Below are 1,153,433 nucleotides of genomic sequence, written 5' to 3' on the forward strand. Positions count from 1 at the left end.
ATATTATGCCTCATGTCAGCAGTTCTCAAACTTTAGCCTGCAATAGAATCACCTGCAGATCGTTGAGCCCTCTGAGGTGTGATATGCAAATCTGGGTTTCTAATAAATTCCCAGCTGATCCTGATGAGGACTGCACTTTTAGAACAACTGACTTTTGAGTCTAATTAAAAGTTTTACCAAAGCATTATGATAACTAGCAAAGTTTGCCATTATTTATGGCAAAAATTTACATTTAAAACATTATCCACATGGAAGGAAAGTTTTTATTGGACATAAAGTCTATTGCCTACTTATAAATAGATTCTTCATGTTTTCTATCTCTTGAGAAACTTTGCCATGATCTTAACATCAGAGTTTTAAAATAATAATATTGATATATTCACATAAAGATAAACTAACATATCAAATCTTTAAAGATAAAAACAGCAAATGCTTGAATTCTGTGATATCGCCAATAAAAGATACTTTAGACATACACTTTATATGATGTCCTACATCATGTATTTTTGCATAGATATGTATGCAGACACATTCTCCTAAGCGTATTCAGAATAAATCATTCCATTATTACATCATTTAGAATTAATGGTAATTAATTGGCAATTTAGAAGGAATTCTTCAACCTCTGAGTTTCCCTGGTGTCTCAGCTGGTCAAGAATCTGCCTGCAATGCAGGAGACCTGGGTTCGATCCCTGGGTTGGGAAGATCCACTGGAGAAGGGAAAGGCTAACCATTCCAGTATTCTGGCCTGGAGAACTCCATGGACTGTATAGTCCATGGGGTCGCAAAGAGTCAGACACAACTGAGCAGCTTTCACTTTTTTTTCTTCAACCTCTTCTTAATACACATACACAATCACACATACTCAGGCATGCACACACACACACTCAATGCTACACAGATATATATTCAAAAATACAGATGCATACAAACATACATTTTACCTTGTACTGTATATCTTGACGGTGCCCAGAGGCATAAACTTTCTGCTACTTCCAAAAGCATTTGAAACTCTGCTAGAGAAGATACTGAACCCTCAGGTCAGCCAAATGATATTGAAGAAAAAAATCTATCTCCTCCGTGCTATGGCCAGTAAACTGAAGAATTTTCTCATAGCCTTTAGGATCTTATGAGCCTTAGCTTTGTGTCTGCCACCAATATATTCCAGTAACCCGAAAGCCATCTCTTCAGTGCATGCCAGTGATTACATGAGGTCGTGGTGAAAAAAGGTGCCCACACCTAGAAGGCACATCTACAAATACATATCTTTGTGATGGTTGCCTCCGAACAGTCTACAGCTGTACAACATGAGGCTTTTAATACCGATGTGACTATCTAGAAAGCTGAGTACAAGGGAAAAAAAGTGACAATTTCTCAGCACATTCCTTCCAAAATCCCTCTCAGACATTCTTTTTTAGGTTTATAGCTCTTTATACCTCTGAATGGTATAAAAACTTAGGAGTGATATTTACTTTGAATATGCAACAGATGGTCAAATATTCAAAATGTCTGTTATCCTGAAAAACAAACAAGACTGGAATGCAAGTCTCATCTTCCAGGAAAAGGAAAACTATCAACCAGATTATTTTTGCTTTTCTCAGTATTATCATTATTCTGCTTATGAATAAAGAAGGACAAGAGGTCATTTAAAGGCCAGATAGTAAATGGCTAAATAAAACCATTTTACTTTTTCTAACCCTACATAGAAGTAATAATCTAAAACAATGTTTCTACTTAAGCAGAAAAAATAACCAAAAGGAATAAAATTAAGACTGAACCAAGAGCAATAAAATAAGAAATTCCAGTGAGATTTAAAAAAATCTTAACATCTAAGCTCTCTCAAAGAATAGCAATACCTATTTAATAGAAATTCTTTTCTTTTTCCAAGTTCTCTGTAATTTCTTAAAAATTTTTACTTTCTTCATCTCTTTTTGATATTTTTGGTAAAGTCTTCACTAACATTGCTTTAAAAGCAATTTTTATAAATATTTTCAGAAGCAAACACAAAATTATTGTTTCCCTGGCTCTTGTTTTGATTTTTGCTGGGGTTGACATTGCTACACCAGAAAGCAAAAATAATTTTTGAAAGCTGCTGTTAATGATACATATGCTTTAAATATCAAAACAAAACAACAGAGCAAAAATATGGACAATGGGCAAAAGCATAACTGCAAATTTTAAAAAAATGCTTTGTAGAGGATGGTTTCCATTTGTAATTATTACTGAAAAGCATGTGGTCTTGTGGGCCCTCTCATAGCTGTTCACAAGGGGGTGGACCTGTGAAGAGGTCTGGACAGTGTACCTGGTTTTAAACCAGGCCCTGTGGGGATATGAGCGGACACTGCCATCAGCTGGGAACTTGTCATGATTAAGAATTGGACATAAATCTGGAAGCCTGCCAAGACTTTTGTTGAAGACAGTGTGTGAGAAGCTCTGTATGATCACAAGCTTGGGAGGACTGAGGAAGAACAAAAGTCTGATTCTAAGACATGATGCAAAAAAGCTTATGTTCAATGTGCACGTATCTATGAGGAAGCCAATTTTAACAAATAGTTTTCCTTGACCAGGTAGAGGTTAGTTTATGTAACACACAAACTAGGATAATATGGTTACATCAGCTTTAATGATTCCTGGAAACCTGTCATGACAAGGGAACCTGGTATCTTTCTTGCATCCACTGCTTTGCTTTTTTATTTAAGAGTAAGAAATATAAAATTCATTAGAGAGAAATATAAACATGGTGTAAAGTCTTAGTCTTTTAAAAAAATCTTCTATTAAAAAACATTTAGATGTTCTTCCCATTTTTTTGAGTGGATGATTTGTTTTGATGCTCTTAAGTATCATAAGCTGTTTGTAAATTTTGGAGACTAATCCCTTATTGGTCACATCATTTGTAAATATTTTCTCCCAGTGTGAGGGTCGTCTTTTCATTTTGTTTATTGTTTCCTTTGCTGTGTGAAAGCTTTTGAGTATAAGTAAAAATGACGTGAAAGTGAAAGTCACTCAGTCAGGTCTGACTGTTTGCAACCCCATGGACTATACAGTTCATGGAATTCTCCAGGCCAAAATATTGGAGTGGGTAGCCTTTCCCTTCCCCAGGAGATCTTCCCAACCCAGGGATTGAACCCAGGTCTCCCACATTGCAAGCAGATTCTTTACCAGCTGAGCCACAAGATCCCATTTTATTTATTTTTGTTTTTATTTCCTTGATTCTGAGAGATGGGTCGAAAAAGATGTTGCTACAATTTACATCAGAGAGCATTCTGGCTATGTCTTCCTCCAGGAGTTTTATAATGTCTGCTCTCACACTTAGGTCTTTAATCCATTTTGAGCTTATTTTTGTGTATGTAGTTAAGGGAAGATCTAATTTAATTTTTTACATGTGGCTGTCCCATTTTCCCAGAACCATTTGTTGAAGGGACTGTCTTTCCAACACTGTATAGGCTTGCCTCTTTTGTCATAGATTAATTGACTACAGGTGCATGGGCTTATTTCTGGGTTTTGCATTCTGTTCCATTGATCTACATGTCTACTTTGTGCCAGTATCATATTGTTTTGATGACTGTAGCTTTATACTATAGCCTGAAGTTAGGGAGCCTTATTCTTCCAGCTCCTTTTTTTGTTGTTGTTGTTGTTCTGTATTGCTTTGGCTACTTAGGGTCTTTTGTGTCCCCAAACAAATTTTGAGATTTTTTTTGTTCTAGTTCTGTGAAAAATGCCATTGGTCATTTGATAGAGATTGCACTGAATCTGTAGATTGTCTTGGGTTGTATAGTCATTTTGACAATATAGTCATTTCTTTCAATCCATGAACATGATATATCTTTCCACCTGTTTATGTCTTCTTTGATTTCCTTCATCAGCATCTTATAGTTTTTGGAGAACAAATCTTTTGTCTCCTTAGATAGATTTCTTCCTAAGTACTTTATCCTTTTTGATGTGATGGTAAATGGAATTGTTTCTTGAATTTCTCTTTCTGATCTTTTGTTGTTAGTATATAGAAATGCAACAGATTTCTGTGTATTAATTTGTAACATGCAATTTTGCAAAATTCACTGAAGATCTAAAAAGACATTTCTCCAAGAAATCAGATCAGATCAGATGAGATCAGTCGCTCAGTCGTGTCCGACTCTTTGCGACCCTGTGAATCTCAGCACGCCAGGCCTCCCTGTCCATCACCAACTCCCAGAGTTCACTCAGACTCACATCCATCGAGTCAGTGATGCCATCCAGCCATCTCCTCCTCTGTCGTCCCTTTCTCCTCCTGCCCCCAATCCCTCCCAGTCTGAGAGTCTTTTCCAATGAGTCAACTCTTCGCATGAGGTGGCCAAAGTACTGGAGTTTCAGCTTTAGCATCATTCCTTCTGAAGAAATCCCAGGGCTGATCTCCTTCAGAATGGACTGGTTGGATCTCCTTGCAGTCCAAGGGACTTTCAAGAGTCTTCTCCAACACCACAGTTCAAATACATCAATTCTTTTTAGAGCTCACCCTTTTTCACAGTCCAACTCTCACATCCATACATGACCACAGGAAAAACCATAGCCTTAACTAGACAAACCTTTGTTGGCAAAGTAATGTCTCTGCTTTTGAATATGCTACCTAGGTTGGTCATAACTTTCCTTCCAGGGAGTAAGCATCTTTTAATTTCATGGCTGCAGTCACCATCGGCAGTGATTTTGGAGCCCACAAAAATAAAGTCTGTTTCCCCATCTATTTCCCATGAAGTGGTGGGACCGGATGCCATGATCTTTGTTTTCTGAATGTTGAGCTTTAAGCCAACTTTTTCACTCTCCACTTTCACTTTCATCAAGAGGCTTTTGAGTTCTTCTTCACTTTCTGCCATAATGGTGGTGTCATCTGCATATCTGAGGTTATTCATATTTCTCCCATCAATCTGGATTCCAGCTTATGTTTCTTCCAGTCCATCGTTTCTCATGATGTACTCTGCATATAAGTTAAATAAGCAGGGTGACAATATATAGCCTTGATGTACTCCTTTTCCTACTTGGAACCAGTCTGTTGTTCATTTCCAGTTCTAACTGTTGCTTCCTGACCTGCATACAGATTTCTCAAGAGGCAGATCAGGTGGTCTGGTATTCCCATCTCTTTCAGAATTTTCCACAGTTCATTGTGATCCACACAGTCAAAGGCTTTGGCATAGTCAATAAAGCAGAAATAGATGCTTTTCTGAAACTCTCTTGCTTTTTCCATGATCCAGCGGATGTTGGCAATTTGATCTCTGGTTCCTCTGCCTTTTCTAAAACCAGCTTGAACATCAGGAAGTTCACGGTTCACATATTGCTGAAGCCTGGCTTGGAGAATTTTGAGCATTACTTAACTAGCGTGTGAGATGAGTGAAATTGTGCAGTAGTTTGAGCATTCTTTGGCATTGCCTTTCTTTGGGATTGGAATGAAAACTGACCTTTTCCAGTCCTGTGGCCACTGCTGAGTTTTCCAAATTTGCTGGCATATTGAGAGCAGCACTTTCACAGCATCATCTTTCAGGATTTGGAATAGCTCAACTGGAATTCCATCACCTCCACTAGCTTTGTTCATAGTGATGCTTTCTAAGGCCCACTTGACTTCACATTCCAGGATGTCTGGCTCTAGGTCAGTACAGATGGCCAATGGCACATGAAAAGATGTTCAACATCACTAATTATTAGAGAAATACAAATCAAAACTACAATGAGATACCACATCAGATGGTATCTCATTGATGAGATACAATGAGATGATAGCTAGAATGGCTATCGTCAAAACATCCACAAACAATAAGTGCTGGAGAGAGTTTGGAGAGGTGGGAACCCTCCCACAGTGCTGATGGGAATGTAAATTAGTACAGCCACTATAGAGAATAGTATTGCGCTTCCTTAAAAAGCTAAAAATAGAGCTACCATACGACCTGCAGTCCCACTCCTAAACATATATCTGGAGAAAAACATGATCCAAAAGGATACATGCACCCCAGTATTCATTTCAGCACTATTTACAATAGCCAAGACATGGAAGCCACCTAAACAGTCCATTGACAGAAGAATAGATGAAGATGTGGTCCATATATACAATGGAATATTACTCACCATTAACAAGGATGAATAATGCCATTTGCAGCAACATGGATGAACCTAGAAAATGTCATGCTGAGTGAAGTAAGTCAGACAGAAAAAGAGAAATATCATATGACATCCCTTATACGTAAGATATAAAAAGAAATGATACAAATGAACTTACAAAATAGAGAGAGACTCACAGACTTATAGAATGAACTTATGGTTGCCAGGGTAAAGGACTAGTTAGGGACTCTGGGATAGTCATGTAGACACTGCTATATTTAAAATGGATAACTAACAAGGACTTATTGCATAGCACATGGAACTCTGCTCAATGTTATGTGGCAGCCTGAATGGGAGGAGGTCTGGGGGAGGAGGGATACATGCATATGTATACCTGAGTTCCTTTGCTGTTCACCTGAAACTATCACAATATTGTTAATTGGCTATCCCCCAATACAAAATAAAAAATTCAAAAGAAGAAAAAAGATTTAGATTTATAAAAATTCCAAATCCCATAATGAGAATGTTTAATAATGACGATGCACACACTAAAATAGCTGGACTGTTTATTCTTAAAGAAAACATAAGAGCATATTTTATTCTATAAATTGAGTAATTGCAGTTTTGATAGGATTTTAACATAATACTATATAATATTGCTATAAATTATATATATTTATTTAGGTCTATATTGCACATTTTATTTATAAGAGGAAAAGAGCACGTTTAAAGAGATGGTAGTAGGAATTTAATGGAAGGTTATTAAAAGGAATGAAACATGAACCAATGGAAAATATTCAACATATTAAAGGAGTGTTGACTTAGATGTCCACGAGGCATGTGTGCAAAGACATTCCAACTTCCAAATTCAGCACTGAGCAAACAGTGGTGCCAAATCCCAGAAATACTTGGAAGATGATAACAATTACATGCCGTGTCCTTGGATGTGTTTTGACCAAGTTTTATTCCTAAATGGAGCATTATACCAGTCAGAAAATGCAACAATTTTGCCATATGATTCATCATGTTTAGAATATGAACATTTTGTAAGTCAGATTCTAGGTACTCCTTGGCATTCTTTAAGAATACCAACTCAGGCAAATCCCCCACTTGATAAAGTGTTAATTTTGATACAAATTAGTGTGAGCTCTAGGTTTCCCTCATAGCTATTGGTTAAGAATCCGCCTGCAATGTGGGAGACCTGGGTTTGATTCCTGGGTTGGGAAGATCCCCTGGAGAAGGGAAAGGCTACCCACTCCAGTATTCTGGCCTGGAGAATTCCATGGACTGTATAGTCCATGGGGTCACAAAGAATCGGACACGACTGAGCGACCTTCACTTTCACTTTCACTTAGCTCTACCTTCAAGAATTTTCATTTCACTTTCTCAGTCACATGAAAACTGCCCCAGAGCACTTTTGTTATCCCCTGCTTTTCCATTTCTCAAGTAGCTAAAATCCTGCGTAGAGTGACTCCATGTGTGCTCAGGTTTCTAGAAATACTTGGTGGGCCAAGTGTGTAGGAAACCTTTCCTCTTTCTGTGCACTTTCCTCAAATGATTGACTTTGAGACCCTGACCTGGAATTCCTTTCCTCTTTCCAAATACGGAGAAGCAAGTCAAATTCCACACAAACTCATGCAGATTATTGTCAGATATATACAAAAAGTACCGTAGTGAATGGGCTCAGAGATGACTGTGTCCTTGCCAAAGAGTTCTGTTCAATCCAGCCCTAGGAAAGGATCCATTTAGACATTTGCCTACTCAAGTTTAGGGTTAACTTAGATGCTTTAATTTTCGAGGTTGGCCAAAATGTCTTTTGCCACCTATGCTCACCTCCATCTAAGAGCAGAAATTCTCAATAGCCTCTGTGATGGTCATTAAGAATTAGCTTCAGCTTTCCCAGCAAAGGGCAGTTCAGATTCCTCAAGGCTTCATACACACTTGGCCCTCTCTTATCTCAGTATTCTCTCCAAACATAATCTCATCCATAACTCCAGCTTTAATTACCACCTCAGATGTGACAAGACGTAAATATTATCTCCATCTGATTCATCTCCACGGAGCACCAAACCTGCATATCCTATTTTCTGTCTACTTCAGAACCCCTCTTGAATACGTCAAACATACCTCAAAACTTGCCACATCCAAACTGGTATTCATAAGTTCACCCACAAAATTAGCCCTGTTTCTTAACCGATTGTCTACTTAGTGCACAAAATGGAAACTAAGCCATCTTCCTTGACTTTCATACAATCATGCTTCAAATTCTCCCACTTTTATCTCATAAATATCAAATATATCAAATTATCTGTTTCTCCCATTTCCACCAATGCTATTATACAATGAAAGCAGCCTAACTGATTTTGCCATATCAACTTTGATTCCATCTCATCTGTCTTGTGCCTGCAGCCAGAGTGATCTGTTCAGAAGGCAGATCTGAACTCCTCTGCTTGAAATTTGTTGTTATTGTTGTTCAGCCACTCAGTCATATCTGACTATGTGATCACATGGACTGCAGTATGCGAGGCTTCTCTGTCCTTCACTATCTCCCAGAGTTTGTTCAGACTCATGTCCATTAAGTCAGGAATGCAACCCAACCATCTCATCCTCTGTTGCCCCCTTCTTCTCTTGTCCTCAGTCTTTCCCAGCATCAGAGTCTTTTAAAGTGAGCTGGCTCTTCGCATCAGGTGGCCAAAGTAAGGAGCTTCAGCTTCAACATTAGTCCTTCCAATGAATTTTCAGGACTGATTTCCTTTAGGCTTGACTGGTTTGACCTCCTTGCTGTCCAAGGGACTCTCAAGAGCCTTTTCCACAACCACAATTCAAAAGCATCAATTCTTTAGTGCTCAGCTCTCTTTATGGTCCAACTCTCATCCATACGTGACTACTGGATCATCATTGAAAAATCAAAGTGTGACTATATGGACATTTGTTGGCAAAGTGATGTCTCTGTTTTTTAATATGCTGTCCAGGTTTGTCACAGCTTTTCTTCCAAGGAGCAAGAGTCTTTTAATTTCATGGCTTCAGTCACTCTCCACAGTGATTTTGGAGCCCAAGAAAATAAATCTGTTCACTATCTCCATTTTTCCCCATCTATTTGCAATGAAGTGATGGGACCAGATTCCATGATCTTTGTTTTGAATGTTGTTTTAAGCTAGCTTTTTCACTCTCCTCTTTCACCTCATCAAGAGGTTCTTCAGTTCCTCTTCACTTTATGCCATTAGGGTGGGTGTCATCTGAATAAAAGAGGTTATTGATATTTCTCCTGGCAATCTTGATTCCAACTTGCACTTCATCCAGCCCGGCATTTCACATGATATACTCTGCATAGAAGTTAAATAAGCAGGGTGATAATATATAGCCTTGACATACTCCTCTCCCAATTTGGAACCAGTTCATTGTTCCATGTCCAGTTCTAACTGTTGCTTCTTGACCTGCATACAGGTTTCTCAGGAGGCAGGTCAGGAGGTCTGGTATTCCCATCTCTTTAAGAATTTTCCAGTTTGTTGTGATCCACACATTCAAAGGCTTTAGCCTAGTCAATGAAGCAAAATTAGATGTTTTTTCTGGAATTTCCTTGCCTTTTCTATGATCGAATGCATGTTGACAATTTTTTTCTGTGGTTCCTCTGCCTTTTCTAAATCCAACTTGTACATCTGAAAGTTCTTGGTTCATGTACTGTTGAAGTTTAACTTGAAGGATTTTGAGTGTTACCTTGCTAGCATGTGAAATGAGTGCAACTGTGTGGTAGTTTAAACATCCTTTGTCATTGCCCTTCTTTGGAATTGGCATGAAAACTGACCTTTTCCAGTCCTGTGGCCACTGCTGAGTTTTCCAAATTTGCTGGCATGTTGAATGTAGCATTTTAATAGCATCATCTTTAAGGATTTGAAAGAGTTCAACTGAAATCCCATTACCTCCACTAGCTTTGTTTGTAGTAATGCTTTCTAAGGCCCACTTGGCTTCAAACTCCTGGATGTCTGGTTCTAGGTGAGTGATTGCACCATCATGGTTATCCAAATCATGAAGACCTTTTTTGTATAGTTCTTCTGCGTATTCTCACCACCTCTATTTAATATCTTTGCTTCTGTTAGGTCCATACAGTTTCTGTCCTTTATTGTGCCACCTGGGAAGCTCTAAAACCCTAGAGTGAGTTCTTCTTTTGACAATGCCCAGATTCCTTTATCGAAGCCCTTCATAGGCTAAGCTGCTCCCTCCTCTCCATCCTCACCTTTTACCACATTCCCACGTGATTTCCTTGCTCTTGCCATACGTCACAATTACCCTCATCATGTCCTCTCCTGCCAAAGCACCTTTGTGGAGGCACTTTGTAGGATTTTCTGGAAAGCTCTCCTTACCCTTCATTGCCTAGTGAACTCACAGTAATCCTTTAAATCTCAGGTCAAGTATGACATTTTCAGGAATGTCTTTCCTGATTTTCTAACTCCATTAAATCCCTCCTTATAATTCCCATAACATTTTTCACAGTTGCAATATTATTTATGCTTGCAGAATATGTGAATGAATTCTTGTTTCTGGCTGTAGACTTTACAATACAAAGAGAATGCTTGCATTTGTCTACTTGATACATAGTCACTGCTCTCTCTCTCCCCTCCTCTAGTAGCTAGTTATTTGACCTTGAGAGAGACATTTAATTCCTTCATATAGAAAGATTATCCATATTCATATGTATGCAGTAATACTATAAATTACATATTTTGTGTAAGCAGTATTTTGAGGATTAGAAGTGACTATGTAGAGTTTGAAAATTCCTAGCAGAGTGCCCAAGAAGGATGGACACTCAATAAAAGCTGTATAACACTTATTAAACTGGAAATCTGTAATAGGGACTAAAGATTTGAGGACTTTTCAGACTGTACTTTGCAGACCAGTCAATATCTCATCAATCCAGCAGACCTTTTTCTAAAACAAGTGAGACCACTGGACCCTCAGGATCACTTTTTCAGAACAGAGAATTAACTTTGAAACACTCAGAATGCAATTATTCTTTCCTTCTGGTTATGGTCAAATTCTTTCATATAGGATTTTGCTTGAATAACCATACATATCACAGTAATAAAATTATGGGTATCTTATACAGATATAACTCATTTTATATGCCAGGCATTTTAGTACTTAAATCTGGCCATAATCAAATGAAAAGTTGTTATTATACCCTTTTTATAGATGGGGAATTGGATGCTGTGTGAGACCATGTAATTGCCCAAAGTCACAGCTGGTGTGTGGTACAACCAGAACTCGAATCCTACAAATGGTTTGTCATAGCTGGAAGCACATAGAAACCACTTGGCCTGGTTTCCTGTGTCCAGATCTGGTTTCCATCAGCTGGCATGGTGTAATTAATTATTTCTTTTGTACCTTCACCCCCAAAAGTGGTGGTTTGGATATTATGTTATATGCTGTTGCTGCTGCTAAGTCGCTTCAGTCGTGTCCGACTCTGTGCGACCCCAGAGATGGCAGCCCACCAGTCTCCCCACTTCCTGGGACTCCCCAGGCAAGAACACTGGAGTGGGTTATATGGTCCTTCTTTATTTTGGTGGAGTGAAGGGAGCACTGGGGCAACTGTAGGAGAATGACTTCAGGTCCCGATGGTACCATCCTGCTTGACTACCTCAGGAGATCTCATTTGTTTGGTTCAGTCAAAATATTTCATTATTCTCAGCACTCTAAAGATTAAACAAATTACCATCAGAAATATTTTGCAGAAGATTAGAATTGACGCTATGGGTTGAAAGTTGATATCCACAGTTTATGATGCTTTAAGCAGCTGCCCAGACCTCATGTGATTTGAGGATTTGAGACTGATCTGTATGTGCCTGAGATTAAAGTGGGCACACCTCTCAGTAGGTGTTACAGAGAATTCATGCTGGGCAGAGTTTTATTTTGTGTATTAAGTCGAAAGATACATTTAGGAGATTAAATGGAATGCCTCTCAGAGTAAATTCATTCATCTATCTTTTCTGCCTAAAAATGCAATACAAGCGAAAAACTAAATAATCTCAAAAAATATCAAGAAAAGTATGAGCGTTTCAACTAAATGAACTAAAGAGGATGAGGAATGAATATAAACTCTTTTTACACTAAGGAAAAAAAAAGCAGTGCTATTTTAACCAGGAAGTGACTTCCATATCCTGGTTGTACTTAGCGGTGGGAGATAAGCACTTTATGACCAAACTGCATATTTTTCAGAGAAATCTGTTTTCAAGAGTCTTGTGTTTCAACACTAAAATTAAAAATATAGAGAAATTCTACAGGAAAGAAAAAAGAAAAAAAAATCATAATATTTCTACACTGGACTCCCCTATTCCTTTCCAGGGAATATACATATTCCCTGGAATATATATAAATATATATATTATATGCACACACACTCATATGTATATTATATGCACACATATATTCATTTCTGTATTGACACGCCACTAGCGTTGTGGTATTAGGTGACAGCAGTGCAGCTCTTAGGAGTTTGAAGCTTTTGATAAGGCAGAACAACATTTTTTCCCCTTAAACTCTTCCAAGATTTTTATAGTAAATGAAATATTTAGACTTTTGTTAAGATTGTCAGATACTCTGACATTAGTTTTCAAACAGAACAGTTCCTGCCAACCTCAAACAAAACAAAACAGTGAAACCATAATTAGTGGAACAAACGCCCTTTCATAAAAAGCCTAGTGACATTTTCAGTGAACTGTATTTTGCCCAAGCTACTTGTTACACCTAACTCTTAGCAGGAGGCATAATAATCCCCCTTTTCAAATGAAGAACATGTGATTTATGAAGTTAAATGATTTCGGTTCAGTTCAGTTACTCAGTCGTGTCTGTCTCTTCACAACCTCATGGACTGCAGCACACCAGACTTCCTGTGCATCACCAACTACTGGAGCATGCTCAAACTCATACCCACCGAGTCGGTGATGCTATCCAACCATCTCAGACTCTGTCAGCCCCCTCTCCTCCTGCCTTCAATCTTTCCCAGCATCAGGGTCTTTTCAAATGAGTCAGTTCCTCGCATCAGGTGGCCAAAGTATTGGAGTTTCACCTTCAGCATCAATCCTTCTAATGAATATTCAGGACTGATTTCCTTTAGGACTAACTGGTTGGATCTCCTTACAGTCCAAGGGACTCTCAAGAGTCTTCTCCAACACCACAGTTCAAAAGCATCAATTCTTCAGCACTCAGCCTTCTTTATGGTCCAACTCTCACAACCGTATATGACTACTGGAAAAGCCATAGCTGTGTCTACATGGACCTTTGTGGCAAAGTAATGTCTCTGCTTTTTAATATGTTGTCTATGTTGGTCATAACTTTCCTTCCAAGGAGGAAGCATCTTTTAATTTCATGGCTGCAGTCACCATCTGCAGTGATTTGGAGCCCAAGAAAATAAAGTCTGTCACTCTTTCCATTGGTTCCCCATCTATTTGCCATGAAGTGATGGGACGGATGCCATGATCTTAGTTTTCTGAATGTTGAGTTTTAAGCCAACTTTTTCACTCTCATCAAGAGGCTCTTCAATTCCTCTTTGCTTTCTGTCAAAAGGGTAATTCAGTTCAGTTCAGTCACTCAATCGTGTCCGACTCTTTGCGACCCCAACAACCGCAGCATGCCAGGCCTCCCTGTCTATCACCACTGCCGGAGTCTACCCAAACCCATGTCCACTGAGTCGGTGATGCCATCCAACCATCTCATCCTCTGTCATCCCCTTCTCCTCCTGCCCTCAATCTGTCTCAGCATCAGAGTCTTTTCAAATGAGTCAGCTCTTCGCATCAGTTGGCCAAAGTATTGGAGTTTCAGCTTCAACATCAGTCCTTCCAGTGAACACCCAGGTCTGATCTCCTTTAGGATGGACTGGTTGGATCTCCTTGCAGTCCAAGGGACTCTCAAGAGTCTTCTCCAACACCACAATTCAAAAGCATCAGTTCTTCTGTGCTCAGCTTTCTTTATAGTCCAACTCTCACATCCATACATGACTACTGGAAAAACCATAGCTTTGACTAGATGGACCTTTGTTGACAAAGTAATGTCTGTGCTTTTTAATATTCTATCTAGGTTGGTCATAAGGGTAGTGTCATCTGCATATCTGAGGTTATTAATATTTCTTCTGGCAATCTTGATTCTAGCTTGTGCTTCATCTAGCCCGGCATTTCACATGAAGTCTCCGCATATAAGTTAAATAAGCAGAGTGACGATATACAGCCTTGACATACTCCTTTCCCAATTTGGAACTAGTATGTTGTTCCTTCTCTGGTTCTAACTATTGTTTCTTGACCTGCATACAGATTTCTGAGGAGGCAGGTAAGGTGGTCTGATATTCTGATCTCTTAAACAATTTTCCACAGTTTGTTGTGATCCACACAGTCAAAGGCTTTAGTGTAGTCAATGAAGCAGAAGTAGATGTTTTTCTAAAATTCTCTGGCTTTTTCTAATCCCTTTAATCTATTTGTCACTTCCACTGTATAGCCATAAAGGATTCGATTTAGGTCATATCCAAATGGTCTAGTGGTTTTCCCTACTTACTTAAATTTAAGTCTGAATTTTGCAATAAGGAGTTCATTATCTGATCTACACCAATGTGATTACCTTTAAATAAAGAAACAGATTGCTCTTTAATGTTTAAAAAAGCACTCTCAGGCAGTATAAAGTTAATAGGTAATAGATTTCATATGTGTTCACAGTAGAAGTTATTGTGTTCCCTAATAAATTCATATTTATAAGAGAATTCTTCTAGGGGCTACTCTTAGGTATGAGAGCTTCCAGGGTAACTCAGGGGTAAAGAATCTGCCTGCAATGCAGGAACCGCGGGTTTGATCCCTGGGTCAGGAGGATTCCCTGGAGGAAGAAATAGCAACCCACTCCAGCATTCTTCCCTGGAGAATCCCATGGACAGAGGAGCCTGGCAGGCTATAGTCCATAGGGTCTCAAAGAGTTGGACATGACTGAAGTGACTTAGCATGCAGGCACACTCAGGTATGAATCAGGAATTTCAGAATATTTTCACAAGATAAGCAGCTGCTATTTGAGGTTTCTGTCATTGCAGACCAGTCCCCAAGTGGTGTTGGTGGGACCAGCTATAGATTCTAGTGAGTAAATGTAAAAAAAAATTCAAAATAAGGTACCCACCCATTGAAATGATTACTATATTTGCTTTTCGAGGTAGTTCAAGAATCACCAAGACTGGCACCTTCTGGTGGTCTAGTGGTTGAGACTTTGCCTTCCAGTGCAGGGCGTGCAGGTTCAATCCTGGTCAGCAAATTAAGATCCCACATGCCTTGCAGCTAAAAAAATCAAAACCTAAAACAGAAGCAATACTGTAACAAATTCAATAATGACTTTGAAAATGGTCCATAGCAAAAAAAAAAAAAAAAACCTAAAACAAAAAAGAATAACCAATATCTGTTATGTGGTTTCCTAACTAGACACCAACTTGCTAAAATTAAAGTCTTCCCTTTTTATTTATTTTTCTCTTTTTGGGGTAAGAAGAGGATAGAAAAATCAAAGCCATATTTAGAAATATTCTGGATGAAATCTTAAGAAGCTCTTTGAGGTTTTCAAGTTAAATTATTGAGTATGAAAACTGAGATATTTGTTTTCTATTTCCCTTATTCATTCCCAAGAGTTCTAATCATGTTTCTTACATCAGTTGCCTCAAGAGTCAGAAACAATTTTTCAACTCAAAGTAGTCATAGCTGCAAGGAAAAGTCAGATAGAAGAGGTGGACTGTATCAAGCTATCCAGAAAGAGCCAATTAAATGAATGACATGCAGCTAGAGCAGACAGGTGAGGGAGCAATAGGTAGCCATCCATCAGAGAAGAGATTGACCAGTAGAGGAAGCACAATAAGAAGGGACCTTAACATTGGTCATTAAAGAGCATCCTAACATCTGGAAATTTGACCTAACAACATGTAGCAGGGCATGCCCAATATTTTTCTTTCGCCCCCTCCAGATCTGCTACCTTCTCCATCCCACTCTTTGGATTCTGGGAAGCTGATCTATATGCACTGCATTAGCATGCTCTTTGCCCTCTAGTTTCTAGTTGAAGTTATCCAAGGAACCTTGCAGGCATCCCTCATAGGTCAGTGAGTAAAGAATCTGCATGAAATACAGGAGTCTCAATTTCAATTCCTGAGTCAGAAAGATCCCTTGGAGAAGGAAATGGCAGCACTTTCCAGTAATCTTGCCTGGACAATCCCATGACAGGGGATCCTGGCAGGCTATAGCCCATGGGGTCGCAAGAGTCTGACAGGACTTAGCGACTAAACCACCACCACCACAAGGGACCTTACGTGGTGTCAGAGGGTAAGAGGAGAATGAGACTATAGTATTTGTTTCCTCCCTTCCTTTTGGCTCACCGTAATTTGACTGCGTCCTTCTACAAGAGACCTGTTTGGGTAGTCTCTCTGGCTTCAATAATTTATACCTTCCTTGGAATTCAGGGCTAGAGGTGGGGTAGTGATACTTCACCATTACTAGCCCCAGGGTATTACACTTCTCTTCCTTGGGTTTCTTAAACACTGCCATCACATTTGTACAGAATTATTATATATATATTCCATAGTATTCTTATTAAACTTTCCTCAAAGTACCTATTTTCAGTGGACCATCCATTACCTGCTGTATACCCCAGTGATAAGCAAGGATCGTCATTAAAACAGAAGTAGAATGATTTTCATTGAATCCTTAAAAAGTAATTTAAGACTCCATGTCAAAAAGATGGATTTAAAAGGCAGAATATCAGGACAAGGACTAGAAATAAGAGAATCATTTGGCATTTGATGTTTTTTTTAGAACTGTGGCCTAATTTGATGGACTGGCCAAACAAATCAGGAGTCAATTATTATTTATTTTTCCATCTGTTCATAAAATCAGTTATTCAGCAAATATTTATTGAATGGAAATTCTATGCCTGACTCTGCAGCACTACACAGGGAAGAGACAAATAGGTTTCTCCGTGGAATCGGTGTGGATGAAGATGAGTAGATGAAATTCTGGGAAATGGTCTATGGAGCCACTAGTCTATGGAGACGTTGGTCAGATCGTTTTGAAGATTTTATATATAATCTCTATGAGAGAAAAGGGTAGGTACACTTCCCAACTCATTCTTTGAAGTTAGTATTACAAAAACCAGACAAAGATAGCACAGAAAAGACTGCAGACCAACACCCATCACGAATATAGGTGCATCATGATCAATTGTGCTTTATTCCAGGAATGCAAGATACTTATTCAACATCTGAAAATCACTTAATGTAATCCACCATATTGACAAGCTGATGAGTAAAAATCACATGACTATGTGATGCAGAAAAGCATTTGACAAAATTCAACACCCATTCATATTAAAGTCCTTTCAGAAAAATAAAATTAGAGGGGCATTTCTCAACTTGATAAGTGAGAACTTTGAAAACTTATCTGTTAGCATTATACTTAATAACAAAAGACTGAATGCTGGCTATATAAGCTCAAGAACAATACAAGAATATCCCATCTTACCATTCATATTACATGATTCTGGAAGTACCATCCAGTGCAGTAAGGCAAGAAAACGAAAGAAAAAGTATACAGATCCTAAAAGAAGGAGAAAAACATCCCTATTTGCAGATAACTTGATTATCTATGTAGAAAATCCCAGGGACTATACCAAAAAACTCTTAATAATAACAAATGACTTCAGTAAGGTCACAGGATACAAAATAAATATACAAAATTAATAATATTTCTGCATAACAACAATGAACATGAAGACCACAAATTTGTTAAAATATACAGTGCCTTGTACAACCACTCAAAAAGTTGTATACTTAGGTATAAATCTAAGAAAATATGTACAAGATATAAGATGAAAGCTAAACAAGGCTAATGAAAGAATATTTTTATAAAGATCTGATTTAATACAGATGCACACTGTGTTAAGATACCAATCCTCCCCAAGCTACTACAGATTTAACATAATTCCTATCAAAATCTAAGCAAGATTTTATTTTAGATATACATGAGATTATTCTAACAGTATTAGGAATGGTAAAGAAACTAGAATAGCTAAAACAGTTTTTAAAAAGAAAAATAAATTGAAAGGAATCAGTCTGCTTGATTTCAGGGCTTACATAGCCACAGTTAACAAGTGTGTGGCATCAGCAGAAGGATAGACATATACATCAATGGAACTAAATTGAGAACCCAGAAATATGCCCACACAAATAAACCTGATTCTGATAAAAGTGCAAAAACAATTCAAAGAAGAAAAATAGCCTTTTTATAAAATAGTGCTAAAACAACTGGACATCTACAAGCAAAGTAAACAAAGCCTCTAGCTAAATCTTTTATCTTATATAAAATTTAATTAAATTGCATTATGAACTTAAATGTCAAACATAAAATTTCAAAACTTAAAGAAATATACACACTCAGAAGAAATACCCTTGGTTCCAGAGCTCGGCAAAATGTTCTGAAATTTGACACCGAAAGCATGAGACACAAAAAGGGAAATTTGATAAATTAGACTTCATCAAGATTAAAAAGTTTTGCTTCTTGGAGAACTCTGTGAAACTGAAAAGACAAGCTACAGAGTAGGAGGAAATATCTGCAAGTCACATATTGGAGAAAGTAATAATATATAGACAATATGAAGAGTTTTCAAAGTTTAGTTCAGTTCAGTTACTCAGTCGTGTCCGACTCTGCAACCCCATGAACCGCAGCACAGCAGGCCTCCCTGTCCATCACCAACCCCCAGAGTTCACTCAAACTCACGTTAATCGAGTCGGTGATGCCATCCAGCCATCTTATCCTCTGTTGTCCCCTTCTCCTCCTGCCCCCAATCCCTCCCAGCATCACAGTCTTTTCCAATGAGTCAACTCTTCGCATGAGGTGGCCAAAGTACTGGAGTTTCAGCTTTAGCATCATTCCCTCCAAAGAACACCCAGGGCTGATCTCCTTCAGAATGGACTGGTTGGATCTCCTTTCAGTCCAAGGGACTCTCAAGAGTCTTCTCCAACACCACAGTTCAAAAGCATCAATTCTTCGGCTCTCAGCTTTCTTCACAGTCCAACTCTCACATCCATACATGATAAAGCCTCCTTATTCTGGGAGAGAGAGGAGTGCCTAGATTCTGTGCTAAGGGAAAAATTCTGCTGTGCATTGTTTTACAAGGCTACTGATTCCATCATCAAAGATGGGTATCCTTGTCTATTATTTGCTTGGCCTCATGTAAAATACGAATCAACATGTCTCCTGTCAATATAAGTTTTTATTTTTGTGTGTATGCTTGTTTGTATATTTAACTCTTAACAAAGAATTCTTGGTGAAAATTGTTAAAATCTAAGTAATAAGAAGGAAGGCAAAATTAACTAAGTGTGAAATGCTTTGCAAGTTTAAAGAAATGGACTAGATAAATATATGTGAAAAAAGCATTGTAAAGCAGTTTTCCTCCAATTTAAAAAGAAAAAAGAAAATGGTAAAATAATAGGCACAGAAAATAAGTCTTCTATTTGCAAGTATAAGTTAACACAGACACAGAGATAAAATATTTTTACAATTTTCAAGAGTACATGTATATGTATGTAAATATATGGGAAACATTTTGGAAGATTACACAACAAACTAAAAATCACCTTATTTCAATAACTAAAAAATAAGAATTAACAGTGTTTGTCACAGAAGACTATCATTCCTGGTAGTGTTTTAATTTTTAAACAGAGAAAAATATTACTGGAGGGATTTGAAATTTTGAAAACAGTAACAATTGGAGTGAAATACACCAACATGTTAGCAGTAATGGACACAAGTGATTGAACTGTGATTGCATTTTCTTTGCTCCATTTAGTATTTCTCTTGCGTTTCTTAGGGACATATCTTTCTATTTAAAATTTTAAATCATCCAAAGCATTTTAATTAAAATCGATTATGATGTATGCATAAATGCAGATACTTTCACATTAAAACCTAGATGGGTTTTCTTGTCATGAAAAGTTGTTCACACTGTTTGGTTAACTAAGGACAGTTTGCAGAGTAGAATATCATGTTTAAAGTTATAGATTGTTGTCAGAAGTAATCAGTCTATAATAAGAAGAGAGTTTTATTCTAGCTAACCTGAGGACAATAGCCCAGGAGACAGTCTCTCAAATAGCTCTGAGGAAGTGTTCCAAAGAGGCATAGTTTTCAGCACAATTTTATATCTTGTCCTACCAAAGAAAGGGTACATGCTTTTAAAATTTCAGCAGAAAGACAGATGAGCACACGCACAGTGAGTCAGTGTGGCCTTGATTCCTGAGTAGGCGCTTTATCACCAAACGAGTGCGAGCAAGAACATCCCAGGAAAGGGAAGCAGTTCCTCTGCCTTCAAAATGGACATTCTGTACCCCAGACAGTACTATTTGCTTCAGTGGTTAAAGCAGATGGATCATGTATGTGTGATAAGCCCTAAACCAATCTGTTCTAGTTAGCGTAAAGTTTAAGTTACATTATGTATAAGCCAGTATGACTTCCTTAAACTTCAATATATGAAAATTTCCTCCATCAGGATTACCATTTATTTTGAAGAAACAGAAACCCTCACAAGCTAGCTTATGGAGAAATTTTTTTATAAAGAATCATGTATCACAGAAACATGCAAGAAGAGACAAGCTTATGCAGACAGTGGTGAGAAACGTAGTGTTTACAAAGAAGCTCTAAGTGCAAGATCAACGCTGCCATTCCCTGGGATGTAGAGTTTTCCTCCAAAGCGTTTACCACATGAACTGCTCCACAGAAATGGCAGCTAGAACTTAGCTTCTGAGTCAAGGTATTGTCCTAGCTCCCGTCTTCCTTCTTTCTTTCTTTACTGGCCAGAAGTGTGGGTGCTCAGTGTGCCATACCGAGGACATTTAGGGGACGTCATCTGGATGCGTCTCATTGCCCAGAAATACTCAACTACATTTTGAGTATTTTTGAGTATTAGAAGATAGTACTGTCATCTGTTTTACTACTTCATGACTCTCAAGGCTGTTGTCCCATTAATTAATTTGATCACTTCAGCTAGTTAGAACCCACCATTTTTGGTGATGTTGCTGAGTTTGACAACTGGAGAAATACACAATTCATGTCAGAATCTTCTCTACCACTTTGGTGAAGAATATAGCATATAGCAGTGCATGCATGCTCCGTCGTGTCTGACTCAGTGCGACCCCGTGGACACTAGACCTCCAGGCTTCTCTGTCCATGGGATTTCCCAGGCAAGAATACTGGAGTGGGTTGCCATTTCCTGCTCCAGGGGATCTTCCCAGCCAAGTCTCTTGTGCCTCTTGCATTGTGGGAAGCCCATACAACATGTAACTTTACCCAAATAACCTCAAACCCTCAGTCTTCAGTAGTAATTCAGAAGCAAAATCTCCTGAAAAGATAATTCCGTAATTAAATGTAAAAACTTCGATTATATTTGGATTTAATTATAAATAAGCCTCCACACTTTTGAGCAGATTTGCTCCTCAAAGCCCCTATGTCTTTAATATAAAGAAGTTTACTTCAAACAGAAAAGTAGCAAGTACTGTTGAATGCTTCCTTCAAATTTTTACTATGAAATGTGGAAATAATACAAAATATCTAATTCATTCATTGCCGAGGACCAGCCCCGGCTGATCCAGGGTATTTGAAGGGGAGACGGCGTTGGCGACCTATTCAAATGGTAATTAGAGATATAAAGAGTAATAGAATGAGGATAGCTCAGTAGGAAAATTCAGTGGAGAAAAGAGGCTGAGTAGCTTGGTTTACGCGGAAAATCAATATAACCCGTGACACCAGGTTAGCTCTGACCACGGAGGCCGCAGGCGCCCTCCGAATAGCGGAAGGTGCCCCACCTTAGACACCTTCTCAAGTGGGTCTTAGAAGCCCAGGCAAATAAGTGGTCGCAGAGGATATCCACGCTCCAGATGGAGACTTCAGCCGGAAGTTAAAGGAAAGAATGACATGGGGAGACCAAGCATTGGTGAGCAAGGCCCGTAGCTTTATTTTTAACAGGGGCTTTTATACCCTAAGTTACACATAGAGGATAATAGGGGATGCAAAGTCAGCAGTCTTTGATTCTTATCAAAAACCAGGGTTTCTTTCCTGCAAATTTATCTTATACAAATGGTTTAGGTGATTTACATCATCTTCTGGCCAGAAGGCCTACTAACATTTTATGACTCTTGACAAGGACTTATCAACAAAGACTTATTTTCTCTAAGAGTAATTATTTTAAGGTTTGGCACCATCTTCCAAAGATAAAATTGCATTCCTATAGGGCGGATGTGTAATGGGTTTACAACAAAGGAAAGAATTTATTACCTTAAGGGTCTAAAGTTACTAACACCAAGGCCACTACTTATTTTTTCTACATACCCACTATTAATTAATACATATTCAAGGATACAATTCAGGGGATGTGAAAACTTGGCAACAAACATTGACTCATCAATGAAATCCTTTACTGGTTTATTCTGACAGTCTCTAACTCTCTGAGAGGCTCTAAGCTATTTGAACATCTTAAGCTTCCCGTGCCTCTCGAGGCTGGGAGACTGTAAACAATCGTATGCAAAGCTGCAGGAGTCCGGGTAAACTTGTCAGGCGAGTTAGAGAGCCATCAGAGGGGTTTGGATTTAAACACTCCTAATTGCCCAGGAACTTTATTAATTGGAGCTGTAAGTTAACTCTTTGACAGAGAGAGCGAGATGGTGGTAGGGGACAGCCCCCAGTAAAGTCAGAGGTGAGAACACAAAGCAATAAAGTAGGCAGACTCTGGTTTTTTGGGGGGTAGATGCTCGAGAATATCCGGGCGGACTCCTGAGGCTCGATCCCGCCTTTGCGTATGCCGAGCCTCCTTCCTCATGACCTTTGTCACGAGTGGAATGCCTCACCGGCTCCCGGCAATTCATAGTCTAAATATATCATCTAAAAGTGGATCTGAGTCTGCATAATCTGTAAAGGAAAGCTTTTTCTACAGATTTCAGTGTTCTCTGAATGAAAATTCAACTCGTGTTGCAAATAGATGCCCTCCACTATAATGGAATAACCCTGAATTTTAAGCATTTTATTTAGAATCTGATAGCAAACTCTTCAACTATAATTAAAAATTAATTTTAAGTGGCTGCACTTTTTAAGGAACAAAACCAAGACAACGATGCTGTAATTTGAAATTAGGCTAAATGCCTGCTTCCCTCTACTTCTCCATGAAAGGCCAAAGACACTGTTCCTTATCTTTAAATTCTGGAAAAAGCCAGTCATTTCAATGATAACTTCTTTTAGCACAAGCTTTTCATATTTCCTTTCTGAACATATGTGTAAGAAATGTTAATTTCAACCCGGATTAAAGATTTTTCAATGAAATGTCAGGAAAAAACAACAATGCCAACAGTAAACAAAACATACCATAATATTCATAATATAAAGCTATAAATAATTTCTTTTAAATTTCTACTGAAACAACCTTAATGGTTTCTATCATTCACAGAATTTGGGAGAATTGTTGGAGGGGTATTTGGAGTTACTGCTGCAGAAAAAATTATATAATTGGAGGGAAATACAAGTGCCCATGGGGGAGGTATGACAACAACAACAAAAAACCCCAAACAAATAAGGATTAAAAGTAAATGAAAACCAATTAACAAGGCAAGAAACCCTAACAGCTGAAACAGATCAGAAGCCTATCTTAATATTTGTTAACCCAGTATATAGCAAACATTCAATCTCTTTATTCAGCATCTCATAATATATAGGGCATTGTGACAAGTACTGGATAAGAAGAAAACTGTGGCATACTTCAGGCTCTCTTAAAACGTACATTCCTCTGGTAGAAGCTACAGAAATAGTTGATGAACATAAGTTATCCAGGAAGGAAGCAATGAATAAATGAGTAAGTTGATGAATAGTCCTCTTTGATAAAAACTTAATACAGAAAGAGATCATTTAAACAAGTCATCTTTCAATAAAATATTTAGACAGTACCTATAACGTTATTGATCACCAGTGTATGAATTGAATGTTTCAGTTTGACTTGATTATAAGCATAAACATCTACTGGTTATCAGAACCTGCTGTTAACAATTTGTCTGTTCAACATATTGCTGAACCCACAGACTTAGAATAGGGTCTCACATCTAGCTACAGATCAAGAGACATTTTCTGGATTGCTATAACATGCACTTAACACAATAAATCAAAATACATTTTTAAAACACCTCAGGATCATCAAGCTCTAGGATCAAGTCATCGAGTCAATGGTAGAATCAAATGTACGTTTTGAGCCATAAGGATTCTCAATCCCTGTTAACCAAATAAATAAATTCTGAATGTTAATATACAAGGAAAGCAAAGTCACGTTCCTATTTAAAAATTCAATAAAGCTGACTTATATGAGTTCTGGAATAGAGAATGTTGCATATGAGATTTCTGTTCCACTCAACATTGCCCCCCTCCCATGGAAAATCAAAATATTTTCTCTCTCTCTCTCAACTTCTACCTCCCTCCCTTGTCCTTGATATTCAGAGGCATCATGAAGTCAGCTGGAAATGGTAAAAACTCACGTGCAAATTACTCCTCACATCACCACTTTTCCATCATTCTAAATTAGTATGCACAGTAGCTAATATGCCATGAAAGTCACTTACTGATAACAATGCGATCTCTGAATACTAATCTGAATGGGCAGCCACCAAAAAGAGTAGACCGTTACTGTGGTTGGATGAAGCTAATAAGGGAGCCTTGGGCGAAAGAAGTGACAGCTCCTCATTTTCACGCATCTCCTCCACCCTGTATTGACTCACCTCTCCCCTTTATCTTTATATTCCACTCAAAGCAGAAATACCAGCATCAACTTACAAAAACAGTTTGGCATCCATTCTTGGTATTACTGCTAGTTCCCATATCTACCGTGCAATTGCGATATATGAATACTTAAGTCTATTTGTAGAACAATCACATTTGGCTTTTTTTTTTTTTCCTTGAAATTAACCAGTGGATTTTTTTTAGGGGTTTAAGATAACATTCATTTCATCTTTCTGGAAAAACCAATTCCTACATGCCTCAATAGATTACATACAGTGGGTCTCAAAACTGACTGCATACTAAAGTCCCCTAAAGATCTTAAAATAACACCAACACATTGGAGTCACCTCGGGACAATGGAATCTGAACCACTGAGAATAGGACCCCAACCTCTGCATTCTTTAAAGCACGCTAGGTCCTTGACGAACAGGAAGAGTTGAGCACGATTAGCTGTGTTTTTTGATTCACCTCTGCAGAACCAACGTTACATTCGTGAGTCCTTTTAAGATCATAAAGGTCAAGGTTGTTCTTGGAATATCTGTCTTCCGGAAACTGAGGAGACCAGGAATAAAAGATACTGGTTGGAGCAAGTACTTCCCCACTTTATAAGGAAAGTGCGCATTCTAATATAGGCATCAAAAATGTAACCTGTATAAGGATTCTATCTTAAGTACTGAGTTTGCTTGGTTTTTGTTGTTGTTGTTTGTTTTGTTTTTACCTTTTGTTTTGGAATAATTTTAGATAAACAGAAAGTTCCAAAGGTAGTACAGAGAATACCCATTTAGCCTCCCCCCAGCTTTCCCTAACGTTAGCATCTTACTTAACCATAACATAGCTGTCAAAACTCAGATCTTCACATTGCTCAAATGCTATCACTTAAATTATAGACTTAATTTGGACTTTTCCACTTATTTCCCTCTTCCATTCCAGAACAGAGTCCTGGATACCCATTTGCATTTAGTCAGCATATCTGCTTAGCCTCTCTGTGAGTTTCTGTCTTTTCTTGTTTTGTATGACTTTGATAATTTCAAAGAGTATTTGTAAAATGTTCACTGGAATATCCCCAATTTTGACGTGTTTAGTGCTCCCTCATAATTAGACTAGGGTTATGGATTTAGGGGGAAAAAAAAAACTACAGAGTTGAGATGTCATTTTATTGCATCAAATTAGAAAGTGTATGATATTGTGACTGGTTACTATGTTAACTTGATTATTCTGTTAAGGTGGTGTCTGCCAAGGTTCTCCACTAGAAAAATACTTTTTTTTTCCTTTAAATGCTCTATTTTTAGAAGTGAGTCACTAAGTCTAGTCCTTGCTGAAGAGGAGGGAATTAACTATTATTATTTGAAATTCTTTTGTAAGGATCATTTGTTCCTTCTCCACAATTTACTTATTTATTCAATTGTTTATTTTTATCAGTATGGACTCATGAGTATTTAGTTTTATTCTTTGGAGTATAATGCAATACTATTACTATTTATTTATTTCATTGCTCAAAGTGTTTCAGTTTGGAACATTGGAACATTTTGCAAACATTTTGCAGTTGGCTCCTGTGTCAGTTTGATAAGCCCTATTTTTGTTTGTTTGGCTTGACTTTCTGTTTGTTTGTTTGTTTGTTTTTGGTTTCTGGCATTAACAACAATCTCTAAGCTCATCTTATGTTTTCCATGCCCTAGTCTTAGCATCATCCATTTCTGCAAGGAGCTCTGCTTTCTTCTATTGGAATTTGGTCTTTAGAAGCTTAGATCTGAATACTAGATATGCTCTTTATTACTGGAGTGTCACTGTGGTGAGTTTCTAAAAGCTGTTTCTTTTTGACTCAGCATTCATGTTCAAATCTCGGCTTTTGAATAACGATAAAATTCTTGGAATCTACACATTGAGGTGAAAATATGATCCACTATAATTTTGAGACATAAATTCTCTCTCTTAAACTGGTGCTAGGGTAGCTAGACATTTTTATTATCTTGCCTTTCTTTTTCTAGACAGTTTTATTATTGATTTAGTATATATTATATTCTGTGTTTTTTGCCAGACTCATAATAGTTCTGCCAACTATCTTTACTTGAAAATGATACTCAATCATATCCCCCAGAAAAACATCGTGTATATGCGTGACCTTCTTGGGCCCCTGCGGTGTTCTCAGTGTTGATGTGTGCGCGCACACAGTTGCTCAGTCATGTCCAACTCTTTGCAACCCCATGAACTGTAGCCCACCAGGCTCCTCTGTCCATGGGATTTTCCAGGCAAGAATACTGAAGTGGGTTGCCATTTCCTTCTCCAGAGGACCTTCCTGACCCAGGGATTGAACCCAGGTCTCTTGCATCTCCTGCATTGACAGGCAGGTGCTTTACCACTCTGCCACCTGGGAAACCCTCTCAAAGTTGATGGACATTATCAAATTTCTGGAGCACCTAACAGCTGGCAGCTGAGTTACTTACCTGCCTTCTTACATCAACTGTCAAGAACACCACATGTTAGTGATTAGGGTTTTTTTAAATCTCTTTTTTATCCTTTTTCTGTTTGTTTGTAACCTAAAGTGCTCTACAAACAGCTGCTTCTAGGTAAGGCTTTCACTGAGTCATGGCAGATTGGGGTATGGGTTAGGTTTAGTCACAGCAACATTTGTAACTTATACTCCAACGATTAGTAGAATTCAATATCAGAAATTGATATTAAATCCTGATTATAGCATTGTAATTATAGAATCACTTCAGAGAAAAAGGAAATAAAACAAGAGTGAGCCTTATAAAGGATTCGTGTCCAGTACAACTGTGCAATCAGGAAAACTCAGTAAATATCCATAGCAGTTCAAAGGTGAGAATCACACAAAGTAGGAGTGATTTTTCCTTGCTCTAGAGTTACTGTACCTACATCCCCTCTTTCCAATAACATCAATGGAAAATAGATTGAATAGGAGTGTGATATACAAGCTCTTAGGGAAGACAAGATGTCCAGAGATAAAGTGCCATTTTCTTGGTGTGTGACAGATAGCAACTATGATCAACAGTTTGTTATTCAGTGATCTTTGTTCATTTGTTTCAGTTGTTCAGAGAAAGCCACGCGGCTACAATATGATGAGAAATGTTCTGTTGAAAGCATTTACACGGATCTGTGTAACTGGGAGACGGAGGTGCATAAGGCCACCCAGAAAAGTCAAAGAAGGCTGCAAGCAACAAAACTGAGTCTTCAAGAGTGAATGGATGTGCAAAGCATGTAAACAAAATAAATAGGATAGAAGAAAGCTTAATCATTGCCCACAGGAAGACAATTCTAACTCGGACATATAAGACTCCAAAAGGAAGGAAGAATTTTTTTTTTTCAAATATCAGATGGTTTCATTCAACTTAGTCTACAGTGATTTCTAGGTGTTCTAGAAATCCTTGTTCCCTGAAGGGCAAACACAAACACTTTCTAATTATTTAGTGGAATTGCTTCCAGGACTTTATCTATAGTTTTAAAGTATTTACTGTGGTGTAACAACCAGGAAAACACACACACACTTATGAAAGTGATTCATCTTCTCATGCTGAGAAGTCAATATCATGAAAATCCTTTAGTCCAAAATCAAAATGCCCTCACTAAAACCAGAACAACAACAAAAAAATCTCTAATCTCGTTATGCTGTTGCCAGAAAGAACAATCCATTCCTAGTCCCTCTTTAGTTTTTCTTTCTGTTTATTTCCTTTCTGTTGCACTGAAAAGATAACCTTTGCTTTAACAAAATTTGGAGAAATGAGAGTACAAAATAAAATAAAGCAGAGGGTTTGATTAGTAGGGTTTTCATAAGAATTTTCCAGGAACTGTCCTTACCCAGTTGAATTTCTTAGTGCCCTTGAAATAGAATTTGATGTTCCAAATTAATTGACAGAAATATTTTCATTTAAAAAATCATTTTCTTGAATCTTAAACCTTTCTAGTCCTATGATTCCCACTGTCTGTTTTTCTTTTTTCTTTTTTTTTAACTTTACAATATTGTATTGGTTTTGCCATATATCAAAATGAATCTGCCACAGGTATACATGTGTTCCCCATCCTGAACCCTCCTCCCTCCTCCCTCCCCATACCATCCCTCTGGGTCATCCCAGTGCACCAGCCCCGAGCGTCCAGTATCGTGCATCGAACCTGGACTGGTGACTCGTTGCATATATGATATTATACATGTTTCAATGCCATTCTCCCAAATCATCCAACCCTCTCCCTCTCCCACAGAGTCCAAAAGACTGTTCTATATATCAGTGTCTCTTTTGCTGTCTCATAACCACTTATAATACTAGTAATTGTAATACTTTAACAGCTAATCAATATTGCTCTTATGTTTCTACTTTGTGCTCTGAAAGAATTAAAGAAGTGGAAGGTCTAATTCTGTATTCAAGAATGACCCAGATAATTGGGGATACTAAGCGCAAAGAGTCAGACATGACTGAGCGACTGAACTGAACTGAAGCACTTTATAGGGCTTCCCAGGTGGCTGGTTCAGTGGTAAAGAATCCCCATGCCGATGCAGGAGACACAGGAGACGTGGGTTCATTCCCTGGGTTGGAAAGATCCCCTAGAGGAGGAAATGGCCACCCACTCTAGTATTCCTGCCTGGAGAATTCCATGGACAGAGGAGCCTGGCGGGCTACAGTCCATAAGGTTGCAAAGAGTCTGACATGACTGAAGCTACTGAGCACACTCCCAGAAGACATTACAAGGAGAATGGCAAGGAAACCCACAATTATTCAAGTTAGGAGAAAATACTAAAAGACATATCTTAGAATCATATTATTTTAGAAAGTGTGTTTCCAAATACTGGATATGTTAGAACAGAAGGGGACTTCCGAAATTAGATCAAGTTACACTAAACATTATCAGTGTTTTCCTTCAAACGCCTAAAGGTCACTCCCAAAGAGGTACAGAAGTCTACATTTTATAGACTTCTCAAGATGATTCTATTGACCCATTACCTAGGGTGGGCTTCCCTGGTGGCTCAGACCGTAAAGAATCTGCTTGCAATGCGGGAGAACTGCGTTGATCCCTGGGATGGGAAGATCCCCTGGAGAAAGGAACAGCTACTCACTCCAGTATTCTTGCCCTGGAGAATCCCATGGACAGAGGAGCCTGTTGGGCTACTGTCCATGGGGTTGCAAAGAATTGGACATGACTGAGCAACTTTCGCATTCACATTCATTACCTAGGGTGAAGCAGGAGATCTTAGGACCATGGGAGCTTGGAAGGCACTTTAATCATTCCAGCACAACTCTGATTACTTTTAAATATTAGAATTTTAAGTAAGATTACTTCTGAAAATAATTGTTTTGCCACTTAAAAATAAGTGTAAACATCAATGAAAATTCTGATTTTAGTTCTATTTTCAACTCTACAGACTCTCTTCTCATACTAAGACTAGAATTGCCAGAATCCGCACTAACAAGAATTTCTTCCAATGCCGTATATAGCACTAGAGCACCAGCATTTTCTCATTTTTATAATTTTTTAGGCATGTTTATCAACACATTTTAACAAAAGATATTTATGATTTATGAAACAGCAATATTTTAGATATTTTGATAGCAAAATATTTATCTCCTAAAGAAATAAAGGTCATTTTGCTTATATATTTTGGCAAGACATTGTTTTGTTTTGAGGATTTTCAGATACTACTTAAATAGTTTCATTTTTTTCAATGATGGGAGTAAGAGCCTGAGTTGTTAAGGGTCTGAGTACAAAAACTTAGGCTCAAAGTTTTGATAATCCTTTCCAATGTGAATTGATTTGAACAGCATAAATTCTGAAAACTTGTTTGATGAAAATGTACTATAATTAATACCTGTACTTTCGTTCACATTTTCACACATTTCTAGTTTACCACCATAGAACCTGAACTTAAGATGCGAATTTCCCCAAATATTTTCTATTCAGTGTTAGGGTTCTAAAACATACGCATGGGTTTTAATGTGAAAGTGATTATTATGGCAAAGCATTTGGAAGGGAGTTTAAAGGTGATCCAAGTTTGTTTACTGCTGACTTCTGAGAACGTGTTTGTATGTACTGCAAGTCCCAGGAGGAAAACAAAGTAAATTGCTTAGGGAACTCTTTCTTTCAAGAATTGTCTCCTGGGATTGCTACTCTGCAAAACACATTTAGAAAATCACTCACTTAGATATTTTCTCCTTTTTAAAAGTTTCACTGTATTAAACTCTCATGCATACACTGCAGGAAGTGCTGATGGGCTACATTCAGAAAGCTCATTGGTCGATTTCCTGGAAAGGTGGTTCTTTTCAAGCCTGGTAAATTATTCATTACCTAAAAACCTGCTATTGTTTTAGTTTGGCCATTTAAAAATAAAATCTTTTGCAGGCAAAATCCATTTATTCCTATGATTCTTAAATTGAGTATCTTTCAAAAAGAGAAGAGACTTTTATCTTCTTAAAATGGTGTAAGTATGGATCTGCCCAAACGTTGTAGGATGGAAAAACAGTTTATTTCTGATAATTCATTTTTAGGTTTGAGAGTCCACAGTCTTCAAAACTGCAAGTTTTCTGTTATCTGAGAATCTAGAGAAAAATTCCCCAGCTCTTTCTATCGTTCAAGTATTATCTGATTGTCTTAGTCCATTCAGGCTGCTCTAGCAAAATATCACAGATGCCAGCCTGGTATAGTTCTGGTGAAAGCTCTCTTCTAAGTTGTGGGCTGCAGACTTATTGTGTCCACATGGTGGAAGAGGCAAGGGAGCTTTCTTGGGCCTCTTCTTTAAGGGTATTAATCCTGTTTATGAGAACTCTGCCTTCACGATCTAATCACCCCCCAAAGGCCCCACTTACTAGTGTCATCACCTTGGGCAAGATTCCACTATGTGAATTTGAGAGGAGGACCATGAACATTCAGACCATAGCCCTATTTTCATTTTGAGTCTGAAATCAAGAAAGACTCTTATGGGCCAATAAATATAGGTTAGAAGATGGTGGGGTAGAATGGAAAGAGCAGTATCTCCATTGGAGAGCCCATGATCAGTGTTTCATGGCCTCATTCTTGAACATGAATGGATGATCAAGGAATGCCATATGTTAAAGTAGAGCCAGGAACATGGAATAGAAAGACTAAGCTAAGTAAATAAGGTAAAAGTACTTGGAGGAATCAAAAATAGTTTAGGGAACAAAGGAAAACCAGAAAACACTTGTTTAATTTCTTTCTTCCAAGAAATTCAAGATATTACTTCCCTATGTTATGAGGAATGCTATGTCTTCAAATCTAATGTATGGGTTACAAATCTGTTTCTTTGCATGTCCTAGTAATTTTTGTTTGAAAGTGAGTTAATAGTTTCCAATATGCTGTTTTGTTTTTCTGAGGGTTATTTTTTTGTCCTATACTAATAAGAAATTAACTTAATTCAATCTGTGAAATTTGACTCATGTGCAGTGTGCAGGTATCTATCTATCTCTCTTTTATAACTTTCAATTTGATTCCTGTGATCTTGTAGATCAAATATTTGAAGCTATTAAAATATCCGTTTCTGTTGCCTGGATAAGGATAGATTTCAAGATATAGAAAATTTGTACAGCTCCCTAGACTTCCAGAGCTTTGTTCAGGCTCCATGGGGGTCTCCTACATGAGCATGTGGTTTATCAGTCAGAAGGAAATATGGAGTATCTGTTATCTTGGTTACAGCATTTCTTTTACATTAACAGCTGCATTGCTGTCTGTCTGAACTAAGTCTGCTACTTTCAGCTCAAGCTCCGGGTGAAGAGAATACACCCAAGTCAAAGAAGTAATTAGTCACTTTTTTTTTTTTACCTAGTACAAAGTAGTCTGTTGACTTTTTTAAGTGAGAAAACTTCTCTCACATTTTTGCCTGTCATTGACCGTTTTCCAGCATCCTTCAGTTAATTTCAGTAATATTATTTGGTGTATGCTTTTCTCTGCAGAAAAGTATTTCACAACTTTATCAAGGTGTCAGAAGTAAGGCCATTTCTTATCTTTTTATTTCCCTTACTATTACAGATTTGATCATCTCATTTTTATATTGACCTTGTATCTTTGACCTGTGTGTGTGTTAGTTGCTCAGTCATGTCTGACTCTGGGAACCCATGGACTATAACCCGCAAGACTCCTCTGTGGAGTGTCTAGAATTCTCCAGACAAGAATACTGGAGTGGGTTGCCGTTCCCTTCTCCAGGGGATCTTCCCTACCCAGGGATCGAACCCAGGTCTTCTGCACTGCAGGCTGATTCTTTACCATCTAAGCTACCAGGGAAGCCTATAAACACATTTAAAATTTTCCACAAAAGCAAATCAAATAAGTAAAAATGGCACACCTAAAAAATATAGATATAATACTACTTCTAATAATATTAAATGTAAAAGACCTAAATATTCTATCAAAAGATTGTTCAACTAAATAAAAATTCAAGAACCAGCTATGTACAGTCTATAAGTGATGTACATAAAATCGAGGACAGAACAGGTTGCAAGTAAAAGGGTGAAAAATATAATAAGAACAGTAAACATAAGAGACCCAGTTGGATATAGTAATATAAAAAATAGACTTTTTTATTGCTAGTTATTGGATTCTTTACCAGCTGAGCCACAAGGGAAGCCCAAGAATCCTGGAGTGGGTAGCCTATCCCTTCAGTGGATCTTCCCAACCCAGGAATTGAACCAGGGTCTCCTGCATTGCAGGTAGATTCTTTACCAACTGAGCTATTAGGGAAGCCCCATAGTAACTAAAAGTATTGGTCACATGCTGTGCTAGAAAAGACATCTTAATAAATTAAGAGGGATTAAAGTCATATGGAATATATTCTTGAAATCAACAGAATTAAATTAGAAATCAATAACAAAAGGAATCTGGAAAATCTACAAATATGTAGAATTTTTAAAATATTAAGCACATTTTCTAAATAGCCCAAAAGGTTAAATAAGAATTCACAGAGGAAGTTAAAAAATGTCTTGAACTAAATAAAAATTATAACTCAGCATATCAGATTTGTGAAATGTGGCTAAGAAAGTGTTTATGTGGACATTTAAAAAAATAGATGATTATATCAGAAGGCAAAAAGAAAAAGCAAAGACCTAAGTGTCTATATTGAGCTATGAAAAATTAAAGCTAAAGTAGTTTAGTGGAAGAAGGTAGAAGAAATCTTAAATATCATAAATCAATGCAATGGGAAATGGACAAACAGTAGGACAAATGAATAAAATTGAAAGCCAGACACAAAAGACTAGAAACTATAAGATTCCATTTTTATGAAATTCTAGAAAAGGAAAAACTACAAGGACAAAAAGTAGAAGTGTGGTTGCCTGGTGTTAAGGATTAGTTGAAAGGGAATAAGGGAATGTTTTAGAAGTGATGGAGCAGGGTCAGTCATGGTGCGACATGTGCAGTCTCATGGGACCGCACGCTCAGAAGGACTCCACCTCCAATTTAATGCTCAGTTGTCACTATTTAATTTTTTTAATAACATTTGAACAAACATAACCACATTTTTGTTCTACACTGGAACCTACAAGTTACAGAGTCAGTTCCAGATGAAACTTTTTTTGTGGTGTGTGTACATTTACCAAACTCATCAAACTGTACTTTAAAACAAAAAGAAACACTTTTATTTCCTACTGGGATGTGGTTTAACACTGTAGTGTTAGTTTCTGGGGAACAGCAAAAGGACTCAGCCATACTTATGCACGTGATATTCCCCCCTCAAACTCCCTTCCCATCCAGGCTGCCACGTAATATTGAGCAGAGTCCTCAAGTGAGTGGTTTTATTGTTTTAAATTATAAAACATGACAGAATAAAACTTTAAAATATGAGAAGAAGGAGAAGGAACAATAAGATTTTACTTTGCACATCATACTAGCAAAACAGCTGAATACACATCTGTAAGATGTATTTCCAGGAAGTATGTGTATATGTGATTTGATTAGTTAATAAAAGAAATGAGAAGTCTGCTGCTTATTGGAAGGCTACCTGGAAACATCTATTAACATCAGTAACACCTAAATATTTTAATCCAACAATTCTACTCTTGTGAATCTACTTTATAAAAAAATAATTTCCAAATGTCTATAGTTGATGACAATTATAACAGCATTGTTCATAGTAGCTAAGAACTGACAAAAAGTCAATGCCCATCAATAGAGGACTGGTTTGACATATGCTGGCACATTTGTGTATGAAATATTTTGTAGCAATTGAAAGTGACAGACATATTACATAATTGGGAATGACTTTTATATGCTTTGTTGAGAAAGGCAAGATACATAAAATAACCTATAAAATCTTTGCATTTTGGTGAAACAAGCAATCACACAACAGAAATCTATATATCTATCTTTATATTCGTACAGTGTTAAATTAGTACAGAGAAAACTACAGAAAGACTCTAAGGAATTGGAAAGAACATGGTATAGACATAGGTAAGAAAAGGCGAGTGTGGATTTTTGAAAAGGCCTTCTGAACAATTAATTTTATTTATCATTGCATCTCTGTATTGTATATTTTTGTAAATCAGCAATTTTAGTAATCATCAAAATGTCTCACTTTGAAGACAAACAGGCTTAAATTTACATCTAATCTCTACCATGCTGTAGTTCATTTCAGTTCAGTTCAGTCGCTCAGTTGTGTCTTACTCTTTGCGACCCCATGGACTGCAGCACGCCAGGCTTTGCTGTCCATCACCAACTCCCAAAGCTTGCTCAAACTCATGTCCATTGAGTTGGTGATGCCATCCAATCATCTCATCCTCTGTTGTCCCCTTGTTCTCCCAGCTTCAATCTTTCCCAGCATCAGGGACTTTTCAAATGAGTCAGCTCTTCGCATCAGGTGGCCAAAGGATTGGAGTTTCAGCTTCAACATCAGTCCTGCCAATGAATTTTAAGGACTGATTTCATTTAGGATGGACTGGTTGGATCTCTTTGCAGTCCAAGGGACTCTCAAGAGTCTTCTCCAACACCACAATTCAAACGCATCAATTCTTTGGCACTCAGCTTTCTTTATAATCCAACTCTCACATCCATACATGACCACTGGAAGAACAATAGCTTTGACTAGACAGACCTTTGTTGGCAAAGTAATGTCTCTGCTTTTTAATATGCTATCTAGGTTGGTCACAGCTTTTCTTCCAAGGAGCAAGCATCTTTTAATTTCATGGCTGCAGTTACCATCTGCAGTGATTTTGGAACCCAAAAAATTAGTCTCTCACTGTTTCCATTGTTTCCCTATCTGTTTGCCATGAAGTTATGGGACTGGATGCCATGATCTTCATTTCTGAATGTTGAGCTTTAAGCCAACTTATTCACTCTCCTGTTTCACTTTCATCAAAAGTCTCTTCAGTTCTTCTTCACTTTCTGCCATAAGGGTGGTGTCATCTGCATATCTGAGGTTATTGATATTTCTCCCGGGAATCTTGTTTTAGATGTTATAGATGTATTTATTTTTAAGTTGCTTAACCTCTTTTTAAATTCACCACTTATTTAGCATGTTTGTTGAGAATTAGAATAATGTCTGTAAGGTTCTTGACACCTGGAGAGATAATAAGTGCAATGAGCATTTAGTTTATCATGATAAGCACTTGGTAATACTGCCCTACTAATGCTTCCATGTCAGTCTTATAGAACATTTCAGTACCCAGTAACATGCTTTGAACATATAAGGACTGTAAATAAATGTTGAAAGAAGCATTAAACCTTGAATAATACATCAACTATTAATTGTAATGGTTAATTAACCAAAATCCTCCAGACTAGATAATAAAGGCAGATCCCAGCTTCTGATTTATTCTGATAATGAACTGTCTCTATTCTTGAAGCAGAGCAAGACTAGTGGTTCATCAGTGTTACAGTTCAGTAGTCAAAGATAAAGCCTGTGACTGTTTCAGTTTCAGTCAAAGACAAAGTTTTTGGATGTTCACGTGGTGGAATAAAAATAAAGTTCTGTAACAAGAGTGATCATATCATTCATCATCCAAACCATTTATCACATTTGAAGACTGAAGGTAAATGGGCAAGATAGGAGAAGGGAGTATGGTTAACTCACAAGATGTTGAGAAGATAGGTGTTTGGTCTAGGTGAACTAGGAACATGTACTTCTGTTCTGACATAGCCTTGCATAAGGACGAGTTGTGAGGAAACTTAATTAAGTTGAGGACTCAAAAACCTACAGAATGCTTCTGCAATAGCTTCAGCTTGTGGCCTGAATCCTACTCCAAATTTAAGAGATATTAGATATAGACTATAAAGAATATCTTCTAGGAACTGGATGATTTAAAAACCTATGATCAAAAGAAGTCCAAGTGAAAGAATTGCTCCGTATTTTTTCCACTTAGGAAAGAGATGCTTACTTTGTCTTTCCTGAGTTTATTTATTAAGATTTACATGAAATGCATGACAAGAACTAAGTCTCTAGACGTGAGTTGTTGGCAAAGAATGTTGTCACTTTTAACAGTGATTCAGTAATCAACACAGCTCTAGGATTACATTCAGAGAAGACAGCTTAAAGAGAGTAACAGGTAGATAGATGGAATAAACGTGAGACTTCCAGAGTATAAAAAAATGGTAGCCTGGAATGGGAATCACAGTAGTAGAATGGAAACTAAAAGATTAGGAAACTCACAGAAAATTTGGGGCGAGAAATAGTCAGGTTCCAGTTAAGAGGCTTCAGTAGAAAGTACAGGGAATTGGTATAAAAAATGGAAATTGATGCTAAGCTAAAAAGTCTATGAGTTGGAACTGTCTCCTTCATTTGATATTAGATCATCTGAAAGTGGACATCTAGAAGGACATCTGACCTTAACTCTGAAGGCCCATATGGTAAAAACTAAAGTAGGTCTTGACCCAGTTCTATGCATTCTAGGTTCCTGGCTATTGAAAGCTGTTTCTTGGCACCTTTTCCTTTTGGAAATGTACAGTTCATTGAGTGTCATATCATTACCAGATTTTGATGTAGACTTCAAATAATGAAATCCAGTAGTAAGTTCTCTAAACTGCAGTTCCTATCTGCCTGTCTTTCTCTCGGGAGAGAAGGCAAATGAAAATGACCTTGCAGTCTCCTGGGACTGGCCTCCTGTTGGCAGACAATCAGACAGCAGAGCTAGGTGCCATGTGCCATCAAGTCCTCTGAAAACTTTTAAATGAAGGGCTCAAGATTTCTTCTCTCCTTCCAAGTGTGTTCCTGAATTTATTGTGAATGAAGATATATTCAAAGTCAGATTTATCTATGCCTCATGGACTTGAGCTGACACGGCTTTAATCTCATCTACCTGGCAGCCATGGTTGGGAAGCTCTAGTTTGAATAAGACAAAAAGCTCATTGCCCACAAAAGAAGGGACAGTGAGCTTGCCATCCGAGTAAGACTAGACTTTCCGACTGTTGTTACAGTGGGGATGGCAATTCATTCTTAGAATAGAGTTGTGGAGAATTTTTAGTTCTCTTTTGCATCCATTCCATACCTTCCTCTGCAAGGAAGGGACTTATCATTCAATAATAGTGTACTAATAATTAAAGTTTGGAACATTATTTGAAATTATATGAATTTTATTTTAAGTTTGTTTTTTTTTTTAACTCTGGCATTCTGGTTATCTAATAGGAAATCAATTAAAAGTGTAGGTTATTTGCTATTTTTTACGATGTAACTTTTACACATGTTTTCATTTTAAAAAATAATCACTATAAAAATAGTAATAGAAACAAGAGAAAATAAAAACCTGAAATCCTACTTCAGTAATTTTTATCAGTATAATTTTGATATATGTCATTTCAATACTCTTTTTACTTATAAATAAGTTAATTTTATCAAGTTGGGATTATTGAATATAGCTTTTAAAAATAAAAATGTATGTTGTTTTTCAAAATAATATATATTCAATGTTTTTATTTATCAGTATATTCTTAGAAAAGTTTATTACAAGTGATGGGTTATACACACATATATTCCTTTGCTTATTCCTATTTTATTTCACTAAGATGGAAATAAGGGGATTTTTTTTGAAAAGCCATCAGGAATCTACAAGAACAAAAATAGCTCAAAAAGAGGCAAATGCAGCCAACTTTTGGAAGTTGAAACAGATGGGTGGGTGGTAACTGATTTAGCAAATACAAGAAAGCAGAATCCTACATTGGCAGCAGGGAATCCCAGACAGGCATAAGAACTGACAATGCCAACTATCTCTAAATAGAAGTGAAGGTGAAATTAAAGTGAGAAGCTGTGTCAAAGTCGGCTATACCCCCTCAGCTGTTTCTTGCCATACTTAAGCAGATTTTGGACTCTTCCTTACTTGAGATTTATGCTCCTGAAGAGGATAATTGAGGGTCTTGGCACTTGAGAAATACAGAGACAGGTATAGTTGGGGTACATCCCAAAGTGGAAATGGAGAAATAACTGTAGGTTTAAATAATGAATGATGAGATTCCTAGCTTTTGTATGTGTTCCTACTATCACGCAGGTGCCCAGGCTAAGCACTCTGGAAGGGAAATTGAGAAATTCTTTTCTAGAGAATCTGAGAAGCCATGAGGAAATATATAACAATATTTATAGTAGAGTTATCCACACACACACAAAAAAAAACCAGTTCCAACAGATAACACAACAGTGAAACCATAGTAAACAAACCCCAAGTACATTCATAGTTTAAGATCAGTGTTTTAATCTCCTAATCTTAAATGTGAGCAGTCAACCAAGGATTACCTGCCATCTAATGAAATCCTCCAAACATGAAAGATGGAAAACAAACAGAAAGAAAAAAAAAAAGACAATGTGGAATAAACAGACTCTGCAGGAAAAGAACACTTTGCTTCAACTTTTATCTTGAAAAGTGTCAAACCTAAAGAAAAGCAGAATAAATAGTGTAGTGAATATTTTACCACATCTGTGCTTGACCTCTCTCTCCTCACCCTTTTCAAGTGCTGAATTTCACTCCTAAATAATTCTGCATATATTTCCTAAAAGTAAGAGCTTTCTCTATATAATGTCCTTTCACATCTAAAAATTGATAATAATTCTATATTATTAATCTTCCATATTACCCCACAAGTGATTTTTATTGGTGCTTCATTTTTATTCCATTTCATGAATTGCATTTTGTGTGTGTGTCTCTTAAACTCTTTACTATAGAACGGTTCCTATGTCTTTTGTTTTTCACAACATTTAATATTTTGATGAGTTCAAATCAGTTGCCTTGCAGACAGAACATCCTACGTTCTAGATTTGATTTGTTTCATCATGATCTCATTTTACTTCTTGTATTTCCTGAAAATAGGTCTACTTTATAAATGATGTTATTTTATATTCTTATTATATCATGTTAAAAGAGCACATAAATTTAGATTGGTCCACCAATAAGAATAATTAATGAGGCTAAATGTGACCACTTAGTGAAGGTGGTTAACCAGATCTAAGAAGAGAAATCTGAAGGAAAGAAGCTATAATTGACATCCTAAAAAAGACAAAGTAAGATTTCACAATCATGAACTAAGAAGATAAGGCTTTTACAAGTATCAAAGAATACCGAAAAACTCTTTAGAAATAAATGCGCAATGGTAAATATGCAAAAGTCAGTAGAACGTGTGGAAAATAAAGTTGAGGGAATCACCTAGAAAGGGGCTTCCCCAGTGGTTCAGCAATAAGGAATCCACTTGCAATCAGGAGACGCAGGACACATGAGTTCGCTCCCTGGGTTGAGAAGATCCCCTGGAGAAGGAAATGGCCTCCCACTCCAGTATTCTTGTCTGGGAAATCTCATGGACTTGGCGGAGCCTGGCGGGCTGCAATCCTTGGGGTTTCAAAGAGTCAGACACAACTGAGCACACAGTCACCTAGAAAGTGGGGCAAAGCTGGAGAGAGACTTAGAAGAAAATAAGAGAGATAATGTAAGAAAGTTAGAAGAGTCTAGGAGACCCAGGAGCTCCAAATATGGCTAACAGTACTTCTAATCTGAGTAAAAAAAAAGTGAAGGTGATAAAATTATTAACAAGATAAATTCAAAAAATTCCCCGGAGTTGAAAGATGTGCTTCTAGATGGAAAATGTCACTAAGGAAGGACCCAGCATTACACATGATGCTATTTTTTCTCTATATTTGCTCCATTAACCTGTCTTATCATACACATGTGATTTTATTTATTGTAACAAATATGTCAGTGCTTGCAAGGATATGTCCCTCTTCAATATTTTTGTTCAAAAATTTTTATTATTTTTATTCATGTCAATTTCATGTTTTGATTAAGTTGCATAAATGTGTATAGATATCTGAGTTTATTTTATCTTTACAATGGTAAGGTTTCCTATTCAAAGTTATTCATTACATACAATCAAGTCATCTTTTCTATTCTCTGCTATTTTTGCCTGAGTGATTTGTCAATAAACTCTAAGTTTTTTGCTAGTTAAATTCCTAGAAACGTTTTAACCTTTTTTTTTTTTTTTATAAATAGTATTTGTTTGCCATAACAATTTCTGTATATATACCTTCAGTTCAGTTCAATCGTTCAATAGTGTCTGACTCTTTGCAACCCTATGGACTGCAGCACGCCAGTCTTCCCTATCCATCATCAACTCCCAGAGCTTGCTCAAACTCATGTCCATCGAGTTGGTGGTGCCATCCAACCATCTCATCCTCTGTCAGCCCCTTCTCCTCCTGCCTTCAATCTTTCCCAGCATCCGGGTCTTTTCAAATGAGTCAGTTCTTCGCATCAGGTAGCTAAAGGATTGGAGTTTCAGCTTCAGCATCAGTCCTTCCAATGAATATTAGGATTGATTTCCTTTAGGATTGACTGGTTGAATCTCCCTGAAGTCCAAGGGATTCTCAAGAGTGTTCTCCAATACCACAGTTCAAAAGCATCAATTCTTCAGCACTCAGCTTTTTTTTTTTTTTTGAATCCAACTCTCACTATACTCTTACAATTATAAGGTATATAATTGATACCTTAGACAGATATTTAAAAGCAAAGCAGAGGCCAGCAGGCAGATAACTGTAAGCAGCCCTGGTGGGTGGTGGGTGGATGCTTTCTGAGCAAACTAGCATTAAATTTGCATATCCCAAACAAGAGCCCAGACTTCCCCAGTGATGCAGACAGTAAGAATGAGCCTGCAGTGAGGGAGAGCCAGGTTCAATCCCTGGGTTGGGAAGATCCCCTGGAGAAGGAAGTGGCTACCCACTTCAGTATTCTTTCCTGGAGAATTCCAGGGGCAGAAGGGCCTGGTGGGCTATAGTCCCTGGGTTCTCAAGGTGTCAGACATGACTGAGCGACTAATACTTTCACTTTCAAACTAGAGCCCAGATCTCATCTGGACTGGTATTAAGGTCCCAGATGGTTCCAGTCTATGGGAGTATGGATGATTTAGTAGCCTGGTTGTGATAATGTCAAGCATTTCATGATTGGCTTAGAGGTTGAATTGCAAAAGTAGTAACTGAGGTAAGACCTTTCTCCTATTAAAGGACAATTGAAGGATGTCCAGAGCTCTTGCATCATGTGACTTCACTTAGCTTAACATGGAAAATTATTGCTCTACAAATCCAAGTCTTATTTTGATATCCTTCTGTGCAACCCTTTGAAACAAAGTGGTGTAGTATGTCCAAATAAAACTGCTAATTTGGGAAATGTGCAAAATCATCTTAAGATGTCTTTCTTAATATTTATTTTTAAAATTGAATTTAGTATTACTTAGCTGAAAAAACAAAAGTATATAGAAAAAGCTCCTAGAAAAACCAACACCAAGTAACAATTTCTTACTAATTCCAAACTGTAAACACTCCTAGCCTTTTCTTTTTCCTTGAAAATTCCAGAAAGGGAAATGCTTAGCTTATTTTCTTGCCTTTTTTACTTAAACTACAGGATTAAAAGACTTTTAATTTTGGTTATCTCAACTGCTTTCATTTGAATATCTCTATAGCTAATGCAACCAGAGGGATATCAGGTTTCTGAAGTCCTAGGTGTTCCATTTCAAAGAGCCTCATTGTACATAAGCATTGAGCTTTATTGTAGCACGATTCTGTGTAAATAATTTCCACTTTCTATGAGCAGGATATAGTCCTGGCAAGGAGTCTATTTGGCGTGGATATTCTAAATTTAATCTCATTTCCAGTCTCTTTTATGAAATTCATCTATTTAAGCTTCCTATTTCTTTCTACCAGGGTCACTTTTGCTAAACAACAATTTTCTAGGAAAATATTTTCTTTAAGTTTCCATATATGTTGCACTAAAATTGTCTATAATATTTTTATGTACATCTAAATTTATATCTTCTGTCTCTGTGGCTGTGTCTCCTTTCTTATCTAATAGTCAATATTCTGTGTCTTCTCCCTTTATTGTTCATTAGATTTGTTAGCATCTAAACAGAGAAGAGCTCTTAAAGGAGGAGTTACACAAGAGAGCTCTGATGAGAATCAGACACTCCTTCCATAGTAGTCACGTGTCAGAGAACAATGAGGTGGATTCTACTGACTTTTCAGAATTCTCTACACTGCCAAGTTGTTATTCATATGGCAATGCCCAGGAGGAGATACACCGTTCTCCTATATGCTGTTCTGTGGAAAATGAGGAATTCACTGTGTAAAAAGATAGGCTGTGACTATTCAAATATACAATTGAATCAACATTTTTTTATTAGAGAAAATACTTTATGCTCATATATGTTCTTGAAAATTAAGTAAAATAAAATCAATGTGAAGTAATGTTGGGCTAGAGAGACTAACTATGTCTATGATTTTGAGTATGTGCCTTAAGTCCATAAGCATGGAAAACTAATGTGTTCAACTGCACATGATTCTAGATGCTTCTGGACTTTATCCCTTTGATTGCCTGATAGACAAGTGCTAGGAGGAGGAAGAACAGATTCTCAGGCTCCTGGAAACCCAGACACATTTCTTTCTAAATCACTGTCATTATCCAGGTCCAGAAAGTCTGAATACGGTGATGAGAGGAGGAGTTGAGGAAAGAGAGAGAGAAAGGGCAAGAATATTCAAGATTGAATGTATGAGAATGGAGACCAACATGAAAAAGGAAAAAAATAGACAATTGTAGAAGAGTACACATATAACTTGTTGGAACACCAGTAGTATTCCTTGAAAGGCTAGGGGAATTCCGAATCAAAAAAAGTATTTGCCTGGCTTCTGAGAATACAGAAAAGGAGACTGAAGGGGATAGAGCTGCCCTGCATCTACCAAGAAGCATGAGATATAAAGAGTGTAAGATGACTTACCTTAGGACAGCTCCTTTGATTTCCCCAAAACCAGTATGAGGTTGAGAGTATAAAAGAGAATCCTTATATTTTGAGTTCTGGGACCCATTCAAAACAATGAAATCATTAAAACTTTACATTTCTTTAAAAAATGCAATGAGACATTCTTATGATCACCTGGAATTGAATCACGAAACCAGGAAGATTTGGCTGGTTTCTATTTCCCTGAGATTAGCAAGAAGAATTAACTGATGAGGATGGAGAGATGTTTATCTTACAGGCAATGACCACGTGTCAGAGTTGCATTGGGGGACGTTCCGCCCCAGGGTGAGAAGAGGCAGTAAATAACCCCCAAATGTCCTTTCAGCTCTAAACTCTATGTTTCTAATTCAGTCATATACATGTGGCCTCACGTCATCTTTCTCTTCCACGAATATGAAAGTAAATCTTTTTGAAAAGAGGATTTTTCCTAAATTAAAACAAAAAGTGAAACGAGAACACAGAATACGTCAAGGCTGTTTATTGTCACCCTGCTTATTTAATTTGTATGCAGAGTACCTCATGTGAAATGCTGGGCTGAATCACAAACTGGAATCAAGATTGCCAGGAGAAATATCAACAACCTCAAATATGTAGAAGATACCACTCTAATGACATAAAGTGAACAGCAACTGAAGACCCTCTTGATGAGCATGAAAGAGGAGAGTGAAAAAGCTGGCTTAAAACTCAACAGTCAAAAAACTAGGATCATGGCATCCAGTCCCATCACTTCATGACAAATAGATGGGGGGAAAGTGGAAACAGTGACAAACTTCATTTTCCTGTGCTCCAAGATCACTGTGGACATTGACTGCAGCCACGAAATTGAAAGATGCTTGTTCCTTAGAAGACAAGCTATGACAAATCTAGACAGCCTATTAAAAAGCAGAGATATCACTTTGCCAACAAAGATCCATATAGTCAAAGCTATGGTTTTTCCAGTAGTCATGTAAGGATGTGAGAGTTGGACCATAAAGAAGGCTGAGCATTAGAGAATTCATGCTTTTGAATTGTAGTGTTGGAGAAGACACTTGGAAGTCCCTTGACAACAAGGAGATCAAACTAGTCAATCCTGAAGGAAATCAACCCTGAATATTCACTGGAAGGACTGATGCAGAAGCTGAAGCTCCAATCCTTTGGCCACCTGATGTGAAGAGCCGACTCACTGGGAAAGACTGATGCTGGGAAAGATTGAGGGCAGGAGGAGAAGGAGGTGACAGAGGATAAGACGGTTGGACGGCATCACCAACTCAATGGACATGACTTTGAGCAAACTCTGGGAGATAGTGAAGGACTGGCGTGCTGCAGTCCATGGGCTCGAAAAGAGTTGGACACATCTTAGAGACTGAACAACAACAGGAACACACAATAATTTTTATGATCCATCTATGATGTCATTGTTAATATGGTGGTTCCCACTCCTGTACAGACTTTTCTCCTCCCTTTCTTATGAAGGAGAAGAAAACTGACCTGGGAATTTTTAGGCTTCTATAATTATTATATATTCACAGATACCACATTTTATGATACTGCAAAATAGTGTCATTATCTATCTTTATACACAAATATTTGGAGCAGAATTAGTAGAATATCATGCTTTGCCTTTTAGTGGTTTTATATTTAGTTGTATATATATGTATCTGCTCCTAAGGACAGGTCTTGACCACTTTCCAAGCCTAGAATCTAGAATTCCTCAGTGCAATAAGTTTGGTTGAATAAACTTCAATCAGCTTTATAAACGTATGTTTCCTCTATTTAGTAAGTAAAATTCTACAGATGCCTCAAAACATTTCATTCATGCCTAAATTGGCAAGAATGTTCTCCTTCCTTTTGGCAAATATCCTTCTCACTGGGGTTTGTGCAGAACTAATGCCAAACTTACTTACTGTGGTTAGCTTGTGTTTGTGAAACAAGCTTATCATCCACAATGAACACATGGCTTTTAGACATAGGAATTAATCAGTGCTGGAGAGACAGTCTCCTGGCTTAGATTCTGGGCTTCCTGCTTGCATAAGCTTGCTTTTGGGATCTATTACACAAAGCAGAATCCAGGGCTGCAGAGCACAGAATCCCACGCACAGTTCTCTGTCAGCCTTAAACTTTGCAGAAAATGTCTGTTTTGAGTAGAAAATAGTGAGAAACACGGATGGATAGATAAAACTGAGTTAGGAATATGGCTATCTCACAGGGCTAATATGAAAAGCAAATAGAATATTAAATGTGAAAACACTTTAATAATGTGTGTTCTACCTTACTTAAAAAGAAGTTAAAATTGTTTATGCTGCTGCTACGTCGCTTTAGTCGTGTCCGACTCTGCGCAACCCCATAGACTGCAGCCCACCAGGCTTCCCGTCCCTGGGATTCTCCAGGCAAGAACACTGGAGTGGGCTGCCATTTCCTTCTCCAGTGAAAATTGTTTATAGTGACACATAAAATATGGCAAGATATCCTAAATTTGAAATTGATGAGAAAAAAAAAGTGCACAGAAACATGTAAGGTATCCAAGAAAGAAGCTTAATATAAGCTTTGTGTCCTTGCTATTGGTTTTAGACAAAATCAGATTTTATCATTTTATCTGTTAACACATAGAAGAATATCTGATCGATACGGCAGTGCACAATGTCCATATAATTAAATTGCTTAAGAGAAGCACAGTTATTGCCCAGGTTATGGTAGTAAGAAGTTTCTTCCCTGGGTCTTCCAAAATAGAGCAATCTTGGCTACAGTGAGCAAAACACCCTCCTTAACAACTTACCAACATTTTCATAGCCTGACTGTGCCACGTTGTGATCCATCCAGGCTATTCTGGAAGGGCCAATGATATGCACAAGGTTTGCAGGTCTGTGCTGGTTTGCCTCTATCCATACTGAGATGCCAGGAGAAAATGAACTGATTGTTGTTAAAACACTTTGTAAAGTAGAAAGCAAAGTAGTATGTAAATGCAGGATACAATAATTTTCACTGTCATTATGACTTTGCAAGCCAGGTGGTGAATTTGAGACTCAATCCAATCAGCACTAGGGAATCTACAATATTGTTAACAAGGGAGGCTATAGTAAATCTTGTTTCCCTTTTGTTTCTCTTTTGCTGGGAAGCAATTTTCCTCCTGAATAGGTATCAGTCTTCCATAGAAGTATCTAAACGAGGACAGCAATCACTGATTTTACATACAAGCGCTAAGGTAATGACTCAGAAATTCTGGATTTCTTCCCTATCAGGGACAGGCAGATTTTCACAGTAAGGACAGATAATTTATTTGTGCAACAAAAGCAGAAAGTAGAAAATTTAAAATACTGAATACTTTAGAATGCTATCTGCATATTTAAATGTAGCTATATGTGATATTTTAGAAAGCACCAGTAATGGAAACCAAATATAGATATTGTGCTGTAATGACATCTGTCACCAGGGTTCCTTGTTTCAATTTTTTATGAGAATTGCCTATATGTATTGACATTAATGCAAGATACGTCTTTTTAAATTACATGTCTTCTCTCTCTAAAGATACCACCCTTTTTACTCTTACATTTACCTGGACTAGAAAGGAAGAGTTTCATGTGTTTGTTTGCTTTTTTAAAATTTTAAATGACTTTTTCTCGGTTACTGAATAGAAAGGGACAAAAAAAATGTTTCTTATGTATTTACTAAATATATTTTAGGTCTTTACTATGAACCAGGCGCTAGGTCTAAAACTGTCATCATGTAAAATAACAATAATAGCAAAAATAATCAGCCAAGTACCGTACTAAGTTCTCTATATGCATTATCTCATTTTAGCATCATGGAAAGCCTATGAACAGTCACTGTTATCATTTCCATTTAACAGATGAAAAAATGATGCACAGAGAGGGTAACTAACTTTTCAAAAGTCACAGAGCTAGTTAGCTACAAAAATGACTATATGGTTTTATTTTGACTCTGCAGTTTAAGCTTTTAACTATGATGATAAAGAGGCATATGACTTCCTGATATAAACTCAGAAATAGAAAGAACAAGTGGTAGGATATGAAGAAACTTGGGGAATATAGCATTTTGGGGGAGGACAATTCCAGTATCATAAAAAAACTCTGTGGAGAAGATTTAAGCTGATTCCCAAAGATCGTGCAAGATTAAGTCTAGTGAAGGAGCAGTGGGGAAAGAGGAGAGGGTATTCCAGATAAAGCAAATGGCATATCTCTGCCATAGCTAAGCACTAGATCTAAATTTAGGATAAGATACAGTGGAGAAAGCAGTAATGTAAAAAAAGAAATAAGCTAAACAACCCAATGTCTATAAAGAAATGTAGTGCATTGTCAAGGCAATCATTGAAAGCAAAACAGTAGTCCATTAGTGAGAAAAATAAGATGACATTTCATTATATTGAGATCTAGAGAAATAAATTATATTTTATTCTTCTTCTCCTCTATGATGTATATTACACATTTATTCATTCTCAATAGAGCTTAGAGTGCCTTGAAGGACTTTCTCACCTCCAGCAGCTTATCCTTCTGCTTTATTTAGTAGTCTTATCCACTGACACTTGAAATATTGTTCTAATTAAAGTGCTGGCACTTTAGGGGTGCTGTGAAATTTCTCCTAGAAAAGGGCCCTCTTGTCTTTCTCATTATGAAACCAGGAAAAAGGTTTAGGGACTCATCAAATTTCAAATCTTTTTAAAGCCTCTAGCAATTCATCCTGTAATCATTCCCATGAATGACTGTCAGATCTGGGGTTAGAAATCACCATGCTCGATCTAAAGGTTAGCTTTTTCAGCATTTTTATGCTTTTCAAAATTTCCATAAGATGATAAATGCTGAAGGATCAGTAAGCTCAACAGCTTGGACACCCACTGCTGCCACACAGGCGTGTGAAATGCCTCCATCTGACTCAGAATTAGAGATGTAAAATTGTCATCTAGCTCAGGATTAGAGCTTGGCATTAAATGTATTTATAATTTGTGTTAGCAGAAACTATGGGCTTAGAAAATCTTTGCTGGAAAACTGGAATTCTTCAAAGAAATTCCAACAAGCAAAAAGGGATCTGAGCAGAATATGTACATATGGAGGAAATAGTCCATCTGCTGATCATCTTCAAATTACTTATATATAGCTACCGCTATTTTAGTCAAAAGTCAACAATACCTTGCATCCTTATTTACATAGGGAAGCAATCCTGTGGTTTTATCTCTTTCTACTCCCCACTGCTGAAACTCCATCCTTACTTTTTTCTAATCAGTTGTCTAATTTGTATATCGGCACAGCACAAATTCATTTAAGAAATATTTGTGATATGCCTATTATAAAAAAGGCAAACTACTAGAAAAGTGAGTATATAATTATGAACAAAATATATGGTTCAAGCAAACTGAAGGACACTGTGAAGCCCCTGCATTGGGACAGACCCTAGTATATTCAAGAACATGAAAGGAACCCCATTCCCTGTTGCCTCATGAAGATGATGAAGATGGACATGAAATAAGGCTGGAGAAAAGGCAGAGCCAGAACGCAAAAGCTAGATTCCCCTACCTGCCACACCTGTAACCAGTGAGACAAAATGCAACTTGTTAATCAAGATAAAACTTTAGTAGAAAATGTAAAGCTAAAAAATGAGGTCTCGTCTAAATTCCAGTTATTTCATATACAACTTTCTAATCAATTACATTTCAGACTTTGATTTATAGTTGGGATTAATTTGTGTAGTTTTGGAAAGAAATACAATTAGCGCTAAAATGTAATGTACTGGGAGAGATGGCTCTTCCTGTCATGGTGAGGTAGATCACTTGTCACCCGCGTTTTGAATTCAACATTTGAAAAATGACATATGATGTTTATTTTTCTATTTTGGTGGTTGGATTTTTATTTGGCCAAATAAGGTCATTTCAAATAAAACAACCTGTCGTTTCACAAAATGAAGAAAAATTTTACAACAAAAATTGGGAAAGGTATCATTTCAGAATCTTAAAATTAGATTACTTTTATGGCAAGTTAATGAAATGTCTTTATTTTTCTCGTTTCCCTTCAAACCCAGTATATCCTCTCCATTGACCAATGGGCCACATTTAGTAGGTATTAAGATACATGGTATTCCATGAGGATTCAGGCAATGAAATTATGAGTTATATATCCTAAATTCTGATGTGTAACTCTCAGTATAAAATGTTCATGTAAAATTCTAGTAATGTGTCGGTTCCTTAAGTAGACATCACGTTCTCTGAGAATTGGCAGAAAGCTGGTTCACTGGGCATGGTGTTGGAGCTCCAAGTAGCCCTTAGGTGGAGACAAATTGGGAAATTAGCATGAAAAATACCACTTAATAAGAATGTGCTTTAAGAACACCAGAATCAAAATGAGGTACTTGCTGTAAAATACATGGAATTCAGCAGATGGCAGGAATCCTAAGACATGCTGAGGCTCATGAAGAGCAGTTGGTTCATAAGAATGTAATACTATTTTACCAAGAGCAAAGATTTAGCAGAAACAGCCATGCTTGGCTTAAACAAGGGACCTTGCAAGTCTCTCAGCTGGAGACTTGTCTAGGGTTTTCCCTGATTTTGTGTTTAATTGCTGTAGCTCAGTACTATGTGGTTGGAACCAATCATTCTGTGACTGACATTTAAACTGGCTTAGTTGCAATGGTATCTTTCTTCTTGAAGGGAAGTATCCTTTGTAGAAGAGCATGTCTTCTGACCTAATGCAAAGCTGACAAAAGGTATGACTCTTATGACTTTTATGAGGTTAGATTAATTAGAAATACACACACACACACACACACACACATATATATATGTAATTTCTCAGGTTTCTTATACTCAAAGCTCCTTGTGTTTGCAAAGGAATTGAGGCTTTGAATTTATCAATGCCATTAATTGTTTCTTCTCTCTGCAGACCTGACCAAAAATTTTCTCCTCCTGGTTTTCTCTGTTCTCTCTCTTGGAATCCAATTGTTCAGCTATTTTAACTTGACCCCGTAAATACCTTATTTTCTTCTTTCTAATTTTTCTACTACTTGCTTTATTGGTCCATTCCATTGGAGAATTTTGCATCTTATTTATTTATAAATATTTATAAATGTATAAATATAATACTGAATTATACAAATCTGCCATCATATTCTTACTTTCTAAAGTTTTTAAAGTAAATCCTATAATTTTTACAACATTATCTTTTATTTCATGGATCCAATCATTTTCTTTAAATCTCTGAGCATCTGTGGTCATTCACTTAATCTAATTTGGAACTGTTTTTCCCAAAATTCCCTTTCCTTTATTGTCCTTGGTTAGAGTTGCCAGCTCACCAAGTGCAGCTCACAAATGTTATCCTTGATCTGTTGGCTACTCTGGGTAGCCAGGCTATAAATCCTCTAATTTCTGCCAAATCTCTTTCTTCAAATTCTCGAAGTCCCAGTCTCAGCACAAATGCAGTTCATGGCAAATAGTACCAACTTTTCTGCAGGAAGTGGACCATTGATGCTGGAGGCGATTAGTCAGGTTATAGTTTTCCCTCATGGTTCTAGTTTGCTTTGCTGTCTTCTGCTTCTCATTCAACTTTTATTCCCAACTGCTAACACTTCTGACCAGAATTTAGCTCCACAAGAGATGCAGAGGCAACAGTTTTCCATAGACATGTCCTTCTTTCGTAATAGTGTAAGGACTAATGTCTGCAACAGAAGGCTTTTCTACCTCGCTGGTTGTGGTTCTGCTGCCCTGCATGAACTCTGTGTCCTTTTGGAAGATAGAGAGGAAAAATGAAAAGGATCTAAGACTGGGAACTGACCAGAGAAACTGAACACTATTTATTATTCAAATATAAACAGCAAATATTGATGTAAGCAAGGGGTCTGTTAACTAAATTCTGAAGATAGGAAACAGGCTTCTAAATTCTCATTTTTCATATTAGGATATTAAGAGATAATATCTAAATCTGAAAATAGGGATATATAAATATAAATGTTGGCTATAATCAGTAAGGTGGTAAAACTGACCGTGAGATGAAGGAGGAGGGACAGATTTGCCCATACACACAAAGCAAAAACAGTGGAAAAATAGGACAGTTTAAAACCAACTGGCATGTATAAAACATCACAGAGGATAAATATATGATTCTCTGTATAATTTGCATTGTTGAAGTATAATTTGCTTTACACAAGCTTGGAAGAAAAGCGGTTAGCACACCAAAAAAAAAAAAAAAATTCCAATGAAATTGATATATCAGTACAAGAAGAGGAATTAACGAGCCCAATTTAGTCATGAATGTGGATAGGACCATGAGGTCACTCAGGTAGTAGTGAAAATTAAAGGGGAGTCAGTGTAAGATCTAATGGGGAAAAGGAGAGCTTCTTGTTATTGCTGCTGTTGTTTTCAGTAAAGAGGGAAATGCAAATGCGATTATTTCTAGCGCTCTCCAGTCTGTTGTTTCCCTAGCTCAGTTCCTTGTGTGTTTAAATAAATCAGTGCAGGCATATTTGTGTTACTTTGCCTCTTCTATTTCTCTATCAGCTAATATCTATGTATAAGCTGTTTTGTTTTTTAATTAGGAGTCATAGATGTTCACTATCTTGGCAAGTCCTAACAGGGTTCCTTCCAGAATGTAGCAGCCTTAACTGCTTTCCCTAGTCTTCATGTACACAACAGTAGCCTGGGACCCCAAACCCTCACCCTATAGCAGGGAATTTATAGCAGGGAATACTGCTATAAGTACCCAAAGAAACAATAAAAGAATTGAAAGTAGCTGACTGTGGAGAAGAAGATCTGGGTAGATGGGACAGGAATGTAATAGGGGAATACTCTTTTTTGTTGTTATGGCTGTTAAGTCATGTCCCACTCTTTGCAACCCCATGGACTGTAGCATGCCAGGCTCCTCTGTTCTCTACTGTCTCCTAGAATTTGCTCAAATTGATGTCCATTGAGTCAGTAATGCTATCTAAACATTTCATTCTCTGCTGCCCACTTCTTCTTTTGCCTTCTTTCTTTCCCAGCATCAGGGTCTTTCTTTTCAATGAGTCAGCTCTTGGCATCAGGTGGCCAGAGTACTAGAGTTTCAGCTTGAGCATCACTTTTTCCAATGAATAGTCAGGTTGATTTCCTTTAGGATTAACTGGTTTGATCTCCTTACAGCCCAAGGGACTCTCAAGAGTCTTCTCCAGCACCACAGTTTGAAAGCATCAATTCTCATAAGAATTGATGACTTATGATCGACTGGTTCGATCTCCTTACAGCCCAATCAATATTTTGATTGATAATTTGATATTTTGATAATTGATAAATTGCTATTTATTATAAATTGATAATTTATAAATCCTTTAGGATAGACTGGTTTGATCTCCTTACAGCCCAAGGGACTCTCAAGAGTCTTCTCCAGCACCACAGTTTGAAAGCATCAATTCTCATAAGAATTGATGAGACTCTTATGAGAATTGATGAGTCTCAATTCTTATGAGACTCCTAAAAGCATGTATTTGGTTATTCACAGATAGTACTTTAGTAAAAATTAAAAAATGCATTTCAAAGGATAATATAAAAATATAAAATAAACATGCAAAATTACCTCAGATGACAGCAAATAGTAAGTACATATCTCAAACATTCTGAGAGAAACCTACTTTCAATCTAGATTCCTATACCTAATTAAACTACTAATCAAGCATAAGGACAGAATAAAGTTATTTTTAAACACCTACGTATTTATAAAGTTATCTTCCCATAAATCTTTCCTTAGGAAAATATTGGAGGATGTATTACCAAACTAGAAGAGGCAGAGGAATGGGGTAGAGGAATGAATGAATCCAATTCAAGAGGGTGGTGGAGAGAAGGCTGAAGATGGCAGCAATACAGTGAGCCTAGAGAAAAACCAGTCTAGACAGAAAAGGGAAAATAGAGAAAAATAATTGTGAATATTGACAATATGCAGACTCTAGATGCTTTAAATTAAACACTAGAGAAACTCACCCATAAATTTCCAGCAACAATACACATGGCATATTAAAAGCCCAGACCTGCCCTGGAGAAGTTTGGCACTGTAACACAGCACCTACATTATTGATCAGCCTCAGAAATGTCATTTGGAAAGCAAAACAAACTTATCTGGCTGTCTGCCCATGCTGTGTCTACACAGTGAAGGGTTTTTATGTGGCCATTAAAAAGAATGAGGTGTATCTATATTCACTGATATGGAATAATAACCTTGATAAACTAGGAATAACAACAATAATAAACAGACCTGGGAAGCCTAATTTGGATGTAACTTGATTGGCTATTAGCTGTTGGCTTCCAGCCAGTCCAAAGGTGGGTGAACTAAAGTCCTTATCTTAGAAAGAGATGTGAGAAGAGAGTAAGGCCTAGCATCAAAATGACTGGAAACTCCAGTTTGTTTGGGAAGCAGAGAGCAGGAACCTATGGCTCCTAACTTTGCTTGGCCAAACCCCTCTTGATCAGTTTGGAAAAACAGGAGGCAAATAGATGGCTGGAATTCTTGGCACTTTATTGAATAGTTTAGCCAGCAACAGGGGTCAGAATTTAAACTGGATATTTAAGTGGAAACAGAAAATGGCCACAGGGCAAGGGTGAATTTAAACTGAGAAAGATTAAGCCCTGAAGACTCACTGAAGGCTAATTTCTATAGTCTCACCCCAGTCATTTTCTTAAACCCCCTGTTCATGCAATCTCGAATTTTACTGACTTGTATTTTAAATTCTATTTACCATGCTGAGGGTTTTCATATATTTTTAAATGAAAAATGCAAGATCCCAAGTGTTATATATAATAGTATGCAATAATTTGTGTTATAAATAGAATATTTGAAGACACACACACAGGCAGGTACATATATGCTCCCAGCTGTTTGGAGAAGGAGAAGAAACTAATAACAGCAGGTAGAACTGAAGCACAATGATGGGAAGGAGACTTATATTGCTTGCACACATTTTAGTCCTGTTTAAATTTTAGTTATTTACCAATTACCTATAATACTTGCTAAATATAATTTTAGTTTAAAAAGAAAAAAAAAAAAAGAAAAGTCCAAAGGACAAGTCATCAAAATGTTTTAAAAGATCAAAATGTTTTAAAAGAGTGTAAAGGGTTGTGAAAGAAAGTTGATTACGGATGACTATAGGCTGCTACAAAAAGGGAGAATTTCAGAGTAATGATTAGATAAAGAAGGCTGCATGATATTTGGCAAAACTAATACAATTATGTAAAGTTTAAAAATAAAATTAAATTAAAAAAAAAAAAAGAAAAATTGAAGAAAGAAAAAAAAAAAGAAGGCTGCATGAGATGAAGGGGATGAAGGGGAGGAAATTCTTAACACAAGAATTAAAACATTGTAAATAATGAAATTTGCATAATAAATATTTGGGATTTTTCTTTAAATAACACCTGAATTCACCCTGCTTGGGGAAAATGCAGATTTCACGGTAAAATTCAGGATAAAGGAAACAAACTTTTACTTGGATTAAAAAAAAAAAAAACTTTATCTGGTAAAGAAATTATTTTCTTCAATCCTACCATATTTCTATAGTAAGCCTGCTTTACAACATTGTAAGATTTCTTTTCTTTTCTATCAAATTTCTTCCTACATTCCACTCACAGCATTCACCTCATAACACAACGTTCAGAAGACAAATCTGTCCAATAGTCATTGATTAAATAGAACTTAATAGGAAAACAAAATGGCTCTCATCTTGAAACTCAACTGGATCTCCACTCATCTCCTCTGTGCTCCAGCTCAACTCTCAAGCCTTCCTAAAGAATCCACAAATAACTAAAGTGGCTTCCTCTGACCACCCCCATCAGGCTGCTCAACACATCCTGACACAATCAGCCTCTTTGCTAGCTGCCGACATCTGAAAATAAAACTCAGTCTTTCCAGATTTTCCTTCCCCTCTTCTTTTTCTAATATATCTGTTTTTGCCCTTGTGATTGACAACAGCCTATTTCTCCTTCATATATGTAAGTAAATTATTAGCACGCATAAAACTAACTCAACATCTGAGTTTTCCTTTGACAATTTCTCCAGTTTCTAGTGAAGCGTTATTGACTTGAATTCTAAAATGGTAGCCAGTAAAATTGTGTACCTTAAGGTCTAAATTGTGCCCTTTAAGGGGCTCAGTTTCTCTTGGCTTCTCTGGTTGAATCTCATATGCAGTGATTCAATACTTCAGATCTACCATGCTAAGCACATTTCTTGGTATAGTTTATTTCTGATTATAATTCTGATTGTTTACATTGTTGACAAAAGTAATGTGGCCGTTGACACTACAGCCTGAGCAACTGGAGATTTCTATAAGGTGGCAGATCGCTGATTCTAATACTGTGGACATTTGGAAGCTTAGGAGTGAGAAGGCATTAATATTTTGTTGCTCCTTTCGTAAATAAAATCTACATTTGTTTTTGTTGTTTGCACTGATGTGGCTTCCTCTAATTAAAAAAATTTTCCTCCACAAACTTAAGCCTTTTTTAGTATTTTTCCATTATGGCCATAGTAGTTGTCAATATCCATAAACATGGAAGTTCGACATCAAAGATGATATTCTTTTAGAAACTTTTGACTGTGATAAAGTGTTATAAGTGGATATTTAGAGTGGAAATGAAAGATAACCTCTGAAATAAAAAGAAATCAACTTTTTTTGATTGGCTAGAAGTCTTTAAACAATGAAATAATTCCAAATTAAGATCCCTTCAGACAGCTTTGGCAATAGCACCCCACTCCAGTACTTTTGCCTAGAAAATCCCATGGACGGAGGAGCCTGGTGGGCTGCAGTTCATGGGGTCACTAGAGTCGGACACAACTGAGCGACTTCACTTTCACTTTTCACTTTCATGCATTGGAGAAGGAAATGGCAACCCACTCCAGTGTTCTTGCCTGGAGAATCCCAGGGAGGGGAAGCCTGGTTGGCTGCCGTCTATGGGGTCGCACAGAGTTGGACACAACTGAAGTGACGCAGCAGCAGCAGCAGCAAGGAGAAAATAGAAATTGATGTTTCTAGAACTTTGTCAATTAAGTTGAAAAATTGCAACTCTAAATAGTTATATAAATTTCAAAAGCAGAGACATTACTTTGCCAACAAAGGTCCGTCTAGTCAAGGCTATGGTTTTTCCTGTGGTCATGTATGGATGTGAGAGTTGGACTGTGAAGAAGGCTGAGTGCCAAAGAATTGATGCTTTTGAACTGTGGTGTTGGAGAAGACTCTTGAAAGTCCCTTGGACTGCAAGGAGATCCAACCAGTCCATTCTGAAGGAGATCAGTCCTGGGTGTTCTTTGGAAGGAATGATGCTAAAGCTGAAACTCCAGTACTTTGGCCACCTCATGTGAAGAGTTGACTCATTGGAAAAGACTCTGATGCTGGGAGGGTTTGGAGGCAGGAGGAGAAGAGGATGACAGAGGATGAGATGGCTGGGCGGCATCACTGACTCAATGGATGTGAGTCTGGGTGAACTCCAGGAGTTGGTGATGGACAGGGAGGCCTGGCGTGCTGCGATTCATGGGGTCGCAAAGAGTCGGACACGACTGAGCAACTGAACTGAACTGAAGGTATAATTGACATGTAAGAAACTGCACATATTTCAAGTTTACAATTTAATGTTTTGATATATATGTATAAACACCCATGAAACCATTACCACAATCAAGAAAGTGAATATATCCATCATGTCCAAAAGTTTCTTTGTGCCACTTTTTTTTTTTTTTTTAATTCAGGCTGCAGTGAAGAAGGTGCAATCCTACTACTGACAGCCCTGTGAGTTTTGACATGTATTTCTGACCTGGACCAGTTTACTCCTCCATAGGCAACCTGGTCACCCTCATTTCAGACAGGTTACCATATTGATGTCAAAGTTAGTGTGGCCCCCAGTGGGCATAGATCACTCACAAAAGCCAGAATCCTGAGCTCAATGAATCCTTCTGCCCCAGCCACCCAAATCCAACTATGACAGTCCTCCGCAGATGATCTTATATTCTGTAACTGGCATAATAATCAGACAGAACATCGAGAACATTAAATTACAATGTCAATCAAAGATTCCTGAAGCTTTCTATGACAGATGCCATTATCATCTTCCTGAAATATTAATTTTTTCAGTTATTTGTTATCCTTTTCTAATCATTCCAAGATTAGCTGTACTTCTTAAAGTTCTTCCTGAGGTTGACTGATTTTCCCTTCATCTGTCACTGTGCACTTCTGCTGGGCATTGTTGTTGTTGTTCAGACACTCAGGCGTGTCCGACTCTTTGCATCCCCATGAACTGCAGCGTGCCAGCTTCCCTGTCATTCACTATCTCCTGGAGCTTCCTCAAACTCATGTCCATTGAGTTGATGATGGCATCCAACCATCTCATCCTCTGTCATCCCCTTCTCCTCTTGCCCTCAACCTTTCCCATCATCAGAGTCTCTTTCAACTGGTTGGCTCTTCACATCAGGTGGTCAAAGTATTGGAGCTTCTGTTGGGCATAATTCATGCTGTATTGGCCAGAGATTCTGCACGCTTCATGTTCTTGAATTTTTTATTGCTAGAGAATGAGCTCACCAAGCAGACCTTTTTTTTTACAATGCTTGTCACTTTCAGATCCATGATCTGTTGCTCTAAATGCCATTTTTTTTTTCAGGTGAGACTGTGGTGAAAAAGTCCCTCAATAAGCTAGACATTCAACACTTGTCAAAGCTGGATGCCAACTTTGCAAGATTCTCTTATTAGGAAGAGCTTTTCAAATTTTCTGTAACTTAGTATACCCATCAATCTCCTACACAAGATTAGGTTCAATCTAATTATAGTCACTAAGGTCACAGATCATATATTTCCACTGAATGAAAGGCTTTGGGGCTATATAGTCACCCCCAACAACAGATAGTAGTATGAGGTTCTGAAGTTTTGTCTTGTAGCTAATCTTGCTAATCAAAATTTCCTGCGAGGCTAGTAATTATATTTAACTGGAGAAAGTTTCAGTTAAGAGACCAAAACTGCTGAAATGATATCCTGAGTTGGGGGTAGGATGATGTGGATGGCAAATACTTCATGGAACCAGATGTAGTTCTTTGTTAGCACTAAGCCTCCTTTTATTCCAGAGCTATTTTTCCAAGTCCTGCAGACTTCATAGGCCAGGGAAGACCTGAATAGTCACCACACTCCACCACCCACCAGCCAGCAGGTCACACAGGTGCCAAGACAGCCACACAGCAGCCCGGTGTCCACCCCAGAGTGGCTCCTGCTCCAGGAGCGACTCAGGAAGAGGCCCTCGGCAATCGAGGGCACAGACCAGCCACATGACCCAACAAAGGGTGAGGGGACTCCCAGGGGGGCCTGCCCAGAACCCACACTCAGTCAGCTAGACAAACCACCTCCTCACCTTTCCCAGAGGTATGCACAGACGGTCTGGTCAGAGGATAACTGACGTGAGGGCACGACCTATCCTTGTGTCACTTTTTAATCTGTTTCTCCCGTGCCTCCTGTCACCCTACCTGGGCAGCCACTTATTTGCTTTCTGTCCTTGTCTATTTAATTGCATTTTCTAGATTTTATATAAGTCAGAACAGTATGTATTTATTTTTGCCAGGCTTCTATCACTCTTTATAAATATCTTACTATTTCTCCATCGTGTCATGTATATCAGTAATTCATTTTTATTGCTGAGTATATATTCCCCTGAATGGATGAGCATTCAGTTTGTTTACGCATTCATGTGTTGATAAATATGTATATTGTTTCCAGTATGAGCTAGTTCAAAACAAAGCTGCTAGGAACATTCTTGTTAAGTCTTTCCATATAGATGTATATTTTTATTTCATTGGTTCAAAGTGGTTGTGCCTCTTATATTCCATAAGCAGTATGTGAGAGTTCTGGGTTCTGTATTTCCTTTTTTGGCCGACACATTTCATTTTAGCCAACTTTTGGTATGATCGGGTTTTAATCTTAGGTATTTTTATTTATAACATTTCCACTTAGTGTTTCTTTATACCTTCTATTTATTTGCTGAGACTTTAAAAAAAAATTTGTTTCCAACATGTTTATAATTGCATGTTGAAACACTTTTAAGATGGCTGCTTTAAAACCCTTATTAGGTAAATCTGATATCTCTGTTATCTCAGTATCTTTTCTCATTTAGTTTGAGATGTTTGGTTCTTGATATAAGAAGTGATTTTCAGTTGATACCTGGACATTTTGTATGCTATGTTAAAAGACTCTGGATTTGTTTTGCAATCTTCTATTTTAACATGTTCCCTCTAGCGCTGCTCCTGTGGTTGAAGAGAGGAACCCGTCATTACTCTCAGTTGTGGGTGCGAGTCCAGGTTTCCCTTCAGCTTCTGTTTACACCTGAGGTAGAGGGACTTCTGGTTGCTGCTGGGTGGTGATGGGAGTTCAGTTCAGATTGACTGATGCCAATCTGCCTAGGACAGTCTGATGCATCACTCTTCCCCACGTGACCTCCACTGACCCTGTAGGAGTGTCCTTGTTACTGCCGAGCAGTGATGAAGATCTTGACTCTCCAGTGGGTCTCCTCTAATACCCTGGGATTCCTTGGTGACTCAGAAGGTAAAGAGTCTGCCTGCAATGAGGGTGACCCGAGTTCAATCCCTGGGTTGGGAAAATCCCCTGGAGAAGGACATGGCAACCCACTCCAGTATCTTGCCTGGAAAATCCCGTGGACAAAGGAGCCTGGTGGGCTACAGTCCATGGGGTCCCAAAGAGTCAGACACAACTGAGCAACTTCACCTGATACCCTTCCTTCAGAGAAAGAGTAGGCTACCTCCTTACCAAGGATGGGGTGAAAGTATAGCCTCTATGTGTGGTCTCTGTTGACATTTCGTAAGGAAGGACATCTTGGTGCCCTGAGTGGAGAGTAAGCACTTACCCTACACTAGGGCTTCTCTGACACCACACTGTCAAAGACAGGGAGGAGGTAGCTTACTACTATTAAGTACAGGTGTAACCCCTGACACAGTCTCCACTGACACAATGGGGTTGCATTATTTCAGATTAGGTTCCCCTTTTTAATATCTGAATAATTATTTTGTGTCTTCTGTTCTAAACATGGTGATTTAGACTGTTTTGACCCTGATCATTCTTTGTCAATATTATATGCATTCTTATGTGTTGTTTAACACTTCATAGTAGCATTTATTATTTATGTATGTGGGTGTACCTCAAATTTAAGGTAATCATCATGAATACCTCAGGTTGCACTTTTAGCTTCTGCAATTAATAATTTTTCCAAAAAATTTTTAAGAATATCTTTTAGCCTTCTTTATCTTTTCATAAATAAGTTTAAATACTAAGTTTTGTACTCACTATTTTCCCCTAAGATTCTTAAACCCATTTACAAATGGTTGATCATAAATTCTGTGCCAACATAGATGCTTAAAGAGATCTTAAGGTTAAGTATGTAAATTATAACTCAAATTGCACATATTATATCTCCTAAGATTTTAATACTCAGCTTCTGTAAATGATAATACTGAATTCACAGGGAAATAAAAATTAAAGTGCTTGGAATGCTAGGGATGGGATTTATGTATACTTATGGCTGATTCATGTTGTTGTATGGCAGAAACCAACACAACATTGTAAAACATTATCCTCCAATTAAAATTAAATTTAAAAAATGATTAATATTTAGTATTTGATCAATAAATACTGATTCACTCTCCTTCAAAGCTAGATTTTATAGACTTAAAAATTTCAAAATAGGAGTGAGAGCTGAAAATTCATGTTTAGTTTGGAAATATATGAATTATTGGATTAAACTTGTATTCAGTTAGCAGACTCTTTTTATCTTACCAGTTATTCTGTTGAGGAAGCACTTAATGAGCAGGTTTTAGATATCACAAAGGTAAAACTAAAACAATAAGCCCTTAATCCAATGCAATTCAACAAGTATGGTTTGAATGCCCATTAAGCCTAAGGCACTGGACTAAGTACCACGGAGGCTACACATATGAATAAGACCCAGTTTCTGCCCCCTAACATGGCAAAAACGAGTCATTGAAAAGGGGAAGAATGGAAAAGAACTCTATCACAGAGCTGTTGCAACGCACTGTAATCTCATCCAAGTGCACTGAGGGAATGGAGAGAGATAGGCATGAGAAAAGGGAAATGTGGCAGGACGCTAGGAACCTTGCACAAGGGGTTTTCTAGGTTTCCATGGAAACAGTTCGGCTTGAATGCATGGGTGCATAAGGCAGTCTTACCAGGTGCCTGCTATTGGTTTGGAGGAGGGACAAAATTACATTTCCATGTCAGTTACAGATTAGCTGAGCAAGTAGCTTTCCAAAGTGATGTACTTGCAAAAAACAGATAAACACTGTCCAGAGTGAAAATGTTTGTATTCTCCAGTGCCAGCTGGGTAATTAGATCTCCCCTTAGAAAGCACGAGATTGCAGTTTGTACTTTCTGACCATTTTACCCAAGATAGCAAGATCTCCTACACAGAAACACTTTTCTGGGGGGAAAAGTCTCATAATATATAGGTAGACAGTAGGAAAGAAAATTGAATATGTGAGAAAAACTGCCTCAAAGAGAACCGTGCAGACATTTTGGAGGTGACTAAAATAAGACAAGGAGTAAGAGTGTGTGTCCACATAGCAAGTTATGAAATATTTATAATGGCATTGAGACATTGAGGTGTTTGGCGGTGTAGTGAAGCAATACTTTCTGTTGTGAATTGGGATTTAAGAAAGCAACACTTAACCATCCATCACAGATCAAGAGGTGACAAAGAAAAAATGAAAATTAGACAATGTTGCAAAAAGAATCTAACTATATGGGTATAGTCTGAGTTTAGCAAAATATACAGTTTAATTTCACACATTTCAGGAACACAAAAGAAAAAATGTTATACTTGCTTCTTCCAAAAAAGATAGATAAATTAGGCAGGTAAGTAGGTAGGTAGGTAGATAGTTGCTGTATATTTGATGATTGAATTGTTTATTGAATCTTAATCATATAAATAATAGTGATGAAAGTCACAACAAACCCTCAAAGAACATAAAAGCAATGGCATCGCATACAATAGACTGTCAAAAGTTATAGCATAAATTAAAGATTACTTCTTAAATCCTGCATCATGCAGAATAAAGTATTCAGGAAGGGCATGTTAATTGGAAAAATATTTTGAAAGGAGTGAGTTTTGAGTCAGATTTTAAAGATGTGGTGGGTTATGGATTGATAATATGAAGGTGGAGGTCTTATCAGTGGATAGAAATGTTGTTTGCAACCAAGAATAAAATCTATAAACTTCGAGCAAACTTTAAAGACAAGAGTATGGTAAATGTAAATGCAAACATGCAAGTCAGTGACAGGAAGAATAATGCTGAGATAGGTGTAACCGGTCCCCCACCTTGTGTTACTTTTAGAAACTAATAAATTACAGAAGTAATATAGCAATATTGCTGCAAATGTATAAAATACAGAAACGTATAAAATATCCAGTGTAAATGCATGTTCAGTCACTCAGTCATATCCAACTTTTTGCAACCCCAAGGACTGTGGCCCATACCTTGTCCATGGAATTTTTCAGGCAAGAACTCTGGAATGGGTTGCCATTCCTTTCTCCAGGGGATCTTCCCATTGCAGGGACTAAACACACAGATCTTGCATCTCCTGCATTGGCAGGTGGATTCTTTACCACTGAGCCACTTGGAAAGCCTCAATTTCTTAAGACTTTTACAATGTTTTCAGACATCTTAATTTTTGACAACAACTGGTTGTACAACAGTATTTTATTGATGTTGTGATTTATTTTTCTAATTACAGAAGTTCCAAATAGGACAAGTTATTGGTTATGTTTCTTTTCCTTGTTTTTTATTTGCTTATATCTATTTGTCATATTTCTAGTGGTACTTATCTTCTTTTTTAGTATGGAGAAGATTAATTATTGTTATTTGTTTATATTACTCCTTCATCAACTTTATATATGAAAATAATTGCCCTCAGTTTGTGGCTTTCATATTCACTTTATTTAAGGTGACTCTGATGAAGAAAACTGGTTAATTTTAATTGAGTCTAATTTATCATTTTGTTTCCAGATAATGCTCTATCTTATTTAATACATTTCCTATTATATTTCAGATATTTTCTTTCAAATGCTAAATTATTAAATGGTGCTTTACTCTGGGATTGATGTTTTATTCTGCTATTTTATATTCTAACTTTTCCCCATGTGGAGGGCCACCAGATCCATTTATTAAATGGCCCCTCCCATTTCTCTCTGAGGAAATATACCTCATTTCCAGTCATGCAAGGGCCATGATACTGCATTTACTCTTACATCAGCCAGTTTTCCTATTCATGTCACAATACCCCCACTTCCTTACTTCCTATTGTTTTATTATAGGTCTTTATAGTCATTAGGGAAATTTTCCCTTCTTTACCCTTTTTCAGATTGTTCCAGCTATTTAGGCCCTTTGTGCACCCATGAATATTTCATAAACAAATTGTCAATTTATACAAAATATCTTGTGATTTTCATTGCAGTTGTACTCAATACAACACAAAATAGTATTTACAGGTGCCGTGGCTGCTTTGTTGACTATGCCAAAGCCTTTGACTACGTGGATCACAATCAACTGTGGAAAATTCTGAAAGAGATGGGAATACCAGACCACCTGATCTGCCTCTTGAGAAATCTGTATGCAGGTCAGGAAGCAAAAGTTAGAACTGGACATGGAACAACAGACTGGTTCCAAATAGGAAAAGGAGTATGTCAAGGCTGTATATTGTCACCCTGCTTATTTAACTTATATGCAGAGTACATCATGAGAAACGCTGGGCTGGAAGAAGCACAGCTGGAATCAAGATTGCCGGGAGAAATATCAATAACCTCAGATATACAGATGACACCACCCTTACGGCAGAAAGTGAAGAGGAACTCAAAAGCCTCTTGATGAAAGTGAAAGTGGAGAGTGAAAAAGTTGGCTTAAAGCTCAACATTCAGAAAACGAAGATCATGGCATCCGGTCCCATCACTTCATGGGAAATAGATGGGGAAACAGTGGAAACAGTGTCAGACTTTATTTTTTCAGGCTCCAAAATCACTGCAGATAGTGATTGCAGCCATGAAATTAAAAGACGCTTATTCCTTGGAGGGAAAGTTATGACCAACCTAGATAGCATATTCAAAAGCAGAGACATTACTTTGCCAATAAAGGTCCGTCTAGTCAAGGCTATGGTTTTTCCTGTGGTCATGTATGGATGTGAGAGTTGGACTGTGAAAAAGGCTGAGCACCGAAGAATTGATGCTTTTGAACTGTGGTGTTGGAGAAGACTCTTGAAAGTCCCTTGGACTGCAAGGAGATCCAACCAGTCCATCCTAAAGGAGATCAGCCTTGGGATTTCTTTGGAGAGAATGATGCTGAAGCTGAAACTCCAGTACTTTGGCCACCTCACACGAAGAGTTGACTCATTGGAAAAGACTCTGATGCTGGGAGGGATTGGGGGCAGGAGGAAAAGGGGACGACAGAGGATGAGATGGCTGAATGGCATCACTGACTCAATGGACATGAGTCTGAGTGAACTCTGGGTGTTGGTGATGGACAGGGAGGCCTGGCGTGCTGTGATTCATGGGGTCACAAAGAGTCTGACACGACTGAGCGACTGAACTGAACTGAACTGGACTGTGGATACTAGTGTCTGTCATATATAAGTTTACTTCATAGATAAGGATGAAACTATAGCTTTTAAATAGAAGCTTTCCATCTTCAGATAGCTTCATTTAGAGAAGCTATCTGAAGATAGCTTCATTTCATTTTCTCCCTTTTCACACGGTCGTTAACCTTAGAGCATGTCAAAATGTACCCTCTTGCTGTATTCTTTGTAACTAGATATATAACTTCATAGAAAAGCTACGTTCTCCTCTGTAGATAATACTGAGGAGAACTACCATCATTACGGGGCTTCCCAGGTGGGTAAAGAACCTGCCTGCGAAACAGGAGACACCAGAGATATGGGTTCATTTCCTGGGTCGGGGAGATCCCCTGGAGGATGGCACGGCAACCCACTCCAGTATTCTTGCCTGGAGAATTCCATGGACAGAAGAGCCTGGCGGACTATTGTTCACAGGGTCACAAAGATTCCATAGGTTGCATACAGTTGAATAGGACTGAAGTGACTGAGCACAGCCCAGCACCATCATTATAATCCCAAGTTTTTGTATTTATTAACACATACTATCTTTTCTTCCATTTAAGTATTTTCAATGTCCTTCAAATTGTGTGTTGCTGTTGGCTAGATCTGAATTTATATTTGAGCATTTAATCTCGCTTCCAGCTATCATGCTCTAATTCTGTTGATTGCCTCTAGGTGCTTTAAGATTGCCTGTGAAAATAATAACATGTCCAGTAATAAGACATTTATTTATCCCTTTCCAATCATTACATCTTAATTTACTTTCCTTATTTTATTCCAGTTTTGGCCTTCTACTATAGTGTTAAATAGAAGTAGTAAAAATGGGAATCCCTGTCTTGTTCCTAAATCTATAGGGCACAATTACAGTGCTTACCCATTTATGATCGTGCATATTGTAGAGGGTCTTGTTGTCTTGTAGCAAGTTAGTTTCCTTCTAATTTAGCCTATTAAATCAGTCTTGAATGCTATTAAAAATTTTTCCTGTATCTCTTGAGATGAGCATATTTTTTCTATTATCTATTAATGCAGTGAATTAAATGTATACATTTTCTATTAAAAGTATCATTGTGTTCTTAGAATATAGTGGTGGTGGTTTAGTCACGAAGTTATGCCCAACTCTTTGTGACCCCATGGACTGTAGCCTGCCAGGCTCCTCCGTCCATGGGATTTCCCAGGCAAAAATTCTGTAGTGGGCTGCCATTTCCCCCTCCAGGGGTTCTTCCCAATCCAGGGATCAAATTCTGGTCTCCTGCATTGCAGGTGGATTCTTTATGGACTGAGCCACCAGGGAGCATATGGTTTTTTTCCCTATAATCTATTAATGCAGTGAATTTTTTATTAAAACATTATTGCATGTTTATGATGTATTTTTGAGAGTACTGGGTTTCATTTGCTAATATTTTATCTAGGACTCTCACAATCATGAGGAAAATAGGATATAATATTTATTTTAATTGATCTAGTTTGGGGTGGTATCAATAAGAATACTGTACCACAGCAAAAAAAACTTCCAAAATTTTAGTAGCAAAACATTATAGTTTTATTTATTGGTCATGCTACATGCTCATCTCACATCAGTCACACAGAGATGCAGGATGACAGAGCTTTCACCATCTGGAACCTTGCCAGTCACCAGGGAGAGAAGGGCATAACAAAGCATGCACTGACTTTTAAAGACTTCTTTTTGGAAGTCACACAAATCATAGCGACTCATATTTCCTTAGGCAAAACCAGGTCAAATTGTCCTGATTCTCATCAAAGGATTAGGCAATTGTAGGTTTGCAGAAGGGAAATAACTAAAAAATTGGTGAATAGCTCTAGGGACTACCATAGTTTACAATTCTGGTAAGAAAACATTTAGTTTTCTCTCCCACACATGTAAAACGTAACCCCCAACTCATGAGACTTAGTACAAAAGTCTTTTCTAATCATGACATCAGTTCCACAAGCCATATTCTAAGGAATATGGTGGTTTGTGCAGTATCTTGGTATTAAGTCTAGATGTGACTCTTGATATGAAGGGCTATAAACATCTCCAAAATCCAATATGTAGTAGTGGAACCAGGACAGATAACTGCTGTAAATATTCTGGCAGAGGACATATTGTAGTCACAAAGAAAACTTTGATCCCAGAAAATAGAGATTTATCTGTCTCAACTCTGAAAAGTTTCCAAAAAAACATAATGATAATATCCACTCCCCTCCAAAGTTGGTAGGAAGAGTGGTTATCGAGTAGGCACTGGTTCTCTTCTTTAGGTAACTTGTCCAGTTTTCTCCCTGGGTAATTTTTCCTTATCTTCTCTTGCCTTCCCTCTCCCTGCTTTTTTAAAGTTACATTATTCTCCTTGTCTGTATCTGATTTGGACATCATCAAGATGTTCTTCTTGGAACCTGAGCAACTCTCTCGGTTATCTTCTTGCCTATAGATGGTAGACAGCCCCGGGATCTTTTAAGGTATGAAGCTGTCAGGGTCTATTTTAGTCCAAGCTGTTGATTCTTTTGACAGCACAATTTTCTAAAACATAATTTTAGCTTTTCCATTTTATTGAAGTCAGTTCATGAGCAATGACCACACCTAAATGCCTTTGGAATCGTAATTCTTACTTTGAATATTTCATTACTGTCTGTTCCTCTTGCCTCTCTTTCTCCAATTATCTATGTGTATCTAAAGCCTATATGAATGACTTCATTATTACAGTTGTTCATTTTACCAAGTATTTAGCCACTATATAGTAAAGACACTCATTTTTCTGGTCTATGGTAAAAAAAAAAAAAAAACTCTTCATTATCAAGCATATAAGCCATTAAGCCAATATCACATTGTTCGGGTTGTTTGATAGCACTGTATATCAAGGTACCAGTAGCTCTCAGCATAGACCTGACTGTGCCATGTGTGATATTATGATTTATAATAAATATATCTGGCCTTTATCCAGTGCTCTTGGCACAGAGCTCCTAAAACCCTTGGAATTTCCTGTGAGGAAAGTAAAGGTGTCTCTTGTTACATGGCTGAGCTGATTGTAGACCAGCTGGTTATCAGAGCCTTGTGATTAGAAGGAGACTTAAAGTTCTGACCTCCACACTCTCTTCCACATACACACCCTGATCTCCAAGGAGGGAAGAAGGGTTGAAGACCAAGTTTAGCTGCCAATGGCCAATGATTTAATCAATTACGCCTATGTATTGGCACCTCCCCCACTCCAAAAAAAAAAAAAGGAGTGGGATCAGAGAGCTTCCTGTTGGTGAACACATGGAGATTTGGAGAGAGTGGCATGCCTGGAAGCTCTATACCCTTTCCCTATATTTTGTTCCATGCACTTCTTCCACCTGGCTCTTCCTGAATTATATCCTTTTATAATAAACCAGTGATCTAGTAAGTAAAATGTTTCTCTGAGTTCTGTGAGCCACTCTAGCAAATTAATCAAAACTAAGGAGGGGGTCTTGGCCCAATATATCTATTGGTCAGAAGCATGGGTGATAACCTGGGCTTGTGACTGGCATCTTTATTAGGGGAGGGAGGGTCTTGTGGGACTAAGCCCTTAACCTGTGAATTCTGATGTTGTTTTCAGGTAGATAGTGTCAGAATTCTGTTAAAATGTAGGATATTTAGCTGTGTCCAAAGGATGTCTTGTTGGTGTGAGAGGAAACCACATACACACACACACACACGCACACACACACACGCACACACACACACGCACAGGCACACACTGAAACTGGATCCAGGAACCCAAAATACTATGGTAGCAATCAATACCCAAATTATAGGAGCTTAAAATAACAAAGCTTTACATCATTTTTATGATTCAGGGTTGGTTGAGACTCCTCCAAGTCATCCTCACTTGGAGGTATAGGATAAGGAAGTCCTCACTCATCACCCTGGGAGGGTAAGGGGAATGTTGCAAACCATTTGCAGGCTCTTAATGGCTTCCAAGCTCAATTAATTGGCCAAAGCCAATCATATGTGCCTGCCTACATTCACCAGAGTGGGAAGGTGCATATTACCACATGCCTGGAAGAAGGAAGGAAAGAAGACAAGAAATCATCATGTTCTATATATATATATCAAATTAATTATTTCGGTTGAAGAAGTATGGGAGAAAGAAAACAGGATGCAAATGTTGGCTGAGATTGTTTCAGCCCTGACCATGAGGGAGCCCTCAGGCTGATATGAACACTGGGTCTTTCTGATAGATGGGATCCTATTGTAAAGACAGAATCATTAAGGCATTAAGCCTGATACCACTAAACATCCTCAGCATTGTACTAACTCATTTTATACCAACTCATGCTCACCACATTATCTTCTAATAAGCTTTCTTTCTATGTAGCTTGCTCTCAAGCAAAAAAAAAAAAAAAAAAAAGCACTTGGGAGATGTGAACAGTGTCTGTTCCTTTACAGTCATAATTCCCAGTGAAGTTTAGTAAATCAGCATTATGCTTTTATATCTTGTGCGAGATTTGTAGCATGAGTTGGCATCACCAAATCTAATCAGCTCTACTACAGTGACACGATCCAACTCAGAAAAGTGGTAAATTCCAAGGAAAATTACTGCTCAAAAATCTGGAGGCAGGGAGAATCAACCTGACCCTTTTTTCCTTTGCCTGAGGACCACATGAATCTGCATTTATAAAAAATCAAAAACAGATGACAATCCGAAAATTTTGCATTTCCTCTTTTCTTCAGAATACATAAAGTAAAAAATATAAGACAAGGAGATGTGGTAGGAAGAGATCTCAAATTGTGTATGCCATGGTGGCTCAGACTAGGTAAAGAATTTGCCTGTAAAGCTGGAGACCCAGGTTCAGTTCCTGGGTTGGAAAGATCAACTGGAGAAGCGAATAGCAACCTGCCGGGGTCCAGCCCCAGTGGATCCAGGGAATTCGAAGTGGGGACGGCGTCGGCGAGGATCAGGAAACAATTGCTTAATTAAACGTTAATTAAGGATCTAAAGAGTGGTTAAATAAGGATAGCTCAGTGAGGAAATTCAGTGGAGAAAAGAGGCTGAATAATTCAGCCAGAAGGTGAGAGAAAGAACGACATGGGGAGACCAAGTTTCAGTGAACAAGGCCTGCACTTTATTTTCCAAAGTAGTTTTTATACCTTAAGTTATGCTTAGAAGATAATGGGGGAAGGGGTAGAGTCATGCAGTAAGCCAGGCTTTCTTCCTGCAAACTTATCATATGCAAAAGTTTAGGTGATTTACATCATCTTCTGGCCAGGAGGCCTGTTAACATTTTATGACCCTTTCTTCAGAAAACTTATTTTTCTCTAAAGGTGATTATTCTAAAGTCAGGCGCCACCCTCCGAAAATAAAAAGCATTAAAATTGCATTCCTACAGGGCAAAGGTGTGGTGGGCTATAACAAGAAAAGTATTAACTCAAGGGTCCAAGGTTACAAAAATTAAAGCTACTACTTACATTCTTATACACCAATTATATTAATCAATACACTGCCAGGGACACAGTAGGTAAGGGATATGGGGACTTAGCAGCAAACATTGGCCCAACAAGTGAAAAAGCCTTCACCAATACAATTTCTAATCAATCTTTTAACTGCTCAAAGGAATCTGTATTTAGACAGTTTAGAACATCTCATGCCTTTCACAGTTGGGAGGCTCTGAACAATCACATGTGGCCGGAAAAACCTATTCAGGCAGGCTAGAGGACTTCCAAAGGAGTTTGTAGGTTGAAACACTGTCACATTCAGGAATTATTAACTGGAGCTGTAAGTTAACTCTTTTTTTCAGAGAGAGGTAGTGGGGGACAGCCCCCCGTAAAGTCAGAGGTGTAGGTGAGAGCACAAAGCAGAAAGTAGGCACTCTGGTTTTTGGGGGTAGATGCTCGAGAATTTCCAGGGGGACTCCTGAGGCTCAATCCTGCCTTTGCGTATGCCGAGCCTCCTTCCTCATGACCTTTGCCACAGGTGGAGCTCCTGTTCCCGGCAGCAACCCACTCCAGTATTCTTGCCTGGAGAATTTCATGGCCAGAGGAGCCTGGCAAGCTACAGTCCATGGGGTTGCAAAGAGTTGGTTGGTCATGACTGAGTGGCTAACACGTGCACACACATAGGCAGAATCAGAGACACTTGTTGGGGAAAAACTGAGCCCTAGATCAGAGACTACAGCTTAAAACAAGTCAAGCAGAAAACAGACATGTGTATAAAGCATGGTGATAAGTTGCTGAGTGCAGTGAAAATCAGCCCTGACTGATGGTAGGAGCCGAGACAGGACTCGGAATGGGCTCAGATCACCATGTGGTTCAGAACATGCTCCATCATCCCTGTCCTACAGGACTTTTTGCAACACAATGAGCTCAATGGATTTTTATTTGGTTGTTACCTCTGCCTGAAATGAGTTTTCACCGTGACTACAAAGCTGTGACAGAGGGTAGGTGGGCGAAAGCATGTTCTGGCTGTGCTGGCAACTTCTTGTGCCCTTTTTGCACCATAAGAGTGAAAATAAATGCCTGACAAATGCTTATTGAGTAAATATGAGAGCAACGAATGGCTAAATCATGTACTCCTTTCTTAGAAGAGAAGGCCAATGGTCAGATCTTTGTTGACACAGCATATTGACAAAGGAGATGGGGGACAGAGAGAAACCTGCAGCAATGACATCTTCACAGACTAATCCTTAGTAGGACTAATCTTAGTAGGCTGGTACTATGGTAAAACATAAGACGATAAATGAGAGTCATGAAGTCCCGATTTTGCTGATCTTGATCAGTAGATGATAAATTAATGCTAAATCATTGCACAGAATACCTATTATATCAATGGCTTCACAACAAGCCAGAAAGACTTCCTACTAGCCTAGAGCAGGGCACATATCGCAACATGAGAATGAGAATGAATGTGGGTTCTAAGATGCTCACATCTCCATTTTCTACCACTATGTTTCTATATCCATCCCTCATAAAGAACAATCTCCATTTAGAGATTGAAGATGGATTATCTTGTGCCCATCAGACTCAGGTTAAAAAGAAAGACTGAAATATGAACTCCCTCCACAACAAAATGGAGAAGGCAATGGCAACCCTCTCCAGTACTCTTGCCTGGAAAATCCCATGGATGGAGGAGCCTGGTAGGCTGCAGTCCATGGGGTCACGAAGAGTCGGACATGACTGAGAAACTTCACTTTCACTTTTCACTTTTATGTATTGGAGAAGGAAATGGTCACCCACTCCAGTGTTCTTGCCTGGAGAATCCCAGTGAGGGCAGAGCCTGGTGGGCTGCCATCTATGGGGTCACACAGAGTTGGACGCGACTAAAGCAACTTAGCAGCAGCAGCAGCAGCCACAACAAAATTAAACATGTTACTAGGCATCAGAAAAATGTAGACCAGCAGTTTTCATGAATTAAAATAATGTGCTTAAAATATGAAATTAAAGCAAAAAATAAAATATTAAGAACTAAAGAAATTATCACTGGAAAAGATAAGTCACGTAAAACATGCAAGCTCTCAAGTCAGAGGTTAAAAGAAAGATAAAAATGTAGCTCTCCAAGCTTCAGGAAAAAAAAAAAATCCATCATTAAGGGTATAATTAAATATATTTTAGAATTTTAGAAAGTTGGTGAAGGGTATAGGAAACACAAAAAGAAGTTCAGAAGATATATAGATATGGATATGAAAAAATTGAATAATATTGAAATAAAATTACCAAACTAAATTCAAAGCTGTCTTATCTTACAGGGCAAAATGTATAATGTTCAGATTTATCTTTTCTGGAGAAATCATTTGCATCTAATTAGTTTCCTACAAATTAACTTCCAAGTTTAAAGAGTTGTAAAATGTCTGCTGCTAATCAGTGGGCATGTGTCTCTCAAGTCAGTAGATACTTAGGCAGGTTTATCCGTACAGCATGACTATGAAGGTCATGCTGCATCCTTCTGCCTTGTATCCACGTAAGATAATCTTTCTTAGCAATCCTTCCTTGTGATAAAAGTAATCACCAAATAGTACTTAATTTACATAAATGGTACTAGAATATGAATCTGTGAATTCATTTATTTTTCTTTGTCAACATTATCTCTTTTTTTGTATTATATAGAGAATGGGAGTGAGATTTTGTTGCTTTTTTTTAAATTAATGTGTGGTGTTCCATTAGTGTGCTTTCACAAGGTGCAGAGCTATGTTCAGGTAACAGTAAAGAGCTTGATGTGACCAGAACATAAGGTCCACAGAGAGAAATCTAAAAGATAAGGAGGATGAGGTCATCTGAGGACAATTGGTAAAGGTCACATGTTTTATGTAATGGTATTTTATTGTTCTGCTGATGATAATGGTTTAATACTAAGTTACTGTTCTTAGAAATTCATCCATTTATTCACTGGTTACCTCATTCACCAAATATTTTTAAAGGGTGATATGTGAAAAAAAAATCAGCAATGTGATAGGTACAAGACAACATGTATCATGCAAGGAGACAAGTTTTATTTTTTATTTATCAAAATGAAAACATTACACAGGTGATTCATTCTTCGAGTATATACTTCCTTCAACTTTTCATTTATAAATACCCTCTTCTCATCCTTAGGACTTAACATAGATGCTCTGTCTTTTGAGATCTCTCTGATTATCCCAAGCTGAGTTAAGCATATAACTACAGTCTTTGGTAGATACTTCCATTATTGCATTATTGTATTATTATCATGTGTTATTATTACTAGTCTATTTATTTGGCTCCCCACTGAATTTTGTATTGTATCTATTATATTGATATTTTTGGTAGACACATAGCCCTTTATAAATGTTGGGTGAACTGAAAAATCATGACTAAATAGATGAATTCTCTAGGACAGTAACCTAGTATAACACCAAAAACAACAAAAAGCCAATATGACTTTTATACCCTTTAAATTATACACAGGACAAGAAGTTCTGGAAACTAATCTTAAGGAAATTAAGTGGCATGAAGATATTTTTTCTGTTATATTGTAACAATGAAAATTTGACAGACAAGTCAACATAAATATTGGCAGATAACCATGTAAATAATGGTATATTAACTGGTTAATACATTATTCACTAAAATTATACTATGAACAGTGCAAAAGTATAAAACACTAAGAAAAATCCTTAAAACATAATTATAAATTTAAAAGTCTCAGTTCAGTTGCTCAGTCATGTCCAACTCTTTGTGACCCCATGGAATGCAGCATGCCAAGCCTCCCTGTCCTGAGGAGAACTCCCTGAGGAGAACTACCATCATTACGGGGCTTCCCAGGTGGGTAAAGAACCTGCCTGCGAAACAGGAGACACCAGAGATATGGGTTCATTTCCTGGGTCGGGGAGATCCCCTGGAGGATGGCACGGCAACCCACTCCAGTATTCTTGCCTGGAGAATTCCATGGACAGAAGAGCCTGGCGGACTATTGTTCACAGGGTCACAAAGATTCCATAGGTTGCATACAGTTGAATAGGACTGAAGTGACTGAGCACAGCCCAGCACCATCATTATAATCCCAAGTTTTTGTATTTATTAACACATACTATCTTTTCTTCCATTTAAGTATTTTCAATGTCCTTCAAATTGTGTGTTGCTGTTGGCTAGATCTGAATTTATATTTGAGCATTTAATCTCGCTTCCAGCTATCATGCTCTAATTCTGTTGATTGCCTCTAGGTGCTTTAAGATTGCCTGTGAAAATAATAACATGTCCAGTAATAAGACATTTATTTATCCCTTTCCAATCATTACATCTTAATTTACTTTCCTTATTTTATTCCAGTTTTGGCCTTCTACTATAGTGTTAAATAGAAGTAGTAAAAATGGGAATCCCTGTCTTGTTCCTAAATCTATAGGGCACAATTACAGTGCTTACCCATTTATGATCGTGCATATTGTAGAGGGTCTTGTTGTCTTGTAGCAAGTTAGTTTCCTTCTAATTTAGCCTATTAAATCAGTCTTGAATGCTATTAAAAATTTTTCCTGTATCTCTTGAGATGAGCATATTTTTTCTATTATCTATTAATGCAGTGAATTAAATGTATACATTTTCTATTAAAAGTATCATTGTGTTCTTAGAATATAGTGGTGGTGGTTTAGTCACGAAGTTATGCCCAACTCTTTGTGACCCCATGGACTGTAGCCTGCCAGGCTCCTCCGTCCATGGGATTTCCCAGGCAAAAATTCTGTAGTGGGCTGCCATTTCCCCCTCCAGGGGTTCTTCCCAATCCAGGGATCAAATTCTGGTCTCCTGCATTGCAGGTGGATTCTTTATGGACTGAGCCACCAGGGAGCATATGGTTTTTTTCCCTATAATCTATTAATGCAGTGAATTTTTTATTAAAACATTATTGCATGTTTATGATGTATTTTTGAGAGTACTGGGTTTCATTTGCTAATATTTTATCTAGGACTCTCACAATCATGAGGAAAATAGGATATAATATTTATTTTAATTGATCTAGTTTGGGGTGGTATCAATAAGAATACTGTACCACAGCAAAAAAAACTTCCAAAATTTTAGTAGCAAAACATTATAGTTTTATTTATTGGTCATGCTACATGCTCATCTCACATCAGTCACACAGAGATGCAGGATGACAGAGCTTTCACCATCTGGAACCTTGCCAGTCACCAGGGAGAGAAGGGCATAACAAAGCATGCACTGACTTTTAAAGACTTCTTTTTGGAAGTCACACAAATCATAGCGACTCATATTTCCTTAGGCAAAACCAGGTCAAATTGTCCTGATTCTCATCAAAGGATTAGGCAATTGTAGGTTTGCAGAAGGGAAATAACTAAAAAATTGGTGAATAGCTCTAGGGACTACCATAGTTTACAATTCTGGTAAGAAAACATTTAGTTTTCTCTCCCACACATGTAAAACGTAACCCCCAACTCATGAGACTTAGTACAAAAGTCTTTTCTAATCATGACATCAGTTCCACAAGCCATATTCTAAGGAATATGGTGGTTTGTGCAGTATCTTGGTATTAAGTCTAGATGTGACTCTTGATATGAAGGGCTATAAACATCTCCAAAATCCAATATGTAGTAGTGGAACCAGGACAGATAACTGCTGTAAATATTCTGGCAGAGGACATATTGTAGTCACAAAGAAAACTTTGATCCCAGAAAATAGAGATTTATCTGTCTCAACTCTGAAAAGTTTCCAAAAAAACATAATGATAATATCCACTCCCCTCCAAAGTTGGTAGGAAGAGTGGTTATCGAGTAGGCACTGGTTCTCTTCTTTAGGTAACTTGTCCAGTTTTCTCCCTGGGTAATTTTTCCTTATCTTCTCTTGCCTTCCCTCTCCCTGCTTTTTTAAAGTTACATTATTCTCCTTGTCTGTATCTGATTTGGACATCATCAAGATGTTCTTCTTGGAACCTGAGCAACTCTCTCGGTTATCTTCTTGCCTATAGATGGTAGACAGCCCCGGGATCTTTTAAGGTATGAAGCTGTCAGGGTCTATTTTAGTCCAAGCTGTTGATTCTTTTGACAGCACAATTTTCTAAAACATAATTTTAGCTTTTCCATTTTATTGAAGTCAGTTCATGAGCAATGACCACACCTAAATGCCTTTGGAATCGTAATTCTTACTTTGAATATTTCATTACTGTCTGTTCCTCTTGCCTCTCTTTCTCCAATTATCTATGTGTATCTAAAGCCTATATGAATGACTTCATTATTACAGTTGTTCATTTTACCAAGTATTTAGCCACTATATAGTAAAGACACTCATTTTTCTGGTCTATGGTAAAAAAAAAAAAAAAAACTCTTCATTATCAAGCATATAAGCCATTAAGCCAATATCACATTGTTCGGGTTGTTTGATAGCACTGTATATCAAGGTACCAGTAGCTCTCAGCATAGACCTGACTGTGCCATGTGTGATATTATGATTTATAATAAATATATCTGGCCTTTATCCAGTGCTCTTGGCACAGAGCTCCTAAAACCCTTGGAATTTCCTGTGAGGAAAGTAAAGGTGTCTCTTGTTACATGGCTGAGCTGATTGTAGACCAGCTGGTTATCAGAGCCTTGTGATTAGAAGGAGACTTAAAGTTCTGACCTCCACACTCTCTTCCACATACACACCCTGATCTCCAAGGAGGGAAGAAGGGTTGAAGACCAAGTTTAGCTGCCAATGGCCAATGATTTAATCAATTACGCCTATGTATTGGCACCTCCCCCACTCCAAAAAAAAAAAAAGGAGTGGGATCAGAGAGCTTCCTGTTGGTGAACACATGGAGATTTGGAGAGAGTGGCATGCCTGGAAGCTCTATACCCTTTCCCTATATTTTGTTCCATGCACTTCTTCCACCTGGCTCTTCCTGAATTATATCCTTTTATAATAAACCAGTGATCTAGTAAGTAAAATGTTTCTCTGAGTTCTGTGAGCCACTCTAGCAAATTAATCAAAACTAAGGAGGGGGTCTTGGCCCAATATATCTATTGGTCAGAAGCATGGGTGATAACCTGGGCTTGTGACTGGCATCTTTATTAGGGGAGGGAGGGTCTTGTGGGACTAAGCCCTTAACCTGTGAATTCTGATGTTGTTTTCAGGTAGATAGTGTCAGAATTCTGTTAAAATGTAGGATATTTAGCTGTGTCCAAAGGATGTCTTGTTGGTGTGAGAGGAAACCACATACACACACACACACACGCACACACACACACGCACACACACACACGCACAGGCACACACTGAAACTGGATCCAGGAACCCAAAATACTATGGTAGCAATCAATACCCAAATTATAGGAGCTTAAAATAACAAAGCTTTACATCATTTTTATGATTCAGGGTTGGTTGAGACTCCTCCAAGTCATCCTCACTTGGAGGTATAGGATAAGGAAGTCCTCACTCATCACCCTGGGAGGGTAAGGGGAATGTTGCAAACCATTTGCAGGCTCTTAATGGCTTCCAAGCTCAATTAATTGGCCAAAGCCAATCATATGTGCCTGCCTACATTCACCAGAGTGGGAAGGTGCATATTACCACATGCCTGGAAGAAGGAAGGAAAGAAGACAAGAAATCATCATGTTCTATATATATATATCAAATTAATTATTTCAGTTGAAGAAGTATGGGAGAAAGAAAACAGGATGCAAATGTTGGCTGAGATTGTTTCAGCCCTGACCATGAGGGAGCCCTCAGGCTGATATGAACACTGGGTCTTTCTGATAGATGGGATCCTATTGTAAAGACAGAATCATTAAGGCATTAAGCCTGATACCACTAAACATCCTCAGCATTGTACTAACTCATTTTATACCAACTCATGCTCACCACATTATCTTCTAATAAGCTTTCTTTCTATGTAGCTTGCTCTCAAGCAAAAAAAAAAAAAAAAAAAAGCACTTGGGAGATGTGAACAGTGTCTGTTCCTTTACAGTCATAATTCCCAGTGAAGTTTAGTAAATCAGCATTATGCTTTTATATCTTGTGCGAGATTTGTAGCATGAGTTGGCATCACCAAATCTAATCAGCTCTACTACAGTGACACGATCCAACTCAGAAAAGTGGTAAATTCCAAGGAAAATTACTGCTCAAAAATCTGGAGGCAGGGAGAATCAACCTGACCCTTTTTTCCTTTGCCTGAGGACCACATGAATCTGCATTTATAAAAAATCAAAAACAGATGACAATCCGAAAATTTTGCATTTCCTCTTTTCTTCAGAATACATAAAGTAAAAAATATAAGACAAGGAGATGTGGTAGGAAGAGATCTCAAATTGTGTATGCCATGGTGGCTCAGACTAGGTAAAGAATTTGCCTGTAAAGCTGGAGACCCAGGTTCAGTTCCTGGGTTGGAAAGATCAACTGGAGAAGCGAATAGCAACCTGCCGGGGTCCAGCCCCAGTGGATCCAGGGAATTCGAAGTGGGGACGGCGTCGGCGAGGATCAGGAAACAATTGCTTAATTAAACGTTAATTAAGGATCTAAAGAGTGGTTAAATAAGGATAGCTCAGTGAGGAAATTCAGTGGAGAAAAGAGGCTGAATAATTCAGCCAGAAGGTGAGAGAAAGAACGACATGGGGAGACCAAGTTTCAGTGAACAAGGCCTGCACTTTATTTTCCAAAGTAGTTTTTATACCTTAAGTTATGCTTAGAAGATAATGGGGGAAGGGGTAGAGTCATGCAGTAAGCCAGGCTTTCTTCCTGCAAACTTATCATATGCAAAAGTTTAGGTGATTTACATCATCTTCTGGCCAGGAGGCCTGTTAACATTTTATGACCCTTTCTTCAGAAAACTTATTTTTCTCTAAAGGTGATTATTCTAAAGTCAGGCGCCACCCTCCGAAAATAAAAAGCATTAAAATTGCATTCCTACAGGGCAAAGGTGTGGTGGGCTATAACAAGAAAAGTATTAACTCAAGGGTCCAAGGTTACAAAAATTAAAGCTACTACTTACATTCTTATACACCAATTATATTAATCAATACACTGCCAGGGACACAGTAGGTAAGGGATATGGGGACTTAGCAGCAAACATTGGCCCAACAAGTGAAAAAGCCTTCACCAATACAATTTCTAATCAATCTTTTAACTGCTCAAAGGAATCTGTATTTAGACAGTTTAGAACATCTCATGCCTTTCACAGTTGGGAGGCTCTGAACAATCACATGTGGCCGGAAAAACCTATTCAGGCAGGCTAGAGGACTTCCAAAGGAGTTTGTAGGTTGAAACACTGTCACATTCAGGAATTATTAACTGGAGCTGTAAGTTAACTCTTTTTTTCAGAGAGAGGTAGTGGGGGACAGCCCCCCGTAAAGTCAGAGGTGTAGGTGAGAGCACAAAGCAGAAAGTAGGCACTCTGGTTTTTGGGGGTAGATGCTCGAGAATTTCCAGGGGGACTCCTGAGGCTCAATCCTGCCTTTGCGTATGCCGAGCCTCCTTCCTCATGACCTTTGCCACAGGTGGAGCTCCTGTTCCCGGCAGCAACCCACTCCAGTATTCTTGCCTGGAGAATTTCATGGCCAGAGGAGCCTGGCAAGCTACAGTCCATGGGGTTGCAAAGAGTTGGTTGGTCATGACTGAGTGGCTAACACGTGCACACACATAGGCAGAATCAGAGACACTTGTTGGGGAAAAACTGAGCCCTAGATCAGAGACTACAGCTTAAAACAAGTCAAGCAGAAAACAGACATGTGTATAAAGCATGGTGATAAGTTGCTGAGTGCAGTGAAAATCAGCCCTGACTGATGGTAGGAGCCGAGACAGGACTCGGAATGGGCTCAGATCACCATGTGGTTCAGAACATGCTCCATCATCCCTGTCCTACAGGACTTTTTGCAACACAATGAGCTCAATGGATTTTTATTTGGTTGTTACCTCTGCCTGAAATGAGTTTTCACCGTGACTACAAAGCTGTGACAGAGGGTAGGTGGGCGAAAGCATGTTCTGGCTGTGCTGGCAACTTCTTGTGCCCTTTTTGCACCATAAGAGTGAAAATAAATGCCTGACAAATGCTTATTGAGTAAATATGAGAGCAACGAATGGCTAAATCATGTACTCCTTTCTTAGAAGAGAAGGCCAATGGTCAGATCTTTGTTGACACAGCATATTGACAAAGGAGATGGGGGACAGAGAGAAACCTGCAGCAATGACATCTTCACAGACTAATCCTTAGTAGGACTAATCTTAGTAGGCTGGTACTATGGTAAAACATAAGACGATAAATGAGAGTCATGAAGTCCCGATTTTGCTGATCTTGATCAGTAGATGATAAATTAATGCTAAATCATTGCACAGAATACCTATTATATCAATGGCTTCACAACAAGCCAGAAAGACTTCCTACTAGCCTAGAGCAGGGCACATATCGCAACATGAGAATGAGAATGAATGTGGGTTCTAAGATGCTCACATCTCCATTTTCTACCACTATGTTTCTATATCCATCCCTCATAAAGAACAATCTCCATTTAGAGATTGAAGATGGATTATCTTGTGCCCATCAGACTCAGGTTAAAAAGAAAGACTGAAATATGAACTCCCTCCACAACAAAATGGAGAAGGCAATGGCAACCCTCTCCAGTACTCTTGCCTGGAAAATCCCATGGATGGAGGAGCCTGGTAGGCTGCAGTCCATGGGGTCACGAAGAGTCGGACATGACTGAGAAACTTCACTTTCACTTTTCACTTTTATGTATTGGAGAAGGAAATGGTCACCCACTCCAGTGTTCTTGCCTGGAGAATCCCAGTGAGGGCAGAGCCTGGTGGGCTGCCATCTATGGGGTCACACAGAGTTGGACGCGACTAAAGCAACTTAGCAGCAGCAGCAGCAGCCACAACAAAATTAAACATGTTACTAGGCATCAGAAAAATGTAGACCAGCAGTTTTCATGAATTAAAATAATGTGCTTAAAATATGAAATTAAAGCAAAAAATAAAATATTAAGAACTAAAGAAATTATCACTGGAAAAGATAAGTCACGTAAAACATGCAAGCTCTCAAGTCAGAGGTTAAAAGAAAGATAAAAATGTAGCTCTCCAAGCTTCAGGAAAAAAAAAAAATCCATCATTAAGGGTATAATTAAATATATTTTAGAATTTTAGAAAGTTGGTGAAGGGTATAGGAAACACAAAAAGAAGTTCAGAAGATATATAGATATGGATATGAAAAAATTGAATAATATTGAAATAAAATTACCAAACTAAATTCAAAGCTGTCTTATCTTACAGGGCAAAATGTATAATGTTCAGATTTATCTTTTCTGGAGAAATCATTTGCATCTAATTAGTTTCCTACAAATTAACTTCCAAGTTTAAAGAGTTGTAAAATGTCTGCTGCTAATCAGTGGGCATGTGTCTCTCAAGTCAGTAGATACTTAGGCAGGTTTATCCGTACAGCATGACTATGAAGGTCATGCTGCATCCTTCTGCCTTGTATCCACGTAAGATAATCTTTCTTAGCAATCCTTCCTTGTGATAAAAGTAATCACCAAATAGTACTTAATTTACATAAATGGTACTAGAATATGAATCTGTGAATTCATTTATTTTTCTTTGTCAACATTATCTCTTTTTTTGTATTATATAGAGAATGGGAGTGAGATTTTGTTGCTTTTTTTTAAATTAATGTGTGGTGTTCCATTAGTGTGCTTTCACAAGGTGCAGAGCTATGTTCAGGTAACAGTAAAGAGCTTGATGTGACCAGAACATAAGGTCCACAGAGAGAAATCTAAAAGATAAGGAGGATGAGGTCATCTGAGGACAATTGGTAAAGGTCACATGTTTTATGTAATGGTATTTTATTGTTCTGCTGATGATAATGGTTTAATACTAAGTTACTGTTCTTAGAAATTCATCCATTTATTCACTGGTTACCTCATTCACCAAATATTTTTAAAGGGTGATATGTGAAAAAAAAATCAGCAATGTGATAGGTACAAGACAACATGTATCATGCAAGGAGACAAGTTTTATTTTTTATTTATCAAAATGAAAACATTACACAGGTGATTCATTCTTCGAGTATATACTTCCTTCAACTTTTCATTTATAAATACCCTCTTCTCATCCTTAGGACTTAACATAGATGCTCTGTCTTTTGAGATCTCTCTGATTATCCCAAGCTGAGTTAAGCATATAACTACAGTCTTTGGTAGATACTTCCATTATTGCATTATTGTATTATTATCATGTGTTATTATTACTAGTCTATTTATTTGGCTCCCCACTGAATTTTGTATTGTATCTATTATATTGATATTTTTGGTAGACACATAGCCCTTTATAAATGTTGGGTGAACTGAAAAATCATGACTAAATAGATGAATTCTCTAGGACAGTAACCTAGTATAACACCAAAAACAACAAAAAGCCAATATGACTTTTATACCCTTTAAATTATACACAGGACAAGAAGTTCTGGAAACTAATCTTAAGGAAATTAAGTGGCATGAAGATATTTTTTCTGTTATATTGTAACAATGAAAATTTGACAGACAAGTCAACATAAATATTGGCAGATAACCATGTAAATAATGGTATATTAACTGGTTAATACATTATTCACTAAAATTATACTATGAACAGTGCAAAAGTATAAAACACTAAGAAAAATCCTTAAAACATAATTATAAATTTAAAAGTCTCAGTTCAGTTGCTCAGTCATGTCCAACTCTTTGTGACCCCATGGAATGCAGCATGCCAAGCCTCCCTGTCCATCACCAACTCCTGGAGTTTACCCAAACTCATGTCCATCGAGTCGGTGATACCATCCAACCATCTCATCCTCTGTCGTCCCTTTCTCCTCCTGCCTTCAATCTTTCCCAGCATCAGGGTCTTTTCAAATGAGTCAATTCTTCACATCAGGTGGCCAAAGTATTGGAGTTTCAGCTTCAGCATCAGTCCTTCCAATGAATATTCAGGACTGATTTCCTTTAGGATAGACTGGTTGGATCTCCTTGTAGTCCAAAGGACTCTCAAGAGTCTTCTCCAACACCACCAAGTTCAGAAGCATCCATTCTTTGGCACTCAGCTTTCTTTATGGTCCAACTCTCACATCCATACATGACTGGAAAAACTAGATAAACCACAACTTTGACTAGATGGACCTTTGCCGGAAAAGTAATGTCTCTGCTTTTTAATATGCTGTCTAAGTTGGTCATAGCTTTTCTTCCAAGGAGCAAGCATCTTTTAATTTCATGGCTGCAGTCACCATCTGCAGTGATTTAAAAATCTAAAAAGTTTATATTCTCAAGAGTTCTAATTATGTAATTATTTATGAATCCAACAGTCAAATCAATGCTGAAAAGATGAAAGATATTTACTTGTTTTTCTATTTATGTTATATAATACTTTGAATACATATTCTTAAGAATTTAACTGAAATAAGCCACAGTTACATGAAGAATAGAAAGTGCTAAAGAAAAAATTTAAAATAAAAATTATTGGAGATAAATCATGTTTAAATTAGACACTGTCTATTGGCATCACTAATTGAAATAAAAATGATTATTAATCACATTGCAAGTTAAGTTCAATTTATATTATCTTATAATTATAGCAAATTGAGATATTTAGGCTGTTAGATAATTAAGCATCATTTTTATCCCTTCTATTTGTCTTACCCCAAATTTAGAACTGAGGAAATTAAGCTTCTCCCTTGTCTCAAATTAAAGGGTTTTTCAAGTGATGAACATATTAGAAATCAAGTATATTGCTTCTTTATTCTGTTCTTTTATCTCCTTGAAAATATCCTGATGTCTTTTCTTATCAGGATGAGAATTTTTTTTTCCATATTTAAATTATAAGCCACATTTGTGATTCCTTCTCTGTGGGAAATAGTGTCAACAAATGCTTAATTAAAACATTTACACATCAGAAAAACACGACTGGAGTTTTATTTGTGACAAGGTATAACACTATTTCTCTCTCCATCTTTTGTCCTTGCAAGCAGAACTCAGAGGCTAGGGAGAGTGTGCAGGACAAAATAGCAGAGAAAAGAGAGATGCACAGACATCTCTGTAGATTTACAGAGGGCCTCCCCTGAGTATTCGACTGAATACTGATCAGCACACCATGGGAGGAAACTGAGGCCAGAGAAAATCACTCACCACCGCTTAAAAGGATAAGAGGTAAGACTATCACTGCTCATACAGGGCAAGCAACAGTGCTTGTTCCCCTGGATTCTGATGATTTATGAGTCATTTAGAATACACAGAGGCTCTTTTCTCATTAATGAGAATTTAATTAGACTGAGCAGTGCTCTGGTCTCAGCTAACAAATCTTAAAAGCTGAAATCAATAGGATCAAACTATCTTCAAGTAACCTAACTGCATTCTAGAACAAAGCTAAATACTGTTTATAGAAACAGAAAAATAGCTAGCATCCAATAAGGTAAAACTCACAGTGTTTTAATCCAACAAAAAATTACTAGGCATGAAAAGAAGCAGGGAAATAAGATCTATAACAAGGACATAAATCAGTTAATTGAAACCTGCCCAGAACTAAAACAGATGTTAGACTTAGCAGACAAGCACATTATAATGGTTATTATCACTACAAGTAGAGTTGTCAAATGAATAGCAATGAAAATACAGTGTGTTCAAAAAACTGAAGTAGAGGCATGGAAGATGGCAACAAGACCCAAATCAAACTGCTAGTAATGAAAACTATGGTATGTTTGGTGAAAACACACTGGATAAAATTAAAAGAAGATTAGGCTTTGGGAAACAAAATATTAGTGAATTAGAAGGCGTAGCAATAGAAGCTATCCAAATAAAATAAAGACATAAAAGACAATGAGGAAAAATGAACAGGGTTTCAGTGAACTGAGCTATAGGACAGCATTAGGAGATCTAACATACCTGCAAATAATATCCGTAAAATACATGTAAATGGTCTAACTACGCCAGTCAATAGGCAGTGATTCTCAGAATGGGTTAAAAAAAACAAGATCAAATTATTTGCTGCCTACAAGAAATACACTTCAAATAAAAAGACAAAAAATAAGGTATAAGTAAATGAATGGGAAGGCTATACCATGCTACTTTCAAATGAAGTTAGAGTGGCCATATAAATATCAGATAAAGTGTATTTCAGATCAAAGAATATTATTAGCCAACTGTTACTGTTGTTGTTGAGTTGCTAAGTCATGTTTGACTCTTTTGCAACCTCATGGACTGCAGTCCACTAGGCTCTTCTGTCCATGGGATTTTCCAGGTAAGAATACTGGAATGTGTTGCCATTTCCCTTTCCAGGGGATACTCCAGACCCAGGGATTGAACCTGCCTCTCCTGCATTGGCAGATGCATTCTTTACCACCGAAACACCAGGGAAGCCCCCCAAAAGTTATTGCATAATGTTAAAGGGATAGTTTGATCAACTGGATGTAATAGTCATAAACATTTATACCCTGATGTAATGCTTATAGCCTAATATAAAAAATATAGAATAGATGAAAGAGTTCTCCTGCACTGCAAGCAGATTCTTTCCCATAGGAGCCACTAGGGAAGACAATACCCTAATAACACAGCTTCAAAATATATGAAGGAAAACCTATAGAACTACAAGGTGAAATAGAGAAACCCACAATTATAGTCATAGATTTCAATATCTCCCCCTCTCTATAATTGATAGGAAATGCAAGTAGAATATTAAGGCTATAAAATAGATTTTAACACAATCAACAAACCTAGCCTGATAGGTTTAAAACACACTACCCAGCAATGGCAGAACATATACTTTCCTCCAGCACACACAGGATGTTTATAAAAATAGACTATATTTTACTCCCTAAGACATGTCAGAATAAATTTTAAAAGATTCAATTCATATAGTATATATCCTTTGTAATGAGGAAACTAAATTAGAAATCACTTACAGAAAGATAACTGTAAGATCCCCAGATTTTGAAAACTAAGTCATGGGTAAAAGAATAAATCAAAAGAGAAATTGGAAATATTTTTAATAACTAAAATTAAAGCACAGCATAACAAAATTTCTGAGATGCTGCTAAGGCAGTACTGGTAAGGGGAGGATTTACAGCACTAAATAACTGTATTTCAAGAAGACAAAAAGCTATCAACTCAATTAACTCAAGATTCTTTTAAGAAACTAGAAAAAAAGAGAGCAAATTAAACCCAAAAGGGTAGTATAAAGGAGATAATAAAGACAAGAGTGACAATCAATAAAATAAGAAGTAGAAAAACAAGAAAATCAATGAAGCCAAAGGTATTTCTTAAAGTGAGTAATAAATTTGATAAATTACTAACCATGAGAGAAAATATGAACTATAATACAGAAAATTTTGAAACTATGTTAGGTGAAAGATGTTAACTAGACTTATTGTGGTGATTATTTCACAATGTATACAAATATCAACTTACTATGTTCAACACTTTAAGCTAATAAAATGTTATAGGTCGATTACATCTCAATTAAAAATATATAATAAATGAGAGAGGTGACATCACTAAAGATTCTATAGCTATTAAAAGGATGATAAGGAAATCCTATTTCTTTAAAACTTAAAGACAATAAATGTAACCACTTAAATGAATGTGCAAATTATTTGAAGGACACAATATATCAATGCTCACTCATAAATTAAAAAATATGAATATCCAATATCTATTAAGGAACTTAAATTTGTAGTTTAAAACACTCCTACAAGGAAACTCCAGTCCTAGATGGCTTCTCTGGGGATTCAACCAATCATTTCAGGAGTAAAAACTACTCATTCTATACAAACTCTTCCAGAAAGTTGAAATGGACAGCATGTCCTGATAGCTTACAGTGAATAGACTTGTGATCTCTGAAGAAGAAAATTTAGCTTCAGGACCAGGGACCAGCTTGATAATTCAAGAGCTTTTGTGTAGCAGAGTCTTATTAAAGTGAGAAGAAACAGAGAAAGCTTCTGACATAGACATCAGAAGGGGGATGGAGAGTGCCCCCACTCACTAGTCTTATCAAGGCCTTATGTACTTTTACCAGACCCACTCCCACAAGATACATCTTAAATTAACAAAACTAGAACTAACAATAAAAAGGTATTACTAGACTCACTCCCATCACCAGAAAACCTTATTAGGGAGAAATATGTCCTCGAGCAAGATACATTGTTATAATAAATAAAACAAAGCAATGTAAAAAAAAAAATTTGTCTTTTTCTCCATGAGATCCCCAGACCCCTTTCTCCTTCTCTAGGGCTCCAGACCCTTTTCTCCTCCTCAATGATGCTGGGAATTGCTTCTCTCAGTCCCCTGACTTAGTCTGCTGGGCTGCCATAATAAAATAATATGGACTGAATGGCTTAAACAACTGAAATTCATTCCTCACAGTTCTGGAACTGGGAAGTCCAAAATCAAGGTTGCCATCAAGGTAGATTTCAATCTGAGACCTCTTCTCTTGGCTTGTAGATGGCCACCATCTCACTGTGTGCTCATATAATGTTTTCTTTATGCATGTGTGAGGGAGGGGAAGGGAAGAGAGAGGAAGAAAGGGAGAGACACAGAGGGCATGCTCAAGATCTCCGGAGTCTCTTCTTATAATGGCTCTAATCTTACCACAAGGGCCCCACTCTCCTGACCCCATCTAATCCAAATTACCTCCTAAAAACCCCATCTTCAAATACAATCATATTGAGGATTTGGGCTTCAATATATGACTTTAGGAGGGACAAAAACATTCAGTCCATAATAACCCCCAAGTCATTTTACAAAACCAAAATTACCTTGATACCAAAACTAGACATTTTTAGGTGTAGATAAATACCTCTCATGAGCATAAATGCAAAATTTGACAGTAAAAATATGCTTAAAAATGTAGTAAAAAAATTGAATCTGATATTGTATTTAAAAAGATAATACATAGTGATCAAGTGGAGTTTATCCAAGAATGCAAGATTGGTTTATCATTCAAAGGATTCATCAATGCAACACAATATACTAACCAAAAAAGAAGAAAATATCTGACAATCTCAATCCAGTGTAGAAATGTACTTGACCAAATTCAAGTCCCATTTCTAGTAAAAAAAAAAAAGAAAAGAAAAGAAAGAAAGAAAGAAACTTTTAACAAACCAGGATTAGAAGGAAAATTCTGCAATCTTATAAAGGGCTTCTATGAAAAATCGACAACCAATAACTATGTATTATGATTTTGGTCTGACCAAAATTGGTCAGTAGTCTGTTAGCAAAATTCATCCAACTGTTTGTTAGCAAAATTCATCCAACTGTTCACTTAAAATGGATAGATTTTATTTTTTTATAACTGGTATCTCGATGAGGCTAGGAAAAGTTGAGTAATAAAATCTCTCCTGCAGAATATTCCTTTACATTACATGCTTTTAATTACTATCTGGTCAACATAGATATTTCCTTTGAAAGGGAATTTATAAACACACTAAAGAAAAAACAAAACACAAACCTATTCAATTTTGCCTGCATGCTAATTTGCTTCAGCTGTGTCCGACTCTTTGCGACCCCATGGACTGCAGCCCACCAGGCTCCTCTCTCCATGGGATTCTCCAGAGAAGAATACTGGAGTGGGTTGCCATTGCCTTCTCCAGGGGAATCTTCCTGACCCAGGGATCGAACCCATATCTCCTGAGGCTCCTGCATTGCAGGCAGATTCTTTCAGTTCAGTTCAGTCGCTCAGTTGTGTCCAACTCTTTGTGACGCCATGGACTGCAGCACGCCAGGCTTCCCTATTCATCATCAACTGCCAGAGCTTGCTCAAACTCATTTCCATCCAGTCAGTGGTGCCATCCAACCATCTCATCCTCTGGCATCCCCTTTTCCTGCTGCCTTCAATCTTTCCCAGCATCAGGGTCTTTTCCAATGAGTCAGTTCTTTGCATCAGGTAGCCAAAGTATTGGAGTTTCAGCTTCAGCATCAGTCCTTCCAATGAATATTCAGGACTGATTTCCTCTAGGATGGTCTGGTTGAATCCCCTTGCAGTCCAAGGGACACTCAAGAATCTTCTCCAACACCACAGTTCAAAAGAGTCAATTCTTTGGCATTCAGCTTTCTTTATAGTCCAACTCTCACATCCATACATGACTCCTAAAAAAAACATAGTTTTGACTAGATGGACCTTTGTTTGCAAAGGAATGTCTCTGCTTTTTAATATGCTGCCTAGGTTGGTCATAGTTTTTCTTCCAAGGAGCAAGAGTCTTTTAATTTCATGGCTTCAGTCACCATCTGCAGTGATTTTGGAGCCCAAAAAAGTAAAGTCTGTCACTATGACCATTGTTTCCCCATCTATTTGCCATGAAGTGATGGGACTGGGTGCCATCATCTTTGTTTTCTGAATGTTGAGTTTTAAGTCAATTTTTTCACTCTCCTCTTTCACTTTGATCAAGAGGCTCTTTAGTTCTTCCTTGTTTTCTGCCATAAGGGTGGTGTCGTCTGCATATGTGAGGTTACTGATATTTCTCCTGGCAATCTTGACTCCAGCTTGTGCTTCTTCCAGCCCAGCATTTTGCAAAATGTACTCTGCATTTTTAAATAAGCAGGGTGACAATATACAGCCTTGACATACTCCTTTCCTGATTTGGAACCAGTCTGTTGTTCCATGTCCAGTTCTAACTGTAACTTCTTGACCTGCATACAGATTTCTCAGAAGGCAGGCCAGGTGGTCTGGTATTCCCATCTCTTTAAGAATTTTCCAGTTTGTTTTTATCCACACAGTCAAAGGCTTTGGCGTAGTCAATAAAACATAAGTAAGTGTTTTTCTGGAACTCTCTTGCTTTTTCGATAATCCAACAGATGTTGGATCCGTTAAGACCTTTCATAATATTATAGATTTTGTGCATCAACAGTATCTTAATAACCCGTTTGTACATATACTCCAAACCTTTCCTACTAATTATTGTATTTCTTCCATCTGATGGTCAAATGCCCGTTGTTACTTCAAACTGCCTATTTCCTGGAGAATTTTATACACTTTATTTACACTGTCTTATCATCATTACATGATAGTGTCCCTAGGCAGAACCTGAAGTCTTGTTGGAACTAAAGCTGGCAGTAGCTATTGCTATTTTTATCCAGTTGTAGGTGAGACAACAGAGAGATGTCAATGCGAGGAGCTAACAGAAGGACCAGCTGCTCTCGTTAATGCCACACAGATGAAAAGAATCAAGGGTAGTCATCAGGTACAAAAGTAAATAATTGAGTCATAGAAACAAGGAAATTAGAGCAAGACATACAAAATCCAGGGAGGGAACTAACCTGAGTATGGAGGAAGATGGATACGGCCAAACTTAGAATAAGAAAGTGGTGTGTGCAAAAATAGAGGAATTGAGGACTAAGAAATCAGTGAATCTCTGGAATCTTCAGAAACATACTGAAATGGAGAAGGTACATTCACAGGGATTAAGCTTGAGAATGGATTTCCGTGGTGGCTCTGATGGTAAAGAATCTGCCTGCAATGCAGGGGACCCGTGTTCAGTCTCTCGGTCAGAAAGATCCCCTGAAGAAGAGAATGGCAACCCACTCCAGTGTTCTGGCCTGGAGAATTCCATGGACAGAGGAGCCTGGCCAGCTGCTTTCCATGGGGTTGCAAAGAATTGGACACGACTGAGCAACTAACATTTCACAAGCTTGAGAAAGTGTGCCTGGATAGACATATTTGCAGATAATTTCTCCCAGGAAAACCTTGGACCAGGAAACAGGACACAGGTTTATAGAATGAGTGGAGGAGAGGCAAGACAAACAAGCTAATTAAAAGGATCCTTCTAGCTGGATTCTCAAGCCACTCATGTCCAAACCAGTTATCTTCCTTACTTTCAATTTTTGCTTCTATCCTATGTTGTAACTTTCCTTGGTGCCACCTTGTAAAACCGTGTTATTGGTTCTTACTTATTCATTCCCTGAGTCAGTTTCATGTCTAGTAGACTTAAATCATAGCAGATTTAAAGATGTGGCTAGAACCTGGCATGTCCTTGGCTTCTTACTCAGAATAGTGTCAACCTCACAGTAGAAGCAGACATTGTATATTGACAAGATGTATTGTTTGGAAGACTTAAGAGTTACACAGAGTGCTTGGTAGAGGTATGCCCTGGTTGTTAATATTACTATAAACACAGGAATTAGTATTGTGCCAGAACTTAAATGAACACATTTTAGGCCACAGAGCTAAGAGTTCTTATTGAACTGGGCATAGAAGGCCATAGTTAAATTATACCTCAAACTATGGGTACCCCATAATTCACTTGAGTAAGATGAAACTTTGAGTAAAATAGAATATGAATTGGCACAGGAAGAGAAGTTCTGATTTGGGAAGTTGTATAGAATTTGGAGGACTTCCCTGGTGGCTCAGACCGTAAAGAATCCGCCTGCAATGCAGGAGACCTGGGGTCGATCCCTGGGTTGGGAAGATCCCCTGGAGAAGGGAATGGCAACCCACTCCAGTATTCTTGCCTGGAGAATCCCATGGACAGAGGAGCCTGGCAGGCTACAGTCCATGGGCTTGCAAAGTGTTGACCACAACTGAGTGACTAAGCATAGCACGCAGCATAGAGTTCAGAAAAACAGAAAACTCACTGAATTCTTTCTTCTCCCCCCGCCCTTACTTTATGATGTAACCAAAACCTACCTTAAAATGCTGTCATTCATAGTTCTTATCATTAAAATGTTTTCTATTTTATCATTTTTATGAACCTATTCACTCTTTTTTTTCTCACATTTTAGAGATCTTTAATTATGATGAAGAGCACAGTTACTTGCTTTTTAAAATCATTTAACCAATTTACCTTTTTTTAATTTACATTTATTTATTTTAATTAGAGGCTAATTACTTTACAATATTGTATTGGTTTTGCCATACATCAACATGCATCCACCACGGGTGTACACGTGTTCCCCATCCCAAACCCCCCTCCCACCTCTCTCCCCATACCATCCCTCTGGGTCATCCCAGTGCACCAGCCCCGAGCACCCTGTATCATGCATTGAACCTGGACTGGTGATTCATTTCTTATATGATATTATACATGTTTCAATGCCATTCTCCCAAATCATCCCCCTCCCCCCACAGAGTCCAAAAGACTGTTCTATACATCTGTGTCTCTTTTGCTGTCTCACATACAGGGTTATTGTTACACTCTTAATCCTATTAAATGTTCCACTGGCTGTTAGTTGTAATTTGAAGGGACATAGGTATGTTCTTTGTTTTTGACTGAACCACGTGGCTTGTGAGCTCTTCATTCCCAGACTAGAGATTGAATCTGGGCCCTCGGCAGTAAAGCACTGAGTCCTAACCAATGGACTGTCAGGGAATGCCCCACAGGTAGGCTAGAGACCATCATACACAGTGAATTAAGTTGGAAAGAGAAAAACAATATTGTATATAAATGCATATATGTGGAATCTAGGAAAATGGTACAGATGAACCTATTTGCAAAGCAGAAATGGAGACACGGTGTAGAGAACTAATGGTGTGGACACCAAGTGGGGAACGGGGAGGTGGGGTGAATTGGGAAGTTAGGGTTGACATACATGCATTACTATGTATAGAATAGCTAACTAATGAGAACGGAGCACAGGGAGCTCTATTCAATGCGCTTTGGTGACAAAGAGGGGATATATGCATACATACAGCTGATTCACTTTGCTGCACAGCAGAAACTAACACAACATTGTAAAGCAGCTATACTCCAATAAAAATTGTTTAAAAATTGAGGTCACTGTCAACAGCTGAAGTTCAGTGGCCCCGACCAATAGGGAACATTCCATCGGTCTTTGCTTGGGAGTGTGCCTATTAGGTCTGCTTATTAAACTGTAGATCGCCCACCAACTGCAGCCACTGTATCTAAAAACTGTGCTTTGTCATTAGATAAAATATATTATTTCTTGGTCTCCCCCACACCCAAAGCATACTCGGTTTTCATAAGGATTCTGTAAGACAACAGAATCTTTTTATTAAACTGTATTATTGGGATAATACAGAAGGCATGAATGTGGAATGAAACCGAGGCCATAATAAATAAAGTAATGTATGGCAAGTCAGTCACTAGAGACTGCCTCCTCTCTGAAGGATTTTTTTCTTTTTTTTTTGTAGTTTTACTCATAAAAATAAGAAATATATGCAATGGATAGTGAACTGGGAAACATATTTAAAGGAATATATTTTTTTTCCTATAGAAAGGCAAAAAAAAAAACCCAGCTAGGAGGCCCCAGTACTGTTCCTGCCTTTTAATTTCAAACTGGAATAAGACTATCAGACAGTAAATCTGTTTTAAAGTGATTTTGACGAGAGAAGGTAGGAGAGACACATGAGAGAGATATTTTAATCTTAGAAGAGTGAAGGGAAATACTTGCAGTGATCTAAAATTGTTATTCTATTTACGTCTAAAATAAACGCGCCGCTGGACAGTCTCACTGAGCAGTGCTCTGTTATGGAGCCGGATTCTTGTTGTAAAGCCCCAGGTTGCTGTCTTCCTTCCCCTATTCCATTTCTAGAAGTTGTGTTGTCGTGACGCCGTGGAGCTCACAGATGGCGGCAGGCAGTAGGGTGGGAGTTATTCGCGGCTCACTCCTGCCTCGCATACCCCTGAGAGTAACTGCAAAATGGAGGCCGTGATTAGAGGGTGGAATTCAGTGACCATTATCCCCGCTTATGTTATTAATTAGGAGCCTTCTGCACATAAACAAGACATGCAGAGGAGCCTGTTATTAATGTAACAAAGAGATCTTTTCAGTATCTGCAATTCACACACCCATTAGTCCCCAAGCATTCCCAGAAACTATTAGTACAAGTAAAACCAAGTTGTTTGGAACACATGGTCAGATTTTTGTAATTTCCTCTCCTTTGGGCATGGCATGCTGAAATGAATTATTGAGGGAGAATTTGGGAATAGTAATACTGTTAATTCATATATGTGTAGAGTTCTTAATAGCTTACAAAACATGTACATACATGTTACCTCATTAATCTTCACAACCATATGAGACAGATTACTAATATTATTGCCATTTTTATAAATAAGAGAAATGAAATATCTCAAGCCTAAGAAACTTTCCAAGACCCCATGGCTTTTAAATAGTGGAGCTGGAGTTATTCAATATGTGTGTTTTTGGTTTTTTTATTGTAAGTTCAAGGGGCCCGTTTATGCCAAACTAAAAAGTAACCAACTAACTCCCAAACTGGATAGCATCCTTCTGTTATTAGGCACAACCCTATCTGAACATGGGCAAATCATCTTTGCTGAGCACTAGAGATCCATTCTAGGCACAGCAGTAAGGGCCATTCTGAGTATTTGATGTCTCTTAGCATAGCACCCCTCATATCATAGTTCCCATACTGCTGGTGGTCTTTCATTTGTAACTGATGTGCAATAAGACAACCACTGAAGTTGAGAACAGACATCTGGAACATGGTATGGCAATTTAGGGCTTCCGTGGTGGCTCAGTCAGTAAAAAAATCCACCTGCAATGCAGGAGACCACCTGTGATGCAGAAGACCTAGGTTCTATCCCTGTGTCGAGAAGATCCCCTGGAGGAGGAAATGGCAACCCACTCCAGTATTCTTGCCTAGGAAATCCCATGGACAGAGGAGCCTGGCAGGCTGCAGTCCTTGGGGTCCCAAAGAGTTGGACATGGCTTAGCAATTAAACCACCATCACAGGGCAGTTTGGCAGAGTAATTTTATGGCTGTTGAATAGTAAAAAATTGAGACCTATATTTTGAATGTCCTTTTTAATAAGTTTTGCTTTTCTATCAATTTATGTTTATTTTACAAAAGGATCAGGCCACAGCAGAATGGGGGGAAAGTCATCCCTCACCCAGTTTTGCATAAAAAAGCACTGCTTTGTCGTACCAGACAGGGTGCCTGCGTTCAAGTTCTACAGGGCGTCCTAGGCAGGCTCTGTGCTACTCTACTGAAACTAATTAGCATGGACTCTCCCTAAGGGCCTCCCTCTCTTCTCGTTTTCTCAAGGTCTGCAGTTACAATAAGCATGTCCTTTGGAGTCCGTAATGCCTGCTTCTGAAGAGTGGCTGTGTCTGTTTTGCTGCATAACAGATCATCACAGACTTAGTGGCTGAAAACCACCCATTCATTATCTCCCAGATGCTGCAGGTCAGAAGGCTGAGCGTGATGGAACAGGGTTCTCTGCTCAGGCCTCACAAGGCTGGTACCCAGGTGCTGGCAGGGCTGCAGGCTCACCTGGGGTTTGAGGTGCTCTTCCAGGCATATTCAGGTTGTTGGCAGAATCCAACTTCTTACAGGGTGAAATTTCCCTTGTTATCTGTCAACGGAGCTCACTCTCAGCTCCTAGAGGCTGCCTCAGCCACATGTCCTCCTCCAAGACAGGTCACGTGTTCACTTGCCTTCTTCCATGCCAGCCTAGAGACGGATTCCAACACGTGACCCTCCTTTACCTCTTCACCTGATTCAGGCAGGCCTACCCCAAATAATCTCCTTTCTGATGAACTCAAAGTCAATTTGTGACCTAATCAGTGGATTGATATCCTGTCATGGTCCTTGTTCCCAACCACACTGAAGAGGAGAGAATTGCACAGGGCATGCATGCCAGGGATGAAAATTTGGGGAAGGGGGCAGCATCTTAACATTCTGCCAATCAATGGTTAACACGTGATTAAAAAAAAAAACACTGAGAAAATACATTGCTAATGAACTTTGTCTTAACTACAGTCTTTGAATAGTTACCTAAAAATAGTATTAATTAAAATGTGTAACTTTCCATGCATGTTGAATTATATTAATTCCATGCCTGCTTGTGCCCTCAATTTCTTAGCAGGAGGAATCATCTGTCCCAAGAAACGTTTTGATCTTCAAATACCAAAATAACAGAGGTCACTAATGCCTTCACGCGGCAAATCCAGACTCCTCAACGCTTTCTGCTGTGGCACTGCCAGATTGCTGGAATTACGCTCATTACAGCTGGCAGTTCTGAGATTACAGGACTGTAAATGGAGCAGAGAACACAGTCTTGGGGTGGGGTCAGAAGTCAGGCTCTGAAACTAATAAAATCAGCACACAATACAACCAAGCGTGACAGCATCTGTAACTCATCCTGCAGTGGGTTTTTTGAAAGTTTACTTCTGAAACTAAGGCATCAAAAACCAAAAACACACAAAAAGAAAATAGCATAAAATAATAGGCAGTCATGGAAATCACAGTAGTTCCATTTGGACACTAATAAAAAACGCTGAAGAAGTCATTGAAAAATTAGAAATTTCCTTCTACCTATTGTATTACCTAAAGACAGTAAAGCTCCAAATTATTACCTTAAAAAAATCAATACCTTTAGTAGTTTCATCCCCAGCAGGAAGGAATATCACCAGAGTGTTAATAAATATTCTCTTAACTCCATTCAATTCCACTCATTAGCAATAGGCACTAACATTTTATGATACTTTAAAAAAGAATATTTTATTATTTCATGGACATATTTTGATTTGTGCTCAGTCATGTCCAACTTTTTATGGCCCCATAGACTATAGCCCACTAGGCTCTTCTGCCCATGGAATTTTCCAAGCAAGAGTACTGGAGCAGGGTGCTATTTCCCAGTCCAGGGAACCTCCCAGCCCAGGGACTGAACCCATATCTCTTTTGTCTCCTGCTCTGGCAGACAGATTCTTTACCACTAGTGCCACCTGGGAAGCTTTTATTTACTTTTATTTATGCTAACCTTAACATCACAAAACAACCTTCTCATTATGATTTGTTTTGACAAATCAATTGTTCTAATAAAAATTTTTTTTTTCTAATAATGAGAACTCTCTGGTGCAAGCTATAGAAATTACTAACTAAAATAGCAAAAAAAAAAAAATGGGGAGGGACAGTTATTAAGAGGATGGAAAAAGGTAATTCTTTAAACAGTATATATATGTAAGGCTCTTATACAGATGTAAAATCAACACATCAAAGATTTTGTTTAACTCATTGATCAACGAGGAAAACAGTAGGTGTTATAGCTTGTTCAAAGTAGAACTGAAAGTACCACACTTATAGTAGTGTAAGGAGGGCTGACACAAATGTTCACAGAAGTTACTCCTGGAAGAATAAATTGAATTTCTGAGCTGAGCTAGAAAGCCTGGACTTCTCTGGACTTTATCGAAGTATTACCAGTATGTGAGATGCATCCAGAAAGAAACAAGTGAATTATTTATCATTAACATTAATGTAGACCATCACATATCAAACCAGCCATCTCAACCGGCCACACCTGAGGAGAGAGTTGCAAAACAAAACTCTCTGCCTCAGTCTCATTTTGCCAGTTCAATGATCCTATACAGATTAAGGCTTGGATTTACCTGCGTATTGTTTGGTATGGAAATTAGACTTACAACTTCTTTAAACTTTCGGAGTTACCCTATTGGAGACACAAACCGATGCATCGTTTCACTCAACCTTTCCTTCCCTAAAGACAGCCTGGTCCAGATTGGCTAACAGACGGGACCACTGCAGGAACATCTTGGTAATTGAGACATCGTCAGTCTAATTACTTCTATGGCACCCCTGCTTCACCTTCGCCCTCCCCCCTTTCTTGGAGAAGCATCTGCTAAATGTCAGTAGTTAAGATGTGTCAGACAGGATCCAGAACTGCATAGCTTAGTTTGTTGGGAGGCAGCCAGAGAGGAGAAGAGGAAGAAAAATATTTCTTTCAAATTCTTTTTTTTTTTTAATTGTCATCCTGATTGTTTTTACAGAGAGAGAGGAGTCCAACAAAAATTGAAAGAGAAGTTATCTGTGTACCTGAATGAATATGTGTGAGCATATTGTGTGTGTGTGTGTGTGTGTGTGAGAGAGAGGGAAAAACAGAGAGAGATTTTCCAGTCAGGCAAGGATAAGGGTATACACATATACAGGAAAAAGCATGACATCACTGGCAAGATTTATATGCCCATTAATGAGTTAATGATTTAATGGCTTTTTAAATAGGGTGGAGAATGGAACATATAAAACTCAGCATTCCACTTGTATCCGTCCCTAATGGATCAGATAGTGAAATTTAGCTACTAAACTAGACACCAATTATCTAAATGTCTATTTGAGGGTGATATCTGTTACTAACTGGTGATGATCAAAATTACATATACCATCTATTCAATGCAAACGTTGTATAAAAGCAAATTTTTCTCTCATCTACAATTAGTGTTTCCCACCGTCTCTATGTGTGGGATAGGGCTACCACCAACAGTAAAACAGTAATTCTTTCCTCATTCTCTCATAGGAGCAGCTACGTCACTGAAGCAATCAACGTCTTGGTATCTGTGGAGAAATCACTAAGGGAAGAAAGATCTGTTTGTTCAAATGCCATCACTTTACTTTGTAAGTACCGATGTCATCAGCAGTCCCTAGTATGTGTATTCAGTCCCATAGAACAGTGGGTCTCACCTTGGGGTCCCTGAAGCAGAGGCCCATTTTTTAAACCCCACAGCTGATTCTCATCTATACCAGGCTGCAAGAATCACTTTAGAGACTTTTGCTCCCTCTGAGCTATCATACCTGTCATACCAGTAGTCACTGCTGGTGGGTGTGTGGTAGTTTAGTCACTAAGTCGTGTCCAACTCTTGCGATCCCTTGGACTGGGAACCCACCAGGCTCTGTCCATGGGCTTCTCCAGGCAGGAATACTGGAGTGGGTAGCCATTCCCTTCTCCAAGTCACTGCTGGCAAATGGACATGGAAACTACTGGATGAGTACATACAAAAGAAAGAAAATATTTTTGAAAAATAATTAATAATTAAATACAAATTATTTAATAACTTCTTCATTGGTGAAGGAAAAAAATACAAGGAAAAGAATATAAACAAGTAGCTACATGTTAATTCTCTCTAACCTAAACTTACCATTAATTTGGACCACCACTGGCCCCTATTTCTCTTCAGTGGACTGAACACACAACAGGGGAATCTCAATGAGGGCGTGGACTTTGCCATATTCTGCTGTAATTTTCATAGTTTCATACAATCTTGAGCATAGAGTATTGACTTAATAAGTATCAATATTTGTTGAATGAGAGAATCATGTTCTCAGAATAAAATCATTTGGGGAAGAAACTGCTCTGACATTGGTTTTTACATCTTGGTGATTTTTTTTTTTCCCAATGCAAAAGCTTCATTACTCTAATCAATGATTATGTCACAAACACCTTCCAAGCCTTGCCTTTGCCATCCCAGCAATCTGGGCCAAATATGAACTATGCTATTCCATAATATCCTTTCCTCTTCCCTCATGTCCAATATCCCTCTGTGCTCCTAATGCAAGAAAATTTACATCAAACTGTCATTTTCTGCTCCAAGATCTGAATTCTGTTTTCAGGGGCGAAAACAAAGGTAAAAAATAAACTGAAAGGATTAAAAGCACCTTGTTTCTGATATCCTCCCCCAGGCATGCTTCTTTAAAAAAAATTTTTTTTCCTATTAGAGAGAGGTTACTTTTGGCCATGAAATCACTCAGTCCCCTCCTCCAAGTGTAGCAGACATTAACAAAAACAGAGCTTTTGCTTGCTTCTCTGGTTTCTATAATTTACCATTTGGCTCAGGTTTTCAGTTGAAATGGTTCTGAATTATTCAAGGGAACAATGTGTTTTCCTTTCTCTGAATATTTTACTTCATTTAATATAATAACTTACTCATTCACTTGAAGATATATACTGGACACCTACTATGCTCCAGGCACTGAGTGTGTAAGTTGGACACGCCACAGTCTCTCTGTGCTTTCTAGAGGAGGAGACATGCAAGTAAATCAGTGATTAACCACATGAAAACTACTCTGGAAAGTATCGATTTAGTTCCCTGGCAGCGTAAGAGAAGGCTCTCAGAATGTGACAAGACTCTAAAGCAAGACTGCTTAGAAGAAGGAGGACTTGAATCGAGGCTTTGAAAACATGAAAGTGCTACATGATATGTGTAGGTTGGAAGATGTAAGAAACTCTTAACACAAGTGTAATGACTATTAGACATAGTCGGAAATATAGGAAGACTACTTTGGAAACTAGAGTCTGGTACATGTGGAAAGTATATGAAAGTGTGAAGGGAGGTTGGATGAGTAAGAACAATAGACTGAAATGAAGAGTATATGGCAGTTAAACAAATAAACTGACCAGTAGAGTCCAGAAATCAGCTTTAATATAATTTAGTATATGTGTGCGTGTTAGTCACTCAGTTATGTCCAACTCTTTGTGACCCCATGGACTGTACCCCGCCAGGTTCCTCTGTCCATAGGATTCTCAAGGCAAGAATACTGGAGTAGGGTTGCCATTCCCTTCTCCAAATTTAGTATATGACAAAAATATTTTTCAAATATGAAAAATTAATTCTTCAATAGTGGCTTAGGCAACAGGCTAGTTATTTTGCAAAAAAAAAAAAAAATCAAATGATTTTTCTAGCTCACTTCTAATAGCACATGAAATTCTATGTAGCTCAAAATGCAAAAACCAAATCATAAAGGCTTTGGAAGAAAATATAAGTAATGTGAATTGAATTCCAGCTGAGCTACTTAAAAGATGTCATCCTAAAAGATGATGACATAAAAGTGCTGCACTCAATATGTCAGCACTTTGGAAATTTTTGTACTTTGGGAATTTTGGAAAACAAATTTGCTGTTTTGTTTTGAATGCAATGCCCACAGGACTGGGAAAGGTCAGTTTTCATTCCAATCCTAAATAAGGGTAAAGCCAAAGAATGTTCAAACTACCATATAATTATGCTAATGCTAGCAAGGTTAATCTTAAAATCCTTCCAGTTAAGTTTCAGCAGTATGTGCACTGAGAACTTTCAGATGTACAAGCTGGGTTTTGAAGAGGCAGAGGCACCAGAGATCACATCGCCATTTGTTGGACTATGGAGAAAGCAAGAAAGTTCCAGAAAAACATCTGCTTCTGCTTATTGACTATGCTAAAGCCTTTGACTGCGTGGATCGCAACAAATTTTGGAAAATTCTAAAAGAACCGCGAGTACCAGACCACATTACCTGTCTCCTGAGAAATTCGTATGTGGGTCAAGAAGCAGCAAAACCAGGCTTGGAACAATGGACTGGTTCAAAATTGGGAAAGGAGTATGACAAGGCTGCATATTATCACCCTGCTTATTTAAATTATATGCAGAGTACATCAAGCAAAATGCCTGGCTGAATGAAGCACAAGCTGGAATCAAGATTTACAGGAGAAATATCAATAACCTCAGATATTCTGATAACACCACCCTTATGGCAGAAAAAGAAGAAAAACTAAAGAGCCTCTTGATGAAGGTGAAAGAGGAAAGTGAAAAAGCTGACTTAGAATATGATAGATAAATAGATGGCTAATGGTTCAAAAACCAAAGTTACCAAGAGTTTCATCAAGGAACAAGTTGATCTTTTTCTTGGAGCTTTATTTAACCTTTGGTCAGTCCATAGGCCAGTCTTAGGCCAGTTACTAAATATCAACTGCTACTTGATCGACTAAAGTTGCTTTGAACTATTACTGGCTTCTGCCGTTCTACTATAAAATAGTTGAGAATAGAAGTAACCTTCATGCAAAAGAATAGTGAAACAATCTTTTTCAGATCTGTCTGAATGTCCATGTTCCTTTATCCTGAACTTAGTATCAATGCTTTGAAAATGGTGACAAGAAGGACTCTCTTTAATAGATAGAAACAAAGATGAGGCTGAATTTCCTTTTAGTGTGGGATGTCTGATTGCAACTTTTTGTTTTTCCCTCTCTTCATATACTAGATTTTTTTCCATTTACTTTATAGAAAATAGATGAGAGCCAATATAAATATGGAGCAATATGCAGAAACAAAGCCAAAATCAAGACTCTGGGGTTGCCTCCCTTTTATTACAATTGTTTTTATTTTGATTTGCTTGCCTGCCAAGTTTTACTTGGAAAAAAGCATTATTCCTCAGGGAAAGTTGAAAAATCACTAATTCTGCTGTAGAATCAAAAACATTTTGATGCAGTTATAAAAATAACCATCTTTAATTTGAAAATGTCAGTTTGAAAATTTGATATTCAATTCTATTAATTAAAATCAAAAGAAATTACACTCAAGTAACGTGATGGTAAATATTTGGCCACCTAACGCAAAGAACCAACTCATTGGAAAAGACCTTGATGCTGGGAAAGATTGAAGGCAGGAGGAGAAGGGGATGACAGAGGATGAGATGGTTGGATGGTATCATGGATTCAATGGACGTGAGTTTGAGCAAACTCAGGGAGGTAGTGAAGGGCAAGGAAGCCTGGCATGCTGCAGTTTATGGGGTCGCAAAGAGTCAGACACAAGTGAGCAACTGAACAACAAATAGGGTATGCTATTCCTGTAAGGTCTGTATTGACTTTTAAATTTAAATCAAGAAACATCATAGTTTGAAATAGTCCAAAGTTCTCATGTTAATGTATAATTATATATTAAAATAATATTCAAAACTAAATAGAAATACATAGAGGCATTCATCAAATAGGAATAAATATATATTTAGAGTATTGATATCTTTCTAGCAGCCTAGTTGTGATACTAAATGGAAATGCCATCTATTTCCGCTTTTGATGCCAGTGTGTGATGTTCTGATCTTTCACGTAAACTGAAATTAATAAAACTTTCGTGAGAAGGTCATATGCCATTTTTTACATCCATGCTCACTCTGAAATTTTGTAATTCTGTTACAAAACAATTCTATTGCTACTTCTGGTCCTTTGCTCAGTGCAAAGGGGAAAAAATGCTTGTATGTTTTTACCCTCTACCCTGGTGAGTGAAAAGCTTGTACTATGATAGACATACACATACTTGTCTATGAAGTTTCTGGTTGCAAGATAAAAGAGCAGTTATCATGGGCATGGCATGATTTTCAGTTCGGTTCAGTTCAGTCACTCAGTCGTGTCCGACTCTTTGCAACCCCATGAATCGCAGCACTTCAGGCCTCCCTGTCCATCACCAACTCCCAGAGTTCACCCAGACTCACATCCATCGAGTCAGTGATGTCATCCAGCCATCTCATCCTCTGTCGTCCCCTTCTCCTTCAGCCCCCAATCCCTCCTAGCATCAGAGTCTTTTCCAATGAGTCAACTCTTTGCATGAGATGGCCAAAGTACTGGAGTTTCAGCTTTAGCATCATTCCTTCCAAAGAAATCCCAGGGCTGATCTCCTTCAGAATGGACTGGTTGGATCTCCTTGCAGTCCAAGGGACTCGCAAGAGTCTTCTCCAGCACCACAGTTCAAAAGCATCAATTCTTCAGCACTCAGCCTTCTTCACAGTCCAACTCTCACATCCATACATGACTACTGGAAAAACCATAGCCTTGACTAGATGAATCTTTGTTGGCAAAGTAATGTCTCTGCTTTTGAAAATGCTATCTAGGTTGGTCATAATTTTCTTTCCAAGGAGTAAGCATCTTTTAATTTCATGGCTGCAGTCACCATCTGCAGTGATTTTGGAGCCCACAAAAATAAAGTCTGACACTATTTCCACTGTTTTCCCCATCTATTTCCCATGAAGTGATGGGACCGGATGCCATGATCTTCGTTTTCTGAATGTTGAACTTTAAGCCAACTTTTTCACTCTCCTCTTTCACTTTCATCAAGAGGCTCTTTAGTTCCTCTTCACTTTCTGCCATAAGGGTGGTGTCATCTGTATATCTGAGGTTATTGATATTTCTCCTGGCAATCTTGATTCCAGCTTGTGTTTCTTCCAGTTCAGTGTTTCTCATGATGTACTCTGCATATAAGTTAAATAAGCAGGGTGACAATATACAGCCTTGATGTACTCCTTTTCCTACTTGGAACCAGTCTGTTGTTCATTTCCAGTTCTAACTGTTGCTTCCTGACCTGCATACAAATTTCTCAAGAGGCAGATCAGGTGGTCTGGTATTCCCATCTCTTTCAGAATTTTCCACAGTTTATTGTGATCCACACAGTCAAAGGCTTTGGCATAGTCAATAAAGCAGAAAGAGATGTTTTTCTGGAACTCTCTTGCTTTTTCCATGATCCAGTGGATGTTGGCAATTTGATCTCTGGTTCCTCTGCCTTTTCTAAAACCAGCTTGAACATCAGGAAGTTCACGGTTCATGTATTGCTGAAGCCTGGCTTGGAGAATTTTGACAATTACTTTACTAGCATGTGAGATGAGTGCAATTGTGGGGTAGTTTGAGCATTCTTTGGCATTGCCTTTCTTTGGGATTGGAATGACAACGGGCCTTTTCCAGTCTGTGGCCACTGCTGAGTTTTCCAAATTTGCTGGCATATTGAGTGTAGCACTTTCACAGCATCATCTTTCAGGATTTGAAATAGCTCAACTGGAATTCCATCACCTCCACTAGCTTTGTTCGTAGTGATGCTTTCTAAGGCCCACTTGACTTCACATTCCAGGATGTCTGGCCCTAGGTGAGTGATCACACCATCGTGATTATCTGGGTTGTGAAGATCTTTTATGTACAGTTCTTCTGTGTATTCTTGCCATCTCTTCTTAATATCTTCTGCTTCTGTTAGGTCCATACCATTTCTGTCCTTTATCAAGCCCATCTTTGCATAAAATATTCCCTTGGTATCTCTAATTTTCTAGAAGAGATCTCTAGTCTTTCCCATTCTGTTTTTTCCCTCTATTTCTTTGCATTGATCGCTGAAAAAGGCTTTCTTATCTCTTCTTGCTATTCTTTGGAACTCTGCATTCAGATGCTTATATCTTTCCTTTTCTCCTTTGCTTTTCGCTTCTCTTCTTTTCACAGCTATTTGTAAGGCTGAAAGGGCAAAATGATAGGATACTGAAAGAGGAACTCCCCAGGTCAGTAGGTGCCCAATATGCTACTGGAGATCAGTGGAGAAATAACTCCAGAAAGAATGAAGAGATGGAGCCAAAGCAAAAACAATACCCAGCTGTGGATGTGACTGGTGATAGAAGCAAGGTCCAATGCTGTAAAGAGCAATGTTGCATAGGAACCTGGAATGTCAGGTCCATGAATCAAGGCAAACTGGAAGTGGTCAAACAAGAGATGGCAAGAGTGAATGTCAACATTCTAGGAATCAGCGAGCTCAAATGGACTGGGATGGGTGAATTTAGCTCAGATGACCATTATATTTACTACTATGGGCAAGAATCCCTTAGAAGAAATGGAGTAGCCATCATGGTCAACAAGAGAGTCTGAAGTGCAGTACTTGAATACAATGTCAAAAATGACAGAATGATCTCTGTTCATTTCCAAGGCAAACCATTCAATATCATGGCAATCCAAGTCTATGCCCCAACCAGTAATGCTGAAGAAGCTGAAGTTGAATGGTTCTATGAAGACCTACAAGACCTTTTAGAACTAACACCCAAAAAAGATGTCCTTTTCATTATAGGGGACTGGAATGCAAAAGCAGGAAGTCAAGAAACACCTGGAGTAACAGGCAAATTTGGCCTTGGAATATGGAATGAAGCAGGGCAAAGACTGATAGAGTTTTGCCAAGAAAATGCACTGGTCATAACAAACACCCTCTTCCAACAACACAAGAGAAGACTCTACACATGGACATCACCAGATGGTCAACACCGAAATCAGATTGATTATGTTCTTTGCAGCCAAGGATGGAGAAGCTCTATACAGTCAACAAAAACAAGACCAGGAGCTGACTGTGGCTCAGATCATGAACTCCTTATTGCCAAATTCAGACTTAAATTGAAGAAAGTAGGGAAAACCACTGGACCATTCAGGTATGACCTAAATCAAATCCATTATGATTATACAGTGGAAGTGAGAAATAGATTTAAGGGCCTAGATCTGATTGATAGAGTGCCTGATGAACTATGGAATGAGGTTTGTGGCATGATTTACTTAACCATAAACATCCAAAGCTAACAAGAAGAAGACTGTCATGAGCCTCCACAATGAAAAAGCGTAATCCTTTAACCAATATTTGTCAGCTTGTTAATTTTTATAATCTTTTGATTTCCTTTCCCTTTCTAAACTGATATTTATTTTTGTGCCTAATAGGTAATTATCTTAGTTTAGTCAGGCTGTTATGACAAAAATAACATTCATTTCTCACGGTTCAGTTGAGTTCAGTTCAGTTCAGTCATTCAGTTGTGTCCGACTCTTTGCAACCCCATGAACTGCAGCACGCCAGGCCTCCCTGTCCACCACCAACTCATGTCCATTGAGTTGGTGATGCCATCTAGCCATCTCATCCTCTGTCGTCCCCTTCTCCTCCTGCCCTCAATCTTTCCCAGCATCAGGGTCTTTTCTAATGAGTCAGCTCTTCGCATCAGGTGGCCAAAGTACTGGAGTTTCAGCTTCAACATCAGTCCTTCCAATGAATACCCAGGACTGATCTCCTTTAGGATGGACTGGTTGGATCTCCTTACAGTCCAAGGGACTCTCAAGAGTCTTCTCCAACACCACAGTTCAAAAGCATCCATTCTTCGGCACTCAGCCTTCTTCACAGTCCAACTCTCACATCCATACATGACCACTGGAAAAACCATAGCCTTGACTACACGGAGCTTTGTTGACAAAGTAATGTCTCTGCTTTTTAATATGCTATCTAGGTTGGTTATAACTTTCCTTCCAAGGAGTAAGCGTCTTTTAATTTCATGGCTGCAATCACCATCTGCAGTGATTTTGGAGCCCATAAAAATAAAGTCAGCCACTGTTTCCACTGTTCCCCCATCTATTTGCTGTGAAGTGATGGGACTGGATGCCATGATCTTAGTTTCTGAATGTTGAGCTTTAAGCCAATTTTTTCACTCTCCTTTTTCACTTTCATCAAAAGGCTCTTTAGGTCTTCTTAATTTTCTGCCATAAGGGTGGCATTATCTACGTATCTGAGGTTATTGATATTTCTCCCAGCAATCTTGATTCCAGCTTGTGCTTCCTCTAGTCCAGCATTTCTCATGATGTTCTGAAGATGAAATGTCCAAGACTGAGGCACCAATAGATCCTATGCTTGGTGAGTTCCTCTTTGCTATGACAGAAGGGACAAAAGAGCACTCTGGGGTCTCTATTATAAGAGCACAGTCCCACTCAGGGGACCTCCACTCTCTTGACCTAATCACCTCCCAAAACCCCACCTCCAAGTACCACCACAATGGAGGTTAGGATTTCAACATATGAAATTTGGGGAAGCACGAACATCCAGCCATTACAATATTAATAATTTATTATTGAAAAAGGAAATTTTAAAATTGATTCTTAAGATTACCAAAGTTCCAGGCCCCCCAAAATCTGGATCTTTCCCTGTGAACAGTGGTTGACTTCATTTCCATTAATTTGTCTATGAGATCACAATATATAAGTTCACAGCACAATAAAACTGAAACCCAAAATTTTTTCCACTGTTTTTGTAGTTAATGAAAAATATAATTTGGGACAAACCACTACTAAATTAGTAGAAGGAACATAAGACTTCCTGAGTAAACTCTGCCACCTTGTTTACTTCTTTGAAAGTTAATCAGACATTTCCTTGTTATATGAGGACTTGGTTTTATGCTGTTGGAATGCTGTTCCCACTTTACCCCACCAAGATCTGTCTTTCAGTTAGTGGATGCAATTTCCAGAAAATAATTAAGGGAAGGTAGACAACACATTTTGATGACTTTCAAGAATGTCAGGAACAGCCCTGGCATTGGGATGTTCCAGAGATAGCATGCTTTGTGTTTGATCAACTTGGAGCAAGGACTCTAAACCTAGAGAGGACAGAGAAAAAAACAGGAAAAGAGCACTGGGCAGTTTAAGACTTGAACAAGGTACAATGTATTAGAGGTGGGTGGGGTAAGAAATAATTCCATGGAAACTGAAACTACAGCTGAGAAGAAGGACATTAATCACCTTTGACAGCATTAATCAGCAGAATTAGCATTGCAGAAAATTGATTCGGTGATATACCAGACAATCCTGAGAAGTTTCCTATAAGGCAGAAGGAAAGAATACGATAAGAAAACAACCTAGACTACAATAGATAATGAGAAGAAATAATGAAGATACAAACTCAGAGTGATGGTTGTTCCTGAGTGAGCAGCAGAATAATTAGATCTAAAACAACAGTAACAAAAAGCATAATGTCCTTAGCTGAAAATCAAACAAACAATTAGAAAAACATTAGCATGAAGATAGAATTGGGTTCATCATGTGCCAGAGAATTCAATGAAAATAAATCCACACTGAAACCCACATAACTTTTTTCTTCTTATTATAAGGACAAAAGAGAAATGTCTATAGGTATTCAGGATTAAAAAAAAATCTGAAATCAAAATGTTACGCATAGGACATTTTTCTGGTTATATTTAAAAGAACAAAATCTGCCAATATTCAGACTACCTTCTGTAAGAATGAGGTCAGAAACCAAAAAACTAACTCAGTAACTATTTGAAGACAGTAAGATTGTGTATCTAGATAACCCAGGTAATTTAATGGAAAAATTATTAGGAAAAAAGATAGAATTCAAGAAGTGAAAGGGCTGTAGGATGGCCACTGCAGGTTTATGCTATTTTCATCCTGGTTAAGTGGGCTTCCGTGATAGCTCAGTTGGTAAAGAATCCACCTGTAATGTGGGAGTCCCCAGTTCAATTCCTGGGTTGGGAAGATCCACTGGAGAAGGGATAGGCTACCCACACCAGTATTCTTGGGCTTCCCTGGCGGCTCAGCTGAAGAATCTGCCTGCAATGTGGGAGACCTGGGTTCAATCCCTGGGTTGGGAAGATCCCCTGGAGAAGAGGAAGGCTATCCACTCCAGTATTCTGGCCTGGAGAATTCCATGGACTGTATAGTCCATGGGGTCACAAAGAGTTGGACGCGACTGAGCAACTTTCACTTTCACTTTTATCCTGGTTAACATACCTATAGAATTGTTGAAAACTGGCTGTTGTTTTTGTCTTGGCCATGGTTTAAATTATCCAGTATCCATTTTTTCTACTCATTCCCTTTAGTCATATTATGTTTTGAAAATTGAAGTACACTCTCGTTTAAGAGTTCTTGGTACATTGACAAAGACTGATCATACACTTCTCCTCAAAGAAAAAAGCTTCAATAAATTTTAAAAAGCAGAAATGATCATGCCATAAGCTTTGATAAGTCAATAATAAAATGAGAAATTAAAGCAAGATTTGAACAAAATAACAACAGAACAGAAAATTTTCTGCTAAATAACTCCTGAAGTACTTCAATGATTCAAATGTGACTTGTATGAGGAGAAAAATGTCCTAAGCTGTCTCATTCTCAAGAAAACTGTTTCTCTGGCCAACCCACCAACTTTAGCACGTCCTCTCTCCAGGGGTCAGATGTCTCCGGCTAGGATGTCTTCCTTGTCTTTATGCCAGGGTTGTGATTGATTATACATCTTCATTACCTAATCAGTCTGTGCACTGAATGTGGAATGGATTCAGCGGTCAGAGGAGAAAGTGGGAAAACAAAGCTACAACGTTTTGAAATGTGCTATGACTTCGGTATGGAGGAAGGCCTGGCAACCCACTCCAGTACTCTTGCCTGGAGAATCCCGTGGACAGAGTAGCCTGGCGGTTACAGGCTATAGGGTCACAAAGACCGTGACACAACTGCAGCAACTTAGCAGGCACACAGAACCTAGGTAAAAGCTGTGGTTTAAGTCCACAGTGATCCCATTCGGCTCTCCACATAGGTATCTTCTTTTCCTTCAGATTTGATGCAGAATGCTCAAACCCTAGAAACGGATTGTGTTCCTCTATCCTTTTCAAAATGGGATGACTATTTGTTGTCCATCTTACTGAAAGCCAAGGGAAGCAGCAGTCTAAGGGAAAGGACGTCCATATAGCTAGGGAATAAAGTCAGAAAACTGATGTCTGTATTTTCCCAAAGAACCAAAGCAATTATAAAACACCCTAGTCCAGGCAAAAGGGAGGCTAATTTAATAACTGGAAGAAATAGTTGTCAATAGAAATTATTTGGGACCTCAATCACAGATCCGTAATGATTGTTCCTCACTTCTCAGAAATGGGGAGATTTGGTCTATTTCTTAAAAAATAATTAAGTCTCTGAGAAGAGGAAGACAAGATGGAAAGAAGCATTCTGTGTTTTCCCCTCTACTTCCCTCAAAGGTGAGATCAGAAAACTTCCACAGGGGAGTCCCCAGAAGGGTTTGGGGCTGAGAGACATGTTTAGAAAACCAGAATAAGATTTTGAAGAAGAGAATTTGTTGCGGCCTAATTAAATACAAACAAACAAGGAAAAAACCTTTTAAGCTATTCTAGTGTCTTCATTCTAAAGGGTTGCATTTCAAATAAGAACAGAGGTGGGCAATGTGCTAAGAAATCTTTCTAGACAGGTGACTGTGTCAGTCTTAGGTTCCCCTCCTTTGTTGTACTTCACTTCACTGCTCCACGCTTGCCCCTTAGCCCATCGTGATGTGATTGTTTGAGCATGTGTGCGTATTTCCATTAGATTCACAGACTCAGGCGGGCTACCTGCCTGTCTGTTGGTTGTGCAGTGCCTGGCGATAATAACTGCTTGTTGAAAGACTAAATGGAATAGCAACATAGATGGGAATTAGTGGTCATGCTTCTGGTGCTGCTGCTGCTGCTGCTGCTAAGTCGCTTCAGTCATGTCCAACTCTGTGAGACCCCATGGACTGCAGCCTACCAGGCTTCTCCGTCCATGGGATTCTCCAGGCAAGAACACTGGAGTAGGTTGCCATTTCCTTCTCCAATGCATGAAAGTGGAAAGTGAAAGTGAAGTCGATCAGTAGTGTCTGACTCTTAGCGACCCCATGTACTGCAGCCTACCAGGCTCCTCCATCCACGGGATTTTCCAGGCAACAGTACTGGAGTGAGGTGCCATTGCCTGGTCATACCTATAGTCAAACCTCCAACTGACAGCAGGCATCTCCAGAGAGATGGTACTTTGAACTTTCTGGAATAGCTGCAAGAACAAAGAACTCATGCTTGTAAATGCAAATTAGGTGATTTAAATTATTGGGTAGTGTAATTGGTGATTAACACATTTAGATTATTAGAATATATTAAAATTCTCTTTCTTCTATTGATTTTACCTTACAGAGCTAGGTAGAATATCTCTTCTTCTGTGTATCCCCTCTTTGGTCTTCCCTGGTGGCTCAGCGGTAAAAAAATTCACCTGCCAATGCAGGAAACGTGGGTTCAATCCATGGATCAGGAAGATCCCCTGGAGAAGAAAATGGCAACTCACTCCAGTATTCTTGCCTGGGAAATCCCATGGGTAGAGGAGCCTGAAGGGCTACAATCCATGGGGTCACAAGAGTTGGACATGACTTAGTGACTAACCCAACACCACCACTGCCATCATCTCTTCAAAATCTAACTTCTGCCATCATCTACTCTTTTTCTTTATTATTATAAACAATCTACATACACAGAGCCTCAAACAAACTAAATAACTTATCCAAAGTCAGAAAGCCAAAGTTGATAGGCTATTATGGGACTTAAACTCAGCTCTTTGATTCCGTAATCTGTGAGCTTAACCACTCTGTTGTACTGGAAATAACTGCAGTTCTTTAAAATGAACCTTTTTAAGTGGCTTCCACAGTACTTACTATCTCAAAACCCTTTCTCCGTGTACCATTTACTTTGTCAGTATCTCTCAAAAAATGCAGCACTAAAATAAACTCAATGTGTCAGATATTATCTGACTAGGACAGAGTGTGGTGGGGACTGTTACCAAATTTGATTTATCAGGCCCAACAGTTCCATTTCAGTAAAATAAATGTGTATGGATCTTACCAAATCTATATTTATTTTTTAGTAAGCAAAACTTCTGGGTCACTTTTATGCAAATTATTCCAAAGAAAAGTCTCTCCAATCCAGTTGTAGAATTTTCTGTTTTTATTAAAACACAAGATCATTTATCTTTGTTACATTTCATCATTTTGAATTAGACCTGTCATAATCATTTTAAGATTTCATTCTGACGTCTATCATATTAGCCATCCCCCAAATATGATGGTATCTGCACACTTGATAACCATATTTTCTAAGCATTTAGTCATGTCATTGCTAAAATATTAAAAGAACAAGATAAACATTTACCAATATTCTATTAGAAATGTTCCTAAATACAGGAAAAAAAAAAAAAAAACTAAGCATCTCTGGATCAATGGCTCAATGGTTTGCAGTAGAATAATCTAGATATATTTCACTATATTATTATAATAACTAGAAATAAGGGTAACTTTGTTTAAATGCCATGTAGAAGCCATTATACTCAACATGTCAACTCTATCAAAACAGACTAATTTGCTCTGACATATACTTGTTAGTGAATCCATATTGGCTCTTGATTATCATAGAATCTTTTCTACAGGCCCAGAAAGTGTGAGGTTAATAATATATCCTGGAATTTTCCAGGGAACAGATATCCATGTGTTTGGGAGTTCTTTCTGAGAAAAGAAAACATAGATCTTTCAATGGAAGATAATAGTGAAAACACAAAATTATATTATTCGTAGTACCATGTTTTTGCATAAAACATAATTGTCACCCATTTTCTTCAACACATTTTTTTTCCTGGTCATTTCATTAACTTCACAATTACATGAGACTACATCTTATGTATTTGAATATTTTGAAACTCTCTTATAATTCCAGGATATATTACCATCCTCATACTTTCTGAGCTTGTAGAAAAGATTATGTGATTATCAAGAGCCAATATGGATATTATTGTATGCAGTGTTTTTAAACTAGAAGACAGACTATGTATAGAATTGTATTAGCAGTAGGCCAAGTCCCTTAATATTGTCAAAGCAATTTGCCAATTGGAAGAAAACATGTTGTCATTGCAAATCTTCCTGATGACTGACTATACTGGCTTGAATACTTTAAAAAAAGAAAAATGCTCATCATCCCATAGCCCTTATTTTACTTAAAATCTGTATTTCCTATTATAATTTATATTTCCCAAAAGTTTTCTGTTCAAAAGTGTGAATTTTGCCCTATCCTATACTTCAGACTTTACCACATGAACCCTGCTTTCAGGAGGTGTGGGTTTGTCTAAGGCTCCATTTCACATTTTATGATTTCATTGATTCTGTTCACAGATCTAATTACTTCAGGCTGACTCTTATTTCTTTTGAAACACTAACTGGTCTTCTCGGAAGGTTTTCTGGATCCCCTCCGGGTTTCGCGGACATGTCTTAGGTATGCTGAGCAGGTGGTATGCACTCACTGACATCTTGGTCATTAGAGTCTCCTCCCTGCAGTGGGGACGTGAATCGCACTGCAGTTCCGACAGGCTCCACATGATGGTGGCCTTGTCTCCGCAAACCGGACTTTAGGTCCCTCCACGTGCTAGAAGTTTACTGGCCTCAGTTTCAGGCTCCCTTATGAGGTTGCTGTCACTTTGCTGAACCCCGTCACATGGCTGAGGTTTTCAGCTTGGGCTCTCCAACTGTGGCTGAGTCACAGAGACTGTGAGCTGCATGAGGCTTGCAGGAGTGCAGGCAACTGTGCTTGGCTTTTGATTTTCATTTTTCTCTGGAATGTGTTTTCCTAGCACAAAACTCACATTTTGAGGATGGAGGATAAAGATGCAGAATGAAAACATAAATAATGCTACAGTCAGAATTAAGATCTGCAGAAAATGTTAAAACACACACAGGATTTCAAAGGTTTAATATGGAAAAAAGATAATGAAAATTATTTATACATATTTCACATAAAAATGATTACAACTGGAGGTGTATTGGGTTAAATAGAGTATATTAATAAAATTTATTTCACTTGTTACTTTTTAAAATGTGGCTACTAGAATTGATGCTTTTGAGCTATGGTGTTGGAGAAGACTCTTGAGGGTCCCTTGGACAGCAAGGAGATCCAACCAGTCCACCCTAAAGGAGATCGGACCTGAATATTTATTGGAAGGACTGATGCTGAAGCTGAAACTCTAATACTTTGGCCACCTGATGCAAAGAACTGACTCCTTGGAAAACACCCTGATGCTGGGAAAGATTGAAGGCAGGAGGAGAAGGGGACGACAGAGGATGAGATGGCTGGATGGCATCACCAACTCAATGGACATGAGTTGGCGATGGACGGGGAGGCCTAGCAGGCTGCAGTCCATGGGGTCACAAAGAGTTGGACACGACTGAACAACTGAACTGAGAACTAGAAATTTTAATTTTACACATGACTTGCATTTGTGATTGCATGGTAATTATATTGAACTGAGTTTATATTGTCTAGAAGGAGGTGGGTGATGTTTGTATATTCCTCTGCAGTTATTTCCTAAGGAAATCTCTGACTTCAGCACAATTGTCAGATTGAGCGAAGAATCTGAATTCTCAGCAAGTGTTGGAGGCCTCCGTATGGCTATGGCATGGAGACATTTTAGAGTGGTCCCAAACAAGAGCTTCTGGGTCATAGTTGATTATCAGAATTATGTGGGAACAATGTTCTAATTGATTGTTGATCCCCTCTACAGATACATTGATTCAATACACATGGATATATTGATGTTTTCCTTTCCTCCATTCGTTTTCTTTCTTTTTCCCTCCTCTCCAATTCCTCCAGTTCCTGGAGGAAGGAGTGACCTCCAGGAAGGAGAATACTGTGCTGCCTGAAGAAACAGATGTGACAGAGGTGTGATGAGTGGAGAGCTGCAGAGAGACTGTGAGCTGAACAAGAGTGGACTGAGGGTTGTCACCTTCATTGGCACTCCAGAGTAGTTCTGGAGTTTCAAAGTAGGGCATATTCAGTTGTACTATCAGAACATGGGCGTAACTGGAAAACCAGCCAGTTGACCCTAAAGTCTGAGGTTGATTTACAGCTACTAAAATTATATAGAATTTCTGCTCACTTCTGTTATCCTGAAAGTGATTATAAAATTGCATACTTTGGACGTACTTTAGATAGGAGATCCATCAGCTCTTCCCTCCACTACTTACATACAACTTTCCTACATTTTGCAGCCATTGGAGCTTTGCTTGAGCTTCATGTATTTTCTCAGGAGGGAACAAAATTCTCTAAAAGAGTAAAATGCATTCATTTGGAAAAGCCTGCAGAATTGAGCTGGGTAGCCGGTGCACTTTTGACCCTTTACTAGTTTCACAGCAACATTTCGACTGGATTCTGTTACAATCTCCCAATGAGGTGTTTTGTTTTTTACTTGTTTTGTTTTTCATTTTAGCAGTCAACTAACTCTCCTGAAGTTAAACTACCAGCCCTAAGATGACATCTGACATTGCAATTTAGTCTTTGATTTTTTTCTTTTTTTAATGGCTTGCTTTGTGTCTACCTTATGTGTCTATATGACCAAAGTGTCAGCCAGAGATTTGAGCAGGGATTTCCACAAAGCTTGGGACTCCATCTCTCTAGTTCTCTCCTCTCTAAAATTCCTTTCTCATTATCTATCAGCTGTCCCATTTTCTTTGAACTTGCTAGATGAAAATGGATGCTGATTTCCTATCAGAGATTTTGCCATTCTGTGTGGTTAAGATTATGACCTGCCTTAAGGCTGAAAACCATAATAAAAGGGAAACTTGCTCTCTGTCTTTTGCTTCTTTCAAGTGCTGGCTCCCCTCCCAAATCTCTGTGCTCACATTCTTTCTCAAGTACCTTCAAATAATTATATTTTATGCCTTGACAATCCTTATAGTTGTTGCCTGATGGAGGGCTGGTTCCATGCAAGCTTATTCAGCCATGATGGATGGAAGTGGATTTTCTCCCCTTTGTTATTTTTTATTTTGTAGATTTGTGCTTTCTTCATTTTTATGTTTGATTACTAGCTATCATTTGTATTTGATTGTATAATTTGTTTGATTTGTTTATGTTTCTTCTTTTTCACCTCCCAGGATTTTGATTCATTAATTTGATTTAAAGTTTTTCTCTTCTCTATTCATTTTTTATCCATAATTTTTTCTTCTTTTTGGTTTCTTTTGGCTTATTTTATTGTTAATTTTTACTTTCTTATATCAATAATTTAAATTGTATTTTTTCATGCTTTATATTTATGTATTTATTTATCATAATTATACAAACAATAGCATTAATATCTAACTATGAAATCTAAATCAGTACACTTTCAAAACAAATGAGCATTTTTGCTCCCTCTTCTCTTCCTATGTATATGTCCTTGATTTTTTTATTAACCTATAAATTTTATTGATCAAATTGCCAACATCCATTGGATCACTGAAAAAGTGAGAGAGTTCCAGAAAAACATCTACTCCTGCTTTATTGACTATTCCAAAGCCTTTGACTGTGTGGATCACAACAAACTGTGGAAAATTCTTAAACAGATGGGAATACCAGACCACCTGACCTGCTTCCTGAGAAATCTGTACGCAGGTCAAAAAGCAACAATTAGAACTAGACATGGAAAAACAGACCAGTTCCACATCAGGAAAGTGAGTCTAGGCTGTATATTGTCACCCTGCTTATTTAACTTATATGCAGAGTACATCATGAAAAATGCTGGACTGGATGAAGCAAAGCTGGAATCAAAATTGTGGGGAGAAATATAAATAACCTCAGATATGCAGATAACACCACAGCTATGGCAGAAAGTGAAGAGGACCTAAAGAGCCTCTTGATGAAAGTGAAAGAGGAGAGTGAAAAAGCTGGCTTAAAGCTCAACATTCAGAAAACTAAGATCATGGGATCCGGCCCCATCACTTCATGCCAAATAGATGGGGAAACAATGGAAACAATGACGAACTTTATTTTTTTGGTTTCCAAAATCACTGCAGATGGTGACTTCAGCCAGAAAATTAAAATATACTTGCTCCTTGGAAGGAAAGTTATAACCAACCTAGACAGCATATTAAAAAGCAGAGACATTACTTTGTCAACAAAGGTCCGTCTAATCAAAGCTTTGGTTTTTCTAGTAGTCATGTACAGATGTAAGAGTTGGACTATAAAGAAAACTGAGTGCAGAAAATTGATGCTTTTGAACCATGGTGTTGGAGAAGACTCTTGAGAGTCCCTTGGACTGCAAGGAGATCCAACCAGTCCATCCTAGAGGAAGTCAGTCCTGAATGTTCATTGGAAGGACTGATGCTGAAGCTGAAACCCCAATACCTTGGCCACCTGATGCAAAGAACTGACTCATTTGAAAAGACCCTGAGACTGGGAATGATCGAAGGTGAGAGGAGAAGGGGACGACGGAGGATGAGATGGTTGGATGGCATCACCAACTCAATGGACATGAGTTTGAGTAAGCTTCAGGAGTTGGTGATGGACAGGGAAGCCTAGCATACTGCAGTCCATGAGGTCCCAAAGAGTCGGACAGGACTGAGTGACTGAGCTGATAAACTTTATTAGAAACAAATAAGCAAACACTGACTGATACACTGTTCATTTATGGAACCAATCCATTTAAGTAAGTAACATTTGTAAAGTCTGGAAAAGTTTGATAATGACTTTAAATAATTTATTTTTAGGTTTTTACTTTATTCTTGTCACTTTCAATGCTATGCACTTGAGTATTGTTTTAAAATGTTAGTCACTCATTCCTGTTTGACTCTGCAACTCCATGGACTATAGCCCTCCAGGCTTCTCTGTCCGTGGAATACTCCAGGCCAGAATACGGTGTGGGTAACCATTCCTTTCTCCAGGGGTTCTTCCTGACCTAGGAATCGAACCCAAGTCTCCTGCATTGCAGGAGATTTTTTTTTTCCATCATTTGAGACACCAAGGAAGCCCTATTGATTTAAAAGTATCTTGTATATTCTGAATGTTCATTATTTGATTTTTCTTACCATTACTTTTGCAAAAAATTGAATTGCTGACATCCTTACTTGTTATTCAAAACTTGTTTAATAAAAAGTTCTTGAATTTCTAGATTGGACATGCTCACAGGAAAAATAAGTGCAAGATTTAGAAGGTGAACTAGAAGAAGCACCCATTCTAATGCTCTGATGGTGGGTATAGAACTTAAGGTGATGTGGCATCCATGTGTGTAGTCCCTTGTCTGCTAATTCAATTGTTGGCATGGGGCAGCATCTAACCCAGCCTCCCAATTCCCATCACATCTTCTCATTTGGTCTCTCAGGTCCTGGCCTATGTGCATATACAGCTTCATTATAAAAGATGCCAGCTTTCCTGCGGGCCTCCAGCATCATCCAGGTAAGCCAGGAACAGACTCTGGCTCCAGTTTGTACTTTGGGATTCTGATTTATTTCTACAAGTTACAGTTTTCTCTGCTCTCTGACTTCATAAAGACTTCAAGCCCAACCTAGCTCCAAAGGCAACAGTTTGCATAGATTTGCCTACAGTTCCCACAATTGGGAATAGCCTAATATTTATGATAAATTTCTTGTTCTATATCATGTTTAAGAATAGCTTCTTTCATAAACCCTTGATTTCAGAAATTGGTGCTGGAAGTGGTTCTAGAGAAACATAACCTCAAAGAGGGTTTCTCTGAATGAATTCTGTGTTATTTGTACTTGTTACTGTGCTGTTGTTGATGTGCTGCTCAGGGAAACATTGATAGTCGATGATAGCATGATAGTTCCTTAAATTATCACCTGTAGATGTCTCTAATAAAGTGTCTATAAAAAACACACAACTTTGGTAGGTCAAGCATTGCAGCCATAAAAGTGTTAGAAAAAATAACCATAACGAGGTGGTTGGTTGGTTGGTTGGTTGTATGTTAACTGGAGAATTTGGGGAAAGAATATGCCCAGTCCAAGATTCTACCAGAATAATTTTATCATTTGCTTGTTAAAAGAAAATTGGAATGGGGACATCTGGGCAGATTCTGTTAAAGCTGGGAAACTTTCCCTGAATTCTGCCAAGTATCTTTGACTCATAAAGAAAGCTCTTTATGTCCTATCAGGGAGATTCATCTCCTCTTCCCCGAAGACTATGTAATGGGCTTCTCTGATAACACTTCAGAATAATTTCTTAATTTTACTAAATTTAGAGAACTACTGATCCTCCTTATGAACTGCCCCCACCATTTCTCATTGTTTCCAGAGCTATAAAAGGACTCGAGTAAAGGCAATCTTAGACTGTAAAGTAAAAAGTGTAACTTTTGAGGAGGACCTCAAAAATGTGCTAATTTGTGTCAATAGAAATCTTGGAAACCTGCAGAGGAATGGATTCTAAGCTACTCATGAGAGGTGTAAGGAATATACTGTTGGATTGCAGCTAAACATTGCTAGTGATGAATTGAGATACGATTCTGTACTCAAAACATTGGCAAAGGTGGCTGGAGGAGCTCAACATTTCATTTGCTTGGTTGACTAGAACCTGGACCCAAAAGTGATCTGCATAGAGTAAAGATGAGATGCTTGCTAGACCTTCCAACATAGGTATCCAAAGGATTAGGAAGACTGGAATGTGGTGGAAGACTTGCCCACCCACTCCCTGAATACCTCCCCCCAAAGTCCAGAGGATACTTCCTTCACAAGGGGTATGCAAAATAGATTGGTCAGAGGAGCCCTGACATTACTATCAGAGTGGGTTGCCTGATCTTAATGATGATGATGGGACTCCTGAGTGTCATGGGTCACGTGATGGCACTAAATTACCAAAGACAAGAAATGTATGAATACTGAAAAGAGAGGCAGAGCCCAAGTCTGTAATAGGAATTTTCTCACTGGCAGAAATCGTTGGTATTAAGTAGTGGGTCATGGTTTCTCTAGATAAAAATTAGAGGCCTGCAAAATTTTTACTTAGTTTAGGTAATTAGAAAGCTCTAGGTTTGTTCAACAGAGGACTGACTGAAATCACTGTAACTGAAGGTGAGAAAAGAAGGGGATGACAGAGGATGAGATGGTTGGATGGCATTACTGACGCGATGGACATGAGTTTGAGTAGGCTCCGAGAGTTGGTGATGGACAGACAGGGAGGCCTGGCGTGCTGCAGTCCATGGGGTCACAAAGAGTTGGACAAAACTGAGCAACTGAACTGACTGACCAAAAATAACAGAGGGTTTAACAGAGAGCCAGGACTGTGTGGGCACCCTTGCTGGCTACCTCAGGTTAGATGTACTTCTCCTACATCTTCATATATTTTTCATATATTCTTCATCTCATATATTTTCCACTTCTCCTAGTAATGATATCATGGAGTTCAAAACAACGTGCCATTGAAACTGAAAACCAATTGCTGCAGAGAGATACCAGTGATATAGCAAAACTTCACCCTCTTGGAAAAGCTCTTTAATCGGTGGACAACTCGTGTCTCCAGGTTATGATTTGGCACTGCATGCTGAGCCTGTGAGCTCAGTGATCCCTTGTTAATGTAGACCTTTTTGGAGGTTCCGCTGATGTGATTGTGAACAATATAAATAGAATAGTGAGTAACAGGGGAGATATTAGGTTAAATGGAAGAGACAATCAGACTACATCTGACTTCACGTTCATCGTGAAGCAGCAGAGTTCCATGACCTGCTGCTTTTGAGGTTTTCAAAACTGCTAGTAAAGGAACATTTTGCAGGTTTGTCTTGGTCAGATCCAAATCTACCAAGATTTCCTCATGTCTTGATAAATCAATGGGGTTTCCTCTCATGTCTAATTAAAGCTCTTAGTAGAATAATTCCATTATTTCCATAACTTCTTTAATAAAACTCCATGAGTATTGATTTCAAACTCATCAGAGATGTCCTTGGGATTTTTGTCAGTATTGAGAATGTACAAAGAATCTGATTTGTGACCAGGACTGCTATGTGATGCTTTGATGTAACACAAAAGCTACCAAGTATGTACTTACCATTAGGCAGAGATTAACCTGGAGCAGCTGTTACAGACTGGCTGTTGGTGTCCCCCAAAATGTATGTTGGAACCCTAACTCCCAATGGAATAAGAGGGTAACTAGTCCTTTGGGAGATAATTAGGTTCAGATAAGTTCATGAGGGTGGAACCCCCATGTTGATAGGATTAGTGCCCTTAGTAAGAAGAGACTATCTGTTTCCGTGCCATACGAGGATATAGCAAGAAGACGGCTATCTGCAAACCACAAAAGGGGCCCTCACCAGGCACTAAATCTGCTGGCACCTTGATCTTTCTCATCCCAGCCTACAGAACTGTAAGTGTTTGTCTAAGTCACCCAGTCTTTGTCATAGTAGCCCAAGCTGACTAACAGCTACATCAGTCCTGCTTTCTTCTTTGAGGCAGCCAAATGCAGGGTGTGTTTGGGAAGGGAGAGCGGTATGCACACGCACATCATTTGGCAATACATTAGAGTATTTGTTTAAAAAGTAATAACTTAAATAAATACACTCAGGACAGTTCAATCAGAGTTCCTGGATAGGAAAACTATGTGAGGGATTTTGCTGGAAAACCCAGAGAGCAAATACATATTTTCATGGATTCTATCCAGTTAATCAAGATAATGATAGAAAGACCACACATCTCATATATTTTCCACATTGGCAGAATATTTTATTCTTTAATAATACTTGCTGTGCTTAGTATACATTGGAGTATCATTAAAAATGAGCTCATCGTGTGACAGGATGACTGAAAGAAAATAAATCTCCTGTTGCTGTGTGTTATTTATCTCTGCCCTATTTAAAATTTTCCTTTCAAACTGGCTTTTTAGCTAGCCAGAACATGACCAGATACTATAATAATGACAGTCTACACACACATTTTCTATGAGTCTTTATGCAGCTCATGTAAATACTGTAAGAAGTGTCATTCCAATCTTGAAGATTTTTCTTGACATATAAGAACTCTCCTCTCTATGTGCATCATCCTGAAGTCTCTCTTTTCTCCACTCTCATAAAATGTGAGAAGATACTTCTTTCAGAGGGTTATTAAAGTTTGTTTTGCAGTCCACTGGTTGGGAACACAATTTCCTGGTAATTTAATTTTGATGGGTTTCTTAACTTGGGTTTAATTCTATTCATCCCAATAGATATTGGAGTAAAGAAGTACATATTACTGTGAATATGTATTGTCTTACTATGAAGTTGAATCATTTTAAATATTTTAATACAGAGCACTTTCGACTCTGGCAATTTTAATGACTTATATCAACAGTAAAAATTCCAAAAACAGTTACATGAAACAGAAGTATCACTTGGAAAAGGCAAACTGCACACTGGAAATTACACCACAGGACTGCATTACATTGAATAGCATTTCATGGTTCAAGGACTAACCCCAACTCACTCCAAGTGAATTAACAGCATACTAACTCTGGACATGAGAAGCAGAGGGGACTCCCATTAACCATGTTACAGAAAGTGAAAGTTGCTCAATCATGTCTGACTCTTTGTGACTCCATGGACTATACAGTTCATGGAATTCTCCAGGCCAGAATACTGGAGTGGGTGGCCTATCGCTTCTCCAGGGGACCTTCCCAACCCAGGGATCGAACCCAGGTCTCCCACATTGCAGGTGGATTCCTTACCAGCTGAGCCACAAGGGGAGCCCAAGAATACTGGAGTGGGTAGCCTATGCCTTCTCCAGTGGATCTTCCTGACCCAGGAATCGAACCAGGGTCTCCTGAATTGCAGGTGAATTCTTTACCAACTCAGCTATGTAGAACTGAAGTAGAAAAATCATAATCCCCACGTATTGATTTATAGTGATGAAAACAACTCTCCTGGGCTGCAATACTCATTCTGACATGACGCTGATTTTCTTCCCACGTGTGGACATAAATGGGGCTCAGATGTTTGTTCCATGAGATCAGTTCTGTCGAGGCAGTGGTTGTGATAAGGTGTTTGGCTTAGGTTTCCCCTCTGCTGAGTATGTTCATAATGGCACTCCCACATGGACTACTGCAATGCCTCTGTACCTATACTGCTCATCATTTCTCACCTCTCCCCACCACCTCCAGACTCCTAGTTCTTATTGACACATCGTTTTTTGATAATTCTGTGACATCAATCTTGCACCACTCAATTTCCGGATCAAACAGCCTTTGGTTTTAAGTTTTCCTTGCATGTGACCTAGTAATCATTGATTTTTTTTGATTAATCCATTTCTTTTTCAACTATATTTTCAAGTTCTGGGAGACTTCCTCTATGTAGATTCCCAACTACTGAAAATCAGCAAAAAAAAAAAAAATAAATTTACATAATTTTAGAAATTGAAGTATGGTAAATTAAAAACCATTCTGAAAAGAGAAACATAATTAGGAATTACGAAGCAGAGTTGATGGTAGTTAGCTACTGAAGAAGCTGAGCTTAGGCAGATGTCAGAAAAAACATCTTTATGACTCTCAGAAATAACATGATTTCCTTTTGAGAACCATACATTTATTACAAACACTAAACAAGAGATAGTATAAAGAATGAAAGACCCATATTATAAACAATTTTCCCATCCTAGTGTTAACTTATAATGGAGAAAAATAATGACATATCAGGCTTTAATAATCACTTTGACATGAAATTAATTTTCTCTCTTATGTAAAGATTAATATTTATTTTTTCAGAATGAAAGAATAGAATAAGGTTTCAGAAACTCATTCATTACATAAAAGTCTGATCTGGGCAGAGATGTAACATTCCTTTTCTGTCACAGTTAAAAACTGTTCATTGAATTAAAGAATAAGCCAGTGTGTGAGTTCAAGAACAATGAATTAAAAGAAAGCTCAGTAAGAATTGGAGGAGCATGTGGTGGCATTGGTACAAGGAAAGCTAGTATCCCAAAGGAGGAAATAATGGGAACAAGGAGGAAAAGAAAGATGTGTTTGGAGCTTAGCAGGAAGGGGAGCCTGGGGCTTCCCTGGTGTCTCAGACAGTAAAGAAAGTGAAAGTGTTAGTAGCTCCGTCCTGCCCAACTCTGCAATCCCATGGACTGTAGCTCACCAGGCTCCTCTGTTCATGGAATTCTCCAGGCAAGAATACTGGAGTGGGTTGCCATGCCCTTCTCCAGGGGATATTCCGGACCCAGGGATCAAACCCAGGGATCAAACCCAGGTCTCTCACATTGCAGGCCGATTCTGGAGAGAGGAGCCTGGTGGGCTACAGTCCACAGGGTCACAAAGAGTTGGACACAACTGAGTGACTAACACTTTCACATTTCAGGAAGTGTTAGGGAGGAAAGGCAGTTTTCCAGTCTGATAAAATACTGAAGGTAAGGTAAGGTGAAGTCACTCAGTCGTATCTGACTCTTTGCGACCCCATGGACTGTAGCCTACCAGGCTCTTCCATCCATGGGATTTCCCAGGCAAGAGTACTAGAGTGGGTTGCCATTTCCTTCTCCAGAGGATCTTCCTGACCCAGGGATTGAACCCAGGTTTCCCGCATTGTGGGCAGATGCTTTACCGTCTGAGCCACCAGGGAAGAGGCCACTAAAGATTGCAGTACAACACTACTGTCTTGCTTATGACTGTGACTTCGATTGGAATATGGTTCTGAACCAACCAGTGCCTGAAGTAAACGTGGGAATCCAGGACTTAAATAGGAAAACAAATTATGTTTATTTTCACTCATCTCTAACTGAACTAAAATTAAACATTCTCTTCCCTTGCAAATGTAGGCAACAAACCAAAAGAGTATAAGCAGGATTTTTGACTTTGTCATGAAGAAAATAACAGTCTCGTTGTACTACAGTTATCACAGATAGCTACAAATATCATGCATATTACCACTATCTTCAATAGTTATTAGACTTAACTCTAGATCTAATTTAGTGAGTTAATAGCGAAGCAAAAATATTTCTGCATCAAAAATGTTTCTAAGTATAGAAACTGCATTTCAATATAATTGGAATTATTTATATTCCAATATAGCTTATATTAAGCATTTACAGCATTCTTTGAAGGGATCCACAGCCTTCTCCAGACTGCTAAAGGAGCTCATGGAACAACAACAACAAAAAAAAACATAAAGAATCACTGCGTTAGAATTAGTATTTTGGTTTTAGCATTCCTTACCCTTTTCTCTATCAAATTAGTTCTCCAACAGTTTCCAGGTAAACAACTCCGTCTAGTAGCTCTCTCTAGAATTTTTATGAAATTGATATCTAGGAGAGTCCCTATTAGTATGTAGATAAGATGAACTTTTACATCACCCTTCTGTATTTTCTTTACTCTCTCCTTTGTCCCTTTCTCTTCCCTTTAAATGAATTCCCTATCTTAGCACAGGCTTCTCAGGTGGCACAATGGTAAAGTATCCACCTGCCAAGCAGGAGATACAGGTTTGATCCCTGGGTCGCGAAGATACCCTGGAGAAGGAAATGGCAACCCATTTCCCAGTATTCTGGCCTGGGAAATCCTATGGACGGAGAAGCCTGGCCAGCTACAGTCCACGGGATCACAAAAGAGTTGAACACAACTTTGCGACTGAGTGTGCATGCACACTTTGGCATTTATCTGGAGATGAAGGGGAAAACTTCAAGCAGGCAGGGAGATTCAGGAGGGCTTACATATAAAAACAGAGTTCTCCACACATGGATAGGAGCTGCTGAAACAAAGGAAAGGAAAAGTTGATGATGGTAGAGGAGACAGAGTTGCCAATGGGAGGGGGAAAGTCCAGCCCAGCAGATAAAAGCCAGCGCTCAGCATCTGGAAAGTACAGACACAGGCCACAGGTTGGCCAGAGGCTAGTATCAGGGAAGTCCGGAAAAAAGTGAAATATTTACTGAAATATAGCCCAGGAAACATGGCAGCAAGTACACTAAGCTCAATCAAAATAGGGATAATTTCCTAGCCTGGAAATTTGATTTGCATCCGATGAGTCGGTCTAGATGTGGAAGAGATTCAGAGCAGGACTATACAGAGGACAGTGGTGGTGTCGACTGGGGCAAGGGTTTGAGAGCAGAAAACGGAGCCCAGATTTATAAGGTAAGGATACCGGGCTAACTACAAAGAAGTTAATTAAAGACATAGTAGAAAAGGGTAATAAAATGGAGGTTTCTTACACTTGGATGCAAGTTGAGCATGAGAGTAATGACGAATTTCTTCTTATTGTAAGAGATCATCTTAAATAACGACAGAGAAGACGGTTCACACAAAGTCCGTATTGGGACTAAGTCTGTCAGTCAAGGTGAACCTGATCATTCAAATGGAAACAGAGGGCTTTGAAGGCAGAGAAGCAGGATGTCTATGACAACTGGTCAGCTCTCCAAATCGGCTTTACTCTCTGAGGTATCTATTCCATGTAGCATCAGGCTCCCAAAGCATGAAGCAGAGTGTGTTATTAAGTCAAATCTCCTTGGATCACAACAAAAATAATCAGGCAACAGTGATAGAAGAAGAGAAAAAGAAACCGAAAAAAATGAGTGGGTCGCCAGAGGCAAAAGTGGATGACAGATCCAGATGGCCTTCATTATTTCTCAGTTGGAAAAGTCCAACAACCTCCTAAATCGTCTTCACATTTTCAGTGCTGCACTACTCAAATTCACCTTATAAACCACTTCCAGGCGACAGACTAAAATTCTTCAAGTGTAAACACTGTTTCTCACTTCAATCTTCTACTAAAAAATACCAACAACTCTTTGTCACCTAACAAGCTCCTTTTCATTCAAATTTCTGCACAATATGGTTCCAACTGATGTCAGTGCTTATTTCCTAGTATGCTTTATTTTTAACTCGAAAGTCATTAAAATAAAACTAGAATACTTATTCTTTGAATCTTCGTTTTTAATGTTTTCTTTTTATTTCTGACAAGTGTGTCCTTCTTTGAAGACTTTCTCTACTTGGTCTCCGTGTGATTTTGGTGGGCTGCCAATCAGAAGGCTATGGACTTCTGACAACAGAAGTGCCACGTGGCCCTAGAGAGGTCACCCCAGCTCCTCGCCAGGAGGCACATCCCAAGAATGCAGGGGCAGGGAGGGACCAAACGAGTTTGGAACGGAGGCATGTGAGGAATTCTTAGGTGTCTGTGTCTTTATCTCAATGTTCCTCTGATCCTCTATCCTTCCTTAGGCTCTTCCACTCAATTCTTTGAGCTACTCAATATCCTTTCAAGGAATTCCTTTGTGTGTGTACACACACACACAGTTCAGTTCAAGAATAGCAGTTTCTGTTGCTTGTAACCAAAGAACACTGAAGGATGCAGAAATGAGCACAAAGCAAAGGGAGGCTGTTAGGTACAGAATAGGGCACAGACCTTCCCCCACCCCGAGATGACTGGTGTATGTGGAATCAATTCTCAAGCTAAAATATCATAAAAAGCAATGGCACCGACATTAAAATTCTGATACGGGAAATTTAAAGTCATATAAAGGAGAGCTGGGAAATAAGGTCATGGATGGGGCTGCCTGGAACACTGTGGGTGAAACTTCTAGGAACTGTTGGCTTTTGTGATTGTTTATCTGGTTTCTGGATAAATGAAACTGAGGGAACTGTGACCTCAAATATTACCATTTTCACTGGGAGGCACGGACTAAAATCCAGAGTCTTCCTGTCCCCATGCCCCATGCATCTCTTTTTACTAGTTGTCACGGGGCTGAGACAGATGAAAACCAAACTGGAGATGGACCGTGCAGCTTGTTACATCAAGGCAATTGAGAATACTGCCACGTATCTTGCATAGATCTCGAGGGAAATAATGGGATATGAGCTGTGCAGCAGATATATTAGTAAACATTTAAGCCTGAAGAAACCTGAGCCACCGGCGCTTTTGCCAACATTCCTGGTCTGCCCTCCCCCTCTTTGACTGAGGAAGCAGAGTCCCCCACAGGAGAAATTGAATGGATCCTGTGGCGCCAAAGCGCCTTGGTACTGACCTCATGTCCCCTGACCCTCCTGATCTCTAACCCCTCTCCCCTTTGCTTGCTTCACCCCAGGCTCCCTGTTCTTGCTCAGGTGCTGGGAGCTCCCATTGCAGGCCTCTGCACTCTCCGCCCTTGCTGCCGTCTCTCCTGCCACACTCTCCTGCCAGCGAGGATGGCACGTGGACCCAGTTGCTGCAGCGCGTGAGCCCAGTTGCTCCACAGTGTGTGGGAACCCAGTTCCCCGACCGGGGATCAAACCTGCGTCCCCCGCACTGCAGGGCGGATTCCTAACGACTGGACCACCAGGGAAGTTCCCACACCTGCCTGACTTGTTCCCTCACCTCCTTCCAACTTTTGGGGGCTTGAATGTCACCTCCTCCTGGAGATTTCCTCTGGATGTTATATTTGAAATTGCAACACTTGCCCAATATTGTGTTGCCCTTTGTTGTTTTATTTTCTCTGTTGCACTTAACTACCATCCACTATATATTTTACTTTTTTGTGTCCTTTGTTCCCAGACATAGTCCCCAGTGAACCCCGCCTCCTGGGACTCACTCCCTCGGGTAGTCCCCCTCCTGGAGAATCTGGGCAGCTCTGCAACTCATTTGAACCTTGAGAATCTGTCAGAAAGGATGCTGAGCCAGTTCCAGGCTTAAGCCTTCAGAGGGCATGCTGACTTCCGACTTTGTGCTTGGGAGGGCTCTGTGCTACCCCGTGAAAAGGCTGGTAACTCCCCTGGGTAGACTCTGTAGAGACAGACAACACCCTGCGGAAAGAGTGAGCCCGTGGACTACATGGAGAAACTGAGAGGCCCAGCCCTCCAGTGGCCCACTTGACTCCAGTTCTCCAGCTGTTTCCACTAAGAGGTCAGGCACAAGAGGACGCTGCGTTGGACATTGGACATCCAAGCCCTTCAAACTAACATCACACGGAACAAAAGCACTTGAGTCCAGATGAGTCCAGTCAGCCCACCAGGAGAGGCAGGAGATGAACTAGGTGGTTTTGTATGCAGTGGGATGTAACCAAAACATGTTTCCAGCAAGAGTGTGAATTCCATGAAAACAGGAGTTTGGTCTGGGTGGGGGGGGCAGCTCATTTTGTTCTTTGCTGCACCCCTGGCACCAGTAACTGTGCTGAGCACTTAATAAACAATTTGTACACAGGAAAGCATAAATTAATGAATTTAAACTAAACAGAGACTATGGGATGAAATGTATAATCAGAATTTGGAAGGGGAAATATATTCAACAAGATTTTTAGGAATTAATCTCAATCAATATAATTATCATAGAATAAAATTTGTTCAAATGGGCTTTAGAAATGCACTTTCTAGGAGTGTGGAATCCCATTTTCGATATGATCAAGGTTCTTGATAAGGATGCCTTCACCAGAGTCTGGGTTCAATTTCCAGTGTTGGTTAAGTTGCCAAATTTAACTCATAAACCAAATGGTGCCAATAGAAATCTACTTTAAATGGCCAGATATTTTTTAGCTTAATATAGAGGGAAGGAATTCAGAGACTTCAGGAATTCTTAATTGGAACAGTTACACACAACTTGCCCATTTTCTTCCTGACCACATCCCAGAATAGACCCCTAAAAACTCTCTCTTCCTCCTTGCTGCAAGATAGCAGATTGGCATATCTCTAATGAAACTGATGAGAAGCTGAGTTATTAGCTATGACCACCTTAAAAGCATACAACTCTGGACTTAGAAGTCTAAAATTTATATCATTTATTGCAAGCATCTCAATCTGTTGGTCATTTACAGCAACTGAGATATTCATGTAATTCTCCAAGAATCTCATAAACTAAGATACTTGAAGATTTCTTTCTCCTGTATTTGATGGATCTGACAACCAAAAGACAGGAGACAAATGATTCATTGCAATTAATGTATTTTATGTAATATTTTATATCTCCACCAAGAGCAAGTTGCATATATGGATTCAGTCACTACATGTTTATACTCTGTAAGGTATTCCTCCATTCACAGTTTAACTACATGATGTCAGGATTTTCCATGTTGTCATTCTCTAACATAAATTGTATGGCTTCCATGAACATTTCCAAAGAACAAAAGAAAATACATTGCAATACCTAGATATATAACCCTCTTAGGCTTCCCCAGTGGCTCAGTAGTAAAGAATCCACCTGCAGTACAGGGCGTGGGTTTGATCCCTGGGTCAGGAAGATTTCCTGGAGGAGGAAATGGCAACCCACTGTAGCATTCTTGCCTGAAAAATCCCATGGACAGAGGAGCCTGATGGGCTGCAGTCCATGGGGTCGCAAAGAGTCAGACACAACTGGGTGACTGAGCATGAGCATATAACCTTGGCCAATACTACTAACAATTTAATATTGTAGTTGTAATGAGATATATATATCTAAATACATCAATGTTCTGCTGGTCAAGGTTTTGTCCTTTAAAAATTATATTATAGAAATTAGATATTAAGAGCTAATTGTTCTTTATTTTTCTTTTTAAATTAAAAAAAAATGGAACACATGTCAGTTTGCATTCATTTGTGTTGAAATATTCTTGAATGACATGATTTTACTTGTGACCCTAATAGGACTGAACATTTACTTTACTTCTGGTGCCTTTTTTGGAAAATTGAAAGACTGGGAAGAAGAGAAACATTGAGGGGGGGGATGGATTGCTAAGATCATGACAAGTTTTTCTCTGATTAAAATGTTCCCTATATTTTATTTCTAGGAGAATTAAAGTCCAATAAGTATGAGGCAGGTATTACTTGCTAAATGCTCTGAATAACATTATGCTCCTTACCCTTTATGGAAATGTATTCCAAGATTCTGTCTTCTTTGAAAGTACTGGAAGATTGAAAATGCATCTATTTGACAGACCTGGAGACATTACTGTCTGCTTAAATAAGTTGTCTGCTGCTTAAATTTCCAGATGCAAGAAAAAAGTGTCCTCTGGCAGCCCAGACTGAGTACGAGAATGCAGGAGGAAAACATGATAAGATAGGGAAAAACATGGAGAGAATTTTTGTAACTCAGAAATAAGCTTGTAGACAGTGAGGAGCCTGTTTTACTCCAAAGAAGAATCTAAAATTTGAATTTACATGAGAAGCGTTGGAACATGATTCTCTACACTCTCGCCTTCTGATTGATTTCACTTTTAAAAGCTTAAGGCTTAAAACTAATTAAATTAAAAGCAAGCCAGAGAAAAAAGAGATTGAGATCAAATGCATCAATATTGCACATCTAAGGATGCTGATCTGTTGCATTATTTTCTGGAGAAAGTTAATGGGAATAAAGCCCTTTGTTTCACTCCATTAGAGAATCCCACAACTAAAGGTTGATAAAATTTGAATTTTTATGTTTGGAAATTATTTTAAAATAATTCAATTGGTGAAAGATAGTATTTTATATTGCCTCATTCAGTGCTTCCTAAAGCATATTTACCTTTGTTTTTCATTTAAACCAAAGAAGTTATGAAACAATTTCAGACTTTCAGATATATGGAACCAAGAGTTACATATTATGGGAAAATATGTGTTATCTCTTATTCCTAAAGAAATCTGTCTTCTCAGCGGGTAAAGGACTGTAATGTTTCTTTTCTTAAATAAGGCTTCGTATGGTCAAGGACCCATAAATGAAATTATATAGTTCTTTTTTTTTTAATACCTCCACAATTTAGTAGAACTTGATAACTATTTAGAGCATTAAATTCTGTTTGGAGTTCTATTCTTACAGAATTAACAAGACATTATGATGTCATTCTAGGAATATAGTGTGATAGGATTCATACAATCAGGACAAATAAGAAAGCCTGTCAAAATCCAAGTGTGAAGGATATGGTCACCATATTGAATAAGGACACGTTTGGTAACTGGAAGACTGTTTTTGGTAATTGGGAGAAAACTTTCTTCAGTCGAACGTCCTTTAAGGAAACATAGCTGATTTCTTTCCATTTCTCTTTCCTTCCTCCAGGCTTAAAGAACACAAGGATAAATAAGTTCATAAAACTCAGAATGATTGGAAGAGAGAGCTTGCTGGGGCACTCTATGAAATACTGAAAATGGTCTTTCTTTTCCTATTTGTCAAGTCAGTGATTTTCAGAGCCTGTCCTTTTGTATTTATGTTTTCAATACTTCAGTAAGATTTAGCAAGGTGTTTAAAGTTGGGGCTGGGATGGAATACTTCTTGAGAATTTAAGTATTTCACACTCTATGCAGTGGAGATTAGCATCCGCACCCTTGCCCTCACAGAAAATCAGGGAGTTAGTGTATGATGTGTTAAGAATCACCCTTCACACAGCAGAGCGCCTTTGGCTTCCTGCCATGTCGTAAGGTTAAAGAAAGAGGGAATGCCATGATTATTTACAGGACTGCTTTTCCTGTGGGAGATTGTGTTCTAGTTCACCTCAGCTCATTACTGATTCATGGGCTGCTATTTTGGCTAAATGATGATGGAGGAGCAATATTAGGTGAGAGGCTAACAAAACATTCTTCAGGCTTTTCCACCATGCCTCTCCTTGCAGAGTCTTTGCTGTCAACAAAACCCAGTCAGGATAATGCCTCCCTTTCATCCCCTCCATCCATCCCCATGAGTACCTTTAGCCTATTAAAGTTCACCTGTAAAAGAACTGCATTCACTATTCATGTTTCTGCATTTGCACTTTACAAGGTACTCTGCTCTTATTAAGCACCAGTCTATAAATTGTTCCACATATGTGCCTAGAGATTCATTCCTTTTTCTACTGCCCACTGGCAGTTGGCTTTGATTTAGTGGGGAGATATGGACCCCGTCAACATTCCTAGCTCAAGTGGAGTCTTTGACCAGGTGACAAAAATATTTCAACTTTGAAGGCACTTTGGCTGCATCATTAGACCAGTTTGTAATTAGTTTATTGAAAGGTATTGAAACCGTCATTTCTGAAAGTGGACTTAGAGTTATCTTGATAGGTAAGTGTTATTTATTGAGTCTTATCCCTTTAAAAGTAAAGGTGGATTTTTCAAGAGAAATACTTTGAGGTTAATCCCAGCTGACTTCTGAGGTGTTATTTCTCTGAATAATAGAAGCATAGTTGTATTTACTTAAAAACTGTGTTTAGAGCCCAGAAGATAAGGGATTTATTTGCATATCTAGTCTGTGGTACTCATATAGTAGAGATAGAGTAGGAACCATTGGTTTATAGAAACCAGTAACAAGCAACCATTATGCCTGGTGTTAATATGCAAACCCAGCCTTGAATATTCACTGGAAGGAGGGCTGCTGAAGCTGAAGCTCCAATACTTTGGCCACCTGATGTGAAGAAACCACTCATTGGAAAAGACCCTGATGTTGGGAAAGATGCTGGGAAAGAAGGAGAACGGGGTGGTAGAGGATGAGATGGTTAGATGGCATCACTGACTTGACAGACATGAATTTGAGCAAACTTTGGGAGACAGTGGAGGACAGAGGAGCCTGGTGTGCTACCGTCCACGAGGTCACAAAGAATTAGACATGACTTAGCGACTGAACAACGACAAAGTCCAAACTCAATAGAAGAAGAGCATTTTTCTGTTCCACCAAACCCTAGACTAGTTTGGAACTTTAATTCGGTAGCACCAGTCCAACGTATTATATACGGATAGAAAGTTTAAAATAGAGTTACAGACCTACATCTACAGCTGTGTCAACCCTCTACAACATCTGTGCGCAAGAATGATTTAATTAGTTTGTATGATCATTTCTCTCTGCTAACAGATGAGCTGGGGGAACATAGATGACAAAGAGAGAAGGCTTACAATATCAAATTATTGCACACAAAAGCATCTTTTTTTTCAGCATCACCTTGATTTATTTTCCTCGTCTTTTTTTTTTCCTCCAATGGAAAAATAATTTCATCAAAAAACAAATATTTCTGCCAAAGTGAAATAATTTCATGTTCTAATGCTTTCTTTTTTTTAAAAAAGTCAACATTGAACTAGGACATGCTCTGACCACCCTCCCCTCATTTTGTTGACTACAATTTTTTAAAAATCCACTGGCAGAAAAAGAGATATTTTCCTCAAATAGGATGATCATATTTTATTGCTGCTTTGTTTAGTAGATATTTTTCTCAATTGGGAAATAAAGTCTAGGTGAAAAAAATTACCTAACAAGAGAAGTAGTTTACATAGTCATAACATTTAAATTGCTGCCAAAAGAAAAAAATGTAAAAAAAAAATGTAATGTAAAATATCACATAACTTCAAAAAACTTACCTCAGTTTTCTATCACTTAACATGTACTATAAGTCAACATTCTAAATAGGATTACAGTCCTCTATTATAAGTCCCTAGTGGTACTATGGTATATTGATACATTTAAAAAAAATGCTACTACAAAATTTTTCTTTTCATTTTGTTTCTGCCTATTGTGTACTTAAGCTATAGATAATTTTTGAATAAAAAGCCTACGGTAGATATAAATGCAATAGTTAACTGATCCTGTTTGCTGATGTCCTTTTCATGGTCCACGGAAGGTGGTGGCTTTTAGTCCAGCATCTTCTCCTGTTTCTTGCCTTCCTTTTTCTTCTTCTTAGATTCTGCTGTGATTAAAATAAAAGAAAGAGAGGAAAAAGTATCACATTAGTAAGCTATGAGAGAGGGAGCCACTTTTATAAATGGCCAGGAATGAAATGATTAAATGCATAGACAAAGTACGTGTGCGTGTGTGTGTGTGTGTGTGTGTGTGCACGTGCTTTTGCCAGAGTGTGCCTATGATAATAGGCAGGAGTAATACAGCTTCCTGTGTGAACACCTGTAAATGCCTGGTTTCATAGTGGTTGCCCCCATTTGATAAACAACATACTGTCTGGGGGTCTCACTTAGAAAATTGAAACACAGCCGGCCTCTCTGAGAGAATACACTGCTCAATGGAGAGCTACCAACGCTCTCCCAGACCCTCACTTCCCACATTGCCTTTCCATGGGACAGGTGATAAGCTTTTTTTTCCTGTTATCATTTTCAAAGTGCTTCTGCTCCTGAGGTATCCTCTCCTGATGTGTCTTCTGTTTATACATTTGGCCACCTAGTCACAGATGAAGGACCACCTCTGAATCTACCAAACATGGAGCTTTGACTCTACAGAGACTCCTAGCCTTGGTGAAGCAAGTAAGATGGACCAACCTGGGCTAAACCAGGTAAGTAAAACTATTAGGATTTAAACCAAAAGACTTCATCCTTTTCCATTCAGTCATCTGTCATTTCCCTTTTCCTAAGCCTAGGAGAAAACAGTATGGAATAGGACATGTCAGCTTTGGTTCCAAAGATGAGAATGGTCAGCATCACCAGGCTAGCGAGTGCAAGGATATTGCTAAGTGTTTTTCAGATATTAAATACTTTCCCCATTCAGTCCACATAGTGGCAGACATGTATGGGTTAGGGGCTGGAGCCAGACTGCTGGAGTTTAAATTCTGACTCTATCACTAAGTTAATGTGAGACTCTGAGAAAGTTGTATATCTGTGAATCAGATTCTTCACTTGTGAATGAGCATACGAATAGTACCACTTCATTGGGTTCATATCCAAATTCGATGAGTTGTATCAGATCCACTGAGAACAGAACATGGGACAATAAAATGGCAATAAAGGTTAGCACTTATTATAAGAACAAGGGGGTGATTGCTCTATAGGATTAATATTCTTTGTCATCACCAAGACGTTTGCACTGAGCAGGTCATTGAATGAGGAATATCAGGACAGAAACAGTGGCCAGTAGGGACTTGTTCATGGGATCACAGGGCACGTGCCCAAGAGGGTCAGAGGTTTATGATGAGAGGGGACATGACCCCAACCACAAGTGGTATACAAAACTCAGCTTATACTTAAGCAGAGCTTGAACTTTTTCCATTCTTATCCTTACCATCTCTTCAGATTGTTCTGAAGTCCATTATATATTAGGCGTAGTAGTATTTCTGTACAAAGTAATTGTCCTGCTGCTGCTAAGTCGCTTCAGTCATGTCTGACTCTGTGCGACCCCAGAGACGGCAGCTCACCAGGCTCCCCCATCCCTGGGATTCTCCAGGCAAGAACACTGGAGTGGGTTGCCATTTCCTCCTCCAATGCATGAAAGTGAAAAGTGAAAGTGAAGTCGTTCAGTTGTGTCCGACTCCTCGCGACCCCATGGACTACAGCCTACCAGGCTCCTCCTTCCATGGGATTTTCGAGGCAAGAGTAACAGAGTGGGGTGCCATTGCCTTCTCCATTGTCCTAAACTTCCTTTATTCAAGCTTCAAGGGTGCAACATACACAATTAGGTCAGGAGTTGCAAAAATGTTGCTGCTCAAAAGTATTCATTTTGTTCACAAACATCCTCAGATTTTTTTTTCCCTCTCCATACTGAAGTAACACTTTTTCACTCTCTCTGTTTCTACTTGTCATTATAATGTCTCTTTTTTGACCTATTATAGGTGAGATGACCAGAACTTCCAAGTTTAAAGATACCTCTAAGGTCAAATAAGGTTTTCTGTTCAGTTTCTGAACAAATAATATCTGAACATTTAATAATCCCCAGTCTTTGGTTGACATTTGAAGTAACAGCTGTATATTAAGATGGTATCCTCAGGGAATAATCTAGGATGACAGCTGAAATATAACTCTTATTTCCCTCGTCTCATTTTCTCCAAATCCCTTACTGGGGAAGCCTCAGTAATTTATAATCCTCTAGCCTCCAGGAGAGGATGTTTGGGGCAACAGTTCACATGTTTTGGCTATCATGTCCCTATTTCAATATGTAAGTAAATGAATCCCACACTCATCAGGTGTTGGTAAAATTTTATTTCATAAAGCTTAAAGTTATTCTGAATATTGGAAACTATTTGATCTAAGTAATGTAGGCAACACTTTGGGAACTGGAATTTCTCCTCAGTTGTCCTTGGTAAAAACAAGAGCACCTCTCTCTGTTACCTGAGCCTGACATTTACTTTATATTCATCAATGAACAACCATTATTGGTTGTTAATGCCATTAAATTTTAATACCACTAAATTGGTATTTAACAACAATTAAATACCAAGAAACTAAGCAATTGCCCATAAAATCTGCACAATATCAATCAATATTTTTAATGCAACTGACAAATAAGTCACCATGGCATTCTTTTGACACACTACACACCTTAAGTCCACTCTGGGTTCAATCTAAATAGGTAAAATGAGGAGTCTTCAGTAAAAGGTAGTGGAAAGAATTTGTATTTGTCTATAGTCAATTTCGGAGAAGGCAATGGCACCCCACTCCAGTACTCTTGCCTGGAAAATCCCATGGAAGGAGGAGCCTGGAAGGCTGCAGTCCATGGGGTCGCTGAGGGTCGGACACGACTGAGCGACTTCACTTTCACTTTTCACTTTCATGCACTGGAGAAGGATATGGCAACCCACTCCAGTGTTCTTGCCTGGAGAATCCCAGGGACGAGGGAGCCTGGTGGGCTGCCGTCTATGGGGTCGCACAGAGTCGGACACGACTGAAGCGACTTAGCAGCATAGTCAATTTGATTTCTCACACTGTGACCTTTATATATATTTAGTGACCTTTGTCACTGCTTATCTCTATGGCCTCAAAAACTGATGAACATCCTCTCTAGCTTTACCCTGTCTGTGTTGTGCTGGGCTGTGCTAAGTCATCTTAGTCTTGTCCGACTCTTGGCAAACCTAGGGACTGTAGCCCACCAGGCTTCTCTGTCCGTGGGATTCTCAGGCAAGAATACTAGAGTGGGTCACCATTCCCTCCTCCAGGACATCTTCCCAACCCAGGGATCCAACCCATGTCTCTTTAAGTGTCCTGCGTTGGCAGGCAGGTTCTCTACCACTAGGTCCACCTGGTAAGCCCCAAAGATCATGGATATGTGGCAGCTATTTTTATGGCTTCAGTCCCTATTTCTCTTGCTACCATCACAGATGCATGTTACATAAAAGACAATAAATCGGTATAGAGAAAAAGTATGTCTGTGGTAGATTTAGCCTGAGGGGGGAGAGAATTTCTCCTCTCGGAGTTATTTCATTCTTTTTAAAAAGTATTAGTTTTCCAGCTTTAAGAGTAATACCTATTTATATAAAAATAAAGAAACATATGGTAAAAAAAAATTACCCATGGTTTCACAATATAGAGATAGCACTTCCAGCAAACAGTTCTATTTATGTTTCCTTTCTGCCAATAAATGTAATATACTTTAAGAACATAATGACAGTTGATAGAATATATTATATGAAAAATTCTGTTATATTAGTTTCCCTGCCATTTCATATACTTTGAGACATGACCAAGTAGCATTCTTTTATGACATCTCTGCCTACTTTTCTTCTTTTGTTGGTCAGTCGGCGTGTTCCCACATGTCCCCATTTTTTGTTATTATAAAGAATGAGGCAATGTGTGTTTTGCAGACAAATCACTGTTTGTTTAAACTTTGCCCTAGTGTACATTACTAACAGAGGATCTACTGGATCAAAGAACACAGTATTTTTAAAGCTCTAGGTATGTACTGGTGTATTTCTTTCTTGAAAGGAAGTACAAATTTAAATTTTTATCAACAACTTATATAAGGCTATCACAGGGATGCTCTAGTGCTCCAGTTATTGTGAATCCATCTGCCGATACAGGGAACACAGGTTCGATCCCTGGTTAGTGAAGATGCCACATGCCAGTGGGCAGCTAAGCTCCTGCTCCACAACTATTGAACCTGCGTGCCTAGAGCCCACGCTCTGCAACAAGCCACGGCAATGAGAAGCCATACGCTGCAACGAAGAGTAGCCCCCACTCGCTACAACTAGAGAAAGTCTGCTCAGAGCAATGAAGACCAGGCCCAGCAACAAATAAATAAATAAATACGAATTTTAAAAAAAGAATCGATCACAGCAAACTCCTTCTCAAAAGGCAAATCATCAAACAGGATGCATCGTCTCTTTTCCACCCATCCACAGGTCCTTTTAGGAATAGGATCGTCATGTGGTTAGTACAAGTAAACACCCACTCCCATTTCCATTATTAGGGACACCTAGAAGAAATAAGACTGTAAGTGGGAATTGAAAGAAAGACATCACAGATTTTTTTCTGAAGACTTTGAGAGGAGATGGCATTCTAAGAAGCAGAAGAGTTGAAAATTCTGGAATAAAGTAATCTCATTTTCTTAGCAAAATGTCTTGGTTTGATTTCTTTTTTTCAGATGACCTATGGCATATATAGAAAATGAAAGAAAATTAAGAGATGAAATGATATGAGAGGGGCTTAGATTTTAACTGGGTCAACATCTCTTTGCTACTATTTCAAATAAAATGGCTTTGGGTCATTACACTGATGAGAGGAACTGTTAATTAAAATAGGAAAATATGTTTACCTTCTAAAGAGATAGAATTCCTATAAGAGGAAGCTATGAACTCTCAGAAATGGACACCAAAGCTTTAGAGGTCAAGAGTGCCCATGGACAAGGACAGTGGGTAGTGTGTCACAGAGAGTCCTAAATATAACCTGTGGAGATTCATTCAACAAATCATGAAAACTGAGTGAAGGAAAAGGATCAAGTTACTGTCAACCATGTAAATAAGCCCCAAAGTCTGGATACAACCAACACGTTTGTAACACTTCATGAACCTATTTGAAGGAACTCACCTGTGCTTAAGAATCAGCTGCCTAGTCACCTGGAAATCTCTAATTCCTTCCCAGCTGTGTTTCTGAACTGATAACAAGGCTTGCTGAATTGTAAACATACAGCTCGGTGATCCACCAGGGATCTAGGTACTAGCTGGCTCGGCTTCCCACCATGGCACCGTTCATTGAATTCCCCAATATTTCAGGTTAAATGAGGGTCGTGTCTATCAAGTGGCACAATACAAGAAGAAATTTCTGTATATTTAACAATCAAAAGTATCATCTCTTAGTTTTTAATTCTGATTATTCTCAGATATGGTTCAGTCCAACATCTGTGTAATAATTTGTTTCCTCTTCAATTTCTTATTTTGTAATGTCATGCCATTTCTTCTTTTATGGACTCAATACATTTGTAATACTTCTAGAATTATATATGGAATATATGCGTGCATGCATGCTAACTAGCTTCAGTTGTGTCCAACTCTTTGAGACCCTAATGTCTACTCTATTCATGAGATTCTCCAGGGAAGAATACTGGAGTAGATTGTCATGCCCTCCTCCAGGGGATCTTCCCAAACAAGGAATTGAACCCACATCTCTTGACCACTCCTGCACTGGCAGACAGGCAGATTCTTTACCACTAGCACCACCTGGGAAGCCCGTATGGAATATATACATCCCACTATATATATCCACCTTCATAGGGCTGCTCCTCAGTGATGTGCTAATATCTGCCCTTTCCCTCACTGCCCACCTTCCTTTTGCTCAAGTCTATTTCATAACAACACCAACCACTCTCCTCTCTACTACCTGCCCTTCTACACAAGTTTACTTTTGACATCAAGTACAGTACATTAAAAATAGTATACTTCTGTGTCAAAATGCAGACTAAGCATGTCAGGAACCTTTGAGCAACCTCTGTCTGCCCGCATTCACTTAGGGGTGACTCAACACTTAACTGTGTTGCCTCAAAATAGCAAGTTCAGCTATGAAAGCGTGGTGAGTAATGTGGACTTAACAGAGGGTTTAGTGGAGATGAGGAAATTATTTCATCAACTACCCAGAGCAAGTTTAGTAAATGTCCCTAAGCAGGTCAGCTATTTTCCAAAGCAACTCCCCGTGGATCAGTAAACGAATCTCTTCTCCCTTCACCCAGAGCCTCCTCTTTTCAGCCCCTTTTCCCTCTTATCTCTCTGTTTCCTCCTCCTTGAAGGAAAAAGCTGAGACCACTACTGGCTTCTCCAACCCATCAAGAAAGGAATCCTCTCTAGGATGTGCTTTCTTGGTAGGGTAGAAGCGAGTGTGCTGGGGTCACTCCTAGGTCTGACCTATGCACATGGGTTTACCAGGACAAGAGTCGTCAAGTCAAACCCCTCTTTTAACTCAGCTCATTCATACTGTCCTTATGTATCAGTCACGCCTATTCATGTGTCTGGAAATGTAAAAAAAAAACACTGAAAATGTTTGTGGACTTTTCCTCTGAGAGTCATGAGAGAGAAGAACGATGAAGATAGGAATCAAGAGATACTTCATCTGTATGTCCTTTAATCCAGGGTTTTCTCACTTGTATACAGTTACAGAAGGAAAACAAAAAACTGTGTGTGTTGTGGGTATGTATGTTTGTATTCATATTCAGCTGCTACGTTGTTTTTTTCACCTTTGGCCAAAAAAAGTGTTTAAGTACTGAAGAAAATTCAAGAGAGGCAAATACAGCTAAAGCAAATAAAACTTGGCAAAGAATATGTAATTTTATGTAGGTAGCTTTAAGAATGTTGGCATAATTATGGCCATATATATTTGTGGGCTCAATAGCACGCAATTCTGATACCTGTGTTAGAGACTTGTGTGTGCCTGTGTGTGTGTGTGTGTGTGTGTGTGGTTTGGCAGTCACTGGATGCTGTCATTCTTGGCAATCCTGCCGGCCCTATCTCCATTCCCTACCTACCTTGAAGAACTCTATAAGTCAGCTAGAATAGAGGATATACTTGAATCCACGTGTCTCTGTCTCTTTAACACACACACACATACACAGAAAGACACACACAACCACAGATGGTGGAATGAATGTCTAGGCTGCTTCTGTTCAGCAAAGCATCTGCTCCTTCCTCAGTCCACAGGCCCCTCTCAACACCTTACACTTCTTGACAGTGACCCCCCCACACAGAGTAACTGACCTCTTCTACATCAAAAGCAGAAAGAATACTTCTTTCTAATATGATATTTAAATGTTTAAAACTTTATTTCTGCAATAATGAGGGCATAGGTAGAAAATTTACCTTATTATAAAATGTTATAAATTATATGGTAGCCTAAGTCAGAAATGAAATATATTATTATAAACAATAAGTAGTGCCCACTAAGTACATCATTATTTTTCTATTATCATATCTAATGTTTAATATTTAATGACTGGTGCTATTGGAAACTCAAATTATGATTTATGGAAAAGGGGAAAAGCTTGAACTCTAGAATATTTAAAAACTCAGTAAGTACAGCTCCATGAACCATTTTTAATTCGCTCTTATATTTTTTTGGTTCCTATATATATATGTATACATTATATATGTATACACATTATAAATATATATACATACATTATATATATATGTATGTATATATCAGAATCAGTTGTGATGGGCTGAATTATGTCCCCCTCAAAAATTCCTACTGAATTCCTAACCCCTCAGAGTGTGAACATACTTGGAGACAAAGTTGTTACAGAGGTAAATAGGCTAAAATGAGGTCATTAGAGTGGGCTCTACCCCAGCATGAGTGGTGTCCTTATAGTAAGAGGGAATTTGGACACAGACAACCCCAGGAAGAGGAGAGCGATCTATGAGCTGAGGAAAGCAGTCTGGAACAGGCTCTTCCCTCACAGAACTGAGAGGGAATCAATCCTGCTAAAACCTTGTGAAAAAATTAATTTCTGCTGTTTCAGCCACCCAGCCTGTGGTACTTTGTTATAGCAGACAGTGAACGAATACATCCGTGAACTAGATAACACTAGCTGTCCTTTTTGTATATCCTTCAGATAACCCTCATTAGTTGCAGAAAATATACCTAAGTTTATTGTTATTTTTTTAAATGTCCCCCAGATTTTAATTAACATCATTTGAATATGTGACTTTGATACTGTACACGGTAGGACTGTATGCATATGTGTGGTTTCAAGCTGCTCCAGACATTAATCCATCACTGGTCTCCACACCTCCAGATTTAGAGCAGCTGAGCTGTGTTTCAACAACACTCAATTCCACCCTGCCTCCACGCACCCAATGCTCTGTCTACAGCAGCAGCAAGTAGGTCTGAAGAGACTCTCCTCAACTTCTCTGCTGTTGCTGCTGCTGCTGCTAAGTCGCTTCAGTAGCGTCCAACTCTGTGCGACCCCAGAGACAGCAGCCCACCAGGCTCCCCCGTCCCTGGGATTCTCCAGGCAAGGATACTGGAGTGGGTTGCCATTTACTTCTCCAATGCATGAAAGTGAAAAGTGAAAGTGAAATTGCTCAGTCGTGTCTGACTCTTAGCAACCCCATGGACTGCAGCCCACCAGGCTCCTCCGTCCATGGGATTTTCCAGGCAACTTCTCTACATGTTTTTAAACAGCAGTCTTCATAGCAGCTTAATTTATTACTCTGGTGCATGTCAGCAAAGGTCTGAAAATAAAGCTTTTCTGTAGAATGAAAATCATCCCTGGAATTATTTTCACCTTGCAAGAGCGAGCGCCAAGAATGTGTGAGCCTGTGGTAAACAGCTCTGGGCCCTGCCCTCTGTGTGCCCCAGCAGCAGGACACTGGGAAAATGTTTACCTGCTTCTTGCTCTTTGGATTTCTGATGAGCTCTTCTATAAATACTGCATTTTCCTCTAGAAAAAGTCTTTCTTTCCCCTTGCCTCTTTGAGCTGAGCAACAGCCAGCCTGCTTTGATTTCCCTGTAGGTTGCTGAAGGCTGTGCAATGCGGCAGAGCTGGCTGGAGTCACCGGGAACATGCAGAGCGTCTCTCCACCACTTGTTACCAGGGCACCCACCGGTGCCCTGGATCCTGGGGAAGCACGAGTATTTCAGAGTGGAGAGAAGGTAGCCCCAAAGCCAGCCCTGGGTGGAGCCTGGGAGGCCACCAAGTGTAACGGGGTGCCTGGCACTGCTGTATCTTACTCTGGAGGAAGTCAGCCCCTTTAAGGACCCCCATTGGAGAAAAGTGGCACTAAAAGTTATTATGTGCTCCCATGTGGTTATTATACAAAGAAAAGCTGAGTCAAAAGTATCTGATGCAGCTCAATCGTAAATGACCCCAAACATACTTATACTAATGTTTTAGAGTTCAGCTCAGTACAGTCACTGAGTCGTGTCCAACTCTTTGCAATGACCACCTGGACTGCAGCAGGCCAGGCCTCCCTGTCCATCACCAACTCCCAGAGTTTACTCAAACTCATGTCCATTGAGTCAGTGATGCCATCCAACCATCTCATCCTCAGTTGCGTCCTTCTTCTCCCGCCTTCAATTTTTCCTAGCATCAGGGTCTTTTCCAATGAGTCAGTTCTTCACATCAGGTGGCCAAAGTATTGGAGTTACAGCTTCAGCATCAATCCTTCCAATGAATAGTCAGGACTGATCTCCTTTAGGATGGACTGGCTGGATCTCCTTGCAGTCTGAGGGACTCTCAAGAGTCTTCTCCAACATCACAGTTCAAAAGCATCAATTCTTCAGTGCTCAGCTTAATTTATAGTCCAACTCTCACATCCATACATAACTACTGGAAAAACAATAGCTTTGACTAGATGGACCTTTGTTGGCAATGTAATGTCTCTGCTTTTTAATATGCTGTCTCAGTTCAGTTCAGTCCCTCAGTCGTGTCCGATCTTTGTGACCCCATGAATCGCAGCAGGCCAGGCCTCCCTGTCCATCACCAACTCCTGGAGTTCACTCAAACTCATGTCCATCGAGTCAGTGATGCCATCCAGCCATCTCATCTTCTGTCGTCCCCTTCTCCTCCTGCCCCCAATCCCTCCCATCATCAGGGATCAAGGTCTTTTCTAAGGAGTCAACTCTTCGCATGAGGTGGCCAGAGTATTGGAGTTTCAGCTTTAGCATCAGTCCTTCCAATGAACACCCAGGACTGATCTCCTTTAAGATGGACTGGTTGGATCTCCTTGCAGTCCAAGGGACTCTCAAGAGTCTACTCCAACACCACAGTTCAAAAGCATCAATTCTTCGGCGTTTAGCTTTCTTCACAGTCCAACTCTCATATCTATACATGACCACTGGAAAAACCATACCCTTGACTGTAGGGACCTTCATTGGCAAAGTAATGTCTCTGCTTTTTAATATGCTGTCTAGGTTGGTCATAACTTTCCTTCCAAGGAGCAAGTGCCTTTTAATTTCATGGCTTCAGTCACCATCTACAGTGATTTTGGAGCCCCCCAAAATAAAGTATGTCACTGTTTCCACTGTTTTCCCCATTTATTTGCCATAAAGTGATGGGACCAGATGCCATGATCTTAGTTTTCTGATGCTGAGTTTTAAGCCAACTTTTTTACTTTCTTTCACTTTCATCAAGAGGCTCTTTAGTTCTTTTTTGCTTTCTGCCATAAGGGTGGACAAAAACCTAAACTATTCAGTTATTTTAGAATACCTAAAGAGATCCCATAGGAAGCAATTTAGGAAGAATTGGTATAATAGAGAAGAACTCTGGACACAGACTCTCTTGACTTCAAGCCTGGCCCTTCACTGGTTAGTGACCTTGTGCATGTTGCAACCTTAGTGTCCTGATTTGTAAAATGCAAACCAAACTCCTTGGGGCTGCTGTGGGGACCAAGTGAGGCAGTGCGTGCCAAGGGCTCAGTATAATGCCTTTCCAGGTTTCCCAGGTGGCTCAGTGGGTAAAAAATCTGCCTGCAAAGCAGGAGACATAAGAGACGTGGGTTCCATCCCTGGGTTGGGAAGATCACCTGGAGGAGGACATGGCAACCCACTCCAGTATTTGTGCCTGGAGAATCCCTTGGACAGAGGAGGCTGGAGGGCTATAGCCCATAGGTTCACAAAGAGTCGGACACGACTGCAACGACTGAGCACAGACGCACATCATACTCAGTAAACAGCAACTACTCTTGTTACACTCAAGAAATGCTGATGATAATAGCTGTAACCTAAAACTTGAAGCAGAAGTTCTCAATCCAGAAGTTAGAAAGGAAAAATGCAGAAGCTTCAGGGGGAAATAAAAAGAAGGTCCCTCAACCCAGTATCTAATTAGTGCAAACATTGTTCTATTATGCAGCCTTCCTTGATACTAATTATTACATAGCTGTTTTGTGTGTACACAGCTAATGAGCCTCTGAACATGGAATTTACCAAGGGAGATGAAAGCAGATACACAACATGAAGTAAACCCTACAAATATTTATAGCTGCTAGTCCTCACAGCTGTCCTGGCAATTAGAAGCAAAAATTCTTTAATAAGGATGGGAGTAAAATACCCAGGTGACTCTTCTTCCAAGCGAGTGCCCTGTGCTTTAACTGTGATTTCTCTGTACATTTTTGTTGCAGCCAATGAATGAATGGTGTGCTCTAGTGACCCAGAACAGGATAGTTTATTTACTTGGATACATCATTCAGGGAATTCCCTGGTAGCTCAGATAGTAAAGAATCTGCCTGCAGTGCAGGAGACCCAGGTTTGATCCCTGGGTCGGGAAGATCCCCTGGAGACGGAAATGTCAACCCACTCCAGTAGTCTTGCCTGGAAAATCCCTGGACACAGACAAGATGTCCCATCTTGGACAATGGGGTCACAAGAGTCGGACTTGACTTAGCGACTAAACCACCACCACCATTCATTCATCAAGTCAGTACTATTTGTTAAGCTCCTCTCATGGACTAAGGACCTGAGTTGTAGTAACTTGCATAGGTGAATGGGTAGTGGCTCCTGACCTCCAGTGCTTCAGTGTGGGGCAAGGCAGACATGCACTCATTGCAGAGGCAGTAATGAATGTCTTATCACAGGAGCCAGCCCTTAGAGATAAGGCAGTCAATGCAGGCTTGGGCAGGGAAGTCTGCAAGTTCTCATAGGGATCTCCTTTCTAATCCTCAACAAAAACAAGCTCTTTTTGGCCTCAGGACTCTGAACTTCCCCTTGTTTTATTTAAAATGGTAGTATGGCTTTGTTTTCTTGGGCTCAAAAATCACTGCAGATGGTGCCTGCAGCCATGAAATTAAAAGATGCTTTCTCCTTGGAAGAAAAGCTATGACAAACCTAGACAGTGTATTAAAAAGCAGAGATATTACTTTTCAGACAAAGGTCCATATAGTCAAAGCTATGGTTTTTCCAATAATGTATGAATGTGAGAGTTGGACCATAAAGAAGGCTGAGCACTGCAGAATTGATGCTTTTGAATTGTGTTGGAGAAGATTCTTGAGAGTTCCTTGGACTGCAAGGAGATCAAACCAGTCAATCCTATAGGAAATAAATCCTGAATATTCATTGGAAGGACTAATGCTGAAGCTGAAACTCTAATACTTTGGCCACCTGATGGGAAGAACTAACTCATTGGAAAAGACTTTGATGCTGAGAAAGATTGAGGGCAGGAGGAGAAGGGGGTGACAGAGGATGAGATGGTTGCATGGCATCATCGACTCGATGGACATGAGTTTGCACAAGCTCTGGGAGATGGAGAAGGACAGGGAAGCGTGGCGTGCTGCAGTCCATGAGGTCGCTAAGAGTCAGACACAACTGAGCGACTGAACAACAAAACATTGTAGCTAGCTGCTATTTGTCTTCAAGTCCAAGTTCAAAAGTGACCTCTCAAAGGTGCTCTCCCCAGTTACACTGTCTTAGCCCCCTTCTCTCCTGGTCACTCTAACACTTGGCTCTTTAGATATTAAGACCACTTTCTTCAATACGTAGCTCTCATTTTAATTATTAGTTGTTTATTTTGGTCACTATTATCTACCCACTATCACCACTAGAACACAGAAATAAGAGGGAAGGAAACATTTAATATCAGTAGCACCTAAGATGCAATCTGCAAGCTCTTAATAGATTTTATAAATAAATGAATATATTGGAAACTATGTCAAAGGACAGCATGCCTCTCTCAGAGCACTTGGAACTCTCTGCAGTACATTGGGATTTATCTCCTCCTCCTACTGCACTACTGGTCCATATAGGTCATTGTATCCCTGGTGCTGACCTAACCTATAGCACCCACTCCATAAACGTTTGCTGAATAAACAAGCTGGGTTTTATAGAATGAAATGTATAAAGCATAGGAGAAGGGAAACAGGTCAAAAGTTTTTACAATAACAGGTATAGAGAAATGGACATATAACAAATCATGGCCCAGGGATCCATCTGTGGGAGTTTGGTGTGGTTGGGGCGGAGTCTATGATCAATGCCTGGAGCAAGGATCCAGAAGAGCCAAAGTGGATGATGCATGAGCAGCAAGTCCTGCTAAGGAGCCAGGATCTGATTCTGTGCTCATAGAAGTGACACTCAAAGAGGGATTTTAGGAAGAATAAGTGGGTCTGAAATTCATTACTTTTCTTAGATAAGAAATTGAGAGGCCCATATGGAATAGATACAGGGGTAGGAGGTGTATGTAATGCAGGAAATCTAGAGTCAGGCTGCCTTATATTTAAGTCCTGGCTCCTCTGCCTATTATCTGTATCACCTTACACTAGGCATTTAAGTTTTCTAAGCCATAGTTACCATATATGTAAAATTGGGGATGATCACAACTATTTCACAGAGATTTTGTGAATATTCAATGACAATATATGAGCATTTACCCAACTATAATAAAAACCTATCAGGCTCTCAGGCTTCCCTTAGCTCAGCTGGTAGAGAACCTGCCTGTAATGCAGGAGACCCAGTTCAGTTTCTGGGTTGGGAAGATCCCCTGGAGAAGGGATAAACAACCCACTCCAGTATTCTTACCTGGAGAATCCCATGGACAGAGAAGCCTGGCGGGCTATAGTCCATAGGGTCACAGAGTCAGACACGACTGAAGCAACTTAGCACGCACACACCAGGCTCTCACAAAATATTAATTCTAGTCTCTATTGGTGTAAATCACCATAATTCTTTTGCTTGAGAAAGTGCTGAGGGAAACACCCACCTCAAGAAATCCGTTTGGAAGGAAGGAAACATTCTACAAAATACTGCACATTTATCAAAGATTTTTACATAAATTACTTTTATCTATGCAATGTGCTATGAGATATTCATTGTAGATTTTAGTTTCCAGAAGACAAAACAGATATTCCAATAAAAGGTGGGCAGATTTAGATTTTTTCACTTCAAGAACAGTATCATGGATGGGAAATAAAATAGATATTCAAAGATCGCCACAAGCAGAATGAAAAAGAAATGAAAACCTTGAGGCCAAACTGAGTAAGACCGTTTCTCCCTGATCAAAAAGAACAAATTCCCAGGAGTTCTCTTTCTGGTCACATGCAAGGGCAGCAGCCATCGACCCCCCAGGGGTCTCAGAAAGAAGGAAGCCCCTCCCAGACTGGCTGGCACTGGGATTCTGTGCACTGACCTCTCTGAACATGTTCAAAGTCTCTCGGCCTAACAAAGTTCATCCACAGAGTATCGCCATGCTCATTCCCAAGAGACGTCAGAGCCCAAAAAATAGAAAGAAACATTGGGGAGTGTCTTTTATCTTTTAAAGAACTAACCAAAGAATCTATTTAGCAGGAGAGAATTGAGAATGCGGGAAATATAACTTTACTGACCCCCTTTCCCATTTAATGATCAACTGCCAAATGCTATGCTCTGCGCACTGCCGAGTCTCGCACTTAAATGGCTGCTGTGCTTTTGATCTTTAAAGATGAATCGTCAAAGCTGAGAAGCCTAGGAAATCATCCAAAAGAGAGAGAGCAGCAACGTAGCAAAGCTTTTAGAAATAGCCGGGAAGAAATGAAAGGAATCAGGGTTATCGAGAGCAGGGAAACTAGACAAGAACTTGGCACTAGCGGAGTGTACATTGGTGGACAGGATGGCACGAGGGATTAGCGTTGTTGCCTGGACCACCTGTGACACAGCCATCCATCCGTGTGCTCCTCACCCTGCCTCTCCGGGAAACCATTTGTCAATGCCCTCTGTCACACAAACTCGGAAGCAGACACATGCCAAGCTGGCCTGTCGGAATCAAAAGGAGTTTCACATACTTTCTAGTATTTATGTATCTTGTTCATAAAGCAACGAATGATTTCCATGTCAAGGAAAACTCAAGATTCTAGAATGATCCAACATGATCATCGTGCTATATCATTTGTGGCACCTAGGAGGATCTCAGCTTCTCTAGGTGCCTCCCACACAAGTCCCCTCCTCGGCCTCATCTCTGACTCTGCACTCAGGTGATAGCTACCAGCAGCCTGCTCCCCTGGGCTGCACCTGCACCCACAGACGGGCCAGCCTGGAGGACCCCAGCCTCCCCACAGATAGGCCATCCTGCCAGCCTCATTCAGCTGGACCACCTTCTAAGTCTACGGTGAGTCCGTCCTCCAAGGAAACCATGGAGAAACACTCACTACCCTCTGAAGGGTTCTCTGCTCTGATCTTTGTTATAGCACTGTCAACACTTGCTGGCCACATTTCCAATTTCTGCCCTTGCTCAACAGCTCAAATATTCTTGTACATTATTTTCAAACTGAAAAGACCAAAATGACTCAACAAAGAATGACTGGTGGTTCCAATAAGAAAAGACCTCTCTCTATAGTTGCTTCCCTGATAGCTCAGTTGGTAAAGAATCCGCCTGCAATGCAGGAGATACCAGTTCAATTCCTGGGTGGGGAAGTTCTGCTGGAGAAGGGATAGGCTACCCATTCTAGTATTCTTGGGCTTCCCTTGTGGCTCAGCTGGTAAAGAATCCACCTGCAATGTGGGAGACCTGGCTTCAATGGAAGATCCCCTAGAGAAGGGAAAGGCTACCCACTCCAGTATTCTGGCCTGGAGAATTCCATGGACTGTATAGTCCATGGGGTTGCAAAGAGTCAGACATGACTGATGGACTTCCACTTTCTTTCTTTCTCTCTATAGTTGGGTACTCAACTGGTCCAGTATGTTTTGTCTCCTAGAAATGTCATCAGTGCCTCTTCTAGCCCAATAGTAGAGAAGGGTAGGTCTAATGATACACTCCAACACATACTCCCTGGAGGATCACTCACTGAATACCAATTCAAATCCTTTTCAGCTTCTCCTTTGTATTTATAAGCAAAGTTTAGAAAGTTTTAGACATTTTCCAGACCCTCTTGCAGCAGAATTTTATATGTGACCTAGTTTACACCATGCAGGCACTCTTAAATGAGTCTTAGAGCAGAGCAAGCAGAAAATAAGGTCAAATTTGGGGAGACTGGACATTTTGGCAAGAAGAGAGGTAGAAGCGTTTGGCTTTGGGGTACAGGGAGGGTGAAGCTTCCAGTGTCCAGCTCTTAGCATTACATGTGTCAAGCAGTCGGTACTTTGAGCAAGAGGGTCTCTGTTCTATCAGTCACGTATGGTGTGATTAGACATTTCTCCTGGATCTGATGTCTTCTCGGCAATATTGCTGAATCCAAGTCAAATCCTCTGGCCCTTCCGGAGAGTCTGTGAGCTATATAAAACTCTTCAATCAACCCCTTTCTGCTTCACTAGCTAGAATAGATCTTGCTGCAGCTAAAATCTCTTCAACAGACACAGGATTTTCTTAATTAAAAATTTTAATTAATACTCTGAATCTCTTTTCCTAAGAAATTAAAATCTTAAGTGTCCAACACAATGACTCACCAATTTCTCCCTGCCAGATTCTGGCAGCAATTGAGCAAATTCCAGTTATAATCTCTCAGTCAGTCAATGACCCTGCCCAGCGCAATCTGTCCTTACCCCAGGAAAGCTACATTTCAATTCTACATCTTCCCATTCTTAAGTCTGTATAGGATATCAATATTCTCCCTTATTCTGGGTATACAATTCAGAAGTGAATGACTAAAAGCTCTCTTCAGATTAAGTGGGATTCCAACACAAGAGAACCTTTAGATAAGGATCGAAATGTTTCACTGAAACTTCGAACCAAGGCTAGAGTATAGCGTTTGTATAAGATTGCCACAGCAGTAAGAACCACTTCTTTACCTCAAAGGTAATGCTGTGAGAATGAAGCACTATGAATTTTAAGACAATTTTTAACCAAATCAAGTGGGATATTTAGTCATTTGCCAACATTTAGATGGCAATTCTAGATATTAAGCACCTCCTCTCCCCAGGCAAGTCTTTCAGTCTTTTAACCTCATTAATAATCAAGTCACAACGATTATCCCACAAGGAGGATGTTCTCCCATCTTTCCTCAATTTAATGCTGGGTCATCACAGCCTTACAAACATCTTAATATTCCATTCTAAAATTTAAAGAGCATGTTTTTCACACTGAGAATCATGCAGTTTGCATATTAATCCACTACCATTTCTCAAAACAAGAGGCCAGTAACCAAGCAAAAGAGTTTTACAAAACAAGCAGAAAAAAAAAAAAATAATCCCAGAACTTAATGTTGTGTTTCATGAGAAGGATAATGTTGGAGGAAAGTAAGTATATTCTGGCTATGAGGTCAGTGACTGGGTTAAAAAGACAGACAAATGATGTCAAAAGAGAACAAAGCCTGGAATGATTCTGCTACTAAGCAATAGGGGGACTTGGATGAATCACTGATTTCCTTTGTTCTCATTTGTTACATGAGGGCCCCATCAATCACAGGCAAGGTCCCTGGAAGCTCTACCGTGTAATGAGTCTAGGAATCGGGATTTATCTAATACTGCTAGAGTTTCATGAGTTTATAATCCCTAGCAGCATGTGTGTGTGTGTGCATGTGTGCTCAGTCATGCCTGACTCTGCGACTCCACAGACCATAGCCCGCCAGGCTCCTCTATCCAAGGGATTTTCCAGGCAAGAATACTGGAGTGGGTTGCCATGCCCTTCTCCAGGACCTAGGGGCAACACAGAACAATTGAAAAGGCAGTGGGTCTTCCTAGTCAGCTAACTTTACATTTGAATCTTGGTTTCAACACTTACAAGCTGTGAAACCTCAGGCAAGTTGCTTAAACTCTCTGAACCCTGTGTTTCCTCATATAAAAGCAGGATAAACAAAATGCACTACAAAGTGTTGTTTGATGCTTGAATTAAATGATGAGGAGTACCTATGACAGTGCTTGAGTCAAAATTAGTGGGTCCCCTACCTCCCTGTCTTTTTTATGTGTTTTATAAGCTAAAACACAAGAGAGCATCAATGACTTACTCTTTCCTGAATAAAGGAAGAAACTAATTTATAATTGTATAATTTTTAGAAAAATTTCTTTAAATCATTTCTTTACTACAGCTTCCACCACTCTTTGGTGGATCGGTTTACAAAACATTTTTTTCCTTTTATTAATAGCATTTATTTTATAAATATTTATTCATCACTTACAGTGTGCTGCTCCATGTTCTAAGCAAAAGGGACACAGTGGAGAATAAAATAGACTAAGTCCCCATCCTCCTGGAACTTATATTCTGGGAAATGTCTTTCAGAACAGTTTTGGAAATAATGTTCTAAAAACTATCTTCTTCCATCTGGGCATCATCCCCCACATTACTGTTGGACTTAACAAAGCTCGTGTGTGAGTGCTAAGTCGCTTCAGTCGTGTCCAACTCTTCATGACCCTACAGACTACAGCTCGCCAGACTCCTCTGCCTATGGGGATTCTCCAGGCAAGAATACTGGAGTGGGTTGCCCTGCCCTCCTCCAGGGGATCTTCCTGACCCAGGGATCAAACCTGTGTTTCCTGTGGTTCCTGCACTGCAGGCAGATTCTTTACTGCTGAGCCACCTTTAGAAATCTCATCTTCTCTTATTTCAAAGGAAAATAAACTCATGGAGGTTACCTAATACCCACATGAGATTAAGTAAGAAATCTACAGGGTATGAAAGAGAATATGAATTTAGAGTCAGCCAAGTGTGGACTCTTGTCATTTATTAGAGATGTAGCCCTTGGCAAATAAAGTAACCAGTGTTCTTCAGTATCCTTCATATCAAAATCTACTTGCAAGGATATATGGAATTTTATGAGATAATATATGTAAAACACCTAGAGCAAGGTGAGAGAGTAGAAACAGAACAATACTAATCATAATAGAGATTCTATCTCATTATGACTTGTTTCTCCATTGATTAGAAATAAATGAGCTATCTTAAGGGTAGAAATTGACACAGAGAAAGCTGTAACATCCATTCATGGTTATTTGGAAAAAAAATGGTATAAAAATATATACAACCCACACATGCCACCTGTTACATTTTTACTTAAACCATGAAAAATATGTCATGGAAAGTGTGTGTGAATCCCATTAAGAAAATCTTCTATCTGACAGTCTTCCTAGCTCAACTCATATGGTAAGATTTTCAAAACTACTGATGCTGATTTAGTTGGTCTGGGTTATACCTGGGCACTGGGATCTTTATAAGCTCCCATAGAAAATTGTGTGTGCAGCCCAAGCTGAGAACCTGGTGTGCAAACTGCATTCATAGAACCCTCTGTTGTTGAGAGGGAAAAGATTAGTTTTAGCAAAGGTATGCTATGTACCAAAAGATTGGATCTTAATGACCTATGAGATGCATAACTGGTAGTGTTGTGAAATACAGAACTCACTTCAGGTAAGTCCATTTTCAATTAATTATATACTTTAAATTTTTGACATAAAAAATTAAGTAAAAAAATTTTGACATAAAACAACAGACTGCCTACACACTTGAAATACTGTTACCTCTATTTTTCAAGCCTGAACCAAACTTTTAACCTTCATTATGTATCCCTGGGGCTTCCCTGGTAGCTCAGCGGTTAAAGCATCTGCCTGCAATGCTGGAGACCCAGGTTTGATCCCTGGGTTGGGAAGATCCCCTGGAGAAGGAAATGGCAACCCACTCCAGTATTCTTGCCTGGAGAATCCTATGGATGGAGAAGCCTGGTGGGCTACAGTCCATGGGGTCGAAAAGAGTCAGACATGACTGAGCGACTTCACTTTCACTTTTACTTTATGTATCCCTAAATGGGAAATGTAAAAAAGGGAACTATTCACCAGTCTAATTAAAATGGAACCTCATTTAATGTATTTATCAAATATCCTGAGAAGTCTTTCTTAATCATGTTCCTCCTTTGCCCAACTCATTCCAGACTTTTCGACATTTTACATGTGCACCCAGCCCCACCACCATCCACCACCTGTCTAATCAAAATCCCATTTTTTTTTTCTCCTCACCCCGTCAAACTGCAGTTTCTCTTACCAAAGGAGAGAACAGGGAGGGCATGGAAGCTTGTGTGTGTGTGCCTTCCTAACCATGGTCCCTGTGAACTTTACTCTCAATTTTGGCTGATACTGAAATCTCCTAAAAACCATTTTAATTTTTCAAAACTACTGATGCTGATTTAGTTGGTCTGGGTTATACCCGGGCACTGGGATCTTTATAAGTTCCCACAGAAAATTGTGTGTGCAGCCCAGGTTGAGAACCAGTAGACTGGAACATGGAGACATCTTCAATCCCTTTTCTTTTCCACTCTATATTTATGCTGAAGATTTTGGTTCTCTGACTGGATTAAAAATCAACTAATTTGAAAACTGCATCTCTTAGTTCTTCCAGTCTGTGGACTCTCTCACCGAACAGACGAGGTGTGGGATTTTCATTAGATTTCTGTGTCATTGTTTCCAGAAGAGTGATATTTGTACCGGTGGCAGACAAACTCAGTGCACTGACTCTAGCCCCACGTTATGCCTTTCAAATACACACTACAACCAGCAGAGGTTTCCATGACCTGAGGAGAGCGGCCTGAATCCCAGACAGGCACCTGCAGGTCCAGCCTGCATCTGACCATCCTGAGATTGGAGGTAACCGTTTCTAAGGACCACTCCATCAGACTAAAGAGCAAGGCCTATGAAAGGGGTCCTTTCTGCCCATCAGCAGCAAGCCAGTCAATCCTCCTCAGTTTCTGGGGATATTTTTTCTGATTTTAACTTATTATGGACGTTTAATGTTCATTTTCATGAAGTTTTCCTTATAATTAATCTAGCCAATATGAATTTTCATATCCATTTTAGAGTCCATTTAAACGAGCAAAGGCCAAGGAGATATTTTAAGATAGAGTTCACCAAGGCCCATCATATTCATTTGCTAAGGCTACCATACACCAGATCACAGAGTGCATGGCTTAACAACAGGAGTTTATTTTCTCATAGTTCTAGAGGCCAGAAATGCAAGATCATGGTGTCAGCAAAGATGATTTCTTCTGAGGTCTCACTTATCGGCTTGTAGATGGCTGTTTTCTCCCTATGTCTTCACCTTGTCTTTCTTGTGTGTCTGTCTGTGTCCTAATCTCCTTATATACTGCTACTGCTGCTGCTGCTAAGTCGCTTCAGTCGTGTCCAACTCTGTGTGACCCCAGAGAGGCAGCCCACCAGGCTTCCCCGTCCCTGGGATTTTCCAGGCAAGAACACCGGAGTGAGTTGCCATTTCCTTTTCCAATGCATGAAAGTGAAAAGTGAAAGTGAAGTCGCTCAGTCGTGTCTGACTCCTAGCGACCCCATGGACTGCAGCCCACCAGGCTCCTCCGTCCATGGGATTTGCCAGGCAAGAGTACTGGAGTGGGGTGCCATTGCCTTTTCCCCTTATATACCAGTCATATTGGATTAGGACCCATCCTTATGACTTCATTTAACTTTAATTACTTCTTTAAAGACCCCATCTCCAGACCCAGTCACATTTGGAGAGACTGAGGGTTAAGACTTCAATATTTGAATTTGGGGGTATATAACTCATCCATACAACCATGAAATAGAAGATTTTAATACCTTTTTGTCTCCCCTCAGCTGGGATTCTATCGTATGAAACCATGGCCATGATATTTAGTTTGGTTTACTGTCTCTAGCATGAAAGCTGACTTTCTGGGAATGAATACAAAGATAGCTCTACATAATTTTGGAATTCCATGATAAGTTAATCTAACTAAAAAAAATATTAGAACTACAGAACTTACCAAGTTAGGTAGTAGAAAAAGGAAAAATATAAAATCATGTAACTGATTTCATGAGAACTATATACATTGATTATCTAGGAGAGTTGATTTTGAATTTTCAGCCTTTTGATCTTTCTAAGTGTGTTCACACTTGTCAGGATGTGGTCCTGATTTAGGGCTGAGACTATAAGTCACCACTGTTGTTGTCATTGCTGTTTTAATCACTAATCTTATCTGACTCTTTTGCAAAGCTGTGGACTGTAGCCCGCCAGGCTCCTCTGTCTAAAGGATTTCCCAGGCAAGAATACTGGAGTGGGTAGCCATTTCCCTGTCCCGGGGATCTTCCTGACCCAGGGATCAAGCCTGCATCTTCTGTATTAGCAGGCAGATTCTTTATCACTGAGCCACCAGGGAAGCCAAGTAAGTCACCATAAAACTGTCTTAATTTGCCTGTCTTGTTAAGTTGTTTGTTTCTGCAAGGAGACTATTCCTATACCCTCATCAGTACAGAGGACTTCAATCTGAACGCATCAACTGCCTGCTGCTGAAAAGTACTTGGTGATGCTCAGTATATGGACTCTTTCCAATCCCTTTCTTAAAGTGATTCACAAGACTTCCTTGTGAAAATTTGCACATCTGAAGATCCTGCCTGAGCCCCTCAGTCCATTCAGATTAAAATTATGGTTCAAAGACAGGAACCTACCTTGAGGTTTGGACTTGGTCAGCTTGCCACAGGGCTTGGAGATGGTGACTGTCTTCTGGCAGTCGGCGTTGTGGAGGGCTCGCTTCAGGCTCCCAGTTCGGGTCTTCAGAGCCGTGTTCAGATCACATTCTCCCCAGGCCTGGAACTGGTATTTGCACTCCGCTGGAGGCAGGGTAGGACCAAACAGAAATCTCTGAGTTCCTCTTGGAGTACCATGAAAACAGACGCTTTTATTTTCGATTTTCTGTAGTGAGGTAATTGTTGGTTCACATGCAGTTGTGAAAAATAATACAGTGAGATCCCGTATACCTTGCACCCAGTTTCCCTCCGTGGTGATATCCTGCATAGCTACAGCGCCACCAGGAACTTGTCATGGACACAGTCCAGGGAATTTATTTATTCATTGGAGAAGGAAATGGCAAACCACTCCAGTATTCTTGCCTGGAGAATCCCATGGACAAAGGAGCCTGGTGGGCTACAGTCCATGGGGTTGCAAAGAGTCGGACACGACTGAGCAACTAACACACACACAGTTTCACATGCTCTCATGTGTGTATATGGTATGTGGACACTGACTTCCGTGTGACTTTATCACATGTATAGGTAAGAGTGAACACCCCCATCAATAGCATTCAAACCACTTCTAACACAAAGGTCCCTTGGGTGATCCTTTTATAGTCATAGCTTAGCATCCTTCTTCCTTTCCTACCTCCTTGCCGTGCTGTGCTGTGTTTTCTTAGTCACTCAGTCATGTCTGACTTTTTGCGACCCCATGGACTGTAGCCTGCTAGGCTCCTCTGTCCATGGGGATTCTCCAGGTAAGAATACTGGGGTGGGTAGCCCATCCCTTGGCCAGGGGATCTTCCTGACCCAGGAATTGAACCGGGGTCTCCTGCATTGCAGGTGGATGCTATACTAGCTGAGTTACCAGGGAAGCCCTTCCTACCTCCTGAACCCTTAGTAATTCCTAATCTGTTCTCTGCCTCTATAACTGTGTCATTTTAAGAACACTATATAAATGGAATCATACAGTATGTAATGTTTTGAGATTGGCTTTTTCACTCGGCAGAGTTTCCTGGAGGTCCATCCAACTGTATGAATCAATAGTCTGTTCCTTCCATTGCCGAGGAGTACTCCGTGGTATGCATGTACCCCAGTTTGTTTAACCATTCACCAGCTGAAGGATATCTGGGTTGTTTCCAGCTTTTGGCTATAACAACTAAATCTGCTATACAAATTCATGTATAAATTTTTATAGGAACATAAGTTTCCATTTTCTAGGATAAATGCCTAAGAGTGAAATCACTGCATTGTATAGTAAATACAAGTTTCATTTTGTGAAAAACTGCCATGCTCTTTTCCAGTGTGGCTCTCTGTTCTGTATTCCCATCACCAACGTGTGCATGATCTAGTTTCTCCTGTATCCTTGCTCGCATTTGATGTTATTTCTGACTTTAGCCATTCTTATCGGTGTGTAGTATATAGTGATGCCTCATTGGTTTTCATTTTCATTTTCATCATGGAGAAAAGGTGCTGAACATCTTTTGTTTGTTTGCCACCTATGTATCCTCTTTAGTAAAATGACTGTTTATGTCTTTTGCCCAATTTCTAATTGGATTGCTAGTTTTGAGAGCTCTTTATGTATTCTAGACATTTATATATATAAGACCTTTAAAACACATTTTAAGACATTTTATGTATAGATCTTTAGAGTAGTTGTACACAATTTAAGATCAAACGTATCTGAATTTCACCATGCCTTTATAGAATTTACCTCCACTTATATAAAGGTATAATCCCAAAGATTATAGAGAATGACAAAGATGTAGTGTATGTATTCATTACGCTTCTCCACTGTCCAGTAGCCAAAACACATTTCTGTAAACCAGTGAGAATATTTGGGGCATTGTGTCCCACTATGGCAAGAAAGAGAAGTCTAGAACGTGGGAAAAAAAAAAAAAAACAGGCAATTTTGGTGTTCCATGGTGGGTTTAGGGTCAAAAGTGTTGAAAGATTCCTTCTCAGATGGGGAGATGAGGTCAACAGGAAACTGGCAATAGTCCCTGAGCTAAAATCTATGAAGAGTGGCTCAGAGCAGTCCAGCTGGGTTGGTGAGGAAAGAGCTATGAACCAGTGTGGCAAGTGGGGAGGGAGAAAGAGAGAGAGAGAAGGCCCAGAAGTAACAGAGAGAGAGATCTGGAGAAGGAGGAGACTAAGTAAGAAAGGAGGAAGGGAAGAAAAAAGGATCTAGAAATAGAAGCAAAGAGCACACTGTTAAGAGGGACCGAGGGCCTATTTTCTGCCCCTGTTGCTAAGGCAGTGGTCTCCATCAGGGACTACTCTGACCCTCTGCCCCGCCCCGAAAGGAAACGTGCAGCAACATCCAGATACTTGCAGCTGTCATAGTTGCTGAGGTGGGGAGTGCTACCAGAAACTAGTGGGTAAAAGTCAGGAATGCAGCTAAATATCCTACGATGCAAAGAGCAGCCCTCCCTCCAGGACAAGACAACTATCTGGTTCCAGATTTTAGCAGTACAGAAAACGAGGGACCCGAGGTTAGGCAAGATGCCAGGTTATCTTGTATCTGATAAAATAAACTTGTTAAAATAGAGTCAACCTCAAAAAGATACCCGGTGGAAGGATGCAAGAATTATCTCAGGGTGGAAGATTAAATCAATAGGACAGTAAGGGTGGGACTCACCTCCAAATTGCTTTTTCCAGTTGCAGGGGATCTTACATCTCTGGGTCTTCATGGTTTGTTTACACTCAGCTCCGGTACGGGTGCCCTCGCGGGTGCCCAGCCCACAGTCCCCACTGGTGGGTACACACACACTCCACTGCCATTCTCCACAGTCAGACTTCTTCACCTTCTTTTCTGAAAGGGAAGAAGGAAAAATTATCAACGCCCAGAAAACTCTTTAGCTCCTGGATAAAACCAAGTTCATTCCTGAGCTCCTTAATTGCATGGTCTGTGATTTTACCTCTCTCTTCAGTGTCTAGGAAAGAGTAGAAACTCGGTGTTAGCTGAATGAATGACTGAATCAACCAATGACCAGGAGAAAACTAGGGAGCTAGAACTAATATTTATTTAATTCTTACTATGTGCCAGGGACTGCGCTAAGTGATGTACTGACACCTCCTTTCGAAGTGAATGTTGCTGAAAAAGAGAAGAAGATCAAAGTCAAGTTAAATCTAAAAAATAGGAAAATAGTCTATGAAAATTAACAGTTGTCAGAGTAGTCATTCCAATGTATGTCAATGCTTCTTTCTCTGTCTTAAGATGGAGTGGTGGTCATGGTTTAGTCACTAAGTTGTGTCCGACTCTTGTGCCCCCACAGGCTGTAGCCTGCCAGGCTCCTGTCTCTGGGATTCTCCAGGCAAGAATACTGGAGTGGGTTGCCATTTCCTTCTCCAGGGGATCTTCCAGACCCAGGGATCAAAACCAGGTCTCCTGTATTGCAGGCAGATTCTTTACCAACTGAGTTACGAGCGAAGCCCATAGATGGAGTAACATGCACTAACTGTGATGGACCACAGACGTAACAGACTCTCAGCTCCACAGCCAACTTAGGACAATGTAAGTGACATAGAAAATGTGCTTTATTCCTGCTAAGATTCATTTCCTCCTTTGTTAATGAGATAGAACAAAATTTGCTTCTAGGACTCTTTTTGAAGAAGAGTATCAACCTAAGTTAAACATTTGATTGCCAATCAATTTTATGAATGATGTAGCTGTTACTAATTATTATTTTAATTAATAGTTAATGGTAACCATCTATATTTCAGGACTTAGAGTGGGGGGATGGGATAAGAGGGCATGTCACTTAGGTGTTCCTCTAAATACTTGGAAGAAAGGAAAGTGGGAAGAAAGGGAAAGAAGGAAAAAAGAGAGGGAAGGAAGGAGAAAAGACAAAAAGCAAGTAGCTGGATTAGATAGACATTAATCAAAGAAGACTTTTGTTCAAAACGATATTGCTCACCTGGTTTCTCTTTCTTTCCTGCTTCAGCGGTGTCCACAGCTGCCAAGATGAAAATAAATGCCAAAAAGGCAGCTGCAAATTTTCGACGTTGCTGCAGGTACTGTGGAGTCTGCATTCTAAGAATAAACAGAGAAATGGAGAAGGTGGAGTCAACCTAAGTCAAAGAAAGCTCACTGAACTCCTTGGTGAAGGACTCCAGTTTCCATTTCTGAAATATCAGATTTTAGGAAAATTTATATCAATTATATGGAGCAGAGTTCAATCTTTTCTCCAACATCCACTGAAGTAAGTGCTCTTCTGCAATCAGTCATGTATTCATTGATAAAATACAACAGTCCTTCACATAAGACTTCACACATAACTATTTGCTAAGTATGACTTAAGAGCAATGGAAGCAAAAGAATTTTGATGGCATGCATTGGAACAGACTTCTACAGTAAGTCCTACTGATAGTGACACTTGGTAATGGCAATGACTACAGTTATCCTTATAAGTCCTGAAGATTCCTAAAAACAACCATGATGTTTTCATCCATGTGTATAATGTGAGTAGACATAATGAATAGATTATCTGTGCAAGTATATGTTTGCTGTTATCTTCAGATGCATCCGTAATGATCAATGTCTCTCATTTTGTTTTATCATCTCCATGATCACAATTGTCTTATCATCATAGTTGTATTATTCATTGGTCCACTGAAAAGTGAAGCCCAAAACAGAAGTAGAGCTAGCACACCTTCAATATACAGCAAAAACACTTCTCAACTCAAATGTACTAAAAAGCCTCTAAATTCTAGAATGGAGTAAAGGGTTTACATTTACTCATAATTTGAAATCTCCTCATTTGATATCAATAAAAAAAAAATCCCAGGCTAACATTAGCAAGACTCCTGTAGAACTTGAAGTCACTTGTGACAGCATCCTGTCAACATGATCGCCTTGCCAAGCATACTGGGGAAGGCACCAGGACAAGTGCCAGGACAGCCCACTTCTTGAAGCTGTACCAAGTCACTGGCTGCAGCAACTCACCTGGTAGTCATTGATCTCCATCTAGTATGTTCCTGATATTTTATACTTCATATAAAAATGATAGTAATGGCATACGCTCATTAACTCAGAATTTTTCTTCCAGAAGTGTAGACTGTTGACATGATTTTACATTCTCATGAATGTAAACAATAAAACCTCACATATATAAGGGACTAAGATCACTCTGTTCTGTAATTTCCTTTCCTCATTCAAGCCTATCTATAAAATGATATCCTTGTCAGTGATTTTTTCTCCCTTTCTGTAACACTTGAAATGCCCATTTTAGTGTTTTTTAATTGATGACTTTGGATTCCATTGTATGGATGAATATTTCGTATTCATCAGTTAAAGTTAATATTTTGGTCATTTGGTCCTTTCCCTGAATCACAAGTCCTAATTAGCAACTCAGCATCTCCATCACTTTCTAAAATCTAAAATTACATGCTTTTACTTTCTGTAAATGTAATTTTTTTTTTTTTTAGAAAGTGAAGAAGATCTGAAGAGCCTCTTGATGAAAGTGAAAGAGGAGAGTGAAAAAGTTGACTTAAAGCTCAACATTCAGAAAATGAAGATCATGGCATCCGGTCCCATCACTTCATAGCAAATAGATGGGGAAACAGTGGCAGACTTTATTTTGGGGGCTCCAAAATCACTGCAGATGGTGACTGCAGCCATGAAATTAAAAGACGCTTACTCCTTGGAAGAAAAGTTATGACCAACCTAGATATCATATTAAAAAGCAGAGACATTACTTTGCCAACAAATGTCCATCTAGTCAAGGCTACGGTTTTTCCAGTAGTTATGTATAGATGTGAGAGTTGAACTATAAGTGAAGCTGAGTGCCGAAGAATTGATTCTTTTGAACTGTGGTGTTGGAGAAGAATCCCCTGGACTGAAAGGATATCCAACCAGTCAATCCTAAAGGAAGTCAGTCCTGAATATTCATTGGAAGGACTAATGTTGAAGCTGAAACTCCAATACTTTGGCCACCTGATGCAAAGAGCTGACTCATTGGAAAAGACCCTAATGCTGGGAAAGATTGAAGGCAGGAGGAGAAGGGGATGACAGAGGATGAGATGGTTGGATGGCATCACGGACTCAATGGACATGAGTTTGAGTAAACTCCGGGACTTTATGGACTGGGAGGCCTGGCATGCTGCAGTCCAGGGGGTCGCAAAGAGTCAGACACGACTGAGCGACTGAACTGAACTGAATTGAATGTAAATTTTTATAATTATACTTCAGTGATGATCAAACGGACAAATTGTTACTGATTATGACACTTGTCCTATGACTTTCATTGGACATGAATTGTCTGAGAAGTGAGTCATATTGGTTGGCAAGTCCTCTCAGAGCTAAGTACCCTGGTGCATCTACACAATACATTTAATACATATCCACATAGCAACTATAATTATGAGATGTAACATGAACCTAAGTGAAGGTCTTCTGGTGTTTTCTCCAAAGGCAGTCCAAAAACATACTCTCAGTGACTAACCACTTTGGAGGTGGAAACTTCTCATTTGAGTCTTCTTAGAGGGTAAGTTACTGGAGAAGGAAATGGCACTCCACTCCAGCACTCTTGCCTGGAAAATCCCATGGATGGAAGAGCCTGGTAGGCTGCAGTCTATGCGGTCGCTAACAGTCGGACACGACTGAGCAACTTCACTTTCACTTTTCACTTTCATGCATTGGAGAAGGAAATGGCAACCCACTCCAGTGTTCTTGCCTGGAGAATCCCAGGGATGGGGGAGCCTGGTGGGCTGCCATCTATGGGATCGCACAGAGTCGGACATGACTGAGCGACTTAGCAGCAGCAGCAGCAGAGGGTAAGTTAACTTTTAAATTTTAATGCATTTCTATGTTGTAATATACCTTTTTGTTTCATAATTACCTATGAATACTTGAAATTAGATTGTGAATTAGATTATTGTGTTGTTGTTGTTTTTGTTCAGTCTCTAAGTTGTATCCTACTCTTTGTGACCCCATGGTCTGCAGTGTACCAGGCTTTGCTGTCCTTCATTATCTCCTGGAGTTTGCTCAAACTCATGTCCTTTGAGTCAGTGATGCCATCCAACTATCTCATCCTCTGCCGCCCCCTTCTCCTCCTGCCTTCATTGGTTTCCCAGCATCAAGGTCTTTTCCAATGAGTTGGCTCTTTGCATCAGGTGGCCAAAGTACTAGAACTTCCGCTTCAGCATCAGTCCTTCCAATGAATATTCAGGGTCCATTTCCTTTAGAATTGACTGGTTTGATCTCTTTGCAGTCCAAGGGACTCTCAAGAGTCTTCTCCAGTACCCCAGTTCAAAAACATCAATTCTTTGGCACTCAGCCTTCTTTATAGTCCAACTTTCACATCTATACATGATACTGGAAAAACCATAGGTTTGATTATATGGACCTTTGTTGGCAAAGTAATGTCTCTGCATTTTAATGTGCTGCCTAGGTTTGTCATAGCTTTTCTTTCAAGGAGCAAGTGTAATTTAATTTCATGGGTGCAGTCACTATCTGCAGTAATTTTGGAGCCCCCCAAAATAAAACTGGTCACTGCTTCCACTTTTTCCCATCTATTTGCTATGAAGTGATGGGGCCAGATGCCATGATCTTGGTTTTTTGAATGTTGAGTTTTAAGCCAGATTTTTCACTCTACTCTTTCACTGTCAAGAGGTTCTGTAGTTAAGGTGGAATCAAGGTTGCTGGGAGAAATATCAACAACCCCAGATATGCAGATGATACCACTCTAATGGCAGGAAAGTGAGAATTCAGAAATTTCCATCATGAGAGCACAGCTATTGAGAGAATTTTCTGACCAAGCAAAAGAGTGATGCTTGAAGAGCCATGTATCATACACAGTGGAAAGAGAGGTCACTGAGAAAACATGGACACTTAGCAGAAATAGAACTCTTCCATAAACACACACACACAGAGTTATTAATAGAAGGATACTATTGCTGGCTATATTAACCTCAGCATTTCTAGTCTGACATTGCTAACCTTACTTTTATAATTATTTTCAAAAAGCTTTCTTTCAATCAAGTTAAAGTCACTTTATTTCAAGAGAAAAATCCCACAGAGGCCAGAATTTTCTGAAAAAATGTTCTAAAATCATAGAATCGTCCATTAAACAGGGATCTTAACTGTAGTGGTAGCAGAGAGGAAGAAAGGAGAGAGGAACTGTTATGAGAGTTAGAGTTAATAGAATAAAGTAAACTCTATTTATATTGTTTCCCCCTATGAATTCAGAAAAATTTGGAATCTTAATTAGTGGGCAAATGGTTAATTTCAGCTTTTAGATGTTCTAAAGAAAATGCACACAATTCCATATGTACAGGGAAAATGTGTAAAATTTGTGATCAGCAATAGGTTTGAGTTTTCAACTTATCTTTTCCTCTTCCTCCTGTTTTGGCTGCCATTCTGCTTAAGCCTCTGTTTTGGTAACTTTAGATTCTTCTGGGTAGAGCAAAGGAAACAATTATTTTTTAAAAGAGAGTAAAGGAGTTTAGGAAAGAGATGAGTCAAATTATTAAAAAAAAAAAAAAACAAGCAGCATGCTGGTGCCTTGTTGCGGTGTTAAGAACTTGAGTAACTGAATGTGTGTAGAAAGAGCTTCCCTTGCTTGTGGTATCTGTTGGTTGTTTAACCCACTCCAGTACTCTTGCCTGGAAAATCCCATGGATGTAGGAGCCTGGTAGGCTACAGTCCATGAGGTCTCAAAGAGTCGGACACGACTGAGCGACTTCACTTTCACTTTCTTTCACTTTATTTGTCCTTAGCATCAAACAAAGGCAGAAGTATCTCCATATGGTGTATCTCTGCCACTCTCCAACACGTGCTAAATGAGCACAGAGGCAAGAATACTGACTTAAGGAAGTGGTCAGGGTCGGGACTTACTTTTCGAACGGAGGGAACTAGAACAATGGCAGAATAAGCCTTGCTAAGCCAGCTCAGGTCTTTTGAATAATTTACTTATTTTCACTCCTCCTACTGCCAACTTTTGCTGTCCTTACTCTGACAGATTTAATTTCATGGGGCTTAACAGTTAACTAGAAGACTACCCTAGATGCTTGGTGTCTGGAAATCACTGTCACGTTATCTCAATCACTAATAAGTATGAATGAAGCTCAAGGATGAAACGAAATCAGTTAAAGAAACCAACTAGGTGGGGGAAGTGTTAATAGATTAAATCCTGGTCACTTCTATAGAAAAAATCACTGATGAGAAGGAAAAGTATTAGTATTTTAATAGGATCTAAAATTTTAAAGATGATTAACATCTGGTGTAAACATAAGACAAGGATGCTGGAATATGTCTCTTAGTGATTTGTTTGGAATGACTAATATAGGATTTAGAGGCAGAAGCTTTGGCTTAAACTTCAGCTCTACCATATAATTTTTGGAATGTTCTTGGGCAAATCACAACCATTTAAACTGCTGTTTTGACATCTACAAAGTGGGTATGATTATAATAACTTGAGAGGTTTGTTGTGAAAATGCAGGATGCAAACTCAGAGCTAACATAGAATATCAAGAAATATTTGTTGTGGAAACTAAGTTGTAGACATAGAGCTAACCCAGATTATCAAGAAATATATTACTAGTTGCTGAATAAAGTTAGTTCACCCCTACACTCATATTACTTATTAAAAGAAAGTACTTATTTTCATTAAGAAATAATGATCATGACACTTTTAGCTGTCTAATCTTATCTAAAATCAAAGGATAAAATTTTTTTAAAAAACCAGAGAGATATGATTTAATTAATGCCAACTAAAGACTTGTTCAGCTTTATTAGGACACAAATTTGTTCAGGCTTTTGACTTCTTAAAAGGTTAAAAGAAACTCAAGGACCTTTATCCCCAGTATTTCTTTGGAGTTCACTAAAGTATAGAGGCTCCATGTTGAGAATGAATGAAACTGTTATGCAATTTAACATGTATGAAATGAAAAAAAATATAACTTTGCAACTGCATATTATACCTCTTGTGTGGTGAAACTATTCTACTGCCCTCCTTTTATTCAAATACCTGAGACAGGGTCCCAGCACAAAGTTGCCACTTAGTAAATTTTTTGCTAGCAAAAGAATATAGCTAAAACATGGCATCGAATAGAGGAAGTAGTATTCATGCTAAAGTGATGCCTCAGCTCTTTGTCTATGCCATGGATATAAGATTCACTGAAAAAATTGAGCTAGAAACAACCAGGATCTAAAGCAGTTTCATACATACAAGAGCAGTCTATGAATGATTTGTAATACATCAAATATTACACATCACCAAAACTTTCTAGATATTTTGCGATCTATCTTTCTAAAGCTCTGCGAAATAGTAATTTTTTTTTCCTTTTTATAGGCCACTTTTATTTTCACTAACGCTTCTTCAAGTCATAATCCTCAAATTGATTTATTTTCAAATGGTTGATCATTGCCTTAGATTCCTAAAGTCTCATATAAATAACCATTATGTTTACAATGGAATCTTTTGCTAAACCAGCCTTTCACTTTGACCTTGTTAAGCTGCCTTACTTAAACATTAAGCCTTGAAAAGAATGTGTCCCAAGCATGTGTGTTCATGACCTCAGATACACTCTACTCACAGCCCATTAATGAATTCAACCATGTTCCATCTTTGATTTTAACTAAGTACATATCAATCAGATTGATAGTATGACATTTGTTTAATTTTGTATAACACAATAAAAATGGGTAGCTTTCAGGCTGAATTATTTTCACAGCATAATGGCCCCTGTTGGAGAAATGTGATATTTTAGGACATTTTCTTTAGGTATTTATTCACCAATTTTTAGGGTACCTACTGAGGGCTGGATGTCTACTAGGCATAAGAACATGATAAAAGAATATGATTCAGCCCTCCCCTGAAAGAATTCTGTGTAACTGGGAAAAAAATGTGAGAAATGAGTGACATGATTCATTATGTTAAATATCCTGAAGCACTTATACACACAGTGCTATTTGAGTACCTAGGCTCAAGTGATAATTTTGCTTAGCAAGGGTGAGTGAGGTAGAGGGTTGTGGTATATTTTATCAGATTTAAAAAAATAGTTGGTCTTCTAAATAAAGAAATGAGGGAAGGAAGGGAACTTCAGGCAAACGGGATCAAATAAATGAATTTGCAGAGATGATGTATACAATATATTCAGTGACAGAATGTGATTAGAATAGAGTGTACAGTACCAGCTAACAGTGGGTGGACCTCAAAAGGAGGAAGAGGAAATGAGTTAATCATGAAAATTGTGAGGGAGAAAGACAGACAGCGTTATCAACTGCTCAGGAAAAGAGAAGCAAGGGGAAGTCAGGCAGAGAGGAATGTTGTATGCTGTGCTAAGTCACTTCAGCCGTGTCCAACTCTTTGTGACCCCATGGACTGTAGCCCCCCAAGTTGTTCTGTCCATGGGATTCTCCAGGCAAGAATACGGGAGTGGGTTGCCATGCCCTTCTCCAAGAGATATTCCCGACTCAGGGATGAGACCCTTGTCTCTTACATCTCCTGCATTGGCAGGTTGGCTCTTTATCACTAGCGCCATCTGGGAAGCCGGCATGCTGTATAAACATAACAAAAACCCTAAGTTACCACGAAAGGGGCAGCCGCCATACTCAACTGGTCATCTCGATACCCTTTATGTAGTATGTGTGTTTCTCTTTCGGCTTTCTTATTATTTTTGTTTACCCATGTTGTGGATGTTCTGTGTACTTTGGTTCATTTCCAGGTATTTATTACCAAAGTACTTATAATGCTTATAGTACTTGGGAGTCAAGAACATGTTCCAAGACTCACAAACTTCACACACACACATTTAAGAATCTCTTCTGATTTTCATTAGAAAAATAAAGTTAGGCTAAACAATGATTTTTAGAGAACTGCTGTTTCCAGGGAGAGGTCAAGGGCTGCTGCCAGGCATGAAAGAAACCTGAGATGATACTGACAGTCACACCATATCTCCCACCCTTATCTCAGCTTCACCTGCAGCAACTTCTCTTGCACGACTTTCCTTGTAAGGTTTCATTTGTCAAGAAAGAAAAATGTATTTATTTTTTAAAACCGGATACTACTATCTGTTCTTTTTTTTTCAATTAATTTTATTTATTTTTGACTTCACACGGGCTTTTCTGGTTGCAGTATGCAGGCTTCTCATTGCGGTGGCTTCTCTCATTGCAGGGGCTTCTCTCGTTGCAGAGCACGGGCTCTAGGGTACGTGGGCTTCAGTCATTGCCATGCATGGGTTTACTTGCCCTGTTGCCCTTCCTGGACCAGTGATCAAACCCATGTCCCCTGCATTGGCAGGCAGCTTCTCAACCACTGGACCACCAGGGAAATTCAGAAAAAATGCATTTAAGAGTCACTGGTCTGGCCATTCTGAAAGTCCGTAGGGGATATGATGTTACAAAACAATATTTTTTTCAAAAGTAGAAATGTGAAAATGTTTCAAGTAGTTAATATGAAATATATTTGAGTATGCAAAATGCTTTGTTTTGGGTAGCAAAAACAGGAACTTTACAAGTGTATATTTTAACTATCCCATACTTTAATGTTTGACATGATTATGTCTTCTTATCAAGGATCAAACACACACTATAATAAGTATGACTACAATTATGAGGAAAATAAGACAGTGAATCATAAGGCATGAAAAACTAATTTTTTAATATATGGAAAAAGAAGAGGGTTTGGAGTCAGCCAGATTTCTTCCATATAAGCTTTGTCACTTATTATATCTGTGATGTGAACAAAGCAGTCACTCCCTTTTATTCTCAATACCCTCTGTGGTAAAGAAATTTAAAGTTTTATCATGCAGACTCCTAGTTTTTTTAAAGATTACAATGAGATAACAGATATAAAATATCTGGCATCTTGACAGGCACACGTTAGGTGCTCCATCAGTAGTGACCCCTGTAGCTCTTAGAGGAAGAAAGTGAGGGGTGGAAGCCCCCAGAAGTAGGTTCATAAAGAGGGTGGCAATACCTCCTTTTAAAGTAGTTTGAATTTTGATTAAGTAAGTAAATCTGGAACGAAAAGCATTTCCAATGGAAGAAACATGATCCCTGATGACTCAGCAGTAAAGAATTCGCCTGTAATTCAGGAGATGAGGGCTCGATCCCTGGGTTGGGAAGATCCCCTGGAGAAGGAAATGGCCACTCACTCCAGTATTCTTGCCTGGAAAATCCCATGGATGAGGAGACTGGAGGGCTACAGTCCATGGAGTCACAAAGAGTTGGACACAACTCAGCAACTAAACAACAATGGGTAAATGGAAGAAATTTTAAGGTGAGAAATCAAGAGACTAATTTGAAGGAAATAGTTTGGTTTGTTGGTAAAAGAAGAAAGTGTGATATTGAAAAGTTGGAGCCATAGCAGGCAGATGGTTGAAATCATAATTATTATCAGTGAATATTTAGTGACCGCATACTATGTGAAAAATAATAGGCTAGGTTATAAGGGAGACACAGATTTGAATTATATTTGATCTCACAATCTCTCCAAATGACAAACGATTTATGGAGCCAAAGACACACAAAGAGTATATGCCATATTTTGTGGTGGAAGATGTAAAAATGTTGCAAGTAAAACAAACGTATTTTTGATGAAAGAAATATCTAATATTCTTGCTAAGATTTCTTCTGCAAATTTTAAAGTGTATTTATCAATTTTAGGCAGTAAAAATCAAAAGAAAGCTGTGGGTACTGGCAAACTTAATTAGTTTCTCAAAGCAAGAGTCAATAGTGTTAACAAATCATGGATAAATGCCCCATGCTGACTGAAGACACAGTCCATACTCCTTCAGCCTAGCTCAGTAAGAAAACACTTTTTTTAAAATATGTGGATCTTAACATCAAATGAAAACATATTTCCTTCAAGATTACCACGTTCTCATACTCTTGTAAACAACTGGATACAACTTTATCAACTACTGAGTTCAAACGGCATCTCGTTAATAACTAGTAGCTTTATTTGTTGAAATGAAGTGACCCAATCAAAAATATAATTAACAAAACAGCATGCAAATTTTCATGTTCATTAACATACTGCTCGAAGGACATGAGTTTAAGCAAGCTCCAGGAGTTGGTGATGGACAAGGAGGCCTGTGTGCTGTAGTCCATGGGGTCACAAAGAGTTGGACATGACTGAGTGACTGAACTGAACTGAACATTCTGCTAAGCATTAGGAGAGTATTTCACATCATTTTGTTTGGGGGGTGGGCACTAAATAATAAATATTTTATGGCTGTGTGAGGCAGAGACTTGGTAGAAGAGCAATCAGGATCAATTCAGAGAAGTTCTGCATCTGCCACAAAGGTCAGACAAGTAATGAAAACGTCACACCCGGCAAGTGAGAATTTATTCTTTTTTTTTTTTTTTTGAGAGTTTTGAAAAGGGATCTAAATTTATTGACTGGTCTGTTGCAGACTAAACTTGGACCAGAAAAGGAACTGAGTATTACTTTTTGACCACAAAGAAATCACAGAAAATCTCAACCAGTATGTCTTGAATGTATCTGACAGACTATACCAGGTCTCTTAATTTGATACCTAGAATTACCAAAGAACCCTCCAGAAATAAGTTTCTATTTACAATTCAATGGAATTACCCCCAAAAGCTACCAGAACCATAAATGAATTCTGTAATGTTACAGGATACCAGATCAATATACTAATACCAATTACATAACTATATATATGTAAAATATTTATCTTTCAAGGGATTTCCACTAGAATACATAGAGAACATTTACAAATCAGTAATAAGAAAACCCATAAAAATATGAGCAAAAGAACTGCACACTTTCAAAGAAGATACGCAAATGGCAAATGAGCACATCAGAAGATGTCCAACATTATCAGGAAACCTCTATGTGATACTACTACACAGCCACTCAACCGACTGAAAGTTAAAGAATAACCATACCAAATGTTAGCAAAAATGTACAGGAACTTTAACTCTCATAATCTGTTAGCTGGAACCACTTTGAAAATCGTCTTTATAGGCATGATGGGGGAAATGCAATTATATTGTTTTAAGGATTTTTTACTTACATAAAATGGTGTAAAATTCATTTTAAATAGCAAGTTATATGTCAGAGATACATATGTCAATTCCTAATGCAACCTCTAAAAGAAATAATTTAAAGAGTAATAATTTAAAAGAGTAGAAAAATTATAATGCAATGTAAAATAAGGTTTGATTAACCTGAAACAATCAGGAAAGAAGGGACAAAGGAACAAAGAACAAATGGGATAAAAAGAAATAGCAACAAAGTGTATGCAAATCAACACATATGAATAACTGCATTAAATATAAGCAGACAAAATGTATTAAAAACACAATGTCAAGAAAAGAGACAAGCAATATTGAACTGCATGCTATCTATAAAAGATAAATTAAGTATAATTTTTTTTTTTTAAGTTGAAAGCAAACCAATCATAAAAAAAATTCTAGTGTGGCTATAGTAGTGTTAGTCAATGTAGATGTCAAGACAGGAAGAATTAACAAAACAGAGACATTTCATAATTAGAAAAGTATCTATTAATCTAGAAGACATAATACCAAGAGGGTTTACATATAATAAAATCTCAAAAGACATGAATTACTCAGAACTGGAAAAAATAGACCAATCCAGAATCATAGTCTAAGGTTTTTGTTGTTCTGTGCCCAACTCTTAATCTGTGCCCGACTCTTTGCAACCCCATGGACTGCAGCATGCCAGGCATCCCGTCCTTCAATATCTCCTGGAGTTTGCTCAAATTCATGTCCATTGAGTCAGTGATGCTATCTAACCATCTCATCTTATGCTGCCCTCCGACTCAATGGACATGAATTTGAGCAAACTCCAGGAGACTGTGAAGGATAATTGGTATACATAGAAAAAAATTCAGTATGAATGAACTTGATAACAAAACTTAACAAGGACATTACAAGAAACCTCCTAATGACCATATCCTAATGAACATAAACATAAAAACATTTCTAAAATATTAGTAAATAAAATCCAGTAAATATAAAACAAAAGCTAATCATAACGTGGTGTTTATTCCAAGATGCAAGGCTGTTTTAACAGCCAACACATTCACTACATTGGCAGAATTATGACAATAATGGAGAAAAATCATGGGATTAGCTCAATAGATGCCATAAAAATCCTGAATCAAATCCAATACTATTTCCTGATAAAATAATGATGCACTATAATTAAAATTTTCTATAATAGCTTTGTTCTTCTTATTTTTAATGGGTATAAAAAAGTTACCTGGTTATGTTCAAAGACTTTAAGGAAAGCTATCAGAGGAGACTAGTTTTGAGTTTAGTCTCAAATAATATTTTAGGTTAGAGAAAGAAGAACATCCAGGCAAAGGCCTCCAGGTCTGAATGAGTGTGATATAGTCTAGGAATCAATGATTAATTAAAAACTGCTCAAGCACCACTGAGAAAATTTGAGAAATAGAAAAGGAACTAAGAGATGGAAGAGACTAATCTTGTTGTTTCTTGATTGTCATATGTAAGGGTCACATGAGAAATGCAATGATATTTTACTTGAGAAAATATGGAGCTATGAAGAATTTTGAGAGAAGGAGGACCATGGCCAGCTGTGAACCTGAGAGAGTGCTCAGCAATAGGTTAGCAGAGTGAACGGGAGATGGTGGACCTGGACTCAGGAAGGCTTAGAGAAGGCCAGTTCACATCATCCAGGTAAGACACAGAGAAGACTTAAACTGTGGCACTGGAAAAGGGATTGAGAGAAGAAAAAAGTAAAGTGGCTATTTTCTACTTTACTAGAAAAGTTTCTACTTTACTAGAAAAATTCTACTAAATTGGCTATTGTGAATAATGTTGTGATGACCATGATAGTTCATTGAGATCTGAAGTTTAATTCTTCTGGATACATATCATATGACAGTTCTATTTTTAATTTTTCTACTATCCAATTTTTCTGCTTTACTAGAAAAAAGTAAAAAGAGAAAAAGTTATTTAAGGGGTAAAATGTGTTGGGCTTATCACATTGATTGAACATACAACTTATGTAAGGAGAAGGAAGGAGAAATATAGGACATTTCTCAGTTTCTAATCTTTAATCCAGAAATAGGTGCCAACATAGAGAATATGGTTTTCAAGCGTTTCCCAAGTAATACACATGATGATCTATGCTAAGGACAGTATTCTCAGCAACTGACATGTATTAAATGTCAGAATATATATAAAAATATTTATATACAATATGGTTTCTGAAATATCTATTAATATATTAATACTCAGACATCTGAATGTTTAGGTTCTTCTAATATCCTTACTTTTCAGATCATTAAAAAAAATTGCTTAAAGACACTTAAGGACTAAGATTAAGGAAAGGTAGTAAAGATTTGTTTGGACATGTTGAGTCTGAGGTACCAGTAGGACATTTGAGTTGAACGAGATAGAAGTTATCAATCTGGAAGAAGAGTTCTGATCTAGAGATGGAAATTAAAGTGAAGTCAACATATGCTATCTGAATAAGTAGGCAGACTTGAGATTTCCCAAAGAGACCATGGAGTGAGAAGACATAGAGTAAGAATTGAGGATGTGCATAAGACGTGAGAATTCTGATTCTTACATAAGTGGGAGGAGGGACTTCCCTAGTGGTCAAGTGGTTAAGACTCAGTGCTTTCACTGCAGGGGGACGGGGTTTGATCCCTGGTCAGGGAACTAAGATCCCACAAGCCTGGTGGTGTGGCCAAATTTTCTTTTTTTTTTTTTAAGTGAATTGGGAGTAGCAACTGAGGAATAAGAGGCAAGCAAAGGAAGCTGAATCATGGAAACCAAGCAAATAGGAAGTTCTAAGAAGTAAGAAATGATGAACAGGGTCAAATTCCAGGGAAAGGTGTCTATAGGAATTAGCAATAAGGAATCACTGGTAACCTTAACATGGTATGTTTTAGTGAAATTGTGAAGCTAAAAAAATCCCCAAATAGCTGTTTCTGAACCAATCATTAAATTAACATTGCTTTAGAAACTGTTTCTTGGCCAGTGAATATCTATGTTATTTAGCTCAGCATTATGTTACAAGAGCCTAATAAATATTCAACCTGACATAATGAAAGGCTCTGAGAAGTGCCACAGCGTAAAGGCAAAGACTGTCCAAGAGTCAAAGGACCAAGGCGCCTGCTCAGGGAATGCCATGACTCACAAGGGCTGGAAAGACAATGACTCCTGTCAGAAAGAGAATCCCATGGGACTCCTTCAGGTAATTTGGATTACAGAAAGGAATCTTTTAACTCATTAAAGAAGAAGACATCAGCTCACTGCTTTTGGTTGTGATTCAAAGTGTGCTAGGCACTCAATACTTTGTGTTTTTATAAAGTTCCAAGCCTCTCTTCTGAACCTCTTACTACCCAAAGCACTACTCTGAGACCAGCAGCACCTAGGAGCTTCTTAGAAATTCAGACTAGGTCCCACGTCAGACCTGCTAAACTATTCATTCCAACAAGGTCAAGATCCCTAGGTGATATTGAAAATTTCATAAACACTTCTAAACCATAATTTCTTTAAGAATCAAAATTTAAATATTTGCTAATAATTTGATTACTTATTTAAATGATTTATGGCCCAATTTCTTTCAATAATTTTAAGGTAGCTTTTAAAAGATATACAATCTCAAAGGATTACAAAAGAAAAATAAAGAAAAAGGCAAAGGAAAAATAAAGAGTAGGGAAATACAGTAGCCATCATGGATTAAAGGCTTTGCTCTGTGCTAAAAGCTTTATCTTTTATCGTCCCAACATTAGAAATGAGTCAATATTAGTCCAGTTTTGCAGGTGAGAAATACAGAAATTAGAGAATCTAGATAACTTGCCCAAGATCACAAAGTGTTAGAAGAGTGTTTAAGTCAACTTCAATTTTTTAAAAAATAACATTTGAACCTAGATCAGCCAAAACCAAATTAAATCTATGTTCTTAACCACAAAGTTGAATAGAGAAGGTAGAATAAAAAATGCCTGCCATGTACTCTTATATGTTGTTGTTCAGCCGCTTAGTCATGTCCAACTCTTTGTGACCTCATGGACTGCAGCATGCCAGGCTTTCTTGTCCTTCACCATCTCCCAAAGCTAGTTCAAACTCATGTCCATTGAGTCAGTGATGCCATCCAACCATCTCAACCTGTTGTCCTCTTCTCCTCCTGCCTTCAATCTTTCCCAGCATCACAGTCTTTTCTAATGAGTCACCTCTTGGCAGCAGGTGGCCAAAGTATAGGAGCTTCAGTTTCAGCATCATTTCTTCCAATGAATATTCAGGATTGATTTTTTTTTTAAGATTGACTGGTTTGATCTCCTTGCATTCCAAGGGACTCTCAAAAGTCTTCCCCAACACCACAGTTCAAAAGCATCAATTTCAGTGCTCAGCCTTCTTTATGGTCCAACTCTTATATCAGTTCAGTTCAGTTCAGTGGCTCAGTCATGTCCGACTCTTCGCGACCCCATGAATCGCAGCACGCCAGGCCTCCCTGTCCATCACCAACTCCCGGAGTTCACTCAGACTCACGTCCATCGAGTCAGTGATGCCATCCAGCCATCTCATCCTCTGTCGTCCCCTTCTCCTCCTGCCCCCAATCCCTCCCAGCATCAGAGTCTTTTCCAATGAGTCAACTCTTCGCATGAGGTGGCCAAAGTACTGGAGTTTCAGCTTTAGCATTATTCCTTCCAAAGAAATCCCAGGGCTGATCTCCTTCAGAATGGACTGGTTGGATCTCCTTGCAGTCCAAGGGACTTGCAAGAGTCTTCTCCAACACCACAGTTCAAAAGCATCAATTCTTCGGTGCTCAGCTTTCTTCACAGTCCAACTCTCACATCCATACATGACCACTGGAAAAACCATAGCCTTGACTAGATGGACCTTTGTTGGCAAAGTAATGTCTCTGCTTTTGAATATGCTATCTAGGTTGGTCATAACTTTTCCTCCAAGGAGTAAGCGTCTTTTAATTTCATGGCTGCAGTCACCATCTGCAGTGATTTTAGAGCGTAAAAAAATAGTCTGCCACTGTTTCCACTGTTTCCCCATCTATTTCCCATGAAGTGATGGGACCAGATGTCATGATCTTCACTAATAATTTATTGATACATGGCTTTACACTTTCTAGAAACTGATGTAGAAAGAGAATACAAGAACCACATCCATATTTAAGTCTTTGCCCATCAGAATGCTATTTGTACAGTACAGGAGAGCTATCACTACTTTTTAAAGGAGTTATGTGCGTGCTCAGACACTTGTCATGTCTGACTCTTTGCAATCCTATGGACTGTAGCCCACCAGGCTCTTCTGTCCATGGGATCCTCCCGGCAGGAATACTGGAGTTGGTTGCAATGCCCTCCTCCAAGGGATCTTCCCTACCCCAGGACTGAACCCACATCTCTTGTATTGTAGGTGGATTCTTTGCTCACTGACCCACCTGGGAAGCCCCTAGAGGAGCTATAGATCCTTGTAAAAAACCTCTACATTTTCTCACTTTGCAGGAGTTCTTGAATATACTTAGTAACATTCTAAAAATGAATGCTGCTGCTGCTGCTGCTGCTGCTGCTAAGTCGCTTCAGTCGTGTCCGACTCTGTGCAACCCCACAGACGGCAGCCTACCAGGCTCTGCCGTCCCCGGGATTCTCCAGGCAAGAACACTGGAGTGGGTTGTCATTGCCTTCTCCACTGCATGAAATTGAAAAGTGAAAGTGAAGTTGCTCAGGCGTGTCTGACTCTTCTAGACCCCATGGACTGCAGCCTACCAGACCATCCGTGGGATTGACTTGAAGGCAAATAATTTCCAAAAGCAAAATAACAAATATTAATAATTTCATCCCCCAAATGTGTGTATGGAGACAGATGGATAGATAGATCGATTGATAGATAGATCGATAGAAAGATCTCTGTAGAGAGATACGAATATAGACTCACATCTTTCACAAAGACACTAGAAACCTTTGTCCTTGGTGTAGGTACCAAAGAAGATGGAGCTGACTGACTTCAGAGCTCATAGTTTTCTCTTTTCTCTGTAGTTTAGGCCCTATGCTAGGTTAGGATCAAACAGCCTGATGGTTATCTTCTCTACATACCCTCCCTCAATCCATGAGTGATGTAAAATCCCTTCCTACACAGTTCCCACACTGGTGGAAGTGTCTAAATGGGTACTAAGCCACTTAAAGGTAAAGATATGGTGTGTGTTTTCTTGGTTTAGCTTGCAAAGGCTGGGTTATTAATGCCTGGTTCCATACCAGGAACAAAGCGCTGGAATAATCAAACAATTGCCCAGGAAGCCATCTGGATTGAAGTTAGTCTCTCCCTCAAGAACGGAAGAGCTGAAACTTGCCAGCTTTGATTTGCACGCCTTTCAGCTACTATTTCCAGCCAATTCAGTTCATACAACTCTAGCTTTCATTTAGAGCTGAGCTCATTGACTAAAAAAATAAAGAAGAATGGGAAGAAAAAAAAAAAGAAATCAAGGAAAGGCTTAATTGATTATGCAGAGTGTTGCTTCGGGAAAGAGGAAAATCTTGTTAGAAGCCTGGCAAACTCACTTCATTAGGGACCTAGTGACATCTTCCAAAATGAGAACATTACATCAGGTTAGTTTAAAACAGCAAGAGACCTTGCAGCTTGGTTGGGATACCTCATCCCCATTCACTCTGTCTGCCTCATTCTTTGCATTCTCCATCATATTTCACTAATGGTGAAAAGTTCGCTACTAAAAAATATGCTGAAAGAGATGTTAACACTGGAAGCTAGAAACATTAAAATCAAGGATTGTGATTCTGCTCACTCGCCTTGTCCTCTAAAAGCCCACTTTCTGTTCCTGCTTACATGGTTATTTTCACCTCATTCCAACATCCTCCTCTCACACACATGGTGCCTTCCACTCAATCTTCCTTCATCTGATGATTCACTGAAAGCGCTGTTGGTGAAGGAATTCGGACCTGAGTACGAGACCGTATGCTGGTGCATGAGAATCAATTGCTCCTTGTCCCTTCAGAGATCCTGTGAAGTCCTTCTGCGTGGTTTCCACGTCCAAGAAGGAAGCTGATGATTTTTCTTTCCCCCCTTTTTCGGAAGCATCAATGCCCCACTTACTGAACTGCCTCCTTTCTAGAAATAATTAGCCTGAGGCCTAAAACTACCATTGGAATTTATAAAAGAGTAACGAGATCAAAATGGTTCCTTCACACCAAATAAACCTTATTTAGTTGTGTGAGAAAGTGGCAAGTAATAGTGATCTGATGGCCTTAAAGAATCTTGGTTTCAGGAAATTTTGATACGTATTTGGAAAACATACCTCTTGAGTAAGACAGTGAAGTTCTAGTCAGACAATAACACTGTGAGATGGATACAACGTCAGATAACAGGTTCTACCACACAATACTTATATTGAAAGGGGGAAAAAAAATCTAAAATCAGTAATTTAGTCTCTGTCTCAAAAAGCAAGAAAAAAGTTCAAATCCAAATTAAATACAGGTAGGAAAGTAACAAGTACATTTCTATTTTTAAGAAGCTCAAATAGAAAGTTCTTCCTTATACGAGCTGGAGTCTATCCACTGTAAATTTCATTTAATTTTTCTAGCGGTAAATGAGGTGATTTCTTGACAACTCTTACATAGACAATAAGAGACAAAGTTAGCACTGATTACAGTATGTCTAACATGACAATGACAGCAGGGAACAACACAAATAGATTATAACCTTGCAGTTGCAAGTTTTAACTAAATTTAAAGTAGTTGCTAACCTAGGTCATGAGCTTCCCAGTAAAAAAATCCCCCTAAAATGCTGGAGACACAGGAGATGTAGGTTTGATCCCTGGGTTGGGAAGATCCCCTGGAGGAGGGCATGGCCACCCTCCACTCCAGTATTCTTGCCTGGAAAATCCTATGCACAGAGAAGCCTGGTGGGCTACAGTCTATAAGGGTTGCAAAGAGTTGAATGTGTCTGAAGCAACTGAGCACTAACCTAGATCATATTATTTAAGCCATACAATAACACCTTGCTTTATTGGCAAATAAATCCAGCAATTTTATGTATCTAAAACCTGTGTTCTATATATCTTTTGATCTCTATACTTAGTAATTATGTAGGTACTTGGCACATATTTACTGAATGAATGAAAAAAATTTAAAACTGACCAGCCAAACCCAATGAAACAGTATCACAGGGTTGATACCCTTAGGAGATCCATCATTATCTTTTCAATTTTATATATAATTCTGCAGGTTTGGCTATCTGTTTTTCAAGTCTGTAGTAAATTAGAAGAAAGATAATAAATGCTGCCTCTAAGTATATCATTATCAGCATAAAGATACAGGAAAATATGGGGAAATTATTTTTAAAAACTCAAAGGCACATATGAGTCATTTGGATTGAGTCAAGCAGTCCCCCCAACAACTCAGTTTTGCCTGATTGGAGGCCCCAGATGTCATAGTATTGACATCTGCTAGATAGCTGAGATCATCAGAGACTGAGTGACTTTCACTTTATGATTATGTGGTGGAGGTGATGAATAGAAGATTCAAGGGATTCAATCTGGCAAACAGAGTGCCTGAGGAACTATGGACAGAGATTCGTACACGGTATAGGAGGCAGTCACCAAAACCACCTCAAAGAAAAAGAAATGCAAGAAGTCGAAGTGGTTGTCTGAGGAGGCTTTACAATAGTTGAGGAAAGCAGAGGAGTGAAAGGCAAGAGAGAAAGGGCAAGATATACCAACTGAATGCAGAGTTCCAGAGAATTGCAAGGAGAGATAAGAAGGCCTTCTTAAGTCCACAAAGTAAGAAACAGGGAAACAACAGATGGGAAAGACTAGAGATCTCGTCAAGAAAACTGGAGATACCAAGGGAACACACGCAAGGATGGACATGACAAAAAACAGACAGTAAGGACCTAACAGAAGCAGAAGATATTAGGAAGAGGTGGCAAGACAATGATGAACTATACAAAAAAGGTCTTAATGACCTGGATAACCACGATGCTGTGGTCACTCACCTAGAGCCAGATATACTGGAGTGTGAAGTCAAGTGGGCCTTAGGAAGCATTACTACCAACAAAACTAGTGGAGGTGATGGAATTCCAATTGAACTATTTAAAATACTGTTGATGCTGTTAAAGTGCTGCACTGAATATGTCAGCAAACTTGGAAAACTTCAGTGGCCACAGGACTGGAAAAGGTCAGTTTTCATCCAATCCCCAAAAAGGGCAATGCCAAAGAATATTCAAACTACCATACAATTGTACTCATTCCACATGTTAGTAAAGTTATGCTCAAAGTCCTTCAAGCTAGGCTTCAACAGTACATGAATTGAGAACTTCCAGAACCAGAGATCAAATTGATAACATTCGTTGGATCATGGAGAAAGCAAGGGAGATCCAGAAAAACAACTGCTGTATTGAATACTGTAAAGCCTTTGGCTGTGTGGATCACAACAAACTGTGGGAAATTCTTAAAGAGATGGGAATACCAGAACACCTTACTCATATTCTAAGAAATCTGAATGAGGGGCAAGAAGCAACATTCAGAACTGGATATGAAACGATTGATTGGTTCCAAACTGGGAAAGGAGTACGTCAAGGCTGTATATTGTCACCCTGCTTATTTAACTTATATGCAGAGTACATCATGCCAAATGCCACACTGGATGAATTCCAAGCTAGAATCAAGACTACTGGAAGAAATATCAACAACCTCAGATGTGCAGATGATACCACTCTAATAGCAGAAAGTGAAGAGGAACTAAAGAGTTTCTTGATGAAAGTGAAAGAGGAGAGTGAAAAAGCTGGCTTAAAACTCAGCATTCAGAAAACTAAGATCATGGCATCCGGTTCCATCACTTCATGGCAAATAAAAGGGGAAAAAGTAGAAGCAGTGACAGATTTCATTTTCTAGGGCTCCAAAATCACTGCAGTCAGTGACTGCAGTCATGAAATTAAAAGACATTTGCTCCTTGGAAGTGAAGTGAAGTGAAAGTCACTCAGCAGTGACCGACTGGACTATATAGTCCATGGGATTCTCCAGGCCAAAATACTGGAGTGAGTAGCCTTTCCCTTCTCCAGGGGACCTTCCCAACCCAGGGATTGAACCCAGGTCTCCCACATTGCAGGCAGATTCTTTACCAGATGAATCAAAAGGGAAGCCCAAGAATACTGGAATGGGTAGCTTATCCCTTCTCCAGCAGATCTTCCCCACTGAGGGATGGAACCGGGGTCTTCTGCATTGCAGGCAGATACTTTGCCAACTGATCTTTGAGGGAAGCCTGCTTCTTGGAAGGAAAGCTATGACTAACCTAGTTATTGTTATTGTTCAGTCACTAAGTTGTGTCCTACTCTTTGAGACCCCATGGACTGCGGCACCCAGGTTCCTCTGTCCTCCACTATCTCCCAAAATTTGCTCAAACTTTAAGTCCGTGATGCCATCCAACCACCTCATCCTCTGTCATCCCCTTCTCCTCCTGCCTTCAATCTTTCCCAGCATCAGGGTCTTTTCCAGTGAGTCAGCTCTTCGCATCAGGTGGCCAAAATATTGGAGCTTCAGCTTCAGTTCTGCCAATGAATATGCAGGACTGATTTCCTTTGGAATTGATTGGTTTGATCTCCTTACAGTCCAAGGGACTCTCAAGAGTATTCTCCAGCACCACCATTGGAAAGCATCAGTCCTTCGGGGCTCAGCCTTCTTTATGGTCCAACTCTCACATCTGAACATGACTACTGGAAAAACTATAGCTTTGATTATACGAACCTTTGTTGTCAACGTGATGTCTCTGCTTTTTAATATGCTGTGTAGATTTGTAATAGCTAGAGAGCATATTAAAAAGCAGAGACATCACATTGACAACAAATGTCCAGGAGACAGTGCAGGTCAGAGGAGCCTGGGGTGTTGCAATTCATGGGGTTGCAAAGAGTTTAACAAAACAGAAAGAGAATCAGGAGAAACCAGGACCAGTCTACCCCTCAAAGGTAAAGATATTATTTTCCACTTAACCCTTCACTTAGACTGAACAAATTGGTGGTGTGTATGTGTATTACTGTGTGCGTGCGTGTGTGTGTGTGTGTGTGTGCGCTCAGTTGTGTCAGACTCTTTGTGACCTCCATGCACCACCAGGCTCCTCTGTCCATGGAATTTTCCAGGCAAGAATACTGGGGTGCATTGCCATTTCCTACTCCAGGGGATCGTCCTGACCTAGGGATCCAACCTGTGTCTCTTGTGTCTCCTGCATTGGCAGGTGGATTCTTTACCACCATGCTACCTGGGAAGACCCTGTAAATGTTGATAAGGCAATTCTCTTCATAAAACAGACTCATAAAAAACTTTGGTGGAGTATTTTCAGAATGAGTTAAAAATTCAAAGATATGTTTAAAATTTTATATATATGGTATTAAATTTTTTCCTTTGAAGCACATTTCATTTTAAAGCACTAATTAGACTAAAAAAACATTAACTACTTTTCAACCCCAAGATGGTATGATTCTATCTTGTTCAATTCTGCTAAATCACTGTGGGATAAACTGTGGCAGGCACTGTTAATCTGCAGTTAATAGACTATGAAATTGAAGATTTAATCGATTGCATAACTTACCCCAAACCACATAGCTAGTTAGTAGTGAAGCCAGATAAGAAGTTAGCTTGATCTTAATCTTAATTAATTATTATATAATATGTCTCAACCATGTTTCAAGACAAGAAATCATTAGCAATCCTACTGCATAGCTTGAATCTTATTCTAGTGGTGTGTTGACAAAGGAGCATGCTGAATAAACAAGACTTGTTCCCTATATGGTATAATAGTTGCTGATCTGCCAGTAAGTTTTTCTCTATCCTCTCTTGACATTCCACAATCATAATTTGTGAACAATTTCACTGTTAACTTCTACTTACAGTGCTTCCTTTAAATAACTACTGTTTCCAGAGGACTTATAAAGAGGGATTTATGAATTACCAAATGTAAAGCTTATCGGCTATTTTGGGGTTGACATGGAGTTCTTTTCTGCTTGGGATGTGATCTAAGTACAAACAAAATGTATATTTTGTTTCTCAGAGAATTTTAAAGAGGAGTGACTTTAAATTGATCCTTCAGCTCCTAATCCATCAACTAGAATTTATTTAGTGTTGTAATGTATAAGACTCTGTGGACATAGTAAAAAAAAAAAAAAAAATATATATATATATATATATATATATGACCCTTATCCATAACAAAATTAAATTAAAACTTGAAAGTTTTCATGAAAATGTAAATGCAGCTCCTTTGCTCAGTATGACAAAGTGTCCTATGGAATTAAAAGTTATATAATGTATGTGTTTCTCAAAATGCTTACCACATGGTCCACTGTGAAGCCAGGGAGACCTATTTACTAGATGATTTCTTTTCTTTAATACATTTTTTCCAAATTATAAGTGGTGCATATCATAATTATTATTACCTATAGACTCTACTCACAAAAGACCAACCAGAAAAATTTGTTAACTAAGAAAAGCTAATTGTACTAAACCTACTACAGTAAGGAAGATATAACCTTGACCACAGGACCCAGGGATTGAACCCATGTCTCTTATGTCTCCTGCATTGGCATGTGGATTCTTTACCACTAACAATTCCTGAGAAGCCCAAGGAATTTACTAGGATTGAGCAAAGTTCATGATATAAAGGTTTCGTGAAACAAAGGTTGTAAAGTGTCTTGATAAGTGAACTGCTGTTTGATAAGCAAACTCTTTACCCAGGTAAGCAATCTATTGCTCTAACTGGGGAACAATTTGCCAAGAAAAGTAAGCTATGTTTTTGAATACATTCGGGAATTTTATGAAGCAACAAAGTTATGACTTGGTTTTATAGCACTAGAGAAGAAAGAAAGAAAAGAAAGAGAAATTGCTCAGTCGTGTCTGACTCTTTGTGACTCAATGGACTGTAGCCTGCCAGGCTCCTTCATCCATGGGATTCTCCAGGCAAAAATACTGGAGTGGGTTGCCATTTCCTTCTCCAGCAGATCATCCCGACCCAGGGATCAAACCAGGGTCTCCCACATTGTAGGCAGACTCTTTATCATCTGAGCCACCAGGGAATCCCCTTATAGCACTATCTTCCTGGCCAAATATTTCCTAGAAAAATGGGAGTAACTCAGAGGCTCTGCCTGGCTTCACTCTCAGGGTTGCTTCTCACCTCCCAGTTCATTTTATATGTTAAGTATGATTTGTAATTATTGTTTATACACTAGAGGATATTTCACCTCATTCTATGGGTCTCCAATGAAAATCAATACATTCAATTTAGTGACCTAAAAATCAAGAATAAATATTAGCATAGAGATGGAAAACACATTTATTTGAGGAAAACAAAATTTCCATTGCAATTTGAAAAATTTAGACCTATCATCTCTCAAGAAAACTAATTAATGTAATATATTCATTAATACTGATATTATTATAGGATATCACTTTTAGTTAACAATAGAAAAACAGCACAATCAGCCCTTCTGCTGGATGGTGGATTTAGTTTGAAAGAAAATAATGTAAATCTGCACTTTCTTTTGCTTTTTTCCTCACTGAAACAAGTTGAGATTATTATTTATTTTGCACTTAAATGCAGGTGTTATACCAAAGCTTTGTACACATATCTTATTTGATAGTCACAACAACTTTGCAAAACAGGTAGCATCATTACCATTTTGCAGGTAGCAAAAACAGAATCAAAGAGGCTAAGCAGCTTGCCCAATTCATATAGCTCTTGGCAGAAACACAAATTTTGTATATCTGATTTCTATGGCTGTCTTCTTAGGACTGATAAGAGGAGGTTAACATGACTGTCACTATGAAATTAGAACCTCAGTAATGGGATATCCTAGCTTTCTAGAATTCAGATCTACTAATGGCTTTCCTGGTCACTCAGTCAGTAAAGAATCTGCCTGCAATACAGGAGACCTGGGTTTGATCCCTGAGTCGGGAAGATACTCTGGAGAAGGAAATGACAACCCACTCCAGTATTTTTGCCTGGGAAATCCCATGGACAGAGGAGTCTGGTGGGCTACAGTCCACGGAGTTGCAGAATTGGACATGACTTAGCGACTAAACCACCAGCACCAATATGCATCCATTAAATGTAGCTATAAAATGGAATTCTATGTGCCGATTACATGTGATCTATCACTATCCACATGAAAATTTGTGACATCTATTTACATGAGAAGTTGTTGACTCAATTTATACACTACAACCCCATTTAATAAAAAAACTACAAATGCACACACACATACAATATACCACATTTTTAGGGTCCTGTGGGATATACTGTTGTTTAGTCCCTAAGTTGTGTCCAACTCTCTTGCGACCCCATGAACTACAGCCCACCAGGCATATCTGTCCATGGGATTTCCCAGGCAAGAATACTGGAGTCAGTTGCCATTTCCTTCTCCAGGGGATTTTCCTGACCCAGGGATCAAGCCTGGGTCTCCCGCATTGCAAATGATGCTTTACCATCTGAGCTACTAGGGAAGTGATATAAGTCATTTTAATTTTCTTTTAATGCTTTCTAAATTTTCTGCAATCCTTATAAGTATTGTATATTATTTAGTGTATTTTTGCCACTCAAAAAATACACTAAAGTGAATCCATTTTACAAAATAATTTGATCCAAACTCAGCCTAGTCACATCCAAGTAACATCAGTTCAGTTCAGTTCAGTCGCTCAGTCATATCTGACTCTTTGGGACCCCATGAATCGCAGCACACCAGGCCTCCCTGTCCATCACCAACTCCTGGAGTTTACTCAAACTCATGTCCATTGAGTCAGTGATGCCATCCAGCCATCTCATCCTCTGTTGTCCCCTTCTCCTCCTGCCCCCAATCCCTCCCAGCATCAGAGTCTTCCAATGAGTCAACTCTTCGCATGAGGTGGTCAAAGTATTGGAGTCTGAGCTTCAGCATCAGTCCTTCCAATGAACACCCAGAACTGATCTCCTTTAGGATGGACTGGTTGGATCTCCTTGCAGTCCAAGGGACTCTCAAGAGTCTTCTCCAACACCACAGTTCAAAAGCATCAATTCTTCAGCGCTCAGCTTTCTTCACAGTCTAACACTCACATCCATACATGACCACTGGAAAAACCATAGCCTTGACTAGATGGACCTTTGTTGGCAAAGTAATATCTCTGCTTTTCAATATGCTATCTAGGTTGGTCATAACTTTCCTTCCAAGGAGTAAGCGTCTTTTAACTTCATGGCTGCAATCACCATCTGCAGTGATTTTGAAGCCCACAAAAATAGTCTGACACTGTTTCCCCATCTATTTCCCATGAAGTGATGGGACCAGATACCATGATCTTCTTTTTCTGAATGTTGAGCTTTAAGCCAACTTTTTCACTCTCCTCTTTCACTTTCATCAAGAGGCTTTTGAGTTCCTCTTCACTTTCTGCCATAAGGGTGGTATCATCTGCATATCTGAGGTTATTTATATTTCTCCCGGCAATCTTGATTCCAGCTTGTGCTTCTCCCAGCCCAGTGTTTCTCATGATGTACTCTGCATAGAAGTTAAATAAGCAGGGTGACAGTATACAGCCTTGACATACTCCTTTTCCTATTTGGAACCAGTCTGTTGTTCCATGTCCAGTTCTAACTGTTGCTTCCTGACCTGCATATAGGTTTCTCAAGAGGCAGGTCAGGTGGTCTGGTATTCCCGTCTCTTTCAGAATTTTCCACAGTTTACTGTGATCCACAAAGTCAAAGGCTGTGGCATAGTCAATAAAGCAGAAATAGATGTTTTTCTGGAACTCTCTTGCTTTTTTCATGATCCAGCAGATGCTGGCAATTTGATCTCTGGTTCCTCTGCCTTTTCTAAAACCAGCTTGAACATCTGGAAGTTCATGGTTCACGTATTGCTGAAGCCTGGCTTGGAGAATTTTGAGCATTACTTTACTAGCATATGAGATGAGTGCAATTGTTCGGTAGTTTGAGCATTCTTTGGCATTGCCTTTCTTTGGGATTAGAATGAAAACTGACCTTTTCCAGTCCTGTGACCACTGCTGAGTTTTCCAAATTTGCTGGCATATTGAGTGCAGCACTTTCACAGCATTATCTTTCAGGATTTGAAATAGCTCAACTGGAATTCCATCACCTCCACTAGCTTTGTTTGTAGTGATGCTTTCTAAGGCCCACTTGACTTCACATTCCAGGATGTCTGGCTCTAGGTCAGTGACCACACCATAGTGATTATCGTGATCGTGAAGATCTTTTTTGTACAGTTCTTCTGTGTATTCTTACCACCTCTTCTTAATATCTTCTGCTTCTGTAAGGTCCATACCATTTCTGTCCTTTATCGAGCCCATCTTTGCATGAAATGTTCCCTTGGTATCTCTAATTTTCTTGAAGAGATCTCTAGTCTTTCCCATTTTGCTGTTTTCCTCTATTTCTTTGCATTGATCGTTGAGGAAGGCTTTCTTATCTCTCCTTGCTATTCTTTGGAACTCCGCATTCAGATGCTTATGTCTTTCCTTTTCTCCTTTGCTTTTCGCTTCTCTTCTTTTCACAGCTATTTGTAAGGCCTCCCCAGGCAGCCATTTTGCTTTTTTGCATTTCTTTTCCATGGGGATGGTCTTGATCCCTGTCTCCTGTACAATGTCACGAACCTCCATCCATAGTTCATCAGGCACTCTGTCTATCAGATCTAGTCCCTTAAATCTACTTCTCACTTCCACTATATAATCACAAGGGATTTTATTTAGGTCAAAGTAACACAGTTACTATTAAATATCCAAAGAGCCAAATGAAGCTTGAGAATTAAATATGGACCGAGGCTCTCTAACAGATCACTTCTCGTTCCCGTTAATGTAGCTGGGGGCACCAATGTCACAAACTCAGCATCTACCACTGCCTCCAAATCCCTAACTATTCCAGACGCCAAGTTTTGCCTGGAGTCACAAATGTCAATTAACTCTCCCAAGAACATCCTTAACCTAGTCAGGCACTCTGAGCAAAGGAAGAGACTGACGCTTTCTCAAGACTCCAGCTGAAGTGAGTTGAAAGGAATTTCCTTCCTTTATTTTCTCTTTTATGGTCAGTGAAAATATCTGGCTCTTTTTCAATGGCGTTTCCAATCAGATTTGCTGGAATCTATAAATTTCCAGCCAAAGGCAGTGGGTAAAAATGTCCATGAGTTCTTTTGACACACTTGAAAAGTAGGTGTAACTTGGCCAGGGTTTCAATTGCCCATTCTTATCGGGATTATGTTGCTTGGCATCCTCCTCTAGGGACCTAATGTCATTCACCCGCCATGTGCCTTTGTATCTGGGAAATTCAAGCAGCACAGCCCATCCTGCAGCCCACAGGCCTCAGACTGGCTACCCTACTCTTGACTCTCAGGGAAGCGTTCCTTTTCTGGAGCTATTCCTGGTTCTATAAGTGAGCTAACATAACCAGGGTCTCATGAGAGGCTCATGAGAGGCTCAACAACAGAGTTTGTTTAGACCTAAAACTGCTTCACACCTTAGTCAAGAGATAAGAGAGAAAAAGGAGAATCCATAAATAGATGATGAAGAACCAGCTCCTACTTTCTGAGTCATGGTACTAGAAATAATCATTGAAACTGATTTGTGATGATATGAGGCAGGCATTTTTCACCTCCCAGGCAGTAAAACTACTTACTGGGGAAAAAGCAAAATGCAAGCACCCCTAAATACCTTTACAAGCCATGCATCATACACTTGATAAAGTTTCTGGGCCAGCATACTTGAAATGCTAATAATCAAGGGTGGAATTAGTTGAGCGGGTTGCTGGGGTGCTCAGGGAAGATCAGTTCAGTCTCTCAGTTGTGTCCAACTCTTTGTGACCCCATGGACTGCAACACGCCAGGCTTCACTGTTCATCACCAGCTCCCAGAGTTTGCTCGAACTCATGTCCATTGAGTCAATGATGCCATCCAACTATCTTATCCTCTGTCATCCCCTCCTCCTCCTGCCTTCAATCTTTCCCAGCATCAGGGTCTTTTCCAATGAGCTGGCTCTTCGCATCAGGTGGCCAAAGTACTGGAGTTTCAGCTTCAGCATCAGTCCTTCCAAGGAATATTCAGGACTGGTTTCCTATAGGATTGACTGGTTTGATCTCCTTGCAGTCCAAAGGACTCTCAATAATCTTCTCTAACACCACAGTTCAAAAACATCAATTCTTTGGCACTCAGCTTTCTTTATAGTCCAACTCTCACATTCATACATGACCACTGGAAAAAAACATAGCTTTGACTAGACGGACCTTTGTCAGCAAAGTAATGTCTCTGCTTTTTAATATGCTGTCTAGGTTGGTCATAGCTTTTCTTCCAAGGAGCAAGTGTCTTTTAATTTCATGGGGGCAGTCACCACCTGCAGTGATTTTGGAGCCCAAGAAAATAAAGTCTGTCACTGGTTCCATTGTTTCCCCATCTATTTGCCATGAAATGATGGAACTGGATGCCATTATCTTAGTTTTTTGAATGTTCAGTTTTAAGCCAACTTCTTCACTCTGCTCTTTCACTTTCATCAAGAGGCTATTTAGTTCTTCTTCACTTTCTTCTGAGGGAAGATAGAAATATGCTATCTTGGGAAGTGGAGCATTGCATGATTCTACAATGCACAGCACCATGAAGGTGGCAATTGATCTTACTTTTTCAACTGAACAATTTATTATGGAAATAGATATCATGTTAAGAAAGGGTAGAACAGTAAATGTTAAATGCTATTTTCAACAGATGTGATAATGATATTGTGGCTGTAATTTTTAAAGGGCTTTCATCTTGGCATTTTCAGATGAAACAATAAAATGTCTAGAATGTGCTTTAAAATACTTAAGAAAAAGAAAAGTTTTGGCATACCACCCAAGAAAAAAATGTTCACAGAGCATAGTAAGTATATCTCAAGTCTGTTGTTGTATATGTACTCACAATTTGGTTGCTTTTTTGTTTCATTTCCTAGAAAGAAATAGCATTCATATTTAGACCAATTTCAGGTATGTAAGGATGTCCACATTTTAGGATTTAGCTCCCTTGTGGCTCAGATGGTAAAGAATACACTTGCAATGCAGGAAACCTGGGTTCGATCCCTGGGTTGGGAAGATCCCCTGGAGAAATGGCAACCCATGGCCCACTCCAGTATTCTTTCCTGGAGAATCCCATGGACAGAGGAGCCTGGTGGGCTACAGTCCCTGAGGTCACAAAGAGTCAGACATGACTGAGTGACTAGCACTATCCCTGACATTTTTTTAAATTGTCCTTCTGTCGTTACTTTTTTATAGCTGAGCCAGGTGGAGTTCTTCCTTCCAGCCATAGTTTGAGTTCTGAACATGGCTGCTTAAGTCCTAAAGTGGGCTGCTGAGGGCCCATAAAGTGTCCTGGTACAAAATTTCACATTGCTTTTCTCCCTACAGCTGAATTCAAGTCCTCAGCAGGGCACAGTCTGCATTGTGTTGCACAAAGTGGAACAGTCTTGGTCCTAAACATTTATGTTCCTTTTCAAAAAAAAATTCGTCCCTGGCTGCTTTACTTGGCAATCTAAGTGTCTGGTCAGAAGGCAAATGAGGCTCACTTGCTCCCAATCAGAACATCTCTTGCCCCACCAAAAGAGTTTGGCCAGTTAGGAAGTTTCTCTGCCTTCTGCCCCAGCCACCAGAAAACAGACCAAGCAGCAGTTACTGAAAAGCCCATTATCTATTGTGTCTTTAACCTCTCCTCAGTGCTTTTAATTATGTGTCCCTGTGGTATTGCATATTTGTACATCTTGGGGAAGGTGAGGAGACAAATAAAAACATATCCTATTTCCATTAGCCAAACTGCTTCAATTCCTAATGAAGGTGATAGTAATTGTTTTCATCAAGTAGGTGGAGGACTGGATGTGAATGTCATGTATCTTGGTTACTGTTTCCTCTATTATAAGGCAATTTGTAATTTTAAATAGGAACGTATGCTTACAGAGAGTCTGGCAAACAAAAAACAGAAAAAAATTAACTTTCTCTGGGTCATCAGTAGGTAACTGAGTCAGTGAAATATCCCAACAGTCCATACCTCTCCTGTCTAATACAATAGCCACTGAGTGGATGAACTGTGGGTGGTCTGAACTGAGATATGCAGTAAATGTATAATACGGGCCAGACTTTGAAGACTTAGTATGAACAAAAAGGAACGTAAAAAATATCTCAGAGTTATCTGATTCATTCCATCGAGGACTCATTTACTGACAAATTGGGCAGTGGACTAGTCATTAAAAATGGAGCAATGATTAGTTCTAGTAATTTTCTAGTGGAGTCTTTAGGGTTTTCTATGTAGAGGATCATGTCATCTGCAAACAGTGAGAGTTTTACTTCTTCTTTTCCAATTTGGATTCCTTTTATTTCTTTTTCTGCTCTGATTGCTGTGGCCAAAACTATGTTGAATAGTAATGGTGAAAGTGGGCACCCTTGTCTTGTTCCTGACTTTAGAGGAAATGCTTTCAATTTTTCACCATTGAGGATAATGTTTGCTGTGAGTTTGTCATGCATAGCTTTTATTATGTTGAGGTATGTTCCTTCTATTCCTGCTTTCTGAAGAGTTTTTATCATAAATGGGTGTTGAATTTTGTCAAAGGCTTTCTCTGCATCTATTGAGATAATCATATGGTTTTTATTTTTCAATTTGTTAATGTGGTGTATTACATTGATTGATTTGTGGATATTGAAGAATCCTTGCATCCCTGGGATAAAGCCCACTTGGTCATGGTGTATGATCTTTTTAATGTGTTGTTGGATTCTGATTGCTAGAATTTTGTTAAGGATTTTTGCATCTATGTTCATCAGTGATATTGGCCTGTAGTTTTCTTTTTTTGTGGGATCTTTGTCAGGTTTTGGTATTAGGGTGATGGTGGCCTCATAGAATGAGTTTGGAAGTTTACCTTCCTCTGCAATTTTCTGGAAGAGTTTGAGCAGGATAGGTGTTAGCTCTTCTCTAAATTTTTGGTAGAATTCAGCTGTGAAGCCATCTGGACCTGGGCTTTTGTTTGCTGGAAGATTTTTGATTACAGTTTCTATTTCCGTGCTTGTGATGGGTCTGTTAAGATTTTCTATTTCTTCCTGGTCCAGTTTTGGAAAGTTGTACTTTTCTAAGAATTTGTCCATTTCTTCCATGTTGTCCATTTTATTGGCATATAATCGTTGATAGTAGTCTCTTATGATCCTTTGTATTTCTGTGTTGTCTGTTGTGATCTCTCCATTTTCATTTCTAATTTTATTGATTTGATTTTTCTCCCTTTGTTTCTTGATGAGTCTGGCTAATGGTTTGTCAATTTTATTTATCCTTTCAAAGAACCAGCTTTTGGCTTTGTTGATTTTTGCTATGGTCTCTTTTGTTTCTTTTGCATTTATTTCTGCTCTAATTTTTAAGATTTCTTTCCTTCTACTAACCCTGGGGTTCTTCATTTCTTCCTTTTCTAGTTGCTTTAGGTGTAGAGTTAGGTTATTTATTTGACTTTTTTTCTTGTTTCTTGAGGTGTGCCTGTATTGCTATGAACTTTCCCCTTAGGACTGCTTTTACCGTGTCCCACAGGTTTTGGGTTGTTGTGTTTTCATTTTCATTCGTTTCTATGCAAATTTTGATTTCTTTCTTGATTTCTTCTGTGATTTGTTGGTTATTCAGCAGTGTGTTGTTCAGCCTCCATATGTTGGAATTTTTAATAGTTTTTCTCCTGTAGTTGAGATCTAATCTTACTGCATTGTGGTCAGAAAAGATGCTTGGAATGATTTCTATTTTTTTGTATTTACCAAGGCTAGCTTTATGGCCCAGGATGTGATCTATCCTGGAGAAGGTTCCATGTGCGCTTGAGAAAAAGGTGAAATTCATTGTTTTGGGATGAAATGTCCTATAGATATCAATTAGGTCTAACTGGTCTATTGTATCGTTTAAAGTTTGTGTTTCCTTGTTAATTTTCTGTTTAGTTGATCTATCCATAGGTATAGTAAAGTTGCAGGATATAAAATCAACACACGGAAATCCCTTGCATTCCTATACACTAATAATGAGAAAACAGAAAGAGAAATTAAGGAAGCAATTCCATTCACCATTGCAACGGAAAGAATAAAATACTTAGGAATATATCTACCTAAAGAAACTAAAGACCTATATATAGAAAACTATAAAACACTGGTGAAAGAAATCAAAGAGGACACTAATAGATGGAGAAATATACCATGTTCATGGATTGGAAGAATCAATATAGTGAAAATGAGTATACTACCCAAAGCAATTTATAGATTCAATGCAATCCCTATCAAGCTACCAACAGTATTCTTCACAGAGCTAGAACAAATAATTTCACAATTTGTATGGAAATACAAAAAACCTCGAATAGCCAAAGCTATCTTGAGAAAGAAGAATGGAACTGGAGGAATCAACCTACCTGACTTCAGGCTCTACTACAAAGCCACAGTTATCAAGACAGTATGGTACTAGCACAAAGACAGAAATATTGATCAATGGAACAAAATAGAAAGCCCAGAGATAAATCCATGCACATATGGACACCTTATCTTTGACAAAGGAGGCAAGAATATACAATGGACTAAAGACAATCTCTTTAACAAGTGGTGCTGGGAAATCTGGTCAACCACTTGTAAAAGAATGAAACTAGAACACTTTCTAACACCATACACAAAAATAAACTCAAAATGGATTAAAGATCTAAACGTAAGACCAGAAACTATAAAACTCCTAGAGGAGAACATAGGCAAAACACTCTCTGACGTACATCACAGCAGGATCCTCTATGACCCACCTCCCAGAATATTGGAAATAAAAGCAAAAATAAACAAATGGGACCTAATTAAACTTAAAAGCTTCTGCACATCAAAGGAAACTATTAGCAAGGTGAAAAGACAGCCTTCAGAATGGGAGAAAATAATAGCAAATGAAGCAACCGACAAACAACTAATCTCAAAAATATACAAGCAACTCCTACAGCTCAACTCCAGAAAAATAAATGACCCAATCAAAAAATGGGCCAAAGAACTAAACAGACATTTCTCCAAAGAAGACATACAGAGCACTAACAAACACATGAAAAGATGCTCAATATCACTCATTATCAGAGAAATGCAAATCAAAACCACTATGAGGTACCATTTCACACCAGTCAGAATGGCTGAGATCCAAAAGTCTACAAATAATAAATGCTGGAGAGGGTGTGGAGAAAAGGGAACCCTCTTACACTGTTGGTGGGAATGCAAACTAGTACAGCCACTATGGAGAACAGTGTGGAGATTCCTTAAAAAACTGGAAATAGAACTGCCTTATGACCCAGCAATCCCACTGCTGGGCATACACACTGAGGAAACCAGAAGGGAAAGAGACACGTGTCCCCAGTGTTCATCACAGCACTGTTTATAATAGCCAGGACATGGAAGCAACCTAGATGTCCATCAGCAGATGAATGGATAAGAAAGCTATGGTACATATACACAATGGAGTATTACTCAGCCATTAAAAAGAAAACATTTGAATCAGTTCTAATGAGGTGGATGAAACTGGAGCCTATTATACAGAGTGAAGTAAGCCAGAAGGAAAAACACCAATACAGTATAATAATGCATATATATGGAATTTAGAAAGATGGTAACAATAACCCTGTGTACGAGACAGCAAAAGAGACACTGATGTATAGAACAGTCTTATGGACTCTATGGGAGAGGGAAAGGGTGGGAAGATTTGGGAGAATGGCATTGAAACATGTAAAATATCATGTATGAAACAAGATGCCAGTCCAGGTTCGATGCACGATACTGGATGCTTGGGGCTAGTGCACTGGGACGACCCAGAGGGATGGTATGGGGAGGGAGGAGGGGAGAGGGTTCAGGATGGGGAACACATGTATACCTGTGGTGGATTCATTTTGATATTTGGCAAAACTAATACAATTATGTAAAGTTTAAAAATAAAATTAAATTAAAAAAAAAAGTTGCAAGCCATCGATTTTAAAAAGACAGTGTCTAGAGTGGGACAGGACCTCTATTAGTAAGTTGTATAACTATTTGATCCTTTTCAAATACATGCATATATACTTTTCAAAAAAATTATATTAAAACTTATTTTCCAAAAAAAAAAAAAATGGAGCAATGAATAAGACAAGCTCAGACTTGTAGACAGAGCTTACAGTCTAGTAGTTGTTATTCAAAACTGTCTTCCCTTATTGGTTGGCCTTCAGCACGAATACTCCTGACTATACTTCTGACATTTTCAAAACAGACATCACTGTAGTGCTGCTGCAACACCAAGGACAGGGATGTCCACTCTGTATGTACATCTTCATGCCACCAGATAAGGGGGCCACTTCCCATTACCTTAGAGCCCCACTGTTCAATAAAACAGCCATGCATCCGAGGGGAATGTTTGAAATGTGACTAGTATAAATTATGATGGGCTACAAGTGTAAAATACACACTGAACTTCAAAAATAGTATGAAAAAAACGAATAAAAATTATCTAATTCATTTTATATTGAGCATATGGTGAAACGATATTTTGTATACAGTGGATTAAATACAATGTATTATTAAAATTAATCATACCCATTTCTTGTTAACTTTTTAATGTGATCACAAGAAAAATTAAGATTACATACTGGCTCCCATATTATTTGTATTGGCCAGCCTTCTCTGTAATGATGCTTTCCACTCCTCCAGGGCAAACAGCCACACCAGATGCCCTCCAGAAACCTGTGGAACAGCTAGTGGAGGAACTTGCACCAAACTAGGGTACTAATAAGCTGGCTCAGCGTCTCCCTCTTTTCTTTTCCATTTGAGGATCACTTGTACCGTGAGTGATTAGTGCATGAGATTCAAATATGTAGGCAGTATGATGCAACAGAAAGGCAATAGCTGTTAATCAGAAGACCTTGTTTCTGCTGGTCTCAGAGTTCTCAGTCACTTACTGAAAAATCAAGAGCAAATCATGAGATCTTGAGGTATAAATAGAAAAATCTCTTCACGTATTAAATATAAAAACAATCTGTTCTCTCAATTTTAGATAGAATGGTACTACATGAGATAAATATATGCATGTGAAGCCACCTGATAAACTGAAAGCCATATTGTCATTATCATCACTTTGAATAAGGATCATAATAAAATGCTTTCATAAGTAATCAAGAAAACTTTTGAGATGTAAAATATTGAAATACCCTAATTCTGGGGAAATTCGAACAAAAGCAAAAATTCAAATATTAAAACACAAATGTTTCAATAGTAAAATTGGCACAGGAAGAGATGCATTGAAGGAACAGAGACCCCTAGTGGTGGGATGTAGAAGAATGGGGACAGTTTGGTTTTGGAGCTCACCTCTTTATCTATTGCCTGATGCCAAGAGATCACTTTGATATTACTTGTCTCTCCAGTGAACATATTCTTACACATGCTACTGATTTACAACAGCAGCATCAAACTCACCCTATGTATTTGTAGCCAATCATTTGAATATTGCTGCAGTAGCAGTAAGGTCGGAGAAGGCAATGGCACCCCACTCCAGTACTCTTGCCTGGAAAATCCCATGGACGGAGGAGCCTGGTAGGCTGCAGTCCATGGGGTCACTAAGAGTCGGACACGACTGAGCAACTTCACTATCACTTTTAACTTTCGTACATTGGAGAAGGAAATGGCAACCCACTCTGGTGCTCTTGCCTGGAGAATCCCAGGGACGGGGGAGCCTGGTAGGCTGCTGTCTATGGGGTCGCACAGAGTCAGACATGACTGAAGCAACTTAGCAGCAGCAGCAGCAGAAAGGTGGGCGGGGGGTTTCTGATTTCACAGTGGCTAAGTTGAAGCTTGCTGAAACAGAGGGCACTTTGTACAAGTTCTGGCTTAACAACACCAGGCACCACACCACTTAGCTCATAATTGCACACCAGTGAGACACAGAGACGTGATTATTTTTCTAGGTATGTGAGCTGCTCCCAACATACCTGGTCTCCATCAGACCCTGAAGATTGGGGCAGACTGATAGTCTCAGAAGTCCTAGTTTGGTTGTGTCTGTTGCAGCCTCAGAAGTTTGTCACAGTGTGGCTATGGAACTATTTCATGCTTACTTAACTGCACCAACAATTGACAAAGTATCCCAATTACTGATTTTAATCAGCAGATATCTCTTCCATTGTGCATGACAAAGAGGTTGACATCATGGGGAAATGTATAGAACTGAAGGAAATGGACTTGGCCCAAAGAACCTTCCATAAGTCAAGGCCAAGTAAATAATGTTAAATAATACTTTCTAATAAAGCATGTTATAAAATAACATATGATCATTTTTTCCCCAAAGAATCTGTGCCACCAGTTTCCTCTATAGTGGCTGGTCAGGCAAGCATGGTTAAGTTTGGCTTAGGTTTGGTTCTGCATTATGGAGGGACTTGGAAATTTACATGGAAGTGGAAATGCTGTAGAGGATATTTAAGACACATGGGCTCCAAAATCACCGCAGATGGTGACTGCAGCCACGAAATTAAAAGACTCTTACTCCTTGGAAGGAAAGTTATGACCAACCTAGATAGCATATTCAAAAGCAGAGACATTACTTTGCCAACAAATGTTCGTCTAGTCAAGGCTATGGTTTTTCCAGTGGTCATGTATGGATGTGAGAGTTGGACTGTGAAGAAGGCTGAGCGCCGAAGAATTGATGCTTTTGAACTGTGGTGGTGGAGAAGACTCTTGAGAGTCTCTTGGACTGCAAGGAGATCCAACCAGTCCATTCTGAAGGAGATCAGCCCTGGGATTTCTTTAGAAGGAATGATGCTAAAGCTGAAACTCCAGTACTTTGGCCACCTCATGTGAAGAGTTGACTCATTGGAAAAGACTCTGATGCTGGGAGGGATTGGGGGCAGGAGGAGAAGGGGACGACAGAAGATGAGATGGCTGGATGGCATCAGTGACTTGATGGGCGTGAGTCTGAGTGAACTCTGGGAGTTGGTGATGGACAGGGAGGCCTGGCGTGCTGCGATCCATGGGGTCGCAAATAGTCGGACATGACTGAGTGACTGAACTGAACTGAACTGAACTGAAACCAGTCCCTCTGGAAGGGAGGTTTCACATAGCAGTACATAAAGGGGTCTCATATGAAGCAGACGGCACATTCATGTGGATTCACTGAGGAGAGTTTAACGAATGTATTAGTTACAATAATGTAAGAGTAGTTAGGGGGCATCCCAGGTGGCAGAAAATGCAAGAGATGTGAGTTCCATCCCTGGGTCAGGAATATCCCCTGCAGTAGGAAATGGCACCCCACACCAGCATGCCTGGAAAATTCCATGGGCAGAGGAGCCTGGTGGATTACAGTCATGGGGCCACAAAGTGAAACCAAGAGAAGGTGTTGAAACATCGTGAAGTGAGCAACAAGATGGTGCCACCACCTTTCTATCTGAGGTGGAAAGTGGAAGGAATCATTGTTAGAACCTCGGGAGACCTCAAAGTGTAGGAGACCACGGCCCCAAAGGACCAACCTCTGCACGCTCAGGAAACAGCCCAGGTCACTCCTCTGTGATCTCTTGACTGTGCCTCCACTGACCAAAGCCAACCAAAAGCCAGATGGCAAAGAATCTGTTGATATTTCCTATAAAGGTCAGCCTCCTGGTATTCGGAGCAGAATAGCAAACACTGGAGAGGGAAACTGAAGGGTTGGATAGAACAGATCCCAGAGGACGGATACGTTAGGTCAGGAGGATGCTGTGGGGTGGGAAGCTTCCCTCTGCTGGGCTCGGATGGGGAAGAGTTTGTTTCCTGTCCATCCAAGCTTGCCTGGATCTGTTTCCTGTTAGGCTCACAACACAGGTATCTCACATGGCAGGCAGCAAAGAACTGTCACAAGCAACTATTCTGTACAGTTTCAACATGAAATCCCTAAGTCAAGGATTAAGGAGCAAGAATGAACAAAAAATAGGTCCCTGGGCCACTTGAAGAGTACAGAAAAATAATTCTTCAATATAAAAACATTATTGTTTCTAATCTTGGGTTTTTGAAAATCCTGAGATTGGTGTTAATTCAAATTTTGATTAAACTAATCCCAAACACTGTATTCATTAGCTGAGTAAATATGCTTTAGATTTTCTTTTTTCTGACTTAGCCAGATATTGATCTGAACTGTCCAAAAGGCTTCTGGGTCTCTTGAGTAGACATCAGACAGAGAAAAGTGTCCCAGTCATTTAATACAGTAGACTCTTTAATGTGATTTTTTTTTTTCAGATTTTCTGCTCCTTCTGTTTTATGTTAATAGGTTTTAACACAAAATATTGGTAATTAAAGAGTTATCAACCTCTTATTATAATTCACATTAATAAACACATGGCCACTGGATGGCTGGCCACGGAGACAAAGAGAGACCGAGTCAAAATTCTGTGCACATTGCTAGTGGCTCAGCATACCGTATTGAGAACAGCTTGTTTTCATAGAAGCCCTGCTTTATTCCTGGCCCTGTTGCCCATAATTATTGTAAATCAGGACTATTTCCTGCCTTCCTGCCCAAAATAGCAGGAAGCATCCAACTCTTTCAGCCCACTTTGCTCATGGGCACCACCTCTCTGCAGGGGTTAGGGTTCACTGCCAGGAATTTCCAAAGAGCTAACTCTGTTTTGGTTTCTTATCCAGAACTTCACTCGTGAGCAAAGAAATGAAGCAAGATCTGTCATATATCCAGGGATTTAGAGAAATGGCACCACTTCAGGCCTGGTTAATAGCCCCGAGCCACTGGCAAGATTGAGCCCTCGCTCTTTTCCAGATTCATCATGGGATCAGTTCCAGGTGAGAACTGGTGAGCCTGTGACTAATGGGAAACAACTGGAGAACTCTCAAGAGTGCCGTATGAAGTATTAAGAGCAAAGAGAATGTTCACTGCCCCTTGGGATTTAATATAAAACTGCATCGAGCCTCCTCTCTGGGTCCATGCTACTAACTGGGGGCATGCCCAGCCAGAATACTGTTCATGGACAATATGGCCCACATCTAACCTTTGATAGCCCCCAAGGTCACAGGCATCCCAGTGCCCGTGCCCAGTGCCCAGAGTGGACAGCTACTATTTATAATAGTTAACACTGTTATTTATTGTTTGCTTTTGGTTCTGGACACAATACTAAATGCTCTGTATGCTCTTATCTCAATTACTCAACCCACTCCAGTATTCTTGCCTGGAAAATCCCATGGGCAGAGGAAACTGGAAACCTACAGTCCATGGGGTCACAAAGAGTTGGACACGACTGAGCGATTGAGCATGCATGCATAACCCCACTAGCCATCACTGTTAACCCCACTGTACAGATGAGAATGTAGAGTTTTCAAAAGATCAGGTCCTAAGGAAGGGAGCTAGGGCCCCAGCTAGGAGGTGCTGTGCCGTCCAGTGCAGAGGGCACCTGGCCCGCACCTCGGAGGGGCCTCTGAGGGACCCAGGGCAGCACCGTGCAGGCCCCAGAGGAGCGTCCTGGCGAGACCACCAAACGTGATGGGCGGTCACCTCCAAAGAGGAGGCAGACATTGTTAATACAACTAAACACCATGCTCGGGCATATGAGACACACTCCCAATTACACCCTGTGACCTTGGACAGGGAATCGGCCCCAACCTCTCATCGCTGTTTCTGCCCTCGTGAGAGGGACAGAAACACTACTCTCCTATGTTTAACTTCTGCCTGAGAATCAGCCCTAAAAAACTCAACTTCTGACTCTTGCCAGAGACACTGTTCTGACTCTAGAATCACAGGGGCCCCCAAGTAAAAGGTATGCTTTACTTAAAAGGCCACAGAAGTCCCAAATTGTACCATACCAGCCAAACCCTCAAAACTGTGCTTCATCGGGGCTAATCCTTTCATGGGGCACCCATTCCCTTTTACCCTAAATCTTTTGGTGGGAGCAATGTGGGGACCAAGGGCCTTAGGTGAGGTGACTGTCCCCCACCAGGCAGCAATGTCACCTCTTCTCTGTTTAAAATGAGTCCTTTTTCTTTGTTGCTAGATGACAGATAGATAGGACATTAGTATTGCATTAAAATTCACTATTTAGGGGCGTCTCTGGTGATCCAGTGGCTAAGACTCCCTGCTGTCAATATAGGGGGCCCAGGTTCGATCCCTGGCCTGGGAACTAGTTCCCACACGCTGCAACTAAGAACAGGCTAAAACAAAAAAGATCCTGCATGCCACAACGAAGACCAGGGGCAGTCAAATAAATATATAAATATTAAAAATAAATACATTTTAAAAATGAAATTCACAATTTAAGCACCTTTATATCTTTTATCCCATCAGGCCATCAGGGTGGCCATAGGGTCTAAGGCACAGGTTTCGTTGGTCCCAGGAGGATAATTTGGGAAGTATAAAAACACACCAGCTATTTTTAAAGTGCTCAACAATTTCCCCTTATTTCCTTGTGTGTTTATTTTCATTTCTATTTATTAAGTATTTCACAGGTGTCAGCTACAGTGCTAGAGACCAGAGACAGAAGGCAAAACACGGCATGGTACCTGCCCTCAAGGAGACCACAGCCTAGTGGAGAAAACTCACAAAATCAGCCAGCAATGATACAGAGGATATCGAAGTAACATGGAAACAAATGAATAAGGATCTCACTCTTCTTGGGAGTCAGGGTGAGTTGAAGGTGTTTCAGAGACAGTAAAGCCTGGTGGGTCCTGGAAGGGATGAGCAGGCATGACCATTAGATGCTCTGATGGCACACACAAGCAGGCACCAGGGGCTGGCAGGCCCGCTCAGTACAGCACATCTCCTGACCAATAAAGAAGGACTAGGGGGATTTGGGAGGAGGCAAGGCAACCCACTCCAGTATTCTTGCCCAGGGGATCCCCATGGACAGAGGAACCTGGTGGGCTACAGTCCAAGGCAGTCGCAAAGAGTCGGACACGACTGAGTGACTAAGCCCAGCACAGCACATGCAGGTTTGGAGAAGGGCATTGTATTAACAGCATGAAGGCAAGCCTTCTCTATGTCTCAGATTATCTTCACAGGGCTTTCATTTTTTCCTGAATTCATCAGTTCAACCCCAAGGCATCATAACTTCGATTCCTGAGCAGTACCTTGCCCAGCTAAAGGTTTCACTTCCCAACTTCTATTCTGAATATAGTACAAAATTTGTCTAACCAATTCCTGCCATGTTCTTAGGTGTTGGTTCTTTCATAATTTAATCCTTCCACCTGTACCTTAAAGTGAATTCTCGCTTGCTCCCCATTTGTAAACAGCCACTTCAAGGATATTTTGGATAACTGCAAAGGAGGCAGCAGGCTGAGGTTCTAGAGAGAGAAAATATAAAAGGTGTTGTAATGGATACACTAAAAATGTTGTTTCTGCAATCAACATCCTTATACAACTAGAGTTTCCTAAACAATATCCTAAAGATGTACAAAATGTGTCAGAGAGAGAAATGAACCAAGGCAGTTTGGGAAATAAGAGTTGACATGTGAAAGTAAAGCACTGCTGTAGTTAAAGACAGTCATGGGAAAGAAAACAGAAAGATAATCATCATGTTATCCTCACATAACAACTGGACTGGCTGTTTAAAAAGGGAGAGAAAGTGTGAACATATTGATCAATTCTATCTGAATAGAAGGGTCCTGAGTTTCTCTGAAGGATGCCAAGAGTGGCTGAGAATTATGTATATAAAATCAACAGAAATGTACAACATGCCTACTCCATGCAGAACACCACGTGTAACAGGCGTTTAAATGCTGGATTCTCACGAAAAGGACCAGTGATCTCACTTGACAGGTGCAGAATAAGCAGAATTCCAGGAATTCAGATTAAACCAGGCGAACGTGAAAGCTATTTTCTTTTTCTTTGAACTCGGCATGGTTTTTTTAGTTAGTATCATCATTTAAAGTTATACCTTAGCATTTGAAGATCAAGACCTAACAAAGCAGAGGTAACCCAAAACACTTGACTCTTGATAGTCAAAAATCCAGGCTAAGAATCACAGTGTTAATATAGGTTCTTTAAAAGTTCTGAAAAAAAAAAAAGTTCTGGTAATTTATTATTTTTTTTTAATTTCCTGGGTTTTCACATAACACATCTTAAAAGGCACTCTTTTTAGAAATAAAATTATAAAAGTCATTTCTGTGCAAAATAAAAATTATACAGAGATTTTAAGAGAAGTCAATATAGGGACTCCCCTGTTGGTCCAGCAATTAAGATGCCATGCTTCCACTGCAGGGAGTGCAGTTCAATCCCTGGTTGGGAAACTAAGATCCTGCATTAAAGAATTTTAAAAAAAATTTTTAATAGAGGTCAGCATAGTAAAGAAAGAAAGTAAAGCCTAAACGATCCCTACATGTTTTCATTAATTTATGATTTACAAAGAATATTGTGCAGATTTCTTATCTGATCCCAACAATTTTGTGAAGCAAAGGGGGCATCTGTATTATCCCCATCCTCCAGAAGTGAAGCCTAGTCCTCAGAGAAGCTAAATGTCATGAAGAAGCTGACACGTGGATAAATACGTTGTGGTACATATATACAATGGAATATTACTCAGCTGTTAAAGAAAGGAACACATATGACCCAGTTCTATTAAGGTAGATGAACCTAGAGCCTATTATACAGAGTGAAATAAGTCAGAAAGAGAAAAACAAATACTGTATATTGATGTATTTATATGGCAATCCACTCCAGTACTATTGCCTGGAAAATCCCATGGACAGAGGAGCCTGGTAGGCTACAGTCCACGGGGTCGAAAAGAGTCGGACACGACTGAGCGACTTCACTTTCACTTTCACTTCCATATGGAATCTAGAAAGATGGTACTGATCAATCTATTTGCAAGGTAGCAATGAAGAGACAGACATAGAGGACTGACGGACACAGCGGGGGGAAGGAGAGGCAGGGATGAGTTGAGAGAGGTAGCACTGAAACATACCATATATCCCGTTTACCATACGTGAAACAGATAGCCAGCGGGAGTTTCCTGCATGACGCAGGGAGCTCAAACCTGGTGCTCTGGGACAACCTAGAGGGGTGGGAGGAGGTGGGAAGCAGAAGGGAGGTTCAAGAGGGAGGGGACATATGTGTCCCTATGGCTTATTCATGCTGATGTATGGCAGAGGCCAACGCAATGCTATAAAGCAATTATCATCCAATTAAAAATAAAGTCTTAAAAAAGGAGTTAACACAGACAGTAAGAAACAAAGCAGAGGCGATGTAACAGGTCTCCTGACCCTTAGTTACCAAATAGCTGGAATGTTGTTGTGTAGTCATGATATTTAACACATAGGAAGAATGTTATTGCTTCTAAGATGAAAACAAAACTTTCTAGCCATCAGATGAAATTCAGTGAAAAAAATTCAGAGTAGACTACATAAAGCAACATGAAAGTATGGAACTGTTAGTCACCCAGTCGTGTTTGACTCTGCGACCCCATGGACTGTTGCCCACCAGGCTCCTCTGTCCATGGGATTCTCCAGGCAAGAATCTCCAGAGGATCTTCCCGACCTAGGGACTGAACTCATGTTTCTTGTGTCTACTGCACTGCAGGCAGATTCTTTACCATCTGAGCCAGAAAGAAGAGTGGGAATCAAAAATGGATGCAAACAAGTTTTATTTACCACCAACAATGCCGAATATCACAGGAAGTTTTCCTGGATCGTTAGCACCCTCCCCCTCACATCACCTCTGGGTATGATCTCCAGATAAGGAATTTCACAAGGTATTCAATATTGTGGTCACTGTCATTGATATGAAATTTTGTTAGGAAGAATGCAACAGAGGACTCCAACATACACTTAACTTGGTGCTTTTATAATTTTAAGCCATTTCCATTTCCATTGAATTATTCATTTTATTTTCTTGGTAGGTGGTTGGAATATATAGCATGTGCTATTTAATGGTAGGACACAGTTGCATAAATATCTCAAAATAACTCAAAAAGTGTATCAGTTCTGCTCTGCTCTCCCTGCTTTCAATGTAAACTGTATACAATTTAGTTTCTTCATAAAACAATAGCTATTACTTATATGGCCTCAAAGAGAAAGCACTTGATGTTCGTGTTTATTCATTGTATAGTATTTATTGTAATCATATCAATAAGGCACTGTTTCTATGGGCCAGCTGCATGAGACATGGAAATAGCTTTGTTTCGTAACACTCTCTTTGTATTTTTTGGTTGTTGTTATAATGGAATTTTGTTGTATATGGCTCTGAATTCTACTAAGTGCTTCAGACTTGAAGAGTTTGATTGCAAGACTTATTCCTTTACTTTCCCTGTGCTATGACAATAGTTTACAAAACAAGTCGTATATCAGAGTCATCAATTATGAAGCCCAGGAAGAATTTTTAAGTTTCCCAAGTGATTCTGATGAGCTACCAGATTTTTCAATGGCTGTTTTATGGAACATCTTTTTATTTTATTGTAGACTTAGGTTGAATGGTTATATTTTGAGAATTCCATCTGATTATTATTGTATTATTAGAATGAAAACATTTTCCCAGGTAAAACTAAAGCCCAATCACATGAAAACTTCTCTTAGGATGACTCTCAATTTGTAGTAGGATCATTTGATATAAACCAAGTAATTGTGTATGGAAATAATGAATGTTACCAAAGAGAATTTAAGAATTTTTGTCATCTTTACATGATTTTTACATCATCTTTTTACATGATCATATATTACTTAAGTGTTACAATATTACTTAAGTGACAATAAATTTAACATGTAGCATTACCCCTCATCCCAAAAAAAAGCTTTGATATTACACAGCAGTTTATACTTAAGTAATATCTGATCATGTAGAAAGTACTTAAAATGACAAAAAGTTCTTAGATTCCCTTTGTTTAACATTCATTATTTCCATATACAATTACTAAATAATGTTGAGGTTAGTGCTATGGGCCTAAAGATGAACAGAATGGAGTTCCAGCTCTTAAAAATTTAGTGGGAAAATTACAATTTCATCCTGCTATTAATCTGTTCCTCATCACATTTTTATTGGGAGGGTGTTAAAATAGCATGTATGAGTGAAAGACCAAGCAAATACCACTCACTGAACTACATCTATAGAATTTTTTATAGTTTATCCAAGTGACAATCACTAAGCTCCTAAAAGAGATAAACTTAAGTGCATATGAAATGCCCAGTAGGGCCATAAAAGACCTTTTGAACGCTAGTCTTACAAAGTTTCTAGGAAATGACAATAAATTTAACATGTAGTATCACCCCTCACCCACCTAAAGCTTTGATGTTGCACAATAGTTTGCCACATAATTAAATGGTTTTAAATAAAGTTGTCTACAAGGTAGGAAGGCTGTAATCTGTGTACAGGCTGTGCAATATATTCCAGGTCCACCCCTTAAGAAGATACAGAGACAGATACAAAGCATAATGACTCCCACATGGAGTCACCAAACGTGTTCTTCAAAAACACTGCAAATCATGTTAACTGACCCCAGGGTTTGCATTCCTCCCCTTTTCTCTGATCTTTACCCCCCTTCTTTCACCTCTCTCCCTTTGCTTTGAGGCCTCTGACAGCCAAGTACTTGCACAGTTACTTTGGGTGACAATATGTTATCCCCAGTGGAAATCACGAGCTTTCATTCAAAAGGTGGCCACTCTTGACCTCTGACCCCGGTGCCTCCCACCCTGCTGCTCCCCTCCATTTTCTGTCTCCATGGATCTGAATAGTCAAGTGGAAAAATGGGAGCAGGAAAAGTCTATAGCTATTCATAGACCAGCCCACTCCCCTTTGCTGCCCTACCCCCCAAAAAGGAGAGAAAGATGAATGAAACTCATTCATCAATAAGCAGGAGATGAAGAAGAAAGCCCTATTGGCTGAAAAGCAAGCCAAGAAGCAGAGAGGGTGAAAGAGAAGAAGTGCCAGGAAAGAAATGGAGAGGAATAAGGGGCTGGTGTCGGGGGCAAGTAGTGAGTTCATGAAAATGAAAACCTAGGCGCTAAAGAGCCACACTGCATGTTTTCCAAGTCGAGTTATCTGTAAGGGGCCAACTGTCTCAAAAATGAATGCCTCTCACTTGTGCCACACCTTCTTAAACAAGAACACAGCTAAAAAAGAACAAAAGGGAGAAGGCCCAAGCCTCTGGGACTTTTATTTCTTTAAACATCTTGATGGAACCTCTGGGATCCAGGACATACAGCAAGTGAGACACTTGCTCTCAGAGTTAAAAACTAAGAACTTAAAATCTACACTCATCCAGAGGAAATGCTTTTATGTGCCAGCAAGTGATAGCAGACATATCCTCCATTACACATAGAGTTGATCTTTATTTCAGCGGTCTTGGTTCAGCAATCTGACGTCCGCAATCTAAGAAAGTGGCCTCACTCAGACTGGCCAATGGCCTCTCAGTCGATCAACCTGATTACAGCATAGAGGCCAGAAAACAGAGAGTAGTTCCTCTCAACCTAAGAATGTTAGGTGTGAAGAAATATCAACATTAAATTCAGATCAATCTCAAGGCTAGATAGAGTTCAATAATTCTGCAGCATTCACCATATTTCCTCCTCCCCCTCACAAGATGTAAACATTTAATAATTTATTAATCATCCATGTAAAAACTTTGGTTTTTTTTTCCATATGCATGCCATCTCTGAGATTAACACTTCAAAGAAAAAGTTTTCATTTTATGTGAATCCAAGGCAAAAACACACGCATCTGGGTTAAAAAAAAAAAAAAGACCAAGAATACGTTTCTGTGCTCCATTCCTCTTCCACCAGTGGGACATCACTTGCACCCCTATATCTTGGTAAGAACTGCATTCACAGCAACGGAGTCACCTGCTTGCTGACATAGTTCAGTTACTTTCAAATAAAGTCTAAAACTATTTTGCCAGAAAATTTGGCATTAGTTCTAAATAATTGTTGCATGTTTCCTAGTTTTCCATCTGTCAGTGATACTCTTCTGACCATCAACATTTCCTAGCACTTAGGTTTTGAACATAAGAATATGCTTGAAGGAGGTCATGTGTTACGACTGGACAAAAATACAGATGAGGCCGATAGGAAAATTGGCAAATTCACATGAGCTCAAGTCATCAAGTGGAAATCTCGTGAATTTCAAGTGTGTATTACCACCATCAAGGGCAAAGCCCTTGAGCATCTCACCCAAAGTGGGACTGGAGATGAGTGTGGAAGAATCCCTGATGGAAGAAGCCATCAGGGACTCTACTATCAGAGTTCTAAGCAGGACACAGAATAACCTGCAGCTAATGATCCTGTCATGACTGCCTGCCTGCGTGGCTCCCTCACCTCCTCCCTTACAATCCTACAGATTCTCATGAAAAGCCCTGAAATGGGGACTAGAATGCAGAGGCAGAGAGGATTCAGCTCCTTTTTGGGCCTCTGCCAGATTCTCATTAGGTCCTGGACATGTGAGCCAATGCTGATTTCCATGGCTGATCTACCCTAAATCTGCCCTTCCTGAAACACTAGCCTTTGTCCTTCCAGTCGCCGTCTCTAAATGGGGATTTGGGTGAGAGCAATACCAAAGGGACCGTCATTATACACCCATTATTATGAAATTGATGGCCTCTAAGTCTTTCTGGCTGAAAGCTCTGACAGGCTGAGATCACACTGGATTGTAGAATCATTGCTTTCCCTGGTAAATCGGGTTACAAATGAGAACTAGAGTGGGAGGGAGGGTGAGCAGGAGGATAAAGGAAGAGTGTTTTTCCTCAAATTCACCTCACTTCATGCTGGAGTGAGAGGCCATCCATACTCACGAAAGGCTAATTATATAAATCAGATGCCCTGGCTGGGTTTCCAACCTCCTGGGAGCTGGGAGAACTTGGAATAAATGAGGTCTTCTGCAAAATGAAAGAAAACCTTTGAAAAAATGCCAAAACCAATGGTTATACAGCTTAACTCACAATTTTTTTTATAGAAACAGAAAAATCTGGACCAAGGATAACAAAAATAGCTGAGTTTTCATCTTCTAGCAGCTTTGGAAATGTTCTCTGAATTTATTTACCTCCTTGCTAGGATCTACTTGACTTTACTTTGCATCGCTAAATATGACAACTCCCAAGATGTTCAGATGTCTAAATTCATCTTCAAAATAAAAGCTGACTTTTGTTTTAGAAAGATCAGATTTGTGTTAGGATACCATGATAAAAAGCCATTGCTCAAGCAGCAGAGCTAAATAAGGAAAGAAAAATCACATCGTTAAAGGAACAGGGATCTACACCTTTTGTTCTGGCTTTGCCACTTGGGAACACGCAATCTTGCACAATCACTTCAGTTTTCAAGGCTTCAGAGTCATATGAAAATAACTGGATTGGTGTACACTTGCACCATTTGGTCTATGACACTAATTTTCCACACATGCCACAAATAATCAATACTCAGAGGAAAACTAAAATTCACCAGCTGTCAGTGGTGGACATGCCACTTACTTAGAATATGAGTGTTAAACTCTGGGCATTTGGTGGATGCTTTCATGAAGTGAAAGTCGCTCAGTTGTGTCTGATTCTTTGCAACCCCATGGACTATACAGTCCATGGAATTCTCCAGGCCAGAATATTGGAGTGGGTAGCCTTTCCCTTCTCCAGGGGATCTTCCCAACCCAGGGATCGAACCCAGGTCTCCTGCACTGAGGGTGGGTTTTTTGACCAGCTGATCCACAAGGGAAGTCCAAGAATACTGGAGTGGAATACTTCTTCAGTGGATTGAACCAGGGTCTCCTGCATTGCAGTTGGATTCTTTTCCAACTGAGCTATCAAGAAAGCCCAGCTCATGAAAGTTCTTTCTTATTCTTGTCCCAAGTCACTGATACTGCCTCCTGCTGGATCCACTGAAGTATAGCATCTGAGAACAATTTAATTCCTGACAATGTAAGCTCCTTTTAAGGGCAGGACAGGAAAGGTACCTGGAAATTCTCAAACCTGGTACCCGGAAATCATTCAGTACATGTCTATTAGAATAAATCATTACATAAGTATATGAATGTTTGAAGTGAAGTGAAAGTCTCTCAGTTGTATCCGACTCTGTGACCCCATGGATAGAGGAGCCTGGCGGGCTACAGGCAAGAATACTGGTGTAGGTAACCATTCCCTTCTCCATGGGATTTTCCTGACCCAGGGATCAAACCCAAGTCTCCTGCATTGCAGGCAAATTCTTTACTATCTTAGCCACCAGGGAAGATGGTATGGATGGGTAGGCTACTTGAATATTTTTAAAGAATGCTTCTAACTGGATGGAGAGCTGACTTATTCATACTGATTTTTCTTTCTGAACAATCCATTTTTTCTAATTTTTCTTTCTGACCAGACCAACATTAAAATTCATTCTTGCCTGTTTAAGAACTCAGACTAAACATACAGGCATAAGTTGTCAAAATCATAGTTATCCAGAGATGGAACATATTACTGAGGCCATCTGGTCTTCCTCCTTTTAGTTTTCAGAGGTAAGAGGCTAAGATAAATTAAATGAAATGTCTTGTTCAAAGTCATACAATCAAAACATGACCACAGTGGAACTGAAGCCAGAACCCATATTTTAGGAAACCTAAGCCAATGGTCTTTCTATCATGTCCCATCCTGATTAAGTTTCTCTTATTTGAATATGTACACACAATATACAATGTATATATACTTAATATATGTATATATGTAAGATCTGCTGTGTTCTTCATAAGTGAGAAACAGCTTCAGCTGCTCATGGAACCTCTAAACTGTCTAGGATTATGTTTTCTGCCCTCTTTTCCCCAAAGGAAAGCATTACAAGATCCCTACTGAGGGACATACATAGATCTTAGCAATCCTACTCCTTCTAACTTGCTTTTCTTACCGACTGGAAAATCTTTAGTCTGGGGGGAAGGAAGAACCATCTTTTACTGAACCAATTCATCATTTGTTGTTATAATTTTATGCCCTGAGTCCCCCTTGGCTTTGGAGGCCTCCAAATTGATCACCACTCAAAAGTCATAAATTTTGTGCTCTTTTTCCTATGATCTGCTCTAGGCATTCTCTCTTGAGGGCTGCATTATGGTTTTGTCTAGCTACTTAAAGGAAGAAGGGATATAGGGAAACTTGATTTACCAGTCGGGGAAAAGAACAGCACAGAACTAATTCTTCTATTTCACATCATTATTTCATAAAAATACATGCACACTTTTACACAGTCCTACATGCTACCAGTGGTGATTAGATTCTCAAATCAACTAACTAAAACCTATTAAAACCCTTAGAAAGCTTAGCTATCTGCCTGCCTTCCTTTCCATGGTCAGTTATGCCAAAATGCTGGTGAGTTTGGAGTTCAGAGTTTGGTAAGGCAAATTTTTGTTGAAGATATCATAATAGGGACTTCACTGGAGTGATCTAATCATCATCACAGTCTATATTCTAAAACATGCACGCTAAGTCATTCAGTCATGTCCGACTCTTTGCAACTCCATAGTCTGTAGCCTGCTAAACTCCTGTGTCCATAACATTCTCCAGGCAAGAATACTGGAGTGGGTTGCCATACCCTCCTCCAGGGGATCTTCCCCACCCAGGTATCAAACCCATGCCTCTTACATCTCCTGCATTGGCAGGCAGGTTCTTTACCACTAGTGCCATTGAAGCCCATATCCTAACACAGGAGAGGATTAAAATCTTTGCAGAAAACAGAATGACCATGGATAAGATGCCCCAAACTCCATCTTGCCATCTCTCTCGAGGACACTCCCCAAGTTCCATGGAACTTAAGACACTATTCTAGGAATTGTGAATACTAGGGCAGAATAAGGTTTGAATCAACTAACTCCAAATTTACTGGGTTACCCTGAATTGTCTGAGATTGATATTTTGCCAACTAAGAGGCTCAAATGGAAATTGTTATCTCTAGACCTAAGAGGATGATCTATCCTATCAGTTCAGATGGCCCGATGAAGTTGGGACTGAAAGATAAAATAAGAGGAGGATGGGATCCAAAATAGACATTGAAATGACTCCTAAAGCAGAGTATAGAGGGAGAGCTGGATAGAGTTTCTCTGTGAAACTGGGTGGCTGGGATGCCTGAGGAAATGGCTTTATATAATCCATTAGTCGCTTTATGCATAGGTAGAAAGACCTGATTGTAAAGTATAGGTGGCAATTCTGAAGCTCTAAGTAATCCATTAAAACTACCAGACACTGCCAACATGGGGGAAGTGTGATGTTTTCCAGTGTGAAGGACAGGATATTAATTATTGTCTACTTTTGGTGCCAGTAGTTTTCAAAGCCAATTTTAAAATTATACAGTGGCAATCATTCTCCAGTGGAAAATGAATATAAAGTAGGGTGTACAGCAACGAAGCAGCCACGTGAATCCATTCGTTTCTCTTTGAGGAGTCTCTGCAGCACACGTTACTTAGGACGGTTTTACTTGCTTTTCTACCAATGAGAGAGATTAGGGTAAATGAGACAGGGAACCACAGGGTGGGAGGTCTACTGAAATGAGAAATGGAAGATGCTTGAAGATAAACTTTGCCTGGCTTGACATCTTGTCGGGGTGGTTCGTTCGCTTTCTTTGCCTGATGCTTAGCTGTGATCCCTACAGTTTCTGAGCCACATTCTGTGTCTCAACTTTCAAATTCAGTTTACATACCTACCTTTTGAAAGATTGTTGTTATTTATGTTTTAAACTACTCCCCTATCCCTCCTCCATATTTAATGAAAAATATGGGGCTATTAACACAGGGGAGATTGTTAACCTCTGGTCCAGGGCAGACAAAAAAGGTGGAGAGCTAGAAAATTCTATTTGTCTTTTTAATAAAAATGTTAAAATATTGAATTTTAAATAGAGTCATACTCTTACTATAAAACAAATGTGTAAAACATAAATTATGGAGTAAAGGAATTAGTTAATACTAAAACTGATTTACTTTATTTTTACCTACCTCACAAGGTTGTTCTGAGGATCTAATGAAAAATCAAAGATTGAACATAATAAAAATGCTAAAATAATTTTGTGCTATGGTCTATGTTATTTATACTAGGATATTGTTACCAAGTGCTACTAGGTATTTTAATAACTCTCTTTCTCCCTTTTGGTTGTCCATCTCTCACCCATCCTGCGGAAGCCAGGAGTCCTCTTGGTTATGCTCACTCCCACCCAGGTCTCCAAAGAGACTTCTTCAGGGTTATTTGACCTGTCTACCTCCCAGTTTCTATCACATATTGTCTTGTTCAACACCCACCCCAACCCCCTTCCAAAGCTGCAACAAGTGAAAAGCAAAAAGCAGAAAGAGTAAGAAAACTGAATAATTTTTTAAAGAGAATTATATTTCCCAGCCCATCTTAGAGCTGTTTTGTGGCAAAGGCAGCAACTCCTATAGTGACCCAGCTCTGGGGTGGGTTTTGAAGAGTCACTCCCAGAAGTTCAACCTAGAATCCATTTCTTCAGCTTTCTCAATAACTCTGGGAAGTATCTCTGTCCCATAATCAATATCTCACTGCTTAAACTACACAGAGGAGATTTTGTTGTTTGCAACTAAAAAAACAGTTGACTTAAACTCACGCTTTCCCTTGTCAAATTCTGCTCTCAGCCCATCCTTCCATAACTGACAAAGGATGAAATAAATTCTTACTAAGATTTTGTATTTCAATTCATACATGAGTAACTATTCTGAAAATTCATAAGACCAGTATAAATCTTACCTCTATCTATCCATCTATCTCTAAAAGATTGAAATCTAGTGTATTATAGCTCTCCTATTTGTTGGATTGAGAAGCTTTATTTAATGCACTTAGGAACCCAATGAAAACTCATATCCTCTTGGAACATAACCTCTTTTCAGCACTGGATGTTCAACACACACAGTCTTACTGGACTGGTAGAGACGTACATTTATTATTCAGCCTCTTTAATTTACCCGCTGAGAAATCACACTAGGAAGGCAGAAGAAAGTATCTGTTTTAGAGTCATTTAAGGAGAATGTTAAGCTATGCCACAAACCCAGAATTTTCAGAAGGCTGCATGATACCCTAAAGATAGTATCCCAAGACAAGCCTGCACTCTAGAATAGGGTTTGCACTGGGTCCTCTGTTAATTACAGCAGGTTCAGCAGTATCATGACTCATTATTCTTTTCTGTATTTACTGACCTACTTTGTTCTATGTTTTAGGGCATACAGCAGAGATGAGAGTCACCATTGAGGAATTCACTGTGAACAGAAGACACATGTAGAGATATTAATAGCAGAATGCAAAGCTGGCATTGTAGAAGTAAAAAGTGCTGTAAGAATACAGACTCTGTCTCAGAAGATTTGATAGGCTTAGAAGTCAAGGAAAATTATATATTCTTGAAGTCTGTCTACATTCTGCCTATTTTTATGTTCTCTTGGGCCCAAACCCATATGCTGCTTTGGGATACTTGATGATTCCTCAGTGTTTCATTCAGTTATCTAGCTAATAACTTTATACATAGTTAACCAATATATATACTCATTCTCTCTGTTAAAATAATTGGTGTGTTGGTTTATCTTGTGGCCAGTCCTGATTGAGCCAGAAATCGACAGCAGGCGTGAGATCAGGAATCAGAACCTCATAGACGGCATTTAGGAACTGGTTTGGTTGTGTCCTTAGGTCTGAACACAGTGATGGGCTCCATGCTAATGGAAAATAGGATGCTAGTAATTATGCAATGCAACGGCATCCCAATTAATCAAATGAACACCTGTGGTTGACTGTGATAAAGTGCCTACTGAAGAACGTGCCTTGAGAGCCCAGATGGCTGATGTCCTTGACCACTGCAGCAGCTAGGATAACTATGGCGTGGGCTGGATTCTTCTGATTACTCTGCAGTGATTAGAGAAAGAAGGGACAAGCTCAAGTCTAAGTTCTTATCACAAATCACAGAAGAGAAGTGGCAACCCTTAAGAGATAAGAGAATCTCTTATGTCTTGTAACTCCTGAGCTGACATTACTGAAAATCTAACGCAACATTTAGTGGTGTGCGTTACAGAATGATAAACTATGTTGAAGTCACAACTTCACCAGGTCTCTAGTGTGAAAGTCAGGACATTGGGAGGTAGAGTTCCTGAAATTTGAAAAGGAGAGATCTAGCTGGACTCAGATAAAACCCAGGTACTTAAACCCCTGAGTTACTCTAAATTTCCCTTTACTAACCATTGCGTGCATGTGTGCATGGTAAGTCACTTCAGTTGTGTCCGACTCTGTGTGACCCTATGAACTGTAGCCCACCAGGCTCCTCTGTCCATGGGATTTTCCAGACAAGAATACTGGAGTGGGTTGCTGTGCCCTCCTCCAGGGGATCTTCCCAACCCAGGGATCGAACCCGCGTTTCTTATGTCTCTGCATTGGCAGCAGGTTCTTTACCACTAGCACCACCTGGGAAACCTGAGAGCCTAACCCAGAGCCAGCTAGAAAAACAGAAATGTGTCTGCAGGGTCCCGACTCCAGCACCACTGGGTAGTGTGTGGAAGAGTGGGTTTGGAGCTGCGACAAGAGTCCCACACAAATGGGCAGCTAAACTGTACAGTGTGAAAGGAGAGAGGTAGATGATGTTACGCCAGCAAGACTCAGTTACGCTGCTGTGTGATCCTGTCTCTGGCTTTGTTTCTGTATTTGCATATTAAAAAGAAAATGGTGGACTAGAATGGTAGTTTAGTTTCACTTTCGTTTTGAGTAACAAAAACCTCTTATCAAATAAGGCCATGTATAAAACTCAATTACATAAAACATGAAAATAAGTTTCTCTTATTGTATCTTATACCCAGATGGGGGACCTCCCCTTGCCCACCCTGAGCATCCACCCTAAGCCACCTCTTCAGGCTCTAAGGCTCTACTGAATGCAGTCAGTAAAGCTCTCAAAAGGATCATCTCTCAAGATCCTTCTTGCTCTAAAGGAAACCGATTCTGAGATTCTCTCTTCATGTCTAAAGTACCTTGTTCTGAAAGCATAGTCCTCTGACCAGCAGCATCACATCACCGGAGACCCAGCAGAAATTAACACGTCAAAGCTGCCTGGGCCCACGTCTCAGGCTCCCCACTCACTCACTGTGCACCCCGGGAGCAAAGTGCTGACCCTCTGCTCTCAAGCCCACCCCTGGAATTTCCATCTCGAGGGCCTCCTTCCTAGTAAGGGAACTCAAATAACATAAGATATCCTTGGGACGACAAACAAGTCACATTCCTGAGAAATTCAGAGTGAAGCATTTTCCATAATTACACGCCAAGTGACCCAATGGCAGAAAACTTTAAAACAACAGGCCAAGGTCACCTCACACTAATAAGAGAGGCCTCCTGTCTTTCAAACAAGAGGGGCCTGATTTCAAAAATGACCAATGGCAGATACCAAAGGATCGAGAGGGCCCAAAACAGAGTGGAAAGCACTTTCCATGCTGTAGAAACTGACGGGCATTTCAGCAAGAACAATAAGCAGAGGTGCTAAAGGCCCCCCAGGGAGGGCGTGGGGTCTCAGAGTGGCTTCCCAAAGCATCACCTTTCCTACAAATGAGCCAGCTGCCAGATTTGGTAAACGTCATAAATCTCTAAGAACAGGGCTTGCACTCATGAGGTAACCCAGGTGTTCGACCATGGAGGATGTTGAAATATGCAAGGCCAGCACTGCCTGTGCCAAATGGGTCACAGCCGCCCCTCTGGGCGCGAGTTTCCCAGGCCCCTTGGTGGAACTGCTCACAATTAACTGCTTTGTCTGTCACCAAGCCCGCCTCTCTGTTGGACATGGGCTTCCTCTCAGGTTGGTGGTCTCTCTCTCTCTGTCTCCGCGTCTCTCTTTCTTATTTCCACGCATGCATAGCAATCTTAATCAGAAATCACATCAGTTACCTAAGAGCCTTTCTGAGACTGTGTTAGTGAATCCATCACTTAGGATGGCAGGCTTGATGAAAAGAGGCCCTGGGTGAGTGGGGAGAGACCAGAGGGCTGGGAAAGCGGACACAGGCTCCAGGCCTCTTCCTCCTGGTCCTGATCTCTGGATCTAACATGCTTTTGTCATCCCAGCCTGTGTTCAACTCAGAGGTCAGAATGTGATTTTTAGATTTCTTCCCATGTGGTTATGGAGAATATCATGTAAGTTTGAAGATCAATAACTTGATAAACATACAAGCACCTCTGGCATCATAATTTCTTCTTTAAACTTTCTAACTGAGCAGTGGGCGTGAGAATGTAGGTAAAAATATGAGAAGAATTGCAGAGGTCCCCAGTGGGGCAACCCCTGGGACCCAAAACTCCTGACCACATATGAAGGAATCTCAACTTTGGGAAACCCTCTAGGCCTTGAAACTTCACTGACTTCCTTTCCACCATCCCAGAAACTCCAAAATGTTCCAGTCTCACATCACCAAATGCAATAACAGATAACCATGGGCCTCTATTCTGTCTGTCATTGGATTTTATAGGGCCTTACTAAGAGAACACCTTAATTAAATATAGTAAAATAATTATATGTAAAACAATTGATACATAAGCAGTGATGCCTTGCAGGGTATTGTGTTATATTAAAAAAAAAAAAAAAAAACTAAGCAGAGTCCCCTATCGTCTTTGCAGGAAGGAAATGCATCAACAGACACTGAGTAACATAAGATCTGTGAATAAGGGCTGACATAAGTACAGTTGGAGCTCAAGAAGTAGATGGTGAGCTTGGATCACTGGGACGACCCAGAGGGATGGTATGGGGAGGGAGGAGGGAGGAGGGTTCAGGATGGGGAACACATGTATACCTGTGGCGGATTCATTTTGATATTTGGCAAAACTAATACAATTATGTAAAGTTTAAAAATAAAATAAAAAAAAGAATTCCTGGATTAAATAGACTTGAAACCTTTCTTCACAAGAAGCAATCTAGTGGCAGAGAGCCCACTGGAGATGAAGGTTTGCAATGGTCCAAGAACATCAGCATCTTGTCATTCTCATGCTGACCTTGATAGTAATCCAAGCCATTCCAGAGACTTCAAACAAATCCTTTTATAAAGTGTTTTATCACACATGGCTCCACATTAAATATTACCTTTTATATATTCTCTATATTTTTTATTTTATATATTGTGGGCTCATCATACATAATTTTAAGACAGCAAGTGGTAGTCTCTTTTCTTTAATTTAAATTTATTTTAATTAGAGGCTAATTACTTTACAATATTGTATTGGTTTTGCCATACATCAACATGAATCTGCCACGGGTGTACACGTGTTCCCAATCCTGAACCCCCCTCCCACTTCCCTCCCCATACCATCCGTCTGGGTCATCCCAGTGCACCAGCCCCAAGCATCCTGTATCCTGCATCAAACCTGGACTGGCGATTCATTTCTTATATGATATTATACATGTTTCAATGCCATTCTCCCAAATCATCCCCCCCCTCCCTCTCCCATAGAGTCCAAAAGACTGTTCTATACATCTGTGTCTCTTTTGCTGTCTTGCATACAGGGTTATCGTTACCATCTTTCAAAATTCCATATATATGCGTTAGTATACTGTATTGGTGTTTTTCTTTCTGGCTTATTTCACTCTGTAAAATCGGCTCCAGTTTCATCCACCTCATTAGAACTGATTCAAATGTATTCTTTTTAATGGCTGAGTAATACTCCATTGTGTATATGTACCACAGAGTGGTAGTCTCTTAAGTTTCATTTAACTTTGTGTTCCATTTCAGAGCTCTGACTCACAAATCTGTGTGCTACGAATGAATGAATACATGAATGAACAGCGGCCACAGGCATCTCTGAGCAGAGTGTTGGTCCTCTTTTATCTTTTAGGGCATTTGTTCATTCTCTGTGAGGTCATAAACAGTGTGGATTTTGGAGTCAGACAACCAGAGTTCAAATCTAGCCTTGCTAATCACTAGCTGAGGACTTTCAGATATCTACTTATCCTTTCTAAGACCATGGTTTCCTTATTTGCAAAATAGGATAATAACCCTTTAAGTGAAATAAGGTATTTGAAAGCAGTAAGCGTAGCACTCAATACATAGAATTAACTTTCCTTCCATCAGCACCCAAGATTCTTTGTTCTCTGGCATTTTAGAGACTAGTGTCATTGTCTCTCCCTTTTTTACCTTACTAAAGGGCGAAGCTTCTAATCCGCCTACCTATCTACACAGCTATCTACTTACCTATCTGTCCATCCACCCCACTAATAGTTAAATTATGTGATATTGCATAACTGCTGACAACTTGAGTTCTGGAGTAACACACACACTTGCTTTCAGATCTCACCTACTAACCCAAAGTGCTCGTGCCTGCTTGGTTGCTCAGTAATGTCTAACTCTTTGCAAGCCCATGGACTGTAGCCTGCCAGGTTCCTGTGTCCATGGGATTTCCCAGGCAAGAATATTGGAGTGGGTTGCCATTTCCTTCTCCAGGGGAACTTCCAAATCCAGGGATCAAAACTGTGTCTCCTGCATTGACAGGCGGATTCTTTACCACTGAGCCACATGGGAAGCCCTACAAACCCAAAGACCTTGTGCGATTTACTTAAGTCTCAGCCTCAATGTTCTCATCCATAAAATGGGGTTCATTAGTTTCCATTCTGTAGAGAATTACTGTAAGGATTAAATGTCATTTAAATAAAGGATTTATCAGAGTTCCCAGCGCAAAAATCATTATCTATTGCAAAGTTTGGGCTTCCCAGGTGGCTCAGTGGTAAAGAATTTACCTGCACTGCAGGACACACAGGTTCAAACCCTGGATTGGGAAGATCCCTTGGAGAAGGAAATGGCAACCCACTCCAGTATTCTTGCCTGGAAAATCCCATGGTCAGAGGACCTGGCAGTCTACAGTCCAGTGTCACAAAAGAGTCACACACAACTTACTGACTAAAACAAACAGTTGCAAAGGTTAGCTTTTTCCCCCTTCCATTTCCTCTCCAGAAGCTTAAGTCTCCATAGCGGGCATGACCTGAATACCCATAACCTGAGATTTCTGCTTTTCAGTATTTCCTTAAAACTTGACATTGAAGCAAAGCACTCCCAGGGACTGAAACTGTCTCTCTGTCATTTTACTGAGACAGCCGCTCTCCGCACACAGCTCACAGTTCTTTTTTTGGCTGTTCAGCTTCCTCTGTAGTCACTGAAATGGAAAACTCAGGATTTCTCCCCGTAGGGTTTTGTCTTCCATTTTATCAGAATCTGACCAAGATCTCAGACTGTTTCTGGGTATCCACAAAGAGTATTCAAACCTGCCCAGACAAGGAGAAGGACAAACTGCCAAGACTTCAGGGCTTGGAGGCTGGGCGCAGGCTCTGGGTTGTCTTGTGGGCAGTGTCTGCTGCCCAGCCTCCAGCATCACGCAGCTTTGCCAGGACTCACTAACACTGTATTTTTCTATGTTGAAGGTAGAGTTTAAGTGACATCAAAGGGTCAGAAGGAATGTTAAGAGGGCCTGGGTCTGTTTCAGTCCATACTCAATAGCACTGCCCTCCTTGATACACCCCTGGATACATACTCTACTAACTAAGAATCTACGTAGATGAGTTCCTCCAACATTCTAAGAGGCAGAAAACAAATCCCTCCTTTCTAGCTCTGAAATTCCCATCATACTATATGTATGGTCAGTATGTGCTTGGAAAACACAAACATACATTCATACCTAAATGACAACCATTGAGCATCCTCCAGTTTATTTTTTATTAATTCTTATTATTTTATGCCATGGAAGAATAAAATAGTCTATTATTTCTTTTCCTATCCCTCTTTCATCACAATTCACCCACACATGCACACACAGCCCCTCCCCCATGCTCACCCTGGCTCCTCACTCACCTGATAGAAAAAATAAAACCCATATGTGGGGTCTAGAATCTTTCTTAAAGCAGACCATTTTAGTGTCAAGTTTAAAATGTGAACTATATTTTCTAACTATTCTATTCTGTTGTTTTCCTCTTAGCGTTTAATACCTGGCCCTGGTGTTAATTAATACATACTTATTTATAAGATTATGAGTACTTTTACTCCATCTACAACTTAAAGCTATGGCTGGGAGAGATAAAGAAAGGGAAAAAATCTTCTGGAAGGTGTTCAGGTAGGGAAAGAGAATTATGACATGTATCAGAAATACTGTAGAAAAAGATATGATGCTGGACGTGAAACAGAGAAATGGAACATTGTAAAAGTCTGCATCATCCGTTTTCTCTTGATTTTCTGATGTTAGCTTTGCAATTGAATTTCGTTCCTAACAGCAGTAGGCTTCCATAAACCAGTGCTCGGGCCTCTCTGGTCCTGCAGCTCACTGTCCACCTGCCCCACAGGAGACCCTGTTATTCCTCTTCAGAGGTCTGGGCGTGATGGTTATTCATCTCGCAGAGCAAGCTGGGCTTGGGGGAGCCCTCTGTGTTAGACCTTCTGGCCTGATTTTCCCCAGACGTCCAGTCAGCTCTGAGGTGAGCTATATGTGCTGTGACTCTGTAAGGAGTATTGAAAAGTGTGCACTGTGTCCCATTCCGAGCATCCAAGCTAATGGACAGTTAAGGAAGTGACCCGACAGCTACTAGGCCTCCCCTGCTATTGCCAGTCCTGTGTGCATGCTCCAAGTGGTGCTGAATAACACCACACGTGGCAAAATAAGCAAAGCAACCCGCCTCCACCACCCTGGGCCCCTCAGGTTAACACCACTTATCAAGTTAGCCTCGGGGCAGCCTTCGACCTGCTCACAGTTGACCAAGAATCAAAGAAATGCTTGCTTTGCAAGAAGACAATCCTTTAAACCAAATATGATTAGAATTTCTGCTTGGCTTTAACAATTTTTAAACAATTCTCTCTATATACATCTACGTATGTATATATGTACACATTATGAATATATGAATAGGAATGAAATGACTATATATATATGTATATATAGGCACAGTTTCATATTTCACCACCTAAAAAAATAAGCTAATGTCTTTGTTTATATCCATGGTTAAAGACAAAAGTCATATGTGATAATGACAATATTTCTCTTGTCATTAATAGTGCTTATCATTGATGTCAAGTTCTTAAATGACAGATAATAAAAGTATTTTACATGTGGATTTATAATTTCTCTATAACAATATGATTTTTGCAAGCTATGTACTAAAGTTTCAGCAACATTTTTAATGAATGTCAGCATGTGTTTTCCTCTCCTTGTCCAAACCCTATTTAATATTCATTTCTCAGTTGAAATACACCCTCAGCCCTTGGGATTCACACATATGGTTCCAGATTAAATACGTATAATCAATAAAAATAAGATATTGTCTAATGCTTCAGTCTTGAGTTAAGGTTCTATTCATAAATTCATTATTATGGTTCATTATTAAGGTTTTGCTTTATTTAAAACAGACCATACATGACTAGGCTAAGTAAAACAGTATGTTTCATACCGTGCTCCTGCATTGGCAGGCAGATTTTTTACCACTGAGCCACCTGGGAAGCCCCATTTTATCCCTATCTATCCTTATCTTTGAATTAGGAGAGGAAAAAGCATCCTAGCATTCTCAGTGGTAAAAAAAATCCACCTGCCCATGCAGGAGACACAGGTTTTGATCCCTGGGTTGAGAAAATCCCCTGGAGAAGGAAATGGCAACTCACTCCAGTATTCTTGCCTGGAAAATTCTATGGACAGGGGAGCCTGGCAGGCTACAGCCCATGGGGTCGCCAAGAGTTGGACACGACTTAGAAACAAAACAACGGAAAGTATTTAATAGCTAATTTTCAAAAATATATTGTATTACAAGTTACAGGATAAGAAGTTTAGACTTAGTAACTGAAATGGTAGTTGATAAGATTTGGCAGGTGTTTTTATCACTGTTCAGAAAATAATTTAGTAGAAACCCAATAGGTCTTTCCTGATACCCTCCTCCCTAAACTATCCCCCATTCCTTCAATAAACACAATCATTCTCCATCTAATTGCTCTTTATTATTTTCCTTAGAACTTACCACTAACTGAAATCGTGTCTATTTATTTGGTTCATCATTTATCAAGAATATAAGTAGGTACCTTTTACCTTTTCACCCTTGTGTCGCTGTACAGTACAGTATATGGGCATCCTATAAATATCTGATGAGTGATTAAATGGGTGGATGTTTTCATCTATACTCTTTTAAAAATACAAAACATGTAATCTCATATAGTTATATATAGACAGATATACACAGCCACTGCTTTACACAGAAATGTGAAATGATAAAAATGGTCATGTAAACTGAAATCATGGAAAGCAACCTTAATAATAATTAGGAACAGTTATGATTGCTCCTTGAGCTTCAAAAGCTTTTGCAAAATCATTAAAAACTCTTAGTATCAGATGTAAATGTACTGTACATCATGCATCCTTGCTCAGTCGTGTCCAATTCTTTGTGAGCCCATGGACTGAAGTCCATCAGGCTCCTCTGTCCATGGGATTCTCCAGGCAAGAATATTGGAGTGGGTTGCCATCTCCTACTGCAGAGAATCTTCCCAACCTAGGGATTGAACCCCTGTCTCCTGCGTTTCCTGCTTTGGCAGGCAGATTCTTCACCACTGCACCTCCTGGGAAGCCCCTGTAAATGCATAGGAAATTTTAAAAATATAGGGAAGCTCATACTTAGTATATGGTAACTTACAACATTAGAAATATTGAGATTTAAAGTGTTTCTTTTTTTGGAAAAATATTTATCATGACTACTTTGAACAGCTTGCTGTCTTCTCACTGTGTAAATTACAATACATTGTGAGCATCTTTCGATGCCTTGGCCAATTGTCATGGCTCTCTAGGTTTGGACTGGCCTCCAGAGTTTTATTCTTCATGCTTTCAATATCTTAAAATATACTTGAGAATTCCACTAAAGTGGGTTTCTTGCCAGCATCAGTTCCTTCGGGACATCTTCATCCTTTGTTTTGTCTGTCTTCCTCATTTATATCGACAAGCTTGTCTCCACTAAGTGTCTTTGGCTGCGAACGCAGAGCTTCTCAACTGGCAGCAGTGTCAACGTACCCACCTACAGATAGATATTTCTTCTCTAACTCCATTTATGTTTCATTTGAATTTCACTTCCAGTGTTAAATCACTTCTCACTTCTCGCCTGCAATTCATCTCTGTTGGCCAATTTCTTCTTTAAATTGTCTGTTTCTGAAAAATGTCATTGGGAGACAAGGAGGCAACAATACTCCAGACTTCACTGTCTGTGCATAAAATGAATTACTGATGCAGAGGGACCACTGATGGGCAAGGGATGGAAGAAATGAGGTGACTGCTCACTGATTATAAAGCAAATCTGTTATTTATGGAGTGATTTGTAGACTGAGGGATTTCCTGGTGGCTCAGACAGTAAAGAGTCTGCCTGCACTGTGGGAGACCCAGGTTCGATCCCTGGGTCAGGAGGATCCCCTGGAGAAGGGAATGGCAACCCACTCCAGTATTCTTGCCTGGAAAATCCCATGGACACAGGAGCCTGGCAGGCTACAGTCCATGGGATCTCAAAGAGTCAGACACGACTAAGCGACTTCACTTTCTTTTTCTTTCTATTTGGGGACTGAGAAGTTAGCAGTTTAATTTGTACTTTATGCAATTACTTATATACTAAAATTTGACCCATGTTGTCAGGGACCTGGTGCTAATTAAACTGTAGTAACCAAACTTCATGCACATTGGAACCATGCAAGACAAAAACCGCCCATAATTGAAAATATTAATTCTCTGCCAAACTTTCATATAACCTCTAACTCTATGTATAAGAGAAGCTACTTTAGAACCATGCAAAATCAGATTCTTTACTCTCAGAAGTCATCAATTAAAAACACAGAGATCATATTTTCCTTATTGCCCTTCTTTGAGCAATAGAGAACTGTAGACTTTTGGCTGCTGCACAGGTCAAAGAAAACAAGATGTAATTGAACATTTTACATATTCGCATTTATTAGCCAGGATCAGAAATGCGTTAAGTCCGCGGTTTTCAAAGCTCATCATGTGTTAGAATCACCAAAGGGATGATTAAAACACAGATTGTTGACCCCCATTTGAGTGTTTCTAATTTAACAGGTTTGGGGTGGTACCTGAGAATTTGCCTCTCTTACGAGTTCCCAAGTGAAACGGATGCTGCAGATCAGGAACCACATATTAAGAACCACTGACTGAAGCACATTCAGAAGGGTGTTTCATGAGGAGAGAGAAAAGACTCGGGAGACCAACATTTGGCAAGAAGACAGCCGCTGACTCAAAGTGCTTCAGGCATCTCAGAGATCTTTTTATTTTAGGCTTCTTGTTTTACAATTAAGAAAGTGGAAGCCTGCAAGATTCAAATTACTTAACTCAGAAACAAAGTTAACCAGTCTTAAAGACTGGTCTAAAACCTAGAATCTATTTCCAATAATTTCTGGAAGACAGCTAGCACCATAATAGACCCTATTCTCAACAACTGTAAGGTGAAATTTTTATACACACACACACACACACACACACGCAGAGTTTCTCAAACTTTGCTTCATATGAAATGGCCTGGTTTAAAATTAATTTTCCCAAGCCCTCACCTAAAATTTCTGACTGCAGAGGTGGAGGATGCAACCCCAGGAGATCCAAATGCAGGTGAACTGTTCTTTAAGAAACTGCTCTAGAATACTGCAAGCCAATGTTTTAAAGCACAATCTATACACAGGAAAGAATAGAATGCTGACTTTTCTTTGTATTTTTTTTCCACAAAATACTTTTACAGACTATGAAAACTCCTCAAACTATCCTATGAGGTAGATGAGGCACCTCCTTGGAGAACCCTTGGTCAAGTCTCCACTCTCTAAGTTTTCTTTTCCTCATCTGTATAAGGCGTGAAGTTATTAAAACTGATCACCTATGATTGCTCTGAGGACAGAAAGAGAAAAAATATATGAAAGCAATTCGTGAATGGAGAAATATTACATGGAAGTTAGTTGCTAGCTTCATTATAGAGAAGCAAATTTTAATATCAACTGGAGAATCTGCAGATAAAAGATTCTTAATTGTATTACAGTAGGCTCCCCCTGGCAGAAGCTTACCTATTTGTCAAAGGAAACAGAAGAGGTAAAACCTTCATAAAAGTCGTAAGATTTCACTCTCACAGGTTCCCAATTACTGTGAACAGAAGCTGGAGACTAAGTCCTAATTTGTAACAATAAAAACATATAATGTATCCTAGGCACAATGGTTTTCTTAGAAAACTGGCTAATCTCTGTCCCCAGGCCATTTCCTGCCTCTTCTGACTCTCACATGAATTAGGGATTGGAAACCAGACAATTTTGACTTCCTGAGCTTGCTTTGCTCTTGGCAACGATGGAAGAATAATTTTTAAGGCAAGAAAATGAAAATGATCCATTTACCTCCACTCTGCCCTCACTCTGAAGGAGGATCTTGGAGCTGGAGAAAGAAAATACCAGAGAGGGAGGGGAGCCTTCCTTCCCCGCAGAGCGTTGACCATAAGACACGTTCTCCTTTTGAGGGCTCAGCACTTGGGTTTCTCCACATATTTTAATCAATATTCACTGAGCCATAACAATCTGGCATCCACAGTCACTCTGGTGTTGTGTTTCATGAATAACTACTTTTTCCACTGGGTGGAGAAGAAATGACTCTGTACACGGCTGGCAGATCATCATTCCTTCGAGCAAAGCAAAATCAGCAGTTTCAAGGGAAATGTGGGCATCTCAGTGTGGTGATCAGTGCACATCTAAAACATAAACTCAAATTATAGAAGCCAACTCACAGGCCAACTGATCTCTTTTGGAAGATGTGGCTTCAGACCATTCCACGTGCATGTGGAATACCTAGACCTGATTACAGAGTTCTCCTGAAAGCCAATGCATCCCAGGAAACCTTACGAGATACAGCAAAGGAATAACATGTATTCCCCAGCAAATAAAACTGTTAACATGACCTTGCCTCATTCTGGCAGAAGCATGTTGCAAAGTCTCCTGGGGAGGAAGGTACCGTACTGAGCCTGGGAATTTGAGTTCAGCGGGGAGCCTGGTCTCCACTGCCCAAGTGCTGCAAGCCTGAGGCTCCTTCTCATGAAATGGCCTCCGAGATGGTGAAGATGGCCATGAAGGTCAGACCCCTGAGAAGCCTAGATCCAGCTCATGCCCCATTCTGAGGATAATCCATCTTTCCACAATTCCTTCAAGTCCAAGACACTCCACCTCCTCTCCTATATCAGCTCTTTCTGTAGGTTTCTTCCATCAGTGGGACTGGAATTCTTTCAAATTGATCAGCATCTCATTTTTACTCCCCCTTCACACCCATCGTAACATCTAGACTTCCATCCTAATATCAGATAGCTTCTGTTTTCCTTCATAGTGTCTCCAGAAAGAATTCCTCCTAAGTACCCACTAATGTCAAGGCATCAGAAATCCATTCGTTTATTCATTCTTACAGACATTTGACATCATGCAAAGCATTGGGCTAAGACCTCTATAGTTAAGTAGGGGAGAAACAGCTATTTAAAATAACTGCCATATAAAAATGAAGTCAGGATTCACACTATTGTCCCTACCAGGAACTCCCACATTTTCAGTCTTTAAACACAAGTCCGGAGACACTTCCTCCTGGAAGCCTGCCATGAATCCACTCCCAAATGAATCAGGTATCTCTCTTATGGGCTTTCAAGAGTGCTTATCTAGATCACTGCACTAACCCTGCACCCATTAGCCATTGATGGACCTGCTCTCCAACTAGACTGTAAGCTTTAAAGACACTGTCATATTCACCTCTGTACTGCTGCTGCTGCTGCTGCTGCTAAGTCGCTTCAGTCGTGTCCGACTCTGTGTGACCCCATAGATGGCAGCCCACCAGGCTCCCCCGTCCCTGGGGTTCTCCAGGCAAGAACACTGGAGTGGGTTGCCATTTCCTTCTCCAATGCATGAAAGTGAAAAGTGAAAGTGAAGTCACTCAGTCGTGTTCGACTCTTTGCGACCCCATGGACTGCAGCCTACCAGGCTCCTCCATCCATGGGATTTTCCAGGCAAGAGTACTAGAGTGGGGTGCCACTGCTTTCTCCAATCTCTGTACTAGGAAGTACTTAACATAGAGCCCAGTAGATCGTGTTTATTGCATATTTTTGAATGAATGGATAAAAACTATAAAAGAAAAATCTTAGAAAGTTGTGAAACAGAAAAAGGAATGAGTATTAAGTTTAGCTAGAGGAATGAAGACAATTTTCATGGAAGATACGGTACTTAAGCAAAGCACTGAAGTGTGAACAGGATTTCCAGAATTTGAAAAGATCAAGGGCTTGGGAGGAGGGGTGGTACACAGAGAATTACTTTTTAAAACCTAATGAATTCTCCCCACCTCTAATCTGTTACTTCTCTAATCTTTCCTATACTCTAGCAAAGTTTCTCCTTGCTTGTGCAGAACCTCCAAAGATGCCTTATTATTTAACGGGATAAAGTTCAAGTAGATCAGCTTGCATCTCAAGGGTCTTGCTATTGTTATCCAAAACTTTTTTCCTAATCCTAACTTTCACTCCTTGGTCACCCATTGTCTGCATGTATCCAGCCCTTCTACTCTCTGTCCCCAAATATCTTACTTTTTATCATCTCTTTGCTGCTCCTCTCTCTCCAGCCCTCGCCTCGAATGCTTTCCTCATGCCTTCCTGCCATGGACAGCACCACTCTGTCTTTCAAAACCCCACCTCCTTCATGCAGCCTCCCTTTTCCATGCCAGATCAGAGTATCTTCTTCTAGACAACCTGATAACCACTCTTCTACTATTTAACCATTGTGTGGTTTTCTGATTTTAAGCCTGCTTTGTCCCTCTTTGGAAGACCAAATAAGGTACCTACAAGCTAGGATAATGGACAGTGGCTTTTGTAACATGCACAGTGTTTCAGATGACTAATCTGTCGATGAAAAAATCTTGATAACTGAAACACTCTTCTAAGAATGAATGACAAGTCTTTAGGCAGACATCTTATTATTCAGCTACCAGCAGACAGGGGTGCTTTTCCTAGGTACAAGATTGAATTTAATGAGATGAAGTAAGTAATCTGTTATTAGTGTGTCTATGTTATGAAATCACTAACTTCGCCTATGTAACGAAAAAAAACTTGCTACTTTCCTCCTTCATTGATAGAAGTACAGTTATAGTTACTTTTTATCTCTTCCATGAAGCCAAAGTAATACTTTTTTTAACGTGTAACTAGCCCTTTAAGATAGGTGCATCCTTTTCAGCGTTTTTACCCTTGTCCTTATCACTGTGGGGCTCCTTCACGCTTTTCAGCTTCCAGGCTTTGCCCCTCGTCAAAGCACATCAATACGAGTCTCCAACCTTAATCATAAAAGACATCTCGAGGGAGAGAGGCTCAGTACTTTACGAAAAGAACTGACCGTATCACACACAACAAGCTGCAGGGCATGGAGAATCCATCACCTAACCTTTCCCAGCCTCTATCCATCTGGGCCCCACTGCTGGATTTCCAAGCTTGACAGTGAATGCTTTCCAATGGGAAACTGTAGCGGGATTTTTTTTCCCATCCTTTGGTCCCTATTGTATGTTCAGCTGCACTGAAGCTAGCTGCTAATCAAAGCCAGAGTCTCTCATACACAAACAAACAAGGCATTGTGGCCTCCCCTGGGGCTGGAACACAGCAATCCAGCAAACTCTTTGGTCAGGTGATAGCAGCCCGGAGGAACAGACAGCGCATCACCCAGACATCCTCATCTCCTCTCCTCCCACGCCCGTCCTCAGGACAAGCCAACTGAACACCAGGCCAGGCAAGCCAGTGCTTGAGAAAGCAGTGGCAAATAAAATAATATACAATCCAGGCGATCCGTTCTGACAACAGGATTCTTTGTCCAAAAACAGTGGATTCTCTTGACCCTGGTGAGGTAGAAATAAAATACATAGCATGAAAACATATTCCTGGATACAAGAAAGGGGAAGAAGGAAGGGACTGAGTCAAAATATCTTCAGATACTCACTGAGCCCTTGTCACAGAACAGCGGGTGTAGGTGGAAAAGCGTAATGTTTAGGAGCTTTGCGGTTAGATATAGTTGATCTATAATCTCCATTCTACTTCTTGAACTTCCTCGATGGTCCACTGGTTAAGATTCCGAGTGTCTGAAGCAGAAGGTGTGAGTTCAATCCCTTGTCAAGGAACTAAGATTTCACATGCCGCATGATAGAGTCAAAAAACAAACAAATCATGTTCTCGGTTCTACCTCTCACTAGATTGTGACCTTGAACAAGTTACTTAACCATTCAGGGACTCAGTTAGTAATGTTGGTGAACTGTGCTCAGATCAGAAAAAGGAAAAGTGCTAAGAAAAGAAAGCAAGGTCTCCAGCTTCTAGAAATAGCTGGTGATAGGGGATGAAGACTCCTCCCTGGCCCTGGCACTTCCTAGGATCAGAGCCTCAGATGCAGTGGAAGGTCCTGAACTTGACTTACTGCCATTGTCCCCAGAGCACACCCAGGGAAACTCAGGATGCCCAAGGCCAGCATGAAGCCTGGATACAGCTATCTTCATACCACAACAGGCGTGGGACTCTGAGCGCCTGCACAGTGATTATGAAAACATCCCTAAGTATGAAAGATGGAGTAGAAAAGCTAGAGAGGTCAAAGAAAGTGATTGCTCATGTCATAATTTTTGGTCAAGGCAGCCAGTTAATATTAAATGTCACCAGGGTCGGTGAAGGGAGTGCAGGAGAGCGAGGAAAGTGAGTAGAAACTATGTGAAAGAAAGTGAAGTCGTGTCCGACTCTTTTGTGACCCCATGGACTGTAGCCTACCAGGTTCCTCTGTCCATGGGATTTTCCAGGTAAGAATACTGGAGTGGGTTGCCATTTCCTTCTCCAAGGAATCCTCCTGACCCAGGGATCGAACCTGGGTCTCCCACATTGCAGGCAGACACTTTACTGTCTGAGCCACCAGGGAAGCTCCAAACTTCCCTGTGTGAAAGGTTGTCTTAATTCTATGCAACGATAAACATGAATTGAGTACCTACTACTCAATTTGCCATTTGCTATTTGGGTAGTGGAAGAATTGATGCTTTTGAACTGTAGTGCTGGAGAAGATTCTTGAGAGTCCCTTGGACTGCAAGGAGATCCAACCGGTCCATTCTAAAGGAGATCAGTCCTGGGTGTTCACTGGAAGGACTGATGCTAAAGCTGAAACTCCAATACTTTGGCCACCTCATGTGAAGAGTTGACTCGTTGGAAAAGACTCTGATGCTGGGAGGGATTGAGGGCAGGAGGAGAAGGGGATGACAGAGGATGAGATGGCTGGATGGCATCACTGATTCGATGGATGTGAGTCTGAGTGAACTCCAGGAGTTGGTGATGGACAGGGAGGCCTGGCGTGCTGCTATTCATGGAGTCGCAAAGAGTCAGACACGACTGAGCGACTGAACTGAACTGACTGAAAGTGAAAGAACTAGAAGCAACTGTCCAGAGGTACAGGATAGAACAAAGAGGTCCGGCAAGAAGACGCAGGGCCACTGAAACTTAGAACCAACACAGTGACTTCCTTTAAATACCAAGGGTAGACAATCCAAATGATTTAATAATTGAAGCACCTTCATATAGAGACCGACAAATGGAAATAAAATCAGCTAGATGCCATCTCGAGGAATCTATAAGATCTGTAGATTTACTTCAGGAAACACTACTCAATATTTTCATGTCTTATCTTTTCTAGTAGGTATCTTAAGTGCTCCTCAATTGCACATGGCACTCCTCATTGGGTATTTCCAAATCCTTATTTCAGTAAAAGTCAAATTAGTTCAATAAGCCACAGACCCGTAGTTTCTCCATTTTCACCTTCTGGGGGAATTTTTTTTACTTGCTCCTTAAGGCTTTCCTAACTGTTCTGCACTCAACCCTTACATTTCTCACCTCTTAAAATTCAGAGGTTCCTAGCCTCCTATCAGGAACTGAGATCTCACTGCAGCATTATGAGTCATAGTAAATACAAATATACAGTAGATACAAATACTTTAGGCTGATCTTCCTCACCGAAGAAACATTAAAATCACCTTAAGGAGAGTGGTCACACCTTCCTGTGTTCTGTACTTATTTTCAATAGTTGCTCAAGTTCCAAAAGATGATGATAAATCTGGCCATACCTTGATATGGACTTGGAAATTAGGTAAGGAAGTGGTCAGATTGAGATGAGAAGAAGACAGGAAACAATACGTAGTTTTTTAAATACAAAGGCCCAAGTCTAAACTTTTTTTTTTTTTTTTTTTCTGATTTCAACAAAGATACTTAACATTACATATTAGAGCTGGTGAGTAGAAGTCAAGAGTAGAAAACTAATCCAGGAAACTAACTGGACCGGAAGGGATGCTATTGTGCCCATGAAAGGGAGCCTCTGGGTCTGTTCCTTGATCTCCTTTCATGATCCCCCTACAAGAGTGGGGAAGATATGAATGGAAGCAATGGGTAGAGGGTAGAAGCCTTATGGACAAGTTGACTCCAGCAACCAGCTTGTCTAGCTCACAGCCCAGCATCCAAGATTGCTCATGTCCTATTTAAGGCAGGAGCTCTTCACTTGAACAACTGATACTGTTTTGTCTGCAAATACTTCCTCTGAGAGAAATAAGGAGGGGACAGGCTTGCTCCTGTCCTAGAATGACTTTGTGGCATTATTATACCAAGAGACATGCAGAGCTTAGGAGATTTAGAAAGCAAACAAGACAAATCCACTGGGGAGAAATCTCCTAACGAACCCCACCAGGGTCAACTGAGCCCAAAGGACCCAAAGAGAGTTTAGGCAGAGTGGAGGAAAGGGTTGGTGGGAACCCCAATACTGGCATAGGCCATAAAAGCATTTAACTTTCACCCCTTCCTAGTGTTCTCTGTAAGATCTGAAGCTCCCAAGCATCAGGCTTCTATCAGACTGTTGGATGTTTTCCCTAAGGTCTCAGTTCAAGTCCACGTCTATTTCTTTTGCATTCTTGGTTCTGCTGCCTTTGAAGTTAAATGCTCTCATTTTAACCTCTTGCAAGAGAAATCACTGGATGAGATATTAGAAACCCATAGTTATCTTGCCTTTAGGAAATATGGATTGAGTTAGAGAGAAGTTGGTAGAAATCCACCTCTACCTGCTTATTCCTGCTACATTGTTTTTGATCTGTTTCTCCAATCCAAGTTCATTTATGACAGCCTTGAAGTACACCTTCCAATCCCCCGATACCATATATCAGAGGGCAAACTCTGTGATCCCTAACCGTCAGACCCAAACTGCTGTTTTCAAAGGCTAGAAATTATTTCAGACTCAAGTTGGTGGGAATCCCAATACTGGCACAAACAATAAAAGCATTTAACTTTTGCCCCCTTCTCTACAAACAAGAGTGTGGTTGACAAACCCAAGTGTGATCTGACTCACTTTAAACTAGAGCCAATCTGTACACTAGTCATTCCAAATAATAACAGAGCAAATAAATACTCCCCGAAGAGTGCCAAGCCCTGGGGGGACGTGCCTCAGAGAGGTCAGCTGCCCCTGTAAGCTTACCGCCTGCAGTGCATCAGGCCCACTCATCTTAGCCCAGAGCAGCTCAGAAGTTCCTCAGGCTCCTGGGACCTGCTAAGGGGTAGAGATTGAACCTGGGTGGGATCAGGCAGCTGTGGCTTCCCTGGGGAGACATTTACCCCTGGATAGTATCTGAAGGGTCCTCAAGGTTAAGAATGAAAGATAATGTTTACCCAGCTTGACCTTTAACTGGCACACACTAAGGTCCACAGGATTATTTGTTCCCATCTAAATATCCATCTTTGCTGGGAGAAAGATTTTTTGTTTGCTTCATTGGATGACGGTTGTTTGTTAGCATTCTTCTATTTCCAACTTTTTAATGAAAGTCCATGATATTAATTTACTAAGCTTTTTATGATTCAAATTTACTGATGTCAAGCTAAATAAATTGAATTTCCGTCTTAAACTGGACCACTTAGTAGAAACAAATGTGCATGGTAATGTGTATAAAACTATAAAAATATAGCATATTTTGATTACAATGTTGACCTAAAAAGCAGGACTATTATTTGCACAACTATTTTCAAAACTTAAATAAGGAAAACTCTAAAAGTGTATCAGAGTGTTAATAGTGGTGCCTATTTTGAGCATAATTATAAGTCATATTTTTCCTTCTTTATAACTTTAAAGATCTGAAAATCCTGTAGCTTGGACACATTATTCCAGAATGAGAAAAAATAGTGTGTTTCTTCAGGTGTATATTTGTGTTTTCCTAATAGCAAACATAGTAATAAAAAAACACATTATGTTTCACATCATTAAAATTAAGCAATCTTTTTACAAGTTTGAATTGCACTGAGCTGAATTTAAGGTTCTGAATTTTGCCAGAGGCCTTGAATTGAATAGTTAAACATATATTGTAATTAAAAGAGGATGGGAAGAAAGGATTTATATTATTGTTTCAAAATGTAAGTACCTCCAACAGTTAAAATAACTTAATAAACTTTCTGCTTTCTTTCACATAGCAGCTTCAGACTTCCTCGTTTGATCATCTTGGACCATAGCTCGTATTTAAAGAAATACATAGTACACAGAAGGCAACATTTTTTTATAGAAAAAAATTTTTTGAAGAACTAAATTGGCCCTCGCATAAGATTCTCCAAAGCAGCAGGATAATTTTTTTAAGCCAAAGATCCAACTCCTGGCTTAACATGGACACTGTTAAGTGTCCATCTGGCCAGTTGGCAGATGCCCAGTGGAAGCCTTCTGATGTTCTAATGCTCAGAAACGAAAGCCACTATACACTAAAACTTTAGAGGTGATTCTCTGCTGTCGAGAGCAATAATCCCTCAGCCAGGTTAGAAGACGCCGTATTATTCTCAAATGAGGAAGGCCATTACGAAAACATTATTTTAAAGTTTTATATGGTCTCCATTCATTTTATCCTGAGTGAAAAAGAGTTTCTCTGTTAGCTAAAATTGGGACTGAGACATGTTCCTTACTGATTAAATCTGGACTCTGAGACAAAAATCTTTGGCTCCTTCCCTGGGCAGCCCAGTGTCTCCTGGGAAGTCACACAGATGGATGCTCCCTGCTCTACTTCCCTTATGATATGGAAGGGGACCTCCAAGAGAGAAACGATGTTCAAACCTTCAAGAAGAGAATACTGTAGGATGCAGAAAGCCTGTTACATTACATCCTTCTCATACTAAGAATGGAATTTCCTAAACACTTCTTCACCAGCTTCTAAGGTAAATGAAAATGGCAGTATTTGGCTCACTTACACCCTCTCAGGGAAAAGCTCCAGCAGAGTACCCGTAAGAAGCCTGAAATCACACCTGACAAAGGGCCTTGTATTCCTAAGGGGCTTCAGTCAAGTCAACGGCAATTCGGATGGTGATTCTCAATTTCCTTTGCAAATGATCCAACACTATAAATATTATTTGGACATGAAGATACAGGCGTGATCAGCTTTTGCACTAGAAGGACATGTTACTGCCAGTGACCCTCAGTGTGTGTACTAAGCTATGGACATCATGATTAGAGAGTTCTGATTCCTCTCCTAGTCTTCCAAGGTTATGGAACTAAACACTATTGGCTGGTCACTCAACATGAGGTCCCCAGGCCAGCAGCTGCTATCACCAGGGTGTCTGTTGGAAAGGCAGCCTCTGAGAGTCAGCCAGAGGCCTACTGGACCAGAATCTGCATTTTAACAAGATCTCTAGGTGACTGATATGCAAATAAAAGTGTGAGGAGCACATCAATAGTATAAACAAAGGGCTGCTAATCCACCATAAAAACCTAAATTTACTGAGAATAACTGATGGGAATTTTTGGTATGCATCTTGTACAACTCTGAGGAAGCACTCTAACATAATATTTAGTAAAACAATTCAAAAAAAAAATTCATAGCCATTTTAGTTTAACCTTTTTTAGAGTTGTCTATTCTCTCCTTTCTTTCACTCTGACTCAAATTTCCTCTTCTTCATACCTGCCTGTCACACATCTCGCCTCCTACTCACTTCATCTGATCAAACTTACCTTCTGACGTCTTAGGCAGCCTCCAGGTCCTGAGAAAATGATCATGATGAGCAGCAGAATTGAGGAAAGAAACAGAACTGGCCCTATTGATTTTATTAATAGAAGTCATATTACAAATAACAGTTTACAGTTTATAAACGTTGCATGGACACAACTGCCCTTTACCACCAGCCCACGAGGAAGGCAAAGCATATATCACCACCATCATCGTCATCGCCATCTTACAGCTAGGAAACCTAAGGTTCCAGGACCTACAGGACGTACTCAGCACCAGGCAGAACTACAGTGAGATAAACGCAGGCTCGCGATTCAAACCTGGACTCCTTCCTCCGAGCTGGCAGCTCCACGAGGGCAGCAGGGCCAGGGAGGACATGGCTGTGGGCATCACAATGCCAGCAATGAAGTGCCTGCACCTTGGATAAGAAGTGTCCAGTGTGCACAATGCTCTCCTGCACACTAAGGCGGGCTTCCAAGTGGTGCAATGGTAAAGAATCAGCAGACAAATGCAGGAAATGCAAGAGACTTGGGTTTGATCCCTGGGTTGGGAAGATCCCCTGGAGTAGGAAACAGCAACCCACTCCAGTATCCTTGCCTGGAAAGTTCCATGGACAGAGGAGCCTGGTGGGTTACAGTCCATGGGGTTGCAAAGACTTGGACCCAGCTGAGCAGGAGCACACAGACACTAAAGGAAAGGCCAAGGTCAACAGCCTGATTTGGGGACCTCACGTGTCGGATTCCCTGGGGCCTGGAGCATGATCACATGCCCCATGTGTTTCTTTTCAGAAGGGGTTTTGGATCCGCATTTAGAATAATTTGAGAGTACAGAAGGCAGGAGCATTGCAAGAAGCAGAAAGTCTCACCTTTGTGAGACACATAGGTTTCTGTTTGTCTGTTTGTGTCTCGTGCCAGCTGGACATGAGACATAAAAGCAGTCGAAGAGGGGAAGGCAGAAAGAGCAAGGGTGGGCTTTCATGGGGAGGGATGCACCCCCATAATCAGCATTTCCATTATCTCATCAAATACTCTCTCGCAGTCAGACTCTGGGTTCAGTCCTTCACACTCATTTTCTAGATTAATATTCATGTCAGTCCTAGGAGATAAGTATCATTGCCTCATCTTAGGAATAAGGAAATTGAAGCAAGAAAGATCACAATATTTGCTAATGGTCACACAGCTAGTAAGAAGTGTAGCTGTGATCCACCTTCAGTTCTTTCATCTTAGAGCTCAAATAATGGAGCGTTACAGTTGATGTTTCTAACACATCACCGGCATTCAGGTGGCCTGTCACACGTCCGGGTTCTTTGACTCCACCTCTCAAATCAGAATCTCTGGAGATGGGCCCCAGGCATCTGGATGCTAAAACGTGACTCTAGTCATTCTGATAAACACTGAGGATCGGAAATCACTACCCTGGGTGATCTGGCCATTCACTGCATAGACACTGGAGATTAGGTTTGATGTGAGAGGCAACAGAGAGAAAATTAACTAGCCAAAGGAAGAGACGGCATTATATTATAGAGGAGGAAAAATATCCAAACTAGGAATTTTAAGATCTTATAAGAACTCCAAGATTCTTGTATGGGGTCATCTTAACCTCTTTAAACTTGTATCCTTATCAACTAAAAAAAAAGTCCTGCTCAGCCTACCTAGGTAGAATTGTTATGAAAATATGATGAGAAAATACATGTTACTAGTTCTGAAGAGCAAAAGCTTATAGCCACACTGAAGTTATGATGAAAATAACGTTCCAAGTGTTCAGTCTTAAGGCTTCAAATAATACAGTTTGTTAAAGAGGAGGTAAGGTTTCTGTCTTCATTATGGAAGTGAGTCAGAGCCATGCAAGGTCAAAGGCCTTAAAATGAACAAGGTGCAGTGTGAGAAGGAAGACACTCCACAGAATTGGCAGATCTATACGTTTGCAATGATGGAGGTGAGAGGAAGAGAGGAGAGCTTCTTCTAGAGGTTCAAGGATGAGAATGGGGTACTTGGTTTTAAACAGGAAATTGGTACCAGGTGACGTTTATAGGGATTGAGTATGGAAGACAGTCAAGGTCATTGGAGCATGAGGAAGAGCAGAGAGAATGGTATTCAGAGTCATTAGCTTACTTTTTCACTCATTCATCAGACATTTATCAGGCATTTCAATGGTTCCATTCTAGATATTCTAGGGTTCTAGGGATGAATGAGTGTCCCTGCCTTCAAGGGGTGAATGGGCTGGGTGGAGTGGAGCTGGTGGTAAAAGTGAGTAATCCTCAGAGGTAAATGATGTGCTTTTCCAATGGTAACACTGCTGGGAAAGGAGGAACTGAAGTCTTGGGCAGGGGTGACAGAGAGGCTGAGAAGACAAGAGGAGGGAGAATTAGAGCACCACCTAGAGGGAGGGTTTGCCTGGAAAAACCCACTCTTGGAGGCTTTAATTTCAGACTGATTCAGTTTCACCCAAATTCCACACTGAAGTTTGAGGACTTGCTGTCTCTCTCTCAGCTTTTCCTCCCACTTCTTCCACTTTTCATACCAAGATATGAGATGACTGTCTTCAGTGAAATATGTGCCTTAAAATGATGTTTTTGGTTCTCATTCAGCACAATTCTTAGAACTTAAGAGCCCAAGTGTCAGTTACTATTGACTTACTTCATTCAAGATTAATATATAACAATAGATCTTTTAACTAACTATGAACTTTAAGAATCTTAAGAATTCTGGTTTTAGGAAACTCATTATGATGATGTTTTTATTCGAAATGTCACTTTATCTAAATCTACTACAAAGAACTGACTCCAAAATAAAGCGGTGTAGAAGAAATTTAATTATTTCTCAAAATACCTTAAGCATGCCATTCACTGTATTCCCTGCCTACTTAAAAGAAATAGGAATTTGTGGTGAGTGTGATCTACATAATCAAATCTGCAATGTTACCATAATTATAATGCCCTCTGATAACATTACATTATAGTTAGCCCTCTAAACCACAGAAGTCTTAACTTGTCATTTACAAATACTAAAATAGGGAGGAACAAAGGGCTTGCTATGTTTGACAATCTAGAAAGGTCGTATGACACCTGGAAAACTATGCCACATAAAAGATTGGCAAGAAGTGCATGGAAACATGGCCCAGTGGATGGAAACTTGAAATGGACATAAACATCAAGCATGGAGAACAGCTTTCCAACACAAGGCTGTGGCCCAAATTCCACTCAAGCCAATTGACTCGATGGGAAAAAGCAGGTCCAGCTCATAGAGAGAAGCTCCATATCTGAATATTATTTTACCCCATATGTGACATGGAACTGAGTCAAGAGGAAACAAAAGCTCTCTGATTATTCATTAGAACTGCAGCCAAAAGAGACAACATCACTCACCCTTAGAGAGGCTCCACTCAGCATCCAACTAAGGGAACAAGGGCAACTGCAGACATCTGACTCACCAGATGCTTAAAGGTGAGCATCTCTTCAACAGGACTGGCCTGCACTCAGCTTGCCCCTTGATCACCCTGGGTGGTCTTGGTTTGGGCATTACCTTAGGAGGGAGTCAAGGACAGTTCCCCTTTTTACTATGTCATCATATTAAAAAGTGTATTTGGAGAACTGGGATTCATAATCAGAATTCGGACTACTGGCCCTGAATCCGCGATTAACTCATATACCATTTTGAACAAGCCAACCAAACTCAGTCTCCTGAGAAAATTTTGAATAGTAATAAAATACCACATGGCAAATAAGAATATGATCAGAATGCACATGAGAATGTCATTTAAATGTGAAAGCAAGAGTATCTTCAAAAGGAAAAAAATATTTAAACTCAAAATATTTAATTTCTAAGATTGACTTTATTGATAAAAGCAATTAAAATATTTAAGGATCTTATTTCTCTCAAGTTATTTCCAGTGATCAGGTTCTGTGAAAATCCAAACCAGGCCACAAGGTTTTCTAGAGTAAAAACATCAAAAATGTTCATTTAAAAATGTGGGTTCTGTGATACATTGCTATATGTGAAGATTAAGGTATACATGGAAATTTTCAATAAATTGGTAAATGTATTATTCCCAATATCATGAAAAGAAGTCTAGAAATCCACAGAATTGTTATCAATATAATATACTCTAAATATTTTTAAATGTTACTATTTTCATTCTATATAAGACCCCATTGAAAAGTCAGATAATAAAAAGTCACATATTAACTGAGTTTCTTTTCTTTCACAGCTCTAGCTTTGAAAATACAATACACTTGTACCGAAATGCACACAGCAGGAACACAGCAGCTAAGGCGTTAAGTATGGCTTCAGGTGGGTGTTCCTTACAGAGGCTTTTCACTACATGAGAAAAAAATGTCCTAAAAGAGGCCTGGGAAGAGGAGGAAGAACAACTTATATCGATTTAAAGTACAATTAGAGAATTCAAAGCACCAAAGTTTCTTAAAGCACAAAATAATAGGGTTTTTTTTTTTAATGAAATAATTGTTTAAAAGCCATCCTCTAATTTAAATGAGAAAGTACAAATGTTGCTCCTCTGAAATAACTCATGTCCCAAAGGAAGGAAAAAAAGAAAATATCCACTTAATTGCCTTTGAATTTAACTGGACTATAAATTTTCTTAATGATTTGGTCTTTAGAATGCCTAATTTATTTAAAAATAAAACCACAAAGAAGATGGAAAAATAGAAGCTTTATTTTCTATGCTGAGAGACACCTCTTTTGTCTCACTCCCATTACCTTCCAATACTTCAAATATCAGTTTATCCCCAGATGCTCAAGAGGCTAAAATGGGCTTTACTGTTTCATCAACTCCACATTTGCCTGAAATCATGAAATTGCTTCATTATGTTTTTAGTTTAAAAGCTTTCTTGATAGTTCCTGGACCTCCTCCCAGGCCCTTTCCTCCAACACACACACACACACACACACACACACACACACATATCACCTCTCTCAAGCTGTTAAAGCAAAATGCCTAAATAACCCTCAAGATGAAAGATGTCAAATGCCAAAAAGACTGGAATTTAATTTTTCTCAAATTGTCCCTTCTCCCCAGTCATTGCCACCCCTCCCCCCATATGCCACTCCTAGTTTTTCAGTGTATTCTGCAAACTTATAAAGCAGCTGTTAACAGAGGGAGGGGTAAGTTAACAAAAGTATAAGTAAACTCAGTGTAGTGTTATGTTAAAGAAAAAAGGGTGTTTGCATGTGTGTGTGTGTGAGTTGAAGAGAAAGGAAGTTTTGTTTTATGTATTAAGTAGAGAAGGGAAGGAGTGGAATACATTCCTCTCTTTTAAAATATTTTAACTTATTAGACGCATCAACTCAAAAACTAGGAATCTAGCCAATTAGCAATCAATATACCCTAGCTTTATGTGGGGGAAATAAAAAGTTCAAGTGTCTCGGTACAGGGCAATTCTTAAAATTATTCAAATGAGAAGTGGGATGCAAGGTGTGTCTTTTCAACTTTGGACAGAACCATTTCTAGAACCATTCCTGGGCTGGCAGGCAGGACAAGGAGTACCCAGATGCTCTGTGAGGGATGCGCAATGTAGCTGGCACTGGGAGGAACAAGCTCCCACTTGGTACCTAGAAATGCCAACCGAAACGCATCAGCTGGCAAGCCCTGGGGCCATCCGGGAAGCTGAGGAAGGATGGGAAAATGAGCCTGCTTGCTCAGGCTGCCTTACTTTCTCTCTCTTCTCTACCCAGCCACAGACACACCTACTAGCTCAGGTTCTACAAAGGGCAAAGCCCCCGCAAGTTCGCCATCCAGCTGGAAGCCGGGAACCCAGTCCATATGCACATCCCATAACATTACAAAACCCAGGGGTCCCTGACTATCTGACCTGACTCCCCCTAAGTAAGCCTCTGGAGAGCTTCAGTGTTGAAAGCAGCCCCACGAGCAGAGACACCAGCAGCCTCTCTCCCACTCTTACCAGTATCACGCGCTGGCGCCCAGAAAGGTGTCGATCCGAGACACCTCTGAAGGAATCGCGCATTCGCTTCGACTTACTTGGAGTCGCAAAAGAGCGGTGCGCGCTCAGGCTGCCTTTGTTGATCCGGGAGAGGTTTTTCTGCCCTGAGTCCAGGTACCCAAGTCGCTGGTGCTCGCGGCGGCCGCTGCTCTCCGCCCCCGCACGCCCGGTGACTCCCTGCTCTCTTTCTTCTACTCTCTCCACTCCGTCTTTTCCTCTGCTCTGTGGCTCCCTTGGCGGGATTTTTGGACTGGAAGGCGGGGAACCCGATCCTGCCTCGGACTGGCGCACGCCCTGCCGGGGAGGGGACGGAAGGGAAATGGAGAATGGGAGGGATGCGAGGAGCGGGCAGGGAGAAGACGCGGCTGGGGAGGAGGGAGCGCGCCGTTCCCTCGCGAGCTGATTGGGAAGCTTCTTCTTAAATGCGAGGTTCTCCCGGGGGCCGTCTCGGCCCCCACCCCCTGCGCCAGCACGCGGATTTGAACCCAGAGGCGGGGAGAATGAAAGACTTGTTCCGTTTTTAGCAGGGACCGATGCAATATCCCTTTGGCAAACTTTGCGCAGGACCTCTTCTGCAGTGGGTGCGTACCCCAGTTTACCAAGTAGCAGACCTGAAATGGACAGTTGAGGGTATCTTAGGTTACAATTTGGGCCCCAGGCGATTTTTGTGGTTGGTATTGAGGGTGAAAAACCACAGTCTTCAGAACCAAGCCCTTGTTTGTCCCCACCCCACCCCCAACGCCCTTCCCCCTCTCTCCCAAACCTTTGCACAGCTTCAGTCACTCCAGCGGTCAGTCCCGTCCCACCTGCGCGTCACTAAATGTGCAAAGGACTTTTTGGCGCTTGTCACAAAGAGTGACAGATGTCTGAAAGTTCCCAATTAAATGCCACTTTCCTTTAGGGGGCTCTTTCTTTTTCTGGCTTCCTTGATGCATTTAGTGACCTACTTAATGACATTCTTTGACACTCAAGAATTTAGGGGCTTAATCCACGTGGCTCCAACTCCGAGGTTTTCTTTCTGGAATTTCCATTTTCTTCGAATGAGGACAGAAGTTAAGGTAATATACCTAGGATTATTTGAGTAACACATAAATGAGTATTTGTGATACAGATGAGAGGAAAGTGTTGCGTGAAATTATTAAGTATAAAGCAAATGTACCCAAGCACGGTCAAAAAGGAGATTGTCCTCTGCTCACCGGTTCTTTTCTGTTCTTTCTCTCGCTTCTTTTACTTCCCTTCCACTTATTGTTTGCAGACCCCAAACGTAGTTGCAAAATATACTTCCCTTCCGTTTCCCATAGTTCTGGAGTAACTTCCTTGCAAATCGATTTAAGAGATAGCTACTAAGTGACTTATATAACTCTTAAAATTTACATGAATCAACCTAAACCCCAAAAACCATTGTTTTGTAGGAAGTAGCTCTTAGAATCTTAGAGACTTTGCTGGCTACACGGACAAATGTTCCATGGAGGGGCTGGGTGGGGACAAAGAGCCTTCGCTACAGGCAGTGCTTTGAATCAATCAATCCATTTTTTTTTTTTCAAAAGCACAAGCATCAGAAATTCACCTACACACCTCTGGTCTATCCCTATAGCTGAATTCTCCATATACCCGACACACACTTTCTTCAAATGAAATAAATGAATAAGGAGCTGTCTTCCTTCCATATACAAACTTCAGGTTGCCTGCGTCCCTTTTGTGATCCCATTTATCCAATGAAGTAAAGCAATATTTGTTTTAATCTGATTTTACCTGTATAAATTGTGGAGGAATGCATATTATCACTTATGATTATTTTTCCCAGATCCTGTACTGAAAGAGATTTCTCTGTATTCACTGTCACTTCATAGGGGTGAAATTTCCAGGCCGTTAAACAAGGAGTTATCCATTTTTTGGTGGTGGTAGATTAGTCGCTGGGTCATGCCTGACTTTTATGACCCCGTGGACTGTAGCCCATCAGGCTTCTCTTGCCCACCAGGCAAGCATACTGGAGTGGGTTGCCATTTCCCTCACCAGGGGATCTTCCCAACCCAGGGATTGAACCCTTGTCTCCTGCAATGGTAGGTGGATTCGTTACCGCTGACACGCCAGGGATAACTTCTTAAACACTATCTTAACATCTCCAAATGTAACATATTGCTACCAGTTATTATGATGCTTCTCTAAAGGGATCCATAAAGTAAGCATGAGATCCCCATGATTTCCATTCTATTGTATGTGTTATATCAAAAAATAACCCTTTATTCAAATAGGGACATATGAAAATTATTTTCATCCGTGGTTCTCAACCAGGAGCTATTTTGCCATTAAGTGAACATTTGGCAATGACTGGAGACATTGCTGTTGTCACAGCCTGGGGGAGGAAGCTGTTACTATGCCTAGTGAGCAGAGGCCAGGGATGCTGCTACACATGGTACAGTGCACAGGACAGCTTCCCCACAACGAAGAATTATTTGGCCTGAAATGTTAATAGAGCTGAAATTAAGAAACCCCGACAAACATTATTAATGTTTGTATTCTTTCATTTAAAAAATTTGTGTTTATTTTTACTTTTTTATTGTGGTAAAATATACAGTAATTTTTAAGTGTACAGTTCAGTGACATTATACACGCACATTGTCCTGTGACCAGCACCACCAGGCTTCCTAGGCTCTTAATGAGAGATTATAATGGCTGGATGGGACGATAATAACCATTTTTAGCCATTGCACTTTTAAAATATAAAGGAAGATGAAAAAGAGGTTTTTTTTCTTTTTTTTTTTAAGAAATAGAAATCTATAATGTGTAGATTAGTCAACCCAGCAGGTACAACAAAGTTGAAGAAGAAGATGCTTTTTAACACACTCTGAAATGTGCGATTTCAAATTGAAACTTCTTCCTGTGGCACAGACATGGGTCTGTCTGTTGATTTAAGATTTCAAGTCATTTCATTTATTTAGCTGACTTGGAGCACTTAAGTTTTTGAGTGAATAGAGCCATGAACAAAAATAAATGAAAATCCCACTCTCATATATCTTGCACTTTTATTGATATAAACTAGCAAATGAAATTAATTAACAAATTAGTAAAATTTGTTAAAGATATAAGCCTATGAAGGAAGATGAAAGCATCAGTTTGGAGGAGGAAAGACTTCCTGAGTGAAGACTTAAAAGAGGTGAGGGAACTGGCTGAGAAAATATTTGGGAGAAGGACCTCCAGGCAAAGTTCAGCAAATGCGAAGGCCCTGAGGCCTGACTGCGGGATGGTAGAGGACCTCTGGGGAGGTGACAAGTGGGTGGAGGTGGGGATGGAGGGGAGGAAGGTAGCAGGCCAGACTGTGCAAGGTCTGTGTCCTCCGTCAGGAATTCCGCTTTTATTCTGAATGAGGTGAAAGGCAGTTAAGTCTCTGGTTTAGCAGGGTCTCTCTGCCGTGTTGAAAAGACCACACAAAGACAAGGGTAGAAGCAGAGATTCCAGTTAGGAGGCTACAGCGGCTTCTCACTGACCAGACTTCTGCTTGTCCCTGTTTCTTGTGAAGAACAGCTAACTCCAAACTTATTCTCACACATTCTCTGCCCCCGAAAATGCCTGTCAGCAGTCACCTTGACTTGCTCATCCCAGCTCCCCAGCCTCTCCAGGGTAATTAGTGAGCCCTCTGCATGGGTGTTGCCAGGCTAAAATATAACTACATGCAGGATGATTTGAAATCATAGAAATTATAACATATCCTAAGGGTGTTTTGAAAATGAGGCGGCTGATTCTGCAGTGACAAATACAAGGAGAAGTGTGATCAGCATGAAGTTAAAAAATGTGAAGCAACCTGCTGAAAAATTGGCCAGCGCGTCTCCTGGATTGCCTACTTGGCAGGACGTTTAAATTCTTGATTACCACCCTGAGTTCTTCAATATGCCTAGAATGCAAAAGGACAATTCATCACACCCTCAGTGTGATGGAAGTTTCATTAATACATTTCCCTTCCTCTCTCTGGAATAGTTAAGAGGTAATTTTTTAAAGAAACTTTTTTTTTTTTATCTTTGTGACTAAATTACAAAACTTACTTCAATTTAAGGTAATTTTTTTTTAATGACTGCAGTTTTACTGGATAAGAAAACAGAAAACTCAGCTAAGAAGGGCTTAAGTAGTTCGAGAATTTGTCTCATGAACAACCTAGTTGGATCAAGTCAGTATTTTAAAGTCTTCAAGGACGCAGGTCTTTCCATCTTTCGACTCTGCATCTTTAATTTGTGAACCAAGTCTCTTCAGTATGGGTCAGGGAGCTTCAGACATATGTGGCTTAAAGTAAAGAAGGTCCCAAACCCTTTTCTCCATATCCTCACCAACATTTGTTATTTGTAGACTTTTTCATGATAGCCATTTTGACAAGTGTGAGGTAATATCTCATTGTGGTTTTGATTTGCATTTATCTGATGATTAGCAATATTGAGCATTTTTTTTTCATGTGCCTCAGAGCCATCTGTGTATCTTCTTTGGAACAAATGTCTATCAGATAGGCTCTATTTTTAGAAAAAAAGGACAAATTTGGAAGACACATTGCTTGGTATCAAGTCCTGCTATAAAATAAAAATAATCAAAATTGTTGTTTACTAATTATGTTTAATAAGTAGAGACTCATGGATAATATGGAGAAGAAAATGACAACCCACTCTAGTACTCTTGCCTGGAAAATCCCATGGACGGAGGAGCCTGGTAGGCTGCAGTCCATGGGGTCTCGAAGAGTCAGACATGACTGAGTGACTTCACTTTTACTTCATTTTCATGGGTAATAAAGAACAAAATCACCAATTCACAAATGGACTCCAACATATTTCAGTGGAGACAAGATGGTCTTTCTAACAAATGATCCTGAAAGAACTTAATAACCAGATGGAAAGGAGCAAATTTTGACACCATAGAGAAAAGTTGACGGCCCATAGACCTAAATGTAAAAGCAAATAATATAGAATTTCTAGATAAAGAGTTGGAGAAAATCTTTCTTACTCTGAAGTTGGTAAAGATTTCATAGGTTAGACATGAAAGCACAAATTATTATTAAAACATTGATAAATTGCACTTTATCTAAGTTGAAATCTCGCTCTTTGAAAGCCATCTTAAAAATAATGAGGCAATCCTGACAATGAAAGTAAGTATAGTTGTCCCTCAGTATTTGCCAGGGAGATTGGTTCTAGGACCTCTGTGATACTAAAACCTAATCATGCTCAAGTCCCTTATATAAAACAGCATAGTGCAGTTGACCTTCTGTACCCATGGGTTTCACAGCCTCAGATACAGGAGAGGCCAGCTGTTTCTCAAAATATGTGTCTGACAGAGATTGTGACCCAGGATATTAAAGATTCCACATAACTCAATAATCAGAAGTCAGCCATCCTAATAAAAAATTGCCAAAAGGTCTCACCAGACACATCACAAAAGAAAATATGTAAATGCTAATAAGCTTGAAATGCAAACTCAAACCCCAGTGAGATACCATTACCTACCTACCCAAAGAGCTAAAATTAAAAAGACTGACAATCCTCAGCATTGGTGACAATATAAAATGATACAACCAGTTTGGAAAATAGTTTGACACCTGTTAATAAATTCAATAGATTAAAAATGCATCTACCATATGATCTGGACTTTTCACTCTTAGGTATTTACTCAAGTTAAATAAAAATCTGTACCCCACACAAGAGTTTTTACATAAATGCACTTTTATTCTCAACAGACCCAAATTGGAAATCCATCAGTTGTTGAATGTGTTAATAAAATGTAGTAGGTCCATTCAATGAGATGTTACTCAGCAATACAAGAATAAACTGCTGATACATACAACAATGTGGATAAACTTCAAAATCATTACACAGTGCAAAACAAGCCAGACACTTGTGAGTATGTAAGGTATGATTATATTATATAAAATTCTAGGAAAATCAAATCTAATCTGCATTGACAAAAAGCAGATCAGCATTGCCTGTGACTGCAATACAGGGTGGGAGAGGTTGATAGAAGAACCACCAAATAATCTATCGATGTGGTTACATGAAAATACACATTTATTAAAAATCTTCAAACTATACACTTAGCATGGGTACACTGTATATAATTTAAATTCTGTATATAATTAAAATTCTGAAATGGACCTCAAGAAAATTTTTTACAAAATCAAATAATAAGGTCTTTAGGTGTAGTGGTTAATAACATTGACTCTAATCAGAGTAACTGGTTCCAAACCTGGGACTTTCACTGACTGACTGTGTGACCTTTAGTAACTTATTTAAGCCCTCTGTGCCTTGGTTTGGGCTTTCCAGGTGGCTCAGTGGTAAAGAATCCACCTGCCAGTTCAGAAGACTGGTTCGATCCTGGGTCAGGAAGATCCCCTAGAGAAGGAAATGGCAACCCACTCCAGTATTCTTGCCTGGAAAATCCCATGGACAGAGGAGCCTAGCAGGCTACAGTCCCTGCAGTCACAAAGAATCAGACATGACTTAGCCACTGAGCATGCACGCATGCCTTGGTTTACCATTTGAAAAGTAAGGATAATAACAGTGCCTGCCACGCAAGTTTGCAAAGGAAATTAAGCTTTTAATATGTCTAGAACACTGCTTGGCTATTAACAAACACTATATCACCATTCGCTAAATTGGTAAAGAATCTTTAAAATCACTGTGTTAAAATCTGGGCCAGACACTGCATTAAATTGGCTCTAGATCCATGTATAAAGGAAATATGTCATGAAGTAACAAGTCCTTTAAATATAAACATCCCTTAAATAAAAGCTGTATCCTAAGACTTTCAAAAGTAGACCACTTAATTTTAAGAAATCATTTTTTTTCTTTGCTCATTTCCCAAATTAGATTGCTCACCCCTATTATTAATAGGTATTTGGTTGATAGTCAACCAGGAAGGATGTGTGCAGTGTATAGGTGCCTGAGTAGTCAAGCTTCAGATTCTGCTTCAAGACCAGGGCAGTACTTATGCTGGGGGCACACAAAGACAGAGCCACAATGAAAGACACGCGCCCTGTCCTCCAAGAAGTTACACATATGGCCTGACTGGCAGATGTGCATGGGTTTATAATGAAGGGCTTTTTCTTTAGTCCAGAGGAAAAATCACCCACAGCCAAAGTCAGGAAAAATGAGAGAACACTTAATAGAAACAGAAAGATTTATATTGGATTTTGAAGAATTTTGTTTGTTTGCTTGTTTGTTTTTTAATGTGAGGAGTAGAGTCAGACACAGCGATTATTCCAGCTAAGAAAGTCCAGTAAGAATGCTGGCTGTGATTTGTGGGCGGTTTTGGCCGAAGCAGAGACCAGGTCTGGGAGCAAACCTGAGTTGACCCGAGAGTCACTTTGAGGCAGCTCTTGAGTCTGCCTTTATTGTATTGATAGACCCTGCAGAGACGTGGGGGTTTCTGAAAAAGATTGACACAGTGTATGCAGTATTTAGGAAGCTTAATTTGACAGATGTATAACGCATGGAGAAAGACTGAAAGAAAGAAAATCTTTTAAGAACTTGTCATCTTGTCAATCTTTGATTCAATAATCCAAAATTTTCCAGTGCAGGTAAGATGTTTTTGAATGACATTATCTAAAATTTGGTCCTTCATAATGTGTTTCATTTCTCATTGTCTCCAGTATCCATTTTTATTGTAGCCAGGCAGCTGTTCCAGTGGCCTTTGCGTGTAACATGCTTCTTTATGTCTGAGTTCCCACTATTTTTCTGGATTGATAAAGTCTTCCCTGCTCTAATGCATTTACCAAACCCTGTTCCTCAGTCAAGTTCCTCCTGCACCATAAAGACGGATGATACAGTGGCAATGAACTGGCCATCACCTCCAGCACCTCTCTCTTGACTCTTTGTTTCAAAAACAAAACAGTGAATTGTCATTTGTAAGGAATGCAAACCCAAGAATATCAGGTTAAAAGTGAGCCTGGTCAGATCCCCTTCACCTGCTGCTGGTTCATTTTCTTTCTTTTTTTTTTTTTAAGATGGAAAGCATTTCATAAAATTTTGTTGTTTTTTTTTAATTTTATTTTTATTTTTTATTTTTTTTTAATTTTATTTTATTTTTAAACTTTACAATATTGTATTAGTTTTGCCAAATATCGAAATTCGTTTTCTTACTTTGGATAAATCACCCATGAGGTTTGACCTTTTTCTTTGTCTCTCTAAAATATAGTAGTAGAACAAGTGATCTAAACTCCTGATGTCCTGAGTATGAGATTGGACATTTTAATATAATTTCAGGGATTTGGAAGTCCATAATTAATATGTGTTCATCTGAACAAAATCCATCTTTCTTTTCCTTTTACCTCTTAAAATTGTCACCTTCAAGTACTACATACAGCAATACCTCTTTCTTTACGTATTATAAGTTTTACAAAGTCTTTCATATATGTTTTCTCACTTGATGTATATCAGGAACACATAAGGAAAGATGTCATTATTACTCTGTCAGAGCTGAGGAAGCAGAAGTTTAATCCTCTAATGAGGATGGCGGCAAATTTTCAGAGACATTTCTATCTGATCTATGGTTCTCTGCCTCCCTCCCTTCCTCTCTTTCTCACTCTCTCACTCAGTAATTCCCTTTGCCACTGAACTGGTTCCAGAAAACATACATATTTTGTATGTGAGATGAACTAATTGCTCCCTCACGGCAATTTTGCAGTATATGGAAAAAGAGCAAGATTATGTCCATGGACTCAGCATAGACTGTCCTTCAGACATTAGTATTTCTTTTCTTTTATCAGAAGATATTTTTAGGAGAGTCAGGCAAAGGGATGTAAGCCTGAGCCATTCTGTTCTGATATGTCGGGCTCTGTGGTTTAAGATCAGTTACTATTTAGCAAGGTACAATCCTAGTCTTATTTTGGAAATGACTTTCAGCTTCCATTGGGCATGAATACTAAAACCACGATTATTATTATTTGAGACCAAAGTTTAGCCTGAGGAACTCAGTGGAACATTTTCCAAGACTCAAGGAGAATGTGACTCTAGGACATATTAGTACAGATGCTCTGCAGAGCACCTACCACACACCTATACACAAATACATAATCACATGCACAAGCCAGGAAGGAATCAAAGGAAACTTGTCCACAAATGACATATTACATATGGTCTTTTGGCAAAGGGTACAGACACACACACACACACACACACACACACACACATCTAGGAATGAAAGAAAATGTGGCCACAAATTATGTTTACCAAAATTGCTCCTTGAGATGAAATTTCAGAATAGTCATTAGTTCATTAGAGAGAAAGAGAAGGAGAGGGGAAAGGAGAGACGGAAGCAGAAGCCTGGAGAATCTGAAAACCTTGTTTATCCAGGGCTAACTGGCAGCACGGTTCATAGTCATGTATGGATGTGAGAGTTGGACTGTATAAAGAAAGCTGAGCGCCGAAGAATTGATGCCTTTGAACTGTGGTGCTGGAGAAGACTCTCGAGAGTCCCTTGGACTGCAAGGAGATCCAACCAGTCCATCCTAAAGGAAATCAGTCCTGAATATTCATTGGAAGGACTGATGCTGAAGCTGAAATTCCAATACTTTGGCCACCTGATGTGAAGAACTGACTCTTTTGAAAAGACCCTGTTGCTGGGAAAGACTGAAGGGAGGAGGAGAAGGGGACGACAGAGGATGAGATGGTTGGATGGCATCACCGACTCAATAGACATGAGTTTGAGTAAACTCCGGGAGTTGGTGATGGACAGGGAGGCCTGGCATGTTGCAGTCCATGGGGCTGCAAAGAGTCGGACACGACTGAGCAACTGAACTGAACTGACAGTATCTTATATCTGTAAAGCAATTTTTCTTTCAAAGATATACTGAATTGTCCATTTCCTGCTATATGTGCATAAAGAAGTAAATGCAGATGTTGGATAACGGAGCTGGAATTGGAAATGTTCTTCTTCCTCCTGGGGTACCAGAGCTCAGAGTTTGCAGCAATTTCTGCTTCTGCCCTCTCCCCCCACCCCCGCACGGGTTTGGGTTGTGCATGAAAAGGGAGATTCTGTGACTAATATCAATGAGACAAAGAAATGAAAGCTCTCTAATCCCTGGGCCAGGCGCCAGCCGTCCCACTGTACGGGGCCATTGGCCAGAAATCCCACTGTAGGCTGGGCCCTAAGCCAACCAGGATTGGATACAATGAGTTTCACAGCCACCTTTTCAGAGCTGACAGCGAATGTCAGGGCACCAACAGCCTTTGATAAGAGCTCCAACTTTCTCTCTAACATTTCTACCCAATAATAATAAAAAAGCTTTTTTTTTTTTTTTTAATTTATAAAGCGGTACTTTCTTGAAGATTGCTTAGTGCTTTTAGAGACACAAACTCATTCATCTCAATGCTTATAGTGAGAAGAGGTGGGGCTGGTGGCCAAGACTGGGAAATCAATATTCTCTTCCTGTTGAGAGAGAGAGGGAGAGAAAGAAAGAGAGAGAGAGAGAAACAGGCACATTACTTTATGCAACAGTTCATTCTGTTATTGAGATTTCTAGACAAAATCTCACATGAATATTCTTCCTTAAATTAAATGGGTGTCCTGAGCTAATAATGCATACTTGCGGTGTGATTCCTAATGAGTTGTTTACTTAGAATGTCTTCTCTCTTCTTAAGACTGGGGGCTTTTGAAAGGCCAAACACATACGCAAACCAGTTAGTACTGGCACCCTTCATGGAAATTTCTGGCGGTTTCAGATTTAAATATTGATTTCTTTCTTTCACTTTCTCTGTCTCTTCTCAACGGCAGCAGCTGTCAGGAAGTGAGGAACTTCATGCCAAGAAATCACCCAAGAGACTGTGAACACCATTAAAATATATTTTACCTTTTACTTTATTGTTCTCAAAAGCTCTTGAGTAGCTAGCTGAATATTGGGTAACCAAGACGGGCTGCTCCACACCAGGAAGCGTTGGATCTGATTTCCATTAGACATTCTGAATAATTTAGTGGGAATTGAGTGCCCTAATCAGTTGCTTTCTGAGTGGTTGCCTCTAGGCACAAGTCTATGTGCCTTGAGGTCTTCTTCTCTTGAACACAGAGCATGCGCAATTTGAAACTTACTCATTTTTATTTAGAATGGTGGGAGACAAACTTACTTTCTGATAATTAAATCGGGTATAAAATATATCTAGTATGCAAAGTAAGCCCTAGTATACTGAAAATTAACAGAATTGTGAGGACCTCACTTAATCACAACCTGTTGTCATTTCAGTCTCTTATCATAATGTATTCCGCTATACAATTCTCAGATTTTTCATTCTTTCAAACTGCAAATTGATGGTAATTGCTGTAAGAAGTTAAATTCCTAGCACTCATTATCCTGCTGACTAACTGGTATATATTTAGTGGATTGACATTTTTGATTGACACTAATGGAGATTTCAGTGGAAATCTAGACAAGAAAATAAAAGTTTGGGTTGAAGGAAGCCAATATGCAGATACATATATATCGCTTTCTATCTTTGTGTACCTGTGAAAAAGTCATAAAAACTAAAACAATACAACTGACCACTTATTCTAGATTTGTCATTTTTTTCATTACACAGCATACTTAGAAAGGGATTGTACAGGGGATTGATATGAAGAGATGAACATGGGTCAGATTTACGGATAACGTTGCCCATAGTCTTAAAGAAGTTAGAGTTTATTTTATTGCTATGAAAGTGAAAGTTCAAGTTGCTCAGTTGGGTCCGACTCTTTGGGACACCATGGACTATACAGTCCATGCAATTCTCCAGCCAGAATACTGAAGTGGGTAGCCTTTCCCTTCTCCAGGGGATCTTCCCAACCCAGGGATCGAATCCAAGTCTCCCGCATTGCAGGCAGATTTGTTTACCAGCTGAGCCACAAAGGAAGCCCACTTTATTGTTACAGGCATTCCTTAGTCTGTTTTAAGCTACAGAGTGCCATCTATCAGATTTTCACTTGAAAAGTCTTTCTGCATTGAGTTGGTAGAAGAAAACGAGTGAAGATGAAGCACGGCAGCTGAGACGACCTAGCTGGGTAATCACGTGCTTGAATAAGTAAATCAGCAACATGAATTTGAGTAAGCTCTGGGAGTTGGTAATGGACGGGGAAGCCTGGCGTGCTGCAGTCCGTGGGGTCACAGTCGGACACAACTGAGTGACTGAATTAACGGAGCTGATGGGGCAACAGGAGATTCGAGAAAAAAAAAAAAGATCACTGTCAAGGAGCAGTGGATGGGGACATCCCTGGTGGTCCAGTGGCTAAGACTCCCCACTCCCAATGCAGGGGGCCTGGGTTTGAACCCTGGTTAGAAAACTGGATCCCACTTGCTGCAACTAAGAATTCACATACCACAATTAAAGATCCTGCAGGCCACAGCAAAGATCAAAGACAATGCAAGCCACAAAAAGAGAGAAAAAAAAAATAAAGCAGCGGCAGTGGATCAGCTCTGTGTGGTGAAAGGAAAAATGATCAAAAATAACTCCTAGGATTCCACCTCTGCGGATGATGATGCCAGTCTTTGAGACGTGAGACAGGACTGGACAACTAGAGATGAGCTCACCTTTGGAAATGTTGAGTTCTGTGATTTATGTGAGATTCAGTACAGAGCATTATTTAAGCAAAATTCAGAAGAAGTATATACCATGGTACAAACTGACAATTTAAAATTCCTCTTTCATATGTTTTCAAAGAATGATCCAAAACTATGGGCCACTTGCTTTAATTAGTTCATTTATAATGCCTCCCTAAATCAATTTGTACAAGAAGCTCTCGACCCTATTATAAAAGTCTTTTCAAGCTAGAGTTTGCCCTTTTAAAAGGGGTGTTTAATTTATCTTTCTGATGCTTCCATGTCCAAAATAGAAAAGGAGAAACTTAGCTAGTGGCTAATTCTTTGATTTCTCTCCAACGTCAAGGTAACCATATTTTGGTAGCTCCCTGCATCAAAGTGGCTGGAGAAAAGGGAACCCATGCCTTTCAAATAAAAATCTGGTTATCTACTACTTAAGTGACAAACTCGGGAGCTTAACTCAGTTTTGTTTCCCACCCCATCCCAAACCCCATCCCTTCTCTTATCCATTTAAACATTAGAATGAATTATAACTTGCAAGAAGATTTTTGCTGTTATCCAAGGCTTACAATCTCAGTGTCTTAAACTCTGCTTGCTTTTTGTCTTCTTGAGTGCAAGTTTGTGAGTCTTCTTTCTTTTTTAATAAAATAATTTTACCTTTATTCTATTTTTGGCTGTGCTAGGTCTTCATTGCTGCATGGGCTTTTCTCCAGTTGTGGAGAGCAGGGTCTACTTTCCAGTTGACTGGCACAGCCTTCTCATTGCAGTTGCTTCTCTTGTCATGAAGCATAAACTCTAGAGCACAGTCTCAATAGTTGTGGCTCACAGGTTTAGTCGTTCCGCAACATGTGGGATCTTCCCAGACCAGGGGTTGAACCTATGTCTCCTGCATTGGCAGGCAGATTCTTTACCACTGAGTCACCAAAGGAAGCTTGAGTCTTTGCTTTTCATTTTGTTTCATTTTGGCTTTTCGTGTGCATGCATGAGAGCCTCAGTGCAACCTTGAGGTCTGTGCTATTTCCTTGCCCCAGCTAGAGGAAATTTTTCTGACACTGATATGACACATGTTAAGCTGAGCCTTGAGAACCCCATGAACAGTATGAAAAGGCAAAATGATAGGATACTGAAAGAGGAACTCCCCAGGTCGGTAGGTGCCCAATATGTACTGGAGATCAGTGGAGAAATAACTCCAGAAAGAATGAAGGGATGGAGCCAAAGCAAAAACAATACCCAGTTGTGGTTGTGACTGGTGATAGAAGCAAGGTTTGATGCTGTAAGGAGCAATATTGCATAGAAACCTAGAATGTTAGGTCCATGAATCAAGGCAAATTGGAAGTGGTCAAATAGGAGATAGCAAGAGTGAATGTCGACATTCTAGGTATTAGCGAACTAAAATGGACTGGAATGCGTGAATTTAACTCAAATGACCATTATATCTACTGCTGTGGGCAGGAATCCCTTAGAAGAAATGGAGTAGCCATCATGGTCAACAAAAGAGTCCCAAATGCACTGCTTGGATGCAATCTCAAAAATGACAGAATGATCTCTGTTTGTTTCCAAGGCAAACCATTCAATATCACAGTAATCCAAGCCTATGCCCCAACCAGTAACGCTGAAAAGCTGATGTTGAACGGTTCTATGAAGACCTACAAGACCTTTTAAAACTAACACCCAAAAAAGATGTCCTTTTCATTATAAGGGACTGGAATGCAAAAGTAGGAAGTCAAGAAACACCTGAGGTAACAGGCAAATTTGGCCTTGGAATACGGAATGAAGCAGGGCAAAGGCTAATAGAGTTTTGCCAAGAGAACGCACTGGTCATAGCAACACCCTCTTCCAACAACACAAGAGAAGACTCTACACATGGACATCACCAGATGGTCAACATCGAAATCAGATTGATTATATTACTTGCAGCCAAAGATGGAGAAGCTCTATACAGTCAACAAAAACAAGACCAGGACCTGACTGTGGCTCAGATCCTGAACTCCTTATTGCCAAATTCAGGCTTAAATTGAAGAAAGTAGTGAAAACCACTAGACCATTCAGATATGACCTAAATCAAATCCCTTATGATTATACAGTGGAAGTAAGAAATAGATTTAAGGGACTAGATCTGATAGACAGAGTGCCTGATGAACTATGGACGGAGGTTCGTGACATTGTACAGGAGAGAGAGATCAAGACCATCCCCATGGAAAAGAAATGCAAAAAAGCAAAATGGCTGTCTGGGGAGGCCTTACAAATAGCTGTGAAAAGAAGAGAAGCAAAAAGCAAAGGAGAAAAGGAAAGACATAAGCATCTGAATGCAGAGTTCCAAAGAATAGCAAGAAGAGATAAGAAAGCCTTCCTCAGTGATCAATGCAAAGAAATAGAGGAAAACAACAGAATGGGAAAGACTAGAGATCACTTCAAGAAAATTAGAGATACCAAAGGAACATTTCATGCAAAGATGGGCTCAATAAAGGACATAAATGGTATGGACCTAACAGAAGCAGAAGATATTAAGAGGTGGCAAGAATACACAGGAGAACTGTACAAAAAGAGCTTCATGACCCAGATAATCATAATGGTGTGATCACTCACCTAGAGCCAGACATCCTGGAATGTGAAGTCAAGTGGGCCTTAGAAAGCATCACTACGAACAAAGCTAGTGGAGGTGATGGAGTTCCAGTTGAGCTATTTCAAATCCTGAAAGATGATGCTGTGAAAGTGCTACACTCAATATGCCAGCAAATTTGGAAAACTCAGCAGTGGCCACAGGACTGGAAAAGGTCAGTTTTCATTACAATCCCAAAGAAGAGCAATGCCAAAGAATGCTCAAACTACTGCACAATTGCACTCATCTCACATGCTAGTAAAGTGATGCTTAAAATTCTCCAAGCCAGGCTTCAGCAATATGTGAACCGTGAACTTCCTGATGTTCAAGCTGATTTTAGAAAAGGCAGAGGAACCAGAGATCGAATTGCCAACATCCGCTGGATCATCGAGGAAGCCAGAGAGTTCCAGAAAAACATCTATTTCTGCTTTATTGACTATGCCAAGGCCTTTGACTGTGTGGACAATAAACTGTGGAAAACTCTGAAAGAGATGGGAATACCAGACCACCTGACCTGCCTCTTGAGAAACCTGTATGCAGGTCAGGAAGCAACAGTTAGAACCGGACATGGAACAACAGACTGGTTCCAAATAGGAAAAGGAGTCCGTCAAGGCTGTATATTGTCACCCTGCTTATTTAACTTCTATGCAGAGTACATCATGAGAAACGCTGGGCTGGAAGAGGCACAAGCTGGAATCAAGATTGCTGGGAGAAATATCAATAACCTCAGATATGCAGATGACACCACCCTTATGGCAGAAAGTGAAGAGGAACTTAAAAGCCTCTTGATGAAAGTGAAAGAGGAGAGTGAAAAAGTTGGCTTAAAGCTCAACATTCAGAAAACGAAGATCATGGCATCTGGTCCCATTACTTCATGGGAAATAGATGGGGAAACAGTGTCAGACTTTATTTTTGGGGCTCCAAAATCACTGCAGATGGTGACTGCAGCCATGAAATTAAAAGACACTTACTCCTTGGAAGGAAAGTTATGACCAACCTAGATAGCATATTCAAAAGCAGAGACATTACTTTGCTAACAAAGGTCCGTCTAGTCAAGGCTATGGTTTTTCCAGTGGTCATGTATGGATGTGAGAGTTGGACTGTGAAGAAAGCTGAGCGCCGAAGAATTGATGCTTTTGAACTGTGGTGTTGGAGAAGACTCTTGCGAGTCCCTTGGACTGCAAGGAGATCCAACCAGTCCATTCTAAAGGAGATCAGGCCTGGGTGTTCTTTGGAAGGACTGATGCTAAAGCTGAAACTCCAGTACTTTGGCCACCTCATGTGAAGAGTTGACTCACTGGAAAAGATTCTGATGCTGGGAGGGATTGGGGGCAGGAGGAGAAGGGGACGACAGAGGATGAGATGGCTGAATGGCATCACCGACTCGATGAACGTGAGTTTGAGTGAACTCCAGGAGTTGGTGATGGACAGGGAGGCCTGGTGTGCTGCAGTTCATGGGAATGCTAAGAGTCAGACACGACTGAGTGACTGAACTGAACTGAACTGAGCTGAGTACCTGTCTCCAGTTAATTTGACATTCCTATGCTCTTACCTTCCCCCGTCTTCCCTTGCAGTACACTAATTTTTGTCTCATCCTAGTTAGGTGAGAGAGAGAGATGGTGAGAGGAGTACAATATTTGGTTCCTGCAGTAATAGATAAAGAATTGGAATAACTATTGAAGAAAAGCTTACACACCAATAGGAATTTTGTCAAAAAGGAAAAACGAATATATTTGATAAGTAAATAAAGATTTTCTTAAAAGCTGAAAAAGAGCAATGAATACTTAAAAATGACTATAAAATTGAACATTTATTTTGCAAATTATTTCAGGAGTATATAGTAAAAAAAAAAAAAAGCTATAATCCTCTTCATCTTCCAGGCACTGGGGTAAGCAATTTACAAATATCACATGTAATTCTCACAAAAACTCTATGAGGTAAATGACTCATTATCCTATTTTTTGGATGAGATCACACAACTAGATGGGGTCAAGTTGAGGTCTGAGGCAGTCCTGACCCAGAGTAGACTCTGGTCTTTTTCAATCATCTTCCCAAATTTTTCATTACATTTTTGCCACGTCCTGTAACATTTTGATCTGTGGGAAATGAATTATAATGATTGTTCACGTTTTGAAGCTGCAAACTGCTAGAGAAAAATCATGATGGCATTCAAATGTGTAGATAGATTACTATCTAAAGTGTGGCCTTCACCTATAGGGATAATTCAGAATGCTTGCAGCTTCAAATAACAGAAAACGTGACTAATGTTATGTTGCATAATGAGATGTCTAGAAATAGGTGGTTGCTGGCATTGATTCAGTGTCTCAAAGATTTGGATTCAGTGTGATGTCTCTGCCATACTGCTGTCCTGCACTTGTGTCTACAAGATGGCTATATCTCAGGTGTGCAGGACAGAGGGTTTCTCCTTGGGCACCTCTTTCTTGGAGGGAAAAGATAAATCCTTCCAAAGGCCCCCAGAAGACCCCTTACACATTATTAGCCATGACAGGGTTATAAGTGATCGACATGCAAGGAAGATCTAGTAAGCTGAAGATACAGTTTTTTTCAGCTTCTATATGGGAGGCAGGCAAAGGGAATAAATACAGGTGGCAGAATGCCACACACATCTACTACAACTATTACTTGACGTGCGTGTATTGTTCCCCTTTAATTTGATGAGTATGTTGTAATTACATAATCTCTTCTCCAAATACCAAATATAGTGACTTGCACCTACCTGGGTTTTGGGTTTTGGATTTTTGATGCTGAATTTCAGCAATTGTACTGAGTTTTGGCAACATTCTTTAATTTCCTCTAACTACCTCACTTTATTAATAAAAAGCCGTTGCAGTGGAAAAATAGTTATTACGTATAATTTCCATCAAATCACTTCTGCCTGTGCCAACATTCTTTAAACAGTTCTATCCTTTCCCTTACACCTTTCGTTTTCTTTTTATTCATTTATTTATTTTATTTTTGACTGCTTTGGGTCTTAGCTGTGGCGGGTGGGTTCTTCATTAGGGCCCACGAGCTTTTCTCTAGCTGTGGTGTGCAGGCCCCAGAGCCCATGGGCTCAGTAGTTTGCAGCCCTCCCACGGCTTACTTGCCCTGTGGCATGTGGGATCTTAGTTCTTCGACCAGGGATCGATCAAAACACGTTTCCTGAATTGGAAGGTAGATTCTTAGCCGCTGGACCACCAGGGAAGTCACTTTCATTTTCTGTTTCGGACTCTTCCTCTAGAAGAGATTTTGGTTGTTCTCACCTTGTAAACTCAGGATTCCTTAGCAAGTTCTATCGATAACTAATTTGTGTATATTGAAATTAACTATGTATTTTTGATATTAACATTTTGTTTCTCTGGATCAAAGAGGAAAAGGACAAGTTAATAACTGAGAAATTACTGCTTCAAACAATTTTTCTATCATATTGTTTAGAATCAGAAAATAGTAAGAGTATAAGATATGTTTTCAATAAGTCACACTAATTCCTTATCCAACCAAATATTTCATCTGTAACTGGCACAAAAGATGCATAATGTGGCCAAATGTTATTAAAGGAGGGATATCTGTTAAAGAAGGTTAATTCTTCCTGATTAGTCATTAATTTATTTCCTGTTGAATTTTCTAAACCCCAGTGGTTTCAGTTCATATTTCTTTTCCACTTAAAGAGTGGGGAGCTTTGAGAGAACCACATGTAATGCCATCCTGTGGCTGTGCCTCTCTAAAAGCCAGTTAATAGGAAGCCCACTTGTCTTCCAATATGAGCCACACATCCAATATCAGATTTATAAGTACTAAAGGCAATATTTAGGGCTCTCATTTGCTTTGTCCCATTGTGCTTTTATTTATTTTTCTGAGTTGGCTTTGAACTTGAGCTGTAATAGTGGTGTATTATTTACTGGGCCCATCAATAAACAACTTACAAACATAAATCCTTTTCTTTCACTCAATAGTTATCTGACTATATAACCCCTTCACTGCTGTCCTCTAATATGTATATATATCATATAGATGACACTTTATCAAAGGACATAATAAAGCTCTGGAGGCTTTAGATTAACATTAGCAGTAAAAGTATAATAATGAAAAAAAATTAATCCACATTAACATAGATAGCATTTACTGTGTTCCACATGTTAATAGTGGTCCACTTCCATGGAAGTGTTGAAGATCACTGGAGTCAATGATACAGATACTGAAAGAACCTGAAAACTGGGATTCTATTCCCAGATTAACTTTCCTGAACTCTATGTTTTTGTTTTATTTTGTTTTTTAACTTTCAAAATATGCTTTGCGAGGACTCTCCAATTCCCTAATTTTATGATTCTATACTATTTCAGGCCACTTCAATACCACCAATTCAATTACTGATTTGGACCAAAAAAAAAAAAAAAAAAATCATGTAACAGTCCCTCCTGTGTCCCCAGTCACATAGGGAATGGATCACAAATGGTCAAGCCAAGTGGGTTGTCTCCTTTTTAAGATAGCAAGTTCAGTTCAGTTCAGTCACTCAGTTGTGTCCAACTCTGCAACCCCATGGACGGCAGTATGCCAGTCCTCCCTGTCCATCACTAACTCCCGGAGTTGACTCAAATTCATGTCCATTGAGTCAGTGATGCCATCCAACCATCTCATTCTCTGTCATCCCCTTCTCCTCCCACCTTCGATCTTTCCCAGCATCAGAGTCTTTTCCAATGAGTCAGTTCTTCCCACCAGGTGTCCAAACTATTCAGCTTCAGCATCAGTCCTTCCAGTGAACACCCAGGACCAATCTCCTTTAGGATGGACTGGTTGGATCTCCTTGCAGTCCAAGGGACTCTTAAGAGTCTTCTCCAAAACCACAGTTCCAAAGCATCAATTCTTCGGCGCTCAGCTTTCTTTATAGCAAGGTTCTGATTCAACTATCTATTGCTGTGTTGTTATAAGGAAGAACCTTGTATTCTTCCCTCTTACAAGTTTATCACTAAAGGGTTGTTGCCTGTTCAGCTTAAATTATACATAATGCCCCATCTCTGGGAACCCTGCCTCCTAAGTAAAGAACATTAAGCTAAAATACCTTAGTGTACCTCACAGCTCCACCTGTGAACGACTGCAGGGAGGAGGAAATGCACACCTCTCCCCAGGAGGCTGATGGAAAATAGGAAAGGTTTGGCTTGGCTCCCTCCCCTTTCAGTAAAGAGAAGCCTGGATTCTGACTCAGGCAAGATGATCCCTCAGGAGACAAGTCCGCCAATCTTCTAGGTCTGCTAGTTTTCCGAACCAAGTTGCTATTTCTTGCCCCAACAAGTTATCTCTCAATCTATTGGCCTGTCATTGGGTGACCAGCAGGACCTTGGACTCAGTAAACAAATTTTCGCACAACCAGGCAGTAGGCTTGTGGCAATGGTCATAGCAGCTGACCAACTGCTAGTCCTGAGGACCTCGTCTTGTCCAAGGACCTGCTGTTTCAAATTCCCCAAAACAACAGTTGTCCCAGCATCTGTGGGATGGCAATAAGGTGTCACTCCGGTGTACACAGCCAGGAACGTTACTGTCTCCCCTTTGTGGGCTTTTTCTCTGGAATAAGCCAGTTTGTCTTCTGTTTGAGTTGGGTACCCTGTTGGAGAAAGGAAGGAGTTGCATTTCCTCTCTGGGGCTTTTTGTCTGAAACAAGTGGATTTGTTTTGCAGTTGAGTGAGCTGTGAAAAGAAGAGAAGAGAAAAGCAAAGGAGAAAAGGAACGCTATACCTATTTGAATGCAGAATTCCAAACAATAGTAAGGAGGGATAAGAAAGCCTTCCTTAGTGATCAATGCAAAGAAATAGAGGAAAACAATAGAATGGGAAAGACTAGAGATCTCTTCAAGAAAATGAGAGACCAAGGGAACATTTCATGCAAAGATGGGCTCAGTAAAGGACAGAAATGGTATGGACCTAACAGAAGCAGAAGATATTAAGAAGAGGTGGCAAGAACACCCAGAAGAACTGTACAAAAAACATCTTCACAATCCAGATAATCATGAAGATGTGATCACTCACACTCACCTAGAGCCAGACATCCTGGAATGTGAAATCAGGTGGGCCTTAGGAAGCATCACTGTGAACAAAGCTAGTGGAGGTGATGGAATTCCAGTTGAGCTATTTCAAATCCTGAAAGTTATGCGGTGAAACTGTTGCACTCACTATGTCAGAAAATTTGGAAAACTCAGCAGTGGCCACAGGACTGGAAAAGGTCAGTTTTTATTCCAATCCCAAAGAAGAGCAATGCCAAAGAATGCTCAAACTCCTGCACAATTACACTCATCTCACACGCTGGTAAAGTAATGCTCAAAATTCTCCAAGCCAGGCTTCAGCAATATGTGAACTGTGAACTTCCTGATGTTCAAGCTGGTTTTCGAAAAGGCAGAGGAACCAGAGATCAAATTGCCAACATCTGCTGGATCATTGAAGAAGCAAGAGAGTTCCAGAAAAACATCTATTTCTGCTCTATTGACTATGCCAAAGCCTTTGACTGTGTGGATCACAGTCAACTGTGGAAAGTTCTGAAAGAGATTGGAATACCAGACCACCTGACCTGCCTCTTGAGAAACCTGTATGCAGGTCAGGAAGCAGCAGTTAGAACTGGACATGGAACAACAGACTGGTTCCAAATAGGAAAAGGAGTCCGTCAAGGCTGTATATTGTCACCCTGCTTATTTAACTTCTATGCAGAGTACATCATGAGAAACACTGGGCTGGAAGAAGCACAAGCTGAAGTCAAGATTGCCGAGAGAAATATCAATAAGCTCAGATATGCAGATGACACCACCCTTATGGCAGAAAGTGAAGAGGAACTACAGAGCCTCTTGATGAAAGTAAAAAAGGAGAGTGAAAAAGTTGGCTTAAAGCTCAACATTCAGAAAACGAAGATCATGGCATCTGGTCTTGTCACTTCATGGCAAATAGATGGGGAAACAGTGGAAACAGTGTCAGACTTTTTTGGGGGGGCTCCAAAATCACTGCAGATGGTGATTGCAGCCATGAAATTAAAAGACGCTTACTCCTTGGAAGGAAAGTTATGACCAACCTAGATAGCATATTGAAAAGCAGAGACATTACTTTGCCAACAAAGGTCCATCTAGTCAAGACTATGGTTTTTCTAGTAGTCATGTATGGATGTGAGAGTTGGACTATAAAGAAAGCTGAGCGCCGAAGAATTGATGCTTTTGAACTGTGGTGTTGGAGAAGACTCTTGAGAGTCCCTTGGACTGCAAGGAGATCCAACCAGTCCATCCTAAAGGAAATCAGTCCTAGGTGTTCATTGGAGGGACTGATGTTGAAGCTGAAACTCCAATACTTTGGCCACCTGATGCAGATAGCTGACCTATTTGAAAAGCCCCTGATGCTGGGAAAGATGGAAGGGAGAAGGAGAAGGGGACGACAGAGGATGAGATGGTTGGATGGTATCACTGACTCAATAGACATGGGTTTGGGTGGACTCTGGGAGTTGGTGATGGACAGGGAGACCTGGCGTGCTGCGGTTCATGGGGTCGCAGAGAGTCGGACATGACTGAGCAACTGAACTGAACTAAACTGAGCTGAGGGTACCCTTTGGAGAGAGGAAACTGTTGTTGGACTTTGACCCAATTTGTGAACCGGTTCATTTGTTTCTTTGGATGCTAGCATCTGTGTGTGCAGGTTGTGTCTTGTTTTTCTTGAATTTCTGTCTTTAAGAATGGGTAGTGTTAGAACTATTCATAAAGAAAGTCCTCTGAGCTGCATTTTAGGGAAGTGATCTGATTACAGCCGTAAGCCCAGTGGGTGAGGAGTATATGATACTTCATTGTAACAATGCTGTGTAACCACAGCACCTGTTAGGATCTCTGCTTGGGTCTGGGCAGGGGTATCTCAGGACCCCATGTACCACTGACTGCTCCCCTTGCTGTGTTAAACACATCATTTATGGTCTCCTGCATCAGTGTATGTCCAACCTCAAGAGCAAACTTAAGGGCTTATTTAGGATTTTCTGTTTGCCCTTCGTTTTTCATTTCAGTTTGTTTGGTAACGTGGCTTCATTTACAGCCAAATCAGTTTTGTGATATTTAAAACCTTTACTGATGTCAAAGGGAAGAAAGGATCAGGGGAAAAAACCAAACTTTTCTTGTCCAAGAGTGGGACTTTCCTAGGGAAGAAGAGACCAGTACCACTTGGTCCCTAAAATTTAAAAAAGCTACAAATAGAAATAGAAGTGTGTTTTCCATAAATACTAGTAAAAAGGGGTTAGCCAGCTAGACAGGTGATGTTGATCTGTGTTATCTGCCGGAAGCCCAATTTGAATCCAACCTCTTTTTTTACTGATGGGTTTTATGTTGTTTTACCTGATTCAGTTTTTGGTTTTTTAAAATACTTTTTAATTTTCATTTTTTAGTGGGAATAAGCTCTCTGGCAGACAGTATTTACAGTTAAATTTAGCCTTTTTAGCCTTAGTGCTACCAAGAGATTCTTCAGTCTTTCTCTTTCAAATGACCCATTGTATTGAGAATTCTTTTCTTTCTACAGGACCACTTGCTCACTACTTAAATAGATACAGGTTGCAAGAGAACCTCAGCAGGATTGCCGAAGGCATGTGATATAGGTTATCAATTCAACAATTTAGCATTCTATCACCATGGCTTCTGCTTTATAATCAGCAATGAGGCCTTCAGAAAGATACTCAGCCATCCTTTATCTTTACACATGATGCTTCCTGAAATATTTTTCAGTTACTCTCCACAGTGTTAATCATACCATGTTTCATATTTTAAAAGTTTCCCAATCATCAAGTTTTGGCTCAACTATTCTTAAATCTAAGAGGATTTCCATATAATTATGCAAAACTGGTTAAATATTTAAAATTTCTTTACAGAGAATGGTAAGATGAACATAAGTCACTCACATACAGAAATGTTACGATTCGTCTTCAAACTGGCTTTATCACTACTCTTCCCGCAATAAAAAGACACTGAAAATATCATGAGTTTTAAAGTTTTAAAGATATTTAGATAAATGTAATTCAACTTTCTAAATTCTGAAAACATTAGAGTTCCTCAATATCTCTTCGCATAATTTACTCTTCTCTTAGTTTACTACTTTTGTTAAGAGTGGGACTTTTGGACATTTTCTTAAAAACCTAAAGCAGGAGAAGGAAATGGAAACCCACTCCAGTATTCCTGCCTGGAAAAGTCCATGGACAGAGGAGCCTGGTGGGCTGCAGTCCATGGAGTTACATGACTGAGCACGCATGCATGAGGGTGGAGGGAGATGGGTTGGTAGCAATAAACTGGTAGAATTTAAAAACAGAAAACAATGCAAAAACCAAATGCAAGTGTCAAAAATAGTAAAGTTTATCAATTGCCTTCATACTCTCACAAGCGAGTAAGGCAATCTGAACAGATATAATCATCCTCATTTTGTAGACAAAGACACAAGGCTCAGACAAGTTAAATGACTTGTCCAAAATCAAACACCTGAATAACTGGCAGTTCTGAGGCTTGACTGCAGAACTGTAGATTTTACAGTCAGAGCACTAATGACAGGATATACATGGAAGCATAGAGACCTACTGCACTGTTACTCACTGTTGAAATATCTCTGGCCATGATATGCTGATTTCATCCCTCCTACCATCTTGCTGGGGCTTCTCCTTTGCCCTTCGATGTGGGGTATCTTTTTTTGGTGGGATCCAACATTCTCCTGTTGATGGTTTTTCAGCAGCGAGTTGTAATTTTGGAGTTCTTGCAAGAGAGGATGAGTGCATGTCCTTCTTCTCTGCACATGTGGACATCATAGATGGTAGAAACCGAAATCAGATTGATGATATTCTTTGCAGCCAAAGATACAGTCAGCAAAAACAAGACTGGGAGATGACTGTGGTGCAAATCATGAACTCCTTATTGCCAAATTCACACTTAAATTGAAGAAAGTAGGGAAAACCAATAGACCATTCAGGTATGACCTAAATCAAATCCCTTAGGATTATATAGTGGAAGTGACAAATAGATTCAAGGGATTAGATCTGACAGATAGAGTGCCTGAAGAACTATGGACAGAGGTCATGGCATCCTACAGGAGGCAGCGATCAAGACCATCCCCAAGAAAAAGAAATGCAAAAAGGCAAAATTGTTGCCCCAGGAGGCCTTACAAATAGCTGACAAAAGAAAAGACAAAGGCAAAGGAGATAAGGAAAGATATGCCCATTTGAATGCAGAGTTCCAAAGAATAGCAAGGAGAGTAAGAAAGGCTTCCTCAGCGATCAATGCAAAGAAATAGAGGAAAACAACAGAATGGCAAAGACTAGAGATCGCTTCAAGAAAATTAGAGATACCAAGGGAACATTTCATGCAAAGATGGGCTCAATAAAGGACAGAAATGGTATGGACCTAACAGAAGCAGAAGATATTAAGAAGAGGTGGCTGCTGCTGCTGCTGCTGCTAAGTCACTTCAATTGTGTCCGACTCTGTGTGACCCCATAGACGGCAGCCCACCAGGCTCCCCCATCCCTGGGATTCTCCAGTTAAGAACACTGGAGTGGGTTGCCATTTCCTTCTCCAATGCATGAAAGTGAAAAGTGAAAGCGAAGTTGCTCAGTCATGTCTGACTCTTTGTGACCCCATGGACTGCAGTCTACCAGGCTCCTCCATCCATGGGATTTGCCAGGCAAGAGTACTGGAGTGGGGTGCCATTGTCTTCTCCAAGAATACACAAAAGAACTGAACAAAAAGATCTTCATGACCCAGATAACCACAATGGTGTGATCACTCACATAGAGCCAGACTTCCTAGAATGCGAAGTGAAGTGGGCCTTAGGAAACATCACTACAAAGATAGTGGAGGTGATGGAATTCCAGTTGAGCTATTTCCAATCCTAAAAGATGATGCTAAGAAAGTGTTGCACTCAATATGCCAGCAAATTATTTGTTTGATTAATGCAGATGTGTCTTTAGCATTAAGAATAATGCTTCTACTGTACCTAAGTTTATTGGAAATCAATTAAGACCTTATTATTCCATTTACAAAGTTTGTTAAACAAGAAAAATAACAATATGACAAAGCTTTTCAGTAAATAAAATGGAGATACATGTTGTAGGAGTTTTGGGTAAATGCTATAGGTATAATTATGTTTGGGGAATGTCTAGCTAAAATAGTCTCTCCTGATTTTCATAACTTGCAACTTAACTAATTAAATAGAGAGACTCCATTGACTTCCAGAATGTGGTCCACTGGAGAAGGGAATGGCAAACCACTTCAGTATTTTTGCCTTGAGAACCCCGTGAACAGTATGAAAAGGCAAAATGATAGGATACTGAAAGAGAAACTCCCCAGGTCAGTAAGTGCCCAATATACTACTGGAGATCAGCGGAGAAACAACTCCAGAAAGAATGAAGGGATGGAGTCAAAGCAAAAAGAATACCCAGCTGTGGATGTGACTGGTGATAGAAGCAAGGTCCAATGCTGTAAAGAGCAATATTGCATAGGAACCTGGAATGTCAGGTCCATGAATCAAGGCAAATTGGAAGTGGTCAAACAAGAGATGGCAAGAGTGAATGTCGACATTCTAGGAATCAGCGAACTGAAATGGACTGGAATGGGTGAATTTCATTCAGATGACCATTATATCTACTACTGTGGGCAGGAATCCCTCAGAAGAAAGGAGTAGCCATCATGGTCAACAAAAGAGTCCAAAATGCAGTACTTGGATGGAATCTCAAAAACGACAGAACGATCTCTATTCGTTTCCAAGGCAAACCATTCAATATCACAGTAATCCAAGTCTATGCCCCCACCAGTAACGCTGAAGAAGCTGAAGTTGAACGGTTCTATGAAGACCTACAAGACCTTTTAGAACGAACACCCAAAGAAGATGTCCTTTTCATTATAGGTGACTGGAATGCAAAAGTAGGAAGTCAAGAAACACCTGGAGTAACACGCAAATTTGGCCTTGGAATACAGAATGAAGCAGGGCAAAGACTAATAGAGTTTTGCCAAGAAAATGCACTGGTCATAACAAACACCCTCTTCCAACAACACAAGAGAAGACTCTACACATGGACATCACCAGATGGTCAACACCAAAATCAGATTGATTATATTCTTTGCAGCCAAAGATGGAGAAGCTCTATACAGTCAGCAAAAACAAGACCAGGAGCTGACTGTGGCTCAGACCATGAACTCCTTATTGCCAAATTCAGACTGAAATTGAAGAAAGTAGGGAAAACCACTAGACCATTCAGGTATGACCTAAATCAAATCCCTTATGATTATACAGTGGAAGTGAGAAATAGATTTAAGGGCCTAGATCTGATAGATAGAGTGCCTGATGAACTATGGATGGAGGTTCGTGACATTGTACAAGAGACAGGGATCAAGACCATCCCCATGGAAAAGAAATGCAAAAAAGCAAAATGGCTGTCTGGGGAGGCCTTACAAATAGCTGTGAAAAGAAGAGAAGTGAAAAGGAAAGATATAAGTATCTGAATGCAGAGTTCCAAAGAATAGCAAGAAGAGATAAGAAAGTCTTCTTCAGTGATCAATGCAAAGAAATAGAGGAAAACAACAGAATGGGAAAGACTAGAGATCTCTTCAAGAAAATCCGAGATACCAAAGGAACATTTCATGCAAAGATGGGCTCGATAAAGGACAGAAATGGTATGGACCTAACAGAAGCAGAAGATATTAAGAAGAGATGGCAAGAATATACAGAAGAACTGGACAAAAAAGATCTTCACGACCCAGATAATCATGATGGTGTGATCACTGACCTAGAGCCAGACATCCTGGAATGTGAAGTCAAGTGGGCCTTAGAAACCATCACTATGAACAAAGCTAGTGGAGGTGATAGAATTCCAGTTGAGCTATTCCAAATCCTGAAAGATGATGCTGTGAAAGTGCTACACTCAATATGCCAGCAAATGTAGAAAACTCAGCAGTGGCCACAGGACTGGAAAAGGTCAGTTTTCATTCCAATCCCAAAGAAAGGCAATGCCAAAGAATGCTCAAACTACCACACAATTGTACTCATCTCACACGCTTGTAAAGTAATGGTCAAAATTCTCCAAGCCAGGCTTCAGCAATATGTGAACCATGAACTTCCTGATGTTCAAGCTGGTATTAGAAAAGGCAGAGGAACCAGAAATCAAAATGCCATCATCCGCTGGAGCATCGAAAAAGCAAGAGAGTTCCAGAAAAAACATCTATTTCTGCTTTATTGACTATGCCAAAGCCTTTGACTGTGTGGATCATAATCAACTGTGGAAAATTCTGAAAGAGATGGGAATACCAGACCACCTGACCTCTTGAGAAATCTGTATGCAGGTCAGGAAGCAACAGTTAGAATTGGACATGGAACAACAGACTGGTTCCAAATAGGAAAAGGAGTCCGTCAAGGCTATATATTGTCACCCTGTTTATTTAACTTATATGCAGAGTACATCATGAGAAATGCTGGACTGCAAGAAACACAAGCTAGAAATAAGATTGCCGGGAGAAATATTAATAAGCTCAGATATGCAGATGACACCACTCTTATGGCAGAAAGTGAAGAGGAACTAAAAAGCCTCTTGATGAAAGTGAAAGTGGAGAGTGAAAAAATTGGCTTAAAGCTCAACATTCAGAAAAAGAAGATCATGGCATCCGGTCCCATTACTTCATGGGAAATCGATGGGGAAACAGTGGAAACAGTGTCAGACTTTATTTTTGGGGGCTCCAAAATCACTGCAGATGGTGACTGCAGCCATGAAATTAAAAGACGCTTACTCCTTGGAAGGAAAGTTATGACCAACCTAGATAGCATATTGAAAAGCAGAGACATTACTCTGCCAACAAAGATTCGTCTAGTCAAGGCTATGGTTTGTCCTGTGGTCATGTATGGATGTGAGAGTTGGACTGTGAAGAAGGCTGAGCACTGAAGAATTGATGCTTTTGAACTGTGGTGTTGGAGAAGACTCTTGAGAGTCCCTTGGACTGCAAGGAGATCCAACCAGTCTATTCTGAAGGAGATCAGCCCTGGGATTTCTTCAGAAGGAATGATGCTAAAGCTGAAACTCCAGTACTTTGGCCACCTCATGCAAAGAGTTGACTCGTTGGAAAAGACTCTGATGCTGGGAGGGATTGGGGGCAGGAGGAGAAGGGGACGACAGAGGATGAGATGGCTGGAAGGCATCACTTACTTGATGGACGTGAGTCTCAGTGAACTCCAGGAGTTGATGATGGACAGGGAGGCCTGGTGTGCTGCGATTCATGGGGTCGCAAAGAGTCGGACACAACTGAGTGACTGATCTGATCTGATTGAATACCTGGGTCATTTTTATTTATTTTAATTTTTTTTTTTAATTTTTATTCGGCTGCACTGGATCCTGTTGTGGTACGTGGGATCTTTAGTTCCACGATCAGGGATCGAACCCAGGCTCCCTGCGTTTGAGAGCCTGGAATCTTAGCCACTGGACCACCGAAGAAACCCTACCTGGGTCATTTTTAATAGGACAAAATATTAGAACATTAGTTGCTGGGCTGGTCTAAGTTTATCTACCTTTGCCTTCTTAGGAGAGGAAGACTAAAGCATACGTTTGTTGATTGGGAAATGTTAGAATGACAGTTTACAATGACCTGTCTCTAGGTTTTCATTAGAGATTAAGGTTTTAAGGTTAAGAATTATAAGGGAAGCGTTTCAGTATGCAAAGATGCAGGATGTGTGTTTTCAGCAAAGAGGATTTGAGAAATGGAAATGCATTTTGTTAGAGGGGAAAAGGTAGTTTTGTCCTAGCACTCATTTCTGAATGTAAGAGAAAGTGAGTGACAGATTAATATGAATACAGAAAGACAAAAGTTTGTGGAGGAGGAAAACTGAGTTTTATGCATGGTCTGGCTTGGCTAAGATGAGATTGAACTTAAGAAAATGAATTTTAAAGGTAAAGTGGTTCAAAACCTGAATTTGGCTAAGAGGAAAAAGTTTTCTTAAAATATTGTATTGCTTTTGGTAATAGATTGTGAATTTAAGTGATCTGTATTTGCCACTGAGATCTTTTATATCACTGGTTAAATTTTTGATATTTTTGAAAAACTTTCCAAAGATCAAATTTTAAATGAAGTTCATTTGACTCCTAACTGACTTGAGGTTTCTCAAAGGGTCCCTAATGTTAGTCACTCAGTCATGTCCAATTCTTTGTGACCTCATGGACTATAGCCTATCAGGTTCCTCTGTGGACGGAATTCTCCAGGCAAGAACACTGGAGTGGGTTGCCATTTCCTACTCCAGGGGATCTTCCCCACCCAGGGATCAAACCCAGGTTTCCTGCATTGCAGGCAGATTCTTTAACATTTGAGCCATCAGGGAAGCCATCAAAGGCTCCCTGAAACACCTCAAGTTATTTGTTTTCTCTCCATGTCACAGAAGAATATTAAACTAATTAGGCTTATTTGGTATGGTAAATTACATGGGAAGCACTGTCAAATATCAATAACTGCAGATACGCAGATGACACCACCGTTATGGCAGAAAGTGAAGAGGAACTGAAGAGCCTCTTGATGAAAATGAAAGAGGAAAGTGAAAAATCTGGCTTAAAACTCAACATTCAGAAAACTAAGATCATGGCATCCAGTCCCATTATTTCATGGAAAATAGATGGGGAAACAGTGACAGATTTTATTTTCTTGGGTTCCAAAATCACTGCAGATCGTGACTGCAGCCATGAAATTAAAAGGTGCCTGCTCCTTGGAAGAAAAGCTATGACCAACGTAGACAGCATCTTAAAAACCAGAGACATTACTTTGCCAACAAAGGTACATCTAGTTAAGGCTATGGTTTTTCCAGCAGTTATGTATGGATGTTAGAGTTGGACTATAAAGAAAGCTGAGTGCCAAAGAATTGATGCTGTTGAGCTATGGTGTTGGAGAAGACTCCTGAGAGTCCTTTGGACTGCAAGGAGATCAAACCAGTGAATCCTCAAGGAAATCAGTCCTAAATATTCATTGGAAGGACTGATGCTGAAGCTGAAACTCCAGTACTTTGGACACCTGATGCGAAAAGCTGACTCATTGGAAAAGACCCTGATGCTGGGAAAGATTGAAGGCAGGAGAAGGGGATGACAGAGGATGAGATGGTTGGATGGCGTCACCGACTTGATGCATATGAGTTTGAGCAAGCTCCAGGAGTTGGTGATGAACAGGGAGGCCTGGCGTGCTGCAGTCCGTGGGGTTGCAAAGAGTTGGACACGACTGGTAACTGAACTGAACTGATTGTCAAATAAGTGGTGATAAAACTTCTTAGGCTGTATCATATGGGTGAACATTATTAATATATACATTTAAGAAATTATATGAAACTCCTAAAATTCTAGTATATCCTGGTTAGTGATATCAGTCATAATTTTAGTAGTTATCATAAATTTTTGTATGTCAATGCAGTAACCAAGTTTCTTTTGAATTGTATAGTAATCCTGGTTGGCTAATGCCAAAGCAAATAGACATCCTTTTAGTGTTTAAGATGGTCAATTAGTCTTTAGGTTTTAGAGTGACTTTTTAAAAAACTGAAGTATAGTTGATTTAAGATATTGTTTCAGTTGAACAGCAAAGTGATTCAGTTACTTGTGGTTGTTTAGTCACTAAGTCATGTCTGACTCTTTCGCGACCCCATGGACTGTCGCCTGCCAGGCTCCTCTGTCCATGACCTTCTCCAGGCAAGAATACTGGGGTGGATTGCTATTTTCTTCTCCAGGAGATCTTCCCAACCCAGGGATCAAACCTGCTTCTCCTGCATTGGCAGATGGATTCTTTAACACTGAGTCATCAGGGCAACATACATATAAAATTGTTCTTTATCAGATGCTTTTCCCTTATAGCTTATTGCAAAATACTGAGTATAGTTCCCTGTGCTATACAATAGGTCCTTGTTGGTTATCACTTTATATATGCTTCGTCACTCAGTCACGTCTGACTCTTTGCAACCCCATGGACTGTATCCCATCAGGCCCCTCTGTCTATGGGATTTTCCAGGCAAGAATATTGGAGTGGGCCGCCATTCCCTTCTCCAGGGGGTCTTTCAGACCCAGGGATCGAATCCATGTCTCCTGCATTGCAGGCAGATTCTTTACCTGCTCAGCCATCAGGGAAGCCCTAGTAGTGTGTGTATGTTAATTCCAAACTCCTGATTTATTCTCCCCCACCTTCCCATTTGGTAACCATAAATTTGTTTTTAAGTCTACGCGTCTATCTCTACTTTGTATATAAGTTTATTTGTATCATATTTTTAGATTCCACGTACGATATTTGTTTTTCTCTGTGTTGTTTACCTCACCTTGTATGATAATCTCTAGGTCCATCTATATTGCAGCAAATAGCATTATTTTATTATTTTATATGGCTGAGTAATATTCTGTCATTTATATATAATATACCACATTTTTTTTAAATTTTATTTTATTTTTAAACTTTACAATATTGTATTAGTTTTGCCAAATATCGAAATGAATCCACCACAGGTATACCTGTGTTCCCCATCCTGAATCCTCCTCCCTCCTCCCTCCCCATACCCTCCCTCTGGGTCGTCCCAGTGCACCAGCCCCAAGCATCCAGTATCGTGCATCGAACCTGGACTGGCAACTCGTTTCATACGTGATATTATACATGTTTCAATGCCATTCTCCCAAATCTTCCCACCCTCTCCCTCTCCCACAGAGTCCATAAGACTGATCTATACATCAGTGTCTCTTTTGCTGTCTCGTACACAGGGTTATTGTTACCATCTTTCTAAATTCCATATGTATGCATTAGTATACTGTCCACTTATCTGTTGATGGACATTTAGGTTGCTTTCACGTCTTGGCTATTGTAAATAGTGCTGCAATGAATATTGGGGTGATGGATCTTTTCCAATTATAATTTCTCTGGATATATGCCCAGGAGTTGGACTGCAGGATCACATGGTACCTCTATGTTCAGTTTTTAAGGAACCTCCATACTGTTCTCCATAATGACTATGCCATTTTACATTCCCACCAACAATGTAGGAGAGTTCTCTTTTCTCCACACTTTCTCAAGCACTTATTGCTTTTAGACTTTTTGATGATGGTCATTCTGACCAGTCTGAGGTGATACTTAACTGTAGTTTTGATTTGCCCCACCCTTATGGCAGAAAGTGAAGAGGAACCAAAAAGCCTCTTGATGAAAGTGAAAGTGGAGAGTGAAAAAGTTGGCTTAAAGCTCAACATTCTGAAAACGAAGATCATGGCATCTGGTCCCATCACTTCATGGGAAATAGATGGGGAAACAGTGTCAGACTTTATTTTTCTGGGCTCGAAAATCACTGCAGATGGTGACTGCAGCCATGAAATTAAAAGACGCTTACTCCTTGGAAGGAAAGTTATGACCAACCTAGATAGCATATTCAAAAGCAGAGACATTAATTACTCTGCCAACAAAGGTTCGTCTAGTCAAGGCTACGGTTTTTCCTGCGGTCATGTATGGATGTGAGAGTTGGACTGTGAAGAAGGCTGAGTGCCGAAGAATTGATGCTTTTGAACTGTGGTGTTGGAGAAGACTCTTGAGAGTCCCTTGGACTGCAAGGAGATCCAACCAGTCCATTCTAAAGGAGATTAGCCCTGGGATTTCTTTGGAAGGAATGATGCTAAAGCTGAAACTCCAGTACTTTGGCCACCTCATGTGAAGAGTTGACTCATTGGAAAAGACTGTGATGCTGGGAGGGATTGGGGGCAGGAGGAGAAGGGGACGACAGAGGATGAGATGGCTGGATGGCATCACTGACTCGATGGACGTGAGTCTGAGTGAACTCCGGGAGTTGGTGATGGACAGGGAGGCCTGGCGTGCTGCGATTCATGGGGTCACAAAGAGTTGGACACGACTGAGCGACTGATCTGATCTGATCTTTGAGCTTTCCAGGTGGCACTAGTGATAAAGAACTTGCCTTCCGATACAGGAGACATAAGAGGTGCGGGTTCGATCCCTGGGTCAGAAAGATCCCCTGGAGGAGGGCATGACAGCCACTCCAATATTCTTGCCTGGAAAATCCTGTAGAAGAGGAGCCTGGCAGGCTACAGTACAGGGGGTCGCAAAGAGTTGGACATGACTGAAGTGACTTAGCATGCAAGCACATGCTTCTTTAGAGAAATGTCTAGTTCTCCTGCCCATTTCTTGTTTGGGTTGTTTGTGTTTTTGATCTTGACTATATGAGCTGTTTGTATATTTTGGAAGTTAATCCTTTGTCAGTCGTATCATTTGTAAATATTTTCTCTGTTTCTGAAGGTTATCTTTTCATTTTGTTTATGGCTTCTTTTGCTGCATGGAAGATTTATGTTTTACTTAGGTCCCATTTGTTTATTTTTGTTTGTATTTCTATTACTCTAGGAGATGAATCAAAAAAGATATTGCTGTGGTTTATGCTAAAGAGTGTTCTGCCTATGTTTTCCTCTAGTAGTTTTATAGAATCTAGTCTTACATTTATGTTTTTAATCCATTTTGAATTTATTTTTCTGTATGATGATAGAAAATGTTCTAATTTAATTCTTTTACAGGTAGTTATCCAATTTTCCCTACACTACTTGTTTTTTATTTATATTTATTTTTAATTGTAGGATGATTACTTTACAATATTGTAATGGTTTTTTCCATATATCAGCATGAATCAGCCATAGGTATGCCTATGTCCCCTCCCTCTTGTATTCCTCTCCCACTTTCCTCCCCCTCCAGATTGCTATGGACCGCCAACTTTGGGTTCCCTGCATCATACAGCAAAGTCCCCCTGGCTCTCTATTTTTTATGATAATGTGTACGTTTCAATGCTGTTTCCTCAAATCATCCCACCGTCTCTCCTTCCCTCACTGTTCTCTATGTGTGTGTCTCCTTTGTTTCCTTGCACATAGGGTCATCGGTACTAGCATTCTAGATTCCATGTGTATGAGTTAATATATGATATTTGTCCTTCTCTTTCTGCCTTACTTCACTCAGTATAATAGGTTCATCACTCTAGGTTTGTCTACCTCATTAGAACTGGTTCAGATGAGTTCCTTTTTATGTGTATATGTACGATATTGTGTATATCTACTACAATTTCCTTATCCATTCATCTGTCAGTGGACATCTAGGTTGCTTCTATGTCCTAGCTATTGTAAACAGCCCAGCACTACTTACTGAAGAGACTGTCTTTTCTCCATTGTATATTCTTGCCTCCTTTGTCATAGATAAATTGACTTTAGGTACACGGGTTTATTTCTCGGCTCTCTATCCTGTTTCATTGATCTCTTTGCCTGTTCTGTGCTAGTACCATACTCTTTTGATGCTTCTGGCTTTGTAGTATAGTGTGAAGTCAGGGAGCCTGATTCTTCAAGCTCTGTTGCTGCTCACGATTGCTTTAGCTACTGAGGACCTTTTGTGCTTCCATAAAATTTTTTAAAAATTTTGTTCTATTTCTATGGAAAATGCCATTGGAAATTTGATAGGGGTTTCACTGAATTTGTAGAGTGCTTTGGGCAGTTTAGTCAGTTTGATAATATTGATTCTTCAATCCAAGAATACAGTGTATCTTCCCATCTGTTTGTGTCACCTTTCTTTCATCAGTGTCTTATAGTTTTCAGAGTGCAGGTATTTTCCTTTCTTAGGTATGTTTATTCCTAGATATATTACTCTTTCTGATGTGATGGTAAATGGGATTGCTTTCTTAATTTCTCTTTCTGATCTTTTGTTAGTGAATAGAAATGAAACAAATATATATATATATATATATATATATATATATATATATATATTTGCATCCTGCAACTTTAGTGAATTCATTGATAAGCTCTAGTCATTTTCTGGTAGTGTTTCTAGGATTTTCTATGTATAGTGCCATGCCATCATCAAAGAGTGACTATTTTACTTCCTTTCCCATTTGGATTCCTTTTTTCTTTCTTGTCTAATTGCTGTGGTTAGGACTTCCAAAACTATGTTGAATAAAAGTGGTGAGAATGGACATCCTTGTCTTTTTCCTGATCTTACAGAAAATGCTTTCAGCTCTTCTCCATTGACTATGATGTGCTGTGAGTTTGTCACATATGGCCTTTATTATGTTGAGGCATGTTCCCTCTCTGTCCACTTTCTGGAGAATTTTTTATTGTAAATTGGTGTTGCATTTTGTTAAAAGCTTTTTCTGCATCTATTGACATGATCCTGTTTTTCATTCTTCATTTAGTGTGATTTGTGGATATTGAAAAATCCTTGCATCACTGAGTTAAATCTCACTTGAACATGGCGTATGATCTGTTTAATATACTACTGGGTTTGATTTGCTAGTATTCTGTTGATTTTTGTGCCTGTGGTTATGAGGGATACTGGCTTGTAATTTTCTTTCTCTTTTATGATATCTTTGGTTCTGCTATCAGGGTAATGATGGCCTTACAGAATATGTTTAGAAGTGTTTCTTCCTCTGCAACTTTTTGGAATGGTTTCAGAAGGATAGGTATTAACTCTTCTCTAGATGTTTATAGCATTTGCTTGTGAAGCCATCTTTCCTGAACTTGTTTTTTGTTCAGTTCCGAAGACATGTCTGACTCTTTGAGACCCCATGGACTGCAGCACACCAGGCTTCCCTGTCTTTCACTGTCTCCCAGAGATTGCTCAAACTCATGTCCATTGAGTTGATGATACCATCCAATCATCTCATCTTCTCTCACCTGCCTCTTTTCCTGCCCTCAATGTTTCCCAGCATCAGGGTCCTTTCCAATGAGTCAGCTCTATGCATCAGGCCAAAGTATTGGAGCTTCAGCATCAGTTCTTTCAGTGAATATTCAAGGTTGATTTCTTTTAGGATTAACTGGTTTGACCTCCTTGCTGTCCAAGGGACCTTTTGCTGTCCAAGCAGTCTGCTCCTGCATCACAATTCAAAACCATCAGTTCTTTGGTGCTCAGCCTTCTTTATGGTTCAACTCTCACATCCATACATGACTACTGGAAAAACCATAGCTCTGATTATATAGACATTTGTCAGCAAAGTGATGCCTCTGCTTTTTAATACACTGTCTGGGTTTGTCATAGCCTTTTTTCCAAGGATCACGTGTCTTTTAATTTTATGACTGAAGTTACCATCCACAGCCCAAGAAAATAAAATCTGTCACTGTTTCTATTGTTTCCCCACCTATTTGCCATGAAGTGATGGGACGAGATGCCATGATCTTAGCTTTTCGAATACTGAGTTTTAAGCCAGTGTTTTCTCTCTCCTCATTCACTTTCATCAAGAGCTTGTTTAGATCCTCTTTGCTTTCTGCCATTGGGAATTTGTAAATCAGATTTAATTTCAGTACGTGTGATTTTTCTGTTTATATGTGATTTTTCTGTTTATATTTTCTATTTCCTCCTGGTTTACTCCTCGGAGATTGTTCCTCTCTAAAAATCTGTCCGTTTCTTCTAGGTTGTCCAGTTTATTGCTTGTTGTTGTTGTATTTTATGGTCCTTTATATTTCTGTGGTGTCTTGTAACTTCACCTTTTTCATTTCTGATTTTATTGATTTAGGCCCTCTCCCCTCTTTTCTCAATGAGTCTGGCTAAAGCTTTATCAATTTTGTTTATCATTTCAAAGAACCGGCTTTTAGTTTCTATTGTTAGTCTCCAATTCCTTTATTTCTGTTCTGATCTTTATGATTTCTGTTCTTCTCCCCACTTGGGGTTTCATTGGTTCACCTTTCTCTGGTTGCTTAGGTGTAATGTTATGCTGTTTCTTTGAGGTGTCTCTTGTTTTCTGAGGTACACTTGTCTTGGTATAAGCTATCTTGGAACTATTTTTACTGCCTCTCGTGGGTTTTGGGTCATCAAGTTTTTGTTTTCATTTGTCTCTAGGTATTTTTTTTTTAATTTTCTCTTTAACTTCCTCAGTGATCCATTGGTTGTTTAGTAGCATTATTGAGCCTCCATGTGTTTGTGGTTTTCTTTTTTTTTGCATCTTTTCCTTATAGTTGATGTCTAATCTCATAGTGTTATCATCAGAAAAGGTGCTTGATATGATATCAATTGTCTTAAATTTACTGAGGCTTCTGTGGCCCAGCATGTGATCTATCCTGGAGAATGTGCTGTGTGGACTAGAAAAGCATGTGTACAGGGAGTCCCCTACAAACGAGTTCTATTCTGAGACTGCATTTGTAAGTCCAGTTTGTTCATAAGTCTGACAAAGTTAGCCTAGGTCCCCAACTAAGTTTTCACACAAATAATACATAAAAACAAACAAATAAATATTTTTAATCTTACAGGATTTTGAAAAATGCAACGGTACAATACAATAGATGGCACACGGGGGCTGGCATTGAGCGAACAGGCAAGAAGAGTTACTGACTGGAGGAGGAAGAGCGGGTATGAGATGGTAGAGCTGAAGGGTCATCAGCAATAGAAGATGGAGGCAAGCTGCAGTTTCATTCATGCCTGACATTGATGGCACAGGTTCTGGTTCCTTGCTGGGTTCAACTCTGTCTACCCTTTTGAAAAAGCGATCCAGTGACATCTGGGTAGTAGATCTTATTTGTCATCATAGATGATACAGCACTGCTCTGCCTTCCAAACGGCTGCTGCAGCCTTCATGTACCATTGTACGTTCAGGTGCCTCAAAAACTAACCGTGCATCTTCAAAAAAATAAAAGAAAAACCCTTGACATTTCTTGCATCTTGAATCTCTTTGGTTCTTCAGCTACTTCTTCTTCCTCTTGTCTCTCTTGGTCCTTTCTCTGGGCCTCCAGTTTCAACAGGTCTTCATTAGTAAGCTCCTCTTGCTGTGCAGCAAGGAATTCAGTGAAGTTGTCCACTTGCAGATCTAGCTCTAGCTTCTTGCTGAGGGTCACTGAATTGCTGAAGACCTCTTTGGGCTCCTCATCCACTTTCTCTCATCCACAAAAATTGTGAATAATCTGTGGGCAAAAGTTCTTCCAAACCCCATTCATGATGACAGCTGTAACCTCATGCCAAACAAAGTAAATGTTTTTTATGGCTTTGTAGATGTTCGAGTCCTTCCAGAATTGTCTTGGGTGGTTCCTGATTTGTCACTCACCTTTACTGCCTGACAAAAAGTGTGACATAAATAATATTTCTTGAAAGTCACTGTAACTCCCTCGTCGACAGTTTCGATGAGTGACATAGTATTTTGTGGCAGATGCACTACTTTGATGTTGAGGTGAAAGTTGTCCCCAAAGGGGGGTGGCCCAGAGTACTGTCGAGTAGCAAAAGATTGTTGAATGGGATATCATTCTCCAAGCAATATTTCTCTACCTCTAGGATAAAGAAGTGGAAAGACTAGTCCTGGAATATGGTCTGTGAAACCCAGATTCTTGGGCTTCCCCAGTGGCTCAGTGGGATATGCTCCCACCAGTGCAGGAGATGCGGGTTCAATCCCTGGTCCAGGAAGAGTCCCTGGAGATGGAAATGGCAGCCCACTCCAGTATCCTTGCCTGGGAAATCCCATGGACAGAGGAACCTAGAGGGCTACAGTCTATGGGGTCACAAAGAATCAGACAGGACTTTGCGACTGAACAACAGCCCAGGCTTTGGGATTACTCTTCCACACAACAGGAAAAGAGCCCTTGGCTATGTTTTTAAGGGTTCTTGGGTTTTCTGGATGATAAATTATGAGAGGCTTAAGCTTCATATTTCCAGAAGCATTGCCACCAAACAACAGAGTTAGCCTGTCCTTTGCTGCTTTATAGCCTGGCATCAACTTTTCATCCTTACTGATGTAACTTTTGTCTGGCTTCTTCTTCCAGTATAGTCCGGTCTCATCCATGTTAAAAACCTGCTCAAATAAATATATAGCTTCATCAATAATTTATCAAAGCATTTCAGGAAATTCTTGGGAAGCTACTGTATCTGCACTCGCTGCCTCACCACTTCCTTTCACATTGTGAAGGTTGGCTCTAGCCTTGAGCCGATGAAACCAGCCAAGGCTGACATTAAAAGGTGCCCTCTCATTCTTCATCGTGTTTCTTCTCTAAGTTCTCATAAATGCTTTCTCTTGAGTCAGCATTAAGCTGAGTGGGACTGAATGCTGATGTGGATCCTGCGTCTATACACTGAGCAATTTCTCCATCTCCTCCCTCACTTTCCCCTGCTTCTTTGATGTCTTCATCATCAGGACAGCAGATTTCACATGTTCCTTGTTCTCTAGAATCATGCTGATGGTTGAACGATTCGTGTTGTAAGAATGAGTGACCATGCTTATGCCTCGATCCACTCTCAATTATTTTCACTTTTGTTTCCATCGTTATTTGACACTTTCTAGTAGTCCCAGCTATATCACTGCTGCTCTTGTGCTTGCTTCTGGACATCCTGGGTTTGAAATAAAGACACTAGTGTACTCTATACAGTACTGTACAGTAAAGTACACAAAAGCACAATCAGGGACTTCCCTGGCAGTCCAGTGGTTAAGAATCCGCCTTCCAATACAGAGGACTCAGGTTCGATCCCTGGTCAGGGAACTAAGATCCCATATGCTTCAGGGCAAGCCAGCATACCACAGCTACTGAGCCCACGTGCCCCAAATACAGAGAAGCTCACGCACCACAACTAAGACCTGACACAGCTAAAAATATATTTAAACACACAAACACACACACACACACAGCCAGGCCTTGGTGCCAAAGCTCTAGGACAGCTCACACTACACTGATGAATACTCCCTGTTACCTCCACCACCTCATTCCCACAGTGAGCCCCAGCTTCCCCCTGCCTTCCCCAGGAGATGCTCCAAGACCAGCAGGGAGGCCTGGCTCAGCCTCCTGCAGAGTCACTGCTCTGCCCTGTGTCCCAGGGTGCATGGGACACTGCCAAAGGTGACATGTCTCTTTCCCCCAGTCCTGTGGAGTTCCTTCTATAAAGCCCCACTGGCCTGCCAAGTCAATAGCTCTGGGGGTTCCTCCTTCTGATGCCAGACCCCCAGGGTGGGGAGTCTGCTGTGGGGCTTAAAACTCTCATTCCTCTTTGAGAACTTCTGTGATGTAATTATTTCCCCCAGTTTGTGGGTCACCCACTTGAAGAGGTATGGAATTTGATTATATCATGACTTCACCCCTCCTACCGTCTCACTGTGGTTTCTTCTTTATGTCTTTAGATGTAGAATATTTTGGGACAGTTTTCAGTCTTTTTATTGATGGTTGTTCAGCAGTTAGTTGTGATTTGGGTGTGCTTGTGAGAAGAAGTGAGCTGAAGTCCTACTCTGCCACCTTGTCCAGGAACTCCAGCCACTTTTTAAAAAATCTATAGCGGGGACTTCCCGGGCAGTGATTAAGACTTCGCACTTCCAATGTAGGAGCTGCATGTTCGATCCCTGGCCGGGGAACTAAGATACCATGTGCCTTGTGGCATCACACACACACACACACACACACACACACACACAAGCAGCTTTTGAAGGACTCTATAGCTATTTTGTGAAGAAGCAGGGAAGGATGATGAAATCCTTTATGTGCAAGCATTTGTGCCATTACATCAGGGAAAGTAAGAAAGGAGAGGGTATAAGAGTGAGAATGTTGTTGTTGTTTAATCGCCAAGTCACATCCGACTCTTTGCAATCCCATGGACTACAGCACACCAGGCTTCCCTGTCCTTCACTATCTCCCAGAGATTGCCCAAGTTCATGTCCTTTGAGTTGCTAATGCCATGTAACTGTCTCATCCTGTGTCGTCCCCTTCTCCTCTTGCCCTCAATCTTTCCCAGCATCAGGGTCTTTTCCAATGAGTTGGCTCTTCGTACCAGGTGGCCAAAGTATTGGGCTTCAGCATCAGTCCTTCCAATGAATATTCAGGGTTATTTCTTCTAGGACTGACTGATTTGTTCTCCTTGCTTTCCAAGATACTCTCAAGAGTCTTCTCCAGCACCACAGTTCGAAAGCATTAATTCTTCAGCACTCTGCCTTCTTCACTCACTTCCAGCTCTCTCATCTGTACATGACTACTGGAAAGACCATAGCCTTTACTATATGGACCTTTGTCAGCAAAGTGATGTCTTTGCTTTTTAACACACTGTCTAGGTTTGTCATAGCTTTCCTGCCAAGAAGCAATTGTCTTCTAATTTCATGGCTGAAATGTTGCTTCAAACTGTAACACCTCTGCTTGAGCTAGCTGTCCCAGGCTCTTACACCCACATATTCATCCCTTCTGCCACCTTCCATTCCTTTCCAGCCCCAATTCCTGGCACGGGCACTCAGGACTGTCTCTCCTTACTGAGAAAAATTTAAAAATTCTGTGTTAATTTCTGGGGCACAGGACTTAGTCTGGTATCACCATCTACAACCCAAGAGGGCACCCAGGAGCCACTCCCAGGGCAGGGCAGTTTTCATCACTGTTATCTCATATAGGGGATGAAATGCAAATGATCAGCCATCTGGGTTTCTCAGACTTTAATTGAATCTTTAATTTAAATCTTCCTTTATAGGAAGGATCCTCTAAACCTGAAGTCCATTTGGTAGCATCCACAGCTGAACCAAACTGGGACCCTAGTGAGGGAAGAATGCCCTTTCTAGAGCACCCCCTATTCGTGAATCTCTGCAGATCTTTGAAAGGGGGGACCAAAGCAAAAGCATTTGAACATAATTCAAGAAATTCAGTAAAAAAAAAAAAAATCAAAACCTTTCTGAATTTTTCAAAAGGATTTATCAGGCCTACAGATGTCATACTAATACAGATCCTGAAGCCCTTGAAAATATTAGAATGGTAAATTTGACCTTTCAAGGGGCAAAGTGCCTTAGATGTCAGAAGAAATTGCAAAATTTAGATGCTTCCTTTGTAATGAACCCTTCTTAATGGGTAGATAATTGCTTTTAAAGTGTTCAATAGGGGGAAAGAAAGAAAAAAGAAAATGCCCCCTTTTTTGGCAGCAACATTGGGTTTCCCAGAGGGCAGGAAACCTAAAGAGAAGTAGACCACTACGGGAAAGGAACAATGTGCTTACTGGAAGGAGGGAGAACATTGGAAAACAGAGAGGAACACTCTGATGAATGACGAGGTCCAGGGTACGCCTCGGACTTGAGCTATCTAATTTCCCACGGTAGCCCTGGGCAGAACTGACAATGGGGAATGAGCTGATTAACTTTCCTGTAGATCTCACCTTGAAGTTTTACCGCAGAACAGCTTGACATCAGAGTCCCACCAGAACTTGCTTTAAGCCTATAGATGGCGCTTATGAAAACCCCAGGAAAGGAGACAGAGCTTCCCCCCGCCCGCCCGCCCCCAGGTCTACAGAAAGGGAAGATCACAAGTGTACTAATGGTATCCCAGGGAAGGCCAAAAACACAGGGCCACTGCACATCCCATTGAGAGGGACACTGGGACATTAATCTAAAGCAATATATTCTGAGGCAAGAGAATTACTTCTTCCACAGATTGACTTGTCAAAATACCAGCTAGAGTATTCAGAAAAGGACCAAGAGACGGCCAAAGAGTAAGGATACACCTTGGACGCTGTGGCCGCACGTTCATAACAGAATCATACATTAAAAAGGAACATCTCTAAAATATGTCAAGAGACCAATTTTACCTGGGTTAAGGCCTTGCAAGTTCCCCTGCTACGGATCAGTGGCTTCTAGAAGCAGGCCTAAATTAACCTCCTTTAAAATATTGTGGGCGGTTCCAGGTGTTAGTCCAGGTGGGAGAACCTATAAATGCTCTAAAGGACCTAGCAATTATCAATTATGCTAAAACTTTGGGTGCTATAATAACCTCTGTTCATGAGTTGGCCTCCAATAGGTCTGTCTATCCAGCTGAAGTAGATGGTAATTTCATTGTAGTTGAAGTGTCAACCAATTTTGTTTAATTTTGTCCAAATTCATTTTGGGAACTGGAACCAAAACCCCAAGTTCAATTACAAATAAGACAAAGTGCTAAGTGGTTTTATCAGGGTCAAATAGTTGTAGATAAAAAATGACTGGCTAAAGAGTCTAAGGAATATTTGTTGCCTCAACTCAGTAGGAATGAGCCAGGAAAGTCTTCATCCCTTTTCCTTATAAGATTGTGAAGTAGATATAGACTGTGGGGAACTGTAATAGGGAAGAAACTTTGTATTCTACTACAAGTCAGGAAAGGAATGTTGCCTATAAGCTTAAATTACACATCTTATCTCTGGGAACCCTGCCTCCTAGGTAATGAGCATTAATCTAAAATACCTTTGATTTAGCTCACTGGAAACATCCTGACAAGGCCCACCTGTGAATGACTGCCAGGAGAAAGAAATTAGCACATCCCCTCTGGAGGCCGACCTGAGCCAGGAAAGGTTTGATTTTACTCCTTCCGCTTTTAGTATAAAAGAAGCCTGACTTCCTTTTTGGGGGGGGGGGGGCTTCTTTAAAAATTTTTTTTATTTATTTATTTTTTTACTTAACAATATTGTATTGGTTTTTGCCATACATCAACATAAATCCATCACGGGTATACATGTGTTCCCCATCCTGAAGCCCCCTCCCACCTCCCTCCCTGTACCATCCCTCTGAGTCATCCCAGTGCACCAGCCCCAAGCATCCTGTATCTTGCATCAAAACTGGACTGGCGATTCGTTTCATATATGATATTATACATGTTTCAATGCCATTCTCCCAAATCATCCCACCCTCTCCCTCTCCCACAGAGTCCAAAAGACTGTTCTATACATCTGTGTCTCTTTTGCTGTCTCACATACAGGGTTATTGTTACCATCTTTCAAAATTCCATATATATGCATTAGTATATTGTATTGGTGTTTTTCTTTCTGGCTTACTTCACTCTGTATAATAGGCTCCAGTTTCATCCACCTCATTAGAACTGATTCAAATGTATTCTTTTTAATGGCTGAGTAATACTCCATTGTGTATATGTACCACAGCTTTTTTATCCATTCACCTGCTGATGGACATCTAGGTTGCTTCCATGTCCTGGCTATTATAAACAGTGCTGCGATGAACACTGGGGTACATGTGTCTCTTTCAATTCTGGTTTCCTCGGTGTGTATGCCCAGCAGTGGGATTGCTGGGTCATAACTCAGGCAGGATGGTTCTTTGGGATACCGGTACACCACCTTCTCTTTACTTTCCAAGTAAAGTCACTATTTCTTGCCCTAAGAGCTCGTCTCTCAATTTATTCATCTATAACATGGCGGGCAGTATTATCTTGGACTTGGTAACAGTGATAGAAACCACCCAAAACTCAGTGGCATTTACACGCGTATGTTTATGCAGTTTAGACCAGGCTTGTCAAGCCAGTTCTACTCTGCATTATGCTGGGACTAGAACATCTGAGAAGTCTTCTTCAAATACATATCTGACAGATGCCTTAGCTCGGGAGGCTATTCACATCTCTTCTTTCTGTACACCTCCCCATTTGGCTAACTTGGGATTTGTCAAAATGGTGCTGAGTTTCCAGAAGGAGGAGACCAAGGGGACAAACCCAAAGTGCACATGCCTCCTATCAAACCAGCACTTAGTTCACACCTGCAAATGTCCCATCAGCAAGAGGAACAAATCCAAAGTTAATGCTGGAAGGGACTATAAAGGACACTCATAGCAGAGATCAGGGTTCTCTGGGGCCAAAAGGAACAGTCAGCCAGAGACGCCAACATGAGATTTCTGGTTCAAACAACTAATACTGGGGAGTACACTAGAACAGCTTCTGACCCAGGCTCTTACAATCTGTTTTGTTCCTTGAAAATAAAAAACATACAACAGAACTAAACTCTGGGAAATTCATATTTATTGTGTGGGCCTATTCTATCAAATGACTAGTTCATTTTTCTAGTATAAACTGCAGGGATGACATTTAACACTTGTTGCTCAGCCAACTTTTACTCCCTAGTTCTTTTTAAATAAGATAAATAGAATGGAAAATATGAGCTGATTTGGGTCAGACCTAGAAAATCCCATTCCTTCAGTATCGCCCTTCTCCTGACAGCTTAAATGGCTATTTCACATCTGGTGATTAAGAATGTAGTTTTTACCAGAGGCTACTGCTGACGGAGTTCAGACTCCTGCTCCTGATTGTCTCTGTCAGAGAAATAAGTGTCTTAGGCAGACAGGGAAGCTGTAACCTCTTCCTGCAATAAACCAGCAGCTCACTGAGCTGGCACCAACTGCTTCCATCAATTTTTCTATACAGATAATTGAAAATGGCTCATATGCCGGCTCATTGCAACTGAAGAAGCACTTTCCTTTCTGTGGAAGTACCCCCACCCCAAGCACCCCCCTTCAAAACAAACAAAAAACAAAACACCAAAATTCAGAGGAACCAGGCCAATTTCAGAACTGAGATGAAAAGTTATGGATAGGGGAAGTGTACAGAGGCTTCAAGCAATGGGAATAAACACAGAAGCTGAAAATGAACTTATGAGGCATGTGGAGTACATGTTGAATATCACTACAATGCAAACATTGTCACGCATGCTCAGTTGCTTCAGTCGTGTCCAACTCTGCGATTCTGTGGACGGCAGCCTACCAGGCTCCTCTGTCCATGGGGGTTCTCCAGGCAAGAATACTGGAGTGGGTTGCCATTTCCTCCTCCAAGGAATCCTCTCAACCCAGGGATTGAACGTGGATCACCAAGAGTCAGACAGCACCACCTGGGAAGTTCCAAACATGGTCTTAGGTTTTAAAATTATGAAAGAATCTTCCAAAGTTTGGTTAATATAACATCTAAGTTTAAAACTTTGGTGGCTTTCAGAAAAATGAAGATAGTTTAAAAACAGGTAAATTAAAAAAAAAATGAATTCAAAGACTGAAACTAAATTGTTAATATGCACTGAGTGCCTACTCATGCACTTCCAAAGGAAGAGCACGGTGTTTCCCTCTTAAACAGGCAATACACACTGACTGACATACTATGAAACAAGACCAGAGGTCAAGCTGATGGATTTTTTTGCCTTATTAATTTCAGACTTTTTTTTTTTAACTTTTCTTTTAAATTCCCAGGTAGCTCAGATGGTAAAGAATCTGCCTGCAATGCAGGAGACCTGGGTTCCTTTTCTGGGTCGGGAAGATCATCTGGAGAAGGCAATGGCAATCCACTCCAGTATTCTTGCCTGGAGAATTCCATGGACAGATCATGCGGTCACAGAGCTGGACACAACTGAGCAACTAATGCTACACTTGATTTACAATACTGTGTTAGTTTCAGGTGTATAGCATCCTGATTCAGATGTTGTTATTCAGTTGCTAACTTTTGTCCAATCTTTTCCGACCCCATGGACTGTGCCAGGCTTCCCTGTCCTTCACTATCTCCCAGAGTTTGCTCAGACTTATATGCATTGACTTGGTGATGCCATCCAGTCATCTCATCCTCTGTCAGCCCCTTCTCCTCCTGCCCTCAGGCTTTTGCAGGATCAGAATCTTTTCCAATGACTCAGCTCTTCACATCAGATGGCCAATATTTTAGAGCTTCAGCATCAGTCCTTTCAATGAATATTCAGGGTTGATGTCTTTTAGGACTGACTGGTTTGACCTCCTTGCTGTCCAAGGGACTCAAAAATCTTCTTCAGCACCACAGTTCAAAAGCATCAATTCTAAAGTGCTCAGCCTTCTTTATGGTCCACCTCTCACATCAGTACATGACTACTGGAAAAACCATAACTTTGTCTATACGGACCTTTGTTGGCAAAGTAATGTCTTTGCTTTTTAATATGCTATCTAGGTTTGTCATAGCTTTTCTTCTATTAAAAGAAGTAAGAATCTTTTAATTTCATGGCTGCAGTCACAATATGCAGTGATTTTGGAGACCAAAGAAAATAAAGTCAGTCACTGTTTCCATTATTTCCCCATCTATTTGCCATGAAGTGATGGAACCGGATGCCATGATGTTAGTTTTTTGAATGTTAAATTTTAAGTCAGCTTTTCCACTCTCCTCTTTCACCTTCATCAAGAGACTCTTAGTTCCTCTTCACTTTCTGCCATAAAGGGTGGTGCCCTTTGCATAAATGAAGTTATTCATATTTCTCCCAGCAATCTTGATGCCAGCTTGTGATTCATCCAGCCTGGCATTTCTCATGATGCACTCTGCATATAAGTTAAATATTCAGGGTAACACTATACAGCCTTGACATACTCCTTTCCCAATTTTGAACATCTATTGTACCATGTCTGGTTCTAACTGTTGCTTCTTGACCTGCATACAGGTTTCCTAGGAGACAGGTAAGGTGTCTGGTATTCCCATCTCTTGAAGAATTTTCCACAGTTTGTTGTGATCTACACAGTCAAAGGCTTTAGTGTAGTTAAGGAAGAAGAAGGAGATGGTTTTCTGGACTTCTCATATTGGCAATTTGATCTCTGGTTCCTCTGCCTTTTCTAAATCCAACTTGAACATCTGGAAGTTCTCATTTCACATACTAATAAAGTCTAACTTGGAGAATTTTGAACATTACTTCGTGAGCATATGAAGTGAGTGCAATTGTGTGCTAGTTTGAACATTATTTGCCATTGCCTTTTTGGGGGGTTGGAATGAAAACTGACGTTTTCCAGTTCTGTGGCCACTGCTGAGGCTTCCAAATTTGCTGGCATATTGAGTGCAGCACTTCAATAGCATCATCTTTTAGGATTTGAAATAGCTCAGCTGGAATTCCATCACCTCCACTAGCTTTGTTCGCAGTGATGCTTCCTAAGGCCCACTTGACTTCACATTCCAGGATATCTGGCTCTAGGTGAGTGATCACATCATCATGATTATCTGGGTCATTAATATCTTATTTGTATAATTTTCCTGTGTATTCTTGCCACCTCTTCTCAATATCTGCTTCTGTTAGATCCATACCATTTCTGTCCTTTATTGTGCCCATCTTTGCATGAAGTGTTCCCTTGGTATCTCTGATTTTCTTGACGAGATCACTAGTCTTCCCATTCTATTGTTTTCCTCTATTTCTTTGCATTGTTCACTTAGGAAGACTTTTTGATCTCTCCGTGCTTTTCTTTGGAACTCTGCATTCAGATGAGTATATCCTTCCTTTTCTCCTTAGCCTTTTGCTTCTCTTCTTTTCTCAGCTATTTGTAAAGCCTCCTCAGACAACCATTTTGCTTTTTTGCATTTCTTTTTCTTGGGGATGGTCTTGATCCCTGTCTCCTGTACAATGTCATGAACCTCCATCCATAGTTCTTGAGGCACTTTATCTATCAGATCTAGTCCTTTAAATCTATTTCTCACTTCCACTGTATAATAGTAAGGGATTTGATTTAGGTCATGCCCGAATGGCCTTGTGGTTTTCCCTACTTTCTTTAAGTTTGAATTTGGCAATAAGGAATTTACGATATGAGCCACTGTTAGCTCATGGTCTTGTTTTTGTTGACTGTACAGAGCTTCTCCGTCTTCGGGTGCAAAGAATATAATTGATCTGATTTTGACCATCTGGTGATTGGAAGGAGGTGTTTGCTATGACCAGTGTGTTCTCTTGGCAAAACTCTGTTAGCCTTTGCCCTGGTTCATTTTGTACTCCAAGGCCAAACTTATCTGTAACACTCCAGGTATCTCTTGACTTCCTACTTTCGCATTCTAATCCCCTATGATGAAAAGGACTTTTTTTGTGTTTTTTTGGTGTTAGTTCTAGAAGGTCTTGTAGGTCTTCATAGAACCATTCAACTTCAGCTTCTTTGGCATTAGTGGATGAAAATCCAAGTCAAATCAATAGACTTGGATTACTATGATATTGAATGGTTTGATCTCTTCAAGAAAATTAGAGACCCTATGGGAAATTTCATGCAAAGATGAGCACAGTAAAAGACAAATGGTATGGACCTAACATAAGCAGAATATATTAAGACGAGGTGGCAAGAATAAACAGAAGAACTATATAAAAAAAATCTTCATGACCCAGATAACCATGATGGTGTGATCACTCACCTAGAGCCAGACATCCTGGAATGTGAAGTCAAGTGGGCCTTAGGCAGAAGCATCACTATGAGCAAAGCTAGTGGAGGTGATGAAATTCCAGTTGAGCTATTTCAAATCCTGAAGGATGATGCTGTGAAAGTGCTGCAATCAGTATGCCAGCAAGTTTGGAAAACTCAGCAGCGGCAACAGGACTAGAAAAGGTCAGTTTTCATTCCAATCCCCAAAAAAGGCAATACCAAAGAATGCTCAAACTATCACACAATTGCACTCATCTCACATGCCTGCAAAGTAATGCTCAAGATTCTCCAAGCCAGGCTTCAACCGTATGTGAACCATGAACTTCCAAACGTTCAAGCTGGATTTAGAAAAGGCAAAGGAACCAGAGATCAAGTTAAAAACATCCATTGGATCATTGAAAAGCATGAGAGTTCCAGAAAAACATCCACTTTTGCTTTATTGACTACACCAAAGCCTTTGACTGTGTGAATCACAACAAACTGTGGAAAATTCTTCAAGAGATGGGAATACCAGATCACGTGATCTACCTCCTGAGAAATCTGTATGCAGGTCAAGAAGCTCCAGTTAGAACTGAACATGGAACAACAGATTGGTTCCAAATCAGGAAAGGAGTACATCAAGGCTGTATATTGTCACCCTGTTTATTTAACTTTTATGCAGAGTACATCATGCGAAATGCCGGGCTGGATGAAGCACAAACAGGAATCAAGATTGCCAGGATAAATATCAATAACCTCAGATACTCTTATGACACCACCCTTATGCCAGAAATTGAAGAAGAACTGAAGAGCCTCTTGATGAAAGTGAAAGAGGAGAGTGAAAAAGTTGGTTTAAAACTCAACATTCAGAAAACGAAAATCATGGCACCCAGTCCCATCACTTCATGGTCCCAACACTAGATGGGGAACAATGGAAACAGTGAGAGACTTTATTTTCTTGGGCTCCATAATCACTGCAGACAGTGACTGCAGCCATGAAATTAAAAGACGCTTACTCCTTGGAAGAAAAGTTGTGACCAACCTAGACAGCATATTAAAAAGCAGAGACATTATTTTACCAACAAAGGCCTGTCTTGTCAAAAATATGGTTTTTCCAGTTGTCATATATGGATGTGAGAGTTGGACTATAAAGAAAGCTGACCACCAAAGAACTGATGCTTTTGAATTGTGGTGTTGGAGAAGACTCTTGAGATCCAACCAGTTGCAAGGAGATCTAATCAGTCCATCCTAAAGGAAAGCAGTCCTAAATATTCATTGGAAGGACTGATGCTGAAGCTTAAACTCCAATACTTTGGCCAGCTCATGCAAATAATTGACTCATTTGAAAAGATCCTGATGCTGGGAAAGATTGAAGTTGGGAGGAGAAGGGGATGACAGAGGATGAGATGGTTGGATGGCATTACCAACTCAATGGACATGAGTTTGAGTAAACTCTGGGAGTTGGTGATGGACAGGGAGGCCTGGTGTGCTGCAGTCCATGAGGTTGCAAAGAGTTGGACATGACTGAGTGACTGAACTGAACTGAGGTTTTGATATACAGTCTCTCTCTCTTTACATATATATATGTGTGTGTGTGTTTGTGTATGTATTTATATACATGATTGAAGTTGCTGATCTTTTAAGTTCAAACTCATTTTAATTATCCTGCATTTGTATTCTCCTCCTCACAATTACTGGTTTGATACCATATTGGTGTGTGTATAATTTCTTAACCTTTACTGTATGTTTGCTTTTACTGGTGAGCTTTCCTTTTTCATAATTTTCTTGTATCTAGTTGTGGCTTTTTCTTTTCCACATAGAAATGTTCTTTTCAGTTCAGTTCAGTTCAATTCAGTTATGTTCCTTTAGCATCTGTCATAAAGCTGGTTTGATGGTACTGAGTTCTTCTAGCTTTTCCTTGACTGTAAAAGTTTTTTTGACATCTCTATCACATCTGAATAAGAGCCTTACTGGGTGGAGTAGTATTGGCTGTAGGTTTTTTCCTTTTTTCTCTTAAATATATTATGCCACTTCCTTCTGGTCTGCAGAGGTTCTGCTGAAAACTCAGCTTGATGGTCTTATGGGGGGGTTCCATTGTATGTTATTTGTTGCTTTTCCCTTGTTTCTTTTAGTATTTTCTGTTTGTCTTTAATTTTTGTCAGTGTGATTATATGTCTTTGTGTGTTTCTCTTGGGTTTTTCCTGTATGAGACTCTCTGCAACTCCTGGAGTTGGATGACTGTTTCTATTCCTGTGCTAGGGGAGTTTTCACCTATTATCTCTTCAAATAATTTTTAAGGCTCTTTTCTCTCCCTCTTCTTCTGGCACCCCTATATATGAATGCTGGTGCATTTGGTATTGTCTCAGAGGTCTCTTAAACTGTTCTCATTTCTTTTCATTGTTTTTCCTTTATTCTATTCCATGACAATTATTTTTACCACTTTGTCTTCCAGTTCACTGATATGTTCTTCTGCCCTATTTATTCTGCTGTTGATTCTTTCTTGTATATTTTTCATCTGAGTTATTGCATTCTTCAACTTTGTTTGGTTCTTCTTTATACATTCTAGCTCTTTGCTAAGAATTTCTTGTATCCTCTTGCTCTGTGCATCCATCTTTTTCCCCAAGTTTCTGGTTCATCTAAAAAGATGATAAGATCATTACTCTGAACTCTGTTTTGGGTACATTGTCTTTCTCCACTTCACTTAGTTCTTCTGAGGTTTTATTTTGCTCCTTCACTTGGAACATATTCCTTTGCATTCTCATTTTGTCTAAAACTCTATTTACATTTTTATGTGTATGGTGGGTGAATTACATTTCTTGACCTTGGAGAAGTCACCCTCTGTAGGCGATTTCCTGTGTATCACAGCAGTACAGTCCCCTCTCATCACTAAGGCCCAGGGAGCAGCTGGTTCCACTGCAGGTTCTGACCAATGTTTTCAGACTCAGACTCAGTTTGCAGGCTGCAGTACCATACTTTTCTTGCCTCTGGGGACTGCCCCATGATGGATGAGGCTGGTCTGGAGGCTCATGAAGTCTTCTTGGTGGAAGGAGTTGCTCCCCGCCTGCTGGTGGGTAGAGCTGGATCTTGATCCTCTGGTGTGCAGGGGTGTGTCAAGTGGCATGTGAAGAGGTGGCTGCAGGTTCAAGAACTTTTTAGGGTAGGCTGTCCGCTGATTGCTAGTGCTGCATCCCTCCTGGTTGGTTGTCTGGACTCGGGTGTCCCAGCACTGAATCCCACAGGCTGTTGGATAGGCCCGGATCTCTAGGCCAAAGGCCCACGATGGCTGCGTTCAGCCAGAGTTCACATAGGTGACACTCCCTGCTATGTTCACCACCAGCTTTTATGACGCCAGAGAGAGCCAAAGCCACCTCCCTACAAGACCCTCCAACACCAGCATGTAGGTCTGGTCCAGGCTCTTGCAGAATCACTGCTTTTTACCCTGGCCCCAGTGATGCAAGACTTTGTGTGCACTTTCTAAGAATGGAGTCTCTGTTTCCCCAAGTCCTGAGGAGCTCCTGAAGTCAAACCCTGTTGGTCTTCAAAGCCGAACGCTTTGGGGTCTCCTCCTCCCAGAGCTGGACTCCTGGGCTAGGGAGCCTCACATGGGGCTCAGAGCTCTCATTCCTGTGGAAAAACTTCTACAGTATAATTATCCTCATGTTTGTGGGTCACCCACCTGGGTGGTATGGGATTTGATTATATTGCAAGTGCACCAATCTGTTGTGGTTTCCTCTTTGCGTCTTTGAATGTGAAATATCTTTTTTGTAGATTCCAGTCCTTTTCTAATGGATGGTTGTTCAGTCTTTTGTTGTGGTTTTGGTTTGCTTGTTAGAGGAGGAGAGCTCTACATCATCTTGTCTCTCTCCTCTCCATTTCAAACTTTTGGCTATATTTATTGCATATTTTCAGTCAATCTGTTTTCAGAGTTGTACCTTATCACTGTCAAAGTTTGTATATCTTTAACTTTTTAAGACACATTTTTAAGCTACAGGGAATAAAAACAATTGAGGCAAACTTAAAAGGTTAGGACTTCAATGTCAAACCAACTGGATCTAATGAACTAAGATATCTAAAGTGAGAGCATCTTGCCTGTCCCCTATGCCACAGTGCATTCAGTTCAGTTCAGTCACTCAGCCGTGTCCGACTCTTTGCGACCCCATGAATCTCAGCACGCCAGGCCTCCCTGTCCATCACCAACTCCCGGAGTTCACTCAAACTCATGTCCATCGAGTTGGTGATGCCATCCAGCCATCTCATCCTCTGTCGTCCCCTTCTCCTCCTGCCCCCAATCCCTCCCAGCATCAGACTCTTAGAACAGTGTTACAAATATGATATTATGCGTTTCACCAGTGTATCATCCCCAGCATATTTTCATAGGTATAACTTACTATGTGGGCTTCCCAGGAGGTTCAGTGGTAAAAACTCCACCTGCAATGCAGGAGAAATGAGTTCAATTCCTGGGTCTGGAAAACCCCCTGGAGAAGGAAATGGCAATCTACTCTAGTATTCTTGCCTAGAAATCTCCTGGACAGAGGAGCCTGGCAGGCTGTAGTCCATGGTGTCACAAAAGAGTTGGACACAACTTAGTGACTAAACAACAACTTACAATGTGCTAGGCATTATTCTAAATATTTTTCTAGACAATATCTCATTTAATGTCCATAACAACTCCATTTGGTTGGCAGTGGGGTTTTCTGTATTTCTGATGAGGAAACTGAGGTTCAGAAAGAGAGAGAGTTATGTGGACTCAGTCTATTGTCAGCACCATAGATGCCAAACCCAGGGCTGTCCACACTGATTCAAAAAATGCCAAGCAGGAAAGAAATCCACTGTGACCCTCTTACATTCAGCAGTGAAGAAGAAACACCCTTCCTCATTAGCTATCATGACCACATCCTCCGTGTGGTTTTAACACATAATGCTTATTAAGCATCCATGCTGTGGGTAAGTTCTGGTCCTTTCCATCTGTATAAAACTGAACTTATTATCTTTACACCTTTCAAGTGATAGACTGTAGAGTCAAGGAACTAGCAACTTGTGGCTGACTGTATTGATCTCTAGAAATAAAGACACACGAAATTCCAAGGTTTGAAACCTGCAAGAGGTGTGGGATTGAAGCCATAGATGTCTTATAGAAAAAGACATTGTAGATTTTTAAAATGCCAGTCAGCATGACTACTATGACAAATATTGCTCAAACAGTATACTTTGTGGAAGACTTGAGCGGTTTCCAAAGTGAAGGCTTTAAACAGTGATCAATTTGAAGCTTTTCCCATCTTTATAATGAGTCTTCTATAAAAAGATTCCCTTCAGGGAATCCCACCACTTGAAAGCAGAAGGAGGTCCAGAGACCATCAGTTGTTCAGACTTGTTTTACAGATCAGGAAACTGGGCTCCTCCAGAGCAGAACTGGGCCTGGGATCCAGTGTATTTTTCTTCTACCACAAGTATCTGCTTCATCCTCATAATTCCTTCAGCTGGAATCTAAAGCATTCGAATGTTGCAATTGTGACACAAGCTGCAGATGAGAAGTCCCTAAGCTTTGGTGAAGTCTCCCTGTCACTATTTAGCTATGTGATCCTGAGCAGTGTTTTAAGCTCTTGGAACCACAGTTTTCTCCTCTGCACAATGCAGTTTGATGGCCATGGTGTCTGGAGTCATTTTACTACTGTAACATGTAACTCTGTGATTTAATCTATTTGAAATGAACTTCTACTTTTCACAAAGTACAGGGCCTTCTTTTTCCTCATTAAGACTCTCTGTATTTCTAAGAAAAATGGCTTTGGAACTAGAATTCCCAAGATAGACAAGCTCTAAAAGATAAAATAGGCATTTTTAGATATGCAAGAACCCAATTAATTCCCCTTATTCCTAGTTTTAATAAGCATTTTGTGGCTATCCATCAGCAAATCAAGGAATTAAGACGTGGATATCAAGAAGTAATAAGACAAACGCTGAAGCCCCAAAGAAGACCATCCTAAGGAAATAATTTTTCATCATCCCTAGGAAACCATTAATCAAAACTAGAACAGGAAGCCAGTGGACTCTGAGAAGGATGCCTTCATGAGAAAGAACTGGAATGGATTCCAAGAATCATTAGGGAGTTAGATGACACTAGCGACATTTTCTTTTTTTAATTATGTGTGTACGTGTGTGTTTTATCTTTCCACAGAATAAAAATAACCAACACCAAGGGAAAGAAATTCATAAATCAGAGAGTACAAATATGAAGCAGAATGATTCAAATAGAAGTCAGAAAAGAAACTATTTGACCCAGATAAAGGAACATTGTCTTTCATTGGCATTGAGGTCTGGCCTTGAATGTTATCAGAAAGGAATGCGGTTGTTGCACATTATGATCCATTGCAGGGCACACAAACCTGCCAGGCTAACGCAACTCCCCACTCCTGCTTTCAACTATTAGAATAAAATTTGACAACACACAGAATCTCTAATATTGATACCACATAGGGGTCAAAGCTTACTTCAGTGACAGGGAATATTGTTAACAGATGTTGAGGAGGAGAAGAAGGGACAAAAGATGGGGATGTGCTGAGATTCACACAAAACCATCACTGTGGTTCCCCCTGTGACCAGAGAGGGGCAGGAAATGGGACTAAAGGGGGAAAACACAGGAGATGGTAATGTTTTGTTAAGAAATAAAAGCTGGATAGACAGGAAAGGTGCAACCTGGCTAGTGGCAACAGGCATCTTCCCCAGTCTTGTGGGAGCTGACTGCTGTTTCTTACCATCTGGTTCTTTTTCCAGTGTTGGGTACTTTCCTCATTTGCATATCCTGGTAAGTATTTCATTAAATACTTGAGTGGGGGGTCTCTGCAGAACTCTAGGGTTATTTCTCTGTGTGGATCTCTTCTCTCTGATACTCAGTTCTAGAAGCTCTAGCTGCCTTGGTCTCCCAAGGTCTCAGCTCTTTCTTACCAATTTAGGAAATCTTCCAGGCTCTGCCTCAATTTCTACTCCTTGAGCCATTGCCAGGAAACTCTCTGAAGTCTGTAAAAATGAAGAAATCATAGAGCTAATTTTATTTAATTCTCATTTCTCAGGGATTACTGTCTTTCTTTGCCTGAGTCCAGTGTCTTAACAATTATAGTTTTATATATAGATTTTAAAAATTCAGTTAGAATAAATCTGTTCTCTCTTAGTCCAGATTTACTGGACAAGAAGTCTAAAAGTTTTTTTTCTGCCTTATCAGGAAAATAGTTTAGTTTCTACCATCCCCAAAACAGGCAATGCTTCATTTGCTTCCAAATTTTGAAAATCGAATTTAACCCCCTAAAGGATAATATTCACACCAACTACACGTAACAGCCAGTAACCAAAGAAAAGAAACTAATTGTAGTTCTTAATTTTTATTCTGTACATGTCCACACAATTCACAATACAGAAAAAGTGTCCAAAAAGTAACTGTAACTAGTCAATGTCTTTTTTCAGAGATTAGTTCAATCTCCCAAATTAATTCCAGTGAAAATCTCTGTAGAGCAACGCGGTGATCAAGATACTTTGTATAAATAGGAAATGCCAGAAAATTAGGGAAAAATACTTTATGACTTTGTTACAAAAACTCCATTCTCCCGCAGCCCACCCTCCCCACCCACCCTCCATTTTATGTTATCTGGATCCTCCTTTACCTGGCAATAAACTTCCTCATCCTCCTGCCGCAGATGCTACTTTGGTTTGGATTCCACCTGCCAGCTGGCAGCTTTGCAAAGGCGTGACTGTGGGATGTGGTAGGGCAGAAGCAGAAATCATGAAAGAGCCCTTTATAATGTGACTGCAATGCTTCCTACAGACATAGCCTTCGAGAGTGGACTCCCACAGCCAAGGGTACTCTGGATGCCCAGGAACATTATCCCACTCAGAAATCAAATTAAATGAAAGGTATTCACTCTTCTGGAACTGAGATTGTCCTCTATTTCTTAATTCTTTACAGGAATGGTTTTCATCATTTTCAATCAGCTATAGTCCATACAATATTCAGATTCATAGTTGCCCACTTCATCATTGGTAATTTTTAAAAAACCCCACAGCCTAACTTTTTAACTGAGACTAATTTGGACCCTAACTTTTCAAAGATGTGTTTTGCAAAATATTCTGTTGTCTTAGAATATTTTGTCTATTAAATTTCCAAATCTCACTACCCAGGATGGCAAGAATCCCACATGTCCCAGCCCACAATCAGGATGTTAGCAAGCATCAAGCTAGGTGCCAGTTGCATTGGGAATTATACATGTTATCAAAGCCTCGGTCCAACTAATGGGGGAGGGGGACAGGGAATGAAAAAGTTTACAGTTAATAAAACCTAAAAGGTTAGGAACCATTTGGATTCATCACACAAAGTACAATAAATATCAAAGCTAGACTCTACCTTAAAAATTGATCTCACTAACATATTTGAGAGAATTACCCACAAATTTAAAAAAATATATAAGGTAAACCAATTTAGGGCTTTCATCTATTTATTTTTACAAGAAAATTCATAATAATCTACTTCTATAATTCTTAAGAGGAAAGGTTACATGTAAACCCCCCAAAAGGAAAGTCATAGTCTCAGAATTTGTAAGGATTATGAAAAAGTCCCTAAATTGTCCTTTATTTTTCTCAGATTTTATCGGAGTCCTGCACAAGTCCACAGTCTAATCTCTGAACATTTGGAGAAACTCTTTCAAAATCAACCCAGTCCTTTGGAAAGCTCTGCTGGAAAGTTCTTCCTTCTATTACCAGAGCCCTGTTTTCTCCTAAATTCTAGACATAATCTAATTCTTCTAAGCAATATATGTTGACTATTTCACAACTGAGAAACTCTTTGTAGCCACTCTAAACCACTTCAATTTTTCTCTGTATCTTCTGAATTTGCTTTTCATGAGGATCAAAGTTTGCTGAGAGTATATATTATTCATTTGTGGGTTGCCATGGCAATTTAAGACTAGCGCCCTATTACTGTATTACTTGAGAATCTTTTTTTTTTTTTTTTTTCCCCTATTACTCTGCTTTTTCTTACCTTCCTGAGCCAGAGGCAAGTGGGAAGGGTGGGAGACAAGATGGAGTGGGAGCAATTCTCTGAGCAAGCCTCCAGATACGGGTCCACGGTTAACAACTATCTCAGAACGACTCCCACCCCCATGCAGCCAACCTGAAATCTAGGAATTCATGGAAGTAAGGGAAGGTAGGCAATTAAAACTAGTTCACAAACAGAAACATCCCGGGAAAATTAGTCTAGGGATGGGAGGTTAAGTCCTGTTTCATGACAACAGGTTACAGAAATTGCCTCCATGCCTTTTTGTAGTCAGAAAATACAGAGATCTTCTGCCCGTTCTCCAAGCTCCAGTTCCAAATGCACACCCCAAACAAAAAAAAATGGGGAGAAAGTAGGAGAGTGAACACTAGATCCTTTGTTTTCACTTTAATTCCTGAATTTGTGACTTATGACTTAGGAGAAATATATATCTTATTTAGAGATTTGGGAATTGGCTGGCAGTGGTGAGTGTGTGTGTGTAAGCAAAGCAAATTTTTTTTTAAGGTCATGAAATACCGGCTTCTAAATGGTCTGGGATATATTTACAGTGTCTGGTATTTTTACAGAAATACTTTCATTGCATCTATATGGCAGGAACTTGAAAGAAGGGGGCTGTAATTGAGTTCTGCTCCAGTCTAAAATCATAGAAATTGAAACCTGGAAAACATCACAGAAGTCTTAGTCCAAGCAATTGCTTTAACATGATCCCTGATCTGGTTGTTCAATATTTACTTATATGCTATAAGAAACATCAGCTGTGATAAGTTCACTGTTTTTTAGGAAACCCAATTCATTTTTCTGGATGTAATGTTTAGGGAAAACAAAATCCTTACATAAGAAATAAACCTGCCTCCCCTCCATGTCTGTTCCTGATCTCGTCTGTCCTACAGAATTTGGACCTCATAGTCCTATTTAAGCCATCTTCTCCCAACATTCCTATTCATCTGGCTCCCTTCCAGATTAAACACCCCTCTTTTACATATTCATCAACTGCCCACAGTGGTGCCTTGTAAATATGAGATTAGGAATGGAAGGATATCTCAGGCCCGTTTGTTCTTTCTACCTCAAGTGTGGCGTCTTCAGTGTTAGGCCTCTATGTATTGTGTTGGCTAAAAAAGTTTGGGTTTGTCCATAACATCTCATAGACAAGCCCAAAAGAATATTTTGGCCAACCCCATACGTTAATGTGTATGATGGATTTAGCCTTGTATACTCACCCAAAACTTTAAGCTTTGGAGTCTTGAATGGCAAGACACATTTTGGTGCAGTATTCTGAAATATTATTATTCCAGTTGTGACTTTCAAGGAGAGAAAATAATACCAACATTTAAAAATGCTGAGAATCACAAAGCAGAGAAGCCAAGAAGTAAAATTTCGTAAGTGTCATTTCGTAAAATCCATCCTGGTGCCAAAACATTTGGTCTTTTCTCCCCCTTGAAATGTGTCCAACCTGATAAGCCTCTGTCTGAGAGCAAAACCCCTAAATTTTTAATTTCATATTCTCCCTCAGTCCTAACCAACTCATGCTATGGAATCTTAGGTAAATATTTTTTCAAGGAGGCACCTTCTAAATGATGGAAATCTGAATGATGGATGTAAAGAAGCATTGAAAGCAATGGTGGAAAATTATTTACTTAGAAAACATCTATTGTAGACACATTAGTCTGGAATATCTGAAGATCTTAGCTGTGCTACAGTTCTACCACTTACTACATGTATCAGTGTTAGTCAAATTCATTGCTCTGAGATACTATTTATTTATTTTAAACACATTATATGCATTAAATCTCAGGGGTTTGCACTGAGGCTCAAAAGTGTAAAAAATGCATCAAAATGCCTAAGTAACATTCTAAAATCATTGAAACTGTTACTAATACATTGTACAGATTTGAGTGTTTAAAATTATTTTTATTGAAAGCTATACGCACTAGAGGATTGAGAAACAATTTTCAGTTGCTCCCACCACTACAGCCTCCCATGTCAAATGCTATTTGGCTCAAAATACTGACACTATGGGAAAATGGGCAAAACCAGAATCATTACTTATTTTCATGGGTAAGCTCTCCCTTGTAATTACCATGCCAGGAGCAGAAGCCAGGGAACTTTCCAGGATTGCCTTTCATGGACATTTGCTTGGACCTCAAACATCTTTTAGGCAGCGCTTTCTCCTCTGATTATACCAGATCACAAGTAATTCTAAGAATATCAAACCACAGCACGTTTTTATCCTGAATTTGAATAGTAAAACAGATTTCAAATAGGACTTTTAAGGATGCCTAAGAATATTCATCAGAATCCATGATGCTTCCAGAAGTAGAGTTATACCTCTTGGTATGCTTTCTTTTCATTAGCTCTTAAACTCATGCTTAGTTTTAAGATTTTTAAATGATAAATAAACATCATTCTCTTTAAGACTTAGACTGTCACAAAATGATATTTTAGAAGATTAAAAGTCAAGATTTTTATAAAATTTTCAAAGGGATTCCTCCCTTTCAACAAAGTCATTTTAAAAGAACATTTAAAAAAGCTCCCAGAATCGAATCCAGCCCCCTCAGACACATGTCCTAAATCACAGCATCCCTCCAGGTGGTCCACGTAGCCTCTGCTTAAATACTCCCCATTACTAAAAGTTTCTAATTCTGGGACAACTCCACCATTTGATGATCCAACGGTGGAGTTTTGATTTTGCAGTCAAAATCCAACTGCAAGTTTTGCCTCTTGTTCCTAGTTCTGTCCTCGAAAATAGGATAAACATTTGGGCTCTCATTTTAGTAGAGTTTCTAAGTCTCATCTTGAAGTCTTGGTTTCAGATCCTTTTTTTTTTTTTTTTTTAAGAACAGTAACAAGACTCCAAGAGAAAGGGAATGCAAACTGTGGCTTCTTTCCTATTCTCATTTCATATTTCATAGAAATAAAACATGGTTAGACTTGAACTTGCAGGGCATGCTCCCCAGTACCATGGGCTTCTCTGTACAGAACTTATCAGATTGGAATTTGCATTTTCTCCTAGACTGAGTTCCATGAGGTCAAGAGTTCTCTCTCTCTTGCAGTAATTCTTATATCCTTTGTATGGTGCCTGCACCAGAGTAAACATATCTTCAAATGCATGATTAAATATATGATTGTATAATTGATTTGTGAACAGATGACTGTGTGTAAAATGACTGAATATATGTATAAACAGATTCTGGAATATGTCCACCATGAAGATACCATCCAATATTCAAATCTCTACTTTAAAACATACTGCTTCAACAGCCTAAGAATTATTTTTTATGTCTTTTTTTTTTGGTGGGGAGCGGGTTGGGGGGACAAGTTCAGTAACTGCCAGTGTCCTGGACAAACAGGTTGTCGTGAGCACGATTCCCCTCTTAGTTTCTAGTTTTAGGTTTCTCTCTGTGAGGTTGTTGTTTGTTGTTTAGTCGCTAAGTCATGTCTGACTCTTTGCGACCCCATGGACTATAGCCCACCAGGCTTCTCTGCCCATGGGATTTCCCAGGCAAGAATACTGGAGTGGGTTGCCATTTCCTTCTCCAGGGGATCTTTCCTACCCAGGGATCGAACATGCACCTCCTACATTGGCAGATGGATTTTTTACCATTGAGCCACCAGGGAAGCCCATGAGATTTCTCATTCAACTGTGGGGAGATGGCCTAAATCCATAAATGGCCAGTAGGGATAAAACATGCACAGAATCCAGCCACCCAGGTGACTTCCTGGGGGCACACGGTTTACATCACTGGGTGTGGAAGAAGCTTCTATAATTGTGTACTCTCATCGTGTGACTAGGACAGAAATTTGCTCAATCTATCTGGGAAATTACTTCTCAGAATAAGACCTCTTGTAACTGTGCAAGATGATCAAGGTCAGTGGGAGTCTATTTGTCCTTTAGGCAAAATGGATACTTGTCCTGGAGGGTAATTTCATTTTGATTCAGTTTGAACATAATATCTGGGGGAGACTCGGGCATCTGTATAATGGAATTATTGAAGGTAGTGGCAGAAAGTCCAGGAGTGGGACTGCTGCTATGGTCAGACAATTGGAGGGACCAGAGATGGGATTATGACCAGGAAATAAAAATGGGTCGGTGCCAAAGTCAGTGTGAGGGGCCGGGCAGAGGGAAAAAAAACATAGGACTTAAAATAATCAGCTGAATATGGCATTTAGAGAATTAGAAACTTGAGATATTCAGAGATGGTTCTGCTAAGACCTGGGCAGAAGCAATTTTATACTAAATAAATGTTAAAGATCCGAAAACTCTCTAAAGGATGTTACACTTTCCCCCCTAAAATAAAAATAATCCATTTAAGTAATCAGTTTTATTGGATGGTTATGATGAGCCAGTTTAACAACAATCTACTTTATTTTTAAATAGCATAACTTAATATAAGATGCTGTTTTCAGTGATTTCATTAGCTACTCTTACTGGAAGGAAGCCAAGTTACTCAGACCCTACCCATATCCAAGTTGTGACACCTTTTTGGCGGGAGCTTGCCAGAATTAAATATCATTAGGCAGCCTACTGACTGTCAGTCCTGTAAACTCAGCCTTGTAAAGGTGTGTAAGTGTCACAGAGAAACTCTCCACTCGAGATCCACAAATAGCATAGACAAGTCTCGAGGCTCAGGTAGGTTGCATGCTTCATGGAAGGTAAGAAAAACAATTATAAGACCTCTTGGTCACAGATTTTATGACACAGGCAAGAACAAATGTCATGTGCATTTGAAGTGCTGCAGTAACAGAACTGGGCTTAGTAATAGGAAAAATAACAAAGAATAAAAGAAAAATTTCCTATTACCTTATCGTTGCCCGTTGGAGTTAACCACACAGGCACAGATGACTAGCATGCTTATAAAATGTTTTTTTAAACTTATGCAATATATGTGTATAGGATATATACACATATATGTCTACAAATAAATACATCTCTATGTGTGCGTGGAGGCTTGTATATGGAGAGTATGTCTGACATATGTACAAGCAACAATGTTTATCTGTGTTCCCGCTGTTTATCTCTAAGGGCCGAACAGAGGACTCTACACCAGCAGAGAGCAACACCTTGACACTGCATGTGATACTCATCTGTGGTATTAGAACTTCTTATAAAAAGCACATTCAACTTTTATAATTTAAAAAACCTAAACATTTAAAATAAAGTTGACATGGGAAAAAAAAAAAAAACTGCTGCCCCACATTTTTTAAGACATGAATATTATAAGGTGTCCAGTCAATAAATCCTGGAAATCCTTTAGGCAAAGAAACTGTTATTAGGTCTAAATGGAAACTACTTGCTTGTTGAGGATCTCTCAATGTAAACGGACATGCCTACACACTCAGGCCAGCTAGAACAGAAGGATGGGAACAACGGGGCACGTGTGAGGCTTTCCAGCACTTGCTGCTAGTTTCAAGGCTGTGTACGCGCCGGTTAAATTCTCCATTTCAGACACTGCATTCGTTTTAGGTTAAAACCTCTGTGTGTGAGCTCAGTTGTGTTTGACTCTTTGCGACCCCATGAACTATAACCTCTACAGAGGTAACTGAAACTCTGAAAGTGAAATTCCCGGCCATGGTGTTTATTTTCTTCTTAGCTTCTGTTCTTTATCATAGTCCTTGAATGTGATAAGCACAGCACAACTGGGTCCTTTTTCATTAAATGCATCATACCAGAATATAAGGCTACCAGAAAATGACTAGCTTTAAGGTTATATAATGTTGGCTTTTAATAACTCTCCATTTCTCACACCTCTATCTGCCCAATCTAAAAATGGAATCCCAGAGCAGACAGCAGCACAACGCGAAGAGCTCTCCTGAGCCAAACACAGAGGAATGGCAGCTGAGCCAGCTACACTTGGCAGTGCTCTCAGTAGGTTTTGTGGAAAATTGTATTTCCATAGGTGTACAGTTTCATGTCTTTTAAAGTTATGTGGTTATCAGACCAGCGCCAGACTATTTGCTCCCATGCTTCCTGATGGCCCAGGAGAGGGGCTACTACCTACCTAAGCTACGCTGGACACTCCTAGAGCACATGCCCTTCTCTCTTTTCTTAAGCCCAGGACTGTCACATGCAGTGGCCATTTTTTAAAAAAAGCTACAGGAGGTAGATTTAATGTTTAAAGCATTAAATAGGTCACTATTCTGACCATTTCTGATGCTTTTTTTCCCCTCAAAACCTAAGTTCTTAGGGTGTTTGCTTTTTCAAAGAGATATTTGCCTTTGTCCTATGTCATTCCCCCATCAATTTTTGGTTTGGAACAATTTCCAAATGCATCAGGACCCCTACAGTAGTCATTACTTCATCTATTTCCATACTGAAGATTTACGTGTGACTTCAGCTGGAGCTATTTGAATTGGCCCACAGCCACCTGCACCCTCAATTTTCTCTGGGCTGTTTGGAAGCATCACAGAGAAATATGAGATGGTGGTTGGTGAGAGCAGAATCCTTCATCCCAGCGATTGCTATGTGGCCAAATGCTTGGCTCAATATAGGGCATGGAAGGCACCATTCAAAGCCAGATTCCAGTCTGTCGTAAGGATTATATTTCTGTCATCACAACATCTCCTTGACAGTCTCACCAACTGAAAAATTCCCAGCAGAAGCCCAGTGATTAAATTCTCCTGGAGCATGTTTCTTTCCAGCTTCTGGAAACAATCTACTGCAGTCCCTTTGGCCCTTGCCAGAAAACCCAAAAGATCGCTCCGTTTCTAAGACTGATGTATGAAAACAGATTCTACTTTCCAAGCTGAAACTAATGCCATCAGTTTGACTTGGAAACAACTAAGGGCAGATGTGGTCCCCATCCACTGAGAGGCTGTTCCCACTTAATACAGTGCATCATCTCTGTACTTTCAAAATGACACGTGACCCAAAGGGGTTCAGATAAGCGAGGCGGCACCCCTGGACTTTAACTTAAATGCAGAGAGACAATCATTTATGCTCACATGCAGAAACACAAAGGAAACACTTGGCTTGTGTCTCAGAGCAAAATGGAGGAAAGCTCAGAAGACATTGGTTTAGTTTAAAGCAAAAAGCGTCACCCACTTTCACTTCTGCCTTATGCCCAAGTCAAGCAGATGTTTTCTCTGAAAGTGAGGAGACTTTTTCTCCTGATTCTTTAGTTATGAGAGAGTGCCTAACAGAGGTACCTGTGAGTACCAACTGGTCTGTGGCAGGATGAAAAGCTGTAATTCTACTGCCTGCGAGATGCTTCCAGTTAGACTCCCAACAGTAGTTGGCACTAAGAACATCCTGGCAGGGGAAATAGAGAAAAGGATATATTCGACTGCCCTGTACATGAACAGCGGGGCTACAGTGCTATCAGGCATGACCCTGGAATCTGACAACAGTAGGTGAAGCATCCATCTGAATGATCCAGGCATCTCGAAAGTCTGGCAGTGGAGCTCGTAAAACAAGGCTTTGTCCTTGGGACAAGGCTCCCTCAGGGTAATGAAAACCAAGACCTTAGAAGGAAAACCTAAAGCGGGCCCCCTCTCAGCACTGTACCCGAACCTATTAGCCTCTGTGCAGCACTCCGGTGACTGTTTTCTTCTTAAGTGAGTTATTTTGACATATGTTGCTACTTTTGCTTTTGCTGTTTTATTTCAAGTCAATTAGCCTGCTTTCTACTATCAGTCAAAACGCCTAACAGTAAACGCTGTTGTAGTGCTCCATTTCCTGTCACCAGAGTTCCCACTCACGGTTCTCTGCTCTGCAATTTCAACAGCACTTAAAATGGAGTGGTTCTGCAAAGCCGCTACGGGCCTTGGTGAGAATCCACTGCCCATCTCTGCTGCAGCAAAAGGCAAAGATGGCTACACGTAGGCAGTACGGAGCTGGGCCAACAGCCCAAGCTGAACCAGTCCTCCACGGCTCTTGGCAACAGTGCCGCCATCTGGGCTGACCCCTGGGTCCCCCCTCCGAGGTACCACTCAACCCAGGCAACTCCCATGCCACCTTGCCGCACCTCAGAGATATTGCACACAAGCGGACGCTATCTTATGTGGCACTCCCAGCTCCTGTATAATGAAAAAGGGTTAGGGAGGGAGAGGAGACATGCAGAAAGGTCACTAAGTAGTCTCGGTATATTTAGTCTTGGAAGTGGAAGCAGTTTTACAGTTATATTTCTGCAGGACATCCAGAGGGTTTGAAAAGACCTTCAGAGTCTCATGGTCTTCAAAGACTGAATGTAAAGAGAACAGATCATATTTTTTGTTTTTAAATCGATGGGTCGTTACAGTAGAATTGTGCGGTACAGGGGAAAAGTGAATGCATAGGGGGGCGAGGGAGCAGTGCCATTTATACGAACATCCTTGGATCTTTAAAATAAATTATACAGGTGAACACAGAAGTTCATGCTACTTGCTGGAAGCAATAAGGATCGAATTTTGTGGAACTCGCAGTCCACAAATCTCCAGGTATCCTGCCTCATCCTCAGTGGGCTATCATGTTCTGTGGTACATCTTGGTAGCCCTTAAAACTGGTGGCATGGTCTCAGATAGATTCTTGCAGGAGAGACAGATTTATGGATTCCATCAGCTTCTTCCAGGGGAGCCGCCCGATCGCCAGGAGGGCACAGGTGAGATGCTTGTTGAGGTTCTCTCAGCCTGTCTACCAGGGTCAAACAGCAGTTTCCAGGTCCTCATGGCCAATGATCTTATAATTCTGGCGGCTTTCCAGGTAGGCAGCCAAGTCTGGGTCCCCAGCCTGTTGGGCTCTGTCTTGAGGTGTCTTACCCTGTAGGTAACAGTGAAGAGGAAAGAGACACGAACACTTGGGAAACATTTTTAAAAAAATCATAGAAACAGAGCAGCTCAAAGATAACTCACTAAAACTGATCTTTCCATGTTTTCTGTTTGAGTTGATGAGATACTTTCTAAATCTATTATTGCATCAAACGTATGAGATATGCAAGTTCAAAAGAGATGATCACTTTTCAGAGGTGGGGCTTCCATCAAAGGAAAGGGAGGTTCTAGAGTAACTAGTTAGCAGCAAATCGTGTAGCACAGGAAGTATGAGAACCCAGATTCTCTTCAGAGGGGGATAGAAATCACTGAACAGAAAGTAGGGAACCAGGCATTCTGATTTCTAGTTTGGAAGTCTTTCTGTGATATAAATCCTGGGAAAATAACAAGCAGAAACAAAAGAGGGATGATCAGAAACAATTTAAAAGGTGTTTCTTCGCTGGTTTCAAAGTCTTCAGTTTGGTTCTCCCTAATTTAGAACTATTTTATCTCCCTAAAAAGTAAGTTAATTTCTGATAATAAAAGTGATGGGTGTTGAGTACAGAAATCTTGGGAAAGTAGAAAAGCATAAGTAAGCAAAAATCACCAGTAATTCCACTATACTAAGATAACTGCTGTTACCCTTCCCATAAAGTAGCTATTTTCTTATTTCTGTAGCTCTACACACAATTAGTTTTATGAAAACTAAACCATACTTTGTTTATATACTTAGGTAATGTGCTTTTGCACTTAATAACATATAAAACCTCTATGTCATGAAATGTTCTTCTGCATCATTGTAAATGACTGTATCATTTTTTGCAGTCTATTATAATGTTGGGTTTCCCTGGTAGCTCAGCAGTAAAGAAGCTGGCTGCCAATGCAGGAGGTGTGGGTTTGATCCCTGGGTTGAGAAGATCCCCTGGAGGAGGAAATGGCAACCTACTCCACTATTCTTGCCTGGGAAATCCCATGGTCAGAGGAGTCTGATGGGCTACAGTCCATGGAATTACAAAAGAGTCAGATACAACTCAGTGACTGAACAACAACAAATTATAATGCTATATGTATATTTATTGATTTAGGTCATACCTGAATGGTCTAGTGATTTTCCCTACTTTCTTCAATTTAAGTCTGAATTTGGCAATAAGGAGTTCAGGATCTGAGCCACAGTCAGCTCCCGGTCTTGTTTTTGCTGACGGTATAGAGCATAGGCTCTAAAATCACTGCAGATGGTGACTGCAGCCATGAAATTAAAAGACACCTTGCTCCTTGGAAGAAAAGTTATGACCAAAGTTATGGCAAAGACATTACTTTGTCAACAAAGGTCAGTCTAGTCAAGGCTATGGTTCTTCCAGTAGTCATATATGGATGTGAGAGTTGGGCTATAAAGAAAGCTGAGCACCGAAAAATTGATGCTTTTGAACTGTGGTATTGGACAAGACTCTTGAGAGTGCCTTGGACTGCAAAGAGATCCAACCAGTCCATCCAAAGGAAATCAGTCCTGAATATTCATTGGAAGGATTGATGCTGAAGCTGAAACTCCAATACTTTGGCCACCTAATGTGAAGAACTGACTCATTGGAAAGGACCCTGATGCTGGGAAAGACTGAAGATGGGCAGAGAAGGGGAGGACAGAGGATGAGATGGTTGGATGGCATCACTGACTCAATGGACATGAGTCTGAGTAAACTCTAGGAGTTGGTGATGGACAGGGAGGCCTGGTGTGATGCAGTCTATGGGGTCGCAAAGAGTCGGACACGACTGAGTGACTGAATTGAACTGAACTGATGTATATTTATACATGTAATATTTCTGAAATGAGGCCAACAAACATAAGTCAACCGTTAAAGGAGGAATGGTCTTCATTATTTTGAATGTTTATAGACATACTTAACCGTCCTTGACACTTCTAATTTTTGTTCAGTGGTATCTACTTAAAAATGATATTGTTTTAAAAATTTTTGTTGGAGTATAGTTGATTTACAGTGTTGTGTATTTCTGCTGTATAGCAAAGTGAATCAGTTATATACTCTTTAGATTCTGTTCCCATATAGGTCATCACAGAGTACTGAGCAGAGTTCCTGTGCTATAGAGTAGGTCCTTATTAGTTAGTTATCTATTTATATATTATAGTGTGTATATGTTATTCTCCAATCTTCCAGTTTACCCTTTTCCTCCTCCCTTTCCCCCTTGGTAGCCATAAGTTTGTTTTCTACATTAGTAACTTTATTTCTGTTTTATAAATAGATTTATTGGTATCATCTTTTTAGATTCCACATCAGTGATACCATCTGATACCTGTCTTTCTGTGTGTGACCGACTTCACTCAGCATGACAGTCTCTAGGTTCATCCGTGTCACTGCAAATGGTATTATTTTGTTCTTTTATATAGCTGAGTAATATTCCATTGTGTATATGTACAAAATGGTATTAAGTTCTAAGGAAAGGATAGAGGCATGATCACTGTACCAGATAAATAGTTCCATGTATAAAAATGCACACAAGTATTACAGAAACTATCAAACACTTCTCAGCCTTATCTTTTGCAATGGATGGTATCAACTTCAATTAAGTCTGATCCTAGTAGCCTACAAGGGCATGTGGAATAGAAGACAAAAGGGATGTAACAATGGCTCTAAACGCTCTAAAATTTTTACCTATTTAGTTGGGATTTAATATTTAGCCATAGCTCCAAGTTCCTATAATTTTATTCAATTTGGTTACAGTACTTGTAGCTTATCTTTTTTCTTTCGGAATATAGATGATTTACAATACTGTGTCAGTTTCAGGTATGCAGCAAAGTGATTCAGTTTATTTACACACACACACACACACACATCCCAATTCTTTTTCAGATTCTTTTTGCATATAGGTTATTACAGAATATTGAGTAGAGTTCCCTGTGCTATACAGTAGGTCCTTGTTGATTATCTATTTTATTTATATGTAGTAGTATGTATATAAAATAGATAATCTCCCAATTTTTCCAAAACTTTCACCAAAACTCCTAATTCCCCGCCCCCCAACCTTTCCCCTTTAGTAACCATAAATTTGTTTTTAAGGTTTGTGAGTCTGTTTCTATTTTGTAAATAAGTTTCTTTGTATCATTTTTTAAAGAGATTATCTTGTCATCAACATTAATGAGGTTGAGATTCCCAGTTTCTAAATAGAGGTGGAAGGAGCCATTCTCTATTGAGAGAAATTCTCTCAAAATATTGCTTCTCTCCAAAAATTTCCAGGAGAAGACCCAGTCATAATTATGATATTCAGCTTTCACCAAGCATAAAATTAGGGAATGGAAAAAATTAGAGGATCCCTGAAAAGGATGAAGCATAGCTCTATTACTCCAAACGGTAAGCTCTCTAAAACAAAATGTTGGGTGCAAACGTAGGTTATACAGTAGCATGTAGTATAGCTTGACTTTACCTACTTGCAGGAAATGAGAGAGAAAAATGGACATACCCACATGTGAGGAGAAATCATTAACGTTTTAATGGTATATAGGTCTAGATTGTGGGATTTCTAGCAGTTTTTACTTTTTAAAAAATTTTTGCATTGCTAGAGGTTTCTATGAGGCTGTACTATATTTATAATAAAAATAATAAAACTTTGCATTTTGAAAAGAGGACATACATACATAACACAAAATAGAAATATCAAGGAACATTGAGAACCTTTATTTGATTCAGAAACTTAGATTAAAAAAGAACCATCTGCTCTGGGTCCAGGTCTCCTGGCCAGTCTCTTCTTGGTCCCTCTATTTCCTCTTGCTCCTCCCTTCTACCACCTGAGTTGAGACCAGTCTCTGGTGCCCAGGCAAGGGCCCTGCTGTGTTCTAGTAGCTCCAGCAAGAAAGGCCAAGCCCACCTCAAATCTTGGCCTCTGCTGATCTTGCTTCCCTGGGTTGTGCCTCTCACTAAGGTTACACATCAAAGCACCTGAATGCAAATATCATCTGGGAAGAATATCACAGTGAGTAATTATCTGCCATTTGGAATCTTACACCCAGTTAGCTAACCAGACAGGTAATAGATCAGATAGAAATGAAGACCCGGCTTAATGAATTCAATAGTCTACATTTATCAGAATTAAGACAGCCAGGGACCTCAGAGAGCAAGGATCTGGTGGGTCACAAGGGAAATGAAGAATCAAGCACTGAAACTGGTTCAGAAAGGACAGAAAGGTCCATATCAGAGAGAAAGCCATGTCACAAGGTACTGCGGTTGGAGGAAACTCCAGAGTGAAAACCACAAACAGCTCCCATTAGATTTATTTAAGTGATGAGCAATTCTGAAGTTATCAGTAGGCTTGTAAGTTACCTGTTTCTTGTCTACATTCATTGATGCCAAACTTAGGTTACTTAGCACATACTTAATGAAGTCCTCACTTATATATTAAAATTCTTCTCTGTAACCTGCTACAGTTAAGTGGCTTGTCCTTTCTTAGAGGGTGCTTTAAAACTCAGAGCCAACCATGACCATGACCTCAGATCATCATAGCAAATTACTCTATGGGGTTGATCTCTATTAACTCTTCTCTCTGCCTCTCTCTCCCCTTGAGTCCTGAGGTCAGAGCGTTCAGAGGTCTATGAAGCCCCTTGGACAAGCACACACCCTCCCTTTGTGCTTATACATTTAAACTGCAGTTTCTCTAAATGAAACACTTTATTTTGGCCTCCTTTTTCCAAAGCCCCAGGCACTTCCATAAGTACAGAAAGGATGCCTTTGCTCCAAGGCAATGGAGCCAGAGATCCTGCCCTGGGGAGGATGCCTGCACTCACTCATCAAGTTACCTTGGAGTCCGTCTTTCTCAGAGATGCTCCTGCGTCCACCAGAAGCTGGCACACGGCCCGGTTCCGCTGGCAGGCTGCCTTGTGCAGTGCGGTCTCACCCCTAAATCAAAGATGAAATGGGTAAAGGGCTGGAGGCGGGAGTTGGGGTGGGGGAAAGGGGGCAGGGAGGGAAGCGAGGGTCACATCGTACCCCTGCTGCTGACCTTCTGTGCCCCCTGGCCACTTTCCCACCTATGGTTGAGACCACAGTTGCAGGGCATGGACAGGGGCGGTGGCTGACCGGAGTCCTAAAAGTACCCTGAGTTGGTCATCGTCTCACCATAACATCTGACTCCAGCCTCTTTTTCAGTGTTGGCTGGTTAGGTAGGCTGAGTGATTTTGTTTTAAATGACTACTGTCTGATGTAAGTACTCTTCAGTGGCACTCTGAAATAGACTGATGTGCGTAGACGTGTCTGAACAGTGTGCAGCCACTCTGTGTAGACATTCCAGCTGTGTCCCGTAGACATTGGGACATAGCCGGAATGACGGGAGGTGAAGTGCACACAGGAGCAGCACGGAGCACCACATCGCAGGGCTCAGTAGACCACCTGGCCCTGGGAAGACCACCTCCTGGGACTTGACTTCAAAGGCCCAGGAGGCAGCCACTCTGCCCGACCCGCTGATTCCTTGTGAGTGGAAGGGGAGGGGCAGCCCCAGAGGATATCTGGGAGGGACAGTAAGAACTCTGGGAGAGTTCAGCAGCCCGAGTCACCTCTAGTTAGCGGCAGGCCTGAGGTCAGCCCACTCGGGATGGGGAATAGCCATGGCAAAGCAACTATTTCTCCACCCCCAGAGCCAACCAGAGCCAGCCAAGACAGCAGAGGGAGGAGAATATTCCCATCCTGAGTCTAAAATTGAAAAGACACTTAATGCCAAGCTCGGGTGAATGACAACCTTGCTGATGGGATGTGTGGTACGCGAACAAGCTCCCGTAGCAATGGATGGTTCCTTCCTTGTCAGTGACTCATGACTAAATCCCTTCTACTTTTCTTCCTTCCGGTCTCCTTAGCCCTTCTCCACTCCACTGACTCAGTGGACATGAGTTTGAGCAAACTCGGGGAGATAGTGAAGGACAGGGAAGCCTGGTGTGCTACAGTCCATGGGGTCACAAAGAGTCGGACACAACTTACAGACTAAACAACCACAACTCCACCCCACCCATTCTTTATCCTTGTTATATTTCACTGCAATTCTCTAGAGGCTCCTCCTGGCTTCCAGGGTTAGATGTTTTTAGCCTTTCTTTGTCCCTGCTTGGGGAATAGTAACTGTTGTGCTATTCTGGGAATAAAAACGTTGACAACAAATGTTATCAGTTTGGGGGCCAACTGCAGAGCTGTTGAGTTTCTGAACCAGAATTCCTCTTCTGAGGCACAAAACATGGAAATGGTTGGAGCCACTATGTTCCTGCTTCTCCAGTGGTTGCATATAACTTGTCCCATTCTAGATTTAGCACGGAGAAATTGTCTCACCGCACAAAAAGGATGCCTTAGGGCATTAGGGTTTAATTTGCTTATAAACCTCAGTTGAGAAAGAGTAAATGGATGGGTAATTAAGAGCTAGGTACATTAGACTTCTCTGCCATTCAAGGTGCACCAGTGCAGAAGTACCTCCCTTGAAGGAAGTTCTAAATGATGACCAGCAATGGTTATGTATGCAATCATCATGACAGGTACCATCTATTTTTACTGTGTAAACTTTGATTTAGAAGATTAGCTCTACATTCATAAAGGCAAGTGAAAGTAGGACATTTTTATATGATCTCAAGAAGACAATCTAGACTATATAATGCAAGGCAACACTCACGTTTCACTGTCTGCCATATCCAATAACTCGGACGGTCCTAAAGAAGAGGAAAAGCAAGATGCCCATCAGAAAAAAGTTCAAAAAATCACCATTAATAAAAAAACCAAAATTGTAGTCACAGAATTAAAATACTTTGGGAGGCTGAATAAGAGCAGAGTATTTAGTTTCAGGGATAATAAGACCACCTCCCCCTCCAAAAGAGAAATGCTCCCTCCAACTCCCCCTCATCAATCTCTCAATCATCACCAGGCAATATGTAGAGAATGGGAGATAAAAAAGAACATAGCCTCTGCCTTCAAGAGACTTTCAAAACAAGCTGAAGAAATAAAATTAATAGGGATAGAATAAATTAAGAATAATTAAGTGGCTACCTAAAGAGGAAAAGGAGAATCGAGTGGGCTTTAAAGTCTACTTTTAGCACAGGTTGTTCGGGAAGGTCTTATACAGCATACCATTAAAACTACGAGAGACTGTATTATTAAGTGCTCTTTATCTGACATAACACTTAGCAGCTTACACTAAGTCAAGACATTATCTACCCCAATTTCTTTATTTTAGAAATAGAGTAAAATTCTATTTTTCATAAAATTTCCCTCCCCAAATCTGGAAGAAACGTTAATATATAAACATCAAATGGTTCTAGATGCTTCATCAGGAATTGAACATTCTGAGCTTTCACATTCACAACTTCTTATTTGTTCACTAATTTACTCAATTCAACCTGCAAACGCTGCTTAGAATGCCCACCTCTCCCCCTGCTGCACTACTGCTTTCCTCCAAACCCTTCCTGCAACTTCCTACCTGCAGGTATCAGCTGGTCCACATTTTCTCCAGAAAGCTCTCTATTACTGCATTCTTAATATTGCATTAGATGCCCTGCCCATGTGTTCCCTTATTTTGTATGTTAACCCTATTTCCTACAATTAGGAGGGTAATATAATTAACCATCAAAACTGAGAGTATCCCTAACAAGTAGGGATATACAATCACCTTACTTATCATGACACTTGTCAAGCCATATTAAAATTACCTGCTGTCTTGTCTCTCTCCACAACTAGATTCTGGAAAACCCCTTGAAGTTGTGGCAGATGCCTTGTCCAACACTGTGTCCTCCGTTGGTGACTGGCATAGAGCACGGTGCCAAGCAGAGGCTTAAATGTTTGTCTGAATTAATGAATAAGGAGCCTGGCAAGCTACAGTCCATGGGGTTCCAAAGAGTTGAACACAACTGAGCAAATGACACACAAACAGATGGAAAGGTATACAGTGTTCTTGGACTGGAAGATTTTGACTATGCTACCCAAAGCAATCAACAAATGCAATCTCTATCAAATTACCAGTGCCATTTTTCACAGAACTAGAACAATGAAGTTTAAAAATTTTATGGAAACACAAAAGACTCCAAATAGCCAAAGCAATCTTGACGAAGAATGGAGCTGAGGAGTCAGGCTCACTGACTTCAGACTATACAAAGCTACAGTAATCAAAGTTGTTTGGTACTCGCCCAAAAGCATATAGATTAATGGCACAGGATAGAAAGCCCTGAAATAAACTCAGGTACCTATGGTCAATTAATCTACAACAAGGGAGGCAAGAATATACAATGGAGAAAAGAGAGTCTCTTCAATAAGTGGTGCTGGGAACACTCGACAGCTACATGTAAAAACTTGAAATTAGAACATTCTCTAACACCATACACAAAAATAAACTCAAAATGGATCAAAGACCTAAATGCAAGAACAGAAACCATAAAACTCCTAGAGGGAAACATAGGCAGAACACTCTGACATAAATTGCAGCAATATCTTTTTGGATCTGTCTCCTAGGCTAATGGAAATAAAAACAAAAATAAACGAGACCTAAGTAAACTTAAAAGCTTTTGCACAGCAAAAGAGAGCATAAACAAAATGAAAAGACAACTTCCAGAATGAGGGGAAATATCTGCAACAATGCAACCAAAACATGCAAATAGCTCATATAGCTCAGCGTCAAAACAAAACAGAACAAAAAACCCATTAAAAAATGGGCAGAAGATATAAATATTTCTCCAAAGATGATATGCAAATAGCTAACAGACACATGAAAAAATGCTCAACATCACTAATTATTAGAGAAGTGCAAATAAAAACTACAATGAGGTATCACCTCACACCAGTCAGAATAGCCACCATCAAAAATATCTACAAACAATAAATGCTAGAGAGGGTGTGGAGAAAAGGAAACCTTCCTACACTGTTGGTGGTGACGGAAATTGGTACAGCCACTATGGAGAACAGCATAGAGGTTTTTTAAAAACTCAAAATAGAACTACCATATGATCCTGCAATCTCATTCCGGGGCATAAATCAGAGAAAAACATAATTCGAAAAGATACATGCACCTCCATATTAACTGCAGCACTATATACAATAGGCAGACATGGGAACAACCTAAATGTCCATCAACAGATAAATGGATAAAGAAGATGTGGTGCACACATATATGCTGGGCTTCCCTGGTGGCTCAGATTGTAAAGTGTCTGCCTGCAAAGCGGGAGACTTGGGTTTGATCCCTGGGTCGTGAAGATCCCCTGGAGAAGGCAATGGCAACCCACTCCAGTACTCTTGCCTGGAAAATCCTATGGATGGAGAAGCCTGGTGGGCTACAGTCCATGGGGTCACAAAGAGTCAGACATGACTGAGCAACTTCACTTCACTTCACATATATACACACACACACATACACACACACACACACACACACACACACACACAGTGGGACACTACTCAGCCATAAAAAGGAATGAAATAATGCTATTTGCAGCACATGGATGGACCTAGAGAGTATAAGAACTAAGCCAGAAGAGAAAAACAAATACATGATATTGCTTACATGTGGAATCTTAAAAAAAATGATACAAATAAACTTATTTATAAAACAGAAAAAGACTCTCAGACATAGAAAACAAACTTATGGTTACCGAAGGGGAAAGGAGGTAGGCAGGATAAATTAGGAATTTGGGAGTAACCTAAACACACTGCTACATATAAAATTGATAAACAAAGACCTATTGTCTAGCACAAGGAAGTTTACTCATCATTTCATAGTTTTGAAAAAGAACATATAGATACATTTTCTTTTCAATATACGTGTGTGTGCGTGAGTGTGTGAGTGTGTGTGTGTGTGTGTGTGTGTATATATGTACACACACATTAAACTGAATCACTGTGCTATATACCTGAAACTAATTTAACACTGTTAATCAACTACACTTTTCAATAAAAACAAAAGTCACTGGTCAAGGGGAAGGGAAATGTTCACAATCCTCCTGGTCATCCAGGAGCTACATCACCAACTTCCTCTCCTTTCTTTCCATCTATGGTCCTTAGGACAGGTCAATCTTCTCTTGAAACGTCTGTCCTATTATTTGTTCCAATTTGTCCTATTTGACAAATACACTTCCTAATAGGTATCCGTCAGGGACATGAGCGTGCAGGACTGTTACTAAGAACACATATAAAGATGTAACATTTAGATTTCTAGGCTTCAAATTCATCATATGTCCTCTGTCTCCCCAAGTATTTAAAACAGTGAAGTTCACAGTCTTTCACTTGGAACTACCCCACCTCAATTTGTTCTCAAGGCTCCATTTTATTTATTTTTTGTATAAGCTAAATCGGTAGCTGCATGATCACCCAAATATTTCTAAGACTCTCCCAGCTCTGAGAGCTTGCTCCCTCCAGCTATGTAGAGCAGCATTTTCTACCCACATACCTAAATCTTTGGAGGAACAAATGGCAATCCAGTCCAGTATTCTTGCCTGGAAAACCCTACGGACAGAGGAACCTGGTGGACTACAGTCCACAGGGTCACAAAGAGTTGGATGCGACTGAGCATGCACTCACCTAAATCTTACACACCCTTTAAAAGCCCAGTGTGTGACCAGGTCCTCTGAAAAGGCCACCTTTGACCCCATTTCTGAACTCCCGTAACACTGGGGTTGGCCCTTGTACTGTGCATTTGCTTTCTGAATGTATGCCTTATCTCTTTAATTATTCTACATCTTTTAAGTGTAAGAACACTTTTTCTTACCCTTCTAACACATTCCCTGTTTCACAGGTTCAATGAGGATTTTATTCATTCATGTTTGTTCCTCAGTCCTATGATTCTAAGGAAACTGGAATGATAACTCTCCACCCCCATCACCCCCTGCCCCACCGAAATCCCCCTAATGTGTCAAGCAGTCTAGTGCAGTGATTAAGAGCGACGGCTTTGGTGCTGAACATCCTTGGGCCCAAACTCCAGCTATTTCTGCCCCTCACGAGATCTCAGGCAAGTTCATTGTATTTCTCAGTTCCTTGATTACTGCACAAGTAAATTATAATTAATAATACTATTTATGGCATAGGTTTGTTATTAGGTTTCGTAAGTTAATACAAAAAAAGTGCTTAAAACAGTAGCTGGGACACTACATGCAATGTGTAAAGTTTAGGTATAATTAAGCATTCTATTCTCTGACATAACACAGCAGCTTACATTAAGCTCGGGTGCTGGAACATCAATGAGGGAAGGAGATATAAAAGGGTGCCTTGGCTCCCACTTACATTTGAAGTAAGTGTTGACTCCAATTCAGTGTTCTGAGAACCAAGTACTCCAGGCCTATTCCGTCTTGGACGAAGCAGCCTCCACAAGGTCAGGAGCAAGAATGCTTACAGAGCCCAATGATCCTTTTAGAGAGCTCCTGTCACCTTCAGCAAAGTCATTCATTTTGCAAGGAATTCCATGAACATGAGCAGTGGCCTCACCAGTGTCTGTTCCCACCATTACTGATAATTGTGTAACCAAGCAGGACGCTATGGGGACTTCTCCTGGGGACAGACACCTCCCACATAGCTCCTCTTTGGAGCACCTAGAAAATGCACATTTTCTGATGTGCATGATGCACATTTCTGAGTTGTTTTACAGATGCTGAAACCACCAACAAATGGAGGAAGTTAACTGATGATCATGAGCCCCCAGACCTACTGGCCCCTAAGGATTGATAATGTTAACCTCTGTGACACTGCCATGACCTCACCATCAGATGAGCTGATCATATACTCTGCAATGCCTCTCCCTCACCTGGCCTTTAAAAATACTTTGTTGAAACCCTTTGAGTTCGAGGTCTGGGGACACAAGCCACCTGTTCTCCTTGTTTGGCCCTGCAGTAAACCTTTCTCTGCTCCAAACTCTGATGTTTCCGTTTGTTTTGGCCTCGTTGTATGTTAGGCACACAGCCTCGCATTTGGTAACAATTGCACAAATATTTAGGCAGTAGGGGGTCTCATCTCATTTCCTCAGCTCTGTCACCTGGTACTCTCAGAAGTGCAACCACAGTGGGTCCATGGACTCTGGGGTCCATGCCTTCGTGCAGTGAGAGGATGATAAAGCAGTTTAATCTGGGCTAAAAAAAGTGGGACAAAGAAAAGAAGCTTGTTTCTCAAACTCCTGACAAGAAATCACTATAAATGAAACCAACCCAGCAGGATTCCAGAGCTGATCATCTAATCTGGGAGTCAGGCATGCCTTGAGCTGTTTATTGTCTCCTCCTTCCTCTCCAATCCTCTGTCCTTGACAGAGATGCAGATACTAAAACAAGATGTAACTTTTTGCTCTTAATTAATACCCAGAGCAACTTCAATTAAAGGTTTTAGAAAGATGGACTCTGGAAAGATGGACTTAACTGACAGCAAGGAGATTTAGGAGAAGAAAGGACAAGAGGAGTGCATGCCAGGTGGAGTCTGAGACAGAACTGTGGTTTCCCTCCCTATGTGTGTCTCCAGTGACCTACTGGGAGCTATTTTTAATAGTGTATCAAGCTATCACTGCTATGTGGAATCTAAAACAGGACACAAATGTACCTATGCATGAAACAGACTGAATCAGGGACACAGAGAATAAACTGGCGGTTGCCAAGGAGGAGAAGGCTGGGAGAGGGCTGAATTGGGAGTTTGGGATTAGCAGATGCAAACTGATATATATATAATGGATAAACAACAAGGCCTTACTGTATAGCACAGGGGACTGCATTCAGTATCCTGTGAGAAGCCAAAATGGAAACGAATATGAAAATATATGTGTGTGTGTATATAAGTACATAAAACTGAGTCACTTTGCCGTATAGCAGTAATTAACACAATACTGTGAATCAACTGTACTCCGATTCAAAGATAAAAAGGAATTTTTTACAAAAATGTACATGAGTAGAACTACATTTTGCAAACAATAAAAATTAAGTTTTCTTGGAACAAAAATAGTGCATCATGCTGTCTAATAGCGCCCTGTGTAGATTAGTAGCATAAGATAAGATTTGGAGGTGGGAGCATGTCCAGAGAAACAAAAACCATCAACAAAGACCACAAGTATATTCCCTTGAAAGAAAAAAATACATGTGAAAAAGCAGCAACTATGATTTTTGGAAAAGTTAATTCCAGCCTCAGCCATAAGGGAAAGAACAGGAGAAAGAGAAAAAATAAAGATGGAATTCCTTCAAGTAGATCAACGGGGGAACATTTGGGTTTGGGCTTAGTTTGTCATGTGTACATACGTTCTGATTGTGGACACTATGCATCTCCCCTAAGGAATTGGAAGGAATGCCGTTAAATTATCAGCAGAGAATTCCTGATTGTTCCCTGAATAGAAAAAGTCTTGGCTTTCTGTCTCCCCAGAGTTTACTAAAAGACCCACAGTTCAGCCCCCAGCTGACCTGCCCAGGAAGCAACCACTGAATCTCTACTGAGGGGATATAGGTACAGATTTCTCCATGAACGTTTCAGAAGGTGATCGCCCTTCCATAGTCTATGCCAGTTATCAGTAGAATCCTGTATATGATATTCATTTCAAACTACCCTGAATTGTGGTTGTTTATCTATGCTTTATTTCTCTCACTGAGTTTTAGGAATACACAGGGCAGAGACCATATCTTGTATTATGGGTGAGCTTTTGCAAGTCATCCAGCTTTGCTACACTTCAGTTTTACCACCCGTCAAGTAGAGATAAAAGAACTTACCTTGTGGGCTTGTTGTAAGAATCAAATACATAAATACACATAAAGCACTCAGAACAATAAAGATGAGCAGTGATTATTACAATAATATTTCTGTTTAAAAGTGTATGGGACAGACTTTTTGAATGAATGAATGACATTTAAAAATCCACTTGGATCTTGGCCAATATCACACTTTTTTTCCTAAGAGAGAAAGACCCATAAAAGGAACATGGATTTAAAAAAATTTAAAAAGCCATGCTATCTGAGAAATGGTCTGAAAAATAAAGGGGAAAGAAAAATACATTGTGGGTAGAAACATATCATTTTTCGGATGCGGGTCAGGGAATTCAAAAAGAAGCAAAACTTCACAAATGTCCCAACATTGAAAAAGTCACAGCGTGGTAAGTAGTCAAACTTTCCAAAGTTCAAATCGACTGCCCAGTCAGTGCTCATCCCAGAGGCTCTTCCAGGAACCCATGCAATTGTGTCATCACCATTTCGCCTGTATTATATATGATGTGTCTTTTGTCACAGGCATCCTTTAATTTGCTTCCCACACCGAGCCATCCAAATCCCCTTTGCTGTCCCCCCACCTCCCCGTGGTCTCTCTCCCTCTGGACCTCATTTCCCATTAGTCTCCCTGACGCTGCCAGCAGACCATTCCAAATCCTCCTGAGCGCCGACAAAAGCTGCACAGATGTGGGGAGAGCCGGCACTGGGAACTCTCAACAGCACGGCCATCCTGTCCCAGCGGGACGGGGGTCGTTTCTCTTGGGGACCAGAGGCAGAGAGGGGGGTGGGTGAAAAAAAAAGAGAAAAGAAAGACTGAAGGCAGAAAAAGAGGGAAGACAAAGTAAGCCATTGAAATCAGAAAGGAAATGCATGAGTGAGATTTCTATCAGGAAACACAGTAGGGGGCAGGGGGGTGGGCGCTGGGAGAATAAAAACAAAAGAGCAAAATGTGCCCGGTGGTTAAAGACTGAGGCGCCACAAAAGTCTCTGGGAGGGTACAACGAGGGAGGAGGGAGTGGGCAAAAATGTGGTTGAAAGGAGTTGAAAAGCAGGAACCGCTGGCGGGTGGGGGCTCTCCGCTGGAATCCCTCCCGTCCTCCTCTCTCCACCCAGTCCTTGTGGTATTCTTAGGCTCTCTCTCCCACCTCCATTCTCTTTTCAACCCTCCCATTGCCCAAATTCCAGTTTTTCATAAAGGGAAGCAGCGTGTTGTGTATTTAAGAGAAGAAGTCCCAAAGAAGATGAGGGACGAGAAAAATTCAAGCCTCCTGTGGCTTTTGAGAAATAACCACAGGTCCCATGGCCCCCCAGCCCGTGTTCAAAAGAGCCCTGAGAAGAGAAATTTGTGGCTGAATGTGGTGCCTGGGAGAATGACTAAGCTCTCACGACTCCCATTCAAGAGGCATCCTGACTGCGGACCCCCACCATCAATAAGACATGAAGAAGAGGGTGAAGCAGAGAGGAGAGAGGCGCTCCCTGGAGTAAGGATGCAGGAGGCAAACAAGTCCCATCAGTCATGCTCCTTGAAAAGGGCCCTCTGATTTCTTAGGACCCTTGTCTTTAAAGGCATCTTGACAGGCGGGTCTTTGAACAGTCTTTAGGATTTATATACTATAAACCCAAGGAAGGACTTGAATCTAGTTTTTAACACAAAAATTTAAAAAGTACAATTTCAAGAGGTTTGCAGCAACCGAGATGGCAAGAAGGGGTGTCTCTTGATCTTTGCCACAGTATGAAATCTGCATGGATTTATTCTTTTATTTATGTGAATCCAAACTGATCAGATCCATCCACCGTAAATCTAACGTTAACTTATCAATACGATGCTGTAGTTTGGTAGACATGTCTGAACCCCAGCCTCACAGAGGCATCTCAGCAAAGGCTATTTTCCATCAAATCAAGGGAATTTCAGAGTCAGCATCATTATTAATCAGGCAAGACTATTTGCTGAGCAGAGACCACACTAAGAAGATGATTACAGAGTAGAGAAAGTGTCATGTTTTCTGTGTATGTATCCCTGACTTCAAGAACACCGCAAAGGGCTTGCTGCAATTTAAGAGAGATGACTAGTTCTGCAAAGACAGTTTTCAATTCTAAACGTGCAAGTTTATAAAATCATATCAGCAACTAAAGATATTAAGACAAATGACAACAACAGAAATGGTTGAGCCAAAGTGCTTAGCTCTTAAACAACATGGAGAATTAGGAGGACAATGTCAATAGATTTCACATCCATGCTCCTCAATAACTAGAAATAATGAAGTTGATGTTAAGAATGAAATGGACCATCAATTCAGTCAACCTGAATTGACTATCAGGTTGATAAATACTAATTTTAATAAAAATCAACTACAGATCAGTTTTTATTATTTGACTGTAGGAGAAGGCAATGGCACCCCACTCCAGTACTCTTGCCTGGAAAATCCCATGGGTGGAGGAGCCCCGTAGGCTGCAGTCCACGGGGTCGCTAAGAGTCGGACACGACTGAGCGACTTCACTTTCACTTTTCACTTTCAAGCATTGGAGAAGGAAATGGCAACCCACTCCAGTATTCTTGCCTGGAGAATCCCAGGGATGGGGGAGCCTGGTGGGCTGCCGTCTATGGGGTCGCACAGAGTCGGACATGACTGAAGTGACTTAGCAGCTTAGCAGTACTAAAAGGTTAAAAATCACCACCCATCAATATCCAACAGTGATCTTTGGACTGTAGATCATAGTCAGATTTTATTTTCAGACAGAAGAGATGGATTTGGCTGCATGATCTTCAGAGTCATACATCTACCAGCCAATTACAGACCCATGAGGCAGATGCAGTGACCGTGAGAACTGCCTGCCTGTGAGCGAAGTAGAGGTGATTACAAGAATATCGTGTTTTCTCCTTAGTGTAAATATTAAAGTGACTAATTTACAAAAGTTAACCAAAAAAATGAGAAAAATAAGCTTCTCCCTTCCCCAAGTTACTAACAAATTCTTCCTGTCCTTCAGTGTTGACACAAAGAGCTATACTGCATGATTCACTCTTTGCAAAATCTCTCACTCTAAACTGCATGATTCGCTCTTGGGATCCAAGAGAAAGGAGTTCAGTGTTGGAATGTCAGGCTTTGGTGCAAGCACTCAGAGATGTGCCAGTTGGATTTCATGGCAGGAAAAGCGTGTGCGCTGATCTACAGCTTGGTTAGAAACTCCAAGCCCTGGGAGCTCGAGTTACAGGGGCCTTTCTAGGTCGTCTTATTTAAGGCAGTGGAAAGAGAAGTGGGTGGTGGGGGTTGTGAAAATCCATGGTGTTAGAGCAATACCATCTCAAGCCTCCTCATTCAAGCCCCTGGGGAGACTCAGCTGAAATGAAGATTTCTGGTTTTTAGTGTAAGCATGTCCCCAATATTGCATGGGACATACTTCTGCTAAAAAAATGTTATCATGACTTGTATTTTGATTTGCTAAATCTTGAAGCCCTAGCTTAGGACCCTAAACCAAGGGAAAATATAAAATCTGAGTTCCAGGGAATTCCAAGTGAGTCAGTAGTTCAGGATATTGAGAAGATCACCATTTTCAGCTGAAGAAGACAGAGAGTAAGGGAGGGGACAGATTGAACACATCCATTAATTTTGGAGCCGAGAGGTCTATTTCTCCGACCCTTGAGCCGGGGCTGCCTCCATGACTCGTTTCAGCTGACAGACTGCCACAGAGGTGAGGCAGACTTCTCCAGCCTGGCCTCTGAATGTCTGGAAGCTTCCATTCTCACCCTCCTGAAACCCGGGGATCGTCATGCTGTGAGGAAGCCTGAGATGAAAGTCCAGGTGTCCCAAGCACCCCAGCTGACAGCCCCGAACACGTAAGAATCCATCTTAAATACAGACTCAGTCAAAAGTGCAGTTCCCTGCAGCCTGACAGGTAATAACAAGTGAGATACCAGCAGATCACTGATGAGAAAGGATCCCAGAACCAGGGACGGGAATTCCTGTTCTTCAGGAGAGGTAGAGAGGGGAGGAGAGAGAATTTCTAAGAGGTCTCATCACTCAAATAGATAGCCGGTGTCTCACCAACCCTAGAGAGGTACTTGGGTACTGAGCAGATTAAGGTGTGAGGGCAAGCACTCAACTTCATGGGGTAAAAGCCAAACCAGGAGGGAATATCAAGATGACAGCCACCAGGAGAACTTGAACCTGAGCTAAAAGCAAACAAGGTGAGGGCATATATCCAAAGCTCACCTTCACTTTGTCCAGGGGAAATTCTGAAATCTTTTCTATGAAGAGAAAAATAACTATGGAAGCTTTGTGACCTGTATGCACTGTCTATGGGGCTGGGTTCTCATATTTGGTTCTGCCTGTCACCAGCTTTTGGAAGAGTCACTACAGGAAAACACCTACAGTTTGTGTGTGTGTGCAAAAGGCAAGTAGAATTTATGCCACCATTGTCTATTCAAGTCATTGTTTAAAGAGGCATGCTTTAATTGCTGGAGGCCGAATGGTCAGGGGAGTGGGAGACAGAATATACACACCCCTGACACAGCACCAGGAACAGATCTAGGCTTTCTGGGGCAGACAGGCTCAGGACAATCCAATCTAGCCTATGGGGGTGGCGGAGGGGAGTGGGGAGAAAGCCTCTAATGGTGACCATCCTACTTGGATACCCTTTCCTTTTCCTAAACCACTCTTTCTGCCATAATTCAGGCCAAGGGTTCAGGCAAACTCTCCATGGTGAGAAGGTATTGAAGACAAAAGCAAGGCGAGTCAAATGGGACTGAGAGTCTAATCCTTTCCAAGGTCCTTGTAAAGCTTAAATGATAGGACGTGTTCATTCTAAGCACGTGGCATACAACCAGTGCTCGAGAAACGGCAGCTCTGTTAGTTATCTCTTTGTGACTTTACAGTAGGATTTAAGAGTCCTACATACAACCACTTTCAATTTAATGATGCATATGATTATATTTTTTATCCTGCAATTGCTTGACAACAGAGACTTTATTTTTGTGTGTGTGTCAGTTTATGCCAGATAGTTCCTGTGAAGTACCCCACAAATATTCGATGAATGAATGAATGGGTACATAGAATAAGACATGTTTGCTGAACTGAATAAAAAGAGGAATAAAAAGGAATGTAAATCAATACATAGAAAACAAATTTATGGTTACCAAAGGGGAAAAGGAAGGGGAGGGATAAATTGGGAGTTTGAATTAACAGATACACCCGACTGTATAGAAAATAAACAGCAAGGACCTACTATATAGCACAGGGAACTATATTCACTATCTTGTAATAATCTGTAATGGGAAAAGAATCTGGAAAAGATTAAATATATGTATAACTTATCAGTGGCTCAGCAGTGAAGAATTCGCCTGTAATGCAGGAGACATGGGAGACATGGGTTCAATTCCTGGGTTGGGAGGATCCCCTGGAGGAGGAAATGGCAACCCACTCCAGTATTCTTGCCAGGAAAATCCCATGGAGAGAGGAGCCCTGAGGGCTACAGCCCATAGGGTTGCAAAGAGTTGGACAAGACTGAGCAACTGAACATACATGCCTTTAACTGAATCACTTTGCTGTACAGCTGAAACTGACATACTGTAAATTGACTATACTTCAGTTTTTTAAAAAAGGGAATGTGACTGTGTACCAAAGGGAATGTGACTCTGTGCTAAAATGCTTACTATTTACAGCCAAAATATGGATACAATGAGGGTGGGCCATTGGCTCAGTGCTAGGGCTCACAGAAAATCTTTTAGGATCTCTGTATACCTGAATTCAGCAGAGCCAGAGATTCCTCAAAAACAGCCAAGCTAGGGAGACTTTGCCCGCTTCTATCCTATTTTTCAGTCCTAGAAACACTATAAACAAGGGAAGCAGAAAGTACGGTCTACTTCCAAAGTAAGTATCAAAGAAAGATTTGATACTCCTCTGACGTGTCTGTGCCTCTAAAGGGCTATTAGAGGTAGGTGCTGAGGTCACCATCTAACACCAGATTACAAACCCAGTTAGGAGGCTGTCCAGGGGGTGAACATGGCCTGCCACAGAGGACACAGCAGTACCAGATTTTTTTGAAGAGAATAAAAGGTGACTTGAGTTGAAAAGGTGAATGAGATTCAAATAGAAAAAAAAAGGGAAACTAGAAAGATAGAAATAAATATGCACATTACTCCTCAGAATGATCAGCTATAAATATGGATTAGGTACCTGGTCCAACTCGTTAACTTCCCAAAACCCTTCCCAAACAGTACATGATGCCAAGTCCACACTCAGTTTTATCTTTCATTTTGTAAGTAATCAGCCCCCAAATACCCTGCAAAGGCCTTGATATGGAAATGATTCCTGTTAAGGTTAAGGTGGTTAAGGTACAGGTAAAGGCTTGGTTAAGGTGACCTGTGTCAGGGGTCTGGAATCCTGGCTCCGTCACACAAGCAAGGAGAGTCAGCGAAAGCTCAAGGGTCTCTCCACCATTCTGAGGACAGTCTGGATGAAAGTCAACCTCGAAAATGCAGTCTGTTTCATGGATAATTGATTCTTGGTTTTCTATGCCTACTCACCGTGGTCAAGGATATATTTCACAATCTCCCCGTTGCCGGTTTTAGCTGCGTAATGAAGGAGTGAACAGTGGTCTGGTCCCTGAATTAGCAGGCTGCCTCCATTTTTATAGCTTTCTATTAGCTGCAAAAGAGACATAGGAAAAGCAACTCAGACAGAGTCCGGAACAAGGAAAACAGCTAGCTGGTGATAAAATAAAAGTAATGTAGCAAACCACAAATGTCTCCAGCCTCAGAGGACACAGGGAAAAGTCAAAGAGATGAAGTAACATTCCTGGGTTGTGTTATCATTCAAATAGATGGCCAGTGTCTCAGCAAATTCCGGAGAGGGTAAGTGGGTACTGAACAGCCTAAGGGAATGGAAGCATGCTAAATTACTTGCTCCCTTTCTGTTTTTTTGTCCTTTTCTGGGCACTGAAAGAATGAAAGAGAGGAGAATGAAAGCTTCCCTATGTAGGCTGAGTGTTCTTGAGTTAAAGAACAATTAAGTCTATAGGCAGGAAGAGCTTGATGTCTGGTAGCGATGTTCCCTCCGCCCTTTAACTTTTTCTGCCCTCTCTAATGAACCCAGTTACTGAGTACAGAAGCTGCTTACCCCTTCCCAGCATAAGATCACACACACAGGCATACAGCAGACACATGCACAGCCATGTTTGGCTCCCTCCTTCATCCAGATCTGCAGTCTGCCTGCCTTCTATTTATCATCCAACACATACCACCCAACAAGGCTTGAGATGATCCATGGGATGAGAACCAAAAGGGTTCAGAGAATGTAGTAGTAGAAACCTAAAAGACTTCCAAAAGACTGGGGGGGAAAACAGATTTTTCAGCCTGAGAATTAGGCGCTAAATAAGGACACAGTCTTAAGTTTGTGAAATACTGCACATTACCAAACTGTAATGTAAGTGAAAATGGATCTCTGTTCTCTAAACTGTAATAATCAGAACAAGGGCCTTACTAGAGCTTCTAAAATGTAGCTTTAGAATAAATAAGAATCAACTAACTCATCATGTAATAAGCAAAAGGAATATGTCTACCACCAAGAAGTTAGATAGCATAGCATTATTAAAAACAAAACTCATAAGGTCAAAGAGACTAAATTCATAGTTTATACATTCACTCAAATACAACTATAGATTAGCCATGTGCCAGATGCCAAGGAAACTAACATGAATACAACTTGACCACTGACCTCTAAGCCTCCAAGACCTCACTGTCCATGGGAGAGAGAGATTTTTAAAGAATTGCAGAATCCCACTGCTGGGCATACACACTGAGGAAACCAGAAGGGAAAGAGACATGTGTACCCCAATGTTCATCGCAGCGCTGTTCATAATAGCCAGGACATGGAAGCAACCTAGATGTCCATCAGCAGATGAATGGATAAGAAAGCTATGGTACATATACACAATGGAGTATTACTCAGCCATTAAAAAGAATACATTTGAATCAGTTCTAATGAGGTGGATGAAACTGGAGCCTATTATACAGAGTGAAGTAAGCCAGAAAGAAAAACACCAATATAGTATACTCATGCATATATATGGAATTTAGAAAGATGGTAACAATAACCCTGTATACGAGACAGCAAAAGAGACACTGATGTATAGAACAGTCCTATGGACTCTGTTGGAGAGGGAGAGGGTGGGAAGATTTGGGAGAATGGCATTGAAACATGTATACTATCATGTATGAAATGAGTCGCCAGTCCAGGTTCGATGCACGATACTGGATGCTTGGGGCTGGTGCACTGGGACGACCCAGAGGGATGGTATGGGGAGGGAGGAGGGAGGAAGGTTCAGGATAGGGAACACGTGTATACCTGTGGCGGATTCATTTCGATATTTGGCAAAACCAATACAATATTGTAAAGTTTAAAAATAATATTTAAAAGTTTAAAAATAAAATTTAAAAAAAAGAATAAAGTTAATAAAAAACAAAAAAGAATTGCACAGAGATGAAGAGGACAATGAGGAGGGTAGCACAGGGCACTAGGAAAACATGAAGTAGGGGATGGAAAAACCATGGAAGACTTCCTAGAAAACTGATCACAAAGGAGCAACTGACTGGAAGTAAGGAACACGGGGCTTCCCAGGAGGCAGTGGTAAAGAACCTGCCCGCCAGTGCAGGAGACGTAAGTGATGTGGGTTCAGGCCCAGGGTTTGCAAGATTCCCTAGAGGAAGAAACGGCAACCCACTCCAGTATTCTTGCCTGAAGAATCTTCACGGACAGAGGAGCCTGGCAGGCTACAGTCCATAGGGATGCGAAGAGTCGGACACAACTGAAGCGACTGAGCGTGCACAAGGAACATAGAGTTTTCATGCCTAAATTGAGAAGCAAAGGAACAGGAAGAAGTAGCTGTCTTCCATGACAATCTAAGAATCCTGTTCTGTTCAACTGTACTGTCTCACAATGGCACATCCATTCTTTGTGGGAAGATCCACAAAGGATTTGGGCTCACACAGTCACAGAGACCCAACCCATCAGCTGCCCTGATTTTGCCTTGCTGTGGTGTTCATAGACACTGTGGCCATTAGGTTAGTCCATGGGTATGCTGTGCAGCCCGGTGGATAGGAGCTACACATGACAGCCTGCACGCAGGGCTGATCCAGGGTCTATTCTCAGTTCACTGGTGTGCTTGGACCTTGCTTCCCCTTTCAACTCTCCCATTCTCCCCCTCCTTCCTCACACTTGTGACACACACACCCAGTTGAGTATTTAATATTTATAGTACTTTCTACATGTGACAGAGAAATGGAAGAAGATAAAGAAAAGGAGGGGAAAGTACTTGGGAAGGAAAAGAAAGCAAAAAGTGAAAAAGAAAAACCCTCAGGCTTTATATTTCACCTCTCAGTAAATCAGATGTTACTGAGTCATTTCTCAGTCATCTAGGAAAGAATTATAACAGAGAATGAAATAAGGCAACCAGCCGAATATAGTGATTACCCTTCTCTCACATAATTCTCTGTTAAGTACCAAAGAAGTGCAGTAACATGCCCAGGGCCCTGGAAAATCTGTTGCCTAGACTAAAAGTATATACAAAACAAAATGAAGTGGTTTCAAAGGTACAACATCATTTTGCAAAATTTTCTGGCTTAGAAACCCTCCAAGAGGAGGGATCAGGTCTGAACTCATGCCTTTTGCTCACAGAATCCAAAAAGGCTTTGCAGGGAATATAGGATAATATTTGGTTTAATCCACTGCTTGGAAATGGCACTGAATTCAGGTATATACACTGCTTAGAGAGCACTTTCCTCTTGTGGCTAGCAATTCCTAGTAACACTGTGATCTGGTCATGGCACGGGCACCATTCCCAGGGATGTGTGTCTGAAGATAACAGTTTAACAAGATGCTGACAACCTTCTCAGCCCTTGTTTTCTTCTAGTAACCTGTTAACAATGTAGCTCTGAGGTTTCTCAGTTTATTCAACAGATGTGCTTCCAAAAAACTTGTATACAAGAGCCTGTGTGTGTGTAAAAGTCGCTCAGTCGTGTCCGACTCTTTGCGGCCCCATGGACTATACAGTCCATAGATAGGATTTTCAAGGCCAGAATACTGGAGTGAGCACCCTTTCCCTTCTCCAGGGGATCTTCCCAACCCAGGGATCGAACTCAGGTCTCCTGCATTGCAGGTGGATTTTTTACTAGCTGCGTCATTAGGGAAGCCCAAGAATACTGGAGTAGGTAGCCTATCCTTTATCCAGCAGATCTTTTCGACTCAGGAATTGAACTGGGGTCTCCTGCATCGCAGGCAGATTCTTTATCAACTGAGCTAGTGCTTCTTAACTTTCTTTTAAGGCTTCTGGGTTCTCAATCTGGGATAGCACTGAACTTGAGTTAGTTGGAGCCTCTGCCTGGGAAAGTTGCTGATAATACAGAGCAGATCAATGCCATTATGACGTATACAGGGATACCCAGGCAGTCTTAAGTCCTGACACCTGAAAATAACTTGGGACCAAATATAGCTTTCTGGGTATTCATGGACTATATTATACTTTATAACAAACATTTGTCTCTCTGTTATGTTTAACTATTAAAGGAACACAGATTAACACTGTATTAACAAAACAGCTATCTTGGGAGAGTCCCTTCTATGAAGTTATAGGAACAATCTTAAGAGCTTTACATGAATTTTATATTCAATCCTCACAGTAAAGCAAAGAGAAGACCAATGTGATTCCATTTTACAGATGAAGAAACAGAGGCCCAGAGACAATTAGGTTATTATACAAAGTCTCATATATAGTCAAAGGCAGAGCCAAGATCTGAACCCAGACAGTCTGACTTCAGAATTTGCATTCACTCAGGAGGCAGCAGTTTCCTCTCAACTAAATTGAAAACATGAGCACAAATCACAATATTCAAGGCAGATCAGAGTATCTTCTGATTAACTGTGATCCCCAGAGTTCAAAATGGCAATAATGTTGCATGATGTTGTCTCTTGTTTAAACAAAGTATTTCTGGGTATTGTCCAGGTTATTCTTACAGATGCATTCATTTAAAGACTTGGGCTGAAAGAAATCTTTAAACTTCAAATATTAGTTCCAGATAGCAGGAACCCGGGGTACTATAAGTACTGTCTCCTGGGGACACATATCAGTTGTAATCAGTCAAGGCAGACAGCACTGTGCCTTTGCACAGACCCTTTGCTGTTTGGAGACATGGTAATGCTACAAGGACTCCTCTCACCCTCTCTGCTCAATTCTCAAAAAGAACATCCTTCTGCCTTCTACCCAGCTAGCACCAGGGGGATGGGAAATCATAAATGGGATCATGAAAATTTGGTGAGAAATTATGCTGATTTAGAGTTCTTAAAGAATCACCAAAAGTTCTGGTAGGAAGATATCTTACCTTCATAAGATCACCAGCTATTACTGCCTGCAAAATTGCTGTGAAAGACAAAAGAGAGATGTCCCATTAGTAGAAGACCCTCTCATGAAAATATTACAAAGGGCTGGATCCATATTTGGGAGACACAGTCTACATTTGGGGTGGGGGTCAGGGGAGGAGAAGCATGCCAAAGGTTGAAACGTGGGACAAACTGAGGCCTTCTCTTCACCCCTTCCCTCCCTGGGCATTCATCTTGTACATCATTCTAGAGCCGACAGGAACCCCCTCCAGCCCTAGTACAGAAAAGCGAACATGAAATGTAGAGTCACACATACTGGATTCAAATCTTAGCTCTGACCCTTACAGGCGGTGGAATTCTAGGCGAGTTATCTAACCCCTCTGAGCCTCAGTTTCCACATGTGTAAACCAGCAAGTCTCAATTATATCAGATCTTTGAAAGGGTTTATTAAATCACATAAGTGTTCTTATCTCATCCACTGATGCAGAGTGCCTGATTATTAGGATTGTTTCTGCTCCCTTCTTTCTAATTCCTTCTACTTTGTCCTTTGGGGGTTCAAAAATTATTAGTAATTTTGTGTTCTATAATTATAAATAAATACCTACTGCTATGGAAAGAAGGATTAGAAGCAATAAAGAAGAAACACATATTTTAATTATGTTCTAAAGAAAGTAATCATACATTTAGCATACAATTTATTGGTGATTCTTATAGAAAGAACTCTGAAAGTTTAATTAAACTAATTGTAAGGCTACTTGGTGGCGGTGGTGGCGATTTAGTCGCTGAGTCATGTCCAACTCTTGCGACCCCATGGACTGTTGTCTGTCAGGCTCCTCTGTCCATGGGACTCTCCAGGCAAGAATATTGGAGTGCACTGCCATTTCCTTCTACTTAGCTGAGGGGAAAATAATCTAAATACCTGTGCATGTCACGTGGGGTGCAGAAGAAAAATGAAAAAAATATAATAAAAGAGGAAAAGAATATATGACTCTAATGCTGGTTATGACTCCTAAAGGGGACAGTTGTATTAGGTCAAAAATGGTCCCTTTAGAAAAATACCTATATTTTAAAATTGCTCAAGAAAAAGATCATTTTAAAGTTTTAAAGTCACCTCCCCCCAAATTAGAAGGTTTGAAGTTTATTTTTCAAAGTATCATTTTACTCTTATTTCAGAGTCTCTCGTATACAGTTGGCCAAAAATGCAGTATCAAAGCATATGGTGGCCTTGACTATCACTGAACAAACCCCGTGAAGCTTTCATCATGCGCACTTATGGGCCCTGGGTGATCAGAGCCAAAGAACCACAGACATGTTCAACTTGTTCAGAGGCCCAGGGCCGAGTGCCTTCCCTCTGACCAAAGCAGAAGTCTCGGAAAACTTAGGAAATGATGACAGCTGCTTGAGCACGGAAGGGAGAATAAAGGAAGAAGAGCGAGAAAGGAAGAACAGGAAAGAGAGGGAAGAATGTTTCTTTTCCATAACAAGCTGTTTAAGCTGGGACTACGGCGCCAGGCGCAATAATGCTCTTTGTACACAGTCAGTGTGCACCAATCAGTTGTTGAACTGACAGAACAGAGTGCTAGTTTCTCAGTCATGTCCAGCTCTTTGTGACCCCATGGACTATAGCCCATCAGGCTCCTCTGTCCATGGGATTCTCCAGGTAAGAATACTGGAGTGGGCTGCCATTTCCTTCTCCAGACAGAAAAGAGAGCAAAGAGGAAAGGAGTGAAAGGCAATGGAGATAAAAATAACAGAAAAGGGGACTTTCTAATGGTCCAGTGGCTAATACTCTGCACTCCTAATGCAGGGGAGGTGGGGTTCTATCCCTGGTCAGAGAACTAGACCCCAAGTGTCACAGCTAACAATTCACATGCCATAACTAAAGATCCTGTGTGCTGCAGCTACGACCTGGCACAGACAAGCAAACAAATAGATGTTTCTAAAAAATAACAGAAAGGGAATTAATAAAATGTTGTATGTCAAAAGAACCTAAAAAACGTGTCTCATTCTTCCTTTTACAGATGGGACACTGACATTCAGATGGAAATGACTCTCTCAGGGCACAGAGACCATGGTAGCTCAATCACCCCACAATGCAGGTCCCTGTGACCATCCCAGGCTCTGTCCTGTGCCCTCTGGGAGTTCACCCTGTAGTAAGTCTCCAGGGCTTTGTGGGGCCTAAGGAAAATGAAAGGAAATAGTCTTTAACTGGAGTCTAATTCCGATCTCTGCAATTTACTTGTTGTTTAGTCATTAAGTCATGTCCGACTCTGCAACTGCATGGACTGTAGCACACCAGACTTCCCTGTCCTTCACTATCTCCCAGAGTTTGCTCAAACTCATGTCCATTGAGGCGGTGATGCCATCCAACCATCTCATCCCCTGCCAGCCCCTTCCACCCCTGTCCTCAATCTTTCCCACCCTCAGGGTCTTTTCTAATGAGTCAACTCTTCACATCAGGTGGCCAAAATACTGGAGCTTCAGCCTTATCATCAGTCCTTCCAATGGGTATTCAGGGTTGATTTCCTTTAGGATTGACTGCTTTGATCTCCTTGCAGTCCAAGGGACTCTCAAGAGTTCTCCAGCACCACAATTTGAAAGCATCAGTTCTTCAGCACTCAGCCTTAAGAAGTCAAACTTTTTAAATCAACTTTCTTATCTAAAGTAAGATTAACAGCTGTCCTGGTCACCTCTCTGTAGTAAAGATGAAGCCAAATAAGCAGTTTATAAATAGGATAAGTTATACGGACAGAAGGGATAGATTATAGTACTTCTGTGACTACACCTAAGTACATGAAAAACACATACACACACTTCAGAAGGAGCCTAGCAAGGAGGGTGAATTGCTGTGTGAAGTCAATCGGGCATATCGTTGTTCATACGGCCCTCATCAGAGGTGAGGCCGGGCTGCAGGAGCCAGTGAGATGGTGGAGCTTTCCCAAGATGTCAACTCTGTGTGAGAGGACAGGGAGAGGGAGGCAGGGGCAAGCACGAGCAATTGCAGGTGTGGGCAAATGACTCAGTTTGGGCTTTTACGCTACAGGATACTCTATATCCATTTAGGAGAGAAAGAAGGCTAGGGTAACTGCCTGAGAAGGCAGTTCGTGAAAAGCCTTGAAAATGACACACAGACGTTCCTGACAATATAGAGCCTGCATTTTCAAGACCACACTGAAACACTTCCCAGACATTTAAAAGAAATAGAAAAAAGAAAGAACAAAGGAGAGAGAAAAGTAGAATTCGCTAACTTAAAGCACCAGTGAATAACATTTGGTGCATATGAGCAATAAGTCAGGATGATGAAAAAATTCTCCAGGATAAATACTATTGGAAGAGTACTGAACATGAGTGAATGGATGAATGAGAGGCTGGGGGGAAACTCACTGGCTACCTGCCGAGTTCAAAGGATTGTTGGAGGAGGTGAAGTTAAGCCAACTCTTCCACAATCAGTGGTTTCATTAGCAAAAAAGATTTGGGAAATCCTTAAAAGATGAAGGGAAGGTACAAATGAGGACTTGTAAGTTAAGAGGCTGTCCGAAGGGCCCTGGGAAGAGGTCTGCGTGATCACCCCTGAGGCTGGGTTGTCACACATCATGACTGTGAAGTTCCAGTGCGACCACTCCGGTGAGCACCTCTTCGTCCAGAGAAGGGACCTACATTTTTATCCTGTGAGCAATGAGAAGCTAGGAGGAGTTGAAAGTAAATCAGAGAATCACGTAAATGTCCTGACGCCTGCCAGTTTGATTCGGCCCCTCCCTTCCTGCGAACAGAGTTGCGACCTGCTCTCAGTTCATGTGCCCCCATCACGGCAGCTTTCCATTGCTACCTCACTCCACTCCCAACATCTTTATTTATGTCTTTTGGTTTCCTAGCTTCCCAATTTAAAGTCCCCCTGAACAGACAGAAGAGCATATAAAAGAATCATAACCACAAATAATTTCCAATTGTACTGAGATGGAAAACATGAATATTTATTTTTAAGTCAAGCAATACACTCAAGGGTAGCTATTATGCAAACATTATTAGGCACAAGGCCCTCTTCTCTGCTGATTAATGTCCTTCCCTCCTGAACACTGTTGTTTAAGATTTCCTCTGCATAAACAGAGCTTGACTCCATTAGTATTCAACTCCAGATAATAACCTTCTGAAAGATCAAGCTTAAAAACAAATAATGAATTGTTATGATTACAGCATTATTTTTTTTTTTATTATTTCTTCAGCTCAGAGCCTGCCTTCTGGCCTTTTCCAAAACTCCTTCATATAGGGTAAACAATGCTCCCAAATTCAAAAGAACAAGGGAAGTTAAATGGCCAGTGGGATACAAGGGTTATTGAGTATATGACTACTAGGTTTCCTAGACGATTAAATCACATAAACTTATACAGTCAGACAGGAAAGTAAAGGGGTAGAGGATTGAAAAGTTTGTCATTTTCGAGAGTTTAGAAGTTGGATCATTAGCTTATAAGAAATGATTTATTTTTCCTTCAGCACTGTGCCTCCTGATCAACTGCGGAACGGTAAGCATCCTGAGACAGAAAGCTGGAATGGAAAAGTCAGGACTACCGGGAAGGAGTCAAATGTCTTCCTCTTACAGCCCCTCTTCGGCCTGGATTCCCAGAAGCCCAGACATCCTTAGATATCTGTGCACAGAAGGCAAAAAGTGACTCCCTCCCATCATGATGGGAGAAAATAGTCCATGGGCCACAGGCTGGCCCACCTGCTTCTGCCAGGCCAGGCCCTGTTCCAAGCTGACTGTACAAAATAAACTCCATCCTCTCCGAAAACTGATATTTTGGCAAGAAATCCAAATTAGGAAGGGATATATTTTAACTGAGTTTAGAATCATATTGCCTGAGTTTAAGGCTTGTGAGCCTGGTGGGCTACAGTCCACAGCGTTGCAAAGTCAGACACGACTGAAGTGACTTAGTACGCCCGCACATCATTAACTAGTGGGCAAGTTATTTTAACCAAGCTTCAGGTCTCTCATTATGAAAACGAAGATAAAATCAGTTCTTTTGAGACTCTGCCTTGCAAGTAAGCTCAAGGAACAGTGACTGTGACCACTGTGGTTTTCTGTGTAGAACACCACGGAATACTGATGTTAACACCATTACACAGAAATGAATCACTTCTTAGCTGTGAAATGAGGTGAGACTCAAGTCAATTACAGTTCTAGAACACGTCACATGACTAATTCCAAAGGGATAGTTTAAGGTTGCAAAGTCTGCTTTGCAACAAAAATATTTGCCAAAAAAAAAAAAAAAAAAAGCATACTGAACTTGGCAAAGCCACAATGCTTGTAAATCTCAGTAAATCAACTAAAATAACTATAAACAGAGTCACAACTCTGAGCACTTGTGTCTATTTAAAAATTTTAACCTTTCATGTTATTTTTCAGTTTTAAAATTAATGTTCTGTTCCTGATTGTCACTTGTTAATGATAGTGGCCATTTAAATCTTTTAATTGTGGGAGAAAAAGATTAAAAGTAACAACAAAAACTGTTGAACAAAAATGGCTTCTGGAGGCCTACGGGGTAAAAATCAGCCGATTCACTGAGATTCATAAATATACATCTGACTTTGCCAAGTTCTGCATACATTTCACTCCTAAATATTTACAAAGCAAGAATCAGAACATAAAATAATGTGTCAGGAGTCATATTCCACATTCCAGAGCTCTATGTAGCCTTAGTCTAACCCTTGCATTTAATAGAGGAGGAAAATGGTGCTTGAGAAGTAACTTTCCAAGGTCACACAGGTAGTTAGCAATCCAGCTGAGAGACAAAAGGATGCTAGTTTCTTTTATTTTTATTTTTTAAAAAATATTTTCTCTGAATCTGAGGTCACAGTTCCTTCCACCTTCTGTTTCTTCTGTAGCTGGGGGCAGGGTGGCAGAAATTAAAACAACCTCAAACAAAAGCTTCACAGATGCATCAGACAGAAAGTGAAGTCATTTTATGGCTCCAAGCTCCAACCCTTCTTACAACAAAACAGAGGCTGAAGAACCAGCCCCACTATGGCCAATGTCAGGTTCACAGTTCCCTTGATCTGATCACAACAGGTGTCTTCACACTTTTCCTTTCTTAGTATTGCTCAGCCCCACCGAGGCTGCATTCCCAGGTGCCCGAGAGCTTACTTCTCTGAGATCCATATTTCTACATAGTTTTTCCTGTATTTTCCTTATCAGCAGCATTCTGTCCAATTTCTCTGCTTCGTGAACAGCAAACCCTGGTACATCAGCAACAAACTGTGAAGGCTCAGCTCCCCAAAATGGAATTTAAAATAAGCATCAAAAATAGCAAACACACTGAGGAAACCAGAAGGGAAAGAGACACATGTACCCCAATGTTCATTGCAGCACTGTTTATAATAGCCAAGACATGGAAACAACCTAGATGTCCATCAGCAGATGAATGGATAAGAAAGCTATGGTACATATACACAATGGAGTATTACTCAGCCATTAAAAAGAATACATTTGAATCAGTTCTACTGAGGTGGATGAAACTGGAGCCTATTATACAGAGTGAAGTAAGCCAGAAGGAAAAACATCAATACAGTATACTAACACATATATATGGAATTTAGAAAGATGGTAACAATAACCCGGTATACGAGACAGCAAAAGAGACAATGATGTATAGAACAGTCTTATGGACTCTGTGGGAGAGGGAGAGGGTGGGAAGATTTGGGAGAATGACATTGAAACATGTAAAATATCATGTAAGAAACGAGTCACCAGTCCAGGTTCGATACACAATACTGGATGCTTGGGGCTGGTGCACTGGGACGACCCAGAGGGATGGTATGGGGAGGGAGGAGGGAGGAGGGTTCAGGATAGGGAACACGTGTATACCTGTGGCGGATTCATTTTAATATTTGGCAAAACTAATACAATTATGTAAAGTTTAAAAATAAAATAAAATTTAAAAAAAATAGCAAAAGTAACCTAACACACATTTCATGGTATGGATAACTACGCTGAATTATGCTAATCAGACATAAAGGAGGAAGCCGCTCATGAAAATACTGTAATTAATATTATTTTACATACTCTTACTGAACAATCCCAAGACAAGGTGAAAGAAAAGAGGAATTAGATATTGCTAAAGACCTCTGCATGTTAACTGAGGCTTCAAGGAAGTTTTGACAATTGATAATAACATATGTTGCCAAGTTATTTATTAATAGTAATAGCCAAAGCACTAAGGGTTCTTAAAAATATATTAGAACAAATTTAAGATTATTATTCTAATGACACACAAATCTGTATCAGTTCCCTATCCTTGCATAGCAAAATATTCCAAAACACAGTGACTTAAAACACGACAATTATTTATTTTGCTCAAAAGCTGAAGCTTGGGCTGGGTTAAGCAGAAATTGTTGTTTGTGCTCAATCTGGCATCAGCTGGGGCAGATTCACTGAGAGCTTAAAGATCTGCTTTCAAGATGATCACACACATGACTGCTAAGTAGGAGCTGGCTTCAGCTGGGAGCTCTGACGCCTCTCGTGTGGACGTCCATGGACTGCCTGGGTCACACACATGACTGCTAAGTAGGAGCTGGCTTCAGCTGGGAGCTCTGACGCCTCTCGTGTGGACGTCCATGGACTGCCTGGGTCACACACATGACTGCTAAGTAGGAGCTGGCTTCAGCTGGGAGCTCTGACGCCTCTCGTGTGGACGTCCATGGGCTGCCAGGGCTTCCTCTGGAAATGATGACTGTGTTTCAAAAGCAACCATTCCAAGGGAGCCCAGGGGAAGTCACCTTGCCTTGGACCCCACCACAGCGTCACGTGTGCCCCGCTTCAGTCTCAAGTTTGTCCATGTTCAAGGAAAGGAGATACACACCCCATAGCTCAATGAAAACATAGTCAAAGACATGTTGCAAGGAGAATGTGTGGGATGGGAGACAATGCTGTTTTAGGAAAAATACGATCTGTCACATCCTACACTTGCGTCATGATGTGCTTGGAGTCAAGGGGTCAGTGCTGACCTTCAGTCAGTGTTGGGAGATGCCCAAGAACACTTGTGTGACAGAAACAATGTCATCTGTTTTACATTGAGCATCTCAGCAGATAAATAAAAAAGGCTGAGAACTACTTATCTGAAGAACCAGGTTTTTGGAGTAGGAAGAGGAAAGGCAAGTAGAAGACTCTGCAGACAGCAAATGCTGGTTGAGTTGAATTAAGAATTCTATATAAGGTATTAAAAAGCATAGACATCACTTTGCTGACTAGGGCCTGTATACTCAAAGCTATGGCTTTTCCAATGTCAGGAGTGGCGGCTATGAGGAGATACCCCACATCCAAGGTCAGAGAAACCCCAGTAAGATGGTAGGTGCTGGACTGGCTGTGAGGAGATACCCCACATCCAAGGGCAAAGGAGAAGCCCCAGCAAGATGGTAGGATCGTGGATTCATGCTTAGAATCAAACCCCATTCCTGCCAGAGACGCTCAGAGGGCTCAAACAAACCTTGTGTGCACCAGGAGCCAGAGACCTCACAGATACTGAGGACAGAACTGTGTTTGAGTGTCTCCTGTGGAGGTACAGGTCAGCAGTGGACTGCCACAGGGCCAGGGGCTCTGGGTGCAGCAGACCTGGGTATGGCATAGGCCCTCTTAGAGGAGGTCGTCATTAACCCCACCACAGAGCTTCCAGAACTTACACAGGACTGAGAAATAGGCTCTTGGAGGGCACAAACAGAACCCTGTGTGCACCAGGACCCAGGAGAAAGGAGTAGGGACCCCACAAGAGACTGACCCAGACTTGCCAGGGAGTGTCCAGGAGTCTCTGCAGAGGCGTGGGTCCTGGTGGCCTGCCACAGGGTTGGGGGCACTAGGGGTAGCAGTGCATGCATGGGACTTTTGGAGGAGGTCCCCATTATCTTCATTACCTCCACCATAGTTTGGCCTCAGGTAAATAGCAAGGAGGGAACAGAGCCCCTCCCATCAACATTAAAACACTTAAAGATTCACTGAGCATGACCCTGCCCATCAGAATGAGAATAGTTTCCCCCTCAGTCAGTCTCTCCCATCAGGAAGCTCCCATAAGTCTCTTATCCTTCTCCATCAGAGGGCAGACAGACTGAAAACCACAGAAAACTAACCAATCTAATCACAGGGACCACAGTCTTGTCTAACTCAATGAAAACTATGAGCCATGCCATGTAGGGCCACCCAAGATGGACGGGTCATAGTGGAGAGTTCTGACAAAATGTGGTCCACTGGAGAAGGGAATGGCAAACCACTTCAGTATTCTTGCCTTGAGAACCCCATGAACAGTATGAAAAGACAAAGACAGGACACTGAAAGATGAATTCCCCAGGTCGGTAGGTGTCCAATATGTTACTGTAGATCAGTGGAGAAATAACTCCAGAAAGAATGAAGGGATGGAGCCAAAGCAAAAACAACACCCATTTGTGGATGTGACTGGTGATAGAAGAAAGGTCTGATGCTGTAAAGAGCAATATTGCATAGGAACCTGGGATGTTAGGTCCATGAATCAAGGCAAATTGGAACTGGTCAAATAGGAGATGGCAAGAGTGAATGTCAACATTCTAGGAATCAGCAAACTAAAAGGGACTGGAATGGGTGAATATAACTTAGATGATCATTATATCTACTACCGTGGGCAAGAATCCCTTAGAAGAAATGGAGTAGCCATCATAGTCAACAGAAGAGTCCGAAATGCAGTACGTGGATGCAATCTCAAAAATGACAGAATGATCTCTCTTCATTTCCAGGGCAAACCATTCAATACCAGGGTAATCCAAATCTATGCCCCGACCAGTAATGCTGAAGAAGCCAAAGTTGAACGGAGCTGACTGTGGCTCAGATCATGAATTCCTTATTGCAATTCAGACTTAAAATGAAAAAAGTAGGGAAAACCAGTAGACCATTCAGGTATGACCTAAATCAAATTCCTTACAATTTTACAGTGAAAGTGAGAAATAGATGTAAGCGACTAGATCTGATACAGTGCCTAATGAACTATGGAAGGAGGTTTGTGACACCGTACAGGAGACAGGGATCAAGACCATCCCCAAGAAAAAGAAATGCAGAAAAGCAAAATGGCTGTCAGAGAAGGCCTTAAAAATAGCTGTGAAAAGAAGAGAAGCCAAAAGCAAAGGAGAAAAGGAAAGATATACCCATTTGAATGCAGAGTTCTAAAGAATAGTGAGGTGAGATAAGAAAGCCTTCCTCAGTGATCAATGCAAGAAATAGAGGAAAACAATAGAATGGGAAAGACGAGAGATCTCTTCAAGAAAATTAGAGATACCAAGGGAATATTTCATGCAAAGATGGGCTCAATAAAGGACAGAAATGATATGGACCTAACAGAAGCAGAACATATTAAGAAGAGGTGGCAAGAGAACACAGAAGAACTGTACAAAAAAGATCTTCACGACCAAGATAATCACGATGGTGTGATCACTCACCTAGAGCCAGACATCCCAGAATGTGAAGTCAAGTGGGTCTTAGGAAGCATCACTATGAACAAAGCTAGTGGAGGTGATGGAATTCCAGTTGAGCTATTCCAAATCCTGAGAGATGATGCTGTGAAAGTGCTGCACTCAATATGCCAGCAAATGTGGAAAACTCAGCAGTGGCCACAGGACTGGAAAAGGTTAGTTTTCATTCCAATCCCAAAGAAAGGCAATGCCAATGAATGCTCAAACTATTATACAATTGCACTCATCTCACATGCTAGTAAAGTGATGCTCAAAATTCTCCAAGCCAGGCTTCAGCAATACGTGAACCGTGAACTTCCAAATGTTCAAGCTGGTTTTCGAAAAGGCAGAGGAACCAGAGATCAAATTGCCAACATGTGCTGGATCATGGAAAAAGCAAGAGAGTTCCAGAAAAACATCAATTTCTGCTTTATTGACTATGCCAAAGCCTTTGACTGTGTGGATCACAATAAACTGTGGAAAATTCTGAAAGAGATGGGAATACCAGACCACCTGACCTGCCTCTTGAGAAACCTGTATGCAGGTCAGGAAGCAAGTTAGAACTGGACATGGAACAACAGACTGGTTCCAAATAGGAAAAGGAGTACGTCAAGTCTGTATATTGTCACCCTGCTTATTTAACTTATATGCAGAGAACATCATGAGAAATGCTGGACTAGATGAAGCATAAGCTGAAATCAAGATTGCCGGGAGAAATATCAATTACCTCAGATATACAGATGACACCACACTTGTGGCAGAAAGCGAAGAATTAAAGAGTCTTTTGATGAGATTGAAAGAGGAGAGTGAAAAAGTTGGTTCAAAACCCAACATCAGAAAACTAAGATCATGGCATCTGGTCCCATCATTTCACGGCAAATAGATGGGGAAACAGTAGAAAGAGTGGCTGACTTTATTTTTTTGGGCTCCAAAATCACTACAGATGTTGACTGCAGCCAAGAAATTAAAAGACATTCCTTGGAAGGAAAGTTATGACCAACCTAGACAGCATATTAAAAAGCAGAGACATTACTTTGTCAACAAAGGTCTACCTAGTCAAGGCTATGGTTTTTCCAGTAGTCATGTATGGATGTGAGAGCTGGGCTATAAAGAAAGCTGAGCAGGGAAGAATTGATGTTTTTGAACTGTGGTTTGGAGAAGACTCTTGAGAGTCCCTTGGACTGCAAGGAGATCCAACCAGTCCATCCTAAAGGAAATTGGCCCTGAATATTCATTGGAAGGACCGATACTGAAGCTGAAACTCCCATACTTTGGCCACCTGATGTGAAGAGCTGCCTCATTTGAAAAGACCCTGATGCTGGGGAAGATTGAAGGTGGGAGGAGAAGGGGACGACAGAGGATGAGATGCTTGAACGGCATCACTGACTCAATGGACCTGAGTTTGAGTAAACTCCGGAAGTTGGTGATGGACAGGGAAGCCTGGTGTGCTGCAGTGAAATAGGCTGCAAAAAGTTGGACACAACTGAGCGACTGAACTGAACTGATGGCTTTTCCAGTAGCCATCATCACGTATGGATGTGAGAGTTGGACCATAAAGAAGGCAGAGTGCCAAAGAACTGATGCTTTTGAACTGTGATGTTGGAGAAGACTCTTGAAAGTCCCTAAGGTGAGAGCAAGGAGATCAAACCAAGCAATCCTAAAGGAAATCAACCCTGAATATTCATTAGAAGGACTAATGCTGAAACTCCAATACTCTGGGCACCTGATGCAAACAGCCAACTCACGGGAAAAGACTCTGATGCTGGGAAAGATTAAGGGCAGGAGGAAATGAGGGAGACAGAAGATGAGATGGTTGGATGGCATCACTGACTGAATGGACATGAATTTGAACAAATTCCTGGTGACAGTGATGTGCAGGGAAGCCTGGTGTGCTGCAGTCCATGGGGCTGCAAAGAGTTGGACACGACTGAGCGACTGTACAATAACAACCACACAAGGTGTGCTCTCATTAATCATCGAATGTGAGAGAAGACTGCGCCTCCTCTTTCTCTTCTCCAGTCAGGCAAACACTCATAGATCTTGAGTCTTAAATTCCTCGTATTCTGCCTACTGGTGTCTCCTCCACTGCTGAAATAGAGCGTGTGGGGTACAGAGCACACATCTCACATATTCCATTATCACGTCTTCTTCGTTGGGATGAACCCATCGGTGGTTAATGTAAAGGCCATTCAATGCTACAGTGGTCTAAGACTCAGATACCACCTGTGCCAAATTCCTTTCAGCTTGTGCAACCATAGATGGAGACATAAATAGGTTTTGTGTCTCTCTAATGACAGAGTTAATCCTCAAATTCAATTAGCCCCTGCTAACTGAATGCATGAATGTATATGGGTTCTTTCCATCTGCTGCAGCAATCTTTCTGAAGCTGCTATTAGCATGGAAGATGTCTCCTGTTTGCAGAAAAAACAAACAGCCTCCCCGCCCCGCCCCCCAACTCATCCAACATTCCCTTCTGGCAGAGAATGTGCACCTTGCTGCCAGAGCACCAGGATGTGCTCTGTTCACAGTCACTTCCATTTCTCTTACAGATCACTGGAATTAGCCATAAACCTGAAGGAACCAGATGTCTCTCCCAAACATCTCATTTGTTTATCTCTTGTTGTGAAACTGTTTTCCGGTTATTTTTCGTCTTTAAGCTCCATCTCTGCAATTAAGCCATAAGCACAGAGATGGTGTTTTTAGTTTTTTCCCTCTTTGCTTTATCCATATGCCACCTCTTAATGAAAATTCTCTAGTACAGGAAATATATGTAATGCGTACTAGCCACTTGGTCTGGTGATTCACCTAGCCAGGTGAATCATTTCAACACTCTTCAAACTGTGGGTCAAGGGAGATGTTCTAAGGAATAGAATAAAACCTATTTTACTGCCCCTGCTACACATGGCAGTTGATTTTGGAGCTGAAAATATTTCCATAGCTTTTAAAATTATATCATGGTGCTTACCAGATGCAGTGAAACAGCATTATAAAAGTATCTCAATAAACCAGAAATGTTTACAAATGGGTCAAATCAGAGCCTTTAAGCCTTGTGTTCATTACTCAATTGTGTCTGACTCTTTGTGACCCCGTGAACTGTAGCCTGTCAAGCTCCTCTGTCCATGGGATTCTCCAGGCAAGAATACTGGAGTGGGCTGCCATGCCCTTCTCCAGGGCTTAGTTCCTTGTTAAAACAAATGTCACACATTAATTAATTTGCTTTGGGTACTGGGTTAGAGAAAAGTTCACAGGTTAAAGGGCCAACTGGGTTCATACTCTTTCAGAGTCACAATATGTTACTTTCCACCAACTGTGAAAATATGCAGTGACAGTTACTGGGGGCCAGAGAAGTTCTTGAAAATTCCTTCTTGACAGTCTGTAGAGCTCAAAATTAATGTTTTTTCTAGTGATGACAGATTAATGTCATTTTCGTATGAAGTGGGTCAACACACTTTTTTCTTTGTAGTGCCCTCTTCGAAAGTAATATCCAATTATTCCCATAAAACTAGAAAAATATAAATTCATCTTTAGTATCAAGATTATAGAATTATTTATTTTTGTTCAATAAATATTAAGCCTCCATCCACAGTGAGGATTTTTCCTATTAGTCACGGGTTTTAATCTGATTACAACTGACTGAATTCATGAACCCTAAATAATCGTAGTATACAATAACACTCTTTCTCCTTATCATGTGGATAAAGTCATACATATTAAAATACTTAGTGCATGGCAAACTGCTTTAGGAATGTCAGAGATTAAAAAGGAAGTTCTAGTATTTTCCAAAAGTTGTTCATCCCTAGAATGCTGAGATAATTTAATTTAGACGGACAAACTTTGTTGATTTTTTTCTTTCCTGGCATTTGGATGATGAAGCATCATCCTGAGAGGGCCGGAGAAATAGAACTAAGAAATAAGGTCCCTGTTAGCCTCACAGATGAGAGGAAGGTGCCCAGGAGAAGACAGGCTGCTGGCCACAGTCCTGACAACTTTTCCTAAGGATCTTGGGTGACAGCATGGGGGCTGGGGCTTCATTCTTTCCCTTATTGTCAGGCTGGCTTCCTCCTGTGACGGGTCTCCTTAAACTCACGCGATGTATTTTAGCAGTGTCCTTCATGACGTCTAAAAGGAACTTAGGTTGGAAAAGTGTGCTCATATATCATTCACTGATAGCCACAAGCAGATCTGACGGGGCTTGAAAGTGACGGATGGTTATTGGTTTTAACCAAACATCAAGACTGTGTGGGAAGTGGCATTTAAGGCCAGGATCCAAGAACAAATGATTGTGCTCTTGAGCTCAAACTGATGAGAGGTCTACAGGTCATCCAGTCACTGGGATGTCCGTTGAGTTCCTTGTCATCATCCAGCAGCATGCTGACCACTCTGTCAGATGAAGACCTTTGTGACTGAGAGGAAGACTGTGTTTAGCCCCAACACCCCTCTCTGGAACAAAATAAAGCCAAGGAGGAGTTGACACAGCAAAAGTCACTTTCAGGGACACAGATCAGTGAAATGCACTTCTAACAGAAGTGTACCATTACAGTATAGAATCCACCTGCAATGCAGGAGCCAAAGGAGACATGAGTTTGATCCCTGGGTCGGGAGAATCCCCTAAAGGAGGAAATGGCAACCCACTCCAATATTCTTGCCTGGAGAATCCCAAGGACAGAGAAGCCTGGCGGGCTACAGTCCATAGGGTCACAAAGAATCAGAAACGACACTATTTTTCTAAAAGATAAAACTTTTAGAGTCTGTCCTTACTTGTAAAAGTGAAGACAGACAAGAAGATTTATACCTGGAATTAGGTTATAATAAAAACACGAATTTTGACTCCTCCCATATCAGCATGTGGGCTTCCCAGGTGGCTCAGTGGTAAAGAATCCACCTGCCAATGCAGAAGACATGGCTTCGATCCCTGGGTTGGGAAGATCTCCCAGGTCCCCTGGAAGTGGCAACTCACTCTAGTATTCTTGCCTGGAAAATCCCATGGGGACTGTGGGCTACAGTTCATGGAGTTGTAAAGAGTCAGACATGACTAAGCACGCACACACACACACATATCTGTCATATGCTGATATGCATATGTGGACAGCTGTGAATTGGAAGCATAGAAAAATCAAACATTTTGTTTCAAAGGAATGAAAAATAAGCTTTAACTTTCACTTAAGTATTATGCTAAGTTGATGAAGCAAGATCACACCTTAGAGGCAAGAGTAATAAAGTTCTTGGTTAGTTCTAATGCTTGCTCTACGGGTAAGATACAAAATAGAATAGGCTTTAGTGTATGAGTTGAACTTAATGATCTTTATTAAAGAGCAGATTTTACTGTTCAGCTTCTAAGAAAGGAAATGAAAATTAAACCTTCATCCTTCTAGGGATTCATATATTCTAAAGACAGAGAGCTAAGAGTAACTATAAAGGGACATGTACACTGACACAGACATAGGGAGCCCTGCTTGCTAAAGTAGCATGATGTACGGAACAATTTCCTAGGGAATTTGTTAGAAATTGTTTCAAAAGGGGAGATTTGCACTGGCAAAAAATGATGGGAGGAAAGTTTTATTTAGAGAAGACACACTGGCATAGAGGCATGGAGGGCAAAGCGAAAAGCAGTTTCACCTGATAAAGAAGGAAAGCTGAGGGACCTCCCTGGCGGTCCAGTGGTTAAGATGCTGCCCCTTCAGTGCAAGGGGCGCGGGTTCGATCCCTAGTTGGGAACTAAGAACCCACATGCTGTGCAGCAAGGCCAAGGGGGGAAAAAAAAAGAGAGCTAAAATGGGGGCAGGGAGCAATGAATCATAAATAGAGGGCGCTTCCAACATGCAGAGAGCAATGTGAGGTCAAAGACTTTTTTAAAAAAAATGTCAATGAAAATCACTCAGCAATTCCATTTTCCAAGTATAACCTTGGCCATGACCATCATTCTTTTCCTTGAAGATAAAAAGAGCTTAAATATAGACAAGAGGGAAAAAAGGAAAGGTCACTGGGAAATCAATACCAGAAGAAGAATGTCTGTGAATGGGTCATGTTTTCTGAGAACGAGAAGCCCTCAGGGTTAGTTGAGGAGGATACAAGGACCAAAGAGACACCTGGTCAGACAAACAGAGCAAACTGCTGCTGACACAGTATGGCTGAAATGCCGTTTTTGTTACCTTATAAAACAGCACTCTGATTTTTCCGCAGTGGCTGAAAAAACTGCCTTCACTTCCTGGAGTGGAAAGAGGGGATGGGAATGTCACCAGGCTAAGCACAACTGAGTGGATTCTGGCTGATTACAAGCCCCCTTTTCAATAAGCAATGAGGCTTTGCTTTGTCAGGAAAGAAGCTGGAAGCTGCATAATTAAATAGTAATGTATGTTGCTACTGTGATAAAAAAAAAAAAAAGCTACAGTGTGAAAGCTGCCTGCAGCCTTTATGCACTTTCAAAGTTCCTGTCTTTTTGGAAGATGGGTGCATGGTGAGGTATGGAAATAGCAGAGCTGTTTGTCACCCAGGCAGAAGTAACAGACTGGCACTCAGTTGCAGGAATCCACATGCTAACAGGGCATACGAGTCTCCAAAATACCCTTCCAAAATGGAAGATGACATTATTAGTTTTGCCTCATGTGCTTCATTGTCCAATATCCTTTTCTAGCTCAGAGGTCTGAATCTATAGAACAGAAGGGGTCTCCGGTGTCAGCCAGCTTGGCCAGCTCAGTGAAGAGACCAAGGCGTGAAAGCGTTGCTCTGCCCAGGGTCCCCAGCCTGTGAAGGGTGGTGCCTGGACCTTCTCATGCTAAGACCAAGGCTCTTGGTCTTTGCCTGATACCACCATCCATGCTCGCCTGACCACTGCCCAGAAAGATACAGTCTTTCTCTGTCTGTTGGGCTTCCTAAAGGAGTTGTTTAGTTCCTGTAAATTTATAAAACAGGCTTAAATAAAGTCATAACCTCATGCAAATAGAATCCAGCAGGTTTACTCATTTTGGTTATTTGACCTTGATTGTTTCTTTTGTTCTCTGTTGCATTTTTACTCTCTTGCTGTGTCCCTTTCTTTTGTTAATACTTGCAAGCACACTATGCACTAGGCATAGAGTGAAATGCTTTCCCTACATTATCTGATTTGATCCTCATGGGAAGTTGACAGTAATATGTAGTATTATGGCTATCAACCTCATCTGAAGGATGAAGAAAGTGAGGCTGGCTGAGGCTGCAATCTGCACAAGGGCACACAGCTAGCCTGTAATAGAGCCAGGCTGACAAGGAAGCCTTTCCTCCCCCTTATTCGGCTGTACAGACTGTCAGATGGCGCTATGGTGATGAACCCAGGTCCTCCCTTCCCACCATTCCCCTGGTCAGCCATGGGGGATGCAGGTTTCGTTGTCTCCATGCCCCATACTTTTCTGGCTCTGATGAGTGAAGGTGCAGAAAACAGAGCTGCAGAGCTGGTGAAAGGAAATGCAGAGGTGATTAACCTCTCACAGGTATTGTGTGGAGTTGTGATGACTGGAAGAAGGGATGATGCATGAAGCTAAGAAAGTCATCCCCTAAAATTCAGAGCATCCAAAATGGACCCAGAAAAAGAGGCTGATATAGAAGGCTGGCAAAGAGAGGAAGCATTCAGTTGATTTCATTATGTTGCTAAAGAAGAGCTGGACTGATGATGATTTTCCTAGCTCTATGCAGGAGAGCACTGGCCTAAGAAGCTATAATGGGCATTGTGGGCAGACAGAAACACACACTGGAAAACTGCTTCTAGATTCTGGAACGTACAGGTTGAAGTAACACATCCAGAACTAACTTCCAGGAGCCAACTGAAAGAAAGGGCAATGCATTCTAATATTTTGCAACTAGTACTTGTGATGAGAGGCTTAGTCTAAGATCATGATTTAGGGATACCAGTCACCAATAGCACTAACTCAATTCTTTGCAAGAAAAAGCCATCAAAATAGAAAATAAGTTTTAGCTAGAATAAACTGGGGGCTCTCCAGTGGCTCAGCAGTAAAGAATCTGCCTGCAATGCAGGAGACCCAGGTTTGATCCCTGGGTCAAGAAGATCCCCTGGAGAAGTAAATGGCAACCCACTCCAGTGTTCTTGCCTGGAGAATCCCAAGGACAAAGGGGCCTTTCCGACTCCATGGGGTCGGAAAGAGGTGGACACGACTGAAGTGACTGAGCATGCACACACGCACAGAGCAGATTGGGTGAAAAGTTTTCACTGGCTTTTAGGGTTTCTAGTCAAGTAGAGGGAGAGGGCAATGGCAAGCCACTCCAGTACTCTTGCCTAGAAAATCCCATGGATGGAGGAGCCTGGTGGGCTGCATTCCACGGGGTCACTACGAGTCAGTCGCCACTGAGCGACTTCACTTTCACTTTTCACTTTCACGCAATGGAGAAGGAAATGGCAACTCACTCCAGTGTTCTTGCCTGGAGAATTCCAGGGACAGCAGAGCCTGGTGGGCTGCTGTCTATGGGGTCGCACAGAGTCGGATACGACTGAAGCGACTTAACAGCAGCAACAGCAGCAGTCAAGGAGAACACAGGCAAACAGTGTGACAATAACCATGATCCTTATATAAGGACTGTACTATTATTAATACTATCATAGCTGCCAATGTACCTGCTACCCCCTAGGTTAAATAGGTACCACTATAAACCAGATAAAATCATTGTATAGAGTAAAAAGCTTAAACAAACAGTTTGAACTTTAGTTCAAAAAGCAAGCACAGTTCACTTCTTCATTTCTCACTTTCTTCTTAAATACTTACCTGTAGAACAGGGGATGTATCTGTAGGAATGAAACCTATGATTGCTTCCCTCGTTGCTGGAAGATCCATGACACATCCGTGTTTGATGACCTCTTCCCACCCATCCACTTAAAAGCAAACCAGGAGGTTAGCTTTCCTCCCTTCCTAGCTCTCTCCTTTTTTTCTGTTACTTTCTCATTTTGCAATGTTTTTAAATCCTTTAACTTAAATATTCTCTGAGGCCAAAGGCAATCTAAACTGAAGCTGTACATAAATCTTAGTAAAGAATGCTCCCCACTCAACACACACAGACATCTATAATTAGTCTTCAAGAGATAATTAGATAATGATCACCAGCAAAGTCTTCCAAAGAACCCAGAAGGCTCAAAGGATTATAGAGTTACAGTCAATAGTCAGATTTAATAAGGGGGAGTGAGAGAGAACAGTAGGGTCAGGGAAGAAGTAAAGTAATATAACCTGATTTCAGAAAGCCCAGGGTAAGGGTTTGGTTTGTTTTGTTTGTTGGTTCTGATTTGTTTTTGCTTTTAATCAGCAGTGATTGTCTGTTTTCCTAGGAAATGTGAAAGAAGACAAGCCAAGGAAAAGCGTGCTGCCATTTCTGATCCCTTCCTTTCACAGAGCCTGGGAAGCACCCAGTGAGACCACCATTAAAGGCCATCTTTTCAGCACAGTAGTAATGAATTTCTTTGGAAAAGGACCAGCACTAACCTATCTTCTACAAGAGGGAACAATGTTAATGAGGCTACAATGGAACTCAAAGATGTGTACTGAAGGGTTTGTTTGCCAACATCACATACTGCAGCAAATGTAACAGTGAGACTTGTACAGAGAGAATCAACTCTGTGCCAGGGCACAGCACAGAATGGGGCAACGTCTCTATTCATTGAGTGTAGAGTTAAATAGGAAAGGCAGCACCGCCCATGGGGAGAAAAACTGGAATCCACTCAAAAAAACCAGTGAATAGGGAAGGAGAAATCATGGGCATTTGAGCTGTCAGAAAAATTCATCATTGTTTGTCCTTAGAATTGACGGAGGTGGTTCCAAAACACCGAATTAATGAGCACAGAGGAGGGACTGGAATGAAGGACAAGGAGGGTGGTCTGCCAGAGAGATAGTAGGAGGGCACAGCAGCCGCACGGATGTGTGAGTACGAGGGAGATGGGATCTGGAGATGGGCCACAAGCAGGGGGTAGAAGTAATTCATTAAGGCAACAGAAGCAAAACCAGGATGGAGAAGAACCTCGAGAGCCAGCGCTAAAAAGTTTGAATCCAAATAAAAAGCCAATAGAGGCTTCCATATCACAAAGTGAACTGGGGCAAATGGACACACACACACACACACACACACACACACATGCATGCAGAGCAAAAACAAAACACTCTAACCACTTTGTACTAGCTAGCCCAAGGTCACTGCAAAGCGGCATACTGCAATGGCCAATGATAAAAATTCTTCCCAGTAAGGCAGTTAAAGATCAGTAGATGTTTCCATCTGTACCATTGGCTATGTTTACTCATTACATTTTACTAATAAATAGCTTGTAGAATATAAAAGGGAAGAATATCTAACTTTCTTAATCCACTCTCTGTACTGGTCATAAAATACTGGGTTGTTTAAAAAGTTTGTTCGGGTTTTTTGGCAAGATGTTATAAAAAAAACCTGAATGAACTTTTTGGCCAACCCAATAACGGTCTTTATATGTGATATTTCCTTAAGGAAATAGCTACTTTTCAAGAATTCTACCTCTTTAAAGAGTGAGTGCTACTGACAGGAAATTAGATACCTGTTTCTTTGATTGTGGAAGTGTGAAAGTGAAATAAGCAGACAAGAATATAGCTTTAAATTGTTCTTCTCTGTTAAGGGAACTGCTCACTGATATGAGAAGAAAAAAATAAAACCTCTTTGTTAATGATCAGCTCCAACCCAATAATTTTGAGGTCTCTTTTCAGCCAAAAGAATCAAGATTTCCTATTACACTAGCTCAAAACTTAGCCATGCTATTGAGAGATTGTATAGATGGGCTAAATGTGGGATCTGGATGTAAAGTATCTGAGTTTAAATCCTAGTTTTAAGCCTTACCACCTACACATGTGACCTTGGACAAGTCACCTAATAGGTCCGTGCCTTACTTTCCTCATCAGTAAAATGGGAATAATAGTAGTACTATGATTGTACTGAAAATTAAACACACATAAAACATTTAGGGCAGTTTGTTCAATATATAAATAGTTTGGTGTGATCTTATAGTTATTTAATATCTCTAAACCTCAACAGAAAGTCTCTTAAACCAGTGGTCCCCAACTAGTTTGGCACCAGAGACTGGTTTCAGAAGACAATTTTTCCATATACGGGAAGGGGGTAGTTTGGGGATGATTAAAGTGCACTATATTTACTGTGTACTTTAATTCTATTATTACTACATCAGTTCCACCTCAGATCATCAGGCATTATATCCCAGAGGTTGGGGAGACCTGCCTTAAGCCACTGCCTAGAACTTATTAATTTTTAATAAGTACTAACCTTTATTTTCTAGTTTTAACCACACATATTATGGCAAGTAATTTCAAAGAAGTAGTTGAAATTATTTTTGCTAAAACATAAGGACCAAAACCATTAATCCCTCTAAACTTAGTTTCTCAAAACTCAATTATTCTTTTTAATTTCAGAAGATAACATATGTTTTAAAATATAACTCTTAATGTTTGGAACTATTATTTGAATAAAAATGAATACAGGTTTCTTTTTCAAATAACAAGAGGAATGAGATACTTTCTTAACATTTTAAGCCAAAATGCTGGATTAAAAAAAAAAATCAGGAAATGTGGAAAGATGCTTGTAATACTTGCAGCAGACTTTTTGAATATTCCCAAATCTCCACATATACAGAGACAGAGAAACTAGAAGAACCAAAAACACACGGTGAAATTTAAGACAAAGTAACCAGATATCCTTACAAACCTCAAGATTATGAGTGGCTGGAGAGAAGACACTGACAAGTCAAGTGACCTGCATTCTATCAACATCTGTGCAGGGAAGCAATGGGGCAGCTGATGGACCTGAGAACAGGAAGCCTCACAACAGCCAAGTGATCATGGAATAGGATAGTGGGCCAACCTGAGCACAGATGCAGAAACAGTCAGAAGCTTTCCCTACCTGGAACCTGCCCATGTAGACCCCCAAATAAAACTGTGCCCCCAAAGAAAAAAAGCTGTGCAAATGAATAAAAAGTAAAGACGACAAAGGACTTAGCAAGAAACTTGGTATTGTATGGGACTAAACACAAAATCAAAGAACACCTTTATATGAATCTACTGACATCATCTGAATAAGATGCTCTTTGAATTAATATCTCTGTGTTTCCTATGCATTCTAAACAAGAACCAAACAAGCATCCCTACATACAAACGCAAGAATGGAGAATTTAATCTATATTAGTCGAGTCTGGTAGTTTTCTCTGGCAACTGGAAAAGCTCGCAGAAGGAGTTAAAGAACTCTTATGCATAAAGGGCCAAGGAAATGAGCGTCTCACCTAGAACAATCTAAAGTGAACATGAATACGAATTAGTAAAAATGAACACGAAGGTAACTCTTAACTTATCTGGGATTCATTCCAGAGAAACAAAGAGATGACAAAATAGGGAAGGAGGGTAAGACACGCGTCGGCTAGCATAAAAATGTCTAACATGCGTCTAAATGGAATTCCAGAAGGCGCTACGTAAGAGAAGGCATTCAGGTAATGCTTGTACGTAAATGTCTGAGTCAGGGGGTGAAAAAGTAGAAAAAGAATAAAAACAAGACAACTGATTAGAGGAAAGGAAGCTATAAACATAAGACACTAATGAAACAGAAGACAAATATATAATACAGAGAACCAATAAAGGTAAAAACTAGTTTCTTAAAAAGCCAGGAACATAAACAGATCTCTAAGCCCCTGGTGTGCTTCATACACATACAAGAAGCAGGCACAAACAACATTAAACGTGAAAAGGCAGCTGTAACTTCAGGTCTCATAGAAATGACACAGGTAATAAGATAGTATTTAAAAATTCATGCCAACATGAAAAATAACTTTAATAAAATGGATGAACTTCTTAAATATAGTTATCAATATTGATTTAATAAGAAACAGAAAATCTATTTCTGTAAACATTAAAAAATAGAAATCTGTCATTGAAATTTATTCCCACAAAGGGAATGCCAGCCCCAGACAATTTTGCTAAGAGGATGTTTCAAGATATAACAGAAATAGATAGCTCAAGTGTTACACAAAGTCTTCCAGATATTAGGAAATGAGGGGACAGTTTCCAAATCATTTGATGAAGCTTGGAATACCATACAACAAAAAAGAAAAATCAAAGACCAATCACACTGGTGAACATGGATGTAAAAATTCTAAATAGAATATTAGTAAGCTGAACCCAGCAATATACAAAGGAGATATATGTAATAACCAACTTGAGTTCATCTCATGCACATAATAGGTTTTCTATTATAAAATCAATTGATGAAGTGTACCACAGTAAAAGACTAAATGAGAAAAAGCATATTATCATCTCAAAAGATGAAAAAAATCAATAAAATTTAGTATTTGTTGAATTTAACAAATTTGAATGAAGGGTGAAATCCTTAATAGTCTCTCCATAAAGCAACCATACCGGCAGCACCACGACCACCTCAGCGACCTTCACAAGCAGTGCTGACTTGTGGATGGCACTGACTTGGAGATCAGGAAAAGGCAATGATGCTGACTGACTACCTCTATGTCTATTCGATACTGTACCAAGGGTTCTAATCAGCACAGAAGGAATGAGAAAAACATACCGAGGGTAACAGTTGGAAAGGATGAAACAAAATTCTTAGTACTTGTAGATAATATTGCCTATAGAATTTTTTCCTTACAAAAGGTCCCTATGAGTATAAATATTAGCAGGAATCTTGAGTTGAGATATTGAAACAAGACTCTAAGGCAATTGCCTTTTAGTATGCCAACAATAATCACTTGAAAATACAATTTTAAAAATATAAAATATCACTAAAAATGTTAAGTACTTAGGAATATATTTAACAAAATATGGTCAAAACTTTCATGAAACAAATTATAAAGCTCTGTTGACAGGCACTTTAAAAGGTTAATTAGTCTTAAAAAATTAAATACAGAGATGTGGTTGAGATGCAAAGACTTATTATCATAAAAATATCAGTCCTCTTAATACGGAGGTATAGATTCATGCAATTGCCATGAGAATTGCAACAAAAAACTTGGTAACTTGATTCTAAAATTTATATGAAAAAAAATAAAAAAATAAAATTTATATGAAGAAGCAAAAATCCATGTGTATCAAGACACCCTGGATGAAGAACAAATTTAAGGTAACTCCTAGATAATCAAGATTTCCATCGAATTTAGAACTTTTAAAACATGTGAAAAAACTGGCTGGAAACTCAACATTCAAAAAACTAAGATCATGGCATCCGGTCTCATCACTTCATGGCAAACAGAAGGAGAAAAAGCAGAAGCAGTGACAGATTTTATTTTCTTGGGCTCCAAAATCACTGCGATGGTGACTGCAGCCATGAAATTACAAGATGCTTGTTCCTTGAAAGGAAAGTTATGACAAAACTAGACAGAGTATTAGAAAGCTGAGACATCACTGTGCTGACAAAGGTCCATCTAGTCAAAGTTATGGTTTTTCCAGTAGTCATGTATGGATGTGAGAGCTGGAAAATAAAGAAGGCTAAGCATCGAAGGACTGATGCTTTTGAACTGTGGTGCTGGAGAAGACTCTTGAGAGTCCCTTGGATAGCAAGGAGATCAAACCAGTCAATCCTAAAGGAAATAAACCCTGAATGTTCATTGGAAGGACTGATGCTGAAACTGAAGCTCCAACACTTTGGCCACCTGATGTGAAAAGCCGACTCAATGGAGAAGATCCTGATGCTGGGAAAGACTGAAGGCAAAAGGAGAATGGGGGTTACAGAGGATGAGACGGTTAGATAGTATAGCCAACTCAATGTGCATGAATTTTAATGAAATGTGAGAGATAACGGAGGACAGAGGAACCTAGTGCGCTGCAGTCCACGTGGTCACAAAGAATCAGACATGACATAGTGACTGAGTAACAACAAACCTATGCCATCCCTATGTTTAAACCACAGAGACATTCTTGCAAATGGACACCAGGAGGAGTTATAAAAAAGAATGTTCATAACAGTATTGTTTATAAAAAGAACAAAACCAAACAAAAACACCCTAGAGTCCACCTAAACATTAATCAAAATTTGGACATGTAAACTGTTCTATATTCATACAGTAGAACTATATATCAACATGATAGCTGCTCATCAACAGGATGAATCAGAGAAACACTATTGTGAAACAAAAGATACAAATCATAGAAGAGTTTGCAAAAGAATTCAACTTACAAAAGTGCAAAATAAGCAAAACTATATATATACACAAACATATATGTGGAATACATATATAATATACATATACATATATATTCATATGTGGAATATTCATATGTGTAATAAAATGATAGATAACAAGGAAGTTCTTAACAAAAAAGCAGAACAGTAGTCATCCCATAGGAGAGGGAAGATAATGTATAATAAAGGCAAACACAAAGCTTCCAGATTGCTACAAATATTTTACTGTTTAGGCTGGGGGCTGAGTACTGAGCCCCTTGGCTATAATTTAAACCAAGCCAATAAATTTTATATATTTTTATGAGTATTTCTATTTCAGCAAAATCTATGTACATGGATGTATTTATACTAGAGAGAAAAATGAACGTATGGTATTCGAGCCAGAGACAGGCCCTGATGAATTGAGCTGTGGGTCAGTCCACTCTGTGTTTCCCTGCACGACCCACTGCAAACTAAAACTGCCTCAAGCATTTCAGTGGCTCATCCTTGGGCACTCACACGAGTGACTGTGGATGTTACCATTTTCATTTCAGGATAACCCCTCCTCCCATTCTTGTTCACTGTGTTACTGTTGCAACAGCAGAAGTACCATGTAGTGTGAGGACCATTTTTACCAACAACAGGTCTAGCGGGTGGCATAGGAGAGGGACACCTGTTTCAGACATGCTGGGGGAATCAAGATTGCTTGGCACTGCCGCTCCAGAGAGTCCATGGATGTCCTTAACTTTGTAAGTGAACAGACACTGGTTGGAAGCTGACCCTCGGTTGCTGCCTGGGTGTAGATAGCAGCAGCACAGAGGCGATCTGAGTAGCCTGAAAAGCAAGAGGTTAAGACAACAGGGCAAAATCTGAGAGCTCAGAGAAGCAGAGCAGCCTGGGCACTGGAGGTGGCTCCAGGGGCAATTTAAATGATGAAGTGATAGGCACGAAATGCAGTGGAAACTCGGAGGACAGGGCAATCCATCATCACCAAGCTTATCTTCTGACAAAGACTAGGACTCGGCTTCCAGCTGTAACATTTAAATGTAATGTTCCCCCTGGGACTCAGCATGGCAGGCTTCCATGAAGCTTCAGTTTCACTCTGTTAACTAATTATGAGAGAATGTGACATTGGTATTTACTTTTTCTACAGGGACAAATCATTCCCAGCAGGAGGGAGAAGTTGTTGTTTTTGGTCTGTTTTGGTTTGTCATTAAAAAGAAATTACTCACACAGTAGTAAATAAACTCTTGTTAGAGGGAAATGTTTTTCTTTCTACAATTCGATCAATTCACCTGAATGGTGACACTCATTTCTTTTGTTCTCTGGGGACATAGTGAGCAAATGAACAAGAGCTGAGTGTTTAGACTAGGTGTGAAAATTAACACCACCACCAACTTGTGTAAGAGCTCTTGAGTTTCCTCCCCTAAAAACTGAGAACACATTTACTGTGTCCTGTGATTTGTTACAGATGAAACGAAATGACATAACTGAAACACTTTAGCAGAGTGTTTCTGCCTAAGAAGCACTCAATAGATTTCAGCCTTTATTCTTAACAACTCTGATATTCTGGTGCAATTGGTTCTACACTTCATTTATGCCTTAAATCATCAATTCCTCATATATACTGATCCTTCATCTAATCAAACACTGGCCCTTTACTTTATCACTGCAAGCTAAATTGTGTATTTTTTTTTACTCCTCACCTAGACAAAAAAATTTTCCAATGAAATTTAATATTTAATGATAATGTTGAAAGAAACATTTCTCACACGCCCTCTCATTTCCAGCACATCTTTTAACTTGTCAAAGGCAGGGCATAATGCTGAGCGAACATCATAGTAAACACATATTTCCCCATCCACCGTGGACAACAACAGCGTTATGTTAGGGCTGCTTTTCGCAAATGGGAAAGTGATTTCACAGACAATTTCACAACTGAACTCACAACAATCCCATGAGGAAGGCAGGCAAGGTAGATACGAACAGCCTCGCTTTATGGCCGAGGAAACTGAAACCAAGAAGGAAAATGACAAAGCCACGATAACCAAAGCACATTTTCTGTAAAATGGTGATAATCTGAGGGGACTGAGAAGGTCAGGGCTACCGGACTCTGGAAAATGAGATTTTCTCAAGAACAAAGTCCGTTTTGGGGATGCCCAAAGGGACCAGTCAGAGTGAGGGACCGGATCACTGCGGAAAGCAAATGAAATAGAAAAGCAAGAGGCACTGAGCTTTCTACTCTGATTTCATGATTGCCGATGTGCCTTGACTTTTCTACCCATAACTTTGAGAAAGCAAAATTACTAGTTCTTACTTCTCTTCCAAGTATATTGCAGTGTTATTATTATATACAAACACAGCTTGATGACATGATACATAAGGTTTTATGCAAACCACAGCGAACATGAACACTTTAAAATGTATAAACATAAGAAAACACATTTTAAGTACTAGTAGAAAATCTTGGTGATAAAGGAAAAGAATATTCTTCCATGGATACATGGGCCAGAAGATGAAAATCAGATGAGATTAGTTACATCATCATTGTAAGTTTATGTTACATATTTGAATCACTTTTGGAAGTTGCAGAATCAAATTAAGAGGCATGCCATGTAATAAATGTTTTGAAGCCATGCTGCTGCTAAGTCACTTCAGTCGTGTCTGACTTTGTGCAACCCCATAGATGGCAGCTCCCCCATCCCCGGGATTCTCAAGGCAAGAACACTGGAGTGGGTTGCCATTTCCTTCTCCAATGCATGAAAGTGAAAAGTGAAAGTGAAGTCGCTCAGTCGTGTCCGACTCCCAGCGACCCCATGGACTGTAGCCCACCAGGCTCCTCCATCCATGGGATTCTCCAGGCAAGAGTACTGGAGTGGGGTGCCACTGCCTTCTCCATGGATGGAAAAACCCTAAGTTTGGATAATGTTCCTTTAACTGATCACATACACCCATTTTCAAAATAATCGATTCTGAAGTGCTGTTAATACTGAACAAGACTTCCTGGTAGTCATCACCTTTCAGGACTCCCCAGAATACGGGCAGTGCTCACTGATAGCTCATAATCCTTAAGAATTCCCAGTGGACTATGGACCATAGAAATGGAATTCTAAAGTCTCACTCCCTTTTATTCTGGAATAGGGAATAAGTTCTTATACAGAGAAGAAGGCGAATACAAACAAAGTTCATTACAGTAAACCCCAGTTCAAAATAAATACTGAACATAAGTTTCTGGTTTATCATATGAACCTGAAATCCAAGGGCTCCTAAATATGCAATTTAAAAAACCCAGTCATACCAACACTGATGGACAAAATAGCATACAACAGTAGGTCATCATTAAATGGTCGATACTTGACTTGATAGGCCTGAACATAACTGCCCTATGATTTTTCATAAAACACGACACAACTTTATTCCAATGTAGAGAAAGACGTTATGATATGGCAGCAGAACAGGTCTGCTTAAAAACTGCCCCCTCTCTCGTCAGTATATTCAATTAATAAACATCTTTTGAATGTTTGCTGTTTGTTGGGATCTTTATCAAAGAACTCACAGTCTAGCGGGGAAGACAGGTAAATCAAGCATCAAATTTTTAAGTCAAATTCTAGAATGAAGAAAAATGTGCATTGCATTTTTAAGCAGGGTAGAAGGCTCTCATGGAGGATGGATGATTGACAAGGATAAACTCTCTTTGACAAAAAGGAAGAGGGACCTCGGTCAGAACAGTCTGGATAAAAGTGGGAAACATTATAAATATGGTGAGTTTCAGAAACTATACATAGCACCTCATGGCTAGAGCACAAAGAGAAGGGAAAAGATGCCCAGAGAAACAACAACCAGGAGAGGAAGACAGAGTCCATCATTTAGGACTTTCTAGTTCAGGTTTAAGTTCAGCATTGGAAAGAAGAATACAACTGTTGGTCTAGTGAAAAGGTTTCACCCCACAGGCTATGGGAGTAGATTTTTGCCATAATCAGTTTTGGTGATAGGCAGTTACAAAGTGAAATAAAAGAAGGAATTCTAGAGGAATGGCTATCAGTTAGAAGGCACTTTTAAAGGTCCAAGTAAGACAGAGAGAGGCCCTAAACAAAAGGAATGGGAATGAAAAAGAAAACAGAGAAAAAAGTAGTATAAAAAATAGGGTTGGCAGAATTTAGTGACCAGGTAGGAAATAGAGGGTGAAGAGGAAAACTTAAAACATGTCTTTTATTTTTTTACTTGATTGCCTAAATAAATCATGGTGCCTTAGCTGAATAGGAAGAGCATGAAGGAGAACATCCATGGTACTCTTACAGTCCTAGCTTATCCCTCTTTTATAAGATGAATTGCATTTTGTTTTGTATAGCAGCAGGTATGTGGCATTCCACTAACTCCATCCCCCAAAAAATCCTTGAGGGAGAAAGCTGTGTGTCACGCATCATCCTGTCCCTGCACATAGCCCCGCACAGCATACCTGTATAACATGATCATATAACTGACCCACTGTAAACATTTAAACATTTTTGACCGACTGATTGAATACACACACAACTTCAAAGCTTAGCTGAGACAAAACTATACACATTCTCCTTTGAATAAGACAGTTGTCTCTTAAAATGTAAATAACTCATCTTAACTGTGTGACAACTCAGACAACTACCACTCAGCCTCATATCAGACTCATAACATCCTCCACACATCTCAGTGTCCCATTTGGAAGGGACTTTGGGAAATATGTATTACAACCCCCATTTTAAAGGTGAAATCTGTGACTCAGAGAAGTCACACGACTAGCCCAAAGTCACAAAAAGTACAGTTAACCCTTGAACAACATGAGTTTGACCTGCCCAGGTCCACTTGTGTGAGGAATTATTTTCAATAGTAAAAACTACGGCACTACAGGAATCACAGCTGGTTGAATTCAAGAAAATGGAGAGATCACAGATACGAAGGGTCAGCTCTAAGTCACACACAGATTTCTGACTGTGTGGAGGATTGGTGCTCCTAATCCCCACATGGGTCAAGGGTTAACTATATCCAGAGATGGGACAGAAATCAGAATACATTAAACTTTACAATATTTGTCAAACAAATAAGTTGTAACAGATCTGAAGATAGTACAAGATACCAAATTCAGCTAGGGTGAATTAAGCTTTTAAAAGCATTTCATAATTGGCACTTAAAAAACACAAGACAAACATCTTAAAGACATTTTCTTAAATGATTCTGCTGACAATGAAATGCAAGGACCACAGCTCAACTTTCACCTTTGAATTAGTATAAGTAAGACAGATTCTTACCGTGATCTTCTGAAGAGACTGGTGACCTAAAATGAGACAATAAGCATGATAAATCTTTTGCAAGTGATACTGATAATTCTAAGTACAATGATCAAGAATAATCTTGTCGAAATTACACCATGAAAATTCAGTTAAACAGAAATTCAATACAGTAGATGGTATAATTAATGTGTTGGTTGTATGGTATATTCCAGTGAGTAACTCCCAAAGCTTACCTGGATTAGTTAAGTGGTAGATCTTTTACTAAAAGAGTCTATTAGTGGGACTTCTCTGCTGGTTTGGTGGTTAAGAATCCGCCTGGTAATGCAGTAGACATGAGTTTGATTCCTGATCTGGGGAGATCCCACATGCCACAGAGCAACTGAGCCTGCGCACTGCAACTACTGAGCCTGCCTGCCTAGAGCCTGTGTTCTGTAACAAAGGAAGCCACCCCGACGAGAAGCCCATGAACAGCAACTAGAGAAAGTCCTCGCGTATCAGTGAAGACCCAGAGCAGCCAAACATGTATAAACAAATAACATTCAAAAAACAGTCTGTTGGCATGGTGATGTAAGACTGAAACAAACTTAGTTAAACTGTCTGGATTTATCACACACAAAAAAAGAACTCACAGAAATGTGATGATGGACAAAATCCTTGCCATGCCACTAGTGCCCAAGGCCAGCTCTCCAGAGAAAATGCCACGGAGGTAAATAAGCCCTAGATTAAGTGTCTATCGGTAAAAAGAAATCTACTTGGACAATAAAAAATGAAACCAAAGTAAAAAGCAATGATGTTCCCTAAGCATTATTGGTTTTTGCTTCCACTGTTCATGGAATTTAATGTTTGAGTGATATGACATAGACACTTTATAAGTTGGCTTTGTGTTTCTAAACCTATCAGAATCAGGATTAGACGATAGGGCAACCACTGGGGTCCCACAGAATTTTCACAAATTGGTGACTTTTACCTATCATTTGAGGCTCAGGTTTAATTACGACATTAAGATACCAATGGATGGGACTTCCCTGGTGATCCAGTGATTAAGACTCCTTGATTCCAATGCAGGGGGTGTGGGTACCAACTCTGGTCAGGGAACTAAGACCCCACATGCCACAGGGTATGGCCAAAAAACAAAAATAAAGTGACATTAAAGAGAAGAAAGATGCCAAAAGATACCAGTGGATAATGCATCAACCCCTTTCACAATTAAAACCTTTTCTTTCTCAGCTGACTACATATTAAGTTAATTGGGGCAATACAGACACAACCTTGTGGATGAATTCCCCTCAAGCTTGAAAGATACTGTCTTGACTACCAACTCATGCTTTACTTGGGAGAAAGAGATGTATAATACCATCTTCAGAGGTGTTGGAAGTTTGAAGCGAGAGGCAAGAAACCAGGAGGGAGGGGTCCTCTCTAAACGATGGGCCCACTGGGGCCCATAGCAGGGAGATGACCAAAGGCTAATGCGTGAGTTTGGTAATAAAGCTACCAAACTTAAATAACTAATATTTATATGTAGTCATAATACAACTAAACCTAGACAGCATACTAAAAAGCAGAAACATCACTTTGCCAACAGAGGTCTATACAGTCAAAGCTATGGTTTTTCCAGGAGTCATGTACAGATGTGAGAGTTGGACCATAAAGAAAACTGAGCATTGAAGAACTGTGGTGTTTTCGAACCGTGGTGCCACAGAAGACTCTGGAGAGTCCTTTAGACAGCAAGGAGATCAAACCAGTCAATCATAAAGAAAATCAACCCTAAATATTCATTGCAAGGTTGATGATAAAGCTCCAATACTTTGGCCACTTGATGCGAAGAGCCAACTCATTGGAAAAGACTCTGATGCTGGTAAAGATTGAGGGCAAGAGGAGAAAGGGGTGAAGGGGGATGAGATGGTTGGATGGCATCACCGACTCAGTGGACATGAGTTTGAGCAAGCTCCGGGAGATAGTGAAAGACAGGGAAGCTTGGCGTGCTGCAGTCCATGGAGTTGCAAAGCATCAGACACGACTTAGCAACTGAACAACAACAACAATATAATGTTTATGAGACAGGATGCAAACATTGAGGCAAGGATGATTCAATTGGGACATAGTGGTTGAAGGACAATTTTAGCTACTTTGGGATGCCCAATACCATTTTACTTTATCTACTGATCAGAAATATTTTTGTCCATTATGTGAACAAGCAGTACAGTAATACAGACATAGGAGTAATGGTGAGACAGCCTTAACTTTCACTGGGTGGTGAAGTGTGAAATTAGTTCAACGTCAGCGGTCTCTTTAAGTAGACACTTGCATGTGAAGACTACAGAGGGTCTCAAGATCTGGTGGAGAGTAAGTAGGCATCTGGGAGGCAGACACAGGGAGGGCCCCTGACACCACCCTAAATCATCTCTGTGGCATCTGCTTGAGAAATGCCACTGGGACTCCCAGGTGGAGCTGACCTGTCCTCTCCCTAAGGGCCACTGTTTCATACTTGCACACACCAGCCTTCTCACTAAGCTGTGGTGGCGGTGGTGGTTTAGTTGCTAAGTCGTGTCCAACTCTTTGCAACCCCAATGACTGCAGCCCACCAGGCTCCTCTGTCCATGAGATTTCCCAGGCAAGAATACTGGAGTGGGGTGCAATTTCCTTTCCCAGGAAGGAGATCCCTTCTTCCTGACCCAGGGATCGAATCTGCCTCTCCTGCTTGGCAGGCAGATTCTTTACCATTGAGCCACCAGGGAAGCCCCACTAGGCTGTGAGCTCCTTGGAAACTAGGACCATGTCTTATTTAGAACACAGAGGATCCCTGATTAAAAGGTATGAAATGGCATTAATTTCAGCACCATACACTAGAGTTTGGACTCAGACACATTCTGGAACTCCTCAAAAATCACATCACCTTCAAACTATCTTCTAGTCTGCCAGCTCCTAGGTCAGCTAGGAAGGAAGGATCCAGGGAGTGATCTGAAGCTTCACATTAGTGACGATGTGGGCACTCTCCAGGCTCCACCCCACCCCAGACATGCCCACCATCCAATAAAGGACCAGAGGGGCCTGAACAAAGGAGCAGCAGGATTGACATGTACACACTGCTATATTTAAAACATAACCAACAAGGGCCTACTGTATAGCACAGGGGACTCTGCTCAATACTCTGTTCCAACCTAAATGGGAAAGGAATTTGAAAAAGAACTGACATATGTGTATGTACATCAATCACTTTTGCTGCACTCCTGAAACTAACACAACATCATTAATCAACACCACTCCTGCACAAAATAAAAATTAAAAAGGAAAAAAGAAACTGGAGAATTTTTTAAGCTACCCAGGACATAAAAAAGAGCTAGTAACAAGGAAACATCTTCATTCATGGTGTTTTCTGATGAGAAGTAAGCAAAAGCCTGTCTTGGATGGTTCACAATTAATTTCTCACAGAGTTATAGGAATAAAGGAAAATCCATGCCGATGGATGGACCACTAGATGTCTCAGGTGGAAGACCCGGGAGGAAGGGTTTTTGCTGCCTTTCTGTAGAAGCAAAGTACTAATATTAAACCTGAAAAATTCCAGATGGCTCCATGAGAGCCCCAGGGGGATGCCTTCTGCGGTATGTCCAGGCAGCGGGGAAGAAAGATCGATTTCAGACTGTTTTCTAAGGATTAGTCATGTTGAGTTTCTGTGTGGAATGTCTCCCACACGCCTAGGTTTGTGGAATTTTAAGACATATGGAGTATTTCAATCCTCACTCAGCATTTCACCTTTCACCGGAGCGAGTCACTAAATTATTCCACTGAGACAGGCACATCATCCATTATTGCTGGAAATGGGCATAAAAAGTTTTATGGAACTTAGCTCAGGAGAGAAGAAATACCATGAAATCAGCAGTATACACAGTTATTTTTAAAACAGAGAGGTTGAGTCCCGGGAAGAGATAACCTTCCTTAACCTGACAACGCGGGAAGGCAAGAAAGCTCGCTGCTTTTCCTCCAGTTGCACCTGAACGACTTGAAGTGTTGTCCCAGCCTGCTCATTTCTCCTGCACATACATTTTATCCTGGAAAAAGTATCTACTCTCTTAATGCTGACTATAGCTTTGCTGCTGCTGCTGCTGCTGCTAAATCGCTTCAGTCGTGTCCGACTCTGTGCGACCCCATAGACGGCAGCTCACCAGGCTCCTCAGTCCCTGGGATTCTCCAGGCAAGAACACTGGAGTGGGTTGCCATTTCCTTCTCCAATGCATGAAGGTGAAAAGTGAAAGTGAAGTCGCTCAGTCGTGTCCGACTCTTCTCGACCCCATGGACTGCAGCCCACCAGGCTCCTCCGTCCATGGGATTCTAGCGCTCAAATAGCTCCAGGATTTAGAGTTTGCCTCCTCACTTTTTTCCTCACCACAGGTTTCTTTTATGATGGGCTTCCCTGGTGGCTCAGGGGCAGAGAATCCACCTGCCGATGCACGAGATGCAGGTTAGATTCCTGGGTTGGGAAGATCCCCTGGAGAAGGAAATGGCAACCCACTCTAGTATTCTTGCCTGAGAAATCCCATGGACAGAGGAGCCTGGTGGGCTACGGTCAACAGGGTCACAAAAGAGTCAGATACGACTTAGTGGCTGAACAACAACAGGAACTTTATACTTGATTTTGTCCTGTTTTGTTTGTTTTGGTATTATTTCACATGTTTATTTACATTCCATTCAAATCCAGCAGAGACAGTGAAAACAGAAATTCAAGTCCAGCATTTAAAAATCTTTCACCTATTTTATTAACCCTGAATAATGATTATTCAGATCTGAATCTTTCCATTTATAATGACTTGAACCTGAATAACTGTTACTTGAGACCCTCTTAACCACCAGGCCCTAAATGTGATGTAGATTGACAAAGAAATAAGACATCAATTTCAAGGAACACATAACCTAGTGTAGGAGGAAAATATCTAACCAAATGATTATAATGAAAAACTGCAATCATCAAAACATGTATGAGTAAAGAGCACAGAAGAGAGGAAGACCAGTGCTCTTTCAAAAGAAGTAAAAGAAGGCTTCAAAACTCAAGAACTGTCTGAGCTGGGCTTTTTTTTTTGTTTTTAGTTGGCATATAATTGCTTTTAAAATTGTGTGTTGGTTTCTGCTGTACAATGAAATAATCAGCTTAAATATACATATATCCCTTGCCTCTTGAGCCTCCCTTCTGCCCCTCATCCCACCCCGACAGTTCAACACAGAGCACTGAGCTGAGCTCCCTGTGCAATACAGCAGATTCCTGCCAGCTATCTAGTTCACATATGGTAATGTATATGTATTGCCAGCAAATTTGGAAAACTCAGCAGTGGCCACAGGACTGGAAAAGGTCAGTATTCATTCCAATCCCAAAGAAAGGCAATGCCAAAGAATGCTCAAACTACCACACAATTGCATTCATCTCACACGATAGTAAAGTAATACTCAAAATTCTCTAAGCCAGGCGTCAACAATATGCGAACCATGAACTTTCAGATGTTCAAGCTGGATTTAGAAAAGGCAGAGGAACCAGAGATCAAATTGCCAACATCCGTTGGATCAATGAAAAAGCAAGAGTTCCAGAAAAATATCTATCTCTGCTTTATTGACTATGCTGAAGCTTTTGACTGTGTGGATCACCACAAACTGAAAAATTCTGAAAGAGATGGGAATTCCAGACCACCTTACCTGCCTCCCGAGAAATCTATATGCAGATCAGGAAGCAACAGTTAGAACTGGACATAGAACAACAGACTGGTTCCAAATAGGAAAAGGAGTACGTCAAGGCTGTATATTGTCACCCTGCTTATTTAACTTATATGCAGAGTACATCAAGAGAAACACTGGGCTGGATGAAGCACAAGCTGGAATCAAGATTGCCAGGAGAAATATCAATAACCTCAGATATGCAGATGACACCACCCTTATGGCAGAAAGTGAAGAAGAACTAAAGAGCCTCTTGATGAAAGTGAAAGAGGAGAGTGAAAACATTGGCTTAAAGCTCAACATTCAGAATACGAAGATCATGGCATCTGGTCCCATTACTTCATGGCAAACAGATGGGGAAACAGTGTCAGACTTTATTTTTTTGGGCTCCAAAATCACTGCAGATGGGGACTGCAGCCATGAAATTAAAAGACGCTTATTCTTTGGGAGGAAAGTTATGACCAACCTAGACAGCATATTAAAAAGCAGAGACATTACTTTGTCAACAAAGGTCCATCTAGTCAAGGCTATGGTTTTTCCAGTGGTCATGTATGGATAAGAGGGTTGGACTATAAAGAAAGCTGAGCGCCAGAGAATTGATGCTTTTGAACTGTGGTGTTGGAGAAGACTCTTGAGAGTCCCTTGGACTGCAAGGAGATCCAACCAGTCCATCCTAAAGGAAATCAGTCCTGGGTGTTCACTGGAAGGACTGGTGCTGAAGCTGAAACTCCAATACTTTGGCAACCTCATGCGAAGAGCTGACTCACTGGAAAAGATCCTGATGCTGGGAAAGATTGAAGGCAGGAGGAGAAGGCGACGACAGAGGATGAGATGGTTGGATGGCATCACCCACTCAGTGGACGTGAGTTTGAGTGAACTCTGGGAGTTGGTGATGGACAGGGAGGCCTGGTGTGCTGTAGTCCTTGGGGTCGCAAAGAGTCGGACACGACTGAGTGACTGAACTGGATGTGTATGTTTCAGTGCTCCTCTCTCAACTCTTTCCAGCCTCCCCTGTCCCCACCATGTGTCCCCAAGTCCTTTCTCTTGGGGGAAAATGCATGCCTTTCTATTGTTGCTCTGCAAATAGGTTCATCGGTACCATTTTTCTAACTTCCAGATATATGCGTTAATATATGATTATTTGTTTTTCTTTTTGACTTACTTCAATCTGTACAGCAGACTCCAGGTTCACCCACATCTCCAAAATATACAAACATCTCTTGCAGCTCAATATCAAAAAAAATAAATAATACAATCAAAAAATGAGCAAAAGACCTAAACAGACATTTCTCCAAAGAAGATATCCAGATGGCCAGGAAACACATGAAAAGATGCTCAATATCACCAGTTATTAGAGAAATTCAAGTCAAAATCACAGTGAGGTAGTTACCTCACACTGGTCAGAACGGCCATCATCAAAAAATTTATAAACGATTTGGGTTTGAAGGATAAGTAGAAGCCTATTAGGTAAGTAAGAAACAAAGAATTATTTCAGGTGGAGGCTACAGGCATATGAGAAAGGATTAGGATAGAAAATTTCACAACATGTGATCAGATATACAAGCAACTTAGTGTTGTTCGCATGTAGAGGAGTCATAAACATTATGTCTAGAGCCACAAGAGGGAGGGGCGTTTCATATAGAGGCTGAGGGGCTTGTCATTTTGGTTCTAAGCTACACGGAGCAAAGTTCTGATGCAGAGAAGTCACAGCTTCTCATCTGTGCTTTTGATCGTGCAGTTGTGGACAGAGCAGATCACAAAACAGTGAGAATAAAGTCAGAAGACAAGCTACAGACTAGAATCGCAGAACCTCCGCATCCGTGTGCTCTTCAATCCTTTTTGAAATCCATGGAAAATAACAGGGACAATGAGAAACAGAAAAGAAAGCATCATCTCTGGCTAAACTAGAAGACGTCCCTAAACCGGAATTATTAGATATGAGGAGCTACTAAGTCTAGTAAAGTTGGACCACGTTCAAGCAGACAGAATGTGTCCATCTTAAATGAGGAGACAAGGCTAACCAAAGCCCTTAGCTCTGAGCCATTCAGGAGCAGAAGCAAACCCTAGAGGAGAGTGCTGCTAAGAAAGAGTATGAAGACTAGAGACTCAAAGTTTCCAGAAACCCACCAACCTTCTTTCCCTAATTATTCATCCCAAGCAGTAGTTCTAAAAAGAACTCGCCCCAAACAAATGTGAGTTATGAACAAAAGGGGATCAGCAGGACATCTACACAAAACCACCCTAAGAAGAGAGCAGAACAGGGATTTCTGACAGATAAAACACAGGCGGAGTCCGCACTAAAACGACAACGGCAAGAAGCAGGTAAAAACTTAATGCTTTGCCATGAGATCAATAGATGGAATAAGGGGAGGAAGGAAGAAACAAGGGAAGGAAACAGAGTCTGAACAGAAACTTAAAGAAGAAACACAACAGTCAAAAAAAAGCTAGAAGACCACAGCAGAGGACAAGTATAAAGGTTTACTCAGATCTTTGAATTATTAAATTATAGAAAAAACCTGCAGGCTTTCCCTACTGTGTCCCCACTGCACTGGGGAAATAAAAGGATTAAAAGGAGGTGACTCACAATTAAAACTGCATTAAGAAGGAATCCATTCATTTATTCATCCCTTCAAATATCTGCTTTGTGGAAGAGTTTTGCTTTTTAAGCCACTCTGATACACTTTTCTATGAATCTTAATTTGAACATGGGCTAGTGAAAGTCCCCTTTCCAATGTTAACCCCACTTACTTGAATATTCATACTTTTCTTTCCCTTCAAATGAAGGCAAGACTTCTCAAATGAGAGTATACATGGGAACCTGAAAATAAATGCTTTCCTGGCAGCTCAGATGGTAAAGAATCTTGCTTGTAATGCGGGAGACCCAGGTTCCATCTCTGGGTTGGAAAGATCCCCTGGAGAAGGGAATGGCTAACCTCCTCCAGTATTCTTGCCTGGATAATCCCATAGACAAAGGAGACTGGTGGGCTACTTTGCTACCATGGGGTTGCAAAGAGTCAGACATGACTGAGTGACTAACACTTTTCAGGAAAATAAGACATTGCTTTCAGATGGGAATTATATAGTTTAACTGGTAAAATATTTTCATACTGAAAATTCCATAGCCATGTTATGGCTATTGATCTCAAAGTAAAAGTCACTTGAATTCTTAACAAAAAACAACACAGTTAAAAAAAAAAAAAAATCTGAATTTAAGACTGTCAGCTTCAGGAACATCTCCAAGGTCTGCTAGGGGATCGGTTTGTTCTCCTCTGGAAAGGGACGTTTTCAAGAAAAAGGAAATACGAAATGATCTGCTTAAATACAGTTATAGCATCTCAGAATGAATCGTAAGATTAGTGTATGCAGATATCAACAATCCAAGGGGATGAGACATGAAGCACACCCTGGCTGCAGCTGCTGTCCTGGACGGGACTGCTTCTAGACCGTGTCATCATCAAGACACAAGGAACCTCTGAGAATCACAAAGATGCTTGTGTAGATTGCCTTCCATCAGCAAGCTTCCCCTCAAGGCCTCTGATCTTTCAGTCGATCAATCACAAGGCTTAAGGACACTGAAAAATGTGCCCAGTTTTCTACCAGCGACGTAGTAATAAGAGAGCACAAGTACGTCCTGGTTATGAAGGTGAAAGTCTTTGAGAAATATGCCACTGCTTGTGATGTTTTACTGTTTTTAATCAATAAAGCTAGAACTGAGGTGATAAGGCATCATGACTAGTTCAGCCTTTTTGATGTGTTAATATTCTCTGCTGTACATTTTTGAAACATGCATTTTCTTGGAAACTTCTATGAAATCTGAGATGCTGTAAATCTACAAGCTCTTCAAACGTGATATCTTTTGTATTTGAGTAATACTGTTCTGACTCTACTTTTTTAAAAGGCCTCTAAAAATATTGTCTTTTTTTTTTTTTTATCCCATGGTTTTATCTTGATAGCATCCATGGCTTTCTTTCTTGGCCCTTCCTTGGAACATCAGTATCATTTCCCCACTAGGAAAGGGGTAGATCAATAGACTATCCATTTTGCACAATCTTTCCTAAAGATAGATCAGATGAATATTGGGGTGCCACCTATACTGGTCTACTACTTTTTAGAGAGGATCACTCACAAATGAACATCAATCTTTCTTTCCCAGTGTACCCAACACATAAGACTTTCTACTTAAGAGTTTCTAAACCATCACCTGACTTGGAGTTGGCAACGAACCAGGTCACCACACAGAGGTGAGTTTGGAATGAAAATATAGCACATGTGTAAAAGGCACTTCAAAGAAAGTGAAAGCATTGATCACTCAATCATGTCCAACTCTTTGCTACCACATGGACTGTAGCCCGCCAGGCTCCTCTGTCCATGGAATTCTCCAGGCAAGAATACTGGAATGGGTTACCATTTCCTTCTCCCGGGGATCTTCCCGACCCAGGTCTCCTGCATTGAAGGTGGGCTTTTTACCATCTGAGCCACTGGACACAAAAACAAAGATTCGTATTCTGAAAATACGAATGAGACATTTCTATAAGAATGTGGATAGGGGAGGGGAGCTCTGAGATATTTCCTATCAACTTACAGGCCTGGCTGGATGAGCCGAGGTCCCCTTCATTTTCTGGTTGCCATTATGAAATTAGAATAGAAAACACAGGAAGAAACACAGTATGGTGGTCCAGGAGCCACGCTACCTCTAGAATCCTCCTGGCACACTACAAATAAACCGCCCTCAGGCGTGAAGTCTTCATGAACAAGCAAGTCCTTGTCTGTACTTTGAAAGCAACTCTCGATGTATGTTTCACCGATTTTCCTTTTCATGCCTACCTTTTCTCTTAACACTCCAGCTTTTGGGATGAGCAAAAACACTACTTTCTATAAGCAGAGGGTCGATCATCCATCCTACTTAGGAAGAGAAAGAGAAGCATCTGGTTTCTTCTAGTTTTATGTCAACTCTATTCTTTCCCTCTCTCCTTTGTCATTCTACATTCATTCCTTCTGCCCTCTCCTGACCACAGCCCTGAAAGTTCCCTGGACTTGCCCACTTTTCTCACACTTTGGTGAAACCTAGTATCTGTGCATATAGGCTCCCATCGTGTGCTGATGCACTTATTCCTACTGAAGAACATGAAGAACATTCAGGCCTGATTTGCAGAGATGTGGATGGACCTAGAGACTGTCACACAGAGAGAAGTCGGAAAGAGGAAAATAAATTGCCAACATCTGTTGGATCATTGAAAAAGTAAGAGAATTCCAGAAAAACATCTACTTCTGCTTTATTGATTACACCAAAGCCTTTTTGACTGTGTAGCTCACAACAAACTGTGGAAAAATCCTTCAAGAGATGGGAATACCAGTTCACCTTACCCACCTCCTGAGAAATCTATAGGTAGGTCAAGAAGCAACAGTTAGAACTGAACATGGAACAATGGACTGGTTCCAAATTGGGAAAGTAGTATGTCAAGGCTGTATATTATCACCCTGCTTATTTAACTTATATGCAGAGTACATCATGAGAAACGCTGGGCTGAAGGAAACACAAGCTGGAGTCAAGATTGCCAGGAGAAATATCAATAACCTCAGATATGCAGATGACACCACCCTTATGGCAGAAAGTGAAGAAGAACTAAAGAGCCTCTTGATGAAAGTGAAAGAGGAGAGTGAAAAAGTTGGCTTAAAGCACAACATTCAGAAAACTAAGATCATGGCATCCGGTCTCATCACTTCATGGCAAATAGATGGGGAAACAGTGGAAACAGTGTCAGACTTTATTTTGCGGGGCTCCAAAATCACTGCAGATGGTGACTGCAGCCATGAAATTAAAAGACGCTTACTCCTTGGAAGGAAAGTTATGACCAATCTAGGTAGCATATTAAAAAGCAGAGACATTACTTTGCCAAAAAAGGTCTGTCTCATCAAGGCTATGGTTTTTCCAGTAGTCATGTATGGATGTGAGAGTTGGACTATAAAGAAAGCTGAGCGCCAAAGAATTGATGCTTTTGAACTGTGGTGTTGGAGAAGACTCTTGAGTGTCTCCTGGACTGCAAGGAGATCCAACCAGTCCATCCTAAAGGAAATCAGTCCTGAATATTCACTGGAAGGACTGATGCTAAAGCTGAAACTCCAATACTCTGGCCACGTGATGTGAAGAACTGACTCATTTGAAAAGACCCTTTTGCTGGTAAAGATTGAAGGCAGGAGGAGAAGGGCACGACAGAGGATGAGATGGTTGGATGGCATCACTGACTCGATAGACCTAAGTGTGAGCAAGCTCCAGGAATTGGTGATGGACAGGGAAGCCTGGCATGCTGCAGTCCATGGGGTTGGAACGAGTCGGACACAACTGAGCAACTGAACTGAACTGAACCTATATATGTGGAATCTAGGAAAATGGTACAGATGAACTTATTTGCCAAGCACGTCTAGAGACATGACATAGAGAGCAAACATATGGGCATCAAGGAGGGAAGGAGGGGGTGGGATAGACTGGGAGATTGGGATTGCCACACATACACCACTATGTATAACATAGATTACTAACGAGAACTGTGTAGCACAGGGAATCCTACTCAGTGCTCTGTGGTAACTTAAATGGGAAGGAAATGCAAGGAAGAGGAGATATATGTGTACTTGTGGCTGATTCACTTTGCTGTACAGCAGAAACCAACACAACATTGTAAAGCAGCTGCATTCCAATTTTGAAAAAAGACAACATTCAGGCCTGGGCAAAGTTCCCCAGGCTGGACTCTTGTCTCCTGCCTGGGCCATTATTGCTAGCTGTCTGTTAACAAACTCTTGAGAAATGGCCTGAGTGGAAACGGATTTCCCAGCTGGACATCCCGTCCAGGCTCATTTCAAGGGTCCACACACCACTGCTGCAGAAACACCATCTTTATTTTTCTCTTGTTTTATATTAAAGTCACGAGGCTTCACAAATTGAATTTATTTCCTGCAACTGTGGATGAACGAAGAACACTCAGTTTAAATCAAGCCGGCCTAGGGATGATTTAATATGGTCTCAAAGCATGACTGTAGGTAATCATCTCTGGGCAACTGCATTCTCCCTTGAGCTTTCCTTGAGGATATGCATTGCCTAAGGATTGCTATGCCCAGACCATGACATCATCTTGAGGGCTTGAGGGAGCGACAGTGAGATCATGGATATAGGTGACATCTTCACCACCATCACTCCAGCCCCCAAGCATCTCCAACAAGGTAAAATAGAACCAGAAATCCCTCAGCACTGAGAATCTCCATCAATTATACAAGCCTCTCTTTGTTTTCTTTTCCTCCCTGCTAATTATGAAAATTGCTATTAAGACAATGAACAAAGCACATACAGTAAGGGAGCAGGCGAGAATAAGAGTGAGAGAGATGAAAGTTACAGCAGCCACACAGAGTGGCATTGAAATGGGAGAAAGACAAACACATTCTCTATTCAAGTGGTCACAAACCCATTCAGGGACTGCCAAACAGCCTCAAAGGTAACATTCACCACCAACAGAGGGGAGGGTGCGGAAAGAGGAAGGAGAGAGATGGGCATTTGTGTGGAGGTGGGGAAATAAGTTCCAGGACTCAAATAATAAGGCTGTTTGGTGAGTTCTTCTCCTTTGATGTAAATTTCTTCTAATTCTATTCATGCTCATAGTTTCCTCCTATTCAAATATATACCCGATGGTCCCCACGTGAGCTGTACTTGAAATATCCTCTGTTTTTAAATAAGTTCCTGTGTTTAGTTATATTTGGTGTTTTGAAAACACCCCTGTTTTACCACTTGCTTGTATAATTCCGTTTCTCCTGTGCAGAGTGAGGAGGCCCTCCTTAATCAGTCTGCAGAGTGAGGAGGCCCTTAATCAGTCTGCAGAGTGAGGAGGCCCTTAAACGCTCTTTGAGCTTGAAACTGTACTGCCACCTACTGTTTATCACTAAGAACTGCAACAAAGGGAAAGGAAGGTGTTGGAAATGCAAGGACAAAGGGGCAAAAGTGGGAAGTGGATACAAGAAAAATCAGATTAAAAAAAATGATGTAGAAGAATCTAATACTGTCCAAGTTCCTTCAACATGAAAACTGGACTATCACACTTTTTATTATGTAAAATCTGAACACTCCAGGGAAATACATTTAACATTTGGAAGATACTGCAAAAATAACAACAACAACAAAAAAAACTGCATCAGACATTGTACAATCACGCAGAAAAAAAGATGTGATGGTTCATATTACAAGTCAGTCTTTGCAATATAGTTTCCTGCCTAGTTTCTAAAAAGAGATTAAAGGAATAGAAAAGGCATGCTATTCTAAAATCTGATCAAGGGAAATATACCTGCGGAGAGCTGTCTAGAGCATTAGCAAGGAATACCTTTTAGAAAGAGTTGCTGGCTTTAGCCTAATGACTCTGGGAACCCTGGCCTACAACTCCTGTTGAGACGCAATCCATCTGGAGTTTTCTGAATGTGGACTTTTTTTTTTTAAGCATAAATTGAAACATGAAGCTCTCAATTGTGAGGGCAAGTCACCTGAGTGCTACATTCAGTATTAACACAAGCCAATGTGCTCAATTGCTGCAGTCATGTCCGACTCTGAGACCCAGAGACTGTAGTCCACAAAGCTCCTCTGTCCATGGGATTTCCCAGGCAAGAATACTGGAGTGGGTTGCCATGCCCAATTCCAGGAAATCTTCCTGACTCAGGGATCGAACCCACATCTCCTGCAGTGCAGGTGGATTCTTTACCCACTGAGCCACCTGGGAAACCCATTAAAATAAGAAACTTATACAAAAAACTATCTCACATACCACAACATGCAGGAGAGATAATATTTATCTTGTGGGGCCAAGGTGATTGAGCAAGGCTTACCCACAGCTAATTATTTTTATGAAATGCCATAAGGACTTCTGAATCCAGCATCAGAAAATGGCAGAAAAAAATAGGTAGAGTTGGGAGTGGCTTTGTTGCTCCTCCTGAAGATAACTGTCCTATACTCTGGAAGTTTTCCTGTCAACATCTCCTCCCATCTCACTCAGTTCTCAGAAGAGGAAATTCACGTTCTAGACACTGGCATGAGAAACAAAATAAAAAAAAAAAACAAAAAAAACACACCTCTCTTCCCCACTCTTCTGTGTCCAAAAACAGGGCAGTTTCTATATAACGTTTACATTATAAGCAACGCAAAACAGGAAAGGAGCTGTAGGAGAAAATGAGAAATTGATATAGATAAATCATGGTGCATTCTTCCACTTCTGGCAAAGCCCCTGAAAACAAACAAATGCCCATTCCTATACTGCCATAAAAACACTCTAACTCCTCCAGTGCAGAAGGAGATGGGAGTTGTTTTCCCAGTTTTAGAATGGTGCTTAAGTGAATTTGTCCCCAAAGGCTCTTGTCACCTTCTGACTTGCTTTCCTTATGCCCTATGGCACTCTGTGTTGTTGGAAGGAAAGAGAAATCCCCTGATTTGATTTTAAAGAAGACTCAATAATTTCCTGAGATGCCCTTCCCATTGATCTCTGCCTCTCAGCAAACTCAAGGAAAGTGCTTTCCTGCACAAATTGCTCTCGTACTTCCCAATGCTCTGGCTTTGCCTTGTCTCTTTTAGTTGGAAATCCGAGAATTCTCTTCCACCCATAACATGTTGATAGTTTATGGCTCCCCACAAGCCACGTTTCTCCCTTTTGTCCAAAGAATATTCACAACCTCTTCAAGAACTAAACTTCACTACCGACATAATTGAGACGTATGACATAGGCTTCTCAGGTGGCGCTAGTGGTAAAGAATCCACCTGCGGGTTCAATCCCCAGATAGGGAAGGTCCCCGGAAGAGGAAATGGCACCACATTCCAGTATTCTTGCCTGGAATTCCTTGGGCAGAGGAGCCTGGTGGGCTGCAGTCCATAGTGTCACAAAGAGTCGGACATGACTGAGTGACAGCACATATGAGCATGGCATGGGAGACATGCAAAGGCTTCTAGGAACAATTATTTCTCCCGGCTCCACCCTATGCTGTGCTCGTCAGCAGCACCTACCACTGCCAGTGTCCACCAGTCACCTTTTACTGTCTAGCTTATAAAATAGCAACAGCTCTCTGAGTCAGGGATTCAGTGCATCTTTATTACTATAGGATGTTAATTTCCTGCATCCAATTGAGGAGCAATTAGAGAAAGAACAGAGCACCATTTCTTATTAATTATTTTGCACACATAAAAGGAGAGAGTATTATTATGTGTTTGGCAAGAGAGGATAATGACTGGAGGTAAGTTAGGAGAAAAAGAAGAAAAAAGGAAGATACATGCCAGCTAAACTGCACTTTCTCCAGCTTGAGTGATTAGCCAGGGAGAGCAAGATTTAGAGTCATCAAAGGTAAGTAGGGATGGGACCCAACTATCTTCGTGAAGCAGACACAAGAGACTGTCTCTATCCTGACAGCACTGATCTCATCTCTGAGATAGATTCCAGCAAAACCTGCCTCCCACTAAGAGGATTAATTTTCTCCCTCTTATCTGATTTTGATGCTTGAAGGATATTTCCACAACCAAAATCGCTGCCCAATAGGCTGTCTTCCTGTTGAGAACCTGGAGCTTTGACAGCAAGCACAATTATCCTTTTTTTTTAAAATCAGGCCATCACCTAATGTTCCAAGAAGAAATTGGGCAAAGTAAATAGCTGAAGACAAGACAGGCAAGCAACTATTACTCCTATATTCAAACCAGAACTTCTGAGTTTTGGGAAAAGGTGAAGTTTGGGGTCTATCTTCTTGATAGGGTGGTTCAGAATTCTAGACTACACTAAAAAGACCAATTTTTTAAAGTATTATTAAGTGTTTAGGCTATCCTTAAATAATGTTCCAGTTGTACAAACTTCCTTAAGGACACTTTAGGTAGAGTGATGTGAAACTGTCATGGAATATTCAATTATTTGACAGGCATTTCTGGTGATGAGGGCTTCTCTGGTGGCTCAGATGCTAAAGAATTTGCCTGTAATGCAGGAGACCTGGGTTCAATCCCTGGGTCAGGAAGATCCCCTGGAGAAGGAAATGGCAACCCACTTCAGTGTTCTTGCCTGGAGAATCCCATGGACAGAGGAGCCTGGTGGGCTATAGTACATGGGGTCACAACGAGTCTGACAGGACCGACAGACTAACACTATCACTTTGCTGGTGATATAATGATGAAAGTGAAAAGGAACTCAAAAGCCTCGATGAAAGTGAAAGAGGAGAGTGAAAAAGTTGGCTTAAAGCTCAACATTCAGAAAACTAACATCATGGCATCTGGTCCCATCACTTCATGGGAAATAGATGGGGAAACAGTGGAAACAGTGTCAGACTTTATTTTTTGGGCTCCCAAATCACTGCAGATGGTGGTTGCAGCCTTGAAACTAAAAGACGCTTACTCCTTGGAAGAAAAGTTATGACCAACCTAGATAGCATATTAAAAAGCAGAGACATTACTTTGCCAACAAAGGTCTGTCTAGTCAAGGCTATGGTTTTTCCAGTGGTCAGGTATGGATGTGAGAGTTGGACTGTGAAGAAGGCTGAGTGCCGGAAAATTGATGCTTTTGAACTGTGGTGTTGGAGAAGACTCTTGAGAGTCCCTTGGACTGCAAGGAGATCCAACCAGTCCATCCTAAAGGAGATCAGGCCTGGGTGTTCATTGGAAGGACTGATGCTGAGGCTGAAACTCCAGTACTTTGGCCACCCCATGCAAAGAGTTGACTAATTGGAAAAGACTCTGATGCTGGGAGGGATGGAGGCAGGAGGAGAAGGGGACGACAGAGGATGAGATGGCTGGATGGCATCACCAACTCGATGGACATGAGTTTGGGTAAACTCCAGGAGTTGGTGATGGACAGGGAGGCCTGGTGTGCTGTGATTTATGGGGTCGCCAAGAGTCAGACACGACTGAGAGATTGAACTGAATGATGAAAAGCAGATACTTCTCTGATCACGGGCAAAAGATGAAGAAAATAAGCAGAGAGCCCTTTAAAAAGCCTCCTTTTTCCTTAGAGGCTTACATTTTCATTAAATCTTTAAATATTCATCCTTTTGACATAAAAATAGAAAAGTGAAATCTAGAGGGAGAAGCAAATTCTTTTTCCTCTTGTTTCCAGAACACTCTATGCATATATCCATTATAACACTTGCCATAAGGAACTATGATAACTGGTTTGTTGAGTATTTCCTCTAAATATATAAATATATTTTCCCATAGAATATAAGTTCTTTAAAGATGATAATTTATCATTTAGTTCTACATCATCAATGCCTAAGTGTGTGTGTACACACACACATATATACACCCACACGTATACACACACACACACACACACACACACATATATAGCTCCTACCTAGAAGGTGCTGAATATGTATTTTCCCAAAAAATAAATGACTAACTGAATGGCTCAACCCATTTTTTAGAGTCCAATCAACCCAATGGAATCCATTTAAATTCCAATGCCAAAAATCCAAATCATAAATCATATCAGATACCTTATCATTCAACTTTTGATAATACTGTCTCTTGATAGAGACAGAAATGCTCTACTGATCATAAAAATCCACCAGTCCTGCCTCGGTCGCAGACATCTGAGCACACGGATGTCTAGACTGAACGTCTGCCTTTGGGTGGTTCCCTACGCTGTCTCTCAGTGTCTTTTATTTCTACCCGTGTGACCTTTACCTTAGCTCTTGCAGGCTCAGGACTTGAGGACACTAAGAAAAAGTGCATCTCCTTCAGTCAATTTTGGGGGGTTTCACACAAACCAAAAGATAAAAGACCTAGAAAATACTGCTTTTATTCATAAACTAAATAATATCTTCTGGTCCCTTTACCTGTTTTCCCTTAACCTATTTAATTCAGTGGTAAGTCTGTCCTTTCTCAAAGATAACTTGAAAAGATCATATAAGAGTTTCCACTGAGTGCCTATTTTTTCTTTAATCTCATAGATCCTAAAGTCAGGAAAAGTCTTCCTTAGGAATCAAACAGATTCTGTCTGCTAAAATTTTAATTACTTCCTTATGAATCTTGTGTCAAAATATAATCTTGTTATGAATTGTTGTGGTACAATTAATGATGACAGTAAATGTGTTTCCAGAAACATGTTATTTTACTAGCACTTTCATAGACACTGAAAACATTGTTCACAGAGAAAAACATTTTCAAACATCTTTAAAGACAAATTCATTAAGGTCGTAGCAGTAACAGTGTGAGTCAACTATTTCTCATCAATTTATTATAAACATTGGTTCATAAAAATTGTTTTTTTTTAACTGTGTTCATAGGATTTCAAGATCCTATATGTGTTGTATAGCTTTCTTTGGAATTGTTGTCTCCTCTAGAGGACCTGTGTAAGCAGATACAACACACACACACACACACACACACACACACAGAGTATCTACATATATTAATACCTAAATTTTCAAAAAAAAATGAGTAAAGGAAATAACTGAAGACAGGAGAGGGATGAAGTTATTACAGACAAGCATACATATGTCTGTCTATCTATGATTTCCAAATCCTGAGTCAACCAATCACAGACCATATACTATGTTCACAATCTATGGTTGGTTGAATCTGAGATGATGATCTGCAAATACAGAGAGCTGACTATGGGACTCGAGGCTCCATTTGATTTTGGTCCTAAAATCAATTCCCTGCAGATGCCAACAGATGACTCTATAAATCTTTCTTTAAAAATTGCAATGTATCTACAATGGAATTTTAATATAAATGTAATCAGTTCCAGTAAGAACAGAAATCTAATTCATTCTATGTGTTCACTCTGTTTGCACTCCCTGAAGAGGGATAGAGGTTGATGCATCTTACAAATGAAAGTTAAAACTCTGAGCCTTGCTCCTCTCCCTGAGGGGAGAAGAGGTTGGCTGGGTCAATTAGAGTTTAGAGGGGAAAGAGTCACCCGAGCAGGAGGAAGAATGAGTTGGGGAAGCACTGGAGTTGCATTTTTGTTTGCCTCTTATATTTTAATCTTCTTAGAATTTTGTCTGTTTTGAAAGAACCAATTTTTAGAATTTTTATTATTGGTTAATCATTTATTTTGTCTGTTTTGTTCTCCTTGTCACTGATTTCTATCTCTATTATTTTTCTTCCCCCTTGTTTCTTTGTCCTCTACTCTGGGACTCTTTCTCCAGTTTATCAAATTGAATGCTTTATTTGTATGCCATCATTTTTCTCTTGATAAATGATTTCTAGTCATAAATCATGCTGTGAATACCACTTCTACCATTTACTGCAAATTCTGACAAACAGTATTTTCGGTTCCAAGAACTTAAAACTTTCCTTTTCATTTCTTTACAGAGGGGGTTATTTAACACAGTGAACAAGATGTTAAAATTGAACTTTTACTATCTCCAAGTGGTTTGGGACTTTAAAGCTAAAAGCAACAGATGCCAATTGTGCCTACAATGTTATGCTAATTGTTCAGGTTCCTTCACATACTGCTTTTTAAATGTTTCCAAAGGGAAAGTAAATTGTGCAATATTGAGCAAAGCTGAATCTGCATGTCTGCCCTGTAAGAGACACACACTGCAGAACGTTCACTGTATTTTTAAATAATAAGATATTAGAAATCAACATTTAAATGGAGGAATAAATTATGGCATATTTGTATAACATGATATTCTATACCAAATAAAATGACTTAAAATCTACATATATCACATACTGAGCAGAACCCTATGAGGCCTTCCCAGGACAGGTCTCCCTTCCCCATATCCTCTGCTGTAGCTCCTCTGAAGTAACTAGATAACAGTTTCTGAAATATTTCCAGAGATTTTCAGATGCTAAAACCACCACCAAATGGATGAAATTAACTACTTGATGATCATGAGGATGTAGCTCTTAGACTTTCTGGTGCCTAAGAATCAATTATCATCAACCAGAGAACTGTGTATGAGCTGATCACATACCTTGTGGACCACCCACCACCCACCTTGCCTTTAAAAATGCTCTGATAAAACTGCTCCGGGAGTTTGGAGTTTGGTGGGTACAAGCTACCCATTCTCCTTGCTTGGCCCTGCAATAAACTTATCTCTGCTCCAAACTGATGTTTCGGGTTTTTATGGCCTCACTGTGCATTGGGCACACAAACTTGCATTCGGTAACATCAATATGAGTAACTTTAAAAAATTCAATGTTGTATAAGTGGCAAGCTCTAAAAGTGTATGCACTGTTCATTACAGGTAATGATAAAAAGATAACACAAAACCAAAAAATACCCCATAAAACAATATATATTTTTATGATATGGTACTATGTTATGGATAGAAAGACTTAATGCAAGTAATAACATAAAACAATAACATATTTCAGCATTGTTGGCACATTAGTATTTTTCATATAATATTTGTATTTATTTAGACTGGAGCATATTTAATATATATTTAATAAAATAAAAGCCTATCTCTAATTTTTGTTTCAGTCTGTTTTTTAAAGGAAAAAATGTTTTAAAATTAATTCTCAACTATATTTACTTGTGGGTAAATTTGCAGCTGTGCATATTTAATGAGCATACATAGCCTTCCTAGATTGTAGAATTTTTCACTTTACAAATGCTAAAAAAGATAGATACCAAAGTAAATCCTTTTGGGGCCTTGGGGCTGTGGGCACCCTGCCTTTGCACTGGCCCTTCAGGAAGACAATGTGGTATGGAGGAAAAGCATGAAGTCAGAAGTCAAGAAGACCTCATTCGAACAGCAATCTCCACATTTGTTATCTTGAGTGACTTAAGATGAATATTTTAAACTCTCTGAGCTTCCAGTTTACTCATCTGTTAAGCAATGTGAAATTTAAAAGGTGTTGAAACAGTTAAGGATAATTTAACAAAGCACACAGGAAGTATCAATACTAGCTATTACTGACCTTATGATACATATGTACATAAAATATATATATTGCTATGGAATATCTACAATTATACCCCTTTGTATCAAAGATGATCTCTGAAGTAAATAAAGAGATGTTCTTCCTAAGAAATTAATGAACACATGCACACGTTTTCTGAATTAATAGACAATTTGGTTAAGGTAAGGTACTTCCATGGTGGCTCAGACAGTAAAGTATCTGCCTGCAATGTGGGAGACCTGGGTTCCACCGCTGGGTGGGGAAGATCCCATGGAGAAGGAAATGGCAACCCACTCCAATACTCTTGCTTGGAAAATTCCATGGATGGAAGAACCTGGTAGGCTACAGTCTACGGGGTCGCAAAGAGTTGGACATGACTGAATTACTTCACTCTCTCTCTCAAAAGTACTTCAATGATTTAAAGCAACCATTTTATTTTGTTCATACATTCTGTGAGTCAGAGATTCGAACAGAGTCCAGTGAAGACAACTTGTCTCTATTACATGGTATCTGGAGATTCAGCTGGAAAGACTCGAAGCTACAGGTTCCAAAGCTGTTTTGTTTTCTAATTCACTTGAGAGAAGGAAAAAAAATGTAAAAAAATCAGCTGCTTTAGTGCACTTAAGACCTTGGTGTATGTGCTAATTTGCTTCATTTGCGTCCAACTTTGCGACCTTATGGACTGTAGCCCTCCAGGCTCCTTTGTTCATGGGATTCTTGAGGCAAGAATACTGGACTGGGCTGCCATTTCCATCTCTAGCCGATCTTCCCAACCCAGGGATCGAACCACGTCTCATATCTCCTGCATTGGCAGGACGGTTCTTTACCACTAGCGCCACCTGGGAAGCCCATTTGAGAATTAAGTTGTATAAATATTCAGGAAAACTAGTAGCTGCCAACTGAAGATCAATAAAATAATGAAAAGAAATTCCTAAAAGGATAATAAATCCAAATAAAAAAGAGTTGATTTGAAGAACTTGGCTCTTACATAAAGTGTACATTTACTTGTGATTCTTGGAAAGAATATTTATTGTCTTAGAAATAATCTCACATATCATGATATGTATTGACACACTAACATACTATATACAGAAAAGCAGGGTATTGGAAACTAGATTGAGATCATGCTCCACTTTTTGCAAACAGCTTGTATATAAGAATAACCAAAACACACATCTGGTTTGTCTAGGCTTAATTTCTATTCTATGACTAATTAAAACTAATTTTCAAATAAATCTGCCTGAAGCTAGATGGCCACTTTTTTAGCTGTCAGTGGGTGGCTGACTCAGTCTGATTCACAAACCTTAACTCCGTATACAAAAGAAATGAAAAAACAGCCTGAATTGTAAGCAATCAAAATGCTATCAGAAACTAACAACACGGTTTAATTAAAAAGGAAAATCCATAGAAATTCACTTTTTCCTTTCCATTCTTCACACAATAGAATAAGAGGTAGTACAGAGAAGCAATTAAAATGAAGTCACCTTTTGCCCTTGGGGGGTTTGAGTAGAACCTTTACCACCAAAATAATTAGCTTCTGATTTCTCATTTTCCTCCCCTTTGTCATACTGAAATTGCTTCTGGTCTTATAAACAATGCATTGTCCTGCCTCTTCAGTTAACCCTAGGCTTCTGAGCATCTCAATAACCTTATTATTTTATAAAAAAAAGGTAAGACTGCATAGTTACAATGCCACTGTCCCCATTCGATTAGGACCTTGAATAGGACTGGAAATTAGCCTGATCTCCTGAATTACAATGAACTTTTATATAATATCTGAGATTGGGTTGTTAGGGGAAACCACTGACCAAAACCACCCACCCTCGCCAGGGTAGCATAGTCACTATTTGCCTGAATAATCTTACAACAGGAGGTCCTGGTAAGGAACATGGAATTAACAAGCCACCACCAACTGAAAGGTCCAAGGAGAGAGAAGACACCAGACCATATGTCCTACCAGCCTCCCAGAATCCTTCTCGCTGGAATCCACCTAAACAATGCGCAAGCCACCGGGAAGGACTCTGAATCAGAATGATTGGCCAGAGGCAACCCCCAAACTAGTCCCATCAACATAAAACCTGAGACTGAGAGCCACGTGACAGAGCAGTCCTCCTGGGTTCCCTTACCCTGTTGCTCTCTGCCTGGGCACCCCTTCCCAATAGAGTTTCTTGCTTTGTCAACATGTATGAGTCTTTGGAGAAATCGTTTCCAAGTGTTAGACAAGAGTCAACTCTTGGTCACTGAAAGGAGTTCCCCTCCCTGCAACAGGGTGTCTGGCCTGGAGTCAAATCAGTTCAGTTCAGTTGCTCAGTCATATCCAACTCTTTGCAACCCCATGGACTGCAGCACGTCAGGTCTCCCTGTCCATCACCAACTCCTGGAGTTTACTCAAACTCATGTCTATTGAGTCGGTGATGCCATCCAACCATCTCATCCTCTGTCGTCCCCTTCTCCTCCTGCCTTCAATATTTCCCAGCATCAGGGTCTTTTTGAATGTCAGTTTTTCATGTCAGGTGGCCAAAGTATTGGAGTTTCAGCTTCAGCATCAGTCATTCAAAGTCTTCTCCAACACCACAGCTCAAAAGAATCAATTCTTTGGTGCTCAGCTTTCTTTATAGTCCAACTCTCACATCCATACATGAATGCTGGAAAAACCATAGCTTTGACTAGACGGACCTTCGCTGGCAAAGTAATGTCTCTGCTTCTTAATATGCTGTTTAGGTTGGTCATAACTTTTCTTCCAAGGAGCAAGCGTCTTTTAATTTCATGGCTGCAGTGATTTTGGAGCCCAAAATAATAAAGTCTGTCACTGTTTCCACTGTTTCCCCATATATTTGCCATGAAGTGATGGGACCAGATGCCATGATCTTAGCATAAATAAATGGGTGCAAATGATTCTGTTTGTGATCACAAGGTGCACCCTGAACCTGTCCTGCATAGAGGGGTGACAGGAGGGGGGATTCACAGGGCATGAGGGTACCAACACTGTTGCAAAACCCAATTCCCATCCCTCAGACAAAAACACACCCACTCTTCTGACCTATAAACAAACACTTCATCAATTACCCAGAGAGACTAAAACACAGCACACGCGGCACTGCAGGTGAGCCAGCGAAACCGCCTGGCCACATCACACAGCACAGCCAGAGGCTTGGAACTGGAGAATCATGACGCTGACTGCTAACAGTCCATCCCAACGTTCACACAAATAAAACACTTTACATCATTTCCAGACTATTCATGTCACACTCAGGCATGTCCTTGCGCTATGGCATCTGGTAAACCCTGGGTTCACTTCTAGGGAAGCGAACACTGCTGAGGTTCAAAGTACTGACATGTCCGTGTGCAAGGTCTCACTGAGGCTCAGCAGCACGAGAAATGGAAAGTGAGGCTCCATCAGAGCTTGACGTGGGTAAAAGGGTGCGTGTGAAGAAAATGTCAAACCACAGGGTGATACAATCAGGAGAGAGCTAGGGCACCACTGAGAAGAGAATGCTTCCCTTTGGTGAGTGCCCCACGGAATCCCCTCCCAGCAAGCCCAGTGACACAAGGACAAGAGAGAGAATGCTCTTACTGTAGCACTCGGGAGTGGCTGAAATCTTTCAGATCCGAGTCTTCATAATGCGGGCTTATCATCCCCAGCCCACTGTCGCTCAGCATGCGTTTCCGGAGAGCAGGATTCCACCAGTCCGTCATTCTAGGAGAAAGAAGGACACCAGACACTCAAAGTCAGGCATGGGACTTGGTCTGCCCTTTCTCAGGGTGAGTTTTGTCTCCAAACGAGAGGAGAGCAATTAATCTTTATGGGGTATTTATAAGCATTTCACGTTTACTTGGGCTTCCCAAGTGGCATTTAGTGGTAAAGAATCCATCTGCAAGCAGGTGACACAGATTCGATCCTTGGGTTGGGAAAATCCCCTGGAGAAGGAAATGGAAACCCACTCCAGTATTCTTGCCTGGAGATTCCCAAGGACAGAGGAGCCTTGCGGGCTACAGTCCATGGGGTTGCAAAGAATTGGACATGACTGAAGCCACTTGGCACATTTTTTAGTTCACTTAATTTTTTCAACAGTCAGGCTCTGTTTGGATGCTGCTGCCCTCTTTATAGATGAGAAAACTGAATTTTGAGATTAAGTAATTTTAAATATGACACAGATAAGAAGTAATGGCAGAGGACTTTCCTGGTGGTCCAGTGGTTAAAACTTCACTTTCCAATGCAGGGGTGCAGGTTCAGTTCCTGGCTGGAGAGCTAAGATCCCATATTCCTTGTAGCCCAAGAAAACAAAACATTAAAAAAAAACCCACCAGAAGTCATATTGTAACAAATTCAATGAAGACTTTATAACATATGGCCCACGTGAAAAAAAAGTAATGGTGACTGATGTCTTATAGAAACGTAGGCCATTCTCTTTCATCATATCCCTGTTGCTAGTTTATTTCCAGAGGGGGCAAGAAAAAAGAAATAAAGGAACTGATTCAAGTTCTTGTGGATTTGCAGGCTACTTTATCTTTGGAACCAGAGCTAATAGCGAGTGACTGGGAGGACAAAGCCCAGGGAGAGCTTGGCTGAATAGGCTCAGACTTCATCAGACTGAATGCTACAAACCAGACCTCGTCAAGAGGAGAACACCTAGACTCCAGCAGAACCACAGCTGACAGGCGTGACATCTCACACGGCCTTCCCCGAGCCCTTCCAGGACTCTCCGGGTTACATCAGGCCGTTGGCTGTCCCTTCACGACACAACAGCTCTGGGATTACTAGCTCTGGTTCCTAAACACAGCCATCTATCTGTTCTAGCCACCACTTCTATCTTTTCCTGGCTCCCCAGAGACTTGGTATGTACCCCTGATATCAGCTGGCCTGGTAGACCGGAAGATACCCAGAAATAGCAGCCACGGTCAAATTAGTGAACAGGATGAACAGGCATGAGGGTTTTACCTCAAGTGCACATGCCTGTTAACACTGTACAGGTATGTGTACACATTTGCACACGCCATTTGAGTCCATGTGTGTCTGCTTCCTGGGGAAATCCTTATTTAACTATTCACCTCCTATGTACCAGTAAACCTCTAAAGTAAACCATTCAGCTTCATGAGGGCAAAGCTTTCTGTGTTTTCACTTGCACACTGCTGTTTCTTAACCTGCCACATAGAAAACTCTAAAGAAATATTTCTGAAAGTTAAAATAATCTAGAAATATTAATATGTTGGTGGTTCAATATGGTGGTTAAAATATGCATGGGCTCTAGCTTCAGAAAACCTGGGAATAAATCTCAATTTTTTTCCCTTTACTTTCTACACAATAGTGGCCAAGTTACAAAAACTCTCTAAACCTCATTTTGCTTACATGGATTTAAGACAGTAATAGTACCAAATTTGCAGGGTCATTGTGAAATGATGACGATTCCAATAACATAATATGTAATGAATGTCCACCAAGTGCCACAGACAGCCTTAATTTTACATGTATCAATTCATTTGTTTATTTTAAAATTAACTTATCTCTTTGACTGTTTTGTATCTTAGTTGCAGTGCATAGGCTTAGTTGCTCTGTGGCATGTGGATCTTTGTTCCTTGACCAGGGATCGAACCTATATCCTCTGCATTGCAAAGCAGATTCTTAACCACTGGGCCACCAGGGAAATCCCTCAATTCATTTATTTAAAAAGAATTTTCTGAGTAGGTATTATCATTTCCATTTTACTGATGAGGAAATAAGCATGGAGCACATAATAGTAGGGATATAAAATAGGCATTTAGCATAGTATGTGGCTCTTAATAAGTCCTTGATATTTCATAGTTATTGTTTTATATATATATATATATATATATATATATATATATATCTGGCTGCCTGGATACAGGAAAAAAAAAAGGAGAAGGATTAGGAAGAGAAGGAGGAGAGGAAGAAGAGGAAGGAGGAAGAGGGGAAAAAAGTCAAACCACCTGTGTCATTTTTCAGTGTGATAATCTAGGCATTCCAGATGTACATGGGCTGTGTGCTGTGGGAAGTCACTTCAGTCTTGTCTGACTCTTCGAGACCCCATGGACTATAGCCCACCAGGTTCCTCTGACCACAGGATTCCTCAGGCAAGAATACTGGAGTGGGTTGCCATGCCCTCCTCCAGGGGATCTTCCCAACCCAGGGATGGAACTCAGATCTCCTAAGTCTCCTGCATGGGCAGACGGGTTCTTTACCACTGGCATCTCCAGACGTATATGCACAAATACTAGTGCCTTCTAGTTTGGCAGGAAGTGTTGATGTGGTGGGTAAAGACGGCTCAGACATGATACAGATCTGAGTGGGAGAGTGATTCTACCCAGACAGTCACAGACCGACTTACAATGCGACCTCAGGAAACACAAGAAAACCTGTACATCCAAACAGTTTGATTTCATTAACTATACCAAGCATGAGGCCAAACCAGACATAGATGTCACCCTGCAACCAGTCTCACCACAAGGAATAAGCCCACTTACCCCGAGGCTTGCTCCACCACCAGGTCAGGCATTCCTGGCGGTGTTCCCGCCTGCTGTGACAACACCATATCTGGGTCCAGAATAAAAATCTCATCTTGAGAAATCTCCATTACAAAGTGCAAATGTTCCTAAGGAAGGAAAAGAAATCTGTCAGATGACTTATAGGATGCTCAAATCCATCATTTAAAGAATAACTCAACAAAGCTATTTGGTCCTGAGGAATACTGAAATTTTATGACATAGCAAATGACCACAGCATATGATATTTTCAGAGGGCTGACCAGTGGCATTCCTCCCTGAAGGAACATGGTAGCAAAAGGCTGAGGAAGGGGAGAGTTGAATCCTTGGTTTGGGCCTCTTTAACCAGGATCCTGTCAGGTATAAGCAGAGATGGCCTTGCCTCTTTTTCCCAAATACTATCCAAGTACTGACACCCTACATGCCACTTGGTCCAGCATGTGCATACAATGACCTGGACTTACACCCTCAGGATCTGGTCAAAGCTAAGTGGCATGGCTAATAACTGATTTTATCAATGGATTCCATCCTATACCTTCTTTTACATGAGAATTTGGACAGTGTGTGTCCAAATTCCACTTGCCCTCATTGGGCATAAGCATTTTGTTTTCTCACCACCAAACTCTGGGAAGTGGTGAGCTGAAAATAAGTAGCCTACAGATACATTTGAGGTTGTAAATTTGCCAATCAGAAATGAAGTTAAAAAGGCATAAAATGTGGCAAGGAAGCAGTAAAACAGCAGTGTGAATGAAAACTTGGAGTGCAGGCTGGTGACAACGTCGACAAGCCTACTTATCTTCTGGACTCATTTTCAAGGTCAAACCATATCACCTTGAGGTCACAAATCACAAACATGTGAGGACAAGTAACAAGCTCATGGCTGAGACTATGAGTATCATTCCAGAACTGTATACATTTCAGTGTTTTTGTTGGGGGAAAAATGTGTAATATTAGTATAGTTACTTGGGAATTTTTCACTTTCACAAATACGTTCAAGAAATCTTACCTGAGATCTGTCTATTCGATAAAAGCGATCAGCAGAAGTAGCTAGGGGGGAATAAAAAGTATATGGCATTCAGAGAGTCCTGTGTTATGGCACCAAATTTACAAGCTTCATTCCCACCATGACACTCCAGTCTTGCTGGATGACTGGCCAGTCCCTAAGTCTACTTAGAAAAATTCAGGACTTCATGTCTCTGTGGCTGCTGTTCCACTAAAGCCCTTCCCCAGGACTTCCTTGCCTGAAGGTTCAGTGGTTAAGACTCTGAGTTTCCAATGCAGCGGACACAGGTTCAATCTCTGGTTGGAGAACTAGGATCCCACATGACCCGTGGCTCAACCAATAAAATAAAAAAAGGGCCCTCCCCATTACACATGACTATTTAAGTCTTTTAACTCATAAGCTTGGGATTAAAATTATACACACTACTAAATGTAAAATATAGACATTCAATAACAACCTACTGTATAGCACAGGGAACTATACTCAATATCTTGCAGTAACCTATGATGGAAAAGAATCTGAAAAAGGATATACATATATCTGAGATATATACATATAAATGTGTGTATATGTGTATATATGTGTGTGTATATATATCTGAACCACCTGAAACTAACACAAGATTGTGAATCAAATATATTTCAATAAAAACTTAAAAAAAGAATCATGTCCTAAGAACCAACTTGAATGCCACCTCTCCTGTGAACCCTTCCTCAGCCCCTTCCTCCCTGCCCCAGACAGAATCAGTTGCTCCCACTTCCATGTACATTTGTAATCTGTTTACACTTCTTATAAAACTCTCCTCACTGAGAACTCTCAGACCAAGATATCTGCCTCTTTAAAGACTTGTTTCATTTCTTCTTTTATGTCTCAAGATATGGGCACAGAACCCTCAACTGAGCTGAAACTCGATATGTATTTATCAAGTAAACAAAGCTAGAAAAAAAATCTGTAGGTTGCCTGATTTCTAAGGAAACAATTCTCATTTTAGAAAAAAAAGAGCTTGAATTTGCAGAGTTAGGGACCACTTCTGGTATTAAAGGAATCATTTCAGTTTAAAACTGAGTCCCTGAGCCATGTCTGAAGAAAGCTAAAACAAAAAAAATAAGATTATTTAAGCATTCCTATAAAGGATTGGGCTGTGTGTGTAGTTTGAAGGGAAAAAATACTTAATGATAAACTCTGGGCTTCTAGAAATTAATCTGATTATTCCTAATATTGAAAAGAATTATGTTTCTCCTCATTTAAATCTAACAGAGTCCAAATATTATAAATAGATTTTCTACAAAGTACATAGTACTAGAGGGAAAAACTCAAAATGCAAATAATAGTTCAAAAATCATACATATTTAACAAGTAGGTTCTCTCCAAATGAAATAAGCTAAGAAGCAAGATAATCGTGGTTCTTACCCTCTAAAACCAAGAGCAGGGAATACCTGCCTGAGAAGGACTTAACCTACTTTGTTCTTTTAACTATGACTGCAATCTTGAAGCATTTTAAACACAGCTATTTCTAGAGTAAATGTAGTATCTAGGTTAACGCCATTAACCACACTTAGAATTTTATTTAAGACTATATACAAAATAGACTACATACAGAATAATTTATATACATTCCCATAATTTTCTTAAATATAAGTTGTTCCTCTGCAGATTCAGGAAAAACAAATGACTATGTTTCTCATCATGAGGGAATAAAGGACCTGGAGGGAAAGCAGTGCCAAATATCTTCAGAGGCAGCCGACAAGCCATTAATGAAAACCGATGTCATAATGTGTGGGGATGAGATTCGACACAGATATGGGTGCTCATCTTCATAAAACGTTCACACCCTCACACAGCCCATCATTCTCTTGTCCACATTTATAATCTTTCAGATGTACACAGAGCTAAACAAAAGAGAGGCATACAGGGAAAGCCCAACGTCCGCAGAGATGAGAGATACTGGGTAGCAGACCCACTGGGAGTATCTAAGCAGAAATGTACTGTAAAATGGGTAACTGCACAGAAAAGTGGGATTAGACAGCCTTTAGGGGGATGGATGGAAAATGGACTCATTAACCACATTAACCAACCAGAAAATGACCGACCTACTATGTATGCAACATGTCATGCTCAGCAGAGCAGATGTGAATGCAACTGAAAATGCCCACCCTTTCACAAAAATGTGTAACTCATTCTGAGATGATGGCTTACTGAAAATAATATGGAAGTTCCAAATATGCAAACAGCATGCAAATTAGTACCTATTCCCCCTGCTGATGAAATCCATCTACCAGCCTGAATTGAAGACCAGGCACTCAACTCATTTTTGGAAAAGGGGGCACAGGAAGGGACGTGTTAGCTTGAGTGATTTAATGCTGAGAAGTTTGGCCAGAGTTAACTGACTTGCTTTGAGGGAGATAGCTTCAGAAAAGTGTGCTGCAATATCAGAAAGTCCACATTGTTTGAGATGCAAGTACCAATCACGTGGAGGGTTCCTGAACAATCTTTCGGAAAACGAGTCCACTCAAGCCATCAATGCTTTGCCCTGAGGCTTCCCGAACCCCCACCCCTCCGAAAATACAGAAACACTCACCATCTAGAAAGCACCACCGTGGGGAGAGTCTCTGAGCTGAGAGCGCCCTAGGGAAGGAGGTTTCGTGGTCCTGGAAAGACACACACACATCCTCATGGCTCCATTTGAATGAGCTGAGAGCTGTTCCTTACTCCACATTCTGCCCCATAACCTGTTTCTAAAAGTGAGCATCCTTTCCTACTCAAAGCGTTGGTGAGAGATCGAAGCAAAGTTTTCACTGGAAACACCCACAGGGGCTCTGCTTGGAAATGATTTATTTCGCATAACAACTCTCGCATACAATTTTCAGGAGGTTTTCTATTTTTCCATTAAGCATTCATAAATTCTATAACTTGGGACATGTACTTCCTTTGGGAACTCTCTTTCTTCCCCTTTATGAAGCTGAGGACCTAGTGGCAGCTGGCTGTCATTTGCATTTCAGTTCTCCACACAGGTATAAAAATGTCCCTTACTAAAAGACTCCCTGCCACTCACAATTTTTTAAAACATAAAATGCTAATTTATAAGAGGATTTGGGGTGTTCTGGACTGGACTCAGTGAAACTGAGATAACTGACAGAAACGGTATAGATTAGGAGGGAGGGCAGCTCTCTGTGGGAAGACTCTGGGACTTTGACCTTTATTAGCAATCTGAGATGTTCGACTAGAAGGAGCATCCTTGGAGTGAGGCTGGCTGTGCATGACCTTGCGTGTACAGAGGGGGACGGGAAAGGATATGGGAGAAACAAAGGAGAGCGAATCAGAGTTTATGCGCTGACTTCTTTGGAGGTTGAACTTGTCCTACATGGTCCTGGGGCAAAGCTTCTACTTCAATCAGTGAATCTTAAAGCATGAACCCTGGGCCAGCAGCATCAGCTTGCGAGGTTGTTAGGAACACAAATTTCCGGGTGCCACCCCAGATCTACAGACACCCTGGGGTGACACACATCAATCACTGAGGTGAGTCTGATGTATGCCAAAGTTTTAGAACCACTAGCCTAAAGTAACAGGGACTAAAATTGCCCATTATTAGGAATCTTGGGTAGATGGAGTTTTTACATGAGTTGATTCTGCAAATTAAATAATGAATAGAGGAAAATCTGATCTCACTCAGGACTGGTAGCAAAATTTACATGTAGAGATGTAGAAGTGATATAGCATGGATATAGAGATAAATATAGACTTCTTTCTTGAACTGGCTTTTGGGCTACATGAAATCTTGACATGTACCTATTTATATGAGAATTGTGTTTAACATTTTGGGAATTATACTTTGACACAAGTGATATCTTATTTAAAGAAACTTACGATTCTTAATGCATTTTTATAAAACAACTAAAGCTACCAGTGATCATACTAAGTAAGAGGAAGACAAATATAATACGATGTCACTTCTATGTGTAATGTTTAAAAATTGATATAAATGAACTTATTTACAAAACAAAAATAGACTTGCAGATTAAGAGAACAAACTTACGGTTACCAGGGGTAAAGGGTAGCGGGAAGATAGACTGGTAATTTGGGATTGACATGTACACACTGCTATATTTAAAATAAAATGCCTTTCCATGAAAAAAAAAAAGAGAGAAATACCTTAAGAACCTTAACATCAAAGACAAATGTATACTGGGATGGATTAAAAGTGGACCAGAAGTTAAGAGGAACAGATTGTCAAAAAGGAAATCATAATAACCCAAAGCCAAGATCTGTCCATTTCTTCACATTCTTGATGGACCCAAACAAATGAGGACCACAGAGGGGATGCAGGTCTTCCGTACTCACATAACTTTTTCAGTTTGTCTATCTGCACCCTCAATTCTCCTAACCAAAAAAGAGGACTAGAAGTGGTAGTGATGTTAGTATGGAGATAATAAAAAACTTGCTGTGACTTTGCCTTAACCAACTCTCATTGCTAACACATTGCAGGTATTATATCAGGTAGACTGTGTCCTCACACAGGACTTGGCACACAGGTAGAGTGGGTGACCCTGGCATTAAGAATCCTGGATTCAGGGTCAGCAGGAGCGTGAACAGCAATGCAGTGCAGGCCAGGAGTCAGACTTGAGCAGGAAACGAGGGAAGTAAGGAAACAAATCGCCCCACCAGGAGGTCAAGGACTGGCCCCCAGGATTTCACGAGGTCATGGAGCCATCGCACAAGGATCCACTCTGACAGACCTGGCAGCATCCTTGCCACCAAACAGTGACAGCCGGAAGAATGGCCAGACATGTTTGCTTTGTGAACGCCACACGTTAAAGTCAGTATAAAAAGACAATTTCTGATGGAGCCACAAAAGCTCAAAAGCAAGCCCCTTTCCACACTGATTGTAGACACTTCAGAAATGTGATCGTCTGAATGCAGCTACATTTCTGAAGACAGTCACATAATCCCCTGAGCGGTGCCACTAACCACCATGTCAACAGCCTTCAGACTAGTTTAGGGCTTCTTGTCTTCTCTGTCCTCTCAAATAGCATAATCAAATCAATGATTCATCAAAGAGATAAGATACTTGACTTGCTCATTTTGTGATCTGTTATTTTTCTTCATAGAAATAGTAGGACTTAGATGAATGCGACAGTCATTGCTCTACAGTGTGGGCAGACTGATATAACCCTGGATGTAATTATGCTTTCTATCTCTTAAAACTGCATGCTCTTTAAATGAGTAATATTAACAAATACTGCTAATTCCCCAAACTCCTGATAGGTGAATTTTCTCTTTTGACATATTCTAATGGAAAATCTGTTCTCATGCTAAAAACAGAGCATGCACAAAAGCAAACCTGACATTCCTCAGATATATATTTTTGAAAGTCAACTGGCATAAATTATATGTAATTGATAAGGAAATTACCTTAACCACTATCGGGCAAACACACACCAAACTTACTCAATTACTCACTGCTGATTCACACATAATTTCATGATTGTGCAGCCCCATTAAATACTCCAGTAGGTTATCCAATTAAGCAATATTCACCTAGCATTTAACTACACCTGTACTGAGAATGAAATTCTTTTTCTTTCATAAAATTTAGGGAAGATATAAGCAGAAACAAAATAGAAGTCCCTTTGAATTGGGAATTTCTGCTTCATTTAATAATGTCTAGTCAATAATTACTACTTTTAAATTTCTCTTATGTATCCACTCAAATTTCTTCTTTGCTGGTCTTGACATTTCCTGCATCTAACCCATCTACACATTCATTTTTCCCTCTCTTTCCATCACCAGGCTATATAGCAATATCTCTTACTTATCAAATCTACTCCTTTACTACCCACCATTCTTGCAGAAGAAATGTACAGAAATGGGATACCCATTTGCAAAGCCAGTTTTGAAAGATAATGAAATAGTGATGGTGTGGTAGAGGATGGAAATGAGAGATATTCCAAAATTTTCAAGAGCCCTTTTCTGGCGAGAATGTCTTCCATTAACAACAACAACAACAACAATTCTGTGTGTGTATGTATTTGTGTGTGTGTGTGTGTGTGTGAGACAGAGAGAGCTGTCTTGCTTTCACTTGTAATAGCAAACAGAATCTGGCCCCAGGCAAGTCTTACTTTAATTCCCCATTTGAGCCATTTCTGACAGTTTTGATCTAGCACCCAAGAAACAACATTCTTCAAATTCCCTACCTAACTCCCATCCTTGTCTAAGATAAATTAACTCCCAGGAGGACTCCCATGAACTGGTTTCAACTCCTCCATTCGGACACTTCTAGACTCCAAACCACAAATTAAGGAGGGAGAAACTTCAGAGAGAGGAGGGAGATGAGTAAGGGTAGCCAGTAGCAGAAAAGGAATGAGTCATATATTTGTTGACACATGCTGTTTGCCCAGCACTAGACAGAGCTCCGATGCACTACAGAACAAACCTATCCTCTAGGAGAAGATTAGGCATGTAAAAAAAAGAGATCAGAGGATGAACAAATGGCTATAGAGTCAGATTTGACCAAGAGTGTTTTCTTATGGGGTCTTCCCTGGTGGCTCAGAGGCTCTAAAGGATGAAAGAACTTTTTGAAATTATTACATCTATAGTGAAATATTCCAAAATATTCTGGAGTTATTCTAACTAAATTGATTCTTAAAGAGGAGGAATCACCAGATCCATTTTCACCTATTATTGAGTCCTATTGTATTTATTAGGACTTCTCAGGTGGCGCTAAAGAACCTGCCTGCCAATGCAGGAGATGTGAGTTTGATTCCTGAGTCAGGAAGATTCACTGGAGGAGAACCCAGTCCAGTATTCTTGCTTGGAGATTCCCATGGACAGAGGAGCCTGGCAGGCCATAGTCCGTGGGGTCACAAAGTGTCAGACACGACTAAAGTGACTGAGCACACACACACACACGTTGTATTTATTAAAACCTCAAATTATTAGCTCATAATAGTTTGAAAACACACTTCTGTGTGCCAACTTCACCCATACATATGGTGAAACCCTGAGTGTCTACAAAACCCCTAACTGTCCCTGGTTCCATTGGGCCAGCGTATCCATAGATAGCTCTTTCTACTCTCCTTTACCTCTTGGTCTCTTGCTGTTCCTCTTTCCCTCTCTTTCCACTTTCTTCATCTAGCACTGTCATTGGCCTTGTCCCCACATGTCCTGAGAGCCATCAGAATGACTCAGGGCTTCTCACACCCTCACAACTGACATTTGGGGATGGATAATTCTGTGGCAGGGAACTGCCCTGTGTATTGTGGCATGTTTCGCAGCTTCCTTGACCTCTACTCAGTAGATTCTGATACTTCCATGTCCCCTAGTCATGACACACAAAAATATTCAAATTGCCCAACTGTCCTATCAGTTCAGTTGCTCAGTCATGTTCAATTCTTTGCAACCCCATGGACTTTACCATGCCAGGCTTTCCTGTCCATTAACAACTCCCAGAGCTTGTTCAAACTCATGTCCATAGTGTTGGTGATGCCATCTCATCCTCTGTCATCCCCTTCTCCTGCCTTCAATCTTTCTCAGCATCAGGGTCTTTTCAAATGAATCAGTTCTCCCCATCAGTAGGCCAAAGTATTGGAGCTTCAGCTTCAACATCAGTCCTTCCAGTGAATATTCAGAACTGATTTCTTTTATGATTGACTGGTTTGATCTCCTTGCAGTCCAAGGGACTCTCAAGAGTCTTCTCTAACACCACCAATTCAAAAGCACCAATTCTTCCATGCTCAGCTTTCTTTACGGTACAACTCTTATATCCATACATGACTCCTGGAAAAACCATAGCTTCGACTAGACAGACCTCTGTTGGCAAAGTAATGTCTCTGCTTTTTAATATGCTGTCTGGGTTGGTCATAACTATTCTTCCAAGGAGCAACCGTCTTTTAATCTCATGTCCCATATGAGGGACAAATCTCCCTCAGCTGACAATCAGTAGGATGTTTGAATCTGCCTCTATTCCTTAGTAACCTTACAACTTGGAGTTTAAAAGAGATATAATTAAGTCCAGGGAGGGAGCAGAGAAGAAATCACTTCACAGTAGGAGGCCTCAAGATGAATCTTATTAAATAGGTAGACAAAGTTCAATTTGCCTATGAATTCTAGCTTATCTGCCAAGCTCAGGAATACCTGAATCTGCTAGCACAATGCATTTTGTTTATCAAGTTATAACTTTACCAGTTACAGGTTACGTGAGCTGCATTAGGATTGGTGGGGGGTGGGCTTTGTGTTTAGACCTCAGAGATGATACAGGCAGGAATTTTCAGCAGGCTACAAATATCCAATATATTCTTGTATAACTTGTAAGGCCTTGTCAGGTTAATACAAGGTGTCATTTTGAGGCTTAGGGCTTTGTTGGCATTTCAGTATGAATTTGGGAAGGGAAGAAACCAAAGCACTTCATTGCTTCAATGGCTAGGAACTGCCATCCAGCTCATTAATAAGGTGTCTCGGGGACTTCACACCTTTCCAAAGCCTGGTTTTTCTCTTGAGTTTTTTTCTAGGCTTAGGAAACAGTCAGCTAAAATCCCAGCTGCAAGTTAGTGAGCCTACAGGAATTTTGCAAGTTTTCAAACTTACTGATGTTTATTCATTCCATGAAAGTTAATTCTTAAGTACATTTACTTCCATCTCATACATAAGAAAGGTCATTAGAAAGCATTTCAGTTGTTCACCTTACAGGTCTTTCTCCTAATCACTCGCTAATCAAAGACCAGAGATGCTGATATTACCAGTTTCTGCTTTAGGAAACAAAAGATCTAGTATTAAATTTCCTGCCAGTTGGTTTGGTCACTTTCTGGATAAAATGAATGGTACCTCTAGCCCATGTATTTTATACGCACAGGAATATATTGGAATCAATCTATGTCATCTCAGCCTCCCCTTAGCATTTGACTTATTTCATCACTTCTGCCTTTTTTGAAATACGTTTCAGTTCTGGCTTTCCTGATACCATCTTCTCCTTGATTTCCAGCTATCCAGCCACTCATCTGTCTCCATGACTCTTACTGACTGATTGTTCTCTTAACCTTGTGTTCTTCTTGACCACTCACTAGACACATATGACATTGAGCTCTTTTCTTTATGAAAACTCTCCCTAAGTGATGTCTAGCCTGATAGGTTCAATGAAGTAGCATTCCTTTGCTGCTGCTGCTTTTGCTAACAACTCTCAAATTTCTGTGTTGAGGAATGAATTTTTCAATGAGCTTTGAAAGCCATACATCCAATTTTCTACTCATCAAAACCTCTTGCATCTAATAGGCAGATCAAAATCATTGCAGCTAAAAGAGAACTCTTTATTCACCCTCCCTCCAACTCATTCCTAGTCCTGTCTGTCTGTGCTTGTAAATCTCAGCCAAATGAGAATGTTTTTATATCCCCCTACTCCTTGTCTTAACCAGCTTTCCGATGCTCTGCTTAGGCAATTTCCTCACCACCTTCTCCCTACTCTCCAGCCATGTTAGTTCAAACATCATTTCCCCTCAGTTAAACTACCTATTTAATGAGCAGATTCTGGGCGTCCCTAGACAACCTTACTCCAGCCTTCTCTTAATACCCAAATGGCTCCTGATTTTTATAACTCTTCAAGGAAGTATGTGGTGCAAAGTAACACCCTGACACTCATCTTTGATTGTTGAATTGGTCATCCTATCTGGTCAGTGCACAAACTTTTGGAAGTGACATTTATAATGCAGAAGTTTTGACACCAGGGTTTGACCTGACTGCAAACAAACAACAAAAACAGGAAGATTTTGACACAGATAAGTACCATTAATCCTTCTGTAGGTTATTATGAACAAATAATCAATAAAATAAATGTCCTTATCACATTTTAGAGTCTCAACCATCCCCTGCTATCTGCAGACTTGTAGAAACACGGCATAAAGAAAACACAGTACAAAATATCCATATATCAAAACTCTCATGCCAAAATGACTACATTGAATAAGTCAGGATAATAAATAAATGCATCATAAAACTAATTAGAGGAAATGTTTGGGATGCTTTGATAAAGCTGCAAAGGTTTAAAATACCATGTGTAACAATCAAAAATTCTAAAAAAAGACTTGAAATCTATGGCTAGCAGTGCCAATCCTTAAAGGGTAGAAATCAACTCGTCTTTAAAAACACTTAAAAAATAAAATGATATCTAGGTAGTGACTCTAGGTAGATATGCAAATAATGGATACAAAAAAGGTTGTGCTCTATCTAGAAAATACCGTGAAATTTGCCTTCTAAGGGTTGGTATTAAAAAAAAAAAAAAAAAAAAACAGCCCCAGAAGTAGAATTTATTTTCTCATAGTAAACACATCTAAGTGAATTTTTGTCCTTTCTATTGGAGCCAGATGGAGGGCAGGATTCTGGGATAGTGGGGTACTTTCTCTGAGAAATAAACAGACAAAGAAATAAGAACACCAGGGCCACTTCTGTCATCCAGCCTCAGGATAATTAGGCTGCTTTGACTGAGGGCACAGCTATTGACCTCCTGGGGAAGAAAGTTACCTGGAGGCTACAAAGCACAGGGGTCTTTAAATTGTTTTTGCAAAATGACGTTTAACCAGCAGTTTCAGGGGTAGTATAATAGACACCAAAACCCAGAATGAGATGCTACCAGGAATTGCGATTTAGACATTTTAAGTGCTTCTCCCACATGGAAGTATATAGGGTCTAGGAGAAGATTTATTTGGAAGGTGTCACTGGCATGCTGTGTCTTCCACACACCCCTCCCAGTTGGCAAGGGTACCGGGCTTCTCAGGGATAAGGGCTTTTGTGGGACAACTGCGAGCTACTTTGCATGCACCCCTTACAATTTGGTGTGATGCTGTGCACTGGTGTCTGAATCACGCCTGGGAAACCTAACGGGAAGAGGATGGCTTGCAGAGGCCTGTGCTACACAGCAGAGATGGGAAAGTGAGGGAGAGACTGCCCTCCCAGGGAATGTTGGGGCAAAGGTAGCTGAGTGCTCTCCCATGGACTGGAGGTGGGTTACTAGAGAGAGGCAGGCTGGGTTTACTGGATTCTGTCTATGAAACCAGGATGGGACAATCAGATTGCATTTTGGAAAGCTGGTTTGATGGTTGCAGAAGCCCATAATTTACTCTCTTGTTTGTAAACAAGAAACCCAACTCCTGGTTGCTCCTGCCAGCCATCTTGGATCAGGAAAACATCTTGTCCAGGGGTGAAATTTCACAGAAAAGAGAACAGAACAGAAAAACCAACAGAAAAATGGAGTTTGAACCGTGGTCAAAGGGTACACAAAATTCACCCTGGATCTGAACTTTGTGGTGAGGTAAAGCAAAAGACTCCCTGTCAAGCTAGTTTGACTTGCACTTTCTAGTATTTGTCACTAAAAGCACTTCATTTTATAATCCCTAAAAGATCTGGGAAGACAGCCACAGCCCAAATTTGTGCTAGACTAGAATTGTCCATTTTTCAGGAAAATGCACAAGAATCAAAATGCCAGCTTCAACTTGGCTCTTGGAGTGAATTCTACCCCTCAAGGAAGATGTGGAATCTAATTCAAATGAGACATTAATTGAAAAATGGACTTCTTTTGGCCAGAAGGTAAGAAACAAGGAGAGTCAATTATATGTTACCTGGTAATGAACTCTCTGGGAGCCAGAAGAAACTGACTGCAGGTCCTAATGAGAAAATGGAAAAAAAAAACAAAAATACCCACATATCTTAAGATTATTTTGAACGAGCTGCTTCCACGACTCCATCAACTAAATGCCCAATTTTATATTATTAAACCCATCTGGAAAACATCTTACTCTCCCCAATCCCTCAAGGTTAAACAATGAAGATAATGCCAAAAATAATAAAAGCACACTAAGTTGGACTGAGAGAAGAAAGGCCATTTAGCTACTGAAACTTAGAAATCCTAAACAGTGTTTAGAGGTGAGTGGTATAATTTCAAGGATAGAGAAGACCAAAAGTAAAAGACAGGCGATTTTGTTGTAATTAATGGGGGTCATATTTAACTTGCACCTGGACTTTTGGCTTGTGAAATAAGCTGCTTAGGTCCCTTTAGGCGCTTAGGAAGAATTTATTTACCTAAGACCAAAAACATACTGTCATGATAATTGTGTTTATACCAGTAAGTTGCTTGGCAAACAAGATTCCATAGACTCAAAAGAAGATCGCTGACCATCTCTGCATGATCACGAAGTGCAAATTAACAGGACTGAAATTAATGAGGTTTTACTGGAAGATTCTGAGAGCCAGGCTCCCTGTATAAAGTTTTATAACTAAGTCGTTGCCACTGTCCTGTCCTGCAGGCTTCCTTGTTAATGAGCATAGTGATTCTATTTACAGATGTCAGCAATCCTGAGTACCTTTGTCCTCACACCTGCTTCCCACAGGCTTTATCAACTTACTGTCTAAGCCCAAGTTTAAAACTCTACCTCTTTATCTGTGCTTGCTCTTTACTTAAAAAAAAAAATCCTACTTTTAGTTGAATATTTGTGCAATGAGCCCAACCGTTAAGCTAATTTTCAATAAAGTCAATTCACCAGTCAAATATTTTGCTATTGTGGGATCTTAAGTTACCCGAGTATTTTATATTAAAAAAGGTTTGTTATCAATTATGATTTTCTTATTAAAGGTTTTTTTGAGGGAGGATCTACAATAAAAGAATATTATTTTGGAAAAAAAAAAGAACAATCTACTATATGTTCTGGGATTGATTTGGACCTGAGTCACATGCTAAGAAGTTTACCAACTTTAACATGCTCCAGTTATCTTTGGTAAATGTAGCCAAATTAAGCCACAAATATAAACCCTGTTGACTTTTCTTCTCTCACCCTTATTAACAGTCATAGATCGGCATCTATCTCAAAATATTCTGCATTCCCAATTCCAACTCTATCCGAAACAATGCTGAAGAGAAAAATCAGTAATTAGTACATTACTTTATGCCTTCTACCTGAGTTTATATCCACCAAAAGAAACAGAATCTAATGTTCAAAGCTAAATCTTTTGCAGCCCCAAAGCTGCAAAATTTGAAGGGATTTTAAACACTATACATCTTCTTTATTTGTGATATTTACTTATGTATAATGTGTTGTCTGGAAGAGAGTTGCTCATCTTGGGGTATTTATCAAAATCACCCAATAGCTTTAAAAATAAAAATGTCTTGACCACATCCCCAGAAGTGATTCTAATGTGCATCTTTCACCAAGAAACAAAGATGAAGAAGTGGCTATTTGTGTGTGTGTGTGTGTGTGTGTGTGTGTGTGTGTGTGTGTGTGTGTGGTGTGTTTTGCCATTTTCCGGATAAGATACTGAATACTCGTCCTTGAAGTTCTGCAAAAACAACCCATGACCACTGTAGTGAATCTGGGTCCCTGGGCTTTGCAGGTGCAGTTCAAGGGAATGTCACATATGAGACTCCCCTTTCTCTTTCTCAGTGGTAAGACCGGGCTGAGAAAAAAATAGTAGATTATTCCTTTGTATTCTGACACAAATTCTTTTGAGATAGAGATTTTTCTTTCCTGTAGAAGTTACATTAAAAAAATAAACCTAGTTGTCTCTGACTGAAGTTTGTACTAGACACAAAGCATTAAGTAACCACAAATCTCTGTTTCCCTTTATTATTTATCATACCCCTTGAAATTCTGTAGAGTTCAAAAAACACAGGTGAGCTGTCTGGCAAGACAAGGACTTCCAAGCAATAGTTACGGATCACACTGGAGCAACATCGTGCTGTTGCTAATCCCATCAACCCTTTCCCATTCCAACCACCTGAGGCAGAGAAACAGTGGGGTGGGGAGGGAGAGGATGCAGTGTATGCTTAAAAGATGAGAAAGACAAGGCCACCATTTTCCCATTTCTCCCCAAATGCCTCATTGTAGAAGTAAATAAAGATGGCTGGTAATTGTAGGCAAAAATGGAAAACTGAGCAGCATAAATAATTGGCTAAAGAAACTCACCTCCTGCAGGCGATCTATGTACATACGGCAAGTCTCCAAATCACAGTCTCCACGCACAACTAGAATGCCCAGTGGGATGGCTGAGGGCAAAGGAAAGAGAAAGTCCAAAATAACATATTTGATTTTTCTATTTTGGCATAAATGCATTTTTTACGGTTGAAAAAGACCTCTCATAAACAATACTGCTTTTTTGGATATTTCACTCTCTCCCGGCACCTCTCCTATGAGCTCAGTCTCTTTACTTATGCAGTTTTCATATTTTTTCCTTGCATGATCCATGTTGCCCCTTGCCACCTGGCCAGCCTTCACTACACTTTGTCTCAGTGGCCCTGAGGTGAAATATAATGTCATGGAAACTGCAGACTGACAGGGCCAGAGGCTGTTCACAGCCAGCTGCTAATTTATGCCTGCATTTGCAAAAGCCAAGGTACCAGGGAGGAATTAAAAAATCATGATTCTGGACATTTACCCCTTTCCCTCTTAAATGCATGGGATTTAATCTTTCTGTCACTTATTAGTTCCCTAATAAGAGACTCAAGCTACTCAAGGTACTGTTGCTACCTGGTAGCCAATACCAGAACTAAACAGGCAAGAAATACTTAAAAAAAAAAATGCTTCTAGAAGGTTCACAGCTATAAAATCCAATTGATTTTAAAGATGGTCAGTGTAAATGTGGTAGCAGCAGAGCTTCAGAAATCAATGAGGAGAAGCTGTTAGGGGCTTTAAATATCTTTTCTAGGTGGTAGTAAATGTCACAGGATGACTTTAGTAGATAGAAACTCCTACTTTAGATATAGCCATAGGATTGTCTGAAATAATGAAAGTAGTCTCCTTCCCAAAACTTCAAAAAAAATGTATGTGTACATTTCTGGTTTTATAAGTATAGTTATATTATTAAACCCATGATTTAAAAAACATTTCAAAATCTTGAATCAACCAACTAGAGATTAACAAGGAGATGACAGGACAGTGGTGTCCACTAAAGATTTTTAAAAACCTTTCACTCATTGAATTTTTAAAGCCTCATCATTGATAAGTAGGTCTGAAAATGCAAAGTGCTAAGACTTTAAAAATGAACCATACAGACAATAAAATACATTTAAACTCATGGGAAAATCTTGAACTCACAAAGTTGTAGAGAAGATACACATATGAAAAATAAGATATGGAACACAGGCTATGGTAAATGCATGAACTTAAGTCACTTGAAGACTAGGCGACAGGGACTAATTCTTGCCTGGAGGGTAGGTTTTAGGCTCTCTGAAGGATATGGAGCCCCATTGGTCTTTTAGAGAAGCAAGAGTGGTCTAGAGAAAAAGAAATAGAATTTGTTTCTCAACATTACCCCTAGATTGGCTCCTTAGGAAGGTCAATACCACTGTCTCATACCTCTAGGTTCCCAAAGTGCTACACAATTAAACTAGAAGACATCCATCACCCTGTAGAGCTATGTAAGCCTATGAATCAGTACGGACTCTCTCACCACAGGAATAAGACTTATTTCCTTTACAACCCCAATATCTGGTAGATATGTAATAAAACTTTGTTTTTTTCATACAAAGGTGTGGAGGGAGGAGGAAGACAAGCTTAGAGCCTGTGCAAGTGTGAAAGAGAAAGTGTGTCTTTAAGAACTAAGTCTATACAGGATAGACAAAAAAGGGATTCAGAAGTGAGAGTAGGCAGTGTGCATTAGGTTGGAGCTTGCCTTTGTCTATTCTTCCAGAAGCTAAGCAGGAGAATGGTAAGCAAGTACGTGAGGAAGCATGCAACTGTCATATGTTTGGGGGAACAATAATCTGGGAAAATACTTTTTCCTCTCTCTCTCTCTTTCTTTTTTTTTTTTGTATATAGCTAGAAATTTCCAAAAAAAGTCTTCAGTATGGCAATCATGCATATTTGAAAGGAATGAAAGGGAAATTCAATAAAGAGATTCCTAAAAGTAGTGACTGACGTAATTATCCTCAACTAGACTACTCAGTAGGTTCAAATAAGGTGATCTAGTTAAGTAAGAGAAGAATAAGGATTTCTAATCTTTGATGAATGAGGAGGAAAACCTAGAATTTTGGCCTAGAAAGTAAATCACAGATTGTGGGAACAGAATACAACTATACTTATCATGAGAGTCCATATCTGAATCTTGTTTAATGAAATTTTCTCTTAATTTCAAACGTGCAAATGCAGAGACATAAAATTCCATTAACATTTACCTATTTACTTAAATGAGGAGGCATCTTATATGGGAATGCAGGAATTTGGTCAACACCTCGGATCTCCTTCTTAATACCAATGCTTGGAGTTAGTCTGGTCGTTAATTCAATATACTTGGTAGAAGATACTTTAAAGTACACTTAAAGATTGGACATTCTAGACCCAAAATAATGAATGTCTAGGAAAAAGTTTGCAAAGATGTGTCATTCATTTCTACTGAGTATAAAATCAGCAACTTTGCTGATTCCTCAAGAAGCTAATTAAGAGAAATTTGATTGATATTAGCTATTCAATTAGGATTAAAAAAAGGAAAAAGGCATCCTATATCACAATTTCATAGTACGATTACTGGCATTTGTTGTCAAATTTATCCTATGAAAGTACTACTGTGCACTAGAAAGAATTTATGGTCATTCTCTCTTGGATTCATAGCCCAGTGCTCTGGTCTTACAAATGACTCATGTTAGCTGTTTTGTCTTGAAACTTAATTCCTTTGATCCTTTGATCTTAGACAGCATATTAAAAAGCAGAGACATAACTTTGCCAACAAAGCTCTGTCTAGTCAAAGCTGTGGTTTTTCCAGTGGTTATGTATGGATGTGAGAGTTGAACTATAAAGAAAGCTGAGTGCTGAAGAATTGATGCTTTTGAACTGTGGTGTTGGAGAAGACTCTTGAGAGTCCCTTAGACTTCAAGGAGATCCAACCAGTCCATCCTAAAGAAAATCAGTCCTGAATATTCATTGGAAGGACTGATGCTGAAGCTGAAACTCCAATACTTTGGCCACCACATGTGAAGAACTGACTCATTTGAAAGACCCTGATGCTGGGAAAGACTGAAGGAGGAGAAGGGGATGACAGAAGATGAGATGGTTGGATGGCATCACTGACTCGATGGACATGAGTTTGAGTAATCTTGGGAAGCCTGGTGTCCATGGAGTCACAAAGAGTCAGACATGACTGAGCGACTGAACTGAACTGAACTTGATCCTTGGATTGAAGGCTATAGGATTTAGAATAGGTATCTTCTAGGATTGGGGGAAGATTAAATGCAATACTATATTCAAAAATAATATCCAGAACATCAACATTAGTTCTTCTTCACTCCCTTTACTAACTTTTGAGCCTCTTGAGCTAGAAAATTGGATAAACCAAAAATCTATTTTTCAATGTATCGTGTCACAAGGATTAGCTGGTAGTAGTTCTGTAAGTTATATTCTGCTGATTTAAAACTAACTTTTACTCTTTGATGGAAAAGATAACTGTAGTACAAAAATACTGTAATCTGACACTTCTGTTTGAGGCTTTAAATGGTGAAGAGAAACCAGAAACTTGTGTAAAATTACCACCTTCCTTTTACACTGCTGACAACCAATTGGCCAAACCTCAGTGAAGCTTCCTTCATTTAATTGGGAGCAGTGAGAATACTTCTCACCCAAGCATTAGCATTACTATTCCTGATCTTGATGATTCATCTTATTTTAGTGTTAGAGATTTTATTTGACTGCAATAAGCATCAGCCAATACTCAACCTACATAATGGAACTTTTATTGCAGGGCTCAAATGGAATTTACAAGTTCTAACTAAGCAATAAAGAACAAGCTGGTTTCTATGTTAAGAAGGCAGATTTAACACATACTTACTTCTCTTGTGCCAGAAACACTACTAAATTACAGCACATGCATTTTAAAAAAGATATAAACCAACAAAGAGAGAGAGTGAGGAGAAAATGGCAATGGATAAAGCACATGGAAAACTCATAACTGACTCAAAGGCCCTAGACAGTCTAATTCTAAACTATACGTGGGGGTGGATAAGAACCAACACAATTTATACTGTAAAACCGTCAGAAGATGCGCTACCCAGAAACATCATTTGCAGTTAAAATAAGAATCACTGGATATTAAATCACTAGATTCTACCACCTACTCTTGGTTAGGTGTAGTTACTTTATAGAAAATGGGGATTAACTAATCATCTACAGAATGCAGAGATACCCAACTTGTTCCTCTCACTAGACTTTCCAGAAAGCTGGCAGCCAGACCACACATTCTTAGAAAGAGATCTGAAGAGTCTTATCTGGGGAATCCTCAGAGAGTTAAGAGAGAATATTCCCTCCATGAAATATAAATATGATTATATTAAAAGATTATATGAAGAAGAAAATGGGTCATTATTCAGAGAACAAATAGGTCCTTGAAACTTGATAGAATGGAGTTTAATAGAAGGGTTAGAAGATGAAGTTAAAGAAATCTTTACAAAAGAAGAGCAGAAATAAAAGGAGGCATAAGAAAAGGTAAGGAAAATAAGACTGACCCAGTGGTCCAACTTTCCAATGACAGGAGTTCCAAAAATCAGAAATAGAAGTAATTATCAGAAACAAACAAAAAATCAAGACTATTTCTTAGAACTGAAGAACAGCAGTTTCCAACTTGAACTGCCCAACAAGCACAATAACTAAAGGACAACAGGAAGACATTTTACTTTGAAATTTAAGAATATTGGGAACAAAGAGAGGGGTCTACAAATTTCCAAAGAGGAAAAATTAGACGGCAAAGAAAATGGGGATTAGACAGTTTTAAACTTCTCAAAGGCAACTGCACAGTCACAGAAGCAAGGAAGCAATGGATTCAGAATTCTACGACTTTTACACATAATTCAAAACACCAAACAAGTTCAAGGACTGAATAAAGGACATACCCTCCACTAAAAAGTTACTGCAGAACTTGCACCAACAAAAGTTGAATTTGGAACAAGAATGAGGAATGCATGGGATATAATGGGGAATCTAACAAAGAAAAAAAAAAAAACCCTCCAAGGAGATGGGGCTAGAAGATTCTAGGGTGACAGATATATTGGAGCACAGTGACTTAATAGGACGAGATGTAGAGAGCCGTCATCACCGAGTCTCACCATCACAGGAGAGTTATTTTTCAACCTAAGGACAGAATGTCTAAGTGAGTCTGAGCCAGTTTTCAATCACCCCAAGATTTACTCTGCCTTAACCTGTTCTTGAGAGCAACAGTTAGGTCTTGGTGAAGGAGAAAAATTCAAAGAAGTCCATCCCTTATAACGACAGTTCCACATGATAGCTAGAACCCACCCTAACACCTTACCAAATGCTTTCCAGAATGCAATCATGACCTTGTCCATTAAACCTCACAGAATGGGTGCACAGGTACTCTTGGGGAAGCTGAAAAGTGTTAGTTGCTCAATTGTGTCCAACTCTTTGTGATCCCATGGATTATGGCTCCTCTGTCCATGAATTTCTCCAGGCAAGAATACTGGAGTGGGTAGCCATTCCTTTCTCCAGGGGATCCTCCCAGATATCGAACCCAGGTCTCTTGCACTATTACCATCCGAGCCACCAGGGTAACTGAAGCCAGACACTATTCCTGAGATTCTTTCCTGATCTTGACAGCCTTCATCTAAAAGTGAAAGCATCATCACTTCCTTGCTCAGGGAGGTTTAAGATTGCTACTTGATTTTTCAAAACTGCTGTATCTGAATGAGGAATGCATATATTGATGGTAAATACATACGTATGAAGAAAATGGCAAGTAGAGAAGTCAGCATACTGGGATTATCTTGGTAGAAGAGGGATAAGGTGAGGTATTTGTTCTGCTTCTTAATCTTAGTGGGAGGTACATGAATGCCCATTTATTATTAATCTTTAAGTCTATGCATTATATACACATACATATGTGTGTGTATATATATATATATATATGTATACGGGTATAGGTGTATATACATGTATATATACATGTATATGAACATTTATGAACAGAACAAGTATGTGTATGTGTGTTTATGTATATTTCTGTATACAGTATCTCAGAATTGAAAATAAGAAATACAACCTATCTGTGGCAATTGATTTTACTGATAGTGGTGCCAGAGTTCACTGTATATTCTCTGCAATGTTTTCTGTGAATTAAAAAAAATTCTATATTAGTATCAAATAGGAAAAAGTAGAGAAGTCATCAAAAGCCCCCAAATGAAACCTACTGTTGCAATCCACCTCTAGTAATGGACACCAGGCACATTGAGCAGTCATGACTTCATGGCTCATCATGGCATGTGTATTTGTTTGTGGGTGTGTTTATATAATAAGCAGCAGGATTACCTTGCTGCATTATCTGGGCCTCAGAAGTCTTTAGAGAAGCCGTGTCCAACAGACCTGTCTGTATGTCCAATACAGGAGCCACGAGCCACATATCAAACTAAGTCCTTGAAATGTGGCTTGCGTGACTGAGAAACTGAATTTTTATCTTATGCAATTAAAGTTTAAATAAACATATGTGGCTAATGAGCATTATGGTTTGTTCTCTGTGGAACCAAAAAGATGAATGTCCTTAGTACCAGATGTAATATATGTCAAAACCATCCATGTGTTAATCATTCCAACCAATACAATATTGTAAAGTTAAAATAAAATAAAATAAAAAAAGAAAGAGAAAAAAAAAATCCAGCAAACAAAACTTCTTTGGTCTTTGCCCCTGCCTAGCTGGATCCAGTGTGCTTCCTAATTTCTAGCAGTAGTATTCCTTGGTTGACTGAGGACAAATTTATTTCCCTTACTCTATATCCTACCGTTCTTAAACAACTTCTCTGACTCTCCTTCTACCAAAATATACTTTCAGATCCTTCTTGGCACTTTAGTATAAATGAATAACAATTAACTAAAGGGTTAATCCTTTAAGAACCATCTGAGTTGTAACATGTTTGAAACCTAAGCTAACACTATTGTCATAAACTGAATGATTGTGGCCCCCAAATTCACATGTTGAGGTCCTAACCCTGATATGATGGTAACTGGAAATGTGCCTTCTTTGGGAAGTAATTAGAGTTAGATGGGGTCATGAAAGTGGGGCCTTCATGATGGAATTAGTGCCCTTGGAAGAAGAGATGCCACAGAGCACTCGCATGCTCGCTCTCTCCCACTTTGGGAACACAGCATGAACCCAGCAGTCTACAAGCCGGGAGGAGTGCTCTTACCAGAAAACAAATCGGCCAAATCAACCAAGTCCTTGATCATAGACTTTCCAGCCTCCGGGACTGAGAGAAAATAGATCTCCATTGTTTAAGTCACCAGGCTAATATTTTGTTACAGCAACCCAAGCAGACTAAGACAATGATAAAACTATGACAAATACAGGTACAGAAACAGGGAAGATTGTCGAGTTGACTGGTGATTCTCAGCCCTGAGAAAATTATACTACCAAGTACCTCTCTATAGCTAAAACACAAGCACTACCCTGGCTTCCTTCTCAGGCTTCACCATGGCCCCCATTAACCTCCTTTCCCTATCTCTGCTTGTTTAAATGCCTCATAATCCAGAAGGTGATTAAATTAATTGGTTGAGAAATCCATTATATATTTCATATCACATGCTCTCAATTTTATGTCTGAAATAAAATGCCAACAGTTCATGATAATTAATTTTGTCTTCTACAGTTGAAGTTAGGACTACCTGAAGTCATTATGCAAATTTATGTCAAGTAGTGAATAAATTAACACCATTCATCTTTAACAAATTCAAAATTTTCTAGCAACCAGTACACAAGTATACTCTTTTATCTATAAGAAACTTCTAAAGTATATATGCACTAAAAGAAAATATATGAAATATTGTTTCTAAAATATATATTTCAGCACAATTGATGAACAGAGTCAGGAAATAAATCTGATTTAGGCTCAGATATCTATATATGGAACTGAACTGCCCAAAACATTGAAAACCAAAGTTCTTAGAGGCAATCACATAGAAAATTCCTATAGTTTTCAGAAAACTTATAAAATATTTTTCAGAGTCAGAGTGTGTGTGTACATATGTTAGTCACTCAGTTGGTCCAACTCTATGCAACCACAGGGACTGTAGCCTACCAGGCCTCTCTGTCCATGGGATTCTCCAGACAAGAATACTGGAGTGGACTGTCATGCCCTCCTCCAGGGGATCTTTCCAAGCCAGGTCCCCTGCACTGTAGGTGGATTCTTTAACATATGAGCCACCTTAAGAAAACTTGAAAAACATTTTTAAAGAGTCAGAAATATAATGCAAAAGACAACCCAATTGTTTCCTCAAGACAATAAGTTATTTGATTGAAGACAAAAGATCCTTGGGGATCAAGTCTTAAATGAACACCCCTCCCCACTCCCCAAGATCTCTGTAGCCATTTTATTCTGGTACCACCACAGAAGTGTGAGCAAACTGAATTAAGGTTGGTGAATTCACAATGTACAGGAATCTGAGGTGAACAAAACTGCAAACTTCATGAGTTCTCATATGCAAAACTCTCCTGCTGGACTGAGTGAGGAGTGGTCATCCTCACCTCACCCAGCTGTTCTGAACCTCAGCCTGGTGGTTCAGAGAAGCAACCATGATAGCAGGAGGAGGGTGGCTGAAGTCATTCGTTTTCTTCTCTTAGTGAATCCTATCTCCACCTTTGGACTAGCCAGCTGTGCCAGAACAGCTTTGTGCATATGTATATTCTGGGAGCATACTCTAAACCATAGTATATTTAAAGCTATACCTAGATAGCATATTTAAAAAGCAGAGACATTACTTTACAACAATGGTCCATATAGTCAAAGCTATGGTCTTTCCAGTCGTCACATACCGATGTGAGAGTTAGACCATAAAGAAGGCTGAGCATTGAAGAATTGGTGCTTTCGAACTGTGGTGCTGGAGAAGACTCTTGAGAGCCCCTTGGGACTGCAAGGAGATCAAACCAGTCAATCCTAAAGGAAATCAACCCTGACTATTTATTGGATGGACTAATGCTGAAGCTGAAGCTTCAATACTCTGGCCACCTGATGTGAAGAGTTGATGCACTGGAAAAGATCTTGATGTTGGGAAGGACTGAGGGCAGGAGGAGAAGGGGGCAAGAGGATGAGATGGTTGGATGGCATCACTGACTCAATGGACATGAGTCTGAGCAAACTCCAGGAGATAGTGAAGGACAGAGTAGCCTGGCATGCTGCAGTCCATGAGGTCGAAAAGAGTCAGACATGACTGAGCAACTGAACAACAAAAGAGGAAAAAGACAGTAATGATTATGTGATACAAAGAAGGAGAAACAAGAATGGGAAGAGGAAGAAAAGGAAGAGCAGGGTGGGAAGGAGCCGGAGGAGGAGAAGACAAGGTACTGAACACAAGCCATGTACTTGTTTTATGGTGTTATTTAATCTTTACCACAATCCCAAGAGGTGGATATCACTAGTCCAATTTCTAAAATGAGGAAACCTAGTCTCAGGAAGATGAGGTAACATGCCCTGAAAGGTCATGGCTTCCACATAGAGCACCCGGGTTTCATCCCAGGCTTCTCTGACCAGAGAGCCCATCTCCTGTATTATCCCTCCTTCTTATTAATCCTGGGCCTCACAGGTGATGGAGTCTCTCCTTTCAACACTGAGTTCAGAGCAGTGAAGCCAGAAACTGGTGACAGGCTGACCGAGGAGTGAGGGCAGAATGACAAGTCCTGTACCCAGAGCTACACAAGAACCAGGGAAAGGCTGTGACACTCCGGAAGCAAGGCCAAAGTGAGCAATTTCAGCCTGGGACAAAGGGGTATGGCCCTGAGACTCAGAAACTATGAGTCAAGACACACACATGCTTCCTAAACACACCTGGCAGGGGTGGGATCACTTTTAAAGACATGCCATTCCCTTCCCCTTTTTACTTTTAAAAGACACGCCATTCCCTTCCCTTCCCAATAGGCCAGCTTCTGAGACTGTGGTAAGTCAAGCTGTTGAAAAGTTCTAACCATATCTGCAATGTAAGAGTCACCAAGTTAAACTCTTTCTTACTTTATAAAGAACTACATGCTACTAAAATATTGTGAGCAGGATTATGGGGGCAGTAGAGGCAGCAAGAGTATATCTGACTTTAATCGGAATCATTATGGACAATCATGTGATTTGTGTTGCTATTAAAATGACTGCATTAGAATTTCCCATACGGAGCTGATGAGCTAATTGACAGCATAAACTAAATGTGAAACCATGTTCTCAACTGAAGTGGAAAAAGTTTATTATGTCAGATGCACAAGATATTAAAAATATTTCCCTCAGATTTTTGATAGAGCATTTACTTAACATTAGTTTTGGGTTGTCAACATTTGATATCATTAATCTGGTAGTTTTTGCTAGGATAGGTTTAAACTACATTAAAACATTCATTTTAATGTTTTTTTATTCTTGGTAAATAACTAATTAGAAAAATCAGAATGGCAGATGTTTTTGATCATTCTGAGTGCTCAATGAACTTATCTTGTCCTTGGTATCATGGTACCTGGGTCATGGTGAGGATTAAAGATGTCAGTGTCTGCAGAACACAGTATCTGTGATTCAATTCTATATTCATTCCTATAAGCCTTATTAAATTCATGGATTTCTTCTAATTCCATATCAACATGTACCAGCCATTCATAAAGTCACTTTCAGCAGATCAAAGGTAGTGACTTCTACAGCAGATGATATTGTACCAAAGCTTCTAAAGGCCAAGCCTAAACCACAGCATATAAATAAAAGAATCAACCAAACCTGCAAGGAATCACAGCTGGCTGCTTTACGACACAAGCAAAGACCCTTGGAGTCAAAGCAAGAAAGAGCCACCTTTGCCACAAAATCCACATGAAACTGTTACTGAGATTTATTAAAGGGAGAAACTGCACAGCAGCTAATTCATTCCCTGCAAGATACTGTGATGTGTTCAACAAGGTATCACGATGGAAAGAAAGGGCTGAAAGCTCAGCATTTAAAAAGAAAGAAAGGATTTAATTATCTGACACATGAGCAATTATAGTGCAATTCCTGTTCAAACAGAGTTGTAGCTAAAGGAGCTATTTACCCATTCAAATCACAAACAAAGGTATCTTCAATGGGATCATTAAAAGAAGGTGTGAGACCTTAGGGAAAAGCGTCTCAGAAACTGCAAAGGTTTACAAAGAAGGGATTTTAAGCTCTAAATATATGCAGAAAAATAATAGAATTGCAAAGGCTCTGTTAAGGCTAAATAAAAAGGTTGCTGCTTTCTGAAAAGGACAATAAATGTAACAACGGGGTTAAAAATTTGTAAAACAGAAACGCATTCCGAATTTTATGGGCAAAACCATCAAATACATAGATAATCTTAAAATGAACATAGTTTATGCTAACACTCTTCAGAGATACACTTTTAAAAGGCTGACATTCCCTTAAGCGTTAATTTTAGGTTTACTGACATAATCAATACAGTTTGTCAAAGCTTTGCTATCTTTCCATCAGTTTATAAGCAGTTTTAAAAAGGCCCTGATGCTGGGAAAAATTGAGGGCAGGAGGAGAAGGGGGTGGCAGAGGATGAGATGGTTAGATAGCATCACGGATGCAGTGGACATGAGTTTGAGCAAACTCTGGGAGATAGTGAAGGGCAGAGGAGCTGGCATGCTGCAGCAGTCTATGGGGTCACAAAGAGTCAGACACAACTGAGCAACACAAAAACAACAGAATGCAGTCTTCAGAGGCATATAGTCTGAAAAAGAAATTTTTCCCTAGAAAATAAGATAGGAGTGAAGCCAGGTAAGCTTGGGTTTGGTAGTTATATTTTATAATAGAAATAACATCAAAAGCATGATCCATAATAGAAAAAGTTGATGACTTGGACTCAAAATAAAAACTTCTGCTCTGTGAAAGGCACTGTTAAGAAAACAAAAAGACAAGACAGAGTGGGGAAAAATATTGGCAAAACACATACCTGATAAAAGACCAGCATTCAAAATATGCAAAAAACTCTTAAAACTCAACAATAAGGGAGTCAATAAAAAAGTGGACAAAAGATCTGAACTGACATCTCACCTAACAGGATGCACAGATGACAAATAAGCATATGAAAAATGTGTTTAAGGTAGTATGTTATGGTTGTTGATTAGTCGCTAAGTTATGTCTGACTCTTTTGCAATCCCACGGACTGTAGCCCACCAGGCTCCTTTGTCCATGGGTTTTCCCAGGCAAAAATATTGGAGTGGGTTGTCATTTCCAGGGTATCTTCCTGACCTGAAGAATGAACCAACATCTCCAAACCTTCCGCATTGCAGGCAGATTTTTACTGCTAAACCACTGGGCTTTCCATTCATATGTTATGAGAGAACTGAAAATTAAAACAACAATGTGACCCTATTACACATCTACTATGACAGATAATGGAGAAGCCAACGGCACCCCACTCCAGTACTCTTAACTGGCAAATCCCATGGATGGAGGAGCCTGGTGGGCTGCAGTCCATGGGGTCGCGAAGAGTTGGACATGACTGAGCGACTTCACTTTGACTTTTCACTTTCATGCACTGGAGAAGGAAATGGCAACCCACTCCAGTGTTCTTGCCTGGAGAATCCCAGGGACGGGGGAGCCTGGTGGGCTGCTGTCGCTGGGGTCGCACAGAGTCAGACACGACTGAAGCGACTTAGCAGCAGCAGCAGCATGGCAGATAAAATAGAAAAAAATGAACAATTCCAAATGCCAATGAAAACCTAGAGCAACAGGAACTCTTATTGTTGGTGGGAATGCAAAATGGTAGAGCCTCTTTGGAAGACAGCTTAGCAGTTTCTTACAAATGTATACAAACCCTAACTGTATGATCCAGCAACTGAACTACTTGGCATTTACCAAGATGAGTTGAAAATTAGGCCCCCACAAAAATTTGCCCATGAATGTTCATAGCATCTTTATTTTTAACTGCTGAAACTTTGAAGCAACTGAGATGTTCTTTGATAGGTGGAAGGATAAACACAGTGGTTATCACACAACAGAACGTTATTCAGCAACAAAGAGAAGAGTTTCCGAGCCATAAAAGACAATGGAGGAAACTTAAACGTATACTGTTAGGAAAGAAGCCAGTCTGAAAAGGCCACATACTGCACAATTCCAACTATACGGAATTCTGGAAGAGGCAAATCCAAGGAGATAGCAAACAGATCAGTAGTTGCCCAGGACTTGCGGGGAGGGACTGAAGCACAGTGGGTATTTAGAGCAGTGAAGCTGTTCTGTATGACACTGTCATGGTGGACACATGTCACACCTCTGTGAAAACCCATAAAACTGTAGAACACAAGAATGAATCCTATTGTGAAGTATGGGTTTTAGTTAATAAGAATATACTACCACTTTTACATCAATTCTAACAATGTACCACTCTCACACAAGATGTGAACAGTTGGAGAAACTGTATTGGAGGCTGGGGGAAGGTTGAGGGGATATATGGAACTCTACTTTGACTTCATTTTTCTGTAAAACTAAAAGTTATCTAAAAGGTAATGTCTATTTCATGCATCCAACCTGGACTGGCGATCTATTTCACATATGATAATATACATGTTTCCGGGTGCTCAGGGCTGGTGCCCTGGGATGACCCTGAGGGATGGGATGGTAGGAGGGTGGGTTCAGGATGGGGAACACATGTACAACCATGGCTGATTCATGTCAATGTATGGCAAAAGCACCACAATATTGTAAAGTAATTAGCCTCCAATTAAAATAAAATAATAATAATAATAAATTAAGAAAAAATAAGTAATGTCTATTGATTTAAAAAAATAAAAAAATCAAGAGCAAAGAGGAAAAAAAGAAACCGTTCTGAGTTTCCCTCAGACAGATACTTTGCTGTTACCAGAGAATAATGACATACAGAAAAACAAACATTATTTGCTTTCTTAGCCCGAGTGTAACCACTATTCAAAAAATCAACAAGAAGATAAGGGGCTGGAGGGGAACATCAAGGAGGGGAGGTCGTGGACCAGAGAAAGGAAAGCCCTAAGGGAGGACGGCAGGGCACACCTAAATCTTTCCATGTTACCTCATTAGTTCTGAATGTGTCAGGGTTATCAGGGCACGAAAATTCTAACTTGATGGCTGATGATAATTAGACAGAATGAGTTGGCAATAGTTCAATCCAATTTTCTCCCTGCATACCACAGGTTTATCGTACAACAACCTGTCATTGTTACCTGCCCACCGTTCACCTAGAACCAAGAGGGGAAATTAATGGGCATATTAGCATTCAAAAGGAAACATAACACCCTGAGACGCTTCCATCCCACTGTGTGGTGCCTGGGTCTGTCAAAGGTTTCACAACCCCCGGTGCTCGTGATGAAAAATGATCCTAGAGTTTGAACTTCACGGCTTGAGCTGAACCGAGTCCTCTCCCCAGTTAATTTAAAATGTCATCCATAAGATAAAAGTCACTATGCAGTTTCCATTGCATTTGATTTGATGATGATATTTTGAAGATGTGCTTTTCAGAAAACAGCAGGTTCTCTACCAATCTGGGTTTCAAACTACAGGTCAAATTCTGCTCTTTATTCTGATGGTCTACAACCTAAGAAGACCATCCAAGGAATAGGCAAGTCACTTTTCTTTTTAAATACTCTGGCAGTATTTAAAATCTTAAATAACGACTTATGGTATTCATCTTCATTTAATTTGGCAAACTTGTATTGTATATATAAGGGATTGTGCCAAAATATTTTTCAGGTCTACAAATCATACACTTAACTAGTCAACAAACAAGTTTTAAGGATTTTCTCGTGCCAGAGACAGTCTTGTGCCAGATTCCCATGCCAGGAGTTGGGCACACAATACCAAGAAAGACACACTTCCTGCCCTCAAGGCGTTATAGGAGAGTGGGAAAAGGGGGGTGATATAAAGACAGCCTCCTGATGACACACACTGTACCAAGAATGCTGACAGCCAAGGACCAAGTGCATTTAGGACCACAGTGCAGGATCTACTCCCCTAAGGAGTTATTTCCCAAGTAAAGAAAACAGTGACATTTGACAGAGGACACAAGAGTTTTTCTAGACAAAAGGACTTCTCTAAATCTTAGATCATCCTTAGACTCTAAGAAACCACGGCATGAAAAGCAGCAAATGCTCAGGACTGGGGAAGTTAGGGAGGTGCAGAGTAAAAAGGGCTGAGGCCACGGTCAGAGGTTGATTTGTTTATGTTAAGGAGCTGGCACTTTATTCTCAAAAGGATTGGCAGATGAGCAAAGGTTTGCAGCACAAAATGGTTTCAGATTGACACTGACTAAAGTGGGGCTTAATGTTGCCCTCAACTTGACTAAACTTTGGACAAGCTTCTTCCTGACTGAATGGCCCTGATCTCCCATTTGCAGAGTATATTATTTAAAAAAAAAAATTATGTATTTATTTGGCTGCGCTGGGTCTTAGCTGTGACATGCCAAATCTAGTTTCCTGACCAGAGATCGAACCTGGATTCCCTACATTGGGAGTGCAGAGTCTTAGCTACTGGACCTTCAGCAAAGTCCCCAGTACTTACTTTAGAAAACTTGCTGCTGCTGCTGCTGCTAAGTCACCTCAGTTGTGTCCGACTCTGTGTGACCCCAGAGACAGCAGCCCACCAGGCTCCCCTGTCCCTGGGATTCTCCAAGCAAGAACACTGGAGTGGGTTGCCATTTCCTTCTCCAGGCCATAAAAGTGAAAAGTGAAATTGAAGTCACTCAGTCGTGTCTGACTCCTAGCGACCCCATGGACTGCAGCCTACCAGGCTCCTCCGGCCATGGGATTTTCCAGGCGAGAGTACTAGAGTGGGGTGCCATTGCCTTCTCCATAGAAAACCTGCAGTTATTAAATTCTTTCTCTGCCCTTTTGAGAGGTAAATCTTTTCCCAGCTATCTGCTGGTTCTACAACGCTGGACGTCATTTCCAAAAATCAACCCTGGATGTCATTCCCTAAGACTCTGGGACCCGTCTCTTTGAAATGTAATTGTTGGAGACTTCTTTGGTAATCCAGTGGTTAGGACTCTGTGCTTCCGCTATAGGGTGCCCAGGTTCGAGCCCTGGTTAGGGAACTGCGATTCCACAGGTCATGTGACGTGGCCAAAAAATAACAAAAAATAAAAGAACAAGATGAGTTTAAAAAAAACAACCCTGGAAACAGATACATGAAAAATAAACCAATAAAAAAGAAATGTAATCATCCATGAAAAAGAGTACTCCTGTTTCCAGCCTCAACAGGTGGCTAATAAGTGACAATTAGCAAACACAGACAGCCTAATCAAATTGACTCAAGTCCTCCAGTATTTTTCCACTTGTTCACCCCAGTTCTTGAAAAGTCTCGGTCTTTTGTTCCAGCAGAGTTCACTTTCTTTCCCCACTGCCATTGTCTTGCCCCCTGTTGCAACAGTCTTGAGTAAAGTCTTCCTTGGCTGTTTAACTTTTCTGTGCAATTTTTCTTTGACAACATATTAGAGAATCCTTTGGCAATATGGGAGGCAAATTAATGGAAGACAAGGTGAGTGGCAGGAAGGTGAGTTAGGAAGCTAAAGCAGTAAATGAAGTGAGAAATGCTAGAGTCTGGAACAGAGGAGGGACAGTAAAGGTTAGAGAGAGACACATGAAGGAGATATTACAAATTAGCTCCATAATCAACTGGATGGTGAGAAAGGAACCAGGTGATGTAGAGTGGACATGGCACTTACAACCTTATCACACACTTGGTGACAGCACGGAAGACTGGGGCCTGCTGAGCTAGAGGGAGGGTGGGAAAACCAAGAAGGCAGGAGAGAGGGAGGCTGGGAAGGGAGAGAGAGTAGAAATAACATAAAAGTAAGTGGCCCTTGGAAAGATGGTTGATAAGAAGCACTTATAAATGCCTCAAAGGCAACTGATAACACCTAAAATATCTGAAACGGACTTCAGAGTTAGAATGTAGTTACAGGCAGAATTGGGGAAAAGAATATTCTCAAGTCTGGAGAATGAAAAGCAGGTAGGGGGCTTCCCTCATAGCTCAGTTGGCAAAGAATCCACCTGCAATGCAGGAGACCCTGGTTCAATTCCTGGGTCAGGAAGATCCGCTGGAGAAGGGATAGCCTACCCATTCCAGTATTCTTGGGCTTCCCTTATTCTTGGGCTTCCCTTGTGGCTCAGCTGGTAAAGAATCCACCTGCAATGTGGGAGACCTGGGTTTGATATCTGGGTTGGGAAGATCCCCTGGAGAGACAACAGCTACCCACTCCAGTATTCTGGCCTGGAGAATTCCAAGGACTGTATAATCCATAAGGTCGCAAAGAGTCAGACACGACTGAGCAGCTTTCACTTTCAGAGTAAGGGGGGAGGGAAGGGGAGATTGTCATTCCCCAGACATCCACCCAAGGCTCAGACCATGTCATCTCAGGAACTAAGAGTCACTGATTCTTTTCTTCTTATCTTTCCAGTCATCAGCATACAGCACATGATGAATGGAGAAGAATAAGTAAGAAAGAGAAGTTCAGAAAAAAAAAAAAAAGACATTGAAGCAGTTTTCTGAAGAGATGAAAGGGGTCAGGGAGAATGCAACTCAATCAAGGCTAATATGTTTAACATTGCATGAGCTTTCTTTTTTCCTACTTTGGATAAATGTGGTTCATGTATTACTGCTAAATGGAGTAGGAAATGGCAGCCCATTTCCAATATTCTTGCCTGGAAATCTCCACAGACTAAAAAGCCCAGCAGGCTACAGTTCATGGGGTCATAGAGAGTTGGACACAACTGAGAGACTGAACACATTGTAATAATCCAGGAGCAAATAAAGGGAAAAGGCCCAGCGTGTTTAGTCACTCAGTCATGTTCAACTCTTTGCGACCCCCTGGACAGTAGCCCGCCAGGCTCCTCTGTCTATGCGGATTTTCCAGGCAAGAATACTGGAGTGGGTTGCCATGCCCTCCTCCAGGGGGGTCTTCCTAACCCAGGGATCAAACCTAGGTCTCTCGCATTGCAGGCAGATGCTTTATCATCTGAGCCACCAGGGAAGCCCAAAAGTCCCAAACGGCCTTCTAATTAATAATAGAAACCAAAGGTCAAGGTCAAACAGTTCTAGAAAATGTCATATCTTCCAACGCAATCTGAAAGTTTACTGACAATGATGTAAAGTTCTATTTTTGATGAAAGGAATTTCATTTCAATGAAGATTTCTAATGTCTGATACAATGAAATTCTAGTACAACAAGGTGGTTTATAAAATTCCTTGGAATGCACTGCCAGTGTTAAATATGACAGATGCATTTAACTGTAAGGTTCTGGAAGGCGCCTGACAAGGACACTGGAAAATACTGTAATTTTTGTCCAGGTACGTTCATTCGGAAGGTAATATTTGCAAAATTCCTGGATACAGGGAAGAATCGCCACTGATAATTTACTGCCAGCACTCTAGTATTTAGGAGGGAGGGCTTCTCTTGTAGCTAAGTTGGTAAAGAATCTACCTGCAATGAGGAAATCCAGGTTCAATTCCTGGGTCGGGAAGATGCCCTGGAGAAGGAAATGGCAACCCGCTCCAGTATTCTTGCCCGGAGAATCCCATGGACAGAGCACTACAGTCCACGGGGTTGCAAGAGCTGGACACAGCTTAGGGACTAAACCACCACCAAATACTTAACAGTGACACAAAAATGCTGGCTACATGGTTTGGCTATCCTAATACATGTGAAAATCAAGATGGAACATTAAGTGTTCAGAAGCAAGGATTCATAACCATACTCAAAATGTAAATACTGAACTCAAAATGATGTTTAGAGACACTGGTTCACATCTCTTTCACAAGTTTAACATGCTACTGTCCATTACACATGATGGTGATGGGCAAGGTCACTGACAGATGCTGAAGGAACATTCAGTCATGCAGCTCTGAACCGAGCTGACTGGAAACACGTGAAGAATTAGTCACAGAAGATGCCCTAAACTCTGTTGTAGAGGCCCAAGTCTCTTTGTGGAAGCAAAGAGTAAACATGCAGTCAACCGCCATGGAGCAACGTGAACTATGGTGGCCTAAAGGAAAACACACTGCCAGCATCTGACAACCAGGGAACACTCCAGTTCTGCTTATCAGTGACTCCGGAAGGAAAGCAGTGCACCAGGGATTTGGGAAGCCCAGTAAGAATTAAAGAGCGCTTTCCACCAGTAGGAACTTGGAAGGCCTGAAGCTTTTATCTATGTAACGAGCAAATAAAAGTGTGGTTCTGAATCAATCTGCAAAGAGGTGATTTTCAGACCAGCATACATTTCTGTCCTTGGTTCTGTTCAGTTCAGTATCTTTACCCATAAACTGGATCAACATACAGAAGAAATATCCAACTTGCTGAGGATCAAACTATCATGCTATCTCTGACTACAATGTTTGGCTAGAAATAGCCTGAAATTTATATTACCCTGTGTTTAAGTTTCCAGTTTTAATTAGTCAAATTCCAAATGGAGAATTATTTAGCCTGACAGTAGTTTGGGCAAACAGAACCTTTAAGAAAAGGTCAGCATTAACATTTTAGTCTTCTATTTTCCTTAGCTCATTCTGAAACATCTAAAGAAAGCAATTAGCTTATATTCCAATACCCTGAATTTGGAATAGCTGGGAGGTTGGGCTTTCTAGGTGGCTCAAGTGGTAAAGAATCCACTTGCCAATGCAAGAATCTCAGGAGACTTGGGTTCACTCCCTGAGTCAGGAAGATTCCCTGGAAGAAGAAATGGCAACTTATTCCAGTATCCTTGCTAGGATAATCCCAGGGACAAAGGAGCCTGGCTGGCTACAGTCTGTGGGGTCACAAAGAGTCGGATACGACTGAGTATGCAAGCACAGGCCAAAAGATACTACAAAGAGAGAAACTTGGAGGTTAGTGATGCATGAGCCTAATTTCTAGTACCAAGACCAGTTTGGTACATAGTAAGTGTTCAATAAATAGCTGTCACATGAAGTGAATGAATGGACTCAAGGATTTGGGTGTGGGGGTGGTTATGTCCTGGTCTTAGTTCAAAAGCAGGTGCCAGGTTATGCAAACAATATGGTGATTTCAGAACAGATATGTTTCCCACACTGGCCCCTCAGGTCCGTGATGGACCTGAAGCCCTCATTCTCTCAGCTGCTCAAAGTGCTTGCTCTGCTGACAGTTCACAGCCGAGTCCCTCTCTAAGAAGAACATGACCTCACTCACAGCTTGCTTCCTCCCCGCAGACAGCCTGAATGCTTGCCAATAACCCTTGCCTCATTTGGGACCATTCTAAACGGCCATCCCAGGTTCAAATGTCCATGCGGGAGTGCTCTGTTACAGTCGCATCAGGGCTCGGTTTGTTCCTTGGCCCAGTTCTACTGCTCGCTTTCCACATTCATTCTCCTCTTGGAGCGTCTCCAGTAAACCTCCTACACATTAAGCTCAAAAGTCTCAAAGTGTGTTTCCCAGGGAACCCAACCAAGAACAAGAACTATGATCCCAAATTTCTTTCTGAAAGCACATTTCTTTTAGTGCACAGCTATGTCTTTACAACGAAGGGGAACTGTGTATTAGAAGGTGTACTGGGTTAGGAGAGAGAAGAAGTAAATTCTTATTAAAATCCTGTTGCAGCTACATGAGCCTGTGTGAGGCCACCGCTGGAAGTGTCCCTGTAACAGTGACCATTGGACAGTGTATGCAACAGCACTCTGTAAACTATGAAGCCTAATGAAGACTCTTAAGTGTTATTTATTATTAAATATTATAATAAGAGTGGTGACTCTGCTGTGGCAAACACCACACCACCCACACGTTAACATGATGAATGAAAAAGTAATAAGTCCATACAAAGCTCTTAGAAGAAAGTCTTCAAAAAGAAATGTAACAACTGTCTGAGTTCATATACCAGAGTTGATGACCTGGGAAGGTAACAACAAAACAGACTAAGTTTTTCTATAAGCAGTGAGAATTAGTGATTATTTGCCTCTGTGTGTGGGGGTGGGGGGGTGGGGGTGGGTACACAGGATAAACCAGCCAAAAGGAAAAATATTCCTTTGGGCAAGACTTAAGAATATACTTCCAAATGATGGTTCTCAAAATGGCAAGAACCTAACAGAAGAGATTAAGAAGAGGTGGCAAGAATACACAGAAGAACTATTCAAAAAAGGTCTTAGAGCCTGGGATAACCTTGATGGTGTGGTCACTCATTATAGCCAGACATCTTGGAGTGTGAAGTTAAGTGGGCCTTAGGAAGAATGATTACGAACAAAGCAAGTGGAGGTGATGGGATTATACATATTTAAATCTTAAAAGATGATGCTAATGTACTGTACTCCACATGACAGCAAATTTGGAAAACTCAGCAGTGGTCACAGGACTGGAAAAGGTCAGTTTTCATTGCAATCCCAAAGAAAGGCAATGCCAAAGAATGTCCAAACTACCATACAACTGTGCTCATTTCACATGCTAGCAAAGTAATGTTCAAAATCCTTCATGCTAGGCTTCAACAGTATGTGAACTGAGAACATTCAGATGTACAAGCTGGATTTAGAAAAGGCAGAGGAACTTGAGAACAAATTGCCAACAATCACTGGATCATAGAAAAAGCAAGGGAATTCCTAAAAAAATATCGACTTCTGCTTCATTGACTATGCTAAAGCCTTTGACTGTGTGGATCACAACAAAATGGGGAAGGTTCTTAAAGAGATGTGAATATCTGACCACCTTACCTGCCTCCTGAGAAACCTGTATGCAGGTCAAGAAGCCACAGTTAGAACTGGACATGGAACAACAGACAGGTTCCAAATTAGGAAAGGAGTATGTCAAGGCTGTATATTGTCACCCTGCTTATTTAACTTATATGCAGAGTACCTCATGCAAAATGCCAGGCTGGATGAATCACAAGTTGGAATCAAGATTGTCAGGAGAAATATCAACAACTTCATATATGGTAACACTCTAATGGCAGAAAGTGAAGAGGAACTAAAGAGCCTCTTGATGAAGGTGAAAGAGGAGAGTGAAAGAGCTGGCTTAAAACTTAATGTTCAAAAAACTAAGATCGTGGCATCTGGTCCCATTACTTCATGGCAAATAGAAGGGAGGAAAATGGTAACGATGACAGATTTTATATTCTTGGGCTCCCAAATCACTGTGGACAGTGACTGTAGCCACAAAATTAAAAGATGCTTGCTTCTTGGAAGGAAAGCTATGACAAACCTTGACAGTTTATTAAAAAGCAGAGACATCACTTTGCTGACAAAGGTGCATCTAGTCAAAGCTATGGTTTTTCCAGTAGTGATGAACAGATGTGACAGATGAACCATAAAGAAGGCTGGGCACCAAAGGATTGATGCTTTTGAACTGCGGTGTTGGAGAAGATTCTTGAGGGTCCCTTGGACAGCAAGGAGATCAAACCAATCAATTTTTAAGGAAATCAACTCTGAATATTCATTGGAAGGAATGATGCTGAAGGTCTAATACTCGGGTTACCTTATGGAAAGAGCCGACTCATTGGAAAACACTGTGATGCTGGGAAAGATTGAGGGCGGGAGAATGGGGTGACCGAGGATGAGATGGTTGGATGGCATCATCGACTCAATGAACAAGAGTTTGAGCAAATTCCAGCAGACAGTGAAGCCTGGCATGCTACAGTCCATGGGGTTGCAAAGAGTCAGACATGACTTAAGAACTGAAAAACAATAATATCAACACTTTAGGTTACTTCCTTGTCTGAGACCTAACATCATTAGCATCTAATAAAGCAAAGCTCTGGAAACTTCTCACTTTCTTGTAAACAAAGCAAGGCTTTGGATCATAAACAAGGTTAGATAACGAAGGGGATTATATTCAAAATAAGATTATTATCCTTCAGTCTAATATCCCCTTGGCATCTGAGTCTTGGAAGACAAGGAGTGCACTCATGTATAAGCCAAGAAGATCCCCAGAAACTGACAATTCAGGGTTTCGGTGCTTTCAAAAAGCCAAGGAGTTCAAGGTTCCAAATTTACCATATGGCTTGGCATTCCTCCCAGGCCACTCACTCTACAGCTCTTCAAGTGACTATTTCAAATTCTTTTTTCCCTTGACCACTGACACACTTCCCTTCCCTACCGTTAACTTGCTTGCTTCTTATGTCACTGAGAAAATAAAAGTAATCAGAATATAACTCCTTCCTCTTCTTGGTACCAAATCCCCGACCTACATGCCTCTGCGCCTACTCCTCTGTCTTCCCTTGTATCCTCTGGGGGACTTGCCCCATCCCTCTGCTGTGCACTGGACCCCATTTTTGGATACTCCAAGGCATCACTCCTGCACCTGGCCCTCTCTATCCTGATTCAAGTTCTCACTCTCTCCTGGACTGGCCCATGAGCACACACACCAGCCTATGGAGCTGAACTAGCTTAGAAATCAGAAAACAAAACAAAAAAAATCCTCCCTTGATTCCATATCTAGCCCCCATTCCATTTCTCTTCTTTCCATTTAAACAGTTCAGAAGGGTGATCTACATGGAAGCAATTCCTTTGCTCCCACTTGCACCTGGATCTACTCCATTCAGCTTCTTTCCTCTACAACCTCTTGTGAGGTTACTAATAACCAGCCTTTACTCAAATCCAATGGCCAGTTCATAGCGCGCATCACCCTCCACCTCCACAGAGCATTTGACACCACTGTCACTCTTCTTTTATAAAATAAAAGAATTTATTTCTCTCTTGGCCTTCAACTGACAAGCGCTCCAGTTTTTGGATTTTGCTAGCTCACTCTGTGCTCCTTGGCTCCACTTGGGTCTTCTAGATCAGCCCCACCTCTACGCACCAAGTTGAAAGTGAAAGTGCAAGTTGCTCTTTGTGACCCCATGGACTTTACAGTCCATGGAATTCTCCAGGTCAGAATACTGGAGTGGGTAGCCTTTCCCTTCTCCAGGGGATTTTTCCAACCCAGGGATTGAACCCAGATCTCTCGCATTGCAGGTGGATTCTTTACCAGCTGAGCCACAAAGGAAGCCCAAGAATACTGGGATGGGTAGCCTATCCCTTCTCCAGCAGATCTTCCTGACCCAGGAATCGAACCAGGCCCTCCTGCATTGCAGGCAGATTCTTTACCAACTGAGCTATTGCTGAGGTCAAAGTCTCAGAGGCATCCTTGAATTACAGTTTCCTCCTACATGGTGCAGCTAAACCCTCATATGATCTTACCAGCATTATCTCCAAAATAGACACCAATTCTGCTGCTTTAACTTCCCTCAACTTTCAGCATGCATATCTTGGAATATCCTGTAGGTCTTGTATCTGGTGCCCTGAATTCTACTTCCACAATCAAGCAGTCAATTCTCCACTCAGCAGCCAGAACTATTTAGTATTAGTACAGACATGTGAAACTTCTTCTCAAATAATTTCTGGACCTTCTCATTACATTCTGAATAAAACCTGAAGCCTCTCCATAGCCTACAAGCCCCCTTCATGAGCCAGCCCATTCTACAACTTCAAAACCTTTCTCTACAACTTCAAAACCTTTCTCTACAACTTTGTACCTTTCTCTACCCAACTAACGAGATACCAGCCACATGGATTTCCTTGTACCTTAAGTAGTTCAAAGGTGTTCGCATCACAGGACCTTAGCACTGGCGACTCCCTCTGCCCAGAGACACTCTTCCCTCAGATACCCTGGTGTGCATTCAACCTTTACTTTCATATCTCTGCTTAAATGCCACCTTTTCAGAAAGTCTCTCTCTGATCACCTTAGCAAAAACAGGATCCTATATCACTTTCTCTATTTCCCCTGATAGAATTTACTGATGTATTATACAGTTTATTCACTTATCTGTCTCTCAAATGGAGTATAAGCCATATGAGGGCACGCACTTTTCAGTATCCCCGTCATCTGAAATATGGTAAGTAGCCAATAAATATTGGGTTGGCCAAACTGTTCTTTTGGGGTTTTTCCTTAAGATCTTACAGAAAAACCTAAATGACCTTTTCAGCCAATCTAATACAAGCTGAACTTATGAACGGATGATTTATTTGGAGGGTTGAGGAAGATTCAAAAACAGAAACTTGTTCAACAAACCAGAGTCTGGTAACTTCAGAGAATGTCAGTTTAAATATAAAAAAGCATTTGAGACAGTGCTGCTGAAGATTTAAAAACAAATACGCTATTAAAAATATTTTATAAAAGAAAACAACTACTCCTAAAAAAAATAAGAAGCATAGTGACTAAATAAGTATCAGAATGTGAGACCCTTAGACATTTTCCTTAAGTGTTTTGGACCTCAGTTTCTGTATACATGTGCTTCTCTGGTGGCTCAGATGGTAAAGCATCTGCCTGCCAATGCAAGGGACCTGGGTTTGATCCCTGGGTCGAGAGGGAAGATCCCCTGGAGATGGGAATGGCTACCAACTCTAGTATCATTGCCTGGAGAACTCCATGGATGGAGGAGCCTGGTGGGCTATACAGTCCACGGGGTTGCAAAGAGTTGGATACAACTGAGCGACTAACACACACATTTTTTATTAAGGGTAAATAGAAGATACAGACAGGAGATACGGTAGAACAGTAAAGGAAACTAAACACAAAGCTCTTGAGTAAATTTCAACTCATGAAAATAGAAATAAGCATAAACACTGGCAAAGGAATGGACAGTGTCCTTCAAGGGACCGACTGACATCATTTAACTCGTCAGACAGATTGCAAAATGGAACATCTACATCCACCAAATGGAGGTCTAATCTCCACTGAACAAGCCTGATGTCAACTTGTTAAATGAGGGGGAAAGATTCAATTTTAGATGAAGCAATCGATAGGGGGAAAAATCCATGTTCTTAGCAAACTCAAAGCAAAATGCACAATGCATTTTGACACTTGCAATCACTACAATGAATGATGTTGGAGCTTTAAAAACTTTCCTAAGTAAACACATCGGGAGGAAAAATTCTCAGTCCTGTGTAATTTCTATAGGGCTAAACACTTATCATGATACAGTATGTTCTGAGGAAATACGGAGTTTAACCACTGCATTTAGAAGATAAGACAACTGAAGCCTAAAGAAGGTGAATGCACTGCCCAAGGTTATTCAACTAATTAGTGGTTAGCCTGGCTTTTGTTATTCTTGCTTATGTAGTCCATCTCTTCCTGCAGTTATTTAAATGTTGTTTACTAAGGAAACAGACACATAGTGTTTCCATGGCTCTATCATAATCCTCATCTTATGAGGAAAAGCTCCTGCAAGTCAGGGATTATTTCTGCTTTTCTTTCTCCACCACTGTTTGCTTAGTGAAGCCACTCAATACATGTGTACTGAATAAATGACATTGTAATATTACATGTCCTGATTTCATCTCGCAGTACCTGGCACTTAGGGCGAGATCCAGCATATAACTGACACAAATGGATAGTTTTTGGAAGCATGGATGCCTCGATTTGTGAATGGCTCCAGCATTTTGGCATGTTTATCAAAGGCAAGTGAGTCAAACATAAAAACTGGAAACAATAAAAAAAATCCAACGATCCACATTCTCCTGTTTTGAAGATGAGTGAAATATTGTGACTCACAAAGAATGGCACGGGGAATGGAAAAAGACAGTAACTTTACAGTGGAGAAACCTGGCCCATACAACCTACCAGGAGATCAGGTTACCATCACCAGGCATGTCGTGTGGGCATCAGGTAACCCCTGATGTGATGGGGAAGAGTACTTTACCTCTGCAGGGTTCTTTCCCAAAACCTATGACTCTAATCTAATTATAAGTAAAACAACAGAGGAAACCATAATAGGCGATACTGTGCAGGACACTGGCCTGTATTCCTCAAGACAAGCAACGTCATGGGAGATGGGTGGGGAGGAAAGGCAGAAACTGTCAGAGACCAGGGGTGACTGGGGAGCCAAGCCAACCCAAGGCACATGGTATCCTGGATTAGATTCCAGAACAGGAAGCCCTGGGATTAGTTAACAGTAATAAAGCAATATCAGTTTCTTTGACAAATACACTATAAAAATATAAAATGTTTAACAACAAGAAAAACTGGGTAAGAGGTACACAGGAATTCCTAGTACTATCCTTGTAACTTTTGCATAAATCTAAAATTATTCAAAAGTAAAGTTTGTTTTTAAATATTTTGTGATGGATAACAGTTGATGCACTTAAGGAAATGTATAGGGACTTAAGAGAGTTTGTAGATATCTGACCTGATCTCTAAATGAGGATTTCATAGGTAGAAATATCTGGCCATCACAGCCATCCACAAAAAAGTAAATCAAACGGTTACTTATATTTTCTTCCTATAATACACGCTAGTGTTTCAATCCTCTTTTTGAAGTGAGTTGGAAGGTGGCAATGATGTGTGCAATTTGGTGAGAAGATACATAAAAACAGGGCAGCAGCTCTGAGACTGACTTCCAGAGCTGTAGATTGAAGGGCAATGCCACAGCAGCGTCTTTCATAACAGCAACCCCAACAATCATAGTTACCATTTTGGGAAAACTTGCTAATGTTGCCAGGCTGTGCAGCATGGGTTTCATATACAACATTACATTTAACCCTCAGCACCCTAAGAGGCTGCAATTATATTCCCATTTGAGAGATGAGACATTTGGTCATCAGTAAAATTACTCTGTCAAGGTTGCAAGCAAGATGCAAACCCAAACATTTCAAGTCTTTTACTAAATCATTAAACAGAAGTTGAGGAAAGTCCCTTAGGACAACTGCCTAAATATTTAACTAGCCATAATAAGTCAGATAATATACTGATATATTATAACTATATAGATATACTAAATTATAAATGGTCAGATAATACCCATTGTACTGGATGCTGTTTGTAAAAGGGTGGTTGAACATTGTATTTTATATACAAAAATGTTAGCACCTTCAACCTTTATAGGCTACATCTGTTTTCAATTAGTTTCAAACTGATTTTTACTTTTGTGTTTAGGCCCTAGAATCATATGAATCATCATGGCCGTTCAAACAGGCAGAGTAAACTGAAGCCAGAAGTAGAGTTTAGTCAGCTTACCAGAGACAGAGTTAGATCTTGGCCAGTATCAAGTTATTCTAAATACCAACCTATATGCCATGTGTCAATGAAACTTTTTATACTGAGAAATATAAGAAATTAAAAAAAAAACTGTTTATCCTTTGCTTAGACTATACGATTATATGCTTTATTAGGACTCATTTATATACTTCATTCAGATTATGGAGTGAGTTTCTGCTATAATTATTATAGCCTTACCTTAAGAGTTTTTTTTTTTTTTTTTTTTTTTTTAAGATGACCACTTTCTCTTTATGTTCTAATTCATGTTGAATAGAATTTCCTCTCTTGGACATCATAACCATTATCCTGAGGATTAATAATTCATAAATCCAGGGTAAAAGACTTTAACTGTTATAAGTAAGTCTGAAATTTATCAACAAGGGCAGAGGGAGAGACCGGCAAAAACTCTACCTCTTTGTATTGTTATATTTTAAAGGAGAAGCTGCCAGGTGAGTTGGGGCTAATGGCAAAGGGATAGGAAGTATTTAAAATACTATAGCCAATTTTCTTTTTTTTTTAATTTAAATTTATTTATTTTAATTGGAGGCTAATTACTTTACAATATTGTATTGGTTTTGCCATACATCAACATGAATCCGCCATGGGTGTACATGTGTTCCCCATCCTGAACCCCCCTCCTACCTCCCTCCCCATACCATCCCTCTGGGTCATCCCAGTGCACCAGCCCCAAGCATCCTGTATCCTGCATTGAACCTGGACTGGCAATTCGTTTCTTATATGATATTATACATGTTTCAATGCCATTCTCCCAAATCATCCCACCCTCTCTGTCTCCCACAGAGTCCAAAAGACTATTCTATACATCTGTGTCTCTTTTGCTGTCTTGTATACAGGGTTATCATTCAGTTCAGTTCAGTCACTCAGTCGTGTCCGACTCTTTGCGACCCCATGAATCGTAGCACACCAGGCCTCCCTGTCCATCACCAACTCCCAGAGTTCACTCAGACTCATGTCCACCGAGTCAGTGATGCCATCCAGTCACCTCATCCTCTGTCATCCCCTTCTCCTCCTGCCCCCAATCCCTCCTAGCATCAGAGTCTTTTCCAATGAGTCAACTCTTCGCATGAGGTGGCCAAAGTACTGGAGTTTCAGCTTTAGCATCATTCCTTCCAAAGAAATCCCACGGCTGATCTCCTTCAGAATGTTATTGTTACCATCTTTCTAAATTCCATATATATGCATTAGTATACTGTACAGAATACATTAGTATTCTGGCTTACTTTACTCTGTATAATAGGATCCAGTTTCATCCACCTCATTAGAACTGATTCAAATGTATTCTTTTTAATGGCTGAGTAATACTCCATTGTGTATATGTACCACAGCTTTCTTATTCATTAATCTGTTGATGGAGATCTAGGCTGCTTCCATGTCCTGGGTATTATAAACAGTGCTGCGATGAACATTGGGGTACACATGTTTCTTTCAATTCTGGTTTCCTCGGTGTGTATACCCAGCAGTGGGATTGCTGGGTCATAAGGTAGTTCTATTTCCAGTTTTTTAAGGAATCTCCACACTTTTATCCATAATGGCTGTACTAGTTTGCATTCCCACCAACAGTGTAAGAGGGTTCCCTTTTCTCCACACCCTCTCCAGCGTTTATTGCTTGTAGACTTTTGGATAGCATCCATTCTGACTGGCGTGAAATGGCTTCCCCTAAAGTCAGGAACAAGACAAGGGTGTCCACTTTCATCACTACTATTCGACATAGTTTTGTAAGTTTTGGCCACAGCAATCAGAGCAGAAAAAGAAATAAAAGGAATCCAAATTGGAAAAGAAGAAGTAAAACTCTCACTGTTTGCAGATGACATGATCCTCTACATAGAAAACCCTAAAGACTCCACCAGAAAATTACTAGAGCTAATCAATGAATATAGTAAAGTTGCAGGATGTGAAATCAACACACAGAAATCCCTTGCATCCTATACACTAATAATGAGAATATAGAAAGATAAATTAAGGAAACAATTCCATTCACCATTACAATGAAAAGAATAAAATACTTAGGAATATATCTACCTAAAGAAACTAAAGACCTATACATAGAAAACTATAAAACACTAGTGAAAGAAATCAAAGAGGACACTAATAGATGGAGAAATATACCATGTTCATGGATTGGAAGAATCAATATAGTGAAAATGAGTATACTACCCAAAGCAGTCTATAGATTCAATGCAATCCCTATCAAGCTACCAACAGTATTTTTCACAGAGCTAGAACAAATAATTTCACAATTTGTATGGAAATACAAAAAACCTCGAATAGCCAAAGCAATCTTGAGAAAGAAGAATGGAACTGGAGGGATCAACCTGTCTGACTTCAGGCTCTACTACAAAGCTACAGGCATCAAGACATATGGTACTCACACAAAGACAGAAATATAGATCAATGGAACAAAATAGAAAGCCCAGAGATAAATCCACACACCTATGGGTACCTTATCTTTGACAAAGGTACCTTTGACAAAGGAGGCAAGAATATACAATGGAGAAACGACAATCTCTTTAACAAGTGGTGCTGGGAAAACTGGTCAACCACTTGTAAAAGAATGAAACTACAACACTTTCTAACACCATACACAAAAATAAACTCAAAATGGATTAAAGATCTAAACGTAAGACCAGAAACTATAAAACTTCTAGAGGAGAACATAGGCAAAACACTCTCCAACATACATCACAGCAGGATTCTCTATGACCCACCTCCCAGAATATTGGAAATAAAAGCAAAAATAAACAAATGGGACCTAATTAAAATTAAAAGCTTTTGCACAACAAAGGAAACTATAAGCAAGGTGAAAAGACAGCCTTCTGAATGGGAGAAAATAATACCAAATGAAGCAACTTACAAAGAACTAATCTCAAAAATATACAAGCAACTCCTGCAGCTCAATTCCAGAAAAATAAACAACCCAATCAAAAAATAGCCAATTTTCTCTATGCCAAAATAAGCATAGTCATTAAAAGGACTGCCATTCTGTGATTATCATAGAGTCCTGCCTTACAGAGAGACGCAAGGCTTTGTAAGACAACAAACATCTGAGTTTATAATCTAATATAAATAATAAGCCAGACACATGAGCAAAATTCTATTAAACAGTAAAGGCAAACAGCCACATGCTATCTGGATGAATCACTTGGTGTATAATCAAAAAAGGGAACTAATTTTTTAAACCAGTAATGTAGGATTGCTCTAGTTTAGACTTCGATGTTGATGATAAATGAACAACTGAAGTGGGAATCACCCATTTTGTTCTTCTAGGATGCAGGTCAGAGCACCTTCCTAGAGTCCCTTTTATCTCAATGTGTTCTCTGTATTTCACTTTATTAACGCTTCTGAAATAACCTATTTTGGTATGTACTGCACATTTAGATTTGAACTTGTTTTTCCCCTTTGTATTCAATTTGAACTGTTGGTCTCCCTATGCATCTGTAGTCTCTTGCAAGTTGGGGCCAGGGAAAAAGGGTGAGAGTGAATAAGAATAAATTCACAAATCCCCAAGGACAAACTTCCTTGAACAACTGCAACTAAGAAGCATCATCACCATTTATTAAAAATAGAATGACTGAGTTGGTCACTTTTACTTCTAATATGTTGTTCTCCTCAAATCTTTAGAATGAGATAATGCTTTAATTCCCTCTCTGAGCGTTTTTTTGTTCTTTGGGGTCCCAAGATACGGCTGAATTTATTGGGCTTATATTTATACCACATCACCTCCTTCAATTTCAGATCAGAAGTTCCCTCACAGAGATGTTTTATCACATAAGAGATGATGAGTAGAGCACTTGCCAGGAAATGTCATCTTGTAAAAACTCAAGTCACAGTTACTTCTGGCAATAGTGGACAGATAATGCCCCAGAAAAGACAGATCATTGGAATCCACAGATAAGCCTCAAATCTCATTTCAGTCAAAAAGTTCAAATATTTCCCCACTCCCAACTGACTCTCCTCAGGATTCTTCATAAGCTGCAAAACATTTCTGGCTTGAGATCCAGGATCTTTGTAATTTTTCAAACTTAAAGCTATTTGTTTAGAAGTTTGTAAGAAAACGAACATAAAACACCATTCTTTATCATTAGTAGCCTCTAAAGGTCAGTTTGGTTTACATTGTAGCCACACATCCCATTGCAAACAAATAGGTCCACCACCTTACAGGTGAACCGAGATTTTGCACTAGTCTGTAATCTCATTTACATTAGAAAATACAGTGCGCCATTGGCAGAAGGGGGAAATGCAGAAGTTCAGGGAATTGCTACTCCTTCACCTCCAAGCATTCTTACTAAAGGGAATGAGAGAGAAGGATGGAGTGAGAAGACTGGGGAGAAGCCAAAGGGTACTGATGTTTACAGAAAGGGATGAAGAGGGTTGAAGAAGATGAAGAAGCAGTGAGGGGGTGAGAGAGAAATGCCACACAGGATGCCCTGGTAGGTTCAGTGTCTGGACTATGGGGGCTGAGGGGTGGGGGTGTGGATCCATGCTCTTTGCCACACCCAGATCTCAAAGTCCCTGCCCACCCTGAGACTGTCCTGGATTTTGGGACTTCCCTCCCGTACACCCAACTCCAGAGTATAAGTTCAAGAATCAAAGATCAAAAATGTGCCCCCTACTCCATTCCTGCCAGTTTTAACTATCTGCATCTTCCACACCTGCAGGTAGGTCCATACTTGGAGACAGTTTGAGTTTTAGTTCATAAATCTCAGGTTCTACACAACACTTCTTTCTCTCCGCTGGCATCCCTATCTGTGCCCTTGGATACTGGCCCTCATCTTCTCAAACTTTACTGCACTTGACTATCAGCTCCCACAGTTAAGAAGGAACCCAGAACCCTAATATCTAACACACCTATAGTCTTAACTGCTTCTGGTAAACCCTCCCCAATTACTTCACATATCATATGCAGACATGGATCTAAAATAGTGACTAGAATGTAATAAATGCCCAATAAATATGAAATGATGAGCAAAGTGAACTAATACTTGGTTATATATTTAAAGAAACATATGGAAAATATGAACATTGAGAAGGAATTCATACATTGACTCAATTTAAGATTTTAGAAACACTGGCACCTCATCAATGACTCATTTTACCATGACATTTACAATGCTGTGGATCTTTCTTAGATGGCATATAATCACATAACAGCTAGAAGTGAAGGAAGTGTCTTCACAGATAACTGTCACACTGGCATGAAGAATGAGGACAGTAATTGGTAACACAGTCTTCAAGAAGGGATGCATGCTGTCTTAAGAATTTCCTAGATGTTATTATACCATATGGTGTCACCAACTTTCTGCTTTTCTCATTTTATGTAAACCTGAGACTAAACTGGTTAATAAACCAAGAGATCCTAACATAGCATCAAGAGCAGAACTACTTCCTTCTAATTTCCTTTCCTAGTTCCATGTTCTTCTATATGGCATCACTTTGGGTTCACGTGTTACTACGCTTCCCTACATTTCTTTAACCATGACTTCTGGACAGAGATGAATCTATCCATCAAATCAAGGAGGACCAAAAGACTGAAAATGAGCTGATCCCATTACACCCCTTAGGCACTTCCAACTTACAGGCTTCCCGGAGTTTCTCTTTGTCGTAGTGGAATCCTTCATAGTCTTGTAAACTGATTTTGTTCACCCGGATCCTCAGACGGTCTGGAACAGACTGGGGACTGCAAAACAAGAACCAAGAGGTCAGAAATCAAGGAGAGCACAGAACTGAGAGTCATAGCCCCTTGCTGGACTAAAGGCAATACTGACTCTTTCTGCTAAGAAAAAGAGTCAATACTCAAACCAGAATCATGGGTTCTTGACCAGAATACAGCAATTATCTGGAGAACACCTCTCTGGAAACCTCAGGTTTCTGGAATTTAGGTAATAACATGGGAATGAGCAGAAAATGCTTCTGGAGCCTACTCATTTTTGTTGTTTTTTTTTTTTTTACTAGTAACTTATTAAAAACTCCAATAATATCATGTGTTCAGTTCCACAATAAATCAGATGTAGCTAATCTGAAATGGTGAGAAGTGGTGTAGAGCTGGAAAGAACTGCTTTAGCAGATATGCCCAGAATGGCTTGGCTCTGAGAAGAGACAGAAAAACATGAAAAGCAGACCAACAAGCCAGAAAGCACAGGACTGAAAAAGAAATGGCTCTGCACACCTCAAACTCCCTGAGAACATTTCTCAGTCAAAGCAAACTACAAATAAATGTTGCCCGTGATGATGCCACTGAGCACCCCCAAATGGAGAAAAAGTGTTAAAATAAGTACAAAATACATTCTTTAGGAAGAGACTGAAGTATTTCATTCATTTTAAAAGAATTCAACCCAAACTGGCTCAGGATAGATAATGAACAATTAAAAGGGAGTCATACCAAACTTTCTAAAGCATCCTATTTACCCTCAGAATGTTTTTACCTGGATTCCTTGGGTGTTTTTAACTCAGATTTTCAAAATGGTTTAATCATGGGCATCAGTTTAGTGAAATAATTTGATCTACATCATCACCACTATGAAATAGTACATTTCTCTGATAAATTAGTATGACACAATCCCACTTGTCTTTATGGCTTCTGCTATCTTGTATTATGGGATGAAATTTCCCATTGACTAAAGCAGAAAGAAGAGCATTAGTCCTCAATTCACTTCAGGAAGGGAGGGACAGGAAGGAGACGAAGAAAGGAAGGAAAATATAGACAGAAAGAAAAAAGGAAGGAAAGAAGAGAGGAGGAAGGAGAGGGAGAGGGAAGAAGGAGGAAAAAGATGGATGGAAGGACAGAGTGATACTTTTAAAATATTGTCGGATACCTCCACCCCTGCCTCACACACACCACACACACACATGCACCCACGCATACACAATTTCACTGAAAGAAGGAGAAATAATTTCATTCTCTTGTCTAAAAATTCCTTTTAGGGCAAAGTATAATAACTCCCTCCATACAGATTCCAACTTAACGAGTACTCATGAATAAAACTGACATGAATATTTAAGTTGGGATGGGAGATGTAGTTTGAAGCACACTTGAGAATATGCAGAACAGACCTTTTGTATCACGCATCCCTATGCCACCATTTACAGAGAGGGCGCCTGAGGTTCAGAAACATGAAGTGAGTTAAGGTCACAGAGCTACTGAGTGACAGAGCTGGGAGCAGAGTCTTGGATTCTTTACTCATCCCTTTTATGCTCATTCTATTATATGTGGCCAAGGATCCCAAAGATTGACAGCAAAGCCCTAGAGCCTGGATTAGCAGAGTCAGATGATCCCTATGTGGTGCTCAGACTCTTGTTAATGAATAATCAGCAGTGGGGTGGTTAACTAAACTGTTGGTACAAACAGGAGAATGCAGGACAAATAATACAAATGAGCATCTTCATTTAGAAGAAAGTCTGACTACAACATATTGTTAAGTGAAAAAAAAAAAAGTCATGGAAACTTACATATGGCATAATCTCTTCCATGTGAAATATTGAATTCAGGGTTTTACAGAGAAGGATCTGAAGAAAAGGTTCAATAGGCTGTCTGAGATGGTTACCTCTACCTGGTGGGATTTGGGGATTATTTTTTACTCAGTTTTATCATTTTTAGAAAAATAATATTAATATAATTATTTTAAAAGTGCATTAATATGTAAATAGATGGTAGTTCAAGGCATGAGTAAAAGGAAGGATTATATCAATGTTAGGTGTTAGTGTTAAGTAGATAGGAAAGAATCAACAGAGTGACCACACAATGTTCGCACCAAATGCTCATTTTGAAATTAAGAGTAGCCTGATCTTTCTTTTTTTGGCTTCACGACACAGCATATAAGATCTTAGTTCCTCGACCAGCGATCAAACCCGTGCCCCTGCAGTGGAAACGTCGAATCCTAACCACTGGACCATCAGGGAAGTCCTACGAGGGGCTTGATCTTTTTAATGTCAAGTTCACCTTAATGAACTGCAAAGATTATAGTTAGTGAGTATTCAGCAGATAAGAGGGAAGATGGAAGCATAGTATATGGCGGCTCAACAGACTCTGTAACAGGAGAAGAGAGAGGGCAGAGGTTGAAGAGTTCCATCAAAAAGTTTTTTGAGACAGTGCTTTTGGGGGCTCTAGTGGCAGTAAGCTCCAGTCCTCTCCAATGGTCTGAGATGTTGAGTCAAGAGCTGGGCCACCACAACAGCTGCAGAGCAGGAAATGGGATGCAGAGAGGAACTGTGGAGCAGTCCCGCAGCCCTCCTCCGGGGGATTCCCCATGCACTAACCAGTGTGAGCCACCTTTCTCAAACCCATCGGTATCTGCTCTCTGCCCACACACTTCTGCCTCCCAAGTTCTCATCCAAACCCACTGATTCCCACCACACACTACTGTCCCACCAATCTTATGGAACTTTCCAGATCCCAAACGAATTCTCAAATATTATCTCACTTCATCTCCAGAATGGAGACCTCCACCAACCACTGGACATGCTGTTTTTCCCATTTCCTACACGTTCGCTCTCCTACTATCATCTCCCATCTTCTCTCAGCACCCACAACACCTCCCACCTTTCCAACAGCAGCAGCCTCTTAACTGGGGTACCTGGCTTAACTCCAGCCTCTGACTAGGGTTCCTGGAGTCTGGGCTGCTATCAAATAGTGCCCCAGATCAGGTCAAATGTTCATCAACAGAGGAATGGATAAAGAAGGTGTGGTAGATATATACAACATTACTCAGCCATAAAAAGGAACAAAATTGGGTAATTTGTAAAGACCTAGAAACTATCACACAGAGTGAAATCAGAGAAAAACAAATATCCTATATTAATACATATATGTAGAATCTGAAAAAAAATGGTATAAATGATCTTATTTACAAAGCAGAAATAGAGAGACAGATGTAGAGAATAAATGCATGGATACCAAGTGGGAAAGAGGGTGGGTGGGTAAAATTGAGAGATTGGAATTGACATATATACTGTATTGATACTATGTATAAAATAGGACACCAATGAGAATATATTGTATAGCACAGGGAATGCTACCTAATATTCTGTGGTGACCTAAATGGGAAAGAAATTCAAAAAGAGGGGATATATACACACACACATAAATATATATATATATATATATATATATATATATATATATATATATATATATATATCAGTTCAGTTCAGTTCAGTCGCTCAGTCGTGTCCAACTCTACACATACATACATGTATAGCTGATTACTTTGTTATACAGTGAAAACTAATATAACATTTTTTTCAACAGAGTAGAGATGGGAGACAGCTCAACCGAGTGGTTAAGAGCTCAGACCCCAACTTAGGCTGACTGGCTCAGAAGTCAAGTTCCAGTTACCAGTCAATCGGGAAACTGTGCTTCAGCTTCCTCGTGGGAAAGGTGGGGATAACAATGTATTCACCTCACAGGGGTGTTAAGAGAACTGGTGGATCAATAAATACAGGCGATGTGCTTAGAAAAATGTCTGGCACATTATAAGTGTATCCTATAAGCTCTTATCGGTCTAATGGTGATTCTGAAGCTTGTTCTTTCAGCTGAGGTTCTGCCTAATAAACACGAGCGCCTGCTGCTGACAAGCACAAAACGGAGACCCGGGCACACAAAGGAACTCCCCAGACACTTCTAACACGCTGCCGGGCTTCCTCGGGGGCAAACTGTTTAGCCTGGCTGGTGTCATGACTGTCCCGGATCTTCTCGCACTTGGTATTTTACAGGCCAAGTGATAACGTGAAAACAAACGACTAGAACACAGGGGGAGAAACGTGCACAGAGATGAAATGAAAGTCAAGTAATTCAAATACGTCCTTTGACGTCAAAATATATCGTGTCCCGTTAACGGCTGACCGGAGGTGGAAGATGACAAAGCTGTTCCTTGGACTCTGGGGAACAGCATTGCCATTAGTTTTCTAAAATTAAAGTTTGCCAAGAAAGTTGGTAGAGCATAGACGAGACTAACAACCTGGTAAAAATGGATGTGCCAACATCTGCCTGAAGTTCCTCCAGGACTAATGTAAGCTCTGTATCAGGGGTTCCAAACCTGACTTCCAAGGAACCCCTCAAGGTCCCTGCAAAGGACTCAGCAAGCATTGAACGTCCTTTAAAATGGGGACAATGGCCTCAGGCTATTGCCTTCTTGCTGATTTCCTCTGAAACATCAAGAATGAGCTCCTTGTGTAGACTGGAAGTTGATGCTCTGAACTTAAGTCACAAATATCCTCATTATGACTTTCTCAACAACCATAATGAGAGCACCTCTTGCTAAAGTCACCAATAGGGGCCTCCAAGAACTCCAGACCACACCTTCCCCCTCCACCTGCACACATCCAGTACCCTGAGATGCTGGGGAGAGGGGTGGGGAGAGGTGGACTGCCATGAAGACAGCTCCCTGAACACAACTTGCATCTCATTCTCATCGCTATCTGCTCTCCTGCAGTTCCTGTCAATAGATTTTTTAAACGGTCTCTTCAAAAACTTACAATCCTTAAGGGTTAAATTCCTCCCTTGTGTCTCCAAGCTTCTTCATCCTCTCAATCAATTTCCTTATGACCCTCTGTCTCTCTCAGGCTGGTAACAGACTCCTCTCATCCCAACCTCCTATGTACAGACACCCCTCGTGGACAGAAGGGATGAGCTGGGTGCTTCTGTTCCCACTTCCAGACAACTGACATCATATAATCCCATCTTCTCATTTGGAACAGGAATCACCTGAGAGTTGTACCACTTAATATTAAGACAATAAAGCGTAGTCCATAAAGGAGGACATGGAGTCAGAAAAATCTTAGCTCCAATATGAACTCTGGCAATTAGTACACATTTGACATTGAGAGCTCTGAAGTTATCTTCTCTAAACCATTTTCTAATCTAAAAATGAGCACTGAATGAGGAGCTGTGTGTAAGACAGCACATTCCTGGTAAATAAGTATTCAACATAATGTTTCACTGTTGTTTTGTTATGAGCGACTGAACTGAACTGAACTGAATGCTCCTTCAATTTCCACAGGCCTTTTTCTCTTTTTAATTTAGTCCTGAATAATAATATCACAGAAGAAACCAGAGTCATAACTCTAAATAGTAGTTAGTAGGTCGCTAACCTAAAGGAAATCAATCCTAAATATTCATTGGAAGGACTGATGCTGAAGCTGAAACTCCAATACTTTGCCTACCTGATGTGAAGAGCTGAGTCATTTGAAAAGACCCTGATGCTGGGAAAGATTGAGGGCAGGAGGAGAAGGGGACGACAGAGGATGAGATGGTTGGATGGCATCACCAACTCAATGGACATGGGTTTGGGTGGACTCTGGGAGTTGGTGATGGACAGGGAGGCCTGGTGTGCTGCAGTTCATGGGGTCGCAAAGAGTCGGACATGACTGAGTGACTGAACTGAACTGAACTGCACTGAACCCGGAGAAGGCAATGGCAACCCCTCCAGTACTCCTGCCTGGAAAATCCCATGGATGGAGGAGCCTGGTAGGCTACGGTCCGTGGGATCGGGAAGAGTTGGACACGACTGAGCAACTTCACTTTCACTTTTCATTTTCATGCACTGGAGAAGGAAATGGCAACCCACTCCAGCATTCTTGCCTGGAGAATCCCAGGGACAGAGGAGCCTGTTGGGCTGCCGTCTATGAGGTTGCACATAGTTGGACATGACTGAAGCAACTTAGCAGCAGCAGTAGCAGATCTCTAACCTTTGCAGGGTGCAAGTCTGTTGGTGCAGGTTGGGAGACAGGGTTCATCAGAGTTACAAGCTCATCTGCTGGATGAGAATGCAAGTGGGGACTGTGAATGTTTGCAAGATATTCTACTAAAAGATAGTAAGGATATAAATCCTAATTCACATTACAAAGGACAACCTTAAAGCTGTAAAATGATTCTATATTTTGTACCTTGCAATGTCCTGTTTCAACATTTCTTAAACGGTTCATGTGGACAGAGGAGCCTGGTGGGCCACAGTCCATAGGGTCACAAAGGGTTGGACACAACTGAAGCAACTTAGCACACACATACACATGACTCACTCAAGGGCCCAGTTAAATTTTATTTCATCACAGAAACCAATGAGTCTACATAGTGTGTGGTTTACGGGTAGCAGTATAATGACCTATAATTTAACTGGGCCTATTTTACTCATGTATAAAGAGTTTTCGTTTGCAAGGCAGAAAAGCATCACAGCTCTGCCTGCCTTTCTGTCCTGAAGCCTGATTTAATAATGAGGAGGAGGAGGAGGAGGGGAGGAAGAGGAGAAGGGAGGACAGAGAAGAGGAAGGAGGAGCGGGAGAAGTAGCAGTAGTGACAGTAGTAGTGTGCACGCGCTAAGTGGCTCAGTTGCGGTAGTGGTAGTGGGAGTCGCTCAGTCGTGTCCAACTCTTTGCAACCCCGTGGCCTGTAGCCCACCAGGCTTCTCTGTCCATGAGATTCTCCAAGCAAGAATACTGCAGTGGGATGCCATGCCCTCCTCCAGGGGATCGTCCTGATTGAGGGATTGAACGCATGTCTCTTGCATCTCCGGCATTGGCAGGCGTGTTCTTTACCACTAGGGCAGAGAATCCCAGGGACAGAGGAGCCTAATGGGCTGCCGTCTATGGGATCGCACAGTCAGAAATGAATAAAGCGACTTAGCAGCAGCAGCAGCAGCAGCAGTAGCAGCAGCCACCTGGGAAGCCATAGCAGATGATTTAATTTCTTTCAAGAAAAGTAAATGTGAGATTCTATTCAGTCATAACATAGATAGGACAAAGGATGTTTTAAACTAATCTTTGACAGAATCCTGGAGAAGGAAAAGGCAACCTACTCCAGTATTCTTGCCTGGAAAATCCCATGGATGGAGAAGCCTGGTTACAGTCCATAGGGTTGCAAAGAGTCAGACACAACTGAGCGACTTCACTTTCACTTTTCACTTTAACAGAATCCATTTGAATCGGCTCAGCTCTTGTTTGATGAATGGACTTTGATTAAGATATTAACTTCCAGTGTGAATTCTTGACATGAAAAACTATTTCTTCCTCCCCGTGGCGGCTCCAGCACCAAAAATAGAGTCAGTCTCTGTTGTTTACAATACCTGATTTTAAACAAATAAATGAGTGAAACGCAAGAAACTCAAATCCTTCTGGGACTCTGAACAGCCCTGAGGCTTAAGCACAGTTTGAAATCAGACCATCTGTGAGATGCTCACTCCAGAATTTTGTCTTCGGAAGCCCCAGGCAAACCCTGCTTTGGCTGTCCATGACTGTCATTGGCTTTCTAGATTTGGAGGTAAATCCATGCTGGGTTATGCTTTCCCACTCCCTCATATCTTACTTCTAGTGGGATCTACACAAACCAAGAGGGCAGAACACACAAATAAAGAGAATGTCCCCACCAGAAAGGCACATAAACCACTTCAAGACTACTTGTTCTTTAAATAATGGTGAACCAGAAGCATTCACTACCACATCCTCTTATTGTCTATCAAGCTGGGCCTGATTTAAATATACTCAATGACCTTGCCTTTAGCCACTTCCTAGAATTTGCCTGTTTATCTGAGACCATATCGAAACCATGACTGATAATAACTTATCCAAGTGGGCCTCTGTACATTGAGCAGTAAAACCAAATCAAGTCAAAGCTTCTGAAGAGAGATTTAAAATGGACTTTTGACACCTGCCGAGTTCAGAGAGAGCTCTAATAATTCAGTTGTCTCCAGCCTAGAGCACAGAACAATAAGTCAGGACTGGGAAATAAATTGTGAAAGGCTCTTTGAATTTGGAACCAAGGATAAACCAAAATCACATTAGCAGCAATCATGACTTCCTGCTGTCTGACATGTTTTTCTGGAGAAAGTCCCTTTATAGGCTGTTAATTCTTTTTTGATAGGAGTTGACTAAGTTCTTGGCTCCTTAAGACATCCATTTGTGAGGTGGCTCATATAACATGTCATAGCTTACAAATTATTTGAGACAGCTAGCCTTCCAGATCCCAACAAGATAATGAAATTAAAGCATTATGGGGTTGGGAGAGATGTTAGATGTCATCTAATTCAATATTTGGTTTAGACTGCTGTAAGCCTTTGTCAATTCTTCCTAAAGAATATAAACCTCTCTCCAGGTTTCTGTTTATTGACCTTTCCTATACTATTTGGGTCAGAATTGGATATTAAGTCACTGAGGTAATCAGCCACTGGCACTAATGGCAAAGATATGTAAACTTTAAGCATGAAAGCTAGACACACATCAAGGAAATGTGCGCTGCCTTCATGGCAAACACACTACAAATAGGCGACAAGTACCAAAGATCAAAGCGCTTTTATGCCACTGGTTGAAACAAAACTTCATTTTAAAATTTTCTTGATATCTTCAAATGCACATTTTCATGCTTCCACTGAAACTGTAATACATTTCTAAGCTTCTGAAATTGTAATCAGTGGATATGCAATAGAGTAAAATTAGCATTATTAGGTTCCTGGCATTTTAAAGAGAAGAGAACAAACTCGTAGCGGTTTTAGTCCGTGGCATTGCAAAGCATCTAGACCAGTACAGCGGTTTCATCATTTCTGCGGAAAGGAAAAAGAAACAGGCCAACAGCTTTGATCAGTATATCAGATTCTCCTCACCACCCATTTGCTTTGGAGGCAGTGATTGCCACAGATGCTAAGGACTCTAATTAGGACTCAGTCACCTAATGCTGAGATTTCATGTGGAACCACTGCACATAAACTTAATGTTACAACTTCTGGGTACCAGAGACACAGATTTATTTTTTTAAGTCATAAATGCTCAAACTCTCCTCTCCATAAGATCACACAGTCTCCTCACTTTCTCCTTTCCCTTTGTTCATGCATTTTAAATTCCCTTCTAACCTCTCACCCTAATTCTCCCTTCGGCAGCATTTCACTCTGTGGTTAACTTTCTGTTCCTTGAAGCTCTTTGCTCTTGGATTTCAATAGAAAAAACTCTGCTGGTTTCCCAAGTAAATGTCTGCCTGCTCCTTCTCCCTCCTCTAAATGTCTTCCAAATACATACGCTTCTGGTGTGTGTGTGTGTGTGCGTGCTCAGTTGTGTCCAACTCTTTGCAGCACCACAGACTGTAGCCCTCCAGATTCCTCTGTCCATGGACTTTTTCAAGCAAGAACACTGGAGTGGGTTGCCACTTCTTACTCCAGGGGATTTTCCTGACCCAGGGATGGAACCCACATCTCTTGTGCCTCCTGCATTTGCAAGCAGATTCTTTACTGCTAGCACCGTCTGGGAAGCCTCCTATGCTTCTCTGTGCTGGGCTTAGTCACCAGTCATGTCAGACTCTTTTCAACCACATAGACTGTAGCCCACCAGGCTCCTCTGTCCATGGGGATTCTCCAGGCAAGAATACAGGAATGGGTTGCCATACCTCCTCCAGGGGATCTTCCCAACACAGGGATCGAACCCAGGTCTCCTTCACTGCAGGTAGATTCTTTACCAGCTGAGCTCTCTGAAAATGAAAGTTGCTCAGTTGTGTATGACTCTTTGTGACTCCATGGACTACTGGAGTGGATAGCCTTTCCCTTCTCCAGGGGATATTCCCAATCCAGGGATCGAACCCAGGTCTCCCACATTGTAGGTGGATTCTTTACCAGCTGAGCCACCAGGGAAACTCAAGAATACTGGACTGGGTAGCCTGTCCCTTCTCCAGGGGAACTTCCCCACCCAGGAATTGAACCAGGGTCTCCTGCAGTACAGGCAGATTCTTCACCAGCTGAGCGCTCTACCCCTTCACTGAAACCCTCACAGACCAAGACCAGACTCCTATCATCCTGCGACTAGACTACGTATGCTCTTGTACCCATTCACGCCCTTATCACACCGCACAGGCAGCAGTTAGTATAAAATGTCAATGTGATCATGATATGATGGTTTTGTTACCTTCCCTTGTACGCTGTACAAAATAAATAAGCTAAAAGGATATACTGCAGAGCATAGGGAATACAGCCAATAATTTATAATAACTACAAATGGAAAAAATCTATAAAAATTCTGCATCACTACACTGTACACCTGAAGTGAATATAATACTGTAAATCTCAATAAAAAAAGAACAGAATGCCCAGCTCTCTCTATATATCTAACTTTACATCTCTCACAGTATGTATTAAATATGAGGCTTTCAACACCTAAGTTACTGCTTCTCATCTAGACTCGCTAATTTTGCAATGAGAAACAAGATTTTTCACGGTTAACAGACTATGTTATTCATTCCACCAAATCATGTGTGATGCATATGATGCATTTTTGTCCAGAATGGGGACCACTCAACAGAATTTGGTTCAAAGGAAAAATCAGTTCCCATTACTACATCCAAACAGGAAATAATTGCAGTGCTCACGTTTCTCATCATTGCTGTGCTCTCCTCATGCATGGAGTTGATTCTCTGGCTGCCTCTGGTTAATACCAGCAGAGAATTTCTACTTGTGATAAGACACCATCTACAGAGGTAAGAACTATGAAAGTGGAATCTCCTTCCCTGGTATTTGCTGAACTGGCAAACAGGGATGACAACCTTTGGGGGGAAAATGTCTATAGGAGTTTTAGAACTTAAGTTCCCACTTACACTCTTTTTATACTATTTTATGCTTAAAAATATGGAAGTATATGAAGAGGAGAAAACTATCACCATGAAAGGCAAAGAAAACAAATATCGCAGAAAATAAAGAGGGGTTTAGGATGGGGAACACATATACACCCGTGGCTTATTCATGTCAATGGCAAAAAACACTACAATATCAGCCTCCAATTAAAATAAATTAATTAATTAAAAAAAAGAGGGATGGAAATCAAGAGAGAGAGAGGGAACATACATTTTCGTAGAACTCTATAAATTCAAATGGCTGGGATGAAGAACAGCTTGTAACAGGAAGTAAAGAACTCAATCCATCTCATCATGCCCAGCCAAAAGCATTTACACTTTATGAAATAATTCCATGTAATGAAGGTCTTGTATTTAAAAGTGACTAAAGGTTCTATCATAAAACGCTAATCTGAGCTACTCTGAGTACCCTAGCCTTCAAAAGCATACAGAATTATTTTGCTCTTCTGATTGTAGAGGACCAATAATCACTATCTCCAATGAAGTAAGGAATCACTGGGCTTGAACCAGTGAGCCTGAGCCACACTAAAACAATGTTACTCCCAGGTCATTTAAATGGCTTCAGATCGCATGTGCTCCAACAGGAAGAATTTCTCTTTTTACTTCAGGTTTCAACGTTGATATAGCAAACGAAGAAAACCTTACACGTATCTGCTATTTAAATGGCAAAAATCTTCCCTTGGGTTTGTAATCACCAACTGTTGTTCATGTCCTGCTCTTATTTGTAACTGATGAGAAAGCAGACTTTCTTTCCTAGAAAATAGTGTGGAGTAAGGAATGGGAGTTGAGTAGTTCAGAAAGTATCATTTCACAGAAGAAAACATTTCTAGCCTTTCACAAATATCCTGAAAGACACTGAAAGCAGGCTTAAAGCCTAACATATTTGGTCATCCTCTAGTAACTAAGCACTCTGGTGATTCAGGTGGAGGTATCTGAGTGGGTGTCTGTGTAACATCAAAACAACTTTTTACCAAAAAGAAAAAAATCCTAGCATGTTTATAATTTAAATATTTTATATTTAATATTTAACATTTAATTCACCTAAAAACTATAGAAAAAGAACAAGAATTTAAAACTGTTTATAAAGGGAAAAAAGCAATGGCCAAAAATGCATAAAGCAAAAATGGAGTGAAAATAAACATAACCATCTACTGTGGTGGAGAAATGTAACTCTAATTAATTTGAGGAAGGGTTGGCTACATGAATTACAAGATGTGTTCTTATTGAAAAGTTATCATGCAAACTGTGTGGAATGAGCTCTGTATCCCTAGAAAACAGGCTCAGTAAGGAGAGGATTCCATGTTTTGTTTCATATCAAGAAAATAAAAAGTATTAGCCTTACAACAAATGGCATTGCCTAAGAAACACTTCCTTTAATGGTTTTAGCCTTCTATAAAAACATCCATGACATACATTTTCTTAAGATCTGGATATCAGAGAAAGGATGTTTGCAAAGTCATTTTTTTTTAATAGGTAGTATTTCACTGTGCTACGTTTTGACTCATTTTTCCCCCAGGTCGACTATGGCTTCCCAAAGTCTGCAATACTCACTCAGCGGGGCTGCACTGGGCTCAGGAGAGAGACATGGCTTCATAACCCTTCTATCCATCAAGCTACAGCTGGTGGAAAGCTAAGCCCCCAACTTGTGACACAGATGGGTCCCCACTCCCCCGTGTGTCCTCGTCAGAAATCCAAGAAGAAAGAATTGGAAAATCCTTAAAATCCAACTCTCCAACCCAGCAAATTCAGCCAACTAGGAAGAAACTTTTCACCACCTTTCTCTAATTTCTAATCCAACGACTAAAGAAATTTTTTTCTTGGAATCATTTTTCCTGATGGCATAAGAACAGACAGACTAAAGATGTATTGCTAGAACAGAACTTGAAAAGGTCACAGAACAATTCTGTGACTACCACAATTACTCATCAGTACAGATAATTTTTGTAAAGTTTGACAGTAAACTTGGAGAGAACAAAGTTCCTTGAGATAAACTTTTAGTGTGTAGACAAATTACTTGTATGATGATGATGAACATGAAAATACCTGCTACCAGTACTAAAAGAGAATAAGAAAAGAGAGGGGAAAAGGTTACTGTTGAGAAATAATTGGGGTACTTTTGCTGGTCCAGTTTATTCTATCCTCTCACTTATCACATTAAAGTACCAGATGGTCCAGCATTTTGGCCAAAAAGTTAATTTGGACTTTTCTGTAAGATGTCATGGAAAAACCCAAATGAACTTTTTGACCAACCCGATAGATCAAGCCTTTACTAAAGGCGGTATCCTAACATACTCATAAACCAAGAACCTTTCTTCAAGGAAATGTGTAATTGTTTTACTTCACCTAGGTAACAAAACATCCTCTGACCAAAAGACTTATTTATGCCCCAATAAGAGGACAGAAGTCACTTGAAAGCAGTAGAGCCTAAATGATTAATTAAGAAAAATAAAATAATTATAGCTTTCTGTAATATAAAGCTGAAAAGTTTTGGCCTTTTTGTTTCATTCGTAATTCTAACTCCACATTCGTTTTAATCAAATATCTTAGCTGAAAATTTTGGAACATGCTGAATTCTCTTTAGAATTCCATTTTCTGACACAAAATGTGTGACACAAAAGTTCTAGGGATTAATTAAATCTAGCATCAAGAAGTATTTTCTTTTCATGTCTTTTAAACTATACTCTTTTTTCATTTCATATAAGCATTTCAGGGTATTATGACAGATGAGAAAAACTCAATTGCATTTGTATAATTCAATTGAAACTCTCACAGATGAAATGCACATTGCATTTCATTACCACCTCAGCAAAGCAACCTGAAATAAATACCCTCCTGCAACACTCAAAACAAATGTCCAGATTTCTTTGTAATTGATATGTTCTTCATACTCCATGGCAGAATATAATATAGTTATCACTGCAGTACTGGAGTAAAAACTGAGATGTTTCTTTTTTTTTTTTTTCTCTGAATGCAGCAATTTTATGACTAACTTCACAGTTGTATTGGTATATCTAAAGACATAACTATTTTCTAAAAGTATTTAACTTTATTTTTATTATAATAATGCCTTAGGAATTCAGATCTGAGCAAAAATTTAAAGTTCATATTGTGCTGTGCTCAGTCATGTCGGATTCTTTGCAACCCTATGGACTGTAGACCACCAAGCTCCTCTGTCCATGGGATTTTCCAGGCAAGAACGCTGGAGTGGGTTGCTATTTCAACTTCTCCAGGGGATCTTTCCTGAACCTGCATCTTCTGCATTGGCAGCAAAATTCTTTACCACTGTGACATCTGAAAGTGAAAGTCACTCAGTCGTGTCTGACTCTTTGAAAAACTCCATGGACTATGCAGTCCATGGAATTCTCCAGGCCAGAATACTGGAGTGGGTAGCCTTTCCCTTCTCCAGGGGATCTTCCCAACCCAGAGATCGAAGCCAGGTCTCCCACATTGCAGGCAGATACTGTGCCATCTAGAAAGCCCCAAATGCTGGGGATGTTGGGAGAAATCATGGGTGTGCTAAATTTCAATGGGTGTTTCTCCTCTTTTAGAAAATATACCAGAAGCTCTTTAAAAACCTTTTTTGAGGGGAGGGTGCTTCATGGCTTGTAGGAATCTTAGTTCATATTGTAAGCCATTTTAATTTACAAAAAATAAATTTTGGCCTAGAGAGGTAACTGACCTTATCAAATGAGAAGCTTCCTTGGTGGCTTAGATGGTAAAGAAACTGCTTGCAATGCCGCATACCCAGGTTCTCATACCCAGGTTTGATCCCTGGGTCAGGAAGATCCCTTGGAGAAGGGAATGGCAACCCACTCTAATACTCTTGCCTGGAAAAATCACAGTTAATTAATACTTAGAATATGCTACAAATAAAAGAGCAATGTCCTTTAACCTCTTAGACAGTTTAATTTAAAAAAATTTAAAGAATTAAATGATCAGTATATGTAAAATACACAAAGTTCAGCCTTCATGTAGTTGGTGACAGAAGAAAAATCCTAAAATTTATTCAAATTTTTCTAGTACAGTGTTATGGGCTAGATTGTGTACCCCCAAAATCACACATTGAAGTCCTAACCCTACTACTGAAAAAAGTGACTGTATTTGAAGATAAAGTCTTTAAAGATGAACTGAGTTAAAATGAGGTCATCTGCTGCTGCTGCTGCTGCTAAGTCGCTTCAGTCGTGTCCGACTCTGCGCGATCCCATAGACGGCAGCCCACCAGGCTCCCCGGCCCCTGGGATTCTCCAGGCAAGAACACTGGAGTGGGTTGCCATTTCCTTCTCCAATGCATGAAAGTGAAAAGTGAAAGTGAAGTTGCTCAGTCCTGTCCTACCTAGTGACCCCATGGACTGCAGCCTACCAGGCTCCTCCGTCCATGGGGTTTTCCAGGCAAGAGTACTGGAATGGGGTGCCATTGCCTTCTCCGGAGGTCATATGAGTGAAACCTAATTCAATCTGACTCGTGTCCTTATAAGAAGAAGAGATTAGGAGATGGGCAGACAGGGAGGAAAGACAGTGTGAAGATCCAGGGAGAAGATGGCTATCTATAAGCCAAAGAGAGGCCTCAGAAGCAAGCAGTCTTTCCAGCATCTGGATGTCAGACTTCCAGCTTCCAGGTCAACAAGGAAATAAATTTCTGTTTAAGCCTGTGTATCTGGGCACTCTGTTATGGCAGCCCTAGCAAAGTAATACAGATGCCTATCGAAAAGATGCACTAGGAAAAATAACACACTTTGTTTTAATCCTAAAATTATGGCTGATAAAACAATACATAATAGAAGAATGAGAGAAGTCTAATTATTCGCTTTCCGAAATTCCAACGTGACTTGGAAATTTCTCCTGGCTTAATGTCACTGTTGGGATGATCAGACCTTAATTTCTGCTTCTTTTCCTCAAAGTCAGAGTATGTGGAATAATCTTTAAAAAGTCATGTTGTGTTTATTGGACTAATGTTACCTCTAATCTCAGGCTTTTTCATTTTTAATTTTCTAAAATTTACTTTGATTAAACAAACACACTCATGAATTTTCCTCCCCAACAGACTATACCCAAACCTTCATGAGGGCTTCCCAGGTGGCTCAGCGGTAAAGAGTTCATCTGACAAGGCAGGAGACACCAATTCCATCCCTGGGTTGGGAAGATCCCCTGGGGTAGGGAATGGAACCGGCTCCAATATCCTTGCCTGGAAAATTCCATGGACAGAGGAGCCTGGCGGGCTACAGTCCAAGGGGTCGCAAAGAGTCAGACACGACTGAAAACCTTCCTCTTTATCTTGAAGCTCACTGGGCCCCATGCCCTGCCCCTTGTACAAACACCTGAGTTAAGTGAGTTAAGTATCAGCTTCACTTTTTTTGTTGTTGCTGTTTTTCTTCTTTTGAAGTGACCTTTTATTACACAAGAAGTGCTGACTTGCAAGACTGTTTCTACACCTACGCAGCCATGAATAATTCATCTGTAAATTTTAAAAGCAATGAGATATAACTTTAAATGCTGAGGGAGTCCTAATACCCCTTTACGTAATTACAGCAGATGCTGGAGCCACGATCACCTTTGCCGAGAGAACATAGGCACCATCCGTCCCCACAGGCAGGACCCGCCCCTACAAGTCTCTTTTGCAGACTCAACACCATTACAAACAAGCCGAAAAGACTCTCCACCTTCTTTAGCTGTGCGAGAATTTATTTTTAACTGGGGTTTGTCATTCTGACATTTTTCGTATAATAACACAAACTTCAAATCTGCAATCCTAGAGATTCACACATTTGAAACACTCAAAATTGAATTCTAACGTGTTATCTCTGAGGTTTTCTTAAAAGGGGGAGTTTATATAGTATGATTTGATTAAAACTCAGAAGTTACATATATAAAAATGCACACACACAAGAAAATGACCAGAAGTTATATCAACAGCACAATTCAGTGCCTTAAACATCACCCTCAAGCAGCCCTGGATGTTACCTTTTATGACTTATAGCACCTGATCTTGGGCAAGTTTCCCAACATTTCTTATTCTCAGTCTTCTCATCTATGGGGTGGGAATGATAGCAATCATTATCACATACAGTTATTAGGATGTTAGATTTGATCACAAATATCAGGCCCATATTATCTCTCTGGCTAAATGAAAAAATCCACCCAGGTTCTTGCTGAGAGCAAGTTGAAAGTGTACACAGCCTGGCCCCCTGATCGGTACTAAGGATAAAGAATGACCCTGTCCCCATCCCAGGGCACATCTCACCTACTTCATGTCTTAGATCCCTTTGGGGCAGATCTTCATAGAGTCTAGGGTCATGCCCTGAACTTTCACATGACAGAACTTCAGAGCTGATAAGAATTTCAGAGACCAACTGCATTTCTTTTTAATATCTGAAAAACTGAAATGCAAAAAGGTTACTATAGGGTACAATCGGGTCAATGTCACAAGGACAAAAGCAGGGCTCACATATTCACTCAAAACAGAGGCTGTCTTTCTGGGGCTTGGGGTCTGCAGAATGAGGAAGACCCTGCAGTTAGAGACCTGGGTCAGCTCCCGCCACCCTGTGGTCTTTAAGCCACTAAAGGCCCCTGCCCCTGCTACCTGGGTGAGAACAGAAGTGCAGGTGGGGTGAAGAGCTGTTGTGGAAACTCACAAAGCACAGAGGGGAAATAAACCAGTGAGCTGAGGTGCAGCCTGGATTCAAGTGTGGAAACTGCAATAAGATGAATTCCATGGAGTTCTCCTTTCCTCTGGTGTATGGGTCTTATGGAACCAGCAGAGAACGGTGCAAGAGGAAGAAAGGAAAGCATGACAGTTTGACATAACTGAAGGTCTAGGAACTGTGGAGAGTGGGGAGTGAAATCACTAGAATTCAGAAGATGTGGGGGTGGAAGCGAGAGAAAGGAGGGAGCAGAAAAGACCAGTGAAGCCCAGCAGTTTCCTCTGCTCAGAGGATCAGAGCGCAAATAGTTTCATCTTCCAGAAAGCCTGAAGCTAACTCTTTCTTCTATGGAATACCGTTGCTTTAGAAGGTTTTGTTAGTTTCTGTTGTTCAGCAAAGTGAATCAGCTGTATGTATACACACATCCCCTCTTTCTTAGATTTCCTTCCCGTTTAGGTGGCCACAGAGCACTGAGTAGAGTTCCCTGTGCAATTCAGTAGGCCCTCATTAGTTATCTGCTTTATACATAGCAGTGTATATATGTCAATCCCAATCTCCCAATTTCGTTCCATCCCTCTTTTCCCCTTTGATAACCATAAGTTTGGCCCCTATGTCTGTGAGTCCATTTCTATTTTGCAAATAGCCTATTATGCTTTGCCATTTCATTCTGAAGTAGAACTGAAAGAAATCTTGCTCAATCAGCAGATTCAACAATTCTCTCCTGTTCATTTAAATTTCATTTTTTTCCTTTTCGTTTTACAGCTGCATTCACTGGGGGAGGGGGGTTGGAGTGTGTGCTTACCCACCTTACTCAGAACCAGAATCCGCTACTGCCTTTCTTTTTTGGCCATGCCACAGGGCATATAGATCTTAGTTCCCCTGATCAAGGGTGGAACCCGAGGCCCTGGCAGTGAGAGCACTGAGTCCTAACCACTGAACCGCAGGGAATTTCCTCTGTTGCCTTTTAAACCAGAGACATTTTTTAAATAGCTATTTTTTTCCCCTTTACAGATGTGTGCTCATTGAAATCAGTCAAAAATAAAAGTCAATTTAAAAAATGATATATAAACCTCCTACTCAGAGATAATCACACATGGCTACAATAATAACACAAGCTTTAACAACAAATACATTCACAATTTTGTGCATCAGTTCAGTTCAGTTCAGTCGCTCAGTCGTGTCCAACTCTTTGCGACCCCATGAATCGCAGCATGCCAGGCCTCCCTGTCCATCACCAACTCCCAGAGTTCACTGAGACTCACGTCCATTGAGTCAGTGATGCCATCCAGCCATCTCATCCTCTGTCGTCCCTTTCTCCTCTTGCCCCCAATCCTTCCCAGCATCACAGTCTTTTCCAATGAGTCAACTCTTCGCATGAGGTGGCCAAAGTACTGGAGTTTCAGCTTTAGCATCAGTCCTTCTAAAGAAATCCCAGGGCTGATCTCCTTCAGAATGGACTGGTTGGATCTCCTTGCAGTCCAAGGGACTCTCAAGAGTCTTCTCCAACACCACAGTTCAAAAGCATCAATTCTTCGGCGCTCAGCCTTCTTCACAGTCCAACTCTCACATCCATACATGACCACAGGAAAAACCATAGCCTTGACTAGATGAACCTTTGTTGGCAAAGTAATGTCTCTGCTTTTGAATATGCTATCTAGGTTGGTCATAACTTTCCTTCCAAGGAGTAAGCGTCTTTTAATTTCATGGCTGCAGTCACCATCTGCAGTGATTTTGGAGCCCAAATAAATACAGTCTGACACTGTTTCCACTGTTTCCCCATCTATTTCCCATGAAGTGATGGGATTGGATGCCATGATCTTCGTTTTCTGAATGTCGAGCTTTAAGCCAACTTTTTCACTCTCCACTTTCACTTTCATCAAGAGGCTTTTTAGTTCCTCTTCACTTTCTGCCATAAGGGTGGTGTCATCTGCATATCTGAGGTGATTGATATTTCTCCCGGCAATCTTGATTCCAGCTTGTATTTCTTCCAGTCCAGGGTTTCTCATGATGTACTCTGCATATAAGTTAAATAAGCAGGGTGACAATATACAGCCTTGACATACACCTTTTCCTATTTGGAACCAGTCTGTTGTTCCATGTCCAGTTCTAACTGTTGCTTCCTGACCTGCATACAAATTTCTCAAGAGGCAGGTCAGGTGGTCTGGTATTCCCATCTCTTTCAGAATTTTCCATAGTTTATTGTGATCCACACAGTCAAAGGCTTTGGCATAGTCAATAAAGCAGAAATAGATGTTTTTCTGGAACTCTCTTGCTTTTTCCATGATCCAGCGGATGTGGGCAATTTGATCTCTGGTTCCTCTTCCTTTTCTAAAACCAGCTTGAACATCAGGAAGTTCACAGTTCACATATTGCTGAAGCCTGGCTTGGAGAATTTTGAGCATTACTTTACTAGCATGTGAGATGAGTGCAATTGTGCGGTAGTTTGAGCATTCTTTGGCATTGCCTTTCTTTGGGATTGGAATGAAAACTGACCTTTTCCAGTCCTGTGGCCACTGCTGAGTTTTCCAAATTTGCTGGCATATTGCGTGCAGCACTTTCACAGCATCATCTTCCAGGATTTGAAATAGCTCAACTGGAATTTCATCACCTCCACTAGCTTTGTTCGTAGTGATGCTTACCTAAGCCATTTTAGTACCACCACAGTTGGTTTTTGGGTCCAGAAATTATGACCCCAAAAATAATTATTCATGGACTAAAATATGGGCAGATTCCTGCCCCAGGCATGAAGCCCTCTTCTGAAGGTTTAACAGGCCCAGGGGTGCTATCCATCCTGAGGTTCCATGAAGTTGGTGTGTTCACCACTAAGCTTAATTCATTCCAAGGCAAACCATGTCTGGTGGGTCTTCCTGGCTACTTTAGAGGTAAACCCCATAGTTTCCAAAGGCATGCATGTAAATTTCTATGTTGACGAGGCTCTTCCTACTCCCTGAGAGAGTCCAGGGTGTGGAAGAGTGAAGTTTACTGAAAGAAGAAAGGAAAAGAGAAAGGGTTTTGGAAAAAACATACTGAATCTTATTTTCTAATTAAAGGGCCAGTACTGAATAAACAAAATAAATAGGCCTTTCATAGCATATTACACAATTCAATAAAATGCTGAAACAAAAGGTTTGATGTGACTAGTTGGAGACAAAATGACCAAATTTTTAGAAAGCATTTCAAAGAATTTTCTAGTTTACTTTCTTGGCCAGAGGCATGCAAATATTAAACCACCTGTGACCAATTTATATTTTTCCAGTCATGAAGATGAAAGATTCTTGGTTCTGTCTTGGTTATTTCTCAAGAAATAAATTATTAAACTCAACTCAAAAGAAAAAAATAGACACATCAAAAATATTTCTCTTTCTCTTAGTAAAACTCCCTTTCTTCCTAAAACAAAAGTCAATTTGCTTTCATCCTTTACCAAGAAGCCATCACTTAATTGGAAGCAAGTTTAGAATGCAGAGTCATAGTCAGGTTGTGGTCAAAGGTAACAATTCACACTTTTCTCAAGGACCTGTGTCTAACTCTGCCTTCCCCAAGATAACAAGTAAATCCATGCAGTTTAGCATTGGGAAACATCTTGTTTATGTTTAAATTTTGACTGTTGTGCAAGATTGCCTATTACAATTAACATTGGTTGGTTGCAGTTCAAAACACATTGGTTTCTCTGCAGAGCTTAGCTATGGTACCCTCTGAGTTACTGTATCAGGTAAAAAGAGGATACAGTGTGAAAACTCTCTGCTTTAAAAGACAGCAGATGGACTTTCCCAGTGGTCCAGTGATTGGGAGTCTGCCTTGGGATTCAGGGCATGCGGGTTCAATCCCTGGTCAGGGAACTAAGATCCCACATGTCATGGTGTAACTAAGTCCACGTATTGCAACTACTGAAGCTCGAGTGCCACAACTAGAGAGCCTGCACCCAGAAACAAAGGATCCTGCAAAACACAGAGATGATCCCCTCTCTTGTGCAGTGATTAAGACTCAAAGCAGCCAAAAAAAAAAAAAAAAAAAACCCAGCAGAGAAGTTCTGATTCTGGGTGAGGAAGGTAAGCACCCACCATTCTTTTCCCCCAATGAATACAGCCATAAAACCTGGACAGAATGCATAAAACAGGTATTTAAGAACTCGAAAAATAAATGACGGGGAGAAGACCAGAATTTAAAATACCATCCAACTAATGGTGAGTTCTTTGACCTCTAATCAATCCTAGTCTGGAGTCCAGGCAGTACAAAGCCTAAAATGGACAACAGGCAAAGGCAGAGAAAGCTCTAGGAGAGCCCTTGAGCTGATGTGAGGATAGGAAAGGGACTATGAATGAGTAGAGAAACTGGGGAACATCTTCCTCTTTTATTCCTGCTCCATCTTCTCACAATTCAGCACTCAGGCAATCTTGCTGTGCTGGCGGCAGCAATGACAAAGGTCTTAGGTACTTAAAACTATCAAGAGAGGAAGGTAAACAACAGGGTACTACTGGAGAGCACAGGGAACTATATTCAACATCCTGGGATAAACCATAATGGAAATGAATATGAGAAAGAATGTACATATGGATAATCGCGTCACTTTGCTCTCCAGTAGAAATTAACACAAACATTGTAACTCGACTATACTTTAAAAAAAAAAAAAAAATTTGAGGAAAGGGAATCTTCCTCTCTGATAAGAGGAGCTGTGGTCCCAAGAGGGTGGGATAAACGACCATGCTTCTCTTTCTCTTCCCGTCCTTTCCTTCCCTGGTCCTGGAGGCGGCAGAAGGGAGCCCCAAGAAATGGGACAGTGTGGAGGGCAATGAGAGAGAGAGACAGAGAGGCAGGAGCTCGGGGAAGCAACTCCACAGGGACGTTCATGAACTTGGGTTCATCCCTCAACTGCAAATGTGTGACTCTGGCCCTAAGCACAGTTCCACAGACTTTGGGAACTAAAGCTACAGAGCAGACCTCCACTCAGATTCCACCCTGCAACTCGGTGGGGCACGCGCCAGACAAACAGGAACAGCACTGCAAAGGCTCTGAAAATACAACTAACGCTCAAAGATGAGTCAGAAGTTGTGGTCTGAAAGCTGATTCCACTGCTTTCTAAAACGAAGAAATGATTAAGCAAAACACATATCTAACAAAGGCTTGGATCCAAAATACTGGACCATCTTACTCAACAGGAAGAAAACAAACAGCCCAGTTTAAGAAATGTGCAAAAGACTTGAGAGGATGATTCACTGTAGAATATATAAAAGCTGGCAAGTAGTCATATGAAAAGACACTGGTATTAAATGATTAAAATTTTAAAATATTGACATTATTCAGTGCTGAAAGAGATGGGTGACAATAGGAACTCTCATACACAGTTGGTGGAAATGCAGAATGGTACAACCACAATGGAAAACAGTGTGTTGATTTCTCATAAAGTTACCAGATGACCCTGGACTCCCTCCCAGGTGTTTAACCTGGAAAAATGAAAACTTAGTTTTTACAAAACTTGTTAATCAATGTTAATGCAGCTCTATTCAGAATAACCCAAAACTGGAAATAACCCAGATGTCTTTTTGGGTTATTGGGTAAATAAATGGAAACATCCATGCAGGGAATACTATTTAGCAACAAAAAGGAACAAATTATTATTATATGCAACAACTCTGATAAATATCAAAGATGTTATGTTTACGCAAAGGAACCAGTTATAAAGGTTGCATATTGTGTGATTCCATGTATACGGCATTCTCTAGAACAGAAAACTGGGGCTGCCAATTTTGGTGGCTCAGATGGTAAAGAATCTGCCTGCAATGCAGGAGACCCAGGTTCAATCCCTGGGTCAGGAAGATTCCCTGGAGAAGGAAATGGCAACCCACTCCAGCATTCTTACATAGAGAATTCCATGGACAGAGAAGCCTAGTGTGGGCTACAGTCCATGGGGTTGCAAAGAGTCAGGCATGACTGATGCAACTAACACTTTCACTTTTTCAAAACACAAAACTATAACAATCAGCGGTTGCCAGAGGTTGAGATGAGAGATGCAGGGATTAGAGGGTGTGATCATAAAGGAAATAGATTACAAGGCAGCTTTTTGGAATGACAGAACCCTTCTATAGCCTGATTTTGATGCTGGCTAAATGGATCAATACATGTCTTAAAAGTGGGAACTATATATCAAAAAAAGTCAATTTGACCCTATATTAATTTTAAAGTATAAAAACAAATATAATAAATACTCAATAAAAGGTTATTCACATGAAGTACAACCAGAATCTCTATTTGGACGCTTCTCACATTGTGTCATAATTGTGTTAACACTAGGTCTATTCCTACAGTGCATCCATTTCTCCAGGGCAGTAACCTTAGCTTTCTAATCTCTTTTCTCCAGACTCCCACAGAGTATCTGGCATCTAAAGTAGACACTGAATAATATTTTTAAAAGATAGAAAATGAATACTTTAGATGTAACCAGTTCACATTATTTCATTTTGGTAAAGGAAGAGCAGGAGAGAAACAGAACTTAATGAAAAGAACTCCTAAAAGTTAAAGAGTTCCAGAAAGACTCATTTTACAGTTGCACACTTTTGGGGGCTTTTGGGGCATGACCACATAACATTAATATTCAGGATTTATGAGATAGTGCGTGTATGTAGTCTTCAACAGGGATTCTACTGTAAAGGCATTAATTATAATGAATTTATTAATTGAGGGACTGCTCTAATAATTCTTTGAGGAGCACTGGGGAGGCAAGGGTGAATGCGGTGAAGGGAGTCAAAAGGTACAAGCATCCATTATAAAATAAATAAATCCTAGGGATGTAATGTGGTGACTACATGGTGACTAGAATTAATAGCATTGCATTGTCTATTTTAAAGTTGCTAAGAGATCTTAAAAGCTCTCATCATAAGAAAAAACTATTGTAACTATATATGATGATAGATACTGGGTTTCATATGGAAAAAGTTGGATGAACTTTTTGGCCAACTCAATATTAACTAGACTTACTGTGATGATCATTTCACAATATAAACAAACACTGAATAATTATGTGGTACACTTGAAGCTAATATAATGCTAGCTGTCAATTATATCTTTATAAAAAAGAAAAAAAGTAAGAATGGCCAGGTTACAAGGTATGCTATATTAAGAAGAGATAGCAAGAATACACAGAAGAACTATACAAAAAAGATCTTCATAACACAGATAACCATAATGGTGCGATCACTCACCTAGAGCCAGGCATCCTGGAATGTGAAGTCAAGAGGGCCTTAGGAAGCATCACTATGAACAAAGCTAGTGGAGGTGATGGAATTCCAGTTGAGCTATTTCAAATCCTAAAAGATGCTGCTGTGAAAGTGCTGCACTCAATATGCCAGCAAATTAGAAAAACTCAGCAGTGGCCAGAGGACTGGCAAAGGTCAGTTTTCATGCCAATACCAAAGAAAGGTATTTCATTCCAATACCATTTCATTCCAAAGCCAAAGAATGCTCAAACAACCACAGAATTGCACTCATCTCACACACTAGCAAAATAATGCTCAAAGTTCTCCAACCTAGGCTTCAACAGTACATGAACCAAGAACTTCTAGATGTTCAAGCTAGATTTAGAAAAGGCAGAGGAACCAGAGATCAGATTGCCAACATCCATTGGATCATAGAAAAAGCAAGATAATTCCAGGAAAAAAAAAAAAAAAAGATCTACTTCTGCTTTATTGACCATGCCAAAGCCTTTGACTGTATGGATCACAACAAACTGAGGAAAATTCTTCAAGAGATGGGAATACCAAACCACTTGACTGGCCTGAGAAATCTGTATGCAGGTCAAGAAGCAATAGTTAGAATAGGACATAGAACAATGGACTGGTTCCAAAATGGGAAAGGAGTACATCAAGGCTGTATATTGTCACCCTGCTTATTTAACTTATATGCAGGGTACATCATGTGAAATGCCGGGCCGGATGAAGCACAAGGTAGAATAAAGACTGCCAGGGGAAATATCAATAACCTCAGATATGCAGATGACACCATCCTCATGGCAGAAAGTGAAGAGGAACTAAAGAGCCTCTTGATGAAGGCGAAAGAGAAGAGTGAAAAAGCTGGCTTAAAACTCAACATTCAAAAAATGAAGAACATGGCATCTGGCCCCATCACTTTATGGAAAACAGGAAAACAATGGAAACAGTGACAGACTTTATTTTCTCCGGCTCTAAAATCACTGCAGATAGTGACTGCAGCCATGAAATTAAAAGATGCTTGCTCCTTGGAAGAAAAGCTATGACCAACCGAGACAGTATATTAAAAAGCAGAGACATTATTTTGCCAACAAAGGTCTGTCCAGTAAAGCTATGGTTTTTCCAGTAGTCATGTATGGATGTGAGAGTTGGATCGTAAGGAAAGTTGAGTGCTAAAGAATTGATGCTTTTGAACTGTCCCTTGGACTGTTTTGAGAGTCCCTTGGACTGCAAAGAGATCAAACCAGTCAACCCTAAAGGAAACCAGTCCCTATTATTCATCGGAGACACTGATGTTGAAGCTGAAGCTCCAATACTTTGGTCACCTGATGCCAAGAACTGACTCATTAGAAAAGACCCTGATGCTGGGAAAGATTGAAGGCACGAGGAGAAGGGGATGACAGAGGATGAGATGGTTGGATGGCATCACTGACTCAATGGACATGAGTTTGAGCAAGCTCCAGGAGTTGGTGATGGACAGGGAATCCTGGCGTGCTGCAGTCCATGGGGTTGTAAAGAGTTGGACACGACTGAGCGACTGAACTGAAGCCAACTCTGGGAATTATAGCTTTTCTCTGATGTAAAAAAAAAAAAAAAAAAGGTACAGAACATAAAACTTGTAGTGAAATAATTCATTTACTTTATTTTGTTCTATTGGATGAAGGCACTAAATACCTTTGATTTGTTGCTGTTGTTGTCACTCAGCCATGTCTGACTCTTTGCAACTCCATGGATGTAGCTCACTGGGCTCCTCTGTCCATGGGATTTTCTGGGCAAGAATACTGGAGTGGGTTGCCCTTTCCCTACACCCAGGGGATCTTCCTGACCCAAGGATTGAACCTGAGTCTCCTGTGTCTCCTGAATTGGCAGGAAGATGCTTTACCCTCACCAGTTCAGTTCAGTTTACCCTCATATATGGTCAAAACAAAAATTTCAAGGTTCTCCTTTGTGTAAAGCTGAAATTTCCCCTGTAAGCACATATTAATAGTATGCCGCAATTCCTAATAATTTATGCATTATGTTGTCAAAACCATGACTTCCTCCCTAATTAAAAAAAAAAGTCATAGGAAAGCTAAATAGAAAAGATAATTCAAGTTGCTTTATGAAAGTAACATTTGCTTTAGAAACAGCATAAAGAGGTTTCTCCCAAAGGAAAGATCTTCTGTAAAAAAGAGTTGTTCTGAGCAGAGAATAGCTGATACAAGAGTAAAAAAAGAAAAAAAAAAGTTTAGCTCCCTAAACTGGAGTCCTGACTTTCGTGAGGACCCAGGCAAGGTTAATGTGATTCTCAAACACTGCTGCCAACGGCAGCACGGGAGTGGGTCTAAGCTAAATTTACCTCTGCCATAATATTGGCTTGGCCAAAAAGTGAGTTTGGGTTTTTCCATACAATCTTAGAGAAAAACCCAAACCAACTTTTTGGCCAGCCCAATATATAAAGACAATGCTTATTATTGTGCTTGGATTTTTTCTCCACTTTCCTTGCTCTATTGGACAGTGTTTAGTTATCGAATTTTTAGGATAATACTCTAATAAATACTTATTATATAAGTCATCAGTTATACAGATATAAAATCTATAATATGCACTAATTAACATAGCATATATAAGTATAAAATACTTTAGATCAATAGTCAAGTTTTAAGTGGTCATATCTGGGGTCCTGTTATAATCTATGAAAACTAACAGGACAGTTCACCTTCCTATAGCATACATGCCTGGAAAAAGAAAAGAAAGGAACAAAGAGCCTCATTTAAATTATATGATGAAAACGAACACAACCAAAGCTTAAATGGCAATAGAAATATGACAAATATCACCTGCGTGTCTGCTGTTGATATTCTCAATTGTTTGAACTCTATCAACAAAGGTGCTGAAAATAATGAACACTGAGAGCCATTCTGGACTCAAATTTACTGAATAGGACTTATGTAGAAAAATATACCCCAGTAACAGCTGCCAAATTAGAAAGTAAATGCTATTTTCTTGTTGTCTGACCAGTCAATACTGAGTTCCATGAAAGTATAGGGTTGTTGTGCTCAACCCTAAATACCAGGCAGAAAACAGCAACGGACACAGAGCGAGTACAAAATAACACTTTTAGAAAAACTTTTTGTCTTATATACAGGGTTATTGTTACCATATTTCTAAATTCCATATATACGAGACAGCAAAAGAGACAATGATGTATACAACAGTCTTTTGGACTCTGTGGGAGAGGGAGGGGGGATGATTTGGGAGACTGGCATTGAAACATGTATAATATCATATATGAAATGAGTCGCCAGTCCAGGTTCGATGCACGATACTGGATGCTCGGGGCTGGTGCACTGGGACGACCCAGATGGATGGTACGGGGAGGGAGGAGGGAGGAGGGTTCAGGATGCGGAACACATGTATACCTGTGGCAGATTCATGATGATATATGGCAAAACCAATACAATATTATAAAGTTAAAAAAAAAAAACATTTTGCAATAAATGAATAAATAAGCATGTTTCCACAAGATTAGAGTTGAAAGTAAAATTATATAATAACTGAACTTTAGGAATCGCATTGGCACATCCCTGGATGTTAGATATTGGCATGGTTCTATTTAGGCATGCATTCTTTCATTCATTCCACCAACCAACAAACAATTCTTTCTAATTTCAGAATACTTTGTGTTAAGGTCTGTGATCAGGCCTGGGAATACAAAAGTCATAGGAAGATACTGCAAATGATTTCAAGTGGCCTAAGTGTAGTGTGGGATACACACAGATACAGAGCTAATATAATTAGTACTAATCAATTATACCTTGAGAACTATAATAAGTACAACATTATAATAGTGAATTCCAATAAGGACATAACTAGTTCTACCAGAAATACTCAAGGTATAGTTCTTAGCAAAGGCAGTTATTCAACTGAGCTCTGAGAAATACAAAGGATACTGATAGATAAAAAACAGCAGATTATAAATTGTTAAGAACATGAATTTTGAAAACAGCCTGCAGAAGTATGAATCCTAGTCTACCACTTATTAGCTGTGTGACCTTCCTGAAGTTACTTAACTTCTCTGTTCATCAGATCCCTCATATATAACATGGAGGCAATAATACCACTTATAGCATAGGGGTGTTGGGGAGTAAGTTAGTTGACATATGTAAAGCACCTTTAACAGCACCTGAAACATAATATTATATTAAGTATATGTAAGATGGAGAAAAGAAGCAAGGGCAAGAAAGAAGAAACAGCATAAAAAAGTCCTAAAGTGCTAAAAAAAATAATTTCTTTCTGTTCTTCACCAGAAAAAAAAAAAAAAGCATAAAGTGTGCTAAGTACAAACTACTATGCATACAATGCATTTTGCCAATCACTAACAACTTTGGGTCACTGATCATTTATTCCCACTACGGATGCTCAACCCGGAAAAATGCACAGATGCATGTACATACACTGAAAGCTCCGCACATATCAATAATTTCAGGGGACCATCCACAGAATCAAGGGTAGCGGGTGCTTCTTTGCACGTACGTACACTCAAAGCTCCACACATATCAATAATTTCAGGGGTCCACCCACAGAATCAAGAGTAGCGGGTGCTGCTTCAAGGTCAGAGCCATAGATGATGGAATGGCCTAATGGGTTTACTTTCCATAGAAACCAAAGCTTGGTATGGAATTTCATACAACCCCATGCAACTCTGGACCCTGAAGTATCTAATCAAAAAACTTAAACTGTGAACTCATAGAAGACTGAGATGAATAAAACACAGAGAACTTCACAGCTGCGTCTCAAATCAAAGAAGGACTAAAGTGGACAATCACAACAAGGCGGTTCTTTGTCTGAGAAGCAGACCTGTGAAGGACGAGGAAGCAGGTCCTCTGGCCCTGGGGAGGAGATGAGGCTGAGAGACACAATGTAAAAACAGAACGGTTTTGTACTCACATGGTGAAGGAGCCTGGGGGGGCAGACACTCTCCGCAGGTCCGCAGCTTGCACCTGATGGATACTAGAGGCAGCAGGGAATGAGCAGCGAAGACAGTCAGCAAAACAGCGTGGACAGACAGGGAACAAGCCGGGAGAGAGAAAGAGAGACACACAAAATTTAAACAGAACTTAAATGAGCGCGTCACCAAACAGTGAATGAAAAGAAAAGGAAAACCAAGCCAGCCACAGAAAGAATCCAAAAAGCCAGTGATAGCGACGAAGCCAACGGGACACATGGCAGGGCCGGGGCTCAGGCAAGCCGCAGACTGGGGCGCGAGGCAGGGCGCCTGCAGCTGCTGCAGGAGCGCAGTGCTGCGCGGGGCTGTGGGCACCACGGTCCTCTCTGGCTCTAGGTCTCACAGGGCATCCATCTGTGCGTGTGCACAGACACACACACACACACACACACACACACACACACACACACACACACGGGTGGTAGGCTGGCCCAGTAGACTCATCTTCCAACAGAATCAAGGTAAACTGAATCGTTTAACAAATAGTCCTCATGAGCCCAGGGCTTTGTTGAAATGTTCATGTCAAAAGAAAAACCATCTTGAACAGAGCCACCCAACAAAAACTTTACGGTCATACCAAGAAGGCCTAATTTCATCACAATGATGCTGTAATTCCACTGATACTCTTGGCAGCGGAGTGAAACCATAGACTTCTCTCTGTTCTCTACCCCTCCTTTAAAAAAAATAAAATAAAAGAGAGGATCTTCTATGGCTACCACAAAAGATAAAATGTGGAACTGAAGAAATGAAACCCCACATTTCCTGTTACTTTTATATTATTAGTAACAACTCTTACTTTCTCAGACCATTTGAATGGTTTCAGTATAACACTTTTCCCCAATCCATCTTTTCCCTATAACCCTACTCCCTCATTTCTGCTGGGTATGTAAATTCTTATATGAAGCCTCCCACGAATTAACTCCTTATTATCCTCAAAGGGCTATCAGTTATCACCAATAGTACTCAGCAGCCCAGAATGGTGGAACCCAGTTGCCCAATTCAGAGTCTGCCAACTGAAAACCTTTCCCTTGGAGTATGCAGTCACCCTTCTCAATGCTGTCTTAATTGCTAGAGAACTCAGGCTAAGATCTTCCTAAGGACCTGAGTTCATGTAGAACTTCTGATCTCCTTCAAGAGTGCCTTTCAAATAGCAAGATCAGATTTATCTGGCTATCATGTCACTAATACATGAATATGAACCTAGACAAACCTGCTCAATTACTTTTGGGGTGGATGGTATTTATTAGCATCAAATCTGAAGTAGATTCATAAGCCATAAATGACATATAAAGGCATTTGCTCCGTATCAATGGGGTGGGCAGAGGAGGGGATAGTGAACCTAATGGGCCAAGCTAGTCTTTTAGTTTGTATATGGTAATAGCAAATGGGATCACAAGCCAAGAAATACTTTTTTAGAAATTTTTTTTTTTTTGCAGAAGTAACGATCGAGGGGCATCATGAAAACCATTTAGCTGTTTCTCATGGGATTTTCTCCAGCCATCCATGTGTACCAGATCTTGAAATTCTTAAGCATATATCTTCCACTTGCTACCATAAAATACGATCAAGAGATTTTCTATATTATTTTTATACTCACAAAGTTTTAGATTTATATTATTTTGGAATCGGTTTCTGAGAAATGCAACAGATGGGACATTATAGATCTGGTGCATGTGGGAGTCCCTTGTTCAACATGTAACATTAAGACTCCGCACACAGACAGGCACTGGGGACCCTGCGAGGAAAACCCCAGGGTCTCCCCCCAGAGCAGAGGAGACAGGTCAACCAGTAAGGACACTAGTTTTGATAAATGGTGTGACAGAAATAACAAGAGCGCTGTAGGAACGCCGAGTGGTGTATTGAATGGCCAGAAGCAGAAGGAAAAGGATTCTCAGGGAAGGTGATGTGTCGATGGGAGTGTGAACTCGAGCCAAAGCGAACAGATGAAAAGGAAGGAAGGGACAAACTCAAGAAGAGCAACAGGAGAGCAGAAATACGTTCAAGACAGGCCCTACTGCTCTCTGTCTGGACTGCAAAGGTGAACTTTGCACAGCGGTGGCCTAAAGAATGAAAAGCTTGACAGACTCAGAACGTGGAAGAAAACACCTAAGGAGGTATCAGTGGCCAGGCTTCCCTTACACTGGAAACGCCACTTGGAAATTTAGTGGAAAAAGCTAGATTTCCAAACAGAAAGAAGCGGTCTAATCACAGGGGGTGAATAAGAGTAGTGGGTGACAGATTTTCTAAAAATGCAGTGGTGAAGGATAATTTTAATAAGTTGGAATCAAGATCTTTGCTAATCTTTAAGATTATATATATATGTCCTTTTAAGAAATGGACAGAATATTATTACTGCCATTTCACCCAAGTCTATCTTTGAGTCTGAGGCTGCCTAGATGGAGGCACCACTGCCCCCTGGTGGCAAGTAACTGCATTTTTGAGATGAAATCGCTTCTTGAACACCCTCGCAGCTTAATCTGTGAAGTCACATCATATGTACCACATGTACCAAAAAACCCAACTCTTTACTTTTGATTTTAATACGTGAAGAAAGCCCCAATAAATTCTTAATACAGTTTCTGAACAAAAACAACTTTTTTTTTCTCAAGGGCAAAAATTGTTTGAAACTAAACACCCCAAAATAATTACATGTCGGATAAGGCTATTAACGGTAGAAACACCAGGCATGAAAATGAGAGCTGTTTGCCTGTAGATACTAAGAAATTTTAGCCCTGCTAACAAGTGACCTACAAGTGACCCAAAACAACCTGGACTATCTCAGAGAGGACTTACCACTTTGTAGTTCAGATATTCTCTCAAACCGATAGTTCACAGCTTAACTCTGAACATTTTTAAGAGAGAGTATGGCCAGCTGTATACTACTGCTGACACCTTGCCTGAAACTCATGAAGTGTATATCCAACCTAATATCAGGGAAAGGTGGAGGATAGAAAAAGCAGCCGAAATGACCCTAGAGTTTCTCTAGCTGCAAAATGTAAACAAAATGAAAAAGGCAACTACACCAGCCCTGTGGATAAGGATCTAGGAAAAATGCTGGGCAAGCACAGAGTGATTCTCGAATAAGAGGGTGCAGAGGAGAGAAGACCCCTCAAGCTTAGAAGCAGAGGCTACAGAGGAAAACGCTTTATGAGCCCCGTTGAATGCTACTCTTCAACATCTGCCTTTTCAGAACAGGGGCGAAGCTTTGGCAGAGAGTCATGACCCCTGTGTCATGGGTTCATTCTACGCACTTCTATAGTTGTCACATTGACTCAGTAAAGCCCTTGGCAAAGCATGCCCTTGCTTCGCAGGCACTAGAGGAAGCCAGCCATTCAGTACAAATACATAACCATGCATCACGGGCCACAAACAGGAGGAGCACCTCCGAGGGTACCTCACTGTGACACAAGAATGGCCAAAATTCAAACCAGAAATGGCCTTACCTTAAGTCAGGTCAGACACAGGGGCATGATATATAGAAGAGGCACAAAACGATGCCCCAAATCCCCATGTTTCTTCATCCCTTTCTCTAACCCCAAATAGACATTTTTCAATCAAAAATTAGATATACCTGTGGCAGATTCATTTCGATATTTGGCAAAACTAATACAATATTGTAAAGTTTAAAAATAAAATTTATAAAAAAATAAAATAAAAATAAAGCTTACAAATCCCAAAGAATCTATAAGTTTACGAATATCTGTTTAATTATAAATAAATCATTGTAAATATATTACGGGAATTTTGGTAACTTTGCATTAAATCAATAACTTAATCTGGTGATCATCAACATCCTAACTGCCTTGAGTTTTCCAAATTATTAAAATGATTATATATCTTCATTTACTTAAGATTTTTTTTGGTTTCCTTTTACCAGAGCTTTGTGGTTTTCAGTATACAAATACTGTACATGTGTTGTTAAATTTATATGTATGTATTTTGGTTTTTGAGTGATTGTAAATGGTATTGTTTTTAATTTTGGTTTCTATGTTTTTATTGCTAATAAATGGAAATACAATTGAAAAAAAAATTAGATAAAGGGACTCTATAAAATGAATATGCACTCAACATAGCCAGTCATTATCACCTTTTCCAAATCAGTTTATCAAAGCACCCAAGAAAGGAAAGGGTCCAGGAGGGCTACATTTTGTTCAGGCATTGAGTCATGGGTCAGGTCTCATCTATTAGATAACAGGATGCTCTCCAGCAATGGAAAAACTGAGTCGAAGCATCAGAGAATATGCACTCCAAACTGGGAGCATTGGGAAAGGGACAGTCCACTAACAAGCAGAAGGAGATGCAATATGGGGAGAGGTGAGCCAAAACCCAGTTCTGCCAACCTTCTGCCCTGGAGAAACCAACAATCTCCAAGTGACCAGGGTCAAGAAGAGGAGGCCAACAGTGCCTTCTTAAAATGAAAGCAAACACGTTTAACCAGACAGGTTTTATGACCCTGAACCACTCAATGATTTTCTGCTGGTCCCAGTCAATATATACTCAAGGGGGTGGTCGGTGAAAAAGCATCATCAATCTAACATACAACAATTACTCCTGAAAGAAGCGTGTGGTCACCGTATAGTAAACATGAAGAAGAAATATGTGCAAGAGGCCAAGGGACAGCTGAGGTCCCTGGACTATTCTCCTCTCTCAGCACAGGGAGGCCTCCGGCCACGCACATGCTCAGTGCCCTGCTTGCCACGGTCTCCGTGTTCACAAAGGTGGGCGAGGGCAGACTCACTCATTGAGTAAAGGCATGGACGTTCTCCTCTTGCTCTTCTGCACCATGTTGGCCTGATTCCTCAGTGAGATCCGAATCATAGCCGGGGCCAACCTGCAGGGCTCCCCATCCACTTGCATGGGGATGGATTTGTAAGTTAGCAGCATGACCTCCCGACACTGGTGCAGCCTTTCTCCATGGCCTCCGACTTGCAGGGCAGCCTGTAAAGACAAGAGGCAAAAGGAAGCAAGAGCTTAGTGCCTGAGTTACTCAGGAGGGACTACCCTGGTGGTCCAGTGGTTAAGACTTTGCCTTTCAATGTAGGGTGTGCGGGTTCAATCCCTGGTCGGGGAGTTAAGATTCCACATGCCTCACAGTCAAAAAACCCAAACATAAAAAACAGAAGCTACATTGTAACAAATTCAAAAAAGACTTTAAATATGATCCACATTAAAAAAAATCTTAAAAAAAAAAGAATTGCTACTCAGGAAACCCAGAAACCCCAAGTCCACTGCATATAATCTAAAGGTCTTTGAAAAACACTTAGTGAAAGCTGTTAGTTGTGAGTAAAATGGGAAACCTTGGGTAAATCATGAATACAAATAAGCTAAAATGTTTAAACTTTTGAAAGCTTGATCACAAATCCTCATTGACAGCCACTTTTTGCTTTTATGTATTTTCAGCCTTAATCATGTTAGGTTAATACAAAAGCTCTTTTTGTTATCTACTTCCATTAAATAACTAATGTGTGCAAAACAGAAAGAATATTAAAAAAGACAAAATACATAGTTTAAGACAGCCACTATATTATCGCTAATATATAAATATATTTATATATTATATAATTATTATAGTTATATATTAAATATGCATTATATTAAAATATGCTACCCATCCTTAGAAAAATTTTCAAACTTCAGGCAAGCTTTTCCTTCTTACCTAAAACCTCCTCAAACTACTCCTAATCTGTATAAGATCAATGAAATGCAAAATAATAATCCTCAGTTGAAAACATTCTGAAAAGTAAAGCAGCTTTGAGGATCAAAATCAAGCACAATAAGAGCTTGGTTCACTACAGTAGCCACAAAATGAAAAGTCAATCCAACATTAAAATTCTGCAATGAATTAGCATAACTTCTCTGCCTTAGTAAAAAAAAAAAAAAAAAAAATTACTTTAGTATCACTCACCCTTACAAGGATGAACTAAAATCAAATAATATGTTTGGTTACAGCATACATAGAGAGTGCCCAAACTGTCTTATACAGTTTGATGAACATTTTTATACACATATGTGAATCTCCATCCAGATTAAGTTTTAGGCAATTTACAGCAACCAGAAGGTTTCCCAGTGCTTCTGTCCAATCTCCGATCTATTTATACTCCTCTCACCTCCCACTAACTGATTTCTATTACCATAGATTCAATGTGTTTGAACTTGAAGTTCATATAAATCATCCAACATATAGTCTCATGTCTGACATCTTTTGCTTATCATTATTTCTGAGTAATAGAAAAGTATCGGAGAAGGCAATGGCACCCCACTCCAGTACTCTTGCTTGGAGAGTCCCATGGATGGAGGAGCCTGGTAGGCTGCAGTCCATGGAGTCGCTAAGAGTCGGACAAGACTGAGCGACTTCACTTTCACCTTTCACTTTTATGCATTGGAGAAGGAAATGGCAACCCACTCCAGTGTTCTTGCCTGGAGAATCCCAGGGAAGGCGGACCCTGGCGGGCTGCGGTCTATGGGGTCGCACAGAGTCGGACACGACTGAAGCGACTTAGCAGCAGAAAAGTATATTTATCTACTCTTCTTCTGGTAAACATTTGGCTGTTTCAAGTTTGGGGCTATTATTGAGGCAAACTTTCTTGTATTTCTTGGTGGATACATACATACAATGAGTAGAATTGCTATGCTGTAAGTTTAGATGTATATTTAACTATAGTAGATACTACTAACAGTTGTTCAATCAGATCACATCAGTCGCTCAGTCGTGTCCGACTCTTTGTGACCCCATGAATCGCAGCACGCCAGGCCTCCCTGTCCATCACCAACTCCCGGAGTTCACTCAGACTCACGTCCATCGAGTCAGTGATGCCATCCAGCCATCTCATCCTCTGTCGTCCCTTTCTCCTCCTGCCCCCTATCCCTCCCAGCATCAGAGTCTTTTCCAATGAGTCAACTCTTCACATGAGGTGGCCAAAGTATTGGAGTTTCAGCTTTAGCATCATTCCTTCCAAAGAAATCCCAGGGCTGATCTCCTTCAGAATGGACTGGTTGGATCTCCTTGCAGTCCAAGGGACTCTCAAGAGTCTTCTCCAACACCACAGTTCAAAAGCATCAATTCTTCGGCGCTCAGCCTTCTTCACAGTCCAACTCTCACATCCATACATGACCACAGGAAAAACCATAGCCTTGACTAGATGGACCTTTGTTGGCAAAGTAATGTCTCTGCTTTTGAATATGCTATCTAGGTTGGTCATAACTTTCCTTCCAAGGAGTAAGCGTCTTTTAATTTCATGGCTGCAGTCACCATCTGCAGTGATTTTGGAGCCCAAATAAATACAGTCTGACACTGTTTCCACTGTTTCCCCATCTGTTCCCCATGAAGTGATGGGACCGGATGCCATGATCTTCATTTTCTGAATGTCGAGCTTTAAGCCAACTTTTTCACTCTCCTCTTTCACTTTCATCAAGAGGCTTTTTAGTTCCTCTTCACTTTCTGCCATAAGGGTGGTGTTATCTGCATATCTGAGGTTATTGATATTTCTCCCTGCAATCTTGATTCCAGCTTGTATTTCTTCCAGTCCAGTATTTCTCATGATGTACTCTGCATATAAGTTAAATAAGCAGGGTAACAATATACAGCCTTGACATACACCTTTTCCTATTTGGAACCAGTCTGTTGTTCCATGTCCAGTTCTAACTGTTGCTTCCTGACCTGCATACAAATTTCTCAAGAGGCAGATCAGGTGGTCTGGTATTCCCATCTCTTTCAGAATTTCCCACAGTTTATTTATTGTCATCCACACAGTCAAAGGCTTTGGCATAGTCAATAAAGCAGAAATAGATGTTTTTCTGGAACTCTCTTGCTTTTTCCATGATCCAGCGGATGTTGGCAATTTGATCTCTGGTTCCTCTGCCTTTTCTAAAACCAGCTTGAATATCAGGAAGTTCACGGTTCACATACTGCTGAAGCATGGCTTGGAGAATGTTGAGTATTACTTTACTAGCATGTGAGATGAGTACAATTGTGCGGTAGTTTGAGCATTCTTTGGCATTGCCTTTCTTTGGAATTGGAATGAAAACTGACTTTTTCCAGTCCTGTGGCCACTGCTGAGTTTTCCAAATTTGCTGGCATATTGCATGCAGCACTTTCAAAGCATCATCTTTCAGGATTTGGAATAGTTCAACTGGAATTCTATCACCTCCATGGGCTTTGTTCGTAGTGATGCTTTCTAAGGCCCACTTGACTTCACATTCCAGGATGTCTGGCTCTAGGTCAGTGATCACACCATCATGATTATCTGGGTCGTGAAGATCTTTTTTGTACAGTTCTTCTGTGTATTCTTGCCATCTCTTCTTAATATCTTCTGCTTCTGTTAGGTCCATACCATTTCTGTCCTTTAAGGTTCTATTATAATGCATTTGAGTATCAATTTATAATGATGGCATCACTGACTCAATGGACGTGAGTCTCAGTGAACTCCGGGAGTTGGTGATGGACAGGGAGGCCTGGCATGCTGCGATTCATGGGGTCGCAAAGAGTTGGACACGACTGAGCGACTGATCTGATCTGATCTGAAACAAATCTTTAAAAGGAGTTAATACTAACTGTAGCTCAAAATCTAAAAGATTCACTCAAAAAGGGAAATCTACATATTATCAGCTTGTTTCCATACTTCTCACCTCTATCTTATGAATGAGGAATAAAAACTTGTTAACTGAGATTTGTGAAGTCAACTTCCACTAATTTGGTTCCCAGGTATTTGGATTTATTTTGTGCTTTGAGCTATTTTTGCACTCATATTAATCTGAACAATAGAAACCTGTTTATGTATAAATGCAAAGATAAAAGAAACACAAAGGAACAGAAAGGAGGGAAAGAAAATAGAACAAAAACTGAAAAGAACTTATTATTATTGAACACGTTTGATGTTAAAAAGCATTCAATTGTAACCCTTACATACAATTTTATTCAATTAGTAGAACAAGGAGGCAGAGGAGAATGAAGTAAGAATTTACTAAAATTCTTTCTAGCCTATTACCCAATCCTGTTACTCAGCTGAAAGTTTCTCTGATTGTACTTAAATGACCCATTTAAGTTAATCTATGGATTTGACGCACTATTAGCATCTCCAGGACTTTCCCAATATATTTCCCTTGTCTTCAAGTAATTCGCAGTCCAATATGTATCTGACAAAGCTGTATCCCTTCATTCAGTGGGAGAAATACCAGTTTCTTCCTTTTTCCTCAGTCTTGACTAGGCCTAATGACAAATAAAGGGCCTCTCTGGTAGCTCAGCTGGTAAAGAATCTGCCTGCAATGCAGGAGACCCCAGTTCAATCCCTGGATCGGGCAGATCCCCTGGAGAAGAAAACAGCTACCCACTCTAGTATTCCTGCCTGGAGAATTCCAGAGACAGAGAAGCCTGGATGGCTATAGTCCATGGGGTCGCACAGAGTCGGACACAACTGAGCGACTTTCACTTTCACTTTTCAATGACAAATAAAAATGCAGAAGCAGCCAAGTAAGTAAGTTACTCCTTGGGTCTGACAGGACTTGAAACTACTTAAATACTTTCCAACCCCTTGGTATCAGAAGGCTCCCACAGTACCATAGAGCATGTTTAAAGCATATTCTCAGACTCAATGGTAGATCGATAGCAAGTGCAACAAACAGAGGTAAATAGCTGTCAGTGGCAGTTCCACTGGCATTTCAGAATCAATCCAGGATCGCTGCACAGGCACAAGAGGAATTATAGTAATTAGCTTCTCAGAATAAAGACAGCTCTATTAGTGTTAGCACAACCATAGTAATTTATTTTTGGAAGAAGCTAGACTAAAGGTAATTTTTAAAAGACTTGTTAGAAATAGGTATTTTTCATCATTCAGATGGGTGTAGGCTTCACATCCTATAAGGCACAGGCTCTAACAACCATAATCATGTCCAGGATTTTTGAATCCACCAATAAAAAATCTATTGGTATATTAATGACAGATATTCAATTGTCTGTTCAACCTAACATGTATTATATTGTTGCGAAAATGTCAAATATTGCCTTTTCAGTAGTATATGAATTTGGAGGAAAACAAAGCTAAGTACATCTGTTGCCATTTACTGTCCTACAGTCACTAACAACTTTAAGGCCACAGGAATAGCACGAGATCTTCTGTCTTTCCACAATATGCTCCTCCCCAGAATACCATTCTTCATCTCTCTTCAAATCTTATCCTCCTTGTTACTACTCACATCCTTATTCCACCTGCTGCCAGATGACAGGATGGACAACTCTGGGTTGGGAGACTAGAAGAGAAAGAAGGCAAGTCCTCTGACATTTCCTTCTCCCCACTGACAGGGGAGACTGGGCTCTGACTCCCAGACCCAGTCCCTGAACAGAAATGCCCAAGGCCACAGTCAGTGATGTGGATAAGAAACACGGGAGACAATCGGCAACACGAAAATCTGTTCTTTTTTTTTTTTTTAAAAGATGAACAAATCTTGTAATATCTTGTAATCTTATAATATCAAATAACAAAAAAAGGGAAAATTTGTTTTATTAAAAAATATAGCAAAAGAGGATAAATATATTATGTGATTGTACATGATATCAAATACTAACCAAATAAGACAGGACATTAATGTGCATGATAAACAGAAATAAGTGTCTTCCTTCCTCTTTAGATTTTATCAACAGAGCAACTGAATATTCTATAGTTTGAAAGCAACATAAACACATTTTTATTGGAAGCCCACATATAACTATCATGAATACCTTTCTAAATAAGAATATTGTGGGCAGCTACTCAAATCAAGACATATATTACATTGGGAAATTTGTAACTCTTCTCCCAGAATATGTTATGAACACTGCAGTTTTAATCAATTAAACGTGCAGTTACTGTTCTGCAAACTGTAAGCTGTGAGTGTATCTGCATAGTGTACATGAACTAAGTTTAGAAGTCATGTTATGAAGATCTATATGTTAAACTGGAAACTCTAGATAAATTTCTGGGAAAATATAACTGCAAAAATTGGTATACTAAATACAGAAATTGGATAGCTTAAACTGGTTTTAAAAATTGAAAGTTATCAAAAACGTTTCTCATTCCAACCCCACACCAAAATGTGCTAAGTGGACTTAGATGTTTTACAAGTTTATCCAAGTTTTAAAGAAAGACAGTGTCTAATAAAACTTATTTTAGGAAATGATGCTATGGCTAAGATAACAAAACCAGATAAGGGCAGCGACAGAAAACAAAATCTTAACTGGATTTTATACCAATATCACATACCAATATAATTTTAAATTTCATGTGATAGCACTAGTTTGTGGAAATGTTTTAAATGATACAGATGAACTTATTTACAAAACAGAAACAAACTCCTAGACATGCCAACCAAACTTATGGTGACCAAAGGGGAAAGCAAAATGTGGGGGATGCTGGGAGGAGATAAATTAGGCATTTGAGATTAACATACATATACTACTATGTACAAAATAGGTAAACAATGAGGACTTAACAGGGAGCTATACTCACTATCTTGTAAAATGGAATAGAATCTAAGAATATACACACACACACACATATCCGAATCACTTTGCTGTACACCTGAAACTAACACAACACTGTAAATTAATTATACTTTAATAAAAATAAAATAAAGCAAAAAAGGAAATACAATTTCACCACATTACATTTTAAGTGAAAAAACCATTATCATCCAAAAGATGCAGAAAAAAATAAAGTCAGTGCCTTTTAGAATCAATTGTTGGAAAACTAGGAATAGGACATAACTTATTTAACTGATAAAAGTCATCTACCAAAACTCCTAGAGAAAACATTATTTGGAATTAAGAAAATATGAAAGCATTCCTTTCAAGGGACAAAATGTTCCACCAGTAATGCAAGTTTTCAGCATAGTAGTGGAGGATCTTAAACAACATAGTCAGTCAAGAAAATAAAACTGGAAGAAAAAGGTTTGGAAGAAAATAAAAAGCAAACCTGGTAATATTCCCACAGGTATCATCCCATACATAGAAATTCCAAGAAAATTCACAGGCCAAGAATTAAACCTCATAAGAAAGGTACGCTATCAAATAAAAAATACAATAGCATTCCCCTTTCCTGGTCATAACTAAGCAAAATCATAATAAAAAACATTAAAAAAGTAGGATGTCATATAATACCAACAAAATCAACAAAGCAATGCATGAGACTCTTAGGCAGAAAAATTTTAAACTATTGGAGACACAAAGGAAAACTTAAAGAAATGGAAAGTCATGCCATACTCATGGATGGGACAATTTAATACTCTAATAATATTAATTTCCTCCAAAATAATACATTCAATGTAATTCCAAGTGAATACGAGAAATACTACTGTGAAGAATCTTGTCAAACCAATTCTATAATTAATTCCAAAGAATAAGGTCCACAAACGACTGAGAACCTTCTGAAAACAAAGAAAAATAGATGATCCTTATTAAATATTGAGATGTGTAATTCAAATAGAGGTGTTTGCACAAGACAAGACATAAAGGTCAAAGGAAATGAATTGAAAGCACTGAATAAACCCATATGCATGAGGATGCAGAATATTTGAATATGGGATTATAAATTACTGGAGAAATCATAGATAATTTAGCAAATGGTGCTGGGAATACTTCTTCCTATAATAGAGAAAAATTAGTATTCTAGCTCACATCATACACATTATCAACTCAGATGTATTAAAGGACTAGGAATAAGAAACAAAAATATAAATATAAAAATTAGCTGGGAGAAAGACAGGAGAGAGCAAATCTTTCTCCTTAGCTCTCTTTTTCTCAAGCAGTATCTGGCTGTGGCTGATTCTTCTCTGTGCTTCCATTTCCCACAGGCTAGCACTCTCGCCCAGCCACCCCTGACTCTATGGTCCAGCCCAGACAGGCAGCAAACTATAGCAGTGACCCCAGCTCTCGTGGCCTGATTCCTTCCTCTGGAGTCCCAGCTCCTGCCTGATGACCCTTGCTGCAGAACCCATCAATGTCACTTCTCCAGGGTTCCACCCCTGCCTAGTGGCCCTGGCTCCTGAGTGCTGGTAATATCGTCTCTTCCCTTTATCCCTCCAGCTTTGGAGGTTGCAGAGAATTTCTGCAGTTGCCAATCCATGGATAGCTATCTACAGGTTACTTCCTTCCAGTTCTTTTTCTAACATCCCATAATTAGTCCACTGGATTAAATTTCCTCAATTGAACTACCTCACATGGGTTATTTCCCCTGTCTGACACACAACCTTAGTCACCAAAATGAGAAATTATTAAGTAATTTGCAGTGGCACCATTATCATCTACTCCACATTTATTTATACAAGTTTTGACATGCTGTTTTATTGCCATGAAGCAATGCCATTAAGTTTTATTGTTTTCCATTTTATCAAATATTAAGATTTCAGGATATGGGTATGTTTTAAAATCCTACTTCAATGCATTCTGTAAGCAGTCTATATACAATCAGCAATTGTATTGCAATTCACTTCATTATTATCCATATGAGTCACTATTTACAGCAAAAATAGCTCCATAGATTCAGTTTCTCTGTATGTTAAATAACAAGTATTTGGTAGCCTATTATGGCCTGTTTTCACACTAGCATTTTATGATGCTAGGAAATAATTTCATGTTCCCAAATTCTACCACATACCATCTAGAGTCCCTTGCCTTACTTTGACAGTATTAGCCATAGGACTAATGCATGACCAGTATGAAGCAGAAGACAGTGAAAAGGAAAGGGCTTTATTTAAAAAACTTGCCTTCTGCTCATTAAAATTAATCTAGGCATTATTGAATACTCACTAACTGTGGTATTGGAGAAGACTCTTGAGAGTCCCTTGGACTGCAAGGAGATCCAACCAGTCCATGCTAAAGGAGATCAGTCCTGAATATTTATTGGAAGGACTGATGCTGAAGCTGAAACTCCAATCCTTTGGTCACCTGATGCAGAGAACTGACTCATTTGAAAAGACCCTGATGCTGGGAAAGATTGAAGGTGGGAGGAGAAGGGGACAAAAGAGGATGAGATGGTTGGATGGCATCACCGACTCGATGGACATGGGTTTGGGTGGACTCCGGGAGTTGGTGATGGACAGGGAGGCCTGGTGTGCTGCAGTTCATGGGGTCACAAAGAGTCAGACACGACTGAGCGACTGAACTGAACTAAACTATTAAGGTGAGTAAATGAGAGGCAAAAAAGCCACAAAGGGGGCTCTTCAACTTCTCTGCCAAGATCTAGCCTGGGATTCAATGGTGCAGGTTGGAAAATCATCATCTCCATGGGTTCAAGCTATTTTCATATCAATCCCCTGAAATCTGCAGTATTATGACAGAGTGAATACAGTACAATCAAACAATCAACAATAGCCTGGGATCAAACAAATCTGTATAACTAACACACCCTATTGATTTTTTTCTTTTTAACACCAGCCTAGTAGCATCCATCCCTTACATTAGACTTAGTAGAATATGATGCTAAAACCGTATCAGCTAAGTCACAATAAAATAAAAGCCAGACTCCATACAACACATCATCTCTCCAGCATATAATCAATCATACTAGACAAAGAAGCAAGAAAATGTGATCCATGATGAAGAAAACACTTTTGAAATGACCACTAAATTGATTTAAGAGCAAACTGGACAGCATAAAAAAGAAAGGGTCTGTAAACGTGAAAACAGAACAACAGAAATTAGTTAATCTGAAAAACAAGAGATGAAATTGTTTTCCAGGATCTGTGAGACAACAACAAGCCATCTTTAGTACACATAAGAGAGTGGAAAAGGATGGAGCAGAAAACACATAGATGAAAATATTCCAAATCTATGGGAAAAAGTCAAACTCCAGTTCCGAAAAGATCAATGAACCTAAAAGAGGATAAATACAAAGAAAATCATGTGGAAGTTAGAATGATGCCCACCACAAGCACCACCAAGAAAAAGATGCCTGCATTCTAATGCCCAGAAACTATGAAAACTTACAAGCCAAAAGGGTCCTTTCTGTTACGATTAAACTAAGGATGTTGAGATAGGAGATTATTTTGGATTATCTGAGGAAGGGGCCCCCAGTGTCTTCACAAGGGTCCTTGCAAGCAAAGGAGGGAGGCACGAGAATCAGAGGACAAGACGTGAGTATAGAAGCAGAGGTCAGAGTGAGGCAGGGCCATAAGCCAGGGGATGCAGACCACCTCAACAAGTGGAAAAAGACAAGGAACTGGGTCCTTTCCAGAGTCTCTGGAAGAAACACAGCCCAACCGCCCACTTTAGACTTCTGACCTCCCAAACTCTATGAATAAATGTGTGTGATCTTAAGCCACTATCTGTGGTAATTTGTTTACAGCAGTGACAGAAAAGCTAAACAAACACAGAGAGGCTTAAACACAGAAGAAAAATCTAAAAATCAGAGAAAAAAGGTACATTACACACAAGGGAACAGTGATACAGATGGTAACTGGCTGTTCATCCCTAAAACACGGAGGTCAGAAGAAAGTGAAACCACATATTGAGTTTCAAAGCGACTGCCTTGGTGGTACAGTGGATAGGAATCTACCATCAATGCAGGGCACACGGGTTCAATCCCTGGTCTGGGAAGATCCCACATGCCGCGGAGCAACAGTCGTGTGCCAGTTACTGAGCCCGTGTGCCACAACTCCTGAGTCCATGTTCGGAGTCTGTGCTCCACAAGAGAAGCCACTGCAATGAGAAGCCCGCACACCACAACTAGAGCAGGTCCTCACAGCAATGAAGACCCAGCTCAGCCAAAAATAAACCAAGTACTAAAAAGAAAAAATAAAGTGCTGAAGCAAGCCAGAAAAGAAACTAGTCAATCCAGTATTCCGTATTCATACAAATATACTTCCCAAAAAATGAGGATAAAATAAAGACACTCCAGAAAAATTAAATATGAAATGATTTACTGCCAAGAGAACTGTCCTATAAGAAATGCTAAAGGAAATCGTTCAAACTCAAGCAAAATGATACTAGATGAAATCTGATCAACAGAAGTGACAAAAGCTGGAAATGGTGAATATGTGGGTACACATAACAGACTATGGACTGTTCTTTCATTTCTAAATTTCTTCAAAATAATAATAAAAGCAAAAATATTAATACTGAAATGTGGGGTTATATATATGTCCAAGGGTAGTACATTAAAAAAAAAACTAGTACAAAATAAGGGAGATAAAAATGAAATTATAAGACTAAAAGGTCTGTAACATATTACTTTTATCAAGAATAAAGGAGGGGATTTTACAGACATTAAAATAAGAGAACATTGTGAACAACTTTATGCCAACAGACTTAATTTCTATGAAGTGGACAAATTCCTTGATAAATACAGTTTATCAACTGACTGAATAAGAAATAGAAAATGTGAGTAATTCTATATCTACTCTTGCCTCAAGAGAAGTCTCAAGCTCTGAGGATTAAATTCTATAAAATGCTTAAGGGAAAAAATAATACCGATCTTATACAAATCTTTCAAAAACCAGACATTTCCTATCTCAATTTATGGGTATAACCTTGATACCAAGATCCATAAAGGATATTAATAAGAAAATAAATTTATAGACTAGTATCTTTCATACACATAGTCACAAAAATGCTTAACAAAATACTAGTAAACTGAATCCAGCATACTAAAAAATGATAATACATCAAGTGAGGCTTATCTTGAAAATGCAAGATTAGTAATTCTTTAAAAAAAAATCAGTGGAATCTGTGATATAAAGAAAACAAAGGAGAAAATTAGGTCACTTCCAAAATAACAAAAAAGAGCATTTGATAAGGAGAAAATTAGGTCACTTCCAAAATACCAAAAAAGAGCATTTGATAAAATACATCATTCATTTGTGGTTTAAAAAGAAACTCTCAGAAAACTGTTCATAGAATCATAATTACTTAATTACATAAAGGGTTTTTCATATCTAATGAAACATTGAATGCTCCCTCCTACAATCAGGAAAAAGGCAAGCATGTTCATTTTTACCACTGTTACTCAATATATTGCCAGCTCATTCACTAAGGCAAGAAAAATAAAAGATGTGGGGTTTCAGATGGTCAAGAATCTGCCCACAATGTGGGAGACCCAGGTTTGATGCCTGGGTCAGGAAGACCCCCTGGAGAAGGAAATGGCAACCTACTCCAGCATTTTTGCCTGGAAATCCCATGGACAGAGGACCCTGGTGGACCCCTGTCCATGGTGTCACAATGAGTAAGGCACGACTGAGGAACTAACACCCCAAGGAAATAATAAAACTTGTCCCTATTTACAAACCACTCAATTAGGTCAGAAAAACCCAAGAATATATCAAAAACTACTAGAAGTAATGAGTGAATTTAGCAAAGTTGCAAGACAAATATCTACACCTGTGTACACATACATGTAAGTTATTTCTATGTATTAGCAATAATGATTCGGAGAAGGCAATGGCACCCCACTCCAGTACTCTTGCCTAGAAAATCCCATGGACGGAGGAGCCTGGTGGGCTGCAGTCCATGGGGTCGCTACGAGTTGGACATGACTGAGCAACTTCACTTTCACTTTTCACTTTCATGCATTGGAGAAGGAAATGGCAACCCACTCCAGTGTTCTTGCCTGGAGAATCCCAGGGACGGCAGAGCCTGGTGGGCTGCTGTCTATGGGGTCGCACAGAGTCGGACACGACTGAAGCGACTTAGCAGCAGCAGCAGCAGCAATAATGATTACATGCGAAATTTAAAATAATACTACTTAAATAGTATAAAATACTCAGGAATGGATTTAACAAAAGGTATCCAAAGACCTGAACTGCACTGAAACTACAAAAGACTGCTAAGAGAAATTAAAGAACAACTGAAAAATAGAGAAATATATCATGTTTCTAGATTGGAACACTCAATAAAGTTAATATGCCAATTTTTCCTAAATTTATCTATAGACTCAAAGCAATCCCAATTAAAATCAACACTTTTTTCTTGTAGATAGTAACTGATTCTAAAATCTGTATACAATCAAAAGATGTGTAATCACTAAAACACTCTTAGAAAAACAAAGTGAAAAGATTTATATTACCAGGTTGAAGACTTAAAAGAAATCTATAGCAATCAAAACAGTATGGAAGTGGCATAGGATCAACAAATCAATGAAACAAAACAGAGTTTAGAAAAAGACCCACATACAATCAAGGGGCAAAAGCTCTAAGGCAATTCTACAGAAAATAACGGAAATTCTACGCAAAGAAAAGAATCTATAGGCAATTCTATAGGAAAGGAAAGTCTGTTTCACAAATAGTGCTGGGAAAAAAACTGGGTAAATATATATCTTAAAGACAGGAATCAGTTCAGTTCAGTCACTCAGTCGTGTCCGACTCTTTGCAACCCCATAAACTCCAGCACGCCAGGCCTCCCTGTCCATCACCAACTCTCGGAGTCCACTCAAACCCATGTCCACTGAGTCAGTGATGCCATCCAACCATCTCATCCTCTGTCGTCCCCTTCTCCTCCTGCCCTCAATCTTTCCCAGCATCAGGGTCTTTTCAAATGAGTCAGCTCTCCACATCAGGTAGCCGAAGTTTTGGAGTTTCAGCTTCAATATCAGTCCCTCCAATGAACACACAGGACTGATCTCCTTCGGGATGGACTGGTTGGATCTCCTTGAAGTCCAAGGGACTCTCAAGAGTCTTCTCCAACACCACAGTTCAAAAGCATCAATTTTTCAGTGGGAATAAAATTCTTTTATTTCATCTCTCATGTTATTAAGAAACTTGCAAAGTTTTAGATAATTGTATTTTTTAAAATGAATTTTAAAGCTACTTTACAGAATATACAAGAATTTGAGCTGAATCATACACTTATACATAAAAAGCTAAAACTGTAAATCTTCAAGAAGAAAACAAAGGAGAATATTTTCCCAACCTTTCCTGGAGTAGGCAAAGATTTCTTAAGGACACAAAAAGCTCTAACATGAAATATGCCTATCTCATAAAACTGAAATTTGTAAGAATGTTTAAACTTCTTCCCATCAAAAGAAACATTAAAAATTTAAAAATAAGCAGACTATATTTGCACTAAACATATGCCAAAAGACTTGTATATAAATGGTACCTGCAATTCACAGATTCAATGTGATCCCTATCAAATTACCAATGGCATTTTTCACAGAACTAGAACAAAAAATGTCACAATTCATATGGAAACACAAAAGACCCCAAATGGCCAAAGCAGTCTTAAGAAACAGGAATGAAGCTGGAGGAATCAACCTTCCAGACTTGAGATTATACAAAGCCATAGTCACCAAGCTGTATGGTACTGGCACAAAAACAGAAATATAGACCAATGGAACAAGATAGAAAGGCCAGAAATAAACCCATGCACCTATGGGTACCTTATTTTTGACAAAGGAGGCAAGAATATACAGTGGAGCAAAGACAGCCTCAACAAATGGTGCTGGGAAAACTGAACAGCTGCATGTAAAAAAGTGGTATTAGAACACTTCGTAACACCATACACAAAGATAAGCTCAAAATAAACTCAAAATTTTCCTCAAAATTTCTTAGAGGAAAACATAGGCAGAACACTTGATGACATAAATCAAAGCAAGATCCTCTATGACCCATCTCCTAGAGGAGTGGAAATAAAAACAAAAGTAAACAAGTGGGACCTGATTAAACTTAAAAGCTTTTGCACAGCAAAGGAAACTATGAACAAGGTGAAAAGACAACCCACAGAATGGGAGAAAATAAGAGCAAATGAAACAACTGACAAAGGATTAATTTCCAAAATATATGAGCAGCTCATACAATTCAATACCAGAAAAACAACCCAATCAAAAAGTGGGGAAAAGACCTAAACAGACATTTCTCCAAAGAAGACATACAGATGGCTAACAAACACATGAAAAGATGCTCAACATCGCTCATTATTAATGTAAATCAAAACTACAATGAGATATCACCTCGCACTGGTCAGAATGCCCATCATCAAAAAGTCTACAAACAATAAATGCTGCAGAAGGTGTGGAGAAAACGGAACGCTCTTGCACTGTCGGTAGGAATGTAAATTGATACAGCCACTATGGAAGACAGTACGGGGATTCCTTAGGAATAAAACCACCATATGATCCAGCAATCCCACTCCTAGGCATATATCCTGAGGAAACCAAAATTGAAAAAGACACATGTATCTCATTGTTCATTGAAGCGCTGTTTACAACAGCTAGAACATGGAAGCAACCTAGATGTTCATCAACAGATGAATGGATAAAGAAGTTGTGGTATATATACACAATGGAATATTACTCGGCCACAAAAAGGAATGACTTGAGTCAGTTCTAATGAGGTGGATGAACCTAGAACCTATTATACAGAGTGAAGTAAGTCAGAAAGAGAAAGATAAATATACTCTAACACACATACACGGAATCTAGAAAAATGGTACTGAAGAATTACTTACAAGGCAGCAATGGAGAAACATACACAGAGAACAGACTTATAAGGGGAGGAGAGGGTGAGATGAATGGAAAGAGTAGCATAGAAACATTACCATATGTAAAATAGATAGCCAACTGGAATTTTCTATATGGCTCAGGAAACTCAAACAGGGGCTGCGTATCAACCTAGAGGGGTGGGATGGGGAGGGAGATGGGATGGAGGTTCAAAGGGGAGGGGATATATGTATACTTAGGGTTGATTCAAGATGAGATTTGACAGAAAACAACAAAATTCTGTAAAGCAATTATCCTTCAATAAAAAGTAAATTAAAAAAATAAACTGGAGCCTATTATACAGAGTGAAGTAAGCCAGAAAGAAAAACACCAATACAGTATACTAACGCATATATATGGAATTTAGAAAGATGCTAACAACAACCCTGTGTACAAGACAGCAAAAGAGACACTGATGTATAGATCAGTCTTATGGACTCTGTGGGAGAGGGAGAGGGTGGGAAGATTTGGGAGAATGGTATTGAAACATGTATAATATCATGTATGAAACGAGTTGCCAGTCCAGGTTCAATGCATGATACTAGATGCTTGGGGCTAGTGCACTGGGACGACCCAGAGGGATGGTATGGGGAGGGAGGAGGGAGGAGGGTTCAGGATGGGGAACACATGTATACCTGTGGCAGATTCATTTTGATATTTGGCAAAACTAATACAATTTGTAAAGTTTAAAAATAAAATAAAATTAAAAAAATAATAATAATAAAATAAATAGTCCCTGTAATTCAACAATAAAAAATAAACATGCCCATCAAAATATGCAAAAAACAGACTTTTTAAAACACCAAAAAGACATAAAAGGTAACAATAAAGATAACATGTCTTACTCTCATTTTTTGTTGGACATAATTGACTATATAAAACATACATAATTTTTTTCTTTCTGGGATGTAATTTTATCCTCTCATTCTGCTTCACCAAGTAATATTATAATAGCTTTTTGTCTCTAACCATGAACACATTTCAGCACCTGTTGGGTATTAAATTCCTATCACTTCTCATCAGGTATTCTTATACATTGCTGTTAGGCAAGTAAACAGTTTAAAATTTCTAGAAAGTAGCTTTATAATTTGTATTAAGAGGCTTTAAATGTTTATGCCATTGGATCAGTAATTTCTCTCCTGGGGATATGGCATAAGAAGATGATTTAAAATGTAAAATGAGATTTATGAACATCATGTTAATTACAGGAGTTTTTAAAACCACCAAACATCCAGAAACCTAAAAGTTCCATAAAGGAAGCATTTCATGATGAAATAATTATTATATAAATTGAGAAATATTTACAGAATGAAAGAGTAGGATTTTACTTATGATTCCATATATACTTAAAAACATGGAAATAAGGCAACTGAAAGGAAATACTTCAAAATATGAATACAGTTCATTATGCATCATGTAATTATGACAAATATTTTTACTTTTAACTCTTATACTTACAAATGTTACCAAAATAAATGTTAATATTACCTTTTTCTTTAAAAAAAAAATATCTGGTATGTGTATAACTTCAACCTTGGGAATTTCTCTTTGTAACCTTTCTTACCTTTTGCTTTTCTAATTCATAAATACAAAAGAGCCTACATATTTTAATTTTGATTAACAAAAAGAGGGCTGTCTATGCTTTCTTTAAAGTTCAGGAGACTGAAATCTTCGGATTGCATACCATGTAGCAAATTAGGCTCCCAATTGCTCAATCTGAATAATGCTTTGAACTGTCTTGAAAAGTTTAAGATTACTTACAAACAGACTCAACATGAAAGAACCTTCACAGCTATAATGGCAGAAAGTTGTGACAGAAATAAATAAATGTTACAATGTCTGAATACAGTCTGTTCAGTTCAGTTGCTCAGCTGTGTCTGACTCTTTGTGACCCCATGGACTGCAGCACACCAGGCTTCACCATCTATCACCAACTCCCAGAGATTACTCAAACTCATGTCCATCAACTCGGTGATGCCATCCAACCCTCTCATCCTCTGTCGTCCCCTTCTCCTCACGTCTTCAATCTTTCCCAGCATCAGGGTCTTTTCAAATGAGTTATTTCTTTGCATCAGGTGGCCAAAGTATTGGAGTTTCAGCTTCAGCATCAGTCCTTTCAATGAATATTCAGGACTGATTTTCTTTAGGATGGACTGGTTGGAGCTCCTTGAAGTCCAAGGCACTCTCAAGAGTCTTCTCCAACACCACAGTTCAAAAGCGTCAATTCTTCGGCGCTCAGCTTTCTTTATAGTCCAAATCTCATATCTATACGTGACTACTGGAAAAACCATAGCTTTGACTAGGCAGACTTTTGTTGGCAAAGTAATGTCTTTGCTTTTTAATATGCTGTCTAGGTTGGTTATAACTTTTCTTCCAAGAAGCAAGCGTCTTTTAATTTCATGGCTGCATTCACCAACTGCAGTGATTTTGAAATGAAGTGAAATCGCTCAGTCATGTCCGACTCTTTGCGATCCCGTGGACTGTAGCCCACCAGGCTCCTCTGTCCATGGGATTCTCCAGGCAAGAATACTGGAGTGGGTTGCCATTTCCTTCTCCAGGGGATCTTCCCAACCCAGGGATTGAACCCAGGTCTCCTGCATTGCAGGCAGACGCTTTATCCTCTGAGCCACCAGTGAAGCCCTTGGAGCCCCCCAAAATAGTCTATCACTGTTTCCATTGTTTCTCTATCTATTTGCCATGAAGTGATGGGACTGGAAGCCATGATCTTAGTTTTCTGAATGTTGAGTTTTAAGCCAACTTTTTCACTCTCCTCTTTCCCTTTCATCAAGAAGCTCTTTCATTCTTCTTCCATTTCTGCCTTAACAGCAGTGTCATCTGCATATCTGAGGTTACTGATATTTCTCCCAGCAATCTTAATTCCAGTTTGTGTTTCATCCACCCTGATATTTCACATGATGTACTCTGCACATAAGTTAAATAAGCAGGGTGACAATGTACAGCCTTGACATACTCCTCTTCCTCTTTGGAACCAGTCTGTTGTTCCATGTCTAGTTCTAACTGTTGCTTCCTCACCTGCATACAGATTTCTCAGGAAGAAGGTCAGGTGGTCTGGCATTCCCATCTCTTGAAGAATTTTTCACAGTTTGTTGTGATCCACACAGTCAAAGACTTTTTGGCACAGTCAATAAACCAGAAGTATATGTTTTTCTGGAACTCTCTTGCTTTTTCAATGATCCAGCACATGTTCGCAATTTGATCTCTGGTTCCTCTGACTTTTCTAAATCTACCTTGAATGTCTGGAAGTTCACAGTGCATGTATTGCTGAAGCCTGGCTTCAACAGAGAATTTTGGTCATTACTTTGCTAGTATGTGAGATGAGTGCAATTGTGCAATAGTTTGAGCATTCTTTGGCATTGCCTTTCTTTGGGATTGGAATGAAAACTGACCTTTTCCAGTCCTGTGGCCACTGCTGAGTTTTTCTAATTTGCTGGCATATTGAGTGTAGCACTTTCACAGCATGAGCTTTTAGGATTTGAAATAGCTCAACTGGAATTCCATCACCTCCACTAGCTTTGTTGGTAGTGATGCTTCCTAAGGCCCACTTGACTTCGCATTCCAGGATGTATGGCTCTAAGTGAGTGATCACACCATCGTGATTATCTGGGTCATGAAGATCTTTTTTGTATAGTTCTTCTGTGTATTCTTGCCACCTCTTCTTAATCTCTTCTGCTTCTGTTAGGTCCATACCATTTCTATCCTTTATTGTGCCCATCTTAGCATGAAATGTTCCCTTGGTATCTCTAATTTTCTTGAAGAGATCTCTAGTCGTTCCCATTCTATTGTTTTCCTCTGTTTCTTTGCACTGATCACTGAGGAAAGCTTTATCTCTCCTTGCTATTCTTTGGAACTCTGCATTCAAATGGGTATATCTTTCCTTTTCTCCTTTGCCTTTCGCTTTTCTTCTTCTTACAGCTATTTGTAAGGCCTCCTCAGACAACCATTTTGCCTTTTTGCATTTCTTTTTATTGGGGATGGTCTTGATCCCTGCCTCCTGTACAATGTCACAAACCCCCATCCATAGTTCTTCAGGCACTCTGTCTATCAGATCTAATCCCTTGAATCTATTTGGCATTAGTACTGTATAATAGTAAGGGATTTGATTTAGGTCATACCTGAATTGTCTAGTGGTTTTCCCTAGTTTAAGTCTGAATTGTCTAGTGGTTTTCTCCAGTTTAAGTCTGAATTTGGCAATAAGGAGTTCATGATCTGAGCCACAGTCAGCTCCCAGCCTTATTTTTGCTGATTGTATAGAGCTTCTCCATCTAGAAATAAATACACTTTACAATGTCTGATTATGGTCTGAATGAAATCCAAAAAGGTAACTGGGTTACCAAGCACCCATGAAGAATCATCTTAATTAATAGGAATGCAATTCAACCAGTAAAATGAACTGAATACTTCTGTCTTGAAATGTTCAATTATAAGATAAATAGTCTAAAAGAAATAATCTTTTCTCCCATTCTAGTAATTCTATTTCAGATTTCTCTTAAAGGATCACTCTGAATATTTTATATACACAAAAACAGACATACTTTTACTCAAATAACTACACTGTTCTCTTTATATAATCACCTTACACAGATGTGTGTTTTCAAATAATTTACATTCTCAGAAATGTAATCCATATAATATTGATTACACATGTGATCAATATAATATTGATTACACATGTGATCAATATAATATTGATTACACGTGTAATCAATATAATTTCAAGGAACGTGAAATTTAAGGACTGAAAATAAAGCACTTTAATTATTGAATAAAAAAAAATACACGGTGTCTGCCCGATGGATAAGTACGTAAGTGTTAGTCCCTCAGTTGTGTCTGACTCTTTGTGACCCCATGGACTGTAGCCCTCCAGGCTCCTCTGTTCATGAGATTCTCTGGGCAAGAACACTGGAGTGAATTGCCAGTCCCTTCCCCAAGGGATCTTCCCAACCCAGTGATTGAACCCAGGTCTCCTGCTAAAGAATTGCAGGCAGATTCTTTACCATCTGAGCCACCAGGGAAGCCCATGTTATATGGATAGTAACAACAACAACAATTTGATACTCATACACATCAATAGTAAGTTGTATATGAGTTTTGAGTTGTTGTTTTTGTTGCTCAGTGGCTAAGTCGTATCTGACTCTTTGCAACCCCATGGACTACTGCACGCCAGGCTTCCCTGTCCTTCACTATCTCCTGGAGTTTGCTCAAACTCGTGTCTCTGAGTTGGTGATGCCACCTAACCATCTCATCCTCTGCCACCCCCTTCTCCTCCTATCCTCAATCTTTCTCAGCATCAGGATCTTTTCCAATGAATTGACTCTTCACATCAGGTGGCCAAAGTATTGGAGCTCAAGTAACGTTATTTAAATTACATGGGATGTTCAAAACTGTGCAGTTTAATCTACATTTAATAATTTTACAATTTCATGTTCTCTACACCAACTCCTATCTATTCTTTTTCTCCTTTACCTACTCATGACAGGATGGGAGAGATAGATAGAAAGATAAATAAAGATAAAGATAGAATATTAAACACTCTCTCCCAACCTAGTGAGTTCTCTGCACATTTGTATATCTTCTTAGATGTCTCACAGGGATTTCAATTTTGACTTACATGAAACAGAGTTCATTTTTGACACTTTTATCCTTCTTTTATATTTTCTTTCTCATATAATATTGTCACCTTTAATGACCTATGCTGGCCACCCACCCCTTTCTCACCCTCAAGATAAGTTCCTATCCATTCATCAACTCCTTCTGTCTTCATCATCACTTTCTTTACTCAGGCTTTCAGATACTCTCATCTCTTCACCTGGACTTTGGTACCAACATCCTGATTTTTCCATCTGTCCCCAGAAGTGTAGATTCTCATCACTTTCACACTGAAATCCAGATAACTTTTCTGAGCAACTAATCCAATCCTGTCTCATGCCATCAGTTGCAAACTCCCCATAACAGTTAAAACAACAAATTAAAAAAATATATATCTAACTCTTTCTGCCCTTCATTCACCATCTGCATCACCACTGGTTTCCATGTTCTCTTAAACTGATGCCTCTATGAGAGTGGCCACTTGGCAATCTCACCCAAAAAGACTCCAATCTGTAAACATGGTTCTTTCTATCCTCATTCCACATCCCTTTCCCCCAGAATTTATTACCTCAGTCTGTGATTGCTCGTTTCCTTCCTCACCTCCCTCCCAACACTGGACTGTGGGCACCCTGAGAACCCTGCTTTTCTATTGGTTCATTTTGTACCTGTTTTATCTAGCAAGTGTCACTTACGGGTTCAATAAGTATTTGTGATTTCAACAACTATTCAATAAATATTTATGAGTGACACTAAACGAATGAAAGCAGCGGGATATTTTAAATAAATATTGCCTAGCATTTACAAAATCCCTATTAATTAGAGACCAATCCATACCATATTTCCCCAGTGCTGCATGGCCTTTAATGACCAACCTCAGAAGTTACATAGCATCGATTCCACTGTACTCTATTCGCCAAGTATTTGTAAGCCCACGTAGAGTCAAGGGGAGGTTATACAGACTTCAACCCTTGATGGGAGAAATCCCCCAAATCTGATGCCAGTTTAAACCCACAGTCACCGAAGGACACTAATGAACTAAATTACTTTGAAAATATATGAATAAAAGACTTGCTTGTCCTGCTTCTCTGAAACAAACTGTATAACTAAGTAATCAAAGAGTGTGTGCTCAGTCATCTCTAGCTCTTGTGACCCCATGAACTGGAGACTGCTAGACTCTTCTGTCCATGGAATTTTCCAGGCAAGAATACTGGAGCAGGTTGCCCTTTCCTACTCCAGGGGATCTTCCCGACCCAAGGATCGAACTCACATTTCTTGTGTCTCCTTTATTAGCAGGAGGATTCTTTACCACTCTGCCACCTGGGAAACCCCAAAAGTTGGGGCACATGGCTTAGCTGTTGGGAGGCATGTGAGATCGTCCCAGATTAGGGATCAAATCTGTGTCTCCTGCACTGACAGGCAGATTCTTAACCACTGAGCCACCAGGGAAGCCCCAACCAAGCAGCAGGTGTAGGAAAAACTTCTCCTTATAGAAACACCCCAGTTAACAAATGAAGAAGAGAGTCAGAATATCACTGCTGTGCTATTCCTGATGATTCCTAGATCCTAACATTGATCATCAAAGACAGAGAGAGAGAGAGAGAGAGAGAACCAGACATTACATATGCTCCTTTGGAAGAATAAAACCCTGCTTACAAAAGAGATTTGGAGAAATATGTGTCTGATGAATCTATATCCAACTATCAACTTAGCAAAAACAAGTAAAAGAGAAGAGCACATTATTGAGACTCTGTGGACATTTTCAGCACAGTTCAGACTCAGGGAAACTTCACAGGACAAACAGCCTGGTCTTGTTAATAGATAAATGAAAAAAAAGAAAAGAGAGAGATGGGTGCTACAAAGACTTAAGAGTCATAACAACTAATCACCATGAATGTACTTTATTTGAATCCTGATGCAAATGAACAGAGCAAGAGAAAACAGATGACATCTGCAAGACAATTAGAAATTGAGCACTGAGTAGATATTTAGTAATATTAAGATGCTATTGTTTTTGAGATGGTATGATTGTATCCATTAAAGGAAGTCTTATTTTTTAAAAAACATATTCAGAGATATTTATGGGTAAAATTATATAATATCTTAGATTTAGTTCAAAATAATGTGAGAGAGGAGACCATAGTTGGAGACAGAAATAAGATTGCACATGAATTGATAATAGGTTAAGCGACACCTGCCAATGCAGGAGACATAAGAGACATGGGTTCAATCCCTGGGTTGGGAAGAGACCCTGGTGAAGGGCACGGCAACCCACTCCAGTATTCTTGCCTGGAGAATCCCATGGGCAGAGGAGCCTGGAGGGCTACAGTCCATATGGTTGCAGAGTCGGACCCAGCTGAAGCGACTTTCCACACACGCATGCATGAGACTTGGTGATAGTGAATTAGAGTTCAATATGCTGTCAGTTTCTCCAGTGAACTTTCCCCATAACAAATATTTATTTTGCACACACACTTTACTGATGCCCCAAAGTCAAAACTTCTAGGTAAATTCTCTAGTGCACTTTGTGATATCACCCCTGCCTGCCTCTCCAGGACCATCTGCATCACTTTCTCTCTTCACCTCTTTATAAGCTACATAAAACTGACTGTAGTCTGCACAGAAGACTATGCTCTCTCAGACTACCAAGTGTCTGTACATTTCCCTTTTTCAAGACTGCCAAGTCCCATCCTTCTTCACCTGGCAAAATTCATTCATCTGTCACATTTCTTATTGCCAATTACAAGTCTCAGGTTCTCTGCAGTGGACCGGCGATACACTAGACTGATGGATACCAGTCAGCTGCCATTCCCACCCGACACTCCACCCCTTCCCTGCCCTGTGAAACTGATCCAGTTAGACTGTGTAGTGGCTGGAGAGCAAGAACTGTACTGATGTCTCTGGCTCCCTCCCTGACAGGCTGGCACAGGATGACTGCTTTCACTTAGCAAACACTATGCCTACCAGGTGGTCCTTCCTATGTCCTTCTTTTTCTGGTACAGCTGACTGCTTCCTTGCCTTTGCATCTTCAGCTCAGGAATACCACCGTCCATCATCACTTCTCATAAACCTAGGGCACTACTTGTAAGAGTCCATCCATTGAATTCTCCTCTAATTACCCAGTTTCACTCTGCCTTCCCCTTCTTGTTCAGACTTTCATTATATAACTGTAAGCAGAAACAACCCAAACCAAAGAAAGACTTCTAAACAGAATCTAACACAGATATAGACTGAAAAGTTACATAAGAGGAAGAGGTAAAGCACATTGGAGATGGGCAGCATATGCAATGGTCCTATGGTACAAAGAAGCAAAGGATGTCCAGTTGACTTGAGAGGCAACAAGCTAGAAAGCACAGAGGGCAGTGGTAAAGGATGGAGATTTGGAAAGGAACTCAATTTTGCAGTAAAGATTTAGTTTGTGATCTTGAGAGCAATGGGAAAGTGTCTCATATTCTCCCTGCCCTTGCAGGCCTAGGTAAGGGATCATTTTCTTTTAGCCATTCCTTGACAGCCTTCTACAGCACAGCCAGGACTAGGAAACTCTCATGGCAAAAAAAATTCAATACATGTTCACTGGATTCGTGAATAAATGAATGAGCAAAATAACACACGACCAGGTTTGTGACTTTCTCGGGCACCTCCAAACATTCTTCCTTGTACATACCCTAACTGGACTTATTCTTATTTGCTCTTGGCTGAGTCTTTATCTATAATTAACATAAAGACTTTGGAAAGAAAGAGTTACATATGAGCTATGTATGATCTTGAAAATTAGATCATTCCCAGACCAATCTTTTACACTTAATGACCATTTCATTCTAGACACATCAAATGTAATGAGCAACATCACCATCTCAGGAGATGGACATTCTTTTCAATAATCACAAGAGTTTATTCTGTTAAATCTCACCAATTCAAGGTGATAGAGGAAAAGTCACTTGAAATCCATGAGATGGATGAAAGAGAGAGTTGTTTTAGGTTGTTTAGAACAAGAAATACAACTTTCTAGCCTTGGGTTATAACAGCACGAACTAAGTGCTAAGAAGCTTTATTTTCATTTGCTTTACAAACTGATGGTATGGCTGATCTATATCTGATAAAATGATATGCAAAATTTTCAATTAGTTTCTTTATCATTCAATAATAAGTTAAAACACGAGGCTAAAACCTGCTTGCGACTGACCTTATTCTATACACTTACATGTCTAATGCCAGGAACCAAAATTAAAATGCAAAGTGATCTCAAAACTGGTAAGTGAATATTCATTAATGTCGTGAGAAGTCTTTCTATATTCAGATATTCTATGATAATGTAGATGCCCATTTTATGCTTAAGTGGGTAAAATGGAGATGAATGCAAATAACCATGTTCTTTTTTATCTAAACTTGAGTCCTCCATGAACCAACAAAGTATCAAATGGCAAGATTTCTACATCATTGTTGGGATATGTTTGTGGCATAATGGTATGTAATTAACATACAAACTTTACATTTCATTCTGATAGAAAATATCAGGAAAACTAACATAATATTCATTTACCTTTGAAGTTCAAACAAATACGCATCAACTTTTTTTAGTGACACAAAGAATGACTTTTTGCTTTTGGCTTCCCCTAGCAACTCTACATTGCATACAGCTTATAAGTTGATAAGCCAGGAGACAACATTATACCAAAATCTTGTAAAATGAATAAACTCTCATTGTGACTAAAACACAGTTTACTTCAGTAAAACAGATGTATTGCTCACCAAAGATGCCATGGTGAACCCAATGACTTCAATATAACCATCATCATGACGCTGAGGTTCAAAGTCATGGTGATCTCCTGGGTTCCCCCAGGGCATTGTGCCAGCACAATATCTGCAAGAGAAGAGTAAAATTAGAATTAGAGTTTGTGCCAGTCTTCTCGTGATCATCATCAGGTAATAATTTATAGTTTGATCTGATGTTGATTTCACAAAAGAATGGCTTTCTACTCTTGGTTCATGTCTCCCAACAGAAAAGAAAATGGGTTTATCCCCTTCCCCTCCAAGTATCAATTTATGAAAATGGGTCAAAATTTGGGTTATAACAGCACGAACTAAGTGCTAAGAAGCTTTATTTTCATTTGCTTTACAAACTGATGGTATGGCTGATCTATATCTGATAAAATGATATGCAAAATTTTCAATTAGTTTCTTTATCATTCAATAATAAGTTAAAACACGAGGCTAAAACCTGCTTGCGACTGACCTTATTCTATACACTTACATGTATAGAATATATGTAATACATGTATAGGGACAAAAGCACCCCATGGTGTCCAATTTTCTACTAATTGTCAACTTTTTATTTTTAAATTTTTATTGGAGTATAGTTGTTTTACAATGTAGTGTTAGTTTCTACTGCACAGCAAAGAGAATCAGCTATAGTATATATCCATCCCCTCTTTTTTCCCTTTGGAGTTCAAAGAGATCAAACCAGTCAATCCTAAGGAAAATCAATCCTGAATACTCATTAAAAGGACTGATGCTGAAGCTCCAATACTTGGGCCACCTGATGGGAAGAGTCGACTCATTAGAAAAGACCCTGATGCTGGGAAAGATTGAAAGCAGGAGGAGAAGGGGACCACAGAGGACGAGATGGTTGGATGGCATCACTGAGTCAATGGACATGAGTTTGAGCAAGCTCTGGCAGATGGTGAAGGACAGCGAAGCCTGTGTGCTGCAGTCCATGGGGTCACAAAGAGTCAGACACAACTGAGTGATGAACAACAACAGCAATCCCCTCTTTTTCAGACTTTCTTCCCATTTAGGTTACCACAGAGCTTTAAGTAGAGTCCCCTGTGGTGTACGGTAGATTCTCATTAGTTATCTATTTTATACATAGTATCAATAGTGTGTGTGTGTGTGTGTGTGTGTGTGTTTCTTACCCTATAATTCACACAGGCCTACTTTCTATGACATCCCATGAGTTATCAATAGGTGGTGTCAGAATTTGGTCTTGGAGGGAGACATATACATGCCAGTAAGAGAGGAAGAGAGAATCGAGCTGGGTAAGCATCAGCAGTAAATACATAATTAAGACAATGAGTACCCCAGGATGGGGGAACAGTAACTGAAGACAGAGGAGTAAAAAAAGGATGAGACAAAGATGTGAGATCAGAAAGGGAAGGGGAAGTCAGGGACACTGAAAAGTAGAATAAACAAAGTCCAGAGGGGATATGGGAAGGAGCAAGAAGAGGAATAAGGAGAAGAAAAGAAAATTAAAGCAAGCTAACGAACAATGTTTCCTGAGAATCTAGGTCCCCTACTTCACCGACTAAGATGAAAATACTTCTGGAATAGGTTGTAAGGGGCTAAACTGAGCATGGCCAAAAGTCACCAGGAGACTATGCTTTCCCAGACATAGATTTACATACACTTCTCATTTCAACCAAATTCAGTCTAAATAGAACTTACTTGTGGATTTTTGTGTCTGAGTTGTCTGGTTTGCAAATAACAAAGAGTCAGGGATCCATCCCTTTCAAATCTTGGCTTGGGAGCCTAGAATCTGAATTTAAGCCCACTGAGAAATGTGCTTATTTTGAGACTAGTTAATCTTAAATACCCCTTTCTCCTGAGGTATATAATAGCACCAAAGAAAGCTGACATTCTGGCTAGAAAATGCTGCTCTAATTGATCCTATTTTTTCAAAGCAATCATCTGGCAACGATTTTGAATGAATTCCATGCTGAAATCAGGCTGGAAGGTTTCCTAATAGCTTTTGGGAAACTAAGAACACGTATTTATGCAAGTCCATCATTCCTGGGGAGGGTGACAGGGTGGAGGGGTCCGTAATTGGGAATTACATTAAAATGTCTCAGTCCAGAGGGCTGCCTGGGCTTCTTAAGCATGGGTAAGTATACACCATGCATGCTATACCACATACATGAAAAAATACCATAGAGAACATTAAACAAAGCAAGTAGGAGAGAAAACGATCAGGCCTGGAGACTCTTAGTAAGTCATTAAAGTAACTATTTTTCACCGCTTGTACCTGGAAATTTTCCATCATGAGAGCAGAGAACCTTAGGTCAAACAGAGTTCACATCAAACCAAGGAAGACAATAAGAACAGGGCTTACCTGGGTATATTTAAAAATACTATACACTGGAACTTCAGTTCCTGGATCTTTGGGGTAAGATCGGTCCCATCACACTGCAACAATCAAAGCAGAAAAAGCAAGGGTTTTGAAGCAGGTGCAAGTCTACGAGCCAACGTAGCCGACAAGAACAGGTACCAAAGTCTCACCCTTGTCTTTGTCTGTTGCTGGCGTCGATGGCCATTACTGTGACTGAAAATTTATTCTAACTTTCCCGGCTCCAGAGTTCAGGGCTTGGTTTTGCTTTGACTTCATGTAAAAACAAAGCTGCCATTTGACCAAAATGTTTTTCTCTGGTCTCACAATCCAAGGAACTCTCATTATTCTTAACGTTGGACTGTGATTAGATACTTAGGCTTGTAGTATCAAAATTAAAAGATTTAGGTAGGTAAGTAGGTTTAGTCGCTAAGTCGTGTCTGACTTTTGCGACCCTATGGACTGTAGCCCACTAGGCTCCTCTGTCCATGGGATTTCCCAGGCAAGAATACTGAAGTGGGTTGCCATTTTCTTCTCCAGGAGATATCTTCCTAACCCAGGGATCGAACCTGGGTCTCCTGCACTGCAGGCAGACTCTTTACCAACTGAGCCACCAGGGATTGCAAGATATTGAATATAGTTCCCTGTGCTATGCAGTAAATCCTTAAAAGATTTATGAACACTTAACAAAAGGACAAAGCCTCAAGGTGAAGCCATAGTAATCTCTACCACCATCATCTGATTCAAAAATAGTCATGCATATGACCATTTATTTTCCTTGCTTTTTGAGATAATTTGTCTTTTGAAAATGTTCAATGTAATATTTTGAAAGAAGTTTGAAAGGAATATATCCTGCATGTTTTTTTTTCTAACTATCTATTATAAATTAGCATTATCTCCATTAGTGATTTACTCTTATCAGTGTAATCTCTTATAGACTGCGACTGGTCTTCTGAGAGGAACCATTTCATTGGTTCGGGATGTGACTTTGGGTTTCAAGGGCCTCAGGCTGGCTTGGCCTCAATACCTTTGTGTGTGGTTTCCCTGACCCACTTGGGGCTTCCCTGGTGGCTCAGATGGTAAAGAATCTGCCTGCAATGCAGGAGACCTGGGTTCAAGCCCTGGGTCAGAAAGATCCTCTGGAGAGGGGAATGGCTACCCACTCCAGTATTCTTTCCTGGCGATCTCCATGGACAGAGCCGCCTGGCGGGCTACAGTCCATGGGTCGTAGAGTCAGACATGACTGAGCAACCAGCACTTTCACTTTGCCTGACTGGTTAGTGCTTTCCTCAAGAGCATCCTCTGACTGCTCAAGGAAGAAGCTTTTCGTTTCCCTTTCTCATTTCCCACTGGTGACAAACGTCAAAAGAGGAGCACTCTGGCCAGGACTCTAGGCCTCTTGATGTCAAAGGTATAAAGCCTGCTTTTTATCTGCTCTCCTCACACCCTCATCACAGAATGTACCCCACCCCCACCCCCCGTCTTCTCCTTGGGAGACAGGGTTAAAGCATTCCCAGGATCCTTGCAAATTTCTGAAGTTTTCTTCAGAGGGACTTGCAATCCAGGTTACGATGACTCTGCTAGCCATCAAGGTTGTTTCATTCTCCTCCTCCCAGCTGATCTTAACACAGACTAGTTTTCATGAACATTCTCAAAAACTCTTTCTGGGAAATCTTATAATCCTAAATAAGCAAAGTATTCTCAAATGTTATTTAGATTGGAATGAAGTTCTAGACATTGATCGAAGGTGTTTTCACACTTTCAAAATCTTAAACACACATAAGGTCTCCCAATTTAAGGACTTGAGTTGATAGATGGCTCTACCAGTGAAGAAAAAATGTAGATGTCTTAAATGATCAAAACTGAGTGTTGTAAGCAACTAAAACTTTCAAAAAAAAAAAAAACATAGCATGTGATATCTTAATAGTATGCAAAGCAGCTCTGTTGCATTACAGCAAAAATCCTATACTTATATATTACTTTATTTAGAACAGAATTATTTTTTTTTAATTTTCTACTTTTTCCACCTGAAAAAAATAGTGATTCTAGAAACTCAGCAAATTCTATGAAGATGCACGCCTCATAATATTTTACAAAATTTTCCTATATATTATTGCATTTAAACTTCACAACTCTTTAGGACTGCAGTTTTCAACTTTCTCCCTACTTCAAACACACAAAGGAAAATATTTCCAAACAAAAAAATCTTCCTGTGTACAAGCTCCCATGTGGATTAATCGAAACAAGAACACATGTGCAGTAGAACAAAAGAAGGATGTATGCAGGTTTTTGTTACTATCCTCTGGGTGTGTGTGTGTGTGTGTGTGTGTGTGTGTGTGTGTGTGTGTGTGTATAGTATTTGTGCACATATTTTGTATTTCTGTGAGATTAGATTATTAACTATTACATCAGAAACACTGACTTCACCCCGTGGCAAAGATAAGATAGTCTGCTGTTATGTGTACATCTATTTGCTCTGACTTCCCATCTTTTCAGTCTCACTCTCAGTGATGTAATTGTAGAAACACCCTTGTATATTTCTGTGTCATAGCACAATGGTAATTGTTGTTTCAAATGCATGTGCTTTTAGTCATATAGACAAACCTGAATCCCAATTGTTAAGACTTAGTTTCTACTGTTTTTTTTTTTCTCTTCATAAATAAAAGATGATTACACAGACCAATCCACCTGGAATATTATACCTACTGGCTGATATCAAACCTTTTTTAAGTTTCCGGCTGCCACTTTGGCCTCTCTGCAGGCTTTTTTTAATCCCTGTTCTATGGCCACCCATGCCTGAGACATTTCTCAACAGGAAGACTGCCAGATGGGGGAGAAAAGCTCTCCAGTGGTGTGGAGACACACGGAGTTTAATTTCCACCCAGCTGAGTTAGACAGTGAACACCATTCAATATAGTCACTGCCCTCCACTCACTGGCTCTCCAGGCAGGTGCTACAATGTTCCCAATAATGCAAAAAAATACTGGGACAAGAAGGAAAGTTTATTTTTGGCTATTTGCAGGCCCCCACAGAAGAAAAAGGTTAAGTCTCAGGCAAGGTTGCTGCTACTTAAATAACCATCGTTTTATCAAAATTAAGATTTTCACAGTTGAATGGACTATGTCTCTTTCTCGTATCTAGATTTAAAAAGGCAATATTCCAGTTTTCAAGAGTTGCTACAACTAAAGGATACTAGCTTTTCATTAGTATTTTATGAGAACTGAAACATCTGAAAGCGATGCCAAAGGCTGTTAGTAGTAATGTCTTTGTTTCAAATGATTTAGGAGATTTGTGTCTTGTATGTGGTTTATTGGTGTCAAGAAAATTGAATATTTATTTTAGGCTCCTCTGTATTCCTCTATAAATCCATTAGTTTAAGGTCATATATTTTTCTCTATTTGCATGTATACCTTTTATCCTACCCCCTTCTGTCACAAATGCTATTCTTTATCCATTCCACAGTAAATCCAAGCATCGCTGTATTCCCATTTCTTTTTCCTCATGTGTATATTTTTCTGTGTTTCATGTTTCACTTTACTTATACAGGTATGTGCAGCAGTCATGCTCATTCCCTCTTTCAACTTGTTTACTTCAAGGAAACACTTTATCTTTCTTAATAATTAATGATATGCTATTTTAAAATATATCTCTTAGAGAAAAAAATGACTTCCCATCTCCCTTGCCTCCAAGATGAGTATCCCCCAACTTGAGACAGAGATTCAGAAGTAAACAGCAGCCAGAAAAACTCCTAAGTGGTAAGGGACCTTGACCAGGCTAGAGAGTAAGTGACCACAAAATACTAAAATCAAAGTATTTTTCTAAAATGAAGACTCTTCAGATAGCCTGGGAATAAAGCTAGTTGTTTGGTGAACATCTATTTCTACTTCAAGACCCAGCTCAACATCCTCGCTTTGATGACTTCCCTGACTACACCAGGGGAAGTTTGCATTTCTCCTTTTGTGCCACCAGCATATGACACAAACAGTCGAATAGCAACATTTATTCTAATGTTCTGCCATGAGTTAGGTGCCCTTCAGCATGACCAAACCATGAGTTTTTTCAGGAGCAAAATCCATCCATCTTATTTAACTTCATCCTCTGTTCAGTGCCTAACACATAACTTAATGCTCCTAAATGTTGGCTGAACACACCACACTCAATTCAGTTCAAGTTCTATGCAGCCCGCTGATTGAGTACATAAACTGGTATTTGGGGTTTACGTTAGGGACATGATATTTACATTCAAAGCGAAATGAGTCAACACGTGCAATACTTACGACAACTTTAACATGTTTGGATAAATCTCTAGAGCTTCTCTGTAGGAAATCAGAAAAAGCTGCCTATACCACAAGGAAAGAAAGAAAAAAAATGCTTCATTACACAGTTATGCCAAAGCCCTGCTTCTGTGATAGATAGGTCCTAGGAATTCTGAGTTATGCAAAAATACAAAATATAAAACGAATTCTCTAGAGTAAAGTAGTGCAGAGGCTGTCAAGTTGAAATCTTTCTCTTTGTTTTCAAAATGTAACATCATAAAATTTAAGATAGCAGTAGGAGAGAGAAAATATAGGTAATTTCAAGGGTCAGTTTGGAGATCTGACGGCCTTTCCTGACCTTCCTGTTCATCCAGTAGATGCTGATAAAATCTTTAACTCTCCACTGAGACTGTCTTGTTTCGCCTCTTTTTTACTTTAATCCCCTCTATCCAGTGGTATAAACTTAAGTGCACTTTAAAAATTAGTATTTTGGAGGCCCTCTTTTTTTTTTTTCTTTCTAGCCATTCACATCCAGGGCTGTCCCTGAGAAGAAGTAAAAAGAAGGGTGCCCGTTTATTTCCTTTATGCTTCCATGAAAAAACTCTCCATGGTCTCTTAATTTTGCATCCAAATGTCAATGCATAGGATACATACCCTTGTGAAAACTACATTCTTACCCAAGACTTGCCATACATCTTTCAGTCTACCTAATTTTCCAGTTCTCTAGCTTGACTTTGATGTTTGCTTTTCACACCACTTCTTGACTATCATTCCCACTCAGCGTGCGGGCTTTAAAGTTCAAAGATAATGAACTCTCTGCCAACTGACTTAAGAAATATACCCTTACTTTTATTCTTCAACCAACACATTAAGCATTAACTCTATATAAACATAGGGCTTGCTGGGTGGTACAGTGGTAGAAAATCTGCCTGCCATGCAGGAGACCTGGGTTTGATCCCTGGGTTGGGAATATTCCCCTGGAGAAGGAAATAGCAACCTATTCCAGTATTCTTGCCTGAAGAATCCCATGGACAGAAGAGCCTGGCGGGCTACAGTCCATGAGGTCACAAAGAGTTGGACATGACTGAGTACACACACACATACATAGACACACATGTAAACATCTGTGATGTGTATGTAATTATTAGCATAGTATATTAACATCTCTATTACCATCAGTAAATTAGTATAAATCACATGTAATCATTAAAAAATGAAATGTATACTTACCCCTGCATAGAACATTTTATTTCGAAAACGACTGTTGAATTTCTCTGGATTTGCTTCTGTGAAAGGGAAAAGGTGGTTTTGTTACACAGACTTCATTAGAAGTAGTGAGTTAGATTAGCTACTCCACGTTCTCTCTGTCCCTCCCCATCCCAAGGAACCAACAGCTTCATTATCGTGTTTCCCTCAGTTATAGGCAGTTGGCACAATAGCCCAGGGATACAAAATGTAGCCCCAAACTGTCATCAGTGGCAATATCAACTGAGACATGCAAAATATTAGGCTCCACCCTAATCCTACTGAATTAGAATGTCTGGGGGCTGGGGTCTGGTCTAGGAATCTGGTTTAACAAGTTCTCCAGGTGATTCCCATGCACATTAAAGGCTGAGACACTCTGGACTCTATTCAAAATAGAGGAGCAGCGAAGGGAGAAGGGAGAGGGTCCATTGTCTGCTTTGACCTCCATGGAGCACAGCTTCCATAAACTATGTATGAGCTCAAATTTAATATAGGGAATCTGGATAAAAATCAATGAAGAATTTGCTGTCACAGTTTGCAAGAACTCCTAACTACCATCTACCCTCTTGTTTGTGACAGGCCTCGAAAAACCATTTGATTTAGTGAAGATATGTAAATATTGTATGTATGTATATATATATATATATATATATATATATATATGTATGTATATCTATGCAGCTTCCAGGTGGCTCGGTGGTAAAGAATCTTCTTGCCAATGCAGGAGATGCAGTTTGATCCCGAGGTTGGGAAGATCCCCTGGAGAAGGAAATGACAGCCCACTCCAGCATTCTTGCCTGGGAAATCCTTCCTCCCAGAGGAGCCTGGGAGGCTATAGTCCATGCGGTTGCAAAGAGTCAGACACAGGTGAGCATGCACATACAGACAGATATAGATACATACAGATGACCTGCAGAATGGACTCAGGGCAAAAGACAGCAAAGGCTCTGACTAAGAACGGTTTAATTTTGTGTTTGTTCCTGGACATTATATAGGTTGAAGACCATAAATAGATTAAATAAGAATCTTCATCAGAGAATGTTCACATGAATTCAAGGGATGATAAATCCCCAAATGAAATACTATTTCCTTACACTCTTTCTGATAAAATTCCAAGACATTCCAAAGGAACCCACTGTCAACGCTCATCTTCTGCTATTTTGTTCATTTGTTATCCTTTTTATAGGAATAGCTCTTTCTCCAAGTCATTTCTCATCAGACAGCTGGCTGACTTGCTGCAAGTGTCCAAATCCCAACCCTGTATTTGAATGGCAAGCATGACACCAAATGGCAAAGTTCACAGAAACCAAAATTTTACCTACAATAGCCTGCCTTCTGGCCCCTATAATTCACATCCTTCACATGTGAAAAACACATTCACTTCCTCCCAGGTCCCAAAAGGTCTCATTCCCATTACAGCATCAACTCAAAATCCAAAGACCTCATCTAAATCTCATTAGTTCAAACTTGCCAAATCTCATCATCTAAATCATCTAAATGATTTGGCTCTGAATGTAATCCGTTTATAATGATGACGAAACCCTGGGTATAATCCATTCCATTATTTTAACATATTAATCCCATCTTTGTGTACAGCATAATAACATATGTGCCATTAGAATGGAATCCAAAACTCTACTTTTATCTGTAATTGGTCTTGCCGATTAGGGAGATATTAGCAAATATAAGTTTAACGCTAGGTTTATAAAAGCCAATAAACAATTTGAACGCCATATAACTCATGTGTGCGTGCTAAGTTGCTTCAGCCGTGTCCAACTCTTTGTGACCCCATGGACTGGAGCCCACCAGGCTCCTTTGTTCATGGGATTCTCCAGGCAAGAATACTGGAGTGGATTGCCATACCCTCCTCCAGGGAATCTCCCCAATCCCATGTCTCTTACCTCTCCTGCATTGCCAGGCAGGTTCTTTACCACTAATGCCACCTAGGAAGCCCATATAACTCATACATCTTCCAAATTATCTGCATTGGATATTAACCCAATCTTAAGACATCAGTTATGTATACATAAATGACTTCAAAATCTGTGCCTACAGTGACAGCGTCACCTTCAGTTAAAATCCTATGTGTTATAAAAATCTTTTCTTTCAAAGTCACTGCACCTTAAGGACAAATATTTTTACCAGTATTATCTTCATTTTTCTAACACCACGGCAAAAATCTTTCACTCTGTAGTAACTTGTCATCTAACCCACCTTTATCACAAGCTCCTTTGTCCCTCTCTATTTTTCTTTCCTGTCTGAAATGCCCTGACCCATTTTACTTCTTGTCTACATCACATTCCTTCCTTATTTCCCACCATATTCCCCCCTACCCTTTCTGGAAACTTTCCCCTGATACTTTTCTTCTGTCAACAATCCCCACCAAACTCCCATACTACTCACTGCCTATACATCCTCCCCTTACTATATACTCCCTCTACTTTTATTTGTCTTTTGTATATGAGCCTATTCTCCAATTTAACATTCCATTCCTATAGCAGACATTTGAGACAGCCACTGGACTTGGCACAGGAGGATAAAAATAAGAGAGTCTTTTGCCCTTATGTTGTTTAAAGAGGGGAAGACAGATCTGAAAATGAAAAATGTCACTCTGTATATGCCATAAAAAGATGTCTATATAAGATGACTCCACAGACTGTAGCCCGCCAGGCTCCTCCATCCATGGAATTTTCCAGGCAAGAATACTGGAGTGGGTTGCCATTTCCTTCTCCATATAAGATGAAATGGGGGTGGCAGGGGGGAGTGGGGTCCACACACAGAGAAAATCAAAAGTGTTCCAGAGGCAAGTACACTTGAATCTAGAATGATGAGTAGATGTCACACTGAGGTTCACGATGGAAAAGAAGGTTACAGATAGAGAAGCTTGGACAGGGTTTCTCAAAGGCCAACTGTGCCTGAGTCTCACCACCTGGGCAAGAGCCTGGCAGTGTGTCCTTTGCAGTGATGGTGATGGTGAAATTTAGCAGTCCACCGAAAATAACACCTTTTCAAGGAAATCTGTCAGTTCACCATATGAATCATGAAACATTCATAATCCTTTGAAACATGCTGATCTGCATGCCTCTTTATATTCAGAGAAAATAGCAAATCCCAAATCAAATTTAAATACTGCCTCTTCAGGAGTCATAATTGTATTTCCTTGACCTTGTAGTGTAAGGTTCAAATCCTCTGAATAATAAGCAACTTCAATGAGGGTATGACTCAAGTGTCCAATCTCAGACTAAAAGTTTGATGTGTTTAATATTCTTCATGTCCCCCAAAGACGACTATCTAATTCACATAGATGGCAAAGTGAGACCTAGCTTTGCTACCTGATAACCTTAATCATTGTTACCATGACTAGATAATAGTGGACTAGAGTATTTTCAGTGTACTTCCTCAAGTACTGTCATAATGCAATAGTGTAAAGTACTGGCAAGATTCCAGCCGACAATTAAATGACCAATCCTATTAAATCTCTGACTTTTATTCCAAATGTTCTGTTACCAACAGTTCAGCCAGACATGGCTTAGCCACTTTGAGAGGAATAAAACAGCATTTATTTTCCTATCAAATAAAATATACCTTCTTCTTTTAAAAATCACTTTTTAAAATTTATTTTTTGGCTGCACCACACAGCATGTTGGATCTGACTTCCTTGACCAGGGATCAAACCCACATCCTCTGCATTGGAAGCATGGAGTCTTAACCACTGGCCTAGCTGGGAAGTCCAATATACTTTCTTTTTGATCAAATTATTCAAAGGTTTGCATTATTTACATACAAAGTGAATCAAAATGTTCAGCCTTTCTTTACTGCTTATTTTCTTTTCTACTGGTAATTCTAAAAGCATTTACACAGAAAACGCCAATAATAAACTGTCTCAAAATGAATGTCATTTTAATTGTCCCTTCTAAAAGAAATACAATACAGATAGTAATAAAAGTCTGCAACTGTCCCATGTCAATTTGATGGGCTATTTCGTATCTATGCCAAAAACTTTTTGCAATTGAATTTTTTAGGATTCTGCTTTAGTGAGATTTGTATTTATTACCCAGTCCATGTAAATGGATTGGCATAATTCCCAATTTATTGTATGTTTTGACTAATATCTAGTAGGTTATTCTATGTAAGGTTATTTTTTTTGGAATGGCTCTCATGAGGCTTTGAATCACTCTGCAAGTATCGGATGCAAATGATACAAGCTTTGTCATGAAGTCACAGTCCCTGAGCAGCTGCGTTAGAGAACAGTTTGGAGTCTCAACTGTGGTTTGCATGGCTTCCAGCCACTATCTATCAACAAAAATAAGTACATATGACCCTAATGAAAATGAAGCCTCACTTTCTTCCTCCTCCTCCTGCAGTGAAGCTTGAGATTTCTTGACTATCCAGGTAAAAACATGGGGAAAACCCAAATAAACAGAAAACAGCAAAAAAAGAAAGAAATTAGCCTGATGGGCTTCCCTGGTGATTCACTGGTAAAGAATCCATCTGCCAATGCAGGAGACACTGGTTTGATTCTTGATCTGGGAAGATCCCACATGTCACAGAGCAACTAAGCCCGTGCACCGCAACTACTGACCTTGTTCTCTAGAGCCTAGGAGCCGTAACTACTGAGCCCAGGTGCCACAGCTATTGAAGTCCACATACCCTAGAGCCCATGCTAGGCAACAAGAGAAGCCACGGCAACGAGAACCCCCTCACATTGCAACTAGACAGTAGCCCTGGCTCACCACAACTAGAGAAAAGCCTGTGGAGTGATGGAGGTCCAGTATAGCCCCAAATAAATTATATTAAAAGAATAGCTTGAGTAATTATACCTTTCATCATTAATAATGATTTCTTTTTTGCTTAATGCAAAAAAGATGGACTAACAGATTCTAAAAAGTCCACACCTCTGGTATAGACACATCAGCCAATCTGTTTCAACATTTTGTGTATATTTATTGGGTACCGCCATCTCTAGATCCTCTCCATGAACATGGTATTCATTACTCTCAGTCAGCATCAATCCTCCCTGACTAGCTCTTTAGTCACTGTTCTTCCTCTTTTTTTTTTTTTTTTAATCACTTCTTGGTCATTCACTGACTTTAGTTTCTAGTCAAACCTAAAGATTGGCAGTCCTGAGTCCTGGAGCACACATCCGGTCCTGATCTTTACTGTCTTTGAGACCCTAAACAATGAGGCTTCAGGGTAACATCTGTAATAAGCTCCTATCTTATTGAGCTCCCAAGGTCACCATGAAAGTTCAAATGGAGAAAGAGCAGTAAGCACACTGTGGGCACTTAAGTGATATGCAGACAAAAGGGGACCCGCAAAACACCCGCTGGAAACTTCCTCCCTGGGAGACGGAAAGGGACGCTGTCCTCACCTCTGGATTCGTGGAACTCCAATGTGACGTGCGCATCGAATCCGAGGCTGAAGTAGTTATTGAAAACATTCAGAGGAAGCTGCAATGACGAACAAAGGCAGAGGTAAAGTTGAAAGCCAGACACCTGTCTGTGGGGCAAGTCCCGGGGAGAAAGACCAGTCACAACCCAACGCAGGGGGGTCTACAGAGAAGGAACAAGGGATTTTTGAATTAATTCTTTAGGGAAAGCTCAACTCATAGGATACTCCCAAGAATTTTAAATAGTTTAGGAAACAAGAGACACAACACAAATTATTAAATGAGAATCATTCTTGTGGATAGTATAACACGAGAATCTTAAGGGCTGAGGGATGCACATTTGTAACAGTTAAAAGGGATGATTCACTAAACAAACTCTGCAAATAAATTTAATTGTAAGGATCACATCTAACCTTCTTAATCAGTGGATGCACATTTTTTGAAGAACTTATGTTCAGCAAATTAATATTGCAACTGAAAATAAATACAATTTGCCTTATTTTCTAAAAATCTATATATTTTTGACAAAAGTCATGTAAGCAATAAGCCAGTGGGAGCCATTTAACTATTCTCAACCTAGAGAAAAACTAAAAGCTAGTTAAGACAGTAGTACTGACATAAACACACTACCATGTGCAAAACAAATAGCCAGTGGGAAGTTGCTATAGCACAGGGAGCTCAGCTCGGTGCTCTGTGACGACCTAGGGGTAGGATGGGATGGGAGGGAGGGGACACATGTCTACTTAAGGCTGATTCACACTGTTGTACAGCAGAAACCAGCACAACATCATAAAGCAATTATCCTCCAATTAGAAATAAAATATATGTGTGTGTGTTTATTAGTATTCAGATTTTTATTTACTCTATTAACTCTTAGATCTTTAACAGGACCATGAAATATGCAAACACAAACACATAGAAATATACATAAGCCTCAGCTTTCCTTGCCAGAGTCCTCTGGGTCCCTGGCTGTTAGTGCTGCAAGTTGAGTAAAGGGGAGAACTATGTAGACTGAAGTCCTGCATTAAAATTACAAAGCTGACATGATCTGAAGGCCTTTGGTTTAACGTTAGAACAATTAGGAAAGCATGTGGGAAATGCTAGAAGGCATATGGTAGTTCTTCCACTTTTTCTTCTGCAACTCAGATTGGAAGGTAAATGTTAAAGTAAACAGAGGGGAAACATTATCTCAGCCTGCATGATGTTTCCAGATAATGATCAGGTTGATCCTCCAGAGAGAAATGCACTCCTCTTCTATTAGAAATAAGTGTTTATCCTCAAGATTTCAAAAATTACTGGGTTTCCCATGCCCCTTGATTAGTAAGATTTTTCTCTTTGACTAGAGCAATAATCTTGTTGCAGTAAGAGAAAAATGAAATGAGAGGAAGAGTCAGAAAGAGAGCAAGAGAGAGATTATTAACAATACAGAAACACAGAAATTGAAACAAAGGATGAACCCATCCATGGAAGGCTGACTCAGAGCATGTACTGATTCAGAGGTCAGCTCAGCCCTTAGAAGTGGTTACAAGTGACTGGAGAAGGGAGAGAAACTAAACGCACAGAGCAATGCCAAAACATGTCTCACTCTCCTGGCTTCACATTTGAGAATGTCCAGTTCCTGCACTTAAACGAAAATACAAGTCCTTAGGAATGACAGCAAGGGTTGGTGATCCTGCCAAAAGCACAGATATGTTCATTTCTACCATTTATGTTCTTTTGGCTACGATTCTAACCCATGTCTCAGCATCCGCTGATAACGTAGGAGAACATCTGGTCACCATCCTCTAAATAACATCACAATTTAATCTGTTTTAAGAGTTCTTATTCATATTTTCCAGGAAAAATTGCCCCAATTTCCTACACATCTCCTTACAAATCCACTTTTGAAACCCTTTAATTATCTGGATTAATGTCCCCAGGCTGCATCAAGAAGTCTTTCCATTTCTTAAGCTGTTGGGAAGAGAATTAAATAGAGATTGCTATTGAGGGCCTAACCATTCCAAGTTGAGTGGGGATAGGACCTTAACATTTCCATATGGCACATTTCTTTGTACTTTAGCTGTTTTATGCCCAGTTTCTATAAGTCAAATATATTACAAAGAAATATTATATCCCAAGACGATACTTGCTTAAACAACACTGTGACCTGACGAACTCAAGGTCAACTGAGCAATCATGATAACTACGAAAAACCTTAGTTTCTGGATCACAGTTTAGGTGGAAAACACTATGAAGGTAAGACAAAACATGTTTTAACCAATTTTAGTCAAATAAGTAACTTGAGCTTCTACCACAATTGGTTGGGATCTTGATGCTCATCAACAAAGGTGCATTTGCTGTTGTTTACTAAGTTGTATCTGACTCTTTTGCGACCCCATGGACTGTAGCCCACCATGCTCCTTTGTTCATGGGATTTCCCAGGCAAGAACACTGGAGTGGGTTGCCATTTCCTTCTCCAAGGAAAGGTGCACTGGTTTGGTCTAAAATGATACCGGATTCAAAGGCCGAAGCACCATGAAATCCTGGCTTCAACCAATGGTGTGATCCAGTAGAGCAGGGATGCTACACGGATGCTGGGCCTTCACCCTATATCTACTTAATCAGAATCTCTGGGAACAGGGCCTTGTGATCTGCATTTCGGAGGCACACTGCCTGGAGATTCTTACACAACAAAAATGTGAAAACACTATCATGGAATAAAAAGGCAAAGGAATAGAAAACAAGTGGCTACTCAGAAACCTATCAGATTTATATGAAATTGAAGCCAGAACTTAAAACTGAATTTTCCCCTGAAGCTCTATAGTAGCATTTTTATAATTATATCCCTTGGTTTGTGAGATACAAGTTTAATCACTAAAGGAAAAACACTAAGTCAAACATTTATTTAGGTGTATCTTCGCATCCCAAACAAGTGATGAAATTGGAATTTTTGCTATCAGACCAGAAATCTCAGATGGTATCTTTCTATCGAAAGACCCTGTGCCTAATGTTTTCAGGCCATATGACTTTTTTTTTTTTTTAATCTCCTTATAGTTTTAAGACTTTGCAATGAATCTGAAAGATTAGAAAACTGATATATTCCTTTCTGGTGTGGAATTTGAGGACAGAGAATAGCTCCCTGCGCTACAGAAGCACTTGGAATCTTGATCTTTAGAAGTCTATGGTGCAGAATCACTGGATAGCATTATTCTCACAGCCCTAGTAGCCATAACCTCTATAGGAGGTAATCAGACATAATCCTCTGGCCAGGAATGTATTTCCTGTGGCTCAAGCAGAAAATACTCCAGGGTTCCCTTTCTGCAGAAGGGAAAACTCTCTAACCTTACACACGCCATCTTCCAGTTCTTCAGGAGGCAAGTCTGGGTTTCTTTCCACGTGGAGATTCCAGCGATCCAGCTGTACAATCGTCCCATCTTCTACTTGGCAAAGGATCTTAGAAACAGGCTCATCAGTGTAGCCCTAAGGAATCAAAGAACGAACACACTGCTGTCTGGAATAGTGGACAGTACAGCCAAAGGTATTGAGAGTTCATGCCAGGTGGAGACCTTCTGCTACAGCTCTCTCTTTATTTTCCAATTAACCAGGCTGAGAGTAAACTGTTTTCCTTGAGATATTTAGAATTTAAGACAATAGTCACGGGTACTGTGCACAGAAATACTCTCTCTAGTTGGTTTGAGCAGAAGAGTGACTTCTGTCAGCAACCAAGAAGTAAAGTCAATGGCAGTTATTTGAGAGCCATGCTGGATGGCTGTTTCTATCAGGGTGAAAACAGATTTCCCCACGTCTTGCTCTAGAGAAATTTGGAGGATACACAGAACAAGTGTATGTGGAGAAGCAGGAAAATAATCAAGCGATATCTGCTAGATGATTTCTAATATTCCATTTCACTCACCTCTCCCTGACCTTGTCCTAAGACACCATCCCTTTCAGGACCTAAGGCAAGTCTGACTGATGAACAGCCCTGCTAGGGAGCTATCTATTTACTCCTTGAACATACATGACTGATGGCATGATTATTAAGGATGATCAAGTCACTGATTTAGATAAGAGGAACTAATACTGATAAATACATTAGCTGCTTCATGAGAATATATTATTTATACTATGCTTACTTAAAATTGAAAAAAGACCTCTGGGAAATTAATTCACCCCAGGCCAAATAAATATCTGCTAATATCCTGACATAATTATCACACATGGGAGGTTAATACACCCAAAAGCCAGATTAATACCTGCTAATATCTGAAGATAATTTTCGAGCCCAGCTCAGGCAATAATTTCCTATGAGCAGTTAAACAGCCAGTCAGGCAGCACATGTTAGCATATTATGCTTTCTTATTTTCCTAATACTGTAAAAAATATTAATGATGATGATGATGATAATAATAGTTTTTAAATGACTGTTGTTGCTGTTTAATCACTAAGTCAAGTCTGACCCTTTGCAACCCCACAGACTGGAGCCCACCAGCCTCCTCTGTCCGTGGATTTACCAGGCAGGAACCCTGGAGTTGGTTTGCTATTTCCTTCTCCAGGGGATCTTCCTGACCCAGGGATCAAACCCACATCTCCTGTATTGCAGGAGGATTCTTTACCACTGAGGCACCCGGGAAGCCCCTTTTAAATGGCTGGTTAGTGGGAGATAAACTACTTTCAACAAGCCTGCCTGAAGTTGACTCCAGGGTGAAAAGGAAAATTGGTTACCTGTATAGCCAAAAGCCTGATGACATTGACCAGAAAACTAAATGCTCAAAGCCATGACTCTTCCAAAGTAAGAATCAGAAATCTGAACCAGATGCATCAGGGCAGGACTAGGGGTCAGGAGCAATTTGAGTCTCTGTAATTGCTTAATATGAGGACCAACCCACCCCCTGGATACCTGTGACTACTGTCTTTTCGTGGATACCTCAGACCCAGACCTGTGTACTAAAACCCATTTTTAAAAATAAAACTTCCTCTTCTCTAGCTGACTATAGATTTAAACTGAAGATAAAACCATGGTTCACGGGGACCTTGATTCTCAACTCTAACTTGTTCCTTGAACAAGAGGAGCACATGTGCCTCCACTGGAGCCTCTGTGGATTCGGGGACTCCACTGCTTCATGACGTGGGCAGCCCCTGAGAACATGCTTACCCCTCCCCAGTTGAGAGTCCGAGCCAGGTCATTCCCGGTCCCCAGAGGAAGGACCCCGACAGGAGGCTGAGGGCTCAGCTGCAGTTCATCCAGAATGGAAAGGATCCAGCCCACCTACAGACATTTGGGGGCCAGAAGAGATAGAAGAAAGATAAATAAGTTACAAAGAAGACAACCTGAGAATAGGAGGCTTTAAAAGGAGCAAAACAGAATAGGCATATTTTTCTTTAAAAATCCAGCAACCAGGAAACAGAAAGGGCACTTATTGCAAGCAGCTTCAGTGTGCCAAGTCTCTTCAAAGGGAAAAAGAACCATATTGTATACACCATTTCATATAAACAAAACTAGACCCGTTCATCACGTGTTTAACCAGTACGTGTATGTGCTCGGTCATATTTGACTCTTCGCCCCATGGACTGTAGCCATGGGGTTGCAAAGAGTCAAATGCAGGCTCCTCTGCCCATGGCATTTTCCAGGTAAGAATACTGGAGTGGGTTCCCATTTCCTTCTCCAGGGAATCCTCTTGACCAAGGGACTGAACCCACATCTCTTGTGTTTAACTAGAGATCTACTTTAAAATTCAAGAGAGTTTACAATTTAGGGAGGTTGGTTCATCCCTAGGGCATTTCAGGAAATCAGACTAAATCTCAATTCTGGCTCACACTGGCGTTGTCATCTTGATTAAATATTTAACCTCAGTAAGACTCATTTATTTGATTTTCAAAATGAGGATAATAATACCTACCTCACAAGATTGTTTATAGATTAAAACTAAAACTTATATAAAAACCTTGATATGGTGCATAGCTTATGGAAGTACTCATTAAATGGTTACTCTGTACGTTATCATCTTAGAAATTAGTAGTGCTTTCCTAAATATCCCTACATTCCTCTTAATGAAACATTAAAAAACATAATTATGGATGAACTTAGTACTTATTATAAGTTTAGGCAGAAAATGGATACTTATATACTAGAATCATATTCCTGTTCTATCTTTTTCTAAGATAAATAATACTTGGTATTTTGTCTTATTATAACTATTTAGAAAAATTACCCCAAACTTGGAAACAGCAAAAAGAAACTTGAATATTGTCACAGTGTCATTCTAGAGCAGTGTCACAGGCTTATTTAAGAACTTTATGAGTGTTAAGTTACTGAGAATTTTTGTCCTGTAGAGACACAAACATTGATAAGAGAAGAGCACTTTAAATGCTCTGGTTCTATTCCCCCATCAGAACATAAACCAATTTTGCCTCAAATTTAGAAAAATTATTCTGGTATAAACTACATAATTCTTTTCCTCTTCTTCTCCAATAAACTGGCGGTATTATCTTGCTAACTCCTTTATTACAAACCTAAATAAAGTTTTTAACATTTATTGATTCTAAAGTTGTTTGAGAGTCATGTTTCAAATTTTTTAAAACTGTATTTTAACAGTACATTTATTGAACACTACTATATATAAAGCATGGAAATAAGGAATTGAAATAAAAAGATGAGTGAGACACTCTAAGGTAAGGCAGAATGGTTGCTCTCAAGGATTTTACAATTAACAAAAAGAGGGGCATACTGATCTTTCCTGTGTGCTAGTCCCTGAGCAAAGCTTTCTGCTGAATTATTAAACTTCAAAACAACTCTCTACAATAGATATAATTTTCATTCCCAATTCATAGACAAAGAAACCAAGGCTTGAAAGGTTCAGTGACCGCCTTAACATCACATCATTTATATGGTAGAGCTGACATTCAAAGCTAGGCTTGCCACATATCAAAGGCCAACCTCTGAGCGACTCTGGTGCAAGGAATGTTTCAGTAAAGAACTAAACTCAGCTTCCAAGTGGCCTGACCATCCCAGAGTCAATGGCATGGACCTTTGGGATCTTTGGAGCACTGGGGAATCCTTCAGTTTAGTTCAGTTCGTCCCTCAGTCATGTCCGACTCTTTGCGACCCCATGAACTGTAGCACGCCAGGCCTCCCTGTCCATCACCAACTTCCGGAGTTCACCCAAACTCACGTCCATTGAGTTGGTGGTGCCATTCAACCATCTCATCCTCTGTCGTCCCCTTCTCCCACCCTCAATCTTTCCCAGCATCTGGATCTTTTCAAATGAATCAGCTTTTCGCATCAGGTGGTCACAGTATTGGAGTTTCAGCTTCTACATCGGTCTTTCCAATGAACACCCAGGACTGATCTCCTTTAGGATGGACTGGTTGGATCTCCTTGCAGTCCAAGGGACTCTCAAGAGTCTTCTCCAACACCACAGTTTAAAAGCATCAATTCTTCAGTGCTCAGCTTTCTTTATAGTCCAACTCTCACATCCATACATGATTATTGGAAAAACCATAGCCTTGACTAGATGGACCTTTGTTGACAAAGTAATGTCTCTGCTTTTCAATATACTGTCTAGGTTGGTCATAACTTTCCTTCCAAGGAGTAAGCATTTTTTAACTTCATGGCTGTAATCACCATCTGCAGTGATTTTGGAACCCAGAAAAATAAGGTCAGCCACAGTTTCCCCATCTATTTGCCATGAAATGATGGAGAATCCTTGGAATCTGCTTAATCAAATTCAGTTTATTTGCAGATTTATTAACTGAGCTACACAGAGGCTATGTTATTTGCTCAAGATCAAATAATCAGAAGTGAAAGAAGCAAGAGTCATAACCAGGTCTGCTGACCCCTTATCTAAAACCCTTTCTCCTCCACGGTGACTATTTTTTAGGATATCAAACTTGCCCATCCATCAAGAAGCCTAAAATTGTGCTTACCTTTTAGAAAGGGGTAACACAATGCTGGCCCAAGGCGGGAAACTAAAAATTCAGATCTACACGAGAGTCCACAAGTCCCCTAATTTGCTCAAACTGAGCAAAACACCCCTAGACAAGTCCTCAGATTCCCATCCAGGGCTTCTTTAGCTCTTCTTTGACACAACACTCACTAAGCTTGCTACTGAAATAAAAGGAAAAAAAAAATGCCAGACACTAAAGTAGTGCTAATGACTGTTAGAGGTTGTTCCTTGGCCACTGAAAACACAAATGAGATCGAGTCAAAGCAGAGGCCTCTAATAAATGATGAGAAGGGGGTTTAAAGGTCATGAAAAAGGACATGAAAACTCAGAAATCCCAACAATCTGGGCTCCCTGACTACAGCTGTAAACAGCCCTGAGTAGAACCAGAGACTCTGAGAGAGGAGGTGGAACTTACTGGAAATCTAATTCCATATCCCATATACAGCAGGGAAAAGAAGACAGACTCTTTAACTTCTCTGAGAGATGCTCTGGCAGCTCCCCTATTCTGATTTATACTCACAAGTCAAATCTAAGTTCTTTTAGGTAGATTGAAATGAGAAATATTTTTCTTGTGGTCCTTTGAAGTAGGTCTGTCTTTTCTGGATAAAATAATGCTATGAGTTCACACTTTGAACATTCTATTTCCCTCCAGACATAAAAATAAGAGGAAAAAAAAAAAGTCTCCGTGGGTCAGAAACAAAGAAAGCACAGGGGGCAAGCAGAGGAAGCCAGGCGTTTGGCTTCTGTCTGATTACAGGGGATAAAAGTTCACCCCTTGCTGGCAGGAGGCTGTGTATGAACCAGACTCCCTATGTGGTCAGAAGAAAAGAGGCCAAGAAGAGAGGGTGAGGAGCCACTGCCTGAGGCCTTCATCCACAGAAAGCTGTGATGCCTTAGGGCTGGAGGGATAAAGCTTCTATTAGTGAGCTGAAATGCCCATGAGCTTGTTGACACACCCGAAACACCCCTGACCCAGGGTCAGGATGGAGCCCTAACCATTTACAGAAAATCCAACTCAAGCCTCAGGATCCTGGAGACCATTAAAACTACTAGAAAAGATTAGTACAAGGGTGCAGAGAAAGAAAAGGGAAAAATCAAACACAGCCAAACATCTTCCTCTGAAGTCGAGCCTGCAGAGAGAAATTCTAAATACCAGAAAGAACACTAAGAGTAAGACAGACCAGAAGGTCAGAGAATAATTTACAACCCATGAAACACAAATAATTGTCAAGTAACTTTGAAATAAGTGTCCCATAACTTCCACGAATTGATAAAGTGTCTCCTAATAGATCTTTATTTTTCGTGTCAAACTTTATTTTGGGGGCTCCAAAATCACTGCAGATGGTGACTGCAGCCATGAAATGAAAAGATGCTTACTCCTTGGAAGAAAAGTTATGACCAACCTCAGCAGCATATTTTAAAGGAGAGACATTACTTTGCCAACAAAGGTCGGTCTAGTCAAGGCTATGGTTTTTCCAGTGGTCATGTATGGATGTGAGAGTTGGACTGTGAAGAAAGCTGAGCCCCGAAGAATTGATGCTTTTGAACTATGGTGTCGGAAAAGACTCTTGAGAGTCCCTTGGACTGCAAGGAGATCCAACCAGTCCATCCTAAAGGAGATCAGTCCTGGGTGTTCATTGGAAGGATTGATGTTGAAGCTGAAACTCCAATACTTTGGCCACCTCATGCGAAGAGTTAACTCATTGGAAAAGACTCTGATGCTGGGAGGGATTGGGGGCAGGAGGAGAAGGGGACGACAGAGAATGAGATGGCTGGATTGCATCACTGACTTGATGGACATGAGGCTGAGTGAACTCCAGGAGTTGGTGATGGACAGGGAGGCCCGGCGTGCTGCGATTCATGGGGTCGCAAAGAGTTGGACACAAATGAGCGACTGAACTGAACTGAATAGATCTTTGATCAGTATAATTGTCCTTATTCAAACGTCAAGAATTGTTCCTTTCTTTTTCTTGGAAGGCTGCCAAGATTCCACATGAAACTGTGGTGTGATTCCACAAAATGGCAAGAGTCCTCTGGACCCTCTGACTCATCACCATCTCCTTTCTGTTTTACACTTGGCCTAAGTATAGGCTTCTCCAGTGGTTCAGATGGTAAAGAATCTTCCTGCAAAACAGGAGACTCAGGTTTGATTCCTGGGTGGGGAAGATCCCTGGAGATGAAAATGGCAACCCACTCCAGTATTCTTGTCTGAAGAATCCTTTGGACAAAGGAGCTTGGTGCGCTATAGTCCATGGGGTTGCAAAGAGCTGGACATGGACTGAGCTACTTTTGCTTCGCTTTCAAGCATAAAAAGAAAACATACAGTTGATTTGAATGTAAAGGATCTTCCCCTTTCTTACCAGTTGATCTGATTTAAACAAAACAAAACAAAACAAAAAACACTGCAGAAATAGATTCTCTCTCCTTTTCCCAATAGCCAGTTTGTTGTTGTTCAGGTACTAAGTCGTATCTTACTCTTTGCGACCCCATGGATTGCAGCACACCAGGCTTCCCTATCCTTCATTATCTCCCAGAGTTTGTTCAAACACATGTCCATTGATTTGGTGATGCCATCCAATGGCCAGTTAATCAACCGTCTAATTTCCCCCTGAATACAAGCAGGCATCATCAATTACATAACCCTTGGAGTCATTAAACGTCTCCTGCCTTTCACAGCACAGATTTTTTTGTATTGAATCCATAGTTGGCTCACAGTTCTTTGGCTAACGTGGGTCTGGATCTTCCTTTCACACAAGTCTTGAATACTGTTTCTCATCCAAGAGCTACATCATCACTACCCAACAACCACCTTCCCCAAAAGGCAACATAACCCAGGAAAGGCACAGAGATGGGGGAGACTTGCTGGGTCAGAAGCCTGGCTCCATCACATACTTGCCAGCTGAGCTTAGGCAAGTCAGTTAACCTAGTTCCCTCCTATGTAAAAAGGGGTAACAGTACTTGCCTCATACGGGCATTTTATCAGTTAAATGACATAAAGACATTGATTAGCAGGTGCCTGACAAATAGGAAACCCTAAAATTAACATTTACTGCTCTGCCTTAAGCTATATTTTTCTTCCTTTTTCTTTACTTCATCCACAAAAGCCCAGTTTCCTAGAAGCAAAATGCCTTTTTCCTGTCTCTCCACTTCGAAGTTGAGCCTTGAATTTCACAGATCGATCCCAACACTGACTGCCAACAAGTCACAAAGTCTTTCACAGACTATCAAAAAAAGTAAAAGCCAAGCTGTACTATAGCAGAAAGGTGAAAGAGACAGGGGATGGGGGTAGAGGGGGCAGGGCGGGGGGTGGGTGAGACTACAGAACAAATACACCTAAAACAGAAGGAGGCATAAAGATCTTCAGTACTAGTCCGTGTCTCTGCCCCTATGAGAACAAAACTATATAAAAGGTCTTAAAATCTGTTATCAGCGGCTCTCCCTTCCCAGGACCCAGGACCCTGTTCCTGCTGGAAGTCCAGATGCATATTTGTGGGCAGGACTGTGTTTGTAGAGAATTTTGCATTACCCCAAATCATCTCCACAAGCACCTCTTCCATTAAACTTAATTAATTGCAGCAGTGGACACTTAGCATATTTCCCATCCCAACTGAAGAAGGGGCAGAATCATGTTCCAGGTAGCAGAGCTCCTTCCTGCCTTCATGTTAGGAAAAGCAGGGCTGATAGATCTGGCACACCAGGGTCCCTGGCTTCAGCCCTGAGCAAAGCAGCCCAGCCCAGAGGCTGCAGCAGTTGCCCGATGCTGCCACCTCCTGGCCACATTCAGCTATAACTATCACCAGATAATTTCCCAAGTGCAGGCTGAGCAGTGTTTTCTTTCAGCAATATGCTAGCTTGAGAACGGACTGAGGGGCGGGCGAACAGGATCGTGAATTGACGTTTTCTTTGAACAGAGCGGGTGCACAATTGCCTTTCCTCATATTATCTGCAGGCAGAAAAGTAAAGGATTCTCATATGAAGAAATCAAAAGAGCGAGGGGAACGTTTCTACACCCTGAAAGACCATCCAAAGGCAGCATTTGACAACTAGGTTCCCTTCCTAGCATGTACACTGCCATTCGTCCTTTTGATATTTTTATATTTGCACTTAATAGTTTACAAAGTCACTCTATGGTAAGATAAATGTTTAAAATCAGCGCTAAAGGATTGAGAAAAAAGCCAAAATATGAGTTGTTGTTGTTGTTTTTTTTTTTAATACAATGTAGACTTTAGGCTGTCCATTCTCTCACTGGCATGAAGACAACTGAGGTTACACCATGTGCTGCTTCTCAAGAGAGTCTGGGATGTGGAGAGGTTGAGAGAGAAGACGCAAGTGGAACAATTTTCTTGCCCTGTCCATTAGAAGGAAATAGACCTTTTTCCCCTGTTCTGTGGCTGCAGTGAGCCAGGGCATGGGCATGCCTTCTGTTTAGCATGTATCTTCACCTGGGGATGCCAACTGAACCAGAAATAAGCATGCTGTAGTTCAAGTCCGTTTAACTCCAGCCCTTGGGAAAGACATCAACAGGATTAAGGGTGGACCTTTGGGTCCAGCTCAGTTCATCAAGGCCAAGGACAGGGTAATGACAGATCACACTGCACCTTAAAGATCCTTAAGGAGGGGAGGGGACCAGTGACTTTAGTGTCTCAGTTTACAGACTCCTTGATAGTTAAGCAGCAGCCGTGGGGAGCTGGATGGGTGGAGATCTGGTCGCAGAAAGCAAAGAATGTAAATCTACCCCATGACCAAAGCCAGAATATAAACATGAAGATTTGAGATCATTCTGAGTTATTTTCTCTCCGCCTAGAGATCAAAGATGAGACCAGCCCACAGGATACCTGCAACTATGTGACCATCTTGGGATTCTGTAAACCAGTTATAAAGAGCCTGAAACTGTGGCGCTGTCCCCCGCAGCCACCACTGGCCAGGTGTGGTCACAGACTGCTCAAATGTGGCTGATCCAAACTGGAGGCATTGTAAATTTAAAATATAGGCTGGTTCTGGAGACAATACAAACTGAGCATAAAATATCCCATTAGTAACTTTACACTGACTATGTGTTGAAATGATAGTATCTTGGATATACTGGGTTAAAGAAAATATATTATAAAATCAATTTTACCTGCTTCTTAGTTTTTTAAGTGTCTTCTAGAAAACTTAAAATTAAAGACTGCAGCTTACATAATAGTTCTCCTGAACACCAATGGTCTCTACTAATACAGTGCTACAGCTGTGAAGACCCTTAGGGATCCAAATGTGTCTGTTTTCAGACTTAGAACATCTCAGAAGGGGTTAAGGAACTTTCCAAAAGCCACAGCAATGGTGGCACAAGCATCTCTTCCTCTTCCAAGTGCAGTATATGCCTTTGTACTTTTTAACAGCATCAAATTAAAGTAACTCATACTGAAGCCTAAGAACTTTTTTCCAAATTAATGCAAGATGTCTGTATATTCAGAGAAGGCAATGGCATCCCACTCCAGTATTCTTGCCTGGAAAATCCCATTGATGGAGGACCCTGGTAGGCTGCAGTCCATGGGGTCACTAAGAGTCGGACACGACTGAGCGATTTCACTTTCACTTTTCACTTTCCTGCATTGGAGAAGGAAATGGCAACCCACTCCAGTGTTCTGGCCTGGGGAATCCCAGGGACGGGGGAGCCTGGTGGGCTGCCGTCTATGGGTCGCACAGAGTCGGACACGACTGAAGTGACTTAGCAGCAGCAGCAGTCTGTATATTAAATAATACTTTGTATATAAACTGACGTGATTAAGGATTAACATATCATCATCCCAACCAGTTAAAAGTATTCCATTTCTGATTCTTCCTAGAGCCTTGTCACTTAGAATTCTGACAACCTCTACAGTGATAGACATACTCACTAAATGAAGGCTGAGCACCTGATGTCAAACATATACCCGGCACTCAGGAATTATCCTTCATTTGCCAAGAGCCAAGAGTTTCTCTTCATGACTCCATCAGCAGGCCTCTCCTTCAAACAAACACTCAAAATTAAAAGTTTCTTATTCTAAACTGATCAAATTAAAAATGTTAATCATGTACCTTGATAAACACGTCATAAACCCCAGATACCTTTCACAGCACAACTTGTTTTAACAAGGTAAAATAAAATAAAATCTGGGTTTACATAAGGTAGAAGATATGCAAAGTTTTGATTCTACATGATTGGACTACAGAGGTTACCACTGACAAAAATAATTAGCTCAAAAGAACGTGTCAATTCTAAGAGAAATATACCACTTTTCATAGCTGTTGTACATATAAATGTCTACTGCAGTTGTGAACTATGTAGAAGGATGTAAAAACTGAAGCTAGGATCATAGATAAGGTACCAGGGAGGAAAAAGCACCCAGAACATAAATGAGAAGTTACATCCAGGCTTCTGGAAGATCTAGATTATGGTCTAGGTCTTCCAGATACCTAATTATGGTGTCTGGAAGATACCAAAAAGATACCTAATTATGGTATGTTTAAAGAAGAGATGCTAGAAAAGATAACAAAAGCAGGAGAACCAGGTAGTCTGTGAGTCAAGAAGGTGACATTAATGACACCAGAAAGTATTTCTAGAAATTCAACACTGTGATTGGATCTGCTCATTAGAACTCCTTATGTGTGTTGCTCATTAGTTGCTCAATCGTGTCCGGACTCTTTGCAACCCCATGGACTGTAGCCCACCAGGCTCCTCTGCCCATGGGATTCTTCAGGCAAGAATACTGGAGTGGGTTGCTATTCCCATCTTCAGGGGATCTTCCCAACCCAGGGATAAAACCCATGACTCTTTCACTGCAGGTGGATTCTTCACCATCTGAGCCACCAGGGAAGCTCAGAAATCATTAGGGTGGTACTGAATCTCACTCATTATGGGTTTTGTCCCATTGATGGCATCTCCGACTCAATGGACATGAGTATGAGCAAACTCCAGGAGATAGTGAAGGACAGGGAAGCCTGCTACAGTCCATGGGGTTGCAAAGAGGCAGGCACAACTTAGCAACAACGATAAATCTCTCATTCTGGGTTTTGTCTATTAAAGTGTGCCAGGCACTCTATTAAAACTATTCTCCTGAAAACCACCAGTTATCTCCTAGTTTCCAAATCCATACTAATCCTTGAGTCTCTTAATAATATAATTACTGTCTGTCTTGAAACTTCTTTGGGGGTTGTTTTCCTTGATAAGACTACTGGTGGTCCTTCTCCTTCTATCTTTTTCTCTTCTTTTGAAATTCAGCTCTGACTCCATAATTACAAATGTTTCACATGTGTCTGGACTAGGCTCTTCTTTCTCTTTCCTTTATGCTTTGAATTTCCATGTTTCCAAACATTTCTCGTCAATACCACAAACCCTAGAACAGTGCTTTCTACACATACCTGCTGAATAGAGGGAAAAAAGCCGTGAGGGGGTTGGGGGTGGGCAGAGAGAGGTGATGAGAGACTCAGGGGAGAAGGGGAAGTTTGGAAGGTGGAACAGCCAGTCCATGATGAAGCCCAAGATATGAAGATGGCACAGGCAGCCAACACGGATTTGAGGTAATTGTCATTTAAGAGAGAGAAAGGACCCTGAATTCAGGATACCAGGGGTATCCCAACAGTCAAAGAATTCTGGAAAGCACCAGGTTAAACAAAGCAAAATAGGTCTGGCTTCTTTAAGACTTTATAATGAATTTTATAAGCTAATAATGTGTATCAGAGTTTCAAAGAATAGTAAACACTATTTTCTCAACTGAAAATTGTTTTCTCTCTGCAGAAAATCCTAAAGGACTAGTGGAATCACTGTTTAATTTCTTTCTGGTTGTGCTTATTAGTATATAATGTGTATTCAGCGCAGCATTAAGTGCTCACGTGCTGTGAGAGATAAAATTAGAAGATTCTGTTGCTACCTTTGAGAATAAAACATTCTAATTAAGAAAATTAGAGAAAAGCCAAAGATAGTTCATAATAAAATCCTATGAGATCAGACTCTAAATACAGAAGAAAAGATACTGAACAGCAAAATCTAAATGTCACCATTCTCAATTATTTGCCTTTGCTAAATATAGCAACATAAGTAGAGGGCAAACTGAGAAACAGATGAGACAAACTGGGGGAAATACACTCGTGATGTTAAACGTCAGCCCAATTCCATCTTTTCTCCTAAAATGACTCCAAAGAGGATCAACTGTGATCTTTAAGACAAAATGTTGGTCAATATTCTAACTTTTATTTCCACAAGTAAAAAAAAAAGCAATAATTCAATCGTGTATGCATATTTCTCTTCCAGAATTGTCACCAACTATTAATAATATCTGGAAATAGGTCAGTTTCTGTTTTAAAAATCATTTAGTCATCTATGATCTTCATTCTAGTGATCTGGCTAGAAGATCACTTCTAGTGATCATAAGATCATTCTAGTGATCTAGTGATCTTCATTCTAGTGATCCTTACTTTGTGGATCAGGGAGACACAGGACAGGAGTGGGGGAAACAGAATTTAGAAAGACCAAGACTGAATCCTTAAGGGCAATAACAAGAATCCCTCCTAACCCTTAGGGGCTTGGATTCACATAAGAGACAAATGTTTTAGGGCAGTGGTCCCCAACCTTCTGGCACCAGGAACTGATTGTATGGAAGATAATTTTTCCAAGGACCAGAGTCAGGGGAGGATGGTTCGAGTGCATTACAATTATTGTGCACTTTACTTCTATTCTTATTATACCAGTTCCACCTCAGATCATCGGGTATTAGATCCCAAAGGTCGGGGACCCCTGTTTAGGGGACTAGAGAGACTGTGAGGTGGGAAAAAGAAATACACATGTTTTCAGGAGAACAAATGGCAGACGGAAGAAACAAGGAAGAGAGCCGGATTCTCTTTCTAGGACCTACCGTTCCATCCCCGCCACAGGCCAGAATCCGCAGGTTTGGTACCTTCCTATACAACTCAAGCCTGTGGAGGAAACAGGAAAAAGTTAACAAAAGAGCCTATCCCTGGCCACGGCAGAGAGCATTATTCCAACACACAGCACAAAAGAGGGGGAGGGGCAGGTGAAGAGAATGTATAATCATGAGGATGGTAATGGCTTCAAAACTAGTTACAAAGCGACTCGATCTGAGTGATCACAAGAGGACTGACTCCAACAGTCGGATTAGAGGCCGGCAATCAGATTAGAGGCCGGCAGCCAACACCGTGTTTAAGTGGCCGGTATTGGAACTCCTAGCGCTTATTTCCCATGACTCCTATCAATGTGTCAACTCAGATTATTTCCCTCATTAGTGTCAACTTCCTTCTTCTTCTTTCCAGTCATTCTCCTCCTCCTTTCTCAAAGAAAACCATCATTAATCAATAGTCCATATAAGTCTCTTCCTTATATTTGATTAGCTTTCCTCAGATCTATTTATTTTTCAGACTTATACTTCCCACTCTCAACCCTAGAAAACCTTCTTCAGAGAGATGGGACACTCCACCAGCATTATTACAACTGCACCCACAACTCCACTCACTTGCTAATACTAAAACCTCCATTTATATCTCTCAGCCCAAAGAGGGAAGATGTACTGAATTTTCTTTCTTTTGATTTTGTCTTCTTGAAAATTGTCTTTCCTGTTGTCTCTGAAGAAAATGCAATGACACTTCCCCTACTAAACTGTCTGCTGAAGTGAAGATTCTAATGGCTCTACTCCAGAAACATCACCTTATTTACATCAAATGACATTTTTCCTGAAAACAGTTACTGTCTTGCCATATTCTTTATGGTGATCTGTGAAGTTATCTACCTAAAGCCTAACTGAAAATGATAAAATCTTAAGAAAAGTAAACATAAAATGGCAAAACCCAGGATTGTAGATTTGCTTTAATAGATCTGAATGCAGATGTATTAATAGATGTGTAATAGAATGTATAATAGAATGATGTATTCTATTAAAAAAATAGAAGTCTTATAGCAAACTCTAGTAGCAAAGAAGTTCATAGATTAGAAGAATGACAACAGAAATTAATTTTCATAATTAATCTTCTCCTGCATGCTTAAAATACATAATTTATCCATTTCATAGAGGAATATTATTTGTCTAGAAATTATCTGATAAATTCTCAGAAATGATCTGAGTGCTTCTTTGCCTCTGATATTACTTATTGAAAAGTAATTAGTGTCTCTTTAGCTCTAAAGTTTAACAGATGAAATCTGAACTATCTTACAGGTGGGTTTTCAAAAGGGAACCAGACAACAGCAGAAACATCCCTGGCTCTTTCCTACCATACACCCTTCCACCAAAAGGAAGATATAAGATACATGTCACCTACAATAGACTTTATTTTCCACCCCTTTCCACAAAAAATAGAGAATGAAATTTCTGAGAGGCCCAAACAAGGGATTAAACAGGAACTAGAATGTCTCCCCGACTCTGCTATGGAATCTACAGGTGTAATCAATTCACTCGTTTCACAAGTGCTCATGGATGCTACACACAATCTCTAAATCAAATAAACAAACACATTCATAAACAGATCATGGCCATTCTCCACAAAGACACACTTCTTCCTCTTAAGGTACCTCTCCAAAGCCATACATGCAGAAGCAGAAAAAGGATGGATCCTTTCTCAATTCAGACTTGCCCCTTATCTACAGTTACATGTGTCTAGGCAACAAACACACGAGGAGTTAGCAACACACAGGATATGCGTTGAATGAAAGTTAGAGAAGAGGGGAAACATCAGGTGAAGTTTTAGAGGGAGAGTAGTACAGGTGAGCAAGTAGATGAAAGACAGAAAATACTTCACGATGCAATCAAATAAAGCAGGACCCCAAAATAGAAAGATCTTCTCACGCGCCTGAAACAGTATGAACCACAGAGGGTATTTCCAGACTTACGCATCTTTCGGTCCTTCCTGAGAAAGGTCAAAGACCTGCCGTGGGTTCAGGTACCACATGAACATCTGTAGGACTTTGGTTCCCTGTAACAACAACAACAAAAGACAATAATAGGAAGAGGTTTCCAAATATTAGCTCCTCATTTAAAGAATAAAAATAAATCCTGTTCTGAAAAATAATATCGAACAGTATAGAGTAGTAGTTAAAAGTCATGGGCTTTGGCCATCTCTATACCTAGGCTGAATGCCTACATACATGCTGTTAACTTGTGTAACTCTGAGCAATTTCTCTAATTTCATTAAGCTCAGCTCTCAATGCAGAGATAAAAATGCCTACTTCACAGTGTGCTGTGTGCTAAATCACTTCAGTCGTGTCCAACTCTTTGTGACCCTATAGACCATAGCCCACCAGGCTCCTCTGTCCATGGGATTTCCCAGGCAAGAATACTGGCGTGGGTTGCCATTTCCTCCTCCAGGAGATCTTTCCAACCCAGGGATCCATCCTGTGTCCCTTCCATCTCCTGCACTGGCAGGGGAGTTCTTTACCACTAGCACCACCTGGGGAGCCCTTCACAGACCTGTTGCAAAGATTAAACACACTGTGGATGGCATGCAGTAAGTGCTTAATGACTGAGCCCTATTAGCTTTTGTCATCATTATTTAATTCATGAAAATCCACATAGGAAAGTTAGTCCACTTATGCAATTTAACATTAATTTTTATTTTATTGTGCAGATTACTAGTGTCTTTGCATAATATGAAATATGGACAGTATTAACTAAATATAATTTTCTTGAAATAAATGTTTTTAACCACAGCAAAAGTATCTCAGGCTCCCCATTATTTATAATATATGGTGTTTCCAAATCTTACTTTGATATTTTTCAATTTCCATGTCTATACCTGTATCTATTTCTCCAAATCATTTCTGGAGTGTCTCAAGTAATTGGAACATTTACAGAGCTGTCATCATGGCAAATACAAGGCACTTCTAGAGGTCATTTCTTAAAGTGAATTGAGAAAAACAATAAAAGAATAATTTTTCATTCAGTTCAGTCTCTCAGTCGTGTCCGACTCTTTGTGACCCCTTGAATCGCAGCACGCCAGGCCTCCCTGTCCATCACCATTTCCTGGAGCTTACCCACACTCACGTCCATCGAGTCGGTGATGCCATCCAGCCATCTCATCCTCTGTCATCCCCTTCTCCTCCTGCCCCCAATCCCTCCCAGCATCAGGGTCTTTTCCAATGTGTCAACTCTTCGCATGAGGTTACCAAAGTATTGGAGTTTCAGCTTTAGCATCAGTCCTTCCAATGAACACCCAGGACTGATCTCCTTTAGGATGGACTGGTTGGATCTCCTTGCAGTCCAAGATACTCCAAGGCAGTATCAAAAGAGGTTTAAAGTTGAGTAGGGTGCCTCACTTTAGATCACTATCAACCACAGCAAATAATATTTGATTGGTTGGGCAGCATCTGTTGCTTCTAATTATAGTCCCTTAACTAGCTATCATAATTGCTCTTTCTTAAAAATATTCCTGTTTTTATTCCTATATTCTGTATTTGAGAGTCATCCTATTATAGTAGAAATAGCACAATATTTGAGTCAGAGCTAACTTGGATGTTCTAACTGGGTGACTGTGAACATTTATAATCTTGTAGAAATTCAGCATGTAAAATACAGCAGTGTCTGCTTCCCAGGGTGATTATGAGAATTAAATGAATCAGTAATAGTTACATATCCAGCACAGTACGTGGCACAAAATAGGCCTTTGTAAATGTTAGTCCCTTTCTTTTTTGCTCCTTGTTAATCTATTCATTAAATTACACTTGAGGGTGTGAGGGCTAAAGTGTAGCTTATAATTATCACATTGTTATGCCAGTTGTTGCAGAGGCCATGGTAGGTCTTTTTGTTCCACATCTCATCCAAACCTATAATTTAAAAGTTCTGCTTTATCATGTGCTTGCTATAAATTTAGGAATAACACTCTATCCTTAATTATTACAACGAACCCAATCCTTCAGTTTCACCAAATGACATGCTTCCCTTCCCATAAAATTCAAACATAGGTTTAGATACATAATGGTAACTAAATACTAGACTGCTCTCTTCTTTCCATACCAGACCTTGGTATCAAGTCAGTTGGGATTATTTCAGGTAATCTTGTATGTTTCATAGGTAACACCAGAGTCATTTTAGTGACCGATTGGCTTATTAAAAACTTCCAACTGACTTGCTGGAAAATTAAATTTTCACTTTTAGATTCCTAGGGCAATGTGTATTGTCAATGTTAATTACTCCCTTCTTGTCACCTTTGGCTCTGGTAGAGTGTGCATTTCAATTTCAGCTTCTCTTACACATATAATACTAGGTAATTAACACCTTTCAAAAAATACAAATAAGAAGCATTGAGAAGGTTTTTTTCAATCTTCAAATTTCTCTAAAAGGTTTGGGTGTTCACACTGTTTTGGTTTTTGCTCATCCTGTGTGAGGTAGAACACCTAACTGTCTACAGTTGTCCTTTTGAAGAAGGATTATTTTTTAAGGCTGGTAAATTTTGCACCCCATGCTTCTAGGAGGTGCCACTGACACTGCAGTCTACTGGAACGAGGCGCTCTGGAACTGAGCAGGGGTGACTGGCACAAACACGCAAGGCTGCCCTTAAGTGTTTACCTTCAGTTCAGTTCAGTCGCTCAGTCGTGTCTGACTCTTTTCAACCCCATGAACTGCAGCACACCAGGCCTCCCTGTCCATCACCATCTCCCGGTGTTCACTCAAACCCACGTCCATCGAGTCGGTGATGCCATCCAGCCATCTCATCCTCTGTCGTCCCCTTCTCCTCCTGCCCCCAATCCCTCCCAGCATCAGAGTCTTTTCCAATGAGTCAACTCTTCAGTAACCTTTCTAAAATATAATCGTTTGCGAAAATGGTCAGTGTCTGAATAACGCATTGCACTGTATTAAGTCAATCTTGGTGGGTAAAGAAAAGAAGCCTAGCACACATTCAAGTCAGGTCTATTAATTCTGCTGTTACCTCTAGGATGAGCTTCTTTAGGGCTTTAATAGATACAATTTATTCAATAGAATTGAATGGGTGGACAAGTACTAACTCACCAGGAAAAGGGTGATTTCTTTCTTTCTCACAGACAAGATTAAGTCTACTCCATCATTTACACAATTCACTAGCAGATTCCAAATACTCTCATAGTCATCACATGCTATATGCCTTGAAAAGCTGAATTTCTGGGCAAGAGGTTTTTTTTTTAGTTTTCTCTAAATTAAAAAAAAAAGGCTATTATACATCAATTCTAATACACTCTGAAGAGTGTTCTCATACACAAGGTTGTAGCTGTAATACCTCAATATTTTTTAAGATATTGTGAGATTGGATATTCCTATGGAATGTTAAAACATTGTTCTCTCCAGCTGTAGGTGTCAGGAAACAGAGTGGGGCATCATAGACAATAGATACACTTTTATCTATGAAAATAGATACACTTTTCTAGATAGAAACAAGCAGTATTCATCCACTCACCTACTAAGGGCCAGGTACAGTTTTAGGTAAGGGAATCAGGAGATGGACGAGACAGAGAAGATTCTTGCTGTCAAAAGGAAGTTCTCTGATTTATTCATAGAGTATAGTAATTTGGGGGTAAAAAGAATCAACTAAGAATGGGTCAGTTCAAACAGCAGCACATCAAGCACTGAAATTCTCATATAAGGCTAAATGGTCTATGCTACTAAGCAAACTTTGGTTTATATCATGGAAATATTTTCTAGATCATGAAAAGAACTGTCCATAAGAAACATCTGAGGAAAATCTAACAGCAGGAGGAAGAGGTGAAGAAATCACTTAACCCAAACAATCCCAAAGGAATATCTGATTTATGCAATAAATCTGTGTTAGGCTCCTAACCTGTACCCATGCGCGCACCCAGGAGCTCAACACAAAATACTCACTCACTAACGATGGTCAATGCTATGTTGAAGATGCCAACTGAAATGCATAAGTGGCCAGTGGAGACACTCAAAGCCCAATTGTGGGTACTGGACGAAGGCTTCCTATATATGATACTTGAACTTTGCCTTGAAAGATGAGTAGAGTTAACTACTTGTTTTTAGATGAAGTAGACAAAAATGTTTTAGGCACAACCCATGTGAAGCAGCAAGACGTATCATGGAAAAACTATATTCCTTGCAGTCTTTGGACCATAAGGCTGGGGTGGTGGGAGATGAAACTGCACAAGTGAGTTGCAGATTAATTCATAGAGACCAGGGGTCCCCAACTCCCAGGCCATGGACCACCTGTGCACAGCCTGTCAGGAACCAGGCAGCAAAGCAGGAGACGAGTAGCAGGTGAGCGAGGGAAGCTTCATCTGTATTTATAGTTGCTTCCCATCACTCATATTACCGCCTGAGCTCAACTATCTAGTTGAAGGAAAATAAGCTCAGGGCTCCCATTGATTATGTATTATGGTGAGTTATATAAATATTTCATTATATATCACATGTAATAATAATTGAAATAAAGTACAGAATAAATGTAATGCACTTGAATCATCCTGAAACCATCTCCAACCCCACCACCCCACAGCCCAAGGAAAAATTGTCTTCCACGAAACCAGTCCCTGGTGCCATCAAGGCTGGGGACCGCTCCATATAGGCTATGGAGCTTGGGCTTTGTTTTGCAGGAAGTGCTTGAATCAGGAGAATAGGACTTACATTTTGATACATCAGTATAACTACAGTCTAAGGAGCTAGATATCCAGGCCCTAGACCTATGAAAGGGGCTAGATAGCTTGGTTTGTCCTATACACTGATGTCTGTTCTCTAAAATTCACCCTCAACATGAAGGTAGGGCCTTTGGAAATGGCACACAGAAGACACGCAACATCATTAATTATTAGAGAAGTGCAAATCAAAACCACAATGAGGTTATCACCTCAATGGTCAGAAAGGTCATCATCAAAAAGCCTACAAACAATAAATGCTGGAGAGAGTGTAGAGAGAAGGGACCCCTCCTACACTGTTGGTGAGAATGTGTATCAGTGCAGCCACTATGAACAACAGGATGAAGGTTCCTCAGAAAACTGAAAATAGAGCTACCATATGATATAGCAGTCGTACTCCTGGGCACATATCCAGAGAAAGGTTTAATTTGAAAATATATATGGACACCAATGTTCATAGCAATACTATTCACAATAGCCAAGACATAGAAGCAACCTAAATTCCATCACAGGTAAATGAATAAGGAAGATGTTTTATATTTATCAGTTCAGTTGCTCAGTCGTGTCCAACTCCCTGCAACCCCATGAAGTGCAGCACGCCAGGCCTCCCTGTCCATCACCAACTCCCAGAGTCCACCCAAACCCATGTCCATTGAGTCGGTGAGGCCATCCAACCATCTCATCCTCTGCTGTCCCCTTCTCCTCCTGCCTTCAATCCTTCCCAGCATCAGGGTCTTTTCAAATGAGTGAGCTCTTCACATCAGGTGGCCAAAATATTGGAGTTTCAGCTTCAACATCAGTCCTTCCAAAGAACACCCAGGACTGATCTCCTTTAGGATGGACTGGTTGGATCTCCTTGCAGTCCAAGGGACTCTCAAGAGTCTTCTCCAACACCACAGTTCAAAAGCATCAATTCTTCAGCACTCAGCTTTCTTTATAGTCCAACTCTCACATCCATACACGAGTACTGGAAAAACCATAGCCTTGACTAGACAGACCTTTGTTGACAAAGTAATGTCTCTGCTTTTTAATATGCTGTCTTGGTTGGTCATAATTTTCATTCCAAGGAGTAGGCGTCTTTTAATTTCATGGCTGCTGTCACCATCTGCAGTGATTTTGGAGCCCCCCAAAATAAAGTCAGCCACTGTTTCCACTTCTCCATCTATTTGCCATGAAGTGATGGGACCAGATGCCATGATCTTAGTTTTCTGAATAAATGCATATATATATGGAGAAGGAAATGGCAGCCCACTCCAGTATTCTTGCCTGGAAAATCCCATGGATGGAGGAGCCTGGTGGGCTACAGTCCATGGGATCACAGAGAGTCGGACACGACTGAGTGACTTCACTTTCATTTTATATATATGTGTGTGTGTGTGTGTGTGTGTGTGTGTGTGTGTGTATACACACACAATAGAATATTACTCATCCACAAATAAGGCCATTTGAAGCAACAGGGATGGAACTAGAGATTATCATATTAAGTGAAGTAAGTCAAAGACAAATACCATGTGATAACTTAGATGTGGAATCTAAAACTATAATACAAATGAAGTTATTTACAAAACAGAAACTCACAGACATAGAACACAAACTTATGGTTACTAAAGGGGAAAGGGGGCAGGGGACACATTAGGAGTTTGTGATTAGCAGATACAAACTATTGTATAAAACAGATAAACAATAAGATCCTACTGTAAAGCACAGGGAACTATTACTAACATCCTTTAATAAGCCATAATGGGAAAACACACACACATACTGAGTCACTTCACTGCACACCAGAAACACAACAGTGTAGATCAACTATATCTCAATAAAAAAAAAAAAAAGAATAGTGGCTTTTGATTTATGCTTAGGTTGAGCACAGTAGAAAACAACATCTTCTTTGAGGTTGTTTGTTCAGTATTTAGAAGTAGTTTGGGGATTCAGATTTGAAGTTACTTCTGTCTCCTCTTTCCTCCTACCTGGGTTGACTTTCCCTGGCCTGACTCAGGACGGGTACCCCCGATGTGGAAAAGCCTGTCCACGGATAGGGGTACAAACTCGGTCAGTATGAGCCTGTCCACAGACTGAACATCCTTTCCTCCTATAACCTGCTGATAAGCTCCCTGGGAACTCCCATCCAAGGGTCCAACTCATGCCACGCCTGAACCCTGGGATTTCACACTGAACAGTGTAAGCACCCAAGGTCTGGACACTTGACTCTAAGGACTGCTTGGCTAGAATAAATAGCAATCAGATCCCCTGCTTACAGGAAATAAAGCCTATATTCTAGGAAAACTTGAAGCCTAACCTACAAGAACATTGAATCACTATGTTGGACACCTGAAACCAATATAATATTATAAATCAGCTACAGCTCAATTAAAAGAAAGACATCTGCCTAACCATGCATGTATAATCTATGTCACTGAAGATGAAATTTGTGAAGGAGACCCAGTGGAAAAGCAGGAAGCATTGAGAGGCATCAGAAAGGCCCATAAGACTCAGGCACAAACGTGCTAATGAGTCAGGGGCATCCAAAAAACATTAAGAGTCGAAGTTAAAGCGGAGATACGCGTGAGCAGTCGGGCCCTTTCTCAGTTTCCACACTGAGGAGGGGATCACGCAGGAATAAAGTTTATCTTTCTTCTTTTCTGCAGGAGACAACACTAAAGTTGGTATCGCAACCCCTAACTCTAGTGAATGTTCCCTCACATAGCTCACATCCCACCAATAACAGCCATACCACCAACTTCCAAAGCTTTGCAGAACACCCAACATGTGTCTACCTGAAGGGTTAGAAAAAGAGACAATTACTGTGAAGCACCTGTTTAAAGGAGGCTTCTCTGGTGGCTCAGACGGTAAAGGATCTGCCTGCAATGTGGGGGACCCGAGTTTGACCCCTGAGTCGGGAAGATCCCCTGGAAAAGGGAATGGCAATCAACTCCAGTATTCTTGCCTGGAGAATTCCATGGACAGAGGAGCCTGGTGGGCTGCAGTCATGGGGTTGCGAAGAGTCGGACAAGACCAAGCAACTAACACACAAATACATGTTTAAAAGAAGTCATTGTTTAAAAAATAAGATATAAAAACCGCCCCCATGTTCAGCTCAGTATCTTCTGCCAAGTGTTGGAAATTTTCTGAAAAAATACTGAAGAAAAAAAAAAAAGAGCTGTAGGTATTTTACTTGCCAGCAGATGGCGATGTAGTCTAATTATTTGAAGAACAGCTAAGAAGGTTTTTTTTGTGTGTCTAAGTGTGAAGCCTAACCTTCAAGAACAGAAAGGGGTAGGGGGAATACTTTATATCTAGACACAGATGAGCAAGACAAATCAATTCTTAAAAGGCAAAAGCCCTGATTTAACAATCAAAAAACAGAGTCCAGGAGATCTTCCTGACCCAGGGATCGAACTCACGTGTCTTTCATCTCCTGCATTGGCAGGAGGATTCTTTGGAAATGGGAAGCCCCATTTCTCTACTAATTGCTGTAAATTCCTGCGAATCAGTGTGGTCTCCAAGCTGCAGCAATGGTGGCACCAGGAAGCTTGTCAGAAAAGCAGGATTTCAGAGGTACCCCGACTCACTGAATCAGAATCTGCATTTAAACATGATCCCTAGGTGATTCATGCACACAGAAGCTTAAGAGGAAAAAAGGCCATGATTCTTAACACTTGCTAGACAAGAAAATCATCTAGGAGCTTAGACCAGTTAAGGCGCCCTCTCCTCACAGGTCTTAGCATGGGGTGGAGTGGACATCACTGTCTTTAAAGGCTGCTGGAATCTTTAAAGGCAGTGGGAGTTGAGAACCACTTCTCAAGGGCTAAGAAATGACCCTCCTTGAAGACTGTAAGGACAAACTGAGATGCTATTTTTCAAACAAAAAAATAAACCTTCATCTCCAATAAATTCTCACCTGCTGTGCTCCTCACACAGGGCCCAGGTAATCTCAGAAACCCTGATATGACTCTGACGATGTGCCCCTAAATGAGTTCCACAAAAGACTGATGTCAGAATTATCTGAGATGCTCACCAGTGGCATTCCTGGGCCTCACCCCAGACACACAGCACCAGATTTTATAGGGTAGAATATATCTAACAAGTGTTTCCATGGGCTTCATTTACACAGAAATTTGAAAACTACTGGACTATAAGAGGGGAGAGTAAGAGGCACATATTCAGACAGAAATTCCTTGGACTGAACCCTAACGTCAGGATGAAATTTCCTGAATTTTCCCCAAACTGAAAATTCAGATAAAGATTCTGATGAATAGCATTTCAAAGGCTGTCTGAGGATGTCAAACACACGCAGAGGTCATGTTACTAATCTCAACTTGTCTCTAAGGTAAATAAATGTGAATGGTCTCCTTCTCAAAGGAGAACACCACATCATTTCAGGTTTGAGCACAGAATGCCCCCCAAGGAGAAACTCCAGGTAAGAAAGCTCAGGCACATTCTTCCCCCTTCCTCCTCCCTGGGGATAACCTGCCTTGTTTTCACTGCCACCCTCTGTTCTTCTCTGCCTCTTGGTCTCAGCTGTGGCTCATTTGGGTCAGAGAGTCAAGGGAGCTGAGGAATAAGAAACTGCATTCCTCTGATTCCGTTCTGCCAAGTGGGGTGGTTTACTTCATTCCCTGACCGCCCCCACCCTACAGCTGACTCATGTGCAGTGTGAAGGGCACGGTATGGCCACAGCTAGACCTAAAAGAGGAGTTAGGTCACCCCTGACCATGACTCTGCCCTGCTCACCAGAGCAGGGGGTGGGGGTGGTTAGAGGTGTACCATCCTAACACTGAAGAAGGAACCATAAATATATGAACCATAAATATATGGAGGTCATTTTGAAAGACTCTAATTATAGATAGGTGTTTGGATTTCTCTACAGCTTTTTCAACATTTCATGTTGTGCTTAGAAAGAAGGTTCTTTGTATTTATTATGCTTAGTAAAGAATTCGAGGGACTTTCCTGGTGGTCCTGTGGCTGGGACTCCAAGCTCCCAGTGCAGGGAGGTGGGGGGAGGGCCTGGGTTGCATCCCTGGTCAGGGAACTAGATCTTACATGCTGCTAAAACAGGATCTAAAAAAAGGATCCTAAAAGAAAGGATCCTGCACTCTCCAACAAAAGATCCCACACTCCGCAGTGAAGAATGAAAGCCCCTGTGCCACAACTGGGACCCGGCAGAGCCAAATAAATAAATGTTTTTTTAAAAAAAGAATTCTACTTTACAGAGGAAATACACAGAAGTTTGAAGTTACGCATTATTCATTTTGATTTGCTTAGTCACATTTCTGAGAATCCTAGGTACTCTGGAAGTGACCTCATTAGGGCAATGCATTCATTAGCCAAAGTGCCTCAAGTGACAGCAAAGTCATGAAGCTTTTTGCTTCTAATAACAGGCCAGTTTTAAAACCTGAATATCTCACTGTGATCTCAAATTCTTCAAACACATTTCAACATCTTTCCCAAAATAATTCTTCCCTTTCCTGACAAATCCATTGATAACAAAGCCACTTTCCAGATAATCAGCTGGAAAATCTTGATGCCTTACTTCCCTTTAAGTATCCCATTCCTCCCCATGCCCATCTATCCATCCACACAGCCATCCTTTAGCCCATAGGTCTACCCATCCATTCATTGGCCCATCCATTGCACTCTCCATGCAATTTTTAAAAAATTTCATTAAAGCATATTTGACTTACAATGTTGTGTTCATTTCTGCTATACAGCACAGTAACTCAGATATACATATATATAATATATATATATTATTTTTCATATTCTTTTCCATTATGCTTCATCACTGGATGTTGAATATAGTTCCTTGTGCTTGTTGTTGAGGGAAAGACTGGGAGTTTGGGATTAGTAAATGCAAACTATTTTATATAGAATGGATGAACAACAAAGTCCTCTAATTTATGCTAACAAATAGCCTCCTGACTTATATGTATTCTCAATGTGCCTAATTAGTCTGCCATCATATTACTCCTTTATTTAAAAAAATATTTTTCAAAACTAAAAAAAAATCTTTAAATAGCAAAAATACACAATTTTTTTATATAAATCCAAAACCCTCAGCCAGGATTTAAGACACTGCTCCACAAGTTCTTTCTAATCTTTAACCACATTTCTAATAACTTAATATGTATGCTCTACCCATTATATTGTGCTCAAAATGAATCACTTTCATCACAACACCCCACCTTCTACACATACTGCTGGTTAAACAATTATAGTTCATTCCTATGCACTATGTGGAGAAGGCAGTGGCACCCCACGCCAGTACTCTGGCCTGGAGAATCCCATGGACGGAGGAGCCTGGTAGGCTGCAGTCCATGGGGTCACACAGAGTTGGACACGACTGAGCGACTTCACTTTCACTTTTCACTTTCATGCATTGGAGAAGGAACTGGCAACCCACTTCATTGTTCTTGCCTGGAGAATCCCAGGGACGGGGGAGCCTGGTGGGCTGCCGTCTCTGGGGTCGCACAGAGTCAGACACGACTGATGCGACTTAGCAGCAGCAGCAGCAGCATGCACTATGTACTAGAAATCATAGGTTCAGAGGGGCAGCCCCGGGCATTAACAAAGCCTGTGTCTCTTCAGTACAGACGCACATGGTATACACAGTACAGGACTTAACGCTGCAATTTCCATAGTACACATGTGCGCCATGGACTTCAGGAGCATAGCAGACAAGCCAATTAGTTTTCAGCAACTGTTCAGAAAGGTGCTGCTGAGCAGTAAAGGATGAACGTGAATGTGATGCAAGAGAGAGGGGGGAGAGGGCACGACCCTAGTTTCCTCTGCACAACTGAGTGGTGTCCGTCTTCTGTTTCAGCCCCTTCCCTGACACCATTTCCTTATCACTCCCAAGTGACTGCTTGCCTCTGAAATTTCACAGCACTTGTGGTCTGATCCACTCAATTGAGAATTCACATCTCCTTAATGTTGCTCAGATTCTTTTTCCCATTCGCCCCTTTTGTGTCATTAACAAACACAACATCCTTAGAAAATTCACTTCTGCTTCCTTGAGCTGTCTTCTATTTAGTGAAAGAAGAAACAATCTTAGATCATCTCTGAAGTCCCTCTCTTTAATAATTTATACAGAGACTGAAACAGGAAAAGGCTGTACCTTAACTGGACTGCCTCCTCCTCAAAAGCAGAGATCATCTACAATTTTCTAAATGTCTTAAAGGAAAAAGCTTACAAGAATTTAATTAATGCATTTTACATAGACTCTTAAGAGAAAATGTACCTGGCATTAATTAGCATGTGGAGCTCAGGTGGCCAAAATCATGGAGTCATTTACATTAAATAACTGTGCTGTGGGCCATGGTCCCCAACCATACCCTCAACCCTAGTCAGGCTATGGAAAGACTAGACCTGCTGCTGCTGCTGCTAAGTCACGTCAGTCGTGTCCAACTCTGTGTGACCCCATAGATGGCAGCCCACCAGGCTCTCCCGTCCCTGGGGTTCTCCAGGCAAGAACACTGGAGTGGGTTGCCATTTCCTTCTCCAATGCATGAAAGTGAAAAGTGAAAGTGAAGTCGCTCAGTCATGTCCGACTCTTAGTGACCCCATGGATTGCAGCCTACCAGGAAAATCCGTCCATGGGATTTTCCAGGCAAGAGTACTGGAGTGGGGTGCCATTGCCTTCTCCAAGACTAGACCTAGAGAAGGAGTAAGATTCAGAGCAAATTGAACTTCACTCCCAAGAATTTCTCAAGAGGTAGTTTTAGGATCACCATCATTACAACATGAAGATCATCACTCAGTAAGTCAAAAGAGCAGGATGTTAAAAATAAATTCTCTACTTACAACATTTCTTTTCCCTATGCTCTACAATGTTAATATAGACTTTTAACAGAAGAATTAATATTAAGAATTTTGGGGGGACTTCCCTGGCAGTCCAGTAGTTAAGACATTGCCTTCCAATGCAGGGGGCATGAGTTGGATTCCTGGTCAGGGAGCTAAGATACCACATGCCTCATGGCCAAAAAAAAATCAGAACATAAACAACAGAAGCGATATCCTAACAAATTCAATATGCTCGGTCAGTCAGTCTTGTCCAGCTCCTTGCAACCTCATGAACTGTAGCCCACCAGGCTCCTCTGTCCATGGAATTTTCCAGGCAAAAATCCTGGAGCAGGTTGCCATTTCCAACTCGAGGGGATCTTTCCAACCCAGGGATCAAACCTGAGTCTCCTGCATTTCCTGCATTGGCAGGTGGGATTCTTTACCACTGCATCACCTGGGAAGCCCCAACGAATTCAATAAAGACTTTAAAAATGGCCCACATTTAAAAAAAAATAAAAAGAATTTGGAGGTTTCCCTGGTGGTCCAGTGTTAAGAATCCACCTTGCAATGCTGGAGACACCCATTTGATCCCTGGTCCGGGAAGATCCCACATGCCATGGGGCAACTGACACCTACCACAAATGCTGAGCCTGACCCTAGAGCCCAGGCTCTACAAGAGAAGCCACCGCACCGAGAAGGTTAGAGCAACCGGACAGTGGCCCCCGCGTGTTGCGACTAGAGAAAGCCAGCGTGCAGCAACGAAGACCCAGCACAGCCAAAAATTAAGCAAATACATAAAGAAACATAATTTTGAAGAAAGGAAAGGGGGATAATGTTTCTTTAAATGAGAAGCTTTACTATAATTAACGTGATCTGGAAAACGCCCATTAACTTTACTAATAAGAACAAGCATTATCTTGAGTCAATCTTAATGCTATGATTTTCCTACTTATACGAGGTGACTAAAACAGTTTTAAATCTTTAAGTTGCTTAGCGTGACCCTTCAGGGAATCTTGTCTCAAAATGTAAGCTGTGCACTTAACGGACACAGAAAATATCATCCAAACTCGCATGAAAGTCACAGCAAAACCAGAACCCACAGAGGAGTATTGATAAGAAGCCTCAGAGAGTGGGACGAGAATTAGATGAGCAGACAAACACCTGGATTCTAGAACAATTTCTATCCTTTAAAGAGCTGTGTACATTAAACATGTTATTAAATTTTACTTTTCTAAGGCTATACATTATCCTCAAATGAGGTTGATATTAACCATTCAGTAGGACTTGGGCAAAGACCAAACGAAACCTGTGAAAGGTGATATATTTTTGGTAGCCTTGGTGGCGTCTGTTGTTCATGATTATCATGGATAATAAATCATGATTCTCTCTTCCCTCTGAAGACAGGGGAAAAAGTAGTTGAGTCTCAATTACAGCAGAAAGAAACACAGGTGGTGGTTCAGATGGTAAAGAATCTGCCTGCAATGCAGAAGACCTGGGTTCGATTCCTGGGTCGAGAAGATCCCCTGGAGAGGGGAACGGCTACCCACTCCAGTTTTCTTGCCTGGAGAATTCCATGGACAGAGGAGCCTGGTGGGCTACAGTCCATGGGGTTGCAAAGAGTTGAACACAACTGAGCGACTAACACACACACACAAGCTCATGAAGGGCTTCTAACTATAGGAGTTGAGAAAGCTGAAACACTGAGACTTTGTAGCAGGAACTTTCTTGAAAATCTGTAAGAAAAATGTTAGCAATTAGGTTTTTGACACCTCTAGTGAAGCTTGACGTGGAAGCAGAGGAGTAAATCCTAGAACCTCGAGGTTTCACCTGGCCCCATCAAGTGCAAAGCTGTGCCTTACTGGAGAAACCGGCTTTCTTCCAATGCTAGGAGTCCCACATAGTGCTATTTTACTTGGTGCCAGGAAATGTGTTTTCAAGAAAGCGTTGAAACTTCCAAGTGAAACCCATGAAAACTGACTTACCTGGTTGCCTCCACTCTTGGGGTTCACGAACACAAGCAAAGGTTTCATGAGCGGAGAAGAGATAGGTTTTATCACAAAAGGACGACCTTTGTTTTCCTGCTAAAGAAAGAAAGCAGCACTATTGAGACATACATCCACGACTTGAAAAGCAGCCCCAAAGCAATGCAAGTGAGGTAGTTCTAGAACCACTGCCACTCCCCACCCCATCCCCCAAATCAACATATCCCCCCAAATACACTACATCTTGTTTCACAGGGCTTACTCAACATGAGAAAGTGTCTCAAACTATAACTTGCCCCCAAGAATTTAGCCATGATCTTTTTTTTTTCCTATAGGCTTGAAGTGTTCTAGATACATTCTAGCTCTCATCTTCATCTTTATCATCTTTGTGACAATACTTCCACAGACAAGAGCAAATACTTTGATTCTCAAGTGGCAAGAGGTTTTATGTGTATATTTTAAAGGAACCGGCAGAATCCCAGTGTGGTCAGGGTATGGTGAAGGGGAGTGGCAGGAGACACATCAGAAAAAGGAGCTCGGGCCAGGTCAAGTCAGACGGAGGAGACGGTGGAGAGGAAGGTGGATTTCCCTGGACCATCACCCTCAAGCACTTACTTCGGTTCCTCTTTTGCTGGCTTTCCTTTTAAAGCTTGTTCTCTTCTTCTTCCGATTGGATGCCTTCAGGGAGTTCTGTAGGGAAAGAAAGGACCCCTAAGCCGGGAGGCCGACGGCCCATGAGCGCACCCATGCAGGACCATGTAGAAGGTGACGGCGGCGCATGCTGTTCGGCAGGGCATGCTTCTCATGCTTTGACACTTCCAAGCCACTGCTCATGGGGAAGCCACACACAGAACCCAGTCGCGTGCTTCAGAGTGAGCGACTGACTCCCCACCCCACGGAGAGGCAGGGAGTTAGAACCCTGGAGGCTCTCATGGACTCACATAACAACACATGTTATACCTGCCAACCCTCCCAGTAAAAATGGAAGAATCCCAAATTCTCTGAGGGGCTCCAGTCTCCCGCCCAACCAGGTCCGTCTCCCGCCCAACCAAGTTCAAGAAGTTCATCTCCTGGTATGGAGATCACCTATGTGAAAATGTAAAAAAGGAGGCCATTTTTTCACGTTTTTCTTTTTTCTTTTTTCCCCCTCTGTTTACTTTTTATAGGAGATGACCTGTTCATATAAAATGACTCAACCCCACTGAAATGTTATGATCCAAGTCTTCTATCAGCGTTCATGGCTTAGTTTTCAAAATGCAAAGAGTCAAGTTACTTATGATAGTAGAGTGGCAGTCACTGCTCTTCCTTTTTCTGGCTAAGGACCCATTGGTTTAAAAAAGCCCTCCCTCCCTTGGCAACCTTGGATCTTTTTCCTCTCACAGGAGTGCATCCAACTTGAAACACATGGACCCCAAATTTACTTTCCCTGTCTTTCTCTTTTTAGGGAACGTATGGACCACAACTCTGATTATTTCAGCTATTTACTCTTAATATTTGATACAGATGCTTTGAGAAGAACCTCTTTCTGGGAGCAGTCACAGCTCCCTGGCTGAAGGCAAGGCAAAATCAGATTTAATTAGTGGAGAGTCCATAATTAATTAGATGGCCATCTTCATAAAGACAAGCTATTACTATCATGACATAGATGTTTTACAAAGTGTTGAAAGCTTGAAATACAAAATTTTTAACTTAAAAGTTTACATAAGTATATACACATGCATTGTTTGAGCAATTAAATGTTTTCAAACAGCTTGAAGAAACTTAGATATCTATTTTTCAACATTGTATTTTTTCTTAGAGCATTCAAAATAAACCTTTTAGTCTAGAGCACATCATATATGAACGCATCCAAGTTAGTAAGACTGAAACTATTTAGCTTTTATTTTACTTGCATTTGGACCAAGAAAAAAAAAGTTGATTTGTGGCCTGTGCTCACCAAGGATGAAGGAAACTTTCTTGAACCACCATTTGTCCCAAGGTTTTCTTCCCCCATCATATTAAGAGTCTTCAGGTTTTCTGAATCTCACCAGAAAAGAAATCCAGAAGTTCATGGGTGTTCGTGATGCCAGGTGATTTCTCATCACTCACTCTAGACTATACTTCTCCTGCAAATAGATCTCCAAGTTTCCAAATTCCTCTTTAAATGGATCTATCATCATGTTCCTCTTGGGAAACTTCTGCATTCTTTGAGTATTTGCTATATTTTGACTACTTCCAATTTTATTAAAAGGGAAGAACAATTACTCAGAACTTTTAAATGCTTAATCAGTAGAATATTCCAAGTAGAGTGCTGAAAACTATTAGACTGGCAGAAGTAGTATCTATTACTTATGGCAATTCATGATGCTTTGAGTGTTGGTACCTGGGCCCCAACAAATATTCTTATTTAATTTGTTTAGGGTGAAGCCCAGGCAAAGATACTTTTTAAAAGCTCCCCAGAATAGAATAGATTATGACAGGATGGAATAGAATAAAATAAAATAATAAAAGCTCCTATGGAATTCTAGTGTAGCCAGAATTGAGAACCTCTATCTGAAATACAAAAGGTAGAATGAGGAGCTGTGTGTACTACGTATAGTAAAGCCAATCACTGGGGTAAGAAGCGTGAGGTGTGGGATTTGACAGACTGAATTCTGAACCTCCCTGTTACTAGCTCCATAATCTTGGCCAAGTCAAACTTTTGAAATAAGTTTCTTAATTTTCAAATGAAGGTGATAATACCTACCTCAAAGGAGAGTTTTGGTGTTTAAATGAAAAAAAAAAAAATGTATGTAATGTAGTTAACCTGGTATCCATCCCATGAGAAACACTTTGATCAATGTTATCAGTTGCCTCTTGATGGCTATATATCCCCAGCACAAATGCTTGGTACACAGTAGGCACCCATATCATTGTGGAAATAATAAGTCAGTATTTTTATAATTCACGACACTGACTGAGTCTTCCCTGATTTCAAAAAGGGTCCTTAGGAAGTGGGTGACTGTTTGCTAATTTCTTTTGTTTTCGTTGATTTAGTGCCAAGAGCAATGTGGGATACCAAACACTTTTGGCTCTGGACAGGACTCAATAATTAAACTCCAAGAGGTAGGGCACATGAACCAAGTTGAGAGACGTTTCCTCAACTTGCTTGATCACAGAAATCACAGTTCTTCAGGTGATCCTGCTGATCAAGTGTGTTTGAGAAGAGGGTTAGAAAAACACACCAAAATAAGGCTGTATGTCTGAAAAAGGAGCAGGCAGGGGACTCAGCTCTCATAGGGAACAGACAGACAAAAATAGCCTTTGTTTTAAACACTGATGCAAATGCTTCCAAACCTCACCAAGCCACACGCACCTGAGGCCTTCATCTCACAGAACAAGAAAGGGGAAAGCTCACACACAGTGGTTGACTTACAGTACCTGGACGCTCGTACATGAGCTCTGAGTAAGCTTACCTCCCTACGGATGGCCAAAGAGCAAACGATAAGCATTACGGAGCTTCACACCTCCAAATTCCCCAGGCTTCTTTCTGTCCTTGTGTAAACATGTATCTCTGTCTCAGTACATCACTTCTTTTAGAAGGCAGCTTAATTCAGTGAGGAACAGATGGATGCGAAGGCAGATTCAGGCTGTGTTTTGGCCAAGACAAGTCTTCAAGCCTTGCTAATCCACAATAGCACTTACTCTGCCTGGTCAGTCTTGTGAGAGTTAAATAAACATGGTTCCCAAGAATGAAAAAATTATACCGAGACGTTATTATCTAGAATTGTTGACAAAACAGCCAAGAAACCTTTAATACTTTTCCTGGGTTCTAAAACAAAGCATCGCTGTTATCAAAAGCAGCTAACTCAGTGATGCAAAGGGTTCGCTCTACAAGTTCAACTGTCTAAACAGCGAAACGTAGTGAGCGCTCTTGTCTGGATTTTTACATTCTTCTGATTCCAACAGCATTCACCCCTGTACATTCTGTGCCCACTCTTTTGTGAAATTCTTAAGAAAAGATAAAGGATTTTTGTTTTCTTGTCCCAGGTATTGTGGCACAGGATTACCTTGCCACAAAAATAATCCTATCAACACAATCTTTATCACAGTTATGACGCCTTCCTGGCCTGTTATGAAATCCTACAGGTGAATCACTCCACTGTGAATGAAACCCAACTTACTACTCTTATTAACTCTTGGGATTTCCTCAGGTGACAGGATCACAAAGGATCAATTATAATAACAAAATCTAAAGATACGATATCTTACTTCATCATCCCAGATGAAGTCTTCCTCCATTTACATGCTGGACAAAACTCTGATGGATAACAAGAGGGCGCTCCATGGACTTTGTCTATAAAAGGATATTCTCACTCTGCCCTGCTCCAGCTTTAGCATTGCAGCAACGGTTGTTATAAGGACAGGCAAGCAGAAGAATCAAGAAAACTTACTCCAAAAGTTAAGGACAGGAGGTCTCAGCAGCTTCTCAGGCATATTTAGCCAAATCACAGCAACTTGTTTCACACAGCAAGTGTGACATTTAGATTGGCCAAAGGAAGTCTTTCGCATTGGGCATTGAGGGAGACTGTTGGTCATTGCTATTACATACCATGGGATCCCTAGCATTTTAAGATAATCCCATCATAAGGAATAAGGACTAGCATGGAGAAAGCCCATACAAGGGTAGGTAGGAGTTGATTGTGACGTTTTTATAAACAGACCACTAGAAATAATATAGATATCCACTGGGAGGGAATTTGCTTAAATCAACTATAAAATATCCATAGCAGTTTAAAAGGAATCAAATATATATGTATTAATATAGACTTTTCCCTATGATTTTTCAAATAGAAAAGCCAAATTTTGAAGCATTAAGTAGAGAATGATGTTATTTATTAAAAACACACACCTCTAGGGTCCCCCCCACAAATCTGACCTCACAAAAAGTTCATGCCGCATGAGTCTTGCTCCATCAGCTCCAAGTGCCTGTACTAGTATTTGAATATCTTTAATTCATTCATCCAAAGCATTATCCTCTAACATTTTCAGTCCAGAGGACAAACACTAAAATTTGTAACTTCAAATATAACTTGGACTTTATATTAACTGATTGAGGCTTTGTCACTAAAATTTGGGTTTTTTTTTTTTTTTTTTTCGTTTTAACTCCTTTCAGTTATCTGCCTTCCATCATCTTTTCACTTCCAGGTCTCACCAAGTAATTTGGTGATGAAACCTAGCAAATCATCCAGCAAGTTTTCACACAGCGCCCAACTCCACAGCTGGTCACAGAGTCATGATCCACTCAGAACCTGCCGTCTTTCCACAGAGAACGAAAATATATGGTTTAATTCTACCTCTTTACAACTCACTTTTTCAGACCATAATACACTTCAGTAAATTTCCTTTACTCTTCTTCTTTAGAGCCATTTATTTAGACACAAACATCACAAATAAAGCCGACTTTATTTCATGACCCATCTTCACTGCTGTTCTCAGTTAGATCCTATTGGCTCGCATCACCCTTCCCATCCCTTTTGCCAGGGATGTGGTCCACATCCTTCAAGACCAAGCACCCTGGGCAGATTTTCCATTGAGCCTAAGCTGTTCTCCACGACGGAGGCAGCTCAATTCTGCTTCGTATCCCCACCGTGTTTCTACATCTTAGGTGGCATTTACCCCTTTGCGCCTTAGATGTGCACGCATCTCAATGACCATGGCTGATGCAACCCAACTCTCTGGCCCCTTCCTTTCACCTTCATATGTGTGTCTCTCCCATGAGATGCACACCAGTCAAATAGATATCCCTTCCCACTCTTTCAATGGGCTAGCCAAAAAGCTTATTTGTGTTTTTCCATAAGATGTTAGGGAAAAAACTTGAACAAATTTTTTGGCCAACCTCCTATTAAGGATTTACTTGTGGCTGAATTCCTCTCCAGAATCAAATTCACAAAGACTCCAACCAATGATTTAGGTTGTTGTGTCTATTTTCCTCCCTGGGAAGTACACTGTTTGTGGACATCAAATGAACATCTGGTTCATCTTTGGACCTCCTGCTGCAGGTAACAGCATCTTCGAATGTGGTTAATTAAACAGTTATTTAATTCAATTAAGCCTCTTCTCCTTTATCATTGTTAAGCAGTATCATAGAAAAACAGGTAGGTAGGTGCTTGTACTCAGTTGTGTCTCCCTCTTTGCAACTCTTTGGACTGTAGCCCACCAGGCTCCTCTGTCCATGGGATTTTTCAGGCAAGAATACTAGAGTGGGTTGCCATTCCTTCTCCAGGGGATTGTTCCTGACCCAGGAATCGAACCTGTGTCTCCTGTAGCTCCTGCATTACAGGCAGATTCTTTACTTGCTGAGCCATCAGGGAAGCCCCAGTGGAAAAACATAGAAATATATGGTACAGGTGGAAAGATACATAAACTCTAAATGCTCAGAAAGCATTTTATCTGCTGTTTTCCATCTACTTTCCAAATTTTCCTTTTTAAAAAAAAAAAAGATTTCCCACCCAATGTCTCCAAATAAATTCTCTAATCTTATTGCTTCCACAGCATCTGTAACAGGTTGCCACCCATGCCCCATACTCTGTAAACTACAGCTTTGACTTATCAATGATCTGGTTCCGAACACAAGGACTTCTCTCAACCCTTGTTATTTTTTTCATGTCTACAGAATTGAACATTGATGACTGCCCTATTTTTCTTTTCATTTTTTAATATTGAAACTTCATCCTACCATAGTTCTCTGTCTAGCAAACATTCTCCTCCTCCTTCCATTTCCTAGGTGTGGATGTTCTCCCTGTCTCCTTCTATTCTTTTATTTAGTAAATGAGCAGGTCTTGACGGTCTCCCCTGGGACAGGGATTGGGCTAGTGAATATACAATCCCACTCCGGTGTGAAATACAACAGCTACAGTAATACTTCTAGGTACACTTGGAAACACTGTAGATGCCATGCTATGGCCCCTGCTCTTGACTCTTTCTACCCCCTGCACTGGGTCTCTCTCTCACCCTCTTTACATCTGCTTTCGCTGTAACACAGAAGGTTCAGGGGCCAGTAACTTCTATCCTGACCCCTGTATGACTGTCCCATTGTTTTCTGTTGTTGCACAACTTCACCTAACACCTTATGCTCCTAAAAGTCAACCTGAAGGAAAATAGCAAGAGCTACAATCTGAGTGGTTACAATGAGCCAGGTACTGTTCTCTGTGTGTTAGTTTATGTGTTTTAGCTCACCAGTCCTCAAAAAGGCTCTATGAAATAGGTACGAGTATTATTTACCCTTTACAGAGGAGAAACTGAAGTAGAAGAGATTAAGTTGAGATGAAACAAGTTATTAAGTGGCAGAGCAAAGTTATGAGTCCAGGCTGCCTGGTTCGCAAACCAGAGCGCTTCACCGCTACCCTATTGCCACTCTGTCCCCTCAGGCTCATTATACACCACCTTTTATACAGAACTTAATTAGTTAAATTACTTGATGACTTTGGGACCCAGGGGAGAAGGGACCACCAAAATTTTTAAAGTTATCTAATTCATCAAGGCTGGTTTTAGCAACATGGTAAAGTAGCATGATATATCATTAACAGCTTGGATTTCAGAATCACAATTTGTGGGTTCAAATACATCTCATACCAATAATTGTATAGCCCCAGCTAATTTGTTTGACTTTTCTATTCCTCACTTTCCTCAGCTGCAAAGTGGGACTAATAAGAGCACTGTAACAATGAGATACTAAATGTATAGTACTTAAAATACACAACACATGTAAAGCATTCATAAATGTTAGCTTTCATTCTTATTATTACAATGTCCTGAATCATAGATGGGAATAAAAAGGTGGCTTATTAAAAAATTTTGGACGTTAGCATTCTGACTCTGAACTACTTTCCAAAAACCATTCCCACCAATCAGCTTTGCTAAGATACTAACTTATTATTATGAAAATTTACAAATGAAGGCAAACACAAAGGCATCTGTTATGTATTATATTTGCTAGTAATAAGGTCAAGGTCTCTTCATAGAAAACCTGTAGCTAAAAATTGAAGAGTAAAAATTAGAAAATCACCCTTTAACAAAATCTAATGAAATAAAAGATTTAGGCAACAATCTGTAATGGATAAAATTATAGATGAAAGACAGAGGGACAAATTTATAACAAATGGATTAGAATGACAGTTTCTGAATCCTAACACCATTAACAGTGAACAATCTGGTATTATGTTCCATTAAAAGCAATACTACAGAAAAAGACATCAATACCCATATAGTCCTTTTGCCAAGAAATTAAACCTGAATCTCAGTCCTTACATCTAAATATTTTTATAAGAAATATGGGTCATGATTTTAAATGAGGATTTAAATGATTTTAAAGCACAATAAAGATACAATCAGTCAAAATTAAAATATGAGCTATGCTGTAGGTAAAGTGACCCAATTTATTCAATAAATAAATGGCAGGAAAAATAAGAGAGCAGAGTGCTATAGATTAAAGGAGATTTAAGAGATCAGTCCACAAAAAGGAAGTTGTAGACTTTGGATCTTAGTTTGAAAAAATGATTGTAAAAAAGATATATTTAAAACAATCAGAAAATAATTTAAGGATGCCACCTCAAATTAATTAATTTTGATGGGTGAAGTAATAGTATGGAATTGTCTTTCTGAAGTATTATCTTTCTGGGAAACAAAAGGTAGTGTTTATAGATTAAACGGTATGCTAAACTTTGCTTTAAAATACCCTAGCAAAAGGGAAAAAGGGAGACTTGCACTTTCAAGAAGACAGAGTAAATGGGGTGGGGCCAGAGGAAACACGGGTGTGGCAGTGAAAAGGTAACATAAGGACACGGACGGTGATGGAAGTGTTCTGCTCTTCACTGATGGTGTCGCCATCCTGGTTCCCATGTTATACCCTGATACTACAAGATGGTACCACGAGGAGAAAATCTGTAATGGATACATGGGTTCCTTCTGTGCCCTTTCTTAGAACTGCATGGGAATCTCAAAACAAATTTAACTATGAAAAGAACAATACAGCGTGGCAAGGGACAGATGAAACAACAGCAGCAGCAGAAACGTTCATGGTTATAGAATTCATTATGATCATCTCTTTCTCTTCACTTGTGTGCAAATTTCCACAACCCAAGATCTTTTAAAGTTTACACAAGTAAACTTAGAGTTTCTCTGCAGAGTGATAGTGTCTTCTGGTTTTCCTGTTTTATCTTCAGTCGTCCAAAATCCCGTATCACTAGGTCATCCCACATACTCATGCTAGTTAAACAATTATATTTTAAAATATACATATATATATATATAGTTTTATTCAATCATTCCTTTGTTAAAAGGACAAAGTTTACATGGAGCAAAAATCTCCTTGGAGTCAGGCCTGAACAATCTTATGCTCTTCCCTTTTACTCACCCCCTACATAAACCTTCCTCTGCAGTCAACCTAGTCTCACAGCCCCATGGATATACTTTTGGACAAAGTATACTTGCTCCTGACATTCTCCTGCATGTTATTCTCTTCTCCACTGATCTAAATCCCATCCATCTTTAAGGAAGCAGAATAAAACCCACCTGCTTCATGAAGCTCTCCCTGATCTTTCCTCAAAGTAATTACATGGTTCTTCAGAGCAAATATCATGTATTACATTCACAGTGCTTAGTAGCCTTCTTGATACCATCAAGGTTTTTGATGAAAACGTGTTGATTTAACTGAATGTTTACTATAAAACAATTGGAGAGAGTTCTGAATTTTAGGGGGAAACACACGTACAAAAGAGCTTCTTGGTGGCTCAGACCTAAAGAATCAGCCTGCAATGCAGAAAGTACAAGGAGGCTTGAATACAGAATGAGATTAGCTGTTAAGAGGATAAATTCTACTTTGCCTTAAGGAAAGAGTGTTGCTCTCTAAGCAGGCCTCGTGTACTGGGGAAGGTCATGACCCACAGTCTGCGTTGGGGTTGGAAGTGGTGAGAATCGCCACCCAACACTGAAGCCTGCACCACCGTGGGCCCTCACAGTCACTCCCTGGGGTTGCCCAGGCTGCAAGAGAAGAGAGTCGTGTAAGAATCAGCTGCACGCACCGCTCACCACAGGGCTTTAAGGAACTCAGCAGAGCGTCCGGGCGAGAGAATACATATTAGCATCTGAATGGGGAGCAAGCACTCCTGCTGTGAAACTCTGATTTCTTTAGGAAGTAGAGGCCGGTTCCATGAGAGAGCCCAACAGCAGTATAGGGATGGGCTAAGGGGATGAACTGGGAAGCTAAGCATGGGCCTGTGGGGAGGAGTGAGCAGAGATCATAGGAACCCAGAGCCTCGTCAGGGGGGAGAAAAGCAAGAAGCAGCAGTTCCTTTTTCTCTGAGCTGGCCCAGCAGCACCAGGGTCCCGGCAGTTACCTGAGGTTTCTTCACCTTAATGATCCAGGTGGGCGGAACAATAACAGCAGCGTGAGCCCCCAGGGAGCAGGGTTCCTCAATCTGATGCAGCATGAAGCAGGTCACCTTATTGTGAAACTGAAGGGAAAAACAGGCCAGTAAACAATTCTGCATGGAGGGAAATGCTACCGCAAGAAGGAACAAGTGCTTGTGTGCATACTAAGCACACGCTTGCATGCACACACACCCATAGGGGTCCCACGCTCCTCATCACTGCACAACCAGTCCCAGGAACTTAAGAGACCAGACTACAGATTCATTCTACTTTATAGACTGATAACCACTGATTACAAGAACTCAGTTTATAGACCAGCTGAAACTTGATAGCCTTTTATAGGATATTCAGAGGGTTCTAGAAAGGCTAATTTTGCACATAATTTTGTTTCACTTGGTTTGTGCTCCTCACAGACTTGGCTGATTTGGGATAATGTTGAGAAGGAAATGAAGACAAGCAGAGTGGCATTCCTCCTATCTGCCTCTCATTTTTCTAGCCACAGACATCAATCCTTCCCAGTAGTCCCTCCAGTGTAAGGGACCCAGAAAAAAAAAAAAAAAAGTTTCTTCTAGAGAGTTGTTAGAGGGGAAACAAAGAGGCTGCTTCTGCTGGGTTTGTCTAAAGCTGCTGAAAAAATAATGGTCCTAGCACACTTGGCAAATCTAAAGTGCTTTTGATTTTTGAAAGGAAGGAAGTCAATATAGACTAATGATAATAACAATACCTAGGTTCCAGGGGCTTAACTCTATATCCCAATGGACTGAGTAACCTTAGGCCAATTACATTTCCAGCAATTTTTTTTTTCTTTTTTGTGACTGTAAAGTGATAATAACGTGTGGTAGCATTTGTTTTCTAATAAACATCAAATCCCCATTATACAATCATGGGCTTTAAAATTTTAATCATAGTGATTTTTTTTAAAAAAATTAACAGTAGCTGCTACTTAGATTATACTTAATGTGACCACATAATTTATCATCTTAACTGAAACAATTTTAAGAATGAAAGGGAGCAGAGACAATAATTATGTTGGAACAGCAGACATAAATTAGGACTGTCTCAGGAAAACTGTCAAATATAGCCACCCCAATTACATCACATCAGGGCAATTTTATCTTTACCGCTGAGTAGCTTCAAGATCTGACATGATCCAGTGGCAAATTACTAAACCAATTAAGCGTGAAATACTACTTAATAAGATAATAAATAATTCCTCCTAAATTGTTTGTGATTTGCAAACAATTTGATATACCAGAGAAATGTCATTCGAATTCCTTCTTTAAAAAGTAATTTTCTCTCAAATCATCCCATCTTCTCCTCCCACTGAGTCCAAAAGTCTGTTCTTTATGTCTGTCTCCTTTGCTGCCCTGAATGTAGGATTGTTGGCAACACAATATTGCAAAGTAATTATCCTCCAATTAAAATAAATTAAAAAAATAATTTTATTTTAATAATTCAAATAAATCTCCATATGAATAACCATTGCATTTCTAACATGGCAGGAATCTCAGAGACTGCCGACTCCAACTCTCACAATTTATACCTGAGTACTCTAGAGAGACTAAGACGTGTGTCTAAAACTGCATGACTTTTAAGGGGTAGAGTCAGGACCCGAATAAATGAAACCCAGCTCCCAAATACAGTTTTATTTTCTGCTACAGGAAGTGCCCACAGAAAGCACTCAATTTTTTGACATCAAATATCCTAGAAGGAATTACCTATAGTGTTAAAATACACCACCACCATAATCTGTCTTAAAAGGTTTTGTGTTTTTAGTCCTTGAAAAATCAACTTCTACAATGTGGGACCCTGGTAAACTGAACGATACATGTGCTGTGATTAGTCGCTCAGTTGTGTCCAACTTTGTAACCCCATGGACTGTAGCCAGCCAGGTTGTTTGTCCATGGGGATTTTCCAGGCAAGAATACTGGAGTAGGTTGCCATGCCCCCTTCCAGAGGATCTTCCCAGGTCTTCCCAGGGTTCAAACCCAGGGGTCTTGCATTACAGGTGGATTCTTTACCAACGGAGCCATCAGGAAAGCCCCCAAAGATACAAGAACTGATCAAAACTCTGCCACAAGGGTCAACTGAGAGTTGTTTTTTTAGTGATTCGATCGGACTACAGATTCACGAAAAGAAAGCACATGAGTTCATTGTCAAGCAGGACAGTTTCCAAATTAAATCACCTGGGATCAACCATCTAACCACAACCTGGCAGCTACAGGGTAGCAGCATGTGCACCCTATCTAAGGCCGGGCTGATGCTACCTGGCAAGTGTCGTCTCACCAGATCAGGGAAACAGCAAGCATAGACAGTGTCGGGGACCCCGAGGGCCTAAATCTGCTTCTTCCTTTCCAAGCAAAGGCACTGTCTTGATGGCCAGTTGTAACTGGCATTTGCACAGTGCCTTGAGTGAAAGGAAACATGTTCCCTTATATTTGTGAACATGTTCTTGAATAGAAGCACAAAGACTACTTGTAAAACCATTACCTGAAAGGAGATAGAAATGCCAAGAACAAAAAGTGTGCCAGGAGGGTGATGCAGCAAACACTGAACTTTCCCGACCAAGGTGTCCCCACCAAGTAACAGCAGATCCTCCTGACATGTGGGGGCTAGTGAAAGTATGCCAGAGAAATTATTAGATTGAACCTGATGGAACTGCAAAGAAGCAAAAGTTTTTCACCCACAAAAAAAGCCAATTTCATGTGTTTCAAGTAAATGCATCTTCCACTCCTGCCCTGTGGCACTAGATAAAGCTGATGTGTGCAGTACATGTGCTAAGTTGCTTCAGTCAATCATGTCCGAGTCTTTGTGAACCCATGGACTGTAGCCCACCAGGCTCCGCTGCCCATGGGATTCTCCAGGCAAGAATACTGGAGTGGGTTGCCATGCCCTCCTCCAGGGGACCTTTCCGACCGATGCACCCTGCGTCTCTTGTGTTGGCAGGTGGATTCTTTACCCCTAAGCCACCTGGAAGTCTGAAGTTTATCTGCACAGCCTTAACCCTTAAGCTTAAACAGCACAGCCCTTTATTTCCAGGTTGGCTGTGCATTGAGGGGAAAATGTATCCCAATTACAAAGGCATTTAAAAGAACCAGTAAATTGAGAGATTAGAGCAGGGGTCCAGATTGTTTCTATAAAAGGACTGGATAGTAAATATATTAGTCTTATGGGGCCATACTGTTTCTGTTGCATTATTCAACTCTGCTGCTGGAGCAAAAAAGTAGCCAGAGACAACACATAAAGGATGGGCATGGCTGTGTTCCAATAAAACTTTAGTTACAAAAACAGGCAGCAGTCAGATTTGGTTTACAAGCCATAGTTCGCTAACTTGTGAGTCAGTCTACATTGTCTAGTTAAAGAAAAACAATACGTTCATAGATCAAAAAAAAAAAAAAACCAACCATCTGGTTGGGACAGAGCTGTTAAAAAATGAAAAAAAGAGAAGAGAGGAAAAGTAAAAAGGGAAATTATCATTGGATCCATATGAGTATCCATGTTCAAATGTAAGAAAGAGTAACATTTCAATAAGCTTACAGCCAACCATAACAACATCCAAACCTAAGGAAGAATATAAGCCCACTCTAATCCTAACACAGTCTCATTAAAAAAAAAAAATTCACCCACATCAAAAACAGAAGAACCAAGATGTCTGAATTGCTTTGTCAGAGGGATTATCTAAGGTTGCAACTTCCTTCTACACAAGTCGTCATCGATGACCTAGTGTACTACGGGGCAAGTGGCCTTGGAGCGAAAATCCCTCAATTCTAGACTCAGAGATAGAATCAGGAGGGGATTTGCCAACCTGGGGTTCCAGGTTTCAATGTATATAAATAAAGGGGTTAATTTCTAGTTTCTCGCAGTTCATTTATCCTGTGGTTCTATAGTTCTAATGTGTCTTTCTCCCTCCACAGATCCTATGAGAGAAATAATACATAAATTAGGATAACGTTCCACTTACAGACAGGAACTCCAGCAATGACATAATTCTATTTTGAGAAAACAGGAGCCCACTTTGTTTTATCTTATCCCCAAACTTACCGCCTGCTTGCACCAGGAACAGCTGATAGCCACAATCTCTTTACTGTGGAAGGAGAATTTTTGCTGAAAGCCCTAGAATATTAGAACAAGAGACAGAGAATTAAAAACCCCTTCCAACCGAGCATGCATCTGCCCTCCTGAAGTCCAAGGAAGTCAGTAAGGCCAGGCTTAAGGGAACTGAGACCGCAAATGCCACAGTGGGCACTTATATCTCCACCTTCTACCACCTTTCCTATCACCGAATTCTCTAAAGTGTGAGAGAGGAGGCACCAGTATTCACTTTACCACTGGCACTCAAAGTCAGCCACAAATACTTTTTTGCTTTGACCTCACTGTGTGGCATGTGGGATCTTAGTTCCCTAACCAGGGATTGAACCTGTGCCCTGTGCACTGGAAGGCAGAGTCTTAACCACTGGGCTGTGAGGGAAGTCCCCAAATCATCGGCCCCCTCCACCAAGTAAATGAGGTTCTGATGCATTTTTATTTTAAGTTAAAAAGAAACACATGTATACCTGTGGCGGATTCATTTTTATATTTGGCAAAACTAATACAATTATGTAAAGTTTAAAAATAAAATAAAAAAAAAAGAAGCCTCTATTGGTTCACATGATTTTTTTAAACAGTGGTTCTCCATCTCAGAGGTCCTACACAACCTTACCATCAAGAAGCCACAAAGAGAGAAATGAAGCAGGAGGCAGTCAGGTGACCTAGAAGTGAGAGTCTGGGAGACGTCCAAGGGTGGAGAAGGAAATTCAAACACTCTCATCATCCCCTTGGGATGTCAGGACTCAAAACAAGCAGCTTTCAATTTCCATTTTTCGCCAGCAAATGGCAATGAGATTAATGGAATGGCAAACACAATCCTCTTAATGAACAAACAGAATTACTTTTCCATCAAGGAAAGAAGAAACGCTTTTTGGCCGCTGTTGTCCCTAAATAATTACCAGAGAGAAGTACGCAGTAACTCTCAAGGAAATTTTTTTTAGCTTTCCCAAAGCTCACCCATTTCTATCTGCTGTGAAATCTAAGCCAAACAAACTAATGCAGATCAATGACCCAAAACTCTTAAAGCTTTTTAAGTGACCCAAAGCAAACAGAAAGATGTGATGGGCAGGAAAGCTTTAAAGGCAATGAGCTGCATGTCTTGCTTAATGTGTACAGATAACTTTGAGTTTAAAGAAAGTCAATTTCAGTCTGTCAGTCAGTTCAGTCGCTCAGTCATGTCCGACTCTTTGCGACCCCATGAATTGCAGCACGCCAGGCCTCCCTGTCCATTACCAACTCCCGGAGTTCACTCAGACTCACGTCCATCGAGTCGGTGATGCCATCCAGCCATCTCATCCTCTGTCGTCCCCTTCTCCTCCTGCCCCCAATCCCTCCCAGCATCAGAGTCTTTTCCAATGAGTCAACTCTTCACATGAGGTGGCCAAAGTACTGGAGTTTCAACTTTAGCATCATTCCTTCCAAAGAAATCCCAGGGCTGATCTCCTTCAGAATGGACTGGTTGGATCTCCTTGCAGTCCAAGGGACTCTCAAGAGTCTTCTCCAACACCACAGTTCAAAAGCATCAATTCTTCAGCGCTCAGCTTTCTTCACAGTCCAACTCTCACATCCATACATGACCACAGGAAAAACCATAGCCTTGACTAGATGGACCTTTGTTGGCAAAGTAATGTCTCTGCTTTTGAATATGCTCTCTAGGTTGGTCATAACTTTCCTTCCAAGGAGCAAGCATCTTTACACATTATTAAAAGAAGTCCTAGTGGCATTTTTGCAGTCCCCATAATTCCTACCTGTCTGCAGCATTTCATAAACTAATGAGCATTTCCTCCTTTGTGGTCCTCTGGCCTCTCCTGATTTCCTAAAACACATCTCAATTCTCCTCCTTCCTCTCCATCTTCTGCACGTGGACAGGAGACTGGGACCAGTGTCAAACCTTGGTGCTCTGCAATTCCACCTTTAATCCTTCTCTTTTTTGTCCAACCTCAAATCCCACTTCAAGAAACGTGACCTGTTCTTAACACTGGACTTTCCTGGATTCTGAAAAGTCTCTCCATCAATATCCCTTTCTCAACAACTTAAGCGATTATAGAATCGCTCAGTGCAGAGGCATTCACAAAACAAGCATGAGTCTGCTATCCTCACAAAAGCCTGCTTGCAGTGTGGGTCCTTGGCTGGCATTAGGGAACCTGAATTTCAGGAGGGGTTCCCCAGTTGAGGGTGGCTCACTGTGCCTGAATTGTTGGTACAAACACCCTGGTGTATGAACAGCTGCTTTCCTTCTGTGAGTCTGGAGGGTGGATCTGTGCGGGGCAGGGGGTGATTATGTCACCAGACCCCAAGAAAAACCTGACCACCAAGTCTCAGATGAGACCCAGGAGACAGTATTTCATGCAAGTTGCTGCAACCTGTGTTGGAAAAATTAAGTGCGTCCTTTGCAACTGTCAGAAGACTTCTGGTGCTTTACACTTGGTTTCCGCAGGACCTTATCCCATGTTCCTTTCCTCTGTTGACTCTGCTTTGTAGCTGTTTGTTATAATAAATCACAGCTGTGAGTAATATTTTCCACATAGCTCAGTTGGTAAAGAATCTGTCTGCAATGCAGGAGACCCTGGTTCGATTCCTGGGTTGGGAAGATCGGCTGGAGAAGGGATAGGCTACCCATTCCAGTATTCTTGGGCTTCCCTGGTGGCTTAGCTGGTAAAGAATCCACCTGCAATGTGGGAGACCTGGGTTCGATCAGACATGGCAAATCACTTAACCCTCTGTCTTCTTCCTTCATCCATCTGGAAGTGGTCATAAAAATACAAACCTCTCCAACACCACTGAGTAGTTATAAGCATCCAATAAAGCAATGCATTTGAAAAGTCCTTTATAACACAGTATACAGAAGGAGCACATTTACTGTTGGAACCTCTTCTAAGTTCTTGCTAACAAAGTCCTCCAGTATCATATGTGTGACTAGCAATGCTATATTCAATTGTATTAGCTCATCTCTCTACTGACTATTGGCCTTCTGACTTCAGGGAGAAACAGATCCAGTCCAGTGTGGCCCTAACAGCCTGGCTGATAGCAGAAAGCCACCAGGCCAGCCACAACTGGGGCGCTGGATACTGTGTTTATGTAGAGTTGTGGTGGGTCCCTTGGAAATGAGCCTAGTGGCAATTTGCTCTCTGTTTCAGACTCTAGTCTGGCATAGTCACAGTGGCCATGGCTTCAGGGTACTATCTAACAGAAAGACCTAAGTAGAACACCCTGGCAATGCCAAAGAATGCTCAAACTACCGCACAATTGCACTCATCTCACACACTAGTAAAGTAATGCTCAATATTCTCCAAGCCAGGCTTCAATAATACCTGAACCTGGAACTTCCAGATGTTCAAGCTGGTTTTAGAAAAGGCAGAGGAACCAGAGATCAAATTGCCAACATCTGCTGGATCATCAAAAAAGCAACGGAGTTCCAGAAAAACATCTACTTCTGCTTTATCAACTATGCCAAAGCCTTTGACTATGTGGATTACAATAAACTGTGGAAAATTCTGAAAGAGATAGGAATACCAGACCATCTGACCTGTCTCTTGAAAAATCTGTATGCAGGTCAGGAAGCAACAGTTAGAACTGGACATGGAACAACAGACTGGTTCCAAATAGGGAAAGGAGTACGTCAAGGCTGTATATTGTCACCCTGTTTATTTAACTTATACACAGAGTAAATCATGAGAAACTCTGGGCTGGAGGAAGCACAAGCTGGAATCAAGATTGCCGGGAGAAATATCAATAACCTCAGACATACAGATGATACCACCCTTATGGCAGAAGGTGAAGAACTAAAGAGTCTCTTGATGAAAGTGAATGAAGAGAGTGAAAAAGTTGGCTTAAAGCTCAACATTCAGAAAACAAAGATATTGGCATCTGGTCCCATCACTTCATGGCAATTAGATGGAGAAACAGCGGCAGACTTTATTTTGGGGGGCTCCGAAATGACTGCAGATGGTGACTGCAGCCATGAAATTAAAAGACGCTTACTCCTTGGGAGAAAGATTATGACCAACCTAGACAGCATGTTAAAAAGCAGAGACATTACTTTGCCACAAAGGTCCATCTAGTCAAAGCTATGACTTTTCCAGTAGTCATGTATGGATGTGAGAGTTGGACTATAAAGAAAGCTGAGTGCCAAAGAATTGGTGCTTTTGAACTATGGTGTTGGAAAAGACTCTTGAGAGTCCCTTAGACTGCAAGGAGATCAAACCAGTCAATCCTAAAGGAAATCAGTCCTGAATATTCATTGGAAGGACTGATGCTGAAGGTGAAACTCCAATACTTTGGCCACCTGATGCAAAGAGCTTATTTATTTGTAAAGACCCTGGTGCTGGGAAAGATTGAAGGCAGGAGGAGAAGGGGACAACAGAGGATGAGATGGTTGGACAGCATCACCGACTCAATGGACATGGGTTTGAGTAAACTCTGGAAGTTGGTCATGGACAGGGAGGCCTGGCGTGCTGCAGTCCATGGGGTCGCAAAGAGTCAGACATGACTGAGTGACTGAAAACTGAGAACACCCTGGAGCCTCCATGATCCCACAGGCAGGTTTTGGCTGGGATCTCAGCACAGCAAGAAAAGGCAGATTCCTAATTACCTATTTATAAATGCTGGCCCAAATCTGATATTATGATACCGATAGATGCCCTAGCTGAATTTCAATTGACTCTGATTGTTAAGGGCTACTTCATTCATCACTATCCACAAGGAAAACAGGGGTGTGAGGTCAAATGTGCTGGAGCTAACTTCAGAATTATAAATGCCAAGAACCTTGAGGGATAGAGTTGAGTTTTTAGAATAAAGTTTAAAATCATGTATTCTGAGCAGCTAGAACTTTGTTGCCTCTTTTTCTTGCGCACCCAAGGGCATACACCAAATAGCACTCAGTTCTATAGCCTTGGCTGAAACCAGGAAAGAGAGCTTTACTTGAAACAAACTTTCTTATTGTTTATGTATTTAACTGAGATTTGGGTGAGGGAATTTCCTGACTATAGTTCCAGTCCCTGTATGATTTGATTCAACCCAAGAGATACTGCTCTTGCCTCCAAAACCACTGACAACAAAATAAACCTCGCCATGTCCACTTGCATATTCAAGACTCACAAAGTATTACAAAAGCAAACCCAAGGGAATTATTTAAGGCTGAATCAATATCCATCTTAGCACCCCACTCCAGTACTCTTGCCTGGAAAATCCCATGGATGGAGGAGCCTGGTAGGCTGCAGTCCATGAGGTCGCTAAGAGTCAGACACGACTGAGCGACTTCACTTTCACTTTTCATGTATTGGAGAAGGAAATGGCAATCCACTCCAGTGTTCTTGCCTGGAGAATCCCAGGGACAGAGGAGCCTGGTAGGAGGCCGTCTATGGGGTCGCACAGAGTTGAACACGACTGAAGTGACTTAGCAGCAGCAGCAGCAGCAACACAGAGTACTTCATTTTTGCTCAAATATTCCCTTTCATTTTTGAAAAATGTATATCCTCTTTTACGCATATTATGTTTAGTATCTAATAAAATGATCATCCTAAGTTTAATTAGATGCAAAGTTCATTATTACTAGAAAAACAAAATTGAAAATTTACCATATTTTAATTAAAAATTTAAAATGAAACTATTATAGCACTCTTGTAAACTTATCCAGTGGGATAGAGGTACTATAGCGATTTGATACAATGTGGAAGGAAATTTTTCCCACTGGAGCAGATCTCAAACTGGCTGTGCCATTCCCATGCAACTGCTTTTAACCAGCGGAAGCTGACAGCCAGTGATGACGTTCAGCATTTCACCAGCTGAAGCTAAGTAACTGAGACTTTTGAGTGACCCAGGTATAGACCCACACCAACCAACCTAAGTGAAAACTTTTTTCTCACCAAGAAAAACTGACGTTTGACCTTTGAGTGACCCACAGGCAAACTCACACCAACCTCACTGAAAACTTCTTTCTGACTAATAAAACATGGAACCTATTTACTGATGATCTACAGACTTACAAATTGTCCTGTACAGAGCTTAACCTTCAATAGTTAATTAGCAAAGTCTTCATGAACCGGTCTCTTCCTCATAAGTGCAAATTGTTAACTTCCTCCCGTCAACAAACTATTCAGCCCAATTTTCCATGAACAGGTACACCCTTGCCTGGCAATGCGAATCACTGGATATTAGACTAGTTTTATAATATGCCTTTTCCTTGGCTTTATCACAGTGTAAAAATGGTACCATTAATGTTGTAGTTTATGCAAGATTAGGATTTATTTAATCATAAAAATCTAATTTACTTGAGCATCCTAAGGCCTCCTATACTGATTTTACTGGTTTTAATTCACACATTTCATAAACAGTCAAGATTTTCAAAATGTAGACATAAATTGAAGTAAAACTGAGTTAAAATAAATTACAGCTTTATAAACTGAATTACAGTAACCAATTTTTCTAACTTCTGACAGTGCTGCAAATTATATGAATCTACAGTTACTTTATTAGGATTATCTTTGAAAAATTGAAATTTTTGTTCACTGGGTTTAACTATGTGGCATTAAGAGCTCTGAAAATTTATGTCCTTATTGGTCATAATAAACTCTCACTCAAGGGTAATCATTGATTCATGTACAAAGACTGATATTTATTATTCTTTGATAGAGCTTTTATGTCCCCCCCCTTTTTTTTTGTAATTACAATTCATTAATCAGAGCCAGTCTTCTTATTCTCAGATAGTTTCTGCTTTTTCTATTAATTTATCCAAAGGCCTTGCTATTAATACAAGCTACAGGTCAAAAATTGAGTATCCGGACCAGGAGTGGAGGTGGGGTGGGAGGAGCAGAATTTAGAGCACAGGATTCTCAACACAATCCTGTTACCACAAACTTGTAAGGGTGTATGAAGTGCCTAAGGCATGATGTCCAGAATATTTTCATCAGATGCAGATATTTCATGGAAGCAGGAGGCTTAACCTTATAATTAAAGTATAATTAAAATTAAGCCTAGAACAATGGGCACAGATCTACATTTCAGTTTACACGTTAACTATTTTAACTGTGTTCATATTTTTATGACCACTCTGATTCTAGGATAAAAATGCTTGATACATGGCCAAAACTGCATACAAAACGGTAACTGTTAGTTTTATGCCTTTGTCCTAGAATACCAGGGAAGTTCCTTATATGAAAATATTTATCTAATGGTACAACTAGCTACAATTATAATAATACTGGTCTTCCATGAAAATTAATGTCCATCTCTGCCCCATAACTGATAACCTTCCCAATAAAAATTATAACTTTAATGTTGATAATATTCACCAAAGTGAAAGTCGCTTAGTCGTGTCAGACTCTTTGCGACCCCATGGACTATTACAGTCCATGGAATTCTCCAGGTCAGAATACTGGAGTGGGTAGCCTTTCCCTTCTCCAGGGAATCATCCCAACCCAGGGATCTAACCCAGGTCTCCCACACTGCACACAGATTCTTTACCAGCTGAGCCACAAGGGAAGCTTGATAATATTCACCAAGCAGGTCGTTTTTCGGAAAATTTGTTTTTAACCAAAACTACGTTTTTTAAAAGACAGGACTGATGTTATCACAGTTACCAACTACAAATCACTACATATATTCTGAGAAGTCCTATAGTCTATAATCTTGCTGACAGTATGACATTCCAGGACATAACTGGCTATAGTCTCTACCCTTAACTAATGGAGGAAAATGCTATTCTGCTGGTAAAACTAATTACACTTTCTTTTGGTGCAAAATTAGACTTTTTCTGTAACAGCTCCCAGACAACTGAGAAAGATACTGACAAAACTGCTGAAATTATTTAGATTGTGCTCCTTCTGGTTTCATGAATTTATGACAAAGGAATACCACCATATAATGCATGCTTTAGAGAAATAAAAGATCCTGCTACCTAGAAACAGCTTTGACTTCACTTTGGGATTTTAATAGTAAACTGATGGGTTTTCCAGCTGTCTCTGATATAGCAACTCTAGCAGGCCTACTTCTGTGAGATTTTGATTTCTACTTCCTCTATCACAGCAATTCTGGTATCTCTACCTCACTTAACATGGATTTTTTTTTTTTACTAATAATTATAGTATTATTATCGCAAAAAAATACAAATTAGAATCAGTCAAAGGAGAGATATATAGGTCAATATCTAGAAGGTTTTGAAACATAAATATCCACTGTCCTCTCTCTGTGCAGTCAGGATATGTAACCATCATGTCATTCTTGAAAAAAAATTTTTAATTGGAGGATAGATTTGTTGCTGTTGCTGCTGTTCAAGTTTCAAATGCCATTCTAGAGTTAGATCTACTCAATCCACTCTTCTTGCTAGTATCTAAGATGACCTAATAATCTTTTCACACCAATATACCCAGTCTGGAATGTGCAGTGGCTGCTCAGAGAGAAAAAGGAATATATCTCGAAAAATCTAGCTGTAGGACCTAACCAATATATACCAACAGGAAAAGGAAAGTGTGCATTGGGCTGGGTCCTGGGCGGGCAGGACTTAATGTTGAATAAAAGAGGGTTTCTCAATGTGGGAGCATTCTACAACAAAGAATTTAACACATTATCAGGACCCCCAGACTGTAGCACTAACACTAGGATGCTAAAATCAATACTAGAATGGGGTCTGAAAACTTGAGTGAAAAATGAGTGTTCAGTGAAGGAGCAATGCCAGAATTGCTGTGACAGAGGAAGAAGGAATCAAAATCATACAGAAATAGGCAAATTAGAGTTGCCATGGCATTCCAGGGACAGGTGAATAGAGTTCTATATGCTCCTTGTGGTTTCTCTTCTGCTCATGCATTTTAAAGATTCTCTCTATTAAACACATCAAATTACATAATTTGAGTGTGAGATCTCTTTCCTTCCTGGACCCTAAAAGAAAGTGAAAACGTTAGTCGCTTAGTTGTGTTTGACTCTGTAACCCCTTGGACAGTAGCCCGCCAGGCTCCTCTATCCATGGGATTTTCCAGGCAAAAATACTGGAGTGGGTAGACATTCCCTTTTCCAGGGGATCGTCCAAACCACGGAAATGAAACCAGGTCTCCTGCATTTCAGGCAGATTCTCCATGGTTTGAGCTACCAGGGAAGCCTAGACCCTGACTCTTACACAATGTAGGATTACGAATGAAAACAATGTAAACTCAAGCGGTGATCATAAACATGCAGCCTGGTGGTGAGTGAGTGGTAAAGCAACTGAACCACAAGCAGTCTCATTTGCTATTCATTATATGCCACACACACGCAAACACATTCAAGGATCGCAAGAAAATTAGTCCAAATATTTACTGTTAATTTTTAAAAAGCAGAAAGTGAAACTACAAACACTCTTAGCTATAAACACTTACTAATAAGCCCAAATGTTTTTAAACCATCAGTTTAAAAATTTGGTTTTGGTAAGTGAATATATTTATTACCCCATCCGAATGGATAAACTATGGAATAATCTGCATAGAAGCGTGTGTGTGGCAGGGGGGAGGGGTGGCAGGGGGGAATGGTTTAGAAATCTCTGGATATGTAAGAATGTACAGCCAACCATACTGATGAAAACTATGCATAGCACAAAAAATCTGAAATGAACCTTCAACCACCTAGTCTGCAAATGGAAAAAGAGTCACTAGGTTTCTTCTAATCCAGGGGATAAACCAGGCTCCAAAGAAGGGTTATTTATTATCCAGCAAGGAGACGGATTTAAGACCACACCATGCCACAATTGCTTGAGCCTGTGAGAATCCATAAGCAGCTGTATTATAAACACAGGAGATGAATATAACAGTACAGTATTATAGGAACTTTATGTGAAGAGCTGGGACCAAAGACTTCCCCACAGACAGCTGTGATGAGAAGCGCCCTGTGAGCACTCCTATGCCTGGGGACGCTGGCCGGGAAGAGAGACATGGTCACAGCAACTCAGACTGCAGGGTGTCCAGTTCTTCCTCTGTGGTTGACCATGCCAACAGAAGGCAAGGCCAGAAAGGGGCGTGTAATATGACGCTAGGGAATATTTGTCACAAGATATACAATGCTTATTGATTTTCTTTTAATAAAATTTCTCTATTATGGCTTGAAAACTGCTGAGGGGGTGCCAGCTACTAGGCTGTCCAGTGAAAGCAGTTTTTCCAAATCCTTCCTACTGTTCACATCTCCGACCTTAAAATTGGCTGTGCCTACCTGTTCATTCTCTCTTATGCATACACATGTGCACATTCTTATGGGAAAGTTATAGACAGTCTATACTTCACTAAGTAAGAGAAAATTCGTAATCCCGAGTGCAACACCAGGGCTTTCCTGGTGGCTCAGTCAGTAAAGAATTCGCCTGCAATGCAGGAGACAAAGATTCAATCCCTGGGTCGGGAAGATCCCCTGGAGTAGGAAATGGCAACCCATTCCAGTATTCTTGCCTGGGAAATCCCATGGACAGAAGAGCCCGGTGGCCTACAGTCTATGAGGTTGCAAAGAGTCGGATATGACTTAGTGACTAATCCACCACCACTAGGGCAACACTAGAAAGGGAAGGAGATGGACCCAATGAAGGAGGGTCATGTGAGGGCAAAGGGCTCACCTCTTTTTGTTTCCAGCTGTGGAAAAGGGCTGGTAAGCATCTTTCAACTCCCCCTCCCTCCTCCTCCTATTTTTACCTCTTCCCCTCCCCCCTTTTTTCCTCCTCCCCCTTTTATTCTATTTTGTCTGCTCTTAATCTATTTTCTAGCCTGGAAAGATTCCAGGCTAGAAAGGAACCATCTGGAAGTCACTGTGTTGAATTGGAGGAGATATTACCAGTTATAATGGAAGAAGGGGCATACCCTTGAGGCTAAAGAATGTAGCCTTCCAAAGAAGAGCTTGGTGACCAATGGCTGCAGCATATTTTCTTTCCAGGCACTGGGCAAACAACAAAATTAATCAAACTTTTTTTCTGGTCTCACCCTCCACACAACCTAGGTGGCCAAAACTTCCCTGCCTCTCTCTATTGTCAAAAATGCATACTGGTCAGCTCATCCCAGTGCTTGACCCAAAGGAGTCACATGAATAAATACACTTATTAGAAATGAGTTGATGAGGACTATAATTTCCCAAATTATCTTCCACTCTACCAAATCAAAACATCCTTTATTGAGACCAGCTTCTTGTTGTTGATCAGTCACTCAGTAGTGTCCAGCTCTTTGAGACTCCATGGACTGCAGCATGCCAGGCCTCCCTGTCTTTCATCATCTCTTGAAGTTTGCCCAAGTTCACGTCCATTGCATCAGTGATGCAATCAAACCATCTCATCCACTGACACCCTTTCTTCTCCTCCTGCTCTCAATCTTTCCCAGCATCAGGGACTTTTCCAAAGAGTTGACTATTCACATCAGATGACCAAAATACTGGAGCTTCAGCTTTAGCATCAGTCCTCCCAACAAGTATGCAGGATTGATTTCCCTTAAGATGGAGAAACAGTGGAAACAGTGGCAGACTTTATTTTTGGGGGCTCCAAAATCACTGCAGATGGTGACTGCAGCCATGAAATTAAAAGACACTTACTCCTTGGAAGGAAAGTTATAGCCAACCTAGACAGCATATTCAAAAACAGAGACATTACTTTGCCAACAAAGGTCCGTCTAGTCAAGGCTATGGTTTTTCTAGTGGTCATGTATGGATGTGAGTTGGACTGTGAAGAAAGCTGAGCGCCAAAGAATTGATGCTTTTGAACTGTGGTGTTGGAGAAGACTCTTGAGAGTCCCTTGGACTGCAAGGAAATCCAACCAGTTCATCGTAAAGGAGATCAGTCCTGGGTGTTCTTTGGAAGGACTGTTGCTAAAGCTGAAACTCCAATACTTTGGCCACCTGATGTGAAGAGTTGAATCATTGGAAAAGACTCTGATGCTGAGAGGGATTGAAGGCAGGAGGAGAAGGGGATGACAGAGGATGAGATGGCTGGATGGCATCACTGACTTGATGGACGTGAGTTTGAGTGAACTCCGGGAATTGGTGATGGACAGGGAGGCCTGGCATGCTGCAATTCATGGGATTGCAAAGAGTCAGACACAACTGAGTGACTAAACTGAACTGAAGATAGACTGGTTTGATCTCCTTGCAACCAAAGGACTCTCAGGAGTCTTTTCCAACACCACAATTCAAAGGCATTAATTCTTTGGTGCTCTGCCTTCTTTAAGGTCCAGCTCTCAGAATGATACATGAGTAGTGGCAAGACCATAGCCTTGATTATAGGGACTTTTTCAGCAGAGTAATGTCTCTGCTTTTAACACACTGTCTAGGTTTGTCATAGCTTTCCTGCCAAGAAGCAATCATCTGATTTCATGGTTGAAGGAAATCTGTCACTATGTCACCTTTTCTCCTTCCATTTCCACGAAGTAATGGGGTTGGATGCCATGATCTTAGTTTTGTTTAATATTTAGTTTTAAGCCAGCTCTTTTACACTCCTCCTTCACCCTCATCAAGAGGCTCTTTAGTTCCTCTTTGCTTTCTGCCATTAGGGTGGCATCAACAGCATATCTGAGGTTGTTGATGTTTCTCCAGCCTATCTTGATTCCAGCTTGCAACTCATCCAGCCCCGCATTTCTCATGATGTGCTCAGCATATAGATTAAACAAACAGGGTGACAGCAGACAGCCCTGTCATACTCCTTTCTCAATCTTGAAGCAATCAGTTGTTCCATATAGGGATCTAATTGTTGCTTCTTGAACCACCTACAGGCTTTTCGGGAGACAGGTAAGGTAGTCTGGTATTCCCAACTCTCTAAGGGCTTTCCACAGTTTGTCATGATCCACACAGTCAAAAGCTTTAGTGTAGTCGATGAAACTGAGATAGACGTTTTTCTGGAACTCCCTTGCTTTCTATATAATCCAGTAAAATGTTGGCAATTTGATCTCTGGTTCCTCTTCCTTTTCTAAACCCAGCCTGGACATCTGGAGTTCTTGGTTCACATAATGCTGAAGCCTAGCATGCAAGATTTTAAGCATGACCTTACTAGCAAAGAAATAGAGGGAAACAATAGAATTGGAAAGACTAGAGATCTCTTAAATAAAATCTGAGATACCAAGGAAATATTCCATGCAAAGACTGGCACAAATAAGGGACAGAAATGGTAGGGACCTAACTAAAGCAAAAGATATTAAGAAAAAGTGGCAAGAATACACAGAAGAATTATACAAAAAAGATCTTCAGGACCCAGACAATCACACTGGTGTGATCACTCACCTAGAGCCAGATATCCTGGAATGCAAAGTCAAGTGGGCCTTAGGAAGCATCACTACGAACAAAGCTAGTGGAGGTGATAGAATTCCAGTTGAGCTATTTCAGATCCTAAAAGATGATACTGTGGGGAGGGAGGAGGGAGGAGGGTTCAGGATGGGGAACACATGTATACCTGTGGCGGATTCATTTTGATATTTGGCAAAACTAATACAATTATGTAAAGTTTAAAAATAAAATAAAATTAAAAAAAAAAGATGATACTGTGAAAGTGTTGCACTCAATATGAATGCAAATTTGGAAAACTCAAAAGGCCACAGGACTGGAAAAGGTCAGTTTTCATTCCAATTCCAAAGAAAGGCAATGCCAAAGAATTCTCAAATTACCTCACAATTGCACTCATCTCACACACTAGCAAGTAATGCTCAAAATTCTCCAAGCCAGGCTTCAACAGTGTGTGAACCATGAACTTCCAGATGTTCTAGTTGGATTTAGAAAAGGCAAAAGAACCAGAGATCAAACTGCCAACATGCAGTGGAATATCAAAAAACCAAGAGAGTTCCAGAAAAATATCTACTTTGGCTTTATTGACTACACCAAAGCCTTTGACTCTGTGGATCACAACAAACTGTGGAAAATGCTTAAAGAGATGGGAATACCTGACCACCTGATCTGCCTCCTGAGAAATCTGTATGCAGGTCAAGAAGCAACAGTTAGAACCGGACATGGAACAAAGGACTGGTTCCAAATAGGGAAAGGAGTACATCAAGGCTATATATTGTCACTCTGACTATTTTAACTTATATGCAGAGTACATCATGCAAAAAGCTGGGCTGGATGAAGCACAAGCTGGAATCAAGATTGCCATGAGAAACATCAATAACCTCAGATATGCAGATGACACCACTCTTATGGCAGAAAGCGAAGAAGACCTAAAGAACCTCTTGATGAAAGTGAAGGAGGAGAGTGAAAAAGTTGGCTTAAAACTCAACATTCAGAAAACTAAGGTCATGGCATCTGGTCCCATCACTTCATGGCAAATAGATGGGAAACAATGGAGACAGTGACAAGACTTTATTTTTTTGGGGGGGGGGCCTCCAAAATCACTGCAGATGGTGACAGCAGCCATGAAATTAAAAGACACTTGCTCCTTGGAAGAAAAGCTATGATCAACGTAGATAACACATTAAGCACAGACATTACTTTGCCAACAAAGGTCCATCTAGTCAAAACTATGGTTTTTCCAGTAGTCGTGTAAGGATGTGAGAGCCAGATTATAAAGAAAGCCAAGCACCGAAGAATTGATGCTTTTGAACTGTGGTATTGGAGAAGACTCTTGAGAGTTCCTTGGACGGCAAGGAGATACAACCAGTCCATCCTAAAAGAAATCAGTCCTGAATATTCATTGGAAGGACTGATGCTGAAGCTGAAACTCCAATATTTTGGACACCTGATGTGAAGGAATGACTCATTGGAAAAGACTCTGATGATGGGAAAGATTGAGGGCAGAAGGAGAAGGGGATGACAGAGGATGAGATGGTTGGATGGCATCACTGACTCAATGGACATGAGTTTGAGCAAGCTCTGGGAGTTGGTGATGGACAGGGAGGCCTAGTGTGCTGCAGTCCATGGGGTTGCAAAGAGTCAGACACAACTGAATGAATGAACTGAACTAAACTATTAGCATGGGAAATGAGTGCAACTGTCCAATGGTTAGCACATTCTTAGTACTCCCGTTCTTGGGAATTGGGATGAGGAATGACTTTTTCCAGTCTACAACCACTGTTGGATCTTCCAGATTTGCTGACATATTGAATGCAACACCTTGATGTCATTCTCCTTTAGGGTTTTGAACAGTTCTACTGGAATTTCATCGTATGCACTAACTATTAACAGCAATGCTTCCTAAGACCCACTTGACTTCACACTCCAGAATGTCTTTCTGTGGGTGAATGACCACTCAGCTGTAGCGATCCAATTCATTAAGATCTTTTTTGTACAATTCTTCAGTGTATTCTCATCATCTCCTCTTGATCCCTTCAGCATCTACTAGGGCTCTACCATTTCTGTCCTTTATTGTGCCTATCTTTGGGTGAAATCTTCAAAACAAAATGAAGCAGGGCAAAGGCTAACTGAATTCTGCCACGAGAATGCACTGGTCATAGCTAACACCCTTTTTCAACAACTCAAGAGACGACTTTACACATGGACATCATCAAATGGTCAATACCGAAATCAAACTTATTACATTCCTTGTAGCTGAAGATGGAGAAGCTGTATACAGTTGGCAAAAACAAGACCTGGCGCTGACTGTGGCTCTGATCACCAGCTTTTCATAGCAAAATTCAGGCTTAAATGAAAGAAAAGGGGGGAAACCACCAGACACAACTGAAATCAAATCCTCCATGAAAATGCAGTAGAAGTAATGACTGCTGCTGCTGCTGCGTTTCTTCAGTCATGTCCGACTCTGCTCGACCCCATAGACAGCAGCCCATCAGGCTCCCCTGTCCCTGGGATTCTCCAGGAAAGAACACTGGAGTGGGTTGCCATTCCCTTCTCCAGGGGATCTTCCTAACCCAGGGAATGAACCTGGTTCTCACGCATTGCAGGCAGACACTTTACCATCTGAGCCACGAGGGAAGCCCACCTTAAGGGAAGGAGGCCTAAAGGAAGGAGGCCTTCGGAAGGGAAGTGACGTACTGAGCCCTGGATTCAGGTGATGGGACTCATGGACCTCAGGTGCTTGCCAAGGCCTGCACACCCTCCTGCGACGCACGGCCACGCAGGGCAACGCCTTACCTTACCGCACTGCTTACACTTTCCTTCCTGCCGACGCCTATGCACCCAGTGGTGACGCACAAAGTTCTGTGGGAAAACAAAAGTAAACGAATATGTTTCAATCTGCAAACTCCAGAACTCTTTTTTTTAAAGTGTTTTAAGAGTAGAGATTTCCATGAACAATCATTTAAGCCCATCTTAGCACAAAAACAAGTATGTGCCTGTGTGATCTGTTTAACAATAAACACGAATCCACTTGGGAAAACGAAGCTAAGTCTCCATCTTTGGTGATCTTTCATGTTTGCAGAAACCATCAGTCATGCCTTCTCTCTGCAGCTTCCTGGTGACAAATGCCTGTAATGAATTCCTGGTACTCTGCTTTCTTCTTAGTAAAAACATGGTTAGGTTTGTGACCTTGGGCTGGGAGGTAACTGAGGCGGGTAAGAAATATTCTTAAAGAAAGGAGGTGAAGGAGAGAAGGACAAAGACATCCATTTTAGAAAACAAATGTGTATTTAATGCTTTATAAGTGCCAGGCAAGCATCATACTCAACATTTGTGTTAGGAAGAATTTTAAAGAAATCAAATTCTCAGAAAGAAATAGATCTCATGATTTGAGAGTTTGTTTGTTTGTTTTTTAACCAGCGAAAGTAAAGGAAGAGAAACGCTGAAGAAAACTGATGACAAAGACAAGAGACATGGGCATATCGTGAAATTCTGTAATGAGGTTGTCCTTAGGTATTCTGAATGGGATCAGTTTCCAAGGTCTATCCTGGGCTTGTTTGTGTGTGTGCTTAGTCGCTTAGTTGTGTCCAATTCTTTTGTGACCCCATGGACTGCAGCCTACCAGGCTCCTCCGTCCATGGGGTTTTCCAGGCAAGAGTACTGGAGTGGGGTGCCATTGCCTTCTCTGCTTAGTAGCTTAGTTGTGTCCAATTCTTTTGTGACGCCAGGGGCTGTAGCCCCCCAGGCTCCTCTGTCCATGGGATTCTCCAGGCAAGAATACTAGAATGGGTTGCTGTTTCCTTCTCCAGGGGAGCTTCTCAACACAGGGATCCAACCCATGTCTCCTGCATCTCCTGCCCTGGCAGGTGAGTTCTTTACCACTGCACCACCTGGGAACCCCCATTCTTGGCTTGTGCTGTAGGAAACATGGAAGGTCCTTTTCCTTCTAAATAGATAATCACTCAAGAAGCACATGTCACCCAGCTGTTGGGATGCTTTATAAGAGAGAAAGTGGTCTTCAGGCCTAATGCTACAGGTAAACCCTAGTAACCTACACACAATTCATCTCTCTTAGGCCAATTCACCTAAAATACTTGTTAATGTTTTTATCCTGTCCTTTTCTAAGAACACATACTTTACCTGAAATTAACATTTGTATTGTCAGCCCACAGTCTATGTTTTCCCTTTAAAGTAGGCCCTCTAATATATATTCAGTTGTAAATACTTGCTGCTGCTGCTGCTGCTAAGTCGCTTCAGTCGTGTCTGACTCTGTGAGACCCCAGAGATGGCAGCCCACCAGGCTCCCCCGTCCCTGGGATTCTCCAGGCAAGAGTACTGGAATGGGTTGCCATTTCCTTCTCCAATGCATGAAAGTGAAAAGTGAAAGTGAAGTCGCTCAGTCATGTCCGACTCTTCGCAACCCCATGGACTGCAGCCTACCAGGCTCCTCCGCCCATGGGATTTTCCAGGCAAGAGTACTGGAGTGGGGTGCCATTGCCTTCTCCGTGCAAATACTTACCTAATGCCTACTATCCAGGCATTGTTCAAAGTAAGGAGGGACACAGAAAACATCAATGTCAAGAAAAAAAATGTTAAGACATGAAATTCAGAGTGACAAAGATACCTCTAACAAGCATTAGCATTATCAATTCCAAATTGTCACATCTATTTCTCTTCATTATGTCAAACCAATTTAAATTAAAACTTAACAAAGATCCTGGAGGAACAATGGTCTTTTAACTATAATAAGATATAAAGAAGTATAATGGTCCTACTAATTAGTCTAGTTTTTGTCTTGCTTTTTCTACTGTGGCAGTTTAATAAAATAAGGACACAATTCTTACACTGTTCTCAGAAAGAAGCTAATAATAATAGTTAACATTTCTTGAGTACTATCTCTGTGTCAGGCACTTTTTAAAATGCCTTAAAATACATATCTAATACCATACACAAAAATAAGCTCAAAATGGATTAAAGATCTAAATGTAAGACCTGAAAACTATAAAATTCTTAGAGGAAAACATAGGCAGAACACTGTCTGACATAAACCACAGCAAGATCCTCCATGACCCACCTCTCAGCGTAATGGAAACAAAAACAAAACAAACAGATGGGGCCTAATTAACCTTAAAAGCTTTTGCACAATGAAGGAAACAATAAACAAGGGAAAAGGCAGTCTTTAGAATGGGAGAAAATAATAGCAAAAGAAACAACTGACAAAGAATGAATCTCCAAAATACATAAGCAGCTCACACAGCTCAACACCAGAAAAACGAACAACCCAATCAAAAAGCGGGCCAAAGAACTAAACAGACGTTTCTCCATAGAAGACATATGGATGGCTAATACACACATGAAAAGACGCTCAACGTCACTCATTATCAGAGAAATGCAAATCAAAACCACAATGAGTACCATCTCAAGGCGGTCAGAATAGCCGCCATCAAAACGTCTACAAACAATAAATGCTGGAGAGGGTGTGGAGAAAAGGGAACCCTCTTACACTGTTGGTGGGAATGCAAACTGTTGCCACCATGGAGAATAGTGTGGAGATTCCTTAAAATACTGGGAACAGAATTGCCATACCACCCGGCAATGCCACTGCTGGGCATACACACCAAAGAAACCAGAATTGAAAGAGACACACATACCCCAGTGGTAACTGCAGCACTGTTTACAATAGCTAGGACATGGAAGCAACCTAGATGTCCACTGGCAGACAAAAGGATAAGGAAGTTGTGGTACATATGTACAATGGAATATTACTCAGCTATAAAAAGGAACACATTTGAGTCAGTTCTTATGAGATGGATAAAACTGGAGTCTATTACACAGAGTGAAGTAAGCCAGAAAGAGAAACACCAATAGAGTATATTAACACATATATGGAATTTAGGAAGACGGCAATGATGATCTTATATGTAAGACAGTAAAAGAGACACAGATGTAAAGAACAGACTTTTGGACTCTTGTGGGAGAAGGCAAATGGTGGGAGAAGGTGGGATGATTTGAGAGAATAGCACTGAAACATGTATATTAATATATGTAAAATAGATGACCAGTGCAAGTTTGATGCATGAAGCAGGGCACTCAAAACCAGTGCTCTGGGACCACCCAGAGGGATGGGGTGGGGAGGGAAGTGGGAAGGGGATTCAGGATGGGAGGACATATGTGTACCCGTGGCTGATTCATGTTGATGTATGGCAAAAACCATCACAATGTTGTAATTATCCTCCAATTAAACTAATTAATTTAAAAAATGCCTTACATATAATAATAATTTTAATTTTCATGAGAATTTTTGTGAATAGAGGTGCTATAGAGTTGATAAGTACTAGTAAAACCCTGAGTTGGTAAAAACATTGAAATATGTCTATACTGATTGATAAATTGCAGTTCAGTGCTTCTACCATCCCTCTGGCTCCTCCATAGCTACCATAGCACCCTCCATGCCCTCAACACTGCACACCATTTCTACCTCCTCATTATTAAGAAATTAGAACGTTAATTCTGGGCATAACAGGTCTCTAAAATTCTGGAGCTCTCTTCTGAAAATAAACCATGTTGCCTGGACAATGCCATTGGGTTCCACCACAAAGTCAGAAAACTGGGCTATGCCCCACTGATGGCAGCTGTCTGTCCAGGTATCAATATAAACAATTTAGGGGCCTATGGCTGCAAGTCCAGGAACCTGCTTACTGTCCATACCTCCAGGTCAGTGCAGAAACTCTACTGGGATGAAGGTACCAGACCCTTCACCTCATAGATGAGGCAGACTGCTCCAGCTTTTCAGCCCACTCACATGAGAAGTTCTGCCTGGGAGGACGGGGGCCAACTGCTAATTGTACTCTATCCCAATTCACATCATTGTAGGGCAGCTTATCAAAAGGTCTGACTTGAATTATCATCATCATCCTCATTTTACAGATGATGGAACTAAGGTATAGAGTGGTGACTTCAAATGTTAAGGGCTGAGCAAGGATTCAAACCCAGGCAGGCTGGCAAAAGAGCCTGTATTCTCAAGCACTCTGTTGCAGGGCCTCTTCTCTGCTCTGAAGCATCAAGTTCAAGCTCTTTCAATAAATGATTTCAATGACAGTCAGTAGTGGAAATATTGAATACATAAAAATGTCAGGCGGTATTATGAGAGATAGAAAAATTTACTATAATTGCTGTTAGTTTAGCAGAAGCTGGGGGAGAATGAACAATAACACTGATGTTAAGAGAAACTCTGCTTATTGAGATTATAAATCACCTAATGACTCTCCATTTAAGAATTGAAGGAGGGAAACACTGGAAAAATTTGATGCAATTACCTATGAGAAATCATGATTGACTCATGGGATTATTTAGTGAGTGACAACCTTAATCAAAAGATTAAACCAGCAATTTCCACAAATCAACAATTACTCAGAAACTATGAGACTGACGATGAATCATTTGTGAGGCGACATATATTGTTTGGTAAACAGATTTATAATACCATGTAGTTTAGTTTATTTAGGGAATAAAAGAGAACATTTTTAAATTGCTTATTTAAATACTTATGACTTTGCAAGTTGAATATTTTTAATATCACCCTTCCTAGGAAACAGGTAGGCAATTGAGGCACAGACAAAATAACTCATACAAATCACCACTGTAGAAACTGAGTAATTGTCTCTGTGACTCTGATTTGAGATGTCAAGTATCCATCTATTTAGAGGTCTTCTTAGATCTGATATAAATTTTTTTCTATTGCTGCTTAAACATAGCTTGAACAAAGTGAAAGCCAATAAATGTGTGTTGAATTGAATGAAATTCTCAACCTAATTTCCTTGACAAATCACATAGCTACCATTTTGGAGGATCATCTATTGTTTTTTATCAGTTAGGGGAAAAAGAACACTTCTAGAGAATCACTGCTGTTTTATCATCCATCTTTCCCAAGCACTTAAAATTTTCATACTATTTCCTTTTGACTATTATTCATTTCTCCTAAATTATTGAACTGAAATTAGACTCAGAAGCCTCACACTGCAAATGTGAGTGTTGATACATGCTGTTAAGATAGCAGAGCAAGGCTTCTAAGACTATAACATCTTTTTATTGTTCATCAATAATCTGAATTATTCATATACCACCATCAAATACTGGGTAAGAATAGTGTTATTACTTATGGGTGTTAAAATCTTGGCGATCCATTATTTCAGGGATTATTTTCAGTATGGTTAGCAAAAATGTATAACACAATTGCTCAATTATTGTCCAAAGCAGCCAGTTTGATTCATAATATTCATTTCAGTTCAGTCGCTCAGTTGTGTCCAACTCTTTGCAACCCAATGATTGCAGCATGCCAGGCCTCCCTGTCCATAGCCAACTCCTGGAGTTTACTCAAACTCATGTCCAATGAGTTGCTGATGCCATCCAGCCATCTCATCCTCTGTCGTCCCCTTCTCTTCCTGCCTTCAATCTTTCCCAGCATCAGGGTCTTTTCCAATGAGTCAGTCCCTTCACATCAGGTGGCCAAAGGATTGGAGTTTCAGCTTCAGCATCAGTCCTTCCAATGGACATTTAGGATGGACTGGTTGGGTCCCCTTGCAGTCCAAGGGACTCTCAAGAGTCTTCTCCAACACCACAGTTCAAAAGCATCAATTCTTCAGCACTCAGCTTTCTTTATAATCCAACTCTCACATCCATGCATGACTACGGGAAAAACCATAGCTTTGAGTAGACAGACCTTGGTTGGCAAAGCATTACTCATAGAGTTTTTTAAAGTATCTTAGAAATTATAGACCAATCCAAGCAGCTTATGTCTAAGGAAACTGAGTCCATCTGGAATGTTTCAACTTAGAGGAGTCAAACCAACATTCATTAAAAAAAGTCCAGGTATCAAGCACCCCACAAAGCCTAGGAGACAGTGATTAACAACCCTGCTCCAGGTCCCAGCCCTAGAGACACCACTGAGGGAAAAAGAAGCAGAGATGGCCTTGGAACACAAGTCGAACTAATTCTAAAGTGACTGTTTCTTTCATTTACATGAAGTAAACTATCTAAGGTCTCTTAATTAAGAATCCCCATGGGTCATGCATCCCTGGTGGCTCAGTCAGTAAAGAATCTGCCTGCAGTGTGGGAGGCCTGGGTTCAATCCCTGGGTTGAGAAGATGCCTTGGAGACAGGCATGGCAACTCACTCAAGTATTCTTGCATGGAGAATCCCATGGACAGAGGAGCCTGGTGGGCCACAGTTCATGGGGTTGAAAAGAGTCGGACACGACTAGGTAACTAAGCACAGCACATAGCATGTGACATAAGAATCATTTCCAAATTGTACTCTTAGAATAAGAGTTCTTAGAGATTTGGGGGAAAATTAACCCCTTCATGGGCTTCCCAGGTGGCTCATTGGTAAAGAATTTTCCCGTGATGCAGGAGACCCAGGTTTGATCCCTAGGTCGGGAAGATCCCCTGAAGAAGAGAATGGCAACCCACTCCAGCATTCTTTCCTGGAGAATTCCATGGAGACACCATGGGGTCACAAAGAGTCAGACACAACTAAGCAACTAACACTTTCACTCCTCTATAAACTCATTTGGTTAAAAGATATTCACTGATCACATTTTCTGCATCCTGCTTGGTACAATGAGTTTGGAACAAACTTCATGAGTGATCTCCCAAAGCTTACACTAAGGAGGATGGTAACAAACAAGCAAATGAGTAATACCTGTAAATAATTATGACATACAAAGTGCTCTGAAGGGCAGAACAAGGTGCTTTGATAAAGAACAATGTGCGACCTATTTAGAGGTGGAAATCAACAAAGACCTCTGAGAGGCTCTAACTGTTAAGAAACAGCTGGTCATGAATAGAGATCTCCTGTGCTGTGACAAAACACACAAATATGAGAAGGTGAAGAATATCTTGATGTGTGCCTCAAGAACTGAAATCCATGTGGCAGACAGATGTGTTGCAAGAGGTTGGCTGGCCCAGCCTATGCAGGGTTTTTGACTTTTCATGCCAAGCCAAGGAGTACAGTTTTCCTCTAAATGACATGGAAACCACTGCCAAGTTTTAAGCTGGAAAATTATATAATCCAGTGTTCACTTTAAAAGATCATTCTCTTATATCATGGTGGATCGATGGGGTAAATTAAAGAATCCTGGAGAAGTTACTGCAGTGGTCAAAGGCAAGGGATCATGGTGTCTCAGGCTAGGGCACTGGCAACAGAAATGGAGATAATGCATGATTTGAAATATATTTTATAAATAAAATTGATAGGGCTGGCAAATGGATTAAGTGTGGGGAGTACCTGAGAGAAGCATCATTATGACCCCGTGTTTTCTCATTTGTGGAGTTGGACCAATAGTCCTCTCATTTTCTGAGATACAAAACAATTGAAAAATAGAGTTTTTACAGTGATGGCAATAGAGTTTGGTTGGTAATGTATTATATTTGAGATGACTCTGACACATTCAATGGGCATATCAAATGGAACTCCAAGTGTTTCAACCCAGACACGATACTGAAAACCAAAGGACTGGAGGAGTTCTCCCAACGCCAGTAGGCACAGTGTATTCCAGTACTAACAAGCCCAACAAATACGTAGAAATCAGAGCATGAACAATGGAAGGACTACCCAGTGAAATATTTAAGAGAAACATTAAGAAAGCTGTCACGACATGAGAGCATTTCAAGATGGAGGAAATACTGAGTAGTTTGAACACATTTGAAAGACTGAATAAGAACAGAAAATAGCTAATGAATCTGGCATCAAGGAGATATTGGCAAGATTTAAAAAAGTAATTTCAGTGAATGGGTAGAGTAAGACCAGATCAGAACAGGTTAAAATGCCCAGGAGGGAAACGTGCTAGAAACAGTTTATATGGCTAACACCTTCTGGAACTTTAGCACTGAACACAACACTGAGAATCAGAGCTGCAATTAAGACACAGTTGGTAATTAAGGGATATTCTTGTTTGTTTTTGTTTTTTAAAGATGGGAGGTCTCAGAGCACGTTAATGGTGATAGAAATAATCTACAAGGAAGGTGAGGATTTGAAAATGTAGGCATGGAAGAAATAGCAAGTCCTTGACATGAAGACAAAGGAAGACACTGAAAACACTCATGAAGGGCCTGGCTTCACAGAAGAGAAATAATACAGCTACTGAAAACACATCCCCCCAAATCCTTATGTTAGAAATTAGAAACAATCACAATTACCTATCCAAATGGAAAAAGAGAAATCAAAGGACAGGGAGCCAAATACGGATATCCTGGTTAGAAATTTATAAAGTCCATCTTAAAAAACTCAAAACGATTTCTTCTACTGTCCTAAGTAGAACGTCTCCTTCATTTGAGCCATCACTGAGTTATCCCTTGGCCAATGCTATAGTGTATTCCAACGACATCAAGGGTAAACACAACCCTATCATTTTTCTTAAGACTCTCTCACCCTACATGTGACCCATAACCAACCTCTTGCTGACATAATAGACAAGCACAGTGGGAACGGACAGCTAACGGGGACAGCTATTTTTATCTCTCTCTACAACCTCCACTGCCAGCCTATTCTCACTCCATGTTTTCTCCCAATCTCCTTGTATTAATCAGTAACAATATTATTCTTCTTCACTGCGTCTTCATTCATTAACTGTCATTAACACCAATCTATACTCAGACATCTTCTATTCCTATCTTACCCAGTCATCAAGCTTATAGCTTTAATTGCTACCTCGAAATGCTGACAATTCACCAGCGTCTAACCTCTAGCCCAATCTTCCTCATAAGCTCTAAACTTATATAACCACTCAGCTTTCTGTTGGGTATCACCAGTTGGGAGCCTCAGGACAACTCAAACTTGAGAGTCCGACAACTGAACTCATTACTTCTCTACCATATCCTCAAGGCAATTCATTTGCCAACATATTTGTCCTTATAGTCAAAGGACAGGGGAGCTTGGCATAAAGCTATGGTTTTTCCAGTAGTCATGCAGAGATGTAAGAGTTGGAACATAAAGAAGGCTGAGCGCTGAAGAACTGATACTTTCAAATTGTGGTGCTGGAGAAAACTCTTCAGAGTTCTCTGGACAGCAAGATCAAACCAGTCCATCCTAATGGAAATCAATCTTGAATATTCACTGGAAGGATTGGTGCTGAAGCTAAAGCTCCAATACTTTGGCCCCCTGATGCAAGCAACTGACTCACTGAAAAGACCCTGATGCTGGGAAAGATTGAGGGCACGAGGAGAAGGGGGAGACAGAGGATGAGATGGTTGGATGGCATCAGAGATTCAATGGACGTGAGTTTGAGCAAACTCAGGAAGCTGATGAAGGATACAGGAGCCTGGTGTGCTGCAGTCCATGGGGATCACAAAGAGTCAGACACCACTTAGTGACTGAAAACAACAACCCCTGTCCTTGTGTCCAAAATCCAATCAACTAATATATCCTGACCATCTTATTTCCTTCAAATTCACATTTACCAATTTTCTCCATCTCAGTATTACTGTTAGTTCAGATCACCATTATCACTTCCAAAAGACTCTGATGCTGGGAGGGATTGGGGGCAGGAGGAGAAGGGGACGACAGAGGATGAGATGGCTGGATGGCATCACTGACTCGATGGACGTGAGTTTGAGCGAACTCTGGGAGTTGGGATGGACAGGGAGGCCTGGCGTGCTGCGATTCATGGGGTCGCAAAGAGTCGGACACGACTGAGCGACTGAGCTGAACTGAACTAAGAGAATAGCCAACTTCCTCCATGCCTTTAACACTGCTGCTCTTGAAATACGTGGCATCCCCTCCACACTGTAGATAGATTAATATATTTTGCTTAAAATTGTTCAATGCCCCTCTAATTACTATGATGATGAGACATGCCTTGATTATAAGAGCCTTCGTGGTCTCACTTCTGCTTATCTCTTGGGTCTCGTGCCTTCCTTGTATGTCCCTCACTTTTGAGCCTGTGTGGATGTGTTCTGTCTAGAAGGTGCTCACTCACCCCCGAGCTGACGATCCCCCAAACCTTCACTTAGATCAATCCTTTGGGACTCAGTTTAGTTGCCACCTCTTCCAGGTGGAATTAAAATAGACCAAAAGCCAATAAAATACTATTTCTTTCTTACCTTTTCAATTCTACCACCATTCCCTCTCCCTACTCTCTGGCTCATTCAATAGACCTTCGCTCTCCAGGGCATTCTATGAGAAGAAGAAAGGGGAGCAGACACACCCTGAAGAGACTTGGGGGGTTTACTGATTGTATTTGTTGAGATACTGATAAGACACTAATGTGAAATGGAGGGAGACAGATTTTTTTTAATCCCTGATGACAATGAATGCAGTGAATCAACGGGAAATAAAAGGTTGCATTTGCACTAGAGCTCTGAAATACTTACTTCTCTTGGTGATCTTGAACCTCCTTCTCGAAATGTTGGTTTACATCTGAAATTAATCTGTCATTTAAAAAGAAAAGTGTATTATATTAGGGAGAGCACCTAACTAGAATTACCCTAAAAATTACCTAGAGTTACCCTAAAAAACCAACAAATCCCATGGGCGAATGACAACACTTGCTGTTATTGTGAAGAAATAGGCCCATACCAGGCTTTTCTCTCTAACCTTTTTATTCCTTTACCCAAGAGTCAACATGAAATGATATCAAATTAAAGCTCAGTAAACAATAGAGTGGATGTAAACCTTAAGCATAGTCCTCCCATTATTAATCTGGTGCTAACGTTGGACTTCTAGGTTTTTAAAAGAGCGTAGTTGTCAAGAAGTTGAAAATGAGAACTGACGCTTTGTCTCTGAAGTCCAAACACTTGCAGGGTAGCAAAGATTGCAGCAGGTGGCGCTGTCTCACCTTTTCTAGCTGTTCAATGCAGGCGGTATGGACGACAATCTTACAGACTGCACACTTCCTCCTGAGAGCTGATTTCTACAACAGACAATTCAGAAGACAAGGAGAAACGTTAGCAGTCTGCTCTGAAGGGTTCCCTGGTAGTAAAGAGAACATTCAGAAATAAGGCAAACATAAACCAATTTAAAACTTCATCATAGACATTCAATAATATGACAAGCTTCATCAATAGTCCTTTGATCTACTAAGCAGCTACACAGTCACAACTTAGGGTGGCCGAGATGTTCTCTTTACAACATAATTATATACTAGATGTTATATATTGAGGATATACTATGAGCCAAGTTCTTTATTCTGCTGTTTTTTCCTTCTCTAAGTTTCATGACCTAACATGGTAGGCATTATTATCTTCTAATTTTTTTTTTTCATGTTTACTCTAAGGGGTAGGGCCAACATACCAGGTTCAAAACAAGCACTCTTTCCCTACAGTCAAAGAGTCTACATTTCAAGGGGCCTTCACCTCGGGGTTTTATTCCCAGCACAAACCTAAACAAACCTACTTGGGTTTCTGCCCAGATAGTCTGGAAAGTAAAAAGACAAGTCTAACTTTTACTAATCATTATCATCATCATAGCAGCAGCAACAGTAACATAACAGCAACTCACATGAATGTACTACCTGCCATGTGCTAGGTATTCTAGTAAGCACTTCACAAACAGTAACATTTAATCCTCACCACCCTGAGAAATAAGACACTATTCTTACTTTCATTATACAGATAAGAAAGCTGAGGCACAGGAAGTTATACATTTAGAGCACAGCAGGGCCAGGTGGTCTGAAACAAGACTCCTGCTTAGAAGCATTACATAGTTTGGCCTCGCTGACACTCAGTGCGAGTTAAAAATTCACAATAAAAATACTCCCTGAGGCTGATCTTTTCTCTAACTAAAAAACAAGCAGTAGAGAGAGGGAGAGGAAGGTGTGGAAATCTTGATTCATTGATCCTAGTGCCATGGAAAGTGTAAGCTACCAATGCTCAGGTCTCTCTGTGAAGGACAAGCTAAAAGGCAGAATTGCATGAATAATTTGGGGGTTTGAGCACTGAAAGAAACTTACTATAACAAAGCCAATCTGTGAAATAGCCCATCAAAGCATCGATGTGTGAAAGGCCCCGAGTCCCTGTCCTCAAGAAAGGCACTGCCACAGGGTACATTCTGAGGACTGGCTTCTCCTCCTGGGATTTGATTTTTGAGCTAAAAATTGAGGTGATACTGCTACAAAAGGAGCCTGGAAGAAATGCAAACCAGCACCTTGGGAGGGACAGAATCGGCAAAGAAACTACAGCCTCCTGCCTCCTAGACGGCTCTACCCATTCAAACACAGGTCTCCACAGTGTCATCAGACACCAGTCAAGCACCAAGAACACTGCAGTCAGTACTGCGGCAATGACATGTGTCACCCTAATACCCACTGACTAAGGTTTAGGTACTGTGCTTGCAAATGCTTTCATCATTCTTGGTTTCCCTCTGCCTGAGGAAAGGACATGGTCTGGAACTTTAAGCAAGTTTGGCAATCAATTGATTTTGCAAAAAGACAGGATAAAGGGAAATCCAAGCATCTAGCTACACCACTGAAAAGTGTCTTGGCTTCACTACTAAAAAGAAAGAGGGGATGATGGGTGGGAAGAAAAAGGAAGGGTAGGAGAAGGGGAGAGAGAACAAGAATGACAAGCAGAAGCGGCGGCACCAGCAAGGGCGACATCACTCAAGGCAACAGTAATAAAATTCCAGGTGTGTAGTTTTTCATGGGCTGAGTGCCCATTAGCAAACTCCTGACGCGCTCCTGTTAGCTGGAACTCCTGGTGGGGACCACCGCTTTAGCGTAACCTGCAGCAAATGCATGGGGCTCTAGAGTCCTGTTGCTCAAGAGTTACAGTGATGCTTGAGAGTCGATCTCATTCTACTTTTTATCCACCAACCCCTAGGAGATTTCACAGCAAGCAAAGTGATACTCTCATGGTAGCAACCACTTACAGGGTTATTCAAGGCCACCTGAAAAGCCTCCCTCCAGTTAAGTCCTGCCCTGGTCGAGCTTTGCGCCTGACTGTGTGCTCTGTGCTGGGGTCTGCACAAGATTGCATAAGGGCTCCATGAGGCTCCCAAGAAGCCCCTGGGGATGGTGGGAAGGGACAAACATGCACTCGTCGAAGCCAGAACACCTCTTCCTTGCCTTGCTTTCTGTCTGGATTTCAAGTCAGGATCTTTTTTGAATACGGGATCTTGCCGGGAAAAGTTTGAGAGCCAGTAGGTTAAGACCGTCCTCTCTCAGTTTCCTAGGATAACGTGCAGTTACACTGATACATCAGGTTCAGTCCCTGGGTCGGGAAGATCCCCTGGAGGAGGGCATGGCAACCCACCCCAGTATTTCTGCCTGGAGAACCCCGTGGACACAGGAGCCTGGTGGGCGACAGTTCATAGGGTTGCAAAGAGTTGAACATGACTGAAGCGACTTTAGCACACATCCACTCACACGGATATTATTCATGTGTAATAATGCAAGAGCAATGTACTACAAATGATAATATATGAAGAAAAGTGCCTTACACTATAAAACTGATTTTATTTAGACAATATTGAATTTTAAAGGCCCTCATAAAATATAATATGTGCTTCTATGCCTTCTGAGGCAGAATATATAAACCATAATCTGAATTTGTCTTTATAAGCACAACATGATGCCTTTTACTATAGAGAACAGTCATTTTTCTGCTTCCTGTCTTCCTATCAGGCTAGAAGTTGTTGTGTCTGACTTTAGTTGCCCTCAATTTCCTAAATGACGGTTTCTAAACAGCGTATAATCTGATAAATTAGATAATTAAGGTCTATATATAATCATATGCAAAATTAAGTGAATAAATTCTGATTGAAGGCCCCAGGTCTTTTTCCATAGTAGAAAAATATATCAATTTTTGCTTCTCAACTGATGAAAACTGTTTCAGTGAATCAGAAGTCCGAACTGCTGACTTCTTGGTTTATCACTGTGCTTCAATTGGTTCAAGTTCTTTGAAGCAGCTGGATAATAAGCTCCTGGGCAAAAATGCTCAATTCATGCTTGGTTATATTCCAATTTTTATTTGTAAGATTCAAACTAAATATAAAGATAAAATGTAGGAATCTAGGTATTCTAAATACTGTAAGTATTCACCTTTTCTTTAAAAGCTCTTAATTTAAGTCAATACTTTCTTCACTATAAAAAATGATAAAGCAAGAAAAGTCATTGAAATTAAGTTGGCAGATTAGCTGTCATTCTTCTTAGTGGGACAGCTGTGATAGAACCTAGCACCAAAATGCAAATTCAAAAATAAATATGACCTGGGAAGTAAACATGCTTAACAATTATAAAAGTTTAATAATTCGCTCTCTTGATTTAAAGGCCAATTAGGCTTATTGCTTCAAATATCAAGTGACCTCAGTACCTTTCCAAGGGTTTCCTCATTTTGTAAAAGGAGGTTCATGAATTTGTAATTGTGTATGTGTCCATGTGTGCAACATCTGTAAAAACTAGTGGGAAGGTACATCTGGGAAAACTAAAACAATATAGGCTATACTATAAATTACATATGGCACCCCACTCCAGTACTCTTGCCTGGAAAATTCCATGGGTAGAGGAGCCTGGTAGGCTGCAGTCCACGGGGTCGCCAAGAGTCAGACACAACTGAGCGACTTCACTTTCACTTTTCACTTTCATGCATTGGAGAAGGAAATGGCAACCCACTCCAGTGTTCTTGCCTGGAGAATCCCAGGGACAGGGGAGCCTGGTGGGCTGCCGTCTATGGAGTCGCACAGAGCCGGACACGACTGAAGCGACTTAGCATAAATTATATCCCATTATACAATGCTTCCCAGGTGGCGTTAGTGGTAAAGAATTGGCTTGCCAATGCAGCAGACACAAGAGATGTGGGTTGGATCCCTGGGTCAGGAAGATCCCCTGGAGAAGGAAATGGCAACCCACTCCAGTATTCTTGCCTGGAAAATCCCATGGACAGAGGAGCCTGGCAGGCTATAGCCTATGGGGTCACGAGTCGGACAAGACTAAGGGACTGAGCACACATGCAGTGACCAGAATTGACTCATATAATCGTGCCACCATGAATGATATGCTGTGCTTTAGGATGGTGGGCACAACCTGACCAGCAGACCTAACAGTGATGGAAGAGAACACCTTTCCAGTTCTGACTGGGCCCTGCACGTTTCCCATGCTGCAGGCATTGCTGGCACTCTAAGCAGCAACAATTCCTTTCCAAACTTCGGCTCATCTCAGGCACAGAAGTAAAACAGCCTTAGACCACTGGCACTGGGGATGGAAGCTGGAGAGGGGCCGAAAGGACCGGAGGCAATAGTGGTAGAAAGTATGCAACTGTCCCGGAGAAGAGTTAATATCTCATCCCATCCCACCTGCCCACTCCCTTTTGTCACAAGTCCCTGATTCATCTGTACCACCAAGCAAGCTATGTTTGCTTCCTTTGAATAAGAGATGTGATTTCTACTAAATAATAAAGATCTGGTGGTAGGCAACAGCATTTGATAGAAAGAGAGAGAAGCAAGGGAGGGAAGGAAAGAAGAGGAGAAAGAAAAGGAACCTAGCTTCACAGGTTTATGATTTGTGACAGGTCAAGGCCACCACGCTACGAGGTAACTTAATTCAAATGTCACCCCTAATAATGTGAAATCTGACCCAAGAACCGTGTATGATAAGGCTGACTGAGCCTCTCCCCAATAAACATCCAGCAAATCTGTTTCCCTGAAGATGAGCGAGTCATCGTGCCTCTGACCACATCTCTCCTGCAGTATTTTTAAAGATACCCTCCCCCAACACACACACACACACACACACACACACACACACACACACAGGTTTAATCACAGAGATGAGAAGCAGAGAAGCAGGAGGAAAAATTTAGTCTCCAGAGCCCATGTGGCTACTCTTTCTCAGCCTCCTGTCTCAAGAGACCTCAGGGGCCAGAGCCTACTGCTGGCCAAACAGTAGTATGGGCCTGGCAGCATCTCATTGCAGACAGAGTCCCCAGAACACAGGCTCCCAGATAAAATGCAAGAAACCAATGTTTCCATCAGCCCTGCCCCTGTCACAAGGCCACAGGGACAAAAGGATGAATGGCCAGGAAAGTGGCTCTGGGCAGGGATGCAACCACACTAGGAGAGGGGAAGGAAGCAGACAAAGTCCTGGGGAGAGGACAAGATGAGGAGCTGAGTGGTGAAAAGCTGGGAGAAGAAGGCTGGATGACTGTGAAGTAATTAGCCTCCAATTAAAAAAAAAAAAACAGAAGGCTGGATGAGGTGGTGGGCTGAGCTTCCAAACTCAGGCTCCCCCAGCTGTCTGCTCCCCAGTAATTCTAAACCTCCTCACCCTTCCTACCTCACAAGAATCATGGTGAAAAAGAGAAGCTGAGTGCTGGGAGTCAGGTAAAGGAGAAACAGCAAGTACGGTGAGAAGAATTTTATCCTCACTTCTGCACCCGAAGCTCTGTTTACAGGGAGGCACTCTGATGGAAAAGGGAGACGGGGAGATTGGGCCCCGTCTTCATCCCTTCTTCATCTCCAAGGGTGGAGGTAAAGGAAACCTCCTAAGCCTTCGGAGGGTCAGGAATCCGGCAAACCTTTAGTGGGGACTGCCTCTATGGGCAAGGCAAACAAGAACACTGCTGCTGTCTAATCCTAGGTAAATGGAAAACAAGAGTTCTTTGATTTATTTAAAAACCTAATTAGAAGAAATGACAAGCATCCTTGGCAAGTGCTACTCCTCTGGGGCGTCTAGGATGCAATCTGCAAATTGGTATTAGGGAAAAAAGAAGACTGACATTATCTGGAGGCTCCATTACTGTGGCTTCAGGGCCAAAGCAAAGGCTTCATGGCCACTTGCGAGGGAGCCTGTCTTTCTCAGATAGAAAGACAGGACATTTTGGACAAATCAAGAGGGTAGGTAGCTGAAGTACCAGCACACCCCTATTGTGGCCTCTCTTACTTGGCAGGAGTGCTACTGTGATGGCAGGATTTCACTAGCCTGGACCTGGGAGCAGAGAGGCCACATGTCAGGACAAGTCTGTGCCCAGGGAGAGTCTCCGAGCCCCCTCTCTCTCTCAAGAGTCTCCTGGAGGGAGACCTCGCTCGGTGTGACAGGGTGCCAGCCCTCGCCCTGGGCACCACTGCGCATGTTGGAGAGTCCAGGCCTTCATGTGTCAGGGCGCCACCTGTTTGCACCTGTGTCCTCTGGAGAGGGCTCAGTGAGGGGGCTGGAGCCCTCTGAGACACACCCCATCACCACCGTCTGAGATACTAAAGATGCCAGAAGCGCCTCAGAATATATGAAAGCAAAAGGAGCAAGACCAACAGGAGGCTGGGTCAGGGATCAGATAAACCGTAACAGAAGTACTCATGCAACGCTCACACACACACACCCGTACACCTAAATCTGCGGTTCACTGGAATCAGGGCGGTCGGAGGTGTCTGACATAGTGAACTCTGCATGTTGCTGAAACACGGAGTGCTAAGCAGGAAGTGAAGCAAAGGAAGCTTCTGTCCTTCCTGGGAGAAGCTGGCAAGCCACTTGAGACAAGGAGGACTCAAGACGAAGCTTATTAACAGGAGAAGGCCCTGCGTGGCTAAATGCTAAATGAACAGCTCGGACAATAAAGGCTGTCATTTAGAGCAGAGGCTGAAGCAGTAAAAAGCACCTAACAGGAAAAAAACCACATACACAATTCTTTAACTGGCCTTAAAAGATATATAAATATTTGAAAAATTGAAGACACTGTCTCAGGAAGAAGATCCAGAGTCTCTTTACACAGTAGGCACTGATGCCTCCTAAGAGGAACAGATCCGGCTTCTGCGTGTCCAGTGGGGCCCCGAGCCAGGGGCTCACAGGTGTCCATTTGCGTGAGTCATGGGGCATCGCATTTCATGGTGGAGTGTGGAGGCTTCTCTGTGTGTTGGGCAGGCGATCAGGTGGAGGGCCACAAAGGCAAAGAGCAGGAACGCTGGCTGTGGGTCACGAGGAACTCAAAGGGAAATAGCAGAGCAAAACCATTCCCGAGAGGCCCGGGTTAAAAGGATAAGGTTACAAGGAGGTGGGGAGAGTCCCCTGTGTTTCCATACTGCTCTAATCCAACACCAGGAAACACTGCCTGATCCATAATAGGAGCTCAAGAGATGTTCTGGAAGGGAGGGAGAGAGGAATGGAGGGGAGAAGAATGGGCTTGCAGACCAGGCCTTTCTCCTAACATAAGCCCCCAGACTAACCTCAGGCTGGAGAACTGGTGGCTTTGGAATGATGAGAGAAACCTCCTCCCCCTCCAAGGCACAGGCATTCTCAGGGTAGGCAACCCCGAAAGGAGAGAGAAAGTGGGACCTAGCGGTGTTTGAGGGACAGAAGACCTTTATAAATCTTAGAGGGAAAATGGGGTGCAGAGGCTTCATGGGGAGGACAGCTGAACAAATTTTGTGACCACAAATGGTGTCTTTGGGGGAGTTTCAGAGATATCAGACAAGAAGGGTATCTTGCCAAAGGCTGAAAGTGAAAGTATTAGTCGCTTAGTCATGTCCAACTCTTTGCAACCCCACGGACTGAAGCTCATGACGGTAGCCCGCCAGGATCCTCTGTCCTGGGAATTCTCCAGGCCAGAGTACCTGAGTGGGTAGCCTTCTCCAGAGGATTCCCGTCTTCAGGGGATCTGCCAGAGACCCAGGGATCAAACTCAGGTCTCCATTGCAGGCAAAGCAACCATACTCTAATTTTAAATGGTGGTTTTTAAGTAATGAGAGTTCATAGTGAAAATCCACATATTAGGCAATGAGGGCCTGAATTGGAATGATAAAGAATGGAGCAGAAGTAAAAGCAGAAAAGCCAGAGTGATGAACCACTGAGAGAGTGGGGCCCTCTTTCCATCTCACGCAGGTCTCCCGAAAGGAGGCCTCAGCCTGGGCTTTATGTCTTTCAGGAGCAGACCAGCCCCGGATGGCTGCACTCCAAGTCCATGGTCAGCTTGCTGCTGTGCGCGCAGCAGCTGACTACATGCCCTTGTCTCTCGTGCCCTGTTATGGTAGGGACTGCCTCTGAAGTACTGCAATAGAACTCACTGAATGCGCTCTTCAAACAGTAGAGTTTGTTCTGTACTAAGGCACACATTATCTGAAGCACTTTGCATATGAAAGTGTTTATGTTTCCAGAGACACCTCCCCTGAGGAACCACAGATAAGCCTGTAAATCTCGGGTAGGCAGGACCCATCGGAGCTAAGACACAGAAGGGCCTGCTCCACAGCGCCCTAGAGACACAGAGAGTAGGAGAAAAGTGCCATTGTTTGGACACGCATACATTTTTTTATTTCCCCAACAGCTAGTGCATTTTGTATTTTTCATGTGAAGAGAAAGAAAACCAAACTCTTAGAGCAGGAAGCCAAAGGGAAAGGAGCTGAGTATGAAGAACCACATGGAAAAAATGAGACTGCCACCTGGAAACCTTACCTCTTCCAGAAAAGCAGCCAATCAGGGCTCACGGGAGGAACAATTTGGGAAGAACCAAATTACTAGCTAGCAAGTTAATTCAAAGCTAAAGTTGATGGCTGGTTATCAATTGAAGCCTCACTGTGTTTTGACTATTGGATTAGGATTGGAACAAGTCATGGTCAGAACAGCACAGGCACATTTTGGTTTTGTTTCTTTAAATAGTTATTTGGCTATGCCAGGTCTTAGCTGCAGAAAGTGGGATCTCCGATCTTAGTTGTGGCAGGCAGGATCTTTAGTTGCGGCATGTAGGATCTAGTTCCCTGACCAGGGATCAAACCTGGGTCCCCTCTGGTGGGAGTGTGGAATCTTAGTCACTGGACTAAGGAAGTCGCTAGGTTCATTTTAAGAGGGGAAAAAGGTACATGTCCCTATCTCAATAGTTCACCCTTACAGTGAAACTCCTGGTGGCTCAGACAGTAAAGAATCTGCCTGCAATGCAGGAGACACAGGGTGGAACCTTGGTCCAGCAAGATCCCCTAGAGAAGGAAATGGCAACCCACTCCACTATTCTTACCTAGGTAATTTCATGGACAGAGAAGCCTGGTGGGCCCAGTCCATGGGGTTGCAAAAGAGTTGGACATGACTTAGGGACTCAACTCAACAGTGAAATTTCTACCAAATCAATCTCTTTAAGAGTGATTTAAAAGTGGCTTATGCTAGAGAATTTAGTTTGTTTTTTGTTTGTTTTTAAATGAGAAGAAAGTGATAGGCACAGGCTTCTCTAATGGGCTTTAATAAAAAACTGCCACATGACTCTTAGGAGAAGTCTACGTCCTGGAATTTGATTGGGTAACTGGTATACACATCTACTACCTTTTGTACATCTACATAAAATTCAGGTCCAGTTATTGAGACATAAACCAAACATAGATTGCAGCTGTTACTTATGAAACGGATGAAGAATGGCCTGCTAAGTTTGTATTGGCTGGTGCAAGTTTAATGGAAACATACCAACACATGGTTGCCCCCAGAACCAGGCTGATGATGCTCTGGGTGCCCCTCATTGACTGGTCCAAGACTGGTGTTCCTTCTACCAGCTTTGCATGGCCATCATGCATGAAAAAGGGACTTCTGACTAATGAACTCCAAGAAATCATCAAAAATCCATAATTCTATTTTCTATTCCTGATTCTCATTTTACCCAAGGAGATACCATATTTCCATGACTACTATTATTGACTGTCTATGCACTCTGTGACTCTCATCTCTTGTTTTGCTGTGTATTTTCTTCTGCCTGCTTGTCTTTGCCTCATTTCTTTTTTACCATTTGTTTTCTCTGTGCCTCTCAGCTTTGATGTTAGCAGGTTCTAACAGTGGGTGGTCAATAGCTTTAAGTTTATCACGTGTTATCTTTCTGCTTTGGTTCTTCTCAGCTGCTTTTATGGCTGTTCCCTGCTCAGTATTCGTACTCTCTTCAAAGTTATCTCAGATCAAAGCTGCCATGTATCTTTCTGTAGATTGAAGTGCTTCTGTATGTACACAAAAATGTATATAAATACAATTACAAGTATACAGGCACTAATAAGTAGATACTCACGCAACTAGAAAACACAAACACATGTGTACTCACTATTTTCCATCAGTTAGGTGTGAGTTGGACATGTTACAGAAGTCATAGTAGAGACAACAAGAAATGGTGTTTCAATGTTCTCTTAATTGTCTTGTTCTAAGGTAGTGTATCGGGCTTCCCTGGTAGCTCAGAGGTTAAAGCTTCTGCCTGCAATGTGGGAGACCTGGGTTCGATCCCTGGGTTGGGAAGATTCCCCTGGAGAAGGAAATGGCAACCCACTCCAGTATTCTTGCCTGGAGAATCCCATGGACAGAGGAGCCTGGTGGGCTACAGTCCACGAGGTCGCAAAGAGTCAGATACGACTGAGTGACTTCACTTTCACTTTCAAGGTAGTGTATCAAGGGCAAAGCAGAGATCTGAAGCTTAACATAAACTAGGAAACAGCAACCACAGTTTGCCTTTTAATATTTGCCAGCCTGATAGCACCATATATGCCATCTTACTTGCAGCATGATTCCTAATACATTCGCATTATCAGTTTACTCCCTGGAAATACACGGAATTTTTTTTTTTCTTCTAAAGTTCACAGCACAAGATCTCTAAACAATAATCTAGAGACATTTACTTTAATCCAGAAGATTGCATCTACTTAAAAAGCCATATCAAACTGTGGTAAATTACCTATCCCTTCACTGTCATTTCCAACATCCCAAGCTGCTGAGGACATAATGAAGACAAAGTCTTTCAGTCAGTCTGGCCCAGAAGAACACCATTTCAATTTCCATTCACCCAAAACTGTATCTCCAATTGGCCATGTGGTTTTCCTTCACATACACACAACTACCGATACCATTTTTCAATAAGGATACCATTATCACAAGAGTACTTACCAGAAGGCTGGCAGTGTGATATACACACCATGTGTCTGAGAGACACAGCTCAGCTCAGCCGCACAATGTGGGTACCATTCACCTGCCTTACAGAGAAGCAGCTGAGACCCAGTAAGACTGAGCAACTTGCCCAAGAGACACTGGCCAGGAGTGGAACTTAGGTCTTTCTGACTCAAAACCATATCCTTCTATTACATCTTACTACTTACCTTTCATTTTACTAGTGATGGATTAGGGGAACAAGACTAATGAAGCTAGGAATCCATTATATTTGACATGATTGCCTTAGATGATCTGTTCTCATGAGAATCCCAAGGAGATGATTAATGACAACCTACCATGACGCCCTGTGCCAAGAATGGTCAATAGCAGTCTCTATCTTCCAGGAGAATCAAATAAGAAGGGCACAACACAGGCAAAACTGGACTTAAAACCCTGCAATACCTGTAGAAGTGAGTGTGGCATCTCCCCGTGAAGAGCCTTAAAAATAAGGCAGAAATTCAAACATCTTGGATTCTAAGTATAATGATACTTAAATGGCAGGGCTGATCTGGGGATTGATGTCTGTGTGTGTCTTCCAACAATCTCATCATTGAACTCATTCATTCATTCTGTGAAAAAGGGTAGGGTAAGCACTCAGTGCTACCCGGTTCTCAGTGCTGAGGATCCAGGCAGAGTCCCGTGCTAAATGAAGCTTATGCTTTAATGGAGGACACAGACATGAGTAAGACGTGATGCTGTTACAAAGACGAGAAAGTGATGAGTGCTGTGAAAGATCTAGAGACTGGAGAAAGGGCTCAGCTGGGCTGGTTGTTTCACCCTCTTTTATTCAGTGCAAGAGAGGAGATGATGATGGGGCCCTGAAGTTAATACCTGGACACCCAGGGTATCCAATACCCTGGCACTGCCTGCTTGGTTTCAGTTTCTGACAACCCCCTGAAACCACTTTTACTTGAGGAATAACAACAAATAACCAATTTTTATTGAGCACTTGTAACTGGCCACATCAGGCATTGCTGCATATGCTTTATCTCACTGACAGTTCATGGAAACCATAAGCAGTAGGTATTATCCACACTTTAATGTGGCATATCTAGGCCTCAGATATGAAACTGAGGCCTAAAGAGGTTAAAACAATGAAGGACATCACACAACTAGAAAATCCCAAAGACTAGATTTGAAGCTGGGTCACTTGTGGCACCCCACTCCAGTACTCTTGCCTGGAAAATCCCATGAACGGAGGACCTGGTGGGCTGCAGTCCATGGGGTTGCTGAAAGTCGGACACAACTGAGCAACTTTACTTTCACTTTTCACTTTCATGCATTGGAGAAGGAAATGGCAACCCACTCCAGTGTTCTTGCCTGGAGAATCCCAGGGACGGGGGAGCCTGGTGGGCTGCCGTCTATGGGGTCGCACAGAGTCGGACACGACTGAAGCGACTTAGCAGCAGCAGCAGCACTTGATTCCAAAGCCTGCGTATCTTCTCAAACAAAGACCTCAGAGCAGACTTTGCCAATTCCTTGCATCTTTAAAACACCACCTTCTGCAATCTGTATCTGTCTGGCATATGAGGTAGGAAAAACAAAACCAAAAAAATCTCCTAAAATACAGTCAATGTCACCTTGGGGCCAGTAGTAGTTCTGGGTAACTGCTAATGCGAATAATGCTTCAGCCAAGCCTGGGGCCTCTCAGAAAAAAGAGGGCTGGTTAGAGCCCTGAGGGACACTGAAGGAAGAAAAAGATTTTCTGTACACCTGGGCATTGCCTGGGTGACATGTAAATCCTATGCCAAATCACATGTAAATTATTTCTATTAAGTAACAGAACCATACCAATGTCAAGTAAGAACTGAACTGTGCCACACAGACTCATAAACCACCCTCCACCACACACACACAAATGCAGCTTCAATCATCATTCAAGTATCATTGCAAAAAAAAAAAAAGAAAAGGGTCCAGGTAAGACTCTGCTTCCATTGCAGGCAGCATGGGTTCAATCCCTGGTCAGGGAACCAAAATACCACATGATGCACAGTCAGTTCAGTCGCTCAGTCATGTCCGACTCTTTGTGACGCCACGGACTGCAGCACGCCAGGCCTCCCTGTCCATCGCCAACTCCCGGAGCTTACTCAAACTCATGTCCATTGAGTTGGTGATGCCATCCAGCCATCTCATCCTCTATCATCCCCTTCTCCCCCCGCCTTTAATCTTTCCCAGCATCAAGGGCTTTTCCAGTGAGTCAGTTCTTCACATCAGGTGGCCAAAGTATTAGAACTTCAGCTTCAGTATCAGTCCTTCCAAAGAATATTCAGGACTGATCTCCTTTAGGATGGACTGGTTGGATCTCCTTGCAGTCCAAGGGACTCTCAAGAGTCTTCTCCAACACCACAGTTCAAAAGCATCAATTCTTCAGCACTCAGCTTTCTTTATAGTCCAACTCTCACATCCACACATGACTACTGGAAAAACCATAGCCTTGACTAGATGGACCTTTGTTGGCAAAGTAATGTCTCTGCTTTTTAATATGCTGTCTAGGTTGGTCATAGCTTTTCTTCCAAGGAGTAAGCGTCTTTTAATTTCATGGCTGCAGTCACCATCTGGAGTGATTTTTTGTGTGGCCAAAAAACAAAAATAATTATTGCGGAACAGATGACTACTATTCTCAGAGGCTCAAACTCTAAAAATAAGATGGACAGACACACACACACACACGGCTTAATGGAAGTTTAGAACAAACACAAAAGAATTACATAAAGATACATAAAAGTTATGAATGAAGCCCCAGGGTGGTGATTAAGTATCTCTGAGTTTTCTTTCCTTTTCATGGGAGTAAACTGCCCCAGTGACCACCCCAAAGGGTTGCTATTACTGACCAATATTGACAAGAGGAAAACTGCACTGCATGGGTATTTCTCAAATAGTTTTCTACTGAATACTGAGATCCTACAAGATGATGACAGGTGTTCTGTGGGGAAAATAATGAGTTTTCAACAATCATCCCATCCCCCGAGCAAACATATAGGAAATCCTCCACACCACTGCCCTTCTTTGGAGGAAATGGCACCCTCCTCCAGTATTCTCGCCTAGAAAATCCTATGGACAGAGGAGCATGGTGAGCTACAGTCCATAGGGTCACAAAAGAGTTGGACATGACTTAGCGACTAAACAAGTGCCCTTTTTAGAGTTTCAGAGTAAATATTTGATTGTTAAGGGTGTTTAAGCTTATTTGATTACAAGGTTCTTTTTTTTTTTTTTTTTTTTTATCGCAAGGCTCTTTTAAGGAATGATATCCCATATTGCTTTTACAGGAGTTCAGTGCTCTCCAGAACATTTTAATTTTTTTTTAAGCACACTGTACAAATAGACAATGGTGCTGCTGATGCCAAGTCACCTAGGAGGGTGACCGAACCCTGTAGCTTCCTGGGCTCCATATCCTATCATTCTCTCTAGTGCATAAAGTGGGCGGGGTCTGTATTATATGCTCCTCCGGTATACAGATAACACTCTATGCGAAATAATTACAGTGATAACGATAGTTGTAATAACAATGACTAATTTTACTAAGGACCTGCCACATGCTGGTCTCAGTTCTGGGTGTGTACCTGGCTGACCTCGTGGAAATTCCTGACCATCTGGCCAGACACATATGGGCAACACCCCTTGCACCCACGGGAACACCCTGCCCTCTTCCTCCACTCACATCCCCTGACTCAGGGGTCAAAAGCAGAGAGTCCATCTGAGCAAATGCTTTTTCAGAATTATTCTGGTTGATGGCTCTGTTCTCTCTGAGTCATCTGCATTCATGAGCTCCCCAGCATCCTCGTGGTGGGAGGCGTCTCTGGCAGAGAGCGGCGGCCTCAGAGGCTCCACAGAGATGGCATCTTCGCACCAGCACCCAAACAGCTTGCAAGGCTGGCTTGGGCTCCTGAGCCTCGCTGCCACACTCCCAGCCCTCTCTCTGTGAGCCTGCACCCGCCCAGCCAGGCCACCATCTGGAGGTACAGAGCATCAGTCTGCTATGTTGGATGACCAGAGGCGGCAAGCAGGCAGTCCCAGTGCAGTCTGAGGCTCCCGTTCAGTGCGGGTGCTCTGGGGTGTCCACGCCCCAGACCCGAATGCACAGACAGTCAGAGGTCATCAGCCACCTGGGCTGGGGACCAGCTCTCTCTTCTCACTCCCAGCACACAGAGGCATGCAAACCAGCATCTGCACATACTGCTGTCCAGTACCCGCATCTTCCGGAAATGAAACAGACAGGACTGTCACCAGGTTCACCATCTTTTTTCCTTTTTAAAACAAAAAGCTGAAAGTTTTCTTCAAATACGACAGAGAGCTACTGCCCTTGTATTCTTGGGATCTTCCCAACTCAGGGATCAAACCCAGGTCTCCCGCATTGCAGGTGGATTCAGCACTCTCTGAGCCACCAGGGAAGTCCCTGTTCTTCTTACAAGTTTCTTTCAAAAACCCAGGGACGTTGCCAGCATCCTCGTGAGCAGATGCCGTGGTGCCCAATGACAAGGATGAGGCTTCTGACCAAGAAGAAGATATGGCCTGTGAAATATAGTCCAGAAGGAGTTACTTTGGTTTATAGCAGTCAGTTGGTTCCACCCACGACCTGGGGAGTCTATGCGTACTACCCACAGCAGCAAAATGACAGGGAAAGTGTGAGACTCTCACTGCTGGGGCTAGGCAGAATCCTCCTGAACAGAAGGCCGTGCTGAAACCAAAGTCCAACCAAATTACTGATAGCTCATTCAACCAATGATATTGAAGTATAATCAGGGACAGGAGACAAAGAGGGAGGAGGTTAACCTTTATCAACTAATTTAATCCTCCCACCAATTCCGAGAAGCAGATATAACCATCACTGTTTTACAGGGAGACCTGAGACGCAGAGCAGCAGGACAGGGCCAGGATTTCGATCCAGATCTGCTTGTCTCTGCATCCGAGTGGCTCCTCTCTCTCCACTCCCCCTCCTCCCCATCTCACCTGGCCTCCTTAATGCAATTCGTTCATTTCCTAAAACTATATTTGTTTAGTGCCAAACAGTGTTAAGGTCAGGTGTCACAGGCGGGGTTGGCCACTTTTGCCAAAGGTGAACCACCGAACACACGAACAAAACAATAACAAAAGCAAAACAGTACCCATCAGCCCACCCACAGAAAGGAGGTGACATAAGCACATTTAAAAATAGAGACGATATATCTGGTAACAGCACTCTGAAGTCTGTCAGCTCCTTTCCCTCTTTCCCAACCTACGCAGTCTCCCTCACCTTTCTACCTTCTCTTTTCCCATAGTTCTTGGCTTCTGGCACCTACCTGTCTGTCTGCTCATGTTTCCAGAAAGCCACATACCTGTCAGTTGAAATCCTCCAGCAAGCCCGACTTAAATGTACCTGTGCGAGGGCATCTGAGAGCCGTGTGCAGGCACCTGTGTGGCCAGGTGAGGTAACTCACTTTAACAGAATGAATACTGCCTTCACTTCCTAGGGCTGCCCTAGCCAAGTACCATACCCTGGGGAACTGAAAGCAATAGAAATGTGAATTCTCGCACAGCCTGACTCTGAGGTGTTAACAGGGTTGGCATCCTTCTGAAGTTGAATCTGTCCAGACCTCTCTCCTAGCTTCTGGTAGTAGGTGCAGGGCTTGGCTTGCAGCTCTGTCACCCCAGTCTCTGCCTGCACCAGGACGTGGCTTTCTTCCCTGTCTACCCCTGTGTGCCCTCTCCTCTTTTGTAAGGACACTTGTCAAAATGGATGAGGTCCCCACCCTACTGCAGTATGACCCCATCTTAATTATATCTGCGGCAATCCTATTTCTGAATAAGTCATATCTGGGGGTCGTGGGGGTGAGGACCTCAGCATGTTTGGGGGGTACACAATTGACCCCGTAATAGCTACTATACGCCAGACGTGGGTTCCAGGCCACTTCATTTGGTTCTGATACTCTACAAAGTAGATCAGTGGCTCCCACCCACTGTGTGTGACAGAACATAATATCAGCTGTAGAGTTTGTTTTTAAAATACTCACGTCTGGTCCCACTCTCCAGAGATCCTGATGTGGTAGATCCAGGCAGGGAACCAACCATTTTACAAAGTAAAATTAAGAAGCAAAGTTTCAAAAGGAATGACAATGCTTATCCAGGAATAAGAATCACTGGGGTCCATCTTAACAACAATACAATAAATCAGGAAATGGGGGCAAAAAGGAAGTGAAACGCTATGTCCAAAATTCACTCAGTACTTGGATGAAACAAAAGGTTTTCCAACCCAGGTGAGTTTCACTCAGAACCTCCATCCTTTCCACTACCCAGGTGTGAGCATGGTTGTCTACACCCCTACATAGTGACACAGGCAGTATTTTTAGGTGTAAAAATAAGTGTGCACACCTATGTCCTCTGTGGATTCTTAGTGAGTGTCTTTGGGATCAAGTATGTATTTGGCTGAACATCTTTGTATATTCTATCAGCCACACACCAGAATGACTTCTACAGAATGTCCCCATAAGTCATGATGTTGTCACTTACAATTAACTGTCACCTGTCACTCTCAACTCAGCCTGAAGATTCTAGTACAGGGTACTCATCCCATAAGTATTTGTAGAACAAATGATTAAAGAAACATCCATTTAAGGAAACATCATGAAGTAAAAGTGGTCCTTGCGGGAATTTTTTTTTTAGTTTTTCCCCTCATAATCATGATGGGAAACCATGATCCTTCTGCTCCAATTTCATTACTTCTGCATCCTTTTCTTCTCTCCAGATGAGAAAAAGAAGCCGTTACTAACCTGGGGACTGTCGCTGATTTGGGAACAACTTTAATCCCATTAAATATCTACTCACAGACATTCTACAGTATTAAATGTTGTCACTGGAGGAAATAAGAAAGGAAGAAGTTTAAAGGTAATTTGATTCAGCCCTGAGATTCTGGAGCACATGCTCCGACAACAGTCTTCATGTCGTCTCTGCCTCATCTGCAATGTCCTCCAATATCAGCCCCCCAGGTCCATCCATGTATGGCAGAAGGAGGTCCGAATTTGCAGGACGGCTTTGGTTTTAAATAAATTCTGGCACTGTCCCCATAAGCTGGGGTGACAGTTTCACAGCAGTCAGTTTCACCCTCAAGTCCATCCTGCTTTAGACAATATGGCCAGGCTCCATCAGCACACAGCCATTTTTTACAACATGCACTCTGAGTTTCAGTTGAGAAAACACAGACAGACACCCCCATCCATCCTGATTTCCATTCTTACCTAACATGTGCCCTTTGCTGTGTTCATGGTGTCTCGTGACTGTCTCCTCCCTCGTACAAAGCATCTTCCTGCCTTTGAGTCTGCCCATGTTCCTCCCCCTGCCTGAAAAGTTCTCCTTCCCCACTCTACTTATGTAAGTCTAACCCATCTTTCAATACTGCCTTCAAGCCCCATTTCCATGAAGCCTCCTCTGTCTACTCAGCCCACACTGATTCCTCCTTTCTCTTAACTTCCACCCGTGACATTTGCTTTGCTAAATTAGGGTATGGAGTGAAAAGCACCTCTTCAGTGATGGATTCACTCCTCCACCATGCTCTGCCTGGACTTTGTTTAGAAGCCTGCAGGTAGCACCTGGTTATGGTAATTTGATACTAAACCCGACAGGTTGGCTTTCTTCAAAGGTGGTTCTTTAAAAGAAATGAGAATACATAATTTGATTACACATGCTTTTATTTTTTTCCCTTTCAAAACTGTTGCTCAATTCTAAGAGAGCTGCAAACAGAATATTTAAACTGGAGCCCCTCTTGGAGATCTCCTCGCCTAACCTCTTATCCAAAGCAGAGGTACACCCCTTGTAGCATCCTTGAAAGATGGCCCCTAACCTACTCATAAAAACCCTCTTTGAGCCCATCTCTCCAGGAACCTGTGCTCTTGCTGGCTGTCCTAGCTCTGATTGTTAAAGTTCTTCCTTATAATACAGTATTTGTCAAAGTTAAGTTTGTGGCCCATCTGTACCATAATTATTTGAGGTGCTTGTTGAAAATTGCAGGTTCCCAAGTCTAACTCCAGACACACTGAATCAGCATTTGGAGCAAGGATTTAAAAAAGTAATCTACATTGTTAACAGGTTTCCCAGGTGATGTTTATGATACCAAAGTGTAAGATCCACTCTTAGAGTCAGTGGATTCTATATCTAGAACTTAGCTCTACCTTTCTAACAGTGGAGAGCAAGACACTTCCCTTTTCTTCTCAATGTTCAGTGCAGCGCTATTTACAATAGCCAAGGCATGAAATCCATGCAAATGCCCGTTGACAGAGGAATAAAGAAGATGTGGTGCTTATATACAATGGAATATTTGTTGTTGCTGTTTAGTTGTTAAGTCGTGTCTGACTCTTTGCAACCTCAGGGACTGTAGCCCGTTAGGCTCCTCTGTCCATGGGATTTCCCAGGCAAAAATACTGGAGTGGGTTGCCATTTCCTTCTCCAGGGGATCTATCTCCCCAACCCAGGGATTGAACCCAGATCTGCTTAGCAGGTGGATTCTTTACCACTGAACCACCTGGGAAGCCCCTACAATGGAATATTACTTAGCCATAAAAAAGAATGAAATAATGCCATTTGCAGCAACATGGATGAACTTAGAGACTGTCATACTAAGTGAAGGAAGTCAGACAGAGGAAGACAAATATACAATATCACTTATATGTGTAATCTAGAAAAAATTATACAAATGAACTTATTTACAAAACAAAAACAGAGTCATAGACTTCAAAAACAAACTCATGGTCACCAAAGGGAAAACATAGTCATGGAAATGAAGACCTTAAGCATCAAACCTTGCAACCTGGAGATTTCATCTATTGGAAAAGACACCTGGAAAGCCCCCTCTCAGATCCCAACAGAAAGAGACATACTTTGCATCTCTGGCAGGAAGTGACACTGCTTTACTATCACCGTAAAGAGGAAGAAAGATTTTTTTTTTTTTTCTTTACCTGGCAACAGCTCAGCCAATGAAAAACCACTATACTTCAAACTCTCAGATTCCCTCAGTGGACTTTTTGTTTATAGTAGCCATCCTAACTTCCCCATCTCTTCTATAGGAGAGTTTCCTCTCCTTCCTTCTACTACAAAGTTTCCTACACTGTCCTGGGTCTTCTCTTTGTCAATGTCCTTCCTAAAATGTGATGCCAAAATGAAGTGGAGAGAGCGAGCTAGGTTTTCTAATGCTTTTCTTATGAATACATATGGACAATTTCAATAATGAGAAAACCAGTTTTGTTCCAAACTAGCCAGTGAGGTAGTATCATTCTGTAAATCTTTGTTAACAGACACACGATGTTGACTTTTCATCGTTGTTTTAATTTGCGTGCCTTTCTGATTGGTTGTTCCTTTGTAAATTGTCTGCTCTTCTCCTTTGTAGGCTTTTTTTTCCCTCTTTTAATTCATTATGTCTGTCTGGCAACTAAGCTGATTCAATGCATTATCTCACCTAATTCTCAAAACAACATTTCCCTTACTTTACAGGTAAAGAAACTGGGCCTCCAAGAACGTGAAATGAGGAAACACAGTTAGATCTTCAGCTTCCTCACCAACTTATGCCTTCATTTAATTAATGTTCTTGGGAGGAGAGATCTTTATCTTCCAGACACTTTGTAAAGTGAGTTAAGAGAGCCAAGTATTTGGGATGCAAGCATAAGGAAGGTTCAAAAGAACATTAGAAATTCTCATAACTCCATTATTTACTTACAGCTCCCTAAAATTTCCTTTTTTTTTAAAATTACTTTCCTGGCCTGGAGGTAACAGTGACCAGTTATAATCGATTAGTGCTATTTACTGAAACAAAGGTTAAGGAGGATGTAGGTACCTGTTCATATTTTTGTCAAGAGAGGTAAAATATGGCTGACCCTAAAAGACCATCAGAAAAAGATCAAAGAGTAATCTAGAAATAAGGCAGAACCCCATAAAATTACAGTCTATTTGTTGGCAGCAACATCAGTAGATAACAGTTCAAAAGTACACATGCAGGAAGAATTGGCTTTCATTTTTTCCATTTTCCATTATCAAGACCAGTATTTACGCAATTAACTAAGATCCAAATGCTAATTCATCATTTATAGCATTTTAGTCCAAACAGCTGAGCTTCTCTTGGTTTTGGTTAATTTAATCGAATTCCATGCAATTATACTTTAATTGAAATGCATATGCATAAAGTTGAAATGATGTTTAAATCAACTGAATTTACAACTACATTAAAAAAACTCAAACAACAAAGTACAGATCCAAGTGGGAAACAAAATTAATTTAATCCTACTCCATTTTTCTACCTTGAAGGTGGCCAACACCCAAAGGTCAGGCGTTCTCAATGTCACACAGCCAGTGGTAACACTGAGACTCAAATCCAGGTTTCCTGACTTTGGATTGAGAGCCTGTACAGCTGGGCCTCTAACTGATATTTAACTGTTCCACCCTCACTCAAACAAACCTTGGTCCTCCAAACTCTCATAAAGTTTTTCAAACAAAATCTATAAACTAGGTATCAAAACAGCTAATGTAATTTTAAAGATCTTTGTTCCCCAGCTTTGTGATTCCAGGCAGCCTAATAAAAGTCCCTGGGGTCTATGTTCTTCCAGAAACTTTGGCAGAAACTCAATTTCTTCCTTCTTCATTATTCACAGAAACATAGTCATTCGCAGTTTCTAGGTTCTACATTTTGCCCCAATCTTTCTTTCACATAATAAACAAGCATAATCAAAAAGAAAAAAATTATTAGGTCAATTATGATGCCAATTTCCCCCAAATAAGAAATAATACATCTTTTCTTTCTCTTTTTTACTACTCTAAGTTTCCCATTACTTTCTTTTTGGAACCATCATTTGAAACCACACAAAAATTTTAAGTTCACTTTCTCAATACTAAAATTTTAGTTCCTCCCAACTTACTGCCTGGCAACCATGCTCTTTTCACAGAACATAAAGAGGATTTAACATTCAAACATTTAAAAGCCACATATACTCTTAATGTAATTGACTGTCGTTCATGTATATATTAATAGTTCCTAGAATTTTATCATCTGAAGACTAGTCTTAATTATTTGTAAGCCTGCATCCACCACCAGACCAAGGTCTGCACTCATCTCCAGCTTTGCCCAAGAATAGTGCCCTCCACCACACATGCTCCCCTACGAAGGAGAGCCCCCTCCCACAGAGACCCTTCCTCCACACACAGGCCTCTCCCCACAAGACACCCCACCCCAAGACATGAACAAATACCCACCCTGGTTATCATGACAAAGTAGCACCTTACTCCAGGGTTCCACCTGCAGAGTCAAGAAAAACACCTAAAACCATTCAAATGAGCCCTTAAATGCCATGCTAATTTGATAAACCCTGTCGGCTGTCTCACAGGGACGGGCTCTTTCAAACCTCTCCTTGGAAATTCAGGCGAGGTGACCCCAGCTGCCTTCAGATTCAATTACCCACAAGGCTCCCCCCACAAAGGCCAGACCACAGGGGAGCCAGGCGCACACTCACTGCAAATCTGACTTGGCAGCTCTCCTCTCCCAGGTAGCACAGGTCTCCCGAGACGTTGGTCTCCAGCCACAGGTGCTCTCCGTTCACGGCATTTTCCTGGAGGGAAAAGACACACCTGACTTCATTTTTCTTTTCAGGCATAAGTGGGGGCCGGGGAGTGGGAAGAATGGATCTCAAATTCAGATTTTTGGAAGAAAACTAGTGAATCCCAGCAGTCTAAAGACTTCTCATTTTACTCCCGACAATACTGCTGGAGTTGGTCCTACTGACATTCTAGAAATGGAAAAAGGTGTTTGAAAAAATTCTGAGCCATAATGAAGATGTTAGCTCCAAAGATGTTTTAACCATGTCGGTGGTCATCTTTGAAATATATAGTAAACAAGGGGGAAAAACCCTCAAGGTATTCAACCTAAAGCCTTATTCATCCAGGCCCACTGAAGAGTCTGCAACAATTGAGACCAGAATTCTATTAAAGGTTGATTCTCTTTAACAAGTTAGCTAAGGAGGATAGTAGTAGTAAAGTATTTTAAAGACTTCTTGAAAACACACATATCATTAATGGGTAAATTATGCTTCTAAACCAGAAGCTTCTTAAAAGTTAGTTTTAAGTCACTGTATAGACTAAGCATAACAAATTTCTACCAATTTAAACCTATTACCAGTTCAATAGGGCCTTCACCCAATTCTGAGTTCTCCAAGTTGAATGATTTCCCTGCTTCTAAAAATATTTTCATACTTCCAGTAGCAAACAGAGAATAGCTGTAGGTTTGGAACCCTATGGGCTTCCCTCGTGGCTCTGCTGGTAAAGAATCTGTCCGCCATGCGGGAGACCTGGCTTCAGTCCCTGGGTTGGGAAGATCCCCTGGAGAAGAGAAAGGCTCCCCAATCCAATATTCTGGCCTGGAGAATTCCACGAACTGTATGGTCCATGGTGTCACGAAGAGTCAGACATGACTGGGCAACTTTCACTTCACTTCACTTGGAACCCTAAAAGTTCTCAGGTAGTGATGGATGAAATAATGGGAACACGTGTACACCCATGGTGGATTCATGTTGATGTATGGCAAAACCAATACAATATTGTAAAGTAATTAGCCTCTAATTAAAATAAATTTAAATTTAAAATGAAAAAAAATAAAGAGAGACTTCCAAGGCAAAAAAAAAAAAAAATTAATTAAAAGGCAATGCTCTGCCAGTTATCCTAAATAAATCAAGCTCAACAAACTAAAATATTCTACAGCTGGGAATTTAGTATCCAGCTGTAACTTATAATCATCTGTAGAATTTCTTTCCATTGTCTTATTCTTCAATTTATTTAGTAAGCATTTTTCCACACCCCTGGTGCCAGGCACTGGGTTGTGTGCCAAGTCTCATCAGTCATATCTGACTCTTTGCAATCCCATGGACTGTAGTCCACCAGGCTCCTCTAGGATTCTCCAGGCAAGAATACTGGAGTGGGTTTGCCGCTTCCTTCTCCAGGGCATCTTCCCAACCCAAGGACTGAACCGGCATCTCTTACATCTCCTGCATTGGCAGGCGGCTTCTCTACCACTCGCACCACCTGGGGAGCCCAGGCACAGAGTTAGTGTAAAGTAAAGCCTAACAATGAGCATGGAGACTAAACAAATAATTATAGCAGCAAATACTAGGAATATTTATTACAGCAGAAATCCCACCAACTCTTTTAAAAAGTGAAGTATAACATGTTACAGTGGGGGAAAGGTCAAAAATCCTTGATAATACCAATCTAGGCAGGCCAGCAACTAAGTCCTGGTAGGTCAAGGAAGCTGGGCAGGAGCAGGCAAGACCTGGGAGTCAGAGATGTGAGAGACATCAGTAACTCACTGGGCTGGGAGGCTTCATTCACGCTAGGCCAGTTGGTATGTTCCTGCACTAAAGACTGCCCCCCAACCCCACAAGCACTCAGGGGCTTGCTGATCACTATCCATGCACAGCAAGGACTGCTACTGCTAAGATGAACTAGCTTCACTCCTAAGTGGGGAACCTGATTAGAAAGCCCGACATTTGTAAGAGAAGAAGGAAAGAAAAAGGTGCTGGATCAAACACGCTGCTTCTCAAATCTGATTGCTCATTAAAATGACGTGATGAGCTTTGACGAATACCTGACATCATCCCATCCCCAGAGAGTCTGCTTTCACTAATCTGAAGTTTTTAGCAAATACTTGCAGTTGTAAGAATGGGAACACCATTCACTGAGCATTAAGGGAGAAGACTAGAGTAAAAGCAGACTTAGGGAGTAAGTCAAGAGTTCAGGTTCTTCTTTTATTCTATTTTCAATTGTGTTATAATTAACATTCAATATATTAGTTTCAGGTGTGTAATATAGCACTTGATATTTTAATACGTTATGAAATGATCACTGCAATAAGAGTTCGGTTTTGAGGATGTGAAATTCGGAGATGCTTATTAGACCTTCAAGTGAAGATGTTGAGAAGGCTGTTTTTTATAAGTCTGAAGTTCAAAGAAGAGGTTTGTACTGTATGAATAATTTGGGAGGCAACCGTTAACTAATCTAAAGCCAAGAGAACTGAATGGAAAACCCTAAGGACTGAATGTGGATGGAAAGCTCTGATTTCTGAACCGTGGAACGTTCCAACATTTAAGAGTTTGAGAACATAGGAAAGATCCAGCACAGGAGACCTGGATGGAGTGGCCATTGAAGTACGAGGAAAACATAAAAAGAGTGTAACGTTTCCAGGAAGAAAGTGCCCCTAGAAGGTCTGCGTCAAAAGCTGAAGACTGAGAACTGGCCATTGGATTTCTCCGTGTGAACATGGTAAGTCACTGATGATCTTGACAAAAGTAGGGACAGTGGAATGAGGAGGAAGAAAGCCTGACGGAATTGGGCTCGGGAAATAATGTTACTGACTTTAGTTTCAAAATGTGTATGAAACCCGATTAATGCTCACCGCCTCTACTGTTACCACCTGATCCTCCATCCCCCTAGCTTGGAATATTCCCGATAGCCCCCTGACTGGTGTCCCTGCCCCACTTGTCTCTTCCTTTCCCTGTCCAGTTGCCTCATCTTCTATCTCTCTCCCTCTTGGTCACTGATGTGCAGTCACACTGGTCTGCTCGTATTTCCCAAGCAGACTAAGCAACCTCTCATCCCAGGTCCACTGAATTTGATGCTTTCTTAACTAAAAATTGTTTCACTGTATATTGTTTATTGTATCCAAATTATTTATTCCTCTCCATTCTGACTTATGTGGTTAATTTCTATTTACCCTTTGGTCACCAAATTGAGTGTTACTTTCTCAAAGAAGCCAACACTGACCCTCATATTGAAGTCATTTTGTTAGTTACTCTCATAAAACCATATTTATCTCCCATCATTTATCCCAGATGGCAATTATTCATTCATCGGCATGACTATCTGATTCATGTTTCCTTCTTATGCTAGATTCTAACCTTCATATGGACATTAAATGTCCAGCACTTTTTTTTTTAAGTCGCTTAAGTCATGTCCAACTCTGCGTGACCCCATACACAGCAGCCCACCAGGCTCCCCTGTCCCTGGGATTCTCCAGGCAAGAACACTGGAGTGGGTTGCCATTTCCTTGGCACCTTGCAAACAGTAGATGATAAATAAATTTAGGGAACTGAGAAGATGAGACTAAGAATCAATGAATGAATCACATTCTTGTTATATAAGGTTCCAAGGAGTAGAAAGGATAATTACTTTTTTACCTGTCCATTAGCTCAGAGTCATACATTGTGAGAAGTAAACATGGATGCCTGAGAGACTTGACAATCTTTCAAAATCATGACAGAAACAGAAGCATGCAAGAAAAGGCCAGTCATGCAAGGAAAACATGAAACATACCTTTCTTAGACTATATTTTCCCTGTCTCATCCTTTTCTTGTACCTCTGTCTTGTCCAATGCATCAGAAAGAAGTAACCTTACCCAAAGAGAGGTTTGGGCTTTGCCCTCAACTATAGGATGGTAATTTAAGTGCCTGGGATGTCTTGCCTGATAACGGTATCTTTGTTTACCTGGGGACCCTGGGTCATACTCAGTTCAGTTCAGTCGCTCAGTCATGTCCAACTCTTTGCAACCCCATGAATTGCAGCAGGCCAGGCCTCCCTGTCCATCACCAACTCCCAGAGTTCACTCAAACTCACGTCCATCGAGTCGGTGATGCCATCCAGCCATCTCATCCTCTGTCATCCCCTTCTCCTCCTGCCCCCAATCCCTCCCAGCATCAGAGTCTTTTCCAATGAGTCAACTCTTCGCGTGAGGTGGCCAAAGTACTGGAGTTTCAGCTTCAGCATCATTCCCTCCAAAGAAATCCCAGGGCTGATCTCCTTCAGAATGGACTGGTTGGATCTCCTTGCAGTCCAAGGGACTCTCAAGAGTCTTCTCCAACAGCACAGTTCAAAAGCATCAATTCTTAGGCACTCAGCTTTCTTTACAGTCTGACTCTCACATCCATACATGACCACTGGAAAAACCACAGCCTTGACTAGACGGACCTAAAATAGTACTGACTTATGGTGGGGCATATACCAACTCAACCTCCAGAGGGTTAAGTGGCTAAGGTTAACCATGCAGGTTATGTCCATATGACTAAGCCCCAATTAAACTCTGGTCACCAAGGTTCAGATGTGCTTCCTTGGTGGCAATACACCATACGTACATTTCCACCATGGCTGCTGGGAGAAGTTAGCTCTGTCACAAATTTACCGGGAGAGAACAGTTGGAAGCTCCTTTACAGGAATCTCCTGGACTCTGCACCATGTACCTCTTCTCTAGGCTGATTTGAACCTGGGTCCTTTCACTGAAGTGGGATTCCTTGGTGACTCAGATGGTAAAGAATCTGCCCACAATGTGGGAAATCTGGGTTCGATCCCTGGGTTGTGATGATCCCCTGGAGAAGAGAATGGCTACTCACTCTAGCATTCCTGTCTGGAGAATTCCATGGACAGAGGAGCCTGGCAAACTACAGTCCATGGGGTTGCAAAGAGTAGGACATGACTAAGTGACTAACACTTTCACTTTCCTTTCACTGTAAAAGGTCATAAATGTGAGGAAAACAGCCCTCAGTAAATTCTGAGTCCTTCTAATGAATGACTGAACATAAGTGTGGTCTTTTGAATTCCAGAAGCTGCAGGTGAGGGTGACCTTGGGAACTCCTGAATTCTGTATAAAGGTATCCAGCTGGGTGGCATTCACCCATTAATAGAGTAGACAAATAAAATATTGTTTTCTTCTTACATTTCTGGTAAATCTTAATCCACTTCAATATTAGTAAACATAAGCTTTGGAGTCAGGTAGACTTGCTACCGACTAGCTCTATGACCTGCTGCTGCTGCTGCTGCTGTGTTGCTTCAGTCGTGTCCAACTCTGTGCGACCCCACAGACGGCAGCCCGCCAGGCTCCCCCGTCCCTGGGATTCTCCAGGCAAGAACACTGGAGTGGGTTGCCATTTCCTTCTCCAATGCATGGAAGTGAAAAGTGAAAGTGACCTAGGGTCTCTCTAACTTTGCCAGACCTCAGTTCACTCCCCACTGAAGTTGCAATAATGATTTTACTTCTCTCACAAAATCACAATGATGTTTAAATGTGAAAATGAGTAACAGTCAATGATTTACCCACAATGAGAAGTTAATACAAGTTCAATGCAATTCTTACTATTATCATTGTGGTTGGGTTTTCCTTTCCTGTCTTCCTAATCCATAGATACTGGTATCATCCAAGTTTCTCTTCTGGGCCTTTGTAGTCAAGACTGCTAGCCATTCACCAAATTCATTTTCCTCTTCTTCCTGAACACACAGTTAGAGTTTGCTACCCAGTCTCACCTGTAACAAGTGTGGCCACATGACCCAGTTCCAACCATGAACAAGAGTGATGTATACTGTTTTCAGACTTGGTCCACTAAGCCTCTCACGCGCATTCCTCAATACTCTGTTCCCGTACTGGGTACGTGGGAAGTTGGTCTTTGCAATGATTTGAAAGTCTTCTGATGAAGTTGTAAGAGTAACTGTCAGTCTGGGTCACTGAATAACTGTGTGGAACAGAGCCTACCCCCAACCCAACCTGGCACAGTCCTGGTTTGCTCTTGGGTGGATTTCCTTCCCACGTAGGTCACCGCAGAGCATTGAATAGAGTTCTCTGTGCTATAGAGTAGCTTCTCATTGTTGCTGTTGTTTAGTTGCTAAGGCATGTCTGACTCTTTTGCAACCCCATGGATTGTAACCCAGCAGGCTCCTCTGCCCATGGGATTTCTCAGGCAATAATACTGGAGTGGGTTGTCATTTCCTTCTCCAGGGAATCTTCCAACCCAGGGATGGAACCCGTGTCTCCTGCATTGGCAGATGGATTCTTTAGTTATCTATTTTATACACAGTAGTGTATGTATGTCAATTCCAATCTCCCAACTCACCCCACACCCTCCTTCCCCCCACCCTTGGCATTCATACATTTGTATGTCTGTCTCCATTTCTGCCCTGCAAATAGGCTCCTCAGTACCATTTTTCCAGATTCCACATATATGCATTAATATACAGTATTTGTTTTTCTCTTTCTGATTTACTTCACTCGTATGACAGTTTCTAGGTCCATCCACATCTCCTCTCTGATATTTTACACTGCTATAAAATTAACTTCCTAAAAACACAGCTGTGATTATGACTCTCTCTTGCTCAGGATGCTAAAAAAATTCTCTATTATTTATAAAACAAACTCCAAACTTAATCCCACATACTAGACCTTCCATTAATGGTACCAGTCTGTCTTCCTTATTCACCTTCATACACAGTTTCATAGAATGTATGAGGCTATGTATCTCAACATAGTCATATTTTCCTTTTCTGTGTCATGTTTTTTATTTAGCCCATTCTCCACACCCAGGTACCTCTTTCTCTTCTCTACACATGCATCTTGAAATTCCATCTCAAACGCTATACAACTCAGAGTACCCATCTGTGCCAGACAGAAACAATAGCTCTATTTCTACATGAAGATAGCATTTCTTCTGTAGTAGTGTTAAAACAATGTATCTATAGAGATACAGAGTATCTCTAGAGATATACATAGATTTATATAGATCAACCTGTCTATGGATAGATCCAGTTACCTAAGAGTAGAGACCCACCTATGTAAATATAGATATGATTCCTTGCCCTCAAGTTCTACCTGAACTCTTAGTAGTAATTAGCTACAGGTAAAAAGATGCAAGTTGTGAATGAATGACCCAAATAGGATATACTGACACCAGAAGCAAACAATCCACACAAAATGAAGACATTTACTGGCTAAAAAAAAAAAAAGTTCTAAAACAATAAGAAAATTATAAATATGTATCAAATATAAATATCCTTGCTGCTGCTGCTAAGTCGCTTCAGTCGTGTCCGACTCTGTGCGACCCCACAGACGGCAGCCCACCAGGCTCCCCCATCCCTGGGATTCTCCAGGCAGGAACACTGGAGTGGGTTGCCATTTCCTTCTCCAATGCATGAAAGTGAAAAGTGAAAGTGAAGTCGCTCAGTCGTGTCCGACTCTTCGTGACCCCATGGACTGCAGCCCACCAGGCTCCTCCGTCCATGGGATTTTCCAGGCAAGAGTACTGGAGGGGCGCCATTGCCCTCTCTGATAAATATCCTTACAAATTCAGAAATGGAAAAAATCTGGACTGCCTCCCCCTAAAATTCTTTAAGGTAATCATGGGTAAAATCTGTCTTGGATGGTTTAGATCTGTGCTGTCCAATAAGCAAATGGTGATTCAACATTGGAAATGAGACAGGCACTAACTGAGATGTGCTGTCAGTGTAAAGTGAAATAAATAGCAGACTTTGAAGACTGACTTTCTGTAAAAAGTGAATTCTCTCATTGATCATTTTTATATCAAGTACATGTTGAAATAGTAATATTTTTCATATATTTGGGCAAATAAAATATAATACTAAAATTACTTTTAGGGGCTTCCCTGGTGACTCAGTTGGTAAAGAATCCATCTGCAATGTAGGATACTGCCTGCAATACAGGAGACCCAGGTTTGATCCCTGGGTCAGGAAGATCCCCTGGAGAAGGAAATCACAACCCATTCCAGTATTTTTTCCTGAAAAGATCCCATGGACAGAGGAGCCTGGCAGGCTATGGTTCACAGGGTCACAAAGAGTCAGCTATGACTGAGCACAATGTTCTGTCTTTCTGTCTGATGGTCCGGTGGCTAAGACTCTGTACCCTCAATGCAGGGGGTCCAGGTTTGATCCCTGGTCAAGGAACTAAATCCCACACACCACAACTAAAGTTTGCATGCCACAACCAAAGACCCTACATGCCAAAGTTAAAACCTGGTGCAGCCAAATTTAATTAATTTTTTAAAAGCTAGCTCTGTCCTTAAAATTTTTTTTAGAAAACAGAATCAATTTTACCTATGTTTTTTTGCTTTTTAATGTGGCCACTATAAAATGAGGCTTACTTTACGGCTCACATATATTTCTTCTGCTCACCTTTATTAGTTTATAATCACTTGCTGCTGCTGCTGCTGCTGCTGCTACGTCACTTCAGTCGTGTCCAACTCTGTGTGACCCCATAGACAGCAGCCCACCAGGCTCCCCCGTCCCTGGGATTCTCCAGGCAAGAACACTGGAGTGGGTTGCCATTTCCTTCTCCAATGCATGAAAGTGAAAAGTGAAAGTGAAGTCGCTCAGTCGTGTCTGACTCTTAGTGGCCCCACGGACTGCAGCCTACCATGCTCCTCCGTCCATGGGATTTTCCAGGCAAGAGTACTGGAGTGGGGTGCCATCGCCTTCTCCATATAATCACTTACTAAGAGGCAAAAGATTAGACCTAGTTACTTCTCAGTGAGATGTGAAGCTGTACGATTCTATGATTTCTCCCAGCAGCCAATGTGATATCATTGAAAATTCTCATAATTTTAGAAAATAAAAGACTAGTGAGGGTGCCTGAATCACGCTAGATCTGTCCACTATTAAGATGACTGGTCACAGCCAGGACCTTCACTAATTCATAGACGGTTAGCTCCTCCTGCTTGGCTCAGCAATCTGATATCTTGATTAATCTGACAATGTTTTTCAAAAGAGGGATGGAAGTGAAGAAAGATATCAGGTTGTGTCACTATGGGTGATGACACCCAAGCCTGAAGTTAAAGAGCAAAGGCCTGGAGCTTGTAAAGAAGGCACAGGTCTGTGAGGACCTCCCATTGTAAACAAGGCTAAAATGAGAGCATGTGCATGTACATATGGGTATACACACACACACACACACACACACACACACACACACACACATACACACACACACACCTGCCTCTTCCTACCTTTCCATTCAAGGTTTCCAAAGATAAAATGACCTAGTTTCATAACCCAGTTTAACCAATCCCACGTGAAGACTCTGTTTCCCTAATCTTATCTCTGAACCAAACTGTGAGGTGAGTGTACCCACTGTTCCATGTTCTACCTGCCTAAAAGAACTCTTTTTCAACTATCAGCATCCAGAGGACAGGAAAGGTGGTCGGGATATAAAGTCTGGGTTTGTTTGCATTGAGGCTCTGTTTTCCACAGCCCTCAGCATTGGAGGAAATTTGCCAATGAGGAAAGAGAAAATGAACAGAAATCAAGGATGCCAGATTGAAAACCAATATAGTTTTTTTAAAGAAAGATTTTGGTGGGTTTTTCACCATTGCTTGGAGAACTGTTTTAGGCAGTGTAATGGGCAAAAGCAAATTACAGAATAGAGGAGACAGAGTGAAGACCCACATCCTATGTTTTCAGCTTTAAGCATAAAAACAAGGAAGAAATCTCCATGTCCAAAATAAGTCTCCATCCCACAAGAGGCATGTGACATTTAAGAGAAGATATGCATTATCTATGCAATAGACTTACTTCAAAGTGGATTGACTCCCCCCCCCTAAACTGGAAGCTTGGATTCCAGCCCAGGAGATGGGACTATTTTTCCCTTTTAGAGCATTACTCCCTTCCTTTCTAGCAATCTAGCCTGTTTTCCCCAAAACTGGCTTGGCTGATGTTCATGGCATGGTGTCAAAGGGAGCAGCCCTGTAGGTTCTCACCATGAAAGGGGAGAGAGGATGCCACTGGGGTGAATGGGAAGATCAAAAACTGTGCAAGCTTTAAGTCTTAACACAATGTACTGGATTAAGAAGGAAATTTTAAAAGAGTTACTTGGAACTCAATAGCATAAACTCATTGACGTTTCAAACAGGCTTTTGACTTGTGTCTTCCAGTGTCCTTCTGGAACTGGAGATCATCTGAGTGCCCATCGGCTCCCAGAGATGTGTCCCTTTCTTGCTGACTGAACAGAAAAGCTGTAATCAATTCATCCCTGACATCCACCAGACAGTCACTAGGCCAATGATGCTGTGCAGTCCACTGTGAAGAAGATACATATTTCTGCTTTTAGCGGAAAACACTGCTCCTCCCTTCAAAGTGCCTCAAATCGAACTATGACCTAGAATAAGTCAACCCAAAACACAAATTTGGCTCTAAGACAATGCCCTATTGGTAGAGATTTTATGTGGAATCAAAACAGAAAGTAAATAAAATAAACAGAACTAATTCAACCAAACAAATGAGCACAGCCTGGCAGAGAGCAGGAGTCAAGTCTTTGTAGAAAAGAGCCACATTCACCTCAGGTGAAGCCAACTGTCCACTGTAGTCAGTAGAAGACCCCAGCCCCGTGCTGAGGCTGGATCTGTCTGTTCCCCATCATTAAGGCTTCCATCCCTGACATGAATGGAGAGGAGGGTCTGTGTGCAGGTGGCAGGCCCAAAGATTGGCAAAGAGTCATCAAGGAAATGACCCTGTGTGGGGCAGAGAATCTCATAAGTCAAAATAAAATATTTGAGTGAATCACAGCGGAAGAGAAGTTTCCGAACTTCGAGGAACAGACTAAAAATAAGAGATAGTATGCATCACTAAGTAGGGAAATGGGAATATGAAAATGGAACACTTCAAGGAAATTATTAAGTTCACGCACCCAAAGCATAAAAACTGACTCCCGCAACAAGATTTTTCTGGCCGAATGCCGGGGCCCTATAGTCTAATCTCACCTGGGTCTCAGGCACTCCACAAGCAGGCCACTCCTCAAAGCTCTTTGCAAGAGGATGTTTAGGAAACAATCGTGCCCCTTCTGAAGTCTTTGGTACACACTAGAGTCAGAACAGGACTTCCCAGGTGCAATGCAGGAGTCTCAGGTTCAGTCCCTGGGTCAGGAAGATCCCCCGGAGAAGGGAATGGCAACCCACTCCGGTATTCTTGCCTGGAGAATCCTACGGACAGAGGAGCCTGGCAGGCTAGGGTCCACAGGGTCACAAAGACTCATACGTGACTGCGGCAACTGAGCACGCACGCACGCACACAGTCAGAACGGGGCCCGCTGAGATTTCTGCAGTAAGCATAAACTTGGGACTAAGATTGAAATTCCAGGTTCACCTTGATTTGTCTTCAACTTCAGATGCAGCATGGACAGCTTTTGCATCTGTTTTCTCACTGGTGAAAGGAGGAGAGGGGAGGTAACGTAAGTTAGGGGTCATCGTACTACAGGTTTTTGAGATGACTTTCCACCTCTGACCCTCTGAGGCAAAGAGAATCTCAATGTATGAATCAAGGGGGTTGAATGCAAAGCAAAGTGAACTTCCACAGCCCTGCTCCACCCCTGTTAAGCTGGAAGCATCCTCAGCTCTACTGGGGACTCTTATCTCATCCAAGACAAGAAATTGAAGTTCCTCCTTTTTTACCTTTATTTTGAATTTTTTGCCACTCTTCTCATTTGAGAAACTCTTAATGAGAGGCTCCAACCGAAATCAGCACTTAACAATCAGTAACAATACAATGATCATTTTAATGCATTTAGTTCAGAAGAGGGAGCTGATAGGAGAGAGGTGGTTACACTGCTTTTTTGCAGGGAAGCAGACAAGGAGGTGGAATACAGGCAATGGTGGGAGGTCAAGACTAGGAGGGCTACTTTCATACTTTAAAGTTTAGAACAAAGAAAATCCTGGTTTAGCTTTCTGCACAAGCAGGCAAAGCAAAGTGGCATAAATGAAGCTGGTGTGAAGCAATTCGGTTAGTAAAAGCAAAAATTGGGAAGCAAGGGCAAGTCTCAGCAAAAAAAAAAAAAAAAGGCATTTAAATGTTTTTAACAATCTGCTTCTTCCTCTCTTCCGAGAAAAACCTTTTCGATAACTGTAATAAGAACGTGTAGGGTTGGTTGCTGTCTGGCTTCAGCAATATTAGCCCACAATTATGGGGTTTTTCAGAGTCACATCTTGTAACTCCTTCCATATAAGATCTCTAAATAAGCCCTGAGATAAGAGTGTCTTCAGAGAAGGCTTTCAATTTTCCCTCTACTGTTAAACATCCCCAGAGTGTTTCCTGTCACCATGACAATTCATCAGGCCACCAAGATGAAGTGACCGCAACTGAAGGGGCTGAGAGATGAAGGATCAGCTACACACCAGCAGCCTTACTTCCTACTCACTCTTTCTGAACCGTGCACTGCAGCCTCCCACCACCAGCCAAAAATACCATTTTGATGAAATATTAGACCATAGAGCTCTTTACAGTAATCTGGAAAATAACACCTCCTAGTCAAGCTTTGGTTCAGGAAGGACATTTTTTCTAAAAGCATTTTTCTGGTAACTCTTTCCAACATCAAACAGGGATGGAGTGTCCTTCCTCACACCCCTGTGTCACTCTTTGAACCCCACCATGCTTGGTGTCACGGAGAAGGCAATGGCACCCCACTCCAGTACTCTTGCCTGGAAAATCCCATGGACGGAGGAGCCTGGTAGGCTGCAGTCCATGGGGCCGCTAAGAGTCGGACTCAACTGAGTGACTTCACTCTCACTTTTCACTTTCCTGCATTGGAGAAGGAAATGGCAACCCACTCCAGTGTTCTTGCCTGGAGAATCCCAGGGACGGGGGAGCCTGGTGGGCTGCCGTCTGTGGGGTCGCACAGAGTCGGACACGACTGAAGCGACTTAGCAGCAGCAGCAGCATGCTTGGTGTCACTGCCCACATTTTGGTGTCAATGTCTTTTCTGCAGTCTAAGCTTCTTAAAAGCAGAAACCATATTCCTCACCCAGAATCCCAAGGAACCAAGCAGGTTCCAGAACAAAGCAGTTACCCCACAAATGGTGATAGATCAATGAATTCATCAGTGACTTAACTTCTGAATAAATAAACCTACTGGCTGTACAGTTTACAAGGACTTTTACACTCACAGCCCCATTTGATCTTAACAACAGCCTTGAAGTCCCCCTGGGAGAGGGGGGGAGAGGGAGAGGTCACCATTGTTCCCATCTATAGATGAGGACACTGCAGCTGAAAGAAATCAAGTGACTTGACTAATGTCACACGAGGGGCAGAGAAATGATTTAATGGATGCGTGTGTGCACACTCAGTCGTGTCTGACCCTTTTGCAACCCCAAGGACTGTAGCCCACCAGGCTCCTCTGTCCGTGGGATTCTCCAGGCAGGAATACTGGAGTGGGGTGCCGTTTCTGATTCCAGGGCATCTTCCTGACCCAAGGATCTAATCCACGTCTCCTGCACTGAAGGCAGATTCTTTACCAATGAGCCACCTGGGAAGCCTGATTTAATGGGTGTTTCTATCTAAATGATGGAAACTCTCTCTCATTAGAATCTTGCACCTCAAATAGAATCCTATGAGTTTGGATCAGAGGATCTAGAACATCATGGATAATAAACTAACATTTTTGGGTCCCTGATTCTTAGCACATCCTCATCATTGGTCCATATATATCCCTTTTTAAATTTAACTTATGTTTGTTTATGTATTTAATTCTTTTAAATCATGTAAGCACTGGTGTCAATATATTCTACATTCTAACCTTTTAGGAGTTTATTAAATGACTGTCCTAGAATAAAGGGAAACTTACAGGAGGGCAAGAGTCTTCCCAAATATTAACTCAACATACACAGGTGTGACCTGAACAGTCAGTTATGACTTAAATTCAGACTGCAATCTTCAAGTTAACAGCTTCCGTAGATGTCTTTTAGATAAAACATTAAAATCAGCTAATATATACAGCAGACTTCATCAAGGAAGAAAGTTTCATTTCAATCAGATTCAGTCTTTTGCCAGGTACTTCATGTATTACATACATTGGTGTGTGTCCAGAATATAAAATAAGGATGTTAGTAAGTGTGTTCTTGGGGAAGAGGAAGAAATATTACAGTATTAAATGATATTAAGTTATGGCATATGTGCCAAAAACAAAATTTAGTTTACAAAGTCATCTCCTCTCTGGCACCCTGCCATGGTCTTTCTTATGGGAGGAAGAGAACATGGATTATTCCCTCTGTTCAACTCAACCAGAAAGGCTAGACAAGATTCATCAGGACCAGACTGGAATAATCTCAGAGCAGCCTCCTCTAGCTTCATATCACTTCTTACATTCCTTTAGGAAGGGACAGGCCTTTCAGTCCATAGTTAGACATGGCTTCAACCAAGAACTTGACTCACCGAAGACTCTCAACAAATGTATTCTAATTGACTTAAGAAACTCACACTGCAATCTTCAATTTAACAGTTTTTATAGATGTCTCTTAGATAAAACATTAAAATCAGTTAATATACAGCAGATGCAAACTATTATATAAAAGAATAGATAAACAACAAGGTTCTACTGTAGGGCACAGGGAACTATATTCAATATCCTGTGAAAAACTGTAATGGAAAAGAACATGAAAGAGGATATATACATATGTATAACTGAGTCACTCTGCCACACAGTAGTAACTGGGCTTCCCCGGTGGCTCAGTGGTAAAGATCCGACCTGCCAATGCAGGAGACACAGGTTCAGTCCTTGGGTCAGGAAGATCCCCTGGAAAGGGAAATGGCAACCCACTCCAGTATTCTTGCCTGGGAAATCCCATTGACAGAGGAGCCTGGAGGGCTACAGTCCTTGGGTTGCAAAGAGTCAGACAAGACTTAGTGACTAAACAATAACAACCACAGTAGAAGTGAACACAACATTGTAAACAAACTAGACTTCAATAAAATAAATTTTTAACAAATCAGCTAATATACCTACCCCACTGATATAAGACCCATTACCTTTGGGTTAGGAGAGGAAACATAGCAAACAGGAGGACATGGAGTGCCTGGAATGTAAAGTGAGGTCATCCTCTCTCAGGAAAAATGAAAAAGGAAAGAAAAGCACCAAAAAAGAAAAAGGCAGCTTGAGCTAAGGAAATCAAACTTGGACTTTACGACTTAGTCTCTAAGAGTAAACTCTGTTCATCGCCAACTTGGCAGGCAGGGACCAATGAAGCATGTGCGCAGAAGTACTTTTTATTTCACAGCTGCAATCCCAGGCAAATAGTGCTTAAAAGGATTCCTGAAGTTTTAAGCCTAGTCTTCAATATGTTTGACTTCATAAAAGAAGCTATGTTCGTGGAAATCTGAAAATGGAGCCGGGGCTTAGATACTCGAAGATGGGTCAGTGAACAATACTGAAAATGATCAAGTCTTGTCGGGAGCTACAGGAATCTTGAGAATGAGAAAGACACACATGCAGTGAAATGACGTTTACATGAAAACGCCGACACCTACGCTCCAGTCCAGAGTCGCTCTGGGCTCCTTCGATGGACCGTTTGCAACAGGTAGGCTGAGGGGATGCGCAGGAGCCAAGTGCTGCAGGCCTGCCCGAGAGATTGCTTTCCTGCAGCAAGAAGGAAAAAAAAAAAAAAAAAAACACAAAAACCAACATCAGAATGTAATACAGAGCTGAAAACTTCCCGTGGGGTAGAAACGATGCCTGAGTTAATCTTGCATGTATGAAAACCTTTGCAAATGTACTGGAATCTCTAAAGTGCATGGTAGGAACCAAGGGTGGCAGGTCTCAAAAGACAGGAAGATTGAGGGGGCCGCCTTAGGGACATTCAGGGAAGACAGCAGAATGCAGGTCTCTGTTTGCAGAAAAAGACCTAAGGTTGAAGTGGTCACAGTCCTTGGACAATTTTAAAGCTGCCAGAGACTAAAAGCAAGTAAAGCAGGTTTGTGAGGTCTTTGATTAAAATTCCTTCATTTCCCCGCAAAGAGCTCTCCAAGCTGGTCACCACCCCCCAAGTTCACTGTTACATATCTCAAGAACATCCTCCCTTGCCCTTGCAGAGGATGTCTACAGTTGACTTGAGGTTCTAAGCAGGAAAAGACTAATTTGTATCCTGGAAATCACACAATGCAAAACCAATATTTTATCAAAATCTGGGGTAAGATAATTCCAAAACACATTGGTTGGATTTTAGGTTTGTTGAGTGGAACATCACAGAATTCGGGTCAGAAAGGAAGGATGGAATCACGAGAGGTTGAGAAAGTCAAGACTGACCTAGGCAAAGATAAGACATAAAAGGAGTTGCTTTAGCAAGCAAACATGCCTACTGCTGAGCAAAGGGGAGGGAGGAGATAAGGGCAGAGTGGAGAGAATGAGGAGAGCAAGATAAAGGAAGAAAGCAGGGATCACCCACGGAGAGCTTGTGGTTCCATCATGAATAATAGAAGGCCAATTTCTGAACAGCTCCATCAGAAATGTCAGACAATGGTCTCGAGCTTAAACAGGAGTGCTGATCTGTGGCTTAACTAAGTGGCTCCCTGGAAGGGAGAGGAGCAGTCCTCTCTGGGAGTGTCCATACGTGCTCTGAGAACAACCTGAACTAGAATAAGGGGTGCCTTGTGATGCTGCAGCTCTGAGTTCTGAGTCTGGGGTGGGCTTTGGGCAGGGGTTGGGAGGGCAGGAATCTGAGCTTCCACATGCTTCCTAGGTGCTTCTTTCTGTCTCTAACAGCTTCACACTGCTCTACGGGAGCATGGAAGGATTTTAATCTAAAATGGAACTAGACACTATGAAATGGAGAATCTCCCACATGTGCCCTCAGGCAAACAAAACGTAAGTGCTAAGAGACTGATTTCCAGTAAATGCCTGATTTCCAGGAGACAGATGCTTATCCCTCCAACACAGAATATCTGCCAAGCATCTCTCCCCATCCTCAAGCCAATGAGCTTGCCGCTTAGAGTCTGTCTGGGCTCTCACTGCTTTACTCTCTTTGACCATAAGGACACTGCATCCCAAAGTATCAGGAGACTTGCCCACAGCTTGCTATAGTCTGCGTGTCCCACACTGCACTTCCTCTGCTGACTGCGTGTGTACTCAGTCGCTTCAGTCGTGTCCAACTCTTTGCAACCCTATGAACTGTAGCCCCCCCCCCCCCCCCAGGCTCCTCTGTCCGTGGGATTCTCCAGGCAAGAATACTGGACTGGGTTGCTGTGCCCCCTCTTCAGGGGATCTTCTGACCCGAGGATGGAACCCGTGCCTCCTGCATCTCCTGTTCTATCCCAGGCAGATTCTTTACCACTGAGCCACTCAGGGAAGCCCCACTTCCTCTGCTATTCCTATATAAACTCAGTATCTGGTCATTCAAGCTCGTTTCAGTTCACTTCCTTATTTAGGTGGATAGAACAAGTAGCTTGAGCAGGTGAGAGGCACTGAGTACCCCAGGCCTATCCAGGAGGAGGAAATCAGCAACCACTTCATTGCTCACTTGACACCCCCATAGCTCCCTGCAGCCTGTCTCACAAGACATGAACAAGACTGAAGGAACCTGCCACCTCTGACACTGGACCTGCAGATGCACCAAGTCCCCAGGGAGGCCCAGATCCTCATACAGAGGAGCAAGGCGACACACGACAGTAAGATGGGATCCCATTACAGCCCAGCAGAATCTTGCTAATGACAGATGATCTCCCTGTACTGTTCACTGACCTCTGCAAGCTCCACCCAGTCACATCATTTGTAAAGGTGAGCAAGGTGAACAGCAGCCCCCAAACCCAAGGAAAGGCTGAGCAGACTCCAGAAAAGAAGCCAGTCAGTCATCAAGGATCAAGTATGTCTGAGAGTTCAGCCAGTGTCCAGCCTTCTTCACCCATCCTTCTTCATCTCCTCCTTCCCCTCACTCCATTATATATTCCATTTTGTTGAGCCATAAGGAAAGAATACTGGAAGATTCTTCTTCTTCTCCTCCTTCTCCTTCCCCCTCCTTCTTCTCCTTCCTTTTTTCCTCTTTCTCTTATATTCCTACACAGGAAGTCCCAGAAACACTGGACAGGGCTTCAGTAATTGAAAGTGATCATATCAAGCTTGCCAGCAGCCTACAGAAGCTCCCACTGGGCAGCAAGGAATGTACTTGCTTTACATAAGCCTCCCAAAGCAGTCATCACACATATGTAGGCCTTTAACGGAGACAGTCCGATGACACAATATTTTTTCCCTCACTTTCATCAAGGCAAATAAGGAATAACATCAATTTTGGCCCCTGACTCCAAAGTATATTCCATTTTCTTGAGCCAGAAGAAAAGAATACTAGAAGACTCTTATATGGTGAGACTTCACTTCCTCCCCCAGGCATTTTTTCCTCCAGCTGAGTTCAAAGACTGTCTTTAGCATTTTTCATTACGACTTTTCTCTGATTTACCCTGTATGGTGATTCTCAGTCACAGTTTTTATCACAAGAAAGTCAGATCTCTGTGGAGTCAACATCTACAGGCTCCACTTTTGATTCCCTAACAGTTATCACAATCTAACTTTTAAGTGTTCTGGCCAAAAAAAAAAAAAAAGAAAATGGTGCCTAAACACAAAGTCTTAGGACAGCTGAAGAATTCCTGAATTTCAAGTGAATGAGAAAAACACAGATCCTTCATTTTTTCATGAATGGCCACAGAGAGTTTTGATCAGAAAATAGAAGGAAGAGAGGAAATAAAATTCTATTATCACAGAGGAAACCATAGGACAAATGAGGACAAATGAGTTTAACTCATCAGAAGCTGGACCCCCCAAAACCTGATTATTTTTGCTAATGAGGACTGCCAGCAAATTGCTCAGAGAGTAAAATTAGGATGCAAGGGATACATATGTCTCTAGAAGATCAATGTGGTTATAAGGTAAGAGACAAACTAACGTTTAACCCTGGATGCGTGGCTGCATGTCTCTCACTCGTGTCCGACTCTTTGCAACCCCATGGACTGTAGACCACCAGGCTCCTCTATCCGTGGGATTTCCCAGGCAAGAATACTGGCATGGGTTGGCATCTCCTTCTCCAGGAGGTTTTCTGGACCCAGGAATCAAACCCACATCTCCTGCACTGCCAGGCAGATTCTTTACTACCGCGCCACCTTGGAAGCCCTAACCCCGGATAAGCCCAGCAATGAAACCTCAGTCAAATCACACTTTCACCCAGCCTGTGAATACAAATGATTAAGGGCTTTTGTTGATTATTCCCCATTATGGATGCAAATTTAAGGTTGGCTTTTTTGTAACATTAATAGAAGAAAATTGTATATCTACCACACATAAAAACATTAATTAGGGGGGAAATAAATAAGAAACTTCAAAGTGGCTGCCAGTTAGTAACTGTAAATGGGCCTCACAAAAGGATATTACATAAGAGAGAGAACAGGAAAAATATATAGAGGTAATAAAGGGGGTGGGAGGTAACTTCTGATTATAGCTTCCCATTCTTCCAAATAACCATGGGAGAAAAAGCCTTTTTTCCCAATAGTTCATACATGTATACATACTTTGTTCCAAAATAAGAAAGCAATTTCATTATTTCTCAGACCTCAGATAACATTAGTATAAGTGATTTTTCTATTTGGATTCATCTTGGTTGCAAAAGATGACATTTAAGAATCTGATAGAATTTGATGTGTGTTGAGGGGGTTTATGCTGCAGTTTACTACAATTAAAAAAAAAACTCAATGGAGTTTCAATTTTCATTCTTTCCTCCTGCTCAGAATCCTCCCAAACCCACAGTAAGTAAAACCATGAAATGTCAATAATTCTATTAACTTTACAAGAATATTTTGTCAGGTGATGACTATAATGGCAAAAGAGTCTTTGAAAAGTAGAAGTGTGATATTAATGGTGAAACAGATACAAAACCAAAGTGTTCTAAAATGCAGTTTCAGGCACACAAAGTCACAGTTGATGTCAATTACCTGCCATGAAAAACCGTGAACATATTTAAAGTACAAAAACCATCATACATTTTAAATAGCATTCTATTATTTCCTTCACTTCATTCAATAAGACTATAAACTCCTAAAGGACAGGGCTCAATTCATCTACTAATCTTATTATGTTCTAGCCTGGGGTAGACACAGCATATATTCAATAAATGCTTTCTGAGTTAATGAATGAACTTGACCAAGAAGCTAAGCCAAACAGCTTGCTGATTAGATCAAGGGTTGAGAAATCTGATTAGGATGATTTGAATTATATCCCAGGCCTTCCATTTCAGTGATATTCTTTCCTGAGAAAGCCAAAAATCCCTCAAAGAAGCTCTTTAAAGATAAAGGCAACGAGAGGGAGAATCCAGTGTTAAGAAGCCTAAGAGACCTCGAAACGGCTTCGTGGTCAACATTAAAATGGAATCTTTTGCTACAGCATTTGTAAAGGGCATACGATAGTCAATATTTTCTTAATGCAAATTATTGAAATAAACATGCAGCATGTACTCTTCATAAAGAGAAAGGATTTTTTTTTTTAATTTATGGGAAAACATGTAAGTGGTTTTTACTGGGCCAGAATCCTTTGTAATTATCCATTCTGCAAATTTCTCTTGGTTCAGGTTGGTTCTCCTGTTCTTCCAGGTTGATGTGGCTCCCAGAATTGATCCATCCCCCTCTTGCAAATTCCCTCTCTGAGTGATGCTACCTGCGGGGACAGAATGAGGAGCCCAACTCCTGGGAGGAGAAGCGCCAAAGAGTTAGGAGGTCTCCTTAGCCAGGAAGTCTCTTAAGACAGGGACTCATGTCCTTGTTCTAGAAAAGGAACCAGCTGCCTCAAAAGTTATTCTGTACCTCGGTTTAATTCCCAAGTACCTTAAGCAAAATCTTAATTATGGTACATGTTGGTGTTTTCCCTCCATTAATTGCACTAACTTTGCCTGTGCTCACAGCAGCTCACAGTGCTTCTTGGTTGACCCAGACAAACTGCCTGTCATGTTAAGGGGAGTCTACTCAATAAAAAAAATTGTCTCAAACCCACACAAATTTCAGATACCTTCCCAGAGATTTATATAGAGGAAAAAACTGTGTAATTATTTGAGCCTAAACCTTAATTCATTTTAATATGAAAACAGAGTATTTTCTGACCATCTTAACATCTATTAACATTTTCAGGAATATAATTATTACTGAAACAAAGGTTGGATTTAGGTACCTAAGGGTTGAAAGGCATTTAGAAAATCACCACTGGTGTTGAATCTTCAATATGTTATACATGGATGACTCTACACTGGTATCTGTTACTTTCACAGTGATTCTCAACCTTTGCCTATGATGGGACTTGGAGAATCAGTCTACTTAAAGGCCTTCCAGGTATTTCTAACATGAATTGTGAGCTGAGAACTACTGTTCTATATAAAGGTACGTGCATCTGACCACTTCATTACGTCTGCTAATGTGACTAAGCCCCAGCATTTATATACTGAAATACATTTATTCATTCACCAATGTATTTACTACTGAATGTCTATTTCATACCAACCACTGTTCTAGATGTTTAAGATACATGAATGAAATAAGCACACACAAACTGTTGCCTTTGTGAAGCTTCTAGCAGGAAATATATTTTGCCAGGCACTGCTTCATTTTACATTCCTTATATATCCCTCACGAGGCAGGTACTTTTATTATCCCCTAATTTACAATTAAAAAAATTATAGCACAGAATGGTTAAGCTACGTGTCCAAGATCACACAGATGGGAAGAGGTTCAAGTGAGATTTGAATCCAGGCATCTTACTTAACCATGTACATACTTAACCATGACCCAAACCCACGCTTACATGAAAGGGTGACAGCACACACTTACACAGCAAAAGAGACATATGACAAATCAGCCTCTTGCCATGCTACTTTTGTAATTGTTGCAGTGATAAGTGTCTGATCTCTATAAGAATGCAAGCTTTCAGAAAGAGAGGCCGATTAGAGAGACATTCGATCACACGGGTTGAGAACACACCCTACCTCACCCGTCACCAAGTTGCGTGACCTCTCTTAGCCTTTCCTTGTATTTCAAATCAGAACAGTGTTATCCAACTCAGAGAGTAGCTCTGGCCATTTTCTTAAACGTGTGTGGGATGCCTGGCACATGACAAGCACGATAAATAGTCACGGCTATTACCGGTCTTGCATATGCATCAGCCATCCTCACAAGCATCCAGCCAAGACGAGGTATATGGTAAATCTCTGAATAAATATGTGCTTTTTATTCGATTGCTCTCAAATATTCCAAGTTCCCTGGACACTGCTGTTCCTTCGATAAACATTTAACAAGCTTCTATTATGTGTCAGGCAGTTCAAAGGGGTTATTCAAACAGATTCTTCTTCCAGTCATCATAAATAATTCCACGGTTGCCAAAGGAATGAATCACTTTTCTTCCCTGGCTTGCCTAACTGCCTAGAGCAAAATTAAGAAGCACCACACACTCCCCTCAGACAAATTTACCAACATATTAAAAAAAAACGCAATCCAAATGACATCGGAAGTATTAAATGATATTCATGTAAATGACTGCAATACCAAAAGGCAACTGTTTGTTTGTTTAATCTGTAAAGCAGACTGGCTGCTACATGCCCCTGGGAACTTGGGAACCCACTGTTGGGATTTATTTCCCCAGCCTAGTTCGTCGTCAGCACATTCCTAGAGCAGTGCTGGCATGAGGTTGGTGTGCAATGCGTCAATGATGTGGACATGAGGCAACATTTCTTAACTGGGATTCTCTCAGGAGTTAATGACATTCTTCTCCTTAAGATATCAGTTGAGGTAATCCCTGGGGATGGATAAAAAGTAATCATACTATTTGGGGTTGAATTGTGTTCCTGCATCAAATTCATCTGATGAAGGCCTAATCCGCAGGACACACCAGAATGGGACTTTAATTGGAGAGAAGGTCTTTACAGCGATAAACAAGTTAAAAGAGGGAATTAGAATGGGCCCTAATCCAATACTACTGAGGTCCTTATGGAAGACATGATTTGGATAGATACACACATAAGGAGAACACCATGTGAAAATAAAGGCAGAGATCCAGGAATGTGTGTATGAGCCAAAGAAGGCCAAGAACTGCCAGAAAACCACAGCACCTAGAGGAGCGGGGCCTAGACCACATTCTCCCTCACAGCGTCAGAAGGAATCAACCAGCTGATCTTAAACTTTCAGCCTCCAGAACTGTGAAACAATAAATTCCTATTGTTTAAAACAGTGTTTGGTACTTTGTTAATGACAACTCTAGCAAATATACATGCTTTAATAGCAAATACACTTCAAAGCTAGATCCACAATCTTGATTTAGTATGACAGGGTTTTCCAGTTTAGTTCAGTTGCTCAGTCATGTCCAACTCTTTGCAACCCCATGGACTATAGCATGCCAGGCCTCCCTGTCCATCACCAACTCCAGGAGTTTACTCAAACTCATGTCCATTGAGTTGGTGATGCTATCCAACCGTCTCATCCTCTGTCATTCCCTTCTCCCCCCACTTTCAATCTTTCCCAGCATCAGGGTCTTTTCAAATGAGTCAGTTCTTCACATCAGGTGGCCAAAGTATTAGAGTTTCAGCTTCAACATCATTCCTTCCAATGAACACCCAGGACTGATCTCCTTTAGAATGGACTGGTTGTATCTCCTTGCAGCCCAAGGGACTCGCAAGAGTCTTCTCCAACACCACAGTTCAAAAGCATCAATTCTTCGGCAGTCAGCTTTCTTCACAGTCCAGCTTTCACATCCATACATGACTACTGGAAAAATCATAGCCTTGACAAGACGGACCTTTGTTGGCAAAGTAATGTCTCTGCTTTTTAATATGCTGTCTAGGTTGGTCATAACTTTCCTTTCAAGGAGTAAGCGTTTTTTAATTTCATGGCTGCAATCACCATCTGCAATAATTTTGGAGCCCCCAAAAATAAAGTAAGCCACTGTCTCCACTGTTTCCCCATCTATTTGCCATGAAGTGATGGGACTGGATGCCATGATCTTAATTTTCTGAATGTTGAGCTTTAAGCCAACTGTTTCACTTTCCTCTTTCACTTTCATCAAGAGGCTCTTTAGTTCTTCTTCGCTTTATGCCATAAGGGTGGTGTCATCTGCATATCTGAAGTTATTGATATTTCTTCCAGCAATCTTGATTCCAGCTTGTGCTTCATCCAATCCAGCATTTCTCATGATGTACTCTGCATATAAGTTAAATAAGCACGGTGACAATATAGAACCTTGACATACTCCTTTCTGGATTTGGAACCAGTCTGTTATTCCATGTCCAGTTCTAACAGTTGCTTCCTGACCTGCAGACCGATTTCTCAGGTGGTCTGGTATTTCTATCTCTTTCAGAATTTCCCACAGTTTATTGCGATCCACACAGTCAAAGGCTTTGGAGAAGTCAACTCCAAAATGTTGACTTCTGTCCCCATAAAATGCTGGGTACTTTTCAATCATAATTCTACCCTTCAGAAACTAATAATACTTCAGAAACACACTCCTATGAAAAATCAGTGTTAAGAACAACAGTCTCACACAGACAGTGAGCATCTGATAAAGTTCTATTTGATTCAACAATGAAGTAATGAACAGAGGAGACAAATGCAAAAACCAAAGTCTGTATAAGAAACTGGGTATGACAAACTGATTATTTTTAATAATCAGGAAGAAAGTGCCTAAAAAGACTTCTAACTCTGCTATAACAATAGATAACTTTCTACAAGTTAATAAGACCTCAGCCCCTGTGACATTAACCTCTCTTTGGTCTATAAAATCATGACACATCAGCCTTTCACAGGTCAACCTCTAACTTTTTATGGGGATATAAACTGCCAGCACCTCTATCATTTGTGGATAATTAATCAAATATACAGAGACAACAAAAAATATAATATCCCAGAATATCAGGTAAGATTCACATAACCAAGAAGCAAGGTTCTACTTCTTTTGGAGCAGGCTAATTAGAATATATATGCTCTAGTAAAATAACATTTTAAAAAATCAAACAATAACCTTTTTCCATTGTCAGAATTTAGGATAACTTTATATTCCCTACGCACGGTTCAAACTACAAATTAGAATTTGTTGTGTTGCTGTTGTTGGTATTTCCCTCATGGCTCAGTGGTAAAGAATCTGGCTGCAGTGTAGGAGACGTGGGTTCAATCCCTGGATCAGGAAGATCCCCTGGAGAAGGAAACAGCAGCCCACTCCAGTATTCTTGTCTGGGAAATCCCCTGGAGAGAGGAGCCTCTGGAGAGAGGCAGGCTACTCATGGTTTAAACTATTAATTAGAATTTGCTGTGTAGCTTTATATATGTCTAGAATATTTTGGAAAATTTCATAAAATATATGATCTTACTCTCCAAACAACAATAATAATAGCAATCTGCTAGATACCCAGTATGCCTTGGACATTATTTTAATGGTTTTCTCTGAGGCTAGAAGCAGATGCTTGCAAGTTTACTAGAGAGCTTGTTGGGGAGTGAGGGGAGCAGGACTGGCAAAGTAAGAAGTTGAACTGTGATGCAATTAGAGACTTTGGTTAATCCCACATAACAATTTGGAGCTGGAATGCCCTTCAGAGCTGTCCCAATTTCAGGCAGAGACGCGACTTTGAACCTCCACATCAATCAGTCATTGGGTGCAGGCAGCCCCCTGGCCAAGCATAACATGGTCAAGAGACTCTCTTACATTGAGGAAATGCCTGGGGAGGGGCTCAGCTGCAGACTCTCGGCAGCCAGTGCTCCTGGAAGCTGAAAAAAATAAGCACCTTGGTCCTGAGGCACGGGGGCAGCAACCCACAAAATCCACCACACACCTCTCTAATACTCACAACAAACTAGGAAATGGATCATTTTATTATGCCCATTTTACTGATGGAACAACTAACATGAGAAAGTTTAAGGAAATTATAAAAGCCATTCAGCTCAGAAGTAATGAGGCCAAGACTAAAGCCCAGATGTCTGGCTCCAATGGCTCCACCCATCTGCATTCCCTCTGAAAGGGAGGAGGGAAGGGAAGGAAAGGCATAGAAGGAGAGAGAAGGATGGACAAGATGGTACAGGGGCTGGGCAGACAGTGGCTTGAAGCGACCCATGAGATGCTCTGGTGTGTGGAGGGCAGAAGGGCATTTTAAGGACACAGTCTAATGTCCAACTGGAAGTTGAGCTGCTGGCATGGAAATGCCCCTCCCCTGTATTTCCCACCTGCTCTTATGTCTTCAGGAAAGCCTACTCCTAGCTTAAAGGCAGTTGGGTTTTATGAATGTGAAAACTGAAGACGAGGCTGAATTTTACATCTAGGTCAATGAATATAGAATAGACTGCCTACTGGGATAGAAAGATAATCCGAAATTGAACAAATTTAGAAAAAGCATGAGCCTCGGAACAGAAATAACCTTACGATCGTAAGCCCTTTGGGAAACCACAGAATTTAGGGGAAAGAATTTAGATTTCTGTGGGGTTGTTCCCAGTAAAACTGGCAACAGGAATTGTTTATCTTTAGAGCTGTCCCTTCCCTGCTTCCAGGCTAGGACACTTTCCGAGTGCCTTCAGTTTCTCGTCACTCCCGGCACCTTTGCTGCTACCACCACAATCTTGTTCAGCCGGTAATGTCACATAAGAGATAATACAACACAGCTTCGTCAACTGAAAACAGTTTAGGACATGTCCCTAAGAAGGGTGTCGATAAGAGACCCGTCTTATCAAAGCTATGATTTTTCCAGTAGTCATGTATAGACGCGTGAGTTGGACCATTAAGAAAACTGAGTGCTGAAGAATTGACGCTTTTGAACTGTGGTGTTGGAGAAGACTCTTGCGAGTCCCTTGAACTGCAAGGAGATCAAACCAGTCAATCCTAAAGGAAATCAGTCCCAAATATTCATTGGAAGTACTGATGCTAAAGCTGAAGCTCCAATACTTTGGCCACCTGATGTGAAGAGCTGACTCATTGGAAAAGACCCTGATGCTGGGAAAGATTGAGGGCAGGAGAAGGGGGTGATAGAGGATGAAACAGTTGGACGGCACCATGGGTTTAGAGGCAGCAACCTACTGCTTACTTTGAAACCAGTCCTAGGATGATGCTAGGTTTACAGAGAGGCTTAAGAATGTAGCTATGTCTTCTCAACTGGTATCAGGGAGATAACGTTCCTGGTCATAAAGAAAGCTCACTTCAGATAATTTAGACAAAAAGACTTTCATAAAGGAATTATTTTAAAGTAAAATTATGAGGACTTCTCTGGTGATCCATGGTTAAGAATCTGCCTTCTAATGCAGAGAACTGGGGTTCAATCCTTGATCAGAGAATTAAGACCCCACATGCTGTAAAGCAACGAAGCCCATGTGCCACAACCACTAAAGCCTGTGCACTCTGGAGCCCATGCAACACAACTAGAGAGCTCGTGTGCCACAGTGAAAGATCCCAAGTGCCGCAACCAAGACCCAGTGCAGCCAAACAAATAAATATTGTAAAAGGAAGGTTAGGGAGCAAACCACTCCCTGAACTCAAGACTTACAAAAAAGCTCAAGACCCCAGAGCATGTGGTATTGAAGAAAAGAGATGTCAAGGTACCCAGAGACTAGACACCAGGTGAATGTTTGAATGGTGCAATAAACCACAATCAGTAACAAATCAGTGTATATCTCAGCCTTCTCTTTAGCAGACAAAGGAAGTCCATGATCATCAATCTCTTCTCACATTTCTTATTTTCAAATCTGTTAGTCACATTTTCAACTCTACCAGGCTTTGTCTGAAATCAACTTGGCTCTTTACTGCATCTCTGGGTCCAACGTAGAGAGCAAAATACCTCATTTGAGGTCAAATAACTAGTCAGTGGTGGAGCCAGGAACAGAAATCAGGCCTCACCTCAGCCCAGCCAATCTACATTATCACTGTATGGCTATCATCCATCCCACTCAGTTTGGCTTACATGTGTACATGTTCTCTCCATTTTTCCTGCCCGACACCCCCAGCAACTAATTCATCACCACCCAGATCTTCATGCTTCATATGTGTCCTTTGGGACTAACAAAAAAGAAAAAAAGTGAAAGTGTTAGTCACTCACTTCCAACTCTTTTCGACCCCATGGACTATAGCCCACTAGGCTCCTCTATCCATGGGATTCTCTGGGCAAGAATACTGAAGTGGGTAGCTATTTCCTTCTCCGGGGTAGCTTCCCAACCTGGGGATTGAACCTGGGTTTTCCAAATTGCAGGTAGATTCTTTACTATCTGAGCCACACAGGGAAGCCCCAATAACAACAAAAAAAATCATGACTAAAATTTTCAATAAGCTAGAAAGAGAAAAAAAGTCTTCAATATGATAAAAGAGTTGTCTGAAAAATCTACAAGTAATATTATACATAAGATTTTCTCCCTAATATTGAAACAAAGTACGTCTACTTTCACCGCTTCTATTCAACATTGTTTTAGAAGTCCTAGCCAGTGGAGTAAAAGAGAAAAATAAGTAAAGAAAAAAAAATATTGGGAAGGCAAAAGTAAAATTTTAATTTGCAGATGACTTAATTGTGTAAAATCCCAAGTAATCTACAAAAATCTACCAGAATTAATATGTGAGTTTGCAGTCATAGTGTTCAGAAGCCATATACAAAAATCTCCTGTATTACTACATATATGCAACTACAAATTGAAAAATAAAAAATTTAAAATATCATTAAAAATGACATTCAAAAAATGAATTATGAAGGTATATATCCAAGAAAATATGTATATGACCTATACTGAAAACTACAAAACTTTACTGAGAGAAATTAAAGAAATTGTTAATGAACGAAGGTATCATATTTGTGTATTGAAAGATTCAATACCGTTAAGATGTCAAATCTTCTGAAACCCAACTGGTATTAAAATGTTTATATATATATATACGTATATATATACGTATATATATATATAAAATACATAAAATAGTCAAAAACTTTGAAAAACAATAAAAAGTTGAAGGACTTTCACTACTCAGTTTAAGACTTACTATTGAAAGATTACTTACTATTGAAAGATTCAATACCGTTAAGATGTCAAATCTTCTGAAACCCAACTGGTATTAAAATGTTTATATATATATATACGTATATATATACGTATATATATATATATAATACATAAAATAGTCAAAAACCTTGAAAAACAATAAAAAGTTGAAGGACTTTCACTACTCAGTTTAAGACTTACTATAATGACAAATCAAGAGCATGCGATATCAAAGAATGGATAATTAGGTCAATGGAAAAGAATAAAAGACTTCAAAAATAGACTTACACATGTATGACTTCAAAAGAGGCACTTAAATCAATGGGGGAAAGAATATCCTTTTAACATATAATCTTGAAAAAAAAAAAGATTATTCGTACTGTTAAAAAGTTTAACCTTGATCCCTATCACACACTGTATACAAATGATGCTACAAGAGGAATCACAGATACAAACCTAAATGGTAAAACTATTAAGTTTCTAGAAGAAAACATGACCTTGGAGTAGACAGTGATTTTTTTTTTTTTTTAAAGATATAATGCAAAAAGTTCTAACCACACAAGAAGAAACTGACAAATAGGAAATCATCAAAATGAAAAACTCCTACTTATCCAAAAAGATATCAAAAGATACTTCTTACTCTGCTCTTCCCATTTCTGTGCCAACAGTAAAAAAAGTTGTGTTAAAACTTCTGAAAAACTGCTCCTTCATAAATAGCAATGAGAACACTTGCAAAATTGTCAAAATCATTATTTTTGAGAACTCTGGAAATTACCAATTGATCAGATGAGGCTGGCAGCAGCGCTGCCCTTGGTTAGCTACTAGGGCAGGCTGAGCCCCTCGTCTTAGGCCAATGGTAGCTTCAATCTGCCCCACTGACCAGGGGTGCAGCCCACTCAGGAGTCAAAGCCCACTCCGTCAGCATTGACCATCCCCACCAAGATTTCGCCTTCTCGTCCACCCGATGGCAGGACGGAGACTGCATCAGCCTGCAGTCTCCTAACGTCCAGGATTTGCTGTTGATGTTGTTTGCCTCCAGCTCACCCAGGACTGTGATGATACTGGTAAGACTACACTTGTCTCTCACCCCCAGCCCCAAATTTCAACCACCTGTTCTTGAGAGCCTGAGTGAGGTCGATTTTCTGAAATTTCAGGGAACCAAGAACTTGAAAGGACCCCAACATTTGCTCCCTTTTGCCTGGCCAATCCCCACCAAGTCATCTGTTCGTGATTTTGTCTCTCCTGCTGGGATGGCCCAGCAGCCACGTCCATGGACTAAGCAAATGCCCCAGGTCTGTCAGGCCTTTGTGCAGACACCCTTCACTTGCAAGACTATTCTCTCTGAGCCCTCTGCCTCAACCCCTAGTGGCAGCTAGAGAATGAAAGAAATCATGAAGCTTTCTTTACTAACACTGTAGTCTGAACAAAGCAACATGTTCCCGCCTATCCTCTGTGTTCACTGATTTACAGGAATGGAAAGAAGGGCCGAGTAGAAGAATTTTCTAGCCTTCTCAATAGGCAGCTCTGGCAGCATTGCAACTTTAGAACGGGTCCTCCTTAGTATGTTTGTAGTCTTCAGCTTTGACACTTGACCATAAGTCCAAGGTAACAGGAAAAAACCCTCCACTAAGGGTTTTTCAGAAAGGGGGAGGCAGTTTATATTTAGGAAAAATAAAATGAGTTTCAGAATCAGACTTTTAGACAGTCGATACTTAGTAGCACATGCCTATATGTACTACAGAGCAGTGCAATGAATTGCTGGCTGTACAGAAGGACAGCACTTATGGCCCCTCCCCTTGTTAAGCAACAGATAATAAATAATACATACATGAATTATTGCTGAGAGATGCAACTGTTATAAAGGGCATGATAGGAACAAGTGGTGTAGAATGGGAATGATGGTGATAAGGGACCCGACCAGGAGGAGATGACAGAAGCAGAATTTAAAGTAACCTGGAGTGGAAGTCCTGCTCTCCTATTTGCCAAATACACGATCTACCATGATTTAATGTCTCAATTTCTTCGCCTGTAAAACAGGAAGAATAATTTATACCACATTGGGGTTGTTGTTAAAATTTAATTAAGAATATTAAACACATCTTTTTCCTATTACTTTCCTAGAACACAATAAAGGTTTTTTAAAAAGGGATCTAAGGATTAACTTTATAACTCTAGACAAGCCATGTACAAGCTCCAAGCCTTCTTTTCCTCAACTATAAAAGAGAGAAGGCAATATCTTACAGACTGTATGAGGCTATAAACTACATTTCAAATAAAAATATTTCTTTGTAAAGTTCTAATGTCCTTGATATGATAAAGTAATGAATATACACTCTTAAGCTTGGTTCAATTTATCATGAAACTAATGAAGTGTAAATTTTGGGGGCCTCTCACTTGTATGGGCCACTGTGAGTATCAGGAGTCACAGAACTTTGCATGTGGGAGTGTGAGACACGATATAGTGAGGAAGGATTTACATGTAAACATTCCTGGTGTGTTGTCTAAAGAGAACTCAGGAAAAATAGGGGCTACATATCAAAGAGTCCATTCATGGGTCTACAGACAATATGTCTGTCTTGGATACTGGTACTCAATGATAGAAGGGGAAAAAAACTCTTCCTTGAATATTAGGCTGTAAGCTAGCCCTTACATAGGTTTGCTCCCTAAGTTGTCCCAAAGAGTCAACCCAAATATTTAGTATAAAGTAGTTATGGGTTAATAAATGTTCCCAGACCACCTGACCTGCCTCTTGAGAAACCTATATGCAGGTCAGGAAGCAATAGTTAGAACTGGACATGGAACAACAGACTGGTTCCAAATAGGAAAAGGAGTACATCAAGGCTGTATATTGTCACCCTGCTTATTTAACTTCTATGCAGAGTACATCATGAGAAACGCTGGACTGGAAGAAGCACAAGCTGGAATCAAGATTGCTGGGAGAAATATCAATAACCTCAGATATGCAGATGACACCACCCTTATGGCAGAAAGTGAAGAGGAACTCAAAAGCCTCTTGATGAAAGTGAAAGAGGAGAGTGAAAAAGTTGGCTGAAAGCTCAACATTCAGAAAACGAAGATCATGGCATTTGGTCCCATCACTTCATGGGAAATAGATGGGGAAACAGTGCAAACAGTGTCAGACTTTATTTTGGGGGGCTCTAAAATCACTGCAGATGGTGATTGCAGCCATGAAATTAAAAGAGGCTTACTCCTTGGAAGGAAAGTTATGACCAACCTAGATAGCATATTAAAAAGCAGAGACATTACTTTGCCAACAAAGGTCCATCTAGTCAAGGCTATGGTTTTTCCAGTGGTCATGTATGGATGTGAAAGTTGAACTGTGAAGAAAGCTGAGCGCCAAAGAATTGATGCTTTTGAACTGTGGTGTTGGAGAAGACTCTTGAGAGTCCCTTGGACTGCGAGGAGATCCAACCAGTCCATTCTAAAGGAGATCAGTCCTGGGTGTTCTTTTAAAGGACTGATGCTAAAGCTGAAACTCCAATATTTTGGCCACCTCATGCGAAGAACTGACTCATTGGAAAAGACCCTGATGCTGGGAGGGATTGGGGGCAGGAGGAGAAGGGGATGACAGAGGATGAGATGGCTGGATGGCATCACTGACTCAAAGGACGTGAGTCTGAGTGAACTCCGGGAGTTGATGATGGACAGGGAGGCCTGGCGTGCTGCAATTCATGGGGTCACAAAGAGTCAGACACGACTGAGTGAACTGAACTGAAGTGTCTAAGGAGTAAATACAAGCCCTCCCTAGAAAAACCAATTCTTTAAATCTACGTCTCAAAGAATTTCAAGAAAGTACCAAAACACATGAAATCTCTTATCAAAAATTACAAACACAGAAGAATCAATGAGTACAAGCCAGCAAAAGCAAAAGACTCTAGAATACTAAAATTGTCATGACTAGAATATAAAACCATGTTTGGTGTCTTTAAAGGAATAAACAAGGGGAGTAAAATTAAAATTGGTAAGAGACTATTACAGTTAAAGACAATTTTTAAAAGACTATAGATAACTTTTAATAAGGAAAACTAATTAAAAGCAAATAATAAATGAGCACATAGTATATAGAAGCAACAGAAAAGTTAGCAAACTATAGTGAAGATTTAAAGAAATTATCCAGAATGCATAATAGAGACAGAAAATTGGAAATGAAAGGAAGGTTAGATGCAAAAATCAGTGAGAAAATAGATCTAACATATGTCTATTAGAGTTTCAGAAAGAGAAAAGAGAGAACTGTCCAGAGGCAAACTTAAAGCCATATTAGAAAGCAATCCAAATACCCAAATAAAAGATCTTTGTCTATATGGTGGAAGACTTTTTAAAGATGTCAGTTCTCCCCTGAATGATCTGCTGCTGCTGCTGCTGCTAAGTCACTTCAGTCGTGTCTGACTCTGTGCGACCCCATAGATAGCAGCCCACCAGGCTCCTCTGTCCCTGGGATTCTCCAGGCAAGAACACATGAGTGGGTTGCCATTGACTTCTCAACCCCTGAATGATTTAAGGATTCATAAAATTCCAATCAAAATTCCCACAGGCTTTTGGGTGAACCTGACAGACCCATTCTAAAATTTACATAGGAGAGCAAAGAACAAGAGTAGCCAAGGTTCCAGAAAAAACCCTGGAAGTAGGGTTAGCATTAACAGATATCAAGACTTGCTATGACATGTTGACAAATAATACAGTGTGGTTTTGACACAAGAATAGACAAGCTGACCAACGAAACAAAAAATGTGATTCAGTAACAAAACAAAAAGTATATGGAAACTTGATTTATGACAGAACTGGCACTGCAGAAAATTGAGAAAAAGATACATTTTTCAATAAATGATCCCACAAAAAATTATTATCCAGACAGAAAAAAAGAAATTAGACCCTACGTCAAAGGATGCATACAAATTGATCCCAAGTAGATTAAAGATGGAAAAGTAAACCAAAAAACCAGGTAACATTCATAAAATAATATAGGAAAGCATCCTTTTATCAAAGTGGAGGGAAGCCTTTACTAAATATACATATACAAAAATGCAGATATCCTAAAATGCTTTACAAGTTTAATTAAGTCATTCTGTTTATCAAAAACACTATGCAGAAAGTAAAATAACAAACCACAAAATAAAAAAGATGTCTTCCACAAATGTAATTGACAAAGCATTAGTAGAAATACATACCAAAAAGAACCCCTCCCCCCACCGATAAAATAGGAAAAAAGTGGAGAAAGATGGAAGGAAGGAAGGGAGGAAGGAGGGAAGGGGAAAAGAGAAGAAAAAGAAGTGGAAATTCATATCTTCCCCCACTCATTCTTTTCTCTATCATTTCAAACCACTTTGTACACATTGGCAAAGTTTTTAGTTTATTTCTAATATTAACTCTTGGAAATATTAACCATTGGAGAGAGAGGGAACTTATAAACTGTTAAAAGGTATACAGTAAGGCACAATCACTGTGAGAAACACCTGGCATTACCTAGGACACGGAAGGAGTATGTGCACGTGTGCGTGCTGTGCTAAGTCGCTTCAGCAGTGTCTGACTCTTTGCAACCCTATGGACTGTAGCCCACCAGGTTACTCTATCCATGGGGATTCTCCAGGCAAGAATACTGGAGTAGGTTGCCACGCCCTTCTCCAGGGGATCTTCCTGACCCAGGGATCAAACCTGTGTCTCTTAAGTAACCTGTGTTGGCAAGTGGGTTCTTTACCAGTAGTGCCACCTGGGAAGCCCCTGAAGACAAACACAGCACAATGTTTACCAATGACACTCCAAGGTACAGATCCTACATATCTCTGGCACATACACACAAGATGCTATCAAAATAGTATAGCAGTACTGTTTATTATAAAAAAAAAATAGAAGCCCAAATGTCCAATGAATGCAGAATGGATAAATACACTCATAATGAGAAATAACACTCCATGGCAATGAAGATGAATGAGCTCCACAGAATGAAACAGATGCAACTTGGGAAGAGTGATTGAAAAACACCAATCGCAGAAGATGTACAGTTGTGTCTACTGATATGACATTAAAAAAAAACACACAAATAGGACTACACTATGTATTCTTGAGAGGTGGTGTGGTGTGGAGGGTAAGAGCACACAATCTGCAAACAGACCCCTGGAGTCGAAATACAGGCCATCACACTTAATACTAACTCTGCTGCTGCTGCTGCTGCTAAGTCGCTTCAGTTGTGTCTGACTCTGTGCAACCCCATAGACGGCAGCCCACCAGGCTCCCCCATCCCTGGGATTCTCCAGGCAAGAACACTGGAGTGGGTTGCCATTTCCTTCTCCAATGCAGGAAAGTGAAAAGTGAAAGTGAAGTCGCTCAGTCGTGTCCGACTCCTAGCGACCCCATGGACCGCAGCCTACCAGGCTCCTGCGTCCATGGGATTTTCCAAGCAAGAGTACTGGAGTGGGGTGCCATTGCCTTCTCCGAATACTAACTCTAGGATTTTATATACTTCATTTCCTCAACTGTACAATGGGTACCTCTGAGGATTGTTTTAGGATTAAATGAAGATAGGGCACCTCAAATGTTTACCATATAGAAATCACTATAAAGTTTTATGCTGCCACAGTGAAAGATATCAATAGGTTAACAGAATAATGAAACACAGGGAATGATAAGTAAACAATTCAGGTCACTTAAAGGAGGTTCAAGGATGGATTAAGGACATCAGAGGCTATGGTAGTGCTCTTTGTTATTAAAATGGGTAGCAAATTCTCAGGTATTTTTTGTGTCATTATTCTTTATAACTTACTAACATTTTATAAATGTTTTTTTGCATTCTATTTCCTCCTTCCACTGAAAAATACTTTTAAATGTTGTAAAATTGGAAATAAAAGAGGTAGGGGAGTTCAAACAGTCAAGTTACTGCTGTCCATTCAAAGCCACCACCCTAGAAAACACACAGAAAAATCTCTCAGTAACAGATGGCATTTTCCTGAGATTCCAGTACCTTGTTCAGAATATTAGTGATTTTTCTTTTTTGGAAATGCCTCCAGAGCCTGCAGCCCTTCTTTTGAGCATTCTGAATGCTGACAGTTCTCATCCTTTGAGGGGAGATTTAATTTTTCTCCAAATAGCAGCAAGCGATTTGAAACCAACTTTGATAGATGAGATGGGTGATTTTGCTCTCTGACAGATAAGTGAGGTAACAGTGTTTCATAAAACAGTTTCTCAAAGTAATTTCAAAACATAATGGACTTCCAGGCATAGCAGAGTAATCAAATCCAACCTCCCTCACAACTAGGGAACTAGATCTGCCAGGACCCTGACAAATGGCTAGGCAGCTTTTACTCAGAATTTACAAATAACACAAAGTCAGACAGAACACCCTAGAAGATGGGTGGTGATAAGCACTGATATCTACTCATCAATCTAATTGCCATATTTCCTAAGTATATAGCCTTCTGTTACATTTTACTGGTCAATATTGGACCACTGTTTCCACAGACAGATATCAAAATCTGACATCTTAATATTAGGTGCATCAGCTCTTTTTCAGAGCAGAATAAGGTGGTAAATATTATTTATGATTCACCTAAGACACTGATGCAAGTAGCAACCAGATTATGACCAAGTGCAGAAATCCTGCTCAAACAGGACCTGGCCTCCAGTTTGGAAGTAATTAGTAATATCTGTGGAAATGGTTTCCATCTTGACCATAGGGAAATCATGAAAAAGGATCACATGCATTGTTAAAAGTTAGATACAAATTATCTATGGAATTTCCTAAATCTATTACTGTAATAATCCTACCCAATAAATGAAATGAGCCTAATTACATGTATTTATTTATATGTATGTGCATAATATATATTTTATTTATTTATATTTATTTATGTAATGTATGAACTTCCTGATGTTCAAGCTGGTTTTAGAAAAGGCAGAGGAACCAGAGATCAAATTGCCAACATCCGCTGGATCATGGAAAAAGCAAGAGAGTTCCAGAAAAACATCTATTTCTGCTTTATTGACTATGCCAAAGCCTTTGACTGTGTGGATCACAATAAACTGTGGAAAATTCTGAAAGAGATGGGAATACCAGACCACCTGACCTGCCTCTTGAGAAATTTGTATGCAGGTCAGGAAGCAACAGTTAGAACTGGACATGGAACAACAGACTTGTTCCAAATAGGAAAAGGAGTACATCAAGGCTGTATATTGTCACCCTGCTTATTTAACTTCTATGCAGAGTACATCATGAGAAATGCTGGACTAGAAGAAACACAAGATGGAATCAAGATTGCCTGGAGAAATATGAATAACCTCAGATATGCAGATGACACCACCCTTATGGCAGAAAGTGAAGAGGAACTCAAAAGCTTCTTGATGAAGGTGAAAGTGGAGAGTGAAAAAGCTGGCTTAAAGCTCAACATTCAGAAAACAAATATCATGGCATCCGGTCCCATCACTTCATGGGAAATAGATGGGGAAATAGTGGAAACAGTGTCAGACTTTATTTTTTGGGGCTCCAAAATCACTGCAGATGGTGACTGCAGCCATGAAATTAAAAGATGCTTACTCCTTGGAAAGAAAGTTATGACCAATCTAGATAGCATATTCAAAAGCAGAGACATTACTTTGCCAACAAAGGTTCATCTAGTCAAGGCTATGGTTTTTCCTGTGGTCATGTATGGATGTGAGAGTTGGACTGTGAAGTAGGCTGAGCGCCAATAAATTGATGCTTTTGAACTGTGGTGTTGGAGAAGACTCTTGAGAGTCCCTTGGACTGCAAGGAGATCCAACCAGTCCATTCTAAAGGAGATCAGCCCTGGGATTTCTTTGGAAGGAATGATGCTAAAGCTGAAACTCCAGTACTTTGGCCACCTCATGCGAAGAGTTGACCTATTGGAAAAGACTCTGATGCTGGGAGGGATTGGAGGCAAGAGGAGAAGGGGATGACAGAGGATGAGATGGCTGGATGGCATCACTGACTCGATGAACATGAGTCTGAGTGAACTCCGGGAGTTGGTGATGGACAGGGAGGCCTGGTGTGCTGTGATTCATGGGGTCGCAAAGAGTCGGACACGACTGAGTGACTGATCTGATCTGATGTAATATATGTAATGTATGTAATATATATTTACATACATTTTATTTCATGCTAGTTCATTGTGATTTTCTTTTGTAAGTCTACATAAAATATCTATTTAAGAACTCCAGGGAATTTAATAGAGGTTGTCATTAAACTTATTAAGCTACAATTTCACCTGCACAATTTTGACCATGGAACCTTTTCCTATAACCAATCTTCCAGAAACACTGCCATTTGCAATATTTCTCAGACGTTATTGGTCCAAGGCTCTGTGATCAAATCTGCAAGGTCTCTCACTATCTGTGATACAATTTAGTTGAATATGGAAATCTTTCCTCTTCAAAGAAACTAGGTTGTTTTAAAATCTGTTCTTTTTGATTTTAGATTCTTTTCTATCATCAATATTTATGCATTTCTTCCAATTTGAAGGTAATTCTCCTTCATGGAATTACCTGAAGTAACATTAGGCAAAAATCCAATTTTAAATTTTCACAGATCTAAAATTCTAACATCATTTTCTTCTAAGATTCTTTGAAGGGTATACAAAAATGTTAAAAAGCATCAAACACATACTTGCTTTTAAGTATATATTTTAAACAATGCAGAGTGTTTTAAAGCAATTTTCACCTTTAAGACTGACTAGATGTCCGTAACTGTTACTTTTAAATTTTTCTTCTATTTTATTGCACCAATATGTAGACATTTACCCCAGAAAAAGGACAATGACATATCCAGCACAGAACTGGAAACAGAGACTTGGAAAGGACAAGAGAAGCAGAGGTGGGGCAGAGGGGAGCAGCATGAGCCGCCCAAATTCCACATGCGACCCTGGTTCATGACATTGAACCTGTAAAATAAGAGGCAGCCAGTATACCACAACTATCACACAAACTGGCCCTGAACAAAATCCTTCCACATTACTACTTATGTCAATCCACCTTGTTATAAACTGAATGTTTGTGTCTCCCCCCATCCAAATTCAAACTCCCAATGTGATGGTATTTGGAGGCAGGGCCTCAGGAAGACAATGAAGTCATTGACTGATGAGATTTAGTGTCTTTATTTAAGAAGAGGAAGAGATCAGAGCTATACACACACACACACACACACACACACACACACACATACACACAAGGCGAGGACACAGGGACACAATACAAAGATTGTCAGCAGAACAGAAAGAGGACCTGTATCAGGAACCAAATCAATGAGCACCATGGCCTTGGACTTCCCAGCCTCCAGAACTGTAAGAAGTACACCCCTATTGCTTAAGCCACCCAGTCTGTGTTTGTTTGTTGCTGTTGTTGTCTTTCTAAAGCCCAAGCTAAGACACACCATAAATGCAGTAAGATGACATCTTACTGAAATTAAATGTTAACTATAAAATCACTCCCTTGCGGAAGGAATAGAGATGCACAGATAGAGTATGGACATGAACATGTGGGCAAAGGGGTGGGTGGGAACTGGGAGAGTAGCATTGACATATATATATACTACCGTGTGTTACTTTCTCGGGCTCCAAAATCACTGCAGACAGTGACTGCAGTCATGAAATGAAAAGACACTTGCTCCTTGGAAGAAAAGCTATGACAAACCTAAGCAGTGTATTAGAAAGCAGAGACATTTACTTTGCTAACGTAAAGGTCCGTATAGTCAAAGCTATGGTTTTTCCTGTAGTCACATACTGAAGTGAGAGTTGGACCATAAAGAACGTTGAGCACCAAAGAACTGATGCTTTCAAACTGTGGTGCTGGAGAAGACTCTTGAGAGTCCCTTTGACTGCAAGGAGATCAAACCAGTCAATCCTAAAGGAAATCAACCCAGAATATTCACTGGAAGGACCTATGCTGAAGCTGAAGCCCCAGTGCTTTGGCCACCTGGTGTGAAGTGCCAACTCACTAGGAAAGACCTTAATGCTGGGAAAGATTGAGGGCAGGAGAAGTGGGTAACTGCTGGGGTCCAGCCCCGGCTGATCCAGGGTATTCGAAGGGGAGACGGCTTAGGCGACTATTTAAATATTCATCAAAGATATAAAGAGTAATAGGATGAGGATAGCTCAGTAGGAAAATTCAGTGGAGAAAAGAGGCTGAGTAGCTTGGTTTACGCGGGAGACCAATAAAACTTCAAGACAAGAAGCTTGCACCACTTACGTAGGCCGCAGGCGTCCTTCCATTCTCCCGAAGGAGAGGAGACACTGAGGCCTCCCCAGTCAGATCTTAGAAGCCCAGGCATAATAAGTAAGCATGGCGGGTTCCGTGCTCCAGATGGAGACTCAGCCAGAGTGAGAGAGAGAGAGACATGGGGAGACCAGTCTTTCGAGGAACTGATCCCAATTCTTTATTTTCCAGAGTCTGTTTTTATACACTGAGATGTTATACAAAAGTCATGCGGGGACAGCAGTCCTGACTTTTATTAAAGTCAGGTGCTTCATACAAATGTATACAGAGGTCTTAGGGGTGTTACATCATCTTCTGGCCAGGGGGGCCTGCTGACAATTTATGACCCTCTCCTTGTGACAGTGGTCAGTCAACCAGAACACTTTTTTTCTCCAAGGGGGATTATTCTTAAAACAGATGCCACCCAAATAAAGTTACATTCCTATAGGGTGAGGGTGTAGTGGGTTTTAGTTAAGGAAAGAATTTACTTAGCCTAAGGTCTAACGTGATTAATATCAAAGGTTAATACTTATTTCTTCTATATATTCATTAATGTGTGTAAGGGCAGGGGATGTGGAGTCTTTAGCAACAAACATTGGCTCAACAAATGAAAAACCCTTCACCAATACAATTTCTAATCAGCCCATTATACTTATACTAATAGTTTTCTAACTTTTCTAAGGAACCTGTTTTTAGAAGGTTTAAAGCATCTCGTGCCTCTCACGGTTGGGAGGCTGTGAGCAATCACATGTGGCCGGACAAGCCCGTCAGGCAGGCTAGAGAACCTTCAGAGGAGTTTGTAGGTTGAAACACTCCTATCATGCCCAGGAATTATTGTTAACTGGAGCTCTAAGTTAACTCCTTCTCCAAAAGAGGTGGTGGGGGACAGCCCCCCGTAAAGTCAGAGGTGTAGGTGAGAGCACAAAGTAGTAAAGTAGGCAGGCTCTGGTTATGTGGGTAGATGCTCAAGGATTTCCAGGGGGACTCCTGAGGCTCGATCCCGCCTTTGTGTATGTCGAGCCTCCTTCCTCATGACCTTTGCCATGGGCGGAGTACCCCACTCTGGCCCCCAACAGGTAACAGAGGATGAGATGGTTGGATGGCATCATGGACTCAACAGACATGAGTTTGAGCAATCTCTGGGAGATGGTGAAGGACAGGGAAGCCTGGTGTGCTGTAGTCCATGGGGTCGAAAAGAGTTGGACATGACTGAGTGACTAAATAATGTGTAAAACAGATGGCTAGTAGGAAGCTGTGTATAACACAACAAGTTCAGCTTGGAGCTCTGTGATGACCCAGGGGATGAAATAGGGGGAGGTGGGAGGGAGGCTCAAAAGGGAGGGGAGGGACATATGTATACATAGAGCTGATTGATGCTGTTGTACAGCAGAAACCAACACAACATTGTAAAGCAATTATACTGCAATTAAAAACAATAAATAAATAAAATGACTTCCCTACTTAGAAATGAAGTAACTGCTTGCTCTCCTCAACATTAAACCCACATCCTCACCCTAAACTTGAGACGCCCCACCTTCCCTGTGTCCAGTCATGCAAGTCTACCTCATTAATCCACACAGGCAGTCTTTCCATTAGCTAAAGTAAACTGCTCATTTCCGTGCCTTCACAAATATGAATTCTTCCACCTGGAATGGCCTTGCCCATCCTTTCTGGCTGTTTATATTGTTCTTCTTCATGCCTCCCTCCTCATCAGAAAACACAAATAAAAATAAGCACCATAAAAACTAATAAATACGAGCCTTCTCTGCAATTTCCCATAGGAGAATCAGCTGATGCTGCCCTGCTCCCTTTCACTTCTTGCTTCCTGGTGAAAGGCAGGAGCACAAGAGCTTAGATCAGCGATTGGTGTTACAGATTCTGTGTCAAATGGTGCGGGTAGGACCCGGGCCTTGATATTTGGAAAACCTCCCTGGGGGACTGATGTGCATCCAGGAATGAAAGCCGCCTCTCGGTCTAGCTGTGCACAGAGTCTCAGGCCAAGCTCTGGAAACATTATCTTAATTAGGAGTCAGTGAACAGACCTACCGAATTAGATGCTCAGAGGCTGAGGCATTTGTATTATTAAACAGCTCTCGACAAACCTAGGCTGAGAAACTCAGGCCCAAACAGTACATTAGCCTGATGGTGGAGCAGGACCTTCTGTGCTCAGGCCCACTGCCCTCTTTCTTCCCATTTTGAAAGTCCCTCAAAGTGTAGCAGCAACGCCCCTTTTAGCATCACCCAAAACATCACTTGAGTATTCCATGATGCTCTAGAGGTGGGTCATGATGAAAGCCCCAGGTTCACCTAGGGTGTGTCTATAGTATAATAGGCCCAACAAAAACCAAGTGTGGACACCTGCAACAGTGGCCTGTTTTTGTGCAGAAGAAAAAAGGAGGAAAATGCAAATATGCAAAGCAACAAGGAAAAACATGTTACTCAGAAATACTCTGTGTGCCGTGAACACCAATCACACAATGAAGAAACAGCCCACAACTCATTATCTCAGTGGTAGAGCCAGTCTGCAAGGAGCACAGAAAAGGGAGTGAATTTTGCCTAGAAGAGGGTACAGGTAAAGCTTCACCAAGGAGGTGGCACTTAAGCTCAGTATGAGAAGGATTTAACCAGATGGAGATTTAGATTCAAAGCGTGCTAGGAAGAGGGTGCAGCATAGCAAAAGCCCAGAGCTGCAACAGTGGCAGTGACAGTCTTGCGCTGGTACCAAGAATCACCACTGTGCTTACGTGGAAGAAATACAAAGGAAAGAGACAGCACGAAGCTGGATGACTGAGGGCAAGAGCATGAAGCCTTGAATGGCCGACTAAAGAGGTCATATCACCAAAGCTCTTATATCAGAGAGTCCGTTACCTCTCTGGCCTCTGCCAAATATTCCTTATTTTCAGCTTTAATAGAACCTCAATAGCAGTTCAACATGATAGTTCTCTGGAAACCGTGAAACCTTCCTACAACTGTCTCATTATAATTTTGTTTAACATCTTCAGACAATCTGAACATTCATGAAAAGGTTCACTATCAGAAAAAAAACCACAAGAAAGATCTTTAAATGACTGCAAAATTTCCTAAGAAAAGCTTGCAGACTCTTCAGGCTCACAAGCAATCCCCACAGGTATCCCCAACTGCTATTGCATTCAGTTGCTATAACAACTTGCCACTCATTTCGACTTTACACCAATAACCCAAAGACAGCTGGATCCAGAATAGGTTAACTCAAACATAAAGCAAAAGATGCCAGTGGAGAAAAACTCAGCAGGGAGGTAATTAAAAATGAAATCACTATTCTCTTAATGATCTTTAAAAGCAAATGATAATGTAGACCCTTGAACACAAGCAGTGTGTGTTGAAAGACTGAAAGGGACTCCAGGAGTGAACATCTTACCACTGACCAAGAAAGGGCCCCTTTTCCCAACTTCATTTCCATCCCTGCCCTCTCTGGAAAAGACGCCGCAAATCCCCAAAGGTCAAAGTGGGTACTTCCTTAGCCTTTCACTCCTCAACTTTTTTTTAATTGGGGTATAGTTGCTTTCTAATGCTATGTTGGTTTCTGCTGTACAAAAAGTGAATCAGCTATATGTGTACATATATATATATATATATATATATTGTTACTTAGTCATGTCCAACTCTTTGTCACCCCATGGACTGTAGCCCACCAGGCTTCTCTGTCCGTGGAATTTCCCCGGCAAGAATACTGGAGTGGAATGCCATTTCCTTCTCCAGAGGACGTTCCCAACCTCGGGATGGAACTCTCATCTCCTGTACTGGCAGGTGGATTTTTATCACTGAGCCACCTGGGAAGCCGATGCACACACACACACGCACACACGCACACATCATCCCTCCCTCTTGAACCTCTCTCTCACCTACTCCCCATCTTGCCCCTCTAAGGTCATCACAGAGCACCGAGCTAGGCTTCCTGTGTTATTCAGCAGGTTCCCACTAGCTATCTGCTTTACACATGTTAGTGTATATATGTCAGCCCCAATCTCCCAATTCATTCCCCTCCTTCCACCTGCCATGTCCATATGTCCATTCTCAGCATCTGCATCTCTATTCTTGCTCTGCAAATAGATTCATCCATACCATTTTTCTTCCCTGGTGGCTCAGAGGGTTAAAGCGTCTGCCTCCAATGCAGGAGACTCAGGTTCGATCCCTGGGTCAGGAAGATCCCCTGGAGAAGGAAACGGTAACCCACTCCAGTATTCTTGCCTGGAGAATCCCATGAACAGAGGAGCCTGGTGGGCTACAGTCCACAGGGTCACAAAGAGTTGGACATGACTGAACGACTTCACTTCATACCATTTTTCTAGATTTCACATATATGCATTAATACACGATATTTGTTTTTCTCTTTCTGACTTACTTCACTCTGTATGACATCTTCTACTTTAAACAAGTTCTATTACTGACCTACTCCTTTTCCTCTCCCTCTGAAAAAACTCTAGGCCTAAGCAAATTTGACCCCCAATGTTGATTTTATTCTGCCTGTTTCTTGCACAATGCTGTATCAACAACCTTTTGCTCACTGATAACTGCACACTCTCCTTCCAGACCAGCTCTTATCTTATGAAACTTGTCCTATTCCACTTGTCCCATAAGGTCAGTTCATCTTGCTAACCTTTATTAAATTCTAGAACACTAGGGGACAGGGACTGTGTTTTATTTGGGACCATAACATACCAGCAAATAGTAGGTAGCCAGTATTCTTTCACATGATTGGAACTGAAGGAAGAAATTTCACCCCATACACAGAAAAACTCCAAAAAATTGCTTTCTTCAATCTGTTGGTTTAGAACCTGTGGGACATGAAAGATCCTATTATTTAATCCTGGTCAGAAATGGCTTTGACATGCTTTTCTTGGCTTTCAAGAAGGAAACAAATGAAAGACTGTGGGTTTTTTTTTTTTTTCTCTTTCTGTAACTTAGAAGAAACCAACATTCTATTTAAATAAGTAGTTGGCATTTTGGCTGTAGGGAGCATTTCTCAAGAAGATGGTAAACAAAATAAAATCTAAGAGTAGACAAGCACATTTTAAGTGACATCAGCATTTTCTAAGATGCGGTGGAACCTCTCTAAGCTTAATGGTGGGTCTTGTTTGTTCATTTACAGGAAATGCAGGCACAGCTCAGTAACACTCTATATGAGTGTGTGTGTGTGGCCACACTCCTGCACAGAATTTTTTTTTTTACTTTGATTTTACTTTGAACATTTTATCTGGATATTTGGAAGTGTTCAGACAAATTTCCATAAGAATTAATGAAAAGTGGGATATTATGTAGGTGGGAAGCAGGCATGAAAAAGGAAAACACGAAATTCTAACATGGGAACAAGGGGATTCACACCTCATCTTCTCCTGAAGACTTCTCATATAAAACCTGCTGCCCAGAATGGCCACTCTGGACTGAAAAACATCTCAGCATGTACTTATCAAACAATTTCCACATACACTACCCCGACGGTATTAAACTCCCCCTTAGCGTCTTTAGTGCAAACTACCACTCCATCTTACAGCTGTTGCGATCCACTAGGGAAGGAGAAATCATGAGCCCTGTTCTCTTCCACCAGAAGAGCAGTGCTTCTCAAAGACAGCCTTCTCAGAAGTGCTCAGAGTGCAGGCCCACCTGGAATGGGAAGTGATAAAAGGGGTCCTGCCCACTCACAGCATCTCCAGTGAATGAAACAGAACCAACAGGACTGGCCGATGGCTCCCAGCCTTGGCAGGAGAACGTGGTGAGCAGGAGGCTTTCGTTTTTTTTAAAGCAAACACTAGGCTGCATGGTTAGTATTATTAGAGCAGTTCTGCGGATGACTATGATGAGGCCCAGAGAGGTTGTATGACTTGCCTGGCTCAGATGACAATCTGCCTGCAAATCCAAGAGACCCAGATTTGATCCCTGGGTCAGGAAGGTCCCCTGGAGAAGGGAATGGCTACCCATTCCAGTATATTTGCCTGGAGAATCCCATGGACAGAGGAGTCTGGAGAGCTACAATCCATGGGTTCACAAAGAGTTGGACACAACTGAGCGGCTAACACTAAAATCACAAGTAAATCAAGGTTAGACTTGGGATTCCAATCCAAAGGGCGGCCCCTTGGGGAAGAGATGCCCAGCCTGCCAGGAGATGTGATGTGGGTGTTGACAGGGGAGGCTGAAGAATGAACCACAGTGAGGAAGAGGCTCTGTGACTAAAAATGTAGGCCGAAGACTTCTTTCTGATGCAGGCCCAGTCTGTGGGACTAGAGAGCTTTCTCTGTAAATCACACAAGGTTCCAGCCAACACAACTCCAGTCACAGTGTGACTGCCTCAAAAGGCCACGAGACTTGCTCAGAGTGGCAATACCCACACAGACACAGAGGGGACGCCCTCTGAAAACCCTGGAAGTCCAAGGAGGACTGCAGAAAACATGGGAACATCACAGTCACAGGCAGCTTGTAATTCCTACCAGTGAGTACAGGGATCTCTGGGACTCTGCCAGGGGATCTCCCAGCTTCGAGCAGTGACGGGGACAAGAAGCTCCTTTTGGGGGCATCAATGACTCTGAGAGAGCTGGGACACATACTCTGCCATGTAAGGTAACAGCAGTCTGACATGAATAAAAACTGTCCATCTGGGGGATTTTCCTGGCAGTCCAGTGGTTAAGACTTCACCTTCCAGGGCAGGGGGTACAGGTTCAATCCCTGCTTAGGGAACTAAGATCCCACAGCCAAAAAAAAAAGAAAGAAAAAAATCATTAAAAAAAAGAATAATCAGAAGCAATATTGTAACAAATTCTTATTCAAATAAAGACTTTTTAAATAGTCTGCACAGAAATAAAAAAGAAAAAGCTGTCCACGTGCATTGAGAGAGACTTGGAAATGTGATCACAATGAAAGCGGTCCCAAACTTTCAATGGGATGGGTTCTGTATGAAATACACAAGGGACACTGTGTCCTTCACTTTGTTGCTATATTGGTCAGCAGAAAGTTCTTGGCCTTGGAGCATAGTATTTTAACTTCTTGGACAGTTAGATTTTCTGCATCTATTTGCTATTCTGTATCCACTTTTAAAAGATGCTGCTGAAACTTAAACAGAGCATAACCCTGAATCCACTTGAAATGTGCCCTAAAATCACCTAAGTACTGTCTGCAGCCCAACTAGGATTCTGGGCTCAAATACTATGTCGAAAGGTGTGTGCTCTCAGAGCCCTTGATGGACTCAGAGCCTCATGGGGTGAAGTGGGGGCACCAGGGTCTCACAGCTGTCTCCTCGGCCAAGAATTAGTTACAACTCCCTCAAGTATTTTAGGAACATCTCATAAAGCCAGAAGATTTTCTGGGTGAGCCCTGCTGCATTTGATCAATAAATCACAGGGTTTACGAGCTGTATATCTCCATTTTCCCCTTGACCATGAGTCTATCATTTTCTAAGCTGCATTCATCAGGGATTCCCATGGAGCCACGCTCCTCCACAGGCCCCCATGCTGAATGGTACTGGAGGAAGAGGGGGCAAATGAGGCACTTAAAGGGTTCGTCAGAGGCTGGCTGGGGTGGCATCACCCCTCAGCACCAAGGTCCCCACACCACTTCAATCAGAATCACCTGGGAAGCTTGTTCACCAAAACTTCCCAGCTCCTGGCGGGATTTCTGGTCCAGTGGTTTTGAGGAAGGGTGCGGGGGTGGGGAGGCATAAATGTATATTTCCAATAAACTCCCCAGAAAGTTCTGAAGCTAGACATCTATAAACTGCATGGAGCAGCATTCTATTTGGACTCATTGTCAACATAAGAGGAAAGACCCTACAGTCCATTCCTGCTTTACTCTGCAGTTACAATGGTGTAAATCAACATCCTTTTCAGAGACAATTAAGCTGGGCTTTCCAACAAGGGCATCACAATGCTAGGACTCTTGTCTCTGAGAGGATGATTAGAGAGGAATGATAATCAGACAATACAATGAAGTCTCTTGAGAGTCCCTTGGACTGCAAGGAGATCAAACTAGACAATCCTAAAGGAAATCAGTCCTGAATATTCATTGGAAGGACTGATGTTGAAGCTGAAGCTCCAGTACTTTAGCTGCTGCTGCTGCTAAGTTGCTTCAGTCGTGTCCGACTCTTAGCGACCCCGTGGACTGCAGCCTACCAGGCTCCTCTGTCCAAGGGATTTTCCAGGCAAGACTACTGGAGTGGGGTGCCATTGCAACCTGATGCAAAAAACTGACTCATTGGAAAAGACTCTGATGCTGCAAAAGATTGAAGGCAGGAGGAGAAAGGGACTACAGATGGATGGCATCACTGACTTGATGGACATGAGTGTGAGAAAACTCCAGGAGTTGGTGATGAACAGGGAAGCCTGGCATGCTGCAGTGCATGGGGTCACAAAGAGTTGGACACGACTGAACTGAACTGAAATATACTCTCAATTGTTTGAGTTACTGGTTTCCTACAGAAAGAAAATATCTATCTTCTGGCTTCCCTGGTAGCTCAGTTGGTAATAAATCTGCCTGCAATGCAGGAGACCCCCGTTCTATACCTGGGTTGGGAAAATCCAATGGAGAAGGGATAGGCTACCCACTCCAGCATTCTTGGGCTCCCCCGGTAACTCAGCTGGTAAAGAATCCACCTACAATGCAGATTCTGCAGGGAAGATCCCCTGGAGAAAGGAAAGGCTACCCACTCCAGTATTCTGGCCTGGGCAATTCCATGGACTGTATAGTCCACGGAGTCGCAGAGTCAGACATGACTGAATGACTTTCACTATCACAGATAGAAAAGGAATGAGGAATAAAAGCATGCTCCACCTGGAATTTGCCTTTAATGTGTCATTCCTTTTCCTCAAGACTTATTTTTAAGGTTTTCTGACATCCAAATAATGTCAATAGTGAATTTGATAACTGCAACCAGAAAATGTTCCAATCCCAAGCTCACCTAAAGCCCTGGCACATTCTAAGAAAAGCCACCATGTGGCCCTGAAGCATTTTAGTGAGATGCACGGGTGAGGGCTGTTGAAGTCTGCCCCATCTCAAATGACCTGAGTGACTTTCAGAGTTAGAGTGGAGAGAAATCCAGAAGGACAAACTCCATCTAATATTGTGGTCCTGCCCGTGAATCTTTTCAATCACACCACATGTTCTTTATGCAGAGTGTTCTCATGTGCTCTGGCGGGAGGAGAAAATCCTGAGAGCTACCCCAGTGTTTCTGCACCTGCCACAGGACATGAAGCTCCTCACACTTTTTAAGGAACTAATATTATCTGAGAACTCGAAGTGGAATCTAAAACTCATCAATCCTGCAAATTTTCATATTTACCATCAAGTCCTTAGAGTAATTTGCAAAGTGAAATTTTTGGTAAAATTATTAGATATTTAAAGTTTCTGTGATGGTATTTCTAAATCCAAATCTCTGCTTTCAAACCTTAATCCTACATGTGTGCATTAATTTCTAAGGTCAATTAATTACATTCATACACTCTCCCTCCCCCCACATACTATTTCAAATTCCACATTTATTACATTTATATTTAATTTTGCCTTGGAATTTATACTTATGGTATAAATCTTTATTGTCTCAGAGGTTTCTAAATGCTTATAAACCAGTATCATGCTTGCTTTATTCCCATTTGCTAATGAATTTAACTGTCTGCATTATCAAGTTTCCCTGAATTATTTTTTTAATTTTATTATCTTAAGAGCTAATACATAAAGATTTTAAAAATTAGCTTAAAAAAGATGTTTCCTTACTACTTTAGCCTCCATTCCTCCAATCCTTTTTCTAATTTTATGTAAAATATCAATACTTACATTAAAAGATTTTACGTATCTTTCCAGAAATGTGTTATGCCTTTACAAGTGTATATATATGTGTACAAATATATTTTTATAACACAAATCACAGCAGACTATTCACTGTTGTGAACCTTTTCCTTTTGACTTTGTAATATATCGTGGTAATCGTTATGTCGTTATAGTACTTAAAGGCTTGCATCCTGCTTTTTCACTGCTGCATCACAGTTCCAGCTGCACAAATTCAAGGAGCTCCTTACACTGTCTTCTCCATGAGCAGCAGCTCCTGGGCTTCTGCAAGGCCCTGCACTACATTGTTTCTAACCCTTCTACATACAGCCCTATGATGAAGATCTTTGGAAACAAGGCCTGTGTGTATGCCCCAGTAACTAGTCAATCTGTAGAATGAAGCCTTAGAAGTCAAGTGACTGATTAACTGACCCCTCTAAATGAAGCCGTCTATACCTCCATTCTGAAGGAGATCAGTCCTGGGTGTTCACTGGAAGGACTGATGCTAAAGCTGAAACTCCAGTACTTTGGCCACCTCATGAGAAGAGTTGACTCATTGGAAAAGACTCTGATGCTGGGAGGGATTGGGGGCAAGAGGAGAAGGGGACGACAGAGGATGAGATGGCTGGATGGCATCACTGACTAGGTGGACATGAGTCTGAATGAACTCTGGGCGTTGGTGATGGACAGGGAGGCCTGGCGTGCTACAGTTCATGGGGTCGCAAAGAGTCGGACATGACTGAGCGACTGAACTGAACTGAACTGAACTGATAGCTCCTGCTTCCTCGCGCACATCACTGAGTCCTTTGCACCTCAGATCTATAGTACCTTCCCATCACCTCCACCCTGGACCAGGTCACCATCACCCCTTTGTTGGGCTATTGCAAGACCTTCCGAATTGGTCTCCCTGCCATCTGCCCACCTGCCTTCCAGCTCATTCTCTACAGGGTCACCACTGAGACTGTTTGAAAGTATAAATCTATGCACTTCAAGTTCCTGCTTTAAGCTGTTTCACGTTTCCCTTCACCTGAGGAAACTCCAAATTCTTGTCATGGCCTCTCTGGCCCTTGGTAATCATCAGGCTCATCTCTTACCCCCTTATCTGCCCTCTCTGCTCCAGCCACACTGAATGTCTGTCACGTCCTGAGGAACTGGTCATGATCTGACCCTTGGCACATCTGGCTCCACTTGCCCCGAACACTCGCTCTTGCCTAATTCAGCCCCTTATCTAGCCAGCCACTCCGCTGTTCTCAGTCCTCCACCTAAACACACAGCATAGTGGTTAACAGCACAGGCTCTAAAAGTAGGCTGCCTGGGTCTGCTTCTACCATTTATTAGCTGTATACTCAAGTTAATCTACTTCTCTATGCTTTATTTTCCCTATCTGTAAAATGGGACTAGCAACAGTATCGACCTCATGGATTTGTTGTGAGGATTAAACTCGTTCGTGTGCATGAGGTACTAAGCACAATAGATAGCTCATCATAAATGCCCTGTAAGTGACAGGTATGATTACTTTTATGTACCCTCCTTTGAGGGAGGCTTCCCAGGTGGCGCTAGTGGTAAGAGCCCGACTGCCAATGCAGGAGACACTAAAGACATGGGTTTGGTACCTGGGTGGGGAGGGATCCCTCCTGGAGGAGAGCATGGCAATCCACTTCAGTATTCTTACCTGGAAAATCCCATGGACAGAGGAACCTGTCAAGCTACAGTCTATAGGGTCATAAAGAGTTGAACATGACTGAAGCAACTTAATACACATGTACACACCATCCTTTGAGAGGTCCTCATGGACCCCTTAGACAAAGTTAGATCCCTTTGCCATAGTAACTGCCATGTGAGTGGATCTAAAAAGTAGAGGAAGATATACTAGTGATTAACTTACTAATGTGGCTTTATCCATTCACTCAGTCATTTATTCACTCACTCAATACATATTTATATGCAAAAATTCTGCTCCAGGCAACCATACTGCACACCTGTGAGCATTGATCAGACTCACAGCCCTTCCCAGGGCTGCCAAAGTAAGGAACTGATCTCCCTGATTAACGATTTTTCTATTCAGTCAGTTAACATTTATGGAGCTAATAGCTATGCCTTGTGGCCAGGCAATCTTCAGGATGAAAGACACAGAACAGGAAAGCCCAACTAAGTCCCTCACTGAGAGCGTTTACTGTGGAGTAGAGTCAGACAATAAAACAAAGACAGTTTTAACATAGAGTTAAACTGTGATGGACTGTTGAGAGTCCGTTGGACTGCAAGGAGATCAAACCAGTCAATCCTAAAGGAAATCAACCCTGAGTATTCATTAGAAAGATTGATGCTGAAGTCAAAGCTCCAGTACTTCGGCCACCTGATGCAAAGAGCCGATTCACTGGAAAAGACCCTTATGCTGGGAAAGATTGAAGGCAGGAGGAGAAGGGGATGACAGAGAATGAAATGGTTGGATGGCATCACCAACTCAATGGACATGAGTTTGAGCAAATTCCAGGAGATGGTGAAGGACAGGGAAGCCTGTCATGTTTCAGCCCATGGGGTCGCAAGGAGTTGGACGCAACTGAGTGACTGAACAATAAAACTGTGATAGCAGAGATCACGAGAGAGGAGTAAGGGATGCTGTTCTAGATAAGGTGTTATAAACTCCTCTTGGAGGAAGCAACATGTGGGCAGGCTCTTAGATGAAGTGAGAGAGCACCAAGGTCTGTTTGGTGAAAGAGAGTTCCAGACAGTGGTAACTCCAAGTGAAGAGTTCCTCAGAATTTTGTCTTATTCAGGGACAAGCAAGAATGTCAGTGAGGCTAGACCTCAATAAGCAAGGGCGAGAGTGAAGGAGAAGAGACCGGAGAGGCCTCTGGGGCCAGAACATGCAATGCTTTCTAGGTCAAGATGAGGACTTCGGATTTTCTAAGTCTGAAAGAAAACCATTAGAGGTTTTTGAGCCAAGAGATGGTCAGAACAAAATTACATTGCAAAAGATCACATTAGCTGGTGTGTGAGGAACAGATCTGAATGTATGTGGAAAGGGATAGGTATAACCAGAGAAACTATTTAGGAGGCTACTGAAGTAGTCCAGAGAACAGTGGCTTGGGTGAGAATAGGAACAGGGCTGGCGGTCAGACGTGGTAAGGTTGGGACTTCCCTGGTGGCCCACTAGTAAAGAATCTGCTTTCCAATGCAGGCGATGCAGTTCGATCCCTGGTCAGGTAACTAAGATCCTGCATGCTGTAGGGCACGGCCAGAAATAACAAAGAAGAACAAGAAGTGTTGATGTATGGCAAAACCAATACAATACTGTAAAGTAATTAGCCTTTAATTAAAATAAATAAATTTAAAAAAAGAACAAGAAGTGGTCAGATTCAAGACACATCTTGAAAGCAGAGCCATCTGCTAATGGACTGAAGGAGGATTACGAGTAAAAAAGAGAAGCTAAGGAGGACTCAAGGTTTTAGAACAAAATGGTGAGATGGGGATACTGAGGGAGGACCAAGTGTTGGAGAAATGGAATCAAGCATCTAAACCAACATGTCAAGCAGGGAGTCTGGAGCTCAGCAGAGACATCAGGACCGAGATGATATTTGAGAGTCCTTATGGGGTCGCACAGAGTCGGACATGACTGAAGCGACTTAGCAGCAGCAGCAATAGCATACAAATGGTACTTAAAGTCATTGGGCCAGATGAGGTCCCAGTGGGGAGCAGCTGGGAAGAGAGAAGAAAAGAAGAGCTAGTCTTGCACCCTGGGGCTCACCAAACAATGGCAAGTTGAAAAGGCAAGACTGTTCTAGCAAAGGAGGCTAAAAAGAAGCAGCTAGTGATGGAGGGGGAAAATCAAATTAGAAAAGAGAATAACTATTACAGTTACTAAGTCACAGAGGGAAAAAGGCGTAGAAGGGAAAAAGGTACACAAAGGATTCCTGATGAGCTCATCACAAGTATTCTGCTGGCATCTCCCCCTTTTATTCTTAATACCACACCCTCCCAGAGCTGATGGTTTCTCTTCCATGCCTACTCCCTAGGCTTCCTTCCTGTCTGCATTTCTGCTGAATCAAATGTGTGTGCATGTGTGTGTTCATATGTGCAACACTTGCATTAGGCAGCCAAGAAAAGAACTGGACAAAAGATATTCAACCAAGAGGAGAAATACATCAGTGAAATTGTTGGGTCTTCTTAGTTTTGCTGCTTAAGAAGTCTTGGGATTGACATATACATACTACCATATAAAATAGATAACGAATAAGAACCTATGGGATAGCACAGGGATCTGTACTCAATAACCTATATGGGAACAGAATCTAAAAAAGATATATGCATATGTATAACTGATTTGGGCTTCCCAGGTGGGGCTAGTGGTAAAGAACCCTACTGTTAACGCAGGATACATAAGAGATGTGGGTTCAATCCCTGGGTTGGGAAGATCCCATGGAAGAGGGCATGGCAACCCACTCCAGTATTCTTGCCTGGAGAATCCCATGGACAGAGTAGCCTGTCGGGCTACAGTCCATAGGGTCTCAAAGAGGAGGACATGACTGAAGTGATTTAGCACGCATGCACATAACTGATTCACTTTGCTACACAGCAGAAACTAACACAACATTGTGAATCAACTATACTGCAATAAAATTTAATTAAAAAAAAAAGTTCGAGATCCCGGAAATATATTCTTCTGGGCAGAGATACAAATCAAACCATTTTGACAAATGGTCAAAATAGCCAAATTTCCCCTAGTCGAATCAAGCTTCTCTCAATTATTTAAAATTTCAGGCCTGTAACATCCTCCTTTTCATTTTCTTTATTATGTCACTATGTCCCTGAGGTGACCTGGAGACATCAAAGCCACATTAAATCCTTGGACCTTGCTGGAAAGCTTCCCTTCAGCTTGAAAAAATAGACTCTAACCAGAGGGATTTCTATTTAAAATAAATTTTTAAATGTTGTATAATTTTTGTGAAATCACTTTTATGATATTTTTCTCATTATAAAACATAAATAGATGTAATTAGCCCTAGAAAATTAAAATTGGTGGTAAACTAATCTGTTTATGTTCTTCCCATACGTTTATATCCTGACTTCTGATAACAGCCTCTGTTTCCCTTTCAAGGACACATTTCCATGCAAATTAAACCACAAGAGAAAAAAAGGGAAAAGTTTTAAATTTCTCTCTGAGCCTAACTCTCTTATTAATACTCTTTGAATTTATTGACAGATTTTTATTGGCCCCAATCTAATGTCTTTCCTTTGTTTGGGGGTTATTTCAAGTACATCATCTCTTTTTACGTAATGGTAACACAGTACCTAAAATTAGTTATTAAATAAAATACCCAAATCCTCATCAAATGTTAATTGTTGTAATGTGCCATATCCCTAGTCCAACAGACTCTTTTTAAGCCTCAACTCATGTTTCCTTGTTGTTCAGTCAGTCATGTCTGACTTTTTGTGACCCCATGGATAGCAGCATGCCAGGCTTCCCTGTTCTTCACCATTCACCATCTCCCAGAGTTTGCTCAAACTCACGTCCATTGAGTTGGTGATGCCATCTGGCCAATTTATCCTCTGCCGCCCCCTTCTCCTCTGGCCTTCAATCTTTCCCAGCATTGGGGTCTTTTCCAGTGAGTTGACTCTCTGCAACCAGGTGGCCAAAGTACTGGAGCTTCAGCTTCAGCATCAGTCCTTCCAATGAATATTCAGGGTTGATTTCCTTTAGGATTGGTGGTTTGATCCCCTTGCAGTCCAAGGGACTCTCAAGAGTTTTCTCCAGCACGACAGTTCAAAGGCATCAATTCTTTGGCACACAGCCTTTTTACTGTCCAGCTCTCACATCTGTACATGACTACTGGAAAAACCATAGCTTTAACTATATGGACCTTTGTAGATAAAGTAATCTCTCTGATTTTTAATATGCTGTGTAAGTTTGTCATAGCTTTTCTTCTAAGGAGCAAGCATCTTTCATGGCTGCAGTCACCATCTGCAGTGATTTTGGAGCCCAAGAAAATAATTCTGTCCCTGTTTCCATTGTTTCCCTGTCTATTTGCCATGAGGCATTGTTTCCCCGTCTATTTGCCATGAGGCAATGGGATGGGATGCTATGATCTTCATTTTTTTGAATGTTGAGGTTTAAGCCATGTTTCCTACTGCTTGCTTTATATCTCACCTAGAAGATTCCTCATACCTACCAAGCTTTAAACTGAAGGTTTGGTTCTTTCTTCATCCCAATCATTCTTATTGCTGTGTGCTCAGTCACTCAGTTGTGTCTGACTCTTTGAGACTCCAAGGACTGTAGCCTTCCAGGATCTGCTGTCCATGGAATTTTCCAGGCTAGAATGGTAGAGTGGGTTGCCATTTCCTACTCCAAGGGATCTTCCTGACCTAGGGATCAAACCCTCATCTTTTGAGTCTCCTGTATTGGCAGGCAGTGCTTTATCACTCATGCCACCTGGGAAGAATTCAGTGGTTGTTTCATCCCCTCAGTTGCTGAGTCTTCCCTGTGGACTCCATCACCCTCAACCTCCATAACCAATTATCGCTAGATTCAGTCAAGTCCACTTCTACAATATGCCTTTTTAAAATTTATTGTTGAAACAAAATTTAACTTTTTTTTAAAGCCTTTAATGAATTTGTTACAATATATATTTTTTAATGTTTTGGTTTTTTGGCCACAAGGCAGGTGGGATCCTGGCTTCCAGATGAGGCATCAAATCTGTACCCCCTGCATTGGAAGGTGAGGTCTTAATCCCTGGACCACCAAAGAAGTCCCTACAGTATGTCATAAAGCTCTCCATTCACTGCATCTCCTCTGTTCCCACACCAACCCAAGGCATCCTCACTTATAATTACAGACTACAAAAGCCTCCTATTTGGTCTCTCCTCTTCTATAATTTCCCCTTCCAATCCAAGCCCAATCTCAAAATATTTTTTGCATAGACATCATTCTGAAAAATAAAATCAGGTAAAATAATTCCCTGGTTATCAAAACAACCCTGTTAGACCAAAATTATTCATCAAAACATAATGAAACTGAATTATCACGCCAGTTGCAAAAAGATCTGAGAGTTCCAAAAATCTAAGCAAAATTTAGCTCTTAATTTAATAATCCACACATGATATGGTCATGAACTTTCTTCTTCTAATTCCGTATTCTTCCATGGAGGGATCAAGGATTCACATGTGAGACAAAATCATCAACAACCTTTTTTTCCTGAAGAAGTCAGCTAAGAATGAGGAAAGAGTTTCTAAAGCTCTGTCCCTTTAAAAACTAGCTTTTGGGGTTCAAGAATTCTTGGTATATCACCACTGACCTCTTCTACAAACCATAGAGTTTTATGAAAGATGTTGATGGCATCACTTCCTGTTTTAATTTCCTCAAAAAAAAGTCCTATTTTGTGCAAAGCAGTAAAGCTTTTATGACTTCTGGGAGTCTGTTCCCCGCTCCTAAACGATCTCACTCTTGTCAGTACAGCTCTGATAAAGACTCTGATGAAACACTTCTTATATCTTTCTATTTTATTTATCAAAGCATCTACTTATGCATGCTGTTAGTTAAGGATGCTGTTGTTTTCAAGATGTGCAAGAGAAAACAAAATGCTATCTCATGAAGAGGAGATGTTTAGCTACCAAAGCTACTTCCTAATGCCATTTCCATGGAAACAGGACATTTTCCCTTAACTGCAATGACATTAATAATCAGGTGTCTAAAGTCATACAAAAGGGAGAAAAGAGGACAGAAATTACCAGCCAATCTTTCCTATGTCAATGGGGAACACAACGATCATGATCCTCATCCAAGACAAGAATAGATGTTCAACAAGTTAATCTTTCATCTTATTTTTGTTTCTAAACACATCGTATGAAAACAACAACAAAAGTTGCCATCCAAAGAAAGGATTCTGCAGAAAACCACTCAAGAAACAATTGAAGAGCAGCTTAATCCCACCATTCCTCCATGAAGCCTCTCCACAACCCATCGTGTGCCACCCACAGCCAAACACAGAGGGCGTCTGATCAAATGCAGAAGTAAAGGATTTGGGCAAAGATGTATTTCTTGTCATTTCTTTGTACAGGCCTCTGTAGAGCTCTATTTACATGGTGACAAAGGAGTATATGAAAGAAGTAAAGGAAAAGCTCAAATAACTCAAATCAGAATGTTTATAAATTTATGAAAGTCTCCAACTATACATCCAACAGTCAAATGACAACTTTTTTTCTTTTAATTTTCCCCAGGTGCTCACTGTCATGTCAGTAGCCTTGAGTTTCAAGAGTAAAATAATTTGCAAACCATGAGAAAAACTACATACAATTTTTCATAGCAAAAGCTTAAAACAGAACATATTGCTTGTGACCAGAATTGGGAAGTATGAAACTATCCTGCTATGATTAAACCTTTTTCTATCCACTTATTTCAAGATATGCAAAACAAATAATCCATCAGACCAGAATTAAGGACAAAGAACTGGCTTGGAGTTTTTCTATCATCACAGGATGATCCAAAATCATGTGAAAACAATTTTGTGAATAAAAAGTTTACAAAAGTTTGGAACTACTTCTTGTAAGACATTCACAAAAAGTGTTGAATCAACTAAAAAGTGCATGGTAAAAACAGCAAATGTTACACTTCCACACAGTTTTCTGGAATATCCGGTCAATAAACATGCTATTAATTTGGCGTTCTCTTCAAAATGATAATTTGAGGAAATCTTTAAAGGAAAAATTATGGCATGTCACAATGTGGTTCAAAATAGTAGCAACACAACCTCAGATATATAGCCAGGAGTAAGACTGTTGGATCATATGGTAGTTCTATTTTTTTTTTTTTTTTTGAAGAAACGCCATATTGTTTTCCATTAGTGTCTGCACCAATTTATATTTGCATCAACAGTTTTGTGTGTTTGTCTAAGCAGTATCTTAAAGAGCTATCTGCACTCCTGTGTTCACTGCAGCATTATATACAACTGCCAAGATATGGAAAACACCTGTGTCCTTTGATGGGTGAATCAAAAAAATAAAATGTGGTATATATACACCATGGAATATATTCAGTCATAAAAAGAAGAAATGTGCCATTTTCAGCAACATGGATGAGCCTGGAGGGCATTTTGCAAGTGAAATAAGCGGGGAAGAGAAAGACAATTATTGTATGGCATCAAGCACGTGTGGAATCCTTTTATAAAAAAATCAATTTCATAGAGACTGAGACTAGAATGGTGGTTGGTTGCCAGGACCAAAGGGAGGAGAAAATGGTAATGGCAAGGAGTATAGATCAAAGGGTACAAATTTCACTTATAAAAAGACTATATTTTGAGGATCTAATATACAGTATGGTCACTCTAGCTAATTACAGAGCACTGTGCACTTTAATGCTACAGAGAATAGATTTTAAGCAAATAGATATTTTAAAAAGAGTTAATTATGTGAGGTGATGAATGTGTTAATTATCTTGATCTTGGTACTCATTCCACAATGTATATCAAATCATCCCATTGTGCACTTTAAATATACATAATTATATTTGTCAATTTTTCCTCAATAAAGCTGGAGAGGGAAAAAAGAAAGAAAAAAAAACAATGGCAACATCAAAGTCTGTTCCCACCTGGGCAAAGTCATAGATCAGTCTTGCTGGCTAGTATCACAGAGACGCAATCAACCCTCAACCCTGCAGGCTCAGATTTCAGACTGTCAGCACAGGTAGTGCTAGTGGTAAAGAACCCACCTGCCAATGCAAGAGACATAAGAGACATGAGTTTGATCCCTGGGTTGGGACAATGCCCTGGAGGAAGGCATGGCAACTCACTCCAATATTCTTGCCTGGAGAATCCCATGGACAGAGGAGCCTGGTGGGCTACAGTCCATGGGGTTGCAAAGAGTCAGACATGACTGAAATGCCTTAGTACACACTCAGCATACCAAAGAATCCTTCTCCCATAGCTGAGACTGAAGATGAATCCAGGATGCTAGTTTAGGAATTTCTACTGAGAAAAGATCCAAATAGAGACTTCAATTTTTTACTTCAATTTTCAGTCTGTGTGAAAAACAGCATTTTACCCCCAGTACGATGGTGGTTTTTTCTTCCTTGGGAAGGAAGGAAGGAAAGAGAAAGAAAGAAGAAAGGAAAGGAAGGAGGAAAGAAAGAAAAAAAAAAAAAAAAGAAAGAAGTAGGGTGGATAGAAATGATGCAGTAAATGTAAGGGTTGACATTCATCTCACACAGCCCAGCCTCCCTGATCCAATGTACCCATCTGTGCTGTGCTTAGTCACTCAGTCATGTCTGACTCTTTGCAACTCCATGGACTGTAGTGCACCAGGCTCCTCTGTCCATGGGGATTCTCCAGGCAAGAATACTGGAGTGGGTTGCCATGCCCTCATCCATGGTTAATCTTCCCAACCCAGGGATTGAACCCAGGTCTCCCTCATTGAAAGCAGATTCTTTACCATCTGAGCCACCAGGGAAGGTCAAGAAGATAGAGTGGGTAGTCTATCCCTTCTCCAGGGGATCTTCCCAAGTCAGGAATCGAACTGGAACCTCCTGCATTGCAGGCAGATTCTTTACCAGCTGAGCTACCAGGAAAGCCCAATATATCCATTTGGTCTCTGCCAATGCAACCCAAGTGCCCAAAGGCATCCATTTATCAAGGTTCCCTCTCAGCAAATCAGGATTCAGAGAGGCATTTCTAGCTTTGCCCTAGCTTCTTCTCTGTTTTCCCATGGCTAATCAACCTCAGTGTTCAGCAACACATTCTCCCATTAGATATATTAATACTTTTAATCACATTCAAATTAAGTCTGGTGGGGAGGGGAGCCATTCTGTATCTTTCAGGTTACTTTGTACATTTCTCTATTACAACTGATTTTTAAGTTTAATTTCAGTAGATCATCTCATGTCTTTGATTTTCTCAAGTGCTCAGGGCTTATACCAACAGGTCTGTAACTACCAAGGACTAAGTAATCTCATGATTCCAGCTACTTCACATTGTCCATATTGAGTCTGACCCAGAAAATATAAAGCTTTTTTTTTTTTTTTAAGATGGCTGTTTATAAGAAATTAAAATCATTGAGGAAAAATGAAATAACTGATAAGAAAGTTGTCAACTTATTTTGCTAAGAGCATTTAAAAGAAAAATATACCATCTACTAAGTTAAGATTTGTTGTTATTATTCAGTCACTAAGTCATGTTCAACTGTTTGCAATCCCATGACTGCAGCACACCAGGCTCCTCTGTCCTTCACTATCTCCAGGAGTTTGCTCAAATTCTTGTCCATATAGTCAGTAATGCTATCTAACCATCTCATTCTCTGTCACTCCCTTTTTCTTTTGCCTTCAATTTTTCTCAGCATCAGGATCTTTACCAATGAGTCAGACCATCTTCGTGTCAGATGGTCAAAGTACTGGAGCTTCCAGCATCAGTCCTTCCAATGAATATTCAGGTTTAATTTCCTTTAGGATTGACTGCTTTGGTCTCCTTGAAGTCCAAGGGATTCACAAGAGTCTCCTCCAGCACCACAATTTGAAAGTAAAGATGTTTCAACCCAAATATAAGGGAAAAGACAGTCTCAGGATAAAACAGTGCCTTTACGATGGTTCCCTTAGTTTCCCCACTTTTCTTCCCACCATGAGCACCTTACTTTTTTCCAGCATTGTTAGGTGGGCATGGGCTGGCAGAATAGCATTTGGGAAACCATTCTCCATAGCTCCCACACTCAAGAGAGTCAACTCCTAGAGCTCAGGCAGAATGTGACCCAGAAATAAGGGGACCTGCCTCGTGTTCCAAAGTCTCCTAACAAAGAGACTCCAAAGCTCTTTCTATATTTAAGAAACAAAAGTGAAAATCTATAAAAACTAATTCAATTCTTCGATTCTGGAAGAACTTTACAAAAATATAACAACGCAGACTATTTCAATAAAATGCCTACTTTCTTCCTTCAGAGCTGAGCTTCTGGGAAAAACAGTTCTTGCATGCATGCCTGGATCCACTCTCGTCTGGCCTCTGCCCTCGCATGCTACCAAAATAGCCCTCAGGGGATCGTTATTAACCTTCTAATGGCAAAATCCAATGAAAGCATTTCAGTCCTTATGAGATTAAGGTCTATGCTGACTACTTCCTTTTTCTTAAAATTTTCTTGGCTTCCAAGACACATTCCTTCATCTCCTTAATAGTTTCACATTCACTGCCTTAAATCAGGGATGTCCACATGCCTCAGGGCAACTAAGCCCACATGCTGCAATTACTGAGCCCATGTGCTCTAGAGCCCATGATCTGCAACTGGAGAAAGCCCTCACACTGGGATGAAGAGCCCACATAACCAAAAAAATATCTTAAATAAACAAAGATAAGTAAGGGACGGAACAACAGACTGGTTCCAAATAGGAAAATGAGTACATCAAGGCTGTATATTGTCACCCTGCTTATTTAACTTATATGCAGAGTACATCATGAGAAATGCTGGGCTGGAAGAAGCACAAGCTGGAATCAAGATTGCTGGGAGAAATATCAATAACCTCAGATATGCAGATGACACCACCCTTATGGCAGAAAGTGAAGAGGAACTCAAAAGCCTCTTGATGAAAGTGAAAGTGCAGTGAAAAAGCTGGCTTAAAGCTCAACATTCAGAAAATGAAGATCGTGGCATCCGGTCCCATCACTTCATGGGGAGGGGAAACAGTGGAAACAGTGTCAGAAACACTGTTATTTTGGGGGGCTCCAAAATCACTTCAGATGGTGACTGCAGCCATGAAATTAAAAGACACTTACTCCTTGGAAGGAAAGTTATGACCAACCTAGATAGCATATTCAAAAGCAAAGACATTACTTTGCCAACAAAGGTCCATCTAGTCAAGGCTATGGTTTTTCCTGTGGTCATGTATGGTTGTGAGAGTTGAACTGTGAAGAAAGCTGAGCGCCAAAGAATTGATGCTTTTGAACTGTGGTGTTGGAGAAGACACTTGAGAGTCCCTTGGACTGCAAGGAGATCCAACCAGTCCATTCTAAAGAAGATCAACCCTGGGTGTTCATTGGAAGGACTGATGCTGAAGCTGAAACTCTAGTACTTTGGCCATCTCATGCGAAGAGTTGACTCATTGGAAAAGACTCTGATGCTGGGAGGGATTGGGGGCAGGAGGAGAAGGGGACGACAGAGGATGAGATGGCTGGATGGCATCACTAACTTGATGGACGTGAGTCTCAGTGAACTCTGGGAGTTGGTGATGGACAGGGAGGCCTGGCATGCTGCGATTCATGGGGTCGCAAAGAGCCGGACACTACTGAGCGACTGAACTTAAGGGATGGAAAGGAGAATTCATCTTCCTGTTGACACTGATCTATTGCAGTGGGTTCTGAGACCACTAGCAGAAATCAACCTTGAATATTCATTGGAACGACTAATGTTGAAGCTGAAGCTCCAATAATTTGGTCACCTGAAGCGAAGAGCTGACTCATTGTAAAAGTCCCTGATGCTGGGAAAGATTAAAGGCAAAAGCAGAAGAGGGTGGCAGAGGATGAGATGGTGGGATGGCATCACCGACTCAATGGACATGAGCTTGAGCAAACTCTGGGAGATGGTGAAGGACAGGGAAGCCTGGCATGCTGCAGGCTATGGGATCGTAAAGAGGCAAACACTACTTAGCGACTGACGGACAATGACTGAGAACACTGTTCTGAGAGATTCCCAAGAGTGCAGGGCTTGATGAACAGTGTTTCTCATGAGGTTGAAAGGAGGCACAGAACAAAACGTGTGCCAGAGAGCTTTTAATCTCCTGTTAAGTACGGACACCGCCCAAAGCTTTATCTTTCACTCTCTTCTCATCCCTGTATCATGTCAGCTGTGCCCACGGCTTCAATAACTTCTCACACACTGTCTCCCACATCCCTGTTTCTAAACTGGACGTCTCCTGTATTAAACTATCTATTAATCTGAACATCCCATGGGCCCCCCAATCTCAGCATGTCTGTAACTTCATTATCTTTCCCCAGAACATCCTGCTCCTCCAGAATTCTACACTTTGGTGAATAGCACTTCTCACCAAGCCGTCAGACTGGCAGTCGTCCTGGGCTTCTTTTCTCTCTCACTCATTATTCTGTATGGTTCCCAGGTCTTGTCACCTTTACAGTCATGTTCCTCTCCTCCTTTCTCTCTACATCACCTTAGCTCAGTTCTTTATAGCTTTTCCCTGCAGTTTCGTGATCATTCTCTAACTGATCTCCAATCCATCCTTCACAAAATACGAACATCATTTCTTTGCTTTAAAATTCAAGCCCTTTCCTAATATTTTGAAAATATTTTTTCTTTATAACTTTACTGAGGTATGACTAATACACAATAAAATGGCACATATTGAAAGCAGATTATTTGATGAGTTCTAAAATATGCAGGTCAGACCACCTGACCTGCCTCTTAAGAAACCTGTATGCAGGTCAGGAAGCAACAGTTAGAACTGGACATGGAACAACAGACTGGTTCCAAATAGGAAAAGGAGGACGTCAAGGCTGTATATTGTCACCCTGCTTATTTAACTTATATGCAGAGTACATTGTGAGGAACGCTGGGCTGAAGGAAGCACAAGCTGGAATCAAGATTGCCGGGAGAAATACCAATAACCTCAGATATGCAGATGACACCACCCTTATGGCAGAAAATGAAGAAGACCTAATGAGCCTCTTGATGAAGGTGAAAGTGGAGAGTGAAAAAGTTGGCTTAAAGCTCAACATTCAGAAAACGAAGATCATGGCATCCAGTCCCATTACATCATGGCAAATAGATGGGGAAACAGTGGGAACAGTGGCTGACTTTATTTTCGGGGCTCCAAAATCTCTGCAGATGATGATTGCAGCCATGAAATTAAAAAGACACTTCCTCCTTGGAAGGAAAGTTATGACCAATCTAGACAGCATATTAAAAAGCAGAGACATTACTTTGCTAACAAAGGTCCGTCTAGTCAAGTCTATGGTTTTTCCAGTAGTCGTGTATGGATGTGAGTTGGACTATAAAGAAAGCCGAGTGCCAAAGAATTGATGCTTTTGAACTGTGGTGTTGGAGAAGACTCTTGAGAGTCCCTTGGACTGCAAGGAGATCCAACCAGTCCATCCTAAAGGAGATCAGTCCTGTGTGTTTAATGGAAGGACTGATGTTGAAGCTGAAACTCCAATACTTTGGCCACCTGATGGTAAGAGCTGACTCCTTGGAAAAGACCCTGATGCTTGGAAAGATTGAGGGCAGGAGGAGAAGGGGACAAGAGAGGATGAGATGATTGGATGGTATCACTGACTCAATGGACATGGGTTTGGGTGGACTCCGGGAGTTGGTGATGGACAGGGAGGCCTGGCAGGGTCGCAAAGAGTCGGACATGACTGAGCGATTGAACTGGAACTGGAAAATACGTATGTGGGGCTTCCCTGGTGGCTCAGGGTTAAAGAATATGCCTGACAATGCGGGAGACATGGTTTTGATCCCTGGGACAAGAAGATCCTTTGGAGAAAAAAAATGGCAACCCACTCCAATACTCTTGTCTGAGAAATCCCATGGGCAGAGGAGTGTGGGGGGCTGCAGTCCATGGGGTTGCAAAGAGTTGGACATAGCTTATCTCAGTTGGTAAAGAATCCACCTGCTTCGATTCCTGGGTTATGAAGATCCACTGGAGAAGGGATAGGCTACCCACTCCAGTATTCTTGGGCTTCCCTTGTGGCTCAGCTGGTACAGAATTCACCTGCAATGTGGGAGACCTGGGTTTGATCCCTGGGTTGGGAAGATCTTTTGGAGAAGGGAAAGGCTTCCCACTCTAGTATTCTGACCTTGAGAATTTCAAGGACTGTATAGTCCGTGGGGTCGCAAAGAGTCAGACACAACTGAGCAACTTTCCCTTTCTTTCTTTTCTTTTACAATGAAACAGCAGGAACAAGACAAAGTATTAATACATATGCACATGGGAAACCATCATCCCAGTCAAGATAATGAACACATCCACTGCCCTCCAAATGTTCTTGCATCTCATTGTATTCCCTCCTATGCAGCCTGTATGTGAGGTAAAATCAGGCCATTTGGGTAAAATCTTCATTCCAAAACTTCAAGACTGAGTTTGGGCAAGTCACTTAAGCTCTTTCTGTCTCAACTTCCCAATTAAAGTAAAAAGGGAATAATAACACTACCAATTTCATGTATGTATGGTGAGGAAAATACAGCTTAAACTTCAGAATGTTAAGAGAAAACTCCAGTGGCTCCCATTTCACTAGACTAAGAGTTAGGTCCTTTAAAATGACCACAAGAGAGACTGCATGATCTAGCTCTCAACTCCTACAGCTCTGCTCTGCCACATCACCATTCCTTGTATTAATAATACTCGCTGAGCAATTGCTGACCATAGAGACTTTATGCCCACTCTTCCCTCTGTCCAAAATATTCTCCCCCAAACTTGCCCATTCCAGTAGTCGTATATGGATGTGACAGTTGGACCATAAAGAAGGCTGAGAGTCAAAGAATTGATGCTTTTGAATTATAGTGCTGGAGGAAACTCCTGATAGTCCCTTGGACAGCAAGGAGAGCAAACGAGTCCATCCTACATGAAACCAACCCTGAATATTCATGGGAAGGACTGATGCTGAAGCTGACACTCCAATCCTTTGTCCACCTGACATGAAGAGCTGACTCGTTGGAAAATACCCTGATGCTGGGAAAGACTGAGGGCAGGAGGAGAAGGGGATGACAGAGGATGAGATGATTGAATGGTATCACTGACTCAGTGGACATGAGTTTGAGCAAACTCCGGGAGATACTGAAGGACAGGGAAGCCTGCTACTGCTAAGTCACTTCAGTCATGTCCGACTCTGTGCGACCCCATAGACAGCAGCCCACCAAGCTCCCTGGTCCCTGGGATTCTCCAGGCAAGAACACTGGAGTGGGTTGCCATTTCCTTCTCCAAAGCATGAAAGTGAAACACGAAAGTGAAGTTGCTCAGTCGTGTCTGACTCTTAGCGACCCCATGGACTGCAGCCTACCAGGCTCCTGGGCCCATGGGATTTTCTAGGCAAGAGTACTGGAGTGGGGTGCCATTGCCTTCTCTAACAGGGAAGCCTGGCACACTGCAATTCATGGGATGGCAAAGAATCAGACTAAGCAACTGAACAACAAATTTGCCCAGTTTTTTCTCATACTAATATTACATCTCTCTACAAAATGCCCTTTCCTGTACAAGTTTTTACCCATCCCTTTTCTGTTTACTCCATTTCTTCCACTTTCCAAAGTTCTTTTCACCCTCAAACTTTCTATATATTTGCTCATGTATTTATTGTCTCCCTCCACTCTCTCCCTCCAGCTAATGAAAACATTAGCTCCATGAGAACAAAGACTTTGCCTATTTTGTTCATTGTTTCTCTAGCACCAGGTTCCTACTAGATACTAAAAACATTTATTGAATTAACAGGGCCTCTGGCACATAGTGCAGACTCAACACATGGCAGCTGTTATCAGTAATGTGATTGTCCTCACCGTCCTCATCACACATGCCCTGGCATCACCGTACCTAGTGAACAACCTCCGCCTCTAAATGAAACTGTAGGCCAAAAACCCTTTCCTCCCCAAACCAGGCCCCCATCTGCATTCTGAGGACAATGCCACTGTGTCAACTCACATTTCTCCACAGTCCTTGACCTTGCCTAACCTTGATTTCTGGAACTAGCTGTTTCCCGTAATGTTTTCTTTCTCAGCTTCCTAAATCTGGCCTCACACTAAATAAACCACAGACTTTCTATCAGACCATGGCCCATTTGACCCTTAAGAATCTGCTGAAATTAACCCCGTACTTTCTGATTCCCAAAATAAAAATCCACAGCATATGTCTCACTAAGCTCTGTTTGATCAGGCCTTCTCTACAACTAACTGTTCATGCTCCAGTTGGACTAATAACTTTAAATTATATATTTTTATGAAACAATCTTTAATTCATACAAGTACTTTTCTGTCTCAGTAAAAGCTTCCATCTTCCCATAATACTTTCACAGTTCTTGAGAAAAACTCGCAATTCTGCCATGTGTAATATCGATTTATTTGCCTAGATGACAAATGCTATGCTGATATGAGTACACAAATACTAACTAGCAAACGAAATAGTGATCTATCTCACAATATTATGTATAATCACTTTTCAATAGATATTTGTAAATATACATTTGTGGGCCTTTCATACCAGGGGGCTGTATAGATATTCAATGAAGATATATTAAATTGAGTTTGCAGGTGTTGTAGAATCTGTGTGACAGGGCTCTGATACATAATCCTGGGTCATTTGACACCTTGCCTGATTTGCATTGCCTGAGTACTTTGCATACAACATATTTGTTATAGTCAAATATTCTAATTCAGAGGCTCTCACAAATATAATACACTGAAAGACTGTTCATCGGCTGATTTCCTTCCATCAATGCCTTTCACTATGATAACTTCCCTAGAGCCTGCAATCCTAACTGCCCTAAATCACCAACCCCTCTCCACAGTTCAGCAGAGCTTAGTCTTAAAAGAAGTTTCTGGGACTGGACAGACACCAGACTAAATGATGCCAAATGGGTGTCATCCAAAGCTACCACAATGTCTATTCCAAACCTGCCCATGTACCACGTTTTTATCTATCTGGAAAGTTTCACACATTGTTCTTATATACGAATGGACTTGCTTCAGTGTCCTTTCTCACTTCTCCCAACCCACCATTTGTACCATTATTTATTATTTAATAGCTGTATCTCCAGATGACTACCCACTGCACTGATTCTCTCCATAACACATACCAACATACACAGATTCACACTCACACGACGACCACTACTCCTCCCAGCCTGAAGACATTCTCAAATCTCACTCATCCTTTATGAAGAAGGCTCCTGTAGTTTCATCTCTACAAACTCTGGAAATGTTTTGTGCATGTGATTAAATATACATAACATAAAATGTACCATCTAAGCCATTTTTAAGTGTATCATTCTGTGGCATTAAGTAAACTCACAGTGTGTACAACCCTCACCACCATCCGCCTCCTTCCTCTTAGCCCTGGGCAACCACTATTCATTCCACTTTCTGTCTCTGTGAATTTGATTACTCTAGGACCCTCATATAAAATCATACAATATCTGTCCTTTTGTGAGTAGCTTATTTTCACTTAGCATTATGTCTTCAAGGGTCATCCACAGTACAGTATGTGTCAGAATTTCCTTGCTATTTAATACTGAATAACATTCCACTTGATGTATGTACCATATCTTACTGATCCATCTGTGGACACCTGGGGTGCTCCCACCTTTTGGCGTGAATATACTATCCTGAACACTTTTATCCTTTTCTCCATAACTACTGAGAGACAAATAAACATTAGGTATTCAACTAAGCACTAAGGATAAATCAGGTACAAAATCACGAATTCTGTTTTCATGGAGTTTACATTTTGATGGGAAGAGACAAACAATAAATAATAATTAGGTAGAGCATTAAAGAATGTGCTAACCATTGGACAGTTGAGCTCATCTCCCATGCTGGTAAGGTCATGCTTAAAATTTTGCATGCTAGGTTTCAGCATTATGTGAACCAAGAACTTCCAAATGTCCAAGCTGGGTTTAGAAAAGGAAGAGGAACTGGAAATCAAATTGCCAACATTCACTGGATCATAGAGAAAGCAAGGGAATTCCAAAAAAACATCTACCTCTGTTTCATCAACTATTCTAAAGTCTTTGACTGTATGGATCATAATAAACTGTGGAAAGCTTTTAAAGAGATGGGGATACAGACCATCTTACCTGTCTCCTGAGAACCCTATATGTGGGTCAAGAAGCAAAAGTGAGAACCCTGTAGGGTTTCCCTGGTGGCTCAGATGGTAAAGAATTTGCCTGCAGTGTGGGAGACCTAGGTTGAATTCCTGGATTGGGAAGATTCCCTGGAGAAGGGAACAGCAACCCACTCCAGTATTCTAGCCTGGAGAATTCTATGGAAAGAGAAGCCTGGCAGACTACAGTCTGACTACAAAGAGTCAGACATGACTGAGTGACTCTCACTTCCACTTTTCACTTTCTTGGACCAACTGATTGATTCAAGATTGAAAAAGGAGTACAATAGGGCTGTCTGCTGTCACCCTGTTTGTTTAATCTATGCACTGAGCACATCATAAGAAAAGCCAGGGTGGATGAGTTATATCACAACCTGGATAAGTAAGATAGGCAGAAAAAACATCAACAACCTCAGAAATGCAGAAGATGCCACTCAAATGGCAGAAAGAAAAGAGGAACTAAAGAGCCTCTTGATGAGGGTGAAGGAGGAAAGTGAAAGAGCCAGCTCAAAACTAAATATTAAAAAGCTAAGATCATGGCATCTGGGCCCATTCAGTTCAGTCACTCAGTCGTGTCCGACTCTTTGTGACCCCATGAATTGCAGCACACCAGGCCTTCCTGTCCATCACCAACTCCCGGAGTTCACTCAAACTCACATCCATCGAGTTGGTGATGCCATTCAGCCATCTCATCCTCTGTCATCCCCTTTTCCTCCTGCCCCCAATCCCTCCCAGCATCAGAGTCTTTTCCAATGAGTCAGCTCTTCACACAAGATGGCCAAAGTACTAGGGTTTCAGCTTTAGCATCAGTCCTTCCAAAGAACACCCAGGACTGATCTTTAGAATGGACTGGTTGGATCTCCTTGCAGTTCAAGGGACTCTCAAGAGTCTTCTACAACACCACAGTTCAAAAGCATCAATTCTTTGGCGCTCAGCTTTCTTCACAGTCCAAATCTCACACCCATACATGACTACGGGAAAAACCATAGCCTTGACTAGATGAACCTTTGTTGGCAAAGTAATGTCTCTGGTTTTGAACATGCTATCTAGGTTGGTCATAACTTTCCTTCCAAGGAGTAAGCATCTTCTAATTTTATGGCTGCAATCACCATCTGCAGTGATTCTGGAGCCCAGAAAAATAAAGTCTGCTACTGTTTCCACTGTTTTCCCATCTATTTCCCATGAAGTGACGGGACCAGATGCCATGATCTTAGTTTTCTGAATGTTGAGCTTTAAGCCAACTTTTTTACTCTCCTCTTTCACTTTCATCAAGAGGTTCTTTAGTTCCTCTTCACTTTCTGCCATAAGGGTGGTGTCATCTGCATATCTGAGGTTATTGGTATTTCTGTAGTTTCAAATATTTCTTGATATTTATCAAGATTGGAAACAATCTTGATTCCAGGTTGTGCTTCTTCCAGCCCAGCATTTCTCACGATGTACTCTGCATATAAGTTAAATAAGCAGGGTGACAATATACAGCCTTGACGTCCTCCTTTTCCTATTTGGAACCAGTCTGTTGTTCCATGTCCAGTTCTAACTGTTGCTTCCTGATCTGCATATAGGTTTCTCAAGAGGCAGGTCACGTGGTCTGGTATTCCCATCTCTTTCAGAATTTTCCACAGTTTATTGTGATCCATTACTTCATGGCAAATAAGAGGGGAAAAAGTTATAAGTAGTGACAGATTTCCTCTTCTTGGGCTCTAAAATCACTGCGGATGGTGACTGCAGCCATGAAATTAGAAGACGTTTGCTTTTGGCAGGAAACCTATGAAAAACCTAGATAGTGTGTTGAAAAGCAGAGACATTACTCTGCCAACAAATGTCCATGTAGTCAAGGCTATCGTCTTCCCAGTTGTCATGTATAGTTGTGAGAGCTGGACCAGAAAGAAGGCAGAATGACAAAGAATTGATGCCTTCGAACTGTGGTGCTGGAGAAGACTCTTGAGAGTCCCTTGGACATCAAGAAGACAAAACCAGTCAATCTTAAGGGAAATCAACCCTGAATAATTGTTCAGAAGACTGACACTGAAGCTGAAACTCCAGTATTTTGGTCATCTGATGCGAACAACTGACTCACTGGAAAAGTCCCTGATGCTGGGAAAATTTGAGGGCAGAAGGAGAAGAGGGCATCAGAGGATGAGATGGCTGGATGGCATCACTGATGCAATGGACATGAACTTGGGAAAACTTTGGGAGATGGTGAGGGACAGAGAGGCCTGGCATTGTGCATTCCATGGAGTCGCAAAGTGTCGGACATGACTGGGTGACTGAATAACAATAAAGCATTAACATGAAAGCTGAAATTTTAAATAGATTGGTCAAGATAGACCTCACTGAAAGGGTGGCCTCTCAGCAATGATTTGGAGGTGGTCATTATTTTGATGGTTTCACACAGCATTTATGAAATGAGTAATACCCACCATCTACATCTGCAGTACCAATGCTGCTAGATATATTTGCTTGAATAGATAAGTTTTTGTCTTCATTAACCCCCTAAAATTTATTCTTTCAGCGTATTACTGATCTTCATCAATATGTTGCCACTACTCAGTCATGCAGATGTGGTATGTGGTAGGCACCTCTCAGATGGTCTCCAAGGATTCCTGTCTTCTGGAATCCTCGCCTTTGTATAATAGCCTTCCCCTAAGTGTAAGCTGGACTCAGGGACCTCCTTCTAACAAGCAGAATATAGCAGAAGTGATGTAAGGTCATTTCCAAGGCTGAGTTTTTTAAAGACTGTAGTTTCTGACCTGGGCAGTCTTTCTCACATCTCTTAGATTGTTTTCAATGTGGGAAACCAGTTGACATGTTATGAAGAAGCCCTATGGAATGGCCCCTGTGACAAGGGACCATGACCAGTCATCAGGCATGTAAGCACTCTTAGAATCAGATTCCCCAGGTAGGGCTAAGTTCTGAGATGACTGTAGCCTCAGCCAACAGAATGACTACAACCTCACGAGGGACCTTGAAACAAAGACCTCCAGCTAAGCCACTCTGAGCTTCCTGACCCACTAACATGTGAGATAATAAATGCTGATCCCTGTTTTAGTATAATCTCTTAAGCAGCAGAAGATAACTAATTTGTAAGAAGAGATCTTGCAACCATTCTCTAGATTTTTTTTTTTTTAATTCCAGACTTCTACATCCCAAGATCTTGAAAGTGCTTGGCACAAAGCAGGTGATCAATAAACATCAGTTAATTACTCTCTCTCCTTTACACATCACTATCAATCATCAAGGCCTGTCAATTTGCCCTTCTACAAAAGTTGAGAAATTGTCTGTACCCCTATTACCATTATCTTAGGTGGATCCCTTCTCATCTCACACTTAAACCATGTCAGTATCTCTTAACTAAGTCTCCCTGCCTTCACTCGGGCTGCATCTGTGCACATTCTCTTCAGTGGTGTCTGTCCAACTCTTTGCGACCCCTAGGACTATACCCCACCAGGCTCCTCTGTCCATGGGATTTCCCAGGCAAGAATACTGGAGTGGGTTGCCATTCCCCATTCCAGGGGATCTTCCTGATCCAGGTATTGAACTCACACATCTCCTGCATCTCCTGCATTGCAGGCTGATTCTTTATCCACTGAGCTAAAGCCCTCACTCTAGCTACTGCCCCTAAAATTGATCTTTTATGCTGCAATTAGAGTTGTCTGTGTGAAAAACATCTGTCCTATTTACAATATTTCAAGGTGCCCTGTTGCCTAAAATAAAATTCAATCTCATTGGCACTGCATTTTAGGGCTCCATATCAAGGCTTCAGACTATGTGTTCAAACCTACCTTCTGCCATTCACTACCTTATATATCATGCTTTAGGATATTTATCTATTTTGATTTTTCTTTACAAACCATCAGGTTTTTTCTCCTTTCCTTGGTTCATATTGTGATTTTACCTAAAAACCCTTTCCACCTCTATCTGGATAGATTTTACCCATTCTTTAAGACGTCACATCAGGAATCATCCTTCCAGAAAACATTCTCTGAATGCTCCACATCGGGCCAACTAGCTCTTTCCTGTGCTTCCTGGGGTCCTCGTGATATACCTGTGTTTTAGTTTTACTGCTGTAGTGTTACCCACTCCAGTGTTCTTTCCTAGAGAATCCCAGGGACGGGGGAGCCTGCTGGGCTGCCGTCTATGGGGTAGCACAGAGTCGGACACGACTGAAGCAACTTAGCAGCAGAAGCTGTATTGTTACAGCATCTCTGAGGCAAATGGTAAGGGAGAAAGATTTTCCCTTCAATTTTTTACCTAAAATAAATTAATTTTCCTTGATCACGTAAAGGTATCTCTTAGGGATTTAAATGTCTACTGAGTGGCAAGTCATTTTCTTAAGATTAAGAAGTGCCAGAACATAAAATTAGTCGCTATGAAGAAAATGAGCCCAAGGGAATTTGAGGAAGGAAGGAAGTAAAACTCCAACTCTCCACCGTCCAAATTTAAAGTGAAGGACACTGGCTGGGACAGACCAAGTGAGCCCTTTCAAGGCCCTGCCAGAGGGCAGGGAACAATTCCTGAAGAAGGCAGTGATTAGGAGCAGAAGCCAAGGCTTCAAGGGTGGGCGCTGAGCCCCTGTTATGGCTGCAGTACACATGTCAGTGAGGCAGGATGTTCTTGGACCCTATGCCCTAGCATGGCAATTCCTCATCGGGAACCATGGCTGGAAATGAGCAGATGGCTGCGGGCTGAGCCCTCTGTGGGGGGGGCTCCACCCACACATCACACATGTTGTACATGGAGCAGCTCAACACCAGGGAACCCAGTTCAGTTCAGTTCAGTTGCTCAGTCATGTCCAACTCTTTGCAATCCCATGGACTGCAGCACACCAGGCTTCCCTGTCCGTCACCAACTCCCAGAGTTTACTTGAACTCATGTCCATTGAGTCAGTGATGCCATCTAACCATCTCATCCTCTCTCATCGCCTTCTCCTCCTGCCTTCAATCTTTTCCAGAATCAGGGTCTTTTCAAATGAGTCAGCTCTTCGCATCAGGTGGCCAAAGTACTGGAGTTTCAGCTTCAACATCAGTCCTTCCAATGAACATTCAGGACTGATTTCCTTTAGGATGAACTGGTTGGATCTCCTTGCAGTCCAAGGGACTCTCAAGAGTCTTCTCCAACACCACAGTTCAAAAGCATCAATTCTTTGGTGCTCAACTTTCTTTATAGTCCAACTCTCACATCCATACATGACTACGGGAAAAACCGTAGCCTTGACTAAATGGACCTTTATTGGCAAAGTAATGTCTCTGCTTTTTAATATGCTATCTAGGTTGGTCATAACTTTTCTTCCAAGGAGGAAGCGTCTTTTTATTTTATGGCTGCAGTCACCATCTGCAGTGACTTTGGAGCCCAAGAAAATAAAGTCTGACACTGTTTCCACTGTTTCTCCATCTATTTCCCATGAAGTGATGGGACCAGATGCCATGATCTTCGTTTTCTGAATGTTGAGCTTTAAGCCAACTTTTTCACTCTCCTCTTTCACCTTCATCAAGAGGTTCTTTAGTTCCTCTTCGCTTTCTGCCATAAGGGTGGTGTCATCTGCATATCTGAGGTTATTGATAATTCTCCCAGCAATCTTGAGTCCAGCTTGTGGTTCATCCAGCCCACCATTTCTCACAATGTACTCTGCATATAAGTTAAATAAGCATGGTGACAATATATAGCCTTGATGTACTCCTTTTCCTATTTGGAACCAGTCTGTTGTTCCATGTCCAATTCTAATTGTTGCTTCCTGATCTGCATACAGATTTCTCAAGAGGCAGGTCAGGTTGTCCTGGCCACATCCAAGGTCAGGAGCAGCAGCTGTGAGGAGATACCCCACGTCCAAGGTCAGGAGCAGCAGCCATGAGGAGATATCCAACATCCAAGGTCAGAGAAATCCCAGTAAGACGGCAGGCCCTGGAGCAGCTGTGAGATACCCCACATCCAAGGGCAAAGGAGAAGCCCCAGCAAGATGGTAGGAGGGGCAAATTCATGTTTAGAATCAAACCTCATTCCCACCAGAGACGCTCAGAGGGCTCAAACAAACCTTGTGTGCACCAAGACCCAGGGACCCCACAGAGACTGAGACCAGGGAACCCAGCATCTGTTTAATTTTCCACACGGCTCTCTCCATTCGCATCTCAGCTCATCCCAACTTCTGCAAAGTTAAGCAGAAGGAAAAGTTGGAGGAGACATCATTAACGTGGCCTCACTCTCTTAATAAATGTCCAAATAGATTTTGCAGCCTGAGCAATGTGGAGAGTGGGAACATCGATAAACCACTTCCAATATTAAAATAGAATATATGCAGCAGACAATCTCTGTCATGCCACGTGTTGACAAAGGGCAGCCTAAGTGAGGGTTAGGCAAGGGTTTTGGAGACAAATGAAGCTGAATTGAAGATGTGCTCAACCTCTTACTAACTGTGTGACAGTGAGAAAGTCATTTAGTTCCTCTGTGGCTTTTATCTGAAAAGGCAAAATGGATGAATAGTAGTTCTTACCTTGTCAGGTTGCTGTGAAGGATAAATGAGAGAATTTATTGAAGGGCTTAGCAATCGATAAATTTAACTTCTAAAGTGGTCAGCTGAAAGGGAAAACACTTAAAGCCTTTCTATAGCATCTCAGGCAAATGGTAACGGAAGGTCAGACGACAAACCCACAAATAGCGTCCTGTTTGTCCTCAGCAAAATAAACATCTAGGGAAAACACTGGATGCAATGGGAACTTGAGACTGACCATATGGGATCTTCTCCAGGTTGTAAAAATAGCTTAATTTAATCAGAAACCCTCAGCTTCCAAAAGGTCTGCATTCATATGAGAAGGAAATAGATTTTGTCAATCAAGCCCTTGTGTCAGTCTCCACATTCAATACAGAATTGTGGCTAACTTAATCAGAGGTCATATGGACCACAGGACAAGGCAAACATTGTATTCAGTTTTTTTTTTTTCCCTAGTATCTGCCTTCAGATCATTAATAATAGGAGCTTTAAATAATGATCTTTGCTTGTTATCTCTTATAAGTCAGGATGAACCATAAGTGAACAATCTGTGGACTAACCCCTAAAAATTAAGGCTAATTAGTTTAAACTGGACTGAACACCACTAAGCAGAACACGATTGGATGACAGGTAATAAGACAGTATTTTTAAAATATAGACCCCAAAATATTTAGTTTCCTACACTGGGCCTGTGGACACTCACCTACATGCTAGCTTTAACTGGAAAATATTTCAACGTGCCTTATTTTAAGAAAAAACAAAAAACATGCAAATTATTTTCCCTGAAGCTGGGAAAGAATGAAGGTAAAAGAAGAAGAGGGTGACAGAGGATGAGATGGTTAGATAGAATCACTGACTCAATGGACATGAATTTGAGCAAACTCCAGGAGATGAAGGACAGGGAGGCCTGGAAGACTGCATTCCATGGGTTGCAAAGAGTTGGACACAACTTAGCAACTGAACAACAGCAAAAATGCAAATTTTCAAAGCAGAGACATCAGAAGATAATGATTTGCATTAGAAATATTCTTGGAAAAATTCCTTAGACTATAGAAACACTAAGTCCAGAAACTGAATCTGCTTGTACTCTATAAAATTGTATCTGTATCAATGCATTTAAGGAATTAGCAAAAACAACCAAAATCTTACTATCATAAAATGGAAAAGCAGGAAAATATCTTGAAAATCACAAAGGCTAATCCTCTCATTTTATAAAATTGAGCCACATCAGCAGGTGGACTGATAGCCTATCACCGATCATCTGGGGACTGGACACAGAAGCCATGACTTCATCCTCTAGGTACCTCTCATCACCCCAAACTGCATGCCTTTTTCCTTACACATTATTTGGACACTGTATTTTGAAATGCTTCTAAATATCAACTGTCAATTTTTAATAAGCTAAGAACCAAAGTTCAAGTCTCCTATCAACTACCGTCTTTAGGAAAGGGCAGATCAATCTGGAGGTAAATGAAGTGTGGCAGAAGAGATACGCCAAACTGAAAAGGCCCAGCCACATGGGAGCTCATTTCACACACAACATCCTTGGCCATCTGAGGCTTCACTGCACGGGAGCCATGAAGAAATGGGATGATTAATTTATTCACCCAATATCTGTTGTTTGACTATGCGCTCCAAGCTCTGAGAGTAACACAGAGAATAAGTCAGAAGCAGTCTTTTACCATCCATCAGCAGTGGCAGGAAATACTTATCGAGGGCTTCCATGCTAACCAATCACGTGGATTTCCTCATCTAACACACCCAATATAAGTCTGATGAAATATGTCCTATGGTGGTTAGCGTTTTACAGCTCCAGAAGGGAGCACAGAGAGACTGAGTAACTTCACCAATGTCACACAGCTGCTAAGTGACAAAGTGGAATTAGAAACCAGGCTTCCAGGCTTCCACCCTTAGCCAGTATGCTGGACTGACTCCAACAGAGTGGAGGAGATGCACATTAAACACATATCTGCAAATCATCACTTATGTTACAATTGTAGTTAGTTACACAAAGGGGAACTTTAAGTTACTAGATTCTTTACAAGAAGGATCCAGTCATTGTCATAGGCCTATGTTCACTGCCAGACTTTTTCATTACTTGTCAATGTTACAGTGACATTTACCTTCCAATACAAAATGCCATATTAGTAAAGTACATTTATAGTAATGGGAGAGGGAAGTTATGTTTATAAGCTTTAAGCATTAACCACTGAAACAAATCTGATTTCGTTCACTCAAATTCTGGCTGCCAGAGGAAATGTCTTCTTTTAAGCTTGAAAATGGTTCTTGAAGCCACCCAGCCCTGTCATGTTTGAATACATATTTTTTTTTAAATCACAGAGAAGGTGGGGTTTTCTCTTTTCTTTTCACATCCAATTCACTAGCTACTCAAGGTGAAGTTTGCCAGACTTTCATTAAGTCTTTTTCCTTTCCTACAACTCTGACAATGCCCATCATTCATCAAGCCAGCCCACGCAGGTCTGGTTTCATCCTAGTTATCCACGCCCGTAACTGCAAGAAAAAAGAAAGATTCACCTCTCATCCCCAGGTCTGCCTGATTTCTGCCAAATGAGGGCAATTAGTAGACATATGGACAACCTCATCTACCTAATGGAAAGTTTATTCCCTGACGCAGTCACGTTTTCCATCCAAATCTGTTTTAAATGAATCGGGAAAACCATGCAGAGCCATTTCACAAAGTGCACAATTAGTACATCACAAACAGGGGGTTGGAAGCTGACCTCAAGCCTGGACTCCACCCTCTGAGCCACACACTGACCTGACTGTGTGTCCACCTCAGACCTCAGGTTGCCCAGCCAGGTGCCTGAGGGCTGTGTTCTCCTGTTGCACATCTTAATAAATCCACACTCAGTATCCTATAGTCTAGCTGGAGCTATAGAATTACTCAACCCTGTGAAAGTTGCATCTCACTGGGTCTCATTGCCTTCATCTCTAAAATAAAAAGATGGACAAAATAAATTCCAAGGTTCCTCTCATGTTTAAAACTCTAAATACAAAGGTTTAGGCTTCCCTGGATTATTCAGAGATGCAGTGTGATCTGCCTAAGAGGGAAAAAAAGCAGGAGCAAGCGATCCTAGAGGCTTCCTATGGAACCTCAGGCAGGACTTCTCTGTAGACTCCAGCTCTGGCTCTCCTGCTAATTTCCTAAGGGCTGCCTTAGATACCTCATCTGTCTCTTTAACCATTTGCCCAGCCCCCAGAGTACAGTAATGGCCAATGAAAGGGTAGCTGTGAAAGCAGTTGGCAAATGTAAAATGTGTTCCATAGACGTATCTGCTGGGTCCTCCCAGAGGTGTTTATCCTCCAGATTGTCTGGGGGAAGTTCTTTTTGGTTATATGCCTCCCAGCGCCCTTCTCTCCTATTTTTCCTATTTGTCAATAGATCCCATGAGAGTGAACATCTGCTTTCCAGTCTGTTTTTGCCATTCCCAGGATTGAGTTGGCCAGCCAGACGAAGTTGACACTGGAGTCTTCATTACTCCTCCTGGTGTTGTCCATTGATGCTGGTCCACCGCGACTATCAAGGTTAGAGCACGAAGGCAGAAGCTCCTTGTTGCAACAGAGAACATCAGCTAATCAGCTGCCTTGGAATAACGTTAAAGAGTAAGCCCACTACCATATTTCACCACATCTTCTCAACTTAAAGCCCTACAACAGGATTTGGAAATCACAGACTCTAGCAAATTTAAGCACAAATTCTGTTCATGCAGTCTGAGAGACAAACTGCAGAAATTCATGTTCTTGGGAAATAAATGTAAAATACCTCAATTTATTAATCCTGGATGAAAGACCAGCTGCTTCTCTCTCCCTTCCTCTATCCTGATTTTGTTCCCATCTTCTTGGGGAAAAGTGAGCCTGGATCAGTACTGTTTGGCACGAGCGCAAGATGTGTGACATGAGGAACCTCCACAGGGAGGGTGCCTGAGGTCAGGCTGCAGAAGAAATTCCCCCAGGACACCAGCCGTGCTGCCCTGTGTCTCCACCTCAGCCTCCGCCAAAGCATCTCAGCAGCGGCCGGCACACGAGGAACATCCATCAAGCTCTCTCCAGGGATTCCCCACAGTTGCTCCGACCTCCCTCACAACTGGAGACTCAAGAGACTGTCTCGCTGTAAGTAACAGGGAAATTTACCTAGACCAGCCCAACCCTCTCTCTCCCTCCACAACAATCAGCCCCAACCTTGGTGGCTCAGTGTGTTCAAAACTGGTGCAAATATTGAATCACAGAAACATCTCTGGAAAGTTTCTGTGACTTGCTGGTGTTGTAATGCTCGACCTGTGACTCTAGTTTTAAATAAACAGGTGGCACTCGGGGTAAAGAATCTGCCTGCTGATGCAAAAGATGCAGGAAGATCCCTGGGTTGGGAAGATTCCCTGGAGAAGGAAATGGCAACTCACTCCAGTATTCTTCCCTGGAAAATTCCATGGGCAGAGGAGCCCGCAGGTTATCGTCCATGGGGCCTCAGACAGGTGAACAGGACTGAGCAGCTGAGCACATGGAGCTCATACTAAATCCACACAGGATGAGGATGCTGTCATGCAAAAGCAAGAAAGACTGGACTCTCCAGCCATGCCCTGCTTCGAAGGCAGCCAGGATACTGGAAGGAGAGTGGGCTTGAGAAGTAGCTCTGGGTCCCAATCCTAGTCTGTCATCCTCTGAGTAACTGGACAGATGAGTTAGCCTCTCTGAGCCTGTTTTCTCATCTATAAAAAGGGCCAATAAATCTCTGCTGGAAGGGTTATTTTGAGAATTTAAAAAATACATTTAAACAGTCAGTGAAGAGTCTGTCCCAGAGTGGTAAGACATCACCATCATCTCTTGCTGAAAGTCTTCAGCTCTTCTTTCTCGCCTCCCATCAGATCAAAAATCCCAAAAAGGAGACAACCCATCCAGTAGGAGCGGTGTACATGGAAGGTCATACTTCTTGATTTTATTTCAATTTTTTAAATTAATTTATTTATTTATTTGACTGCACCAGATCTTAAGTTGTGGCATGTGGGATCTAGTTCCCTGACCAGTGATCAAACCCAGAGCCCTGCTTTGGGAGCATGGAGTCTTACCCACTGGACCACCAGGGAAGTTCCTTCTTTATTTTAATTAGTGAAAGATAGCACATATTTGAAAGTCAGCCTGCCACAGGCACACTATTCTGTACATAAATATCAGAGGTAGTACTCATTCCAGCTCAGTTTTACAGATGACTCTTCACACCCATTGGGTATCTGGAATGCTCAGAGAAAATGCAGATGGACAAGTGAAACATGGAGGTTTGAAAAGAGGGCATGTAAAAAAAAAAACTTAGCCAACCTAAAGAAGAAAGTTAATACCATGAGGTTCCTTCTGGCCTATCCCAGCTTCTGATTCTTCATATGTCATGTCCCTCTGGACTTTGATTCCTTCCTGCAGAGATCATGGAGAGGTCATGGTTTACACCAAAAGATTTCGTTGGAAAGCACTACTCGGGGCTCCAAGAAGCACCTGTATTTGGATGGTAAAACCAAACAAACCACAGGTGCCGAATGTGCATGGAGCCTGAGAGCCAGACATGACCACCTGTGCCCAAAGAATTATCTGAATCACTAAGCACAGTCCCTCTTGGGCTCCGGGTGGAACCCAGTTGTGTTAACTATCTCGACAAATCTGGACGCTCTCTCCAACGTCGTGAATTTGCAGCATTGGAAGATATGGAAAACACAGCCAATAGATAACACAGATAAAAACTCTCGATGGTAGCAATGCTGAAAACCACAGGAGTCATGATCTAATAGCGAGGTTCTATGTTTTGCTAGTGTTTTTACATTTACAAACACAATATTCAAGCATCATCTTTATCCTCTTAAAAAGATTCCTGTTGAGAATTCCTATTTGCCTTATGGATAGCTTCTCTCATAGTTTTGTGGGTAAAGAATCTGCCTGCAATGCAGGAGACTCTGATTTGATTCCTGGATCAAGAAGATCCCTTGGAGAAGGGATAGGCTACCCACTCCAGTATTCTTGGGCTTCCCTTGTGGCTCAGCTGGTAAAGAATCCACCTGCAATGTGGGAGGCCTGGGTTCATTCAATCCCTGGGTTGAGAAGATCTCCTGGAGAAGGGAAAGGCTACACTTTCCAATATTTCCAGCATTCTGGAATACCCACTCCAGTATTCTGGCCTAGAGAATTTCATGGACTGTATAGTCCATGGGGTTGCAAAGAGTCAGACATGACTGAGCCACTTTCACTTTATGGATAACTGGAGAAAAGTTATTTGTGTACAACAAGATTTTAGTGGCCCAACTCACAAATCTCACCAAGGCTGTGCTAATTGGAAAATCAAATATCTGTTCTTTATAATAATGAGCTCCCATAAATAGTTCCTGCTTGAGTCAGATTTACAGCACACCTCCTTTCAAGGAGGCAAAGAGACAAACTCTCTCACACGCTCTCATATGCCAAAGGCGGGTCTTTGGCTCACAGACTGTTCCCAACTGACGACTGCCATTCCACCCGCCACCCCACCCCCCTCACCCACCTACTGCCTCTTCAATTCTGTCAGCTATAGTCTCCACAAGGAAAAAGAAGAAAGCAAGAAACAGGACTTTAAAATCCTTCCTAGGTAGGGTCCCCTGGCAGGCAGAACAGCGACAGAGAATCTCAGCGTTGTTCTGGGTAGAAAATACAGCTTCAATTTTTAAAGGTGCCAGCAAAAAATCAGAAATTTAAAAACTGGGGGAAAAAAAGTGCCAGCAAGTGAGCCTAGAACTCACTGGCATGGCCAGGTGTGCATAAGGAAAGCCAAGGATGCTCTGCACACCTCCACTCAGCCCCACAGACAGGTGAAACCTTAACCAGGGCTCTGAGCATGCAAGAACCATTTCTGAGGCAGAGACTGGCTCAGACTGGGCATGAGGAGATTAATATGCAAACCACGAACACGTGCTCATGGAATGAAAGCCCAGGTATACAGTAAGCCTATATTTCACTGGATAAATAGAACCGCAAGAAACAAGTTACTGAGAAAAAAAATCCTTGAAGTTGGGAAGAAAGAATTAAGTGTGTGAGTGAGTAAAAAGGGCTTGATTCCAGAAGTAACCACGAACAGGACTAAAATGCAATACATAAAGGCACTTACTAAATAAAATAATACACGGAAAGATACAGAGTAGGAAATGGAAGACTGTTTCCTTATAATCACAATACCTAATATAAGGGACTTCTGGTGGGAACAGACTTTAAAATTGTTGAAAAACATCCACTTGTGTGAATCTCTGCTTTAAAAAGTGATGAAGGCATGGTGGGGGCGGGGGGCGCGGGGCAGAGTACCAGCAAAATTAGCCTTTGTTATGGAAAGGATTGCTAGCAGGTCTTTTATTCAGGTTGATGGAAGGCAACAAGCACCTTCCCACTCATCTTTGGAAAGACCGAATTCAAAGAAACCCACTGTAAAAGTTCTAAACTAACAAATTAAGTGTTAGTTGCTCAGTCACGTCCAACTCTTTGCAACCCCATGGACTGTATAGCCTGCCAGGCTCCTCTGTCCAAGGAATTCTCCAGGCAAGAAAACGAGTGGATTGCCATTCCCTTCTCCAGGGAATCTTCCCAACCCAGGGATCGAATTCAGGTCTCCCGCACTGCAGGCAGATTCCTTACCATATGAGCCATGAGTGACCACAACATACTAAGTATCTATTTAATAATGAAAATTGGCTACTCTAACAGAACTATGGCAATGGCACCCCACTCCAGTACTCTTGCCTGGAAAATCCCATGGATGGAGGAGCCTGGTGGGCTGAAGTCCATGGGGTCGCTAAGAGTCGGAAACGACTGAGCGACTTCACTTTCACTTTTCACTTTCATGCATTGGAGGAGGAAATGGCAACCCACTCCAGTGTTCTTGCCTGGAGAATCCCAGGGACGGCGGGGCCTGGTGGGCTGCCGACTATGGGGTCGCACAGAGTCGAACATGACTGAAGTGACTTAGTAGCAGCAACAGAACTATGTCTGCAGAGGCAGAATCATATTTTTGGGTTTTTTCCCAAAGTTTGATTGAGAATTGATCAATCCTTGAAATTCTGGTTTATTCTTGAGATACTGTGTTGTATCATCTAGGCTTCTGCTCCCAGAAAATGGAGCTGGAGTTAGACTGTTAGGACTGAGGTAAGGCTTCACTTTCCTTCCCCTGCCCTTGGGGGACAGGCCACAGGAAGGCAGTATGGACTTGGCAAACCATAGTCTGGATAGGCTGCTGGTCCCCACAGGGCATGATCTGAGCCCAAATAATCCAGACTTGGATTAAAGCACTGTCAATTATATGTCAAGCCTGTATACTGTCACCCTGCTTATTTAACTTATAAGCAGAGCATATCATGTGAAATGCCAGGCTGGATGAATCACAAGCTGGAATCAAGATTGCTGGGAGAAATATCAACAACCTCAGATATGCAGATGATAACACTCTAATGGCAGAAATCGAAGAGGAACTAAAAAGCCTCTTAATGAGGGTAAAAGAGGAGAGTGAAAAAGCTAGCTAAAAACGCAACATTCAAAAATTAAGTCATGGATGGCATCCCATCCCATCACTTCGTGGCATGTAGAAAGGGGAAAAAAATGGAAACAGTGACAGATTTTATTTTCCTGGGCTCCAGACAGTGACTGCAGCCATAAAATTAAAAGATGCTTGCTCCTTGGAAGAAAAGCTATGACAAACCTACACAGCATATTAAAAAGCAGAGGCACGACTTTGCTGACAAATGTCTGTCATTAAAGCTATGGTTTTTCCAGTAGTCATGTATGGATGTTTAAGAGCTAGACCATAAAGAAGGCTGAGTGCTAAAGAACTGATGCTTTCGAACTGTGGTGCTGGAGAACACTCTTGTAAGTCCCTTGGATGGCAAGGAGATCAAACCAGTCAATCCTAAAGGAAATCAACCCTGAATATTCATTAGAAGGACTGATGCTGAAACTGAAGCTCCAATACTTTGGCCACCTGATGCAAAGATCTGACTCACTGGAAAAGACCCTGATGCTGGGAAAGATTGAGGGCAGGAGAAGAAGGGGGTGACAGAAGATGAGACAGTTGGATGGCATCACTGACTCAATGGACATGAGTTTGAGCAAACTCCGGGAGATAGTGAAAGACAGGGAAGCCTGGCGTGCTGCAGCCCATGGGGCTGCAAAGAGTCAGACACAACTTAATGACTGAACAACAAATTATATTTTCAGGGACACAGGGCCAAGCCACACCATGAATCTCCCCTGGAAAAAAAAAATGAGTTTCTCCTTGGCAGTCATCCTGGGGAGAAATACTCCAGAGTTCATAAAAATAAATGCCTTGAAATAGGTCAAGGAAGTCATCCTTGCTGTCTGAGCAACCCGCTCGAGTCCAGAGACTCTTAAGTGCATAGGAGCTTGAACAGGGGGCGAGATGGAGATGGAAGTGAGCCCAGACCCAACAGAGTGAGAGACCCTAAAGAGAAGTCTAGGTCTGAGGCTCTATGAGTCCAAACACATCTGGTACCAGCTGTGAGCTGTTCTCTGGGTCTTCCTCGTGCTATAGTCAAGTTTTCAAAATGTTCTTATGAACTGAGCCTCACGGCTGTCCTAATGGGAACTAGGGAGCATATGAGAAAGGGATGCAGTGGTGGTTACCGGCAGAGGACAAGCAGACATAGCAGCTCCTCTCAACAGCACCAGCATCAGCCAACGGGCAAGATGTGGGGGTCAGAAATAGAAAAGATCTGTTAGAGCAGCAATCTCCAACCTTCCTGGCATTAGGGACTGGTTCTGCCGAAGACAGTTTTTCCACAGACCAGGGTCGGGGGCAGGTGGTGGTTTCGGGATGATTCAAGTGCATCACATTTACTGGGTACTTTCTTTCTATCATTATCATTACATCAGCTCCACCTCACATCGTCAGGCATTAGATCCCGAAGACTGGGGACCCTGTCTTAAAGAATCCCCAGAAGCCAGGACTCAGCAAATTCCTCAAAATCACTGAGAGATATTTGGATGAGGAATTTATTTCTAGTAATTTGGCTAGTCAGGTTCCTTGTCATAATAATTTAAGATTAAAAACTAAACGTAATCTGTTTTTTTTTTTTTTTTCATCACAGGCTGGTGAAAGTGTGGATTCTCCCAACATTTGTTGGAGTTACTATTATTAGCCTCTGGTATAAAAACTACGAGTGCTCACCCATTCCTGGGTCTCCTTTTCTTCCTCGGTGTTTAAAACCTTTACTTCCAGTCCCTGCACTTGAGCGCAGCTATATGCCTAGATCTGCACAACGGCACATGAGCAGAAGTGACATCTAATGTGTAACTTGGATGTCAAGGCAGTTAAGAACTGGATGCCAACACCCATCTTTCTTCTCCCTTGCTGCACAGACATTAAAGATCACATGCTGAGATGGAGACTCGGTGGTAAAGAATCTGCCTGTCAATGCGGAAGCCACAGAAGACCAGGGTTCAATTCCTCGGTCAGGAAGATCCCCTGGAGGCGGAAATGGCAACCCACTCCAGTGTTCTTGCCTGGAGAATCCCACGGACAGAGGAGCCTGGTGGGCTACAGTTCATGGGGTTGCAGAGAGAAGGACGTGACTGGGCATGCATGCATGCTGAGATGGAACACAGCATCACTAGAAGAAGGTAAGCTGGATCCTGCGTCCTCAGAGAGAAGAGGGCTCTCACCACCCCTGCCTCCCTCCCCCAAGAGCTGGTCCAGACCTGACTCAGAGTTTGTGTGAGGAAAGAAAACTCTTTTGTTGTGCTAAACCAATTAGATTCCAGGGTTTATCTGTTCCGCAACATACTCTAAGGCATCTTTACTAACAAATGCCATCACATTTGACAGACAGGGAGATAAGGTCTTTAAAAACACTGGGAACACAGACAAAATACACAAAAGAAAGTAAAAATTCCTCATGGTTTCTTCTCCCAAGAAATCATACTAGAATGTAAGAGGTCATTTTCATGCTCTGTTTCAGTCCCCAAAAATATTTGGCATAAACGACAGAGGATGAGATGGTTGGATGACATCACTGACTCGATAAGTGTGAGTCTGAGCAAACTCCGGGAGATGGTGAAGGTCAGGGAAGCTTGGCATGCTGCAGTTCATGGGATTGCAAAGGATTAGACATGACTTCGGAGAAGGCAATGGCACCCCACTTCAGTACTCTTGCCTGGAAAATCCCATGGACAGAGGAGCCTGGTAGGCTGCAGTCCATGGGGTGGCAAAGAGTCGGACACGACTGAGCGACTTCCCTTTCACTTTTCACTTTCATGCATTGGAGAAGGAAATGGCAACCCACTCCAGTGTTCTTGCCTGGAGAATCCCAGGGACGGGGGAGCCTGGTGGGCTGCCGTCTATGGGGTCGCACAGAGTCAGACACGACTGAAGTGACTTAGCAGCAGCAGCAGCGGCAGACATGACTTAGTGATTGAACAAGACAGTGAATAGTGCTTCCTTTGTGGAAAGAATAAATGACAATTTTGTGTATTTCCTTTAAGTCTTTTTTCCTATACACATATGTATGAAGAGTTTATAATAATGATTATATTTACATCTTTAAATCATATCTATATTTCAGTTTTGTAACTCCTTTTGTTCATTCCAGCCATTAGATGCATTTATATTCAAAAGTTTTTAGAGGGATCAGAAGAAAATACAATAAAAACAGCATAATATATGGAATGATTTTGGACTGCTTTCTTTCCACAAAGTCTGATACTATGTATACTCTTTATATACTATTAGAAATTCATTTTAAACCCACCATTCCTAGTCTAAACCCACCATACAAAGCATGATCCACTTTCTTAAAAACCTTTAGAAAAATCTGTCAAAATTAAGAGAGAGTATCTTAAAGATACCTGATAATAAAAGGAAATTATGACTGGAATTATTAACCTTTTATGATTTACAAGTTACTGGTTTCTTCCAATAAAACTAGCAAAGAGCTAACGATAAAAGCTGAGTTGGATGACAAGATAATTTAGTGTCATGCCTTGTAGACAATAACAGCAACCCATAATTACACTGACATGCAGGTTATGACTACAGAATTATTTATGGAGTCAAGAAAATACACTATTTGCAACAGGGATGTATGGTTGCCATATCCACAATGTGATCATCAAATATTTATGAATGGAATCACCTTTTCCGACTCTAGCACTCTATTGTCAACAAACTTGTAAAACAAGATTCCCAACTTCATGTAAGATACATGAAAACAGCTCCTTTGTCTTCTGTCCTTCCATGTTGAGATCATAAAATACCTATTCTTTGTTCCTCAATTTGAAAAGCACACAAGAGAACACTAAAATAAGGGGCAGGCCCTACCACTCTCTGCCCTTCCTCTCCTCTTTCCTCAGCTCTTACATCTGCTATCATTTCTGTGGACACTGTTAACTTTCCCCAAGCAAGGTCTCCTGTCAAACCACTGCCGAACTTCAAGCTCACAGGCAGCAAAGACTTCAAAGGACTCACTTGGCCCTTCTTACCCAGAGTCTAAAGAATTCTTATTTTCTCCCTCCTTCTCTCTCAACTCCTTTTTGATTGCTTAAAAAAAATCCTGGTTGTTTTTATAACTTCAGCTAAATAATAATAATCATTCAGCGACAGGCAAAAGCTGTGAGAGGGAGGGGGAAAAGAGACTGAAAAGGAGAAATTTTATAGAATGGACGTTTGAGCTAAAAGAGATGTTAAGGTTCATCAACTCCCAACTCATCATTCTGCATATGAAGAATCAGGGTCTGTGAGGTTGGCCAAAATCCCATCCGATTCCATACCTGCAAATCTAAGAGCTATGAGAAGAAGGACATGGTCTTCATCATTTTGTCTCTGCCTAGAACAGTGCCTGTGAAACCCTGTTAAATCATCAAAGAAGTGAAAAGTTCCTGATCCAGACAGAGCCGGGGTGGGGCTGTTCACAGCAGTGAATGGGTCTTCAGGTGGAACTCACGATGCGGAGCTGAATCTGGATCAGTGGGGCCAGGTAGGAGGCGGAAAGCCACGGAGGAGAGCACAGTGTCGTGGGACAGCAGAGGCCAGCACCAGGACACAGCACTAGCAAAGAGGAGTCCTAGCAAGAAGCAACAGGACAGGAGATCGTGATGGCAGAACCTGAGGTCAGCAGAATCAGAAGAGGCAGCAGAGAAGGCAAGCCTCGGTGAGGCTAAGGAAGGGACCCTAGCCCTAAAAGAACTCAGGGGAAGGTATTACAGTCAGGGTTTTGGCTACAAGAAAAGGAGTGGCAGGTGATATGGGAGCTCGGACCCGGGCCTCCCTGCTCCAGGTCCAGGCCCCAAGTTGCTCCCTCAGAAAACATCCTCTCCCCTGGTGAAGTACACACACCTGAGATGTGAGACCCCCAAGGGGTGGCCCCTTGTCTGTTTTAAATCTCTTGCATCCTATGTGCAAGGGACAAAGTCTGGAACACTGCAGGTACTTAATAAACGTAGAATGAATGAACAAATGACTACTCATTGGCAGTTAAAGGGAAGTTCAGATCCCCCATCCTGTTACCTGTGTGTCATTTTCTCATCTATCCGATCCCTCCCCCGCTCCCACAAACCCCCTAACACTGGTGTTCCAGGCTCCACTCAGCAACTGTAGAAATACAGAGGGCACTCCAAAAAGAGCGGAGCACCCTGCCCAGCCCAGCCCTGGAAGGTCTGCCGCCACAGGCAATCACACCAGGCAGCCAGGAGAAGGTCAGTCCTCGGGAGCTTGTCAATATTTCACTCTATCATCTGTGACCCTTGGGGATTCTGGAGGATAAAGGAAAGGACGGACATGTTAATGAAGGCCTTTAAGACAATGAAAGACTTTATGCTGATATTTCTGAGATGTTCTCCACATCCACAGAGAATCTGGTTTAAAATTTGAGAAAAAAAAAAAAAGATAAGCTAATAAAATTTAATAAAGACCAGGTGGTCAGAAGTCCTAGTTTCCAGGGATAATTTTATACAACTAACTAGATGTCTGGGCCCCAACTTCTTCAGCTGTAAAATGAGTGGGACATCGGTAGGTGATCTCTAAAGGCCACTCCTAGTTCCAGAGTCATTTGGATTTTAATTTACAATTTTGTTCCTATCTAAGGTCCGAAACGGGACATCTCTGAATCTATTAGAACTGTGAATCTCACACCAATTAAGTGGTTAAGGTTCTTCCTATGCTTCCTCTGGAGAAGACAAGCCTCCCTCAACAACAGATGCAAAGGTCTACTTTGGTGAAGAATTGGAGGCTGCAGATAAAGGTCTCCTTCACTATTACAGGGAGCAGGCCTCACAATCATTTCTTAATTTCCATCCCAAAGTTCCTACCTCCTAGACTGCTCTAAAAAAGTCGTTTTGTCTCCTCTGAACACCAAAACAGGATGTATTTTTCTACAGCCCCTTATGAGAACCTGTCAGACCCAGTTATTTTATCAGATTTCTCCCACTGACAGTTAACTCTCTGAGAATAGGGCCATATTCCCACCTACTGAAGGTCTCCCACTGCACCCGACAGGCTGCATTTGCACGTAGGGGGATGGCACTGTAAGTATCTGCTGGGCATCTTTTATACATTTTTGCCACATTTTTACCATATGCGTTCCATACTTGTTTTAGGTGTCTCTCTCTTCCTTGTCTGATTGCTTTAGAATCTCCCTGAGCCCTGGTAATGCTCATACTTTCATTAAAGATCCCCTAAATATTTAGTATCACTGCAGACCTTTTGAAAGTAGGTAAAGGAAACAACAACAAAGGAAATGAGGAAATTAGCCAGACCATGACAACCTATGTATGTTGACGATCAAATACTAAACATTTTAGGCTTTGTGGGCCATGGCGTCTCTGTCACAATTACTTAACTCTGCAGTTGTTCTACAAAAACAACCACAGACAATTCATTTTTGTATACATGAGCATGTCCGTGTTTCAATAAAACTTTATTTACAAACCAGGCCAGAATGACCTGTGGGCTGTAGCTTTGCAACCTCTGAATTAAATTTTGGAACAAAAAAAATAAATAAATAAACATAAGAACAATTTATTGTCATCTTGCCAGTCTTACTGAGAAACATTTGATCCTATATGGACCCTGAAGGAGCAAGTTAAGAAAATGAACAATAATAACATGATGATAATGAAGAGATAAACTAAAGCAACATCTTTCAGCTTATTGACCATCTCTGGGCACTAGTCAATCATTTAACTGTATTTAATACTATGTACATATGACATATGCCTTTAAATATGTAACCACATACAATCTATCCCTGTGTTTCAAAATTGTAAGTCCTGCCACAATAACTTGGACTAAAAACCCGGCTACTTCCAAAACGTATCCCCATAAGAAACTTCCCCTAACCTGTTCCAAAGAGATTTCTCCCTTAATAATAGAAGCTGGGGGAAAACAAAGAGGAAGATGTGGCCAAATTATAAAAATGGTGGGTGGCAAACTTCCATCACTCAAGAATAATCCACACAAAGAGAAAAGAAAAACCAGATCTCATGATCCCCACAAAGGTGTAAATAGGGGTGGCCTCATTCATGAACTTCATTCCGTGAAGAAGAAACAGGAGGGTCTAATATTTATCGACTATATTTTTCTACTACAGAAGGTGGGAAGTTCCTCTTTACTCACCAGCCACCTGAGGGCTCTGACCCTGGCCCTGGACACTTGTTTTGGTTCCTGCAGTTTCGATGAAAGAGACCCATCCATGTGGGATTCATCATTCCAAGACAAGCCAGAGCACTCCTGGACTCATACGTGTGTTCTCAGGTGCTCGGGCACACACATACATACACACACACACACACACACACACACACACACGCATCACTGGCCTGGAAGCTTGGTGCTCTACTTCAGAGTAATCATTTCCCCCTCCCCCGTGAGTCCCTAAATAATAAACCAAGTTAAACTTGAGTGGTCTGAAGAGCGACAAGAGGAGAAAGGAAAAGACAGGCTGGCTGCGCCAAAAGATAACAGAGGCTGCAAACTGATCCCCAGGAGCCTGGAGCTGGTTTAAACGGCACCAGGCCACTCACAGACCAGGATGTTCTCAGGCGCTAGACACTGGCCCAGAAAGTGGATTAGCTGGGCACATGGTAAAAGCCTCGGAGCCCGGATCCCTGGGACAGCCTGCCAGCGACTGCTGGGGCACCCACCACACACACTCAGGAAGAATTCCAAGGCTTCCCAGGACCCAGCCGTCTGCACACACACACACAAACACACATCCAGGGGCAGTGTAGTTCCTCGTTGCTGAAAGGAATGCAGGAGAAGCAGGGGGAAGAGACTGAGTGAAGAAAACTTCAGACAGGACTGGGTGTGAGGTCTGAGCCAGTTCACCCCAAAGGCAAAGCCGGGAGAATGTTGAGTGTGTGCACTTTCGGTTCTCTTTGAGTCAAGCTCTGTCTTCCTCTCCCTCACTTCACAGTCTGAGGTGTACAGACGATGTGGGGCCTGGAAGGTGTTCCCACGAGGCTACAGAACAGGTAGGAGTCCCTGTCCTGCCGCCTGTACCAGCAATTCCATTTCTGCAGCTAAGACAACAGAGACATTGGTATCGTTATGATACAGCAGCTCTGGTAGCAGATTCCATCAGCCAAGTGGGTGGCAGATAAAGGAGAAAATGACACCAGGGCAGCTGGTCACCCTGAAATGGGATAATGGATGTTTTTGTTACAGTAATTTTTTTTTAAAGGAGAAAGAGGAGGGAGAGAAGGGGGAGGGGGAGGGGAGGAGACGAGGGAGCAAGAGGAGGAGAGGATGGGGGGAAGAAGGAGGAAGAGAAGGGGGAAGAAAGGGCCAGCATCCTTGCAGGTCCAGAGGGAATACCTGCCCCCCCAACCCTGGCACACCCCTGTTTCTGCCTCACATCCACCAGAGATGCTCCCAGTGGAGGGAGGGGGTCCACCCCACCCCCCATCCCCCTCCCACCTCCTCCATTCCTTCTCCCAGGAGCTCCCCAACTGGGCCTCATCTGCACACATCCTGTGGCTTTGAGAGGATAACAAAAATGACCTCTTTGGCCCAGAGATCATCGTCTTCACACGCTGCAACTTGCATTTTTCCAAAAGGGCTTCTCCTATGTAAGCCGGCACAGGTAAATAAAAAGGCCAGGAGTCTGCCTGCCAACCAGCTCCGGATCCGCCCCTCCAGCCATCTGGAATCCTTCTCTGGCCTCTGTGCAGCAAGAAATGTCTATTTCACCCTTTTCATCTGTAGCTGTCCCCGGGTGACCTCCGCCCCCTCTCTCTCACCTCAGGGCACCTGCCTCAAATAACTTCCCCAGTGTTGTCATTCACCTCATGGATAATTGATAGCGTGTCAAGCGGATGCTAAGAAAAGAACAAGGTGGTTAGACGTGTGCCTACTATAAATAGACCCACGACATGACCAGCATTTGCCAACTTTTGAGCAAAGGAGGCAGAAGCAGAAGCAGAAGCAGGAGGCGGCAGCTTCCCCTGGGTCCCCGGGAGAGCTGGCTTCCTTCGCGCCAGCAGCTTCCACTGACAGCGGAGGGCGGGCCGATGACGCCGCTCCCATTGGGAGCAAAAGTAAAAATATCACACGTGCCGGCAGTTTGAGGCTTGTTTGACAGAGGCAGCAGGAATGCTCAAATGACACATTCTTTAAAACACTTGCCTTCTCCTCTCATATTATCCCTTTTCTCTTCATGTTTTAGGCACTTCATTTCTGTATTTTGCTCTTGAGGGCATTTCTTGTTCCAGGTTTTTATATACACCCACTCACATGAGTAAACCAATGAGTAATTGGCACGTAGCCTGTGTTAGTGGCTGAGTCGTGTCTGACTCTGTGACCCCATGGGCTGTAGCCCACCAGGTTTCTCTGCCCATGGGCTTTTCCAGGCCAGAATACTGGAGTGAGTTGCCATTTCCTTCTCCATGGGGTCTGCTTAACCCAGAGATCAAACCCGGGTCTCCTGCCTTGCAGGCAGATTCTTTACTGACTGCCACCAGGGAAGCCCAATTGGCACCTAGGTAGATATAAATAAGGGGCAGGTCAGACACTGCAGATACAAAGAGGGGGAATAAACTAAGGTCTCCAGGCTCGTGAGACATTAAGCAAGAATCCTTTTGTCTCAGACACATGTACCCCAGTGTTCACTGCAGCACTATTTATAATAAGCAGGGCATGGAAGTAACCTAGATGCCCACCAACAGATAAATGGATAAAGAAGTTGTGGTACATATATACAATGGAATATTACTCAACCATAAAAAAGGAACAAATTTGGGTCAATTCTAGTGAGGCAGCTGAACCTAGAGCCTGTTATACTGAGTGAAGTAAGTCAGAAGGAGAAGAACAAATATCATACATTAATGCATATACATGGAATCTAGAAAAACGGGACTGATTAACCTATTTGTAGAGCAGCAGTAAAGACACAGCCATAGGGAAGAGACTTGTGGACCCAGGCTGGAAGGAGAGTGTGGGATGAATTGAGAGAGTGGCATGGAAATACATGCATTACCTTATGTAAAATAGGTAGCCAGTGGGAATTAGCTACATGATGTGGGGAGCTCAACCCAGTGCTCTGTGAAAACATAAAGGGGTGGGGAGGGGTGGGATGGGGTGGGAGGTGGGAGGGATGTTCAGAAAGGAGGGGACATGTGTACACATGGCTGATTCATACTGATGTATGGCAGAAACCAATACAACACTAAAGCAATGATCCTCCAATTAAACATTCTAAAAGTTTTTTAAAAAAGAATCCTTTTGTTTCAAGCAGCAAAAACCTATTCAAAGTAGAAATATAAATGGGAAAATGGTAAGGATGCAAGGCCTTTCACAACACTTCCTCCTAAGGATTCACCACCAAATGAGGGAGCCAGTCCGTGGCAGGGATCCGAAGAAGGGGGTTGCCTTCCTATCCAAGCCTATGTTTCTTCATTTGGCTTCATGGTGGCATGGCATGATGCCATTGACAGAGAAGGGGAGAGGGAGGGACAGAGGACAAAAGCAAGAGTACGAAGCTTTCCAGGCTTTAGTATTACTTCCGTGTGTAGACTGAGGTCTTTGTCTTGGTTACTCACTCATGGCACAAACTGGAAACAAATCAGCCTGAATGCTCTTAATTCTCTGAGGGCATTGAACTGCCAAACAAACAAGTCCAGTCTGAAAAATTCGATAACTGCCCATCCTCCACAGGAAGCCCAGCTCCCCCAGAGCTCAGGCTGTGAAAGCTGTCAGGCCCTGGGGAAAGTCACCCTTCTCCTGGCCTGCTTCACAGAAGTGTCCTGGAAAACAGCAGGTGAAAAAGAAAGTAGACAGAAACTAGAAAGAGACACAACCAACTGCAATCACTGTAAGAAATCACTATATTTCAGGCTCGCAGAAGCGAACCGTATAAACTCCAAGCAGAGCAGCAAGCTGGAAAACACTGGACATGTGAAGGAAAAGGCTTGGGTCCTTGGTCCAGTTCCTAAACGCATGACCGAGAGAGCCCCTCAACCTTATGAAGGGAGGTCCATCGGGGAAGGTTCGTAGGAGAGGTATATTTTGAGCCAGACATTCACCAAGCACTGCAGTCAAACAAAATCAGTTCTTCCTCAATCCAGTCAGTTACCAACAGTAAGTGGCAAAACAGCATCAGAGCCAAGGAAGCAAAAGAGTCACCAGCGTACATACATCACTAATAAACCTGTTTCCTGCACAGGCCTTAATAGCTAAACAGATAGGAGATCTCTCGCCTTTTTCCAAGCAGAGCATCTCATCAGTAACCCAGACAGGAGACAACACGCCAAGACAGGCTGTGCCCTCCCCGTCAAGCACGACCTCAGGGCCCCCGGTTAACGTGCCCTGAGTTCACACCTAGGAGACAATGGAAATTCACCCTTGGCTGCACAGCCCTTTTCTGATTCATCTGAAAGCTACACTAATAATCCCATGATGCAAACACAGGGGGGAAGAAAAAAATCATTCGGGAGCCATCAGAAAGGTTATTTTTGCAAGACATAAGGGAATGATTATAATGATTTATTAAAACCTTACAATGTGGGAAAGTAAGATCGGCAAACAAAATCCAATTAAGGAATTCACCAAATAAAAAGGAATTGAACTCCTCCAGCCTGAGGTTGACAAAGAAGCCATTCAGTCGAGGGCTTTATATGCTAAACTTAGCTGGGTAAACCTACTTATTTTCCATGCAGTGCTGCTCTTAAAAGAGCTATTTAACTTCATCCATCTCTACGATCTGAAAGACTAGGTATTCAGACTTGCAGAGGGTTTTTTTCATTATTATTATTTAAATTTCAATTCTAAAATGAACTTCCCTCAGAAACTACATTGAGTAGATTTGAGCTGATTGATAGTGTTCATAAGACTATCTGCTCAACATCTCTCTCCTCCCCTCCCCTCTCTCTTCCCCTTCTCACAACCTACCCTCCTTCAGTTTTCCCCTCCTCTCGGTCAAATCCATCTACCTAGCTTCTTTTTCTCTCAACCATGTGGGCTCCCTATATTTTAGACGTGTTTCTATATATATAACCTGCTTGTTTATTCCTTTCAGTTCAGTTCATTTCAGTCGCTAGTAGTGTCTGACTCTTTCCGACCCCATGAACCTCAGCATACCAGGCCTCCCTGTCCATCATCAACTCCTGGAGTTCACCCAAACCCACGTCCATTGAGTCCGTGATGCCATCCAACCATCTCATTCTCTGTCGTCCCCTTCTCCTCCTGCCCTCAATCTTTCCCAGCATCAGGGTCTTTTCCAATTAGTCAGCTCTTCACATCAGGTGGTCAAAGTATTGGAGTTTCAGCTTCAACATTAGTCCTTCCAATGAACACCCAGGACTGATCTCCTTTAGAATGGACTGGTTGGATCTCCTTGCAGTCCAAGGGACTCTCAAGAGTCTTCTCCAACACCACAGTGCAAAAGAATCAATTCTTCGGTGCTCAGCTTTCTTCACAGTCCAACTCTCACATACATACATGACCACTGGAAAAAAAGATGTCCTTTTCATTATAGGGGACTGCAATGCAAAAGTAGGAAGTCAAGAAACACCTGGAGTAACAGGCAAATTTGGCCTTGGAATACAGAATGAAGCAGGGCAAAGACTAATAGAGTTTTGCCAAGAAAATGCACTGGTCATAACAAACACCCTCTTCCAACAACACAAGAGAAGACTCTATACATGGACATCACCAGATGGTCAACACCGAAATCAGATTGATTATATTCTTTGCAGCCAAAGATGGAGAAGCTCTATACAGTCAGCAAAAACAAGACCAGGAGCTGACTGTGGCTCAGACCATGAACTCCGTATTGCCAAATTCAGACTTAAATTGAAGAAAGTAGGGAAAACCACTAGACCATTCAGGTATGACCTAAATCAAATCCCTTATGATTGTACAGTGGAAGTGAGAAATAGATTTAAGGGCCTAGATATGATAGATAGAGTGCCTGATGAACTATGGAATGAGGTTCATGACATTGTACAGGAGACAGGGATCAAGACCATCCCTATGGAAAAGAAATGCAAAAAAGCAAAATGGCTGTTTGGGGAGGCCTTACAAATAGCTGTGAAAAGAAGAGAAGTGAAAAGAAAGGAGAAAAGGAAAGATATAAACATCTGAATACAGAGTGCCAAAGAATAGCAAGAAGAGATAAGAAAGCCTTCTTCAGCGATCAATGCAAAGAAATAGAGGAAAACAACAGAATGGGAAAGACTAGAGATCTCTTCAAGAGAATTAGAGATACCAAGGGAACATTTCATGCAAAGATGGGCTTGATAAAGGACAGAAATGGTATGGACCTAACAGAAGCAGAAGATATTAAGAAGAGATGGCAAGAATACACAGAAGAACTGTACAAAAAAGATCTTCACGACCCAGATAATCACAATGGTGTGATCACTGACCTAGAGCCAGACATCCTGGAATGTGAAGTCAAGTGGGCCTTAGAAAGCATCACTATGAACAAAGCTAGTGGAGGTGATGGAATTCCAGTTGAGCTATTTCAAATCCTGAAAGATGATGCTGTGAAAGTGCTGCACTCAATATGCCAGCAAATTTGGAAAACTCAGCAGTGGCCACAGGACTGGAAAAGGTCAGTTTTCATTCCAATCCCAAAGAAAGGCAATGCCAAAGGATGCTCAAACTACCACACAATTGCACTCATCTCACACGCTAGTAAAGTAATGCTGAAAATTCTCCAAGCCAGACTTCAGCAATATGTGAACCGTGAACTTCCTGATGTTCAAGCTGGTTTTAGAAAAGGCAGAGGAACCAGAGATCAAATTGCCAACATCTGCTGGATCATGGAAAAAGCAAGAGAGTTCCAGAAAAACATCTATTTCTGCTTTATTGACTATGCCAAAGCCTTTGACTGTGTAGATCACAATAAACTGTGGAAAATTCTGAAAGAGATGGGAATACCAGACCACCTGACCTGCCTCTTGAGAAATTTGTTTGCAGGTCAGGAAGCAACAGTTAGAACTGGACATGGAACAACAGACTGGTTCCAAATAGGAAAAGGAGGACATCAAGGCTGTATATTGTCACCCTGCTTATTTAACTTATATGCAGAGTACATCATGAGAAACACTGGACTGGAAAAAGCACAAGCTGAAATCAAGATTGCCAGGAGAAATATCAATAACCTCAGATATGCAGATGACACCACCCTTATGGCAGAAAGTGAAGAGGAACTCAAAAGCCTCTTGATGAAAGTGAAAGAGGAGAGTGAAAAAGTTGGCTTAAAGCTCAACATTCAGAAAACAAAGATCATGGCATCCGGTCCCACCACTTCATGGGAAATAGATGGGGAAACAGTGGAAACAGTGTCAGACTTTATTTTTGTGGGCTCCAAAATCACTGCAGATGGTGATTGCAGCCATGAAATTAAAAGACGCTTACTCCTTGGAAGGAAAGTTATGACCAACCTAGACAGCATATTTAAAAACAAAGACATTACTTTGCCAACAAAGGTTCGTCTAGTCAAGGCTATGGTTTTTCCTGTGGTCATGTATGGATGTGAGAGTTGGACTGTGAAGAAGGCTGAGCGCTGAAGAATTGATGCTTTTGAACTGTGGTGTTGGAGAAGACTCTTGAGAGTCCCTTGGACTGCAAGGAGATCCAACCAGTCCATTCTGAAGGAGATCAGAACTGGGATTTCTTTGGAAGGAATGATGCTAAAACTGAAACTCCAGTACTTTGGCCACTTCATGCGAAGAGCTGACTCATTGGGAAAAGACTCTGATGTTGGGAGGGATTGGGGGCAGGAGGAAAAGGGGATGACAGAGGATGAGATGGCTGGATGGCATCACTGACTCGATGGACGTGAGTCTGGGTGAACTCCAGGAGTTGGTGATGGACAGGGAGGCCTGGCGTGCTGCGATTCATGGGGTCGCAAAGAGTCGGACACGACTGAGCGACTGAAACTGAACTGAACTGAACTGACTAGATGGAACTCTTGGGAATGTGTGCTCAGCCCTCCTCTCTTCCTTCCATAATTTCCCTAGAAGTCACCCACTGCATGCTGGGGCAACTCGCCTGCAATGAGGAGACCTAACTTTCCATCTCTGTCTGAGACCTCTCTCCAGACAGCTAGAAGGGAACAACTTGAGTTCAACATGTCTAAAACTACCACTATCAGTCCCCCAACCTGGGCTTCCTAGGAGAATAAATCATTCAATCCAAGAACTGGAAAACAGGCCGATACTTCCCTCTTCTTTATTGCTTACATCCAGTCACTAAATCCAGCCAACTCCCTCTCCCCTTCTGCAGCTGCCAGGCTGGTTTAGGACATGGCCAGACAACCCGGCTCTTCCTGCTGAACACACCACTCCTGCTGTAAGATTAACCAATGGCTCCATACCAAACTACAAAGTAAACCAAAGCCCTCGGATATGTTCCTTCTCACATTTCTCTCCCACCTGCTAGCCTTCCTAAGTTATCTGTGGTCTCCCAAAGGCAGAAACTCCAGTACTTTGGCCACCTGATGCGACGAACTGACATTGGAAAAGACCCTGATGCTAGGAAAGATTGAAGACAGGAGTAGAAGGGGAAGACAGAGGATGAGATGGTTGGATGGCATCACCGGCTCGATGGACATGAGTTTGAGTAAGCTCTGGGAGTTGGTGATGGATAGGGAGGCCTGGCATGCTGCAGTCCATGGGGTCACAAAGAGTTAGACATGACTGAGCGACTGAACTGAACTGCACAGTTCAGTTTCAGGCAGAAAGCTCCTCCATCCCTTCCTGTCTATTCTTTTTGAGGGGAAGGAATGCATCCACCTCTCCTTTGACTAACTGTTTATGATATATTTCAATTGTCATCTTCTCCATGAAGCCATCCGTTATGGACCAAATTCATATGCAGAAGGCCTGACTCTCAGCGTGCATACATGTGGAAATGGGGCCTTTAAGAAAGTAATTAAGGTTGAAGTGAAAGAAAGTGAAGTCACTCAGTCATATCCAACTCTTTGCAACTCCATGGACTGTAGCCTACCAGGCTTCTCTGTCCATGGGGTTTTCCAGGCAAGAATACTGGAGTGGGTTGCCATTTCCTTCTCCAGGGGATCTTCCCCACCCAGGGATCGAACCCAGGTCTCCCGCCTTGCAGGCAGATGCTTTACCCTCTGAGCCACCAGGGAAGCTCTAATTAAGGTTGAAAGAAAGTGAAAGTGAAGTCGCTCAGTGGTATCCGACTCTTTGCGACCCCATGGATTGTAGCCTACCAGGCTCTTTCACCCATGGGATTCTCCAGGTAAGAGTACTGCAGTGGGTTGCCATCTCCTTCTCCAGGGGATCTTCTCGACCCAGGGATCTAACCTGGGTCTCCTGCATTGTAGGCAGATGCTTTTTACAGCCTGAGCCACCAGGGAAGGCAGGGAATTAAGGTTAGGTGAGGTCATAAAGGGCCTCCTAGCTGGTGCTAGTGGTAAAGAACCCACCTGCCAGTGCAGCAGATGCAAGAGACACGGACTCGATTCTAGGTCAGGAAGATCCCCTGGAAGAGGGCACTGCAACCCGCTCCAGTATTCTTGCCTGGAGAATCCCATGGACAAAGGAGCTGGGCAGGCTCCAGTCCATAGGGTCTCAAAGAGTCAGACACGACTGAAGTGACTTAGCATGCATGCAGGAGATAGTAAAAGTGGTGCCCATGGTCCCATAAAACTAGAAGAAAGAGGTACAAGGGAACTTTCTCTCTCCTCCTCCCTCCCTCCCATCGTGTGCACACTGAGAGAAGACCACTGCAAGAAGGCAGCAGTCTACAAGTCAGGAGGAGAGCTCTTGATCCTACTGGAACCGTCATCTTGAGTTTTCCAACCTCCAGAACTGGGACAAAATAAATTTCTGTTGCTGAAGCCACTGAGTCTGTGGTGTTCTGTGATGGCAGCCCAAGCAGTCTAATCCATCTTCCTCAATCCCCTGTCCTCTCACTCTGGAGAGAGCTGGTCATCCTTCCTACCACTCGCACAACTATCCATATACGACAGCATCCGCCATCCGGTAACCCAATGATTGTTCACACAGCCTTCTTGCCAGCTAACTATAAACTCTCGGAGGGCAGAAACAATGTCTTACCCACTTCTGCGTTCCTTCTCTTGGTCTAGAACAGGATCCAGCCACAGTAAATGTTCAGTACATGCCTGTGAGATGAATTAATGAACTAGTACATGACATGCGTAAAGCTGAATTTCCTGTTTGCAGCTGGGTTGACAGGTGGGCATTTACACGTGTGGATGCTGTGTAGGGGTTTGTATGTGCATGTACACCTATGCGATGAGATGGCTTACTTGCAAGAGGTGACCATGTGAGTAAATCCAGCTGTTTCATACTCAACTGTAGAACCATATCTCCGTTTCTCCATTTGGGGATTCCTCCCCAAATCCTCTTGAATGCTCCTAATGCAGTTTCCACTTAAAAGAAATTGCCTGACCTCATTTTTATATCTGGGTCTTCCTTGTTTTCCCACAAATTTGGGGTGCAGCTGCACACGGTTTTGTCCCCTTTGGCTGGTACTGACGACATGAAGCCAGAATGAAGTCACTGGTTCAGAAAATCTCTCTAAACCAACAAGATCTCAACGTAGAGCCTGTTTCCCCAGGGCTCTGGGAACTCTGCATCACTGCTGGACAGAACTACATGTTTACAAGTGATAACGCAGCTGAGAACAAGATATTCTCATCTGGCAGAAGTCAGTTAAAAAAAAAAATAAAGAGTTTTAGGTTTATTGCAAAACTGGAGAATTGTGCACATCCTCTCTCCAGCCTGGAGATAGATCTCCTTGCCTCCTGGGGACGTCAGGCCTCATTAGCTTTTTTCTTTTCACAGCTATTTATTACAGCTTGGAACAATGAGTTCAAGTCCCATACTTCTTATTTCAACTATCCTTTGTGCAAAAGAACCTTCTTTTCCCAATAGCTAGAACGCTGGTTGTTTGGACGTAAAGAGATTTGGAAATAGATACAAACCCACTTTACCACCACCTACCCAATAAAAACTGCAAAATCTTGCTAGTGACACTAAGTCTGTGAAAGTCAAGTCTGTGGCATCAACATGACTCTAACAGCCCCTGAGTGAGGCTTGGGGCTCTCAGATCTCCCTGAGGTTCACTATTTACTTGGGGCCACCACCCATCCCAGGGATGAGTCCAGCATGCGTTTCCATACAGAGAGCTTGAAAGGAAAATCTGTTAGAAAGGGAGGACGGGAGTGGACTCTCAAAGCCCTATGTGCAATGTGCTTTGCTAGATGGAGAGGAGGTCTGAGAGGTCCCTTCCCAGCAGAGGTGCTGGAACCATGTTTTCTGAGACCACACGGGGTGTGATGAGGAGATAGTTAAGCTATGGGCCTCAGTTGTAATCGTGACAATTTCTTACCTTTCCTATTTAGGTGTTCTGATCTTATTCAGAAAGGGACAGCTGCATTCACATATTTAAAAAAAAATACATGCATGGAATCCAGAAAAATGGTACAAATGAACCAATTTTCAGGGCAGAAATAGAGATGCAGACGTGGACAAGGGACATGCAGATACAGGGGCGAAGGAGAGTGTGGGACGAACTGGGAAATTAGGATTGCCAAGTACAAACCATGTCAGTCGCTCAGTCATGTCTGCCTCTTTGTGACCCTATGGATTGTAGCCCACCAGGCTCCTCTGTCCATGGAATTCTCGAGGCAAGAATACTGGAGTGGGTAGCCGTTCCCTTCTCCAGCAGATCTTCCCAACCCAAGGATTGAACCTGGGTCTCCTGCGATGCAGCCAGATTCTTTACCATCTGAGCCACCTGGAAAGCCCATATACACTACCACATGTAAAACAGGTAGCTAAGAGGGAAGCCAGGAGGACAAGGAGCTCAGCTCGGTGCTCTGTGATGATCTAGAGGGCTGGGGTGGGGAGCGGGTGGGATGGAGGTTCTAGGTGGACAGGATATAAGTATACATATAACTGATTCACTTCACAGTACTGCAGAAACTATCACAGCATGTGTTAACACAGCATGTAAAGCAATTATCCTCCAATAAAAGAAATTGTGAACAGTGAAAAAAAAATCTGCATTCGACTTGACAGAGAATCTCAAGCAGCTAGAACGTGGCTGGACAAAGAAGAAGGGCAAAAGACTTTCAAGGAATCTTTAGGTAATTACAGGCCTGGGCTGGCAAAAAGGCTGCATTAATGTGAACTCACCAACACACACACACACACACACACACACACACGCACACTCTCAGCTGACCACGCCCAGTCCTCTTCTGTACCCCCCAGCCAGATCCTTGCTTGCCCTCAGGGGTGACTCCCTTTCCTGAATCAGCTGGCCCCACCCCACCTCTTTTCCCTTCCAGGTTCTGTTGGTGACTATGGTGATTTCTGTAACAGCCAAGAAGCCCTGAAGGGAGGCATGGCATTTTCTAAAACTCTGGGCTCATACCCAGCCAACTCCTTCCACCTCCCTGCCTCCTCCCCAAATCCTGAGTGCCTCAGCCGGGAGCCTGTTGTCATGGTTACTCTAATCTTTGTCTGCTTTGCTTGTTAAACAGGCTGACTTCTTCCCTCCAGCCTGTCTCCTGGTGGCCCCAGCTCCACGTCCTTCAGGGCTTCCCTGCCTCCCTCCCTCACCATCCTCCAGTCCTCCTTCTCCTCATAGATGAAAGGAATGGGCAGTGACCAGTTGCTCCCTTCCCACCCCTCCAGCCCACCAGATCTTACCAGGAGGGTTTTCTTTCACGCTCCTGAACGGAAAAGTACCACTCATGACAGAAATAACCAGTGACTGAAAATGAAAGTTCTACACAAATTGTAGAAGTAGAGGAGGAAAGGAGGAAAAGAGCCAGGAGGGATGAGTTCAGTGGGGGGACAAAAAGAGGCTGGTGTCTAGAAAAGCTGGTTGAGATTGGCTGATGCCAGTGCACCCAGCAAGCAATGCCCAGAAAGACCTTGTGCCCTACTTTAAACAGACTGTCCCTCACTTCCCTTCCTCATCCTCACATCACATCCCTCATCTCTCCAGGTTAGAAGGATGACACTCCTCCTCTGGTCCAGGCCAATGCTGTTCAGGCTGCTCTGGATTCTGCAACCCCCTGCCACCTTAGGGGTCTCTCTTTTCAACTTCATGGAGTTGTAACCAACAAACAAAAATTATATATATTTCAAGTGTACAACTTGATGTTCTGATAGGTATATACACTCTGAAATAATCACCTCTATCAAGCTAATCAACACAGCCATCAGCTCACATAGTTGCATTTTTCTTTCTTCTATTCTATTTTTGTGATGAGAACTCTTAATTCAACCAACATTTCCTCAGTCTCCTTAATCTTAAACCAATTTCTTTGTACTTACTCTTTCCCCTCAGCATGTAAACACAATTTCTCATCTTAAAAAATTCACTTTGACCTCATATTACCCTCTAATTCCTGCCCACTCGTTCTCCTTTTAGAAAGCCATCTCCCCTTCCTGTCTCTTATTTCCTTGCTTTGCATTCAACCCACGAACAAGTGTTTCCTCCAGGACCAAGGCAGAGCCCAGGTTATGAAGGACTTTTCTGCTGCCAAATTCAGTGGAGACTCTAGTCTTTCAGCCCTTGCACTTCCTAACAAGGAAGTGATGGCTAACATTGTGATAGTTAATACCCAGGACTCCAGATCCCTTTTACTTATTTTCAGCTTTGGCTCTAGCATTTATCAGCTGTGTGGCTTTAACCAAGTTATTTAGCTCTGTTGCCTCAGTTTCTTCTGATTTCACTGAGGTATTAACCATTCCCTGGGGCTTCCCTGATGGCTCAGTGGTAAAGAAAATCTGCCTGCAATGCAGGAGACATAAGTGAGGTGGGAGGAGATATTGATAGGGAAACTTCTGGAATATATGACAGTTATCTTCAGGAGAAGCACCAAAGCAACTCCCAACTCCACCTATATTTTTCTTCCATTTTCTGACGCTGGATTCAGAAATCCTTATCGGATTTCATAAAAATAATTAGTTGTGGGTAAGCCTTGCTCTATCGCCTTGACTGCACAAGGTTAATATTATGTATCCTGAATCCTGTGGTATGTGAGAGAGTCTTTTGTATAAGTTTCTTATGTTAGTGGATTTCCCAGGTGGCTCAGTGGGTAAAGAATCCACCTGCAGTGCAGGAGATGCAGGAAACGTGGATTCAGTCCCTGGGTTAGGAAGATGCCCTGGAGAAGGGCATGGCAACTCACTCCACTACTCTTGCCTGGAGAATCTCACAGACAGAGAAAGCTAGCTGGATATAGTTCATGGGGTCTCAAAGAGCTGGACCCGACTTAGTGACCAAACAACACAGAAACAATACCCACCTCACTGAGTTATGATGACGATTAAATGAGGCAGTACATGTAAAACAACCAGGTAGTATCCATTCATAGAACGCACCTGAATAATGACTGTTGACTATTCCTATTACCTGAAGCCCTCGCAGCATTCAGAGTTGCTGCTCATCCTCTTCTTGAAGCCCACTCCCACATTTTCCTTCTTCCCCTCCTTCCCCTCCCTATTCCTCTGTGAACATCTCACAGCTTTCTGAATGACTCACAGAGTTCTGCTCTGGACCTCTGCTCTTCTGACTTTAGACATGATCCCTATGCAAACGCAGTTATATCCGAGGTGTTAACCACCATGGTGCATAGTCAAGCATCAAATCTCTGTGTTCAGCCAAACTTCTCTGCTAGATGCCAGACCTGTATATCTAAGTGCTGGATATCTCCACCTGGGTATTTCATAGGCAACTTGAAATCAGTTTAATCAAAGTAGAACTCTCCATCTGTCTACTGTATTCTAGCCGAATGAATGATACCACGCAGTAGCCCAAGCCAGAAAAGTGGTTTCCCTTATCCCCTCCATCCAGGCAAGAAGAAATCCAATTACCTTTACTTCAGTCTCTCTCAAGCCCATCTAAACTGTCTACATTTAATGACCTTTTCTAGGGACTCATTATTTCAGGCTTAGATTATCAAAAGTATTTACCCCTCTCAAGTTTAATGTTTTAGAATTACGGTGCTGGTGAAGACTCTTGAGAATTGCCTGGACTGCAAGGAGATCAAACAAGTCAATCCTAAAGGAAATCAACCCTGAATATACATTGGAAGGACTGATGCTGAAGCTGAAGCTCCACTACTTTGGCCACCTGATGGGAAGAACTGACTCATTGGAAAAGACACTGATGCCAGGAAACATTGAAGGCAGAAGGAGAAGGGGACAACAGAGGATGAGATGGTTGGATGGCATCACCGACTCAATGGACATGAGTTTGAGCAAACTCTGGGAGATAGTGAAGGACAGGGAAGCCTGGTATGCTGCAGTCCATGGTATCACAAAGAGCTGGACACAACTTAGTGACTGAACAACAACAGCCCCTCTCAAATCATTTCTTTCACTGTTGCCAGAACAACCCATTTTAATGCCAATAGAACAGCATTTCTTCCTTGCATTAAATCTTAAATAGCTCATCACGACCTATAACAGTATTTCCCAAACTTAACTGTTTCTTAAAAAAAAAAAAAAAAAAATGTGTCCCACTCTAACAGAAACCAGGTTCTTCAAGAGAGATAGCATTTTTAACAAGTGTCCAGTGACTGTCATGATCAGTAAGTTAGGAAAAGGCTGGCCTCTAAGATCACAGAGTGTGCCCTTTGTGTTATAGCTGTTCCTCTTTAGAGAATTCCTAAGGTCTCTCATATTCTATAATCCAGCAACAGGGAACAAAAGAGTGAGGCAAGTACATAACACACCTCTCTGACCCAGTTTCCCGCCACTGATGGCCACTATCAACTAGTTTTCCATGTTGCCTCACACCCAGTCCCACTGCTCCTGGTCACTGCACCATTTTAAATGCTGCTCCCTAAATGTGAAACCCCTTAGCTCAGCATTGATCACACAGCCAACTCCTTCTCATTCTTCAAAACTGTTCAAAGAGTGCCTTCTCCAGGAGGCTGTGCTTGGTTCAATAGTTCTCCCCGCCCTCACCCATCCCAAGCCTTCATGAAGTTCATCTCCTCTGGGCCCCTCCAGAATCCTGGCTTACCCTCATCAACCCTCCACTAAAGACACTGTCTGCTTCTTCTTCTCCTTCTACAGGCTGTGATTCTGAAACCCAGCAACCAGTCCAACTCCTGGCAACCAGGGAACTTTATATTGTCAAGGGAGTGGCAAAGAATGATCTCAGTAGGACTTAGCTCCATTCTCTCAACCATTCAGATCTCTCTGAAACCTTATCATTTCAACCAAAGTCCTCATTATCCCTCCTAACTTCAGATCACTTAAAATTTTGCTCTCATGTTCTTTTTATCCTCATCTAAGTTATGATCAAAAGTTTCAATGCAGAGCCCACGGGAGAAATCTATCTGCCTGCAGGTCAGGTGTTGGCTGTAAGGACCCTGGAGAAGTCATTCAAACAGGGGTGATGCTATCTGATGGTCCTTTTATACAGCTCGCATTTATTGATATTGTCCAGGAAGCTCTGGGTGGAAAGAGAACTGACACAGACACTATCAAACATCTTGCTGAAGTGCAGATATAGCATATCTGCTATATTTACTTTCTTAAGGCTTCACAACTTTAAACTTTCTTCAAAAGAAATTATGCTACTCAGGCAAGATAGTCTCAGTGAGCCAATATTTGCACTTAGGGACCACTCAGTTTTCCTATCCAAGGACTCACAAATTGTCTGTTTCATAACCTGTTCAAGAATGCTTTATGGAAATGATCTCAGGCTCTCTCATCTATCATCCTCCCATTTTTCAAAACCTAGAAAATGTTTGCCTATCTCAGCTTTCCAGCTCCTGTCCCATTTGTTATCCACAATTCTCTGAAGATTCTAAATTGTAATTCAATAGCTTCTCTCTGTAACCTAGAATGTAATTCATCCAGGCCACAGGGCTTGAATCATGTAGCTCAGGCCGGTGTCTGCCTACGACTTCCTCATCTGGAGAGAATTTTAAAAAAGAGAACTAGGACTAGCTTTTTCCTATGGTTACTGGGGGTGTATCTTGCCATGTCCTTTAAAGACTTGGACAAATAAATCATTTATTGATTTTTTTCAAACAGAGAGGTACACACACACACACACACACACACACACACAGGTAGGTTCTGGAGTCAGAAAGACCAAAAGTAAGAATTCAAGCTTTATTATCTAGTAGCTTTGCACCCCTGGGCAACACTATTACCCTCTATGAGCCTCAATTCAAAACAAGAAGAACAATAAGGCCATTTTCAGAAGAGCTTAAAGATACCAATGGATTGGGGACTTCCCTGGTGGATCCAATAGTTAGGATGTGCCTTCCAATGCAGGGGACGTGGGTTCGATCCCTGGTCAAGGAGCTAAGATCCCACATGCTACGGGGCAATTAAGCCTGCACCCAGCATCGACTGAGCCCAAGCACTCAGGAGCCCCTTGCACTGCAACTTGAGAGAGACCCAGTACCTCAACAAAGACCCCATGCAGCACCCCCAAAAGGATATCAATGTGTTAATACAAAGGCAACTGTAAATAGTACCTGTTACTGAAACTATCATTAGGCTCTTTTTTTTTCAACCTATTATGAGTAATTTTTAGCATGGGATCCCAGATGCGAGAGTCCAGAATGATGCCAGGAATCCAGTGGTAGGATGAATTAAATCAATCAAGCACAGCGATGCAGGATTCCCCTATAAGAGCTGTTAAAGACTGCTTATAAATCTTACCCTCCTTATACATTTGATGTGAATTCCACATTGTGTGGCTGAAAGAGTAAAGGACGCCCTCTTGAATCATGGGAAAGCAAAGATGCTCTGTAGGAAAAGAGAGACAACCTAGAACAGAGTGAGGAATTGGCAGAAGCAGACCAGTTAGGGTCAGACCTTGCCAAGAGCTCTCAGATACGGCCTAGAGGCCAAGAATTTAAAGAGCAGGTGAACTGGGTATAGTGTCTAGGTAGCAGGCAAATCCTGCTGCACTTAATCCTTATTTCAACCGGAAAATACATAACCCATATCTCCATTCCCTGCCATTGGTGGCCTCTATCAACTGGTCTTCTACTGTCAACTGGGTTTCCACATGCATGCCCCCATATACTGGTCCCCCCCATATCTGGAGGCATTCTGAGGAACAACTGTGATGGAAACACTCAAAGCTTTCTTGGCTTTCGATTCCTGTTATGATTTTTTTGCTTCCCGTTTCTGGTTTTAGACACGGAAACAGCTGAAACGTATATTAACTCTTACTCAAGGTGTGCAGGCCTTCAACGACCTCACTTCTTACTGGGCTCAAATCGGACTTGGGTGGGTTAAATAGTGGAAGAGAGGAAGAACACAAGTCCTCACAGGAGTCAGCTGCTCACTCATCACCCGGGAGGCACTCTTGATTCTTAAACCTTTCTACATTACTATGGTTGTTGAGGTGGATTCAAGTTTCAAGAAAAAAATAGCACTTATTTTTCAGTCCTCTGAAATAGAAACTATATTATAATTAGCCCAAGAATTTTGATCTGCCTTTCATGAGAATTGTGTTTTCTTCAGTAAATTTAACGTTTTTCTCTAATCCCCTCTCACACTTATCTCTTGCCTCCAAGATAAAATCCTTCCAATTGGACAATGAGAAAGCACAGAATTCTTAGGTCTGGGGTCATCCATTCTCACAGGGCAGACTTCTTCCTTCCTAAGAAGAGTCACTGTCATACAACAGAGGATCACTTAGCATCTCCCTTTTGGGAGCCCCTGGACTAGGGCACCCTTATGTGTCTTGAGGTCCACTGACCGTTTCCTGAGCACAGCAGTGACTCAGCGGTCAGTGGGAGGGAAGTCAGAGGGGAGAGAAGGGTTCCTCCCTGATCTGCGGGGGTGTTTACTTTCCCCTCCAGGCAAGAACAGAGGTACCTGCCTATCCGAGAGGAGCTACTCTTCTCCATGGGAACCGTAGACACAACACGCCAAGCCATCTGCCCCTGGTCCCCAGTAAGGCCTCCACCCACCACAAAGCAATTGTCAGTCTCGTGTAACAATGATAGAAGTGTGCTGTAATATGTCTGACCAGAGGACAGAGCAGTCCTAGAGCTCTGAGGACCAGAGCTCTAAATAAGTGACCGGATATCTACCCAGTTTGGCATTTGCTCCGTGTTTGTATTATCATCAAAACGTTGAATTTAAGCCTCTAAAGGTGCCAAGTGAGGGCTTCTGGGTTGACTCTGTGGGGTCCTAGCACAGATCCAGCAAGTATTTAATAAATGTGTTTTGCTGCTCAGCCCCGATGTGGATGGTGTCACCCTAGCAGAGCCCACGTTTCTTAAGATGCCCCACCCCTGTTCTGACTACACAAGTTCAGGGTGGCACCCCGGGATTCAGTATTTTTAAGGTGCTCCCTAAAGGACACTAGAATTATTGTTCCCAGTGAACAGACTTTCACACTTTAGTTTCATAATTCAGAAGGAACTTTCCCCCCTCTTTTTGCCAAATATGTACATCTAAAAGAATTTGGGGAAAGCCAGGATGGTTTCTGTTTAACTTGTTTCAGATACCCCCAACAGAGCATCACTTGCAGCAGTGGTTAATAAATTCTTAAAAGTGCATTTAGTCCACTTTCACCCATGGCAGACATGCTGGTGCAAAACAGAAGTACATCCAAGTTCAAAGTGCCTCCAAGGGCAGGTCATTTACCACCCAAAAGGCCATTTTCCTCTCCAGTAGCACCCATGACAAGGACGGTCTCTCCTCCATGTTGGCCTGGGGTACCAGCCACAGTTCCATTTTACATCCATCATCCTGGTGTATTTAACAAGCACCCCCTTTTGCTATCAATATCCCGGTTTGGAAGATAGTAAGAGTGACCACACAACCTACCTACAGCACAGGATAAACTTAAGATTCCTCACCCTGAGACAGTCCCAATCTCCCCCCACCCCACGTCCTTTCTCTCCCATCTCATCATCCAACACTTCCTGCCATGCTCCCCTCCTCGCCTCACCCAGAAATGCTCTCCTCTCTTCACTGCACACACGCTGCCACTGAGGAACAGGTAGTGACTCGCCTAATGTTTTCCAGCTAACAAGTAGAAGACAGTTTCCCATCTAAATACCAGTTCCATCAATGGTTTCTTCCGAGATGCTGCTTCCAGACCCTCAGGCCCTTTGCTGATTGCCCTTCTCTGGCAAACTCTCATTTTGCTCCATCTAATAAAAGATACACAAACACGAACCTTCAGGTGAGTCTAACCATCGAATAGGGTGTTACCTCCCAGGATCAATACATTATGGTTCCATTAATGCCGCTTTTTAGTTGCCTCCCCAGATTTAGCAGCTTATATTGAGCTTTTAGTCAAATAAAACCTAAATGTCTTTTCTCTACCAGAACTACTGCCAGTAAATTTTTTTTTCCTCCCATTATCACCATTGATTTTTTTAAACTCCCAAATAACATTTTACATTTATCTCTTTGTAACGTCATCTGCTTATTTTTAACCCAACATTCCAGTGTATTTAGATCATTTTGAGACAGGTTTTTGTCAATGATTACATTGACCATTCTTTCCAGCTTTGCGTCTGTTTAAAGTTTGATATTCACATGCCTCCCGTGTCTTCTTCCAACCTGCTGGCAAGGTGACTGCCCAGGGCAAGTCCAGGAACTGGGAATCTCAAAATGATTTTACCAGTGACACTCCTTGTCTTGTCTGTGTGATCACAGTCCTCAACTGGGCATTCCTGCCGAAAGCATGCCCTTGCCAGAGTTTACAACCATCCCACCCCAGCCCTCTGCAGTGAGATGTGAACACAAGAATCTTCCTGGAAATCAGGCCCTAAATCACACCATGACTAAGTGATTCAGCCAAGTAGTCCTCAGGCCTGGGCAGACTCTAATGACAGGCAGAATGTGATATGGAGGTTTCCAGAAAGGCCCTTATGGAGAAGGAAATGGCAACCCACTCCAGTATTCTTGCCTGGAGAATCCCGTGGACAGAGGAGCCTGGTGGGCTACAGTCCATGGGGTCCCAAGAGTCAGACATGACTTAGTGACTAAACCACCACCACCAGAAAGGCCTTTAAGCCCCAAAGCAGTTCAGCCTTCCAACTGGCTAAGAAGAAAAAAAAGTCTTTATTAGAGTTTCATTCCCAAAGCCTTATCCTTGTTCCTAAGAGAAGCTACACTTAGACCTTAAGCCGATATCAGGCATTTGTATTTCACTGTGCTACAGAAAGGTTTTCAGAGACGATGCCTGAAAGCAAAAGGCCAAAAGACGCCTGGCTGAACAGGTTTCCCTGAATGTCAGATCTAGTTCCTCAGTCCTGACAGTCAGTCCTTTTCATTTACAGATAAAGACAGGAGTACAGAAGGTTGAGAGAAAAGAAAAAAGGGCTACCTCAGGGAGGCTCCAGCAGGAAGAACAGGGACCCACTCTGTTGCTCTGCAGGATTTTCTAGCCTAATAGGAAAATGAAGCAAACTCCAGAAAATAAATGTTTTCAACAGTGATATAATCAGGCTTCCATTAAGCATGCCATATTAACGTGGTGTTTATCTCTGCTCCCATCCCAAAATGCACCATAAGGAGAGTAATTAAATTTAAAAAGTGAAGTTCCACAAGGACAAAGAGAAAGGGAGAAGTGATAACAGAAAGATGGAAATGTCACCAGTCTTCCAGAAAACTGACATTGCACAAGCAGGTCATTACCAACCTGTGAGAACAAAGCAAAAACTCTCAAAGGGCAAAGCCAAGGAAAGACGACAGTCTGTACTGGAGCCCTCAGCAAGGCTCAGCGATGAGAAGTGGTACCACGGAAGTCCTGCAGGGTGCAGACGGCCCGCCTGACCTGCACTCAACACAAGAACATGCCTTCACCCACAGTGCAGGGGACGTGAGATTCTCTTTCTAGAGAAATTAAAAGAGGGTCTTCAGGAACAAGGGGAACAAGTGGGGAGGGCTGGTGTGAATGTGAGGATGGTGCAGTGGTAAACGTGAGTCTGAAAAGGGAGAATTGAAAGTCAACACCCATCAGGAGATCTCTCTGTCTGTGGCCCCAAGCTGGGCTCCCACAACACCTGCAGCAGGCACATGTCCCCAGGAACAAGTCTGGAAGATTCTATGCTGGATAATCTGACCAGCACATGGGAAAAGCTTCCAGGTGATGCTAACTGGGGATCCTTCAACTGGACAGATCAGCAGATCCCAGACCATGTGACCGTGAGACCTGCTAACTGAAGAGCCTGTGCCCCCCTCAGCAGCTCCTCAGAGCCCCTCATCTGTGTGAGCTGTGACGTGCCACAGATCTCCTGACAAAGGAGATCACTAATACACAAGACGGGACCACAGGAGACAGTCAGGAAGAAGGAGCTGAACGAAGGGATGTGCCCCAAATAAATAGTTCTTGGGATTTAAAAACATCACAGAAGAAAAAGTCAACAGAACAGTTAAAAGATAAAATTCAGGCAAAATTCAGGCCAAAAGAAAATGAAGATAAACGTAAAAAAGAAGATCAATTCAAGACACCTAACTTCCAGGTATCCAGGGCTCCAAAAAGAAAAACAAAAAAGTGACAGTGAAAAGAAGGAAATGACAGCAATTAAAATGCAAGAAAAAGAGCGATAGGCACATACAACTCCTTTATGAACAGTATGTACAAAATCACAGTGACTTAAAGAGTACGTAATTAAAAGCAGACTCCATCACAGACGCAGAAAATAAACTTATGGTTACCAGGGGATAAGGGAGCAGTGATAAATTGGGAGATTGGGACTGACATATACACACTTCTTGCGGTTTAGTTGCTAAGTTATGTCCAACTCCTTCACAACCCAATGAACTGTAGCCCACCAGTCTCCTCTGTCCCTGGATTTTCCAGGCAAGTATACTGGAGTGGGTTGCTATTTCCTTTTCCAGGGGATCTTTCCGACACAGGGATGGAAACTAAGTCTCCTGTATTGGCAGGCAGATTCTTTACCACTGAGTCACCAGAGAAGTCCCCATCTATGTTCTACTTTATGTAAAATAGAAAACTAAAAAGAACCTACTGTATAGCACAGGGAACTCTACTCAATACTCTGTAATGACCTATAAAGGAAAAGAATCTAAAAAAGAAAAACAAGAGTAGATATATGTATATGTATCACTGAATCACTTCACTGCATCTGAAACACATTATTAACCAACTGTACTCCAATAAAATAGGATTTTTAAAGCAGATTCTAGAGCCAGATTTCCTTTAATCTGAAATCTACCAACTACAACCTTTATGACTTTGAAAAAGTTACTTAATCTCTTTCTCAATGTCCACATCTGCATAATAGAAAAAAAATAACAGTACCTACTTGATACTGTTGCTATAAAGATTAAGTTATTATGTGTCTAAAGCTCTTAAAAGGTGTCTTACATTTAGAAAGTGCCCAAATGTCAGCTATTATTTACAGTGTTACATAACATTACAGTATAAATAATATGGGCTTCCCTCCTGGCTTATTGGTAAAGAATCTACCTGCTAATGCAGGAGACGTAGGTTTGATCCCTGGAAGATTAGGAAGATCCCCTGAAGGAGGAAATGGCAACCCACTCCAGTATTCTTGCCTGGGAAATCCTATGGACAGAGGAGTCTGGCAGGCTACAATCCATGGGGTCACAAAAGAGTAAGACACGATTTAGCGACTAAACAACAAATAGTATAATCATTAAATTTAACCCAAAACTTTGATGTAAATATAAGAGGAAGAGAAAAAAGAAGAGAAAGCATGACAGATGGGACTCAGGGATGTTAGTCTCAAACCTTATCATTCATAGAAAGAAGCCAGTACTATAATGTCTAATAACATCTTCAAAGGGCAAATCAAGTAATAGTAGCACAAACAAGGTGTTTAAAAATGAAGAGGAAGACAAAAACACCAGAAGGAACAGCTAGAAGAACTGAAAGTTGCTGTTCCCTGCATCCCTTCACAGGACTCCACAGTGGGGAGGAGGCCAGACACGTGAACATGAGTAGTTTATTTTCATAGCCATTTAAAACACACACATGTTTAAGTAACCTTATCACACTGAGCTGAAACCTAGAATGGATGACAATAGATGACTCTCCCCAAGCTGCTTCTTCAAAAGCTAAGCACTGACTCAGAACAACAAAAAATATCCTTCTGGCTGCTTCAAACAAAAAGTAAGCAAAGGCCATGTTCTAGGAGAAAGGGAGGCAACCAGACTTGGTGCACAGCCCACCTCCCCTATATACTTACCCAGGTAAAATCCTGCTGCACTCTGATGCACCCAGGTACCTTGAGTCTTCTCCCCTCCCTCCTAAGACCCAGGCAACTGCCAAGCCAAACCTTCCTCCAGCCCTCCTTTACACGAAGGGACAAAAGAAATTGCTGTGGCTTGATTGAATTGTTAAATTGTGCTCTCAAATCTTCTGAGTTTTCTATTAAATGATCTATATGGTGGTTTCATCAGAGAAACTAACTCTTGCAGAAAAGTACTTGTTTTATAAGATGACACGTGGGCACTCTGTATTCTACCCGAGAGGCACGCTGTAATCGTTAGAGGTGCCAGAAGATGAAAATACCAGTTACTGTAAGAGATTTCTGAAGAAGTCAGGAGGAACAGAAAGACAATTTTGTCTTCTTAAAAAAATGGAAAGTGGGTCAGGAGAAGCTGAGAAAAGAAAGCATTTATACATAGGGATTCATCACGCTGATTATGGAGCCATACTACATGATAATAGTCACGCTTTCTGCCTCTGCCACTTTCAAGGGAGAAATAAGAGCAGATGCAGGAGAAGCCAGAGCACGTTACGATAAATACAGCAGACCAACTCCACTTCAGGTAGAATCCAACTATGGCAGTTGAGGATGAAGTGCTGTAAAAAGATATAGACCCCAAATGTTCCTGAAAATTTGAAGCTAAAGTAAAAGCTATCTTAACCGAAGCAAGCTATGAAGAATTACCCTACAGACTTATGGTTGCCAGGGTGGAGGGGACATGGGGGCGAGATGGACTGGGAGTTCTGGATTAGCAGATGCAAACTATTATACCTAGAATGGATAAACAACAAGGTCCTACTGTATAGCACAGGGAACCTTATTCAATATCCTACAATAAACCATAATGGAAAACAATATGAAAAAGAATGTGTTATATATGTGACATGCACATGTGTGCACGTGCTCAGTCACTTCAGTTGCGTCCACCTCTCTGCAATGCCACGGACTGTAGCCAATCAGGCTCCTCTGTCCATGGGATTCTCCAGGTAAGAATACTAGAGTGGGCTGCCATGCCCTCCTCCAGGGGATCTTCCCCACCTGGGGATCAAACTCACATCTCCTTTGTCTCCTGCATTGCAAGAAGATTCTTTACCCACTGAGCCACCTAGGAAGCCCATACACACACACACACACACACACACATATATATTTGTTTTTTTTTTTTTTTTTCTAATTTTATTTTATTTTTAAACTTTACATACTTGTATTAGTTTTGCCAAATATCAAAATGAATCCGCCACAGGTATACATGTGCTCCCCATCCCGAATCCTCCTCCCTCCTCCCTCCCTATACCATCCCTCTGGGCCGTCCCAGTGCACCAGCCCCAAGCATCCAGCATCGTGCATCGAACCTGGACTGGCAACTTGTTTCCTACATGATATTTTACATGTTTCATTGCCATTCTCCCAAATCTTCCCACCCTCTCCCTCTCCCACAGAGTCCATAAGACTGTTCTATACATCAGTGTCTCTTTTGCTGTCTCGTACACCGGGTTATTGTTACCATCTTTCTAAATTCCATATATATGCGTTAGTATACTGTATTTATGTTTTTCCTTCTGGCTTACTTCACTCTGTATAATAGGCTCCAGTTTCATCCACCTCATTAGAACTGATTCAAATGTATTCTTTTTAATGGCTGAGTAATACTCCATTGTGTATATGTACCACAGCTTTCTTATCCATTCATCTGCTGATGGACATCTAGGTTGCTTCCATGTCTTGGCTATTATAAACAGTGCTGCGATGAACATTGGGGTACACGTGTCTCTTTCCCTTCTGGTTTTGTATATAATAACTGAATCATTTTGCTATACAGTAGAAATTACATGCACAATATTGTAAATCAACTGTATTTCAATGAAAAAAAATTTAAAGAATTAGTTCTAATCAGTGAAGATGAATGCAGTACCATTCACTGGTTAATAAAAACTAAACAGTCACTTTAAAAAGTAATTAGTTATACCCAGGTGGATTTTAACAACATATTTTAGGAGTATTTAAGGTTTGTTTATGTATTTAGAATTTAATATCATCTTATAGTCTTGGAGTGAATTAATAAAACATAGACAGTTACGTACTCCATTTATTTAAGGCAACTGTTGAATGAAATACATAGAAGTTGAATCTATATGATCATCAATTTCCATTTTGGTATAATTCTGATCTATTTTTTCTGCATCACATGGCATGTGGGATGTTAGTTTCCTGACGAGAGATCAAACCTGTGCCCTCTGCAGTGGAAGCACAAAATCTTAACCACTGGACCGCCAGGGAAGTCCTGAATAATTCTGCTTTTTATTCCTTATCTGAGTTTATATTTTATCTTTGAAATCATGTTCATTCATTTTTATACAAATCATTTTCTTAAATCCCTAATAAAGTATTTACTCTGCTAGTTTGTGGGGAAAACAATTCATATTGTATGATATGTATCATATCTGTTGCAGATATTTTTGGTGCTGGCCATCACAAACCCATAAAATTAAGCCAAAAAGACTTTTTGTACAAAATTAAGCAAATTTTAGTCTAACAAAGCTATTGTTTTTCCACTAGTCATGTATGGATGTATGAATTGGACTATAAAGAAAGCTGAACACCAAAGAATTGATGCTTTTGAACTGTGGTGTTGGAGAAGACTCTTAAGAGTCCCTTGGACTACAAGGAGATCAAACCAGTCCATCCTAAAGTAAATCAGTCCTGAATATTCATTGGAAGGACTGATGCTGAAGCTGAAACTCCAATACATTGGCTACCTGATGCAAAGAACTGACTCAATGGAAAAGACCCTGATGCTGGGAAAGATTGAAGGCAGGAGGAGAAGGGGACAACAAAGGATGAGATGATTGGATGGCATCAACAATTCCATGGACATGAGTTTAAGCAAGCTCCAGGAGTTGGTGATGGACAGAAAGCCTGGTCTACTATAGTCCATGGGGTCACAAAGAGTTGGACATGACTGAGCAACTGAACTGAACTGAAGCAAATTTTCTCTTGAACAAGACAGAGGAATAGCTAGATATTACAAAACGTGAACCTTTATTTCAATGCTATTTTAGTGCTATAGTTCAACAATATTTTAAAAATCAAAATGACTCGGTACACTCTGGTGATATACAAAGTAATGCTGCTTTGCTCTTTGAGGACAGTGGAACCTCATGAGCTACTGAACAAGCTGAGAGATTTACTCAAATCTGTCTACCAGACCCCAGATGAATCTGGAAGCTTTGTCAGTAAAACCAGGAGGACTTAGGGCTTGAGACAGATGCTCAGCTTGCCTCCAACTCAAGCTGGGAAACACCTTCTAATAATAAGATGGCATTGCTCTTGGGTGCACTAGAATCATTGGAAGTCACTAAAAATCCTCTGCATGTGGACACGGAAATTGGCAGCTGTGGGCTTAAGGGAATGAAAAATGTCCTGAGACACGCACAGCCTATTCCTCTTTATGATTTTGACCCAGTGTACACTGTTTGCGCTCATGTCCAGAGAGAAAGGAGCAAAATAAAACTCATGACTGATTTTATGCCTCTCTCTCTGACTCATTTTGGAGGCTTCCATGTCGAGTAAGATTAGATCAAGTCTCATCTATTCTTTTTCCACTAAAACCAAAACTGTGATCATTAGAATGCTGTTCAGATATACTCATCATAAAGACAGAAATTAAAAATAAATGTATGAATAGAATATCTGGGGAGGGAGACACTTAACTCCATGGCTACCTCCCTCTAAGTTGGCATCATATTATTTTAATATGCCTATGGTCTATTCTGTCTCTCCAACTAGACTATGAACTCCCAGGCAAGAGCTGGTCCTTATTTGCTGCTGAGCTGAGATGACCAGCACAATGTCTGGCACAAGGCATTCAGCAAATTTTATTTAAATTGAACTAAGCCTACTTAAGGGAGGGATTTTTTAAAAAGTCAAAGTAATACATACATCTGATTTTAAAAAAGAAAGCATGCAGAATGGTTTATAATGAACAGCCTAAGTCCCCAGACCAGCTTCTGATACTACTCCCCAGAGGCAACCACTCCTAAGGATGAGAATTTGTTTTTAAGGTTTCATCACATTTGTTGCTAATGCAAAAAAAAAAAAAAAAAAAAAATCCAGTTTAAAATTATTCATGCCTCTTTACTTAAATAGGCCTCAAATATTTGGAAACACGGCTGGCAGTTATTCCAAGTTGTTGTAGTCATACATTCAACAAATATATATTGTTTGTGTTGAAAGTGGTGACATTTCAGTTTTCACACTTTTATTAGTAAAGACCAGCTTTCTTTCCTCCTAGAATGAAAGAGGCATAAGCCAGTATAGCCCTAGAATTAGTGGGGCCAGAGCACATCAGAACTAGACAATAGGGGTGGAGAGGGGGTGGGTGAGTCAGTGTCACAGTGGGGTGAAATGCTCTGAGTTAATGTCGCAGGATGGAGGAACCGCCAGATGCAGAGACCTGCTCCCCTGGTAGCTTTAGCTTTCTCTGAGCAGACCTCATTCTGTACAAGGATGGCGCCCACAGGGCAATCACATTATGCCCCATTTTACATCAATAGACTCCATCTATGACAGCAGCTCCACGATCTAGGGAACCATCCTCTTATTTTGAACCAGTGAAATAATCTGCAAAATCCCTTGGAATTATTTATAACGGGATTTCTCTTATATTAGCAAAAACAAGTAGAAGCATAAAATGATGCTACATTTATAGCACATAATGGTTGGAAACACTCTGCAAAGACATGACAATTCGGGAAAATCCCCACTCTGATCAGAGTGAATAAACATGATTAACTTGCAGAGAAGATGCTATTAGGCTCTTTGCCAAAAAAACAGATTACTGCTTTAAAGAGTCTGCCTGCAAAGGTGACCTGACCCCCAGGAGATGCTGGAGCCCTGAAATAGTGACCCTGAAGGGTCCCCAAGTGACGGGTCACCTATGTGACAGGGCCTCTGTGCACCCAGGGGAGCACAGAGGAACTGAGAAACGAGATGCTGATCAAGAAGCTCGGCTGAATGGGTGGCTGTTTATCAAGACAAGAGACCAATTCAGAAAAAACCCTGTTGACAGAATCCGGATTCAGATACTTCAAGATCACCTTCTATCTAAACTGAGGAGAAACCCAAGGCTCAGAAAGAAAACACACACACACATACATAATGACAATCAGGAAACAAGAAAAATGGAGAAACTGATGTTTTCCACATCCTTAATGTGGATTGATGGTTTTTTTTTTCTTCTCATTAACCTTTTATTTTTAACTTAATTTTACAGTAAAGAAACAGAAAAGTATTATCATTAAAAAAATACCATAGCTGTCAATCTTAAATGAGATTGATGTTTTATGAAATTAATCTGCATTAATCCTCACTCCAGTACTAACCTATAGCCATTATCTTCAGAGCCTCTGTAACCTGCGGAAGGCCACAGGAGTCATAAAGGGGATTCAAATTCAAGACTGACTCTAAATCCATGTTCTTTCTATCATGACAGGGAGAGTGTCCAGAAGGTGAGAAAAATCCTATATCTTAATGCACAGACATTATACATGGTGAGACCTCTAGGTTTACAAATGAGTAAGCAAGTCTGGGGATGCAAACATTACCAAACTTTTTTCAGTCACTTAGACTTTCTTTTTTTTTTCTGGCCGAGCCACACGGCTTGCAGAACTTGCCCAACCAGGGATCAGACCCGCACCCCCTGCATTGGAAGCTCAGAGTCTTAACCACTGGACCACCAGGGAAGTACTAAACTCATTTTCTTAACTGAGTACCTTAAAATACTTCTTGGGTGACTAATTTAGGTCCCTGTTTTAAAATACTACTAGGGTCTGGTAAGAAGATCCTTGACATTCAACTGGAATTTTAGTTCTAGAAAATGAACTTTGCTTTACAGAGCGATACAGTAATAAGAACACATCTGTGAGTATGCTGCCCGGTGGGTCTGTGCCCCAGACTGGCATCTCCAGCTGCCACTGACAGGGTGATTGTAACTGTGCTCACCTATGCCTTAGAGATGTGTTTACTAACACCAGAGGGGAAAGAAGCTACTATTTAAACAACAAAAAAAGACAAATTCCACTTTTTATGAAAACAAAATATTAAAGTACACAGAGCATTTGATAGAGGCCTGCATGTGGACTGTATTTAAACTCTCCAACAGATTCAACAGTGAATCAAACAGAATTCACAGTCATAGTTTGAGCAACATGAAAAGCACATTACAAACAGTTTAAAAAAACCTCCCATTTTCCAAACTGCTTTTGAAATGGGTCAGTCAGACAGAGATTTTCCTCAGAAAGTCACAAGTTTGTGAAAACCGAGTAAAACTAGAAGCTGCGATGCAACTTCTACCACATCAGATCTATAACTGCGGAGGGTATTTTTCCCCCTACTGTAAACAAAACTAAAACGTTCACCCTCATATGCATGAATATCATAAAACTGCATCTGTGCCCACAACACACACATTTATCATCACTTCCCCCAACACACACACAATAAAAAATAAAATTGAACTCAACCTTCCCCCCATCCAGGGGTGTTTTGCTTTCCAGCGGTCCCACATTGTCTGAGTTGCCAATAGTAGCCGACTGTTCACAGGTCACCTTTATCAAACAGCCTCTTCTCCAAAAAGGCCATTGGAGTCTCCAAAAAGACCGCTGGGGTAAACGGTTGTCGGGCAGACTAGCACCTCCACCTGTCTTCCTGTCTCCTCTTCTCCCTCAACCCCCTTAAGCGAAGGTCCTGTATGAAAAGGAGCTGGGATGGGCTTCATGAGAGAATGAGCAAGACGAGCACGAGTCAAGATTTCTGTGATGTCACGGGAGCATTATTAGTGGCCGCTCACCATTTCCAAAGAGGCACGAAAATTCTTAGTCTGCTGTCAAAGTCTATCAGCCATCCTCAAGCTTTCCATTCAGCAGTTTTTCCAGGCAGGTCTCCACACATAGCTTCTTTTTTTTTTCTTAACACACTAAGCTGACTCAGACACACAGGCAGAAGTCCTCTGACTCACTTCTCTCTTCCTTCTTTCTTTCTCTGCTTTTCTTTCTTTCCTTTTTTTAACTCCTTGGCTCTTGGAAATGGGGATTAGTTCTTCTCATCTAAGCTGGGGAGCCAAGTGCAAGATCCAGCAGGGCAGTTTGTGGTCTTCAAAAGACAAATTCCACTTTTTATGAAAACAAAATATTAAAGTAGGCAAAGCATTTGATAGAGGCCTGCATGCGGACTGTGCTTCAGTGCTCAGAAAAGTGCAAATGCTAAATATCCTTGGAAAGACTGATGAGGAAATAAAACTCAAGGGATTTTCTTCAAGTCTGGCAGAAAGATAACTCATTCCAGGAGGGTAAATGTGGACACTTCTCTGGACCTGCGGTCTTTCCTCTTCTCCCTCACTTTCTACCCAGGTACCTCTGCCATTCTTATTTCTTGCCTACTTAATTGTGCCTGTGGAGAGGACAATGGAACCCCACTCCAGTACTCTTGCCTGGAAAATCCCATGGGTGGAGGAGCCTAGTAGGCTGCAGTCCATGGGGTCACGAAGAGTTGAACACGACTGAGCGACTTCACTTTCACTTTTCACTTTCATGCACTAGAGAAGGAAATGGCAGCCTACTCCAGTGTTCTTGCCTGGAGAATCCCAGGGACAGGGGAGCCTGGAGGGTTTCCATCTATGGGGTCGCACAGAGTCGGACACGACTGAAGTGACTTAGCAGCAGCAGCAGCAACTGTGCCTGCTCTTTGAGGTCTATGGATACATAAATACTTGTGTATACACATATGCACATATAATGAATTTAATATGTGTGAGGTATATACAGGATTGATACACATATTTTATTCACTGGCACAGCTGTGTGTGTCTTCAGTCACTTCAGTCATGTCTGACTCTCTGCGACCCTATGGCCTGTAGCCCACCAGGGTCCTCTGTCCATGGGGTTCTCCAGGCAAGAATACTGAAGTAGGTTGCCATTTCCTCTTCCAGGGGATCTTCCTGACCCAGGAATCGAACCCATGTCTCCTACACAGCAGGGAGATTCTTCACTGCTGAGTCACTGAAGCTCCACAGCCACATCCTTTGTTAAACTATTTAAAGACTTCAATAGTGATGGGGAAAGAGAAATCCTGCACTTAATAAGCCCACAGATAACTCAACAACACTGTCCAGTGGTGGTCACAGAGGTGGGTGACTGGACCAGGAAACAGAGCTCGTGCAGATGCACCTGGAGCCCAACACGGACAGCAGGTGCAGCTGGTGGCTTCCGGGGGCCTCACCTGGGAGCCAAAGCACCAGCTCTCCATGTCCACACGTTCAGGTGTGTGTCCAGGTACCTTCTGCTGGAAACAAAACCCTGGGCTCAACAACCTGATACTTATCAAGGCCACAAGCGAATTGTGGAATAGACTGATGCGTTTCCTATTTCAACCCACGGGTCACACAGGGCTATCACTTAGCTAGAGACAGCTGCATTATACCAACGAGGAATCCACAAATGCTTTGAATATTATCAGAATGATATGATGAATGATTTTCCCTCTAACATATCACTTGGTAGATAGTGATATAGTGATATGCCCACTAACATATCACTTGATATCATTTAAATATAGTGTAGTTCACTTAAAGAATAGAACCTATTTTTAAGTGATGAATTCTGAATTTATTTACATTACCATACTAGTGGGCAAATATTTTCATCATCACCATACTAGTGGGCAAATATTTTCATCATCTTGCTATATGTAAGCATGTGTGTGCATTCACAGATGCTTAGAAAAACTTTGGAAGCCACACAACATAGCAAATGGTTAAGTGCAGTTACCTCTGGGTTGGAGGAAAGAGGTGTTTTGGGAGCAGGTGCATTTAAAGGAGAAATTTTCCATTTTTATACTATATTCTATAGGAATAATGTGTGTGTGCTCAGTTGCTCAGTCATGTCTGACCCTTTGCAATGACCACATGGACTGTAGCCTATCAGGCTCCTCTGTCCATGTAATTTTCCAGGCAAGAACACTGGAGTAGGTTGCCATTTCCTCCTCCAGGGGGTCTTCCTGACCCAAGGATAGAACCTGTATTGCTTGCATCTCCCGCACTGGCAGGCAGATTCTTTACCATTGTGCCACCTGGGAAACCCAGTGTGAATAATACATTTATTATTTTTGTAATTAAAAGTTTAAAAAAAGAGTATACATGTATATAAACACTTGTAAACATGCAAATAACGAGTCTGAGGGAATTGAACAGAGAAAGTGGATTATCGGTGTCTTAAGGAACGATAAAAGGAGATGGCCTTGTGAGAAAGGAGAGGTATCTGAGGGGTCAGGTTTATTGCTGGGAGGCTTGGAGCAAAAGCGCAGTGAATACAGGAAGGCAATGTTTTGCAGATTAATCCAAGGGGAGAGGAAAAACCAGAAAAAGAAAGGGGGTATAATGAAATAATCATTAATTGGAGGGAAAAAAATCTTTGAAAATGTGAGGGGGTGGGGAGAAAGAAAGGAAGAAACAGAGAGAAAAGAGGGAAGGAGGAGGGAAGAGAGAAAGGAAGGAGGAAACAGAGGAGAAACAGGGAAGGGAAGAAGCGAGGAGGGAGAGAAGAAAGGGGAAAGAGAGAAAGGGAGAAAGAGAAGTTGGCTGACATGTCCAAATAAATACCATGGATTTGGCTCCCAACAAAGCAACAGCCAGAGCAGTATGGTCACGCTTCTGTCAGCATCCCCTGTGCCACACTGCTGACCGTGTAGCTTCAAGAGACGCTTGAGTTTTGAAATCATAATCAGCCCTTTCCCTTGTGTTCACAAAACTTTAAATCACTTCTCAATAAGTGAAACCGTTGCATCATTGGCTCATTATTTTGTCACTGCTTTCTACTCATAACTGACCTTTAGTCTCTTTAAAGGATTATATACACATATCTAAGGAATACACATGTTCTAAGGCTCCTGAAAGGCTTTGCTCAGGATGAATGGGGCATTTCTATGGCTCTACTTTGATTTAGAGGCTCTACCTTAATTTCACACTGGCAATAAAATATGATAAAGAATTTGCCTGCCAAATGCAGGAGACACAAGTTCAATCCCTGGGTGGGGAAGATCCCCTAGAGAAGGAAATGGCAACCCACTCCCGTATTCTTGCCTGGGAGATCCCATGGACAGAGGAGCCTGGCAGGCTACGTCCGTAGGACTGCAAAGAGTTGGACACAACTGAGCATGCATGCAAAAATAAAAATATCCAGGGCCATGAACCAAAGGACCAAGGGAAAATAATTTAGGATGGTCAGATGCGTGCTAAGTTGCTTCAGTAATATCCTACTCTTCATGCCTGGTAGGCTCCTCTGTCAATGGGATTTCCCAGGTAAGAATATTGGAATGAGTTGCCATTTCCTCCTCCAGGGGATCCTCCTGACCCTGGGATCAAACCCACATCTCTCACGTTTCCTGCGTTGGCAGGCGGCTTCTTCACCACTAGTGCCGCCTGGGAAGCCCGGTCAGGCACCTACAATTTACAGTCTGCATTTACAAAGCAACCATAATTTGACTATAATGCCCATCCATCTTCCTTTATTTCCTTTGACAAGAATACTAGGCGATGGACAATCAAAAATGACTAAGACATTGACCCTTCTCTAAAGGAAGCCTCATACTCAAAGCCTCATACTTGAGGTAACAAATAAGTGACTAAATAAGTAAATGCAAGTTGATAAGCTCTATGATACTAACCATTTCATTCTCCGGCGGATCTTCCCAACCCAGAGATTGAACCCAGGTCTCCCGCATTGTAGACAGACGCTTTACCGTCTGAGCCACCAGGGAAGTCCTATGATACTAAGACACAGCAAGAACAATGGGAAAATAAGAAGGCATGAGAAACACAATTTGAGGTAGTTTCCCATGAGCGTTAATGCTTTCAGCTGACTTTGAAAGAACCGTAAGAGTTAGCCAGGCTATAAAGAAGGGAGAGGCATTTCAGAAAGGAACCATTACATATGCAAAGAACAGGAGATTGTTCCAGGGAAGGGTCTGTCTAGGGAAACGCCAAATGGTCAGTAAAATCAAAGAGCACATGAAATAAAAATGGAAAATCTAGGAAAAGAAAATAATGAGAAACAATGAAAGCAATGAAGAGCCACTGATTAAGGAATGGTTTGCTCATGTTTGCATTTTTCTAAGATAGCTCTGGGGACCATGGGCAGATGGATTATGAAGCTGAAGTAAGAGGCAAGGAAACCACGGCATGGCAGTTGAAGGAGATGTTCAGTCTTTTCCTAACAGCTCAAAACAACTGTTCCACAAATAACAATGATAAAATCCGTGCAATTTTTTTTTTTTTAGCTACTAAAAAATACTGAAAAGTGACCAAGGTATGGCAAAAACTGGAGAAGACTGCCATTAAAAGGCAAACTGTAACGGATGAAGTTTGCAAGTTTGCAAATTTTTACCTGAGAGCACTCTCACTCCACAGATAGCTGGGCCTGCATAAAGCCTAAGCTTCTTACTGGGCTAAGATGTCAGATAATTTCAGGGAAGGCAGAACTTTCAGAAAGTTACAGGGTATGTTGGAAGTAAGGAAGTCACAAAGGGAGTGAATACTGAAATCTGCAAATAACCCCCTCAGATCAGATCAGTCGCTCAGTAGTGTCCGACTCTTTGCGACCTCATGAATCGCAGCATGCCAGGCCTCCCTGTCCATCACCAACTCCTGGAGTTCACTCAGACTCACGTCCATCGAGTCAGTGATGCCATCCAGCCATCTCATCCTCTGTTGTCCCCTTCTCCTCCTGCCCCCAATCCCTCCCAGCATCAGAGTCTTTTCCAATGAGTCAACTTTTCGCATGAGGTGGCCAAAGTACTGGAGTTTCAGCTTTAGCATCATTCCTTCCAAAGAAATCCCAGGGTTGATCTCCTTCAGAATGGACTGGTTGGATCTCCTTGCAGTCCAAGGGACTCTCAAGAGTCTTCTCCAACACCACAGTTCAAAAGCATCAATTCTTCAGCACTCAGCCTTCTTCACAGTCCAACTCTCAGTCCCTAGCTAATCAAGAAACTATGCATGCAAATTAACCAGATGAATCAATGCAACCAAGTCATAATCCCAGCAGGGCTTTATAAATAAAAACTGACATAATTCTAAAATCTAATTGAAAATGTAAAGGATCTAGACCAGTAAAATAATCACTGCTGCTGCTGCCAAGTCGCTCCAATTGTGTCTGACTCCGTGCAACCCCATAGACGGCAGCCCACCAGGCTCCCCCGTCCCTGGTATTCTCCAGGCAAGAACACTGGAGTGGGTTGCCATTTCCTTCTCCAATGCATGAAAGTGAAAAGTGAAAGTGAAGTCGCTCAGTTGTGTCTGACTCTTAGCGACCCCATGGACTGCAGCCTACCAGGCTTCTCCATCCATGGGATTTTCCAGGCGAGAGTACTGGAGTGGGGTGCCATTACTAGAAAAGAACAAAGATTGGAAAGTTATACTATAGGACTTCAAGATACCTTTAATCTAGAGGGTGAAACTGACATAAAGACAGACAGATGAAGAAGACAGAACAGAGTCCAGAAATGAATACACAATTATATAGGCAATTGGCTTTTGACAAAGTAACCAACACAGTTCTTTAAAGTAAGAAGAGGCTTTTCAACAAATTATGCTGAAACAGCTAGATACCCATATGGAAAAAGATATCTTCATCTTATACTATGCACAAAAATCAATTCAAAATTGCTCCTACATATAAATATGAAAGTTAAGATATAAAACGTTTAGAAGAAAACATAGGAGAATATCTTCATAGAGGACAGGGTAAAGATTTCTCTGATGGGAATCAGAAAGCAATACCATAAAATAAAAATGAAAATTTTTATGCTTAAGAAAAATAACACTAGGAAAATTAATGAGCATGTATCACATTGGGAGAAAATAGTCACCAAACATATATCTGATAAGAGACTTACGTCTAGAAATTTTAAATCCTATACAGTTCAGTTCAGTTGCTAAATTGTGTCCGACTCTTTGAGACCCAATGAACCGCAGCACACCAGGCCTCCCTGTCCATCACCAACTCCCAGAGTTTACCCAAACTCATGTCCTTTGAGTCAGTGATGCCAGCCAATGATCTCATCCTCTGTCATCCCCTTCTCCTCCTGCCTTCAATCTTTCCCAGCATCAGGGTCTTTTCAAATGAGTCAGCTCTTCGCATGAGGTGGCCAAAGTACTGGAATTTCAGCTTCAGCATCAGTCCTTCCAATGAACACTCTGGACTGATCTCCTTTAGGATGGATTTGTTGCATCTCCTTGCAGTCCAAGGGACTTTCAAAAGTCTTCTCCAACACCACAATTGAAAGGCATCAATTCTTCTGCACTCAGCTTTTTTTATAGTCCAACTCTCACATCCAATCATGACTACTGGAAAAACCATAGCCTTGACTAGATGGACCTTTGTTGACAAAGTAATGTCTCTGCTTTGTAATATGCTATCTAGGTTGGTCATAACTTTCCTTGCAAGGAGTCAGCGTCTTTTAATTTCTTGGCTTCAGTATCCATCTGTAGTGATTTTGGAGTCCAAAAAAATAAAGTCTGACACTGTTTCCACTGTTTCCCCATCTATTTCCCATGAAGTGATGGGACTAGATGCCATGATCTTCGCTTTCTGAATGTTGAGCTTTAAGCCAACTTTTTCACTCTCCACTTTCACTTTCATCAAGAGGTTCTTTAGTTCTTCTTTACTTTCTGCCATAAGGGGGGTGTCATCTGCATATCTGAGGTTATTGATATTTCTCCCAGCAATCTTGATTCCAGCTTGTGTTTCTTCCAGCCCAGTGTTTCTCATGATGTACTCTGCATATAAGTTAAATAAGCAGGGTGACAATATACAGCCTTGACGTACTCCTTTTCCCATTTGGAACCAGTCTATTGTTCCATGTCCACTTCTAACTGTTGCTTCCTGACCTGCATACAGGTTTCTCAAGAGGCAGGTCAGGTGGTCAGGTATTCCCATCTCTTGAAGAATTTTCCACAGTTTATTGTGATCTACACAGTCAAAGGCTTTGGCATAGTCAATAAAGCAGAAATAGATGCGTTTCTGGAACACTCTTGCTTTTTCAATGATCCAGCAGATGTTGGCAATTTGATCTCTGATTCCTCTGCCTCTTCTAAAACCAGCTTGAACATCTGGAAGTTCACGGTTCACGAACTGTTGAAGCCTGGCTTGGAGAATTTTGAGCATTACTTTACTAGGGTGTGAGATTAAAAAAAAATTTTTTTTAACAAAATAAGCAAAAAAAAAAAAAAAAAAGAGCCCAGACATACAATTCACCAAAGAAAACATGTGAATGTCAAATGAGAAATAATGCTTTATAGCATCAGTTACCAGGGAAATGCAAAATAAAACCATACTGATATCATCATGAACCCACTAAAACAGTAGGTTTTAAACACTGAGGATACAAATGTTAGTGAGGATGCAGCCCAACTAGAATGCTCACACTTTGCTAGTGGGAAATAAAATGGGACTTCTGGAAAAGATCTATCAGTTTTTTGTTTTGTTTTCTTATAAAAGTCAACATAACCCACTGTCAACCCCATTGCCAGGTGTTTACCCAAGAGAAACGACAGCATATGCCCACAAAGAGACTTCAAGAATGTTCAAAGCAGCTTTACTCACAATCGTCAGAGATCTAAACAACCAAAATGTCCATCAACAGGAGATTCACAAGCAAACTGTGGTTTATTTATACCATGGACTGACATTCAGCAATAATAATGAATGAGCCATTAATAATACAGGCAATTCTATAGATGAATCTCATGCACACTACACTGAGTAAAAGGCACAAAAAGAATATATGCTGTATGATCCCATTTCTATGAAATTCTAGAACAGGTAAAACTGAACTAAGAGTTAAAAAAAAAACAGAACACTGCTTGCCTTAACAGAGAAGAGAGGAAGAAAGGAAGAGGGAACTCCTGGGGAAATGGAAAAGCTCTTTAACTTCAAAACATGTGAGTCTGACACAAGGAAGGATGGGTTGAGGATTCATGTATCCATACTGCATATCTAAAATTTATGCATTTCAATGAATATATATTTTACTCTAAAAAAAAAACCTCTAACCTGATCCTCATCATTAGCAAGCCTGACTGGAAAGTTAGTTGAGCTGTTGACAACTTTCAAAAACTAGGTTCTGAATAGGTGGGGGTACCAGTTTATTTACCTGAGTTTTTGCAGTAATTCAAGTGAGAGATGACGAAGGCCTGGATTAAAGAAGTAGCAGTTAAGTTAGATAAGATGAAACTGAATGCTATCCAAAGGGCTTCCCAGGTGGCTCAGTGGTAAAAAAATCCTCCTGCCAATGCTGGAGAGGCATGTTTGATCCCTGGCTGGAGAACATCCCCTGGAAGGAGAAATGGCCACCTACTCTAGTATTCTTGCCTGGGAAATCCCATCGGCAGAGGAACCTGGCAGGCTACAGTTCATGGTGTCGGATGTGACTTAGCATGCATGTAGACTATCCAGAAGGTGACTGATGACTGATACTGAACCACTGTGAGACGTAAGAGAGAGAGAGAAAATTCACAGATTCCAAATGATCCACATAGAACTGTATTTCCATATCATTGGTTTCCATAATGGCCCCCTGGAGGTAAAAACATGATTTTGAAAGGTGTCACTAGACATCACTAGATTGCAGAAGGGATGCCGGCAGCACATACAAGCTTAAGAACCTAGAGATGCTCAAACTCCAGGTTTCTGACTTGAGCAATTAGGTAGATTTTCTAGGTGCTATTTATTAAGACTGAAGAGAAATAACATGAAGATGGCTGGGTATTTGGGGTGGAGGGTGGGGTTCAGATAATGATGTGAGGTAAGTTTGTAATATTTTGATCAGGGAAGCCCAGTAAGCTGCCGGATCTAAGAGCCTGCATTTCAGGAAGAGGTCTGGGCTACAGAGACACTGGGGAGTCATCAGCATGGGGGAGATCAATGACTGTAAACTGGGGTCCTGTTGACGCCCAACTTCTCATCAAGAGAGACCCAGGCTTCCCTGATAGCTCAGTTGGTAAAGAATCCACCTGCAATGAAGGAGACCCCAGTTCGATTCCTGGGTTGGGAAGATCCGCTGGAGAAGGAAAAGGCTGCCCACTCCAGTATTCTGGCCTGGAGAATTCCAGGGACTGTATAGTCCAAGGGGTCTCAGACACGACTGAGCGACTTTCACTTTCTTGTCTACCACAACACGGCCTGGTTCCACCCTTGTTATCCACTAAACACATCCCAGAGGCCATAAATCCTGCCTCTGTGTAGCAGAATTCTCTCTGCAACAGCATAGGAAAGTTTGACAGAAAGGAGGGGGAAAAAAATTTTACCTATGTAACAAGATGTTCCAATGAATATTCTTTCTGAAGTCTCAAGGAACAACCGACAGTAAATTTCAAAAGGGGAGCTAGACCATTTGCAAAATTTACCAAAGAAAGTGGCTATAAATTATTTGTGAAATTCATAATTCCTTTACCCCAGTAAGGGTACAAAGGATCAAGATTTGGACATCTTGGGTGGGGGGGACTTTCCAAGGCAGTTGCTGATGAGTGGAGAGTATACATCCCTCCAAACAAGGAGGGTGTTGATTAGGCTTGCTTGCCTCTCCATCTCACATCAAAACAGAGGAGCTGGAACAGGCAGACACACATCTGTCCTCAGCAGTTCAAGCAATTTGGGAGACACACAAACTTGCGTCTGATTCACAGCTGAAACCTAGAAATAGAGATGGGCTTGCTGGCTGCGTTGATGGTGAATTCAGGAGAGGCGGCTGCACTCCCAGAGTCTGCAGAAACAAAGGACGCTTGAGGGTCCCCCACGGAACACAGTGTGGACTGTGTGCTAGGGACAGCCATGTCCGGGCTGGCTTACACACTCCGCCATGGCCCTTGGCTGAGATTATGTGGATGCGTTACCAGGAGCCTAGGGGCTGAGAAAACTGCAGCCAGGAGAGCAATGCATTGCCCTGTCTCCAGGAACTGCAAATAGGGATCCTTAGCAATGAGGGAGTGGAGGCTGCAAAGATGCCATAGCAGATATTCAAAGAGAAGAAGTCACCTTAAATACCTGCTAGATTCAGAGAGCACTGACACGAGAAACACAACCATGAGTCACATAGGTACTTAACTGCTTCCTCCCTCCTCTCTCCCAACCCAATTTCAACTTTAGAGAGGTCTGCAATGGAGCCCACTATGGAAGACAGCATGGAGGTTCCTTAAAAACCTAAAATAGAGTTGCCATATGATCCAGCCTGGTGAGCCACAGTCCATGGGGTCACAAAGAGTCAGATATGACTGAGCAACAAACACTTGTACTTTCATAAGATCCAGCAAGCCTACTCCTGGGCATATACCCAGACAAAACTCTAGTTGGAAAAGATACATGCACCCCAGTGTTCACTGGGCTTCCCTGGTGGCTCTACGCTAAAGAATTCGCCTGCCAATGTAGGAGACATGGGTTCAGTCCCTAGGTCAGGAAGATCCCTTGGAGAAGGAAATGGCAAACCACTCCAATATTCTTGCCTGGAAAATCCCATGGACAAGGGAGCCTGGCAGGCTGCAGTCCATGGGGTGGCAAAGAGTTGGACACAACTGAGTGACTACACAACGACAATGCTCACTGCAGCACTGTTTACAATTGCTAAGACGTGAAGGCAACTCATGTGCCCATCGACAGAGGAATGGATAAAGAAACGTGGTACATATTGTGTCCAATTCTTTGTGATCCCACAGAAGGCAGCCCACCAGGCTCCTCTGTCCATGGAATTCTCCAGGCAAGAATACTGGAGTGGGTAGCCATTCCTTTCTCCAGGGGATCTTTCCAACTCAGGGATGGAACTTGGGCCTCCTGCATTGCAGGTGGATTATTTACCTTCTGAGCCACCAGGGAAGCCCGGTGATACCACTTATATATGGAATCTAAAATATGATATAAATGAACTTATTTATGAAACAGACTCACAGACATAGAAAACAAACTTACCAAAGGGGAAAGGGGGTCAGGAAGGGATAAGTTAGGAGCTTGGGATTAGCAGACACAAACCACTATACACAAAATAAACAACAAGCTCCTACTATATGCACAGGGAAGTAATTCAACATGCTGTAATAAACCATAATGGAAAATAATATGACAAAGAGTTACATACATGTTTGTATGTATATGTGTGTATGTGAATCACTTTTCTGTACACCAAAAACATAACAGTGTAAAGCAACTACACTTCAAGAAAAAGAAAAAAAGACAGACGGAGAGAGAGGTCTGCAACTGAGGCCAGCAAATAGGAAGAAATGGTGGAAGAGCAGTGTGGAGTTAACAGGGGCCTGACCACTCGTCTTCTCCCTGACTGCAGGAGGCCCATGGCAGGCCAGAGCTGGGGAGGGAGGAAGCCTCCATTCTGATTCAAGTCTAGAGTTTTTACTCTTCCCAATCTCTGGAAGTCTTAGTGATGGAGTTAGTGTGGTGTTTTACAACTGAAAGCTGTTTTTTGGGCTTTTTATTTTAATTACGTAAGAGTGACCAGCAGTAGCATGGAAGGACACGCCCCACCACGCAGATTTAAAGAATGAACGGCTGTTTCATGATTATCTCCCAGGAGGCCGCTGTGCCTCCCCACAAGCCTTCTCAGATGGCACCCAGATTTCTGGCTCCCATCCACATCTCCTTCACTCCTGGGCCCATATTTCCAGCTGCCTACTAGACAGTCCAATATGGTGGGGCTCATCCTCAACTCATTGTGTCCCAAGATGAACCTTGTCATTTTTTACAGATCTCCATATCCTTCTCAACCCAATCTGCTCCTTCCCCTTCATTATCTGCCCATCCCACACACCGCCAACAGAAAGATCTTAAACAGAACACTCAACGTCGCTCCGCTGCCTGCATTTTTCAGTGGCTACCAGACATAACTTCTCTCAGTGGATCCTGCCTACGTGTTCAACCACCACTCATCTGCATGTTCTTAGAGATCTCATGCACAAAGCCAAGGGCTCCCTCACCACCACACCTCTATTCTTGCTGGTCCAGAGTTGCTTGGAATGCCTTATCAACCCCAGCATTTTACCTGGAAAATGCCTCTTTGTCTTCAAAGCCGCCCAGATGTCACCTCCCTTGAAAAAAAACTTTCCTATGCTCTCCAGGCTGGAGAGTTAAGTGGATTACACACCTCTGCAATAGCATTCATCAAATTTTATTTTAAACAGCTCAGTGCTTAATCATTTGCCCTTCCCTGTGCTATTCAACCAAGCAAAACAATGTTCTTTGACAAAAGCCTCCGTTTTGTTTGCCAGCATAATGCCTGGTATAGAGCAAATGCTCACAAATATTTGTTTAACTGAATTAAAGTCCTTAGTGACTTCAAGGAATTTGTAATTTGAAAGAAAAATGAGAACAGGGATTCTCTAATTCATCTCTAACACAGAGTAGGCCTCTTTGTAAGTTTGGTGAATAAATGAACACAAAAATGAATAAAAGATCATATAGAAAGTAGGGTATACCTAAAATGGAGCAGATAAAGATGACAGAAATTTAATGAAGAGAGACAAGAGCCCTTTCTCCTTTCGTTTCTTACTCTGGTATTTTACACTGCAAAGCTTAAAATAAATGAATGCAAAAGGGATGGAAGTGGGAGAGGTTTTCTTTTTAAAAAATAAAATAAAAATAAAAAGACTACCACCCACTACCCATGCTGCCTTCCCACCAGAATGACTATAGTTTCTTCGTCCCTAATAGGATTGTTGCAGTTTATAGAATGTTACCATAGTAACCAACCTCAGCCCTTCCCCTAATATAAGATAAAATTTAGCAAAAGGAATAAATAACAGACTCCCATAGAAACATTATCAGACCTTTCCATATAAATAACCTGAGTAATTAAATGTTTCAAAACAGAATATTTAGAGAGCTGTGAGGGGGAAAAAAAAAGATTCTACAAAGTTTATTTTAAAACAAAGAAAAAAAAATCACAAAACATCAGCTGGAATACTTGGCTGAATGGTTTCAAGGAGTCACAATTTCCAGACTCGCCTGGACACAGTCAGAACAGAGACACATGGGTCTATATTTTGATGCACAAGCAATCTTCCTATCAGGGACTCCCAACTCCTACTCTGAGGAGTCTTTTCATCATATAACTAAGAGCCCTGTCCCTTTCAGATTCCCCCCAAACACAATGAGGGGCACATGGAAAACATCTGCAGCTGACCCTCATAGTATAACTGCCTAGAGAACATCCTAGCTTTGCTACAGCTTCCTTATCACTGCAAGAATTCTCTTGGTGACTTATCTATAACAGAGGTCACAAATTTGTCCTGTAAAAGGCCAGTAATGAATATTTTAGGCTTTGCAGGTCATACGGTTTCTGTTGCAACTTCTAAACTCCACCATCAAAGCACAAAAGCAGCCAATGACAACTGTTGTGTTGTTCAGTCAATAAGTTGTGTCCGACTCTTTGCAACCCCATGGACTGCAGCACACCAGGCTTCTCTGGCCTCCACTATCTCCTGGAGCTGGCTCAAATTCATGACCATTGAGTCGGTGATGCCATCCAACCATCTCATCCTCTGCTGACCCCTTCTCCTCCTGCCTTCAATCTTTCCCAGCATCAGAGTCTTTTCTAAGGAGTCAGTTCTTCACATCAGGTGGCCAAAATATTGGAGCTTCAGCTTCAGTATCGGTCCTTCTAATGAATATTTAGAGTTGATTTCCTCTAGGACTGACTGGTCTGCCTGTGACAATACATACACAAATAAGCATGGCTGTGTTTCAGCGAAACTTTAAGAACAGCCACACAAATCTGGCCCCAGGGAAGAAGCTTGCCGACTCCTTACTCATAGTATTCCTTGTAAATGTAATTTCTATGTATCACAGGAAAAGCTGTAGCACCATCTCTGGCCAGCAGGGAAGCTAGGCCCTAGAGAATACCCTACACTTAAAAGGAGGGGAAAGGGTCCATGGTATTGATGATCCTATGACTGACTCTGGCAATAACCATATTAAGTTCTCAGGAGAAACTGTGAACTTCCTTCCTGTAGGAATTTCAAAAGCCAAAGAGAAAACCATCTGTCAAGGGAGGGTACATACAATGCTCCCTGCAACCAACTGGATGCTGTTCTACTTTAAATGGATAAGAAGCTTGGCTGACTGGCATGGGGCCCAGTGACGCACTGCTATTCAATAAAGCAAATTATTATCAGTCTGAAGCCTGGAGCAATTTCAACCAATTTGGAACCTTGGATGATTTTCCGAAGTTCCTTTAAGTTCTGGAAAGAGACGTGGATGCAGCTGGTGAAACAGAAAGAGCAGGATTCAGGAGATGGATGGTGCACGCTTCTCTACTACCTGGTTATGTTACCCAGCAAACCCCTGAATGAATATATCATGATCCACAGAATAGGTATAACAGGACCTGTGGCTGGATTTGTGAAGGATTAAATTAGATAATCTATAAAGAACATGTGCTTCAGTGAAAGGATTCAGTTAATGTTAGTTGCATTCTCTTCAAGGGAGCAGGCAAACCTCCAGCCTTTGGCTTAATTGTATCTGTTCTCTCAGAAAGACATCACTTGGGTTAATGTTGCTATAGTCCAAAGAAGAATTTGTTTTCTTCTGGCAAACTGCTATAGGAGGAGTTTTCTTCTGGCAAATGCTTAAACAACTCATTTGTACAGAAACCAGTGCAAGTGAGCAACAGCATATGACAAGCACCTCAAAACTCACAAACCTCCCCCTTCTCTATCCTTCTATTTCTTTTTTGACCTGGTAAAAATTTTAAAGACACATTACATTATTTCACATTTGACAAGACAAGACACATACAAGACATATAAAAGGTTTTCAGATAGATTAAACAATTATTTTAGCCATTAACAAGAACAGCTCACAAGTGTTTAATCAATACAGAATTGCAAGAGGTTCTTGCGAGTGAAGTGTGAAAGTCGCTCAGTCATGTCCGACTCTTTGTGACCTCATGGACTGTAGCCTACCAGGCTCCTCTGTCCATGGAATTCTTCAGGCCAGAATACTGGAGTGGGCAGCCTTTCCCTTCTCCAGGGGATCTTCCCAACCTAGGAATCTAACCCAGGTCTCCCACCTTGCAGGAGGATTCCTTACGGTCTGAGCACCAGAGAAGCCCAAGAATACTGGGGTGGGTAGCCTATCCTTTCTCTAGCAGATCTTTCCAGCCCAAGAATCGAACTGGTGTCTCTTGCATTGCAGGCAGATTCTTTACCAGCTGAGCTACCAGGGAAGCCCAAGAGGTTCTTACCCTTCTCTATTTCCATGGGCATCTGTCTACCTCTGTGTGCATATTTTTCTCCCCTTTCCTTCTTCTAATCCATCCTATTTCTTCCCCTATGTCCCCTCCCTCATCTTCACCAATCGGCCATGATGTGAGCTAGAAGTACATTTATTTAATGGTTGCATATTCCCTCTCAAATCACCTAAATTAGATTGCTCTTTCTTAAGTGCTCTTTCTTAAGGGGCTTCCTTAATAGCTCAGTTGGTAAAGAATCCACCTGTAATGCAGGGGACCCTGATTCAATTCCTGAGTCGGGAAGATCCCTTGGAGAAGGGATAGGCTACCCACTCCAGTATTCTTGGGCTTCTCTGGTGGCTCAGCTGGTAAAGGATCCACCTGCAATGCACAGACCGGAGCGACTTTCACTTTCAAAGAAAAGGCTTGTTTAATGTCAAAATGCAAGCCAACTCAGAAGGACCCAAAGATGTCAAAAGAACTGGTATTTGCATTTCTACAGATTTTTCCAATTAAACTAAGACCTTTACCAGTTGTAAGCCCCTGTAAAATCCCTTGGGCTTCCCTGGTGGCTTAGTGGTAAAGAACCAGCCTGTCAATGCAAGAGACATAGGTTCGATCCCTGGGTGGGGAATATTCCCTGGAGGAGGAAACAGCAACCCACTCCAGTATTCTTGCCTAGAGAATTCCATGGACAGAAGAGTCTGGCGGGCTACAGTCCATGGGGTGCAAAGAGTCAGACAGGCTTAGTGACTAAACAACAATAAGATCCCTTAAGCATAAACCTGCCCTGTGGTTCAGTGGTTAAGACTGTGCTTCCACTGGAGGAGAACTGGGTTCAATCCCTGATCAAAGAAGTTCTGCATGCCATGTGGTGTGTGGCCAAAAAAAAAGAGAGACAAAAAAAAAAAAACAAACAAACAGGATTCTTTAAAGCTGAAAATGTCACCACCATACATGGAAACTGAAAAAGTTGGCTTAAAACTCAACATTCAAAAAACGAAGACCATGGCATCCAGTCCCATCACTTCATGGAAAATAGATGGGGAACAATGGAAACAGTGACAGACTTTCTTTTCTTGGTCTTCAAAACCACTGCAGATGGTGACTGCAGCCATGAAATTAAAAGACGCTTGCTCCTTTGGAAAAAAGCTATGACCAACCTAGACAGCATATTAAAAAGCAGAGACATTACTTTGCTGACAAATGTCCATATAGTCAAAGCTATGGCTTTTCCAGTAGTCATGTATGATGAATGTGAGAGTTGGACTATAAAGAAAGCTGAGCGCCGAAGAATTGATGCTTTTGAACTGTGGTGTTGGAGAACATTCTTGAGAGTCCCTTGGACTGCAAAGACATTAAACCAGTCAATCCTAAAGGAAATTAGTCCTAAATATTCATAGGAAAGACTGATGCTGAAACTGAAGCTCCAATACTTTGGCCACCTAACACAAAGAACTGACTCCTTAGAAAAGACCCTGCTGCTGGGAAAGACTGAAGGCAGGAGGAGAAGGAGACAAGTTGGATGGCATCACCGACTTGATGGACATGAGTCTGAGCAAGCTCCAGGTGTTGGTGATGGACAGGGAATATTGGCATGCTGCAGTCCATAGGGTGGCAAAAAGCTGGGCACAACTGAGTGACTGAACTGATTTACGGACACTTCTCTTTTCTATCACATAGCCCTAGTGATAATTGAAAAGAACTTTTGGATTCTTGAAAAGAGCTGCTAGATATTTAAATTCCACTCTCCAACTTGCTTCTGTTTTAATTCCACTCTGGTTTGCTGTCACATGGTGATGGGGTGGATAAAGTTCCCGACTTTTGCTCTCTGGAGCAAAATGTTCTCCGGAATATTTTATTTAGTGGTGGGTGAAGAAATATAAGTGAAATATGAACCACTCAATCCTTTTCCTCTCACTTCAATTATTCTGTTAAATAATGATGAGATTTCTAGGGATATTGGCTCATGCATAAATGTTCAATGTATTTCAGCATAAAATAGTTTAGCCACAATTAAATAGATTGTATCAAACACTGAAGAACTGATGCTTTCAAATTGTGGTGCTGGAGAAGATACTTGGGAGTTTCTCCAATGGCTCAGTGGTAAAGAACCCACCCGCAATGCAGGATGACACAGGAGATGCAGGTTTGAACCCTGGGTAGGGAAGATGCCCTTGAGGAGGGCATGGCAACCCACTCCAGTATTCTTGCCTGGAGAATCCCATGGTCTGAGGAACCTGGTGGGCTAGAGTCCATAGAGTTGCAAAGAGTCAGACGTGACTGCAGCAATTGAGCACACACAGGTACAGAAGACTCCCGAGAGTCCTTTGGACGGCAAGGATATCAAACTAGTCAATTCTAAAGGAATCCAACCCTGAAAACTCATTGGAAGGACTGATGCTGAAGTTGAAGCTCAAATACTTGGGCTACCTGATGTGAACAGCCAACTCACTGGAAAATACCCTGATGCTGAGAAAATTGAAGACAAAAGGAGAAAAGGGCAGCAGAGGATGAGATGGTCAGATAGCCTCACTGACTCAATGGACATGATCTTGGGCAAACTCTGGAAGGTAGTAAGGGAAAGGGAGGCTTGGCATGCTGCAGTCCATGGGGTCACAAAGAGTCAGACATGACTTAGCAACTGAGCAACCACCACCAAATATCTTAGTGATCACTCAGAGAGGACAAATTATTTTTAAAAGCTAATTTAAATATGGCGCAGAAAAGAGAGTATCTTTCTCACTAACAGCATTGCTCTGAAGTATGAGCCATAGGCCTAGAACACATTGGTTTATCAATTAACACAAATATTTACTGAGCATCTGCTATAAAACACAGACAAGGAGTGCTGGTCTCCAAGAATCATGAATCTACAGATAGATATCCATTAGGGTGGCAGTGGGCAAAGGAAAAAATAAAGAGAAGGAGAGATAAAGCTAATTGGGAGAGTAAAAGACTAGAGATCAATAACCACTTTCCCCCAATTCTCCATGGGGATTATATTTAGAATGGAAATCAACAGTCAAATGTGATTTTATTTAGAATCAATATATTTCATTCCTACATTGAGAGAGATTTTATTTCTCATTCATCCATTCATCAAACATTTATTAAGCATCTGTTACAAATAAGCACTGAGTTGGGTGCTGATTTTGAGGAACAGAAGTGCCACTTGACAGCACCAGGAGGTCCTTTCTTCCAGGAAATAACAGCTAATAGCTAACATGTATTGAGTGCTTACCATGTGCCAGGCATTTTCCCAGGCAACTTGTAAGAATTAGCTCATTTAATCCTCACCATGAAGATTATGAGAGTTGGTATTACTCCTATTGCCTCAGGTGGTTTATCTCTTTTATCCTTTCTTCTTTCTCTTCAATATAAGGCCTCAACTGCTTGATGAGATTTCTCTCCTTTATAATAACAGAAACTTCAGTAGCAAACAACGTCTGTCCCACCGTTACCTTGGTCTACATCTACTGCCTGCATCTCCTAGACTATGAAAACAGACCCCTACCTGGTCTACCTGACTCCTGTCTCTTCCTCTTCCAGTTCACCTAGCACTTCACTGTGCTTAAATAACTTTCAAACACCATTTTTTCACATGGTTCTCCTGCTTAGGAACTTGTAACTTATAAAAAATTAATAGGTGCTACCAATGTCTATGATATCTCTCCAGCTTCCTCTCCTCTTCAAGTGCGATCTCTACAGTATATCTCAAATATCTGCATATCTGGAATAGTCAAGAATATATTGAAGGGCTTTATATTCTGGAATTTGAAAGTGTCTTTTTAACCTGTTAACCATTTTCCTAAAAACAACCCCAAATAAGCATCCTCCTACCCACTCATGCCTTATTGAAAATTACTCACCAAATTTAAATACAAACCCTTACCAAGCTTTCAAGGTGCCCATAATCTAGTCTTCCCCCCCAAATGTGTATCAATTCCCATAATTTTTATATAATCCCTCACCTCCAGTCAAGCTAATCCTCCCACTGTTCAGTTCACAGAGAGTTTACAGTGCGCCTACTCTGTGCCAGTCACTGAGGATCTAGAGCGAGACATAATTTAGGCCTTCAAAATTTTACAGTTTGGAGATCTGCATATAATAAATAACTCCCACCTCTGTAGGTTGGCCCATATTCTTTCATCCACTTGATATGTACGCACCTCCTCCTGTTATTTCCTCAAAGCCTAACTCAAATGATGCCTTTTTGGACTACTCCAGCTCAGATGAACTATCTCTTTCTCTGATATTCTTCAAATTCAACTCTTTATCTCCACTATAAAGAACTACAGGAAGGACGAGATAGTACAAAGACTAGAATCCTCCAAACTGTTAGGGAAGCTGATAATATACTTCTGAGATTTGGGTTGAGAAATACCAACATGAATTAGATGAGGCTAGTCAATTGCAGGGATCTTCCCAGGACAACCACATAAAGATGTAAAAATTCTATAGGCATGTACTTCTCAGACTTTAATGTGAACATAAATCACCTTGTTAAAATGCAGATTTCGATTCAGTAAGGGTGGAGAGCAATCTGAGGTTCTACATTTCTAACAAGCTCTCTCTGAAGCAGTGCTGATGCTATGGTTCCTGAGACGCACTTCAAGTAGCAAGTCAACAGCAAGCGCATCTTAAGGGTCCCCAGCCAACAGCTCACTATCAACCAGTCAATCCCCAAACCCGACTGCCACAACTAGGTTCTTCTGGCTTTATTAGGGTTCTAGGCTGAGACATGCACTCTAACTTTATTATCAACAGCAAACAGCCCTCCCTTCTTTCATGAGCTCAAGGCTTAAGGGAAAGGCCTCAATCATGTTGGATCTTGTACACAGAAAGATGAGGTACAACATTCCCCTGGAGACATAAATATCCATCTCTCCGAAGTGGAAACAAGCACCAGACTTAATCACCGTGTAGCCTTGGAGCACATCCATTTCCATTTTCCTGATACTGTACTCACTGAACAACTTTCTGGTCTGAAATTTGTGTCTCAAAAATAGTTCTGACATTAAAGCCACCTAGAAAGAAAAAGCACTTCTAGAATGGTGCTCCCTGAAAGCAATAAGCACAGTGGCAAACATGGTCAAAATTAACTTTTTCAAAACACAGAAATTAACCAAAGCGTTGCAAGAAAATGGTTGATTCTCTAGAACTAAGCTCTGTGGCATTTAAACTTTCCCTGTGCCCTTCTCCCTCTTTTCATCTCTACAGTATCTCTGAAAACAACCAGCTTTAGAGACAGGGTAGCTGTGAAAACTACCAGCTCTTGGAGACAGCAGAATGGGTCTGGAGGTGCCCAAAATGCCACATTTTCAGAGAACAACCACTACTGTCTGGCAGCTCCCTGGGAAAAGCCCATTCACAGAACTTATTAATATCTTTATCTGACTTAATGCAGATATCATTAAGTGAGGAAATCCCTATCTCTGGGGTGTTTTCCCAAAGGAATCAGGAACTGTTTAACATCACAGCTAACTGAAGTGGTGATACCAGCTGGGGAAAACAGAAGCTAACCAAAAACCTAAAATTCTGTGGAATGAGTTATCCATCGAGGGCTTTGGAAAGCTCTGACACATTCCTGGGAATCAAAAAGCCATGTGCATGTGCTAGGCTGTATATGTTCACAGGAAAGGTCTGAGAAGTCCCCCTAATCTCTCATCTATGGTGGTGAAGGCAGGCAGACCTATAAAGTGCCAGAGGCCTGAAGGCACACCCTAATTCCCAGACATACATACAAAAGGGTGGAAGATCCATTAGTTGAAGGAATTTAAGGAAATAACTGTCCGATCATAGCTGACCACTAAACTAATCAAGCAGAGACTTCAGAATCTGCATACATAAAGAATATAGACCTTAAAAAGTTAATGAAGTCACTAAACATTGATAACTAACCACTACAAGCAGGAACAAAAAAACTAAAGGGAAGGGCAGCAAATCGGCTTTCCAGAGATGCCTCATTATGCTATGTTAAAAGTTTAGTTTTCAGCAATCAAAACAGACAGAACAGGAGATACATAATGAAACAGGGAAGAGAAATCAATGAATCAGTAGAAACTCTCCCTGAAAAAGCCCAGATGTTGAACCTACTACACAAAGTTATAAATGAGCTGTTATAAGTATATTTGAAGAACTAAAAGAAACTTTGCCTAAAGAATAAAGGAAAAACACAACTATTGATGACTCACCAAATAGGCAGTATAAACAAAGACACAGAGTTATGAAAAATAGTAAAATAGAAACTCTACAGTTCAAAAATACAATAATATGAATGAAAAATTCACTGGAAGAGATCAACAGCACAACTGAACAGACAGAAAATAAGTCAACTGAAATTATTCAATTTGAGGAACAGAAGAGGGGGGAAAAAATGAAGAAAAATAAAGCCTCAGAAACCCATAGGACATGACAGCATCTAAAACATACAAAAAGGGAGTTTCAGAAGAGGAGTAAAGTGGAAAGGATAGCTGGAAAAAACAGTAATGGATGTAAGGTTTTCAAATGATGGAAAATATTAATGACGCATTCAGGAAAGTCAATGAACTCCAAGAAGGATAAACTCAGAGAGCCACACAGATAATAAACTGTCATGAGCAAAGAAAACAAAATGAAACAAAGCAAAACACAGAATTTCAAGAGCAGCAAAAGAAAAATGACTCATCAAATGCAAGCAAGCTTTAGTAACATTAACAGCTGACTCCTCATCAGAAAATATGGCATCCAGAAGCCAATAGATGACAAATTATTAAAAGAACTGAAAGAAAAAAAATGTCAACAATATAAAATCTAGAAAAACTATCCTTCAAATTGAAGGACAAATTAAGACATTCCCAGATAACCAAATTTTGAAAGAACCCTTTACAAGCAGACGTGCCCTACAAGAAATACCACAGGGAGTCCTCCCTGCTGAAATGAAAGCATGTTATACAGTAACTTGAATATCCATGAAGAATTAAAGACCAGTGCTGAAGGTTACCACATAGGTAAATACAAAAGGCAATATTAATGTTTTTTATTAACTCTTTTTTCCTATCAGATTTAAATGACAACTGCATCAGTTAGTAATGATAAAATGGTCCTGGTGTAGATATAATTTTTGTGATTTTTATGACGATAATAGCACAAAGGAGGATGGAGGAAATAGAGTTACATGTGAGCAAAGTTTGTTCATACTACTGAAATTTAGTTAGAATTGAAAATTTTAAAGAATCAGAACTAGATTCTTTAAAAGAAAATATGTCAAAGGCAACCCCCAGGGCAACCATTTAGAAAATAACCCAAAAATGTATAATTAAAAGGGGTAGTAATTAGAATGGCATGCAAAGATATGTATATTTAACAAAAAAGAAGGCAGTAATGAAGAAATATAAGAACAACAACAACCACCAAAAAAAAAAAAAACCAAAAAACCCACAAAGACAAATTTCAAGTCAATAACCTATCCTCCCATTTTAACTAAAAAAGGGAAAGAAAAAATAAATAAATAAACCCAAAGTGAGCAGAAGGAAGGAAGGAGATAATAAAGTATAGAGCTGAAATAAATGAAATAGGGAATAGTCAACTATATTTAATAGAGGAAACTTGCAAAATCAAAAGTTGGCTTATTTGTAAAGACTAATACAATTGAACATCCCTCCGCTAGGCTGACCAAGAAAAAAAAAGGATAAAAGAAGGATATCACTACTAATCTTACAGAAATATAAAGAATACTATAAACAACTCTATGCCAGTGAATAGATAACCTAGATGAAATAGGAAAATTCCTAGAAACAAACTAATGAAACTATCTCAAGAAAAAGTAAAAAACCTACATAGACTTATAACAAGTAAAGAGACAGAATTAATAAGTTAAAAACTTCTCATATAGGAAACCCTCAGACCCGAATGACTTTGCTGATGAAATCTACCAGACATTTAAAGGAAGAATTAATACCAATCTTGCAGAAACTTTTCTAAAAAACTATAAGAGTAAGGAACACTCTCCAACATACTCTTTATGTCTAGTATTACCCTGTATATTAGAGTTCTCCAGAGAAATTGAAACAATAGGAGATAGATAGATAGGTAGACAGACAAACAGATAATTAGATAACAAGTTGCCAAGGATGTGGAAGAAATTGAACCCTCATTCATTGTTAGTGGGATTATAAAATGGTGCAACACTAGAAAATGGCTTGTTAGTTCTCCAAACTGTTAAACATAGACATCCAGCAATTTTGCTCTTAGGTTTAAACCCAATAGAAATGAAAAGATAAGTTCAGACAAAAACTTTTACACAGATGTTTGCAGCAGCATTATTCTTTATAGCCAAACAAAATGTAGAATATCCATTCAATGGACTATTATCTGACAAAGGAAGGCAGGCCTGATACATGCTACCCCATGGATGAACCCTGGAATCATTTCGCTAGGTGCAAGAGAAAATGGAAGAAGGAAAGCAAGTCACAAAAGATCACATATTGTGTGATTCCATTTATTCAAAATGACCAGAACAGGCAAATACATGGAAAGAAAGTAGAGAAGTGATTGCCAAGGGCTGCGCAGAACAGGGAAATGGAGAGTGACTGCTAATGGGTACAGGATTTCTTTGGGAGATGGTTAAAATGTTCCACAGTGTGGATGATCGCTCAACCCTGTCAGTAGTATAAAATCTACTAAAATGTACACTTTAAAAAGGTGAATTTTCTGGTATGTAAATTATATTTCAATAAAGCTGTTATAAAATCAAAAGCAGTCCAACTCCTCTTAAGAACATACTGAATTCAGCTATCCTGCCTAGAATGTATTCCTTTAAAAGTAATCACTTTGACATTACGGTTCATCAGCTTTTGGCTATACCGTTAAGAAATCAATCACCTACTTTCCTAAGGAAAAATGATAAAAAAAAAAAATTTTCTTAACCTCCAAGAATTAAAGCCAGAACATTCAGGAACCCAATCTAAAATAGTGAGGCAATCAGCTTCATCCATCTCAAAGGAACACCTGAATTAAAGAACAACCAAATGAGAGATGAGTTACAATACCTCCCATATAACACTGATATTGTCTACTGCTGCATCAGATACATCCATTTTGAATCTCTAACTGGCTTTCAAACTCACTATGATTATTTTTTAAAAAAGGATTTTAAAAAACATTTCCCTCTGATTAGTTGCAAGTGTTAATGACATCAGAAAACACCTGGTTCTATTCTTCAGCGCGTTTATCGTCAGATGACTGTTGGGAATAGAGCAGGAAGAAAATACCAAAAGCAGCAGGAGTGAAGGACATGGTTGTCTTAGTCAAATTGTCCCAGAGCCTTCATAAGGGTAGTGAGAACTCTCAGGTACCCCAAGGTTTCCCCACTGGAGGAGGCGGCAGGCTTGGAAGTGAGCTTATTGCTCAAGAGAATTCGAAGACAGCTACTACATCCTTAAGACAGGCTGGAATGATACACTACCCGGGTGACTTCCCACCAGTTTTATGAAAGGAGTAAAACAGACTGATGTCCATTTTTAATAGGTAAAAAAAACTAGACGCAGACGAGACTGGCAGAGCAGAGATTCAGCTCATGCTTACTGGTATTCAAGTCTTATTTCTGCACTGTGTACTCATCTTACTTTAATGTTTCTGCCCCCACCCAGGGCCCATGATGCCCAATCTAGTTAATGCCCTTTCTGTAGTACATGTGTCGGTACTCTTTGCAATTTTTCATTTTGCAAAGTGTTTCATTCTACTCTGTCTGTGTATCATGCGTGTGATAGTCACTCAGTCGTATCCGAATCTTTGCAGTCCCTGTGGACTGTAGCCTGCCAGGCTCCTCTGTTCTTGGGATTCTTCAGGCAAGAATACTGGAGTGGATTGCCATTTCCTTTACCAAGGGATCTTCCAGATCCAGGGATCAAACTTGGGTCTCCTGCATTGCAAGCAGATTCTTCACCGCTAAGCCACCAGGGAAGCCCTCTACTCAGTCTAGTGAAACCTTGTATTTCTTATTCCATTACTCTTATCCATCTTATCCTGAGAAACTTTTGAAAGGACCTGATTCATGGGTCAGAAAGAGAAGAGAAAGAAGTATCAGATGGTGGTTAAAAAGCTAGAAGGTCCAACGCTCCCCAACTTTAGAGTCAAATTTTGACTTCTTTATCTATTTGTACATTCATACTCTCCTACAAAAGGAGAAGGGGTGGCAGAGGATGAGATGGTTAGATAGCATCACTAACTCAATGGACATGAATGTGAGTAAACTTCAGGAGATAGTGAGGGACAGGGAAGGCTGGTAAGCAGTAGTCCATGGGATCACAGAGTCAGACACAACTTGGCAACTGAACAGCATTCATACTCTACTACTCTCATGGAATGTCTTTTATAATTCTCTTAACCTTCAAAGACATTCTTGATGTTGTTTTGAACATATAAGAGAGAAGACAAAAATAAATGAAAAAAAAAAAGGGAAAGGAAGGCAAAGAAAAATAAGGATCACAAGACAAAGAGCAATACTACACACACAAGAGTGGAAGACACAGGAGCCTGGCGTGCTCTAGTCCACGGGGTGGTAAAAAGTCACGACTTAGCGACTGAACAACAACAACAACACACAAGAGAGTCCAAATGTGGGTCAGGCCACTTGCATTATGGAAATTTCAGCCAAGACATTCTGGGGACATAGCGGGCATTTAAAATCCTGCCTCATTTGAAGAGACGGGATGGAGGGATTCTAGCAGAGAATGCCAGTGAGACAAAATGAAATTCAGGTCACAGTGATGAGACAGAGTTTTGTAACAGAGTTAGATCAAGTTTTCATACGAGGAAATAACAAAAACTGGGGCTCTGTTTTGTGGTTCTGATATCAATAAGTGTACTAAAGCAATCCTCAGAGGAATCCTCAGCACTGATTTCACATTTTTTTCAAGAGTTAAATATACTCTTTATATAACCAAAAGTTTATTTGTATAATATTTTACTTTTTTAAGATTTTTTTAAGGCAGACCATATTTAAAGTCTTTATTGAATCTGTTATAAAACAGCTTCTGTTTTTTTTTTTTTTTAATGTTTTCATCTTCTGACTATGAGGTATATGGGATATTAGCTGCCCAACCAGGAATGGAATCCATATCCCCTACATTGGAAGGCGAAGTCTTAACCACTGGATCCACCAGGGAAGTACCAATATTTCATTTTTTATTGACGTTATTTTTCTCTCTATTGTCTACCTACTAAAGAAATTCACCTCTCCCATTTGTAGACAGAGACTTAACATAGAATGAAATATTGAAGGCTCTGGAAATTTTTCCCTGAGCAAAAGTATTTTCCCCGTTTACCAATGAATTTCTTCCACAAATGCCATTTACCTGCAGGATCTCCTATTAAAATACAAACACTTCTGCAGATGTAACATGCTAAGTCCACATCAAATACTTTGGAGAACTCAGTAAGCATTAAATGTACCCTGGAAGAAAAACGCAATGGCTTAAGAGCTAGACATACCTGGGTCCAGACTCCAGTTTGAACAATCACTGACTGAGGTTAGCTGAATAAGGGAAACAGAAAACACAGTCTGTGCTTTTCATTGTCTGAAAACTAAGCTGAAGAGCAAGTCCACTTTGCAGTACTGTCTACTCTGAGACCTGACTGCCATACCTCCTTCATACAATACCTGACAGTGAACACTCGGCAAATGCTCTGTGAAGCGCTCAGCAAGAAGTACTTGGTTCACATTCTCCCACATCTGCAGTGCCTAGCAAAATGCCTGGCACACACTGGGCACTTAATGTCTGATTTTGATATTGTTGGACAAGAAGGAAGCAACGGAGCACGGACTTTGGACTTCTCTCTCCCCCTGGATGTGTCAGCTTGAGCAATTTGTCTCTCTGAGCATCAATCTCCTTTTTCAAAAAAGACAAAAACCACCATTTTACAGTTATTGTAAAGAGATTCTATTTTTTAAAGGATCTAGAATGTTCTAGGCATATACATAAAGGCAAATTTTTTGTGCTTTAACAGGATTTAATTATCGGCTCTCTTCCCTGTTTCCTTTCTGAAAATGCTCATTCTCTCCTTTTAAGAAATCTCATGGGCCCCCTGCTCATTCATTGAACATCAATAAAACTATATCTGCTATTATAAATTATCTATAAGAACAAAGGCAGGGTATTGGGAGATTCAAATTGAGATATATACACTACTATGAATAAAACAGATAACTAATGAGAATCTACTGTACAGCACAGGAAGCTTTACTCAATGGTGACCTGAATGGAAAAGAAATCCAGAAACCAGGGGAGAGATGTATACGTATAGCTGATTCACTTTGCTGTACAATAGAAATACATTGTAAAGCAAATATACTCCCATAAAAATTTAAAAAGAAATATGAACAGAGGCAGGGAAATTTTGGATTCTTCAAGAAAAAACTAAAAATTTTAGCTTTTTGGTGTTTGTATGCTTCATGTTTAACATCAGTACTGGCTGGGAGAGGATATGAAATAAAAGCAGAGACATCACTTTGCCGACAAAGATCCATACAGTCAAAGGTATGCTTTTTCCAATAGTCATGTACAGATGCGAAAATTCGACCACAAAGAAGGTTGAGGGCTGAAGAATTGATGCTTTCAAATTGTGGTGCTGGAGAAGATTCTTAAGAGTCCCTTGGACTGCAAGGACATCAGTTCAGTTAAGTACAGTTCCTCAGTCATGTCCGACTCTTTGCAACCCCATGGACTGCAGCATGCCAGGCCTCTCTGTCCATCACCAACTCCCGGAGTTTACTCAAACTCACATCCATTGAGTCGATGATGCCATCCAACCATCTCATCTTCTGTCCTCCCCTTCTCCTCCCGCCTTCAATCTCTCCCAGCAGCAGGGTCTTTCCAAACGAGTCAGTTCTTTGCATCAGGTGGCCAAAGTATTGGAGTTTCAGCTTCTACATCAGTCCTTCCAAAGAACATTCAGGACTGATTTCTTTTAGGATGGACTGGTTGGATCTCCTTGCAGTCCAAGGGACTCTCAAGAGCCTTCTCCAACACCACAGTTCAAAAGCATCAATTTTTTGGTGCTCAGCTTTCTTTATGGTCCAACTCCTACCTTCATACATGGCTACTGGAGAAACCATAGCCTTGACTAGACAAAACTTTGTTGGCAAAGTAATGTCTCTACTTTTTAATATGCTGTCTAGGTTGGTCATAGCTTTTCTTCCAAGGAGTAAGCATCTTTTAATTTCATGGCTGCAATCACCATCTGCAGTGATTTTGGAGCCCAAAAAAATACAGTCCCTCACTGTTTCCATTGTTTCCCCATCTATTTGCCATGAAGTGATGGGACCAGATGCCATGACCTTAGTTCTCTGAATGTTAAGTTTTAAGTCAACTTCTTCATTCTCCTCTTTCACTTTCATCAAGAGGCTCTTTAGTTCTTCACTTTCTGTCCTAAGGGTGGTGTCGTCTGCGTATCTGAGGTTATTGACATTTCTCCCAGCAATCTTGATTCCTGTTGTGCTTTATCCAGCCCAGCATTTCTCATGAGGTACTCTAAATATAAGTTAAATAAGCAGGGTGACAATATACAGCCCTGACATACTCCTTTCCTAATTTGGAACCAGTCTGTTGTTCCATGTCCAGTTCTAACTGTTGCTTCCTGACCTGCATACAGATTTCTCAGGAGGCAGGTCTGGTATTCCCATCTCTTTCAGAATTTTCCACAGTTTGTTGTGATCCACACAGTGAAAGGCTTTGGCATAGTCAATAAAGCATAAGTAGATGTTTTTCCAACTCTCTTGCTTTTTCAATGATCCAGCGGATGTTGGCAATTTGATCTCTGGTTCCTCTGGCTTTTCTAAATCTATCTAGAACACCTGGAAGTTCATGGTTCATGGTTCACGTACTGCTGAAGCCTGACTTGGAGAATTTTGAGCATTACTTACTAGCGTGTGAGATGAGTACAATTGTGTAGTTTGAGCATTCTTTGATATTGCCTTTCTTTGAGATTGGAATGAAAACTGACCTTTTCCAGTCCTGTGGCCACTGCTGAGTTTTCCAAATTTGCTGGCATATTGAGTGCAGCACTTTCACAGCATCATCTTTTAGGATTTGAAAGTGCAAGGACACCAAATCAGTCAATCCTAAAGGAAATTATATCCTGAATATTCATTGGAAGGACTGATGCTGAAGCTGAAGCATACTTTGGTATGCTCCAATACTTTGGTCACCTGATATGAAGAGCTGACTCATTGGAAAAGAACCTGATGCTGGGAAAGACTGAGACTGGGAGGAGAAGGGGGCAATAGAGGACAAGATGATTGGATGGCATCACTGACTCAATGGACATGAGTTTGTGCAAACTCTGGGAGATACTGAAGGACAGGGAAGCCTGGCATGCTGCAATCCATGGGGTTGCAGAGTGTCGGGCACAACTTAGCAACCAAGCAACAATAACAACAAAATCTCCTGGATTAAGGGCTTGGGTGGATGTAAGGAGGGAGAGGAAATGAGGTGTATTTTTTAGTAAAGAATCATGCATTAAAAAATTATTCACAGCAAGGCTTTGCCTATCCACCAAAAGAAATGGAAAATGATGTTTATCCCTTGAGGGCAGAGCAAAATGCCTGTCTGTTTAGTCTAATCTTACTTTGTAGGCTTGTGGAATTGAATGACTATTCAAACCCTCATCCATGTCTCCTTTTCTGTGTTCAACTTACATAACTCGTTCTCTAAACCTTCAGCTGTGTTTCCACCAACTCGTTCTCAAAGAGAGTAGGTTAAGAAAAACCCCAGAAGCACCTGGGCTGTGTATTACCTACTTGTTTACACATCCCTGTCATTAAAAACTACAGGTTGACACACATGGGTGACTCCACTATTGTACTAATGTGTATCGAGTGCTATTTTGCCAAGATGCTTTACAAAGATAATTTCACTCTGTATGCCTTCTCTCTTGTTTTATTTATGTTTTTTAACATAATAGGTGCTGGCTTGTGCACATCTCTAGGAAATCTGCTTCTTTGTCTTTCAGCTGTGCTTGGGGGAAGCGAACGCTGACTCACGTCAGATTCTGACATCCCTACTGAGTGTGACAGCATTCTCCCTTACCTGGCTGACAATCTCCAGTGCCACTCCTGGCGAGGGTCTGAATGGAGAGAAAGTGTCTATCAACCCTGGGGTGTCCAGAAGGGTGGATAAAACAGGTCCCTGGCCAAAAGGCAGCCACCCAGAGTCATCATGAATTTTTGTTGAGACAACCTACCGCCTTGAGAGCTTCCTGGCTAAGGTGCCAAAGAAAAGCAGCTGTGGTTGGTTCCTCAGCAGACGTGAGACAATGATTTGTGGCCATACAATATTGTCCCTACTAGAAACAATGGAAAAAACCATGTTCTTCAAGGTTAAACAAGGGGAATGCATAAGCAGGCAACCAGGCAGACAGATGGAAACACCTGCTAGAAGCTCTTTTGAGCTCAGAAACGGAAATGATTTACATCCATTCTTCCTCCTGTCTTCAGTCTTTCTCCTCTGAGCCCTCCCCCTCTCCGCCCTTCATAATGCATTCCACTTGCTCTCAGATGGGCCAAATCTCTTAGAATTTTATAATTGGAAATACCTTCCAGATCACAAAGGTTGATGCTCTCATTTTAAAGATAAGAAAACTTAGGCTAAGAAAGGTTGGAGGGACTCACTGGAGTTCCCACAGGTCAGCCAAGGTTGGGTCAACATCAGAACTGTGGCCTGAGTTAGAGGGAGCTAAACAAAGCATAAGCTAATTTCTGTGAAGCTAAGTGATAACACAGGCAGCACCTGAGTGAGAGCAAGAAGACAGGGGATTTTGCTTCCTCTTCTTGACCTCATCTATGATGGACCACATGTGAGCAAGAACAATGGTGCTGCCTCCCTTTACCACCCGCCTTGAACACCCCTTCTTCAGCATTCTGATTTACCAGATGAAGCTCCTCACCTGAAAGACAGGGGATGGACAATCAGGACACTGGGGACAGCAGCCAAGGGGGCTGTCACTGATGGGGAGTGTATGCCCAGCGACTTGCAACTTGCATTTTATTCTCCGCATTGCAATAGTCAGGGGTTATTGTCCCCCCACTTGCAAATGAAGAAACCAAGCCCTAGAGAGGTTAGGTAACCAGCCCAAAGCGATAGAGACAGAACTGGAATCCAGACCTAGCTACTTCCCAAGTCAACGCTACACTAGACCAGGGAGAACCAGGCACCAGGCCTTTGCTTCTGTGCACAAGACTGGGATGAGTAACAGCCAGGCTTCTCGTCTGCCTTCCTCCCCACCAGGCACGACTTCATCCAAGTCAGGAACCCAGCAGGGGCCAAGCATTGGAATAAAAACTGTATAAAATCGCTACAGGGCTCAATTTCCACCCCGCACATCAGTCATCACCAGCAGCCTTTTTGCCAGAGGGGTGTGGGAAAAGGGAATGAATAGGACTACAGGCACTCACTTCCCCTAACCTACAAGTCCTAGGGAAGACGATGCTCATACAGTACAAGGCACAATGTAAGAACTACACCAAACCTCTAAACCCCGGGTCCCTGGAATAGCCTGTTCTGTGCCAGGTGATTTGTTCAGTTTAAAAGAGGGGCATTTCACTTTTCAATTCTATCTGTGAAGACCCAAAATATTGTGCATCATGCAATACTAAAGTATATTATTGCCAAATGCTGGTTTGCAAATACTAGGACTTCTTTTTAATATAAAATGTTCCAAACCTTTGCCGAAGAGCTCTTTGCTTTCAGGTTTAGATGCCTGAAGAAATACATAATGATGAAAAAAGCTACTAGGAATCAGTAACCCTTCCAAATGAATGCTGTATTTTGCCATAATAGCATCTAGGTACATTTGGAACAAAGAAATACTACATTTATGCATGAGCTACACTGTTTATGCAGTTTTCAGACTCTATTGGAAGTGCAGATGGATTGATGGGCCCCCTGGAATGATCCGGCAGCTCACAGGAGAGGCCTAAGTGAGTCATCGTGAAGTGAAGTCCCCCAGCATCCTCTAGGCCAGTGCCCCTCAAACCTTCCCCCACTCGTGACTCTGAAGACCCTTTTAAGGCACAGATTCTAATTCAACAGGCCAGGGACCTGGCCTGAGACTCTGCACTTCTAGAAGATGATGCTGTTGCTGCTGCGTGTGGACACACTTTGAGTAGAACAACCCTGCCACTCACACTGACCCCGACTCTCACCTACCTACCTGCCCACTCAACTGCGTTTCCTCTACTCATCAAGTCATACACCCTCTTGCCACCATTTTTCCTAAGTGGTAACTATGAGTGTGTGTATGTGAACGCGGCTCCCCAGAAAGTGAATCTCATCTCCTAGGCCTTGCTAAATCCCATTCACTCCCATTTCGCTTGCAGACCAGACTGCTATTACACAGCCAATTAAGCTTTCTGCCTAGGACTGTCTCACTGCTGTTTTACATGCATGTGCGTGGATGTTGGTGGTATTCAGCTGCAATCTCCTTGAGAGCAAGGATGACACAGTAGTAAATATGTCCACAGTCACTAACATTTGCTCAATAAATGCTGGCTGGTTCATAAAGTCTCTGGGTGAGAAATCGATGCATACTGGTATGGACATGGATATGAAACAATCCAGCACGTGGGTGAAAGAAACATATCCCCAAATTAATCACGAATATTTATTTCAAAAAATAATAGGTGCCATTTATTGAGCACTTAAGAGTCAGGCCACTGAGCAAAGTGCCCTTTACGTGATCTCATTTAATGTCACAAGGACCCTAAGAGGAACACTCCAAAGCCCATAGGTCAACAGAGTGCTGCCTCTCATTAAGTGTCTCCTAGGTACCAAAACACAGTTAAAACCTGGTATAAGATCAGAGAACAAAACACTCTCCTGTTCTCCAGGCAGTTGCAGCCACAAGTAATGAGGCTGCAGTATGGCAAGTACAATAATACGGGTCAAAAGGCAATAGAAATAAGAGCAAAAATAAATAAATGCGACCTAATCAAACTTCGAAGCTTTTGTACGGCAAAGGAAACCATAAGCAAACTGAAGACAACCTACAGACTAGAAGAAAATATTCACAAATGATAAGACTGACAAGGGCTTAATTTCCAAAATATAAAATAGCTCATACAGCTCAATAACAACAACAACAAAAAAACCCCAAACAACCCAATCAAAAAGTGGGCAGAAAACCTAACAGACATTTCTCCAGAGAAGACATGCAGTTGACCAGAAGGCACACAAAAAGATGTTCAACATTGCTAATTATTAGAGAAACGCAAATCAAAACTACAACGAGGTATCACCTCACCCCTCTGACTGATGTTGGTCAGAATGACCAAAATCAAAAAGTCTACACACAATAAATGCTGGAGAGGGTGTGGAGAACAGGGAATTCTCCCACACTGTTGAAGGGAATGTAAATTGGTGCAGCCACTAGAGAAAACAGTCTGAAAGTTCCTTTAAAAACTAACAGAGTTACCATATGACCCAATAATCCCATTCCTGGGCATATATCTGGAGAAAACTTTAATTCAAAAAGATACATGTACCCCTAAGTTCATAGCAGCACTGTTCACAATGGCCAAGACACAGAAGCAACCTAAATGTCCACTGACAGATGAATGCTTCAAGCAGACATAGTAAAGATATACAATGGGATACTACTGGGCCATAAAAAAGAATGAAATAGCGCCATTTGCAGTAACGGAGATGAACCTAGAGATTATCAAACTAAGTGAAGTCAGACAGAGAGAGACAAATATCATATGATAACACTTACAGGTGAAATTTAAAAAATGATACAAATGAATATGGTTACAAAACAGGAACAGACTCACAGACATAGAAAACAAACCTATGGTTACCAAGCGGGAAAGGTGGCAGGGGTGAGGGGCGAGTAGGGATACATTAGGGGCTTGCGATTAGTAGATACACACTCAGTTCAGTTCAGTTCAGTCTCTCAGTCGTGTCTGACTCTTTGTGACCCCACGGACTGCAGCATGCCAAGCCTCCCTGTCCATCACCAACTCCCAGAGTTTACTCAAACTTATGTTCATTGAGTCATACTGCTGCTGCTGCTGCTGCTAAGTCGCTTCAGTCGTGTACGACTCTGTGCGACCCCATAGATGGTAGCCCACCAGGCTCCCCCGTCCCTGGGATCCTCCAGGCAAGAACACTGAAGTGGGTTGCCATTTCCTTCTCCAATGCATGAAAGTGAAAAGTGAAAGTGAAGTCGCTCAGTTGTGTCTGACTCCCAGCGACCCCATGGACTGCAGCCTACCAGGCTCCTCCGTCCATGGGATTTTCCAGGCAAGAGTACTGGAGTGGGGTGCCATCGCCTTCTCCGCTACTATATATAAAACAGATAAACAACAAGGTCCTTTGTATAGCACAGGGAACTATATTCAATATCTTGTGATAACCTGTAATGGAAAAGAATATATACAACTGAATCACTTTGCTGTACACTAGAAACTAATACAACATTGTAAATCAACTATACTTCAATAAATAATAACAACAGTAATAATACAGATCAATGCAAAGTGTCACAGGAAGAGAGAGAGCCATCTGGGAATGTTGGAAAAGGCCTAAGAACTGACTTTTAAACTAAGTCTTAAAAAACACAAGACTCAAGCAGAGGAAGAAAGAAGGGTGGAAAAAGGATGAGAATGCATGTACAAAAAGCAAGGGGATATAACAGAGCGTGAGGAAGGGTTGAGGACGCCTGGGAAGTTTGGGGTGTCTGGAACCCACACTGCACATGGTGGCATGGCGGGAGAGAGCAACTGACCGTGCTGAATCTCTCCGGGGAGAAGGGGATGACTAGGTGGAGAAGTAGTCTCTCAATCGCTGGGGGACCTTTCTTAAAACTGCACATCCCCAGCCCAGGAGCGTGTTGTCTCCCTTCCCCATCATTCATCAGCTTATCAGAATTTTCCAGGGAAGCGAGTTTGGGAATGGGAGTTTGGCAAGTGCCATGAGTGGTTCAGATACTGCTAACATGAGGAGAAATCATGGCAGAGGAGGGGCTACGGGCTCAGGATGGAGGGCTTTATCCCCTGGGCTATGGAGGAAGAAGGCTTTGGAAATGGGGAAATGACAGGATTGAATCTCTTTTTAAAAGATGCAGAGTATGGATCGGAGCAGAGAAAATGTAGAGGCAGGGAGAACATGAAGCTGCCAAAATAGCAATAATAAAGATAATAATAGCAGATTCTTATCGATGTCCCAGGCACTGTTCTAATTTAATGGTGTAATCACAGATTTAAGAGCCTGATCGGAAGCAATGTCTGGAGGAATGAAGAGAAGAAATTGTTTCAAAAGAGATGTCTAATTGGGTAGGATATGGGCTTAGAGTTACAAAGATGGCTATTTTTTCACCAGGTATCAAATTGAAGTTTCAGGCTGTCCTTAGCCCTGCCCCTTGCCCTTTCAGCACTTAATAATGATGAGAGATATCTTAGGCATGTCCTGAAGGGTTGAAGTTTAGAACTGGGGAGAGTCTCCAGGGTCAGAAAAATTATAATTTATTTGAAACCACCTAAGTTTGGAAAAAAAAAAAGAAAGTGAAAAAATTTTTCAGAGCCAGCAGCAGTTCAGATGCTATGGCCCTGGCCAAAAATGATTCAGGATAAGAAGATCTCCTGCTTTCACCAGCAAGAGTCCCAGGCATTTCCCAGGTTTGCTGGGGGCCCTCTAGTGCTCTCCCACTGACCACACTGCAGCCACTGATAAGGGGGCAGGGACTCTCTCTCATCGGGGAGCCCTGATGATGATGCAAAACAGTAGGACTTAGAGTTGAAATAAAAGAATAATTGGCAACAGTGAGTTCAGAGAGAGTCAAAATATTTCGATAAAGCTAATGGCAAGTTCCCTTCAAATTACTGGATTTATATAAAATTCACTCATTAGTCATTTTTTATGTGGACACAATCCACCAAGCAAAACATTAAGGGCTTCAGCAAGAAGAAAATAGAAGGGGAAAAAATTTTAAGGAAAAAAATAAACTAGACTTTGAAGCTACTAAATAAGTTTTATTGCCCCCTCTAAAACATTTATTATTAAAGCCTTACATTTTCTCAGACGGTTAGACAGACTTTATAATAAAGTTAAAACAGAGAAAACAAGTGCCCTCAAGGTTACATCTTGACTGGTTACCCAAAGTGCAAGTCCCGGACCTGGATCATTGCATTAGCTGGGAGGGAGGAGGATAAAGCGCAGATACATAAGCAGTGTCTCATTTGTTAAAATAACAACAATTTATCTCTAGCCCACACTGTCTGTCTATACAGGGTTAGCCAGGAGTCTCTGGGACCCAAGCTGATGATAGGGAATGTTGCCAGTAACTGTGGCAGAATAAAAAGACATCTCTGAAAGATGACAAACATTCCAGCCAGAAAGTGGCATGCGTCACTTTGAATAGCAACATATGTCCAGAACTAGTCACCCAAATATAAGGGATCTAGGAATTACAACCAACCACACTCCCTGAGTGGGAAGAGCAGAATATTTGGTGAACAGCACCAGTGACCACCACAGACACATGGCAGAGTGGGCCCTGTTTTAACTCACCATGAGCCCAGAGATTGAGCTCATGCATCAGCCTTGATCAGGCAGTCTAACATGATTATTTTCAGTAGATAAACTAAAATTGTTCCTGAATTCTGCTCCTGAAGCAATGGTGTGCTACCCAAAGATGAAGTGATAAAGAAGGGGGATCTAATAACACATGCAATTGAGCTTAAAGTGATTAAACAGTAACACCCCTGAGCTACTCCTTACCTACTGCTGTCAGGAGGCTCCTTAATGGCATTACACTGGAAGAGTTATGGGGTTTCTCAAATGATGAGATCCATTCTAAGCACCATTCTGACCAAGAACTGACTTAAAGGATTTTATATACCTCTTCCCATCATTCCCACCCATAATCATAGCCTGCAGAAGCCAACTTCTCCCCAAAATAATCTCTTGACCAAACTCAGAAGAAAATAAGCACACAATACTGTGTCAGAAAGACCACAAAGTGCAAGTATTTTGCAAAGCTTATTGGGAAGAACTGAAATCTGCCATGTAAATCCCTTTGACATTGGGATAAACTGAGACTCAGTAAAAAGACTGTGATGCAGTCTTTCAGATCAATCAGACTGTGCAGGACAAGAATGACACATACACTGGTTTGGATCAAGTCACACTGGTTAAAAGTGATTCAGCTCTGGTTGCATCGTGAAGAGAAAAGCAGCCTAACCTCAGAATGAATGGTCCCTCCTTCATCACATGTTAAACACATATTTAAAAAACAGAATCTACATCATTTCTGATTGCTCTGGCCAAGCCAGGTAAGGAGCAACTCTCAAAGTATCTCTCTGAGCTTGCTTTGTTACAGATTTTACTTCATTCTGAATCTCTCCCAACATCCTGTGCAGTAGCTGTCATGGTTTAGTTTACAGATAAGAACTCCGAACTTCAAGCAAGCTGAGTGGCCTGTTCAAGGTCCAATATCTCATAAGTGGTAGATCCCAGGAAAATCCTCTTTACCTCCCATTCCCCAAGGCTTCTCTTTGGCAAGAGAATCAGTCAGTTGTTGTAAAAGAGACAGCTTATAATAATGATAAATAGTCCAGGCTCTGGGCAGATAGGTCTGGAAACCAATCCAGCTCCAAGTCTTTGAGTTGCCATTTATGTCACAATTTCAGCCTAACTGTAAAATGGAGATAAGCCTGCCATCATCTAGTTTTTATGAAGAATAAGTAAAATTAGGTTTGGCACCTCATAGGCACTCAATAAATGCTGGCTATCGTCATCATCACCTAGGTTCTATATCCTATAAAGCCAAGAGGCATTTAACTGTAGTAAAGGTTATTCCCAACCTCTCAAGCAATTTCACATATATTTCCCTGGAGTCTTAAAGACAGTAAAGTGCCAAAGGAAAATGACTACTGAAGAAACCCTGCTCTTTCAATTTCAAGGTCATGATACTGAGCCCCTAGCAGGATCATCATAACTAAAATTTGAAATCGTAATGTATAAAAGACACCATTTCAAAATCAACACAACATTGTAAGGCAATTATCCTCCAACTAAAAATTAAAATTAAAACAAATAAATAATGAAAGACACCATTCCAAGCCCTTTGTGTTTATTAACTCATTTAATCCTCACTCATAATAACCCTATGTGGCAGATTGTACTAACATACCCATTTTACAGATAAGGAGACTGAGGTCAAGAGAGCTTAAATAACTGGCCTAACTCCATAGACCTAGGAAGGGACAGAGTCAAGACTTAAACCCAAGAAGCCTCATCTTAAAGCCTGTGTGCCACCCACTAAGTCACACTGCCCCTGTGTAATATTAATTAAGTGCACAGTCATATGTGAGGCATTAACAATACAGGATGTATTATGTGTATAACAAGAAAGGCTGCAGCCTCCCAAGTCACTGACATGATGAATTGAAGCAGGCAAGCACAATTGTGAGATCAGTCAACAATGTGAGTTGTGAGAAATGTAAAGAATTTAAGATAGCAAGGCCTCAAACAATGACTGGGGAGTTATGCAAGGGACACAACTCAACAAGCAATCAGAAGGAAGAGAGCCCCTCTTTTTAAGCAAACTAAATAGGCCGAGGATGGTGCTGATAGGCACCATCCACATAAGAACAGAGACTTGGGCAGACCATCTACAGAGCTAATGAGTGACTATGGTAGTTCACAGATCTCATCATCAGAGCCAAGACAGACAGAAGAGAGTTCTCTCGGGGGCACCCAGACAATACAGAGCAGCTGCTTAGGGGCCCAAATCAGAGAGAAAAAACTGAAAACCAATTCCTAGCTTGGTCTTTGATTTCTTATTTGGCTTTGGCAAACTTAAAGTCTTCTTTGTATGTATCAGAGTGAGTGAGTAAGGATGAATCCCACACTCATATTCCCAGGACAGATTCAGGTCAGGGGAGGGACAAAAAGGGACCATGATCATCAGTTTCGTCATGTCAGATCGGGGCTTGCAGGGCTGTGGATGTCAACACTGTGGGAACCACAGCCTCCGGTGTTGAGTGCGCTGGTGCTGACTTTATCTACCATTCAAGGAACTGAAGCAGAAAGAAATGAACCTCCACTCAGCTTCACCTTCCACCTGAAGGCCTGCTCCCAAGGACTCACCCTGTTTATTGCACTCCCCAGTTCCAGACCACTGTGCAAAGATGGTGGAAAGTCCTTAGCTATAAATTTCAACTGGTACAATAGCTCTTACCATGAGACAGACGGAAAAAATGCATTTTTGGCAAGATTCTAACCCACTCGAATGTAGTCATTTTTCTCCAAACTGAATCTTGGCATTTCAAGCTGTGCATTTAATGCTGGCAAAATGCAACTTCTTGGTTCAAGATAGTTAATAACTCTAATCGTTATTGAGTGCAATACGGGCAAATGAGGCTAATACCTGGATATAATTTTTCTTGAAATAATCTCTGAAGTGAAAGCCCAAGGGAAAAATACGTTCATAATGAGGCAGAAATGGATTTCTGCTAAACACAAAAACAGTGCAAGACACACTATTAAACCCCAAAGGACAGCTCTGGCTACCTGGGTTGATCAATGGTTCGTCCTTTCAATCCTCCTCTTTTAAAGCTCTCCGCACGGGATGAAGACAAAGGAGGCCAAGGAGCCACCAGCGGAGCACAATGACCTCACTCACAAAAGCCATTACGGGGCCTTTTCTAATCAGACTCTCCGTTCAAGGGTTAAGAAAAACTCTCCTCACTGGAATGGAACACCTTCAAGTGTTCTTACAAAGCAGGGAAATTACGAAGGAGCATTCAAATTCCATCACCAACTTCATCCCTCTTAGAAGGGGTGAGTCTCTCACACTCTTGAACACTGGACAGCTTCCAGCTTCTCTGGCTACGTGGATCTGAGCTGCTCCAAGCAACCTGACCCATAACCAAAGCCTGGAATTAGAGAAGAAATGCCCTGGCCTAAGCATTATTAAATAGTGTAAAACTCCCTACAGAACAAGTATAGAGAAAATTCTGAGCCTACAAATAGTCCAGAGGTAGGATGAACTATGTGGATATGTCACTTACACTTAAAAACAAATGGCACACTGGTTTTAGGTCAAACAGGTCTATAAACTGAAAATCCTTGGGCAGCACTTTCCTGTCTCTGGGTTATTCAAGATGTCTCCGAGTTCGGACAATGGAGCTTCTCCTTTGCTATCTTGAATTCCACCGCAAACACAGAAATATCAATAATTATCCAAAAGATTTGCTCTCTTTTTGCCTCCCACTGAAAAACAGTAGTAAATAACACTGGCTTTCCATTCATAAAAGTAGAATTGTTTTATTACTTTTGTTGTCTATCTATAGAATCTGCATTTCTTTTCCTTAGTCTTTCAAAGAGTCATCCTCCTTTTTCTCCCTGGAAGCACAGACAAGAGGATCTGTGTGTGTGCACTTGAGAGCAAGGAGAACATGAGAACCATCCCCTCCACAGACACCCAGGTGAAGCCCACACAGCTGACCCTCTTAGGAAATCATACCGTTTGAGTTACTGGTCCAGCTTTCCCCACTCCCATCAACCTCCTAATGTATGCCTCCCTCCAACTGCCCCCTTGGAAACTGTACGTTTGTTTTCTAGGTCTGTGGGTCTACTTTTAATAAGTCCATTTGTATCTTTTTCTTTTTTTTCGAGTATACATATAAGTGATATCATACGATATCTCTGTCTGACTTCGTATGGTAATCTCTAGATCCATCCATGTTGCTGCAAATGGCATTACTTCATTCTTTTCATGGCTGAGTCACTTTCCACTGTATATACGGATCGCATCTCCTTTATCATTCTCTGTCAGGGGGCCTTCAGGTTGCTTCCATGTCTTGACTGTTGTGAACACTGCTGCTACGAACATAGGAGTATATGTACCTTTTCAGATTATGTTTTTTCTCTGAGTACATGCCCAGGAGTGGGATTGCTGGACCCCATGGTAGTTCCATGTCTAGTTTTTAATGAACCTCCATACTGGTCTCCATAGCAGCCGTACCAATTTACATTCCCATCAACAGTGTAGGAGGGTTCCCTTTCCTTCACAGCCTCTCCAGTATTTATTGTTTACAGACCTTTTGTTATGGCCATTCTGACGGGTGTGAGTTGATACCTCACTGTAGTTCTGACTTGCATTTCTCTAATTATGAGTGATGTTGAGCAGCTTTTCATGTGCTTGTTGGCCATCTGTATGTCTTCTTAGGAGAAATATCTGCTTAGGTCTTCTGCCCACTTTTTAATTGGGTTGTTCTGTTTTTATATCGAAGTTCATGAGTTGTCTGTATATTTTAGAGATTAATCCCTTGTCAGCTGCATTATTTGCAAATATTTTCTCAAGTTACAGATCCAGCTTCTGCAGGTGGTTATGGCACCAATGTTAAGTGCTCACTTTTCAGAAATAAGTGAACTTGTTTGCTTAAGAAGTTGGGGGGAGGGGTTCCAGTCTATTGTGAAATAGAGGAAAAAACCCAATGGTCTACAAATGTCCTCATCCTCTGACGTGGGTTAAAAACAAATTCTCTAACAAAATGGTACATTATTTCTTTCAATAAACATTTTCTAATTCATGTATTCAATACCACCTGTTTATTGAAATCCTACAACACATCAGCCACTGAAGTTCATACTAAGGACACGGATGTGAAAAAAAGTGAGGATCTAGGCCAAAGAAGTTTATAGTTTACCTGGCAGTCATAGCACTAGCTATCAACTATTGCCTCTGTAACATCACTTACTACATCGAAAATTAAAAATACTAGAGGACCAGAAGGCAATGGCAACCCACTCCAGTATTCTTGCCTGGTAAATCCCATGGACAGAGGAGCCTGGTGGGCTATAGTCCACGGAGTCGCAGAGTCAGACACGACTTAGCAACTAAACAAAGCAACAACTAGAGGACCAGTGAGAAAGAAGTAATTCTACAGCAGAACGACTTCAGACAGAAGCACGCACCGAACACAGACCTGGAAAGACAACTCTACTCCTTCTTATGGGCCTGACTTCAGTGTCCCTTGCGTCCTCTTTTTTTCTTATCCTACAGATTATCTGTCGATTATCATGTTCGCCCTCATGATTTCTGTTCCCATTGTACAATCTACACATCCAGCCTTGAATACCAGAGTCCCTTTCACATTGGCTTTTGGTGTCCTGATGGCAACACATTATCTCGTATGCAATAAGACTGAAAAGCCATCATTTTCCCATCCCGTGTAGCTCATCATCTTCTATTCTTTATCTGACACGCTAGTTCCACAAACCAACTGAATGTGAAACACAGAAGTCATCCTTGATTTGTTATTCATTCCCAAAAAGTCACACTCAATCATTCAGTCCTCTTAATTTTAAATCCTAAAGAGTTCCACCTCCTAGCTCTGCCTTGCCCGTTTTCTTGCACCTAGACTAGCATAAGAGTCTCTATTGACCCATCTCTGTGCAGTCATCTGAATAGTCTAATTAAAAGACAAGCCTGAAAAATTCACTCCCTTATCTAAAACCTGTCAGTATCAATCCATATGTTGTTTAGTCCTTCAGTCATGTCTGACTCTTTGCAACCCCATGGACTGCAGAACGCCAGGCTTCACTGTTCTTCATCATAAAATGGCAACAAGTCCTCCACTTCGAGTACTGGCTCTTGCTCTAGGAATCAGCCTCCAGGGCCCATGGCCTCCCCATGAAGGTCCTCTCTCTCAGCATAATTTTCTCATGAGACCTATCCAGTCTTTCCTTCCCAGTTCTACTCTTCCAACCTCTGTTTCACAAACTCAGCTGGACTCAAGCCAATACGTCCAGACACAGCTTCACCTGCAGCTCAAACTAGAAGCCTCTCCTGCATTAGCATCTTCTTCTGCTAGACATCAGTTCCAGCCAACCCCGTGCCAGCTCCAGCTTCTGGAAACTCAACATGGACAAGAGTGCCAAGTCCCTACTATGGAAGGAAAAAACCCAAGACCATTTCTTTCTGGGTTCCAGCCTAATATGGTAGCCCTAGCACTCTGCTATTACCTGCATCCAGCTGGAACCATCCTGTGCTGGATGTAGAGGAAACCAAAGCCTTCAACAACAGGTCCCGAAGCTCTTTCTGAACTGTGGTTTTGGAGAAGACTCTTGAGAGCCCCTTGGACTGCAAGGAGATCAAAGCAGTCCATCCTAAAGGAAATCAGTCCTGAATATTCATTGGAAGGATTGATACTGAAGCTGAAGCTCCAATACTTTGGCCACCTGATGTGAAGAACTGATTCATTGAAAAAGACCCTGATGCTGGGAAAGATTGAAGGTAGGAGGAGAAGGGGATGACAGAGGATGACATGGTTGGATGGCATCATTGACTCAACAGACGTTAAGTTTGAGCAGGCTCTGGGAGTTGGTGGTGGACAGGGAACCCTGGTGTGGTGCAGTCCATGGGGTCACAAAGAGTCGGACACAACTGAGCAACTGAACTGAAAGTGAAGTCACTCAGTCTTGTCCGACTCTTTGTGACCCACAGACTGTAGCCTACCAGGCTTCTCCATCCATGGGATTTTCCAGGCTAGAATACTGGAGTGGGTTGCCATTTCCTTCTCCAGGGGATCTTCCTAACCCAGGGATCGAACCTGGGTCTCCCGCATTGTAGGCAGATGCTTTTACCATATGAGCCACCAGGGAAGTCCAATCCCACCAGCCTCCACTGACACAAGTAAAGCAACCCCAGCCCTCCCCCCCGACCTCATAACCAAATAGTGCTCTCCAGTGTCAGGAAATCCAACTGCATGTGAAGAAGCCATAAGCTCAGAACCCAACATGCCCTGCCCCCATTAATGCCAATGGCCCTTCCCACAAGTGGTGAGATGTATTCAAAACCTAGAGATCCTCCCCCATTTTGTCCATAAGGTGTGTGTACATCAAGACTCCTTGAGCTCCAATGTAGAGTTCCACCATCGGGAAAGAAAGAAGAGAGAGAAGGAAACAGGTAGGTAGTCATCTCCCTCCCTTGTATCCAGGTTGACAGTGGGAAGCACCTGGCACCCCAGCCTGGCTACACGAGGCCAGCCATGGTATGAGGGGGGCAGGTCAGGTCTCCCACAAAGCATAGGTTGGATTATTTTGACAGGAACTGGAAAAAGACCCTGCAGTGTGGTCTTCCAGTGTCTGGAAACTCAAGTGAGACAAGAGTTGAGAGTGTCAGAGCCACCAGGACAGGAGGTGTGAGGGTGAGCAGTCTTATAAGAATGAAGAAGTGCCTCCACCCCCAGCCACAGGGGACACCACCCAAAGGATGCCTTGGAGGCCAGGGCTGCTTGTGTCCCCTCCAAACCTAAGTGCTTCCTTAAGGCAGAGCATCCTGGTCCTCAGCTTTGATCTCTCTGGGTCACTAGACACCCTCATGAGGACAGCACACTCCATCCCTGGTAAGACTCCAATTTTTTCACTATTAAATCTTTTATGTCCACCAACAACCCCACTCCCTGATTTCTATCTAACCTGGCATCTCTGATTTGGGGCACATTGTTCGAAACCTCTTAAATCCAATCACAAGTCCTCTATCTACCCTCAAGAGCAAAAACTCAGACTAATAGCCATAATGCACATACCTGTGCAAACAAACAACAGGTATTATACCGCCTTAGTATTGCCACTTGCTAGATGCATAATCTCAGGAAAGCAGTTAAGCTCTCTCAGTTTCCTCATGTGTAGAATGAAAATAATCATGATGCCTACCTCCTGAGGTTGTTAGGGGATAAATGAGCTGATGTGTGTAAAATACTTAGAACAGTGCCTGGTAGGTACAGTAAAAATAAATGTTGCCTAGTCTTATTATTCCAGCGCCACAGAATGTGTATCCAACACGTGGCACTCCTCCACCCAGAACTTTCAGATATCAAATTTTTCCAAGCATTTGCCTATGTGCCCTGCACTATGCTAGGCTTTAGAGAAATAACAACCAACAAATCAAAGACCTCATGGCGTTCATTTTTTAGGGAGGAGAGACAGATAGTGAAAAAAATACTGAATGTGATATCAGATGGCATCAAAGGGCACAAAAGAATAAAAATAGGGCTTTGCAACAGGGAGTGACAGAAGAAGAGGCAAACGTTTCTGTGGCAGCTGGGGTGGGCAGCACACCCACTGCAGAAGGACCTTTTGAGCTAAGACTTGAACGATTCAACCCAGACATGGTGGAAAGATCAGGAGCAGGGTTTCTCAACCATGACACCCCTGACATTCTAGGCCAGGGAATTATTTGCTGTGAGGGGCTGTCCTGTGCACCATGGGACATTTCTCAGCATCCCTGACCTCAAACCATTTGATGCCAGCAGCATCTCCAAAGTCAAGACATGACCGCCTTCACTGAAAAACACTGAAATACAATGACAACATGGTTACCATCCTGGTCTCATTTCTTGACCCAATCTATTGTTTGATAGTCCAGGATTCTCAATTTACTTTTAGTTTTCTATACAATCATTTCCCACAGCTCCATCTTTGCTTGTATTGACTTCTTTACCTTTGTGGAAGACCCTTCCCACCCCTCTATAATTGAATCATTTCCTCCTCTTTTCATAACCAACACATATACTGTAATTGTCTGTCTGCTTATCAGTCTCTTTGTGAGGTTCTTTATGAAGTAAGGGTACGGACCTTATTCGTCTGTGTTTGGTGCCTAAAACACACACTAGTTGCTTGACACACCCCAGGTGCTTAAGAAACATCTGTTGAATGAATTCATTGCTGTGCCCTCAAGAATATTACCATCATTTTGAAGCCAACAAGATACTCACAGACAAAACTCTCCAGGAATACCAAAAATGATATGTGACATAAAGAGAAATAACTGTTGTTAGAGTTCACAGTCAAGAAAACTGACTTTCCACTAGGTAGTGTATTCATTTGCATAGAACAAAATAAATACTATATGTTGTTAAATTGTGACTCCCCCCCACCCTCATCCTCAACACGGTCCTCAACATAGTCACAGACTATGATCGTAATTTTATGAGTGACCAATAAAGGCCTCACAGACCAGGCGTGAGGATGTCTGTGGTTCATACTGACCCTCACTCCTACTGGAAAGCACACCTGCAGGTACCAGCCGATTGTTTCAATGCTAAGAGGGTGAAGCATGTAGGCATCTGAGTTCCATGTCTGAGTGAGGCCAGTACTCAAAGGCACCTTTTGATCTCTTTCTTGCCCAGTCCCTTTAAGATGTCAAGTCTACCAAGTTTCTTCCCTGTATGTGTGCATGTCCAAGCCTCCCTAACATCAGGCGTGTGCACATGTATGAAAGCAAGAGTAGTGACAATGAGTGCCCACATCCACACTTTACCAGCCGTTCTATATTCCAATACCCTTCTTGGCTTCACCTGTCTTAAGCAATCAGACGATCAGTGACATTGTCTCAAGGCATGAGAACTGAATCAGAAACTGAACCATGAACTGAACCACCTAGGAATCCTTTACCCCTTCCATTACAAAGATGAGCTAACTGGAAAGTATTTTGAGAGGATTGCTTGGCTAGTGAGCTAAAAACTCAACACAAAAATTAAAAAAAAAAAAAATCTATCTCGAACGCAAAACAGGCAACTCAGAGATTGGAAACTGCTGTAGAGTCTGGTCAAAGTGCCATGTGGTTCCAGAAAACAAGAATCCCCTGGGGTTTCAAAGTTCAGCAAGCATAAGCTAACACTTGGGAGTCTGGGGATGTGTCTGTCATCAAAACAAGTGCCGTCCTAAGATGGCCCGGCTGGAACATTTGGCTGAGGCTTTGTGGTCCAAGTGCGTCCCTAAGATAGATCTTGCAATGTTGTTGTTTGCATACATTTTCAAGTCATCCCCAACTCTCATCTGATTCCTCCTCCAAAACTCAGGAAAAACTCAACACAAGTGCATCACACAAAATTCATGTACAGGTTACTTGTATCTATACTTGTTGATGGCTAATAACTCAATTAGAAAAAATGCTAAGCTTTAAAATAAAAATTTTCCCCTCCAATGTCCTAACCCACAGCCAAGTCATTATCATATAAAACTACTTCAAAAAACAAAACCCTCCCAGCTGCACGGAAGTGAAAATGTCCCTTTTACATGTGCCAATTCTGAGACATAGACAGGTCAAGTGCTTGAGCTGGGTTCAAAAATCCTAATCAAAAGCTGAAATAAGATTTGGAAATTTCAACTCCAGCTTCACTCAGGACCTGGTGCTCCAAGCCCCGCCTGACATTACCTCTTAATATAGCTACTGAGTCCAGCCCACATTTAAACACCTACTCACAGACGCTACACCAGATAACACTCCTCAACAGAGCTGTGTTCCCAGACCCACATCTTCATGCCCACACAGAGAATCTGAGAATTTCAGACGACAAGGGATCCTAAAACCATCTAGGCCAGCCTCCTCATCCAGCAGAGAATCAGTACAGTTCTCCAGCCCACCTCTACCACCACCACCACTAAGGAGAAGTCCAAGCTCACCTTAAGGGGGACAGCACCCTCCACCCTCTGGCCCCATTTATTTCCAGATGCCCAGTTTGCCAGCCCGCTTTGCACCTGTACCTGAGGACCAACAAACAACCAACCTTTTCTAGAACATACCATACTTTTTCAAACCTCCATCAATCAAGATTTGGCAACTGGCTCGAATGTCATCATCACTATAAAGCATTCTCTGACCATTTCAGAAGCCCTTCTTCCATCCACCCATGATACTTTTTACATGCCTCTGACCTAGTTATTTTTCATCATGGAACTCTATGCTGTTTCAGTTCAGTTCAATTGCTCAGTCGTGTCTGACTCGTTGTGACCCCATCGACTGCAGCACACCAGGCCTCCCTGTCCATCACCAACTCCCAGAGTTTACTCAAACTCATGTCCATTGAGTCAGTGATGTCATCCAACCATCTCATCCTAAGTCATCCCCTTCTCCTCCTGCCTTCAATCTTTCCCAGCATCAAGGTCTTTTCCAATGAGTCAGTTCTTTGCATCAGGTGGCCAAAGGACTGGAGTTTCAGCTTCAGCATCAGTCCTTCCAATGAATATTCAGGACTGATTTCCTTTAGGATGGACTGCTTTGATCTCCTTGCAGTCCAAGGTACTCTGAAGAGTCTTCTCCAACACCACAGTTCAAAGCCATTCATTCTTCAGCGCTCAGCTTTCTTTATGGTCCAACTATGCTATTTGCAGTCTGTCTTCTTTCACCGAGGGATGAATTCCTTGAAGACAGCAACTCTATTTCATTCATTTTTGTCATCTCTGTGTCTAGGCTGGCACTCAGGGACCTCTTAAAAAAATAAGACAAATGAGATAGAGAAATAGGGGAAAAAAGAAAGGCAGGGGATGGAAAGTTGGAGAATTTAAGAAATTTGCTCAAGATCACCCAAATGGACACCTGGATTCCACATCAGGGGCCCTGCGACACGTGGTCACACAGACCAGGGGACGCAAGGTCAGTCTGCACCCGTGTAAAACATCCCACATCCACCACCTTCCCCGTGTCCTCTCCACCAGGACACAGTTTCTGGTTCTGAGCAGTTTCCCACCCACTGTTGTGTCACACTCAGGTGGGGACACTTGCAAATGACAACAGCAAAGAGAAGCCTGAACCTTCTGGAAGCAGAGAAGAAGAGCTGCTGACGAGGGCTCTCTGGTGAACAGGAGTCTTCAAGCAAGGCTGCTGGGCAGATACTCGGGAGGAACAGACACTCACCCTCCTTCCAGCAGTTGCTACCAGAACAAGGGCTCCACCACCAAACCCCCAACCCCTTAACCTACCAGCATACCAACCCCAAGGACAGCACCTCTGCGGACCACAGGTCTTCTTGGCTCCCTCTCCAATGTCTGGGAAAGCCCCAAGAATGAGCACGGCCTCTCCTACTTGCAAGGAAAGCCAGCCAGGAAACCCAGCCAAGAGATTAGCCAGCTGGCAGGAGCTACGGGGCTGGGCCTGTGTGAGCTCAGAGCAGCCTCCAGGCACTGTGCAAGGGCCTCCCTGGCCCGGAATCAGGCTTCACAGCCCACAGCCAGCCTGCCTGGGCAAGTGTCAGAGACATCCACCCTCCCCTGGGGCCTGGCCCAGAGAGAGCAGCCCCTCCCCAGTCACTGCCAATTTGCACCTCATTAGCAACAGTCTCTCCCCAGTGATGGGTCTTCAGAAATCCCAGACTGAGCACCTCATTGGTGCTAAATGGACTCTGGGTGTTTGGGGAGAATGGCATCTGAGCTGCTAGGAGAATGACAAGTCTGAGAGCTTCCCAGAAAGCCAGTGGAGCACAGGCTACAGAAGGAAGAAAGCCAGGAACCTCATGTCTGGCGGAAACCAGCTGTTCAAGGTTGGGTTGTTGTTTAGTCACTCAGTCGTGTCCAACTCTTTAAAACCCCATGGACTGTAGCCCTCCAGGCTCCTCTGTCCATGGGATTTACCGGTCAAGAATACTGGAGTGGGTTGCCATTTCCTTCTCCAGGGGATCTTCCCAACCCAGGGATCAAAATGGAGTCTCCTGACTTCCCTTCAAGGTTGGGACGGGCCAGCAATCAAAGGGCTAGACTGAAACTTTAGTTGACGGCTGCAAGGCAAATGGCGAGCTGATAAATGCAACAGTATTGTGCAAAATGCCAGACAGAGATCACAAGAGTACCTCTTCCTCTTGGAGGCTTGAAAAATTATGTAAAATTACCCTTTCCTCCTCTAGCACAGAGAAAGTTAAGAGAGATGAAACACCTGTGAAATTCCTAAAAGTCTTTTAGAAGCAAGAGGCACTAAGGACATTATGGTCTGTTCAAAAATTCTAAAGGAATACACTGATTTCTTCATTAAGAACAATTTTATGTTGTTCTTACTGAAGAAAAACAGTGAGAATTTTCAGGTCTCCATGATAAGATGAACACACACCTTTATCCCAACTCTGTCTAAAACTTCCCACTGAAATGAAAGTAAAAGAAATAAAAGAGACAATGTCAACAAGAAAAAAGAAAAAGGCGCGATGATAGCAAAAGGGGTGACAACAAGATTTGGGGGGCTGGGGAGTGAACTAGGTAAAGGTAAGCCTGAGTAGGCGGGGCAGAGAAGGCTGGGAAATAAGTGCAGGAAGGACGGAGGAGCAATCGAGAGGTGGATTCACCCTGCAGAGCCAGAAAAGGGCAGGGATTGGAGGCACCAAGTACCACCAAAGAGAGGGTGCGAGAAGAGGATAAATGTCTTTCCAGAGATGAGAGTACCATCTCAAGCAGCCTGGGGGCTCCTCTTGCCACACACAGCCCAGAGTCTGGAGATGTAGTTTCTAAAGAAGCTAAGCCAGAGATGAGCTAGAAACACTGACCACAGCTGGTTTTGAGGAGGAGACCCTCCACTGCCAGCAAAGAGATCAACTGAAAACCTCTACCTTGAGTAAGAAAAATTCCAGCCCCAGAGAAATAACAGTTAGACATCAACCTCTGAAGCATAAAGGGGACCATTCTCCTCTGAGGAAACTGACCAGAAAATATGAATGTTTAGTGTTTCCCCAGCAAAACAAACCCGATCCCCAACCAGTCACTCCACAGTGGAGTTGAATGAGCTAATGAGTTACATACATAACCACACGGTGCTTCCTTCCAGCCTTTGGGCTTGCTCTTTTCAATGACTGGATAATCAGACATTTGAACAGAGTCTCCAACAAGAAGAGAAGATACTACATAGAAAAAAAAAGTCCGAAGAACACAGAATTGTTTTAGGGTTAATAAAACGTCCACAAATGTCATTAAGGGCTTCCCTGGTGGCTCAGTCTGGTAAAGAACCCACCCGCAATATAAGAAACCTTCTGAAATGCAGAAGATAAAGGGTTTATTACCTGGGTAAGGAAGAGCCCCTGTCATCAGAGATATAAGAACATATTAAAGCCACAAAACAAGAATGGAATGCCAGAAAAACAAGCACTAGAACCCAAGAGCTTTTAGAAATCAAAATGCAATTGCAAACAGTGAAAATCCAATTTAAAAATGGAAAATAAAGGAGGAAAACCCCCAGCAAGGGATAAAAAGAAACAACTTCAATAGAAAAGAAAACAACAGGAATAGTTCAGTAGATACAATAGTTTTATGATACCAATTCCAGAAAAAAGCAATCAGTGAAATGGAGGGGAAGAAGATACTCTCTTCCACTCTCAAAACTAATACCAGGAAATTTCTTAGAACTCAAAATTTTCAGACTGAAGAGATCTAAAAAGTCCCCAGTACCATAAATAAACGTGCCATGCTAAACCACTACAGTTCTGATATTTCTAAACAGTAGATGGTGGTGGTGGTTTAGTCAGTAAGTCATGTCTGACTCTTGTGACCCCACAGACTGTTGCCCATCAGGATCCGAAGAGGGAAAAAAAAAGTGTTAACCCAGGGAGAAATAAAAACACAAAGTTGTTGAGAATCAGAATGGAACTGGCCTTCTCCACTGCAATTCTGGAAGCAGAGCAGTAGAAAGGAAATGTCTATACCATTCTGGGATAATATTCTTTCCAGTCCAGAACTCCATACCATGAAAAACGCTCAATCATGTGTGAAGGTAGAAAAAAGATATTCCCAGACACGAAGGGACTCAAAATACCTCCCTCCAATGTACCCTTTCCCAGGAAGTATCCCACTTCCTGGGAAACTTTTTAACTTAGTCATCTAAAAATATGAAGAAAGTTCCTGGAAAAAAACCTATCCAGGAATGTGGTGTTATTGTTCTTGAAATTGCTGTGTGTTCCACCAAACAAGGTAGAAAAAAAGATGTGAAATCCAGGAAATCTAGACAATAGAGGATGCAACTATGAGAACCAGCAATGAGAAATCAAGAAAATTATTTTAAAAAGAGAGAGAGAGATGGGGACTATACTCTCAAACAGTCCAGGAGGACTGCTGACAAGAAAAAATAATGAAACAGATATATTACTTTACACATTTAAATGTAATAGAGAATTTATGGTTCTGTTAAGAAGTGTGTGGAAGATTGAGAAATAAGCCCATGTGAAAATAATTTTTTAAATGACACCAATAACGTAAGAAAGAAAATGCTTCACTATCACACTGGGTGGCTCAGCTGTGCATGAGATTTACAATGCCAATAATACAATGCCAATAATACAATACAATGCCAATTTACAATGCCAAGCATTTATGAATGCTTTAAATAAGACTGTGATAGGAAGATAGCAGAAGGATTATAGAACGTGTATGTGCAGACAGGATAAAAGAGAACTAAATCCCCACCTTCTCGTAGGAAAACAGTTGAGAAAAATTATAAAACAGCACTCAGTGGCATATTATTAAAAACATAAATGTAGACTACAGAGGAAACAGCTAACGTATCATAGCAGCTTTGGGGAAATGAGAATACAGGAGAGAGAGGGAGAAGGGACCTGCTGGGCTGGGTTATAGCCTGCAGTTCTAGTTAACTATGAGCCACGTATTAATCCATGCTATGGATTCAGTTCAGTTCAGTTCAGACACTCAGTCGTGTCCAACTCTTTGCAACCCCATGGGCCGCAGCACGCCAGGCCTTCCTGTCCATCACCAACTCCCAGAGTTTACTCAAACTCATGTCCATTGAGTCAGTGATGCCATCCAACCATCTCATCCTCTGTCATCCCCTTCTCCTGCCTTCAATCTTTCCCAGCATCAGGGCCTTTTCAAATGAGTCAGTTCTTTGCATCAGGTGGCCAAAGGATTGGAGTTTCAGCTTCAGCATCAGTCCTTCCAATGACTATTCAGGACTGATCTCCTTTAGGATGGACTGGTTGGATCTCCTTGCAGTCCAAGGGACTCTCAAGAGTCTTCTCCAACACCACAGTTCAAAAGCATCAATTCTTCGGTGCTCAGCTTTCTTCACAGTCCAACTCTCACATCCATACATGACTACTGGAAAAAACAAGGCTTTGACTAGACAGAACTTTGTTGGCAAAGTAATGTCTCTGCTTTTTAATAAGCTGTCTAGGTTGGTCATAACTTTTCTTCCAAGGAGCAAGTGTCTTTTAATTTCATGGCTGCGGGATTACTTTGATTAAATATGTCTTATATTTGGTGGTGGTTTAGTTGCTAAATTATATCCGACTCTTTGCAACCCCATGGACTATAGCCTGCCAGGCTCCTCTGTCCATGGGATTTCCCAGGCAAGAATATCAGACTGGGTTGCCATTTCCTTCCCAAGGGGATCTTTCCCACCCAGGGATCAAACCCGTGTCTCCTTCATTGAAGGTGGATTCTTTACAGACTGAGTCACCAGGGAAGCCCTGTGCTATATTTTAAAACTAAACAAAAAGCCGGCTGACCCTCCCAAACCCACATCTGCACATCTCCACAATGACATGCACCCTTAGCAGACAACAGCTCCAGGGCCATCATGAAGAAACCGAATTGCCCTGAGACATTCACAAGGTCTTCACATCACCCCATGGCAGACTGCACATGCACAATTCAGCACCGTGGCAGCATAGCCATTTCCAGCATTTATATAAGACTTTAGAGGGCCTCCCTCACAGCTCAGTTGGTAAAGAATCCACCTGCAATGCAGGAGACCCCGGTTCGATTCCTGGGTCGGGAAGATCCCCTGGAGAAGGGATAGGCTACCTACTCCAGTGTTCTTGAGCTTCTCTTGTGGCTCAGCTGGGAAAGAATCTGCCTGCAATGTGAGAGACCTGGGTTCAATCCCTGGGTTGATCCCCTGGAGAAGGGAAAGGCTACCCACTCCAGTATTCTGGCCTAGAGAATTCCATGGACTCTGTAGTCTATGGGGTCGCAAAGAGTCAGACACAACTGAGTAACTTTCACTTCACCTCACTTTCAGTGTACAGAGTACATTCATCATTCCATTCAGGAATGGAATGAATATATTTAACAATTATGCTGTGTACGAGGCATCACCAGCCTCACTGTTCAGATGACAACACTGGAGATTGCAGAGAATGAGGCCTACATGAGGGTTAGTAAGTGACAAGTAAACAAGCAAAACCCATCTACACTCATACACACACACACACACACACACACACACACACACACACATTCTGAAGCAGGTAGGTCTATTTTCTAACATGAATGGACAGGGACACATTAACCTATTTGGTGTTTAATTTTGTTTATGCCTTATTGAATCTAGGGCATGATGGTAAATATTTTTGAATGAAAGCTATCGGGGGAGGGGGGGAACTGCGAGTAGTATATTTCATGTCAAACAAAACTGACTTTGGGATTTATTTCTCTCCTCATGTTGATGGACATTGGGTTGCTTCCAGCTTACAGTGGTTACAAATAAAGCTGTGATGAACATTTGTGTACTAAAAAATTGGCTTCACTGAGTAACACAGAACAGAGTAGGAAGTTCTGCATTTTAGAGTTTAGTAAATCGAACAGAATGATGACACTGCGTGGTAGTCGCTACATTAAGAATAACTTGATTTGGTTGGAAAGTAAAGAGAGGGTCCTAGTCTTAATCCTGAAATTAGTCTGCAGGCTGCATTCTCCCCATCAGACAGCTCACATGGGTCTGTGAGCCCAAGAGTGCTCATCACTCTGGGTGGCCTGGAGCCAAGATCCTATTCTTTCCTTGCATGTTAATATTACTTTGATCTCCAAGTGGCTCCCTCTTCTACTCTATTTCCTCTATTTTCAATTTATATGAGAAAAAATGATGATTTTCCAAAATGCAGGGCACAAGCTAGCTCTCGGGCGTTGCAATGCAATGTACATAATGCAGAGTGTAAGCTGGACATCATCCTAATTCTCCAGGAAAAGGCGTGAGAGCCAGGGGACTGAATTGGTCACACTGACTTTCAACCACAATACTGCACTCTATTTACTGAAGATTAGGTCTGAAAGGAGTGTGCAGTCTGCAGCGAAAGCCAATCTTTCCTAGCTGCAAAATTATCTGTGTTTCTATTAACTGGTCCAACCAATCGCTGTTCACGTAATAGTATTAGGCAGGAACACAGCCCTCTGACAGGGAACAACATTTAAGCTGCTTGACAACTATTTTCTAATACATTCGGAACACATATTTATCCATTAATTTGTTCAGTGATTTCCAGGTCTTGGAATCTGGGGGATAAAACATTCCACTTCATTAAAAAAAAAAAAAAATCGATGATGTGAATGTGGGGAGTTATTCCAAACAGATTAGAGAGGAAGTCCCCAGCTTAGAAGCAAGCCCAGTCCTTCTGTGTGGTCAGTGCTTTGAACTTAACACAAGATTATTTAGCTAAAGTATTAATGAATGACATCAAATCTAACCATGTATTACACTACTTTATGTAAAAATGAGTTTGTGCTCAGACTCTGAGGACATCCCACATTCTCCTTTTTCCTTTCTCCTTTCTCAAACTCTCATGAATTTTAGAGTCACTCTGCTTCCTGCTTCCAATTGTCCCAGAGGCTTCTGAGACACCATGGGCACTGGGTCTCCCTTCACTCTTCATGTCCTGGGGAAGGGCGGGAAGCTCTCGCCCAGTCTGGATGCTGAGAGGCAGGGCAGCATAGAGAGTGGTTCCACAAAGGTCCCTGGCAATGAATCCAGGGAGGACTTCCTCACCTTTGGTTACGGAGTCAACTCTCTGCCCCCAAACTTCCAATGGGTTTCCATTATTTAATAACTACAAAATCTGAATTCTTCTGATGGCCTTCCAGGTCTTCTGTAATGAGCATGCAATTTATCTTCTTGGTCTAAACTTCTACTACATACCTCCATGCATAAAGCAACACTGCTTCCCAAATATTCACACATTTCTACCCACTGAGTCCTTTCTCATTCAATTCCTGTGGCCTGATTGTCTTCCAGACCTGCCCTCCTGTGTCCCATCTCTTCCTTCAAACTCCAAGAAAACATCTTCCACTCGCGACTAACCACTCTCCCCTCTTTTGTGTTCTTACCACCCAGACATGATCATGTCCATCACTGCATGCCTGCTGTTTACCTTTGCCCAAGAAGCTAATGTCTAACAAGGATGGAGTAGACAGAACTCTTACTAAAGGTCCTTTATGTGTGGATTTAAAACAGGTAGCAGAACCTGTTTAAAGCTTCCCTCATTCAAAAAATTCAAATGATCAATGTGGGGGTGCTGTTCATAAGAGATTAAAAGTACATGGATTGTTTTGAGACTGTTTCTAGTTTGCCATTTAGAACGTGGGATGTGTGCATGAACCCCTATGTTCATAGCAGCACTATTCACAACAGCCAAGCCGTGCAAACAACATAAATGTCAATCGACAGATGAATGACTACAGATGTGGTATATTTATGTAACGGAATACTACCCAGCCATAAAAAATGTAATAGTATCATTTGCAACAACAGGGATGGACCTAGAGATAATCCTACTAAATGAAGTAAGTAGAAAGATAAAGGGGAGAAGGCAATGGCACCCCACTCCAGTACTCTTGCCTGGAAAATCCCATGGACGGAGGAGCCTGCAGTCCATGGGGTCGCCAGGGGTAGGACACGACTGAGCGACTTCACTTTCGCTTTCCACTTTCATGCATTAGAGAAGGAAATGGCAACCCACTCCAGTGTTCTTGCCTGGAGAACCCCAGGGATGAGGGAGCCTGGTGGGCTGCCGTCTATGGGGTCGCACAGAGTCGGACACAACTGACGCGACTTAGCAGCAGCAGCAGAAAGATAAAGACAAGCACCATATGATACCACTTACATGTGGAATCTAACATATGACACAAATGAACCTATCTACAAAAAGAAAGACTCACAGAATGAGAAAACAGACTTGTGGTTGCCATGGGGGAGGGACAGATTGGGAGCTTGGGATTAGCAGATGCAAACTATTATATACACAATGGCTAAACAAGTCCAACTGCATGGCACAGGTAACTCTATTCAATATCCTGTGATAAACCATAATGGAAAAGAATATGAAAATGAAAGTGTATATACGTATGTGTATATATTTGAATCACTTTGCAGTACAACAGAAATTGACACGACACTGTAAATCAACTATGTGGTGGCTTAGTTGCTAAGTAAGTCATGTCGGACTCTTGCGATCCCGTGGGCTGCAGCCGGCCAGGCTCCTCTGCCCATGGGATTCTCCAAGCAAAAATACTGGAGCAGGTTGCCATTTCCTCCTCCGGGGGATCTTCCTGACCCAGGGATCAAACCTGGGTCTCCAGCATTGCAAACAGATTCCTTACCAACTATACTTCAAAAAACTTAATTTTTAAAAAAAGAACTTAAGGCATGTTTTCTGCATTGAATTGGTAAACAAAGCTACTTAGCTATCTCTATCCAGCTATCTCCTCTTCCTTCTTCAGGGCACATTTAACCATCAGCTGCTCTAAAAGATCTCTGTCAAACCCTTCCTCTGGCCTCTCTCACCTTGCCCCAAACATCCTTCTAACTCTGTGTTTATCGATCTGTATTGTTTCAGATCAAATTGTTTTTTCTCTCTCCCTAGACCACAAATTCTTGATAACAATGGTTCTTATTTCTCTTTTATTTCTAGCATTTAGCATAGTATTTAGCATACAGTAGGCACTCAAAGCAGTTTTTGTTTCCCCAATAACTTATAAGCAACTTGAACCAATTTTAAGGGAGAAATGATATATTGTTTAACTTTGGATTCCTGGGGGAGGGCTTGAAACTGTGCTTCACACTTGTAACAAGTGAGTACCCTACTGTTCAGTTGTTAAACACGTCCGACTCTTTGTGACCCCATGGTCTGCAGCCCACCAGGCTTCCCTGTCCTTCACTATCTCAGGGAGCTTGCTTAAATTCATGTTCACTGAGTTGGTGATGCCATCCAACCATCTCATCCTCTGTCACCCTCCTCCTCCTCAGGCCCTCCATCTTTCCCAGCATCAGCATCTTTTCCAGTGAGTCGGCTCCTCGCATCAGGTGTCCAAAGTATTGGAGTTTCAGCATCAGTCCTTCCAATTGAGAATTCAGGGTTGATTTCCTTTAGGATTGACTGGTTTGATCTCCTTGCTGTCCATGGGACTGTCAAGAGTCTTCCCCAGCACTACAATTCAAAAGCATCAACTCTTCAGCACTCAGTCTTCTTTATAGTCCAACTCTCATATCTGTACATGACTACTGGAGAAACGATAGCTTTGACTATATGGACTTTTGTTGGCAAAGTGATGGCTCTGCTTTTTTAATTTGCTGTCTAGGTTTGTCACAGCTTTTCTTCCAAAGAGCAAGTGTCTTTTAATTTTGTGGCTGTAGTCACCGTCCGCAGTGATTTTGGAGCCCAAGAAAATAAAGTCTGTCACTGTTTCCACTTTTCCCCCATCTGTTTGCCATAAACAGTATGAGCATCCCATAACTATTCTTATCAAACAGGTACATTTTTTATCCAGGGAACTGCTTGGATTATACAACATAGGTAAGAAAAACCCAATGTTTCTCCTACTGACACCTTTTTCTTTTTGTACTTTTTCTTGATTTTCAATATCAAGACTTCAAAGAAAGCGCTCAGTGCATGGGAGAGCCTCAGAGGCCATTGAGATTCGAGTATTTCATTGCTCATCTTCTAAAGCTTCTCTCCTTTTCCATTTCTCATCATCCTCACAAATTATCTCACTCCCTTTGGCAGAAGATGCACATTACCCAGGTTATTTTTAGAACACCCTTGTGTGCAGTATTGGCAGTTCAAAACACCAGAGAGAATCCACACAAACATATAAGGATTCTCCTGGGGCTTTTGCTTTGTCCTTGAAGCTCTTTGCATAGCTTTCTAAGGTCTTTCCTGTAGGAACCAGGTGAGCCACATTAAAGGTTTAAATCCAGGCTTTTACTTCCATGTCTCCCTGATGAATGTACAATAAATATTTATTGAACATAATGGGAACTTAACGTTAAGACTAAAACAGGGGGGGGGGGAAATGACTAAAACAGGGCATAATGAGCGCTTTCCGTGACATAGACAGAACCTGAAGCTACATGTCCATACTCCAGGTTTACACCTGTATCTTGGGCCATGCCCTTGCCCGAATTTCAGGAATCTATTTGTAGAGAAGCAGTACTGCTCTCTCCACACCCTTCACTCTACCCCCAGATGCAACTAGTACTGACCTAAGTACTGATACTTTCAATGACCAAAAAGCCAACGCACCCTCAAGTCACAGAACATGTTCACTCCCGCACAGAGCCATGTATGTCTGGCAAGGCAGAGGAAGATGCAGTTTGCAAAGGAAAGAGAAGACACACTTCCCATCTCTACTGTTATGGAAATCAGCCACCACTGTAGTGAGGAGGGGAGGAACACAGGACAAGCAGGCTGATGGGGGACAAGCTGGCTGATGGGGAACACCCAGAATGCCTTTCTCTTTTCCCCTGTCTACAGTGCTCTCTCCTACTTAGCTATATCTCTAAGTGTAACTTTTTTTTTTTTCTGAAGTGGAAGTGTTAGTCATTCTGCCACGAGTGAGTCTTTGTGACCCCATAGATTGTAACCCTCCAGGCTCCTCTCTGTCCATGGGATTCTCCAGGCAAGAATACTGGAGTGAGGTGCCATTCCCTTCTCCAGGGGATCTTCCCAACTCAGAGACTGAACCTGGGTCTCCTGCACTGCACACAGATTCCTTACCATCTGAGACACCAGGGAAGCCCTAACACACACACACACACACACACACACACACACACACACACACACACACTTCCATTTATTTACTTTTGGCTGTGTTGGGTTCGTGGCTGTGTGGGCTCTTCTCTAGATGCAGCAAGCAGAGGCTACTCTCTAGCAGTGCATGGGCTTCTCATTGTAGTGGCTTCTCTTGTCACAGGGCAGGGGCTCAGGGTGCACAGACTTGAGTAGTTATGGCACATGGGCTCAGTGGTTGCGGCTCCCAGGCTCTAGAGCACAGGCACAGTAGCTGAGGTGCACGGGCTTAGTTGCTCCGAGGCATGTGGGATCCTCCCAGATCAGGGATAGAACCAGAGTCTCCTGCATTGGCAGGCAGATTCTTCATCACCAAGCCACCAGGAAAACCCCTAAGATGTAACTTCTTAATTACAGAATTAGACAACTTAATTCAAGAACTGTGCCATTCAAGGTTGTTGTTTAAGGATGATTAGCTAGAGGTTTTTCTGTAGTCTTGATAAATTAGTGCCTTGACACTAATCCCTCAAAGCAGTGCCATTCAATAAAACCTTCTGCAGTGATAAAAATGGTCTGCATCTGTACTGCCAATAGGGTGGGTCCTAGAACCTATGGCAATTAAGTACTTAATGTGCAGGGAGTGTGACCGAGGAACTGGATTTCAAACTTAATTTATTTTCTCTTGATAGACACACGTGGCTCATGTCCACCATATTGAACAACCCTATCTAAAACAGCAAAAGGTTTTCTTCTGGATAAAATAAGCAACCTCCTTGACCACCAAATATAGGTTTAGCCAAAATACAGATGGATTTCTTTATCAGATCTGTGTCAACTCACTAAAACAAAGCTCACCCAAACCTCTCAGACAAATAGCTTAAGCCAATTTTAGAAGAGTTGGACACAGACATTTGTCCATCAGCAGTAGGGCCCAGAGAAGAGCAGTACAGGCACTAAGTCTGAAAAATGGAGATAACAGTAAATAGTAGTTAAGAGAGAGCTTCCCCTTTCTTATTTAGGAAAAAAGAGAGAAATAAAGGGAGGGCAAGAGGAGGAATCGGGAATGTTCTAGAAGTGTCTGGTGTCTGAAGTAAATATAAAACATGCCAAACAAACATTTAGCCAAACTGAAATGACGAATCTTAAGTGAAATGTCTGCAACCTAAGCTAAACTATGGAAATGTCATCAGTAATTTGTTGAATTGGCAGTCTGGAAATTTGGCTTTTGAAATGAGTTTTACAGCAACTGGCCTGCACCCAGGCTAATCCATATACTCGTGGCAAACAATGGCCACAACAAGAGAACTAAGTCCCCCAAAGCCATACCTACACTTGTGCAGATAGTGTACTGCATGAAGGGTCACGCAGAGACTAAAATCCAGCCTAAGGACCACCCACCACATGCTAAATCCTAGTTCATGGGCTGACAGAGCTCGGGGGTAAAAGAGGTTCACTTGCTCACTTGTTCACTAAGACTCGGACCTGTTTCTAATTCTAACAGAGACATCCTTTTCACTAGTGGTGGCCCTGGTTAGACCACAATTTCAGTTTACTGCTCAATTATTTTCTGTTTTTTGGCCACACCAGGTGGCAGGCAGGATCTTAGTTCTCTTGCATTGGGAGCACACAGTCTTAACCACTGGACTGCCAGGGAAGTCCCAACTGCTCAACTCTTATGAAGAAGGCCATGGATAAACCAGTAGGCTATCAAATTAGGAATATCCAGAAACATGAAGGTGACTGAAAATCACCTTTGATATGAGATAAGGGAACAATAAAAGTGGAGATGGTTTAGTCTGAAGGAAAGAAGGTTAAAGAAAAATGTAATACCCGACTTCAAATATTTGAAGACCTATCATACAGAAAAAGAGGGAGAATTATCCTGACTATTCCCCAGAAGTGAAACTGTCATACCAGTAAGTAAGAAATAAAGCAGTCCGTTTTGGGCTTAATACGAGAGCAGCATGGTATAATAGGAAAAAATGCGAGCTTTGGGTGACCTCAAACTTAGTCTAAATCCTGATTCCATCAGTTAACACCTCTCTGACTTGAAGCAAATTGGTTCTTCTCTGTAAGATTCAGTGTCCTCGTCGGTATAATAGAAATAACTAACTCAGAGAGTTTGGATATTTAAGAGAACAATTAAAAGAGAGGTACAAAGTATCTAATTCATGCTAAAGATACATGAAATGATAATACTTTAGTTTTTTCTATTAAAAAACTTTTAACAATTATATATAACCAATTGTTGTTGTTTAATTGCTAAGTTGTATCCAACTCTTTTGTGATCCCCCTGGACTGTAGCCCACCAGGCTCCTCTGTCCATGGGAGTTCCCAGGCAAGAATACTGGAGTGGAGATCTTCCCAATCCAGGGATCAAATCCATGTCTCCTGCATTGGCTGCAGATTCTTTACCACTGAGCCACCAGGGAAACCCATTAATCTGACCAGTGGGATAGCCCTAATGTAGCCAAGAACTTCTGACATGGAAGACACTCGCCAATAGAGGCTGGCAGACCATTTGCAAAGATATTTTGTCAGTTAGGTTTTTTGGGTTTTGTTTTTTTGTTTGTTTGTTTGTTTGTTTTTTAGCTGCAAACAATAGAAACCAACCCTGGTTAATGGAAACAAAAAAGAACCTCATTGGGAAGATGTTGAATAGATCACAGTTCAGTAGAAGGGCTGGTGATTCCTGCTTGAAAAGGACAGGAACCAGGGCAGGAGGAACCGCCCTACAGGGCCACTGATGGAAATGAGCAAACTGGCACTTCCTTTGACAGCCCTTTAAGAGGTGAGGTGGAAGAGTCTGTGTCCAAGCTCATGCCCCGAGTCCCAAGGAGGAATCAGGATGGTGAGGGGAATCTGCTACAACAGCTCCCAAAGACCTCCCTGGTTTCCATGGCACAGAGCCAGGCATTGCAGTGTACAATCCCACACCTCTGCCCACAACAAGGCAGAGAGAACTCCCAAGGCAAACAGGTGCAGTCACACACTTACACTGGGCTATAGCCCAGAGTAATCTTTCCTTTTTTCTGGCTGCACTGGGTCTTCACTGCATCTCAGGGGTTCCTCTATTTGCTGCAGAGGGGTTTCTCTAGCTGTGGAGCACAGGCTTAGTTGACCTGAGGTATGTGGATCTTAGCCACCCCCCACCCCCCGCCCCCAGCCAGGGATCAAACGCATGTCGCCTGTACTGAAAGGTGGATTCTCAACCACTGGGCCACCAGGGAAGTCCCTGGCCCAGAGTAGTTCTTAAGTACACTTGCCAGGGAGTTCTTTTGGCATTTACATTCTGGCTCCAGAGTCCGTCAGCTGTGAGGCCCTGAGCCGTTCCTCTGTGCCTGAGTTTCTGCTTCTGTAAAACTAAACAGTAATCACACCTACCTCATAAGACTGAATTACCTGAAATAAACAGGTAAAGCACTCAGCACAGTTCCTGGCACACATAGTAAAACCTCAGTAAATGCTGTTATTATTATTATTAATACACTATTAACAATGCTGAGAGCACATCACTGAGCACCTTCCAGATATGCTTTATCTGAGAGACACTTAGCATCTAGCTTCTCTAAGGTTCCAGGCCAGGAAGTCAAAGATTTTAGTCCTCTCCTCCCCAGTCCTCCTTGACTTGATTCTCCCAAGTGAATAAGGAGTTTCTATAACACCACAGCTGCTTCACCAAAGCCATTTCGAGTAATCATCAGAAGCCCACAATGAAATATATGAGAAGCACTAATTGTCGGAGAGAATGCTGAAAACACCCACGCTACGGAATCCAGCACCTCAGTGGGAATAACTGCTCACCATTTGTGGATTCACCCATGTGTTATTTCTTCCGAACATGACTTTCAGTTCCTGGAAGAGGTACTTTGCCATAAATGGGAGGACAATTTACTGGAAGTTAAAGGTTGGCTTCCAGGCATTCCATCTCCTCCTGGAAAAAGGGACTTTCTCCCAAATGGCCTGGGGAGAGGGACTAAGAGGTGGTGGTGTGCAACGCACTCTTAGAAAACAGAAAACTTCGCTGCCTTAATAATTCCTTGGCAGCAGTGCTTGGGAGACAAAATCCTTATCTAGAGACATACAAGTTTCTCCACCATCTGAGCTGCAACAGAGATGGCAGAAGTGCCTGAAAAGGCAGGACCATGATCTCCCACCAACAGACCACCTGCCAACTTTGTACTCAAAATCTCCCCTTTCACACACACATTTATCAGGCCATTCAATATCTTCCTCTACTCCCCACTCTTCTTCCTGATACTCTCCACAACATGCACAAGTTTTGTACAATACTTTCTTTTGCCTTCATTTTATTTTTATGTTTTCAGTTAAAGACATTTATGCTGATTTCAAATAGAATATGTGACAGTTGCGGAAAATTTAGAAAATACTGCACAAAGTTTAAAGCAATGAAAACCCATCCATCACTTGTCTTTTGTCTTCATTTTAAGGGCCTTGGGTTGCCAACAAAAATCTCAATACAATGAAATCTTGGCCTAGATCCAACCCCTTGGCTGCAATCACATTTTGCTCTCTGCCATATTACTTCAAGTAACAGAACTGCCAACTGTCCAGAGTGTTCCATCAAGATGTTATCGGTTCACGTCAGATATGGCCTCACAAAACATACCTATTTGGTGGTCGAGCTTCCCCATCCTTAAAATCGCTGCTCACTCTTAATCACAGGATGTAGGAGTGTGGCTATTAGGTGATCAGCTCTACTGAATTTCCTCCATATATTCAACAAATGTGTTGAGGCGCCTATTTCTCCTCCGAAAATCACTGAGCATATGCTATATGGAGACGTGAAATGCAGTTGCTGTAAAAATGAAATGCTATTCTGGGAATACCTATGTCATTACTTGAGCCGAATCTCCTTTACAATGAAATGGCTGCTGCTTAGCAACTAATGCAAGGGAAGAGCCTGCAGAGTTCTCTATCTTCCCCTCAGCCCACCCCTGCCCCAATAGGAAGAATATGAAACACCTACCATCACCCTGGTGGTGTCACTGTATGGTTTGCACTTAAAACAGGGGGAGTCAGGACAATGACGACGAGGTCATTGTCCTTGTCAGTGAGACACGGATTTGGGACCCTAGCCAGTGGTGGAGCCCAACTCTGTTCATCACAATGAACAACTGAGATCAAGTCAGTAAAATTAATGAGGGGAAAATATTGAGAACCATCTTTCCAAAGAGCAGTGGGAGGAGTCAGGGTGCTGAAGGGAAGGGAACATGGGGCTTCAGATCCAAAAACTAGACTGAGCCTGGCAGTGCCCGTTGCTGGCATGTGGCTTTAGGGCAGGTACTTAGCAGCCATGCCTGCTTTCTGAACAGCACAAGGGTTCTGAAGACAATACCTGCTCTACCTGTTTGGAAGATTAAATTAGATCAATTATGTGAAAGCAGTTTTTAAATGGTAAAGCTCTAAAAAAGCATCACACACATCTTTATTATATGTATCTAAATTTAGTCAGTATTAACAATTTAAGAAATCTCCAGAAATTTGTCTTTTGTAGAAAAAAAAGAAATCCCTTAGATCTTGTTATAATTCTGTACCGGCTCATAGAAAGCTTCTGTTTTAATCTTTAAATAGCTTGGACGTTTATTTTTGAACTTGAGATTTATTTTGCTAAGAAATTCTGAAGGTTTTCTTCAAATGTGAAAGAATGACTCTGGTTTTTTAACTGATCCTTTGGAACTTTCTAGGGGTCTGTAACTATGCACACAGATATGAATTCTAAAATATGCTGCTATGGAAAAACCTGCATTACAAGAACTTGAAGCCTGAATAGGCCCTTTAGTTAAAGGCAAAAGACTCTTCTTAGGATATATATTTTTTTTAATCAAATGGTACCTAGTATGCCATTTTGTCCACACAAAGTACACATGAATTGTTCCTAATTTCTTCACGTCAAATATTATATTACCCAACTCCCTTCAAGTTCTACTCTGATTACAACTCATAAGATTTTATACTGGAGGTGGAATTGGAATCAGGGAGTTCCAGGCTATAACCCTTACAAATCATTTACTGGCCTCAGGAAACTGGATTTGTTCCTCAATTCATGCAATGGAAAATTCATATAGTTTGAAAAAGAATCACCAAGGAAAGCTCAACCTTGATCTTCTTAAAATTGCCAGTAGCACAGAACTATTCACAGAGCCAAGTCCATGCTTGAACAGGAAAGGAATTCTTGTTTTCTTAGCCCATCACCTTTGTTAAGACCTTCTTCTATGTCAAGACTGTGTGTGCACACTAAGATGAAGTGCACAGCTCTCTCCTCTCAGGGGATTTTGGTCTAATAAGCTACGAGAGGGTGGAAATATGGCTATTTGTACACAGGAAATGGAAACAGGTGAAAAAGAACCAGGCTGAAAAATTGTATTAGAGAAGCAATAAGCAAATACAGGCATAGATCTAAACTCTGCCATTTAAGTGGCTTTGTGACCTCAGGCAAGTAGCTTACAATCTAAGTCCCCATGTCTTCATTTGTAAAATGGAAAAAATAATAGGCCCTACTTAAGTGTGTTAGTGTTACTCACTCAGTCGTATCCGACTCTTTGCAACCCCATGGACTGTAGCCCACCAGGGTCCTCTGTCCATGGAATTCCCCAGGCAAGAATACTGGAGTGAATTGCCATTCCCTTCTCCAGGGTTACTTAACTGAAGGTTAAATGAAATACTATTATAAAATGTTTAGCAGCTCTCGGCACAGATTAAGCATTTCATAAAATCAGTAACTTGGACTGATTAATAGTCTCACAAGTAGGTATGTGAATAAACTAATACTTGCAGTCCAAATTTGAGGGCTTCTCAAAGGGCTCAGTGGTAAAACCTGCCAACGCAGGAGACACAGGTTCGATCCCTGGGTAGAGAAAATCTCCTGGAGGAGGAAATGGCAACTCACTCCAGGATTCTTGCCTAGAGAATACCATGGACAGAGAAGCCTGGAGGGTTGGGGTCACAAAGAGTTGGACATGACTGAACGACTGAGCATGTACACATGTCCAAATCCGAATGAAGAAAAGTTTTTTCCTTCTCTTAGCTGCATGTCACCAGATCTTTGGAAGTATATAGGCTGCCTCTGCAGACTATCAGAGGTTGTTGGGAAGGAGAAGAACAGTGAAGTGTTGCTTTTTGGTCATTGGGAGGAAAGGGAGGGTGCATTGGGAAAGCAGGTGGCTCTCTGGGTGTTCATTCTGCCAGGGAAGACTACTCTCTCCAGCTTCTGGGGTTCAAGGTTCCTCTGCTTTCTTTCTAACTTCAGAAGCTGAGGACAGTGTTCCCCCACTGGAGAAAAACAAAAATACACTACAGCTTATTGACTGAGAGGGGGCCAATTTAAAAGGAAGAAACTGTGTTAAAGTAGGCTCTCTTCTCAAAAACCTCTACAGGAAGTGCTCTGAGAGAGACAGCCTGAAACCGTGTCATGTACAGGACAATGATGAGAACACAGTCCTTTCAGTTTGCAGACTGTTTCAGAAGTTTATCTCAAAGTGATGCATGGAACCCTTTCCAAAAGGTTCTAGTTAAGTTTACATGAAGCTCTTTAAAGAAGATGTGGTACATGTATACAATGGAATACTACTCAGCCATTAAAAAAGAATGAAATAATGTCATTTGCAGCAACATGGATGGACCTAGAGAGTGTCATACTGAGTGAAGTGAGTCAGACACAGAAGGAGAAATATCATATGACATCCCTCATATATGGAATCTAAAAAGAAATTATATAAATGAGCTTACAAAATAGAAAGAGACTCACAGACTTAGAAAACGAACTTAACGTTGCTGGGGGGAAGGGACAGTTAAGGACTCTGGGAAGGTCATGTACACACGGCTATATTTAAAATGGATAATCAACAAGGACCTATTATAAAGCATACGGAACTCTGCTCAAGGTTATGTGCCAGCCAGGATGGAGAGGAGTTTGGGGAAAGAGTGGATCATGTATATGTTTAGAGTGGATCATATATGTATTTAGTGGATCATATATATGTCCCTTCACTGCTCACCTGAAACAATCACAACATTGTTAACCAGCTATACCCCAATATGAAATATTTTTGGTGTTAAAAATAAATAATTAAAAAAAAATCTTTAAACAAATTGCTTTCAAGTGTTTTTGAAACAAAAATTAATTTTTCCACAGAATTTTGACATCTTATATACAAAAGAAGGACACATTTTAAAATGTTCTTTGGACCATGCAAGATGTCTATCTTCTGGCTATTTCCTGAAGATCTTCAAGATATGCAAAAGCAATTAAACTGCCTTTCAAAGAAAAAAAAAGTGGATTTACTTCCTCAATACTTACCTCAACATCCTGAGCCAGTTTTATTTGCTCAACAAATATTTAATAATCTTCTAAAATTAAAAAAAAAAATAAAATCTGCTATTTGGTCTGGCTGAGATAACTGACAGCATGTCCCAGAAGGCCGAGCCTTCCATTTCTGAAATAATCCGGGACAGGTCACCCCTAGGAAGCTTTTTTCTCTCACTGCCAGGACACGGCAGCCAGCTATGGTCTGCACGTGCAGAGAAGACAGCATCTAGTCAGGCAAGGAGAGGGATGACCTCTGTCCTGGGGGCCCTGGCGACAGCTCTGTTTCCAGCACCTCTGCCTTTATCTGCATATCTATTCCTGGCACTACAAAGCTCTGAGACCCCCATTCCCTCCACGACTGGCTTCCTGCTCCCAGATGGCAGCTGGGCTGTGGGCTACTGCCCCCTGATCACTCTGCTCACTGCGCCTGTCTTCTCCGACCTTGGCCTTCTGCCTGATCCGATTTCCAGAGCACTCAGAAGCAGCCTTCAGATCCTCTAGGAAGGGTGAACTAGTTTTTAATAAGTTGTGAAGGGAAAAGGACATATTCTCTACCCCCACTGAATGTCAAAACCTGTAAATTAAAGTGTATAATTGATCTCATTTTCATATTATCTGAATAATCTTATCACTTGCTATCAACATTCGATTAATGTTCAATATTTTGAAGACTAAAAAACAAAATCTGGTCCTTGGTTGGACATAAGTATGGCTGATGCCACTTATAATAATAACATATAATAAACATACTCATGCTGCTTCCATTGTTACAGAGACCGTTATCAGTTAGCTTTCAAATAATCACACAGGGTAGGGACTATTATCATTACCATTAGACAGGGAAACTAAGGCACAGAGAGGTTAAGTAACTCGGCCATGGCCTGACAGCAGGCAGAGGCAGAGATATGACCCAAAGAGGTAGGGCTCCAGAGCCAGGGCTCTCAGCCACTACTTCACTCTGACACTCAAGGAACTGAAGAATAAGAATAATGAGAGCTGACTGCAGTTTAATTATCACTGTTTTTAAGCTTTGAATGTCTCCCCCTCCATCTAACAAAAGCCAGACCATTAATATTATAGCTTAACTCAGAATTTGTTCCATATCAGAGCATTATTTATGAGTCTGAAAAACCTAAAAGACCATTCTCCACTGGAGCAAATGAAGTTTGCTAACTTCATGGAAGTTAGGCACAAGAACTCCAGAAGTCCCCATCTAAGAGCTGTTGCCTTAAAAAACAAACAAACAGTATTCACTCCACTTCAACAACTCACAAAGTGCTGGAAGGAAAGAACTAAAATTAATCTGTAAAGATCCTTCTTCCCACCTCTACCCAACTATAGCCCCCTGCCCCAGCCAATACACACACCTCTCATGGGTTAATTTTTTTTTTTTTTCTAAAATTAGCCAAACAGTGCTCATTCCACCTCTCTGAACACTACTGGTGTCAGAAAACTCACCAGCCATTCTTCAGGTGCTTTATATGTTATGCAAATAAAAAGTAGCTGGTACTTTCTCAAAGACTTTGGGATTAAATGCGTTAAAAACAAAACAGAGGTTTAGTTAGTCACAAAGTTGATTGAGGAATTCTTCCTAAAATAACTTTTCCATCCGAAGTCAGTCAAGGGAGCTGGGAGGAGAGAGTGAGTAAGGTAATACAGAAGAGAGGCCATGGGGGTAACTTCGGGCTGGCTGGACCACGGTTGGTGCAGATGCCGAAAATGTGGGGCAACCATCTTTCTAAGTTCTACTCAGAGAAGGAAAAGCCAACAGAAAACTCCCTAAGGAGAAAATCAATGATGCCCCTTGGAAAAGGATGAGACAGACAGAGAGCCGGAGAGCTAATTAGTGCTACTCAGAAGGCAAATTAAGGCCTTTTCTGTGACAAGCTGCAAATAGCTGGTTAAGCAAGATATTCGGCCACCCTCTCCAGCCTCCAACAGCTGGCTAAATGGCTGGCACAGGTACTCGCACAGGAAGCTGTAAACAGAAACAGTCCTGGGAAGCTGGACAAAGTGTAAATGAGAAAAAGGCAGACGCTTCTCTGAGTAGAAAGGAAAAAACCCACAGCTGAGATGGACAGGGAGCACATAACATAGTAGCTTATTTAAAGAAGGCAATTAAATTCATTCATTCGATAAATATTTATCCAACACCTACTGAGCAATAAGAACAGGATTCAGAGATTCCAATGATAAGGTGCAATTTCTGTCCTCAAAGGAACTCACGACCTAGCAGGGAAGAGTAAGACTTTTTTTTTTTTTTCAATAGTTCTTTCATTTTTAATTACAAAAGAAATATATGAAAAATTCTAATGACACAGAAGTGTATTATCCCCTTGGCTCTCCAACCAAGATCCTACTCTCCAAAAGTAACTGGTGATGATGGTTTGATGTACATGTTTCCAGGATATTTTCTATACATAAATAAACACATTATAAACCGAAATGAGGGCCTAAATAGACATTTAAAGTTAACTCTGCTCAAGGCACTGTGCTGAGTTCTCACCATAAAATAACTCATTTAATTCTCCTAACAAACTTCTAAGAGAAGTATTATTATTACCACATGAGCCTCAGAGGGGTGACATAACATTCCCAAGCTCAGCTAGAACGTGCCAGGTTCAAATCCTAGTCTAATTCCCAGGACAGAAAATGACAACTCAGCCCTAACACAGATGTTTGAAAGCATCATGCGAGGACAGGAGAGAACCACAGAAAGTGGACCTTCTTGAGCTCAAGCCTAACAAGGGGTGTGTCTGGGGAACAAGCCAGAGATGAGTCTGCGGAGCGTTATGTGCAAACAGAACTAACTTAGGAGTTTTTCTTCTGTTAATCTCCTTGTATAATATGCTGGTCTGTTATGCCTTGCAATAGGCATAACATTCCAACCAGTTCAAACAATTCCAAAAGTTCAAACAGTTACAACCCGTTAAAACACTTTGAAATTAGTCCATTTTTATAGTGATTTTGACCAAATTCAACTTCAAAGAAACATAAAAAGCCTAACAGCATAGATTTTTACTCTGCTCTTTACCTTCTTCCCTGAGCTACCCATTCACATTCCACATTAATGCAGTAAATACTATGCTAAAACTACCATTATAGGGTCTCAGAAAAAAATAATTAGGATCCATGTTATCCAGTGCAAACCCTTGTAAGAAAGCAAATGTCACATAGCCCAACATGTAGGAAACTGTTTGGATACTTCTTGTCTAAGGGTGAGTGCTTCTGAACCCACTTCAAGGACACCTCAAGGTTGCATAAGGAATGTGTATTCTGGCCCAGAAGAGTCTGGAAGATGCAGCTAGCCTGGACCCTCACAAGGAGTCCTTATTGTTTCAGATTAGAAAGTAAAGCGTTCCCTGTTCAATGTTATGTGGCAGCCTGGATAGCAGGGGAGTTGGGGAAGAATGGATATATGCATATGTAAGGCTGACTCCTTTTTTGTCCACCTGAAATTATCACAACGTTGTTAATTGGCTATAGTTAGTTAGTTAGTTCAGTCACTCAGTCGTGTCCGACTCTTTGTGACCCCATGAATCGCAGCATGCCTGGCCTCCCTGTCCATCACCAACTCCTGGAGTTCACTCAAATTCATGTGCATCGAGTTGGTGATGCCATCCAGCCATCTCATCCTCTGTCGTCCCCTTCTCCTCCTGTTCCCAATCCCTCCCAGCATCAGGGTATTTTCCAATGAGTCAACTCTTTGCATGAAGTGGCCAAAGTATTGGAGTTTCAGCTTCAGCATCAGTCCTTCCAATGAACACCCAGGACTGATCTCCTTTAGGATGGACTGGTTGGATCTCCTTGAAGTCCAAGGGACTCACAAGAGTCTTCTCCAGTACCACAGTTCAAAAGCATCAATTCTTCGCTATATTCCAATATAAAATGAAAAGTTTTTTTAAAAAGTAACAAGTTCCAAAGAATTAGCTCTAGTCCTACTAAATCTGACCCTACGAGGCAACACTGCTGTTGCCAGAGCAGAAGTAAACACCAGCAAGGCTCCCATCCACTTCTTCATCCCCTGATGCCACAGGACCCAGTGTTGTCACTCTGCCATGTGAAAACCAAGCCTTGAAAAGATCAGCTAGAGCAGATTAAGTACTCTGGACGGTGGTTCAAGTGCAAGCTTGCCTAGTGTATATGCTGATGGAGAAAGTCTACACTTAGCCAAGTCCTAAGTCATTATTGAGGAGGGAAACAGTAACTTGGAACCAAGGTTCTACCTAATCTAGAAGCCTCTAAATATCAAACAAGTATGTGAAGCACAGATGAAAATAAATAATATAAATAAAAGTGGTTTACAAAGGAGGATTCAGGAAAAGAAAACTTTCCCCCATACACTATACATTCCCATGCAAGGAAAAACAAGTTCCATGTTCTCCTACTCAGCTTTCAACATGACAACAGTCTTTCCTAACGTCACAATGCTGTGTTGCAGGGAAATACTCAAAATGGAAATACTGTCTTCTTATCAATGTGTAAAGAATAACAGAACCATTTTTACCATGCAGCATAATGTAAGAAGCTAAATGCTCCTTGTGACTTTTATCTCATATCCCAAATTCCCTTTCAGGAGGGTCTGATATTACCATCCAGGTTTATAAATAGAGAAACTGAAGCACAGGCATTAATATCTCATAAGTAACAGTAACTGCCCAGTCCTCCTTACAAACAAAATCACACTTGATCATTTATTCTGTGCTGCTCAAAGAGGTACAGACAGGCCACCTCCTCCCTGGATCAAGGTTCACCTACACAACACCTGTGTAGTTTTTATTAAAAGTCATATAAAACTCTAAACATGGAGATCTTCAGAGATAGCAGGTGTCATGTAGGTGGTTTTGTTCTCAGAAGCAAAACCAATGTATTTTCTGGTGATCGTGAATTTAGATTCATTTCTATTTCTGAAAGAGTAGAGGAGTTCCTTAAAATTATACATCCAAAGGGACACAGTCCAAAGAATAAATTATACAAGAGATAATAAATAATGACCTGTGGCATACTACGGAAGAGGTAAAAGAACAGCTTACATTCATGTGAACACAGACATCCAAGGGACACATTCAAAACAGAAGTGAATGTTTAGGGGAGAAGGATGGGGTCTAAAAAGAATGTCATTTAGAGTCAGATCTGGGTTTAAATTCTGTCTCCTACCCAAGTTCTAATCCTTAGGTTTGTTTATAAGATAGAAATAACCACAATCATATCAACAACAGAAGGGCTCCAAACAGGAAAATGAGAACATCAAGGCTGTATATTGTCACCCTGATTATTTAACTTATATGCAGAGTACATCATGCGAAATGCTGGGCTGGATGAAGCACAAGCTGGAATCAAGATTGTCAGAAGAAATATCAATAACGCCAAATACACAGATGACACCACCCTTATGGCAGAAAGCAAAGAGGAACTAAAGAGTCTCTTGATGAAAGCAAAAGAGGAAAGTGAAAAAGTTGGCTTAAAGCTCAACATTCAGAAAACTAAGATCATGGCATCCGGTCCCATCACTTCATGGCAAATAGATGGGGAAACAATGGAAATAGTGAGAGACTTTATTTTGGGGGGCTCCAAAATCACCACAGATGGTGACTGCAGCCATGAAATTAAAAGACACTTGCTCCTTGGAAGAAAAGCTATGACCAACCTAGACAGCTTATTAAAAAGCAGAAACATTACTTTCCCAAAAAGGTCCATCTAGTCAAACCTATGGTTTTTCTAGTAGTCATGTATGGATGTGAGAGTTGGACTATAAAGAAAGCTGAATACCAAAGAATTGACGCTTTTGAACTGTGGTGCTGGAGAAGACTCTTGAGAGTCCCTTGGACTGCAAGGAGATCCAACCAGTCCATCCTAAAGGACATTAGTCCTGAATAGTCATTGGAAGGACTGACGCTGAAGCTGAAACTCCAATCCTTTGGCCACCTGATGCAAAGAGCTGACTCATTTGAAAAGGCCCTGATGCTGGGAAAGATTGAAGGCAGGAGAAGGGGATGACAGAGGACGAGATGGTTGGCTGGCATCACCGACTCAATGGACATGAATTTGAGCAGGCTCCGGAAGTTGGTGATGGACAGAGAAGCCTGGTGTGCTGCAGTCTCTGAGGTTGCAAAGAGTCGGACATGACTGAGCAACTGAACTGAGCTGAAGAATCACATCATGACCGTCATGAAGAGTAAATAAGACAGAACATGAGATGGTTGGATGGCATCATTGACTCAATGGACAAGAGTCTGAGCGAACTCCAGCAGACAGTGAAAGACAGGGAAGACTGGCATGCTGCAGTCCATGGGGTCAAAAAGAGTCGGACACAACTGAGCAACTGAACAACAGGACAAATTTAGTGCCATTCCTGGTACACAGGAGACAATGAACATCAGCTACCTTCTCCTTCCCTTCCCCTGTGTGTTTCTAAAAGATTTTTTTTGTTGTTATACTGACTTAAATGGGAACTCTTACAGTGGTTAAAAAAACAGTTCCTACACATTATATAGTCATTGGCACATATGTATCTGTTGCAGCACCATAATTTGCAAAGAAAAAGGAAGTAGTAATTTTAACAGAAAAGTACTAGCTCACTTGCACTGCTTTCTAAACCCTTCAGCTTTATGGTCTACAGAGATTATTTGCTCTAGGGGAGCAGAATGTGAAATAAAGGAAAAATTCTCATGGGAAAAAAGGTTCCCAAAAAAAGAAAGAGAAGATAATGAGGGGAAATCGAGGGGTATAGAAAGGAATTTATTTTACTTAACAAAGTAAAAGTCAAGCAAAATGAATAATCTTCCTCCAGAAATGGTTATTTAAAGGTTTTTTGCAAAGGGCTCTGGTTCCTAAAAAGACAGGAGTCATTGCATATGCCCACCCACTCCTCATTTATTTTTAAACCCTAGCTTATATGTTCCTTAGCAACAGAAGGAGCAGATGAGACCCCCTACACACAGGCGCACACACACACCCTCTCCCCTAGCCCCCTTCTTCTCTCCTGTCATGTCATTCTGTAAACACCCATGTTCTTCAAAAGATATTTATTTTTGACCACCTGCAAATCTCTTCCTCCCCACTTCAACTGATCCCCCTGACATCGTGGCCATATTCCACACCCTAACTCAACCCTTTCACTTAGATTCCATTCTGTGAGGTGTTCTTGACCCCCATCCATTATCTTTCTCCAGTCACTGTCCTTGGGTGCAGAGTGAGGTGCACCTCCCCCTCAGAAGTGAGGTGATGTGGTTGGTCCTCACTGAGGAGCCAATGCTCAACTTCAGTCAAAGTCTCTTTTCTTACAGACCATTCATCAACCCACCAGTGAAATGGCCAGGCCTAGCTACATCTGAGTCCAGCATAAATGGCTTCCATGATGAATAGGTATGCCATTCACCACCCATTCACCAGGTCTCTAAAAAAATAATCCTCCTCCTCATCAAAATAGAGACACTCTCCAGGCTACCAGCACAAACACATGCTGATGAAATACCTATTTTTCTCTGTCTTTCCTCTGACTTTGGGACTGCTAGCCATGTTTGGCTGAGCATGGATTATGAGTTTAAAGATCAACTGCTTACCTCTGGGGGTTTGGGGGGGAACACAGACCAGCAGACCTCAGATATTAGTGTGTTTACGCATCACCTGAGGAGCCTGTTAAAAAATGCCCACGCACGGAGAGTTTGATTTTGAAAGTGTGGGGTGGTGGGCATCTTTAGCCAGCCTCCTGAGGCGATGCTGATACAGGAGGCTTCCTGAATTGGAGACTGTAAAGCTTTATTTAAAAGGAAATGATGTTCACAAGGCAGAAGCCACTTCTGTAGACTGTAAGGCAGATGCAGTCTTATTCTTTCTCTACAGAAAAAAAAAAAAAAAAAAACACTGTCTGGGCCTACGTCTGTGTTTGCCTGTGAACACCCATACACATGTATGTGTGAGCATGCAACCCAGAAAGCCACAGTCCCACACAGTACTCTTTTCCAAGAGAAAGAGGCTCAGGGAATGACTCCTGCCAAGAGGCGAGCTGAAATGATTTCCCTTGCAAACTCTGGCTTTGCAACCCAGGAGGAGCCTGATGATGAATACCAATGACACAGGAACGATTCTGGGCCCAGGAGCCCAGACACACAATATGTTTCATGTAATCAACCGCCCCACAGCCTCCAACTCACAATTCCTAAATTAGGCTGAATGTAGTCCCTGGTCCCCTCAGGGCCAGACAAGCCATCCTAGCTAGGAAGTAGAACTGCCTGTGTCCTAGCCTACCTCCTCAGAGCTGCCTCACTTTCCACCACTTGTCTATTTTTAGAAACCAAAAATATCAAGAGAAAGATCCATTTTATCCTGATCTAAGTGAGTAACTAAAAGAGCAAGTCAGGTGGGAAACTCCTTCAATGCACAAAGAACAAAATGCCCTTGAGGGACAAGGGAGCAACACTTTCCCCAGGAAGATGGTCTTGGAGTTGCAAGGACTAAATACTTAGGCACAGAGTACATGCCCTAGTGACCGGGTCCTCCAGTCCAGGTGATGTCCGTAGGGATCCCGATGATTCACACACATGCCCCCAGAAATACAACACACATCCTCACAAACCCACACACCTCTGTCATCTGCTTTTGCTTACATAACAGCACATGCTGTAAGAGCCTTAGTACTTTACATGGGTTTCTGGAGAGGACTGCTAACTCAAAATGAGGAGGGTCCCTTGCTTTCTTTTCAAGGAATACTCCGAGCCTGAGCAAGTGAACATCTTTGCAATTCTATGCTTGTTTATCACCTCAACTTTTAAGATTAACAAGCAGGAAGGGTAGTCTCCCAAACTCTCCAAACCTATCAATATCTTTATTCTTGCCTGGGGTGGGAGACTGGGCAGCGCAGAGGAGAAAACTTACCAAATCCTCCTTTCTTATCTGTGACTCCTGACACAATGTGGGGTAGTCTTTTAAAGCATCATTTGGGGGGCATTTATCCCACACTGTCCTAGTCTTGCAAATACACCCATGCTGGGCACAAGCATGGCCCCATTCTTGCCCTCACACCTTCTGTGCCAACAGGCTCCCCAGGTCGTCCTTCTGGGCACACCCAAGAGAACTGGTACTTTTCTGTTAAAATTACTACTTCCTTTTTCTTTGCAAATTATGGTGCTGCAACAGATACATATGTGCCAATGACTAGTTCCCAGGGAGGGGGGGTGTCACATGTACAGGTACCCCGGGAACTAGTTGCGTACGTACAAACAGAGATTCACAACGCAGCAGGACCAACTTCCGTAAGGATTTCTCTACAGTGTAGAGCGCTGTTCTTTTCTGCCCGTCTGTGATCTCAAGTATCAACTTAGTGACAAAGGTTCACTCAGTGAAATAAGGAACGGAGGGGGAGTGGGTGAAGATGACCCAGGCTTAGGGACAACTTCGAGGACTTCTCTCAAGAAAGCCGGCACCTGTGTGTGCACCCCCTCACACACACACACACACACACACACACACACAAACACATACACGCGCATTTTTATTGTTCTGACCTCAGGGAACCAGTCTTCTCTCCAGTTCCGGAGGGAAACCTGGCAGACGTAGCTTCCCTCCAGCCCAGAAAGATCGGATGGGAAGTGAACACACAGCCCAGAAGGGGGAGGAAGAAGCAGAGAGACAGACAGAAAGAGCGAGCGAGAGAGAGATGCCCCCAGTCCGAAGAAGCGCCTCTCCGAGGGCGTAGAACCGGTCTCGCGCCCCGCAGCGGCACCTGCCTCCCGGTTGCCCAGGCTCGCGCGCCTACCTGTAAGAGACCTGCTTCCGGAAAGTTAAGTTCCGCAGCTTTTCCTCCAGTGCCTCGTCCTTCTCTTTCGGGCCGGCGGCCCCAGGCTCTTCCAGGGCAGCGGCCGCCGCTGCCCCCGCGCCCCTCGGGTCCGCGCCGCCCTCGGCGCCCAGGCAGCAGCTCCCGGCGCCGCTTCCGCTGCTGCTGCTGCCGCCCGTCGCCCCCTTCTCCTCTCCCGCCGAGGAGCTGGGGTTCATGGCGACCGCTCCGGCAGCCGCGGAGGGAGCCTAGGCGCCGCCGCTGCAGAGGCCGGACCGGCGGACGGCGCTGACGGCTGCTGCCACTGCAGGAGAGCGAGCAGGTCCGCGCGCCGCTGACAGGGGCGGCAAATGGCAGCCCCTTCCCGCAGCATCCATCCGCGGCGGCCCCGCACCGGGGCATTGTGGGAAACTCCGTGCCTCCACTCCCCCTCCCCGACCAATCAGAGGCCACCTCCCTCCACCTCCCCTCACCCTCCCCGCTCACACCCGCGCCCTCCCGCCCCTCTGGCCTTTTCCGAAATCCGGAGCACCTGCCACCGCCGCACCTGAACTCCGCCCTGAGGCGTCGGGTGGCCGGAGAGGTGGACAGAGCGGGGAGCGGTGAGGGGAGGAGGGTAAGGAGTTGCCCGGCTGGGCGCGCAGACAGGGCCAGCAGGAGAGGAGAGCTCCAAAGGGAAACTCGGAGGACGGCGTGCCGCGCCCTGGTTATTACACGAGGAAACGGAGACCAGGAAGGGAGAGATGCCCTGCCTGGGCTGCCGGCCCCGGAGCGCTAGCGCCCACCTTGGTCCCCGTCCCCATGCCTGACGTCCGATGTCCGGGACGGCATTCTCCCCACCGCCGCTGCCCGACCCTGCACGGCGGAGCCCGGCAGAAGCCGTCCTACGCGGGAAACGTGGGCAATGCAACGCGCGCGTGGTCTGTGCGAACCTGGGAGAGAATTCGTGCGCAGGGTAAATGAGGGATGAGGAGGAGGTAAGTTTAACATGCAGGCGAAAATCTGCCTCCTCTCGCAGGACAAGGGCTGGGATCCCCTCATCCCCTCATCCCTAAACCCCCCAGCCTAGAGCCTTCCTTACACATAGAAAGATCTTCCTAAAGAGCTGTTCATAGACTGAATCAGATCACAGGGCACTCAGCGAAGTAGAAACACCGAGAGAACCAGGAGACAGAATGAGGACCGAGCGCTGGTTGCTGCTGCGGGCGGCAGAGCAGGGAGGAGAGGATGGGCAGCTCGAAGCGGGGCTTCCAACCTCTCCGGACCCCACTGCCGAACAAAGCCAAGCTTGCAGGCTCTGCAGATTTAACTGCCCAGCGGTCTCTTGTTTTTGTTTTTAAAAATTCTCAGAAACTCTATGAGGTTTGAATGATGTGCTACGAAGTGTGTGAGACAGTTTTCCGAATTAGGGATTTACACACAAGAATCACCGCTGTCAACAAACACGAGGAAGATGTATACCTAAGGCTAAGTGGAGTAACCAAAATACAGACGGGCAATGAGAGAACCAGACCAACGAAGAATTTCAGGTCAATATTGCACGACCCCAAGCAAGTTGCTTGATTCTTTTTTTCCTTTATTTCTCATGACTAGAATTAGGAGGTCGAATAAGATATCTCAAATCTCTCTCAAGTGCCACATTCTGTATCTCTTCATATGTACATTATAATAAAAAAGGTCAGGGCTTTTCCATAGTGGTATAAGGAAAGGTAATAATAATAAAAATAATTTTAAAAACAGCTAGTGGTTATTAAGCTCTCATTTTCATGACAAATATTGTGCTAAGCACTTCACTTGCCTATCTCTGTACTTTTCACAGTAATCCTCGAATGTGAGTACCTACCCCATTGCTCAGGCTTATTCAACTAGACATTGGCAGAACCAGGAGTTATTACAACCAGGCTGCCTGTTTGTAGGTCTTCGCCCCCCCCCCGCCCCCCGCCCGCCTCACCCTGTGCAGCATGCCCCATCTTCAGAGGAGACTGAGTCATAGTAGGTGCTTCAACAGACATGTTAAATAAGATCCGTGACTATCTAGTGTATGGCTATCATCTTATCTGAATTACTAGACAGCTTCCTAACTGCTCTCCATACCTCCTCCAAACAATTCTCTAGCTCAACCCCCCAGATACTTTTGATATGTTATCCTCTACCTAAAAGTCTTCCGATTACATCATATTGTCATTAGGACCAAATTTAAACAACCCCTTCACTGATTTTCAAGGCCACATCAGTGGGTGGCGTGCCAGCCCTGCCCACTTCCCATCCACTGTGTCCTGATAATGCCAATCTGAACTCCACTACGTAGCCAGCCCTTATGCTCCTTCTGCTCCCATCTTTGCATGCATGGGTCCACTGCCTCCTTTTCCAAACTCCTCCCATCCCCAATATTAGCCTAGCTAACTACATGTAAATAACCCGTGTCCATTGACAGATGAATGGTTCAAGAAGATATGGTACATACACACAATAAAAAAGAACAAAATAATGCCATTTACAGCAACATGGATGCAACTGGTGATCATCATGCTAAGTGAAGTAAGTCAGAAAGAGAAGATAAATACTATGATATCACTTACATGCAGACTCTAAAATAGGGCACAAATGAACATATCTACAAAACGAAAACAAATTCACAGACAGAGCGAAGAGACTTGTGGTTGCCAAAGGGAAGGAGGTGATGAAGGGAAGGACTGGGAGTGTGGGATTAGCAGATGTAAACTGTTATATATAAGATGGATAAACACAAGTTACTACTGTATAGCCCAAGGAACTATATTCAATATCCAGTGATAAACCATAATGGAAAGAAAAAAAGACTGTCTATATGTGTATAGCTGAATAACTTTTCTTCATGGCAAAGAGACTGGTGCAACATTGTAAATCAGCTATGCTTTAATTTTAAAACTTTTAAATTAAAAGTAAAAATAACTCAATTTTAAACTATAAGATGCCATTTTTAGAATAAACAATTTGAAAAGAGATGATATATTGGTTGAGGGGGTAGGAAAGCCAACATTTTCTCAAAGTGTTGGTATAATCTTTCTGAGGGGACTTGGAAATACCCATCAATATTTGAAACACCAGCCTAATTAACCTAGCAATTATGCTTCTAGGAATTTGCTCTCTGATATCCTTGAAAGTATATACTAAAAATTTAAGACTAAAAATAACTGAAATGTTTGCTAGTATAGGACTAATCACCTAAATTATCATCCATCCAAATAATGGCATTCTCTGCGGCCATTAAGAGGAATAAGGCAAACTGATGAGGTATTGATATAAAACAATCTCAAAAGTATAACTAAAAAGAATAACCAGGGTTCAGAGTACTTAGCATGCTACCATTTACAGAAAAAGAGAAAATAGCTACAGATATAAGATTTAAGGGAAGATAAATTTTTAAAAAAAACAGTAATAATCTCTCAGAGTTGAATGACCTTAGCTAGAATTATGAGTTTTGCCTGATTAAATAAATACATTCCAACAGGAGGCAGCCTGTCTCCCAGGCTAACAGGAAAGCCATCTGTACCAATCAGGTGTGTATTTGCATGTTTAAAGAGTCTATCAACAAAGATGGGCTACTATATAAAGGAAAATAGGGTAAATAAAAAAGATCATTGAACATTCACTTGAATTTAAGACTGAGAGAGAGAAACCTACACCTAGGAGCATAATTCCAAATAAGGAATCATTCCAGCATAAGGCAAATGAAATCTTGTTGTGGGGTGGCCTTCTGAGAAATTACTTAAAATAGCAGTTGTCTTTTTAAACAATTTATTTTCCTTTTTGTTTTCCAGTGGTCACTAAGCAACTTTGTAATTATTCATTCAACTTCTCAGTTACCTCAACTCTAAAAAGTGGAATCTATGGGCATAGGTCAAAAGCCTCCAATCACAAGAAAGGAAATTGAGGTTGGCGTTCCAAAAAGTATCAAAAAAAAAAAAAAGTGTATGATTTTGACCAAGGCTGAGTACATAAACAAGAAAATGAGCTTCTCTGGATATATTGAAATATGCTGCTTCTCATCTCAGACCTCCCCTAGAAAATTTTTCCATCACTGGACCGAGAGCCATGCCCCTTCTAGGTGGACTCTTTACCTCATCTTTCTGTTATTAATTCAGTTCATTCTAAAATAGGGATCATCACAGTCTTAGATACCAAACTTAGGTCTCCCCAATACTAGGTCTGACCAAAAAATCCTCAAGCATGAAATTTTAAAGAAAGAAAAAAAATTTTAGAGTTTAGACTGCAAAGCCAGTAATAAAGAGAACATTATATCTAAAAAAATTTTAATGTATGTAGTGATTAAAAATTTTCAGGAAATAACACAGAATCGTTTTTTTGTCTTTTAGACAGCAAGTAACACACATAAACCATACACATACACAAGTAAACGATACACACACCATTTAGGGCCTAGGTTATTTAAACACCAATCTAATTGGAAAATACTGTCACTAAAGGGAAAAAGAAATGGAAGTTGACAGGGTCGAGCTGATATGCGTAAGCCTATTCCTGCCTCCCACCTTCTCACCTGCTACTTTTGCTGCCTGGAATGCACCAGAGATTCCCAAACTTACTCAGTTCACAGAACCCTGTAGCATCTCAGAAATTATTTTTCCTGGTACCTCTAGACCAGAAGAAGAACCTAACATTAAGGTTTATTAGGTAGTTAAGTGCTAACAATTTAATAAGTATTTATGTCTTAACAACTCCAGTTGCTGTTTTTAAAAAGTGATACATAAAAATTGAAAGGAAAAAAAGGGTTGTATTTCATTCTCAAGTAGCCCCAATGACTTACTAATGAGACAGTAATGGGCACAGCACAACTTTGCAAACCTTGGAATCATGTTAGACACTGCTGCTGCTGCTAAGTCACTTCAATTGTGTCTGACTCTGTGCGACCCCATAGACCTCAGCCCACCAGGGTCCCCCGTCCCTGGGATTCTCCAGGCAAGAACACTGGAGTGGGTTGCCATTTCCTTCTCCAAGGCATGAAAGTGAAAAGTAAAAGTGAAGTCACTCAGTCGTGTCTGACTCTTTGCGACTCCATGGACTGCGGCCTACCAGGCTCCTCCACCCATGGGATTTTCCAGGCAAGGATACTGGAGTGGGTGGCCTACTTAGCTTCATATCAGACCAACCACTGAAAAACCAGCTCTGCCACAATAACGTCATTGAAAAAATGTAGCATGATATACTGTTGAAACCGTCAACTACTGGAACTGGTAGTTTGCATGGTATCTAACAGAGGTTGATCACTGTTTGCCCTGAAATTTTCAAATATCCTGCAGTGTCCCTATGAATTCATGGCAGAGACCTGAGCATCTCCAGGGAGTTGAGAAACCATGTCTCCACCTTAATATTTTTACATGATGTTTGTTTTTGCACGGATTCCCTAGAAAACAGATTCTTAGGCAAACCTTACAAACCAAGGTTTGATGGAGAATTGTAGTTCCAGGAGTTTAGGAAGGGAAAAGAGAAGTAAGGCAGAAAAAAAAGGGAAAATAAATTCAAGGTGGTGAGTATGAGGTGGCTACATCCTCACAAATAAACATACCTGGTTGCTTGGTCACCAGAACTTCATCCAGACAGAACTTACATCATCACTGGATTTGGGAACATACTGTCTGCAGAAAGAAGGGGAATTTCTCTGCTGGTTTCTTCCTGTCTCCTGACTTCTGTCTGTCACTGGTTCAAGTCTGTCCCTTAGGGAATTGACTCACCCTCACTTCCAGGTTAAGTCACTGGGGAACCCAGCCTCCTGCCGCACAGCCCGACTCCTCAGCCCTTTCTCGAAGCAATGGGAGGGCTGAGCATCAAGCTGTTGAGCTTCCTGCCAATCCCAGAGTCTAGGCCTCCTTGGGGAGGTAGAGAGAGATGGCAGAGGTAGGATATGAGGCATCATCAATGTCAACCATTAAGCAATAAATAAACAAGGGGTGAGGGAACAGCAGGGGCCAAGCCATTCTGGGTCCTATACGCTCTGCTGCTTCTCATCATTCAGGCCTTACTTCTCATGTTACCATTTCACAGAAGCCTTTCTGAGATTTCCTAAAATGTCTTTCTCAGACAAAGCTGACATAAAACTGTGTGTGTGTGTGTGTGTGTGTGTATGTGTGTGTGTTTCCATAGAACTTGCCACTGTCTAAACTGTATTGTCTATTTACTTCTTTGTCTTTCTCCTCTTATTAGAATCTGAGCATTCTCTTAGCTAATGTCTTCAACGAAACTATACTAGGCACACAGTAGACACGTTATGCTCGTTGGATGGATGAATACATGTTACATAACGTTCATTTGCCTAGAAAGAAAATCAGAGGGCCAGTCAGGAGGGTGCTAGGATTGTAAATTTACTAGCTAATAAGAAAAAGAGAGATCTGTATGAGGACCGTGTGTTAAGCCCAAGCTTCTCACGCTTACACTGTTGTCATACAAACTATGAGGCTGAAGTGGGAGCCTGTTGAATCAGAATGGAGAACAATCTCTTCTTGGCCTTTTGGCTGAGATCAAGTGGAGAATGGAGAACAATATTTTACGTTCTACTGATAGGAATTAGAGGAATTTATTAGCTCAGGCAGTCTCTAACTAGATTTAAATTAAAATTGAGCTATTCTTTATCCAGGATGAAAGGGATCTTAAAATCATCTATCCAGCCTTCTATCCACTTCAGCTTCCATCCATGAGTGGTACTCCCATAGCATCCCTTGACATGACCCTTTTCAGACTTGAACAACTGAAGTTATAAGAAGTCGTTACTTCTTAATACAACTCAATCATTTTCAACAGGCTATTTCATTAAATTTCTTCTCATTTTTCACTGTAATTCCTTACTCAAATTGTTGTTGTTGTTCATTGTTGTTCAGCCCACAAATCATGTCCAACTCTTTGCCACCCCATGCACTGCAGCACACCAGGCTTTCCTGTCCTTCACTATCTCCTGGAGTTTGCTCAAAGTTTGCCAGTGGTTGCTGCACCTCAAAGAAATAATATAATTTGCAATATTTCTGTACTTGAGCAGCTGGTTTGGGGCCAAATGGAAGAAATTCATATTTATTTTCATTCAATTTTCCCTTACTGTGCTCTGACAATCATTCACCCATCCAGGAATCTTGGGGATCTGAAGGATATCATTCATTGTATTCACAATCTGTCTTGATTATCAAGAGCAGATCCAATCTGCAAAATACTGTGAAGTTGCCAACAAACTTCCTAAAAAGGATATGGTCAGAATGCATGGTGTACGTCTAGAAACTTCAATTCAGGCTGACAGTGTTTTACAGGCAGCTACTAAATATCTACATGTGATATTCTCTGTTCTAGGCACTAGCAATACATCAGGGAAAAACTAAAGACTTTTCTCTCTCTCTGCTGTCTTGGTGCTAAACATTCTAGTGGTCTATTCATCAACAACTTTTTTGAATAGTTATTAAAATCCAAATTAAAACACTGAACTGAACTTTTACTGAATCTACATTTCTCTATTTGTGGACAAATTTCAGTTGCAGGACTATGTCCAATACTCTATCACATTCCCCCAAAGTATCAGATAAGAAAATCTGTCCAAGAAAATGAGGGTAGTTTCATGTGACTTTTTAATTAACCCATCCTAATTTTCAGAGATCGTATCTTTGCTTTTTCAACATGTTACCAACATTTCTTGACCCTTTCCTATTAGCTAAACAGTAAGCTAATGGTGAAGATGGATATAATTCAGTAAATTCCCTGAAAGAGGTTGGTATTAATTGTAATAAATACAAACTATTTCCTTTCATTTTTACTGACAGTGATGAAAGTCATGTGGCAACTCCAAAGTCTTTTTACTCAAAAGTCATTCATGTCCCCTTTCTCCCTCTTCTTCCTAGACTACAAAGATATAAAAGATAAAATACTCTTTCCCAAACTGCCCTGCAGTGAAGTGTGACTATGTGACCTGGTTCTAAACAATGAGATTGAAGCCAAAATAACCAGATGAGACTACTGGGAGAGTGTCTTATTAACTGTAGGAAAATTATATGCCTCTTCAGTCTTTGCCCACCTTTCTTTTTCAATTCAGTGCCTAGACATGTAATAGCCATTTTGCAACCATGAAGACAAAAATCATTTACTAAGAATGAAAAAGTCAGCTGTAATGACCTTGGTCTGTGATGACTTCCTCGAATAGTTGCTAGCTCAGGACAGCTCATCTACCACTAGACTTTTTATTACAAGAGAAAATTAAACTCCAGTCTGTTTAAGCCACTGTTGATTGGTTTTGGTTTTTTGTTTTTTGCTTGCAGCTAAATGCATCCCTAACTTTTAATGGGAACAAATGAATTCAGAAAAAAAAAAAAATACACTGGTTGAAATATTCATAACCTAAATCAAATGGCGTAGTTTTGGTTAGAGACTCCCCCCAGTTGTATTTTGTGAATAATCTCTGAAGTTAACTATAAAATTAACAATATTACTCTTTAATCAAATCATTCCACATCTAAAATGCATCTTAATTAAAAATCCCAAGTAAGAAGAAGTAAAGAAAGGAAAATATTTGTTGTAGAGTGATTTATAATGACGAGGAAGTGACCTAACAGATAAACAATAAGAAAATAAGTAAGTAAAATTTCCAATGTCCATTGAAGGAATGTTTATGCAGACCACCAAAACAATATTTAGGGATCCATGCAAATTTGTTATACAAATTGCTGATGATGGGCTAAATGAAAAACACTGAGATATAAAGTTGGATAACACCATTATTGAAACTACATAAAATGTGGATCTATAAGACAGAAAAGGAATGCCACAAATTAAAAAATAACTGGTTTTGAGATGACTCAATTTTTTCAAAATTATTTATACTCATGATTTTATACTTATAATTGTAAGACATTTTAGATTACAAATATTATTTTATTAAATACCATATTCTTTCAAAAATATCTTTTTGTACTCCTACCAGGGACAGAGGTATCATAAACTTTTGGCTTAGACTCACTGGAAATATAAACAGATATTTAACTTAAATAAATGGCATAAAACATTTTAGCTCAGAAAGGAAGTGAAGTTTTATAATATTGGGAAATTTCATTAAGATTAGAATGGTTGCTCTCAAGAATAAACAAGGAGTCAAATGATTTTAAGAAATTCGGTTTTGTTTTCATTTACCTTGCAAGTCATGGAGAACAAAATTATTTTAATGATTAAAATTGTATTTTGCACAAATAAAAATGGCAGCAAAATAACGTCAGAGTTGGGGAGGAATTTAGGAGATTATCTGCCCCAACCTTTTATTTCACAAATGAAGAAACTGAGGCCTAGAAAAATTAAGTGACTCACCAAAGTTCACATAGGTAGTCAGTCGAGAGCAAGAATAGTGTTCAGGTCTTCTTTGACGTTACTCATTCCCAAGAATAAACACTTATTCATTAAATAAGAATTTATTAAGTAGTTACTCTGTATTGCTATACTGCACACTGCACTAGGCACTGTATTCAAAGATAAGCTGAGGATGATACACTACTCTGCAAGGATCAGAGTCCTGTGGGGTGAACAACAGGATAATAATTATAAGCTATATTGACATAAGTGCTTTATGTTCTACTACATTCCAAACTTTGCTGACAAAGGTCCATATAATCAAAGCTATGGTTTTTCCAGGAGCTGTGTACAGATATGAGAGTTGGACCATAAAGAAGGCTGAGTGCCAAAGAATTGATACTTTTGAATTGCAGTGCTAGAGAAGACTCTTGAGAGTCCCTTGGACTGCAGGGAGATCAAACCAGTCAATCCTAAATGAAATCAACACTGAATATTCATTGGAAGGATTGATACTGAAGCTGAAGCGCCAATACTTTGGCCACCTGATGCCAAGAGCCGACTCATTGGGGAAGACCCTGATGCTGTGAAAACACAGGAGAAAAGCTTTACACCATCGGGTTTGGCAAATATTCCCTAGATATAACGCCAAAAGTCGAAGCAACAAAGTAAAAATAGATAAATTGGACTATGTCAAAATTTAAAACTTCTGTATATCAAAGGACATAATCAGCAAAGTGAAAATGCAACCTACAGAATGCTTCAAACCATAATGAGATATTGTCTCATACTCATTAGAATGGCTACTATAAAAAAAATTTTTATGCCCAGAAAATAACAAGTTGTTGGTGAGAATATGAAAAACTGGAACCCTTGTCCACTGTTGGTAGGAAAGTAAAACGGTATAAGCACTATGGGAAACACTGTGGCAGTTCCTCAAAAAATTAAAAATAAAATTATCATGTTGCTGTTCAGTCATCCAGACTCTTTGCAGCCCCATGAACTGCAGCACGTCAGGCCTCCCTATCCTTCACTATCTCCTGGAGTTTGCCCAAGTTCATGCTCATAGGATCAGGGTTGCCGTCCAGCCATCTCATCCTCTGACACCCTCTTCTCCTTCTGTCCTCAATCTTTCCCAGCATCAGGGACTTTTCCTATGAGTTGTCTGTTCACATCAGATGACCAAAATACTGGAGCTTCAACTTCAGCATCAGTCCTTCCAGTGAATATTCATGGTTGATCTCCCTTAAGCTTGACTGGTTTGATTTCCTTGCTGTCCAAGGGACTTTCAGGAGTCTTCTCCAGCACCACAGTTCAAAGATATCAATTCTTTGGTGTTCTGCCTTCTTTATGGTCCAGCTCTCACAACCACATGTGACCACTGGGAAGACCATAGCCTTGACCATATGGACCTTTGTCAGCAGAATAACGTCTCTGCTTTAAAAACAAACACTGCCTAGGTTTGTTTTTGCTTTCCTGCCAAGAAGCAATCGTCTTCTGACTTCATGGCCGCAGTCACTGTCTGCAGTGATTTTGGAGCCCAAGGAGAGGAAATTTGTCACTACTTCCACCTCTTCCCCTTCTTTTTGCCATGCAGTAATGGGGCCAGATACCATAATCTTGAAGTTTTTTTTTTTTAATATTTAGTCTTAAGCTGGCTCTTTTCCTCTCCTCCTTCACCCTCATCAAGAGTTTCTTTAGTTCCTCTTTTCTTTCTGCCATTAGAGTGGCATCATCCACATATCTGAGGTTATTGATGTTTTTCCCGCCTGTCTTGGTTCCAGCTTGTAACTCATCCAGCCCGGCATTTCTCATGATGTGCTCAGCATATCAAACAGGTTAAACAAACAGGGTAATAGCAGACAGCCCTGTCGTACTCCTTTCTTCATCTTAAACCAATCAGTTTTCCATATTGGGTTCTAACTCTGGCTTCTTGACCCACATACAGGTTTCTTAGGAGACAGGTAAGATGGCCTGGTATTCCCATCTAAGAGCTTTCCACAGTTTGCCATGATCCACACAGTCAAAGGCATTAGTGTAGTCAATGAAACAGAGATAGAAGTTTTTCTGAAATTCCCTTGCTTTCTCTGTAATCCAGCGAATGTTGGCAATTTGATCTCTAGTTCCTCTTCCTTTTCTAAACCCAGCTTGGACATCTGAAAGTTCCTGGTTCACATACTGCTGAAGCCTAGCATGGAAGATTTTAAGCATGACCTTACTAGCATGGGAGATGAGTGCAATTATCTGGTGGTTAGCACATTCTTTGGTATTACTCTTCTTGGGGATTAGGATGAGGATTGACCTTTTCCAGTCCTGTGGCCACTGCTGGGTCTTCCAGACTTGCTGGCATAATGAATGCAACACCTTGATGGCATCCTCCTTTAGGATTGGAATAATTCTTCTGGAATTTCATTGCATCTACTAACATTACTAAGAGCAGTGCTTCTTAAGGCCCACTTGACTTTGCACTCCAGAATGTCTGGCTATGGGTGCCTAACCACACCACCATAGTAATCCAGTTCATTAAGATCTTTTTTATACAGTTCTCCCATGGATTCTTTCCATCTCTTCTTGATCTCTTCAGTGTCTACTAGGTCTCCACCATTTTTATCCTTGTTGTGTCCCTCTTTGGGTGGAATCCTCCCTTGATGTTTCCAATTTTTCTGAAGAGATCTCTGGTCTCTCCCCTTTTGTTGTTTTCTTCTATTATTAAGCATTTTTCATTGATGAAGGCCTTCTTGTCTCTTCTAGCTACTTTTTGGAACTCTGAGTTTAGTATATATCCAAAAGAATTGAAAGTAGAATTTCAAAGGGATATTTACACATATATGCTCATAACAGAACTATTCACAACAGACAAATGGTGGAAGCAACCCAAATATCTATCAGCGGATAAATGGAAAAACAAAATATGATCTACACACACAATGGAATAGTATTCAGTCTTAAAAAGGAAGGAAACTCTGGCACATGCTACAACATGGGTGACCCTTAACGCCATTATGCTAAATAAATATGCCAGTCACAAAAAAACAAATTCTGTATGATTGCACTTATACAAGGTACCTGGAATGGTCAAATTCAGAGAAACAGAAAGTAGAATCATGGTTGCCAGGGTCTAGTAGGATGGGGGAATGAGGAGTTATTGCCTAATAAATGCAGAGTCTTAGTTTTGCACGATGAGAAAGTTCTGGAGAATGATTGCCCAACATGTGAATATACTAGATAAGAAAGCCTTCCTCAGTGATCAATGCAAAGAAATAGAGGAAAACAACAGAATGGGAAAGACTAGAAATCTCTTCAAGAAAATTAGAGATACCAAGGGAACATTTCATGCAAAGATGGGCTCGATAAAAGACAGAAATGGTAGGGACCTAACAGAAGCAGAAAATATTAAGAAGAGGTATCAAGAATACACAGAAGAACTATACAAAAGATAGCTTCATGACCCAGATAATCACGATGGTGTGATCACTCACCTAGAGCCAGACATTCTGGAATGTGAAGTCAACTGGGCCTTACGAAGCATCACTACAAACAAAGCTAGTGCAGGTGATGGAATTCCAGTTGAGCTATTTCAAATACTGAAAGATGATGCTGTGAAAGTGCTGCACTCAATATGCCAACAAATTTGGAAAATTCAGCAGTGGCCACAGGACTGGAAAAGGTCAGTTTTCATTCCAATCCCAAAGAAAGGCAATGCCAAAGAATGCTCAAACTACCTCACGATTGCACTCATCTCACACGCTAGTAAAGTAATGCTCAGAATTCTCCAAGCCAGGCTTCAGCAATATGTGAACCGTGAACTTCCAGATGTTCAAGCTGGTTTTAGAAAAGGCAGAGGAACCAGAGATCAAATTGCCAACATCTGCTGGATCATCAAAAAAGCAAGAGAGTTCCAGAAAAACATCTATTTTTGCTTTATTGACTATGCCAAAGCCTTTGACTGTGTGGATCACAATAAACTGTGGAAAATTCTGAAAGAGATGGGAATACCAGACCACCTGACCTGCCTGTTGAGAAATCTGTACGCAGGTCAGGAAGCAACAGTTAGAACTGGACATGGAACAACAGACTGGTTCCAAATAGGAAAAGGAGTACGTCAAGGCTGTATATTGTCACCCTGCTTATTTAACTTATATGCAGAATACATCATGAGAAACACTGGGCTGGAAGAAGAACAAGCTGGAATCAAGATTGCCAGGAGAAATATCAATAACCTCAGATATGCAGATGACACCATCCTTATGGCAGAAAGTGAAGAGGAACTAAAAAGCCTCTTGATGAAAGTGAAAGAGGAGAGTGAAAAAGTTGATTTAAAGCTCAACATTCAGAAAACTAAGATCATGGCATCTGGTCCCATCACTTCATGGGGAATAGATGGGGAAACAGTGGAAACAGTGTCAGACTTTATTTTTGGGGGCTCCAAAATCACTGCAGATGGTGATTGCAGCCATGAAATTAAAAGATGCTTACTCCTTGGAAGGAAAGTTATGACTAACCTAGATAGCATATTCAAAAGCAGAGACATTACTTTGTCAACAAAGGTCCATCTAGTCAAGGCTATGGTTTTTCCAGTGGTCATGTATGGATGTGAGAGTTGGACTGTGAAGAAAGCTGAGCACTGAAGAATTGATGCTTTTGAACTGTGGTGTTGGAGAAGACTCTTGAGAGTCCCTTGGACTGCAAGGAGATCCAATCAGTCCATTCTAAAGGAGATCAGTCCTGGGTATTCTTTGGAAGGAATGATGCTGAAGCTGAAACTCCAATACTTTGGCCACCTCATACGAAGAGTTGACTCTTTGGAAAAGACTCTGATGCTGGGAGGGATTGGAGGCAGGAGGAAAAGGGGACGACAGAGGATGAGATGGCTGGATGGCATCACTGACTCGATGGACGTGAGTTTGAGTAAACTCCGAGAGTTGGTGATGGACAGGGAGGCCTGGCATGCTGCAATTCACGGGGTCGCAAAGAGTCGAACACGACTGACAAACTGAACCATGTATTTATAAATGATTAAGGTGGTACATTTTATGTTACCACTTTTTACCATAATAAATTAAAAAAAAAACTACTTGTAGATATTCTCTGAAGCAAGGGGTTTAAAAAACTGTGTTGGGGTTGAATTTTTAAATAAATTTATGCTGAGATCACAAATTATTAAATTTGTCTTTGACTTTATGCCTCAGACCATGAGCAAGGAAAATTAAATTCTGCTGTGAAGATCAGTCTAAATGCAGGTAGGGGCAATTGTGAGGCAAGGGAAGAAATAATTTCTTGATGGAGCATCTGTGCTAAGATGCCAATCCCTGTACCAGATTTCGGGATGTTAGAGTTTGCCCTTTCCTCTTCATTAATCAAAGATAATGCAGAATTACAGGATGGAATTACTTGCCAAAGAGTTTTCCATTTTCTCCCTCTCTCAGATGATGGTGATTGGAATGAGAAAAGTTCCCTAAGGACAAATGTTTCTGTTCTTAGGACCAGAATTTGCTTGCAGCGAAAACAGAGTGCTCAGAGGTCTGCTTTTTTATTACTCAGAGTACCTCTGTTGAACTGAATACAGTCAGCAATACTCCCCCAGGCCCATCCACCATTATGGAACTGCACATGGGCATCTCCCCTTTGGTTTCTAGCCAGTCAGGTGGTGCTAGAGGTCAAGAATCTGCTTGCCAATGCAGGGGACGCCAAAGATGCAGGTTTGATCCCTGGGTCAGGAAGAGCCCCTGGAGTAGGACATGGCAACACACTCCAGTATTCTTTCCTGGGAAATTCAACGGACAGAGGAGCCTGGCAGGCTACATCCATGTGGTCTCAAAGAATCAGACACAACTGAGCAGGCAACACACACACACACACACACACACACACACACACTCAATGTAACCTTCCTTGTCCAACATTGCTATCCAAGCAGTGAGAAAGCAGCTCCTGTTACATTTCTCTGAGCTCTTATTTGACTCATAGTTTACACTACTGTTTCTCAATCTTCACTCATATACTGAACTATCTTAAAGAAAAAAAAAAGAGATTCTTATAGAGTCTCACAGATTCATTTAGATTCTTTCGATTATCATTTTAATTATGTTTTTGCAAAATAAGCCAAAAGTCAGTCCTCATATTGGTTGCTGCTGCTAAGTCGATTCAGTTGTATCCGACTCTGTGCGACCCCATAGACGGCAGCCCACCAGCCTCCCCTCCTCCCTGGGATTCTCCAGGCAAGAACACTGGAGTGGGTTGCCATTTCCCTCTTCAATGCATGAAAGTGAAAAAATATAGTGAAGTCGCTCAGTCGTGTCCGACTCCTAGTGACCCCATGGACTGCAGCCCACCAGGCCCCTCCGTCCATAGGATTTTCCAAGCAAGAGTACTGGAGTGGGTTATAAAGACCCAAAATACCCCAAATAATTTTGAAATACGATTCAAAGGGACACAATCCAAGTATTCAAAATCACAATCTTTATTTGTATGATGGACATGTTGTCCTCAAGATGAGTCACCACCTTCAACAGGATTATGGTCTTGTTCACTTCAGAGCAGGCTCTTGAGATGGGTGTTTTGTGAATACTCAGCTCTCCGGTCATATTTCTAGACTCCAATTATGATGAAGCCTTTGCTCATACAGCCTGTTCTGTTGCCACTTGGCCTTACTTAGCACAAGGGCATCATATGTGTGATAATTCCATCCTTTATTCTTTACTCATTAGCCCATAGTTACAAAACAGTACTACTTGGTGATCATTGTGAATGGGGGCTCCTGAAATTAGGTCATTTAGTAATAAGAGGTAATCCAGGTCGTGCAGAATTGATATACACTGATTTTTTAGACAACCCTCTAAATAAAGATGAAAAAATTAACTTTGGAGATAAATGACAGACAATTTAGATTCTTAGAATCTGTTGAGGAACATTACAGCGCACTTCCCTTGCTGCTGCCAAGTCGCTTCAGTCGTGTCCGACTCTGTGCGACCCCATGGACTGCAGCCCACCAGACTCCCCCGTCCCTGGGATTCTCCAGGCAAGAACACTGGAGTGGGTTGCCATTTCCTCCTCCAATGCATGAAAGTGAAAAGTGAAAGTGAAGTCACTCAATCGTGTCTAACTCTTAGTGACCCCAGGGACTGCAGCCTACCAGGCTCCTCCTTCCATGGGATTTTCCAGGCAACAGTACCGGAGTGGGGTGCCATTGCCTTCTCCCACACTTCCCTTAGCATCTACTTAATTAGTAAATAAAGTGTTTCGTTGTTTCCTATGTATCACTACCAAGTTAAAGTGACAGCAACTTGAAGGCAGTAAGTCCCATGGTTCTGTGGCTGAAGCCAATAAAGCTGTGCCCGTTGCTACAAATTACCACCGCCCAGCTTCAGAGGTTGCTGAACTGATTGATTAAGGTTTCCTGAGTGTTTACTCCTTTGGAGCCTATACCGCCCAATTTATTTTTTTTCCAGCTTATTGAGATACAAGTGACATATAACACTGTCCATGTTTAAGGTTTAAAATAGGTACCAATTTACTGAATTAAAGGATATACTATTATTGGGACCAGGAAATACATTCAGTCCATGTGTGGGCCATTTTGAGACATGAAAAGAAGTTCTTTCGGCTCACCAAAAATAGTGTCCATTGGCCACCCGCATCCAGACCATACCACCTGATCACTCAAACTTCTGGACTTCTTTCACATAGAAAATGGGAGCTGGACAAGAATGACAAGTATGGGAAAACCTATACCAAATCTTCCATTGTCAAAGCCCTTTGCAGAAGGCCCTTGTAGTAAAAATCAGGATGCTGGGTGAGAAAGCCAGAGCCCTTCTTGCCCTGTATTTATCTCAAGAAGTTATGTGGCCTTAGGCAAGTCACCTAACTCCTCTAATATTTGGTTATCTTATTTACAAAGTGAAAGAGTTGAAATAGAAATTCCATAAGGTTCTTTCTCATTCCAAGAATCTAGTAAGTGTGAGGTGGAAATGTAAGAGTTGAGGTAGGCTGCCGTCTCATCACATGTTTTGCTGTCTGTGTGTGTGCTCAGTTGTGTCTGACTCTTTTCGACCCCATGGACTGTAGCCCGCCAGGCTCCTCTATCCATGGAATTCTCCAGACAAGAATACTGGAGTGAGTTGCTATTTCCGACACCAGGGGATCTTCCCAACCCAAGCGTCAAATGCAGGTCTCTGTGTCTCCTGTATTGGCAGGCTGATTCTTTCCCACTGAGCCACCTGGGAAGCCCATTTTGCTGTCTAGAGCAACCTGAATGACACTTGTACTGCTCATTTGTTTCATTTTTCTCTCCAGTCTCTCTTTCTCTTTCTCTCCCGCTTCCTTCTCCTCTTCCTCGCTTCCCTCTCCTCTTCCTCGCTTCCCCCCTCCAGATGGTGATCAACCTCAGGAAAGAATGAGGAATGGCATCAAGAATGCAGTCAAAGGGTATAACCACAGACCTTCTTAAACATACGCATGTGTTCCCTTCTCTCAGAAATAGATATGGATTCTTTTGATGTTTTTCTGTCTCTGAAAGTAATTTTATGAGTATGTTTGCCAATCTGAATGTTGAACGATTTCCAAAAGATCACTTCATCAAAGCTAATGGGTAACTGTGTCTGGTAGTCAAGAGTCCACGGATGTGTTTCCTGCTCCATTACTCAATAAGCATTAAATAACAATAACAGAAATGCTACTATTAAGGCCACTCTGGAAGAATTCTTTGAGATGGGAGGAAGGAGGAAGGGAGAGAAGAGAACATATCATACAGAAAGCTGTAACTCATACAAAAGGAGATGCGTTTGTTCCCCATAGCCCAAAAGGGACTTGGTGATTTGCTTTGAGTGTTACTCTGGCAGGTGATGAGATAGAAACTTCTGCCCTTCTACAGGGATATGTAATAACACTGAACATACTAGTTCCACTGTGTGTAACCTTTGAGAGAAGATATGGAGAGGTTTAAGAGAGTTCAGAGGCATGTAACAACAACTACTTAAAAAGTGGAGAAAATGAAATGAATTGAACATGTTTTGTGAATTTGAAAAGGGTAAAGCTAATGGCTACCTCAATTACTGTCTTGTGGGAATGTCTGTAGAGTTATCAGGGGACAGAGCAAGAGAAAGCAAACTTTCTGTATTCCTCTAATAAATTATTAAATTCAGAATTTCCTTTGATTCCACAAACTCTAATTTGTTCCTTACTCAAACAACCTTAATAGCTCTCATTATATTTTCATTAACATTGTCTTCAGTTCTTCCACAGAGAGAACCTAATCTGATTATTCAGCCTGAAGTCCCTTTTTCAAACATTTCTATCTCCTTCAATGGCTAGTGATAAACATCTGATGGTGTTTCTTCTTCACCTACTTGTGCCAGCCAGTCTGTGGTGTCCTTAACACCAGTGTGGTCAGGCTGTCAGGCCTCTTAGGTATAAGCAGTCAAGAAATGAAAGGTAAGGAATGTATCAATTCTTCCTCCAGGAGGCCTGCAGCAAAGAGGCTGGTCAAGAACGGAGTAGTGCTGAGAGGTCCTGCCAGAGTAAACAAGAACAGACAGCCTCTCTTCCAGCCAGCAAACTTCTGCTCCAAAAAGGTCCATTGGCTCAGCCAGTTGGTTGCCCAAGGCAGCTAAGCAGACGGCAGGCCTGCCCTGCAACTTCCTGCTTTAGGGGCCATCCTCTCTGGTATAGCTATTTGAGCTGTCCACCAGCTCCTAACTTAGGGGATGGTTCTAACAGGTCTGTCCACCAACTTCCAATGTTTGGCCACAATTACTTTAGCTACTAAGTTGCCCATGCAAAAATCAGAAAGATTAGGCAGTCTGAACTCTGCAGTCAAGTCATCATATCCCTAAACCCCTCAGCGCATTCACCTAACCCAGAGCTTGAGAAAATGATATGGAAATTTTACATGGGTTTTGAGGAATTTTTTGCAACCCTAAGTAATTTACTGGTTTTTTCATTTTCTGTTCCACCTACAGTTTCACGTACCTATTTTCATTTTCTCATGCTTGTCTTGTGCCACCTACCTATCCATTCAACTAATCATTTTTCCAAGCAAAAAAAAAAAAAAAAAAGAGAGAGAGAGAGAGAGAAACAAAGTCCCACAAATTCTTTCCTTCTTCCTACCTGCTTCTGTTTTTGCACATAGATCACCATTATGCTGGATAGGAATGTTGATAATTTTCAAAATGTGAATATCTCAGTGGAGCATGTAAAAAATACTGATGGTTGAACTTCACCCCAGACCAAATTACTCAGACTCTCTTGAAATGAAGTCCAGGTATCAATATTTTGAGAAAAACTTCCTTGGCAGTTCTAACATATAGTCCGGTATGAGAAACACTGATCTGGAAGATTGTTGGTTTCTCCTGGGCACAACCATCTTGGCAGTTGCCATGATGTGATTGTTGGTAACTGATAAAGTAACATCATCCTCCCAGGCTCTTGCAGCATAAACAAAGGGTGTTGTAGTCATTTCCGGGGGAGGGGGAGGCAGCCCCTGCTGTGTGGTGTGTAGGGTCATTAAGGAAAGTTTTGTTGCAGCAGTGGCACTCATAGAAAGCTTAAAATTATAGTTCTACTTCTATTCTATGAGGAATTTCTATCTAGAAACCTTGCATACACAATAACAATAATTACAAGTAACATGGAATACTATGTAACAATTATTAACATATTCTGTTAACTCACTCTATACTCATAATAACCTGTAAGGTGGGTAGTATTTTTATCTCCATTTTTCACAGGAAGGAATTGAAGCAGAGAGACTAAGAGACTTGCCTGGGACAATGAAGGTCGTGCACTGCAGAGTCAGGATTTTGAACCCTAATTGTCTGTCTCCAGGATCTCTGCCCTAAATAACTCTAAGACAGGAGACCAGATCTGGGGCCAAATTCCATTATAGAACCACTTGATTATCTGTGATTCTTTAGGCTGAGCTAAACATTTTCTGTTTTCCAACTCTATTAATGGGTTCTAATATTGCCGTTTGAAGACCAATCTGCTTCACATACGGACATACTCCATTTCATTGTGCGTCACAGGTGCATTTTTCACAAATGGAAGGCTCGTGGCCACCCTGTGTGTGGAGCAACTTTCTCAGTGTTATTCTTCCCACAGCATTTGCTCACTTAGCATCTCTGTGTCACATTTTGGAAATTTTCATGGTATTTCAAACTTTTTCAGTATTATTATATTTGTTATGGTGATCTGTCATCGACGATCTTTGATGTTATATTACTACTATGACTCACCAAAGGCTCAGATGATGGTTAGCAATTTCTAGCAATAAAGTCTTTTTTTAATTAAGGTAAGGACTTTCTTAAAGATGTAATGTTATTGTACTCTTAATAGACTATAGAGCAGTGCAAACACAACTTTTATATCTACTGGTCACACCAAAAAATTTGTGTAACTTGCTTTATTGCTGTGGTCTGGAACTGAAGCTGCAATATCTCTGAGGTATGCCTGTAATAAAGGATTTATATATCTAGGATTATAGGATTACATATAATCTAGGATTAGGGCTGGAAAGGCCTCATAAATCAACACAATCAGTGTTGCCTCTGCATTTTATAGATGTCAAAGCTGAGGGCTAGAACGTTTGAGATATATTCAAGACTACACAGCTAATCAACTTGACTCCTGGCAATATGGTGGACTAACTCTCCAAAGACATTCCCTTGGTACAGATAGCCTAAATTTCTGGATAAAATACAGATAACATTTTTTAATGAATGTCTGATTTATTCATTAAAATCCTTCATTAAACTGATCCCTGTTAAATAGAATGGATGTTTAATGGTCTGTGTGGTTGGGGAACAGAAAATTAAGCCCTAACAGGTTGATAAATTGGATTAAAGACTCACACACAGCCAAAATCCCTGAAACATTGCATCTACAGTGAGAGAGACAGAAAAAATCCACACCACAGAGGAAGTTGGTAGGGTTGACTGCACTGTAAAGATGCTTGGTGAGGAGCTAAATGCAATAAAGAAGGAGGAGGAGAAATAGAAAAAGGAAGAGAAATGTGGCAGAGGAGGAAGAAGAAGAAAGTCTCCTCAGGAAATGTCTCATCACATTGATGAAGACTGGGGGTCAGAATTAATACTAATTAAATGAGCACAGCTATTAATAATTATCTGAACACAAACTGGAGATTTCGTTTCAAGTAGTTGGAGGTAGGTAGCGTCTTGGTTGGAGAAGGCAATGGCACCCCACTCCAGTACTCTTGCCTGGAAAATCCCATGGATGGAGGAGCCTGGTAGGCTGCAGTCCACGGGGTCACTAAGAGTTAGACACGATTGAGTGACTTCACTTTCACTTTTCACTTTCATGCATTGGAGAAGGAAATGGCAACCCACTCCAGTGTTCTTGCCTGGAGAATCCCAGGGATGGGGGAGCCTGGTGGCTGCCGTCTAGGGGGTCACACAGAGTTGGACACGACTGAAGTGACTTAGCAGCAGCAGCGTCTTGGTACCTGGTGAAATAAAAGCAGATTTTCTTTGGAGGAACAGAGTTCAAATCTAGATCTCACTGAATTTCCACAGATAATTTCAAAAAAAGATGAGTTTACAATCAAATATCACAAAACCCATCAAGAGGAAAGGCACCATAAGCCAGAGTCCACAGAAGAGCAAACTGCAGAATCATACTGCCAAAAATTCAGATCTGGAAACTTTAATGCAGAATATAAAATAATTATGCTTAATATGTTTAAAAATAAAAGAAGATACTGAAATTGTGATGTAAAAACAAATGACAAAACAGACATTTTCAAAAAAACTAAGTAAGCACTTCAGGAAAAAATAATAATTGAAATTAGAAATGTCATAAACAGATTAAGCAACATGTGGTAGATTCAAAGATGAGCCATCAACATGTATGCCTGTGGCGGATTCATTTTGATATTTGGCAAAACTAATACAATTATGTAAAGTTTAAAAATAAAATAAAAAAAAAAAAAAAAGAATCTATCAAAGAATAAAAAAAAAAAAAAAAAAGATTCCTCTTTAAGGAAGGACTTAACTCAGCTGCAAGGGGTGTGGTCATCAGACAGCCTCCAGCTGTCATCTCCTTTGCCTCAGGTGCCAAAAGCTGCCTTTGCCAATGTCATTGGAGCAGCCTGTATCCAGCAACCGATGAAGGATACAAAAACCCTGATGGTTCCACCCCAATGCAAGACAGCTCTGGTGGGAAATATTCACTCCCTGATGGATTGTTTTGTTTTGCTGAGTCATTTGGTCATGATTGACTCTTTGTGACCCCATGAACTGCAGCACGCCAGGCTTCCCTGTCCTTCACTGTCTCCCGGAGTTTGCTCAAACTCACGCCCATTGAGTCGGTGATGCCATCCAGCCATCTCATCCTCTGTCGTCCCCTTCTTTTCCTGCCCTCAGTCTTTCCCAACATCAAGGTCTTTTCCAAAGAGTGGACTCTTTGCATCAGGTGGCCAAAGTATTGGAGCTTCAGCATCAGTCCTTCCGATGAATATTCAGGGTGGATAACCCTGAGCAGGTATTTTTAAAATTCTTTCATAGCTGCCTCATCTCCAGTATCTGCTTCTCCTGCAACTTAAACATTTTTCTTCACCTTATAGCTTTTTGAAATGTGTGAGCCAGCCTGTATCAGCTGAGAGGATAACCCTGGATAATGAGACCATAAATTTCTTTGGCTTCCAGCTTCATAACAACAATCTCCACTTTTTTATTATTATTATTCAATCCTCATCTCATGAATCCAGAAACTTAGCTGCTCTTCCACCTACTCCATAGCTTCATCACTCATTATAGGTGTTACTTTAGCGCTTTTCAGAGTAGATTCATGTCCAGATCAGGATTTGCTCTTCCTTTTTCTGAATGTACTGTGTTGTTGATTTATTAGCACTGACTTCACAACCAACAGCACCATAACTCATGCCTGAATGAAGCTTCTCTAACACATACTTTCTCCATAAGACACATCACAACTTTATTTTATTTTTATTTTTTTTTTGCACTTAGGAACACAGAACTTCAGCCCTATGCCCCGGGGGCCATTTTAAACAGCAAAATCACCCCCAAAAAGAACAAAAATGGGGAAAGTATGACACTAAATAGATCGCAAAAAGGACAAGTTTAGAATATGAGAGCTGAGGTAAGAAGGCAGAGTGTCACCTTGTTCAATGCATCAGGCAACTCCCATTTTTAGAGTCCTGCACAAGTTCATGAATTATCATCAAAGTGCTGTGAAGATTGATTTCAGGGATACAAGTAAATTTTAATGAGTAGACAAATTCATAAATAAACTCTGTAAAACAGAAGGATCGACTGTACAACTGAATTATTGCACAGAAATTTCATGAGAATTGGAGAGCTGCTCAGAATTAAGGCAGGCTGAGGTTCTTAGATTGCTCAGGAGAGTAACCATACTGATAAATTTTAAATGTTTAAGTTAAATGTTCATGAAAAAGAATAAAAGCAGTATGTGAAGAATAAAAAGTGTGTTTTACTTCCAACAGTCACAACCACAAGATGTCATTTTATACCCATCACAGTAGTAAAAATTAACATCAGTTCACATTAAGCATTTGGTGAGAGTATTTGCAAACAGAAACACATATATTGCAAGTGAAAGTGTAAATTGATGGAAGCATTTTGACAAAGCTTGTCTATAACCTAAGAAGGCTTATGATATATATTTTAAAGTGTGGTGCCCAGAACAGAATGGTACCCCAGGATGGACTATTCCTGGAATCCATTATGTCAGAGCAGAGTGGACTCTTGCTTCCTATGGCTTGAGGCAGATTCTGACTTTGCACTCACTTCACAACAGCCACATTCTAAAGCATCAACAGAAACTCTAAGAAACAAGGCTAAGCCAGAGCTTCCTCAGTCTATTATTGGAAAGGCAAGGTTTTAGACCTAAAAATAGACATTCCATTATACCAAGTGTTCTGCCTCTATCTGCTACCACCTACTTTATCCTTTTTTCTTTTTTAATTGGAAGATAATTGCTTTACAATGTTGTGTTGGTTTCTGCCGTACAACAACGTGAATCAGTCATAATTATATATACATATATTCCCTCCCTCTCGAGCCTCCCTCTAAATTCTGCCTCCACCGTGCTGCGATCAGGTACCCAGGAAAGGCACAGGGAGCAAACCTTACATATGCGAGATGCCACGCAGTCCTGAGGGAAGGGCTCCTCTCTGCCACAGCATCCTCTCCCACTTTTCACCCAGGACATGTTCAGCTTCTAAATATATGTTTAATCCCAGATTGGAAACTGTTTGAAAAATTGGGTTCCAAGTTCTGGCTCTTGTTGACAACATCTACCCTTTCAGACATGCAGTGCTACTTGACCTTGGTTTGTGCAAAAACTCAGGTATGTCTAGAGCAATGAAAACAGCGTCAGAGACCACTGCAGGCTTAGCGATGTCAGAGGGAGGTGGAATTTGAGCAGAAAAAAAGAAAGACTCACTCCCGGCCAGTCCTTGGTGCCAGCCTTTCATACATCAGTCAGGCAATGGTGGGTGAGAGCAACTGCTGGGTCATCGAGAAGGTTCTTGGAGCTTCTTTAATGGAGATAATCCAAATAGAACATAGGTTAAGCCACCAGAGACAGAGGAAAGCAGAGGGGAGGCGTGGGGTGAAAACACGATGAAGTAAACCACGTACCGAATGATCAGATCTCTAGGTCCCATTTCCCACCATGATCCCAGAATACCTGCACAGTCAGGACACAGAAACACTCTCCTCTTAAGAAGCTTGAATGGTCCCAGATATCCATATACTACCCTTTGAGAATCCTAACAAGAAACACTAACTTATCATCCTATCTCATTATATAGAGAGAATTCAGTCAGTTTTTTAAACTGAAGCATAGTTGTCTTACTATATATATATATTTAAATACTTATTTGTTTGGCTAGTTGATGTGTGCAGGCCTAGGTGCCACACAGCAGGTGGGATCTTAATTCCCTGACCAGGGATCAAATTGATATCCCCTGCATTGGAAGGCAGATTCTTAATGACTGGACCACCAGGGAAGTCCCTGACTTACAATATTATGTTTCAGGTTTAAAACATAGTGATTCAGTATTTTTATAGCTTATACTCCATATAAAGTTAAATATATTTGTTATACTCCATTGCTATACATGAATGCTCTTTTTTGAGAATTTAAAACATTTTTATGGTGACCCTCAGAAAGACATACCTTTTAAATTGTGACCCAGAACAGCACTTTTATACACACAAATAGAGCTGAAATTAAAGTCATATGTGTCAAATGCTGTTAAACAGTGTTGCTGCTGCTGCTGCTGCTGCTAAGTCACTTCAGTCGTGTCCGACTCTGTGCGACCCCAGAGATGGCAGCCCACCAGGCTCCCCTGTCCCTGGGATTCTCCAGGCAAGAACACTGAGTGGGTTGCCATTTCCTTCTCCAATGCATGAAAGTGAAAAGTGAAAGTGAAGTCACTCAGTCGTGTCCGACTCTTCGAGACCCCATGGACTGCAGCCTACCAGGCTCTTCCGCCCACGGGATTTTCCAGGCAAGAGTACTGGAGTGAGGTGCCATTGCCTTCTCCGGTTAAACAGTGTTAAACAGCATTAAATTCTACTAAATGCAGTCTGCTATTTTCTATTTTATTCGATGAAATTGCATTCCATCCCAACCCCATGCTACTCCACTCCATTGTTTCTCTTTTGTAAGTTGGTGATTAAAAATACACAAAATTGATTTCTCAGCCCCGTGGCCCCCAGTTCAAAGAACACTAGGCTAAAAGAAAAGAAACATTTGCTTGCCCTAACTTTCAAATTTACAACTAATCACTGTAGATCATCAGTGTTCTTTTATGTATGGGAATGGAAAACAAAAGCCATTCAGGTCTTTGAGAAAGGTTGGTAATACGAAAGAGAGATCAAATAGGGAAAGAAGTGTGTGTGTGTGTGTGTGACAGTGGTGGTGGTGGAAAACTTATATACATGAAAGAACGTTAAGAGTCAAAAATTGATATGTAAAGTATTAAAGCATAAATCAATGGACATGGGTTTGGGTGAACTCCAGGAGTTGGTGATGGACAGGGAGGCCTGGTGTGCTGCGGTTCATGGGGTCGCAAAGAATCAGACATGACTGAGCGACTGAACTGAACTGAAAGCATAAATGCAGTATATATAGAGAAATAGATGCAAAAAGAAATTTAATTTGGTTACTTCCAAGAAGTAGGACTGGTGGATGGAAAAGATACAGAAAAAATGAACTGCCATTTTTCAATAAAAGCTTTTTAGTACCCTAATTTTTTTAGCTATGGACAATATTACTGCAACAGTATTTCAAAATTTAATTATACTGCAGGAAAATTTTGTCATGGGCTTCAACAGCACTCTTTCCCCCACTCTTTTCCCTGTTATGTCACACATGCAGACTCTTACTCTAACTGGCTTTTTCCAAAGCATCTTTCCTGGTTCAACCTATATCCTCTGTCAAATAGTGCCCCTGAGGTAGGACTGCATGGAATTATGTATGTGATACTGCACATACTATTTCAACTATTTTCTGCATTCATTTACAACTTAAACAATCTCAAACCAGGATTTCAAAAGCTGCATTAACCACTGAAAGCATTCAAATGATGGTTAAGACAACAAAGGAAATATTAGGGGAATCAGAGGCACCTTTTCTGTCCTGGTGGTCTCTAAACATGCAGGTGGTTGTATATTTACATTTCTTCTTGGGGTGGGAGATTTTTTCTTTGAACCAGCCTCAGCACATGGCATCTCTCATATACTCATCAAAGTGCCATCTGTTTTTTTTTCCAGAAATATTGGGGAGGACATTAGTTATGAACACACTGGCAGCCCCGATTCCCGAATACTTTTCTCTTAAGAGACATTAAACATTTTGAAACAGATTTCTTGGAAAACAGCACAACAGCCTCTCCGGCAGCTTTCATGGTATCCTCAGTGGTTATTTTTGTTCCTCCATCTAAAAACAACAGCATAGAAGGAGGAGGAGAACACATGGGCTCCTCCTGGGGCCAGAACTCTTCTTTAAAATTGCCAAAAAAAAAAAAAAAATCTAGCAACAGCTGTGCCCACTGGAAGACAACATTAACTTGTGTGACCTGCCCAGACTTATCAGAATATGAGGGATCAAGTTGTAACCAGCCTCCTTGCAAACGGTGGCTTGGATTATTTTGCAGGAAAGGACTAAGATGAGTCATCTTCTTTCCTTTCCGTTCCCTGTAGAGACAGGAGCCTTTGGGAGTGTCCCAAATCCTGGATTCAAACTCAGTGCTGAGAATTCTAGGCGAAAGAGTATGGCAGTGCCATCTTGTAAAGTTCCATTAGAGGGGTCATGGATGACAGCTATTGTCACCTGCCCCAGATCAGGGACAGCTCATGGAACTAGGACTAGGCTGGAAATTAGGACAGCTGGTTTGTGCTTCTGCTGTGCACACACTCACTGTGTAACCTAATGTGGAGCCATCCGCGTCTCTACAGCCCCACCTCCTCAGCTGAGCGACAGGAACAATAACAATTGCTCCACCTTCCCCATGGATAACCAGCAAGTCACATTAGATGGCATATGGAAGCGCTTCATGGAAAGCACAGGGTCCTATACAAGAGGGATCATTTAAAAGATTTTTCATACAAATTTTGAGATAATGAAGATTTTTCTATAGGATTAAGAACAGAGCCCAGATTGCATTTTTTTCATATAGTGTGCAAATAAAGGCAATTGCTGTATATATGCCTCCTCTGCATATAGTCCAGGTGCCTCCCTATTCAGCCCTCTCCCTGTCCCTCAGGGTGAAACTAACCACACTCCCCACTCCCACCAACACAGTATTTTTTCCTTTATGCCCTCTCTCATGACTCCCAGAAAGTCAGCCACCATCTAGTCCAGAGGCTGTCAATTCAGATGACAGAAGGACCAGGTAAGTGATATAAATGCATGAACTAGCCTGGGTGTGGGAAATGCGGCCACACAGAGATGGCCTACACCACCTAAGGAGCCACCATTACTCAGCTCCTAAAATTGCCTGGTCTTCAAGTCTTTCAAGAAAATACAGACCTGGAGTTGTATGAGAAATCTTTGAATGCTGAAAGGTTAACCAACAATTTTTAAATGTTTGAATCATCCTAGGGCCAAATCAGAAGCATTTGTGCATGAGCTGAAGGTTTGCAGCCTTTGATCTAGGCTAACTCCTGTATTTTTACAAGTATAAATCCTCAAGTCCTAGAGAACAGCATAGTATAGCTCACAGACTATGTACTTGGAACCAGTGAAGACCAGGGCTCAAATCTCTCATTAGCAGTTAAGTTACCACATGATCATTTGGGTAGGGGTCTTAATTTTGGAACCCCAGTTTCCTCAACTGTGAGAGGGGGTAATTATGCATCTTCCATAAACGTTCTAGAAAAAATGAACAAGATCACAGATAATGCATGAAAATCACCTGGTAGATAATAGGCACTCCGTCTGTGTATGCTCGCATGTCTAACTCTTGGCGAACTTATGGACTGTCGCCCACCAGGCTCTTCTGTCTGCAGGGATTCTCCAGGCAAGAATACTGGAGTTGGTTGCCATGCCCTCCTCCAGGGGATATTCCCAACCCAGGGATGGAACCCGTGTTTCCTGCATTGCAAGCAGATTCTTTAGCCACGGAGCCACCAGGGAAGCCCAGGCACTGTGTCTCCTTTTCCAAGGCCAATAAGTTAACGATTATGAAGCAAGAGCCCGTAACTTTTATCTCCTGAATCCACTGGTTCTTTTCCCCACTGTATCCCAGCATTCCTTCACCTGGACAGCTCTCGTTTTCAGAGATGTGAGGCACGATTTGCCTAGGAACTGAGCACAGCAGCAGCACTTTATAGACATCTGCTTTCTGATTCTTTCTTTTCTTAAGCACAAGCCCCACCAACCTGTGTAGGTCTCATTTATTTTTTCTGGAACAAAAGTGACAACCAATGTAAAATGAGACAATAAATCTGTGTTAACATTGCTCTAAATCATAGTAGGCCCCTCCGTGAAACCTGTCCATGAAAAGGCCTGTGAGCCCGAGATCAGCCTCTGATTTGACAGCCTGATGCCTAAGGAATATGTTTTAAAATATAGATTTTATTATTATTCAAATACAGTGAGGCCAACAGATAAAGAGATGATTGCTATTGAAAAGGTAGTTTGTAAAGAAATTTTAAAAAATAGAAGCTTAAAAAATGTTCATCTTTATCCAGAAAATAATCTACAAGAAGATTCAGATTACATATTAATTAGCAGGGAGGTGAATCAAGTTGAAAGAATATGGAACATTATCAACATATTCACTAATAAATAGTGAGTATTTTCTAATGTTTCTATGTCTTATAGTTTCCTAGCTTCTCCAAGTTTTATACTATTGTTATAGTTTGTTCTATGTTATTATTATAATTTTTCTATAACATTTAACAGGTTTCAATAGACAATGAGTACTTAATAAATATGCAATAATGATTATTAATATTAATTAAAGCTGTTGAAAATTTTTAGAAAAGAAAAGGTAGTTTGTAAGTTTCAGTTCCCAAGCACCAAGGTTGGTTGAGAAGCAGAGGAGGAAAATTAGGCCAGAAGCTTTACTGTAGTTTCTGCAGAAAGGAACAGGCAAGGCAAGGAAAGTAGCTTTAAGGGTGGCTAGTTTAAAGAATTTCAGTGGGCTCTGAGGTGTAGAGGTTGTTTCTAGTGGTCTGGTACCTGGTCATGGTGACTAGGGCAGGGGGACAGTGAGGTCCTGAGAGCTCATAAAGGAGGTGTTTGAGGAACCGGCTCTGGTTGGCATATGAAAGTTGTGCTTACAGGCAAGTCCTTTACTATGTCTTGGCTACCCCTGTGAGGAGCAGTCCCTTTCTGGGTCACCAAGGTCCCAGATATCAAAGTATTAGGAATACAGAAAATACAAAGGCATGATTAATACAGAGTATCTTCAAACTAGTAAGTACTGCCCCCTCCACACATCCCTGGAAAGATATCAGAATGTCAAAGAGGAAGTTTCCATAACAGGCTTGCAGAATAAGAAAGAGGGAGGGTGACTAAAATCCTCCACTGGGAAAGGACCCTTGTGTAGGAATAGAAGAAGAGACGGTCAAGGCACCCAGAGAAGAAAGGCAGCAAAACAGTAACACACCCAGGAGCTCAAATAAAGTTTCCACACGCTGCTAAGAAAAAGAAAGTCTTGAGGGTGGGTGGAGCTCCAGGTAAGCGTGGTCCATGGCCTTGTCTCTTAACATCTTGGCTACTTTTTCTAAGGTTAAATGAAGCCCCGCTTTCTCTGAGTGGAGAAAATTAAATTTGAATACAGAGACTGCAATGGAATGAAGGTAATTCTGCTTGAGTGCATTGACCTTTATCAACCATTTAACCATAATTTCTGGAGCATGAATCCAATGTTAGGCATACTCTGCGACTGTTCCTATAAAGAAGGATCCTTCTCTTCTGGCTCAGGACCAGGCCATCATTCTCAAGCATCCCGAGACAGGGAAAGAAAAATAAAATTCACGGAGTTCTGAAATCTAGTTAAAGAATAGTTGTAGGAGACAACGAAAATAGCAGTCAGGCAGCATAAATCTCCAGAGAATATGAGTTTTCTTCCTGTGACTGGCTGAAAAAACAATTATATTTCTCAATATTCCTCCAACTGAGACTTGGATTCAGCACTTGATAACATACAAATTGCTGGTTTGAGGCTCTTTTTTTCAATTGCACTAGATAGTTAGGAAAGAATGGCTAGGCACACATAGGCAGATCCAAGCTTATACAAAAAACTTTTAAAAGCAGAATATCAAGGATTTTCAAGACTGGACAACTTTTTACTATTTAAGAAAAAATATTTTTATTTGCAAGAAATGGAAATACAAAAGCATAACAATTTAAATTCATTTTTTTCCAAACTAAATACAAGTATCCTACAAAGCATTTGCTTTTTTTTTTTTTTTTTTGTATTTACTTAACTATGATAAAGAATAAAAAGCCATAAAAAAAACAGCGTGATAATGACAGATAATAGACTCACAATATATTTAGACTTAAACATTACTGGTCTATATAACCTGTTACCAAAGAGAGAAAGCTCAGCCTGTCAGCACAAACATTAAAGCTCATGGTTGATTATAGTCCAGAATCTGTTCAGTATTGTTTAAAAACGGTCACCCACAATTTGTCAAAGAGTGCTGGTGTTTTTCGTAGACTCAGAAAATATTCCGTCTGAAAGGGAGATTTGCTGAACAGTGTAGGCCATGGGTCCATGGTGCAAAAAGTTCATGTTCTCAGTCAGCTGGTGAGCAAGTGAGAGGAACAGAGAAACAGCTAAAATTGCTGGTGTTGCTTTCCCAGGATGCAGAGGCTGCTAGCTGTAACTATAGAGGATGGGATGAACTAAACAGATGAACATCTGCACTATGAGGCAAAAACCCCTCAACTTTGCACAGCGGGGCCAGCCCAGGGAGTAGGAGGCACTGCATTCTCCGCCCAGAGGAACTTCAAAGCTTACAGTGTGCTCACGCAGAAAGAGATCTGTTCAACCTAATCCACAAATTGCTGCACCTCCCATATCACTTAGCTGTTTATCATCTCATAATAATTAGTTGCCCTTGTTTTCTCTTTCTATAACATTAAAAGACTTATTTAGTATATGTGTGTATGCTAAGTCACTACAGTCATGTCCGACTCTGTGATCCTATGGACTGTAGCCCACCAGGCTCTTCTACCCACCAGATTCTCCAGGCAAGAATACTAGAGTGGATTGCCATCCCCCCCACCAACCCTCCAGGGGATCTTCCTGACCCAGGAAATGAACCTATGTCTCTGGCAGCTCCTGCATTGCTGGTGGATTTTTTTACTGCTGAGTCACCAAGGAATCCCTTACTTAGCACCCAGCATTTAGTAAGTGTTCAAGAATTATCATTTTCCTTCCTTCCAGAAACTCAGACACAGCATTCCTGAATTTTCTGTTACCCAAAATGACAACATGAAATATGTCCTGTGGTAGGTGGTACTGACCCTTTGGCCATGGAGACATGGAGCCTGAATCCTTAAAGGTACTGGATTCTTCTCTGCCAAGAAAATGTTCTGCTCTGAGGATTTATAATACCTTGAATCCTGGCTGGCCATTTTCTGATGTAACTGCACCTTGGAAAAATGGGATTTTCCTAATGGACGTTACTCTGTTTCTTTTCTCCTGATGTATAGATGTGATCAAGGCTCACTTTTAGGAAACCAGTTTTTGAGCCTTTGGAAGTTTTGTCATCCAAACCCACTTCAATTTAGTACTACCAGGGTGTATACAAAAACTCCCAATGACAAGGTGGCCCTCAGTCATCCTGGATCAAATATAAGGCACATGTAACACACAAATGAGTATCCAAGACAAGGGAGGAATGTATTCTTGTGTGTATCTATGTGCATCTATGTGTGTGCCCACACAAGGGGTGGGGGAAGGGAGGGAAAGAGAGAGCCGGCACTGGGGCCTTTTGAATAGTTACTGATTAATGAAGCTTCCTCAGGCCCCTTACTCCCCAATATCCACTAGGGCCTCTTGCAACACTCTTTCTTGGGAATGAATGACAACTCAATGAATGAATGGGTGAGTGAATAAAAGAAGAATCTGAATTCTGTCTCTGGCTGCTTCACAGGCCTCTACTCTTTCCCAGAGCTGTCCTCCCAGAGGGTCTTATCCGATCACATGTCTCCTAACTGTCTCAGCTAAAAAGCATTCAAAGAAAATGACCTTGACCAGAGCACTACCTGCTAATGGTCTGTCTGCACTGCAAGCAGGAGAGCTAGTGTCTGGAATAAAGACTGGACTCCACAGAACTGAATTACTGACAAGAGCACTTGGCAGAGAAGGGGGAGGCTACAGCCTTCTCCTCCATCTCCCATTTCCCCACGTTAGCAAGGCCGCACGGATGCTCCATCTCCCCGATGGGAAGCGGGAGGTCTCTGAGCGTGCACCCTGTGCACAGACGACATGTGTGTTCAGAGGAGCTGGCCCTGAGGGGCCTCTGATCCTTGTCTTTTGCTCAGTGTGAGAACACAGAGGAAGGAGACACAAAGTGCAAAAAAAACACAAATTTTTAATAAAACACTTGTGTCAAAAATTCTGGACACTGACTCACTGCCAGAACAAAGGTGAACCAGTTCAACACTCTTGCTCCAAGGACACATGAGAATCACAGCCCTCTCTTGGCATTCAGGCATGAGGAAGGAAAAAACCCCACGGTATTTATAGTTGGTTTGTAAATAAGTTGCACTAAAAGTTGCTTTCACAATCTGCAAATGAGGTCTCTAAATCAAAATCATTTATACTAATAAAAAGGTTATCTAATTTTGCCTATACTGGTATCAAAACTCATCCCCACCTCCTGCCCAAAAGGAGCAACCTAGTTCAGCTGTCAGGTTTTTATATAACACTCTCTTTATGTGAGCTAGGCTCCAGAGTCCTAACACTTCACAGAAATCCTTTCTTAAACTTGGCACTGAGGCCTTTCATTTACAGTAGCCATTTCTAAGTGCAAAGTCCAGAGCTGTGAATAGAACCACGCTGGGGAGTCTGGGTTACTCAGGTCTCACCCAGTGAAAAAAGTATGTGTTCTCTGAACTTTTTACAAGACATCTCCTCCACTAGGCTAATCAAAGAAAGGGAAGAGGAAAACCTGCTGACATGATGGAAAATATATTAGTATATTTATCATGAACATTGATTCTTTATGATTGATGGTTGTGCTAACAGTCTCAAATTTTCCAAACCTGAGGTTCCAAAGCCGAAAGCCTGCCACTATTTAACATCTTCAGGGCTAACCAGGTATTACTGACTCATATATGCTATGGGATGGTTCTGGGGGGAAAACAAATCCACTGATGTTGTGAGCTTAACCCTGGAAGAGAAAATGTGCACATTAACTATTTAGAACCAATCTGGTGTTATCCAACTCTTCTGCATCCTCTGGACTCCATTACATTCTCCTTAAGGGGTAACTGTTTAGCTCCTCTTCTTCGCCTGAGCAAGGAGTGGGGAGCGGAGGTCTTTCTCAAAATAGCAGCAACTGGTCCTTGGGTCCCCTTACAATGGCCATCTGAGCCCTCAGGCTGATGTCCTCAGTCTCTAGACATAGATTCAGTTCTGGAAGAATGGCTGCCCAGAGATCAAGCCCTGCTGTTTGGAGGGCCGGAGAGAGTGAGGTCAAGTGAGGAAATAAAATCCTCAAGGCACTAAGGATGGGCCCTAGGAGTTGGTTGTCCTTTGCCTTCTTCCTCTTTACTCAGAAGAAGAGGTTTTCCACTCGGGCTGATCCAGGAGCCTTAAAAACCCGATCTGCTTCCAGTGTGTCAGTGGGTAAGCTGACCCATTCTCACCGACACAGGAAAAGCATCACTTTCTAATCATCCAAATACTAGAGTTAATAGTACCTTCTCACCTTCTTAGCCACCCTTGACCCCACCCCATGGGCTGCCTATGCCTGATAATTACATGACACATTAAAGAGAGGGGTGGGTCAGTACTGGCCCTTGGTTGGCAGACACCAGCCGGACCCAGGAAGGTCTAGAGCAGAAAAGGAGAGAGTAAAGCAGACAGAAACAGAAGGGAACAGGGCATGTACTAGCAACCCTCCTTCCACACGGCGCAGCCTGTCTGGTCTCACCCTTTGCTGGCCAATGGATGGGACAGCGAGAGGCGACCACTGTGATCCTGATCCAGATTTACACAGCGCCAAGAAGAGGAACTTGGCCATCTCCCTGTCGGAACTTTCTCCATCACAGTAGGGAGAGAAAGGAAATCACTGACGGTGAGCCCTGAAGGTACCAGATCTGCTTATGAGTTCATTGTTGTTCAGTCTCTAAGTCGTATCTGATGCTTTGCAACTCCATGGGACTGCAGCACACCAAGCTTCCCTGTCCTTCAGTATCTCCCGGAGTTTGCTCAGACTCGTGTCCAATGAGTCCACTGCTTATGAGGTCTCATGGCAAATGTTAATGACGCCAAATTCTGTGGCTGGTATGGAACAGAGGGCCCAGGAGTGGCTTAATCTCTCCTACGTACAGGTTCCAATGACAAAAGAGATGAGAAAATCAGAGACAACAGAGTTCAAACTAAATGTGCTTCAGCTACTTCTAAAAATAAAAAACAAAATGTGAGCAAATTTCTTACACAAAATCTTTTACAAGCTAGGGAAAAACATTTAAGGGGAGCCTTCTACATTATACAATAAAACGTCTATTTCTATTTCTTATTTGTATGAAAGAGGAAAGTTTTTTTTTTTTTTTAACTACAAAAGTTACTCTTAATCATTAAAAAAAAGAAGTAGGTTGGGGGATTAGGTCGTGTCTCTTTGGGTGAGCTGCAAAGTGGCCAAACCTGACTAGAAAAGGTAAGACAGATATACAAATGTCACCTGCTCTGACCCCAGGAGCAGGCCTCAGGCCCAGCCCTCTGTATGGAGGCAGAAGAGGAAGGGAAAGCAGACGTGTCAGGGGAGGTGGGGAAAACTGGGCTAGCATGGCTGTCTGAAACGCCTGGGGTCAGGGCTTCCCTGGCATGGGCACAGGGCAGAAAAAGCACCTGTCCACAGAGCCTCAGACCTGAGCCCTGCTCCGTCTTCTCTGAGTTCATGCTTCAGGAGGACAGGTGCTTAGGGAGGTTCCCCAACTATAATTAGAAGCCTCCAGCAAAAAAAAAGAAAGAAGAAAACACAAAACAAAACATGGCCTGGAAGAATGGGGAATCCCAGAGTCCAGGCCGCCCTCTTCGCTCCACAGGCCAACAGAGGACCTTGTGAGCCTGGAGGGGAGGCGTCCGGATGTCTTCAGTGGTCGCCCAGGGAAGCCTCTGCAAGCTAATAAATACTATTTACAAATGGGGAGGAGAAGCCAGGGAGGCAGAACTAGGGGCGTGTGGGGACACAGACTGTGAAATCCTACAAGCAACGTGGTGGGGCAGGTTTGCCTGGAGTAGAGAAGCCTGATTCCTTCAGGCATTGCACTTGCGGCCTGAGAGTACGAAAGGGGCGCCTTGCTCCAGCGAAGGGGCCCTGGGCCGGGGCCCCGGGCAGAGCGGCAGGGGGCGCCCGCGGGGCACCGCAGAGCCAGGCTGAGGAAGGCAGGACGTCAGTCAGTGCTTCGCCAGAGCATCCTGGTATTTTTGTGGGGTCTCGAGTGAACAACAGTCAGCTCTTCTTCAAGGAGGCGGTCACACCCACCCCGGTGAGAATCGGGCCGTATCTTTTTGGCACTGTCGGTAGAAACAAGCCTGCTTGTCCCACCCCGACCGAAGATAATTGCCTATGGCAGTAAGCGAGGGACGGGGCGGGCTCCTCTGCAGGGAGGGACATGGGACCGGGGGAGGTGCTCTCTCACCGCAGGCGGAAATTCCAGGCCGTCCGTCCTCCCATCCAGAGCCAGGACCGGCGGTCCAGGTTTTCGTCCAGATTGGGTGGGCAAAAAGGAAAAGCTTATGACAAAAGGTGGTTTGGAGAGGTAAAGGCTAAGTGAAGAGACAGAGGGAGGTGGTGATAGCCTCTTTAAAAGGTGGCGTTCACTCTTCTGTCGAGTTCTACGACTTTTAGTGTCTCATTCCCCTCCAGGTTGGTGCTGACCCTGTGAAAGCATCAGAAGGAGAAAGAAGTCTCACCATCATGCTTGGCAGGGTGGCACAATCATCCCATGACTGGACTCAGCGGGCTGGCCCACGCACGCCTCTTGTCTTCTTCCCTCCCAGCAGCACTTCTCTGTTCCAAGGTCTCCTGCTACCTGCCTGTCCACCGTCCACATTCCTCCTTTATCCTCATGCCAAAGGAGACATCCCAACCCAAAGGATAAACCTGGTGGTTTGATACTGATTCCTTGTATTTTGCTTAAAATTACTGTATTTATTGAGGATAAATACCCATGCTAAACCCTGGGAAGGAGAAAATAAAAGGATAAAGGCTGATCCTTAGTCTAGAATAAACATTTTTTTTAAAAAAAATTTAGATAAAGATGAAACCTTTATACAGATTAAAAGATTCTAGATGAAGGTTAAAAAAACAAACCCCAAACTATCATGAAATAACAATATAACACAGAAAATAAATACATTATTACATTGTGTAACAGCCTAGAACATCTGGTAGGCTGTCAGAGGAAGGTGATGAGGACTCTGGTATCAGGGAGACATCCCAGAACAAGAGGGATTTCAATGGGGCCTTGAATAGCGGAGAGAAGACTTTTGTCATGAGCCAAGTTACTGAAAGGTTAAGTCTTTTCTGGCTCCCAAGAGTAGTCTTCTCTGGCTTCTACAATTCTCTCTAGGAAATAATAGTAATATCTAACCTTGTAAAGTATTTCAAAGGATTTATATGTTACACTTACCTAGTTCTTAAAATAATAAGTGCTATAAATGTTAAATATGTATGTAGAATATAAATATATAAAAGTATATATAATTACAAACTTTCCAATGCAGCATTAGGGGAGGAAAGCTAAAAAATGTGAAACAAAAACTTTCCTACTTGTATTGGAATAGCATTATCTCTAGGAGGCACGAGTTCTGCTAGACCACTAACCACACCACGTATAACCAGGATTGTATGCAGACACTCCTTCCCATGTCACATAGTGTGCTCAGGTACCTCCCCTGCAGGATAACAATCCCCAGCAGTATACAAGTCTTTATGTTTATACAAGGACTCTTCCTCATAACTATCTAAAGGAAACAACTCATGGAGAATTGGAGACAAATATATGTTATTTTCAATAATAGAAACACAAGAACAGTGCCTCTCAAAGTGTCCTTCAGTATTAATATATAACTATCTAAGTATAATTAACGCATGTTTGCATGTGTGCTAAGTCACTTCAGTCCTGTCCAACTTTTGTGACTCCATGGACTGTAGCCCGCTAGACTCCTCTATCCATGGGATTCTCCAGGCAAGAATACTGGCATGGGTTGCCATGCCCTCCTCCAGGGGACCTTCCTGACCTAGGGATCGAACCTGGGTCTCTTATGTCTCCTGCCCTGTCAGGCAAGTTCTTTACCACTAGCGCCACCTGGGAAGCCCTAATGCATGTTTATTTACATGTAAATCATAAAACTACTTATTGACATATAACATGACATATATGTATCTCTAGTTGGAAGGAAGCTTGGAAATGTGCCTTGAGACAGCATTTATATAGTAAGTACACTGCTGTTACTGGACTGTATGTTTACTTGTGAGACTCTGAGGAGAGGAAGAAGACAGGAAGGAAGGGAGTCAAGCCCTTTCCCCAATTATTGAGGTCTCCACTGCCAGCTCCCCAGTGGCATAGCAGATACGGGGCCAGCTCTCACCATGTCTCTTCCCCAGTCTCTGTGAGGGCCAGCTGTTGACAGACAATGGACTCTCCAGAGCCCAGGTGCTGGAAATAGGTCCTGAAAAAGCCAAGGATTGGACCAGGCCAATGGGAAAGTCTACTCTGCACGCTGCAGTTTGCTGATTCATAACCCACCATTGGGGCCTTAGAGGAGGCAAACCCGTGTCTGTTTGACTTACATGTGCTGCTGCAGCTCCAACAGCACTGATTTCTCCAGGCTGGTCTCATTTGAGATAATGAAATGGGGAAGATCCACGTCCGGCCTGGACTCCAGCCCTTTTGCCCTGAGCAGAGCAGAGCCTCGGTCCCAGCGTCCCAGCTCCCCAGCTGAGGCGGAACTGGGTGGCTCCTCCAGGGGAGAATGTTCCTCATAGATCAGCAGGTTCCTGGATCTCACTGAGAACAAAGTAAAGTAACAGGTGTTACATCACACCTCCCCCTAGATGCTCAGGGCGGGGAGAAGATGATAATTCACGGGTTCTTGTTGCCCAGGACTTAGGGTGCCAACTGGAGTTGGCTTTCTATAAAGGCTTCAGGATTTCAGAGTTTGGTGTGTTGAAAAATGATACCAATTATAAAGTGCTGGAAGAACAATAGAAGAACAAATACACAGGAAGCAAGCTGCCACCCCCACTGCTTTGAAAATAAAACTCCCCTCCAGGCCACCACCACCACCCCCTCACAACCATCTGGAGAAGTCAAATATTTGGAGGTGTCCAGACTCAGCTAAAGTAAGCATCCTCAATGAGTAGGTCTTGCACAAGGAGAAGGTACAAGGGCAGAAAACTGTGTTTTCATTTAGAAACTAGAGAGGAGACACAAGGCCAAAGCCATAAATCAAACAATGGAGACACACTCTTGTTTTATAGAATAGTTGCATAGCTAGATGGCTTGGGAGCAATTTTCTACAACATAGAAACTTTGCTCTCATCAACTTTCATTTAAATTTAGAGATATATTCCCTTGGAGGAAAAAAAAAAAAAAGAATTCCCCAGGAGACCACTGAAATTATTTGTTGAAATGCTGGACCTTCTGTCATATACCTGGCAGAGACACACGTACCTCAGATGTTTCAGAACCACAAAATTATGCCTACCCTCAAAATCCAGTACCCCTAATTCCACACTTGTTCTTACTAGTGTATGTATCTATTTCATGATCCCTACATACCATCCCTTTATTTACCACATACTTAAAAGAGATCATTGATCTAGATGAGACTATCACATCTAACACCCGTGTCTCCAAATTCTCTAAATCTTGGGCATTATATTTTGTAACACGGGCTGATTGTCTCATGTCACTTTACAGATGCTTACTGTGGTAACATCATTTCCACTGAGTGGAATTCCTTTAAAATGTGATAGAAAATTTACGGCTCACCCACCCCTTCCCTGCAAATGCACATCCCTCCCCACATCAGAACTCAAAAAGAAGGTGTCAGAATCTGCCAGGAACACAGTCTAGGGCAGAAGTCTGAAAGCCATGCACTGTGGAGCTCTAGAGAATTCCCAGTGGTGTCTCAGCCCAGTGTGTGAGGGGCAGAAGGGGAGACCCAACAAGTGGCCTGGGCACCAGACTTCCCATGGCCCTCTTCCTCCCTTCAGTGGGGAAGTTACACTTTTACCACCTTTTAAACATTAGGCTTTCACATGTAAGCAGAAGCCGAGGACACTTCCTGCAAAATCCTGGAGGTCAGAGTGATAACAGCTACTACACACTCAGTAATTTGGGGGCAGATGCTTGTGTTGATGCTATTCAATCAATGTTTTTTATGGGAGAGAGGGAACAGTGACTTTGAATTGTCTCCTCCCAAGGAATGGATATATATATGGATATATATATATATATATATATATATATGCGTTTTTATAGAGAAATGATTTTGAGACCACTGCTCTGTACCCAAGGAGGCTTACGTAGAGCTATTTCAAACCAAGTGATTTAATACAGTTCTCCCATCAGAAAAAAAAAAAAAAATTAGACTTTCACATAAGACTTCTTTCAGAAAGTTAAGCTTTGAGAAATGAAAGATAAAAGAAACAAGACACCTCCCCAGCTGCTAAGCACTGTCTTACCCACGGAGGATGTGTAGGGTTCCTGCAGGGAATGCTGGCTGGGCAGGGCCATCTTGGTGGCAGAAGGATAGGGCCCATAGCCCTGAAAGAAGCTGCCAAATGCTACGGCAAAGCACAGCACCACGACCTGCAGGGTGAGGACAGAACGTGGGAGCTGTCAATTCCAAGATGCACAGAGCAAACCTGCAGACCTGCAGCTCCTGGGAGGTCTGGAAAGACGACTCTCCTCTGTCAGGCCAGCAGACCGCACCCAGGTCATTCGCTGTCACATCATAGGAGAGAAACAGCCTCGGAGCGAGCTGTGGTTCCTCCAACCCCCAGCACTTGGACATGGCAAGCTGGGGAGAGGCTGGAGCCTGGCGAGTAGGCCGGGTTGGTGACGGTGCTCTTCATTTGGGAAACTCACCATAAGGCATGTGCCAGTCTGCGTGCCGGCCAGCTTGCAGGTGCGAGAAACCTTGCCCATCACCAAAGTCTGAAGCTTCTGCAGCTGCTGCAGGAGAGTTCTGCAAACACAACAAATGAAAACCATGAAGGGCATCTCAGAGAGAGAACGCTTGTCAGTGATCTCCTCCCCAGGCTCCAGGGAGGCTCCTGTGGCTTTGTGTCTGAATCAGAACACAGTACCAAGAAAAAGGTTCCTCTGATGAAGACACAGACACCACTGTCTTCCAGCACCGGACTTGCAGAGCTTATAGGGCTCAGAATCTGCCCCCATGAGAAGCTTGTCCATTCTATGCTGTTCTAAGAGTCACCTCGATGCTCCCAAATCACCCCTGATCATCCTGAGATCTGTTTGTCAGCCACTGAGAAAAAAAAGAAGCAAGAATTGCTTGGGGATGGTGACACAGAAGAACTCGTTTACCCGAGAGAAGAGAAATACCGAAGAAGATGCAAGAAAGGAGAAAAGCATGGAGAAGGAGATGCCCAGCGGAGAACAAGTGAAGGGGTGGCCAGCGGCATCACTGAGCAGCAAGTGCTCAGAGAGCAGATCTAAAGAGAAGGCGAGAGACAGAGAGGAAAACAGGAAGGGCAGGGAGGCCAACAGCCACAGGCCCCTCAAGACTGTGGTCCTTGAAGGCTCACAGCACCTCGACAGGCAGAAATGAAGCCCAAATACGAAGGAGCAAAGAAGCCGGCTCAGCTGGACACAGGTTCAGAGCCAGGACCCCAGAAGCCATGCTCTGATGTTTCTCCAGGGAAACACAGAGAGGAGGAGTTAAAAAAAAAAGAGTTCTGCCCCAAATGGGACAACTGCACAGAGCCTTAAAAGGGGAAGGGTTGGGGATAAGAATAGTATGTTCTGTTCTGGGTGACATCAGGTCACAAAAGGAGCAGACAGTGACATTCCTTGCAAATTCTGAACAGTGCAGCCACAGAAAAGGATCTCCCAGCCCGGGCTCCCAAATTACAGCCTTGGGGATGGATTCTGTGTGAGCAGCGTAAAGAGCTGAGGCTGCTCCCTGCCCCCATCCCTCTTCTCCAAGCCCAGGGCCCTTGGCAAAGTGGAGAGATTTTTCAAGCAGATGATTTGTTGAGTCTCAAAGAGTTTCAGAAAATTCATGCTGTGAGGGTGACACGAGAAAGCCAGACAAATTCACTGGAAAACATCAGCAAATCACTCATTGGCAGAAGAATTCTGGGTGTTTGCAGATACTGCAGCCCATTTTGCAGACAAGCAAAATATTCCCAAGTCTGCAGCTTCCCTCAACCTCCCCACCCATGACCAGTACCAATGAAATGAGTTCTCCCAGGTTTAAGCCAGGTAGGGACAGGTTGGCTGTAAGAATGATATTGCTCTAGCTTAAATGGATAAGAGCAGGGCCAGAACTGGAGCCCACAGCACAGGCAGCACAGGCCTTCTGAACTGAACAACCCCTGTGGGGTTCCATCTACATTTTTACCTTGTACAGTGGCTTGTGTGTGTTTGTGTGTTTAGTTGCTCAGTAGTGTCCAACTCTTTGCGACCTCATGGACTGTAGGTCACCAGGCTCCTCTGTCCATGGGATTCTCCAGTCAAGAATACTGGAGTGGGCTGCCACTCCCTTCTCTAGGGGATCTTCCCCACTCAGGGATCGAACCCAGCTCTCCTACATTGCAGGCAGATTTTTTACTGTGTGAGCCACCAGGGAAGCCCCAACAGTGGTCTTAATGTAAGCAAAACAAAATTCATCCCATTATTTAACATCATTAAATTCTATTAATATGGAGGTCTTTTTAGTACTTAGTCGTATGTTTTCTTGCTTTATAGTAATCTAGAAGCGTAACCAAAAGTAGTATAGACTGGTTTACATTTATATATACTCAAGCAATATGTTCTTTAAAAGAATTCTGTGTGTTACTCAAGGCTGAGTAATACTAATGGTGTGATGACTTTAAATTCTCCTTTAGGGAATTGTGTCATTTGTGACAACATGGGTGAACCTGGAGGTCACTATGCTAAGTGAGATAAGCCAGATAAAGAAAGATAAATACCATATGGAATCACTTACACGTGGAATCTTTAAAAAAAAAAAAAAGAGTTGAACTCATAGTAGAAAGTGGTTGTCAGGAGCTGGGGGAATGGGAGACAGGAAGTTTGGTAAAAGGACACAAACTTTTGGCTCTAAAATAAATAAGGTCTGAGGATCTAGTGCAAAATATGGTGACTACAGGTGATAACCCCTGGAGGAGTACATAGCAACACACGTCAGTATTCTTGCCAAGATAATGCCATGGACAGAGAAGCCTGGCAGGCTACCATCTATGGGGTTGCAAAGACAGACATGACGGGGTGTGCACGCGTGCGCGCACGCACACACACACACATACACACACACAGGATAACGCTGTATCATATAATTGAAAATTGCTGAGAATAGAACTTAAATGTGCTCACCAAAAAATAAAAACAAAACAAGGTAAGTAGGTGAGGTGATAGACGTGGTCATTAACTCAACGTGAGGAATCCTTTCACAATGTATATGCATATCATTATGCTGTACACTTTAAATATCTCACAAATTTACTTGTCAATTATACGTCAGTAAGATAGAAAAAAAATCAGAAGTTTGCAGCTAAAGGATCTTATGATGCAGCAAGTTCCTTTCCTCACGCTTTCTCTCTTCTCCCAAGAACTCCCAAGAGCACCGCCTTCTTGCACGGCTGCCATTTCAAAGCTGAGAGCTGAGTGACCTCTGACACACGCTCCTCCTGGATGAACGTTTCTTCCGGCAGAGCTGACATCTGGCAGGCAATGGCATGCATTTTATTGACGACCGTCTGTCGTGCCAGCCCCAAAGGCCTCTCTGGGGTCTCCCTGCTATATTTCTGGAAATCCTGGGGGCAGATGCAAAGGTGAGCCCACAGATAAGAGCCACGTTTGACTGCACGGCACAAACCTTTTCTCCCGTCTTCTGGCCTCCTCTCATGTACCAGTTAACAGGCTCTTTGTCAGCAGCTACACTACAGAAAGGGGCCTCGCTGTTTCCTTGGTGGCCTGCTGAAGGCCATGTCTGTACCGCCAGCTGCCACTCCTGATGGGCACCCCCAGCTTCCACGGGGCACCCTGCTGCCTGCACTGCAGCACCAAGGTGCTGAAGCTCAGCTGTGCTGTGTTTAGGGTGGGGTAGGGGGTCATCCCTTCATCCAGACTTCCATTAGACAGCAGATTTACAGATGTTACCAAAGCCATTCACTTTTGCTCTGAAGTTTCAGGTGTGAATTTTTTAAAAATGTAATGTCCTGGTATTCTATTTTATTTAGCGGGTGGCTGCACCAGGAGGCGGACATGGGGGATCTTAATTCACCCACCAGGGATCAATTCTGTGCCCCCTGTGTTAGAAGCATGGAGTTTTAACTACTGGACAGTCAGGAAAGTCCCTCTTAAGGTGTTTTTAAAAGTGAAACCACCATTTCCATTTTTACCAACAGTCCCTACAACCTTCCCACCCGTTCCCTGCCTCTTGTCCAGTCTTGAGAGCATGAATTACTGAGGAAACCAGTTCCATGCAATACTTGGAATCACTCCTCCCTTCCAATTTCTGATTGGGATCACAAGGTCTGGGACCCTATCCCTAGGATGAAGAGTCTCCCAGGAGGCTCAAGAGTTCATCCTGAAGGCAGACCTCTAACAGGCCAACACACCTAAGCCCTGATGGTATAGTACCTGAAGCTCAAATTGGGCCCCCAGCCACAGGTGTAAATGCTGCCAGTTTGGAAGAAGGACCATCTAGGTCTGACTGGGTGAGCAGGGAGGCCTGTATCTTTAGAGGTGTACGATGCTTTACTTGGCATTCATCAGCACATCCTTTCCAAACTCAAAGATAATTATGTGCTGAATCCACCGTAAATGAAAATCGTTGTTTAATGGCCCCTGATTTCTAACAGTTTATAATGCAACTCTTTAAGATAAGCAAACATGTAGTTTAAAATAGATTTTTCAGTTTGAAATTTCTATGGAAAGCAACAGTAATTTACAATGTGCTGTTTGCTGCTGCTTCTCCTGCTCAGATTAGTGAAGGTAAGCTGGTGGGAAGGCTGATGCTCTGAAGGCCCCATCCATCAGCAACAGAGGGATTCTACCCAAGGAAAGCAGGTTAGCTCATCCATCCCCAAAATCGAAACAGATTTCCATGATGCAATAAAGTTTTGGAAATTCATGGACATTCACACAATAGAAACACTCATTTTTTGTCATAACCAAAGAAAATTATCAGTAATTGAGTGTCCACCGACTGAGTTCTAAAACTTCATACGAGATACTACATAAATGTCTCAAAGACATGTAACTGGTAACTAGAAGACCAAAGATGTAAACCCATATCTATCTGACTCCATAGCTCACGTACTTTCCAATTCAGTACAGCATGGTACCCCAACCTATAACCTAATAAAATTAATGATCAAAAGACTTCTCAGTTAAGTAGATTTTTCTTAAATCCAGTGACATTAATATCATATTGAGGAAATTCTCTGGTGGTCGTGTGGTTAGGACCCATTGCTTTCACTGTTGAGGCCTGAGTTGGATCCCTGGTCAAAGAACTAAGATCCTGCAAGCTGTATGGCACGGCCCCTGAAAAAATATTATATTGACAACAGCACAGTCAAGAGATATGTCCACTGTTAAACAAGAAAGGATTACTTTCAGTGACTAAGGGAGGGATTGGGGGCAAGAGGAGAAGGGGACGACAGAGGATGAGATGGCTGGATGGCATCACTGACTTGATGGACGTGAGTCTCAGTAAACTCTGGGAGTTGGTGATGGACAGGGAGGCCTGGCATGCTGCGATTCATGGGGTCGCAGAGTCGGACACGACTGAGCGACTGATCTGATCTGATCTGAAACTACAGACAGAAGGGCCACAATGACTCCGATGGCAATGCAATATGTACTAACGAAGTTTCCGTGATATTGATACAAATAAAAGCAATAAGGTAAAATATACATTTCTTGGCAGATCTCTGGAAATGACAAGATAAAATGTAAGAGATGGATAAAAGAATAATGGGTGTTCCTTAGCCTAAGTCAAGCGTCAGGAAGTCAAACCTGAGCTTTGTTTAGGAAAATGGAAATTATAAGCCCTGTCCCTCCACTGGATACCAAGAGAGCTGATGAGATGGCTTCCAAATTACTAAGTCAGTAATATTCACCAGAATAGGGCGATGAACTCTCAGGATAAGAAATCTGAATTTAGATCTCAGTACCACAGCTGTGTGCTTTTAATCATATTACTTAAGCCCTGAGTTTAGGCAGCAGTTCAATGTTCAGCAATGTCCTCTGAACTGCTGCCCAAACTCGGGACTTGAATAATATGGTCAAAGTTAATTCCTTTGACCAGCTAACAGAATAACGAGAGAATCCCTGTCTGGGGTACTCTGGCTTTACTGGAACAAATACACCTTTGCAGAGTGCTTGCTGTTTCTTTCCACTGATGACTCTGTATGGGAAAGCCTGGGACCTCAGGGCTGATACGCTGGTCTGAGATGACGTGGTACTTTCCCTGGTGGCACTGGGACAGATGCCATGCCCTGCAGCCCTGGGAGCTCTGATGACAGCTGTTATTCTGCTTGCATAAAGGGCTGGCTGGAGAAAAGGCAGGCACCAGATGAAATGGAAGAATTATTTTAAAACTAAAGCTATATAAAGTCAATCATAGGCCAGACTCTCCAACCATGCATTCAGAACTCGGTAAAAACTTCTCCTTTATTACTGCACTTTAAATCATCAGTGATCATGGCTAATTATGGCTTAATGAATTCTTGGGCTTCCGGGAGCAATGTCTTAATTTAGAGAGATGTTTATCTGGGCCAAGAAATTTTTCACAAGTTGTTAAATCGGAGTGTCCAGAGCTCGATTGAGAATGTGGATTTTTGTCCTGTGGTGAGATGTAAAAATAAACTTTACGGCTGTGCTCGCATAGCTCCAAGGAAAAGAGCAGTTGAAGGCAGCTGCCAGCCTCGCCCAAAATAAAGCATCACCCTGTATCTTGGGAGATGGATCAAAGGAAATTGGGCAAAACATTCGAAAGTAGCCGACAGTGTGAGACACAGTCTCATGAAAACTGGGAAATGCATCAACAGCCTCGTGTGTTTTCTTGTAGTTGGTTTCATTTTGTTTTCTTCTGTTTCTGTTATTTAATAGAAACAGTGGGGGTGAGGAGAGGAGGGAGCAAGAGAGAACAAGAGGGATGCAGTGGCTGCATCCTGTGCTTTGAACATTCTAGTGTCTAATTTCCCACTGGAGTCAGAAACTGGGACCCAGGGAAAAGGATAAACTGGTGGTTCCCAATTACTTGCTGTGCTAGGAGCTGCCAAGCAGGTCCTCTCTATAAACACACTTTCCATCAAATCCTGTGACACGCCTTTCTCAGAAGTGAAACCAGCTGTGCTACGATGTGTGTGCGCACATTTGTGTGTGTGAGTGAACCACTCCGGGTGCATCAGCCTCCCACGGGGATGAAGAAACTTTTTTTACACCCTTATGGAATGACTTAGAGCAGTAAGTTCTAAATTCCAAATCATGAACCATTCGTGGGCTGTGGAAACAACTGGGGTGTGACTGATGTATTTTCTAAGGCTGCTGCTGCTTCTGCTAAGTCGCGTCAGTCATGTCCGACTCTGTGCGACCTCAGAAACGGCAGCCCACCAGGCTCCCCCGTCCCTGGGATTCTCCAGGCAAGAACACTGGAGTGGGTTGCCATTTCCTTCTCCAATACATGAAAGTGAAAAGTGAAAGGGAAGTCGCTCAGTCGTGTCCGACTCTTAGCAACCCCATGGACTGCAGCCTACCAGGCTCCTCCATCCCTGGGATTTTCCAGGCAAGAGTACTGGAGTGGGGTGCCATTGCCTTCTCCATGAAACAGAATCAAATAAAACACACACTATCTGAGGGCATCACACATAGTAAATAAGTAATTATCTGTGAAACATTCGTATTAGTTATGTATGTGATGTATGTGTGGTGTATCTGGGTCGTTACACAACATGTAAAATGATATGATCAAAAAGTCTAAGTGTTATTTAACTACAGTGCTTATGCAAAAAAAAAAAAATTATTATGAGTGACTATTATATGGCTTCATGATGGAAGAGGTAGGCATCCATGTTCTTCTGAAGCAAAATCCCACCTAAAGCCCTCCACATCCACCCCAGTCTTCCAGAATTAGTGTCAAAGACCTGAGGGATAGGAGGGAGGTGTTACAAACCTGAAACGTGTACCTCAAAGTCCTTAGGTGGAGAGAGACGAGCTGGTAGGATATATTGTTAATAACAATGCCAAATATTGCATAACAATATTTAAGGAGACTTGTGTGTGTGCTAGTTGTTCAGTCGTGTCCAACTCTTTGCGACCCCATGGACTGTAGCCCGCCAGGCTCCTCTGTCCATGGGATTCTCCAGGCAAGAATACTGGAGTGGGTTGTTATTTCCTTCTCCAAGGAGGCTCGTGAACTACCACAAAGACTTTTAAATACTAAGGTGCAAACTCTTACACAAAAGATAATCACATTCTGCTAAAATCCTGAACTTTGAATAAATATTCATTTATTTATGACCTTTTACTTAAGTTTTGAAGGCTGTTTATGGGGTTCTGGTCTAAATTTTTAAAAATACAAATGGTCTCCCTTTTCTCACTGTGCAATTGCCACATTCCAAGGAGCTTTATTTTCCAGGGACCAGGAGGCACTTTTGAAATATTCTACCACCTACTTGCCCAAGATCACAAAAAAGAGAGTTCTAGAACGTTTTCTGGGGCTGAGGGATGTGTAACTTCACCATGAAATCATACTAAAATGCCTTTCTAAACTCTCTGGGAAACTCAGCCTTGTATCAACAATCCTTTGAAGTTTGTAATGTTTTCACCTGAAAAAAAAAAAGTTTATACTCTTCACACAGCCAGAAGTTAGAGATAACGGAGAAATGAAAAGTGATTTAAACCAAGATATAGGTCTACAGAGGGTCATTCCTGGACTCGGGTCATTTATCAGCACTCTAACAGCCTCTCTATGCACAGCAGGAGAGGGGGACCAGCTGGTTACGGACAGTGGAAGAGAAGAGAAGACATCACACAGGGAAAACCATAATAGCTCGGAGGGAGCCAGCAGACAAAACTGGTGCAAAGGGACATGACTGTGTGGCTAAACAAACAAATCAGGAGAGGCAGAACATGACCAAAGCCCAGTGGGCTTGGCTGGAAAGACCTCTCTCAGAAATCGCATGCAGATTGTAAAGAACAAGAAGAGCAGAGACAGAGAGGAGGACTAGAGTTACGAGGAAGGTCAAGGAGGAAAACTAAGGAATCCTTGTTTCTGATAAGAACACAAATACAGGTCAGGACAAGCGCATCCTTCACTTCTGTGAGGGCCAGGGAAAGGGAACCAGTGAGGCCCACATCCCATGTCGTATATCCTAGCCCTGGCCTGCAAACACTGCCTACAGGTACCCCTGAGGCCTGCTCCCTCGAGCTCCCTCCGGGCCAGGTTAAGAGCTCCAGACAGACATATCGCCTTGGTCCTGCTGACTCCTCATCCTACTGGGAGGGGCCTGCTAGGGGAAACCAGAGCAGGCCTCCTAAAATGTGGGTCCCGAGCAGGGCCCTCTCATTCGGATCCAAGGTCGGCCCTGTGATGAGGAAGGCATTGGTCCTTGGAGAGAGCGCACAACAGGGGTAGGAGTGACTGAGGAAGGGACCATTGGAAAAATGAGCTGCTTGAGTCCCAGTTCCCGTCTTAACTCTAAATGTCTGGATGACCTTAACCTCACCAGCCCTCAGTTGCCCGCTCTGTGAAATGAAGTGATTAGCAATTAAATGAGATGATCTCTAAAGTATTTTTCAAGTCTGAGCTCCAGATATGAGGGCTCCCATATCCGGAGCTGGTTGCAACTCTGGTCTCTCCATTGATTGCCAGGGTTGATTCGGCCGATCTGGCTGGCTAGGCAGGTGTCCCCTTCCTCTCTCATCGCTCCACATGTGACCCTCTCAAAGATGCGAGATCAGTCGAAGAGGACAACCATCTCTGATGGAGGAGGACCAGTCTTCGATCAAGAATATATGAGTGGCTGCACTCCCCTGCTAGAACCTCCAAACAAGCTCTCACGTCTAAGCTCCTATGAGTCTACAAATCAGCCCTGTAGATGCTCAAGGGCAAAATTAGACAAGAAAGGAGCAAACTGAGCCACAGATGCCTATAAGGAATGGGCTAGTCGAATCACTTGTGTAGAAGAAAAGGCTATAAAGTGGGGGAAAGACAGGGTCTCTCAAGAATGAGTCATGCAGCTTGGAGACGAATGAGAAGCAAGGAAGGCCAGGAGACATCACACGCAGTCTCGCCTGGTCTTTGTAAAAGCAAAAGTATTTCCCGACTGAGCACAGGAAGGAGGGCCCCCTGGGAAACCATCTCTCTCTGGCTCACACATTTCCTGGTGGTAGGCGATTAGCAGATCGCCTTACAGACAAGTGTGAAGGTGACTTCCCACTGCTCCAGCTGCCCAAGGTTCCAGTGGTAAAGGCTGCAGAAGTCTCCTCTTCTGTCCCCACCCCCTTCCAGCTTGCTGAGCTCAGGCAAAAGGGCCTTTTCACCTCGAAGCCAGTAACATGCTACCTGACTGCTGCTGGGGCCAGTACTACCCTAAGATTCAGGACTGACTCCAGCTTTGAGTCCTCGTTCTCATCTGGATAGATGAAAGTCCTTGTAGGCTTCAGAAGCGGTAAAATGTAAAGAGGGGCAGTTTTTCTTTAGTTTGGCCAACAGTGAAGCACCCACTTGCCTCTCCTGCCAGGTCATGCCAAATGAAACAGTGGCACCCCAGGTATCCCACCCACTTCTGGGTAGCCAGGATCCTGTCCACGTCTGGTAAGCATTTCTGCCTCCGCCTGCCTACCTCCGAAGGATGGTAATGTAAGAAGCGCGAACAGGACACAAACACAGGTGTGTGTCCACTGGGCCCTGCTCTGTACTTAGTTCAAACACTGGGCCAGTCACTCGGTGCCATGAATAAAGGGCCCGAACGTCTCCCCCTCCCACAGGCCCACACCATCATCTCCTCCTGACCAGTTTAGGGCAGAGACTGCCAAGGTTCAAATTGGTCACTCCGGTCACGGTGTCCTCTGGGCAAGGAGAGGCCCTTGGCAGGAACAGAAGGAGAAGGGAGAGGAAGTCGGGGGGAAGGCGGGCCCTTCCCTGTTTGCACAAGAGCAGCTCTGCTTTATTCTCTGGCTTCTCAAGCCAAAACACACGAAAAGCTACTGGACCGACAGATTATGATCTAGGAGGCCCCTCATCAGATTGCTTGTGAGAGGATGGCAGGTTAATCAAGTATTAACCATTTTCACCATAAAGGGCTGGTTGTCTACCAGGAGTTTGGAAAAGGGAGGAGACTGAACACAGAGCCTGTTGGGGAACCACAGTGGAAGCGCCTGCCAGTCAAGGGGCAAGCAGAGCACCATAAGCACGAGGTAGATTGTGTTTTCAGTGGAATCTCCTGCTGGCTGAATTGCTGGCAAAAGCTCCCACAGTGAAGAAGATAGAAGGAAAACTACCATTGGCTCTCAGGGAAGAACTCAAGATATGCTGACCCCAGCTCAAATACACAGGGGCTCTCTAACTCATATTGTATAATAATCGACATCACATTAATATAGTCGTGGCCATTATTTTAAAGGGCTTCCCTGATGGCTCAGACAGTAAAGAATCCACCTGCAATGCTGTAGACCTGGTTTCAATCCCTGGGTCGAATAGATCCCCTGGAGAAGGAAATGGCAGCCCATTCCAGTATTCTTGCCTGGAGAATCCTATGGACAGAGGAGCCTAGCGGGTTACAGTGCAGGAGGTCACAAAGAGTTGTGCACGACCAAGCAATTAACACTCATTATTTTAAAAGATACAAACAATTGGCAAAGCACAGATTGTTCCTGACACACACATAATCAGATGTGCTTTATGTCCATGCTCTGCAGATAACAGCTCTTCATCAAAATCTGACAGAAATAAAATTATGTAGAAATACATTTACTGATACGAAAATATATGGCCAGTATGGCCAGTGATTTCTGTTAAATGGGGAAGGTTCTTAACAGAAGAGGATGTACAACATAAGCACATACATATAAAATATTCCAGTTCAAAATGTAAACATTTCTTTGGGTGAAAAGATTTGGGGGGGTTTCTTTTCTTTTTTAACTGTATTTTCTAAAATTTTTTTTACAATGGGCATATATTACATGTGTGTGGGTTTTATTTTTTAGGTTTAAAATATATGATACAGCAGGGTCAGCCTGGAGAGGGGAGGAGACACCCTTTTCCAGTAAAGGGGGCAGGCAGCGAGCCCTTCTCATCACAAGCACCCAATGCTCTTTGCGCCTCTGCTGCCCCCGTGTGGCTGCAGGAAGACCTGACATCTGGAACCCCTAGACAAGACCCAACCTGGACCAAACTCCATTATGTTGGACGGATTCCTCTTTCCCTTTTCACCATTTCATGGCCTGGATTTGTCCCACTCATGAATATGGGGGTTTTGCAATAGCGATGGCTAAGACAGGAGGTGGGATGGACTAGAATCTGCTCAAGATGCTTATAAAATGGATACAGACTCTGGTGGGGGTTTAGGACCCAGAGAACCACTCTGGCAAGAATAAAGGTGGAGATAAGAAGGGATGAAGCCTCAGGAGACTAATCGCCAAAGACAAGAGCAAAACCGGAACCCTGAAGTGCCACTGGAAACCAGTTCCTCTGCGTGGGGGATCAAGGTGATATCACATGGAGCTGGTGACATTTTCTTACTTCCGTTGTTTGTCTACAGCGTGCTGGAGGTGACTGTCCTTGACCTGCCATATGAGCACACGTTCCCAGAAATGCAGAGAGAAACCCAGTGGGGTCACAATGCCCACTTTTCCTACTGATGGTATTTTTAACTGATGACTCAATTAGCCTGCTGTTTGAGCAATAGACCATGAAGATTTAGGAAACGGGAGCCAAATTTTACACTATTATCAGATGACATGTAAATAGATTTACCCTGATCCCTTAACATTTGCAAAATTGTTATTAGGCATTAATGCTAAGCCTTAAAATGATGAATTAATATTTTGCTTACCTAAAAGTCAATTTTTCTCTGCTTGGATTGTTGGATCTATAACAGCTAAGGGCAACTTGATCCCTTGACTAATGAATACTTTAATTTTCAAAGCATGAGCAGACTCTGAACACACACACACACACACGATGAAACTCCTCAACCACCGTTTCTCAGCCCTATACCTTAACGTGACCCAGGATAAAGCTCATCAAGGCTCTAGGGCCAGACTGCCTGTCTTCAGATGCAGCTCTGGCATTTACTGTGTGACCTTGGACAAGTCACCTAACTTTTCTGAGTCTCCATTGAGTTCAGTTCAGTTGCTCAGTTGTGTCCGACTCTTTGTGACCCCATGGACTGCAGCACACCAGGCCTCCCTGTTGAGTCTCCATTACCTCCTCTATATAATAGGGATAGTAATAGGACTAGGTCATAGGGTCATCAGAAGGTTAAATGAGTTATTATCTATAAAGTCCTGAAAACAGTACCTGACACAGGAGATGCTAGATGAACTCATTAATCCATCTGTCTTACAATTATTTTTCAAAATGGATTTAAAATGTAATCAATTAATTAACTTTTAAACACAGTAATTAAAAACTTTTTAAAAAACAAACTTGGTTTTCTCTCCTTTTTTTTCACTAATAAGCACTAATTTATTTTACTCAAATTGGGTGACAAAAAAGTGGCGACTCCCTCCTTAGCCACCTCTATAAAGTCTGATGTCATTTTCAGGAGAATCAGACTCATTGACCATATTCTCTCCCAAGCCTCTTCCTTAACTCCCTCTTCATGAAAGCCCTTGTCAGCGTCAGCCTCTTCATCAATCTCACATATTTTAGGGAAAGTAAAGGACATGCACAGGCGTGTGTATGTGTGTGCACAGGCATGTGTCTGTGTATGTATGCGCACAGGCGTGTGTGTGTGTGTGTGTGTGTGTGTGTGTGTGTGCGCACATGCACACCGGCGGCAGGAACAGGTGCATGGAGCATGGCCGCCCTGAGCATCCTGGCACAACTACTCTTTCAATGGCATCTCTTCTCCTTTCTTCCCAGCTCCCTTTCTGATCTGCCCCTCTCTCCCCACCTTCCATCAGGCATCCTCACTCCAGGGACCCTCACCTGTTGGTGTTCTCCAGAACCTCCACCTTCTTCCGAAGCTCCAAGTTCTCCGTTGAACAAGACTCTACCCTACAGAAGAGAGAGAAAAAGAAAAACCCGAGTTTTATCAGGGGAGCAAGCACTAAGCCAGGAGCTAGGATGAAGGCAGGTGGGGTTCAGAGAAAAAATAAACAGAGAAGCAGCTACTCTGGGGAGATTAGGAAGAGAGCTAGGCCAACCTGAGTTGGGGCAAAGGGTGACACAAAAGAAAAAAAAAAAAGAGATTAGTAACAAATGGCTCAATAATGGGAAATGAATTGGAACGGTACACAATGTAAACTTCTTATGTGCTGAGGACAGTCACTCAGTCGTGTCTGACTCTTTGCAACCTGATGGACTGTAGCCCGCCAGGCTCCTCTGTCCACGGGATTCTCCAGGCAAGAACACTGGAGTGGATTGCCATGCCCTTCTCCAGCGGATCTTCCCAACCCAGGGATCAAACCCAGGTTTCTTGCACTGCAGGTGGATTCTTTACCATCTGAGCCACCAGGGAAGCTCAAACTTCTTAAAGGGTTTTTCCAACTTGATTTCTCTTGACTTTTCCCTATGGCTCTCAATGCTCATCACACTTCTCCCTCCGTATTACAGGGTCTGAATGCTGCTAGCTGTGCTCTTGGCCAGGAAGACTGACAGGGCTTGAGGCAGGGGGAGAGGAAAGGACAAGACCCTAGGACCTCAGGACAAGGAACCAAGGTGCTGGAGGAGGCATGCCCCAAGGGGCCATAAAGAGATTTTCATCGAAACATCTTGACCCCAGATACCTCAACAATGATTGGTAATAATTCTTATTACCAAAACCTAAATCAGGAGGAAGAAACACTGACTTTCAGCAGGAACTTCAAAAACCAGCCAGGATCCACCAATTGCTCCTCTCACCACATATATATAAAGATTCATTTCTAGATCTAGGGACTCACTCCCATTTTAAAATGATATTAGTTTGTCAGATGGGAACTATTTTCTAGGGTAATACAAAATTGTGTTTTAATTTATGTTTTTCTAAGAGCCCTCCTGATATTCCAGGCTATTCAGAATAACACAAGGTATCTTCAAGTGTTTTTGTGCAAAGTCACTCACCTATAACATGAATCATAGCAGACAGAAAATAAAGAATGCCAACTTGTCTTATATCCCCTGCTGCTTTCTCAAGGGTGCAAGGCAGTGTGGCCAAGGGTAATTGATTAATTAGCCCCGCTCTTTTCTGCCAAAATAGCACCTCTCCTCTGAGAAGTCCAGGAATGTGCATGAAGGTTTGTATTTGTGCTTATTTGAAAGTAAGCCTTCAAGGATTTATGAACCCTTGGTTGAAAACAGTTCTGTACAAATGCCTACTAAGATCAAAAGTGGAAATGTGTTAGTCACTCGCAAGTCCAGCTCTTTGCGACTCCATGGATTATAGCCCATCAGGCTTCTCTGTCCATGAGATTCTCCAGGCAAGTATACGGGAGTGGGTAGCCACTGCCTTCTCCAGGAGACCTTCCTGACCAAGGGATCGAACCCAGGTCTCCTGCATTGCAGGTGGATTCTTTACCATCTGAGCCACCAAGAAAGTTGTACTTCTTTAATTTCTTGCTAGATTTATAAGGTTCTCCTCTAAAAACCACTAGGTGGCAGGCAAAACACAGGCTGATAAACCAACAGCCTTTGCTGGGAGCCAGGTGAGAAACTGAACCCCCTTGTCATGGAAATCAGGGGCCCCCTGGCACTCACATTTCTCTACGTGAATTGCTCAATACACACAACCAGTTTGGCAGGAGGCTTACTTTTTCTCCAAGCTGTCCATGTATTCTTTCTTCTTCCTCCTACTTTCCTGGGCTGAAATCTGCAATGGAAGGGGAGACAAGAGGATTACACTCCAGCTGTTACCAGTAAGGGACAACAGAGGATGAGATGGTGGGATGGCATCATTGACTCAACAGACACGAGTTTGAGCAAACTCCAGAGACAGTGACAGACAGGGAGGCCTGGCGTGCTGCAGTCCGTGGGGTTGCAAAGAGCTGGACACGACTCAGTAACTGAACGACAACAGAGCAGTAAACCCAGATGACTGGAGGCCGTGAGCACAGAAATCACAGAAGCCCTGCTCACTTCTGCGGCCACTTCCCATTTCTTTAACCTGCTGGCTCATCTACTAATCGCCTCTCCTGTTCCCCGTGGTTTCAATCAGTCTATGCTCTCATCTACTTTAACAAATTAGGCCACAAGTGAGAAGGATGGTGGTCCAGGAGTCAGACCAGAACATGTACATCATGAACCATCTCTATGGTCTCAGAAAAATGACTTCAATTCTGTGGACCTAGTTGGGTCACTGTAATACATAATATAAGCCAGTTGGGGTTAGTTACACAGAAATTCCCTGGTGGTTCTGCATGTGGGTGAAGAATTATGACTCTAATCTCTCTCCTCCTTCCTCCCTTAGTCTCCTCCCTCCTGCTCTATGCACACCCTAGCCATGCCAACGTTTTTTTGTATTTGTGCTTATTTGAAAGTAACCCTTCAAGAACTTATGGACCCTTGGTTGAAAACAGTTCTGTACAAATGCCTACTAAGATCAAAAGTGGAAATGTGTTAGTCACTCAGTCAAGTCCAGCTCTTTGCGACTCCATGGACTATAGCCCATCAGGCTTCTCTGTCCATGAGATTCTCCAGGCAAGTATACTGGAGTGGGTAGCCACTGCCTTCTCCAGGAGACCTTCCTGACCAAGGGATCGAACCCAGGTACTATAGGGGCCCAGGACTTCGAAACTGCTAGACCCAGGTATAGAAGAGCCAGCAGAATTTTTTAACAAAAACCCCTATCGAGAAAAAAATTAAGAAGCACCCATAATATATTGATATTTATGTATTTATAATATTATAATTTATAAATATTTATAAATTGCATAAATGCCTACTAGGGGAAATATTGTATATATCATGAAATAGAAATTTTAAAGTCTGAGATGTTTTTAAATGTAAGTGGGAGTTCTAATATTTTCCTCCCATGCTTGAATAGGTTATCTTGAGCATCATGGAGTATGCACACCCAATTTGGGGACCCACTGACCAGAAGATGGATGGCAGGGCTGGAGGATGACAGGGCCAAGCCTTGGTCCCGAACCAAGGGCCAGGCCAGTGTTGGCCACCGGGAAGGTGGGACAGGCACATGGCTCGGTTCTGCTCACTGAAGTGCCTGCATCTGATGGACCCACCTTATTCTTGATTTTCCTCCGGATTTTCTTTAGGGCCTTCTCCTCTGATTTCGTCAGGGGCAACTTGGTGGGGATGGGATAGCCCTCAGCGATCAGGGTCCTCTTCTCCTCCTCCGTCAGGACCAGGGGGCCTGATCCCTGCAGCTTCTGTGTAGACCAAGGAGCAGAAAAGGGTCAGAGAGGAGCAGCCGGGAGCTCCTGAGGGGCGCCTCCTGAGGGGCGAGGAGGGTCTGATATGATGTCTTGCAAACAACTAAGGAAAAAGGACGCCCATCTGTTCGGGTAAGAAATGGGCACTCTGAAGTGGAAGCAAAAAAATGGAGAAGATACCCGTGTGAGTGTTACAACCCAAGGATTATAATTTAAGGGAACAGGTAAAGAAACCTCCACCCGTTATTTCCCACAAAGTACCCCACTGGCTAAAACATGCAAATTAAAAGACAGAACTCATTTCCTACATCCCTGGAGGTTTCCTGTCGTCAGAGTGATAAGGAATTCACTTGGAGTTCTGTGGAAAGTTTTGTTGTTCTCCTGAAAAGGCCATTTTACAAGATGCTCTCTATACACTAGGAGCCGCTTCTCAACCTCCACTTCCAGCTAAAGGGTTAGAACTCCCAGGGACGCACCGGCAGGCTTGCTCCACGAGTCTCTGGTCAGCACTGTCCTAGACTATCCATCGTCAGTGGAGACGACAACTGTAGCTCATCCCATGTCATCCATACTAGGACAATGTGTTTATAATTAGGCAATAAATGGAGGACCTATTGCATATTAGCTCTGTGTTAAATGCATGGAGGAATCAAAACGAGCTCTGTCTCTTAAGTAGCTAATGATCGAGACCAAGGCTGAATTGACACACAGGAAAGAACGAGAGCAATTAAATGCTAGACGGTGATATTCACTCCAGGTGCATTAATAACATAAAGAAAGAGAACACTTGTGTGAGTCTCTGCGATAAGGGAAGGCTTAGGGTAGCAGATAAGACTTGAACTGGGCCTCCTGAAAGAAAGGGGGTGATTTACACAGAGAAGGACTTTCCAACAAAAGGCAGCCTTGTAAAGAGTAACAGAAGAAGCCGCTCTGCCTGGACGGGGTGAGCTCTTGAAGCTGCTGCAGGTTGGGCACATACAGAGGGTGTTAGTACCCAGCAGAGGTATGAGGGCTTGATGCCAACAGATAGTAGGGAAACACAGCACGGATGCTGAACCAAAGTCTGACGTGGGGAGGATTTAATCCATGACCATGGAGAATGAACTGATTGTGGCAGGACCCACAGACCCATAGAATGAACACCATTGCAGTAATCAAAAGAGTGAAGGGTTAATGGTGAGAGGATAATGATGGAGTGGAAAGAGGTAACCCACTGGCCCTCAGTAATAGTGATAAATAAGATCATAGCCACAGATCTAAGAACTTGCTGAGTTTCTGAGACAGACTGCATTCAACTTTTCAAAGTTATACTAATTGATAGATGGCTTTTCTAGAATTTTTACATATCTCACTTCATTAAATACTTTGGCCACCTGATGCGAAGAGCTGACTCATTTGAAAAGACCCTGATGCTGGGAAAGATTGAGGGCAGGAGGAGAAGGGGACAACAGAGGATGAGATGGTTGGATGGCATCACCGACTTGATGGACATGGGTGTGGGTGGATTCTGGAAGTTGGTGATGGACAGGGAGGCCTGGCATGCTGTGGTTCATGGGGTCGCAAAGAGTCAGACACGACTGAGCGACTGAACTGAACTGCATTCCAATTTGCTCTATGTGATATTATAAATTCAGTAAGGTTGACTATGATTTTTAAATCCTCAGAGAAATCAACTGACTATTCAAAACAATGCAAAATTAATTATATATGCCTATTTTTTATTTGGAGAAATTATATATGTGAGGAATGAATAATGACTCATGAGTTCCATCCTGAGACACTGGGTTAAGAGCTGAACCACAGATAAAAAGGGTTAAATTATATGCGTGTGCTTTAGACATCAAAACGTTTCATCTCAGAGCAATTTTTCAGTTCATTGAAGATTGTTTATTTAAATAATAAGCTATTTCCTATCCTAGGTCACAAAGACTGCCTAAGTTGATGATAAATATTTGTGATATAATTTTGAGAAGAATGACAACATTTTTATTCCTCATGGTTGTAGCTATAAAAAATATGCACATGAATAAAAACCGGAAGCATGCACAGAAAAGGAAAAGAACGTGTTAGCACGATGAGATCACAGGCAGTTTTTAGAAAATGTTCTCTAAGTCTGTCATCCCCCAGCTTTAGCAATCAGACTGAAAACTTCCCAAAGGAAGAAAAGCCAAGTGGCTCGGAATGGCAGCCACGCTGGGTGAAGCTCCAAACAACAGGATGGGAGGATCGGGTTGCAGGGATGCAGGGACACTCACATGAGGAGCAGTGAGGAGCGGGGAGCTGGCCAGCGCCGAGGGGGCCCGCGCTGGGGCCCTGGCGGGGCTGTGGGTCTGCGGAAGGCCAAAGGGGTGCAGGCGCGGGCTGGGGCTCAGGCTGCCCTCGGAGTCGCTGCTGTTGCTGCTGGGAGGAGTGGGCGGTAAGTGCAGGTGGTCCACGGAGGCTGAGGGGAAAAGAACGGATTGCATCCATCAGGGAGCAACAAAGCAGGACGTGGGGGCACTTAAACATCCAACATCCAACCTAGGACAGTCGAACAAATGGATGAGGAATCTCTCCGAGTGGACATGGAACAGCCTCCAAGATGTACTGTGAAGGCAAAATTTAAGTGTTTCTTTCGAAAAACTGTAGACTGAATTATTGGGTTCCAACTTGATACAGCCTCAAGCAGGTGCTTTCTTGGCTTGATTTTCTGGCTTTATTGTGGATAATGGGCTTCCCTGGTAGCTCAGTTGGTAAAGAATCCACCTGCAATGCAGGAGACCTGGGTTCGATCCCTGGGTTGGGAAGATCCCCTGGAGGAGGGCATGGCAACCCACTCCAGTATTCTTGCCTGGAGAATCCCATGGACAGAGGAGCCTGGCAGGCTGCAGTCCATGGGGTCACAAAGAGTCAGACACGACTGAGCAACTTAGCACAGCACATTGTGGATACATTTTTGGACTGGATTTTTGAGTTTTACTTTGGTCAACAGGAGTTTCAGTAGATGTGACATAACTGTGTGCTGGTCTCAACCTACAGATGAGAGAAATAAATCAAGGTGCAAGACAGTGTATAAAGTAGACTTCCTTTTGTATGAAAAAGGAGAGAAAGAGAATACAGACCCTATTTGCTTCTAACTACATAAAGCAACTCGGGAAAATATGTAAGAAAGTAATAAAATTATGACAAAATGGGGACATGGGAAATTACAGCAGGTAGGGATGGTGCTGGCATAACGTTCCCTCTCTTCATTTCATATAGTTTCCACAGTTTGATTGTAAACCACCATGTTAACGTATCAAGATCTTTAAAAAAGAAAAAAAAAAAAAAAATAGCAGAAGCAGGGAGCCCATGAGGGTTTGAGAAAAGCTCATTTGTTTCTGCAGGAATGTGCATGGCAGGGCCCACAGGCCAGATGCCAGGCATTCTTGATTCAGATAACACCCAATCCATCTGTGGATAGAAAAGCAGGCACTGGGAGATAAATGAGGGGGAGCAGGGTGTCCCCCGCAACGTCCCCCAGCATCAAGCATCCCTCACCTCTCCCCAGGGAGACACCCATACTCTGCCAGGCCTTGGGGCCTTGGTCAGTGCCGCTCAAGCACCTCCAGGGCAGCGGAGACAGGTTCCAAAGGAAGTGCTGTCTCTGAGTTCAACCTGACACATGAGCTTTGGGGGTCTCACTCTTTTTCTGACTGTGAATCTTCACATCGTGCTGGAATACCTTGATGGCCAGTCACCATTACTGAGCCAAGGGACGTGACCTTGGGTAAGCCTTGCACTCCGCACGCCTCCTGGGACCCCCAGGACAACAGAGCCCCGAGTGCAGCGGCTCTGAACTGGGCGAGGAGCCCGGGGGCCGCATACACACCTGGACTTGGTCAAACAGAGAAGAGCCCGGGGCCATGGGAAGGCCTCCTGCCTGAGATACTGAAGATGGAAGGAGCCTTTCTGAGACACAGCTACTCACCTCAGAAAAAGGGCCCTCAGAGCTGCCTTTGGAGGTGAGAAGCTGGAAGCATGGGGCTCTTCTGCTCACTGAAACACTGACTGTCCCAGGGAACCACAGGGGATCCATCTCTCTCAGTCACCTCCCCACCTTGCCCCACCCCCACTAACAGCACATACTTTTTCCTCTTTCTTTCTTACGCTAACCCCTCTCTTTTCTCTTTCTAACCTACCCTGCCGTAGAGCTCCCTGGTTTTTTAGAGTCCACGGGCACTCCTAAAGCTAAAGAATATTCTAAAACAATCCCATACATCTCTATTGTCAACTCTTTGGCCACTGCTTCCAGGAAGCTAAGGAGGGTAGGTAGGCGTCTTAAATACGTGTTCACCTAGAAAGGAGTTCTAAGAGTGTTAAGTAAGGTTTTCCCAACCCCATGATGACCTACGGGACTCTAGTGTCAGGTCAATTAATAAGCGTGGAAGCTGTTACCCTGGGGTGTCTCCAGTGCTCTGGCCACTTACACAGGCAAACCAAAATCCAATCCTGTAAATGCTTCAAGGTTATCAGGCTGGAATCTAAGGACAACTGGTCACAAACAGCCAACTAAGTTTTAAGTTATAGCCCATCAATAATCTCCTTACTTTGCTTCCACCTTCTCTTTATAAAAGTCTCCCCCCAGCTCTTGTCAGAGGAAACTTCTAACCAGTTTGGCACTGCAAAGTCTAATTAATTTTTGCTCAAATAAGCAATTGAAATTTTTAAGTTTTTAGAGCTTATCTCTTAACAATGTTTCCTTTGGACTTCAAGGAGATCAAACCAGTCAATCCTAATGGAAATCAGTCCTGAATATTCATTGCAAGGACTGATGGTGAAGCTGAAACTCCAATACTTTGGCCACCTGATGGGAAGAACTGACTCATTGGAAAGACCCTAATGCTGGGAAAGATTGAAGGCACGAGGAGAAGGGGACAACAGAGGATGAGATGGTTGGATGGCATCAGACTCGATGGACATGAGTTTGAACAAGCTCCGGGAGCTGGTGATGGACAGGGAGGCCTGGAGTGCTGCAGGCCATGGGGTCACAGAGAGTCAGACATGACTGAGCTACTGAACTGATTTTTAACAATGTTTATCTTTTAGCCATGGTAAACAAACAAGCAAATAAAAACAAAAGTAAAACAAAACCCGGGAGCAGACAAACCTCACAGGGGCTCCTGGTGTCTGCCATGCAGAGCTATTAGTCTGGAGAATTAGTCAAGAGTACTAGAGCTTACTTTTCCCTTTGGCTGGGCACAGTCCAAATTATTCTAGTACTTTTCTCCTTCCCAAGAAGAAGGTGCTCCACACACACAACAAAATGGAAATGGCATGGCAGGAAAAGTGAAGCAAACTCGAATCTCCTCTTACCCACTTATTGAGAGCTACTGCCCTGGTCACAAGTGCCTCAGTATCAGATTTCTAAATTCACTTGAAATATGGCTCATGGGTTACTTCCTGACAAGGCTGGGGACAACAAGCCACTTTGCCTAGAAGCCCCGCTGCATTCAAGGATGTTGGATTTCCTCCTCCCTGTTTATCTAGGATAATGAGGAAAGATGGCCACTTCAAGGAAGGACCCTGAAACTCTTCTCCTCTACAGAGCCGAGATTCTGAAGCCACTACGGGGTTTACTGGTACTGTGATGACATTTTCAGAAGCATATGGCAACACAGATGGAAAGAGCAAAATGTATTTGATAGTTGTTACCAGTATCACAAACATGAAAGGAATTACTTTCTTTAAAGCTGAAAGGCACTAAAATGTGTATCACTCAGTTAAAATAAATATTGTCTCAATATGGATTTTAGTTAGTATCACTCATTATAAAAACTAAATCCTGGGACTTCCCTGGCAGTCCAGTGGTTAAGACTCCACACTTCCAAAGGGGCGTGGATTCAAAGAGAACTAAGATCCCATATGCTGTGCTGTGTGGCCAAAAAAGTATAAAAAAATAATTGAATCCTTTCTTTCCTGATGACAAAGGTAAATGCCAACCTTGATTAAAGTATCACGGATAAATCTTGAGTATGTTTCTGGTGGGATGAAGTAGACTTTGTTTCCGTGAGCATTGCTCCTATATATTGTAACATCTGCACCTTATGTCCACATCATAGCACAGATACCTTTCCCATGACAAGCCCGTATACTAGTTTCTTATTTGTTGATCACATTGATGAGCTGTCCTTCTAACCATGTGCTGAAAGTATAAATAAAAAGGGAAGGAATGGCATGTCTTAAGGCACTGAATTAAGGAGCTCGGCAAAGTATATCAATTAAAAAGGCAGAGAGAGCTTCCTAGACTGTATGAGACTTAGGGGTCTGCATTCAGAATTCCTACCCATGGGCTTCACAGGGGACAAGGAAAAGACTGACACAGGGAAAGAAGAAAGTGAGAGTGTAACCATTTCAAGTACTGACACCACTTATTTCTAAATAGACGCAGGAATAGAGGAGTGGTAGTGGTTGGTGGGGATTTAGTCACTAAGTCGTGTCCAACTCTCGCGACTCCATGGACTGTAGCCCACCAGGTTCCTCTGTTCATGGGATTTCCCAGGCAAGAATACTGGAGTGGGTTGTCATTCCCTTTTCCAGAGGATCTTCCTGACTCAGAGATTGAACCTTCATTTCCTATATTGCAGGCAGATTCTCTACCAGCTGAGCCACCCGAAAATCAACATTTAAAAATACTGAATTGCCAGACAGATAAACTGTGAATTCACTTCACAAAGGATTTAAAATTAGAGTTTGTTTTAAGCCAGCAAGTTGGCTTTGTAAATGCCCATTAGGTCTGTACTGATCATCACGCCAGGGCAGGGAGCTGGCTTTCACTCATAGGATGGCTTGAGGGCAGGGGTTCCCGTGTTCCCTTGTCAGCACCCAAGTCACGAGAGTCTATAAACATGTTGAAAGGTCACCCTGGCTTGGAGTAAAAGTTGAAGATTTACTTGAAAATTAAGCATACACATATATGGGAAAATACAATTTAGCTTTAAAGTTTGTATTTAGAGTCAAGAACAGCTATTTCATAAAACGAGCTCTGCCTCCAGTACAATCAACAGCCCCCACTTTCCCTGGGGTGGTGCACCCACACCTGTTAGCCCAAAGGGGAGAGGAGACAGACCTTCCTTGGGAGAGAAGTTTAGGAACTGATCCACTTCATGAGGCTCCAGCTTAATCTTAGGAATAATGGTCTGGCATGAGGAATCAACCTAAAGAAAGAAATTCAAACACAGTTTTTAAAAGCCAATAACAAACCTGAAGCAACACCCCAGGGAGCTATTTGTCATCCTGTCTTCCTCCCAGGGCTGTGCTAGGGCTGGTGAGGCCCGGCTGAGCGCAGGCTGCTTCTTGGACTGGGAGGTATTTTAGTCCTTAACCCTCCCCCATTGCCAAATCTGGCCGTACAAGTGAGGGAGCCCTCAGAATTCTCATCTAGATGAAGCAGCCAGGGCTCACTTGTCAGTGCTTCATTCTATTGTGTTTATGGTACTGTACAGGCATTTTACTGCAAGGAAATCCAACCAGTCCATTCTGAAGCAGATCAGCCCTGGGATTTCTTTGGAAGGAATGATGCTAAAGCTGAAACTCCAGTACTTTGGCTACCTCATGAGAAGAGTTGACTCATTGGAAAAGACTCTGATGCTGGGAGGGACTGGGGGCAGGAGGAGAAGGGGACGACAGAGGATGAGATGGCTGGATGGCATCACTGACTCGATGGACGTGAGTCTGAGTGAACTCCAGGAGTTGGTGATGGACAGGGAGGCCTGGCATGCTGCGATTCATGGGGTCGCAAAGAGTTGGACACGACTGAGCGACTGAACTGAACTGACTGACAGGCATTTTACCACAAAACTAGTCTGGCACATTCCTAAAGGGTCACGGGCCTCCAGCAGGAGGAACTGTGTGAACCCAACTGCATGCATTCTCTCCAGGTTCCTGACAACTGACAACACATAATCACGAAACACTGGGTAGGGAAAGGAGGACAGGTATCTGGCCCAGGCATGGGGGAAAGGCCACGACTCTGATCTTTCTTAGTGACTTGCTTAAAATTCAAACTAAAGCATCACAGAGCAAGGAGACTAATACAGACTCCAGAAGCCGCAGCCTATAAACAGACTCAGGTAGCTATTGAGAAAGGAATTCTAGAGGGCAGCATACAGGTGCTCTGTTCAGCTCATCTTCGTTGGCCCTCATCTTCCCGATGGACGGAAGGTAAACAGCACAAGGAGTGAGGATGCAGCCAAGCCTTGGTGGTGCCACCACGCTGTGTTACCTTGTCCTGATTCCTCTACCTTCCTCAGAGGAGAAATGACTTAGAGAAGGTCAGTGGAGTCATTGTAACATAACCTGTGGCTTTGAGCATATGGAAAGTTAGGACTGGATTCCAAATATCCAGAAGAAGATGTACAAGTATCACCCTGGTCCACCACTAGACATCGAAATACCTCAAGAGAAGGTGGAGCAAAACTAAATCCTACTTGCTATAGGCATGGAACTGAGCAACTCCCAATTTCTTATGTTTTCCATGGGTAATACAATAAGAAGTGGTAGCTGGGAAATCCCTGAATTAAGTCAGGGCAACTCGCACAGCACTAGGAAAATAAAGCATGACACAGGAACAAGCATTCCTTGTTGCCACAGCCCAGAAGCTATGAATAGCACCATTGCTGTAACCACTCCCTTTCAACTGGCTTAAAAATCAATTCCAGGGAGAATTTTTTTCCAACATGGATATCCCTGAACTTTTTCAATTTTGTAATAGCATTCACAGAAAAACCGAAATGAGACTTCCAGTTTTTCTGGACAATGCCTTTAAAGGAAGTGATATAACCAGTGTTGACACCAAGTCAACATGCTCTGGATAGACATAAATACACTTTTACATATAGTTACATATCCTTAAACATATACAACCACTGGCTCCAAAAAGATTAAATGCCTTTTTGGAGAATGAGGATGTGTTATCTCTGGATCCAATCTGTTTTTATGGAAGAAAAGTGACTTTACCCCAGCGTTCATTTCCAGAGGGGTTTCCTCCTTTTCAAACGGGGTGGAGATTGCAGTGATGGTCAGCGTGACAGAGGGGACGAGTCCTGAGGGTGGCTCGTCCGTGATGGGCTCTGTCTTGATGGTTGTTGGTGGAAAGTCTGGAGACAGGTACCATTTCTCACTCTCCACTTCATCTATGGGGAAAAAAAAGCACACTGTGTGAAATCTGCTCAGGGCATCAGGTATAAGTAAAACAAGTGACCACTGACCTTTCTCCTCAAAAAGACCTCCAGCAAAGAATTATTGAGGGAGTTCTCTGGTGCTACAGGGGATAAGAATCCACCTGCCGATGCAGGGGACACGGGTTTGATCCCTGGTCTGGGAAGATCCCACGCGTCTCAGGGCAACTAGGCCCCTGAGCCACAACTACTGAGCCTGTGCTCTAGAGCCCGAGAACCTGTAGTGCTGAGCCCATGTGCTGCAATCGCTGAAGCCTGTGTGCCCAGAGCCTGTGCTCCACAAGAGAAGACACCACAATGAGAAGCCCTCACACTGCAACTAGAGAGTCGCCTCTGTGCTCCCCGACTCGAGAAAGCCCACCCACGGCAGCAAAGACTCAGCACAACCAAAACTATGATCAATTAATAACTAATAAAAAATACTTATTGAGAGTAGAATTAAAAGAAATGAAATGAGAACATGAGAGAGGAGATCAATGGATGAACAAACGAATGCAGAACAAGAATCTGTGCTTTCATTCACTTGAGTGTAAGGATGCCTAAGGCCGCTCTGGAAGCATGCATATGAAAGAAAGAAACCCAGCTCCCTGGCCACAGTGGGAGACTGGGTGGATGGCGAATAGGGTAGGATGGACAATTTCGGTGTGCAGTGTTTTATACTTTTTGGTTTTCAAACCAAATGAATCTACTATCTATTCATAAATGAATAAGTACATCTAAAAATATGAAGGAAGAGGGAGGATGGATCGGGAGATTGGGATTGGCACATATACACTACTATGTATAAAATAGATAACTAATGAGAATCTACTGTATAGCACAGGGAACTCCACTCAGTGCTCTCTGCTGACCTAAATAGAAAGGAAATCCAAGGAAGAGGAGGTACATGTACACGTGAGACTGATTCACTTTGCTGCACAGCAGAAACGAACACAACACTGTAAAGCAACTATATTCCAAAAAAAAAAATATATATATATATATATATATAATATATATATATATATTGGGTTGGCCATAATGTTTGTTTGGGTTTTTCCATAACATCTTGCAGAAAAACCCCAACAAACTTTTTGGCCAATTCTACAATTAAAAAATAAAAACAAGAAGGAAAGAGTGAATGACGGCAACCAGGGCCTCAGGAGACAGGACCAGAGACAATGGTTAGAAGGTCTCTGCCCTTCTCCCCAGTGGATGCTTATCTGTTTCTTTTTTTCTTCTCACGCCCCATGCTGGTCCCAGTCTGCTTCCCTACAACTGCACTTAAGCCTTACACCTGACCTAGACTTCCAGAACTTTACTTAGCCCTCTCAGAAACTTCAGAGTTTGTAAAACATGTTGCTGAAATGCATGAAATCCAGAGGGAAGGGCAGCTTCTTGCCGAGTCTGGTCTTGGCCTCTGGCTTTCGTGATGGTCACAGGCCTGGGGATCGCAACGAAGGAACAGCACTGACTGGACAGAAGCACCTCCATCACTCAGCAGCATTCTCCCAGAAGCCCGCACGGTACCCTGCACTTCTCACAAAGTTACTTGAGAGCAGGTACCTCGGCACAGCCCTGGAAAAGAAGGTGGAAGGGCAGGGCAGGGGATAGCAAGGAGGCTGCAGGCAGGTGTGGAACAAGAGAAAACAAGTCAGGCTCCCAGAGTCAGCATTCCTCACCCGAGGCCAGTTTACTAAAACGAGACTGAAATAAAGCCAAGATATGCTCCCTTGCTTTATTAAAATGTATAGACATTCACACCTTAGTGAACTGTTATTGTAGAGGGCAGCAAAGTCATTCACATTATGAATTATTTCACACTCAAGAATTGGGTTCAAGTTTTCTTATGAAAAGGTACATGAACATCACATCACTCAACCATCAAGGGGCAGTGGAAGAGTGGGTACGGAAGCCAAAAACTACAGCTTGCAGTGATAAAGGTTGTATTTCATAAGCAACTTCCTTCAGGGGAAGGTTAGATTCACCTGCATTGAGGAAAATGATTTTCCCCCAAATCCAATTTGTAACTGACTCGATTAAAGACAGGCACGTTTTCAGTCAGTTGAAGATGTTTTGCTTTTAGAGCTGGTTCTCCAGAGCTGCTGAACGCTCTGGAGTGGTGGAGGAGTCCCATCATTCCCAGGGGATTGGGGACCACATCCTGGTCGAGCGGGAGGGGCAGGAAACAAAAGGCCTCTTGAAGGCGGTCAGAGGATGGAGACCGCACTGTACTGGATGCAGAGTCCTGCTGGCCAGATGGGCGCCCCAGCTCAGCTTGGGGGCAGCGGGGGCAACTGGATGAGGAGCCAAACCAAGTTTTTTTTTTTTTACTTTTGGCTGCACTGGCTCTTCATTGCTGCGTGTGGGCTTTCTCAAGTTGCAGTGTGCAGGAGCTACGCTCCAGTCGTGGTGCAGAGGCTTCTCATTGCCGTGGCTTCTCTTGCTGAGGAGCACAGGCTCTAGGGCCTGCAAGCTCAGTAGCTGCAGTGCATGGACTTAGGTGCTCCACAGCGTATAGCATCTTCCCAGACCAGGGATTGAACCTGTGTCCCCCGCACTGGCAGGCAGATTCCTATCCACTGTACCACCAAGGAAGTCCCAAATAAAGTTTCTCACACCACTCCCAGGAGGAGTTAGGAATGAGAAGTCTCTGTCAGCTGCAAGGAGGACACGATCAGGACCTATGTGGGGAGTGGCTAGAGAGACAGACAGAGCATAGATCACACTTTTCTCCACTCAGGAGTGATGTGTTCATACCTCCACCTGTCAGCACTTACAGCCTGTGCACAGTGAGAATATTTATCCCCAGCAGAGGCTGGAAGAGAGACAGCAAGATGAAATCCAGCCTCAGTACATATGAAAACGAACAGTAAGGAGGCATCACTGAGAAAAAGAGCACATGCAATTATCAGGAAATGGTGAGATAAGGCCAGACCCCATGGTTGTGCCGTTATGATCACTGTGATAACAGGTAATCACAAGGCACAGAAGAAAAGGCAAACATAAATACAAAAAGTAAATACAAAATTATAAGCGCACCTTCCCTGGCGGCTCAGTGGTAAATAATCCGCCTGCCAGGGCAGGAAACATGGGTTCGATCCCTGACTGGGGAAGATCGCACACGCTGCAGAGCAACTAAGCCCGTGTGCCCCAACTATCGAGCCTGTGCTCTAGAGCCGGGAGCCACTGCTACTAAGCCTCATGCTCCCAATAAGAGAAGCCACCACAGCGAGAAGCCTCCACACCTCAACTAGAGAGTTACCCCAGCTAGTCACCCAGAACTAGAGAAAAGCTCGTGCAGAAAGGAAGACCCACTACAGCCAACTATGAGTAAATAAATACAATTATTTAAAAATAAACAAAATTACAAGCAAAATGAAGACAGGCAATAGTTCTTCCAATAAGCTAAGCCATTCTCAAAGCACACATCTATTAAGTAGGTCAAGAGTTTCTAATCTCAATGCTCAGTGCCCTACACTCTTGTTTTTAAAAAGATTTATGTAAATATAATCTCTGTTATGTCAGAGATGGAGCCTGGAGGACAAACGACATGTGAACTATGAAACAAAACTTCCCCTGAACTCTTCCAAGACAGAAGCCCAAAGAAGCTTCCACTCCTCTCCTGAGCTTTTTGGTGACACACAACTGGAGTTGCCTGCCTGCTTCCAGTTCAAACCAGCAATTTATTACTCTCCCTTGAAGGATATTTTCTGAATTAGAAAGAAGTGTAAGGCCATCAAGCTCTATATGTGATCTTACGATGAGGAAACTAACAGGCAGGTCTAGACCACACAGCAAATGAGTGGCAAAACTCAGGTTTCTGGATCCATGAAAGAAACAAGTAAACATAGACAAACATTTTTGCACAGATATGCTCATTCAGCATTATTTATAATCACAAGACACTGAAAGTAACCAAAACAGTAAAAAGGAAGGGCAAGGTTAATGAATTAGGGTGTACTCATACAATGGAAATATTATGCAGCCAGTAATGTTACATGCTAAAGCCTTTTTAATAACAAGGCAAAGATTTATGATAGAGTATTAAGAAAAAAAGATATAAATGTGTGCACTATTAATAAGGAAAGTGACAGAATGATCTCTGGAGAATAACTCAGAACATGAGTAATTTTTTCCCCCAATTTCATACTATTTCTAAATTTCCTATACAGGGAATATTATCATCCCCGGATGACCGCACATGGAAATGGCCTGCTTTTGCCTGCTCTACTTTATACCCCAAAACAGTAATTACTAGAAGGCTTAGTGGGTCAAGGGGCCCATTCAGAGTCCCTCGACAAAGAGTCAATGAGCACCTTAACATATGTTATAAATCACGTAATTGGCTCCACAGTTCTTCATTTGTCCCTTTATCCACGTCCTCTGCCATGTAATCTGGCAGTGCCCTCCCACTGGGGACTAATTTCCATCCTGGGACTGACCACCTGACTTGCTCTGGCTAAAAGGATATGCGCTTCCTAATGCAAGTACAGTCTTGAAATGCACAGCTGAACTCACACATTTGCGCCTTTGCCATCACAGTGAGAAGGATGTACTAGGACAATCTACTGATCCCAGGAGGACAGACACATAAAACAGAATTGTCCCCAGATAAGTTTGGCCAAGATCAGCCAACTCTCAGCCTTAGACATGTGAGTGAATCTAGCTGAAACCAGTAAAACAAGTCACTGCCCCTAACCCCACCGAAATGAGCCAACCTCCAGTCAAGGGACAAATGTGTGAACTATAATAAATGATTGTTGTCAAAGCTAGTGAGTTCAGATAGAGATATAGATGGAGAGAACAAATGTATGGATACCAAAGAGAAAGAGGAGGGCCATGAATTGGGAGATTGACATATATACACTATTGATGTGTGTGCTGTGTATTTAGTCACTCAGTCCTGTCCAGCTCTTTGTGACCCCATGGACTTGCAGCCCGCCAGGCTCCTGTCCATGGGGATTCTCCAGGCAAGAATACTGGAGTGGCTTGTCATGCCTTTCAGGGAATCTTCCTGACCCAGAGATCGAACCCAGGTCTCCTGCTTTGCAGGTGGATTCTTTACCATCTGAGTCACCAATATATAAAATAAATCACTAATGAGAACCAACTGTGTAGCACAGGGGATTGTATACAGTGTTCTGTGGTGACCTAAATGGGAAGGAAATCCAAAAAGCAGAGATATATGTATACCTATAGCTGATTCAATTGTTGTATAGTAGAAACTAGCATAACGTTGTAAAACAACCATACTCCAATAAAAAAAATTTTTTTTAAAAAGCTAATGAGTTTAGGAGTGGTTTTTCAGGAATATAGCTGGCTGATATAACACAGCTGAAAGTATCAATACATAAAAGAAATTAAATCCATCACATCAGAACCTAGGCAACACAATAGCTGAACCACATTCCCATAATAATTCCTCTAAACCACCAACTGTAAACCATATCAATAAATATTTGTAGCTTGATTCGATCTACCAGTTAAATCATAAAATAAATGACTTCAGCTGAAGAAGGTCAGCCAGTAAGAAGTTTGCTGAGAACAACATTCCAGCAGCAGTTGAAATTAGAAAAAAGGAGCTTTCATTCTGAACTACGAGGTGTTAGCTTGTGCTCTGTCTGCCAATGGAAATAAATCTGAGGAAACAAAATGACAAATATAACCTCTGAGGTATGACAGAAGATAAAGTGAAAGGGAATCAGTAGAATATGTATTACACTTTTTCCATATGACCTTACTTTCACAGTCTTTTTTCACTGGCAAAACATCAGCAGAGCACCATAGCTTAGAACTTAGATGGCTGAGTTATTGATAAAACTACAAAAATAAGAGTCAGTACACACTCTATACATGCTCCAATCTGTAAAACTTCTGAAGCTCAGATCTTGATTAAAAAAAATTTTCCCCCTAAACTATATCTATATGCCTTTTAAGTTTCCTTTCAGGAGGAAAACATCACCTGGGTCTTTCCTGGCCATCCGATGGCTAAGACCCTCAGCTTCCATGCAGGGGGCACTGGTTCGATCCCTGGTTAGGGAACTAAGATCCCACATGCCATGCAGCACAGCCAGAAAAAAAAGAAAAAAGAAGGAAAACATGACCCAATAAGGCCAGTAGTGCACTGTGGAGAGTAAGAAGCACAACCGACATATCTTCTGATTTTATTTAAACAGCTTGCTATCAAAGGTCAAACTCGACTGGCAGATTTCCTGGGCATCACCACTTAGCTGTCAGCAAGAAAACAAAAACAAGCCGCTGTCTCATGATGACCAGTCCTTCACATCCAAGGACGAAATGGAGCAGCTGTGAGCACTGGGGCTAGATGCTGAGATTACCAAGACAGCAGCTAAAAAGCCCACAAACTAAAGCCAACATAGAGGCAACACCAAAATGCAGGTCCTCAATCACTTCCATAAATAATTGCACTGACTAGAAACTGACTCCTGGGAGGGGGAAAGAAAAGATTAAACTCTAAATTGGGAGTAGAAAGTATCTTTATGTGATATATATGAGTTATATATATATGTATAAATAATACATTTGTACCTATATATACACATACACAGATATACATATATCTATAACATATGTCTGTACTCTTAAAAAGAGAAATTACATAGGGCAATACCACTTATATGATATACATACATATGCACCCATTAGCTATTTATATGTCTAAAGTAAAAAGGAAATTTTTGTGAATTAAATAAGTATGCCTCATCTAAATCCTTCAGTATTTCATACTTCACCATTTGCCCTGTGAATTTCTTCAACAGAATTGGCAAATCTTGACTGATTTTTGGCATAAACATCTCTTAAAGGAAAATGCCAAGGCTGGGTTCTGGAGGCCAGGAGAGGGGAGGAAAGTAGGTGAATGTATCAAAGAGTCATGCTAAGCTGCAGCCCACTGTTCAGACAGAAGGTAGATGCCTCCCTGCCCAGGGTCCCTCCCTGAGTGTCTGGACAATGAAATCACCTCTACTGTGAGTTGTATGGGGAGGTGTTGAAAACAGTGGAAACAGCGAACACTTAATTATGAGTGTTTACTACGTACTAAACATTGTTCTAAGTGCTTTAGGTATATAACAACTAATTTAACCCTGAGAGTGACCCTGGAAGGCAAGCACTATGAGCGTCCTCATTTTATAGACAAGGACACTAAGAGATTAAACCCCTCAACCTACGTTACCCAGCTGATACACAGCCTCCAGCTGGTATATGGCCCCTAGCTGGTATACGGCCAAGCAAGGTCGCACACCCAGGCCAACCAGTCCCACAGCCCGTGGGATATTGCTTTGCAAGAGATCAATGATGAAACATCTCTGCCAAAAGTGAGTATTCTTCAATTAACGTTATTTTGAGCCCATAATTAGCCACTAAAAAAAGTACAATATCGCTTCTTCGTATACTTCTCACCTTCATTTATATGGACTCCTAATCCACTGTTGCTAAGGTGAAGTATGCCAGTTTAAGACCAGCCAGTAATAGCTCAAATGTTTTGAGATGGGGCCTGTGTGCCAGGCCCCACTCTTCATGTTTACCTTCCTGATTTCCTGTTCTTTCTGTGCCTGTGTTTACAACCTCTTTCACTTACTCTGGTTGTTAATATGGTGGTCAGTTGGTAAATTATGTACTGAATTATGTGGTAATCGGCATAAAGCAATAATAACAAGAGCAAAGCAATAATGACAAGAGCTAATATTTATTTAGTCCTTACTAATTGCCAGGCATTGTTATAAATGTATAATATGTATTAACTTAATCCCTACAACAATAGTACAAGGTTGAGTATTATGAATATTATTTCCATTTTAAAAATCAGGAAAGAAACACAAGAGTTGAGCCACTTGCTCAAAATCACACCATTAGTAAGTGGCAGAACCCGGATTCCAATTCAAGCAAATTGATCCCAGAGATGAACTGCTAAGTTCCATCTGTGGTCTGCATTTGGTATCTCAGGTCCTCCCATAGGAAACTGTGTTTAGAGTATGCATTAAACAAATATCTGTGGAGCAAATGACTGATTTCAAAAGATTTACTTAGTGTACACATGCAAAAAAAACCCCTCTTGTGTATACTTTTCTTCACCAAAATTATGACTCTTACTGAACAGAGTAAGTTTAATGCTTTGTTGTTGTTCTTCAGTCGCTCAGTCATGTCTGACTCTTTGCGATCCCATGGACTACAGCATGCCAGGCTTTCCTGTCCTTTATCATCTCCTGGATTTTGCTCAAACTCATATCCATTGAGTCAGTGATGCCATCCAACCATCTCATCTTCTGTCTACCCATTTTCCTCTTGCCCTCAATCTTTCCCAGCATCAGAGTCTTTCCCAGGTTTAATGCTAGATAGCAAGGCAATGCCAAAGAACGTTCAAACTACCATACAATTGCACTCATTTCACAACGCTAGCAAAGTAATGCTCAAAATTCTCCAAGCGAGGCTTCAACAGTATGTGAACCGAGATCTTGCAGATGTTCAAGCTGGATTTAGAAAAGGCAGAGGAACCGGAGATCAAATTGCCAACATCCGCTGGACCATAGAAAAAGCAAGAGAGTTCCAGAAAAACATCTATTTCTGCTTTATTGACTACACCAAAGCCTTTGACTCTGTGGATCACAACAAACTGTGGAAAATTCTTAAAGAGATAGAAATACCAGACCAACTCTCACATTTCTCAGGAGACCACATTACCTGTCTCCTGAGAAATCTGTATGCAGGTCAAGAAGCAACAGTTAGAACTAGACATGGAACAACAGACTGGTTCCAAATTGGGAAAGGAGTACATCCAGGCTATATATTGTCACCCTGCTTATTTAACTTATGTGCAGAGTACATCATGTGAAATGCCAGGCCAGATGAAGCACAAGCTGTAATCAAGCTTGCCAGGAAAAATATCAATAACTTCAGATATGCAGATGATACTACCCTAATGGCAGAAAGCAAAGAGGAACTAAAGAGCCTCTTGATAAAAGTGAAAGAGGAGAGTGAAAACGCTGGCTTAAAACTCAACATTCAGAAAACTAAGATGATGGTATCTGGTCCCATCACTTCATGGCAAATAGATGGGGAAACAGTGGAAACAGTGACAGATTTTATTTCTTGGGCTCCAAAATCACTGCAGATAGTGACTCCAGCCATGAAATTAAGACACTTGCTGCTTGGAAAAAAAGCTATGACCAACTTAGACAGCATATTAAAAAGCAGAAACATTACTTTGCTGACAAAGGTCCATCTAGTCAAGGCTATGATTTTTCCAGTGGTCATGTATGGATGTGAGAGTTGGACTATAAAGAAAACTGAGTGCTGAAGAACTGATACTTTGGAACTGTGGTGTTGGAGAAGACTCTTGAGAGCCCCTTGGACAGCAAGGAGAACAAACCAGTCAACCCTAAAGGCAATTAGTCCTAAATATTCATTGCAAGGACTGATGCTGAAGCTGAAGCTCCAATACTTTGGCCACCTGATAGGAAGAACTGACTCATTGGAAAAGACCCTGATGCTGGTAAAAACTGAGGGCAGGAGCAGAAGGGGATGACAGAGGATGAGATGGTTGGATGGCATCACCGATTCAATGGACATGAGTTTGAGCGAGCCCCGGGAGTTGGTGATGGACAGGGAAGCCTGGCATGCTGCCATCCATGAGGTTGCAAAGAGTCAGACACCACTGAGTGATCGAACTGAGCTATAAATATTACTTTCTTATACTATTCTAACATTTCAATGACCAAGCAAACAAAGAAGTCATTATTTCTCTTTTAAAAAGTTGAGGAGGTATTTTCCATACTAGTTAGAAAAAGAAAATAGAAGGTAATCTCAAACGGATGATGAAGAGCAAAAGAACGTACACCACTAGTCCAGGTTTCAGATTCTGAAAAGAAGACTGTTCCTCTACTTGTCCACCCCGAAAGCATCAGGTTCTTTCTGTAGGTCATCCTTGCCAGGGGACCCAGCTACTTCCCATAGGTAAATGACAGATATGTCTGCATTTTTTTAACCCTAGAATCTATGCCCTCTAAGATGGCTTAGACCCATGCTCTTGTCAGCAGCTCTAATCAAATGTGATGAAAACAAAGCTCTTTGTCATCTCTCTGGGACTTTCTTTCCCAGGTCCCAAGGCCTTGGAACATTTCAATATCAAGATGTCTTCACCACTGCAAACAGGAAACCTAAGTCACCCATGACTCATCTGTACCCTTTACTTAGCATACCCGATGTTGTGCTAGTCCTGCTCTGGGTTTCATCGAATCCTTTCAAAATCCATTTTTTCTTTGTCCTACATGGCACACACCTTTCCATTTCTCCCTGGACTGCTATATCAAGCATACCTTCCCTGCTCTGGCATCATCAGCCATCATTTTTCTTCTTCAAGTCTCTGAAAAAACACCACTCCACTTTACTAAGGCCCTGTTTCTCATCAACTGCTGAGTCTCCGCCTTCCATCAGGCATCTGTTCATCTTTAGCTCACAGACTATTGTTTTCACAGACACCTGTGAAACAACACCGTAAATTTAGGATATCCATACTAAGCCAGTGCACCTGGTCACTCCTTGCTCTGCTGACTTTAGAAGCCTAACCAGACCAGCCAGAAGGAAGATGATTATTTTTCATGTTCCGGTCCCACTGTCTGTAGAACTGGGAGATTCACAGTTACAGTTCTTGATTCCACCCAAAATAAAGTTACCTTGACTTGTGCATGGTGCCAATAGATCACTTCTGGATTAGTATATTCTACTCTGAGTCTGTTTACATTTGTATATTTTCTAACTTGTTTCTTATACCATCTTGGAGGACAGGGGCCATGTCTAGTTCTCTCTGAACAGCCTTCATCCAGCACTAGGTTTCCTCTTTAGGAAGAAGACTGAAATTAACGAACAAAAGTAAATCAATAGGTAGCACCCCAATTACAAAGGAACATGAACAAAAATAGAGTAGCTCATGAAGATACCCTCCAGCTGGTAAGGAGCAAGACTTGGTCATTTAAATATAAGTTTTTCATTCCTCAATCTACTTGGGCACTTCTGCTTATCTCTTTATAAAATCTTCACTTTTAAAAAAAAAGAACCGAAAACCCTGCTTACCAGCCTTAATCATGGGCAGAAATGAACAAGCTGAAAGCAGGATGTCTCTCCGGCAGTTTCAAAGGCGGAGCCCACATTCCTAGGACTGGCTCCTGTGGTTGCCAAACCATGTGAAGTTCTTTAGTTCAAGTGTTTCAGAGAAGTCTAGAGTAAAATTCAGCCCCAAAGACGGAAGACTCCTATGTAATCTTAGACTAGTGTTTCTCAACCTTTTTCTGGTCACAGGCTCTGTTGAGGATCTAAAAAAAAAAGTTATAAATGTCCCCAGCAGAAAATCTGACAAATATTGTCAGCCCCAAATTCTGCATACAATTTTAGGGGTGGGTCCACTGTCCATCTGAAGAACATGATAGACAAACACCAAAATGTAGGATAAGAGCACCTACATTTGCCCAATAGTTGCTCAGGGTTCAAAGAGGGAGGAAGAGGGAAAAGAAAGAGTTAGTAGGGAGAAAACAAAGAAGGGAGAAAGAAAGAAGGATGATGGCAGGAGAGAGAGAGAAGGGAAAAGGGAGGAAGAAAGAAAAATCCTAATAAACTGAGAGTCTCATTTGAATTGTTTAGCTTATCACTTTGTTTCAGGCTCAAAAGCAATTACAGAAGAATTCCCTTTAATCTTTAAAACTGGACAAGAAGATTGGAATCGTTGACATTGCGAGGTACAGTGAAATACTAACCATCACTAGAAACAAGGATTCCTAGTTCTGGGCTTTAGGCTGTTTAGACAGTGCAAACGATGAAGAATATTAAATTTAATGCAAACAGTAATGTTTAAATTGCTGCCTATTTATGCATCTCCTAAAGAAATATCATCCTCCTGGATCAGGAAAGCAATCTGCTTAACAGAACACAGACTCCAGAGGGATCTTTGTGAATTAATCCTCCCTAAGGCAGATGCCAACTGGGATTCAAATGAATCAAATTGTTCTGTTCCCAAACATTTGCCTATCCACACAAAACTCAGAAAAACAATTGAAGCCAAGACTTGCACAATGCTTTCCTCAGCAAGTTCCCCAGCTCCTTCGTGCACACTGCCTACCTCCGATTTCACAGACTCCAAATGGTTACTATTCACGCTCATTATTCCCTGCATACAAAAGGGTTTTTGCTAGCATAGGAAGCCTTTACTCAGAGAAAAACTGATACTTAAGATGAACTGTGGATCAGAAACTCTTTGCAAAATGTATCTGACCCACTGTACCTACTCTCAGCAAATTACCAGCTCAGTCTATTGCAGTGTGGTCCAAAAAAAAAGCATAGCCTAAAAGTTGAGAAATTTGTTTTATTCGGCAGATTTCTGAGGACATAGGTCCAGGAGACAGCCTCTCAGACAGCTCTGCGGGACTGCTCCAAAGAGGTGAGGGATAAGTCAGGATGTACAGGAATTTTTTGCAACAAAAACCAGGTAGTCAGAACATCAAAAGATTACTGTGAATTAAAGAAACCCAGACACCTGAAGTAAATGAATTCAGCACTTTTCTTTATATGGGAAGATGCAAGAGTTTGGGCTCATTGAAATCATTCCTCTTATATGCGCCTTAACTATTTAGGGCCAACATCCTGCTTTTTTCCATCCTGAACCTCCTTAGGGGGCATAGTCTAGCTGACGACCACAACACCTTTTGTTGACTGATATGGCAGGGAACATTCCTTGTGTATGGCAGTATAACACCTCTAAATAGCAGGGGCCAGATGGGGAAGCTGAATGTTGTGCACTTTGGTCTAATAAGAAAGCTTCCAGAAAAAGATTGATCATTTCTCTCCACACTAAGCTATAAGTATAGGTGGCTTCTTTATGCTACATGTATACCGATTAGGATTAAAAAGCAAAAAAAAAAAAAAAAAAGTTATCAGGAAGAGGAAGGGATCCTGAACTTTTGGAAACCTGCTTTATTTGCAATCATTTCCCTCAGGGTCTTGTTTTAGAAGAATCAGTATCCCAGCCCTGTGTCCACTATCTGCTCCCCTCCAACCATCACCACAGTTTCAATTCTACTCAACACTTAAGGGCTCACATGAAATTCGGCCTTGTTCCTGCAACTCTTCCTGTGATCATCACTGGACATGCTCTTTCTCCTCTGAGCTACTACACTGCTCACATTCAATCTGATCAAGTATTGGGGTACATGGTATCTTCCCTATGAGCTACTTTGAGGTAAGAATCTAAGTTTTACTGGGCTTCCCAGTTGGTGCTAGTGGTAAAGAATTCACCTGCCAATGCAGGAGAAACAAAGAGACGTGAGTTCGATCCATGGGTTGGGAAGATCCCCTGGAGTAGGAAATAGCAGCCCACTCCAGAATTCTTGCCTGCAGAATCCCATGGACAGAGGAGCCTGGTGGGCTCCATAGGGTTGCAAAGAGACGGACATGACTGAAGTGACTCAGTACACACCATTTTACTATCATTGTCTCACAAGTATCTAGAACATATGGTAAGTGCTCAGCAAACATGGATTGGAAGGGGAAAGTTGCCCAGATTGTTCAGGCCAGCTCTAGTCTGCATATTCTAGAACCAAGGCTGCTGCATGGATGACTAGCTCCACAGATGATAACTGAATACAAAGAGGTATTGCTCTGTTGTTATCGCACCCCTGACACAGGGCCACTCCTCTGCCTAGAAGCCTCTTACACATACACCTAGTTCTTTTCCTCATCTGCTGATCTTTGCTCAAATGCTACCTTCAGAGAAAGGCCTTCCCTGTCTATCCTAGTTAAAATGTCAACTCGCCTTCTGCTACGGTTTGAATGTTTGTGTCCTCCCAGAATTCACATGCTGAAATTCTAATGCCGAAAGTAATGGTCATAGGAGGTGGGGCCTGGGGGAGATAATTAGGTCATGAGGGTGAAGCCCTCTGTAATGAAATGAACGCCGTTGTAAAAGAGTCCCCACTGGGCTCCAGTCCTTTCTACCATCTGAGGACACAGTGGGCCATGAAGGAACTCAGGATGGGAAAGAACAAGTTACTGGCCCTAGATAATTAAGGTGCATATCAGAGGAATGATTTCAATGATCCCAGTCTCTTACATCGTCCCGAAACAGAGAAAAATGCTAAATTCACTAACTTGAGATATCTCAAGTTAATTAACAGTAATCTTTGGATGTTCTGACTCCCTGGTTTTCATTGCAAAAACTCCTATATAACCTGGCTTCTCCCTTACCGCTTTGGAACAGAACCTCAGAGCTATCTGAGAAGCGGCATCCTAGGCTTCAGTCTTTAGAAAGTCCACCAAATAAAACATAATTCTCAACTTTTAAGTTGTGCATTTTTTTCAGTCAACAGCTAGTACCACCTACGTGAGCAAGTCCTGAATTCTTGATCCACAGAAATCATGAGAGGTAATAAATGATTATTACTAGTTTAAGCCACAAATCTAGGGAGATCTGTTACACAGCAGTAGATAACTACAAGAGGTATTAGAAACGACTTCCACAAAGGGAAGTTGGGCTTGAAACAGAGCCATCAAAGGAACTATAGGGATAACAGAGGCAAACCAGTGAAGAGAATATGGGTGGTGTCTCCCCTGGTAGTCCACTGTTTAAGATTTCACCTTCCAATGTAGGGAATTCGGGTTCGATCCCTGATTGAGGAACTAGGATCCCACATGCCTCACAGCCAAAAACACCAAAGCATAAAACAGAAACGTTACTGTAACAATTTCAATGAAGAATTTTAAAATAGTCCATATCAAAAAGAATATTAAAAAGAGAGACAGAGTATGGGAAAACCATATGCAAAGCCAGTTACAAATGTTAAACAGAAACCACACCCACGCAGAACCTCAGCACTGGGAGAAAACTTAAAGGTCATTTAGTCCAATCTCCCATTTAGTGCTGCTGTTGCTAAGTCACTTCAGTCGTGTCCGACTCTGTGTCACCCCATAAACTGCAGCCCATGAGGCTCCCCTGTCCCTGGGATTCTTCAGGCAAGAACACTGGAGTGGGCTGCCATCTAGTGCTACAGTCCACTTAAAAAAAAAAAAAAAAAAAGCAACTAAGGCAGGGACTGCATGAGTTTATCTAAGCTAAAACGCAGAAAAGGGCTGACTCCCTATAGTTGTCCTCCACGTTATAATAAAATGAAGGGTATACAGTCATAACAGAGACCATATCCCTGAATTTGAACAGAGGTCATTCCTGGAAATGATTTAAGAAGAAACTGAAAGGGGAAAAAAGACGGAGAGCAGAGGAGGGGAGAAGAAAGACTGAAAGGAGGAGAAGCAGGAGGAAAAGAAGGGGATCAGGAAAACGAATAATAACAACTCTGCAACAACAGAGGAAGAAAGAGGAGGTGAGGAGAGAAGGAAGAAACACTGAGTCACTGAAATGCTATGTGGTGGGCACTGTCCCAGGTTCTTTAAACTCACCTCAGAACAACTCCACATCCTCGAATTATTTCAGCTGGATTTCCTCCCTTCCCTCCCAGGGGACTTCCCCTCACCCTGTTCCCTTGTCGAGGCAGGGAAAGTAGACAAACCACAGAGAAGAAGGATTAGATCATCATGCATCTAACCTCTTGTCAGGAGAAATCTGAGAATACAGTTAGGGCTCCAAAGGGTCCAGTCAGGAAAGAACTCACCCACAGATTTGGGACCCTCCCTTCATTGAGGACAGAAGGCCAAAGTTCCTGGGCTGTTTGTGGGTAGACCTCTAATCAAAAGAAGAATGAGCCTGAGAAAGAAAAAACCTGCAGCATTCTCTGTCCCAAGATATGATGTTTTACTGATCCCAGAGTTGGTTCTTTTAGAGGTCAGTAGTAGATCTAAGGAGCTCCCCTGGCAGCTCAACTGGTAAAGAATTTGCCTGCAATTCAGGAGACCCTGGTTTGATTCCTGGGTTGGGAAGATCCTCTGGAGAAGGGATAAGCTACCCACTCCAGTATTCTTGGGCTTCCCTGGTGGCTCAGTCGGTAAAAGAATCCATCTGCAATATGGGAAACCTGGGTTTCCCACACACAGCACAGTAGATCTAAGAGGGATTCCCAGGGGGATCAATGATAAAGAATCCACCTGTTAATGCAGTAGACACAGTAGTCATGGGTTCAGTTCCTGGCTCGGGAAGATCCCCTGGAGGAGGAAATGGTGACCTAGTCCAGCAGTCTCGCTGGGAGAAATTCATGGACAGAGGAGGCTGGCAGGCTACAGCCTGGGGGTCAAAGAGTCAGACACAACTGAGCATGCACATGCATGCATGTGATAGATCTAAGAGCCCCAACTGGAGAAGGGATTCCCCCACAAAGCTAATGGCCTATCTGTGCCACGTGCCTTTAACCCAAGGAAGCAGGAGGCATCCTGTCCTGTAGGTAGTCACTTCACAAGATGCTGCCAATGTGTACAGTCGTATGGGAGGAGAGGGGCATCGAGGTCAAGCCAGAGGACATCAAGATGGGACCATCCTCTTGGGAGAAGAGAGCATATGCCAAACTAGCATTAGGGGATAGTTTTCAAAACTTACTCAAGGTACTAAAACAGGTGGTTGTACTTCAAGGAAAACAAATGTAGAAAATTCAATCTTAAAAGTTTCATAGAGCCTATACTAATTAAAGGCCTATGCAGTAATGGTCAAAACATGTAAACATCTCTAAGACCAGGAACACTAAACTCTCAACACATACCAAGCGAATGCCTTTGATAATGGGCATGAAAGGGTAACCAAGGAGAAAGTCTAGGAATGCTTGCCAAGATCTCCTATACACGGGGTTAAGGAAACATGTGGGAAATGGGTCAAGAAGATACTCAAGAAGTGTTTATGGAGAAGAGTGGTCACAAAAATTCTTTCTCAGGAAAAAAAAAAAAATGGTATGACCTCTTAAAATGGTGGATGTACTGGAATTAGCAACCAGAGAGGCCAGGCTGATGTGCAAAAGGAAGCTTTGCTGCCCAGTTCACAGGGTCAAAGAGAGCAATTAGTACCATTCAGTTCTAGCAAATTCCCAGAGCACACAGTCTCAGGTAGAGCTACATTCTGTGCCTCTTTGCATTTCCCCAGGGCCCAAGCACAGGCCACACACAGCAGGTATGTGGCTGAATGGGGTGCTGATGATACTGTAACGCACGCTCCGCACCCTCAAGGAGGTCAGGGTCAAAGGTGCCAAGGTCCCAGCTGCTTCCCCCACTCTGGGTTTACCGTCATTGAAGCTGTCGCTGGCCGTGATGTGGGTGAATGGCGACTGGGCCCGAGGCTCCTCACATAGGGAGTAGCTGTGCTCGGCCTGGATGAGGGGTGCCGGGGACGTCGGGGATGGCTCCACCTCCATCGACACGCTCTTCTCTGAGAGGAAAGGGTCGTTGAGGAGCTGGCCCAAGACATTCTGGGAAAACTCATCCAGAAGCTCCGAGAAGTGCTGTAAGTGCAAAGGAGGAAGAACTCTTTTAACCATGATCTGATATTTACACACAAAGTCTAACACAAGGGCTTCCCGGGCGGTGCCAGTGGTAAAGAGTCTGCCTGCCAATGTAGAAGACATGAGAGACGCAGTTCAATCCCTGGGTCAGGAAGATCCCTTGGAGGAGGGCAATGCAACCCAGTCTAGTATTCTTGCTGGGAGAATCCCATGGACAGAGGAGCCTAGCAGGCCACAGTCCATAGGGTCGCACAGAATTGGACACAACTGAAGCGACTTAGCACATTCGCACGGGTTCTAACACCAAAATATTAGCCACAACTTCTAACAACATCTAAACGAAGTCACTCATACACAATGTCGAATTATCTATTGCTATGTAGCAAGCCATCCCAAAGAGAAGTGGCTTAAAATAGCCATGATTTACTGTTTCTCACTATGCTCTGGGTTGGCTGGGTGAATACACTGATTCATCTGCGTTCACTAACAGAGACAGAATGAGCTGGAATTTTGGCAGGGGCTAGGCTGGGCTGCAACACTGGGTGTCTAGGCCTTTTCCTCAAAGAGGCTTTATCAGGAGGGGAGTTCTCGCATCACAGCAGAAATGTTCCTGGAGGGAGAAAGGCAAAGCTGAGTGGCCCCAGAGGTCACACATCATTCCCTCCAAATTCTTCAGGTCAAGGCAAGTGACAAGGCCAGCCCAGATTCATGGGGTGAAGAGACACCACCTCTTGAACAGAGGGATGGCAAAAATCACACTGCAGGCAGGTGTAAACAGGATGGCATGACTCACTCAGGGCCATGATTGCAACTATCTACCACCTTTTATGTTGGGAATATCTGAAAATAAGCAAGCTATCCTGCATTTCTGTAGCATGAAAATGTTATTCATAGCCAAGTGCCAAGTTCAAAGGCACCCGAATAAGCTTTCCTCTATTCTCCCAAGTACCTGGACTTTGTTCCTCTCTAGTTTTTCCTTAATCTACTTTATCTCTTCCCATCTTCCATTTCCAACAGCATCACCTCCCTAGCCCCGACCCGGCCAGGATGATGATACAGGAATGGTCTATGCATAGCCCCACAGGGAGTCCTGCAATCCCTGTTCCACAGCCCCACACCAAAGGACTGTAGCCCCAGCCTCATTGATAGAGGGATATTCATGATATGAGGGTCTATAGAGCCAAGTTTCTCAACCTCAGCACTACTGCCATTTTAGATGGCAAATTCCTTGTTATAGGGGGTGGAGTTGTTCTGTGCATTGGGGTGTTTAGCAGCATCCCTGACCTCTAACCTCACGAGGCCAGTAGCACTCCCCTAGTTGTGAAAACCAAACATGTCTCTAGACACTGTCAAATGGCCCCGGGGGAGAGTAAGGGGAAGATCACCTTTGGCTTATTTTTATTTTTTTAGATTATTTTTTTAATGTGGACCATTTTTTTAGTCTTTACCGAATGTACAATATTGTCTCTGTCCTATATTTTGGTTTCTTGACCACGAGACATGTGGGATCCTAGCTCCCCAACCAGGCACTGAACCCTCACCCCCTGCATTGGAAGGCAAAGTCTCAACCACTGGACCACCAGGGAAGTTCCTCACCCTTGGTTTATTATAATTTTTAAAAAAATATTTTGGCCACAGATTATGTGGGATGTTAGCTCCACACCTGGAACTGAAACCGAGCCCCTCGTGGAAGCACACAGGCTTAACCACTGGAGCACCAGGGAAGTCCCTACCCTTGGTTTAGAACTCATGCTGTAGAGTATATTAAAAATAATTCTAAAATAATTTAATTTAAAAGTTTGGTTGACACCAGCTGTTAGAGCCACTTCTACCTTAACGTTCCCTGAGTCACAGGGAAGTGTCATCATTACTGTGTCATCATTACTGATTACATCACAAGTGTCATCGTTACTGATTAAACTTCAGGGACACTTAGGGAAGTTCGGAAAGCAGGCACAGTAATAAGAGAGCTGGTTGCAAATGGTGATACCTGGGGGGAGGCGATGAAAATTTCTAAGATTCACAGGGCAACTAAGTCCTACCACGGAACTGAAGGGTCAGTGAGGGTGTTATGAAAATGAATGCAGCTTAGGGAAGGCGGGAGCAGGAGGTGACCCTAAGGTTAGAGCTCTAAGATGAGGATAGTTGTGGGTCAGAACCGCCCCCTTCCAGAAAGAACAGAAGGAGACAACAGAGAAGAGGCCTTGTAGGCTAGGTCCTTAAAGCAGCGTTAGATGGGTGGGTTTCACCAACAGCACAAACATGAGAAAAGCTGCATCTCATCAGGACAGAATGCACAGAAGCATCGGGTACATCCTGATAGGCACATGTCATGTAAGAGAGCAAGAGAGGGTGGTTGGGTAAGAGTTCTCTGTGCACAAACATATTTAAAACTGAAAGGTCCTTAGACATATCTAAGGCAAGAATTCCCTGAGAGGGACTTCCCTGGTGGTCCAGTGGATAAGACTCCCCGCTCCCAAAGCAGAAGGCCCGGTTCATTCCCTGATTAGGGAACTAGACCCCATATGCTACAACTGAGAGTAAGCATGAGGGCTTCCCTGCCGTGCTGCAGTCCAAGACACGGCTGAGCGACCGAACAACAGCAAAGTTGCAGAGGAGGTGGCTCAATGGTGAAGAATCCGTCTGCCAGTGCAGGAGATGCAGTTTTGATCCCTGGGTCGGGAAGATCCCCTGGAGAAGAAAATGGCAACCCACTCCAGTATTCCTGCCTGGGAAATCCCACGAACAGAGGAGCCTGGTGGGTTACAGTTCATGAGGTCACAAAAGAGGCAGACATGGCTTAGCGACTAAACACCACCACCAGTACAGCAACTAATAGTTCACAGGCTGCAACTAAAAAGATTCTGATGCGGAAACAAAGATCCCACACTCAGCAGCGAAGATCCTGTGTGCGACAACCAAGACCCGATGCAGCCAAGTGAAAAAAATATATATATTTAAAATCCCCTTAGAAAGAATGCCAACTGTCTGCATCACAATTATCAGGAGGATTTTTAGTGGTTTTATAATGAAATATTTTAAGCATTCAGAAAAATTATAGAGAATAGTAACATGAATAATGATGATAATGAGTAATAATGATGATAATACCTTTTCAAAAAAATCTTTTTTTCCATGTTTGCTACTGCAACTTTTTTTTTCTTTACTCTTTCTTTATTAAAAAAAAAAATAAAACATGAAGCTCCCATTTAATCCCCTTCTTCCCTCTCAAAGTTAACTAATGCCCTGAACTTGGCGTTTATTTTTCCCATCTAGAACTTGACACTTCTACTACATAAGTATGTTTCCACTACATATACATGGGTTTTTTTAAACTTTAAATAGTACCATACTTTACACCTCCTCTGCAACTTTCTTCTCTCAAAAAAATTCTTTAGACTTATTAATGTTTACATGTGTAGCTCTATTCATTCATTTAGATTTTTGAATTGTATTAATTATATTTATTCACTTCCTCTTAAGGGACATTTAAAGATTGTTTTAATGTATGATACTGTAATAAACATTACTGAACATAACAGGAAATTTTAAAACATAGAAATCCTATGACCCATCTTCAGAGCTTTTGACTTATTAGGTCAAAGATAGCCACATTAAAACCAATTCATGTTGATGTATAGCAGAAACCATCACAATATTGTAAAGTAATTATTCTCTAATTATAAATTAAAATTAAAAAAAAATAAAACCACCACTGCCATCATCAGTCATTCAAATGTTCATGTCTGTTTTTCAAACACTGAAGGTTGACACCAGCTCCATTCACCACCCTTCTCTTTACACCACTTTACAATTAAGTCCCTGGAAGTTTACAAAGTCCCTAGCAGTTTGGACATGCTCAAAGTCAGAGAAAGATTCATGGATTTTGCAGCCACTGTGTGCTAAACTTTAGATAGGTCCTGTGGATACAAAAAAAAAAAAAAAAGAAGAAGAAGATAGAGGAACTTCCCTGGTAGCCCAGTGGTTAGGAATCTTCCTTCCAGTGCAGGGAATGAGGGTTCAATCCCAGGTCAGTTCAGTTCTGTCGCTCAGTCACGTCCAGCTCTTTGCAACCCCATGGGCTGCAGCATGCCAGGCTTCCCTGTCTATCACCAACTCCCGGAGCTTGCTCAAACTCATGTCCATTGAGTCAGTGATGCCATCCAACCATCTCATCCTCTGTCATCCCCTTCTTCTCCTACCTTCAATCTTTCCCAGTATCAGGGTCTTTTCCAATGAGTCAGTTCTTCGCATCAGGTGGCCAAAGTATTGGAGTTTCAACTTCAACATCAGTCCTTTCAGTGAATATTCAGGACTGATTTCCTTTAGGATGGACTGGTTGGATCTCCTTGCTGTCCAAGGGACTCTCAAGAGTCTTCTGCAACACCACAGTTCAAAAGCATCAATTCTTCAGCACTCAGTTTTCTTTATAGTCCAACTCTCACATCCATACCTGACTACTGGAAAAACCATAGCTCTGACTAGAAGGACCTTTGTTGGCAAAGTAACGTGTTTGCCTTTTTAATATGCTCTCTAGGTTGGTCATAGCTTTTCTTCCAAGCAGCAAGCGTCTTTTAATTTCATGTCTGCAGTCACCATCTGCAGTGATTTTGGAGACCAAGAAAATAAAGTCTGTCACTGTTTCCCCATCTATTTGCCATGAAGTGATGGGACCAGATGTCATAATCTTAATTTTCTGAATGTTGAGTTTTAAGCCAGCATTTTCACTCTCCTCTTTCACTTTCATCAAGAGGCTCTTCGGTTCCTCTTCGCTTTCTGCCCTAAGGGTGGTGTCATCTGCATATCCGAGGTTATTGATATTTCTCCCAGCAACCTTGATTCCAGTTTGTGCTTCCTCCAGCCCAGGATTTCTCATGATGCACTCTGCATATAAGCTAAATAAGCAGGATGACAATACACAGCCTTGGTGTACTTCATTCCCTACTTGGAACCAGTCCATTGTTCCATATCTGGCTCTAACCATTGCTTCTTGACCTGCACACGTATTTCTCAGGAGGCAGGTCAGGTGGTCTGGTATTCCCATCTCTTTTAAGAATTTTCCAGTTTGTTGTGATCCACACAGTCAAAGGCTTTGGTGTAGTCGATGAAGCAGAAGTAGATGTTTTTCTGGAACTCTCTTGCTTTTTCTACAATCCAGTGGATATTGGCAATTTGATCTGTGGTTCCTCTGCCTTTTCTAAATCCACCTTGAACATCTGGAAGTTCTTGGTTCCCTGGTCAGGGAACTATTAACCCACAATCCTCGGGACTACTAAGCCACCCATACACACCTGCGCACTACAACTAGAGAACCCACGCACCACAATGCAATATCCCAAGGGCCGTAACTAAGACCTGAGGCTAAATATTTAAAAAAGAAGAAGATAAAAAAAGAGCCCTGCCTTCTCTAGCCATATCACGTCAACCAAACTTTTATGTGCAGATGAGTCAGCTGGGGATGTTAAGACATAGAAGATGATTCACAAATGCAGGTGGGCCCAAGATTCTGCATTACTAATCAGCTCCCAAGTAATGTGGCTCACCCATGGACCAGACCTTGCATGGAAAGGAGTAGAACAGCTTTAAGATTAAGACTAGAACCCAGAGACGTCCCTGGTGGCCCAGTGGTTATGAATCTGCTGCTAATGCAGGGGAAATGGGTTTGCACACCCCAACTACTGAAGCCCTCCTACTCTAGAGCCCATGTCCTGCAGCAAGAGAAGTCACCACACAGCCATTAAAAAGGAAGAGAAAAAGACTAGAACTCAGATTCACTGATGACCTGAAGCCAGAGTCTGATTCCCGAAGCAGCTCCCCAAAGTCACATTTACTTGCTGCCTGATGGCAATTACTCTGCAAGCATCTGACAGAATTCAAGATGGAAATTAAGGAAACTAGAAGAGAAATAAATGGCACAATGTAGAATGCAAAAGCAAGCCCTGAACTCACAACCCCTGCATTCTAAAGCCACAATTCCATCCTTGTGCTGCAGTGTCAGCCCTGGCCGGCTGTGCGAGCCCCACTAAGCCTCTGGAATCCCACTTTATCCTGAGGCAAGGCTCTCTTTGGTTGTCCGTGCTTTCCCATGGAAGTTGCCAGGTTGGTCTACTCTGCTGACACTATTTTCTTTCTCCTGAGCAGCACTAATGAATGTTTTCATGAACATCCCCTGGATAAGCAGTAATAAACCTTCTTTCACTCGGCTAACCATCCCTGACCTCCCTTCACATTGGATTCTGCATTATCATGTCACCAAACAATTTAGCCCTAAATCATAGGGAGTCCTGAAGAACTCATGGCTGTTACCAAGCACATTATGACAACCTCCACTCTGGAAATCGAAGCTCCTCAAAAGAAGGGAGCAACTGTGCTTATCCACCACCTACGCTGAGGCACTCAGCAAAGTGGTAAGCAGGAGAAGGTCCCAGAGAGACACTTGAGATTGAAAAAATACGCCCAACTTGTCTCAGCCAGACACAGTGACTCAACTCAGCAAATTAGCTCCAGCTGGGTCTCCCTGGCAGCAGTGGGCCCTAGGACTCAGTAGATAGGTCAAGACACCATAGTCCAGGCAGGGATCAGGCCAGAATCATACCACCTTTAATGCCAATGAGAGAAGGGCATACAGTCCTGGAAGCCAAACACTAGAGAAAGGAGCAAAGTGAGCCTCAAAGATGGAGGCTTTCTGCTGAGAAACACTCGAGCAAAGGACTACTCATGTAGTAGATCAAGGATTATGAAATGTCAGTTGAATTCTTTCAAAGCTATGGCATAATGGAGTTTTACCATTCTGTCTAAGAGGTTATGGGTTTATAATATTTTCATAGCTTTTCCCTCAACCAACATTTACAACAATCCTGGGAAGCTGGTTTTAAACCTATTGTCCAGGGTCAGAGTTGTGTACTATTTGAGCTTGGACTTGACATAGATCTTCTTACTGCAAACTGAACAAACTTTCCCCACATTGATTCTCCTAGGAAAGAGTTATCTAAGCTTCACAATATAACCCCATGGAGAAGTTCTAACCAGGGTGAAAACATGATGCTGATGCTGATCATTAATGAAGATGCTGACAGGATCAGATGGTAGGCTCATCCGACAGACTAAGTTCTTGACTTTTGGAACATAAGGTAGGTGCTTCCTGATAAGATAGGCATGTCCCCATTTATAGATGAGAAAACTAGGGCTCAGTGTGGTTACGTACATTGCCAAGGTTAGCGCTGAATTGCTGAATTACTATTCCATCCCTAGTCGAGCCAGTCCCAAAGTCTACCCCCTTTCTATGCCCTTTCTAAATGCCCCACCATTTAGGTCAGCTTCTAAAGGTGACACATAGCAGAGACCGAAGTTTAAAAAAAGAAAAACAGACTCACTGATAGCCCATTCCTTCACCCATTATGAACACACAGTCTTCAACATTCAAAGTCTAGAACTGTGTCAGGGGATTGTTAAATTGAGAGTCTCCTGGTATCACTTCCATGGGGTGTCAGCAATAAAGATGGACATATTTACTTGCTTCAGAGCATGGTTCTGCCAAAGGGTTCAAAGTCACAGACTCTCCAAGTTGGAAGATACTTCCTGCTTGGGTCAAACCTCTGTCTCATGACAGGAGTGTTCCTCCTCTTCTCAGTGAAGATGCATGCAAGGTCTTTCATGAATTCATTTCAAAGTCTGTCTCCCCATTACTGAAGACCTGACATTTAATGCTCCAGCCTGGCCCCAATCATCCTGTGAAGTCTCATTTCCCTTTATTCTAATACCTGAGACCTTCATTCCAGCCCTAACAGTGTCCATATGACACTGGATCAACACAGCTTTGAAGCCAGACAACTGGATTTGAATCCTGGCTCCTAGTAGTGCAAACCTGATGGAGATCCTTCAGTTCTCTAAACTTCAGTTTGTTCCTTAGTAAGGATAACAATAGTACCAGCTTCCTGTTATGATGATTTAATTAAATAATGCTTGTAAAGCACCTAATGCTTCACTGGCATAGCAATCAATATTTTGAAAAGCTTTTTTTTTTATAAAAACCATCAAAATTAAATAGGGTTTAATGTCTACACATGGACACCACCAGATGGTCAATACTGAAATCAGATTGATTATATTCTTTGCAGCCGAAGATGGATAACCTCTATCAGTTCAGTCGTTCAGTCGTGTCCAGCTCTTTGCAACCCCATGAACCGCAGCACGCCAGGCCTCCCTGTCCATCACCAACTCCCGGAGTCCACCCAAACTCATGTCCATCAAGTCGATGATGCCATCCAACCATTTCATCCTCTGTTGTCCCCTTCTCCTCCTGCCCTCAATCTTTTCCAGCATCAAGGTCTTTTCCAATGAGTCAGCGCTTTACATCAGGTGGCCAAAGTATTGCAGTTTCAGCCTCAACATCAGTCCTTGAAATGAACACCCAGGACTGATCTCCTTTAGGATGGACTGGTTGGATTTCCTTGCAGTCCAAAGGACTCAAGAGTCTTCTCCAACACCACAGTTCAAAAGCATCAATTCTTCAGTGCTCAGCTTTCTTTATAGTCCAATTCTCACATCCATACGTGACCACTGTAAAAACCATAGCCTGGACTAGACGAACCTTTGTTGGCAAAGTAATGTCTCTGCTTTTTAATATGCTGTCTAGGTTGGTCATAACTTTCCTTGCAAGGAGTAAGCATCTTTTAATTTCATTGCTGCAATTGCCATCTGCAGTGATTTTGGAGCCCAGAAAAATAAAGTCAGCCACTGTTTCCACTGTTTCCCCATCTATCTGCCAAGAAGTGATGGGACCAGATGCCATGATCTTCGCTTTCTGAATGTTGAGCTTTAAGCCAACTTTTTCACTCTACTCTTTCACTTTCATCAAGAGGCTCTTTAGTTCTTCACTTTCTGCCATAAGGGTGGTGTCATCTGCATATCTGAGGTCATTGATATTTCTCCCAGCAATCTTGATTCCAGTTTGTGCTTCCTCCAGCCCAGTATTTCTCATGATGTACTCTGCATATAAGTTAAATAAGCAGGGTGACAATATACAGCCTTGATGGACTCTTTTTCCCTATTTGGAACCAGTCTGTTGTTCCATGTCTAGTTCTAACTGTTGCTTCCTGACCTGCATACAGGTTTCTCAAGAGGCAGGTCAGGTGGTCTGGTATTCCCATCTCTTTCAGAATTTTCCACAGTTTATTGTGATCCATACAGTCAAAGGCTTTGTCGTAGTCAATAAAGCTGAAATAGATGTTTTTCTGGAACTCTTTTGCTTTTTCGATGATCCAGCGGATGTTGGCAATTTGATCTCTGGTTCCTCTGCCTTTTCTAAAACCAACTTGAACATCTGGAAGTTCATGGTTCACGTATTGCTGAAGCCTGGTTTGGAGAATTTTGAGCTTTACTTTACTAGCAAGTGCTGCTGCCAAGTCGATTCAGTTGTGTCCGACTCTGTGCGACCCCATAGACGGCAGCCCACCAGGCTCCGCCCTCCCTGGGACTCTCCAGGCAAGAACACGGGAGTGGGTTGCCATTTCCTTCTCCAATGCATGAAAGTGAAAGAGATGAGTGCAATTTTGCGGTAGTTAGTGTTCTTGCCTGGAGAATCCCAGGGATGGGGGAGCCTGGTGGGCTGCTGTCTATGGGGTCACACAGAGTCAGACACAACTGAAGTGACTTAGCAGCAGCAGCAGCAGAGCATTCTTTGGCATTGCCTTTCTTTGGGATTGGAATGAAAACTGACATTTTCCTGTTGTGGCCACTGCTGAGTTTTCCATATTTGCTGGCATATTGAGTGCAGCACTTTCACAGCATCACCTTTCAGGATTTGAAATAGCTCAACTGGAGTTACATCACCTCCACTAGCTTTGTTCGTAGTGATGCTTCCTAAGGCCCACTTGACTTCACATTCCAGGATGTCTGGCTCTAGGTCAGTGATCACACCATTGTCATTATCTGGGTCGTAAAGATCTTTTTTGTACAGTTCTTCTGTGTATTCTTGCCACCTCTTCTTAATATCTTCTGCTTCTGTTAGGTCCCTACCATTTCTGTCCTTTATTGAGCCCATCTCTGCATGAAATATTCCCTTGGTATCTCTAATTTTCTTGAAGAGATCTCTAGGCTTTCCCATTCTCTTGTTTTCCTCTATTTCTTTGCATTGATCAGTTATGAAGGCTTTCTTATCACTCCTTGCTATTCTTTGAAACTCTGCATTCAGATGGGTATAGCTTTACTTTTCTCCTTTGCCTTTAGCTTCTCTTCTTTTCTCAGCTCTTTGTAAGGCCTCCTCAGACAACCATTTTCCCTTTTTGCATTTATTTTTCTTGGGGATGGTTTTGATCACCTTGTGTTTGCAGGTCAGTAGTTGTCAGAAGGTGGAGAAGGCAATGGCACCCCACTCCAGTACTCTTGCCTGGAAAATCCCATGGACAGAGGAGCCCGGTGGGCTGCAGTCCATGGGGTCGCTAAGAGTCGGACACGACTGAGCGACTTTACTTTCACTTTTCACTTTCATGAATTGGAGAAGGAAATGGCAACCCACTCCAGTGTTCTTGCCTGGAGAACCCCAGGGACGGGAAGCCTGGTGGGCTGCCGTCTATGGGGTCGCACAGAGTCGGACACAACTGAAGCGACTTAGCAGCAGCAGCAGCAGCAGCAGCAGCAGTTGTCAGAAGGAGCTTACAAGGTAAGAGTGAGTGGTTTTAAGTGTGGGCTGTCTCCTGCTGGCAACTGCCCCAGGAACCAGGATCATGGGGTGAGGAAGGAAAGTAGAGTAGGAGGAAGATGAAGGATTCATAATTCTTGAGCTCAAAGAATTTGCTGTATAAAACTAAGAATCTATCTTCCTTATGCTGCTCACCACGGAGGTTCACTCCGTCAACAGAACGAGCAGCTACTGTGAATGAGACCCAGGCTGGGCAAGGGATGAACAGAAGATGCTTAAAGGGCATTTATAAAGAGAGGACTGCTCTGAGGTGTGACATGAGTTATCTAGCTTTATCCTGTGACTGCTGTGCTCATAGAACAGGTTCTAAAGCAATTTTGTTCCCCTGAGGTGGGTCCAAAGTCATTTTTTTGTGCCAGATCAGAGCAGGGACAGGAGATCTGGTCCCAGCCACACCTGACTGGTTACCACCCCCATCTCTTCTGGATTCTGTTTCCTTGTCTGTAAAACTGTGTGTGTGTGTGTGTGTGTGTATGTGCCAGTGTGTGTGTCTGTGTGTGTGTGTGTGTCTGTGCGTTGTGTGTGCTGGAAAGTGAGGGGAAGTGATGGAGTAGACTTTGGACTTGGTCAGTAGTTTCTCACCTTTTTTGATGTGTGGACCCTTTTGAGAATCTAATGAAAGTTTCCTGGTGGAAAAATGTCCACGGGCGCTACATGCCAAGTGCAGGATTGAGGGGGGCGGGGGGACTCACTCAGCCCCTGAGCCTGTCCATGGAGAGGAGGGTTCCATGGATTCCCGGCAGACACTCCCAGCAGAGGGAGTGTAATAACACAAGGAGCCTTATCGGTTGTTGCTCACAATCTATTCGGCTCTGCTACACTAATTTTCTAAAATGTGGCAGGCGATTTTAAAATGGAAAAGCTCTGCAACTTAGGAAAAGGACAGACAAGGGGAAACGCCCCTGTTGCTGCTCCCTGCATTTGTTCATCTTTGCCCCATTCCCCTGCCCGTGGGCAGTGAATCGGGCGGGGCGCAGGTTCCGCAAGCAGAAGTTGACCGCTCCTTGCGAGGGGCCCTGGTCCAAGGCTCGGGCTTCGCCGGCCGCGCCCCACAAAGATGCCATTCTCCAGGCCTGCCTGGAAACCGGCTGCCTCCGCTGCCGGCCTCTGTGCAAGCTCCATCTCAGGCAGGGGAAGAGAGTTTTTACTGAAAAATCGTTGCCAGAAGCCTTGCCCAGAGCACAGCAAGCTACAAAAACATCAGTCACGGATATAGTGAGCACAGTGGGGGCAAGCTGACAACCCTCAAAGCCTCAAAGAAATGCAGGGAAGTAGTTTTGACAGCACACCTCAAATTCACTTTAGAAAGGAAGGTTTCTCTCCAGCAGAACACTGTTCGCCTGTATTGTGGAGGAGGGAAAAGGGAAGGGAGAAGGAGGGAGTGGAAGGGCTGAGGAGGAAGAAGCCGGGAGGAGAAAGGAGTCCAAAGTCTACTCCTCTCCCAGGGGTCCACCTTCAAGGAAAGCCACCTTAGACATGAGGGGATTCCTGCCCTGCACACATACATAGGAAAGGGCCAGATGATCATCTGAAAAAGAAAAGGCCATTTGGTCAAAGTCACAAGGAAAAAAATTAAAAAGGCTCACAAGTCAAACCTTATTACAGTAAAATTTCAAGGGGACTCAATTTTTTTCTGATACCAAAATTTAAGTACATTACATATTTCTCTAAATGTTAAAAAAAGAGGTGGGGGTGGAGGGGAGCTGAGCCTTGGAACGCTATTACACTAGAGGTTTGGGAGTTTGGGAGGTTTTTGTTTCTTTGATGAAGTGATGTTGACTTTACTGAAATATTACAAGCAGTAGAAAAACTGATTTTTAAAGAGCCCAAATCCATTACATGCTTATTTTGGTTTGTCATATCCAGATGTGGCTTTCTTTGTAAAAGAAATATGTGGAAAAGGTCAATCAAATTATAAAGGCACTGGGGAGGCTTACTAAAAGAAAACCTGCTATAAATCCATTGGTAGAATATATTCTATTTTTTTTTTTTTTTTGCAAAAAGAGTTACCCCTAATTTAATAATTATGGAAGTATGAAGTTTTACATCACCATGTGTGTCAAGGGAGATGCACCAATACTACTAAATAATTCCTCTTGAATTACATCATTCTTCATCATTGCAAAGGTAATGATGCCCTTTCTCCAAATGCAGTCAATCCTGAATGGTCTACAGCAGCTCTTAGCTTAACATTTAACATGAAAAAAATTCATCGTCTCATTTTATACAAACAAATCAGTTAATGAGATTAAGAGAAAAACACCAATGGGTGGGTCCTGCTGGCAAAGGAAAATTAGGAGATTCAGAGTTAGCTGGCACAAAGAAACTCAATCTACCTATTTCCTGGCTTACTTATATATAATGCTGCAAATGCCCCCAAATGAATTCTTTGCTCTTTCTGAACCCAAACTAGACTTAGCTTGGTAAAGATCTCTCCTTCTGTGGCTTAACAGTCTAACCAGCCCTCATAGGAACAAAAACAACAAGAAAATATAATAATAATATCATCTCCCACATTCAACACATAATGGTTTACATATGACAAAACACTTCCACATCATTGTTGTATCTGATCTTGGCAAGATCAAGGATTATCCAGAGTGGACAGCTGGAGATTGTGGAGCAGAGTGCGATAGGGCAAGATTCCTGCTTTCTGGCTCCGATGCCCATATACTTTCAGCATAGGCTGCTGACTCCCCCATCACTAACACAGAGAACTCAGGGACTAGATTCCTGATGGTCAAATGCTTCTTGAATGGCAATATAGGGCTGAAATCAACACAATCCCCTCATATTAAGGGAGGAAATCCTTAGGGTCCTTTCAGAGCAGACAGAACCATTACAGAAATAAATAATGCTTCATATCAGATGGAGTAGTCGTCTTGGATTTGTTTTCAGAAACTCAAACTGTCCTCCAGAGTCCTTCCATTGCCTCTTCCTTATGCTAAACAGCTGAATTCCCCTGACAAACACAAGCCCTTCAAAACCATGATCAGGAGAACCATTCAAGGCTGAGGTAGTACGGAGTCTGCCCTTCTGTTCTTGCCAGCTACAGTGGGAGGGCACAGAGGCCTGGGATGTTGAGAGGCGGCCATCTTGACGAATGAGTCTTCCCTTCTGCCTTCTCCACTTTGACCTCTAATCCAGAGTCCACCTGCACACTCTCCATGAGAGTGCTGGTGACCCAGCAGGGCTTTCTGCCTGGTCTATCCTACATGCCAAACCCAGCAAAATGTTTGATTTAAACTTCCCACACTTAAAACTCTCCAACATAACTCAAAAGTCCAAACTCTCCACAGTTAAAATAGATTAAAAAAATTTTTTTTTAATTTCTTACTCACTCTCTCCCAAAGTCCCTGAAGAATTTCTTCCTAACTGACGTCTTACCCTTTCTTTGATACTCCTCCTGTCCTGTACCTTCAATGTGCAGATTTCAACCCTTTTATGTTCTCATTATATGAGCAAATTCAGAGGCTGCTTTTAGTCAGGCTCTTCTAATTGGGTCTCCTGCCCCCGCTACAAACATAACCTTCTCCTCCCAGGCTCCCTCCACTCTCCTAGCAGAAAACAACTCCATTTTGCCTCCTTCATCACACACCTTCCATAATCAACACTTCACTTACTCCACCAGGAAACACCCAGGGCACTCCCTCATAGTCCTCAGTGGAGGCTAAGATATTCATTGTTTGTACCCTCTTAGGCCCTACCCTAGAGATGGGAATACCAGACCACCTGACCTGCCTCCTGAGAAATCTATATGCAGGTCAAGAAGCAACAGTTGGAACTGGACATGGAACAACAGACTGGTTCCAAATCAGGAAAAGAATACATCACCTCTATATATTGTCACCCTGCTTATTTAACTTATATGCAGAGTATACCATGAGAAATGCTGGGCTGGATGAAGCACAAGCTGGAATCAAGATTGCTGGGAGAAATATCAATGACCTCAGATATGCAGATGACACCACCCTTATGGCAGAAAGTGAAGAAGAACTAAAGAGCCTCTTGATGAAAGTAAAAGAGGAGAATGAAAAAGTTGGCTTAAAGCTCAACATTCAGAAAGCGAAGATCATGGCATCTGGTCCCATCACTTCATGGTAAACAGATGGGGAAACAGTGACAGACTTTATTTTTGGGGGCTCCAAAATCACTGCAGATGGTAACTGCAGGCATGAAATTAAAAGACACTTGCTCTTTGGAAGAAAAGTTATGAGCAACCTAGATAGCATATTAAAAAGCAGAAACATTACTTTGCCAACAAAGGTCCATCTAGTCAAAGCTATGGTTTTTCCAGTAGTCATACATGGGTGTGAGAGTTGGACTATAAAGAAAGCTGAGCCTCAAAGAACTGATGCTTTCAAACTGTGGTGTTGGAGAAGACTCTTGAGAGTCCCTTGGACAGCAAGGAGACCCACCCTGTCCATCCTAAAGGAAATCAGTCCTGAATATTCACTGGAAGGACTGATGCTGAAGCTGAAACTCCAATCCTTTGGTCATCTGATGTGAAGAACTAACTCATTGGAAAAGACCCTGATGCTGGGAAAGACTGAAGGCAGGAGGAGAAGGGGACGACAGAGGATGAGACGGTTGGATGGCATCACCGATTCAATGGACATGAGTTTGAGTAAGACCCGGGAGTTGGTGATGGACAGGGAGGCCTGGCGTGCTGCAGTCCATGGGGTTGCAAAGAGTCGGACTTGACTGAGCAACTGAACTGAACTGAGGTCCTACCCTAAAATAACTAAAACTTGGCATTTTTCTATTCCACAAACAATTCCTATTATTATAACAAGCTCTAAATCATGGACTGATGAAGCGGGAAGAAACGCGAAGTCATCTGAGGCTTCTCAGTCATTCTAATTTGAGAAATGACCTTGAGGTGCAGGGTGGTACATGAAATCAAAGAGTGGAAGGTTGAACTCTTAACACTGTGTGTGTGTGTGTGTGTGTGTGTGTGTGTGTGTGTGTGACATGCACTCAGTCGCTCAGTCATGTACGACTCTGCAACGCCATGGACTGTAGCCCACCAGGCTCCTCTGTCCATGGAATTTTCCAGGCATGAGTACTGAAGTGGGTTGCCATTTCCTGCTCCAGGAGATCTTCCTGACCCAAGGATTGGCAGGTAGATTCTTTACCACTGTGCCATCTGGGAAGCCCCTTGATACTATAAGGGGCTCCCTATAATGTAATAAGAAAGATGGTGCCTAATCATTAAGAATTACCAAATAGATAACTGAAGAGGGTCCCATAAATGTCTTCCATAGAATTCTCTGAATAGGACATATGTTTTGCAATTAGAGAATTCTGTCTCCAAATCAAGATCCAATGCCAAAGATATCAGAAACGAAAAATTAGAAGAGCCCATAAAGTTTTTATGAAAAGAAATGGCACACTCCCTCGAAAGCTATTGTTTATTTGTGAGCCAGATATGTCGTAAGAAATACTGAGGTAATTTCATCCTTAGAATGCATGAAGGAGAAAAGACAAAGCACTTCATACGTAGGAGGAATTGTCTGCCTTGTTTCATAAATGCACAGGGATGATTCACTGCCAGAAAGTACTCCTTCCCCCTGAGATAAGAGCAAGGAAAAAATCCAAACTGGGAGACACTGGTAGGTTCTGGCTTAAAGCCACTTAGATTCTCGCTCTGTCAGATCTCACACTCATGCTCCCGCTGGCCTGCTGAAACACACCAGAGAATCTTAACCATCTGAAGGAGTATTTTATGCAGTGAAGTCATGAGTCAGAAGACACATATGCTGGACTGGCTCTACAGTTATCAGCAATAACTTTGGACACATCACCCATGCTTCCTGTTCCACCCAATATTAGGGAGAATACATTCTGCCTTCCAAAATTGTTGTGAAGATAAAATGGAGATATAGTCTGATTCAGACACAACATGGTACCATAGTAAGTGAAAACTGGCAGAGAACCATTAGTGGGCTGTGAACATCAAAGTTACTTCACGGTCATCCAGAGTCACGTCCATCTTGACTAGTAGTTAGCAATGGCCACTAGTGAAGCATGGTACCCATTGGCCGTCTGCTCCTGCATGTTCCTTCCTCTTATAAAACTCAACCAACTAGGTAATCAAGTCTTTTTTTTTCCTCTTCAAATGCTGCTAGAATACAGGAACTCAACAGCCTGGTCAGGACAGGACATCTAGGGAAAGTAAGGAATGAAAAATCACCGGATAGCTCTCTGTTACCCACACCGTTTGCTTCAAGCTGGGCCATTAACTCCAGTCCAATCACTAGAAACCAGAGCATTCAGAAAGGCAAGCTCCATTATTTTTTAAAAAGAAGATATAGTTAAGAGGTTCTAAATCACCCATTCCTCTTCCAAAAAAGAAGTGAAATTTAACATTACTCACTTAGAAAAGTTGCCTTCACTAATAAGAGTTCAGTAAATGATAGCTGTTTTATTATGGTTGTTAGTACATGCCCTGCTAAAACTGGGACAAATTATTAAGCACGTCTCTGATCAGCCTATTAACACTATAAAAGAGTATGAGGATCATTAAATATCATTTATTCTTAGTGATCTCATCCTAGATTCTAATTTTCCCATTTGCTTACCAAGAGGTTTAAAGTTCAGTTCATCATTCACAATTCTGATGGTTTGTTTTTAATATTTACTTTTAAAAAATTTATTTCTTTGGCTGCACCAGGTCTTAGTTGTGGCATACGGATTATTTTAGTTGGGGTACATGGGATCTGGTTCCCTGACCAGGGATCAAACCTGGGCCCCCTCCACTGGGAGTGCAGAGTCTGAGTCACTGGACCACCGGCAAGTCCCCATCATCATAATTGATATTTCTTCCTTTTCCCCTTTTTGAAGACCAGACCCATATCTCCAGTCTCAAACACCTCTCACATTCCTTGTGAGTCCACCGTAGACCATCATCAACATTTTGATCACATTTATATATTTCTTCAGTGCCGTTTCTTCATTTTTAACCAGCAATTCCAATTTCTTTTTTTTTAAACCTTCTCTGAAATGTTTATAAGAAAACTGGTCACAGTCAAAATGAATTATCAAGTTCCCCCTTTGGTTGTACTATTGACAAAGAAAAAATAAAAGGCCCAGAAAGTCCCAAGTAGGCCAGTAAGAAGAATGAGATCATCACCCAGTGGGCAGCTCAGAGTCCATGATTTTGAAGCATCAACAGAGAGGGAGAAAAATAGAGCATCTAGGTGGTGAGAAAACATCCTGGACATGCTCAAACACTCCTGACCCTGGTCTAAGCAGCAGCCGGCCAAATCCTTTTCAACAGATGGCTAGGTTCAGGTTCTCATCTTGCTCTGGAATTGGAGTCCAGGTGCTCCAAAAGGAATCCCTCTAAGTACCTTTGCCACCAAGATAGACCCTGTCACCCAGCTAGAGCCCTACCCCTCTTCTTCAACTGACCTTGTAAGAGTTGAAGATCATCTACAGACGGTGAAAAAAGAGAGGCCATTATATTCTCTTTCTAAGAAAGACCATAAATGGAATCAGGTGATCTCAGAGTTGTGTGAACCAGAACATCACCTGCCCTATCAGTAAAGTAAGGATGCTGCAGCCATCAAGACAGCCTGTTACAGCTGCCCCGACACTGAGCCTGGAGGGAACTAAAAAAAAAGTGAAAGTGACAGGGTTAGTCACTCAGTTTTGCCCGATTCTTTGCAACCCTACGAACTGTGGCCCTCCAGGCTTGTCTGTCCATGGGATTCTCCATGGAGAGGGTAGCCATTCCCTTCTCCGGGGTATCTTCCCAACCCAGGGATCAAACCTGGATGGAAACAGATGGGCTGCTCACGGCCAAGCCACAGCCAGCTGCTGCAGCCATCCCCAACAGAACACCGGAGGAAACCTCGGAGGAGAAAACGCAGGATGCTGGCCCCAGCTAGTTGAGGTGTGTATCAAAGGAGTCATTTCACTGGGCCCAGCCTCTTCCATCTTCCCACACAAAGTGCTGAATTCCTTAACTTGAGATTTCTGGTTTTCTTTAATTAACAGTAATCTTTTGATGTTCGACTACCTGGTCTTTTGCTGCAAAAAACTCCTGAATACCCTGACGCCCCTTCTTGCCTCTTCTTGTTGTGTCCTGGGCTTAAGTCCTCACTTTTGTCCACTGAATAAAACATAACCCTCAACTTTTAGGTTGTGCTTTTTTTCCCAGTCAACAGTTGTTATGAGAATAAGCAAAGTGAAGATTTTCTGCAGTCCCTTTGGGAAACTGTGCAAACACCACATATTAAAACAAATAGCTTAACTGAATCCTTTTCTCCCACAGAGAATACAGAACAATGCTTCTACATTTTTTTTTTTTCATGATTGGACAGTGGTGGATAACTGCTTACTGCATCGTCAACAGGGAGCCTTTGCCTTTTGCTCTTAAAAGATTCTTTTCTATTGCCCATGAATCCAATGTTCTCAGAAATGACATAAGATTTGAATGAAACAATGATGCAATGCCTTGGTGGGGGTGGAGGAATATTTTAGAAAGGAAGTCAGCAAAACTTCATGAATAAACAATATAAGAAGTCAAAAGGGTAGCAGCTGGTGTAGTAGAAAGAACACTCTGGAATCAAAAAGCCGGGGTTTAGATCCAGCTCTGTAACATTAAATGGCTCTGTGACCTCAGGCAAGTCATTTAACCTCTCTGGGTCTCTTAAAATATAAAATAAAAGAGGAGGACCAGCTAGTATCCCAAGCCCCCATAGCTCTGACAGAAATTCTGTTATGATGTAGGTGGCCTCTGCTTTCATATACCGAAGGGAATAAAATAGGCTGAAAACAAATTTTGAGCCTGAGTCAGTGTTCCCTGCAACTCCCCGCTCTCTGGCCTTTTCCAAGACTCATTTGGCAAAGAATGAGTTCCCCTGAGGATGGCTGAGTTAACAGCTGGGCAGTATTGGCTGATTTCTGCCTTTGAACAGCTGGTCTATGAGACAAACAACCAGACAGACTTTTGTCAGAAAGTGTGACTCAACTTTTACAGGCCAAGTATAGATGGAGAAAAATAGACTTAAAAGCTCTGTGCGGCTTTCTCCTGACCCACATCTCCTTACATGGACCAATATCCTTCTAACCTTAGCTCTGCAGGCTCTCTATGAGAAATAGGGGACAGAGAGAGAGGACCAGACAATTTCTAGAAAGCTCCAGAAAAAAAAAAAAAAATGTATGGCCATAAATTCTTGTTTTCTTTTCCATTCCTTTCAAGAACTCAAAGTTCCAAAGGGCTTGAGGCTCTCAACCAGACCATGCTGGGATTTTAGGTATAAAGATTCTTCCCTGCTTGGCCTTGTCCTGAACATCACAGGTCCCCTGGGCACTAAGTGCTAGATGGGTTCCTCTCCCCATCATGATGCCAACCAAAAAGGCTACCATGTGTTTCTAAAAGCAAAACAAGCTGACTTTCAATAGATAGCAGCTGGATTATAAGGAATCTCTATGTTGATTCAAGAGCTTTCCATGGCTCTGTTTACATTACTATAAAAAATTCTCTTGATAACCATCTGGGTCATTGAATTGTCTTCCCTCCCCTGCCTAAGGCCCCACCAAGACCTGAGTGCCCCTTTCCCTATTCTTCCTAATACTCTTAACATTTGCAAAGCTCAGGTTTCTAATAGGTTAAACCTGTAACTAACTTTTAAAGTCTGGGTTTGTAATAAACCAATCCTTTCCTCACCTTTGTTTAAACAGATTTTTGCCACGAGCAGCCCATTTGGAAGGGAAGGGGAAAGAAAAACAGCAAGTCACAGAGCTGCGCACAGCCTGTGCGGAGGATGAAGGTGCAGGTGGACCACCTCTCCGACTCGTGATGTCTGTAACGTGCAGTGAAATTAATAAACTGTGCCAGCGCTAATGCTCCAGTCTCAACAAAGCGGTTTGTTTATTAGGGCTTCTAGCTCACAAAAGAGGTATTTAAAAACTCTGCACGTAGCCTTGGGAACAGACCCGGGGAAAAGTAAACATAAAGCTCAAGTTTTGCCTTTACAAGCGGCAAGCGTAGCATCAATGACATTAGAGCACCGAACGAATGAAGGTAAATGAAGTTAGCGCTGGATGAAGACAACAGCATTACAACCTCTAAGAAACATCTACTGATCAAAGGTGAATAACCCTCACTTAAGAGCTCTCATCTATCTACCTAAAGCTTTAAATAGCCCCATGTAAGATTGTTTCAACAAATTACAGTATTTCTAGTTAGTTGCAGTTGTTAAAGTAGTAGTTAAAAACATTACTGTGGAAGGCTATTAATAAATGTTCATAATATATATCAAAGTGAAAATATATTACAAAAACTGCATTTCCCATTCCTTATTATACAGTAGAATTGTCTGTAAATGCTAGAATGCAGATATGTATGGATGGATATCTGCAAAATGTTGACAGTACTTCTGCAGAGTGTAACGTGGTTTTTTGTTCTTAGATATATTTTGTATAATAAAAACCTATGAGTTTCTAATGAGGGGCAAAGCATTTGTTTTTTTGTTAAAAAAAAAAAACCAGACTCTATTTAATCAAATTAAGTGAGAACTGGTTTAAATAGTTCTCAGGGAACTAAGAATAGTAAGGACAGCTGACTAGAGACAACATTTTCTACACAGAAGATAGATAGTCTATACTTCATTCCTGATTAAAAAAAAAAATAACCCACTGGCAGGCACAGGCTTAAAAGACAAACCCATATCCAGGACAGTCATACCCCATTTTTCTTGACACTTTACATGTTAAATGGACAGAAACCACCTCTCTAATTTTATCCTCCTTGTTGAGAATAACTAGGACCCACAACAGCTGGGCCTTTGTCCAACGAGCATGGTTACCCACAAGTCATGTGCAGGGTTTGTCTTTAAAAACAGCTCTCATCAGGAACTCTGTATGCAATAAAACCTCCTCACACTTGCAGAGAGCTCCTCTCATCATTAGGCTGGGCCCTGAAACAGCTCCTAACAATCTGCCCAATCAATAACACTTTCTTTCATAAATCAAAAAATTTCCACTGTGAGCTACCACAATTAAGTTTTTAGCCTTAGATTGTACTTAGCTGTAGTTTCTGTTCTCTCATGACTTGGGGCCACAAACACCTAAAATAGTATCTTTGATCCTGCTCTCCAACCCCTTCCCAAATTACAGTCACTAAATGGAGAGAACAGACAAGCACTGGTCACTTTCTCTCTTGCCCTCTGTAGGAGGCTGAATTCTAAGATGACTCCAAGATTCCTGCTCCCTGCTGGACACACCTCATAAGGTCCTCTTGATGTGGCCCAGGGATATAATGGATGGGCTCCTGTGAGTGCCAGGTTACACTGTGGGGAAGGCAATTTTGCGGATGTAATTAAGGTCCCAAATCAGTTGACTCTAAGTTACTCAAAAGGGAGATTATTTGGGGTGGGTCTGCCCTAATCAGGCAAGCCTTTTCAAAGAAGGTCTAGAAATCAGAGATTCTCCAGCAGGCCTGGAAGAAACTGGCCACCGAGAGGTCTACAGAACAAGAAACTGAATTCTACCAACAACCACAAGCTCAGAGGGACCGTAGCCCAGCTCCCAGCTGACACCTGACTGCAGTGTGGCGAGTGAGTCTCAGAGATAGGAACCAGCTAAGTGGTGCCCAGATTCCTGACCCAAGGAAAGTGTGAGATAATACATGTTGCTGTTTTAACCCACTAAATTTGTAATAATTTGTTACATGGCAATAGAAAATGAATACCCCTGCCGACTGGCCATGTGCACGTGGCTGTCCACGTTTTCACCCATGCTCTCTCTTCTTCCTGTCCACCCGCTGTGAGGCTATTTATGTGGAGGAAAAAAGAATCCTCTGTGATCCTTGGAGGCAGCCTCAAACCAGGGAGTGAGGCCCACCCGGTGATGACTTGTCGGAGGCACTCCACCCTTGTTTCTTGAACCCAATGCTCTGCTTCCCCGCCCTCTGTTCACTCCTTTTGGGAAGTCAGGCTTAGATTTCAGTGGCTGTGAATTCATACCTGACCTCCCAGATCATGGATCTAGGTCTGGATAAATCTCTTTTTCCTGACAGATGGGCCAAGGTCAAATCGATTTTATTTTTTTTAGAAGGTTTTTTTTTTTTTTTAAGAAACTTTTAGAAGAAAACAAAGGGAAGGAAGAAGAAGGAATTTTTGCAATGAAAGTAGACACATATAGGACACATTTCTTGCTCTAACTTAACTAAAGGCTGGGCACAGCCTGGCTTGGCTGGTGTCACTCCTGGAACGTTCACGTCCACATCCGCTTCCCTCCCCAGTCTGGTCTTTGCAGGAGGTTTGCAATTGTGCCAGGTTCCCTCTGGCCTGAAGTGCATTTGAGTTGGCACCTTACTAGCCCTGGAGCCTCCCTCCCAGGTCCTCCCTCTCTGGTTTCGGGCTCCAGGGATGAACAAGGAAGTTCCCCATCTGACCTCAATGATTCCTCCCTGAGGCCTCATGCTGGGGACCTTGTAAGACATTTGTGCTTCGCTCACCATCTTCCAGACCTCTATGCTCCTGTGTCTTACTCTTACTTTCTGTCTCCCTGGCTTCAATTCACCTAAGATAGGTTAAGAATTCACTGTGTGTCAAGCAGCTGTGCTGAATTCCAGAGCTCTGCGTAACAGAGATGCTATCATGCAGCCCAGAGCCTATGAAAACTGCCTAAAACACGTTCACTAGTCCATTAAGGTTCTATATGATTTCCATAACTTGTACTAATAGATTCATGCCCAGCCTATTTTTCTTGGCTACTGCCTAAGTGGCATCTAGCTATTAGCCAAAGGAGCACCATGCTAGGGACCAAAACTTACCTGCAGCTCATCTGTCTCCTATATAATTATACCCTATAAAGTTGTAAGAAAATAAATGTAATAGAACTTCAGTGTCTAAGTTCCATCTCCCTACTAGACTTCTCACTATTACTGTTTATTTGCAGAATCCCATTGCATGTTACATGTAATGTTACATGTATGTTACATGTAATGTTACATGCGTGTTACAAGTAACAGGAGAAAACAGGATACTGACTTGCTTTGGCCAACTTCAATCCGTAGAGTTTTGTAAACATTAACCTCTAAGAGGGTCTTCTCGGTTATTCAAATGTGTGCTAGCCTCAATACGAGAATTCCCTAGGAACTTAGCTGGTGGTCCAGTGGTTAAGAATCCACCTTACCTGCCAATGCAGTGGACAATGCAGTTTGATCCCCAGTCCAGGAAGATAGTATATGCCATTCAAAATGGGGAAAGTCTCAAACAAGTTATATATGAAGGCATTCCTCTATCTAATCAAGAGCTCACATCAGGGTCCAGAGATCACTGGTCCCAGAGGAATCTCAAAGGCCAAACTAGCAAAAGCAGACGTCATTTTCTCTCAGGCAGATACCAGCTATCAAAGTTCAGAAAGAAACAGCCACCTGGATGTGGAGTTTAGCATTCAGACTGCTGACCCCATCACCCCTGCCATGGTGGGGTCAACAGGGACCTTAGAAGAGCACTCTGACAGATGGTTTCATTTTCTATTGATGCCGCACAGATGTTTAAAAAAGAACGTGCCGGAAACTGTGCTGCAAGTGTAAAATGGATCTCAAAACGTTTTACAAAGGACCCACATATTCACTTCATTGCAAAGCTATCAGGAAAAGAATCTTTTCCTACTCCCCTTCCCCCCAACTCTAATACTCCAAAGACTGGCTGCTTGGGAAAGCTTAATCTACTTTGGGGGTCTTGCTGCACAAGTCACTTCCCTATATGTCACTTTCCCATCAATAAAACAGCTACCACTGTTGCATAAACCTCTTCCCATGTCATGTATTTGACCTTAGTCTGCTTTATGCTATAAGCAGCAAGCCTCTCCCATCCCTTTGTTCAACATGTACAAAAATCTTATCAACATTCCAATCAAGATTAGAAAAAAATCAAGGGAGACTTCATTAATGTTTATTTTGAAACATTTATATTTCTTCCACAAGGGGAAAATGCTGTGTTATGGAAATGACATTAGTTTAGACATTCACTGATGCAGAAGTCAATGCAGACTGTTTATTTGCTAATGGGTCTGTTAGTGGTTGGGTAATCTCCAGGCAGAATTGTTAGGAAACAGAGGTTACTGTCAAGATACTTATTGATTTTATCTAAGGATCTATCAATAAACGTCTTGTCAACAGTTCTTACCATCAGAAGTATAATGAGGAAAGTGGCTAAATATATTATTTCATTAAATTTCGTCACAACAAACGTGTGAATTAGGTAATAGTAATGTTATTACCCCCATTTTACCAAGGCAAAAATGTAAGCTCAAAGAGGTTTGACAACTTAGCTGATGTTGCACAGGTAAAGAAGGAGCAGAATCAGGGAATCAAACCACTTCTCTGACTGTGAAAGCTACACTCTTTCCACTACACTATCCACCTCTCAACCCTCCATGGTGGACATGTAGGTGGATGTTGTCAAGCACTTGTAGGACATAGGAGAGAGACTGTTTCCCAATGCGATATCTATTCTCTGGGCATCTGCTGAGGGCAAAATGCCTGAGTCATTTCAGAAAGCCAAGTAAGGCCAAGTATGTGTACCATCAATTCACATTTGTGTCTTTTTCTGGGAAAATGTAGATAACAGTTCCATTTCCCTTACTGGGTCCTTGTAAAGATCCAATTACACAGATCACATCAAAGAACTTCACAAACTGTAAAGCCCTTGTAACTGAAAGGTGATACGATTACCATTATTCCCTCTCAGACAGGGGACTGTTTCTCACCTATCCTGGGCTTCTGAGCTATTCTTTAGCAGGACTTTTCCAGGATTTGGCTTCTTTGGGGGTGGAGAGTAAGGAGAAATTAGGGAGGCTCCATAAATGCCAGAGCAGAAGCACGTCTGTATATACATCCACGGCGAGTCATTTATGCTCCAGTTAATCACGGCACGGTCAGTCAACAGAACAGCATACAGCTGACCCTCATTACTCACAAACTCCATGTTTGCAAATTTGCCTACCTGCTAACATTTATTTGTAACCCCTGATCAATACTTGGGGTGCTTTCATGGTCATTCACTAATATGCACAGAGAAACAGAAATCTGAGTTTTTGAACTACACATTTTCAGCTGAGGCTAAACAAGGCCACACTCTGCCTTCTTTCAGCTCACACTATAAACAAGTATGGTCTATTCAGTGCCACATTTTCACACTTTTGTTCTTTTTGTGGGTGATGTCACTGTTTAAAACGGCCCCCATGTAGAGTGCAGAAGTGCTGGCTAGGGTTTCTAAACTGAAGAAAGCTGTGATGTTCCCTGTGGAAAAACTGCCTGTGTTAGATATGCTTCGTTCAGGTATGAGTTATTGTTCTCTTGGCATGACTTCAGTGTTAATGAATTGAAAATATATGTATTTGGGGGCTTCCCTCGTGGTCCAATGGCTAAGGCTCTGCACTCCCAAGCAGGGGGCATGGGTTTGATTCCTGGTCAGAACTAGATCCCACATGCCACAACTAAAACCCAGCACAGCCAAATAAATGATATGAAAAAAAAAGTTTAAAAATACATATGTAAGTATTTTGAGTAAGGTGGTTTTTTTAAACATACACAGGAAACAAGGCAATGTATTGATCAGTTCATGAAAATGTGAGACCAGAGGCTCACAGGAATCTAACCTAGTATTTCCCCTAGGAGCAGCGCTTCAGTATTCACTAATTCAGTATTCACAGGGACTTTATAGAACACAACTACCTCCCACACAAGAATGGATTATCAGTCAGTCAGTTCAGTTGCTCAGTCGTGTCCGACTCTTTGCGACCTCATGAACCGCAGCACGCCAGGCCTCCCTGTCCATCACCAACTCCCGGTGTCCACCCAAACCCATGTCCATTGAGAATGGATTATATTTAGTTATTAAAATATGTAAATACAGAGTATTAACATAAATTTGAGGAAGCGTGGTAAAATGTCTGCTGTGTGTTTACAGGACTATGTATTTTTTATTCCAGTTTCATTGAGGTATAATTGACACAGGCATAAGATATACAGCATAATGATTTGATTTACATACATCGTGAAGAGATTATCACAGTAAGTTTAGTGACCATCCATCATCTCACACAGAAACAAAATTAAAGGAACACAAGAAATTTTTTTTCTTGTGATGAGAACTCAGGATTTACTCTCTTAACATGTTTCATATATAACATATCTCATTGTTACTTATATTTACCATGTCATACATTACAAGTAAACAGCTACCTGTTAACTATCTAAAACCAGATACATGAAAAAAGACTGGGAGGGGATATATAAACATAGAAGTATTTCTGGGTTTGCATAATTATAAAAGAGCTTTCTCATTTCTCCAACTTTGGTAATATATTATTTTCATGGTTTAACAATAAAATTTTAAATAAAAAAAGCTCCCACCATTAATATCTATGAGAAAAACACAAAAGTCCACATTGTCAATTCTAAAACTAATCTATGTTGGGCAAGCCCCCAGAGGTAATTAAAACCATCTGGAGGGCTGGTGAGGTTTGATTCACTTTTCTGAGAAGCTGGAAAAAGATATTCCTAGTATGGACCTGATTTATCATCCAACAACGCTGAAGGTTCTTCTGGTGTTTTGATTTCTACAAACCAGTCACTACTATATACTCAACGTCCTTCTCTGCTTCCCCACTGCCAATACGGCATCGCTCCTAGACCTTCATATTCTCAGCCCCTCAACTCAAATATCACCCTGGAAAAGCAGGGCTCATAACCTCCAATTGTAGTCACAGACCTTGTTTTATCTTCTTCATGGCATTTACCATTATCTGAAATCATTGAACTTATTTATCTGTTGCAGCTTTAATTGCCTGACCCCTGCCCCCTTACTGGAACATACAGGACTGTCCATCTTACTCATTGTTGACAGTCACATTACCCACCGCACCCCCCACCACACCTAGAAGGGCCTAGGGGTAGAAAGGAGGAGTTCAATAAATATTTGCTGACTTACTGACTCAGGCTTTCCTGATTCCTTTTTCTCCTTTAACCCCAAGCCAGCCGTCATCATTTGCTTGTCTATCTTAATCCAAAGGGAGTTTAGGAATACCCCAATCCTGTAACAAGTCCTTTCAATTCATATTTCTCCATGTTGCTTGATTCCATCCCAGTTTGTTTCCTGGGAGACAACAGGGTCCAGAGTTAGAGATTTAGTTCTCTCTAATTCACTGCAGTTGATTTAAAGTAGGATTAGCTGATGGTGATGTTTTGCTGAAAACCTGCTTATCACTGAGTTGCTTCACAGAACACATTCCTTCCTCATGACCAAATTCCTGCAACAGGCTTTTGAAAACTCTTCTACACACACTCCAGTCTGGCTGAGGTCCAAGGGACCGATAGGCCAGTAAGAGTCTGAGCTTTGTGTAGGTTTACACTCATGTTCTTTAAAAATGGCCCACAATCTCCAATACATGACCCTCCAGAAAGGGAGGTCTGTGGGGGGAGAGGGAGGTAGAGCAGGGCAGATATGGGTTGGTGGTGACCATCTCGAGATGTGAGTATGAAGCAATCATTTTACCTCTGTTGAAAATTTTTTTTCACTTATCTGTGTTTTAAGACCATGAAGAGGTGTACACTGAGCTATTTCTGACATCATGTCTTAATCAGAAAGCAGCTGTAATATAGAAAAAATGCTTCATTTAATCCTGTTTGCATGATGGTTTCTAGGCAACTGCTTAATGCTTGGATAAGATCATGGGTTTTCAGAGGGCCCAATAAGATCACACAGCCATGTCACTTTGCCAGGAGGAAAAAAGAAGCAGGGGTTTGTGAGTAGCAAACATGGAAGAACAAACAGAACTTTCTTGATGAATCATCCAGAGAAAAAGAAAAAATCTAGTCCCTCTCAAAAGAGAGAAGATCAAACCCTTGAGAGGCCCCTTGTGGACTGGGATTTTAAAGTTCCACAAGCATAACTAGATTCTGCCCTTTGATCTCAAGATGCAGGTTGTATTTGTTCTACTTAAGCTTGAGGGATAACGAAAATGGCAACTAAAATTGTGAAATGACTGGTAGCATTTAACATTCACCGGGGACAGCAGTATAAGACTTTCAGATTTACAACCGCGTATTACTTTTCCTGAGAGGAAAAGACTAGTCATCAATGCCAGGGACAGAATTCACAGTTTACAACTCTACCTGCACCTGCAGGTGGGAGAAAAAGGAGGGGAACAGGGGCCTGTTTGCTCCTTGCTCTAACTGTAGTTTTCTATTGTCGCAAATGTCCAGCAGTAGGAAAAGCACTGCAAAGAAATAACTGGAGCACCACAGTGTGGTGCCACCCCCTATGAAGACAGACAGACTTCAGCCTGAACTATTAAGGAGCACCCCATCTTTAAAAACTGGTTGTTTCATCAAGCTCCCCAGGCCTGGGAAAGATTGAAGGCAGGAGGAGAAGGGTATGAAATGTTTGGATGGCGTCACCGACTCAATGGACATGAGTTTGGACAAACTCTGGGAGATGGTGAAGGACAGGGAAGCCTGGTGTGCTGCAGTCCATGGGGTCACAGAGAGTCGGATACAGCTGAGTGACTGATCAACAACCACCAGGCCCCCATGTGCAAAGCCCCTGGAAACAGTGAACAGAGTTGTTGGGAGGCTCATTGCATGGTGTGGCAGTGACAGGAGGCCAGAGAAATGGGGCTGGCAGTGGGGCCGGAAGGAAGGGGAGCCAACTGCCCAAACTTGCCCAGGGCTTTCCTGGTTTTAGTGCTAAAAATCCTGCCTCTTAGAAGATTCCTCAATCCTAGGCAGACTGGGACAATGGCTCAGCCTACAAACAAGCAGAAAGAACACTGCAGACATTGCCTAAGTGCAGACGTACTTAGTCATTCCACACTCTTAGTCACAGAGAATCCAGACTCAGGAAGCCTGCTCCTCAGTGTCCCTGCTCTAATACTACAGGGAGCCGGCATCTGCAACGATGTAGCTGCCCCACCCTGCTCCCCCCACTTGGCATCTGGGTTCTTTCTGGATATCAAATAAAGCAGAGCATTTCTCTGACTGAGCCACTGGTAAAGACATCATTCTTTCACCATTTTACCCTATCATTTTTCAGTCGCTAAGTCGTGTCAGACCCTGTCAGACTATAGCCCACCATAGACTATGGCCCACCAGGCTTCTCTGTCCGTGGGGTTTCCCAGGCAAGAACACTGGAGTGGGTTACCATTCCTTCTCCAGAGGATCTTCTCAACTCAGGGATGGAACCTGCGTTTCCTGCAATGGCAGGCAGATTCTTTACTACAGAGCCACCAGGGAAGCCCATTTTACTCGATGAGCTGAGTGAGTGTTAGTCGCTCAGTCGTGTCTGACTCTTTGCGACCCCGTGGACTGTAGCCCCCCAGGCTCCTCCGTCCATGGGATTCTCCAGGCAAGAATACTGGAGTGGGTTGCCATTTCCTTCTCTATACTTGGGGGTAAACAATCAACGGCCAAGAGAAACCAATTACCTACCTGACCCCTAATTTTCACTCAGCAAGTCTCTTGTAAATGGTTAAGCATATACACTACCGAGCCATCACTAGAAATTCTCTTAGAAATCTTTGCCCATTTTCCATCTTTGTAGAGTAAGAAGCCATCAAACAGGCACAGAGAAAGCACACGTTCACAGACATTTCTTTTAAGAAGCAAGCAGCAAAGGCCTGATGGATAGAAGCAAAGCTTCACAGTAGTTTCTTAGGAGCCACAGGAAAAGTGTGACAATGACAATTACAGACTTCATTCTTCAGCACTGCCACCTCTCTCATCTCCTAAAGGCCCACAAGCTCAACATAAACATTGGATCCAAAAATCCTTACTGAGTCTAGAAACATGAATGAAGGCATCTGGCACTTTCACTTATAATTTCTGATGAAAGTTTATTTTAATTAGGAAATAATTTGAAAAAGAGTAATTCAGAAAATAATGTCACAGACACCCCTGAAACCCACCACCAGATTTTTCTTTTCTTTTCCTTTCTTTTCGTAACACCAAAACACTTTGTTACTGGGGTATAGTTAATGAACAATGTTGTACCACCAGAATTTCCAATCTGCTGTGTTGGCTTCAGATTTTCTAAAAAGCACAGAAATGTGGCAGGTAACACCAGATCCCCACTCAAAGAGGCAGAGGCCATAGGAAGTGGAAACAGGAGCTCAGAAAGGTTAAGCAACTCCCTGAAGCTAGAGGAAGGGTCTCTGGGAACACTCGCATCCTAGGTGCAAGTACGATTTCTCATCTCTCAGTGTACCTTGCATTGCACTTGGAATGTGCGTGCTCAGTCATGTCCCACTCTTTGCAATCCAGACTATAGCCCACCAGGCTTCTCTGTCCATAGGATTCTCCAGGCAAGAATACTGGAGTGGGTTGCCATTTCCTTCTCCAGGGGATCTTACTGACCCAGGGATTGAACCCGGGTCTCATGCATTGGCAGGCGGATTCCTTACCTGAAAGCATTCCTAATTGGATGCTTCCAACACAAACCAAAGCATGTGATTCCAGGACTCAGACTCTGCTGCCACGAAATACCAAAAGATGCCAGGTATTTGGTGGCGAGACGGAACAGTCAATTCACCTCAGGAATGTAAAATTTTGAGTCAGAAAAGCCCCAGAAGGCCTTATGATTCCTTACACACAGTTGTTTCCTGCTTATAAGTGGAAAATGAAAAAGCAGTCATTGTGTAAAGAGAGTAAGATATCGCTAGGTGTGTACAATTTCAATATAATTAAACGTTTTGGTTCAATTATATATCACTTTTCAAATGGTTTAACTATAAAACTATTTTTCAAATTTCCTCTCTATAAAACTGAGCATTCTCTTATTCACCAAAGGTCTCAGGCCCACCGGGTCCATTGCATGCTGCCATGTCACTCTACATTTTTCATTTGGGGGCCCTGACAAGCTATCAAATGGAATGTCGTTAAATATTTTCTGAGAAGCCCCAAACCCAGAAATGCCACATCAAAACAGCAAAAACTAACAATGGCAGGTATTCCATTTTAATTCACATTTCACAATATCCAGGTTGTGAATGTTACAATCCGTACATAGAGTACAATGCTTCACCTGAAAAGTCAGGCCATCTAATGGGTGAAATAACATTCCCCAGGGCTAGAATAATCTGTTCCCCTTTTTCTAGGAAAAGGAATTCTCTGCTTACAGGGAAGCAGTCAAATTCAATTAGCCTAGTTGTTGAAGAGCTGCTTTTAAATGTGAGCAGCATTTCAATTTGTAAAATAGAGACCTTTCTATAAACTGTGTATGTGAATTTAATCCAATTCCCCCTGCCTCCCCCACCCCTATACGCATAAAATTCTCAGAATGTTTTGTCTTTCTTTCTTCCTGCCCCTTCACTGGCATAGGCCCTGCTCTGGTCTAGCTGGCCAGAGTGATGTGGATTTTCCCAAGCACAGTGCTCATCAAATCTGTCTGACTTCATTATTATGTTTTAAACGTATTTGTTCAGCTGCACTGGGTCTTACCTATGGCACTTAGGATCTTTGATCTTCATTGCAGCACGTGAGATCTAGTTCCCTGACCAGGGATTGAACCTGGGCCCTCTGCATTGGAGGCAGCCACTGGACTAAGACAGGGAAGTCCCCCATCTGTCTGACTTTAGACATAAGATTTCTGTAGCCCAGAACTCCCTCTTCTCCTGGGAAACTCTGACTTCATAACCCAGTCTTTTCCCACTCACCCCGTCACCATCCACACTCAAAGTGCACACAGAGCCCCTCATATACTTCTCTAACTACCTTTATCATTTGTGCATTTTTACTATTCCCCCCGCCCCGCCCCACCTCAAGGATGTGACCACAGGACCTAACACACTGCCTAGACATGGGCAGAATCAATACTTGATAAAGCCGATAAAAGTCGTGCCCTATTGTCTTCCCTACCCTTCTGTACTGCCTCCTCACCATTCATGGAACTGCCTGGCTCCACAAGTGGGTGTTACCTTCACCATGAAAATCTCGACTTAGCCCTGACGACCTCCCACCAGAAAAAAGTACAGCAACTGCAACCTAAACAACCAGGCCATTCCTTCAACTAATGAAGAATTAGTCCTTAAATTCAAGTGGTGACAGATAGTTTTTCTTCATTTTGGGAAAGTGAAGAATACTTTGCTAATTCAAATAATTCTTAATCCATTCAATTTACCTCCCTCATAAGTTTTCTTCAAAGAACACACCTGTAAAAGGACAATTACGTGTAAAGGGAAAGTGGTAAATGCAATGACCTGTATCTCCTTTTTCTGCAAAGGAATTAATGATCATTAAGCAAAAACACCTCCGACGAGTGCTTACTAACTTTTGCTGTCATACGAGGAGGAATAAAGATCACAATATAGCATCTCCTCCCAATGTTCAAAGCGCAGTTTGGCATGTTTTTTATTTGGCCTGACCCTCTTGATAAGCTGTTAAACTGAATCAGTCACTTCCTGGTTTTCTCCTAATCCAGGTCATCACTGTACCTGACCCACATGGTCACTGAGAGAATCAAGCAACTCTTTGATCCTTCCTCTTCCTTCCTCGCTCATGAATTTCCCTGGGGTTGGTAGAAATACCGTGGAGTTTAGAGTTTATAGGCGAGTAGACAATCAGGGAGTTTGAGTTACCCAAGGCATACAAGGCCAAGGCCACAGCTAACATACTTGATGGTCTAACACAAAGTAGAAAAGTGTATTCCTGCTTCAAAAAAAAAGAGAACTCCATTAAGTTTGGGACTTAGAGACAAACTACTGAGATGTTTAGTCATTAAGTCATGTTCAACTCTTTGCGACCCCATAGACTGCAGCACGCCAGGCTTCACTGTCCTTCCACATCTCTTGGAGTTTGCTCAAACTCCATTGAATCAGTGACGCCACCCAACCATCTCATCCTCTGCCGTCCTCTTCTCCTTTTGCTTTAATCTTTCCCAGCCTCAGGGTCTTTTCCGATGTGAAGTCGGCTCTTCACATCAGGTTGGCTCTTGCTTGGCTCTAGGCTCAAGTGTAGTATTTGGGGAAAATGAATGGAGTTTCTACTCCCTCAAAATGATCAGAAAGTTACTCTTTAGCTACTCAAAACACACCCAGCAGCTTGAGATCATCTGATGGATTTAAAAGAACTCAAAATAACTTTATTTAAGGAACTAACTTATCTGCTTAGCATTTGCTGCAAAGCAATGTCTAGATGTTCCAAGAAAGCCAGTAAAATATGCAGGGAGGCTCTTTTGCCCACACACCTCCTGCATCAGAGGACAATGAAACAGCTGCTCTTGAACCTGAGCCACCTGAGCGGCCTCCAGCGAGGCCGTCCAGCTGACCCTGCCCGCTTCTGCCCCGCCTCCGCTTAGATATGGGTGAGTGGATCTGCTCAGGGATGAAATCCAAGCAGGGTCAGGGTCAAAATCTCCCGGTGCCAGAATTTTACAAACTTGAGCTCTGGCCGCAATCAGAGGAAGTAATCACTTCAGCATCTTTTTTCAGTCTTCAGATTACCAACTCATGCAAAAAACAAAACGAACAAAAAGTGGACATCCTGGTGTCTCAGTGGTAAAGAATCTGCCTGCCCGTGCAGGAGATATTGACCAGGATTTGATCCCTGATCCGGGAAGATCCCACAGGCTGCGGAGCAACTAAGCCAATGCACCACAAGTATTGAGCCTGTGCTCTAGAGCCCAGAAACTGCAACTACTCAGCCCACGTGTCCTAGAGCCTGTGCTCTGCGACGAGAAACAACAAACGACCGCAATGAGCAGTGCTTGCAACACAACTAGAGAGAAGCCCCCGCTCTCCAAAACCAGAGAAAAGCTCGAGCAATGAAGATCCAGCACAGCCAAAAATAAAGAAATAAATAGTTAAAAAGAAAAAACAAAGGACAAAAAGTAAAGCAGAAGATACTGCGGTAGACTTGAGAAAACCTACTGACTCCAAGGAATTGTAATTGAGCTATTAATGCAACCCACTCCAGTGTTCTTGCCTGGAGAATCCCAGGGACGGGGAGCCTGGTGGGCTGCCGTCTGTGGGGTTGCACAGAGTCAGACACGACTGAAATGACTTAGCAGCAATGAGGACTGCAGCATCCTCATCTGGAGAGGGGTGCAAAAATGTCAATACTGGGCAAATCCTCCCATGAAGAAATGGCCTGTTTCTCCATTCGTTGGAGAAGGAAATGGCAACCCACTCCAGTATTCTTGCCTGGGAAATTCCATGGACAGAGCAGCCCGGCAGGCTACAGTCCATGTGGTCGTGGAGTCGGACACAACTGAAGTGATTAAGCAAGCACTCTCTGTTCATTGATTCTGGAATGGCCTCTTAGGTTGTTCTAGCCAAGAGCATGTGATAGAAGTGATACTGTCCTACAAGCAATAAATGCTGGAGAGGGTGTGGAGAAAAGGCAACCCTCTTACACTGTTGGTGGGAATGCAAACTAGTACAGCCACTATGGAGAACAGTGTGGAGATTCCTTAAAAAACTGGAAATAGAACTGCCTTATGATCCAGCAATCCCACTGCTGGGCATACACACTGAGGAAACCAGAAGGGAAAGAGACACGTGTACCCCAGTGTTCATCGCAGCACTGTTTATAATAGCCAGGACATGGAAGCAACCTAGATGTCCAGCAGCAGATGAATGGATAAGAAAGCTATGGTACATATACACAATGGAGTATTACTCAGCCATTAAAAAGAATACATTTGAATCAGTTCTAATGAGGTGGATGAAACTGGAGCCTATTATAGAGAGTGAAGTAAGCCAGAAAGAAAAACACCAATACAGTATACTAACGCATATATATGGAATTTAGAAAGATGGTAACAATAACCCTGTGTACAAGACAGCAAAAGAGACACTGATGTATAGAACAGTCTTATGGACTCTGTGGGAGAGGGAGAGGGTGGGGAGATTTGGGAGAATGGCATTGAAACATGTATAATATCATGTATGAAACAAGTTGCCAGTCCAGGTCCGATGCACGATACTGGATGCTTGGGGCTGGTGCACTGGGACGACCCAGAGGGATGGTATGGGGAGGGAGGAGGGAGGATGGTTCAGGATGGGGAACACATGTATACCTGTGGTGGATTCATTTTGATATTTGGCAAAACTAATACAATATTGTAAAGTTTAAAAATAAAATAAAATTAAAAAAAAAAAGAAGTGATACTGTCCAACTTCTGAAACTGGGGGCAGAACTGGACTCAAGAATCTCTGATACCACCATTCTCCTTCTTGGAAACTCGATGTACTGTATGAACAAGCCAGGGCCAGTCTTTCGGATGATGGGAGACTCATGGTCCCCACCACTCCTTTCCTCTCTCCTCCAGCTCGTCATCCAGAAGGAGAGCTTCCCAGCTGACCAAAAACTGTTCATGCACTCACTTGCGAGCCCCACTGAGATGAGCAGAACTATCCATCTGAGCTGGTCCACAGAACTTTGGACTAAATAAAATGGCTGTATGTTATTAAATCATTTAATTTATTGATCAGTTATTAGCAGCAAAAACTCATACATCAGTCTCAAAAACTTTTTAGGAGAGATGAACATATGTCTGAATGGCATTCAACTCTTTGAAAACAGGGAACCAGACCAGTGATTTCTCAGACAGTCTACAAACTTGGGTGAATGAAATCATGATGAAAATCAAAGTCATAAAGACCAAATTAACTTATCCTAGGGAAAGTGCTTCCTTCACTATCCAGTGAGGGAAGAAGCTACAATATTTTAAAATTTTAAGTAATTTTACTACTAATTTACCAGTGCAGCAGAAAATCAAATAGTAAACTACTTACCTCAATAACGTTTTGCTTTCACTCCATTCCCTTTATTTCTCAAAAGTGTGCTCTTCTGTGTTCCCTTTCCCTAGTTTTTCTAATTCCCATTACTTGGAATTCCCCATTGTAGTTTTCTAACGAGAACAAAAGGAATAGCAGTAACTTCCACTTATGGAGGCACCTCAATAGACGCTTTAAAAACATGATATTGTGCATTCACACAACCACTCCTTTTGGTGAGTATAATTAGACCCATTTTATAGAGCTGTAAACCAAGGCTCAAAGAAGTTAATTACCTTGCTAAGGTCATTTGGTTTGAAGGTGCTGGAGCCAGAATTTAAACCACTAACTGTGTGATTACACAGCTCATAAATTTTCCATTATGTAACACTGCCTCCATGGGACCATAAAACCTGCTACAGGCCTCTCATGAGCAAGGAAGCTTGAATCCAGAGACTATAGTGGTGGTCCAGTGATTAAGACTCCACACTTTCAATACAGGGAACGTGAGTTCGATCCTTGGTTGGGGAACTAAGCCCCACATGCCCTGTGGTGTGGCCAAAAGTAAATAAGTAAATAAAATTCAGTGACAATAAATCAATTCAAAATAAGTATTTAGATGTATGCATATACGTACAGGGAGACAGTGTGTGAAAAAGAATAAAAGAGAAAGAAGTGGCTGTGCAAACTGCATCTACCAAAAGAACTGAGATTGTACTGATTTTGGCCAAAACCTTTTTAACACTTAGAAAGAAAGAAGCAGGAATATGCGATGGTTAGGATTCATGGTGTATTTGTCCCAAACCATCAGTAAAAGACATTATTGGCCCAATCATCTCTGAACGTGAAGTATACTTGTGTGAAGACATCAGAAGGGGAATCACCTAAAATTCACAAAAATGCAGCCTGCTGACTATGCATATTTATGAAAAGTTTTGCATAATACAACCACTACTAAACTCAAGCATACATTTTATTTAAATTAACAAATAATCTTCTCTATCAACTATTTTAAACTTAAAAGTAAATTATCTCTTTTACTCCAAAAGAAGGGCAGCTTTAAAAAAGTAAATCTATCGCTAAACAATAACATAATTGAATCTTATGTTCTGTATTAAATTCATTTCCTTCTTCCAAATTATTTATAAACCAGAGGGGGAAGATGTAAACGTTTTAAACGTTTGACTGCCCCAGTTTTCCCAATTGTAACTGATTAGCCCAGTCTTCTGGGGATCAGGCCAGCATATGTGGGGGAAAGTGTACAAATCCTCTGAATTAAAACCAGGGAGAGAACACCACCCCGGCAGAGCGAGGAGGGCAGGGGATGTCCCCCTCTATGGACAAAGTAAAGATGAGTCTGAGCCTCTCTGGTTGAGTCAACGGTTTCTGCCCACATCAAGGGCCCCAAACCTCGGGGAGCCTCATCCTTTGCTGAAAGACCCCCTCCCCTATTCCCCTCCCACGCAGCACACTCTCCAGGCCTCTCTCATCTGATCTTATGATGACAGTGACGCCCTCCTCACGCCCAGATTGCCCAGCTCGCTCCGCCCCTCTATGCCTGACGCTCTAATTTATCTGACCCACAGAGCCCCTTTCTCAGAAACTCAATCTGCTCCACAAACCTGTCTCCAGATCTTCATTTCTCCTTCCCATCACCCACACTCACTTCCAGGCCCCACTCCACTTTCCCATGTGCCACCACATCAAAAGTCAATCCCAAAGTCCAGGAACTCTTGTCCTTCAAGTGGGAAAGAACCAGAGAGTGCTCAGGTCAAAGGGCATCTTGCAGTTTTCCAATGTAAACCCAGGCTCAATGCCGAGCCTGAAGACGAAGCCCTCACGGAGCTGAAGTGGACCATGGCTGAGCAGAGCAGCATGAATCATTTCACTGTCACATGATAAACTGAAAGCCATCTCCCTCTAACTCTGGTTGTGGTTCTGACTTGAGAACGTCTTTGAAGACTGCCCTACAGAAGGATTCAGTATTTATTCTCTGATCTTGTGGCTCCTCTGGGGAAACAGACATCACGCGGAGTGTTCCTTCATCCTCACAGCTTCCAACTCAGGGGCCACATTATCAGAGAGGCCTTCCCAGACCACCCTGGTCAATGAGCCACCCCCCACCTTGCTGTTATGGAGTTCTCCATAACACTAGCACCTCCTGAGAAATTAGGTGCATGCGTGCATGCTAAGTTGCTTCACGTCCATGGGATTCTCCAGGCAAGAATACTGGAGTGAGCTGCCATGCCCTCCTCCAGGGGATCTTCCCTACCCGGGAACTGAACTCGTCATGTCTGCCTGAGTCTCCTGCATTGCAGGCAGATTCTTTACCCATTGAGCCACTTGGAAAGCCCAAGAAATTAAGTACTTATCTAATTCTCTTTTCTCTCTTCCTCAGTGGCGTGTCAGCTCCAGGAGGGCTGGACCTCTGTCTGCTGCACCTCCAGCATCCAGAATGCAGCGCCGGGCACAAAGTGAGTACTCCATAAATATTTATTCAATAGGTGAATTCCCACCCCTCCCCTGCTCACCATCCCCCGTCCCTCACACACACATCTGCTTTCTCTCCTACGGGCCTGTGTATCCCACCTGCCAAGCCAGCCGGGGACTGTGAACATTGATTCTGGCACGTGAGCAGTCCCTTCCAGCTGTGAGTCCCTGGGGTCTTCTGTCCTCTATTCTCCTTCCTTTTTTCCTCCTCACGTCGGCCCCCTCCTTTATGCCTCTTCCTGATCCAGAACCTTCTACCCCAGAGAAAGTCATAAAAAGCATATGGTCTATGTTATTTTCTAATTTACTGATACAAAAGATGCATAGATTTAGCCCTCCTAAAGAACCTCCTCATCTTTAGTTTTAAGCCAGAATCCACATTCTCTTTTTCTTCTACTTAAAAAAAAAAAATTGTTATTAGATGTAAATTTTTATTTTATTTTTTATTGGAGTATAGTTACATTATAATATGCTACTTTCTGATATATTGCAAAGTGAATCAGCCATATGTTATACATGTATCCCCTCTTTTTTGGATTTCCCTCCCATTTAGGTCACCACAAAGCATTGAGTGGAGTTTCCAGTGCTACATCATAAGTTCTCCTTAGTTATGTTTTATGCATAGTATCAATAATGTATATACATCCATCTCAATCTCCCCATTCATCCCATCCCCCCTCGCCCCTCTCCTTACCTATACATTTGTTCTCTATATCTATGTCTCTATTTCTGCTTTGCAAATAGGTTCACTTGTACCATTTTTCTAGATTCCACCCTTTTACACTGTTGGTGGCAATGTGGATTGGTGCAGCCACTACGGAGAACAATGTGAAGGTTCCTTAAAAAATTAAAAGCAGAGCTTCTGTATGACCCAGCAATCCCACTCCTGGGCATATACTCATAATCCCAAAAGAAACATGTACCCCAGTGTTCATAGCAGCACTGTTTACAATAGCCAGGACATGGAAGCAACCGAATGTCCATCAAGAGAGGAATAGGTAAAGGAGATGTGGCACATATACATTCTCTTGACTATCTCTTAGCAAATCCACGCAACTACTCAGCCAGCACTGCTTTCTTTCATTCCTTAACAACCTGCTTAATCATAAGCTCTAGATGTTTCCCAGTGATGAATGTTAAGCTTTTCACTTTTCAAACATCTGTACTGGACTTACCTCGAAACTCATACTTCACTTTGGTATTCTTCATTACAATTTAACAGTCCTCCCTATATTTGTCCTAAGATAAATGGCAATCCTTCTGTCTTTTGGATACATTCTTTGAAATTCTCTAAATACTCTCTGGAGTCACATGACTCCCTATCTGTGTTGTACTGTTCATGTTTTTTATAGATTAAATTTAAATTGTTTTCTAATCCCATTATTCACAAATTTTATTTATATTAGTCTTTGGCCATGGAGCTTACCTAATTTCTTCCCCTGGATCATTAGAAATGCTATGCAATTTCTGATACGGGCAAAATTATGTTCAAGTATTACTTGATGTGTTTTTATAGTCTTAAAATAGAAATGATCATTCCCCTCTTATTTTTGGTGGGGTGTTTGTTTTAGACTATTTGCTCAGTGTTTGGCATATTTGTTGAAGAAAGAAAGAAAAAATAAAAGTGAGCAAACGATGACAATATCAAAATAAAAATGTATCACAACTTCCAGCAGAAACAGATCCTATAAAGTGTAAATAGTCCCCTTATCTTCTTTTAAATTACCGTTAAACAAACTTGTACTTAATGGACCAGCAAGTATATATATCCTGGCTCCCAAAACACTTGCCAATGGAGCAATGGAGACACGGACATTGAGAACAGACTTGTGGACCCAGGAGGGGAAGGAAAGGATGGGAGGAATTGAGAGTAGCATTGAAACATATACATTACCACATGCAAAATTAGCCAGAGCAAACTTGCTGTATAATGCAGGGCGCTCAAATCAGGTGCTCTGTGACAACCTTGAGGGATAGGATGTGGAGGGAGATTCAAGAGAGAGGGGACATATGTATGAACCATGACTCATTCTTGTTGATACATGGCAGGAACAACAAAATTTTGTAAAGCAATTCAATCATCCTCCAATTAAAAATAAATGCATTTAAATTAAACACATAAGTTCTTGTTGATTCTTGCCAGCCTCAAATAGAAGAGGGAAAGCTTGGAATAAGCTAATCTTTTGGAGAGAAGTGGCACAATGCCTCACTTTGGGCCATAGAAAGTTTAATCTGGAGATTTTACAAAGAACAAGCAATAACACGTTTTGCCACAATTTCATGACTCTGGAATGAATACTAATAAAAATAAGGAAAGTATAAGAAGAAAGATCTGAGGAAAGAACCTATACCAGAGTTAACTGGAGCTTCCTTCTAAAGGCTTTTTACTGACAAGCTGCAAGAACTGTGGTTCTGAAAATTTTTTCTGCTTCCGTGTAACACTATGAGTAGCACTCTTCACAAGGTAACATCTCTCATTATATAGACTCTCAAGTGTCTGGGAAAGGGAGCGTGGAAGACAGGGCATATAGTCTGAATATCTGCATCCCCCTAAAATTCATATGTTGAAGCCCTAACGCTCAACATGATGTTTTTTGGACATGGGGCCTCTGGGAGGCAATTAGGTTAAGGTGAGGTCATGAGGGTGGGGTTCTAATGATGGGATTAGTGCCCTTATAAGAAGAGACCAGTCTGCTTGCTTGTTCTCTTTCTCCTCCTCCCTGTCTCTCTCTCTTAACCAGGAAAAATTATGTCTGTTGTTTAACCAACCCAGACTATGGTATTTTGTTATGGCAATTCTCACTAAGACGGAAGGGGAATAAACCTAGATCAACCCAACAATTTGCTCTCTGGACTCATTATCAAGGTATCATCATCAACCTAGTGACAATTTGGGCCAAGTACCCAGGAAGAAGAGCCTCTTTAATGTAATAGTAGCATCCCATCAACAGCAGTTCTAAAAGAGAATACATCCCAGGCTTAGTGTGAGTCCCAGCCCCTTCACAGTGGCTCCACCCAAACCCCCAGTTCCTCCCTAATGCTAACCCCAAACAAAGGATGCTCCAGATGGATCAACAACAAGTCACCCTCACCCTTCATTTGAACCTAATGGGACAGTTTGGCTCTGGCAACTGGATTCTCTTCTGGATCCCAGGCCCCATAGAATCATGCTTCTCATCACTGGAACCTGCCTTATATCACAGGCAGCCTGCCATGAACTCCATTTCAAAGGACCTTCTTCTACCCACTGACAGATCAGCCTCAAATTGGTCATCTGCATGAACTTAACAACATCCGCATGTCACTGCAGCACTCCATTTATAGGACCACCTTGTAAATACCTGTGCTGTGTGCTGAGCTGCTTCAGTCATGTCCAGCTCTTCATGATCCTAAGGACTGTAGCCCACCAGGCTTCTCTATCCATGGGATTCTCCAAGCAAAAATACTGGACTAGGTTGCCATTTCCTCTTCTAGGGGACCTTACCAACCCGGGGATCACACCCACATCTCTTACATCTCCTGCACTGCCAGGTGGGTTTTTAAAATGCAGTTTATTGAGTAACAACTCTATGCTAGATCTTGGCTTTCACATGCATTATCTCTAACCTTCAACATGGAGCTGTAAGATAGATATTACTCTTTCCATTTGTAGGTAAAGAACATGAGACTTAGAAAGTTAAATAATGTTCCTATGATCACATAGCTCATTGGTAAAGTCTTGCTATTTTAAGCTCTCTGTCTGACTTTAAAGTCTACAGTCCTCCCGATACACCACTATGCTATTTCTTCCCATTTTGGCACACCCCATCTTCTTCCTATCTCCCACTGCTGACACTTCCCTGGACCGGAGTTGACGCTTCTCACCTCCTCTTAGCCTCATGTGGTGCCAAGAGGCTGTCTGAGCCTCTGCAACAGGGTCTACCCAAGCTCAGTCCCCCAGCACACCCTCCTCGACCCCATGATCTGGTCTCTATCCCAACCCCTATATAAGATCCAATCTGGCAGCTCCCACCTGCCACACGATCAGCTTCTAGACTGAGGCACGAAGTAATTATAGTGCATAACACCACGTCTTGTGTACATTATGGTGGGGGAAGCGTCAGGGAAGAGGAGAAGAAGGGAGAAAAGAAAATGGGGAAGGGAAAAAGAGAAGGAGAAGAAATAAGACAAAAGCAGAGCTGAGGAGACAGAAGGAAGAAGGAGACAGGGTACCCAGTAAAACAACATGTGTCAAATAAGGTCATTTGTGAGACTGCTTAGTCAGGACAGGCAGGAAAATCTGGAAGTGCTGCAGAGTCCCTGGTCTTTTAGTTAAGCCAAAGCAAACTGTTCCTAGTCTGAGAAGAGAATGTGCCTGATATCAAGATTACAAACCATAAAAGCAAAGTCTGATTTTTCACTGGATATTGGATTAAAAAAACAAAAAACCCAGCTATAAAGGTCATTTGGGGGACAACTGGGGCAATTTAAACATGGACACATTAGAAAACAGCAGTGAATCAACGCTAAATGTTTTGGAGTGATAGGATTTTCATTGAGGTTGTTTAGAAGCATGTCTTTGTTCTTCAAAGATACCTACTAATGCATTTAGAGCGACAATGTCAATGTCTCGGTTAACTTTTTAAAGGTCAGCATAAACAAAACACACACACACACATGCAGAAAGACAAATAAGCTAAAAGGGTAAAATATTCATGCTTGGTAACTTCATCATACTACTTTTACAACTTTTCTCAGGGCTGAAATTTTTCAAAACAGAAAGTGTAGGGGAAAAATTATGAATTAGCCCCTAAGGCGTGCTGCAATTCATGGGGTCGCAAAGAGTCGGACATGACTGAGCGACTGAACTGAACTGACTGAAGGGGCAAAACTTCCATAAGCCGCACCTACTGGCCTTGAAGGCACTATTTTGTGGGGATTAAAGGCTCATCCAACCCTGGATTCATGCTGCCTGGGCCAGGACACCATCTATCACTAATGAGCAGAACAAGTTACCTAACCCCCACAAGCCTCAGTTTCCTCACCTGTAAAATGGGGCCAAAATTAGGACCTAACCCCAGGGGTTGATTGTGAGAGCTAAGTGAAATTTAGCTGTTCACAAAACTATTACTATTATTTGGAGAAAGGAATGGCAAGCCACTCCAGTATTCTTGCCTGAGAGGAGCCTGGTGGGCTACATGATCCATGGGGTCACAAAGAGTAGGACGCGACTGAGCAACTAACACTACCACTACTATTAATTTTATTATTACTGCATGTTGCTGTGTGCTAAGTCACTTCAGTTGTGTCTGACTCTGTAACTCCATGGACTGTAGCCCGCCAGGCTCCTCTATCCCTGACATTCTCCAGGCAAGAATACTGGAGTGGGTTGCCATGGCCTCCTCCAGGGGATCTTCCTCACCCAGGGATCAAACCCATGTCTCTTATGTCTCCTGCACTGGCAGGTGGGTTCTTTACCACTGGCTACCTGGGAATCCCAGACCATTATTACTCTTACTATCCTTACTCAAATTGCCCAAATAGAATCCAAATGGATAAAATATTTTGTTTTAAAATTTTCTTTCTCTCTCTTCCTCTTAAGTAAAACAGAGAAAGCAAGCTCAGAAAGATAGCATGTGCCAGATACTGGAATTGATCTACTTATCACAGCTCTTAACAGTTGGGTAGGGTGATGCCTCTCTACCAAACTGCGTTTCTTCTGAATTCTGTATTTTAATATTATATTCAGGTGAAGCCCTTGCAGTGAAGAAAGAGCAGCTGTAAGAAAGAAAACTGAAGCTTCCTGTGCAAGCAGGACAGTTCATGGAACCAGAGAAAGGGCGGGGTGGGAAGTCTGAAGTCAAAACACATTCCTTCTTTCGGCAGGAGACGCTCAAGCCGAGGACCTGGAGGGCTGGCTTCTCCCTCCCTACAGCAACTGCCTTGATGACTGGAGTGCGGCCCAGACAGAGCACATTCCTTCGGGCTGGAGTGTGGGCGTGTGGCCAGTGGCCGTTAAACACCACGTTTGTGTCCTCCAGGAAGAAAGAATGTCTGGAAGCAACAGCCCATGCCTTGTTCTCAGAACAGACTTCTCCTCCAGCCATCTCTCCAGCAGACAGAGGAGCTGTTAGGCAGTGCACATCCACCTATACTGCACTTAACCTGAACACTGAGGGCTGCAGTGTGAGACTCTTCTGAATATCCGTATCTTTTTAAAAGCCTCCGGAGTGGAATGTTTGCAACATCAGAACCAACCGAGTCCCTGAATTCAGTTGGCAGAAATACTAAGACACGCAAATTTAAAACAAAACAATCAAGTCTACACAGAGCCTAAAGGTGACCACTTATTCCTAGAATTTGAGTAATATATATATATATATTTTTAAAGTTTTGGATGACACACAGGTTATCATACAGGACATGAAGCAAAGTGGCAGTCATGGCAGAATTCACTCTCTCCGAGGCAAGGCTCTAAGGTCTGGGTATGTGCAGGACTCCAGCCCTTACTTCCTATAGCCAGAACGTTCACCCTAGGTCTCCTTTCCAGCTGCAAACCCACCTTACCATACTCCCTTCTGAGCCTAATCATGCACTTCTCTGGAGAGTCACAAAAAGCCATAGGATGTTTATAACGCATATTCTGTTTCTTTTAACCTTTCTAAAATTATTTTAAAAATTAATCCTTTATTTATATATGGGCTTCCCTAGTGGCTCAGAGGTTAAAGCATCTGCCTGCAATGCAGGAGACCTGGGTTCGATCCCTGGGTTGGGAAGATCCCCTGGAGAAGGGAATGGCAACCCACTCCAGTACTCTTGCCTGGAGAATCCCATGGATGGAGGAGCCTGGTGGGCTACCGTCCACAGGGTTGCAAAGAGTCGGACACGACTGAGCGACTTCACTCATATATATATATATATATATATATATATATATGGCCACATCATATGGTATGCAGGGATTCTATTAATAGTTTCCTGAACAGGGATCAAACCCATGTTCCCACAGTGAAAGCATGAAGTCTTACCCACTGGATCACCAGGGAAGTCCCCCAATGTCTTTTAAAGGGAAAAAAATTCCAACACTTGGATATTTGTTAAGAAACTATAAAATACAAATACAATGAAAAAAACAGGCATTAAAAAGTAATAGATAAGAAGTATTAAAATTTTTAAATATCATTGAATATAAAAGAATATGATACAAAAGTTTTATGAAAAACTTGAATTGTAGTATATAAAAGAAATATTCATAGAAAAATATCTCTGAATGCTAATGCAACAGAAGTTAATAGTAGTTGGGGGAGAGTGAGTTTTTAAGAGATGTCATTTTTATTTTTCAGTTTCTATAATGGGGTAATATTCTTTCTGTAATGAACAACAGGAACAGTTTTTCTTGAAAAGAAAAAACAAAACAGTGAATCTAGAATAAGGGCAGATTTCTTATTTTGAATTCCGCAATCACCTAAGGGAACTAAACACCAGGTACCCATAAGAGTCATTAATAAATACATTGTGGATCAATCAACACAGCGAGAATTTTCACACCAGCCAGTTCCCATATGGACACTCTGGCAACAGAGTCCATCTGTTTGATTTGGGGAATGTTCCCTAAAACACTGCAATGCAAGGGGCAAAAATATTTATACATGAGAACACACACACTAAAAATGGGAAGAAATAGGCTAGTATGGAGGACTGAAATGGTTTGAAATCCCTCAACTAATGACAAATTCAGTCATAAAGAGCCCTACCCCTATATGTTCTTCTTAGGTAGAAGACCTGGGTCCTAAGGGGTAGAGGTCCCAGCTGTTCTCTGAATCTATAAGCTCACAGTGGGCATGTGCTAAAAGTTGATGAGCTTTTACTAAGTCAGTGTAGTACAACAGCAAGAAACACAGAGTTTCTTAGACAGTGGTCCACAGGTCCCTCTTCTCTTTGAACACAATGGAGATTCACGTGGCCCTTGAGAGTTAGAAGAAAGCATAGCTGGAGTAAATTATTCTCCATGGTCTATAGAGGCACCCAGCAGCAAAAGATATGGGAGACATTCCACAGTCAGGAAAGCAGCAACTGAGGGCCCAACTGGCACCAGATGCCTTGCTGTGCTCAGAGAGCTAATAGGAAGGATTTGAGACCCTGGATGCAGGCAAAATGTGAGAATGGCAAGACAGGTCTCAGTCAGCCAGAGCTTCACAATTCAGTTTCAAAACTCTCCTTTTAAGGGACATCTCTAGTGGTCCAGCAGCTAAGACTTCATGTTCCCAGTGCAAGGGATCCAGAGTCCATCCCTGGTCAGGAACTAGACCCCACATGGTGCAACTAAGACCTGGCACAGCCAAATAAACAAATATTTAAAAAGAAAGAAAGAGATGGATGGAGGAAGGAAGGAAGGAGGGAAAGAAATGAAAGAAATGTATGAATTAAAAAAAAAAGCCCTTCTCTTAAAAACCCACTGTTCATAACTTAAACAATTATCCATACTGAGCTTCTAATTAATGACTCTCCCATCCATATTCACAGATAAATTCTCCAATAGTGAATGAAACAAGTTTTCACAAGATTTCCAGCAATCTAAAAACATGTTATGAGTTGGCATTGATGTTCTGGGGAGCATTTTCAAACCAATGATTGCTCATCACTGATGACTGGGATGAAGCTGGTATCAGCTGGGAAAAAGAAATGATGGTAGAAGGAACTAATTAGAAAAGAAATAAAGCCAAGCGTCTGCCTTAAAAAAAAAATCTCCTTGTGTTAAAAACATATGAATAAATAGGCTTGTCCTACCTACCCTATTGGGATCATTCACTGAACAAATATTTCTGTTTGACAGAGACTGGGGTAGAATGGTGGTGAAAAGCAAACAGACTCATACTCACCTGGAACTTACACTACTCAGAGACCAGATGTCAATCCATCAAAATAATGGATATGAAACATAGAGGGTTATAACTTCTCTGAAAGAAAGGAACCAGACCTCTAATTGCAAGGAGAGTTTGTTTCAGGCTTGAGGTCAACCGAAAGAGTCAGATATGACTTAGTGACTAAACAATGACAAAGGTTAAGCAGCAATTAATTGGACAGAGGCGGGAGGGGAGGAAGAGTGTTTCAAACAGGAAATAGCAAGCGCAAAGCCCCTGTGGCAGGAAGGAACATATTTAAAGAACTTAAAAAGGGGAGCGCAAATTGCCAGGGCAGGGCTCTTCAGGAGTCAAACCACAGAAGGAGTTGTAGGCCTTGTTAGAGATTGTGTTTATTTCACAACAGCAATATAAAGCCATTGAGGGTTTTAAGGAGTGACAGTGACCTATTTGGATTTGCAATTTGTAAAGATTTCTTCCAAATTCAGGGATGATGAGAAGGCAAGAGAGCAAAAAAAATGTTAGGAGAGTTGTAAATAGGTTGCTGCAGTAGTCCTGGTAAAAGATGGGGGCTGCATTGTCTTAAAAGGCAGCTGAGGAGATGGAAAGAAGTGGATGGAATCGAGACGTTTAGGAGGAAGGTGCATAGGACTGAGTGACAGATTGGATCTGAGGGTTTAGGGGGAGGATGACATCAAGGATGACTCCTGGGTTCCTGGCCTGTCCCAGTGGATGGATGGCTGTACCACATGCTGTGACAGGGAACAGGTTTGGGGTGGAGCTTGGGAGACAGAAGTATCAGTTCAGTCTTTGATGCATTTCATGGAGGAAACTCAGATAGCTCGGTGGAGAGACAAGCTGGCAGCTGGATAATCAGGGCTCAGAGAGAGATCCAGGCTAAAGATATAAATGACAGACCTATCATAATATAGATGGTAACTGACAAGACAGAAGCTGCCCAAGGAACGGTTACAGACTGAGAAGAGATGATGTTTCAGCATTGAGCCATGAGGTACTCAAACTCTTATATTTATTTATTTATTTGGCTGCACCGGGTCTTAGTTGCAGGATGAAGGATCTTTGATCTTTGTTGCAGCAAGTGGGATTTTTAGTTGAGGCCTCTTGAGTTGTGTAATTTGAACTCTTAGTTGCAGCCTGTGGGATCTAGTTCCCTGACCAGAGATGGAACCCAGGCCCCCGCTGCTGGGAGCATGCAGTCTTTGCTACTGGACTACCAGGGAAGTCCCTCAAACCCTTTGAGAAGGTTGGGTGACTAAAAGGCGAGAACATCTATGAATGGATTTTAAAACTTAAAACACTATAAAAATTAGTTACTGTAAACTCTGTAAGTTTCCAGTAGTCACGTACGGATATGAGAGCTGGACCATAAAGAAGGCAGAGAACTGAAGAATTGATGCTTTTGAACTGTGGTGCTGGAGAAGACTCTTGAGAGTCCCCTGGACAGCAAGGAGATCAAACCAGTTAATCTTAAAGGAAATCTGAATACTCATTGGAAGGACTGATGCTGAAGCTGAAGTTCCAATACTTTGGCCACCTGATGCGAAAAGCCAACTCATTGGAAAAACCCCTGATGCTGGCAAAGACTGAGGACAGGAGGAGAAGAGAGTGACAGAGGATGAGATGAATGAGATGAGATGGTTGAGTGAGATCATCGATGAGTTTGAGTACTGGGAGATAGTGAAGGACAGGGAAGCCTGGTGTGCTGCAGTCCATGGGGTCTCAAAGAGTCAGACATGACTTGTCGACTGAACAACAATAACAAAATTCTGGAGGAGGCTGGAGACTCTTCAAGGCTAACATTTCTCCAACTAAATTTCTCTGCATTTTATAGGTGTAGAAACTGAAAGAAAGGTTACAGATCAAGCTCAGTGAGGCCAGGAGTTGTACAGACAGGACCAGACTGGAGTAAAATCCATAACAAAGCTTCAAAAAGTCCAGGAGAACAGCCTGTCTGAGTTCTCTGTGAGCCCAAGAGGCTGGGGAAGGCGGCTCAGCCCTACCCATAATCAGCAGGGTATTTCTTTTCCAGAACCCACAAATGAGCCCCGTACTCAGGCCTCTGCACTAAGCTGGCTGAGGCTCCCAGGGGCCTGGCTGACACACTGTAGCCTCACATCTGCAGGGCTCTCCCTCTCTCTCTCTCTTAAAGGGCCTTTGTCGCTTATTCCCCAGCCCCACAGGCAGAACAGAAGGACCTTTGCTTCTGTAGCCCTTAGAAGCGGAATGAAGTTTGGGGAGCAGGGAAGTTAGAGAGAGACTTTATTCTGCCCATTTCAGGGAGGACTGGGACCCATGACTCAGTGAGAAGTAAAACACAAACATCACACAACACGCTTTTCCTGAAGGCACTCTTCATTTCTTGTTGCCTTGACGCCCAATTTTAAAATAGCAGGAGAGAGAGAGGCGAGCAAGCTTTGCACAAGACAGCTTTTATTTTTCTCCTAGGAAAGCTGTTTTAAACGATATTCATTTGCTGGAATTAAAAGTGATTTCATCCTCAAAACAGTGACCTTAGACTCATTCTATCCAGCTGCATAAATCAAATGCAATTCAGCGCAGGGCCGCTGGGAAAGACATTGAGTGGGAGGCTGACCAGATGACCCTCAATGGTTTCTCCAGCTCCAAGACTCTGCTCCTGAGCCTAAGAACCAGATGTTCTTATAAAGAGTCAGCATCTTTCAAAAACATCTATTTTCTCTGTGCTCATATGTGAATCAATGCCACTCAGAATTCCAATTAACCAAGTTTGGGGTTCAGATGGGTATTTTTTCAGACAGGAGTCTGCTCTCACTTACTGTCTCTCTGGAGCCTTGCTGGGGTCACTTATCTAAATATACAGTGGCCACCCAGCCACCAGGCATGGGCTAAGACCTACTGACCCTACATTCTTTTCCCACCAGACAGACACAGTTTCTTTCTACTCATCTTCACTGTCAAGTCTTAAGGGGCATCAGCCCCAAATTCATCATCTGGAGAAGCAGGGAACTTTCCCCCCAATATTCTAATTTGAAAAATGTAAATCTGAGCTAAGTTGAAAGAATTCTATAATGGATACTGTATGCTTACCACTTTGATGCTATCATTAACATTTCATCGTTCCTGCTTGACCACAATCCTACCCACCAATCTATTCATCGATCACTCTATTTTTTTTTTAATGTGTTATATAGTAAATTACAGACCTCCAGGATAAATACAGACCTGATCTGGCAACTATTTTTAAAAAATCCTTATGCCCCTAACCTCAAACTAGTCCTAAAAAATATCAAGCCCAAATTGAAGAATGTGCTACAAAATAATTATCAGTTATCTACAAAAGTGTCAGGAAATGTAAAATGAAAGAATGTAACACGGTCACATATCAGAGGAAACTAAAGAGACATCACTACTAAATGCAATGTGGAAGTTTAAATCAGATCCTAGACCAGAAAAAAATACATCAGTAGAAACAGTGGTGAAATCTGAATAAATATCTGCACATGAGTTAACAATCAGATCAGATCAGTTGCTCAGTCGTGTCCGACTCTTTGGGACCCCATGAATCACAGCACACCAGACCTCCCTGTCTATCACCAACTCCCGGAGTTCACTCAGATTCACGTCCATTGAGTCAGTGATGCCATCCAGCTATCTCATCCTCTGGCGTCCCCTTCTCCTCCTGCCCTCAATCCCTCCCAGCATCAGAGTCTTTTCCAATGAGTCAACTCTTCGCATGAGGTGGCCAAAGTACTGGAGTTTCAGCTTTAGCATCATTCCTTCCAAAGAAATCCCAGGGCTGATCTCCTTCAGAATGGACTGGTTGGATCTCCTTGCAGTCCAAGATTTCCTAGTTCCCATAAGTATACTATGGCCATATGAGCTGACATTCACTTCTGCACTATTTTTTCTACTTCTCTACAAGTCGAAATTCATTTTTTAAAAACAATGAAAAGTTTCTGCTTTCCAAAAAAATTCATATGCCCCATGTCCAGAAATTTTGATTTAGTTAATCTTGGATGGGGATCAGATACCAGTATTCTTTTCTCCAGTCTCCCCAGGTAATTCAAACATGTAGGAAAAGGATTGCTGAGAGCATATATCTGCTTCCCATGAGCCCTGACAGGTGGGGGTGGCAGAGGCCAGCGGGCAGGGGCGGAAGAATGCAACGAGCTTTGCTACCCTCTGCACTGCCTACAGGAGGATGCACACTACACACACAACCAACCACAGACAAACACACAGGGCAGAGGACACGGGGGTGGGCTGGAATGACTCGCTGTAACTTCTTTAGAACTGAGGCTGCAGTAGGGGAAATTCAGGTCTAAAGACCTGAGCCGACACACTGGTCCGTGGCCCCTGCCTCCCTTCATCCTTGATAGCATCCTTCTCCCCCTCACTCTGCCTCCAATGTTCAGTGGAAGTCTGCATGGAGATGGGGTTGTAGGTATTCTCAAAATCTAGCAACAGGAGAGAATGGAGGATTAGCAAAACACCCTGCCTAGGTTTTTTAGTCTGGATGATCCAGGAGCAGAAGGCTCCAGTGGCAGCAGTCCTTGAAGCAGCAGCATCTCCAGTTTTGTTCTCACAGAGACCCAGAGCATACACAGGAAATGGTTTTGCAACATGACTGTCTCCAAGTAAAACAGTGGGCGCAGATCACGCCTATAGGAATTCAGGAAAAGGAATGGCAGACGGTGACTATGGCAAGAATCTTGGTATAACCCACTGGACATCTAGTCATATAATCAGTAGCAGTTATCAGAAAAGCCTGGATATTACTTTCATGATATAGAACAGACAATAGATAGATGGATTGATAGATAGATACATTGATTATATGTATTAATAACAACACCGACAAACTTTGTTTTAAGAAACGCAAAAGCCGTGTTCAGCAGTGCCTTTTAATTAGAATTTAGTACTTTACAATTAGAGAGGACTCAACCTTTTTTCAAATGACCCCACCTAAAAATCTCATTTAATCCTCAAGCCAACTCTGTGAAATCAGTGGGTATTATCATTCCACTTTATAAATGGAGCAAATGAGGCCAAGATAAATTAGAGACTATTGAGCTTAATGAATCCAAAATATAAATGACCTGGTTTCTGGCCACATTTTGTAATCTGAAAGTACTTTACAGAAAAATCAAAAGCAAGGTCAGATAAATAATCTCTCTTAAAACAGACTTTTAATAATGGAAAAGATGAGCTTGAAAGGCCGGCAGGAGAAAGTAAATAAAATGTCCTGATGTCATTTCTGGTTCTGATTTCAGAAGCATCTCCCATGGGTGCAGAAACAGTACTTATTAAACGCAACACAGATAAACCACAACCTGGACAGTCATGTCTCAGTCAGTCTCGACCAAGGCAGCTCAGTGTACACAGGTTAAAGCCTTTGCTCAATTTCTGTGCATCTGAGGAGAGTCTAAGATTTCTCTCTGAATGGCCCATAAGGATGGGCCACCTCTACTTTGTGTTTTTTGTTTGTTGCTTGGTTTAATTTGGTGGTGGAGTGTAGCAGGGCAACTTTTAAAAAGCAAGAGATTTACAGAAAAATCTGTATATCTGGCTTCTTTAAAAACCAGATCATCTGTCAATACTGGGTTCACATTCCCGTCTGGTACCTTCTGTCAGAGCTGAGGGGCTGCCAATTCCACTGAACAGGTCCCGAACCCACCTGCCACCCTGCCCCCCAGTCTCTCCAGTCCCAGCTAGCCCCTACAATCTCCCTGATCAGCTTCAGTCTTTTATTTGCCAGATTCCTAAGCTCGAGTCAACATAAAAGCAGGTGGTCCAGAAAGGTGGTAATAGACAGCTCTGATGCTACGTGAAGGTTAGTAAGTCAAATCACACTGTGTTTAAACAATGAAGACCTTGGTGGTCTAATGCCTAAGAGTCTTGACCTCCCAATGCAGGGGAGGTCGGGTTCAATGCCTGGCCAGAGAACTAGATCCCTCAGGCTTCAACTAAGAGTTCACATGCAGCAACGAAGACCAAAGAGCCTGAGTGCCACAACTAAGACCTGGCACAGTCAAATAAAAAATAAGTATTAAAAAAAAACACAAATAATGAGGACCCTGGTCAGGCAGTGATCCTGGGGGTCAGGAAGCAGAATGACCCAACCCACTGCTAGTCCCACGGAGTGATGAGGAAAGAAAGGAACCGGGCAGGGGTGAGGCAATGAGGCAGGAGGCTGGGTCCCCATTAAGTGTGTGTCCCTCCTTAAGTCCCAGCCCCTTGCAGCCCTGCGCCAAGGGCTGCCCCAGAAAGATCTGTGGGATAGAGACAAGAACAACAATCTCAGAGATTCGGACATTCATTCTACCAATTGCCTGCGAGGGCTGAGAGATAACAAGAGCCGCAAATTGAAGCAAAAGATGCTGACAGCATCTCGGATGATATGTGAGAACTCGAAAGTTGTGCTCAGAAACCCAAGAATCACCTTCGGAGTAGTAAATGCTGCTGCTCCGGGAAAAAGAAAATTCACAGTAGTTGTATCTTACGTGCAAAACCTAAGGAATTGGCACTGCCTACCTGGAGTGCCCTTTAGGCAGGGAAATTAGGGTCAGTCCCATGTGAGCTCAGAAGGTAAAGGAGCTGGCGCCGTCTAATGCAGGCAAGGGGGGTGGAGGCGGGGAGTCACATCTCCACTGTGCACCTGTTATTTCTGTTCTAACCATCCCAGCTCTAGCATGGTTTTTTTTTTTTTTCATTGTCTTTCATGAGCCTTCTGTTTTTAGTCTGATTTCCCTACTTCCATCCCCCAGGGTAAGGACAGGGCAAGCTGCTGGGCTGACCAAGCAAAGCACCACAAGGTCAGGCCGTCAGTCCAAGGCTTCCCAAAGCACAGACTGCAACCAATTCCACTGGCCTCCAACTTCAGACCAGACCCTTGCATCCCTGTTGTTGAAATATGCTGGGACTTTCAAGGGGACAGGTAGAAAAGCGATTGGTCAGGAGTGGGAGGGAATCTAACCCAGATATAGAACCAACCTCCAAGAAAGGTTCATGGAGGGAAAGCCAGTGTCTTGGGGTCCTTCTAATCAGACCTGGCATCAGTACTTGCTGTGGTGTTCTGGCTGGGGAGCTTACCCCTCCAAGGTAGGGCAGGAGGACGTTCTAGCCCGTAGTTCTTAGACTCAAACGTGCGCAGGAATCAGCCGGGAGCTGTGGATCTTCAGATTATCACTTGGAAAGTCTGGAGTAGATTCTGTATCAGGGATAACCTCCCAGGAGATGCTGATACTGCCAGTCCATGGACCAAGTTTCAAGTAGCAAGGCCCCCAGCCAACAGTTCCCAACCTTGGTTTCATTTTGGAATCAACAGGGAAGCTGTTAAAAAAAATCTTGCTGCCCAGGCCTCATCCCCAAACCAAGGAGATGAGAATCACATAGGCTGGGACCCAGGAGTTGATATTTTCTAAGCTCCCAGGTAATCATGATGTGTAGTAAAGACCAAGAACCATTGCTAGAGGCAACGGAGGTGATCACAGCAGGAACCTCATGATTCCAAGGGGTTCATCAGGTCTAAAACACCTTGGGGAGTGAGGCCAACCAAGGAGGTGGCCAGAGGGCCTATAAGAAGAACGTAGACTGGTGAGCCACACCTCTAGGTCTGGAGGAACACAACTGGAGAAAGGAAAGGGAAGGGCTGCTGATGCCCAGGGCCAAGCATTATGGACACCAGTAACGAGCAAACCTAGATCCAGATTTCCAAAACCAGGGGACCAGGCTTGCTCAATGTAGGTGACAGAACTGTTAGACCTAGAGATCCCCAGTGTCCCAACTGAAAGGGGAAAAATAACAAGAAAGGCAAAATAGGCAAGAAGTTTTCCACTGTCAACCAGTAAAACTCCTCAGTGATCTCTAAGAGCAACTAGCTCCCCTCTTGGCTACTTCTGCTCTTTATTTATATGTTGGTCCAGTTACTCCACAATGCTCCTTCTGGGTCTTCAGCTCCTGAATATTTTGGACAGTCAATACTGCAATTTCCAGTCCGCCTTTAACAATGCACACCATTAATGTGACAACCTCCTGAATGCCACCATCAGCTGGGACCACAGGTTCTGGCACTGAAGCAGGAGAATCAAATAACAGATTCCAAACCCTGAGTTGGGGGTCCTCATACCATCAGGGCTAAACAAAACCCTGGAAACAGTGGCAGAGTTAGGGCACAATCAGAGAAGAAAGGAAAGACCCAGGAGAGCAAAGGACACAGAAGGAGAAAAAGAAGGACAAGAAGGAGATGAGAAGGAAGCTGGGATGGGGAACAGGACCCAGGCCAATGCCACCAGCATCCTTCAGGGACTGTGCCCAGGTCAGGAGTGAGCCAGTCAGATTCTAGGCAGGTCTGTGCTTTTAAAATGTATTTATATTTACCATGTTTCCAAAATGATTCAAATGGCTTGAAAGAAATATATCATACGAAGTCAAATAAAACTCAAAATGGATGTACAGGAGAATTCCTACATGTAGAGAAGAAATCCTTCCTGGGAGGATCAGGAAGAAGAGAAGAAAAAAAAAAAATTAAGAGCAATTAGGTTTAGCACTGGCTACAATGAATGAATGCATGGGCTTTCACTTATAATCAGAAAAGACTGCTTCAACTTTTGACTACTTTGAGTCAGAATCTTGAGAATACTATGAAATATCTTTATAATAAGCAAGATTTTTTTTTTTTTTTGGCTTATGATGCAAGCCACTCGTTTTTTACGCATGCTACAAAAAAAAACAGACAAAGGGTTTAGGGTACAAACAATGCAGCTTCTGGGAGAAGAGCTCCCCTGTCAGCAGTCAGCATCTAACTGGCGCACAGCAGCAGGAGCAGGCAGGGCTTCTCCGGAATGCTGGGGGAGGAGCGGGCAGCATGGGGCAGGGGTGTGGTGGGGCGGCGGTCCTCTCCCGTGCACGCGGGATGCTGACCGTGGACACGGGCTGTGCACAGACCTGATTCCTCTCAGCCTTCACTTTAGAAATACAATCTCTAGGACGGTAGGTCTTAATATTTCGGGGTCATGAATTTCTTTTGAAAATGTGAGGAAAAATGTACATCATGTACTACACCTACAGTACCCTGGAGAGCATTCCAGGAGGTTCTCAGACCCACTTGAGTCCATGATCTCAGCTGTAAAGAATTGCCACTCTACAGGTTTTCAACTCTTACAGGTTTCTTCCAGCAGGAAACACACTGCCCTGGTCCCCCCTACTTGTCAGTCAGGAGCCTCGGAAACTCCAGTGGACCCCCAGTGCTGTGGACTGAACTGTGCCATCCCAAAACTCATACGGTGATGCCCCAAACCCCAGTGTGATGGTTTTTGGAAACAGGGCCTTTGAGAGGTAATTAGGGTGAGATGAGGTGATGAGACTCCAATCAGGGTGCTCTCCAGAGCACTACTGGGCCCACAGATACAGCACCATGGAGACTGGCTGCACCCCTGAAAGGAGGAATAATCAAACAGTGAGAAGCAAGGACAGAAGTGAAATGTCAGGGCTGCCAGGCAGTCCTTGGGAAATGGGAGGACTGAAACTGAAAATTCACAGGGAAAGTTAGTATGGAGCGAGTGGTCTTTCTGACATGTTCTAGTAAATCTGCCTAACACAACACCCCCTCTGCACACACCATAAACTCTGTTGACTCAAGGCTGCTCTTCTAAAGGAAACACACCAGGCTACACAGGCCAGTGTTATTAAATGGCTCCAACCTGGCAAAGCTGTTTACCCTCATATCAGTGTTTTTACACACCATTGCTCTCCACCAAATAACAGACCTTTACAAAGCCCTGCTCAAAGCCAGCTCCTCCAGGCTGTCTTCCTGGCCCGGCTCCTTGGTCTGCCGAGGCCGTCGCCCACCATCAGCACTCATCACACATGTGCCGTTGAACTGGGAGCCCTGTTTAGGCTTTGCTCCCCTAGGGCAGAGCTGAGTCTTCCATGGCTTTGGCGAGCTTTCCAGGAGGCCGGATCTCAGGCTCCGTGCTCAGAGGCGGCCCAGTAATTATTGTTGGCTGGCTGCTTTTCCTGAGAAGGTATAATCAGAATTTTGGATTCCCATGCACACACTACCCTGCCCCTGCCCCTCTCCTCTCCCATGAAAGGGACTTCACAGACACTCACATTCTGGGCACAGTTTACACATCTGGGGATGAGAAGCTCAGCCCAGGGATGCCCAAAATCCAACTGAGGGGCTGGCACACATGGAGCCAAAGTATTACAGAAGAAAATGAAGCAGCTCCCTTATCTTGGCAAGAAGGGTTGTCCTCGGCCATCTCAAAGGCGCCACCAGACCTAGGATCCTATAAGTCTGGGAAAATGTTCTTTTGTGGTACAGCAGACACTACTGCTTAACCACTCAGTATCCATCCTGCCCTCCTTCCTCACAGTCAGATGCTACTCTTGTTCAGGGTAACATGGTGTCCAGCTAATGCACCTTCCTGGCTTGTCTTCAATGAGAAGTGGCCAGTGAAACCTAACAGGAATTCTGCTAGGGACCTCAGAGCAAGCCTTGGCTTTTCTTATTTTTATCTTTCAGTGGAGCCACTTGGCATGTGTGGTCGTAGTTCCCTGACCAGGGATCAAACCCTCACCCACTGCACTGGCAGCTCAAAGCCTTAACCACTAGACCACCAGGGAAGTCCAGCCATCCTTGGCTTTTCTAATACAAGTATTACCCTCTTCTACTTTGCCCTCTCACTTTCTCCCTGCCAGGGAGGCTGATATTATGCCGGAGATAAAGTAATCATTTTGCAGTCATGAGGCAATGTATAATGAAAAGACGGGACAATCCTAGGGCCCACTGATACTGTTCAACCACTACACCAATCCTAAAAGGCCTCGATCAAGACTTCTTGGGGACTTCCCTGCTGGTCCCGTGCATAAGAATCCCCAGTGCAGGGGACATGGATTTCATCCCTGGTCCAGGAAGATTCCACAGGCCTCAGAGCAACTAAGCCCGTGCACCACAATTACTGAAGCCTGAAAGCTCTAGAGCCCACACTTTGCAACAAGAGAAGTCATCGCAGTGAGAAGCCTGCACATCACAACTAGAGAAAGCCCACATGCAGCACCAAACACCCAGTACAGCCATAAACAAACAAATAATAAAAGACTTCTTGGTTCATAAGATAAGTAGGTCCCCCTGACACATTTCAATGACTATATTTTGAAGCCAAGTGACATATATACTTGCAATCTTGAAACCTTTGTTCCTGGTTTTATTTTTTCTAAATTTGGCTTAGGCAATAGTTTCTCAAAAGGGCAACAGGAAAAAAAATCTACCTACCAGGATATTTTTCTTTTGGTTGGCAAATACCAAAGAACAAACTTCTCCGTGAGAATCATCTACATTTCATGAAAAACCAGTGAAGGACTAACCAGTCTCCCAAACTGCCAGCTGTTTTGCAATAAAGCAGCTTTATAGAGAAAAACCATCAGGTAACTTATTCACACTTGTTAGCCTCTACAGCTAAGGGTTTTACTCTCTGCGGCGTTCACTCCATTACCAGCCATGGGTTTTGTGTGTGTTTGTTAAATAAAAATTATACCTTCCAGAGGGGATGAAGATTTGGACACAGGTTTTCTAACAGCTCCCTCTCAAAGTTTTACTGAAACTGCCCCACTCCAAAATAACAAGGCATTATGGATGTGAGTCCGCTCACATGCCAGAATCTCTATGGACCTTCTGATAGACAGAATGCTAGTTGGCCCACATAAAAGGCAGTCAGACAACTAATAAGGACCTGTGTAGCCTAGGGAACTCTTTACAATACCCTGTAATGACTTCTATGGGAGAAGAATCTAAAAAGGAATGATTTCATTCATATGTATAACTGACTCACTTTACTGCATGCCTGAAACTAACACAACATTGTCAATCAACTATACCCCAAGAAAAACTTTTTAAAAAGAGGCAGTCAGAGAAAACCAACTTTGAATTCTGCTTCCCAAAAAAGCAGAGTCAGAGGAAGTTCCTTCGCTAAACTACTTACACTAAACCCTCTGGAAGGTCAGTTCAGGTCGTGGGTCAGAAGGAGAGCCCGTGGCTTAAACACCTTTTGCTGCAGCTTACCAACAGAACTCGCAGTGGCTCTGCTGGGAGGCCCAGAGGCCAGGCAGTGCTGCAGCGGACAGCCTTACTGCTATCCCACACCATACTTACCGTTCTTTCCCTCTCTCTTCCTATTAAATGACTTCCCAACTTTATCACAATCAGCCCCAGAAATGCTCTTTATATTTTTTTAAAAAAGCAGTGTAAGTAATTTCAGTCACAGATGGCTGTTTCAGGCGAAGGCAGGAATAGCGAATGGACCAGCCCCTGCATGCCCTCCCTCTGGTGACTTGAAGAATGTTAACACCTGCTACCAACCCACCTCCTCAAAACCTACACAGAATTTCAGTTCTGCAGAAGCAGGTGCCTGAAAAATCAAACTGTGAACCCAGTCATGCAAATCAAAACCAGGCCTTGAGCCTAAAAAGATTCACATAGGAACTGAAAAAACTTTTAGGATTTTTTAAGGTTTTAAACTTTTAGGGTTCTCCCCGGTCCCCCACACCTAAAAGTCATCACAATTAGGCCACATTATGGTGAAGATGGTCAAAAGGTACCAACTTCTAGTTAAAGGTAAATAAGTCCTGGGGATATAATTTACAGCATGGTGACTCTATTTAACAATACTGTCTTGGGTATTTGAAAGTTTCCAAGAGGGTAGATCATACAAGTTCTCATCACCAGGAAAAAAAAAATTGTAACTTTGTGAGATGATTTAACCAACTTTATTTTGGTAATCATTTTGCAATATATATATATATATAATGTTGTATATCTGAAATTCCTAAATTATATGTCAATTATATCCCAATAAAACTAGAGAAAATAAACAAAATAACTAGGTCACATTAGAGAGGCTTTATTCTGTTTACTAATTTTGTTCCCTTTTGATTAGAATTTAGCAAGTGTTTCCTTCCTATGCCTCCCTGAAATTACCAGAAGAGAAAAATGGGATTTCCCTGGTGGCCCAGCAGTGAAGACTCCATGCTTCCAGTTCATAGGGCATAGGTTCAAACCCTGATCAGGGAACTAAGATCCCACATGCTGCATAGTGAAGCCAAAGAAAATTTTTTAATAATTTTTTTTAATTTAACAAAGAAAAACGGAGGACAGGAACCTATTACCTCCTAAGCAGAGGCCATGTACCAGGCTTGGAGACAGACACTTTGTTTACGTCATATCACTCATCCTCTGTCATGGCCTTGTGAAACAGCCTCAGAAAGGTACCCAGGGTAGGCAGTGCCAGATCGTAAGCCCAGAATCATTCATCCATCCACTCAGCAAATAATTCACTGGATCCCTATGATATGTTTGCCAATGTTCTGGTAGCTTCTCAAGAGTGCATCTATGGAATGCCCTGAGTAGGGGCTGGAGCCCACAGAGCCCCTGGTGGCCTGAGGTGATCGGCCTCATCCATTACTTCAGGGACCCGGGTGCATAACATCATTCTCTTTTGGTGCCAAGTTGACACCACTAGGAAGCACTGAATAAACAATTTGGTCGGTGGTGATGAGGACTGTGAAGTCAGTGCTGACTACAAAATCCTTGTTTTTTCCTACCAACCCTCTGCCCCAGTGGTTGAGCAATCAGCAGACAACAGGACATTCAGAATCCACAACAGAAACAGGAAGAGCAGGAATAAGAAAGCTGAAAATTCATCATATTCAATCTGCTCAACCATCCACCTCTCAGCTGGGCTGAGCTTAATTTCAGTTTCCTCCTATAAGTCGAAAGGAAACACTGGGTTCCTTTTTATTTAAAACCCACCTCATGTTCCTAAGGTGTAAACACAGCTGAAACACCAAATAGTTTTTATTTTTTTTTACTTCTCCTTCTCTGCCTTTCTTTCTCAACAAACATGAAAATGTGACAAAATGCATGTGTACATTAAGACCACCAGGATCACTGGCTCCTTCAGTTAGAACATGATGCCCTGGAACCCCAGGGGGTCAAGCTGGTCTCCATCTGGGTTTGGGCTTGACCTCCTCGGCCTCCTCAGCCCACAGTCTTAGGCCTAACAGCTGCTCCCAAATGTAGGTCATGGGCTGCAGGGGAACCCTGGAAGAAAACTCAAAAACCCAGGGCAGAACCAGAAAAACAACTCCTGGTACTGCCTGAGAAATGAATACCACCTCATGGTGGTATGAAGTTAAAAGTCCTAGCTACAAAGATTGCCTTCAGGTTCTATGGTTACAAAAAAATATAGTATTTCCCCCACTCAATCCCACCCTCCTTTCCAATGTCCAGCTCGTAAGCCACCTGTAAATGGAAGGGGGCAGAGGTTGGGGAGGGAGACACACCATATTTTAAGAGTTTAATTGTAGTCTCACTGACTCAAAGGAGATAAGTTTGAGGAAACTCCGGGAGATAGTGAAGGACAGGGAAGCCTGGCGTGCTGCAGTTCATGGGGTCACAAACAGTAAGACATGACTGAGTGACTGAACAACAACAACTGAAATCTATATGTTTGCTCCTAAATTGTCTAAAATAAAATTTTATTCAAAAGAAACAAAAAACAGCCTACACACACTCTCAAAAATATAGGTTTGAGGCTCTTTGGACCAACCTGGCTTCTTGTTGGATTACAAAAGGAAGCTTGTCTGTGACTAATTTTAAAAAACAAAGTTAAAATCAAAAGCTGTCACAGGTAACCCTGGCTTATGGGAATCCACATTCCAAAAGTGTGTAATGGCGGGATGTTGATGCTGGGGTAGGTTGTGCGTGGTGTCAGGGAGTATATGGAAACAGTACTTTCTGCTGAATTTTGCTGTGAACCTAAAGTGTGTTACTCATTCAGTCATGTCCAACTCTTTGCGACCCCGTGGACTGTAGCCCACCAGGCTCCTCTGTCCATGGGATTCTCCAGGGAAGAATACTGGAGTGGGTTGCCATGCCCTCCTCCAGGGGATCTTCCCAGCCCAGGGATTGAACCTGGGCTCCCACACTGCAGGCAGACTCTTTACCATCTGAGCCACTGGGGAAACCCATGAAACTTTTTATTTTTATGATTTACTTATCTATTTATCTGGCTGCAGGGGATCTCAGTTGCAGTACCCAGGCTCTCTAACTGAGGTACATGGGCTTAGTGGCCCCATAGCATGTGGGATCTTAGTTCCTCAACCAGGGACCGAACCTGTGTCCCCTGCAAGGCGATTCTCAACCACTGGACCAGCAGGGAAGTCTGTGAACCTAAAGCTGTTCTAAAAAAGTTGTCTATTTTTTTTAACTTTGACCCCGCTGCTTCCTCCCTGTGCAGTCAGGATACAGAATTCTTCTCTTTTTTTCTCTACCCTCTTCTTTCTTGGGCCAACTTCAGTCCTGGAGACAGAGTCCTCCTCTCATTCCTGTTCTACACCTCCTGGGGAGGTTTGAGGGCCTTGAAAATGACATCCTGGACACAGGGCAGCAGAGAGTAAAGGCAGCATTGAGCCACAGCACGCAGGGGGCATGGGGAGGACTGAAGGATGTCCCCCACCCAGAGTCCTCCTTGTAGGTCCTGAACCAACAGGCACTGCTTGGAGCTGCACGTTTTCTTTGAAGCAGCATCATTTATTTTAATGTCCCTTTCACTGGAAAGCCCTTGGGTTCATACATTTATTACAAAAACCACTTGTCCTCACCTTCCCCCTGTTACTATGTCATTAAAAGTGGAGCCAATTTGGTTTTTTTGTATTTTTCTACCATGTGAATAATGTTGATGTCTCTGTGATCAAACTCGTCTTTGGCAACTACTGGGTCCATGTGATACTTCATCATTTGGAAGAATCAGCAGATATATAGAAAGGAAAATGCTCAAACTTCACAGGCAGTTGATAAATTTCAACTCTCTGAGTCCCTCGTGGCTGCAATGCAGGAGGCCTGGGTTCGATCCCTGGGTGGGGAGGATCCCCTGGAGAAGGGAATGGCAACACACTCTAGCATTCTTGCCTGAGAAATTCCATGGACTGGGGAGACTAGCGGGCTACGGTCCATGGGATTACCAAGAGTTGGATGAAGTGAAATGAAAGTTGCTCAGTCGTGTCCAACTCTTTGTGATCCAATGGACTGTTGTTCTCTAGGCCAGAATACTGGAGTGGGTAGCCTTTCCATTATCCCGGGGATGTTCCAAACCCGGGAATCAAACCCAGGTCTCCTGCAATGCATATGGATTCTTTACCAGCTGAACCACCAGGGAAGCCCAAGAGTTGGACATGACTGAGCAACTAATGTTGCAGTTGTTAACCCTCTTACACAGATATCACAAGTCCAGAAAACCCTCCTTCTACACACCCCAAAGCCTGAGATCCGTAGATGACAGATGCACAAAGGGACCCCAGCAAGAGAAAGATGTCAGGAATACAGGGATTCAGTCAGAAGAGAAGAATGAAGAGAGGACGTTCACAATACTGCACAGGCACCAGGACAGTCTCCAAGGCTAATTTTGAGGATGAAATTTACAAAAACAAAGGGAAAGAAAGAGGCACTGTTGTATAGATTATCCACCACATATATTTACTCCCAGCGCCCGCCCTTCGGCAGTGTCTGCTCTTGGCTGGCAGCACGGCCTCCACTCCATCGGCACAAAGCCACGGAGCCGCCCACAGGTATAGACCCCCGGGGCCTCAGCGACTCCAGACACAGTCCCACCCTGAGCTGACACCACACAGTGGTCCAGGGCTTGGCAGGCAGCTGAAGAGCACACAGTCCTTCTTTATCTTGACCACTCTGTAGCCACCCTCCCCTCTTTTGGATCCTGCGATGAGATTTTCCTGGATTTTCTCCACTTTTTCTGCTGATTCCTTCTGTGTTCCATCTGCAGATTTCTCTTCTTCTTCTGCTAACCCTCCCCAGGTCCCCAGGGCTGCGTTCTCAGCCCGGCTTTCCTACTCTTCACTCTCTCCCTGATCTCCCTGGACTACTGGCTTCACTTCTCCCCCATGAGACTCATAACACCCAAATGTGTATCACCAGACCTTTCTCTAGAACTCCAGACCCATGTTTCCAAACGCCGTTTAGATATTTCTCCTGAATGTTCCAACACATCAGATCGCCATGTCTAAAACTCAACTCATCATCTTCCCCACCAAACTTGTCCTTCCTCCACCAAGAGCGGCACCATCAACTCTGTCTGCTACATCAGAAAACAGGACGTTGGGACTTCCCTGGCAGTTCAGTGGTTGAGACTCTGAGCTTCCACTGCTGGGGACATGAGTTCAATCCCTGGTAGGGGAACTAAGCTCCAGAACGCTGTGCAGCACAACAAACAAAAAGCTAACAGGATGCCTCCCATATCCCGTCATGCCCCACTGCCACCAGGTCCCTACATCCAGCTCCTGACCTTCTCTTGCATCCGTTTGCTGCTCCCTATGGCGCAAGGCCCCCCTGTGCCCTGTCCTACTTTCAAGGATGACATAACCAGCCAGCAGATCATCTTGCTGCCACCAATTCTCCCCTCCAATCCATCCTTTATAACCACTAGGGTTTCCTTGCGAAGACACATTTCTTCCCTTCTTCTTTTTGTTAAAAGTCTTAAGAGCTTCCTACCCTGCAGCCCACAAAAGAATATCCAAATGGGTTAACAAAGCAGGCCAACTTTGTATGATCTTATCCTTATCTCCCAACACTCCCCACAGAACACCCTACCTGAAATGACAAAAAAACTACTTGGAATTCACAGAATCAGCTATGACATTTTATACAGTCCTACTCTGTACCTACTATTCCTATGGCCCAGAGAAGTCCTATTTATACTTCAGGACCCAATGCAAATATCATCTTTTTCATGAGAGGCTCTCCAACTCTTCATCTCCTTCAGATCTGTTACTGTACCCTGTATGCTCCAGAAAGACTTTGAATACAGCTTTAAAGCATACACCAGATATTCAATGACTTACGATTTAATAACTTATTTACATATCTTCCTTTTCACTGGCTGGGAGAACCATGAGGCCAAGAATGCATACCCTCCTTGCCTAGAACACACAGGTTTAGAAAAGCAGTTCACTAAGTTCCTTTAGGAAGGACCAGCAATGAGAGATGTTTCCCCAGGATGTACAGACAGGAAGCAAAGGGAAGGAAGGAGTTAATGGCTGAACCTTTCAAATGCTATGACTGGTAACCTTGGATTTAAATTTCTGTTTATCACAATTGGCCGGTGAAAAAGCATTTTCATCACGAATCCTTGTTTCCTCCAAGTTTTCTAAAAACATAGCCCTATCAGTTTGAATCCTGCAGGCTCTTTCTCAGCCAAAAGGAATTTCCCTTTAAACAAAAACTATTCAAACATTTCCAAGCTATGAAATGTTATTAAAAAAAAAAAAACAAGATTTTCCACTCAGACGACTAGAAAACTGTTTGTAGGGCTTTTTTTCCCCAGACTCCTCTTATTGCCAAGAAGTCTGAAGAGGGTTTTGTGTGTGTGTGTGTTTCTGATGTTAAAAAAAAAAATGTTCCTACCTCTGTGCCTCTCTGTTTTTCCATTCTTTATTTTGTCTGAATTTTACTGAGGCAAGGTTTTTAGGTCAGAAGACATAAGCTATGAAATGCAAAACTATATCCACCGAGTTACCCAAATGAAAGAAGCAATCAACTGAACTTTGTTGTTGGTGTTTTAAATCACCCATTTTTTTTAAAGATCAAGAGGGGGAGCATGATACTCAGTACAGAACAGTGGTGGAGTTAAAAGGAACCTCTGGGACCATAATACAAACGCTGCATTTTAGAGCAGCATAAACCAAGGAGGAGGATGTGAAGTAACTTGTACTATAGTGAGTTTTACCAAAGAAAAACTCTCTTCCAAGATACTTCTAAGAAGAAGCAGGCATAGACGTTTGAGTAGCTCAGAGTAACCCATCTCAACTCTCTAAAAGCTCTTCAATAATGTCAATAAAATTTAGATAAATAAATGACACAAGAACAGAGCAACTCAAAGGCAGGCAATTCAACACAGGGCAACTGTAACTGGGCTCGACAGCAGCTACACACACCCAAGGGATCAATGGCGCATGATCCAAGAGGTGATGTCTGACTTTCACATGGACCTTCCACTTAGTCCCAGGAAAAAATTAGACATACCACTGTGGAACACCACAAAGGGCTTCCCAAGCTGAAGAATAAGCACAAGCCCACCCCAACCTGCATCTAATGGGTGACACTGACTTGAGAAACAGCTGGGTCCCAGCGGTGACTTGTGAGCCTCTCATGGGTTTACCCTGCAGTAGAGTTGGGTCAGTAAACATCCCCTAAGATCACAGGGGTGCAGTGATCAGGGGGATCAAAGTGTTCCCAGCTCTTCTCAAAGTACCACATCAGGAAGATTCAAAAGTCATCCAGCCAGAGCTACTCAACAGCTCATGATGGCCCAGAAGAATCTTGGGTCATATTCCAAAGATCTCCCAGGTTCCATCCACTGACAACTAACAGATGTAAAGATCTGAGACCAGCTGTACTGAAGCTGATAGAGGAGCCCAAGAGAGCACAAAAGATCAAGTACCAAACACTCTCATTTAATAGATGGTTAGGCAGCCGGCAAAGGAGGAAACATGAAGCATTCCAGGTGTCACCAAAGCCAAAGCAAAAATGAGTTACAAGATGACCATGCGGTCAGCCAATACTGCCAAACATCTCCATGAAGCCTTGCAGGTAGGGATGGAGCAAAGATTAGTGGATCGAGCAAAGAGAAGTTGGAGACCCCTGAGGCAGCAGTCGGAACCAGAACCTACAGGAGGCCGAAGTAAAAAGTGAGGAAGTGGAGGCTGCAGCTATTGTCTGAGAAAACCTGGCAGTAACAAGAGAGAAAAACTGAGCAGAGGAAGGAGGGGCAGTAGCATCTGGCAAACATGTGTTCAAGGCAGAGGCCTGTGTTTACAGCAGAAGGCAGAAACTGAGGAGGAGAGGAAATGAAAATGCGTGAGAGGGAATAATTACAGGTCCCTGAGCATCCTGAATGATGTCAGATGGGAACACCTCCTCCCCAGAAAAAAAGACATTTGACTTTGGGGAGAGGGTGAAAAAGTGTGCCCACTATGGGCCTGGCAGATACATGGGAAGAACCTGAGCCCCAAAGAGGAGAGGGAACTTGCCCATGGTCACCAGACACAGTGGCCCTGGATTCCAAATCTGCCTGGCTCAAAGGCCTATCTTTTCCACAATGCTGCCTTCAACTCTAGTGGAAACTGGGGCTGTTACACAATCACGCCCCCTCCAATCTTGTTCTCAAAACTAAACAAGAAAAGTTATTGACATCAAACTACCCAACTCACTTTCATATTAAGTTTTCACACTTGCAGAGGCTTTAACAAGCATCCAGAGTTTTAAAAAAATACATTAACAGAAGAGACCAAGGCCACCGAGCTTCTCCAAGACTGCCTCCCTCTATGAAACAGTGTGTTAAACAAGTATTACACATCTCTGAGCATCGTGAACTTGGTGGTGGTGGTTGTTCAGTCACTAAGTCATGTCCCAATCTTTGTGATGTGACCCTGTGGACTGCAGCATGCCAGGCTTCCCTGTCCTTCACTCCTCACTACTGAGGCGTTTGCTCAAACTCATGTCCCTTGTGTCAGTGATGCCATCCAACCATCTCATCCTCTGCCGCCTCCTTCTCTTCTTGCCCTCAATCTTTCCCAGCATCAGGGCCTTTTCCAATGGGCCGGCTCTTCACATTAGGTGGCCAAAGTACTAGAGCGTCAATTTCAGCATCAGTTCGGGAGCAGAGAAAAAACAGTCATGTCCCCTGCCTTCAAGGAACTTGTGTTACAGCTAAGCATCTCTCATTTTGGTTCAAGGCCTCAGATTCTTCCCAGATAAATGGGCCATCACCTCCTAAGTGCTTTATGAGTAACCCAGACACTTCCATTCAGGGAAAAAATGAGGTCACGTGGTACTTCACTTGGAAGAGCCTTGAAGGGCATGTGGTGAGCCACGTGGGGGGATATACTCAAGGCTGACACCAATAATGGATTTCACCATTTCCTTTCAGTCTTGCCTCTGCTGAGGTAGGGAATGTAAACACTACTCCTTCATTCATAAACTCACTCACTTGGGCAATTCAGACACAGTGCAGCCATAGGCCCTCAATCCTATCAAATGCCCATCCAAGGCCTTAGGCCATTTGCCCCAAGACAGTCCACAGAGAGCTCAGAGCTATGCCAGGCTGAGGCAGGCAGTTTAAGCTGCAAACAAGCACACTCTGACCTTATCCCTGTTTGAACAGCCATATGCAAGTGGAAAAAACAACTTCTTTAGAAAAACACATCCAGCTTTCTGCCTGCAGAGATGAGGTTACGTGGACCTGAAACAGAATAAGTCATTCTTGTCCTGCATGGTGATCGTGATCAAGGCTCAGCTAGTTACTTCCAGCCCTGATATTTAACCATGATACAACGAGTTCAGATAATATAGGTAATTCTACATGTCTTCATTTGTGAGTTGGAACACAGTAATACCCTCTCCATGACAGCCTTTGCATGCATTGCAGTTTAGTTGCTAAGTTGTATCCGACTCTTTCACAACTCAATGGACTATAGCCTACCAGGTTCCTCTGTCCATGAGATTTCCCAGGCAAGCATACAAGAATGGGTTGTCATTTCCTTCTCCAAGGGATCTTTCTGACCCAGGGATCAAACGTGAGTCTCCTGCATTGGCAGGCACATTCTTTACCACAGAGCCACCTGGAAAACCCATGCATGCAGAGCAATTTCATTTTTAAATGTCTCAAAACTTCTTACATTTGCTAGCCCATCTTTATGAGAAAAACAACCATTGGCTAAAGGAACACACCTTTTCATGAAGGAAAGGTCTAGCAACTCAGACTATTTTAGCAATGATTGTTACACATGGTCATGCTGGTTGAGTCTAAACCAATCAGGTAAATCCCTTTCTAGCCATTGGGATTTAGAAATGATGATGTCACCCAATCCTTGATAATAAAGCTTAAAGAGAAATCAGCTGGTGGGCTTCTGAAAAGTTTCTTCCATCCTAAAAACGGACACAGGCAAGGCACTACCTCTCTTCTTCCTCTGGATATTGTCATCTTGAATACTTGAGACCCATATGGGTATGAGTTGCTTTCTGGTCCCCAACAACTTGAAGCTGGAACCTGGAGATGGAATCTAGGTTCACAGTGACACTGAGGAGCTCATGAATCAGCCAAACATGTAGCTATAGTTTTAGGCGTCTTGTAACAGAACATAATAATTCACTTATTATGTAGGAAATGGTGGCAGCTCAGCTGGTAAAGTATCCTCCTGCAATACAGGAGACCTGGGTTCGATCCCTGGGTTGAGAAGATCCCCTGGCGAAGGGAAAGCCTACCCACTCCAGTATTCTGGCCTGGAGAATTCCATGAACTGTATAGCCCATGGAGTCAGATTCAACCGAGCAACTTTCACTTTCACTTTCATTATGTAAGCAATCTGAATCAATTTTCAGTTGCTCACAGCTGCAAGCATTGTCCTTTAATTTGATTATTAATCTAGACGCAAGGCCTAATTTCTCCTGCCAGAGCAACTTCACATCAGAGTTCGAGAGAAGATTATCACTCAGGGATCTCTCAAGACAGACAAGTACAAAACTCATCATTGCCCTCTCATCTTCCAGAACCGTGTCCAAACCCACCTTCCCCCAACCCATGTCAACCCCATGAGAACAACTTTGTAGGAAATAATATAATTGAGTCAAAGACTTTTCACCATGTCAATGAAAATTCTTTAAATCATCACTAAATCAGTAATACAATGCAAGGCTGCCTTGGGGAGGGAATTCCCCAAATACTTCTCCCCACCACCACTACCTGGTTATTGCCTTGGGTTCTGCATTTAGAGATTCACCCTTTTAATCTGAAATAATTATTGTTAAATATAAATGCCCACTTAGAGGGTCATGTGTTAAGTATTATGAATATTAATATTTTTAGTGTTAAGCTTATCAAATCTTTCCTGAGAGCAAAATTAAAGAGAAGGGGCTGAAAAGGGAACACCATTACAGCAAGCACTTGGGGTCCAAGAAGTGAGGGAAACACAAAAGGAGTGAAGGTGAAGAAAGGTGACTTAGGGTCTCCAAGACATAATCTACTGACTTCACAATTCTGTCTCCTACTGGAATTCATTACCTTTATTCAGCTGGTGGAGGTCATGCAACCAGAAGTCATGACTTCTCACTCACGAGGACCCAGAGTCTCACACAGAATCTGGCCAGGGACCAACAGCTGGAGATGAACATCACAGCAAAAGCCCCCGTATCCCACTGGAGCCCTATCAAGTCTCTGGGCCACCAAAAGGAAGGGGAAAGCACCAGCCTCTGAGATCAGCATCTGCCTTCCAGCAGTCACTGTGGCTGTGGAAGCCCGATGGCGCACATTCTCACCCCAGGCAGAAGGACCCTCCTCTTAACTCACTCCCCACCTACCACCCTCTGGGCTCAGTCTTTCTTTTATTGGATTATAATTGTTTACAACGTTGAATTAGTTTCTGTTGTACAACAAAGTGAATTAGCTGTATCACAATAGCCAGGTCATAGAAGCAAGGTAGATGGCCATCGACAGATGAATGAATAAAGAAGATGTGGTACACATATCTGATGGGCCCAGTCATTTAACTTTAAGAACCAACTGGATATAAAATTTAAGCAGTATAACCACTAAATAATTCTACAAAGGACTGGATTTACACAAATTTAGCATTTAAAATGAGCAGAACTAAAGTAGGAGGTTGGAATTAACAGATACACACTACTATAAATAAATCAGTAGTGTGTATCTACTTATAGCATGGGAAACTATACTCAGTATTTTGTAATAACCTATAAGAAAAAAGAATCTGAAAAAAGAAAAAAATTATATATGTATATAAATAAATCTCTGTGCTGTATACCTGAAACTAACACAACATTGTAAATCGACTATTTTGTTGTAGTTGTTTAGGCAGTAAGCTGCATCTGACTCTGTGACCCAATGGATCCGAGCCTTCCAGGCTGCTCTGTCCATGGAATTCTCCAGGCAAGAATACTGGAGTGGGTTGCCATGCCCTTCTCCGGGGGATCATCCCAATCCACTGATTGATCTCGCGAGTCTTGCATTGGCAAGCAGATTCTTTACCACTGAGCCACCAGGGAAGCTCAGAAATATCTCAGTAAGATAAAATAAAATACCAAGCAGAACCTCTGTCATTATCTTTGCAAACACTTGGTAGTTCCAACTGTATACCTTTAAAAAAAAAATTATTGTAAACATTGATAAAATCCCTGTTTTTCAGATCGCTAAACTGAGCCATAAGAAGATACCAGGAGCATGAAGTATCATTCACAAATCCACTGCTAATCTGCTCAAAGCCCTTCTTCCCCCGAGCACTCCTGCTTCCTCTATTCAGTACCCAAGGCCTCCCCGGACTCTGCTGGTGTTAAGCGAGCATCAGATCCCCAGCCCTACAAGGAAATGGAGGCTAAAATCACCTCTAGTCCAGTTTTCTGTGGTGCCTTTATGTTGTCATTATTCAATCCCTAAATACTTTCAGGAGGTAAAAACTTGAACAGTACGAAAAGAATGGTGTGAAAACAACTCCCTCTCTCTCCCTCCCTCTCTTGACCTCTAGTCTCTCAAGTCACCTTACTAGAAAATCATTAATTATGTTTCTTAAGCTTCCTCCCAGATATTGTTGTTGCTATTCAGTTGCTAAGTCATGTCCAACTCTTTTCGACCCCACGAACTGCAGCATGCCAGGCTTTCCTGTCCTTCACTATCTCCCGGAGTTTGCTCCAGCTCATGTCCATTGAGTCGGTGATGCCATCCAACCATCTCATCCTCTGTCACCCACTTCTCCTTCTGCCCTCAATCTTTCCCAACATCAGCATCTTTTCCAATGAGTCAGCTCTGCATCAGGTGGTCAAAATATTGAAGCTTCAGCATCAGTCCTTCCAATGAATAGTCAGGGCTGATCTCCTTTAGGATTGACTGGTTTGATCTCCGTGCTGTCCAAGGGACTATATCCCAGATTTAGTCGGTGCATATAATAATATACACAGATAAGATTTATAGACTGTTTTGCTCTTTAAATTGCAAAATCCCACAGTAAATTCCCAGAAGTGTAATCTGCACAGAATCTTAGAGGAAACACAACATCAACATTAGAAATGTCCAATACTCCGGCAGGCTGAGGGGAATTTGACAGGGTGTCTTACAATGATTTGAAAATACACACTCCTCATTTTCATAGCTGCCATCTTTTATGAAATCACTTTTAGCCTGTATCCAAAAGAAGTACTCACTGATTTAAAATTATATCTCATCATCTGTACGGGAACTAATCTGTAAGCTTCAAGAGGAACTGCAAGGCTCTAATAATTCAGGATCTAATGAGCAATTCCAAATTCAGTCTTTCTATGCACGCCTTTCATTGCGCCTGATGGTTCAGAGAAGGTGCCTGGGAGATGTGACAATCCCAGCCTCCGGCACCTTCTATGTTTTGAAAATCAGGTAGGTGACAGTTTTGCCAAACAGACAGCAGCAATCATGCATGTAGTAGATAAATCCCTATTGAGAGCAAAAGAGTAATCACGCTAAGAAGGGCTGGTGGCTGCACTGCCACCTTGGTTAAATATTAGCTGCTTTCAGACTCAGCAATTTCTGACTCCCCAAATATCCTTTCCCATTCCCTGACTCAGTTCCTTTTAAGTCTAGATCCTTCATTCATATAACACAGTGGGCAAGAGTTTGGGCACTAGAGGCAGGCAGACTTGAGTTTAAATGACCTTTACCAATTTGCTTAAACTCATTAAGCCACAGTTTTTTAATCCGTAAAACAACTCCTTCATTAGAACATTGAAAGTTTTTTTTTTTTTTTTTTTTTTTTTTTGCCACAACGCAGGGCGTGCAGGATCTGAGTTCCCAGTCCAGGGATCAAACCCATGCCCCTGCAGTGGAAGCAGGAATTCTTAACGACTGGGCTGACAGGGAAGTTCCATTGAGATATCATTTTTGTAAAGCACTAAGTACAATGCCTTTCATCAGAACTAGCTACACAATCTATGGCACCTGATACAAAATCCAAATGTGGAGCCCCTTGTTCAAAGATGATTAAGGATTTCAAGATGGTGACAGCATAGCATCAGATTGCGGGGCCCTGTGGGACTGCACAGGTGGCAGGCCTATGAAGCTAGCCCTCCCTTTCAGATGATAAATATTCAATAGATGGTAACTACATTACCTTACCGATTTTCCTCCCTGCAGGCTCTCCACTCCCTATGTGATGCCTAATTTACTCAACTTGGAAAGTTTCAGTGGGCCTTTCCAAAAACAGGCACTTTGCCTGGAGTAACCTGCATTTACAAGGAAAAAACTGACCCAAATGGGGGGATCTAAAACAGAAAGTGATGTTACCATAAGCTCATGCCAGATGCACTCCCACCTGAGCGCCTTTGCTCTGGTTTTTCAACCTGCTGAGATCCTTCTCTCCTCCTTCAAGCCTCTGTTCAGATCCACTTTGTATGGGAGGCTTATTCTGATCACTCAATTCACTCTATCCCCCTTACCTTACTCTCTATTCCCCTTACACTCTATCCCCCTTACCTCACTCTCATTTTACTTTTACCATAGTACTTTATTGTCCGGCATACCATATCTCTTACTTCTTATGCTTACTGTTTCATTGTTTATCTTTCCTTGAACACACACACAGAGTGTAAGTTTCTCTAGGTCAAGCATTTTGAGGTTTTTTTGTTCACTGATATACCCCAGCTGCTTGAGGGCAAGAGGAGAAGGGGGGTGACAGAGGATGAGATGGTAGGATGGCATCACCGATTCAATGGACTCGAGTTTGAGCAAACTCTGGAGATAGTGAAGGACAGGGAAGCCAGGTGTGCCACAGTCCATGGGGTCGCAAAGACTCCAAGATGACTATCAAGTGAACAACAACAACTGCTTAGAGCAGTGTTTTGCACACAGAAGCTACTCAACAGCCATTCACTGCAAGAACAAATAAATCTTTGAGTGGATGCATAATCAGGCCACCCTTTTTCCACTTGGAGGTCAGGCCATTTCACATTATGGACAAATGGCAATAATAACCAGCTCTGCAACTGGACACTCAACAGAGTTCAAGAGACAGATGGGAAAGTTATCTATTTTCAAATCTCTGCCAAACTCCCCTTAGTTTAGAAGGAATATAATCCAGTCGTCTGTGCTACTAAACCTCATCTTTCAACACTAATTCATATACTCAGTTTCTGGGTCATGACTTGCAACAATGACAAGTGGTATTTTATGAGAGCTGCCCAGAAGAAAGACAAGTCCCTAAGTGGCAGACATAAAAAATAATTGGAAAAAAAAATCAAATTAGAAGAAAAATAATCACCCGTCACTGCTTCATCACAATAAGAAAAACTAAGCCCTTACTACCAAGAGAAAGGTAAGGTCTTTACTCCTTAAACTGTTCATAAAGATGTGAGAGCCAGCCTGAGCAGTCTACCTGGAGTTAAGCCACAGTCACAGGTAGCATCTCAAACCCTGAGATCTCACAAATGCAAGTCCTGAGGCCCTAAGAAGGGAATGTGGACCCTGTGCATAAATTATCCCACCAGCTAAAAGACAACCCAAAGCATTACAGCTGCTGGATGACACATTTTCACAGTATTCACGAGGACAAAAGAAAAGAGCCGCCCCTCGCACATGGTTAAAGTGTGGCCCACGTCAGGAGAAACATCTGGAGATACTATCAGAAGATATTTGAGGGCCAATGTGCTCTCAGTTCTGTCCTGGCAACAGGAAGCACATCTGGGCCCCCAGTCCAAACGCAGCCTACATGGTCTCCTCAGGACAGGCTGGTCCAGCACAGCCCAAAAGATCATACCACACATCTGGCTTTTGACCCAGCATGGGCTTCCACTCCCTCTCATCCCGCCCTCCGCCTGTTTTCAACAAGCCATTCTCAGCCACCACAAACGCTTTGGTGGGAATCACAGGGAGGCCCTCCTCCCTTTTCCCAAAATAACGTCAGCCAGAGGCCAAGGCCAGAGAGGTGGAGCCTGCAGGCCATTTTGCAAGTTTCAAATATCCTGGCACTGACCCCACTAAAAGAATCATAAAGGGAAAACAGCCAAGCTTCTCATTTTATTAGTGTTTCTCCCTCTCTCTCTCAACATAAACTCTGCATTTGTCAAAAGAAAAAAGAGACAAAGAGACCTCACGATAAAGTCACAGTCTCAGTGCTGGCTGCTGTAAGCAAAATTTCATGTTGCAAATTTAATACTAAGCACTTAGTTGAAATTGAAAACTTTTAAAGAAATGTGTGTGCTCTATGAGAGGTTAATGCCCAAAAGGGTCGCTGGGGCATAAGGCTGAGCAAGAAACTGGTGAGCTGTCCCACCTTCCCCAAACCCTTTCCGAAATGTGCACTCAGATTTTCCATACCCCTTTGCTGATCTTTCCTCTGAAGAAGGAGGAAGCAGACTTCTTGGCTGCATGGTTAGAAGAGTCAAATAAAGTAGTCTTTCTCCTAAAAGGAAGGCCTTTTTTCAAAACACACACACATACACAGAGGTATATTTCTTAAAATACAAATTAAAAAGTAAAGAAGAGAGGGAGAGAATATGACGGCGAAGGAAAGAAACTGCTACTTTGTTTTGTCCAGTTTTTTAAAAGCATCCCACAAAAATCAGTAGCAAACGAAACAGATTATCAAACCATCTACCTCCTCTCCAGCTTTATGGAGCAATAAGAAATGAAATAGCAGATGTGAAAAGCCCTCGGAGAAGAGTATAAGTTGCTAAAGAAATACAAAGGGTCGTTACTGTTATCAAAAATTTTAAAGGGCCAGAGGCTTTCAGCTAGAAAAACCACACCTCTCCCCAGATTGCTCCATTCTGGGCAGGCTCTTCCCCAAATACTCCCTTCCCAGTTCCCGGTCCCGAGCTGTTCCTTTGATGACAATTACCCTTCTCCAGCCGCCCCTTCCCCTGCCCACCGAGTCCTCACCGTGTGGTACATGAGAGCCTCGGTCTCCCCGGGCTCTGACAGCTCGCTCAGCTTGCGGTCCCACTGCAGGACGCTCTGCTCCCCGCTCTCCAGCACCTCCATGGTGGTCCGAGGCGCGCTGGGCCGAGGATGCTGAGCGCAGGAGGGGAGCGGACTGGGAGGCCTCGGTGGGCGAGATCCGCCTCCGCGTGAGGGTATGTGCCTGTGTGTGTGCCCGTGTGTGCGTGCGTATGCGTGTAGCTTATGCACTTAGGAAGCAAACCGTTCGCTCCTCTGCCTCAGAGAGAACTGCCAAGGGTCCAGTGTCCTCGGAGACCTGAGAATCTCCTAAGGAAACAGACTGTCCAGAGATCAGATCGTAGGCTGAGGAGAATAAACCAGAGTGTGCCTCCAAAATAAAGGCAGGAGATCAATCCTCATCCCAAGAAAAGCCCCTCTCAATAAACCCACTCTCCGCTACTGCTCCAGACTCAAAACTTTGAGACTCCCCAGGGCTCCTCAGCTCTGCTCCAGGACGCAGCTAAGATCCCGCCTCCGTCCAGGGCGGGGACCAATCGGATGCTCACCTCGCCGCCCTATCCAATCAAAAGTCTTGCTCTCCGCCCAAAGGCGGGGACTGCGGGAAGTCCCCGCCCATGCCTTGGAATGTGGGCAGGCAGCGCCTTTGACGTCACCGGGGAACTACTCTGGCTGAAGTGCCGCTTGCAGCCACGGTCTGCTGCAGCAGACAAATGGAGAGCTTGGATCCAGGAGTGAAGGACTGGGGGAACAACCAATGAGAAAGGAGAGCCTGGGAGGAACAGCCAATCAGATAGCGACAAGAATACATTTTATAAGAGGGAGGGTGCGCTCAGTCTCCTGAGAAAGTCAGAGAAATTAGGGCACGCGTCTGGAAGGTAGCGGTGCTGTGAGCGCGGATTTAAATTCTGTCTTAAGTATTTTCAAGTAGATTAGCTTATTTAACTATTTCAGAACATTTTAAAAATAAGTCACACGTTGCACACAAATATAAATATTCTCTAGTGCATGAATTTATGTTAGCATATATCTGGCAAATTGTAATTGCTCATGCTTCTCCCACTTTTTTCTCCCACTTTCTGTTAGGCTCTTCTGTCGTGTTTTTTATGGGCCTTTATTTTATTTTTTCTTTTATTTACCCAACATACATTATTGAGGAGAGCCAACGGCTTTCTTTTCCAGGAGATAGAAGTCTTAATGGAAGTGACAGGCAGTAAACAAACAAACAAACACATGTCAGAAAGTGGTAACTGCTATAAAGAAAAACAAAACCAAAGTAAGCGAATGATATTTTAGATAGTAGTCGGGAAAGTTCTTTCTATGTAGGTGAGGTTTGAGAACAGACCTGAATGAAGTGAAGTTAGGGGAGAAGCTGCTGTTACTGACAGGCAAGGAAACACATGCGGTTGCAGTTTGAGGTGCCAAGCACTGAGTGAGGGGAGAGGGGGCCTCAGAGATGGGCGGGGCCCAGACCAACAGGCCTAGTTTAGGAAAGAAAAATCCTCTTCTAAAATATTTTCCCCCAACATTGTGATTTTTCTTCCTCCTTTCAGACTCCTCCTTTTAAAGAAACAAAGTGCTTGCATATATAGTTTGCTCATTTTAAATATAAGGGAGTCTTTGCAAATTGTCGCTAAAAGTTCCTTACACTGACACATTCCAGTGTGGACGTTTGTCACCTTCATAAGTATTTTTTGATAGATCAGTTCAGTTCAGTCGCTCAGTCGTGTCCGACTCTTTGCGACCCCATGAATCCCAGCACGCCAGGCCTCCCTGTCTATCACCAACTCCCAGAGTTCACTCAGACTCACGTCCATCGAGTCAGTGATGCCATCCAGCCATCTCATCCTCTGTCGTCCCCTTCTCCTCTTGCCCCCAATCCCTCCCAGCATCAGAGTCTTTTCCAATGAGTCAACTCTTCGCATGAGGTGGCCAAAGTACTGGAGCTTCAGCTTTAGCATCATTCCTTCCAAAGAAATCCCAGGGCTGATCTCCTTCAGAATGGACTGGTTGGATCTCCTTGCAGTCCAAGGGACTCTCAAGAGTCTTCTCCAACACCACAGTTCAAAAGCATCAATTCTTCAGCGCTCAGCCTTCTTCACAGTCCAACTCTCACATCCATACATGACCACAGGAAAAACCATAGCCTTGACTAGACGAACCTTTGTTGGCAAAGTAATGTCTCTGCTTTTGAATATGCTATCTAGGTTGGTCATAACTTTCCTTCCAAGGAGTAAGTGTCTGTTAATTTCATGGCTGCAGTCACCATCTGCAGTGATTTTGGAGCCCAGAAAAATAAAGTCTGACACTGTTTCCACTGTTTCCCCATCTATTTCCCATGAAGTGATGGGACCGGATGCCATGATCTTCGTTTTCTGAATGTTGAGCTTTAAGCCAACTTTTTCACTCTCTACTTTCACTTTCATCAAGAGGCTTTTTAGTTCGTCTTCACTTTCTGCCATAAGGGTGGTGTCATCTGCATATCTGAGGTTATTGATATTTCTCCCGGCAGTCTTGATTCCAGCTTGTGTTTCTTCCAGTCCAGCGTTTCTCATGATGTACTCTGCATATAAGGTAAATAAGCAGGGTGACAATATACAGCTTTGATGTACTCCTTTTCCTATTTGGAACCAGTCTGTTGTTCCATGTCCAGTTCTAACTGTTGCTTCCTGACCTGCATACAAATTTCTCAAGAGGCAGGTCAGGTGGTCTGGTATTCCCATCTCTTTCAGAATTTTCCACAGTTTATTGTGATCCACACAGTCAAAGGCTTTGGCATAGTTGATAAAGCAGAAATAGATGTTTTTCTGGAACTCTCTTGCTTTTTCGATGATCCAGTGGATGTTGGCAATTTGATCTCTGGTTCCTCTAAGGACTTTTTCAAATTTTCTTAGCACAACACTCAACATGAGCAAGCAAGGTAAGAAACAAGTACAACTTCCTTAATGCTGGAATACAAACATTCGTCTGTCAAACACTTCTGTTTTAGGCAGAGTCAGTCCCTGATTTTGCCCATGTGGTTGGCAGCATCTAAGATGGCTCCAATGATCCAGCCTGTCTGTGTTCACACCCGCTTATAACTGCCTCCCCTTGAGTATGGGTCGGACCTGGGAACTTCCTTCCAACAAAGAGAATATGGCAAAAGTGATGAGACGTCAAAAAACATTCTGGCTCCTGGCTTCCTCATTCTCTCTTCCTCTTTTGTTTGCTTGCTCTGAGCTGCCCTATGGAGAAGCCTACAGAGCAAGGAATTAAGGAAGATGTCCATCTAATAGCCAGCAAGGAACTGAGTCCCTCAATCCAATAACCACAAGTAACTGGATCCTGCTAATATAACCACTGGAGTGAATATGGAAGCAAATTCTCCCCAAGTTGAGCCATCAGATGACTACAGCCTTGTTGAGAGACCCAGATCTAGAGGACTCAGCTATGCCATGCCCAGATTTTTGACCCACACAAACTAAAGGCAATAAGTTTATATTGTTTTAAGCCGCTGAGTTTTTCCTTCATAAAATCAGTAATATAATAGCTGGTGTCCTAAAATGCTTTTGAACCGTGGTGTTGGAGAAGACTCTTGAGAGTCCCTTGGACTGCAAGGAGATCCAACCAGTCCATTCTAAAGGAGATCAGTCCTGGGTGTTCTTTGGAAGGAATGATGCTAAAGCTGAAACTCCAGTACTTTGGCCACCTCATGCGAAGAGTTGATTCATTGGAAAAGACTCTGATGCTGGGAGGGATTCAGGGCAGGAGGATAAGGGGACGACAGAGGATGAGATGGCCGGAAGGCATCACTGACTCGATGGACATGAGTTTGAGTGAACTCTGGGAGTTGGTGATGGACAGGGAGACCTGGCATGCTGCAATTCATGGGGTTGCAAAGAGTCAGATACGACTGAGTGACTGAACTGAACTGAACTGAATGCTTGATTAAATTTATCTCTATTGCCATAGTAGTATCACAGTCCCCCAGTGATGAGTTTTTTCAGCCTCCTTTATTTCATGTACCCTTCTGTTCACTGTATAGAAGACTTCTTATCGGCACATTTTTTCTACTACATCTTGAGTCTAGAGTTTGTCCCTTTCCCTCTCATTCTTAGGACTTAAAAAATTTAGTTGACTCTTTTTCAGCTTCTCTGGCATCCCTTAGAAAATAGCAGCCCTTGCTCCCCTGTCTGTTGTCGTTGTTGGGTTTTGTTATTTTTTTTGAGTTAATATTGACATGTCACATGATATCAAATTCAGGAGCACAACATAATGATTCAATATTTGTATCTATTGTGAAAGGATCACCGCAATGTTTAATTACAGTCACCATGCTGTACCAACCGGAGAAGGCAATGGCACGCCACTCCAGTACTCTTGCCTGGAAAATCCCATGGACGGAGGAGCCTGGTAGGCTGCAGTCCATGGGGTCGCGAAGAGTCAGACACGACTGAGCAACTTCACTTTCACTTTTCACTTTCATACATTGGAGAAGGAAATGGCAACCCACTCCAGTGTTCTTGCCTGGAGAATCCCAGGGACGGGGGAGCCTGGTGGGCTGCCGTCTATGGAGTCACACAAAGTCGGATATGACTGAAGTGACTTAGCAGCAGGACTTACTTATTTTATAACTTGAAGTTTGCCTTTTGCCCCTTTCACCCATTTCACTACCCACCCCCACTTGAAAGCCCTGCCTCTGGCAATTGCCAGTCTATTCTCTGTCTCCATGAATTTGCTTGTTTCTTTAGATTCTACATAAGTGAGGTTATACAGTATTTGTCTGTCTTTATTTGGTTTTCTATAATGGCATGCTTAGATGAGGCTTCCCTGGTGGCTCAGTGGTAAAGAATCCACCTGCAACCTAAGAGAAAGAGGTTCAAACACTGGTTTGGAAAGATTCCCTAGAGAAGGAAATGGCAACCCATGCCGGTATTCTTGCCTGAGAATCCCATAGACAGAGGAGCCTGGCAGGCTGCAGTCCATGGGATCACAAAAGATTTGGACATGACTTAGTGACTAAACAAAAGCAATGCTTAGATTCCTTTATCTTTTGTGATTTTGCTGTGTGATTGCCATCAGGCTTACAGCAAACAACTCTAAGTAGGTAACAATATAAGTTTGAATTCTTTCTAAATCTCTATATTCCTCCCCCTCCCCCCCCCCCCCCCCCCCCCGCACCCACATTTCATTTTTGGTCACATTTTACATCTTTTCATCTTATGTGTCCATTAAAAATTATTACAGTTACAGTTATTTACTATTTTTGTTCTTTAACCTTTATACTAGCTTCGTAGGTGATTAACCAGTGTGCTTTTACTGTCCTGTTTTCCTGTTAGTACCCTTTTATTTTAGCTTAGAGAAGTTTCTTTCACAATTCTTGTAAGGCCAGTCTAATGTCGGTGAACCCCTTTTGCTTTTGCTTCTTTAGAAATCTCTTTATCTCTCCTTCAGTTCTGAAGGACAGTTTTGCCAAGAAGGGTATTCTTGATTAGAAGTTTTTTCTTTCAACATTTTGAATATTGTGCCACTTCCTTCTGGCCTGCAAAGTTTCTGTTGAAAAATCTACTAATACTTTTATGGGGGTTACCTTGTACATAACAAATTGACTTTCTCTTGCTACTTTTAAGATTCTTTCCTTGTCTTTAAATTTTGACACTTTGATTTTAATGTTTCTTCATGTGGGTCTCTTGGCATTCATATTATTTGGAACTTTCTGGGCTTCTGGATCTGGATGTCTGTTACTTTTCCAGGTTAGGGAATTTTCCAGCAATTATTTCTTCACATGTTCTTCTGCCCCTTTCCCTCTCTCTCTTTTCCTTCTGGGTCCCCATAATGCAAATATTGGTCCATTTGCTGTTGTTCCATAAGTTCCTTAGACTATCTTCACTATTTTTTTTTTTTTCTTTTCTTTTTGCTGCTCTAATTGGATGAGTTCCATTGACCTGTCTTGAGTTCGGTGATCCTTTCTTCCACTTCATCTAGTCTGCTGTTGAAGCCCTTTATTGTATTTTTTCAGTTCAGGTATTCTTAGTTCTGTGATTTCAATATTGTGCTTTCTTATATTTTATTTTTGTTGAAATTCTTACTTTAGTTTACCCATTCTTCTCTTAAGCTCAGTGAGACACTTAATGACCATTATTTTGAACTCTATCAGATAAGTCACTTATCTTTGTTTCATTAAGGTCTTATCTTATCCTTGTGTTTGGAACATACTCTTCTTTCTTTCTTTGAGTCTGTACTAGTTTCTATACATTTGCTAGAGCAGCCATCTCTCTGTCTTGAAGGAGTGGCCTCGTGTAGCAAGGTTATTGTCCAACTCTGCCTTAACTCTTGGATGTCTTTCAAACCATTGGGATTGTCTAAGCAGCATACTTTATTCTTAGTAATTTACATTGGTTGAAGCTGTGCCAAGCCCTGTCAATATCCCAAAGAGAAGGATCTCAGTCTGTACCAAGATTCAGGCTGATTGGAAGTCAGACTCTCAGGCAGCACTTGTAAAGTATGCAAATTTCACAGAAAGATGGGAGATGGGCATTTCTGTCTGCTCACTGTACACTGATCCTTGGGGAATAGCCATTTAAGAACTGTTTCTTTGTTTGGTACCATTTCATTGAATGCAAGAACATAAGCCCCACTTTCTGCTAGGGCTGGCTATCAAGGGATGTTTTCTGGGTAACAACCACAGAAGGTCAGTGAGACAGACATGTACACAGCTCTTTGCTTAGAGACTCAACAGCTTGGGGTGGAGCAGAGGATGAGTGTGAAGGTGGCACTTGTGGCCTCCCTGGTCTCTGTCATCAGTCCCTAGATGTGTTTAATTAGAAACCTACTCCTCAGGCCATAGCTATCAAGGCAAACGAATAGGTAAACTCCTAGAAAGACTGGAGATGCATTCCAGTCTGCTGTCTCCTGACTGTGCCCTAGTGGGGGAGGGCTATAACTGATTATGAACTTGCTCTCTATTTGACACAGTTCTGTGGGACCCAAGAGTGGAAGACTCACTAACAACCAAACCCTGGTGATCAGGAGTGGCCTCCTATAGGAAAGTTATTGTCCAACTCTGCCTTAACTCTTGGATGTCTCTCAAACCATTGGGATTGTCTAAGCAGCATACTTTATTCTTAGTAGTTCACAGTGGTTGAAGCTGTGCCAAGCCCTGTCAATATCCCAAAGGGAAGGGATTTCCTCAGTGCAACCACAAAATTTGGGGCACCCATCAGACAGGTTCACAAACTCCTTTCCAGGAGATACTGGCAACTGGAGTGAGGCAGAGGAAAAACTCAAATATGGTGCCTGCTGACCAGTGTCCTTGGAAAGTATTTCATAGCCCCCTAGATGAGTGTTAGATTAGATGCCTGCCCCTCACTCCAAAGATAAGCAAATAGGACTGCTTCATGAGCTGCTTGATTGTTTTCAGGAGCTGCTTTAGTGTTAGGTCCTGGAGGGGAGCCAGGGGAGTTCATGTGAGCCCTTTAATGACTGCTTCTCAGTTCACTATAATTTTGTGGGGCTTGTGGCTACAAACCCCACTGGCTTTCAAAGCCAAGATGTTTTGAGGGCTCATCTCTCAGATGCTGGTCTTAAAAGCTGGGGTGCCAAATGTGGGGTTCAACCCCTTCACTCCTCAAGGGGAAGCTCAGGTTGTGAGACCCCTACCCCCTTTGCTTGTGGGTCACTGCATTGGGTGTGAGTTTATGACAAGATTGTGTCTCAGCCTCTCCTGCCCATTTTGATGTGGGTTTTTTCTTGTTTGCTCAACATGCAGGAGTCACTCAGCTCCTTTGGGGGTTTCTTTCAGAAAGAAATTGTTCCATGTGTAGCTGTAGATTTTGTGCATATATAAGAGGAGATGAGTTTAGGATCCTCCTATGTTGTTACTGTTGACTGAAAAAAAAATGCTTGTCACCCTGCTTATTTAACTTCTATGCAGAATACATCATGCAAAATGCCAGGCTGGGTGAAGCACAAGCTAGAATCAAGACTGCCAGGAGAGACATCAACAACCTCCAATATGCAGATGATACCACTCTCATGGCAGAAAGTAAGGAGGAACTAAAGAGCTTCTTGATGAGGGTGAAAGAGAAGACTGAACAAATTGCCTTAAAACTCAACATTCAAAAAACGAAGATCATGGCATCTAGTCCCATCACTTCACTGCAAATAGAAAGATAAAAAGTGGAAGCAATGACAGATTTTATTTTCTTGGGCTCCAAAATCACTATGGATAGTGACTGCAGTCATGAAGTTAAAAGACACTTGCTCCTTGGAGGGAAAGCTATGACAAACCTAGGCAGCATGTTAAAAAACAGAGGCATCATTTTGCTAACAAAGGTCCATGTAGTCAAAGCTAGGTTTTTCCAGTAGTCACGTATGGATGTGAGAGTTGGACCATAAAGAAAACTGAGTGCCGAAGAATTGATGCTTTTGAACTGTGGTGTTGGAGAAGACTCTTGAGAATCCTTTGGACAGCAAGGAGATCAAACCATCAATCCTAAAGGAAATCAGTCCTGAGTATACATTGGAAGGACTCATGCTGAAGCTGAAGCTCCAATACTTTGACCACCTGACGTGAAGAGCCATCTCACTGGAAAAGACCCTGATGCTGGGAACGATTGAAGGCAAAAGGAGAAGGGGGCGACAGAGAATGAGATGGTTAGATAATATCACCGACTCAATGGACATGAATTTGAGCAAATTCCAGAAGATTGTGAAGGACAGGGAAGCCTCACGTGCTGCAGTCCCTAGGGTCCCAAAGAGTTGGACATGGTAGTGACTGAACAACAACAAAAATGAACAACCTAAAAGCTGAGAATCCTGTTTTATCTGGCAAACTTTCTGAGGACTCACACCTGAGAGGCGACCTCTCAAATAGCTCTGTGGGACTGCTCTGAATAGGCAAGGGAGGAGCCAGAATACACAAGCATTTTACAACAAAAACCAGGTTGTCAGAACATCAAAAAATTACTATTAAAGAAAACCAGATATCTCAAATTAATGACTTTAGCACGTTTCTATGTAAGGGAAGATGCCAGGGTCTGCGCTTATTGAAATCCTTCCTTTGGTATGCACCTTATCTAACGCCAGTAACTTGTTTTTTTCCCATCCTGAGTTCCCTCAGTGTTCACCATAAAGGGCTGTACTGGCTGATGGCTTGATGGCCACAATATCCTCTGTTTGCTCTTAAAGGCAGGGGCATTCTTAGTCCATGGAGCTTCCCAGGTGGCGCTAGTGGTAAAGAACCCACCTGCCAATGCAGGAGACGTAAGAGACATGGGTTCAATCCCTGGGTGGGGAAGATCCCTTGGAGGAGGGCATGGCAACCCACTCCAGTATTCTTGCCTGGAGAACCCATGGACAGGGGGGCCTAGAGTCCCTAGAGTTACAAAGAGTAGGATACAACTGAGGCAACTTAGCATGCATGCATTCTTAGCCCATATTATCTTGTCCCCATCTATTCTTGACAGATAAATGGTCTCTGAATAGGCCATTTTAGTGATTTTAAAGTTTCTGAAGAAGCAAGTATCTATTTTGCTCTCTAACGCTCTTGACTTTCTACCATCCTTTAAGAGTTTTCATCCTATTTTAATTTGTTCTATCCCTTAACTCTGGTTTGGAATGGGAGCAAACTTCTACTGCTGCTTGATGTCCCTTCTTTTACTTCTCCCTATTCTAATCATATTCAGTTTAACAAAGACAGTGTCCAGCTTTGAGGATTTCTTTCAGTTATCATTACTTAACTAGAAATGGTGTCTTTCCATTTGACAGTCATTATTATTTCCTGCACATAGCACCCAGAACAGAGATGATGTCTGGGAGAATCTCTCCATAGAAAACCAGGGATTACAAGATTGGCTATGGAGTCCTTTAGCCCCGAGGGATCCTGAAAAAAAATAATGGTATGAGAACCCTGAGCACTGAGATAAAGAATCCCACAGGAGGAGGAGATGCAGGGAGAGGCTGTAAACCTCACAGGAGTCAGCCCTGAGGAGACAGTGAGCTGGAAAGGGCTGGAGGGTACAAGACCCTTGGCATTAGAAACAATTGCTTGTTGACAGAGAATAGTCCCTGAGAAGGGTCCTGGTGCTGCCATTCTGCCTGAAGCCAGGAAACAGTGTCTCTTTCCTTCCCCTCCCCAGTCCCACCCTTTCTCTCCCCACCTTCCTCTCTTCCTCTGTCTCTCTCAACTCTGAGAGAGGGGGCCAGGAAAGCCTAGAGAGCAGGCTACCCTTGGAAAATCTAATAAACGTGTAAACCTCTTCCCATCCTGGAAAGATCAGCGATGGCAGAGCCACTGTGAAGAGGAGGACTTGCTAGAGATGCGGGCAGCTGCGGCCACGTGTCACCGGCCCTGCTACACCTTTGCTCCCCTCAGGTCTGAGCTACGCCCTCCCTCTCAGTCACTGTCTGAATCCCTGCTCATGGCAATTTGCCACCGAGACTGAGCTGGCTAATAAACTACAGCTTCTTTTAAAACGTGAGAGAACGTTTTCTCAGCCAACTGGATAACTGTGTGAAAATAAAATTTTATAAGCCCTGCCTCACAACTTATGTGGAAATAAACTTCAGATGGACTGAGGACATGAGTGTAAAAGAAAACAGAGCTGTTCCGAGATAAAATACTTTTATAATTTCAGTGTGAGAGCTAGACACGATATAAAAGGTAGAAAACATATAGGAAAAGCTAGATGTGTGTATGTTGGAATATATGTGTGCTTCCCAGGTGGCTGGCTCAGTGGTAAAAAATCCATCTGCCAATACAGGAGACATGGGTTCCATCCCTTGTTGGGAAGATCCCCTGGGGAAGGAAATGGCAACCCACTCCAGTATTCTTTCAAGGATAATCCCATGGACAGAGGAGCCTGGTAGGCTACAGTCCATGGATTTGCAGAGTTGGACACGACTGACTGAGCCACACACACAAGCACTTATGAATATATGTATGAAAAGTGAAAGTGTTGGTCACTAAATCATGTCTGACTCCATTGACTGTAGCCCTCCAGCTATTCCCTTCTCCAGGGCCTCTTCCTGACCTAGGAATTGAACCAGGGTCTCCTGCATTGCAAGCAGACTCTTTACCATCTGAGCCACCAGGGAAGCTCAAAAATATGTATATGTGTGTATATATATATATATACACATATATATAGTTAATATATACATACACACACACACACATATATATATATATACACAGAGAATATGTAACTTAAATAAATGTCATTAAGATGTTATACATGCTGTTGTTAACCTGAATCGTATCTAGTGAGGATCTTTTAAAATTGCGTCTCCCTGTGCTCCCATCCCATCACATGTAAACAGTGTTAACAGTCCTGTATGTATCTTTCCCCTCTTTACATTGTGCTCATATAGTTCTGTACAAATACACACGCCTATGGAGGAACTTGGTCATTGCTGCATTATGCACACTTCCCTGCATTTTGCTTTTCTTACTTAACAAGAGATCTTGAAAATCCTCCTACTCTTCCAATACAGATCTAATGTATTTTTGTTAATGACTGACAAAAACAGGACTGTTAAAAGATAACTGAAATATATTTAAAATTTTTAAGAGTTTGCTGGAGCAAAAAGCGATTTGAACCTGGCATTAGTGAAGCTGGCAGATAAGAAGGAGTTCCGGGGAGCTGTACAGAACAAAAGACTTATAGACAAAAGGGAGCAGGAACAAGGAAGTTACACTTGGCCAAAAAACAGGTTGGTTATGATGAGGTTACTTTCCTTTAGGGATGGCAGGAATCATCTATAAGGCAGTTTACCTAATGAATGCTAATCAGGAGATTCCATTTCTGGGTGAGCAGAAACTCTATGTTGTCTCACTTTGGTGAAGCTTAGCATGAGTGACTTCATTTGGGGCCTGTTGTCTTATTTTACAGGATAAAGCACATTTTATTCCCCAAATGATGAGCATTTATTCCATTTCTAGATATTAAATGGGTTAACGCGCCTTTCTCTTTTGAATTTCCTGATAAGTGACCTTCTCCTAGTAATGGAAGATTAGGCTCTGATTATTGCATTTAACAGACAACAGAACACCCAGTTCCCAGAGAAAGGGAATGGGGTGCCAGGTGTGGAGGACAGAAAAGAGCAGGGAAATAAAAGGGCTTGAAGGGGTGGGGAAGAGACAGAGGCCTAAAAGATGACTTTGCTATGCTATATTATTGCCTCATGAGTTGAGCAAGCTCTGGGAGTTGGTGATGGACAGGGAAGCCTGGAGTGCTGCAGTCCATGGGGTGGCAAAGAGTCGGACACGACTCAGCGACTGAACTGAACTGATTATTGCCTCAAACCAGTGTAGGGGCTTTTACCTTGGGATATTCTTTCTGATATGTCACAAGAGAAGGTGGTGGAGGCCAGAGATTGACAGAAGGAGGATGGAAGACACAATCAACCTGAGACTAAACATCTGAACTGCAGTTCAACTCAGTTTAATCGTGTCTGACTCTTTGCGACCCCACTGACTGCGGCACACCAGGCTTCCCTGTCCGTCACCAACTTCCGGAGCTTGCTCAAACTCATGTCCATCAAGTTGGTGATGCCATCCAACCATCTCATACTCTGTTGTCTCCTTCTTCTCCTGCCTTCAATCTTTCCAAAGGACAAGAATTGAAGTTTCAGTCAGAATTTTGTTCACTTCTACAACACTGCCACCATGTGGTTATAGAAGAACATTGCAGCTAGCAAACACTGATGGGTTGGGAGAGTTGTTTAGTTGCTAAGTCTGGTCTGACTTGAGATCCCATTGACTGCAGCATGCCAGGCTTCCCTGTCCTTCACTGCCTTCTGAAGTTTGCTCAAACTCATGTCCATTGAGTTTGTCCATTGAGCCATCCCACCATCTAATTCTCTGTCGTCTCTTTCCCCTCCTGCCCTCAATCTTTCTCAGCATTAGGGTCTTTTCCAGGGAGTCGGCTCTTTGCATTAGGCAGCCAAAGTATTGCTTCAGCTTTAGCATCAGTCCTTCCAATGAATATTCAGGGTTAATTTCCTTTTGGATTGACTGGTTTGATCTCTTTGAAGTTCAAGGGACTCTCAAGAGTCTTCTCCATCAGTTCAGTTCAGTTTAGTTCAGTTGCTCAGTCATGTCCGACTCTTTGCAACCCCATGGACTGAGGCACACCAGGCCTCCCTGTCCATCACCAACTCCTGGAGTTTACTCAAACTCATGTCCATTGAGTCGGTGATGTCATACAACCATCTCATCCTCTGTTGTCCCCTTCTCCTCCTGCCTTCAATCTTTCCCAGCATCAGGGTCTTCATATGAATCTAAAAAGAAATGATACAAATGAACTTTACATGAAGAACAGAGACAGACTTAGAAAATGACTTATGGTTGCCAGGGGGAAGACTTTGTGAAGGTCATGTACATACTGCTCTATTAAAATGGATAACCAACAAAGACCTCCTGTATAGCACATGGATCTCTTCTCGATATTATGCACCAGCCTGCATGGGAGGAGGGGAGAATGGATACATGTGTATGTGTGGCTGAGTCCCTTAGCTGTTCACCTGAAACTACCACAACATTGTTAACTGGCATCAATACAAAGTAAAAAGTTTAAAGTTTGGGGAAAAACAAACAAATAAATAAGCAAAATATTTTTTTTAAGATTAATTTTTTAATATAGTTATCCAATTGCCCTAGTACCACGAGAGCCTCTTTCTTATGCAGAAGCTTGTATTGTGGAAACTCTTGCCTGGAAAATCCCATGGACGGAGGAGCCTGGTGGGCTGCAGCCCATGGGGTCACTAAGAGTCGGACAGGACTGAGCAACTTCACTTTCACTTTTCACTTTCATGCGTTGGAGAAGGAAATGGCAACCCACTCCAGTGTTCTTGCCTGGAGAATCCCAGGAACGGGGGAGCCTGGTGGGCTGCCGTCTATGGGGTCGCACAGAGTCGGACATGACTGAAGCAACTTAGCAGCAGTAGCAGTATTGTGGAAAAAAATACATATGTACTCACAGGAGATTTGCTTTTATTCCAAAGCCTTTCACCATGACACCAAACTATCCCTGTCTCCACTAGAGGGAACCATTTTTTGTTTGTTTGTTTCTAGTTTGTTGTTCCAGTGCTTCTCTTTCAAAAAATTTCCCTCCATTTGCATGTTACAATCAATGAAATACAGGTAATCTGCCCCAAGTAACATACATTTTAGTACTGCTGGCTTTTCAACTTCAGAAAAAGGACATCATGACTATTTGCTCTTTTCTGAGGCTCTTTCCCCCTATTCTGTTATATTACTGAGACTCGTGCATGCAGCTCTGTGTAGCTGCTGTCCACTCAGTTTTACTGAGGTGTTCTATTCCATAGTGTGGATATACTGCAAGACGTTGATCCTTCTGTCACTAGCATTTGATTGTTTCCACTGTTTCTCCTATTATGTATACTCTCTTTTAAGAAAAAAAAGACTTATTTTTGTATTTAGCTGCACTGGGTCTTAATTGCTGCACTTGGGATCTTCAATCTTTGTTGAGGCATGCGAGATCTCTAGGTGAGACATATGAGATGTAGTCCCTTGATCAAGGATTGAACCCGAGCCCCCAGCACTGGGAGCGTGGTGGAATCTGAGCCATTGGACCACAAGGGAAGTCTCCTATTTTGTATACTCTTGTGAATATTCTTATTCATGTTCCCTAGTACATGTGTCACCCCACTCCAGTACTCTTGCTTGGAAAATCCCATGGATGGAGGAGCCTGGAAGGCTGCAGTCCATGGGGTCGCTGAGTCAGACACGACTGAGCAATTTCACTTTCACTTTTCACTTTCATGCATTGGAGAAGGAAATGGCAACCCACTCCAGTGTTCTTGCCTGGAGAATCCCAGGGACGGAGGAGCCTGGTGGGCTGCCCTCTATGGGGTCGCACAGAGTCGGACACGACTGAAGTGTCTTAGCTTAGCTTAGCTTAGTTTAGCTTAGTACATGTGTGAGACTGCCACCTATCTAAGCAACATGGAATTGCTAAGGAGAACAGTATGCAATGTCCCACTGCAGTAAAAATTGTAGAGACTTCTGGTCTCCAGTCCAGCATGTAAGGAGCTTACAAGTCATCATTCCTAGCCACACGAGAAGAAGCTTAACCCATGGCACAGGGAACTCTATTGAACATATTCAGTGTCTTGTAATAACCTATAATGGAAAAGAATCTGAAATATATACATATATATATATATATATATATTCGTACATGTCTGAATCACTTTGCTGTTCACCTGATGCTAACACAACATTGAGCTTGGAACAGTCTTATGGACTCTGTGGGAGAGGGAGAGGGTGGGAAGATTTGGGAGAATGGCATTGAAACATGTAAAATATCATGTATGAAACGAGATGCCAGTCCAGGTTCAATGCACGATACTGGATGCTTGGGGCTAGTGCACTGGGACAACCCAGAGGGATGGTATGGGGAGGGAGGAGGGAGGAGGGTTCAGGATGGGGAGCACATGTATACCTGTGATGGATTCATTTTGATATTTGGCAAAACTAATACAATTATGTAAAGTTTAAAGATAAAATAAAATTAAAAAAAAAAAGCACAACCTTTTTTAAAAAGGATTTTAAAAAAAGAAAAGTTTAACAAACTGAAATTCAACAGTGCTTCTTAGAGCTAGCAAAGAACTGAGGTAGCAGGGCAAACTGCTGTCCTTCAAATTGGAAAGAGAGGCAAATACAAACGACCACAAATTATTAAAGTAAAAATCTTTTACAAGAAACTGTCCTGGGGTAGGAAACCCTGTAACTGTGAATTTCTGGAGGCTCAATGTGGACAAGTTTAAGAATTAAAAACTCAGAGCAGGAGAGGAATCTTTGGTGAATCCCCACATTTTTATGAGTTTTACGGCCAGAGGCGCAACCAAATTCTTACAGTGAAGATAAGAGAAAAATTCTCTCATCCTCTGGCAAGGTGAGGGAGAAAGCAGTCTGTTTTTCTTAACAAGCCCTGACCTCAAAAAAAAATACTGTTTTATCAGAGCCTAACTGACCTGGGGAAAGGGACTCCAGCCCCCTCTAGCTTTCTTGTCTTACCCAAGGAGGAAGGGAGACTGAGATGTACTTGTGAAGGTCACATCCCAAGGGCACAGGCTCTCTAAAACATGGAGACCTAGTCACAGCACTACAGAAAGCTTCTCTTGGGCTTCCCTGGTGGCTCAGTGGTCAAAAACAAAACAAAACAAAAAAAACACCTGCCAGTGTAGGGGACACGAGTTCGATCCCTGGTCTGGGAAGATCCCACCTGCTATGGGACAACTAAGCTCGCGCATCGCAGCTTCTGAGCCAGCACTCTAGACCCGGTGAGCAGCAATTACTGAGCCCACACAGCGCAACCACTGAATCCCATGCTCCTAGAGCCTGTGCTCCGCAACAGGAGAGTGGCCAGAGCTCACTGCAACTACAAAAGCCTGCACGCAGCAGTGAAGACCCAGCACAACCAAAAATAAAGAAGTTAATAAATAAATCTTTGGGGGAAAAAAGGAAACTTTTCTCTCCCAGTACCTTACCTCCACATCAGCAAGGCTCTTGTGTAATAACAAATTACAGCTTCAAGCCTCAGGCCTTATTTAAGAAGACGTATCTAGAAACCCAAAAGACAGCAGGTGAAGCAAAAACAAGGACACTGAGGAAATTTTAGCATCTGGCAACTACAGGGACAATGAATAGCACATACATCCTAACCCCCAGCCAGGTAAACCTAAAACCTCACATTAAAGGCCTGTGTACTCCCACACCTTTAGCCCAGCATGCTGTGTCTAGTTTTCAACAGACCATTCCAAAGCATGCTAAAGACAAAACAACGCATTTCGAAGAGGCAGAGCAAGCATTAGAACCAGGCTCCGACTTGGCAGAGATGTTGTAATGATCAAACCAGGAGCTTAAAACACCTATATTAACATGCTGTAAAGGGAAAAGTGGGAAGGATGGAAAACAGATGGGTAATGAAAGCAGAGAGATGGTGTGAGTCTAACGGAGTCCGTGATGTTGATGCATCCATTATGTGCGGCTGAGCTGCTGCACAGGTTGTGAACTGGCAACAGCCCTTCCTTTGAGTGCATTCCTTAGATAACAGCCTGCAGAATCACAAGCAGATTAAATTCTTGATATGACTTCCCCAACTACCCCATGCTAAGCACTTTTCCTTGTCTCCCAGCATCTTCCCATTGGGTACATAAGATCGTTGTGAAGCTTACCAAAACCTTGTTCATTTGTGTTTGAATTGACCAATCTGGCCTCAGCCTGGGAACCCCAAAGCTTTCTACCCATAGACCCTAATAAGAACGTGTGCCCCAGGTCCTGCCCTGCCCTCTTGGCCTGCATCCTGCCTTGACCTCCCCGTGGAGCCCTTCGAGGTGTGTCCTTTAAAAAAAAAAATTATTTATACAGTCAGCAAAAACAAGACCAGTAGCTGACTGTGGCCCAGATCATGAACTCCTTATTGCCAACTTTAGACCTAAATTGAAGAAAGTATGGAAAACCACAAGACCATTCAGGTGTGACCTAAATCAAATCCCTTACAATTATACAGTGGAAGTGACAAATAGATGCAAGGGGTTAGATATGATAGAGTATCCGAAGAACTGTGGACAAAGGTTCGTAACATTGTACAAGAGGTGCTGATCAAAACCAACCCCAAGAAAAAGAAATGCAAAAAGGCAAAATGGTTGTCTGAGGAGGCCTTACAAATAGCTGAGAAAAGAGAGTGAATGGCACAGGAGAACAGGAAAGATATATCAATCTGAATGCAGAGTTCCAAAGAATAGCAAGGAGAGATAAGAAAGCCTTCCTCAGCAATCAATGCAAAGAAATAGAAGAAAACAATAGAATGGGAAAGACTAGAGATCTCTTCAAGAAAATTAGAGATACCAAGGGAATATTTCATGCAAAGATGGGCTCAATAAAGGACAGAAATGGCATGGACCTAACAGAAGCAGAAGATGTTAAGAAGAGGTGGCAAGAATACACAGAAGAACTATATCAAAGAGGTTTTAATGACCCAGGTAACCACAATGGTGTGATCATTCACCTGAAGCCAGGAGTCCTGGAGTGCGAGGTCAGGTGCGCCTTGGGAAACATCACTATGAATAAAGCTACTGCAGGTGATGGAATTTCAGTTGAGCTATTTCATCCTAAAAGATGATGTTGTGAAAGTGCTATGTTCAGTATGCCAGCTAATTTGGAAAACTCAGCAGTGGCCACAGGACTGGAAAATGTCAGTTTTCATTCCAATCCCAAGGAAAGGCAATGTCAAAGAATTCTCAAGCTACCTCACGATTGCACTCATCTCACACATGCTAGCAAAGTAATGCTCAAAATTCTCTAAGCCAGGCTTCAACAGTACATGAACTGAGAACTTCCAGATGTTGAAGCTGGATTTAGAAAAGGCAGAGGAACCAGAGATCAAACTGCCAACATCCATAGGATCATAGATAAAGCAAGAGAATTCCAAAAAAAAAAAAAAAAATCCACTTCTGCTTCATGAGCTATGCTAAAGCTTTTGACTATGTGGATCACAACAAACTGAGAAAAATTCCTCAAGAGATGGGGATACCAGAGGCACTTTAACTGCCTCCTGAGAAATCTGTATGTGGGTCAAGAAGCAACAGTTAGAACCAGACATGGAACAACAGACTGGTTCCAAATTGGGAAAGGAGTATGTCAAGGCTGTATATTGTCACCCTGCTTATCTAACTTATATGTAGAGTACATCATGCGAAATGCTGGGCTGGATGAAGCACAAGCTGGAATCAAGATTGCCAGGAGAAATATCAATAACCTCAGATATGCAGATGACACCACCCTTATGGCAGAAAGTGAAGAGGAACTAAAGAGCCTCTTGATGAAAGGGAAAGAGGAGAGTGAAAAAGTTGACCTAAAACTCAACATTCAAAAAAACTAAGATCATGGCATCCGGTCCCATCACTTCATGGCAAATAGATGGGGAAAGAATGGAAACAGTGACAGACTTCATTTTCTTGGACTCCAAAATCAATGCATGTGGTGACTGCAGCCATGAAATTAAAAGATTCTTGCTCCTCAGAAGAAAATCTATGACAAATTTAGGCAGCATATTAAAAAGCAGAGACATTACTTTGCTGACAAAGGTCCATCTAGTCAAAGCTTTGGTTTTTTTCTGGTAGTCATGTATGGATGTGAGAGTTGGACTATAAAGAAAGCTGAGTGCTGAAGAATTGATGCTTTTGAACTGTGGTGTTGGAGAAGACTCTTGAGTCCCTTGGACTGCAAGGAGATCAAACCAGTCCATCCTAAAGGAAATCAGTCGTGAGTATTCATTGGAAGAACTGATGCTGAAGCTGAAACTCCAATACTTTGGCCACCTGATGTGAAGAACTGACTCATTTGGAAAAACCCTGATGCTGGGAAAGATTGAAGGTGGGAGGAGAAGGGGACGACAGAGGATGAGATGTTTGGATGGCATCCCAGACTCAATGGACATGAATTTGAGCAAACTCCTGGAGATAGTTAAGGACAGGGGAGCCTGGTGTGCTGAAGTGTATGGTGTTGCAAAGATTTGGATGTGACTGAACAAGAATTCTTTCAAAATCAAAAGGCACTGACTGCATATAGGCAACCAATTGTAACCATTAAGGAGGCCAAAAATTTTAGAATAACAATTAGGACATTAATTCTGTGTTATTCTGTTAATATTGCAGCGTATTTTCAAAGTTTATTCCAACTCTGAAGTTCTAGGCTTCATTATTCAAAGGCTAGACCATCTATGTAAACTGAATTCAAATAAATCTTTTTTTCAGCCTCTTTTATGTGGTAGAAACTATGCCACTCAATGAGAATATAAAACTTTACAGACCATGTAACTCACCCCTACGAGTTCATTTCTATGAAAGACATAGACATAAGTGAATTATTGCAGGTCATGTTCCACAATACATTTCCTTCTTCCACAACATTACATTATTCAGCAGAGTTTATTAAAAAAAAATGTTCACAATTATATTTATTCGGCTACCTGACCTTTGGCCCCAAAATCCTGGAATAGGTTCACATTTACTCCAGATCAATGTCACATTTACTTAATAAACATCATATAAAACCAAATGAAAGTCACTCAGTAGTGTCCGACTCTTTGTGACCCCATGGACTCTACAGTCCATGGAATTCTCCAGGCCAGAATACTGGAGTGGGTAGCCTTTCCCTTCTCCAGTGGATCTTCCCAACCAAGGGATCAAACTCAGGTCTCCCTCATTGCAGGCAAATTATTTACCAGCTGAGCCACAAGGGAAGCCCCATATAAAGCCAAAGCAAAGGTAAATGCCCTTTTCAAGAGGCAGGTTCTTCACATCAGGTGGCTAACGTATTGGAGCTTCAGCAATGGTACTTCCAATGAATATTTAGGGTTGATTTCCTCTAGGATTGACTGGTTTGATCTCCTTGCAGTTCAAGGGCCTTTCAAGAGTCTTCTAAATACATGATAACAATGATATAAAAATCACGAGAGTGGTAAATGGAGTTAAAATTAAACCTCTTAGAAGAGGTTACAACTGATATATTTTAATCAATTTTATTGAAGCATAATTTAAATAAAGTAAAATGCACCCTTGTTAAGATGCCTGCTTACAGGATGACAGCTATACTGTGGTCTTACTCCACAGCAGCCCTGAAGATACAGGTGAAAGAAAGTCCTCCCAGTGGGTGGAGTGTTGCAAATGTGTCTAGTTGCCCACTTTGTGTGAAAGGAGGAATAGTCTCAGGAGGGATGTCCAGCTAGTTGTATAGATGCCTAGAGAATGAGCTGTTATTTCTTAGTACCCAACAGGACAAAGGCAGAAATTGCTCTCTTCTCCAGAGGACTGTGTTGTTTTTATTGGTAATGGATTGACTACACCAGACCCCTTCTACCAAAGAGGGGACAGTGTCCTCATTGAAATTTGACACTTTGGCTGAGACATGCATTCCTTGCTCACAGCACTTCTTCCAGCATAGAAATATTTACAGAATCTTCATATATTGTAATTATTTACCAAACAGCAGTGCCTCTGACCAAAGATCATATTTATTTGGAAAGAAAGTATGTCAATAGATTTATGTTCATACAAGTCATGGTCTTCTGGTTGATGTCTAATCATCAACCAGAAGCATCTAGTTAAATAAAGTTGGAACAGACAACTGAAGACTCAGCCATGGAGCCAGCAAAATAGTCCTTGTCACATAGGTCTTTTGATTTTTTTCCTAGTGTTTTGCGAATATGAATAATTTATGCACACACATAATTTTATGTCTTTGCCATTGTATCTGTGGCTATATTCCCAGGACAGTAGTTGCTAGATTGATGAGGACATGTGTATGTGATTTTTCTGGACATTGCCAAATTTCCCTCCCTTCAGGTACATAGGGGTGTACCTCTCATATACCCTTCTTGTATACCCAAGTGTGCCAGTGCCTGCTTCTCCTCTGAAATATCAGCCTCTCAATGGGGCAGATATTTTCCAGTCTGACATGTGAACAATAATATCTATATAGTTTTAATTTGCATTTCTATTACTGTGAGAGAAGTTGAACTACTTTTAACATGTTTAAGGGCCACTTTAATTTCTTTTCATCTGAATTTTCAATATTTTTAAAACTTTATTTTATAATATATTGGAATAGAGTTGATTAACAACGCTGTGCTAGTTTCAGATGTAGAGCAAAGTGATTCAGTTATACACATATGTTATCTGTTCTTTTTCAAATTCTTTTCCAGCTTAGCTTGTTACACAATATTGAGCAGAGTTCCCTGTGCTATACAGTAGGTCCTTGTCGGTTATCTGTTTTAAATATCACAGTGTATACATGTCCATCCCAAACTCCCTATCCCTCTTCCCCACCTCCCTGCCAACCCTGTAAGCATAAGTTCATTCTCTAAGTCTGTGAGGCTGTTTCTGTTTTTGTAAATAAGTTCATTTGTATCATTTTCTAAAAAAGAATATTCATTGTTTCAAGTTGTTTATTATGTTCTTCATTTTTTTTTTTTTTGAGAAACTGTTCCTTAGTTAGGAATATCAGTCCTAATTAAAGTCCTAAATAGATGACACACACACACAGTTTTATTATTATTGTCTCTAGATTTTGAACATGGGGAATTTTTCTTCTATATTTGGAGAGACTCAAATGCTACATTACCATCATAGTCTTGCTCTTTCTAGAAGTCTCCCATAAAGTCTTGAGTAAAGTGGCTAAAAAAGCCCTTCTAATTTTCAGAGCCCTGTGTTACATAATGAGTGACCACTTTTTGAGTGTATCACTTAAAACAAATTTACCTTTACTCCTAAATTTGGGCACCAAATTTAAGTACAGGACTATTCTCCACAAATATCCTGTCAAACTAATTTTCAAAATGTTGAAAATATGACTCATACAAGTATAATATGAACTATAATAATATATATTGTATAATATATATAATATGTAAGTATAATATGAAGTATAATATCAAAGATTTCTTTCACCTATTAAGAAGGGAACAAATAAAATGGTACAGTTGGTTCCACAAAGATTTTAAAAACAAAGGCTTAAGTAATCCACCAGGAGAGACATTTTAAAAAATTAAGGAAAAAATTGCAGGTTTAGACACAAAACTGGTTAATGTCCCACAGAGCAATACAACTATAATTTGGGGAGTTATTTTTTCTAACAGAAATCTACAAGTTAACATATAAATTCAATCCTTAGACTTTGTTATCAAGTAGTAAAAAGTCCTAGAGAATTAAATAACTCTTGGAGGAAATTTTTAAACAATGCACGCATGCTAAGTTGCTTCAGTCGTGCCTGACTGCGCAACCCTATGGACTGTAGCCCACCAGGCTCCTCTGTCCTCCAGGCAAGAATACTGGAGTGGGTTTCCATGCCGTCCTCCAGGGGATCTTCCTGACTCACGGAATGAACCCATGTCTCCTGCATCTCCTGCATTGGCAGGTGGGTTCTTTGCCACTAGCACCAGCTAGGAAGCCCCTTTTAAACAATACTCCCATATGATTTCCAAGTTTTATGTAAGTTTTCTTAACAATGCCCAGGGAAATTGTCACACTGCATTATCAGAATGCAGACGCATAAACATTACTGCTATAATCATGTAGAATTACTTTCTGCCCTTGCTGTAAATACCTGGGAATAAACCAGGAAGAGAATTTTGCATAGGGGTAGCATTATACATTGACCTCCCTGGTGACTCAGTAGTAGAGAATCCCCCTGCCAATGCAGGAGATGCTAGTTGGATCCCTGGGTTGTGAAGATCCCCTGGAGAAGGAAATGGCAACCCACTCCAGTATTCTTTCCTGGGAAATCCATGGACAGCGGAGCCTGGAGGGCTGTACTCCATGGGGTTGCAAAGAGTCGGACACGAATGAACAACTAATCAACAACAACAAGCATCATATGTAATGGGTTAAATCCTATATAATGCAAAAATATTTTCTGAATCTCTCAAACCTTGTTTATGTTCATATTGTCTACTAAAAAAAAACCACCCTGATATATTTTTTTGCCAAGTACATTTCCTATATTTAACAGCTCTCTCCTTGTAAGTCCTCTTATGTACTTTCTTCTAGTTCATGTAGCAGCAAGAAGGGCTGGGTGGACCTTGGGAGTGCCTGAATCAGGGAGTACAAACACCAGCGGGACATTCTCCATTACTTGTCATTGCTTTTCTCTGTTTGTCAGTTGCATTCTCTCAGATCATCTTCCTCTTTGTGGCAGTGATCCTGATGGCAGCTACTTTCATGTGCCTACACTCTGGACCAGTTGGCACTGGCCAGGCAAGTGGGAAAAATACTGTGATTAGCAGCCTCTATCATAACCACATGACTAGACTAATGAAAGCAACAAACTTCAAAAAGATGGAGGGAAGATTGCCTCCCAAAGATGGTAAGTGCCCTAGGCAAATAATAGATGCTCACCAAAACTTATCAGTCACATAGTACTGACAAGTTTTTATTCTGGTTTCCTAGGCTTTGATGTGTGCTATGGCTTCCCATGGGGCTCAGTGGTAAAGAATCTGCCTGCCAATGCAGGCGATGCAGGAGATGCGGGTTTGATCCCTGGGTCAGGAAGATCCCCTAGAGTAGGAAATGGCAAGCCACTTCAGTATTCTTGCCTGGATTATCTCATGGACAGAGGAGCCTGGTAGGCTACAGTCCCTGGGGTCGCAAAGAGACAGACACGACTGAGCATGCACACATGCACAGCCTTTTATGTAGAGGTAATCTTTACAGGCTTAGCAGTAAATATAGAAAAGCACAAATAGTAAGACAGGATAATAAATATAATTTGTCTATTCATCAATGAAATTGTTGCACAAGATTAAGGTTATAAACCCAATATAATAAACATAATTTCATTTAATATGCTTATAAATTAATTATATATTAAGACTAAAATTAAAGCCTTTATATTTATCATCTATTGGAATAGTTATATATCTTTATGTGTCTTAATACTTACATATAAATACTTACATGTTAATAAATCTGTTATTTTATTACAAATTATTATATGACTATTGATCCAAAGAAGAAAATTACAATGTGGGTTGTCTTTCTGTAAAATGACTCAAGTTATTTTGTGCCATAGTAAAAAGGAACTTTTTTTTTCCTATTAAAATGTCTTTTTATTGTCACAGTATTCTGTTAGACCTCATTAATTCTGGCATGTTCTTAAACTATTTTTTAAAATGTTATTTACGTACTTATTTTTGGCTGTGTTGGGTCTTCGTTCCTGTGTGGGCTTTTTTTCCAGTTGCGGCGAGCAGGGGCTTCTCATTGCAGTGCCAACTCTTGTTGCAGAGCACAGGCTCAATAGCTTTGGTGTTCGGGCTTAGTTGCTCACCGGTGTGTGGGATCTTCCGGGACCAGAGAATGAACCCGTGTCTTCTGCTTTGGCAAGCGGATTCTTTACCACTGAGCTACCAGGGAAACCCTGAAACCATTGTTTTAAAACATTTCTTATTGCTTAAAACAGGTTACAGTTTCTAAAAATGGTTGCTTCTGGTTGTGATTTGCTTTAAAAATAATGCCTGGACAATATAAAACATTCCCTATAACTTGTGCTTGCTTCTAGAAACTTAGGTCTTATGGTTAGAACGTTTATCCTCTAGACATTCTTGATTTGCCTTTCTCCAATGTGGGTCCCAAATTCAGAAAAATAAAACTATATGGACAATACAATCGATTTACAGGTGGAATGAAAAAACTATTTTTATCTCAATCTCCTAGATGACATTTTTTGTTTTTTGGGCAATGCTGGGTCTTCCTGGCTGCGTGCAGGACTTCTCTGTGTTGCAGAGAGCAGGGGCTACTCTCAAGTTGCAGTGCACAGGCTTCTCCTTGCCTTGAATTCTCTTGTTTCAGAGCAGAAGCTCTAGGGCCACAGGCTTCAGTAGCTGTGGCACATAGACTTAGTTGCCCCGCCCGACCCAGGGATGCAACCCATGTCCCCTGCATTGCAAGAAGAATTCTCTACCACTGGACCACCCAGGGAAGTCCTGGATGACATTTTTGACTCTTGGCCAAAAAGGGGGTCAATTTTATGGTCTGTGAGTTAAAGAAAGAAACTCCCTTAGAAATCAGCTCTATCCCCAAGATCAGTCTCTTTACTGATGATGTGCAACTAGCCCAATCAGCTAAGTTAGCTGGCCAGAGTCATAAACATCCATTCTGGAACTTTGGTCTTGAGCTCCAGCCAAGGCTAAGATACCCCTCAGATGTTGGTTGTTCTGCCAGGACACCAGGCATGCTGTGTGTGTGAACGTGTACCCTGGGGAGCTTGAGTCTGGGAGGCCGCTTCTCCAACTTGTCATTCTTGCTTGCCTGCACTGCTTGTTGTGCTCTGTCCTTCACCTCTAAATCAAAGCATTACCTAACTTGACTCTGTGGGGTCTCATGAGTCCTTTCAGATGTACCAAGCTGGGACAGTTTTTTCAATGAAAATGTCTTTTGATGACCAACCTGTCATTGAGTTTCCTGAAAAGACCACTGAGTACCACAAAATTTAATTTAAAAAATAGGTAAAAATAATAAGGTTTGCTGGGGTATTCTCCAAATTTTCATTAAGTTACAACAGCTATACAAACTCTTTTGTTTACAAAACTAAAAATAAGAAGTGGAGGGTGGGAGGGAACCTAATAAATCAAAATGAAAATTTGCATTCCCAGGTTAATTATGTATAAATAAAATGTATTAATATAAGTACATATCAATAATTGTATACTTTTCAGGTTAAAAGAAACATACATATTATTAAATAGAGGGCTGGTAAAGTTGTTGTTCAGTCTCTAAGTCATGTCCAACTCCTTGAGACCCCATGAACTACAACACGTCAGGCTTCCTTGTCTTTCACTGTCTCTTGGAGTTTGCTCAGATTCATGTCCATTGAGTTGGTAATGGTATCTAATGCTATCTCCTCTGCTGCCCCCTTCTCCTTTTGTCTTCAGTCTTTCCCAGCATCAGGGTCTTTTCCAGTGAGTCAGATCTTCACATCAGGTGGCCAAAGCATTGGAGCTTCAACTTCAGTATCAGTCCTTCCAATAAATATTCAGGATAGATTTCCTTCAGGATTGACTGGTTTGATTTCCTTGCTGTCCAAGGAACTCCCAAGAGTCTTCTCCAGCACAGTTCAAAACAGTTCAAAAGCATCAATTCTTCAGCTCTCAGCCTCCTTTATGGTCCAACTCTCACATCCATATATGACTACTGGAAAAACCATAGCTTTCACCATATGGAGCTTTGTTGCCAAAGTGATATCTTTGTTTTTTAGTAAATCTGTATTAAAAGATTGGTTTCCTGGATTTTAGACTTAAATGGCTTGTCAGTTGGAAATAATTATAATATATTTATGGGATTAAATTAAAGGCCCAGAGACAAGTTATTGTCATCATTGATTCTTCTTCACATATCAAACTATCCATAGCTGTAGCATCTGGAACCCAACAATCCCCTTCCACACTTGAGCAAGAAAAATCCCTTGATTGGTATGTTTTGTTTTGGTTTGGTTTTTGGCCATGCACCACAGCTTGTTGGATCTTAATTCCCAGACCAAGGATTGAACCTGGCCTCTCAGCAGTAAAATGGCAGAGTCCTACTCTGGATCACCAGGGAATTCCCAAGAAAAATCCCTTGATTGTTTAACCTGTGTAAGGAAATTACCTGAACCTCACCTGGACCTTTGAATAGTCCCTTTGGACTAATCCAGCTGATCTGAATTAGCCAAATACTTATTTCCAGAACTGCTTGGAGCATGATAGTAACTCTTGGCAACACTAAGAGATGTATGATGTATTAGATTGGTGCAAAAGTAATTGTGGTTTTGCAGTGTTCAACTTTGCCATTTGGTACTGGAATACATTCTTAAATAAATATGGCTGTTTTATACATCATTTTAATGTGGGTCTCTCACTTGTTTTTAAAATTACTTATTACTTGCTATTTATTTTATATTTATTTTAGACTAGGGAAATGATGTTAGACAAAAAGCAGATTCAAGTGATTTTCTTATTTGAGTTCAAAACAGGTCATAAAGCAGCAGCGAAGAGTCAACTGGCAACATCAACAATGCATTTGGCCCAGGAACTGATAATGAGTGTACAGTGCAGTGTTGTTGCAAGAAAGTTTGCAAAAGAGATGAGAGCCTTAAAGATGAGAAGTGCAGGGATGGGCCATCAGAAGTTCACAAGGACCAGCTGAGAGCAATTACTGAAGCTTATCCTCTTAGAACCACACAAGAGGTTGCCAAAGAACTCATCATTGACCATTCTATGATCATTCAGCATTTGAAGCAAACTGGAAAGGTGAGAGAGCTTGATAAGTGGCTGCCTCATGATCTGACCGAAAATCAAAAAAATCATCATTTTGAAGTGTTATCTTCTCTTATTCTATGCAACAACAATGAACCATTTCTTGATCAGATTGTGATGTGTGATGAAAAGTGAATTTATACAATAATCAGCAATGACCAGTGCAGTGGTTGGGCTGAGAAGAAGCTCCAAACCATTTCCCAAAACCAAACGTGCACCCAAAAAAGGTCATGGTCACTGTTCGGTGGTCTGCTGCGTGTGTGATCCACTACAGCTTTCTGAATCCTGGATAAACCATTATGTCTGAGAAGTATGCTAAGCAAGTTGATGAGCTGCACTGAAAATTACAACACCTGCAGCCAGCACTGGTCAACAGAAAAGGGTCCGTTTCTTCACAAAGCCTGATGGCTGCATGCTGCACAACCAATGCGTCAAAGGTTGAACAAATTGGGCTACAAAGTTTTGCTTCATTCGCCATATTCACCTGACTTCTCACCAACTGACTACCACTTCTTCAAGCATCTCAACAATTTTTTGAAAGGAAAATACTTCCACAACCAACAGGAGGCAAAAAACGTTTTCCAAGAGTTCATCAAATCCCCAAACACAGATTTTTTTATGCTACAGGAATAAACAAGATATTTCTCATTGGCAAAAATGTGTTGATTGTAATCGTTCCCATTTTGATTAATAAAGATGTGTTTGAGCCTAGTTATAATGATTTAAAATTCACGGCCCCAAACCACAATTACCTTTGCACCAACCTAGTAAAGTTTCCAGAGAAGGCAATGGCACCCCACTCCAGTACTCTTGCCTGGAAAATCCCATGGATGGAGAAGCCTGGTAGGCTGCAGTCCATGGGGTCACTGAGTCAGATACGACTGAGCAACTTCACTTTCATGCACTGGAGAAGGAAATGGCGACCCACTCCAGTGTTCTTGCCTGGAGAATCCCAGGGACGGGGGAGCCTGGTGGGCTTCCATCTATGGGGTCGCACAGAGTCGGACACGACTGAAGTGACTTAGCAGCAGCAGCAGGAGCAGCAGTAAAGTTTCTGTAACCATGGATTTGAGTAATCTGGAGACAGAGATACCAGCCTATCATCAGAGTTCAGCAATAATAATTGGATTTATAACTTGCACCTGATTTGGGAGTTGCCCATTCAGAGTGATCATGCCGCTTGAATATGCCTGGGCCACCAACCAGCTTAGCTGGAACAGGCTTTGGCACCGAGGTGGCACCAAGGTGCTTCACACACATGGCAGTGAAGGTTCACAACCTAAAGACAAAGTATATCCTGGGCAACTCAGTGGTGGAAGAGGTAAGGAAGCCTGAAACCAACATCCCCAGCCTACCCAACCCCCAGTGCATATACTTCTCCTGTGGTTGTCGCTATAATATATAATACATATAGCTCTTATTTTGTTATATTTGTTGCCTGTGAGTATAAATTGAGCCCTGTGAATCCTTTCAGTAATCAAAGAAACAGAATAATGAACCTTTTGATAACCCTAATTTAATTTTTCTCTATTACTAGCTCATACTTAAACACAAAAATTAGCAGTTGTCAAGCAATTTATGCACCCAGATTCAATAAGAAAATTCACCTCAGATAACAGTTACCTGGGCCATCCTGCCAGTTAGCATGAAATAAAAGAGCAAATATTGATCTGCTCACTATGCTTTAATCATTATTTGCTTATTTTTAAGATAGACTAAACTTTTCTTCTCAGATGATTAAAGAACTCTGAAGAATTTTGCTTTTTACTCATTATCTTTATCCTTTATCTTTACAAAAATGTGGAGAAAGCCAAGGAATTCTAAAACTGAAAATTGTCAGAACTCTCAGAGACTGGAATTTCACTCTAATCCTTGTCTTTGCCTTACAGCAAGCTGATATTACTAATCTTATCATTAAACAGAAACGAGTGGCCTTCCCAAATTAACCACAGAAGGAATCTCTGAATGACGTGAAATGTGAAGATTGAGTCTTCTGGAAAAGATGACAAAGGGAGACTTGCCTTGGCTCCAACAGATAGGTCCTTATCAGGTACTGTTAATAATTAACACGGTAATAAAACTCTAAGGAAGTGATCCTTGGATTCATATTTTTCATTTAAAAAACTTACCCCAGTTTCTCTAAATCATCAGACTTCCATTTCATTGGTAGACCTCAAGCTGAGAGTTCTTTGAAATCTCCCAGAAGTAGATCAGATCAGATCAGTCGCTCAGTCGTGTCTGACTCTTAGCGACCCCGTGAATCGCAGCACGCCAGGCCTCCCTGTCCATCACTAACTCCCGGAGTTCACTGAGACTCACGTCCATCGAGTCAGTGATGTCATCCAGCCATCTTATCCTCTGTCATCCCCTTCTCCTCTTTCCCCCAATCCCTCCCAGCATCAGAGTCTTTTCCAATGAGTCAACTCTTTGCATGAGGTGGCCAAAGTACTGGAGTTTCAGCTTTAGCATCATTCCTTCTGAAGAAATCCCAGGGCTGATCTCCTTCAGAATGGACTGGTTGGATCTCCTTGCAGTCCAAGGGACTCTCAAGAGTCTTCTCCAACACCACAGTTTGAAAGCATCAATTCTTCGGCGCTCAGCCTTCTTCACAGTCCAACTCTCACATCCATACATGACCACAGGAAAAACCATAGCCTTGACTAGATGAACCTTTGTTGGCAAAGTAATGTCTCTGCTTTTGAATATGCTATCTAGGTTAGTCATAACTTTCCTTCCAAGGAGTAAGCAAGCATCTTTTAATTTCATGGCTGCAGTCACCATCTGCAGTGATTTTGGAGCCCAGAAAAATAAAGTCTGACACTGTTTCCACTGTTTCCCCATCTATTTCCCATGAAGTGATGGGACTGGATGCCATGATCTTCGTTTTCTGCATGTTGAGCTTTAAGCCAACTTTTTCACTCTCCACTTTCACTTTCATCAAGAGGCTTTTTAGTTAGTCTTCACTTTCTGCCATAAGGGTGGTGTCATCTGCATATCTGAGGTGATTGATATTTCTCCCGGCAATCTTGATTCCAGCTTGTGTTTCTTCCAGCCCAGCGTTTCTCATGATGTACTCTGCATATAAGTTAAATAAACAGGGTGACAATATACAGCCTTGACGAACTCCTTTTCCTATTTGGAACCAGTCTGTTGTTCCATGTCCAGCTCTAACTGTTGCTTCCTGACCTGCATACAAATTTCTCAAGAGGCAGATCAGGTGGTCTGGTATTCCCATCTCTTTCAGAATTTTCCACAGTTTATTGTGATCCACACAGTGAAAGGCTTTGGCATAGTCAATAAAGCAGAAATAGATGTTTTCTGGAACTTTCTTGCTTTTTCCATGATCCAGCAGATGTTGGCAATTTGATCTCTGGTTCCTCTGTATTTTCTAAAACCAGCTTGAACATCAGGAAGTTCACGGTTCACATATTGCTGAAGCCTGGCTTGGAGAATTTTGAGCATTACTTTACTAGCATGTGAGATGAGTGCAATTGTGCAGTAGTTTGAGCATTCTTTGGCATTGCCTTTCTTTCCAATTCCAATCCCAGAAGTAGACAATCCCCCCAAATAACAGTTGACTCAAAACCCTCAGCTGAAACTAATGGTTACACACAGTAGACAGTTTCTGCTCAAATCTTTGAAACAAGATTCAATTTCAGGGAACTCATGCCTTTTTTCTTTGAGTCTGATTTTTTTTTTTTACTAATCTTGCCTCATAGCATACATTGTAGTTCCCTGGAAAATGACAAAAGCATCCTACAACTTCATTTTCTTTCTTCTAAACCCCTGTCATCTTCTGGTGCCATTTAAGGAGAGACAAAACATTCTCATGCATTTTTCTCAGATCATAGCCACTGCTGTAAATCTAATTGGTAGATCAATAGCCATTTGAAAAAAAAATTAATCAGGATAGACTTCCTTATGCAGACTTCATCTAAAATTTCTCTCATACTAGAGAAATTATGAGAATCCATGTTCATAACATGAATCTCATATAATAAATCCATGTTCATAATATGAATCTCATACTATGAATCCAACCATCAACCTTGTAAAAACTGGACTTCACATCCACATAAACCAATGCTTCCTGTGAGATCATTAAACCCTGCCCACCAAACCTAGTTTACTGAGAAACAGGAACCACCCTCACTGCAATGGTCAGTGTGCTCTCTTCAGAGTCACGGTATCCTGCTTGGTAGGAACTGGTTAACTTCACTCAAAATAAGTCTACCCTTAAGGCCCAGTTAAGATAAGCACTCCTGTTGAGATGAACAAAATTTTACTGTCCATAGACTGTGCCCTCCTTCCCCCCAAAGTTACTAGTACTACTAGAGGCCCATTGTTGTCGTTCAATCCCTAAGTCTTGTCTGACTCTTTGTGACCCCGCAGATTGTAGCGTGCCTCACTCCTCTGTCCTCCACTATTTCCTGGAACTTGCTCGAATTCATGTCCCTTAATTTAAATGGTTTAAATTCAGAGACAGTCACATATCCCTTGATTTCTTCTTGACTAACCAAGAGAGGGTTTATGCCAGAACAAATATACCATGATGCACATACATAAATGCTACAATAGACCCAACGAGATTTTTAAGCACATTTTTGAGACTTGGGTTTAGTCATCTAGACCCTTTGATGAATAGTCTATAACAAACTGATTAAAAAAATTTCTGATAATTGCCTGAATTGCAGTTGATCAGTGTATCCTGTCTAGTCTTAAATGAAACTATATAGCACTTTAATATCAGACGATTCAAAAATTCATTCTACAACAGAAGATCAGGAGGGACCAACCCTTGTCCAACTTAAAGGTAACATTCCCCAAACAATCTAACCAGAAGAATTCTGGCAGTGTGGAAAGTTCTGAATGTCAAAGATTAACATTCCATGAAAGCCTGGCGTGCTGTCATTCATGGGGTCACAAAGACTCAGACACGACTGAGCAACTGAACAACAGCAGCAGCAGCCTGACTTTGTTGGTCTTTGTCCAAAAGTAGGGAATGAAAAAAGAAAAAAACAAAAACCAGCCCTATACCTATCAGTTTCGAGCTGGCCTTATTTCTACTGCTAGGCAATACTGCTCTCCTACTAAGTCTAAATGATTTCAGATTATCAAAATCAAATAAGGACTCTTCATGGAATAAGAAGAAACTAAGTTCATCACATGATTGTGCCTGAGAAGAGACGCTAGAGCTGAGTGCTGAAGAATTGATTCTTTCCCACTGTGGTGTTAGAGAAGACTCTTGAGTCCTTTGTACTGCAAGGAGATCAAACCAGTCAATCCTCAAGGGAATCAACCCTGAATATTCATTGGAAGAACTGATACTGAAGCTGAAGTTCCAATCCTTTGGCCACCTGATGCAAAGAACTGACTCATTGGAAAAGAACCTGAGGCTGGGGAAGATTGAGGGAAGGGGGCAAAAGAGGATGAGATGGTTGGATGGCATCAGCAACTCAATGGTCATGAGTTTGAGCAAACTCCTAGAGATAATGAAGGAAGGGAAGCCTGTCATGCTGTGTAGTCCATGGGGTCACGAAGTTGGACATGACTTAGCAACCAAACAATAACAAGAGTCATTAGGCAATCACAAAATCTACCAAATATCCCACCTTCAGCTAGTGAGCAACTCCTACTTTTTTCCCAGTGGCAGCTTTAGCCACATTCTGTTCCTTCTGCTTCCTAGATAAAAATTGTTAAAGTACCCAGTCACTATACTGCCTTTATGAAGGTGCACGCACGCTCGCATGCACATACACACCTGCATCCTCAAGCCTGCCCCCCCAAATTACCTAGCAGATGCCCAGTTCCTACAATGAGCCCTTTCTAATATACCCTGTGCTTCGCCGCAGATTGCAAGTCTTGCCACAGGAAGCTTATGATGCTGACTTCATTTGTCTACAGATATTTTCCTAGTGGTCCTTGACCAATAGCACCACTAAATAATTAGTACATGGGACCATGTAAAGCACTGACTGACTTTCGCTGGGCTTCCCTGGTGGCTCAGCTGGTAAAGAATCTGCTTGCAATGCAGGAGACCTGGGTTCAGTCCCTGGGTTGGGAAGACCCCTCAGAGAAGGGAACGGCTAGCCACTTCAGAATTCTGGCCTGGAGAATTCCATGGATGGTATAGTCCACAGGGTCGCAAAGAGTCAGACCCAACTGAGCTACTTTCAAAGCACCTGACATATCATATACACAAGATATTTTTATTACCGTTTTTGTTGTAAAAATGATTATTGATATTAGCTATCCAGGAAACAGATAAACTTTTATCTTTGATCTGATCAAATGCAAGGATTTTTCTATAACAGACTACAATGATAATAATAGTTTCTAGTTCACATTATAAGCATCATATATACATATATATATATATATATATGAAGGTCTGAATTTATTTTCATTTAATTAAGACTTGTTTGAGATAGTCATTTCCCAGGTATATTTAAAATACTTCTTTGTGGCTGATTGATTTTAACTGATGAATTTGATTGAATTAGTCATTCAGTTCAGTTTAGTCCCTCTGTCCTGTCTGACTCTCTGCGACCCAATGGACTGCAGCACACTAGGCTTCACTGTTCATCACCAACCCCCAGAGCTTGTTCAAATTCATATCCATTAAGTTGGTGATGCCATCCAAACATATAATCCTCTCATACCCTTATCCTCCTGCCTTCAATATTTCCTAGCATCAGGGTCTTTTCCAATGAGTCAGTTCTTTGCATCAGGTGGCCAAAGGATCGCAGTTTCAGCTTCAGCATTGGTTCTTCCAATTAATACTCATGACTGATTTCATTTAGGATGGACTGGTTGGATATCCTTGCTGTCCAAGGGACTCTCAAGAATCCTTTCCAACACCACAGTTCAAAAGCCTCACTTCTTCGGCACTCGGCTTTCTTTATAGTCCAACTCTCACATCCATATATGACTACTGGAAAAACCATAGCTTTGACTAGATGGACCTTTGTTGGCAAAGTAATGTCTCTGCTTTTTAATATGCTGTCTAGATTGGTCATAACTTTTTTTCCAAGGAGCAAGCATCATTTAATTTCATGGCTGTAGTCACCATATGCATTGATTTTGGAGCCCAAGAAAATAAAGTCTGTCACTGTTTCCATTGTTTCCCCATATATTTGCCATGAAGTGATGGGACAAGATACCATGTTTGAGTGTTTGAATGTTGAGTTTTAAGCCAACTTTTTCACTCTCCTCTTTCCCTTTCATCAAGAGGCTCTTTAGTTCCTCTTCACTTTCTGCCATAAGGGTGGTGTTATCTGCATATCTGAGGTTATTGATATTTCTCCTGGCAATCTTGGTTCCAGCTTGTGCTTCATCCAGCCCAGCATTTCGCATGATGTACTCGATATACAAGTTAAATAAGCAGGGTGACAATATACAGCCTTGACATACTCCTTTCCCAATTTGGAACCAGTCTGTTGTTCCATGTCTGGTTCTAACTGTTGCTTCTTGACTCGCATACAGATTTCTCAGGAGGCAGTTAAGGTGCCTCTGGTATTCCCATCTCTTGAAGAATTTTCCACAGTTTGTTGTGATCCACATAGTCAAAAGCTTTAGCATAGTTCATGAAGCAGAAGTTGATTTTGGGGGGGAATTCTCTCACTTTATCTATGATCCTATGGATGTTGGCAGTTTGATCTCTGGTTCCTCTGCCTTTTCTAAATCCAGCTTCAACATCTGGAAGTTCTCAGTTCATGTACTCTTGAAGCCTGACTTACAGAATTTTGAGCATTACTTTGTTAGCATGTGTGATGAGTGCAATTGTGTGGCAGTTTAAACGTTCTGTGGTTTTGCCTTTCTTTGGGATTGGGATGAAAACTGACATTTTCCAGTCCTGTGGCCACTGCTGAGTTTTCCAAATTAGCTGGCATACATGAACATAGCACTTTCACAACATCATCTTTTAGGATGAAATAGCTCAACTGAAATTCCATCACCTCCACTAGCTTTATTCATAGTGATGTTTCCCAAGGCTCACCTGACCTCACATTCCAGAATTCCTGGCTTCAGGTGAATGATCACACCATTGTGGCTACCTGGGTCATTGAGACCTTTTTGGTGTAGTTAGTTCTTCTGTGTATTCTTGCCACCTCTTCTTAACATCTTCTGCTTCTGTTAGGTCCTTGCCATTTCTGTCCTTTATTGAGCCTGTCTTTACATGAAATGTTCCCTTGGTATCTCTAATTTTCTGGAAGAGATCTCTAGTCTTTCTCATTCTATTGTTTTCTTCTATTTCTTTGCATTGATCAGTTCTGAAGGCTTTCTTCTCTCTCCTTGCTATTCTTTGGAACTCTGCATGTAGGAGGGTATATCTTTCCTTTTCTCCTTTGCCTTTCACTTCTCTTCTTTTCTCAGCTCTTTGACTGGTTTAATCTCCTTGCAGTCCAAGGGACTCAAGAGTCTTCTCCAACACCACAGTTCAAAAGCATCAATTCTTCAGCATTCAGCTTTCTTTATAGTCCAACTCTCACATCCATACACGACTACTGGAAAAAACCAAAGCTTTGACTAGATGGACCTTTGTCAGCAAAGTAATGTCTCTGCTTTTTAATATGCTGTCTAAATTTGTCATAGATTTTCTTCTGAGGAGCAAGAATCTTTTAATTTCATGGCTGCAGTCACCACATGCATTGATTTTGGAGTCCAAGAAAATGAAGTCTGTCACTGTTTCCATTCTTTCCCCATCTATTTGCCATGAAGTGATGGGACCGGATGCCATGATCTTAGTTTTTTTGAATGTTGAATTTTAGGTCAACTTTTTCACTCTCCTCTTTCTCTTTCATCAAGAGGCTCTTTAGTTCCTCTTCACTTTCTGCCATATGGGTGGTGTCATCTGCATATCTGAGGTTATTGATATTTCTCCTGATTCCAGCTTGTGCTTCATCCAGCCCAGCATTTCACATGATGTACTCTACATATAAGTTAGATAAGCAGGGTGACAATATACAGCCTTGACATACTCCTTTCCCAATTTGGAACCAGTCTGTTGTTCCATGTCTGGTTCTAACTGTTGCTTCTTGACCCACATACAGATTTCTCAGGAGGCAGTTAAGGTGCCTCTGGTATCCCAATCTCTTGAGGAATTTTCCTCAGTTTGTTGTGATCCACATAGTCAAAAGCTTTAGCATAGCTCATGAAGCAGAAGTGGATTTTTTTTTTTTTGGAATTCTCTTGCTTTATCTATGATCCTATGGATGTTGGCAGTTTGATCTCTGGTTCCTCTGTCTTTTCTAAATCCAGCTTCAACATCTGGAAGTTCTCAGTTCACGTACTGTTGAAGCCTGGCTTAGAGAATTTTGAGCATTACTTTGCTAGCGTGTGTGAGATGAGTGCAATTGTGTTGCAGTTTAAACATTCTGTGGTATTGCCTTTCTTTGGGATTGGGATGAAAACACGTTTTCCAGTCCTGTGGCCACTGCTGAGTTTTCCAAATTAGCTGGCATACATGAACATAGCACTTTCACAACATCATCTTTCAGGATGAAATAGCTCAACTGAAATTCCATCACCTCCACTAGCTTTATTCATAGTGATGTTTCCCAAAGCACACCTAACCTCACACTCCAGGACTCCTGGCTTCAGGTGAATGATCACACCATTGTGGTTACCTGGGTCATTAAGAACTTTTTGGTATAGTTCTTCTGTGTATTCTTGCCACCTCTTCTTAACATCTTCTGCTTCTGTTAGGTCCATGCCATTTCTGTCCTTTATTGAGCCCATCTTTGCATGAAATATTCCTTTGGTATCTCTAATTTTCTGGAAGAGATCTCTAGTCTTTCTCATTCTATTGTTTTCTTCTATTTCTTTGCATTGATCAGTTCTGAAGGCTTTCTTCTCTCTCCTTGCTATTCTTTGGAACTCTGCATGTAGGAGAGTATATCTTTCTTTTTCTCCTTTGCCTTTCACTTCTCTTCTTTTCTCAGCTCTTTGTAAGGCCTCCTCAGACAATCATTTTGCCTTTTTGCATTTGTTTTTCTTGGGGATGGTCTTGATTACTCCCTCCTCTACAATGTGACAGACCTTTGTCCATAGTTCTTCAGGCACTCTTTCTGTCAGGTAAGTTAGTCATTAGCACACGGTCTTTAAAAGATCTTCTGAGGCTGATTGATTCTGTCAACAGTACAGTTCCATTAGGGTTACTGGAGGGCATTAGATAAAAGCGTGAGCTCTGGAGTCAGACTGACAATTCTTCCTGTTATTCAGTAGTTTTTGACAAGTAAATCATGTTGATCTCAAGACCCTTCCTATACAAATATCACCAACTGCATTAGTTTCTGTAGGTGGCCATTATAGATTACCACAAACTGAGTAGCTTAAAACAAAATAAATTTATTTGTTGACAATTCTGGAGTCTGAAAGTCCAAAACTAAGATTTCCGCGGGCCTGTACTCCCTCTGAAGGCAGGCTCTAGATAGAAACACTTTTCTTCTTAATGAAAGTCACTTAGTTGTGTCCAAGTCTTGCGACCCCATGGACTGCAGCCCACCACGCTCCTCTGTCCATGGGATTCTCCAGGCAAGAATACTAGAGTCAGTTGCCGTTTCCTTCTCCAGGGGATCTTATCTACCCAAGAATCAAACCCGAGTCTCCTGCATTGCAGGCAGATTCTTAACTGACTGAGCTATGAGGGAGGCTTGCCAACAATCTGTGGTGATCTTTGACTTGTAGATACACACTCCAATCCCTGCCCCATCAATACGCGACATTCTTCCTCAAGTGTCTGCATCTGTTTTCTTATAACTTCAGTCATTGGATTATAGTTCAGTCTAATCCATTATGCCTTTATCTCTCTCTCTTTTTTTTGTTTTACTTTTTAAAAAATTATAGTTAACTTACACTGTTGTGTTAGCTTCAGTATACAGCAAAGTGATTCAGTTTCATATATATATATGGACATATATATTTGATCATAGAATATTATAAGACATTGAATATAGTCCTCTGTGCTATACTGTGCTATACAGCAAGTACTTGTTTTTTATCTATTTTTACACAGAGTAGTGCTGTGTACATTAATCCTCAACTCCTAATTTGTCTCCTCCCATCCCACTATCCCCTCTGGTAACCAGAAGTTTGTTTTGTATATCTGTAAGTCTATACTCTGTATTGTAAATAAAATCTATTTCTATATTCTGTTTTGTAAATTAGTTATTTTATATCATTATGACTAAACTAATTATATCTGCAAAAGTTCTATTTCCAAATAAGATCACACACTGAGGGCTTGGGTGAGCATGAGCTTTTGGGGGATTCTGTACAACTCAGGACATACATCACATAAAACTGTGAAAATTAAATAATGAGAAAACCCATGTAAAGGGCATAGTAAATACTCAAAAATAATCCATTATTGTAATCAATAAAATTATTCGTGAATTTATATCAGCAAAGTAATAATTCACAAATAGTTCTTTTACTGAATGAAAATGAGTTATTTTAAATTAGGTCAGTTTATTTTGAAAGTGTTGATATATAAAGAGTAACTTCAGCCATTTCTCACAAGAAAAGCAATCCAATATGTAAATCACATCAATTTAGTCAACACGTGCAATAAATTAAAAATTAATTTTAGGAATAGGTGAGGGTTCTCGCTCTAGGTAAAATGAAGTAATCATATTCTATCTGACTCTCCCACTGAATACAGCTTTCAAACATGAAATAGTAATGTGAGGAAGTTATTTCAGGTCTCTGAAGAGTAAATAGTAGCAGGTATAAGGCATGACTGAGCGACTGAACTGAAGAAATGAGTTATCAAGCTATGAAAAGACATGGGGCGGGGGTGTGGGGGAGATGTAGAACACTCTTATATGTGTTCAGTTCAGTTCAGTCGCTCAGTTGTGTCTGACTTTTTGTGACCCCATGAATCGCAGCACACCAGGCCTCCCTGTCCATCACCAAGTCCTGGAGTTCACTCAGACTCACGTCCATCAAGTCGGTGATGCCATCCAGCCATCTCATCCTCTGTCGTTCCCTTCTCTTCCTGCCCCCAATCCCTCCCAGCATCAGAGTCTTTTCCAATGAGTCAACTCTTCGCATGAGGTGGCCAAAGTATTGGAGTTTCAGCTTTAGCATCAGTTCTTACAATGAACACCTAGGACTGATCTCCTTTAGAATGGACTGGTTGGATCTCCTTGCAGTCCAAGGGACTCTCAAGAGTCTTCTCCAACACCACAGTTCAAAAGCATCAATTCTTCGGTGCTCAGCTTTCTTCACAGTCCAACTGTCACATCCATACAGGACCACTGGAAAAACCATAGCCTTGACTAGACAGACCTTTGTTGGCAAAGTAATGTCTCTGCTTTTTAATATGCTATCTAGGTTGGTCATAACTTTCCTTCCAAGGAGTAAGCATCTTTTAATTTCATGGCTGCAATCGCCATCTGCAGTGATTTTATTTTGGAGCCCCCAAAAGTAAAGTCTGACACTGTTTTCCATCTATTTGCCATGAAGTGATGGGACCAGATGCCATGATCTTAGTTTTCTAAATGTTGAGCTTTAAGCCATTACTAAATAAAAGAAGCCAAATCTGAAAATCTGTATGATTCCAACTATAAGACATTTTGGAAAAGCAAAAACTTTAGAAACAGTAAAAAGATCAGTGGTGGCCAGGGACTAGGAAGGAGGTCGGGGTGAGTAAGCAAACCACAGGGGATTCCTAGGGCAATGAAACAATTCTGTATGATATTGTAATGATGAGCACATAATATTATATATTTTTCAAAACCCATAGAATGTACAACACCAAGAGTCAACCGTGATGTAAACCATGGACTTCAGTGGATAATGATGTGTCAAAACAGATTCACTGATTGTAACAAAGGCACCACTCTGGCGTGGGGGAAGGGTGTTGATAGAAGGAGAAGCATAAAACTCTTGTACTTTCTGCTCAATTCTGCTGTGAACCTACGACTTCTCTAAAAAAGAAAGTCTACTTAAGAAAAAAAGAACTCAGTGGATGAGTTCAGTGGCAGAATGGAGTAGATGACAGAGGAAAGATAAAGTGAACTTGAAAAACAGAAGTAATCCAATCTCAAACAGATAAATAAAAAAGATTTTTAAAAAATGAATAGACAAAAATACCACAGTAATGCTGTCCCTTTACAAAAAAAAAAAAAGCTGACGAGCTGGTAAAAGCTGTCAGGATCATTTTTTTTTTTTTTTTTTTGCAGAACTCTGCTGTCTAGTAAAAATTTACAACCAGGGGAAAGCTTGATAAGGAAAGAAGCTGTTGCTTTGCAGTAAGATACAGCTATGGTGAGTCAAATTGCTACCTACCATGCCCTGTACCCCATGTGTGGTGCCAGTTGTGAGGATTGTACCCACATTCCTGGTACAGGATGCTAGTGGCCAGAGGGAGCAATGCAGAATTTCTCAAAGAATTTTCTAGGAATTTTGGCTGTTGAGTTTCAGCCTGTCTAGTGGCTCCCTGAAGGGCTTGTCTTTATTTTGCTTGATTCAAAGCATTTCTAGTGATAAGGTGGCTAATCAGGAGGCTTTTGCTATGTGCATTTCAAGGCAGAAATATTGGCTGTAGCAGTCATGGGCTAGGGATAATAGTAACAAACAATTAACAATTAATGTCTCATCCACAGGGGAAAATAAAGAAATTAATAGACCCTGTCCATGAGGACACCTAGGCATTTAGACTTACTAGGTATAGACATGGAGAAGGCAATGGCAACCCACTCCAGTACTCTTGCCTGGAAAATCCCATGGACAGAGGAGCCTGGTAGGCTGAAGTCCATGGGGTCGAGAAGAGTCGGACACGACTGGGCCACTTCACTTTCACTTTTCACTTTCATGCTTTGGAGAAGGAAATGGCAACCCACTCCAGTATTCTTACCTGGAGAATCCCAGGGACAGGGGAGCCTGGTGGGCTGCTGTCAACGGGGTTGCACAGAGTCGGACACGACTGAAGCGACTTAGCAGCAGCAGCAGGTATAGACATTAAACCAACTCTCTTCAATAGGCTCAAAGAGCTAAAGGGACAAGCAACAAACAAACCAAGAAGCCAAGGAAACAACAGATTGGGAAAAATGATATTTAGGGGTAAGGGAATTTTTAAAGGCTCCTGTGCATACCACGGAATCAGATATACATAGTGTCAATACTGCGTATGTGCTAAAGATAAAAAAGGCCTGAAAAGACTCCAGGCTTTCATCTCTGATTGGCCTTCAGGCTCTGAGCAAGCTTTGAGTGAAGGTTGAGGCAAAATTGTAAGCAACCTGGCTAAGAACTGAAGGAGTGCTGCAACACAGAACTAATCTGCAAAGACTAAGAGAGTATTTTTTTATCTTTTCTTTTTCTTCCAAACATTGAAAGAAACACTGTTAAAACAACAGGTGACCCCAAAGTTAATGGAACACAGATTTCTTCACATAACAAATAATACAAACTTCACCAAAATTGTCTGGGAAGTCACAAAACAAGCAAACAGCAACAGCCAACAAGTAGCAGCAAAAACAAACCCTTGGGAGGAGGAAAATCTCATTTCCAGAGTTGCCACATGTTAATATTAAAAATCTCCAGATCTAAACAAACCAAAAGAATTCAAAACATGTGACTAAACATGGAAGCATGGCTCATCTACAGGGGAGAAAAAAGAAATTAATAGACTGTCCATGAGGACACATAGGTATTTAGATTCACTAGACATAGACATTAAATCAACTCTCTTAAATCTGCTCAAACCAAAGGAAATCATGGAGAAAGAACTATAGGAGCCAGGAGACTGTGTCTCACCAAATACAGAATATTAGTAGAAATTATAGAAATGAAAAAAATAGAAATTTTAAAGATTAAAAGTACAGGTAGATCGATTGACATCCAGTTTAAGAAGTCAAAGTGTTAGTCACCGAGTTGTGTTCAATTCTTTGTGATCCCCATGGACTGTAGCCCGCCAGGCTCCTCTGTCCATGGGATTCTCCAGGCAATAATACTGGAGTGGGTTGCCATTCTGTTCTCTAGTGGATCTTCCCAACTGAGGGATCAAACCCAGGTCTCCTGCACTGCAGGCAGATTCTTTACCATCGGAGCCACCAGGGAGAGTCAAATTGTCAAATCCCCAAGACAAAGAGAGAATCTAGAAAGCAGCAAGATAAAGTGACTCATCACATACAGGAAACATTGTGTGCAATTCATAGCCCATTTTTCTGTGGAAACTGGAAGCCAGAAGGCAGTTGGATGACATATTTACCTTTTTTTTTTTTTTTTGCCATACCAGGTGGCATGTGGGATCTGAATTCCCAGGCCAGGAATTGAACCTGCAGCCTGCAATGCCAGGGTGAAATATTTAATGGGCTGAAAGAAAAGAATTTCACCAATAATTCTATGTCTAGCAAAACCATCCTTTAAAAAAAGAAATTAGCACATTGCCAGATAAAGACAGAGGGAGCTTATTACTAGTAGACCTGCACTATAAGTCATGCTGAAGGGAGTCCTCCAGGCTACAAGATAAAGGGATACTCGAAACCATATGAAGAAATAAACAACACAACAGTAAATGTATCTACATAATAAACAGATAAATATAAAAACCAGTAGAATTGCATGTTTTGTTTATAACTTCTCTTTTTTTCTACATGACTGTAAGATAATTAAAACATAATTATATATGCCATGTTAATTGATCCCTGGTGTATAAAGATGTAAAAATAACATCATAAAGGGAGGAGATGGAGTTGTAAAGGATTGGAGTTTTTATATACTATTGAGAGTAGCTTGGTAATAATTCAAACTTGATTCTTACAAGTTGTTTTTTTTTTTTAACTTAATTCTTACAATTTAAGATACTAACTGTAACCCCAGGATAACTATTATTATGGACTGAATTGTGTGTCCCCAAAATTCATATGTTGAAGCCTTAACTCCCAATGTGATTGGCATTTGGAGATGGGATCTTTGGAAGGTAATTAGATTAGGTCATGGGGCTGAGGTCTTCTTGATGAGGTTTATATCCTTATAAGAAGAGACCAGAGTGTGCTCCTTCTCCCCTCCTCTCTCTCTGTCTCTCTCTTTTTCCCACCATGTGAAGAAAGAACTAGAAGCCGGCCATCTGCAAGCCAGGAACAGAACTCTCATCAGGAACTCATTGCCAGTATCTTCACCTTGACATTGTGCTTTTCAGTCTCTGTAACTGTGAAAAATAAATGGCTGTTGTTTAAGCCACATAGTCTATGAGATTTTGTTACAGCACCTCAATCAGACTAAAAGGTATCAAAAATAAATAAATAAAAACAAACACCTTTTAAAGTATACAGAAAAAGAAACAAGATGGGAATCAGAACAGTAAACTAGGAAAAAAATCACCCACAGAGCAAGGCAGTAGTGGAGTAACTGAGGAATAAAAAGACAATAAGACAGAAAACAAGCAGCAAAATTGCAGAAATAAATATTTTCTTATCAATAATTACATGAACTGTAAATGGATTGAACCCTCCAGGGAAAGAGAAGAGATTAGTGGACTTTCCTCGTGGTCCAGTAGTTACGAATCCATCTGCCAATGCAGGGAATATGGGTTCTATCCCTGATCCATGAAGATTCCACGTGCCTCCAGGCAACTGAGCCTGAGAACCCCAACTACTGAAGGGCCTGCATCCAGGCCTGTGCTCAACAAGAGAAACCGCTGTGTTGCAACTAAGCAGCTGGAGTAGCTGGAGTAGCTTCAGCTTGCAACCACTGGAGAAAGCCCCAGTACAGCAGCAAAGACATAGCACAGCCAAAAATAAAGATAAATAAATCAATACATTTAAAAAAAGAGAGAGATTGGAAGAATAGGGAGGAGCTAAGATGGCAGAGGAATAGGACAGGGAGACCACTTTCTCCGCCACAAATTCATCAAAAGAACATTTAAACGCCAAGTAAATTCCACAAAACAACTTCTGAAAGCCGGCAGAGGACATCAGGCACCCAGAAAAGCAGCCCATTGTCTTCGAAAGGAGGTAGGAAAAAATATAAAAGACAAAAAATGAGACAAAAGAGGGAGGGACACGGAGCTCCGTCCCGGGAAGGGAGTCTTAAAAAGAGAGAAATTTCCAAACACCAGGAAACACTCTCACTGCCGAGTCTGTGCCGAGCCTTAGAAACACAGAGGGCAACATAACAGGGAGGAAAAATAAATAAACAATTAAACCCCACAGATTACGAGCCCAGCGGTAACTCCCCCAGCGGAGAAGCAGCGCAGATGCCTGCACCTGCCACTAGCAAGCGGGGGCTGGGCAGAGAGGCGCGGCGCGGGCTGCATCGCTTAGAGTAAGGATCTGGCCTGAATGCCCCGAGAATAGATATTTTAAAATGATCTAAATATATGTTGCTAAAAAGAAGCTCACTTTAAATCCAAGGACACAAGTAGACTGAAAATAGAAGTAAATTCTATGCAATGCAAAAAATGCCAAAAGAAAACTGGGGTGGCTATACTAATATCAGGCAACATAGACTTGAAGACAATAATTGTTACAGGACAAAGAAAGGCATTATCAATACATGTTGACAAAAAGATCAACATGTCAAGATATACTAATTATAAACATATGCCTCTAACAAAAGAACCACAAAATATATGAAGCAAAAACTGATGTAATTGAAAGAAGAAATGGTTTTACAGTAACAGTTGGAAACTTCAATACCCCATTCCAAAGAAGAGATAAAACAACTAGACAGAAGATCAGTTTAAAAACAGAAGATTTGAATGATGCTGTGAACCAACTATGTCTAAAAGACATCTGCTGCTGCTGCTGCTGCTAAGTCGCTTCAGTCGTGTCGGACTCTGTGTGACCCCATAGACAGCAGCCCACCAGGCTCCCCCATCCCGGGATTCTCCAGGCAAGAACACTGGAGTGGGTTGCCAATTCCTTCTCCAATGCTACAGAAGACCAAAACAGCAGATTACATATTTTTCTCAAGTGCATATGGAATATTCTTCATGATAGTATGTCAGGCAACAAAAACAAATTCAAGTCTCAATAAACTCAAAATGATTGAACTCGTAAAAATTAATCCTATTTCTATGTATTACCAATGTACAGTTGGAAACAGGATTTTAAAATTCCATGTACAATAGCTCTAAAAAATAAGTATTTATACCTATAGTTAGATATAAATCTAACAAACAAATATAGGATGTGTGTTCAAAATGGTGATGACCAAAAGAAATAGAAAGAAATACTGTCTTCACGGATTCAAAGACTCAGTGTAGTAAATAATAAGAAATTGATCTACAGATTTAACTCAATTAAAAAAAAACTTTAGCAGGACATTTAAAGACAAAGAAAAGCTGATTCTAACATTTATGGTAACATTTATTCTAACATTTATGGTAGGAATTAAATAAATAAGAATAACTAAGGCACTTTTGGAAAAGAATAAGGTTGGAGAAATTACACCATATGATTTTAAGGCCTTTTATAAAGTTAAAAGTATCTAGACAATGTAGTGTCAGTGAAGGAAAAGATACATAAATCAATGAAACAAAGTAGAAAGTCCAAAGTAGATTTACCCAAATATGACCCTTGATTTTTAACAGTAGTGCAAAAGAAATTCAGTGGAGAGAGCATAATATTTTCAACTAATGGGATTGGAGCAATAGGATTCCCTTATATAAAACAAAATACTTCCACTTAAATATGCTGAATTATACAACAATTTACTCAAAATGGATTATTGGTCTAAATGGAGAAGATGAAACTAAAACTTTTAGGGATAAAATAGAATAAAACTTTTGTGATCTAGAATTCAAAGAGTTCTTTTATGTGAAATTCAAAATACACTGTAAAAATACTGAACGTTATCAAATTAAAATCTTTTGCTACATGAAAGGCACAGTCAAGAGAATGAAGACAAGCTACATACTGAGAAAAAATATATTTGTAAGCCATGTATTCAGTAAAGAACATGTTTTAAGACTTTACCAAGAAATCTTAAAACTCAAGACTACAAGGACAAACAACTTCATTAAAAAAATGGGCACTGAACCCGCGTTTGAACAGGCACTTCACTACGAGGATATGTAGATGGCAAATAAGTATACAAAAAAAGTGTTCAACATCATTAACAATGAGATACCATGACAAAGCTATCAGTTTTGTCAGGTTAAAGTTTTAAAACACTGACAATCTTAAATGCTATGAAAGATATGGAAAAATAGCAATTCTTATGCATTGCTAATGGGGATGCAAGATGATACAGTTGTTCTGAAAATCAGTTTGGCAGCTTCCTACATAATTAAACATACCACATGACCCAGCAATTCCACTCCTGAGTATTTAGCCAAGAGAAATGAAAACTAGTGTTCATACAAAAGTCTGTACCACTAAGTCAGTCATAGGGGTGGTACAGTGGATAAGAATCGCCTGCCAACGCAGGGGACATGAGTTCGATCCCTGGTCCAGGAAGACTCCACATGCTTCGAAGCAATTAAGCCCATATGCCACCACTACTGAGCCCTGGTACCTAGAGCCTGTGCTCCGCAACAAGAGAAGCCACCACAATGAGAAGATCTTGCACTGCAACAAAGAGTAGCCCCCATTCACTGCAAGTAGAGAAACCCTGCATGCAGCAACGAAGACCCAGCACAACCAAAAATAAAATAAACTATTTTCACAAAAGAAACATATATATAGTCAACATCTCAGCACACAAAGGTGCACCATAAATGTTTGTTGGATTTAATTACAAACAATTATTGAAGACCACTACTCCCCATATTCCACCCTGCCCCAACCTAGTTGAAATTACTGTCTGCTGGCTGATCATGAATCCCATGGATGGAGGAGCCTGGTGGGCTGCAGTCCATGGAGTCGCTAGGAGTCAGACGCGACTGGCCGACTTCACTTTCACTTTCATGCATTGGAGAAGGAAATGGCAACCCACTCCCGTGTTCTTGCCTGGAGAATCCCAGGGACGGGGGAGCCTGGTGGGCTGCCCTCTATGGGGTCGCACAGAGTCGGACACGACTGAAGCGACTTAACAGCAGCAGCAGCAGCAGAGAGAGAGAGACAAGATAGTTAGAGACAAACTTCAAGCTACTTAACTAATATGGACACAGTTATCTTTAAGATCACCAGGTCCAGACTCACACACAGCACAATCCTTTGGAGGAAGACTGTAATAAACTTGTGTTAATTGTTTTGCTAACTGCTACTTCTTTCCATTTTTAACAGTCTTCAGAATCTCCCCAAGTGGGATTAAGCCCAACTCCAAATTTAGAAATGACTTCTATTTATTTAAAGCAATCAGTCTTTTATTTTCTCTGACCTCTATGATTGACTTAGTGGTTGATTCCGTGAACTAAAAGAGTCAACTGAGGCCAACTGGACCCTATTTCTGGATTACCACATGAGCTATGATGTAAAGTCCTTTTTTTCGTTAGGTTTGAACTTGGAATCACATCAAACTAAGGACTGGCTACCATCTTTCAGTGATGAGGGGAAAGTCTGCTGAGAGAATAAGGAGACAGAGATATGAATTGGAGAATGAGAATTTGGTTCCTGGTCAAATCATTTTCTCCTCCAGTCCAGTTTCCCACTTAACTTCCTTCCTTGTATATGTGCTCAGTTATGGCCAACTCTGCGACCCCATGGACTGTAGCCTTCCAGGCTGGCTCCTCTGTCCATGGAATTTCCCAGGCAAGAGTACTGGAGTGGGTTGCCACTTCGAGCTCCAGGGGATCTTCCCTACCCAGGGACAAAACTCATATCTCTTGGGTCTTCCTTACCATTGAGTCACCTGGGAAGCCCTCCTCAACTAGGTAATAAAGTTTCCAAACCCTTTCCCAGTCCTGCCAGCTTGAATCTCTAGGGAAGTCCTAGAAAACTTACTCTAGTCTCACCTGGTGGAGAAGGCAATGGCAACCCACTCCAGTACTCTTGCCTGGAAAATCCCATGGACAGAGGAGCCTGGTAGGTTGCAGTCCATGGGGTCACACAGAGTCGGACATGACTGAGAGACTTCACTTTCACTTTTCACTTTCCTGCATTGGAGAAGGAAATGGCAACCCACTCCAGTGTTCTTGCCTGGAGAATCCCAGGGACAGGGGAGCCCGGTGAGCTGCCGTCTATGGGGTTGCACAGAGTTGGACACGACTGAAGCAACTTAGCACCAGCAGCAGTCTCACCTGAAGCTAGCCTTAAGGCTCATAAATTTTTTAAAAAGAATTTGCGATAGATCTGTTAATTGCCGACAAAAGCATCCTGTCAGACGTCAGATTGCTTCCTTTCATCTTTAAAATCAATTATTTGTAGAGACGTAAGCATAAGATCTCAATGGGTTATTATCTACATGCCTTGCATAAGTTCAAAGGACAACCTCAGTTAGGATTTCCAGAACAACCTGAAAAAAAAAAAAAAAACTAAACAAGTTGAGAAATCTCTTCCCTCCCACTGCTCCTCCCTCCGGCTCTCCTTTCTTTGATTAAATAGGCATTAGCACACCTTCTCAAGAAGACTGCTCTGTGGTGTTCACTATCATCTCTGCACATTTGAAACCTCAGACTCTCCCAGATGCACCTCAGCGCTGTGTATCACCGCATACCTCTAAGCGATGGGAACAGCATTCCTATCATCGGACTTGGTACCTACTCGGAACCTAAATCGGTAAGCTTGTCTCTCCCTCTTTTTTTTTAAATGAATGCTTTCCTAAAGGATAATCTGTCATTCATTTTGAATGGACTTCACTGATTTAATTTTTGTAGTAATGAATGGAACCTTGAAGGACAGCTATTTGGCTGAATGAGTACTGAGCCAAAGGTTGAATCGGTTTACAATTTAAAAGTATCTTGACTTAACGAATGGGACCTTTCTGCTTCTTTTACTAAAATTCAGCCTGAATACTGATTATTAGATTGAACTGAAGCACATAAAATTTCTGAGTTTCTGGTTTATGATTTTCTTTAAGTTCGTATTTGAGAATTTTAAGTTCCGTCTGACAAAACTTTTAGTGAAAACCTACCATATATGAAGCACTAGGGGCTTCTCAGGTGGCACAGTGGTAAAGAACCCACCTGCCAATACAGGAGACATAAGAGAAGCAGGTTTGATCCCTGGATTGGGAAGGTCCCGTGAAGAAGGAAATAACTACCTATTTCAGTATTCTTGCCTGGAAAATCCCATGGACAGAGGAGCCTGGCAGGCTACAACCCATGGGATCACAAAGAGTTGGACAGGATGAGCAACTGAACAGAACTGAACCAGAATAAAGAGCAGTATGTCTAGGAATGCTACTGAAATTTGAATGATCCTGAGTGAATGAACTCTGTTAAGCTAAGTTAAGCAGAGTTGAGGCAGGACATTGTAGACAGAGAGGGAAGCATAGAAGCACAAAGTTAACAATCTAATTATGTCATGCCTCTGCTTAATTTCTCAATGTGCGTGCGTGTGTGCGTGCATGCTCAGTCACTCAGTATGGCTCCCTATCAATTATAGGGTGGAGGACACACTCCTTATTCACACCTTGGACTTTATGGTTCAGTCAAGACCTGTCAGTTCAGCAGCACCTACCACCACTCTTCCACCTCTCTCCACGTGTGAAACACAGCTCCTCGAATAACGCACCGAACTCCATGACCTTGAACATGCTGCTTTCCACCTGGAACATCCTTTCTCCTGAGCTGGTTAATTTTTAGTAAACCTGCAAGACTCAGCTGAAGGATTCCTCTCCTTAGAAACCCACCTCCTAGCCACCACAGCTTGCCCCTCCTGTGTGTTCAGGAACCTCTTTGTGCTCAACTCTACTGAAGCAGTTATCACACGACATTGTAACCATTGTTTCTCTGCAATCTTCCCCACAAGGTGTAAAATCCATTAGGAAAGAGACCATTTCTTGTTCAGCTCTATACTCCCAGTATAGTGTTTGGCATGTGCTGGGTGTTCAGCTAATGCTTGTTAAGTGAATGAATTTGTGAAAGGAAATGCATAATACATATATATATAGCTTCCCAGGTGGCACAGTGGTGAAGAATCCGCCTACAATGTAGGAGACTCGAGTTTGATCTCTGAGTCGGGAAGATCCCTTGGAGAAGGAAATGGCAACCCGCTCCAGTATCCTTGCCTGGAAAATTCCATGGACAGAGGAGCCTGGCAGGCTACAAGTCCAAGAGGTTACAGAGTTGGACACAGAGTTGGACACAGCTGAGTACGCATGCACACCTCTGTGTGTGTGTGTGCATCGGAGGCCATGGAGATGTAAAGGCTTACAATAATAATAGCTTAAATTTCCTTAATACCTAACCATGTGCCAGGAACTAGTACTTTATAGTACATGCATTTTCTGACTTAATCCTCACAACATTATGAAATACTATTTTATCCTGTTTTACAGATGAGAAAACAGAGGCATTGAGATATAAAATAAAATCCCCCAAACCTAAAGAAGAGAACTGGAATGTGAGCCTATGTAGTTTGGTCCCAGATTGTACCTTCTGAATCTCTATACTATATTGCCTGTTATAACTATCTGTTATGTCAATAAGGCTGCATATTTTTATGACTTTCTATGTGTATTTCTATATATGAAAGTATATAGGTCTATATATCCAGAAAGTACTTAGGATGAATACATGGATAGATAGATAGTTAGGTAGCTGGGTAGAATGATAGATCTAGGATATGAATCTGATTATTTCGCTCCTCTGTTTAATTATTTCAATGACCCCCTACCAATTATATGACTTCTTACTTGTGCATCTATCATTCTATCTTTCTACCTATCTCCTGAAACTCAGTGGGGCTCCAAGTGTTGCATTTACCAATAAAAATTATTAAGTGCCTACTATGTGTCTAGTAATGCTACAGGTTAGAGACATTCTAACCTGTATGTTATGAATGTTAGAGACATTCGAAAGTAGTTGTGTGTCATCCCAAAAAAGGTTGTAACTCATTTCGGAAGATAAGACATAGTTCAATTAGAGAAGATGGCATTAGTGGCATCCTGCACTGTGGATGCGCCAGCCACATTTGTGATCAGAAATACAGAGCTAAGCCAATGCCTCACAAAATTCATAGGTGAAGAACACAACCCACCACGGAAGATTTGGGGGAGGAGGAGACAGGGAGCAGGGTATCTCTTAGCCAGAGCACTCCTTACATTCTGTTCAAAGCCACACAACTGACAATTCCCTCACCACTGACCCAGGACCGATGAGGCAGACACTAGGGGTACCTGTGCCCAAGTCAGTCGCTGGGAAATCAAAGTATCGTATTAGATTTAATGTCAGACTCTTTGTCTGAGGGCTGCAATCTGAGGCCCAGATTCAGTCTTCTCCCCTTAGTGGGCCTGAGGTTCTTTACACAACCTTTCATCTCTCAAGAGATGGAAGGAGAATGACAGGCTGAAGTAACTGACATCCTTTACAGTTTGTGTATATATAATCAAGTCAGTCAATATTTGTCCTGGGATCCTGTTCCATTTTGATACAGAAGTTAGAGAGCAGCAGGCGCCAGGGAAAGGTCTAGGCTTATCTTGAGGGAAGGCTGGGTGGGCGCAGAGGTGAAAGGCAGAGATAAATAAGATTTAACAGCAAGCTCTTCTCCAGCATCCACCCAGCTGGGACTCCACTGTTGCACAGGCAGCAGGAACTGTAGCGCGGCAGTCCAGAGGAACGTTACCACGCAGCTGTGTGAGGCCAACCAGCCTTCTGATTTACAAAGACTTTTTTTCTCTCTCTCTTACTATGCCCAACTTTCTTATAAAGATTGTTCATACCTGTAGAGTCAGGGGATTTGAGACAGAACGAACATTTAGTGGCACCAAGCTCTCTGTGCATGTCCTCGGTGGATGATCACTAATGAAAACTGGAATGTACATATCATCTCTGTACCGTTTCCCTAAGACAGCCTCCCAGAATGGTTTCATACACGGATGAGATCAACCATAATAGCCTCCCAAAAGATCACTCTTCTTCCTCTCTCTCTCTCTCTATCTCCGTTGGAGAAAGTCTGATAGGCAAGAGTTTTGAATCCTGTTCTTTTTCCTGCTTTGATAGAAATTAATTTGATTTTCTAATGCATATCAGCCCATGAATTAATAACCAATATTTTTCAAAACTTCAAATAAAACTCAAGAATGTTACAAAGTGTGTAAATGACACAAATCTAGGACCAACTGCAAGTATTTTGGAAAATGGGCAATTCAGTAAATATTTTTGTGTGCCTAACCATGTACGAGTGGGTCCCCAGGTGGCTTAGTGGTGAAGAATCCTCCTGCCAAACAGGAGACACAGGTTTGATCCCTGGGTTGGGAAGATCCCATGGAGAATGAAATGGCAACCCACTCCAGTATTCTTGCCTGGGGAATCCCATGGACAGAGGAGCCTAGTGGGCTACAGTCCATAGGACCACAAACAGTTGGACACAACTTAGTGAAAGTCCCTCAGTCGTGTCTGACTCTTTGTGACCCCATGGACTATACAGCCCATTGAATTCTCCAGGCCAGAATAGTGGAGTGGGTAGACTTTCCCTTCTCCATGGGATCTTCCCAACCCAGGAATCGAACTGGGGTCTCCTGCATTGCAGGTGGATTCTTTATGAACTGACTTAGTGACTAAGCAACAAATGTACGAGGCATTTTTCTAAGTAACACAGGGATGAAAACTATGGGTTAGAAACAGGGATTTAAAATCTGTGGGTGATTTAAGGCAGAAAAAGTAAATACACATAAAAATAAAACATAAGGAAAAGCTGAAGTGCTTTAAGAGAGACAGCACTTGTTTGAAGATGAAAGTAACAACAGTTACAGGATTATAACTGAGGCAGTACCCCTTCCTGGGTGGCCCTGGTTAAGATTTCTGTCGCTATCCATAATTTTCACACTCTGAAGAGTGAGTCAAAGGCTTTGTACATGGGGCAGAGACCGGGAAGTCCAAGTCCTTAAGTACCAACCAAGGAGGAGCCTAAAACATCAAGGGGACGCTGTGATGGAATTCTGCAGTGAGGAAGAGAGATTGGTGTCAACGCTGAATACATGGGCAAGTGAGAATTTATAACCAAGGAGTAGGGTCTGGGTCTATGAGTACAAAATTACTAAAAGGAAACTTTGGGAATAAGGGACTGCTGCTGCTGCTGCTGCTAAGTCGCTTCAGTTGTATCCGACTCTGTGCGACTCCATAGACGGCAGCCCACCAGGCTCCGCCATCCCTGGGATTCTCCAGGCAAAAACACTGGAGTGGGTTGCCATTTCCTTCTCCAGGAGATAAGGAACAATTCTTGCTAAAGCAACTTAACAGGATTCTTGCTGAAAAGAGGGAGTGACTAGACATCTCCTGGGACACAGTTCAGTTGAGTTCAGTTCAGTCACTCAGTTGTGTCCGACTCTTTGGAACCCCATGAACTGCAGCACGTCAGGCCTCCCTGTCCATCAACTCCCAGAGTCCACCAAAACCCATGTCCATTGAATCGGTGATGCCATCCAACCATCTCATCCTCTGTCGTCCCCTTCTCCTCCTGCCCTCAATCTTTCCCAGCATCAGGGTCTTTTCAAATGAGTCAGTTCTTTGCATCAGGTGGCCAAAGTATTGGAGCTTCAGCTTCAACATCAGTCCTACCGTAAATGAACCCCCAGGACTGATTTCTTTTAGGATGGACTGGTTGAATCTCTTTGCTGTCCAAGGGACTCTCAAGAGTCTTCTCTAACACCACAGCTCAAAAGCATTCATTCTTTAGCACTCAGCTTTCTTTATAGTCCAACTCTCACATCCATACATGACCACTGGAAAAACCATAACCTTGACTAGATGGACCTTTGTTGGCAAAGTAATGTCTCTGCTTTTTAACATGCTGTCTGGATTGGTCATAACTTTCCTTCCAAGGAGTAAGCAAGCGTCTTTTAATTTCATGGCTGCAGTCACCATCTGCAGTGATTTTGGAGCCCAGAAAAATAAAGTCTGACACTGTTTCCACTGTTTCCCCATCTATTTGCTATGAAGTGATGGGACCGGATGCCATGATCTTAGTTTTCTGAATGTTGAGCTTTAAGTCAACTTTTTCACTCTCCTCTTTCACTTTCATCAAGAGGTTCTTTAGTTTTTCTTCACTTTCTGCCATAAGGGTGGTGTTATCTGAATATCTGAGGTTATTAATATTTCTCCCAGCAATCTTGATTCCAGCTTGTGCTTCCTCCAGCCCAGTGTTTCTGATGATGTACTCTGCATATAAGTTAAATAAGCAGGGTGACAATATACAGCCTTGACGTACTCCTTTTCCTATTTGGAACCAGTCTGTTGTTCCATGTCCAGCTCTAACTGTTGCTTCCTGACCTGCATACAGGTTTCTCAAGAGGCAGGTCAGGTGGTCTGCTATTCCCATCTCTTTCAGAATTTTCCACAGTTGATTGTGATCCACACAGTCAAAGGCTTTGGCATAGTCAATAAAGCAGAAATAGATGTTTTTCTGGAACTCTCTTGCTTTTTCTATGATCCAGCGGATGTTGGCAATTTGATCTCTGGTTCCTCTGCCTTTTCTAAAACCAGCTTGAACATCTGGAAGTTCATGGTTCGCGTATTGCTGAAGCCTGGCTTGGAGAATTTTAAGCATTACTTTACTAGCGTGTGAGATGAGTGCAATTGTGTGGTAGTTTGAGCATTCTTTGGCATTACCTTTCTTTGGGATTGGAATGAAAACCGACCTTTTCCAGTCCTGTGGCCATGGCTGAGTGTTCCAAATTTGCTGGCATATTGAGTTCAGCACTTTCACAGCATCATCTTTCAGGATTTGAAATAGCTCAATTGGAATTCCATCACCTCCACTAGCTTTGTTCGTAGTGATGCTTCCTAAGGCCCACTTGACTTCACATTCCAGGATGTCTGGCTCTAGGTGAGTGATCACACCATCGTGATTATCTGGGTTGTGAAGATCTTTTTTGTACAGTTCTTCTGCGTATTCTTGCCAACTCTTCTTAACATATTCTGCTTCTGTTAGGTCCCTATCATTTCTGTCCTTTATTGAGCCCATCTTTGCATGAAATGTTCCCTTGGTATCTCTAATTTTCTTGAAGAGATCTCTAGTCTTTCCCATTCTATTGTTTTTCTCTATCTCTTTGCATTGATTGCCGAGGAAGGCTTTCTTATCTCTCCTTGCTATTCTTTGGAACTCTGCATTCAAATGGGTATATCTTTCCTTTTCTCCTTGCTTTTTGCTTCTCTTCTTTTCACAGTTTTTTGTAAGGCCTCCTCAGACAGCCTTTTTGCTTTTTTGCATCTTTTCCTTGGGGATGTTGATTCCTGTCTCCTGTACAATGTCATGAACCTCCGTCCATAGTTTATCCGGCATTCTGTCTATCAGATCTGGTCCCTTAAATCTATTTCTCACTTCCACTGTATAGTCATAAGGGATTTGATTTAGGTCATACCTGAATGGTCTAATGGTTTTCTCCACTTTCTTCAATTTAAGCCTGAATTTGGCAATAAGGAGTTCATGATCTGAGCCACAGTCAGCTCCTGGTCTTGTTTTTGCAGACTGTATAGAGCTTCTTCTACATTGGCTGCAAAGAATATAATCAATCTGATTTTTATGTTGACCATCTTGTGATGTCCATGTGTTGTTGGAAGAGGGTGTTTGCTATGACCAGTGTGTTCTCTTGGCAAAACTCTATTAGCCTTTGCCCTGCTTCATTCTGTATTCCAAGGCCAAATTTGCCTGTTACTCCAGGTGTTTCTTGGGGCACAGTGGAGTATGAGAAACATGATTTCATATCAAAAGTGAACAGATATGGAGGGTGAGAGGGTGTGCTTAAACTGATGTAGCAGAATTCTTGCTATACTTGGACAGAGCAGAAATAAGTATGAAAGTCCATGTTGGAAAAGAGTTCAAAGGAGCCTGATTAGAGGTTGGTCCATGAAAGAATCCTTGGCAGGGTTAAGGCTGTTTTCACAATCTCTGCCTAAAGGGACCAGGGACAAGGCAGGAACCATAAGTCAATGGTCCTGGAGAGCCAAGTCTGCTTCTCAGCCTTGTTGTGCTTGCCCATTTTGATAATAGATATGAGCGCTGCTGCTGCTGCTAAGTCGCTTCAGTTGTGTCTGACTCTGTGTGACTCCATAGACTCAGCCCAGCAGGCTCCTCCGTCCCTGGGATTCTCCAGGCAAGAACACTGGAGTGGGTTGCCATTTCCTTCTCCAATGCCTGAAAGTGAAAAGTGAAAGTGAAGTCGCTCAGTCGTGTCCGACTCTTCACGACCCCATAGACTCAGCCCACCAGGCTCCTCCGTCCATGGGATTTTCCAGGCAAGAGTACTGGAGTCGGGTGCCATCGCCTTCGCAGTGGTAAAGAATCTGTTTGCCAACGCAGGAGATGCAGGAGTTAGGAAGCTCCCCTGGAGAAGGGCATGGCAACCCACTTCCGTATTCTTGCCTGGAGAATCCCATAGACAAAGGAGCCTGGTGGGCTACAGTCCAGGGTGTTGCAAAGATTCGGACACGATTGTGCATGCACACGTATATGTGTGAGTGCAAGAAATGCTTTCTTCTTCACTACAATACAAAACCAAAACACACAAAAAACTAACAAAAACACATGCATGTAACACTCAGGAGACCACTGCTGGTACAGACACAGTAAAGTCCCAGGGATTTCATGCACTGTTCTAAACGAACATGGCAATTTCTCCACTACAGCCAGTTGTCATTCATAAACAAAAGTTCAGTGTGGCCTGATCTTCTCACATTTTTCAGAGAATTTTGTAAAGTAATTAACATTTTTTAAGTAATGGCAGCTCGTTTATATTACTGTAAAACACTGTGTGGGCTAGTATTTTAAGGGTCAAAGAAAGTAATTCAGCTGGGGTTTGTTTTTACTTTTAGTAGAGTGAATATCCTGAGTTCCATTCAGCACTTGTGACACCTTCACACTCACTCCCATTACAGAAACCCTGGCTCTTAGAAATCAAATACCAAGAACTGACTTGTACATTTTATGTCATTCCTCTCCAGAGGCAATGAATACTGTGCATCAAACTGCAAAAAAAAAAAAAAAAAGCTTGATAGTTGAGGTAGATGGTAATAAAAAAGAATACCAGGGAGAAAAACGTAGATTCATATTTCAAAGCCATTAACCTGCCAACGTTAAAATGGATTAAAATGAGCAGAGATGAAATATACAGAGATGAAGTGAGATGGCTTCCATAATAAATCAGGCAAAAAGTAATAAGAACTTGAACTTGGTTGGTGGCTGTGAGGAATATAATTTGGCTGGAGCCTAGAAAAGAAATAACCTGGCTGAAGGATACAAATCATGGAGTAGATTCTACAAAGCTCCAGCTACCAACTGGGTCCAAACAAAGGAGAATGGAGAGTAGGTCCAAGGACAAAAATGGATGTTCCATGGCCAGGTTACTACATTCTTTGGATCTAAGGTTTTGAGTTTATCTGAGACTTACCTTTTATTTTTGACCTACTTCCTCATTTTTTTTAACATTTAAAAACCTGAAATATGCAGAGGGGTGAGTATATCTTCATTCTTATTTATTTTTATTGAAGTATAGTTGTTTTACAATGTTGTCAATTTCTGTTGTAAGCAAAGTGATTTGGTTATACATGTATATACATTCTTTTAAATATTTTTTTTCCATTATGGTTTATCATAGGGTATTTTTAAAATAGGGGAATACTTTTAAAGCCAACATCTGAGTAACCACCACACAGATCCAAAATTAGATATACCCACCCACAGAAACCCTCTGTGTGCCCTTTCCAGTCCAGAGCCCTCCTTTCCTCAAGAGGTAATTGGTCTTATAACTCTAATGGCAACTATTTTTTTGCTTTTTTCTAAAGGTCATTCAACTTTTTTCAGGTAGATTGCCTGGTTCCTCTTCATTTAGTTGTTCTTGTGGGTTGTCATCTTGTTCCTTCACTTGCAACATATTTATTTGTCATCTTGTTTTGTCTAACGTCCTGTGTTTCTGGTCTCCTTTCCATAGGCTGCAGGATCTTAGTTCCTCTTGCTTCTGTCCCACTGCCCACTGGTACAGCAGGTTGGTCTAGGGGCTTGTGCAGGCTTCCTGGTAGAAGGGCCAGGTGCCTGCCCTCTAGTGGTGGAGCTGGGTCTTGTCCTTCTGATGGGCAGAGCCATGTCAATGGGTGTGTTTTGAGGTGGCTCTGAGCTCAGTACTCAAAAGACAGTACAGCCTGTCTTCTAATGGGTGGAGCTGTGTTTCTACCTTGCTGGTTGTTTGGCTTGAGGCTTTCCAGCCCTGGAGCATGCAGGTTGATGGACGGGGCTGTCTTGGTGCTGAAATGTAGACGTTTCAGGAGAGCTCACTCCAATCAGTATTCCCTGAGGCTTCTGTTACCAGTGTCCTTGCCCCAACAGTGAGTTATAGTCTACATTTATCTCCCCAAAAGACCCTCCAAGACCGCTGTGTATGTCTAGCCCAGGTTCTCATGGGGGTGCTCCTTTGTACTGAGTCCCAGTGCACATGAGACCTTGTGTGTACCCTCCAAGAGTTGCTATTGTTCAGTTACTGACTGTTTGCGACCCCATGGACTGCAGCATGCCAGGCTTCCATGTCCTTCACCACACCCCAGAGCTTGCTCAAACTCATGTCCATCCAGTCGGTGATGCTGTCCAACCATCTCATCCTCTGTCGTCCCCTTCTCCTCCTGCCTTCAATCTTTCCCAGCATCAGGGTCTTTTCAAATGAGTCGAATCTTCGCATCAGGTGGCCAAAGTATTGGAGTTTCAGCCTCAGCACCGGACCTTCCAATTGAATATTCAGGATTGATTTCCTTTAGGATTGATTGGTTTGATCTCCTTGCTGTCCAAGGGACTCTCAAGAGTCTTTTCCAACACCACAGCTCAAAAGCATCAATTCTTTGGCTCTCAGCCTTCCTTATGGGCCAACTTTCACATCCAGACATGACTATTGGAAAAATTATAGCTTTTACTATTTGGACTTAAGTCAATAAAGTAATGTCTCCGATTTTTGATATACTGTCTAGGTTGGTCATAACTTTCCTTCCAAGGAGCAAGCGTCTTTTAATTTCATGGCTGCAGTCACCATCTGCAGTGATTTTGGAGCCCAAGAAAATAAAATCTGTCACTGTTTCTTGCCCTCCAAGAGTGGAGTTTCTGTTTCCCTAGCCCTGTGGAGCTCTTGCATTCAAGTATCACTGGCCTTCACAGCTAAACGCTCTTGGGGTTCTTCCTCCTAATACTAAACTGTCTGACTATCACGGAGGGCCATTTTTATGCAGCAGCATCCCTGTGCAGCCTGCCTGGGTTTAATATTTTTTGGTGCGAGGGTTGTTTTTAGTATAGATATCTGTGTGTGGCTGATGCGGTGGTGACCAGAGCTATACTGGATATTGATCAAGGCCTCCCCTTAGCTCTGTGGTTGTCCCTGCTCTGTCAAGGTGGGGTCTGCTCCCTAGTTGTTGTAGTCGAGGCCGCCCCCCCCCCCCAAATCTGTTTCTTGGTTGTATTTCTGATCTGCGGTGTGAGGGAGGCAGAAGTGGAGCACTCCCACTGGGAGGGAAGCCACTGAGTATTCCTCCTCTGGAGCTGGTCACCTATGGGTGTCCTCTGTTGTGTCACCTTTCAACTGTTGTGCAAGCTCTCAGATTACACACTTCGCACTGCTTTCAGCCCCACCTTAACCATGGGCATGCCAGCAGTTGGCCTTGTGTCTCTCAGATGTTGATTTCACCAGGCCACCAGCACAGATCCGCTGAAGTCAGTGCCCAGGTTGCAGTAATCATGGATTTGGCCCTCTGTGGGCACTATGGAGGCAGCTCAGACTCTGGCCTGGCCCAACCCCCCTGTTTAAGTGCCCACAAAGTCTACAGCTGCTAAAGCTAGGCCTTTCTTGGACATAGGAGCCCTCGTTGTCTGTTTAGAAGTTCTGCAGACACTGAACGTCCAAAGCTGGTCTCAGGGGTGTCAATTTGCAGTTTTTGCAGTTGTGAGAAGAGATTTCAGCTTTTCTTCCTTAGTTTCATGGCCCTTGGGGCTCAGCTATAGTTTGAGCACCATCCCCACATGTGGACCACCCGAAGGGTCTGCTCCCAAGGCTGTCCTGGTGCACATAAGTCAGCCTTAGTGAGGAGGGGAGTGCGGATGCAGTAGTGGCCAGGGTCACAAGAAGGAAGCCTTTCCTAGTGCCCAGGGAGGCAAGGGCCACGTGTGGGGAGAGAGGCTTCAGTGGTGGTCCCACCTCTTGTGTGTCACTTAACAATGGTGCTTCACTTCTATAGTGGTCTACATTTCCTCCACAAGCATTCTCAGCTGCATTTTTCCCCACTCCCATTCCCTTAGGCTGTCTCCTCATAGCCAAGAGCAGTGCTCTCCCCAGGTCTGCTCACCAAACCCCTTGTTTAGCACCCAGCCCTCATGTGCACTGGCAACACACCTCTCAGGCTGGGGCACGCAGGGTTGTGGCACAGACCATCTGCAGGTCTCAGTCTGTCCTGCCTCAGTCAGTTCAGTCGCTCAGTCGTGTCCGACTCTTTGCAACCCCATGGACAGCAGCATGCCAGGCTTCTCTGTCCATCACTAACTCCCGGAGTTTACTCAAACTCATGTCCATCGTGTTGGTGATGCCATCAACCATATCATCCTCTGTTGGTCCCTTCTCTTCCCGCCTTCAATCTTTCCCAGCATCAGGGTCTTTTCAAATGAGTCAGTTCTTTGCATCAGGTGGCCAAAGTATTGGAGTTTCAGCTTCAGCATCAGACTTTCCAATGAATATTTAGGATTAGTTTCCTTTGGGATGGACTGGTTGGATCTCCTTGCTGTCCAAGGGACTTTCAAGAGTCTTCTTCAACACCACAGTTCAAAAGCATCAATTCTTCAGTGCTCAGCCTTCTTCACAGTCCAACTCTCACATCCATACATGACCACTGGAAAAACCATAGCCTTGACCAGACGGACCTTTGTTGGTAAAGTAATGTCTGCCACAGATCATTTGTGCTGTCCTCTGATAGCCCCCAAAGCTCCCCTTCCATCCCAACTGATCTCCCCACCAGTGAGGGGGCTTCTTTAGATGTGGGAACTTCTCCTCTCCTTCAGCTCCCTCCAGGGGTGCAGCTTCCCATCCCATCTCCTCTCCTTTTCCTTTTCCCTTCTTTCTTTCATCCTACCTGGTTATGCAGGGATCTTTCTTGTCACTTTAGATGTCTGAGGTCCTCTGCTAGTGTTCAGCAGGTGCTCTGTGAGGACTGTTCAATTTGTAGATGTATTCTTGATGCACTTGTAGGGAGAGATGAACTCTACGTCCTCCTACTCCTCTGCCATCTTGACTCTCTCTAAAGGTCATACAAGAGAAAAAAAATTTTTTTTAATTGAAATACAGTTGATTTGGAATGTTGCATTAGTTTCAAGTGTAAAGTTTATGTACAGATATACATTCTTTTTCCCATTCTTTTCTCATATAGCTTATATATAAGATATTGAGTATGGCTTCCTGTGCTATACACCAGGTCCTTTTTGGTTATCTGTTTTATACAGCTACTACTGTACGTTAATCTCAAACTCCTAGTTTATCCCACCTCCCCTTTCCCCTTTGGTAACCATAATTTTGTTTTCTATGTATGTGAGTCTATTTTTGTTTTGTAAATAAGTTCATTTTTTTTTAGATTCTACATCTACATGATATTATTCGATATTTGTCTCTGTCTGACTTACTTCACTTAGTATGTAATCTCTGGATCCACCCATGTTGCTGCAAATGGCATTATTTCATTCCTTGTTTATGACTGAGTAATAGTCCATTGTACATATATATTTCCACATCTTTATCCATTCCTCTGTTGATGGGCACTTAAGTTGTTTCCATATCTTGGCTATTGTAACAAATGCTGTGATGAACATAGGGGTGCATATATCTTTTCAAATTTTGACAGTTGTTGGATGTCTTATAAATGGAAACATACTGAATGCACTATTTTTTGATTTGCCTCTGTTTCCTAATATTATGCTGTAAGAGTCACCGTGTTATTGCTGATCAGCCACTTTTATTGCTGTATAACATTGAATTCAAAGAATATATCAGTATCTGCATTCTATTGGTGGGCATTTGTATCGCTCCCCATTTGGGCTTTCACAGACAGTATTGCTACAAAGAGTCTTACACACATCTTGTTGCACAAGCACATGAGTTTCTCTAAGACATGCACTGTATGAGTATCAGTATCTTCAGTTTTAGTAGATGATATCCATATAGACAATTTCCAAAGTAGTTATGTAGTTTACATTCCCTCTAAGAATTCATGGGTGAACTTCTTGCTCCACACTATCACCAATACTTGGTGTCTTTTTAATTTATGCAACTTTAGTAAGAGTAAAATCATCTTTCATTGTGGTTTTAACTTGCATCTTCTTTACCCTACATAAAAATGGTCAATTTTCATATTTTTTCATATTTTATTAGCCAGTTGTATGTTTTTTGCAAAATGGCTTTGCCTTCTATGCATTATTCTTTATTGGATTTTTCTCTTTTTATTTATATGGTGAATTTTAAAAATATCTGGATATGAGTTCTTTATCAATTATGTCATGTAAAACTACCTCTTTTGAATTGCCTTTTCCAATAGTGTCTTTTGATGATCAGACGTCCATGCAATGCGGGACACCTGGGTTTGATCCCTGGGTCAGGAAGATACCCTGGAGAAGGAAATGACAACCCACTCCAGTACTCTTGCCTGGAAAATTCCATGGACAGATGATCCATGGGATTGCAAAGAGTTGCACACGACTGAGCAACTTCACTTCTGACTTTGATGATCAGGGTTTCTCAATTTTAATACTGTCACATTTACCACTCTTCTAATTTATAATTAGCACTTTCTTTAGCTTGTTTAAGAAATCCTCCTTTACCCAAGTGTCTTAGTTTGGGTACTCTGGGAAACAGCCTCTGGGAGAAGGAAATTTGCATGCAGGAAGCTTACTGGGGCGTAGTCTCAGGAACCAGACCTGCAAGGGGGTGAGAAAAGCAGGTCTGTGAAGAAGGGAGGGTTGAACTGTGATACAGCAGTTCATCAACCCCACAGAGAGCTTGTTGTACTAAGTCAAGGGGACAAGGCTTTTACACACTTGCACCGTCCATAGAGGGAATCAGTATGTATAATTAGCAGCCAGCACTACTGACAGCTGAGGAAATGAGTGCCTCTGTTTTGGGGGCTACCCCATGCCAACTACTAGTCTACCCCTGGTGCCAACTAGACCTACTGGCTTTGTGTGCTAAGTTCTTCCCTGGGAAAAACCCTTCAATAATTATTTGGATTCTTTCCTAGAAAAAGTTTTAAAGAGGTAGGTTATCAGTTGAATACAACTCCTGCCACTAAGGCTGTCTTAAGAACTTGCCTGGTGGTCCAGTGGTTAAGAATCCACCTGCCAATGCAGGGACACGGGTTCAATCTGTGGGTCAGGAAGATCCCACGTGCCATGGGGCAACTAAGCCCGTGCACCACAAAAGACCCAGCGCAGCTAAAAAATAAATAAATATTAAAGCTGTCTTCAAGCTGCAATTGATACTTATTGTCTCCCTCTGAGACTCCCAATTCTAGATTTCTGCACCCTTAGCCTATACCTCTGCTGGTCTGGGTGGCTTATGTGGTATTATGACCCAGATTCTCATCTCTGAACTGTGTGAGTCTCTTGCCAACTTATCCTTCTCAGATCATTTACTCAGGTCATTGTCCATTAACTATCGAAATTGGGAAAGGGTATATCATTGACCTGGGTGCTAAACACTTTCCTCCCTGTCCCACTGGGTAAATATGGAGGAGCTCTACTGCCTTCGATTTTAAAACTCACTCATCCCTGCCAGAATGGCAGCTTTTCACCTTGAATGCTAAACTCTAGAAATAAGGAGCCTGGTTTGCCCCTGGAAACTAGGATCCATGGAGCCCAAAACTCAGGGATGGGAATCACACATTTTCTAAATGGCGTCAAAGGGAGTGATGCTAAGTCTGTTGGGTTTTCAGACTCCTGTATTCTACTTGTGGGTCACACAACACTGGATGGTGGAAGTTGACCTAGGGTATGTCACACCTCATCCTTACTGGATTCCCCACTTTCTTAAGTCGATAAAAGGTGCTGCTGTCCATTTCAGAAAACAGACTTCTTATTTTACTAAAAGTGTTCTTATGTATGGAGTCAGTTTTTTTGTATTTTAGATTCTCTGATCTTATCACTTATTTGAGTCTACAAACATGGTATTCTATTTGAGCTTTCTTATTTTTCCCTAAAATTAATTTCCCCCAGAGAATCTGTCTTAATTTACATAGAACTCTCTTATGCTACATTTAAGACCTACAGAGAAGTATTAATACTTTTCTCACATCCACATTTCCAAATAGTTCCTCCATGTTGATTAGAATTAAGTCCCAAATAGTAATTCACCTCACTGCTGCTTCTGCCATCTAACAAAATATTTTTAGCAAGTAAAGATTGTTTAGAAAAGGCTCTTTAATGATACCTGAATAATCAAACTTTTCACTACTATAACCTGCTGCTGTGCCATAATCTTTACTTAAAAAAGCACCAGCCATATATTGCTCAGGCTGAATCAGTACCACACTCCTACCTTAGCCCTTGTTGTTTACCCTTTCTTTGTACTAAATGTTTCTTTTCTTGGGTTAACCTTTGAAAATACAATTATATAGTGACTTCCCTGGTGGTTCAGTGGCTAAGATTCTGTGCTCCCAATGCAGGGGGCCTGGGTTCAGTACCTGGTCAGGGAACTAGGTCCCCTATGCTGCAACTAAGGGTCTGCATGCTGCAACTGAGCATCCTGCAACCGAGCATCCCACAACTGAGCATCCCGCATGCCACAATGAAGATCTAAGACCACACATGTTGTGACTAAGGCCTAGCACAGCCAAATAAATTTTAAAAAATTTTTAAGAAAATACAATCATATATTTCAATATGCATTGTTTTGGGCTTTTCCCCTTGTATTAAATTTACTTTAGCTGTATACTTGGTGGCTCAGTGGTAAAGAATCTGCCTGCCAATCCAGGAAACTCGGGTTCAATCCCTGGGCTGGGAAGATGCCCTGGAGAAGGGAATGGAAACCTACTCCAGTATTCTTGCCTGGAGAATTCCATTGACAGAGGAGCCTGGAGGGCTACAGTCCATGGGGTCACATAGGGTCAGCCATAACTGAGCGACTAACACTTTTCACTTTCCCTTTTCATACTTAAACTATCAGCTCCAACCCACAGAATCTCAGTGATATGTCTGAGATATATTTACTATCTCATATTGAACTTTATTGCTTTTTGTTAGTACTACGTATACACCCAAGAAAGAAAGCAGTATTTTCACCTTTTCCCCAGTAAATTTCTGATTCTACCCGAACCCTCCTCTTCCCACTGTGCTTTTATTGTCACAGTTGTCATCCATAACACCTTGTTTTACAGCTTGGGGGGTTTGGGCTTAATTTCTGTTCGAGCTTTATTGATCATGTTGTTAAGTCACCCAAGATGTGTTTCTAACATTCCTGAAAAGTGTGTCTCCCTTTCCCAACTATTTTACATTTGTGACTATGAATTCTTTTTTTCTAATACCATCTGTGTAGCCAACTGGTTCATTTTTCCTATCCTCTTAACATTAGTAGTAATGACTTTTAACTGAAATAGGGGAAGAAAAGAGTTTATGCTCCCAACACTTTCTGTTTCCAGCCCAGAACTATAAAGTCACTAGATATACAAGAGATTCCTGGTCTCATTCATTCTGCAACAAATCACCACTTGTCTGATATGACATTATCAAGCATTTGATTAGAATACTGAAAATACAGACACAAGCACAAGTAGTTTTCAACATTTGTGAATGAGATGGGAATGATCATCATCTGAATATAAGGTCTATAAATCTACAAATAGCATTAAGCCTCTCCCCTATAGAAAACCTAAAATAGGACTTGGAATTTTAATTTGATGAGATTAGTTGTTTGTCTTAAGGAAAGTCTCCATCAAGTCCTTCACTTCTCATTAAGAAAAAATGTAAATGAAGCACACTTTTGCATATTTAAATGTCTTCATAACTAAAGATCAGTAATTTATATGTGATTTGAAAAATGAATAACTTACACCTCAAGTGCTAAGAATTTGTCAGGTTTGGGGGTCCTGAATACCCTCAGTCTTATGCTTCATGCGGTTTTATGAAACAAACAAAGCTCTGGCTGCCAAATTTGATAAAAATGCATCTTGAAAAATGTAACACACCCCTGACAATCTTTTTATCCCAGCTCTACTGAGGTATAATTGACATATAATAAACCACATGTATTTAAAGTGTACAGTTTGATGAGTTTGACACATGTATATATTTGTGAAGCCATCATCATAATTAAGACAGTAAACGTATCATCACTGCAAGCTTGTTTGAACTCCCTTGTTTTCCCTCCCTATGATTCATGCCCACAGACCCTACCTACTACCACAGGCGATTGCTGATCTGTGACTGTAACTATAGGTTAGTTTTCATTTTCTAGTATTTTAATAAATAGAATCAGAAAGTATTTATTCTTTTTTTATCTGACTTCTGGTATAATTATTTTGATATTAATCCATGTTGTTGTGTGTAACAATAGTTCATTCCTTCTTATTACTGAGTGGTATTCCAGTCTGTGGATGTATCTCAGTTTTTTTTTTTAACCCATGACTTTACCTTATAATTGAGCCTTCTTCAATGAACTTGTGCCCTCCTATAACAGGACTGGGCTTCCCTGGTGGCTCGAATGGTTAATGCAGGCGACCCAGGTTTGATCCCTGGGTTAGGAAGATTTCTTGGAGAAGGAAATGGCAAACTACTCCAGTATTCTTGCCTGGAGAATCCCATGGACAAGAGGAGCCTGGTGGGCTACAGTCCATGGGTTTCAAAGAGTCAGACACAACTTAGCAACTAATACACACTCACAACAGGGCTATCGTGAAATCTCTTGTCTTTGGGAACAATTGGTCAAATTACATTTCTGAAGCTGCAAAGCTAAGGACAGCCCTGAGATGAATGAATCTTCCATTAAGGGTTAGAAGCAATCTGATAGGTCAATTTCTCCAGTTTTCAGACTCCATCTTCCAGTCACAACAGCATAGAATTAGCAATTTGTCATGTTTGCTATAAAACAATGTATGTGCCAAGTGTCCTGATTCAGTTAAGTTCAGTTCAGTAGCTCAGTCATGTCCGACTCTGTGACTCCATGAACTGCAGCACGCCAGGCCTCCCTGTCCATCACCAACTCCCAGAGTTTACTCAAATTCATGTCCACTGAGTTGGTGATGCCATCCAACCATCTCATCCTCTGTCGTCCCCTTCTCCTGCCTTCGATCTTTCCAAGCATCAGGGTCTTTTCCAGTCAGCTCTTCTCATCAGGTGGCCAAAGTTTTGGAGTTTCAGCTTCAGCATCAGTCCTTCCAGTGAATATTCAGGACTGATTTCCTTTAGGATTGACTGATTGGATCTCCTTGCAGTCCAAGCGACTCTCAAAGAGTTTTCTCCAACACCACAGTTCAAAAACATCAATTCTTCGGCACTCAGCTTTCTTTATAGTCCAACTCTCACATCCATCCATGACTACTGGAAAAACCATAGCTTTGACTAGACAGACCTTTGATGGCAAAGTAATGTCTCTGCTTTTTAATATGCTGTCTAGGTTGGTCATAACTTTCTTCCAAGGAGCAAGATTAAGAACGATTAAACTAAACGAAAGACGTATTTCTCTTCTCCCCCTCCCAATCCCCTATCATTTTAGACTCCTAAGGGGACCTGTGCAACATCAGTGAAGATTGCCATTGACACGGGGTACCGGCACATTGATGGGGCCTACCTCTACCAGAATGAGCATGAAGTGGGGGAGGCCATCAGAGAGAAGATAGCAGAAGGAAAGGTGCAGAGGGAGGATATCTTCTACTGTGGAAAGGTGAGTCTTCCCTTCACCTACACGGTGGGCCTGATGTCACTTTTCCTGCTGAAGAAACTCACCAAGCCACCAGCTTGTGGGATCTAGGTTTCCCACACCCCCTGCAATGGAAGTACAGAGTCCTAACCACTGGACCATCAGGGGTGTCCCAAAGAGTGAGTTCTGAACTGGCAAATTCCTCAATCTTGCCAAGAATTTAGGGACTAAATAGCCCCTTGAAGTTAGGGCAAAGTTTTTTCTTCACACTTGGGCATTGATTTAAGACAATATGGAAGAGCCACACCTACAACAAAAGTAGATTTGAGGAGTAAAGGGACATGAGGAAGTGGTTCATATTACAATAAGCATTTGTCACAACTTTTTTCTTTAGAATAGGTAGTCTTTTTTCTTCTGTATATGCCGGTTTGTCCATAGATCACTAATTTTTTGAGATATAATTCATGTACCCTAAAGCTCACCATGTAAAATCAGTGCTTTTTAGTATATTCACAGAGTCGTACAACCATGACCAATACCTTTTCCAGAACATTTTTATCACTCCAAAAAGAAACCCCTCACCTACTAGTAATCACTTCCCATTTATCCCTCTCCGCTAGCCACTGATAAACACTGATCTACTTTATTTCTCTCTAGTTCTCCTATTCTGGACATTTCTTACAAAAGGATTCATGCAATATGTATTCTTTTCTGTGTAGCTTCTTTCTCTTGTTATGTTTTCTACTTTCATTTACGTTGTAACACTTATCAGAATTTCATTTCTTTTTATAGCCAAATAATATTCCATTAAACAGATATACCACATTTTGTTTACATCTTTTGAGAAATTGAAATCTCCAACTGATGACAGTTAGAAATCACTATCCATTGAAAAGTAATCAGAAATATAAAGTATCATGATAAGATGAGAGCCAGTGGAAATATGGAATACATATTTACAGGCAGCCTTGAAGGAATGAAACTTAATAACTTTAGAGAACTTGTAATCCAATTCTCCTAAGTTTTCTAAAGAGAACAGAATGGTGCTTCAGACTTCACTCACTGCCCCTTCTCCCAACTCCTTTCCAAGCTCTTTGGGGGCCTGCAGTTCCCCAAGTCACCAGCCACTTATGGGCTATGATTTCAAGGGGCCATGTAGAACCACTGTCCCAAAACACCAGCCTGAAGCTTGTCACTTCATTACAGCTTTGCAGTCTGATTCCTAAAGATTTTGTTTTTACAGAGTCTTTCAGGAGAACTCACCAAGAGTTTCTGGGGAAGAATAAACTTGAACTCATATCCTGAGGCCGTGAGCCAAAGATGGAAATATTTTTGAAGTTACAAATGAAAAACAAAAAAAACTTTCCTTTTTATCTCCCTGGTAAACAGTTAAAGTTGTTGCAATACCTATCACACTGAAAAAGAACTGAATTGCCCATTTCATAAGGTTGCCAAGTTAACATTTAAAAGCACTTAAAGAGAACCTAAAACTGTTGAATAAAGATAGATTAAAATATATAAAACAGAATTTTCAACTAGATGGGATGTCAATAATATACAAAAAAGACCCACATTAAAAGCAAAAACACATTTTTCACTACTCTTGCATTGTTTTCTCTTTTCTGTGCTTTGAAGGCAAGAAAAAAATTACTGTTCAACATAGGAAAAAAAATTTACCAGTTTTGCTTGCCCTTACTTGTGGCAAAATGTGTATGGAAATTCAAAGGTTTTTTTTTATCCAAAAAAATATGTGAGCAAATTTGATGCTCCAAGAAAATATCCTCATTTATCCTGAGGCTCTGACTACCCCTCAGTACCCTAAGTTTCACAGACCTCAAGGGTACACATGCTCCATTCTGAGAACCCAAGGCCGAATTTTTCATTACTTAGCACTTTAGTGACTGAGTAATTTCTTTTTCTTTTTTCTTATATATGTTAAACTGTCTACTTGCCTTTTATTTACCTTTTTGGCTTTATTGAAATATAACTGATGTATGACACTATATAAGTGTAAGTGTATAACACATTGATTTGATACAATTATATACTGCAAAATGGTTACCACCATTGTAAATTAGCTAACACCTCCATCACATTACATAATTACCATTATTTTTTGTGATGAAAACATTGAAGATTTATTCTCTTAGCAACAGTATTACTAACTACAATCACCATGCAATTCATTAGATCCCCAGAACTCACTCATAATGGAGTTGGCATCCTTTGACCAACATTTTTATTGGTTTTTAATTCATGAATAGCTGTTTAACTGATGATCATTTTGGAGGACAAAGATCTCCAACAAAGGAGTCTCCCATGCCATCATTTTGGTGACATCACCAGTTCAGATTGAGTACTTTCTTGTTAGGGATTGGCAGAATTTTCCTGGGGAAATGAGGAAGTGGACCAAATGGGAACAAAGGAGCTATCAAAAGGGATCTAAACCTTTACAATAATTTAAAATTTCACCAGCATCTACACCACCCATCACAATGTGAAACATTGGTGAAGTCACGTACACAACCATGTTTCATACTCAGATGAGTCACACCTTCTATCAGTGAAATAAAAATAAAGCACCAGGCCAGGGCAGCACCACTAGTTGGATACGTGTTCCCTAATTACACAATGAGGAAAAATGAAAATGCTAAGGGTGGATTCGGCAATTAGCACCGGGCAGAGGAAGACTTTATTGCTGATTAGGTTCTCTGTGGTTCAGGTGGATCTTTAAATCTCTGGTACTATATTTGGATCACATTATACTCTGGGCATCAAGATTTATATCAGTTCAACCTATACTCAGATGACACTGCAGTTTAAACATATCTCTGTGAAATTAAATGAGTGAATACAATGTATATGAGTGTAAAGGCAACTGGGGTGGAGAATTCCCTGGCTGTCCTATAGTTAGAACTCCATGCTTCAACTGCAGGGAGCATGGATTCCATTCCTGGTCAGGGAACTGAGATCCTGTGTGCTGTGCAATGCAGTTAAAAAAAAAAAAAAGTTAAAAATATTTTAAAAGGGTGCATTATTATTTTTAAAAATACCATGGATATTAACTATCCCCTTTTTTTCTTTCAGCTGTGGGCTACAAATCTTGATCCAGAGTTGGTCCGCCCAACTCTGGAGAGGACACTCAAGGACCTCCAGCTAGATTATGTGGATCTTTACATCATTGAAATACCCATGGCTTTTAAGGTAGGTTCAGATACCTAAAGGTTATGCTTCACTCTTTGGCAACCATGAGCAAAAAGCTGTGTGCAGGAAGCTCATTCATTACTTAGAACCATAAAATAAAATGATGTTTTGTTACCATAAATGAGATAGTACTGACCAGGCCCAACAAATGCCAAGAACAATCCTGTGTATCCATCTCAGGCCTGGATCCCAGGTTTCTTGATCAATAATCCAATGCATGTTCTATCATGTCTTTACAGTAATACTTTGAACTTTCTTTGTTAAACCAATATGTAATCTACTAACTGTAGTCCATACTGTAGTTGCCCAGCATCCAGCACACCCTTCTTCCCATTCACACAGTCACAAAAACATCTCTGCACAACATAATGTAAAGTAATAGGTACAACTGAAAACTTACACTCCACCCTTCGGGCTTTCTTCCTTTGGAGAGAAAAGTCAGGTTTTTGAAGCCAGCTCCAATATCAGGACTTTTGTGTGATATATATTCCTTTAGTTCAAATCACTCCTTCCTTGAACTTTCTCAATCTATGGGCTCACTGTTAATTTAACCATCACCAAAACACCCACTATACACTTCTGAAGATCAGCAACAGCTTTAAAATTTCACTGATGGAAGGAAAGACTGAAAAACAAAGTTGACCACTTATCCATGAGGTATGTGAGGTCCTGCTGGACAGGAAAAACAAGAGCTCTCTGCCACTGCAGTGACCAGAATTTCTTTACACAGCCAACCTGGCTGCCCCTGCTCTGTTCTCTAGAAGCACCTTCCTTATTGACTTTCCTCTGTGGTCACATCCAAGATGTGACCTAGTGGTGGTGGTTTAGTTGCTAAGTTGTGTTCAGCTCTTGTGACTCCATGGACTATAGCCTGTCAGGCTCCTCTGTCTATGGGATTCTCCAGGCAAAAATACTGGAGTGGGTTGCCATTTCCTTCTCCAGAGGATCTTCCTAACCCAGGAATCGAACCTGGGTCTCCTGCATTGCAGGTGGATTCTTTAGTGACTGAGCCACCTCAGCAATTATATATCCCAATAACCTCATTTCACCAGAGAAAACTTAGACAACAAGTAATGAACTACTTGGTCAGGCTTAAAGTCCATCAGAACTGGGACCAGATCCTGGTCCCTTAATGCCAATCTCAATCTTGTTCCCTTATATTATATTACCCTATCTCTTATCCTCATGAGCTTAATGATCCCAATGTCCTGTGGACTACAGTGATGTTTTGACTTCAGGCTCTTTGGATTTTGACCTCAACCCTTCTCTTCACTCAGCTAACTTTGATTCTTTTTCGAATGGCAGAGTTCTTACAGATTTGGAAAGAAGCTACATTTAAAAGTGAGAAAATGAAATTTACTTCTCTGTAGCTGACTAATGACTTGTAAAATCTTTTGGAGAAGGTAAATAGAGAAATTCTATTTCTATTTTTAAATAGGATCAGAGCTCAAGGACACAGAGAAGGTAAAACTTTTAACAGTGACAAATTTCACAATACAGTGACATTACCTCCCAACTGAACCTGTACTTCTTGTAATTGAGAAATCAATCTTTGAAGTCAAAATATCACATGCTTTTTGAATCTCATGATTTTTAAAAAACAAATACCTTTCTTGCTAAAATGTTTTAGCACTTTGTTATTTTTTAATGTCAAGTTAACAAGCAGACACAATTTCAGAACAAAATACAAAGTACAAAAAAGCATAAGACATTTTAAAAGGACAAAGTTATTGCTAAGCAGGAATGAGAATGAACAGGGTGAATTTTTAGAAGGTTGAATTATTCTTCTAATAATACTTTATAGTCAGGAGCAGGAAAGGAGGAAAAAGACAATGGGCTTGTCCAGATGAAGGGATTAGTAAAGTTAGCACAGTGGAAGCTTAAGGAGACATCATAGAAATATCTAAGATGGGTTCAGACACGATAAAGAATTAAATTTTGGGAGAGTAAAAACTATTAACAGAGTTCATGATGGAGGCATAAAGCCATTTCAGATCAGAAGTAAAATTAGGAAATGCTAAAGATAAGAAACATGGAGGGAGAATAGAGTGGAAATAAGCATCATAAGGTCCGTCTAGTCAAGGCTATGATTTTTCCAGTGGTCATGTATGGATGTGAGAGTTGGACTGTGAAGAAAGCTGAGCGCTGAAGAATTGATGCTTCTGAACTGTGGTATTGGAGAAGACTCTTGAGAGTCCCTTGGACTGCAAGGAGATCCAACCAGTCCATCCTAAAGGAGATCAGTCCTGGGTGTTCATTGGAAGGACTGATGCTGAAGCTGAAACTCCAAGACTTTGGCCACCTCATGCGAAGAGTTGACTCGTTGGAAAAGACCCTGATACTGGGAGGGATTGGAGGCAGGAGGAGAAGGGGATGACAGAGGATGAGATGGCTGGATGGCATCACTGACTCGATGGACTTGAGTTTGAGTAAACTCCAGGAGTTGGTGATGGACAGGGAGGCCTGGTGTGCTGTGATTCATGGGGTTGCAAAGATTCAGACACGACTGAGCAACTGAACTGAACTGAACTGAAGCATCATAAGTGTTAAGGAGGCCAAAGGGCTTAGAAATCAGAGATATACAGGGTAGTTAATATGAAAGATTACATGGCTTTGATGAGAAAGGAGTCCTTTTCCCACTTTCAGTGTAACAGAAGAAAATTTAGATGAAAATTTTAGATGAAATTTAGATGCCCCCTTTATTAAAGAGGGCATGGAGAAAATGTGATCGCCAGGTAAAAGTTTCATTCAGGTAAGATGGCAGAGGGAAAAATTCAGGAAATTTTTTTTAATATAATGGATTTTATCCAATTCCTTGCTCCTTTTTAATAGCAAAAAAAATTCCTATTATCAAGATCTACAAAGACTTCTATGCCACCAACCAAATCCAATAGACAGTTTGTCCTCATATTTTATTTAACCTCTTTCAATGCAATTGATCACTGCCTCTTTCTTTGTACATTTTCACCTTGTGGCTTTGATGATGTCACCCTCTGATGATTCTTTGGCTGCTCCTTTCCCACTAAACTCCAAATGCTTTGCCCAGTGCTCTTTCTCAATATTTTTGCCTGACTGAGCCACACTCTTTCTGTAGGTGATTTCACCCAATTGCAAGGATTGAATATCATTTAATATGCTGAGGAACTCCCACATTTTACCTGTGCCCACAGTCTGAGCCACCATCTGAGACCTCTCTGTTCTCTTCAAATATCCACTTGAATGTCTAACAGTCATTTCAAACTCAAAATATCCAAAACAAAACTCTCAATTCATTGTCCAGCCTCAGGAAATGGTTACCATCATCCATTCAAGGAATCCATAAATCATCTTTTATTTCTCTCTATCCCATTTCCAAACCCATATGAGATGGGTCCCATGTTTACATATAGGAAAAAAGGGAGAAATATGAAAGACAATTTCCACACCATAGTCAATAGATAAACCTACACAGTGTATTAAAAAGCAGAGACATCACTTTGCCAACACAGGTCCATAGAGTAAAAGCTATGGTTTTTCCTGTAGTCATATATGGATGCGGGAGTTGGACCATGAAGAAGGCTGAGAGCTAAACAGTTGATGCTTTTGAACTGTGGTGTTAGAGAACACTCTTGAGGGTCCCTTGGACAGCAAAGAGACAAAACCAGTCAATCCTAAAGAAAATCAACCCTGAATATTCATTAGAAGGACTGATGCTGAAGCTCCCATACTTTGGCCAACTGATGCGAAAAACTGACTCATTGGAAAAGACCCTGATGCTGGGAAGGATTGAGGGCAGGAGGAGAAGGGGACGACAGAGGATGAGATGGTTGGATGGCATCACCGACTCAATGGACATGAGTTTGATCACACTCTGGGAGATGGTGATGGATAGGGAAGCTCGGCATGCTGCAGTATGGGGTTGCAAAGAGTTGGACACTACTTAGCGACTGAACAACAACAATCTTCATTGAAAAAGTGTCACCAAAAAGCTAGAAAAGGAGGTTCAACAGTTAGTGTGTGAGGTAGAAAAAATGATGCTGAACTCCTAGAAGCAGCTAAACAGGGAAAGAAAGGAACCACAAGGCGATTAGCCAGACCTGAGAATTAATGAGCTGTCCATTTCCCTTATACTTAAGGAGCATTCCATTCATGAACTATGTTTTTCTTAGCTGAAGAATTCCTTCTCAGCCTTAGTGATGACATTTGGTTTCTCATAAGAATAAGAAATTTGCTGCCCTCAACTTTGGCAAGGATATACTATCCAAACACTGAGTCTAAATGTCCTAATTCTCAACTTTTACGTTTTTCTAATGAGAAATGTTATCATTAAGAGAGAACTTCATGACTTAACAACAATAATCTGTCAATAAATAAAGGAAAAATAAATGCCAGGGTGAGAGAATAAGACGAACGTGTTATATATATTGGACAAGTGAATTTCTGGATAGCTCCACAAAGGGGAGAAGACAAATTTATATGTATATCTTAAATTGGTTTCCCAGGGTCAGGGTATATTGAAATATAGACAACTCAAATTCCATCATTTTAATCCTCAGATATACTTGCCTTTTTTTTTTTAACAGCCTGGAGATGATTTTTATCCTAGGGATGAAAATGGCAAATGGTTATATCACAAGTCAAACCTGTGTGCCACTTGGGAGGTAAGTTAAAATGAGCTTCTTAACCTTAAAAGATTACATTTTTAAATTGTGATGTGGTTATTCCTGTTAGCTTTATGGAGAGTTGCAACCTTTACTCCCGATGAAGAGTAATAGTCAGGTATTTCTAACCATGAGCAAAGATGCATAAAATCTCCATTTCTGGGCACTGAAAAGTGTTTGATTTTACTTTGATCAAAGAGAAGAATGCCAAAGATAAGGAGGAGAGACAAATGAGAGGCAAAAAGAAAGTAAAGGAAATAAGCTTTACTATAACAGTGAATAAAAATATATAAATGAGATAAACTCATAATTCTTTTGCTTCTCAAACTGAATTTTTAAAAATCAGTAATATGATGTTTAAAAGAAACAAATGTAAAATAATAAATGAAAAACTGAAAAATAATTCTGGTTCCATTTCTGAGCAATCTGCTGGTTCCTTCCCCAAGATTATAAGAGTGAAAAAGTAGGGGGAAATAATGAGAAAACCCTTATGGACTTATGTGTTGGGGGGAGGCAGGTACAGATATTATGAACTGGTTTGTTATGTGGTAACATGGCAGCTTCTACCCAGAGTAAGAGGCAGTGCAGCAACCAGTAAGATAATTTAGGAGAGGAGCTACTGGGGTTATTTTTACTCTTATGTCTCTCTTGCTATAGCCTTGGGATAAATAAAAGCAAAAATAATGCCAATAGTTCCTCTCTTATATTCTCTTACTGGATGCTGGGCTGCATTTTACTCTGGGTAAAAGGGCCCATGTTAGCCTCAGGAGGGGCTTCCCTGGTGGCTCAGCAGTAAAGAATCCACCTGCAATGCAGGAGGCCCAAGTTTGATCCCTGGGTCAGGAAGATCCCCGGGAGAAGGGAATGGCAACCCACTCCACTGTTCTTGCCTGGAAAATCCCACGGACAGAGAAGCCTGGAGGGCTCTAGTCCATGGGTCGCCAAAGAGTCAGACATGACTTAGCAACTGTAAAACAACATAGCCTTGTTCACTCCACACATGTAGACACTTAGGACTCATGTTCAGACATCTTCAGGAATCAAATCAGAGCAGAACTGAAATCTTGCACTTGTGGGAAGCTAGGGAAAACTTAAGTCTCTGCCTGACCTCTGGCAGATGTTTTCCTGCCTCTTCCAATTCAAACTCCAAAGGCTGGAAATTATAATCTAACAATTATCTCATTCAAAGAGTTGAACACGGCTGAGCATGCATGCATGCAATAGACTTCCCCCTCATGTATAATTTCCTCCAAAGGCTGGAAATTATAATCGAATGATTATCTCTTTCTACTAGACTTCCCCACATGTCGGTAACAGCTTAAAGCTCTGAACTGTGGATTGTTTTTAGGGTTGAGGAGGCACTGACTATGTTTTCTGCCATCTGGGCCTCTCCACCTGAAAAACCATTTACTCAATCCATATGCTACCAATGCACAATTGAAAGCAGATTTACTCCTTTAAATTTTTTTTATTAATTTTTAATTGAAGGATAATTGCTTTACAGTATCACATTGTTTTCTACCAAACATCAACATGAATCAGCCATAGGTTTACCCATGTCCCTTCCCACTTGAACATGTCTCACACCTCCCTCCCCATCCCACCCCTCTAGGTTGTTACCAAGTCCTGGTTTGAGTTCCCTGAGTCATACAGCAAATTCCCATTGGCTGTTTATTTTACATATGGTAATATATCTTCCATGTTACTCTCTCCATACCTCCTACCGTCTCCTTCTTCCTTCCACCCAAGCAATGTCCATAAATCTGTTCTCAATGTCTGTGTCTCCATTGCTGCTCTCCAAATAGGTTCATCAGTATCATCTTTCTAGATTCCATAAATGTGTTAGTATATGATGATTATTTTCTCTTTCTGACTTACTTCACTTTGTATAATAGGCTCTAGGTTCATCCATCTCATCAGCACTGACTCAAATGTGTTCCTTTTTTGTGGCTGAGTAATATTCCATTGTATATATGTACCACAGGAAAGTGGAATTTGTAAAAAAAACAATATTAAGTATTAGAGATAAATTTAACACAATCTATGCAAGACTTATACAGTTAAAATTACAGTATTTTACTGAGAAGATTTTTAAAATCTAAATAAAAGGAGAGCTATATCATGTTCTTTGACAGAAAGACTGAATACAGATAAGTTGTTAATTCTCTCCAAATTCATGGATAGATTCAATGCAATCCCAATAAAAATCCCAAAAGAAATTGAAAAGCTGACTCTAAAATATATAGGGAGGTACTTCCCTGGTGGTCCAGTGACTAAGACCCAGCACCCCCTGGATTTGATTGTTATCAAATCCAGCATGCAGCAACTGAAGAGGTAACATGCCTCCAGCTGAAAAAAATCCCACATGCTTCAGGGAAGACCAAAGAGGCTATGTGCCACAATTAAGACCTGGTGCAGCCAAAAAAAAAAAAAGTATAGGGAAGTGCAAAAACCATAATGATAAAGATTTAATTTTCTAGGAAGATATACAATTTTAAACACATACATATCAAATAAAATATATTCAAAATATAAACAGCAGAAACTGATAGAATACAGAAAGACATTGGTAAATGCACTGTTACAATGGGAGATTTCTGATATATTCCTTTAAATTATTGAAAAGACAGGAAAAGCTTGACTTTTAACCTTCTAAATAATGTATGTATGTGAAAGAGACAAGCAAGACCTGTATCCAAAAATAGGAGAAAATACATCTTCCACACATACCAGATACATAAAATTTTCAGGTACTATACCAAAAAGAAAACCTCAACAGATTTTAAGAAATAAGATCATTATTATTGTGCTGGTATATGTTATAAAGGGCTTCCCTGGTGGCTCAGATGGTAAAGAATCTGCTTGCAGTGCAGGAGACCTGGGTTTGATCCCTGGGTTGGGAAGATCCCCTGGAGAAGGAATGGCAACCCACTCCAGCATTCTTGCCTAGAGAATTCCAGGAACAATGGAGCCTGGTGAGCTACAGTCCATGGGGTCACAAAGAGTCAGATACTGAGAAACTATCACTTTCACATTTATACATTATGAAAATACAAGGGGAGGGTATGATAAACAATTCCCTCAAATCATTCATTTACAGAATTCCTATTTCCTCCACTTTTCTTTAGTTCACATAATGCTTATTAACATACCCAGGGACTTTCCTTTTTAAAGAATTCACAGTCACCCTTATAAATGTTTATTCTTGCTTGTGTTGAGGCTTTTTTTCTTGACCCACTGGCTTTTATCCTACAGGCTTTGGAAGCTTGCAAAGATGCTGGCTTGGTGAAGTCCCTTGGAGTATCCAATTTTAACCGTAGGCAGCTGGAACTCATTCTGAACAAACCAGGGCTTAAGTATAAGCCAGTCAGCAACCAGGTATGGCACTGACAAGGGAAGGGAGGTGAGGGGGGTGTAGGGGTTGGGAATGTGAAAGAATCCATTACTTAACAGAGGAATCCTGGATTAGGAGTCAGAAAGCCTTGAGGTCACTTTACATACATATCTCATCATTACGTCCTGGGCAAGTCAGTTTATGTCTCTTAAGAAGCAAGATTAGAAACTTCAAGTCCAGGGAAAAGTAACCCAAAATTTTCTGAAGAAAACTATTGAGTGGGAAAAAAACCTACCAGATATTGACATCCACAGTATTTAAAATAATGTAAGATTAGCACAAATGGCACAGTGGTAAAGAATCCACTGCCAATGCAAGAGATTTGGGTTTGATCCCTGGGTGAGGAAGATCCCTGGGAGAAGTGATTGGCAACCCACTCCAGTGTTCTTACCTGGAAAGTTTTCATGGACAAAGGAGCCTGGTGGACTATGGTCCATTGAGTTGCAAAGAGTTGGACATGACTGAGCAACTGAGTATGCACACATGCAAGATTAACCCAAGGAAAACCTACAAATAAATAGAAAATAAGAGATGTTGGGCTTCCCTGGTTGTTCAGTGGTTAACAATCCACCTGCCAATGCAGGATTCATGGGTTTAATCCCTGGTCTGGGAAGATTCCACATGCCTTGGAACAACTAAGCCTATGCCCCCCAACTACTGAATCCCTCACACCTAGGGCCCCTGCTCTGCAACAAGAGAAGCCACTGCAATGAGAAGCCTGTGCACTGCAACAAAGAGTAGCTCCCATTCACCCCAAATAGGGAAAGTCTGTGCAGCAATGGAGACCTAGAACAGTCAAAAATAAAATAAATAAGAAATATCTTAGATACAATCTCAAATAAAATAAAAGCCTAATGTAAACTAATGAAAAGGAATTTATTTTTCAGTAAATAGTGTGGGGAAAATTGATAGTTGTACAATAACAAATATAGATCTTTGCTTCATGTTATACTTCAAAGTGTCTCTTTGAGCAGGAGCTAGAGACAAAGTAAGAAATTATTTGTGAATACTATGAAAGAATTTTAGTTATCTGGAGCTATGGATAGAAAGGGAAGTCATGGGGAAATTATAAAGAATACTAATACATGTAATAGTATAAAAGTGTTAAATCCTAAAAATATTAAAAGCAAAGAGCAAAGAAAATTAGATGATTATATTTTAAAAATATAATAAGGATTCTTCAATATATGTAAATCAATGTGATACACTATATTAACAAACTAAAAAGATAAAAACCATATGGTAATCTCAATAGATGCAGAAAAAGCCTTTGACAAAATTCAGTACCCATTTATGATTAAAACTCTTCAAAAAAATGGGCACAGAGGAACCTACTTCAACATAGTAAAAGCCATATATGATAAGCCCACAGCAAACATTATTCTCAATGGTGAAAAATTAAGATCAGGAACAAGGCAAAGGTGTCCACTCTCACCACTATTATTCAACATAGTTTTGGAAGTCCTAGTTATAGCAATCAGAGAAGAAAAAGAAATAAAAGGAATACAGATCAAAAAAGAAGTAAAGCTTTCACTGTTTGCAGATGACATGATACTATACATAGAAAACCCTAAAGATACTATCAGAAAATTACTAAAGCTAATCAATGAATTTAGCAAACTCACAGGATACAAAATCAATACACTGAAATCACTTGCATTCCCATATACTAACAATGAAAAACCAGAAAGAAAAATTGAGTAAACAATCCCATTCACCATTGCAACAAAAAGAACAAAATCTAGGAATAAACCTAAGGAGACAAAAGAACTGTATACAGAAAACTATAAGACACTGATGAAAGAAATCAAAGATGACATAAACGGGTGGAGATATAGTCCATGTTCTTGGGTAGGAAGAATCAATATTGTGAAAATGAGTATACTATCAAGTGCAATCTACAGATTCAATGAGATCCCTATCAAATTGCCAATAGCATTTTTCAGAGAACTAGAATAAAAAAATTCACAATTCATGTGGAAACACAAAAGACCCCGAATAGCCAAAGTAGTCTTGAGAAAGAATAATGGAGCTGGAGGAATCAACCTTCCTGATTTCAGATTATACTACAAAGCTACAGTCATCAAGACAGTATGGTACAGACACAAAAACAGAAATATAGACCAATGGAACAAGATAGAAAGCCCAGAAATAAGCCAACACACCTATGGGTACCTTATTTTTTTACAAAGGAGGCAAAAATATACAATGGGGAAACAATGTACAAAAACAGCCTCTTCAATAAGTGGTGCTGGGAAAACTGGACAGCTACATGTAAAAGAATGAAATTAGGAACACTTCTCAACACCATACACAAAGATAAACTCAACATGGACTGAAGACCTAAATATAAGACCAGAAACTATAAAGCTCTTAGAGGAAAACATAGGCAGAACATTGGAGGACATAAATCAAAGCAAGATCCTCTATGACCCATATCCTAGAGTAATGGAAATAAAAACAAAAGTAAACAAGTGGAATCTGATTAAACTTAAAAGCTTTTGCACAGCAAAGGAAACTATAAGCAAGGTGAAAAGACAATGCACAGAATGGAAGAAAATAATAGCAAATGAAACAACTGACAAAGGATGAATTTTCAAAATATACAAGCAGTTCATACACAACTCAATACTAGAAAAACAAATAACCTAATCAAAAAGTGGGGGAAAGACCTAAACATACATTTCTCCAAAGAAGACATACAGATGGCTAACAAACCCATGAAAAGATGCTCAACATCGATCATTATTAGAGAAATGCAAATCAAAACTACAAGAGCTATCAACTGCCACCAGTCAGAATGGCCATCATCAAGAAGTCTACAAACAATAAATGCTGGAGAGGGTGTGGAGAAAAGGGAATGCTCTTGCACTATTGGTGGGAATGTAAATTGATATAGCCACTATGGAAGATGGTATGGAGAATCCTTAAAAAATTAGGAATAAAACCACCATATGACCCAACAATCTCACTCCAAGGCATATATCCTGAGGAAACCAAAATTGAAAAAGATACATGTACCCCAGTGTTCATTGCAGCACTGTTTACAATAGCTAGAACATGGAAGCAACCTAGATGTCCATTGACAGATGAATGGATAAGGAAGTTGTGGTACATATACACAATGGAATATTAGCCATAAAAAAGAATGCATTTGAGTCAGTTCTAAAGAGGTGGATGAACCTAGAGCCTATTATACAGAGTGAAGTGAGTCAAAAAAGAGAAAGATAAATATCATATACTAATGCATATATACAGAAACTAGAAAGATGGTACCAAAGAATTTATTTGCAGGGCAGCAATAGAGAAACAGACATAGAGAACAGACTTACAGACACAGGAAGAGGGAAGGAGAGTGTGAGATGTATGGAGAGAGTAACATGGAAACTTACATTACCATATGTAAAATAGATAGCCAATGAGAATTTGCTGTATGATTCAGGAAACTCAAACAGGGGCTCTGTATCAATCTGGAGGTGTGGGATGGGGAAGAAGATGGGAGAGAGTTTCAACAGGGAGGGGATATATGTATACCTATGCCTGATTCATGTTAAGGTTTGACAGAAAACAACAAAATTCTATAAAGCAATTGTCCTTCAATTAAAAAATTATTTTTTTAAGTATTCTTGCTGAAAATTAATTGCTTGAGAACTGAAAAAAATATATAATAGTAAGAGGAGGTCATATCCATATGAGTTAAAAACCTAAAAAATATCAATGAAAAAAATCAATGAGAAAAAATACTATGGCTCAAAAGAAATGAACAGAAATTCACAGGTGACAATTTGCAAGACTGGTAAACATATGAAAAATGTTTAGCTGCACTAGTAATTACAGAAATTTAAATTTAAGTGAAATTTTGTATTATGTATCAAATTCACAAAGTTTTTGTTTTATTTTTTAGTATTATGTTCCATGTAAGCAAGTGATGGAATACTGGTAAACTGACTCAACTTTACTGAAAAGAAATTTTGCAAGAAGTAGCAGGAGCCTTAAAAAATGTTCAGTTTTCAAGTTCTAGGAATCTATCCCTGTGTGTGTGTGTGGGGGGGGGGGGGGGAAATCAGAACACCCATGTGTCTGTTTATCACAGCACTGTTTATCATGGCAAAAAAAAAAAGGAAACAACATAAATATGAAAAATTCAGGGAATGTTTAAATAAATTTTAGAACATTCATAATACGTAAGCTCTCAACAAAAGATGTTGTTGAATCACTTTTGAGGAAAAGAGACATGGCCATGATACTAAGTGGAAAGACCAGGATGCAAAATGTATCACAGTATGAAGGTGATTATATTATTTAAAAAGTACAATATTGGAAAGAAATATATTCAAATGCTAACTGTGGCTATCTCTGGCTGTGAATTTTACAAGTAAATTCTGTTCTCCTCTTTATACTTTTCTGTATTTTCAAGTCTTCTGCAGTGAGTGTATATTACTCTTATAATCACAACAAAATACTATAATCTACTTTATTAAATGGGGAAATGATATCCTCTTCCCTCTACTTCATAAAACCTTGAGAAGCTGCACTGAAAAATGTTCTTGAATATGGTAAATATTCACATGTTGGGATGATGGTGGACTTGTTGGTTGAATTCATTGTTTTTAGAAACTCAAAATAGTTCATAACAGAAAAACGAATTATCACCTACATCATGACAGTAACCCACAGCTAAATAGAAGTCTTGCCATATTTAGAAGTAGCACTGTCAAACTGACACTTCAGCTAGTGCTGTACCTGAAGCTGTCAGGAACAGAGAGCAACAAACTTTGTCTGCCTCACTGATCTCAATCCAATCCTTTATTTCTAACCAATCCCCTCTGCAGCATATACTTCCTGCATCCCTAAGAACAATATTTTGTTATAAAAATGTTGAAATGACAAGCAGCTTTCTTCTTACAAATGCACGGAGACAGGTGGTGACTTTTGACCTGAGAATGGAAAAGAATGAAAATTTGACAGTGTGTTTCCTCATGCCAAGCAGGAAATACATTGATCTGTCAGCATGAGACTGTTGATTAACTTCACAAATGTTTCCTGAAAGAGAAGCAAGGTGTGTAGGAAGATCATGCTCCTGCTGCTACTGCTGCTAAGTCTCTTCAGTCGTGTCCGACTCTGTGCGACCCCATAGACGGCAGCCCACCAGGCTCCCCCATCCCTGGGATTCTCCTGGCAAGAACACCGGAGTGGGTTAGGAAGATCATAGCCTGAACCTATTCATGTGTTCTGTGCTGTTTGAATATGTCAAATATTAGCACAGAACATATGAATAGAGCTGGCACAAATCAGAATGCAGGTCCCCTGGCCCCCAGCATCAACCTGTGCCCTGGTAGAACTGTCTCTTCTCCAGAGATACAAAATGAGCAGCTTTCAACCCAGGAATACAATGTGCATAATGCAGGCCTTGGGCTTCCCAGATGGCTCAGTGGTAAAGAATCTTCCTATCAATGCAGAGCTATAGGAGACACGAGTTTGATCCCTGGGTTGGGAAGACCCCTTGGAGAAGGAATCTTCTCTAAGAAGATTAAGAGAAATGGCAATGCACTCCAGTATTCTTGCCTGGAAAACTCCATAGACAGAGGAGCCTGACGGGCTATAGTCCATGGGGACAGAGTGGACACATTTCATATACAAGGGATACATATCCGAAGGTCTTGCATAATTCAAAATTAACATATTTCATAACTAACTTTCCCGATACTGTTATTGTTGAGTGGCTGAGTTGCCTCCAACTCTTTTGAGACCCCAAGGACTGTAGCCTGCCAGGCTCCTCTATCCATGGGATTATCCCAGCAAGAATACTGGAATCTGTTGCTATTTCCTGCTCCAGAGAATTTTCCCACCAGTCCAAATCTAACATAAAGTTTGCAAATATTTGTACTTTTCATTGACTTCATGAACAAACTGACACAAAATATAAGCTCACTCAGTACTCATTCTCAGAGCCTGAGCAATCCAAGTTTCCTTAGTACTCACTGTGGCATTCATCTGGAGTAACATCCCTCTGGGCTCTGCCCCTGGCTTAGACAGTCTGAAAGTCTTCCTAGGGTCAAGCAGTGCTCTCCCAGTCCAATTCAAAGGGAACTGTGGATCTCTCTCAAGCGGTTTCATTTCATACACAGTTCCAACACATAACTCTAGGAACAAAGGAAAGAAGGGAGGTAAGGAAGAATGGAGGGAAGGAAGGGAGAAAGGAAGTAGTAAGGAAAATTTCCAAATTCTTCCATTTTTCCTGATCTTATTCACTGTGCCTAAGTCACAAATGTCCTGACACAGAAATTAATAAATATTTGTTGAGTGTCTTCCACAATGAAGAGAAAATTCAGTGCAGTTTTTCATGGAAAGACAGAAGAGGTTGGGGTTAATTAATGAAAGGACTTTTGCTATTTTCCTTCATGGATTCTGTCCAGCTTCTTATCTTTACCTTGCAAGATTCTGATATCTATCTAAAACTACAGAATTTCCAAAGACTGTTGTAAATACATATGCTATATACACATGTGAATATACTTATTTAGGCCAAAGACAGGTAACAGGACTCCAACCTGATTAGAAAGGAGTCTCTATGGGGAAAACTAAATGTGTTTGGAACAATCAGGCAGGGATGAAATTAAGGAATTCATACTTAGTCTTTGAGCAATGGAGTGACATGATTTAAAATGTGTTTGGAAACATTAGTGTGACAATAAGATGATAAATGGGAAAGATATTAAAGGGGGAGAGTGATGCTAGGAGTGGAAGAGGATAAGGGAAGGAAACAGACCACCCTTCATATCCCTGGGTGCAAATATGGAGGACCCACTGTAGTACACCATTTCACAGAATGGACTTGAGCATCTGAGGATTTTGGTGTTTGCTGAGGGGTGTTCTGGAACCAATCCTACATAGATACCTAGGGTCTACTGTACTATGGACACTATGTGTCACTTTTTAGAATGAAAAAATGTTCCCAAAGAGTGTCTTAGGGAAAAGGAGAGGTCAAGATAATGAGGGGGCAAACTCAACATTAGTAAAACCAAGGTCATGTGATCCAATCCCATCACTTCCTGACAAATAGAAGGGTAAAAATTTGAAGCAGTTTTCTTGGGCTCCAAAGTCACTGTGGACAGTGACTACAGCCATGAAATTAAAAGAAGCTTCCTTCTTGAAGAGAAAGTTATGATAAACTTAGATAGCATATTTAAAAGCAGAGACATCACTACTGATAAAGATCTGTATAGTCAAAGCTATGGTTTTTCCAGTAGTTGTGTATGGATGTGAGAGTTGGACCATAAAGATGGCAAGTGCCAAAGAATTGATTATTTTGAATTGTGGTGCTGGAGAAGATTCTTGAGAGTCCTGACAACAGCAAAGAGATCAAACCAGCCAATCCTAGAGGAAATCAACCCTGAATAGTCATTGGAAGGACTGATGCTGAAGATGAAAGTCCAATACTTTGGCCACCCAATGGGAAGAGCCAACTCATTGGAAAAGACCCTGATTCTGGGAAAGATTAAGAGCAGGAGGAGAAGAGTGCAACAGAGGATGAGATGGTTAGACAGCATCACCGATTCAATGGACATGAATTTGAGCAAACTCTGGGAGATAGTGAAGGACAGGGAAGCTTGGCATGCTGCAGTCCATGGGGTCTGCACAAAGAGTTGGACACAACTTAGTGACTGAACAACAACAAAGGGGAAAGAGAAGAAATAGGAGGAACTGATAGGGAGTAAAAAAAAAGGTTGTCAAATTAGATAAAGGAAAAAAGACTCACCTCTAAGACCTCTGGTTTACCTTTCTACTTTATCAACAGCACTTTCTTGTGCCTTCTAGAAATGTAACTTGTCAAGTATTTAATATTCCAGGTAGTGAAAATCATAATTATATACTTAAAATTTTTAATTAAGCCTTGGTTGATTTTAATTAAAAAGAAAAGAAATTAATAGGTCAAAAGCTACCATAGTGTTTAAGAAGAAGCTTAGAGAACAACTTTTGTTGACACAAGTGTTTTTAGTGCAGGAATGTTGTCAATAAGATACAGGAAATGAAAGTAGGTCTACATTTAGTGCTGTAAAGAACTCTCCACCAAGAAGACAAAATGCATCTCTAAATTTACTTTATACACACTCTACTCTTGTGAAAATATTCTTAAATGATAGTGAGGGATAGAGGGCTTTTGCAACATGTCACTTCTATTTACCAAGACTGTAATGTGAACTTGAGACTATGTGTCTGTTATGGAAAATTGTATTTGCTAGAATATTTACTATAAGGAACCAAGTCCATTCACTTATAGCTTTAAAGAATGATAGCTGTAAAAATTGAATTTGTTTCCCAGTTATTTTAGGATTAACCCATAGATAGTGACCTCACTAATCTTGTCTTCCTTCACCTCACTCATATATAAACAATGTAAACTTCTTTTTTGGGAAAAATATTTAAGATTTGCCTCACTATCCATACTACTTTGCAACCGATTTTGTTGAATTATTAAAATCTATATAAAATTGCATTCATCCACAAGTCCTTAATTTTGTGCTCTGCTCTCCAACCACATAGGTTGAATGCCATCCATATTTCACCCAGCCAAAACTCTTGAAATTTTGCCAACAACATGACATTGTCATTGTTGCATACAGCCCTTTGGGAACCTGTAGAAATCCATCCTGGTAAGTTGTTGTGGTCCTTTAATGGACTGGAACCTGGTGGTCCGGAGTCGATGATAAGAAAGGAAAAGAGAGAGAGAAAGAGGCTGATATTCCTTGGTTTATGCAGAAAACCAATAAAGCCCTTTGACACAGGGCTTGCGTCACTCACGAAGGCACCTGACACCCTCTCGAGCGGGGTGAAGGCACAGTGCGCCTTCTCAAGAGGGTCTTAGAAGCCTGGGCAGGAGAATGAGCATGATGCATCTCTGCACTCCAAAGGATTAGCCTGAGAGAGACAGAGAGAGAAAGCAAGACACGGGGACCAAAGCTCTGATGGAACAAAGGTGTTTTAATCAACATGGTGTGGGCATATACACTGTCTTACAAGGTAATTATTCTCAACAAAGATAAAGATTAAAATTCCAGACTTACAAAACATAGGCAATCCACATTAAAGAGAGAGAGAGAGAGAGTTGTAAACAATCACTTTCACTGTATGGTTCATAAGAAGGAAGAGGGTACTTATCACCGTATTGAAAAACTAACAAAGGAAATGCCTGGATTCCTCAGCCCCAGGAGAGGCTTGCCTCTCCTCTTAATTAATAAGGAACAGAGGATTCCTGACAGATCCAAAACAGTACACAGGAAGCCTCCTGTTAAATGCTTCCTGACAGTAAGTAATGCAGTCTGTCTCCTCAGTAAGTATATTTCCTTTGGAGTATTAGGCTAATGTAAATTGCTTGACTGAAATGACTATTCATCTGTGTGATCTTAAGGAAGTAACAATCTCTTCAAGTCATTCTTCACATATACAAATTACAGCTAACAAAACCTTCCTCATTGAAGTGTAATAATCACTTAGACTCTACCTATGAAATTGCCTACCAGTACCTTGATTATTACCTGCCAGAGTAATATTCAGCCATATTCTGAAATTTTTGAATTTTTTGAATCTCTGTATTCAGTGGCAATACTTCTACTGTGATCTCTTCCACAGACTTAAGTAGGAAAATTTCCACTCTGATTTTTTTTTCCCTTTTTTTTTTTTTTCCCACTCTGATTTTAAGAGTTGTGCCTCTGCTTCTCCTTCAGTTTTCTTGCCTTTCCCTGTGTGCCTACTTCCAACTCCATTCTCTCTATAAGATCCGCCAAAGAAATATTAGTATTAGTTACCCTCTGGAAGAGTGGGATACCCAGGTGGTGCTAGTAATAAAGAACTGCCTGCCAATGCAGAAGATGCATGAGATGTGGATTCAGTCCTTGGGTCAGGAAGATCCCCTGGAGGAGGAAATGGCAACCTACTTCAGTATTCCTGCCTGGGAAATTCCATGGACAGAGGAGCCTGGTAGGCTACAGTCTAAGGGGCCTCAAAAAGTTGAACATGACTGAGCACTCTGGAAGAGGCAGGTCTATGAATCTGCCTGTCTTGATCTTCCCATACTAAGCACTAGTCTTCTGAATACTCTGCATTCAGAGAACTTGGTTACAGGTGACCTGAGTGTTTTGGATAGGTTACCAGGTGAAGGTGGGGGGATTGTCAGAGGAGGAGGGTGATTGGTTAACCACGGGTTCTCATTCAGTTCAGTTCAATTCAGTCATTCAGTTGTGTCTGACTCTTTGCGACCCCATGAACCGCAGCATGCCAGGCCTCCCTGTCCATCACCAACTCCCGGAGTCCACCCAAACTCAACGTCCATTGAGTCAGTGATGCCATCTCATCCTCTGTTGTCTCCTTCTCCTCCTGCCTTCAGTCATTCCCAACATCAGGGTCTTTTAAAATGAGTCAACTCTTCGCATCAGGTGGCCAAAGTATTGGAGTTTCAGCTTCAACATCAGTCCTTCCAGTGAACACCCACGACTGATCTCCTTTAGCATGGACTGGTTGGATCTCCTTGCAGTCCAAGGGACTCTCAAGAGTCTTCTCCAACACCCCATTTTGAAAGCATCAATTATTCTGCACTCAGCTTTCTTTATAGTCCAACTCTCACATCCATACATGACTACTAGAAAAACCAGTCTTAACTAGATGGATCTTTGTTGACAAAGTGATGTCTCTGCTTTTTAATATGCTGTCTAGGTTGGTCATAACTTTCCTTCCAAGGAGTAAGCATCTTTTAATTTCATTACTCAGCCTAAATATGATACATGTCTTGAATTCTTTTTTTTAAGGGTGAATGTCTCTTCCCCACCTTTGCTAAAGGATCCATTTCTAAATGCACTGGGGAAAAAGTACAATAAAACAGCAGCTCAAGTTGTTCTGCGTTTCAACATCCAGCGAGGAGTGGTTGTCATTCCTAAAAGCTTTAACCCTGAAAGGATCAAAGAAAACTTTCAAGTAAGAGAATTGCTTCTGGAAGTGTAAAAACCAGTGTTTTGTATTGTTTTGTTTTTTTTAAAGAGAATTTTCTGTTCAGATCAATAAGAAAGCTGCAATGACTTCATATGTTATTTTATACTAACTCCTCAACCCATTCCACCCATGTCTGGATTTAATTTTAGCTGAAATTGTAACAGTTCCTAGTAACTCAGGGATTGCTTTGCTGCTTCTATGCAGTCTAGCTCCTTTATTTCTTGTTTCCTTACCTATTGACTCTGGACACAACCTTCTCCCTTCTCTGCCAGCACAGCAGGAATAGAAGGTATAAAATTTGAAATTCATAGTAGTCAACTTTCCACCTTCTTAATAGCTCTAGAAAAAATTGGGGACAAATTTGAAAATTATTGAAGATGATCATTTAGACATTATGAATGCCAGTTCAGTTCAGTTCAGACTCTGTTGTGTCTGACTCTTTGCAACCCCATGAACCACAGCACGCCAGGCCTCCCTGTCCATCACCAACTCATGGAGTCCACCCAAACCCATGTCCATTGAGTCGGTGTTGCCATCCAACCATCTCATCCTCTGTCGTCCCCTTCTCCTCATGTCCTCAATCGTTCCCAGCATCAGGGTCTTTTCAAAGGAGTCAGCTCTTCCCATAAGGTGGCCAAAGTATTGGAGTTTTAGCTTCAACATCAGTCCTTCCAATGAACACCCAGGACTGATCTCCTTTAACATGGACTGGTTGGATCTCCTTGCAGTCCAAGGGACTCTCAAGAGTCTTCTCCAACACCACAGTTCAAAAGCATTCATTCTTTAGCACTCAGCTTTCTTTATAGTCCAACTCTCACATCCATACATGACCACTGGAAAAACCATAGCATTGACTAGACAGACCTTTGTTGACAAAGTGATGTCTCTGCTTTTTAATATGCTGTCTAGGTTGGTCATAACTTTCCTTCCAAGGAGTAAGTGTCTTTTAATTTCAAGGCTGAAATCACCATCTGCAGTGATTCTGGAGCCCAGAAAAATAAAGTCAGCCACTGTTTCCCCATATATTTGCCATGACGTGATGGGACCAATGCCATGATCTTAGTTTTCTGAATGTTGAGCTTTAAGTCAACTTTTTCACTCTCCTCTTTCACTTTCATCAAGAGGCCTTTTAGTTCGTCTTCACTTTCTGTCATAAGGGTGGTGTCATCTGCATATCTGAGGTTATTGATATCTGTCCCAACAATTTTGATTCCAGCTTGTGCTTCCTCCAGCCCAGCATTTCTCATGATGTACTCTGCATATAAGTTAAATAAGCAGGGTGACAATATACAGCCTTGACATACTCCTTTTCCGATTTGGAACCAGTCTGTTGTTCCATGTCCAGTTCTAACTGTTGCTTCTTAACCTGCGTACAGATATCTCAGGAGGCAGGTAGGATAGTCTGGCATTCCCATCTCTTTCAGAATTTTCCACAGTTTATTGTGATCCACACAGTCGGAGGCTTTGGCATAGTCAATAAAGCAGAAATAGATGTTTTTCTGGAACTCTCTTGCTTTTTCGATGATCCAGCAGATGTTGGCAATTTGATCTCGGGTTCCTCTGCCTTTTCTTTTCTTTTCTTTTTTTTTTTTTAATATTTGTCATAGTTATTTTTTTATTGAAGTATAATTGATTTACAGTGTTGTGTTAGTTACTGCTATACAGGAAAATGATTCAGTTATATATACACTCTATTTTATTTTTTTATTATTATTTTTTTAAATTTTATTTTATTTTTAAACTTTACAATATTGTATTAGTTTTGCCAAATATCGAAATGAATCTGCCATAGGTATACCCATGTTCCCCATCCTGAACCCTCCTCCCTCCTCCCTCCCCTACCCTCCCTCTGGGTCGTCCCAGTGCACCAGCCCCAAGCATCCAGTACCGTGCATAGAACCTGGACTGGCAACTTGTTTCATACATGATATTATACATGTTTCAATGCTATTCTCCCAAATCTCCCCACCCTCTCCCTCTCCCACAGAGTCCATAAGACTGATCTATACATTGGTGTCTCTTTTGCAGTCTCGTACACAGGGTTATTGTTACCATCTTTCTAAATTCCATATACATGCATTAGTATACTGTATTGGTGTTTTTCTTTCTGGCTTACTTCACCTCTGCCTTTTCTAAAACCAGCTTGAACATCTGGAAGTTCACGGTTCACATATTGCTGAAGCCTGGCTTGGAGAATTTTGAGCATTACTTTACTAGCGTGTGTGATGAGTGCAATTGTGCGGTAGTTTGAGCATTCTTTGGCATTGCCTTTCTTTGGGATTGGAATGAACACTGACCTTTTCCAGTCCTGTAGCCACTGCTGAGTTTTCCAAATTTGCTGGCATATTGAGTGCAGCACTTTCACAGCATCATCTTTCAGGATTTGAAATAGCTCAACTGGAATTCCATCACCTCCACTAGCTTTGTTCATGGTGATGTTTCCCGAGGCCCACTTGACTTCACATTCCAGGATGTCTGGCTCTAGGTTAGTGATCACACCATCGTGATTATCTGGGTCATGAAGATCTTTTTTGTACAGTTCTTCTGGGTATTCTTGCCACCTCTTCTTAATATCTTCTGCTTCTGTTAGGTCCATACCATTTCTTTCCTTTATTGAGCCCATCTTTGCATGAAATGTTCCCTTGGTATTTCTTATTTTCTTGAAGAGATCTCTAGTCTTTCCCATTCTATTGTTTTCCTCTATTTCTTTGCACTAATCGCTGAGGAAGGCTTTCTTATCTCTCCTTGCTATTCTTTGGAACTCTGCATTCAGATGCTTATATCTTTCCTCTTCTCCTTTGCTTTTCACTTCTCTTCTTTTCACAGCTATTTGTAATGCCTCCTCAGACAGCCATTTTGCTTTTTTGCATTTCTTTTTCTTGGGGATGGTCTTGATTCCTATCTCCTGTACAATGTCACGAACCTCTGTCCATAGTTCACCAGGCACTCTATCAGATCTAGTCCCTTAAATCTATTTCTCACTTCCACTGTATAGTTATAAGGGATTTGATTTAGGTCATACCTGAATGATCTAGTGGTTTTCCGCACTTTCTTCAATATAAGTCTGAATTTGGCAAGAAGGAGTTCATGATCTGAGCCACAATCAGCTCCCGGTCTTGTTTTTGCTGACTGTATAGAGCTTCTTCATCCTTGGCTGCAAAGAATATAATCAATCTGATTTTGGTGTTGACCATATGGTAATGTCCACATGTAGATTCTTCTCTTGTGTTGCTGGAAGAGGGTGTTTGCTATGACCAGTGCGTTCTCTTGGCAGAACTCTATTAGCCTTTGCCCTGCTTCATTCTATACTCCAAGGACAAATTTACCTGTTACTCCAGATGTTTCTTGATTTCCTACTTTTGCGGTCCAGTCTCCTATAATGAAAAGGACATCTTTTTTGGGTGTTAGTTCTAGAAGATCTTGCTTCCGGGTTGCTCAGAGGTTAAAGTGTCTGCCTGCAATGCAGGAGACTTGGGTTCATTCCCTGAGTTGGGAAGTTCCCCTGGAGAAGGAAATGGCAACCCAGTCCAGTATTCTTGCCTGGAGAATCCCATAGAGAGAGGAGCCTGGTAGGCTACAGTCCGAGGGGTCGCAAAGAGTTGGACAGGACTGAGCGACTTCATTTTCACTTTCACTTTCTAGAAGGTCTTGTAGGTCTTCATAGAACCGTTCACCTTCAGCTTCTTCAGTGTTACTGGTCGGGGCATAGATTTGGGTTATCGTGATATTGAATAGTTTGCCCTGGAAATGAACAGAGATCATTCTGTCGTTTTTGAGACTGCATCCAAGTACTGCATTTTGGACTCTTTTGTTGACTATGATGGCTATTCCATTTCTTCTAAGAGATTCCTGACCAGAGTAGTTGATATAATGGTCATCTGAGTTAAATTCACCCATTCCAGTACATCTTAGTTCGCTGATTCCTAGAATGTTGATGTTCACTCTTGCCATGAATGCCAACCTCCTTTATTTCCTCTATAAGTAATCTGTAACCAGCATTATAAATTATTGATTAGAAAACATGTCACTAGAGAATGGAGTAATTAGTTTATCATGCTTCTTCCAAAGAATAACTGCTAGGTATTAATAAATGCAGCTATAGGAAAGTACCATGTAAAGTTAATCATTACCCATCAGTTGATAATTAAAATCTCAAAAGTAAGTTGTTTTTTGTCTTACTCATAAAGATAAAAATGGGACAGTATTTACCCCCTCAGATAGGGAAATAATCAGAATGCTGAAAATATGTGGGAAAACAGGCAGTTTCATATAATGCTGTCAGAAATACTAATTGATGTAAGATTTGGAGAAAGATCTTTTTCCAGCTCCATCAAATTTCAAATATATATATCTATATATATATATATATCTATATCTCCACTGACCTGACAATCTTTTCCTATAGATGCATTTGCATGTTTATGTGCATGTATACAGATATTTATTACAGCATACTTTATCAGCTAAAAAAAAAAACTGGAAACAATTTTCAGTAGGATCTTAAAAAACAAATTATTATTTATTTGTACAATGAAAGATTATATAGCCATTTTTATGTACTTTTCTTTTTTAAAGAACTCTATTGAGGTTAAATTGAAATGCAATGAGCTGAACATAAAGCGTAACATTGGAAAAGTTTTGACATATGTACACACCATGAAACCACCACAATCAGTGGAATAAAGATCTCTAGTATCTCCAACAGTCTCTTTAGGCCCCTTTAGAATCTATCCCTCCTGGTCCCCAAGCCCAAGCCAAGTACTGATTTGCTTTCTATCCCTAAAGACTAGTTTGCATTTCTTAGAATGTCATATAAATGAATTTACATAGTATGTGTGTTTTTATATCCATTTTTAAATACTGAAGTGAAAATATAAATACCGATGTGGGAAGACATCCATATCAGATAATTATCTTCAGGGCTTTTTTGCTACCACATGAAGGAATGCAATTCAAACTTACCAAAGAAAAAAAAGATACAATTTACTGATTCTCATAACTGGAAAATTCATGGATAGATCAGACATGACTGGACACATCTATTCAAATGATTTATAAAGGGACTGAGTTCTCCCCACCCCCTTTCTCCATATGGTAGCACACACAGTCCAGGTTAATCTATTACTCATGTTTAGTAAGGACAATCACAGAGAAAGGCTTCTATCTCTATCAATCCCTGCTTGTCCCTTTATGGGTCATTGCTACCCTCATAATAATCAGTGTCCAATGAACAAGATACCTTGATTGGTCCCCTGAGCGCCATCCCTTTTCCTGTGCTAAAGGAGGTGATGTCATGTGACAGATAGCCACTCTCAGTGGGGGAAGGTGTTAAGAAGAAAGGAAGCTTGTAAGGATTTATTTTTTAAGTGATTTCTTCATGACTGTTTTATGTTATAATAAAATTCCTTATACAATATCATAAACTCTAATACTTGGATAATAAATAATCAAAGGAAAGAATGCTCTGAAAAGACCACTTGGAAATGATCCTTGGGGAAGTGATGAAGTAAATCATACACATCTATATGATGGATGCAGTGGCCAGATAGTCAGTCTGTATATTTTGGCAGAAGAAATCACCAAGACATATTATGCGAATGAGATAAAGCTGCAGAATGATAAAAATATGATACAATTATTGCATTTTGCTCTTGGTGTGCTGAATGTTTGGAAGGAATCTGTAGGAAGGAGACTAGGACTGATGTGGTGGATATCAAGGCACTTTTGGTTTTTTTACTCCATAAATGTCAATGTACTTCTATAGTCTTTCATTTACAAAGAAGTCTTTCATTTCTTTACATATATTTATGTATTACATAATTAAAATTTATTAATGTAAATTACTAAAATAAAAGCTTTTTAGAAAGATACAAAAGTAATAGAAGATAGATTGTAAACAGATAAACCAAGTGTTAAAAATAAAAATAAGCTAAAACAAACTATTAAAATGTTCATAATGGACCATCATAAAACCAAGGTATAAAGTCTATAAGCTAAAAAGAAAATAAAACAATGAAAATGTAATTAGAATTAAAAGGTAGATGAAGAGACATTAAAAGTGATGAAAGGATTAACAGGATGAAATAAAGCAAATTAAAAGTTAAAAAAAATACATAAGCAAATTTAGAGACCAGGGAATATTTTTGTAAAAAAAAGTGTATGAAGATCACTGTCCAGAATCAAAAGCTCAGCATCTTATACCAAAGTAGTAAGAATTCCTTACTTCTAGAATTTCAGGAAATGTTCTAAATGCATATTGTTTCAGAACACCTTAAATTTATTGCAAGATGTCCCCAGCAGGATTGTCTTAAAGACCAAGGGCAAGAAGAATTCCAGCTCCCCATAGGTGGGGTGGCCTCCCAGCATCTGCCTAGTTCCTTTAGGACATTTGCAGAGATGTCCATAATCTTTGAAGGGCTCTCACTGCTGGCCCCTCTCCCTGATCCCAAGCTTGACTCATCTTCTACTATTCCAAATGTCTGTTTTTTTGTTTCTGTTATTTCAGATCTTTGACTTTTCTTTCACTGAAGAAGAAATGAAGGACATTGAAGCCTTAAATAAAAACATCCGCTTTGTGGAAATGCTCATGTGAGTTCTGGGGATCATGAATCAGTTTCTGCCCAGTGGTGCTGGGTTGTCAAGAGTCAACCAACAGGCTCTTAGAAATCAGGCCCATGTCCATAGAAGGAACAAGGGTAAAGGTCGGTGGGCAGCATGTATTGGATTAGGAACTTCGTACAAACCTGCATTTTTATTTAAAAGAAGACTTCTGGCATTTAGGACATTTCCATTGGTTACGTTAAGGCATAACAGGCTAAAGACAGTGAGGAGAAATAAGTCACTGTGTTCATATGTTAATACAATGGTGGCATATTCAAACAACATATTTATTTCTTCCTTAAAAATCAAAGTGGGCACAAATTAGAGCAAAGCTGTCAGCAAGAACAATTTTTGGGAAAGAGGCATGAGAGTGTAGGAGAAACAGCACCAAGTTGGGAAACAAGAAACTTGAGTTTTAGACAAATGTTTGCCTATAAGAGTTGGAGTATTTGGTTTACCTATTGCCTGACTTTAAAGAAAGTGAAAGTGAAGTTGCTCGGTCATGCCCAACACTTTGCGACCCCATGGACTGTAGCCCACCAGGCTCCTCCATCTATGGAATTTTCCAGGTAAGAGTGCTGGAGTGGGTTGCCATTTCCTTCTCCAGGGGATCTTCCCAACCCAGGGATGGAACCCAGATCTCCTGCATTGTGGGCAGACGCTTTACCGTCTGAGCCACCAGGGAAATTGCCTGACTTCCAACAGAAAAATTCCTTCAAAGTGTAGCCAAGTTCACCTATCAACAGAAATAACCCTTTAATCTCTGAATATTACAGAGCCTTAAAAATTAAAAATGAATATAGTTCATGCATATATACATGTATATATTTGTATACACACATACCTTTTTTGCTTAATCATTATTCATTAGTATTTCCAGTTCTTAAAATCATATGGATACTAATCTTTTTACAATCTTCTCTTCAAGTGAGTATTTTTAAAATGCTAATTAAGATGGTTCATATAGTTTGGGCACTTACTTATTGGTCTCACTATTTTTCATAAGTCAGAAACTGCTGACTATGCTGATACTGAATTTCTAAATCAATTTCTGAATTAATAAAACAGCTTTCTAATGTGACTTTTCCAGGGGAAGAAATTAATTGACATCAAAAAGCACCTCCTAGCCTCAAGAACAAAAAAGTAAACACAAACATGTAACTAACAAACATTTATAGGTTAACTAACAGATCTCAAAGATAAACTATTTTTTTGTAATAAATATCTAAATTAAAAAGAGATAGTAAGAGAAGCAAATCCACCAATGTGCTGCTATTTTTACAGTTGGTTGGTGACATTAATTGGTTTGACATTTGACATTTTTAATACCTAGTTCTAACAACACTGCGAAAATAACTCATTGCACCAGGAAATAACTAGAAAAATCAGCAAGGAGAAACAAAGATTGATTTAAAAAATATATCATTTAGAAATGCTGGGCCACTGTTCTATTTTTCATCTGGGTGAGCTTTGAGAGCCTTTTTGGTTTTGTTTAATATTTTATTGACAATTTAAAGCACATAATACTTATAGAGAACTAAATCTTAGGTGTTTCAGGACAGGCGCACACACTGCAGTCCTTTTATAGACTGTTTCACCATTATTCTTGCCTGAAGAATCTCATGGACAGAGGAGCCTGGTGGGCTACAGTCCAAAGAGATGCAAAGATTTGGACATGACTGAGCACACATGCACACACAGCCTTCCTCTACCCACCCCCTACTCCACACACACACCTACACCAGAGTGCTATCTGGGGCTTCAGTAAAAGGCACTGGCTTGAGAGGAACCATGGGCAGAAGCTGGGCACAAAATATAAATGTAATGAGTAAGAGAAAAGAGGGAATGGTTGGCGAAATTATCAAAAGATGCTAGTAATACACACAGACGTGCAACTTTAGAAGTGAACTTTTTCCCTTTGGGGGAATTGTTTTGGCAGGTGGTGTGACCATCCCGAATACCCATTCCATGATGAATACTGACTTCAGAGAACTCCACAGCAGATATTTTCCCTTCTACGTGTGCTAGGACTTTGGGTTGGTGGTTGCTCCAGCCATGGAAATGGCTTACTATCCTCAGATCAAGTGGTGATAGAGATATTTAACTTGTGTGTAGTGTTAGCGACTTTGATTTAACTATGTGGGGCTGGGAGGAGGTTTAAATCTATTGAAATAACTGTTGGAAATTATCAGCTAATGTTTTATTAAATCAATGTCTTCTGGGTTTCAGACAGAAAAACATTAGGCTTTAGAGAAGACTTCAGAAGTAACATATGAGGATAATAACTCATGAATTTGGATACTGTTGTCGTGGATAGTCTGAGTTCTTCAGCTGTTAACAGGGCAAGAAGAGGATAGAGAGCTAGACCATGCCAGTGTGCTGGCAGTGGGCTTGATGATTTGAGCCACTGACTGTAATATAGACACAGTCAAGTTAAGATCCACACATGCACTATTAACAAGGACGTGCTTCACCTTATCTTGAGTAGGGAGAGAGGGCTAAGTATAGTAAAATCTTTAAAAAAAAGAGAGAGAGAGCTAATTTAACACCAGAGCAGTTAACAAAGCCATACTGATTTGGTTGTTGTCTGTTTCCATCCAGTGTGTTTGTGTAGCTTTTATCCAGCTTGAGAGATGGATAATTGGTGGTTCTCTCTTGCATGCTTTAAAGGACCTGAGCTTCAACAAGCTAGTGATTTATGATACCACTGCCTATCACTCTTGCCCCCATTCATTATACAACCGCCATTATGCAAAGTGACTTGAGACAACCAATAGAAATAAAACTCTGTTTTATAAAGTAGTCCACAGACTATTATTTCAAAATAAGACATATAAAAAGAAAGTGTTAGGAAATGTATTGAAAGAAGAGGCTTTGTAAATTCATTAAACTTAAGACTTTGAAAGTTATTGGGATAACTGAATTTTGAGAAAGTAGCAAGTTCAAAAGAATACTGATAATTTTATTGTATGTAAATTTTTAAGTGAATAAAAAGATTATTAGAATTCCATAGTAGAGATGTACCTATTTTCAATCCACCCAGAGGAATCTATTTTATTCATATTAAGTCATTCTCACAGGGCAAAAGAGCTCTTTAAAACTTCAAGACAAACTTATGTTTGTCCAAGACCAATTGCTTATAGGTAATCTTCTATGACCTGAAGACATACATTTCTGAGGAATTATCACTTTAAAAAATTGATCTTTACTTATGGTTTCCACTAATTCTAAAATTAATACTTACAATGCTGTTCTGTGGGAAATAGCTTGTTCATAAGAAATAAAAAAATGATGATTTATTCTAGGACATGAATCTCTATTTTGTTGCTTGAGGTGGGTGGGGAGAATCATTTGAATTCATTTAAATTAAAGGCCTTTGACTGAATTCCTACTATACATTTAGCACTGGGAAGATAGGGAAGAAAAGGGAATACTATAAGGAAAGAACAGAAACTCAATTCCTGATCCCTATTGTCAAAATTCTTCAAAATACTTTAGGGGACTGGTGTGGAAGAAGAACCACACCTATCACACCACTTTTAAAAGATAGGCACTGGAAAAGAGCCCCATTATTTGTCTGGGGAAATGTATTGGGTTGTCCAAAAATTTCATTAATATTTTCCCATAACATCTAATGGAAATATCCAAATGAACTTTTTGGACAACCCAATGTTTCTAGATTGAAAGAGGGAATACCCTCTTAGTCTAAATAGAAATAGAGGAAAAAAGAGTTGGAGACAGAAAAGAGATCAGGAAAGAGTGATGGTCTACATGAGTTTCTGCATGTCATTTCTCCACTCACTTGACTCCTTCCCATCTATTTTGGAATAAATTGTATCCCCCCAGAATTTATATGAAGTCCTAGCCTTCAGTACCACAGAATGTGACCTTATTTGGAAATAGGATCATTACATATGTGATTAGGTAAGATGAGGTGATACTGGAGTAGGGAAGTCCCTAATCCAATATGACTGGTGTCCCATAAAAAGGGGAAATTTGGAAACAGACAGCACACAGGGATAGCACCATCTACAGATAGAGGCAGGGATCAGGGTGATGTTTTTACAAAGATTTCCAGCAAACCACCAGAAGCTAGGTGAGAGGCTTGGGCCAGATTCTCCCTCAGAGCCCTCAGAAGGAACCAGCTCTGCCAACACCTTGATCTTGAAGGTGAAGTTCTGGCCTCTAGAACTGTGAGACAATAAATTTCTATTAGATGTCTCTGGTTTGTGGCACTTTGTTCAAGCAGCCATAGCAAACAAATATACCATCTCTCTATCAAGTTTTCCAACCTCTCAAGCTGACAGCAGCAATAAAAATGGCCTTAGTCAATGCTTAACTGAGCTCAAATATTGATGACCAATGCTTTTTACCTTCTTGGGGACCTTTGCAACCCCAGAGATGTTTGTTAATCCAAATCAATCTCTGTGCTAATCAGAGATCTCTAATGGAATATGGAGTAAGATAAATCAATAGTTACATAACCTGACTGGAAAAGGAGAGGAGGCCAAGACCATGTCCACTGATCCATAAAAACACATGGACGGGAACAGCAAGGACACTCTGCCCCGGCCTGCTAAAAGTTTTTTGTTTGCCCATGACTAACTGTTCTCCCTGGAGGACCTCCCCCAGGCACTGTCTTCCATAGATAATGATACAGAGGTTAGTGGAAAAACACACGAGTGGCACATAGGCACCTACCCCATGTGCCTATGGGGTAGGTGCCTATAGGCAGGCTTCAGCACTGTGACGAATTGCACAATTCATGACCACAGTTGTGGAAATTCAAAGGTTGAGCTACATTATATTTCCCAGATTCCAAATTTCCCTGAAACTCCCTTAAAATTTTCAGCTTTCATTGGGTACTTCAATTTCTGACCATTGCAGACTAGTAACTAAATCACGGTACCTTGTAGATCTCTGGTCTTGAATGTGAACCCTTCCTGAATCTGAGCTGTACCCATCATGTTTCTACTTCCAGATACCAAATCCCCAAGTTTGCACGTCTCTTGAAGGGGTAGGGGGTGCGGAGGAGTAATTGATAATCACAATCTCTTCTGGACATGGGCATTTTAGCTGGTTTGAGAGCTGAGATGCAGAATATGGTAGAAGGGAATAGACATGGTCTTGACAAAAGTACATGAACTTTGTAGAGCCTCCATTAAATCTGGCTATTGGTAAATTTTTCTACAAATACTATGTGGCATCCTTAGGAGCATGAGGGCACCTTTAATCCTGTCTTGGGGGTTGTCAGGAAGAGATAAAATTGCCAAAGGAATTGGAGCTGGGTAATCCTCACTTTAAGTCCTGCTGAGGTTGGTCGCATGTTGGTCAGAGAGGAGCAACTAGTGGAAATGACTGAACATATGCTTTTAAACTGTGTTGCTATTTGATATGTACTGTCATCTCACACTCTAGTAAAGTAATGCTCAAAATTCTCCAAGCCAGGCTTCAGCAATACATGAACCATGAACTTCCGATGTTCAAGCTGGTTTTAGAAAAAGAGGAACCAGAGATCAAATTGCCAACATCCGCTGGATCATCAAAAAAGCAAGAGAGTTCCAGAAAAATATCTATTTCTGCTTTATTGACTATGCCAAAGCCTTTGTGTGGATCACAATAAACTGTGGAAAATTCTGAAAGAGATAGGAATACCAGACCACCTGACCTGCCTCTTGAGAAACCTGTATGCAGGTCAGGAAGCAACAGTTAGAACTGGACATGGAACAACAGACTGGTTCTAAATCGGAAAAGGAGTCCATCAAGGCTGTATATTGTCACTCTGCTTATTTAACTTATGTGCAGAGTACATCATGAGAAACGCTGGGCTGGAAGAAACACAAGCTGGAAGCAAGATTGCCAGGAGAAATATCAATAACCTCAGATATGCAGATAACACCACCCTTATGGCAGAAAGTGAAGAGGAACAAAAAGCCTCTTGATGAAAGTGAAAGAGGAGAGAGAAAAAGTTGGCTTAAAGCTCAATGTTCAGAAAACTAAGATCATGGCATCCGGTCCCATCACTTCATGAGAAACAGATGGGGAAACAATGGAAACAGTGGCAGACTTTATTTTTCTGGGCTCCAAAATCACTGCAGATGGGGATTGCAGCCATGAAATTAAAAGATGCTCACTCCTTGGAAGGAAAGTTAGGACCAACCTAGATAGTATATTGAAAAGCAGAGATATTACTTTGCCAACAAAGGTCAGTCTAGTCAAGGCTATGGTTTTTCCAGTGGTCATGTATGGATGTGCGAGTTGGACTGTAAGAAAGCTGAGCGCCAAAGAATTGATGCTTTTGAATTATGGTGTTGGAGAAGACTCTTGAGAGTCCCTTGGACTGCAAGGAGATCCAACCAGTCCATCCTAAAGGAGATCAGTCCTAGGTGTTCATTGGAAGGACTGATGCTGAAGCTGAATCTCCAATATTTTGGCCACCTCATGTGAAGAGTTGACTCATTGGAAAAGACCCTGATGCTAGGAGGGATTGGGGGCAGGAGGAGAAGGGGACGACAGAGGATGAGATGCCTGGATGGCATCACCGACTCGATGGACATGAGTTTGAGTGAACTCCGGGAGTTGATGATGGACAGGGAGGCCTGGTGTGCTGTGTTTTATGGGTCTCAAAGAGTTGGACATGACTGAGTGACTGAACTGAACTGAACTACACTGATTGAGCATTTTTGTATTGAAATTTATGTATAAGACTATTATATAGTTTTATTTGTGTATACTGTTTAGTTTCTTTTTAAATTAGTATTTAACTAACTTTTTAAAATTAGTTTCTTTTTAATTTAGTTCAGTTCAGTCACTCAGTCATGTCCGACTCTTTGTAACCCTGTGAACCACAGCATGCCAGGCCTCCCTGTCCATCATCAACTCCCAGAGTCCACCCAAACTCATGTCCATCGAGTCGGTGATGCCATCCAACCATCTCACCCTTTATTGTCCCCTTCTCCTCCTGTCCTCAATCTTTCCCAGAATCAGGGTCTTTTCAAATAAGTCAACTCTTCGCATCAGGTGGCCAAAGGATTGGAGTTTCAGCTTCAACATCAGTCCTTCCAATGAACACCCAGGACTGATCTCCTTTAGGATGGACTGGTTGGATCTCCTTGCAGTCCAAGGGATTCTCAAGAGTCTTCTCCAACACCATAGTTCAAAAGCATCAATTCTTCGGTGCTCAGCTTTCTTTTTAATTAGTGCAATTATCAGATTGTGCTCTTTTCATTGTCAAAAAGAGAGCAGGATTTTCTTTCATGTACCCCACTCTAGAACAAATTAAATTTAAATTGTTTGTTTCTTAAAATATAGGTAAAATTCACTTGAGAACTGCATCTCTGTCAATAGGGAACCTGTACATTTTCTGTATCATCTCAAATCAATTTTGAAAATTTATCTTCTAAAATTTTTCAATGCCATATATTTGGCAAATGGAGATATATTTGTTCATTTAATCAACAAGTTATTTTGTGTGCCACTCTGGCAGACTCTGTCCTAGGCAGTTGGGATATTTCAATAAACAAAAGTCCCTAAGAGATCTGCATAGCAAGATGGCAGAGTAGAAGGATTTGTGCTCTCCTGTTCTTATGAGAACCCTGGAATCATGATTAACTGCTGAACAACCATTGACAAAGAAACACTGGAACCTACCAAAAAAGATACTCTACATCCAAGGACAAAGGGGAAGCCATGACCAGATGGTAGGAGGGGCACAACTGTGATAGAATCAGCTGCAGAATACACTTTCTTTCCAAGTACACACAGAGCATTCTCCAGGCCAGATCACATCTTGGGTCATAAATTAAGCCTTGGTGAATTTAAGAAAACTGAAATCATATCAAGCATCCTTTCTGACCACAATACTATGAGATTAGAAATAAACTATAAGAAACGATAAAAAAAAAACACAAACACACAAAGGCTAAACAATATGCTACTAAACAACCAATGGATCACTGAAGAAATCAAAGAGGAAATTTAAAAAAAACACCTAGAGACAAATGAAAGCATAATGTTCCAAAACTTATGGGATGCACAAAAGCAGTCCTAAGAGGGAAGTTTATAGCAATACAATCTTACCCAAAGAAATGAGAAAAGTCTCAAATAAATAACCTAACCTCACATCTAAAACAACTAGAGAAAGAAGAACAAACAAAACCTAAACTTAGCAAAAGGAAAGAAATCATAAGATCAGAGCAGAAATAAATGAAATAGAGACAAATAAAACAATAGCAAAGATCAATGATACTAAAACCCGGTTCTTTGAAAAGATAAACAAAATTGATAAAGCTTTAGCCAGGCTCATCAAGAAAAAAAAGGAGAGGACTCAAATCAATAAAATTAGAAATGGAAAAGCTATAACTGACACCACAGAAACACAAAGGATCGTATGAGACCACTGTATGTCAATATAAACCACTGTATGTCAATAAAATGGACAACCTGGAAGAAATGGTCAAATTCTTGGAAAGTTACAATCTCCCAAGACTGATCCAGGAATAAATAGAAAATATGAACAGACCAATCACAAGCACTGAAATTGAAACTGATTTTAAAACTCTAGACAAACAGATGCCCAGGATCTGATAGCTTCACAGGTAAATTCTATCAAACATTTAGAAAAGAGCTAACATCTACTCTTCCAAAACTGCTCCAAAAAATTTCAGAGGAAGAAAAACTCCCAAACTCATTCTGTGAGGCCACCATCGCCCTGATACCAAAACCAGACCACAAAAAAAGGTATCACAAAAAAAAAATAAATAAATAAATAACAGTCCAATATCATGATGACATAGATGCAAAAATCCTCAACAAAATATTAGCAATCTGAATCCAACAATACATTAAAAAGATCATACACCATGATCAAGTGGGTTTATCCAGGGGATGCAAGGATTTTTCAATATCCACAAACCAATCAGTGTGATACATCATATCAACAAACAATAACTGAAGAATAAAAACCATATGATTATCACAATAGATTCAAACAAAATTCAACACCCATTTATGATTAAAAAAAGGACTCTCCAGAAAGTGGGGATAGAGGAATCTATCTCAACATAATAGAGGCCATATACAGCAAACCTACAGCTAACATCATACTCAATGGTGAAAAGCTAAAAGCATTTCTGCTAAGATTAGGAACAAGATAAGGATATCCACTCTTGCCACTTTTATTCAACATAGTTTTGGAATTCTTAGCGATGACAATTAGAGAAGAGAAAGAAAGAAAAGGAATCCAAATTGGAAAAGAAGTTAAGCTATCATTGTTTGCAGATGACATGATACTATACAAAGAAAATCCTTAAGATACTTCAAGAAAACTACTAGAACTCATCAATGAATTTGGTAAAGTTGTGGGTTATGAAATTAATACACAGAAATCTGCTGCATTTCTATACATTAACAATGAAAGATCAGAAATAGAAATTCAAAAGGCAATTACATTTACCATTGCATCAAAAAGAATAAAATGCCTAGGAATAAACCTACCTAAGGACACAAAAGATCTGTACTCCAAAAACTGTAAGATGCTGATGAAAGAAATTGAAGACAACATAAACAGATAAAGAGATATACCATGTTTGTGGGTTGAAGGAACAATATTGTCAAAATGACTGTATTACCCAAGACCATCTACATATTCAGTGTAATCTCTATCAAATTACCAATGGCATTTTTCTCAAAACTAGAACAAAAAAATCTTTAACTCTGTATGGAGACACAAGAGACCCAAAATAGTCAAAACAATCTTGAGAAAGAGAAACAGAGCTGGAGGAGTCAGGCTCCTTGACTTCAGATTATACTACAAAGGTATAGTCATCAAAATAGTATAGTACCAGCACAAAAATAGAAATATAGATTGTAGGGACAGGATAGAAAGTCCAGAAATAAACCCACACACTTATGGTCAATTAATCTCTGATGAAGCAGGCAAAATTATACAAAGGAGGAAAGACAGTCTCCTTAATAAATGGTACTGGGACTACTGGACAGCTACATGTGAAAAAAAAAAAAAAAAAAAAGAAGATTCTTTAATACCATACACAAAAATAAACTCAAAATGGACTAAAGACTTAAATATGAGGCTGAACACTACAAAATCATAGAGGAGAATATAGGCAGAATACTCTGATATAAATCCCAACAAGATCTTTTTTGATCCATCTCTCAAAGTAATGGACATAAAAACAAAAATAAACAAATGGGACCTGATTAAACTCAAAAGTTCTTGAACAGCAAAAGAAAACTATTAAAAAAAATGATAAGACAATCCACAGAATGGGAGAAAATATTTGCAAATGATATGACCAACAAATGATTTGTCTCCAAAATTTATAAACTGCTCATGTGGATTATTATCATCAAAACAACCTAATCAAAAAATGAGTGGAAAACCTAAATAGATATACAGAAGGCCAAAAAGCACATGAAAAGATGTTCAACATCATTAATTATTAGAGAAATGTAAATCAAAACTACAATGAGATATCACCTCATACCAGTCAAAATGATCATCAAAAAATCCACAAACAAACTCTGGAGAGGGTGTGGAGAAAAGGGAACCCTCCTACATTGTTGGTGAGAATGTAAATTGGTACAGCCATAATTGGGAACAGTATGGAGCCTCTAATGAAAATGAGTTAATGCAGAAAACAGAAGTTATAAATTATTTCTTCAGTATGAATCAAGAGAAAATTGCTCTGATAAATAACAGACCACCATTGAAAGATAGAAGTAATCCAAAAGATTAAATTAAGCTGGTAATCTACTCTCCTTCTTGTCCTAAGTTTCTTGAAATAGCTAGGCAGAGAACCAATTAAATAGAGCACATCTATAGCACCTCTAAAATAAAGAAAGGGTGCCATCACTGAACCTCAAATCCTTAAGATTAGAAAGTTGAGGTTATTGGATTGACAAAGAAGTTAGAGTAGATAACTGTAGCTGGATGTACTTGCAGGAATCAAGTGCTTCAAAGACAATAGCAATTTTAGATGTGCTTCAAATTTAGAGTAAAACAGAAATAATAGAAGTTCCCATGACTTCACACCTGACAGGGCTCTCCTGTCCTTACAAACAATGCTGAGAGACTCCCAATAGCCTTGTTTGCTCCTTGGGCAGAAACCTACTTCTTTTTATCAAAGTGAATACTATGCCAGTAGAGAGCAGGTATCACAACATAGAGACTGGAGAAACAGATCACAGCCTGAAAAACTTCAAAAAATCACACAAAAGGTAGGATTAAAAAAAGAAAAGAACAAAGCCGATTTTGGCATTTACTTTCAGGATAAAGCTCTGAAATGGGGGATGGGGAGAAGAAGTGATAATAGAGGGAGGATTAAAGGCTACCCTAGGCTACATGAGAACCAGTGTATTATAACTGAAGCAGAACAGATCTTGGACCTCAAAAATATTCCACTTTGGCATAAGAATTATTTTGTGCTGAAAGCAACTGATAAACAATAGACTTAAGAAAAACTTCCTGTCCTCCTCCTATTTGCCTAAAAAGAGGACATAAGCTTACAAAGGTGTCCCTCCACCCTCTCTACCAGAAAGAATGAAAGTTAATCGCTAGGGAAAACTTTAGATCTTTATTAATCCGAATATGGCACCAGAGGGCTTCCTAGGTTGCTCAGATGGTAAAGAATTTGCCTGCAATGTAGGAGACCTGGGTTCAATCCCTGGGTCTAGAAGATCTCCTGGGATAGGAAATTGCAACCCACTCTAGTACTCTTGCCTGGAAAATCCCATGGACAAGGGCTGGAGGGCTACAGACATGGAGTCACAAAGAGTTGGACATGACTGAGTGACTAACGCATGGCACCAGAGGAATTTACACAACAAACTTTGCTAACCAGACTTTATCTTCTGTTAGTCTCCCATATATTTATCTTCCCACAATTTGCTGTCCCTAGAGACTCAAAATCCTTTTGTCTTGACAGTTCTCTAATGTATTATTCCTTGGTTAGGAAACTATGTAAGGGGACTTCTCTGGTAGTCCAGTGGTTAAGGACACCTTGCAAAGCAGGAGACATGGATTCAATCCCTGGCCAGGCAATTAAGCCCACTTGCCACAACTACTGAGCCCATGGATGCTGCAACTAGAGTCCATGTGCTTCGATGAAGATACCTCCTACAACAATAAGAGCTAATGCAGAGAAATTAATTAATTAATTTTTTTTTAATGAACAGGAAAAAACAAATCAAACTCTGGGAGATAGTGAAGGACGGGGAGGCCTGGTGTGCTGCAGTCCATGGGGTTGCAAAGAGTTGGATACAACTGAGCGACTGAACAACAAGGGGGAAAAAAAGAGGTTATGTAAGACCAAATTCTAACTAAGCCTTTGAGTTACTCGTCTCCCTTGTGTAACATGCATAAATACACATGTTTGTAAACTTGTTTGTTTTTCTCTTGTTAATCTGTCTTCTTGTCAGTCCAATCTACAGGACTCCAGCTGGAGAACCTAAGATGGGTAGAGGAAGAAATCTGTCCTTGCCTATAAGACTATTGAACTGTGGTGTTAGAGAAGACTCTTGAAAGTCCCATGGACTGTGAGGAGATCAAACTAGTCTGTCCTAAATGAAATCAACCCTGAATATTCATTGGAAGGACTGATACTGAAGTTGAAGCTTCAATCCTTTGGTCACCTGATGCAAAGAGCCAACTCATTGGAAAAGACACTGATGCTCAGAAAGATTGAAGACAGGGGGGAAAGGGGACGACAGAGGACAAGATGGTTGGATGGCATCATTGACTCAATGGACATGAGTTTGAGCAAACTTCAGGAGATGGTCAAGGACAGGGAAGCCTGGCTTGCTGCAGTCAATGGGGTCACAAAGAGTCGGACACAACTGAGCAGCAACTGAACAACAACAATAAGACTATGTCAGGTAGTAGTTGGTAGTATCCTTTTAATAAGGGAGGCAAAGAAGCCAAAGGCAAGAACAGACCAGTTGTCTCCTCTTGCCAACTCAACCTGCCTTCTAGGCAAGAAGCCTCTGACAGAGAAGTTAAACACCAAGGTGAACTATGAAAAGTTGAAAAATAAGAGCAGAACATAGTTTACATCAGCAAAGAAGACAGCCACAGGGCTTTGCCTAAAATGACCTTGAGCAATCAGTAGTCCAGGAGGCAGAACCAGATAACTACAAGACTCCAAATGCACTGCTGACATTCCAAATTCCAGGAACATTCTTCAAGGATGTGTGGCATGAAAAGGATGGCCCTATGCAGGGGTGTCATCAGTCACACTGCATCTAACTGTTACACCATCAATTTCCACCACCCCCATTCCCAGGCTTTTTAAACAGGAAACTGCATTCTGACTGGGTGGTAGACTCCGCCAGGAATACCTTACACGTATATCCTCTGGAATAATTCCCCAAACACAGATTTTTAGGGGTCTCCTTGATAGCTCAGTTGGTAAAGAATCCACCTGCAATGCAGGAGACCCTGTTCGATTCTTCGGTTGGGTAGATCCGCTGGAGAACGGAAAATGCCACCCACTTCAGTATTCTGGCCTGGAGAATTCCCTGGACTGTCTAGTCCATGGAGCTGCAAAGCGTCAGACAGGACTGAGCAACTTTCCCTTTCATTTGGGCTTCCCTTGTGGCTCAACTGGTAAAGAATCCGCCTGCAATGTGGGAGACCTGGGTTCAATCCCTGGGTTGGGAAGATTCCTTGAAGAAGGGAAAGGCTACCCACTCCAGTATTCTGGCCTGGAGAATTCCATGGACTATATAGTCCATGGGATCACAAAGAGTCAGACACGACTTAGCCACTAAACCATCATGCAATGTAAAAGAACAGCTCTGTGCTAATACCTCAGAACGCTGCACATATCCACAGAGGCAGAGACAAAGCTTGACCTGCAGCTGATCAGAATCTTGACCGAATATCCTGGATCCTCTGAAAACAAGAGTGTGCTAGAGACGTGTGAGGAGGTGCCACCAGACCATTTCTCACTTACTTCCCTATAAACCAAGGAGGAGCCCACAGTGAGGCAGTATCTCATCTTTTCCCAGGTTCTGATGAGGTCTGAGGCCTCTGATGCAGCCCCTGGCATCCAGTGCAGACTATCAAGTGCATCAGCAGCAACACAGCGGTGGCCCTTCAGCAGTAGGATGGACCATCATTCAGGTTGCAATCATCTGGACCCTTTTGTTTTGCTGTTGTCCTACTCCAGACACTAAAGGAAGGAGGTTGCCATTATCACAGGGACATAGAAGCCGATTTTTTAAAACAGAGATTATGCTACTATAGACAGAAAAAAAAAGTTATTAAAAAAAAAAACAAGGGATCTGTTGGTACATTATTACATCTTTGTTTCTTTAACTGACCAATATTCCTAAAAGATAGATCAGCAAATAGACACTATTTCCATGTGAGAGTCTCCTCCTTTGTCACCATTCCAACTCCAGCTTGCACAAGAGGTTGCAAAATTTCTCATATTATAAATATAATTTATATACACTGTATCTAAGGGGAAAATGTCTTGTTAAAGAAGGTAAAGATTTCTAGGGATTTTAACAAGTGGTGCTGGTAAAACTGGTCAACCACTTGTAAAAGAATGAAACTAGAACACTTTCTAACATCATACACAAAAATAAACTCAAAATGGATTAAAGATCCAAATGTAAGACCAGAAACTATAAAACTCCTAGAGGAAAACATAGGCAAAACACTCTCTGACATAAATCACAGCAGGATCCCTATGACCCACCTCCCAGAGTAATGGAAATAAAAGCAAGAATAAACAAATGGGATCTAATTAAACTTAAAAGCTTTTGCACAACGGAGGAAACTATAAGCAAGGTGAAAAGACAGCCTTCAGAATGGGAGAAAATAATAGCCAACGAAGCAACTTACAAAGAATTAATCTCAAAAATATACAAGCAGCTCCTGCAGCTCAATTCCAGGAAAATAAATGACCCAATCAAAAAATGGGCCAAAGAACTAAACAGACATTTCTCCAAAGAAGACATTCAGATGGCTAACAAACACATGAGAAGATGCTCAATATCACTCATTATCAGAGAAATGCAAATCAAAACCACAATGAGGTACCATCTCACACCGATCAGAATGGCTGCTGTCCAAAAGTCTACAAACAATAAATGCTGGAGAGGGTGTGTAGAAAAGGGAACCCTCTTACACTGTTGGTGGGAATGCAAACTAGTACAGCCACTATGGAAAACAGTGTGGAGACTCCTTTAAAAACTAGAAATAGAACTGCCATATGACCCAGCAATCCCACTTCTGGGCATACACACCGAGGAAACCAGAATTGAAAGAGACACTTGTACCCCAATGTTCATTGCAGCACTGTTTACAATAGCTAGGTCATGGAAGCAACCTAGATGTCCATCAGCAGATGAATGGATAAAAAAGCTGTGGTACTTATACACAATGGAATATTACTCAGCTATTAAAGAATGCATTTGAATCAGTTCTAATGAGGTGGATGAAACGAGCCTATTATACAGAGCGAAGTAAGTCAGAAAGAAAAACACCAATACAGTATATTAACACATATAGATGGAATTTAGAAGGATGATAACGATGACCCTGTATACGAGACAGCAAAAGAGACACATGTAAAAAAGACTTTTGGACTCTGTGGGAGAAGGTGAGGGTGGGATGATTTGACAGAATAGCATTGAAACATGTATATTATTATACGTGAAATAGATCTCCAGTCCAGGGTTGATGCATGAGGCAGGGTGCTCAGGGCTGGTGCACTGGGATGACCCTGAAGGATGGGATGGGAAGGGAGGTGGGAGAGGGGTTCAGGATGGGGAACACATGTACACCCATGGCTGATTCATGTCAATGTATGGCAAAAACCACTACATTATTGTAAAGTAATTAGCCTCCAATTAAAATAAATAATTTTTTAAAGTTTCCCATATTATAAATATAATATTTGAGGAAATATATATCTTATCTACCTCTATAAAGAATTAATAAACCAGATTATTAAAGTTATTAAAATTTAATGGAGAAAGTTTTTATTCCAATTATCCAATATAACATTAATCTATCAAATATTAATATAAATCTGACAAGAAGGTAAAGATTTCTAGGGTTTTTTTTTGCTTTTTTATGCTTTATATGCACTGTCCTTAAGGGGAAAGTGTCTTGCTAAAGTGGGAACAGAAAAAAATGTTTTAAAGAAGCTTATGATCATTGGTTACTTGGTTACTTGGAAATATGTCAAGAGCGAAAACTGTTTTTAAAGAACTTAAAATTTTTAATATCTGACACAAAGTTACACATAGGGAAAAGTTTTATGTTTATTTTTATAAAGTTTTTTTTATCCAAGATGACACCTTGGATAAATTGGACTGGTTTAACCTTTTGGTTTAGAAATAACTATCTTGAGGGGAGGGTGGTCCTAAGATGGTACAGGAATAGGACGGGGAGACCACTTTCTCCCCCACAAATTCATCAAAAGAACATTTAAATGCTGAGTAAATTCCACGAAACAACTTCTGAATGTCGGCAGAATACATCAGGCACCCAGAAAAGCAGCCCATTGTCTTCAAAAGGAGGTAGGAAAAAATATAAAAGATAAAAAGACAAAAGAGGTAGGGATGGAGCTCCATCCCTGGAAGGGAGTCTTAAAAAAGAGAGAAGTTTCCAAAAACCAGGAAACACTCTCACTGCCGAGTCTGTGGCGAGCCTTGGAACCACAGAGGGCAACATAACCAGGAGGAAAAATAAATAATTAAAAGCCACAGATTACGTGCCCAACGGTAATTCCCCAAGTGGAGAAGCAGTGCAGATGCCTGCATCCGCCACTAGCAAGCGGGGGCTGGGCAGGGAGGTGCTGGCTGCATTGCTTAGAGGAAAGACCGGGCCTGAATGCCCCGAGGGCAATCTGAGGGACCTAACTTGGGCTAGCAAACCAGACTTTGGGATAGCTACCAAGTGAAAAGCCCTAACCTAAGACACCGCCAGGCCCGCTCACAGAACAAAGGACTGACTAGAGCTATGTGAAAAGCCCTAATCTAAGACACCATCAGGCCTGCTCACAGAACAAAGGACTGAGCAGAGCTAGCCGCCTGCAGACCGGCCCAGCCCCTTCCAGTGACAGGCAGGTGAGGGCAGCCAGAGCCGGAAGGCAGCAGACACTGTGAGCAAATGCCAGTGTTATTTGTTTGCAGCGTCCCTCCCTCCCCACAGCACAACTGAACAAGTGAGCCTAAAAAAGTGTCCACCACCACCCCTTTGTGTCAGGGGGGAAATTAGACACTGAAGAGACCAGCAAACAGAAGAAGCTAAAACAGAGGAAACCTCCTTAGAAGTGACAGGTGCAATAGATTAAAACCCTGTAGTTAGTACCGACTACATAGGAAGGGGCCCATAGATCTTGAGAAAAATAAGCCGGATCAAGGAACTATCCAAAAATGAACTGACCCCACACTGCCCACAACAACACCAGAGAAAGTCCTAGATATATTTTTAATATTTTTAGTATCATTCCTTAATTTAAAAAAATTTTTTTATTTTTAAGTCCTCTATTATTACTTTAATTTTCATTTTTATAACCTACTATTACTTTGCAAAAAAAAAGAGACCCTCTTTTTAAAAGCAAACTTCATATATATATTATAATTTTTGTAACTTTTTTTCTTTAATATTGTATTTTTGAAAATCCAACCTCTACTCTAGATTTTTAATCTTTGCTTTTTGATATTTGTTATCAATTTTTACCTTTAAGAACCCAATCTTCAGTACCCATTTTTACTTGGGAGCTAGATTACTGGCTTGACTGCTCTCTCCCCCTTTGGACTCTCCTTTTTCTCCACCAGGTCGGCTCTATCCCCTCCCTCCCCCTTCTCTTTTCTACCCAACTCTGTGAATCTCTTTGTGTGTTCCAGGCTGTGGAGAACACTTAGGGAACTGATTACTGGCTGGATCTGTCTCTCTCCTTTTGATTCCCCCTTTATCCTCCTATTGGAGAAGGCAATGGCAACCCACTCCAGTACTCTTGCCTGGAGAATCCCATGGACACAGGAGCCTGGTAGGCTGCAGTCTGTGGGGTCGCTAAGAGTTGGACATGACTGAGAGACTTCACTTCATTTCACTTTATCCTCCTGGCCACCTCTGTCTCCTTCCTTCCTCTTCTCTTCTCTGTATAACCCCGTGAACATCTCTGAGTGGTCCAGACTGTGGAGCGCACATAAGGAAGTGATTAATGGCTAGCTTACTCTCTCCTCTTTTGATTCCACCTCATCTCATCCTGGTCACCTCTATCTGCATCCTCCCTTCTCGTCTCCATGTAACTCTGTGAACTTCTGGGTGTCCCTCACTGTGGAGAAACTTTTCATCTTTAACCTAGATGTTTTATCAATGGTGCTGTATAGATGGAGAAGTCTTGAGGCTACTGTAAAAATAAGACTGAAAACCAGAAGCAGGAGGCTTAAATCCAAATCCTGAGAACACCAGAGAATTCCTGACTCCAAGGAACATTAATCAACAGGAGCTCATCAAATGCCTCCATATCTACACTGAAACCAAGCACCACTCAAGGGCCAACAAGCTCCAGAGCAAGACACACCACACAAATTCTCCAGCAACAGAGGAACATAGCCCTTAGCTTCAATATACAGGCTGCCCAAAGTCACTCCAAACCCATTTACATCTCATAACTCATTACTGGACACTTCATTGCACTCCAGAGAAAAGAAATCCAGCTCTACCCACCAGAACACCGACACAAGCTTCCCTAACTAGGAAACCTTGACAAGCCACCCATATAACCCCACCCACAGTGAAGAAGCTCTACAATAAAGAGAACTCCACAAACTACCAGAATACAGAAAGGCCACCCCAAACACAGCAATATAAACAGGATGAAGAGACAGAGGAATACCCAGCAGGTAAAGGAACAGGATAAATGCCCACCAAACCAAACCAAAGAGGAAGAGATAGGGAATCTACCTGATAAAGAATTCCAAATAATGATAGTGAAAATGATCCAAAATCTTGAAAACAAAATGGAATTACAGATAAATAGCCTAGAGACAAGGATTGAGAGAATGCAAGAAAGGTTTAACAAGGACCTAGAAGAAATAAAAAAGAGTCAATATATAATGAATAATGCAATAAATGAGATCAAAAACACTCTGGAGGGAAAAAATAGTAGAATAATGGAGGCAGAAGATAGAATTAGTGAGGTAGAAGATAGAATGGTAGAAATAAATGAATCAGAGAGGAAAAAAGAAAAACGAATAAAAAGAAATGAGGACAATCTCAGAGACCTCTGGGACAATGTTAAACGCTCCAACATTTGAATCATAGGAGTCCCAGAAGAAGAAGACAAAAAGAAAGACCATGAGAAAATACTTGAGGAGGTAATATTTGAAAACTTCCCTAAATTGGGGAAGGAAATAATCACCCAAGTCCAAGAAACCCAGAGAGTCCCAAACAGGATCAACCCAAGGCAAAACATGTCAAGACACATATTAATCAAATTAACAAAGATCAAACACAAAGAATATATATTAAAAGCAGCAAGGGAAAAACAACAAATAACACACAAGGGAATTCCCATAAGGATAACAGCTGATTTTTCAATAGAAACTCTTCAGACCAAGAGGGAATGGCAGGACATACTTAAAGTGATGAAAGAAAATAACCTATAGCCCAGATTACTATATTCAGCAAGGATCTCATTCAAATATGAAGGAGAAACCAAAAGCTTTACAGACAAGCAAAAGCTGAGAGAATTCAGCACCACCAAACCAGCTCTCCAACAAATGCTAAAGGATCTTCTCTAGACAGGAGACACAAAAAGGGAGTATAAACTCAAACCCAAAACAATAAAGTAAATGGCAATAGGATCATACTTATCAATAATTACCTTAAACATAAATGGGTTTAATGCCCCAACCAAAAGACAAAGCCTGGCTGAATGGATACAAAAATAAGACCCCTATATATGTTGTCTACAAGAGACCCACCTCAAAACAAGGGACACATACAGACTGAAAGTGAAGGGATGGAAAAAGATATTCCATGCAAATAGAGACCAAAAGAAAGCAGGAGTAGCAATACTCATATCAGATAAAATAGACTTTAAAACAAAGGCTGTGAAAAGAGACAAAGAAGGACACTACATAATGATCAAAGGATCAACCCAAGAAGAAGATATAACAATTATAGATATATATGCACCCAAGATAGGAGCACCGCAATATGTAAGACAAATGCTAACAAGTATGAAAGGGGAAATTAACAGTAACACAATAATAGTGGGAGACTTTAATATCCCACTCACACCTATGGATAGATCAACTAAACAGAAAATTAACAAGGAAACACAAACTTTAAATGATACAATAGACCAGTTAGACCTAAATGATATCTATAGGACATGTCACCCCAAAACAATGAATTTCACCTTTTTCTCAAGTGCACACGGAACCTTCTCCAGGGTAGATCACATCCTGGGCCATAAATCTAGCCTTGGTAAGTTCAAAAAAATTGAAATCATTCCAAGCAATTTTTCTGACCACAATGCAGTAAGATTAGATCTCAATTATAGGAGAGAAACTATTAAAAATTCCAACATATGGAGGCTGAACAACACACTGCTGAATAACCAACAAATCACAGAAGAAATCAAAAAAGAAATCAAAATATGCATAGAAATGAATGAAAATGAAAACACAACTCAAAACCTGTAGGACACTGTAAAAGCAGTGCTAAGGGGTTGGTTCATAGCAATACAGGCATACCTCAAGAAACAAGAAAAAAGTCAAATAGATAACGTAACTCTACACCTAAAGCAACTAAAAAAGGAAGAAAATGATTTCCTTCTACTAACCCCAGGGTTAGTAGAAGGAAAAAAATCTTTAAAAATATGGCAGAAATAAATGCAAAAGAAACAAAAGAGACCATAGCAAAAATCAACAAAGCCAAGAGCTGGTTCTTTGAGAGGATAAATAAAATTGACAAACCATTAGCCAGACTCACTCATCAAGAAACAAAGGGAGAAAAATCAAATCAATAAAATTAGAAATGAAAATGGAGAGATCACAACAGACAACACAGAAATACAAAGGATCATAAGAGACTAGTATCAGCAATTATATGCCAATAAAATGGACAACTTGGAAGAAATGGACAAATTCTTAGAAAAGTACAACTTTCCAAAACTGAACCAGGAAGAAATAGCACATCACAAGCACGGAAATTGAAACTGTAATCAGAAATCTTCCAGGAAACAAAAGCTCAGGTCCAGACGGCTTCACAGCTGATTTCTATCAAAAATTTAGAGAAGAGCTAACACCTATCCTATTCAAACTCTTCCAGAAAATTGCAGAGGAAACTCCAAACTCCAAACTGATTCTATGAGGCCACCATCACCCTAATACCAAAACCTGACAAAGATGCCACAAAAAAAGAAAACTACAGGCCAATTTCACTGATGAACATAGATGCAGAAATCCTTAACAAAATTCCAGCAATCAGAATCCAACAACACATTAAAAAGATCATACACCATGACCAAGTGGGCTTTATCCCAGGGATGCAAGGATTCTTCAATATCCGCAAATCAATCAATGTAATACACCATATTAACAAATTGAAAAATAAAAGCCATATGATTATCTCAATAGATGCAGAGAAAGCCTTTGACAAAATTCAGCATCCATTTATGGTAAAAACTCTCTAGAAAGAAGGAATAGAAGGAATATACCTCAACATAATAAAAGCTATATATGACAAACCCACAGCAAACATTATCCTCAATGGTGAAAAATTGAAAGCATTTCCCCTAAAGTCAGGAACAGGACAAGGGTGTCTACTATCACCACTACTATTCAACATAGTTTTGGAAGTTTAGCCAAAGCAATCAGAACAGAAAAAGAAATAAAAGGAATCCAAATTGGAAAAGAAGAAGTAAAACTCTCACTGTTTGCAAATGACACGATCCTCCACACAGAAAACCCTAAAGACTCCATCAGAAAATTACTAGAGCTAATCAATGAATATAGTAAAGTTGCAGGATATAAAATCAACACACAGAAATCCCTTGCATTCCTATACACTAATAATGAGAAAATATAAAGAGAAATTAAGGAAACAATTCCATTCACCATTGCAATGAAAAGAATAAAATACTTAGGAATATATCTGCCTAAAGAAACTAAATACCTATATATAGAAAACTATAAAACACTGGTGAAAGAAATCAAAGAGGACACTAATAGATGGAGAAATATACCGTGTTCATGGATCAGAAGAATCAATATAGTGAAAATGAGTATACTACCCAAAGCAATCTATAGATTCAATGCAATCCCTATCAAGCTATCAACAGAATTTTTCATGGAGCTAGAACAAATAATTTCACAATTTGTATGGAAATACAAAAAACCTCGAATAGCCAAAGCAATCTTGAGAAAAAAGAATGGAACTGGAGGAATCAACCTGCCTGACTTCAGGCTCTTCTACAAAGCCACAGTCATCAAGACAGATATGGTACTGGCACAAAGACAGAAATATAGATCAATGGAACAAAATAGAAAGCCCAGAGATAAATCCATGCACCTATGGACACCTTATCTTTGACAAAGGAGGCAAGAATATACAATGGAGAAAAGACAATCTCTTTAACAAATGGTGCTGGGAAAACTGGTCAACCACTTGTAAAAGAACGAAACTAGAACACTTCCTAACATCATACACAAAAATAAACTCAAAATGGATTAAAGATCTAAACGTAAGACCAGAAACTATAAAACTCCTAGAGGAAAACATAGGCAAAACACTCTCTGACATAAATCACAGCAGGATCTTCTACGACCCACCTCCCAGAGTAATGGAAATAAAAGCAAGGATAAACAAATGAGACCTAATTAAACTTAAAAGCTTTTGCACAACGGAGGAAACTATAAGCAAGGTGAAAAGACAGCCTTCAGAATGGGAGAAAATAATAGCAAATGAAGCAACTTACAAAGAATTAATCTCAAAAATATACAAGCAGCTCCTGCAGCTCAATTCCAGGAAAATAAATGACCCAATCAAAAAATGGACCAAAGAACTAAACAGACATTTCTCCAAAGAAGACATACAGATGGCTAATAAACACATGAAAAGATGCTCAACATCACTCATTATCAGTTCAGTTCAGTCGCTCAGTCGTGTCCGACTCTTTGCGACCCCATGAATCGCAGCACGCCAGGCCTCCCTGTCCATCACCAAGTCCCGGAGTTCACCCAGACTCAAGTCCATCGAGTCAGTGATGCCATCCAGCCATCTCATCCTCTGTCATCCTCTTCTCCTCCTGCCCCCAATCCCTCCCAGCATCAGAGTCTTTCCCAATGAGTCAACTCTTCGCATGAGGTGGCCAAAGTACTGGAGTTTCAGCTTTAGCATCATTCCTTCCAAAGAAATCCCAGAGCTGATCTCCTCCAGAATGGACTGGTTGGATCTCCTTGCAGTCCAAGGGACTCTCAAGAGTCTTTTCCAACACTCATTATCAGAGAAATGCAAGTCAAAACCACAATGAGATATGATTTCATGCCAGTCAGAATGGCTGCTATTCAAAGGTCTACAAGCAATAAATGCTGGAGAGGGTGTGTAGAAAAGGGAACCCTCTTACACTGTTGGTGGGAATGCAAACTAGTACAGCCACTATGGAGAATAGTGTGGAGATTCCTTAAAAAACTAGAAATAGAACTGCCATACGACCCAGCAATCCCACTGCTGGGCATACACACTGAGGAAACCAGAATTGAAAGAGACACGTGTACCCCAGTGTTCATCACAGCACTATTTATAATAGCCAGGACATGGAAGCAACCTAGATGTCCATCAGCAGACGAATGGATAAGAAAGCTGTGGTACATACACACAATGGAGTATTACTTAGCCATTAAAAAGAATACATTTGAATCAGTTCTAATGAGGTGGATGAAACTGGAGCCTATTATACAGAGTGAAGTAAGCCAGAAAGAAAAACACCAATACAGTATACTAACACATATATATGGAATTTAGAAAGATGGTAATAATAACCCTGTATGCGAGACAGCTGGAGAAGGCAATGGCACCTCACTCCAGTACTCTTGCCTGGAAAATCCCATGGATGGAGGAGCCTGGTAGGCTGAAGTCCATGGGGTCGCCAAGAGTCAGACACGAATTCACTTTCACTTTCACTTTTATGGATTGGGGAAGGAAATGGCAACCCACTCCAGTGTTCCTGCCTGGAGAATCCCAGGGACGGGGGAGCCTGGTGGGCTGCCATCTATGGGGTCACACAGAGTCAGACACGACTGAAGTGACTTAGCAGCAGCAGCAGCAGCATGCGAGACAGCAAAAGAGACACAGATCTATAGAACAGTCTTTTGGACTCTGTGGGAGAGGGCAAGGGTGGGAATGATTTGGGAGAATGGCATTGAAACATGTATAATATTTGTGAAACGAATTGCCAGTCCAGGTTCAATGCATGATACAGGATGCCTGGGGCTGGTGCACTGGGATGACCCAGAGGGATGGTATGAGGAGGGAGGTGGGAGGGAGGTTCAGGATGGGGAACACGTGTACACCTGTGGCAGATTCATGTTAATGTATGGCAAAACCAATACAATATTGTAAAGTAATTAGCCTCCAATTAAAATAAACAAATTTATATCAAAACAAAATTGAAAAAAAAAACCAAAAACTATCTTGGGACTTCCCTTGTGGTCCGCTGGCTGTGCTCCCAATGCAGGGGTCCTGAGTTCGATCCCTGGACAGGGAACTAGATTCCATGTGCTGCAACTAAGACCTGGTGCAGCCAAATAAATATTAAAAAAAAAAAGAAAGAACTATCTTTTTTTCTGATTTTACCAGTATAAAACTATTTAGCATATTTTCTTCAGTTTATTTTCTAATAAAAAGAGCTAGTTAACTTGAGTTTTCTAGATTTACTCTACTGATTTGAATGGACAATAAGCTAATTCATATAAGATTATAAAATATTAAAACTGTGTCAAAATAAGTTGGATTATAATAGATAATTCTTTATAAGAAGAATTCTTGCAGTGCTATAAATCTTACAGGCTTAATGTGTCAACATAAATTATAATATCCAAATCCTTAGTTTTAAGCACTTACACTAATATTAAATTGTATTAATTATGGAGTCATCTTTGGATACATGAAAAATTACTAAGTAAGATAAAGACATGAAGCATTGGTCACTAAACAGATTAATTTACCATCTCTTATTTTTACAAAAATTACAGAATGGCGATCTGCAAATTCAAGGACGAAGATGCCTTTAAATGAAAATATACAGGGCTATTTTTGCCAACTTAAAATTTGATAAAATGATAGTGTGGATAAAAAATTATTTCTCACCATCCTCGTCTACAGGGACTAGGTCACTAGCCACTGCAGTCACTGACCTTCAACACACCCTGAACAGAGTTCAGGGAGGAGATCAGCAATGAGGCACTCTGTGCTCTGGGCAAACTGGCTGAATAGGCTTTCAGATATGTTTTCAAGAAAAGATTTTATGAGCCCAATTTCATACATCTTTGAATATCTAGAAAAGCACTGATATCATTAACAGAGACATCTGCTCCTGGTAACTAGCAGCAACCTTCTGCCAAAATGTGTGCTTGATTGCCATACCTACCCCCTTTCACTAAAATCACATATTTCCTAATGAAAATGCCAATTAATTTGAGTTTTTTAGATTTCCTCTGCTGCCTATATTCTCTCTCCACACACCCCTTACCTCCAGAAAAGTTCCTTAGAGCTATCGGAGAGGCTGTCTCCCGGGTTGTAGTCTTCATCTTACCCCAAGTAAAACTTAACTCATAACTCTCACACTGTGCCTTTTTTTTTTTTTTTTTTTAATGTTGACAACAGATAATTAGTAGTCATGGACAAACATAACTACTTAGTTCTTGTTTTTTCTCATTGTAATTTTCCATCAGTTGGATACAAAATTTGGTTGCTATAGCTGAAAATCTCAAAAGCCACCTCTTAAAAGCCAGATCCTAAACAGACCTTCCTTTCCTAACAGGTATCATCAGTTCAGTCGGTTCAGTTCAGTCGCTCAGTCGTGTCTGACCCTTTGCGACCCCATGAATCACAGCACACCAGGCCTCCCTGTCCATCACCAACTGCCTGAGTTCACCCAGACTCACGTCCATCGAGTCAGTGATGCCATCCAGCCATCTCATCCTCTGTCATCCCCTTCTCCTCCTGCCCCCAATCCCTGCCAGCATCAGAGTCTTTTCCAATGAGTCAACTCTTCGCATGAGGTGGCCAAAGTACTGGAATTTCAGCTTTAGCATCATTCCTTCCAAAGAAATCCCAGGGCAGATCTCCTTCAGAATGGACTGGTTGGATCTCCATGCAGTCCAAGGGACTCTCAGGAGTCTTATCCAACACCACAGTTCAAAAGCATCAATTCTTTGGCACTCAGCCTTCTTCACAGTCCAACTCTCACATCCATACATGACCACAGGAAAAACCATAGCCTTGACTTAGACGGACCTTTGTTGGCAAAGTAATATCTCTGCTTTTGAATATGCTATCTAGGTTGGTCATGACTTTCCTTCCAAGGAGTAAGCGTCTTTTAATTTCATGGCTGCAGTCACCATCTGCAGTGATTTTGGAGCCCACAAAAATAAAGTCTGACACTGTTTCCACTGTTTCCCCATCTATTTCCCATGAAGTGATGGGACCAGATGCCATGATCTTCGTTTTCTGAATGTTGAGCTTTAAGCCAACTTTTTCACTCTCCACTTTCACTTTCATCAAGAGGCTTTTTAGTTCGTCTTCGCTTTCTGCCATAAGGGTGGTGTCATCTGCATATCTGAGGTTATTGATATTTCTCCTGGCAATCTTCATTCCAGCTTGTGTTTCTTCCAGTCCAGCGTTTCTCATGATGTACTCTGCATATAAGGTAAATAAGCAGGGTGACAATAGACAGCCTTGATGGACTCCTTTTCCTATTTGGAACCAGTCTGTTAATAGGTACTATAGCAATCAACAGGTATTATAGCAACCCCCAAACTCTGGGCATTTCAAACTGTGATAAACCTCTTTCACTATAAATTTATGAAAGTCAACTTTATGGTTTAGAGTAGTAGCTTCAGTTTAAATTCTAAATTTGGGGATTCCCTGGCAGTCCAGTGAGGACCAGGTTCAATCCCTTGTCTGGAAAATAAGATCCCATAAGCCACATGGTGTGGCAAAAAAACCTAAACTTTTCTCATTCTAATTTGTCTGATACTAAACTCTGAAGGATTGATGTGAAGCTGAAGCTCCAAACTTTGGCCAACCTGATGTAAAGAGATGACTTATTGGAAAAGACCATGATACTTGGAAAGACTGAGGGCAGGAGGAGAAGGGGATGACAGAGGATGAGGTGGTTGGATGGCATCACCAATTTGAAGAACATGAGTTTGGCAAACCTCGGGAGATAGTGAAGGACAGGAAAGTCTGCCATCCTGTAGTACATGGGGTCACAGAGTTGGACATGACTTAGGGGCCAAACAACAACTGAATATTTTATTTAAAATATTATGCTATGAACAAATCATTCCATTCAGATAACTGACCCAAGCACGCCACATTATCAGAGGTTAAAGAATTAACATCTATGCTTAATACTAGATATTATGCTTTTAAAGTTGCTTATGAATTTGCCATGCTACAAAAATAAAGACATTTTCTATGTCTTTGTGAAGCCCAATAAAATTACTGGAGATAGTCCAACATCCAAAAAAACACATTATTAAGCTTAAAACCATTGAAGAAAATGCATTATCTATTATTATGCAAACAACTAACTCTTACTGGTTTGAATCCAAAAGAAACTAAACATTTATAGTCAATAGAAAGATAATTATGTACTCTAGTTTCTGGAAGAAAAAAATTACTGATAAAATCTTGCATTATTTGTAATTTTCATAAAGCCCTAAAAAGCTGAAACTGTAGCATGAGACCCAAAGCCCCTATCGAATGAACCACTTGAACATTTAAAATGAACTTCATTTTATTGTTTTAAGTTTTGATATACATTTTAATAATTACTTATAAATAAATATTCTGATGGAAATTAAGTCAAACTAAAGAGCCTCTTGATGAAAGTGAAAGAGGAGAGTGAAAATTGGCTTAAAACTCAACATTCAGAGAATTAAGATCATGGCATCTGGTCCCATCACTTCATGGGAAATAGATGGGGAAACAGTGGAAACAGTGTCAGACTTTATTTTGGGGGGCTCCAAAATCACTGCAAATGGTGACTGCAAAGAGTCAGACATGAATGAGCGACTGAACTAAATGAAACATCAAAGTCAATACAGCCCAGCTTCTAAAGAAGCTTACTCTAGCCCCAATGATAAAAAGATCATATTTCAAAATCTCCATAAACTCTCACTACATTAGATTGTTATTAAAATTCCCTTGAGATTTGCCTTGCACTCTCTGCTGACAGATTCCACATTGATGCATTCTGATCTCATTGAGTATTATTATTTTATTAAGCTAATTTATGTGCTCAGTTATATACCCACGAGCTGCCAGCCACATATTCAAAAAGGAAACCAATAATACACCTCTACAGACTAGTTTAGAAGTTCTACCACGTTGATGAACTGTGAGGACATCATGGTAAGTAAAATAGTCTCAAAAGACAAATATTGAATTATTCCACTTAGAGGAGGTACCTAGAATAGTTAACTCACAGAAATAGAAAATAGATGCATGGTTGCCAGAGAACTGGGGAGAAGGACGTGGCAAAATGGGGAGTTAGTGTTTAATGGATATGGAATTTCAGTTTGGGAAGATGAAAGCTCTGGAGATGGATAGTGGTGATGGTTGCACAACAATGTGGGTGATACCCCTGAACTGTACATTTAAAAGTGGCTAAAGTGATAAAGTTCATTTTGTACTTATTATACCACAAGAAGGAAAGTTGACTGACAGAGAAGAATTTAAGATTCACAAACTGGCCACACAAACGGGGTAGGGACCTGACCTTGAAACCCACTAAAAAGGCTTCAGAAACAGATCACGACCAAAGCAAACAGTTTCCCATGAATTCTGTAATTTGAGATTCTCTGATTCAAGATAACATTGGGTGGGACTTCCCTGGTTGTCCAGTGGTTAAGACTCCAAGAGGTGTGGGTTCAATCTCTGGTTGGAGAACTAAGATCCCACATGCCATGCAGTCAAAAAAAAAAAGACACTGGGTATAGATTGTGTTCTGCCAAAGCCTTCAAATCAAGACTCACAACCAGTATATAGGATTCACATTCAAGCTTAAGTTTAGTAATCATCTCACCTCCATTTCCTTTCAAGTTAACCCTTTCTATGGGCAACGCTACCACTTTTCAACTATTAAATCTGCTCTTCAACCTTCCGAAGTTTCAGAAACAAAGCCTGACATCAAAACTCATCAAAGAGGATCTAGGACACTGGATTTCACTGATTTCTGCAAGGATTCTACTCTGGTGAGAAGTTTCAAAAACTGCCAATGTGTGAGCCATAATTTATTTCTGATGATGAATCAAACAACAGTTAAAATACTCCATTAAGACAGGCACATCAAAAAGAGCTTACTTAAACTTAGTGAAGCTACTTTTCTCGCTAGGCTTTACGTTCCCAGTTGTAACGTCTGTAGCTGTCCTTGTCCCTTTATGCCCTCCTCCACTACCTGATAGCTGGATGTGAAAATGTTGCGATACAGTCATTCCAGTATCCGAAACTGACACTCAACTGACAAGATTGCAAGAGACTGGAAGAGACTAACCCCTTATCGACAAACCTGCTTCACTTGGAGTTCATTTTACCAAAAGGGGGAAGCTGAAAAATTTCTGTGAAGGAAGTGACAGCCAAAAGGCGATGGCTAACCGAGAAACCCAGGCAGAGGGTACACAGAGACAGCTATTGTGTATACTCCATGATTAATCTCCCAAATTCTTCTGGAAAATCCACAAACCAATGAAGTTCTCAGGTACCAATAGTAAGTCTTGTCAAGAACAGAATATGCAGACCAAACCCCTATACTAGCTGCCAACTAGCTATCCAAAGGGGAAATGAAAGTATATTTTAATAAGGTTTTTATATTGAAAATGAAGTCATTTGACAATAGCCTGTTTCAAGTTAAACTCGCAAGTGTGTTTTAAACTCTAAAACAACCATTAAAAAAAAGTGCAGAGCTAATAAGTCAATAGTAGAGATAAATGTAATAAAAAATACTCAGTAAATTCAAAAGGCAGAAAAAGAATAAAAAGGAATCAAAAAACAGATGGAACAAATAGAAAGTGTATAGCAAGATGGTAGATGCAAACCCAGTCAAACTCATAATTATAGTTAATGTAATTTTTTGAGAATTCAAAATAAAAGGAAGAGATTGTCATACTAGGTAAAAACATAAGACCCAACTATATGCTGTCTATAGGATATTCATTTTAAATATATATTTGTAAAGGTAATGAGATCATTTTATACTTAGCAAATTAGAAAAATTGGAGGATAGTGGCCTTAACGAACTGCTGATGGAAGTGAAAAAGTTGGCTTAAAACTCGACACTCAGAAAACTAAGATCATGGCATCTGGTCCTGTCACTTCATGGCAAATAGAGAGGGAAACAGTGGAAACAGTGACAGACTTTATTTTTTGGGCTCCAAAATCATTGCAGATGGTGACTGCAGCCATTAAAAGAAATTAAAAGACACTTGCTCCTTGGAAGAAAAGTTATGACCAACCTAGACAGCTTATTAAAAAGCAGAGACATTACTTTGCCAACAAAGGACCGTCTAGTCAAAGCTATGGTTTTTCCAGTAGTGGATGTGAAATTTGGACTATAAAGAAAGCTGAGTGCCGAAAAATTGATGCTTTTGAACTGTGGTGTTGGAGAAGACTCTTGAGAGTCCCTTGGACTGCAAGGAGATCCAACCAGTCCATCCTAAAGGAAATCAGTCCTGAATATTTATTGGAAGGACTGATGCTGAAGCTGAAACTGCAATACTTTGGCCACCTGATGAGAAGAACTGACTCATTTGAAAAGCCCCTGATGCTGGGAAAGATTGAAGGCGGGAGGAGAAGGAGACGACAGAGGATGAGATGGTTGGATGGCATCACTGACTCAATGGACATGAGTTTGAATAAACTCTGGGAGTTGGTGATAGACAGGGAGGTCTGGCGTGATGCAGTCCACGGGGTTGCAAAGAGTCAGACATTACTGAGTGACTGAACTGAACTGAAATGATGGATGTGTATTCTACCAATATAGTTATATTGGCACTTCCTCAAGTCTGCAGTATCTTGTGTTCAGCTATACAACATGTGAGTATTTATCCCAAATAAATCCCCATCCGTGTCCATAAGGTTTTATGCACAAGGATATTCATGGAAGCATTGTTTGTTTTAGTTGGGTGTCAAAAGCAATCTGGATGCCCATGGCAGAGGAGAGAATGAGTAAAATACAGTTAAATACATGGAGTACTAATGCAGCCAGAAGACGCAACAGGTTAATTTTAACAGCCTAATGTAAACATAGCAATGTGGATCTTTAAAACACAGTACTGAGAGAGAAAAATAGATAAATAAAAAAATAAGAAACAAGATGAGATATGTAATGATTCAATTTACATAGTTAGAGACATGGATTCTAAACAGTGTTACCCATGTTAGAGCAATACGAACAAAGAATATGCATTTTAAATATTAGAATGGTTACTTATATAGAGAGAGGAGTAAGAAAATGAAAAGGGATAAATAACTGTTCACACATATATATGTACACATAAAAACCAAAAGAAGTGCCTCACACACTTTGACAATGCGCCATAAAACGAGACTTGTGATTAACTCACCCCTGCACATGAAGTCCAACTAAGAAGAACGTACATGAAATAAAGTGTCATACAGTCGAACCTGTCGGTGTTTTCCTTTAGACTTTCTGACTTTTTAACCCTCTCCTAAAATTATATAAATCAACTCAATCTTTCTAATCGTTTCTAGTTGCTCTGTGTGCTTACATTTAGATCTTTAATTCATCTGAAAATACTTTTGCATTTGCTATGCAGAATAGTCATAACCATATTTTTAATGTAAATACAACTATCCCAATGCGTCATATTCAAAGAGCCATCCTTTCCCAATTTTAAATGCTCCATTTATTATACACTTAATTCTCACATGTACATGGGTCTATTTCTGGGTCTTTTTAATCCTCTGATCTATTTGTTTATTTTTCTACTCAAACCACTGTCGCTTTATATTTTAGTATATTTAGTATGAGTTAGTGCTGGGGACTGAGGCTCCCCGCAAGTTAGGAGAAGGCAATGGCACCCCACTCCAGTACTTTTGCCTGGAAAATCCCATGGACGGAGGAGCCTGGTAGGCTCCAGTTCATGGGGTCGCAAAGAGTCGGGAACGACTGAGAGACTTCACTTTCAGTTTTCACTTTCATGCATTGGAGAAGGAAATGGCAACCCACTCCAGTGTTCTTGCCTGGAGAATCCCAGGGACAGAGGAGCCTGGTGGGCTGCCGTCTATGGGGTTGCACAGAGTCGGACATGACTGAAGCGACTTAGCAGCAGTAGCAGCAGCAGGGGTTCCCTATTATTCCTTTTCAACAATTTCTTGGTAATTATCACATTTTTCCCTTAAGATCAAAAACAGATCCCCCTAAATGCTCTACTGTGATTCTGTTTGGAATTGCATACAATTTATATACTTTTCTGAGAAATATTGACAGCTTTGTATAATATCTTCCCACCCAGGAACAAGATATGTCTTTGTATTCCAGCTTTTTTTTTTTAAGTCCTGCAGTAAAATAGTTTTCCTCAGATATGTGTTCTATCTTTCTTCTTTAATTTATACTTGGTAATTTATAATTTGTTGCTACTATAAATTTTTTTTAATGTCCATTCCTAACTGAAATGCTATTATAAAGAAAAGCTGGTGATTTTTGACTATTTACTTAGTATCTAAAGATCATTTCAAATTTATCTTTTTATATGTAACAATGCTTTTTAATATCTTAAATTTTCAATTTTTAGAAAGGGATAGATGATTGCTTTCCTTTCAGAGTGAGCAGGAGAAAAAAAAGAAATTTAGATTCAAACTATTTCTATTTTATACACACATACACACACAGTGAGCAGAATGCCTACAATACCTTTTAAAAACTGGAAATTTTTAAAGCATCTAGTTTACCAATATATAAGGTAAAGGTTGTATCCAAAAGTAAATATAAACAAACACGTACAATGAAATGAGGTAATCAGGAAAAAGAAAATATTTACATATAAAATTAAGGAAATTCTGTGGGCCAGGCATAACACAGAAGCTTGAAGTTTAATGTAGAAAAACATTAATAATACTACATTTAAAAAAATAATCTGGAGGAGGACAAGACAACCCATTGCAGTATTTTTGCCTGAAGAATCCCATGGACAGAGAAGCCTAGTGGGCTACAGTCCATACAGGTGCAAAGAGTTGGACACGCCTGAAGTGACTTCGCACAGCACAGCATTTTAAATAATAAATGTACATAAGTTTATACCAATAAACAACAGTGTATCAACTACAGGTAATCTTCCCTTTGCATGCGATAGTTGCTCAGTCATGTCCAACTCTTTGGGACCCCATGGACTGTAGCCTGCCAGGCTCCACTGTCCAGGAATTTTCCAGGCAAGAATACTGAAGTGGGCTGCCACTCCCTTCTCCAGGGGATCTTCCTGACCCAGGGATTGAACCCGGGTCTTCTGCACTATGGCAGATTCTTTACCATTTGAGCCACCAGGGAAGTCTCTTTGCATGTGGGGCTATAAAATACGAAGTACATGCAAGGTAAAACTGTGCAAAAAAATCTATTAATCAATAGAAAAAAATTATAATTGTCTGTGATGTCTAATATTTTTGTCAAAATATTAAAAATTCTCTTATCCTTAATTATAAATACATAATAATTGCAAAAAGAACTAATATTTAGTCATTGTGCCATAATTTAAAATTTTAGAAACACTGAGAATTAAAGTGTTTTATTTGTTTGTAAAAAACTCAATCAAAGGTAGTTTAAACAGTTTTTGCCTATTTCTCACCTAACTTATGACACAGAGCAAGTATCTTTTATGTATTTTGGAGAATTATAATATTTCTCTTCTAACTTTGGATCAGATACCAACATTTTATTCTTTCTGTTTTCAATGTGTTAATCATAAATATGATTCCATTTATATGCAATGTCCAGAACAGGTTAATTCCATAAAGACAGAAAACAGATTAGTGGTTGACTAGCTTTGGGAGATTTGGGGAAATGTGGAGTGGCTGTTAATGGAGTTTTTAGGGGGAGATGATTACAACTACTGGCACTTCTACTTGGACCAGAAGGGAGGTCAAATTCCATTAAATTCCCTCAACTGAGTTGTCTACTGAGATTGGGTAAATTCTCTCCAAAAGGGTTTTCATGTTTAACTAGGGCCCTGACATTATCAAGTCTTTGTGATTTTCAAACTTTTTTTTTTTTAGCAGTAGAACCCATTGCGGGGGGGTGGGGGGGTGGGGTTGGGGAATTAAGTTTGAGAGACCAGTATATAAGAAAAACAAATCTATTTTTAATTGACATAATACAGTTTATAAATTCAAGTTTGTAGTATTTATTCTCATATATGTGTGTGTGCTTAGTCACTCAGTCATGTCTGACTCTTTGCAATCCCATGACTGTATCCTGCCAGGCTCCTCTGTCCATGAGGATTCTCCAGGCAAGAAGGCTAGGGTGGGTTGCCATACTCTCCTTCAGGGCATCTTCCCAACCCAGGGATCGAACTCAGGTCTCCTGCATTGCAGGCAGATTATTTACCATCTGAGCCACCAGGGAAGCCCATTTACTATCATAAAGTCAGTTAATTAGAATAATGAGGATATTTTGATGAACCCCCAAATTTTAAAATTTATCAAATTTTATCAGTTCAGTTCAGTTCAGTCACTCAGTCGTGTCCGACTCTTTGCGACCCTATGAACCGCAGCATGACAGGCCTCCCTATCCATCACCAACTCCCAGAGTTCACTCAAACTCACGTCCATCGAGTCAGTGATGCCATCCAGCCATCTCATCCTCTGTCATCCCCTTCTCCTCCTGTCCCCAATCCCTCCCAGCATCAGAGTCTTTTCCAATGAGTCAACTCTTCGCACGAGGTGGCCAAAGTATTGGAGTTTCAGCTTTAGCATCAGTCCTTCCAATGAACACCCAGGACTGATCTCCTTTAGAATGGACTGGTTGGATCTCCTTGCAGTCCAAGGGACTCTCAAGAGTCTTCTCCAACACCACAGTTCAAAAGCATCAATTCTTTGGCGCTCAGCCTTCTTCACAGTCCAACTCTCACATCCATACATGACCACTGGAAAAATCATAGCCTTGACTAGATGGACCTTTGTTGGCAAAGTAATGTCTCTGCTTTTTAATATGCTATCTAGGTTATAGCAATCTCTATATCAAATTTTTTTAATTGCACAGTATTAAAAACCCTGACACAATAGAGTAATATTTGTAAAGAGTAACAATTGCTATTTTCACCCCACTATATTTATTATATTGATAATCATTTCCTCAGCTCTGGCAAAAATGACAGCAAAATAACATATACAATTTTGAATGCTCAGATCGTTGATATAAAATCAATAATCATTTTTTTAATAGCTCTTGAAACATGAAAGTAGTACAACATGAAATGTTGATTGCAAAGTTAAATCACTGGCAATTGCTAAACTCAGTTTGTGTCTTTATCAACAATATACAAAATCAAACATGAAGTCTTCAAAACTTATGGTAAGGACTGAAAATTTTATATGACATTATTATTAGACAGTATGTTATATATTTATTTACTACTGTATAGAGTCCCTTGGACTGCAAGGAGATCCAACCAGTCCATTCTAAAGGAGATCAGCCCTGGGTGTTCTTTGGAAGGAATGATGCTAAAGCTGAAACTGCAATACTTTGGCCACCTCATGCGAAGAGTTGACTCATTGGAAAAGACCCTGATGCTGGGAAAGATTGAAGGCGGGGGGAGAAGGGGACGACAGAGGGTGAGATGGCTGGATGGCATCCCCAACTCAATGGACACGAGTTTGAGTGAACTCCGGGAGTTGGTGATGGACAGAGAGGCCTGGTGTGCTGTGATTCATGGGGTTGCAAAGAGTCGGACACGACTGAGCGACTGAACTGAACTGAAGGACAACTACCCAGTGACTATGAACATTCTCAATAGAGCTCAAGACAGATACTAAGAATCTCTATCTTCTATTGTAGAACAAGATAAAAATTATAAATTTTTAATATATCAATCATCTATTTATATACATAAAATTTGGACACAACTTGACATTAAAATGAAGTCATAGAGCTATTATCTGCCATTAGCACTTTTAGAAGGAAATAAGGTACTAAAGATTCTGGATGCCTAAGAATTAGTATCATCTGCTGCTGCTGCTGCTAAGTTGCTTCACTCAATAATTATTGCAGAGCACTAGATGATACTAGTGCTCTGCAATAATTATTGAGTTTGTTGCTATTGTGATATTATATGACCTAGCATATTGGGGAACAAATTTTCCCTGAAGAGAAGACAAAGATCTTTGAGAATGAATATCCATATAGTAGTGTTTCCATGAGAGAAAATGGATTATTTACAAAGGAAGAGAGAGTGTATGTATTTCCTCTCCCCAGTTGAAACCACGGCTTAAGTGATAAGGCTTTAGACCCTAAATCTAACAATAGATAAAACAGTGCTTCACATCCAAAGCTAGTACTATTTCTCTGAGAACTGTGGCCATAGCTCCATCTCCAATCTAGGACACCACAGACCTGCTTTTTCAGACTGAGAACACCAGGTGGCATATGGTGGCTGAATCAGAGCCTTGGTAACCATGGCAACCAGCTACCATTCCAGCTCCTGCAGCTGCCATTTTTTATCCAAAGCAGTGTTTTGTGCACACTGGGGGTTTTGCTTTGAAATGGTTGTACTATGTGCTTTTCATTCTTCACAGAGTTAGGGTTTCTACTTCTGGGAAGGGAATCCCAATGTCAGAGATATATACCTTGGGTCAGTTGCATTAATTATATTTTATGTGCATTATTCATTGCATCTGCAGAAAGCAGACTATGCAGTGGTATTTGAGAAGGCCACGCCTTCCATAGCAGGCTTTCTCTAGGGAGGCTAGACTTCATTGAAGGGAAATGCATGATGGAGTGAGAGACTCCTCTCTGGATTTGGGTTAAAACAAAATAAAAATGCCCAGTTCAGTGCTTGAAGCCAGTTGTAGGTATAATGATTCTGAGAGCTGCCTGGACAAAAGGAATGTACATAACTGTCACTGGTCTGTAGACAGAAGATGTCTGTTTGCCAACCTACTGGAAGGATGTATTTTACATAAATAGTATCTTCCCATAAAATATGTTTTGGATGTGTTTTATGTCATGAAATAGTAAACCAAATATTTATAAGATGGAGACTATCCTTTTCCTTTTCTATCAGTCGAAAGTAATGAGATTTTCTAAATTAATCACCAGGCGTTGCCTCTAGTGATTGGCAGTATATCACAAGCCAGGCTGCCAAAAGCCATTCTCTTTGCCATTGGGAACAGAGCTGAAAGGAGTTACGTTATCCAAATGTCTTCTCTAAATTCCTAAAAGGTTCTGTTCTGAATGGGGACTCATTTATAAACACATCTATTGCAGCCTGGTGTTGTTTCTGGCTGTTAGATAGAGCAGCCATATCTTAAATGTGCATTCTTCGGATGAAAGATCCTTCTTAGAAAATTTAAATTCTATGTGTTAAAAACATTATTTTATGACATGAAAAATGAAGAATTTACACTGTATAAGTAATATAATAATAATCATCAAGGATGGAAGAAAGGAACCTCGGCTAAGAAAATGGTTGAAAAGAAATACAATAAATATTAACAGCTGTGAGACTTTGGAATTTTTTCTCTTCCACACTTATGTATTTTCTAGTTTTTAATCAAGAAAATTTACTACTATGTCATAAACATAAAAACAATAAAATGTATTTTAGAATGTATTTTAATTTCATTAAAACAATCTTATTTTTCACTTACAAATGTAAAAGCTTTTAACATTTTATTTGAAAAAATTATTTGAAATCATGAACTTCCCAAAGAAAATAATTTTAAATCATTTTAATGTTAAATAAATTTTAATTATATTTGTGATAACAGACAATAAACTCTCAAAACTTATAAATTAAAAAATACTCAAAACAATTTTTACATAGTATTCTCTATGAATTGAAGTATTAATTAAGGGTATCAGAAGAGGAGAGTTAATAAATATGATTATATGTCAAATTCAGTTTCCTGTTATTTTATGAAATTATTGACAAGAAAGATGATTTGAGAAAATAAGTAATTTGAGAAAATTAGTCATGGGACTTTCATGCATTTGCTGGTTTTATACTATTGCACTTTTCCTATCTTTTTATCTAAGATTTTGATGAAACTGAACCAAGAGCAGTACTGTGTCAAGAGACAAGAATACACCATCCATGAAGGCCAATAATTTGGTACCACTTCATAAATATTTCTCCAGTGTTTACTTACAGGAGCCTGTGTCACTGACTGGGGGAAGGATGGAGGAAGGTCCCTGAGCAAAGTGACCTGGTCACTTTCCTCCCTAGCAGGGCCACAGCAGTAAATGCAACTTGTACTTTGCACTCAGCACAATGGAATTCTGTGGGGCTTTTAACAATTACATCTAGAAGTGTACTTAATAACATGGAAATATATTCAAATTATGTCATTAAGTGAGGAAACATTATGATATTGAGATCGATGACAGATAGACACACCCTCCAAGTGATTAAGAACCATCGTCTCTGTCATCATTTAATTAGTGCAGTTGCAAGTCATTATTTTCTGATTTTATTTTTACACATTACAAACATTTTCTGCCAGATTGTTGCTTTTTAACATTTTTTTCTGATATCTTTGTCTTGCCTCAGTGTTTTGCTTTTACCTGATGAAGTCTCTCAATCGTATCTTTTTGTGATTCTTGATAGGCATTCCAGAATTAAATATTATCAGTTTCTTCTATAACTTTTTTAAAGTGTTTATGTATATTTCTTTAATGTACATAATGTATTTTTATGTACTAAGAGGAAGAGTTAACTTTGCAATAAGGAAAAAGTTATTATCGTTGAGGGGGTTCAGAATATTCCACCCCAAGTTATGCCACTTTGGCATGTAGATTGTTTTGAGCTGGGCAATCAAGAGCCAGCAGACTCAGTAAAAACTTTTAACTGCCTAAAAGAAAGTATAAATTTCCCCACTTGCCAGAAAAACATCTACATTAATAAAGGAAACTTCCATTAGAAAGAATGTCTGTACCAGGAAGATACTATCAGAGATAACATTTTTCAAAAAGGGCAAACTTCATCCACCACACATTTCCTCCTGTCACTATCCTGGGAATTGCCTCCTCCCCACTTAGATACCCCAAACGCCAGTCCCTTTCTTTATCTCAAAATGCTATATAAATATCAATCCTCTGGCCACATTTGAAATCTCATATTTTTTGGGGGGCTTCTGTGTGTATATATGCAGTTAAGTGTTTTCCTTTTTTTAATCCTCTTAAGCTGTTTTATGTCAATTTAATTTTTATACCAGTCACAGAAGCTAGAAGGGTAAAAGGGAAGCCTTTTTTCCTCCTCAATGCTATTATTATAATTATTTTATTAGACCTTTTCTAGATTTTTGTTCTTTCTCTTGTAGTTCTGCCAAATTCCCTGAATCAAATACGTATATTAGGTTCTTTTTGGTACTATGAAGGAGTAATCTTACAAAGACGAAATGACTTTGAGAAGAAATACAAATATTAAGATACTCATCTGATCACTTGCATGCATTTGTGACTAAAGACCATGGAGGATACAAGGAAAAGGGCTACAGTGCTGATTCATGTGCATCTCGGTCAATTTGGTCATGCCCAGTTATTATTGGCCTTATGATAGAGCACCATCCTTCTCAATAATTAGAGGCAGGTGACACCTACAGGGACCTCACTTCCAGATGGTATGTGATAATGAAAACAAGACTCATTCTGCCACATGTATAAATATTTAGCAACCAGGTCCCAGACAATCACATGAGCAGCTTAGTAAGTTGATGAAGCCTCAGTACTCCAGCCTGTTAGGTGCCCAACAGCACTCCACAGGCACCAGAGGTCAAGAGAACAAGGTTCCAGCTTTGGGGCAGGACTGAGCTCACAAATCAAAGCCAGGTGCAAGAATCCTTCCATTACAGTCCAAGACACAGTTTAGCATCCCAAACATGGATAGATGATCCAAGGTGCGTAAACTGTTAGGCTGGCTAGATTTCTTTCATGCTGTTTATGCAAGGGCAGGAATACATCTAAACATGTTTAGTCAGTCCACATAATTGAAACTTGTCTGAAACTCATTTCACCAATGAGAAATTATCTCACCGATGAGAAATTATTTCTAACTCATTATGCTAATTAACAAAACCCCCAGAATAGATATAAGATAAAGATGGCTGGAACCTGTAACCAAACTCCTCTGTGATATGGCTTCTGAACTGAGAAATTCAAACACTAACCTACCACACCCAGAGTGTGTTTTCACAATTAGGATTCTTCAAATATCGAGTAACCTTTCCTAAGAAGAGAAGAAAATTGAATATACTGTACCACATTTTGTATGCCAAAACATTTTTAATTTCAACGTGAAGATCTTCTAATCACGGACATGTATTTCTTATTATTTTTGGTGATACTCATATCTCCTATTCTGACAAGGAAAACTTACCTATGCTCCCCAGTAGCTTTCCAAAAATAATCCTCCTGCTTCCTGTTCTTCAAGCAAACAGAACAAGGCCTCCTTCTGTTCAGAAGCAAAGCTTTCTTTTTTCGTTTTTTAGCCACACCCTGCAGGATCTTAATTCCCCAAGCAGGGATGGAACCCACAAACGCTGCAGTGAAAGTGCAGAGTCTTAACCACAGGAGACCAGGAGAGTCTTCAAGTTTTATTCTTGGATAAAAGAATTGGGAGGCGAAAGTTCAGGCTCTAGAACACACTCTCCGGACAGGCTCAGGGTGGGGCTGCTTTATAGGAAGGGATCTCGTCAGCGGAGAGGGGATGAAGCTCTCCTGAGGCTGGTGCATCAGACTGCTGCATCGAGACTGCACACAGCCTGCTGTCACTGACGCCGCCATCTTGAATGGAGTACTGTGCTCAGAGCTTCTCTCCAGGGCCTGTGAGCTGAGATACCTGCCCCGCTATTTCACACAAGGAGCTCTCAAGTACCGCGTGCCAGGCCTCTGACCCTGGCACCCTAGGATCAAGTGAAAACGGAGGAAGCGCAAGGGGGGAGGGGGGGGGGGGAAGGTTAGACTCATTACCCAGATTCTATTTTTATTCTCCAGGAATTGTTAATGGGCTTTGCTGGTGACAAATCTCTCTTTTACTGTCCTGCTCCTCATTCTGAGGGGCGATGAGTCATCTTCTGCAGCCGCTTTCTGCTGTGTTTGGGCTTCGGTTGTCATAAGCGTGGTTAGAGGAGCACAAGTTGTGTGGTGGTCATCAGGCCTCAGGCCTGACTCTGTAACCCCCGCACCCACCGTTTGGAGTTTTATAGATTCTCACCTTTTAGAGACAGGACACCAGACAGCTTAGGATGCAGGCCCAAATATTAGCAAGAGAATGACGGTCATGGGGGTGGGGGGGGAGGCGGGGCGAAAAAGTACAAACCAAATGAGGCTCCAAAGTCCTGTTATCCCCACAGGCGTCTGTGTTTGTTCAGCCAGAGTTGGCAACCAGGTTTCTGCCAGCCAAGTGGTTTCTCCCAGCAGTCTGTGTGCTCTTTCTTCATTCAGGCCACTTGCATCAATGCAAAAACAGCCCAGCATACTAGCTGGTGGATAGACTCCTCTCTTGTCAGCAGCTAATAGTTAATCTAGGGCTATCTGATTACCCAGGACTACCAGTCAGGCAGAGAAGGCAATGGCACCCCACTCCAGTACTCTTGCCTGGAAAATTCCATGGACGGAGGAGTCTAGTGGGCTGAAGTCCATGGGTCGCTAATAGTTGGACACGACTGAGGGACTTCACTTTCACTTTTCACTTTTATGCATTGGAGAAGGAAATGGCAACCCACTCTAGTATTCTTGCCTGGAGAATCCCAGGGACGGGGGAGCCTGGTGGGCTGCCGTCTATGGGGTCGCACAGAGTCAGATATGACTGAAGTGACTTAGCAGCAGCATACCAGTCAGGAGCAAACTGACTTAACCTGAAGTTAAGGCTGGTCTCATCAGCCACCAGCACCATGTTGGCTGCTATCTTTTTATGGTGACAGAGTTTTATAAGATCCCCCTGGCCAAGGTCACTAGAACCCTCAAGAGAGCAATGATTCCTGCAATTAGTAGTCTGCCTTGGGAGGCACTCTTGCTGTTTTTCAGAAAAGAAGCTTCACATCTGAGAGAGATTCACAGGAGTAGTCAAGGCTGTCCATGGCCCCAGGTTATCTCTCTGAGGTCCAGCCTTGGGGGCCCCTCTTCACTCAAGTGTGAAGTGCCCATGCAGTGTTCCCTGAGACTTCAGAATGGGTGGGTTAGGATTACCAAGTGGGGTGGGTTCCACTCTAGAGTGAGGCAGCCTTGGAGAAGGAAATGGCAACCCACTCCAGGATTCTTGCCTGAGAAATCCCATAGAGAGGAGCCTGACAGGCTATAGTCCATGGTGGTCACACAGGGTCAAACAGGACTTAGCCACTGAACAACAGTTGGTTTATTACTTGTATCAAATGTATCACATTAATGCACCAGAGAAAACTGGGTGTGGGATATGTGGGAATTCCTTGCATTGTTTTTCTGTAAATCTACACTATTCTAAAACTAAAAGCTTATTTTTAAAAACACAAGAAAATTTTATAAAGCATATATCTCATAAAGGACTTGTATCTAGAAATATATAAAGAACTCTTTAAACAAAAACAGCCTAATAAAAAGTGGGCAAAAGATTTGAAGAGATGTTTTCTAGGGAAGATATATGGATGGCAAATAAGCCCTTGAAAAGATGCTCAACAATATTAGTCATTAAGGAAATGCAAATTAAATCTACAACATACATAGGTTAATGGCTAAAATTTAAAAAAAAGAAACTCAATATTGTAAAGTAATTATCCTCCGATTAAAATAAACTAATTAAAAAAAAAGAAACTGATCATACTAAGTCTTGGCATGGATATGGAAGAACTGGGACTCTCATACACTGTTGAGGGAGTGTAAAATGGTACAACCACTTTGGAAAACAGTTTGACAGTTTCTCAAAAGTTAGATAAGGGCTTCCCAGGTGATGCCAATGGTAAAAGTTAGATATATAACTACCATATGATCTAGTCATTCCACTCTTAAGTGTCAATCTAAGAGAAAACAAATGTAAAAAGATAGACATACTTGAAAGTTCATAGCAGCTTTACTTGTAGCAGTCAAAATCTGGAGACAACACAAATGTTTCATTTATCAACAACTGAGTGTTCAGTGTTCTATAATGACCTATATGGGAATAGAATCTAAAAAAGAGTGGATATGTGTATATGTATAACTGACTCACTTTGATGTACAGCAGAAAGGAACACAATGTTGTAAATCAACTATAATCCAATAAAAATTAATTTAAAAAATTGAATGGTTGAATGGATAAACATACTGTAGTACAATGAAATATGATTCAGCAATAAAAAGGAATAAGCATTGAACACTGACAACAACATAGATGAACCTCAAAATAATTATTCTTAGTGAAAGAAGCCAGACCAAATCACAAACAAAAAACATAGTACATGCTAGATGGTTCCTAGAAAACAGGATGATTTCTAGAAAACAGAAATTAATCTATGGTAACAGAAAGCAGAGAAGTAACTACATTGGGAGTAAGGGGAAAGAGGGATTAAAAACAGCATGAGGAAAATTTTAGGGGTGATGGGTATTCTTTATCCTGATTATGGTGAGAGCTTCATAGTTGTATATATATGTTAAAACTATCAAGTGGCACCCTTTAAAATATGTGCAGTTTATTATATGTCAACTATACCTCAATAAAGAAAACATTTAAAGAAAAGAAAAAAAAATGAGGCGGTCTTGTGGTTGCTCATTTTCCAGGTTTTTAGATACACTCAGTCTCCTCCCCTTTAGTAGCGGAGGGCTAGGTCAGTGGGTGCAGACACACCTGATTACCATATTTCATGAGGGCTTTCATGGTTTCTTCTACCTGAGGACTTACTGAAGTGGTTCCATCTCAAGGGAGCTAAGGTGTCCCTTCTCTCAGGCTTTGGGAATGGGCCTACCATATGCAAGTTCAAACACACTTAAATTTAACTTATATCTGGATACTAATGGCATGCATATCAGGGTGGTTGGGAATAATTTAATCCAATTTTCTCAAGTCTCTGGCATAGCTTGACTAAGGTTCATTTTAAGGTTTGATTAAATCTCTCTACTTTCCTCAATGATTGGAGTCTCCAGGCTGAGTGTAGGGTTCATTTAATACCCAGGGCACTTGTCCCTTTTGCCATGTGAGACACAAATGCTGGACCATTATCACTTAGTCGGGATCTTGGCTTTTTTTTCTTTTATTAATGCATTAGCCAGTACTGCTGCCATTTCAGTTCTAGTGGGGAACTCCTCTACTTACCTTGGAAATATGTCCACTAGCAGTAAAAGATACCTGAAATTGCCTGGTACTGTCAGAAGGACAGTGAAAACAATCTGACTATCTTCCCCAGGATATATCCTTATGATCTAAATGAGCCTTATCTTGGGGGCCTTATCTGGGGATCCAGTTTTGGGGTTATTCCTTGAGCAAATGGGGCATGTCTCAACTATCCAACTGATCATACTTTTCATGCCAAGAGTTTTCAGACTTAAACTAACCAATTATATAAGGCTTCCCTCCTGTAGTGAGTTCCTTGATGAGCCCCTCCAATGGCTTGATAAGCTTCAGTTTTGGGAAGGAAGTATTGTTTATGCCCATTAACTAACCTCCTAGGTCTCTACTGAAGCCCCATTTCTGGGCTTTGTCTAATTCTTCATTTGTATAGAGTGGGGAGTAATTGGATAGATCTGTCCTCTTAGGCATGAGGGGTAGTTGCCAGGTTACTGGTTCTAGGACTGCCCTTTTGGCAGCTGCATCTGCTTCATTGTTTCCCTTTTTTACCTCTGTTTGGCCTTTTTGATGACCCCTTACAGTGAATCACTGTCACTTGTTTCAGAAATTGCACTGCTTCTAGGAGTCTCAATATGTTTAAGCCATGTTTCCCTTGCTCCTTCTCTACATTAAGCACAACTCTTTACTTTCAAATAGCCCTGTGTGCATGTAGGAGGGCATATACACACTAGCAGTCTGTGTAAATATCTAAGATTTTCCCTGTCCTGAGCTCTAAGGCTCAGGTGAGGGCCATCAGCTTGGCCTTTTGGGCTGAAGTCCCTGGAGGTAGGCTTTGTGCCTCAGTGACTTTGTCTGAGATGTCACTGCTTATTCCACTATCCTTTTTTCTTCTCTCATAAAATTGTTTCCAACTGTGAACCAGATACCTCTTTGGTGTCTGAGAGAAACTCACTTCCTAAGTCAGAGCAACTTGAATAGATGGTGTTTTGTATAATCATGCTCAGGAGGCCCTGTTCCTGTTGGTAGTGGGGTAGCATGATTTTGAGTGACAGGTTTTTATGGTAATGACTGTGTCCCCCTTCAAGGACACTGAGGACATTGTCTCTTCCAGTGTCCCTCTTGTTTACATATGGTGCACAGACTGGGACCCAGTTTCTTTGTCTTGCTCTCCCTCGGTAAGGGCCAGTGGTCACTCACCAGAGTCAGAGGTCTCTATGGGCAGTTAGTTCAGATTCCCATGCTGACTAATTCACATTTGAGGGCAACAGCCAATATATGAGCTTGCCTCCAACTGTTTTTATCCTCTGACTTTTCCTCCTCTATAGCTTTGTTTTTAAACACCCAGTCAGCAATCTCCTACTTTTGTCTTATTTTTGTGGCTCAGATGGTAAAGAATCTGCCTGCAATTCAGGAGACCTGGGTTCAATCCCTAGGTCAGAAAGATCCCCTGGAGAAGGGAATAGCTGCTCACTCCATTATTTTTTTCCTAGAGAATTCCATGGACAGAGGAACCTGGCGGGCTACAATCCATGGGACTGCAAAGAGTCAGACATGACTGAGTGACTAATACTTGCACTTTTCAGGCAACCTCCACCAGACAAGAAGTAGGGCTATCTGGTTCTATTTTCAGATTCTGAATTTTATACCTAATATCAGCGGCACTTTGGGAAATGAAATACAACATCAGGATTGCATTCCCTTCCAATGACTCAGGGTCAGTGGTAGTATAAATTCAGAGACAGTCCTTGAGACACTCTAAGAATGCCAAAGCGTTTTCTATTGGCTCTTGTTTGATTTCCTTTATTTTTTTCCAATTGACCAGTTCCTTTCCTGCTGCCTGGATTCCCTTTAAGTTATATTTTTACATTGACAGGACTGTCTCAGGGATATAATGGTTATCCTCTAGTTCCTACAGTATCTAGTGTAGGACAGAGCCTGGTGAGTTCAGAGCCTGGTGGGTGGGTCCAGGTGGAAGGGCTACAGTCAGTCCCATCTGAGTCACCAAAAATTTGTTATCAACCCTCCCTGACTCTTCCAAAAGGGTTCTCCTGCGTAATGTCACTCACACCAATACAGTGAGGCTGAGTTTAGTTGAAGCAAAGAAAAGCTTTATTCTTTGATCAAAGAATGGAGAGATGTGAGCTTGTACTCTAGAGTCCATGCTCTTCCTCAAAGACCATTGGTAGGGCTGCCTTATAGGGTTCTTGTCAGCAAGGAGAGGATTGGAGCTCTTGAGGCTCAGCACAGCTGTGCTGCTCACAGCATTCCAGATCAAAGTGCTGGGTGCAGCATTTCTGCACACAGCCTGCTAAGCTGAGATGTCAGACACAGCCATTTCACACAGGAACTCTAGTCTGAAGTGCCAGATGCAAAGCCTCTGCATGTGGTACCCTATGAACAAGTGAAAATACACTAAGCACAAAGGGGAAAAGGTTAAGCTTTTTATTTTATTACCCAGATTCTATTTTTATTAACATTCCTGGGAATTGTCAATAGGCTTTACCAGTGACAGCAATACCATTATTTGTGATTACAAAAATAAGACTCATCACCTGCCTTTTAGAATGACATTTGGTTCAGGCTTGGAAGTCTCCATAGAAGCCCAAGTCCTCTTTTGTCTTAACCTTAGCTGTTATGAATAATACTCTCCTCTCAGTGTAGCCTGTGATTCTCAAGAGGAGATGGGATATTGGAGAAGGATCCCTTTCCAAGTCTGGCTTATCAGAATCTCCTAAGGGTAAGACCTCTCCATTCTGTTAATCCCCCCAAGAGGGAAAGTTACTATTCATCTTCCCAAGCTCAACTCTCTTAGATTGCATTCCCATAGGACTCCTCTCTGGAGTCTGTATTTCACCATCCCCTTGACCTTAATCAGTAACAAAGGCCTTTATAATATTACCATGGCATTGCTCCCTCCCCACCCCTCCCCCATCCCAAGTTTATAAACTTCTTAGCTCCCTTGCCTCTGGGCAAGTCTGTTTATTGCATCTCACAAAAGAAGAAGAAAGAAAGAGTAGAAAAAAAGAATGTCTAGCCCTAAGCTTTCTTTTGCATCTGTGTTCGTGCTGGCCTCTGAATCCCTGAAGCAGTGAAAGGTAAATAAACCTCTGGTCTATTCTTTCTTTGTTCTCTGAACTGGGACTTCACTCCCAAGGAGATTTTCTACTCAGATGAGATTTGGAGAGGTCTTTTTTCTTTGGTTAGATGATTTGAACTGATAATTTGCATCTACAAAGGGAACTAAAAAATGCTAAATGGCTCTTAGAAAACACTGTGGAGGCACTCCTTAGGATAATCTTGCCTCCACTCTGAAAGAGATGAGACCTCCATGTGAATAGAAACCCAAAAACAAAATTCTCAATTGTTCCTGGATAAATCTCTCTATGGTCAAACAGTTTTGAATTCACTAGTCTAAAAACCAGTACCCACTCTCCCCACCAAGGAAAACACTTAGATAATTTCAACAAAGATAAACAAATAAAAACATAGGACAAAAAACAAACTAACCTAGTATTATTTCAAACAAAAATAACCCAATATTACAAACAATAGAAGATTAAGACAGGAAAGACATGTGTGAAAATCTCACACAACCCCATCTCCAGTTGAGTTATTTCATAAAGCACAAGATTTTTAAATAAAATATACTCAGCTTATTCTCAAGGAGACAAAAGAAAGCATTGCTTTCCTTTATTACACCAGAATAGACTTTCATAAGAGAGACAACAAAAGATAGCAGCTGAAATAAAATAAAGAGATGATAAAGATGAAAGAAAAGCAGGCATTACTTAAAAAAAAAAAAAAATCAGAACAAATAGAACAGAAGCAAAATGCATCTGATAATGCATTGTGAGAAATCACCATGTTATAGAGGAGGGAGGCTGTGAACAGAGAGCAATGCTCCTACATACCTTGGGAATAGTTTTAAATTCCAAACACAAAGGCAGCAGGGACTCAGCCTGCAGCTTTCTGCTGAAGAATTTATGAGGTTCCTTGGCCCCTTCATCTAGCACCTAATCTCAGAGCCACTTTTACCTGAAAATTCTCCTTTTTCTCTTACACAAAACCATCAAACACATTATAAAAGCTGAGCTTTGGGCTCTAGGAAACACTAGACAATGAATGACAGAATTCTGTGGAAATCAGAAAATATCAAATTTGATTTTATCAGACTGACAATAATGACAGAAATGTAAGTTACAGTTATATCTAAAAAGAAGCTTGATGAAGTCAAAAATGCTGGACTGGCCATTATCTTTCTCAGTGCAAATGATAAAGAGTTGTCTAAAGAATATTTACATTCTGGTGATAACCATTTAAAAAAGGAAAAAAAAAAAAAAAAAAAAACTCATGACAAGGATTCTCTCCTTGACTAAACTTCAGTGAGGTTTCACTGAGCCTTCATCTCAAGTACACCTGCTGACCTTGGCCTTCTATGTCCATCTTTAAATTGTCCAATTTTAGCAAGAACCCTGTGAAGTCAGTTTAGCCAGAATCCCTACCCTTAATATCTAGTCTGATCAGATTCCTCATTCCCTACCATCCCCCAGGTAACATTGCCCTAGCCTGTCTTCATCAAGAATGCTGTTAGGTCAGTTTAGTGAAAAAAATATTTCCAATTAAATATGTGAATTGAATATATATTTGCCTCTGCTCATCCAGAAACTTCACTAAATAATAGTAAAGCTCTATGAGTCATAAACCTGAAAGGGCAACAAGGATAGGAGAGTGGAGGTCAGAGGGAAGGATGTTAACCAAAATCTGGGAGCTGGAATGAAAACGAAAGTTGAGTAACTGGTTTACCAAGCCAGAGAGGACCTGAAGGGCGAGGGAGGGCACAAGGGTATGTGGAAGCTGAATTTAAGCAAACTGATTCACAGTGGTTTTATTTGCTTTTTAAATTTAAGAGTTTATTTAAGCAAAAATGTATTCATATCTGGCAGTGCCAAACCAGAAGTGGTTAAGAGTGCTCCTGATTCATAAGGTTGAAACCCAGACAATCTAAGGGATTTGAGGCACCAGGGCCCCCCAAATGTGGGATGCGGGGAGTCTAAAAATACATGAAAAGTTGAATAAAAGTAGGAATGAATGAGTGAAGTGGCAGTGATCCTATTTGTGGAGTTTGCCTCAGATGTAAGCTGCAACACAGCCATGGCTCAGAGATACCTGGCAGAGAACCACCATCTGGCAGAGCCACTTGCTTGAAAGTGAAAAACCCCAAACTCCTACTTGTAGATGACAGCACCTTGGAAAGCTACCCTTAGATGTTGTCTGAGCCCAAGCCCTGCCAATGGTGACCTCAAAAAGAAATTGATAGAAAGACTTTATGCAGAAAAATGCAAGCCTGTTTTGCTTCCATTCCAATGTGTCAAAAAGCTTGGAAGTCATCATTCCCATCCTCAAAACAAAGGGAAAAGCTATGCATACTGAAAATCAATCTTTCTTCTTAAAACCGTCAGAAAGTTGAAGTTTCAGGACAAATTCGCACTCCAAAATCTGGAGATACAGGTGGGTCACAGCTTACATGGAGCAGAAGCCACTAGAGATGAAGCCTGTAGGAATACTTCAGATGTTATTGACTAATTACTGGAGATTGAACAAGGACTGGCTTGAGAGTTAAAACCTTGCAGGGACCCAGTCTCAGGGTGCCCCCTGATACTTTCATGAGTTTATCTCCAAGAGCCCCACCAGATCCTCATAATGAAAATCACAGAAAAATCTCATGCTTAGGGTAGGGAGAGGAGAAAACTAACCATCATAAATAAATCCAGACAAAAAGTTTTATTCTCCATAAAAAAAAAAGAATTCACTCTCAAAGAAACCAGTGCTTTGTCAGAGTTTAATGTGTTCTAGACAAAAGGCAATTAGACAGCCTTCTTGTCCTTCTCCAGCCTTCCTGTATCACATAAAAAGAGAGGGGGAAAGCTATAAAAATTCTTCTGAAGGTTGCAATCCAGGGACACAGGCACACTAAGAAAATAAAAACAAGATTCAATAATAAAATTACAGGATACGTCCTTTATGCAACACCTTATCACCATATAAACAGGATTCTGGTATAAAAGTAGGGATTACAATTGACAGAACTGTAAAAAACAGACTCTTACTAAGAAGGAGTTGCTAGGGAAGCCCAAAGGAACAGGAAAGACAAAAACACTAGAGGAAATTGAATTCTCTGACACCTACAGTTATAGCAAATATTAAACACAACCTAACACCTACTCAAATAAACATAAAACCTCACACTACAGACTAGTTCCTATTACCCAATACATTGGGTAATTTGTTCAACTGTCAACAAAAAATTCAAAATCATGCTATAAAGCAAGAAAATATACAGTCTGAAGAGACAAAGCAAGCATCAAAACCAGTCACAGATAGAGCAGAAATATTGGAATTACCAGGCAGAAATAATAATTATGATTATTATCCTAAGAGCTATAATGGAAAAGGTGGACAGCATGCAAGAACAGATGTATAATGTCAGAAGAAAAATGGAAGCTCAGAGAAGGAAATGGCAACCCAGTCCAGTATTCTTGCCTGGGAAATCCCATGGACAGAGGAGCCTGGTGGGCTACAGTCCATGGGGTTGCAAATAGTCAGACATGACTTGCGACTAAACAACAACAACAAAATATGTATTTGTCCATTTATACTTATATAAGTTTCTAAGGCCTGTGTATATTTATGTTCACAATCCCCCCCTTTTTTTTAATTTTACAATTTAAAAATTGTAATCCATTCAGTTACTAAACCTGAGATGACATGAATTCATCTGCTGGTGAAATAAAGACTGTTTATCCCCACCCCAAAAAAAGAAAAATAGAAGCTCTAAGAAAGAATCATCTTTAAAATTAAAAATGAAAACATTGTAACAGAAATGAAGAAATGAAGATTATCTTTGATGGGTTTATTGGTCAATTGGATACAGAAAAGGAAAGAATTGATGAGTTTGAAGATATTAAGAGAAATTTCCAAAATTGAAATGCAAAGAAAAAAAAACAAAAAACAGAAAATTCAGGAAATGGGGAACAATTGCAAAAGGTGTAGAATACACAAAATGGAATTACCAGAGGAAGGAGAAAAAGGATAAGAAGAAATATTTGAAGTAATAATGGCTGAGAATTTTTCAAAATTAATGACAGATACCAAGTCACAAATCCAGAAAGCTCAAAGAACACCAAATATGATAAATAGCAAAAATCTACACTAAGGGACAACATTCAAACTGCAGAAAGCAGAATAAATTCTTGAAAGAAACCAGAGGGATAAAAAAACTTGCCTGTACAAGAATGGGGGCTTCCCAGGTGGCATTAGTGGTAAAGACTCCGCCTGCCAATATAGGAGGAGATTCCCTGGTAGTTCAGAGGGCTTCACTGCCGACACAGATGGTAAAGAATCTGCTGCAAAGCAGGAGGGGGAGTTTCAATCCCTGGGTTGAGAAGATCTCCTGGAGAAGGAAATGGCAACCCACTCCAGTTCAGTTGTAGGAGACTTAAGAGGCATGGGTTAGATCTCTGGGTTGGGAAGATCCCCTGGAGGAGGGCATGGCAACCCACTCCAATATTCTTGCATGAAAAATCCCATGGACAGAGTAGCCTGGCAGGCTACATAGACCATAAGGTTGCAAAGATTCGGACTCAACTGAAGCAACTCAGCGCACATACAAACATGATGATAAGAATTACATCAACTTCTTTCATAAACCATGCAAACAAGGAGAGAGTCAATGAAATACTTAAAGTATTGAAAAAACAAAATCAAGACCCTACAATTCTGTATCCAACAAAAATTTCCTTCACAAGTAGAGAGATAAAGACTTTCTCAGAAAAACAAAAACAAGAATCTCTTGCCTATAGACCTACCTTTTAAGAAATGTTAAAATAAGTTCTGTAGCAAAAAGGATTATTTAGGTCAGGAACTCAGATATATATAAAGAAAGCAATAGAAGTTAAAAAGGAAAAAAAAAAAAAAAAACAAGGGAAAATAACTTAATATTTTTTCTTATTCCTATTGATCTAATAGATTAATGTTCATTCAAAATAATAATAGCTACAATGTATTAAGTGATTATAGTGTATGGATAAGTGTAATGAATGACAGCACTGTTAAAAGGGATGGGAGGGAGAAATTGAATACTCTCTTATAATGTATCTGCACTAGATGTGAAGTGGTATGTATATTATTTTGAAAGTGAACTTAGATTAGTTGTAAATGTATAATTTAAACTCTAGGGCAAACACTGAAGAAAAATGTAAAACGAAGTATAATTGATATGCCAAAAGGAGGGAAAATGGAATCATATACTCAAAACCAGAGGAAACAAAAAATAGGGAAAGATTAAAAACAGAAAGTATATAAATAGAAAACAGTTCAAAATATGCCACATATTAATCTAACTGTATCAATAATCACCTTAAATATGAATGGTCTAAATATACCAATTAAAAGATACAGAATGACAGAATAGATTAAAAAAATAAGACCCAACCATGTTATGTACAAGAAATCTACTTTAACTATAGAGATAAAAAATAGATGAAAAGTAAAGGAAGGAAAAGATACACCCTGTTAACACTAATCAAAATAAAGCTGCAGTAACTGTCTCAATTTTAGAGAAAGCAGATTTCAGAATATCAAAAATGATCAGGGACAAAGAAAAGCATAATCTTATGACTAAGGGGTCAGTTCTCTAAGAAGGCATAACAATTCTTTATGTGTATGCATCTCATATCAGAGCATTAAAATACATAAGACAGAGCCTGATAGAGCTATAAGGAGAAATAAATAAATCCACTATGATTGTTGTAGACTGCAACTCTCCTTTACCAATAATTGACAGAAAATCAGTAAGGACATAGTTGAAGTGAACAGCATCATCAATCAACTGGTTCTAATTGACATTTATGGACTACTTCATCCACAGCAACAGAATAAACATTTTTGGTAAGCTCATATGGGACATTCACCAGTGATTACTATATTCTAAGCCACCAGTCACACCTCAGACAACTTAAAAGAATAGAAATCATATGAAATGTGCTCTCAGACGACAGTGAAATTAAACTAGAAATTAAAGTATCTGGAAAATCCAAAATATTTGGATATTAAACAACATGCTTCTAAAAAACAAATGAATCAAAGAAGTCTTAGAGAAATTAAAATATTGTGAAATAAATGAAAATGAAAAAAGTATTTAGATGTCTATATGCCCTTCCTCCAAATTCCAAAGAAAGGCAATGCCAAAGAATGTTCAAACTACTACACAATTGCACTCATCTCACATGATAGCAAAGTAATGCTCAAAATTTTCCAAGCCAGGCTTCAACAGTATGTGAACCATGAATTTCTGGATATTTAAACTGGATTTAGAAAAGGCAGAGGAGCCAGAGATCAAATTGCCAACATCCATTAGATCATCAAAAAAGCCAGAGAATTCCAGAAAAACATCTGCTTTATTGACTTCTCCAAAGCCTTCGACTGTGACTTTCTACAACAAACTGTGGAAAATTCTTTAAGAGATGGGAATACCAGACCGCCCTTACCTGCCTCCTGAGAAATCTGTATGCAGATCAAGAAGCAACAGTTAGAACTGGACATAGAACAACAGACTGGTTCCAAATTGGGTAAGGCGCATGTCAAGGCTGAATATTGTCACCCTGCTTATTTAACTTACATTTCATGCGAAATGCCAGGCTGGATGAACAAGAGCTAGGATCAAGATTGCCAGGAGAAATATCAGTAACCTTAGATATACAGATGACGCCACCACTTACAACAGAAAGTGAAGAAAAACTAAAGGTCCTCTTGATGAAAGTGAAAGAGAAGAGTGAAAAAGTTGGCTTAAAACTCAACATTCAAAAAACTAAGATCATGGCATCCAGTCCCATCACTTCATGGCAAATAGATGGGGAAACAGTGGAAACAGTGAGAGATATTTTTTTAGGCTCCAAAATCACTCCTGATGGTCACTGCAGCCTTGAAGTTAAAAGATGCTTGCTGCTTGGAAGAAAAGCTATGACCAACATAGACAGCATATTAAAAAGCAGAGATATTACTTTGCCAACAAAGGTCCATCTAGTCAAAGCTATGTTTTTTCCTCTAGTCATGTATGGATGTGAGAGTTGGACTATGAAGAAAGCTGAATGCTGAAGAATTGATGCTTTTGAACTGTGGCGTTGGAGAAGACTCTTGAGAGTCCCTTGGACTTCAAGGAGATCCAAACTGTTCATCCTAAAGGAAATCAGTCCTGAATATTCATTGGAAGGATTGACGCTCAAGCTGAAACACCAATACTTTGGCCAACTGATGTGAAGCACTGACTCACTGGAAAAGACCCTGATGCTGGGAAAAACTGAAGGTGGGAGGAGAAGGGGACAACATAGGATGAGATAGTTGGATGGTGTCACCGACTAATGGACATGAGTTTGAGCAGGCTCTGGGAGTTGGTGATGGACAGGGAAGCCTAGTGTGCTGCAGTCCATGGGGTTGCAAAGAGTCAGACATGACTGAGCAACTGAATTGAACTGAACTGAACTGATGCCTTCCTTATTCCTACAAAGCTAGGACTCTACCCTTCCCCACCCTGGCAGAAGACTTGAATTTACTCTCTGGAGATCTTGCTTTGATCTCTGGACTCAGGAGAACAGGCATAGGTGAGGATGCGATCTGAATAAGGGAAACTAAGTACTAGTCTATACACCAGGTATAACTCTACTTCCCAGGCCCCTTCTCCTATCTTTCTTACAGAATAATGGTAACCAAGAATATGCCCTTGTGGTAGGCAGACTAATGGTCCTCCAAAGATGTCCACATTCTAATCCATGGACCTGTGAATATGGTATGTTACATGATAAAGGAAAATTAAAGTTGCTTATATACCTGTATTATCTGAGTCAAAATTGAATAATAATATTGGGGATAGAGAAAGAAGACATTGGGGTACAAAGGTGGAAGGATCCTAAAGGCTAATGTCTCTTTCCATACTGCTGCTAAGTCACTTCAGTTGTGTCCGACTCTGTGCGACCCCATAGGTGGCAGCCCACCAGGCTCCCTCGTCCCTGGGATTCTCCAGGCAAGAACACTGGAGTGGGTTGCCATTTCCTTTCCAATGCAAGAAAGTGAAAAGTGAAAGTGAAGTCGCTCAATCATGTCCAACCCTCAGCAACCCCATGGGCTGCAGCCTTCCAGGCTCCTCTGTCCATGAGATTTTCCAGGCAAGAGTACTGGAGTGGGGTGCCGTTGCCTTCTCCACTTTCCATACTAGGAGGTTTATAAATAATACCTAAAATTCCTAAGTCAAGAAATAGTATGTTAATAATTTAACAGTTATATTAAAATGTGGGAAAAACATTAAACAATTGAATGAATTAAAATGAGTTCCTCTGAAGAGTGGAAATTAAAGATAAAGCAGATATAAGGCAGGGGATGATCATTTACCACTAAAAGATTTAAAAATCATTTGATAAAAAATATTTTTTAAAGATTAATGTTTGCATATTCTGCTTTTTATATACAAAATCCTCTTATGTCTACTGATAATGATGAATAAAGAATTTTTTCTTGCTATCAGACAATCTCAGGTCCCTGATACAAATTCCCAAGTGTGCAAAATGCAAGCTAATAAAGAAATGCGTTGATGGAATGAGGGTGGGAGGAAAGGGTGAATGTGATCAAAGGATGCAAACGTCCAGTTATAACATGAAAAAGTTCTAAAGTTCTAACATATATAGTGACTATAGTTAACAATACTATATTGTATACCTGGAAGTTTGCTTAGAGAGTAAATCTTACAAGTTCTCATCACAAAAAATAAATAAATGGTAAATATATGAGGTTGTAGATGTGTTAACTAACCTTATTGTGGCAGTCATTTTGCAACATATTTATAATAAATCATCATTGTACACTTTATACTTACACAATGTCTTGTGTCAATTATATCTCAATAAAACTGGCAAAAGAAAGAAATGTATCTTACAGATCCAAATAGAAACACAGCATGAAGCTCCATTCTTCCATAGTTCTGAACCACTTCTTTCAACCCTTTCCATGTATTTCTTTTTTCATCCTACTTCTAACCCTCTGTACTAGTATCCTAGACCAGCTTTAACTAAGAACTATAAACAGTCATTGGAAAAGACCCTCATTCTGGGAAAGATTGAAGGCAGGAGGAAAAGGGGATGACAGAAGATGAGATGGTTGGATGGCATCACCGGCTCAATGCACATGAGTTTGAGCAAACTCTATGATATGGTGATGGATAGGGAGGCCTAGCATGCTGCAGTCCATGGGGTCACAAAGAGTAGGGCACAACTGAGCGATTGAACTAAACTGATAAACAGGGTAGCTTAAAACCATAAAAATATATTGTCTCACAGAAAACAAGGAAGCTGGAAGGCCTAAATTAAGGTCTTAGCAAAGTTCCAGGGGAGGATCTTTCCACACCTCTTCCTAGTTTCTGATGTTTGCTGACAATTCTTGTCTCTGCTTGGCTTGTAGATGCATCAGTCCAGTCTCTGCCTTCATCATCACATGGTGTTTTCTCTGTGTGTCTCTCTCTGCATCCATATTTCCTTCTTTTTATAAGGATACCAGTTACTGAATTGGGGCTCACCCTAATCTAGCATGACACCATTTTATCTTTTTTCTTTGCTTGTTGTATATCTATTTTTAAATTAGAAATCTAGCATTCTATTCATACCAAGTCAAACAAGTGGAATCACAATGTCATAATTTTTTTAGTTAGGCAAAAATTCATGTTTTCTAAAATATGTATTATACATATTTATATATATGTATACATAGATTTTCTACTATACTTGGTAAAGGTTTGAGAAAGAACATTTAAAAAAAAAAGAGAAGAGATGGAGAAATTGGAGAACATAAATGAAATGGGAGCACTGAACATGAAATAGAAAAACTGAAACAAACTAGGTTAAAGTGAAAGATCGCCATACAGTCCAGTTGTTTTTAAACATGACTACTCACTGGAAACATATCTGGAGCTCTTGAGGAAAAAAAGCAATACCTCAGCATTTGTATTTTTCAAAATTTTTCAAGATAATTTCTGATATGCATCTGGATTTTAAAAAGTGATTACAGGTTTTTCTAGTAGATTCTGGTGTTGGTGATATAGAGTTCTATTATTTTTCTGTTGGCCAATCATGATACAATGGTATTAAGTGAGTAATAGTTACATAATCACAATAGTAAAATATGTTTATCAGTTTTCACAATCAATAGCCAGACAAAAAATAAAAGATAATTAAAATTGCAAGCCAAAATGGAAACATAATTAACTTACCAATATAAAAAAATTACATACAACTTGGGGTGGGGGGAGTCCAGCAGAGTGATGTTGGTAAGTACAAGTGCAGAGATGTACATGTTTTCATCCACCCAGGCAGTCTATGTCTTTTGGTTGGTGCATTTAATCTATTTGCATTTAAGGTAATTATCGATATGTATGATCCTATTACGGTTTTCTTAATTGTTTGGGGTTTATTTTCTGTAGGTCTTTTCCTTCTCTTGAGTTTCCTGCCTAGTGAAGTTCCTTTAGAATTTGTTGTAAAGCTCATTTGGTGGTGATGAATTCTCTTAGCTTTTGCTTGTCTGGGAGGCTTTCGATTTCTCCGTCGTATCTGAAGGAGAGTCTTGCTGGGTAGAATATTCTTGGTTTTAGTTTCTTCCCTTTCATCACTTTTAATATATTGTGCCATTCCCTTCTGGCTGGTAGAGTTTCTGTTGAGAAATGAGCGATAGCCTGATGGGAGTTCCCTTGTATGTTATTTGTTGTTTCACCCTTGTTGGTTTTAATATTTTATCTCTGTCTTTAATTTTTGTCAGTTTGATCACTATGCGTCTCAGTATGTTCCTCCTTGGGTTTATCCTTCCTAGGACTCTCTGTGCTTCCTGGACTTGGTTGACTATTTCCTTTCTGATGTTAGGGAAGTTTTCAGCTATTTTCTCTTCAAATATTTTCTCAGGTCCGTTGTCTCTGTTGTCTAGGTTCCCTATAATGCTAATGTTCATGTCTTTAATGTTGTCCCTGAGGTCTTTTAGACTGTCTTCATTTCTTCTCATTCTTTTTTCTATATTCTGTTCTGCAGCAGTGATTTACACCATTCTGTCCTCTAGATCGTTTATCTGTCCTGCTTCAGTTATTCTGCTATTGATTCCTTTTAGTGTATTATTCATCTCTGTTTGTTTGTCTTTAGCTCTTCTAGGTCTTTGGTAAACATTTCTTGCATCTTCTCAGTCTTTGCCTGCATTCTTTGCCCCAAATCCTGGATCATCTTTACTATCATTATTCTGAATTCTTTTTCTGGAAGATTGCCTATCTCTACTTCATTTAGTTGTTTTTCACCCACATCTCCACATGAGGCCCTCCAACACTAGCAGGTAGTTTTGGTTCTGTCTCCTGGGGGAGTCACTGCTTCTCTCCTCTGGGTCTTGGTGCTTGCAAAATTTTGTTTGTGCCTCTGGGATGCCTGTAATCAAATCCCACTGGCCCTCAAGGCCAGATCCCCTGGAGATTCCCAGTCCCCTTGTTGGATCCCCAACCTGGGAAGCCTGACCTGGGGTTCAGAACTTTTACAATGCTGCAAGAACTTCTTTGGTATTATTGTTCTCCATTCTGTGGGTCACCTACCTGGCAGGTATGGGATTTGATTTTATCATGATTGTGCCCTCCTACCATCTCACTGCAGATTCTTTGTCTTTGGACGCAGGGTATCTTTTTTTGTTGGGTTCCAGTGTTTTCTGTCAAAGAGGGGGATGGCACCCCATGCCAGTACTCTTGCCTGGCAAATCCCATGGATGGAGGAGCCTGGTAGGCTGCAGTCTATGGGGTCTGCAGCTAAGTGTCGGCATGACTGAACGACTTCACTTTCACTTTTCACTTTCATGCACTGGAGAAGGAAATGGCAACCCACTCCAGTGTTCTTGCTTGGAGAATCCCAGGGATGGCGGAGCCTGGTGACTTAGCAGCAGCAGCAGCAGTGTTTTCTGTCCATGGTTGTTCAACAGTGTTGTGGTTTTGATCCTCTCGCAAGATGAGATGAGCTCACATCCTTCTACTCTGCCATCTTGAACCAGAAGCCCATTTTATCTTGAGTTTCAAATTAGATCACACTCATAGGTACAGGGATGAGGACCTGAACATATCTTTTGGGAGAATGGAATTCAACCCACAACACCTTTCCAGGTAATTTTGCTGTTTATTGTAGCACTGTTTTTCTTCCATTTCCCTCCAGACTTTACCTTAGCCCTGCTTCTGTAAGGCCAAACTAGGCTTCTCTCAGTAATATAACTGCTTAAGGAAAACGCTCCTCTAAATGAGTCCCAACCCAAACCCACGTGGCCCAGAAAATTTATACATTCCATTGGGTTAACCTTGTACTTCCAAATGGGTACCCCACAATACTTAGCAGTTCCCAATTGAAGGTGATATGTAAATGTCACAAAGATCCCATCATAAAAATAGAATAATAGTGTGATTGAAAGAGTACAGGTTGTGAAATCAGAAAACCAGAGTTACAATTTTTGTTACAGACAGGTACCTAAAAAATCAGGACCAACCCAGGTCTAAATTTCCACGAATGCAAGGCTAGAAAGCTCTACCTGTGACCCAAATTCAATTTCCAAACTAAGGGCAACCATAGATGGCACTGAATATATTACCATCATTTAAATGGAAACTCTTGAGGGGAAAGAAAAGGAGGAGGGGAATAAAGAGGAACAGAAGAAAGAGGAGGAATTAGCAAGATACAGTCTCCATAAAATCTCTTTTAATGATTGTTGAATAAATATACAAATAAAATTTTCAAAGCAGACTCTCTCTTAGAGTTTTCCTAAAGATGAATGGAAAGAAGACTTTGGCTGTCACCAGCATCAACTTCATGCTATTTTGGTTACTGGGTGAGTCATACATGCTGGTAGTGAATTTCCCAGGCTTTCCATTTTAAATGGGAGTAGATAGTGCAAGGCATTCATTTTAGCATGGAGTGTTTTCTCCTGATGTTCATAAAAAGAATCCATTGTGTTATGATTAGATCATGCTTGACCCACCTCAGGAATGTTTTCAAAGTGACAGAATATTTATTTCTCAGTGACATCACCAAGGTTCAAAAAGGTCTGATGAGCATCTTTAAAAAGCCCTATGATCCTGAAAGGGCTAAGACAAATCCTCCCTCTTCTTTGCAGGTCGACTGTTAATTGTTCCTCCATCTGCACTTGGGCAATAAGGCCCACCTTTCCATTCTAAACATAGAATAAGAGAGTAATTAACAGAAAGAAAGAAATCCTGCTTTAAAAAAAAAAATCTTTCTTCAGAATAATTTAATTGTGCTTCATATGTGTTTTGAGCAAAAATTTTAGACTAGAATTTAACCTTAATACTAGTAAGTATTTATTACTGGTAATACTGCTGCTGCTGCTGCTAAGTCACCTCCGTCATGTCCGACTCTGTGTGACCCCATAGACGGCAGCCCACCAGGCTCCCCCATCCCTGGGATTCTCCAGGCAAGAACACTGGAGTGGGTTGCCATTTCCTTCTCCAATGCAGGAAAGTGAAAATGAAGTCGCTCAGTTGTGTCCGACTCCTAGCAACCCCATGGACTGCAGCCCACCAGGCTCCTCCGTCCATGGGATTTTCCAGGCAAGAGTACTGGAATGGGGTGCCATTGGCTTCTCCAACTAGTAATACTAGTAAGTATTTTTCCTCAGCCTATCATAATTACTCAATAAGCACATAAATTTTAACTTAAAAATTTAAATCTAAGATATTCATGCAAATTGATTGTACTTATGGATAAAACCACTGTAAGTGTTGATACCAAAAATATCTGATGCCCCCAAATATGCAAAACAAACAGAAAACAAAACCCCAAAATGTTTGATGCCAAAACTTTCAAGGATTTGGCTTCTGAAAGTCAGCATATCCAGGCCAAAATCAGCAAACTGGATGCACTGAAGCTGACCCAGTGCCCATGCAGTCACAGTTTTAGATTTGTGACTAATACAAAGATTGATTACTTCTCCTTGGATTTGTTGTTTTGAAGGGATATCAAGTGAAAGATTTTGGCTGTGACAGAGAAGCAGTCATGTATCCCTTAGAAATTTTTAACTGAAAATAGTTAACTGGGCATCCTTCCCATTCAAATACCAAATTAAAACAATATTATAAATCAAGTACTCCAATAATAATTTTTTAAAATATCAAATTACAAAAATGGAGATCTTTTTTGAAACAGCTGCTGCTACTGCTGCTAAGTCACTTCAGTTGTGTCCGACTCTGTGTGACCCCATAGACGGCAGCCACCAGGCTCCCCCATCCCTGGGATTCTCCAGGCAAGAACACTGGAGTGGGTTGCCATTTCCTTCTCCAATGCAGAAAAGTGAAAAGTGAAAGTGAAGTCGCTCAGTCGTGTCCGACTCTTCGAGACCCCATGGACTGCAGCCTACCAGGCTCCTCCATCCATGGGATTTTCCAGGCAAGAGTACTGGAGTGGGGTGCCATTGCCTTCTCCGTTGAAACAGCTAACAATAGCTAATTTTAAGGAAAACTTAGGTTTAACATGATCAATTCACATTTTAATCATTCCTTTACAATGTTAGCAATTGTGAAGTTTTTTAAAGACAAGAAATGTAATTAAGTAATAAGACAATTGACCTAAAGAGAACCTCTGTAGGGTTCCTTTGTTTTAAAGTAATGTCTTCCTCCTCTAAGGGCAGATTGCTCTACAGATAGCAGCTACATACCAGAAGAAGTAATAACTTTGTCTTTGGTTTTATAATAAATCAATAAAAATATTTAAATTCTCCAATCAAACAAGATTCCCTAGGATTGTTGTTGGAATTGTTTATATTACTGCCATTACAGAATAGTTCTTTGGAATATAAAGTAGAAGTTAACTGAGACATATCACTAATGGAAAAAACAAGGCATTGAGGGTGTTTTTTTTTTCATTGTCAGGTTTTTTTCCCCAACACCTCCATTTGATTAAAGCACAACATTGGACATTTGGTTAAAAAGAAAAGCACAATGGGGGAAAAGGCACTCTGTATGTTTATATACACCAGTTTCTCTATGTACATTAAGGAATGGAGTATGGGACAATGAAAGACTTAACACAATTAGTCTGGAATAGTCAGGGAATAAGAAGGCAGGGTGTGTGGAGGGAGGGGGTCAAACTTGTTACCTGAACATGTGCCACTGAGGGAGCACAGTTCAGAAGTAGAGTAAGTCTCCCTTTATAGTAGATACTCCCTGCTGCAGGGACACAGCTTCTCCCAACCAGCATTCTGAACTAGATATGTGTGTTCCTTACACTGATTGCTTCCGTCAATCTGCCTCATTGACAACCTATGTTATTCTGAGTACCTGTTAACTAGTTAATGATTCTGCACCCAGTTCCTGTGTGTATGTGTGTACAAGGGAAGGGAGTTCCTATACCACCAAGCAATTCTGACACCAACTGGATGTCCTACAATTCAACTTCCACTCTGACACTATCTACCTGGAGTGGCATTAGATCCCACAGGTTAAGAGCTTAGCCCTCAGCCACCTTCAGACACCAGGTGCAAGTCCAAGTTTATCAGCTGTGCATCTAATTGGATACAGATTGCAGGTGCCAACCACTCCTTCCCTGTATTCAATTCATTTGCTACAAAGGCTCACAGAACTCAAGAAAACAGTTTGCTTACTAGATTGTCAAATTATTATAGAAGGACATGACTCATGTACAGGCAGATGGAAGAGGTACCTAGGGGAAGGTATGTGGGAAGGGGCTCAGAGCTCCATACTCTCTCTGAATGCTCCACTTGCTGCCCAGTCCCTCCATGTGTTCACCAACTGGAAGGTCTCCAAACCCTGTCCTTGTGAGCTTTTATGGAGACTTTATCACACAGGCTTTATTTTTGGGGGCTCAAAAATCACTGCATTTGGTGACTGCAGCCATGAAATTAAAAGACGCTTACTCCTTGGAAGGAAAGTTATGACCATCCTAGATAGCATATTAAAAAACAGAGATATTACTTTGCCAACAAAGGTCCGTCTAGTCAAGGCTATGGTTTTTCTAGTGGTCATATATAGATATGAGAGTTGGACTGTGAAGAAAGCTGAGCACCGAAGAATTGATGCTTTTGAACTGTGGTGTTGGAGAAGATTCTTGAGAGTCCCTTGGACTGCAAGGAGATCCAACCAGTCCATCCTAAAGGAGATCAGTCCTGGGTGTTCATTGGAAGGACTGATGTTGAAGCTGAAACTCCAATACTTTGGCCACCTCGTGTAAAGAGTTGACTCACTGGAAAAGACTCTGATGCTGGGAGGGATTGGGGGCAGGAGGAGAAGGGGATGACAGAGTATGAGATGGCTGGATGGCATCACTGACTCGATGGACATGAGTTTGGGTGAACTCCTGGAGTTGGTGATGAACAGGGAGGCCTGGCGTGCTGTGATTCACGGGGTCGCAAAGAGTTGGACATGACTGAGTGACTGCATTTATCACACAGGCATGATTGATTAAATCATTGGCTATTGGTGTCTAAACTCAAGCTCCAGCTCTTCTGCCCTCCCTAGAGGTCAGGTACCCAGCCCTCTAAGCATTTAGTTGATTCTTCTGGTGACAAGCCCCATCCTTAGGTGACCCACAGCTTTCCAGAAGTCGTTTCATTAGCATAACAAAAGTTATGGAGAGTTATCACCTAGGAAATGTAAGAGTATTAGGCCCTTTGTGACAGAAACAGGGACAAAAACCTAATATATATTTCTTACTATAAATCATCACACTAATTTACTTCATGGTATATATTTCTTAATTTTTGATGGTGCCACCGAACTACCTTGTCCCGTGTTGGTTCTCATACTGGCCCCTGTGCATGGAGGGCAAGAAGTTACTGAAGAAAGAGGCAGAGCAATCCATACTGGTGGATAGTGGGTTGAATAAGAAAGGGAACTTACTTGTGAGGCTTGTCTTGGGCACTGAGAGACAACACATCTTTGCACCCACTGCCAGAATCTCATAACTTTGTGTAGAGACCATAACAGTTTCAGTCACACATTCAGTCCAGTTGTTCTCAGCACCACATTGCTCTATCCTATCAAGGATGCATCCTTGAAAACAGTTCCAATTGTAAGAACAATAGACAGAGCATACATTCCTAGGATAGGGGAGAGAGGGAGAAGCCTCCCATTGCCCTGGTCCAGCTCAAAGGTCAATTGGTGGTCACATCTTCTCCAAGGTCTCAGGACCTTGGAGGTGAGGAAACTGAGGTTCAAGGAGATTAAACCAGTCAATTCTAAAGAAAATTAGTCCTGAATATTCATTGGAGGGACTAATGCTGAAGGCCGAAACTCCAATACTTTGGCCACCTGGTGCAAAGAATTGACTCACTGGAAAAGACCCTGATGCTGGGAAAGATTGAAAGCAGGAGGAAAAGGGGATAACAGAGGAAGAGATGGTTGGATGGCATCACCAACTCGATGGACATGAGTTTGAGCAAGCTCTGGGAGTTGGTGATGGACAAGGAAGCCTGGCATGCTGCAGTCAATGGGGTTGCAAAGAGTCGAACATGACTGAGTGACTGAACTGAACTGAACTGAACTCTTCTCCATGACTTCCTCTAGCATCCACCACCTTCAAATCAACATGATCCCTGCTCTCCTCCTGCCTCAGGCTCTTCTTGGGTAGTGGTGACCAACTTCCTCCACTGGGCTGCTGCTTCACAAATGAGGAAACAGGCCACATCCCAGGAACACACCAGTTGCACCCATGCATGAAAAACATCTTAAAATTCTAATGAGAAAAACATCATAAAATACATTTAGAGTAAGACTTAAGAAGATAAAAATTGCTTTTAGTTACTTTACTCTCAATCATAGGATGTTTGTGCTGGGAGGGACCTTGGATATGAGGAAACTGAGGTTCAGGGAAATAAAGTGGCAGGTACAAGTTCACCCTGGGTGAGCTGTGGCATTAGGATGAGCACCCAGGTACCCGACCTACTTGTCCACTACTCTCCATCCCTCCTTTCTCTCTCATCAACTGCCCCAAACCTTAATTTTTATCTCTTCATGGCTTTAAAGGAAGAAAATTTAAACTTTCTTTTGTTTCATTCAGTGCTAAAAGCCCACCAAAATTGTGCCCAGCTCTGTACATTTAAATATTAGAGGGAATAAAAATAGTAGAGACCATGCAGTGACCCAGGAGCCCATGAAGGTGTATCATGGAGGGGATTTGAAAATAGCCTGCATAGCTAGCCACACAGCCACCTGCTCGGCTCACTGGGTCTGATCCTTGGTTGGTGGTGATGTGTCCATTCTCACAGCTGCCAATGAACCCCATCAAACTTTCATCTTCCACCTATGATCCAGGCCACACCTTCTGTGGCAACCTCTTAAAAACATGGTCCCCAACAGACTGCTGGGGTAAGCAGAGGCTTCATTACACCCAGAAGTTGTCCTTTTAAGGTGTGGGTCACATGTTTATGCAAGCATGTGAGCCCTGGGGGTCCCAGGTAATTTTAGTCTTGTATATATTTTTCCATTTGAGATGGAACTTTGTTGTGCCTGCCTCATTTTGTTGGTTGAGTTAATGTTAATCCAGGTTAGGATGGGCTGGTCAGGCCTTGGCAACAGCACAGACGCATAGTCATATGTTGTCTGTACTAGCACCTGCTAATAGCCTAGGAGTTGTCACTCATCTATGTTGATCTGGGACAGCATAGTCCAGGCAATGACCTCAGTTGGTTGGGTCATTAACCTCAAAGTGTTTGTAGGACCAGCTCAACATGTCTTTTTAGGTGCAATTTGGGATGGAGTCCAATGAGACATTCCAACTGACTTTAAGGAGAAGCTTCTGACTATACCTATGTCAATGAAGAATTAATCAATTGATCTAACAAAGAAAGAGAAATTTTATTTGAGCCAAATTGAGGATTCAGTTCAGTTCAGTACAGTTCAGTCACTCAATCGTGTCTGACTCTTTGCAACCCCATGAATCACAGCACGCCAGGCCTCCCTATTCATCACCAACTCCTGGAGTCCACCCAAACCCATGTCCATCAAGTCGGTGATGCCATCTAACCATCTCCTCCTGCCCTCAGTCTTTCCCAGCATCAGGGTCTTTTCAAATGAGTCAGCTCTTCGCATCAGGTGGCCAAAGTATTGGAGCTTCAGCTTAAACATCAGTCCTTCCAATGAATACCCAGGACTGATCTCCTTTAGAATAGACTGGTTGGATCTCCTTGCAGTCCAAGGGACTCGTTATAAGCTAGGAACAGCACCTCAGAAAACTCTGAAACTGTTTCACCCATTGGAAGTCAAAGCAGAATCATATACATTTTTTTTTTTTAATGGAGGGTTATATATTAAATGGTGTATTATTGACAGTTTACACAATCCAGATCTGCAGATACAGACTGGTGGGTCATGTGACCCCTAACAAGATTAAGAAGGAATGTTACCTTCAAAGAGTTATCTTGGTGCTAGAAGAATGTTGCTTTATATGGGTGAGCAGGTATTTCTCCCCTTGGGGAGGTTTGGTCGATGTGTAATACAGATACACAATGCACAGTAGAGCAGAGTGAAGTGAAAGTTGCTCAGTTGTGTCTGACTCTTTGCAAACCTATGGACTAATCCATGGAATTCTCCAGGCCAGAATACTGGAGTGGGTAGCCTTTCCCTTCTCCATGGGATCTTCCCAACCCAGGGATCAAATCCAGGTCTCCTGCATTGCAAGCAGATTCTTTACCAGCTGAGCTATGTGGGGGCCAAAAGACGGAGAAAACTTCTCATGTTTAAATGTTTTGTGTCTTGCCATAAAATATTAGCTTTGTTTCACACCTAGTACTCCTGACCTCAGTCAAAAGCACAGCACCTGGTGGAGTTGTTTAGACATTGAATACAACACATTCCACACCTCTGCATTCTGCTTGTCCACTGGTGCAAGTCAAAAACCACTTCTTAGAACTGGAAGAGAGGCATATTGGAGGAAATACATTGTGAAGTACATGCAGCCCTGCCCAGGAGCTCCACTGCCCCTCAGGCCTGAACTTCGGGTCTCAGCAATTTTACTGAACAGAACTTGTGTCCAATTGCTTGCCATGCAGCAAAGCCAATCTACTGACACTGGGTTGTGGTAAAGGAAATTACAGTGTTAATTTCAGGTTTCCAAGCGAGGAGAATGGGCAGTTCATGCTCAAAAGACCCAAATACCCTGATGGCTTTCAGGGAAGGGTTTTTAAAGGCAGCATTTATGGTGCGGGTTGCAGCTCAGGAACTTTCTTCTGATTAATTGGTGATGAGGTAACAGGCTGATGTTTTGAGAATCTTAACCATCAACTTTCTTTTTCTAACTAGTCTGGAGTCTACATGCTTATGGTCATTATGTAATCACTTTCTACACTTGGGTATTGGTCTTATTTCCTTCAGTTCAGTTCTGTTCAGTTCTCTTCAGTTGCTCAGTCGAGTTCAACTCTTTACCACCCCATGAATCCCAGCATACCAGGCCTCCGTGCCCATCACCAACTCCTGGAGTTCACTCAAACTCATGTCCATCAAGTTGGTGGTGCCATCCAGCCATCTCATCCTCTGTCATCCCCTTCTTCTCCTGTCCCCAGTCCCTCCCAGCATCAGGATCTTTTCCAATGAGTCAACTCTTCACATGAGGTGGCCAAAGTACTGGAGTTTCAGCTTCAACATCAGTCCTTCCAATGAACACCCAGGACTGATCTCCTTTAGGATGGACTGGTTGATCTCCTTGCAGTCCAAGGGACTCTCAAGAGTCTTCTCCAACACCACAGTTCAAAAGCATCAATTCTTCAGCTCTCAGCTTTCTTCACAGTCCAACTCTCACATTCCTACATGATCACTGGAAAAATGATAGCCTTGACTAGACAGACCTTTGTTGGCAAAGTAATATCTCTGTTTTTTAATATGCTATCTAGGTTGGTCATAACTTTCCTTCCAAGGAGCAAGCGTCCTTTAATTTCATGGCTGTGAAATCACTCCATCTGCAGTGATTTTGGAGCCCAGAAAAATAAAGTGTGACACTGTTTCCACTGTTTCCCCATCTATTTCCCATGAAGTGATGGGACCAGATGCCGTGATCTTAGTTTTCTGAATGTTGAGCTTTAAGCCAACTTTTCCACTCTCCTCTTTCACTTTCATCAAGAGGCTTTTTAGTTCCTCTTCACTTACTGCCATAAGGGTGGTGTCATCTCCATATCTGAGATTACTGATATTACTCCCAGCAACCTTGATTACAGCTTGTGCTTCTTCCAGCCCAGAGTTTCTCATGATGTACTCTGCATATAAGTTAAATAAGCAGGGTGATAATATACAGCCTTGATGTACTCCTTTTCCTATTTGGAACTAGTCTGTTGTTCCATGTCCAGTTCTAACTGTTGCTTCCTGACCTGCATACAGGTTTCTCAAGAGGCAAGTCAGGTGGTCTGGTATTCCCATCTCTTTCAGAATTTTCCACAGTTTATTGTGATCCACACAGTCAAAGGCTTTGGCATAGTCAATAAAGCAGAAATAGATGTTTTTCTGGAATGCTTGCTTTTTCAATGATCAGTGGATGTTGGCAACTTGATCTCTGGTTCCTCTGCCTTTTCTAAAACCAGCTTGAACATCTGGAAGTTCACGGTTCACATATTGCTGAAGCCTGGTTTGGAGAACTTTGAACATTACTTTACCAGCGTGTGAGATGAGTGCAATTGTGTGGTAGTTTGAGCATTCTTTGGCATTGCCTTTCTTTGGGACTGGAATGAAAACTGACCTTTTCCAGTCCTGTGGCCACTGCTGAGTTTTCCAAATTTGCTGGCATATTGAGTGCAGCACTTTAACAGCATCACCTTTCAGGGTTTGAAATAGCTCAACTGGAATTCCCTCACCTCCAGTAGCTTTGTTCATAGTGATGTTTTCTAAGGCCCATTTGACTTCACATTCCAGGATGTCTGGCCCTAGGTGAGTGATCACACCATTGTGATTATCTGGATTGTGAAGCTCTTTTTTGTACAGTTCTCCTGTGTTCTTCCCACCTCTTCTTAATATCTTCTGCTTCTGTTAGGTTCCTACCATTTCTGTCCTTTATCGAGCCCATCTTTGCATAATATGTTCTCTTGGTATCTCTAATTTTCTTGAAGAGATCTCTAGTCTTTCCCATTCTGTTGTTTTCCTCTATTTTTTGCATTGATCTCTGAGGAAGGCTTTCTTATCTCTCCTTACTATTCTTTGGAACTCTGCATTCAGATGCTTATATCTTTCCTTTTCTCCTTTGCTTTTCACTTCTCTTCTTTTCACAGCTATTTGTAAAGCCTCTTCAGACAGCCTTTTTGCTTTTTTGCATTTCTTTTCCATGGGGATGGTCTTGATCCCTGTCTCCTGTACAATGTCATGAACCTCTGTCCATAGTTCATCATGCACTCTGTCTATCAGATCTAGGCCCTTAAATCTATTTCTCACTTCCACTGTATAGTCGTAAGGGATTTGATTTAGGTCATACCTGAATGGTCTAGTGGTTTTCCCTACTTTCTTCAATTTAAGTCTGAATTTGGCAATAAGGAGTTCATGATCTGAGCCACAGTCAGCTCCCAGTCTTGTTTTTGCTGACTCTATAGAGCTTCTCCATCTTTGGCTGCAAAGAATATAAAAAATCTGATTTTGGGTTTGACCATCTGGTGATGTCCATGTGTAGAGTCTTCTCTTGTGTTGTTGGAAGAGGGTGTTTGCTGTGACCAGTGCATTCTCTTGACAAAACTCTATTAGCCTTTGCGCTGCTTCATTCCGTATTCCAAGGCCAAATTTGCCTGTTACTCCAGATGTTTCTTGACTTTCTACTTTTGCATTCCAGTCACCTATAATGAAAAGGACATCTTTTTTGGGTGTTAGTTCTAAATGATTTTGTAGGTCTTCATAGAGACGTTCAACTTAGCTTCTTCAGCATTACATGGTTGGATCACCATGATATAAGTGGTTTGCCTTGGAAATGAACAGAGATCATTCTGTTGTTTTTGAGATTGCATCCAAGTACTGCATTTTGGACTCTTTTGTTGACCATGATGGCTACTCCATTTCTTCTAAGGGAATCCTGCCCACAGTAGTAGATATAATGGTCATCTGAGTTAAATTCACGCATTCCATTTTCTTCAGAACAACTCAAATAAACACATCAGATTGTTATGAATATCCCTCAAGGAGGAACTGGGATTCTTTTATCACTAACCTATTCTTTAAACTATCCTTGCACTTCCTTTTTTTTTTTTTTTTTTTTTGCATTTGCTCACTTTCCTAGTTAGTAATTGCTTAAGTCTGCTCTTTGGAACTCAGGGAAGTCCTAGGAAACTAAATTCCTTTTCTACAAACAAGAAACTAAGCACATAGAGGGGCTTTTGTCCCCAGGAGGGCCCCACAGGGTCCTGCTCAGTTTTGGCACCACTCATCCCAGTGGACTGGAGCCTATCCCAGTAAAAACCTGCTACTGGCAGTGGGTGACCTGTTAGGTCTGGACCAGGAAATTTCAACAACAACCAGGTACTCTGAGCAACAGCTTCTTTAAGAACTCCAAGGTAGCATAATTATATTTTATATCCTTCTCTATATATGTATTCCATCCATCAGGATTTTTTTTTTTTTAAGCAATGATGGGAATCTATACAGTAAATGAGTGAGAAGGAGACACAAAATCTGATATCTGTGGGAGCCGCTAGTGTTGCTGAAATGTCCAGAAACCATTTCTGATCTCTCAGTTTAGAATTTGGAAAATGTAAATCATGCTCTACTGCCCAGAAATCATAAATGGTTTCTTTGTATTAACTTTTTGCGAAGAACTCCTTTGTTTTCCAATCTTTAAAGTTACCCTGAGACAAAAAAAAAAAACAAAAAAAGGAATACAAGTGAAATTCTTTGCAAACGTAGGGGAGCAGAATTTGCCACTGAGAAATATATCTCGTTAGCATATCAATTATTTTAAGCTGGACGGAGGAGCCTGGTGGGCTGCAGTCCATGGGGTCGCGAAGGGTCGGACACGACTAAGCGACTCCACTTTCACTTTTCACTTTCATGCATTGGAGAAGGAAATGGCAACCCACTCCAGTGTTCTTGCCTGGAGAATCCCAGGGACGGGGGAGCCTGATGGGCTGCCATCCATAGGGTCGCACGGAATCGGACACGACTGAAGCGACTTAGCAGCAGCAGCAGCTTTTTTCTAAGAAACAACATACATTAGAAAAACTCTGAAAACCAAGTAGTGTGCACTTAGTCGCTCATTTGTGTCCATCTCTTTGCTACCCCATGGACTGTAGCCTACCAGGCTCCTCTGTCCCCATGGGGATTCTCCAGGCAAGAATACTGGAGTGGGTTGCCATGCCCTCCTCCAGGGGATCTTCCCAACCCATGGATCAAACCCAGGTCTCCTGCATTGCAGGTGGATTCTTTACTGTCTGATGCAGGGAAGCCTGAAAATCCAGTAGGAGTTGCCCTTTTGTAAGACATATTTATATTTGTGAGGGGAATCCTTTTTTGTAAGGGTGTCTCCATCACTGTACCTGGAAGAGGAGTATGACCAAACCTATGGAAAATATATCAGTAGAGAAGCCATTGACTCAAATATGTATATAACAACATTATCCTTGTTTACTGTGCTTTTCCTGGTCACCTTCTGTAACTGACTCTCCCCACCTTCAAAATCCTCTTTTGTCTTTAGCTGAAGGTGGTGTTTAAGGTGAGGGCTTTGACCATTTTGGTGAGTTTCCCTGGATCTTTCCCATGTATACATGTTATTAGACTTTTGTTTCATTTTCTCCTATTACTCTGTGTCATGTTGGTTTAATTCTTATACCAGTCAGAGAAACCTAGAAGGTTAGAGGGAAATTTCTTCCTCCCCAACATAAGGAAGAAGAAATGTCTAACCACTGTCCAACTAAGAAATGTCTAACCATTTTTTAACCATTCATTTCTGCATGCATAGTCTTGGTGATCCTCATGAGAATTATTGTATTATTGACCCCATTTGAGGAATGGGCTTCCCAGGTGTTGCTAATGGTAAAAAAAAATCTGCCTGCCAGTACAGGAAACACAAGAGACACAGGTTTGATCCCTGGGTCGGGAAGATTCCCTGGAGTAGGAAATGGCAACCCACTCTATTCTTGCCTGGAAAATCCCATGCACAGAGGAGTCTGGAAGGCTATAATCCAAGGGGCTGCAAAAGAGTCGGACATGACTGAACACAAGGGCGATTGAATGTTGCCACTTACCGCTTGTCCCTAAGTGGGATACCAGAAAGAGAACCAGTGTCCTTGGCTTACGGTCCTCAGTGTCTTTGCTTTCTCCCTTCACTCAACACTTAATCTTTGTTTTGATATCATTATATTTTAGGCTTTCGATGTAACGGAACTTCCCAGGAGCACTAACCCCCTTTCTAGACTTCAGCCAACAGCTCAGCTCAAGGCAGTAGAGTTTCACCTCTTTCTGGCTTTTGGTATGCATACCAGACATTATCCAGACAAACCAAAAAGACCCACTAGACCAGGACAATTGCAAATGAAAATGACCAGGAGAAAATGGAGCATTTCTACCATGTTTACATTTATTTGTTCATCCATTACTTCTTTCCTATTCCTTTATCCACATGTTTTGCATTGAAGAGGGAAATTAAATAAGTATAATATTCCCTGTCTGTCCTCAAGAAGTTTATAATCTACTTAGGGAGCTTATGTGTATACAAAAATTATTCATAGTCTCAAACTTTTTTAGAGTGTGTAAACATGGAACTTGAGGGATGGTGGGTGGAAGGCTCAAGAAGGAGGGGATATATATATAAATATAGTTCCGGCTGATTTGCATTGTTGTATGGCAGAAACAAATACAACATTGCAAAGCAGTTCTCCAAATAAAATTTTTAAAATTTTTGGAATTTTATAATTTTTTAAAATCAATTTTCTCAATGCTGTTTCTCAGTGAAGTTTTTATGATGCTGCCTTAGTCTTAAACTTGCCTGTGTCTGAAGTTCACTTCCATTACTATATAGTGTTCCATTGTATGTAAATACAGAGCTTTCCTGGTGCTCAGATGGTAAAGAATCTGCCTGCAATGCAGGAAACCTGGGTTCAATTCCTGGGTCAGGAAGATCCCCTGGAGAAGAGAATGGCAACCCACTCCAGCATTCTTGCCTAGAGAATTCCATGGACAGAGGAGCCTGGGAGGTTATAGTTGATGGGGTCACAAAGAGTCAGACACAACTGAGTGCCTAACACTTTCACTTTCTATTCAGGATGGATATTTGAACTGTTTCAGTTTGGTGCTATTAGACCATAATCCAGCCCTTCCCCGTCTGTTGCAGCTGTGATGTTAGGTTATTCTCATCACATGGTTCCCTCCTGGCCTTTATTAAATGTCTGAATGTAGGTATCTCACATTATTTTTGCCAGTAGTAGTGTAACCCCATACAAACAGTCCTTTGAATGGTCTGGCTCCCCAGCCCAGGCTCTGCCATGGACCTGGCTTCCCAAGGACATGGGCCACACTGGAAGGAAGCATGTTACCCATGAAAGACTGTAATCACAGAGGACTCCGGTTCCAGAGCATGGCCTGCGAGTGTGAGAAAAAGCAAACCCATTTGAGCTGTTTTTGCACAAAAAGATAGACTTCTGGCAGTTGTCAGGGAAATCCCTGCCATAAACCTCTCCTGGCTGCTCTGAAGACAAACTCCAGACTTCCCAGTTACATTAACCCTTAACTTCAGGCTCCAGCACTTTCTAGTCAACTTTCATCCTCAGAGACCCCACCATCCTCAGTTTCTCAGTCTAGTTTGTCACCTCACCCAATCGGACTCACGCAAATGCTGTCCTCTGGAAAACCTAGTGTCCAATGTCTTCCCAGGTGGCGCTAGTGGTAAAGAACCCGCCTGCCAGTGCAGGTTAGATGTAAGAGACCCTGATTCAATCCCTGGGTCGGGAAGATCCCCTGGAGAAGAGAATGGCAACCCATCTCCAGCCTGGAGAATCCCATGGAAAGAGGAGCCTGGCGGGCTACAGTCCATAGCATCGCACAGAGTCAGACACAACTGAAGCAACTGAGCAGGGACCACTGGAAAACTCATTTAAAAGACCAGCTTACCCTTGTAGAAAACTACATACACCTGATGATTGGAAAATGGCATTGGACAAATAATTATAAAGTAGATAGCCTGAAAGTGATGATTTACATTTGCCATGGCAGAAATATAACATTTAGGTATAATGAGTATAATTGATTAAAAAGAGTACTTCTTTGATCTTTGAGCAATTGCTATTCATAATTCGAAGAAAGTGAAAGTGAAAGTTGCTCAGTCATGTTCAACTCTTTGCAACCCCAGGGACTATGCAGTCCTTGGAATTCTCCAGGCCAGAATACTGCAGTGAGTAGCCTTTCCCTAGGGGATCTTTCCAACCCAGGGATTGAATCCATGTCTCCCGCCTTGCAGGCAGATTCTTTACCAGCTGATCCACAAGTGAAGCCCAAGAATATTGGAGTGAGTAGCCTATCCCTTCTCCAGTGGATCTTCCTGACCCAGGAATCGAACCAGAGTTTCCTGCATTGCGGGCAGATTCTTTACCAACTGAGGAAAGTCCCCTGAAGAAAAAAGTAAGGCTAAAATTGTTTGAATTGTTTTACAGAATCCATTTTAAATATACTTCACCAAATAATATACTGACTGAGAGCATAATAAAATTAAAAACAAAATTCACTATTGTTACCAGAGCACTGGCTCTAATTTCATATTGTAATTGATATCATCAGCTTTGTGTTTGTTGTACTAGAAAGGTATTATTGAGCTTCTAATTTAAATCTCTTAAGTTCTTTCATTATGAAGTGAATCACTATGTAATAATAACTAATATTCATTTAACACTAAAAGTTCACAAAGCAGCATTTCATAGACATAAATTAGAAATCACTAAATGATTACCCACTATATATTTTATAGGAAGAATTTCCTCAATATTATGGAAATTTCATCAGTATAAAAATAACTGCTATTAACATTTAGAGTGTATAGCATGCATACTATTTTACATTTATTTTTATTTTTAAATAATATAAAACTTACAAAGAAGTGGAAAAAAAAGGATAAGACATTCTCTGTATATACTTCACTCACTTTTCCCTAATGTGAACCATGTAACCATCATACAATGATCAAAACTAGGAAGCTAACTTTGATAAACAATACTATTAACTAATCTAAAGATCTTATTCAGATATTACCAATTGTCCAGTTAATGTCTTTTTCTGGTTCAGAGTCCAGTCTGAAGTCCCACATTGCATTTAGTTACCATGGCTTCTCAGTCTTTTCTAATCTGCAGCAATTTGGTTTTGTTTTGTTTGTTTTGTTCTGTTTTGTTTTACTGTTGTTACTTTCATGGCTTTGACAGTTTTGAAGAGTACTGACAAGTTATTTTGTGAAACATCCCATAATCTGGGGTTATGGTATGATAAAACATTATGTTTGGTCTTAGAAATAAACCCATGTACTAATGATTAATTAACCGATGATAAAGGAGACAATATATAATGGAGAAAAGACAGTCTCTTCAATAAGTGGTGCTGAGAAAAATGTACAACTACATGTAAAAGAATGAAATTAGGATATCCTCTAATACCATAATCAAAAATAAACTCAATGGATTAAAGGCCTAACTATAATCCCAGATACTATAAAACTTCTAGAGGAAAACTGAGGTAGAGGACTTTTTGACATCAATCACAGCAATTTTTTTTTGTTTTTTGTTTTTTTTTGGCTCTATCTCCTACAGTAATGGGACTAAAAGAGAAAATAAACAAATGGGATCTAATTAAACTTAAAAGCTTTTGCACAGCAAAGACAAAATGAAAAGACATAAACATAATGAGTAGACAATCTACAGAAGAGGAGAAAATATTTGCAAATGATGTGACAGGCAAGGGATTAATTTCTTTCATATACACACACACATATATATATATGTGAATCATTTTGCTGTATACCGAAAACTAACACAACACTGTAAATCATCTATATTGTGATTAGAAAAAATATTCAGTCTTTGTCCCTTTTTCCTGACATTGAGCTCCTAAAACCCTTGAGATTTCCTGAGTGATAGAAGTGTCTGTTATGCTAATAAGGTTACTCCTGACCCTAGCTAGCATCTGGATAGACACTTACTGCCAAAACCCCCCAACCATCTGATTAGAAGTACAGAACATTCAGCCTCTGTAAAGAGGCATTTGAGATCGAGTTTAATCACCACAAACCAATGTTTTGTTAACCGAAAAAAACACACATTGTGAGAGCTGTGATTTAAGTCTTCTTTGGGACCTAATAGGGCTATAGCCTGGTAGACAACCTCTCAGATAGCTCTGGGGAACTGCTCCGGAGAGGTAGTGGGGAGGTCAGTATATATGCGATTTTAATGAAGGGAAGATATACACAATCAAGCACACATTTTGGCAGAAGGTTGCTTCTAGTCACAAGAAGGTTGCTGCTAGTCACCAGGAGATTTCTCCATTAATGATTTTAGTGCTTTTCCAGATATGAAAAGATGCAAGAAAATGGGCTCATAAAATCTTCTAAAAGTGTCCAAATATCTGAAAGTCTGTTCTGCCAGTTTTTCCCAGAACACAGAGTGCCTCATTTCTGATCTCTGCCCTGAGCTCCTTTCAGGGTGTCTTGGAGATCAGTGGCTGCAGTAGCTAGTGACTCCATTCCTGTAGAAGCAGATGGTGAGTGACAACTTCAACTTTTAGTTGGCATAATTAACCACGTCTAGGTAATGAAGGCTTGATAGAAGCTCTTGAACAACAAGGTTCTGCGAGCTTCTGGGTTAGTGAACACTTCAGTGTGCTGGGAGGATAACCACCTGGAGAAAATGTGAAAGTTCTGTGCATCCCAGTCCCTCCTCAACACTAGTCTTATACAGCTCTTCCATTTGGGTGTTTCTGAGTTGTATCCTTTATAATAAAACTGTAGCTGTAAGTATAGCAGTTTTCTGAGGTCTGTGAGCTATTTTAAAGAACCTTCAAAACTGAGCAGAGGAGCATGGTTGTGGGAAACCCCAAAACTGTGATTGGATAGGGAGAAATTTGGTACTTTGAGGACACCCAAGAATTGCAGCTGTTATCTGAGGTGGGGGCAGTCTTGTGGGACTGTGTCCCATAACTTCCAGTGAGGTAGAAATTGCTAGACAGTCAATGTAGAACTCTGAGACCGCAGTCTTATTTTCAATAAACATCTCGCTCCATTAACCTTGAACTATACCCTTTGTCCTGAATTCCTGGAATGTGTCCTTAGCCTGATAAATTAACAGCACTCAGATCCTGGAAAGGGCAGTAATTAACTTCTGTTCCATATGCTAGAGGGAAAAACAACTAGTAATCATTAATCTTTATTTCATACATCTGGTCCATTGTAAAATGGCCAGGGGGCATGAAAAAGGGTGGTGACTTAATCTGAGGATCAAGTTCAGTTCAGTGCAGTTCAGTCACTCAGTTGTGTCTGACTCTTTGCGACCCCATGAATCGCAGCACACCAGGCCTCCCTGTCCATCACCAACTCCAGGAGTTCACTCAGACTCACGTCCATCGAGTCAGTGATGCCATCCAGCCATCTCATCCTCTGTCGTCCCCTTCTCCTCCTGCCCCCAATCCCTCCAGCATCAGGGTATTTTGCAATGAGTCAACTCTTCGCATGAGGTGGCCAAAGTACTGGAGTTTCAGCTTTAGCATCATTCCTTCCAAAGAAATCCCAGGGCTGATCTCCTTCAGAATGGACTGGTTGGATCTCCTTGCAGTCCAAGGGACTCTCAAGAGTCTTCTCCAACACCACAGTTCAAAAGCATCAATTCTTCGGTGCTCAGCTTTCTTCACAGTCCAACTCTCACATCCATACATGACCACAGGAAAAACCATAGCCTTGATTAGATGGACCTTTGTTGGCAAAGTAATGTCTCTGCTTTTGAATAGGCTATCTAGGTTGGTCATAACTTTTCTTCCAAGGAGTAAGCGTCTTTTAATTTCATGGCTGCAGTCACCATCTGCAGTGATTTTGGGGCCCCCCAAAATAAAGTGTGACACTGTTTCCACTGTTTCCCCATCTATTTCCCATGAAGTGATGGGACCAGATGCCATGATCTTACTTTTCTGAATGTTAAGCTTTAAGTCAACTTTTTCACTCTCCTCTTTCACCTTCATCAAGAAGCTTTTTAGTTCCTCTTCACTTACTGCCATAAGGGTGGTGTCATCTACATAGCTGAGGTTATTGATATTTCTCCTGGCAATCTTGATTCCGGCTTGTGATTCTTCCAGCCCAGCATTTCTCATGATGTACTCTGCATAGAAGTTAAATAAGCAGGGTGACAATATACAGCCTTGACGTACTCCTTTTCCTATTTGGAACCAGTCTGTTGGTCCATGTCCAGTTCTAACTGTTGCTTCCTGACCTGCATACAGATTTCTCAAGAGGCAGATCAGGTGGTCTGATATTCCCATCTCTTTCAGAATTTTCCACAGTTTATTGTGATCCACACAGTCAAAGGCTTTGGCAT

At 41.1% G+C, this 1,153,433-nt stretch overlaps 4 protein-coding genes across 6 annotated transcripts; 1 reads left to right on the forward strand and 3 right to left on the reverse strand.

The window, feature by feature from the left end:
• Window positions 1-134,300: 134,300 nt before the first annotated feature.
• PTN (pleiotrophin) lies at window positions 134,301-243,895 on the reverse strand. 2 transcript variants are annotated; one of them, XM_019959150.2, is made up of 5 exons: window positions 243,576-243,895; window positions 161,769-161,884; window positions 160,490-160,663; window positions 157,789-157,950; window positions 134,301-135,056 (listed from the first exon to the last, which is right to left on the reverse strand). In XM_019959150.2, exons 2-5 carry the CDS (start codon window positions 161,881-161,883, stop codon window positions 135,001-135,003), a joined length of 507 nt encoding a protein of 168 aa, XP_019814709.1. In that variant the 5' UTR covers window position 161,884; window positions 243,576-243,895; the 3' UTR covers window positions 134,301-135,000. The 2 variants fall into 2 exon arrangements, with proteins under 2 accessions (XP_019814709.1, XP_070644313.1); XM_070788212.1 differs by lacking the exon at window positions 243,576-243,895 and adding an exon at window positions 203,929-203,947 and having other exon boundaries at window positions 134,301-135,053.
• A 58,503-nt stretch (window positions 243,896-302,398) lies between these two features.
• DGKI (diacylglycerol kinase iota) lies at window positions 302,399-815,929 on the reverse strand. 2 transcript variants are annotated; one of them, XM_070788214.1, is made up of 34 exons: window positions 815,590-815,929; window positions 630,294-630,402; window positions 614,708-614,803; window positions 592,233-592,307; window positions 591,769-591,825; window positions 581,198-581,263; window positions 565,166-565,237; window positions 561,091-561,207; window positions 551,351-551,425; window positions 550,736-550,831; window positions 536,247-536,329; window positions 534,265-534,325; window positions 522,604-522,717; window positions 520,794-520,931; window positions 517,455-517,533; window positions 512,069-512,124; window positions 510,860-510,922; window positions 506,589-506,662; window positions 504,233-504,344; window positions 478,183-478,382; window positions 473,387-473,449; window positions 443,612-443,712; window positions 410,058-410,137; window positions 407,721-407,765; window positions 398,702-398,771; window positions 396,127-396,167; window positions 395,103-395,230; window positions 392,197-392,319; window positions 367,094-367,119; window positions 336,209-336,246; window positions 331,361-331,481; window positions 317,823-317,859; window positions 315,979-316,078; window positions 302,399-311,196 (listed from the first exon to the last, which is right to left on the reverse strand). In XM_070788214.1, exons 1-34 carry the CDS (start codon window positions 815,823-815,825, stop codon window positions 311,080-311,082), a joined length of 3,069 nt encoding a protein of 1,022 aa, XP_070644315.1. In that variant the 5' UTR covers window positions 815,826-815,929; the 3' UTR covers window positions 302,399-311,079. The 2 variants fall into 2 exon arrangements, with proteins under 2 accessions (XP_070644315.1, XP_070644314.1); XM_070788213.1 differs by having other exon boundaries at window positions 550,736-550,834.
• A 33,023-nt stretch (window positions 815,930-848,952) lies between these two features.
• CREB3L2 (cAMP responsive element binding protein 3 like 2) lies at window positions 848,953-977,229 on the reverse strand. Its single transcript, XM_019959153.2, has 12 exons — window positions 976,714-977,229; window positions 899,743-899,959; window positions 882,331-882,506; window positions 880,442-880,529; window positions 875,610-875,794; window positions 873,205-873,351; window positions 871,777-871,835; window positions 869,975-870,043; window positions 856,711-856,810; window positions 856,305-856,431; window positions 854,406-854,622; window positions 848,953-852,489 (listed from the first exon to the last, which is right to left on the reverse strand). Exons 1-12 carry the CDS (start codon window positions 976,813-976,815, stop codon window positions 852,414-852,416), a joined length of 1,563 nt encoding a protein of 520 aa, XP_019814712.2. The 5' UTR covers window positions 976,816-977,229; the 3' UTR covers window positions 848,953-852,413.
• A 48,730-nt stretch (window positions 977,230-1,025,959) lies between these two features.
• Window positions 1,025,960-1,077,492, forward strand: AKR1D1 (aldo-keto reductase family 1 member D1). The gene is made up of 9 exons (XM_019959154.2): window positions 1,025,960-1,026,133; window positions 1,045,221-1,045,388; window positions 1,048,452-1,048,568; window positions 1,053,131-1,053,208; window positions 1,056,464-1,056,586; window positions 1,065,147-1,065,256; window positions 1,067,405-1,067,570; window positions 1,074,091-1,074,173; window positions 1,076,125-1,077,492. Exons 1-9 carry the CDS (start codon window positions 1,026,041-1,026,043, stop codon window positions 1,076,165-1,076,167), a joined length of 981 nt encoding a protein of 326 aa, XP_019814713.2. The 5' UTR covers window positions 1,025,960-1,026,040; the 3' UTR covers window positions 1,076,168-1,077,492.
• The last annotated feature ends 75,941 nt before the right edge of the window (window positions 1,077,493-1,153,433 follow it).

This window comes from Bos indicus, chromosome 4 (assembly GCF_029378745.1).
Source record: "Bos indicus isolate NIAB-ARS_2022 breed Sahiwal x Tharparkar chromosome 4, NIAB-ARS_B.indTharparkar_mat_pri_1.0, whole genome shotgun sequence".
Lineage (NCBI taxonomy): Eukaryota > Metazoa > Chordata > Mammalia > Artiodactyla > Bovidae > Bos > Bos indicus.

Excerpts from the sequence above, each read along its gene's own strand:
- PTN (XM_019959150.2), bottom strand. The coding sequence starts at position 161,883 with ATGCAGACTCCACAGTACCTGCAGCAACGTCGAAAATTTGCAGCTGCC. Across the intron at positions 157,951-160,489 it reads CTGGAAAAAGCAATTTGGAG|CGGAGTGCAAATACCAGTTC; the intron begins GTGAGTCCCACC and ends CCCTGCCTCCAG. Across the intron at positions 135,057-157,788 it reads GACCAAGTCCAAACCTCAAG|CAGAATCTAAGAAGAAGAAA; the intron begins GTAGGTTCCTGT and ends TTTTAATCACAG.
- DGKI (XM_070788213.1), bottom strand. The coding sequence starts at position 815,825 with ATGAACCCCAGCTCCTCGGCGGGAGAGGAGAAGGGGGCGACGGGCGGC. Across the intron at positions 592,308-614,707 it reads GCTGCCAAGTCAGATTTGCA|AAATCAGCTCTCAGGAGGAA; the intron begins GTGAGTGTGCGC and ends TGTCTGTTGTAG. Across the intron at positions 506,663-510,859 it reads CCAAACATGTTAAAGTTGTC|TGTGATGGGACCGATCTTAC; the intron begins GTAAGTATTGCA and ends TGATTGTTGCAG.
- CREB3L2 (XM_019959153.2), bottom strand. The coding sequence starts at position 976,815 with ATGGAGGTGCTGGAGAGCGGGGAGCAGAGCGTCCTGCAGTGGGACCGC. Across the intron at positions 873,352-875,609 it reads CGCTCCTCACTGCTCCTCAT|AAGCTGCAGGGATCAGGCCC; the intron begins GTGAGTGTCCCT and ends TGGTCTACACAG. Across the intron at positions 854,623-856,304 it reads ACCCTACACATCCTCCGTGG|TGAGATCCAGGAACCTGCTG; the intron begins GTAAGACAGTGC and ends CTTTGTTCTCAG.
- AKR1D1 (XM_019959154.2), top strand. The coding sequence starts at position 1,026,041 with ATGCACCTCAGCGCTGTGTATCACCGCATACCTCTAAGCGATGGGAAC. Across the intron at positions 1,048,569-1,053,130 it reads AAATACCCATGGCTTTTAAG|CCTGGAGATGATTTTTATCC; the intron begins GTAGGTTCAGAT and ends TTTTTTTAACAG. Across the intron at positions 1,074,174-1,076,124 it reads CGCTTTGTGGAAATGCTCAT|GTGGTGTGACCATCCCGAAT; the intron begins GTGAGTTCTGGG and ends TTGTTTTGGCAG.